Source organism: Carcharhinus amblyrhynchos, chromosome 19 (genome assembly GCF_965287045.1).
Source record: "Carcharhinus amblyrhynchos chromosome 19, sCarAmb.v2.hapA, whole genome shotgun sequence".
NCBI lineage: Eukaryota > Metazoa > Chordata > Chondrichthyes > Carcharhiniformes > Carcharhinidae > Carcharhinus > Carcharhinus amblyrhynchos.
In genome coordinates this window covers 40,158,187-41,311,619 of record NC_137342.1, presented here as the reverse complement: position 1 = coordinate 41,311,619, position 1,153,433 = coordinate 40,158,187, and the positions used below count along the sequence as shown (strand labels likewise).

At 45.1% G+C, this 1,153,433-nt stretch overlaps 1 protein-coding gene across 4 annotated transcripts; it reads right to left on the bottom strand.

The window, feature by feature from the left end:
* Positions 1-511,575: 511,575 nt before the first annotated feature.
* On the bottom strand, positions 511,576-1,152,739 carry plxna4 (plexin A4). Of its 4 annotated transcripts, none has more exons than XM_080207652.1 (32): positions 1,152,649-1,152,739; positions 1,138,395-1,139,690; positions 1,126,341-1,126,523; positions 829,840-829,971; positions 772,207-772,307; positions 720,084-720,207; positions 712,877-713,030; positions 681,607-681,706; positions 673,444-673,558; positions 649,530-649,730; positions 645,026-645,122; positions 644,516-644,706; positions 635,035-635,186; positions 632,201-632,318; positions 628,994-629,130; positions 626,960-627,124; positions 623,870-623,963; positions 610,509-610,748; positions 609,455-609,601; positions 606,211-606,445; positions 600,625-600,767; positions 585,530-585,798; positions 569,313-569,379; positions 566,993-567,139; positions 553,934-554,093; positions 550,196-550,299; positions 541,079-541,178; positions 539,276-539,466; positions 526,128-526,297; positions 520,308-520,520; positions 515,132-515,282; positions 511,576-513,031 (listed from the first exon to the last, which is right to left on the bottom strand). In XM_080207652.1, exons 2-32 carry the CDS (start codon positions 1,139,565-1,139,567, stop codon positions 512,936-512,938), a joined length of 5,670 nt encoding a protein of 1,889 aa, XP_080063778.1. In that variant the 5' UTR covers positions 1,139,568-1,139,690; positions 1,152,649-1,152,739; the 3' UTR covers positions 511,576-512,935. The 4 variants fall into 4 exon arrangements, with proteins under 4 accessions (XP_080063778.1, XP_080063781.1, XP_080063779.1 ...); XM_080207655.1 differs by lacking the exon at positions 1,152,649-1,152,739 and adding an exon at positions 1,152,245-1,152,313; XM_080207653.1 differs by lacking the exon at positions 1,152,649-1,152,739 and adding an exon at positions 1,150,500-1,150,666.
* Between the last annotated feature and the right edge of the window lie 694 nt (positions 1,152,740-1,153,433).

Below are 1,153,433 nucleotides of genomic sequence, written 5' to 3'. Positions count from 1 at the left end.
CCACCTGATGTCAGAGTGAGACCTCTGCCCCTCATTGAGCTTGCCCTCTGCAGCTGCTGGCCAATTGGATTGGCTGATATCTTCATAAGTCCTAGTGGTGCCAGGAAGGTGCCAGCGCCACCTATTGGCACTGCTGCTGAAGAGAAGAGCCCAAGGCCTAGGATGCCGGAGCAGGTAGTCCAATGGTTCTGGGCTGTGGGGGGTTTGGGTGTATTGGAGGGAGCGGCCATGGGAAAGTGGTATGGCGGGGGGAGGGCATAGGTTTAAGGGTAGGAGCTGGTAGGAAGCAATGGGATGGGTTCAGTCACCCCGCTATTGGCAAAGGGCAGCCCTTGGAGGACAGCACCCCATCTTCCTTCCTGATCTTTAACCATTTCAACTTATAAATCGAGGTTCCAGCTTCCACCCTTTTGTCCCATACGTATTATGGAATTAGCAGCACATTATCAAGTTCAATAAACTTGATAATGTGCTTAATTGACACTTAATTGATCATTTAAATATGGCGGGCTGTCGGTTTTGTGGCTCATCTGCCCTCTGCATTTTGGGGGTGAGCTTGGGAGTGGGCCAGGAGGTGAAGGGATATATACCCACCCCATTTTACATGTCCCCTACTCTCCTCCGCTCCCTCTTCCCCGCTCCCCCTGCCATGGGGAACATGCCAGCGAGGGGCATGTAAAATTCAGCCCTTTATCTCCGAGTCTGAAGGTTGTGGATTCAAACCTCACTGCAGAGACATGAGCACAGAATCTAGGCTGAGATTGCCGCTGCAGTGGTAAGTGTGCAGCCTTTCAAATGAGCTTTTAGAATTATCTGCTCTCTCAGGTTGACATAATCTATCCCACGACACCAATTGAAGAGCAGCGGAGTTCTCCCCTGTGTCCTGTCCGATATTTATTCCTCAACGAACATCACTAAAATAGTCTATTTGATCATTTATTATGTTCACCTTTCTGAGACCTTGCTGTAGACAAATTGCCCGCTGTATTTCTCTACATTGTAACAGCATCTACAAAAGCAGAAGCCTGTGCGGCACATTATGATGTCCTGTGCTATAAAAATGCAAGACTTCTTTTCCATTCTGAGCATCTTTTAAACAAAACGCAAAAATACGGTGAAGAGAAACACTTTTGCTGTTTCTGCTAAGTCTTTGCTGTCTTCTCTCCATCACACTGTCCTGTTTCAGATCACATTGTTCTCTATGAGTTCACGTATACTCTTGCGATCTGCGGTGTGAGTGCCAATTTTAACTCCCACCTCTTACCAAAATGGCAATGTCCTGAAACTCTGCGACAGACCTACTGATGGAGTCTAGAGAATAGAGCATTGAAGTGCAATGTTCTTTTTTACCCAGGAGTAAAGTGGGCAGCACGGTGACACAGTGGTTAGCATAGCTGCCTCGCAGCATCAGGGACCTGGGTTCGATTCCAGTCTTGGATGGATGTCTATGCGGAGTCTGCACGTTCTCCCCATGTCTGTGTGGGTTTCATAAGAACGTAAGAACATAAGAAATAGGAGCAGGAGTAGGCCAACTAGCCCTTCGAGCCTGCCCTGCCATTCAATAAGATCATGGCTGATATGTCTTGGCTCAGTTCCACCTTCCCGCCCTCTCCCCATAACCCTTAATCCCCTCTCTTATCAAAAACCCATCAACCCGCGTCTTAAAAATATTTAGCGAGGCAGCCTCCACCGCTTCAACAGGCAGAGAATTCCAGAGATTCACCACCCTTTGAGTGAAGAAGTTCCTCCTCAACTCCGTTCTAAACCGTGCCCCCTTTATCTTGAGGCTGTGCCCCCTAGTCCTACTATCCTTTCTGAGCGGGAAGAGTCTCTCCACCTCTATCCTATCCATCCCATTCAACATCTTATACGTCTCAATGAGATCTCCCCTCATTCTTCTAAACTCTAACGAGTACAAGCCTAGTTTATTCAGCCTCTCCTCATAGCTCAACCCCCTCAACCCCCTCAACTCCGGCATCATCCGGTTTCCTCTGGGTGCTCCAGTTCCCTCCCACAATCGGAAAAATATGCTGGTTAGGGGCATTGGCCATGCTAAATTCTCCCTCAGTCTACGCAAATAGGCGCCGGAGTGTGGCAATTGGGGGATTTCGACTGTAACTTCAGTGCAGTGTTAACGTAAGCCTACTTGTGACACTAATAAATAAACTAAACTTCTGATAAAATGCTTTCATTAAAAATGGTCAATGGTTTTTTTGGGTTATATAAATAGGAGCGTAGCTGGCAAGAGTGGAGAATCATAGAATCATAGAATCCCTATAGTGCAGAGGGAGGCCATTCGGTCCATTGAGCCTGCACTGACAGCAATCCCACCCAGGCCTTATCCCTGTAACCATGCAGATTTACCTCGCCTATCCCTCTGACGCCAAGAGGCAATTTACCTTGGCCAATCCACCTAACCTGCACATCTTTGGAGTGTGTGAGGAAACCGGAGCACCCGGAGGAAACCCACACAGACAAGGGGAGAACGTGCAAACCCCACACAGACAGTGGCCCAAGGCTAGAACTGAACCTGGGTCTCTGTGAAGCAGTGGTACTAATCATTATGCCAGTGTAAAGATAAACTTATATAAAACAATAGTTAGACCAAAGTTTCTATTAAGGTGCTTCACCATCATACACAAGCCAGAGAACTGGTACAGTGTCAAGCTCAAATAAAGAATTCTAGAAAAGCATCTTGGGTGGCAATGCAAACTGGGCAAAAGTGACTTATAGGCATTGCCCAATGTTCTGTTTTGTTCAGATCCAGAGATGGATGAACAATGGCTTTGAAGCTGAATGATACTTTGAATCAAGGAGTTGTTAAAGGACGGAAGGAGCCATTGTCCAATCTTGTCCTTACAGAGCTCCGCAGAGTATTTGAGTCAATCCCATTCTCCCACTCAACTATAAGCTGGCAAGTCTATTTACCCTGAAGTTCCTATTCAATTTCCTTTTGAAACCACTGATGTCAAGGTCTTAGAGAGGGTGCAGAGGAGGTTTGCCAGAATGCTACCAAGGATACAGGATTCCCCTTGCGCAGAGAGACAGGAGAAGTTGCTCTCCTTAGATCAATGAGTGCTATGGTGAAACTGATGTAGGTGGTCAAAATCGTGAAGGGTTTTAGTCAAGAATTTCTTTTTCCACTGGGTGAAGGTGTGGCAATCAGAGAAGTTGTAATTAGCAAAAGAAGCAAAACAATTTCTTTACTTGGCTTGTTGTTCTGAGCTGGATGAAACTGCCTGAAAGGATATTCAAAGCATATCGAATGACAACTTTCCAAAGGGAATTGGATAAAAATTTGAATTGGAAAAGTTTGGAGGTAGAACAGGAGTGTAGAACTAATTGGGATAACTCTTCCAAGGCGCTGACCCAGACACTGAGAACAAAGTGGCCTCTCTCTATGCTGTATCATTCTATGATTGTATCAGCTGTTTTTTACAGGGAGATGGACTACTTGCCTTGCCCTGGAAGTTCAGTCACTGGAACGTGATTTACTACCAGGCACCCACATGCTACCAGCGGGCTAAGTTGGTGGAGAATGGGATTTCTGCTCCTTTCTCATGAGGGTGGCACGGTGGCATACTGGCTAGTACCCAGGTTCAATTCCCAGCTTCAGTCATTGTCTGTGTGGAATCTGCACATTATTCCCATGTCTGCATAGGTTTCCTCTGGGTACTCCAGTTTCCTCCCACACTCCAAAGATGTGTGAGTTAGGTGGATTGGCCATTCTAAATTGCCCCTTAGTATCGGGGGGATTAGCAGAGTAAATACATGGAGTTACGGGGATAGGACCTGGGGATTGTGGCAGTGCAGACTCAATGGGCCAAATGGCCTCTTTCTGCACTGTAGGGATTCTATGATTCTAGGACATTCCACCCTCAAGGGCGGCCTGCCTATCTGTTTGGTATGGAGCTCCATCACTCCCCGGCAGCACCAGAGTAGTGGGCACTGCCAGGACTGCAGGAGGAAGGGTTAAGGAAGATCCTAGTTGTCCCAAGGAACTACGTCCTGTGACTTTAGGGTAGGGGAAGATTCCAAAGGGATTGGAGGAGAGGGGTAGGTGGAGGATGGTGATGAGTGCTGAGGGGGTCCAGGAGATGGAGCAAATGGAAGGGGACGAGTAACATTTTGGACCTAGTGATCTCCACGCGTGCACGGCACCCCCAAGAATGCTATGTCCCCCTTCCTTCCCACCATCCATTCAAGGAGGCCTTTAAAAATGACCTGCTCACTCTTGCCTGACTGCCCTTGGTAGCTGTGTCATTTTTAAAGTTTGAGTTTATTTATTAGTGTCACAAATAGGCTTATATTAACACTGCAATGAAGTTACTGTGAAAATCTCCTAATCACCACATTCCAGCTCTTGTTCGGGTACACTGAGTGAGAATTTAGCATGGCCAATCTGCCCAACCAGCACATCTTTCAGACAGTGGGAGAAAACTGCGGCACCCGGAAGAAACCCACGCAGACACGGGGAGAATGTACAGACTCTACACAGACAGTGACCCAAGCCAGGAATCAAACTCAGGTCCCTGGTGCTGTGAGGCAGCAGTGCTAACCACTGCACCACTGTGAATGACAGTTGTTTTCAAGTTTGGATAAGAGTGGTGAGTCAGAGACTTTTTCCTCAGGTCAAAGGGTCAATTATTCGGGGGCATAGGTTGAGAATGAGAGGAGGGAAGTTTAAAAGAGATGTAAGCAGCAAGTTTTTCACACAGGGGGTGGTTAATGCCTGGATAATGCTGCTAGAGGAGGTGGTGGAAGCGGATTCTACAACAACGTTCATGAGACACCTGGATAGATAAATGAATGGGCAGGGAATAGAGGGATATGGACCATGTAGATGTAAGAAAATATTATATTAGAGAAGGATCTGTGTCGGAACAGACTTGGTGGGCCGAAGGGTCTGTTCCTGTGCTGTACTGTTCTTTGTACTTTGTTGGACTATGGAATGCTTTCTCCCGGGAAATAATTGATTCAGAGACAGCTGCAAATTGGAAGAGAATATCTAAAGCAGAGGCGCATGCAGGATTATGAGGAGAGAACAGGGAATTGGGATTAGCCTGGCAAACAGCCGGTCCCCGCTATGAGGGACACCATGGTGTTCTGTGCTGTAAGTTTCTATGATTCTAATTCAATTTGACATGATGTTAAGGTTCCAGTTTGTGGAGTTGCTGGTATAATGCAATGGTGTAGCTTCTCAACTGAAATGATATTGTTCCAATTATTATCATCTCTGCCTGAGGCAGGCTTCGGTCAGAGATTTCGCCCTGCATATTGCAGTGAAGATAACAGTCACCTTTAAGTCAATGAAGATCCAGTTCAAATTCTACAAGGAACCCAAGAGCAGAGGAAAAGGAGGAGGCCATTCAGCCCCTCAGAACCTCTCTTCTATTCATTTATTTTGATTTGATTTGATTTATTATTGTCACATGTATTGGTATACATTGAGAAATGTTGTTTCTTGCTCACTATGCAGACAAAGCATACTGTTCATAGAGAAGGAAAGGAGAGAGTGCAGAATGTAGTATTACAGTCATAGCTTTGGTACAGAGAAAGATCAACTTAATGCAAGGGAGGTCCATTCAAAAGTCTGACAGTAGCAGGGAAGAAGCTATTCTTGACCTCAGACTTCTGTATCTTTTTCCCAAAGGAAGAAGGTGAAGAGAGATATCCGGGGTGTGTGGGGTCCTTAATTGTGCTGGCTGCTTTTCCGAGGCAGTGGGAAGTGCAGACAGAGTCAATGGGTGGGAGGCTGGTTTGCGTGATGGATTGTGTTACATTCACGATTTTTGTGGTTTCTTAGGGTCTTGGTCAGAGCAGGAGCCATACCAAGTTGTGATACAACCAGAAAGAATGCTTTGTATGGTACAACTATTAAAGTTGGTGAGAGTCGTAGTGGACGTGCCAAATTTCCTTAGTCTTCTGAGAAAGCAGAGGCATTGATGAGCTTTCTTAACTGCAGTGTCGGCATGGAGGGACCAGGACAGGTTGTTGGTGATCTGGATATGTAAACCCTGAACTCTCAACCATGGTTGGACAATGGTTGACCAACATTTCAACTCTGTTTACAAGCTCAAGAGGTGCATTTCTTGGTTGTGTGCGGACATTCAGCCAGGGAAGAGTTACGTGCTGCCCAAACAGTGAGGCTATTCCTGAACAGCGATGCCATTCCTCTACAACCTGCCATCTCCCCCACCATCACTTCTTAGTTACGCTTTTGAAGGCTGAATTTGTAAGCAGCAGCTTGGAAAGGTCTCCTGCGAGAGATGGAACACTGGACGCCAGAGAAACCTTCTACTGTTCCACTTCCCTCAGCGCAGGCCTCCTCTGGAAGGACTCCTTGCTGCTCCAGTCACAGTGTGCTGTGGATTTCTTCATTGAAGCGAATTATGGAGACTTGTCCGCCAGGTTCTGCAGTTTGCTGGCCAGGATTGACTAAGGCCACATGACTTCCAGTCTTCATGCTTAACAATAGGGGCAAACAGCATCCGTCAGACAGCTGCCATGCATTATCTGGATATGTGGGATGCGGGATAATTTTCAACTCCAGGGGAAGCAGGGAAAAAGGTTCTTTTCAAGAACAGAAAATAAGATGTAATCAGCGCCTGGCCCATTACTGGTAGGGTTGCCAACTCTGGTTGGATATATTCCTGGAGCCTTCATCACATGACCTCCTGCCTCTGACCTCCCTGCCCCCACACTCCCACCATGTTCATCTTCCCACAGCCAATGGGAAGGCGAGCAGACTCAAGTGGTTAACTCCTGACTATCATTCACACTCTTTCATCTCCAATATTTATTTTTACAACTGATAATCAAAGGGAAGCTTCTGAAAATCATGTTTTCCAACGTCCCAGTGAGTCTTTTCCGCTCCTGAACTACTCGCGACAGTGTCCCAGATATCAATCTTTAGTTCCGGGAGAATTCCAATCCATTCCAGGACAGAAAAAGAGGGCAGCAGAGTGGCATTGCCGCCTGACAGCGCCAGGGACCCGGGTTCGATTCCTGGGTGACAGACTGTGTGGAGTTTGCACATTCTCCCTGTGTCAGCGTAGGTTTTCTCCGGGTGCACCAGTTTCCTCCCACACTCCAAAGATGTGCGAGTTAGATGGATTGACCATGCTGAATTAACCCTAGTTTCGGGGCGATCAGCGGGGTAAATGTGGGGATAGGGTGGGATTGTTGTTGTTGCAGGCTCGATGGGCTGAATGGCCTCCTTCCGAACTAAAGGGATCCTAAGAGTTGGCAACACCTAACTGCCAACAAGTCTTCACTCCCTGCCTAATTGGATTATTATCTACATTACCTTTTCTTTCACGCAGTAACTGAAATGCTGCTAGATGAGAATGTATCGTGGATTTAGATTGGGTGAAGATGTTAACATAATCCGAATAAAAGCACAGCAGGATCTTCCGCAAAAAGGAAACTCCAGGCTGTCTTTGTGTGTTGTCACATCTCAAACTAAAAGCCTCTTTATCCACCTAAATTATCTTGGAGTCTTCAGTATTTAGATGACAGTAAATGGGCAGCGTTCCTTCTGCTTAACATCATGAATGTTCATCCACTGACCTCTGCTATTATACTTTGGTGATAAAATATTTATATCCCTCCCAGCCAGTTTGACTTGTTCTGCAATTGTGTGTTTAACATCCATATCTACAGCCTCTGGACTATATTAGTGATGGTTCTAGACTGTCGGTTAGTGCTTTGCCTATATTGACATGCATGGTCTAAGCTAGGGAGCCACAGAGTCATAAATGTAAGTTACCAATCTCTTTTCTAGTTGTAGCCACACTCACTATGGAAGCCATCACATCAACTCACATGCGACAAGAAGGGCACATGCTTAAAATTGAGACCACGTGGTTCTTGCCTCATCATCCTGCTCCAGATACTTCAGCCCCTAAACCTAACCCTACACTGCGGTGTGGCGCTAGCCATGGGAAAGGTGCTGCCCTTCGAGGAGACATTGCCCGGAATTCTACACCCCGCTGGTGTCGCCAATGGGAACAGGAGAATTTGGCACTCAGCCAAATCCCCGTTCACTGCACCGGGACCAGAGAATCTCAGCCGCAGGCAAGGTTGGAGAATCCAGCCCGTTAATATGACATGTTGGCCGGAATTCTCCAGCCACTCATACCGGCAGGATGCTCTGATTTTGCCAGCAGCGCACCACAGGTTTCGCGCGGGCGTGGGGTGACAGTAATGGGAAATCCTATTGAGAGCGGCAGGACCAGAGAATCCTGCTGTGAACAAACAGTGCGCTGTCTTCCACTGCCAGGAAACATGCGGCAGAGTGGCCAGAGCCCCTTATCTTCCAACTGGGTGTGAAAGATCCCATGACACTCTTTCAAGGAAGAGCAGAGGAATTCTCCCCAGCGTCCAACATTCGTTCCTTCACAAATAATTGATTATACATTATCTCATTGTTGCTTGTGGGAGCTTGCTGTGCACAAATTTTTTTTTATTCGTTTGTGGGACATGGGCACGGCTGGCTGCCCAGCATTTATTGCCCATCCCTAGTTGCCCCTGAACTGAGTGTCTCACTCGGCCATTTCAGAGGACAGTTGAGAGTCAACCGCATTGCCGTAGCTCTGGAGTCACATGTAGGCCAGACCAGATAAAGATGGAGGATTTCCTTCCCTAAAAGACACTAGTGAACCAGATGGATTTTCCTGACAATCAACAATAGTTTCATGATCATCAGTAGGTTCTTAACTCCAGATTTTTTAAAATTGAATTCAAATTCCATCATCTGTCGTGGGCAGGATTTGAACCCAGGTCCCTAGAACATTAGCTGAATTTCTGGATTAATAGTCCAGCAATAATACCGCTAGGATATCGCCTCCCGATTAAAATTTGTTGCTGCATTTCCTACATTGCAATGGTGACTACTCTTCCAAAGAAAGAGTTTTCTCTAAAGTGTTTTTGGATGCCCTGAGGTGACATAAGGTGCTATATAAATGCATTTTCCTTCTTCATTGGGTCTTCCTGGCCTTGGCATCAAGTTTGCTGCCCCCAGTGCAGTTGCTAGCTGTACAAAAACTGAATCCACACAATAGGGTCGCTTTGAGGACTTTCAAGGCCTAGTGGTCCTAGATTGTCAAGAATGGTAACTCCCTAGAAACCGTACAGTGCAGAAGCAGGCCATTTGGTCCATGGATTCTGCACCAGCAACAACCCACCCAGGCTCTATTCCCGTAACACCACATATTTACTCCATTGATCCGCACATCCTGGGACACTAAGGGGAAATTTAGCATGGCCAATACACCTAAACCACACATCTTTGGACATTTGTGGGAGGAAACCGGAGTAACCAGAGAAAACCCACGCTGACAGAGGGAGTATGTGCAGACTCCACACAGACAGTAACCCAAGCGGGGAATCGAACCAGGTCACCAAAGCTGTGAGGCAACAGTGCTAACCACTGTGCCACTGTGCCGCCCCGGGTTCACTGCGAGGGTAACACCCTCCATGTTCATGAAGGGCCATCTCAGGTTATTTACTTGATCATTATCTATTAGAGTGATCACAGATGGAATTATTAAACGTATCCGCAGGCTTAACATTTAATTCAGAATGTATCAAAAGGAAGAAAAAAGGAGAGGAAAGACAGAGAAAAAAAACAATTAATAAGCAGTTATATTGAATTAACTGCACGGAAGGTGCTGTCATTTAAGCAGCTTTACATTATCTGGACTCAGTTTTTGTAATGCAAAATAACAGGAAGACTGCAGTTCTATCAATCCCATATTTAATCTAAATTAAAACTCTACTAATCTCATTAACAAGCTAACCCAAGTGCCAGAGGGGCTTAAGACGCCTTAACATCATTATGTACTTATCTGTGGAAACAAAAAGAGAATTACTGCATGTGGGGAATAAGGGAATTAATAATCATATATCTGCATTGTAATTGTCTAAATAATTATTCCGTTCTGCCAGATGACCCACTCTGCAGAATCATTACAGGAAGCCATCTGCATTTTCTTAAACAGGTATAAAAAATCTTTTTAATTACAAAAATGAGCCATTTACTCCATTATAGTTCGAAGCATGTAAATATAATCTGACTTTCTGATCCAAATGTGCTTCTTGGCAGCTGTCACTGTTTCCTTTATGTTACATTCACAATCATTTCCAATAGGTTGTTTTATTTGATCTGTAGGCCTGTGTTTGCCAGGGTAAGGGATCACGGCACATTGGGACTGAATCATCTTTCCTCTTTGCACGTGGTAAACTGGAAATCTGGAGCGGCACGGTGGCACAGTGGTTAGCACTGTTGTCTCACAGTGCCAGGGACCCGGGTTCGATTCCCGCCTTGGATCACTGTCTGTACGTTCTCCCAAGTCTGTTGGGTTTCCTCCGGGTGCTCCGGTTTCCTCCCACAGTCTGAAAGATGGGCTAGGTGAATTGGCCACACTAAATTCTCCCTGAATAGGTGCCAGAGTATGGCGACGGGGGGATTTTCACAGCAACTTTCTTGCAGTGTTAATGTAAGCCTACTTGTGACACTGATCCTTTACTGAAAATCGGTTTGCTCGGGCTTGTTGATCTAGTTGCAGGTCTGAGTCCCACCCGATGGTGGGCTTTAGAATCTCTGGTGGGGTCAGGAATCCACTGGCAACTCCATTAACAAAGAATTTCAAACAAAGAGGGCTTCAAATCTGGGCCAATATCTCACTGCCTTCGGGTATGGCGTGAGGGAGATGAAGTCCAGATGGAATTGAGTTAGTTTGCACTGAGAAGGGTAAGCAGGGTGAAAGGGCAAGTGATAGTACAGGGAGCCATCTGCTCCTAGAATCACAGAACTTCACAGCAAACCTGCACCTCCAGATTCTCGGTTTCGCTGGATATTGAGACCCCATCACTAATCCCTCGGATGGCGAACACAGGCTCAAGATCCCGCCCTGTGTCCAGGATTAGTCAAAGGAGAGGCGGTCGGACTCATGTTGTCTGCGGAATCCAAGGGATGAAAGACTGAAGGTGTTACCTTCTTCCATTGTGTAATAAGTTCTTATGGTGGGTCTTAACTTACAAGTAAACACAATAGATCTGAAATTCGCATTTGGGGATAAGTGTTGAAATTGGTGGGAAGCCGTTGCATTTCACCAGAGTCTCAAATGTTACAAAGAACATTCGCACCTTGCAGGAGATTCATGAGTACCCAGGGGCAGACGTCTTTTCAATCTTATTAACCTAAAACAGAGGTAAAGTTGGAACAAGGAAAGCTTTGACATTTGGGACCCTGAGGTTTCAGAGGGATATTTGAATGCAATAGAGAACTGAGGTGAAAGGGGTGAGAAAGTATTTATGCAGGGGATGTGGGATGGGGGTGGGAGTTGCGGAACCAATTTTCATACGTTTGAACTGTTCTGATAAGCTGTGAATGCCTTTTAATTGGGAAAATCAAATTTGTTTTGGGACAGGAGAATAATTAGCCTGCGAATTTTGTAGAAACAACAGATTAGCGTGGATCTGTTCTGGAAAGTCATGGATTGTAACTGTGATTAAAACAAAAGCAGCTTCTGGGTTTGGGCAATATGTCCTAGATTTTATGGTGAAGCATCTATAAGCACTGTGGCCAGGAAAGATAATTGTACTGCGTGCCTTTGATAAAGAATTTGGGGGTTATTTTGTGAGGCTTTTCTAATTGTGTATCTTTTATCTTGTGTGTTTAACATTTATCTTTCCTCTCTTTTAATAAATATTCTGATTCTTCAAATTTGAAAATTACTACTAGAGTCCTGTGACATTGGGTGGGATTGGGTGTGGAATTCTTTTCCGCAGGAGGCTGTGGAGGCCAGGTCACTGAGTGTCATTAAGACAGAGGTAGATAGGTTCTTGATTAATAAGGGGATCAGGGGTTATGGGGAAAAGGCAGGAGAATGGGGATGATAAAAATATTAGCTATGATTGAATGGCAGATCAGACATGATGGGCCGAGTGGCCTAATTCTGTTCCTATGTCTTATGGTCTTATTTTCCAGCCGCGCTCACCCCAAGACCAGAAAATCCTGCCTGAGGTCAATGGTCATTTGCAAAGTCTGTGTCCTACCCATTACGATTCCTGTGGCGGACAGAACAGTAAAATTTCACCCCTTGTGTTCAGTTACATTCCCTCCTCACTGCTTTTGGTTTGATTTATTATTGTCACATGTATTAACCCACAGTGAAAAGTATTGTTTCTTGCTGGCTATGCATACAAAGCATACCATTCATAGAGAAGGAAATGAGAGAGTACAGAATGTAGTGTTACAGTCATAGCTAAAATATAGGGAAAGGTAGGTCCATTCAAAAGCCTGACAGCAGCAGGGAAGAAGATGTTCTTGAGTCAGTTGGTACTTGATCTCAGACTTCTATAACTTTTTTATCAAAGAAGGAGGTGGAAGAGAGAATGTCTGGGGTGCGTGGGGTCCTTAATTATGCTGGCTCTGCCGAGACAGCGGGAAGTGTAGACAGAGTCAATGAACGTGAGGTTGGTTTGCGTGATGGATTGGGCTACATTCACGACCTTTTGTAGTTCCTTGCGGACTTGGGCAGAGCAGGAGCCATACCAAGCTGTGATACAACCAGAAAAAATGCTTTCTATGGTGCATCTGTATAAGTTGGTGAGAGTCATGGCTGACATGCCAAATTTCCTTAGTCTTCTGAGAAAATAGAGGCATTGGTGGGCTTTCTTAACTATAGTGTCGGCAGGGGGAGTCCCAGGACATGTTGTTGGTGATCTGGACACCTTGAAGCTCTCGACCCTTTCTACTTCATCCTCATTGATGTAGACAGGGGCATGTTCTCCTTTACTCTTCCTGAAGCCGATGACAATCTCCTTTGTTTTGTTGACTTTGAGGGAGAGGTTATTGTTGCCGCACCAGTTCACCAGATTCTCTATCTCATTCCTGTACTCTATCTCGTCATTGTTTGAGATTCGATTCACTGCGTGGTGCCATTAGCAAACTTGAAAATTGAATTGGAGGGGAAATTTGGCCACACAGTCATAGGTGTATAAGGAGTATAGTAGGGGGCTGAGAACACAGCCTTGTGGGGCACTGGTGTTGAGGATGATTGTGGAGGAGGTGTTGTTGCCTATCATTACCCATTGTGGTCTGTGAGTTAGGAAGTTCAGGATCCAGTTTCAGAGGGAGGTGTCGAGGCCCAGGGCACGGAGTTTGGAGATGAGTTTTATGGGCGTAAGTGTTGAAGGCTGAGCTGTAGTCAATAAATAGGAGTCTGTCACAGGTGTCCTTGTTACCTAGGTATTCCAGGGTTGAGTGCAGGGCCAGGGAGATGGCGTCTGCTGTGGACCTGTTGAGGCAGTAGGCAAACTGTAGTGGATCCAGGTAGTCCAGGAGGCTGGAATTGATTCGTGCCATAACTAATCTTTTGAAGCACTCCACAATGATGGATGTCCAAGCCACCGGCTGATAGTCATTAAGGCACGCTGCTTGGTTTTTCTTAGGTACCAAAATGATGGTCATCTTCTTGAAGCAGATAGGGATCTCAAATTGTTGTAAAGAGAGGTTGAAGATGTCTGAATACCTCCGCCAGCTGATCCGCGCAGGATCTGAGTGTACGTCCGGGCACCCTATCCGGGCCAGTTGCTTCCCATGGATTGGCCTTCAAGAAAGCTGCTCTGACATCTGCAATGGTAACCTCAGATACAGGTTCATCCAGGGCTTCCAGGGTGGAGGGCATGCTCTCGCTAACCTCTTACTTAAAACAGGTATAGAATGCATTGAGCTTATAGAGAGGGGTGCATTGGAACCGGCAATTTTACCTTTATCTTGTAGCCTGTCATATCTTGTAGACTTTGCCATAGTTGGCAGGAGTTGGTGTGGCTAGCCTGGGACACTAGCCTGATATTGTCTTTTGGCATCTTTGATGGATCCCCTTAGGTCATATCTGGCTTTCTTGAATAGTAAGACGTCTCACCACACCAAGCTAAAGTCTTGCAGAGGTTAGTGTTGCCTGACTTGAACACCTCAGATATGGACTTCAGCAAGCAGTGGATATCTCTGTTCATCCATGGTTTCCGATGGGGAACACACAGATTTGCTTCTTTGGCATACCGTCTTCTACACATTTACTAATGAAGTCCGTTACTGTTATAACTACAGTACTTTGTAAAAGATTACAATCAGACCTGATGGATTTCAATCTGAGATTTGGCTTGTTCAGCATTAACATCAGCTGTATTGTAACACTGTAAATATCATAGCTCAACATCACACAGGCCCTGTGTCTTGGTCATGTGTTTCTTACAACACTGTGTGTGTGATACTCTATTCATGGAATAGAATCCTACAGTGCAGGAAGAGGCCATTTAGCCCATTGCTTCTGCACTGACCACAATCCCAACCAGACCCTATCCCTGTAATCCTATGCATTTACTTTAGCTCGTCCCCCTGACACTAAGGGCAATTTAACATGGCCATTCCACCTAACCCACATATCTTTGGACTGTGGGGAGAAACCAGAGCACCCGGAGGAAACCCATGTAGACATGGGGTGAATGTGCAAACTCCACACAGACAATAACCCGAGCTGGGAATTGAACTCAGTCCCCTGGCGCTGTGAGGCAGCAGTGCTAATCACTGTGCCATAGTGCCGCCAGCCCACATTAATCCTATCTGTACCAGATCCTTTACTACAGAAACAAGACAATGAACCAATGTTATAATGACCAGTTGTACTGCTTTTGGTTGAAGGTTAAATTTTGGCTGATGACAGGAGGAGAATTGGCATTCTGAGAATCAGTCAGGAGGACTGAGAATCAACCTCCTGAAAGAAAGAAATGCTTAGATGTGTTTTTCTTCTTTTACGATTTGGGATGCCCCAAAGTGCTTTACGGTCAATGAAGTACAGTGGAAGCATGTTGCAATGTAGGAAATTTGGTAGCCAATGTGGACACAGCAAGATCCCACAAGTAGCGATGTGATAATGAGCAGAAAATCTGTTTTGTCTGTTCTCTGTTCAATCCACCATCTTTTGAGTGAATGACCTCATCAAGGACACCAGTTGTCAGTCAACTCGTCTTAGTCAAGATGTGGAGATGCCGGCATTGGACTGGGGTGGGCACAGCAAGAAGTCTCAATACACCAGGTTAAAGTCCAACAGGTTTATTTGGAATCACAAGCTTTCAGAATGCTGCTCTTGAAGGAACCGTGCTCCAAAAGCTTGTGATTCCAGATAAACCTGTTGAATCTTAACCTGGTGTTGTGAGATTTCTTACTGTATCTTTGTCAAAGGATGCCTTGTTTACCCAGGCTGACAGCGTGGCGATCCTGTCGACTGCACCATCCTTTCGGTTGAAGAAAGGGATGTGAGGATAGTTCAGTAACGTGAAAGGAACAACCCTCATTGTTGGTGGGGTGGGTCTGTGGGCGCAAGCATGTCAAAATCCAGCCTTATTACAGCTGCAATTGACATAGCGATTTGGACTTTCTGGAAAGGGAATGTCAAAGGTATGTGAAAAATGATTTTAAAGAATCATTAGTTATTCCAGCTGCTCAGACTGTGGTTATGGAAATGACAGCAGCAATTAATATTCTGCCTATACTGATTTTCAATCAGGCAGAGATGAGTTTCCTGCCACTGAATATAGTGCCATATTTACTTGTATACAAAGTGTGGCTGATACATTAATCCAGAAGCCTGGTGTATTCATGTATTTTAGCCACAGTGAATACACTCAGTAAGGACCTTATTGACTATATCAGCTTTTGTACAAATATGAGACCATGGAAAGGCATGATGTAATGGTGTTTTACTTCCCCTTTCCTTTCCATCAGTATCCTGCAGTGACTAACCAATAGGGAATGGCAGTGTGGGATCACAAATATAGCATTGTAGGTTTTATCGTTGAGACAATGATAAACGCAGACTTATATTTATATGGCGACACATAATGCATACCTCAAAGTACCCTTGCGGCCAGTGAAATACAGTCACTGGGAAGGATTTTCCAGCCATTCTTGCCACCAGGGTCATCTGGACCTGCCGACTGCGAGCCCCCTCGTCGCATTTTACCTTAGGTTAGAATCCCTACGGTGCAGAAGGAGGCCATTCAGCCCATTGATTCTGCTCCTACTCTTTGACAGAGCATTCTACCCAGACCCTATCCCTGTAACTCAATGTATTTAACCCACATATTCTGGGACACTAAAGGGCAATTTGGCATGGCTAACACACCAAAGCCACATATCTTTGGACTGTGGAAGGAAACCGGAGCACCCGGAGGAAACCCATGGGAAAAATGTACAAACTCCACCCGGACAGTCACCCAAGGCTGAAATCGAATCGGGGTCCCTGGCGCTGTGAGGCAGCAGTGCTAACCAATGTGCCACTGTGCCTCCCTTACGGTGGAGAGTGTGAACAATGGGAGACCCCACTGACAGAGGCAGGACCAGAGGATCCCACTGCTGGCCAGTGGTGGGCCACCTCTGCAAAAGATGTTGTGTCATGGTGGTTGGGTGGCGGGGGATGGAGGTGAAGTGTAGAAAATCCTGCCCATTGTTGCACTGTAGGGAATGTGGCAACCAATGTACATACAGAGCAGACTCTCATATTTGGGATCTATGGACCAAATCAGTTGCTTTTGTGATTATTTTTCTACATTTACACACATGTTTTGTTCCCTTTGGGAAGTGTAAGGAGGATTAGCAGGCTAATTATCAACCAATTGAGCCACACGATGAGCATATCTTTCATGACTAACCAGGGATTTGAACCTCGAGCTTCCAGCTTTGGAGGCAAGGGCACAACCCACTGAGCCACAAGGCCTTCTATTTGTGCATTGTTGATTGAGGGGGGAATGTTGGCCAGGACACCGAGGATAACTCTGTGTCTCTTCTTTGAAGAGTGCCAGGGATCTTTCACGTCTAATCAGGTGGATGGGGACTTGGTTTGATGTTTCATCCTCAAGACAGCACCTGTGGCAGTGCAGCATAGCCTCGGTACTGCACTAGAATGCCAGCTTTTGATTTATTTGTACTCAAGGCCAAGATCGCGACTTGAACTCGGATTTTATCTTGGAAATATTTATGGAAAGAGACAAGGGCAAGCATTCCAATTATTGATTTATAACATGACATGGTGTGACCAGTAGATGTAAACTTCAGTCCAGATATGGTCACTCAGGACATCAGTAAGATAGGACAAAATTTACTTCAAATTTTTCATCATTGCTGAGTGACAGCGAAGTTCAAACGCAGCCCATCCAACGGTTAAAAGCAGTCTTCCTCATGGTTCAAAATCAAACAGGAACAGGAGAGACTTTTCCTTGTGAGATCCATCATTGAAATATAAAGTACTTTTTTAAAAATCAACAATTAAAGAGAGTACAGAAAAGATTTACCAGGATGTTGCATTAGCTATAAGGAGAGGCTGGAGAAACTCGGTTTGTTCTCACTGGAACACTGGAGGTTGAGAAGTGACCTGATAGGAGTCTACAACATTATGAGAGGCATGGACAGAGTGGATAGTCAGGAGCTTTTTCCCAGGGTGGAAGAGTCAATTACTAGGGAGCACAGGTTTGAAGAGTGAGGGGCAAGGTTTAAAGGAGATGTATGAGGCAGATCTTTTACACAGAGGGTAGTGGATGCCTGGAACTCGTTGCCAGGGTGGGTAGTGGAAGTGGATACAGTCATAACTTTTAAGGAGCTTCTTGACAAATACATGAATAGGGTGGGAATAGAGGGGTAAGTTCCCCGGAAGGAGGGTAGGGAGTTTTAGTTCACTTGGGCAGCATGGTTGGCGCAGGCTTGGAGGGCCAAAGGGCCTGTTCCTGTGTTGTAATTTTCTTTGTTCTTTTGTTCTAATGGGATGAAGTCTCCTGAACCAAAAGAGAAATTGCTGTAAAATCTCAGCAGGTCTGGCAGCATCTGGAAGGAGAGAAAAGAGCTGATGTTTCAAGTCCGGAATTCCCTTTATCAAAACCAAAAGACATAGAAATATTTATACTGCAGGGTGAGGGAACAAAGGATGAGTCATAGACACAGAAACTAGGGTAAAAGGCTGCTAATGGCAGTCCATAGAGAGAAGAAAAGGTGTGAATGGCCCAACAGCAGAGAAGCTAGAATCAGAGGGTAAGCTGTGACAGATGAAGATGTGGGGGGAGGAGGGGGAAATAGATGGGAGAGAGATAAAATTTAGAAAAGCGCGAGAAGTCTCCTGACCTGTTGTTAAGCAGCCTGGGGTTCCAGGACAGAATTTTCCAATCCCGATGGGAATCGTAGCAGGTGGGACAGAAATTCAGCAAACTATGAAAAGGTCTGTTTTGGGCCTTGGGGCGAGTGTGACCAGAAACTCTCACCCCAGAGTCCACCTACAATTGGGATAAATGTTTCAATGTGCCACCTCAGGCACAGTAAGTCAAATGGACTCCTTGCATGTGGCTGATGATGGCATTTGTCATCCCATGAATGCTTGTAGGTCAAAGACTATCTAACCATCCAACTGGAAGTTTGCTGCACAGGCAACAAGGTAATCATAAATTGAGCCATCTTCAGTTTTAAGGGTACTTCAGGAACGGATTATTTGGTCATCATCATATTGCCATACATGGGATCTTGCTGTGTGCACATTGGCTGCCCATCTTCCTGCATTATAACAGAAACTACGATTGGGATTCTCCAATCTTGTTCACCTCACCACTGCTTCCAACGTGAATGAAGAAACTGGTGCTCAGCCAAATCATTCACTGCAGCGGGACTGGAGAATCCCAGCTGCGGGTGAGGTCGGAGAATTCTGGCGTACATTTCAGTTTAAAGTTTATTTATTAGTGTCACAAATAGGCTTACAATTAACACTGAAATGAAGTCACTGTAAAAATCCCCTAGCCGCCTCACTCCGGCACCTGTTTGTGCACACTGAGGGAAAATTTAGCATGGTCAATGCACCTAACCAACACATCTTTCAGACTGTGGGAGGAAACCAGAGCACCCAGAGGAGGGAGAGGAATGCAAACTCTGCTGAGATAATGCCCCAAGTCAGGAATGGAACCGGGTCCCTGGTGTTGAGAAGCAGCAGTGCTAACCACTGTGCCACCATATTCAGAAGTACTTCATTGGCTGCTCCGAGCACATGGAAAGCACTATCAAGTCATTCTTCATAGTTCTCACTGAGCGGACACTTTAACGTACAATTATTTCACTCGGTGGAAATTAATGAGAATTATCTCCAAGACTTGGGATGACAAATGTCAATAAATATTTCCTCTCAATTGGGTATGGGAAGAAAGTTTATTGTCTTCAAGATTGAAATGTCTCAAAGAAGCTGCCACCATGGACTAATTGATGGGATTTGTTGCTTTATGTCCATGATTGGTTGGAAAGATGGTGACAAGCATCATGATGGATTTAGCTACCCATTGTGCCGAATGTGAGTAGATCCTCCACTGCCCAGTAAAGGTTCAAACTGTGTTTGACAAACTTGTGAAGGCTGTTCTTGGGGGAGGAAAGCAGGGTCCCTATGGTCTTCTTCAAGACGTCACTCCAGTGATGGTAAATCAGAAATGAGTCAAGCCTCTGTGGGAATTTTGGCAACCCAATAACACAACTCTAAACCTAGATTCAGAGTTTTGAATGGACCAACCTCATATGAATTTGACCTTTTTCTACACCCTATCTATGACTGTATGACTACATTCAGCATCCTCTCCTTTCCTTCTCTATGAACAGTATGCTTTGTCTGTATGGTGCACCAGAAACAATCCTTCTCACTGTATACCAATACACGTGACAATAATAAATCAAATCAAATCAAAATAAATGAATAGGAGACAGGGTCTGAGGGGCTGAATGGCCTTCTCAAGAACAGCTTCTTCCCTGCTGCCATCAGGCTTTTGAATGGACCTACCTCGCATTAAGTTGATCTTTCTCTACACCATAGCTATGACTATAACACTACATTCTTCACGCGCTCCGTTTCTTCTCTATGTGTGGCATGCTTTGTTTCCCTCCTTCTTCACCAAACCTACTGAGGACTTATTTATGTAGAATTCTCAATAACCGGAGAGTCATAAGTGTGTGATGTCTATTTGAGCCAAACACCCAGCTGATCAAGAGGGAGTATGGATGTTTATAACCTGAGTAAGATGAACACACAGGTTGCCACGAAGAAGTTTGGCATTTTATGATCCTTAGCAGCAGTTGGAGAAAGTAGGCAGTAAAAGACAAAAGGTAAAAGTCCAAAGATGTGCAGGTTATGCGGATTGACCACCCTAAAATTGCCCCTTGGTGCCCAAAGATGTGTAGGTTGGATAACAAATGGCAAATGTAGAGGGTCACGGGATAGGGCAAGGGGTTGGGCCTGGGTAAGATGCTGTTTCGAAGAGTCAGGGTGCAGACTCAATGGGCTGAATGGCCTCCTTTTGCACTGTCAGGATTCTGTGGACAATGTTTCTGAATGATTTCCCCATGTTGCATTCAACATACTATGAACAATTTGAACATTCCTTATGTCTTTATAATAGTACAGCTTATAAAGGGAGACCTTGGTTAAAATTCTCCCATCTTACCCACTGTGGGAATTGTAGTGGGTGAGACAGAAAACTTGGCACATCATCCAAAGTTCAGGTGGGGATTTCCAGTCTTGGGACAAGTGTGGCCGGGGAAATCCTGCCTCTAGATAATGTTATGAACATACAATTTAATCCTAGAGGACAGGATTAAACAATCTCAATTATCTGTGTAAATAGAATCATAGAATCATAGAATGCAGATGAGGCCCTTTGGCCATCGAGTCTGCACTGACACATTAGAAACACCTGAACTCCCACCTAATCCCATCTGCCGGCACTCGGTCCATAGCCCTGGGCACTGGTCTTGAGGACAGCGGATACTATTTTATTCCTTACAGGATATGCCACCCACAAGAGTACAACTATAACTGGGATAGCACTAAGAGGGGAAACTACATTGCAATTCTGTTGTTTCAAGCAGGCTTGACAAGTTGCTTTGTCATAGATACCACATAGACACCAATTAATCGAGTTTAATAGAATTGATGACAGTGTTAGGAAACTGCGATAAAATGAAAAAAAGCACAAGGAATTCAGCAATTTGTGAATCCGGTCTGCTGGTTATATGTTTAAAGGAAAACAAGCTATTTTAAAATGGAAATTGTAATAAAGGCATGTTGGTTGTGCTGGTGGAACCATGGTTTCAATATGCTGATTAGCCGAGCAACACTGTGAATACGTTTGCCTAAGGCAAGTTAGTAGCAATGGGAGATAGATTGTCAAAAGTTAAAATAAAATCAAAGAAGTCCAAAAGAGATGACAGGGCAAATTTTATATTAACATTCTAAAAAGGAACTCATGTGATAAAGATAGTTAAGAGTGAAAACTGAGAAGGTTAGTTTAGATAAGGGAAGATCAATAGGAAACCTGAAGAGGCAAGTTCACCCAATGAAAGAGAGCTATTTTGAGACCACAGCCCACGGCAGCAACTGTATCCACTCCCAATAAGCTGTGCCTGGAAAAGTTTTTTGCAAAGCCAGTTGTCTCCGCCCTTAGGTCGGAAACAATCCCCAAAGATATAGTTGCCTGGTGTGGTAACTATTGCTGGATTTCACTTATTGCCTTTTAAAACCTATGGGATACTGTTTGTAAAGGTTTAACTCTGAGGCTGGGAAAATAGTGGGATTTGAAATTGGGTAAATGGAAAGATACTGATTGCAATTTTCCAGCCATGTCATGCCGGGTGCAGATCATGTTGGGGTTGTGTGGGGGTCGGAGAATCATGAGTGAGGAGTCTAACGCTTTCAGCACCAGTGCTAAACCCCATTGCAATCCTCCTAGCCACCGTACCCGGACGTAACCTGGCTCTGTCCAGGGAGGACAGGAACCAGGTTAGCTTATTTAAATATGTTTGAGTCCATATTTGATTTGATTTATTATTGTCAAATGTATTGGATTAGAAGTATTGTTTCTTGCATGCTATGCAGACAAAGCACACCGTTCATAGAGGGAGAAGGAAAGGAGGGAGTGCAGAATATAGTATGACATAGTATTCTGCCTGCTCCCAGGATTCTCTGACCCTTGGGTGCAATGAGTAGCTACAGAGAATCCCTACTGGTCTCCACAAACAGAGTTCCCATTCTGGGATTTGGAATACCCTAGCATTGAACATCAGCTGTGTTCCCAACAGATATACCAGAATTATAGGGAGTGGGATAGCTTGATCTTGGGTTTGGACATAGCTCAGCACAACATTGAGGGCTGAAGTGCCTGTTCTGTGCTGTACTCTGCTATGTTCTATACAAACACTCACCCTCTTGGTCTTGCTGCTCAAAGAACTTTCTGGGTAGTCACTTGCGAGTCAGCTACACATTAGCTAAAAAAAACCACGACCAAAATCTGTTTAGACAAAGAATGCAGAAAAGCAGAAAGTCTGATACAGCAAATCTGCATTAACAATGTTAATATTCATACTCTTCCAAAGACAGGTGTAAATTACAATTGATTTAGTTTCATGCTTCTGCAATATTCCAGCTCTGTGTTAATTGAGTTACTTATCATCATCTGGTGAGCGATAAGTGGTTGCAGGTGAAACTGATTGTCAACATATTAGAGCTGTTGTCACTGACGCTCAGCCTTGTTCATCAATTCTGAATCGGTGAACTCACCCAATAAGAACTATAAAAATGAAAGATGCTGATACGAGTGGTACCATCACCAATAGAAACATGACTTCTAAGTGACTGATTGTACAGTCAGGGACAAGTAATGCAATAAATACACAACAAATGCAAGTGTCAGAGCTGGAGTGATGAAAAGCTTGCAAGAGCACTCTACATCCTGAGAAATGGATTTCCATATTTTCCAACTGCTGAAGTTATATGGAGGAAGCTGGAGTGATTCTTCTTGGCTGAGAAGCTTCAGGGGAAGCGTCCCAGTGGTAATAGAAAATACAGAGGTTATAGAAAGGGAGGAACTTAGAACTATCACCATCAGTAGGGAAAAAGTACTGAGCAAACTATTGGGGTTGATGGCAGGCAAGTACCCAAGACCTGATGACTTACCTCCTCGGGTCTTAAGTGAAGTCGCGTTGGAGATAGTGGATCCATTGGTTACAAAATTCCAGAATTCCCTGGATGTGGGAAAGGTTCTGTTGCATTGGAAAATTGCTAATATAATGCCCATATTCAAAAAAGGAAGAGGCAAAATGCAGGAAATTATTAATTTGACATCTGTCATTGGGAAATTATTATAATCCATTATAAAGGAAATAGTTACAGATCCAAATGCAATCCATCAGAGTCAGCACGAAGGGGAAATCATGTTTGACTAATTTGCTTGAGTTCTTTAAAGAGACAACAAACAAGGTGGATAATGGTGATCCTGTAGATGTCATATGTCGGGACTTCCAAAAGATGTTTGATAAGCTGTCACACAAAACATTAATACACAAGGTTATTTCCCATGGGATGGGCGCTAATTTATTAGCTTGAATAGAGGATTGGCTATCCAACAGAAAGTAGGGAGTTGGGTTAAATGAGTCTTTTTCTGGTTGGCAAGCTGTAACTAGTGGAGTGCCACATTGTTCAGTCCTCAGTCCCCAACTATTTACAATCGATATAAATGGATTGGATGCAGTCATAAAAGGTACCATAGCCAAGTTTGCAGATGACACTAAAATAGGTGGGTTGATAAGTTGCAATAATGAAACAGGAAATTTACAAGTGAATATGGATAGGTTACATGAATAGATAAGATTTAGCAGGTGGAGTTTAATTTGGATAATTGTGAGGTTCTCCTTTTTGGTAGGAAAAATGCAAAGGCAAATTATTATCCAAATAGAGAGAAACCGCGGGGTGCTTTGGTGCAGAGGGATCTGGGTGTCCTCATGCATGATTTGCAGAAAACTAGTCTGCAGTTACAGCAAGGAATAAGGAAGACAGATGGAACCTTGGCATTTATTGCTAAAGGAATAGAATATAAAAGTAATGAAGTGTTACTGCGACTGTACCATGCATTAGGGAGACCGTACTAAGAATATTGTGTACAGTTTTGGTCATCTTATTTGAGGAGGGATGTAGTTGTATTGGAGGTGGTTCAGAGGAGGTTCACTAGGTTGATTCCAGAGGTGAGGTGTTTGTCTTAAAAGGAGAGATTGGGCAATTTGGGCCCATACTCCCTGGAGTTTAGAAGAATAAGAGGTCTAATTGAGATGTACAACATGATAAGGGGGATTGACAAAGTAGACATGGAGAGGATGTTTCCTCTTGTGGGGCAATCTAGAACAAGAGGTAATAGTTTTAGGATAAGGGGCAGATTTAGAACACAGACAAGGAGAAATTACTTCTCTCAAAAGGTCGTGAGTCTGTGGAATTCGCTATCTCAGGGGATGCTGGGACATTGAGTAAATTTAAGGAAGAGATGGACAGATTTTTAATTAATAAGAGTTTGAAGGAATATGGTGAATGGACAGGGCGGTGGAGTTGAGACCAAGATGAGATCAGTTATGGTTGTGTTAATTGGCAGAGCAAGCTCGAGGGGCTGAATTAGCTACTCCTGTTCTTAGTTCTTACGATTCTTATGAATAGAAGTGATCAAAATCATGAAGGGTTTTGGCAGCGTAATTAGGGGACGACTTATTGCACTGGCACATGGGTTGGTAACCAGGGGTTACAGGTAATTGGCAAACGAGCAGGAGGTGAGATGAGGAGAATTTTTCTTTTAACACAGTGATCTCTTGTTAGCCAGAAAGCCTCCTGAAAGGATGGGGAAAGCAGGTTCAATAGCGTCAAAAGGGAACTGGATGCATTCTTGAAGAGGTGGGGAATGGTGGGGGATGTGGGGGTGCCTGCTTGTCTGATCGCCCGACTGGCTGAGTCTTCCTGAGAAACAGGCTCTGGGGAAGAGAGCAACAGAGTGAAACTAATTAGAGAGTTTTTCACAGGAATGATAAACTGAATGACTTCTGTCCATTCTGTACGATTCTATGAAAAATTCTATTTGGCTTTGCACGTTATCTGTGCAGACATGAAACTGATTTCAATGATATATATATATATTCAAAAATGCTTTTCTAATGATATGTAACACACATCATAAATGTTTCATGTGAATTCATTTTATTGTCTCTACCAGCTTCAGTGCAGTCACATTGCCGGAGAACAAGAAAAGCTGGAAGTATTTTCTTGCTGCTGCACCCCTCTGCAAGAGAAATGACACTTTGCAAAGATCAAAGAATAAAAAAAATTACAGCACAGGAACAGGCCCTTCAGCCCTCCAAGCCTGCACCGACCATGCTGCCCGACTGAACTAAAACCCCCTACCCTTCCAGGGACCATATCCCTCTACTCCCATCCTATTCATGTACTTGTCAAGACGTCCCTTAAAAGTCACTATTGTATCTGCTTCCACTACATCTCCCGGCAACAAGTTCCCGGCATCCACTACTGTCTGTGTAAAAAATCTGCCTCGTACATCTTCTTTAAACCTTGCCCCTTGCACCTTAAACCTGTGCTCCCTGGTAATTGACTCTTCCACATTTTACAAAGAGAAAAAAGCCTTGCGTGCAGTGGCTACTCCACATTGCATGCTGCACAACTGGATGTTTCTGGGGAAATAGTGAGGAGACATTGGCCAACAGTAAATGAATTTATATTCATTCATGGGACATGAGTGTTGCTGACTGACCAGCATTTATTGCCTATCCTTAGTTGCCTGAGGGCAGTTGAGAATCAACCACATTGCTATGACTCTGGAATCATGTATAGGCCAGGCCTGGTAGGGATGGCAGATTTCCTTCCCTAAAGGACATGAATGACCGTGGTGTTGTGAGACTTCTTGCTGTGCCCACCCCAGTCCAATGTTGGCAATCAACAATGGTTTCATTGCCATCAGTAGATTCTTAGTTCCAGATTTCTTCCAATTGAGTTCAAATTGTAACATTTGCTGTGGCAGGGTTTGAACCTGGGTCATCAGAACATTAGCAGACTTTCTGGATTAATAGTCTAGCGATAATACCACTAGGCCATTGCCTCACCTTGGATTTGCAACGAGAAATACTGGGCTCGATTTTCCCATTGCGATCCGCAATGTTCCTGGCGATTCCGGTTGGGAGAACCGCATCGCCGGCCTTTTTCTGGTACTTGCACATGCGCCAGGAATGCACGTGCATCTCCCAGAGTCAGAGATCTGTCGGAGTCCATGCTGGAAACCAACAGAAAGACAGGTAAGTAATTTGAATCTTTTTTTTAATATGTTTTTCATGCGATTCTCAGGAACTTGCCGGTCCCGATTGAATCTCCCACCCCGCCAGGAGTATTTAATTCCGGTGGGGTTTAGAGTAGCACCCCTTGTTTGGGGAGCTAGCAGGAGAGCCTGCCGTAATGAAGGGGGGCAATTGGGGCCCCGCCCCGGGGGTCAGGCAGTGGGGGGATGGTGTCCCATGGGCATGGGCACCCTGGCAGTGACAGCCTGTGCGTCCCTGGCACTGCCCAAGGAGCAAAGTGCCCATGCTCAGGAAGCATCTTGGCACTCTCCATCAGGCATTGGGCATTGCCAAGGGTGCAGGGCTTATTGTGGGCGGGGCAATCGATGGGTGAGGGCAGTCCCACTCTGCATGGGGATTGGTCTGGGATGGAGAGAGGCCAGTGATCGGGGAGGGCTGGGAGTGGTGTGTTGGTCTGCCGGGGGATCTGCCTCCCATCGGGGGGGGTCAGTGGGGGAAAGGTGACTGCTGGGGTGAAGGGGGGTGGGGGATTCGTCTCTGCTGGTGGTGGTGGGCTGTGCATCGAGGTGCTCTGGGATGGAGAAGGGTTGGGGCTGGCCTGGGAATTGTCATGGGGGTCGCGATTGGACCATGCGGGGGTGCCAGAGAGTAGCACTGCAGATGTCCTGGGCTAGCCTGCAATCGAGCTGGCCAGCTAGTGGGGAGACTGAGAGATCAGGACCCCTGTGCATGCACAGAGTTCCAAAACTGTCAAACTCTGGCATGAATAGGCCCCGCCTCATTGGGTTTTTAGTGAGATTCATGAATGGAACCTCTGCATTGCACAGAGTGTGGAGATTCAGATCTGAATCTGCACTAAGGAAACAGTAGTGATCTAGAACAGTTTCCCCACCAATTCAGCACTTTTGGGAGAATCACCCCCACTCTGCGGATGAAGATCAGTGTTGTGTCATCATACATCCCTACTGTGCAGGAGGAGGCTATTCAGCCCATTGAGTCAGCATCCAGTCTGGCAGAGTATCTTACCCAAGCCCTCACCCCTGCCCCATCCCCATAACCTCACACCTTTACCATGGCTAATCCCCCTAACTACACATCTTGGGATGCTAAGGGGCAATCTTAGCATGGCCAATCCATCTAGCCTTCACATCTTTGGAGTGTGGGAGGGAATCCATGCAGTCACAGGGGCCCATGCAGACACGGGGGGAACATGCAAACTCCACACAGACAGTCAGCCAAGGCCAGAATCAAACCTGGGTCCCTGGCAGTGCTAACCGCTGTGCTTGGTAAGTGGGAGGCCTTCAAACGAGAAATTTTGAGAGTGCAGAGTTTGTATGTTCCTGTCAGGATTAAAGGCAAAGTGAATAAGAATAAGGAATCTTAGTTCTCGAGGGATATTGCAACTCTGATAAAGAAGTAGAGAGATGTATGACATGTATAGGCAACAGAGAACAAATAAGATGCTTGAGGAGTATAAAAAGTGCAAGAAACTACTTAAGAAGGAAATCAGGAGGGCTAGAAGAAGACATGAGGTTGCTTTGGCAGTCAAGGTGAAGGATAGTCCTAAGAACTTCTACAGGTATATTAAGTGCAAAAGGATAGTAAAGGATAATATTGGTCCTTTTGAAGGTTAGAGTGGTCAGCTTTGTGTGGAAACAAAAGAAATGGGGGAAATATTAAATGGGTTTTTTGCATCCGTCTTTACTAAGGAAACTGGCATGGAGTCTACGGAAATAAGGCAAACAAGTCGGGAGGTCATGGAACCTATACAGATTAAAGGGGAGGAGGTGCTTGCTGTCTTGAGGCAAATCAGAGTAGATAAATCCCCAGACAGGGTATTCCCTCGGACCTTGAAGGAGACTAGTGTTGAAATTGCAGGGGCCCAGGCAGATATATTTAAAATGTCGGTATCCATGGGTAAGGTGTCAGATGATTGGAGGATAACTCATGTTGTACCATTGTTTAAAAAAAGTTCAAAAAAGCTAATTATAAATTAAATTAAATTATAGGCCAGTAAGTTTGACGTCGGTAGTAGGTAAATTATTGGAAGGAGTACTAAGAGATAGGATCTACAAATACTTGGATGGACAGGGACTTATTAGGGAGAGTCAACATGGCTTTGTGCATGGTAGGTCATGTTTAACCAATCTATTAGAGTTTTTCGAGGGGGTTACCAGGAAAGTGAATGAAGGGAAGGCAGTGAATGTTGTCTACATGGACTTCAGTAAGGCCTTTTACAAGGTCCCGCATGGGAGGTTTGTTAGGGAGGTTCAGTCACTAGGTATACATAGAGAGGTAGTAAATTGGATTCGACATTGGTTCAATGGAAGAAGCCAGCGAGTGGTGGTGGAGGATTGCTTCTCTGAGTGGAGGCCTGTGACTAGTGGTGTGCCACAGGGATCAGTGCTGGGTCCATTGTTGTTTGTCTTCTATATCAATGATCTGGATAATAATATGGTAAATTGGATCAGCAAATTTGCTGATGATACAAAGATTGGAGGTGTAGTGGACAATGAGGAAGCTTTTCAAAGCTTGCAGAGGGATTTGAACCAGCTAGAAAAATGGGCTGAAAAATGGCAGATGGAGTTTAATGCAGACAAGTGCGAGGCATTGCACTTTGGAAGGACAAACCAAGGTAGAACATACAAAGTACATGGTAGGACACTGAAAAGTTTAACAGAACAGAAGGAACTGGGAATACAGATACATAATTCCCTAAAAGTGGTGTCACAGGTAGATAGGGTCATAAAGAGTGCTTTTGGAACATTGGCCTTTACAAATTAAAGTATTGAGTATAAGAGTTGGAATGTTATGGTGAGGTTGTACAGATATTGGTGAGGCCGAATTTAGAGTATTGTGGGCAGTTTTGATCACCTAATTACAGGAAGGATATTAATAAGGTTGAAAGAGTGCAGAGAAGGTTTACAAGGATATTGCCGGGAGTTGAGAAACTGAGTTACAGAGAAAAATTGAATAGGTTAGGACTTTATAGCCTGGAGTGTAGAAGAATGGGGGGAGATTTGATAAAATTATGCTGGGTATAGATAGAGTGAATGCAAACAGGCTTTTTCCACTGAGGCTAGGGGAGAAAAAAACTAGAGGACATGGGTTAAGGATGAAGGGGGAAAAGTTTAAAGGGAATATTAGTGGGGGGGGGCCTTCTTCACACAGAGAGTAGTGGGAGTGTGGAATGAGCTGCCAGATGAAGTGGTAAATGCAGGCTCACTTTTAACATTTAAGAAAAGCTTGGACAGATACATGGATGAGAGAGGTGTGGAGGGATATGGTCCAGGTGCAGGTCAGTGGGATTAGGCAGAAAAATGGTTCGGCACAGACAAGAAGGGCCAAAAGGCCTGTTTCTGTGCTGTAGTGTTCTATGGTTCTATGTTGCCCTCAGTGTAAAGGAATAGAACCTCTTACCCCCCCTCCACCTCCTCAAGACCATACTGAAAGTCCAAACTGAATTGGTAGGGCTTGAATGCAGGAGTGGCAAGAGGTGGAAGCCAGCAGAGAGGAAAGATAATTGTACCATATTGTGGCATCTACGGATAGGCTTTAATGATTATGACTGATTGACTGTTGGAAAAACTACTATTATTTCCAATGTGTGAGATAAAGGAGCAGAAAGACAACGATCATAAATTACTTGCCTATCTGTGCTTCCTTGACACTCAATACTACTCGCTCCTTGATTTACAGCTTGGCATGCACTAGGAATAATTGAATGTGAAAAATTAAATGCACTAGGAATAGAACATCTGGGTTCCAAAGAATTCATCAATCTCGGAAACCCTTAATCCTCTCTATGGATTGAAAACCTGTGTTAAAGACTTCCTGCACATGTAGTCAGGTCGCTGTCAACAAGGCTGCAGAATACTAGGGGCAGTCACATGACGGTTCACCCAAAAGGAAACCAACGTTCCCACGCTTTGGGTCTCTTTTCGCAATCTGCGATAGAAAGAAAGAGTAGTGTAGTAAAACTGGAATGCAGAAAGGAAACTGAGAGCAAGTGAAAGGGTGAAGGGGAAAGGCGACAAGATGGAGTCAAGAGTGTGTACGATATCCCAGCATTCCTTCAATTGCTACCAACGCCAATTTACTGCATTAACAGCACCACGGCTGTTGTGAATTCAATCAAAGTTATTACTGCATGAAGACACAAGCTATTCATAAATGATTCTTTGTTTATTTTACTCTTTATTAGTGTCACAATTAGGCTAACATTAACACTGCAATGAAGTTACTGTGAAAATCCCCTAGTCGCCACACTCTGGCGCCTGTTCAGTTACACCGAAGGAGAATCTAGCATGGCCAATACACCTAACCAGCACGTCTTTCGGACTGTGGGGGGAATCCAGAGCACCCGGAGGAAACCCACGCAGAACACGAGGAGAATGTGCAGGCAGTGACCCAAGCCGGGAATCGAACCCCGGTCCCAGGTGCTTTGAGGCAGCAGTGCTAACCACTGTGCCACTGTGCGAAACCTTTTGGTGACTGTGGTTATAGGTTTGGCTATCAACAAGGATGGCGTTTAAGAGTTGGCATTTTCTCCAGCCAATATGAGCAATCACAAGAATCTCTCACAGAGAGGTTACCGTTGGTTATTCAGTGCATGAGGGCACATTGGATATACATTTACTGCGTACACTTACTTGTCGAGGCGTCAGTGTTTCATTTTCCAATTCACTGAATCTCACCTTCCAGTCAGCACATCTCGTAAGGACTGTACACATTAAAAAAAAACTCTAATGATCAATAAGGAATCAGATCATTACTCAGCAATGTTTGGAGCCTTCTGCATAATAGGCTTGCCAGTAATAGTGCACAATATCTTGTACATCACATCCAGAATATTCTATGCTTGGTGCAAATAAATTAATCACAGTGACGTTCAGGGCAGTTTTATTATCTGAGGACAGAATTGCTGCATAGTTTAATGCAGCGACTGCAGCAGGATTTGTTATTAAGGTGCATTTGGTCTTAACATTCTCAGAATAGTCTTGGAAAACCTCAATCAAAGCATCTGCATTCATTATTGTGATGACCCTCAGCCTCCTCCAAGGTCCTGATTCTGACCCCTAAAACATTTAATCATTTTTATTTTCAAATCCTATAATAGTGAAGGAAGCAGCAAACTCCCTGTCTGTCACAAGGGGATTAAAGAAAAAAAAAATGATTTGCCTAATATAGCAGGTGAGATACTACTGGGAGAAACTGGGAACCAAGAAGTGAGTGTCATAGTAATGGGATAAATGTATAATGTGCGTGTACAAGAGTCCTGTGTCTACAATTTTAATTGAACTGCTAATCTCCTTATTTTAGATGGATTAACATGTTGGCTCAATAGAGTTGTAGCAGTTTTGACTTTTCCACAGTAATGCGAGGTGATTGTTTTTTAAACTTACAGGATGGGATTTTATGGCCTCGCTCATCCCAAAAGTCCCACCCGAGGTCAACAGACCTTTCCATGGTCCATCCCTCGCCTGCTCTGATTCCCGTGGGGGTGACCGCAATCTTTGCAAAATGTTAGATGTAATTTAAAGGGGGTTAACTCCTCAAGGTGCGATGGGCTTTTGTTTATCGGCGTTTATACCAACAGCCTGTAACTTTTTTCTCCAGTAACGCACCTTAGCTGGATCAGATTGGTGACAGCAATGATTTGAGTTGATTTATTATTGTCATATGTATAAGGATACATTGAAAAGTATTATTTCTTGTGTGCTGTACAGACGAAACATTCTGTTCATTGAGGGGGAAATAGAAAAATGTGGGAAAATCTCAACAGATTTGGCAGCATCTGTGGAGAGAGATTAGAGCCAACATTCTGAGTCTGGACAACCCTTTGTCAGGTTTCAGATTCCAGCATCCTCATTGTTTTGTGTTTATCGTTCCTAAAGTACATAGTGAAGGAAAGGAGAGTGCAGAATAGCTAGGGTGTAGAGAGAGTTCAACTTAATGTGAGATAGGTCCATTTAAAAATCTGATGGCAGCAGAGAAGGAGCTATTCTTGAGTCACTTGGTGCATGTTCTCAGACTTTTGTATCCTTTTCCCAATGGAAGAAGGTGGAGGAGAGTATATCTGGACTGTGTGGGGTCATTGATTATTCTGGCTGTTTTTCTGAGGGAGCAGGAAGTGTAGACAGAATCAATGGATGGGAGGCTGGTTTGCATGATGGACTGGGCTATGTTTGATCTCTGTGGGTTTGGGAGCTGCCTCCGTTCTCAAGCCAAGATGGGCCAGACCTGCTTTTGTTTACCTACTCTAATATAATTGAGCCACATCTTAACTCAATCTTAACTTAATCTAACCCAGGTGAATAAGATGACAAGGGGAATTGAGAAAGTAGATGTGGAGAGGATGTTTCCTATGGTGGAGCAATCTAGAACAAGAGGTCATAGTTTTAGGATAAGGGGTGGCAGATTTAAAACTGAGATGGGGAGAAATTACATGTCATAAACGGTCATGAATCTGTAGAATTCACTACTCCAGAGTTTGGCGAATGTCAGATCATTGGGTAAATTTAAGGAGGGGATAGTCAGATTTTTAATTAGGAATAGATTGAAGGGTCATGAACAATGGGCAGGAACATGGAGTTGAGGCCAAAGTAGGATTAGCCATGATGATATTGAATGGCAGTGCAGGCTTGAGGAGTTGAGTTGCCTACTCCTGCTCAAAGTTCTTACGTTCTGTTCTTGGGGACAGCATTGGTGCCTCACAGTGCCAAGGACCTGTGTTTGATTCCCGACCACATGTGTCACTGTCTGTGCGAGTCTGCATGTTCTCCCTGTGTCTGTGTGGGTTTCCTCTGGGTGCTCTGGTTTCCTTCCACAGTCCAAAAGACATGTTGGTTACATACATTGGCCATGCTGAATTCCCCCTCAGTGTACCCAAACAGCTGCTGGAGTGAGGCCACCTGGAATATTCAGAGTAACTTCACTGCAATGTTAATGTAAGCCTACTTGTGACACTAATAAATAAACTTTAACTTTAAAAACTTTGATTCATGCATGTTTGAAACCTTTGTTATGTTGCCTGTTGCTCCATCTTTGGCATTAGTGCTTATAGTTTCTCTCATTCTTTTCACCCTCTGGACCCATCTTTCAGCTGGAAGCTGGTTGCCTTTGCGCCAATGCGAACTCTGCTTATAAGTGTACTTAGAATGCTGCAGTAAAGCTGAGCCACAGTGGCAGTCCGGGAGAATTAATGTAACACTGCTTTTTACTGCATCACATTGCATAAGGGCAGATTAAACACTCGTTTGTAATTGGAAATTCAGTCAGGTGTATTAAAACAAACATGAAGCAAATTTGTATTAAATCTACTGGTAATGAAACTCAGTACTTATTTTGACTAATAGATGCAAGTGTTGTAGTTAAAACATGAGCCGTGGTTCAGCGTTGGAACGTTTATCTCTGAGTGGGGAGATCTCTCCAGAAACATAAGCACACAGGGAGGCCAATGAGGAAAGGACAGGCACAGTGGCAAATGTCCATTATGTTAGGGACCAGATCAGAAATGCTGAAGTGTTTTATGAAGTTGCCCATGACTCCAATCCTTCCTTTTGATTTTGGCATTAGGGTGAGTGTAAGATGTTTCACTTCACGAATGATTCAGTTCACACACTGGAAAGCTTTCATTGAATTAAAATTATGTACGAATATAACAAAAAGAATTGGCATGACTTTTATAATTTAAATGCTTTAACATGACAAAGTATAATTGTTAACAGCTAGCTATCTCTATTGTTCCAATTTGCAAGTAATCTGCATAGAGACAAATCCCTTCTTCAGAATCAGTTAGCACCAAATGCAGGTGTGCTTATATGAATGCTAGATTTCCAGACTTTTAACACTTCTGGACAGAGATCCAGACAGACACATATCTTCTGACTCTCATGCAGCAGACTGTCAGAAAAAGATATATCCTCAAGCACCAGAACTTCAGAGAAATAAACTTGGCAGATCCCAGTCTCCAGACTTCAGAGAAAAAAAAGAGGTACCGTTCCCTAACAGTTCCAAGCAGCACCTGAGCTTGAATTCTCTGTGTAAGCCTAGCTCCACCCAATCACATGCTATTACTGTTACTCAAAACAATCAAGACCTACTCTGTAAAACCCCAGGGGAAACAAATCACTAAAAACTGCAGAACAGCTGTTCAGATTGAAACAAACATTCTGGCAACTTGGAACAATTACGCTGCTCCAGTATCAATGCAGGGATACTGGTTATGGACTCAGCGGCACTGATAAAATGGAAGGGACTGCTATAAACATCATGCACAGAAATATGACTGAAATACATTTCTTAAAGACAAAGTATTGTTACAATTAGATCTGGACAGAACCTTAGTGAGAAGTTAAACTGCTCTTCTCTCTCTCACTCAGCAGGATGGCGCTGTGGCACAGTGGTTAGTATTGCTGCCTCACAGTGCCAGGGACCTAGGTTCAATTCCAGCCTTGGGTAACTGTCTGTGTGGGGTTTGCGCAATTTCCCCCCTGTCTGTGTGGGATTCCTCCGATACTCTGGTTCCTTCCAACAGTTCATAGGTGGATTAGTCGTGTTAAATTGTTCCTTCATATGCCAAATGGTTGTGAATACTCTCTAGACAAGGAAAAAACCTCTGCATTTACAAAGTTTCAAACCGTTAGTCTGTTATCTCGATGAAGGCTTGTTTTTCCTGTTTATATGTCCTCATTTTCCTTCATGAGCTGAAGTGGGTCCAAATGATGCCACCTTCTTCATCCTCCATACTCACACCATCGGAAAATCAGCCAGCATAATCAAGGATGCCACACACCCCGGACATTCTTTCTTCCATCTTCTTCCGTCGAGAAAAGGTACAAAAATCTGAAATCACCTACCCACTACCTCAAGAACAGCTTCTTCCCTGCTGCTGTCAGACCATCGAATGGTCTTTCCATATTAAGCTGATCTTTCTCTACACCCTATCTATGGCTGTAGCACTATATTCTGCACCCTCTCATCCCCTCTCCAATATGTGCTCTATGAGCAGTATGTTTTGTCTGTACAGCATGCAAAATTTGGCATGTCCACGACGATTTTCATCAACTTTTACAGGTAAACCCATAGAAAGCATTTTTTCCGGTTGTATCAGATCTTGGTATGGCTCCTGCTCTGCCCAAGACAGTAAGCGGATGCAAAGAGTCGTGAACAAAGCCCAGTCCATCACTCAAACCATTGACACTGTCTACACTTCCCGCTGCCTAAGAAAAGCATAATTAAGGACCACATGCACCCCAGAAATTCTATCTTCCACCTTCTTCCATCAGGAAAAAGATACAGAAGTCTGAGGTCATGTATCAACTGACTCAAGAACATCAGACTTTTGAATGGACCTCACATTATCTTGATCTTTCTCTACACCCTAGCTATGACTCTAGCACTACATTCTGCACTTTCTCCTTTCCTTCTCTATGAACAGTATGCTTTGTCTGTATGATGCGTAAGAAACAATACTTTTCACTGTATACTAATACATGCGATAATAATAAATTAAATCAAATCTAACTGAAAACCCATCCCTGTTCCTGCTGTGGGGCCTCTTTCTTTTTCAAAATGACACATGGCTGGAAATGTGTATGTGGAAATATGTGTGCACTTTCTGTCCATCATTTGGAAGTTAATAGGCGAGTTAGCACTCAAAAACAGGCACTGCACGGCTAATTTCTATTCCATTCCTTTGCTTAGTGGCATCATGTAGAGCAGCCTATTGTAATACTGAGGTAAGGCTCTGTTTTTGCACAACATGGGCCCTTTAAGGTGACAAAAACTGTGAAATATTTTTTGACATCTTTTAAACGTTGCACCTGAAGTGTGAGTGATGGGTGTTGGCCACAATACTTGTGCAGATTGACAGGCAGGGGGCTGGGAGGGGGAGAGTGATGGAAAAAGGAGAACGAAAGGGAAAGAGATTCAAAGGCAACTCTGGCTTTTCTCTACAATACAGAAGCAGCAGTCTCTACGTAGCTATTATTAAATTCCACAACCTTTCCAACTGAAATGTCAACATTGTCTGCCGATTGTTTTTCCTTCTGTTGCAAATATTGTGTGGTAGATTATACAGAAATTAAACCTCTGGGGAGCTTTATAATCTGATTCCATCTTGAAGGTCTGTCGATGGATTTTCTTTTGCTTTCTCTGGTTCCCTCTCACTCCTCTCCTCCTCTGCTTTGCGCAGATTTTCTGCCTGTTTTTCATAAGCCTCCCTGGACTTGTCTTCATCGCTGCCTCTGTTTCCTGGGCTCGTCAAATTTAATTTTATTGCACAATCCATCTGTAAATCCTTAAATCTTGAAGCTGAATTTGTTCTCACTGGTGCCAGATTAGTTTATGCCAGGCAATAGAATCCATGTTGAAAAATTACACTGTATTAAAGATTGCTTACAGTGTGTGCGTGTTGTCAAATGCATTGGGAGGCAGCATTTTAATTTGCTGGAAGGCATCATATTGTGGTGAAAGTGAAAAAGAGATCTTGTTTATTAAGCTTTTGGATGCACTGATTAAAAATATGGCCAGACGTTTGCTCAGAACTATTCCCCCTCTGCTATTTTAGCATAGATGGGAATGTGGTAAAAATCCCATTTACCTGTGAGTACCGAGACATCTAGATAGCAACGTCATCAAGGGATATGGAGATAATGTAGATCAGCCATGACCTAATTGAATGACCAGGCTCGAGGGGCTGAATGGCCTACTCCTGCTCCTATGTTCTTATGTTCTGGGCAACATCTATTGTCATAAAAGCAGAACATGCTGGAAAATCTGAGCAGCTCTGACAGCATCCATGGAGGGGGAACAGAAGTAACGGGTGGAATTTTACAGTCCCGCCCGCCACGGGAACCATAATGAGCAATATACAGATCATGCAAAGGTCCGTGGACCTCAGGTGGGATTTCCAGCCTTGGTGTGAGCATGGCTGGAAAATCCTGCCCAATGTTTGAGTCAGGATGGGGGCTCTATTTTCTGTCCATAGATGCTGTCAGACCTGCTGAGATTTTCCAGCATTTTCTGTTTTTGTTTCAGATTCCCACACCCACAGTATTTTGTGTTTGTCCATTGTTATGGTTCTGTTCTGGGCCTTTAATGTTAAAAGAGGAAATGTGAATTCCTATTAATTTACTGGCAGAACTACGCTGCAGGATTTCAACATAAATGAACATTATCATATATATGAAAATAAATTAAACAAAGTAAGAACTATTAGCACAGTGACTATAAAGTTTTCCCTTAGGAGCTCCCATATATCATAAAATCTTGAAAGTTCATTCACTTTTTCTGGGACCAATGCAATAGATATGCCACAGCCCTCCAGAATTAAATTTAATTCTCTTAGTATTCCAGCTATTCCTCTGAAGTAAGATTCTATGGCAGTCCTCCATTAGCTTTTTGGCTATGCAACCTTCCACTGTTTTCTTTACTGCCCCTATGGCTGTGGGCTCCTCAGCTTTTGTTCAGGTTGCTGGCCTATCCAAATGCTTTTCCACAGCTTTCCAAGCTAACTCTGCTAAGTGCTTTCTGATACAAGGCTCTATGAGGACCACTGTAGATCTTTTCCATTAATTGCAAGCTAAAGCATGGACTGCCAATCCAGGTGTGGTTGATAGTGAGGAAGGGTGTCTTAGTCTACAGGGAGACTTGGACAAGTTGCAGAGCTGGGCCGAGAGGTGGAGGATGGAGTTTAATGCAGAAAAGTGTGAGGTGATTCACTTTGGCAGGAATAATGGATGTGTAGAGTATAGGGCTAAAGGTAGGTCTCTGAATAGTGTGGATGAACAGAGGGATCTAGGTGTATGTGTACATAGATCCCTGAAAGTTGGGAATCAAGTAGATAGGGTTGTTAGGAAGGCATACGGTGTCTTGGCGCTTATTGGTAGGGGGATTGAATTTAGGAGCCGCGGTGTCATGTTGCAACCGTACAAAACTCTGGTGCGGCCGCACCTGGAGTATTGTGTGCAGTTCTGGTCCCCACATCATAGGAAGGATGTGGAGGCTTTGGAGAGGGTGCAGAGGAGGTTTACCAGGATGTTGCCTGGTATGGAGGGGAGGTCCTATGAGGAGAGACTGAGGGATTTGAAGTTGTTTTCATTAGAAAGAAGGCGGCTGTGAGGGGACCTTATTGAAACATATAAGATGATTAGAGGTTTGGATAGGGTGGACAGTGATAGCCTTTTTCCTCGGATGGAGAAAGCTGGCACGAGGGGGCATAGCTTTAAATTAAGGGGTGATAGTTATAGGATGGATGTCAGGGGTAGGTTCTTTACCCAGAGAGTGGTGAGGGATTGGAATGCCCTGCCTGCTGCAGTTGTAAATGCGCCTAGTTTGGGGGCGTTTAAGAGATCCGTGGATAGGTTTATGGATGGAAAGGGTTTGGTTTAGGTTAGAGGGTCATTGTTTTTTTAACTGGTCAGCGCAACATCGTGGGCCGAAGGGCCTGTTCTGCGCTGTATTGTTCTATGTTCTATGTTCTATGTTCTATCCAGATGCCTTTCCCTCACAAATTCCGAGCTGAACTGCCTGCCTCTGACAGTGAATGCACAGATAAATTAAACAAAAGAACCTTCTAGCCAAGACTTCATACTGAATCATTCTTACCATGACATGTTACGCTTGGAATGATTCAATCAGGAATACAAATAAATTATTTTACCTTCAACAGAACTCTTTGATTCTGTAACCCATATGGATAATTTACATTGTGATTCACAATTCTTTTCCCCAGAGTTACTAGCTTTCAGTTTATTTTATTGAAATTACAACCAGGTTCTATTCAGAGATCCAGAAATGAGTCATCCATTGTTTTATACATGGGGAAGTGATGGCCTAGTGGTGTTATTGCTAGACTATTAATCCAGAAACTCAGCTAATGTTCCAGGGACCCCGGTTCGAATCCTGCCACAGCAGGTGGCAGAATTTGAATTGAATAAAAAAATCAGGAATTAAGAATCTACTAATGACCATACAAATATTGTCGATTGTTGGAAAAATCCATCTGGTTCCTTTCTTTAGGGAAGGAAATTTGCCATCCTTATTGGTCTGGCTCCAGAGCCACAGCAATGTGCTTGACTCCCACCTGCCCTCTGAATTGGCTTAGCAAGTCACTCAGTTCAAGGGCAATTAGAGATGGGCAATAAATATTGACCAGCCAATGACGCCCACATCCCACGAATGAATTTAAAAAAATCACTATTAACTCTGACCTTATAAAATAAACACAAGTTAATTAAACTTAGTCTTGTCTGAATTGTGTTCATTTAAGATGCCTAGTAATTTCTTAACCACATATCCCCATTTTTTCTATAATGAATCTTTAATTCCAACAATGAAATGTATTATTCTAAGACATATGAATTAGAAACTAGATATTTGCAACATTATGAGTTCCCAGGACTAGCAGTGGATTGTGAGGTGGCAGTGAGCCATTTAGACCAGGAAGGTTCCAGCTGGGATCCATGGGTAGGAAAACCTGTGGGATAAGGCCGAAACTAGAAGTGAAGAAGATTGATGAGGCCGTGTAATAAGCCTTCGGAGGCAGAAGTCCCTTCACCAAATTTCTTTATTTACAGTTTCAACAGCAGTAAGCAGAGTGCTATCAGTCAGTAATCTACCTTCAGGAGTGCCAGAGGAACTGACACTCCCGGTTAAATAGAATCATAGAGGTTTACAGCATGGGAACAGGCCCTGCAGACCAACTTGTCCATGCCACCCTTTTTTAACCCCTAAGCTGGTCCCAATTCCCTATGGCCCATATCCCTTTATACCCATCTGACCCATGTAACTGTCTAAACGCTTTTTAAAAGACAAAATTATACATGCCTCTACTACTACCTCTGGCAGCTTGTTCCAGGCACTCATCATCCTCTTTATGAAAAAAGTTACCCCTGTGGACCCTTCGTATCTTTCCCCTCTCACCTTAAACCTGTGCCGTCTAGTTTTTGACTCCCCTATCTTTGGGAAAAGATGTTGACTATCTATCTGTGCCCTTCATTATTTTATAGACCTCTATAAGGTCACCCTTAGGTCTTCTACACTTCAAGGACTGCAGAAGTACAAGAAAATTTCTTGAAATGGTGATGTTTACCATCACTTTCTGAAGGCCACCTGGGATAGACAATAAATGATGGCCTAGCCTGTGATACCTGAATCCTGTATATAAATAAAAAATGTGGGAGACTTGGAAGCTGGATGGGATTGGAATGTGAATGAATAAGTCCATGAGATAGTGGGCAGCCATTGAAACCATTGCATAACTGTCTGGGGAAAACTGCACGATAATCTATAATCTTCCAAATCCATCAGCTCAAATATTTGACAAAAGCGAAATAGTGTGGAAGCTGAGAATCAGAAATAGAAACAGAAAATGCTGGAAAGATCTCATATCATAGAATCTCTACTGTGCAGAAAAAGGCCATCTGATCCATTGAGTCTGCACCGATCACTATCCCACCCCGAGCCTATCTCCGTAACCCCACTTCTTTACCTTGCTCGTCCCCCTGACACTAAGGGGCAATTTAGCATAGCCAATCAACCTAACCCATGCATTTTTGGACTGTGGGAGGAAACTGGAGTGCCCGAAGGAAACCCACGCAGACACGGGGAGAACGTGCAAACTCTGCATAGACAGGGAATCGAGGCTGGGATTGAACTGGGGTCCCTGGTGGTGTGAGGCAGCAGTGCTAACCACTGTGCTGCCATAGTTCAGAAGTGGAAAGAGTTAACGTTTCAGATTCTTTCATCAATACTGGAAGATGTTAGACTTACATATCCATGTATTTGAATGCATATCATTACAATCTCTAGATGATGCTAAGAGGTGTAACACACCCCCACATATCAGCAGGCACTTTCAAATGTATCTCTCTTCCTTCTCTTTCATCTCTTTCCCATCCCTCTTGTTCTCACTTCCTCCCTCTCTCTTTCCTTTATTCCCTATCTCTCTCTTTTGTTCTCCCACTCTGCAGTCAATCTCATTAAAACATCTAGCAAAATGCAGCAACCAACCGGTGTAGTTTTCTGATGATGTTATCTCATTATTGGTTTCTCCGGAATTTTCTGCTGAAGAGTCATCGGTTCTGAATGACACCAATTTGTCCCTTCCATTCCTTCAACTTTTCAGTGAAAAATGCATGGAGATCAGCAACTGAGAAGTGACCGATTCTTGGCAATAGAATTGAGAGAGCTAAACTCTATAATCATTTATCCGTTCGAATATTGAATTTAGGCACTGCTGCATTGTGAGCATCCGTCAATGATACTGTAAAATTATATCATCAGGTTATGTTGAGCAACGTGAGTCAAGAGTACAGAAGCAAGGCACTTCCTTTGGTACATTCTCCACACTTGTGTTCCATGGAAACCTCCCACAACACTTTTCATCTCATAAAGTCATAGAGGTTTACAGCATGGAAACAGGCCCTTTGGGCCAAATTGCCCACGCTGCCCTTTTTTTTAAACTCCTAAATTAATCCCAATTGCCCGCTTTTGGCCCATGTCCCTCTATACCCATCGTACCCATGTAACTATCTAAATGCTTTTTAAAAGAAAAACTTGTACCAGCCCCTACTACTACCTCTGGCAGCTTGTTCTAGACACTCACTGCTCTCTGTGTGAAAAAATTGCCCCCCTGGACACTTTTGTGTCTCTCCCTTCTCACCTTAAACCTATGCCATCTAGTTTTAGACTCTCCTACCTTTGGGAAAAGATATTGACTATGTTCCTTGTCTATGCCCCTCATTATTTTATAGACCTCTCTAAGATCACCCCTCAGCCTCCTACACTCCAGAGAAAAAAGTTCCAGTCTATCCAGCCTCTCCTTATAACTCAATCCATCAGGTCCTGGCAGCATCCTAATAAATCTTTTCTGCACTCTTTCTAGTTTAATAATATCCTTTCTATAATAGGATGACCAGAAGTGCACGCAATATTCCAAGTGTGGCCTTACCAAGGTCTTGTACATCATAAAAAGATGTCCCAACTCTTGTATTCAATGTTCTGATCGATGAAACCAAGAATGCCGAATGCTTTCTTCACTGATCTGTCCACCTGTGACTCCACTTTCAAGGAGCTACGAACATGTACCCCTAGATCTTTTTGTTCTGTAACTCTCCCCCACACCCTACCATTAACTGAGTAAGTCCTGCCCTATTTCAATCTACCAAAATGCATCACCTCACATTTGTCTAAATTAAATTCCATCTGCCATTCGTCAGCCCACTGGCCCAATTGATCAAGATCCCGATGCAATTGGAGATAACTTTCTTCACTGTCCACTATGCCATCAATCTTGGTATCATCTGCAACCCCATCATTATATCCTTTCATTCCTTTCTTTCTCTTGAGTTCTTCCAGCATTTCCTGCTTTTATTTCAGATTTCCCAACACCAGGGCAGTATTTTTGCTTTTATAGTATTATGGCCTATTTTTTGCATTGTGCGGTCTGTGTAATCCCTGCCTTGGAGAGGAATTTCCAAAGATTGGACCAAACTATGGTTGAATTTCAGGGCCAAAGTTCTTGCAGCCGCTTTGTTCAGGAGATTAATGCCTCGAGGTTAGGCCCTCACACCTACTGGTTGCAAAAGCAAATTATGCCTGCATATTTCCAATGACATGTAAGGGATTTGCATTTGATACCAACAGGATTCATTGAGCACTATTAGAAGCTCATTAAAATGGCAGAAAACTTTACAGTTCCATTGCTATTCCAATGCAGGGGAGGGAAGGAAGATTCTTTAATTAATTCCAGTAAATCTTGGATGCTAAAAAAAAGTAATGTGTTCATTTTGGTGAAGTATCGACATATTGTAGCTCAACGCTAGTTAGCACATAGCTGAAGGTCCAAGCTCTCTTTTTCTCTTTTGTATAATTTTCAATTTGCAAGGCAAATTATGGGCCATGTACGTGTGATAACAAATATAAAAGGTGTGAATTGCCAGCACAGTTTTGGAGCAAGAGTTCCTTCCAGCTCTGGATGAGCAGAATCTTCCTTTTGATTTATCCAGTGACTGCTATTATTCAAAAGGTCCACCTTTCCATCATTGCTGTGGTGGAAACTTGCATCAACAAGACAACTTCCATCAGCACGGGGTCTGCTGGCAAGGCGAGAAGATGAGCTCCAACCTGTCTCTTCATTTAGAGAGAGGAAAACTCACCCAAAATCTATGCTTCCTGAGAATTACATGGAACATTGAAGCCCATGGCATTGGCTTATTCATTTGTGGGACATGGATAGCATTGGCTGGCTAGCATTTATTGCCCACCCCTAGTTGCCCTTGAACTGACTGGTTTGCTATTTTAGACAGCAGTTGAGAGTCAACCATATTGCTGTGGCTCTGGAGTCACATGTAGGCCAGACCAAGTAAGGATGGCAGATTTCTTTCCCTAAAGGACATTAGTGAACCAGATGGGTTTTTCCCTCAATCGGCAATAATTTCATGGTCATCAGTAGATTCTTAATTCCAGATATTTTTTATTAAATTCAAATTACACCAGCTACCCTGGTGGGATTTGGTCCCCAGAACATTAGCTGAGTTTCTGGATTAATAGTCTAGCTATAACACCACTAGGCCATTGCCTCGCCCTGGTGTGCATTAGTATTTATGCCTCCGCCTTCTCAATTTGTTTCATCTAAGCCTATCAACAGATCATTTCTTCCTTATTATCTTAATAAAGCTCTGGTTGGGCCACACCTAGCGTACAGCATTCAATTCTGACCACCACACTTTAGGAAGCATATGAGAGGCTGCAGGGCAGATTCACTGTGATGGTTCCAAGGATGGCGATGGGAGTAGTAGGTTTAGTTACAAGGTTCGGTTGGGGAGGCTGCGTTTGCTCTCCTTGGAGCAATGGAGATTGAGGGGGGGATTTGACTGAGGTGTATAAGATTGTGACAGATATAGATTAGGTGGACAATGGAAAGCTGTCCCCATGTTGGCAGAAGAACAAGGGGACACACAGTTTTAAGTTTTGGACAAGACGTGAGGTGGTGAGGGCGGGTATGGGGGGATGGGGGGGGGTGGTATGGTGGTGTTCTGAAGAACAACATTTTTACGGAATGAATGGCATTGACCACACACTGCCCCGAGTGTGGCGGAAACAGAAACGCAATGATTTCTAAAGGAAATTGCATCGGCCTTTAAAGGAAACTTGCAGGCAAAAGCTGGGCAATAGGACTGACCTGATTGCACTGCAGAGAGCCAGCATCAACTTGATGGTTGAATAGTCTCCTTCAGTGCCGTGGCTCTGGAGTCACATGTGGGCCAGACTGGGTAAGGATGGCAGATTTCTTTCCCTAAAAGACATTAGTAAACCAGATGGGTTTGCTGACAATTGGCAATAGTTTGAACGTTTGACTCTATGGGTGGAATTTTATGAAAACAATTTGAAGTGTTGAACAAGTGAGAAAATGGGAAAGGTTTCAGACTTGGTTTTTGGACAAATTTACAAAAGCAATCCTATGGTACTTAGTGGATAAAAAGTTCCTTTTTATTCAAAATATTCCTTTTTTCTATAATCTCCTTAATGCTCTTTGCCTCAAATACTTCTTGTGGTTTTATTTCTATTCTTTCATGGTCGGGGGCATTACGCTTCAATCACTATTTATTGCCCATCCTTAATTGCCCTTGAGTGTGGCTCACTCGGCCATTTCAGAGGGCAGTTGAGAGTCAACTACATTGCTGTGGCTCTGGAGTCACACATAGGCCAGGCCAGATAAGGACGGCAGATTTCCCTAAAGGACATTAGTGAACCAGATGGATTTTTATAACAATTGACAATGATTTCATGGCCATTGTAATAACTCGACTCCGCCAGTTATGAATGAACTATAAATGTATATTATTAACAACAACTATTTGCAGAGTGACGCAGATTCAATACTTCTGAAGGGCCGAAGGGCCTCTTCTGCACTGTAGCACTCTGTGATTGATGCATCTGGGATCTGACTAAACAAAAGTTCATACTTTGCTCAGGGTATCCCGTGTGCTAGTTACCAATTGGATATGTGGAAATTAAGTTATGACAACCAACCCTGTTAAGTAATGGAAAAAGATTATTAGGCAACAAGGCCTTCAGTGAGGCGAGCACTTACATACTCAGGATAAGAGACTAATCTAACCTTGTGTCAGTTTTATAAACACTGCATTCCAGGCTAGGACACAGGATAAAACAAGGACAAGTTACCATGACAATTACCAAATAATAAGATGTGATGCTAATGAAGGAGACAGTTTTCTATTTCTATTGGATAAGAAAAGGCAAAAAGCTATGCAAAGGTTGGTGGGCTTTCTATGCAAATGAAGGATTGGAAAACTGCTTGTTTCTCATTTGTTGTAATTAACCATAATTTCTTAGCATCTGCATGAATTAACAGTACACCAAAGTGAAATTTACTGTCTACAGTTCTCCTTGATAACAGGTTAATAAAAAACTTGAAAGATTTGAGTCCTCATCATGCATTATTAGGGTTAATCTTCAACAGATGAGTGGGTCACAAGACCCTCCAGAAGATTGCCCCTTAAAGTGGCAGCCACTCCATTCATCATTAGACTTTTAATCAAATTGTGGTAGCATGTTCCACACTCAAACCACTCTTCAGGTGAATAATATTCTCCTGAATTTCCTGGTTGATCTCATAGAATCATAAAATCCCTACAGTGCAGAAGGAGGCCAATCAGCCCATCAAACCCATACCTGCAACAATCCCACCCAGGCCTTATCTCCGTAACCCCATGTATCTACCTGACACGAAGGGGCAATTTAGCATGGCCAATCAACCTAACCCGCACAGAATGTGGGAGGAAACCAGAGCACCCAGAGGAAACTAATGAAGACACAGGAAGAACATACAAACTCTACATAGACAGTTACCCGAGGCTGGAATCGAACACGGGTCCCTGCAGTTGTGAGGCAGTAGAGTTAACCACTGTGCCACCATGCATTATTAATGGCGTTCTGATATTAATGGATTCTAGCTTTGGTCTCACCCACAAGTGAAAGCATCTTATCTGTAACTATCCTGTCAAACCATTTCATAACCTTCATGACCTCTGTCAGCCATCTCTGTGTCACAGAATATATCCCAGCCTGTTCACTCAGTATATATTACTGCTCACATCCCGCACTACAATGTCAGGGCCTGTGCCTTCTCACAAAAATGCAGATTGATACAAATTTTCAATTCAGTCTTGGGCTATGGGCATCGCTGATAAGATCAGCATTAATCGCTGGTCCTTGGTTGTCCTTGATAAGGTGGTGGTTGATCTTGAACTCTTTCAGTTCAACTAGTAAAGTGCCTTTACTTCCATAATATTGTTGGGTAGCGAGTTACCTGGTTAAGAAGCAAACCAGCATTGATTTTTCCATGGAACTATTATTATGAGGACAGTATGGTGGCACAGTGGTTATCACTGCTGTCTCACAATGCCAAGGACCCGTGTTTGATCCCTGGTTAGGGTCACTGTCTGTGTGTAGTTTGCACGTTCTTCCCATGTCTGCATGTGTTTTCTCCGGGTGCTCCAGTTTCCTCCCACAGTCTAAAAGATGTGCAGGTTAGGTGGATTTGCCATGCTAAATTCTTCCTCAGCGTACCCGAACAGGCCCCAACGTGTGGCAACTGGAGACTTTTCAAAGTAACTTCATTGCAATCAATCACATTGCTGTGACCCTGGAGTCACATGTAGGCCAGACTAGGTAAGGACATCAAATTTCCTTCTTTGAAGGACATTAGTGAACCAGATGGGTTATTCTGACAATTGTCAATGGTTTCATGGTCACCATTTGACTTGAATTCGAGATTTCATTGAACTCAAATGTCACAATCTGCCATGGTGGGATTCGACCCTGGGTCTTTGAATTACTGGTCCAGTGAAAATACCACTATGCCACTGCCTCCCTGCACGTCTTTGAAGTATGGGAGGAAACCGGAGCACCCAGACGAAACCCATGCAGACACGGGGAGAACGTGCAAACCCCACACAGACTGTTGCCCAAGGCTAGAATTGAACCTAGGTCCCGGGCAGTGTGAGGCAGCAGCACTAACCGCTGAGTCGTCGTGCTGTCCTTTGGTCCCAGTCAGTACACAAAGTTTATGAAGGGTGAAAGACCAAATGAGAGTTGAATTACAGAGTATAGGAGTAACAAACACCGGGTTGAGGGCTTCAGCAACAGATGAGATGAGACAGGGTTGGGGTTGGAGGATGAGCTGGAAATAGATGGTCTTCAATGAAGGAAAGGTAAAGGCTTGAAGTCAGTCATGAATGGAATATGTGATAGGAACTGAAGACAGTGGCTTTAGAGTTCCTATATTTAGTTGGACAAAACTTCAGTACTGGGTGTGGACGTGATATGGAGATGCCGGTGTTGGACTGGGGTGGGCACAGTAAGAAATCTCACAAGACCAGGTTAAAGTCCAACAGGTTTATTTGAAATCATGAACTTTCGGAGTACTGCTCCTGCATCAGGTGAGTGATGAAGGAGCAGTGCTCCGATAGCTTGTGATTCCAAAATAAACCTGTTGGATGTGGACAAGCAGTGTGACAAGTGGAGGGGTTGAGAGAAGCTGTGGTGTGGTAGAACTGGGTGTCAGCATAAACTTAAGACATGCTGTGTTTTTGGATAATATTACTGAGGGGCAGCATGTTGGTGAGAAATAAGAAGGGGGTCAAAGAATTAACTGCAGGTTAAGTGAGAAACACTCGGGATGTCCTTCAGTGAGAACAACCCATACTGCAGAACATAATATTTATTACAATGCTTTTCAGTGGCTCCAGAGATGTTCTTTGCTGACCTTTAAGGAACTGATGAAGGTGATGAGGCAAATCCAGCACATCCCTTTCAGATGAGAAGAGCCGTAATAAAAGTTACATCGCTGGCATTTATCCTGTTCACTCATTTTGAGGCGTGCCGATGACGTTTCTTTCTTTTTTTTAAAAAAAAACACTTGAAAAGGTTACGGCATGCAGACGGAATGGATTTTATCCGTTCATTTCCACTTTTGAACTCTCCGCTTAATGGAGTTTGTGCTTTCGATATTGGAGAGAAGTGAACGGAATAAGAGGTGCCCGCCAAGCAGAGCTATTAACAATGCAGGGGAGCGGAGCCTGCGGCTGCTAAATGTTCATATGCGCATGTTGCAATGAATTTCCTTCCCAGGCTATCTGAGTTTCAAATGCAACACAGGAGATTTCATCTTTTTGCTATTCTGGTCATGAACCGGAGGCTTGTTGCACAGAAGTATGTCGGATTGAATTGTGAGTGTAACCATGTCCGCTGAATATAGCCACAAATGTCTTTCAAGATCCTATCTTCCAGCGAAAGCAAGCGCGTATGAGAACTTTGCAACTTTGAATGGTTGTATTTGTAATGTTTCAGAACGTGTCCATGACTTTGGGGTTGATTTTACCAATTTATTCAGTGTTTACCCAGCGCTGTCTAGCGATCAGGGTGGCACGGTGGCACAGTGGTTAGCACTGCTGCCTCATAGCGCCAGGGACTCGGGTTCGATTCCCAGCTTGGGTGACCGTCTGTGTGCAGTCTGCACATTCTCCCCATGTCTGCATGGGTTTCGTCTGCGTGTTCGGGTTTCCTCCCACAGTCTGAAAGACGTGCTGGTTAGGTGGATTGGCCATGCTAAATTCTCCCTCAGTGTACCCAAGCATGTGTGTGGTGCCAAGAGGATTTTCACAGTAATTTCATTGCAATGTTAATGTGAGCCTACTTGTGACACTAATGAATAAACTTTAAAATGTTTTAAACTGATTAGTCACTCTGGTCAGTGTTCACTGGGGTTGGTGACGTTCTCGCCCACAAGCGAGAGCCCTGCATTGCCTGCCTTTGGCCGTGTCCCCACTGGGACTGCAGCTAGCCTTTCCCGGGATCGAGGGCCCCCGTGGGCAGAAATCTCGTCCGCCAAGAGCTGCTGGCTAATCAGAGGCTGGTGGCACTTCACTGGGATTGGTATCAAGGCTGGGGAAGCAGTGGGTGCTGTGATAATGTACCCACTTGATGCCCAGCATTGCTGAAGGAGCCAGGTCACAGGTCAGTGATGGCATGATGGGATTTGTGGGGTGGGGGTTGCGAGGGGGGAGGGATATTACAATATAACCAATTACAACATTAGAATCCTTTGTAATGTAACCAATAGTAATGTGCTGTGATGTTCAGTGACCAACTGACCCGGTAGACAATGTAACCAAAAACGATATGGTGATCAGCTGACCAATATAAATAGGAAGCAGATGGGGATTGTGGGGAGCGTTTGTGGGCCAGGGCACAGCCTGCGTGTTGGTGTAATGAAGTTTCTTTATTCAACCATTTCCTTTGATTTTCTTTGTGACGATAGTTCTTTTTTGGCTCACAAATGAAGATCCTCACTGCTGGATGAACAAGAGATGTCAGCAGCGAGGGAAAGGGCTGGCTCTCAGTGCCCCTACTCCACCCCCTTCCTGAAGCAGATGCCTTCAGTCTGGCACCTCTCCTGAGAGGGTTTTTCTTTCTGCCTTCCCGTACAGTGAGGCCCTGCTTGCCTCTGGGTGAATATCAGTATTAACTCATTAATAAAGTCAAGGGGGGAGGTTTTTCTCATTAATACCCAGTGTGGGGTTTTGCACATCGGAAATGAATACCAGGGATCCTGGTGCAGGGATCCAGATGCAGGGATCCAGATGCAGGGGTCCAGATGCAGGGGTCCAGATGCAGGGGTCCAGATGCAGTCTCTTATCCCCATTATTCCACCCATCGATTTTAACAGCTGGCAAAATAGGAGGGGTGAATTCCCAACATGCATGAACCTCTGAGCTGGGAGAGCTGCAAATAATAATGTTCCTAGTGGTAAATGTTGGTAAATGTTACTGAGACGCACCTGGAATTTCTGAGCCAGAATTGTGGGTTTTTGGCATCCACGTGGGATGGGTATAGGGGTGAATGAGGCCTGAAAATACTGGCACTGGCCAGTGCATTGACTCCCCAAAGCTGTTCATGGCACTGCCTGTTTTAGTGAGGACAGGATTGTAGTTGGCAAAGCTTCTGATCCTAAATGGCAGGTAGCCAATTAGGCTCTGCCGGGGAAGGGCGAGTTGTCGTAGAGATGGTAAAATTCGGGGCGGAATGTTTGAGCTTCTCAGTTGCTGTTCAGTAAAGGAGACACAAGTTCTGCTTCTTCATGAGATATCTGAAGTTCTTTGATTCAACTCCACATACAATTCTCCCCAACCCCCAGTGCCACTTGTGTGACTTCTATTGGGTAGTGACTTCAAATTAGTGTTTAATTGGAAGGTCTGTTAATACATTCCAACAACACCGATGGGATTTTCTGGTCCTACCGATGGTGGTGGGTTTCCCTGTGGCATGGGGTGCATTTCACGGGAAATCTCATTGACAGCGGTGGGACCAGAAGATCACACTGCCATCCAAAGACATGCCACCTCCTGCTGAGAGAAACACATGGCAGGGAGGCAACCCCCTCAACATTGGCAAGATGTGCAGTGATGGACTTGGTTCCAGTGATACATTGTTGAAAAGAAAAACTGAATGGGATCTCATAGAATCGTACAGCGCAGAAGAGGGCCCTTCGGCCCATCAAGTCTGCAACAACTCATTAGAAACACCTAAACTCCCACCTAATCCCATCTAGTGAGGTGGAGATACTGGCGTTGGACTGGGGTGGGCACATCGTAACATTCAGGGCTTATGGCCAACTGTTGGCCATTGTTGGGATTAGTAAGAAGTGTCACAACACCAGGTTACAGTCCAACAGGTTTATTTGGAACCACAAGCTTTCGGAACGCTACCCCTTCATCAGGTGAAGGATCCCTCACCAGCCTGAATCACTGACCTGATGAAGGAGCAGCGCTCTGAAAACTCCAAATAAGCCTGTTGGACTTTAACCTGGTGATGTGAGACTTCTTACCAATCCCATCTGCCAACACTTGGCCCATAGCACTGAATGTTATGACGTGCTAAGTGCTTACCCAGATACTTTTTAAAGGATGTGAGGCATCCCGCCTCTACCACCCTCCCAGGTAGCACACTCCAGACCATCGCCACCCTCTGGGTAAAAATGTTTTTCCTCACATCCCTCCTTCTGCCCCTCACCTTATGTCCCCTCAAGACTGACCCTTCAACTAAGGGGAACAGCTGCTCCTTATCCACTCTGTCCCATGCCCCTCATAATCTTGTATACCTCGAAAAGGTCACCCCTCAGTCTTCTCTGCTCCAACGGAAATAACCCAAGCCTATCCAACCTCTGTTCATAACTTAAGCATTCCATCCCCGGCAGCATCCTGGTGAATCTCCTCTGCACCCCCTCCAAGGCAATCATATCCTTCCCATAATGTGATGGCCAGAGCTGCACTCAGTAATCCAGCTGTGGCCTCTATGGATCTCGAGCCGGACTCTCCAGTCTCATCTGTGGCGGGATGCATCGCGAGCGGGAATGGAAAACCTGGGCCGGAATGTTACAGCTGCCCAGGCCACCAGGATTTTCCCATCCTGCTGCAGGGAGCGGAGATTTGGCTGGGCACCAAATTCTCGGTGCAGCAGGAGCGTGGCATGAATGGCCAGTAAGATTGTGCCCTTGATGTTTCAGCCATTCACTCTCAGTGGAACCGGAAAATCCCAGCTGCGAACAAACGTGGAGGATTTTGGTCTATAAATGGTGGCAGATTCCTGACCCTTCCTGTTTTGCTGAGGCTGAATTTTTCCCATCCTAAATTTTAACTTCAACACCACAAAAATCAATACAGAATGAATTTTGTAATAATGATAGAGGCAGATATATTCAGCGACATAATGCCAATAATGTGGCAGTATTGATAAAACAGAAAGGTTCTGATGAGTGAGGGAGTTTCTGCTAAAGACAACAGAAGTAAATATTAGAATCATACAATCCACAGCGGAGAAGGAAGCCATTCGGCCCATCGAGACTGCACTAACAACAATCCCACCCAGGTCCTATCCCCATAACCCCACACATTTACCCTCCTAATCCCCCTGACACAAAGGGGCAATTTAGCATGGCCAATTAACCTAACCCGCACATCTTTGGAGCGTGGGACGAAGCTGGAGCACCCGGAGGAAAACTACGCAGACACAGTGTCCTGTGCAAGAATCACATGGAGTTGGGAGAGGGCGGGAAAGTGGAACTGATCAGCCATGATCTTATTGAATGGCGGGGCAGGCTCGAAGGGCTAGATGGCCTACTCCTGCTCCTATTTCTTATGTTATGTTATGTTATTATGTTATGGTTTGCAGATGCAGCAGATAATTAAAAAGGCAAATGGAATTTTCTCCTTCATTGCTAGAGGGATGGAGTTTAAGAACAGCGAGGTTATGTTGCAGCTGTATAAGGTGCTGATGAGGCCACACCTGGAGTACTGTGTACAGATTTGATCTCCTTATTTGAGAAAGGATATACTGATACTGGACGGGGTGCAGAGGAGATTCACTAGGTTGATTGCAGAGTGCAGAGGGTTGTCTTATGAGGAGAGACTGAGTAGACTGGGGCTATACTCATTGGAATTTAGAAGGGTGAGGGGAAATCTTATAGAAAGATATAAGATTATGAAGGGAGCAGATACGATGGAAGCAAGGAAGTTGTTTTCACTGGCAGGTAAAACTACAACTAGGAGGCATAGCCTCAAAATAAGGAGGAGCAGATTTAGGACTGAGTTGAGGAGGAACTTCTTCACACAAAGGGTTGTGAATCTGTGGAATTCTCTATCCAGTGAAGCAGTTGAGACTACCTCATTGAATGTTTTTAAGGCAAAGATAGATACATTTTTGAACAGTAGAGGAATTAAGGGTTATGGTGAGTGGGTGGGTAAGTGGAGCTGAGTCCATGAAAAGATCATGGCCTTATTAAATGGCAGAGCAGGCTTGAGGGGCCAAATGGCTTACTCCTGCTCCTAGTTCTTATGTTCTTATGAATGTGCAAACTCCACATAGATAGAAAGAAGACTCACAATACCAGGTTAAAGTCCAACATGTTTATTTGATATCACGAGCTTTAGGAGTGCTACTCCTTCATCAGGTGAGAAGAAGCAGCTCTCCAAAAGCTCGTGATACCAAGTAAACCTGTTGGGCTTTAACCTGGTGCTGTGAGACTTGTTACTGCCCCCACCCCAGTCTAAAGCAGGCATCTCCACATCATGTCCCCCCAAGACTGGAATTGAACCCTGGTCCCTGACACTGCGAGGCAGCAGTGTGCTAACCACTGTGCCACTGTGCTGGTGTGAATATAATAGGTGACCTTGGATACTGCCTGTTTTATTCCTGGATATGCCCAATTTCTTCTCATCCAGCCTTTCCTGTCACTGGGGTAGGGATCAGCATATTGTACAGAACTTCAACCTTTGTAGGCAGAAGTTCTAAGAGTTAATTGTCATTCTGGAATCAACGTTGCCAGAAGATAGGCTGAGATAGACTAACACCTCAAAGAATGCATTGACTAGAAGTCGACCGAGTGATTCCATGTTCTCATCACAGTCAAGCATGTAGAGGTGTCCAGCCTCATTATAGTCACCTCCAGTTTTGTTCTATTGATGCCACACTTGGAATACTGTATACAGTTCTGGTCACCCTATTAGAGAAAGGATATTATTAAACTAGAAAGAGTGCAGAAAATGTTTACGAGGATGCTACAGGGACTTAATGGTTTGAGTTATAAGGACAGGCTGGATAGACTGGGACTTTTTTCCCTGGAGTGTAGGAGACTTAAGGGTGAACTTATAGAGGTCTATAAAATAATGACAGGCAAAGATCAGGAGATAGTCAACATCTTTTCCCAAAGGTAGGGGAGTCTAAAGTGAGAGAGCATAGGTTTATGATGAGAGAAGAGAGATACAAAAGGGTCCAGAGGAGCATTTTTTTCACTCAGAGGGTGATGAGTGTCTACAATGAGTTGCCAAAGGTAGTAGTAGAGGCGGGTTCAATTTTGTCTTTTAAAAAGCATTTTGACAGTTACATGGGTAAGATGGGTATAGAGGGATATGGACCAAATGCGGGCAATTGGGACTAGGTCAGCGGTTTAATAAAAAAGATCGGCACAGACAAGTTGGGCCAAAAGGCCTGTTTCCATGCTGTAAAACTCTATGACTCTATGGGTAAGGTGGGTATAGAGGGATATGGGCCAAACATGGACAATTGGGACTAGGTTGATGGTTTAATAAAAAAGGGCAGCATGGACAAGTTGGGCCAATGGGCCTGTTCCCATGCTGCAAACATTTATGACCCTAAGAGCATAAATAATTCTACATGATGCCCTGGCTTGTATATATCCTACAACTCAAAGGAGGACAGGGGACAACCTTAAGTCAAAACATGGCCTTGTGATTCTTTTTCAGAAATCGTGCTGGTAGAGATCTTGTCGGAATGTTTCAGGAATTTGGAAAGCTTTCAGCGGGCAAAAAATGGGATGAAATCTCATTACATGTCCTCCAAAATTTCTCGAGGCACAGCCTAGCAAATTGGCTGAGGGGTAATAAAATTCAACAGACGTAGTGTTTGTGTATGGAGGTTCCAGTTCATGACCACAGCAGCGTAAAGTCAATGACTTATTCACTTTGCTACAAGACCAGTGTCTTTAGCAAATCAGATGAATTATTGATCCCCCGAAGACCTCCTCCCGCCAAAACCAATAATGTTTCACAAATTTACATCACTTCTGGCAGAAAGTCAGTTTTTACCTTTCTATATTAATGTGTTTTTGTTTTCATTTTGCAAAATATATTATAAAATTTACAATATATTACATTCGTATGGGAGACCCTCCTGGTTTCATTATCTTCAGCTATGCTATCTCCCTGGAGGATTTGCTTGCATTAAAGACCTATTGCAGTTATCATACATATCATTTGTGATCTTTGATCCTGTTCACTCGGTTGTGTGGAATAGGCAGTCAGAATAGATTGTGAGGCTGTGTATACAAGAAAAATAAACACCCATCAAAACATTTTACTATGGTGAAAATTTACAGAGAGATCATTATAACCTTGCCCGGCTTTTCCTACTGGAACTTTCTGTCAGTTTCCTGCTCGGTGTGGGGTGCAGGAGGATTAGACGAGGTTAAAATGATCTCAGATTATTATTTTTTCTCAATTTATTCTTACTCTGGCATCGTTCCACCTGCTCTGTGGGTTCTCCTCCAATCCAGTGGGTGGGATCTGGAGACAGTTCAGTTGCCAGCTCGGGTTGGCCATCTTCCTGGAGGTTTTGTCACATGACCTCCTGCCAGCCAAGACCCTGCTCTCACGCTATCACCATTGGTCTCCCAGCCAATCCTAGTTGCTGTGCCCTAACTTCCCAACATTCATTGGAAAGCTAATCTTCTTTGCCACCTGGTTGGATGGTGTGTGTGTGTGTGTGTGTGTGTGTGCATGTGCATGCGTGTGTGCGTGAGTGTGTGTGCGTATGTGCATGTGCACATATGTGTATGCGCATGTGCGTGTATGTGTGTGTGCGTGTGCACACACATGTGTGAGTGTGTGTGTGTGTGTACACGTGTGCACACATGTGTCAGTGCATATGTGTGCATGTGTCCATGTGTGTGTGCATGTGAATGCATGCATGTGTAGGTGTGTGTGTATGTGGGTGTTTGTGCATGCATGCATGTATGTGTGTGCGCTAGTATATGTGTGTAAGGAATAGCAATCCTATAGCTGTTTCTGCAAACCTCCCTTTGTCTCTCCCTGTTGAGAAGCAGTTTCTCTTTCAAAGTGTCTTCTTATGGTGTTCAAGATGGTTCTGTCTTTAGACAGGTTCCAGCCTTTTCTTACAGTATGAAACCCAAGAATGGCTCTTTCCAAATGTTCTGAGGTGGCTCTTTGATCGTGGACACTAGGCATGGCACTTGATGAATGAACAGGCTGTAGACTTACTCTGGTATCTGCTTAATACTTGTTTATTAGCACTGCCTCTAGAAAGTACACAGCGTGGACCTGTTGCTCCGAGCCAGGATACTAATCTCTCTCTCAAGAGCCTGATGACTTACAATAAAACATCACCATCTACATCATACATATGTCATCTGTTAACCCTTCATACTACACAGGAATGATCAATCATGCTTCTATATTAGGTAGTGACCATTCAAACAGCCTTTCTCCCGCCTGTTTGTTTTAAGCTTTTCATTAATGTTCTTTGGGGTGGCACGGTGGCATATGGTTAGCGTTGCTGCCTCACACTGCCAGGGACCAAGTTCAATCCCCGGCTTGGGTCACTATCTGTGTGAATTTTATTACCCCTCAGCCAGTTTGCTAGGCTGTGCCTCGAGAAATTTTGGAGGAGATGTAATGAGATTTCATCCCGTTTTTTGCCTACTGAAAGCTTTCCAAATTCCTGAAACATTCCGACACTTTCTCCCAGCATCTCCATGGGTTTCCTCTCACAGTCCAAAGGTGTCCAGGTTAGGTTGATTGGCCATGTTAAATTGACCCTAGTGTCAGGGTGATTAGCAGGGTAAAATATGTGGGATTACGAGAATAGGACCTAGGTGGGATTGTGGTCTTGATGGGCCAAATGGTCTCCTTCTGTACTGTAGCATTCTATGATTCTTATGAGCTAATTGTCTTTGTTTAGTGAAAGGAATCCAGCAAGAGGATGGATCCAATTTATACTTTTGGAAAAGAATGAGATATTTTGAGATCCATCTTGAGCAGAACAGTTTGATAAGGTATTGGAAGCAAACCTAGAAAGGTGCCAACCTTTCTGTCCATGCATCCCTTTTGTGAACAATGGTTTTACTGGAAACTGTTGCTCCTCCTTTCAAGCTGGAAGGCCTCTGATTAGTCCACTAGCATCAAGAACCCGACTTCCATACTTAATTGGACACGGAGACTGTCTACATGCCAAGTAGGAGGGGTGGGGTGCCCCCAAATCTCCTCCCCACTCCACACCGCCAAGGGAAAACTCAATCCCTGTGCCAGGACTTTAATCATTTGACTAAAAGGCAAGAGTGTTGGCCAGAGAGGTCAGCAAGCAATTGGATCGGGGCTTGGACTTAAAGCCACACATATAGCCATTATAGATGTGTGTATGTTCAGGATAAGCTCACAGGCATCAACAGAAGGTGTTTTTATTTGTAATTTTGAACTGACGCACCAAATGTCATCAAATCTCCTGCATCTTATAAAATTTTAAAGATCATCACAGTTAGCAATCGGAAGGATAATTTATTGTTGGGAGTCCTGTCCTCACGGGGGCTGAATTGACACTGGGTAAAAGTAATCTTCTTAGCAGCTGTAAGAGATTATTATGGGCTGGCATCAATCACACTTCACAGAAGGTGGAAAGGCAAAGTTGTAATGCTGAGATCTCAGGTACAATAGGGAAGAACAGAGGGAACTGGGCCAAATGGGAAAGTGGATAAACCATTCAAGTCCATAGAAAGATCGAAACATAGAGAAGTAGAAAAGCTTTTTTTTAAAGTAGGATTACAACCACGCTGTAATGAAGTTACTGTGAAAATCCCCTAGTCACCAAACTAAAAGCTAGAAGCAGTAGGCCATTTGGCCCTTTGAGTCTGCTCTGCCATTCATTTTGATCATGGCTGATCTCCAAACTCAAAAATTAAAGTTTTATTTATTAGTCACAAGTAGGCTTACATTAACACTGCAATGAAGTTACTATGAAATTCTCCTTAGTCGCCACAGTCCGGCACCTATTCGGGTACGTTGAATAAGAATTTAGCACAGCCAATGCACCTAACCAGTATGTCTTTTGGACTGTGAGAGGAAACAAAAGCACCCGGAGGAAGCCCACGCAGACACGGGTAGACTCCGCGCAGTCAGCAACCCAAGCCAGGAATCGAACCAGGGTCCCTGGTGCTGTGCCACCATGCTGCCCATTTCCAAACTCAATATCCTGATTCCATCTGCCTGACACCACGCCACCCCACCCCCCCACCCCCCCACACCATACCCTTTGATATCTTTAGCCGCAAAGTGATACCTAATTTCTTACTGAGGTCGGTGATGGGAGAGAGCAAATAAATCCAATCTTTTACCTGTAGGACATACAAACCCCTCAATTTTTTGCAACACTGAAAGCAAGAATTCCATTGCTCCCAGACTAATTTATTTCTCTAGAAGGAGGAGTCAGAAGGCAATATTTTACCTTCTGCCAGCCTCAAATGTGGGCCAGACTCCTGCACCATGTGGGAAGCAGTCACTCAGATCTGAGTTTCCTGAGAGTGGGGCTAATTACTGGTCACAGGTTGAGCTTGCTGTCAAAACTGAGATGGGTTCGTGATGTTGGAATGTCAATCAGGGGCCTTCCAGCCTGAGAAGCAGGAGCCTGCAATGGTAGGTAAGTAAGGGAGAAGGTGCTTCAAAATGGAGATGCTCTCTCACCCATCTTGCCAGCTCACCACAGTAAAGGGAGGAACTTGGCCTTCAACAGCATGACCTGCACCCATACATAAGACCATTAGCTACAGAAACAAAATTAGGCCATTTGGCCCATTGAGCCTGCTGTGCCATTCAATCTTGGCTGATAAGTTCTCAACCCCATTCTCCTGCCTTATTCCTATATCCTTTGACCCCCATGCCAATCAAGAACATATCTACCTCTGTCTTAAATACACTCAATGACCTGGCCTCCATAGCCTTCTGTAGCAATGAAATCCACAGATTCACCATCCTCTGGCTGAAGAAATTCCTCCTCATCTCGGTTCCAAAGGATCATCCAAAGAACAGAGAAAAGTACAGCACAGGAACAGGCCCTTCAGCGTTCCAAGTCCATCCCGATCATGATGCACCAATTAAAAATACCTTTCTACCCCTATTTAGTTCTCATCCTATTCCTTCTGTAGTCATACACCCATCCAAATGCCTCTTAAATGTTGCTAATGTGCCTGCTTCCACCACCTCCTCTTGCAGCGTGTTCCAGGCACCCACCACCTAAAGGTTCTGCCACAGTATAATTCATACCTAAATTTGATGCTCCAAAATGCATCAGCTCGCATTTGCCTGGATTAAACTCCATCTGCCATTTCTGTGCCCAAGTCTCCAATCTATCTCTATCCTGTTGTATCCTCTGACAATCCCCGGCACTATCAGCAACTCCACCAATCATCGCGTCATCCGCAAACTTACCAATCAGACCATTACTCCAGATCATTTATATATATTGCAAACAACAGAGGTTGCAGCACTGACCCAGCAGAACATCACTAACCATAGATCTCCATTCTGAAAAACACCCTTCCACCGCTACTCTCTGTCTTCTATAACCAAGTAAGAAGTCTCACAACACCAGGTTAAAGTCTAACAGGTTTATTTGTAGCAAACACCATTAGCTTTCGGAACTGGCTGTTTCTTTGTCAGGTGGATGGGAGTGTACGGGGCTTGGCTATCAACTGGGATCTTGGGTTCATGTCACACTATCTGTAATCCTCACAACTTGCCTGGACTTGCAAAATCTCACTAACTTTCCTGTCTGGAAACAATACATGTCTCTTTAACCTGTGCTTAAAACTCTCTCCACTCACATTGTCTGTACCTTTAAGACTTGATTAGCTGTAAAGACTCACATTCCAATCATTATTCATGTAAATTGAGTTTGTGCCTTTATATCCTGTTTGTGATCAGAACTCCCACCTACCTGACAAAGGAACACCAGTTCTGAAAGCTAGTGGTGTTTGCTGCAAATAAGCCTGTTAGACTTTAACCTGGTGTTGTGAGACTTCTTACTGTGTTTACCCCAGTCTAACACTGGCATCTCCACTTCTATAATGATGCCAGTTCTGTATCCATCTAGTCAGCCCACCCTGAATCCCATGTGATTTTTGATTTTGTACCAGTCTGCCATGTGGGACCTTGTCTTTACTCTGAGGCTGTGACCATGGATCCTAGTCTCTCCTACTAATGGAGAGCCTCAGGGTTTGCTTGGAACACTGGGCCCACTCCACTCTGTATTTGCCCTGCCTCAGGTAACCATTGCCACCTAACTAAATTGTCCCCTGTGGGAAGCTGAAGGGTGACTAGAAAATCCCAACTGGGCTACTTTAACTAGCCTTAAATGGCCATTAAAATTTCTTAATTGGCCACTTAGTGCATGCAGCTGGGTATCTCTGCCCCACCAGTACTCCCCCCAATCCTGGAACCCGAACTCTGGCTGGTGCTGCTACATTTAGCTTCTGCCCATCACCAGGGTGGCACCAGGATAGCATTGCTCTCTCACAGTGCCAGGGACCCGGGTTCGATTCCAGCCTTGGGTGACTGTCTGCGTAGAGTTTCTCCCCATGTCTGTGTGGGTTTCTGCTGATTTCCTCCCACACAGTCCAAAGATGTGTAGGTTAGATGGATTGGCCATGGTAAATGTCACTGGGATAGGGCAGGGGAGAGGGTCTGGATAAAATACTCTGGGCAGAAGTTTCTCATCCAGCCCGCTGCAGGAATTGCAGTGGGTGGGACTTGCACCATGCAAAGGGTCTGTTGATCTTGGGCAGATTTTCTTTTCTCGAGGCAAGTGTAGCTGGAAAATCCCAGCCTCTGTCAGAGAGTCAGTATAGACTCGATGGTCCGAATGGCCTTCTTCTGTACTGTCAAGATTCTTTGATTCTACAGCAATCCTGCGAATGTCTTGGTCTATTTCTCCAATGTTGTTGGGGGGGTGGGGGGAGCTGTATAAATGCAGGCTGCTGTGATGCAGTTGGAAGTGCCTAAAACTGATTAATCAATTTTAATTGAGTGTCAGTAGAGCTGTGTGTTTAGTAGACCCAGTTACAGACATAATTTTACACACACATCCTCTGAGAGATAGACAAGGTCATTACAGCAATTAGTCTTTACTGCCCTCACTAACAGAGAAGTGACTTCTGCATTGGCTGATGAGGTATTAGTGTGTGAACATTTTTGAAGATCTCCAGGTGGAATCTCCACCGATATTTCCTCCATGGCTTTTAATCCTCGACCAGTAACTGATGCTGCCGCAGTGTTGTACCTTTATGGGTGCGCTAATGAGATATCATATTTAGCACATAATCAGATACAACACATGTTTTAATTTGCACTAAAGCACTCCTGGAAGGCATTTACATCAAACTTAGTTTCTATTTTGTACTGATATGTAGTGAGAGGAGTCAATATATTCTGAAAACATAGACAAGGAAAGTAATTACAATAGATTACAATATTTAATCCATTCAAAAAGCACAGAGTGCCCTTTGATGCTCTCAACATCCATCCATTTTCATCTAAATGGTAACTGCAGAATTTTCTGAATATGTAATGGAAAACAGGACAGTGAATTGAAGAGAATGCCCTGAGTCAAAAGATAAAGATGGCAATTTTGTACTGCTGTTATTATGTGAAAATCTTTTATTTCTCAACATTTTAATCCAAAATGATTAATGTAAAATGAGTCTACAGATTCAAGTGCTGAGTGGTGTTTGCAGTTGGGGAATGGTTGGCAGCTTTATTAGCGGGCAATATTTCCAATATGATGCTAAAAAGGGAAATTGAAATTGGGGAGGCGATGGCCTAGTGGTATTATCAGTAGTCTATCAATCCAAGAAGCTCAGTTAATGTTCTGGGGACTTGGGTTCGAATCCGGCACATGGCCAATTGTGAATTTGAATTCAATAAAAAAAAGTCTGGAATTAAGATTTGACTGATAAACTGACAATGGTTTCATGGTTATGTCTGGAACGAGGTGATGGGAGCAGGTACAATCGTGGCATTTAAATAGCAACTAGGCATGAATAGAATGGGAATCGAAGGATACAGACTACATAAGTGCATACAGTTTTAGTTTAGACATGCATCTTAGAGGGCCGAAGGGCCTGTTTCTGTGCTGTACTTTTTCTTTGTTCTTTATTCTTCTTTGATTGTCGGAACAGCCCATCTGGTTCACAAATGTCCTTTAGGCAAGGCAATTTGCCGTCCTTACCTGGCCTGGCTACCTGCGACCCAAAGCCACAGCAATGTGGTTGACTCTCAGCTGCCCTCTGGAATGGCCTAGCAAGGCACTCAGTTCAAGGGCAACGAGGAATGGGCAATAAATACTGGCCAACCAGCAATGTCTATGTCCCATGAATGAATAAAAAAAATCATATTGGCATTCTTGAAGACCTGTCAGGTGTTTTGGTTAGCCATACGCTGAATAAATGTTACAACAGGCCCTCTGTTATTATATGGGTAAGTGTGTCAGATGATTAGTATGTTGAATAGTCTCAGATACAGCAAGTTAGTGATTCCTGGTTGCTGTCAAATGAGGGGAAGACAAATGACCAATACATTTTACATATTTTTTATTCATTTATCGGATGTGAGTATCGCTGGCTAGACCCAGCATTTGTCCATCCCTAGTCACCCAATGGAAGGTGGGGGTGAGCTGCCTTCTTGAGCTGAGGTACATCTATGGTGCTGTTAGGGAAAGAATTCTAGGATTTTGACCCAGCAACAGTGAAGGAACAACAATATATTTTCATGTCAGGATGATGAGTGGCTTTGAGTGGAACCTCCAGGTGGTGGGGTTCCCAGATATCCGTCACCCTTGTCCTAATCTAGGTGGTAGCGGTCATGGGTTTGGAAGATGCTGCCTAAGGATCTTTGGTGAGGTCCTGCTGTGCATCTTGTATATGGCACACACGGCTGCCACAGTTTGTCGGTGGTGGAGGGTGCAAATGTTTGTGGAGGGATGCCAGTTAAGTGGGTTGCTTTGTCCTGGATGGTGTCAAGCTTCTTGAGTGTTATTGAAGCTGGACTCAGCGGCAAGTGGAGACTATTCCGTCACAATCCTGACTTGTGCCTTGCAAATGGTGGACAGGCTTTGTGAATCAGGAGGTGAGTTACTCACCACAGGATTCCTAGCCTCTGACTTGCTGTAGCCACAGTATTTATATGGTTAAGTCCAGCTCAGTTTCTGGTCAATGGAAATCCCCAGGATGTTGATAATGAGGGCTTTCAGTAATGGTAATGCCAATGAATGTCAATTTTGCTCTCATGTTTTTGCCACTACGCTCAGCACATGATTGAACACAACAACACTAGAAATAGGAACAGGAGTAGGCCATTCAGCCCTTTAATCCTGCTGTGATCATGGCTGAACTTCTACCTCAACTCTACCATCTTGTAGTACCTCCCTTTCTGAATAGTCACTTTGATGGACAGAGCTTGGATATTGACAAAAAAAAGAGACATGCTGTCAATGGTTTCCACCTTATATTCATCCGGTCAATTGCAAGAATAACACATTTCAAACAATCTCAATCATTTACAGTACAGGAACAAAAACAGGTGCTGACTGGTTGACAATTCACTTCTAGTAGAGACGTTGCCATGGAGAAAACAATAGAGGGTCTCCACACTTCCACGTCTGGCATGTGGGAGGCTTTCAAGTGTAAGTTGATAAGGATTCAGGACTGGCACATTCCTGTAAGGATGAAGGATAAGTATAGCAAGTTTTGGGAACCTTGGATAACATTGAGTCTAGTCAAAGAGAAAAAGGAAGCATTTGTCAAAACTAGGATGCTGGGAATACATGAAGGAAGTGTGGAATACAAGAAAAGTAGAAAGAAACTTAAGCAAGGAGTAAGAAGGTTCATGAAAAATCATTGGCCCGCAGGATTAAGGAACATCCCAAGGTTTTTTATACATATATAAAGAGCAAGAGGATAGCCAGGAAGAGGGTTGGCCCAGTCAAGGACAGGGGAAGAAATCTATGCATGGAGCCAGAGGAAAAGGGCAAGGTATTAAATGAGTACTTTGTGTCAGTATTCACCACAGAGAAGGACTTGGTGGATGATGAGTTTGGGAAAGGGTGTGTAGATAGTTTGAGTCATGTTGAGATCAAGAAGGAGGAGATATTGGGATTCTTGAAAAACACTAAGGTAGACAAGTCCCCAGGGCCTGATGGGATATACCCCAGGATACTGAGAGAGGCAAGGGAGGAAATTGCTGGGGCCTTGAAAGAAATCTTTGTATCTTCACTGGCTACAGGGGAGGTTTCCAAGGATTGGAGAATAGCCAATGTTGTTGCTTTGTTTAGATGGGTAGCAAGAATAATCCAGGTAATTACAGGCTGGTGAACCTTACGTCAGTAGCAGGGAAATTATTGAAGGGGATTCTTCGAGACAGCATTTACTCCCACTTGGAAATATGTGGACACATTAGTGACAGGCAAATGGTTTTGTGAAGGGGAGGTCATGTCCCACTAACTTGATCAAGTTTTTCGAGGAAGTGACAAAGATGATCGAGGGCTGAAGGGCCTGTACTGTGCTGTAATGATTGATGAGGGTAGGGCAGTGGATATTGCCCACATGGACTTCAGTAAAGCCTTTGACAAGGTCCGCGTGGCAGACTGGTGCAGAAGGTGAAGTCGTATGCGATCAGAGGTGAACTGGCAAAGTAGATACAAAACTGGCTCAGTCATAGAAGACAGAGGGTAGCAATGGAAGAGTGCATTTCTGAATGGAGGGCAGTGAAAAGAAGAATTCCTTGGGGATCAGTACTGGGACCTTTGATATTTATAATACATATAAATGATTTGGAAGAAAATGTAACTGGTTTGATTAGTAAGTTTGCAGGTGACACAAAGGTTGATGGATGTGCAGATAGTGATGAGGACCATCAGAGGATGTAGCAGGATATAGATCAATTGGAGGCTTGGGTGGAGAGATGGCAGATGGAGTTTAATCTGGAAAAATGTGAGTAATGCACTTTGGAAGGTCTAATGCAGATAGGAAATATACAGTAAATGGCAGAACCCTTAGAAGTATTGATAGGCAGAGGGATTTGGTTGTATAGGTACACAGGTCACAATGGGTGGCTGAGGGAAATCTCCAGCTTAACTGGCAGTAAATGTCACCTGTCATTTTCTAGGACACCTGCTAATTATATCACATCCCATGAGAGAGACAAATTAAGCATGTATCATTTAATTAAGTAACCTCACAAAACCTCTTTTCTTAAATAAAGGTATATATATTTCTTTTATTAGCAATCACCTTGAAACAGGAAGCAAGCTTTTAATTCTTTTGTTGCTGGCATTGCAAGGTTTTGGAATCCATCGAGTAATTTGATACCTGGATCTCACAGGACTTCAGAGGACTTTAGCTCCAAACAAATCCTTGTCATCTTGGCAGGTTGCCCTGTACCTTCTATGGGACCCTGGATGTAAACCTGCTGTCACAAATGTTAGCTTTTTGGCAATTATGTGCTTGTTATTGTGCGTGTTTGTCATCTTCTCTTACAGTCTTGCTCTCTAGTTTTTATCGGCCGGGGCATTGAGTTTAAAAATTGGTTAGTCATGTTGAAGCTTTATAGAACCTTAGTTAGGCCGCACTTGGAATATAGTGTTCAATGCTGGTCGCCACACTACCAGAAGGATTTGGAGGCTTTGGAGAGGGTACAGAAAAGATTTACCTGGTATGGAGGGCATTAGCTATGAGGAGAGGTTGGAGAGACTTGGTTTGTTCTCACTGGAACAACGGAGGTTGAGAGGGGACCTGATAGAAGTCTATAAGATTATGAGGGACATGGACAGAGTGGATAGCCAGAAGTTTTTTCCCAGGGTGGAAGAGTCAATTACTAGGGGGCACAGGTTTAAGGTACGGGGGGCAAGGTTTAAAGTAGATGTACAAGTTAAATTTTTTACACAAAGGGTGGTGGGTGCCTAGAACTTGCTGCCGGGGGTGGTAGTGGACGCAGATACAATAGTGACATTGAGGGGCGTCTTGACAAATACATGAATAGGATGGGAATAGAGGGATATGGTTTCTGGAAGGGCAAGGGGTTTTAGTTCAGCTAGGCAGCATGGTTGGTGCAGGCTTGGAGGGCCAAAGGGCTTGTTCCTGTGCTGTAATTTCTTTTGTTTCTTTTCTTTGTTCTTTGTAATTCAAAAAAAAATGCCAGGTTGAATGCACCCATTTTCTTTGCAAAATACGGGTGGCTACAAATGAATGTAAGTCACTTCTGGGCAGTAGATGAGCCAGGTAACACTTAGCCAGCCAAGAAGCACCTTATGCAGGAGAAAACACTTTGCTTGGAATTTTCCAGCCCCCTCTCCTGCCCCTAACCCCGCACCACAAGTTCTCTTGTGGCGGGGCTGGCAAGCCATTTTCCCGTTGGCGGAACTGGAAAATTCTGGCAATTGAATTGACATTTCATCAGATCTGAGCTGAAATGTTGACCCGATGATTTTTTTTTTTCTCTCCCTTGTAAAAACCCCTAATCTCCCTGACACTAAGGCTCAATTTAGCAAGGCTGATCAACCTAACCCGCACATCTTTGGACTGTGGGAGGAAACCGGAGCATCTGGAAGGAAACATGCGGAGAATGTGCAAACTCGACAGACTGTGGCCGGAATTGAACCCGGGTCCATGGCGCTGTGAGGCAACAGTGCTTACCACTGCTGCGGAAAGACTCGAGAAACCAGGATCACTTACCTTAGAGTTGAGAGATTTAAATGGAGATTTATTTGAGATGTTTCAAATAAGTCCTTGTCCTGTTGATACATCTCTAAGAGGGCATTGGTGACTATTGATTTCCATTGGATTGTCCCATGATTGTCCTGAGCAGTTTGTTGCGGTGTGACTGACCCACTCTTACCGTCTGCAGTCAAGTGTATTGGAAGGATTTACAAGTTGTTAATTCCCCTGTTTGGCCACATTATTCACACATCTTCTATAACAATCAAGTCCTGAGGCGGATCTTGAACTGAGAACCTCTGGCCCACAGATAGGACCACAGACATCCCCTTAAAACAACGAGGGGTTTCAGTCAGGTCGATAGGGAGACGCTGGGGGCAGAATTCTCCCATTTTGAGATGAAGTGCAGTGGCGGGTAGCTCTGGCAGCATCTTTCCCATGGTCAAAATGGCAGGATCCCGCGCCAGGTTCAGCGCTTGAAACCTCATTAATTATGCACGGGTAAGTTCCCCTCTGAACTACCTAGTGGGCTGGCAACTGATTCGTTCGCCGGCCATAGGGTGGGGGTTCAAAGGTCTCGCTGCCACATTTAGACACCAGACCAGCCCACTCCTATCACTCTGTCCAGCCCATCTGTCTCCAGCAGACCCTCCAACATGTCAGAAACCCAGAAGCAAAAGGCGAGTAGTTTCAGGAAGAATCCTGAGTTTCAGTATAAGTGACCTCGAGGCCCTTACTGAGGGAGTGTGGGCCCACCCTTCTATACTCCATTCCAGCAATGGTTCACAGAAGCACAGCTCCCTCATCTCTCCAGCCTGGGAGGCAATGCCCAACAGGTCAGTGTAGCTGCCACACACCCTCACAGTGCCATCCTGTGCAGGTCGCTCCCTCCACTATCAAACTCAGCATGGCATCATGTATTCAAACAGCTAGACCAGAATTGTCATGCCTTTCAAGCCCCGCCATCATTGCTAGTGAGAATGGAGAATTTGATGCTCAGCGGGCAAGGAGAATCCAGCCTCTACTTCCTTCACAGATCATAGAATAGATCATAGAATCCTACAGTGCAGAAGGAGGCCATTTGGCCCATTGTGTCTGCACCATCACAGGCCCTATCCCCCCAACTCCATGCTACTCCCCCTGACACTAAGGGACAATTTACCATAGCCAATCCACCTAACCCGCGCATCTTTGGATTGTGAGAGGAAACTGGAGCACCCGGAGGAAACCCACGCAGACACAGGGAGAATGTGCAAACTCCACACACCGACAACGACCCAAGCCAGGAATCGAACTCAGACCTGTGGCACTGTGAGGCAGCAGTGCTAACCACTGTGTCACCATACTGCCCAGATCTCACCCATTCAGTTGCAGGGGACCATAGAATCCCTATAATGCAGAAAGAGGCCATTCGGCCTATTGGGTCTGCACTGCCTCTTTGAAAAAGCATCCCAAACAGGCCTTCCCCTCTGTCCTAACCCCATAATCCTGCGCATATGCTGTAGCTAATCCACTTAACCTGTATATCTTGGGACACTAAAGGGCAATTTAGCATAGCCAATCAACCTAATGTACACATCTTTCAGATTGTGGGAGGAAACCAGAGCACCCAGAGGAAACCCACCCAGACACGGGGAGAATGTGCAAACTCCCAAGGCCGGAATTGAACCCAGCCCCTACCGCTGTGAGGCAGCAGTGCTAACCACTGAGCCCCTATACTGCCCATATCAACAGTTACTCTCACAACAAGTCCTACACAACACCACCATCCCATCTGTCTTATTTCTCCAATTCCAATCTCTATCGTTTCTGAGTAGAGCCCAACAAACACAAGGGACATACATTTCAGCCAATCTCTGCTCCTTTATCGCCATTCAAACAACAAATGTGAGTGAACCCAGACCGGGGGAAGGATGGCAAATATCATCACCCTCAGCGACTTTGTGGAGGGTTGCTGCAGAGGTTGCCAGTGAGGACAGAGATCACTCCTGTGGTGAGGCAGAGCTTGGCCTCGCACAGACCTCAGTCCCAACACTTCACCCAATCCTACACTCAATCCGACTGCAACGTACCCGCAACCAATTAAAAAGCAAAACACTGCCAATACTGGAAATCTGAGCTAAAAACAGATGAACTCAGCATCTGCGGAGAGAGAAGCAGAGTTCTTACTTTTCACATCTAAATGATCCTTCTACAGAACAGGAGAAAGGTAGAATTGCAGTAGGATTGTAGATTTGGAAAGGGGGCGGAGGAGTAGCAGCTGAATAGAAATCCAGAGATAGATCGGGAGGAAGGAGATACGGACAAATATATCCTGGGCACGGAGACAAAGGGGAATGTTAATGGCCTCATTAAGAGATGAAGACTGCTCACTCTGCCCACACCTATCCCCATCCTCACCCCATTTCTGCCACCACCAACCCCTCCTCCCCCACCACACCCCCCTCCCCCCCACCCACCCCACCCCCCCATGGATCTGTCATCAGTTCATCAGCCTAAGAGTTGAGGCTGGGTCAGAAATGACTCTTAAGTGGCCTTAACTGGGGCAAGATTGAACTTCCCCTGCAATTAGCCCCCCTCCCCCGAGGATCTGCCCATACCACCATAAATTGGCTTCCAGGTCCCTGGCAGGATCCTGGAAGTCGATGGGACAGGGCAGAAGGATGGCAGAGGGTGGGGGTTGGGTACAGCGTAAAATTCCAGCCCTAAGGCAACTGGCAAAAACAATCTGAAGGCAGGAACCTGGTATGCATATCCTGAAAGGATGCTGGAAGCAAACAATAATTTCCGATAGGGAATTGGATATTTATTTGGAAAGGAAGGACAAAAAAAAATCAGGGTTAAGAGGAAAGAGCAGTAGAATGGGGGAGGGGAGTTGTTAATTGGATCACTCTTTCAAAGAACCAGTATAAGCACAATGGGTCAAATAGCCTCGAGCTATGCTGTAAATTTGGATGATCCTATAGTGATTTACCAGTACGAATTGTCACAAATGCAACACCTTTTATATAAAAATATATGAATAGTTTGCATGCCTTCTTCAAATATACAAACCTTCAATATGGGCCAAACCAACCCCTTTGGATCAAAGGATGTTGATAATTAACAGCTAATTTGATCTTTTGATCAAAGTTACCATTTAAGCTTCATGCAATTTACACAAGCTTTTCAACGTCTGTTAAATGTTGAATAGAGAAATTGAATGAAAGGAATGTTTGTCTTTCCATTTGACTGATCCTGTTAAAAGATTTCTCCTTCAATTATTTGTAATTAATTATTGCCTGTCATTAATCGCTTGTTACATGTTTACAATCCCTTGGCATTTTTCAATGAGCACTTAAACAAGCAGCCTCGCTTCCCCATAATTCCCTAATTTGACTACACGGACATAATTTGAAATTGAGAGTCTCTTTGTTTTATGGATGTGAAAGAAAAATTTGTATAGCACCTCACGCTGCCACAAGGCATCCCAAAAAGTGCTTTGCAACCGAGGAAGCATCTCTGAAGTATCGTCACTGTGGGAGGTGCAGAGGCCATAGAAACTAGAAGCAGGAGTAGGCCATTCAGCCCTTTGAGCCTGCGTCATCATTCTGATTGTCAAATTCAACATCCTTATCCCCACTTCCTCCCCATATCCCTTGATCCCTTTAGTTTCAAGAGCAAAATCTAATTTCTTCTTAAAATCAGACAATGGCTTGGCCTCAGTTACATTCTGAGGAAGTGAATTCCACACATTCACCACCCTCTGGGTGAAGATATTTCTCCTCACCTCAGTTTTAAAAGATTTACCCCTTATCTTCAAACTGTGATCCCTAGTTCTGGACTCCCCCACCATCGAGAACATTCTTTCTGAATCTATCTTGTCTAACCCTGTTAGAATTTTATAAATTTCTATGAGGTCCCCTCTCGCTCTCCGAAACTCCACTGAATATAATCCTAACTGACTTAGTCTGTCCTCATATGACAGACCTGCCATCCCAGGAATCAGCCTGGTAAACCTTTGCTATACTCCCTCTGTAGCGAGGACATCCTTCCTCAGATAAAGACACCAAAACTGCCCACAATACTCGAGGTGTGACCTCACCAACGCCCTACCCAATTGTAGCAAAATGTTCCTATCCCTCTCACAATGAAGGCCAACATACCATTTGCCTTCTTTAGTGCCTGCTGAACCTGCGCACTTACTTTCAGCAACTGATGCACGAAGACTCCAAGTTCTCATTGAGTATCCACCTCTCCCAGTTTACTCCTATTCAAGTTATAATCTGTCTTCCTATTACTGCTATCAAAGTGGATAACCTTTATTTATCCGATTTGTGCACAGCAAGCTCTCACAAACAGCACTGTGATAATGAACAGATAAGCTGTTTTTGTGATGTTAATTAAGGGATGGTTATCAGTGAGGGCACTGGGGAGAACTCCCTTTCTCTTCTTCAAAATATTCCATCTTATCTCCAGCTTAGAGAGAAGACGGAGCATTGTGATTAATATCTGTTAGAGAAATTCTACCCACTCTCGGATTTGGGTATCAATAAAGAACAAAAGCTTATAACTACCTAGAATCTCTCATGACCAGAGGATAACAGCACTGTGGGTGTACCTACACCACATAGACTGCAGCAGCTCAAGAAGGCAGCTCACCACCAATATCGCGAGGGCAATTAGGGATGGGCAATAAATGCTGGTCTTGCCAGCGGAGCCTACGTCCCATGAATGAATAAAAAAAAGTTCAAGGGCATTTTACAGTTAATGAAGCCTAGCCATTGTTTGAAGTGTAGTCACTGTTGTAATGTGGGAAATGCAGTAAGCCCTCTGCACATAGCAAGGCTCCACAAACAGCAGAAGTAATTGGATCATTCTTTCAAAGAAGCAGTATAAGCACAATGGGCTTAATAGCCTTGAGCTATGCTGTATATTTGGATGACAGCGGGCGTTGGGAAGAGAGTAAAATTCCAGCCCTAAGGCAACCAGCAAAAATGTTCGCGCCAAGCCAGTGTGGGGTAGTATTAGCATAGATGGCCAAAACTGGGTCAAAGAGATAGATTCTAGGCCTGTCTTGAATAAGGGATGAGGGGTTTAAAGTTTATTTATTATCAGTGTCACAAGTAGGCTTACATTAACGCTGCAATGAAGTTACTGTGAAAATTGCCTAGTCGCCACGCTCTGGCGCCTGTTCAGGTACACAGAGGGAGAATTTAGCCAATGTGCTTAACCAGCACATCTTTAGGAATGTGGGAGGAAACTGGAGCATCCAGAGGAAACCCATGCAGAGATGGGGAGAACGTGCAAACTCCACATAGATAGTGGCCCAAGCCGGGAATTGAACCTGGGTCCCTGGTGCTGTGAGGCAGCAGTGTTAACCACTGTGCCTGTGGAAAGATTTAGACAGGAAATTCCACAAGTTAGGCTGAAGGGATGGCTATCAATGTTGATTAAAATTGGATGTGTTCCAGAAACTGGAAACAAATGCTGGCTCAATAATGTGCAATAGTACTGGGTTACTTTGTCTAAACATATTCAAATCAACAATGTTATTGTGTTTGGAGGCTGAAAAAAGAAATTGATAATGGCGACACTTGTGCAAAATTTTGCCAAGGTTAAAACTTTTAGCTCAAAATCAAAACCAAAAGCTTGAAAACTGTAGAACTTTCTCTTTCTTTCTGGAAGGTTTGGAATCCACATCATTTGTTAGGTTCTGGTCTAGATGAATGACGTGTTGGGCATAATTTACTCACCCTGCTACGCTACTCCATCAGCCTGGCAGGGTGGGAAATTTAAGTGGGAAGCCAAAAACGGGAATTGTGACCAGCATCCGGCCAGTCGCAATCTATTCACGCCATTTTGTCTGATGTAATCAGCCAGCGACGTCCGGGGGGATGGAGGGTGGGGCTGGGGGTTGGAGTGGAAGGGGTGGGGTCAGGGCCATCAATTGGGAGGCTGGCGATTGGTGGGAGATTGGGGGCATGCTAACCAATCTCCCAATATATTAGGAGATCGGCACGTTCCCATAGGCCCAGTGAGCAATCTGGTGTTGGCTTCTCGAGCGGGATTAGGCCCCCTCCCCATTGGTGTAGGCCTCTGTGTTACACAGAGTGCTGTAAATACATTTATCTAAGCTCACCCCCCAAAAAAGAAGGGAAAACCATCCGTTTTCCCGTCCGTTGGTCAATTAGAGTTCTTTTTGGGGAAAATTGCAGCGGTTATACCTGTGAATCTGTAAAACAGTGACAGCCGCACGCGTAATCATGAGGATCCTCGAGTCAGATGTGTATCTGCACTGAGGTAAAAGACAGAATATTGGTGGAAGTCTACCACAAGCGAGTCAGAGATTAGATGAGTTAACACTTGTGGTGCAGACCCTTTATTAGAACTGACAGTGACCAGAATCCAGAGAGGGAGACAGATTTGGACAGGCCTGAGCAGAGCACAGAGATATTCAATTAAAAATAAGACCAGTTTTGGGTGACCAGATGTCCTGGTTTTGTTGGGATAGTCTAGGCTTTTCACTCAACATCCCAGTGTCCCAACAGTTTTCTCCAAATTACTCTATTGATGTGGCTCAGTGGCACAGTGGTTAGCAGTGCTGTCTCACAGCGCCAGGGACCCGGGTTTGATTCTCTGCTTGGGTCACAATGTAGAGTTTTCATGTTATCCCCCGTGTCTGCGTGAATTTCCTCCGGGTGCTCCGGTTTCCTCCCACAGTCAGAAAGATGTGCTTGTTAGGTGGATTGACCCGAACTAGTGCCGGAGTGTGGCGACTAGGGGAATTTCACTGTAACTTCATTGCAGTGTTAATGTAAGCCTTACTTGTGACTAATAAATAAAATTCAAAATATCCCAGTTTTCAGCTCCTGAGCCTCCCTTCTCTGTAACTCATTCCTCATATTCCGCTTTCTGTTGGCAAACCCAAAAGAACTTTTGATCCCGGGCTTCATCCTGGGAACTGGAATGTTTCCTATTCACTGAGCATTAAGGCACCGTGCCCAGTCATTCCTGGATGGACGGAAATCCTTCTCACCAACGTCTGGAGCAGGAAGAGAATCAGTCAAATTGTTTTGACTATTGAAAATTTCCTCTTTGATTTGCTTTGATTTATTATTGTCACATGTATGAGTATCCAGTGAAAAGTATTGCTTCTTGCGTGCTATACAGACAAAGCATACTGTTCATAGAGAAAGAAAAGAGACAGTGCAGAATGTGGTGTTGCAGTCATAGCTAGGGTGTAGAGAAAGATCAACTTAATACGAAGTAAGTCCATTCAAAAGTCTGATGGCAGCAGGGAAGAAGCTGCTCTTGAGTCAGTTGGTACGTGATCTCAGGCTTTTGTATCATTTTCCCGACCCAAGAAGGTCGAAGAGAGAATATCTGGGATGTGTGAGGTTCTTGTTTATGCTGGTTGCTTTTCCGAGGCAGCGGGACATGTAGACAGTATCAACGGGTGGGAGGCTGGTTTGATTGAAGGACTGGGCTTTGTTCATGACCTTTTGTAATTTCTTGCCATCCTGGGCAGAACAGGAGCCACACCAAGCTGCGATATAATCCCGAAAAAGAATACTTCCTGTAAAAGCTGGTGAAAGTCGTAGCGGACATACCAAATTTCCTAGTGGGCCCAGTGTAAATTTCTCTGACAGAGATTTGGTGCAGATCCAATGGGCCCAATGGCCTCTTCTGCATTGTAGGGATTCTATGAACTGGGTACAAAACTCCAAGTGTGGCCCAGGATGCTCACAAGTGGACTTCACCGAAGAGAAGGTCTAACTTGGGTGCAGCCAGTCCAATCTTCAGCTCACACTTTGTGATCCTGCTGTTCAGCAGCTGTTGCCTGGGGTGATACATCCAGTGTACCAAAACTTGTGTCACCAAATGAGAAAAGCTATATAACTGGCACTGATCAGATCAGGGAACTAAGGAGAGTCCCACTGCAATAGCACTAATCCTGTTCAGAATTCATACCAAGAGCAAAAGTGGTTCTCCCCTTATTGCTCTGTTTCATTTTCGAATTCCAAACCTTTATTGAAAGCTTTCTTATTTTATAAGATTGCTGGGTAGCGGACGGGAGATTGCATTGCCTGGGATGGTAGCAAGTGTTTGTGACTACTTGCAGGAGATCGTCAAATGTTATTACTCTCAGAGTTCTGAAGAGATATCCTAATAACTGTTATTATATAAAATGCCAGCCAGAACTTTCCTTGAAGCCAAGATAGAAGGAATATATAATTATTCATAGCTAGTTCAAATAAATAGCCAACGGGAAGGAACAATTTAAACTAGCCTCGTCATATCAATATTAGAGTCTTAGGTTTAGTGCAATGTGACACCCAGGTCAGGACCTGCGTTTGGTTATTATAAAGCTATTTATTTCATGCATGAGGAATTCAGTGGCGGGTCTCGAGGTTATCAGAGCAGTTCCTCAATCTCCAGGTCTCTAATGTTATCACCCATTACACCCAAGCCCATCACATTTATTTGATCTTACCTCAGATTGCATTTCACTCGCCTAATAAACTTTTATTTTCTGTGATAATGAAAATGTAGATCGCAATGTACCTGGTGACATTTATTATTTTAAAGTTTTAAATGACCCAAGTGAGTAGCTCCATGCTGCACAAACCCAAGGAAATGCCTCTGATACTTGGAAAAGGTGACCCCAAACCGCACATTGTGCACAAGATCTGGTTGTGGTCATCTTAACATTGAACCTTTCAAAGTGCTGACCAGTAAATCTCTGGTCTCTGAAGTGATTGTTCCAGAAAGGATTTTGTTATAGAGTACTTCATAGAGTAGAGAAAATGGTCAAATAATACTTTCACATACAAGACTCGAGCTTCAGAGGATATAAGAAGACCATAAGATATAGGAGCAGAATTAGGCCACTCGGCCCATCAATCTGCTCTGCCATTCAATCATGGCTGATATTTTTATCATTTCCATTCTCCAGCCTTCTCCCTGTAACCCTTGAGCCCCTTGTTGATCAAAAACATACCAATCTCTGTCTTAAAGACGCTCAATGACCTGACCACCATAGCTCTCTGTGGCAATGAGCTCCATGGATTCATCACCGTCTGGCTAAAGAAATTCCTCCTCATCTATTTTAAAGGAGCACCCCTTCACTCTGAGGTTGTGCCCTCGAGTTCTAGTCTCTCCCACTCGTGGAAACATTCTCTCCACGTCCACTCTATCTAGACCTCTCAGTATTCTGTGAGTTTCAATCAGATTTCCCCTCATCCTTCTAAACTCCATCGAGGACAGACCCAGAATTCTCTACTGCTCCTCATATGACAAACCCTTCATTCCTGGGATCACTTTTGTGAACATCCTCTGAATCAAGATCAGCACATTCTCTCTTAGGTATGGGACCCAAACCTGCATACAATATTCCAAATGGAGTCTGACCAAAACCTTGTACAGCCTTAGCAGTACATTCCTGCTCTTAATATTAAAAGGTTGTGAGAAGTACCTGCTCTGGTCCCTCCACGCCAAAGCCATAGTTAAGAAAGCCCACCAGCGCACCTACTTTCTCAGGAGGCTAAGGAAATTCAGCATGTCTCTATGACTTTCACCAATTTTAACAGATGCACAATAGAAAGCATCCTTTCCAGATATATCACAGCCTGGTATGGCTCCTGCTCTGACCAAGACTGCAAGAAACTACAAAATGTAATGAACAGAGCCCAGTCCATCTCGCAAATCAGCCTCCTCGCAAACCGATGCCTCAGAAAGGCAGCCAGCATAATCAAGGACCCCACAAACCCTGGACATGCTCTCTTCCACCTCTTCCATTGAGAAAAAGGTACAAAAGTCTGAGATAATGCACCAACCGACTCAAGAACAGCTCTTTCCCCACTACCATCAAACTTTTGAGTAGACCTACCTCATATTAAGTTGATCCTTCTCTACACCCTAGCTATGACTGTAACACTGCATTCTTCACTCTCTCCTTTCCTTCTCTATGAACGGTATGCCCTTGTCTGTATAGCAGCAACAAACAATACCTTTCACTGTATACCGATATAAGTGACAATAATAAATCAAATCAAAGTAAAGTTGAGGATCAGATTTTGTTCTGCGGATAATGGTTGACAATAGTAACAGAAGGCAGAAAGAGTAGTTACAGAATTTGGATTTATTTAAGGAATATTTATTGGAAAGAGGTTGGATGATATGCTAGAAGTTATCAAAGTTATTGGCAAAATAACTAGAGATGGCATGAGGAAAACACGTAAACAAAAGTTCTTATGGTCTGGAACGTAGAACATAAGAACTAGGAGCAGGAGTAGGTCACCTGGCCCCTCAAGTCTGCTCTGCCATTCAATAAGATCATGGCTGATCTTTTCGTGGACTCAGTTCCACTTACCCGCCTGCTCACCATAACCCTTAATTCCTTTACTTTTCAAAAATCTATCTATCTTTGCCTTAAAAACATAGAACGAGGTAGTCTCAACTGCTTCACTGAGCAGGAAATCACAGATTCACAACCCTTTTGGGTGAAATAGTTTCTCCTGAACTCCGTCCCAAATCTGCTCCCCCTTATTTTGAGGCATTTCCCCTTAGTGCTGGTTTCACTTGCCAGTGGAGACAACTTCCCTGCTTCTATCTTTATCTATTCCCTTCATAATTTTATATGTTTCTATAAGATCCCTCCTTATTCTTCAGAATTCAAAATTCTAAATGCATTGACTGAAAGGTTGGTAGATCAACAGGGAATTGGATAAACGCTTTAAAGGGAAAAAGTGTGCATGGTTATGACAAGAGAGCAAGGGAGTGGAATGAACTGAATATCTCATTTAAAGAGCCAGTGCCTCATGATGGACTGAATGATCTTATTCCATGTTCTACTTGAAGAATCAATAGCTAAATGGCCTCCACCATTTGAAGCACCTGTACAATTTTGGGGGGGAAAGGGTAAGGGAGCTAAAGACAATTGTCAAAATCTTGCTGCAGTTCATGCCAGCTGGATCTTACGATCCGTCAACAGGATATCCCTGTTATAGATTTCCCAGCGACAAAGGGGTACATTCAATGGGAAGCCCTGTTGACAATAACAGGTTCATTATATTGTGCTGCTAGCAATTTTTTGTTTAGATTCATTTGTGGGAGACGCACGCTGCTGGCTGGCCAGCATTTATTGCCCATCCCTAGTTGCCCTTGGAGGGCAGTTGAGAGTCAACCACATTACTGTGGTTCTGGAGTCACATGTGGGCCAGACCACATAAGGACGGCAGATCTCCTTCCCTAAAGGAACCAGATGGATTTTTCCGACAATCGACAATGGTTTCAGGGTCATCGGTAGATTCTTAATTCCAGACATTTTTACTGAATTCAAATTCCACCAGTGGTGGTGGGATTCGAATCCGGGTCCTCAGAACATTAGCTGATTAATAGTCTAGCGATAATACCACGAGGCCATCACCTCCCCATACTGCCTCCCATCACTGTGAAATACTTCGCAGAAGGAGAGGAATGTTTTGCCCAATATGGTGGGAAGAATCACCTCTATTTTTTACGTAATGTGGCGTTGACTCATGGATAACGAATATTTTTCAAAATTTTCTTAAGAGTTGGTGACACTCAAATTTTGAATGGTGAGAAAGGTCAGCCTGATGATCACACATATTGATCCAGTATATAACTGTGACACACAGACCCGGATTCTCCGGACTTTCCCTGTGGCTCTTTTATGGGCTGCAGACGCGGATCACCATTGGCTGGTGGGTTCCCCAATGGCACATTCAGTCAGCCGTGGAAAACACTTTTGCCTTTGGCGGTACAGGAAGATAACGAGATGCTGCCAGGGGCCAAAATCAAATTGCCTACTGGAAACCCTATGAAGGAATTCCTCAGTTGTGGTATCATTCAAGGAAGAAAGGGAGACTTGCATTTGTATAGCACCTATTACAAATGCAGAATGTTCCAGAGTTCTTACAACTAATTAAGCACTTCTAGAAGTGTGATCATTGTTGTAATGCAGGAAACACGGTTACCAATTTGTGCACAGCAAGATCCCACAAAAAAAACCAGATTGCCTGCTTTTGTGATGTTGCTTGAGGGATAAATGTTGCCCAGGACACCGGAGAAAACTCCTCTTTGCAATTGAGAAGTGAGATATTGTACCTTTGCCTGAGAAGGAAGATGGGCCCTTATTTTTAGGCCTCATCCTAAAGTTGGCACCTGTGATAATAAGAACATAAGAACATAAGAAATAGGAGCAGGAGTAGGCCATCCAGCCCTTCGAGCCTGCCCCGCCATTCAATAAGATCATGGCTGATCTGTCGCTGCTCAGTTCCACTTTCCCGCCCTCTCCCCATAACCCTTAATCCCCTCTCTTATCAAGAACCCATCAATAATGCAGCTCTTTCAGTACAGTGCTGGAGTTCAGACATGATCTGTGTGCTCACATGCTATACTTTCTGACAATGAATTCAGCGTGCACTGACTGAGAGACACTGCCATGTTAGATAGATAGATAGATAGATAGACAGAGAGACAGGTAGACAGATAGATAGACAGAGAGACAGATAGATAGAAAGACAGAGAGACAGATAGATAGGCAGAGAGATAGATAGATAGATAGATAGATAGATAGACAGAGAGACAGATAGATAGAAAGACAGAGAGACAGATAGATAGGCAGAGAGATAGATAGATAGATAGACAGAGAGACAGATAGATAGATAGACAGAGAGACAGATAGATAGAAAGACAGAGAGACAGATAAATAGGCAGAGAGATAGATAGATAGATAGATAGATAGATAGACAGAGAGACAGGTAGATAGATAGATAGGCAGAGAGATAGATAGATAGATAGATAGACCAACAAACAGATAGGTAGATAGATAGATCAGTAGATCAGTGGATCAGTAGATAGATAGATAAATAGATAGATGGATGGATGGACAGAGAGATGGACGGTTGGGTGGATGGATGGAGGGTCAGGCCAATAGATAAACAGGTAGATGGGTAGATGGATATGTGGATGCATAAGTGGATGGATGTTATTGTCTGTGCAGAGGGAGAACAACTTAACTTTAAAGCTAGGTTTTTCAGGATGCAGACAGGAAGTATTCTTTCGCACAGAAATCTGGAATGCTCCCCCCACACTTCCCTCCAAAGCTATTGCAGTAAGAACAGCTGGATTTTTATTAGATAAGGATATTAAAGGTTATAGAATCAAGGCGGGAGAGATGGAATTAAGGTGCAGATGATCCATAATGTATTAAACAGTGGAATAGGCTCGAGGGGCTGAATACGCAACCTTCTCCTCCCCTCCCTCCCCGCCCCACCTCCTGTTCCCATATTCCTGTGACAGTTGGCAGCGTGTAGCAACTTGCGCTGGTGGAACCATGCTCCAAAAGGGCAGAATATCTTTCAGAGAGGAGGAGAGAAAATTGGCTGAGGGAATTGTTAAGGAATTATATCATTCCTGATTTTAAAAGGGCGGCAGGGATACGCACACGTCCACAGAAATGTAATCACATCAAGAACACTTCGCTCTTCGTAGCTATGTTTATATATTATGAAAGAGAACCATCCATTCCACTCAGAGTAACATAAAACAATCAACAACAACAGCAGCAAATTGATATCCTGCCTTTAAGGCAGCGATGGGCAGCCTAGGCTAATGAGTGGGCAGCACGAGTGGCCTTCCCTCATTTCAGTGGGCGGCAAGATTGAAATTGAGTTTGTTCACTAACCGTGACCCCATGAATAAGATTGAATACATTAAATACACGTCAAATATTTCATAACTGGTTATAGAAAATGCTGAAACATTTATATATTAATAGAACTGTCCTCAACTTCAAATGGTAAAAACAAAAGAAGTATTTACATGTTTGGACACAGAGGAAGAGCACGGCTCGATAGTCAATGTTGTGAGTAAACAGCGCGCACCTCACTTCACCCGGCCTTACTCTATCATATCAGTCATTCCAGTCGGATGGAAACCACCCAGATGGAAATCTGTGGAACGCGGCAATGCTACGTGTGGGCAGTGGTCAACAAAATGTCTCCTTGGCCGCACCCAGAACCCGGATGGGCCATCGGATGCCCACCGCTGCTTTAAGACAATTAACCCATCCCAAGGCTCTTCATCAAAATGTTTCCCAAAACAATTTGAGTTTAAGGCGTTAAATGATCGATGACCAAAAGCTGTGACTAAGAGACTGGGCGACATCTTACCAAAAAATGGCAAGGTGTTGGTTCCGCTGAGGAAAATGGGAAACAGATGGGTTTTCCTCTCCAGATCTTACCACACTTGGCCACAAAAATACAGCTCGATGTGTTTCACACCATCATGTGAGGGGAAGTTGAGGGGCGGGGGGAATGAGGCCTAAAGATGCCAGCCCCCAAGCCCCGCTGCACTGAGATCAGGATGTCATGTTTTAAAAACTAGTTTGAAGGAGAGAGTGTTTGAGAGGCGACAAGGTTTACAGTGAAATTCCAGAGTTTAGGGCCCGGGTGGTTGAAGAAACAATCGCTAATGATGGAATGATTCATACAGCTGATGGGCAAGTGGTAGGGTTGCCAACTGTAATTAAATGTATCCAGGGAGGTTTCATCACATGACCTGCCCCCATGGTCCACTCATTCGTCAGGGAACACATCCATTCCTGTGACACACTGCCTCCCTACACCAACCGCAAAGCAAACTGGGCAGCACAGTGGTTAGCACTGCTGCCTCACTGCACCAGGGACCCGGGTTTGATTCCATACTCGGGTAACCATGTGCAGCTTGCATGTTCTCCCCATGTCTGCAGGGGTTTCCTCTGGGTGCTCCAGTTTCCTCCCACAGTCCAAAGATGTGCAGATTAGGTTGATTGGCCATGATAGGTTGCCCCTTAGTGTCCGGGGAATTAGCAGGTGAATACGTGGGGTTACGAGGTTAGTGCCTGGATGGGACCAAAAGAGAAAATGTTGGAACCTCAGCAGCTGTGGCAGCATCTGTAAGGAGAGAAAAGAGCTGATGTTCTAAATCCAGACGACCCTTTCCAGCATTTTTTCCTCTTTTGGTTTCAGATTTCAGCATTCGTAGTAATTTGCTTTTATATAGGGCCTGGGTTGGATTGTTGTTGGTGCAGACCTGATGGGCTGAATGGTCTCCTTCTGCGCTGAAGGGATTCTATGAAAAAGACTCATTCCCCAATTGGATGATGGCCAAATGTCAGCCAAATAACATTTTGCCATAATTTGCAATATTTCTGTCTCTGGTACATAAAAATGTTCAAAGAAAATAAAACAATCTTTTTAAATGTCCTGACGATTTGTCTCCAGGGTGACTCACAGCGGAGTGCTGGAAATTGATCTTAAATTCCTGGAGACTCCAGGCCAATCCTGGAGGGTTGGCAACCTTCAAAATGATGTCGGCGTTGGACTGGGGGAAACACAGTAGGAAATCTCACAACACCAGGTTAAAGTCCAACAGGTTTATTTGGTAGCAAAAACCACTAGCTTTCGGAGCGCTGCCCCTTCATCAGGTGAATGGGAGTTCTGTTCACAAACAGGGCACATAAGGACACAAACTCAATTTACAAAATAATGTTTGGAATGCGAGTCTTTACAGGTAGTTAAGTCTTAAAGTTACAGACAATGTGAGTGGAGAGGCCATGCAGACACTACGACAATGGATAAATGAACACCACTTGACAATCACCAGGCAAGACTGCACTCTTCCTGTTGGGGAACGGGCATTAGGCCTCTGATCTTCGGGTAAGCGTTCTCTAAGGCGGCCTTCATGACACACAACGCAGAGTCGCTGAGCAGAAACTGATAGCCAAGTTCTGCACACATGAGGACGGCCTCAACTGGGATCTTGAGTTCATGTCACACTATCTGTAACCCCCACGAATTGCCTGGACTGGCAAAATCTCACTAGCTGTCCTGACTGGAAACAATACACATCTCTTTAACCTGCGGTTAATGCTCTCTCCATTCATTGTCTGTACCTTTAAGACTTGATTACCTGTAAAGGTTCGCATTCCAATCATTATTTTGTAAATTGAGTTTGTGTCTTTATATGCCCTGTTTGTGAACAGAACTCCCACTTACCTGACAAAGGGGCAGTAAGTGCTCCAAAAGCTAGTGGCTTTTGCTACCAAATAAACCTGTTGGACTTTAACCTGGTGTTGTGAGACTTTTTACAACCTTCAAAGTGGCCAGGATTGGAGAGATGGGAAGGTGGTAGAGTTGGAGAGGATGAAAGAGATAGGGGAGGTTAGAGGCTACGGAGCAATTTGAACACAAGACACATTGGATAAAATACCTTTCAGTGTACACTCACTTTTGTTGTATGTGGCAAACTCAGCAAATGCTCGAGTGATCGGTCAACTGGTCTGTGGAGGGACAAGGTACTTAAGAATACCCTTGATCTCCAATATTATCTTGAACTGAATCACAGCAACTTCAAGTTCTTACAGCATCTTTGTCTCCTTAATTTGTTGTTGTTCCTCAGCTTGTACGAGTTAATTTAATCATCAGCCTGTTCTCTGATCCGTTAGCCTGAAGAAGTAGCAATAAACCCTCATTGTCTTGCGAGTTTATTTGAAAGTTACAGTCTTCAGTGCATTTTTTCATCAATAAAGGTGTCTGTGATGAACACTCCAATGTTGTGCAGAGAATGCCTGCAGGTAAAACCAACAGAGAGGGTTGTGATGCTGATCAAAGAGAGACCGTCTTTCCCCTTTTTATCTCTTTCCCATTCCTCAGTAACAGCTGCCAACAGTATTTGGAATTGTATTTCTAATTGTCTCAGACAACATGAAACCAGATCAGAGATTATGGCTTGTTTGTTCTGTGCCCACTTTTAGCAGAAATAACATTGCATTGAAATTCTGCTATTCGGAGTATCAGATTAAACTGGGAAATGAGAACAGGGCTGTCCTGTAATGTAAAGGTCATGTATTTTGGGGAGTGGGGGAGACATGTGCTGTTACACGGAGTGGGGATTCCCTGGGATCAGCTCATAGAATCGTAGAATCTCTACAGTGCAGAAGGAGGCCATTTGGCCCATCGGATCTGCCCTAGCCACAATCCCATCCTACCCCCACTACACTGTATATTTACCCTGCTAGTCCCCCAACACTAAGTGGCAATTTAACACAGACAATCAACCTAACCTGCTCAGCTTTGGAGTGTGGGAGGAAACTGGAGCACCCGGAGGAAATCCATGCAGACACGGGGAGAATGTGCAAACTACACGCCGACAGTAACCCAAGTCGGGAATCAAACCTGGATCCCTGGCACTGTGAGGCAGCAGTGCTAACCATTGTGCCACCGTGCCAGCTATAACCTGTAATGAATGGCAAAGTAGGCTTGAAGGGCCAAATAGCCTCCTCCTGCTTTTCTATTCCCCATATTTCTATGTGAATTACAGCATTGCAGACAAGACAGAGTCCTCTGTGGCCAGAATGTTATGTCCCCTTCCCCTGTTGGGATATTACAATCCTGCCAAACTGAATGGAGATTTAAATGGCTCACTGCCTGGGTGAGTTCTAGTCTATAAATCAGGATTAGATTATGGAGGAATACAGAAAAGCTGTGCTTAAAATAACAAATGGGTGGAGCAGAGTTTCCAGTATCATAGAATCATAGAATCCTTACCATTCAGAAAGAGGCCATTTGGTGCATTGAGTCTGCACTGACTCTCAGGCACAGTGGCAGTGGAAGCCCCCCCCGATCTCAAGCAGAGAGCCATCGGACTCTCGGCACTTACCTCCTCACTAACTGGAGCGTCCGAATCGGACTCATATGGAGCATATCTGTTTCATACCAATTCTGGTTGGGCGAACATGGTGATAAAGGGGAAAGTGCCAGTAAAGTTGGGCGTGCAGTCCATTAAGCCAACTTAAATGCATGCAAATGTATTTAAATAGCCATTGTGCCCAATCACAGTCATTTTCAGGCCTTGGTGAAGTGGGGGGCTGGTGTGGAGGCGGACACGAATCGCACTACTCGCCTCATGCCCAACTTTACCAAGTTTTCACGCCTGAAAACGGGCACAAGGCGATGGTAAAATCAGGTCCACTGGGGCAATTTAGCATGGCCAATCCACCAAACTGGCACATCTTTGAATTGTGGGAGGAAACCCTTGCAGACACAGGGAGAGCGCGCAAACTCCACATAGACTGTCACCCAAGGCCAGAATTGAACCCGGGTCCCTGGAAATGTGAGGCAGCAGTGCTAACCACTGGGCCACCCTAGCTGAAGGATCAAGGATGAGGGAGCAATGGATTAGGTGCAAGAGACTTAGCACAAAAAGCAGGGGAGACATCTTCACACAGAGCATCCTGAGGCCGAGGAATTTACTCCCAGAGTCAACATGGATTAATATGAAAAGTATGAAAGGGTGGGTAACCATGATTAGAGCTGTTTGCTCAGGGAATACTGACACAGTTTGGATGGGCTGAGTGGCCTGTTTTCATGTTGTAATTTCCATGTATTTCTGTGTAAAACACTTAGTGCAATCTTGATTAACATCTGTAATGGGAAAAAAATCTCGAGTTGAACATCTGGTTGGAACAGAAGTGCGCGTTAAGAGGATAATTGCAGAAGAGATGATTAAATACTCTGCAATCATTCTTCAGTTGGTGGTACTCTGCTGAACAGTCACAGATCATGCGGAGAGTGGCTCAGTGTCTGTGTGAAGATAACACAGAATGTCAGAGTGCACCGAACAGTTACAAGTCAACTTTACTGATCAAAAGTTACATGAGGTGTATTTTGGGGGGAGGAGGGGGTTGTATTGCTTCTCTCCCCCTCTCTCCTTCAACACTACCCTCTCCGTTAGAAATGTTAGTCACTGACTGACCGACTTTAGAAAAACCTGCCTACAGCACGAATGCGTGATGTCTTAACAAGCTCAGCACGGGACTTCATCCCCTCACTGGAGTGAAGGCCCAGCCTCCAGTGCTGTTGGCCTAACTGATTGAACCGCGCTCCAACTCAGTGGTGGCTGACGCTGGGACTGCGAGCAACTCCATGGATTTTGGTTTCAAGTATGTCTGAGACTTTTGGGCAGGGAAGGATTAGCATCGTACAGAGGGAAGTCGAGATTTGAGAGTTGAAGGCTGGGTGGGAGGCACAAAATGGGAGTGGGAAGTGGGGCATACCATTTTGGAAGGGTGGGGAGTTTCCCCTGTGCTCCTTTACTTCCCAATTTTTCACGCAGACACACAAACCCACGCATGCATGCCTGCATGCACAGATGTGTGCACACACATATACACATATACACTCACTGCCATATACATAGGCCAGAAATTTATCATCATACCCGCCACAGAATTGGCACAGCCAAAGGTCCAACAGCAGAAATCCCCATTGACTTTGGGCGGGAATTTCCAGTCCCGCCTGAGTGAGGCCATAAAATCCCACCCATGGACTCTCACTGTCACCCACACAAACACACGCACATGCATACACACACACACATGTACACCCCTTTCAGGAATAAGAGGAGTTTGAGTCCAATAAAGAAAGGTAAGCAAATGTTTACATAGAAACCCGACAGTGCAGAAAGAGGCCATTTGGCCTGTCGAGCCTACACTGACCACAATCCCACCCAGGCCCTACTCCCATATCCCTACACATTTACCCACTAATCCCTCTAACCTATGCATCTCAGGACACTAAGGGGCAATTTTAGCATGGCCCAGCAACCTAACCCGCACATCTTTGGACTGTGGGAGGAAACTGGAGCACCCGGAGGAAACCCACGCAGACCCAAGGAGAATGTGCAAACTCCACAAGGACAGTGACCCAAACTGGGAATTGAACCCAGGTCCCTGGGGCTGTGAAGCAGCAGTGCTAATCACTGTGGTTAAGTGTTCTTTGGCTGTCCTTGAGGCATTGCTTATAAACACTGAGGCTGACCTGGGTTAGCTGGTTTCTTGGATGAGGTCAGATCTAGAACACATTGCAACTATTAATACGCGATCTCAGTTCATTGGTAGGTCTTTGGTCAAGTTGACTTCTCAAACTGGGCTACACACTTATTCCAAAAGAGAGAGAGAGTGAGAGGGAACAGCCTTCAACTTGTTTCTTCTGCTGAAGACTTTCTGAGCACTGCCTGTGTCACTTCAAATATCTCTGTTGTGACTGGGCAGTTTTTCCTTGAAATTCTTCACCCACTGTGTATTTCCAAGAGGTTTTGGGTGTGCTTTCTGTGGCAGCCCTCATTTCAACATTCAGTAGTTTTGTATATCTGTTGCATCTCCCTCAGTTACAAGTTTCAATGGGTATCTGAATTATTGGAAATGTCTCTCTCTTCACAGTCCTTTGGTGATGATTTGTTTGTTCCTTACCTTCATCTTAGAAGGTGGCCTTGTGTTCTTGAGAAAGTTGCTCAGTATCAGTTTAAATTGCAAAATTTCCAGTCAGTCAAAAGTTGAAAAATTGTATTTTTGGAAATAAAGAGGCATTGTCTTACAGCAGCCTCCTTCCATTCTCTTCATCTAACCCTGTCAGCATAAACTCATGTTCCTTTCTTCCCATGTATCTATCTAACACCCCTTAATGTGTCAACACAAGTGTGCTCAACCATTCCATATGTTGGAAGTTGCACATTCTAACCACCCTCTGGTTAAAGACTATTCAACTGGAATTATCAGTAACTATTATATATTAATAGCTCTAAGTTTTGGTCTATCCCACAATTGGAAACATCTAGACATAACCTATCAAACCCCTGCCCCAGTCTACATCAGCAGGGATGAAGTGGAAATGGTCGAGAGCTTCAAGTTTCTAAGTGCTCAGATCATTAACAACCAATCCTGGTCCCTCCATGCTGACATTATAGTTAAGAAAGCCCACCAACACCTCCACTTTCTTAGGAGGTTAAGGAAATTCAGCATGTCCGCTACGAATCTCAACAATTTTCACAGATGCACCATAGAAAGCATCCTTTCTGGGTGTATCACAACATGGTGTGGCTCCTTCCCTGTCCAAGACCATAAGAAACTACAAAGGGTTGTGAACGTAGCCCAGTCCATCATGCAAACTAGCCTCTCACCCACTGACTCCATCTACACTTCCTGCTGCCTTGGAAAAGCAGCCAGCACAATCAAGGACCCTACATATCCCAGACATTCTCTCTTACACTTTTCTCTGTCTGGAAAAAGATACAAAAGTCTGAGGTTTTCAATGCATGTGACAAGAATAAATCATGTCAAATCAAATCAAACCCTTTCATTAGGTTTCTATGAGGCTTCTTCTCCTTTCTGTAGAAAATAAGAACATAAGAACTAGGAGCAGGAGTTCTGGCCTGTCGAGACTGCTCCGCCATTCTATAATATCATGGCTGACCTTTTTGTGGACTCAGCTCCACTTACCTGCCCACTCACCATAACCCTTAATTCCTTTACTGTTCAAAGATTTATCTAACCAACCACCATACATTTCCTGATAAATGTAATCTTTAAGTGTTAAGTGTAAGGACAGTCACTATTGCCAGCCTTGTGTGCAGAAGTCAATTGTACTTTGATATAAAAATACCTGAAGTGAAATCCTTTTGTCTGCCATCGGAACGAATGAGTTCAGACGTTTGTTCAAAGCTTTGCGAGCAACATCGCCAAACGTGTCATCTTCCTTTTAAAGCAGCTGAGTGACTTTGTCAAAAGAGTAGACAGGGAAATTGTTTTTGATGCATCCCATCATAATGTCACACAACATGGCTTTCAATTTTTCAGCCCCTCATCAGAGCATCAAACCCTGAATGGCTTTCAAACCATTGAAATGCAACAGAAGTCTGTTATGCAGAGATGAATGAGAAACTAAAGGCCTTTCAGAGAGATGTTTGTGTACTGGTCATCAAAATTAGGATAAAAATGCATCAGATATGGAAATGCTCTGAGAATGAAAGCCAGGGGAAACTGGTCAATGAATGCCTAGATAATTGAAGTTGAGTTAATTGGTGAAAATTGAGAAACTAGCTGGCTGCAATGAAAAGAATACAAAGTGGATCAGGGCATTACCTTCACTCAGCACCACCATTATCCATTATCAACTATCCAGAAACTAGAAAATAACAGTCCTCAACAACATGGCCCCACTGTTTAGATCCACGAGGAAGCTTTCGTCAAACAAATGTTATTGGAGAACACAGTAGAAATATAACACAAATGAAATTAGCATAACTTTGACCAATTACAAAATTTAAACATAACACAGTATAAATTTGAATTTGAATATTGAATCTGAATTCAATAAAAAATATCTGGAATTAAGAATCTACCGCTGACCATGAAACCATTGTCAATTAATGGTTAAAAATCCATTTGGTTCACTTATGTCCTTTAGTGAAGGAAATCTGTTGTCCTTACCTGGTCTGACCCATATATTACCTGGTCTGACCCTATTACTTACGTGGCGAAAAACTGCAGCATGTGACGGTGCAGAGGGACCTCGGGGTCCTTGTGCATGAGTCGCAAAAACCCAGCTTGCAGGTGCAGCAGGTGGTCAGGAAGGCGAATGGGATGCTGGCCTTCATAGCGAGGGGGATTGAATATAAAAGTAGGGAGGTCTTGCTGCAGCTGTATAGGGCATTGGTGAGGCCGCAGCTGGAGTACTGTGTGCAGTTTTGGGCGCCGCACCTGCGCAAGGATATTTTGGCCCTGGAGGGAGTGCAGAGGAGGTTTACTAGGCTGATACCGGAGTTGAGGGGATTGAGCTATGAGGAGAGGCTGAATAAACTAGGCTTGTACTCGTTAGAGTTTAGAAGAATGAGGGGAGATCTCATTGAGACGTATAAGATGATGAATGGGATGGATAGGATAGAGGTGGAGAGACTCTTCCCGCTCAAAAAAGACAGTAGGACTAGGGGGCACAGCCTCAAGATAAAGGGGAGGCGGTTTAGAACGGAGTTGAGGAGGAACTTCTTCATTGAAAGGGTGGTGAATCTCTGGAATTCTCTGCCCGTTGAAGTGGTGGAGGCTGCCTCGCTAAATATTTTTAAGAAGCGGGTTGATGGGTTCTTGATAAGAGAGGGGATTAAGGGTTATGGGGAGAGGGCGGGAAAGTGGAACTGAGCCACAACAGATCAGCCATGATCTTATTGAATGGCGGGGCAGGCTCGAAGGGCTAGATGGCCTACTCCTGCTCCTATTTCTTATGTTCTTATGTTCTTATGACTCCAGTGCCACAGCCAAGTAGTTGACTCTCAACTGCCCTCTGGGCAACAAGGGATGGACACTAAATGCTGGCCAGCCAGCAACACCCACGAATAAATAAAAAAAAACAGCTAGCTATCTATGTTGTTCCAAGTCTTTTGCCATCCCACAGACATATGCCCTTCTCTAGACTTGCCACAGGAACAAGTATGCTCACATGATGCTGCCTTTTCAGCTTTTTTGTACATCTGCTGTGAATTGGTCCTTGGACTCTTAAGGGCTTCTAGACAGATACATGAATAGGATGGGGATAGAGGGGTATGATCTTCAGACGGGTAGTGGGTTTTAGTTTAGTTGGGCAGCATGGTCGGTGTAAGCTTGGAGGGGCCGAAGGGCCTATTTCTGTGCTGTAATTTTCTTTCTTTTTTGTTCTTTGAAGGTTGGATCAATTCTCTGAGGCTTTCCAGTCCTGGAACTTTCAGCATGCCACTGGGGAGAGAGGGAGACAGAGACATTGCCTTCGTCCACCAGCTTCTAACAACAACCAAATCAAAACTAAAAACTTGGACTTTTCTGTCCCCAGGCATCACCTGACCTGTCAAGCATCCCTAATCAAGCTCTGCTCAGCAACTGTCAAAAGGCCATCAAACCCCAGAACACTGCATTAGTTCAGATTAAAATCAGCATGGTGTCCATTAGATTGGACAAAAGTAACAATTAGAGGATGCCAGTAACAGACATTTTGGTGCTGCCAACTGCTAGAAATATTCTGCAAATGAACATGACTAAAATGAATTTTTAAAGGCACAGTATCATCACATCAACAACATAAAAAGGATCCTCACTGAGGCGTGACCATAATTTTAACATTGGCATCAGCCAAACAGGGAGATACTTGTAGGGGTGGCCAAACATTTTCACTAATGTGTCTATTTTAAAGGGGCCTTCAAAGACAAGAGAGAAGATTAGCTCAAGGTCTCAAAGAAAATCAAGAGTCCCGTTAGTTTGGTTCAAGGTGCAATCATGATTGGAGGGAGAATCAATGGGAAAGATATGGAATTTTATAGCAGAGGCCAAAAGTTTTCCTGGTGCTTAGCTAGAGAAACTCAAATTTATCCAGAACTGGGCATCAGGACCTGAAGTGTTTCTTGCACGCCCCTCTACCCCTGCCAGCGAGAACGGAGAATTTGGCGCCCAGCCAGATCTCCATTCACAGCCGTGGGACTGAAGGTTTCCAGCTGTGGGCGAGATTGGAGAATTCTGGCCCAGATAAACAACCTGACAACACAAAGGCAGGGGAGGGGGGCTAGAGTTGGGATTGCCTGTGTGTATATGTGAGCTAACCTAGGATTATCAACTGCACTTAAATGTTTTCCTGGAGGTTTTAGCATACAACTTGCTCTCACTTTCCAGCCATTAGTGGGCCAACAACTATTCCTGTGATAAACTGCCTACCTAAACCAATTGGAAAGCAAAAAGACTCATTGTACAATTGGATGATGTTTGACTGTGAACCAACAACCTTCCCCTCCCCCCCCCAGAAACCCCATTTTCAATATTTCTATCTGTGGTCATGAAAAATATTCAAAGAAAATTTTTAAAATGTATATTTTTTAACATCCCGATGATTTTTTTCCATGGTTGTACACAGCAGTTTCCCGGCATTATTTGTTTTTATTGAGGTGAGTGTTGCTGGGCTTGAAGGGACAATCAAGAACTATGGCGGTGGAGTCACATGTAAGCCAGACTGGGTAAGGACCTTCCATTAAAGGACATTAGTGAGCCAGATAGGTTCTTACAACAATTGATGGTTATCATTTGGTTTTTAATTCCAGATTTTTATTGAATTTAAACTTCACCATCCACCATGGTGGGATTTGAATCCAGCTCCCTGGGCTCTGGATTACTTGTAGGGTGACAACACCACTACACTACTACCTCCCTTGCTACATTTGGAGTATCTTAAAGTGTCTCTAAGGTCTCCTATGCTTTGTATAGTTCTTGATAGATGCCATGGCACACCCAGGCATTCTCTCTTGCACCTTCTTCCGTTGGCAAAAAGATACAAAACTCTGTGGTTGTGTACCAACTGACTCAAGAACAGCTTCTTCCCTGCTGCCATCAGGCTTTTGAATGGGCCTACCTTGCTTTCTCTACACTCTATGGCTGTAACACTACATTCTGCATTCTTTTCTTTCTCTCTGAAAAGTATGCTTTCTCTGTATAGCTCACAAGAAACAATACTTTTCAGTGTATACTAATACATGTGACAATAATAAATCACATCAAATCAAAACTGAGTCATTATGATGGTTGACATGGAGACAGGTTTCTCACTGATACCCTCTTGCCCTAAGCTCTGGATTTCCCTCCTTAACCTGTTCTCCTCCTCAATTTATTTCACCTCCTTTAAGACGCTCCTTTAAACCTACCTCACTGACTAATTTTTTTACTCATTGTCCTGATATCTCTTTACGTAGCCTGAGATTAAATTTTGTTTGGACTTTAGACTTTAATGGTAGTTATTGTTGGTGCAGACACAATGCACCAAAGACCCTTTTCTGTTCTGTATGACTCAATGGATTTCATGGCTTCACTCCAGCAAGACCGGAAATTCCCACCCAAGTTCGATGGATATTTCCATTGTCCACCTGCTACAATACTGCGCCTGGTGAGACAGTAGAATTCTGGCACATATGTCTCTATGACTCCAAGATGCTCCTGCAAAGCATTTCTGTTTCTTCATTTGTGGGTGTCACTGGCTGGCCAGCATTTATTGCCTGTCTGTATTTGCCCTTGGAGGGCAGTTGAGAGTCAACTACTTTGCTGTGGCTCTGGAGTCACATGTAGGCCAGACAAGGTAAGGACGGCAGATTTCCCTCCATAAACAGCATTAGTGAACCAGATGGGTTTTTCTGACAATCGACAATGGCTTCCTGGTCATCAGTAGATTCTTAATTCCAGATATTTTTTATTGAATTCAAATTCCATCATCTGCTGTGGCGGGATTTGAACCTGGGACTCCAGAACAATAGCTGAATTTCTGGGTTAGTAATCTAGCAATATCACTGGTTGGCCATCATTTCCTTATTTTGCTAATGTTAATGGTGCAAATGAATGCCAGTAGTTGTTGTTCTCCTTAAGGGTCTTCCTGACTTGCAGAACTCTTGGGAAGTTCAAATCAAGCTTAGTCTGAACCAATGGTTTGTTGATTTACTAATACTATTACCGAACCCTTTGTCTATGTTGCCCTCTAACCTATCCCTCACCTTCTCTTTTGTTCCACCTGATAGTGTTAGAATTTTATCTCATTTTTCTATGAGATTGAATCAGCAAATCCCGACAGGAGTCTGGTCAGCCCATCGAGTCTGCGCTGACTCTCTGACAGAGTATCTTACCCAGGCTCACCCCTGCCTTAACCCCGTAACCCCATATATTTACCCCACTAATGCTCCTAATCTACACATTTCTGGATAATTTAACATGGTCAACCCACCTAACCTGCACATCTTTGGAGTGTGGGAGAAAACCAGAAGAAATCCACACAGACACAGGAAGAATGTGCAAACTCCACGCAGATAGTGACTCGAGGTAGGAATTGAACCTGGATCCCTGGTACTGTGAGACAGCAGTGCTAACCACTGTGCCATCATGCCAACTCACTCCTTTTTCAACAATGTAAAATCCATCATCTTACTGCCTCTCTTCAGTTCTGAATAAGAGTCACAAAGGACTCGAAACACCAAATCTGTTTCTCTTTCCACAGCTGCTGCCAGTCCTGGTGAGGCTTTTTTAAAGTTTATTTATACTGTCACAAGTAGGTTTACATTAACACTGCAATGAAGTTACTAGGAATATCCCCTGGTCGCCACACTGTTTGGGTATACTATGGGAGAATTTAGCACGACCAATGCACATAACCAGCACGTCCTTCAGACTATGGGAGGAAACTGGAGCACCCCGAGGAAACCCAAGTAGACACGGGGAGAACATGCAAACTCCACACAGACAGTGACACAAGCTGAGAATCGAACTCGGGTCCCTGCAGCTGTGAGGCAGCAGTGCTAACCACTGTACCGCTCTGGTTTTCCCGGCACGATCTGTTGTTTATTTTATAACTAACTCACAGGGTTGTGGAGAGAAAGCTGGGGAGTGGGTCTAATTTGGACAGCTACTTCAAAGGGCTGGCAGAGGCACAACAGGTTGAACGGCTCTATTTTGTGCTGCAGGATCCTATGTTTCCAACTAATAATTGAAAAAGAAAAATGAAATGCATACATCTAATGGTTGCAAAATAAAATATTCCATTTACGCAGGAAACATTATTCATAAAATAAAAAAATACACTAAATATTAAATGAGAAAGAGAAATACATTAAGATATTCAACATTCCTTGAATGCAACTGGGAAAACACACACAATGTTGCATTGCAATCATACAAGACATTAAATCAAGCTGGGCATTAAAGGGGCAATGGTAGATTCTCTGTGGGTAGGCAGCCTGGCTCCCCAGGAGCACATAAGGCATCCTCAGTGCATAGACTTGTTCAAGGACTCTGAAAGTTTCAATGATAGCATTGGAATTTTAGCTGAATTGGATCAAATAGGTTGAAACATTTCTTTCATCTAGTCATAGTCATTGCCAGCGCTGCCCATGTCCCACAAATGAATAACAAAAAATTATCTGCTATGTTGATATTGGTAAGAAAGATGGTTTGACCACTAAAGTGGATAATTGGAAGATTGAAATCCTGAGCTGTCGCCAACTAAAAAGCTGAAATCTCACCAAGATGGTGGAGGATCTGAGGACTGTTTACTGCTGCAGGAATGTGTGGCCATTTCTGAGAATACTGTTTTCCATGCAGCAGGTGGTCAGGAAGGCGAATGGGATGCTGGCCTTCATAGCGAGAGGGATTGAATATAAAAGTAGGGAGGTCTTGCTGCGGCTGTATAGGGCATTGGTGAGGCCGCAGCTGGAGTACTGTGTGCAGTTTTGGGCGCCGTACTTACGCAAGGATATTTTGGCCTTGGAGGGAGTGCAGAGGAGGTTTACTAGGCTGATGCCGGAGTTGAGGGGGTTGAGCTATGAGGAGAGGCTGAATAAACTAGGCTTGTACTCGTTAGAGTTTAGAAGAATGAGGGGAGATCTCACTGAGACGTATAAGATGATGAATGGGATGGATAGGATAGAGGTGGAGAGACTCTTCCCGCTCAGAAAGGATAGTAGGACTAGGGGGCCCAGCCTCAAGATAAAGGGGGGGCGGTTTAGAACGGAGTTGAGGAGGAACTTCTTCACTCAAAGGGTGGTGAATCTCTGGAATTCTCTGCCTGTTGAAGTGGTGGAGGCTACCTCGCTAAATATTTTTAAGACGCGGGTTGATGGGTTTTTGATAAGAGAGGGGATTAAGGGTTATGGGGAGAGGGCGGGAATGTGGAACTGAGCCATGATCTTATTGAATGGCGGGGCAGGCTCGAAGGGCTAGATGGCCTGCTCCTGCTCCTATTTCTTATGTTCTTATGTGACTAAGGTGGGGTGGTTCCAAAAAGATTTGGGACCTCTCACCTGAGATGGAAGGGAATGCTACTATTGCAGAGATGAGGAACGGGCCCCAACGCTATGTAGAAATGGAGTTCTGAAACATTATAAATGATAGAGGCCTGCCAAGGGGAATTCGATCACAGGATTAGCTGGGGCAGCATTGAGATTTAACACATGTTTAATTATATCTTGACATAAATTGTTTTATTCAGAGCGTGAGTGAGTGACCATCGGGAACCTATTTCAAATCAAACTGGGCGGCACAGTGGTTAGCACAGCTGCCTTACAGCTCCAGGGACCTGGGTTCAATTCTGGCTTGGGTTACACATTCTCCCTGTGTCTGTGTGGGTTTCCTCCAGGTGCCCCAATTTCCTCCCACACTTCAAAGTTGTGTGGGTTAAGTGGATAGGCCACGCTAAATTTCTCCTTAGTGTTCTTGGGATGTGAAGGTTAGAGGGATTAGCGGGGTAAATATATAGGGTTATGGGAATAAGGCCTCAATGGGACTGTTGTCGGTGAAGACTCGATGGGCTGAATGGCCTCCTTCTCACTGTAGGGATTCTATTCAGATAAATATTAATTCATTTCCTAATTCTATCATTTTGATTCCAAGCAATTCTTATCTTTTAAGAAGACAAAGCTGTTGAGGTTAACGGAGAACTGAATTGGAGCGGTGACTGATCCTGGCTGCGTGAAGGTGCTGAATCAACACAAGTAGCTGAGACTTGTGATCAATGAATCATCCAAGGTTAATTATTGTGTGTCTACTGACGTCAAGTCAGCTGAATCAAACTCTTGGCTCTGTAACTATTTGGAAGGTTATTGGCTCAATCACATCATTAATTCATCTTGTTTAAGAGGAAAGTACATGTTACAAAAATGTTAAAGATCACCATTCAGGCACAGTGGGCATGCTACAATTTTCAAACTGTTATATCAGATGCTTATCATAGTGCTAACTGCAGCAATTTGGCCAGATTGTTATTGCACTGTCAATGTAGAGGTATTAGTGCTGTCTCATGTGTTCTTTCCATATACTTGGTGCATACAGTACTGTTCATATACCGATGTACACACTATGGTACGTATGCACACAAAGCACATATGTTATGGACAAGAGAGAGGTGATGGCCTAGTGCTAGACTATTAATCCAGAAATTCAGCTAATGTTCTGAGGATCTGGGTTTGAATCCTGCTACAGCAAATTTTGAATTCAATAAAAGCTATCTGGAATTAAGAATCTACTGATGACCATGAAACCATTGTCAATCATTGTAAAAACCCAACTGATTCACTAATGTCCTTCAGGGAAGGAAATCTACCGTGCTTACCTGGTCTGGCCTACATGTGACTCCAGAGCCACAGCAATGTAGCTGACTCCCAATTGCCCTCCAAGGGCAACTAGGGAAGGGTAATAAGTTCTGGACAGCCAGTGACGCCCATGATCCACGAATGGATAAAAAAAAGGCCATGTGCTATGACCACGTACTGTAGCATAAATAACAACTTTAATAATAAAACAAAATTTTTAATTCATTCACAGGATCAAGGCCTTTAGCAAGGTGAACATTTACTTCCAATCCGTCAAGGAGCTTGCTAAGCCATTTCAGAGGACAGTTAGGCATCAATGGTATTGCTGTCGATCTGGAATCATGATGTAGAGATGCCAGCATTGGACTGGGGTAAACACAGTAAGAAGTCTCACAAGACCAGGTTTAAATCCAACCAGTTTATTTGATAGTAATCCCACAGGCTTTCGGAAACGGTGTTCCTTCGTCAGGTGTGTGGAAGGTTGAGAACTGTGGCCTTTATACCCCCGATAACATATCAAAAAATATCCACAATAGGATTGGTTTACAGGTTATCAAATCCGATAGGATGCTGCTATTCAAAAGCCTATTTCAAATTGATTGGACAAACTTCAAATACAACCTGTTGTCATGGAAACACTACTGCCGAACCTCTCAATATAATGTTTCACTTTGGGCCTCTCTGTGTTATTGCATTTTCTCTTGCATTTTTTTGTTTAAACTCTAAGTATAACAAAAAATATCTTTATTTTTAAACAAACAATGCAACTTTACAACTCTTTGCATTTTTTTACATCTATTTTAGTATTTTATAAACACTAACTTCATAGCAATGGACATTGACAAGATGAAAGATCCCATCGGTAGCCAATGACATATCACTTCAACCATTGGAAAAAATGCCAAAGGGTGGGGCTTGTGATATTTGGCAGCTATTCCAGGATTTACATTTACACCTGTACGGACCACTGGACAACACAGCGGCACAGTAGTGAGCCTGGTTCGATTCCCAGTTTGGGTCACTGTCTGTGTGGAGTTTGCACATTCTCCCCGTGTCTGCGTGGGTTTCCTCCGGGTGCTCCGGTTTCCTTTCACACTCTGAAAGACATGCTGGTCAAGTGCATTGACCCAAACAGGCTGTAGCAACTAGGGGAATTTCACAGTGACTTCATTGCAGTGTTAATGTAAACCTTACGTGTGACTATTAAATAAACTTAAAAAACATTTTAGAATATGTTTGAAGGAATATAAAGGAGAAGAGAATGAGGGGAAATGGGGGAACAGGATGAATAGGAAATGTGTACGTGATCTAACTGGAGGACAGGTCATTGATGCGAATCATTGGGTTGAATTTACTGGGCACAGGGATGCCCCAGTCCGGCAGCTGGAAAACCACTGGCAATCCCACCATGACCCTCTCCCTGAGAGGATTAAATCAAAATGAGGAAGTACCGGCTTTCTGGCAGGGAAATATCCCACCTCGGAAAGCCAATGGCAGATCAGAGAGACAGCAGCTCATCACACCCAGAGGTGTGAGCAGGCGTCACGGCGATTGCCAAGGCTGCACTAGGTCTGGTACCAGGGGTAGCAGGAGAGGCATGTGGAGGCGGGAGGGGGAGGACGTTAGTGGTGGGTGTGGGGTTTTGCCGGGGCCAGTCACTGGCACAGGTGGTGAAGGGCGGGGTGGGCCTTCAGCTGGTAGAGCCTATGGGGCCCCTCTGTCAGCACTTGCTACCTGATCATGAAGAAACCCCCCTCTCCCCCTGAGCTATGAGAGTTTACCCAGGACTCACCCATATGGCACTCCTTGACCTTCTATTGGTAAAATACAGTAGCAGCAAGATGAGTTCTTTGGGTGGCCATTAACTGACCATTTAAGAGCCTCATTTGACCCAGGGACAGGAAAGCTGACTATCCCTGCCTCTAACTTTAGGATGGGAACAGAGGGATATGGTCAGTCGGACAGTATTGTTGATTCAGGCTTAGAGGATCAAAGGGCCTCTTCCTGTGCTGTGATTTTCTTTGTTCTTTATCAGAGAGAGATGGGAAAATAATAAGGTTTCCATCTTATGCCTGATTAAAAGTCCCTGACCTCACCCTGGAACACTAACTCTCCCATCACCCTCTCCCACCCTGCTCCCATTCTTCCCATTAACTCTGTTCCTCTGTCCACAAGTGCTGACCCATCTGTTGAGCATTTCCAGCATTTTATTTCAGATTTCTGGTACCTGCAGTATTTTGCTGTTGATACGTGACATAAAATCATTCCTTTTAAATTGCAGGTGACATTTCTGATGTTCACCTTTCTTATGTTGGCTTCATTTCATTGGATGGGAGCTTAAAACATATCATGCAATGTGTTGCCCGTTTCTCTACACCTAACAGCGGTTTAACGGTTAACGGTGCTCCACACGGTTCACTTGAAAACACTCGAGTGAGCCCTAATCTCCCTACCTGCTGTTAGATAATTTTGCTTCGTGTCTGGGTTTTTCTTTGTTTGATTCTGCATTCTGTAATCCTGTTCTGGTTAGCAAACTCGCAATCCTGATCCTATTATTGACTTTAATTTCTCCAGGCGCTATAGACCAGCAGTCAGACAGCTCGCTCTGTTACAGTAGAGGCGAGCTTTGATCTCCTGCTTGCATTAATCTTGCACGGAGCATTGTTTTATTTTGGTGTTTTCATTACTGTCTAATCTGTCAGATCTTGGATATGAATCATGCCAACCAGCGATTCACAATTTATTTTTCTTGTCTATCTGAAGTGTATGTTTGAGTTGGAGCCAAAAACCTCTTCTGTGGTTGGAGGTCCTATTTGTCCAATGTTCTCTCTCTGTCTGCCATAGGCATAGTATCTCTACAGGGCAGGAGGAGGCCATTCAGCCCATTGAATCTCACCCAGGCCCTATTCTTGCAACCCCACATATTTAACCTGTTAATCCCCTGACACTAGGGTCAATTTAGCAAGGCCGATCCACCTAACCTCTTTGGACTGTGGGAGGAAACCGGAGCTCCTGGAGGAAACCCATGCAGACATGGGGAGAATGTGCAAGCTCCACACAGTCAGTGACCTGAGGCCGGAATTGAACCCGCTGTGAGGCAACAGTGCTAACCACTGTACCACCGGGCCACTCCAAGAGTATCAGTGGTTGATCATGAAGGGACAATACTATCTTAGATTGAAACAATTCAACAAACTAAAGGACAAATCAAGAAGCAGCTCTTTATAGGGACACTGGCTGGAATTTTACCAGTACATCCGCTGGTACGGTGGGGTGGGGTGGGGGTGGGGGGGTGGGGGGGGGGGGATGGTGGGGCAGTAGGCAAGGCTCGGAGAACATCCGACCTCAGGGGAAATTGTATGAACCTTAGGCAGACATGCTGGTAGAATTCCGCCCACTGCATCTAACAAAAACAAATCGCGAAAGAAACTTAAAACTTCAAGGCTGGACTTTCTCCGGTCATTCTCCGACCCTGCTGGAAGCACATTCCCACCGTGTCTTCCCGCTGGTGTGGGGTGATGTCCATGAGAATTCCCATTGCCAATGGCGAGACCAAACAGTCCCGTTGCTTGCAACCAACATGCCACTTCCCGCCAGGAAACATGCGGCTGGGAGGCCGGAGAATCTCGCCCCAAACCAAAACGGGATCAATAAAACACCTCAGTTCCTGCGGTGCTAACTGAGTATTGAAGAATAAAGGGAAAATGTCACAATAACTGGCCATGGTAGGAACCTGAATTTGCTCAACCGTACCATTAACTAATAACTTAATTATCCAATGACTTCATAATGATCTCTTGCTTTTTACATTTGGATTATGTGCTCAGGACCACCTGTAGACCCCCAGGCATCGAACACCCTCATGTCCACTATGGCAGACAGCGATGCAATGTAGAGCTCCCTCAACTCTGTCCAGCTACGGTCTTCAGACTGCCCCTCAGAAGAGCAGCCAGTTTGACACTCCCCAATTCCCACAATGGTCATCCCCAGGGCTTTCTGAGTGGAATTGCAAGAAGCAGCTTTGTGCTGTCAGTTCACTTCCAATTGGGACTGTGTTAAAACTGCTCAGGTTTAGCATTCCTACAGCCAGCAGGGCCCGGGTTCGACTTGAAGGGGGAGGTGAAAAGTCTGGTCTTAACCAACTTGAACCAGCTAGTTTACCCTAGAGTCTTGTTAAAATTATAATCGAACTCAGATTTTAGCAAATTGCTCCAGTGCACATGTAGGCAGCTTCTGAAACTTTAATAACGAAATTTGTAAGTATACAATATCATTCAAGTTTCCAGAGCATCTCAAAGTGCCTCACAACCAGTGAATTATTCTTAGGACATAATCAATCTGCTTCATAGGCTGATATGGCAGTCAATTTGCATACAGCAAAGTCCCATGAATGACAATGAGATAAATTAGTCTACTTTAGTGACACTCCTTGTGCGATAAGTATTGACCAAGACACTAGGGAGAACAAGCCTGCTCTTTAGATCATGCCATCTGAGACATTCCTGTCAGCCTGCACTCCTGGAGAGCTCCTCGAATTGGCTTGCATTCTGTTTGGGTGACCATGGCCCTTACAGCAGGCTCCAAAGCCAGGGATCACCCCGCCCCAGCTGCTTCTTGGGGTCCCAGTCTGATGCTGTGGCTCTTGGGACAATTAACCGCCTGGCTTTGGGTTTCCAATCTCTAAGGGAGGGGAGTCTGCCCCCTGGCCTGCCCCTGAGAGCTATTGGCCTAATGGATGGCTGGCAGTGCTTTGTTCCTGTAGCGCCACCGGGAGTGGTGGCCACTGCTGGGACTGCACCAGGTTTGGAGTAGTGTCATGGGCACTATGCCATGAGGTAAGTGGACTGCTGCCATTAGCTCCCTCTGGTTCCTCCATTATTTTCAGTGACCTTACGGAGCAGCCTTTAAATTACGTGCCAGGCCACCATTGGATCCAGTGCCCAATGTGTACCCAGCCCCATCGACACCACTGATGCAAAGTAGACACGGTTCACACTGGCTGCCACTTTAATGTCACAATCTTTGAATGACCTCAGGTGGGACCAGAAGACAAGATCTCTTCAGGTCACACCCACTATGAGCACACGCCACGTGTGAAATTCAGGCCTCTATTAATTTTTAAAGTAAAGCGAAGTTTATTTATTAGTTACAAGTGAGCCTCACATTAACACAGCAATGAAATAACTGTGATATTCCCCTAATTCTGCTTGAAAGTTGAATCCATTTGTTGCCTGAGTGAGTTTTAGTGTGAAGTTATATATAATAATCCTATAAGAAATCTAAAAACGTGATAATAATCTACAAACCTATATAATGAAACCAGAGTGAGGAGTTTCATATCTTTTAATGCATATGCAGAATGATGAACTGCTTGTGAAATACTTTTCGCAATGTCATTTTATCTCGAGAATGAAAGAGTACAGAGGCAGGAACAGCGTCCAGGTAACCTCCATCATCTTGATGTATCCTATTTCAATTCTTGGTCCAAGGTTCGATGTGATCTTCCTGAGAGATGTACAAAGGCTCGATCTGCATGAAAAATGCCTGCTCTATCTGCTTTTGCATTGCGAGGCTGGTTATTTTTCCAATGAAATAGTGAATCTCATTATCCTGTGGAGACTCACTCAGCCTCCACACACTTTGTGAAAAAGGCTGCGCACGGCATTGCCTTGTCCCTACCTTGCAAGAGTCACCAATGCCTTAATACAAAGAAGAACAGTACAGCACAGGAAACAGGCCCTTCGGCCCTCCAAGCCTGGTCCAACTAGACCGTTCGTTTGTATCCCTCCACTCCCAGTCTGCTCATGTGACTATCCAGGTAAGTCTTAAACCCCGCTGATTTTTCTATTTCAGAGTAGTGACTTACGTGGTAACATTTTTGGTCGAGTCATAAACTAGTCTCACCCAACTCCATTCAGGACATGGGAATTGCTCATTCACCTTCTACCATTCCAGTGGTTGCACCCTAGTGCGGCAGTGGACTTCTCGACTCCGCATAATATTTCATCTCTGGTATTTAATCTACCGTGGACGTAGACAAGTGGCAAAGAATCATGGAATAGGATCCCTACAGTGCAGAAGGAGGCCATTCGGCCCATTGAGTCTGCACCAACTCTTCAACAGAGCACCTTACTCAGGCTCACTGCTTACCTTCCACCTCACTATCCCTGTAATCCCACTAATCCATTTACCCCACTAATTCCCCTCAGTTACATATCTCGGGGCAATTTAGAATGGCCAACCACCTAACCAACTCAATAAAGAAAAAACCTGGAATTAAGAATCTAAAGATGACCATGAGTTCATTGATAATTGTCGGAAAAACCCATCTGGTTCACTAATGTCCTTTAGGGAAGGAAATCTGCTGTCCTTATCTGGTCTGGCCTACATGCGACTCCAGAGCCATAGCAATGCGTTTGACTTTTAACTACTCTCTGAAATGGCCTAGCAAACCACTCAGTTGTCAAGAAAACTGTTCACCACCACCTTCTCAAGGGCAACGAGGGATGGCAATAAATGTTGGCCAGCCAATGATGTCCATGACCCATGAATGAATTAAAAAATACTCCATGACCGCTTAAGGGCCTTTTCCCACCAGGCCTCAATTTTTAGGCTAGTGGGTGCCCAATGACTGAGGCTGGGTAAGTACAAAAGTTCTCACTCTCTATCTCGGCATTTACACTGATGATATCCAGTTCGATCTTCACCAGCTATCTCAAACTTTACACCTGCCGCTGATTTGTCATGCTACTTCTCTCATATGCTGCCCTGGATGAAGCCATTGCCACCATTTCCATCCGGCTTTTTGGTCTCTATCTGGCCATTCTCAACCTTGGTCCTGAGATGAACTTCTGCTTACTTTTGATATTCAGCCTATCACCAAAACTGCTTAAATCTACTAATATAATACTGCCCATATCTACCTCAACTCCTCTGCTACTGAAACTCTCATCCATATCTCTAGATTTGATTATTTTGATGTTCTTCCACTTGGTCTCTCATCTCCCACCGCCCCCCCCACCCCCCATTTAAACTTGAGCTCATCTAAAACTCTGCTGCCTAACTCACCTGTCACCCCCTTCACTCTTTGACCCACTTGGGCTCCCACCTCAGCCACCCCTTAATATAAAATTCTCACCCTTGTTTTAAAATGCCTCCAATTTGGCCTCCACCCTTCCTATCTCAGGAGCTTCCTCCAGCTCTGCAGCCCTCTGGAGATCTCAGTGTTCCTCCAATCCTGGCCTCCTACACGCGCCCCTGAATTTAGTCACTTCGCTATTGGTGATTGTGTCCTTGGTTGTCTGCCTCCTGGTGTCTGGAGGCCCACCGCCCCACCACCCCTGCCCCTCCCTAAGTCTTTCCACCTCTCTTTGAATTGCTCCTTAACACCCATCTCTGTGGCTGTCACTTGCCCTAATATCACCTGGCTAAAAATAATCTTGGTCTGAAACATTGGGCGGGATTTTCCACCCAAAGGTCAATGGACCTCCGCATGCTCTCCTGCCCGCTACGATTCCTGTGGCAGGCGGGATGGGATTATTCTGCCCATTAACTCTCCCAAGATGCTGCCTGCCCTGCTTAGACCCAGCGACATTTTTGTTTCTTATTTCCAATATTTTAGTCTCAAAGTTTCACTCCCAAAGTTGAGCTAAGAAGCACCTTTTCCCAAGTTAACAGCAGCGTAACAACTCAGGAAGCCAACTGGAAAGGAATGCTGTTTTATTTCATAAAGGAAAAATTAAACCACAAGCCTGTGGTACATGTACACAAATCCCATTTCAGGATGATAGAATACCTGACCCGCTCAAGGGCCTGCTTTATAAAGGAATCAGGATATGAGTTCTACCATATCCTGACTGACCTCAGCTTCCTTGGTTTTCGCGATTGTCCCTTTATAAGATTAATTTCACATTGAACTTCTGGTTCTATTTACTTAGTTTATAAAGGGCAGAAACCTCTTGCCTTTCGTCATCCAACTATTGTGTTCTTATCTATTATCATGGAATCTCAAATCCTATGAGTCCTACAGGGATTGTATTAGTCCTGGGGGTTATCACAGGCACTATATAGGTGAGGGGACCAGCCTCGGAAGAGGAACCGTGCTGATATGTTTAATGGAGAGGAGAGGGGAGATGGTGGGGGCAGGAGGCTTGTGTCGACACCAGCATGGATCTGTTGGGCCGAATGGCCTGCTTCTGCACAGTCAATGCTGTCTAATGGATGGCCAGAGCTGCTTTCAAGTGAAGCATAGCACGATATAAACAAAGTTTGTTCCCCCAAAACTTTCATTTCTATCCACTGAAATCTTCCTGCCTTTTGCTTTGTAAAACTGTGTCCTGACAAACATTCTGGCAGACACAGTGCTCTATGTGCCTTTGGCAAGTCTCACTTGCTTTTCCACAGCCTGTTTCCATATTTGGTTGGCTCTTTAACCTGAGAAGCACCTCTTTCAGATTTGGATTCAAATCTACACAGAAGTACTGTCGCTGACAGTTCCTGATCCCCCGGCTTCTCTCTCAGTTTGGTTTTGTTTGTTCTAATATTTACTCACCATATTAACATCGGCCTTCATGCTGAGATCCACAGGGAACCAGGGTTAGAGTCTAAGTTGGGAAGAATGCTTGTCTGATTTCCCTCCATCTGATTCACAAGATGTCTCAGAAATCCTGAATTTAATGTCATAGATTTCCTACAGTGCAAAAGGAGGCCACTCAGCCCATTGAGTCTATACTGACCAGCAATCCCTATCCTCGTAACCTCATGTGTATTTCATGTTGTCCCCTGAAGCAATTTAGCACGGCTAATCAATCTAGCCCATGCATCTTTGGACTGTGAGAGGAAACCGGAGCACCCAGAGGAAACACACAGACTCAGGAGAATGTGCAAACTCCACACAGATAGTCACCTGAGGCTGGGAATTGAACCCAGGTCTCTGCTGCTGAGAGGCAGCAGTGTAACTAATCACTATGCCACTGTGCTGCCCTAATTTTGCCCGCTGTCTTTCCTGATTTACTAGCGTGCTACTTCTGCAACTCAAAAACTACTCCTCAGTAAAGCATTACTTCAAATTGCCCAATTTTAAGTTGTTTCAATTTAATGTTGTGTTTTTAATGGAGCCACATTTGTGTTTACCATTGTGGATTCACATCAATGCTGTTTTGTGACAGGTATGACGTAGGGTCACATGACTCGACGCCATTTTGGAGCGGCCTCTCCCACCTGCTACCTCTGCAGCTTGCCGCTAACCACTGTGACGTGAGGATGCTCTCATTCCATATGTTGCCTCCTGCCTCTCCACACTCACCTCCTGAACTCTCGCTCACAGCAAGGGTTGGGGAGCAGAAGGTCCAGCTAATTTGGGGGGGTCAGGAAGTAGAATGAGTGGAGAGCAGAGGGTCGAGTATCCTGATCCACAGTGAGCGGAAGAGAGGAGGCCTGAAGGAGATGAGGGTCAGGACAGATAGTGAAGAGAAAGCATAATTCTTTCATATCTTTAAACTTATTTGATTTCATGCACACATTAGCAATATAAAGCATTTAAACTTACTTGTTAAAAAACAGAAAATAGGTACAGGAGTAGGCCATTCTGCCCTTCAAGCCTGCACCACCATTCAATATGATCATGGCTGATCATGCACTTTCAGTATCCCACTCCCACTCTCTCTCTCCATACTCCTTGATCCCTTTAGCCACAAGGGCTACATCCAGCACCTGCTTGAATATATCTAACAAACTGTCCCCAGCAGCTTTCTGTGATCGAGAATTCCACAGGTTCACAACTCTCTGAGTGAAGACGTTCTTTCTCATCTCAGCCCTGAATGCCTTACCCCTTATTATTAGACTGTGACCCCTAGTTCTGGATCATCCCCAACATCGGGAACACTCTTCCTGCATCTAGCCTGTCCAGTCCCATCAGGATTTTATATGTTTCTATGAGATCCCCTCTCATTCTTCCCAATTCCAGTGAGTACAAGCCCAATCGCTCCAGTCTTCTCTTCATACGTCAGTCCTGCCATTCCAGGAATCAGTCTGGTGAACTGGATAAAACGCTTTTGATGTTTTTTTTCCTGCTGGGAAAGGTCCCACCAAACATCACTAAAATTCTTCTCGTGATTGCAAATCTGATGTGTTTAATGCCATTTCATTTAAAGTTGCAGTTTTCAGAAACGCAACTAAAACGATAAGCAAAGAATTACTCTCAATATTTCCTGCAAGTGAACATTGCTCCTGTCTCACAGGTGTTGCTGCTTTTCAAATGCTGAGTTTGAGAGTCTCTTTGACTTTTTAAGGATTGCAGGAGGTGTTTGGGAGCGCGTCAGTGCTACAAGGACGTCTGCATGAGGGAGCCAAGGTTTCAGGAGGTCACTGGATGTGTCGATCTCTCTTAAGGAGTCTATTTGAGTATGTCAGTGTCAGCAGGGGGTCTCCTTGAATATGTTAAGCTAGCAGGGGGTCTTTAGGAGTGCGTTAATGTTCAGAAGAGGTGCCCTGGAGTGTGCTAGTGCTTGCAGGAAAACCCAGCACTGGGGCATTGCTTATTTGAGAGTTGTAAGAATTTGTCAAATTTCACAGGCGACCCCCAGAAGTGTTTGCAGGTTTTTTGCTCATTACCACATTGCTGATTGTGAGATATTCCTGTGTAGAAAATTTGGCTTCCATATTTCATAGATTGCATAGAGATAACAGCTTGAAGAATGTACTAAATTGGCAGTAAAGGGCTTTTGGATGTCTTCAGGTCAACATAAATGCAAGCTATTTCTTTGTCAGTATTGGAAGATGCAGAATCCACTAACTACAATTTCAACTGTAATTCTCAGGAGGCAAGTAGGAGGGGTGCAAATAGCAATATTTTTTATTCAGTCATGGCATGTGGCCATCGCTGGCTAGGCCAGCATTTATGGCTCATTCCTAATTGCACTTGAGAAGGTGGTGGTGAGCTGCCTTTCTGAACAGCTGCAGTCCACATAGTGTAGGTACTATAATAATGTTTTTCTTCCTTTTCATTCACAGGTTTTAAGTCGGTCCGCCTTGTGTCCAATGAGGGGCGTACACGCAATGGGTCGTACTTGGGCTGCTCTTGGTTGTTCGAGATTGGCCTAGTGCTTCATGTCGTTAGTGTGTGCCTAAACTGGACCAGACACTGGGCAAGACGACAGCTCAGTGACTATCACTGGTTGCTGTGCAGACACATGGATTTGGGCCGGTGTCTGTGGGAGTTTGCACATTCTCCCCGTGCTTGCGTGGGTTTTCTCCGGGTGCTCCCGTTTCCTCCCACACCCCAAAGATGTGCTGTTAGGCTGATTGGCAGTAATAAATTGTCCCTAAATCAGTTTCCCTCAATCTGGATGGCCATAAAACATTAGACAAGGGTCGTGGGTGGAGAGGGGGACTGGTGGTGTTGAGATGGCGGTGCGGGCTCGTTGGGCCGAAGGGACTGTTTCCCGGGCTGTTTTTGTTCTTTGTTCTTTGTACACCCACCGTGCTGGGAGGGAGTCCCAGCTTATTGACTCAGTGACAGAAAAGGAATGGCGACACATTTCCAGGCCAGGATGGTGAGTGTCTTGAAGGGGAACTTGAAGGTGGTGGTGTTCCCAGGTGTCTGTTGCCTTTGTCTTTCAGGATGGTAGAGGTCATGATTTGGAAGATGCTGCCTAAGGAGCCTAGTTGAGTTCCTGCCATGCATTTTGTGGACAGTACACACTGCTAACACTGTGCATTAGTGGGGGAGGGAGGTGAATATTTGTGGATAGGGAGCTAATCAAGCGGGCTGCTTTGTCCTGGATGGTGTCGAGCTTCTTGAGTGTTACTGGAGCTGCACTCATCCAGGCAAGTGGAGAATATTCCATCTCACTCCTGACTTGTGCCTTGTAGATGGTGGACTGGTTTTGGGGAGTCAGGTGATGAGTTACTTGCTGCAAGATTCCTAGCCTCTGACCTGCTCTTATAGCAGCAGCATTTGTATGGTTAGTTCAATTCAGTTTCTGGTCAACGGTTACCCCAGGATGTTGATAATGGGGAATTCATTGATGTTAATGCCTTTGAATATCAAGGGGCAATGGTTAGATTCCCTTTTGTTGGAGAAATCATTACCCGGGTGTGGTATGAATGTTACTTGGCAGTTGTCAGCCTGGGCCTGGATATTGTTCAGGTCATGTCCCACTTGAGACGGTTTGCTTCATAGAACATAGAACACTACAGCACAAACAAGCCCTTCGGCCCACAAGTTGCACTGATCACATCTATACCTATCAAGCCATAGAACTATCTGTAACTCCCAATCCCATTAGATCCCATATACTCATCCAGAAGTCTTTTAAAAGACCCCAGCGAGTTCGCCTCTACTACCACCGAAGGCAGCCGATTCCACTCACTCACCACCCTCTGACTGAAAAACTTATGCCTAACATCTCCTCTGTACTTGCTTCCCAGCACCTTAAACCTGTGTCCTCGCGTAGCGACCATTTCAGCCCTGGGAAATAGCCTCTGAGAATCCACCCTATCCATTCCTCTCAACATTTTATAAACCTCTATCAGGTCGCCTCTCAACCTTTGTCTCTCCAGGGAGAAGAGGCCTAGCTCCCTCAACCAATCTTCATAAGGCATGCCTCCCGATCCAGGCAACATCCTTGTAAATCTCCTCTTCCCCCTCTCAATAACTTCTACATCCTTCCTGTAGTGAGGCGACCAGAATTGCGCACAGTACTCCAAGTGGGGTCTGACTTCTGCCTGAGAAGCCGTGAATGATGCTGAACATTGTGCAATCATCAGTGAACATCCCTACTTCTGACTTTATGATAGCAGGGACATTATTTTTTGTTTATTTGTTCATGAAGTGTGGGCACCGGTGACTGGGCCAACATGTATTGCCCCATTCACTCACAGGGTGGTGAGTGAGTGGAATCGGCTGTCGTCAGTGGTGGTGGAGGCGAACTCGTTGGGGTCTTTTAAGAGACTTCTGGATGAGTATATGGGATTTAATGAGATTGAGGGTTATAGATAGGCCTAGTAGGTAGGGATATGATCAGCGCAACTTGTAGGCTGAAGAGCCTGCTTGTGCTGTAGTGTTCTATGTTCTATGTTTCATCCCTGAGGACATTTAAGAGTCAACTATATTGCTGTGGGTCTGGAGTCACACATAGGCCAGGCTGGGTAAGGATGGCAGATTTCCTTCCCTAAAGTGACATTAATGAACCAGAAGGATTTTTCTGACAATGCTTTCATGATCATCAGTAGATTCTCAATGCCAGATATTTTTTATTGAATTCATAAGAACATAAGAACATAAGAAATAGGAGCAGGAGTAGGCCATCTAGCCCTTCGAGCCTGCCCCGCCATTCAATAAGATCATGGCTGATCTGTCGTGTCTCAGTTCCACATTCCCGCCCTCTCCCCATAACCCTTAATCCCCTTGCCTATCAAAAACCTATCAACCCGCGTCTTAAAAATATTGAGCGAGGCGGCCTCCACCACTTCAACGGGCAGAGAATCCCAGAGATTCACCACCCTTTGAGTGAAGTAGTTCCTCCTCAACTCCGTTCTAAATCGCCCCCCCTTTATCTTGAGGCTGTGCCCTCTAGTCCTACTGTCCTTTCTGAGCGGGAAGAGCCTCTCCACCTCTATCCTATAAATTCAAATTCCACCATGTTCCACTCCCAGTACCTTGTAAAGCAAAGCATTGAAAAGGCAAGGACAAGTCAAACAGCCACATTATTGACCAGATACAATAATTTTGATCCATCTTTTAAGAAAAATTGGTGCACAATGCCATCCAACGTTCCATTCCTGCTAAAGCTTTGAAACTACACAATCCAATTGCAAACAGCAGAGCTATGTTCAATCCTATTTATTTGTAAGGATGTCTCTGTAGATTGGCAACTGGTAGTAAATCCCCAGATTCTCACAAAGGTCAGAAAAACCCATGTATTTCCTGTTCTGATGTTTCTCGATGTAGGTTTGTATTTTGGCAAAGTGTGTAATGCAAAGTGTCACAAACGTACTGAGTGAATCCACCGTTTGGGGTGTTGTTAGTTGGGCCAAATATTAAAACTAGATCCCAACGAATCCTCTCGGATGAATATAAAAATCCCATGGCACTAGTTCAAAGAAGTGCAGGGGAATTCTCTCTGAATCCTGGGCAATGTTCATCCCTCAATTAACCTCATTCGAGGAGATCTCGTGGTGGAGTGAGTGACATCTCTGACTGGAATTTTCCGGCCGTTCTAGCCAGTGGGATTTTCTGGCCCCACCGATGGTGACCCCCCACCGCTGGGCAATGGCAGGGTCTCTGCTGCTGTGAAATACACACAAGGGCATGGAAAATCTCACCCCCTTACCTCTGAGCAAGAAGAATCATTTCCAAGTCCTATCACAGGACCTGATGACCAAGGAAGGTGCATTCATAACGCAGCCTAACAGGCAGGACTATCAACTTGCAAAAGCCTTCCAATACATAATGGATGGTGGTAAATGTAGGAGAGACTCCTAGTCAGCCATTCTTGATGCTGATGGGCACCCCTCAAGCCATAAGCCTCTGGTAATGGACTAGCAACCTGTTCCAGGTAAACCTCGCTGTGAAATGTCTGCCTTGGGGCAAGAAGAGAAACAACCACAACAAATCAATATCAAAAACAGCAAACCAGTTTCTCTGGTCATGTTTAAGGGAGTTTGCTGTGTGTAAATTGGCTGTTGTGTTTCCTACATTACAGTGCTGATTACACTTCAGTAAGTACTTCGTTGGCTGTAAAGCACTTTGGAACATTTAGGTTGAGAAAGGTTCTGTATAAATCCAAGTTCTTTTTTTTCAAAACTGAATCAACTCACCTTGTTCCTCCAACAAACTAAAGTTTGTTTTCATTACAGATTGACCACTTGAGGGGAGTTAAAGTACTTGAATGAGTTTCCTGTAATGAATGTACATGAATGATTGTAAAAGGTTTATTTGATTTAATTTCTAATTGGCTTCCGAGGTTTTCTCATTGCGGACACTGGACAAGTGGTTGTGGAGGTGGTGTGGAGGTATGAGATGGCACAGGGTATGAGGTGGCATGGAATGGGGAAGGAGGATGAAGTGGAGTGAAGGGTGAGGTCTAGAGGGCGGAACTGGGTTGTAGATTAGGGTACTAAGTTCTTCTAAGCAGCTTTCTTAGCACACACCCCTTCCATGGCCATCTTTGAACTGGCTAGGGGCCCAACTCATGCCATAGTGTCACAGTGATTAGCACTGCTGCCTCACAGCGTCAGGAACCTGGGTTCGATTCCCAGCTTGGGTCACTGTCTGTGCAAAGTCAGCACATTCTGCCCGTATCTGCGTGGGTTTGCTCTGGGTGCTCCGGTTTCCTCCCACAGTCCGAAAGATGTGCTGGTTGGGTGCATTGGCCATGCTGAATACTCCCTCAGTGTACCTGAACATGTACCAGAGTGTGGCGACTGGGGTATTTTCAAAGTAACTTCGTCACAGTTTTTATGTAAGCTTATTTGTGACACTAACAAATAAACTTTAAAAGAAAACCCTCTTCTGAACATTGGGAGCCATTTCCTTGGAGATAGTAAAGGAGATATCCTGACTTGAACTTCCTGCCTCCATCACAACATTTGGCCCTTAATCTCTTCGCCCTTGAATTTCTGGGTAGGAGGGTCTTCTCAAAAATGAATTGCCTTCTTTGCAATCGAACAGTGTTCAATGCTAGCACAAAGTTGACAGGCATCATTCAGAATAAGAAGGTGTGAAGGTCTCATTTCCGATTCATTCCATTCCCTTCCGTTGTCTTGTAGCTCTACAGATGTTCAGCTGGAATGTAGACCACAGTTCCTGAGCAGACCCAGTGAATGTATAACTCACATATGTTCCATGGTCTATTAACCATGATACAAGTGGCTATGTCAGCTCATAGCTCACAACGGGGCACTTTAATTACTGGCATTGATTCTGTTTCACAGCTTGAGGGGTAAATGTGACATTAATACGTCACTTCTGTTTTACTCGGTCGAGCAGCTGCTGAAATATACTTTCTGCTACGGCTAGACTTGAAGATTTGAGACTTGTACCCTGAAGCTCGGAGTACAACACAGCATTTGTGTCTGGGAAGGACTCAGGCTATGTGTATCAATGTCCCCTTGTAATTCCTTTATGCAGAGAATGGAGAACTTGTGATTGCAAGAAGTGGTTGCGGTGGCTAGCATTGGTGCATTTAACAATAAAAAAAACTCATCTGCATTGACGTAGCACCTTTAATATCATACCATGGCCAGAATTCTACCACGGGGTGCTCGAGGGTCGCAGAACAGAATTCTCCATTGCCCTCGGGCAGGATTTTATGAGCCTTTCCCAAACGAGGTCGTAAAATTCTGCACCATGTCTCAAGCTGCGTTGTAGGAGAATTATCAAATGAAATAGGATATATTAGGCCACATGACCAAAGATTTGACCAAAGAGGCTTGATTTAAGGAGTATTTTGAAGGAAGAGAGGAAGTTGGAGAGCTCTGGGAGAGAATTCCAGAGCTAAGGGCCTATCCAGCTGAAAGTATGAACACTACTGGTGAAGTGGTTAAAATAAAGGGTGAGCAAAAGGCCACGCTCAGAGCAACACATCTCATTAGAACACATGAATTAGGAGCAAGAGCAGACCATTGTTCCCTCAAGCCCTTTCCATCATTCAGTAAGATCCACTTTCCTGCCTGTTCCCCATTACCCTTGACTCCTCTGTAATTCAGGTACCTGCCGATCTATAGTATAAAGTGGTGAATAGAATGGAGATGCTCATCTAAGATGTAGCTGATGATGAAGCATCAAGCAATCAATTTCTCGGCACTCTGAGTAACAGATAAGCAGCTGGGAGAACAATGTGCCTTCTCTGCAACTTCTTCTGGCCAAACTGTAAATAGTGTAAATCAACTAGTTTTTAAATAAATTCCCGGTATGCCTACAATTCCTCTTCAACAGAGGTCTGAGCTAATCAGTTCTACAAAAGTTTTAAGTTCCAATTTCCTGTTTGCTTTCTGAATTTCCACTATTATTGAGGTGATTTTTGTGCCTTCTCCAATGAAGAGAACATTCCTTCAAAATCTCTGTCATTTTCCTGGTTCCCATTAAGTCTTGGCATAGTGGCACAGTGGTTAGCACTGTTGCCTCATAGCGGCAGGGATCCAGGTTTGATTCTTAGCTTGGGTAACTGTCTACGCAGAGTCTGCACATTCTCCCTGTTTCTGCATGGGTTTTCTCCAGGTGCTCTGGTTTCCTCCCATAGTATGAAAGATGTGCTGGTTAGGTGTATTGGCCGTGCTAAATTGCCCCTCAGAACAGGTGCTGGAATGTGGCGACTAGGGGATTTTCACAGTAACTTCATTGCAGCATTAATGTAAGCCTACTTCTGACACGAATAAATAAACTTTAAGTCTCATTCTCAAAAGGACCAATATTTACTCCAACCAAAAGAGAAAATGCTGGAAAATCTCAGCAGGTCTGGCAGCATCTGTAAGGAGAGAAAAGAGCTAATGTTTTGAGTCCAGATGACCCTTTGTCAAAGCTTTGATCCCATATTTACTTCAGCTGCTCACTCTCTTTCTAAGTACTTGTCGGAATTTTTGCTGTTTGTTTGTATAATTCCTATTTGTTTATATTCATAATCTATTTTCTCTTTTTTTTTGTAACAGTTTGTAATAGTTGTGGCGTAGATAATAGGAGCAGGGAGATTACGCTGTACAAAACTTTGGTGAGGCCACAGCTGCAGCATTGTATGCAGTTCTGGTCGCCACATTATAGGAAGGATGTGATTGCAGTGGAGGGGGTGCAGAGGAGATTCACCAGGATGCTGCCTGTGACGGAGCATTTGAGCTGTAAGAAGAGACTGGATAGGCTTGGATTGCTTTCTTCCGAGCAGAGAAGGAAGAGGCAGCACATGATTGAGACGTATAAGATTATGATGGGTTTGTCAATCTGTATATCCATTTATTGATTAATATTTCTCTGTCTGTCTATCCTACTGGTTCTCTGTGTATCTATCCATTTATCTATCTCACTGTATAATAGGCCAAATCTTCCACGGAAAGACAATCACTATTGGATTGCCACTCTGCCCCTTTATTTCCATGGGGCAAGAGCACCACATTGCATAGAATTCCAAATTAAGTCTCATAGAGTCACAGAAAGAGGCCCGTTGAACCACTGTGTCTGTAGTGGCCATCATACCATGGCCTCAAATTCTCTGTTTACTGAGTGCCAGAGGTCTGGAACGAAAACCCGCTGTGCGAGTAATCTCTCCGTATCAGATATAAGCCAGTTTTCAATCTGAACTTGATGCTTTGGAAAAATTCTGCCCATAGAGTTTTACAGCACAGAAGGAAGCCCTTTAGTCTACCATATCTGTATTGGCCATCAAGCAGCTATCTACTATTCTCATCCTATTTTCCAGCCTGTGATCCATAGCCTTGCATGTTGTGGTGTTTTAAGCGCTCATCTAAATACTTGTTAAATGTTTTGAAGATTCCTGCATCGACCACCCTTTCAGGCAGTGAGTTCCAGATTCCCACCGTCCTCTGGGTGGAAAAGTTTTTCCTCAAATCCATTGTCCCTTACCTTAAATCTATGCCCCCTGGTTATTGACCTCTCTACTAAGGAAAAGTTTCTTCCCATCTACACTATCTACGCCCCTCATGATTTTGTACACCTCAATCAGGTCCCCCCTCAGCTTTCTCTGCTCTAAGAAAATCAACCCCAGTCTAACCAGCCTCTCTTCATTGCTGAAACGCTCCAGTCCAGGCAACATCCTGGTAAATCTCCTCTAAGCGCAGTCATATCCTTGGAATAGTGTGGTGACCAGAACTTCACACAGCTATCTAGCTGTGGCCTCACAAGCATTTATACAGCTCCATCATAGCCTCCCTGCTCTTACATTCAATACCTTGGCTAATATTGGCAAGTATCCCATATGATTTCTTCAGAAATGCAGCGCGTACCTCTTCCTGGATTCCTACATAGTGCAGAATCTTCAGGGGAAGCCAAGCCTTGCCCCTGTTTTGCAGCATTAGCCATCAAATTGTGGTAAGTCTTCATTCACTATTGCATTGAAATGCTTTGGGACATGTAGGTAGATTTTCAGTGTGCTGGTGAATGAGAGTGAGATGTAAGTGGTAGGGTGGTAATGTGGGTAAAGTGACAGGATTGTGGTGTGTCAGCTGAGTAGGGTGGCAGGGTGATGGGTGGCAGGGTTGGTGGGGTGACAAGTGATAGGGCGAAGAGGCTGGCAGGGGATAGGTGGCGGGGGGATAGGTTGGTGATGTCGGGGTCAGGCTGGGTTGGGAGTCGGGTGAGAGTCAGAAGGTTAGGGCAAGTCAGAGGGTTGAGGGGAAGATTGGGTGTCAGGGGGCCAGTGGGATGGCGATAGTTTTGGGTTGGGGGGGGTTAGCCAGAGGATCAGGGGTGGACTCAATGGATGGGATCTTAAGTCCACACTCTCCTTCTGCAAGATCACAGATGGGGGCTCAAGATCTAGAAAACCCAGAAATTGTGAATCTCGATGGCAAATATCTGACTTTCATTAATCTGATCTGACCTAAGGGGCAAAGAGCTGATTTCAAAATGTAAAATTTAAATATAATTAAGCATTCCTCCTCACCAGTCCCTCAGGAAGTGGTGCTGGGAGCTTGACTTGGATATAAACCTTTAATAGTGGGATGTACTTGAAAGCAGAGATGGACACAGCAGGTCAGTGTTTTGCATGGAATGGGACTGTGGTATATGCATCAGTGTGGCTGTGGGCATTACATAACTGAATATGCTTAACTTCAAGGTAATATGGAGTCCACTACAATTGGTTTCCAAGAAGAAATTGGGTCCTTAGTGTCTGCGCAGTGATTCCTGCTGGAAGTGCACAGGTTCAGCATTAGACGAGGTTCCACATTGTCATATACCCCACCAGCTATACTGGGCATTTGTTTGACGTAGCTGGAGGCCACTGGTGCTTGATGACCCTTTTCCCAGCATGAATCACGGCTTCCAGAACCACATTTAAAAATCCTCACTCACCATGCATTTAAATGGGATACACCAGAATTGATTTACATTAATACCACAAAGGCAGGTTTTTCACATTAACTATGCTTTATGTGTCTAGTCTTGCTCAAGACCATAATTAAGTTCATGCTACAATTACATTTATAATTACTTTTAAAATAATTAAAACAATTTGCATCTCATCTGGGAGTAAACAAACATTCTCTATCTCCTGCTCTGAAGATTCTATATCCAAGTGTCCAATTAAAGGAAGCAAAAAGATAAGCGAGTCTGCAAAATAATGAATTAGTAGATCACCAAGTGACAGAGTCGATATCTTTCTTGTTCATCACAATGACGTATCGTGTCTTTATATAAATCTGTCTGATGCACTTGGATGGCCAGTAGTGGCCTCACCAGTCCCTTGAGAGGGGAGGCCCATTGTTGTCTCGTGGCAACAAGAAAAGGAAACCATTTGCATTTGTATAGCACCATTAACAGTCTCAAGGCCCAGAGCACATCACAGCCCACAAAGTATTTTGTTGGAATCATTATTGTAATGGCAAGATGTGCGGCGGCCATTTTGTGCTTTGCAAACCCCCCCCCCCCCCCCAAACTGCAATGTGATGGTGGCCAGAGCTTCTCATAGAATCCCTACACCGGAGCCTGCACCAACAACATTCCCACTCAGGCCCTATCCCCATAACCCAAGTTATTTATCCTGCTGACACTGATCCCCCTGACATTAAGGAGCAATTTAACACAGCCAATCAACCTCACCACACATCTTGGACTGTGGGAGAGGGAAACCGGAGCACCTGGAGGAAGCCCAGGGAGACACAGGGAGAACATGCAAACTCCACACAGACAGTTACCCAAGGCCAGAATTGAACCCGAGTCCCTGGCGCTATGAGGCAGCAGTGTTAAGCACTTCAGTTTAAGTGGGATTTTTTATACATTCATAGGGCATGGGTGTCGCTGCCTGGTCAGCATTTATTGCCCATTGGCAGCACGGTGGCACAGTGGTTAGTACTGCTGCCTCACAGCACCAAGGACCTGGGTTTGATTCCCGATTGTGCCATTGTCTGTGTGGGGTTTGCATGTTCTCCCTGTGTCTTTGCGAGTTTCCTTCGGGTCCTCCAGTTTCTCCCATAATTCAAAAGACATGCTGGTTTGGCGTATTGGCCATGCTACATTCTCCTTCAGTGTACCTGAACAGGTGTCAGAGAGTGGTGACTAGAGGATTTTCACAGTAACTTCATTGCAGTGTTAATGTAAGCCTACTTGTGACACTAAGAAATAAACTAAATAAATTAAACAAAATCTCTAGTTGCCCTTGAGAAGGTGGAGGTGAGCTGCCTTCTTGAAACACGACAGCCCATGTATCGTGGTTTGACCCACAATACCGTTAGGGAGGGAATTGGTGGCAGGGTAAAGGCTAACCAAGAGAATGTCTTTTGAAAAGTACTAGGGATTCATTTACATTGACTTGAGATGCCAGTTGAGGCTTTGGTTTAATGTCTCTGCCAAAAGATGGAGTTTCCAGGGATGCAGCGCTCCCTCAGTACTGTACTGAATTTTGCCTTCAAACCCCTGTGGCCACACTTCAACCCACATCCTTGGAGTTCAGGAACGAAGTGTTGGACCAACTGACACTGAATAGCCTGGCTTAATCAATTAGCTTGGCACAGACTGGAGAACTGAATGGGTAATCAAACTTTTTGTTTTCCACCCCAGTCTATATAAATGTGCTCATTCTGCCCCTCTCTGCAATGTCTTCCCACTCAGAGAACCAACTGTTCCCGGTGAGGAGCCAATCACAGGGAGCACACATCAACAAACCACCAGCTCCCCCTAGTGCCTGGTCCTCCATCCAACTCATCCTAATGGGTGGAAAGTTAGGCCCATGGCCCCAGCTCTCTCAGTTATACCCTCACGGACTGATGGGGACTTATCCCAAAATATTTAAGAAAGATCAAAGAGCTTTAGTGGAAATTTCTGCTCTGTTCACTTCAGGGAGGTTTGGTGACGGGAGTAGAAAATATCGCAAGGAGGCCAAAGTCACCTTTCACATTAAGGTGAAAGTAGGAAGTGACTGCACCCTCCCCCCCCCCCCAACCAACACCCCCCACCCCCACCAACACCCCCCCACCCCCCCAACCCCCCCATCCACTGGCCGAGGGCTGCTTTTCCCGTACACCGTTGGTGTATTGACTTCAAACAGGCCACCGATGTTGGCCTATTGAGGTATGAACTCCCTGATCAAGGATCCAATTAATGGGTCAATCAGGGAGTCTTTGTCTTGTACCTAACAGGGAGTGTCAGTTCCTCTGACACCCCCGGGGGTAGACTGCTGATTGCTCACACTCTGTGTACTGCTGTTAGAGTTTGTAAATAAAGGGCTTCTGCTGAAGGGACTTCTGCCTCCGAAGACCTTTTACAGTCAGGAGCCTCTTTATAACAAATTGGCATCTCATTATCTGGCCCTTTTGCCGGAATCATACCCCCACGTCAAATAATGCATCCACAGCAGTGTGACATCAGAACAGCGTGAGGAACAATTATTTTCTGGTGGGCAATAATCCCAGCTTTCAGGAGGCAGATTAGGAAGCGACAGAGAGGGAGGAATGCTGCCCTCCCCCCCCATCCCCGACACACTCCCACCGCTGGGAACTTTCCCAGCACCAGGAAGGGATGCAAAGCGACTAATCGCCAAATGGGCGGCCATTTTAAATAATTAAGAGCCCTGAGGGTGATTTTCCCTGGCCACCAGTGCTTGGCTCACGGTGGAAAGGGTCCCCTGCTCCGTGAGGAAGTCCCTAGCTTTACAGAGGCGGCCTCCCTGCCAACACTCAGGGGGCTATTGGAACTGGAGGGCCCTGAGACCTTTCCCCATCCCAACCCCACCCTGCTGGGCTGATGAGGCCATCAGGAAGGGCCCTGGCTAGTCTGTCCAGGAGGCCTCGCAAGGGAGCCCAAAAGGGAAGAAGACCGTAAAACAGAGAAATAAGAATACTGGTCTGAATTGGTCTTGTGATGTACTTCGAAACAGAACACCTGCAAAATAGGGAAATAGGAATAAAAGCAAAATACTGCAGATGCAGGAATCTGAAACAAAAATAGAAAATGCTGGAATATCTCAGCAGGTCTGACAGCATCTGTGGAGAGAGAGAATAGAGCCAACGTTTTGAACCTGGATGACCCTTCGTAAGTGGGAAATAGCAATATTGCTCTGAACTGCTCATGCATATTTTAAAATGGAACAGAAGTAAAACAGGGAAATAGGAATACTGCTCTGAAGTGTATTTTCCTTCTGGAAGGCACTCTCCTGTTCCCTGGGCTGCCTTAGCTGCAACCTCCTCTCCTGGAGGGGGCGCCAAACCTTAGAGCCACTGGCTGTCTGATTGGACCCACATCATCTACATCCCACCAAACATCATTACCTTCAAGTTTAAAGTTTCTTTTATTTATTCATCTCACAAGTAGGCTTATGTTAACACTGCAAAAAAGTTACTGTGAAAATCCCCAAGTCGCCACATTCCCGTACCTGTTCAGGTACACTGAGGGAGAGTTTATCATGGCCAATGCACTTAACCAGTACGTCTTTCAGAATGTGGAAGGAAACCGGAGCACCCGGAGGAAACCCACGCAGACACGGGGAGAACGTGCAGACTCCACACAGACAGTGACCCAAGCCGGGAATTGAAGGCGGGTCCCTGGCACTGTGAGGTAGTAGTGCTAACCAATGTGCCACTGAGTAGGCTTACATTAACAGTGCAATGGAGTTACTGTGAAAATCCCTTAGTCGCCACATTCCGGGGCCAATTCAGGTACACTGAGGGAGAATTTAGTATGGTCACTGCACCTAACCAGCGCGTCTTTAGGACTGTGGGAAGGAAGAGCAGCACCCAGAGAAAACCCACGCAGACATGGGGAGAACGTGCAGACTCCGGACAGACAGTAACCCAAGCTGACAATCGAACCCAGGCCCCTGGTGCTGTGAAGCAGCAATGCTAACCATGCACTCTGGACGATACAATGGGTAATGGCTAGTTGGGAGTTACACTTTGTGAAAGTTATGGAGCCCATGTTGCTGCTGGGAAATCTGTGTTGAGGAGCCTGACACTGAGACCTATGGAATTGTCTGGACACTGGTCCTTGGTGATTGTGTGTGGCCTGAAATGGGCCTGCTTAACTTCACAATTCCCTTTCCTGCACTCAACTGCAGTTTAATTTCGCTGCTCATTAACAATTTGTTGACGCTGAAAATAGCAGCAATTGAAAGGCAAGATTGAGTCCCCAGTCAGCCGCAGCTTAATGACACCTCTCAGCAAACTTTGTTCAAACTACAAAACTTAACATAACAGCACTGGAACCTGAGAGCCCTTGTTGTTTTTGTTCGGAAGAATGAATTTAATATTAATTTGGTTCAATAAGTATCTCTCACAGCCTCAGGGCAAACTGAGGCACTTCAACCACCAATGAATTATTCCTGGGAAAACACTGGAAGAGTTCAGTGGGTCAGACAGCATTGATGTGGAGAGAGACACAAAGTTTGAGGCCTTATCATCAGAAAATGAGACCACACCTGGAGTATTGTGCACAGTTTAGGTCCCCTTATTTGAGGAAAGATGTCGTGGCATTGGAGGCAGTTCAGAGGAGGTTCACTAGCTTGATTCCAGAGATGAGGGGTTTGTCATATGAAGAGAGGTTGAACAGATAAGGCCCAAATTCTCTGGAATTTAGAAGAATGAGAGGAAATCAAATTGAGGTATACAAGATGATAAAAGGTATGGATAAAGTAGACATGGAACGGATACTTCCTCTTGTGGGACATTCTAGGATGAGGTATCATAGTCTTAGAATAAGGGATAGCAAGTTTAAAACAGAGTTGAGGAGAAACTACTTCTCCCAAAGGGTTGTGAGTCTGTGGAATTTGCTACCCCAAAGTGTGGTGGATACTGGGACAGCGAGTGAGTTTAAGGAAGAGTTAGACAGATTTTTAGTTGGCAATGGGTTGAAAGGTAATGGGGAGAAGGCAGGAAAATGGGGATGAGGAGCATATCAGCCATGATCGAATGGCAGAGTGGACCTTCTGGGCTGATTGGCCTAATCGTGTTCCCATATGAATTGATAAGAACTGGAAAAAAGATTCATCTTTCTCTGCAAGCGGAAATTGGGTGGGGAAAACAAGTGGGAGAAGGAAAGAATAAAAGAGAGACAATGCTCGGGTGAAAGACAAGAGAGAGGGTGGCATGGTGGCACAAAGGCTAGCATTACTGTCTCACAATGCCAGGGACCCGGGCTCAATGCCAGCCTCATTGTCTGTGTGGAGTTTGCATGTTCTCCCCGTGTCTGCATGGGTTTCCTCCAGGTGCTCTGGTTTCCTCCCACACTCCAAAGATGTGCAGGTAGGTGAATTGTCTATGCTAAATTAGCCCTTCCTGTCCCAAGATGTGTAGCTCAGATGGATTAACCATGTGAAATGTGTGGGGTTATGGGGATAGGACAGGGGAGTGGGGCCTGGTTAAGATAATCAGTCAGACAGTCGGTGCAGACTCGATGGGCCGAATGTCTTCTTCTGCACAATAGGAATTCTATGAGAAATTGAATCACTGAAGGAGTGTTGAAGAAGATCAGTAATGGGACAAATAATGAAGCAATGTGTAGATTAGTGGGGATCTGAAATAAATATTTGACGATGATAACATAATAATCCATTCACGATCTCTGAATTCCAAGGGTTAAATTATGAAGAGCAATGACACAAACTGGGGAAATTTAAAAGGTTATGAGGTGATCCAATTCAAGTTTCCAAGGGATGAAGAGGTAAAGATAGGGTTAGAGAGGTTGAGAACCCTGTTAACCATGGGTGGAGTGCCATGTTGGATTTTAGCTTCCTTGATTTAATTTCCTCGTACCGGCCTCCTAGCACAGTGGTAATGTCCCTACCTCTGGACCAGAAGCTCTGCGTTCGAGTCCAACACAAGAACTTGTTGGCCACAGAAGGAGTCTTTATATCCCAATCCAGCAGAGTAATAATCAGCTTGGGAATCTTTCCATCCCTACCCCACTATTCCCTAGAGGGGAAATCCAGTGTTTCCATGTGTGTGTATGATCTGCGCAAGTCAGTGTGTGTGCGTGGGTGTATGTGCACGTGAAGGTACATTAGAAAAACCTTCCTCCTACTCTCCTTCCCATAAGGACTCTATTCCATCCTTCCAGTTTTTTCATTTCCCATGGATGCCATCATTCCCACCAACTCTTTCTTGCAAATGAATTGTAAGAGAACCCAATGTTTGGAAAAATTTATTCCTCAGTCAACATCACTAAATATGCTCCATCCTTTCTTATATCATTGCTGTTTGTTGGAGCTTGAAATTTATTTATTAGTGTCACAAATAGGCTTACCTTAACAATACAATGAAGTTAATGTGAAAATCTCCTTATTGCCATACTCCAGCACCTGTTCGAGTACACTGAGGGAGAATTTAGCATGGCCAATGCACCCAACCAGCACATCTTTCAGACTGTGGGAAGAAACCAGAGTACCCTGAGGAAACCCACGCTGACATGGGGAGAGTGTGCAAACTTCATACAGGCAGTGGTCCAAACTAGGAATCAAACCTGGGTCCCTGGTGCTGTGAGGCAGCAGTACTAATCATTGTGGCACCATGCTGCCCATGGCTGTCACGCTTCCTAGGATAATATAAAAGTAATTTCTTCATTTTGTTTCCCTTATGTGAACCACCTGCAATAATCCCATCCTTTTAATCACTTCTCGCTGGCTTTACTATTTCTTCCAAGCATCTATTAAATTCCCTTGTAAAATAATGTAATACTTTGCAAAGGAATGGATGAATGGTTGTGAGAAATGGATGTTTCTATTGTGTACAAGTTCATGTCCTTCACACTGAAAATGTTTGCATGGGTAAAAAAAAATCCTTTCATGTTGTGAGAGAAAGCATTTTCACAACGGGTTTACAAATAAATGTAGAAATCCTGGCTGGGATTTCCTGGTCATTCACAGCGGCAGGATTCTCTGGTCCCATTGCAGCGTCGATGGTAGTTTTGATGTGGAGATGCTGGCATTGGTCAGGGGTAAACACAGTAAGAAGTCTCACAACATCAGGTTAAAGTCCAACAGGTTTATTTGGTAACAAAAGCCACTAGCTTTCAGAGCGCTGGCTGCCCCTTCATCTGGTGAGTGGGAGTTATAATCACAAACAGGGCATATGGATTCAGTAAATTTCATAGGATCATAGAATCCTGCAGAAGGAGGCCATTTGGCTCATCGACTCTGCACCGACCACAGTCCCACCCAGGCCATGTCCCATAACCCCATACATTTATCCTAGCTAGTCCTCCTGACAATGAGGGACAATGTTAGCTTGGCCAATCCACCTAACCCACACGTCTTTGGATTGTGGGAGGAAACCGGTGCGCCCAGAGGAAACCCACACAGACATGGGGAGAACGTGCAAGCTCCACCCAAGCCAGGAATCGAGCCGGGGTCCCCGGTGCTGTGAGGGCAGCAGTGTTTTATTGACAAGGAGGAGTTTTCAGGCCCCCAGAAGCTCAGCACATCACTCACACAACATACAGCAGACCCTTCCAGGAAATAATCCCTCTCGTCATTCCAGGAATGACCGGGGGACCGATGGGACATTGAGGAGAATTCATGGAGCGAAGTTTGAATGGCATCTTTAAGGTGATCACGGCAAATTCCAGGGGTCTCCCTGCAGGAGAGTTCCACCTGTCACTCAACTCCATTCGGAGATTAAGTAAACTGTGGCGAATCCACAAGAGTGCCGACTGCACACACAGTATTTGGCTGGCAAAGCAGCTTCATCTCCATCTGTGCTCCAGACTCTGGTTTTAAGACAATTAAGCTACCAGTCTGAAAGGTGAGTGGGTTGCATGATTCTCAACATCACTGGGTTTAATGCCTGCTGTACTATCTCCTCAGCACACCTGCTAACGTATTCACATAAATTTCTATTTCTGCCAGTTTAATGCAAATGATAATTTTATTAATAAACAGTGCACAGGAACAATTCAATATTTCAAGTCACCACTCTTTGTTTTGTGTAGCGAAACACAAGATTTAGTTTGTGTGATCCCAGAGTACAGGGTCGTCTTCTTCAATTCTTTATTCAAAGACACATCACTACCATGGATAGGGCAAAGGGCAGAGCCCACGTCCACTGGTCAAAACCCCCTGCCGTTAGTGCCAACCTTATCCACACCAACCCTCCAGCTAACTGACCCCTCCAAGGACTCCAGGTTACTGTAGCAACATACACCTTTACATGCATGTTGCAACCTGGAGCTGCGGATTGTGTTTGTCAAAGGTTCCCATTCTCTTTCCATCAAATGGCTAAGCAGGAATGTCTCCCACTCTTACCGCCTGCCAGTGTTGGAAGGGTTTACAAGTTGTTACCCAGCTTGTTAGGCCATACCATGAGCCCCAACAGGAAGGAAGGAAGCCATTCGGCCTATCATGTCTGACAGAGGGAGAACGTGCAACCTCCAGTGAGACAGTGACCCAAGGCCGGAATTGAACCCGGATCCCTGTAGTTGTGAGGCAGCAGTTCTAACCACTGTGCCACCCTGTGCCATCTTGGCCAACAGGTCCTGGAGCAGGACTTGAACTCAGGGCTGTTGGCTCAGAGGCATGGATACTGCACCACAAAACTATAGAATGACTAATGTTAGCCAATCTCCCTTGGCAATCACAAAAGGACTTGAACCTTGGAGAGGCGACTTGGTAGAAATTTACAAAATTGTCAGAGGCACGGATAGAATGGAGGGTTTGTCATTTCCCCAGGGTAAAAAAGTCAACTACTCGGCAACATAGGTTTAAGGTAGATAGAAGTCTACAAGATTATGAGGGGCATGGACAGAGTAGATAGCTTTTTCCCAGAGATGGAAGAGTCAATTACTAGCAGGCACAAGTTTAAAGGAGATGTATGAGGCAGGTTTTTTACACAGAGGGTGGTGGGTGCCTGGAACTCGCTGCCGGGAAGCGAATATGATAGTGAGTTTTAAGGAGCGTCTTGTCAAATACATGAATTGGATGGGAATAGAGGGATATGGTCCCCAGAAGGGTAGGTGATTTTAGTTAAGTCGGGTAGCATGATCGGTGCAGGCTTGGAAGGCAAAAGGGCCTGTTCCTGTGCTGTAATTTCCTTTGTTCTTTGTAAAAGGAGGAATGTTTAAAGTAGATGTGAGAGACAAGTTTTCTACACAGAGGGTGGTAAGTGCCTGGACTGTGCTGCTAGAGGAGGTGGCAGGAGTCGGTACTCTAGCAACATTTAAGAGGTAACTTGGCAGGTAAGAATAGGCAGGTACTAAAGGGATACGGATCGCTTGGCGGCAAAAGGTCTTTAGTTTAGAAAGGCGTTGGCTGTTGATGCAGGGTTAGTGGGCCGAAGAGTCTGTCCCTGTGCTGTACTGTTCTTTGTTCTTTGACTCAGCCTGATACATGGTTTTCCCCTTGGTAAATGTTAGTGGGCTGTTAATTATTGTGCTTCAATCCTAGCTTTAATGCTGGGATTACATCTACCAGTGCCTCATTGCATCAAGGATCTGCATTCGATTCCCGGCTTGGGTCACTGTCTGTGCAGAGTCTCCCTATGTCTGCGTGAGTTTCCTCCGGGTGCTCCGGTTTCCTTCCACAGTTCGAAAGATATGCTGGTTAGGTGCATCGGCCATGCTAGATTTTTCCTCAGTGTACCCGAACATGTGTGGCGGCTAGGGGATTTTCACAGTAACTTCATTGCAGTGTTAACGTAAGCCTACTTGTGACACTGATAAATAAACTTTAAAACATTGCTGAAGGAGGTATTTGGAACACACCCCACATTTCCCGCCAGGCACCGCAGAGAATTAATTGCAGCTTTTATTATCAGCGCAATGAGACCAAGGAGATTATTGTTACCATTTTGGGTGTAAACTAATTCTCTGAACTTGAGAAAGTCTTGAAGTTTAGATGAGGAATAAAGTCAATTGAAAACTGGATTGGAATTCAGGGCAATGATGTCAATTCACAGTCCGAGTGGAAGCGAAACTGCACTGTCGGGATTCTGTGATTTTACGATTACAACCCTGTTTCTAAAAATGAGTAATAGAGTAATGATCCCTTGCGAGACACTCTCTTTCACCATTTCAGTAACTTACCTTAATGTCCACGCTTGCAGAGAAACCAAGCGTTATTGTAATTTATGTGGTAATTAACATATTTAAATTATCTCATTCATGTTTATGATGAGGTTTAAAATGTAATTTTTGTCTCTGAATAATCAAACATTGTTAGGAAAGGATTGTCACTTTTTTTCACTAGTTGCCAGCAAAAGAGGGGAGAGGAAATATTTGTTAAGGACATTAAGGATAATGCAGTGTTCAGGGAAGGGAGTGAGATGTTGCTTGTAAAATATTAAGAAAATGTGTTCCGATCCGCAATTGTCCTTCATGGAATTTTCTCGATGCTGTGAACAGATTAAGTAAGTGACTATCACAGTTATCTAGTTGTAATGTGTTTGCAATTAGCAGTGATATGTTCACTTGATGTGCATATTAACCCCTGTTGTGTACTCCGGCAGATGGTGAACGCTCCATGCCCAATGCTTTTTCCCAGAAGGCTGCCTTTGGAAGTGTGATGCCTAAGCAGATGAGACGAATGTATAGCAATTGAGCAGGGGGCCAAATCTCAGCAACAGAGGAAACATGAACAAAAAGACAAGAGATCCCCTCAAAAAAAGACCGCAGACGCCTCGCTCATCCAAACTGGTGAATCTGATTCATTGACAAATTCTCCACCTTCCCAGAGATCCCACTCACCAAAATTCCCTATCCCCTCCAATGGAGCAGAGTTGGGAAAACTAGTGTGACCATCACAGTGGTTATCTCCATAAACAAAAAATGGAAGTCAGGTACTAGGGGAAGATGGAGTATGCGGGCTTAATATGCTGATGAGACGCAATATGCATCATCACAGGAAGTGATGCAATGTCTCACCTGCTCTATCTTTTGTAGCCCTCATGAAAAGATGTAGCCACTCTAAAATGTGTTCCACTGATGTTAAGGTTCCCCCCCCACCCTTTACCTCAGCAGACTCCATAAACATTCCGCATTAGCACAATGAGACCAAGGAGATTATCGTTACTATTTTGGGTGTAAGTTAATTCTCTGAACTTGAGAAAGTCTTGGGGTTTGGGGAAGGAATGAGGTTAACTGAAAACTCTCAGTCAGTGCCCTCTACTGAAGGTCCCAATTGAAGCAAAACAGATCTGCTTCTAAAAGTGAATAATTGAATGATGACCTCCTTACTGTGGATTGGTTTACCTGGTAATTTGTAAACAGGGAAGCATAGAAAATAGGAGCAGGAGGAGGCCATTTGGCCCTTTGAACCTGCCCTGCCATTCATCATGATCATGGCTGATTGTCCAACTCAGTAGCCTAATCCCAGCTTCCTCCCCACATCCTTTGAAGCCTTCACCTCAAGTACCATATCTAAGTGCTTCTTGAAAGCATACAATGTTTTCATAGAATCCCTACAGTGCAGAAAGAGGCCATTTGACCCATCGAGTCTGCACTGACCACAATCCCACCCAGGCCCTACGCCCATATCCCTACACATTTACCCGCTAATCACTTTAACCTACGCATCCCAGGATACTAAGGGGCAATTTTAACATGGCCAGTCAACCTAACCCGTGCATCTTTGGACTGTGGGAGGAAACTGGAGTACCCAGAGGAAAGCCACATAGACATGAGGAGAATGTGCAAACTCCACACAGACAGAGACCCAAGCTGGGAATCGAAGCCGGGTCCCTGGCGCTGTGATGCAGCAGTGTGTAAGGATTATTTGCGTAAGAATATATTGGCCTTGGAGGGAGTACAGAGAAAGTTCACCAGGCTGATACTGGAGATGAGGGGGTTAGTTTATGAGAAGAGATTAAATAGACTAGGTCTGTACTCATTGGAGTTTAGAAGGCTAAGGGGGGATCTCATAGAGACTTACAAGATAATGAAGGGGCGAGATAAGAACATAAGAACATAAGAAATAGGAGCAGGAGTAGGCCAACTAGCCCTTCGAGCCTGCCCCGCCATTCAATAAGATCATGGCTGATCTGTTGTGGCTCAGTTCCACATTCCGCTGGGGTAGAGGTAGAGAGATTCTTTCCGCTTAGAAAGGGAACCAGAACTAGAGGTCACAGCCTCAAAATAAGTGGGGGGGGGGGGGGTTGCAGTTTAGAACAGAGTTGAGGAGGAACTTCTTCACTCAAAGGGTGGTGAATCTCTGGAATTCTCTGCCGATTGAAGTGGTGGAGGCTACCTCATCGAATATATTTAAGTCACGGGTAGATAGATTTCTGACAGATAAGGGAATTAAGGGTTATGGGGAGAAAGTGGGAAAGTGGAACTGATCCACTTCAGATCAGCCATGATCTTATTGAATGGCGGGGCAGGCTCGAAGGGCTAGATGGCCTACTCCTGCTCCTATTTCTTATGTTTTTACGTTCTAACCAGTGTGCCACTGTGCTACCATGCAGATTCAGGAGGGATGCAATTGCATCGTCAATTTGATGTCCAGCGGCTGCCAAAGCACTGAAGCAGGCCTTTTCAACAGCCCACCTGGACACCCAGCAGCCCTCGGGTCTCCCCACACATCGTTCCCGGGGGTGACGTGGCCAACCTCTGTTAGCACCCTTCAGGCCTCCACCTCACCCAGAACAGAAATCTAAGTAACTGGGGCACTTTTACCCAATTTGGGTTTGTGAGTCAGGACTTTTCTCAACATGGGAGCAAAACATTGGCCCTTCATCGCCAAGTCCCACCGAGAAGTGTTAAGAATGTCATGTTTTGTAAACTTTAAACTATTTCATTTCAAATGGAGTTGGGAGTATGGAGCATAACTAATTAACCTTTCTCTTGGAAACAAAGCCTATGTGATTTATATTACAATGGCAATGGATTTAAGAGGGAATTGCCCAAAGGGAGCCTTTGCAGGATAAAGTTGCAGATTTTGCTAAGATATCCCCAATCCTCATGGACCAGGCGGGAGCTTCCTTGCAGAATGAAGAAAGCAAATTAGTGCGGATGTAAATAAGGCTGGATGTTCACCTAGCTTTGGCTAGAGACTGGAATATCCAAGGTAATTAGCACCATGAAAGTAAATTCAGGGATTAGAAGGAATACAGCTGGAAAAGGGAAAAAAAAACAAGTCATCCTGATTCCTGGAGAATGAGTATCCATTTAATAGACAGAATAAAATATAACCATGGAAAGATGTTGGTCATGTTCAAAGTTTAATTAATATTTACTGACAGAGGCCCATAAATTCTGATCTCCAGAACAACACAATGGAGGGGAGGTGGGGGGTGGGGACAGAGGGAGGAATGTTGGGGCACAGAATACCCCAAAGATGCGTTGGGGAACCCGTTGCCCACCCCACTCCACATGTTTCAAGGGAAGGCAAATAGGCCTGCAATCAGAACCATTCAAAAATATAGATCACAAATTTCAGATGGTTCTGACTGTCTGACCAGAATAGTAGCCTTAGAAAATTAAAAGAATTAACAGCATTTCCAACTCCTGAGTAACTACCACACCCCTACTGACCACAACCCCACTGACCACACCCCTCCCCCTGACCACACCCTCCCACTCACCACAACCCCACTAGCCACACCCCTCCCATTGACCACACCCCTCCCACTGATCACACAACCCACTGACCACAACCCCACTGACCTCACCCCTCCCACTGACCACACCCCTCCCACTGACCACAGTTCCCAGTGGCTCTGTCAAAATAGACTCTGATTGTGATAAGACCCACCATGTCCTAATCCCATTGGTTGACAAAGACTGCATCTTATTAGCTGTCATAGAGGTGTTGGTACTTATTTTGTAAAATTTAAGCTGTTCCTTTGCATTTTTTTAAATTCATTCATGGTCAGCATTTATTGCCCATCCCCAGTTGCCCTTGAGAAGGTGGTGGTGAGCTGCCTTCTTGAATCGCTGGGGTCCACATGCTGTGGGTTGACCCACAGTGCCATTATGGAGGGATTTTCAGAATTTTAACACAACAGCTGCGAAGGAATGGTGATATATTTCCCAGTCAGGATGGTGAGTGGCGTGGAAGAACATGCAGATGGTGGTGTTCCCAGGTATCTGCTGCCCCGTCCTTCTGGATGGAAGTGGTCTTGGGTTTGGAAGGTGCTGTCTAATGATTTTTGGTGAATTCCTGCAGTGCATCTTGTAGATAGTACACAGAGCTGCTACTGAGCATTGTTGGTGGAGGGTGTGGATGTTTGTGGATGCGGTACCAATCAAGGGGGGGCTGCTTTGTCCTGAATGGTGTTAAGCTTCTTGAGTGTGTTGTTGGAGCTATGCCCATTCAGGCAAGTGGGGAGTGTTCCATCACACTTGTGAGTTATGCCTTGTAGATGGTGGACAGGCTTTGGGGAGACAGGTGGTCAAATGGGGCCTTTAGTTGGGGGAAATAGTGAGAGCTATTTGGCTGATATAGGCACTTGTCTAGGTTAAGATGGGACAATGAATTTGGTGATGACTGTACATCACTTGATTGTCCATTTTCCACAGTGTGTTACTCCCTGATCAGTACCAATAAGTCTCACATTCAATGTTTATACAAAGATGAACATGGCAGCCTGAACCTATCTCACTCTGAAAGATAATCAACACTCCAGACCCCAGAATGCCTTTGCAATCTTCCTGACTTGATTTTTAAAAAAACATAACAAGCCTATGCTTGATGTTTCATCCCAATTTCTACAAGGTGTTAAATTTGTGATTGCCACGTTCAAGAAATACAGAGATTGAAAGGAAATGGTAGAAATGGGAAAATGGGTGGGTGAAAACTAATTGGAATAACAAGCGCAAGGAATTGGGAGAAAAACTTCAAACAAAGTCATGACAAAAGCTGAAGAATTTTCAACGAGGTGGAAAGAGATTACGCCTCGATGAATCCTCTGTTATGTATATAGTGAAAAGCAGCAGTGGCTTGCAAAATGTAAAGTGTGTAATAAAGTGAAAGCAAAGCTCCAACCCCATTCAGGTTTGTTGAAGGGATTGTAGGAGTTCAGTAATGTGGAGAGAGTAGAAAAGTTTTAAAGTTTATTTATTTGTTAGTTTCACAAGTAGGCTTATGTTAACACTGCAATGAAGTTACTGTGAAAATCCCCTAGTTGCCACGCTCCGGTGTCTGTTTGGGTGTACTGAGGGAGAATTTAGCACGACCAATGTACGTAACCAGCATGTCTTTTGGACTGTGGGAGGAAACTTGCACAGACATGGGGAGAACGGGCAGAGTCCACACAGACGATGACCTGAGCAGGGAATCAAACCCAGGTCCCTGGCACTGAGGCAGCAGTGCTAACCACTGTGCTAACCACTGTGCCACTGTGTCACCATAGACAGAGTCAATGGATGGGAGGCTGGTTTGAGTGAGGGATTGGGCGATGTTCACAACCATTTGTAGTTTCTTGCAGTCTTGGGCAGAGCAGGAGCCATTTCAAGCTGTGATACAACCAGAAAGAGTGCGTTCTGTGGTGCACCTGTAAAAGTTGCTGAGAGTTGTAGCAGATGTGCTGAATTTCGTGAGCCTCCTGAGAAAGTAGAAGTTGTTGAAGATTTGCCAAAGTGCCCACCTTGATTCTGAACAAACCTGGTTATTTTCTTTTCCTATTTTAACTTGCAGTGCACATTGCTGTCAGCCTGTGATCAGAGCCACAAAGATAACTGCACACTGATAGTGTTCACAGCATCTGGGATTCTCTTATCTTTCTCCTGGTGGCAAGTTCCCATGCAGTTCAGGGGTGTAAAAATCATCGCCTCTGCAGTTGCTCATCGGGTAACCGGATTTCAAATTGGTGAATAGCTCATTAGTAAATGATGCAGCAATTTAAAGTCTGCACTTCCACTGAAATAAAGCAGCTCATACAAAGATGTGACAGGGGAGGGATACAATTAGCATGGGGGCTGTAACTGAGTATGACCAAAACAACTCCACAGAACAATACAATGGCAAATTTATTTTAACCCTTTTGGCACAAAATAACTAACGTTTTATTCAAATGGGCACAAACGACACTGACAGGGTCCATGGAAACACGCAGAGGGAGGCAGTTCGGCCCACGCTGCCTGTGCTAGCTCTTCGGAAGAGCTATTCAGTGAGTCCCACATTGCTGCTCTTTCTACACACTCCCTCAATTACTATTTTAGATAAATTAAATAACCTGTCAAACTAAATCAAATAAACTGAGGGACAACTTAAAGGGGAGTCCCTTAAGGGATACTGCCTGAAACTTTTTGGAGTGCAGCACCTGATTAAACCCACACAGACACGGAGAGAACGTACAAACTTCACACAGTCACCCAGGCCAGAATTGAAACCGGGTCCCTGCTGCTGTAAAGTGCTAGCTTCTGTGCCACTGTGCTGCCCTTGGTTGCCTCTTGCCTGGACCTGTTTATGGCTCATTCAACCAAGCACAGGAGAAGTTTATAGTTCCTCAACTATTTTCTCTTCAATTAACTATCCAATTCTCTTTCACATCCACTTCCACCAATTTTTCAGGCAATGTGTTCCAAATCAGTGTGGATTTTTCCTCATTCGGCCTGTGATTCCGTTGCCAACCCTACTGGGTAACTCATCCTGCAGCCAATGGAAACAGTTTCCCTCAATAGTCCCTCAAACCATTAAAGATTTTGAATATCTCTATCAAATCTCCTTCTGACCCTTTAACAATCCAAGCTTCTCCCTACGTAACTCAAATGCCTCCTGGTACCATCCTAGTAAATCTCTTCTGCATCCAAAGATGCAGGTTAGGTGGGTTGGCCATGCTAAATTGCTTCTTAGTGTCAGGGGACTAGCTACAGTAAATGCATGGGGTTATGGGGATAGAGGTCCCACCCAGGGGCGCAATTGTGGTCCTTGCAGATTCAATGGGCCGAATGGCCTCCTTCTGCACTGTAGGCTTCTATGATTCTAAGATCCTCTCCAGACGAACATACGAAAAAGGAGCAAAGAGAAGCCATTTGGTCCCTCGAGCCTGCTCCGCCATTCAATAAGATCATGGCTGATCTGATTATGCTTCAAGCGTTGTATTCCCATCTACAAAACCACTGCACCGCCCTTGCCTAACAAGAATCTATCCTTCTCCACCTTAAAAATATTCAGAGGCCTCACCATCTTCTGAGGCAAAGGCTTAAATCTTTCAGTCCCACTCACCATAGGAATCAGCATGACTGGGACAGAAAATTTGACAGAGACAGCTAAAGATACATTGACTTCAGGTGGGACGAAAGACAATTCCAAAACCATATCGACCTCAGAGAGGAAAATGTTCTCCTCATTTCTGCCTTAAGAGGGCGATCCCTAATATTAAAGCAGTGACCTCCAGATCAGGACAAGAGGCAATATCTTTTCCATGTGTAATGTCCTAACTATGTTAGTTAGGGGTTGTAGGTTATATAAAAAAGTAAAGAACATGGTTTGCACACATGGATTCAAACTACCCATACAACAGCTGTAATGAAGAGCTGCTCTTTGCACTGTAGAATAAAAGATGGAATGTAAAAGTGCAACCTAAGCACACACTCTAGTTACATTTGCAAGATCAGTGCTTTAATTTCTGAGACCACCTATCACCAAAAGCTGAAACATCATCAAATCACGTGATCAGTTTGTCAAGGAACTCGGACTCTATTTAAAAACTAGATATAGCAATATCCACCCTGTCAAGACCATTCAGGACTTTCATAGAATCCCTAAAATGCAGAAAGAGGGCATTCGGCCCATTGCATCTTCACCGACCACAATCCCACCTAGGCTTTATCCCCGTAGCCCCACATATTACCTTGCTAGTTCTCCTGACACTAAGTGGCAATTTAGCATGGCCAATGCACCTAACCAGCATGTCTTTCGGACTGTGGGAGGAAACCAGAGCACCCGAGGGAAACCCATGCAGACACAGAAAGAACGTAAAAAGTCCACACAGATGGTGACCCAAGGCTGGAATTGAACCTGGGTTTCTGGTGCTGTGAGGCAGCAGTGCTAACCACTGTGTCACCCAATGAAGCAAGTCAATCAAGGCTCTGATGTCCAACCCAGAATTGAATGCAATACTCAAGCTGAGTGCAGATCAGTGTTTTATAAAGATTTAGCATAACTTCCTTGTTATTTGTATGTTTTCCCCACATCAATTCTAATGGGGTTGGTTAGCTCAGTTGGCTTGGTAGCTAGTGTGTGGATAAGATTAATGCCAACAGCATGGGGGTTGATTCCTTTTTCTGGAAAAGCTGGACTGGTGGGTTGCCTCCCTGTCCTTTACTTAGTCCTAATTAGGCAAACAATCATTAAAGAAGCTGCCTTTGGGCAGAGAGCTCAGGAAGATTGCTGCCAAGGCTGTCCTGATAGTAGGGGAGATGGTTCAAAATTCTGAAGCTTTTTTACAGCATAAAAAAGTCAAAACTGCTCTCAGTAGCCGGAAGGTCAGCAAGTTTACCAATCTGATTCCTGGGATGGCAGGACTGACATAGGAGGAGATATTGAGTTGGCTAGGATTATATTCACTGGAGTTCAGAAGAATGAGGGGTGATCTCATAGAAACTTATAAAATTTTACATGACTACACAGGCTAAATGCAAGAAGGATGTTCTCAATGGTGGGGGAGTCACAGTTTAAGGATACAGGGTAGATGATTGAGGACATAGATGAGGGGAAATTTCTTCACCCAGAGAGTGGTCAGCCTATGGAATTCATTACTACAGAAAGCAGTTGAAGCCAAAACATTGATACTTTCAAGAAGCAGTTAGATATAACATTTGGGGCGAAGGGGATCAAAGAATATAGAGGGAAGGTGGGATCAGGTTATTGAGTTGGATGATCAGCCATGATCATAATAAATGGCAGAGCTGGCTTGAAGGGCTGAATAGGCCATTCGTGTTGCTATTTTCTATGTTTAAAATTTTTTTCAAGGTTCATTTAATAGTGTCACAACCAGGCTTACATTAACACTGCAGTGAAGTTACTGGGAAAATCCCATAGCCGCCACACTCCAGTGCCTGTTCACGTACACTGAGGGAGAATTTAGCATGGCCAATCCGCCCAACCAGCACATCTTCTGGACTGTGGGAGGAAACCAAAGCACCCGGAGGAAACCCACGCAGACATGGGGAGAATGTGCAAACTCCACACAGACAGTGACCCAAGCTGGGAATTGAACTCGGGGCCCTGGCGGTGTGAGGCAGCGGTGCTAACCATTGTGCCACCGTACCACCCGAAAGACTCAGATTTACCCAAAGGATGCAGATTTAAGAAAATTCATGAAAAGCTCAGAGAAGGCATGTGGGAATTAATATTTACTTAGCAAGTTCTTATGATCAGGAATACAGTGCTCCCAAGGTTCAGAGTAGATTCATCAGTGAATTCCAAAGAAGAATTGGATAAATGCTTGAAGAGGTAAGAATTGACAGGATTGTGGGGTAAGAGTAAGGGAATGAGATTAACTGGATAGCTCCTTTAAAAAATCAGCACAAACCCAATGGACAAATAACCCCTTTCTGGGCTGCATTATTTTATAATTCAATGATCTTTTAATTTTTTTTCACATCGAGCACACTTCTTCCAGGAGTGAAGCATCTGTGCTTCCCGGTGAGTTGATAAAGATTTTTTTTATTAAAGAGTTGCTGTGGCACGGCGCTGTGGGTTTATTGACTCTCGTTTCAATCCCCCGGGGGCTGTGGATGCATGTGAGAATGGAGTGATAATTGAAGCTGCTTTATGATAGTCAAATCCCACCACCTTCACTGCCCAACACTTTCCCACCCCCCAACAGTTATCCCCAAGATTTAAGATTGTACTGAACACAATTCATAAAGCTGTAGTCTGCTAATAACATTTTCAATGAGCCTTTAACCAATCAACAGTGTCTTAATGTGACAGACTGGGGAATGAAGCATTTTCCAGCATTGAGTGCTTACATCGTAATATTTCATTACCGGAATTCCCAAACGGTTGGAAGGCTAGATACGGGACATTCTTATTAAAGCCAAAATGCCCTCTATTATCTTCTATATTACTATGATATCTATCCTAGTATGCCCTGAGTTCGCCCCCACACTCCCCCCTCACCGTACACCATGCAGATGAGAGGTTTACAAAGTCAATATAGTAAGTCTTTCCCTCTGACCTTGTTTCCCTGGCTGTATAGGTATGCATCCCAACCTTGCAAATTGAGTTTGTATCTATGTGTGCCCTGTTTGTGAACAGAACTCCCACTCACCTGACGAAAGGACAGTGCTCCGAAAGCTTGTGGCTTGTGCTACCAAATAAACCTGTTGGACTTTAACCTGGTGTTGTGAGACTTCATACTGTGTGTCGGTATGGCCATATGTTGCTGAATCCCTAACAAGCTAGTGTAAAAAGAACAAAGGACAGGGAGAAGGAAATAAAGATATTCTCAGTAAATGGAGAACATGGCAACTATTGGTGATTGTGTAGACACCCGTCTGGTCTACACGTGACTTCAGACCCACAGCAGTGTGGTTGACTCTTAACTGTCTTCTGAGTCAGCAAGCCATTCAGTTCAAGGGCAATTAAGGATGGGCAACAAATGCTGGCCTTGCCAGCGATGGCCACATTCCATGAAAGAAGTAAAGAGATGTAATGAATGTTCAGGTGAAATTAAACTAAGTCCCTCCATTTTTTTCCAATCAAACTAACCTGCACATCTTTGGACTGTGGGAGGAAACTGGAGAAACCCACACAGACATAAGAAGAAAGTGCAAACTCCACACAGACAGTGACCCAAGGTCAGAATTGAACCCACATCCCTGATGCTATGAGGCAGCAATGCTAACCACTGTACCACCAACCACTGGTGGGATTTGAACCTGTACCCCCCGAGAATTAGCCTGGGGCCTCTGGATTACTAGTCCAGTGACACTATCACTGTGCCACTATCTCCCCATGATTACTGCCAGCAGAAATTTCAGAAGAATGGACCAAAGTGAACACCATTGTGGAAAATCTTTGTCCTTGTTCGTGGCTGGGAATCTCTGGCACCGCTGAATGTGAATGGAATTATGGCTGGAACATCAAATTCTCCATTCTCACTTGCAGCTGAGCAGGCACGGACGAGATTGGAGAATCCCACCCTGTATCAATGGCACTCAGGTATATATCATTATACCTTAACTCACTCTTTCCATGGCTATAGCTCTGAGTGAAAATTATCCCCCTGAATATTGTATCTTGACTGCAATGATCCTTCCCAATAAGATATTACATAAATATATTCGTTTTTAAGCATAGATATTGCACCTAACTTCATTTCTGCTGCCTGTCATTTTTATTTATCTCCCACTAAGTTTTAGTTTACTTATTAGCGTCACAAGTAGGCTTACATTAACACTGCAATGAAGTCATTGTGAAAATCCCCTAGTTTCCACAGTCCAGCATCTATTCCGGCACACTGAGGGAAAATTTAGCCTGGCCAATGTATCTAACCAGCACAGCTTTTGGACTGTGGGAGGAAACTGGAGCACCCAGAGGAAACCCACACAGACACAGGGAGAACATGCAGACTCCACACAGACAGTGACCCAAGCTGAGAGTCAAACCCTGGCTCCTGGCGCTGTGAGGCAGCAGTGCTAACCACTGTGCCACCATATCTGAACACTTCCAAAAATTGAACAATGCCACTCCAGCAAGAAGATACCATCAACTCGTCATCTACATAAAGCACAGTTATTCAGATATGCTCCAATCCCATTGATTTATTAGCTCTAGAAACAGCAATGATGTTTGTAACAAATACATAAATATTTTTAATCCATGCAAGGACTTGCAGAGAATAGCAACAATTAGATGCTTAAGTGACCAATAGTTATGCGATGGAATGTACAAACTTTTATTTTTTTTAAGTGTCTGATTTGTATTTTTAGGTTTATAATTGAAGTCCAGAAGTCTTTTTTTATGTTAATCTGTAAATTTGCCATATCTGTAAGTAGGAAAGTTGATTCCGTTGTTAGCTTAAAGGCCAAACCGCACAAGGTGCAGTATAAACACATGGATTGATTTGCAGTTTGATGCTGCCCAATTGAAAATATTCATTAAAACATGGAGAATAGGAGAATGTTTAAGCATCATTAATATTCATGAGGGGCTCATTTGCATTTTCAAACCACAGGCACAGGGGCTAGCTCAGGTTGCAGTGCTTAAAAATGATCTAAAAACATCGACTTTCTGTAAATTAATCAGAACCATCTAAACCCTATTAATATTAAACTGTTATTATGGCAACATTATTAATGCATAAATATACTTATATAGCTGACCATTAATCCATCCAGACCCAAAGGAATCATTTTCCAACTATCACAGGCCGTAACTGAGAAAGCCTCTCCTCAGTCTGAGCCACTGCCTCAGCGTTCAAGCAACCTCTGTATTCTCTTTTATTGAACTGGTGTTGTAGCCCATTGCTTCATATGCCCCTTATTGCTGGAAGCCCCTGTTCCCCTATTTTACCTTAACGTTTATTTATTCAGATCCTTGCTCACTGCCCAGTTGAGAATGGTGGGCTGATTCTCAAGAATGGAAGGTTAATAGGAGGCCTCACCACTAGAGGTGAGATCTGCCAGTGTGGGAAAGTGAAAGAGCCTCAAGCTGGAAGCAACATCCTAGAAGACTTATTAAGAGTTCTAAGGGTCTAGTGCCAGGCTATCATCACAGAGACAGTGAGAGGGCAAGAGAGAGAAAGAAATAGACCCTCTGTAGAGTGGTTTGTGGTTGCAATTCAGGTGATCTCACAATTGCAGCCATGGGGTGCAGGATACAAAATGGCAGACAGCACACTGGTCTCTAGGTTGCCTCCACTCATGGGTCAGGTTTCAGCCTTAGTGGGAGCTAGTGGGGGGGGGGGGGCGTTTCCCAGATGGTGTGTGCATGTTGGTTTTAATAGGCCAATTAGCTGATTACCCAGCTCATTGCCACTTACAGATGGGTAGCCATTCCCCCTCCCCCTTTGAAAATACTGCCACAGCCTCCGAAAAACTATGATTAAAATCTTGGCCCGTGTTCTCAGAATTGCTTTGCCCAGCAAGAAAACTCATCAAAAGTCTAAATAACCTAAATAATAAACAACTCATGAGGTCCAGCAATAAATGAAAAGATTTACATTTTTATTGAAAAAACTTGTGGATTTGCCTGTTAGATATTGATGGACATTTAGCCAAAACCCTAACCCTACAAGCAGCCCTTCATAATGAAAGGCAAATTTACTTTTCCCTCACTGCTGGCCTCATATTGTAACCATTAAGGTTTGCATGGAATTATTCTGGGAGACAATGATGCAATGGGGAGGTGGGGGGAAAGGGAATGGGGGCAGTGGTGGTGAGGTTCAAATTTAATTCATCCCACCTACTATATGCTGAGTGAAAGAGCAGTCAGGAACTAAATGGACAGGTCCTGACCAATTTCTGACTGCTTGCAATGTTAACATTGGAATTTTGCAGGCAAATGATGTGGCCACTCAAAGCAGATGGGAACCTCCCAGATTTGTACAAACTGGGGTCCAATAAGAGTGGCAAGTCTCCAGTTTGCTATTCTAATCAGGGTCTGAGTGTTATGAAGGGGGAGATTGATCTCCTCTCTGAGAACTAACACCCAACCACTCAAAAAGAAGTACCTCACTTCAAAATCTGTTAAAGTGCGTGTGAGGAGTAATATCTGCGCTTCAGCAACTTTTAGTAGTTTAATCAAAATAACTACACAAGAGTCTCTCTGTAGAGCAAACAAGTGACACTTTATTTATCTAACTAACAGTTAGTTAACAATGAACTAAATCTCCAGTTTGCCTCTACTCATGGGTCAGGTTTCAGCCTTAGTGGGGGCTGGGGGAGGCAGTTTCCCAGATGGTGTGTGCATGTTGGTTTTAATAGGCCAATTAGCTGATTACCTAGCTCATTGCCACTTACAGATGGGTAGCCATTTCCCCTCCCCTTTTGAAAATTTTTGAAAATTAACCCTTTTGAAAGGTTAACTAAATTATTAATAAACTGAGTCAAACACTATTCTAATGGAATGCTGTTTAGATACTTACAATTCCTACTTATTAACAAAAAAAAAGAAGTTTTAGTCACACTCAAAATGCAACCAGGTGTTAACTTCTGGAATCTTCCGTCTTCACTATCTTCTGTTGGTACCTTTGCGATTGAGATGAGGCTTTCTTTTAATACATAAATGTGGCTGTTACACTAACACCCGATAGTTGTCTCTCTGAAGCTGAGAGAGCTGTGAGTGGTGCCAGTTGCTGTCTGGCTCTCTGGAGCTGGAAGTTGGTTCTTATACCCCTGATCCCTGGAATGAATAGCTTGTTGTATAAGGAACAGTTGAGGATTCTGTGTCTGCGCTCGTTGGAGTTTAAAAGGATGAGGGGAGGGGGTCTTATCAAAACTTACAGAATACAGTGAGGCCTGGATAGAGTGGACATGGAGAGGATGTTTCCTCTAGTAAGAAAACATAGAACCAGAGGGCACAAACTCAGGCTAAAGGGACAATCCTTTAAAACAGAGATGAGGAGGAATGTCTTCATCCAGAGAGTGGGGAATCTGTGGAACTCTTTGCTGCAGGAGGCTGTGAAGGCTAGGTCATTTGGGCAAAGAACAAAGAAAATTACAGCACAGGAACAGGCCCTTCGGTCCTCCAAGCCTGCAGTGCCTTTAAAGACAGAGCTAGATAGGTTCTTGATTAATAAGTGGATCAGGGGTTATGGGGAAAATGCAGAAGAATGGAGGTAAGAAAAATATCAACCATGATTGACTGGCAGAGCAGTCTCGATGGGCCAAGTGGCCTAATTCTGCTCCTATGTCTTATGGTCTTATGATGAGATGGCAACATCCCCACAATAGGATTGGTTTACAGGTTAGCAAAACAGCAAATTCAAATCTGATAGACTGCTGCTATTCAAATGCTTAGTTTAAATTGATAGGGCAAACTTCAAAAACAATATGTTTATTTGGTAGCACCATTGCTTAGGTTTGAGATATAATGTTTCAATCTGTGTACAGCACACATCTGAATCTCTTTCAACTCTCTAAATACAGCAAAAAAACTATCTTTTTTTAACCAAACCATGCAATTTTACAACTGTTAGCATTTTAGAAGTTTTTTGAAATAATTTTATAGACACTAACTTCACAACACTGAGCAATGAAGGTGGAATGGCCTTTCCCATTAAACAGGCGTGGGTTTTGTGGCTGGAGGTAAAGGTTTAGAGAGCCCAGGCCCCACCTCCAACCCTGACTCTCAATGAGATCGTCATGGGACTCACCCTTAATTGTCATGGAAAGGTGATCCCTGTCCAAATGGGAATTCTGAGTGTACTTCCAAAGCTGGAGAGCCAGGATGAGACCTCCCACTTTGAGGGGAACAGCAGACTGCAGTAGAGGGGAAGTAACACAGAGGCCACTTCAACATGAAGGCATCCACCCATTATCTTTATGAAAAGCCCTTTGAGTAAAAAAAAGTTCTAAGAGCTAGGTCATCACTGTTGGGAAGGGATAGACCCTCAGCTTGTGGCTACTCTCACATCCAGGCAAATAGGGAGGGCCACTAAGATAAAGGAACAATACTTCGGATGTAGAAATTTGAAACAAAAACAGAAAATGTTGGGAAAACTCAGCAGGTACAGTGGCACAGTGGTTAGCACTGTTGCCCTGCAGCACCAGTGACCCGGGTTCGATTCCCGACTTGGATCACTGACTGTGCAGAGTTTGCACATTCTCCCTGTGTCTGTGTGAGTTTCCTCCGGGTGCTCCAGTTTCCTCTCACACTCCAAAGATGTGCAGATTAGGTGGATCGGCTGTACTAAATTGCCCCTTAGTGTCAAGGGGACTAGCAAGGGTAAATGCATGAGGTTATGGGGATAAGGCCTGGGTGGGATTGTGGTCAGGGCAGACTCCAAGGGCCAAATGGCCTCCTTCTGCACTGTAGGGTTCTATGAGGTTTAACACAGTCTGTGGAAAGAGAATAGAGCAAATGTTTCGAGTCAGGATAGCCCTTCGTCAAAGCTGAAGGCAAAGAAAATCAGACAAGATTTATGGTAATAGGGGGGCTGTAATTGATACAAATGTAAATAGTGATGAAAAATGTTTATTAATTAATCAGAAGTTGTGAATGGCAGAGCAGACAGGGAGGGTGTCCGGGTCTGTTTGTCTGGCGACTGGGTGCCCACCTCCAGGCATCTAAATCTGCTCCCACGAGTCTGGGAAACCTCAATGGTCTTAACAAATCTAGTCGTCTGCTCACTGCGTGGGGCGTGTTTAGGCCTTGCCTGCCCTGTACTGTATCCCTTAATTTGGCTGGTGCCAGGAACAGTGTTAGGAAATTGGCATGCCGGCTCCTGCAGAGATTTTCAGGCCTTGTGCAACTCTGTCTTTGAGAATCCTGATGCGGAGATGCTGGCGTTGGACTGGGGTAAACACTGTAAGAAGTCTCACAACATCAGGTTAAAGTCCAACAGGCTTATTTGGTAACAAACACCACTAGCTTTCGGAGCGTTGCTCCTTCGTCAGGTGAGTGGGGAGTTCTGATCCCCTGTCACCTGATGAAAGACCTGGTGTTGTGAGACTTCTTGCTGAGAATCCTGTCCAGTGATTCAGATACTGTTTTGATAGGGCAAACTGGCAAAAAATGATCGCTTCTCCTCCACAAGTCAGAGATGAGAGGTCGTCAGTTTGCACTAGTCAGTAAAGTATGGGGGAGGCAAGTCAGGAGAAATTTCCTAATGCAGAAGATTATTGGAACGTGGAACGATTTGCAAAGGAGACTGGCTTACAGCACCACCCATTGTAATTTTTAATGGAAAATTGAGTTGGAGCAAAATTGGGAACAGAGATTAATTTTGGATTAGTCTGGCAAAGATCTCTCAGATTGATGATGGGCCAAAGTATCTTCTATGCTAGAAACCATTTTAGGTTCTATATAGACCCTAGAGCTAAGCGTGTGTTTCATTCCAATTAAAGGATGTCGGTCAAATCATGGCTTTGTAAATGAAAACAAATACCCTTCCGTTGGCCTGTAAATACTGGCTTTGATTCCCATTTCAGAAAAACGGGATCGTTTCATCCATTACTTCAGTTACACTTCAGAACCTGAGTGAGTTAAACATAGATTGCATATGAAAATATTAATGATATCATCAGTGAGTTTGAATCCTCTCTGAGACAGATGGGATTAAGGCTGTCTCTCAGACAGCTGATAAGAATCCAAAGAGAAATGAGTTTGAACAGCTTCAATTCACACTTCATGATGGCTCGGTAAAACCTCTGATTGACTAGGTAGCACGTTGTAATTTCTGGCAAAGGCATTTTAACAACTGAGTCGAAATTATCTCACTGTCAACGTGAGGGAGAGGGTCAAGAGTCTAACAATCCAAGGAACAAACTCAGAAAATCACTGGGCCTAAAAACACAGGTGAAAGTAGTTAATCTGACCCATATCTCTTAGCTCTCTGTGCAGTAAAACTGTGAGCATTTCAAATTGTCATGGAATGCATAACAGAGTGACATTAAGTTTCCTCTAACACTTAAATAAATGCAATGTTGCAATGGGCAGGACTTCCAGCTGATTTACATCAGGCAATTTCCACTTTGCCTTGCGTACAGATCAGTTCCTGTTTTTGCTGAGCTGCCTTCCTCCATTATTTTACCCGAGTGCAATGCAGATCAACCACTGAGGGCTGAAAATGCTCCTTTTCCACTGCTTCTACAGACACAGGATCCTACAGTGCAGGAGGAGGCCATTCAGCCCATTGTGTTTGCACTGGCTACAATCCCATGCAGTTCCTATCCCCATAACCCAAAGCATGTACCTTAGCTAGTCACCCAATGCTAAGGGGCAATTTAGCACAGCCAATCCATCTAACTCACACATCTTTGGACTGTGGGAGGAAACCAAAGCACGAATGGTAACCCCAGGCCAGGAATCGAACCTGGTCCCTGGCTCTGTGAGGCACAGTGCTAACCACTGTACCACTGTGCCGTGTTAGGTTCTCTGTAACCTAACACTCACTGATGTAGAGTATTGGCTCAGCGCAATTTCCCCAATTTCCTCCCTTGCCGTTGAGACCGGTTAAAACACAAATGTAGCTTTGAACTTTAAACCCTACAGTGGAATTTTCTCAACCTGGCCACCATGGAAATCATAACGAGCAGAGACGGACCATGTAGAGGTCCGTTGGCCTTGGGTGGGAGTTTCCAACCTTGGGGTGACTGTGGCCAGAAAATCCCACCCCTTGTCTGATTATTCCTTGGCAAAGTGCACTGGAATGCCAAGGTTCACCTCTCTGGCAGTTGTCCCTAGATACCTAACGCTATTGCAATGGGCCTGATAGTGTTTGGAGACATGCCATAGGCTTGCCATAGTCATGTGACCGGTGATGCCATCTAGTTTTGTCGAAAGGCTTAAAAGCCATTCGGAACACGAGCTGGAATTCTCTGGCTGTTCACCGAGGCGGGATCTTCTATTCCCACTGCCGGATCACCTCTGCCATGGGGTTTCCTGGTGGCATGGGGTGGAATCAATGAGAAATCCACCGACGGTGGCAGAATCAGGAGATTCCACCGCCAGCGAATGGCACGCCCTACCCCATCCCCCCCACCATGAGAAACACCGTGGGGAGACTAAAGAACCTCGCCCATGATGTCAGGAGTTTGTAGTTGGAATTGAGTGGATTTTGGTCAATGGGAGAGAGCCTGCCACTTTAAGAAGCTGCAGGGAATAATAAAACTCTCATCCTCAACACTGTACAGGACATTGACTGCTGGGTAAGTCAGAATGGTTCTGACTATTCCAGTACTGGCTTCACTGGAAATTAATGGAGATTTGAAAGTAATTTGGAAATTCTTCCAATGTCAATGGCAGAATTACAAAATTGCCAGAGTTAAACAAAAAAGAGTAGCAATTATGGAGGGCAATGGTAGACCATTAATCCAGAAACTCAGCTAATATTCTGGGGACCCGGGTTCGAATCCCACCAAGGCAGATGATGGAATTTGAATTCAATAAAAAAAATCTGCAATTAAGAATCTACTGATGGCCACAAAACCACTTTTGATTATCAGGATAAACCACCTAGTTCACTAATGTCTTTTAGGGAAGAAGATATGCTGTCCTTCCCCAGTCTGTCCCTCACGTGACTCCAGAGCCACAGAAATGGAGTGACACAGTGACATAACGGTTAGTACTGCTACTTCACAGTTCTAGGGGCCCGGATTCAATTCCTGGCTTGGGTCACTGCCTGTGTGAAGTTTGCACATTCTCCCCGTGTCTGCGTGGGTTTGCTCCGGTTTCTTCCTACAGTCCAAAGATGTGCGGGTTAGGTTGATTGGCCATGCTAAATTGCCCCATCGTGTCAGGAAGATTAGCAGGGTAAATACGTGAGATTACGGGAATAAGAGCCTGGGTGGGATTGTGGTTGGTGCAGACTCGATGGGCGGAAGGGCATCCTTCTGCACTGGAGGGATTCTATGATTCAATGTGGTTGACTCTCAACTGATCTCGGGCAGCTAGGGATGGGCAATCAATGCTGGTCAGCCAGCAATGGACATGTCCCACGAATGAATGAAAAAACAGCAACTCTCTTCAGAGTACTAGGGAAAAAATGTATTGAACCCTGAAGCGCACTCAGGAGCTGAAAAGTCAGTCTTGTGCCATTTTGTTGGGGGGTGGATTTAAGGATCCATTTGATCCCTCTGCAAATAGAGATTTACAGCATGGAAACAGGCCCTTCAGCCTAACTTGTCCATGCTGTCCTTTTTTACCACTAAGCTAGTCCCAGTTGCCTGCATTTGGCCCATATTCCTCGATACCCATCATACACATGTAAATTCTTTTTAAAAGATAAAATTGTACCCGCCTCTACTACTATCTCTGGCAGCTTGTTCCAAACACTCATCACCCTCTGTGTGAAAAAATTGTCACTCTGTTCCTTTCATACCGTTCCCCTCTCATGTTAAACATGTGCTCTCTAGTTTTAGTCTCCTTTATCTTTGGGAAAAGATGTTTATCTATGCTGATCTGTGCCCCTCATTATTTTATAGACCTCTATAAGATAACCCCTAAGTCTCCTTCTCTCCAGGGAAAAAAGTCCCCCTCTGCCCAGCCTTACTTGTGAAGACTATTTTTTTCAACTCCAGAACTGAAGAGAGGGTAATTTTAATCAGTATGTGACTAACTGAGTTTGAGCAACTGGAGGATAATCTGATCAGGGATAAGATTATTTTCAAAATAAGAGATCCTGCCGTGAGATCAGGAAGAGAAACTTTCTCTCTCCAGAAAGTTATTGATGTGTGCGGAAACTCTGAAGTGTTCAATTATCAGCTGGACAGTATTGATGGGGGAACTGAGGAAGCTTTTCCCTTTGCTGAGAGGCAGTTCAGTTCTCAAAAACCCAAGACAACGGAGAAAAGGGAGAACTATTTATAGATGGGCTGGCAGAAAAGTCAAGGTCAGAGCACTGGATGGAAGTATTGTGGAGGACAGCACACAATAGAGAAGGAGGCATGACCAGCATGGGGAAAGCGACATTCTAACTGCAAAAAGGTGAAACTCTTGGCACCTAAGTGTTTTTGCAGGAAAGAAGAAAAACAAGCTGATAAAGATGGTTGCCGGGGAGATGTCGAACGACGATCCTGATGAATCATTCTACACCCTGGAATAGATTGTCATTGTCAAGCCTCAAGGCAGAATTGGTTTGTAACAATTGGAATGATGACTGCAGAATGAGAGCATTCCGTTAATATGAAGTATCAGCTGAACACTCGAGCTACATGCATTATCATGAGATTCACAGACCTGTGCTTAACATGGTGACCTGAAAATGAAATCGCAATGATGAAGTTGAGGTTCTATACTGGAACAACGCTCACCCCAAGACAGCAAACTAAATCGAGAATCCAATAGGAACACGGGAACATCGGAATTCGGAGCGGTGGCGCAGTGGTTAGCACTGCTGCCTCATGGCAGCAGGGACCTGGATTCAATTCCAGCCTTGGGTCTTTGTCTGTGTAGAGTTTGTGCATTCTCCCAGTGCCTGCGTGCGTTTCCTCCAGATGTTCTGGTTTCCTCCCACAGTCCAAAGATGTGTGGGTTAGGCTGATTGGCCATGTCAAATTGATCCTAGCAACTGGGGATTAACAGGGTAAATATGTGGGGTTACAGGATTAGGGCCTGGGTGGGATTGTGGATGGTGCAGACTTGATGGACTGAATGGCCTCCTGCTGCATTGTAGGGATTCTATGATTCTAATTCAGCTCTTTGAGCCCACTCTGCCATTTAATGTGATCATGGCTGATCTTATCCTGGTCTCAACTCCACTTTCCTGCCTGCTCCTCCGTAGCCCTTTATCTAAAACATATCCATCTCTTCCTTGAATCTGTTGATTAATTCTGCCTCCACTGTGCTCTGGGGCAGCGAGTTCCCTAGACTCACAACCCTCTGAGAGAAGTCATTTCTCCTTTTCTCAGTTTTGAACCCACCTCCTCTCAGCCTATGGGTAGGATTTTCCAGCTGCGCTCTCCCCAAAACTGGAAAATCCTGCCTGAGGTCAGTGGACTTTTGCATGGTCCACCTCCCTCACCTGCTACAATTCCCGTGGCAGGCGGGACTGGAAAATTCTCCCCTATACCTATAACCTCTTGTTCTAGACTGTCCCACATGGGGGACATATATGTTCAACGTCCACCTCATCAATCACCTTCAGCATTTTATATACCTTGATCGGGTTTCCCCCTCATCCTTCTGAGCTTTAGCGAGTGCTCCAATGCAATGGGAAAAAAGAAGATCGACAGTTCCAGGTAATGGATGGGAAGTAAAATCCACTCATGTCAGCTGAAACAGGTTAAAAGTTTGTCTGGGCAATGTCCATGTTCCAGATAGGGTTTCCCAGTGTTTCACAAGGCACCAAGCCATTGACTGCTGAACAAGAATGACAAAGGTGCTTTCACGGGTCTCGAGTGTCTTTCGAATGAACGTCATCTTGAAGTAGAGGAGAGTGTGCAGCAAACTCAGCATCTTCAGAGCAGAGGGGCTGAGGGTTGAGGGGTAGTGTAAGGGGATAGCCTAGTGATATAATCGCTAGGCTATTAATCCAGGAAGTCAGCTAATGTTCTGGGGACCCGGGTTCGAATCCCACCACAGCAGATGGTGGAATTTGAATTCAATAAAAAACATATCTGGAGTTAACTGATGACCACGAAACCATTGTCAGAAAAACACTTCTGGTTCACTAACATCCTTTAGGGAAGGAAATCTGCCATCCTTACCCGGTCTGGCCTACATGTGACTCCAGAGCCACAGCAATGTGGTTGACTCTCAACTGCCCTCTGAAATGGCCTCGTTAGACATTCAGTTCAAGGGCAACTTAAGTTAAGGTTTATTTGTTAGTCGCAAGTAAGCCTTACATTAACACTGCAATGAAGTTACTGTGAAATTCCCCAAGTCGTCACAGTCCAGCACCTGTTTGGGTCAATGCACCTGACCAGCACGTCTTTCAGAATATGGGAGGAAACTGGAGCACCCGGAGGAAACCCACACAGACACAGGGAGAATGTACAAACTCCACACAGACAGTGACCCAAGACTGGGAATTGAACCCGGGTCCCTGGCACTGCAAGGCGGAGTGCTAACCACTGTGCCACTGTGCCGCCCATGAACCAGAAGCTGAATAAGAAGGAACTGCAACTGAAGATGACAGATGTCAAGTAAATAGATTGTGTACTGAGAGCAAAAGGAGGAATTTGCCCTGATCCAATTAAGGTGAGTGTGATAGAGTCTCCAAAGTGAAAGCATTGCAATGACTTGTTGGATTTTTGAACGACTTAAAGTTCTTGCCCAATTTGTCATCAGAGTGTGAACCTCTATTCAGCTCACTGCAAAGGATGTCTAGTGGTATTTGGGGCACTGATTACAGCAACTTTCCCTCACATCAAACCACTGGTAATGACAATGTCAGTGTGGTCCTACAATGTTAATGATGCAGTGTGATGCCAGTGAGACGGGACTTGGAGCAATCCTTATGCAGCAAGGGCAACCAGTTGCATTTTATCCAGGACATTATTGCAAACTGAATGACGCTAAACATTGATTGAGAAAGAGTGCCTGGCTGTTGTCTTAGCTTGTGAGCATTCCTAAAACTCGTGTTACGGGACGTAGGCATCACTGGCAAGACCAACATTTATTGTCCATCCCCTGTTGCCCTACAGAAGGTGGTGGTGAGCTGCCTTCTTGAATTGCAGCAGTACTTATGTTTTAGATACACCACAGTGCTGTCAGGGAGGGAATTCCAGGATTTTGACCCAGTGACAGTAAAGGAACGGAGATATATTTCTCAGTCGGGATGGTGAGTGACTTGGAGGGGAATCTCCAGGTGCTGTTGTCTCCAGGTGTCCATCGCTCTTGTTCTTCTAGATGGTGGTGGTCACAGGTTTGGAAGTGTTGCCTAAGGATCCTTGCTGAGTTCTTGCAGTGCTTCTCATAGATGGCACACACAGCTACCAGTGTTTGTGAGTGGTGGAGGGAGTGAATGTTTGTGGAAGGGGTAGCAATCAAGCAGCTGCTTTGCCCTGGATGGTGTCAAGCTTCTTGAGTGTTGTTGGAGCTGCACCCATCCAGGCAAGTGGGGAATATCCCATCACACTCCTGACTTGTGCCTTGCAGACAGTGAACAGGATATGGGAGATCAGGAGGTGAGTTACTCTCCTCAGTATTCCTAGCTTCTGACCTGCTCTGCCAGCTACAGTATTTATATGGTTAGTCCTGTTCAGTTTCGGGTCAATGGTAAACCCCAGGAATTTGATAGTGGGCGATTCAGTGACAGTGAGTCTCAAGGGGCGATGGTTGGACTCTCTCTTATTGCGGTACCATATTTGGGAGCGACAAAATCTGACCACAAGCCACTGCAAAGCATCTTTCAAACTACTTCTAACCCCTTCAAAGTGTCGGCAGAGGACTTTACATTGCTTGCAGAGATATCATTTGGAAGTGAAGTTCAAGTAGGGGAAGTGGATCTACACAGTGTCGAGAGCCTCTGAACTCTGATTGGACTTGACTGGCTCTTGTCATTAGGAATAAAGTACAAAAGTACAATAATTGATTATGCTGGCTCCTTTCCCGAGGCAGCAGGAAGTGTAGACAGAGTCAAGGGATGAGAGACTGGTTTGTGTGAAGGACTTCCTTGCAGTCATTTTGATTTGATTTGATTTATTTATTATTGTCACATGTATTAACATACAGTGAAAAGTATTGTTTCTTGTGCACGAAACAGACAAAGCATACCACTCATAGAGAAGGAAAGGAGAGAGTGCAGAATGTAGTGTTACATCATAGCTAGGGTGTAGAGAAAGATCAACATAGTGCGAGGTAGGTCCATTCAAAAGCCTGACAGCAGCAGGGAAGAAGCTGTTCTTGAGTCGGTTGGTACGTGACCTCAGACTTTTGTAACCTTTTCCTGACGGATGAAGGTGGGAGAGAGAATGTCCAGGCTGTGTGGGCCCTTGATTATGCTGGCTGCTTATCCGAACAGCGGGAAGTGTAGACAGAATCAATGGATGGGAGGTTGGTTTGCGTAAGATTTGCCCTTTGACATTAGGGTGAGTGCCATTTATGTAGCCTTCGAACTGGACCTCACATGATGACTAGCTGAAGTGCCTGTGGGAGCTTGGTGGTATCAGACCCATAGCTGTACAACAGGGAAGGACCAACAGAAGCAATCAGCAAAGGACAGACCATTAGTGAAACAATCGGCATGGAGGAGAGAGCAAACCAGTAGAGAGGCACAGCCTTGCATAGCCAGGTCCACGCACAGAGCATACATTTCTTGACTGGATCTAACAACAGTGGGCTGGAATATGGGTTGAGTGGGTCACTCTGTAGCCCGAAGTGAATGTCGGCAGCAACCCCGCCTCTGGTTGCCTTGCTCGCTCCTCTTTAATCTTTTTCTGACCAAAGGACCTTTAATTATTCTGAGGCAAGACCTCTTCCATCAGGAAGAGGTCCAAACTCTTTGGGGTGGCATGGTGGCACACTGGTTAGCATAGACCGTAGAATCCTTACATTGTGGAAGGAGGCTATTCAGCCCATCGAGTCTGTACTGTGAACAATTTTACCCAGGCCCTATCTCCATAACCCTATGTATTTACCCTGGTAATCTCCCTGACACTAAAGGTCAATTAGGCATGCACATATTTAACCTAATAGTCCCGCTGACACTAAGGGGCAATTTAGCATGGTCAAATCCACCTAACCAGCACATTTTTGGATATGCGTGTTAGATTGATTGGCCATGCTAAATTACTGTTCTCCGTGCTGATTGCTTCACCCAATGCCTCACAGCGCCCGGGACCTGAGTTCAATTCCTGGCTTGGGTCACTGTCTGTGAGGAGTTTGCACGTTCTCTCTGTGTCTGTGTGGAGTTTACATGTTCTCTCTGTGTCTGTGTGGGTTTCTTCCATATAATAAGTCTGTGAAAGCAGGAGTCCCTTTACCAACATCCCTTAATTTACAAACTCTAACAGTAGTACACAGAGTGTTAGCAATCAGCAGTCTACCCCCAGGGGTGCCAGAGGAACTGACTCTCCCGGTTAAATAAAGGCAAAGATTCCCTGATTGGCCCATCAATTAGATCCTTAATCAGGGAGTTCATACTCCAATAGGCCAACCTCAATGGCCCGATTGAATTCATTACACTCCAGGTGTTCCAGATTCCTCCTACACTCCAAAGGTGTGCAGGTTAGATGAATTGACCACGCTAAGTTGCTCCTCGCTGTCAGGGGGATTAGCAGGGTAAATATATGGGGTTATGGGAATAGGGCTTGGGTGGGATTGTTGTTGGCGCAGGAGGATTCATCATCTGTGAGAATTTCTGTTGTCCCGCAGTGCAGCTGGGGAGAAAGGATATTGAGCATACCAGTGAGGTTTAAAGGCAGCTTCTGTTGGACAAACTAATGCTGCACCTAATCTCTTGCTATTTAAATATCCAATGACTGTCGTAAGCCTCTTCTGGAGCACCTTACATCTTCGAACAAATGTTTAAATATTATAGAAACTTATCCATTGGCAAAAGGTTCACGAGCCAGAGAACACAGATTTCAGGTGATTGGCTGAGGGACCAGAGAGAGAAAATGTTTCATAGAATCCCTACAGTGCAGAAGGAGGCCATTCAGCCCATTTGGATCTGCATCGACTCTCCGGCAGGGCACCTTATCAAGACCTACAACTACCCTATCCCCGTAACTCCACATATTTACCCCCTTAAGCTACACATTTTGGGATATCAAGGGGCAAATTAGCATGGCCAATCGATCTAACCTACACAACTCTGGAGTATGGGAAGAAACCGGAGCACCCGGAGGAAACCTACGCAGATATGGGGAGAATGTGTGAATTCCACACAGTCACGCATGGCTGGAATTGAACTCGGGTCCCTGGCGGCGTGAGGTAGCAATGCTAACCACAGTGCCACTGGTTTGTTCTTAAGCAGTGAGTTGTCATAATCTGCAATGCGCCGCCTGGAAGGGTGACAGAAGAAGATTCAACAATAACATTCCAAAGAGAATTGGAGAAATAATGACAAGGGAGAAGATTGCAGGGCTCAGAGGAACTTATTTCAAAGAGCCAGCACTGCCATGATGGGCTGAACAGGCACTTTCTGCACTGCAGGATTCTATGAATCTGTGAAATTGGACTGGTTCAAAGTCTTCTGGATGATTCCGTGTTTAATCATTCCTCAGAGGCAATTTCTTGCAGCAGAAGGAAGAAATCTCCCAATGCAAGGGAGTGAACAGACTTTCCGTTTACACTTAATAAATCTTTCAGTTTTAATTAGTGAGGTGATGACTATCCTTGCTTGCAATTATTTACTTATAATCCCTGCATGAAAATGCTGACAATGTGTGATTTCCGGGCCATTTAAGATCCTGTGACAAGAAAATCAGCGATCCCTCCCACCAACCCCCACCTTGCACCCCCCACCCACCAATCCCACAGTAATTTATTTCCCTGTAGAGTAATAGAATCCCTACAATGCCTAAGGAGGCCATTCAGTCTACTAAGTTTGCACTGACCCTGGTCTTATTCCCGCAACCCCATGCATTTACCCTAGCAAATCCCTCCGAAACTAAGGGGCAATTTAGCATGGGCAATCCACCTAACCCGCACATCTTTGGACTGTGGGAGGAAACGGGAGCACTCAGAGGAAACTCACGCAGACATGGGGAGAATGTACAATCTCCATACAGTCACCCAACCCTTTCAAATTTCAACTTTCAATTGACCTCTTTAGGTAAAGAAAGTATTGTTTAAATCAAGGTGAGGCAGTGTCGTATTAGTACTGTCACTGGAGTCGTTGTCCAGAGACCAGGGTAACGCTCTGGGATTTTATGTTCGAATCCCACCACGGCAGATGGTGAAATTTGAATTCATTAAAAATCTGGGATTAAGAATCGACTGATATTCATAAAAATCCACCTGGTTCACTAATGGCTTTTAGGGAAGGAAATCTGCCTTTGTTACCTGGACTGATGACATTTGACTCCAGACCTACAGAAAGGTAGTTAACACTTAATTGTGCTCTGAAATGGCCGAGCAACTACTTGGCGATTAGAAATGGGCAATAAATTCTGGCCCAACCAGCGACACCCACACTCAGGAAAGAATTTTAAAAATCACACATTTCTCGACATATAACATGCCAAGAAAAATGACTCACTTCTCATCTAGATAGAAACAGAAAGACAAAGGCTGAGAATTCATCTTTCATGGTGGAAACTGCGTGTGTGTGTGGATGAATAAACTACATGGGCTGAAAAATATCCCTCGTTTCCTCTTCAACCCAAACCCACTGCAAAAATGGATTCTTCCATCTCCTAATCACATCAACAGAAATTTAAATGTTTCTTGAGACATTCATCCACTTACACACTCATACAGACACCCCAAAAACACTGACACACACACAGCCCCCCCAAAATACTGACACACTCACACCAACCCCCCAAAATACTGACACACTCACACAGACCCCGCCAAAATACTGACACACTCACACCAACCCCCCCAAACACTGACACACTCACACAGACACCCCCAAAACACTGACACACTCACACAGACCCCCCCGAAACACTGACACACTCACACAGACCCCCCCAAAATACTGACACACTCACACAGACCCCCCCAAAATACTGACACACTCACACAGACTCCCTCCAAACACTGACACACTCCACGAGACACTCTCACAAACGCTGACACATTCCGAGAGACACTCTCACAAACACTGACACTCTGCGAGAGCCCCAAACAAACACCGACACACACACTCCCAGGGACGTACGCTAACATCTGGGCGCTGGTGTCAGTTTTCCAAAGGAAGGCCGTGAAATTGTGACGCCAAAGATATTTTATTGTCAAACCGCAGCTGAAAGGGTGTGCTGGGAAAGCGACAAATACAGCAGCAATCAACATGAATAAGTGCATGGGTAAGAATGGAGGGACAACCTGCTGGTAGGGTTAATATGGGATTAAATAACGAGAGGCGGAAGGTAGTTTGTGTAGTGCATGAACGGTCTGAATGGTCTGTCTGAGTGGGTCTGAATGGTCTGTCCATGTGCTGTAAATTCGGTATAATTCCATGTAAAGAATTATTATAAAGAAAATAGGACATTTCTGAAGGATCGTGTTTGTGGATTTCAGAGTGCCTGCTGCAGTTGGACGAGAACCAGGTAACCTGACAGCTTTCAAATCTGTTCTGTGAAGCACTTGTCCAATAAATAACAGGATGTCTCGTCTGACACCTATTTGCAATATTTTTCAGATGGGATAGCTGTGGGCTGCTGTCCATCAATCCCCTAAATCGTACTGATTGCAGCAACAATCAGCCTCTTCCATGCATTTGCTGTTTAAATGAATAAAATGAATGTTGCTGCAAAAGGGGTCATCTGTCTGCCTTGAATGGGTTTTGTGGGGGGAAAAAAAAAACAATTAGATCACTATTGCCTAATGGCGCTATCAGTAAAGCAGGAAATAGCAGAATTGATGACTGATCCAATGTTGCTAATTAGATTAAGAGTCAAAATTATAACGTGGGTTCAGTTTCTCTTTCAAAATGCCCAACAGCACTGTTCATTAACACAACAGAATCACATTAAAGTTTTGGCACAATTGTGCGGCAGCTTAGCCAGGTTTAAATGGTGAAAGTTCTGGTAATCCGTTGCAGCCAGTGAGGGGTTGACATCTTTTCCTGATTGTCCCAGTACATTCCGAACTTCAAACTCATTTTTATATTTCAAACTGACTGCAAAAAGATGGCCGCTCGAGGATCACTTGACTTCGCCACAACCATAGTTAGGCCTCATTTGGAATATTGCGTACAATTCTCGTCGCCACACTACCAGAAGGATTTGGAGGCTTTGGAGAGGGTGCATAAGAGGTTTGCCAGGGATGTTGCCTGGTCCAGAGGGTATTAGCTACGAGGAGAGGTTGGATAAACCCGGTTTGTTCTCATTGGAAGGATGGGTGTTGATCAAGGTTATGAGTGGCATGGGCAGAGTGGCCGGTCAGATGCTCTTTCCTAGGGTATAAAAGTCAAGTACTAAAGAACATAGGCTTAAGGTGTGTGGGGAAAAGTTTAGAGGAGATGTGTGAGGCAAGTTTTTTGACACAGGGAGTGGTGAATGTCTGGAACCCGCTGCCTCGGGAGGTAGTGGGAGCAGATGCGATAGTGACATTTAAGGGGCATTGGGACAAATACATGAATAGGGTGGGAATGGAAGGATATGGACTCTGTAAGTGCGCACAGTTTTAGTTTAGGCAGGCATCATGATTGGCGCAGGCTTAGGGGAGTCTGTTCCTGTGCTGTCCTGTTCTTTGTTCTCCTGTGATTAAAGCTGCTATATTATCTCAACAGGGGACCAAAGGCACCTTCCAGACTGATGTTGATTTCTGCTGAAGTGAATTCAGAAGGGGATTTTCAAATTAAATGGGTCATTCAGATACAAAAGGTCAGTGGCCATCTCAAACTCTCACAGTGTGAAATCCACAAGCCAGGGTGTGTAATCGAATTAATCCATCATCTTATTTGGAAAAAAAACACTTTGGACTTGAGAAAGGTCACACGATGGGCAGGCATACGTTCCGTTTGCTTTTAAAAATAACAGAAGCTGTTCCACAGACAGAGTTCCACCCAAAGCCATTGAACCAGGTGCAAGGGGAGGTGATGGTCGAGTGGTGTTATCGCTAGACTATTAATCCAGAAACCCAGCTAAAGTTCTGGGGACCTGGATTCAAATCCCGCCCATGGCAGGTGGCGGAATTTGACGCCTATAAAAATGCACGTGGAATTAATAATCTACTGATGAACATGAAACCATTGTCGATTGTCATTAATGTCCTTTAGGGAAGGAAATCTGCCATCCTTACCTGGTCTGGCTCCAGAGCCACAGCAATGTGGCTGACTCTCAATTGCCCTCAGGCAACTAGGGATGGACAATAAATGCTGGCCCAGCCAGCAATGCCCATGTGCCACGAATGAATAAATAAAAGTCATCCAGCTGCCAAGTTAATAAATACAAATAACTTGAAATTAGAGAAAGGGCTATGCCCATGGCTTCCAACTTCGAGTTCACCTTCAGAACCAACCTCCTGGGAATTAGACCACAAGAAGCCTCACAGCTTACCGAGAATCCTCTGCTTTATAACACCTTCACTTCAGCGAAAGCATCAATTTCATCTGAGAAACTACATGCCTGCTATGAATAAGATCGAGACAATCATAAATTGTAATTGTGTTGCTTTACCTTCACCTGTATCTTTGTGTGTATTTTAGTGTGCGTGAGATGGGTGCAAAAGGCATCAGATTTAAAATATCTGGGACAAATGTGTGATAATAAATGATCTTCATTATTTTCAAACTCACAAAAAAGCTTGCTGCTGGAAATTATTTCATTGTAATAATTAGTCTGAAGATTAGACAAAGCCAAGAGGAAGTAGATTGCTCGACCAGTGCAGTCCCTCCTGTTGGATTCAGTGTGCACCCACTTTACCATTTACAATAGAAAGGATGCATTACAATACCTCACCAAGCTTACTACAGCAGCAAAAACCCTCTTTTCATAGAATCAATGAATCTTTACAGTGCAGAAAGAGGTCATTCAGCCCATCAAGCCTGTGCTGACAACAGATCCACCAGGCCCTATTCCCAAAACCCCATGTGTTTATCCTGCCAATCCCCCTGACACTAAGGGACAATTTAGTATGGCCAATCAGCCTAACCCACATATCACTGGAGTGTGGGAGGAAGCTAAGACACTCAGAGGAAGCTCACTTAGACATAAGGTGAACGTGCAACTCCATGCAGTCACCTAAGGCCGGAGTTGAACTCAGCTTCCTGACGCTGTGAGGCAGCAATGCTAACCCACTATGCCACTATTTGATTTGATTTTATTTGATTTATTATTGTCACATGTATTAGCATGCAGTGAAAAGGATTGTTTCTTGTGCACTATACAGACAAAGCATACCGTTCATAGCGAAGGAAACTAGAGAATGCAGAATGTAGTGTTACAATCATAGCTGGGGTGTAGAGAAAGATCAATGTAATGCAAGGCAGGTCCATTCAAAAGTCTGATGGCAGCAAGGAAGAAGCTGTTCTGCACTAGTACATGACCTCAAACTTTTGTATCTTTTTCCTAACGAAAGAAGGTGGAAGAGAGAATGTCCAGGATGTGTGGGGTCCTTAATTATGCTGGCTGCTTTGCCGAGGCAGTGGTAACTGTAGACAGAGTCAATGGATGAGAAGCTGATTTGCACGATGGATTGGGCTACATTCACAACTTTTGTAGTTCTTTGCGGTCTTGGGCAGAGCAAGAGCTGCGATACAACCAGAAAGAACACTTTCTATGTTGCATTTGTAAAAGTTGGTGAGAGTCGTAGCTGACATACCAAATTTCCTTAGTCTTTTGAGAAAGTAGAGGCGTTGGTGAGCTTTCTTAACTATAGTGTCAGCATGAGGGGGACCAGGACAGGTTATTGGTGATATGAACATCTAATAACTTGAAGCTCCGATGCTGCTGCTATCATAGAGAAAGGCAAGAGCAGCAATGTTGTGGGAACACCATCACTGCCCAAACTTCCTCCAGGATTCACACATCCTGTTTTGGATATTTTCACTGCTCCCTCATTGTTGTTGGGCCCCTATCTTGGGATTTTCTAGTTCATATCATTGTGGGAGTGGTTCCCCCACAACAATTCAGGCAGAATGCTCATCACGCCCTTCTGAGAATAACTAGCGGTGGGCAATAAATGCCACATTTGCCAATTTTGCCATAATCTGAGAGCAGTGTTTTTTTTAGAAACATTATTTTGAGACATTGAGACATGACTCTTGTTCCAGCGCAATGTGAAGAGCTGTGAGCAATAGAAATGTACAAAGAATATCAAAATGGAACTCAGCCTCAGGCTTTTATCTGACAAACATATTTCACTCCTTCAGTGCGTTTTAATGTTATATTAATTCTGCTGTATAATGTGACCATACTTCATACTTGGTATAGATGTCGATTCATAGTTCATAGAATTATACAGAGCGAAAGGATGCCATTCAGTCTATCACATCTGTGTTAGCTTGATGTTTGAACACATAAATGTGTTTTATGGTCTCACTATCTTGCTCTTTATTCTTTCCAGTTTCATTTACCTTCTTTATGGTAAGGAGGACTTGCCATTCCATCTGTTTTTGGAACAAAATAAATGTTGCCAGAGCTGTTTCAAAGATTAGTGTAATAACTACTGTGCTACTGACTCTAATAGAGTAGGTTAGAATCATTACAGTGCAAAAAGAGGCCATTCAGCCTGCACCAACTTCTATCCCACCCAGGGCCCATCCCCATATATATTTACCTTGCTAACCCACCTGATACTAAGTGACAATTTAGCAGAATTAATCCACCTAACCCACACGTCTTTGGACTGTGGGAAGAAACCAGATTACCTGGAGGAAACCCATGCAGACACAGGGAGAATGTACAAACTCCACACATACAGCCACCCAAGGCCAGAATCGAACTTAGGTCCCTGGCACTGTGAGGCAGCGGTGCAAACCATTGTGCCACTGTCCCAGTCATGTTAGGGAGGGAGAGAGTGAGGACAAAGGGTTTGTTCCTCAGTACCACAATGGGCAAGTGCACTGTGTTAAAGAAGAAAGGAAAAGCTTGCATTTATAAAGCACCTTCCACAACCTCCAGATTTCCCAAAGAAAGTTGCAGCGTTTAGTTTTGAAACAACATGAGGTTAGAGTCCAACGGGTTTATTTGATAGCACGAGCTTTCGGAGCACTGCTCCTTCATCAGGTGAGTGCCTGATGAAGGAGCAATGCTCCGAAAACTCGTGCTACCAAATAAACCTGTTGGACTTTAACCTGGTGTTGTGAGATTACTTACTGTGCCCACCATAGTCCAACGCTGGCAACTCCACATCACAGTTTTAAAACATGCAGTCCATGTTGTAATGGAGGAAATGTGGCAGCTCAGGTACAACAAGAACCAGCCAAAAGCAATGAGGTGACAATCAGGTTTTGGTGAATGTTGCTTCAGGGAATAATAGGAATAAGCTCATTTCTTTGAAATTCCTTCGCTGATTCATGGAGGCCCAAGTTTATTTTCAACTGTTTGTTCCAGCCACTAAAATAACGCGATAGCCTCACAGTGAGGTGATCGTTGCAACTTGTACAGTGCAATCTTCAACTCACCGTTTGGCTGCTAATCTGCAGATTCACATTCCACTCGCTTCTCGGCCTTTCGGCTAAGACCAAGCGTGGGTTTCCCCGGCTGCTCCAGCTTTCTCTCACAGTCCAAAGATGTGCAGCTTAGGTGAATTGGCCATTATAAATTTCCCCTCAGTGTCCCAAGATGTGTAGGCTAGGTGGATATTTCATGGGAAAGTGGGAAATGTGGGGGCTTATGGGGATAATACGGGAAGAGGACCTGGTTTAGATACTCTGTCAGAGAGTTGGTACAGACTCGATGGGCCGAATGGCCTTTTCTGCACCGTAGGGATTCTGCAAGCGTCAGATCAAGCTCAGGACATGTTGCAATGCCTTATCTTGTCAACTTGCTTTTCTACCTTGTGGGGACAATTTATTGGATTCAATTTGAATTTGGTATTTGGAGCAAGCAAGGAGATGGCTTTGAGTCTGTGCAGTTCACTCTGTACATTGGCTTTGTAATTGTATTGGGAGTAAAAATTTTGAAAATACTTCAGCACCATAACCAGGCTGACTGAGAGTGTGCTGCCTTGTTGGAGATATTGGACTTTCACATAAGTTGGCAAACAGGCCGCCTATACTCTCCAGCGGATATGAAAGACCCCATGAAGAAGGGTAGGGGAGATCTCCCTGGCCAATGGCCATCTCGCACCCTGCACCACTAAAACAACTGACCTGGTGATGATCACATTGACTCTGTAATCATCATCTTCTTCATCTTCAACAACTGGATAAGAACATAAGAAATAGGAGCAGGACTAGGCCATCTAGCCCCTTGAGCCTCTCCACCATCCAATAAGATCATGGCCGATCTGATAGTGGGTTCAGTTCTACTTACCCACCCGCTCCCCATAACCCTTAATTGCCTTATTGGATAGCTACTGGTGCTCGCTTCTCTTCAGCTCCTGGAAGCAGACAGTTCGCTTCATCCACAGTTAATTTAAGTTGTTGAATGAAATCCCCATCATAGACAATTCTTTCCTGGTGGATATTCAGGACTGGTTCCGTTTGCTTCTTACAACTCTGCTCAAACTGTGTTTCCTATGTTACAACAGCGGCTAGGCACCACTGACTGAAAGGTGCGTGTTCAGATGATAGTGCTGCACGGGAAGCAGCTTCACACACAAATACTGGCCGGAATTTTCCAGCCGTTCATCCCCGCCATTCCACACCACCCCCCCCACCCCACTGCTCCCACCCACCACTGCAAGCAAGAATCTCAGCTGAATCTCCGCTCACTGCAGTGGGATCAGAAAATCCTGCCGGGACAATAAGTATTTGATGGACATTTGTGTTGAATAAATGGAAACAGTGGAGTAAGCCATCCACTGTGATGCGTATTTGTAAATACACTGTATAAAAAAGGTGGACTGCATTGGGATAGCTTTGAACTTGTGTGATGTTTGAAATGATACTTGAAACTTGTACAAACAGCCGGGTAATTCCATCTGTTATGTGTACAGCATGATTCCGAATAGGCTCCTGGTGGGATTGTCCCAGCTCTGATCTGCGGTGCTCTGAGTCTCAGTCATCGCCTCTTACTGTGGCTGCCAATACATTCTGAGCGAGGGACACAACGTAGTGAGAAATTGGGAATTTCTGAAAAAAATACAGCAATGAATGAGCTCCGTTCCTCATGAAGTGCTGACAGCAGGAGCACCCTGGGGAGTGTATGGTGGATTGAGTCTGAACGACAGAAGGGTTGAGTTCTGAGTCTTATCTGGGAGACAATGAGAGGTGTCAGCGATGACATGAGATTCAATAGCTGGGCCCACAAGGGCAGGACGTTCAATAGCTTTCGATGCATTTGCGGCAGATGAAAAGGTTAGGCAAGCATCAGCAGTGATGAGGAAATGCAGCCGTGTCACTTAACTCTGGCCTGAGCAATTCTGCATGATTAAGCGCAATTGAGGTTAATTAAGGGATAATCTTCCTTTTGTCAGTAAATGTACTGTATGAGTTGCTACTTGGTTCCTGTGCCAGAGGTCCAGGCACTTAATCTGAATGTTAAGGAGCAGCATGGTGCTGAAGATTACAGAGCAGTCACATGATAAGATTGTTCCGTCACGCAGGCATTACAATAGCATCGCACGGTCTGTGGCCAAGGCCCTTTCAGCTCATTGTGAAACAGTCATCTTTTTTGTAGAATCATACAACACAGAAGACGGCTATTCAGGCCACCAGGCCTGTGCCAATTAATTGAAGGAATGATTCAATTAATCCCATTCCCTTCCTCTTTCCTGATGTCCCTAACATTTTTTTCCCCTTTTTCTTGAAGTAGAGATTGAATTGCCCTTTGAAAGTAACTCCTCACAGAATCATTGAATCCCTACGATCCAGAAGGAGGCCATTCAGCCCATCAAGTCTGCACCGACTCTCCAACACAGGGTTTTACCCAGGCCCTACCTCCATAACCCCAGGTATTTACCCCCGCTAATCCCCTAATTCACTAATCTGTTAATGGATGGCACGGTGCCACTATGGTTAGCACTGCTGCTTCACAGCGCCAGGGAACTGGGCTCGATTCCTGGCTTGGATCACTGCCTGTGTGGAGTCTGCATGTTCTTCCCGTGTCTGTGTGGGTTTCCTCCGGGTGCTCTGGTTTCCTCCAAAAGACGTGCTGGTTAGGTGCATTGACCATGATAAATTCTCCCTCAGTGTACCCAAACAGGCGCCGGAGTGTGACGGCTAGGCGATTTTCACAGTAACTTCACTGCGTTGTTAATGTAAGCCTGCTTGTGACACTTATAAACAAAATAATATTGTGCTGTTGTGATATTATGAAGGGATTTTCTGTAGAAGCTTGCTTCACAATATTTCGAACAGCGAGTGCTTTTCCTCTTGTGTAACAGATCAGTGTACAAAGCGGAGCGGCTGTATTTTAAAGGGTGGCTCTGCACGCATTGATGAGAACAATTCCTTCCCCATCACGACCTCAGTCTGACCTTTGGGATAGACACCTCCCCCATGGATCAGTCCGATGGGTTTCCATGTCTCACACCAGCTGCCATCACGCAGTGACAGCGAGACACCTAATTTGGTGCCAATTTGTACTCCATTATGGATGGTTCTGTGCTGTGAACTGGTGCCATCAAAAACAAGGGTGAAGCTGCCAGCACTTGATGCACATTGAACTCTCTGAGCTGGCAGAGTGAGGGAGGCTTTCAATTCTCTCATTCTGGGCTCGATTCAAGACACAGGTCTCAGACTTGAAGGGTAATGTCCTAACCCACGCGGTCGCATCTGTTGAACGTGATTGTGTGTGTGTGTGTGTGTGTGTGTGTGTGTCATAGAAGTTTACAACATGGAAACAAGCCTTTCGGCCCCACCTGTCCATGCCACCCTTTTTTTAAACCCCTAAGCTAGTCCCAGTTGCCCACATTTGGTCCATATCCCTCTATACCTATCTTAACCATCTAACTATCTAAATACTTTTTAAAAGACAAAATTGTACCTGCCTCTCCTACTATCTCTGGCCGTTCGTTCCAAACACTCAACACCCTCTGTGTGAAAAAACTACCCCTTTGGACCCTTTTGTATCTCTCCCCTCTCGCCTTAAACCTATGCCCTCGAGTTTTAGACTCCCCTATATTTGGGAAAAGATATTGACGATCGATGCTGATCTATGTGTGTGTGCCACTGAGGTTTTCAGCATGGAAGCAGGCCCTTCGGCCCAACTTGTCCATGCTGTCCTTTTTTTTTAAATCTCTAAGCTAGACCCAATTGCCCACCTTTGGCCCATGTCCCTCTAAACGTATCGTACCCATGTAACTACCTAAATGTTTTTTAAAAGACAAAATTGTACCCACCTCTACCACTATCTCTGGCAGCTTGTTTCAGACACTTACCACCCTCTGTGTGAAAAAACTGCCCCTCTGGACCCTTTTGTATCTCCCCCCTCTCATCTTAAACCCAATGTTTTAGACTGCGCTACCTTTGGGAGAAGAAGGTGACTGTGTGTGTGTATGAGAGCGAGGGCGAAATAGTTATTAACATTTACTTCGAGCTTTGCTGCTGGCGACAAACACACGGACCTATTATCAGTTCAAATATATCAGGAGGAAATAAAACACTCAAATACAAAACTAAAACAGAGGCAAAGAATGTGCAAGATGTGTGCAAGGCTTCTCAACCACACAGCAGTTCAATCTGTCAACTGAGTAGAAAGGACAGGAAGAATAATGTTTGACAAACAACCCTCCTTCAGAAGTCGGTTGCCTTTCAATAGCTCTGCAACCTGACCTTTGACTGTCATTGATGTAAAATGAAAAATCCCAGCATTTGTCAGGGAAACCTAAAATGAAAGCAAAATACTGCAGATGCAGGAATCTGAAACAGAAATAAAAATTACTAGAAAATCTCAGCAGGTTTGACAGCAAGTGTGGAGAGAGAATAGAGCTAATGTTTCAAATCTGGATGTCCAGATTCGGAACATAGAATCATAGAATCCCACAGGACAGAAGGAGGCCGCTCGGCCCATTGAGTCTGTACTGACCACAATACCACACAGGCCCTAACCCCCATAACCCCATGCCTTTACCCACCCTAGCTAGTCCCCCTGATGCTAAGGGGCGATCTAACATGGCCAATCCTCCTAACCCGCATATCTTTGGAAAATGTTGGCTCTATTCTCTCTCTGCAGATTCTGTTGGACCTGCTGAGATTTTGCAGCATTTTCTGATTTTGTCAGGAGGGTGAAGTCAAGCCGCGCATATTAGCGAAGGGGAGTTCAGTAGAAGCCAGAGAGCCAGGGTGTGAGCTAACCTGTGACAGAGAACTGAAAGGCTGGGGTTGAGAACAGCAGCTGACGAGCTGAACTTTGGGATAAGTCTAAAAGTCTAAAATTTTAAATATAAAGTTCTTAAAGAGTTTATTTATTCGTGTTACAAGTAGGCTTACATTAACTTTGCAATGAAGTTACTGTGAAAATCCCCTCGTCGCCACACTCAGGCACCTGTTTGGGCACACTGAGGGAGAATTTAGCATGGCCAGTACATCTTTCGGACTGTAGGAGGAAACCAGAGCACCCAGAGGAAACCCATACAGACACGGGGAGAACATGCAGATGCCATACAGACAGTCACCCAAGCTGGGAATCGAACTAGTGCCCCGGCGCTGTGAGGCAGCAGTGCTGACCACTGTGCTGCCCCATGTGGTAGGTGGGACAAAGTAAATAATTTGTTCAAAGAGTTAGCATAGGCATAATGGGTCTCCTTCTACTGAATGATTCAAAGGGCCTGGTACTGACCATAGCAGGTATGAGTGCGTCAGGGAGAGAGCCTGAAAATAGGCTGAGAGCCAATGGTCCAGTGAAAAGACAGGTTAAGGTAGGACCCACAGCTGAGTCCAAATAATCGACAGGACAACATTTTCAGTGAATGAACTGAAGCTGCTTGAAGAAACTGTCCAAATCAAAACCCATTGCAGAGTCACACACAGACAGTCGCACAGCTCTCAGTCAGTGCTGACTGTTGCTACATTTAGCTACAAGCACAACCCAAATAGGTCCTCTTAGTGTGATGTCTTAATCTAACGCAATGTGTCCTTGTTACTGACACACAGTGAGCCTCTCAGCTATAAATCTGGCCTGTTCTGACTCTTGGACACTTAAAAATATAATGGTCACATACAAGGGGGAGATTAGGGGAGTCTGGTAAGTATAAACTCATCTCAGATAACATTATTTGCAGTATCTGTGTGGATATCTAAATACAAGTGGAATCAGCCATTCCAAGATGATCACCCAGTCATTCAGACTATTCACCCCAACCACTCCTCTCTCCACTGAAACAGAGGAATGACATTCAGTTCAGAGAGAAACCTTCAGACTGACTCTTCACCTCAGAGCACAAAGGCATGAGAAAAAGAATAGGGACACTGTGGCTTCTTAGTCCTGAAACAGACTGCTAAGAGGAAAGAGAGACTTGCACTCACTTAATGCGCTTTGGGTTCTAAGAATATTCCCAATCACCTTACAACCAAAACAGCTCACCAGAAATGTGCTCACTGTTGTAACATGGGAAGTTTGGTAGCCAATTTGAGCACCATGCCAAGCGAAGTGATGCTGACAAGATAACCCATCTCAGTGATGGTGTCTGAGGAATATGGAAACCCACCGGACTGATTCATGGAAGAGGCATCTATCCCAAAGGCTGGGACATGCTGGAAAATTCCCTTGCTCTTCTTTGAACCATGCCACAGAATTTTCATACCCACCTGACAGAGTAGACGGGTCTCAGTTCAACGCCTCAAGTGAAAGGGTGGCACCCCCTACTGCATAGCACCGCTGAGTGTCAGGTACATTTGTGCCCAAACCTCTGTAATGTCACAGGCTGGAGTGCTATACCTGAAGGCACAGCTGAGACACTAATGCCCCACTTTAGAGTGTGTGATGCCTGGAGCAAATCGAATAGATGAAAACAACATTCAGAAACATGGGTCTACAGAGCCTCGATTTCCTCCGGGTGCTCCAGTTTCCTTCCACAGTCTGAAAGACGTGCTGATTAGGTGCTAAATTCTCCCTCCATGTACCCGAACAGGTGCCAGAGTGTGGCGACTGGGGGATTTTCACAGCAACTTCATTGCAGTATTAATGTACGCCTACTTGCAGCACTAATAAGTAAGCTTTAAAACTTTAATACAGAAGTTAGAAAGGCGGGGAAGAAGGGGTGGCACAGTGACAAGCATTGCTCCTTTCTAGTGCCGGGGACCTGGGTTTGATTCTGGCCTTCGGTGACTGACTGTGTGGAGTTTGCACATTCTCCCTGTGTCTGCGTGAGTTTCCTCCGGCTGCTCCTGTTTTCTCTCACAGTCCAAAGATGTGCAGATTAGGTAGATTGGCCACGCTGCATCTCAGGAACTAATAAAGATAAATGAAACCCAGGTTGGGGATTTGTGAGCTTGCAGTTTGTCGGATATCAGGAATCCTGTCTCATGAAATGTCACTTTTAGAGGAGTTTTATTTCAGGTCAATAGTTCGAGAAAGGATTGAGTTCAAACAAAGAATTTTATTTAACAAGTCAGCTGCCCCGGTACAAGTGAGCCGTGCACTGTCTCATTATTACAGTGATGCGTGTAATCTAGTAATGTTTAATTACCCTGTCTATCAAACAAAAAAAAAGTCTTCAACAATAGCTTGGGTTTGTCACAAAAGGAAACACTTCAAATTTATTCAACCAGAGGGTTTAGAGAATTCACTTTCACATTAAGTGAGTAATTTGAGCTGCTTTTTCCTCAGGTTGAAGTGAACCGTGGCTTATCGAATTCCCAGGCACAGACTGAGGATAGTACTTTACATTATTACCGCAGTTGTTACCTCAGCGGGAGGCCAGTCAAACAGGGGTGGAGAATCCTGCCCACTTGTAGGGATTTTCTCCTCCTTTGTCTCAGCAGTTACCGAAGATGGCCACTGGGATCCTGGGACTATGCCTCAGCATCACCTCCATCCCCCGACATGCCACAAGTCTCCTGAATAAGATAGAGTCAAAGGTTTATAGCATGGAAGCTGGCCCTTTGCCCAACTTGCCCATGCCACATCTTTTTCTAACCCTTAAGCTAGTACCAATTGCCCACGTTTGGCCCATATCCCTCTATACCCATCGTACCCGTGTAACTATCTAAATGCTTTTTAAAAGACAAAATTGTATCCGCCTCTACTATTACCTCTTGTTCCAGACACGCATCACCCTCTGTGTGAAAAAATTGTCCTGTGAACCCTTTTGTATCACTCCCCTCTCACCTTAAACCTTTGCCCTCTATTTTTAGACTCCCCTAATTTTGGGAAAAGATAATGACTATCAAGCTGATCTGTGCCCCTCATTATTTTGTAAACCTCTATAAGGTCACCTCTAAGCCTCCTATACTCCAGGGAAGAAAGTCCCAGTCTATCCAGCCTCTCCTTATAACTCAAACCATCAAGTCCCGGTAGCATCCTAGTAAATCTTTTCTGCACTCTTTCTAGTTTAATAATATCTTTTCTGTAATAGGGTGCCCAGAATTGTACACAGGTGTTAAACTGAGGTTCGCTCTTTGGTCTCAGGGGGACGAATCGATCCCAGGACAGTAGTTTACAGAAGAGAAGGGGAGGTAGAGAGATATCCCCGCTGTCATGTCCACACCTCAACCAGCAACACTGAAACAGATGATCTGGTCGTTTATCACATTGCTGTCTACGGGATCTTGCTGTGTGCAAATTGTCTGCCATATTCCCTCTATCACAACAGCGACTACAACGCATAAATGCTTATAAAAGCAAATTACTGTGGATGCTGGAATCTGAAACCAGAAGAGAAAATGCTGGAAAATCTCAGCAGGTCTGGTAGCTTTGATAAAAGGTCACCTGGACTCGAAACTTCAGCTCTTTTGTCTCCTCACAGATGCTGCCAGACCTGCTGAGATTTTATCTTGTTTTCTCTTTTGGATGCAAAAGTACTTTGTTGGCTATGAAGCAGTTTAAGAAATTCTGTGGTTATAAAGGATGCCACATAAATGCATGTCCTCTCTTTCAGTCACAGAGCAAGAACAGCATTGGGAATCAGGGTTTAGTGCACTGAGGATCACATCTTCAGTGCAGGAGGCTGTGGAGAGTCAGTGAGGCAAGGAGATGGAGTCAAAAATGAGAACCAAGCACAGAGGCGACCTCCAGAAGAGCCAGTGGCAACATGCAAAAATTTATTTAACGCAGCGAGTTGTTGTGATCTGCAATGCACAGCCATCAAGCACTGAGATAAATATTAAAAGGGGAAAAATCTTCAGCACTGAGGGGACAGGGCCAGAGAGTGGGACTAATTGGATAGCTCCTTCAGAAGAGCTGGTACAGATAAATGGGCTGAATGGACTACCTCTGCGCTGTATATGATTCTGTAAATAGTAAAAGGTTGAAGGGCTATGGTGAGCGGGCAGGAAAGTGGAGTTGAGGCCAAGATGAGATCAGCCATGATGGGATTGAATGGTGGAGCGGGCCCGAGAGGTTGAATTGCCTCCTCCTGCTCCTAGTTTTTATCGTTCTTAGAATTGATGCAAAAGTGTCCTTTAGGGAAGGAAATTTGCCATCCTTACCCAATCTGGCCCACATGTAACTGCAGAGCCACAGCAATGAGGCTGACTCTCAAATGCCCTCTGAGATGGAGAGAAGCCGGGGATCTGTGATAGATGTTGCCAGCAACACTGACATCCCGTGGGCAAATTTTAAAAAATGCAAATGGTGAGTGAGATTCAAGTGAGGGAAAATGGGCTGAAAATCTGGGACAGGAAGAAAGAAAAATGAAGTCAAACCGAGTTGCACCTTTTTCAGTGTCTCGAGCAGAAGGATAAACGCAGTTACTCCGAATTTCATGGAATCATAGAACCCCTCGAGTGTACCAACAACAATCCCACCCTGGCCCTATTCCCGTAACCTCAAGCAGTCACTCAGCTAATCCCCCTGACACTAAGGGACAATTTATCATGGCCAATCCACCTGACGCAGACATCTTTGGACTGTGGGAGGAAACTGGAGCGCCTGGAAGAAACCCACGCAGACACGGGGAGAATGTGCAAACTCCACACAGACAATCACCCGAGGCTGGAATTGAACCCGGGACCCTGGCACTGTCAAGCAGCAGTGCTAACCACTGTGACACCCACGAAGACCCCTCTGTGTTCTAATAATGGCAGAATTTGCAGAATGGGCTATTTACCCCAGTTTCCTTCAACCTTCTGCTGAAATTGTGATGAGGTTTTGGGAATCTATTATGGAATCATAGAACCATACAGTGCAGAAGGAGACCATTTGGCCTTGAGTCTACACTGATCACAATCCCACCCAGACCCTATCCTGTAACCCCATGTATTTACCCTAGCTAGTCCCCCTGACACTAAGGGGCAATTTAGTATGGTCAATCCATCTAACCCGCACATCTTTGTTAAAGTTTTACCAGACTAGATGTAACCATAGATTAGATGTAACATGGAGATTTGGACAAGTTCCAAGAACAGAATAAGGCAGGGCTCCCAAAATTGGGACTGTTGGATCCCACCTCCTGGTAAGAGGGGTCACTTATGTTCTTATGTTCTTAAATGCATGTCTATTTTTCTCTCTCAGGTGCTGTTTGATTTATTACTGAGAATTGAAAGGCAGCAGAGTCAGTCCAGCACCTCCCTAACAGGACAATCAATCTCCTTGCTGAGGTTAACTATACTGAGTAGAAAAATCCAACCTTGGAAATAGATGACTCAGAAGTGTCTGCATTAACACATAAAAATGCCCTTTGCAGGATTACACATACCCAGAATAATTACTGTGCCAGAATAATTTTCAGATAAGGCAAGGAAGTAGAACAACTGGGTACAAGTTCAACTTGGGCAGAACAATTCTGACAACTTGGGCAGAACAATATTAGTACAGTGGTTAGCACTGCTGCTTCATAGTGCAAGGAACTCGGGTTAATTCCTGGTTTGGGTCATCATCTGTGTGGAGTCTGCATGTTCTGCCTATGTCTGCATGACATGTTTCCTCCCACATTCTGAAAGATGTGGTGGTTAGGTGCATTGACTCGAACAGGCGCCGGACTGTGGCGAGTAGGGGAATTTCACAGTAACTTCATTGCAGTGTTAATGCAAGCCTTACTTGTGGCTGACAAATCAACTATAACTTAAGTCAAGACAGATAACAAGGTTAATGGGTGGCACAATGGCGTGGTGGTTAGCACTGCTGCCTCACAGCACCAGGGTTCAATTCCTGCTTGGGTCACTGATTGTGTGGAGTTTGCACATTCTCCCTGTATCTGCGAGGGTTTTCTCTGTGTGCTACGGTTTCTTCCCACACTCCAAAGATGTGTGAGTTAGGTGGATTGGCCATGCTAAATTGCCCCATAGTGTCAGGGGGTGAGCTAGGGTAAATAAATGGAGTTATGGAGATAGGGCCTGGGTGCAATTGTGGTTGACGCAGATTCGATGGGCTGAATGGCCTTCTTCTGCACTGGAGGGATTCTATGATTTCTATGAGGAATAGTAAGAAGTCTCACAACAACTAATTAGGAGCTTTCAGAGTGCTGCGAAAGCTCGTGATTCCAAATAAACCTGTTGGACTTTAACCTGGTGTTATGAGACTTCTTACTATGCTTACCCCAGTCCAACACCAGCATCTCCATAACATTTCAATTGTTTACACAGAGGTTGATGAAGAGCTTTTCCGAGGTGAGGACTTTCAACTCATGAGTGGCACGGTGGCACAGTGGTTAGCACTGCTGCCTCACAACACCAGGGACCCGGGCTCGATTCCCGGCTTGGGTCACTGATGGTGTGGAGTGTGCACCTTCGACCCATGTCTGTGTAGGTTTCCTTCGGGTGCTCTGGTTTCCTACCATGAGTCCAAAGATGTGCAGGTTAGATGGAATTGTCTTGCTAAATTGCCCCTTAGTGTCAGGGGGACTAGCTAGGGTAAATGCATGGGGTTAGGGAGATAGGATTTGGGTGGGATTGTGGATGATGCGTACTTGATGGGCTGAATGGCCTCCTTCTGCACTATAGGATTCTATGATTCATTTAAAGGAAGGTTGGTATTCCCAGGGGAGAAGAGGAAATGGGCTGGAGCGAATTCTCCACCTGAACCCACCTTGCGCTCCTGAGCTCTGAGGAGATAGTTGATTCTTTTTCTTCAGACTATTTATCTTTGCCGGATTCTTGCAAAGCCAGGCTTTGAATCTTTTAGTGGGTGGCAGTCAATTGCCTCATCCCCAGACACAAGATGTATTCCTCTACTAAAAGTGAGGTGTTGCATTTCTCTTTCTGCGCGGTTAGGGTGATGATTGATGAATGAATTGTAAGTGCTGATCCTTTGCTGATGTGTGGGCTGGCACAATTGCAGTGCAGGGTCTATCAGCTTTTATATTTATTCCCACCATCATTTCTGCTGATATTGTTTTGCTGATGGGAGCTTTAGGCTGTCAATCCAGCTAAGCGCAGGTGGGATTACTTTGTGTCGTTCATTTATCCCAGTGTATCTATATTCTGACACTCGTACAGCCAGATGGGATACTACATCGAGTGAGACATCTGGGATTTTCAAACTTCAGGCTGACTAACTTTTGGCTATTCATGAGCCGGATGCTGAAGCTGTTCCAGTTAAAACGTCCATTCAGCTGCTTATCCCAATGGCTTAGGGACCGGCCATGGTTCTGAGGGTTGTGACCCTCGATCGGACGGTTCAGAGTTCCATTCCAAAGACGGAGGCACAATAAGTAGGCTGACACTGCAGTACAGCACTGGGGGAATGCTGCATTGTTAGAGGTGCTGTCTTTTGGGTGAGACAGGAAGCGGAGGCTCCAACTCTCAGGTGACAAGAAAGGATCCCATACCACCACTAGATGAAGAGCAGGGCAGTTCTTCCTGGCGTCGGTTCAGACCCAGCTGTGGTATTGTGTTCATTTGTGGGTACAACAGTGCAGGCAGAAGGGTATGCAGATGGCACACAGACAGGAATTCCCATTACGTGAACAGACTGGGGAAGCTGAAATGGTTCTCCTCTGAGTACACATTGAAACACAGAAACTGGAAGTAGGAGGAGGCCATTCAGCCCTTTAAGCCCACTCTGTCATTCATTTTGATCATGGCTGATCATCAAATTTAATATTCCGATCTGGCCTTCCCCTCCTTATCCCTTGAGCCATTTAACGTGAAGAACTATATCTAAAATCTTCTTGAGATCACACAATGTTTTAGCTTCCAATACTTTCTGTGGTCATGAATTCCACAAATCAAAATGGCGCCGGAGTGAGGTGACTTCTTGCAAGCTGTCCCCAGCATATCCTCCAATTCTGTCTTTTACTCTCGTTGTATGCTTTTAAAACTTAACTCTAACCCTCTTATACTGTCCAATACTGTTCTATTTCAATCTGTTCTTTGACTCTAACACTATGTTCTGCACCCTCTCCTTTCCTACTCCCCTATGCGTTCTGTGTACGGTTCGCTTTGTCTACATAGCATGCAATAAACAACACTTTTCACTATTATGTGACAATAATAATTCAAATCAAATCGGATCAAAAATTCACCATTCTCCGAGAATGCTAAGTAGAGAAAGCACACTGACACACACCAATCAACTACCCAACAAGAGGCCATGAGTTCAAAGGATGAGATCTTATTGAGGAGAAATTGTAAGAACGCAGACTTGCCACACTATTCCAAAGATCTGTGTCTGTTACCATAGTAACAATGCAGACAATGCTCATTAACTGTGTGTGATAAGTGGCTGCCATCTTTCCACTTGGTGCATACGGGCCTAGTTTTACTTAAGTTAGAACCAACCCTCAGCCGCATCGTGCCCTCGCTGAATTCAAGATGGCATTGAGACTAATTAAGAGGAGGATTGGACACTGAGAGATTGGTTTTTAAAATTCTCCTATGCCTTTTACAATAAAAAGGAAGACTTGCATTTACATAGCACCTTTCATGATGACCTGACATTCAAAAGCAATTTAAAGCCAATGAAGTATTTTTGAGGTTGTAATGTAGGAAACACAGCAGTGTACGGCAAACTCCAACAAACAGCAACCTGTTTTTGCAGTGTTTGTTCAAAGATAAATATTGGCTAGAATATTGGAGATGTCCTTTTGAGCCCACACACGAGGGCAGATAGAGTCTCACAGAGTCGTAGACTTATAGACACACACAGCACAGAAAAGGCCTTTAATCCCATCGAGTTGCACCAACAACAACCACTAAAGGTCGCACTAATCCCATGTTCCTGCACTTGTCCCATATCCTTGAATGTTAAGATATTTCTAGTGTTCATCTAAATATTTGTTAAAGTCTGTAATTTTCCAGCCTCCACTACCTTCCCAGTCGATGCATTCCAGATTCTCACAACCTTGAATGAAAAATATTTTTCTTAAGTACCCACTGAATCTCCTACCTCTCACCCTCAAACCAAGTCCCCTCGTGATTGATCCCTTTAAAGTTTATTTATTAGTCACAAATAGGCTTATATTAACACTGCAATGAAGTTGCTGTGAAAATCCCCTAGTCGTCACCTAGTCCGGCGCCTGTTCGGGCACACGGAGGGAGAATTTAGCACACCCTAACCAGCATGTCTTTCAGCCTGTGGGAGGAAATCGGAGCACTCGGAGGAAACCCATGCAGACACGAGGAGAACATGCAGACTCCATGCAGACAGTGACCCAAGGCCAGAATTGAACCCAGATCCCTGACACTGTGAGGCAGCAGTGCAAAGCACAGTGTCACCATGCCGCCACAACCAAAGGGTACAGCTACTCCCTTCTCACCCTGACCATACCCCTCATAATCTGATGTACCTCAATCATGTCCCCCCTCAGCCTTCTCTGCTCTAATGAAAACTATCCAAGCCTATCCAGTCTCCCCTTTTAGCTCAAATGCTGCATCCCAGGCAACATCCTGGTGAACCTCCTCTGTGCCCTCTCTAATGCTGTCACATCCTTCCTATAGTGTGGTGATCGGAACTGCACACAGTACTCCAGCTGTGGCTTAACCAATGCTCTGTACAATTCCAACATTACCTTGGTTTAACATCTCATTCCAAAGCATTCCCTATGCATGGAATATCAGCCTAGAGAGTTGTGGTCAACTCCTGGTGTGAGACTTGAACCCATAACCTTCTAAGAGCATTGTCAACTGAGCCACAACTGACACTATGGAGCCATTGTTCTCCTCTATTGGCTACAAGGTTGCCAACTATGATTGAATTGATCCCTGGAGATTTAACCAATGAGTTAATTGTCTCCCCATTGACTCCTCATGGCAGCCATTAGTTAGCTTACACATCCATTCTGTGGCTCACTGCCTTCTTATGCCAACTGGAAAGCAATAAGATGCAGTATCCATTTGGATGACTGCCAGCCAAACAGTCTGTTTCCAATGACCAATATTTTTAGATCTGGCATATGGAAATGTTCAAACAAAAAAGCCCAGGTTAGCAGTGCTACCTTACCTCACAGCATCAGGGAACTGGGTTCACTTCCAGCCTGGGGTCACTGTCTGTGTGGGGTTTGCACATTCTCCTTGTTTCTGTGTGGGTTTCCGTCGGGTGCTCCAATTTCGTCCCACACTCCAGAGATGTGCAAGTTAGGTGGATCGGCCATGCTAAATGTGTGGGGTTACGGGGAGAGGGTGGGGAGAGGGCCTGGGTATGATACTCTGTCAGAGAGTTGATGCAGACTCAATGGGCCAAATGGCCTCCTTCTGCACTGTAGGGATTCTATAGGTGGAATATTCCCATCCTGTAGTGTGTGGGATGGACCATGCAAAGGTCCATTGATCTCAGGTGGGAATTTGTGGCCTCGGGGTGAGCTTGGCTCAAAAATCCCACCCTATGGTTCTATGAATTCTAGAGAGATTTAAAGATCTTCATTGACTATCAGCGTAACATCTGAGCGTCTGTCTGTTAGATATCCAAGACTCTCCTATTTTTCCCATGACCTCCTGCTGATCTGTGTAATATAGGATGGATGTCAGTCAGTCAACCCCAAACCCCCAAAAAGGGTCTTTCGATTGGATGCCTGAAAGCTAAAGGATGTGGGGACAGTGCCAATCAACTCTTTCACCCGGTTCTTCTCATCCTTTAACATGTAAAACCCCAGGCTCAGTCCCTGTATCAAACCATCGTCTCCTTCAGGAAGGGATAACCTTTCTGACGTGGGCCAGTTGGCTTCTGGTCACACCAAATACTCCCGAGACACAGCAAGTCACTGGAATGGTGCAAATTCATTCTATTAAGCTTGATATCAATTTGAGTGCGGGGAATGATTTCACTACGTTCAGCTTTACAATCTCACTGTGAGTCGTGAGCAGGGTAAAAGATTCCCTTGTGAATTTTATTATTAGATTCTTACATTCTCCGGCTCACACAGGTTCAGGGTAAGGCAAACGCTTTCTCATGACATTGCAATCTTATGAATTTCAGATCTCAGCACAGGTAATGTGGTTTTCCAGGATAAATGCCAAGGTCCTTTAAAGTGGCAATCTGTCACTCAGTTTCCTCTCCCCGAGGCTCAATCCCTACACTATCGCTGCCTCATATTCATGCGCCTATCTTTGAGGGGGCATTTATTTTTATGGAAAGTAGTTGGGCCTTGAATGTTGAGATCCAGGAGTCACCTTGGGCCCAGATCAGTACGTCTTTGGAGAGTAACATTAAAAGCAGAGGAAGATACCAAGCTTTGTGGTGAAAATGGGCAGAGGAATGACTTCTGCATTTCTCGAACACCAAACACGATGGACCGAATGGCCTCCTCCGTTATAGACCTCATAGAGTCATAGAGGTTTACAGCATGGAAACAGGCCCTTCAGCCCAACTTGTCCATGCTGCCCTTTTATCTAAGTCCTAAGCTAATCCCAATTGCCCGCATTTGGTCCATATCTTTTTATACCTCTATAACTTTGCACCAGTTCCTACCCAAATGGGCAGCGGCAAAGTGATTAGCACCGCTGCCTCACAGTGCCAGGGTTCAATTCCTGGCTTGGGTTACCGTCTAAGCAGAGTCTGCACTGGGTTCTAGGTGGCTAAGTTGCCATTTGGTGTCAGCAGGATTAGCTGGGTATAAACGTGGGGTTACAGGGAAAGGGCTTAAGTGGGATTGTGGTCAGTGCAGGCACGATGGGCCACATGGCCTCCTTCTGCACTGATCCTATGAAAATGGTGTTGGGGCCTCTTGTTTCTCTCTAACAGTTTGATACAACTGAGTGGTTCTCCACCTACTTCGGAAGGGAAGGAACTATTCACCACATTGTTGTGGGACCAGATGAGCAGATAGTCCATTCTGAGTAAGGAGGACAGACTTCCTTCCCCGAGGAACATCCATGAACCAGTTGGGCATTTACAATGATCGAGTAGCTTCCTTGTCACTTTTTGCTGCCACCAGTGTTTTTTTATATTCATTTGTGGGACGTGGTCATCGCTAGCTAGCCAGCATTTATTGCCCATCCTATTTGTCCTTGGCTAAGCCATTTCAGAGGGCAGTTGAGAATCAACCACATTGCTGTGGCTCTGGAGTTACATGTAAAGCAGACCAGGTAAGGACAGCAGATTTCCTTCCCTAAAGGACATTAGTAAACTCAGTGGGCTTTCAAAAATCGACAATGGTTTCATGGTCATCAGTAGATTCTTGATTCCAGATTTTTTTTATTGAATTCAAATTCCACCCTCTGTCGTGGCGGAATTCGAACCCTGGACCCCAGAACATCAGCTGAGTTTCTGGCTTAACAGTCTAGTGATAATACCACTCGACCATCGCCTCCTCAATTCTTTGCAGATTGATTAAAAGCTGAATTCAAATCCTCAGATTACCACGGTAGGATTTAAAGTCACGCTCTGAGGATTATTCTCCATGCATCTACATTGCTAACGCAGTAGCACAATGGCTACACCCCCATGCCCAGTAATGTGGAATTGAACAGGCCCTGAGAAAGATCAATGTAGGGTTAACAGCAACAACAGAAAAATGCCCTACAGTGACTTTATTATGTTGCTGTCAGTTCAGGTCCACAGAGAGGTTCCAGTATCAAGACTTCCACCATCTCAATCTGTTTCTCTTCAACCTTTCTATCTCCCCAAGGCTTTATACGAGCTGGAGTCGGAAAACACTGCATTGTGTAAACTTTCATGAATAAAACGCAGCCTCTGGTGCAATCAATTACGTCCAGGATGCCTCAAAAAATTTTATCTGGATAAACAGAACAGAATGGAAGGCAGGAATTGTAAATATTTAACCATCAAACGTATATACAATAATGCAAAAACCCTGAAACCCAAAACTCTGAAATGAAAACAGAAGATTCTGAAAATACACAGCATGACCGTGTCTCTCTCTAGAGAAAGGAGACTTTAATTCCCAGCTGAGAAAATGCTGGGGTAATAATGACATTATTGGTGTGAAAAACAATTTTTTAAATTGTGCCGGCAAGGTGTTACACTCTTGTCACATCTGCTGATCTGCGTGTCTCCACTGTTGATCTTACAGTGGCACAGTAGTTAGCATTGCTGACTCACAGCACCAGGGACCCAGGTTCGATTCCTGACTTTGGGTCACTGTCTGTGTGGAGTCTGCACCTTCTCTGTATGTCTGCGTGGGTTTCCTCTGGGTGCTCTGGTTTTCTCCCACAGTCTAAAAGACATGCTGGTTAGTGCATTGGCCATGATAAATTCTCCCTCAGTGTACCCAAACAGGGACCAGAGTGTGGCAATTGGGAGATTTTCACAGTAACTTCATTGCAGTGTTAATATAAGCACATTTGTGACAGTAATAATAAAAAACAGTAATGGGTCTTCACCTTGTCCATCCCTGTAAGTGTTAGGATATTCCTACCTTTATATTGTAAATACAAATTTAACATGATGCAGAAGGTTAGGCTGGTATTTCTCAGCCTTCTGGCTAAGATCAAGTATCGGATCAAGCCCAAGCTGGGACGCAATGCCTTACCTTGTCAGCTTGGATCTTGCTTATCTCCCTGGTGGGGACCTTGAATTGGATTCAATTGGATTCTGAATTTGGTGTTTGGAGCAAGCAAGGAACGAGTGTGGGTTTGCCGGGTCCATTCTACGCATTGGTTTTGTAACTTTGAGAATGAAGTGGAAGAGAAAGGTTAGGCTGGTATTTCACAGTGTAAGGATGAGATTTATAGTCCTGGCCAACCATTCAAACCTGAAGACACAGGTATTGAACCCGTGGCATCTGATTCTTGCAGATAGTAAATTCTTCTGAGAGTTTTGTTTTTAATATTACATTTTAAAGTTTTTCCTGCATTTTCTTTGTCTCTTTCTCTCTCTTAGTTCAATCATTTTCTTCTATATTTCTTTTTGTATCTAATTTGACTCTGAGCGTGACTTTACAAAATGAGCAGCTGGGGCTTTGGTGCGTGAGGAAGTTTCCTTCTAGTTTTGTTTGCATTTAGAATTTAACAAAAAATTACTGTTTAATTTCAGTTCAAATTTCTAGATCCAATCTTAAGTAGGGATAAACAAACCCCCCCTACTAAACAGCAGCTGTATCTAGTTAATTAGGTAGTTAGCTAACTCTGGTTTTGAGCAGGGATGGCTCATTGAAGTTCCAGCTAATTTAGATACAGGCTACCTCTGTGCAAACTGAATGGAGTTCAACTTTACAGAGTGAGAAGGTGAGTGAGGAAATTTGGTGAAGAGGGAATGGAGGTGTGTTTCTCTTTTTCTGCCTTGTTCAGGCTTCAGTATTAGGTTACTTGGTATAAAGGAAGAAGCCAATTGTTGATTAACTGGTAACTTATTCTCCTCCCTGTGATGAATAGTTTGTAAAAGTTAAGGTATGACAGGGCAACTTATGCAAGTGGAATGTGCGTTCTGTGGAATGTGGGAAGTATTGGGTGCACCATGTATCCAACACAAACGTGAGCTTCGGGTATCGGAACTTGGGGTGTGGTTGGAATCACTGATGCATCCGCACAACAGAGAACTATATGGATAGCATGTTTAGAGAGGTGGTGACACCCTGGACTAAAATCATGCAGGCAGAGAGGGGATAGAATCATAGTATCCCCACAGCGCAGAAAGAGGCCATTTGGCCCATCAAGTCTGCACCAAATATAGTCCCAACCAGGCCTTACTCCTGCAACCTCACATATTTACCCTGCTAATGCCCCTGACACTAAGGTCGATTTAGCACAGCCAATCAATCTAACCCATACATCTTTGGACTATGGGAGGAAACTGGAGCACCCGGAGGAAACCTATGCAGACATGGAGAGAAGATGCAATCTCCACCCAGACAGTGACCTGACGCCAGGATTGAACCAGGATCCCTAGCACTGTGAAGCAGCAGTGCTAACCACTGCGCCACTATGCCACCCAGATGGGTGCACACCAGGCAGTCAAGGAGAAGCGGGCAAGTAATGCAGGAGTCCCCTGAGTCAATCTCACTCACTAATCAGTTTTCCATATTGGAGACTGGAGAGGGTGATGGTTCCTCAGAGGAGTGTGGCGAAAGCTAAGTCTGTGGTATGACAGGTGACTCCGCTACACAGGAGGGGGGCCAGAAGGATGGAACAGCAATAGTGATAGAGGGTTCATGAGTTAGGGGAATAGACAGGCATTTTTGCGGCCATAGACATGACTCCAGGATGATGTGGTAACTTTCCTGCTGCCGGAGTCAAGGATGTCACAGAGCAATTGTAGGTAATTCTTCAGGGGCAAGGGGTGAATGGCCAGACATCATGCTGCACGTTGGAACCAACAACATAAATAGGAAGAGGAATGATGTACTGAAAGCAGGTTTTAGAGAGTTAGGAAATAAATTAAAAAGCAGGATGTCAAAAGCTCAGGATTTTGCTGACTCAGTCTCAGGATTACCCCCAGGGCCACACACTGATGAACATAGGAACAGGAGGACTGAGCCATTGAACACCTGGCTGAAGAATTGGTGTCGGAGGAAGGACATCAGATTTCTACAGCAATGGGACCAGTTCTGGGGCAGATGGAATGTGCACAAGATGGGTGGTTTGCACCTTAGGATTGGCACTAGCATTCTTGCAGGGAAGTTTGCTTGTGATATTGGGGAGAGATTAAACTAGATTGGTAGGCAGGACCAGTTGAGAACCAGACAAGCAAAACTGGTGACAGGAAGTAGAAATGTCGCAGGAAAATTTAGAAGGCATTTGAATCAAAGATAGGCATCAAATAGGATCAGGATATGCAATGATGTTAAAGACAAATTTACATGCACTCTAGCTGACTGCTCGCACATTCACAATAAGGTCGATGATTTGAAAATACAAATATAGGTTAAAAATTCAGAAAGGGCCTGTTTTCACAGAGACTAGACAACAATTTCCATGCAGTCGTATAGGTTCCTGTCTTATTTATTATGTTTATTTATTGGTGTCACAAGTCAGCTTACATTAACACTGCAGTGAAGTTGCTGTGAAAATCCTCTAGTCGCCACACTCCGGCACCTGTTCAGGTACACTGAGGGAGAATTTCACATGGCCATGGTATCTAATCAGCAGGTCTTTCGGACTGCGGGAGGAAACTGGAGCACTGGATGCAGACATGGGGAGAATGCGCAAACTCCACGCAGACAGTGACCCGAGCCAGGAATCGAACCCAGATCCTTCGTACTCTGAGACAGCAGTGCCAACCACTGTGCCACCGTGCCTTCCTTTAAAGGCCTAGCTGAGGTATTTTTCTTTCAGTCACAGAGATAGCTTGGATCGGTGCCTGCAGTGCGCACTGATAGACATTTAATTATCATTGTAGGGACGTGGTTACAGCACACCCAGAGCAAAATATTCAAGGATATTTGTCATTTAGGAAGGAAAGGCATAAAGGAAAAGGAAGTGATGAAACTCTGTTAATAAGGGATGTGATCAGTACATCAGTGACAGAGGATCTTGGCTCAAAGGATCAAGATATCAGCTAGAATTTTCCAACTGTTCATGCCGGCAGGATTCTCTAGTCTCGCTGGCAATGCACCCTGACCCATGGGTTTCTCACTGGCAAGGGATGATGCCAGTGGGAATTCCCAGTGACAGCAGGGGGCCCAGAGAATCCCACCGTCAGCAAACAACTCACCACCTTCCGCTAACAGGAAACACATGACTGGGAAGCTGAAGAATCTCAGTTTAGGTGGAGTTAAGGAACACCACGTGGTAGCAAACATTTGTTTCTTACAGACTGTCGTGGTAATGTTGACACAGGAAATTAGAGCTGCCTTTTTTAATTCATTAACAGCATGTGGGGGGTGCTGGCTAGACCAGCATTTGTTGCCCATTTGAATTGTCCTTGAACTAAGTGGGCAGTTAAGAGTCAACCACATTACTGCGGGCTATGTAATGCAGCAGATTTCTCTCCCTGCAGGGCAGTGGTGAAGCAGATGGGTTTTTACAACAATTGACAATGATTTATTGGACACTATTAGACTCTAAATTCCAGATCTTGAATTATTGAGTTCAGATTCCATGTGGTGGGATTCCTGAGTCCACTGTATTATTCTGAGTCTCTGGATTCCCAGTCCAGTGGCAATACCATGATGCTACCACCTCCCCCGTCTAATAAATATAGTGGTGATAGGTGACTTCAGTATACATACAGACTGGGTAAACCTCATGAGTTCTAATGATGTGGAATATTAATTGCTGGAGTGGGCATGAGATGAGTTTCTGAAGCAATACTTCGAAAACCAACTAGGGATCAGGCTATTTTAGATTTAGTAAGAGGAAAGGATAATTAATAACCTTGCTGTGAAGGAACGTTTAGGAAATTGTCACTATAATATGACAGAATTTTATATTTAAGTTTGGAAGTGATATCATTTATTCTGAGACAAGGATATTAAATTTGAACAAAGGTAGTTATATGGGGCAATTGGGTTGTGTTGGATTCGGAAAGCACACTCAACAGTTTCATGGTGGACAGGCAATGGCTAGTATTTGAAGAAGTTTTGTATGATCTATGTCAAATATACATCATCTCAGACAGGAAAGATCAACTGTGGCAAACTGAAGATGTGAAAGATTGCATTAGATCAAAGGGAAATATACAAGCGTCTGAGTTCACGACTCAAGAACAGCTTCTTCCCTGTTGCCATCATATGGACCCACCATATATTAAGCTGATCTTTCTCCAGTAGTGACTGTAACACTATATTGTGCACTCACTCCTTTCCTTATCTACGTATGGTATGCTTTGTCTGTGTAGTGTGCAAGAAACAATATTTTTCACTGTATCCCAATACATGTGACAATAATAAATCAAATCAAAAGGAAGTAGCTTATAAGGTTATCAAAGAAAGTGGTAAGTTTGGGAACAATTTAGAATCCAGTAAAGGAGGACCAATACTGTAAATGGCAGAACCCTTAGGAACATTAATATACAGAGTGATCTGAGTGTGCAGGTCTACAGTTCCTTAAAAATGACAACACAGGTGGCCAAGGTGATTAAGAAGGCATTTGGCATGCTTGCCTTCATCAGCTACAGCATTGAGCACAAGAGTTGGGCAACCATGGGTCAAATTCTCCCCAAAAAAATCTGAGTGTTGAATTGGCGAGAAAACTAGTATAATTTACGATTGTTTTTTCAGTGGGAGTTCAGAGTCGAATCTCCCACACTCTGTGCAATGCAAAGGTCACAATCGGGCGTATCATTAAAAGCTTGGGGGCAAGGCCTACCCTGCCAAAGTCTGACAGTTCTGGGCCACTGCACAGTTTGCTGGCCAGTCCAGGACATCCACAATGCTGCCACATGCCCCTTCCCCCCGCCCCCCCAATCCCCATGGCCTGGTCGTGGCTCCATCACGGCCTGGGCTAGCCTGAACCCCCCTCTCCCCATCCCCCCATTCCACAGGACCGCAATCACCAGCTCCCCCCACCTCAGCAGTGACGACCACACCTTCCCCACACACCCTCCACCAGCTCGCCCTGATCACTAGCTTCCCTCTAGCCCCGCTGATCCTATGTGCAGAGTGACAGCAAGACTCCCCCCACTCCCACCAATTACCTCTTGGCCCTGCCCACAATTTACCCCACCCACAATAGGCCCCACTCTCTTGGCACTGTTCTACCTGATGTCCAGTGGGCAGTGCCAAGGTGCCCCCTGGGCAAGGGCACTTTGCCTCTTTGGCAGTGCCAGGGGGCACAGGGCAGCCCCCCCTCGCTGCCCCAATACCCAGGAAGCCCTAATTGTCACTTGTCACTCCAGCAGGGTCTCCCACTAATTCCCTGCAAATGGGGAGCTACTTTAAACCCCATGGAGTGAAATACTCCTGCTGGGGTGGGAGATTTTATCAGACCAGGAGAATTCTGCGCGGGCCCGATAAATTTAAAATACATTAAAAACAGATTTAAATCACTTACCTCTCTTCCCATGGTTTTCCAGCGCAGTTCCGACTGTGCCTGATTTCCGGGTGTGGGACAAGCACACGCATTCCCACAAAATGGCTGACATGCCAGTCTCCCAACTCCCCAAACACCGAAAAAACGTGTGTGTCGGGATGGGAGAATCTGGCTCCATGTTGCAGCTATATAAAACCTTGGTTAGGCCGCATTTGGAGTATTGCCTGCAGTTCTGGTCACCACATTCCCAGAAGGATGTTGAAGCTTTGGAGGGAGTACAAAGCAGATTCACCAGGGTGTTGCCTGGTCTCGAGGGTGTTGGTTATGTGGAGAGGTCAAATAAACTCGGATTGTTTTCACTGGAAAGATGGAGGCTGAGAGGATACCTGATAGAAATCTATAGAATTATGAGAGGCAAGAAGAGGGTGGATACTCAGAAGCTTTTTCCAACAGTGGAAGTGTGAATTACAAGGGGGCAGAGATTCAAGGTGAGAGGGGGAAAGTTTAAGGGAGATGTGCGGGGCAAGTTTTTCACCCAGGATTTCCCTTACATTTAAAGAAAGATTTGCATTCACATAGTGCCTTTCATGATCTGGGGATATTTCAACACACTTTACGACCAATGAATTTGAAGTTTGAAATCACTGCTACGTTGCGAGAAACGTGTTAGATAATCTGTACAGCAATCAGGAAAATAATCTGTTTTGTCCAAGTGATGTTGACTGAGGGATGAATGTTGACAAGAAAACCAGGCGGAAAAAGCCTGTTTATCTCTAAAATTGGGACGTGGGGTCTTTTATAGTCACCTCAAAGGACTGACGAGACTTTGGTTTAACATCTGGGAAGACAGCACCTCCGGCAGAGTGGTACTCCATCACTAGTGAAGGTAACAAGTCAAAGTCACCATCGTCCCAATGACCTGAGGCTGCTCTACCTTTTTAGGGGAGGAAGTTGACCGTTGGAGATTTAACCTGAGGATCGCCATAAGGTTATCAAAGAAAGTGGTAAGTTTGGGAACAATTTAGAATCCAGTAAAGGAGGACCAATACTGTAAATGGCAGAACCCTTAGGAACATTAATATACAGAGGGATCTGAGTGTGCAGGTCTACACAGGTGGCCAAGGTGATTAAGAAGGCATTCAGGCACGGCGGGGTAGGGATGAGAATGCAGGGCCTTCACAAATAACCTCAGCCGGTACAGGAATTGAAGCCACATTGTTGGCATCGCTGTACATCAAAAACCAGCTGCCCAGCTAATCGACTCCATCAGTCTTACATTTGGAATGTCAGACTGGGGCCCAGGTCTTCCCAACTCTAAATGGTCCCCTGAGTTAAGAACATAAGAACATAAGAAATAGGAGCAGAAGTAGGCTCAGTTCCACTTTCCCGCCCTTTCCCCATAACCCTTAATCCCCTCTCTTATCAAAAACCCATCAACCCGCATCTTAAATATATTTAGCGAGGTAGCCTCCACCACTTCAACGGGCAGAGAATTCCAGAGATTCACCACCCTTTGAGTGAAGAAGTTCCTCCTCAACTCCGTTCTAAACTGCACCCCCCTGCCCCCCCCATCTTGAGGCTGTGCCTCTAGTCCTACTGTCCTTTCTGAGCGGGAAGAGCCTCTCCACCTCTATCCTATCCCTCCCATTCATCATCTTATACGTCTCAATGAGATCTCCCCTCATTCTTCTAAACTCTAACGAGTACAAGCCTAGTTTATTCAGCCCCTTCTCATAGTTCAAACCCCTCAACTCCGGTATCAGCCTAGTAAACCTCCTCTGCACTCCCTCCAAGGCCAAAATATCCTTGCGTAAGTGCGGCGACCAAAACTGCACACCGTACTCCAGCTGTGGCCTCACCAATGCCCTGTACTGGCGAGTTAGCAGGAATTAATTGGGAAGTTTTGACTTCTGTTGGGCAATGTTTGGAATCCACTGGAACTCTGGTTTGAAGTTGGTGATTTTGGATGGTTCTGACTCCCTTCGGAGAATAGTTACGCAGGAAAATTTAGAATTAAACCATTATAATTCCATACTAATGACCACCTAACTACTACCTGACCACTTGACTACCCCCCCACCTGACAATCACTCTCTGACCACCCAACTAAATCCCTAACTATTTCCTCAATACCCCGACTACATTCTCGTACCCCAGTTACGCTTCATGGCGCCCCCCCCATGGTCATCCTCGGGAACCACGACTGCCCACTGACTGCCCACTGACTACTTTTGCCACCTCCCCCTGCCCCCGACATAGCCTATTAGCCTGCTACCCTCTCCCCTCACACACTTACCTTCCCTCTCTGTTGTTTGTTGAAGTGGCTTCAGGACATTTAAACTTACCAGAATACAATGAATCAAAAAAAAAGGAGGAATGGCTTGGTTCTCCACATCCCCTCTGCCTGCCAAATCCCCCGATGCTTCTATACTACGAAGGAAGAACTCCAGGAGTAGGTAGGATTCACACTACTCAGGACACCCGGGTCAGAAATCCGAGTGAGAAATGTGGAACTCCAGTGCAAGATGAGTAAACAGGAGTGGAATGACAATCCGAGCATCCCCATTTAGAATACTGTGTCCAATTCTGGTCACCCTATTATAGAAAGGATATTATTAAACTAGAAAGAGTGCAGAAAAAATTTACTGGGATGCTACTGGGACTTGATGGTTTGCGTTATAAGGAGAGACTGGATAGACTGGGACTCTTTTCCCTGGAGCGTAGGAGGCTTCGGTGTGGTCTTATGGTGGTCTATAAAATAATGAGGGGCACAGATCAGCTGGATAGTCAATACCTTTTCCCAAAGGTAGGGGAGTCTAAAACTAAAGGGCATAGGTTTAAGGTGAGGAGAGAGACATAGAAAAGGGTCTAGACGGGCAATTCTTTCACATAGAGGGTGGTGAGTGTCTGGAACAAGCTGCCAGAGGTAGTAGTAGAGGCAGATACAGTTTTGTCTTTTAAAAAGCATTTTTACAGTTAAATGGGTAAGATTCATACAGAGGGATATGGGCCAAATGTGGGCAGTTTGGATTCACTTAGGGGTTTAAAAAAAAAGGGCGGCATGGATAAGTTGGGCCGAAGGGCCTGTTTCCAAGCTGTAAACTCTATGGCTCTACGAACCTGGTGTTGTGAGACTTCTTTCTATGACTCTACACAGAGGGCGGTGAGGGTCTGGAATGAGCCGCCAGAGGCACTGGTAGAGGCGGGTACAATTTTGTTTTTTAAAAAGCATTTAGACAGTTACATTGGTAAAATGGGTATAGAAACATAGAAACATAGAGAGACTACAGCACAAACAAGCTCTTTGGCTCACCAGTTGCGCCGAACATGTCCCTACCTACTAGGCATACCTATAACTTTCTACCTTACTAAGTTCCATGTACTTATCCAAAAGTCTCTTAAAAGACCCAATTAAATCCGCCTCCACCACCACTGCCGGCAGCCGATTCCACGCACCCACCACCCTCTGAGTCAAAAACTTACCCCTGACATCTCTTCTGTACCTACTCACCAGCACCTTAAACCTGTGTCCATATAGAGGGATATGGACCAAACATGGACTAGCTTAGCGGTTAAAAAAAAGGGCAGCATGGACAATTTGGGCCGAAGGGCCTGTTTCATGCTGTAAATGCCTATGACTCGAGGGTGATCGTCCCTCCTCAAAAGCTTTGGCCTCTGATCTTTGAACTCACGCCGGAACTTACAGCTGCCTGGCTGAGCGATAGGGTGAGTGAGTGCGAGTCGCTGCTGAGACAGGTTGTACTGTGACACCCTGTACCCAGGAATGGAAACAGGCTGAAAAAGGATAGAAAGGTACATTACAGATAAAGGAAATTATGTTGTTTTCACATCTGTTGCAAAAGGACCTTAACCTGAAGAAACGAGAATGAGGAGCGTTGAGATAGGAGATAACAGGAGTGGTGATACTGAAGGATTTACTGTTTTTTTTGGGGGGGTTATTTATCAGAACTGCCATCGATATTTATATATTGAAAAACCACCACAACTTACAGTCCATTACAATATAAATGGAATATCATTATCTGAGAGTACAAATATATACAAGTGGGTTTTTATACTCATCTGAAATGTATGTAAAATGGATTTTATATACAGCTCATTGAAATAAATGGAATTTAGAAACCAAAATTGACCTAAACCTTTCCTTAGGTGACCTTAATCTTCAGGTTCTGCCACAACAGAGACACAGACAGATGGGACTATTTCCTTATCACTGGATACTCTTGAGAAGATTTGATAGGGAGAGGCATTGCGTTGGATCTGGCAGCCGGTGTTTCAGAGAGGTTTTTTAATACTGTTATTCAAATAAGTCTGCAGAATCTATTTCCGCATAAAGAACTGGATTCAACGCTGCATCATGGCTGGTACCCTTAGCAAGTCATTCAGCTGTGTCTGGCTACAGCATAAAATCCTGACAGCGCTGTGAGGCCACCAAGCAGATTGTGACTGAAGAAGGAGGCACACAACGACCTTCTTAAGGGCCTGTTAGGGACACATAATAAATGCCAGCAATACTATACATACATAAGAGCAGGCTCGAGGGGCCAAATGGCTTACTCCTGGTTTCTAAATTCCATTTATTTCAATGAGCAGGAGTAAGCCATCTGGCCCCTCGAGCCTGCTCCTCCATTCAATAAGATCATGGCTGATCTTTTTGTGGACTCAGCTTCACTTACCCACCCACTCACCTTAATTCCTGTTCAAAAATCTATCTATCTTTGCCTTAAAAACATTCAATGAGGCAGCCTCAACTGCTTCACTGGATAGGGAATTCCACAGGTTCACAACCCTTTGTGTGAAGAAGTTCCTCCTCAATTCAGTCTTTAAACTGCTCCCCCTTATTTTGAGGCCATGCCCCCTAGTTCTAGTTTCACTTGCCAGTGGAAACATCCTCCCTGCTTCTATCTTATCTATTCCCTTCATAATTTTATTTGTTTCCCTAAGATCCTGCCTCATTCATCTGAATTCCATTGAATATAGTCCCAATCAACCTTCCCAACTCCAGAATCAACCCAGTGAATCTCCTCTGCACCCCCTCCAGTGCCAGTATATCCTTTCTCAAGCAAAGCTGTACACAGTACTCCAGGTGTGGCCTCACCAGCACCCTGTACAGCTGCACCATAACCTTCCTGTTTTTAAACTCCAGCCCTCTAGCAAGGAAGGACAATGCAGAGGGAAAAAGGCTATCGAGCCAACACTGACAACAACCCCACCCAGGCCCTATCTCCCATAACCACACGTATTTATCCTACTAATCCTCTTGACACTAAAGGACAATTTAGAGTCGCTAATTAATCTAGCCCACACATCCTTGGAATGTGGGAGGAAACCCACACAGAGACTGGGAGAATGTGCAGTCCAATGTCCAGATATTTCAATCTTTTTTAAATAAACAAAAACAATATCTTCCTGGTGCATTTACCATGGCAATGTCCTGACCAATCAGATCCAACTTGCCAATCAATCAGCGCCACTTTTCTCATGCAGTATGAATTGTTGTCCCCTGTGAAATTTGGCATTCTTGTATCTGTTCTGATGAGTGCAAGGGGAAAAGCTTTGACCGTATGTGTCCCTTTTCAGTGTTCAAGTTCTGCAATCCCAAATGCAGAATTTCTTGTGCCATGATGCAAACACAGATTGTTACCTGAGGTTGGAATTGAACCCGGGTCCCTGGTGCTGTAAGGAAGCAGTGCTAACCACTGTGACACCGTGCTGCCCTGGATGCCTACATCTGAAGAATTGATTTGACAGAATTCTGAGATTCTGATAAAACAATTACTTAAACCCATGTCTGTCTTTCCACCACCATCCACACTTGGCATCATGGCAAATCCATGGATGCACCATGGCACTCCATCAAGTACATGGGTAGAGATTGACTTCTTGCGAGAGGCAAAAACAAGAGCAGATGTCTCACAGAAGCAGTGCTGAATGGGCGGAGAAGATACGGCGATAAATTAGTCTTCTAATCCATAGCTTGCTCATAGAGATACAGATTTGTTTGAAGTAACGGCAAGATAAATTTCCATTTCTCTGAGTCAATTTCATTTTCTTCCTAAATTAACACATATTGGATCCCTGAGCATGAATAAATCTGAAATGTGACCTTCCAAAGTGAAAAGGTTGGACAAGCCAGCTCATGACTTTTTCCCTATTTACAACTATGTGCAGGGATAGATAAACACGAGGCTACTTCAAGAAGCATTTCTCTCTGAGATGTGCTCTGATATCCCCCTGATCATAGAATTCCTACAGTGCAGAAGGAGGCCTTTTGGCCCATCGAGTCTGCACTGACTCTCTCTGTTGACTGTCTTGCCCAGGCCTTTTCCTGTGCCCGATCTCTATAACACCACGTATTTATCCCACTAATCCATCTGACCTACACATCTTGGGACACTAAGGGGCAATTTACCATCATCAATCCACTTAGCCTGCAAATCTTTGGAATGTGGGGAGGAAATGGAATCATAGAGTCCCCACAGTGTAGAGGAGGCCATTCAGCCCATCAAGTCTGCATCAACAACAATCCCACCTGGACCTTATCCCTGTAACCTCATATATTTGCCCTGCTAATTCTCCCTGACAGTAAGGCACAGTTTATAATGGCCAATGTGCCTAACCAGCATGTTTTTTGGACTGTGGGAGGAAACCGGAGCACCCAGAAGAAACCCACGCAGACACTACAAGAACGTGCAAACTCCACACAGACAGTGACCCAATGCCAGAATCGAACCCGGGCTCTGGCGCGATGAGGCAGCAGTGTTAACCACTGTGCCACTGTGCTGCCTACTGTAATTCTGCTAAAGCTGGCACCTGGGGTGGGATCTTGCAGATGTTCCCACATGATTTTTCTTCCAAAGAAACATATGATAGGGAATCCCGATTTCCTGTTGTGTATTCTTGGCCAGGATCGAGGAAAAAAAACTCTTTCTTGCCAAGGAGTCTTTGGGCAATTTTTTGATCTACAGATTTCAGAGGTCCCTTGATTTGAACCATCCCCATTTCATTATTTGACTTCAGATCTTTAACAGGAAATGTCTGTGATAGAAATATACAGTAAGAAATCTCACAACACCAGGTTAAAGTCCAACAGGTTAATTTTGTAGCAAAAGCTACCAAATAAATCTGTTGTCTTTAACCTGGTGTTGAGAGACTTCCTACTGTGTTTACCCCAGTCCAACACTGGCATCTCCACATCATACAAATATACACCACAGAAGGAGGCCAATTGCCCCACATTACCTGTTCTAGCTCTTTGAAAGATAAGTTGTGCTTGATGTACATCCTTTTTTTTGTCTGTGACTCTGTCAATCTCAACGTTGAGGACTTGTCCAACTCCCTTCTAAAATTATTATGGAATCAACTTCAACCATGTTTTGACATAGAACATTCCAGATCGTGACAAGTCTGAGATCTAGATCCTGACAATCACAGAATCATAGAATTCCTCCCGTGTAGAAAGAGGCCATTTGGTCCATCGAGTCAGCACTGACCATAATCCCAAGCAGGCCCTATTCCTGTAACCCCAGATATTTACCCTACTAATCCTCCTGACACTTGGGTCAATTTACCATGGCCAATCAACCTGACCTGCGCATCTTTGAAGTATGGGAGGAAATTGGAGCCTCCAAGGAAACCAACACAGCAAACTTCACACAGACAGTCACCGAAGGCTGGATCCGGGTCCCTGGCACTGTGAGGCAGCAGTGCCAACCACTGTGGCACCATGTCACCCCAACTCATCATCTCTCCTCAAGATCTTTCTCCAGTGATCCTAAACTGATGGGATTGAATTCTCACCATTGCCAGCAACAGCAGACCCTCGGATTCCACTTACCGACCAACATGTTGGCATCTTGTCAGGACACACACACACACATACACACACACACACACACACACAGGCAATTTTCATAGAGGCAGAATCGGGAAAGATGGTGACAACTACATGCCCACAAGTGGCAGGTCACCAAATAAGTCAGCTGAAGGACTGATGAAAGTCACTCTGAATGAGCATAATGGAATTTCCCAGTCAGCAAGCAGGTTCTTCACGGAGGCTGAAACACGATTGGAGAATGGAGGTGATCTTCCAGTAGCAGACAATGATGTAGCTAGTGGGGTGGGGTGGCATCAGCGCTTCATCCAGTTAGGAAACCCCCACCCGCCCCCAACGCCACCACACCACCCCCCCCATGCCCCCTCCACCTCCCACCCCTCCCCCATATCTGGAAAAGCCTCAGGGCTACAGCTGCAGCCATTGGTCATCCAGTGGGGAGGTTAGGTTGGCAGCTGTGCCCAGCTTGATGTTTAAAATGTGTAAAAACTTGTAAGACGGTGCCTCTGTCATGAGGTGGCCTGTGTTGCTCCTACTGCATTGGAAACCCCCACCACTGATGGCCTTTGGACCCTCTGGCCTTGGGGAGTTGTTATGTCTTCCACCCTCTTCCTCCACCACCTCCGTTAACAATCCAACGCGTAACCTCTGGAGATTGGCCTACTCAGCACGGGAGATGGTTTTTCTCGATCTGTTCCATCGAAACCTCTCATCATCTTGTAGACTTCAATTATATTTAAATGCAGTCGATTTAAGGACACAATCCTATCACAGTGTGTCACCCTTTCCCTGGGGAGAATAAATCATCTCTAAACAGCGCACGTGATTCACGGGAAAAAAGCCGATATCGCCCGTTGTCTCCCTCCATCTATTCGGTTCTGAGCTGGCTAATTTACCCGGTGCTGCTTAAATTAAAATAAAAAGTGTTTTTCGATTTAATTATGGAGCAGGGATTTTGTTGGCTTTAACATATAATCACAGCTGACACCACCGATCAGTGTTCTCCCATCAGCCCACAACTGACATCGAGTAAGTGGTTCCCTGGTGAGCTGAAGACCCTGAAATTGCATATTAAAAACTTACAGCGAGCCCAGGGAACGTTCTGAATGATTGCAAGATTAGCAACGTGTAAAAACCCCCTCCAGAAATGTTTGTGAGAAATCGCCACATTGACGACTGTCCCCTTTTTAATATCCCCTTTAATTGATTCCTTGCTTCTCCCAAATCTCACTTCAGCAGATGATCTCATTATTGAGTCTCGGCCTGGGCCCACAGCTGAGGCTTTTGACATTAATGCCTCTCGCAGAATTCATGAGAATGCATTTCATGATCTCCTCTTTAATAATTGGTTGCTGGGACCCGCAAACGGTATTTGACCGTGCCATGTGGTAACTTAAGATGAATTTCCCTCCCTTTACCCAAAAAGGGTAAAAGGAAGGAAATTCGTCTTAAATTACCATGCGGCACAATGACACAGTGGTGAGCACTGCTGCCTCACAGCACCATGGACCTGGGTTCAATTCCAGCCTTAGGGCACTGTCCATGTGGAGTTTGCACATCCCCCCTGTGTCTGCATGGGTTTCCTCTTGGTCACAGTCTCCCGAAGGGATTACACTTTCTTTAAAGTTGCCCTCTCACCGGCTTATACTAATGCAAGAACTGAAGATTCGAACCAACCTCAAAAATATTCTTTCAGCATTTTCCGTTACAAATTTTAGGTATTAAGGAACACAGGAATGTACATTCCTCATACTGACCTTTGATCTTTAACCTGAGCTCTGGCCGTGTGATTGGCAAGAACTAAAGGTATAGAACAAAAGTCAGCAATGTGTGTACCGAAACAACACACTACTGAAATTATCATCCATTAAATATTTATCTTAGCCTTTTCTGGAATATAAATGTCCTGACCCACCATACTGCTATCTAACAGAATTATAGTAATTACATCCATTGGATGTTATAATAACATATCTTGTAGTAATCTTAATTAGACTCTTCCCAGACTGAAAATTAATTTTGCAAAATCACATTTAAGCTTCTCATTTCAGATGCAAGATGTAAACGACGACCAAGTAAAATTAAATCATAAGGTTATTTTCTACTCTGATCTTATCCAATTTTAGATTAGTTTTCCTCCCTCCTTTGAGGCGGTTCAGCTGGTGGCACACGGCTATCCGGGTCAGGATTTTATGGGTTCATGTCTCCACCTCAGGAACTGAGCACAACAAACTGTATGTGACACTCCAGTGCAGGATTTGAGGGAAGCCTGTATTATCCGAAGTGATGTGTTTCACTGGGGATGTCAAACTGAGATTCTGACCACCCTCAAGGCCAATGTCAAAGATTCTGGAGGCCATTTTCCCAAAAGGAAACTGAGCACCCAATGGGTGGGAATATGGGATATTTTCCCACCCCACTTTTTGGGTGTATGTAGTCAGGTGAATTTCGGCGCTCTGTGTTTCACAGAGTCCTCCAGGGGATCCACGCTGGTAAGGGGCGGAGGGATCTAATTCTGCCTGAGAGGCCAGAATCAACGCACTGAGTGGGCCACTGCGCCTGCACTGATCTATCAGTGGGGAGAATGGTGCATGCGCACTGGCCCCCTCAATACACACTTCTCGGACAATAACATCCCAGGCTTGCTAATAAAATTGAAATGCTGATTTTAAAAATGGTAATCAGCCTTGCACTGTTTCTGTTGAGACGCTGATTACGCCATCAAAAATGGCCCGGGAAACTTGCCATTGGCTGGACGCCAGCCATGATTCCTGCTACAACCCCCCACCCACCCACCCTGCTGATATTTCCTACTCGAGCAGCACAGTGAGCTGGAAAACTCACATCAGTTATGTCACTATCTCGAAGCAGAGCAAGGGAGTCCTCCCTGGTGCCCCAACCAGTAATTATCCCTCAAACAACATCACACAAACAGATGGTCTGGTCATTATCACTTTTCTGTCCATGGGAGCTTGCTGTGCACAAATTGGCAGCCCTGTACCCAACATTATGACAGTGACTGCGGATGTGATTATCCACCCCACTGCGCTGCCTGCCACGGGAATTGTAGCGAGCGTGGAGTAGATCATGCAAAAGTTTTGGGGTGAGCGTGGCTGGAAAGTCCCACTTTATGTTTCAAAATGTACTTCATAGCTATTTCAGCACATGTCTTTGCAATAACTCCATGGAGGCGAAAGTCCCGTCACCAAGTGACTTTTACACCATACATCTGTACACAGCCAAATCTCCAGTTGCTCCCTGCTGAATGCAGGCTGGGAGACAGACACCCTGCTTTAAATAGGGAGCATGACACTCCTTGAATTAACAATCAGTTAGGACTCATCAGGTACATCTCTTCATAAAAGTGACATTTCGTGAGACAAGATTTCTGATATCTGCAGGCTTACAAACCCCCAACTTGGATTTCATTTTTTTTAAAATTAATTCTTGAGATGTGAGTGCAGCATGGCCGATCTACCTAACTTGCATATTTTTGGCCTGTGGGAGGAAACTCACGCAGACACTGGGGAGAACATGCAAACTCCATACAGACAGCAACCCAAGGCTGGATTTGAACCCAGGTTCCTAGTGCTGTAAGGCAGCAATGCTAACCACTGTGCCACCTTGCTATCCCTAGGATTCATTAGATAGTTCATACTCTAGCAAGCCAACCTCATAAGCCTGGCTGAAGTCATCACAATCTTGTCCACTGCCATTCTTATTCATTCTTGGTGATTCTTTGGGACTGGTTGCGATTTAACAATAGGCTTTAATTTACTTTTCCTAAATGCCATTACAAACTCTCTCTGTGTACCGGAATCAAATTCTTCTGTTTCCATTGCATACTTGTTGCCAACTACTTGCAGAATTGCTGCATCCACTTCTTCACCACTTTCTGCAGACCCAGGTTATTTATCTCTGATCAATAATCTGCCTCGTCAGCAATTCTTAAAGTAAATTCAGGAAAGTCCTTTGCTATCTCCAAAATTTTCTTCCACCAATACTGCGTAGCCGCACAATAATCAAAACGGAACTCTATGCCATACCACCACGAAGGGGCACTTGCTGTAATCTTTTGTATCATTGCTTTGCAAAGTAAAGTGCTTTGGGACATACTGGAATCATGAAAGGTACTATATAAATGCAAGACTTTTTTTTCCCCTTTTATCTCCCTTTACAATTCAACTGTGTCAATGTTGACCTGATTTCCAGCTTTTCCTTCTGCTGCGTAGAATATAGAATTCAGGAGGTTTAGCGGGACAGATCTGTCATGTGAGGAGAAACTATATCAGTTTGGATTATATTCACTGGAGTTTAGAAGAGTGAGAGGGGATCTCATAGAAACTTATAAAATTCCACTTTCACCTTTGCCCGCAGGTTTAGGGATGTGAGTGAGGCCTTGATTAAGCTGATCCCAAACCTAACATGAATTATGATTTTTGATTGGAAATAGTTGGTTACTGGAATAAATCAGATTGTAAATAAGGCCCTCTGACTCACTTGTGATGGTCTTAATCATAAATTACGAGGCTCAATATCATTTATTGAAGCTTTTGCCAGTAAATTACTGTTACATATATATCTCTATCACACACACACACACACACACACACACACACACACACACACACACACACACACACACACACACACACACTCATACATAGATACACACATAAAGAAGAAGGAACAGTACAGCACGGCACAGAAACAGGCCCTTCAGCCCACCAAGCCTGTGCTGATCACATTGTCCTATCTAGACCAACTGCCTCTATCCCTCTACTCCCTGTCTCTTCATGTGTCTATCAAGATAAGTCTTAAATTTTGCTACCGTGTCTGCCTCAACCCCCTCACGTGACAGTGCATTCCAGGCCCCACCACCCTCAGTGTAAAAAACTTCCCCCTCACATCCCCACTGAACCTTTCCTCACTTACCTTGAACTTGTGCCCCCTTGTAATTGTCATTTCTGCCCTTGGAAAAAGCTTCTAACTGTTCATTCTATCTATATCTCTCATAATTTTATAAACTTCTATCAGGTCTCCCCTCAGTCTCCGTCTTTCCAAGGAGAACAATCACGGGAGTTGAATGCAGCCATGAGGCTGCGAGCCTCTGTATAGTGTTAACCTGTAAATAAACGAGTTGTGTTTTCCACAAACTGGAGAGCAAGCATCTTTACATTTGGCGACGAAAATGAAAAAAAATCATCAGACTGTGAGCATCGAGTTTACATTGAAGTTGACCAAAGTTGAGTACTTACCAAGATGCTACTTTTTGGGTGGATATATCCATTTGAATCCTCTGTGGAAGACTGGACACAATAGGTAGAGCGCCTTGGCTATTTCTTCCAAATGAATGAAATAGGGGAGAAGGTGAAGTGCAAAGCAATTCTCCTGTTTGCATGTGGAATCCAAATTTATAGCCTAATTCAAGGTCTCATTCAGTGAGCTTGTGGAATTGGTGAAATCACATTTCTAGTCTAAACCATCAGTCATTCTCCAGATATCCAAGTTTAATGCAAGGGGCATCGTTCCAAGGGAAATAATTGTGACTTATATCTCTAAATTGAAACAGATATCAGTGTAATGTGATTTTGGAGCCACCTTGAATGATATGTTATGGGATAATTAGTCTGTGGGATCAATAGTATTATAGAATCCCTATAGTGCAGAAAGAGGCCATTCGGCCCATCAGAACTGCACCAACCACAATCACACCCAGGCCCTATTCGTGTAACCTCCTTATATTTACCCTACTAATCCCCTTGACACAAGGGTCAATTTAGCATGGCCAATCAACCTAACTTAACCTGCACATTGCAGGAAACCAAAGCATCCAGAGGAAACCCACACACACACAGGGAGAATGTGCAAACTCTACGCAGACAGTGAACCAAGCCGGGAATCAAACCTGGCTCCCTGGTTCTGTGAGGCAGCAGTGCTAACCACTGCGTCACCATGACATCCTGATTGTCAATAGCGAGGTGATTCAATGGATATTATTTACAGAGATCGGTGTAAATTTCAAACAAGCAATGGTGATATTTCAAACAACAGATTATATCCAAAAAGGTGCACAAGCGTTACAGAGCATACAGAATTGTGCCGTTCATGAGTTAGGGCATGAACTTGCAGTCAGCAGTGGTGCCAAAACTGAAGAGGTAGCTGTAAGCTATTTACCATTTATATAGATGATCTGGAGGAGGGAACCGAGTGCAGGGTGTCGAAATTTGCTGATGACACCAAGATTGGGGGAAAGGCAAATTGTGCGGAGGGTGTGGAGAGTCTGCAGAAGGATCTAGATAGGCTGGGCGAATGGGCCAGGAAATGGCAAATGGAATTTAATGTTGGCAAGTGTGAGGTGGTCCACTTTGGTAGGAAGAATGGTAGGAAGGACTATTACTTACGTGGCGAAAAACTGCAGCAGGCGACGGTGCAGAGGGACCTCGGGGTCCTTGTGCATGAGTCGCAAAAACCCAGCTTGCAGGTGCAGCAGGTGGTCAGGAAGGCGAATGGGATGCTGGCCTTCATAGCGAGGGGGATTGAATATAAAAGTAGGGAGGTCTTGCTGCAGCTGTATAGGGCATTGGTGAGGCCGCAGCTGGAGTACTGTGTGCAGTTTTGGGCGCCGCACCTGCGCAAGGATATTTTGGCCCTGGAGGGAGTGCAGAGGAGGTTTACTAGGCTGATACCGGAGTTGAGGGGATTGAGCTATGAGGAGAGGCTGAATAAACTAGGCTTGTACTCGTTAGAGTTTAGAAGAATGAGGGGAGATCTCATTGAGACGTATAAGATGATGAATGGGATGGATAGGATAGAGGTGGAGAGACTCTTCCCGCTCAAAAAAGACAGTAGGACTAGGGGGCACAGCCTCAAGATAAAGGGGAGGCGGTTTAGAACGGAGTTGAGGAGGAACTTCTTCACTCAAAGGGTGGTGAATCTCTGGAATTCTCTGCCCGTTGAAGTGGTGGAGGCTGCCTCGCTAAATATTTTTAAGAAGCGGGTTGATGGGTTCTTGATAAGAGAGGGGATTAAGGGTTATGGGGAGAGGGCGGGAAAGTGGAACTGAGCCACAACAGATCAGCCATGATCTTATTGAATGGCGGGGCAGGCTCGAAGGGCTAGATGGCCTACTCCTGCTCCTATTTCTTATGTTCTTATGTTCTTATGTTCTTAAGATGGGAAATGAGTTCAGCGCAGGTAAGATCTGAAGATTTTGAAAAGGAAATCAATCAGCAAAGTTTAAAGTGGAATGTTACCATTGTTAAGGTAACATCACCCCTGAATCCTGCAGGTGTAAGGAGGCTGAGTGTTTTTTATCATAGAAGAGGCCACTTAAGGCATAGATGCAGAGCCACGTCTACCAATGGTCAATTAAATATTGTGTCATCGACATACAATGTGGAAGAGTCTAGCACCAATGATTTAAATACTCATTCACTCTTTAAGTGGGCAAGATAATCCCATTGCTGCAATGTTCTGGGTAAACGGGTAACTTATTAAGATGGAAATTGATACAGGGGCATCAGCTATTGTGATAGGTGAGCATGCATATCAGTACTTCAGAGAAAGGGTTCAACTATTGAATCTGAAGAGTATTTCAGCCAAGCTAACAACTTATGTTAGAGAAGAGATAAAAGTGGTGCAATGGTACCTGTAAACTCTGGGGAACAGTCTGCCCAGCTCTCAGTGACCATAATAACAGGTAAGGACCAAACTTTCTCAGTTGCTTTTGGCTTAAGTTAAATTGTCCTGAGATTTTCCAATGTGGGAGGCGGACTGCTTGAACTGATGAAGAAATGCATGAGAACGGTGGGTGCTTGGAACTCATTGCTGGGGGTGGGAGTGGAAGCAGATACGGTAGTGATTTTTAAGGGGCATCTTGACAAATACATGAATAGGATGGGAATAGAGAGATACGGTCCCTGGAAGGATAAGGGGTTTTAGTTCAGTTGGGCAACATGGTCAGTGCATGCTTGGAGGGCCAAAGGACCTGTTCCTTTAATGTAATTTTCTTTGTTCTTTGTTCTAGAACTGCTATCAGGAACATTCTAGTCCCTGATTCATAGAAACACAGAAACTAGAAGCAGGAGTGGGCCAGTTTATTCAATCTCTCCTCATAGCTAATTCCCTCTATACCAAGCAACATCCTGGTGAACCTTGTCTCTGTCCTCCCTCCAAATCCTTCACATCCTTCTGGTAGTGTGGTGACCAGAATTGGACACTGTATTCCAAATGTGGCCCAACCAATGTTTTATACAGCTGTAATATAATTTGCCAACTTTTATACATGATGCCCCAGTTGATGAAGGCAAGCATGCCGCATCATAAAATCATAGAATCCATACAATACAGAAGGAGGCCAGTTGGTCCATCGAGCCTGCACCAACAACAATCCCACCCTATCTCCGTAACCCCACATATTAACCTTGCTAATCCCCCCAAAACTAGGGTTAATTTAGTATGGCCAATCAATCTTTGGACTGTGGGAGGAAACCGGAGCAGCCAGAGGAAACCCATGCAGACACGGGGACAATGTGCAAACTCCACACAGAGAGTGACCCAAGCCGAGAATCGAACCCGGGTCACTGGCTCTGTGAGGCATGCGTGGGTGTGTGTTTGTGTGTATATGAGATTGAATGTGTGTGTGTGTGCACGTGTATGTGAGATTGAATGTGTGTGTGTCAGTGTCTGTATGTGTGCATGCGCATGTGTTATATGTGTGTGTATGTGTACGCACGTGTTTGTGTATGTGTGTGCTTGAGTGTGTGTGTATGTGTGTGTGTGCACATTTGCAAGTGAATGTGTGTATGTGTGTGCGTATGCATGTGTGTATATGTGTGTGTGTATGTATGTGTGAGTGTGTATGTTTGAGTACATGTCTGTCTATCTGTGTGTATGTGTATATGTGAGTGTCTGTGTGTATCTGTGTGAGTGTGTATTTGTGTGTGTCAGTGTGTGTGTGTGTGTGTGTGTGTGTGCGTGAGCTTAGTTAGGGAACAAGCAAACCTTCAAATCCTATTTCCCATTTTGAACAGCGAGCATTACAAATGCAATTTGCTGCACATATTATCAGCTTAGCAACGAACTATAGCATGTTGCAGGATTAAACAGGACACGAAAGAGAGGAGGAAAGAAAATGGAATGATATGTAGTTATTAACATAGCCCAGTAAGAGTTTGAAGTATTTGATTAGACTGTGTCTCTCAGGTCTGTTGTTCATATTTCCACTGATTAGTTCTTCTCCACCGCCACCAACAACCCCACCATCGGACCCCACCTCCTCCCTCAGTCTCTCCCTTGCTGTTTTACTCATGTCTTGTCAAACCAGCCAAAGGATTTGCTAGGATTACACATTTTCTTCCCAGGACAAGTCTTTTTTTTTGCTTAGGGGCAACTTTAATTATAACACACGGTCAATGCCCATTTTACGAAAACAGCCCAGGGCCCTGAATATTTGTGGAGTTGTTTCTTTTCCAGCTAATAAATATTTATATCTTTATATGGGAATGGAAAAAAACATTTATTAATTTGGGATCTCATTTATTTTCCGTGTCGGGACTTGAGAGGCTAGGCTTCTTTTCCCCTTCACCTCTGTGCTTAATTTTCTTCTGGAAGCTTTCGTCCGTTCCAATCTAGTCATACAAGATATTTGATCAGGCTGTTTAGTCCTTAAGAGCGGAAAATAAATTTGTTTAATTTAGGTTGAAGGATCCTGTAGCCATCATTAGAAGCCAAATTTCAAACCTCAGCAATTGGGCAATTTATTAAATAGTAGTTAATGGGTTCCTATTAATGAGAGTTTCTTATCTATTATCAGGCACCACTAATTTAGTTGGGTTGAAGAAAAACTCCCCTTTATAAAGCGCCTTTCACAATCTCCAAAACACCTTCCAGCCAAAAAGGTATTTTTGGAGTTGTAATGCAAGCAACACTAATTTTCACCCAGAAAGCGCCTTTCTGTTCTAGTCATGTTTTGTCAAACCAGCCAAAGGATGGCAAGCACAATTTAAAGTTTATTTATTGGTCACAAGTAAGGCTTACATTAACACTGCAATGAAGTTACTGCCAAATTATCCCAGTCGCTACAAACTGGCGCTTGTTAGGGTCAATGCACCTAACCAGCACGTCTTTCAGAATGTGGGAGGAAACTGGAGCACCACGCAGACATGGGGAGAACATGCAAACTCCACACAGAGGGTGACCCAAGTCGGGACTTGAACTCAGGTCCCTGGCGCTGTGAAGCAGCAGTGCTAACCACCGTGCTACCATGCCGCCCCTTGAATTTGACAACGGCAGAATCTTACCGCCATTCATACCAAAGGGATTTTCTCATCAGACCATAGTGAACGGGGATTTGACTGGCCGCCAAATTCTCCAAACTCGCTGCAGCAGGACTGTGGCATGAATGTCAAGTAAGAGCCCGCCCCATGTATTTCTGTAAGGCTGGTTGAAGGATAAATGTTTGGGTACCAGGGAGAATCCGCCTGCCCTATTTGAAAATAGTGCACTAGGGTCTTTTACATTCACCTGAGAGAGAACCAACAGGTTTAAGGTCTCACCCAAGAGACGACACCTCCAGTTGTGCAGCAGTCTCTGAGTCCTGCATTAATGTGTCAGCATAGATCTTTTGTGCTCAAGTTCCTGGAATTGGTATGTTATATATTTAAGACGTTGCAAGATTGCTTTGAGAGGTGGTCACATGATTTGATGATGATATCATTGGGGTTTTACAGGCTCCTGTTAGTTTCATTTTCTGTTCTACACAGTCTCCTACGATAAACCTATTTTTCTTATTTTTGAATCTATGCATTCAAATCATATCTTTTTTTTGTTTAAAGCTCACAGCCCCTAATGTAGTTTGGACAATACTAGATACTTGCAACCCTCTGATCTAAGATGCGAGAGTGATGCCACAAGATAAAAGTAAAATATTAATGGAAATTGGAAATAGCAATGGTCACAGACCTGAAATGTTAAGTCTATTTTCCTCTTTCCACAGATGCTGCTCCTCCTGCTGAGTCTTTCCAGCATTGGGTGGCACGGTGGCACAGTGGTTAGCCTGCTGCTTCACAGCGCCAGGGACCTGCATTTGATTCTTGGCTTGGGTCACTGTCTGTGTGGAGTCTGCATGTTCTCCCTGTGTCTGTGTGGGTTTTCTCCGGTTTCCTACCACCGTCCAAAGATGTCTGGATTAGGTTGATTGGCCGTGATAAATTGACCCTAGTGTTAGGGGATTAGGGGTTATAGGGATAGGGCCGAGATGGGACTGTTTTTGGTGCAGTCTTCATGGGCTGAATGGCCTCTTTCTGCACTGTTGGGATTCTACGATTTTCTATTTTTTATTATAAATGATAAAAGAATGCTGCCAGTTGAATGATGTTTGACAGGCTATTGAGACAAAGACAACACTTTGCACACAACATGAATAAAATACTCCTTTTGATTTGATTTTTCATTCTCGCATGTCTTAACCCACAGTGAAAAGTAAAAGTAAAAAGTAAAAGTAAAAGTAAAAGGAACCTACAGTGAAAAGAAAAGTGACAAAGCATACTGTTCATCGAGAAAGAAAGGAGAGAGTGCAGAATGTAGTGTTATAAGCTAGGGTGTAGAGAAAGATCAATTTAACGCAAGGTAGGTCCATTCAAAAGTCTGATGGCAGCAGGGAAAAAGCTATTCTTCAGTCAGTTGGTACATGGCCTCAGATTTTTGTATTTTTTTCCTGGTAGAAGGAGGTGGAAGAGAGAATGTCCGGGGTGCGCGGGGTCCATAATTATGCTGGCTGCTTTGCATTTAAGGAGGTTGCCGGGTGATGGTTAAAGGGGTTGCTGCTCCTATACTGGGTGAGGGTGATTTGTGAGAGGACATCCTGTGGGAGTTGCCTGCAGCTGACTCATTGCTTGCTGTGCACCTGAGCATTTATCAAAGGTGCTTCTAGTTTATTTTCTTTCTTTCCATCCTTCCGGAGAAGTGTACGGTCCCACAGAGACTGCGACCCCCTCAGGCCCTTTGTTCGCATGACTATTCTTGTCACATACTCTGGGCTGGCAACTTGTGAAACAGAGCAAGAGCCCATCAGTGACCTGTCACTCCATTGATGAACTAGTCACAAATTGCTTTACACGTGTAGTCCAGAGTTAGTGTACCACAAACTTTATTCCTTCTTGAGTGTCGCTGGTGGGGCCAGCATTTGTTACTCATCTCTAATTCCCTTGAACTGAGTGGCTTTCTTGACCATTTCCGAGGGTAAGTAAGAGTCACATGTAGACCAGACTGGGTAAGGATGGCAGATTTCCTTCCCTAAAGGACATTAGTGAACCAGATGGGTTTTTACGACAATTGATGATAATTTCATGGGCACTAGATTGGAGATTAGAAGTGGGATTTTACAGCCTCACTCGACCCAAGACCAGAAAACCCCACCTGAGGTCAGTGGATCTTCCAATTGGCTGCCCCTCAAACGCTCTGATTCCCATGGCGGACTCGGGGGGGGAATTCCAGAGTGGATTTATAATTCCAGATTGTATTAATTAAATTTAAATTCCACCAATTGCCATGGTGGGATTTGAACTCACCTTCTCAAGACATTATCCTCTGGATTACCAGTGCAGTGCCATTGCTACTATGCGACAACCTCCCCCATCTTTCTAACCCACAGGGAGCAACTATTCAAATTCAAAGGTAAATTTGTCATCAGTGTTATTGTTCACTATTCCAGGTGTTTCAAAGTGAATACACTGCACAGCACCATGACAGAGACACTCATCAATCACTAAGAACCTTCATGGTACATGGCATCCCAGACCTTGTTCTGTCAGACAACTGACCTCGCTTTGTTAACGAGCTGTTCCACAACTTAGCGCAGGGATATGCTTCCATGCATGTGGTAGTCAGTCCAGAAATCCTCAGCTGAAAAGCTTAAACAGGATGTATATAGATTCCCTACAGTGCAGAAGGAGGCCATTTGGCCCATCGAGTCTGCGCTGACCACAATCCCACCCAGCCCCTATCCCTATAACCTCATACATTTATCTGACACTCGGGTCAATTTAGCATGGCCATCAATTTTGGACTGTGGGAGGGAACCATAGCCCCGGGAGGAAACCCACGCAGACACGGGGACAATGTGCAAACTCCGCACAGTGACCCAAGCTGGGAATTGAACCCAGGTCCCTGGCACTGTGAGGCAGCAGTGCTAATCACTGTGCCATTGTGCTGCCCACAGAAGGAAATCATATAATTTGGATAGATACTTAGTGTAGTTGGGTTGGAGGGGGGGTGCGGGGTGCGGTGAGTTGTTAAGTAAAAGGTCATCATCAGGAACTATGATGCAAGGACATGTAACCAAGAGACTGCAATCTGGTGGGAAGTGTTATATATGTAGTTTGGAGGTACGTACTGCCCCTTGAAGCGAGCAGGTTAGATGACCAAGGGTGAAGCTTGGGGATGTCAGACTGTACAACTGTTAAGACATTAAATAAACCTTTCTTTGTTTCAGTTACACTGAGCTACCTTTTTGGTCTGGTCAGGCTGTTGGTTTTTAGTTATATCTCGATGGCAGGTTTGATGACTTTGCCCAGCACTTTACTGAGGGTTGGGGGGAGGCGGCTGACTGTGTGGGAAGTATCATGTTAGATTTAACATATGGCTTGCATGACTCCTATGGTATTCAAGGCCTGGGAGATGCCCAGAGGTGGCATCTTGAACAGCCAGAGGCCTCCTTCCGGCTGCTGCATAGACATTTACATGGGTAAGGTGGATATAGAGGGATGTGGGCCAAATGCGAGCAATTGCGACTGGCTTTGTGGTAAAAACTGGGCGGCATGGACAAGTTGGGCTGAAGGGCCTGTTTCTGTGCTGTAAACCTCTATGACGCTGGGCGGAATTTTACCGGAATGTCCGCCCGAGATTCATACGATCCCGCCTGAGGCCAACGGGGAATGCCGTTCTCCGAACCTCGCCCCACCCCCCCCAGAATCTGTAAAATTCTGACCTATGAATCATATACATGGCTGCAGCTCTGGCCCGAGGCTGCTCATTGGAGGAAAAAGGCAGCTGGGTCCATTTCTTTTTAAATCATTTGTAAAATAAAGCTGCTTTCTTCTCCCATATCTTCACTGGCAGGCCTTCAATGGTGGAGTGTCTCTAACAGGCCCTCAAGTAGCAGAGCAATCCTGCCATCCCTAATCGAGGTTGGAGGGGGGAATGGAGCGTGTCCCCTGGTCACCAATTGGCCAATCCTCATGGTGTCAGGTGACCATTTCTGATGCAAACCAATAGCAACCTGAAATAATAGCAAATTACTGCTGGAATCTAAAATAAAAATATAGAATGCTGGAAAATCTCAGCAAGCCCCATTTTCATTGCTTTATATTCTTACTATATATTTTTATTTTTAATTTCTACCATTGTTTCGTTCGTTCACTTCTGAATCGTGCTTTCCATCTTGTTCCCCCCATTCCCCTCACCCCACTAGGGCCCTCCACCACATGCCTCAGGTTGTCCATTGCTCTGCCATTTATACTTTCTGATCTTCCAACGCTATTAGCACCATTCTCAGCCTTTATCACCAACATTTCTATTCCCTTTGTCTCTTGTCTCTGATAACTTGATCAATTACACCATCTCCCCCCTCCCCCTATTAGTATAAATCTTGCCCTATTTTCTTTGTTTTCAACTCTGGCCAAGGGTCATCCAGGCTCGTAGGCTCTATCCTCTCCCCACAGATACTGTCAGACCTGCTGAGGTTTTCCAGCATTTTCTGCTTTTGTTGCAATAGGAGCCTGGATTTGATCCCAACGTTTTGGGCTCCTGCCCCCAAACAAAAATTTAGCCCGGTGTTTCTCTGTGAGTAGGTTTTGTGGTCTGACCTGCAGTGAACTGCAAATCTTGGTCACAGTGGTCACCAGCCTGTAGAATGTGGTGAAGGATTTCTCTGGGTGCTTTATGAGACCAGATGAAGAGCAGATTTGCTGTACAAGACAAACAAACATCTTCTCCACTCCCCTGATCTGTCTTTCATCAACAGCCAAAATTTGAAATCTGGTGATGGGGGAAATTGGAAAATGATTGTTCTTATGTTTAAAAGCCTAATTTATTTGTGGTTGCGTTGATGTTTTACAGTACAGCAGGCAGATTCAACATTTAAAAGCTATTACTGTTGTGCACTGAACTCCCTTCAGTTTCAATTTGACAAATGTAAAAGGAAATTGAAAATCAAATAAAATTGTCAAGACCACAAGACAGGAGTTCAAATCTCATCAGTCCCTGATGCAGCAGAAGCATCTTCCCAGCTAATTACTATTTTGTTTCTTATTGCACCTTGTATACATTGTACAAATGCAGGGAGATGTCTTCTTGTTTGTTGTCTTCCCAGTTTCCCCCAGGTGCTCATTTTACAGAGCAAGATTACATAATGAATATTGCTGTTGAAATATTCCACATACTAACAAATCGACGAGTGTGCAGCTCTATTCGGACAATCTTAGTAAATCTGTTCACATCATTCCATTATCATTTCCCAATATCGGAAGTCAGGATTGCCCACTGCCCCACCTCACCAGTGTCCTGCAGTGAAGGTGAGGAGCTCCACCCTCACCAAGTGTTCCCTCTGCTGGCCAGTTCTGACTTCTCGACATCTTGCTCATTGCTAATATCAACCGAGTCACTCACTGACTCCTTTCCTAAGCAGCTGGTGGGGTGGGGGGGAACAGCAGCAGCAGCACTCTTTGCCAGCCCTGCGTCCAGTGATCCTTTGTGCTAGTTTCCTTCCTGTGGACCCTGAGTAAACACACACACATTACCTCTCTCTCAGACACACACAGACATAGACACACTGAAGACACATCACCAATAACCACACACACAATTACATATATATATATGTACACACAACACACAGGCTCACATGCACAAGCAGATTCACAGACTGAAGCCTAATCTTCACACCCACAGACACTACTGCCGAGTAGCTCACATCCAGAGACGCACACAGACATTTATATCTGTATTCACTCTCACACACACTGACACATGCATACATTTACACCTGTATTCCACTCACAGACACTGACACACACATTTATACCTGTATTCCCACTCACAGACACTGATACACACATTTATACCTGTATTCATACTCATAGGCACTGACACACACATACATGTATATCTGTATTCACCCTCACAGGCATTGACACACATACACACATTTATACCTGTATTCACACTCACAGGCACTGACATACACACATTTATACCTGTATTCACACTCACAGGCACTGACATACACACATTTATACCTGTATTCACCCTCACAGACATTTATAACTATATTCACACTGACGGGCACTGACATACACACATTTATATCTGTATCCACACTCCCAGGCACTGACATACAAACATTTATACCTGCATTCACACTCACAGGCACTGGCACACACCCACACTTATACCTGTATTCACACTCACAAGCACTGACGTACAAACGTTTATACCTGTATTCACACTCACAGGCACTGACACACACACACTTATATCTGTATTCACACTCACAAGCACTGACACACACACACACATTCACACCTGTATTCACACACACACACATACATTTATACCTGTATTCACACTCTAAGACATTGACACGCAAAGTCATTTATACCTGTATTCACCCTCACAGGCACTGACAAACACACCCACACACATTTATACCTGTATTCACATTCACACACACTGCCACAGACACAAGCACACACAGACACACAGATGCACAAAGGACTCTAAGAGTCGCACTTGCCGTAAGGTCGGATATTCCGCCTGAGGTTCAGGGACCTTTGCATGGACCACATCTGCCCGCTACAATTCCCATAGAATGGGAAAATTCCGCCTGAAAAGTTTCAATATGCAGATGAATACAAGGCTGGGAGAGTGGAGGTACGAGACAGTTTCAAATGGCTTATCTTGTCCTTGACTTGTCTTATTTTATGAGGCAATGCTTGGCCTGGCTCCCTAACTGCTTGACATTTTAACTTGTACAAATATTAATGGATATTGTTGCATTTTCAATTTCACCTGACAGCTTTAAAATTCTGTCAGGAGCATGTGTGATCACAGGTCTACATGTCACACAGCTGTCTTGGGTAATAAGTCCTTTTTAAGCAGTTATTTTCTTCAATGTTTTTATTTATCTTGACAAGACGTAAGAGAGCAGATGTAAAAGGACTTGAGTAGAACATGACCCACACAGCAGCAGCACGGTGTGAAGTCACGATGAATAGGCATCATATATAATTGCAGTATTCCCGTATACTTCAGCCATCCCAATTATTTTCCTGTCCCTGGTTGCATTTGACCATTGTTGTGGGGACTGGTCTGTTCTTTTTATATTTAATAGGTCTTGTCACCTCCTGTAACTGTTTCGCTCACAGGCACGCGGATCAACACTGCCTTCCAATCTGCTTTCTGCAGTGATTGACAGGAGGCACAAACTGCTTCCGATCTCCCTGTTCCCAGTATTATCCCTTTCCAAACACACATAACACACAACACTCACACACAGACACAATTACACGCTTGGACTCTCGCACACTCCCAAACTCACACACACACACAAACCACGCTCTCATACACCACAAAACGAGCATACGCACATACTCACACAACCATATTCATTTATACACTGCAAAACAAACAATACACAACCATGCTCTCTCACTCACACACTCTCACTTGCTCACACAAACACAACCATACTCCCATACACACACATGCACACACATACATGCACACACACACACTCACACTCACACACACAAACACACACACTTACACACACACACAAACACACACATGCACTTACTCACACAGACACACTCACACACACACACACACTCACTTACTCACACATACACACGCTCACACACACACAAACACACACACTAACACACACACACTTACACACACACACTTACTCACACAGACACACTCAAGAACACATACACACACTCACACACACACACACGCTCACACACACTAACACACACACACACTTACACACACAGACACACTCAGGCACACATACACACACACACACTCACTTACTCACACACACACACGCTCACACACACACTAACACACACACACACTTACACACGCACATATACTTACTCACACAGACACACTCAGGCACACATACACACACACACACTCACTTACTCACACACACACACGCTCACACACACACTAACACACACACACACTTACACACGCACATACACTTACTCACACAGACACACTCAGGCACACACACACACATTCTTACTTACTCACACACGCACACATACATGCACACATACACACACACACACACTCACTCATGCATGCACCCATTCTCACTTACTCACACACACTCATTTACACACACACACTCACTTACTTGTGCACACACACACAACACACACTCACTCAGTCACTCACTCACTCACATAGACAAACCCATATTCTCTCACATGTACACCTAAGACCATAAGAAATAGGAACAAGAGTAGGCTTTTTGGCCCCTCTGCACAACATTCAGTAGAATTATGGCTGATCCGACCGACAATCCTTCTATCCACTTTCCTGCCCATTCCCCGTAACCCTAGATTCCTTTACTGATCAAAAGTCTATCTGAGCCTTAAATACGCACAATGACTTTGGCCACACAGCTCTCTGTAGCAAGGAGTTCCAAAGACAACCCTCTGAGAGAAGAAATTCCTCCTTATCTCAGCCTTAAATTGATGCCCCTTCACTCTGAGACTCCACCCTCTGGTCCTAGACTCTCTCTCAGGGGAAACATCCTCTCAGTATTTACCCTGTCAAGCTCCTTCAGAATCCAATATGTTTCAAATTCCAATGAGTAGAATCCCAACCTGCTTAACCTTTCCTCATGGCGTAATCCCTCCAACCGGCGACCATCCTTGTGATCATCTCTGAACTGCCTCCAATGAAATAGTATCTTTCCTTAAATAAGGAGACTCTAACTGCTGGCAGTATTTCTGATGTGGTCTCACCAGTACCTTGCAGCAAGACTTCACTACAATCACTCACTCCCATACATATGCACATTCGCTCGCTCTCTCTCTCTCACACACACACTCGCACACAGACAGACAGACAGACAGACACACACACAAATGCATACACACACAATACATAAAATCACATACAGTCACACACACATTACATACAATCACATACACTCATACACACACACACTCACATACTGACACACACATGCTCACTCATACTCGCAGATATACACACGTGCACTAACAGACGCACACACATATAAAACCATATTTACATATACACATACACACCCACTCACCCAAGCCCATACATTCTCACACACACAAAACACACACTTCCATAACTTGCACACAGAGACACTCACTCATACTCACAGATACAGAGATACGTGCATCACCGCACACACGTAAACCTTATTCTCTCTCACTTCAGGAAGAAATTAGATATAGCTCTTGGGGCTAAAGGGGTCAAGGAATGTGGGGAGAAAGCGGGATCAGGATATTGAATTTGATGATAGGCCATGATCAAAATGAATGGTGGAGGAGGCTCAAAAGGGCTGAATGGCCTACTCCTGCTTCCAGTTTCTATGTTTCTGTGAATAATGCAGGTGTGGATTGATTTTGGTTTTGAGTTCTGAATGTTGGAACGCAGTGTTCAATATCTATCCCACGAGTAGCACCATCAATAAGGGAAGATTTCCGTATCCTACATTATCCAACAGTGACTACACTTTAAACTCGGGTTCAATTCACTGTAAGTGCTTTGGGATGTCTTAAGGTCAGGCAGAATTTTGTTTAAGTACAAGTCTTCCCTTCTTTTACTTTTGAGTCTTAACACGAAGAACCTTAACGTTGAGGTATGTGCAGCCAAATGTTTTACACTCCAAAAATATAGAGTAAAGTTTAAGCTGTTAGTTTAGTGCCTCAACCACTAGTCTGCTCTGTTGCTTTATATTAGCAAAATGCTATGTGTGGTGGCGTGGCCCCTTTAAGGATGATCCTTGCCAGACCACGTGACCTGATCAGAACCAATGGAGTGCGAGCATAGGAATGCAAGCCAATCAACAACAAGGGTGAGCAGTCCTGGGGCTGGAGGGCTCCAGGTTAGTGAGGTGGACTGGGCTTCATTCATGACCCTTTTGTAGTTGTTTTGCGGTCTTGGACAGAGCAGGAGCCATACCAAGCTGTGAAGACGGGATCTTCATGAATAACCTCAGCATGTCATGGAATTGAACCCATGCTGTTGGCATCACTCTGCATCACCAACAAGCCGTGCAACCAACCGAGCTAAACAGACCCCCACCAACAATACACAGTTGCAATGGTTAAGAGGACAAAGAGGGTGATTCAGAAAGTCTCAAGATTCTACCTAATGCTTCAGGTTAATAACTTAGTGTCAGAAGTAGAAATTGTTAGAAGAGAATGGAATCCTTACAATGCAGAAAGAGGCCATCCGGCCCATTAAGCCTGTACTGGCAACAATCCCACCCAGGCCCTATCCCCATAACCCCACACATTTATCCCACTAATCCCTCTAACCTACGCATTCCAGGACACTAAGGGGCAATTTAGCATGGCCAATCAACCTAACCCGCGCATCTTTGGATTGTGGGAGGAAGTTGGAGCACCTGGAGGAAATCCACGCAGACACGGGGAGAACATGCAAACTCCACACAGACAGTGACCCAAGCTGGGAATCAAACCCAAGTACCTGGAGCTGTGAGGCAGCAGTGCTAGCCGCTATGCCACTGTGCCGCCCTCAGAGAGGTCAGAGATAGAGGTTAGAGAGATCAAAGATTTCATATGAATGAGAGGCAGGAAAAGAAGGTGGGAATGGGGAGAGGAGCAAAACGGAAAGTTTCCTATTCCTTGGTCCTGTTGAGCACTTCCAGCATTTTCTGTTTTTACACGTGCATTGTGTTCAAAAATAGCACTGAGGATTGTGTTTGATGTAATCTTCCCAATGTTGTGTTTATACTTCATATGCCACAGATCGGGCTGGGGCAGAGAGGTTGGCCCTGAGCTGCATTCTGATGGCGCCAAAGTGCAGAAAGCCCCGTGATGGACGAGCAAAGCCTGTCTCGGCAGTGAATAATTCATCAGGAAGACGACAGCTTTGGCAGAGAGCTGTAAGGTTAATCGGACTGCTGGCAGCAGTCCCTCGCTAGGTTTTGCCGTTCTATTGCCAGCCTGGGGATCTACGGCGGGCATCTGTTGGCAATGCTGCAGCTGCCAGTCTCTTGAAAGTGCAGCTGTGCCACATGCCAAAGGACCAGGCCCGGATCTGTCGGGTTGTCCACCACAACTGCAGCTTGTTGGTATTTTATGGAATAATCTTCCATTACGGGATTTGGGGTGTGCCGTTACCATGACAACGACTAGATAACGACTGCGCAGCCAAAATTCATTCATTTTTCGAATGTATTATTCATGATAATAGAATGCATCTCACTTAGGCAGTGCTTTTATTTTTGTCCAATCATCCTGTGTGCGATTATCACTGTCAATGGCCCCTCATGATTTGCACGGTTTTCATAGAAACACATAGCACAGAAAGGAGGCCATTCGGGCCATCATGCCAGTGTTGGCTCTATGAATGAGCTGTCCAATTAGTCCCAAGTATGCAAAGCCTTGCTCTTTGCTCCAGGCCCTGCTCTCTCAGGAGCTGAGAGAGTCTCTTTAAACTGCTCATCAGAATAAAGGAAACAAGTCTTCTGCCTATTTTGAGGGGGTCCAGGGGATCCCATTGGAAAAATGAATGAATTTTGGGCTCAGCAGTCGTTAGCTAGTTGTTGTCACGGTAACGGCACACCACAAACCCCATATGGGAGATTATCCCAAAAAGCCTCTATCTTCCATGGGATCGTCCAGTCAGTATCCTCCGGGTTACCTTTGGTCTTAGGGTCAGAGGTAAGAGTGACACAGGGCAAGGAGGTATCACGGTGGAATATCGTGCCATTGAGTTATGAAAGTGTGTTTTGGGGCATTTTTAATCCCTAACCTTGTCTGCCTGTCAGGATCTCCCCAGAAGTGGCCAATCCAGAGGCCCTGAGTCTGTGATGAGGAGGCCTGAGGCCGGAGGCCTTGGTTTGATGGCAACACCACTGTCAACATCTTTACGTTAGCTTTGAATTAATACAAAAACTCTGCTCACAGCTGCAAGGCCACTCCTGTGGAGGTACTGACCATTTCAGTATGCTGCTAAGAATGTAAGGTGCGTTTGTATGCATTAGTAGAAGGGAAATATATCCCTATTGTGTGTTCCAGTTTTAGTTTCACTTTCCCTTCAGGCAGCAGAGCAGACAACACTGCTCCTTGTGATCCAAATTTCGTAGAATCTTAGGATCCCTACATGCAGAAGGAAGCCATTTGGCCCATCGAGTCTGCAATGGCTCAGCATCTTACCCAAGCCTGTGGATCACCATCACCCATACAACCCCGGCCCCCCTCAACCTGCCTGATGGCCTAAATCCCTAATTCCCCTAACCTACACAGCTTGGGACACCAAGGGGCAATTTAACATGACCAATCCATCTAACTTGTACATCTTTGGAGCATGGGAGGAAACCCAGTGAAAACAGATGCAGACACGCGGGGGAGAATGTGCAAACTCTGCACATCCACACAGACAGTCACCCAAGGCTGGAATCAAGCCCAGGTCGCTGGTGCTGTGAGGCAGCAGTGCTAACCACTGCGCCCCCGTGCTGCCCGTAACAATGTAAATCTGTTCTCATCTGCATAGTCCAAATAAGTGGACCACAAAGTTTGAAAGCACATGAATACTGAATACTGAAAGGAGAGATTGAAATCCTGGAAGGGGATCCTTGATGAGGCATCTGTGAGAAAGTGTTATTTGGGAGAAGATTTTAAGGTGTTTCTTTTGAGGGTGGAGTTTAGAAGCATTTGGAGGGAAATCAGACTCCTGTGAGACTAATTGGCCCACAGAGTGATAAGCATCTGAGCGATTTGATGAGGAATCCACAAGAGTTGTACTGAGTGGTGTCTGGCACTGGATTTCAGGGTGGTGTCTTTCTGACTGCTGTTTGCCCTTTTGTTTACAGGGACTGTGTAGTTACTGAGATCATTACAAGATAAGGTACATTTTATAACTTGTGTTATCCTTAGGAATTTGTGTACATCTGTGAAGGTATAGGAGGGTGAAGGAAGAGTGTAGAATGGCAACCTTGTTAAATAAATGCTTTACTCTTTTGTTGAAAATTATTTGGCAGTCCTGTGATTCTGCTCGTCTGTGTCTTGAAACAAAAAATAAAAGTTCTGACCTATTGAGCCGGGGTTCCATTCTGGGACTTGACTGATGCCCAGTAACATCAGCTGGGATTGTAACACAGCACTGTGGGTGACCCAAACACTGGCACAGTGCAGTCTAATAGCAATTCAAGAAAACATCTGTTGACCAGCTTCACAAGAGCAATTCAGGAAGGGAATATGAAAATTGGTTTCATTGGTAATGCCCACATCCCATAAATGAATATTGCACATCGTTGGAGCATGGGAGGAAACTGAAGCACCCAGTGAAAACCCACACAGACACGGGGAGAATGTGTAAACCCGATACAGTCACCCAAGGCTGGAATCGAAACCAGGTCCCTGGTGCTAAAAAAGCCTAAGGTCTTAAGATCCATTCCTTCTCCTTTTCCACCTTATTTGGTTACTGCCACTGCCTCCCTGAGGGTGGCATGGTGAAGTGGTTGACACTGCTGCCTCACAGTGCCAGGGAGCTGAGTTATCGCCAGCCTTGAAATGAACTCCAGCCTGTGTGGAGTTTGCACGTTCTCTCCGTGTCTGCATGGGTTTCCTCCAGGTGGCCCGGTTTCCTCCCACAGTCCAAACTTGTGCAGGTTAGGTGGATTAGCCATGCTAAATTGCCCCTTGGTGTCAGGGGGACTGGTGGGGCAAATGCATGAGGTTACGAGGATAGGCCTTTTGAGGAAACCTAAAGAGAAAATGCTGGAAAATCTCAACAGCTCTGGAAGCATCTGTAAGGAGACAAAACAGCTAAAGTTTCAGGTCCAGATGACCCTTTGACAGGTGTGCCAGACCTGCTGAGATCTTCCAGCATTTTCTCTTTTGGTTTCAGATTCCAGTATCTGCAGTAATTTGCTTTTATTTACATAGATCCTGGGTGGGATTATTGTTGGTTCAGGTTCGATGGGCAAAATGGCCTCCTTCTGCACTGTCAGGATTCTACGATTCTCACAAAGCCCCTCAACTCCCCTTAAAACATCGCCAAAGCTAGGGTAATGGTAAAAGCAGTGCTGGATCTTTCAGACCGTTCTCTGCTCTTTCCATCTATAAATCTTGTACACGAGGCACATTCGTCACATTTTAACTGTTGTGTTTCAAACTGTCAAAACACGAAACGAAGGGTGGGGGTTGGCAGTAAAAGCCAATCATTTCCTGCTGACTTTTCTGACCTTGAAATCCTGGCTTCTTCTCAGAGGCAGGAGCTATAGATTTACAAGCATCTGCCAATCAAGAAGAAAATGCCCTCGCCCATTAGCCTCCAAATGACCGCAGGCTGCGCCTAATTAGACCACTCCTCCACTGGGAGAACCTGAGTGCAGGGCTGTTAAAGGGACAGGCCTCGTTTAGCTGTTCAGTGTCACAGCTCAGCTCCAGGTGCCAGACAGCCCACGCTAGAAGTTCGGCTCGGAGTTTTAAACAGACGCCGGACACTCACAGACATTGCACGTTGGAATGGCTCCAATGGGAAAGATCAATTAATTTAACACTGGCAAATCTGTGAAGACATTTCCTTTCATTTGACCAACAAGGCAGTTAGCAAGTTAGGTAAAAGCAACGATAGACCCAGAGGGTAAAGTTATGCTTTAGTTGAACAATGCTCTGTTTGGACCCCATCTGGTATATTGCATCCACTGTGACACGCTGGACATCAGGATATATTGGCAAATCTTCACAGCTTATGTCGAAAATCTTCCTTCCAATTAATAAAAGATCAACAGGATGGAAACTGAGCTAGCTTAACGATTTTCTTTTGAAAGGGTAGTGCCATCTATGTTTGCAGTTATACGTCCCCTTATCTGGGGCTGCGTCAGACCCTTACCAGCGCAGCTAACAGCCACTAACTGTCCCCTGTTAAACCTAATGTGATGCAGCATTGCAGATTTTTACTCCATCGCACTGAATAAAGATTTGATTTATGGAGACTTGGAGGTGAAAGAAGAGTCATAAGGACTCGAAACGTTAATTGTTTTTCTCTGTCCACAGATGCTGCCGGTATCATTGAGCTGTTCCAGCATTTTTTCTTTTGAACTCAGATGCCCAGAGTCTCTCCACAAAAGCTGCAGTCTTTGGCTTTCACTTCAGCAGCGGGGTTCCCGAATTATAGTCAAACACAGGCCAGGGCCAGAAGTCAAGCTTTTCTTTAATCGTAGCGGCCAATTCAGGATTCATTTTATGACCCTCTCTGAGTCACCACCTTGATGTGAGGGAGCGGGTTATCTGCCCTTCAGCAATGCCATCGGGTGGTTCTCCTGATGAGGGAACCACTTCCGGCATCAAGATCAGGGGTGAGTGTCAGAGAAAGTGCGGTGAAAAATGTCCTCAAAGGATGGAACAGGCAAAGGAGGACTGTGTGCCCGACTGGCTTCAAAGACAGGAGAAAGACAGCCACAGCGGCAAGATGGTCCTCACCTTCGCGGTTCAACATGTCACGGAAATCTGGTCACCAATCCGTTAAGATCACGTGGGCAATGATGGCAACCCATGTTAAACAAAGGCATGGGGCCCGATTTTACCATTTTGATTCTAAGTGCTGAAACTGGGAATGATCCAGATCCGACCTGTAAACCTGTTCTCCGGCACCCTCCATACGCACTCTGCCTGAAAAAATAGCAGCGATTCTGATTGGGCTGCAGAAGCCTGGGGGTGGGGGCGTATCGCACCCGAAACACTGCAGCTCCGATCGGAGTCTTCAGCTGCACATGAGTAGCAAAACAAATAGATAAACATTACCCTGGCACATTGCTCCTGGGCCAGACAAGCACGGCCCCCACAGACATTGCCCCACCCCTACAGCATAATTGCCTCCTTATCTCCCCCAAACGCATGCAAATGAATTTAAATTGACATCGTACCCCTTTCAGACGAGGAATCGATCTCGGCCATTTTAGCCACTTGACAAAGAGGGAACGGACGTGAAAGTGGGTGTGGATCACGCTGCTCGCCTTACGCCCGACTTTACCAAGTTTTCTTGCCTGAAAACGGGCGCAACCTGTTAGTAAACTCGGGCCCATAGACTAATTGAGATATACAGCACAGAAACAGGCCCTTCAGCCCAACTTAGCCATGCCGACCAGGTTTCCTAACTGAACAAGTCCCATTTGCCTGCGTTTGGCCCATATCTTATATCATATCATTAGAGTTTAGAAGAATGAGGGGAGATCTCATTGAGACGTATAAGATGATGAATGGGATGGATAGGATAGAGGTGGAAAGACTCTTCCTGCTCAAAAAAGACAGTAGGACTGGGGGCACAGCCTCAAGATAAAAGGGGGGCGGTTTAGAACGGAGTTGAGGAGGAACTTCTTCACTCAAAGGGTGGTGAATCTCTGGAATTCTCTGCCCATTGAAGTGGTGGAGGCTGCCTCGCTAAATATTTTTAAGACGCGGGTTGATGGGTTTTTGAAAGGAGAGGGGATTAAGGGTTATAGGGAGAGGGCGGGAAAGTGGAACTGAGCAGCGACAGATCAGCCATGATCTTATTGAATGGCGGGGCAGGCTCGAAGGGCTGGGTGGCCTACTCCTGCTCCTATTTCTTATGTTCTTATGTTCTTTCCCATCCATGCGCCTGTCCGAACGTCCAGCAGCTCATTCCATATACACACCACCTTCTGTGTGAGAAAGTTGTCCTCAGGTCCCTTTTAAATCTTTCCCCTCTCACCTTAAACCTATGCTCTCTAGCTTTGGGCTCCCCTATCCTGGGGGAAAAGACCTTGACTATTCACCTTATCGATGCCCCTCATGATTTTATAAACCTCTATAGGCTTCTGCCGGAGAGCATTTCACTGAAGACCGATGGCAGAAACTTGTGATTGTGAATGAGGTTGTCCCTCACTCTTGAATAGAGAAATGGCTGATGGTGTCAAGCATCTACTGCAGTGAACCAAACTGGCTGGATATTTTTCACTCCAGATTGATTCACATCAATACCTCATATATAAACAAAGTGAGCATACTATATTTAATTCCTGAATGTGCATTAAAACTCTGACACAGGTACAGTTGTAATTAAGCCCTCATTGTGCCCCAGGTTTCATGGCCCAGCACAGCCACCTGGACAAGATGATTTTGCCTTCAACATATTAAAAGCCTCCTTCTTCAGTTTATGTAGGCCATGTTCATAGCAAAGGACTTGTACTGCTAAGTGGGTGCTATCTTATTCCATGGTTCAGAGAATCCCCCCCCCCCTATATATCTGCTGAACTGGATGCAGAATAAACTTGCTGAAGATAAAAGGCAGGTTAATGCTTTGTTCCTCCACCATATACTGACATTTAATATTAAAAGCAGCAGCACTGTGGCTCAAAGACAGTACTGTATTTATGTAGCAACTTGCATCACTCCATGGCAGTTCGTAGCCATTGAAGTTGTTTTGAAAAGTCATAATTGTTGTAGGGATTTCAGCAATCAGTTTGAGCACAGCAAGATCTCATAAAGAACCATGAGGTAATGACTATTTCAGTGATGTTGTAAGCGTGTATGGACACAGTGTGGCAGTGCTGAAGGCCTCTGCCAAGCCCTTACGCGGGTCCCTGATATATTCCAGCAGACCACACATCCTTCTCTCACCTTGAAATGTTATTCTCTGGTGTGAAATCCTGGGCCCACAGTTGGGAAAACAGTCCATCAATCCCACCGGTTAAAGTGGAAGGTTGTTTCTGAAGTAAAGCTTAGCGAAACGGGATTGAATATCATAGTTCATTAATGATAGAATGATATGATTTCAGTTCGATTGCTAGGCTTTCATTGCAAAGTTGAAGTGACAGAGAGGGAGAGGAGAAAGAGAATGGGGTGTCACTGGGTTAAGAGAGCACGTCATTAATTTCACAATTCACCAACTTACCCTGAATTGGAGACAGCATTTGGGCATAATAATTGCTGTTCTGTCTCATTTGCTAAAAGGGTCCAGCTCCTTCACTAACTATTAAATGCTCTTGCCCTTGACCCCACTTCCAACTTTGCCCCCAGTGTAATAAAGTCAATCTCTCTGCTCCACTGAACATAAGGGCACTTTACCAATACTGTGTCCAGTTCTTGTCTTCCCCTTGTCCTCCCTGTGCACATGCAGACACATACATACACATACGCACACATTCACTCACACACATAGATATGCACACACATACATGCACACACATACATACACATATACATATATTTGCTCTCTTTCACGCACACATATTACTCACACACACACACACACATTCACTTTCTCTCACACACATGCATACATTCACTCTTTCTCTTTATCTCACACACATACATTCACTCTTTCACACACACTTAGACACATATACACACACTATATACACATATATACACATATATTCACAGACACATTCACTCTCTCTCACACACACACATTCACTGTCACACACTTGCACACACACTTGCATACATATATTCACTCACACATACATATTCACACACACTTATACACATACATATATTCACACACACATTCACTCACATATTCACATATACACATACAGACACAGTCTCATTCATTCACTTACACCTACACACTCATTCATTCACACACATACACTCATACACACACATTCACACATTTACACACACACTGACAGACACACACTCATACACACACACATTCACACACACACACAAACACACACACATACACATTCACAGACACACACACACACCCACACATACACACACACATTCACACACTCACACATTCACACACATTTACAAACACATACACACACACATTCACACTCACACATACACAGACACACACACACACACATTCACACACACGCGTTCACACACACACACACGTTCACTCATTCACACATCTCCACACACACACGTTCACTCATTTACACATTCACACACACACATTCACACACACATTCACGTTCACACACACACACACATACATTCACACACACACACACACACACACACGTTCACTCATTTACACATTCACACACACACATGCGCACACACACACACATGCACACACACTTTCCATTAAGCAGTACAATCGAAGGATGAGCTCAGCAATGGGACTTTTGCCAGTGTTTACTTCAAGGCTGCTCCCCGAAGGTAGCAGCAGATCGATAGCACATGTCTGTGCTGTGGAATCAAAAGAGAGTAAAAAGCCCAGAACACATCACAGTCTCTAAATAATACTAAGTGCAGCTGAGAAATGCAGTTTGTTTATTGGCACTGATGATAGCTGACATTCATTGCCCCCTTTACTTAGCTACAAGCTGGAATGACTTTTCATCAAAGGGAAAAGAGATTCTCGTCAGGATGTCTGTAATAGGATTGCAAATGAGACCCTGCCCTTAAGTGCAAGAGATTTCACCATGATGTATCCTCAAAGTGGACAGGATAATTCAGTCATCAGCCTGTCAGTCAAACCCATTTTGGAAAAAATCCTGGGATCTTTGAAGTCAAAAAAAGGTTGTGAGCAGCTCGTAGGTAAATGTCGAATTGATCATTTGTGGATAGAACAATGCAGAGATGTATGCTCCCTGCCTTCAGTCAAGGGGGAATATTCACCTAGAGGGAGCATCCAGGACTTTTACAAAGCCACACAGGCAAAGCTGATCAATCTAAAGTACTTTTCATCCAGATTTTAGTACTAAGATTATCCTTCTTGAAGGCAACAAGACTTAGGAATCAGAAAAGAGTCTGGTTAATCTTCAATATTCAAAGGTACCATTCCAAAGTATATCATCATCCTTTCCATCATCTCTTTGCATTTTCTGCTGGGTTTGATGGTAGAGCTCTGGCTTCTCGGGTCCAAAGGTTGTGGTGTTCATAATGCCATCATGGACTTGAACATATAATCCAGGCCAGAAGCCGGCAGTGCTGAGCAAGTGCTGCACTTTCGAAGGAGTTAGAGTCATGCATTTGAATTTTACCACCCTGCCTCCACGGGAATCTGAGCTGGTGTGGGGCAGACAATAGGAAGGTCCGTTGACCTCGCACGGGGTGTTACAGTTCCGGGATGAGCGTGGCTGTAAAATCCCGCCCATAGAATCATAGAGACATACAGCACGGAAACAGGACCTTTGGCCCAACTCATCCATGCCAGTCAGGTTTCCTCAACTGAACTAGTCCCATTTGCATTAGGCCCACATCCCTCTATACCTTTCCTACCCATGTACCTGTCCAAATGTCTTTTAAATGTTGTAATTGTATCCAACCCCACCACCCCCTCTGGCAGCTCATTCCATATACACACCACCATCTGTGTGAAAAAGGTACCCCTCGAGTTCCTTTTAAACCTTTCCTCTCTCACCTCAAACCTATGCCCTCTAGTTTTGGGCCCCCCCACCTACCTTGGGGAAAAGATCTTGGCTCATCACCTTATCTAAGCCCCTCATAATTTTATAAACCTCCATAAGGTCACCCCCTCATCCTCCTATGCTCCAGGGAAAGAAGCCCCAATGTCCTTAATGTTTCCCCTAATATGCTGTCTTACACACGCACATGTACACATCCGAGAATGTATTTGGCCACAGGAAGGACCCCCTCACCAGCGATATTTAAAGGATTCATAGCCACTTTCAGTTTAGTGCATTAATTTCCTCCACCTCCAGCACAGAGTGGCAGCAATATGAACCGTCCACAAGATGTTAATCCCAACCTTGGCCTTTAAGTGGGAGTTTTCCTTCTGTCCTGGCCAACATTTTCCTTCAAAAACAGTCTAACCTTGTTGTGGGTTACCCAAGGTGATCGGTATTGCCCAAAGTTTAGATAATGCAAGACTCACGAGGCAGGTATCTCTGTATAAAGACGTAACTTTATTTAAACCAGTGGCTAGGAGTTTATCAAAGGGTGAAGGATGAACAGAGAACAAAGAAAATTACAGCACAGGAACAGGCCCTTCGGCCCTCCAAGCCTGCAGTGGCCATGCTGCTCGACTGAACTGAAGCCTCCTACACTTTCAGGGACCGTATCCCTCTATTCCCACCCTATTCATGTATTTGTCAAGATACCCCTAAAAGTCACTATCGTATTTGTTTCCACTACCTCCTCCAGCAGTGAGTTCCAGGCACCCACCACCCTCTGTGTAAAAAACTTGCCTCGCACATCTCCTTTAATCTTTGCCCCTCTCACCTTAAAACTGTGCCCCCAGTAATTAACTCTTCCACCTTGGGAAAAAGGTTCTGACTGTCCAAAGTAGCTGTGACATAGAGCAGCAGAACATCTCCAATTAATCTAACAAATACAATCAAAAACAGATCAATTATATATTTTTTCTCATCAATCGTTCCCACCTTTCAATAGCTTTAAATCAATCATCTTCAGGATACATAAATCAACAATAATACATGTCAAATACTTTAGCCAATCAAATTCCACTCCTCAGCATAATGGTATGTTATTAGTCCATGAAATCCGGAAGCTGACCCCTCTCTTGGCTGATCCCAAACTCTGGTTGCCCAGTAGCCTAAGATGCTCAGTCCAGAGTTCAAATGACCATTCTCATGAGTTCCCTTAACGGTCACTGTCTAACCAGACTAACTAGTAACACTGCGTCTGGGCACAAGTCCATCTTATCTAGACAGTGAATAAACCCTATTCATGAAATATGATAAAGTGTTGTAAATATTCTCCCAAATGTAACTTTACTGATAAAACTTGCATATTTCCAAGGTCCAAATATTCTGTCAAAGTATGTCTTCGCCCTAATGACTTTTACCATGATGCCTTGCGGTAAAATACATTTGACTGCAGTGAACATTGTTCCTTAAAATCAATATTTCAAAATATCAGCGTATATGTTTTATAATCATAATCACTTGTTTGAATCAAGTACTGCTTCTCATATGTATAAATTGCTTCTTGTTAGCTCATAAACTTATTTAGAAGTTATATAACTGAATGCTGCTAGTTTTGTCGGAGCCTTGATGTCTGCTAGTTTAAAAATCTTACCACCCCATTAGGGACTCCACTTAAAAATCTCAACCTTCAACTCATTGGATAGTGGGTTGCTGTACTTCTAAGAACATAAGAACATAAGAAATAGGAGCAGGAGTAGGCCACCTAGCCCTTCGAGCCTGCCCCGCCATTCAATAAGATCATGGCTGATCTGTCGTGGCTCAGTTCCACTTTCCCGCCCTCTCCCCATAACCCTTAATCCCCTCTCTTATCAAGAACCCATCAACCCACTTCTTAAAAATATTTAGCGAGGCAGCCTCCACCACTTCAATGGGCAGAGAATTCCAGAGATTCACCACCCTTTGAGTGAAGAAGTTCCTCCTCAACTCCGTTCTAAACCGCCTCCCCCTTATCTTGAGGCTGTGCCCCCTAATCCTACTGTCTTTTTTGAGCGGGAAGTGTCTTTCCACCTCTATCCTATCCATCCCATTCATCATCTTATACGTCTCAATGAGATCTCCCCTCATTCTTCTAAACTCTAACGAGTACAAGCCTAGTTTATTCAGCCTCTCCTCATAGCTCAATCCCCTCAACTCCGGTATCAGCCTAGTAAACCTCCTCTGCACTCCCTCCAGGGCCAAAATATCCTTGCGCAGGTGCGGCGCCCAAAACTGCACACAGTACTCCAGCTGCGGCCTCACCAATGCCCTATACAGCTGCAGCAAGACCTCCCTACTTTTATATTCAATCCCCCTCGCTATGAAGGCCAGCATCCCATTCGCCTTCCTGACCACCTGCTGCACCTGCAAGCTGGGTTTTTGCGACTCATGCACAAGGACCCCGAGGTCCCTCTGCACCGTCACCTGCTGCAGTTTTTCGCCACGTAAGTAATAGTCCTTCCTACCATTCTTCCTACCAAAGTGGACCACCTCACACTTGCCAACATTAAATTCCATTTGCCATTTCCTGGCCCATTCGCCCAGCCTATCTAGATCCTTCTGCAGACTCTCCACACCCTCCGCACAATTTGCCTTTCCCCCAATCTTGGTGTCATCAGCAAATTTCGACACCCTGCACTCGGTTCCCTCCTCCAGATCATCTATATAAATGGTAAATAGCTGAGGCCCCAGCACCGACCCCTGGGGCACCCCACTAGTCACCAACCGCCAATCCGAATAGCACCCATTGACCCCCACTCTCTGCCTCCTATTTGACAACCAATCCTCTATCCACGCTAACACCCTACCCCCAACTCCATGTCCCCTGACCTTCTGCAATAACCTCTTGTGAGGTACCTTGTCAAATGCCTTCTGAAAATCCAGATACAGTTTCATGTGGTGCACTCTGAGAATGACATGAGGTGCTATATAAATGTAAATCCTTTGTTTTGCAAATAATTTATTCAGCACCTTTTTTGCTTTGTCTCCCACACACTTTTACTCTCTCATCTGGGTGTGAAGCAGTTGAAAATGAATGTAATCAGGCCATTGAAGTTGGCCTATTGGAGTATGAACTCCCTGATTAAGGATCCAATTGATGGGCCAATCAGGAAGTCTTTGCCTTGTATTTAACCAGCAAGGTCAGCCCCTCTGAGACCCCTGGGGTTAACAGCTAGTACTCTGTGTACTGCTGTGAGAGCTGGTAAATAAAGGGATTCTGCTGCAGGGACTTCTGCCACCTTCTCAAGGGCAATTGGTGATGGGCAGCAAATAGTGCTGGTCTTGGTAGCAACCCTTATGTTCCATAAATCTATGGAAGAAATACAGAGAATCTATTTTCTCTTGTGGGCAGTCAGAACAAGAGATTACAGTGTCAATCCTAGCTCCAGTCAAATCAATTATTAGCCAAGGCATTGACTTGAAGAGTAGGGAGGTTATAACAGCTGTATAAAACACTGGTTAGGCCACAGCTAGAGTACTGTGTGTGGTTTTGTTTGCCATACTATAGGAAGGATGTGATTGCATTAGAGAAAGAGTGCAGAGGAGATTCACCAGGATGTTGCTTGGGCTGGAGTGTTCCAGCTGTGAAGAGAGGTTGCTTTTATGCTGGAGTTGCTTTCCTTAGAGTGGAGAAAGCTGAGGGGGGAGCCTGATTGAGATGTATAAAATAACAAAGGACACAGATAGGAAGAAACATGTCCCCTTTGTAAAGAGGTCAATAACCACGGGAGACACCTTGAAGGTAAGGGACAGGAGAATTAGAGAGGATTTGAGGAGTAACAATGAAGTGTTTGGCTGCATAGCACAGTGCTTGTATTTTGAGTGCAAAACAGTGTTGGTGTTGTGCACACACACATCAGGTGCAGACCATGCCAGATGCCACTTTGGTAGTGGGGGGGACAGTGAAAGCATCAGGAGCTTGTGGGAAACGTGCTGAGGATACAGGTTCTGGTATGATCAGGAGTGAGTAACTCTGCTTTGACACATGGGTGCCATTCTAACCTTAATGCTCAACATATGTTGTCTTGCACAAACATAGTTGAGTAATGCATTCAGCTGCTGGTAGAGCCCCAGGAGCACGATATAAAGGAATTGCAACCACTTTCAGTTTAGTGCATTCACTATCTCTCCTGCCAGCACAGAGTAGACTGTCTACAAGATGCAGTGCAGCAACTCACCAAGGCTGCTTCAATGGGATGTACTTCTGAGGCTGTACAAGGCTCTGGTCAAACCCCATTTAGAGTACTGTGAGCAGTTTTGGACCTCATATTGAAGGAAAAATGTGCTGGTCTCGGAAAGGGTCCAGAGGAGGTTCACATGAATGATGGAATGAAGAGCTTGTTTGAGGAACAGTTGAGAACTCTGGATCTGTAGTCATTGGAGTTTAGGATGAGGGAGGATCTTATTGAAACTTGCAGGATACTATAAGGCCTGGATAGAGTGGACATGGAAAGGATGTTTCCACTAGTAGGAAAACACTAGAACCAGAAGGAACCTCAGGCTAAAGGGATGATCCTTTAAAACAGATGAGGCATTTTTTTCAGGTAAACCTGTGGAAATCTGCTGCAGAATACTGTGGAGGCCAGGTTACTGAGTGTCTTTAAGATAGAGATAGATAGGTTCTTGATTAATAAGGGAATCAGGGATTATGGGAAAAAAGCAGGAGAAAAATATCAGCTATGATTGAATGATGGAGCAGACTTGATGGCCTGAGTGGCCTAATTCTGCTGCTATGCCTTGTGGTCTGATGGATGGCATTTTCCAATCTGCAACTGCTGTCACTGAGAAGGAAAAAGAAAAGGACATGTAGAAACATCCCATACCTGTGGGTTACTCTTCATGGAAAGCAACTGGTCTAGAAAGTGACCTTCTCAAGGGCAATTGGGGATGGGCAACAAATAATGCTGGCTTTGACAGCACCCCTCAGATTCTATAAATCAATGGAAGAAATACAGAGAATCTATTTTCTCTGGTGGACAATCAGGCTGCAGTGTTAAACCTAGCTCTAGTCAATTCACAATTATTAGCCAAGGCATAGAAACAAGGACAGAAAGGTTATGATGGAGCTGTACAAAACACTGGTTAGGTCACAGCTAGAGCACTCTATACAGTTCTACTCCTCCCACTATGGGAAGGATGTGACTGTGCTAGAGAGACTGCAGAGGAGATCCACCAGGATATTGCCTGGGTTGGAGCGTTCCAGCGATGAAGAGAAGCTGGTTAGGCTGGGGTTGTTTTCGTGGAGCAGTAAAAGCTGAGGGGGAGCCTGATTGAGGTGTACAAACTTATCAACAACATAGGTAGGATTAATGGGAAGAAAGTTTTTTTCCCTTTAGTAGAGAGGTCATTAACCAGGGGGCACAAATTTGGGGTAAGGGGCAGGAGATTTAGAGGGGATTTGTGGAAAAGTCTTCTCACCAGTGTGTGGTGAGAATCTGGAACTCACTGCTTGAAAAGGTGGTAGAGGCAGGAACGCTCACAATATCAACATTAGATGAGCATTTGAAAGTCATGGTGTACAAGGCTATAGGCCAAGTGCTAGAAAATGGGATTAGAATAGATTGGTGCTTGATGGCCAGCACAGACATGATGGACCGAAGGGCTTCTTTCTGAGCTGTAAAACTCCATGGGTGGAATTTTCCCAAAATTTGTCAGAGGCTGGAATTCTCCAGCCATTCACGACAACAGAATTCTCCGGGTTTCAGTGTGGGGACACCAATGGGGAATGCTATTGACAGCGGTGAGACCAGAGAATCCCACCACTGGTGAACGGCACACTGCCTTCCAATGCTGGGAAATACCTAGCTGGGAGGCTGGAGAATCTCATCCAGGTTCAGACTGCAAACTGGTGCATATCTCCGGATGCACAGCCAGGTTTCCATTCCTCTGTGCCGAGAATTTGGGGTTGTAGTTTGGGCCATTGCTCTGGTGAGGCGAGACCTGATTGGGGGAGCCCTTTTAAAGCTGGCAACCCTATCGCTGCTGAAAATAAACTCCTCACCCTCTACAGATGGGGAGGTCCCTCCCTGCTTCTGACAAGTAATGGGGCAACTCCACCCCCCCCCCCCCCCCCCCAAAACCAACCCCTAACCCCTCCTGTACCATGTGAGTATCAGGAGTGACCAACCTCCCTCTGTTCCCTCCCACAACACCACCTCCCCCGCCAACAATGGGAGACAATTTCACGTTGGAGAATGTTAGCCACTCAGTGGGTGGCATGGTGTCACAGTGGTTAGCACTGCTGCCTCACAGTGCAAGGGATCCAGATTCGATTCCCAGCTTGGGTCACTGTCTGTACAGAGTTTGCACATTCTCCCCATGTCTGTGTAGCTTTCCTCCAGGTGCTCCAATTTCCTCCCACAGTCTGAAGATGTGTGGGTTAAGTGGATTGGCTGTGCTAAATTGCCCCTTAGTATCAGGGGAACTAGCTAGGGTAAATGCATGGGGTGGCTTTGTGGTTAGTGCAGACTCGATGGGCCAAATGGGGGCCTCCTGCACTGTAGGATTCTATGAAGAGTCTATAAGTGCACATGAAATTCAGGGAGCTGAGGTGTGGATCAGGCATGATCTTATTGAATGGTGGAGCAGCAGAGGGATTGACTGAAAGGTCCTGCACCAGGTGCCTTGTTCTCTGTACAGGCAGCTGTGGCCACCAATTCCTCAGCGAGTGACTGGAGCAGGGTTCAGGAAACAGAGCGGTGATGACAGCTCTCAGCCAGAGCTGCAAACTCAGTGATGATAAGCGCTGAAAGCTTTACGAGGCCGTAAACAGCTTTTGGGTGAGGAAGAAAAGCTGCAAAGTTGAGTCTTTTACAAGCGCACGGGAATGACAGTCGTCAAGTAAACTTAATATTATTCTGGTTTTTTATGACTTTCCAGAGGATTTTGAATGAATCATGTACCTGAAGGAGCTTGGCTGCTGTTTGCTACTGTTCTCAATGCAGCCGTTTATATGCTTGGGAACAGCAGTCAAGGTAACCAAGATTTACAGGTTTCTTTACTGTTTCCAGTTTCCTTGTTCTCCTGTGTAGCTGAGGGTTACATCTGAATACTTAGCGAATAAGATTCCAGGTTCCCCGTCAAACCTGTGCTGAATTCATGGTGTAACCATTAATCTGTGTCTTGAGTTAAATGAGGAAGAATCAGTCCAACTTTCCTTTTTTTAAACTAAAATCTCTCCTCCCACAGGATTACATGACACTTGTTCTTTGAATTCATGGAATCGTAGACGTAGACGTAGACACACTACAGTGCAGAAGGAGGCCATTTGGCCCATTGAGACTGCACTGACAACAATCCCAACCAAGCCTTGTCCCTGTAACCCCATGTATTTACTCTGGTGATTCCCCCAGACATGGGCAATTTAGCATGGCCAATCAACCTAACCTGCAGATCTATGGGAGGAGAGCAGAGCATCCAATGGAAGCCCACACAGACCCAGGGAGAAAATGCAAACTTTACACAGTCACCCAAGGGCAGAGTTGAACCTGGGCCGTTGGTGCTGTAAGGCAGTAGTGTGCCACCGTGCTGCCCCAAAATTTTAAGTTTTGCTTTTAGAGCACTGACTCTTGTTTTGCTATTAAAACATTCTGCTATATATTTTTTCGTTTATTCATTCATGGGACCTTGGCGTCACTGGCTGGATAGTATTTATTGCCCATCCCTTGTTGTCTGAGGGCAGACTCCATGTGGCTGGAGTCACGTGTAGGCCAGACCAGATATGGGCGGCAAATTTCCTTCCCTAAAGGACGTTAGTGAACCAGATGCATCTTTCTGACAATTGACAATGGTTTCATGGTCATCAGTAGATTCTTAATTCCAAACTTTTTAAATTGAATTCAAATTCCACCAGCTGCCATGGTGGGATTCGAGCCCAGGTCCCCAGAACATTAGCTGACTTTCTGGATTATTAGTCTAGCAATAGTGCCACTAGGCCATCACCTCCCCATATGTACTGCCATCAGCACAACTTTAGTCTTTAACACTGGACAAAGGGTCATCTGGACTCGATGTCAGCTCTTTTCTCTTGCAGATGCTGCCAGACTTGCTGAGATTTTCCAGCAGTTTCTCTTTTGGTTAGTCTTTACCACTATCGTTAACATTCCCTTTATCTTGCGACAATGACATCTTTGTCAAATCTCTCAGGAACTCCTGTCTATCCCTGACTTTGTTTTTCTCCTCCTGCTCCACCCTCTCTTTAACTCTGAAGAAGAGTGATATGGCTCATAATGTCAACTCTGATTCTCTCTCCACAGGCATTACTGTGACATTCCAGCATTTTCTGTTTGTTTTTTGGATTTCCAGCATCTGTAGTATTTTGCTTCTTTTGTAGGTTTTCTATATCAATTATTACCCATTGGTTCCGAACTGCTCGCATTGTGATGGTTTGGGAAGGAGGTAATTGGCCTTGATTGTAATGCCTCCTTTGCTGAACAGTCTGGTGCTGTCAATCCTGTGTGGGGGGTTTTATAATTGATGTTGGTGAGGTACTGCTATGGGCAGCAGTCGTCATTGGGACTCTACGCCAGACAGGAGTCAACATCCTCAAGAGAAAGCCAGGAAAATTGGCCAGTAAGAAAGGAGATATTTTAAAGAAACTTTGACCAAAATTTTCCATTCTTGTTCATGGTTGGGTTTTCCAGTGCTGCTGAAGGTCAATGGAGTTTTGGCTGAAATGCCAAATTTTCCAGTCTCGCCTGCAACAGGTCTCATCACAAACAGGACTGGAGATTCCTGTCCGTGTTATACACTTGTGCTTAATTAAACCAAGGCACCCATGATCAAATCCATGATGAAGTTAACAGCACTAAGCTTTAAGCCACCTTTTTAGAACAAAGAACAACCCAGCATGGGAAACAGGCCCTTCGGCCCAACGAGCCCACGCCGCCGCATCACCCTACACCTATTCTACCCTGCGTGTCTACGAATGGAACCCCTAACTTAGCCAGATTCAGGGGAGAATAGTGTCAATTTGGTAAAACCAATCAGCCTAAGAGCACATCTTTGGGGTGTGGGAGGAAACCGGAGTGCCCGGAGGAAACCCACGCAACCACAGGGAGAATGCGCAAACTCCCACAGACACAGGCCCAAATCCATGTATCTGCACAGCTAGCAGTGCTAGTCACCGAGCTGTTGCGGCGCCCGTCTACCGGTCCAGGATCAAGCACACACACCGACACGAAGTACTAGGCCACTCCCGGAACTTCCAAGAGCAGCCCACGCATGACCCACCGTGTGCATGCCCCTCGTTTGACACGAGGTGGACCTCCACCTGCGGAATAAAAAGACAAAAACGTTAATCTTACAAGCCTGCTTTTCCGGTATCTCCCGAGGTTCTAACCTTATTTAATAGCCCCTACCATAACCCTCCACCCTCGTTTCACTCATGTGTCTATCTAACTGAACCTTAAACGAGTCCAACATTCCTGCCTCCACCACCCTACTCGGTAGCGCGTTCCATACCCCCACAACTCTCTGCGTAAAGAACCTTCCTCTCACTTCCAAATTATACCTCTCCCCCCTCACCCTTAAATGATGACCTCTCGTGTTCGTATCCAGTCTAGGGAGCAGTCTCTCACTATTAACTCTATCTATTCCCTTCAGTATCTTATATACCTCTATCATGTCCCCCCTCAATCTCCGTCTTTCCAAGGAGAATAGTCCCAGTTTCTCCAACCTTTCCTCATACCCCAGCCCCTCCATGCCAGGCAACATCCTGGTAAACCTCCTCTGCACCCTTTCCAGAGACTCCACGTCCTTCCGGTAGTAAGGTGACCAGAACTGGACGCAATACTCCAAATGCGGACTAACCAATGTTCTATACAACTGAAGCATTAGACGGCAGCTTTTATACTCTATACCCCTTCCTATAAAGGCTAACATTCCATAAGCCTTCCTAACAACCTTCTCCACTTGTGACGCAACCTTCATGGATTTGTGGACCTGCACTCCCAGGTCCCTCTGTATGTCTATACTCCTAATCTGTCTACCTTTTATCACATAGCTCCTCTCTGCATTATTCCTTCCAAAATGCATCACCTCGCATTTGTCAGGATTAAATTCCATCTGCCACCTATCTGCCCAATGCACCAACCTATCTATATCCTGTTGTATCACCTGACAATCCAGTTCAGTACCTGCCAACCCTGCCATCTTGGTGTCATCAGCAAACTTGTTGATCACACCACCTACGCTTTTGTACTATTGTGAGGTAAGATATTAGAATCCTACAATGCAGAAGGAGGCCATTCAGCCCATCAAGTCTGTACCGGCTACAATCCCACCCAGGTCCTATCCCCATCCCATAACACCAAGCATTTACCCTAGTTTACCTCCCTGATATTGAGCAGCAATTTGGCATAGCCAGTCCACCTAAACCCGTACATCTTTGGAGTGAGGAAGGAAACTGGAACACCCGCATGAAACCCACATAGACATGGGGAGAATGTGCAAACTCCACCTAGACAGTCAGCCGAGGCCGGAATTAAACCCGGGTCCCTGGTTCTGTGGGGCAGCAGTGCTAACCAGTGTGCCAAAGCCGCAGATTATAAATGGACTCCAAGGTATAAGAATGAGTGGAAAATTCTGCCAACTTGTCAGACCTCTTGCAGCAGCTAAACACTGAGACTGAGAAGAATGCTTGTAGGTTGAAAACAGGAATGTAAAAGCCTGTGGATAACGTCACCCTGATGTCACAGCCTTGAGATGGAGGGGGCTATGAAATTTAGTAAACTTGTTCTGACTTCAGCTCATTTGAAGTAATCTCAGAATTGAACTCTGTTACCAGTCAGTTCCCATAACAATAACATCTCTCAATTCTGTCCTGGATTGTATTGAGCTTCTTTAGTGTTCCTGGAGCTACACTCAGCCACGTACGCAGATTGCATTCCATCACACTCCTGACTTGTGCCTTGTAAGTTCAAGTTTTAACTTTATTTATTAGTGTCACAATTAGGCTTACATTCACACTGCAATGACGTTACTGCGAAAACCCCCTAGCCGCCACACTCTGCCAGCTGGTCGGGTACACTGAAGGTTCATGACCAATTCACCTAACCTGCGTTTCTTTCAGACCCTGTGGATGAAACTGGAGCACCTGGAAGAAACCCACAGTGACCCAAGCCAGGAATCGAACCTGGGTCCCTGGCACAGCGAGGCAGCAGTGCTAAGCACTGTGCCACCATGTTGCCCCATTGTAGATGGTGGGTTGGCTTTGGGGAGTCAGGGGGGAGCTAATGCTCATGGAGTTCCCAACCTCTGACCTGCTGTTGTAGTCACAGTGTTTATATGGCTGGTCCAGTTAACTTTCTGGTCAAAGGTAACACCAGCCCCTCCCACTTCCTGGTGGGGGAAATTGAACATTGCTAATGCAGAGATGGGCAATAAATGCTGACCAACCAATAATGCCCATGTCCCACAAATGAATTAAAAAAAAGTTGAATGTCCAGGAGAGGTGGTTAACTTTTCATTAGAGATTACCATTGCCTGGAACTTGTATGGTACCAATTTAATTCACCACTTATCAGCCCAGGAATGAATGTTGTTCAGGTGTTAGAACATAAGAACTAAGAGCAGGAGTAAGCCATCTGGCCCCTTGAGCCTACTCTGCCATTCAATAAGATCATGGCTGATCTTTTCGTGGACTCAGCTCCACTTACCATAATCCTTAATCCCTTTACTGTTCAAAATTTTATCTATTCTTGTCTTAAAAACATTCCATGAGGTAGCCTCAACTGCTTTACTGGGCAGGGAATTCCACAGATTCACAACACTTTGTGTGAAGAAGTTCCTTCTCAGCTCAATCCTAAATCTGCTTACCCTTATTTTGAGGCCATGCCCCCTAGTTCTAGTTTCATCTGCCAGTGGAAACAACTTTGCTGCTTCTATCTTATCTATTTCCTTCATAATCTTATATGTTTCTATAAGATCTTCCCTCATTCTTCTGAAATCCAATGAGCAGAGTCCCATAGCATAGAGGCTAATCAGTCTCTCCTCATTAGCCAACCATCTCAACTCTGGAATCAAATTAGTGAATCTCCTCTGCACTCCCTCCACTGCCAGTATATTCTTTCTCAAGTAAAGAGACCAAAACTGTACACAGTACTCCAGGTGTGGTCTCATCAGCATCTTATACAGCTGTAACATAATCTCTCAGTTTTTAAACGCCATCCCTCTAGCAATGAAGGACAAAATTCCATTTGCTTTCTTAATTACCTGCTGCATCTGCAAACCAACTCCTTGTGATTCTTGAACAAGGACACCCAGATCCCTCTGCACAACAGCATGCAGCAATTTTTTACCATTTAAATAATAGTCCATTTTGCTGTTATTTCTACAAAAATGGATGACCTCACATTTACCAACATTGTACTCCATCTGCCAGACTCCCACCCACTCACTTAGACTATCTATATTCCTTTGCAGGCTTTCGGCATCCTCTGCACACTTTGCTCTGCCATTCATCTTAGTGTCATCTGTGAATTTTGATACACTGCACTTGTCCCCAATTCCAAATCATCTATGTAAATCGTAAACAATTGTGATCCCAACACTGATCCCTGAGGCACATTACTAGTCACTCATCACCAACCAGAAAAACACCCATTTACCCCTACTCTTTGCTTTCTGTTACTTAACCAATCCTCTATCCATGCTAATATATTACCTGTAACACTGCACTTTTATCTTATGTAGCAGTCTTTGGTGCAGCACCTTGTCAAATGCCTTCTGGAAATCCAGATACATCACATCCACAGGTTCCCCATTGGCCACTGCACATGTAATGTTCTCAAAGAATTCCACCAAATTAGTCAAACATGACCTTCCCTTCATGAACCCATGCTACATCTTACTAATGGGTCAATTTATATTCAGATGTCACTATTTCTTCCTGGATGATACATTCAAACATTTTCCCTACTTTAGAAGTTAAGCTAACTAGCCTGTAGTTACCTGCCTTTTGTCTACCTCTTTTTTTAAACAGTGGCGTCACATATGCTGTTTTCCACTTTGTGGGAGCTACCCTGGTGTCCAGCAAATTTTGGTAAATTACCAGTAATGCATTTGTTATTTCTTCCACCATCCCTTTTAGTACCCTGGGATACATTCCATCAGGACCAGGAAACTTGCCCCATTAACTTGCCCAACACCACCTCTTTCATGATAATAATAGTTTCTAGGTCCTCACCTGTCATAGCCTTCCTGTTATCACTTTTTGGCATGTTATTTATGTCTTCCACTGTGAAGACTAACACAAAATACCTGTTCAGTGCCTCAACCATTTTCTCATTTCCAATAATTACAGCCCACTTCTCACCCTCAAAAGGACCAATGTTTACTTTAGCCACTCTTTCGTTTTATATATTTGTAGAAACTTTTGCTATCTATTTTTATATTCTGAGCTAGTTTACTCTCATAATCCATTTTAACTTTCTTTATTGCTTTCTTCATGGCTTTCAGTTGACCTTTTAAAGATTTCTTAATCCTCTAGGTTCCCACTAATCTTTGCCACTTTGTATGCCTTTTCTTTCAGCTTGATACCTTCCTTAATTTCCTTAGATACCCATGGCTAATTATCTCTTTTTCTACAGTCCTTCCTTATCTCTAGTATATACTTTTGCTGAACACTGTGAAAGATCGCTTTGAAAGTCCTTCACTGTTCTGCAATTGTCCCACCGTAAAGTATTTGCTCCCAGCCTACCTTATCCAACGCCTCCCTCATCTCTTTGTAGTCTCCTTTGTTTAAGCACAAGACACTGATTTTACCTTCTCATGCTCCATCTGTATTTTAAATTCAACCATACTGTAATCGCTTCTTCCGAGAGGTTCCCTAACTGCAAGATCATTAATTATTTCTGCCTCATTGCATAGGACCAGATCTAGGACCCTGGGATGCATGAAAAGCTCCAAAGATGCGCAGGATAACTCGATTAGCCATACTAAATTGTCCCTTAGTATCCTGGGATGCATAGGTTCGAGGGGTTAGCAATGTTACATATGTGGAGTGATGGCGATAGGGCATAGATGGGATTGTTGTCGATGCAGATTCAATGGGGTAAATGGTCTCCTTGTGCACTGTAGGGATTTGGTAGATTCCATGGATTCTATTATCTGGGCAGTTACAAATGGAACTGGTCACTGTGCAGTCACCAGCTAACATCCCCACTTCTGACCTTACGATGCAAGGAAGTTAATTGATGAAGATGGTTGGGCCTAAGACACTACCCTGAGTAATTATTGCAGGAATGTGCTGGGGGTAATGTGGCCTCCACCAACCAGAATCTTTGTGTTAGGTATGACTTATACCAGTGGAGAAATGGGCCGCAATTTTACCCGAGTTCCTCGATACCACATTCGATTATAGGCTGCCTTGATGTCAGTCACTCTCATCTCACCACTGGAATTCAGCTCTTGGAGTTCATGTTTGGAGCAAGGTTGTAACAAGTTTAGAGAGGAATAGAGAGAGGGAAAGTTTGAACTTGTGGCTGAGGGGATGGTGCAGGAGGGAGGGGTTCAAGTACTTGAGCAATTGGGGCTCATTCTGGGGAAGGTGGGACCTCTATAAGAGTGATGGTTTACACCTGAACCAGAGGGGAACAAATATCCTGGGGGGTAAATTTGTGAAGGCTATGCGGAGTGGTTTAAACTGATTCAGAGGGGGGGTGGGATCCTGAGTAGAGGGGGTGAAAGTGAGGGGGGCATAGATGGGGACTGCAATGCACGGCATTGTGGGGGTGGGGCGGAGCAGGGTTTGAAATGCGTATACTTTAATGCGAGGAGTATTCGCAATAAAGTGGATGAACTTGCAGCGTGGATCAGTACCTGGGACTTCGATGTTGTGGCCATTTCAGAGACATGGATAGAGCAGGGGCAGGAATGGTTGTTGCAGGTCCCGGGGTACAAATGCTTTAGTTGGAGTAGAGAAGGAGGTAGAAGGGGGGGTGGGGTAGCATTATTGGTCAAGGACTGTATCACAGTGTCAGAGAGGAAGTTTGATGAGGACTTGTCTGTTGAGGTAGTATGGGCGGAGATTAGAAATAGGAGAGGAGAGGTCACCCTGCTGGGAGTCTTTTATAGACCTCCAAAAAGTTCTAGAGAGGTTGAGGAAAGGATTGCGGAGACGATCCTGGTTAGGAGTGAAAGTAATAGGGTAATTGTTATGGGGGACTTTAACTTTACTAATATTGATTGGAATTGCTATAGCTCGAGCTCGTTAGAGGGTCAGTTTTTGTTCAAAGTGTGCAGGAAGGTTTTTTGACTCAGTATGTAGATAGGCCAACTAGAGGTGAGGCTATATTGGATTTGGTGCTGGGTAATGAGCCAGACCAGGTGGTAGACTTGGAAGTTGGTGTGCATTTCGGTGATAGTGACCACAATTCAGTTACGTTCACCTTAGTGATGGAAAGGGATAGGCATGAACCTCGGGTCAGTAGTTTTAGCTGGGGGAAGGGTAATTATGAGGCTATTAGGAGAGAATTAGGAAGCATAGGTTGGACTAGGAGATTACAGGGACTGGGAACGTCTGAAATGTGGAATTTTTTCAAGGAGCAGCTACTGCGGGTCTGTGATAGGTATGTCCCTGTCAGGCAAGGAGGATTTGGTAGGGCTAGGGAACCGTGGTGTACTAAAAAAGTTGATTCGTTGGTTAGGAAGAAAAAGGAGGCTTATGTTCGGATGAGGCTTGAGGGCTCAGGTAGTGCATTAGAAAGCTTTAGATTGGCTAGGAGGGAGTTGAAGAGGGAGTTAAGAAGGGCTAAAAGAGGACATGAGATGACTTTGGCTGATAGGATTCTCCTTAATCCTAAGGCGTTCTATAGGTATGTCAAGAACAGAAGGTTGGTTAGGGCAAGATTAGGGCCAGTTATAGACAGTAGAGGGAAGTTGTGTGTGGAACCGGAAGAGATTGGAGAGGCATTGAACCAATATTTCTCTTCGGTGTTCACGCAGGGGGACATGAATGTAGCTGAGGAGGACACTGGGGTGCAGGGGTGTAAAATAGAAAGTATTGCAGTTGATACCGGGGATGTGCTGGATATTCTAGAGGGCTTGAAAATAGATAAGTCCCCTGGTCCGGACGGGATTTACCCTAGGATTCTCTGGGAGGCTAGAGAGGTGATTGCAGAGCCTCTGGCTCTGATCTTCAGGTCATCGTTGGTCTCTGGTATAGTACCGGAAGATTGGAGGACAGCGAATGTTGTCCCATTGTTTAAGAAGGGGAACAGAGACTTCCCTGGGAATTATAGACCGGTGAGTCTTACTTCTGTTGTGGGCAAGGTTTTAGAAAGAATTATTAGGGATAGGATTTATAGTTATTTGGAGAGTAATGAATTGATTAGAGACAGTCAGCATGGTTTTGTAGCAGGTAGGTCGTGCCTTACTAACCTTATTGAGTTCTTTGAGAAAGTGACCAAAGAGGTGGATAGGGGTAAGGCAGTTGACGTGGTATATATGGATTTTAGTAAGGCGTTTGATAAGGTTCACCATGGTAGGCTTCTGCAGAAAATGCAGATGTATGGGATTGGGGGTAATCTAGGTACTTGGATCAGGAATTGGCTAGCAGATAGGAGACAGAGGGTGGTGGTTGATGGTGAATATTCGTCATGGAGTTCAGTTACGAGTGGTGTGCCTCAGGGATCTGTTTTGGGGCCACTGCTGTTTGTAATTTTTATTAATGATCTGGATGAGGGTATAGTTGGGTAGATTAGTAAGTTTGCTGATGACACCAAAGTCGGAGGTGTGGTAGATTGTGAGGAAGGGTGTCATAGTTTGCAGGGTGACTTAGACAGGTTGCAGAGCTGGGCCGCGAGGTGGCGGATGGAGTTTAATGCGGAGAAGTGTGAGGTAATTCATTTTGGCAGGAGTAACAGATGTGTTGAGTATAGGGCTAACGGGAGGACTTTGAATAGTGTGGAGGAGCAGAGGGATCTAGGTGTATGTGTACATAGATCCCTGAAAGTTGGGAATCAAGTAGATAAGGTTGTTAAAAAGGCATACGGTGTCTTGGCGTTTATTGGTAGGGGGATTGAATTTAGGAGTCGCAGCGTCATGTTGCAACTGTACACAACTCTGGTGCGGCCGCACTTGGAGTACTGTGTGCAGTTCTGGTCCCCACATTACAGGAAGGACGTGGAGGCTTTGGAGAGGGTGCAGAGGAGGTTTACCAGGATGTTGCCTGGTATGGAGGGGAGGTCCTATGAGGAGAGACTGAGGGATCTGGGGTTGTTTTCGCTGGAAAGAAGGAGGCTAAGAGGGGATCTTATTGAAACATATAAGATGATTAGAGGTTTAGATAGGGTGGATAGTGATAGCCTTTTTCCTCGGATGGAGAAAGCTAGCACGAGGGGGCATGGCTTTAAATTAAGGGGGGGTAGTTATAGGACGGATGTCAGGGGTAGGTTCTTTACCCAGAGGGTGGTGAGGGATCGGAATGCCCTGCCTGCTGCGGTTGTAAATGTGCCTAGTTTGGGGGCGTTTAAGAGATCTGTGGATAGGTTTATGGACGAAAAGGGATTGGTTTAGATTAGTGGGTCAGTGTTTTTTTTAAAAAAAACTGGTCGGCGCAACATCGTGGGCCGAAGGGCCTGTTCTGCGCTGTAATGTTCTATGTTCTATGTTCTATGTAAGATCTGGACCTGAAGTGGTTCGGGTGGAATCTAAACTGAGAATACTACTTTAGATTGGGAAATTTACAGAAACTAAGGGACAAATCAAGAGAGCAGCCCCTCAAAGGGGCATTGCATCAAACAAAACACAAATCGCAAAGGAAACTTAAAAACATCCAAACCAAATCGTGACTAATGGGGTCAATAAAACATCTCAGTCCCAACCATGTCCACTGGGGAGGGAAGGCCCAAAGTGAGAATAGGAGAACAGGTGAGCAGTCTGAAAGATGTGCTGGTTTAGGTGCATTGATCTGAACAGGTGGCACAATGTGGCAACTAGGGGAATTTCATAGTAACTTCATTGCAGTGTTAATGTAAGCCTTACTTGTGACTAATCATTAAACTTTACTTTTAGGTTGTTAATGAGTAAGTGCCACTTGAAAGCAGTGTGAATGATGCTTTCCATCACTTGGCTGATAATTAAGAGGAGACGGATAAGATTCCATTTGGTTGGATTGGGGATTTGTCCAGCTTTTTGTGACCAGGACGTACCTGGACAATTTTTCATTTTGTCAGAGTTGTAACTTGAATGGACCAGAGTCTATGTTGTATCCAAAATGCTCCACTCAATTCTTGATATCACACAGAGTGAATCTAATCGGCTAAAAACTGGCATCTATGATCATGGAGGCTTTAAGAGGAGGCCAAGAGGCCTGTTTAGAGTCTTAGTGTCATACAGGTTTCCAGTATGGAAACAGGCCCTTCGACCCAACTTGTCCATGCTGCCCTTTTTTTTAACCATTCAGTTAGTCCCAATTATCTGCGTTTGGCCCATATCCCTCCATATCCAACTTACCTATCTAACTGTCTAAATGCATTTTTAAAAGACAAAATTGTATCTGCCTCTACTACTACCTCTGTCAGCTTGTTCCAGACGCTCACCACCCTCTGTGTGAAAAAATTGCCCTTCTGGACACTTTTGCATCTTTCCCCTCTCTTCTTAAACCTATCCGCTCTAGTTTCAGGCTCCATTCCCTTTGGGAAAAGCTTTTGACTATCTAGCTGATCTGTGTCACACATTATTTTAAAGACATCTATAAGATCACCCTAAGCCCCAATCTATCCTGCCTCTTGTAATAACTCAAACTATCAAGTCCCGGTAGCATCCGAGTAAATATTTTCTACACTCTTTCTAGTTCAATAATATCCTTTCTATAACAAGGTGACCAGAACTATATACGCAGTGTGTGGGGTTGCTTAGTTCTGTCTATAGCACATTTAATGTCTGTGCAATTTTGTATTGTAGCTTCACCATTGCCGCTCCTGCCAAGATCTCCTACTCTCTTCATTGAACTGCCATGGAAGCCCTGGCATGATGGTAATGGTAGTGTGAGGGATAGGCTAGGACCTGAGGTTACAGATTGCAGTTAAAGACAGTTCTGCTGCAGATGGACACACCGCCTCATGAATGCTACGCTCTGAGCTGCTAGATTTATTCTATACTAGGAAGTCTTGTGACATAGTCAGTATTGTCCATACTAGAAGCTCTGACATTGAGTCCCACTCCAGGACTTGATGGTCTTGGAAAGTGTGGTCATAATATGGCCAAAAAGCTTGATTATCAGCCTGTAAATCCTTCTAACATGTTTATGTCAGGCAGTAAGAGTGGGAGGATCTCCTGGTCATCAAGAACTGTTTGGTAGCTACATTGCAACAGCGAAGGGAGGTGATGCGAAGCATTTTTGTCATTGGACTAGCAGTCTAGTGACCCAGGAAAATGTTCTGGAGAACAGGGTTCAAATCCCACTGTGGCAGATGGTGAAATTTTAATCCAATATAAAAAAATCTGGAACTAAGAAAGACTTTGAAACTATTCTCGATTGTTGGAAAAACCCATTGGTTCACTAATATACTTTAGGGAAGGAAATCTGCTGTCCTTACCTGGTCTGGCCTACATGTGACTCCAGGCCCACAACAACATGGGTGACTCCGAAATGAACTAGTAACCATTCAGTTCAAGGGCAACTAGCAATGGGCAATAAATGCTGGCCCAGCACTCCCCGTCCCTCCTCAAGGACAATTAGAGGAAAAGAAAGATCTATTCTGATTCTGTCCATTTAGCAATAAATAATGACACAGGATTTTACAAGAGCAAAACTCAATGTCAAAGTAAAGTTTTGCAAGCCAGAAATGTGCGCTGATGCAGGATCTTTATTTAATGCTCTGAATACTATTTTCTCAAATTAAACTGGCATTAATCCAGTCTTTCCAATTTTATATTAACATACACACTCCAAAGTTAGTGATATTAATAGACACATCTCCCCTTTCCCAGTTCATATTAGCATAGTCTCACCTCGGCACCAAAGTTATCACCCTCAATCTCCAAACTCTCTGTGGCATTATCACATATAAATTACATTTGTTAGAGGTTTACTAAACACCATTTTAATTCGCAATCGAAAGGAAGCAGTGCACTATGACTTGTTGAATTAACCTCAATACCGGTTTGTAAGTTAATTTATTTAGTGCTTCAATAAATCCTCAGTCACTAAATTAATCATATGAAAACTGCCTAAATGCAGCAAGTGAAACAAAATGATACATGCCAGCAACTGAGAAGCTGAGCATGCAATACAACAATAATTCAAACCAAATAAATATTTCATTTAAACACTAAGATTTGCTGTTAAATATTTTATGTTTTAATTATAAAAAGTGTTTCATTTGGAAGGTTAAATGGAAGGTAAGTTTAAATCATTGATTGATCTGAAATTATACGTATGCACACAGGCACACATTAACTATTTCTCACACACACACGCACACATACATTCAGGTACATCCTCTCTCTCAAACACAGGTGCACACACACAGACTCTCTCTCTCTCACTCTCTCACACACACACACACACACACACACACACACACACACACACACACACACACACACACACACACACACACACACACACACACACACACCCTCTCTTTCTCACACACCCCATATAGACAGGCACACATACACAGACACTCACTCACTCACTCACTCACCTTCACACAAATATACATAAGCGCACACACACATATACACACATTTCAAGGTGCTATGACCATGTACCCCTAGATCTCTTAAATTCAATATTCTGATTCTGCCTTCTCCCCATATTCCTTGATCCCTTTAGCCCCAAGAGCTGGATCTAATTTCTTCTTGAAATCATGCAATGTTTTGGCCTCAACTACTTTCTGTGGTAGTGAATTTGACAGTCCCCACCTTCTGGGTGAAGAAATTTCTCCCCATCTCAATCCTAAATGAGTGGCACAGTGGTTAGCACTGCTGCCTCACAGTACCAGAGACCTGGGTTTCATTCCCTATTTAGGTCATTGTCTGAGCGTAGTTTGCATGTTCTCCTTGTGTCTGCATGGGTCTCCTCTGGGTGCTCCAGCTTCCTCCCACAGCCTGAAAGATGGGCTGGTTAGATACACTGCCATGCTAAATTCTTCCTCAGTGTCTAAACAAGCGCCGGAGTGTGGCGACTAGGGGATTTTCACAGTAACTTCATTGCAGTGTTAAAATAAGCTTCCTTGTGACACTAATAAATAGAAACATAGGAAATAGGTGCAGGAGTAGGCCATTCGGCCCTTCAAGCCTGCACCACCATTCAATCTGATCATGCCACTTCAGTATCCCACTCCCACTTTATCTCCATGCTCCTTGATCCCTTCACGTCCAGCTCCCTCTTGAACATATCTAACCAACTGGCCCTAACAGCTTTCTGTGGTAGAGAATTCCACAGGTTCGCAACTCTGAGTGAAGGAGTTCTTCCTCATCTCAATCCTGAGTGGCTTACCCCTTATTCTTAGACTTCCCCAACATCAGGAACATTTTCTTCCCGCATCTAGCCTTTCCAGTCCCATCAGGATTTTATGTTTCTAAGAGGTCCCTTCTCATTCTTCTAAATTCCAGTAAGTATAAGCCCAGTCGATCCAGTCTCTCTTCATATGTCAGTCTTGCCATTCCAGGAATCAATCTGGTGAACCTTTGCTGGACTTCCTCAATAACAAGGATGTCCTTCCTCAAACTAGGAGACCAAAACTGCACACAATGTTCAAGACATGGCCTCATCAAGACCCTGCATAACATCCTTACTCCTATACTCAAGTCCTTTTGTTAGGAAGGCCAGCATGCCATTAGCTTTCCTCACCATCTGCTGTACCTGCATGCCAACCTTCAGCGACTGTTCCACCATGTCACCCAGATCATGTTGCACTTTTTCTCAACTGCCACCATTCAGATAGTAATCTTCCTTCCTGTTTTGTCACCAAAGTGGATAACCTCACATTTATCCATATTATGTTGCATTTGCCAAGTATTTGCCCACTCAGCCAGCCTGTCCAGGCCACCCTGCAACCTCTTAGCATCCTCCTCAGCACACATTGCCACTCAGCTTAGTGTCATCTGCAAACTTGGAGATATTGCATTCCATTCCTTCATCCAAATCATTAATATATATTGTGAATAGCTGGGGCCCCAGCACTGAACCCTGCGGTAACCCACTAGTCACTGCCCGCCACTCTGAAAAAGACCCATTTATTCCCACTCTCTGCTTCCTGTCTGCCAACCAGTTTTCTATCCACGTCCATATATTACCCCCAATACCATGAGCTTTAATTTTGCTCACGAATCTCTTGTGTAAGATCTTGTCAAAAGTCTTTTGAAAGTGCAGATATACAGCATCCATTGGTCCGCCCTTGTCCAATCTACTGTTCACATCCTCAAAAAATTCCAGATTTGTCAAGCGTGATTTCCCTATAGTGAATCCATGCTGATTTGGACTGATCCTGTCACCACTTTCCAAACGCTCAGTTTTGCATCCTTAATAATTGACTCTGGCATTTTCCCAACACTGATGTCAGTCTAATCAGTCGATAATTCCTGATTTTCTCTCCCCCTCCTTTTTTAAAAAATTGGGTTAATTAGCTACCCTCCAAACCACTGGAATTCTTCCAGAGTCGACAGAATGCTGGAAAATAGATGCCAATGCGTCCATTATTTCTAAGGCCACTTCCTTGAGTACTCTGGGATGCAGAGCATCAGACCTTGGGGACTTATCAGATTTTAGTCCCAGCAATTTCCCCAATACATTTTCTCAACTAATAAGGATTTCTTTTTGTTTCTCCTTCATGCTGGACCCTCTGCCCCCTCTGGAAGGTTATTTGTGTCCTCCTTAGTGAAGACAAATCCAAAGTATTTGTTCAGCTGGGTCTGCCATCTCTTTGCCCATTATGAATTCACCTGGTTCTAACTGTAAGGGACCTACATTTGTCTTCACCAGTCTTTTTCTCTTCACATCAAGGGTAGGAGTCTTAGCTGGCTTGAAGAGCAGAAGGATCTTGGGGTCCAGGTCTATAGGACTCTTAAATCAGCCTCGCAGGTGGAGGATGTGGTCAAGAAGGCGTATGGTGTATTGACCTTCATTAATCGAGGGATTGAGTTTAGGAGTCGGGAGGTAATGCTGCAACTTTATAGGACCCTTGTCAGACCCCACTTGGAGTACTGTGCGCAGTTCTGGTCGCCTCACTACAGGAAGGATGTGGAAGCTATCGAGAGGGTGCAGAGGAGATTTACAAGGATGTTGCCTGGATTGGGAGGCATGCCTTTTGAAGATAGGTTGAGGAAGCTAGGTCTCCTCCCTGGAGAGACGAAGGTTGAGAGGCGACCTGATAGAGATTTATAAAATGTTGACAGGTACAGATAGGGTGGATTCTCGGAGGCTATTTCCCAGGGCTAAAATGGTCGCTACGAGAGGACATAGGTATAAGGTGCTGGGAAGCAAGTACAGAGGAGATGTTAGGGGAAAGTTTTTCACTCAGAGGGTGGTGAGTGAGTGGAATCGGCTGCCGTCGGTGGTGGTAAAGGCGAACTCGCTGGGGTCTTTTAAAAGACTCCTGGATGAGTATATGGGATCTAATGGTATTGGGAGTTACAGATAGTTCTATGGCTTGGTAGGTATGGATGTGATCGGTGCAACTTGTGGGCCGAAGGGCCTGTTTGTGCTGTAGTGTTCTATGTTCTATATCTATAGAAGCTTTTGCAGTCAGTTTTTATGTTTTCTGCAAACCTACACTTGCATTCCATTTTGTCCTGCTGAATGAAACACTTTGTCCTCCCCTGCTGAATTTTAAATTTTTTCCAGTCCTCAGGTTTGCTGTTTTTTCCTGGGCAATTTACAGGCCTTCTCTTTGGCTTTAACACCAAGCCTGATTCCCCTTGTTAGCCATGGATGAGCCGCCTTCCCCATTTTGTTCTTATGCCAGACAGGGGCGTACAGTTGTTGAAATTCAGCCATGTGTTTTTTTTTAAATGTCTTTCATTGTCTATCCACTGTCCACCCTGCAAGTATCCTTTGCCAGCTTATCCTAGGCAATACACATTTCATATCATCAAAGTTAACTTTCCTCAAGCTCAGGACTCTAGTCTCAGACTTAACTGTGTCACTCTCCATCTTAATGAAGAATTCTACCATACTATGGTTACTCTTCCCCAAAGAGTCTCACACCACAAGGTTGCTAACTAATCTTCTCCCATTGCACAATACCCAGTCTAGGATGACCTGCTCTCCAGTTGATTCCTCACATATTGGTTGAGAAAAACCATTCCTTATGCATTTGAAGAAATCCTCCTCGATCGCATTGCTACCAGTTGGTGAACCCAATCAATGTGCAAATTAAAGTCACCCATAATAACTGCTGTACCCTTACTGCACGAATCTCTAATTCCTCTAATAAACTTTAAAAGATTTATCCTCAAACTATGTACTTTACATAGAAACATAGAAGATAGGAGCAGGAGGAGGCCATTTGATCCTTTGAGCCTGTTCCGCCATTCATTACAATCATAGCTGATCATCCAACTCAACAGTCTAATCCTGTTTTCTCCCCATAACCTTTGATCCCATTCACCCCAAGCACTATATCAAGCTGCCTCTTGAATACATTTAATGTTTTGGCATCAAAACTACTTCCTGTGGTAATGAATTCCACAGGCTCACCATTCTTTGGGTGAAGAAATGTATCTTCACCTCCTGTCCTAAATGGCCTACCCGGAATCCTCAGACTGTGACCCCTGGTTCTGGACTCCCCCGCCATCTGGGGCCATCCTCTCTGCATCTACCCTGTCTAGTCATGTTAGAATTTTAGAAGTCTGGTTTAGTCCTGGATTCCCCCACCATCTGGAACATTCTATCACCTTCTTGTGTATGTGAAGGAGAATGTCTTATAATTCTTCGTTTCAACTTGCCCCATCTTCCCCAGGTGACCTAGTTTCAAGGCTGAAACTCGCTAATTCCTTTCATCTCTTGGGCACCCAAGACTTGAGATTGAGAAGTCAAGTGAACTCTTACTGAATCTGTCGTGTCTCTGCCAGAATGCCAGGGAGTGGGTACTGCTATACAACACTGGCATGGAACAATCACCACGTTTGCTGGGGGGAGTTGGAAGGTGAAATGGAAAACTTCTCACCCAGACAGTCTGAACTGTTTGTTCAGCACATTCCAATCTGAGTTGCTGGGATGTTAACATTATTGAATCATTTCACAGTTCATTATAATAACACTGTATTTCTTCACAGTGAATCATAGATTTCCACTGACAGTCCTAACCTGGCTATCTCTGAATACCTGAGGAAGCAGCGAGCCAGTTTTGTCACACTTTTAACACTTAACAACACAGACACATTTATAAATGTCACAATCCTTTATATTACAACACAAAAGAGCAATGCCTTTTGAATTAATATGTCCCTCAGTGTATTTGATTAATTGTGACTAATATGCAAATATCTGTCGACATTTAGACAATTGGTGATTTATTTTTGTCTTTTTTTTTCTCGGTATCTTTCGCCAGTTTCGCCCTGTAATTGACATGCCAGTATAATGTTCTGACAGCCTGGTAGAACATCAGGGGGCGTTAAGAACATAAGAACATAAGAAATAGGAGCAGGAGTAGGCCATCTAGCCCTTCGAGCCTGCCCCGCCATTCAATAAGATCATGGCTGATCTGTCGTGGCTCAGTTCCACATTCCCGCCCTCTCCCCATAACCCTTAATCCCCTCGCTTATAAAAAACCCATCAACCCGCGTCTTAAAAATATTTAGCGAGGCAGCCTCCACCACCTCAACGGGCAGAGAATTCCAGAGATTCACCACCCTTTGAGTGAAGAAGTTCCTCCTCGACTCCGTTCTAAACCGCTCCCCCCTTTATCTTGAGGCTGTGCCCCCGAGTCCTACTGTCCTTTCTGAGCGGGAAGAGTTTCTCCACCTCTATCCTATCCATCCCACTCATCATCTTATAAGTCTTATATGTTAAGGGTCTTTGGTAAGCTCACGGTCTCTCCCAGTGAGAAATGTGTGCTTATTTAACCTTCAGCCTTCACAAAATGAATAAAGGTGATGAAAAGCATCAGAAAATTAGACAACACTCATCACTTCGTTGGAATTTCACAAAGCATTTGTTTTCAAATGCAAGAAATCTTGGTGCTCTAGGCAAATCATAGAATAGAATCATAGAATCCCTACAGTGCAGAAGGAGGCCATTTGGCCCATTGAGCCTGCGCCAACAACAATCACACCCAGGCCCTATCCCTGTAACCCCTTGTGTTTGCGCTGCTAGTCCCCCTGACACTAAGGGGCAAGTTAGCTTGGCCAATCAACCTAAATCACATATCCTCGGGGTGTTGGAAAACATAAAAACATAAGAACTAGGAGCAGGAGTGGGCCATCTGGCCCCTCAAGCCTGCTCTGCCATTCAATAAAATCATGGATGATCTTTTCATGGGCTCAGCTCCACTTACCCACCCACTCACCATAACTCTTTATTCCTTTACTGTTCAAAAAATTTATCCATCTTTGCCCCAAAAGCATTCAATGAGGTAATCCCAACTGCTTCACTGGGCAGGAATTCCACAGATTCACAACCCTTTGGATGAAAAAATTCCTCCTCAACTCAGTCCTAAATCTGCTTCCCCTTATTTTGAGGCTATGCCCCAAAATAGTTCTGGTTTCATCTGCCAGTGGAAACAACTTCACTGTTTCTGTCTTAGCTATTTTAATTTTACATATTTCTATAAGATCCCTTTCATTATTCTGAATTCCAATGAGTATAGCCCCCATCTACTCAGTCTCTCCTCATAAGCCAACCCTCTCAACTCCGGAATCAACTGAGTGAATCTCCTCCGCACCCCCTCCAGTGCCAGTATATCCTTTCTCAAGTAAGGAGACCGAAACTCTACACAGTATTCCAGGTGTGGACTCATCAGCACCTTATACAGCTGCAACATAATCTCGCTGCTTTTAAACTCCATCCCTCTAGCAATGAAGGACAATGCTTGAGTGCTTCAAGTTTCTGAGTGCCCACATCACCAACAACCTTCCTGGTCCCTCCACACTGACATATAGTTAAGAAAGTCAACCAACACCTCTACTTTCTCAGGAGGTTAAGGAAATTTGGCATGTCCACTAAGACTTTCATCAATTTTTACAGATGCACTATAGAAAGTAGGATCAGGAGTAGGCCTTAGGCCTTCTAGTCTAGTCTGCCAGCCATTACGATCATGGCTGATGTACTTCCTCTCTTCCACTTTGTTGCTCTATATTGCCCCTTGATTCCCTTACTGTTCAGCACTCTATCTATGAATGTACTCGATGACTCTACAGTCACAGCTCGCTGGAGTGGAAACTTTCAAAGAATCTCAAATATCTGAATGAAGAAATTCCACCTCGGCTCGATCTGAGTGGTTGATCCTTAGCCTGAAGTCATGACTGTCCTGGGTGATGGACTTCCTGAAGAAGAGGGAAAAGAAATCAGGCAGGTTTCTCTCTCCTGAATCCCAGCCAATGAGCAAGTGGGAATGTAGGATGGCATATGAGTATGGCACAGGTTCTGGGGTGATATCACCTATGATTGCATAGCCTAACCCAGAAAATTAAACTCTGCAGAAAATACTTTAAGTGGCATTGCAGGACATACATTTCCTGATCATGGAATTCCTCGAGTGCAGAAGGAGGCTAATTGGCCCATCGAGTCTACACTGACTCTCGAACAGAGCATCCCATCCAGATCCTAACCCTGTATCCACATGTACTTACTCCACTAATCCACCTAACCTACACATCTTGGGACTAAGGGGCAATTTAACATGGCCAATCCATCTGACCTGCATGTTTTTGGAGTGTGGGAGGAAACCTGAGCACCTGGAGGAAACCCACGCAGACACGGAGAGAACTTATAGACTCCCCACAGATAGTGACTCAAGGCCGGAATTGAACCCAGATCCCTGGCACTGAGAGGCAGCAGTGTTAACCACTGTGCCACCGTGTCCCCCACTAGTGCTTCACATGTTTCCCTTACAACGTCCATTCTGTGATTTTAAGATTACTTCCACCAAGATAAAATACAGAGGAGTTTGAGACAGACGCTGAGTGTTCATTAGGTAAGAGCCTGCTTTATAATTTCAAGGCTATAAATTATAGGTCTTGTTGGCTTTGTTTTTGTATCTCTTCAGTTGAGAAATTCCAGAGGACTGATTTGGCTTCGTTATGTATGTATGACATGTGCAAAAAAAAATGTCAAGTTATCACTGCTGGGAGATGGCTTTTGCAAAACGAGAGCATTTATTTGAACTCAGGTCAGATATATTTGGAAGGAAAATCTTTTACTGCTGACCAGTGCCACTAATAAGTGCAGTATGACAATCTGATATACAGGAGAGTAAGGCAAGCCAAGAACACAATATCTCCAAGATACATATTGCCTGTTAGTGTCCTTCCAAAGAATGTGTCAGTCTGCTTGTTGTCTTTCCTCTCTGCCCTCCTTGGTTCCAGGCCCTGTGAAGAACAACCTGCCAAAACTCATTGAACCAGCGCCAGATTTTGATCGCAGGACTCATCACCATAGTACAGCTCTTAAATGGCATGAAAACAACTCATTCATGAGAGAGAGTCATAGAATCCTTACAGTGAAGAAGGAGGCCATTTGGCCCATCAACACTGGACAGGCTCTTGGACATGCACTGGAATTCTACTGCCTCGCCCACCATGGAATCAGAGTGGGTGAGAGGCAGACAATGGAAATTTCCGTTGACCTCCAGTGGGACTTTCTCCGTTATTTCAACCATAACAAACTTCAAACCTGCAGAGTCTAACTACCCAGTGTTACAAATGTGGCCCATTAACAGTTTATTCAGAGCAACGAAGTTACTGAGTGATCGAGTAGATTGGAAGACTCCATTGCTAACGACACTGAGAGCAGGAAGGAGCACACCTGCTAATAACGATGCTACACCCGGACCTAATCATTGACCAAATCCTCCCATGAGCATCAGTCACTGAAAGCAAACACGCAGGTACAGCAGGCAATAAAGAAGGCAAATGGTAGGTTGGTCTTCATAGTGAAAGGATTTGAGTCTCCGGACAGGGGTGTTTTGCTGCAATTGTACAGAGTGTTGGTGAGGCCACATCTGGAGTAATGTGCGCAGTTTTGGTGTCCTTTTCTGAGGAAGGATGTCCTTGCTATAGACAGAGTACAACGAAGGTTTACCGGGCTAATTCCTGGGATGGCAGGTCTGTCATATGAGGAGAGACTAAGTCAGTTAAGGTTATATTCACTGGAGTTTAGAAGAGTGAGCGGGGAGCTCATAGAAACTTATAAAAATTCTAACAGGATTAGACAGGGTAGATTCAGAAAGAATGTTCCCAATGGTGGGGGAATCCAGAGGTAGATGTCATAGCTTGAGGATAAAGGGTAAATCTTTTAGAACCGAAGTGAGGAGAAATTTCTTTACCCAGAGGGTGGCGGATGTGTGGGATTCACTATGATGAGTTGGAGGTGGGTTCAGACCCACAGTCAAAGGTCCATTTTACAGCAAACAGAATATACAGGGTGGAATTTTCCTGTCCTGCCCACCACAGGAATCCTTCACAGCGAGACATGGACAGTGCAAATGTCCATTAACCTTGGGGTGGGATTTTTCCAGACTTGGGGAGAGCACAGCCGGAAAATCCCACTCATGGAGTCTCTGCAAATTACAGCTAACAACACGTAACCGAAACTACAGCAACTTCTCCCAGTAAAGGCATGGTGACTTTTCCAGCAAAATACAGTCAGGGGAAGGTACTTACAGCTAATTTAATGCTGACTGTAACAAGTCTTCAGAGGCAGAAGTTCCTTCATCGGAATCCCTTTATTTACAATTCCAGCAGCGGTATACAGAATGCTATCAGCCAACAGAACTGACACTCCTGGTTAAATACAAGGAAAAGACTCCCTGATGGCTTCAGAAGTTGACCCCTTAATCAGGGATATTATATTCCAATAGGCCAACCTCAGTGTTGGCTGTAGTGTTGGTTACAGACCTGGTTAGTAGGGAAATTTCTCAAAAGATCTCCATTCTCCATCATTGGGAATAACAGTGTTGCTATTAGCAACCTATCGCTGGGTGTTTCATTACATGACCTCCTACCTCCAACCATCCCACCCCTACACTCCCACCATTGGTCTACCAACATGCCTGTCCTCTTGGGGCACCACCTCCCCAATCAGAAAGCCAATCAAATCTTCACAATCTGATTGTCAGTCAAATAGCGTTTTTATCCAGGATGCTTAATAATTAGTGCACAAAATAAACTTATCAAAAAGAACACTTTTTAAAACCCATTCTCTTTTTCCAGCTTTGCTTCTCTTTCTGTTTGTACAAGTCAACAGATCAGGGGTGACAATGTGAGCACAGTAAGAAGTCTCACAACAGCAGGTTAAAGTCCAGCAGGTTTATTTGGAATCACGAGCTTTTGGATTGCTATCCCTTCATCAGGTGAGTCACCCGATTAAAGGAGCAGTGTTCTGAAAGCTCGTGATTCCAGATAAACTTGTTGGACTTTATCATGGTATTGTGAGACTTCTCAGTGCCCACCCCCGTCTAACGCTGGCACCTCCACATCATTGTACAACGTGCGAAGCCTAAAACCTCCCTAATCTAAAAGGGGTGCCCACACACTCCTAAACCTCTCTCCTTGACCAGGCATTGAGTAAAATGGGAATTAACCTTAAATACACCAACATGTGGGGCAAAAGATAAACCACACAAACATTTTTCCTCGGCAAAGCACAGACGTCGATCTCTCAAATGTCAAAAACACTTGGCTATGCTTTGAAGATGGGTGAATATGAAGTGTAGCCCTTTCTGAAAAAGTATTGATGCTGACTGACGTTCAAATAGTCTCAGGCTGTATCGACCGCCTTTCGTGATAAATACCATGACTGAACTAAACAGATTACCATGGATACCTGCTCTCATATCCCAACCTCCATTCTTTCTATTTGGAATGATTGAGGTTCTCTCGTTTGATGACATTGCTTTTATTTGCTCTCCATTATCCGTCCATTATTTTCACAATGTGAGGGAAACAACAAAAGAGGATTGGCATAAGCTGCCGTCTACCCTCTGGCTCTGTACTTTGGATTCTGCTCTCCCTGCTCCCCACTCCTCACTGGTGCCATCCAAGGCTGAAGTCAGTAGTAAGAAAATTTAATCGCTGCAAAAACAATTTCACCCCCATCACCTTTTCATTTTACGTCTCGCATGAAGACAGAAACACCCCGACAGCAGAAGACGAGAGATTATGCAATGAGAGAGAGCATTGGGTCGTGCATCACTTCCCCTCACAGCTGAAGGGAAGCTACAAAGGGGGTCATGTGGCAGAGAATTGGAACCCATATTGGTATAGCTCCAACTCCATCTACAATGACTTCAGTCAGGCCGTTGAGGTTGGTCTCTTGGAATCTGAGCTCCCTGATTAAGGATCCAATTGATGGGCCAACTGGGGAGTCTTTGCCTTGTACTTAACAGAGAGTGTCAGTTCCTTTGGCACCCCCAGGGGGTAGTCTGTTAACCGCTAGCACTCTGTGTACTGCTGTTAGAGTTTGTGAATAAAGGGATTTTGGTGAAGGGACTTCTGCCTCCGCAGACTTATTACAAACTTCCACTCCTCCTGGGAGCATGTGTAACCAAGCCCACCAAGCACTTTCCTTCACAGACCATATGCAGTGTACTCTATCATGGGCTCACCCCTCTTAAGAGAGTATCCACCAGTCCCCAAACTGGAACTGCAGCTCATGCATCCAATCTCTTTTATCAAACCATGAGAATCATGGAATCATACAGTGTGGAAGAGGCCATTCAGCCCATCGAGTCTGCACCGACACATGAGAAACACAAACAAATGATCTGAAAGGCACCACTGAGGTTTGAACTCAAGATCTTCCAGTTATCAGACAGGCACTTTAATCATCTTAATTATCCACCGTACTGCCTGCTGTTTGGAGCCTGGGAGGGGGTGGGTGGGGTGGGGCGGGGTGGGGGGGGGCGGTGTCAGAAATAGTTATTTGGGTAGTTTTGTTCTGCTTAACTCCTGATCCATGAGGGTAACTTTGACAGAATTTTGGTACGAACCCTATTTACGTGCAATGACAAATTTTCCACCACAGATAGGGCTGCAGAGTGGGAGAAACCCCAGAAATTCTCTACTATTATATCCGGCAGAATGACGACCGCAGGGCTCTGGGGACAGAGTGGAGGGAGTGGAACTAGTTCGATAACTTTCTCAAAGAGCCAGTCTGGGCACAGTGGGCTGAATGGCCTCCTTCTGTGTTGTAGCATATCCTGAGTTCAATCTGTGCCTATGCTGATAATCACTAATCTTGCAACCAATCAGAAATCATCCAGCTCCTTTTAAAAACAGCCAATCTTAGTTTCAACTTCTCTTGATCAGAAGTATCTCCGCATACAAAATCCTTGAAGGCCCTGTTGCCATGGCAATGAATGGCATTACTGCGAATCCAAGCTAGTTCCAGAAAATGATAAAGGTCAAATTTGCAAACTTTGCAAGTCATTCTCTTCATTCTATTTTCCCATTTAAACAGTAGCAGGCATCAAAATAATACAACATTGTCCCAGTAACAATGCTTCTCTTATTTCAATCCGCTGTGAGAAGGAGCTGAGAGTCTGCTGGTGGTACTCTCCACACATCTAAGGCTCGATGGGAGATAAAAGAAAAATCCTTCTAATCTCAGATTTTGCTTGAGGCGGGTGCTCAATGATTAGATCACAAATGCAGAAGTGGTTAAATGGGCGGATTGAGAAATAATATACAGTGGGAAAGTTGGTGAGAAAGCTGGGCTTGGTTGAATTCTGAGCAGCTGTCAGTGAAGATCTTTGCAAAGCTGATTTACTTTGCAGTCTATAATCAGGCAATTTGCTAACTGAATTGTGATGAGTGGAACAGGAAAAGTGGAGTCCGTGTGGGATCTTTGAAAGCGCTATCCAATTAGTCCCACTTCCCCCGCTCTTTCCCAATCTTTCCTTTTCCAATATTCATCAAATTCCATTTCAAAAGTTATTGCAATGTGGAATCTGCTCCCACCACTCAGTCAGGCATTCCAGACCTCTGGGTTGAAGAGAAAATCCTCATTTCACATCTTTTTTTTGATAGATTCCTCCAAACTTGATTTGATTTGATTTATTATTGTCACATGTATTAGAATACAATGAAAAGTATTGTTTCTTGCATGCGCTGCAGACAAAGCATACTGTTTATAGAGCACATAGGGGAGAAAGAAAGGAGAAGGTGCGGAATATAGAGTCACAGTCATAGCTAAGGTGCAGAAAAAGATCATCTTGATATAAGTAGGTCCATTCAAAAGCCTAATGGCAGCAGGGACGAAGCTGTTCTTGGGTCAGTTGGTATGTGACCTCAGAATCTTGTATCTTTTTCCTGACAGAAGAAGGCGGAAGAGAGAATGTCCAGGATGTGTGGGGTCCTTAATTATGATGGCTGTTTTGCTGAGACAATGGGAAGTGTAGACAGAGTCAATGGATGGGAGGCTGGTTTGCTTGACGGACTGGGCTACATTCATAACCCTTTGTAGTTTTTTACAGTCTTGCACAGAGACAAAGCTGTTATACATCCAGAAAGGATAGTTTCTATGGTGCGTCTGTAAAATTGATGAGAGTCTTAGTGGACATGCCAAATTTCCTGAGAAAGTAGAGGTGCTGGTTGACTTTCTTAACTATAGTGTTGGCGTGGAGGGATCAGGACAAGTTGGTGATATGAGCACTCAGAGACTTGAAGCACTCAAGTATTGTCTTTCATTGCTCGCCGGATGGAGTTAAAAAACAGTGAGGTTATGTTGCAACTGTAAGAAAGTGCTGGTGAGGCCACACCTGGAGTACGGTGTACATACAGATTTGGTGTCCTTACTTGAGAAAGGATATACTGGCACTGGAGTGGGTGCAGAGGAGATGCACTAGGTTGATTCTGGAGTTGAGGGTTTTGGCAAATGAGGAGAGACTGAGTAGACTGGGGCTCTCCTCATTGGAATTCAGAAAAATGAGGGGGAATCTTATAGAAACATATGAAGGGAATAGATAAGTTAGAAGCAGAGAGGTTGTTTCAACTAACAGATGAAACTAGAACCTCAAAATTAGGAGGAACAGACTTAGGACTGAACCGAGGAGGAATTTCTTCTCCCAAAGGGTTGTGAATCTGTGGAATTCCCTGCCCAGTGAAGCAGTTGGGGCTGCCTCATTGAATGTTTTTAAGGCAAAGAGGGATAGATTTTTGAACAGTGAAAGAATTAAGGGTTATGGTGAGCGGGCAGGTAAGTGGAGCTAAGTCCACAAAAGGATCAGCCATGGTCTTATTAAACGGTGGAGCAGGTTCGAGGGGCCAAATGGCCTACTCTTGCTCCTAGTTCTTGTGTTCTTTTATTTATTCCCACTCCATCCCTGTTGATGTAGGCAAATGTTTGTCAGCTTTTGCATATGAAAGGTTTTCTAAGATCTTCAAATGCAGTCTTTACGATATTAAATATAATTCCACTTGTTCCACTGGTCTGATTTATCATACAGTAATGTACTTTAATTAGTGAGACTTCCACCCTCTGCAACTAACCTTTCATTGCTAAAGGGTGAGCTGTGTATAGATTGTCCACTTAACCATGAAGGCATTTGCAAAGTAATCTGTTGATTGTGTTGGATATGATGAGCTGTTGGATAAATTTAACCTTGATCTTTCTTTCTAGACTGCACAGCTCCTCCAGAAAAATAACCTGGGAAATGTAGGAATACACTCAGGGTCTAGAACCTGCCCTCTGCATCTCAATGTGCCTGCTCATGACCACGTTAACTCATAGATTCTTAATGTCCTCTCAAGCTGAGCAGGACAATTCAGGATGCCTTTCTTTTATTCATTTGTGGGACATTGGCGCCGCTGGCTGGCCAGCATTTATTGCCTATCCCTAGTTGTCTGAGGGCAGTTGAGAGTCAAATGCATTGCCATGGCTCTGGAGTCACACATAGGCCACACCAGGTAAGGACAGCAGATTTCCTTCCTTAAATGACATTAGCGAACTATGAGTTTTTCTGACAATCAGCAATGTTTTCATGGTCATCAGTAGATTCTTAATTCCAGATATTATTTATTGAATTCAAATTCCACCAACTGCAGTGGTGGGATTCGAACCTGGGTTCCTAAATATTAGCTGAGTTTCTGGATTAATAGTCGAGTGATAATACCACTAGGCCATCGCTTCCCCATGTGGCGTGGCCAATGATGCCTAAACCCTGATTAGACTTCTGGCTTCAAACCTTGAAGATACTTGTTAACTTTTGGCCTTTTGGCAATCATTGATAGAACATGCTGTGAACTTCCAAAGCTTCTGCAATTTTAGGTGGTGCAACAAATGAGGGATTAGGTTTGTTGCCCCCGGTGATATTCCAGACTGTGCCAGACATTGAATATCAAGCACAGACAGTTGGCAGAATGCCATCTGCCCATTAACTAGAAGGCAGAACACACCCAAGTTGTGAAGGGCACTAAAGGTCAACCTAATTGGAACAGTTGTTTTTAAGTCAAGGTGTTTGACATCTTGCCAAACATAAATTCTTCTGGATTTAAAATTCCTTCAATGTGACTACAGCAAAATGCGGTCATGACTTCACAAGCTGAAAGTTAATAAAAACAATTTGCTCTTTTATCCTTAATCCTCAGGCTGTTTGCATCAGTTTTACCAACTATCTCCAGCCAGGTGTACTGGAGGTCTGATCACAGAGACTTTCTTTGTGTTTTGCTAGCGACTCAGTTCAATGAGTCAGCGGGGGACCTGGAGTTGTCATAATAACTTTTTCACCCAGTGTTAACGGCTCCTTTGATGCTGATCCGATCCCTCAGGGAGTTTTCCTCAAACATGATTCAACTAGGCGGAAGGAGAGACCTGAGAAAAGTCACATTTTCTTGCTTCAGAGACAGTGTGCGTGCGTGAGAAAGTGTGTGTGTGTGTGTGTATGAGTGTGTGTGTGTCTGAGAGAAAGAGAGAGCAAGATGTTCATCCAGCAGTAGGGTTACTTCAGTTCCAAACAATAAAAGAGGTAACTTCAGGCAGTAAATCAAAGAAAAAGATTGAATGAAGAAACTTCATTACTCCAAGACTTGGGGTAGGACTTAGGAGCAGGAGTAGGCCATTTGACCCTTGAAGCCTCCTCGATAAGATCATGGCTGATCAGATCCTAGTTTCAAATCCACATTCTGCCCCCCTGGGCCACCAAAAATCTCTCTCACTCAGCCCTGAATAAACTCAATGACCCAGCCTCCACTGTTCCTGGGGAAAGAAGAAACTTCCACAGACTAATGACCCTCTAGGAGAAAAAGTTTCTCCTCATCTCCTTCTCAAAAGGGAGACCTCTTCGTTCTAAACTGTGTTCGCTAGTTTTGGTCTCCCCCACAAGAGAAAATAATCCTCCCAATGTCCTTTGTATCAAGACCCGTCACAATCACAGAGGTTTCAATAAGAACACTTCTTATTCATCTCCACTGGGTATAGGCCCAACCTGTTCAACCTGCCTTCATAAGATATCCCCTTAAGGAATCAGTCAAGTGAACCTCCTCTGAACTCCTTCAAATGCAATTATATCCTTTTTCAAATAAGGAGAAAAAAATCTGTACACAGGACTCCAGTGTCATCTCAGCAAGGCCCTATACAGCTGTAATAAAATTTATTACTTTTATATTACATTCCCTTTGAAATGTTATTTTAAATTCATCTATGGAACATGGGCACCATTGGTTAGAACAGCATTTTTATTGTTCATCCCTAATTGTCCTTGAGAAAGTGGTGGTGATACATTTCCAAGTTAAGATGGTGAGTGACTTGGAGGGGAACTTTCAGGTGGTGGTATTCCCATGTATCTGCTGCCTTTGTCCTTCCAGATGGCATCAGTCATGGGTTTAGAAGGTGCTGCCTAATGCGCTTTGGCAACTTGCTGCAGTGAGCTTTGTAGATGGTACACACTGCCAACATTTAAGCCAATATTACATTTGCCATTTACCCCTATGTTTACAATGCATCAAGCAGTGATTCCCCCTGAGCATCTGATCCGCATACAAAGCAGGAATGGGATCAAAGAGAGTGAGTTGTACTGGACTGCAGCCAAAGATGTGCAGGTTAGGTGGATCGGCTATGCTAAATTGCCCCTTAGTGTCAGGAGGATTAGCAGCGTAAATATGTGGGGTTGCGGGGTTTAGGTCTGGGTGGGATTGTGGTTGGTGCAGACTCAATGGACTGCATGTAGGGGTTCTACAATTCTATAACTGGAGAAAAGCTTACAGAATCAACAGACAATCGGATAAGGAAAAGCTTTTTATTGCCTGTGGTTTAAGCAGTAAATACAGCGCTGGGTGAGAGAGTGAGACCAGATTTCTGGATGTGATGAGATGGATAACTTTGTGCCATTGATAAATTCTACACAGTGATGTTTACCTATTCCTCAGTTACCTCATTTTTCTGCTTTTAAAGCATAATTCAATGAAATTAGTTTAAGAGTTTTGTGATGGATACTTTTTTCAGTGTCATTATTTATTGTACTTGAATCAATTAACAATTTGAGTCAATGGAAAAATTAAATATGTCACTCCCCTTGGAGTTGTGCGCCAATCAAAGCATAGCAGCTCTTCGTTGCTCAGCAGCGCCAGGAGGGTGATAGTGGTTTCTGGAGGGACTGCAACCACTGGAGGCCCAGGACTGTTAACGAAACTAGGCACAGATGAGAGATGGCGAGAGGGGGATTGTGGGATGACGACAATTGGGGCAGTGGGCAAAGGGATTGGCAGCAAGGGTGAGAGGCTGGATCTCAGTCGGGAATCCCCCCCGCTCCCTTCCCCATGCTGAGTTGTTCGATCATGGAACTGATTGGTCACCGCACTAACTGAAGGATGTGGAGGCTTTGGAGAGGGTACAGAAGAGGCTTACCAGGATGTTGCCTGGTATGGGGGGCATTAGCTATGAGGAGAGGTTGGATAGACTTAGTTTGCTTTCACTGGAATGACGGAGGTTGAGGGGTGACCTGACAGAGCTCTACAAAATTATGAATGGCATGGACAGAGTGGATAGTCAGATGCTCTTTCCTCGCGTTGAAAAGTCAAGTACAAGGGGACATAGGTTTAGGGTGCATGGGGAAAAGTTTAAAAGAGATGTGCGAGGCAAGTTTTTTACACAGAGAGTGGCGAATATCTGGAACGCACTGCTTGGGGAGGTGGTGGGAGTAGGTACAATAATGACATTTAAGGGGCATTTAGACCAATACATGAATAGGATGGGAATGGAAGGATATGGACTCCGTAAGTGCATATGGTTTTAGTTTAAGCAGACATTATGATCAGTGCAGGCTTGGGGGGCTGAAGGGCCTGTTCCTCTGGGAACATGCAAGCAAGCCCAGCAGGGTTTGCTGTTCAGGGTCCTCACATGGCTGGTCCCCAACCCAGTGCTGGATGAATACAAGCAGTAGAGGGATGAGGCGCTAAATGAGCATAAAGGCCATTCACCGACCTTACCATCTAGGCTTAAGTGTGGCAGAAGTGGGAATGTGGCGGAATCTGCACTCACCACCCTACTGCTTAATTAACTCTGCCTTTCCACCAAACTCACCATTGGAAAGGCCATTAAATTTGGCCCAATGTATAGGAGACGGAAAGTAAATATTGAAGAGAAATGACATGATGAAGGCGAAAAGGTTGTATCTGAGAGACTGAATAAGGAAATATTGTTGTTCGTCCATCGTCATCGATGAGGACCTCGACACCATTAGTCATTTTGAGGCTGGATGTAGTGTGCCTGAAGGTGACTGATCAGGCCAAATCGGCCACGGAATGTCCTGGCACATATTGGACAGGCTTGTGTAGACACTGTAGTTGTTGCACTGCTGGCTCTGGACTTGCGCAGCTCGTGGTTACGTTGTGCTTCAGCAATACACCTTGCTCCGTAAGCTTGACAGCCTTTGTGGATGAGGCAGCGCCAGGTAGGGTGGTTTTGAGCCAGCATTTCCAAGGTGGTCATGTCGATCTCAAGCGACTTCAGGGAGTCCTTAAGTGTGTCTTTGTAATGTTTCTTCTGCCCTCCATGCGAGCGTCTACCTGCAGAGAGTTTCCCAAAAAAGGAGCTGCCCTGTGCTGCCATCAGCAGTTTGTGAAGTGATGTAGACTTCTGTAGAGAGAACTTCAGTGTCTGGTACTTTGTCTTGCCATCTGATGCGTAAGTAAGGAAATATATGTAATAGAGAAAGAGTGCCTAAAGAAATTCTGTGTGTAAGAAGAGTGTGAAATCAAGGGTGAAGTTTTCATTCACTCAAAACACATTTGCTTGAACAGAGATAAATTTGAACCCAAGGTGTTTTCGAAGGGTAGGGGAAGGATGCGATGAGAGAGACAGATTGGCTGGAATTTTCCTGCATGTGTTCAGGCATTGGGATCATATAGGGTCATAGAATATTGGAATCATAGAATCATACAGTGCAGAAGGAAACCTTTCGGCCCATCGACCACAATCCCACCCAGGTCCTACGCCCATAACTCCATGCATTTACTCTAACTAGTCCCCCTGACACTAAGGGGCGATTTAACATGGCCAATCCACCTAACCTGCACATCTTTGGACTGTGGGAGGAAACCGGAGCACATGGAGGAAACCCACGCAGACATGGGGAGAATGTGCAAACTCCACACAAACAGACAGGGACCCAAGCCAGGAATCGAAGCTGGGTCCCTGGTACAGTGAGGCAGCAGTGCAAACCACTGTGCCACCATGCCACCCCAAAGACTAAAGCCGTCAGGAGGGCAATGGGAAATGGGAGGCCCAATGGGAAAGCCAGCAGCAATGCTCGGATGACTGTCCCACTCGGAGAGCTGAACACTTCTGGAGAAGAGGGGGTACCAAAAAAATGGAGGCACTTACAAAGGCCCTGTTCTCTAGCTGAAAAATAAAGGAGGGCACAAAACTGTGAGGGGCCTGAAGGGATAAAATCCTATGGAAGAGTACCTCCAAATTGCAGCCCCCTCCCTATATAACCAGCATGCCACAGCCCATTGAACATCTGGCAAGAGGCTGCCTCCAACAAACTGGTGTCCTCCACATTCAGCGAGGGGAGGGGGGGAGGGAGCTGCTGGGAAAGACAACGGAAAACTGCTGCCACGCTTAGAAAATAACCACTAAGTCGCCTTTGATTGGCTGCCCGTCTCCATGGAGAGGGCTGATTGTTGACTTTGATCCCAGCCCAACCCTGGGAAACTCCCTCCCCAGAGGTAGGAAAACATCAGAGAGTCATGCCAACATGTCTTCACCTTGTTTTCCCACATTCCAAACTTGGATTGGGAAGATTGCCTCTCATTGATGCTCAAATCTCGATCAAGAAATCCTGTTTAGAAGCATTTTTGCAGAGCTGTACAAAAGTCACCCAATTGTTCCACAGTTTCTTTCCCTGAACTCATGTGTGGAAAGAAAATAATGCCTACCAAGTGTCTGCTCATGTGGGATGAAGGGCCTTGGTATGTCTCTCTTTGAAATGAGAACTATACTATGGATGGTGCCATGGCCTTTCAGTCATTTAAGGCCAAGGGTTCTGACCAATACAGGAGCTTTTTGTTTGATGAATCTTTTAGTTTAATATGGGACTGCCCTCCTAAGTTTCAAAACAAAAGCAAAAAAAAGACCCATCTTTGAAAGGGGAAGCATCTTTTGCTCGGAGATCAATTCAGATAATAAATATGTTGATGGCTGAAGATTGCAAATGAAAAGTGTAGTTTCAAATTGTGGTCAAATGTCAGTATAAACCATCCGTTCTGGATCTGAAGCCTGGTTTGTTATGAGCAATTATATTTCTCCCAAAGTGTTGAAACTGTTAACGTTTTGAATGTCAAACTACTACAAAGAAATAATTTGAATTCCAATTCAGTGTGATCTTTGGTACTCTGTTCAGTGGCCTCCACAGATGAGACGGATAATTAGTACTGGCCATGTGCATATATCCTCTCATTGACTGCACATTTCAGAAAGGATTCTGAGAGGGTGTTATAATGATGGCTGCTTGTCTTTTAAGTAGTCCATCATATTTTCATAGAAGTTTAGTCATTATTCTAAATAGTTGCTTCTGCATATAATTCTATCTGTAAATAAATTAGGATGGTAATTTTAACCTGTATGTAAAGGTCAATAGCACTGGTTTTTTTCTGTCTGTGGGGTGCCTGGAGAATGCACTGGGCATCCCGCAAATCCACCAGTAAACCTCTTACCATATTAGCAAGGTTCTTCCTGGCCCTGGGTGACACTGCCCCATAGATACCAGTGTTCAGAACAAAGAACAAAGAAAATTACAGCACAGGAAAAGGCCCTTCGGCCCTCCAAGCCTGCACCGACCATGCTGCCCAACTGAACTAAAACCCTCTACCCTTCCGGGGACCATATCCTTCTATTCCCATCCTACTCATGAATTTGTCCAGATGTCCCTTAAAACTCATGATTGTACCGTATTTAGTTCACAAGTGACTTGGCCTGCTTATAGAAAATATCATCCAACCACAAACAGAGCCGAATTTTCCTGTCCCACCCACCACAGGAGTCAGAGTGGGCAGGGGATGGACCACGCAAAGGTTCACTGACCTCAGGCGGGATTTTCCGGTTTTGGGGTGAGCGTGGCTGGAAAATCCTGCTCGAGGTGTTCTTTCAGGCTTGAACAAAAACTTCACCTTAACATTTCATTCAAGGATTGGTGCTCCCTCTGCAAGATATAAAAGAGAAATGAACAGTAGGGTATACTGATAGGGTTCAAAAAAGAGGGTCGGGAGAAGGCTCAAATGGAGAGCCACAGATTTGGGCTGAATTGCTTGTTCTTGCCCTGTGAAAATTTTGTAATATTTTGTTGCACCAAGAGGTGTGTATGCTGCTTTCAGTGGATGTTCAACGATGATTCAAATGAATATACAAAATAGGAACAGAAGTAGACCACTAGGGCAGCACGATGGCACAATGGTTAGCACTGATGCCTCACAGCTCCAGGGACCCGAATTCGATTCCCAGCCTCGAGTCACTGTCTCTGTGGAGTTTGCACGTTCTCCCCATGTCTGTGTGGGTTTCCTCCGGATGTTCCTCCTACAGTCCAAAGATGTGCCAGTTAGGAGGATTGGCCATGCTAAATTGCCCCTTAGTGTCCTGGGATACCTAAATTAGAGGGATTGGCAGGGATAAATATATGGGGTTACAGGGATAGGGCCTGGATGGGATTATTGTTGGCGCAGACTCGATGGGTTGAATGGCCTCCTTCTGCACTGTAGATTTTATCTCTATCTACCTCTGCCTTAAAAATATGCAGTGACCCCACTTCCACTGCCTTCTAAGGCTCAGGTTTCAAAATCACACAACACTCTGAAAGAAAATAATTCTCCACATCTCTGTCCTAAAAGAGCGACTCCGAATTTCTTTTTATTCGTTCAGGGGTTGAGAGTCTATCTAGATGGGCCAGTATTTATTGCCCATCCCTGAGGGCATTTAAGAGTCAACCACATTGCAGTGGCTCTGGAGTCACATGGGCCAGACCAGGTAAGGATGGCAGATTTCTTTCCCTAAAGAGCACTAGTCAACCAGAGGGGTTTTTACAACAATTGACAATGGTTTCATGGGCAGCAGTAGATTCTTAACTCCAGCTCTTTTATTGAATTCAATTTTTGCCATCTGTTGTGGTGGGATTTGAACCCAGGTCTCTAGATTACTAATCCAGTGATAATCACTCTGCACCACTGTCTTCCCTTTAAAACAATGTACTCTAGGTCTGGACTCACCCATGTCCACCTTGTCAAGATTGTTAAGGATCTTACATTGCAATCAAATCAGCCCTCACTGTTCGAAACTGCAGTCCGTCAAACCTTTACTCTTGAGACAACTTGCTCATTCCACTTATCAATCTTGTAAACTTCCTCTGACTACATCCAGCACATTTATATCCTTCCTTAAATAAGAATTCAACTAGATCAGCCCCACAAAAACTCTGGTGAAAAGACCAGATCAGAGGCTGTATATTCTGCAAAGACTATCTCATTTCCTGACTTACCCTTCTCACCATCTATGTAATTCAGTAAGATGGAATCCTCTGCACTTGTTTGAATAAGTGCCATTCCGGCAATACCCAAGAAGCTTGAAACCATCCATTGAGCGACACCTTATCCACCATCTTAAACATTCGCACCCTTCACCACCGACGCACAGTGGTAGTAGTGTGTGCCATCTACAAGATACACAGCAGCAATTCAGAAAGGCCCCTTCAACGATATCTGCCAAACCCGTGATTCCGCCACCTGAAAGGACAAGGGCAGAGGCTAATGGGAACACCACCAATTGCATGTTCCCCTCTAAGCCACACACCTTGGAGCTATGTCGCCATTCCTTCATTGTCACTGGGACCTATTAATGGAAATTCTTCCCAAAGAGCACTGGGGGAGGGTTACTTGCGCCGCACAACTGCAGCAATTCAAGAAGGTAATTCTTGATCAGCATCTTCTAAAGGAAATAAGGGATGATAAAGAAATGATGGCCTTTATAGCATCATCCACATTGTTTGATTTGAATTGATTTGATTTATTATTGTCACATGCAGTATATACAGTGAAAAGTATTGTTTCTTGTGCGCTATACAGACAAACATGTCGTTCATTGAGAAGGAAAGAAGGTGCAGAATGTCATGTTACAGTTATAGTTAGGGTGTAGAGAAAGATCAACTTAATGCAAGATAAGTCCATTCAAAAGTCTGATGTCAGCAGGGAAGAAGCTGTTCCTGAGTCAGTTGGTGCGTGACGTCAGACTTTTGTATCTTTTTCCCATGGAAGAAGGTGGAAGAGAGAATGTTTGGGGTGCGTGGGGTCTTTAATTATGTTGGCTGCTTTTATGAGGCAGCAGGAAGTGTAAACAGAGTCAATAGATGGGAGGTGGGTTTGCGCAATGGATTGGGCTACATTCATGATCCCTGTTCGGAGTGGAGGTTGATCCCTTCTCTGAGAACTGACACCTAACCACTCAAAGGGGAGTATCTCGCCTCATCATCTGTTAAAAGGTTATAAATATAATCTGCTCTTCAGCAACTTTTAGTGGTTAAATCAAAATAACTACCTGATACTTTGTAGTAATGCTTCATTTATCGAACTAACAATGAACAGGTTAACTAAACTATTAACAAACTGAATAAAACATGATTTGAGTGGAATGCTATTGAGATAAATACAATTCCCACTTATCAACAAAACAATAACATTTTCAGTCACTCTCTACAACCAGGTTTGGCACCTTGTGGAATATCCTGTCTTCTTTCTTTGTTACCTTCACTATCGAGATGAGGCTTTCTTTTGAGACATAAATGCAGCTATCAGAGCCAGCAAGCCTCTTTCTCTAGAGCTGTGAGCGGTGTCAGGTGGCAGGTGCTCTCCCCGTTTGTCTCATTGCTCCCCCTCATCTCTTATACCCCTGATGACATATCAATATTTCTCACAATATGATCGGTTCTCAGGTTACCAAAACACCAATTTCAAATCTAATAGGTGCTTGGTATCTAGGTGCCTAATTTAAAGTAATTGGCTAAAATTCAAAAACAGCCGGTTGCCTTGACAACACTACTGTTTGGTCTTTGATACAATGGCCAGGATTTTATTGACATGCCCTGCCCCGATTCCGGGGGCGGGTGAGGCTTGGAGAATAATGTTCTCTATTGGCCTCAGGCGGGATCGTACGAACCTCAGGCAGACATGTTGGTAAAATCCCGTCTATAGTTTCAGTCTGTGTACTGGCCATATGCACCAGCATTTCTTTTAAACTTGGTTTTAAACTCTAGAGAAACACTACCTTTTAAAGAGACCATTTTTCTTTTGCAAACACCAACTTCAGAACAACATCCCGTACATGAATAAAAAATCTAGAAAGGCCCTTCCTTCAGGTTTAAATACAAAAGGATGATCCGATCGATGAGTTAACTAACAGCGCTATGGTTGTAATAAACTGGTAACCAGTTGCTGCCTCCATCACCTTCAACTGCCTGTTGATCAGCAGCCTTGCTGTTCTGCATGCCTGACTGTCCGAGACTCTGCCCTTCCCTCTCCTACTCCTGCTATGCAGTGAGAGAAAGTACAAGAGAACTTCAGAAAGCAGAACTATTCCAGAGAGAAAATTACAGGGTTGTTAGCTTACCAGGAATGGGCAATGGAATTACCTCACACTCCAACTCTCCCCCACCTTCCTCCCTCCCCACCCACCAGCCAACCACCCCCTCCAACACCACCATCTGCAAGTTGCCCTCCAAACCACTCACCGTCCTGACTTGGAAATATATCACCATTTCTTTGCAGTTGCTGGGTCAAATTCCCAGAATTCCCTCCCTAACGGCATTTGTGGGTCATCCCCCAGAACATGGACTACAGCGATTCAAGAAGGCGGCTCACCACCATCTTCTCAAGGGCAACTAGGGATGGGCAATAAATGTTGGCCCAGCCAGCAATGCCCATATCCCACAATTGAATAAAAAAGGGTGCCTGACCTCTATTGCTGGTGAAACTCATTGGAATGAACGGCCGACACTCAGTAGATCATCAGTCCCAGGTTGGTGCCATGTGATGCGGTGTGTCGAATGACAGACAGGCAAGGCAGCTCTTGAAATTCTGAACAATGACAGAAAAAAAAGCCACTGACTTTATTCAGAAATGAAAGCATCGACATTTGCTGTTTGCCAACTGTAATGATGTGATAATGTTACTCGTGAACAAGGGAGCAGGTGGTACAGTGCGCTAAAGGTACTGCTTGTTTATCTCTGGAGCCCAATGAGCCTCAAACCAGCTCCAGCTAATGGATGAAAATCTCCTCTTTCCCTTGGCTACAAAGGACTGAAGTAGATGATGTTACTGCAGTGCCAATTCAACTCCTTGTGGGCATGAGTCCACAGCACAGTGCTGCCCATACCTGGCACCACCACTCATTACGTTGGCAATCTCACTCAGGCAGTTAATCTACCTAAGGCTAAATACTTCCTCAAAGAAAGGGACAGAGTTGGAAGGAATACCCCTGAGTCATTTTCAGAAGCATTCTCCCTCCTCTTAAGATGTCATTGGTAATAGACTGAGAACTCACCCCTGTCCAACTGTGGAGCAGACACACACTCCATATGATGGAGACGGAGTAAAATTCTTAAGGAAACGAAAAGAAAATTCTCCGACCTCGCCTGCGGCTGGGATTCTCCAGTCCTGCTGCAGTGAATGGAGCTTTGGCTGAGTACCAAATTCTAAGTTCTCGCTGGCAGCGGTGACTGGGTGGACAGGATCGGAGATTCCCATCCCCAGTCCTCCGATGCGGAATGGGAAGGCTTTTTAACAGAGCTTTTATTGTCAAGGCAGTTTCCCAGCATTTATCAAAGCTGAAACTGGACAAGGGAAGGAGTGGAGTTAGGCAGCAGGGGTCATAGCTTGGGCTTCAAACAGGTCCCACCAAACTGCCCAGTGTAAAGCTCACCATACAGCGGAGGTAGAACACCAGGTAGTTGGACATTGCAATGGGCTTCTTACAATCCCGGCTCTTTGATAAGATCATAAAATTCCTACCGCATAGATGAGGCCATTCAGCCCCTTGAGTCTGTACTGATTCTCTAGCAGAGTATCTTAACCAGGCCTTTTCCCCCGCTCTGTCTGACAGAGTATCTTAACCAAGCCCTATCCCCCACACATTTCCCATGGTTAATCTATCTTGGACAGTAGCATGACGGCACAGTGGTTAGCACTGCTGTCTCACAGGCCAGGAATCCTGGTTCAATTCTGGCCTCTGGTCACCGTCTCTGTGGAGTTTGTATATTCTCCCCATGTCTGTGTGGGTTTCCTCTGGGTGTTCCAATTTCCTCTCAGGGTCCAAAGATAAAAGGGTTAGATGGATTGGCCATGCAAAATTGCCCTTTAGTGAGGTAAATGGGATCAAACATTATGGGGGGAAAGCAAGATTAGGGTATTGAATTGGACAATCAGCCATGATCATGATGAATGGTGCAGCAGGCTCAAAGGGCCAATAGCTTCCTCCTGCTCCTATCTTCTATGTAATCTGAACATCTTGGGACACTAAGGGACAATTTAGCATGGGCATGCCACCTAACCTACACATCTTTGGACTGTGGAAGGAAACCAGAGCATCCGGAGGAAACACACGGAGAGAATGTGCAGACTCTACAAAGACAGTCTTCCAAGGATGGAATTGAACCTGGATCCCTGATGCTGTGAGGCAACAGTGCGAACCATTGTGCCACCGGCCCAAACATGAGCAAGGAAATTAAAGACCATATTGGCCAGTGTGATGCATGAAATGTGCTCCAAGTTAAACAAGTGAGAGAGCTGTTGATGATGCGTGACATCCCAGACAGGCCATGGATGAAGCTGGGAGTTGACCTTCTCACTTTGGCAGGAACAGTTTGGGCGGAATGTTCCTATAGGCTCTGAGTGAAAACCGGCGTGTACCTCACCGGATGTGCTGCTGCGTTCTCAGACCAGACCTTGAGTCACTGTGTCAAAATGAATCAGGGATTGGGGTTAACGCCTTTGCTCTGCCGAGGCTTCCCATGCAGGCCTTGCAAAGGGAGCGGAGAAACGTCAAGTAGAACAGCCATTTCTGGCCACTAGAGTAGCAACCTAACCTCCAGCAGCATGAGGGCAGCAAGCTGAATTTCCATAGTTCCTCGTGTAATATCAACGGAATCATTAACAAAGCATAAAAACTGGGCAACAGGCAGAAATCCAGAGGGAATTAGGGAAGCATCAGAGGAGAGATGTTCAAGAGCCTTTTGTTGATAGCTGAAGGTTTGGTTAGAGAAATCTAGAAAGGACCTTAGCTGTCACATTGATACCATGATGCGGTTTGCAAGTGCGCAGGTAAGTGGCCAATCAGCCCAGCCACCTGAGGACAATACAGCAGTTGTCATGGTTACGTTATCTGGTGCCAGCCCAGCAATTACTTGAATTTACTGAATCTAATCTTGGCACGATGAGATTTTAAACTCTTTGCCTGTGGACAGTGAGATCAGTCCAGTATTATAAGCTTTAGGTTACCATGGAAATGTGTTATTGAAATGATGCAAACTATACATCAAATTCTTGGGTAATTTAAATAATCAGGTTAATTTTCCACATGTCCAGTTCTCTTTCCTGAGGGTACACTTTCCTGTTTTTGCCTTAGGTATGAGTATAAAGCGAGAAAACGCACTCTACCTGCTGAGTCCCAGGAGATCAATATAACCCCTGTGGGTGCATTTTCAGAGATTCTATTCCATCACAAAATCACAATTATAGAATCATAGAATGATAGAATCCTACAGTACAGAAGGAGGCCATTTAGCCCTTCAAATCTGCACCGACCACAATCCCACCCAGCCCCTATCCCCATGCATTTACCCTAGCTAATCCCCTGGCATTAAGGGGCTAATCCACCTAAACCGTACATCTTTGGACTGTGGGAGGAAACCGGAGCACCCGGAGGAAACCCATGCAGGCACAGGGAGAACATACAAACTCCACACAGACATACGCTCAAGCTGCAAATCGAATACAGGTCCCTGGCACTGTGAGGCTCAGTGCTAACCACTGTGCCACTGTGCCATCCAGTTGATACGTTAATGGACAAGCTATGGGGACAGTGTATCCAATTTATGTCTCCCCAACCCCCCACGATGACAAGCCCGTCCCCAATTTTCTGGTTGTTAAGACCACATGAATGGAAAGTTGAGAATAGGGCTACTGACACACATTCAATGCACCAATCCACACTCCTGTTGATTGAACTCCTTGCCAGGAGCAGAATCAGTGAACATTTACTCTTTAACATTGCGACGGATGGCTGAGGGAAATCTTCAGCTTAACTGACAGTAAATGTCACCTGTCATTTTCTAGGACACCTGCTAATTATATCACATCCCATGAGAGAGACAAATTAAACATGTATCATTTAATTAAGTAACCTCACAAAACCTCTTTTCTTAAATAAAGGTGTATGTATATATATATATATTTCTTTTATTAGCAATCACCTTGAAACAGGAAGCAAGCTTTTAATTCTTTTGTTGCTGGCATTGCAAGGTTTTGGAATCCATCGAGTAATTTGATACCTGGATCTCATAGGACTTCAGAGGACCTTGGTTCCAAATAAATCCTTCTCATCTTGGCAGGTTGCCCTGTACCTTCTATGGGACCCTGGATGCGAACCTGCTGTCACAAATGTTAGCTTTTTGGCAATTATGCGCTTGCTATAGTGCGTGTTTGTCATCTTCCTTTGCAGTTTTTCCCTCTAGTTTTTGAGAGAGTAAAAGCCTTGGCCTTCATCAGCCGGGGCATTGAGTTTAAAAATTGGTTAGTCATGTTGCAGCTTTATAGAACCTTAGTTAGGCCACATTTGGAATATAGTGTTCAATTCTGGTCGTCACACTACCAGAAAGATGTGGAGGCTTTGGAGAGGGTACAGAAATTATTTACCAGGATGTTGCTTGGGATGGAGGGCATTAGCTATGAGGAGAGGTTGGAGAAACTTGGTTTGTTCACATTGGAATGATGGAGATTGAGAGGTGACCTGATAGAAGTCTACAAGATTATAAGAGGCATAGACAGGGCGGATAGGCAGAAGCTTTTTCCCAGGGTGGAAGAGTCACTTACTAGGGGGCATTGGTTTAAGGTGCGAAGTGCAAAGTTTAAAGGAGATGTACGAGGCAGATTTTTTATACACAGAGTAGTGGGTGCCTGGAACTCGCTGCCAGGGGAGGTAGTGGAAGCGGATACAATGTTGAGTTTTAAGGGGTGTCTGGACAAATACGTGAATCGGATGGGAATAGAGGAATATGGTCCCCAGAAGGTTAGGGGGTTTTAGTTCAGTCGGGCAGCATGGTCAGTGGAGACTTGGAGGGCCAAAGGGCCTGTTCCTGTGCTGTAATTTTCTGCGTTCTTTATTCTTTGTTCTTAAAATGGGTTGATAATTTGGTATGCACTGGTCTGTCAAACATGAGCTCTTCTAATTGTAGAATTAGGCATATGACCTTGTGAATCATTCACTCAGCTAGGCCGTTAGCTTGAGGGTGACGAAGAGAAGTTGTAGTGCAATCATTATTCACTTCTTACACATATTTTGAAATAGCTTACCAATAAATTGCAAACTCGTAACCGTAATGAGCCATCCAGACACTCCAGATAAACTGAAAATAACACTTAGACTTGTGCTTGACGTATTGTGCAATTGTCAAATAATGACAATGAGCAATGGGGCAGCAGGGTGGCACTGTGGTTAGCACTGCTGCCTCACAGCACCACGGACATGGGTTCGATCCCAGCTTGGGCTACTGTCTATGTGGAGTCTGCGCGTCCTCCCTGTGTCTGCATGGCTTTCCTCTGGTTGCTCCAGTTTTCCCCCACACTCCAATTATGTGTGGATTAGGTGGATTGGCCGTGCTAAATTGCCCCTTGGTGTCAGGGAGATTAGCAGGGTAAATATATGGGGTAATGGCGATAAGTCCTGGTTGGGATTGTGTTCGGTTCAGACTCGATGAGCTGAATGGCCTCCTTCTGCACTGTAGGGATTCTATTCTATTTTATGACCTACTCAGTCAAATAGTTGACAATGATGATAAAGTCAATGTCATGGATATGATGGAGTTCAGATGCTATTTTGGAGCAAGGAAGACGTAGGAACCTTATGTGGAACCAATGGTTCCTTACGTTGATTTGGCATTCACTCCTAACATGTCTTGCAGTTCTTGATGATCACTGTAATGTCAATATTCATACCCGGTCAATAAACTATGTCTCTCGTGAGTCTTCTCGTCTGGCTCATACCCACGTGTGAGTGATAAAGTTGTTGAACAATATCAGGTCACGCGCATTCTCATATGATGAGCTGTCTACCTTGAAAGTGGCTCCTCTGGAGACTAGTTCATCCAAGCAAGCACAAAATGTTCTCACATGTTTATGGATTGAATCAAGCCATCTTTCAATGATGGTTTTCCACACTTTGTGTAGTGTGGAATCTTTTGCCTTTTTTTCTTGTAGCTGCTGGCATTTGTGTTGGACAAAATCTACCAGATTAGTTGCCATACCTGTATTTTCCTGGAAGTGTAATGTTGCAGCTCCCTTGAAATGCTTATTTTGTCAAAACATTTTGGATGTTTCAGTGTTAGGTCATGAACTGAGGCGATAGGGGTAGTTTCTGAGGTCTACCTGCTGGGTGATGCCTGACTAGTTCCATAAATTATCACTAGTTTAAGGGAATGGCTTGCCAATAAATATACAACAGGTTGATTCCTGCTCTATAACTCTCCCTCTCTTACCGTAACTGTACAGGGTGTTGGTGATACCACATCTGGAGTGAAGGTTCACCAGACTGACTCCAGCTCTATAACTCCCCCTGTCTGACTGTAACTGTACAGAGCCTCAGTGAGACCACACCTGGAGTGAAGGTGCACCAGACTGATTTCTGCTCTATAACTCCCCCTCTCTTTCTGGACCTTTAGTTTCCATGGCATAGAACATCCGTAGCACTTAGGAAGATTATGGATCTATGGATTCTGCACTTGAAATAAGTGAGCCATTGAAAGTTACAAAGAAACATGGCCTTCCTTAGAAGACTTATAGAATCTTAGTTAGGCTGCATTTAGAATTTGGTTTTCAATTCTGGTCGCCACACTAGCAGAAGGATGTGGAGACTTTGCAGAAGGTACAGAAAAGATTTACCAGAATGTTGCCTGGTATGGAGGACATTAGCTATGAGGAGAGGTTGGAGAAACTTGGTTTGTTCTCACTGGAGTGACGGAGGTTGAGGGGAGATCTAATAGAAATCTACAAGATTATGAGAGGCATGGACAGAGTGGATAGTCAGAAGCTTTTGCCCAGGGTGGAAGAGTCAATTACTAGGGGGCATAGGTTTAAGGTGAAGGGGCAAGGTTTAAAAGAGATGTACGAGGCAGATTTTTTACAGAGAGAGTGGTGGGTACCTGGAACTTGTTGCCAGGGGAGGTAGTGGAAGTGGATACGGTAGTGACCTTTAAGGGGTGTCTTGACAAGTGCATGAATGAGATGGGAATAGAGGGATATGGTCCCCGGAAGGGTAGGGGGTTTTATTTAAGTCAGGCAGCATGGTTGGTGCAGGCTTAAAGGGCCGAAGGGCCTATTCCTGTGCTGTAATTTTCTTTGTTCTTTGTTCCATGTTTGTGAACACGTTTGTTTTAGAATCCTCAGAGAAAGCATATCGGCACTTGTCCCCGTGCAAATCTTGGTGACAACTGAGTAGTTGCCAACTTTCTCAGGACAAATCACTCAACTCTTGACAAAACCTCGGATAATGTGACAGCATCTAAGTGTCCTCGAGACTGATGGTGTGAAACGTATGTTCTCCACTCTTCACCTCATTGTTCACATCATTGTCATAGTTTGGTTTGTTACCCATCTCATATAGGTCTATCTGAGGACATTGGATTGTCAATCTTCTTGTTTTAAGGTAGAGTCTGTCTGGATCAGTGTTCAGGTCCTTGTAAGTGCATCAGTCTTTGTTCTAGTGCATTGCCTCTGTCAAGGACCCTTTCTGCCACGTGCCTTGAGAAATTGATGGGAAGTTGGGCATTTCCTTGGTGTGCAGAATGCCAAACCTTCCACATATCTTGCTAAGTTCGAGCCTGCTGGTGAATGCGTCAAGTTGGGGTCTTACTTAGGACCTATAAGCTTCATCGCACTGTGAAAATCACTTCATATTATGGTCTATCCTTCAGCAGTTCTTTGCTAGTATATGAGCGACACGGTGGCACAGTGATTAGCACTGCTGCTTCAAAGTGCTAGGGGCCTGGGTTCGATTCCTGCTTGGTGACTGTCTGTGTGGAGTTTGCATGTTCTCCTCATGTCTGCATGGCTTTCCTCCGGGTGCTACGATTTTTCTCCCTCAGTACAAAGATGTGTGGGTTGGGTGGATTGGCTGTGCTAAATTGCCCTAAGAGTGCCAGAGGGACTCGCTAGGGTAACTGCACGGGGTTATGGGGATAGGGCCTGGGCTGGATTGTGGTCAGTGCAGATTCAATGGGCCAAATGGCATCTTTCTGCTCTGTTGGATTCTATGATAATCTTTGGGCTTGTCTTGCTGGAATGCTTAAGGAAGTGGATGTGATCACCAACTCAATCATTCTGTCTGTTAGCTCTGCATTTGATAAATCACAATATGTATGCTTTTCTCTGACAAAGTGGAACCTATAGGCTGTCATTGAAATGACATGAAATCTTTTCCATGAATACAGAAGTTTAACTTGATTCTGAAATGACCTTCCAATCTTGCCTGTATTGTTTGGTGATCCTCTAGCTCCTCTGCTGTTAATCGTGATGTGTTCAGCCTGTGCAGAGTTTCATTCCCAATCGCGAGGCAAATTTTTACGGCTTGCTTGTCTGATTCATATATAAACCTGAATCAAGAAACTAAGGGTGGAATTCTCTGGCTGTTCCTGTCAGCGCAATTCTCTGGTCCCGCTGCAGTGAACGGAGATTTGGCTGATTGCTGAATTCTCCATTCTGTCTGGCAGCGACAGTGGGGTGTGAACGGCTGGAGAATTCCAGCCCGTAGCTCTGCACACTATTTTGAACTTGGATAATCGATTAGCTGCACCCCAGTTCAAAGCGGGAGTTGTGTGGACATTCTGACGATATCCCTTTGACCTTCCTTCATCAGTTCATAAGATATAGAAGCAGAATTAGGCCATTCGGCCCATCGAGTCCAGTCCACCATTCGATCATGGTTGATATGCTCCTTATACCCATTTTCCTACTTTCTCCCCATGACCTCTCAACCCCATCCCCTTCCAGTACCTGGGCTGAGTGGCACTGAGGTTACCATTGTGAACTTTTCTGAAGCTCCACCTATTGTAATCACAATCTTCTCTGTTTTTATTACTTTCTTTTGGTTTGACGCTCTCTCGCTCGCTATCGATCCAGCCCACACCCGGGTCACTCACCTTTCTGAACTGAACTAACCTGATGCTGCTCCTCTCCCCGTGCTGACCCACTCACTGAGCTGATGGGTTCGATGCTGCAATCTCACCACGAGGGATCCATCTGCCTTCCTTCTTTCTCTGAGCACTATTCCAATACTATTTCAAAGTCTTTCTGTGCGTTCAGTACACTGCAGTTTCAACACCTATATTTGAGAGTGATTTGACTGGTGTAAAAGTTTAAATCTCACAGGATTAGGGGTGAACTAGATGGATTCAGAACTGGCTTGGCCATAGAAGACGGAGTGTAGTGGTGGAAGGATGTTTTCCTGAATGGAGGTCTGTAACTTGTGGTGTTCATGAGAACTCCCCACTCACCTGCTGAAGGAGCTAGTGGTGTTTGCTAGCAAATAAACCTGTTGAACTTTAACCTGGTGCGTGAGGCTTCTTAGCAGTGGTGTTCTGCAGGGATCAGTGCTGAGATCTCCGCTGTTTGTAATATATATAAATGACAGTGCGAACCAATGTGCCACCGTTGTATTAGGAGTCTCAAATATTGTAAGGTAGTTAGACACATCCATGGCTAACATAGCTTGGGAAAAAGCACTCCACATCAAGCATGGGCAAAGTGAGAAGCCAGTTCTTCTCAAACTACCGCAGCCAGTAGGGGCAATGTAATGTGTGCTGCTGGCAATATCCGACAGCACATTCTAACCATGCAGGTTTACCAACTCCCCAAACCCATACCGCTCCCTACAACAACCACCCCCCCCACCCCCTCCCCATCACCTCCCTCAGTCAGATATGCAGGCCATGCAAAAGAGTGCCGAGATTTTGCCAATTAGGATCTGGTGATGTTACTCAGCCCCGGATACTCTTTACGGCCTTGCTATTGTCCTCCAAGGGCCTTAGTCCACCATTTGGGACCTTGCATTTTGAAAGAAAGGCTTCAAGCATGGATATCCTGATACTTCATATTTTTCACATCTCTCATCCCATGCAGTGAAACACATCAATATATCAGTGGGGACTGGATAAGCTTCAGAATCAGGGGGGAGCTGTGAAAACATTGTTGTTTATTGCATTTCTAATAAAACACATGCAGACTTTCCATCTCATAAATCTGTTGACACTGATGTTATTTGAAAAGAATGAATGTGGGCATGATCTGCTGCACAGCATCACCTCCCTGGCATTAAGGCAAGCCGTAGGCACAAACTTGATGCCACATTATATATTGCCAGTAAGCTCTGTATATTTCTGAGGCTGCGGAAGTCAAGCTTTAGTTATTAACCCACATTTTGGGGCTTTTTGTTGACAAAGTTGAAAGGGTGGCACAGTGGTTAGCACTGCTGCCTCTCAGCGCCAGGGCACCCGGGTTCGATTCCCGGCATTGTCCGTGCGGATTTTGCACGTTCTCCCTGTGTCTGCATGCGTTTCCTCCGGGGTGCTCCAGTTTCCTCCCACAGCCCAAAGGTGTGCAGTTAGGTTGATTGGCCGTGCCAAATTGTTCCTTAGTGTTTGGGTGACTAGCAGAGTAAATGAGTGGGGCGATGTGGATTGGGCTTGTGTGGGATTGTGGTCGGTGTAGATTCGCTGGGCTGAATGGTCTCCTTCTGCACTGTGGGGATTCTATTATCCTGAGTGACCAGTGGGCTGAGGGTATGTTGTCAGCGCAAAACAACTTCTTGGGTACCCCCACATCGACCCTGACCTTCTGGAGAGCGTGCTGGGTGTGGCACACCTAACCAAAGCTGAGGCAGTGTGAGAGTATTGCATCTCCACTGTCCACACACTCACACACTCACCGGCCCGCTGTCTCCCCCCAAAGGAGGTGATTTGTTCTGGTGTCAGATTAATCGCCGTGCCCACAGCTCCTTCGCAGATTTGCCTCTCCCGGTGCAGTAAGATCCAGACAGGAAACAAGTGATGAGGAACTGCCTCTTATGGCACTTGTTTTGCTGAAAAGGCTGCAATTGGCCAAGGTGGGACAGGAAATGTGGGATTGGAACCACAGTATTATGAAAATTGTTGTATTTATCCTGTCCCTGATCCAGATATCCATCCAGATCCCTCTGCAAATGCAACGCATATTAGACACCATTTACAAGTTAAAACATGTAGAGTGATAAAAGACGTGGACGGGATAGTGACAGCGCAGGAAATTTTTTTTTATATCTGGAATGAACAAAACCATTCATCTTAATTTTATTCATTCTCGAGCTGTAGACATCACTGGCAAAGTCGACACTCAGTACTCATCCCAGAGATGGGTCTGCAGAATGGAAAGAGGAATAAATAAAACTGTAACTGATGCGTTCAGAGACTGATCAAAGTGGCAGCAGCAAATGCCACATTTCTCTTATTTAATTGAAAGCCAACTACCTACATTTATGTGGCACCTTTAATATAATAGACAGAGTCAATGGATGGGAGGTTGGTTTGCGTGATGGATTGGGCTACACCTAAAGTTTAAAATTTATTTATTTAGTCGCAAATAAGGTTTACATTAACACTGCAATGAAGTTACTGTGAAATTCCCCTAGTCGCCACCTTCCGGCACCTGTTCAGGTTAATGCACCTCACCAACACGTCTTTTAGTCTGTGGGAGGAAACCAGAGAACCCAGTAGGAGGAGGGTAGCAGGAGGGTAATCAAACAAAATTCAGTTTAAAGTTTGTTTTTTAATGTTACAAATAGGCTTATATTAACCCTGCAATGAAGTTACTGTGAAAATCCCCTAGTCGCCACATTCCAGCGCTTGTTTGGGTTACACTGAGGGAGAATTTAGCATGGCCAATGCACCTAACCAGCATGTCTTTCTGACTGTAGGAGGAAGCCAGAGCACCCAGAGGAAACCCATGCAGACATGGGGAGAACATGCAGACTCTGCACACCAAAGCTGGGAATCAAACCCGTGTTCCTGGCATTGTGAGGCAGCAGTTCTATCCACAATGCCACCGTGCTGCCAACAGACAATCACATAAAGGGATAACATGAAGCACAAGTGACCAAAATGAGTCATTTTAAAAGGAGTGGTTTAAAGGAGGACAGCGATGAAGAGGTTTGGACAGGAAATTCCAAACCTTTGGACCAGGCAGCCAAAGACATGGCCAGCAATAGCAGAATGATTGAATTTGGGGATGGACAAAAGGTCAGAACTGGCGGAGCGCAGATATCCCAGCGGGTCACAGGTATAAGTTGAGAGGCAGTAGATTTGAAACTGAGATGAAGAGGAACTACTTCTTGCAGAGGTTGGTGAATTTGTGGAACTCACTGCCCTATAGCGTGGTGGAGTCTGAATCTTTGAATGGTTTCAAGAAGGAGATAGATATATTTCTGATAAAAACTGGGCTAAAAGGATATGAGGAACAGGTGGGAAGTGGATTTGAGACCAGGGAGAGATCAGCTATGATTTGATTGAATGGCGGAGCAGGTTCGATGGGCTGAATTTGCCTACTTCTAATTCCTTTCTTCCTCTCTTGTGATGTTAGATATGTCATAAGGAATGATGGCTATTATACACCAGCCACAGGGGGATGTACAGAGAGAATAGATGTTCATATTTAACTTTGCCACTCATGTAATAACCATTCTGAAGAGGATTTTCCACTCATTCAATGGAACGTGGATCAGAAGCCACTGGTGATCCTTTCCAATGAATCAGATTAAAAATTGTTTGTAAACACTGTCATTCCAACAATATATTTTGTTCACTGGTAACATGGGAGAAGAGGGTTATTTAATCCAGTAAACAAAAGACCAGAATACATATTTGGGTTTGCTAAAGAGACAAATATCCAATTTAAATCATAGAATCCCAACAGTGCAGAAGGAGGCCATTCAACCCATCAAGTCTGCATCGAGTCTCTGACAGAAAGAGTATCTTACCAGGCCCTCTCTTCTGCCCAATCTCTGTCACACTACACATTCGCCATGGCTAACCCTTCTAACTTACATATCTTGGGACACTATGAGGCAATTTCCAATGGCCAATCCATCTAACCCGCACATCTTTGGACTGTGGCAGGAAACCAGAGCGCCCGGAGAAAACTCACACAGACAGGGGGAGAACGTCTACGTAATCACTCGAGGCCAGAATTGAACCCAGGTCCCTGGTGCTGTGAGGCAGCAGTGCTAACCACTCTGCCATTCTGCCATCCCCATTTGAATTGAGTGTATTGGGGGCTCCTATTATTCCATCACCTAAGGTTTATGCTACCTGACATATCGTTAAATTTTGGGCAGCACAGGGCACTTTGCAAAATGTAAGTTGCTCAGACCACCCATGGCAAGGATTTGCAGTTATGTACCTGGTAGATATTTTAATCAGGATGTGAAACTGGCACAGTAACCATGGTGATTCACATTTTTTGTAGATTCTTCTATATTTTGCATTTTGCCTATATACGTATATCAGTAAAAACTCCATTCGCTAATGATGCAGAAACACCCATGAACATTTCTGACCAGCCCTTCATTCTTACACTTCCCACCGTTCAACAGGGCCAAAGGGAAGAGAGAAAAATAACTGCTGGACCATGAGGAGACTTTTATAAATGATAGCAGGCAGGATCTGAGGCAGGGAATAAGTGAGGCTCAGAGAGATACACGTCACTGTGGAGTAGAGCATCTTCAGTTATTAAACAGACAGAGAGAGAGAATCAAAAAGGTTCACTCTAATTTAAAGTTTATTTATTGTTGTCACAAGTAGGCTTACATTAACACTGCAATGAAGTTACTATGAAAACCCCCTAGTTGCCATACTCAGGCGCCTGTTGGGGTACACTGAGGAAAAATTTAACACGGCCAACCCAACTAACAAGCACATCTTTCGGACTGTAGGAGGAAATCTACGCAGATGAGGGAAGAACATGCAGATTCCATACAAACAGTGGCCCTAGCCAGGAATTGAACCCAGGTCCCTGGTGTTATGAAGCAGCAGTGCTAACCACTGTGCCACCACTGAAGGTAAGCAGCTCAGCGCAGGCCGGGGTCATCACAACTGACTCTAGAGAGAGAGTCATGAGACAGAGAACAAGAGAGAGACATGTAGAAAGAGACATTAGTATGGCCTTAAGCTCTGCAGTTTGTTATTGAGAAAGGTAGCGACAGGAAGACAACGAGAATTAATGAGGCACACAGGCAGACCACATAAGCCTAAGGCTCTTTCAGTTTGGTAGATGGATCGAGAAAGAAAGAGACAGAGAGAGAGAGAGCAAGAGAGCGAGAGATTAAATGGAACTATCAAACAGACTTCACAGTCCCATGGTGATCTCCAAGGCAGAGAAAGAGACTGGGAGTAACCATTTACAGATCTCATTCCAAACTGGCTGTAGGCCTGTCTCAGGTCACAATGAAAAGCATAGATGGGAGTCTGCAGGCCTCAGCATGCTCTGAAATTAGTTCATAACACTCAAACTCTCCACGCCAAATGTTAAACACAAACTGTGTGGGAAAAGGCTGGGATGACTGTTCAATGAATTAATCCACTTCCCTTGCACTTTTCATGTCACCCAGTATCAATGAGGGATGATTTTATAACAATCACTTCTCTTCTCATTATAAAACTTTCAATAATTCTCTATTAAATTCCAGCATTCCTCTACATAGGAATAAATACTGTGGGGCTATCTGCCATTTTCTAAAATTATATTTGGGGAATACTGTATTATTTTGTAAAGAAGATCCAACAATGTACAGGTTAGGTGGATTGGCCACTCTAAGCTGCCTCTTGGTGTCCAAAGAAATGTTCAAGTTAGGTGGAATTAGCCATGGTAAACGTGTGGGGTTATGGGGATAGGGTAGAAGGGAGAGTCTGGGTGGGATGCTCTTTCAGAGAGTTGGTGCAGAACAGATGGGCCGAATGGCCTCTTTCTACACTGAGGGATTCTAAGGCTGTGTGTGTGTGTGTGTGTGTGTGTGTGTGTGTGTGTGATTTAATTATATTGGGAAAAGGTTAATAGCGACAATTTGCCTGGAAGAGTTGAAAGACAAAGGTGGTAAAGAAAATAAATGCATGCTTCTAAAATAAGAGACCACAGCGAAGAGGATTTATAAGTAAATAGGTTGGGTTTAGAAATTTGCATTAGGAGATGGATAGGGACTTGGCTTTTCAGCTGTTAAATTTCAAAGGGAATTAAGAGACACTTACAACTTGCAAAAACCAGAAGGCAGTAGGAAAACATGAAAGATTTTTATAGTGTTTTAAAAATGGAATTCAAAGAGGTGCTAAGGGCAATGGAATTGGAGATGGATGGAAAAGGGATATTTAAGGAAAGATGTTGATCTGAGTATCGGCTATACGGGAGGGAGTATTGGCTTTATGCTGAGAGAAGGTGCGAAATCTGAAGCAGCCATTCAGAAACCAGAAAAGTCTTTGTTTCGGAAAGCGGTCTTATTTCTGAACTTGATAGCAGTTTTACTTGAGTAATATTACTGAATTTTTAGAGTTAAAATCTGTAAGTGAGCTTTTACAAAAAGCTGTTTCTTTGTGTGTTCTAACAATCTGGGTTTTTTTTTGTGGGGGGCACTGTGGTCATGGTGTTTTTTGCATTGTTTTAACCTTACCCGCTTACATTTTATTTTCTTCTTGTTAATGAATTTACTTTTTAAAATCCCCAAAGTGTTACTGGAATTCTATGCTCCTGAGATTAGTAAGCTTCTCCTCGTTTTCAAAAATACCAAAAAGAAAGGTTATGATCATTAAGTCAAGTTTTTCTCTGGGATTTGATTTGCCCAGAAAATTATATCTGGTGTGGTCAAAACAGTACAACCTAGATGCTTGAATGTGTTAGAATGAACTGGGGGGGGGCACTTAGAGTGGGGCACTCACACCTCATGGAGGGATCTTGTAGATGAGTTGAGGAATGGACAGAAATGCCCCTCACTAATTTGGAACTGGAATCCTCCAGACTCCCTGATAATGACACCGTCCTTTCCCTCTGGTCCGACAGCAGCACACGTGTCCAGGTGGCTCATCCTGTGATGTCCCAACTCGATACTCAACTCCAAGACGTGTGTGGTGCCAGCATCTGAACTGGAGGCTCCCAGCATCTGCAAGTAATCATCACCTTCGCCAGTGCTGTGCTGTCACACTGTATCTTCCCTCTCAGACTCCTGCGGCAGACCAGGTTGTGTTCTTGGGTGCCTGCAAGCAGCAACCTAGATGGGAAGAGTGGTGTGAGGGAAGGGGTGGTGTCATTATCAAGGAGAAAGAGGTCAAAGGTCACACCATCTGCATCTTGCAAATCCAACCAGACAGCAGAATGAAAAGGATGAACCAGCATCAGAGTGTGATTCACAGGCTGTAATCACAACAGGCCCGATCATTTCCTTCCTAAAGCTGAGGAGATGCAGGCTCCCTTGGCCCTGCCAGCCGTGCACAATGTTACCCTACCGTGAGAGAGGGTAGGACGTTAGGATTGTATAAGACCGTATACCAATGTCTTGCCTGCTATAGCTGAGTAATCAGAGGTATTTGGAGGCATTGAGAAGCGACTCTAAAGCTTGCAGCACTAGTGAGGGTATGAGTTGAGTATCTAGGTGTTAAGTGTCAGTCCCTGCTGCCAAGGGTGTGCCAAGTGATGGTGCATTGAGCAGGGTGAGGTTAGTGGTGCCATGGGTATGAGATGTCATGGAAATGCTTTCACTGACCTTAACCACCTACATGAGATGATTAAACTCCTTGTATGGTACAACAGGATTAGACATCCGGTGTTGGCCTCCTGGGCCACCTGCTCCCAATCCCTTCTGGGGGTGTTACTTGAAAGTCTCCAGGCCACCAGCCTCCAGCAGCACTGTGGCATCTCTCCTCATCCTCAGCTGTACCACTAATGCCTCCAACGCCACATCAGCCACCCAAAGACCCTCTTTCTGACTTGCCAGCCCACTTTCCATGTCTTAGATGCCAGCAGGATTATTCGGTGCAGTTTCCTTTCATGAGGGACAGACTGCCTTTAAGAAAAGCAGGCTGGTTGCATCACATGCTCTCAGTGCAATGCTATGTGGCCCCTTGCTAATCCAGAGACGACCAGGAAAGCGAAGAGGAAGGCAGCTGCAAGGAAAATGTGCAATCATAGCACTGATGGGAGGACCAAGTTAGCACCTCCAACACTACCCGCAGTGGACAATTGCAACTCCATGCCTCATGGGCAGACAGCATTTTGGTCTCTAACTTCTACACAGTAAGGTAGAAGGAACAAATGAGGAAAGTTCAGAGAAGCAATGATAGAAAGATATCAATAACCTAAGGAAAAGTCAAGAAATATTGTGATGGACAGGGAAACGTTGAAGGCACAGAATGAAAGGATTATTTATCAGTTGACAAGCTTTATCTGGGATCTAATGCGATGCAGACTTCTGTACTGCAATACTTCCTTTTATGCTCACTTCTCAAGTGTAGAAAAAAGCAACCCATTTTAATGAAAACTGTCAGTGATGGCACATTTGTTTCTAATTCGTTCGTGGAAGATGGGTGCCTCTGGCAAGCCAACATTTATTGCCCATCCCGAGTTGCCGTTGTTCAGAGGGCAGTTGAGAGCCAACTGCGTTGCTGTGCATCTGGAGTCACATGTAGGCCAGACCAGGTAAGGATGGCAGATTCCCTTCCCTAAAGGACATTTTTTAAAGTACAGTTTATTTTAATTAATGTCACATGTAGGCTCACATTAACAATGCAATGAAGTTACTGTGAAAATCCCTAGTTACCACACTCCTGTTTGGCTACACTGCGGGAGAATTAGTGAACCAGATGGGTTTTTCCTGACAATCAACAAGTGTTTCATGGTCATCAGTAGATCTTTAATTCCAGAAATTTTTTATTGAATTCAAATTCCACCAACTACTATGGCAGGATTCGGACCCAGGTCTCCATTAGCTGAGTTTCTGGGTTAATAGTCTAGCGATAATACCACTAGGACATCACCTCCCTGGTTTCTGCCACGTGATGCCATCACTTGCTGCATTCCCAAACTTTCTTTCCCTCCTAATGTCGATCGAGAGTTCTGTCATCATCTATTTAATGTTTAAGATGCCATAGGGTGAGATATTCCAGCCATGCTCGCCACAAGACTGGAAAATCCTGTTTGAGGCCAAAGGACATTTATATGGTCCTGTCCTGCCCACTTCCCATGCGGGGTGGGATGTGAAAATTCCACCCTATTTCTCAGTAAGAGTTGATGCCTCCAAAGACACTGCCACTAATTTGGATCAGCTAACGCATTACGGAGATTGCCTAGCTTAAGGGTTATGTGGCACTGACTGGAATGGCTTGGGTCTGTACCCTTCAGAAGGAGTTGCAGATCTCAGCCACTGGGTGGGTGCATGGGCAAGGTAAGCTGTGATGACATCTTAAAAGGAAAATAAGAGAAGTAAAATGATGAATCAATCTTGTACATTCTTACATAACCCCTAGCATCCAACTTGTCATTGACAAGTGATTGTGTCCAGGGAATGATTCATGACACTCGAGTTACTGAATCATAAAAGTTAAGAGATCTATGATTCAGACTTGCTCGTGGCCATTTTTTCAGATTTGATTGAACTTACCTGAGCATGATTGAGGGCACTTTCTTGATACTATTAGTTGCTGCAATTTACCCCACTTGTGGTAAATTTATTGGCATTTTTACAATGTGAAAACGGCCTATTCATTCACCCAGCTGCCTGTCTTCACTAGTTTGGAGGGATGAGTGAACAGTTTCATGCTTGAGGATCTGAGGAGAGGCAACTTAGACAAAGGCCTAGTATTTTGTCAACTAGCAGGATTACACCAAATTTTTTTAGGGAAAAGGCCATCGGAATCAATCTCTGATCTTAATCCCATTTACCACTTTCCCTCAAAGGGACTGTAGGGTGGCAATGATGATTAGCTATGCTGCCTCACATCATCAGGGACCCAGATTCGATTCCCGGCTTGAGTTACTGAGTGCGCAGAGTCTCCATGTTTTCTCTGTGCCTGCATGGGTTTCCTCCAGGTGCTCCGGTTTCTTCCCACACTCCAAAGACATTCTGGTTAGGCTCATTGGGCGTGCTAAATTCTCCCTCAGTGTACCCAAACAGGCTCCGGAGTGTGGCAACTGGGGGATTTTCACAGTAACTTCAATGCAGCATTCGTGTAAGCCTACTTGTGACACCATAGATTAAGAAAATAAAGTATTTGAGGGTAGTCAGCATAACTGAAGGCCTATCGTTTTGTAAACTGGTCAGTAATCATTTAAGGAGAAGACCATCAGAACCAATCTCTGATTTTCACCCCGCTGTCACCTTCCCTCAAACATTTTACTCCTCAGAGTTACGTACACTTATCTTGTAACAACTCCGTGATGTGGAAGTTGCAGTTGGCCCTCTTTCAGGCCTAAAATGGACATAACACACCAATAGAGGCCCGATTCAAAAATAACGACAGAACTGGGAATTATATCTGACAGGAAAGGTTAAACAGATTATGGAGGCCTTCCCACTAGAAAAGGGAACTTGGAGAGATGACGCGAGAGAGGCCTTTAAAGATTATGATAGGAGTTAATGCAGTAGAGGCAGAGAAGATGCTTCCACCTGTGAGGTAGACTAGAACTAGCACTAACCTTGCAAGATAATCATTAAGAATCCAATAAAGAATTATAGGTAAGCAAAGAATGGTTAGAATATAGAATTCCCAACTACAGGGAGTAGAGAAGGTCTCGTAGAAACAATAAGTAGCATCCCTGCCTCTGAGCCAGAAGCTCCATGTTTGAATCCCATCACAGGACTTGTTGGCCAAGGAAGATGCGATCATAACACGGCCAAACAAGTTGAATATTAACTGCAACATCCTTCCAACGCACACCAATGGCAGGTGGTAAGGGTAGGAGAGACTCCTGGTCAACTATGCTTGATGTAGACACAATAAGAATTCTCACAACACCAGATTAAGGTTCAATAGGTTTATTTTGAACCACGAGCTTTCAGAGCGCTGCTCCTTCATCAGGTGAGTGGAGAGGTAGTTTTCACAAACACAGCACGTACAGACACAGGCACAATTGCAAGATAATGGTTGGAATGTGAGCCTTTACAGGTAATCAAGTCTTTACAGGCAATCAAGTGTCTACAGGTGCAGACAGTGCGAGTGGAGAGAGGGATAATCACAGATTAAAGAGGTGGGAATTGTCTCATGCTTGATGTAGAATGGCACTCCTCAAGCTATAAGCTTCTGGCGACAGATTAGTGACATGCTCCTGGAAAAACCTCATGATGGAAATAAATGAAAGTCTGCCGTGTGCACCATTGAAACAACAACAATAATTACAGGGAGTAGTTGGAGTGAATAACCTATGCATTTAAGGGGAAGCTAAATGAAAGAGTAAGAATTAGGAGTTCTGCAGAAATGTTGAGATGAATTTGGATAGAAAGCAGCCTGTGTGGACCAGAAACAGCCACATGGACCTGTTGAGCCAAACATCCCATTTCTGCACTATACCTCCCACTTAATAATTTCACCTTGTCTGGCAGCCTGCTATAAATGGTCTGTATTCTGTCACGGGAACCGTCACGGGAACCATCACGTCCACAGAGCGTTCGATGCTCTCTCCAACTCACAATTGAATTTCCAAGCAGATAATTACCCCAATTCTTCTTTTGTAGGAGTTCAGCGACACAGCACCAATTCATTTCACAGTCTTTTATAACCCTGTGTGTATGTGATACCAAATAAACTAACAGTGACCTCTGGAAGTGGAAAGTGGCCAATTGAGGTATAACGTTGCTGGTTGTATCGAGTGGAACAGGCACACCCTGAAAGCATTATGACATTAGTATTATGTTATTGTAACCAATACCTCAGAGAGTGAGCTCTTTCACCATCGTTGCCTGGCAATCTGCTCAACAACTCCGCCATGTCCTGTAATGTCAATATCTCAATTTCAGCGACCAGTGAATGGACATTTCTGCACAATTAAGCAAGTTTGGCAAACACAAGTGTTTTACTGATTTATATTGCACAGCCTGAAGCCCCAGACAGTTAACAATTGCTTCGTATGAACGATTGTGAGAAGGTGCAATGCACTGCCCCAGAGCATTCAACGTGGAATCAATTAAGCTACTTAAAAGGAGATAGATATTTACTGGGGGAGTAAGAGTGTTAAGGAGAAAAGCATGGAATTGAATTTAAAGGGAGATTATCGATGGAATTCTACTGCCTCGTCCGCCACAGAATCGCAGCGGGTGATGGGCGGACGACGGACATTTCCATTGGCCTTGGGCAGGAATTTCTAGTCTAGGCAAGGCCGTAAAATCTCACCCACTGTGGTGGAACAGATTCAAAGGGCTGAATGGCCCACTCCCGTTCACATTTTCTGTACAAGTCATCTCTTTGCAGGACATGGCTTTGGGATGACTGATGTTGGATTTAGAATAGAATTTGATGGTATCAGGGCCTACTGTGCCTTCATCCAAAGGCTGCCATGGAGGTAGTTAATAACTGGAATTTCACAGGAGCATTATCAAACAGAATTAGGCACAATGAGGTGAAACCAGGGGAACAAGTGCTGGGCAAAGGCAGCATGTTTTAAGGTTTGTCTAAGGGTAGCATGGTGGCACAATGGTTAGCACTGCTGCCTCACAGCACCAAGGACCTGAGTTCAATTCATGGCTTGGGTCACTGTCTGTTTGGAGTTTGCACATTCTCCCCATGTCTGCGTGGGTTTCCTGCGGGTGCTCCAGTTTTCTCCCACAGTCCAAAGTCAGGCAGGTTAGGTGGATTGGCCTTGCTATATTGCCCCTTAGTGTCAGGGGGGACTAGCTAGGGTAAATTCATGGGGTTATGGGGATAGGGCCTGGGTAGGATTGTGGTCGCTGCAGACCTGATGGGCCAAATGGCCTCCTTCTGTACTATAGGATTCTCGGGGTGGAACTTTATCGGCACACCTGCTGAGGTTCATATGACCGCGCCTGAGGGAATGCTGTTTTCCGGAATCAGGGCAGGCATGCTGGTAAAATTCCAGCTGATGATTCTGTAAAAAAAGGATAAGAGGTGGAGAGGCAAGGGAAGCTTAAAGTTTATTTATTAGTGTCATAAGTAGGCTTACATTGATACTGCAGTGAAGTTACTGGGAAAATCCCCTTGTCGCCATACTCCGGCGCCTGTTCGGGTACACAGAGGGAGAATTTACCACCCCCACTTTACCTAATCAGCGCGTCTTTCAGACTGTGGGAGGAAACCGGAGCACCCAGAGGAAACCCATGCAGACACGGGGAGAACATGCAGGCTCCGCACAGATGGAATTTCCGAGCCGCCACCAGTGGCAGAGTGAAGCATATAGAGGATGGATAAAAGGGGAAATGTTACAGAGGCAAACCTAAATGACCTTAGTCATTAATTAACTCAACACTGACCGAGGATCAATGTGGGATCTTTGTCTCACATTTCTGAAACTGCTTCTCAATCTGAACTAGGACTTGTGATATCTATTGGATCTCATTAGAAATTCAATGTTTACTTTTGGTAAATTTGGAATAATCAGCGACGGCCACAAACCATGAATGAATAAAAAATAAGCTGTGATTGGAATTGTGAGAAGTAACTTTTCACTACTTGGAAGGAGAAAAAAAATCACATTTTGTGCTGATTTCGTTTGGCTATATTGCCACTGATGCACCCAAAGACTTACGTAATAGTCAGTACCTTTTTGATAATCAAAATTAGTAACCAGAAAACTTGGGCAAGTAACACGAATGCCACAAAAGCACCAGCTAGTGACCATTTTACAGCAACAGAGTGTTTAACTACCTCCCCTTGGAATTCAACAGCAGTACCATTTAAATATTCACAAAAATCAACATCCTAAAAGTCACCAATGACCAAAACCTCATCTGAACCAGCGCTATAAATGCCCTAGGTACTAAATCAGGTCAGAGGCTGGGAATAATGCAGCGAGTGTTACAATCTCAAACTCACCAAAGCCTTTACACCATTTAGAATGCAGGAGTTAGGAGTGTAATGCAATACTTGCCATCAGGGCGGTGATGGTCTAGTGGTATTATCACTAGGCTATTAATTCAGAACCTCAGCTAGTGTTCTGGGGATCTGGGTTTGAATTCTGCCATGGCAGATGGTGGAATTTGAATTCAATAAAACAATCTGGAATGAAGAACCTACTGCTGACCATGAAACCATTGTCGGACAGACCCATCTGGTTCATTATATCCTTTTGGAAAAGAAATTTGTCATCCTTACATAGTCTGGCCTATATATGATTTCAGAGCTACAGCAATGTGGTTGACTCAACTGCTGTCTGGCAACTAGGGATGGGCAATAAATGCTGGCCAGCCAACTACAGCCATGTCCCACGAATGGATGAAAAAAACCTTGTCTAGAGGGCAATAACATTGAAGAAGTTGACACCATCCAGGGTAGAGCTGCCCACTTGATTTGCCATTGCATCCATTCCTACTGCCCCTACAGCGCACCATGGCTACAGTCTGTATCATCTATAGGGTGCACTGCAACAAGTCATCACTGTTATTTCGACAACAGCTTCCAAACCTGTGACCTCTACCACTTAGGAGGACAAGAGTAACCAATGCTTGGGAATATCACCACCTCCAATTTCCTTTCCAAATCACACAGCACCCTGACTTGGACATTTATCAACAGCCCCTTTATTATTGTTGGGTCAATGAATGAGAAGTCCTTACCTAACAACACTGTAAAAGCCCCTTCACCGGATGGCCTGTAGCAGTTCAAGAACGTGCCTCACCACCATTTCCTTAACTCTGGATGGGCACCAAATTCCAGTGACACCAAAAATGGAAGATGAAACAATATTTGGAGGTGCATTGAGGGACGTGAAGGGTAAGAATGAAAGGAAATTGCACTGGAATTACACAGAGTGCAGACACCATTCAACAGAACATCCTGGTGAAAGATTGATGGGCTGGGCATAATAGACAGAGGCAGAAAGACAGAGAGAGAAAGAGTCAGAGAGAAAAATATTGATCACTTTAAAGAATTTAAGGTGCAAAATGGAATCGGGGAAAAGGGAGAGTCAGTGGCACCCTCTCAGTTTTATGATGTGAGTGAGGAAGTATTAATGGTTTCACAAATAAACAGGTGAAGAAGTGTCTGCAAGAGATAGAGAGACAGAGGGAGATAAGACAGCAACCCTCGCCAGCATTGACTGACATTTTTCCACCTTCCCTAATTCCAATAAGTCTAATAGGGAATTCAGGGAAGGCTTTGACCCAAAGACCGGAAAGACTATGAAACCCACTAAGGTTATGAAAAGACTGGCCTGGGTAAATGTAGGGAAGATGTTCCTACTTGTGCTGATGATCAAATGTTGAGGTCATAAATATAAAATAATGGCTAATAAATCCTGGAGGGAATTGATGAGGAACTTGTATCTGCTGTATATACACATTTACCCCACCCTATATATACAAATATCAGTAATTTAAGTTCAGTTTATTTATTGGTGTCTCAAGTGCATTGACATTAATGCTGCAATGAAGTTACATTGAAAATGGACTGGATTGGGCTGACAATAAACATACTCAATGTTTACAAACCATTTTGAGGAGTTGTAGGGAATTTTCTAAAGGAATCTGGAATTGGTACTGAGATGCTGCTGACCTTCACAGGAGTTAAGTGAAAGTCGCTATTGTCTCCTCTTCTGTCTATTTTCATTTCACATTTTCAATAATCTTTTTGAGAAACATTTTTCTTTCTCCGAGACATCCATTACGAGACCAGTGAATGATGGTCCTGGTGTCAGAAAGGCCTGATGTTTTATTTCCACATGCATCCACTATCTTTCCGACACACACTGACTTCCATTTTAAAGCTTTCAGGATCTTACAGATCGTGAAAGGATACAACGCAAGCCTTCCCTCGGCTCGCCATCATTCCTGTCACTTTAGTTATTTATGGTTGCATGTGTCATTTAGTAACCACTCTCCCCCAGTGCCCTCCCCCAGCACGCTCCCAACCATTACCCTGTGGACAAATATTCATTTTTCTATCCAAGGAGTAATCTGAATGTTGAACATTAGAGATCCAGACAGTTTAACTCTTGCGGATGGTTATTTTTATTCAGCACTTTGTTTAATTTCACCATGAATGTTTGCTTTCCCTGCTCTCCAAGACTGGCCATTGACCTGTTCTCTGACTTAATAGTCAAGAGGGATGAATGGACTCTTTGTAAAATGGTCAAGGCACATTGTGAAGTTGTGGGGAGAAATCAGATAATGATTCTTTAGCATGGAGGGTGTCAAACTGCTGAAACAGTCATCAAGAGTGGTGGTCGAGGTTAGGACAGAGAAGCTATTGAAGAAATGGCCAGATGCTATAGTGGGAAGGTATTGGTGAGAGGTGGGGGCAGGTGGGGGGTGGGGGGGGGGGGGGGGGGGGCGTGGTAGAAGAATGAGGTCAAATAGAATGAAGACCTTCTTGATCTGAAACTGTGTTGTAATCCTCTTAGGTAAGGTCGCAAAGGAGATGCGTCACAACTCTCTGGATGGTAAGGTGTGCAGGCACACACTTGTCTTTGTGGTACCCGAGTGTGGAGGGGGTTTGTGCTTCTGATTACAGAGGCATGGGTCAATATTAACAAAGACAATGCGAAACAAGTTCTCAACTCCTGCATCCATCAATAACAGCTTTCCTGTAAGACTAACAAGTGTTCTGCGACCTCAACCGTTCTGTTGATTGATCCATTGTTGTTCCTGCAATCTGCTTTCAACTTATTCAATATAAATCTTGTTCTAAGCGCAAAAGTCACCCACGGACCATCCCTAATGAAAAACGAAAGGTTGGAAAATCTCAGCAGGTCTGGCAAAATCTGTGGAGGGTATGTTTTAGGCCTAATATAACTTCTTCAGAACTATGCTGTGTCCTCACTGTCCTATTCATACCTGACATGGAGGTACCTAACACTCTGGAACAATGTTCCAGGATGGCACGATGGCCCAGTGGTCAGCACTGCTGCCTCTAAGCGCCAGGAACCTGAGTTCAGTACTGGCCTTGGGTCACTGTCTGTGTGGAGTTTGCACATTCTGCCCATGTCTGTGAAGGTTTCCTTTGGGTGCTTCAGTTTCCCCCCAGAGTCCAAAGTTTTGCAGGTTAGGTGGATTGGCCATGCTAAATTGCCCCTTAGTGTCCAAAGATGTGCGCCAGTGGCACAATGGATAATCCGTCTAACTACAGACCAGGAGATTCCATGTTTAAGCCCTGTTCAACACCAATGGATGGGGGGCTGTTTTGCATGATGGACCGGGCGCGAAACTCAGCCCATCTTGCAAAGCAACCCCCATCCATTGACTCTGTCTATACTTCCTTTTGCCTCAGAAAAGCAGCCAGCATAATTAAGGACGCACCACGGACATTTTCTCTTCCATCTTCTCCCATCGAGAAAAAGATACAAAACTCTGAGTTCATGTGACTCAAGAACAGCTTCTTCCCTGCTGCCATCAGACTTTTGAATGGAGCTAACTTATATGAAATTGATCTTTCTCTACACCCTAGTTATGACTGTGACAATACATTCTGCACTCCCTTCTTCTCTGTGCATGAGACGCTCTGTCTGTATAGCGCGCAAGAAACACTACTTTTCACTGTATACTAATACATGTGACAATAATAAATCAAACAAAGTTAAATCAAAGATTTGTCGGTTAGGGGGAATAGGGACTGGGTAATAAGGTGCCCTGTCGGAGAGTTGGCGCAGGCCCGATGGGCTGAATGACCTCCTTCTGTACTGTAGGGATTCTATGGTACTATGCTGTGGGAGTAGCAATGGACATATACAGTAAAATTTCTCATGGAGAATATGGAATTGTTGATTAGTTTAGAGTAAACAGTTAAAACTATTGGCTGAATTATTTCAATCAGACACCCATAAGTAACTGTTCCACACCATAATCAAGACCTTTGTTTATCATGTTTCTACTTTACTCACCGTTCTACCAGCCCCAACCCACACATGTAACTTCATTATTGTGAGGAGATGAAATCCAGTCTTCATGGAGTTAACAAGCTGAGCTATCAGATAGAAAAATGATGCTGTGCTAGCAAGTTCTGCATTGCTGCTAATGATGTCATTAGCTAAACCCATTACCTTCCATTACATGAGTTTACAAGACCATTACAAAGCAAAGTCTCTCCGTGTCAAAGGATTCTCCGGTCCAATGCAGAGCTGCTCCCACTGGAAGCAGGCATTCATTCTCAGAGAGACGGACTAGAATTGAAACAAAGATGTTTTTCACAAATGTCACTTAATTTGCCTTTACTCTGCAGGGTTCTGTTATGTGAGCTCTCCTTTGGGCTATGTCACCCTATGGCAAAACAAAAAATATCAACTTCCACACTCTTCCCTGCCCTGCTCCACCCAGGAATACTCATCTGCGGATTGGTTGAAGGAAGCAACATCTGGAATGGAGACGGCACTATTTGCTTACCCTCCAGGTTGGATAGTATTTTGTCTCTTTTGCAAACTTGTCAGTCTCCCTCCTCTTTGCAGCCTCACTGCATTTCAGTCAAGAACTCAACGATTGATTCCTGCTCTAACCACTTCACAGAGCTCAAAGCCAGGAAATTTCCATCAGGCTTTCAAACCCAAGCTTGTACCATCACCAAGTTGCGACCTTCTATATTTCCTCTTTATTGGTTTTAGCCAGTGGCGCAGTGGTTAGCGCTGCTGCCTCATAGCACTAGGGACCTGGGTTCAGTTCCGGCTTGGGTCACTGTCTGTGTGCAGTTTGCATGTTCTTCCCATGCCTGCGTGGGTTTCCTCCAGGTGCTCTGGTTTCCTCCCACAGTCTGAAAGACATGCTGGTTAGATGCATTGGTCATGCTAAATTCTCCCTCAGTGTACCTGAACAGGCACCGGAGTATGACAATTAGGGGATTTTCACAGTAACTTTATTGCAGTGTTAATGTAAGCCTATTTGTGACACTAAAAAATAAATTTTAATGGTGTTCTACACTAAGGACTAAGGAGTAGATTTAGGACTGACAACCCAAAGAGTTGTGAATCTGTGGAGTTCTCTGCCCAGTAAAGCAGTTGAGGCCACCTCGTTGAATGTTTTGAAGGCAAGGATAGATAGATTTTTGAACAGTAAAGGAATTAAGAGTTATGGTGAGCGGGTGGGTAAATGGAGCTGAGTCCACAAAAAGATCAGCCATGATCTTATTGAATGGCAGAGAAGGCTCCAGGGGCCAGATGGCCTACTCCTGCTCCTGGTTCTTATGTTCTTATGACTTTCACCTTTGACTTAAATTGGCCAATTGAAAGAAATCTGTCCTTCCTGAAGTTTTACAGACACCACCACCCTTCCAACATAAATACCTCACACCCGCAAATGCTGCACAATGTATTTTGAAGACTGCATTAAAGGAAAATATTTATAAATTTAGAATTCAATTGCTTTTGAATAATGACATGTTCAGATTCAGATTGTTAGTCAACTATCCATTATCCAAGTTTCTTTCAACTGTTTGACTTGTTAGAGAGTTTTGGAATCGTGTGCCCCGCAACTTGTTACAATTTTTGACAATGTCTTTAATAGGCTGATTTCACGAAAATCTGATGAGATACAATGAAAGCTGTGGTTCTGACATCAATCTGCTACCCTGTTTGAGCTGTGAGTTTATTCCTTAAAGTGGCATGTTGTAACTCCACTGGCAGTATTATCCCAGCCCTAGGGTAGTGGGCAGGGAGGAGTGGGGGGTTCAGGAACATAGCACTATTTTGCTATCGGGCAATTCAGGTTCAGTTCCAGCCTTACGGGACTGTCTGTGTGGACTTTGCACATTCCCCCAGTGGGTTTCCTCCGAGTGCTCCGATTTCCTCCCACACTCCAAAAATGTGCAGGTTCGGTGGATTGGCCATGCTTATTGCCCCATCGTGTCTCCAGATGTGTAGGTTAGGAGAATTAGTGGGGTAAATATGTGGGGCTATGGAGATAGGGCCTGGACAAGGTTTTTAAAAAAGGTGGGTCAGTGCAGACTTGATGGTCTGAATGGCCTCCTTCTGCACTGTAAGTGTTCTATGACTCTAACTTCAACCTCCTAGAACCTGACTTTCCTCCAACTCTGGCCTCTTGTATGTCACCCCACTTGTACTAATACTGGTGGACATGCTTCTATCCATATAGGCTTACCACTCTGCAATACCCACCCTGAAATGCACCATTATTTGTCTGATATACTTCTGTGAAGCAATGTGGGGCATTCCTCATATTACTGGCACCACATAAATGCAAGCTGCTGTTGTTAGGCTGGCAAATGTGCTTCATAGAGTCATACAGTGCAGCAAAGGCCCTTTGGCCCATCGAGTCTGCACAGAAAATAACTACCATTAAAGTCACACTCAACCCATTTTCCTGCACTTGTCCCATATCCTTGAAGGCTATGATATTTCAAGTGCTCATGCGACATGTGTGATCTCCCAACTCACCCCTTTTACCAGCACTTGGCCCATAGCCTTGAATGTTATGATGTGCCAAGAACTTGTCCCATTTTTTCTAAAGGCTGTAAGATTTCCAGCCTCCACTACCTTCCCAAGCAATGCATTCCAAAATCCCAACACACTCTGAGTGAAAAAGTTTTTTTTGTCCTTTCTAGAAAGGTAGGGAGTTTTAGTTCAGTCGGGCAGTATGGTTGGTGCAGGCTTGGAGGGCCGAAGGGTCTGTTCCTGTGCTGTTACTTTCTTTGTTCTTTTTCTCAAATCCCCTCTGAATCCCCTGCCCCCTTGTGATTGACCCCTCAACCAAGGGGTGATCCCTGCTCACCCCGTCCATACCCCTCATAATCTCATTTGCCTCAATCATGTCCACCCCCACCTCGCCCCTTGACCTTCCTGCACAAACGTAGGTTATAGAACATATTTCTTTGTTTTCCTCTCACGTTGGGCAAACATTTGACCCATTTGTGTCTGACAGTCTGTGCATGACTGAGGGACAAAAACAATACATTACAGCCTGCACTCTGCTCCTCGCCCTGAAAGGCCACAGGGGTCTGTGTCAGAATCTGAAACTACTGAACTTATAAATGACTGATGGGAATGCAGTCTTGTCACCTTACAATGTCATCATCTAATTTCAGGAAGCCTGTGAAATAGGTAAACGATGAAATGGAAAGACGATGTCTCCATCAACATTGCAAGTATTTTCATTAATAAATACAAAAAAATGCAGAGCGTATCTTTTGGCACGCTAGAGGGCATAATTATAAAGCTGCTAAGGTTAACAATGATGCACGTTAATTTGACCTCCAGGCACAAGCAGATTGGGATAATCTTATAGCACAGGCAAAATCCCTTATAATGAGCACCAGGATAATCAGATATTAATCTTAAATGTGGCTTCAGGGTTCGGGTGGGTTGTCATTCAGATTTTCTCCTCAACTCCTTTTCTTGGATCCAATAAAAATAGTGGACCAAATAAAAGATTTACACAGCATCTTACCATGTGTCTCCACAATATCTCAGAACGCAATGTATGACTTGGAAACAAGTAAGTGTTGATACATGGACAATTGCAGGAGCTATTCTGAGAGATTGCACAAGATAGCCCTGAAATGGAATGGATTTTTTCAGTAGTGATATTGGCCACAGGAGAAATGTTTGCCAGGTTGGTCGAGCAGCTCCCTGTTCCTCATGGAAATAATATGTTCAGCCTTATGGCTAGAATTTCAGCTAGCTAAAATAGTTTCGTATCCATTTACTATGGGACATGTCCACCGATCACTGAAAGTGGCAACACAAGTGGATAAGATAGTCAAGAAAGCATACGGCATGCTTGCCTTTATCAGCTGGGGCATTGAGTATAAAAATTGGCAAGTCATGCTGTACAGAACCTTAGTTAAGCCTGATTTAGAATATTGTGTACAATTCTGGTCGCCACACTATCAGAAGGATATGGGTGCTTTGGAAAGGGTACAGAAGAGGTTTACCAGGGTGTTGCCTGGTCTGGAAGGTATTAGCTATGAGGAGAGGTTGGGTAAACTCAGTTTGTTCTCACTGGAATGACGGAGGTTGAAGGGTGCCCTGATAGAGGTTTACAGGATTATGAGTGGCATGGATAGAGTGGATGGTCAGGTGCTCTTTCCCAGGATAGAAAAGTCAAGTATGAGGGGACATAAGCTTAAGGGATGTGGGAAAAAGTTTAGATGAGATGTACGAGGCACATTTTTTACATAGAGGATGGTGAATGTCTGAAACGTGCTGCCTGGGGAGGTGGTGGGAGCAGATATGTTAGCGACATTTAAGGGGCAGCTAGACAAATACATGGATAGGAAGGGAATGGAAGGATACAGACTCCGTAAGTGCACACAGTTTTTGTTTATGCATCTATATCGGTGTAGGCTTGGAGGGCCGAAGGGCCTGTTCCTGTGCTGTACTGTCCTTTATTCTTTGTTCTTTGACACAAAGCACCTCGTGATCCAGTTATAGAATCATAGATCCATGTAGTGCAGAAGAGGCCCTTTGGCCCGTCATGCCTATACCAACATGTGTGAAACACTTGACCTCCCACCTAATCCCATTTACCAGCACATGGCCTTGAATGTTATGACGGGTCAAATGCTCATCCAAATATTATTTAAAGGCTGTAAGATTTCCAGCCTCCACTACTTTCCCAGGCAGATTCCCACCCCCCTCTGAGTAAAAATGTTTTCCTCATTTCCCCCAAAACCACCTGCCTTTCACACTGAACGTTCATCCCCTGGTGATGGGCCCTTCAAATAAAGAGAACAGCTGCTCCTTATCCACTCTGTTCACATCCCTCATAATTTTGCACACTTGATCAGTTCATCCCTCAGCCTTCTGTGCTCATACAGTACAGAAAAGGCCCTTCAGCCCATTGAGTCTGCACCGACAGTAACTACCACTAAAGTTATGCTAATCCATTTTCCTGCACTTGTCCCATATCCTGAATGTTACGATATTTCAAGTGCTCATCCAAATATTTTTTAAAGGTTGTGAGGTTTCCGGCCTCCACAACCTTCCCAGACAGTGAGTTCCAGATTCCCACCACCCTCTGAGTGAAAAGGTCTTTCTCAAATCCCCTCTGAATCTCCTGCCCCTTACCATCAAACTGTGCCCCCTCGTGATTGACCCCTCAACAAAGGGGAACAGCTGCTTCTTACTCGCCCTGTCTATACCCCTCATAACCTTACACACCTCAATCATGACCCCCCCACCCCCCTCAGCCTTCTCTACTCTAAAGAAAACAATCCAAGTCTATCTAGTCTGCACCTTGGACTATAAGGTACAAAATGAGATTGGAGAGGGTGAATGAAGTGTGTGGAAATGCTATTTAGTCGTGCAGAAGGTATGGTATTTAATTTACAGATAGATAGAAAACCTGCCTGCAGAAGGAGGCCATTCGGGCAATCGAGCCTGCACTGACAACAGGTCCTGTCCCCATAGTCCCACGTATTTACTGTAGTAATCCCACTGACACTAAGGGGTCACTTATCATGGCCAATCCACTTAACCTGCACATCTTTGGACTTTGGAAGGATTCTGGAACACCTGGAGGAAACCAACGCAGAAATGGGGAGAACGTGCAAACTACACACAGGATAGTGACCTGAGGTCAGTGTTGAGCCCGGGTCCCTGGCGCTGTGAGGCAGCAGTGCTAACCCACTGTGCCATTCAGCCTCTGATCTGTGTGTGTCCCTTGACTGTCCTGTTGTGCTGTTAGTCAAGTCTGAGTGTGGTGACTGTAAACCTCAAACTAAACTGAAACCCAGAAGTCGTAAGCAGGAGAGCAAACATTTCAGAAGCACATTGTATAAAATTCCTGCACAAGTACAACCAGTGTGTCATCTGTAACGTCTGAGGCACAATACACAACAAAAGGTCAATGCCAACACAGGCTGGTTGGGTCAAATATCTGTTTCCCCGTTGTAACTGATATCGCTTACACACTGAAGGATGAATGATTATAGGTTTTATTCAGATAGTTGATACTACCATTCTTTTGCCAATTAACTCATTGGCTCAGTTTCAACACATGAATAATGGCCTGCTGGCCATAATTTTTCTACAGTTATACAGGATATCTTGAGTGTTTGTTCTCCTGGTATTAAAAGCAGTTCAGAGAAGATTCATTTGACTGATTCCTGGGATGAAGGAGTTACCGAATGGGGAAAGGTTGAGCTTGTATCCATTGGAGCTCAGAAGAACGAGAGGCAACCTTAGTGAAACAGAGCTTGCTGAGGGGACTTGGCAAGGAGGACGATGAGAAAATGTTTCATCTTGTGGGAGAGACTAAATGTAGGAGACCCAAAAAACAAATAGGGCAAAATTTTCTCCTCCTGTCCGCCATGGGAATCGTAATGAGCTGTACACGGATCATGCAAAGGTCTGTAGACCTTGGGTGGGATTTTTCAGCCTTGGGCGAGCGTGGCTGGAAAATCTTGCCTGATATCTCCCATTTAAGACACAGATGAGTTGTGAGAAATCAGCAGAGGCAGGATCATTGAATATTGTTCCAATTGAGTTGCATTGAGTCTTGATTAACAAGCAAGTCAAGAGGCATAGCGGGCAGACATGAACGTGTAGTCAGGTCATCAAGGACCTTATTAAATGGTGGAGCAGGCTCAATGGGCCAAATGGCCTACACCTGCTCCTAATTTGTTTATTCATATTTATACGACACAGTGACTACCGTCCTTTGACCCACAGCTCAACAAAGGAGAAATAACTCCTGGAGAGAAAGGGAAGTATAAAAAATGCAAAAACAATAGTTGAAGGTAGAGTACAAGAAGAATACAATGCAACATGAAAGGTTATTTAATTAAAATGTGCACAATTAGTATCAATTGGCAAATGAGGTGGTGGCATAATGGTATTGTCACTGGACTAGAGACCCAAGGTCAATCTTCTAGGGACCCAGGTTCAAATCCCACCATGGCAGATGGTGAAATTTGAATTCAATAAAAACCCAATAAAACCATTGTTGATTGTCATTAAAAAAAACACCTGATTCACAAACATCCTTTAGGGAAGGAAATCTGCCATCCTTTCCTGGTCTGGCCTACATGTGACTCCAGACCTACAGCAATTTGGTTGACTCTTAAATGCCCTAGGGGTGGGTAATAAATGCTGGCCCAGCCAGCAATGCCCACATCCCATGAAAAAATATATAAATGTCATGAAAATACCACTGTTTATTTGCTTGCACGCTACTCTGCTAAGATCCACTGGGGCTGATTTTAAGCTCTGCAGGTGGATTGAGTGGGACACTGTTGGACACTAAAAACTGGGTGTGGGGTAAAAATCAGCATTCCACCTGAATACCCTAGCTTCTCAATGGGCAGATGAGGGTCATATTGCCCCTTATTGTGGCAGCAGCTCACAACGCACCCCAATACAAAATTACGAGGGAGAGGTAGAGTGGACAGGATAAAATTGTTTCCCTTGGCAGGGAATTCTAGAACATTGAGACATAGATTCAAGATAAGTAGCAGGAGGTGTAGGGGGAGCATGATGAAGAGCCGTATTATGCAGAGGGTGTCGGGAATTCATTGCCTGAGTTGGCAATGGAGGCAGAGACTCTAAACCCTTTTAAAAAGCACCTGAATCTGCACCTTAAGTGCTGTGAGCTGCAGGGCTATGAGCCAGGTGCAGGCTGGTGGGATGAGAAAGGCACCTGCCTGTCCTTGGGGTGGCATGGACTAATTGTTTACGATTTATGATTTGAAGTTGGGGACCAAGTGCAGTGTGTCAAAATTCACAGATGACACCAAGATGGGTGGCAGAACAAAGTGTGCCGAGGACACTGAAAGTCTGCAAAGGGATATAGATAGTCGAAGTGAGTGGGTGAGAGTCTGGCAGATGGAGTACAATGTTGGTACATGTGAGGTTATCCATTTTGGTAGGAATAACAGCAAAACGGACTATTATTTAAATGGTAAAAAATTGCAGCGTGCTGCTGTGCAGAGGAATCTGGGTGTCCTTGTGCAAGAATCACAAGGAGTTGGTTTGCAGATACAGCAGGTAATTAAGAAAGCAAATGGAATTCTGTCCTTCATTGCTGGAGGGATGGTGTTTAAAAACAGCGAGGTTATGTTGCAGCTGTATAAGGTGCTGGTGAGGCCACACCTGGAGCACTGTGTACAGTTTTGGTCTCCTTATTTGAGAAAGTATATACTGGCAATGGAAGGGGGTGCAGAGGAGATTCATTAGTTGATCCCAGAGTTGAGAGGGTTGTCTTATGAGGAGAGACTGAGTAGACTGGGCTATACCCACTGGAATTCAGAAGAATGAAGGGAAATCTTATAGAAACATATAAGATTATAAAGAAAATGGATAAGATAGAAGCAGGGAAGTTGTTTTCACTGGCAGGTGAAAGTAGAACTAGGGGGGTACAGCCTCAAAATAAAGGGAAGCAGATTTAGGACTGAGCTGAGGAGGAATTTCTTCACACAAAGGATTGTGAATCTGTGGAGTTCCCTGCCCGTGAAGCAGTTGAGGCTTGAATGTTTTTAAGGCAAGGATAGATAAATTTTTGAACAGTAAAGGGATTAAGGGTTATGGTGAGGGGGCAGGTAAATGGAGCTGAGCCCACGAAAAGATCAGCCATGATCTTATTGAATGGCGGAGCAGACTCATGGGACCAGATGGCCTGCTCTTGCTCCTGGTTCTTATGTTCTTATGGGCCAAATGGTGTCCTTTGGTGTTGCAACTTTTCTATGGCTCTAATGCATCCCAAGGGCAAACTTTCCCCTGGACGACAGCCAGTGTCTGGGGTAATGGAAATTCTGTTGGCTAGGTTTCCCTCAGATTGAATAAGGCCTAGATGTGCAGGAGTTTGGAGCCTGCATGGCGTTGTCAACCGTCCAGGACTTGATGATAAATCAAGTGTGCAATCCTGAGAAAAATCAACGGGACACATTGTGTTTTTGTCATTTTCTTTGAACACTTCTCCTTTCTAGATATGAAAAAATATAGAAAATGGAAAGGTGGAGGGCTGTTTTGCAGACAGTGAGGCATGATCCCGTTGGCTTAGTTGTCTTTTTGCTCTCCATAGACGGGGTAGATAGTCAACATCTTTTCTGAAATGTGGAGGAGTCTAAAACTAGAGGGCAAAGGTTTACAGTGAAAGGGGAGAGATACAAAAGGGTGCAGAGGGACAATTTTTTTACACAGATGGTGGTAAGTGTCTGGAACAAGCTGCCAGAGGTAGTAGTAGAGGCAGGTGCAGTTTTGTCTTTTAAGAAACATTTAGACAGTTACACGGGTGTAATAAGTCCTCAGAGGCAGAAGTCCCTTCACCCAAATCCCTTTATTTACAAGTCTGACAACAGCTTACAGACTGCTTTCCGTGAACAGCCTACACTAGGAGTGCCAGGGGAACTGACACTTCCGGTTAAGTAGAGAGCAAGGCGTTCCCTGAGTGGCCCATCAATTTGGCTCTGAATCAAGGAGTTATTATGCTAACGGGCCCACCTCAATTGCCTGATTAAAGTCATTACAATGGGTGAGATGGGTAATGAGAGATATGGGCCAAATGCAGGCAATTGGGACTAGCTTAGTGGTTAAAAACTAGGCGGCAAAGGCAAGTTGGGCTGAAGGGACTGTTTCCATGCTGTAAACCTCTATGACTCTATTTGGCACAAGAAGGTGGTGCATCACAAGGATGAATGTGTTGGCCAACAAATGGTTTGAGTGCGGAGACAAGTGATGAAACCTCTGGGAAAACATTACAGTTTACACCTCTGAGCCTACGCCAGCAAGACAGGACTTGGCAGAACCTTAAAAGCAACTGATTATCCTTAAGCGATATGGTGGCACAGTGGTTAGCACTGCTGCCTCACGGCACTAGGGACCAGAGTTCGATTCCTGACACGGGTCACTGTCTGTGTGGAATTTGCACGTTCTCCCCGTGTCTGCGCAGGTTTCCTCTGGGCGCTCTGGTTTCCTCCCACATTCTGAAAGACGTGCTGGTTAGGTGCACTGACCCAAACAGGTTCCGGAGTGTGGCAACGAAGGGAATTTCACAGTAACTTCATTGCAGTCTTCGTGTAAGCCTTACTTGTGACTAATAAATAAGCATAACTTAACTTTGTGCCATGGTACCCACGGCTCGGAAACGCAGGGAGATCAACTTTGGAAGATTCTCTGCCATCCATCTATAGATTGATAGCACTTGTGAAATCCCAGCATGTGTTTTGAGGCTCTGAATCGCCCCTGAGGCAACTTAGAAACTTCATCATTCATAGACTCTGAACTTAGGCCCATAGTTTACATACATCTTCATTCATCGCTTCAGAATAATTTTACTAATGGCAGAATGAGGGGGAAAAAAATCTAATTAATGGTTGCCGCAGTAACACAACTAATTATCATTGGCTGACTGATCATTGAAAAAGTATCCAATAAGTTTAATGGGAGAAGTGTCATTTTCTTTTAAGTCTAGTAATTAAATTTAGCATGTGGCAGCCCTGGAAACATACATAACAATTAGGCTCATTTGCATGTGTTAATTCTTTAGCAACATGATTTATGCTTAATTTTCTTACAATGTCATGTTAAAAATAAAGTGGCCAAAGATCTTGAAAGACGCAGAACAGCTTTGTTTTACCTCTGAAGTGACTTGAAAATGTACCAATGGAAAGTTAGGGCATAATTTACATATTCAAATTTGCCTGAGATAATTATCAGACCAAAACTAACGGTAAATTTTCCTTTCCCCTTTATAAAAGGGAAAGTTTTAAAGTTTATTTATTAGTGTCATAAGTAGGCTTACATTCACACTACAGCGATGTTACTGTGAAAATCCCCTAGTCATCACGCTCCAGTGCCTGTTTGGGTACACCGAGGGAGAATTTACCATTGGCCAATACATCTAACCAGCATGCCTTTTGGACAGTGGGAGGAAACCGGAACACCCAAAGGAAACCCACATTAACATGGAGTGAACGTGCAGACTCTACACAGACAGTGACCCAACTGGGAATCGAATCCAGGTCCCTGGCGCTGTGGGGTAAACGCTCCAATTTTGTTCTGATCATGATGCCCTAACTAAACTAAAAAAAAACCTTCTGCCCTTACTTGGTACATATCCCTCTATTCCCTCGCTATTCAGATACCTGTCCAGGTGCCTCTTAAATGTTACTAATGTGTCTGCTTCCATCACCTCCTCTGGCAGAGTGTTCCAGGCACCCACCACTCTCTGCATGAAAAACCTCCCCTGCACGTCTCCCTTTAACTTCCCCCCTCTCATCCTGAACCCGTGTCTTCTTGTAATTGACACTTCAATCCTGGGAAAAAGCCTCTGACAATCCACCCTGCTCACGCCTCTCATAATTTTGTAGACCTTGATCAGGTTTCTCCTCAACCTCTGTCTTTCCTGTGAATATACCTCATTGAAATTCACCCCAAAGAGCATGCATGGAAATAATACCTTTTGAGACCACAGAATGGTCCAAAGCTAATGAAAAATGATTGAAGTGTAGTTATTATAATTTAGGAAGTGCAGTCAGTACATACACAGCAAGCATGGACATGAAATTAAATAATCACCTGATATTCTGCTGGTTGAATGATAAATATTGGCCAGGACAGTGGGAAGATCCCCTCTGCTTTTCATCAAAATAACACTGCAGAATCTTGTTACATCCAGCGAGGGCAGAAGATCAGATCTCAGTTTAACATCTTATTCAAAATTTAGGACCATTCTCCCTTGGTACCGCACTGTAGAGTTAACCTGGAGCGGATCCTGAATCAATAACTTCTACCTCCCAGACCCGTGTCTTGGGAGAATACTGGAACTGTTTCAACGTCCAACTAAGTTCTCATTCTCTCTTTCAGTAGTAAAACTAAATTTCAACTCAGTGCAACTCTCACTAAACTCTTTTCAGCTGCCTGTATGTCTCAATTTATGTTGTTTAGCCAGCGATTTTCCCTGTGAAACAGTTCTGCATTCTACTCAATGCTTCCTTTCGTTGTTGTTCCTTTGTGACAGACAATGGATTTGGGGAAACAAGATTCTAGCCTGTAGTCAGAACATTATGCTTCATTAACCTCCTGCAAGGAGGAGATGTTGAAAGTTATTGTGATCGATCTGATGCTTATTTTGTCATTAGACGTGTTTTGAGCTCTCTCTCACCTAGCCTGAGAGAAGTTTTATGGATTAAATTGATTCTTCATCGAGTTTAGAGACATTCCACGCAATTCTGTTTCGAACCATCCTCTTTAATTGCAAAGATCTTTGTTGAATAATTCATTCGGTTTGGATCATCAGTGTAACAGTAAAGGTTGGCGTGCAATCTGAGTGTGAGGGGTCGTGTTGCATGAACTGGACTTTGAGCTTGTCCTTGTACACTTGTGTGCACTCTTGCGTATACTCACACCGGCACACGCACACTGCTCAGAAATAAAGATAGCTTTAAGTAATTTATATTTTTATTTATGAGTGTTAGAAATAAAGATATTGGCTTTAATTAAGTTTGATTTTGTGATTCTATGGGTGGAATTTTACCATCCAGCCGCCACGGGAATTGGAGTGGGCCGTGGAAAGGTCTATTGACCTCAGGCAGTTTTGGGATGAGCGCGGCTGCAAAATCCCACCCTATATTTGTGCATTAGGGGATAAAACTTCAGTTTTAGTTTCATTTTTACTAATGTATCTGCTTCCATCACCTCCTCTGGAAGCGTGTTCCAGGCACCCACCACTCTCTGCATGAAAAACCTCCCCTGCACATCTCCCTTTAACTTCCCCCCCTCTCATCCTGAACCCGTGTCTTTGAGTCTGCAAGTTGGTTTAGGTGCCTGCATTGTAATGAGGGTTTTACAATGTTACAGCGAACTCAGAGTTTAAGAAACATTTGACTATTGCTCAGTAACCAGGGGTCCGCACTGAGACAGCATAACAACACATTAATATGCATATGCACACACATCCATGCGTACCTACAGGAGCACACTAACTAAATGCATCAGCACATTTACATACACTCAGGTGTGCGGGACACTGTACAGTCACTGAGAGGGAAGACACTGACTCCATTTCTTTGAACATAAGAAGATAAGGAACAGAAGTAGGAGTGGACCTGCTCTGTTATTTAATAAGATTATGACTGATCCTCATCCACAACTCCCTTTCCCTCCTGATCCCCATATCCTTTGATTGCCCGAGAGTCCAGAAGTTTATTGATCTCAGTCTTCAATATACTCAAAAGCTGGACATTCATAGTCCTCTGGGATAGGGAATTTCAAGGGATTCACACCCTCTGAGTGAAGAGATTTCCCCACATCCCAGTCTGAAAACAACCATTCCCTGATTGAAATAATGGGGCCATTATCCCTTCAGCAGATTCCCTTTATTTACAAACTCAATTCCTCAGAGTGCTTGAGGCACAAACTTAGAATCTGGAGTATCAATAGCTCTGATACCCCTCAATATATACACAGGTGAAGCTCCCTGATTGGGCAGGCAATCATTATCTCAATCAAGGAGCTCATACTCCTCGTGGCCAACCTCATGGGCCTCAATGAGGTCATTACACTGATCCTCAGACTATGCAACATTGTTCTAAACCCACCAGCCAGTGGCAAACAACCTCTCAGCATCTTCCCTCTCAAGACACCTTAAAACCTCTCGTGTTTCAATGAAATTGCCTCCAAGATGAGTATGAGCCCATTCTAATCAACCCCTTCTTCTTCAGTCAGTGTTGTAATTTACTTTCTGACTGGGTACAAATGGAGATATTGGATACCAGGCCCTCCAGTTTCTGATCTGGTCGTTAGACCTGTGTGGCTCTAGAATCTTCTCCTGACTGAAGACAGTGCTGACAATGCACAGCAACTAATAAACCTGGCCTGTTTATGGTCAATCTTAGACGGTCCCAGAAATCAGATGCTTAAGGTTTAACTGTTCAACTTAACACCAGAACATTGAAATGGAAATGAAAATCAGAGAAAAACTGTTTTACACCCCAGTGGCAATTAGAGAATCCATCCAGGCAGCACGGTGGCACAGTGATTAGCACTGCTGCCTCACAGCACCAGGGGCCCAGGTTCAATTCCGGCTTTGTGCAAACTCCACACAGACAATCTCCCCGTGTCTGTGTGGGTTTCCTCCGGGTGCTCCGGTTTCTTCCCACAGTCTGAAAGATGTTCAGGTTAGTTGAGTTGACCATGGTGAATGTGTGGTGTTACAGGGATAAGGATAGAGTGGGGGGAGATGGCCTGGGTAAGATGCTCTGTCAGAGAGTTGGTGCAGATTCAATGAGCCAAATGGCCTCCTCCTGTACAGTAGGGATTGTATTTTACATTATCTTTACTTCCTTGGTTTGATGGTGGTGACACATGTTGGACAGCAGAGCTACAATCCCAGTGGTGTCCAGCACTCTTCACTTCCATTTGCTCTTTTTAATTATTGACCTGATACTATGTCCATAATAATATCAAGTCCATTTCTAGTCAGACACTACAAATATGCACCAGGCAGGAAGGGAACTTCCAGCTGTGCACTATTGGAGAAAAATGACTTAATTCAAAATCAATGTCTTCCCAATACATTGACAGAGCGTGCCATGACTAAAGCGAGACACACTCTTGAGGATACTGCAATGCTCCCCCAGATTGGTCTAGGCATTGAAAACACATTTTCAGCAGCCTGATAGTCCTGTCCTTGGGGAAGCTTGACTCCTGTTGTATCTCTCCTCTGCCTCTTGAGTGACAGAGTGGGATCATGGGCCACCTTTTCAAGGGATTATCCTTGTCATCCATCCAACTGTGCAAGAGCCATGAACTGCCTTGGATACCCCTGAGCTGCAAGATTAATGGACACAAACTTGGAGAATCTGTCCTGGGGTTACAATGGACACCAGATATCTTGAACAATTTCTACGTGTTAACAATCAAACCATAGGCTGTCCTTCTAATTTCCAGGAGAAGTGCCAGGAAATATCAAGGATGGTAGAAATAATACATTAGGGGCTAGCAGATAGGCCAAGAGCCTGGCTCGATGGGACGGGACCTTTCAATGATGAAGTGATTAATGACTCCTGATGGTCACCTTTGGGAAGTCGTTGGAATACAGAAGTAATGGCCAACACTAGTGAAGGACGGATATAATATTAAATCGTGGAAAGACACAGTAATGGAAACCCTGTGAGCCACAGAGCAGTTAGCCTGACATCTACAGCAGGTGAAGCGTTAGAGGGCATCTTGAAGGAGAGTGTAATAAGGCTGACCCTGAAACATAACTAATGAGGGAGTCAGTGTCAACTTGTCAGACAGAGTTCATGTCTACCTTTGAAGAGACAATGGATAAGGAGAACTCAGTATATATTTAGATCTGATCATTTCATTACCGCAATGATACTATTGTGCTAAGGACACTGCAGAGGCAAGCGTCACTTCCAGGTTGGTGAGAGAATGTTACACTAACTAAAATGAAGTTCTAAACTGGCTGGAAATTAAAAGAGCTGGGTTCTTGATGGCAGGTGCAGACATGCTGGACCTAAGGACATCTCTCTGTGCTGTAAAACTCTACGGGGGGGGATTTTCCCATTCCGCCCGGCACAGGAATTGTAGCAGCTGGGGGTGGGGGTTGGGGAAGGGGAGGAAGAGGTGCAGACCACGCAAAGGTCTGTTGACCTTGGGTGGAATTTTCCAGTTTTGGGGCGAGCAAAAAACCTTGCACTTTGTTCAAATCCTTATCTCTAATAATTCCAACCCTGTAACCTTCTGAAAAGACTGCATTCCCCTGACTCTGCCATCTCGGCAATCATGATGCTCATTCCAACCATTATCCTGTAATTGAATTTGTGTCTATATATGCCCTGTTTGTGAACCCAACTTTTCACTCACTTGATGAAGGAACAACGCTCCCAAAGTGCGTGCTACCAAATAAACGCGTTGGACTTTAACCTGGTGTTGTGAGACTTCTATCGTGGTAATCCTCCATTACCATTGTCCCATCATTGGCAGCCATATTTTCGCTCATAGAGTCACAGGGCAGGATTTTCTGCTTACCCCAGTCCGAGACCAGGCCTATCCAGTCCAGACCAGTCCGAGGCCAAAGGACCTTTACATGGTGCGCACCAACCCCCACCCAACACCACCCCCCCGCAACCCCTGTGCTACAATTTCCATGGTGGGAGGGACAGGAAAACTACCCCCAGAGAGCTTTATAGCAGAGAAAGAGGCCCTTCAGCCCTACATGTCTGTACCTGTCATCAAGTACCGATCAATTCTCATCCCATTTTCCAGCACTTGGTCTCATATGCGATATTGTTTCGACTACTCATCTAAAATGCGTCTTAAATATAGTGACGGTTCCCCATTTCTACCACCCTTTCAGGCAGTGAGTTCCAGATTTCCATCAACCTCTGAGTGAATATGTTTTTCCTCAAATTCCTAAGCCCTGGAATTTGCTTAGTAAATTTCTATGCTGCTGACCCCTCTCCTCTTACCCCTTGTGTTCCTCAAGAAAGTATCCTTGGCTCTCTTCTCCTTCTCATGAAGTTCCTTGGTTGCATCATCTAAAAATACAGCATCAGTTTGTACCCCTAATGTGGTGACATTGTGTTCTACTCCGAAACCCCCTCTTGACTCTTGCGCTGTATCTAAAATGTCGGACTGCTTATCCAACATCCAGCACAGAGCAGCCACTTCCTCCAATAAAATATTGGGAAAAGTAATGCTATCAATGTCAGATCCCCAGCCATGAACTCTATCCCTCCCCTGGCAACTTCAGTCCAAGATTGAATCAGACTCTTCGCAATTTTGGGTCATATCTAAATTCATACCGAATATTCCTGTCATCACCAAGACTGACTATTTCCATCTCCATTTTATGACTGGAATCCACCCTGCCTTGGCTCATCATGCTTCTCACTCATATCATTCTTACTTCCACTCCAAGTTAGCTTTCCACATTCTACCCTCCATTTTCGAGGTTATCCAAAATACCTGCCCCTAATGGCTGAGATTTTCACATCCCACCAGTGGCCAGACCAAAACTCCTGCCCAAAGTTAATGGACCTTTGGTTGCTCTCCAAATCTTCCTGTCCCTCCTACCCCAACTCCTGTTATGGACGGCACTGAAAATCCTGACCAGTATCTCCTGTAAGCAGTATGGTGTCAGATTTCTCTTTATGATACGTCGATGGATCACCTTGAGGTTTTTTTTATGATGTTAAAGATGTTTTATCAATACAAATTGTCGATACTGTTCTTAAGATGCTGCTGAAAATCAAGCTCTTTGACCAAGTCCAAAGATGTGCAGGTTAGGTTGATTGGCCATGCTGAATTGCCCCTTTAGTGTCAGGGGGACTAGCTCAGGTAATTATGTGGTGTTATGGGGATAGGAACTGGGTGGGATTGTGGTCAGTGCAGACTCGATGGGCCAAATGGCCTCCTTTTGCACTGTAGGATTCTATGGGGTTCTCTGGTCATCGATCCTAAAGTCTGAGTTTTTGCCTTAGTCCCAATTGCTTTTTCATTTTACAGGCCATTCACACACTGCAAGCGGGGACAGAGAATTTGGCGCTCAGCCAAACCTCCGTTCACTGCAGCGGGACTGGAGAATCCCACTGGCATTAACGGCTGGAAGATTCCACACAAAGTCTCTGCGCAACAGCTTAGAATGTTTTGCTACGTTAAAAGTGCTATACGAAATTGAATTTGTTCTTGGTGCCATTCTTTGGATAGCAATCTGAGCTTGAAGTATTGTTTTACATTTTAGGTTTTAATTGCTTCAGAGGAGCTATAAGCAGATTATATGATTTCTGGAGCAGCAAGTAAAACAAAAGGCATTACAATTGCTCATTCTGAGCTTTAATTAGCTTATTTTAAGAAAGAATGATGGGTGTTACTGGTCAGTTGTGTAACACAGCACTTAAAATACTGAAGTGGCTGTCTGGAGATCGTACAGTCAGTCCCATAGTAAATCCCAATGTGCGTGTCAGTAGATGCTCTCTGATCACTTACTGTCTGTGTGAATGATGCTGGGAGAATCCAAAAGAAGACAAAATAAGATAAAGAGGTGGGGGGGGGTGGTGGAGTGATTTTTCTTGAAGAACGCATTTGTTTGCATTAGATTCCTTTGTGTACTATTTGAATGCGGACGATAACGAGTTAATAGGTTACATTACAGCCTTGGAATCGAGCACAAGGGATTCTAAGCAAACAAGCGAGCGTTTTTAAATCCTGTCATGATGCTCTCCACTTATGGTCGGTATAAATCAGTCTCCATGTGAAAGCACACACCATCCACCATCAGAAACCTGACCTTACAAGAATAGTAAAACATCTTGGCACCCTGAGGGTGATTAATGAACCCTGTGACCTGTTAGTATGTACATTGTAAACCGTACGGGTTACCCCAGCAACTCCTTGCCTTTCCAACATTGGCACAAACCAGCAAGACCATATGGCTCAGGCTAGAAGCTACTAAATAGAAAGGAATAAGCGACAGACCTAACACGTAAACAAAATAGAACCATCCTTAGAATGAATGTGCCGCTGGAATACTCGATTTCTCACCAGTAACTTAAACCATTCCAAATCAGTAGAAATCCTGCACTCTAACCCCAGCTAAGAACATAGGAAGGCCATTCAACCCCTCGAATCTAGCCTGCCATTTAATTAGTTCATGGCTACTCTGCATTTTAACTCCGTCTATCCGTCTTGGATCCAGAACGTTGGAAGAATCTAATACTCGCATCAGGTTTGAACTAGGAAATGCCAATTCTGACGTAAAAGGATTTGGGAAAACAAAGTTTGTTGTAAAACACTCATCAAAACGGCGCTGCTTTGTATCTCAGAGACAACGCTTGCCCACACTGATATAATCACAAACCAGAGGTCGCAGCGCTGATCCCTATGCAACACCACTTGTCACATCTTGTCAACCAGAAAGAAAACCATTTGTGCCTATTGTCTGCCTCCTGTTTGCCAGGTCAATCTTTTACCCTGCCATTGAACACAACATCAGACTGCACCATTGAGTGGAAAAGTCTGCATTCCAGAGATCAGGCTAGATGGTTTTAAATTTGAAGTTTATTTATTAGTGTCACAAGTAGGTTTACCTTAACACTGCAATGAAGTTACTGCGAAAATCCCCCAGTCGCCACACTTCGGCGCCTGTTTGGGTACAGTGAGGGAGAATTTAGCACGGCCTATGCACCTAACCAACACGTCTTCCAGACTGAGCTGCATCTGGTGCCACGTGTCTGCGGAGAAGTGATGCAGCTGCTTGTGGTTTTGTAAGGTGTCTTTGCTGTATCAACTACTTAAGGTGAAATTTATCTTTTTATTTGAAGTATTATTTTCCTGTTTACTGAGGTTTAATTTACATTGATTCTGATTGGGGTACAAAATGCCAGTTGCAAAAAGCGGAATCTTTGTAAATTCCCCCAGTAAATTTGGTAAATTTGGTTTGTTGTTCCTCAGCAGTGATTGTACAAACGGTGTTTACTGCTCATTTCAGGCTGAAAGCTATCAGGTGATGGTCTCTACACATCAGGGGAGATTGGGCCTGAGTAATTGTGGCCTGGGAATTAGTGGCCATTCTCAAGCTGATCTTCTGCACTAAAACCGGCCAACAGGGACCTCAGCTCTCTCAAAAATTACGGTAGGTTAACACCATTAAGCCGAGCACCTATCAAAGGGAAACGGAAAGATGAAAAGACAGATAAGGAAAGAACAGCCTTGATTAGACACCAGAGTGTCACTAACAAGGCTCACTAATAAGCTTCTGTTTGTGATTTTAAATGATCTATTTGACAATCCAGCCAGCAAGACTCTGCATAAGTGCTGCAGAGGAACAGTCAGGGTAATTCTGACTTTCTGCGAACGTGTAAAATGGGTGAGAGTGATTCGACAACTCGGCTTTACGGCTCTCTCTCTCTCTCATTTCCCATTGAAGGAAGTAGAAATAAGAAGGCGAGATCTCAAACGGAACTGCCGTGGTGCAGTCATCCACTGTACATCATAGATGGATTTTTACGACAATCAGGGCCATCACTGGATTTTTAATTCCAGGTTTTTATTGAATTCAAATTTCACCATTTGCCATGGTGGGATTTGAACCCAGGTCTCCAGAGGATTAACTCAGCAGGTCAACGTTTTGAATCTAGATGACCCTTCACCAGATCTCTGATGAAGGGTCATCCAGACTTGAAACGTTGGCTCTATTCTCTCTCTTCACAGATGCTGTCAGATCTGCCGAGATTTACTCAGCATTTTCCGTTTTTGCCCGAGAGGGTTAACCACCACACAAAATGCCACCACACCACTGCTTCCTATCTTTGTACTTTTTTCAAACTTTGATACATTACTCTTTGTATTTCTGCTGGAGTAGCCCACTCAGGCCCTATCCCCGTAACCTCACGTACTTAGCCCACTAATCACCCCTAGCCTACATCCTCGGACACTAAGGGGCAATTTAACATGGCCAATCCACCCAACCTGCACATCTTTAGAGTGTGGGAGGAAACCGGAGCATCCAGAGAAAACTCATGGAGCATGGGGATAAAGTACAAACTCCACACACACAGTCACCCGAGGCCAGAATTGAAACCGGGTCCATGGTGCTGTGAGGCAGCAGTGCTAACCTAATGCTAGGGAGGCACTGTGGCACTGTGGTTAACACTCCTGCCTTACAGTGCCAGGGACTCGGGTTCGATTCCTGGCGTGGGTCAATGTCTGTGCGGTGTCTGCATGTTCTCCTTGTGTCTGCGTGGGTTTCCTCCAGGTTCACTGGTTTCCTCCCACAGTCCAAAAGATCTGCTGGTTAGGTGCATTGGCCATGTTAAACTTCAAACTTTACAAAGCTACAGGGCCATTCCATTGTGTTAAAAATCTATCTCTAGTGACACTGATTTAGGATCAATGTAAAATATAAATACTTTGGCTTTAACCTGGAAACGTAGGCAGCTAAAGAGTTAAGAAATTAGAAAAGGGAGAGAATCTGGCCAGAGATACAGCCTTGTCCTCCCAGTGAATACTGACGTCTCAGTTTTCAGGCATGGGGACAGTGGGTGTCAATCTGAATGAAACAGATTAATAAAGCTCAAGGCAGGTTTGGAGTATAAATTAACTGACTTCCAATTTCTTGCAGTTTGTATTATTTGAACATCTCTTCCATCAACTTGTATCTTAAAGAGTGACATAACATCAAATTATTATTCTACACATCTTCTGCAGAGAGAATAAAATGGAGAATTTTAATGGTCAGCAACTTGTTGTGATTCCTCTGACTGGCAGCAGGATTAAACATTAAACTTATGCAAAGTAACAACAAAAAGACACCACAGGGTGTCCCAAAGCACTTTGCAGTCAATAAAGTTTAAAGTTTATTTATTATTTATCACAAGTAGGCTTACGTTAAAATTGCAATGAAGTCATTGTGAAAATCCACTAGTTGCCACACTCTGGTGCCTGTTTGGGTGCACTGCGGGAGAATTTAGCATGGTCAATGCACCAACCCAGCACGTCTTTCAGAGTGTGGGGGGAACCCGGAGGAAACCCACGCAGACATGGGGAGAATGTGCAATGTCTGCACAGATAGTGACCCAAGCTGGGAATCGAACCAGGATCCCTGGCTCTGTGAGCTGCACCGGGCTACCCTGCCACCCCTTGTCACCTGTTGTAATTTAGTAAGTGCAGCAATCAATTTTCCTTCAGCAAGTTTCCACTGCAACAATGTGATAACAATTAGATCATCCATGTCCTATACTATACTCCGCCTGCCATTTTGTTGCAGACTGACTTCACTTGTCTATATCTCTTCACAGCTTCTCTATGTCCCACGCACAACTTAGCTTCCCTCATTTTTTTTTAATTCTTGATGCAGGCACCGCTGGCTAGGCCAGCATTTATTGCCCTTTGACTAGTGGCTTGCAAGGCCCATTTAAGATTCAACTACATTGTTGCAGGTCTGGTGTCACACGTAGGCCAGACCCAGTGAGCTAGACAGATTTCCATTCCTAAAGGGCATTGGTGGAGTCGATGGGTTTTCATGACAATCACGGCCATCGGTGGACTTTTAATTCCAGATTTTCAATTAATTTAAATTCCACTATCAGCCATGGTGGGATTTGAACCCGGGTCCCCTGAGCGTTATGCTGCTTCTCTGGACTGCTAGTCCAGTGACAGTACCACTATGCTACTGCCGCCTATCTGTGTATCATCTTCAAACTTTGATACAAACTTTGATCTTCCCCCCAGCCACCACTCCACCTGAATGTATCCCCTCCTCCCAGGGGGCTCCCACTGAGGTCAGCACCTTAGCACAGGTTGGCAGTGTCAAGTTGTCTATGCAGACTAAGCAGTGCCAACCTGTGCCAAGGGACAGTGCCAGGGGGCATTGCCAGGCTATGGCCTGGCTATATTCCTCCCCACCCCCCCCGCCAGGAGACCTCCATGACAGGTTCACATCTTGTAAACTACGCCAGTGTTGACGTCACGTTGGTGCGGTATCAATATCTGGCAGGCAGGGTGGGGGCTTCAATATCTAGTGGGCAGGCATTAATAGCATTTAAATGTCTGCATCAATGAATGACTGTAAAAAAGGTTCACATCCGTAATGGGCATATACTTGATGACGTCACTGGTGAGTGGCATGGAAGATCTGAGTTGCGTTCTCACTGCTGAGAACTGTGACTTCTGGATCTTGAGGCCTCCACGGACTTTCACACGGGTGGCAAACAAGGGCTCAAGATTGCCCCCACCATATTAATAGTAGAAAATTGACAAACAATATTTCATCAAAATCAAGATAATTGGATTGTCCTTTCACACTGTCTTTTCTTCCATAGCACATGGTTCCAATTTCAGCCCTTGCTAATGGAAGGGGCAGTAAAGGTGGCACAGTGGTTAGCGCTGCTGCCTCACACCACCAGAGATTCGGGTTCGATTCCCAGCTTGTGTCACTGTCTATGTGGAGTTTGCACATTTCTCTCTGTGTCTGGGGGGGTTTCCTCTGAGTGCTCCGGTTTCCTCCTACAGTTCAAAGATGTGTGTGTTATGTGCATTGGCCATGCTAAATCTCCCCTTAATGTTCAAAGCAGTGCAGGTTAAGTGGATTGACCATGTTAAATTATCCACAATGTGTAGGTTAGGTGGATTGACCATGCTAAATGTGTGAGGTTACGGGGATAGGGTGGGGGAAAGGGCCTGGGTAAGATGCTCTGTCAGAGAGAGTTGGTGCAGACTCAATGGGCCAAATGGCCTCCTTCTGCACTGCAGAGATTCTGTGTTGCCATGAATGTTTCCTCTATCTGTTAGTTGTATATAACCCAGATTGGAGTGCAAAATTTGCTTTAATTTCCCTTGCTACATTGTGTGCCTTAACAAGAGCTTAAATGCACCCAAGGAACTCCCCTTAGCGACAATTATTAAACAGATAGTTACGGATTGCAGTGCAAATATGGAATTAATATTCTGGCTGTGTCAACCTATTCCTCTCACACAGGCAGTTTGGATCCTTTGTTAAAACTAAAACTGAGCTATCAAAGTGATAGTCTATGGCATGGGATCCATTTCCCAGTCAGAGAATAGTTTATTCCACAAACTGTCAACTTGTGTATGCTAACATTTCAAGTTAGCCGTTCCAGCCACCAAGCTATCTGACTTAATTGGTTTTTCAACAAAGGCTTTGAAATAAACAAAGAAAACTAATCTAGGACATGTTTCTCATTATAGCATTGACTCGGTCTGATTGCCCCAGCCAGTTATGTGTCTTGTTTGTTGCTGTCACTGAACAATAGCATGTTCTCAGAGATGTTACAGGTTAAGACCATTTCTGAAATGGATTTACCCTATTTGACCTCACATACAGCAGACATTGAATTCTGTCAATTTGTTAAAAGTCCAACATGACCATTTTAATTCAATTGAGGTTCACTTACATGCTTTTAACATTAACCTTCAGTTCCTTCTCTCTGCAAAAAGAGTTGGCTCTTTAAGCCATTTGTAATATCTGCAGTAGTGGCCTTCCCTGATAGCTTAGCCTGCAGGCTGGTATCTCTGAAGCACAAAAAAGGGCTTGGCTCACAAACCATTCCCTGCCTTCAACCTTCACCTTGAATGTTTATTAATTAGTGTCACAAATAGGCCTACATTAACACTGCAATGAAGTTACTGTGAAAATCCCTCTGGCGCTTGTTCGGGTACACTGAGGGAGAATTTAGCACAGCTAATGTACCTAACCACAGTCTTTCGGACTGTGGGAGGAAACCAGAACACCCGGAGGAAGCTCACATAGACACGGGGAGAATATGCAAACTTCACACTGTCATCCATGACCAGAACTGAACCTGGCGCTGTGAGGCAGCAGTGCTAACCGCTGTGCCACCATGCTGCCCATTTCCAGATTTTATTTCGTTGAAGAATCATGACCACTCACCATCCTGAAAGAAAATGTATTGCCCGACATTCCTTCCCTGCCTCTGGGTCAAAAATCCTTCAACTCCCTCCTAGCCATGCTGTGGGTGTACCTCCAGCCACATGGACTGAGCCGTTCAACTACCTCACAAGCGCAATTAGGGATGGTCAGTAAATGCTAGCGTGCCACTGTGCGTGCGCTGATCTGTCAGTGCCGAAGCTGGATGCATGCACACTGGCCCCGCGCTGCCAACCCCCCAATCGCTGGACAGCCCACGACACAACATTGCTGCCACTCTGATGCCCCCCAATCCCTGATCGTTGGCGTCCCGATGTCCCTGCCACCACCAACTCCCCAACCCGCATGGCCAGCCCCTACCACATCCCGCTGAAACCAGATAGCCAGCCCTGAGGGACCCTCATCAATCCCTCTACCTGCGATCCCTGTGCAGGTTAATTGTGGGGGTCCCACCCCCACCAATTAGCCTCTATAGGCCCCGCCCCTCAATAGGCTCCATCCTTGGCCTCACCCCATTGGCATTGCCATTGAGCAGTTCCAGGAGGCTAGGCTGGCTTTGCTAGGCTGTAACTGCCAGGGGGGCACCCCTTCCTCTTCCCTCCAACCTTGTAGGGGAGGGGGGGCCTCATGGCCTCTATTCCTTCCAGTGGGGTCAGTTGTCTGTCCCCTGTTAGTGAGGAGCAGTGGTAAACCCTGCTGGAATGATGGGGAGTGGTGGTGGGGTGGGGAGACATTAGCTGGCCTGGAGACTTCTGTTCCATGCCCATTAATGAAATGTAAATACTGCTTTCAAATTTAAATCAGCTCCACGCCAATTTCCAGTGCGGAGCTTGTGACACCAGAAGTCTTGGAAGCAGAGACACGTGGAGAGGTTCAGGCACCCTACAGGGAGCTGCTAAATGGCCTCCACTGATGTCTCTCAGCCTGTTGTCCTGCTAGAGCAGTGCAGCGGGCTGGAAGAACTGCCCCCCACCACCCCCCTCTCCTCGCCACATCTGGAATTAAGAATGTACAGTTGACCATGAAAACACTGTTGATGGTAAAACCCATCTGGTTCACTTTCCTGTCCTTTGGGGAAGGAAATCTGTTGTCCTTACCTGGTCTGGTCGAAATCTGTCTCCAGAGCCACAGCAATGCAGTTAACTCTCAACTGCCCTCTCAAAAGCAATTAGGGATGGGCAACAAATGTTGGCGAGCCAGTGACGCCCATGTCCCATGAATGAATAAACAAAAGGCAAGCACGTTTGACTAATTGAGAATGCTTTTTCATGTGGCTTATTACATATGGTGCACAGAATTTTGAAAGGAGGAAAAGAAAATGAAATAAATCTTGATAGTCTCTTGTGATGTGTAGACTATTTTTGACATATTACCTGAACGGTTAAATTTTACACTGGGGGACAAGAACTACTCCAATGTTATCAATTTGGTATTTTTGTCTTCTCCCATGTTACAATAAAGCCTTCTTTTAAAATCTCTTCATCTGGGGCTTCCCACCAAGAGGTTTTTTTTTCTCTCTCCCTGTCTAATGCTGTTTCAATATTCAGTTTATAGTTTTGTAACTCTTACTGCTGTTTCCTTTCAAGTGGCTCACTCTCTATCCTGGCCCATTTAAGGATGATTGAAGCTCCCTTTGTTTGCATTTGCATGCCTGTCGTCCTGACCCACAGACAGGGTAAATGATTGATCTATCTACACCTCCTTGTCCAATTGCAGCAATGTGTTCTCCAGCTGCGCCCCGGGTGAGTGAAACTTCCTTCAAAGTTTCGGTGAAACTTCCCCACTAGAATTAACCTTTAACCGTGAGGAAGTCTAAGTGAAATGAGTCAAGGTATTCTCAGCCTCAGTGTGAGGCCAAAGCACTAAGTTCCCTGTTATTCAGCCACTGATTGGCAACTTTTAATGGTGTTACAATGGGACTGTCAAATTGGTGCAGCGTGGACTGTTCTTTTGAGGCTGGGTTTAATGGCATCAATAAATGGAGCTTTACGCAGCATGTAACTGGTACTATATCTGGCTTGGGAGTCCTTCATGATAACACAGAGTAACAAAAGATAGTAAAAAAGCTCCTTACAATCAGAGGCTTTTACAGCACCAGAGGAGGCATTCCATTCTCTGAATGAGCTACCTAAGTTCCATTCCCCTGCCCTCTCCATCGCCCCTTTTTCATTAGAGAAAAGCTGCATCAGTGTCCTTTTAAACTTAAACTTTTCTGAAACTTGCAGTTCCATTAAAATCCATCTATTTGACCAATCTTTCTGGTTCTGGCTGTATCACATATTGGTATGGCTCCTGCTCTAGCTACGACCGCAAGAAACTGCAAAGAGTCAGAAACAAAGCCCAGTCCATCACGCAAATCAACCTCCCATCCATTGACATTCTCTACACTTCCCGCTTCCTCGGTAAAACAGCCATCATAATTAAGAACCCCATGCACCCCGAATATTCTCTCTTCCATCATCTTCCGTCAGCAAATGATACAGATGTCTGAGGATATGTGCTAGTTGACTCAAGAACAGCCTCTTCCCTGCTTCCATCAGGCATTTGAATGGACTCACCTTGGGATAAGCTGATCTTTCTCCACTCCCTAACTATGACTGTAACACTACGTTCTGCACTCTCTCCTGTCCTTCTCTATGAACGGTATGTTTGTTTGGTGCGCAAGAAACAATATTTTTCACTGTACACTGATACATGTGACGATAATAAATCAAATCAAATCTTCCCAGTCACTCTTCAGAACATCTTATAACTTGGCTGGGCATTTTGTTTGCTGATTACGTCCCATTGAAGCCCATTGGGAAGTTTTTTTTACACTTTAGAAGCAACTTAGGCTCGTGAGTGGGCAGCATGAGTGGCCCTTCCTGATCTCAATTTGTCACAAGATTGAAATCGGGCTTGGTCACTAACCTCATGAATCAGATTAAATACATTTAATACATGCTGAATACTTCATACTGAATTATAGAAAATGGTAAAAGCAAAACAATTATTTACTTTAGATTAAATGCTTTGAGTGCCTGCTGTCATAGTCAATATTGTGTGCATTCAATATGCCCCTGTCTTCATGTATCCTTGCTTAATGTGTGCATCATTTCAGCTAAAACATATCAGCTGGAAAAAAGCTACACAGATGGAAATACCCCGAAGGCTCTGATTTTACTATTTTTGTTCTGAGTGCTGAATCTGGGCGCAGTTCAGGTCCAACTTGGAAATCTGTTTTCAGGCACCCCCAAACACACTCAGCCTGCAAAAAAAATCGCAAATCTGAATCGCGCTGTGAGCGGAGATTATGAAAATGATGGGAGCTGTGAACTGCGCATGCGCAGATAGAAAAACATTTGAAAAAGTGCGTCCATGTCACATCGGTCTCGGGCCACAGAAAGTGGAGAAAGCAGCCCAGGGGCAAAAGTTGGGAGTGATGGCCTCCACATACATTGCTGTCCCTCTTATCCACCCACACCCTCCCCCCCCGACTACCCAGACTGAATGTGACCCCCTACCACCTTTCCCCCCACCAATCGCCTGCACAGTGGCAGTGGATCCCCTCTGCTTCCCCCCGCACCAGAAATACATCTTACCCACCTCCTTCCTCTCCCCCACCCCGAGAGAACTATCCCCCACCCTAGATCCATGTCCTCACCACTCAACAGCAAGACATTGCTTCCAGAATTGTCACTGACCTTAACTCAACTGGCAATCTCCCTCCACAGCCTCTAAACTCGTAGGCCCCCAGGCCCCGCATAGCCCACCTCTACCACCTTCTCTAAATCCACAAAAGGACTATCTTGATAGATCCATCACTTCAGCCCATTCCTCCCCTACTGAATCTTAGAAGAATCATAGAATTCCTACAGTGCAGAGGGAGATTATTTGGCCCATTAAGTCTGCACCGACCACAAGCCCCCTCAGGCCCTATCCCCTTAACCCTACATATTTACCTTGCTATTCCTCCTGACATTATGGGGTAATTTACCATGGCCAATTCACCTCACCTACACATGTTCGGACTGCGGGAGGAAACCAGAGCACCCAGAGGAAACCCACGCAGACATGAGGAGCACGTGCAGACTCTGCACAGACAGTGACTCAAGCCAAGAATCAAACCCGAGTCCCTGATGCTAAGATGCAGCAGTGCTAACCTCTGTGCTACTGTGCCGCCTGGTCAGATTGCCTTCTATAAAAAACATTAATGAATCAGATGGGTTTTTTCAACAATGGACAATGGTTCCATAATCATTAGCAGATTTTTAATTCGAGGTTTTTTGAAATTGAATTCAAATTCTATCATCTGCCATGATGGGATTTGAACACAGGCTCCCAGAACATGAGCTGAGTTTCTGGATTAATAGCCCAACGATAACACCACTCAGCCATCGTCTCGCCGTAACTCATTTCCAAACTCATTTCTTCCCATCTTGATTCTATTTTCTCTCCCCCTTTCCCACCTATATCCATGATTCTTCTGATATTCAGGGCAAAACTTTCTTGTCCCGTCCTCCCTGGGAATCGTAACAGGTGGGACACGGACCATGCAAAGGTCTGTTGACTTCGGGCGGGATTTTCTGGTCTCGGGACAAGCGTGGCTGGAAAATCCTCTATATTATTTGAACAATTGTCAGTTCCTTGATCCTGGTCTCCATCTCCTCACAATGGCTGCTCAATCCCTCTACACCTCCATCCCTCACCAGGACAGCCTGAGGACACTCCACTTCTTCCTATAAAGAAGGCCTGAACAATTCCCATCCACCACACCTTCTTTGGCATCCCTCAAGGTTGAAGATGATTTGCTTTTCACTCTGGGGAGATGGGTTCTATGGTGACTGAACAGCCCAATCCTGGAGCTGCAGACTCTGGGGCAGGGCTGTTTGATGAGATGGGCTGGTGGAACATTCTAGATTCTGTTTACGCTTGGCCTTGGTGTGCTCCACCCAGTGACGCTCGAGGTGATTGGCGCCTTCGTGGATGCTTCTTCTCCAATTTGCGCATTCTCAGGCAAGCGATTGCCCCGTGTCAATGGTGATGTTGCATTTATTTAGAGAGGCTTCCAGAATGTCCTTATAGCATTTCCTTTGCCCTCCTAGTGATCGCTTGCTATTGGGAAGCTTAGAGTAGGGCTCCTGTTTCGAGAGTCTTGTGTTGGGCATGTAGACAATGTGGCCCACCCATCACCAGCTGGTCGAGTGTGACCAGTGCCTCAATATTGGGGATATTGGCCTGGGAGAGGACATTCACATTGGTATGCCTTTCCTTCCAGTGGATCTACAGGATTTTGCGGAAGCAGTGTTGATAATATCTCTCCAGGGATTTGAGGTGTCTGCTGTATATTGTCCATGTTTCTGATGCATACAGCAGGGCAGGGACCATGGCTGCTCTGCAGACTATGAGCTTGATGCTAGATTTGAGATCTCGGTCTCCAAACACTCTATTCCTTGGGCGTCTGAAAACTGCACTGGCGCATTGAGATCAATGCTGGATTTCATCGCCAATATCTGCCCCTGCCAAGAGGAGGCTCCCAAGGTACAGGGAATGATCCATATGGGCCAAGGGTTCACTGTGGATCTTGGTGGCTGGGGGTGCAGTTTTGTGTTTCAGAAGTGGGCTATTAGAGAACCTTTGTTTTCCAGATATTTAGCCTGAGGCCCATTCTCTCAGATGCCTCAGTAAATGCGTCGATGATGGTCTGTAGCTCATCTCCTGAGCGTGAGAGTGCTCAGTACGCATCGTCGGCATACTGCAGTCCAATGACAGAAGTTGGGGTGGTCTTGGTTCTGGCCTGGAGGCACAAGAGGTTGAACAGTTTCCTTCTTGTCCAGTAGGTTATCTCCACTCCAACGGGGATCTTCAAAGTGATGGGATAGAGTCTTGCTGCAAGGAAGTTGGAGAAGAGTGATACAACACGGGGCAAGGCAGTAAATGTAAATCCAAAGAGTATTTTCTAGTTTCGAAGGCTTCCACTATTTTTTTCATGAACACAGCCACCAAAATCAGTTTCCGGAACAATGCAACATTTTTCTTCAGAGTCCCGGGTGACTCCTTTGTTTGGTTCAGGAGGCAAATTTTTCAGCTAGATTGAAAGCACTTTAACTATTCCACATTCTTATTTCTCTAACCCTGTATTTTCTTTACTGCAATTGCCATGTCGGCTGAGGGGCAGTAATTCTGTCTGATAGGGCCGCTGGATGCATGTAAACTGGAGTCATTTCTGCATAAGTCTGAAATATATAAAATATCCAATAATGCCCATCATTTCAATAAGGAACCTTGAAATACGTTCATCTTTTAGCTTCTACTGGTTTATGCAATAGCTTTTTACCATTCACCTGGATTGAAGTATCGGTAAAAATTGAAGACAAACTGAAGATTAAGGTTTATTTATTAGCGTCACAAGTAGGCTTACATTAACATGGCAATTAGGTTATTGTGAAAGTCCCCTAGTCACCACACTCTGGTGCCTGTTCGGGTACACAGAGAGATAATTTAGCGTGGTCAGTGCACCTAACCAGCATGTCTTTCATGCAGTGGGAGGAAACCCGGAGCACCCAGAGGAAACCCACGGGGATACAGGGAAAACTCCACATGGACAGTGGCCCAAGCCGGGAATCATAGAATCTTAGAATCTCTACAGTTCAGAAGGAGGCCATTCAGCCCATTGAGTCTGCACCGACCACAATCCCACCCAGGCCCGATTCCTGTAACCCCATTTACCCTGCTAATCCTCTGATACTGGGGTCAATTTAGCATGGTCAATCAACCTACCCCGCATACCTTTGGACTGTGGGAGGAAACCGGAGCCCCTGGTGAAAACCCATGCAGACACGGGGAGAATATGCAAACACCACACAGACAGTGACCCAAGGCTAAGCCGCTGGCACTGTGAGGCAGCGGCGTGAATCACTGTGACACATTGTATGACTGTTTCAGCTTTGGGTGCTTTTCAAAGAAGGGAGTTTGAGAGCAAAAGAATTCCACACGACTTATCAAAAATTGCATGGAAGATTTATTTTCAGTGGTGGAAGCGCGCAGATTTGAGGTTGAATCCCAGCCAATTCGACAATTGTTCACCCACCCAAAATTCAAGCATGGAACTTGCAGCCAACTTAATGAAGTGTGAGTAAGATTTTCCTCGCTTCTTTATTTCAGAGACTATCAATCATTTCTCTCCTCGCATGTTCAAAAATTTATCATCAGCAGGAACTGGGAAAACATGTTGAAGTTCTTCCAAGGGTAGATTGACTTGCAGGGTGACCTGAAGGTTTCTTACATCTGTAGCAAATGTTCTGTTCCTATGTAGATGATATCGCAACATTGTATATTTCCTTTGTTTAATCAAATTGTACAGATTAAGTGCAATGTTCCTTTAACCAGTCATATTTTAGATTGGACTTTCCTAATTGATAGAATGGAATTATAAAATCCCTACAGTGCAGAAGGAGGCCATTCAGCCCATTGCGTCTGCACCATCAACAATCCCACCCAGGTCCTATCCCCGTAACCCCACGTATTTACCGTACTAACCCCACTAACACACGGACAATTTAGCATGGCCAACTCACCTAACCTGCACGGCTTTCAGACTGTGGGAGGAAACCGGGGCACCCAGGGGAAACCCACGTGGACATGGGGAGCGCATGCAAACTCCACACAGACACTGGCCTGAAGCTGGAATTGAACCTGGGCTCCTGGCACAGTGAGGCAGAGGCGGTGACCACTGTGCCACAGTGCTGCCCAAAATTGCCTATCACCAATCAAAGGAAGTACAGTAGTGGGCTATTTTGTCCCTGAAACTTATTCAACAAAGAATATAAGGAATCTCTGAATAAATGTAGGTTATTTAAACATCATTGGTGGTTAATATTTTGGAAACTGTGATGATAGTAAAATGTAACTTTTTTTTAGGAATATAGATGAAGAATCACAGGACTGCTGATTAACCTTTAACTTAAGAATAAAACACTTATTAAACAAGAAAAAAAAACTATAATACACTACTCCTTCACCCCAGTTATACCTACACTCTAAAAATTCCAATAAGTACACAGTCCATGTAAACCAGTAGATGAGGTTTGGTACACTCTGAAAGCAAGTGACAGATTCCACTGAATATAACTTCTGTGGATTTCTTATCAAATTCTCCCAGATGCTTGTTCCACTGTTATCCAACTGGTGTCACTGGAAGTCCAATTTCCACACAAGGGGGTTTCTAAACTCCATTCTTGAAGATCATGTTTGGAATCTTCCCCACAAGCAGTGCTTTCTCTCAGATGCCTTCACCAAGGATCCACTTTCAGGTTTTTGACCCTCCTTTTGGTATTCCTCTGTTTTGGATTACTACGTTCATTCAAGCTACCACACAATCTCTCAGCTACCCAGCGATTCCAACAGAACACCTCTACTTCACAGTTTGTATTAAGGTGTCATTAACCTTCGGATCACCACAGAGTCTGACTTCTTGCTAAATGACTTCTCTGGGTCTGCACCTTCTAACTCTGTTTTTAACTGGGAGTCTCTCTCTGCTCCTTTCTTTAACTTTAGTGAGAAGTGCCTTTGTTCAGATTCTGTTTCTCTGTTCCTTTTGACTTCAGCCTCCCTGGGACTGTTCTTTTCATTCCCCAGTTTCTGGAACTTTCTGCTCTTTATCTTCTCGAGCTTGCTTTCTGTTCCCTTGTATCATTTTACTATATTAGCAGTTTCTGTGAGAGCTGCTTTCTCCCAGGTTATCTGATTCAAATATCTGCTTTTCAGTATGGGCCTCTGGTTGTTAAGCAACCACTTAGTCTTTTTAAGCCTCTAATTTCTTTTACATCATAAACCTAATTACATGCAGGCCAAGTTTAAAGAGAAACTAAAGCCTGTTGATATGCAAGAATCTTTGTTTAACATGATGCTAACAAAAGTTTTAGCCCTTTATTAGCACACAAATATGGAAACACAAACTGAGCTTAAACTTATTTCTATTACCCACAAACAAAATTGATTTACATAAGATCATAAGAAATAGGAGCAGGAGTAGGCCATCTAGCCCCTCGAGTCTGCTCCGCTATTCAATAAGATCATGGCTGATCTGATAGTAGGTTCGGTTCCACTTACCTGCCCACTCCCCATAACCCTTAATTCCCTTAATTGTTAAAAATCTATCTATCTGTGACTTAAACACATTTAACGAGATAGCCTCTATTGCTTCATTGGGCAGAGAATTCCAAAGACTCACTACCCTCTGGGAGAAGAAGTTCCTCCTCAACTCTGTTCACCTGTATTTTGAGGCTGTGCCCCCTAGTTCTTGTTTCCATTATAAGTGGAAATAACCTCGCTGCTTCTACCCTGTCTAGCCACTTCATTATCTAATCTGTCTCTATAAGATCTCCCCTCAACCTTCTAAACTCCAGTGAGTACAGACCCAATCTAGTCAATCTCTCCTCATAAGCTAACCCCCTCATCTCCAGAATCAACCTGGTGAACCTTCTCTGTACCCCCTCCAAAGCTAATATATCCTTTCTTAAATAAGCGGACCAAAATTGTATACAGTACTCTAGGTGCGGCCTCACCAGTACCTTGTACAGTTGCAGCAAGACGTCCCTGCTTTTATAGTCCATCCCTCTCGCGATAAAGGCCAATATTCCATTTGTCTTCTTGATTACCTGCTGCACCTGCAAACTGAGTTTTTGTGATTCGTGCACAAGGACCCCCAGGTCCCTCTTCACAGTAGCATGTTGTAATTTTTCACCATTTAAACAATAGTCCATTTTACTATTATTCCTTCCAAAGTGGATAACCTCGCACTTACCAACGTTATATTCCATCTGCCAGATCCTTGCCCACTCACCTAGCCTATCCAAATCTCTCTGCAGCCTCTGTGTCCTCCACGCAATTTGCTTTCCCACTCACCTTTGTGTCAACCACAAACTTTGTTACCCTACACTCTCTGTCCCCTCCTCCAGATCGTCTATGTATATGGTAAATAGTTGAGGCCCCAGCACCAATCCCTGTGGCACACCACTAGTCACTGATTGCCAACTGGAAAAGCACCCATTTATTCTGACTATCTGCTTTCTGTTAGATAGCCAATCCTCAATCCATGCTAACACTTTACTCCCAACTCCATGTACCTTTATCTTATGCAGCAACCTTTTGTGAGGCACCTTATCTAATGCCTTCTGAAAATTTAAATACACCACCCTATCAGTTCCCCTCTGTCAACCACACTTGTTGTATCCTCATAGAATTCCAGTAAATTAGTCAAACATGAATTTCCTTTCATGAATCCATGCTGTGTCTGCTTGATTGATTGAGTTAATTAAGAAGAGCCAAAAGTGGCAGATCAAGTCTGGTTCATCTAATTGAATATTTTGATGAGGTAACAGAGAAGGTTGATGAAGGAAATGCAATGGATGTAGTCTATGTGGATATTAAGAATGCATTTGACAAAGTACCACATAAAAGGCTTTTAATGAAACTGAAGTTCATGGAATAGAAGGGTTAGTGTTAGCTTGGATAAAAAATTGATGTAAAGGACAAGAAACAGTGAATCATATGGATGAAGAAAATTCAAAGCTTCTATCACCCGTTACGTGAAGAATTTTTCACTGATTTCAATCCTGATCACACCGGTTCTAATTTTTAGGCTATGTCCCCTATTGCCCCAGATTTCCCAACAAAAGGCACTGGTGAGCTACCTTCTTGTACCCTCTGCAGTCCATGTGGTGTAGGTACACCCACTGCACTGTTAGGCAGGGAGTCCTTGAATGTTGGCCCAGTGACAGTGGAGTGAAACATGCAGGTGATGTATTCCAATACACTTGCTCCCTGCAACCTTCCAGGCAGTAGGAATCATAGCTTTGGAAGATGCTATAGAAGGGGGCTTGCCGCAGTGCATCTTATAGATTGCCCGCTGCCTTTACTGTGCGTTGGTAGTGGAATCTCTCCTTGTATCCTCCCAGAAACAGGTAACTGGAGACCAATTATTTCCCCAAATTATCCCTGTGATGCTATTTGCGATTGGTGAATGAAAAACAGCCAACTCAGTTCTCGAAAAAAAACTTTCCGCACCATGCAGTTACCATGGCAACAAGCCCCCATCGGACATTCACTGCAGACGAAATGATGTAAAAATTCAAGGAGCTCTTTGCTTCTGCAGCTGAATTCCTTGACTTATTTAATTATTTTTCAAGTGAGAGGTTGAGGAAAATAAATGGAAATCAAAGTAGGATAGTAATCAAGGCGGAATAAAATCAAGTGCAGAGCAAAGTGGTAACACCAGAGAGAATGTATTCATGGAAAGGAAATAGTTTGAAGGCAGAGGGAACTGGTTAGGAGAAGGTCAGGATCTCGCTTCACAGTATGATCATCATTAGCATTGTGCCAACCAGCTCACAAATCCCATTCAAGGCAGCAAAAACTCAATTCAGACTAGAAAATGTCAGACTGCGTTTATATAGTGCCTGTCACAATTTTTTTTATTCCATCATATGCTGCTTTTTATTGCTCATCCTTAATTGCGGCACAGTGGCCCAGTGGTTAGCGCTGCTGCCTCACAATGCCAGGGACCCGGGTTTGATTCCCGGCTTTAGTCACTGTCTGTGCGCAGTCTGCACATTCTCCCCGTGTCTATGTGGGTTTCCTCCGGATGCTCTGGTTTCCTCCCACAGTCTGAAAGACATGCTGGTTAGGTGCATTGGCCACGCTAAATTCTCTCTTAGTGTACCCAAACCGATGCCGGAGTGTGGCGATGAGGAGATTTTCACAGTAACTTCATTGCAGTGTTAATGTAAGCCTACTTATGGCACCAATAAATAAATTTAAACTTCATTGGCCTTGAGAAGGTGGTGGTGAGCTGCTTTCTTGAGCCACTGCATCCCATATGGTGTAGGTACACCCATGCTGCTGTTAGGGAGAGAATTCCAGGATTTTGACCCAGCAACACTGAAGGGATGCCAGCATAGTTCCCAGTCAGAATGGTGAGTAGTCTGGCATTCCATGCATCTGCCCTTATCCTTCTAGGTGGTAGAGGCTATGGGTTTGGAAGGTGCCATTGAAGGAACCTTGGCGAGTTGCTTCAGTGCATTTTGTAGATGGTACTCACTGCTGCCATTGTGCATCAGAGATGGAGGGAATGGATGTTGAAGGTGGTGCCAGTCAAGCTGGCTGCCTTGTCCTGGGTGGTGTCAATGAGTTGATGGGACTGCACTCATCCAGGCAAGTGGTGAATATTCCATCACACCCCTGACCTGTGCCTTGTAGATGGTGGACAGACTTTGGGTAGTCTGGAGTTGCATTACTCTCCACAGGAGTTTTGAACCTTTGACCTGCTCTTGTATCTACAGTATTTGTATGACAATCTAATTCAGTTTCTGATCAGTGGTAAAACCCAGGGTGTTGATAATGTGGGGAAAGGTGATTTTAATACCACTGAATGTCAAGGGGAGGTGGTAAGATTCTCATTGGAGATGGTCATTGCCTGGCCCTTGTGTGGCACGAATAGCACACAAACGGCGGCACAGTGCCACAGTGGTTAGCATCGCTGCCTCACAGCGCCAGGGACCCAGGTTCGATTCCCGGCTTGGGCCACTGTTGGTGTGGAGTTTGCACATTCTCCCCAGGTCTGCGTGGGTTTCCTCCGGGTGCTCTGGTTTCCTCCCACAGTCCAAAGATGTGTGGCTTAGGTTGATGGGCCATGATAAGTTGCTACTCAGTGTCAGGGGGACTAGTAGGTGTGGGGTGATGGGGGTAGGGGCTGGGTGGGATTGTGGTCGGTGCAGACTCAATGGGCTGAATGGCCTCCTTCTGCACTGTGGGGATTCTATGATTCTATTCTATGAACGTTACTTGTCACTTGTCAGCCCAAGCCTGGATATTGTCCAGGACCTGCTGCATATGGGCAAAATCTTAACATGTCACAACATCTTTTACAGCCAATTAAGTACTTTTTGAACAATAGTCACTGTTGTAACATAGGAAATATGGCAGACAATTTGACCATTGCAAGTCTCTACAAACAACAAGAAAATAATAACAAGATAACCTGCTCCTTGAAGGGGTGTAATGACTTAGTGATGAATATTATTCAGAACACTGGGGAGATTTCTCTTTCTTTTCTTCAAATGGGAACCTTAACATCATCCTGAAAGGGTGGCACAGTGGGTTAGCACTGCTGCACTCACAGTGACAGAGACCTGGGTTCAATTCCCAGCTTGGGTCACTGCCTGTGCAGCATCTGCACATTCTCCCCGTGTCTGCGTGAGTTTCTTTTGGGTGCTCCAGTTTCCTCCCACAATCTGAAAGATGTGCTGCTTAGGTGCATTGGCCGTGCTAAATTCTCCCTCAGTGTACCTGAACAGGTGCCAAAGTGTGGCAACGAGGGGATTTTCACAGTAACTTCATTGCAGTGTTAATGTAAACGTACTTCTGACACTAATAAATCAAGTTAAACTTAACGGAGAGTTGGATTCATGTCTCAAATGCAAGACTGGAATGCAGAATTCAAGTGCAGCACTGTGGGACGAATGCATCATGGGAAGTTCTGTCACCATGAGGCAACTGACTTTCCACATGAGGTAAAGAATAAGTGACTTCCAATTCTTGAAATAAAAAGTTAGAGTTTAGAAGAATGAGGGGAGATCTCATTGAGACATATAAGATGATGAATGGGATGGATAGGATAGAGGTGGAGAGACTCTTCCCGCTCAAAAAAGACAGTAGGACTAGGGGGCACAGCCTCAAGATAAAGGGGGGGCGGTTTAGAACGGAGTTGAGGAGGAACTTCTTCACTCAAAGGGTGGTGAATATCTGGAATTCTCTGCCCGTTGAAGTGGTGGAGGCTACCTCGCTAAATATTTTTAAGAAGCGGGTTGATGGGTTTTTGATAAGAGAGGGGATTAAGGGTTATGGGGAGAGGGCGGGAAAGTGGAACTGAGCCACGACAGATCAGCCATGATCTTATTGAATGGCGGGGCAGGCTCGAAGGGCCAGATGGCCTACTCCTGCTCCTATTTCTTATGTTCTTATGTTCTTATGTTCTTAAAGTCTGATTTTGGACCCAAGAATCTGACATAAAGGCAAAATACTGCAGATGGTGGAATCTGAAACAAAACCCAAAAATGCTGGAAAATCTCAGCAGGTCTGACAGCATCTGTAGAGAACAGGTCCAACTTTTCAAGTCTGGAAGACCCTTCGTCTGACCAGAACCCAATACAGTGTTGACCCAATGGAATTTCACATGTTCATTTTGTGATACAATTTTAATATTGCAATGCAACCGCTTTGGGGCAATTAGCAAAGCAATCCTTCAGCAAAAGATGTGTTCACGCCATGCAGGACAAGGTAAGTCCCATGGAAATCCCGCTGCTGATAGCTCATGGAAGATTTCTGACGTTTGCCTATAGGAATTTCATTCATTCGAGTGATAACCTCTGTGCTGTAGCGGAAGGCAGGATGTTGGCCAAGAGCAATGTTGCTGTGTTCCACAGGGAGAGGGATTGACCATTCTGGATGGGTTATGACCTTCCAACGCAAACCATCCCACACTCCTGCCATTGATCCATCTTCTGGGTATGCTGCCTTCTCAAGATCTGTTTGGAAGGGAAGAGAATCTGATCTGATTTCATTTATTATCACATGTATTAACACACAGCGAAAAGTATTATTTCTTGCGCGCTATACAGACAATGCATACCATTCATAGAGAAGGAAAGGAGAGAGTGCAAAATGTAGTGTTACATTCATAGCTAGGGTGTAGAAAAAGATCAACTTAATGTAAGGTAGGTCCATTCCAAAGTCTGGTGGCAGCAGGGAAGAAGTTGGTCTTGAGTTGGTTAGTACATGACCTCAGACTTTTGTATCTTTTTCCTAACGGAAGAAGGTGAAAGGATTTGTGAGACCCTTGATTATCCAATTGACTTGATCTTGACTGTGAGTGAAGCGGCCATTCCACTGTGTTCCCCCCCATACCTCACCCTTCCCAGTCTGCAATACCTTGGTAACAAATAAAAGCATTGAGAGTAAAAAAGAAGAAAACAGTTTGTTCAAAGCTCTTATGATTTTTGTCCTGAGCGATGGTTGCAGCATTGACATAAAGTGTTTTAAAGTTTATTATTTATTAGTCACAGGTAAGGCTTACACGAAAACTACAATGAAGTTATTGTGATATTCCCCTAGTCACCACAATCCGCTGCCTGTTCAGGTCAATGCACCTAACCAGGACGTCTTTCAGAATGTAGGAGGAAACCAGAGCACCCAGAGGAAACCCACATAGACACAGGGAGAATGTGCAAACTCCACAAAGACAGTGACCCAAACCAGGAATCGAACCTGGGTCCCTAGCTCTGTGAGGCAGCAGTGTTAACCACTGTGCCACCATGCTGCTCTGCCAATTAATATCCAATTCCTGAAGACTCCCAGAATTATTCTAGAGAGTTAACAACCTCTGGCAGGGACAAGTTGACGCTGTGAGGCCAGTGTTTCAGCAGGGGACAACACTGACACTTTGTTAAAATGTGTCTGGAGAACAGTGAGGTCTTCATAAAGAAACTGTGCAGCAAAGTGAAGAGCCAATTAGCATTTTATTTTGATCAGTGGGGAATTTATTTATAGAGCTATTTTTACTGGCTATCTCAATTAGACTCAAACTTGTTAACAATAAGCTCATGCCCAAGGGTAGGGAAGCTGCCACTGCGCAGGTGACAAGACAGCTGGGACGGGCTGTCAGGAGGAGGAATAGTTACAACCAAGTTAGCAGACCCTCCAGTTCAGCACTGCTGTCATCTCAGAATAATAGTTCAGCCTCTGCCTTCATCTGTTCCCCAGCCTCCTGGCAGAGCTGATTCCAGCAAGAGGACACTTCCAGAGGGCATCTTACACTCTGGTACCTCACTGAAGTAGGTGGAGCGGGGGTGGGCGGTGGGGGTGGGGGCGGAGGGAGGGGCTGGAGACTGGTGGTCATTCCTCATTGTGGATGATGATAGAATATTTCGTGGCAGGAGGAGAGATGATGAATTCTCCCACCAAGTGACAACCTGACCCCCTTCCTGACACTCCCACCTGTACATTGCCTGGGACTTGTACTATTGACATTTCAAGGTTCTGTCCCCTCGCTCTTCATTGTTGGAATGATATCAAGTAGAAAAACTATGACCTGATCAAATCAGGAATGTAGGACTTAGGAGTGTGAATAGTCCATTTGGCCCTTTGAGCACGCTGTCACTCAGTAAGATTGCACATGATCTCGTTGTATCTTCCATTCCACTTTTCCGTCTTCCCTCCCAAAATTCCCGACCGTCAATCGAAAATTGATCTAACACAATCTTGAATAAATCCAATGAGTCGGCCTCCAGTGCTCTCTGGGAGGGGAGGGAATCCTACAATTAACAATCCCCCCAAGAGAAAACATTTCTACTCATCTCCATCTAAATGACAGATCTCCTATTCTAGTTGAGTGTCCCCACAAGAGGGAAAAGTCCTCCAGGCTCCCCCCTGTTAAATTCCTTCAGAATCTGATATGATTCAACAAACTCACATCTCATTCTTCCGAACTCCAAACAGTGGAGACCAGTCTGTTCAGTCTTTTTTCATAAGATAAGCCTTCCAACCCAGGAATGGGCCATGTGAACCTTCTCTGAATATCTTCTAACCCTAATATATCCATCTCCTCAAATAAGGAGAGCACAACTGTACGGGTACTTCAGATGTAATCTCAGCAAGGTCCTGTATCGGTGCAATAAACTGTCACGGAGTGGTACGGTGCCACAGTGGTTAGCACTGCTGCCTCACAGCCCCAGGGACCTGGGTTCAATTCCGAACTTGGGTGGCTGTGAAATTTACACGTTCTCCCCATGTTGACATGGGTTCAGTCTAAAGATGCAGGTTGGCCATTAAAATGTGTGGGTTCATAAGAACATGGTTCATAGAGAGGGCCTGGGTAAGATACTCTGCCAGAGAGTTGGTGCAAACTCAATGGGCTGCTGGTTTCTTCTGCATTATAGGGATTCTATGTTGTGTGCCCAAATTCCTCTCCAATTCGATTTTCAAATTTGCTGACAGCAATCCCATAGTGGGTCAGATCTCAAACAAAGACAAGGCAAAGTTAGGGATTAGAAAGAGAATCTGGTGTACTGGTGCAGCAAAAATAATCTCTCCCTTAATGCCAACAAAACAAAAGAGATTGTCATCGACTTCAGGAAGCGTAAGGGAGAACATGCCCTAACTACATCAACAGGGACGAAGTAAAAAGGGTCGAGAGCTTCAAGTTTTTAGGTGTCCAGATTACCAACAACTTGTCCTGGTCTCTTCATGCTAACACTATAGTTATGAAGGCCCACCAACACCTCTACTTTCTCAGAACACTGAGGAAATTAGGCATGTCAGCTACGACTCTCACCAATTTTTGCAGATGCACCATAGGAAGCATTCGTTCTGATTGTATCAAAGCTTGATATGGCTCCTGCTCTGCCCAAGACTGCAAGGAACTACAAAACGTCATGAATGTAGCCCAATCCATCACGCAAACCAATCTCCCATCCATTGACTCTGTCTACACTTCCCGCTGCCTTGGCAAGGCAGCCAGCATAATTAAGGGCCCCATGCAGGCGGAACATTCTCTCTTCCACCTTCTTCTGTCAGGAAAAAGATACTGAGGTCACGCATCCACTGACTCAAGAGCAGTTTCTTCCCTGCTGCTGTCAGACTTTTGAATGGACTTACCTTGCATTAAGTTGATCTTTCTCTACACCCTAGCTGTAAGTGTAACATCGCATTCTGTACACTCTCATTTCTTTCTCTACAGTATGGTTTATCTGTATAGTGCGCAAGAAACAATACTTTTCGCTGCCTGTTAATACATGTGACAATAACAAATCAATTCAAATATATATTCCATTTCTCTTGCAATAAACACCAACATTCCATTTGCCTTCCTAACTGCTTGCTGTGGCTGCATTACTGATCTTTTGTCATTGATGCACAAGGACAGATCTTGTGCCATCAAGTTCTTCTCTCTAGTTAATTAGTATACCGTGTTTTTATTCTTCTTGCCAAAGTGGTAACACCTAACAGGGCAGACAGTTGAATACCTGATCTGAAAAACAGTACCTCCAACAATGCAGCATTTCACTGCATTGACTTCAGTCTTGATTTTTGTGCTCAAGTCCAAGAATAGAACTTGAATGCAGAATCCCGTGAGTCTGCATTGAGAGTGCCACCCACTGAGCCACACCTAACACCAAATCGTTCTAAGCAACGCACTCAGATCACCTTTCAAGAAAGTGCAAGCCAGATTTATAGAGAGGTAACATGGTGGCACAGTGGTTAGCAGGGACCAGGGACCCAGGTTCGATTCCTAGTTGGGTCACTATCTGGAGTCTAAATACTCCCCCTGTGTCTCCATGGGTTTCCTCCGGGTGCTCCGGTTTCTCCCCAAAGTCTGAAAGGCGTCCTGGTTAGTTGCATTGGCCATGCTAAATTCTCTCTCAGTGTACACGAACAGACGCTGGAGTGTGGCGACTAAGAGATTTTCACAGTGGATGGGATTTTACAGACTCGCTTGAGTGAGAGTGGAAATGCCTGCCTGAGGTCAACGGACATTTCCTTTGGTAGGCAGTAGAGTTCCGGCAAGTAATTTTGTTGCAGTGTTAATGTAAGCCTATTGTGATGCTAATGAAGAAACTTTAAAACATCTTGTTTTAACTGTCTAAATCCTCACAAATGTTTTTACTATCCCCAGATTTAACAATTCCAAAATCCTCCTGGTCAGTGTCCAATTTCCCACTCTCTCTGAACTTGAATTGAGTGTACCTTTTAAGAGGTTTTTAAAATCATGGTCACAGCCTTGTATGTTGTCATTTTTGGGAACAGAAACAAACTGTGTACAGCTCAGGTGACAGGGATTTCATTTTCAGCTGGGTTGTGGCTGCGGTTGTTTGAGGCAGTCTTAGAAGTAAGCTGGAAAAGAAGTCTCTTTCTCTCTCTGTTTCACTTTGAAAATTTTACCTGTTAGCTGAAAGAAAGGCTTGTTACCATGCAGCAGCAAAGAATTGGTGCTTTGGTGTTTTGGTGAGCTGATCTGACTACAAGCTGCTCTGAGTTTTCAAGATCATTTGAAATCAGCATTCAGCCCAGGGCATTGGATTCCAGTGTCATGTGAGCTTTAGCCTGCGCAGTGATGAAACTGTTTAAAGGGTTTTGTTCAGCGGATTTTGGTTTCGATTGAAACAGCTTATATATATTCGTTAAGGTTCATACATTATAGTTGTTGTTCAGTTTCTTGTTTGTAATTGACAAAAGTTCTTGCTAATTTTCTCACAATACATGTTAACTAAATTCTTGATTAAACTGTGTTTGATAAAAGCTCCCCAGTGGGTCTTTTGAATCATACCTGAAGTGAAACATGTCATGCTTATCCTAGCCAAATTCAAAACGCAAAACATATGGTTCAGACAGGTTTTATAAAACACTTCGGAGTTTCTAACCAGAACCATAACAGTGCTTATTTCCTAACTTGCACATAATCCCAATTACCAGCTATTTGTGTGCCCCCTGATCTATGGTTGTTCCTGCAAATGTCTTGATTTTGAAATTTTCAATTCCCTCCATGGCTTTGTCTCACCTGACATTCTTCAACCCTACCATGTTCCAAGATCTCGGCACTCCTCCAATTTTGGCCTCTTGCACATTCCTGAATTTAATTGCTATGTCACTGGGGCCTATCCCAAACTGTGGAATCCTCTCCTAAGCCTCTTCACCTCTCTGCCTCTCTTCCCTCTTTTAAGGAGCTGCTTAAAATCTTGACCAAGGTTCTGGTTCCCTGTCCAAATATCTCACTCTCTGGCTCTGTGTCAAATTCTGTTCACATTTTTGTGAGGCATTTTGCTGCTGTGTCACTATACGCTTTCATTCTCAGCTTCTACCCTCCCTGTGTGTGTTGGTGTGGTGATTGATTCTTCCCGGGCCAATCTGCAGAGTAAGGGTCACATGATGGAAATCATAGAATCCCCACAGTGCAGAAGGAGGCCATTTGACCCATTGAGCCTGCACTGACAACAATCCCACCCCGTAACCGCACATATTTACCCTGCCAGACCCTCTGATACAAATGGGCAATTTAGCATGGCCAGTCCACTTAACTTGCACATCTTTAGAGTGTGGGAGGAAACCGGAGCACCCAGCAGAAGCCCATGCAGACATGGGGAGAATGTGCAAACTTCACACAGTCACCCAAGGCCAGAATCGAACCCAGGTCCCTGATGCTGTGAGGAAGCAGTGCGAACTGTTGTGCCACTGTGACTCAGGGAACCAATCAAGGAGCAGGGTGGGGGATCACCCTAGTAGGGAGGGGCCCTGTACGCAGAGCCATCTGGGAAGCTGAATGCAGCCAGAAGGCAACAAATCTCAGTATGTTTTAACCTGTAAATAAACCAATTGCGTTTCCCCTGAACTGGGGAACGAGCATCTTTACAGTTGGTTCCTCCTTCTCTGCCTCGACACATGCATCCTGTCATTCATGCCATTCGCAAAAAATCTTTGCATAAGCTGCCTCCCTCTTAAATGCCAAACATTCACAGCTCAGTTTACAGTAAGATGCTTTCAAAGTAGGAATTGGTGGCAGGGTTTCAGAGACTGAATTAGCTCAGAACCATAGGGAGGTCAGCTTGATTTCAGGTTGATTGTATCTGAGTGACACTCTTCTTTCTTTATTTGTTCAAGATCCAGAGCATGTGTTTCTGGTTAGTGGGAAGTTTAATGGGACAACACTCTTAGCAGTTTTTGTGATACTCAAGCCAAAACTCTTACCGTTTCCCAAGGGATGTAATTACCATCCCTGTGTAAGCTTTATCCAATCCAGCCCATTCAGCGATCATCCACTCCTTTGCCCTCATCCACCACCTGAGGCCAGACACCCCCGTTAACTCGCGGCTAATGTGTAGGACCAAAGCCTCGGGTTCAATATTCATTCTCTGCTGCAATTCTCAAGGCTGGGAAAAAATGAAGATAGGGTACAGGAAGTGAGGCTTAAACTCAGCATAGTATGTTGCACTCCTGCCTCTACATCAGAAGGTTGTGGGTTCAAGTCCCACATGTGCATGTAAATTACTGTTGGTACCCTAGTGCTGTATTGAGGGAGAGCTGCATTGTGCGAGTGTCATATTGAGGTAGTGCAGCATTGAGCAAGTGCAACATTGAGGAAGGGAAGCATTAAGGGAGGGCAGCATTAATGGACTGTTGTGTTTAGGGAGGGCAGCATCGAGGGAGTGCAGCAATGTGGGAGATGTTCTTTCAGATGAGGTGTTTAAATGTGACACTATCTATCTTCTCTTGCAGAGAACAAGGAGAGCTAACTTCGTGTCTTGGCCAATATTTATTCCTCGATCAACATCACAAAGACAGGTTATCTGGTTATTACATTGCTCTTTACCCGTAGGAGTTGGTTCTGAGTGAACTCGCTTCCCTCCACTTCAATACCCGCACCACTGTATCATCTCAGTAAACCAATTGACCTTAATCTGAATCACTGGGCTGTGAGCAGCATCTTGAGCAATTTGAGCTCAGAAGAGTGGCTAGTGACTCATGATCTGTTTTGATTTTGTAATTCAACCCCATGGGAGAGCCTGACACTTTTTCACATACCCACATTGCTGCCTATTGCAGCACTTCATTGTTCAATTTCTGTTAGAGGCCAAGAGAGCTCTTTGACTGGCTTATGCTTGCTGTCTCTCTGTGCCTGAATCAACACTGCCCACGGAGCTGTGAGATGCATCTTCTGTTACTATGGTCAGTAAATCTGGCTCGTAATGTGCCAAGATTTCAGAAGAGATTAAAAGGAGTTTAATCCTTTCGAAAATGTTTTTGGGTCCGTATTCCTACACCACTGCTGACCCTGTCTCAGCGGCTGATTAACCACTGTTAAATTTGGGACGAACTTGTCCGCTTGGTTGAACATCCCCAAGGAATCTCAGAAGCTTAGTTATGGTCCTGGGTGGTGGGAATTCTCGGATTGCTTTTGTGTTTTGTGAATCAACAGAAATTCCAGTGGATTGTGCTGTGACAAACTCATGTTTCACATCCAATGTTAGGCCTGAGGTATACTGTAAAACTTCTGGGACTGCTCCAACTCTGTGACCATGTTCTTCTCCCGTGGAACCATGTGTAAGTATAGAAACATAGAAACAGAGAAGAACATTTGGCCCTTCGAGCCTGCTCTGCCATTCATCACGATCATGGCTGGTTGTCCAACTCAGTAGCTCAATCTTGCTTTCTCCTCATAACCTTTGATCCCATTTGCCCCAAGTGCAAAATCCTGCTGTCTCTTCAATACATTCAATGTTTTGGCATCAACTATTTCCTGTGGTAATGTATTCTACAGGCTCACCACTCTTTGGGTGAAGAAATATCTCCTCATCTCCATCCTAAATGGTCTACCCCAAATCCTCAGACTGTGACCCCGGGTTCTGGACTCCACCCACCATGGGAACATCCTCCCTGGATCTACCCTGCCTAGTCCTGTTAGAATTTTTTAAGTCTCTGTGAGATCCCCCCTCATTCGTCTGAACTCGTACTAATTCGCATGTTGTCCGTGTGACATATTACTCCTTCCATGTCTTGTAATTTGTGAGACATTGTTCTCTGGGAAAGATTTGATTGGATCCTTTGTCCAGAACAACTGGTAAAATCCACTGTTTGCATCTGATTTTGCAAATCAAGTAGCCTTGGCTAGTTGGACAAGTTCTCATTCATTGAGGCCTTTGGGCAGTTCTTATAATCCACTCCTTTGTTTAGTTGAGTTAAATCCGTGCAGATTCTTATAAAACCATTTGGCTTAACCATAACCATTCCTGAACTCTATTTGTTGGCTTGGTGGCCAATGAGATAGCCTCTTGCTGCTGCATCTTTTTAATTTTACTCTTGGCTTTGTCCAAGAGTGAGTGAGGGACTAGCCTCAATATAAATAAGAGACAAATTGGGTTTAGCATCAGTTTATAGGGTAATATCATTTTGGGTTGTTAACCTCCCTGTAAAACACACTGCTGTAATTCTCATCAGTAACTTCATCCACTTTATTGATTAATTTCAGTGTTAGGCATGCCTTTCTGATTCGTAGATTGATTTGATTTTAGATAACTTGGCATTTTAGTCTAACCCTTAATAACCAGCGAATGAACTGCAACAGCTTCTCTTCCTGCTCCTGCACTGTTATCTCTGGAGTCTCCATGGAGCTATCCTTGTCCCTCCCCCCACCTTGTCCATTTTCTACCTACATGCTGCCCCTTGACAATGCCAGTTTCCACATGTGCACCAATGATACCCAGTTCTACCTCACCAGCAGCCCCTTCACCATCCTGCGTTTGTCACACTATTTCAGCCCCCAGTAATTGATGAGGAGAAATTTTCTCCAACTAGATATTGGAAAGATTGAAACCATACAGTCTTCTGTGCCAACATGAACTCAGTTCCTTTAACATAAACTCCATCCCTCCCCATGGTAACTGCTTTAGGGGCCAGATCAGAAACCTTATGGTGTATTATGAAATTAGACTAAAGCCTGACAGTTTTTCTATTTTGGCATTATTGTGAGGATCAGGTGTTTCCAGGTGTGATTCTATTGACATTAGGAAGTTTTTATCAAAACAAACTTTATTTTAACAATATAGTTTAACTATAATGAATGAATTAGCTTAACTTTGCCAATTGAAATACTTAAACATGACAAAGTACAATTATTAACTGCTAATTATCTCTGTTGGCTCCAATTAAAGCAATATTCCTCTTGTAGACTTGAACACTCTTCAAAATCAGTTAGCAAACAACATGGCCTTTTTTTTATTTGTTAACAGTCCCAGAGCCTTTGAATACTTAGGATGAGAGAGAAAGAGACAGAAAGACACTTGTCTTTTGACACTCAAATAGCAGAGAGAGAGAGAGAGAAAGAGAGAGATTCCTCTGGCTTTATTCAGGACAATACAGAAACTGTTTGCTTTTCCCTGTTAGCTTAGCTACCTCCATTGGCACATGCCTCTGTCTCTTGTCAATCAACTTAATCAAACCCTACTCTGAAGGCGCAGAGGAAAAACCAAAAATAAACAAAAATGAATTAGATCAGATTAAAACAAGCAAACATTGATATCTAGGATCCATTATTAGTCTGCATTCTCAGCAAGTGAGCTGCCTGGTGCAGACAAATTAGCACTCTGTAAACAGAGTTGAATTCTAAACATGCCTCTTACATGTGACATGATAAAAATACATTTCTTAGAGGCACAACAGTCTAAGCCTGAACTACACCACTTAGAATTTCCTTGACTGAGAGATCAGCTTCCAACCTTATAGTTGCACCATGCACTCATGTGCTCACTGTTCCACCTCCTCCAGCCCTACAGCTCTCTGAGATTTCTGTGTTCCCAATCTTAATTCAAGAGGAGGCAATGGCCTAGTGGTATTATCCCAGTGTACTATCAATCCCGAAACACAGCTAATGTTCATAAGCTCATAAGTTCATCAGATATAGCAGCAGAATTAGGCCATTCAGCCCATCGAGTCTGGTTTGCCGTTCAAACAGGGCTGATATGCTCCTCATCCCCATTTTCCTGCCTTCACCCCATAACTTTTCAACCCATTACCAATTAAAAATCTATCTAACTCCTCCTTAAATTTACTCACTGACTCAGCATCTATTACGCTTTAGGGCAAGCGCAGGGGAGGCTCTTGGGGACCTGGGTTTGAAGTCCGTCATGACAGCTGATGGAATTTAAATTTTGAATTTTAAAATAACTGGAATTATGAATCCACTGATGGCCATGAAACTGTTGTCAGAAAAACCCATCTGATTCACTAATGTCCTTGAGGGAAGGAAATCTGCCGTCCTTACCTGGTCTGGCCTACATGTGACTCCAGACCACAGCAATGGGGTTGAATCTCAACTGCCCTCCAAGGGCAACTAGGGATGGGCAATAAATGCTGGCCAGCCAGCGACACCCACAAATGAAGAAAAAACTACTCCATCTTTGATGGCTGTGCCTTCAGCTGCCCAGGCCGTATGCTCTGGAGTTCCCTCCTTATACCACCCCCTGTTCTCTCTTAACCCTCAAAATCTAGCCCTTTGACCAATCTTACAGCCGTCTGCTCCAATACCTCACTGTGTGTTCAGCATTGCATTCTACCTGATAAAAACTCCTGTGGAACTTTTGGGACGTTTTATTATGTCAAAGGTGCTACATAAATGCGAGCTGTTTTCTCAGTGCCGTTCCCTCGAGGAGTTATGACCACAGCCAGAAATATCAATAGAGAATGCTCATTGCGGATGGTAACCTTAGCAACAATTAGTTTACTCCGAGTCTAGATGACAGAAAGACAGCCCCCACTGCCTAGTCTGTGAGTCGGTCTTGACGTGATTAATCCACTGTAAGCAGTGGATAGTGAAGCCACTCGAAGCTGCTGCAATCCCTGTGGGCTTTGCCAGTCACTAAGTTTCCAATTAGTATAGGATACATTTCCACCCCGTGCTTGTCCTGATCTCGGGAAAACAAGAATCTCCCAGTGAAGACAATCACGGGAGCCGCACAAATGCAGCAGTGACACTTCCAGGAATCCTTGGAGGGGATAAGTTTTGACCTTTGCCCATCAGTTAATATAGTACCAGGGTTAACAAGGTATGGAGAACTGTTTTCAATAATTGCTGTGTTTAATTTGTTATAAGTGGCACCTTTGCACTGGGCCCTTGTGATAATGACAAATGGTTAACATTATTTGTCTAATATAGGTGGTTGCCTGTGATAGGTCTGGACGGGGTAAATGATGAGGACTGTGGTCCAATTAGCATTCCGTCGTGCTGTTTCCTCAACTAATAAATGGGGATGAGCGCCACTGAAATTGAGGATTGACAGAATCGTTCCTTGCAAGTACAATTTTGCCAGGGCTAGGAAAGTGTGAGGAAAGGTCAGATGGTTTGGGGTTATTTCCCTTGGAACACAGCAGGTTGAGGGGTGGTTTGATAGACGTGTACAAAAATTATGAGAAGAAGGGATAAAATGGGCAGGACAAAATTGTTTCCCCTGGTGGAGAATTCTAGAACCAGACAACATAGATTCAAGACAAGTGGTTTGATTTGATTTGATTTATTATTGCCGCACGTATCTTATACTCTATACAAACAAAATATATCTTCATAGAGAAGGAAGCGAGAAAATGTAGTGTTACAATTATAGCTAGGGTGTAGAGAAAGATCAACTTAATGCAAGTAAGTCCATTCAAAAGTCTGACAGCAGCAAGGAAGAAGCTGTTCTTGAGTCTGTTTGTACGTGATCTCAGGCTTTTGTATTTTTTTCCTGAAGGAAGAAGGTGGAAGAGAGAATGTCCAGGGTGCATGAGCTTCTTAATTATGCTGGCTGCTTTCTCAGACAGTGGGAAGTGTAGACAGAGTCAATGGATGGGAGGCTGGTTTGCATGATGGATTGGGCTACATACACGACCTTTTGTAGTTCCTTGAGGTCTTGGGCAGGGCAGGAGCCATACCAAACTGAGATGCAACCAAAAAGAATGCTTTCAATGGTGCATCTGTAAAAGTTGATGAGAGTCGTAGCTGACATGCCAAATTTCCTTTGTCTTCTGAGAAAATAGAGGCACTGGTGGGTCTTCTTTAACCATAGTGTCAGCATGGGGGGGACCAGGACAGGTTGTTCGTGATCTGGACACCTAAAAACTTGAAACTCTCAACCCTTTGTACTTCATCCCCATTGATGTAGACGAGGCATGTTCTCCTTTATGCTTCCTGAAGGTGATGACAAGCTCCTTTGTTTTGTTGAGGGAAGATCATTGTTGCCACACCAATTCACCAGTTCCTCTATCTCATTCCTGTACTCCGTCTCATCATTGTTTGAGATCCGACCTGCTATGGTGGAGTCGTCAGCAAACTTGAAAATCAAATTGGAGGGGAATTTGGCCACACAATCGTAGGTGTATAAGAAGTATAGTAGGGGGCTGAGAACATAGCCTTGTGAGGCACTGGTGTTGAGGATGATTGTGAAGGAGGTGGTGTTGCCTATCCTTACTGATCGTGGTCTGTGAGTTAGGAAGTTCAGGATCCAGTCACAGGCCACGGAGTTTGGAGATGAATTTCGTGGGAATAACAATGTTGAAGACTGAGCTGTAGTCAATAAGTAGGAGTCTGACATAGGTGTCCTTGTTATCTAGATGTTCCAAGGTTGAATGAAGGGCCAGGGAAATAGTGTCTGCTATGGACCTGTTGCAGCAGTAGACAAAGTAATGGATTCAGATAGTCTGGAAGGCTGGAATTGATTCATGCCATGACTAACCTTTTGAAGAACTTCACAGTGATTGGTGTCAGAACCACCGGCCGATAGTCATTAAGGCACACTGCTTGGTTTTTCTTAGGTACCGGGATGACGGTTGTCTTCTTGGAGCAGATAGGGACCTCAGATTGTTGTAAAGAGAGGTTAAAGATGACTGTGAATACTTCCACTAGCTGATCCGCGCAGGATCTGCGTCTCATCCGGGTACCCCATCCGGGCCAGTTGCTTTCCATGGATTGACCTTCAAGAAAGCTGCTCTGACCCCAGATACAGGTTCATCCAGGGCTTCCAGGGTGGAGGGCATGCTCTCGCTGACCTCTTGCTCAAAATGGGTGTAGAATGCATTGAGGTCATCATGACGAGGCATGTTGGAGCCAACGATTTTACATGCCTTTATGTGGCAGTAGGTGTTGAGGGAACATGGGGAAGAAGCTTTTTGTGTAGAGTGTGGATGGTGTCTGGAATTCACTGCCTAAGGGCCTCTGTCCACACCACCAACCTGGGCGGCAAATTCTTAGAGCTCATCACTTATTACATCCAGACCTATCACAGGCAACCACACAAATTAGACAAATAATAATCAGTTACCAGGGGGCACAGGCGCAAGGTAAGAAGGGGAAAGTTTAAGGGAGATGGGCAGGGAAAGGTTTTCATGCAGAGAGTGGTGGGTGCCTGGAACGCGCTGCCAGAGGAGGTGGCAGAAGCAGGTACATTTAAGAGGCCTGGATGAGTACATGAATAGGGAGGGAATTGAAGAGATATGGACTGAGTGAGGGCAGAAGGGTTTTTTATTTATTTAGGGTATCACGTTTGACGCGAGCTTGGAGGACTATATTCCTTGTTCTTTTGTTGTTTGTATGAATGGCGGAACAGACTCGATGGGCCAAATGGCCTAATTCTGCTCCTAAAACTTATGGCCATATGGTAAGCTGCTGTTGAAAAATATAATTCTAGGCTATCTGCTTTGACTATGGAGTATTTACCCCAAAAGTGCAGTACTTACCTCTCTCCTCTGAATTCACTCTAGGATTTGAATTGTACGTGAAATACAATTGTACAATCTTTAATTAACTACATCTTTCTTAACGTTTGTCAGTGAAGCCCAAGTGAAGGATCATAAATATCTCTCTCTCTGCCCACAAGCGTCATTAAAATATGATTTCACTCCCTCTCTGAAGACGTTGAAATGTGACAGGAGACGGTGATGATTGCTTGCTGAGTAAATTTTGAAGATTGTCCAAGAAATGGAAGCTGCTCAAATATCTGTCAGTTGGTAGAGCTCGTGACACAGGGGTGAGGTGATTGATCCTTAGCCCAGGAGTCGAACGTGCAATCTTGATAGGATGGTGTACAGTGTAGCAGTTATGTTACTGAACTAATAATCCAGAGAGCATGAGTTCAATTCCCACAATAGTTGTTCTGATACACTGGAAAAAGAATCTGGAAATAAAAAGCCAGGACCACTAAAAAATGACCATGAATTATTGCTTTTAAAAAAAAAACTGGTTCATTGAAGTCCTTTTGGGAGTGAAGTCTGGCCCCTTTGTTGGCCTATATTCGAGTTCAATCACGCCTTAATCTGGATGACTCTTAATGGATCTCCTGCCTTCTACCCTGCCACAGCCTACTGCCTCTGCTTTTCCTCCACTTCACCCTTTACCTGCCTCTGCACTCATTTAAAATCTGTTGCCTTCTCGAACTTTCTTCCAGTCCCAAAGAAAGGCCATCACCCTGAAATGTTGACTCTGTTTCTCTCTCAATGGATGCTGCCTGATGTGCTGGGTAGAGTTTTATACACCCCCCACAAGCAATACTGCCCCCAACCAGCTAGATTAAAGTTAGGAAGGCCTCTTAACCTTGCTCCAACCTGTCCTAAAGTAAAGTAAAGTTTATTTATTAGTCACAAGTAAGGCTTACATTAACTTGGCAATGACGTTACTGCAAAATTCCCCTAGTCGCCACAATCTGGTGCTTGTTCGGGTCAGTGCACCTAACCAGCACATCTTTCAGAATGTGAGGGGAATCTGGAGCACCTGGAGGAAACCCACGCAGACACGGGGGGAACATGCAAACTCCACACAGATAGTGACCCAAGATGGGAATTGAACCCAGGTCTCTGGTGCCGTGAGGCGGCAATGCTAACCACTGTGCCACCATGCCGCCCCTTATGGGGGAAGGGCAGGGGGGATTGTGGGTAGCCCACCCTTAAACCTGTCAGATGCCCCCCCCCCCCCTCATCCCTGGCACTATTTTATCCATGAACGGTGGGGGGTTATGTGGCAACTTTTACCCAACAAGCTGCTGTCAGCCAAAGCAGAGAGCTAAATAGTACGCTGGCCTTCAGGGCGAGGAGCTTGGAGGACAGGAAGAGTCAAGACTTGCTTCAGTTGTGCAGGGTTTTGATGAGATTTCACTTGGAGCACTGTGTGTAGTTTTGATCTCCAAATTTAAGAAAGGATAGCTTACATTAGAGTCATTACAGCAAAGGGCCATGAGTTTTTTTTTGTTCATTCATGGGATATGCGTGTCACTGGCTGGGTCAGCACTTATTGCCCATTCCAAATTTCTCTTGAAATGAGTGGCTTATGCATCCATTTCAGATGACAGTTAAGAGTCAATCACATGACTGTGGATCTGGAGTCACTTGGAGGCAAGGTCAAGTGAAGATGGCAGATTTCCTATTTTAAATTCATCTCTAGGATGTGGGAGTTGCAGGCAAGGCCAGCATTTATTGCCCATCCCTTACTGCCCTTGAACTGAGTGGCTTGGTAGATTAAATCTGGGGCCAATTAAGAGTCAACCACATGACTGTACATCTGGTCACATGTAGGCCAAACCATGCAAGGAAGATAGGTTTCCTTCCCTGAAGGACATGAATGAAGCAGATTTGTTTTTATGACAATCGGCAATGGTTTCATGGTCAAAGAACAAAGAACAAAAAAAATTACGGCATGGTAACAGGCACTTCGGTCCTCCAAGCCTGCACCGACCATGCTGCCCGTCTGAACTACAATCCCCTACCCTACCGGGGACCATATCCCTCCATTCCCATCCTATTCATGGATTTGTCAAGACGCCTCTTAAAAGTCACTGTCGTATCTGCTTCCACCAGCTCCCTCAGCAGCGAGTTCCAGGCACCTACTGCATCTCGTGTAAAGAAACCTGCCTCATACATCTCCTTTAAACCTCGCCCCTCACACCTTAAACCTATGCCCCCGAGAAATTGACTCTTTCACCCTGGGGAAAAAGCTTCTGACTATCCACTCTGTTCATGGCCCTCATAATGTTGTAGACTTTTATCAGGTCGTCCCTCAACCTCCGTTGTTCCAGTCAGAACAAACAAAGTTTCGCTATCCTCTCCTCATAGCTAATTCCCTCCATACCAGGCAACATCCTGGTAAATCTTTTCTGTACCCTCTCCAAAACCTCCATATCCTTCTGGTAGTATCGTGACCAGAGTTGAACACTATATTCCAAGTGCGGCCTAACTAAGGTGCTATAAAAGTGCAACCTGACTTGCCAATTTTTAAACTCAATGGTCATCATTAGATTTTTAATTCCATATTTTTATTGAATTCAAATTTTACCACCTGCGTTGGTGGGATTTGAACCCAAGTCCCTGGGTTGCCCTGGGTCTCGTGATTATGAGTCCAGTTTGGTCACTGAGATGAGATATTGTCCGATGATGAGAGGGTGAAGAAGTTCCTCCTCAGATCAGTCCTACATCTGCTCCCTCTTATTTTGAGGCCATGCTCCCTAATTCTAGTTTCACCCGTCAGTGGAAACAGCTTCTCTGCTTCTATCTTGTCTTTTCCTTTTGTAATCTTATGTTTCTATAAGATCTCCCCTCATTCTTCTGAATTCCAATGTAGTCCCAATCTACTCAGCCTCTCAACGTAAGCCAACCCTCTCAACTCTGGAATCAGCCTAGTGAATCTCCTCTGCACCCACTCCAGTGCCAGTCTATTCTTTCTCAAGTAAGGAGACCAAAGCTGTACATAGTATTCCAGGTGTGGTCTCACCAGCACCCTATACAAGCACAGAATGAGGGTGTGGGAAAAAATGTAGGGCCAAAATCATTGCAGATTCTACTACTGAGGATGGAGAAGATGGAGAGGAAAAAACAGATGGTCGGGATTGGGAGAGTAGAAGGTGCAAACATTACATAAAGAGTGATAGGGACCAGATCAGAAACTCCAAGGTATATTGTGAAGCTAGCCTATTTTGGCATTAGGATGAGCAAAACTTTTTTCGCTCCAGGAATGATACACCCACAAGGAGGTTTATATTAAAACAAACTTTATTTAACAACACAGTTAAAATATAACTAAAAGAATTAGTATAACTTTTACCAATTGAAAATACTTAAACATGGCAAGGTATAATTCTTAACAGCTAACTATCTCTATAATTGCAATGTAAGCAGTAACTCCACAGACATAAATCCCTCGTCAGACTATATTAGCACAAAACAAATGTCTTGGCTCATGTGGATGCTAGATTTCCAGCCTTTTTATCCCTCTGGACAAATACAGACAGACACCAGTCTGCTGACTCCCAGCCTCCAGAGAAAGGGACTTATTCCCCAGTAGATTCCAGTCTCCAAATCCAGAGAAAGAGCAGCACCTTTCCCTAACAATTCCAAGCAGAAACTGACTTGATTTCTCTGTATAAACCTAATCCCACCATTCATATTTCATAGAATAGAAGATTAATTTTATAAAGTCCCTACATTACAGAAGGAGGCCATTTGGCCCATCAAGTCTGTACCAAACAGAATCCCATCCAGGCCTTATTTCCATAACCCCTCATATTTACCCTACTAATCCCTCTGACACTAGGGGCAATTTAGCATGGCTAATCAACCTAACCTGCACATCTTTGGACTGTGGGAGGAAACTGGAGCACTCGGAGAAAACCCACACAGACAAGAGAAGAATGTGCAAACTCCACACAGACAGTGACCCGAGGTGGGAATTGAACCCGGATCCCCACTGCTGTGAGGCAATAATGCTAACCACTGTGCCACCGTGTCACTCCATAAAGTTTATGTATTAGTCAAAAATAAGGCTTACATTAACACTGTAATGAAGTTATTGTGAAATTCCCCCAGTCGCCACACTCTGGCACCTGTTCGGGTCAATGCACTAATCAGCATGTCTTTCAGACTGTGGGAGGAAATTGGAGCACCTGGAGAAAACACATGCTGACACAGGGAGAACATTCAAACTCCACAGTGACTGAAACCAGGAATCGAACCTTGGGTTCCTGGCGCTGGGAAGCAGCAATGCTAACCACTGTGCTACCATGCTGCATATGATTTTTCCTGTCAATCAACCTAATCGAGCCTTACTCTGAAAAATCCTCATGGGAAAACACTAAAATAACAGAATAGCATTAGCCCAGATTAAAACAAACCCTCTAGCAATTAAGATCAATTATGTTGTGCAGTTACAGCAGATGCTGCCCGTTACAGACAAAGTGGCACCGGTTGATAGCACTGACTGCTATCAAATCCTACACAAGAAACATGACATAAACACATCTCTTAAAGGCACAGTACTGTCACAGGAGTGAGGATGGGGTTCTTGCAAAGGGTGTCTCGGACTGGTCGAAGTGACAAGGGATGTATAAAGGGCTTTAGCAAGAATGGGACTTGATAAGGATGTAAGTAGATGATAAGATAGAAATTGCGTTGATCATGGGTGTAAGCTAATAAACTTGGCAGTAATATAAACTTCCCAAAGATAACAAATAAAATAATTTGCCTGTGTAAAGTAGGAATCTATAACAGTATTGTACTTTTATTCACTGTCAAAGCATCTTTCTGAAAATTACAATGCTTTCCAACAATCTATTGAAAACTAAGTGGTGACACCTTCAGATGATGCCAAAGAAGATATTGTCGGCTTGCTATTTTCTTCAATATAATCTTAAGAAAGCACATTTATAATTGGCTCGGAAATTCCAAGCAGAGGAATTGTTCCCAAGCACACTTACAGTACGATTGCATGCAAACCAGGCAGATCAATTCAAAGTACCCGCTGCCCTGCAAGAGGTTATTCTATATTACAAATGAAGATGAGTGCATTGCTTGCCAATACACACTAAGCAAAGGGAACAGTGTAATTTTAAAATGCTTGTGCATTGAGAGAGCATTAATTATTGTTGCGGGTGTCCCGCCATGTATTAATTAAGATCTACATCTATGCAATCGGTTGTCTCTTCAACAGAACTAGAGACTTCTCTATTAAAAAGATATCAGAGGAAAATGTTCACAATTTTTATGGGGGCTCTGGTCTCTCAGGGAGTATAAAGCTCTCACTTCTTATTAAAATCTGAAATTAGAAATAAAAGATGGTCCAATCACCAATCATAATTGAATATGAAAAACAACATCCTCAGACATCTTTATACTGCTTCTGAATCATTACATTTGTGTCAGAGGAGCTACAGATTTGAAGGATCAGATTAATAGGCTAATAATACCATTAGATGGCATTTTGCATTGATTCATTTATATGTAAAGTCGACATATTATATATTTAGGGTGGGATTCTTCGATCCTGTCTGTGGCCGCCCCACTGCAAGTCAGAACGGAGAACTTGGCATTCCAGTCAAAAACTCCGTTCACTTTCAGCAGCATAGAGTCATAGATGTTTACAGCACGGAAACAGGCCCTTCGGCCCAACTTGCCCATACCACCCTTTTTTTTAAACACCTAAGCTAGTCCCAGTTGCCTGCATTTCTGCCCGTTGAAGTGGTGGAGGCTACCTCGCTGAATATATTTAAGTCACAGGTAGATAGGTTTCTGATAGACAGGGGAATTAAGGGTTATGGGGAGAAAGCGGGAAAGTGGAATTGATCCACTTCAGATCAGCCATGATCTTATTGAATGGCGGGGCAGGCTTGAAGGGCTAGATGGCCTACTCCTGCTCCTGTTTCTTATGTTCTTATGTTCTTACCCATGTAACTGTCTAAACGTTACTTAAAAGACAAAATTGTACCCACCTCTACTACTACCTGTGGTAGCTTGTTCCAGACACTCACCAATCTCTGTGTGCCCCTTTGGACTCTTTTGTATCTCTCCCCTCTCACCTTAAACCTATGCAGTCTAATTTTAGACTCCCCTGATAATCCCAGCGGAGAGTCCCAGCTGCGAATGAGGATGGAGGTCTTTAGCCTTAATGAGGGAATATATCATTGAACACCCCTCAATCCTTCATTCCTCCATATCTAACCATCCCTCCATTCCTGCATCTTTCCATCCTTCTCTCTAGCAATCCACCCCTTCTGCTCTCCATCCTTCATCCGTCCATCCACTTCCCTCTTCACCTTGAGAGTATTAAGTGAGGGGAAGGACACTGCCATAGATCATTGTTGTGTTGACCCATTAATGTGGAATGGTGCTGCAGCTGTATGGCCTTTGACCTCCAGAAAAGGTCTTCCTGAAGGGAATGTTGTTTCACTCGGAGTGTCCCACTGCTTGGTTGACTTTCCGTAAGTTCTGATAAAAGAAGCCCCCTGCTGTAAAGAGCAGAACAATATGTATTAAATGAATTTCCCACTAACCTTTCCACTTTTGGTCGCTTAAAATCTGTCACTTTGACCTTTTTGTGGCTTGGTTCAGAATTTGCCTGATAATACTCCTGTAAAGTGTTGTGCTATATACTCAGGAGGTTATATCACTGCAGGTGTCCACTGAATGGCAACCTGCAACGTTTAGTTTAATCACGGCACATGTAGAGTTTCAATGAATGGAAAACACCTCGGCTTCAGGGGCAGCACGGTGGCACAGTGATTAGCACTGCTGCCTCATAGCACCAGGGGCCCGGGGTTCGATTCCCGGCTTGGGTCACTGCCTGTGTGAAGTTTGCGCATTCTCCCCGTGTCTGCATGGGTTTCCTCCGGGTGCTCCGGTTTCTCCCACAGTCCAAAGATGTACGGGTTAGGTGGATTGACCATGCTAAATTTACCCCTTAGTATCACGGGGACTAGTTAGACTAAATGCATGGGGGTATGGGCCCTGGGTGGGATCGTGGGTGGCACAGACTTGATGGGTTGAATGGCATCCTTTTGCACTTTAGGGATTCTATGATTGTTTCAATGGTTTGCATCCTGAGTCCCAGATGTGAATGATAATAGTCTTCAATCTATCTCACCTAATTCTTGGTGACTTGCACTGCCCATTCTCAAAAACCATCCCACCTCCCTTTCTCGCGTGTTTGTGCTACAATGAAATCTTGGGGCAAAGCATCAAGTTAAAATCCTCACTTTCATTAATTTGCATATTCTAGTACCTAAAGATTTTGGTGACTAGACTAAGAATTTAGCCACCAATGAGATGACAGGATTAAGAACAGCTTTTTGCAAAGCTCCAGAACTGCAACATTTTTAAGGACCTCTAGAGGGACACTGAGGCTTGGGTTGTTGAGAGCGACAAATAAGAAATAAATTAGGAGAGATAGCCGAAGGTATATTCTGAGGATGATTCAAGAGAAGATAGAGATGGGAGAGAATTCCAGAGTGCAGAGTATGCTAGCTGAATTGTTGAGTGGAAAGTTAAACGCGTTTAAAGGATAGAGTTGGATGACCGAAATGTTACAACATTTCAGAAGTAATTATTGGCCGTGATGCTGGGATGTTCTAAGGCAGTGAAAGGCATTAGAATGTCTCAAAGCTGGCTGTCTAAGAACCACAGTTCTGCTATGTATCAATTTTAATTGAGTGGAACGCCTGGACAACTTGGCAAGGCATTGCATTGGTACAGTGCAGTACTGGACTAGTTCCCCTCTTTGTCACTTGCACGCTAATCTATTTTCACACTCTGAACAATGCTTGACTTCACCTGATCTGCCTTGACTTGAGCAACCCAGGACCCTAACCGCCTGACCTGAAACCTTGCAAGATCTAAAATCTGACAGGATCTGAAATCTGGCAAACCTGGAATCCGGCAAGATCTGAAATCCAGCAAGATCTGAATTCTGGTACGGCATTGATCCAGAGTTTGTTGATTGTACGACAGTGAACTGGTATTTAAATGCAAGTTCAATGATTCCTCTTCTTTCAGGACTGGCAAAGTTCAGAGAAGTATAAAAACATCACGGCTTCAGCTGGGACTTTAAATTGATTTAAGAAAGGATAGAAACTTGGTTTTGGAACCCAAATTACTGAACGTGTTTCAGGAAGGAATAGATAGCTGTCTAGGCTGTACAGGTGCGGCACGGCATAGGGAGAGAGCAGGAGTATGGCGTTGAGATGGAGGATCAGCTGTGAGCATAATGAACGGAGGTGCAGGCTCAAAGGGCTAAATGACCTCCTGCTCCTTTTTTCAATGTTTCTACATAACTCAGTGTAGATCAGTGAGGACAGAACAATGAAGCACTGAATTCTAACCACATTGTAATTCCACGTGGCATTGAAGGTTTTTTTTCCATTTAAAGTATGCCAGCTAGTTAAAAATGTCTGCATTCAGAAAGAGGACCCCTGATTGAAATTAAAAGCCCCCTCGTCCCCCTCTGGCTCCTCATCCACCTTCCATATTATCATGACTGAATCTTCAATCATTGTCCCTCTCCAGGCCATTTGGACAGTGAATTTATCCATTGGAGTTAACATGAGTAATTCCCCACTCAATGAAGACCAATGCACCCTCCTGGCACTTTGCTCTCAAGACTTCAATTAAGTGCAGCCAAAATACCATGGACTCATAAATTACAGCAAGAATAAAGCTGCTTTGCTTAAACCAACCACTGCCACGCGTAGCTGTGGGGTTGTTCCTGGCTCTCCGGATAAACTGTACTGTGACCGGCATTTTCCTATCAATCCCAAATCCTAAAAATGAAAACCTTGTGAAAAGATTGGTTGGAAAATAGTTTAGTTCTTGTTAAGAGCCAATCCTGAACGCTTACATTGCAGGGGTGGTGGTGGCCCAGTGGTCTTATCACTAAACTATTAATCCAGAAGCTCAGCTAATGTTCCGATCCCCCTGGTAATTTAGCATGGCTAGTCAACCGAATCCTCACATCTTTGGAGTGTGGGAGGAAACAGGAACACCCGGAGGAAACCCACGCAGACGTGGGGAGAATGTGTCAACTCCACACACACAGTGACCTGAGGCCGGAATTGAACTGGGTCCCTGGCGCTATGAGGCAGCAATGCTAACATGCCACCATAAGAACATAAGAACATAAGAACATAAGAAATAGGAGCAGGAGTAGGCCATCTAGCCCTTCGAGCCTGCCCCGCCATTCAATAAGATCATGGCTGATCTGTTGTGGCTCAGTTCCACTTTCCCGCCCTCTCCCCATAACCCTTAATCCCCTCTCTTATCAAAAACCCATCAACCCGCTTCTTAAAAATATTTAGCGAGGCAGCCTCCACCACTTCAACGGGCAGAGAATTCCAGAGATTCACCACCCTTTGAGTGAAGAAGTTCCTCCTCAACTCCGTTCTAAACCGCCTCCCCTTTATCTTGAGGCTGTGCCCCCTAGTCCTACTGTCTTTTTTGAGTGGGAAGAGTCTCTCCACCTCTATCCTATCCATCCCATTCATCATCTTATACGTCTCAATGAGATCTCCCCTCATTCTTCTAAACTCTAGCGAGTACAAGCCTAGTTTATTCAGCCTCTCCTCATAGCTCAACCCCCTCAACTCCGGTATCAGCCTAGTAAACCTCCTCTGCACTCCCTCCAGGGCCAAAATATCCTTGCGCAGGTGCGGCGCCCAAAACTGCACACAGTACTCCAGCTGCGGCCTCACCAATGCCCTATACAGCTGCAGCAAGACCTCCCTACTTTTATATTCAATCCCCCTCGCTATGAAGGCCAGCATCCCATTCGCCTTCCTGACCACCTGCTGCACCTGCAAGCTGGGTTTTTGCGACTCATGCACAAGGACCCCGAGGTCCCTCTGCACCGTCGCCTGCTGCAGTTTTTCCATGGCATCACTTCATTGACAATGAAGTATACTGGGGCATCTTCAGGTTGTGAATGGCGCCATATAAATGCAAGACTCTTGAAAATTCATCAGCTGGAGGAGAGACCGCCCCATGTGAGGTTCATCCGAGCTGTGAGTGGCTGGAAAATTAGCCAAACTGGACCCTCCATCACCTCTTCAAGTGCTATAGAATCTTTGTTGATCTGCCTGAGCAGGCAGCCCAGGCTTCCATTCCACATCTCATCCTCGGTTACACTCTCATCTGAAAGATGACAATACAGTCACCCCCCCCACCCCCCCTCGGGACGGCAGTGAAGTGTCGGGTTAGATTATGTACTCAGATCTAGGCTGAGGTTTGAAACCAGGGGCTACAGAGCCCAGCTAACAGCTAAATTAACAGGCTAATCCAACCCTGCAACACATACTGCGCAGAATCGAGCGAGAGAGAGAGAAGCTCTCCAGAGAGCAGCATTTTCAAAGTGGAATTCTTTGTGCACAGCCTGCGCTGATTTACTTGTTAAGCAATCTCCTCGGATTCTACCTTATTTTCTAAAACCTGGAGCTCCTGAACTGTGCATAGGAATGCCAGGTTTCACACAACATGCAAAATGTGTCAACATTTTCCTTTGATCTCACAAACGACAACAAAATTGTTATCACGGGTTCCCTCATTTGCATAATGCATTCAATATTTCACTTTATTGCCTTATTACATGAAACACGTGTATCAACAGATGCCTCAGCGGGGAATCGTGAAATGCAGAATTGATATCTCGCCTGAGGAAAATTTTTATAACCCATTTATGATGAGTCATCAGCTCTTTATCTCATGTGCCACTGAACCATCAGTGAAGATGGAGGCCATTCAGCCTTTAGAGTCTGCACCAACACTCCAAAGAGTATCTTACCCGGGCCCACCCCCATCCCCATCTCTATCCTCATAATCCTGTGCACTTACCATGACCAATCCACCTAACCCGCACACCTTTAGATACGAAGGGTGGGATTTTGCAGCCTCACTCATCCTAAAACTGTAAAGGTCAATGGACCTTTCAATAGTCCACCCCTTGCACACTCCGATTTCTGTGGCTGGCGGGCTGGTAAAATTCCGGCCTGAGTGCGGAATTGTCTCATCCTGCCTGCCACTGGAATCACAACGAGGGGGCAGATCATACAATGGCCCATTAGACGAGATTTTCTGGTTTTTGGGGCAAGCGTGGCTGGAAAATCCCGCCCGATGGGGCAATCTACCACAGCCAATTCATCTAACCTGCACATCTTTGTACTGCTAATTCGGGGGCCAGTTAAGAGTCAAATACATTGCTGTGCATCTGGAGTCACATGTAGGCCAGACTGGGTAAGGACGGCAGAAAGAACGTTAGTGAACCAGATGGGAATTTACAACAATCAACAATGGTTTCACGATTGCCATTAATGAGACTGGTTTTATATTTCAGACTTGTCAATTAGACTCCACCAACTGCCAAGGTGGGATTTGAACTCTTGTTCCCAGAGCTTCAGCCTGGGCCTCAGGATTACCAGATTAATGATATTACCACTACAGCGCCATCTCCCCATTACCACTACACCAATGTCACCGACCCTGTTACCACATTAAGGACTTTATACAAATGTGAGTTGTTAAACACCTAGTACAGAAAGATTAGAATAAGTGAGATAGATTATAGTATATTAGGTGAAGAGATTAGTTAACACAGAAGATTTTATAGGTTAATATTACAGTCAAATAAATCATTCTGAATCATTATTACTGTAAAGATTTCAGAAAAAAGAGATATGCTGTCAAATCTTTTCATCTTGCACCCAGATGGATCTCTGGTGGGGTGGGGAGGGGGTAGGTGGGTCAGGTGGCTCTCTGGTGGGGGGAGTCTGCTGTCCCTATGTGTGTACTTGGTAGGGGTGAAGGGGGACCCGCTGTCACTCTGCATGTGATCAGGGGGGAAAAAGGAGGGCAGGGGGCTGCGATCGGTCTGGGTAATGGGGGGATGAGGGGATGAAAGGCTCAGTAATGTTGGGGGGGGGTGGCTGAGGCAATGTTTGTGGGGGTCGGGGTGGGGAAGCGTTATCCGACCTGGGAGCAAAGTGGCAGGGGAGCATTTTTCTACTTTGTTTACTGTGCATGCGCAGTTGAAGACTGCGATCAGAGCTGCAGTGTTTCGGGTGTGTTAAGCCCCATCCACAGGCTTCTGCAGTGTGATTCAGAATTGCTGATTTTTTTTCAGGCAGAGTGTGTACGGGGACGCCGGAGAATGGGCCTAAAAGTCAGATTTGAAACACTCCCAGTTTCAAGTCCACCCAGTACTTAGAATTAAAATGGTAAAATAGGGCCCAATAAATCATGGGGAACAGTAGATCTGTGGTGCATCTTCAGCTATGGCAACATCTCAACCAATCGAAGCTGACTTGCCAATTAAGTTTTCTCATGCAGTATAAATTGTTGTTCAGTTTGAAACTTGATATTCTTGCATTTGTCCTGCTAAGTGCAAGGTGAAAAGCTTCTACAGTATGCATTTTTTCTTAAGTGACACTTAAAGTTAGGTACTACCAAGTAACTATTTATAAAAGATTTTTCCGCAGATACAAAGATTAGTGGAAAACACAGATGGAATATAATTGGTACAAAAGCCAGAGAGGCAATGAGAATTTTCTTTGTTGTTGTGAAGTGGATGCATTATCTGAAAGAATGGTAGAAGCAGAGGCAATGGTAACGTTCTTAAGTTAAGTGGAAATATACTTGAAAAGGCAATATTTGCAGGGCTGTGTTGAAAGAACAGAGGAACTAAGCTAATTGGATTACTCTTTTAAAGAACTGGCATAGCTACAGTGGATGGCCTTTGTCTGTACTGGATGAGTCTATGATATATGTATAAGGAGAGAGGGCGCTGTGGGCTGGTTAAATGACTAGCATGTGATTCAGAATAATACTGATAAGCACAGGTTCAATTCTAGCTCTGGCTGAGGTTGGCTTGGGACGTGCCACCTTGCCCCTAACCCAGAAGGCAATGGCAAACCAGCACTATTGAAATCTGCCAAGAAAGAAAACAGCTCAGGGTGAAGCAACAATAGCCAAAAGACCTGGCACTGGGCAAAACACAAATGCAATGTGATCATATAAAGCCTGTATTTTCTAGGCACTAAATGTTGGAGATGGGTGTTTGAGATCAAGGATCAGCTATGATTATATCGAAGGGTGGAGCAAACTCAAAGGGATGAGTGGCCTACTCCTGCTCCTATTTTCTATCATTCCTTAATCTTAATTCTCCTTTCAATGTAGAAACTTGCAAAGCCTTTCGGCCAGAGAGATTGGAATTTTTGGGAGTATGTCCTGGGGCACAGTGGTTAGCACTACTGCCTCACTGCTCCAGGAAACCGGATTTGATTTCTGGCTTGAGTCACTGTCTGTGTGAAGTTTGCACATTCTCCCTGTGTCTGTGTGGGTTTCATCCGGGGCTCTGGTTTCTTCCCACAGTCCAAAGATGTGCAGGTTAGGTTGATTGGTCATGGTAAATTGCCTCTTAATGTCCTCAGATGTGGAAGTTAGAGGGGATAGGGCCTGGGTTAGATTGTTGTCAGTGCAGACTCGATGGGCTTTTGCACGTGGGGATTCTATGATTCTGTTATTCTATGATTAAGAATTAAGTTACAGTAAACGTTCTCTCTCATAAAATTGCCTCATACTAAGAAAAACATTGTTCAAGTTAATGTGGGATTGGTTGACTGTTGACAAGGGAACTCCCAAATTCATCAACCATCGCCAGCTGTTGATGTAGATCTTGCCACTTTCAATAAACCATTTCATCCAATTCATCACCCACATTGGCGTTATTCAGCAATGTCAACTTCTGGGTTGGCAGGGAAGCTTTTTGTGTAGCACCGGAGTTGCTACAAGTGTTCAAATCCATGGGTCAGGTCAGGGCACTGCATTGAAAATTCCCTGCTGATAAAATTTGAAGAGCTATTTATCCCATTTGGAGAAAGATGAAGAGGAGCTGAGAACCAGGTCATCTCCACCTTGTTGTGCAGTAAAATTGACGCTTCCGTGTTTTATCACTGTCGATTTGTGTCCTCTTCCAGTTTCCTGAAAGCCCAGTCGAATTTTCAGTACATTATCCATTTGCTATTTGTATGTGATTACTATTGGGCAATGTATTCCTGGAGGTTTCATCACATGATCCCTCACCTCCAATTGCCTCATCTCTTACCATTGGTCAACCAACATGACCATCTATGTAAGTCACCACCTTCCCAAATGGAAAGTACATCGACTCTATAGATTCCAGAACAACATTTTCTACTACAGAAGAAAAGGCAAGTTGACTGGCAAGGTGTTACCATCAAGGAAGCAACGTGGAAATGTAGGCTGCCAAGTTCCCCAATAATTCAGGGTGGCACGGTAGGACAGTTAGCACTGCTGCCTCACAGCACCAGGGACCTGGGTTCAATTCCCAGCTTGGGTCACTGTCTGGGTGAAGTCTGCACTTTCTCCCGGTGTCTGTGTGCATTTCCTCCGGGTTCTCTGATTTCCTCCCGTAGTCCGAAAGACATGCTGGTCAGGTGCATTGACCATGCTAACTTTTCCCTCAGCCTACCCAAATGTGGCCATTAGGGGATTTTCACAGTAACTTCATTGCAATGTTTATGTAAACCTGTTTGTGACACTAATAAATAAACTTCACTTTTAATTCAAAGAAGGCACAAAGAATGAACATATTTTTGTTTTCAGATTGTATAATTCTAGACTGTTACCTAGGGGCGGCACTGTGACACAATAATTCACACTGCTACCTCATAGCATCAGGGATCCGGGTTCAATTCTGGACTTGGGTAACTGTCTGCGTGGAGTTTGCGCATTCTCCCGGTGTCTGCGTGGGTTTCCTTTGGATACTCCAATTTTCTCCCACAGTTCAAAAACGTGTAGGTTAGGTTGGTTGGCCATGCTAATAACGCAGCGGAGTGTAATAACGCAGCGGAGTGTAATAACGCAGCAGAGTGTAATAACGCAGCAGAGTGTAATAAATACCACATAACCCTCTCGATTAACTAATACGTCCCGCCGCAGGAGTGGAACCTGAGCACTTTCCTATTCTTTAAGCACCAGTTAACAGGCTGCCTTCTACATTTACAAACTGAGCCACATGGGGAGTGTGGCAGGGATTTCCTTTACAGGCTTCTGTGATCCTGTAATGTGCAGAGTGCTTGAAGACCAAAAACAAAATGCTGGTGTGCAGCAAGGTCGAGTAAACAGTCCGCGTCCTATCAGTCGTTGCGGCAAATCAAAGAACCCTCTGAAGGTTGTAAATGGGAATCAGGACTTCTGAAGGTATACGATGCTGTTGACATGATAAAATGAAGTTGCCATTACATTGCAGTTTCACCTTTGATGAAAATCATTGCCAAGTTCAGCTTTCTGAGCGACTAAATACAATTCTAAATTGACAAGTTTAAAAAAAGACCCCTTCTTTCTCCCGCAGAGTCATTTGTGTCATCTTGTCAGACAAAATCCGTTTTGAAGTTGTTAAAGAGGCTTCTGGCTTTTTCTCTCCGTGCACGTGTGTATGTGTGTGTGCTTTTGTAATGTGAAGCTCATTAGACTAATGTATTCTGGTTTGTTAAGAACTGTCAGTCTTCCTTTTTATCACCTGTTTCGGAATTGTAATGGACTCTTGCCAAAAGAGCAGAGAGAAATTGTGCTAAGTGTTAATTATAAGAACTAATTCTGATTTCAGATCACAGGCATTGTAGTGTGAAAGTGTAGAGTACATCCTTGCCAACCCCAGCACCAAATGGGCCTGGAGACGATTGAAAAGGTCAGATATTGGTCATGGAGATCCAATCAGGACTGTCAACAGAATCTCATCTAAGTGTTACTGAAGTTAGGCTGTATACCCGGGGATACATTAATACTGCTAATGTTTAACTTCTTCAGCATCAAGCTTTTATCTCCTTCAGAGCTGAAAGTCTATTTTTACAGTCTGTCAACTATTCCCACAAATAGAAAAATGTGTATTTATATTGGGTCTTTAATGTGGTAAAGCTGTTTCAATAGAAGATTATCAAACATACTTTACCAGCCAGCCACCTCGCAGATAACTAAAAAGCTTGCTCTAACTGACGCTGGAGAGTATTCTAAAGGAGGAAAAAGAGGTAGGGCAGGATTTTCCAGCCTTGCTCACCCTGAAACCGGGTAATTCTGCCCGAGGCCTACAGACCTTTCCATGGTCCACCCCTCGTCCGCTCCGATTCCCATGGAGGATGGGGCGGTAAGATAGAGTAGCCAAAAGGTTTAAGGAGAAAATTCCAGAGGTTCAGGTGCAGGCAGCTGAAGGAATGGCCACTAATTAGAGCAATAAAAATCGCAAATGTACAAAAAGGCTGAATTGGAGGCAGGTGGAGATCTCTTGAGGGTTGTTGGACTGAAAAACTTTTCAAAGATAGGGATTTTACACATGAGGGTGGGGTCTTGCAGGACTGGGTGCCAGTGTATGTCAGCGAGTACAAGGATGGGGGATGCGTGAGCAGGACCTGATGCATATTGGGACAAGGGACAAGAGGCAGGGTTTCGGAAGAGCCCTTGTTTACAAAGCATGGTTCCAAACAGACATTGCTTTTTTCAAAATGCAGCAAGGACACTGTCGGATTTGACTGGCCCACACTCCACAGATTACTCTCCCCATTTTTAAAAGTAAAGTTTTCAAAGTTTATTTATTGGTCACAAGGAAGGCTTACATTAACACTGCGACATTACTGTGAAATTCCCCCAGTCACCACCAGAGGCCTTTCTTATTCCACATTTTGTTTTAATCTACTTGTTGTAGTTCAGGACAAATTCAGTGATCACTGAGCTTCACCGATCAGAAACCCTGACCTGTAAATTCAAAGCAAAACATGTGCAAAGATCTGACACACATTCAAAATGTAAAATCAACAAACTCCCCTTAACTTCATACAATTTATGGTCTACCACATCAATAGTTTATTTATTTATTTACTGATGTCACAAGTAAGCTTACATTAATACTGTAATGAAGTTACAGTGAAAATCCCCCAGTCGCCACACTCTGGCGCGTGTTGAGATACACTGAGGAAGAATTTAACATGGCCAATGTACCTAACCAGCATGTCTATCAGACTGTGGGAGGAAACCCATGCAGGTGAGGGAAAGACTTGCAGACTTTGCACAGACAGTGACCCAAGACAGGAACCAAACTTGGGTCCCTGGTGCTGTGAGGCAGTAGTGCTAACCACTGTGCCAAGAACAGGCCAAATGACCTGCAGTTATGTTCTCCTGGTTATGCACACAATGTTAACCACTTGAACCAAGCAGATCACCGAGATTGCAAACTCTGTTGTGTTGCTATGATGATATAGAAGCACCAATCACTCATAAGGGGTTGTCAGAAGATGTTGTGGGCTCATTTATTTAAACTGGCCACATGAGATCCAATATACGTGGATAGAAGACTTGAAGACATCAGCAGCAGAGCTGTGTGCGTGTGTGTTCTGCTCACAGGCCACAATGAAACTGAGACTGGATCACATGGTACACTTTCAGTCAACTGATAGAAAGCTGCTATCCCTTAAGGGCAGATAACAACATCCTCCTTTCCTTTGAGAAAATGTCCTCCTTCCAAAGAAGTTCCAGTACACATCCAAGTTTAGTCACCATCATGTAGTGTATAGAACCAATGAATCTATAAGTCTCTAAAGCATTGAGGTAATTCACTCGTATACATAGAGATTGAAATGGTAACCTCGTCTGGAGGATTCTTTAATTCTTCATAGTGATTTGTGGAATCTTCATTCTTGAATATTGTTCCTGGTTGCATCTGGAATCCTGTACTGGATGCTGTAGGATTGCACAGCGATCGAGAAACTGGTTTGTCCTTGGTTACAGTTCATCATTGAGCCCCTGTATGTTACAACTTTGTAGGACATTGCTTCAAGTAAATCCTGTCACCTCAGCTGGTTCCCATATACCTTCTGCAGGATCACCAATGTGAATTGTTGTCCCAGCTCCAAAGCTGGCAATTCTGAACCCACATTTTTATCATGCACACTGGCATTTTCTCTTGTTGTTTTAAAAAGTTGCTGTCTAATTTTTGAAAGAGTCGAATGGGTAAGGGTAGATAAATTGCTGCACATTATGGTCTGGCAAACATGAGCTGTACCAGATAAAAGCAAATTACTGCGGATACTGGAATCTGAAACCAAAAGAGAAAATGCTGGAAAATCTCGGCAGATTTGGCAGAGTCTGTGAGGAGAGAAAAAAGCTAACGTTTCGAGTCCAACTTTAACAAAGGGTCATTTGAACTGGAAACGTCAGCTCTTTTCTCTCCTTACAGATGCTGCCAAACCCGCCAAGATTTTCCAGCACTTTCTCTTTTTGTTTATGAGTTCGACTAGTGATGGAAAAGTTGCAATTAAAGGGATCACTCTCAGCTCTGGACTTCATCTGACAGAGAAGCAGTGCTCTGAGAGCTTGTGATTTCAAATAAATCTGTTGGACTATCACCTAGTATCTTGTGACCTCCCATCTCACCCATCCCAGCTAACCATTGAATCACCATGCCACCCTATTATACTGTGTCTCCATAGTGAATGGGTAAAAATGTCATGAACTTATTTATTTAGGCTTTGGTCCCCTCCCACAGTCTGAAACACATGCTGGTTAGATGCACTGGCCATGCTAAATTCTCCCTCAGTATACCCGAACAGGCATCAGAATGTGGTGACTAGGAGATCTTCACAAGAGAACTGATGTATTGTGAATGGTGGAAATGGGAAATAAGAACAGAAAATACTGGATAAATTCAGCAGGTCTGGAAGCATCTATGCAGAGAGTCATCTGTAGAAGACATTTAGATCTGAAACTTGGGGTTGGATTTTACGGCATCGCTCATCTCGAAACTGTAAAATCCCACCCAAGACCAACGGAACTTTCCATGTTCCACGCCTCGCCCGCTCCGATTCCTGCAGGATGGTAACATTCTGGCCGTTAACTCTGTTTCTCTCTACAGAGGCTGCCAGACCTGCTGAGCTTATCCAACATTTTCTGTTTTTACTGTAGAGATAGTTCTCTCCAGCATTATTCAGGTCTCACAATAAGTGAACAATGGATGAAAGGGAATAAAAGAAAGGGCCTGATAAAGGTTAAGTGAACAATGGATGAAAGGGAATAAAAGAAAGGGCCTGATAAAGGTTAAAAAAAACTTAAACTTCTACAGAATGTTTCATGACCTTAGGATATCCTCAAAAAAAAGTTCCAATCAATGGTACATTTTTTAGGAGGATTTGTTGTAGTAATGTAAGACATGGATCTGCTAATTTATGCACAGTAAAAAACAACAAAGAGGCACTGGCCAGATTATCTGTTTTTACATGTTCATTGAGGAGCAAACATTGGCTTAGACACCAGGGAAGTCTCAGTGCAACTTCTCAAATACCGTTGTGTAAACTTGAATAACCACATCTACAGAAGGTGATGGCCCAGTGGAATTATCGCTAGAGCATTGTCAGCTAATGTTCTGGGGAATCAGGTTCCAATCCCACCACCGCAGATGGTGGAATTTGATTTGAATAAAAAATATCTGGAATTAAGAGTTTACTGATGACCAGAAATGACTATTGAAAAACCCACTGGGCTCACTAATATTCTTTAGGGAAGGAAATCTGCCGTCCTTACCTGGTCTGGCCTACATGTGACTCCAGAGCTACAGCAACGTGGTTGACTCTCAACTGTCCTCAGACAACTGGTAGAGAGAGAGTCGAGCCAACGTTTCAAGTCTTGATGACCCTTAGTTAGAGTTCTAGACTCGAAACATTGGCTCCATTCTCTCTGTCTGTTGGACCTGCTGAGATTTTCCAGCATTTTTCTGTTTTTGTTTCAGATTCCAGCATCCACAGTATTTTGATATAATCATGCAATTAGTAATGGGCAATAAATGCTGGCTAGCCAGCGACGTCCATGTCTCATGAATGAAAATAAATAATCTTATCTGAAAGATGGCATCCTGGCAGTGCAGCACTCCCTGGCAGTGCAGCACTCCCTCGATACTGCACTGGATTGTCAGGCTGGATTTTACGTTCAAGTCCTGGGATTGGGTTTGGAACCCTCAACCTCCCAGTTGTGCAAATGTTGGTGAACAACTGTTCAATGGCATGTACATTTAGACCCTACTTTAATGCAGTTCCAACTCATTTACAATGAGCAGGTTGATGCCTCCATTCAACTAGAGCCTCAAATAATTGATACAAATGCATTCTGGGGTGGCACAGTCATGACGTAGAGTTGCCAGCTTTGAACTGGAATAAACACAGTAAACATCATGACAACAATCGACACCACAAACTGCTGGCTCCAAGTGGAGAGGATCTCCAAGAAGATCACTCATAATGACACAGACGTCAAGTTTTTCCTTTATGTAGCCTGTTTCTGATCAGAATTTTCCACTCACCTGACGAAGGAACAGCATTCCAAAAGCTTGTGGCGTTTACTATCAAATAAACCTGTTGGACTTTAACCTGGTGTTGTGAGATTTTTACTGCAGCATAGTGGCACAGTGGTTAGCACTGCTGTCTCACAGCACCAGGGGCCCAGGTTTGATTCCTGGCTTGGGTCGCTGTCTGTGTGGAGTCTGCACATTCTCCCCGTGTCTACGTGGGGGTTTCCTCCGGGTGCTCTGGTTTCCTCCCACAGTCCAAAGATGTGCAGATTAGGTGAATTGGCCATGCTAAATTCTCCCTCAGTGTATCCAAACAGGCGCCGGAGTGTGGCGACTGGGGGATTTTCAGAGCAACTTCATTGCAGTGTGACTAATAAATAAACTTTAACTTTTCCTGTATTTGCATGCTAATATTTGCACAGTGTAGCATCATGGTTATGAATTTCTTGTGCTCTTGTTGTTTTCAGTGAGTCTGCAGTAATAGCCTTGATGGGATTCATTCATTGGGATGTACGGCTAGGTTCATTTAAATGTCAGACATGCTTCAGAATCTCTGAAATGGATATCTGCATATTTACTAGCATTACAATGGCATAAGTCTCCTGAATCACTGGAGAACACGGTGCCATAGATTGATGGACCTCCAGGGAGAAAGGGTACCATGGATGGCTAACTATCTCTGGACCACAAGAGAAGCAAAACCAAAGGCTCCCAGGGGATCCCCAACAGATGTCACTGCTTCCCCATTGCAAATTAAATGACAGACAAGGCACGCGAAGTAAAAAGAAAAGTTGTGTTTTTCTCTCAGAATATTCATCGACTTGCCAGTGACTCCTTTCTGAGAGTCACCTGATGAAGATGACAATATTGTTACAAAGCAGAGGGAGGCCATTTGGCCCGTTATGTATGGACTAGTGTTCCAAATGAGAATTCACTTAGCGCCAATCTCAGCCACCTTCTCATCCTCACCCTGCAATGTTCCTTTTCAAATAACAGTTTTGTCCCTCATTTGAACCTGTCTCCACCCCACATTCAGGTCGTGCATTCCAAACCTTAACCATGCACTGCAGGAACATGTTTCTTTCTCTCACATGGCTTTTGCTTCTTTTAGAAAACTTTGAACTGAGTGTGGTGGGCTTGAAATGAGTTACTTTCAGGAAGGGAGGGGGTTCTCCAGAGTAGGCCCAAGCACTTGTGCGATTACAGTGAAGGTTAGTTAAATTCCAAGGTCTGCTTCCGACACATCAGTTGCTATCTAATATAGAACATAGAACATAGAACACTACAGCACAAACAGGCCCTTCGGCCCACAAGTTGCGCCGACCACATCACCTACCAACCTACAGACCTATCTATAACCCTCAATCTCATTAAACCCCATATACTCATCCAGAAGTCTTTTAAAAGACCCCAGCGAGTTTGCCTCCACCACCACTGACGGCAGCCGATTCCATTCACTCACCACCCTCTGAGTGAAAAACTTACCCCTAACATCACATCAAATCAATATGATTTGATTCTGAAATTATTATTGTCACATGTATTAGTACACAATGAAAAGTATTGTTTCTTGTGCGCTATACATATGAAGTATATCGTTCATAGAGAAGGAAAGGAGAGGGTGCAGAATGTAGCATTACAGTCATAGCTAAGGTGTAGAGAAAGATTAACTTAATGTGAGGTAAGTCCTTTCAAAAGTCTGATGGCATCAGGGAAAAGCTGTAGAGTTTTGCGTCTTTTTCCTGATGGAAGAAAGTAGAAGGGAGGATGTTTGGGGTGCGTGGCATCCTTAATTATGCTGGCTGCTTTTCTGAGGCAGCGGAAAGTGTAGACAGAATCAATGGGTGGAAGGCTGGTTTGCATGATGGACTGGGCTTCGTTCACAACTCTTTGTAGTTTCTTGAGTTCTTGGTCGAAGCGGGAGCCATACCAGGCTGTGACACAACCAGAAAGAATGCTTTCTATGGTGGATATGCTGTTACTGTGTGTGGGACTGAGTTTGATAAATGCTGAGGAGAGATTTCCCCTGTACAAGATCAGTGCATTCTTTGTTCAGCAACCATGTCCTTTCTTGTTATAGCTCCACTTTCTAGTCAAGACCTTGACAAATGTATTACCTCCAGACATGGCTCCCTCCGCTGGATACAGGTATGTAATTATGTTACATGGTTTAAAATAGAATAGATGCAAAGAAGAGCCATCCAGTCTTTGTGAATAGCAGCCTCAGTGGGTTCAGAGTCCAATTTATTTAATTTTAATAGCCACGTCTTGATCTTCAAAGTACTCAGCCTTTGAAGAAAAACAGAGCAACAAGGGAACCTGATTCCTCTGTCACTTCCTCCCTCAGGCAAAGAGTTGCCCATTTATCTTCACTTTGGCACATTTCATTCGCAAGTCAAGCCTCAACTGAACTGTCTAATTTTCCATTAACTCCTTGAGCCTGAGTCTTCTTTAAAAAGGTCAGGTGCAAAATTTTACCTATTCTGGACTGATAATCCAAGCATATTGCAGTCACTGCTGAAAGCTCTCCTTTTGACTTAGTTTACCTCCTCCATAAGTGTCGGAAAACCCTTGAGGGACCACTGACAGAGCTAAGCTCAGTGTTAATTCACTCAAATACCCAGTATTTGCACAAGTGTTTGTGCAGGTTATACAGGGAACAGGAACCTGTAGAAAGCTCTGTTTAAATCTCCTGGACAAACATTTAATAAACTTCCATAAATTGCGGAGAATTTCCTGCCACAGGATATTGTGCACCGAGCTCAGTGAGCACACGGGGCCTCAGTTTCGTATCTCATTTGAAAGCAGACCCCAACAATGCTGCACTCCCTTCGGCACTCTGTATGGAAAGCCAAGCTAGACTTTGTGCTCAAATTTCTGAAGCAGGACTTCAACCTTTAACCTTTGGACTCAGTGGTGAGAGCTGGCACTTGGCCAGAGTTGATACAATGTCCTCTTCCCCTCCTGTTCATTTTTATGCAATGACTTGTCTTCAAGTGAGTGAGATTTCTTTTTCAAATTAACTTTATAGAGTGTGGGCATTGCTGACTAGACCAGTATTTTTCTTGCCCGTCCCTTATTGCCCTTGAGAAGGTACTGGTGAGCTCCAATTTTGAAACTCTGCAGTCCTTGTACACCCACAGCTCTGTTAGGGAAGGAGTTCCAGAATTTTAACCCAGCAACAGCAAAAGAACAACCAATATACTTCCAAGTCAGGATGGTAAGTGATTTGAAGTCGAACTTCCAGCTGGTGGTGTTCCCATGTACCTGCTGCTGTAGTTCTTGTAGATGGAAGAAGTTGTGAGTTTGGAGGTGTTGCCTAAGGAGCCTTGGCGAGTTTCTGAAGTGCATTTTATGGATAGTACACATGGCTGCTCCTGTGAGTTGGTGCTGGAAGGATTGAATGCTTGTGGAAGGGATGGCAATCAAATGGGTTGCTTTGTCTTGGATGGCGTTGAGCTTCTTGAGTGTAGACTCCCAGCAGAAGCCTAGTGACTAACTGCATTAAGTATCAAGTTTGTACCCTTCTCACAGACAGCAAGGGAGTATTTGCTCTCTGTAATGACTCAAGAAAGCCAAATGGAAAGGAATAGTTTATTACAGAATACAAAGTGAAACCACTGTCATGGACATACTTGTCCCTGCCTAGGATTACGGTTCAGCAGGCCTAGTCCTGGGTCTGCCTTACAAAAAGGCTCAGGTAATGAGCTCCAGCTGGGCAGACAACAGCCTGTTACCAGGGGAACTCGCACTCAACCAGCCCCGCATGAAGATTGATCAGTGATTCCCCATGGACCTCGTGGGGGGTTATCACATTCTCCCAGCTGCAATGTCGATCCATCAGTGAGCTGAATGGAGAGGATTAGGGGTAGGGAGGAATCCGCGTGAAGTGGCTTCTTCTCTGCCGACACAAGGCGAAGACATTCCGCTTGAGGATGGCCTTCAGATCAATGATGGGCAAGTGTTGATAAGTGACAACTTTATATATTTTCTTTGAGCTATTTTTAAGTCCAGCTCCATAACAGCAGTGCTATTGAGTGCTATTGACAGTAGGGATAAATCACACCAGCCACAAGAATTGTTAGATAGATGCGAGTTAATCCCTGAAGGTTCTGGGAAAATCAGGGTTAATCATAATTCCAGGCAGGTGGAAATTATATTAATGAGTTCCTTGCTGTACAAACACAGAAAGCAATGACAGTGGAATGGATACGTCTCGGTGTAATATGTTGAAGCATATTTACCACGGAACAGGCTGACGCAGTGGTGCGTACAGAAGGTATTAGTGAGATGATGTGCTCAGCATGTGGTGACTTGATGACTGGTGACAAGATCCTGCCTCATGATCCTCGGGGAGATCGTGCTTTTCCTTGTGGCTTAACGAGACGTTCAATTTGAGTCAGTCTGGGGTCAGAATTCCATCCGGACCTGACCTGGAGAGGTGCAGAGGTCGGTACTAGGATACAGCGATAGCTGTTCTGCCAAATACAACAGGAATTCCTGTCTTTATAATTCACTAACAGCCTGTCTCAGATGGGTTGTACAGTGACCTTATCTTATCATAGTCCTCTCCGATATTCTTCAGACTCTTAAAACATATCAAGAAAAAGGACTTAAGTTTGTATTGTTGCCATTCGTGGCATCGTAAAACACTTTACAGCAAAACAAAAACTTTTTGAAATGTCTTTATTTTCGTAATTTGATTTGATTTGATTATTGTCCCATGGTATACAGTGATAAGTATTGTTTCTTGCACGCTATACAGACAAAACACACCATTCATAGAGTACATAGGAGAGAAGGAAAGGAGAAGATGCAGAATGTATTGTCACAGTCATAGCTAGGGGTGGCACAATGGCACAATGATTAGCACTGCTGCCTCACAGCGTCAGGGACCTGGGTTCAATTTTTGGCTTGGGTCACTGTCTGTGTGGAGTTTGTATGTTCTCTCCTTGTCTGTGTGGGCTTCCTCCGGGTGCTCTGGTTTCCTCCCACAGTCCAAAGATGTGCAGGTTAGGTGTATTGTTAAATTCTCCCTCAGTACCTGAATAGGCGCTGGAACGTAGCACCTGGGGGATTTTCATGGTACCTTCATTACAGTGTGAATGTAAGCCTACTTGTGACTAATAAATAAGTTTTAACTTTTTTTTAGATGTTATAATCCAGGTCAGAAACTCCAAAGTATATTATAAAGTCAGCCTGGACCATAAATTTTGCACTTTGTTTCACCTCAGGTATGAATCAAATGATCTACTAGGGAGCTTTTATCAAAGTTTATTTAAGAATACAGTTAACAGTAACAGAATACAGTTAAGAATAACAGTTAACTGTAAAGAAAGAACATTAACAATAACTTTTACCAATTACAAATAAGAAGAAAACAATGATATTGTATGAATCTTAACAGCTAAATACTGTTCCAACCAAACAAATGCCACCTACTACAGGTTTAGCACAGAAAATAAGAATGCTCACATGATGTTGGAGCTTGGTTGGATTCTGCAGCTTTCTTCACACACACACACACACACACACACACACACACAGACACACACACACACACACACACACACACACACACACAGACAAGCTTGAAGTCAGAACAGCTTCCCAAAACACAAGAGAGAGAGAGAAGCAGAACGCTGCATCCAGCCCAAAGTAAAACACCTTTCAATCAAAACTGAAAGTGAATCCTTGATTCCTATGTCGAAGAATCACTTGACTTTGACCTGTCAATCAATCTCAGTATTTCAATAAACAAAATGCTATTTAAATTATTTAAGCAGCAATAAAAGGACATCTAAACAGGCAGCAGCTGCCACAACACAAACATAAGACTGGCTTACAAACTGCAGAGAACATGATCTAAAAAAAAGTTCTTAAAGGTTCAGTAGCATCACACTAAGGCGTAGAGAAAGAACAGCCTAATATAAGGTAGGCCCATTACACTATTAGAGAATTTAAAATAATTAGAGTTCAGTTTAAGAGCCTAGAGTGAGAGTAAAACATGGAATTAAAAGGTATGGTGGGGACAGCTCACAAGAAGTCTCCATGCCTGATGCCATCTTGTAATGCAAGAAACACAGCAGCCAAGTGTGCACTGCATGTTCCCACAAACAGCAAAGGGAAATTAGCAGATCATCTGATTTAGCATTGTTGGTTGAGGGATAAATATTGACCCAGGTACCTGGGGAGAACTGGACACCTCATCATAGAATAGAATCATAGAATCCCTACAGTGCAGGAGGAGGCCATTTGGCCCATCGAGTCTACGCTGACCACAATCCCACTCAGACCCTATTCCCGTAACCCCACATATTTACTCAGTAGGGTTACTTTACCATGGCCAATCAACCTAACCTGCACATCCTTGGAGAGTGGGATGAAACCTGAGCACTCAGAGGAAACCCATGGAGGCACGGGAGCAATGTACAAACTTCACACAAACAGTGACCAGAGGCTGGATTCGAACCTGGGTCCCTGACGCTGTGAAATATCAGCACTAACCACTATCCCACTGTGTTCTTCTTTGAATAAATATCGTGCTGTCTATTACATCCAACTGGGACGACACACAGGGCCTTTGGTTTGATGTCTCATCCAAACAACTGTAAATTTGCACTGGGAGCGTCGGCCTGGAATTTCTGCTCAATTCCCTGAGATTTAAAAGTACCAACTCCCGTTTCAGGGACAAGAGCATTGAGGCACAACTGAAACAATTGGGAGGGCTAATGCAAGGAAGGCATAAAAGAGCCGGAAAGTTTCAACTGCACAGCAGGAGTTAATCTCTGTGCCAGTGGTAAGCCAAGTGGGCTCCTGGGGGCAATGCATTCGGAAAATCCATACTTGAGGGTTTCATGAGAAGTAATCATAATTGTAATGTGGTAATTTAACCTATGTGGCTTTGCCAACAGGTTATCACTTCTATCGGACATTGGATTAACGAGGTAACTTGTCCGGTAACTTTCAATCTCCACTTTAATGTGTAAAATGCAGCAAATATTAACCTGCCCCCTTTTTTTTAGATGTTTAGTTTTTTTTAATATTTATTGGTGGGACATGGGCATGGCTGGCTGGCCAGCATTTATGCCCATCCCTAGTTTCCCGAGGGCAGTTGAGGGTCAACTGTATTTCTGTGTCTCTGATGTCATATGTAGGCCAGACCAGGTAAGGGTGGCAGTTTTCCTTCCTTTAAAGTCATTCGTGAAGCAGATGTTTTTCCCACAATGGACAATGGTTTCATGGTCATCAGCAGGTTCTGAATTCCAGATTTTTTTATATCGAATCTAAATTGCACCATTTGCCATAGTGGCACTTGAACCTAGGTAGAATTACTGCAAAAACAATCGCCTTGTTTGTTTTACTGCAGGAACAACCTCTCACTCTCTGATCTCACGCTTCCCCTCTATCTCTATCACTGTCTCTCTCCCTGCTGTTCTTTGCCTCTTTTTCTCTCTGTCTCTTCTCTCTATCACTCTCATTCTCTCACTCATTCTGTTCGCTATCCATCTCTCTTTGTCTGTCTCTTTCTGTTCATCTCTCTCCCTCTCTCTCTTTGAGTCATCTTCCTTTGTTTCAGTAATCTGAATGACTGAGGTTATTCTACTTGGAGATTGTTGTCATATCCAGAATGGGAGTTTGGCTGCTAGCGTACAAGACAGAGGGAAGCACAGTATTTTGGTATTCTTTTCTGTAAAGAGCCCAAAAGGCGGAAGAGAATATACGCAGATAGAAGGAATGCACAATGGAAATAATGCCAATGTTTCAGTGAGGGAAATAGGCAGAGATTTCTCTGCCTCTCAGCATCCGTTCTCCTCATGTATACAATTCTGCAATAAAATAATGTAAACACCATTTACACTTCCAATGCTATGAATGGAAATTGGTGTGCATTTTCCCTGTTTTTCTCGGGGAAACCGGCACTATTTTCTGTGGGTTTTGTCATGTCAAGCTCCGCCAATATGGCTGCTGCCATGTTGGTCCATGGCATCCCTGGCAGGTGCCTGAAACCTACCCTGGACCAACTCACACATGCTGAAAAGTGTCCTTAGGATATAAACGGTAAAATAAAATTGTGTGCAGTGAGTGAGTGACACTGAGATAAAGACACGGGTTCGGAAAGCTAAAAATAGTCAGAGACAGCCACAGTGTGACAGAGAGAGAAGAAAAAATATGATGGGCAGTAAGGAAGATCTGAGATGAAGGTTTCAGACTGATAGAGATAACAAAAGCGCAATCAGAGCACACTCCTGATGTCTGCTGTAGGCCATCAAAGTACTTTAATTATATTTTTATTAACACAGTTAATCACAAGTCCTTCAGGGTGCTCCCTATGGATGACATGATAAGGGGGTTGAGAGGGAGGGATTCCAGCAGCTATTTCAATGATGGAGCTCTAAATGTTTGAGTAACCTGCCGACAATTGGTCTCTGAAGTTGTGCGCACAGCATGGTGGCACAGTGGTTAGCACTGCTGCCCCTCAGCGCCAGCGATCCAGGTTCGATTCCAGCCTTGGGTCAGTGTGTGGAGTTTGTATGTTCTCCCCATGTCTGTGTGGGTTTCCTCCGGGTGCTCCGGTTTCCGAAGCTGTGCGGATTGAGGGATTGGCCATGGTGAACTTACCCCCAAAGATGTCTAGGTTAGGTGGATTAGTCATGGTAGATGCACAAGAGTGGTAGATGCACCACTCTTAGGGTGGGCGAATTGGCCTAAGAAAGTCAGCAAAGGGTTGATGGGCTGAATGGCCTCCTCTGCACTGCACGGATTCTATGTTCACACAAACTTTAGGTGTATTAAGTACTGAAAGGAGGCAGCTGTGGGAATGCCAATATCCTACCTCACACCAAGTCTAATTCATCCATCCACACTGAGTGCGTTAGCCGCTTGCCTCCTGGTCTAGCAACACCTTGATGTTAACGCTCTCATCCTTGTTTTCAAATCCCTCACCCCTTCCCAGTTGCCTCTTGTCCCACAACTCATTGAGACATCTGCACGTCTCCGATTCTGGCCATGGGGATCTCTCTGATTTTAATCACTCCACCAAGCTGGACTGAAAAAGGGGTACTTCTGTCCCGAATCCTCGCTGTCTCTCTCTTTCTGTCATCTTGTTTAAAATGCTCCTTACAAGCAGTCTCTTTGACCAAGCTTTTCACCAGCTGGGCCTTATGTGAGACTTAGGCTGAGATTTTCCAACCCCATCAGCAGCGAACATCGGTTAAGTTACTACTTCAAACGGGGTGACTCATAATGACCACTAGTTATAAAGCGTTTATTACCAATATATTTATATATGTACAAACAAGGGTCCAACAGAATTGCAATACACATCTACTTTCTTCTCCTCCCTAGCGCCAACTGAGGTTCTTTGACCCAGGACACGTCCCCTCACACCCGATTGGCTCGGCTTCCCACGCTGCCTCTCCATTGGGTCCAGTTTGATCACACAGCTCTCAGGGACTGCCCTCTTTAAGGACCCACGCAACTGCAATGGGAAGATTTGAAGAGTCATAAAAAAATCAACGGCCCTCCAAGTTTTCCTGTCCCACCAGCAACGATGCCTGTAGGTCTTGGGGCTGGAAAATCCCATCCTTAGTGTCGTATACTGGCCCTGTGAAGTACCATGGGCTGTTGTACTACAACAAAAGGCACCATATAAATACAAGTTGTTGTTGTTGAAGGAGAAAGTGATGCAGACAAAACTGGTTTACAACTGAGCATATTATAAAGGAGAAGGTATTGGGCAACCTTTTGCTGCCTCTTTAAACTTGCATTTAGATAGTGCCTTTCATGGCCTCAGGATGTTCCAAATGCTTTTTAGCCAATTGAGTACTTTTGAAGCATAGACATTGTTGGAATGCAGGAAATGTGTCAACAGATGTGCGCATAGCAATGTCCCTCAGCAATGTGATCATGGTCACATAAGGATTGGCCAAAGATTTGCCAAGACATTGCAGACACTGCTCTTTGTTCAAATAGCACAAAGGGACCCTTTACATCCAACATGTGAAGGCCGTAAGGACCTTAATTTAGCATCTCATCTGAAAGGCAGTAAAAGGTAAGGTCGCCATAGCCCCAGATGACTATAGGAGGCTTTCCCCCTCAAAGGGAAGAGGTGGTGGTGATTTAACCTGAGGATCACCACACCTCAGGCAAGGGATAAGGTTGAGAAGGCAGAGCCATCATGGACAACTTCAATCCATCCAGAAATTCAAACCCTGCACTGTTGACATCGCTCTACATCACAAACCAGCCATCCAGCCAACTGAGCTAACCTGACCCCATATCTGTAACACTGTTGCACTCCCTCAGGACTGCACTGAGGTGTCAGCCTAGACTTTGTGCTCAAGTGCCTGGATTGGGACTTGCAGCCAACTGACTCAAGAGATGGAAGAACCGAGCTATGACTCTCTCCTGCTTTCCATCTGGTGCTCTCTCCACTCACATTGTCTGTACCTTTAAGTTTTGATTACCTGTAAAGACTCGCATTCCAACCATTATTTTGTAAATTGAGTTTGTGTCTTTATATGCCCTGTTTGTGAACTGAACTCCTACTTACCTGACGAAGAGGCAGCGCTCTGAAAGCTAGTGGCTTTTGCTATCAAATAAACCTGTTGGACTTTAACCTGGGCAACATGACTGCAACAAAATTGAAAACCCGCTATCCTAACTTCTCAAGCAAGTAACACCTCCTGAAAATTGTTTCACAAAGAGAGTGTCCCTTTAAGATAACACATGACTGCACTTTCTTTCACCAATGGAGAGTTGCAAAGGGTAAGGGTGCATGGAGGACAATCGATATAGCCAGGAGGCAAAGTGGAGCATTCTTCTTCGATGATCATTTAATTGCTTTTTTTTAAAATAATCGGTCAGTGGTTAGAGATTTTCTAGGTGTTGTAGAGCAAATTGGGGATGGTGTCTTTCATATTTTAATTCTTTTTTTTATTTTTATTCCAATTCAATCAAATCAAGTCCAATTCAGAGTCTCAACAAGTTGAGACATTCCCAATCCAAGCTGACAAGCCAGGGCTCTCACCTCCTGTTCTGGGCTTGATCTACATGATCCAAGCTGATTGGAGTAGGCATAGCTCCTCCTCCAAGGCTTGATCTCATTTGTACCTTAGCCAAAAGGCCAAGATGCTGCTTTTAAAAATTGCTTCAAATGAAGCTAAAATGTAACCTAATGACTTCAGCTAAGCACAGCATGCTGACACCACACTTGATCCTGGCCAAAAGGCCGATGTTCATATTTTATTTATTTTCAGTATAATACATGCAGGGCTACATAGAGCAAGCCCAGAGAGCCAGACCTCACCAGAGGGAAGGAAAGGGTTAATTCAGGTAGCTAGAGGCCTGCCCTGCCAGCAGGTAATGATTAACACATGCTATCAACTTCTGATGTGCAGGAGATTGCTGGAATTATCATGACGTTGGGAGAACCATCATTAGTCTCCATATAGTCTAAGGAGGGTATAGCCTTCCATAAAACACAGCCACCTAGAAGAGGGGAATAATGATTAACACATTAGTGCAAATCGGCTGGGCAAATACAATGCTCTGACATTATAATGGGATAAACGGAACTGCCCAAGAAACTGATTAACGAAGTTGTACTGAACAATGCAGTCTGCATAATGAGATTAAAAAAGCCATTTTGTATCCAACTCAAGGAATTAATATGCTAATGCAAACCCCTGTGACTTGAAACAGTATATTAACCTGTACCAAATCTACCAGGGGCAGAGAGGGCTCACAGGCAACCTGAGATTTCAGGCCCTCATACATGTGGAATAAAAGCTTTCTTGAAGTTTGACATAGTCTCCAAGGCTCAAGTCATTTTATTTCCCTCCTACAGTAGGTAAATCTGTTCCTGCACACTGTGTTTCCTTTATCAAGTATCAGATTGCCGTGTATAGCTAAGAGTCTGTAATCCTCACACAGGAGCAGTTTGTTACCAGAAGCTGAAGTTACAGTGAGGCAGAATAGTATGTACAAAGAAAGTGGCAGATAAAGCAACTTCCTGCAGGGAGCATGTGCTTTTTAGAGATAGAGGTCTGAACAAGCACTCCAACTCTGAACATTAACATACTGGACAAGCAGATAATCGGGGGAGAAATCACTGACTCTCGGAGGCCAGAAGGGATACAATTAATCCCTTCCTCCTTGGAAAATGGTTCAACCACATGAACAGTGGAAACAGATCAAACAAAGCGCTTTAAATAGGAACATAGGAACATCGGAGCAAAAGGAGGCAATCAGCCCTACTAACCTGCTCCGTCATTCAATCAGATCATGGCTGACGGTTAAGAAAGTCCACCAACGCCTCTACTTTCTCAGGAGGCTAAGATCACTCCTCATTCTCCTACATTCCAAGGAATCAAAATGTGACCAGAGAGGTGGACCCCTCTGTCAGCTGAACTCAAGTCTACACTGTACTAAAGTAAATAGGCTCCAGGAAGTTAGTCTTTCCAAGTAGCCCAAGTCTTTTCAAGATAGGAACAAATCTCATAGCTCTCTCCTGGATCCTTTCCAAAGCTACTCAATCACCCACCATGTCTTCTGATCAGTGAGATGTACTGTGACAGAGTAGTGGGCCTTGATTTATGCAGAATGGTTCTATTATAAATCCTAACCCTCTGTTACCTTCAGCCAAAACACTACAGAAATAAGCAATCCCACCCAAGCAATTCGTGTTGCTGTTTCTTACGCATCCACACAGTTAGCTTTCATCTAAAGGACTAGATTCTACCACCGCAAGTCAATGGTGGGGACATCCATACCCAAAGTTCAAAGTTTATTTACTAGTGTCACAAGTAGGCTTACATTAACACTGCAATGAAATTACTGTGAAAATCCTCTAGTCTCCACTCTCTGGCGCCTGTTCGGGTACACTGAGGGAGAATTTAGCATGGCCAATTCACCTAACCAGCACGTCTTTCAGAATATGGGAGGAAACCCACACAGACAGGGGAGAACGTGCAAACTCCACACAGACATAGACCCAAGCCAGGAATCGAACCTGAGTCCCTGGCGCTGTGAGGCAGCAGTGCTACCACTGTGCTACCATGTATCCCTGTGACAGGGGGCAGGAGCGAGTAGACCAATCACTTCCCACCCTGTGATAACCCTCAGGACTTACACGGGGAATCCCTAATTGATCGCACTGTGGGACTCATGGGATATGAGTTGCCGTGGTAATAGGCGATGGCCTACCCAGGTGGAACCCATCACCCAAGCCCTTGATAAAATAGGCCCCTTAGCAGACACAGTGATCTATCTTCCCGGATGAGACTCAAGTATATGCAACACGGGGTTAACTTTTGATTTAAGGATAAAACATTGTTTCTTCCCAGTCAGCTTCTTTAGTTATGACAAGTTTCACCACCCTCAACTCTGCAGCCCCTGCCCTGAAAAATGTAAAATCCAGCCCCAACCGTCCGTACTTTACTGTAGCCCTGGATTCCGTTTACCTTTCACCGCCTATCTGACCTCTTCCTAAACGTTACTGTGGCCTCTGCTATAATCACCATTATAGCCCCACAGACCTCTGTGTTAACAAGGTTTCCATTGTTCAATGTACTAACTCTCGTTTTTTAATCTTATTCCTATGTCCCCCTCATTCTAGAGCACGAACAGCTGCAAACAGAATGGCACCGTGGTTAGCACTGCTGCCTCACAGCGCCAGGGTCCCGGGTGCGATTCCCGGCTCAGGTGACTGTCTTTGTGCAGTTTGCATGTTCTCCCCGTGTCTGCATGGGTTTTCCTCCGGGTGTTCCAGTTTCCTCCCACAGCCCAAAGATGTGCGGGTTAGGTTGATTGGCCATGCCCCTAAATTGCCTTTAGTGTCAGGTGGATAAGCAGGGTAAATATAGGGCTGCAGGAATAGGGCCTGGGTGGGATTGTCATCAGTGCAGCACCGTTGGGCTGAATAGCCTCCTTCTGAAATGTTGGGATTCATCTCTGATACTACGCCCTGTCCTAACATCACCTCTACCAAATAATCTTTTATTTAAGCTGACCTATTTACTCTATAAAACCTCAGTACAAAACGTATTACAGCCACGTTAAATATCTGAACAAAAGTGTCCAACATTGGCTGTAGGCTGGTCCAATTAGAGAAAGATTTTATGTGACATGGATTCCAATTCCAAAATGGAAGCCAGAAGATTGAGGGCAGCTGTAAATGGAGAAACATTGCTAATTATAGAAGTAATTAGGAAAGTAATTAAAAATAAATGATGAGAGAATACACCACAAGTCACAAAACATTAACGCAAAAAAATTATTTTCCCAGCCCAAGGCTGCCAGCACTTCCAGGTAAAATTAATTATTCTGAGAGAAATTTGCAGTAAAGGTGTTACAGGAAAACTCACTTAAATTTGAGATAAATATCAAAACAAATGACTAGCGCAACATTTATTTGACATAGAGAATTTGCTGCTTTGTTGTGGATAAGACGTAATAAAAATATATGAGGTAGAAGTAATAATTTTTAGAACTGATGTGTCTCTGAATCTACTTTTTATTAACATTAGTGTATCCTTGTTGCCACTGCTTGTAGACTGACTCATTGTGAATAGCCGTTGACTTGGCCATTCTCCAGAAGACCCCAGTTAATCAACTTACATCAAGTCTAATGGCACAGAAAGAAAACCTTTTAACCCATCTGGTCCATGCTGGTAGATGAACCCTGCACAAACATCCTCCCACTTCTCCTCTTCAATCTGTGTAGTCTTCTATTGATGTCACTCTCCTATCTATTGGAGCGAATGTCAGTTACATTGTCAATTCTTTGCAAGTTTCAGGCTGTAGATCAAAGAGCGGGTTCCTTTCCTTTTCCCTTGGGTTGTTTTGTACCTTTACAATGTTTGGAGTGTATTGCCAGATGCAAGTCTTCCATTCCATATTGCTAACAACTTTGCTGCTCCTGATTAGTTGAGGAATGGGCTTGGTTTGATTTGGCTTGATTTGATTTATTATTGTGACATGTACTGGGATGCAATGAAAAGTATTGTTTCTTACACGCTATACATGCAAAGCAAACTGTTCATAAAGATCATAGGGGAGAAGGAAACAATAGGGTGAGGAATATAGTGTTGCAGTTACAGAGAGGGTAAAGAGAAACATCAGTTTAATATATGATAGGACCATTCAAAAGTCTAATAGCAGCAGGGAAGAAGCTGCTCTTGAGTTGGTTGGTACGTGTTCACAGGCATTTGTATATTTTTCCCGACGGAAGAAGGTGGAAGAGAGAATGTCCGTGGTGCGTGGGTTCCTTAATTATGCTGGCTGCTTTCCTAAGGCAGCAGGAAGTGTAAACAGAGTCAATGGATGGAGATTGGTTTGTGTGATGGACTGGCTACGTTCACAACCCTCTGTAGCTTCTTGAGGTCTTGGGCAGGGCAGGAGCCACACCAAGCTGTGATACAGCCAGAAAGAATGCTTTCTATGGCTCATCTGTAAAAATTGGTGAAAGTCATTGTTGGCATGCTGAATTTCCTTCGCCTCTTGAGAAAGTAGAGATGTAGGCAGGCTTTCTTAACTATAGTATCGGCATGGAGGGACCAGGACAGGTTTTGGGTGATCTGAATACCTAGAAACTTAAAGCCGCCCCACACCACCAACTCCCGCACCCCCCCCGCACCCCCCATCCCCACCACACGGTAGCACAGTGGTTAGCACTGCTGCTTCACAGCTACAGGGACCTGGGTTCAATACCAGGCTCGGGTCACTGTCTGTGTGGAGTTTGCACATTCTCCTTGTGTCTGCGTGGGTTTCTTCCGGGTGCTCCAGTTTCCTCCCACAATCCAAAGATGTGCGGGTTAGGTTGATTGGCCATGCTAAAATTGCCCCTTAGTATCCTGGGATGTGTAGGTTAGAGGGATTAGCGGGTAAATGTGTAGGGATGGGTGGGATTGTGGTCGGTGCAGACTTGATGGGCCGAAGGGCCTGTTTATGCACTGTAGGGTTCCATGTTCTATGTTCTAATCTTCCACTACACTTCCTGAAGTCGATGACTTGGGATGGGGGGGAAATCTCCATCTTCACCACATGGGTGGTCAGTATAGGGGTGACATCCAGGCAAGGTTTCAGCTCTGTCAGGCCATCCAACTGTGCGATAAAGATTGAAATTTAGCCCCCCCAACTCAAAACCAGTTGGAGTGTCATCAGCAAAGTATGACACGGAAAACGTTACTGAAATTGCGATGGAGGCCGTTTCCACTAAGTGCAAACATTTTAGCAATGTATTTTTAATTAATTATGTTTTTCTGGAGCGGTTTACTTGTCTGTCCCCAGATTGAAAAAAACAAACTGCTTTTCAGACCAGCAGTTCATTCCTAATTCTGAGACTTGATCAAACAGCTTTAGTTCAAGGTTACACAATTCAGTTCCAGTCAATAATAAAGCCAGAGTTTTGACTATTTATAAATCCTTCTTGACAAGGGCTTAATCCATTACCGGTGTACGTGACATTTGCAGTCATTTCTTGTATTCAATAATTGTTCATCTTGAATACTTTTGTGTCCATCCTCAAACTCATCCCTTCCAATTCTGGAGTCAGTGTACATTGCCTGTTGAATCGTGATGGTGTAAATAGCAACCGAGAGCCTAACCTGTGGAATTCACTCCCTAAAGCCCTCTGCCTCTCCCTTTAAGACACTCCTTGCAGCTTAGACACTTCTCATGTCCCCTTGATGTGGTTTGGTGTGAAATTCTGTCGGACAAGCCTGCTGTGAAGTACATTAGGATGTCTTACGATGTTCATGCGACTAATTGTTGCTGTTATCGTTCATCCCAGTTCTCTGGGGTTTCCGTCAAAGATCCAATGGGAAATTGGAAGAACCACCAACACTCGCTCCCCATGGAAGTTCCACATTTCCATTTCAAAGCACCCAAATCCCTGGAAGAGGTGCAGAATTGGACATTGAGATACATTCCTGGTATCAAGGATTTAGAGCACAAGCTAGGAACACTCTGTCTCTAACTTTGAGAGTAAGCAATAAGAGGAAAGTGTGTAGGGCTATATGAGTTAAGGCAACAGCAGAGATTAATTCAGGGCACCATAACTTTGTAAATCACAACAAATTAATGAAAGATACAAGACAAATTCTGGGAAAAACGTAGCAGATCTGGCAGCATCTGTGGGGAGAGAGGGTGGGATTTTCCTGCTGCGCTCATCCCCAGGTGCAGAAAATCTCATCTGAGGCCAATGGATCCTTTGCATGGTCCATGTCCTGTTGCAATTCCCGTGGTGGACAAGATGGGGCAATTCCACGCAGATTTTTTTAGTTTCGAGTCCATATGACCTTTCTATAGAACTGTTCTGAAGCATGGTGAGTAGCACGCTGGTTAGCAATGCTGCCTCACAGCGTCAGGGACCTGGGTTCAACTCCGGCTTTGGGTCACTGTCCATGTGGAGTTTGCACATTCTCCCCATCTCTGCGCAGGTTTCCTCTGGGTGCTCTGGTTTCCTCCCACAGTCCAAAGACGTTCAGGTTTAGGTTGATTGGCCATGCTAAATTGACCTTGGTGTCGGGGGTGGGTGGGTGGGGGGGGTGGTTAGCAGGGTAAATATTGGCATTATGGGGATGGGGCCTGGGTGGGATTGTGATTGGTGCAGACCCGATGGGACAAATGGCCTCCTCCTGTTCTGTGGGGATTCTATGATTCGATGAAATAGTGCTCTGGGCTTGGAATATCGGAGGGAATTCTCTAGCCACCCAGCCGCATGTTTCCCAGCGGTGGAAGGTGACGTGCCGTTCATTGGTGACAGGATTCCCTGGTCCTGTCAATAGAATTTCCCATTCACATCACCCCAGCCACCACCATACCTGCAGGAGGGGGTGCACTGTAGGCGAGACCAGAGAGCCCCATTGGCGTCAATGGCGGGAGGTTTCCCACAGGAACTCTATTGCTTTCTCCACTGATGCTGCCAGACTTACTGAATGTTTCCTGCATTCTCAGCTTTTGTTTCAGATTTCCAGCATTCACAGTATTTTGCTTTTAAGACACTAGATAAAAAAACTGGCAAAACTCAAGTTTTGCTAGTTTGCCATTATGCAAACCAGCCTCCCAACCATTGGCTCTGTCTACACTTCCCTCTGCCATAACAAAGCAGCCAGCATAACTAAGGAACACACGCACCCCAGATAATCTCCCTTCCACCTTCTTCCGTCTGAAGTCACGTACCAACCGACTTAAGAACAGCTTTTTCCCAGTTGCCATCAGACTTTTGAATGGATCTACCTTATATTAAGTTGATCTTTCTCTACACCCTAGCTATGACTGTAACACTACATTCTGCACTCTCTCATTTCCTTCTCCATGAACAGTATGCTTTATCTGTATAGCGAGCAAGCAAGAATACTTTTCACTGTAACCCATTACATGAGACTATAATAAATCAAACCAAATCAAGTTCAGGACTGACGCAAGGGAACATCTCATTCTGAGTAACAGTGGTTAATACGGAGCATGATGCCAAGTTAGCGATTACTGGTAAATCTGTCAAATGATTGGACTAATGCAATCTTTCAAGAAGGAATGTGTTAAATAGACTGTTATCATCTGACAGTCTCCAGCTGCAGTTTTAAACTTTGAAGATCTTTTTGCAGCTGTCGGTTTATGAGGTATTTGGCTTTCTGACTACACGGCTTTTAAAGAACTGTCTAAGTTAAACATTACTCCACGTTAGCAGTGAAATACCACATTAAGTCTTACAGGCTTTAACACTTCTGCTGTTATAAAACAGGCACAGGAACAAAGAAGCAAGAAGGGGATTGCTTGTCCCGAAACCATAAAATCCCACCCAAGGTCAATGAACCTTTCCATAAGAACATCAGAATAAAAGATGAAGTAGAAAGGGTCGAGAGCTTCAAGTTTTGAGGTGTCCAGATCATCAACAACTCGTGCTGGTCTCCCCATGCTGACACTATAGTTAAGAAAGCCCACTAATGCCTCTAGTTTCTCAGAAGACTAAGGAAATTTGGCATGTCAGCGACGATCCTCATCAACTTTTACAGATGCATCATTGAAAGCATTCTTTCTGGTTGCATCACAGTTTGGTATGGCTCCTGCTCTGCCAAAGACCACAAGGAACTACAAAAGGTCGTGAATGTAGCCCAATCCATCATGCAAACCAGCCTCCCATACATTGACACTGTCTACACTTCCCTCTGCCTTAACAAAGCAGACAGCATAATTAAGGACCCCATGCATCCTGGACATTCTCTCTTCCACCTTCTTCCTTGAAGAAAAAGATATAAAAGTCTGAGGTCACGTACCAACTGACTCAAGAGCAGCTTCTTCCCTGCTGCTGTCAGACTTTTGAATGGACTTACCTTGCATTACACCCTAGCTATGGCTGTAACACTACACTCTGCACTCTCTCATTTCCTTCTCTATGAACGGTATATTTTGTTTGCATAGCGCGCAAGAAACAATTCTTTTCACTGTGTACTAGTACAAATGACAATAATAAATCAAATCGAATCAAATCAAGAACTAGGAGCAGGAATAGGCTATCTGGCACTCGAACCTGCTCCGTCATTCAATAAGATCATGGCTGATCTTTTCTCAGGACTTGGACTTAGCACTTCTGATCATCCTGAGGTCATGAAAGGTGTTGTGGGGTCATGTGTGGAAATCTCACTGCTATTCGCACAGGATCTTTCAGTCCTGCCGACAGCACACTCCCATCACGGGTTCCCTGGTATTGAGGGGTGGGTTCAGTGGGAAACCCCATAACATCCCACCACCAGCAAACAGCCTCTCTCATCGCTGCCAAACAAGCTGTGGAGAGGGAGAAAAGTTCTGCCCGTGGAGTTTACAGCACAGAAAGAGGTCCTTCGGCCCACCGTGCCTGCACCAGCCACAGAACACCCATTTTTTTTCTACCCTCACCTTCCAGCACCTAGTTTGTTGCCCTCCCCCGCCCCCCCCGATTATTAATCCCTCTATAATCATAGAAACATAGAATTCATGTAGTGCAGAAGAAGGCTATTTGACTCATTGAGTCTGCACCGACCAGGCCCTATTCTCATAATCTAATATATTTACCCTGTTAATCCCCTGACACTAGGGTCAATTTAGCATCATCAGTCAACCTAGCCTGCACATCTTTGAACTGTGGGAGGAAACCCACACAGGCATGGGGAGAATGTGCAAACTCCACACAGACAGTGACCCAAGCCGGGAATCGGACCTGGGTCCCTGGCGCTGTGAGGCAGCGGTGCCAACCACCATGCCACCTGTAGCGTCACCAAGAGGAAAAGCTTCCGCCTACCTATCCTATTGAGATTAGCCATGTTAAATTGCCCCTCAGTGTCGGGGGAATTAGCAGGGTAAATACGTGGTGTTACAATAATCGGGCCTGGGTGGGATTGTTGTCGGTGCAGGCTCAATGGGCCAAATGGCCTTCTCTGCACTGTAGGGATTCTCTGATTCTATGATGTCCCTCACAATGTTGTACACTTCAATCAGGTCTCCCCTCGGCCTTCTCTGCTCTGAGGAAAACAACCACACTCTAACCAGCTGGAGAAATGAATGTGTTTTTTTTTCCCAGTAATGAAGTGTATTTTCCCTATGAGCATGTTTTATATACTGCACGCGAGGCCCATCCATGCCGCTTCTGAAATACTTCCCTCTCTACCTGGGCAATAAATGCCCTGTGCTCTGTCTTTGCCCCTGACCCAGTTAGAATGGACACTGACACTCATCCTGTCTGGCAATGAACAATTGTATTTCCTGCAAACCATTCCTATTTCACATTGTGGAGTCGTGCTGCCCTGCCTGTGGATATTGCAGTGTTCACCAGCTCTGCAGGTTTATTAATTATTCATCAAATAATTAAGTTGGATCCAGTTGAGTGGAATGCTTTCGATACAGATATGAATCTCATCAATGTTCTGCATTTGGTTAGTGGTGTTGCTTTACTCTGATCTTTTTGCGCTGTATGTAAATCCATAGCGTTTTACAGAGCGAGGGCAACGCAGCCTGATTGTTGATCTCGGGACATTGTTTTATCATTCAGGCACCTGGGAGTTTATTAGCTTGGTGGTGAAAGCTGTGGTGAATATTCTGAACAGCCAATAACAAGGGGATGGATAGAATTGTTTCACTGTGTTTGCTGTCCATGAATCTGTTCACTATTTCAGGCCTGGTTTGGGATTTTAAAAAGCTGCAGATTGTAGAGGGAAGATTGGGCTGACACTTCCACACTGTCATAGAATCCCTACAGTGCAGAAAGAGGCCATTCAGCCCATCAAGACTGCACCTACTCTCTGACAGAGTACGTTACCAAGGCCCATCACCCCACCCACCACCCCCCCCTCCCCCCCCCCCAATCCCATGGCTAATCCACCTAACCTATACGTCTTGGGGCACTAAAGGTCAATTTAGCGTGGCCAATGCTCCTACTTGCACATTTTTGGAGTATGGGAGGAAAGCAGACCGCAGGAACTCCACGCAGACACAGAGAGGATGTGCAAACTCCACACAGACAGTGACCGGAGACCAGAATTGAACCCAGGTCCCTGGCGCTGTGAGGCGGCAGTGCTAACCACGGTGCCACTGTGCTGCAATGGCAATCTCTTTTTAATTCTTTTGTAAGTATCTGCTGAATGGTGAGGGCGTAGATTGGTTAATCACTATCACCAAGTCAGTACCTGACACTAGAAATGAAGCCACTGGGTTTGCAGTCTTGGCTCTTAATGTGAGGAACACTCTTGCCCTCTAACCATCGACTAGGCTTCAGCGTATTATAGGATCCTACAATTCTCAATTTTCAATTTCTCACCAGTTATTATTATGTAAAACTGCCTGTACTGCAGAGCCTTTGTGAGATTCCTTTCTCTGCTTAGCACTGCCCTGACAGAAGGCCACTCCTGTTAATCGAATCCACGCATAAATTGTAGGGCAGTTTGTACTTATGGGACAGCCACAGAGGCTCAGTGTCATTGGTGAACCTTGTGGGAACTGTGAAGGACCAGCGGATAATGGCACGTGTTTCATGCCAGCTGCCACGACAGTGCCATGAAGATCAGGGTGAAAACTTCAATGCCGAATTCACATCACAACAGCAGTAATGCCACCCCTTGTCAGCCTCCTCCGTTGAAGTTTGCTCCAGCGATTGCCCATGTTGTATAACCTTCTGTTGACTAACAACAGCCCCTAGTCAATGCCCATTAAAAGCAGCCGCCAGCTTGTTAACTTAACAGGTTCACCTCAAGAGAAAGAACAAACTTGCAAATAAATAGTGTCATTCAAGACCTCAGGGTATGCCAAAGCACTCCACAGCTAATGAAGTATCTTTTGAAGTGCCATCACTGTGATAACGGACTCAGAAATTAGTGCACAGCAAGGCCCCACAAACAACAATGAGGTAATTGAACCGGTGCAGGCTGGGAGGGCCAAAGGGCCTGTTGCTGTGCTCTTAGGAATCGGTTGAAGGATAAATATTTGCCTGAACACGGGGGAGAACTCACCGTTTTTTTTTCAAAATAGAGCCATGGGTATCTTTTGATTCTACCTAAGAGGGCAAGTGAGGCCTCACTTTAACATTGCATGAGACAGATGGCACCTCTGACAGTGCATCTCTCCCTCAGTACACCATCAGAGTGTCAATCAGGTGGAGTGTGAGTGTTCAGCATTCTGGCTCAAGTGCTGTCGGTAGTGATGCATCTGGTTCAGCAATAAAGCCTAAAGAGAGACAGGAGAGTCCAGCTGTTCCCCAAATGCTAAGAGTCCCAATCTCTAATTTGTTTCACATTGCTTCAGTCCACTTTCCCTTCCCAAATATTCACCCTGTTTCCTCTTAAAATTTAATGTCTGTATGAATACAGTATCCCTGCCTCTCTGGGTAGTCAGCTCCAACAGTCATCACCCTCTAGTGTAAGGTAAATTAATCCAAACTGTTCATGTTTTCTTGTTATCTGTCACTTGCTCTTGTTTTGCTTTCACTGAGGCTGATCCTTGTTCTGCTATTAACACATTCCGCAAGCTTCCCTGTACTATCAGCGCCTGCTTTAGTCTTTAACACTACCATTAACACTCCTTCACGTTTTTAGGTGTCCAGATCGCCAACAACCTGTCCTGGTTCCCGCCCCCCCCAAATGCCGACACTACAGTTAAGAAAGCCTACCAATGCCTCTACTTTCTCAGAAGACTAAGGAAATTTGGCATATCAGCTATGACTCTCGTCATCTTTTACAGATGCACCATAGAAAGCATTCTTTCTGGTTGTATCACAGCTTGGTATGGCTCCTGTCTACCCAAGATCGCAAGGAACGACAAAAGGTCGTGAATGTAGCCCAATCCATCACACAAACCAGCTTCCCATCCATTGACTCTATCTACACTTCCCGCTGCCTCAGAAAAGCAGCCAGCTTAATTAAGGACCCCACGCACCCCTGATATTCTCTCTTTCACCTTCTCCCTTCAGGAAAAAGGTACAAAAGTCTGAGGTCACGTACCGACTGACTCAAGAACGGCTTCTTCCCTGCTGTTAGACTTTTGAATGAACCTACCTTGCATTAAGTTGATCTTTCTCTACACCCTAGCTATGACTGTAACACTACATTCTGCACTCTCTCTTTTTCTTCTCTATGAACAGTATGTTTTGCCTGTATAGCTAACAAGAAGCAATACTTTTCACTGTATGTTAATACATGTGACAATAATAAATCAAATCAGATCAAATCAATCTTTGCTTTGTGCCCATGAAACCTTTATCAAAGAGCGGTTGGTTGGGTGGTGGGGACTAGAAGATTAAAGGAGTTTGGCAGGACCTGGAAGTCAAACTCATCGATGAGTTCTGAGATAATGGGACTGGAAGTGATTAGTTTGAATACCAAACGTTCTCCATGCAGACAGTGAGCCAAGCCGGGAATCGAAACTGGGCCTGTGGCGCTGTGAGGAAGCAGTGCTAACTGTTGTGTGACCATGCTGCCCAGTAATGCTCTGGAGGCCTGGTTTTGAATCCCGCCACAGCAGATAGTACAGTTTGAATTCTGTAATATTCTGGAATTAAGTGTCTACTGCTGACCATGAAACCATTGTCGATTGTTGTAAAAACCCATCTGGGTTCACTCATGTCCTTTTGGGAAGGAAACCTGTCGTCCTTATACTTGACCTACATGTAACTCCATTCCCTCAGGCCTATGGCTGACTAAGCCAACTTGGGATGGGCAGCAATGCCCACATCCCAGGAATGAATAAATAATGTCATTCTCACATTGCACCATCATCCTACACCAATGGGAAACTGAGGAAGACAAGTAAGAACTTTGCCATGTAGTGGATGAATTTTAACTTCAGGCACTGCCCCCCCTCCCACCCTCCCTTACATGAACACCTGGTAACCACAGGGAGCAAGACTCTTCCCCCAGCCCCTCTGTCAGGTAGACAGATTTTCAATTAGGAACGTTATGGAAAACAGGCAGAAGAGTGAAGTTGAGCCCGAGAGGAGGTCGGCCATTTTATTACCCCCTTGGGTCGCTAAGGACAATCCAGGGGGGTTGGCGACGCGAGGTGAAGTGCAGATCGCAGAGGTCACTATCAAGAGCCAAGTGAATGGTTTCAATGATGCAAAGCTGGGTGGCAGGGGTGGGAATGGGGGCGCAGGGGGTGGGGGAGGGATAGGCGCATGGTTTATTGAACAAATTGCCAAAATGATCCCAACAGGGTAAGCAGGAGTTTAACAGATTGTTACATTTATAGCAAGGTTAGACTGGGGAAACAGCCAACTAGTTAAATAGGGACAGATTACGTTAACAATTTTGGGCTGTATCGTTTGTGTCATTCTGTTTGTGAAGTTCAATAGCTCCGAAAAAAATACAGCTTTTTTTTAAATTGCCACTCAATGAGCGTTTACTAGACAACTTTTTCCTGCTCATTCAAAGTCTTCCTCATCCTCACTGATGTCGGAAAGCTAAAGATTTTCTTCAAGACTTCATGATTCAACCCCCAGAGCCTCAGGGTTCCAAGAAGAGGTAGATCTTGGGGGTCGCAGGGTAGGGAGGGTGGACAGTGGAGGATTGGGGTTGTGATAGAAAGGCCAGAGAGAGGAGGGTTAGTCTTATGGTTAACAGGCATGAGGGTGGGTGTTCCAGATGTTAAAAGGCAACTGCTGCTGGATGTATACCCCCCACATACTGCTTCCCCACCCACCTCCCTACCCACATCCACCTCCCCTGGCCCACACACTCACACTCAGCAACATCCATTGGAGGCCTGAACCCAATTATTTTGGGCTTTTCCCATCCGAATGAGAACTAGGAGCAGCAGCAGGTAATTCATCGCCAGGAACCTGCTCTGTCATTCAATACCATTATGGTTGATTTCACCTCAGCATCAACTCCACTTGCCTGCCTGTTCTCCAGAACCCTTCACACTCTTACTGATTAAAAATCTGTCTAACTCCTCCTTAAATTTATTCACTGTCCCAACATCCACCACACTTTTGCGTAGTGAATTCCATAGATCATCGACCCTTTGGAAGAAATAATTTCTCCTCATTTCTGTTTTAAATCTCACCCTAAGCCTTATCTTAATCTTTAAATCTTATTCTAATAGCCTTTATACTAAAACTATGACCTATCAGTCTGCAGTGCTGTCACAGGAGGAAACATGCCTCCATGTTTCTACCCTGGAATTCCTCCCGCCAGCCTAAACATTGAGAGAAACAGCCCTAACATGGTGAATAATTGACCACTCCAAGAGTCTCAATTGCGTCAGGGGCAGGCAGGCTATCCGAGGCCTTGCCAGCATCAAACTGCAGAGAGGTTGGGAAGGGTGAGAAGCCAGTGGGGATTCACCCAAGGAATTTTCTATTCATCGCCCGCTCCCCCTCACACCCTGCCACCACCTACACAGCCGCCAGTTAGCAATGTAACAATCTGCCCATTATCCCCGATAGTCACCCAAATGCAGCATATTCAGGCTGCACGGTGACACAGTGGTTAGCACTGCTGCCTCATAGCGCCAGAGAGACCCAGGTTTGATTCCCGGCCTTGGGTCACTGCCTGCGTACAGACTGCATGTTCTCCCCATGCCTGCATGGGTTTCCTCCAGGTGCTCTGGCTTCCTCCCACAGTCCAAAGATATGCAAGTCAGGTTGATTGGCCATGCTTTATTGACCTTAGTTTCGTGGGGATTAGAGGGTTAAATATGGAAGGTTACGGGGATCGGGTGGGATTGTTGTTAGTGCAGGCTCGATGGACTGAATGGTCTCCTTCTGTACTGTAGGGATTCTTTGGTTCGATGAATTCCTGCTCACGTACAGTTCTCAAAACCATTCAGGAAAGAGCAGCCTGTTTGATTGGTTCCTCTGCCACTGGATTCCACCTCACCCCCATATGCATTGTGGCTACAGTGTGTGTATCATCTCCCAGATGTATTGTAACCAAATTACTTTGACAGCATGGTCCAGCCCTGTGACCTCTACCAATAAGAAGAACAAGAGCCACGGGAATAGCATGACTTCTAAGTGCCCCTCTAAGCCATAAAACATCCTGATTAGAACACATGCAGCCGGCAGTGGATTGATTCTGGGTTCAAATCCTGGAAGTCCCTATCTGTCAGAAGAATCACATCACATCATATCATCTGTAGCAATTCAAAGAGAAGGCTTCACCAGCTTCTCAGGAAACTCTGGATGGCAATATGCTTTTGCCAGGATTGAACATAGAGAAAAGCAAAGGTTCACATCATAGAGTCATAGAGGTTTACAGCATGGAAGAAGGCCCTTCGGCCCAACTTGTCCATGCTGCCCTTCTTTTTAAATCCCTAAGCTAATCCCAATTGCCCGCATTTGGTCCATATCCCTCTATATTCATCTTGTCTAGATAACTATCTAACTGCTTTTTAAAAGACAGCATTGTACCCGCCTTTACTACTGCCTCTGGCAGCTTGTTCCAGACACTCACCACCCTCTGTGTGACAAAATTGGCTCTCTGGACATTTTTGTATCTCTCCCCTCTCACCTAAACCTATGCCCTCTCATTTTAGACTCCCACTACTTTTGGGAAAAGATATTGACTATCTAGCTGATCTGTGTCCCTCATTATTTTATAGACCTCTATAAGATCATCCCTCAACCTCCTAAGCTCCAGACAAAAAACTCCCAGTCTATCCAGCTTCTCCTTATAACCCAAACCATCAAGTCCCAGTGGCATCCTAATAAATCTTTTCTGCATTTTTTCTAGTTTAACAATATCCTTTCTATAATTGGGTGACCAGAACTGCATGAAGTATTACTAATGTGGCCTTACCAATGTCTTGTACAACTTCAACAAGACGTCCCAACTCCTGCATTCAATGTTCTAATCAATACAACCAAACAATCTGAATGCGTTCTTCACCACTCTGTCCACCTGTGACTCCACTTTCAAGGAGCTATGAAAATGTACCCCTAGATCTCTTTGTTCTGTAACTCTGCCCAATGCCCTACCATTAACTGAGTAAGTCCTGCCCTGGTTCAATCTGCCAAAATGCATCACCTCGCATTTGTCTAAATTAAACTCCATCTGCCATTCATCAGCCCATTGGCCCAATTGATCAAGATCCCGCTGCAATCTTTTCTCACTGTCCACTATGCCACCAATCTTGGTCTCATCTGCAAACTTACTAACTGTGCTTCCTATATTCTCATCCAAATCATTAATATAAATGACCAATAACAGTGGACCCAGAACTGTTCCTTGAGGCAGATAACTGGTCACAGGCCTCCCGTTTGAAAAACTACCCTCTACAACCATCATCTGGCTTCTGTTAAGAAGCTAATTTTGTATCTATTTAGATACCTCACCCTGGATCCCGTGAGATTTAACATTATGCACCAACCTACCATGCGGTACCTTGTCAAAGGCCTTGCTAAAGTCCATGTAGAAAACATCAACTGCACTGCCATCATCTACCTTCTTGGTTACCCCTTCAAAAAACTCAATCAAATTTGTGAGATATGATTTTCCACTCACCAGCCATGCTGTCTGTCCCTAATCAGTCCTTGCATTTCGAAATGACTGTCGATTCTGTCTCTCAAAATACCTTCCAACAATTTACCCACCACAGATGTGAGGCTCACTGGCCTGTAGTTTCCAGGCTTTTCCCTGTAGCCTTTTTTAAACAAAGGCACAGCATTTGTCACTCTCCAATCTTCAGGCATTTCACCCATGATGACCAATGATTCAGATATCTCGCTAGGGTACCCGCAATTTCCCTTCTAGCCTCCCACAATGTCCTGGGATACACTTCATCAGGCCCTGGGGATTTATCTACCGTGATGCACTTGAAGATTTCCAGCACCTTCTTCTCTGTAATAAATACACTCTTCAAGATATCACTATTTATTTCCCCAATTTCCCTAACATCCATGCTTTTCTCAACAGTAAATACTGATGAGAAATATTCATTTAGGATCTCATGCATCTCTTTTGGATCCGCATAAATGACCTTGTTGATCCTTATTCTCTCCCTTGTTACTCTTTTGTCCTTTATGAATTTGTAGAAGATCATTGGATTCTCCTTTGCCTTATCCGTCAAAACAATTTTGTGTCCCCTTTTTGCCCTCCTGGTTTCTCTCTGAACTCTACTCCTGAAACCCCTTTATTCTTCAAAGGATTTACTTGATCCCAAATGCCTATGCATGTCATGTGCCTCTTTCTTCTTCTTGACCTGAGCCTCAATATCCCGAGTCATCCAGGGTTCCCTGCTTCTGCCAGCCTTGCCCTTCACTCTAAGTTTTAATCATGTTTTAATTCTTTAACTTTCTTTATGCTGCAAAAACCCATTGTCTCTCTGCTGCAGAGTTATGTTCACTTGGGGAATTGATTGCCTAGTGGTATTGTTGCTAGACTATTAATCCAGAAAATCAGCTAATGTTCTGGGGACCCGGGTTCGAATCCCACCATGGCAGATGATGGAATTTGATTTCAATAAAAAATATCTAGAATTAAGAATCTATTGATGACCATGAAACAATTGCCGATTGTTGGAAAAACCTATTTGGTTCACTAATGTCCTTCAGGCAAGGAAATCTACCGTCCTTCCTGGAATGGTCTAGATCTGACTCCAAAGTCACAGCAATGTGATTGGTAAGAACATAAGAACATAAGAAATAGGAGCAGGAGTAGGCCATCTAGCCCCTCGAGCCTGCCCCGCCATTCAATAAGATCATGGCTGATCTGTCGTGTCTCAGTTCCACATTCCCGCCCTCTCCCCATAACCCTTAATCCCCTTGCCTATCAAAAACCTATCAACCCGCGTCTTAAATCTTAAATTCTCAGCTGCCCTTCGAACAAGGGCAATTAATGATGGGCAATAAATGCTGGCCAGCCAGCGAAGACTGTGTCCCACGAATGAGTAAAAATAAATCTCATTCTCCCAAATAATTCTCGGCCCTCCCACTCAAATCTCCTTGAGGAATGGGCTTTGTTCAACTACCACTGGCTGTCCAACTCCTCACCCCTCAATGAAACATGGAAAAGAAAAGTGATCAGCTAGACTGTCCCCTTCCCTGTTTCCATTCCCCTTCATTCTGACAGGGTTGTCTTTCAGGAAGAATGCGGTGTGAAAATGAAAGTTGACCTCTTCAGAATTTAATGCTTGAGAGGCAAATTTGGTTTCTACTCTACTTACATTCTCTTATGGAGCCAGGGCATTTATTCTAATATGAACATATAAAAATGGCGAGTGGACAATACAAGTTGGTCCATCCAAGCCAGTCATACATTCACGGTACATGGAATAAATTGACATTTCTTGACAACTGTCCACTACAACACCCCCTCTCCAAACGCCCACCCTTCTTCCCCCACCATAATTTCAAGTTAAAATCTAACAGGTTTATTTGGAATCATGAGCTTTGGAAGCGCTGCTCCTTCATCACCCTGAAAGTTCATGATTCTAAATAAACTTGTTGGACTTTAACCTGGTGTTGTGAGACTTTTTACTGTGCTTACCCCAGTCTAACATCCGCATCTCCACATCACCACAATTTCCTAAGAGAGGCAAAGGGAAACAATAACCAATAACAAGAAAATAAATCTTCAAGTTCTTGTCTTCAGGAACCAAGAGAATACATTGTCGAAGGAATTGTCCGGGAAATCGCATTGAAAACAATTAGCTTTTAGCACCTTCCAGCAAGAACACAAAGAGTAAATTATGAGCTGAACCTTCAAGGTTTAATTTGGGTCATCTTTGTTTATGTAGTGTTAACGTCCATCGCAGGCCTCGGGCACTGAACTTCATTTTGAGGTGACAATTATTCAGGAAGCCGTTAACCAACTTCGGCAGAAGTGCAGTTGTCTAAATGTATATGGCACCTTGGGAATGTGGCGCAATCCAGCCTGTGTCTTGCCCACCACCGCTATAATACTCCATGTCGCCCGACTGTGCTCAGCCTGAAGTAGGCCCAAGGGCACAGGAACATTGGTTCACTGGAAAAGTGAAAAACATTCAGTGCGCCATTGTTCTTTGCAGCAGATGTCCGCTATGAGATAAGGATGGAAAAAGAATGGAGGAGAATTACATTGAACCCACTCTGCAGTATAATGAAAAAAGGGCAAAAGCTCAATGCATTTTTTCTGCTGGAATTTTCACATCAACCAGAATGAAAGAGCAATCAACTCTGGCTGTGATTTCTTTCTTTTATTCTGTGTAGGATTATCAAGGTAGCTTCCTCTAGGTCACACCTTTAATAAAAGTGCTCGCCAGAGATCTTTCTTAATTTCCAATTACAATGGTCTCAAACACCAACACTGACCTCCAGGAGAAAACATTTTCTTCGCTGCTCCTCATTAGCACAGATAATCCACATAAAAACACTCTCTATAACCTACTCCCCATACACTCTGATACAATGCGGCCTGGAATCAAATGCACTTTCAGCACGCTCTCCCCTTTAGAATAGAAATTATGGTGATAATCTCTCTCCCAAGGAGTCGTTTTCTGAAATTCAATTATTTTCAACCAGAAGCTTCACCTTATTCTTCAATATTGGGAGTTGCACAGGTATGGTCATGATGTAGAGGGCAGGATCGAGCTTTGCTGTGATTTTCTAAGGGATTTTCAGAGTAACTTCATTGCAGACTAATAAATAGGCTTTACTTATATAAAAATTATTTTTCATAGGATGCAGGCATCATGAACGAAGCCCAGTCCGTCATGCAAACCAGCCTCCCGTCCATTGACTCCGTCTGCACTTCCCGCTGCCTCGGAAAAGCATAATCAAGGACCCCGCGATTCCCGGACATTCTCTCTTCCACTTTCCTCCGTCTGGCAAAAGGTACACAAGTCTGAGATCGTACCAACTGACTCAAGAACAGCTTCTTCCCTGTTGCCATCAGAATTTTGAATCATAAAATCATAGAATCTCTACAGTGCAATTGGCCCATCGAGTCTGTGCCAAACCCACCCAGGCCCCATCCCTGCCTAATGGGCCTACCTTGCATTAAGTTGATCCTTATCTACATCGTAGCTATGACTGTAACACTACATTCTGCACTGTCTCCTTTCCTTCCCTACATACTGTATGTTTTGTCTGTATAGCATGCAAGAGACAATACTTTTCATTGTATCCCAATACATGTGACAATAATAAATCAAATCAAATCACAGTATCTCTAATTGCCATCGAACTGCTTTGGATCTGGAGTCACCCGTAGGCCAGGTTGGACCAGGAAAGGATGGTATATTTCCTTTCCTGAAGGACATTGTTGAACCAAACGGGAACAATTGATAATATTTCATGCTTTTTTTACTGAATTCAAATTTCACCATCTGCCCTGGTGGGATTCGAACCTGGGTGCCCAGGACTTCACTTGGGGTCTCTACATTACTGTCCCAATGACAATACCTCAATGACACTGCCTCCTCATGTTGCATGCTCTCTGTTTCCTTATTTGGATTCACCCCTGAATATAGGACACTTTGGTTAAGATCAGCTTCTTCAGAAGACTAAGAAAGAACAGTGAAGGTGTGCATAAGATATCATTGTACCTTCCTGTCTTGATAGATTCTGTGATCTACATACCTGTGCATACAGCCCCCTTTTTTCCCGATACTGGTATATATTTCTCCAGTTCCCAGCTGTATGAAAATCTTAATTTATATAAACACAAATACTGTGGATGCTGGAATCTGAAACAAAAATGCTGGAAAATCTCAGCAGGTCTGACAGCATTTGTGGAGAGAGAATAGAGCCAACGTTTTGAGATTGAATGACCCTTCATCAGTTCTGACACTAATACACGTTTTGACTGTTACAAAACACCCGAAGGGGCCCAACACCCCACATTGTTGTTTGGCATCACCCAGACGTACATTTGTTCACACTGTTTGTAGGGTCCCACTCTCCGGGTTAAACAGATAAGCATGGAATCAGAAGTTTCAACATTGCCTTAATGATGTTAATCGTGTCAGTGTGTGAATAATCAGAGGTATTTACACCGTTGACATCTTTCCAGACTTCATCATTACTGTACAGGCTTTCATTCTTTTCATTCCCTTTATCCTGCCTTAGGAATGCAGCGCACATCTGACATAAGACATTTCATACTGAATTCTGTTTCAGTGCTTGTTGCACAGGTGTATTGATTATTGTTATTTTCCACTCACTTAACCCGTGTGTTCCAGCGAAGGTTGTGCCAATTTGATTTAACGTATCATGCCATATGTGTACTCATGCAACAGGCGTAACTATAGTCATAATATGCAGCTGAAAATTAACCAGATACTTTTTTCTCTGGAGCGTAGAAAGGTGAGGGGTGATCTTATAGAGGTCTATAAAATAATGAGGGACACTGATCAGCTAGATAGGCTTTTCCCAGCTAGAGGGCAAAGGTTTAAGGTGAGAGTGGAGAGATACAAAGTGTCCAGAGGGGCAATTGTTTCACACAGAGAGTGTCTGGAACAAGCTGCCAGAGGTAGTAGTAGAGGTGGATACAATTTTGTCTTTTAAAAAGCATTTAGGTAATTACATGAGTACAGTAGGTATAGAGGGATATTGGCCAAATGCAGGCAATTGGGATTAGTTTAGGGGATTTAAAAAAAGGGCAGCATGGACAATTTGGGCCGAAGGGCCTGTTTTCATGCTGTAAGCCTCTATAACTCTATGACATTGTTATTTCAGGGTTTTTGGTCTATGTTACAGTTTGGAGGTGAGAATCCCTACAGTGCAGAAGGAGGCCATTTGGCCCATCGAGTCTGCATCGACAACAATCCCACCCAGGTCCTATCCCCATAACCCCACATATTTACCCCGCTAACCTACACATCGCAGGACACTAAGGGGAAATTTAGCACGGCCAGTGCACCTAACCTGCACATCTTTGGACTGCGGGAGGAAGCTGGACCATCCGGAGAAAACCCACATTGACATGGGGAGAAGCTACGAACTCTGTACAGACATTGACTTCAGGAATTGAACCCAGATACCTGGAGCTGTGAAGCACCACTGTGCCACCATGCCGCCCCTAATCATGCCAATTAGGAGCAGCATGGTGGTGAGAAGATTGTTTTAACCGTACATCATGCAAAGTGCATCTAAGGCCTCTTGCCTTCCTTGATTTTGTGGTGCCAGAAGCTTCCAGCTTCCAAACGGCAACTCCGTCTCACCCGTCTTCCCCTCTGTACTCTGAAGCAAAATGGTTTGGACTTTATTAGTGTGGAGATTTTCAGCAGCTACTTCTGAAGCTTAAGTGCTGCTTAAAGTGGCATCTGAGAGAGGGTATCAATGTGTGTTCTCCCTACTGGTGAGTATGGTGAGCAGGGGCTGGGGGCTGTGCAGGAATATTGGGGTTGGGGGGGTGGGGTGAGGGGTTGGTGGCAGGGGGGTGGAGGGAGGAGTTGGGGGGGTGGGGGGCAACTGAAAGATACAAAATTGGAGAGGCAAGTTACAAACCAAATATCTGAAAACAGCTCCTTACCCGGATTTCGTCCGCTAGCGATTGTGACTTTCACTGGGACACAATAGGCCATCATCCCGGTGTCACACCAGTCTGTTCAGAGTGTGTCAGCAACCAATTAGATCAGGGAGGATATCAAAATGAAGCTGGTTCGAAACTCTGGCCATCCACACCAGGAGAGTGGGGGAGTGATATCAGCGGATATCAGAATCAGGATCCTGTGATTCGGTTACCTGTTAAGCAGTCCTTATAAACAGTTTTTAGCCGTAAGCCGAGGTAACCATTTGTTTCATGTTTGTTGCTATGCTATTAGTCACAGCAGAGCGGGGCAGAGGGAACAAGATGTTTATTCTGGAAAAAGGCGCAGATGCCAGATATGAAAAGAGATGATGGAGACTTGTTTAAAGCGTTTGGTATGCAAAACAAAGTTTTGTACACGAGGCTTCCTGTGAGTCATCATCTGTGGGCTTTTCACTCAGAATCTTCAGCACAGATTCAGATGAACTAAGCACAAACATTTTCCATTGCTGATGCCAGATAAACCATTAAATATTAGAATAGTGTTCTGAAGGGCAAATCCCCATCACTATGTCATCTTGGCTCAGCCGTCCCATCCAAACCAGATTACTCAGTACTAACAGCATTGAAAGCACAAAAGCACCCAATGTGTTTAAAGCTTTTAAAGTTTATTTATTAGTGTCACAATTAGGCTTACATTAACACTGCAATGAAGTTACTGTGAAAATCTCCTAGTCGCCACATTCCGGCACCTGTTCAGGTACACTGAGGGAGAATTTAGCATGGCCAATGCACCTAACTTTTGGACTGTGGGAGGAAACCTACACAGACACGGGCAGAATGTGCAGACTCCACACAGACAGTGACCCAAGCTGGGAATCGAACACAGGCCCCTGGTCCTGTGAGGCAACACTGCTAACCACTGTGCCATCCAATGTGGTCCAAGAGTTGATGTTTATGTGCCACACAAGTCTGCCTCCTCCCAACTCTCTTCATCCAACCCCATCAACATAACCCCAATTCCTTTTCCCCTCCTGCTTATCCAGCTTCCCCTTCATGAGCATTTATACCATCTGCCCCAGGAATCATTCATGGCAGTGAGTTCTTCAATCTCACTGCTGTCTGGCTGAAGATTTGTTTTTCTTTATTCATCTGTGGGACATGGCCATCGCTGGCTAGCCCGCATTTATTGCCCATCATAAATTTGTTTGACTTTGTTACGATCGATTAGTTTGGCCATTTCAGAGAGCAGTTGAGAGTCAACCACATTGCTGAGGCTCTGGAATCACATATAGGCCAGACCAGGTAAGGATGGCAGATTTCCTCCCCTAAAGGGCATTGTGTGGAGATGCTGACATTGGACTGGGGTGGGCACAGTAAGAAGTCTCACAACACCAGGTTAAAGTCCAACAGGGTATCACGGACTTTCAGAGCGCTAGTCCTTCATCAGGTGAGTGAACCAGAAGGGTTTTCTGACAATCGACAATGGTTTCATGGTCATCAGTAGGTTCTTAATTCCAGATAATTTTTATTGAATTCAAATTCCATCATCTGCTATGGCGGAATTCGATCCCGAATCTCCAGAACATTAACTGAGTTTCTGGATTAATAGTCTAGCAATAATACCATTGCCTCCCCCTTAAATCCTTCTTAATTCTCTGTTGGATTTATAGATGGCCCCTAGTCCTGGTCTTCACTTCATGGCTACCATATCAAACTCTTTTATAATCTTGAAGACCTGGAAAAGTCACTCCCAGCTCCCTTTTTTCTAAATAAGGTCAGTAAAGTGTTTAATATTTCTGTCTATTTATAACTTTCTGTTCTGGTATCCATTGAATTTATTTCACACTTTAGGGAAAGCAATGGTGTAGTGATATTATCGCTAGACTATTAATCCAGAGACTCAGCTAATGTTCTGAGGACCCGGGTTCGAATCCCACCACGGCAGATGGTAGAATTTGAATTCAATGAAAAATATCTGAAATTAAGTATTTACTGACGACCAAGAAACAATTGTCAGAAAAACCCATCTGGTTCACAGATGTCTTTTAGGGAAGGAAATCTGCCATCTTTACCTGGTGTGGCTTTACATGTGACTCCAGAGCCACAGCAATGTGGTTGATTCTCAACTGCCTCTGGGCAATCAGGGATGGAAGGTAAATGATATCCCAGCCAACAGTACTCATGTCTCATGAATGAATAAAAAAAACTTTCTCTAATGTCTCTTTACCCTTTTTATAATATGAAGACCAGTATTATTGACAGTACTCCAACAGTGGCATAACGATTCTGGATTTCAGACTTGACATTCCAAGGATTCCATCGTGTTTCGGAATGCAAACACGCACGCTACAGTGTAAAAAGCTCAAAAGCTGCACAGCAAGATCCCACAAACAGTATGAAATGCAAAGCGTGTCCCTTCATTTCCCCTGGCTCAGAGAGACCCCTCTGCTCTAGACTTGCATTGCGCCTTGACAGCCTCAGTACGGAACTGATCTCAAGAATCACAACTCTTTAGGCGGCACAGTGGTTAGCAGTGCTACCTCACAGCGCCAGGGACGTAGGTTCGATTCCCGGCTTGGGTCACTGTCTGTGTGGAGTCTGCACATTCTCCCCGTGTCTGCGTGAGTTTCTTCCGGGTGCTCAGCTTTCCTCCCACAGTCCAGAAGACGTGCTGGTTAGGTGCATTGGCTAAATTCTCTCTCAGTGTACCCAAACAGGCACCAGAGAGTGGCGATTAGGGGATTTTCACCGTAACTTCATTGCAGTGTTAATGTAAGCTCACTTATGACTAATAAACAAATAAATTTGAAACTTCAGTAAAGCATCAAAGTGTCAAACATAGATCGATCTATTTGTAAAATCGTAAAATCTTACAGTGCAGAAGAGGCCATGCGGCCCATCGAGTCTGCAGCAACACGCAAGAAACACCTGACCTCGCAGCTCATCCCATTTACCAGCACTTGCCCATATCTAAGCCCTGGAGGCAGGTTTAAACCTACAGGGCTGAATGGCAAATGTGCAACTAACTGAGACAGCTCTTTAAGTAAAAGCAAACATACCGCGGATGCTGGAATCTGAAACAAAAACAGAATAAAGCTGGAAAATCTCAGCAGGTCTGACAGCATGGGAGGAGAAACAGAGAGAATAGAGCCTGACTCTTCATCAGGGCTAGCTCTGTCATTGCAGTGTCACCCTGACTTGAAACGTTGGCCCTGTTCTCTCTCCACAGACGCTGTCAGACCTGCTGAGATTTTCCAGCATTTTCTGTTTTCGAGCCAATTCCTTTGCCAGGCAATATGCAGCAGTCACTGAGTTAACTTGCTGAGAGAGGAAATGGGGTAAGATCATTTGATCGAAAATGATATTCATGCAGCTTGCCTGAAATATTCGCAGGAGAGTCTGGCTGAGTCTGAGCTGGGTTCGGAACGCTTTGTGATCAATCAGCAATCTGCTAATATCTGCCATTCCCCTTTGTATTTTTTAGCTTTCTTCCGTCTCTGAGCTTCATTAGGGAGGAAGGCTGACAGAATTGGACAGCAAAGTGTTTGCCTGCATCTTTCCCAGAGACTCCTGGCTGGAGATGAGGTGTGACATTAACAGCTTTCCTTAGTGCTGCAGCTTTGGAAGCAATTATGTCTCTCTGTCACGAGTTCACATTCTGAGGCCAGCTATAGTGTACCCTCCCCAAAACCCTCCCAAACCAAGAACTACACACACACACACACACACACACACACACACACACACACACACACACACACACACACACACACACACACACACACAGTCCCCATTTCCCCAAAAGATCTCAATCCATTTCTCCTTCTCTTCTCTCAGGTATGTTGGCACCCTGACTGTTCCACAGTTACGGAGTCTCTGGTACATTAGCCAGCTGGGTCTGGCTTTCTCCCCATCAGTCAAACCGGTCTCCCATCCACTGACTCTGTCTACACTTGCTGCTGCCTCGGCAAAGCAGTCAGCATAATTGAGGACCCCACACACCCAGGACATTCTCTCTTCCACCTTCTTCTGTCGGGGAAAAAAGATACAGAAGTCTGAGGTCACTTACAACTGACTCAAAAACAGTTTCTTCATCGCCGCCATTAGGTGTTTGAATGGACTACCTCATATTAAGTTGATTTTTCTCTACACTCTAGTGGAGGGCTATGGAGACCAGGCCGTTGAGTGTCTTTAAGGCAGAGATATATAGGTTCTTGATCAGTAAGGGGATCAAGGGGAGAAGGCAAGTGAATGGGAATGAGAATTGTAGCAGCCACGATTAAATGGCAGACTCAATGGGCCGAATGGAATAATTCTGCTTCTATATTTATTTCGTGTCTTATAACTGTAACACTACATTCTACCCTCTCTCTTTTCCTTCTCTATGAACGTTATGTTTTGTCAGTATGACGCGCAAGAAACAGTACTTTTCACTGTATGTTAATACATGTGACAATAATAAGATCAAATCAAAAAGAGAGAGGGTCAGCCGGCTATTCCACCATAAGGCATCACTGCCGCATCCAATCCTGTTCCCACATTCGTCCATCAGAATTCACAGCCCAGTAAGAGTGACCAATAGCCATTTGGATGAGGACCCCAATGTTTCATCGCCCTTGCATAGCCCCTTTTAACCCTGCATCCTCTTCCCCTCCCCAGGCTGTGTACGACACCAGGAAGAGCACTTGCCCCAGAACATGGATTTTGATTTGATTTGATTCAATTTATTATTGTCACATGTATTGGTATGCAGTGAAAAGTATCGTTTCTTGTGCGCTATACAGACAAAGCATACAATTCATAGGGGAGAAGAAAAGGAGAGGGCACAACATATAGTGTTACATCATAGCTAGGGTGCAGGGAATGATCAGCTTAATGTAAGTCCATTCAAAAGTCTGATAGCAGCGGGGAAGAAGCTGTTCTTGAGTTGGTTGGCACGTGACCTTGGACTTTTGTATCTTTTTCCCAACAGAAGAAGAAAATGGAAGAGAGAATGTCCAGGGTGGGTGGTGTCCTTAACTATGCTGACTGCTCTTCCGAGGCGTCAGGAAGTGTAGACAGAGTCAATGGATGGGAGGCTGGTTTGCGTGATGGACTGGGTTACGTTCACAACCTTTTGTAGTTCCTTGCGGTCTTGATCAGGGTAGGAGACATACCAAGCTATGATACAACCAGAAGTGATAGTTTGGCTCTTTCCCTGTGGGGCAGACCTGGCACTGCCATAATGATGAGCATGTCAGTTAACGAGTCAACTCATATTATGTGTGTGTGTGTGTGTGTAATAAAATATATCCATGTAATACCTCAAGATTGAACTGTATCACATCCAATAAATTCATTCTCAAATGGGTACTATGTAGGAGAATATGTTATTTGACATTGTTCAGTTCATTAGGGTGTGGATCGGTAAGATCAGTTTTGGAGGAAGTTTTACAGTACATACAACAGGAACAGGGTGGCTTTGAGTAATACATTTGCTTTATATCCCACCCCATTTCATTCTCCATCGACCTCAGTGTAACACCAATGTTTGGCTTGACCCAACACTGTTCAACCAGGCAGAGTTAGGAAGGAAATTGAGGTTTCTCGCTTTATCTCTTTGGAACGCTCAGTGGGTCGAATGGCCTCTTCTGCGCTGTAGGGATTCTATGATTCTGTGATAAGCTGTTTCTTTCTATCTCCTGTTTCCCTTTCTTGCTTTTTCCCTCTGTTTTCTGTTCCTCACTCTGCTTTCTGTTCCTGTATATCTTTCTCTGTCTCTCTCTCTTGCTTTCTGTTCCAGTCCTGCTCTTCCCCCTATATATTTGATTTGATTTATTATTGTCATATGTATTAGTATACAGTGAAAAGTATTGCTTCTTGCGCACTATACAGACAAAACATACCATTCATAGAGAAGGAAACGAGAGAGCGCAGAATGTATCGCTATAGTCGTAGCTAAGATATAGAGGAAGATCAACTTAATGCAAAGTAAGTGTATTCAAACATCTGACAGCAGCAGTAAGAAGCTGTTCTTGAGTCAGTTGGTACATGACCTCAGACTTCAGAGCTTCAACGGATAGGAAGGCCTTCCCAGTCCGGACTTAATCAGGGCGGAGGTGAGAAGGTGGCAGGGATCCCGTGTACCCCCAATTAAATGTTCCCCCTCCTCCAAATGCACCTCAGCGGAGGCCATTAAATTCCACCCTCTGTCATTCTCTCCCTTTCTCTATACCCCCATCTCTTTGTTTCCCCTCCATTCGCTCTCACTAATTCTCTCTCTCCCTCTCCCTCCCTGTTGAAGCATAATTTATCACTGGCAAAGGGAGGTCTCACCAGTAAGTAGGGAACTTCAGATACATGCAAAGCATTTCTGAATACCAAACAGGAGGGCAGGCAAGTCCACCAGGAATACCCAGAAAATTGCCTTGTCCACTCTGGAGACCACTGCCCACTGCCCTCTTGGCTTGCATAAAGGGACTCGTGCCAGCATTTGATCCCACACAATCTTACGAAATAGCATCATACAGGAAGGCAATGGTGTTATCGCTAGACTATTAATCCAGAAACTCAGCTAATGTTCTGGGGATCCGGGTTCGAATCTTGCCATGGCAAATGATGGAATTTGAATTCAATAAAAAAAAATTGGAATTAAGAATCCACTGATGGCCATGAAATCATTGCGGATTGTTGGAAAACCCATTTGGTTCACTAATGTCCTTTAGGGAAGGAAATCTTCCACTCTTACATGGTCTGGTTTACATGTTTACAGGTAGCACGGTGGCACAGTGGTTAACACTACTGCCTCACAGCAGCAGGGACCCAGGTTCAATTTCCGGCTTGAGTTACTGTGTGGAGTCTGTACGTTCTCCCCGTGTCTGCATGGGTTTCCTCCGAGTGCTCCAGTTTCCTCCCATCATCCAAAAGACGTGCTGGTTAGGTGTATTGGTCAAGCCAAATTCTCCCTCAGTGTATCTGAACAGGCACCAGAGTGTGGCGATTGGGAGGTTTGCACAGGAACTTCATGGCAGTGTTAATGTAAGACTACTTGTGACAATAATAAATACGCATCAAACATGTGACTCCAGAACCACAACAAACGTAGTTGACTCTCAACTGCCCCCCAAGGGATGGGCAATAGATGCTGTCCAGCCGGTAACACCCATGTCCCACAAATTAATTTTTAAAAAATCCTCTTGTTGTGGTATCTGGCCTGGCGTTGATTGCCATCAACTGTTCCAGACAGTAAGAAGCCTAACAGCCTTTCTAGTCATTCTTGAGTGTCCTTCTTTTCATCATAATCAGCTCATCAGTCTTCTATTTTTCTCCCTCTGGCTTAAGAACCCTCTGATTACTGTTCTGTTCTCCCAATCATTACAACACACACACCAGTGTCACCACAACTCAAACGCCTCCAATTACCCTGAATGAAAGCAGTTGGTTTTAATCCAGGGGAAAATATCTCTGAGCAAACACACCACAGGTTTGGTGTTTCTCTTCTCACGTAGGAGCAAAATGTTCAAACAAATCTGCGAGACCTTAAATAGTGGTGGCGTGTGCTAGTTGCAAAGAATTGTTGAAAATGTCTCACGGTATTAATATTTGCACAGTTGACCTCACAGCCTGCGAATTGTTTGGACAATGTTGTCATGGAGAAATGTTTGACAGGCTTTAGCTGAGACATGATGCCACCTCCCTTTTGGGGGATAATCCCAGTCTCACCCTCAGGAAGCCAATACAACAAAACGTCAAGGCAACTTAAATCGGCCTCGCAGGTGGAGGATGTGATCAAGAAGGCGTATGGTGTGCTAGCCTTCACTAATCGAGGGATTGAGTTTAGGAGTCGGGAGGTAATGCTACAACTTTTTAAGACCCTTGTCAGACCCCACTTGGAGTACTGTGCGCAGTTCTGGTCGCCTCACTACAGGAAGGATGTGGAAACTATTGAGAGGGTGCAGAGGAGATTTACAAGGATGTTGCCTGGATTGGGAGGCATGCTTTATGAAGATAGGTTGAGGGAGCTAGGTCTCTTCTCCCTGAAGAGATGAAGGCTGAGAGGTGACCTGATAGAGGTTTATAAAATGTTGAGAGGCATAGATCAGGTGGATTCTCAGAGGCTATTTCCCAGGGCTGAAATGGTCGCTACGAGAGGACACAGGTTTAAGGTGCTGGGGAGCAGGTACAGAGGAAATGTCAGGGGTACATTTTTCACTCAGAGGGTGGTGGTTGAGTGGAATCGGCTACCATCGGTGGTGGTAGAGGCGAACTTGCTGGGGTCTTTTAAAAGACTTTTGGATGAGTACATGGGATTTAATGGGATTGAGAGTTATAGATAGTTCTATGGCCTGGTAGGTATGTATATGATTGGCACAACTTGTGGGCCAAAGGGCCTGTTTGTGCTGTGGTGTTCTACGTTCTATGTTCTACAATGAGAATCAAAGAGCACAACAAGCAGGTCAGAGGCTAGGAATACTGCGGCGAGTAACTCACCTCCTGCCTCCCCAAAGCCCGTCCACCATCTGCAAGGCACATGTCAGGAGTGAGATGGAATACTCCCTACTTGCCTGGATGGGTCCAGCTCCAACAACACTCGAGAAGCTCGACACCATTCAGGACAAGGCAGCCCACTTGATTGGCACCACATCTCCAAACATCCACTCCCTCCACCACCGACGCTTAGTTACGCAGTGTGTACTATCCACAAGATGCGCTGCAAAGATCCTTAGACAGCACCTTCCCAGCCCACAACCACTTCCATCTAGAAGGACAAGGGCAGCAGATACATGGGAACACCACCACCTGCAAGTTCCCCTCCAAGCCACTCTCCAACCTGACTTGGAAGTATTTTGCCCTTCCTTCGCAGTCGCTGAGCCAAAATCCTGGAATTCCCTTCCTCATGGCATTGTGGGTCAACCCACAGGACATGGACTACAGCGATTCAAGAAGGCAGCTCACCATCACTTTCTCAAGGGTAACTAGGAATTGGCAATAAATTCTGGCCAGCCAGCGAAGCCCATGTCCCATGAATGGATAAAAAATCAAAGATGTAAACCGCAGCAGCAAAACCAGGACCAGCAAAAAAATCTAAACTGAGACATGCGAGCAAACAAAGTGAATCATAGAATCCCTACAGTGCAGAAGGACGCCATTCAGCCCATTGAACCTGCACTGACAACAACCTCACACAGGCCCTATTCCTGTAATCTCACATATTTACCCTGCTAGACATTAAGGGGTAATTTAGCATGGGTGATCCATCTAACCTGTACATCTTTGGACTGTGGGAGGAAACTGGAGCATCCAGAGGAAACCCATGCAGACATGGGGAGAAGCTGCAAATTCTGAACAGACAGTGACCCGAGGCCAGAATTGAACCCAGATCCCTAGTGCTGTGAGGCAGCAGTGCTAACCACCGTGACAGCGTGAACCTAACAGAAGTCAGGGGAGAAGGTGAGGGAAATTTTCAATGGCAACCGTTGCATGTGGCAAAAATCAACTGTTGATGTTCTGGGCCAACCACACTTCAGGAAGGATATCAGGGCACCTGCAGAGGGTGAAGGAGAGAATTACGAGGCTGTTATCAGGTATAAGCAGCTTCAGTTCTACAGAGGGACACAGAGAAGCAGGGGTTGTTCCACCGAGACTGGAGGAGATGAAAGGAGAGATTAAAGGGAAGAAGTCGTGGGTTAGCGGAATTGGCTGCCTTTGGTGGTGATGGACGCAAATTTGATAGGGTCTTTTAAGAGACTTCTGGATGAGTACATGGGACTTAAAGGATTGAGGGTTATAGGTAAGCCTAGTACGTAGGGATATGATCAGCACAACTTGTGGGCCAAAGGGCCTGATTGTGCTGTAGTTTTTCTGTGTTCTATGTTCTAAGCGTAGGAATCATTGAGTACATTCAGTAAGGTGAGCTGGAGAATTTGTAGGAGACTCGATAACTGATGGACACAGAGTTGAGGGAAACGGCAGAAGAACAAGAAGAGAAATGAGAATCCTTTTTATGCAGTGAGTTATTGTTCTCTCGTGCATAGTCTGAAAGGGCAGTGGCAGCACATTCTTTTAGAGGGAATTGGATAAATATTTGAACGGGGAAAGTTTGCAAAACAGGAGAGAAGTGGGAGTAATTCAAAGAGCTAGCACGGGCACGATGGGCCAAAAGGACTCATTCTATATTATACAATTCTCTGATTCCACGTCTGGAATAGAATGAATCTTTAAAATATTTTCCTTTGCCTCTAAAATCCATATTAAACAGTAAAGAATGCAGAAACAAAAAACAACAAACTCTGGAAAATCTCAGCAGGTCTCACAGCATCTGTGGAGAGAGAATAGAGTCAATGTTTTGACTGAGGATGACTATCTAACGACACCCCCCGCACCCCCCCCATGAGAATTATTTATAAGAATGAACTGGTTCAAAGTGTCCTTTTGGGGACACTCGGGAGTTGCAACAGAACCAGTACTAAATACAGAAAGTTCAAGAGGACTAACAGCACTTGTGGAACCAGACTAAGAGAGACGGGAGGAGGGGATGAGGGTGAGGCGGGCGGTAAGGGGGTTGGTGTGGTGATTGTCCCTTTAAGGATCAATCTGCAGAGACCCGGGAGCCAATCGGGGAGTAGGGTGAGGGATTCCCCTTGGTTAAGAGGGATTTCTGTACTCATAGCCATCTCAGGGGCTAAATGCAGCCACGAGGCTTCTAGCCTCTGTGTACTTTTAATCTGTAAATAACTGCATTACGTTTTCCCTAAACTGGCGAACAAGCACCTTTACAGTTAGATAGTGAGATTATGTGTTGAGATTAATGCTCCATCCCCATATGACTCATGTCATAAAGGGATGAAATACCAAATAACTTTTAATTGGACACAGTGATTAAATGATTTATCTTGAGGCTCTGCTGCAGTCCACCCACTGTGCCTGTGGAGAGGCCACTCTGCCTCCTTCACCTTTCCACACTGAGTGCTCACCATGATATCCAGAAGGGGGGGGTGGGGTGAGGGGAGGGGGCGGTGGTGGGGAGAGGGAGTAGTGACTTGGGGGTGGGGGGGGATGGTGGGGAAGGGAGAGGAAGGGAAGGGATCCAGACACAGAGGGTACCGGTAAGTGCTGCAGAGAACATGCCTCTCTGAGCCCTTCTCCTTGTCCGTGTGGGCTCTCAAGTGAACTGGCCAGAACCCATTTGGATCACATGCAGTGCTCTAACAAAACGCCACAAAATCCAGTGGGTTATCCCTAAGACTGAGAGTATAGGAAGAAATGTGAACTTGCTATGTATAAATGGATGCTAAACACAATTCTCAACCCCATCTCCTTTGTAAAGTAAAATGTATTTATTAGTGACAAGAAGGCTTACATTATTTTCACAGTAACTTGATTGCAATGGTAATGTAAGCCTACTTGTGACTAATAAATAAGCTTTAAATTAACACTGCAATGAAGTTATTGTGAAAATCCCCCAGTTACCACACTCCGGCGCCAGTTCGGGTACACTGAGGGAGAATTTTGTATGGCCAATACACCTAACCAGCATGTTTTTCAGGCTATGGGAGGTAACTGGAGCATCCAGAGGAAACTCACGTAGACACGGGGAGAATGTGCAGACTCCGCACAGACAGTGACCCAAGCCAGGAATCAAACCCGGGTACCTGGCGCTGTGAGGTAGCAGTGCGAACCATGGTGCCACCGTTCCACCCCTCTCTGTTCTCTCTGGGCAGGAGAATTGAGCTATATCTAGCGAGAGATGGAGGAGGTGGGAGGGGGACAGTCACACCTGAAAGAACTGATTGAGTTCAAGGAGAAGACTGTCAGGCTGGAGGGAGTGGATGAGGTCAGGGCCATGGGAGGTGGGGAGACTGGATTTAGGCCTCCAACTCCAACCAGTAAGGATCCATGGATGCCATAGAAACCTCAGGGTCAACAGTGCCTCCACGTTGGAGCCAACTGGCCTGTTAACGAACTCAGTTGACGCCTAATTATTTATTTAAATATGGCAGGCAAGCTGTCGATTTCAGTGTCCGCCCACCTATCGGGTTATAGGGGTGAGCTTGGGAGTGGGTCAGAATGCGGTGAGCTGGGCACCTGCCCTATCTTATGTGCCAAACCATGCCCGGCAACAGGGGGAGGGGGTGCGGGAAACATAAAGTCCAGCCTCAGAACACAGAGATCTTGGAGGCTTGAAGGGCTAAAGGATCGAATGGAGATAGTAATGAGCACCAAGCAGAGCTGCTAAGACTGATAGCAATAGATTTTTGTAGGGTCATGAGGTTTGACGACATACGGAACAAAGGCAGGGAACTGACATGCGGATCAGTGCCGTTTTAATTGATTGATTGTCACAATGCGCTCCCCAAGCTGTAAGACTTAGTCCTCTTCTTAATCCCCCTTCCGTCTCTTATCCCTGTTGGTTAAAAAAAATCAAACTTTCTGAACTTCCACAGAGCAGCAAAAACAATCTTCCAAAGACAATATCTCCTTCTGGTGGGAGTTAATGATGTGAGCAGGAGACAAACCTAACAGCAAATTATATCTCAGGGAACAAATATAACACGCTGGCCTTGAAATCACCCAGTTGGCTTATTAGCGCATATGCAAATGATCGCGTGTGGGTGTTGAGTTCCTTTATTATTGTAATGGGGGTCTTAACCCATTCTGAATTCTGGGTTAATATCTGGGCTGATGTAACAGGCAGAGAGGAATCCCCTACAAATGCATTAAGCTCATTTTCACAGAGAATAATTGCAAAGCTTCTCAATGCCAGTAATACAACAGAGAGGCGCAGGGTAAGCAGTGCCCACGCTGATACTAATTCCACACTAATCTAATTATTGCTCCACATTGCAGCCTCTCGCAGCTTACTGTCATTTCAATCTGACTATATTGGTTTTACTGCAGAATTAACTCAATTTACATAACTATTGAGGGATTTGGTTGAAAGGGAGGGACATATACATTATATATATACAAAATGATTATGAACCTTTTCTGGAAAGGGATTCCACTGCGTGCCGCATTGTATTCTAATCAAAGCACAGCTGTGCGTTGCAAAATGGCTGCTGAGGTGTCTAAATATTTTGCCTGAGAAAATATGATCTACTGCACAGCAATAAATCAAATACGTGTCTGGCTACAGATGCCTCTGATCACGGTGAGCTAAGTTCTGCTTCTCCTTCCTCCAAGGCAATTGACTTCCTATTTACAGATAACCCTTTGGCATTTCGATGTAGCCTTCAGCCAATGGGAAAACACATGCTCCAGGCGATGATTTGTGGACAGACACAGCTAATGCACGTTCAGGCTCACTTAGTCACATACCTGATAGCGTCTTCTTTGTCATCCTTAACACTGTTTATCTCCCATTCAACTTGCGAAAATGCACAGAGTAGAAAGCCTATCGATTTAAAGAGGTGTAACACGCACTTGGACAATAAAGAACCGCCGGTTAGTCTCCTGTACAATCAGAAACATGAACTGACAGCAGAAGGGACAGAGTAGATGCCAGACAGATGCTCAAAATTATGCACTTACTGACGTTTGTCAAGTAACATAAAAATGCACAGTATAGAGACAGGCAATGTCCAACTCATCTCGACTCAAGAATAGCTTCTTCCCTGCTGCCAATCTCACTTTTGAATGGACCTACCTCGTATTAAGCCGATCATTCCCTACACCCTCGCTATGACTGTAACACTACATTCTACACCCTCTCTTTTCTTTTCCATGAACGGTATGCTTTATCTGTACAGTGTGCAAAAAACAATAATTTTCACTGTATTTAAATATATGTGCCAATAACAAATCAAATCGGAATTGTCCAGGTGTCCTCACGCATGAGTCACAGAAATGCAGGTATGCAGGTACATCAGGTAATAAGGAAATAAAATTTTGGCATCTTTAGCTAAAGGAATAGAATATAAAAGAAAGTATTGCTGCAATTATGCAACTCTGAAATCATGCTTGACGAGTCTATTGTAATTCTTCAAGGATGTAACCAGTAAAGTTGATGGGGGGAACGAGTGGATGTGGTTTATTTGGATTTTCAGAAAGATTTTGACAAAGTATCACAAAAGAATTGGGATAGTAAGGTAGAGTTAAAGCACATGAGATTGGAGGTGGTGTATTGCGATGGATAGAAAATTGATTGACAGACAGGAAGCAAAAAATAGGAATAAATGGGTCTTTTTCCAAATGGTAGGCAGTGATGCATTGTAGCCCAGTGAGATATTTGCAGCAATCTTTGCCAGGACCCCAGCTATTCACAATGTACATTAATGATTTAAATCAGGGAACTAAATGTAATCTCTCCAAATTTGTAGGTGGCACAAAGCTGGGTGAGAGGCTGAGCTGTGAGGATGCAGGAATCCTTCAGTGTGATTTGGACAAGTTGAGTGAGTGGGCAAATGAATGGCAAATGCAGTATAATGTGGATAAATATGAGGTTATTCACTTTGATAGCAAAAGCGGGAAAACAGATCATTATTTGAATGGGCATAAGTTAGGAGTGGGGAATGTGCAATGAGACCTCTATGTCCTCCCTCACCAGCCTCTGAAGGTAAGCATACAGGCAGTGAAAAAAGGCAAATGGTATGTTGGCCTTCATAGCAAGATGATTTGAGTGCAGGAATAGCGATGTCTTGCTGCAATTATGCATAGTCTTGGTGAGGCCACTCCTGGAATATTGTGTGCCGTTTTGACTCGCTTATTCAAGAAAAGAAATTCTTTCTGTTGAGGGAGTGCAGCGAAGGTTTACCAAACTGGTAATGGGATGGCGGGACTGACATACGCACGGTAGCATGGTGGTTAGCACTGCTGGGTCACAGCATCAGGGACCAAGTTTCGATTCCTGGCTTGTGTCACTGTCTGTGTCGATTTGCATGTTCTCCCCGTGTCTGCGTGGGTTTCCTCCGGGTGCTCCAGTTTCCCCCCACATTCTGAAAGACATGCTGGTTAGATTCATTGACCCAAACAGGCGCTGGACCGTGCACAGACTTTGCACAGGCAGTGACCCAAGACAGGAATTGAACCCGGGTCCCTCGTTTTGTGAGGCAGTAGTGCGAACCACTGTGCCAACATACTGCCCACAGGCCTGTTCGTGGGGGAGTTCCAGGACTTTTATCCAGCAGTAGTGAAGGAAAAGTGATATATTTCCAAATCAGGGTGGTGTGTGGCTTCGAGGGGAATTTGCAGATGCTGGTGTAACAATATGCCTGCTGCCCTTGTCCTTGCTAGGTGGTAGAGGTCATGGGTTTAAAAAACACTGTCAAAAGAGGATGGGTGAGTTCCGAGGGGAGGGAATTTTGCCGCTTTCTCCTGCACGGAGTGAACAGGGACATTTCACCTCCATTTCTCCTCGAGGCTGGTTAGCGGACAGCGTCTGCCATTATCTCCTTCATGCAAAGGGATAGGTAAGCACAAAGAACAAAGAATAAAAGAAAGTACAGCACAGGAACAGACCCTTCAGCCTCCAAGCCCATGCCAATCATGATGCCCTAACTAAATTAAAAAAAAACCTTCTTCCCTTATTTATTCCATATCCCTCTATTCCCTCCCTATTCGTTAACCCATCCGGATACCTACTAAATTTAGGTAGGCAAAAGAGGAACCAACCCTCCCTACTGCACTTCTCCACCTTTACCAGACATTGGGAAGGTGAGGAATGGCCAGTGATGACCTCAGTGGGTAGGCAGTGAGGAAAGTCCTGACCAGGGAAGTGTGGGGGCAGTATAGTGAGGAAAGGTTCATTCTCTTTCTTCATTCTTCACACAGATTTCACCTCTTGATATCAGAATGGGACTGTTCTCAGGGACCAGAGCCTTCCTCCGCAGTAAAGATCCTGTACATCTCAGTACCTATACAGACTGTACACTTCTCCTTCATTCCCTCATGTACATTCCTTGATCAGTTAAGGGCGTGGGGCACTTTTGGAGTTTTGTTTATTTTGTAGTAAAAGCCACTAGTTTTCGGAGCGCTGCCCCTTCTTTAGATGAGTCTAACTTGCCCCTTAGTGTCCCAGAATGTGTAGGTTAGAGGGAGTAGCAGGGTAAATATGTGGTGTTACAGGGATAGGGCCTGGGTGGGATTTGATTTGATTTGATTTATTATTGTCACATGCATTAACATACAGTGAAAAGCATTGTTTCTTGCACGCTATACAGACAAAACATACCATTCATAGAGAAGGAAACAAGAGAGTGCAGAATGTAGTATTACAGTCATAGCTAGGGTGTAGAGAAAGATCAACTTAATGCAAGGCAGGTCCATTCAAAATTCTGACAGCAGCAGGGAAGACTTGAGTCCATTGGCATGTGACATCAGGCTTTTGTATCTTTTTCCCCAAAGGAAGAAGATGGAAGAGAGAATGTCTGGGCTGCAAGGGGCTGCTTTACCGAGGCAGCGGGAAGTGTAGACAGAGTCAATGGATGGGAGGATGGATTGTCGTTGGTGCAGACTCGATGGGTCGAATGGCCTCCTTCTGCACTGTAGGAATTCTATCAAATTTCTCACCAATACAAGATTGAAAAAGCTACATCAATGCAGCTTTATAGACCACAGCAAGACAAGCATCACTGGCACATTCCCTACAGTTTTCACAAACATCAATCTTGCAATTATCAAACCTCCTGGCTGCATGCGGGTCACAATCCTTTCCAGCACTGCCTTCCTGCCAGCTTACTGTCAGCATTTTCTCTTGAGCACCACTTCATTCCCAGCACTTCTCCTCTCATGGGTCCATTTTCGAAGAGATCCTTGCGTACACAGGGGGTAAAATGACGACAAGGCAGCTGTGAGGTGTCAAGCAAGCCTACACTCAGATCCTCAATGGCCAGCTTGGAGAATTACAACGTTGATAAGTTGGCATCTTCTGTCAAGGACAGCATGTTGCAACTTGTATTTTGCAAACTGCAGTTCAAAGCTCCGTCGAAATAGAGGATTTGCTACCTCCCTTCCTTCAGGGAACCTGCAATTGCTCATGTCCAGTGGCGCCTCCTTCTCTGTGGTGGTGTCTGTTCATTTCCTCTCCCACAATGGAGAGAGCCAGCAGCCCTCGCTCAGCACTGCCGGACAGATTGGTGAGTCATACGGCTGTTGCAGGGAGGCCATTACTGGTGCAAAGCGTCTGTTGGGTTTGTCCGCATAAGCCATGATTGTACCTCAGAAAAAGAAGCCACACTTGGTGTGGCACTCACCAAGAGGTTTTGACTTTGAAGGGGGCAACACAGCAGCACAGGTTAACACTACTGCCTCACAGCGCCAGGGACTTCATTCCCAGTTTGAGACAGTATCTGTGTGGAGTTTGTACGTTCTCGTGTCTGCATGGGATTCCTCCGGGTGTTCCAAATTCCTCCCACAGTCCGAAGATGTGCGTGTTAGGTGGATTGGCCATGCTAAATTGCCCCTTAGTATCAGAGGGACTGGCTAGGGTAAATGCATGAGGTTGTGGGGACGGGGCCTGGGTGGGATTGTGGTCAGTGCAGACTCCATAGGCCGAATGACCTCCTTCTACACTGTAGGATTCTATGATTCTAAGTGCTGGACAAATGCAAGTGACCACACAATCATTAAGCAGAGCCCAGAGTAGTGTTCCTGCTCTTGGACCCATATGAAGGAATCATAGAACCTCGACGTAGAATGATCTGAGGCCTTTTTTCAGACCAGCTTCTGCCATGTAGGAAAATCATGGCAGATTCCCCACACTGGCCTCACTTAAAACTGAATCATGGCATCCAGGGGGAGGAGGAGCCTAACTGGCATAAATTTATGAGGTTGCCATCTCAGTATTCAGGTGGACAATCTCATCTGCCTGGAGGACCCTACGGGTTAATATTAGAAATGATCAGGATTTGAGCAGGTGTGAAACCAGATCACTTCTGATTTTGGTTCATTGGGTCGCACTTTGAGTCAGATTGTTTCCAGTCCTATTCCAAAACCTTGAACACATGGACCAGAATTTTACTGGCACGCTCACCTGAGGCCAATGGAGAATGGCGCTCTGCGAGCCTTGCCTGACCCAGTTTTGGGATGGGCGTGCTGGTGAAACCAGGGCCATGGTCTGGTCTGACATGCCCCGTGCAGTACTGTTGGTGTGCTGCAGTGCTGGAGGTGCAATGCTTCAAATGCAGTTCTTGGGCTGAGGCCCCATCTCCGATCCCATGGGACTATTTCAAAGGTTTGGGGAATTTTCCTCAGGGTCCCGGTCAATATTTAATCCTTGAAAATAATATGGAAACTAGAAATTGTCTTATATGGGTATTTAACACGATGAGTACTAATCCAGGGGCCTCGATTGATGATCTGGAGACACTAATGCCATTACAGGGGTCTACTGCTCAAATAAATTGGAAATGAAAGCTTGTGTCGGTGATGATGAGCATTAAGTTATTGGTTGTTTTCAAAAGAAAACCTATCTTGTTCATTAATATTGTTTTGTGAAGGAAATGTGTCCTTACCCAGTCAAGCCTATAAGTGACTCCAGACCCAGTGTTGCTGACCTCTTGCAAATGCATATAAAGAATCAGATTGCAGTTTGTGTGATTTTGCTGTGCACAAATTGACTGCCATGTTTCCTACTTTACAGAAATGGCTATACTTCAAAGGTACTTTATTGGCTGTGCTTTGATTCCTCCCCTGGTCATTGTGGGCACTCTGTACAAGCCTGCTGATTGGTTTGTGTTGAATGCCTAAGGTTACATTTCACAACCAGTGTTTGGATTTTACAATCATTTAGCTTGGAGACTGGTGGGGCTGGAATGTGTATGTGTGTGTGTGAATGTGTGTGTGCATGAGAGAATGTGCGTGTGTGAGAGCATGTGTGAGTGAGGGTGTTGTGGGCGTGATTGAATGTGTGAGTGTGTGTGATTGAGTGAATGTGTGTGTGTGTGTCAGGGGCCACTCTGGGAAGTGATGCTTTGCATAACGAATGGTGGGAGAAATAAGACATATTTAAACAATGGGGGAAAAGCTAACAGACGTGTATCTGGAGGAGTTGTATCATTGTGTACTGTAGCTTGCTAGGAACCTGGAAGCTGTGTTACAGTTAGTTATTTATGAACTCTGTTCTTTAAACTTTCTCTATGTTGCAGATTCCTGGGTTTGATGAATAGATTGGTAATGCATTATTAATTTCCAATATGAGACCCATGGTGTTGTCAATTAGGGAGAATGTCGGTGTTTTGATGGGGACTAAATTAGGAGTCTCCCGGTTGCACAGTTACTTTAACAATCATTCATCAAAGAGAGGAGGAATGTGACAAGCAGCAGTCATTCTCCAGCCCACAGTCTGCTGTTCCTTTTGCTTTCCTGTACAGCCGTTTGCCTATCACACGTGTTGCACTGTAATGACAAGCAGTGTTAGTGATACGGTGCCGCAGCACTCGAGGGAACTCCATTGTCTCTGCTGTGACCTCCCTCAGGGGAAAAGAGTCGCTGAATCTGGCTGCTCATTCCGAGGAGAAGAACCATCTCTAATAGCTTTCTGCTGTCCTGCATTTTCACAGAAAATAAAATATTCTTGGCCATCCAAACATCTGGTGTGGAGTAAATAAATTTATTTTATAAAAAAAAGTGTGCCCCGAGCCTTCCTTTCTTGCAATGATACACGGCTTCTGTGACTGAATGCGACAGTCGGCCTCACCTCTTTACAATGCCTGTCCATTCGCATGCAACAGCCAACGCACTTCCTCAGCAAGTACCCGATGCATAAATTACATCCACTCTTACAAGATGAAATGAAGGCAGCAAATGTCAGCATCAAGAAACCGTTTTCAAAAATCAAAACAGTTACTGGAGAACCTTGTTACATTTATCTCACTCGGATTTCTCTGCTGGCTATTTTTTTCTCACTGATTTAGTTTAAATCTTTTCAATCTTTTTACTTTAACCCTTGGATTGCCTGCCTGGTTTGGAGGAAATTCACTTGGTTTTCCACTTGTTGTTCGCTGAGGGACAAGCTGCGACGGTGAAGGAAGGCTGATAATGACGGTGATACAGTTTGATTTGATGTATTATTGTCACATGTATCGGTATACAGTGAAATGTATTGTTTCTTGCGCGCTGTACAGACAAAGGATACTGTACATAGAGAAGAAAAAGAGTGCAGAATGTAGTGTTACAGTCATAGCTAAGGTGTAGACAAAGATCAACTTAATGAGAGGTAGGTCCATTCCAAAGTCTGCCAGCAGCAGGCAAGAAGCTGTTCTTGAGTTGGTTGGTAGGTGTCCTCAGACTTTTGTATCTTTTTCTTGACGGAAGAAGGTGGAAGAAAGTATGTCCAGGGTGCATGGGATCCTTAATTATGCTGGCTGCTTTGCTGAGGCAGTGGGAAATGTAGACAGAGTCAATGGTTGGGACTGGTTTGAGTGATGGACTGGGCTACATTCACAACCTTTTGTAGTTTCTTGTGGTCTTGGGCAGAGCAGGAGCCATACCGAGCTGTGATACATCCAGAAAGAATATTTTCTCGAATCTGTACTGACCACAATCCCACCCAGGGCCCTATCCCCATAACCTCATGCATTTACCCTAGATGTCCCCCCATAGAAAAGTTGGTGAGAGCCGTAGCTGACATGCCAAATTTCTGAGAAAGTCGAGGCATTGGTGGGCTTTCTTAACTGTAGTTTTAGCATGGGGGGCCAGGACAGGTTGTTGGTGATCTGCACACCTAAAAACTTGAAGGTCTCGATCCTTTCTACTTTGCCCCAGTTGATGTGGACAGGGGCATGTTCTCCTCTATGCTTTCTGAAGTCGATAACCATCTCTTTCATTTGTTTGACATTGAGGGAAAGATTATTGTTGCCGCACCAGTTCACCAGGTTCTTTATCTCATTCCTGTATTCTGCCTTGTCATTGATTGAGATCTGACCCACTTTGGTGGTGTCATCAGCAAACTCTTGAAAATCGAGTTGGAGGGGAATTTGGCCACATTGTCATAGGTGTATAAGGAGTATAATAGGACACAGCCTTTGTGGGGCATCAATGTTGAGGATGATCATGGAGAAGGTGTTGTTGCCTAGACTTACTAAAGTTACTGAAATATCAGCAATGCCTCTTATTATTGGCGGCTGAGACAGGATGAGGTTGTTGGAGACTTTGCGGGTGTGATATATCTCTATATTGTATGTTGCGATTTGGGGTGTGGACTGCCCCTTAAAGGGTCCGGGTCAGGTGACCCCTTGGGCAATGACCCAATGGGGCAGTCTGAAACCTGACGCTGAAACAGCGCACACCTATAAAGAACTCCCAGTGTTTGAGTTACCAAGCTTACTTCATGATTCTTTAGCACCATTGGGGCATACATAAACACAGATAGCGTGCTTGCCTTTGAATTAGGAATGCGGTGGCTTCATGTCCCAAACTGAAGTCTTGATCACACAATCTCGGGGGTAATTTAACGTTGGGGGTACACACAGATGTGTAGCAGAGACTACCATGGCCGAGTGGGGCTCCCAAATCATCCCAGCCAATGTTTATCATAACGTTGGCCACCAATGAATGAGTCATCATTCCACAAGATCATACAGTGCAGAAGGAGGCCATTCAGCCCATCACGTCTGCACCATCCCAATTCGCTCCTATATGTTATGAATTTATGAACAAGAGTCTTAAAGTTACTGGAAAAGGTGCAACAGTGATTTCAGAACTGAAAAATCAAAAAGCATTGTATTGGACAGGGTGGAACGCCTTTCGGGAGAAAATTGGTGGCTCATACAGATTTTTAAAGCTATGAAGAGTTTCATGGAGATAATGTGAAGAAGTTTTCACTTTGTCAGAGGGGTTGGGGGTGTGCGGTGTATGGTGGTGGTGAGGTCTGCCCGCACTTGCAGATCCCAAAAGTGGTTGCCGTAAATACAACTCAGTGATGAGTAAATCCAATGAGGAATTCTTACCCATAGAGTGATTTGAATGTGGAAATCACCACCACATGGAGTGGTTGAGATAAATAGCATGGACGGGCTAAAGGGGAAGTTACGTTAGTGCATGAAGGAGAAAGGAATAGGAAGTTTGCCGATAGCATTGGATAAAGAAGGGTGGGAGGGGGTTTGTGTGCAACACAAACACAGGAATGAACAAGAACGGTCAAATAGCCTGGGTCTGTGCTGGTAAATTGTACATGGTTTGAATCTCTCTGTATTTCAATGCAACAGCACCAGGTCAGGATACAAACAAAAACCTGTTGCAAATAAATGATTCACATTCCCCTCTAATCTGCAGTTTCTCACTCACTCCAGATTCCAATCTATCTTCTCCCCCTGTCCTTTATTTAATTAATGCCACTACAGTCCTTTTAAAATTAAAGTTAAAGTTTTATTTATTAGTCACAGACTTACTTCAACATTGCAATGAAGTTACTGTGAAATTCCCCTAGCTGCCGCACTCTGGCACCTGTTCGGGTCAATACACCTAACCAGCATATCTTTCAGACTGTGCTTTGAATTTCCTTTGTGCTATCTAAGCTGTTCCCTCCTCGCTGTGTTGAAACCATTGTCCATGTCCTGCTCTGGCTCACTCCCTCCAGGGTTCAGTCTTCTTTTTGACTCATGCTGTGGATCACGACCTTTCACCTCGGCCACTCACGGAAATAAAATTACAAGAACCAGTTCAGTGAAATCAATTCTGCATCTGTCTTCTAATTGGGGCTCCAGCGTGATACAGGAGCCTGTAGAGAGAGGGATGGGCCTTAAAAGGGACATCTCTGTAAAAGGCAACAGATTCCCTTCAACCGATCAATCATTGCCAGGAAGCAAAGAGCTCTAAAGTGTGCACACTGATCCTGATTGGCAATAATGAGTCTGGTAAGTGCCCAAGTACTAAAGCCATTAACCTATGTTCATCCCAGGTTCACAGTCTGCGCTGAGATTACTGCTATTAGGCTGAGCAAAGGTCTCATTGCCCTTAGGGGCAGGGAGGAGAACAATGAACCGCACAGACCATGGGAGAAACAGTCACCTCTATCTCTCTACGTCCAGCAATATATGATGACTACAAGGCTACTCACGGCTAGCTCAGCTGCTCTTGACTTTAGTTTCAGATGTAAACATGCAGGGATCTTGCTTTCGCAAGCTGTTCCCCCCTCCCCCCTGCTCCCACCCACCCCCACCACCCCTCCCACACCCCCCACAACCCCTGGCTCTGCCGTCCAATTGTAACTAAGTTACCCAAGCTTGCTGTCAGGCAGAATTCATAACAGATCATATGCCACCAAGATTGTGGTCACCTGCCCTATCTCTTTATATGTCCAGGTGTTATATTTCATGTCAGAATGCTCCTGTGAAGCATTCTGGGGTGTTTATTTTTGTTAAATGGGCTATATCAATATACATTGTAGTTGTTGGTTAACTTCCTCTTTTGCGGTTGTTCTTGTGAGTGCCTCTGACCAATGATTAGTTAATCAGTAGGAGCAGTTATTCTCTTGAAAGAAGAACTGGCCATGCATTTCAACAGCGACACCTTTCTCAGCGTCACAACACCCCAAAGCTCGTCAATGAGGAATGGGTGGCACAGTGGGTTAGCACTGTTGCCTCACAGCACCAGGGACCCGGGTTCAATTCCGACCTCGGGGTACTGTCTATGTGGAGTTTGCACATCCTCCCCATGTCTGTGTGGGTTTCCCTGTCCCAAAACCCTTGGGCTTACTTATCTCGGGCAGTCGTCATCCTCTTGGGGGCCTCTGTCTGCAACCCTGGCAGTGCCCACCACTGAACACTGGCAGTACCAGCCAATTAGATTGACCAGAATCCTCAGGGTCTTCTGCCCACTGAGGAGCTGAATGGGGAGGTGAAACTGAGTGGTATTATCGCTTGACTATTAATCCAGAATCTCAGCTAATGATCTGGGGACACAGGTTCAAATCCCATCATGGCAGATGGTAGAATTTGAATTCATTTAAAAAATACCTGGAATTAAGAATCTACTAATGACCGTAAAATCATTGTCGCTTGTCAGAAAAATCCATCTCATTCACTAGTGTCCTTTTTTGGAAGGAAACCTGCTATTCTTATCCACTCTGGCCTACATGTGACTAAAAAGCCACAGCAATGTAGTTGACTTTCAACTATCCCCCAAGGGCAACTAGGGATGGGCAATAAATGCTGGTCCAGCCAGCAATGCCCATGTCCTGCGAATGAATAAAATAAAAAGTGCCCCTGTCAAACAGTGTAGCCTGCCAGCAGTGTGTTATAGCAGTGGGAAAAGCTTCCTCCCTGCACATCCCATCCACCACCTCCCCCCTCAGGAAGATGCAGCCCAATGAGGCAGTATGATTCCCAGAATGAATCAGCAGTTTCAGGAAAATAAGGAATTGAAGTTGGAAAACAACACGTGTTGTGCTGATTCTCGTGAGCAATGATGAGTTTAGACAGTGCCTTGAAGTTTAACCTGTGCACCAGATGGCAGAGGGGGTTTGTGAAACTCCCTCTCCCTGGTAGCAGTGGGAGATTATTCAAAACCAAATTAAACAGCAGCATCGTCATTAGGATAAACTTGGATTAGGCAGATACATGATGGCTCCTGGACCAAGCAGATCTCATCAACCAAGGGTCAATTCCATTAAACCTAACAGTTGAGTAAAACCTCCACTCCATCTGCAACAATACACTTACTGCTCATTAGCGGCTGCGAGCTATCACAGTTAAACTATGGACATGGTAATAACTGGCTGGGGCTTTCTTTGGCCCTGTTAGTGGGCAAACTGAATCTTGTTAGGAGTTCGGGAGAAAATTGCACATAATTACACTGAACCTTACAACACAGATACAGGTCTTTCCGGTTCGAGATTAAACTGGAGCAAGGCGACTTCTTATGAGTTGTGCCCAGCGCACCTTCGAATTCTCACCAAGAGAAAATGCTAGAATATCTCAGCAGATCTGGCAGCATCTGTAAGGAGAGAAAAGAGCTGGTGTTTCGAGTCCAGATGATCCTTTGTCAAAGCTTGGAAAGCCCCAGCCAGGGGTACACCACCAGAGAATCTCATCAGCATGAATGCCCAGAGACTGCCTCCCCGCCCCCCCCACACAATTCCCGTCGATGGGTTCTGAGGTGGGATGAGTGTAAAACTGCATGGAGGGAACACCCTGGCCTGGACAGGGTCTCTATGGTCCCATTTCTATACAAGCAAAGTCAATGTGGGACTCTCATCACATAAACCCCCATCTCCCATCAGGTAAATGTATCCCTGTGCTTTTGTCACTCAAGGCTTGTCTATTCTCATAAATAGACAAAGGGCTGTAAATACTCTGGCAGCATCTGTAGAGAGAGAAGTCTGTACCTATCTGATGAAGTGTCAACACCATTTCCCTCTCCACAGATGCTGCCAAAGCTGCAGAAGATTCCCAGCAGCTTCTGATTTTATTTCCAGTGACCATCGCTTTTTGACTTTTCTGATGTTGTCCTTGCTGGGTTATTCCTCTCCACAAATCAGGCTCATCCGAAACTCTGTAGCCCATATTGTAACTCAAACCAAATTCCCTTCACTCCTATGTTTGTCGACCAACATTGACTGTGTGTGTATATTTGCAAATGTGCACGTATGTGACATATGTGTTTCTGGGCCTCTGTACGTACATGTGTATATGAATGTGAATATGCACTGAGGGTGCGCACATTTGTGGTTGTGTTTGTGTATGCACGTGCCCATATGTGTACAAGTAACATGCCCGTGAGTGTGAGTTGTGGAGTGAAGCTCCTTGACAAATTATGTGCCTTTCAGCCATTGAGACTGTGTTTGGGATTCTCTGGCCCTGGTGGACAGAGTGAACTGGCCAACATGGCTTCAACATGACTGCCCTACCCTTCTCCAATCCAGTCAGTCTCTGCAATCAGCTTGGTCAATCTCTTACAGTCATTTCCCACAAAGTCCCTGGGCGGCACGATGGCACAGTGGTTGGCACTGCTGCCTCACGGCGCCAGGGGCCCGGGTTCGATTCTGGTCTCTGGTCACCGTCAGTGCACATTCCACTCGTGTCTGCATGGGTTTCCTCCAGATTCTCCAGTTTCCTCCCACAGTCCAATGTTGTACGGGTTAGGTGGATTGGCCGTGTTAAATTGTCCCTTCATGTTCTGGGGATTTACAGGGTAAGCATATGGGGTTACGGGGAAAGGACCCGAATAGGATTGCTGCGAGCTATCACAGTTAAACTATGGACATGGTAATAACTGGCTGGCTTGATGGGCTGAATGGCCTCCTACTGCACTGTAGGGATTCTATGATACCCAGCTGTATAATTCAGTGAAATTGGGCTGCTTTCTTTTACAGCACTTGCATAAATAATGTAGATGTGTTGTCGGAATTTCTAGGCTCACAGTGGGCTAAGGAACCCAAAGTGTAAAGTTGCCATGTGTCACATTATTAAAATATCAAGTTATCAAGAACATTTCTTCCTCCTTCCTCTCATTTTTCACTTTAATTCCCACCGAGGGAACATCCGATATATAGAAAATGACACCAGTGAGAAATAAAAGCTATTTCTTCTAAAACTGAGAAGAATATGAAAGTGATAATTATACAGTCTCGGAATTTAACTCCCTGTGAATTCTGTACTTATCAAGCTGACAGATATCTGTGTGTCCGCATCGAGCGACTGGTCCCCCTGTGCCAGTCTTGGTTCAACACTGAATCAGAAGGATACGGATTTTAAATCCACCCTCCAGTGCAGTAGTGAGGAAGTACAAGTGGAGGTAGTGGAGGAACTGTCATTTTGCATGGGGAGTTAAATCTATCCATTTGCGACACCAGTGGCACGGTGGTTAGCAGTGCTGCCTCACAGCGCCAAGGTACCGAGTTCGATTCTGGTTCTGGGTGACTGTGTGGAGTTAGCACATTCACTCTGTGTCTGTGTGCGTTTCCTCTGGGTGCTCCGGTTTTCTCCCACAGTCCAGAGATGTGCCAGTTAGCTGGATTGTCCATGGTAAATGCACAGGGTAACGGGGATAGGGTGGAGGAGTCCCCCCCCCCCCCACTTAAAGATGGCACCTCAATCTCGCTGCAGCTGGGTTTTGTCAGCGGGTTGAGGTCCCGCATTGTCTGCCGGGGAGGCCTGAAAGACTCTGGAGAGAAACACACCGGTTTTCTCATCAGAAACAACACTCTGCCATTTTGTGATCGATTTCGCCATTGGACTTGGAAGCTAACAATCACACAAACTGAGAACCATGGAAACTGGAATGGTGAGGCGCGACGGAGCATCATTCCAGGACCAATTTCCCAAGCCGATCAACCTCAATTGTCAGCAACAAAAACAGGAAATGTTGGAAAATCTCAGTGGGTCTGACAGCATCTGTGGAAAGAGAATAAAAGGCAACTGGCCCTATTTTACCATTTTGATTCAAAGTGCTGGGTGGACTTCAAACTGGGGCCCCGATTTTACCATCATGTTGTGCCTGTTTTCAGATGCGAAAACTTGGTAAAGTCGGGCACGATGCGAGTAGCACTATTCTTGCCTGCCTCCTCGCCGAAACGGGCACGACGGCCATTTCAATGCATTTACGTGTATTTAAATTGACTTAATGGACTGCATGCCCCCTTTTACCGGCTCTTCCTCCTTTACCACTGCGTTCGCTCGTTCAGAATCAACGTGAAAGAAACGTGCTCCACAGAAGTCCGATTCGGGCACTCCAGTCAGTGAGGACGTAGGTGCCCACTGTCCGATGGCTCCTTGCTTGAGATCGATGAGGGGGCTGGGGGGAAGAGGGGTTCACTACCACTCTGCCTGAGACCAGTGGTGGGGAAGGGAGGCCCACTGCTGCTCTGCCTGAGATCGGTAGGGGGGAAGGGGGAGGGGCCCACAATCGGTCTGGGTGGTGGGGAGGGGGGGTGTTGGGAGGATAAGGGGGTCAGCAATTCTGGGGGGGTGCGGGACAATGTTTGTGCGGGCCCCGGGGAGGCATTATCCAGCCCGGGAGAGGACTTGGCAGGGGAGCGGCATTCTATCATTGTTTGTTTACGCACGTGCAATTGGAGGCACTGATTGGAGCTGCAGGGTTTTGGGCGCATTAGGCCCCGCCCACAGAGTTGTGCAACGCAATTCAGAATTGTGCAGGCAGAGTGTATATGGGTGGGGGGGGGGTGCGGGGTGCTGAGAACAGTTGTGCTCTGTCAAAGGATCATCCAGACTTGAAATGCTGGCTCTATTCTCTCCCCGCAGGCGCTGTCAGACCTGCTGAGATTTTCCAGCATTTCCTGATTTTTTTTTCAGATTCCAGCATCCTGCAGTATTTTGCTTCTAATGTCTGGTAAAGGTGGAGAAGTGAGGTAGGGAGGGTTGGTTTCTCTTTTGCCTACCTAAATTTAGGAGGTATCCAGATGGGTTAACGAATAGGGAGGGAATAGAGGGATATGGAATAAATAAGGGAAGAAGGTTTTTTTTTAATTTAGTTAGGGCATCATGATTGGCATGGGCTTGGAGGCTGAAGGGTCTGTTCCTGTGCTGTACTTTCTTTTATTCTTTGTTCTTTGTGCTTACCTATCCCTTCGCATGAAGGAAATAATGGCAGACGCTGTCCGCTAACCAGCCTCGAGGAGAAATGGAGGCGAAATGTCCATGTTCACTCCGTGAAGGAGAAAACGGCAAAATTCCCTCCCCTCGGAACTCACCCATCCTCTTTTGACAGTGTTTTTTAAACCCATGACCTCTACCACCTAGCAAGGACAAGGGCAGCAGGCATATTGTTACACCAGCATCTGCAAATTCCCCTCGAAGCCACACACCACCCTGATTTGGAAATATATCACTTTTCCTTCACTACTGCTGGATAAAAGTCCTGGAACTGCCCCACGAACAGGCCTGTGGGCAGTATGTTGGCACAGTGGTTCACACTACTGCCTCACAAAACGAGGGACCCGGGTTCAATTCCCGTCTTGGGTCACTGCCTGTGCAAAGTCTGTGCACGGTCCAGCGCCTGTTTGGGTCAATGAATCTAACCAGCATGTCTTTCAGAATGTGGGGGGAAACTGGAGCATCCGGAGGAAACCCACGCAGACACGGGGAGAACATGCAAATCGACACAGACAGTGACACGAGCCAGGAATCGAAATTTGGTCCCTGATGCTGTGACCCAGCAGTCTGATCAACCCCATGACTGCCGTGTTTCTGCTACACTGCCAGAATGGACGGGGGTGCGGTTTGGAGAATGGAAAGCATTTCCTAGCAGAACATCAATACCTTCAAATATTGGGGTGGGGCAGGGAGGGGGGTGATACCAGAACAGCAAAATTAAATGTGGGGCAGGGAACTAAATTCGCTTCACGATACCATCTGATAAAACCATCCGTCAGGACCAGTGGACTGGGAATCAGAACAGTTCGGAGATGATTGATTGGAGTTACCGCCTCTCTACTTCAATCCAGGGATCTGACAATAAAAAAGAATAAATTGGTTTATCCACTTCACATGCAGAACCCTGACTGCTTTGTGCAATATAGTGATGACCACAGTTCAGGATCCTCTTGTAATTTGTAATGCTGAAATGTCTCCCCTCTATATCTTTTAATTAATTACTTCTAAAAGTTATGAGCGTTTATTTAATTAATATTAATATTGCGAGGGTGCTGCGGTTAAATGTGATGGCTGACTCACTAAAGCGAATACATTAAAAGGTAATTGTGCTGTACTTTTCTCTTAATCCTCAGCGCTCTCTCCTGCTTTCCAAAAGGGTAATAGAAAGGTCAACAACACAGGATCTTGGACACGAGATCACTGCCCGCTGGATCACTGCACTGCTTGGTAGCAGATTTAGCTGATCCCACGTCATTTCAAAAGGTCAGTTCATTTGAAATTTGATTTGATTTATTATTGTCACATGTATTAGCATACAGTGAAATATAGTTTCTTGCACACTAAATAGACAAAGCATACTGTTCCTGGAGAAGAAAGGAGAGGGTGCAGAATGTAGTGTTACAGTCATAGCTAGGGTATCGAGAAAGATCAACTTAATACGAGGTAGGTCCATTCAAAAGTCTGATGGCAGCAGGGAAGAAGCTGTTCTTGGGTCGGTTGGTAAGTGACCTCAGACTTTTATATCTTTTACCAGATGGAAGAAGGTGGAAGAGAGAATGTCCAGGGTGTGCGGGGTCCTTAATTATGGTGGCTGCGGCATGGTAGCACAGTGGTTAGCACTGCTGCTTCACAGCTCCAGGGACCTGGGTTCGATTCCTGACTTGGGTCACTGTCTGTGTGGAGTTTGCACATTCTCCTTGTGTCTGCGTGGGTTTTCTCCAGGTGCTCCGGTTTCCTCCCACAGTCCAAAAATGTGCGGGCTAAGTTGATTAGCCATGCTAAAAAATTGCCCTCAGTGTCCTGAGATGCGTAGGTTAGCGGGATTAGTGGGTAAATATGTAGGGATGTGGGGGTAGAGCCTGGGTGGTATTGTGGTCAGTGCAGACTTGATGGGCCGAATGGCCTCTTTCTGTACTGTAAAGTTTCTAACATTTCCAAGGCAGTGGGAGGTATAGACAGAGTCAATGGATGGGAGGCTGGTTTGCGTGATGGATTGGGCTATGGTCATGGCTTTTTGTAGTTTCTTGCAGTCTTGGGCAGAGCAGAAGCCATACCAAGCTGTGATACATCCAGAAATAATGCTTTTTACAGTGTATCTGTAAACATTGGTGAGAGTCGTAGCTCTCACCAAAAGTCGTAGAAAGGTTACTGACATACAGAGAACTGACAGGGTGGGCTCTGGTGGAGCCAGTGTCAATGGGCAGGACACTCAGCTGGTAAGAACAGTTGTTTGAGAGTTCATTTTCCCACACTGTCAAATGTGGAAGAGACTTGTCAAGGAAAATATGTTTGAAAGCCCACCAAAGCTTCTAATTTCTCAGAAAGCTAAGGAAATTCAGCATGTCCTCTATGACTCTCACCGGTTTCTACAGATGCATCATAGAAAGCATTCTTTCTGGTTGTATCACAGGTTGGTATGGCTCCTGCTCTGGCAAAGACCACAAGAGACTACAAAGGGTTGTGACAAAAGCCCAGTCCATCACTCAAACCAGCCTCGCAACCATTGACTCCATCTCCACTTCCCGCTGCACCGTAGATATACTCTCTTCCATCTTCTTCCATCAGGAAAATGATATAGAAGTCTGAGATCATGACCCGACCGACTGAAGAACAGCTTCTTCCCTGCTGCCATCAGACTTTTGAATGGTCCTGTCACACATTAAGCTGATCTTTCTCTTCACCCTATCAGTAACTACTCTCTGTACCCTCTCCTTTCCTTCTCCCCTATGTACTCTTTGAACTGTATGTTCAGTTTCCCAATACATGTGACAATAATACATCAAATCAATAATAAATCAACTCAACTAAGGGCAGCAAGAAACAGATAGGTTCCGTGAGTGGGCAAAGATCTGGGAAATGGCGTACAATGTGGAAAGATGTGAACTTGTCCATTTTGGAAGGAAGAATAAGAAAAAAGCCTATGATCTAAATGCTGAGAGATTACACAGTTTTGAAGTGCAGAGGGATCTGGGTGCCCCAGTGCATGAGTCACTAAAGACTAGTTTTCAGGTGCAACAAGGAAATCTAATAGAATGTTATCATTTATTGTGATTGGAATTGAATACAAAAGTAGGGAGGTTATTCCTCAGTTATACAGGGCAAGAGTGAGGCCATATTTGGAGTTTTGTACAATATTGGTCACCTTATTTAAGGAAAGGACTAAATATGTTGCAAGCAGTTCAAAGAAAGCTTACAAGACTAATCTGTGGGATGGATGAGTTGTCTTAGGAGGAAAGGTTGGATAGGCTACTAATACTAGAATTTAGAAAAGTAAGAGGCAACTTAATTGAAACATATAAGACCCTGAGGGATCTTGACAGGGTGGACATAGAGAGGACATTTCTTCTTATGGGAGATTCCAGAACTTAGGGCCACTGTTTGAAAAATAGTATTGTCCACTTAAAATGTAGATGAGGTGCATTATTTTGTCTCAAGGAGTCCTGAGTTTCTGGAACCATGTTCCTGGAAAGATGGTGGAAGCAGAGGCTTTGAATATTTTTCAGGCAGAGGTGGATAGATTCGTGATGAATAAGGGGATGAAAGGTTATAGACAGATGGGACTGAAGGTGGACAAGTCCCCAGGACCGGATGGAATGCATCCCAGGGTTCTAAAGGAAATGGCAGAGGTGATAGTGGATGCTTTAGTGATTATTTACCAAAGTTCACTGGATTCCGGGGAAGTGCCGGAAGATTGGAAAACGGCTAATGTTACGTCGCTGTTTAAATAAGGTAGCAGACAAAAGGCAGGGAATTATAGGCCGGCTAGTTTAACGTCTGTAGTTGGAAAAATGCTTGAATCCGTCATCGAAGAAGAAATAGCGAGGCACCTAGAAAGGAATGGTTTGATAGAGCAGATGCAGCACGGATTCGTTAAGGAGAAGTCGTGTTTGACAAATTTATTGGATTCCTATGAGGATGTGACTAGTGCAGTAGACAGAGGGGAACCGGTGGATGTGGTGTTTCTAGATTTTCAGAAGGTGTTTGATAAGGTGCCTCATAAAAGGTTGCTACAGAAGGTTAGGGTGCACAGAGTTGGGGGTAAGGTGTTGGCGTGGATAGAGGATTGGTTGTCTAATAGGAAGCAGAGAGTTGGTATCAATGGGTGCTACTCTGATTGGCAGTTGGTGACTGGTGGAGTGCCGCAGGGATCGGTGCTGGGGCCTCAGCTATTTACCATTTATATAGATGATCTGGAGGAGGGGGCTGAGTGTAGGGTGACGAAATTTGCTGATGACACAAAGATGAGTGGAAAAGCAAATTGCATGGAGGGTGTGGAGAGTCTGCAGAGGGATCTGGATAGGCTGAGCGAGTGGGCGAGGACCTGGCAGATGGAGTATAATGTTAGCAAGTGTGAGGTTATCCACTTTGGCAGAAATAATAGTAGGAGGAATTACTATTTAAAGGGCGAAAAGCTGCAGCATGCTACGGTGCAGAGGGACCTGGGGTCCTTGTGCATGAGTCACAAAAACCCAGTCTGCAGGTGCAGCAGGTGATCAAGAAGGCATATGGGATGCTGGCCTTTATAGCGAGGAGGATAGAATATAAAAGTAGAGAGGTCTTGCTGCAACTGTACAGGGTACTGGTGAGGCCGCAGCTGGAGAACTGTGTGCAGTTTTGGTCGCCACACTTGCGGAAGGATATCTTGGCCTTGGAGGGAGTGCAGAGGAGGTTCACTAGGCTGATACTGGAGATGAGGGGGTTGGACTATGAAGAGAGACTGAATAGACTAGGTCTGTACTTGTTGGAGTTCAGAAGGCTGAGGGGGGATCTTATAGCGACGTATAAGATCATGAAAGGGATGGATAGGGTAGAGGTAGAGAGATTCTTCCCACTTAGAAAGAATAGCAGGACTAGAGGGCACAGCCTCAAGATAAGGGGGGGGCAGTTTAGATCGGAGTTGAGGACGAGCTTCTTCACTCAAAGGGTGGTGAATCTCTGGAATTCTCTGCCCATTGAAGGAGGCTACCTCGCTAAATATATTTAAGTCACTGGTAGATAGGTTTCTGATAGACAAGGGAATTAAGGGTTATGGGGAGAAAGTGGGAAAGTGGAACTGATCCACTTCAGATCAGCCATGATCTTATTGAATGGAGGGGCAGGCTCGAAGGGCTAGGTGGCCTACTCCTGCTCCTGTTTCTTATGTTCTTATGTTATTGGGGATAGGCTAGATGCAGATTTGAGGTCACCAGCAGATCAGCCATTATCTTATTAAATGGCAAAGAAGGCTTGAGGGGGGCTGAATGGCCTACTCCTGCATTCTGTTCGTATGTTTGTGCCATTGGACCTTACACATCACCCACGAAGGCAGTAGTAGTAGCCTTGATTTCATGTCTAATCTGAAAGATGGCACCTCAGGCAGTGCAGAACTCTCTCAGTACTGCACTGGGAACATCAGCCATGATTTGTTCAAATCTCTGACCTGGGACTTGGCTCGAAGTAAGAATGCCGTCAATGAATCAGAGCTGACAGCAAATTGTGGAGTAGAATCATAGAATAGAATCATAGAATCCTTCTTCTGCACTGAATCCACAGGTGCTTTGGTCTGCCTTGTTGCCCAACAAAGGGCATACACGCGATGGGTTGGTCGAGGGCTGCTCTTGGTTGTTTTGAGAATAGCCTTGTACTTCATGTCGTTAGTGTGCGCTTAAACTGGACCAGATGCTGGGCAACATGACAGCTCAGTGACTATCACTGCTAGCTGTGCTGATACATGGATTTGGGCCAGTGTCTGTGGGAGTTTGCTCATTCTCCCCGTGTTTGCGTGGGTTTTCTCCGGGTGCTCCGGTTTCCTCCCACACCCCAAAGATGTGCTATTAGGCTGATTGGTGTAACAAATTGTCCCTAAATTAGTCTTCCCTCAATGCGGAATGCCAAAAGCATAGACAAGGGTCATGGGTGGAGGGGGGACTCATAATGTTAAAATGGCGGCGTGGGCTCGTTGAGCCAAAGGGCCTGGTTCCCGGGCTGTTTTGTTCTAAGGAGGCCATTCGGCCCATCGAGTCTACACCGACCACAATCCCACCCAGGCCTTATTCCTACAATCCCACATATTTATCCTGCTTATTCCCCTGACATTAGTGGCAATTGAGGATGGCCAACCAACCTAACCCGCACATCTTTGGACTGTGGGAGGAAGCTGGAATACCTGAAAGAAACCCACACAGACGCGAGGATGAACATGCAAACTCCACACAGGCAGTGACCCGAGGCCGCAATCGAACCCGGGTCCCTGGTGCTGTGAGGCAGCTGTGCTAACCACTGTGCCACTGTGCCCCCCCATGTCATGGAGGCAGCTCTGCATCCCTGTTGGAAAAATGCTACCCGACCCTCACCTATCAAAAACATTGACCTCAATTGTGAAGCTCCAATAGCCCCTGGCATTCCCAATCCTTACAGGAGAGGATTCCAGAATTTAGCAGCCAATTGTGCACAGAAATGCTTCTATAATTCCCTCTTGAATGGGTCTAATTTTAAGATGACCCCTAATTTTCGAGTCCGCACGAAAAGAAATAGTTTTGTTTCACCCATCCTTTCAAATTTGATTAACATTTTAAACATCTCAAGCACTCATCCACTAATCCCCTAAATTCAATGGAATCCAAACCAAGGGATATAAACAAAGGATCTGTGAAACAGAAGTTTAATATTGTCTGAAGTAAATATGAAAAAAAAATGTCAAGGAAAGGGCTTCAGTTTGAGTCTGATCAATGACGTCCTTTATCAGGAGGAATTGGTCATTCACAGAACATAATCCTTGAATTATGGTCCAAAGCAATTTATATGAATCGGCTCCAAAAGAGATTTTCCCTCCTGGAGTACTTAATCTTCTGACTCTGTGCAAGTCTAATTTTAAATTGGACCAGTGTTAGAATTACTAATTAGATGGCCGGAAGTGAAACATTGCCAAGTTTCAGCTCAGTGACGGGGAGCAGGGGAGAGGCTGAAGAAATCAGGCCACCAGCTCTCTGCATAATTACCCAGGATGAGTAATCGGGGAGAGGAGCAGAGTATTTGCAGGTACGTGACCTCATTCACGCTGGCTCCAGCCTCCCTTTCAAAGCTGAAGTTGGGGAGCTCTTAGAATCATAGAGTCCCTACGGTGCAGGAGGAGGCCACTCGGCCTGTCGAGTCTGTACCGACCCACAATCCCACACAGGTCCTATTCCCGCAATTTCACGCATTTACCCTCCCAATCCCCCTGACAGTAAGAGTCCATTTAGCATGGCCAATCAACCTAACCCACATACCTTTGCAGTTTTAAGAACAAATAACAGCGCTTGCAAAAATAACCCAGGGGCCTAGAAATTGACAGAGCTCGAGCAGTCCGATCTGAGCCCGGGCGTGAAGACATCGGGTACGTGTCCCGACATCACGGTTCCCGAGCACTGGGAGAGTTGGAAACATGCCCGCTAACAGCTGAAAGGCCGATTGGGCCCATTAAGAATGCAATTGGCTCTGATTTTACATTTAGGGTGGCCTGTTTGCTGTTGTGCTTGATGCACTGGCCTATCCACCAGGTGGTGTTCACAGTTTTCACCACTCCCACCCCAGGCTGGGATAAATCACCTGGGATGCAATAGAATAAAAGAAAATGATTGAGGATGGTAGTGTTATGTGTCATGCTGCCAATTTCTTGATTCTGCGTGACAGGGAGATCTTGCAGCTTTTTGATTTGGTGCAAATGTCACTGGGAGAATATAGCAGCAATGCCAATGTGTTGGATAGCACTGCCAGGGGACAGTGCCAGGAGGCAGTACCAGAACAGAAATGCCAGGGGACAGTGCCAGGGCAGTGCCAGAGCAGAACTGGAAGGGGACAGTGCCAGGGGCAGTGCCAGAGCAGAAATGCCAGGGGACAGTGCCAGGGGCAGTGCCAGAGCAGAAATGCCAGGGGACAGTGCCAGATTGGCACTATTGGATCAGCACTGTCAGGAAACAGTGCCAGTGGATAGTGCGAGAGGGCAGTGCCAGGGCAGAACTGCCAAGGTACAGTGCCAGGGTGACACTGCTGCATCAGCACTGCCAGGGGACAGTGCCAGAGCAGAACTGCAAGGGGACAGTGCCAGGGTGACACTGCTGCATCAGCACAGCCAGGGGACAGTGCCAGTGGACAGTGTGAGGGGGTGGTGCCAGCGCACTGTTTAAGCAGGTGCCTGTTCCCCCCAGGTCTATACATATCTGTGGGCCACAGCAGGTTTCCATCGATTGCATTGCATTTTGCAGAAAGAGTTGTGGCTCTGCCGATGTGATGTCATGTCAGGGGAGAGGGGGGAAGGGATTCTTAATGTGAGGGAATTTCTTTAAGTAGATGTAAATTTATTCAAATATATTTACATGAGGTTCCTGCTCTTTCCTGCCAAGATGCTCATTTAATATTCCCGCGCATTGCCATTTTTACCTGTGGTGAATGCCAGCACAAACTCCACCTTCTGCTGCTCCCCATGATATCAGGAGACAAAGTTCCTTTGCACTGAAATCCTCTGCCTCTGTGATGTATCCCAAAATGTAACAAAGATAGGGCCTCGAATTTGAGACAGCGGGGAGAGAGATGGTCCATTTGCAGACTTCACTGTCTGTTACAGTAACGAGCATAGTTTTTACAAGGGGGTTTTAGTCATATGACAGCTGGTCTTGGTACACAAGAGAGTGTGGTCGATATTAATAGAATTAGCTCTTCACTTCTATTGTCACAGCTACCACAATGCCATCAGAACTTATATGGATCTAAGTGCCCTCCTTGCATAGCAGCTTTGTTTGCTGTCCATTGTTCCTGGTAGCTCCTATAGTCAGAAAATCTCATCATTGTCATTATGTTTTGTAGAGAGTTTAGACAAGGGCAGGGTGTGAAGACCAACTGCCTATGGCTATGTCTCCTGGCAAATCCACATGCAAACGTTTTCACAATTGGCCAGTTTGCAGGTCAGGTGACTTCTGCAGCCCTTTTAAGGTCAATTTCTTTAACTGGGCAAAAGTTCTTTCAAAGAAGTTCAATAAAGTGAATAGCCAATGTTTTTTCCCCGGGGTAGGGGAGACCAAAACGAGAGGGCTCAGGTTTAAGGTGACAGGGCGAAGGTTTAAAAGGGATCTGAGCGGCATCTTTTTCACCCAGAGGGTGGTGTGTAGATGGTAGGGGCTGCCAGAGGAGGTGGTAAAGGCAGGTACAATTACAACATTTAAAAGACATTTGGACAGGTACATGAATAGGAACGGTTTAGAGGGATATGGACCAAACACAAATTGGGACTAATTCACTTTAGGAAACCCGGTTAGCATGGATGAGTTGGGCCGAAGGGCCTGCTTTCGTACTATGTACTAAATCTTAATATTCCACATGCATACCTTACACCATCATGGGACAATGCAGTCGCTCATATGATTGTATCTTCATTAGCTCTGCAAGATATCTTCTGCTTAAATTACAGAATCTTTAGCGCACAGAAGTGCCATTCAGCCCATTAGGTCTGCACCGACTCTCCAGTAGGGCATCTTTTCCCACTCCCCATAACCCCACACATTTACCCTCCTAAGACCATGACCCATACATCTTGGGACACAAAGGGGCAATTTAGTATGGCCAATCCACCTAACTGCACATCTTTGGTGTGTGGCAGGAAACTGGAGCACCCGGAGGAAACCCACGCAGACACAGGAAGAAGGTGCAAACTCCACACGGACAGTCACCCGAGGCTGGGATCGAATCGGAGTCCCTGGCACTGTGAGGCAGGCATGCTAACCCATTGTGCCACCGTACCGCTCTCGTCCTGAATCCTACTGCGATGTGGCATTCTTGAACGTCGAGTTAATGGCAGAAAATCAGCCAAACTGTGTTTACCTCAGTTTAGTTAATCATCCTGCAGCAATTGAATATGGGGAAGCGAAACCCAGAGCACAAGCAGATTTTACAGTGAAGTGATTAGACATTGAAAATCTCCTGCTGCCTCGAGGTAAATTGCTGACAGCAGACTGATTGTATTTAGTGGGAAGAGCATTAAAATGGCTAAGTAGGGAGTATTTTATGCTTGGATTTTTGTATATATTGTAAGCATTTTGAAACCATCAGCAACATTGGCAGTGAAAGGGATATATTTTATCACATTAGAATTCGCCGCTTTAACCAGAATTATGCTGAGATTAGATGTGAACTCAACTGTGGTACATTTCATTCAAGTTAATCACGTCATGTGAATGGACCATTCTCATGCACCATGTGATCTTTGATGATCTGGAAAGGGCAATGAAAGTGAGTTAGTCTGAGCTACTTTTCTAAACAATCTCCCTTCTTTACTTATAAACACAGATGACAAAACAAGAGCTTTGATTTTCTCCAAAGGCTTCTCAAGTTCCTCCCGAGGGAAGCTGGAGCTTTCAGAGAGTCGCATTAAGGGGATAGGTTTCATAAAATTGGCTTGAATCCCATTGACTACAGCAGATTGAAAGGTGACCAGATTGAGGTGTTTAAAATGTTCAGTAGACTTGATAGCATTAACGTGCATTGCCTCTGTCGAGGGTAATTGACAGTCGAGGGGCGACAAGGTGACACAGTGGTTAGCACTGCTGTCTCACAGCGCCAGGGACCCGGGTTCGATTCCCGACTTGGATCACTGTCTGTGTGGAGTTTGCACATTCTCCCCATATCTGCATGGGTTTCCTCCAGTTGCTCCAGCTTCCTCCCACAGCCCAATGATATGTGGATTATGATGATTGGCCATGATAAATTGCCACTTAGTGTTGGGGGGGTAAATAAATGGGATTACAGGGATAGGATCTGGGTGGGATTGTGGTCGGTGTAGGCTCAATGGCCCAAATGGCCTCCTTCTGCACTGTAGGTTCTATGATTGACTGTGTGGCATCTGTACATTCTCCCTGTGTCTGCGTGGGGTTCCTCTGGGTGCTCCAGTTTCCTCCAACAGTCCAAAGATATGCGGGTTAGGTGAATTGATCATGCTAAAATTCTCTCTAAGTGTACCTGAACATGTGTCGGAGTGTGGCGACTAGGGGATTCTCATAGTAACTTCATTGGTGTGTTAATGTGAGCCTACTTGTGACTAATGAATAAACTTTAAAACTTTAATTTTTGTAGGAACCAGAGAATGTTACGTTAAAATCAGGGGCTAGATCATTCCAGCTTGAAATCAGGAAGCACTTTCTCACACCATGGCTCTTGGAAATCTAGAATTTTGAGAAATACATTTACAGGATGTTGGCACCCAAGATTAGGCTAACATTTATTGTCCATCCCTAGTTGTCCTTGAGAAGGTGGTGGTGAGCTGCCTTCCTGAACCTCTGCAATGCGTATGATGTAGGCACACCCACAGTGCTGTTAAGGAAGTTCTCAGTGAGTTCTAGGATTTTGACCCAGCAATATATTTCCAAGTCGGGATGGTGAGTGGCTGAGACAGGAACTTCCAGGTGGTGATGTTGTCTTGTGTCTGCTCCCCTTGTCCTTCTAGATGGTGGCGGTCATGGGTTTGGAAGGTGTTGTTGTCTTTGGAGTCCTTGTGAGTCCCTGCAGTGCATCTTTTAGATGGACACACTGCTGCCACTGATCATCAGTAGTGGAGGGAATGAGTATTTTTGAATGGGGTGTTTGACCTTTTTGAGTACTGTTGAGGCTGCACTCATCCAGACAAGTGGACAGCATTCCATCACACTCCTGACTTGTGCCCTGTAGATGGCGAACAAGCTTTTGGGGAGTCAGATGGCGAGATACTCACCACAGGATTCCTAGCCTCTATCTTGCTCTTGTAGCCACAGTATTTCTATGGCTGGGTTCCATTCAGTTTCTGATCAATGGTAACCCTCAGGATGTTGTTAGTGGGGAGTTCAGTGATGGTAATGCCATTAAAAATTAAGTGGCGATGGTTAGATTCTCTCTAGTTGGAGATGGTTGCTACTTAGCATTTGTTTGGCATGGATGTTGCTTGCTTCTTAGTCACCCCAGTCTGATTATTGTCTTCCCTAAACGCTGTTGATGATGCAGGCTAATTGGAGCTTTCAAGACTGAGTGATAGATTTTTATTAGATAGGTGCATCATGGGACAATAGAGCAAGTGTAGGAATATTGAGTTGAGGACTGGTCATGATCTAATTAACTGGTGGAACAGACACGAGCAGATCAATGACTTTTCTTGTCCTTATGTTCCTCCTCCATGTTCCTGAACAGGGCCCAAGATAAAGCTGATTGATTAGGCAACACTTTACACTTTACAGGGGGTATTGTGAGGACAGCTCAGCCTTCCTAAGGTGTTTCATTCCATCATTGAATCTCGCATTAAGTTGATCTTTCTCTACACTCTAGCTATGAGTTTAACACTACATTCTGCATTATCCCCTTTCCTTCCTTATGTACATTATGTTTTGTCTGTATAGCATGCAAGAAACAATTCTTTTCACTGTATACTAATACATGTGACAATAATAAAACAAATCAAATCGAGAAATGACTGAAAAGAAATGTGGGCTGGGGCGGTATGACTATTGTCTATTTGATGCGTCGCCAGAGATGTTTGATTAGCACTGGCCTCAGTGTACTCTTGACCCTGAGCTGGAAGGCTGAAGGTTGAATCCACATTCCATGAACTTTGATGCGTAAACCAAGCTGACACTCCAGTGCCACACTGAGGGAGTGCTGCTCTGTGGAGGTATCTACGAATGAGTTGATAAACTGAGATTCTTTGGACGTAAAAGACCCTGTGACATTATTTGAGGAAAAGCCAGGCAATTCTTACTGGCATACCCGGGAGAGGCAACACCGTAGTGGTGTTGTTGCTGGATTAGTAATCCAGAACCCAGGGGAATACTCTGAGGAAATCAAAAAATGCTGGAAAATCTCAACAAGTCTGATAGCATCGGTGGAGAGAGAATAGCGCTGCGACTAAGGGCCATCCTGACTTAAATCCTTGGCTCTATTATCTCACCACAGATGCTGTCAGACCTGCTGAGATTTTCCAGCATTTTCTGTTTTTGTTTCAGATTCCAGCATCCGCAGCATTTCGCCCTTGTAATACTCTGAGGACCCTGACTTGAATTCAATAGAAATCTGGAATTATACCATTATCGATTGTTGTAAAAATTCATCTTATTCACAAATGCCGTCCCTACCTGGTCCTGGCCTACATGGGATTCCAGATCCACAGCAATGTGGCTTAAAGTACCCTCAGGGGTGGGTAATGAATGCTGGCCCAGCAAGTGACATCCACATTCCCATGAAAGAATAAGTTAAAGAAATAAAATATTCATTCCTCAGTGGGATTGTCCTTTGTGGAAGCTTCATTCAACATTTTTTTCAATGCATATGGTGACCTAACATCATGAAAGTGCTATAGGAATTGTGAGCCCTTTGTCCTCCTTTTGTTGGGAACTGTGAGTGTGTGTGTGTTGGGGGGAGGGGTGTGGAGTTAGGGGGTGATATTAATACCCCTTACAGCTGCACAGTTATTGAATGACATCTCAACCTAACTCCTAAGTTTTAAAGTTTATTTATTAGCGTCACCAGTAGGCTTATATTAAGACTGCTGTGAAGTTACTGTGAAAATGCCACATTCTGGCACCTGTTCGGGTACACTGAGGGAGAACTTAGCATGGCCAATGTGCCTAACCAGTCTTTTTGACTGTGAGAGGAAACCCACGCAGACACGGGGAGAACGTGCAGATTCCACACAGACGGTGACCCAAGCCAGAGATCAAACCCGGGTCCCTGGCACTGTGAGGCAGCGGTGCTTTTCACTGTGCCACCGTGCCACCCAAGCAAGCACAAGACTGCAACACAGAACTGAAATTCGCCCGCAGATTCTCCAGTCCCGCTGCTGTGAATGGAGATTTGGCTGAGTGCCAACTTCTCCATCCTCACTGGCAGCAGTGTCTGCAAGACTGGAGAATTCCAGTCAGTATTTTAACAAAAAGGATGCTGAGATGATGCAGGAATGAAATAGTGCGCGTGGTGCCATGAAAGGTGACCTGCTGCAATTGGCAGGTTGGAGCAGAGTAGACAGGGAAATATTTGATATCTAACCCATACTGCAACTGAACTAACATTGTTTGGTGATGGCAGTAATGTTGGGAAGCTGAAGGATTTAATTTCCTCCGCCTCTAACACACTGGTTTCCGCTGCTCTATTCTAACATGGGCAATATACTGTTGAAAATAAACATGTTAATAAGAACTTTAGAATAGTGAAGGCAGCACATTAGGATAAATATGTTAATCAGTTGCTAAAATTAGCAACCTGAGGAAATGATAGATCAAGAGAGCTGTGTTTCACCGTTGCTATTTAACTTGTGAATGGTCAAACCTGCCAGCATTGTCCCGTGGTATCATAGAATTCCTACAGTGCAGAAAGAGGCCATTCGGCCCATTGAGCCTGCACCGACAACACTCCACCCAGGCCCTATCCCCATAATCCCACATATTTATCCCAGTAATTCCTCTAGCCTACGCATTCTGGGACACTAAGGTGCATGGCCAATCCCCCTAACCTGCACATCTTTGGACAGTGGGAGGAAACTCATGCAGACACGGGGAGAACATGCAAACTCCAGACAAGCAGTGACCCAAATTGGGAATCGAACCCCAGGTCCCTGGCTCTGTGAGGCAGCAGCACTAACCACTGTGCCACCATGCCACCCTGCAGCGTTGTGATCCTTTTGGAGCTGCGCAGAATTCCTGCTCCCCGTCTCAACAAACGGACCACACACCTTTCCCTCTGCAAAACACAATGGGATATTAACAGCTTCATCTGCATGCTGAAGTGGATAAGGATGGCAGAGCAGTTTCAGGCCATTACCCCCCAGCTACACGGCCATTAAATGATCCTCACAGCAGTCCCATAAATGATTGATTGCTGTCAAACCCCAAGCACGTCCAAGCCCCATTTCCAGCTAATATTTACAATCAAGGATGAAATGTATAAATTATTCAAGCGCATTGGATGACGTTCATGTGATTTATACACCTTGTGCCATGGAAACTTAATTATTTGGCCTAATACACCTCATTAAACATGTTGTTTTTGAACTGTGTTATTTATCTGCTGAAATGCTACAGAACTTGGCTGCATCTCAAGAGGAGAACATTATCGGGCAACATTTAAATCCACGCAGTATTTCAATTCAATAAGATAGCCAGGTTAAATTATTTCCCTTCCGATGCATTCATGGTCCAATTTTAGATAGAGGGAAGAGTTCAGAAGAAAGTTAAAAAGGACAGGCATGTCATTGGCTTTGAATTAACAGATTGCTACATCAGGGAGTGTTGTTGTGATTGAAATGTGGGTTTGTCTGTGCTGGTACCCAGGTTCAGACACAGTTTAGAGTGAAAGTGCATGAGGATTGCCATTAAGCCATCCCTGAGAAGTCAAATAAATGTGGGCACTCACTAGTACAAAGAACACATGTATTTTTGACAATGTGAGTGTAAGCTGGCAAGGCTGGCATTAGGGCCCCATCACAGTAACTTCATTGTACTGTTAATGTAAGCCAAAAGAACAAAGAAAAGCACAGCACAGGGACAGGCCCTTCGGCCTTCCAAGCCTACGCTGATCATGATGCCTTAACTGAAAAAATACCTTCTGCTTTTACTCGGTCCATATCACTCTATTCCCTCCCTATTCAGGAACCCATCTGGATGCCCCTTAAATGTTGCTAATGTATCTGCTTCCACCACCTCCTATGACAACATGTTCCAGGCACTCACCACTCTCTGCATGAAAGACTTCCCCGCACATCTCCCTTAAACTTTCCCCCCTCACCTTGAACCTGTGCCCCCTTGTAATTGATACTTCCACCCTTGGAAAAAGCCTCTGACTATCCACCCTGTCCATGCTCTCATAATTTTGTAGACCCCTACCAGGTCTCCCCTCAGCCTCCATCTTTCTAGTGAAAACAATCCTAGTTTATTCCACCTCTCCTCATGGCCAAAACCCTCAGGACCAGGCAACATCCTGGTGAACATTCTTTGCACTCTCTGCAAAGCTTCCATGTCATTCTGGTAGTGTGGTGATCAGAACTGCACATAATATTCCAAACGTGGCCTAAGCATGGTATTATATAGCTGCAACATGAATTCTCAATTCCTGTACTCAGTGCCCCAGCTGATGAAGGCAAGCATGCCATATGCCTTCCTAATCCCCTTGGCCACCTTGTTGCCACTTTTATGGCACTATGGACCTGGACACCCAGATCCCTCTGTATGTTAATGTTCCTAAGGGTTCTGTCATTTACAGTACAATTCACACTTAAATTTGATCCTCCAAAATGCATCACCTTGCATTTGTCCAAATTGAACTCCATCTGACATTTCTGTGCCCAAGTGTCCAATCTACCTATATCCTGTTGTATCCTTTGGCAATCCTTGACACTATCAGCAACTCCACCAATCTACATCTTATCCACAAACTTACTAATCAGACCCCACACTTTCCTGCAGATCAATTATATATAGTTCAAACAACAGAGGTTCCAGCACAGATCCCTATGGAACAGCACCAGCTACAGATGTCCATTCTGAAAAGCACCCTTCCACCGTTAGTCTCTGCCTTCCATAACCAAGTATGAAGTCTCACAACACCAGGTTAAAGTCTAACAGGCATATTTGGTAGCAAACACCACCAAATAAACCTGTTGGACTTTAACGTGATGGTGTGGGACTTCTTACTGTGTTTACCCCAGTCCAACGCTGGCATCATTCTATAACCAAACCATTTCTGTATTCATCTAGCCAGCCCCCCTGGATCCCACGTGATTTCAGTTTTTGTACCAGTCTGTCATGTGGGACCTTGTCAAACATCTTACTAAAGTCCATATAAACTACATCCACAGCCCATCAATTTTCTTTGTCACCTCTTCAAAACATGATCAGGTTGGTGAGACATGCCCTTCCCTGTACAAAATCATGCTGCCTGTCACTAACTAGCCCATTTTCTTCTAAATGTGCATATACCCTGTCCCTCAGTATCTTTTCCAAAAGTTTTTCAGCCACTGATGTCAGGCTCATCGGCCTATGATTTGCTGAATTATGCCTGCTTCCTACCTGTATAAAATAAACTTAAATGCTGTAAAGGTAAAAGATTGTGGAGATATAGGGAAAGAGGAGAGGAGAACTAACTGAGTTGCCCTAGGAAAGAGCTGGTGTGGTCTTGATGGGCTGAATGGCCACTTGTGCCATTTCCCAGGGCTTTTGAAAATGTGTTGGGTCTGGATATTAATGTTTACGAGAGGTCTTATAGTTCAGTGAGTAGTGGGAGCCAGAAGCTCTGGGTTTGAATCCCACATAGGACTTGACAGCCAAAGAAGGGGTGTATATAATGCAGCCAACCAGGTTGCGTGTGCCAACCTACATCTTCTTCAATGGCAGTTGGGAAGAGCAGGAGAGACCCCTGGTCAGCCATGCTCAATGCGGAGTGGCACCCCTCAAGCCACAAGCCTCTGGCAACAGACCAGCAACCTGTTTCAGGAATAGCTAGCTGTGGAAACAGATGAAAGTCTGCCTTAATGCACAATGAGGTGCGAGAAGAGAACAAGAATTTGAATTAATAGTTACACAACCAAGATGAGTAAATGGAGATAAAGTAGAGATCAGCCATGAAATAATGGAATGGTGGGTCTTAATCAAGGGGATGAATAGTCTTTGGGATGTTCATAGGGTCGGGCTGCTGCAGGTAACTCTGAAAATGAGTTGAACTCCTTCAGAGCTTTGAGCGCCGTTGAGAATATCATGGGATGTGCGCATCCCTGGCTGGGTCAGCATTTATTGCCTATCTTTGAGGGCAGTTGAGAGTCAACCACATTGCTGTGGCTCTGGAGTCACATGTAGGCCAGACCAGGTAAGGACAGCAGATTTCCTTCCCTAAAGGACATTAGCGAACCAGATGGATTTTTCCAACAATCGACAATCATTTCATGGTTGTCATTAGGCTTTTTTTTTCAATTCCTGATTTCAAGTTTCACCAACAGCCATGGCAGGATTTGAACCTGGGTCTCTGGATTACTAGTCCAGCGGTAATACCGCTATGCCACTGCCTCCCCTATTAATGAGAGCATAGGCAAATGGATAACTCATCAAGCCCATTCTCACTGAGCGTGTGCAGGGATATTCCATCACGGTCATCGTTCACCTCCACCTCCATTGTCAATTCATCTTGTCCTTTCAATACTTTGATCGAGCTCACCCTGGGAAAGGAATTAAGCAGCCCATAGAGCGGGATTTTACGGCCTTGCTCTTCCCAAAACTGTGAAATCCCACCCGAGGGCTAAGTACTTTACCATGGTCCACCCCTCGCCCACTCCGATTCTATTTTCTCAGAAGACTAGGGAAATTTGATATGTCCTCTATGATTCTCACCATCTTTTACAGATGCACCATAGAAAGCATTCTTTCTGGTTGTATCACAGCTTGGTATGGCTCCTGCTCTGCCCAAGACCGCAAGAAACTACAAAGGATCGTGAATGTAGCCCAATTCATCACGCAAACCAGCCTCCCATCCATCGACTCTGTCTACATTTCCCACTGGCTCAGAAAAGCAGCCAGTACAATTAAGGACCCCTGCACCCCAGACATACTCTCTTCCACCTTCTTCTGTCGGGTAAAAGATATAAAGGTCAAGTACCAACTGATTCAAGAACAGTTTCTTCCATGCTGCCATTGGGTTTTTGAATGGACCTACCTTACATTAAGTTGATCTTTCCCTACACCTCAGGTATGACTGTAACATCACATTCTGTACCTCTCCTTTCCTTCTCTATGAAGGTATGCTTTGCCTGTATCGTACACAAAAAACAATACTTTTCACTGTATACTAATACATGTGACAATAATAATAAATCAAATAAATAAGATCAAATCTGTGGTGGACTGGGTGGTAAAATTACAACCATAATTTCCCACCTTGACAGATTTGAACCCACCTTCCTGTTGCAGAGTTCAAATTTGTAAAGGTGCTTTGTCATCAGTTTGATTTGTCCATGATGTGTGGCTGAGACCGGCTAGTATTTACTGCCCATTCCTATTTGCCCCTGGAGAAGTTAGGGGTGAGCCACAGAGCTCCGCATAGCCTTTCTTGATGGACTATTGAACATTCATCCTCCTTTGAGTTAATGTTTTTCATTCATTTCCTCCTGAGCTTGTTTCTCTCTTCCAGTGAGTGTAATGGCAGCTCACTGATGCCTTCCCCTCACTGTTCCTCATGCAATTAGTCACCTCCCAGCGCCTTTAAGCCTGTCAGAAAGAGTCTGAAAACTCATGTGCTCCAAGCAAGCCATGTCCCTTCAAATCTATCTGTCCTCATTATGGGCGCTCACCATCATCCTTCATCTCCCCTGTGCCGAACTTTATCATGTAAATTGCCTGCAGCCTCCTTCTCCATTGCCGCACTGACGCATTCTCTAATTTAATATATTCGTCAATTGCCAAATCCAGTCATGTATCTGAGATTTCCTGACACATTAACAATGGTTGTCTTTGTGGAAAAGACAGATCTGATGAATCTGATTCACTGTTGGATTTTAAAGAGCATCAGCCAGAATAAGAATAAAATCCACACTTGAGGCCTGACTTTTAGGCCTTGCTGGTTTTTTTCATTCGTTCGTGGGACATGGACATCACTGGCCAGCCAGCATTTATTGCCCATTCCTTGTTGCCCTTGGAGGGCAGTTGAGAGTCAACCACATTTCTGTGGCTCTGGACTCACCTGTAGGCCCAAACCAGGTAAGGACGGCAGATTTCCTTCCCTAAAGGACATAGTAAACCAGATGGGTTTTTCTGACAATCAACAATGGGTTTCTGCAGCAGCAGATATAGGCTGCCCCACAGAGGGGGGCAGCCTCTTCCAACCACCGCCCCACTCCCTACCCTGAGCAGTATTGGCCTGGAGGGAAAAGCCATTTTTTTTATTTGAAATGTTATAAAGTGTTCCATTTTGGGATATCCTTTCCCCCACTTCCCTTCCACAGGATTCTGCTTCTCCTTTCCGACTCGATAGCCTCTGAATGGTCCACCCAGCTCCAGGAGCCCGCCCTCAGACCTTAATTGGATGGCGAGGCCACTCTCTGGCCATTGGTTGCTGGTGGGAAAAATCACATTGAGACTGAGAATGTAGGCTTCTGACCCCATCTGACCCCGATGGAAACCTCCTTGAACCACTGGGATCATTGGTGAAATTACCAGTTCCTTTGGCTTTGCTAAAAATACAGCAATTCCTACCTCAGAACTCAGAGCTAATGTGAAAATAAGAACAGTAAGTTTCAGGCACATGGGGTTCTATTGCAATCCAACAAGTTTATTTATTAGTATTAGAAGTGGTTTACATTAACACTGCAATGACATTACTGTGAAAATCCCCTGATCACCACACTCCGGCGCCTGTTTGGGTACACTGAGAGAAAATTTAGCATGACCAATGCACCTAACCATACATCTTCTGGACTGGAGGGGGAAGCTGGAGCACCCAAAGGAAACCCACACAAACATGGGGAGAACATGCAAACTCCACACAGACACTGACCCAAGCTGGAAATTGAACCCAGGTCCCTAGTGCTGTGAGGCAGCTGTGCTAACCATTGCGCCACCATAGCCTCATGACCTTGAGATAAACCAACACAGTGGCAATTGATCATTTAGATGAATTAGGTACTGGTAGCAACAGGGTACTAAGTATAAGGTCAGGCATTACCCCGGTTCTTTGGCAGATGACATGGTCATATCAAGTTATATCATGTCTACAGCAGAGAAAGTAGGAACTGTGCCCAACTGATCTTTGCTGACATTTATCGCTCTGTGTTCTTGTGATCATAATCACACTTTCCATTTGTAAAGATTGATCTTTTACTGGGATTTTCCACTGCCGTTTGTGTTGTCAGGTTTGACGGTGGGAGTGAAAGATATCACAAGAAGTTCCTCAGACCCCTTTCCAAGCGGTGTTAAGTGCAGGATGTGATTGTCCTGTCCCCACCCCCATCAGTGACAGGCCACATTTCCCACCATTCAACTTCAGGCACGTTATTATAATATATTAGCATATTGTTATCAGGGCATTCGCTGGAATCATACCCCACTCAAATATGGAGTGGGATTTTCTGACCTCTTTCAAGACTAGAAATTCCCGCCCAAAGTCAACGGACATTCCCATTATCTGGCCCTCGCTGCTCTGATTCCGTGGTGGGCGTGGTGGTAGAATTCTGGTAAATGTGTCCACACCGGCGTGATGTCAAATCAACACAATGGCTGACTAGTTTTGAAACGCGTGTACCCAGAGAGCGGATCTCCGAGGGGCAGTCAGAGGAGAGGGACTCAAGCTGGTACAGCACTCACGGAGTGGCTCCATGTCTTCAGGGTGGACTGGGCATCATAGACAAGCTTGAATAGCAGCATATTCGAGACTGCCTTCTGGTGTGAAGCCATGGGCCTCTTTGAAGGGCAGCACAGGGGCGAGGAAAACCTGGACGTGGCTTCCAGTGTGGATTTGAGAGGAGGGAGTCAGAACTCATTGTACGTTCCACGCAGTCACAGACAGGGAGGGAGGGGCTTATGGAGGTGGGACGCAGATAGGGATAATGCTAATGGGAAAACATGTCAATGATCAGTACCCCACCTCAACTGAGATCACTCAGATTGAGTTCAATTGACACTGAATTGACACGATGAAACAGTGGTTAACACTGCTGCCTCATAGCGCCAGGGACCTGAGTTCAGTTCCGGCTTCAGGTTACAGACTGGAGTTCTCTCCGTGTCTGTGTGGATTTCCTCGGGTGCTCCAGTTTCCTCCCACAATCCAAAGATGTGCAGGTTAGGTTGATTGGCCGTGCTAAATTGACCCGAGTGTCAGGGGATTAGTAGGGTAAATACTTGGGGTTACAGGAATCAGGCCTGGATGGGATTGTGGTTGGTGCAAACTCAATGGATCGAAAGGCCTCCTCTGCACTGTAGGGATTCTATGACATACTGGTGAGACTAGACACACACTTAGGCAGCAACTTCTGTGTGAGAGTGCCAATGAATGCTGCTCAGCACTTATCCCTTAGCACATGGACTTTCAGATACAGGAGATAGGGAAGACACATCCAATGAGAAGGATATCAAAAGGGAAGCTGATGATGTTGGGCACAAAGCCATGGCAATGAGGCAGATGAGTTCAGGACATGCTCATTGCTGCCATTTCACAGAGGGTGAAGAGGACATCCAGTGAGGACACCCCTTTATCTTCACAAGCTCTTTGTGAGCATTGCTCTCCCATCTCTCTGACTGATGGCAACTCCCACACTCTGTGGTCAGGCTTTTGTCATGAGGACAGAGTGGATTCCCATAGTCCCTAAAACCCAGGAAGATGATGATGGCTTAGAATGGGGAAAGTCCATCGATCCTCATTGAGCTTCTATCAATGTCTGATTGGCTCCCAATGACCAGGGTCACATCATGGTCATGCATTGAGGAAAACTTCACCTTGCCTGATCCTCTGACATCCTTTGTGAGCTGAACTCTTGAGATTCAATGTCACTGGAGGCAGTGCAGCTCCCTCTCAAAGGTGTAGAGAGCGCACATGGACAATGAGTAGAATCTGTAACGTCGGACCTGTATATTTGGAAGATAGTGACACAGGCATGACTGGTGCGTTCAGTCATGTGATGGTTTTGAATCTGTATTCTGGGAAGAGTGAATGAAGCCCAGGGAGGAAGGCCTGAACTGAGAACACTGTGTTTACCTTGCACAGGAGTCTACCTTATTGATTTGATTTGATTTATTATTGTTACATGCAATGAACTGTATACTGTACTGTACTAAGTGTACTGTATCATACACTTTCTGGTGTATTGAATTGTAAAAGTGTTGTGTCAGATACTGTATTATACCATTCATAGAGTACATAGGGGAGAAGGAAAGGAGAGAGTGCAGAATATAGGGTGGGATTCTCTGGCCCCGCTCGCCTCAAAACTGAAGAATCCCGCCCCAGATGAATGAACCATTGCATGGTCCCCACCCCTCCATCCCTCCCGACCCACTCCTCCCCCCCCACCACCCCTCCTCGCTACAATTCCCATGGCCAGCGTGAAGGGAAAATTCCAGCCATACTGTTACGATCATTGATATTTTTATTTACAAGTGGGCTTACGTTAACACTGCAATGAAGTTACTGTGAAAATCCCCTTGTCGCCACACTCTGGTGCCTGATCGGATACACTGAGGGAGAACTTAGCATGGCCAATGCTCCTAACAAGCATGTATTCCAGATAAGCTAGGGTGCAGAGAAAGATCAGCTTAAAATATGGTAGGTTCAGTCAAGAGACTGATGGCAGCAGGGAAGAAGCTGTTCTTGAGTCGGTTGGCATCTGATCTCAGAATTTTGTGCCTTTATCCCGACTGAACAAGGTGGAAGAGATTATGTCCGGGGTGAGTGGGGTCTTTGATTATGCTGGCTGCTTTCCCGAAGCTTTTCACGTTTCACTTCAGACGGACAGGAACACAGCTCATCATAACCAGGAGTCATAAAAGGGGTAAAATTACAGGGAGTTTATTTACAGCAATGAACATTATGTACAAGTGATTAACACCTATGCCCACGCTATGCATCTACAACTCCTTAACCTCCCTTATACTACTGCCACGTCTTGGTACATCCCCAACATCCACAGCAGAGGTGGAAGCAGCTTGCTTAATGCTCTGTTCTGTTGTCTGTGATGACTGTGGTGGGTGTCTCCTTGGAGGACTGAGGTCTGGGAGCACTGAACTGCTTTTGACATCCTGCTGTGTGGCAGTGTCACCCTCCCCGGCCTGTGGATTTGGAGCTGATATGATCACAGGTAGAGGGGTTTTGGATGGGGGGACGCTCCCGCCTGGGTGATTGTCCTGGGATGTGCACCAGCTGATTCACCCCCCTGTTGGTCCCTGAAGGACCCTTGCTGCCTCCATAAGAGGAAGGGGCAGCTGAAGCGAGCTCAGCTCCTTACCCTGTGGCATTGATACTGGTGGGTGTCAGTAAGTGCCCCTGCCATGGAGTGCAGCTCCTGCAGCAGTGTGGGACGGAGGTTTTGGGCCAAGGGCTCTACAATGGTTGCCACACTACCAGTGTTGACCTCAATGCATCAACCTGTTGGTCCAGTCACCTCAGTCTGAAGGGGAACAGACTCCTCCATGGAGCCTTGCACTCAGAGAAATACAGCAGAAATCCCTTCTTGACTGAGACAGAACCGAGTCCAGAGAAATGTTGATACGCAGAGTAAACTACCATATGGTTCAGGCAACGTATGTGGGAAGAAATAAGGAGAGAGTTGGATTGATATCTGAGGAACTGGGCAGTTGAGATATTTTAAATTTTGGGAAAAGTCAGACAAAGTAATGAGTCTTCCCTGTCCCTGAACCCACCCATGTGCTGCATGGTTACTGCTGTGCTAATAAGCATTTGTTGATTGAGAGCTGCTCCTTACTTATCCATTTAAACATTGGAATTGAAGTACTGGTAAGTATTGCTCACCCTCCAATACCTCATACTAGTGAGTGTGCATAGCTTCCGGATTCTCCGGTTTTCTCCCACAGTCCAAAGATATGCAGGTTAGGTGGATTGGCCATACAAAATTGTCCTGTAGCGTTCAAAGATGTGTAGGTTAGCTGGTTTAGCTATTTGATTTGACTTAGAATCATTATATGTATTGGGACACAGTGAAAAGTATTGTTTCTGGCATGCTATATAGGCAAAGCAGACCATTTACAGAGTACATAGGGGAGAAGGAAAGGAGAAAGTGCAGAATGTGGTGTTACAGTCATAGTTAGGGAGTAGAGAAAGATCAACTTAACATAGGTGGTGTTACATGAATAGGGTGGGATTTGGGCTGTCAGATGCTCTTATAGAGAGTCAGTATAGACTCGATGGGTTGAATGGCCTCCTTCTGCAATGTCATGACTTTTAATGAATTCACATTTCACCATCTGCGATGATGGGATTTGAACCCAGGTCCCCAGCTCTCTGGGTTATTAGCCCAATGATATTATCACAACTCCGCCACCACCAACAGTCTACCTTTTCAATAACGGGGCCTTCAGGGTTACTGGAGTTGGTTTCTCTGACGAGGAGCTCAGCTCAGCGGGAGGCAACATTTTTCTAAAGGATCTTCTCCCTCTAACAACCGACTGCAATTACGCATTGGAGGCAATTTTCTCAACAGGAGTTGTTTGACATTAAGATGCCTCCGACAGCTCCCCCACTGCACCACTCCACCTCCATCAATTTTCTGTTTGGATTTACTTAATGTTCACTTCCTTCCTCGGCCCCACAGTGTTACTGTCAGTGTTACAGGATGAGTGCGCCAGGCAGATAATGCTCGCTCGAGTTTAGAATCGCATTGCGCCAACAGAGGAGGATTGTTTCGGAGAATTAATTGGCACACACTCGCCTTAAGTTGATGAGATTTCATGATTTGTGCTCGTATTATTCAGCAGATAGATTTTCTGCCAATCAGCTTATTGTGGTGGCCCTGCTGCTTTGAAGATAATTCCAGACATGGTGAGCAGTGAAGTTTCTACTGTCTTTTTTTAAAAGTCATCTTCTTTTAACTTTTAGAACTGTTTTGCTACAGTGAGCATATTATACAGGAAGCAGACCATTGAGCCCAACCAGTTCATGCTGGTATTAACACAAACTTCCCCCAACCCAACATTATCCGACCTGATAAGCGCACATTACTATTCCGTTCTCCTCCATAATTTGCCTTACATTTCATCTTTGCCTCAGCTACTCTCTGTGAGAACAAGTTCCACATTCTGACCACTCTCTGAGTATTGGCGTTTCTCCTGAAGTCCTGATTGGATTCATTGGTGACTATTTTATATTTCTGGCCACAATTGTGGTCTCCCCCATAAATGAAAACAGCTGCTCAATGTCTACCGTATCAAACGGCACGGTAGCAAAGTGTTAGCACTTCTGCCTGTCAGCGCCAAGGACCTGGGTTCGATTCCCGGCTCGGGTGACTGTCTGTGTGGAGTTTGCACATTCTCCCTGTGTCTGCATGGGTTTCCGCTGGGTGCTCCGATTTCCTCCCACAGTCAAAGATGTGTAGGTTGGCTTGATTGGTCATGCTAAATTGACCCATAGCGTTACAGGAACTAGCAGGGTAAATAGAAGGGGTTAAGGGGATAGGGCCTGTGTGCGATAGTGGATAGCATACTTGATGGGCTAAATGGCCTCCTTCTGCATTGTAGGGATTCTATAGCTTCTCTGAAATCCTCTTGTCATCTTAAAGATTTCAGCCACAATTTGGCAGCTGTGTTGCTGCAAGCATAAATTCCGTAATGAAAGGTAAAAAACTGGATTTGCACTGTCCAGAATTCCAAATGGAGTTTCCCCAGTCTCCCACCAATGAGGAGATCAGGTCCATGCCAAGAAAGGGCATGATCCTAATTGGCATATTTTAAAATAAATTTGAATGTCATTATTGGGTTTGATGCCACTAACTCTGCACTCAGTGTAACGTCCCACCCAACCGGCACGATGTCACACCAACACAAATCACTACTGGTGTTCAAAAATGAAGAATGGTCATGATGACCATGCTGGGGGCACCTTGGCACTGACCCATGGCAATGCCAACCTGGTTGGATGGTTGATTTTCTACCCACATTTTGTGAATCGTGGTCAAGTCTGAGCCTGAGATTTTCCAGTCGCTCCTATGACAAGAATCATCGGGATGAAAAAAATTAACAAAGCAGCCAGAGGCCCGTTGACTTTGGGAAGGATTTTCCCATCCCATAGTAGGTAGGGCCTGAAAATCCCAGCCCAAGGCATCGGACTAATTTGCGAAATGCCTTGTGGAGATGTAATGGGTGTCACCATAAAATTGGCAATCTGCACGGAGGTGGAAAGCTTTCTTCATTCAAACCTGACCTATTGGGCGGCATGGTGGCACAGTGGTTAGGAATGCTGCCTCACAGCGCCAGGGACTTGGGTTCGTTTCCCAGCTTTGGTCACTGTCTGTGCGGAGTCTGCACGTTCTCCCCGTGTTTGCATAGGTTACCTCCAGGTGCTCCTGTTTCCTCCCACAGTCCGAAAGACATGCTGGTTAGGTGCATTGGCCATGCTAAATTTTCTATCAGTGTACCCAAACAGCTGCCAGTGTGTGGCGACTGGGGGATTTTCACAGTAACTTCATTGCAGTGTTAATGCAAGTTTACTTGTGACATGAAAAAATAAACTTCACTGCTTTAAAAATCTCTTGTGCCAAGGCAATACGCTCCCAATCGGTGGGCTGATGTTAATGCTTCTTTGTCATTTTGTGCGTTTGTGCGATTGATAAGACAGAAGATGGCATCAACAGTGTTGATACGAAGCGCTCAAATCACCGAGTATAAAGTTGTAATGCAAAGTCTTCTCTGTATTAATAATGTACCCACAAGAGAGCATGCCCTGTGTGAACTATTCCATTTCCCTTACCAATTATCCCTAAGACGTTTCCAATTGAGAATCCCAATTAGTGGCAGGTCGTTTGCAGTTTGCTCAGTGACACAGCACTTAAGATAAGCCTGTCCAAATTCATTTGGTAGAAAATATGAAGTGAGAGTCCATTGAGCCCATCAGCAGCCAGTGCTCACCATTCACCTGGAACAATCTACTCCAATCCCAACCAATTCTCTCCCCTTTCAGTCAACAGAGGGAGTGAGCCTTGATTCTCATGAATCTTGAATACAGGTTGAGGGGAATTGAAATCTAGCCACTCCAGCCCTGCTAAAAATAAAAAATATGCACCGATTTAATTAGAGAAAAACAGTTACTACTCGTCATAACAGACAATTATCATGTAAAATGTAATATTTATAAGATACACTAATTATAGGACATTTTTGCCCTAATTTGCATTGCTGCGAAAAGTAGATGTTGCGAAGCATTAATATTTAATAGATTATTAGTGCAATAACTAATTTACAGCTAAATTTAGCTTTATTGATCCGAGCCTTTTAGACAGCACTATCCAGATATGACCAATAGAGGACAAGAATCAATTTTTTTTTAATATCGACATGGGAGTTGGACAAGAAAAAGAGCCCACTTTTTAAGAATTGCCTGTAAGGTTCTTGGGATTAGTCCATCTTGTGCAGGGATACGTGTTTCCAGTTGAGAAGATCAGGGCTGTGCTGTGGTTTTCTGAAAGCTCCGCTGATCAATTTGTTTACAATGTCAATGTCCACTTCTGCGCTGTGTGATCCGTAGCAGCGACACTGTTGTTGAGTTAGGGAGAGGGGGAAAATAACTCAACTGAATTTGTGGGTAAAATCTGTGAATTTGGACAAATGATTCCTCAAAGTTCAGATTTAATACATTACATAATACTTTTTTTATTCATTCATGGGATACAGGTGTCGCTGGCTGGCCAGCATTTATTGTTCATCCCTAGTTGCCCTTGGAGGGCTGTTGATAGTCAACCACATTGCTGTGAGTCTGGAGTCACATGTAGGCCAGGCCAGGTAAGGACGGCAGATTTCCTTCCCTAAAGGACATTTGTGAATCAGATAGGTTTTTTTCCCGACAAGCACTAATGGTTTCATGGTCATCGGTAGATTCTTAATTCCAGGTAGCATTTATTTTTATTGAATTCAAATTCCACCATCTGCCATAGTGGGATTTGAACCTGGGTCCCCAGAACATTAGTTGAGTTTCTGGATTAATAGTCTAGCGATAATACCATCAAGACGTCTGTCTCCCCACAGGGATAGACCATGCGGCCTATTCGGTCCACGCTTATTGTGTTTGTCCTTTGTGTGAGCCTTCTGCAGCCCTCTTTATCTAACCCCATTGACATATCCTTCTCTTCCTTTCTTCCTCAAGAAACATCTAGTTTTCCTTCAATCTATGAACCTCAAGTAATAACTGCGTTAGTGAGTTCCACATTTTCACCACATATTTTCTTTTCATTCATGAGATGTGGGTGTCACTGGCTAGGCCACAATTTATTGCCCATCCCTAATTGTCCTTGAGAAGGTGGTGGTGAGTTGCCTTCTTGAACTGCTGCAGTCCATGTGGTGTAAGAAAAAACACAACGCCCTTAGGGAGGGAGTTCCAGGATTTTGACCAGTGACAGTGAAGGAACAGTAATATATTTCTAATTTAGGATGTTGAATAGTTTGGAGAGGAATCCGTAGTTGGTGGTCGTCTCATACATCTGCTATTCTTGTACTTCTAGGTGGTAGCGGTCATGGGTTTGGAAGGTGCTAGCGAAGGAGCCTTGGTGAATTCCCGCAGTGCATCCTGTAGATGGTACATACTGCGGCCACTTTGTGTCAGTGGTGCAGGGAGTGAAGGTTTGTGGATGGGATGCCAATCAAGCTGTTTTGTCCTGGATGATGTCAAGCTGCTTGAGTGTTGTTGAAGTTGTACCCATCCAGGCCAATGCCAGAGAGTCATACAGTCATAGAGGTTTATAGTATGGAAACAGGCTTTTGGCCCAACTTGTCCATGTCGCCCTTTTGTTTTAAAACCCCCAAGCTAATCCCAATTGCCTGCATTTGCCCATATCCCTCTATACCCATCGTACCCACGTAACTATCTAAATGCTTTTTAAAAGACAACATTGTACCCACCTCTACTACTATCTCTGGTAGCTTGTTCCAGACACTCACCACCCTCTGTGTGAAAAAATTGACCCTCTGGACACTTTTGTACCTCTCCCCTGTCACCTTAAATCTATGCCCTTTAGTTTTAAACTCCCCTACCTTTGGGAAAAGATTTGGCTATCTACCTTGTCTCGTTATTATTATTTTATAGACCTCTCATTATTTTATAGACCTCAATAAGGTCACCCCTCAGCCTCCTATGCTCCAGAGAAAAAAATCCCAGTCTATTCAGCCTCTCCTTATAACTCAATCCATCAAGTCCCGGTAGCATCCTAGTAAATCTTTTCTGCACTCTTTGTAGTTTAATAATATCCTTTCTATAATAGGGTGACCAGATTTGCACACAGTATTCCAAGTGTGGCCTTACCAACGTCTTGTACGGCTTTTAACAAGACGTCCCAACTCCTGTATTCAATGTTCTGATCAATGAAACCAAGCATGCCGAATACCTTCTTCACCACATGTCCACCTGTGACTCCACTTTCAAGGAGCTATGAACATGTACCCTTAGATCTCTTTGTTCTGTAACTCTCCCAATTCCCTACCATTAACTAAATAAGTCCTGCCCTGGTTCAATCTACCAAAATGCATCCCTCGCATTTGTCTAAATTATCTCCATCTGCCATTCGTCAGCCAAATGGCCCAGTTGATCATGATCCCATTGCAATTGGAGATAACTTTCTTCACTATCCACTATGCCACCAATCTTGGTGTCATCTGCAAACTTGCTAACCATGCTCCCAATATTCTCATCCAAATCATTCATATAAATGACAAATAACAGTAAGCCCAGCACTGATCCCTGAGGCACATCGCTGGTCACAGGCCTCCAGTTTGAAAAACAACTCTCTGTTTTTCAAACCCTCTGGCTTCTGTCAAGAAGCCAATTTTGTATCCATTTAGATACCTCACCCTGGATCCCGTGAGATTTAACTTTATGCAACAACCTACCAAGTGGTACCTTGTCAAAGGTCCATGTAGACAACATCAACTGCACTGTCTTCATCTACCTTCTTGGTTACCCCTTCAAACAACTCAATTTAATTTGTGAGACATGACTTTCCATTCACAAAGCCATGCTGACTGTCCCTAATCAGTCCTTGCGTCTCTAAATGCCTGTAGATCCTGTCTCTCAAAATACCTTCCAACAATTTACCCACTACAGATGTGAGGCTCACTGGCCTGTAGTTCCCAGGCTTTTCCCTGCAGCCCTTTTTAAACAAAGGCACAACATTTGCCGCTCTCCAATCTTCAGGCAATCTTCAGTGGAGAGTACTCCACCGTGCACCTAAATTATACCTTGTAAATGGCGGACGGGCTTTGGGACATCAGAACGTGAGTTACTCATCACAGGATTCCTAGCCTCTGACCTGCTCTTGTAGCCACAGTATTTATATAGCTAGTCCATTTCAGTTTCTGGTCAATGATTTGATTTGATTTATTATTGTCACATGTATTAAAATACAGTGAAAAGTGTTGTTCTTTGTACGATATACAGACAAAACATAGCGTTCATAGAGAAGGAAAGAGACAGTGCAGAATGTAGTGTTACAGTCATAGCTAGAGTGTAGAGAAAGATCAACTTAATGCAAGGTAAGTCCATTCAAAAGTCTGACAGTAGCAGGGAAGAAGCTGTTCTTGAGTCGGTTGGTATGTGACTTCAGACTGTTATATCTTTTTCCCGATGGAAGAAGGTGGAAGGGAGAATGTCCTGGGTGCGTGGGGGTCCTTAATTATGCTGGCTGCTTTACCAAGGCAGCGGGAAGTGTAGGCAGAGTCAGTGGATGACAGATTGGTTTGAGTGATGGATTGGGCTTCATTCACAACCCTTTGTAGTTTCTTACGGTCTTGGGCAGAGCAGGAACCATCCCAGTCTGTGACACAACCAGAAAGATTGCTTTCTATGGTGCATCCGGTGACTGTCCAAGAAGTTACATCCTTGCTTGTGGAAGATGATCATTGCCTGGTGCAAAAGTTGCTCCCCACTTGTCAGCTGAAATGCTATGGCCACGTATGGATGTAGACTGTTTTAGTATCTGAGGCGACCTCTTGGGCAGAATTCTCGGTACAACCCAGTGCATGTTTCACCGTTGCAGAAGTGGACTTTCTATTGGGCTGGCATTGGGAGCTTCTCGTCCTGCCATTGTCAATGAGGTTTCCTGTTGAATGTACCCCTCGTCACCGGGAAACCCATGGGGTTTGCCGTCAGTGGGACTGGAAAATCCTGCGGCGTGAATGGCAGGAAATTCCAGCCCACATTTTAAAACTGTTGTCTCATTCTGGTTTTATTTCTTAGTTCTCAGAATGGTTAAAGCAACAGTAGACTGCGCCACATGCGGGTTCCAGTAAGTACACATTATAAACCATCAATACTCATGCATTAATGATGAATTATGGATCTTCCTCGGAAACCACCATTGAAATATAATCATTAACTATCTGGAAAACGCATTCTAAGGTTTATGAAGTTAGTTATGAAAATACACTGGCTGGTGTTCTCCGACATCGCCCGCAACTGGGATTCACCAGTCCCGCTTCAGTGATCGAAGGAGATTCTCTGTTCTTGCTGGCAGGAACATGCAAGACCAGAGAATTCCGGTCACTGTGTTAGGAAAACAAAAGTAGTTTTAAGGGATTTATATTAGTATTGGTAAACATTAGAAATAGTTTTAAAAGTGTTCGATTTTATGTTTCAATGCCTAGAAGGGTAAAGCCTATAGTTCAATATATGTTGGACAAAGGTGTTTGTATTTGTGGGGATTAGTTAAGTTTCAACTGTGTTTCTATTGTGCTTAGAGAGGGCTACCCCGCGAAGAATAAATGAAATGAATGAACATGTGGAGGCCTTTTTAAGAGATAAAAGCTTTTTAGATTTCAGTTTTAACTGGTTGCAGTTGGACACAGGACACGGGGGGGTGAACCTCTCTCAACTCTGCCAGGAGAAGCTGGACAGGAGAAGGGAGTTGCAAAGATGCAAGCTTCCTAACAAATAAGATACAATCCAGGTAACCAGGGCACTAGAACAGAAATAACATCTAAGACACTAAAGTTAGGAGAGCAATAAGAAGTTTCACAACACCAGGTTAAAGTCCAACAGGTTTATTTGGAGTCATGAGCTTTCAGAGCGCTACTCCTCCATCAGGTGATCCTGAAATTAGGAGAACAAGATATTGTTCAGAAGAATTCAAGGAAGAGTAAACAAAGAGTTCTGAGTTGAAGAGACAATTGTAGTAATCAGATTTAAAATGGGACAGCAGGCTCCAGACGTGTGACATGAGTGTACCTTTAAGAATTTTTTTAAAAATCATGTTCCCTGCAGTTGTAAGCAAGACTTGATTTCACTGTTGCTGAGCTATTGTTCCTTCAATGGCTTAAATAGGGTTTTGTTTATTTTTGCTCTGGGTTTCAGGTACTTTCTGGGGTTTTCATGACTCTGCATTGTCAGGGCAAGATTGATTGGCAGGTCAAAGTCAGGTGATTCCTCCCCAGAAAAATCTAAGGATTCATTTTCAGTTTTGGTTTAGAGTCTCTCTCTCTCTCTCCTTGGTGTTTTGGGAAGCTGTTACTACTTTAAGCTGGTCTGTTTGTGTATCAAGAGGATTGCTAGAAAGCTAGGAAGTCAGAACCCTCCAACCAAAGGACTGAGTTCCAGCATAACGTGAGCATTTGTATTTCCTGCGCTAAACCTGAGGCAAGGGTTTTGTTTATGGGTTTTGCTTGATTGGAACAGTTTTTAGTTGTTAAGGTTTATACAATATCATGTTTATTTCTTCTTATTATTTGTAATGGGCAAAAATTACTGCTAATTTTCTTTTTATACATATTAACTGTATTCTTAATAAACTTTGTTTGAGAAAAACTGCCTGGTGGGTCATTTGAATCATACCTGAAGTGAAACACCTTATGCTTACCCCAGTCAAATTTCAATTGCGAAAGTTATGACCCAGACGGATTTCATAAAACACTTTGGAATTTCTGAATTAGAACAAGAGGTAAATTAAGTATCTGATGCTATTTTAATAAGAGTCCGGAAATCAAGAGTTAGATAATTGTGAACAACTTGTACAGCAGGAAAGACAAAGAAATCCGAGAGGGTTGGAGTAAAATATCAGACATGACTCACTGTTAAAAGTGGAGCAAGAGTCATTTGTAAAACCTGGTCTAGAATTTGGAACACAAACTGCTGATGGGGAGCATTATTATGAATAAAGATTTTAAAGCATTTTTTTGGGGAGTGGAGTTTGAAAACTCTTATGTGACAATCTTCTGCAGTTGGGGGAGAGGTGGTGGGGGGGGTTGGTGGAATCTGAGAGGAATTCCACAGACATTCACTTGAGGTTCAGAGTGAAGAGTGTATTTGACCACAGCCATCCTGTGCATTTTTAAAGGGGCATTGGGTGGAATTTTACAGCCTTACTTGTCCTGAAACAGTAAAATCCCACCCGAGGTTAATGGACCTTTCCATGGTCCTCCCCTTGCCTTCTTCGATTGCTGTGACGGACAGGGTGGTGAATTCCGGTCACTGTGTTATTGAGACTGTTGTAGCTTAAAGTATATTTTACAACCCATGTTAACCTTAAAACCTGTGAGTATTTGTTAAACTAAAGGAGGAGCAAAGCAGTATTGCATAATAATTCAACATTTCATATTTAATAAAAAATTTTTATGTTATTAAAACTAATTAGTGGCCCTGTGACTCTGCTCCTGCACGTTATATAAAAGAAAACATAAAAGTTAGGGTCCATTGAGCCAGGGTTCCAGCCTGGAATCTTTCTGTCCAGTTGTATCATCTACAGGATCGTAACAACTAAAAATGTGCATTTCAAAGGACTGAATGATTCATCACTTGATCCAGTCAAGTGGCACGGTGGCACAGTGATTAGCACTGCTGCCTCACAGCACCAGGGACCCAGGTTCAATTCTGGCTTTGGGTGACTGCCTGTGTGGAGTTTGCACATTCCCCCTGTGTCTGCGTGGGTTTCATCTGGGATGTGCAGATTACATAGAACATAGAACATTACAGCGCGGTACATTACATTACAGGCCCTTCAGCCCTCAATGTTGCGCCGACCAGTGGAACCAATCTAATGACCCTCTAACCTAAACTATTCCAATGTTATCCATATGCCTATCCACTGACCATTTGAATGCCCTTAAAGTTGACGAACTTTAGTTGATGCGATTAGGTTGATTGACCATGATAAATTGCCCCTTAGTGTCCCAAGACGTGTAGGTTAGGGGGAATAGAGGGGTAAATATGTAGGGGCACAGGGATAGGGTGTGGGGTGGGCATGGGTAAGATGGTCTGTTGGAGAGCTAGTGCAGACTCAATGGGCCAAGTAGCCTCCTTCTGCACTGTTGGGATTCCATGAGCTATTTACATTAAAAGAACCTTGCAGGTCTGAAATGAATACATTTCCCCTAAGTTTAGGAAATGTTCTGTAAGGCCCTGTGCTGCCAATAAGGCCTTGCAGATGGTCAGTGCATAGTAAAAAGTTATATGCCCATGCACCATCAGGTGGCACAGCCATTGTCGCAATTTATCCTTATAAGCACACTGAAGCATCCTTAAATTAGATAAATCTATTACGCTCAAGATATAAGCTTGAAATATATTTATTTACCATTAAAATCATATCTTAGTGTCATAAATAGGCTTACATTAACATTGCAATGAAGTTACTGTGAAAATCCCCCAGTTGGGCACCTGTTCAGGTAACGCTGAGGGAGAATTTAGCAGGGCCAATGTACCTAACCAGCACATCTTTCAGACTATGGGAGGAAACTGGAGCACCCGGAGGAAACCCAAACAGCACAGGGAGAAAGTGCAAACTCCAAACAAACAGTGACCCAAGCCGGGAATCGAACCCGGGTCCCTGGCAGTGCGAGGCAACAGTGCTAACCACTGTGCCACCGTGCTGCCCAAATTCTTCCATTATAGCTCGGTGAGAAGCTCCTGCAGTGGATACCAGGAATGTTCCAGATCCAATTCCAGGGTGATGATATGGATAAAGGAGACAATCTGACCTCTGGATAATCAATCAGGGCTTACGCTCTTCATCAACAAGTTCCCTCCCTAGCTGGGAGGTGTGAGCATGGACAGGAACAGATTCAGACAAGGTAGTGCCGACCCAGCCCCGGTCCCAGCCCCCGAAGTCATTGGAATAGCGCCCCGACGCTCACTGTCTGGCCACGTGCGAGAGGACAACTTCAGTGAGCGAGAGCGAAGTAGTCTGAATTTTTCCACCAGAGTCAGAACCTGCAGAAGAGGAGGAATAAAAGCAGGAGATAAAGGTTTAAGATGGCAAGTGGAATCCAAATCAATGTTATCGATCTGGACGAGCAAAGAGGAGATATCAGGTGTGAGGTAAGAAAAATACCTTCAATTGTGAGACTGATTGGATCAAGTGATGAAATTGCGATTGAGCTATAGCCCTGTACATATAAGGGGACATTTATCCTGTCAGACAAACAGCTGAGACTCAGGCAATTGATAAGCTTTTGTAAGAGAGATTCAACAAAGAAAAGAATCATTCCAGTGATTTATTTTAACAGATTATTATTGATATCAAGTGGTGAAAGGTGAAATTGAATCTTAAATATTGTACTCCACTTACTTTAAGTCAACTTTATCCCCCACAACCACACCACGCAACTCTACCCACCTTCTCCAGGTTAACCCTAACCCTAACCCCAAAGACCCAGTTCCACCCATCTCCACACCACCCCCCCATCGCCAGGTTAACTCTAACCCTAACCCACCACCCCCCTCAAGATTAACCCTAACCCTAATGCTAACCACCCAGCTCAACCACCCGCCCACCGCCAGGTTAACTGTAACCCTAACCCAACCACCCCACCCCCAGATAAACCCTAAAACTAATTCTAACCACCCACCCCCCCAGCAAGTTAACTCTAACCCTATCCCAATTCTCTCCCCACCAAATGAACCATAAACCTAACCCTAACCACTCCAGGTTATCTCTAATCCTAAACGTAACAGCCCTCTCCCTTAGGTTAACCCCAACTTTAACCGAAAACCCCTCCCCAAGGTTAACCCTAACTATTCACAATATATATTAATGATTTGGATGAGGAAACAAAATGTAACATCTCAAAGTTTGCAGATGACATGAAGCTGGGTGGGAGGGTGAACTGTGACAAGGATGCAGAGGTCCTTCAGCATGATCCGGGCAGGTTGGGAGTGCCGGTAAATCAATGGCAGATGCAGTATAATTTGGATAAATGTGAGGTTATTCACTTTGGAGGCAAAAACGAGAAGGCAGATTACTAGCTGAAATGACTGTAAATTGGGGAAGGGGAGTTTGCAGCGGGACCTGGGTATCCTTGTGCACCAGTTACTGAAGGTAAGCATTCAGATGCAGCAGGCAGTAAAGGAGGCAAATGGCATGTTGGTCTTCATTGCGAGAGGTTCTGAGTACAGGAGCAGGGATGTGTTGTTACAAATATACAGAGCCTTGGTGAGGCTATGCCTAGAGTATTCTGGAGTAAAAAGTCTGACAACACCAGGTTTTAGTCCAACCGAACTATCAAATAAATCGGTTGGACTAAAACCTGGTGTTGTCAGACTTTTTACTGTCTTTACCCCAGTCCAACGCCGGCACATCCACATCATAGAGTATTCTGTGCAGTTTTGGACTCCTTTTCTGAGGAAGGATGTTCTTGCTCTCGAGGGAGTGCAGCAAAGGTTTACCAGGCTGATTCCAGGGGTGGCAGGACTGATGTATGAGGAGAGATTGACTAGGTTAGGATTGTTTTCTCTGGAATTCAGATAAATGAGGGGGGATCGCATAGAGACATAAAATTCTAACATGACTGGACAGGGTAGTTGCAGGGAGGATATTCCTGATGGTGGGGGAAGTCCAGAACCAGGGGTCACAGTCTGAGGATTCAGGGTAGACCATTTAGGACAGAGGTGAGAAGGCATTTCTTCACCCAAAGAGGGGTGAGCCTGTGGAATTCATTACCACAGGAAGTAGTTGATGCCAAAACATTGGATGCATTCAAGAGGTGGATAGATATAGCACTTGGGGCAAATGGAATCAAAGATTATGGGGAAAAAACAGGATTAGCTATTGAGTTGGATAATCAGCCATGATTGTAATGAAAGGCGGAGCAGGCTTGAAGGGCCACATGACTTCCTCTTGCTCCTATCATCTATGTTTCTAACCATAACACTAACTCCCCCCAGGTTAACCCTAATCCTAACCCCTCCCCCAGGTTAACCCTAACCCTAACACTCTCAGGGTTAACCCTAACCCTAACCACCACAATCACCACCACCACCCTCCACACCCACCACCCGCTCCACCCCCCCCGACACACACACACACACACACACACACACACACACACACACACACACACACACACACACACACACACACACACACACACACACACGTGGAAGAGAGTGAGAATGGAGATAACAGAGGCTCTGACCACAATTTTTCAATCCTCCTTGGATATGGGAGCAATGTAAGAGGACTGGAGAGGTTGCGATTGTTACACCCCTTTCCAAAACAGAGGAGAGAGATAAACCTAACAAAAAACAGTCAGCGGTGGGAAAACACTGTGGACAGTACGGTGGCACAGTGGCACAATGGTTGGCACTGTTGCCTCACAGCTCCAGGGGCCTGGGTTCGATTCCTGGCTTGGGTCACTGTCTGTGCGGAGTCTGCACATTCTCCCCATGTCTGTGTGGGTTTCCTCCAGATGCTCCGGTTTCCTCCCACAGTCCGAAAGACGTGCTGGTTAGGTGCATTAGCCTTGGTAAATTCTCCTTCAGTGTACCCAAACAGGCACTGGAGTGTGGCAACAACGGGATTTTCACAGTAACATTGCAGTGTTAATGTAAGCCTACTTGTGACACTAATAAATAATACCCTCCCCCCCCCCCCCCCCCCCACCCCCACTTTGTCCTGGTGCTCATTGAGAGAATCCTTAAGTTTGACTCATACATTTGCATATTTAAGAGGGAATTCTAATCTTAAAACTTAATGGCTAATGTTACAATTCCAGTAAGTGTTGCTGAGGGTGGGGAGGTGGTTACTAGTTTTAAATGAGGGAGGCAGTGGCCCAATGATACAGAGACCCAGAGTTATGCTCTCTGGAGGCCCATGTTCAAATCCCACCAAAGCAGATGGTGAAATCTGAATTCAATAAAAATCTGGAATTAAAAGTCTAATGAAACTGTTGTCAATTGTCATAATTGGTTCACTAACGTCCCTCAGGAAATGAAATCTGCCATCCTTACCCGATCTGACCTACATGTTTTCATGAAATCCCTACAGTACAGAAGGATGCCATTCAGCCCATCAAGTATGCACTGACCACTATCCCACCCAGACCCAATACCTGTAATGTGGTGGGAAAACACTGTGGACAGTATGGTGGCACAATGGTTAGCACTGTGGCCTCACAGCTCCAGGGGCCTGGGTTCGATTCCTGGCTTGGGTCACTGTCTGTGCGGAGTCTGCACATTCTCCCCATGTCTCTGTGGGTTTCCTCCAGATGCTCCGGTTTCCTCCCACGGTCCGAAAGATTTGGAAATCTGCCTTAAGGTGGCCCCCATACACACTCAGTCTGGAAAAAAAAAATCGTGGGCCTGAATCATGGGCGGGGTTTAGCGCGTCCGAAATGATCGGAACTCTGGACTGCGCGTGCACATTTAGAAAAAAAAATTGAAAAAGCGCACCCATGTCACATCGCTCCCGGGCTGCAGGAAGTGAAGAAAGCAGCCCGGGAGTGAGAGGCGGGAGCTATGGCCCTCACAGACATCCCTGTCCCCCTTATCCACCCACTCCCCTACCCAGACCGATTGTAACGCCCTGCCCCTTCCCCCCCTCTCCAAACTGATCACCCGCAGTGTGGCAGCAGACCCCCCTGTCCCCCAAACCTCCCCCTCCACCAGAGATCCATCTGCTCCCCCCTACCAGTGAGCCATTGCCCCTTCACCCCCCCCTCCCACCCACCAGCGATACATCTTACCCACTTCTCACCTCCTCCCCCCCCACAAGGACAATCTGGCCTCACTCTCCACCTCCCCCATATACCGCCCCCCCAGGAGAATGATCGGGCCTCACTTCCCCCCCCAACCCCTCCCAGAGGAATATCTGACCTGCCTCCTCCTCCCTCCCCGCCCCCCCCGCCAGAGAATGATCTGGCCGCTTCCCTCTCCGATCTGAGTCAGAGAGCTGTTGGAAGCTCTGTATTCGCCTCTTCAGCAGCTGGAGCGCCCGATTCAGACTTTTACTCAGCAGGTCCGTTTCACTGCGATTCCAGATTGACGAACGCGATGGTAAAGAGGGAAATGCTGATAAAGTTGGGGGGGCACTTTATTAATTCAATTTAAATGCATGCATGGATTGCGTTAATGGCCTCACACCCGATTTTATCACATTTTTGGGCCCATTGCAATGGTAAAATAGGACCCTAAGGGCTATTTTAGCATGGCCAATCAACCTAACCCGCACATCTTTGGGCTGTGGGAGGAAACGAGAGCACCCGAAGGAAACCCATGCTTACACGGGGAGAATGTGCAAGCTCCACGCAGACAGTGACCCGAGGTGGGAATTGAACAGTGGTTAGCACTGCTCCCTGGCGCTGTGAGGCAGTAGTGCTAACCACTGTGACTCCAGCTCCACAGCAATGTGACTGACTCTCAACTACCCTGTCAAGGGGCAGCCAGTGCTGGCCCAACTGGTGATGCCCACGTCCCATAAAAGAATCTTTAAAAACTACTGGATGGAAAGGTCCCAGAACGGTACCGTGGTTCAAAAATGTAGCTTTTACTTTGTTTTAGAAAATGTCTTGGAACTGAGTCGCAGGACTGCAAATTAGCTTTTAGCACTGAGGTTGTGCTCACCACCTATCCCGAATTTCTGTACACCACCCTGCCCTTTCTGCCTCCACCCTTTCGGGAAACGTAGATAAGAATTGCCCCATCTCTTCCCTGTGACTGCGCTTTGAAAAGGAATCATATATTTCCCATCAGAGGCTCAAGCACTTAAATCATGTTAAGTCTCTCTGAGTGGTTATCAAAACGTTTGTAACTCAGCCGCCCAAAATATCAGGCAGGAAGAATTCGAATCATAGAATCCTACAGTGCCGAAGGAGGCCATTCTGCCCTTTGAGCCTGCACCGATAATAATCCCAGCAGGCCCTATCCCCATAACCCTGTATATTTACTCTTCTAACCCCCCTAACACGAAGGGGCAATTTTCCATGGCCGATCTACCTAACCTGCACATCTCTGGAGTGTGCGAGGAAACTGGAGCACCTGGAAGAAACCCATTCAGACACTGGGAATGTCTGGCCGTAAAGTCTCACCCTTGGTGGCAGATTTTGTTTGCTACTATTCCTGTGAATGATCTTGGAAAGTTTGATGACTCTAACAGCGATATGTAAATGTAAGTTTTTGCGGTTGCCGCCATAGAATCCATAGAGTGCAGCAATCGGCCATTCGGCCCAATGAGTCTACGCCAACTCTCTGAAAAGGCATCCCACACAATCCCTCCCCTTTGACTTATGCCCGTAACTTCACACATTTACCATGGCTAATCCACTTAATCCACACATTTTGGGATACTGAGGGGCAATTTAGCGTGGCCAGTCAACCTAACCTGAGCATCTTCGGGCTGTGGCAGGAAAGTGGAGCACCCGGAGGAAACGCACACAGACCCAGGGAGAACGTGTAAACTCCACACAGACAGTCACCCAAGTCCGAAATGGAATCCAGACCCCTGGCACTCTGGAGCAGGGGCTAACCACTGGATCGCCATGCTGCTCCTAAGGGATATTCTCTAATCTGGCCTTGGCCAGACACAAATTTGGGGAAATTTTGGATGAGGGTCCAGGATTTCCTGGCCTGCAACAGCCCAGGAGGATTAGCATCTCTACAATAAAAAATCATCTCACTGTGCGATGAATCTTGCTTGGACATTAGCAATTAGGCACGTGTATATCAGCCAATGTGTCATGAGCAGCGCTACATTATGATTTTTGACAGGTAGAATGGAGTTTATATTGCTCTAAGTAGATTATATCAAAAAGCAAATATTAGTGCTAAGTTTGGCCAATACGTGACGTACAACCTCAATATTATCTTGCATTCCCTCGCTGTAATTTTGCATTATATGGCAAGCATCAAACTCCTGACAGCACAGACAGGGGTAAATGAAGATCCGTGCTTCCAGAGTACTCTCTTCAAAGCACAACTTTTACACAAACATGTAACATTAATTTGGGAGGTTTTATTTTCATGGTCGGACCTTGGTCGCATTTTCATTGCCGCTGCACGCTTGCAGCCAAGAGTGATTGTAGCTAATGGATGACCCTGTTGACACGGGTCCCGTGACAATTAGTTACACGGCTGAACAAGGACAGGACGTCAGAGGCAGCATTTAGCTAACTGCACCAAAACATGCGCCTTCAGGGGAGTTCAGGGGTCACAGGCTTGATCGTGTCAAATGGCTGAGTGTCCTTAAGTTCAGGCAGCGTTTAAGATGCTGTCATATGTGTCCTGTGTGATATTCTCATATTCTCTCAGACGTTCGCGCCCAGGGTCCTGCTCCTCATCACTGCAAAACCGCGATGATTTACACCACTTGTGACATTCAACTCAAAAGTCAATTGCGCGGCAATTTTTGCCTGGAGCATTTCTGACTTATTAGACTCAACATCACTCAGTTTATTTATTTATAATGCAGGCCGTTAGTCAGCTGCAGTAACATTCCCGTTGAGGTACAAGTCTGGTTACCAATCCTGCTCTGTCTATTTCTTTCTTCACACAAGCGCAAGATGAGATTAAGGTATGCGTGGGGACGTTTCCACACCACTAGGCCGCAAGGTGTCTCCCATTTTTTATTGGGGTCAGGAAGGACTTGGAATCGTAGACAAACGGCTGCCTCTGCTCACTGCTCCATCCATGGGTTTTTCACAGATTTGCTTCCAACGTTCTGATGGATCTGTGGGAAAATTCCCAGGGATATTCCCAATCACCACCTTCCCTGACAGTTTCATGGGCAAACTTTCCCTTGGCCTTCCCGAAGTGGGTCTTTCTTTTCCTCAAAAATGAAGAAGAGAAAGACAAAATAAGGAAATTTTGCCAATATTCTGAACTGGTTGAATTTCCCAGGTTTTTTTTTATTAATTAGTGTCACAAGTAGGTTTACATTAACAGTTTACTTGAAAATCCCTTAGTCACCACACTCCAGCGCCTGTTCGGGTACACTGAAGAAGAATTCAGCATGGCTAATATACCTAACTTGCAGTTCTTTTGGACTGTGGAAGGAAACCGGAGCACCCAGAGAAAACCCATGTAGACACCATGAAAACTCTGCATGGGTTTCCTGTTGACCGAGGAGATGATCCATTCACTAACCTGTGAAATTCATGTCATCCTTTTACTTGAACCCTTACAAACCTCAAACAGTATTCATGGACCATTGGTTCTAGTTTACAGGACTACATGATTAAGGGTGGGTTCCTCACTGTGAAGCACTGAACCAGGAACTTGAACTGCTTTGGAGTGACACACGTCCTAGTTTCAGACTAAAGGAATCTGCCTATCATATTGTCAAATCCCTGTGTGGCCTCACTCCTCCCGATCTCTGTGAATTCCTTCAGACTTGCAACCCTGTTCACTGCATTCTCCAATCCTGGCCTCTGGTGCAATCTTTATTTTCATTGTCCCACCATTCCTGGCCATGGCCTCCAACTACCTCACCCCTGAGCTCTGGGATTTCCTCCCTAAATATTTCTGCCCTCTAATTCTTTCTCCTTCTTTAAAATGCTACTTGGATTAACATTTGGTTATTTGTGCTAATATTTCTCTGTGTGGCTTGCGCCAAAGTTCTACTGCCCTGCCCACCACAAGATCAGAGCGGGTGAGGAGCGGACAATGGAAATGTTTGTGATCCTCAGGTGGGAATTTCCAGTTTCGCTTGAGCGGGTCTGTAAAATCTCATGCTTAGTGTCAGATTTTATTTGTTACTATTCCTGGAAAGGATCTTAGAAGGTTTGACAATGTTAGCAGCGATGTATAAATGTAAGTTGCTGCAGTTAGAACCATAGAATCCCTACACTGCAGAAAGAGGCCATTCGGCCCATCAACTCTGCACCAACTCCCCGAAAGAACATCCCACCCAGCCCCTCGCCTCTGACCTATCCCCATAACCTCACACATTTACCATGGCCAATCCACTTAACCCACGCATCCTGGGATACTGAGGGGCAATTTAGCATGGCCAATCCATCTAACCTGCACATCTTTGCTCTGTGGGAGGAAAACAGAACACCTGGAAGTAACCCACACAGACACAGGGAGAATGTGCAAATACCACACAGACAGTGACCTGAGGCCAGAATTGAACCAGGATCCCTGGCGCTGTGAGGCAGCAGCGCTAACCACTGTGCTACTGTGCCACCCACATTTATTTATTTTCTGCAAACCTTTAGGAATGGCACGATACAAAGGTATAAGTTTTCATTTTTAAAACAGACAATGAATTAATTTTTGAATTGGAGTCAGTCATAGCATGTCTGCTCTGACTCGCACCAACTCTTCCAGGTGCACCGTAGAAAGCATCCTTTCTGGTTGTACCACAGCTTGGTATGGCTCCTGCTCTGCCCAAGACCGCAAGAAACTACAAAGGGTTGTGATTGTATCCCAGTCTATCACACAGACCAGCCTCCCCTCCAGTGACACACATGTCTGTGCTTGTGCAACATCAAACTTGGGTTGCATTGACCCCCACGATTGCCCAGACCCATCAATGTGCGTGGGTCAAAGTTCACAGGTGAAAAAGGGGTGGCAGGGGTCAGGTACCATGAGCTTGCGCGCATGGAACAAGAGCTCAGAATGAACAAGAAAAGCAAAAGGAAGAGGAAGCGAGAAAATAAACTCTAAAAGTCTTGATTATCCTGAATGGAAGTTGTTCTAAATGGATGGGGTGAAGGAGCAGGTTTTTTTTGTGCAAAAACCATTAAATCACATCTAAGTGGGTCACCATCTGTCTCATTCAGCCTTTTAATGTCCTCTTTTCTCTTTTATCACTTATTCCCCAAGTAGCTCAGGATTTCAAACTCCCACATCTAATATCAGGTGGCGAGTGATAGAACTGCACTCCTGTTGTCAGAAAAACCTCTCAGTCATTACAAGACCAAATTCAGGTAATAAATTTCCTATTAGACAGATAACTGTCATATGCATCAATTATCAACAGTTTTTAAAATAACATAGCTCTTGACTGAGGATTACAGCCGTCTTCCCCCTTCAGCTGCACATGGGCCACAGAGGTGGACAAAATTAATGAGAATACAAGCAGAGATGGTGCGCAAACTATTGAACAGCAGGCATTCTTGTGATCAAATCTATTATCAAACCATCGCAAACTTAGGAACGTGTGGATTAGTGCAGAGATAGGCCGCTCGGCCCCTCAATCTTGCTCCCCCATTCAACAAGATCTGATTGCAACCTCAACCCCACATTCTTGCCTTGCCCTGATAATCTTACACCTTCTTGTTAACCAAGTATCGATCCAGCTCTGCCTGAAAACTCTTCTTCTACTGCCTTTTGAGGGAGAGAGTTCCAGACACTCTCAACCCTCAGAAAGAAAAAGGTTTCTCAATCTACTAATATGCAGCAATTTTGGACTAATGATACAAATGTGCATTTATAGAATCAAAGTACAAAGAACAAAGAACAATACAGCACAGGAAACAGGCCCTTCGGCCCTCCAAGCCTGCGCCGCTCATTGGTCCAACTAGACCATTCTTTTGTATCCCTCCATTCCCAGTCTGCTTATGTGATTATCCAGATAAGTCTTAAATGATCCCAACATGTCTGCCTCCACCACCCTGCTTGGCAGTGCATTCCAGGCCCCCACCACCCTCTGTGTAAAATACATCCCTCTGATATCTGAGTTAAACCTCTCCCCCCTCACCTTGAACCTGTGACCCCTTGTGTTTGTCACCTCCAACCTGGGAAAAAGCTTCCCACTGTTCACCAAATTATAGAATCAAAGAATCATAGAATCATAACATTCCTACAGTGCAGAAAAAGGCCATTTGGCTCAGTGAGCCTGCACAGGCCCTATCTCAGTAACCCACGTATTTAGCCTAGTAATCCCCTTGACACTAGGGGGCAGAGCAATTTAACATAGCCAATCCACTTAACCCACACATCTTTGGACATTGACCAGTCATTAATTACTGAGGGATTACTGTGGGCAGCATGGTGGCAAAGTGGTTAGCAGTACTGCATCACAGCGCCAGGGTTCGATTCCCTGTTTGGGTCACTGTCTGTGTGGAGTCTCCACATTCTCCTCATATCTGGATGCTCTGGTTTCCTTCCACAGTCCAAAAGAAGTGCTGGTTAGGTGCATTGAGCCGAACAGGTGCCGGAGTGTGAGACTAGGGGAATTTCATAGTAACTTCATTGCAGTGTTAATGTAAGCATTATTTATGACTAATAAATAAATAAACTAAAAGTAAAGACATTTCCCTGATTGATATCCCATTGGGCATGGTCTGCATACTTTACATTACTTTCAAACCAAGGGTTGGGTTTTCATGAAGAGGGGCAAACTTGGCATGAGGGGGCTATAGTGGATGGGTGAATGTATTTGCATGGGGAGGGTCTGGGAGTTGAGGGGCTGTGAGGGGTGAGGTGTATGGGGCCTTATCTTTTTCATTATGTCTGAATCTGCCTTGGAACCCAAAAGACACTGTGGGTGCCTCTAAGTCCCATCTCAAGTTGACTGGCCTGATTGCAACCTCAGCAGACACACAACCCCCACCCGGGCATCCACCAACCCAACCCCCCAAGCCCAGTAGTGAAAATCTGGTCTTCCCTGCCACTTTCCCCTGAGACAGGGAGACCGAGCTGAGAATTCTCTAAAAACCCACTACCAGCCTCAAGGTTGACAGTCCAGCCCACTATCTCAAATGTCCACTATTTCAACAGGTTTTTATTTTGTATGTAAAGTGTCAGAGTTGTCCCACAAGGCTGTGAGTCCATTGTCTTTCTATCTTTGGGGACTATCATCCCTGCAATGTCAGCTGTGGGTCAATCGGTAGTAACTCTTGCCTTTGACTCATGAACATTGTGGGTTTAAACTCCACCCTAGCAACACAGAGTCTCATGTGGGTGAATTACTGAGGGATTGCTGGACTGTCAGAAGTCATCTTTTGAACGAGACATTAATGTGAGGTTGCATCTGCCCTCTCGAGTGGATGTCAAAGTTTCCGGGGCACCGTCACCACAGAGGAGTTGGGGAGTTCTCCCGGTCCGTGTCCGTATTTATCCTTCGACCAACGCCACTTAAACAGGCTGCCTGGGCACTTTGCAGTTTGTGGGATCTTGCTATGTGCAAATTGACTAGTGCATTTCCGATATTCCGACAGTGACAAAACTTCAAAAGTGTTTCATGGGGATTTGGAGGAAGATAGTTACAAGCTACAAATTACAAATGGTGATTTATTACGAGATTGTTGCATTATTCACCACAAGCTTTGTGAAGTCACGTAGGGACATAGGAATGAACGTAGGAACAGGAGGAGGCCATTCAGCCCGATGAGCCTGCTCCACCATTTAATATGATCATGGCTGATTGGGCATTTCAACATCTGTTATCCTCATAACCCTGTACGTTATTGGTAATCAGACATCTATCAATCTCTACCTCAAATATATTCGATAACTGAGCTTCTGCAGCCTTCCAGAGTAGTGAATTCCAATTATTCACCATCCTGTCTATAAAATTTCACACTCAGGAGATCATCACAAATTTCAGCCAATGAAAAACAGTTGAGATATTTGGACACTTTTTTCTTCCCAGAACTGTCTTCAAAGTGACCTTACTTAAGCCCATCTAATGTGGCACATTATTTTAATAGAATCATAAAAACCTTACAGTGCAGAAGGAGACCATTTGGCCCATTGAGTCTGCACCAACAACAATCCCAACCAGGTTCTATTCCCATAATCCCACATATTTACCTCATTAATCCCACTAACCTAAGCATCCCAGGACATGAAGGAGCAATTTAGCATAGAATCATAGAAGCCCTACACAGTGCAGAAAGAGGCCATTTGGCTCATCGAGTCTGCATCGACCCCAACCTCACCCAGGCCCTATCCTCATATCTCTACATATTTGCCCACTAATCCCTGTAACCCATGCATCTCAAGACACTAAGGTGCAACTTAGCATGGCCAATGCATCTATCCGCCACATCTTTGCACTGTGGGAGAGCACCCGGAGGAAACCCACACAGACAAGGAGAGAACGTGCAGACTCTGCACAGACGGTGACCTGAGCTGGGAATCAAACCCAAGTCCCTGGTGCTGTGAGGCAGCAGTACTAATCACTGTGCCACTGTGCCACCCTGCCTTCAGGTGATACTTGAGAAAACTTAACATGAGCAAAATGGGAAGTCATCTGAACTGTTTTTACGCAAAGGATATTGGGGCTGTGGAATCAGTTATCAATATTAAATGAGTCAGAGCATACAAGTGGAGAGAGAAAGGATCAAGAAATGTAATGTCATGCTGAATACAGGGGAGATTTCTTCACTTCTCCACCTGAGGGCAGGACCAGCCCACACTGCAACAACCTCAACCAACTGTAGATCAAGGGGGCAGATCCTGAATCTATCCCAGCCAGAACAGGGATCAAATCCCATACTGTTGGCACCAATCTGATCCATGTTGGCCATCCAGCCAACTGGCCCCCAAAGGAGTCCTGAGTGGCAATGTGTGCTTGGAGGAGCTGTCATTTGGATGGGAAGTTAAATCTACCCAACTGTGGTATGGTGGCACAGCGGTTAGCATTGCTGCCTCGCAGCATAGGGACCTGGGTTCGATTCTGACAGTGCCTGTGGAGAGAATAGAGCTGATATGTCTCGATGGCCCTTCATCAAAGCCGCCAAGAGACATGTTGAACCTGATAGACCATTCCTGAGCCTAAAGTTTTCTCTTTAAAATACCAAAACTATTGGATTCTTAAGAGTTGTCTGGCATGGGAAGATATTATTACTGTCTTTGTCTTTGTAACAGGGTAAGTCGTACTTGTTCCACACTCTTTAGTAAACTGCTCACACACTTTAGCATCCGGGTCACTGTCTGTGTGAAGTTTGCATGTTCTCCCCATGTCTGCATGGGTTTCCTCCGGGTGCTTTGGTTTCCTCCCACAGCCCAAAGATGTGCAGGTTAGGTGGATTGTCCATGCTAAATTGCCCATTGGTGTCTCAAGATGTGGAGGCTAAGAGAATTAGTGAGGTAAATATGTGAACATGGCCTGGATGGGGAGTCAGTGCAGACTCGATGGGACAAATGGCATCCTTCTGTGCTGTAGGGATTCTATGATTCGCTGCTGAACAAGCAATAGACATGTGGATAAAGGCAAAATATTGCAGATGCTGGAATCTGAAACAAAAACAGAAAATGCTAGAAAATCTCAGCAGGTCTGACAGCGTCTGTAGAGAGAGAGAATAGAGCCAATAGATCTCGATGGCCCTTCATCAGAGCTGCCATAGACATGTTGAACCCGATAGAACGTTCCTGAGCCTAAAGTTTTCTCTTTAAAATACCAAAACTGTTGGATTCTTAAGAGTTTCTGATGTCTGGCATGGGAAGTTATTATTACTGTCCTTGTCTTTGTTACAAGGAAAGTCGTACTTGTCCCACACTCTTTAGTAAACTGCTCACACTCTTTAGCATCCCGTTTACACAGGCACAATGAAGGTCAAGGCACAAGTTTATCAGATACAGTTGTCTTGTGCCTCCGAAAAGGCAGCAAAGCATCTGCATCCCCCGTCATGAGTACAGCAGGAGACTGTCAGCAGCACACAATAGGTCTTTGACAGGGAGAATGCCCTTCAAGGATCAAAGGTTGAGAGACAATTATGGTGTAATGAATCACTAGATATCACTTGATTTTACTGCAACACTCTAATCGCCCTTTGACTGTTGATCCTTAGAGGCCCATTATCCTGATAGGATCTCAAGGCAGGAGTATCCCATTCTGCTCATATGGGTAGGTAGAGGACTTGAATCTGACAGGCTTTAATACGATTATTTTTTGTTTCATCCTAATGATTTCTTTTGCTTGTCCCTAACTCCAGCCTCTGAATATTGGAGTGGAGATGAGGCTGAGACTCCAATCTACCTATTACATGAAGAATGAGATGGGTTTCGATTCCATCCGTGTGGAGAGAAATTAATTCAGGGGCCCAACCACTTAACACCCGATTGGAAACATCTCTCAATTTTCTTTGTGCTGCTTACTGGGGATTCAGATAGTGGGGATAAATGGATGGGAATCCTGTACTCAGACCTCTGCTATAACCACAAACTCTGTAACCAAGTGGCCCAGTCACACAGAGGATGGAGGTTAGACCAAGACAACAAAGAACAGTACAGCACAGAAACAGGCCCTTCAGCCCACCAAGTCTGTGTGGACACAGATACCTCTCTAATCTAATATTTTCTTGCCGCTCCATGGTCCATATCCCTCTATTCCCTGCTTATTCATGTATCTATCCAGATGCCTCTTGAACATTGTCATAGAATCTGTTTCCACCACCTCCTCCAGCAGCGTAACATATGGAATATAGAGCCTAGGAGCTCACTGGAGAAGAACCATATCAACCAACATCGAAACAGAGCTGGACTGCTCTTTGATGAAAGAAGTTTTGATTTGATTTATTATTGTCACATGGACTAGCGTACAGTGATAATTATTGTTGCTTGAGCGCTATACAAAGCATACTGTACATGGAAAAGGAAAGGAGAGAGTGCAGAATGTAGTGTCACAGTCATAGGCAGGATGTAGAGAAAGATCAATTTAGTGTGAGGCAGGTCCATTCAAAATTCTGATGGCAGCAGGGAAGAAGCTGTTCTTGAGTCAGCTGCTATGTGACCTCAGAATTTTGATTTTTTTTCCCAACCGGAGAAGGTGGAAGAGAATATGTCCAGGTTGAATGGGGTCCTTAATTGTGCTGGTGCTTTTCCGAGGCAACAGGAAGTTGGACAGAGTCAATGGATGGGAGGCTGGTTTGCGTGATGGACTGGGCTACATTCACAACCCTTTGTAGTTTCTTGCAGTCTTGATCAGAGCAAGAGCCATACCAAGCTGTGATATAACCAGAAAGGATGCTTTCAATGGTACATCTATAAAAGTTGGTGAGAGCCATAGCTGACATGCCAAATTTCCTTAGACTTCTGAGAAAGTAGAGGTGTTGGTGGGCTTTCCTAACTATAGTGTCAGCATGGAAGAACCGGGACAGGTTGTTGGTGATCTGAACACGTAGAAACTGGAAACTCTCAACCATTTATGGTTGTTATAGAAGTTATGAGGGGTGCAAGAACATCAGTAACCTGTAGCAGGTCCTGTCTCAGACAAGCATTACAGGATGTTGAATGGACATCAAATAGGTGAAATCAAGAGCAATACGGTAACACAATGGTATTTTTAGAACATTCTTTTCTGTCTCTGTACGCTTTGTATCCAAAGCCAAACAGTGTTCTTTGGGAAAACGTTACAATGTACTACACTGGGGATGTTCCTTCAAATGTTCCTGATTTACTGGCAGGAGTGAACATGGATTTGAGGAGAGATTCAACCATTGAGCTCATCACTCCCAAATAACCTGAATTCCCTAGAAGTTTTTGCTCTATTCGTCACCCTATGTGAAGATCAAAGTTACAGTGATTTTTCTCTTTGATTTAATTCATGCCTAATTTGTCTTACAGGGATAGAACATAGAATCCAGATTGACAGGCAGCTGGATAAACAGATGTAAAACTGTGGACGAGTGGACAGAACTGAGATCAAAGAGACAATTAAGAGACTGATACAGATACTGGGATACTCAGATAGATAGGCAACAAATTGGCAATAAAAAACTGACAGTGGGATAGATGACAATTAGATAGGTAAACACATGTTTCTTGGAGATAGAAACATAGAAAATAGGAGCAGGGGAAGGTCTTTTAGCCTTTTGAGCCTGCTGCACCATTCACTATGATCATGGCTGATCATCCCATTCCATAGCCTTCCCCCCATATCCTTGGATCCTTTTTGCCTCAAGTGCTATATTTGACTCGTTCTTGAAAACAAACAATGTTTTGGCCTCAACTGCTTTCTGTAGCAATAAAGTCCACAAACTGACCACTCTCTAGGTGAAGAAATTTCTCCTCATCTCTGTCTTAAACAGCCTAACCTATCTCCTCAGATTGTGACCCCTGGTTCTGGACTCTCCCACTATTGGGAACATCCTTCTTGCACCTACCTTGTCTAGTCCTGTTAGAATTTTATAGGTTTCTATGAGATCCTGCCTCATTTTACTGAATTCCAGTGAATATCATGCTAATGATTTCAATCTCTCCTCTTTTGCCAGTCCCACCATCCCAGGAATCAGCCTGGTAAACCTTCAGTCCACTCCCTCCAGAGCAAGAACATCCTTCATCAGATAAGGAGACTAATACTGCACACAATATTCCAGGAGTGGCCTCCCCAGGGCCCTGTATAACTGTGGCAAGACATCCCTGCTCCTGTACTCGAATCCTTTCGCTCTGAAGGCCAACATACCATTTGCCTTTTTTAATGTCTGCTGCACCTGCATGTGTATCTTCAGCGGCTGGTGTGTGAGGACACCCAGGTCTCTTTCCACATTGCCCTCTCCTAATTTATGCCCATTCAGATAGTGATCTGCATTCCCATTTTTGCTACCAAAGTGAATAACCTCACATTTAACCACATTATACTGTATAGGATCCCTACAGTGCAGATGGAGGCCATTCGGCCCAATTATCTGCACCAACCACACTCCCACCCAGGCCCTATCACCGCAACCCCACATACTTACCCTGCTGATTCCCTGACACTAGGGTCAATTCATCATGGCCAATCAATCTAATTTTCACATCTTTGGACTGTGGGAGGAAACCGGAGCACCCGGAGGAAACCCACAAAGACATGGGGAGAATGTGCAAATTCCACACAGACTATCATCCGAGGCCGGAATTGAACCCGGGTCCCTGGTGCTGTGAGGCAGCAGTGCTAAACACAGTGCCACCATGCCCTCCCCCTGTAAATTTATGTAAACAGACAATTGAATAGATGGACAGACCATGTTAAGTGGGCACCAAGGTCAATAAGAGATAGGCAGATGATGAGTAAGATAACCGGATTGATAGTAAGATAGATGCCAAGGCAGTCAGATATGATGAGACAGACAGACAGATTTTGAGACCGTGAGATAGACAGTGAACCAAACAGAGAAATAAAAGCAAAAAATGGCGGAATTACTCAGCGGGTTAGGCAATATCTGGGAAGGAAAAAGTTAACGCAAGGATATTTTGGCCTTGGAGGGAGTGCAGAGGAGGTTTACTAGGCTGATTCCGGAGTTGAGGGGGTTGAACTATGAGGAGAGGCTGAATAAACTAGGCTTGTACTCATTAGAGTTTAGAAGAATGAGGGGAGATCTCATTGAGACGTAGAAGATGTTGAATGGGATGGATAGGATAGAGGTGGAGAGACTCTTCCCACTCAGAAAGGACAGCAGGACTAGAGGGCACAGCCTCAAGATAAAGGGGGGGCGGTTTAGAACGGAGTTGAGGAGGAACTTCTTCACTCAAAGGGTGGTGAATCTCTGGAATTCTCTGCCCGTTGAAGTGGTGGAGGCTGCCTCGCTAAATATTTTTAAGACACGGGTTGATGGGTTTTTGATAAGAGAGGGGATTAAGGGTTATGGGGAGAGGGCGGGAATGTGGAACTGAGCCACGACAGATCAGCCATGATCTTATTGAATGGCGGGGCAGGCTCGAGGTGCTAGATGGCCTACTCCTGCTCCTATTTCTTATGTTCTTATGTTCTTAACGGGCGGGAACTTTTTGCCGCGCTCGCCCCAAAGCTGGAAATTCTCACCTGAGGCCAATGGAACTTTGCATTGTCCGCCTCACCCTGCTGCAATTCCCGTGGCGGGCGGGACAGGAAAATCCTGACGACTGGTCAGGGCAAGCTGACCAATCATCAGAATTGGCAAATAGCTTGACAGGCGCTTGGGAATTTCATGGTAACTTCATTACAGCGTTACTGTAAGCCTAACTTGTGACTAATAAATAAACTTCAAATAAGATCATTTCCCCAAACAGTCAGTGGCAAAAGCCTATCTGTCATATTAGGCAGGGCAATAGTCCCAGTAAAGACTAATAATTGTTCACCAAGAGTTTGAATTGTTCTGGTGCTGGCAATTGGCTGGCATGGTGGCACAGTGTTTAGCACTGCTGTCTCACAGCGCCAGGGACCCGGGTTCAATTCCCGGCCTTGGGTCACAGTCAGTGCGGAGTCTGCACACTGTCCTTGTGTCTGCGTGGGTTTCCTCCGGGTGCTCTGGTTCCCTAACAGGAGGAAGCAATTCCAAAAATCAAAGTGCTTGTAGTGAATGAGGAGGAGGAGGCCCTGGAATCAGGGGTCAGGCACTCAGACATGTATGTTCTATGTCATCGCACACGCAAAGGCAAAAATAATTTGAGAAGCTGTCGAGCAAGTGGGGTTTAAATGGAAATTTAAATCAGAACTATTCACGACCTTTTTGAGATGCACAGAGGATACTCGACAGAGATCATTGTGGGTTTGTCCCAGGAGTAGAGAACGGTGACAGGTGAATTAGAAAGTCGCAACAAGGTATGAAAAGACTCCCTCAGGAGTTAAATGAACTGCAAATTTCAATGTAATAAAGGCAAAATTGCGAAGAATCCATCAGCATTTGTAAAGAGCGAGACAGGTTAATGGTTCTGGTGTAGATCCTGTAAAGAATGAAATACTTGCATTTCCACAGTCCTCTCTATAACATCTAGAACCACTTTACAGGCAATAAGTATTTTTCTGAAGTGCAGTCAGTATTTAGGATTTATAGAGTAATACTGCAGCCAATCTATGCATAGCAAGGTCCCACAAATGGCAATGTGATATTGTCTTAGATCATCTATTAGGACAGCACGGTGGCACAGTGGTTCGCGCTGCTGCCTCCCAGCACTAGGGATTCAGTCTTAGTTCCGGCCTTGTGTGACTGCGTGGAGTTTGCACATTCTTCTCGTGTCTGCATGGGTTTCCCTCGGGTGTTCCAGTTTCCTTCCACAGTCCAAAGATTAGGTGGATTGGCCATTGTAAATTTCCCCTTTGTGTTGGAGGATTGGAATGGTAATTACAAGTCGTTATGGGGACAGGCCCTGGATAGGATTGTTGACAGTGCAGGCTCAACGGACTGAAAGGCCTCCTTCTGCACTGTAGGGATTCTATGATTCTACTGTATTCAAGTTGCTTGAAGGATAAATATTGGCCTGGACCCTGGGGATAACTTCCCATTTCTTCTTTGATAATAGTGTCATGGATTTTTTTTACATCCACCAAGAGAATGCACCCTTAACTTTATGCCCCAGCTAAAAGTCAGTATCTCTGAGAGTGCAGAACTTCCCCAGAATGGCACTGTATTACAATAATGAGGTTTATAATGTTGGTATGGTTTTGAAAACATGTCGTTAACTTACGGTCCTGTCATCTGCTCTGAAATCTACACGGCAACTGGCCTAGGGTGGTTAATCAAAGGGAGGCTCAGATTGTGTTACTGGGGCAATGGTGTGAGGTGTTCATGGTTAGCGATAACGCAGCATTTCACAATGTGTAGACTCTGAGTCTCACGAAGTCCCAGAAAGGTGTTGAAATTGTTGGCTTGTAAACAGCTGTGCTGCAAACTATCTATTTACTTCTCAAATGAAAGAGAATTGAGGTCAAGAATAGCTAATCAGCAACCTGAATTTGAGGCTAATGTGTTTTACATTGACGTGGGGGAGACCGCAGAAGATGTCAATTTTGAGATCAGGTTACAGGCTTCCTTGAATATCACAGAAAGGCAGCAATTTTGTGTGATCAACTGGGGAAAAAGGCAACTTGGCATTATGATCTATATCAGGCAAATGAGAAGGGAAATCACAACAATTTATGGATTCCAGGAGATTCTATTTAGCATGGTCAGACAGGATGAATAATGGGAAGAGCTTAAAGTTTATTTAGTTTATTTTGAAGTTTATTTCTTTATTAGTCACAAGTAAGGCTTACATTAACACTGCACTGAAATTACTGTGAAATTTCCCTCGTCACCACCTGTTCGGGTCAATGCATCTATCTAACTGCTGGCACAGGATTTAGGAATCTCTCTGAAAACTAAGGCAAGTGTCTGGAGGCAGACACACAAGATTACTATTCAACTGCATGGGAAAATAAAAACCTCTTAGAAACTGGGAGCAACTATGTATTGTTTGCTATACGGACTACAACTCCATGGAGAGCGAAATGTGTGGTAAGTATAAAAGGGGAACTTTCCTCTTGATTGTCTAAATAATAATTTGGTGTTTAGTCAATAGTACTTTCAGTCATTTGTTACAGAAAATGTTTTAAAACATGAAATCTAAATGTGTCATTCTTTCCGCTATCAAATGCAAACTTGAATCCCTTTTTAAAAAGATTGAAAATAGTAACAACTGGAGTGTCGACCTATTTAGCTGAATGAAGAGTCTACGTTGAGACATTAACTCATTTTCCCTTATCTGGTGCTGCTTATCCCGGGCCTTCAGTCTTGCAAAATATACGGTTTTGTTTTTTATGACTAGGTTTTTCACTTTGATACATTCGCTTCATAAAGTCAGGGCATACAAATAATAATTTGTATTCTGTCTGACTTTGCTGTAACCAGGAATATTACGAGCCTCGGGGAGATGAGACTGTTTATTAAATTTTCCCAACTACATTGCTTCAGTTGCCTCTGACTTCACTCTAAGTCATTCTGGTCAACAATTGTGGGAAGCCCCTAAGCGGGGGATTAATTTTTATTTGGGAATGTCATTTAGCACTCGACATTCTAATGCTGCACAATGCACTGCCTGAGTCCCGCAATTCTTCATAGGTGTCCTGGAGGCAGCTGATGTCTGAACACATCTGACTGCTAACAAATCACTGGTCTTAGTGTTGTCTTGAAAAACAAGTTCTTTTTTTTTCTCCAGCTCCCTCCTATTGTCAGCGATTTTCATTCAGGTACACGTTGATGGATGGACATTGGCACACGTCCAAAACATCACTGTTTGTTCGTGAGGGAGATCGGCCCATGATAAAAGGTTAAGTGAAAAGTCTGACCCTGTCCTCATGCACAGTCCAAGATTATGCACTCCAGAGTCACTGAATAGGCAGCAGACGCTGAATCGCGGGCTGATTTTGTTCCTCTGTGTCCGTGGGATATTGATGTCAATTGTGACCCTACCAACATCTTATCTAAGAACACTTTGTTCAACTGCGGTAAGGAAATAGACCAAAAGATCATATATCATTTATGTATTTATCTATAACTCCCTGCATGGTGTAAGTGGATAAGTATAAAGGGATGCGGTATGTAAAACTGGGTGGAACTGGGATTCTCCAAGTGCCCAAGATCCAAATGGCCTTGAGCCTACCATCTTTAGCACCCAGCCCGAGGCAAGTGGGTACGTGGGCAGAGACCAGAGCAAGCAGATTAAAAGGACCAAAAAGTCCTTGACTAAGTGCTTTTCAGTCACTTACCTATATACAATTGAACATTCTGACTACTTTAACCCCCTCACCCAACCCTCTCGTTCTCCTCACACTCATTCCCCTTCAACCCTCAATCTCACCCCATTACCCTTATGCCTTACCTCTTCACCTATCATTCACTTTGTGAACAAAACTCACCAGTCCTAATAGTTGGAAGCCATTGAATAGCGCAAAAAACTCTGTGAGTGAGCACAGAGACCCTTCATTCAAATCTACTATATAAACAATGCAACACACTTGTAAATTTATTAGGCAGTTGGATAGCAGCCAAAACTAATAATGCTCACCGAACAAACAAAAAAACTTCAGAGCTGCTATCTCAGTAGATGTTTAGACTGAAGACATAAAAGCAATGAGAAAATATGAAATTTTTACATGTGGTTATCATAAGCCATCCTTGCAGTAATGTGAAATGTATTCTGACACCTAATCAAATGTCTTTTGACACTAAGGGGCAACTTAGCATCTCCAATCCACCTAACACCACACATCTTTGGTGTGTGGGAGGAAACTGGAACACCTGGAGGAAACTAACGCAGACGTGGAGAAGATGCAAACTCCACACAGACAGTGACCCAAGCCAGGAATCAAACCTGGGCCCTTGGCTCTGTGAGGCAGCAGTGCTAACCACTGTGCCAGCACATAGGGACATATGGGAATGGCCAAGTCTAGAGGTAGCAAAGGCATTGGATGAGAGTTTCGGTAGTGAATGAGCAGAGTCAGGGTCAGATCTGGGCAGAAGGAGGCAGTCTTAATGATGACATGGGTATATGGCCACAAACTCATCTCAGGGACTAACATGATGCTGAGGATGTGAACTGATTGGTCCAACCTCAAGGCTGGAGGGTGGATGGAGAAGATGGCTAGGGAACAGAGTTTGATTGGTTTGGAAGGGAACTTGGCAGTGTAGCTCCCATAAGCCAATGGTCTTAAACTAAATTCATGCCATGGGGAGTGTGGCAGGGAAACACGGCAACCACTTGAAGCAAAGGTATTATAGAACTAGAATCCCCGGTCATATAAGGGCTCATCCAGATAAATAATATCAAGAAATGGAATAAGTTTTCACTTTGGCACAAGGTCCTCAGCTGGATTTTCCGAGCAGCATTGTCTTAATACTGGCAGTGACCAAATCGAAACAACATTAATTGAAAATATTAGCACTGGACTGTTTTCTGTCTCTGACCCTGACCTCCGCAAGGAATCCCCTCCCCCACAGCACTCTAGTCCTGTCCTAATTGCTGAAAGTGGTTGCCCATATGGAATCTCTTAGAAAGATTGCAGAATTAATGCCACTTAGCATCAAATTTAAGGGCGCCTCGCTTCCGTGGATTCATATCCACTGGGATATAAATGGTGAATGCTGGAGCTCATTTTAATGAGGATGCTTTAACAGCCCTTGTGCTAAACCACACTGTCCAGTCGGGCCAGAAATCCAAGGCTCAGAGTAAGTGGGCTGTGTCAAAATGTATCATGGTGTCCAATCCCCCCCCAGTCTGTACAAAATATTAACATCCAACTGGGTTATAACATACGTGCTGGATACACCATGAGTGATGTTTTCTTTGCAAAGTGTCTGAAGCATTGAGAACCACATCAGTTACAATAAATGACATTGTAAGTGAGATTAAGATTTGGGGCAGTTGGTCTCTGATGTGTATCCTGAAATGATCATAGAGTCTACAGTGCAGAAGGAGGACGTTCGGCCCATCGAGCTTGTACTGACAACAATCCCACCCAGTTCCTATCCCCATAACCCTTCATATTTATCCTTCTAGTCCTCTGCCACTAACAGACATTTTATCGTGGTCAATCAGCCTAACCCGCCCATCTTTGGACTGTGGGAGGAAACCAAAGCATCCAGAGGGAACCCACACAGACACAGAGAGAGCACAGAACTTCCACACAGACACTGACCCGAGGCCAGGGTCGAACCTGGGTCGCTGGTGCTGTGAGGCAGCGGTGCTAAGCACTGTGCTATCGTGCCACCCACAATCATTGTCACTTTTAGAGTCCGACGATGCACAAATATATTTTTCAAAAGGGAAAACCTAGACGAGGGGACATGGGCCAACAAAGTTAAAATGAGAATATTGGTGGATCGGTGAAATCATGCAGATAAATTGTAAGGACCATAAAGTATGTTCAGATGCCCACTGTTAAAAGGTCAGAGAGGTGTGGGTTATGTCAACAGATGATGGATCCAGATTTCAGAGAATGATGAAGAAAATGTGTAGAGTCAGAGCTCTGCAGAGCAAGGGAGAGATTCAGAGCATTATCAAACTGCAGAGAAAAAGACATGAGGTGAGTTGTGATGATGAGAGGCGATTGCCCCGATGAGAAAGTAGGACCGCGTATGACAGAACTGTGATGGGTCAATGGTTAATCAGGTTGGAAGTGCGAGAACTCCAGAAAGGCAGTATCCATGGTTCATTGCAATGTGGCAAGAGACTGGTGTGAGCCGAAACCTTTGACAGGATTTGATTTGATTTATTATTGTCAGATATATTGATATACAATGAAAAGTATTGTTTCTTTCATGCTACACAAACAAAACATACAATTCATAGAGTACATAAGGGGGAAGGAAAGGATAGGGTGCAGGATATAGGCCAGAATTTTACTATCTGGCCACAATGGGAATCAGAGTGGGCGAGGGATGGACCACGGAGAAGTTCATTAACCTCAGGGGGGATTTTATGGTTTCAGGATGGGCGAAGCTGGAAAATCTTACCTATAGTGTTAAAGTCATGGATAGGATGTAGAGAAAGATCAGCTTAATATATGATAGGACAATTCAAAGGCCTGATGACAGCAGGGAACAAGCTGTTCTTGAGTCTGTTGTATGTGTTTTCAGGCTTTTGTACCTTATGTATGACCGGGGTGCTTAATTATGCTGGCTGCTTTTCCAGGACAGCAGAAAGTGTAGACAAAGTCAATGGATGGGAGGTTGGTTTGAGTGATGGACTCGGCTACATTCACAACTTTTTGTAGTTTCTTGCAGTCATGGACAGAGCAGGAGTCATGCCAAGCTGTGATGAATACGGAAAGGACGCTTTCTATGCACCTGTAAAAATTGGTGAGAGTCATAGCAGACATGCATAATTTCTTTAGCCTTCTGAGAAAGTAGAGGCATTTGTGTGCATTCTTAATGATAACATTGGCATGGACGGACGAGTTGACAGGATTTGATTTTGATTTAATTTATTATTGTCACATGTATTAACATCCAGTGAAAAGTATTGTTTCCTGTGTGCTATACAGACAAAACATACTGTCCATAGAAAAGGAGAGAGTGCAGAATATAGTGCTACAGTCATAGCTAGGGTGTAGAGAAAGATCAACTTAATGCAAGGTAAGTCTATTTATTATACAGAACTAATAACCCAGGGGAAGCAAATTCAAATCCCACCATGACAGTTCGAGAACGCAGAAACTGTTGAAAGCAATAATCTGGCAGTGGAAGCCTGATTGTGGTCTAAACTGAAGCCATCACTGAAACTGGGTCAAAATCCTGGAACTCCCTCCTTAACAGCACTGTGGGTGTACCTAAGAGGCACAGTGGTTAGAATTGCTGCCTCACAACTCCAGGGACCTGGATTTGAGTCCCAGCTTGGGTCTGTCCAGAGTCTGCATATTGTCCCTCTGTCCATGTAGGTTTCCTCCGGGTGCTCCTTTTCCCCCAACAGTCTGAAAAACGTGCTGGTTAGGTGCATTGGCCATGTTAAATTCTCCCTCAGTGTACCCAAACAGGCACCTGAGTGTGGCGACTAGGGTATTTTCACAGTAACTTCATTGCAGTGTTAATGTAAGCCTACTTGTGACACAAATAAATAAACTTTAAACTACACCACAGGGATCGCTGCAGTTCAAGGTGGCAGCTCACCACCACCTTCTCAAGGGCAAATAGGGATGGGCAATAAATGCTGGCAAGCCAGTGATGCCCACCTCCCATGAATGAATTATAAAAAGCAGTTGTGAAGCAGTCCAATTCATGCAAAAATCCAACCAGCTGATTATAAAAGCAAATTGTTGCGGATGCTGGAATCTGAAATAAAAACAGAAAAACCTGGAAAGTCTCAGCAGATCTAACAGCATCTGTGAGGAGAGAATAGAGCCAATGTTTTGAGTGCAGGGTCATCCAGACTCAAAACGTTGGCTCTAGTCTCTCTCCACAGATGCTGTCAGACCTGCTGAGATTTTCCAGCTTTTTCTGTTTTTGCGACCAGTTTGTTGATTTCCTTTCTAATTGGAAACTTGCCATTCTTACCTTGGCCTGTAATGTATTCTTGTTTGCCACGCTGTTAATCAGGCCTGAGTCTTTGCAATAAATCTCTATTACTCAACATGTTTTCTATTTCTGCTGACCTTTAGGACTGAAATCTCTAACCAAAGACATCTTCTTCATAAAATCATAGAGTCCCTACAATGCAGAAGAAGGCCATTCAGCCCATCAATTCTGTCCTGACCACAATCGCACCCAAGCCCTATCCCCATAACCCCATGATTTACCCCAGTCAGTCCCCTGACACTAAGGGAAATGAGGAGGAGATGCCAGTGTTGGACTGGGGTGGACAAGATGAGAGGTCACACAATTTGTCTGCAAACTGTCTGTGCTGTTATATGCTCTGTCTGAGGCCAGAACTCTCCATTCACCTGACAAAGGGGCAAACCCCGAAAGCTTGTGAGTTTACTATCAAATAAATTGGTTGGACTTTAACCTGGTGTTGCGAGACTTCTTACTGTGTTTACCCCAGTCCAACGCCGGCATCTCCACATTGTGTTTAAGGTGATGCAAGAGGATTGAAAGGGAAACACTCAGAGAAGTAAAGACCTTCACTAAAATAAAGAAAATGATGTCCCTGGAGGAAGAAATTGCAGACTAAAGTGGTCACCAGTGGAATGAGTCTTATTTCTCTGAGAAAGCTTGTTATTTAATTACTTTTTGTCTCTTGGACAGAGGAACAAGAATGACACAGGGTCCATTAAAGGATAGAGAGTGAAGTACATTTAAAATAATAGCAGGGCGAAGAAGGAAGGACGAAAAATAAGGAACGAGGACTGAGAGAGCATAACATTTTGATTGATGTTATCTTTGAGGGAGCATCGGGTCAAATTGTTGTGTTTGTTTTGAAGCTTCAAGTGCTGGAATGAAGCGTGATTGATCCTGTTAGTATTCAGAGTTCTGCTGGAGCACTGACCTTCCAGCTGTCGAATCATCACCTTTGCAGATCTAAAGTATCTGCACCGTGCGATGGTGTGGCCAAGTGGTCACTCTGCTCAAGCAGCACACGGCACAACGATGCTTCACCAGACTGTGCCTTTGCAAAGCAGAGAGGGATTTTGTCCGAGTGAATGAGTGTCTTGGGAGGGAAGCTGTAATTGACGGCCGGGAACACAGCAGGATATCTGGTTTCAAGCAGAAGATGCCTTCTCCCTTCATGTCAGTGGCCCACCACTGATTTTAATGACTGATTTGTATGCAAATTAAAGGACAATGACACAAATAATTCACGGGGAAATTTGAAGTCAGCATCCATCTTCACCTCCTGCCCCTCCCGCAGCACCAGTGACGCTGACATTTATCATGTAAGCCTGACTGAGATAATAAGTTATTGATGTTAAGTTCATTGCTGAAAGCACTGGACCTTTAACGACTCACAAAGAACAAAGAAATTGAGGAAGATTAACCCTAATCTCTAAAGTCTGGTAATTACAGTTTGCTGAGATTAGAGGGTGGATGTCCAATGTCTCAACGTAACATTCCTCTATCTATTATGTTTAATTAGGGTAAGGACACAAGGAATGTCAGCAGAGGGTGAATTTGCACTGAAACACATCATGCCCAGGCATGGGTCCCCGACCAATAGGGGTGGCCGGTGCCAGCCGGTGCACTGGGCATCCAATCAGAGCCTGATAACTCTGCATTTGCTGATTGGCTCAAGCAGACAATGCAGAGTGAAGTCACATTCTGATTGGTGAGTCTGAAAGAGTGGGAGAACACTGGTCCAAACCAGTTGCTGCAATGAAGGAGGCCTTTCGGCCCATCTTGTCCATGCCAACCCAAAGGCACCCAGGTGCCACCTCTAATCCCACGATGCTGCAGACAGTCTATGGCCCTGTAGCTTATAGCACTTAAGGTGCAGATCCAGGTAATTTTTTTTAAAAGAGTTTAGTGTCTGTGCCTTCACCAACAATGTAAAAAGTCTGACAACACCAGGTTTTAGTCCAAACGATTTATTTGATAATAGACTCACAAGCTTTCGAGGTTTCCCTCTTTGTCAGGTGAATGGAGACCTTCACCAACAACCCAGGCAGCAAATTCGAGCTACCCACCACCCTCTTGCTCATTTTCCCTCTACACCTATTGCCTCGTATCATGAATCTATATCCCCTGGATCTAGAATTCTCCACCAAGGGAAACAATTTTATCCTGTCCATTCTATCTCTTCTCGTCATATTTTGTACACTTCTTTCAACTCACCCCTCAGCCTTCTTTGTTCCAAGGGAAATAACTCCAATCTATCCAATCTCTCCATGTACTTACCCTTTTCTAACCCCAGCGACACACAATCAAACGGTTTACATGAGGCATGCACGAGGAGCAAGGAGAGGTAACTCGGCGAGGAGGGAGAGGCAGAGGCTGCTGATGTTTCACCGTTTTTACAAAAGTCCAGCAGGTTTGTGACTCGACCCAGGGCAGCGGGCAGGCTGCCAACAGCCCGGTGTGAGGCACCGAAAACAGCCACAAGATGAGGCCAGCCACCCAGCGTTTTTTCAGTGAGAGTTCAGAGAAGAATCTCCCACACTGTGTGCAGTGCAGAGGCCACCAACATAAATATTATTAAAAACTAGGAGGCAAGGCCTATTCCCACTAGAGAGGCTGAAATCAGCGCACTGAGCAGGCCACTGCGTGTGCGCCAATCTGTCAGTGCTGAGATCGGCGCATACGCATTAGCCCCTGCCTGCCAGCCTCCTGAGTGCTGGCCAACTCTGCGACCCCCACATTGCCGGTCCTCTGCACCCCACCTCCCCACGGTGCAATTGCTGGCCCCCCCCCCCCCAACCATTCCCAGCCTGCCCCGACCTCCAGCACCTCCCCATGATTCCCATCAAAATCCCAACTCCTAATAAATTAGCACAGCAAGATGGGAGAATTCCACCCCCTGCCCCTTGTCAATTATCTGGAACAATTGATTCTGTTATCAGATCAATTTGAGATGAAGTATTCTTTTGGAGGGAAGTGCTGTTGCCACAGTCAAACTGCTGTCTACTTTGGGACTTCCTTTAGAAAGACGTGATAAATCATCGGGGTCAAGACGAAGGGGTAATTTATTAGCCTGGCTCGAATATCTCAGTGAATTTGACAAACTTCTCAAAGAACATTTACAATCCCTACCAATATTGTGGCTCAGGGAAGACCTAGTTTTTAATGCATAGAACTTATGATGACTTTATCACCATAATAGCAGAGCAGCTCAGAAATTTCACTGATGAAATTAAAGGTGCCAAGTACTATTCCCTAATGGTTGATTCAACACCAGATGGGAGTCATTTGCACTAATTAATATTCATTTTAAGCTGTGTGACCAGCGATGGTGAAGTTTCAGAGTGATTTCTTTGTTTTGTCCGGGTACAATTCCATACCTCTGAGTGTCTGGGGATAACTGCTTTGGAAATCATTGGAAACTATGGTTTGCCCATCAAACGTTCTCACGGGCAGAACTTCAATTTTGCTGCAAATATGGCAAGGAAATATTCCAGTCTACAAGCTGAACAATGCGAGCCCCCAGTGTATTATTCATCCCATGTTCCAGTTACTCCTTGAATTTAATCTACAGTGCTGCAGCTGATTCTTGCGATAACAAGTTAAAAAGCACTAAAGCAGTGATCAAGTTCTGTATTCTTGTGGCTTCCGCCTTTGCACTCAGTGGGGCAAGGGTGGGCGGGACTGGGAGGGGTATGAGGTTGGGGATTGGTGGGGCGGGGGTGGAAATGAAGGTGAATGTGGGGCCCCACAAACTGTGAATCCACCTCTGAGTGTCAGACCGACATTCAATCCTTTGCCAATTATGACAGCTAGGCCTATGGGTCAACACCATTATGAAGGTAAAGAGCTCCTTTCGACTTAAGAGCCTTTGAGGCTCTTTAGTACCTGAAGTGCCTGGAGAAAATTGCCCCTAAGTGTTTTCAAACTTGATATTCCCCTGTAGGGTTTGTTATGGTTTGTGATAGCTCCCATCTGTCAATGTTTACTCCTCTGTCTTCCCTCCTTCCGAGGCACATTTCCATTTTTAACTTATTTACAGGATGTGGGCATCTCTGGCCAGACCAGCATTTTTATTGCCCTTGGGAAGGCAGTGGTAAGCTGCCTTCTTAAACTGTGGCAGCCCCTGAGGTGCAGGTACACCCATAGGCAGGGAATTCCAGGATTTTGACCCAGCAACAGTGAAGGAATGGCAATATATTTCCAAGTCAGGATGGTGAGTGGCTTAGAGGGAAACCTGCAGGGGTGGTGTTCCCATGTGTCTACTGTCTTTGTCCTTCTAGATGGAAGTGTTCATGGATTTGGAAGATGCTGCCCAACAAGTGAGTATTGACAGGGCATATGCAGGTGTGGAAGGGAGCCTTGGTGGATTGCTGCAGTGCATCTTACAGATGTACACACTGCTGCTACTGTTTGTTGATAGTGGAGGGACTGAATGTTTAAGGAAGGGGTAGCTATCAAGCGGGCTGCTTTGTCCTGGATGGTGTTGAGCTTCTTGAGTGTTGGAGCTGCACCCATTCAGGCAAGTGGAGAGTATTTTATCACGCTCCCGACTTGAGCCTTGTATATGGTGGACAGGCTTTGAGGAGTCAGGAGGTGAGTTACTCGCTGCAGGATTCCGATCCTTTGATCTTGTCTATTATCCACAATATTTTTATGGCTGGGTCCAATTCCGTTTCTGATCAAGGCTAACCCCTGGGATGTCGGTAGTGGTGGTTTCAGTGATATTAATGCCATTGAATATCAAGAGGTGATGGCTACATCCTCTCTTGTTGGAGATGGTCATTGCCTCACACTTGTGAGACACAACACTTACTTGCCACTTGTCAGCCCAAGCCTGACTATTGTCCAGGTCTTGCTGCATTTGGACATGAACTGCTTCAGTGTCTGAGGAATTGCGAATGGTGTTGAACATTACGCAGTCATCAACGATCATCCCCACTTCTGATTTTATGTTGGAAGGAAAGTCATTGATGAAGCAGCTGAAGGTGACCTGGAACACTAGGAATCCCTGCAGTGATGTACTGGAGTTGAGATGATTGATCTCCAACCACCACCATCTTCCTTTGTGCTAGGTATGATTCCAAACAGTGAAAGGTTTTCCCCCGATTCCCGTTGACTCCAGTTTTGCTAGGGTTCTTTGATGCCATACCAAATGTTGCCTTAACGTCAAGGACAGTCATTCTTACCATATTTCTGCAGTTCAGCTCTTTTGTCCATGTTTGAACCAAGGCTGCAATGAGGTCTGGAGGTGAGTGACCCAGTGTCTAGTACAACTTCAACAAGACACCCCAACTCCTGTATCCCAATAAAACCAAACATGCCAAACGCCTTCTTTACCATTCTGTCCACCTGTGACTCCATTTTCAAGGAGCTAAGAGCCTGTAACCCTAGATCTCTTTGTTCTATAACTCTCCCCAACGTCCTATCATTAACTGAGTAAACCCTGGTTCGATCTACCAAAATGCATCACCTTGCATTTATCTAAATTAAACTCCAACTGCCATTCATCAGCTCACTGGTCCAATTGATCAAGATCCCATTACAATCCGAGATAACCTTCTTCACTGTCCACTATGCCACCAATCTTGGTGTCATGTGCAAACTACTAACCATGCCTCCTGAATTCTCATCCAAACCATTAATATAAATGACAAATGTGTGAATGGCAGTCCTCACACATTCCAATCGCTAACGGATGCTTTTAGCACATTTCTCAGCCTTCTTCGTCATCATTTATCTTTCCTGTGGCAGGACTGCCGTTCACACAGACGCTGTCAGACCTGCTGAGATTTTCCAGCATTTCCTGTTTCTGTTTCGGATTCCAGCATCCACAGTATTTTGCTCTGATGTCAGTTGAATCACTGATTCAGCCTATGTTTCACACAGGATACCCATGTTGGTGATGCAGTAGAAGTTTGTATCAGGAACAACCACCCAAAGGATCATTAAGCACCTAATTGTCTCTTAAATTTCCTCCTTCTGCTCTTTAAGGAGGCTGCATGGCACTTTGCTGGCTCGCACTTAAACTAACGACCTCTTTTAATAGCAACCAGATGCTTGCATGTAAACTAGTCATCGGAGAGGATTTTGAGTACTAGTTAAAGCTTTATCACCTTTGACTATTCACTTGCGACTGAGAGCTTCAAGAGGACTTTTGAAACACATGGGCAGATGTTGTAGGACATTTCGTTGAGCCTTCAGCAACACTCGGTCAACATTTATTCCGGAAACTCTCTGAGGGCATCAATTAGCACGATAAATATGGTGCTACTCCGTGTTATTGGAAATTTTATGGGAGTCACCAGGAGAAAGGGTCATCAGCAACTTGTTAGGATCTCCCTCTGTGATTGCAGGAGGAAAGAGAGGGGGTATGAGGCCAAGCAAAGCCAAACTGACTGTTGGAAGAGAAGGGATCATAAGGGTGCAGTGAATTACTTCCCACCCTCTCACTCCCGTCCACCCTGATGATAATCCCTCCTCATTTGGACCTTCTCCACCATGTCCTATGGCACCGTGTCCTATAGCTAGCTCCATCTCTCTAGGCCCTTGGTGAAATATCTTCTCAGATCCCAGCATCCTTTCACCAGATTCCCCTTTATTTACAAACTTATCTCTATTCCTAAGAGTGTTTCAGATACAAAGTCAGAATCCGGAGGGTCAGTAGACCTGATGTTCTTCATTATATACACAGGTGAGGCTCAGTGATTGGGCGGGCAATCATTACCTCAATCAGGGAGCTCATACTCCAAGAGGCCAACCTCATGGACCTCATTGTGGTCACCCTTGCATATTGGTCTCTCTCCCAGCCAGTACACTCCAAGTCTTCAGTGGCATCTCCAGGGAAATTGCATGAAATCAGTGCCCGAATGCCAACCTTGCAGTTGTCAGTTTCGGCTCCTTCACGCATGTTTATATCATGATAATCATTAGTTGGCCTCGAAATTGCATATGTTCAATCAGTGAATTGTGTTTATCCACAATCCGTAACTTCCATAATCTGGAATATCCCGCACTCTACCATTACCACCAAGCCAGAGGATCAATCCTGGTTTGAGGAGAGCATGATGTGGAGATGCCAGCGTTGGACTGGGGTAAACACAGTAAGAAGTCTGACAACACCAGGTTAAAGTCCAACCGATTTATTTGATAGTAAACTCGCAAGCTTTTGGGGTTTGCCCCTTCGTCAGGTGAATGGAGTGTTCTGGCCTCAGACAGAGCCAGAGGATTCTATGATTCTATGAAGTAACAGTGTACTGACAAATCCAGGACACACACACAAAAAAAATCACCTAAACTTTCAAAGGAACTCAGAGACTCTTGAGAACAAAATGGCAAGTAGGGAAGCGGGCTGAAATTGGTTTTTAAATTAATGAGGAGGTCGATTAATTTTTCTGTACCTTGATGTAAAGGAGATTCCCAGCTTCGTTGATTTTTCAAAGGGAACTCAGTCTAATGAGAGGAAAGTTGATGCCAAGTTTAATGAGATTCATGTAAAAAGTGGTCTGAAGTTGTGGAGTAGGAGGCCAAAGTTTAAGGAGATATGCACAGATTGAGTTTTAACTGAACGTGCTGTCTTTCAAAAGGCTTGGACTCCTTGCTTTCATTCACTCGCAACGTGCCTTCTATATTTTTTCCACTTGGTTTTAGAAATCTTTATGTGCTGGGCAGTTCTGGCTATCTAACAGCAAGGAAATGAGGCTCAAAGAGGTTGCCTTTTTCGGAGAGCAATCGTTGTTCTCTGTACAATTCCATTCCACCTCTCCGAAATCTTTCAGACAGAGTCGGTGTTTGAAGCTTAAACATCTAGATTCACTAGCAAAGCAGCAGGACAGAAGGGTCCAGAATGTCCTTAAAGTTATATTACCAGGATTTTGGGTTCAAATCATGTTTTGGGGTGTTTATTCCATTTCAAAATGTACGGCAAAGATAGAATATTCCTCACGTTTTCACGGTTGGTCTGAGTATGGTGCCTTTAGTGCCCCAAGGGCGGCTCAGTGGTTAGCACTGCTGCCTCACAGTGTCAGGGACCTGGCTTTGATTCCCAACTTGGGTCACTGTCTCCACACGCACACACACACACACACACACACACACAGAGCACCACCCCCCCCACCACCATCCCCCCCCTGCCCCCCACCAAGTGTCTGCATGGGTTTCGTCCAGATACTCTGGTTTCCTCCCACAGTCCAACAGTCCAAAGATGTGTGAGTTAGGTGGATTGGCCAGGCTAAATTGCCCCTTAGTATCAGTAGGACTAGTTAGGCTAAATGCATGGGGTTATGGGAATAGGACCTGGGTGGGATTGTGGTTGGTGCAGATTCGATGGACCAAATGGCCTCCTTCTGCATTGAAGAATTCTATGATTCTATGTGTGGATTAGGAGGACACAGTAAGAAGTCTCACAACACCAGCTTAAAGTCCAACAAGTTTATTTGTAGCAATAAACCTGTTGGACTTTAACCTGATGTTGTCAGACTTCTTATTGTGTTTATCCCAGTCCAATGCCGGCACCTCCACATCTAGGTTAGGAGGAATCATAGATCATAGAATCCCTACAGTGCAGAATGAGGCCCTTCAGCCCATTGAGTCTGCACTGGAAACAATTCCACCCAGCCCCTATCCCTGTAACTCTATATAATTACTCTACTAATCCTTCTCACCCACATACCCTGGGACACTAAAGGCCTCCGTGACTCAGACCAGCCATGACTATGTAAGGAATATTCTATCTTTGCAGCATGTTTTGAAATTGAGAGAAAATAGCCAAAACATAGCACAACTTCAGGTTGGAGATTATTGCCCAAGAGATGACCAGGCGTGGGCTTAAAATATCAGTGTAACATTCAGATAAAGGCAAAATACTGCAGATGCTGGAATCTGAAACAAAAAAACAGAAAATGCTGGAAAGTCTCAGCAGGTCTGACAGCATCTGTGGAGAGAGAATAGAGCCAACGTTTCGAGTCTGGATGGTCCATTCCTCGGAGCTCTCAGACTCGGAACATTGGCTCTATTCTCTCTCCGCAGGTGCTGTCAAACCTGCTGAGTTTCTCCAGCATTTCCTGTTTGCGTTTCGGCATGACTTTCCCCTGTTTGCTATTTTAACGGTGGCATTATTCCATTTAAAATATACAGATTGATGTTTGCATTAAAATAATGGCAAGCCCCCCCCCCCCCCACCTCCCCCCCCCATCTCTATCAACCACACTTGGAGATGGCTTGGGATTGATTAAATGCACATTCTATTATGTTACCATCCTCTCCACTCGCTGCATGGTGCAGGAGAAATGATCCTGATGTACTTGTGGGGCTCTGCCACACAGATTTTGCCAGTGATTTCCTCCTCCAGGCATTATGCCCGAAGAGGGCATTGGCAGCCATGGACTCCCATTGGATTGGTCCAAGGTTGTGCTTGGCAAAGTAATGCGGTGGTTTGCCATTGCTGCCTGCAGTGTAGCTGACCAGGAAACTCTCCCACTCTTCACCACCTGCCAGAGGGCAGATTGGAAGGATTTACTGGCTGATATTCAATCTGTGTGACCACATTACACACATACCTTCTGTGGTCTTGAAGTAAGAACCAGAGCTCCCAACCCAGAGGCAGGGCCATGGCCAACTGCACCACAAAAACTCCCATTCATAGGCCACTAAGCCCTGACCATCTCATTGGCTATCACAATGATGTCAACATCCACTCTGTAAGCATAATGGAACACTATTTGGTGTTTATCAACTGATGTCAACAACTTATATTTATACAGTACCCTTAATGTCACAAAACATCTCATTTTAACATCAAGCCACAGAAAGTGCGATTGGGGCGGGTGACCGAGAGGTAGGATATAAGGAGCGCGGTGAAGGAAGAAAAGAGAGAGATGCAGAGAGGATCAAGGAGGGAAGTTGGAGTTTAGGACTTTGGCAACTGTAGTATTGGCTGTCAATGGTGGGACAGTTAAAATTGGGGGATGCTCAAGGGGGTCACAGGACGTGGGAGCAGGGGTAGGCCACCCAACCTTTGAGCCTGCTCTGCCATTCAATACCATCATGGCTAATCTAATTATGGTCACACCTCCACTTTGCCACCTGCATCCTCAAAACCCTCAACTTCCTCATCTACGAAAAATCTCTGTAACTCAGCCCTGAATAACTTCAATGACTTTAACATGGTGTTATGAGACTACTCACTGTGCCTACCCCAGTCCAACACCGGCAACTCCACATCATAAATTCATTGACCCAGCATCCACTGCTTCACTGGAGAAGAGAATTATACAGACAAATAACCCTTTGAGAGAACAATATTCTCCTCATCTCCAGTAAGCTTATTGGTCTTTAACCATCTCTCCCACAAGAGGAAACATTCTTCTAGTCTCACCCAACCAAGTCCCCTCAGGATCTTCTATGTTTCAGTAAGATCACCTCTCAATCATCTAAAAGTCCAATGGATATTGGCCAGAATTTAGGAGCGCAGATATCTTGAAGGAAATGGTTGGAGACGAGTACCAGAGGTAGGGGAGGGTTGATGCCATGCCAGGATTTGAAAACAAGGATGAGAATTTTAATATCTTTCCTTCAAGGCTTCCAATGACTATAAAAACTTTTAAAAGTGAATATTTGTAGGAGAGACCACACACTGGAGATAAATTTGATATTGTGCAATAGTGTTCCGTTCTCGACAATTAATATTGATTTCATCACTGGTCTCAGAACTGAGGACAGTCACACCTTTAAAATCATAGAATCCCGACAGTGCAGAAGGAGGCCATTTGGCCCATCGAGTCGCACCGACCACAATCCTGACCTATCCCTTAATCCCATCTGTTTACCCTGCTAGTCCCCCTAATAATTTAGCATGGTCAATCAGCCTTTCCGGCACATCTTTGAACTGTGGAAGGAAACTGGAGCACCCGAAGGAAACCCACACAGACACGGGGAGGATGTGCAAACTCCACTCAGACAGTGACCCGAGGCTGGAATTGAACCTGGGTCCCTGGTGCTGTGAGGCAGCAGTGCTAACCACTGTGCTTAACTTTGTTAACATAAAACTCTCACATTGCAGTCCCACTCTCCTCCATTTCCCCCATTGTATTTTCCGAGTGGTTGTTTCTCTTGTCACTTGCGTCCTGAATTCCACACGCACAAACTTCAAAGGACAGGTTTGGTAAGAATGTTTGGGACAAGGTATCAGGCTTTTGCTCCATTAAGCTTGTCCCTTTACATGCAAACTTCCCACAGACAATGACCCAAGCCGGGAATCGAACCCGGGTTCCTGGTGTTGCGTGGCAGCACTGTGCCATCGTGCCACCCTTTGTATCGTGTCAAAATATTAATTGTGCACAGCCAGTCAGCTCCTGAGTATCAGACATAGATGGGTTCATGCCCCATTCTCCTCATTTGTCAGAGAAATGGAAATACTGAGGTAAAAATTAATTAAAGTCTCCCACAAAACTAGCAACACGATGGGAACACGTGCCCCAACTGTGACTTTCGCCCCAAACTGGTCCGTTGCAATTGATTTTTGTTCCTCTCCGTCGTGTGTCGGTGATAAAAAGAACTAAAGTGTAAGAAATGGGTGAGGAATAGTCAGATTCGGCTGTCTGCCAAGAGCTGCCAAGGCACTTTGATTCAACCAAGACGTCAAAAATTGCTCCTTGGACAAGGCATGGGAGGGTCGTCAGAACCCCCACCCCCCCAGGGCCTTTATCACAGCATAAAATAGCACGTTCAGTGAGAATGGGCTGAAAATTGATAGGGAGACAGGAAATATTCAATCAAGTGTCACTTCAGAATGACTTAGGGCTCGCCTGTCACTGCATGGGAAAGATAGACCAATTTTAAAGCAATGAAAGTCTGTCCTACCCTATAATAACCGATGCGGCTACAATGAGAGGTGTCATGGGAAGGCACGCCCCAATCTGAAGCATCCTGGTAGTTTCAAAATGCTGCAATGTTGGCAGCAACAACGTGAAGTTGAATGATGCTAAGAGGAAGCTGGTGTTGGCAAAAGGAAAACACAAGGTGCTTGGGAGCGCACAGTAAGATCCAACAACGTCCAAAGGAGAAGGTTAGGTTAACATTCCTCTAGACAGTCCCAGCCCTGGGCATGGACCCGTCTGTGTATGACACTCAGGTGAAAAGCAAACTACTGCGGATGCTGGAATCTGAAACCAAAAGAGGAGACGCTGAAAAATCTCAGCAGGTCTGGCAGCATCTGTAAGGAGAGAAAAGAGCTGATGTTTCGAGTCCCGATGACCCTTTGTCAAAGCTGTCCAGACGCTGCCAAACCTGCTGAGATTTTCCAGCATTTTCTCTGAAACTCAGGTGTTGACTGGCTGTGCGTAATTAGCATTTTGACAAGGTACAAGGAGCGACACAGCGGCACAGTGGTTAGCACCGTTGCCTCATAGCACCAGGGACCCAGCTTCGATTCCAGGCTTGGGACACTACCTGTGTGGAGACTGCACATTCTCCCCATATCTGCTTGGATTTCCTCCGGGTGCTCCAGTTTCCTCCCATAGTCTGAAAGATGTGCTGGTTAAGTGCGTTGGCCATGTTAAATTCTCCCTCTATGTATCCAAACAAGCGCCAGAGTGTGGCGACTAAGGGATTTTCACAGTAACTTCATTGCAGTGTTAATGTAAGCCTACATGTGACAATAATAAATAAACTTAAGATGAGGAATTCTTACACAAAAATTAGATAAACAGTTGAAGGAGATCATTCTAGCAGAGCTGCGGGGGTGAGAGAATGGGAATTGGGATTAACGGAATAGATTTTTGAAAGAATTGATGCAGGCATGATGATCCAAACAGTCTTTATCTGTGTTGTATTGTTCAATAAAGGCAATTGAATTACTCTATCCAGTGCCCACGTATGGTTATTACCATCACGGAATTTCATCAACTCTGCACCAACCTGCCAACACTTAATTTCCTATTTGAAAGATCGCTGAGGCCTGGAATCAAGTCATAGGAATTTTCAAAACAGGAGCAGGCCATTCAGCCTCTCTAGCCTGCTCTGTCATTCCTTATCGATTCCCGGCATGGCTCACTCTCTGCGTAAGTTTGCACATTTTCCCCGTATCTGTGTGGGTTTCCTCTGGATGCTCCAATTTCCTTCCACACTCCAAAGATGTGTGGGTTAGGTGGATTGACCATGCTAAATTGCTCCTTAGTGTCTAGGGGATTAGCAAGATAAATATATTGAGTTGCAAGGATAGGACCTGGGTGGGATTATTGTTGGTGCAGGACCGATGGGCTGAATGGCCCCCTTCACTAATGTAGAGATTCTTCTGGGGTACACATTCAAATCTGATTTAGGCTGATGTGAGGTTAGGTTGATTGGCCCTTGGCTAAATTGCCACTTAGTGCCGTGGGGTGATGGGGATAGGGCCTGGGTGGGATTGTGATCGATGCAAACTCGATGGGCTCAATGGCCTTCTTCTGTACTGTAGGGGTTCTATGATTATGATCATGGCTGGTCCTCTAACTTAACATCATACTCTCGCTCTCTTCCCACACCCCTTCACATAATTTGTTTGATTGGCACCCATCCACCATGTTAAACATTGGCTCCCCACACTGTCAGCACAGTGGCAACAGTACTCTTTACAAATTCCTCGCCAAGTCATTCACCATCCTGACATGGAAATATATCACTGCTCCTTCAGTCACTGCAACCCTGGAACTCCCTCTCTGACAGCACTGTGGCTGTACCTACACCAGGTGGACAACAGCTGTTTGAGAAGGCAGTTCACCACCTTCTCAAGCACAATTAGGGAGGGACAATTAGGAAGGAGCAACAAATGCTGGCCATCCCCATCCCATAAAATAAAAATAATCCACAAGATGCACTGCTGCAACTCATCAAAGCTTCTTTGACAGCACCTTCCAAACCTGTGACCCCCTACTGCCCAATAGACAAGAACAACATTCTTACACGAACATTACCATCTGCGAATTTCTCTACCGATTACTCATGGTCCATGGAACTATATCACTGTTACTTCATTGTCGCTTGTAAAAATTCTGGAACTCCCTTCCTGACAGCACTATGGATATACCTACACCACATGGACTGCAGAAATTCAAGAAAGTGGCTCATCACGCCTTCTCATGGGCACTTGACATCCATTGACTCTGTCTACGCTTCCCGCTACCTCAGAAAAAACAGCCAGCATAATCGAGAACACCACGCACCCCGGACATTCTCTCTTCCACCTTCTTTCATCGGGAAAAAGATACAAAAGTCTGAGGTCACGTATCAACTGACTCAAGAATAGCTTCTTCCCTGCTGCCATCAGACTTTTGAATGGACTTGCCTCGCATTAATTTGGTCTTGCTCTGCACCCTAGCTATGCTGAAACATTACATTCTGTACTCTCTCCTTTCCTTCACTATGAACTGTATGCTTTGCCTGTATAGTGCACAAGGAACAATACTTTTCACTGTATTCCAATACATGTGACAATAATAAATCAAATCAAATCAGTTAGAAGTGAGCAATAAATGCAAGCCTAGCCGGTAATGCACATAATCCCAAGAATGAAGAAAGAGAAAGCTTTATTGAACTCCTGCCTATGTGCCTGCTGTGGTATTGGTTTTGTGTGCTTTAGACTTGAGGAGTTGAAGAGAATCATAGAATCCTGAAGTACAGAAGGAGACCATTTGGCCCATTGAGTCTGCACTGACTACAATCCTATCCAGGTCCTATCCTATAACCCTAGGTATTTACCCTAGACTCCCTGAAACTAAGGGGCAATTTAGCATGGCCAATCCACCCAACTCTAATCTTTGGAGTGTTGGAGGAAACAAAGGATCTGGAGGAAACCCACGCAGACCATGGGGAGAATGTGCAAACTCCACACAGTGATCCAAGGCCCAAAATCAAATCGGAGCGTGTCTGGGGTGCCTGGGGTCCTTGATTAGGCTGGCTGCTTTTTCCAAGGCAACAGGAAGTGTAGGCAGTGCTAACCACTGTGCCACCCCTAGTCGGGGAAACCAGGGTCACAGACTGAATGAGAGAGAAAGACAGAGTAAGCGAGTGAGTGACCGCGATTAGAGGAGAGAGAGAGAGAGACTGGAGTCAGAGACAAGGGGACAAAGAGAAGTGAGCTACTGGGACCAGCGAGAGTGTGACTGGGTCAGAAGGAGAGGGTGAGAGAAAAAGCGATTGGGTTAGTGGAGGAAAATTGGAGGCAAAAAATAAAACTGTATCTTTTTGCAATGTTAGTTCAATTTTTTTTAAGAAAGCACCAATTGAATTTAGAAATTGCCCAATTTTGTGGCTAATATGAATAGGTTGGTTTCTTAGTTAGTGGTGAAGCAAAGATAATGGTTACTGACCTCGAAGAAAATGACCCACAAAAATCTAACAGTCTCTGTGGTACGGATTTCCCCTTTTCCGAATTCAGATTGAGTGTGGTGCCAAGACAAGAGGGGCTCCGAGTATCCAGGACAATGATGGCATCAAGCAGGGGAAGCAGGCAATCACATTGAAGCATTCTCACAGACAGCAATCCAGGAAGTAAAAAGCATTGAGAATCCCTAAATAATTGTGACATATACATGGGAGTAAGGACTCAAACATCACAGACAAATTTAAAAAAGGCATTAAATACAAGTGTAATTTATCATAATGGAGAAATTTGACATTAACCAAATATAAAATTACTCCTTCGGGGCCAGTGAGAGTGTTCAACAGTAATTATAAATGTATTGTACTGTTAACAAAACCACTTAAAACTAATTCACAACAAAGTACAACTTTTTAAAGTTTTTTTTGTGCCTGAAGCTATTTGCACAATGTGTAGGCAGCACAGTGGCACAGTGGTTAGCACTGCTGCTTCACAATGCTAGGGACCCAGGTTCAATTCTCGTCTCGGGTCACTGTCCGTGCAAAGTTTGCATGTTCTCCTACTGTCTGTGTGGGTTTCCTCCGATATTCTGAAAGACATTCTGGTTAGGTGCATTGGCCATTAAAATTCTCCCTCAGTGTACCCAAACAGGTGCTGCTGGAGTGTGGTGGCTGAGGGATTTTCATATTAACCTCATTGCAGTGTTAATGCAAGCCTACTTGTGACCAATAAGTACATTTACTTAAAGCTCAGTGATTTTCAATTGACTGCGGTCTGGGTGGACCTTAACAGTGCACCAGCCTCTGAAAAAAGGATAGAATTACTGACAGCAATTCCTGGACTTTGCGTTTAGTTGCACACATTTGGTCTCCAAAAACAGAGGAATACTGAGCCGATGTACTGTCACTACAACGACAAAATCCAGTTTGAAGGTAGAGTAAAATTTCTATCTGCTATGGGACAGAGAGAAATCAAGAAAATCAAGAGAGAACTGGAGATGGGCTTTTCCCCCTCTCATTGCAAATTTACCGCCTGCCCCCACCCCCAGCGTCAGGGACAAGCCCACCCACCACCTTAACAACTACCCTGCAACAATTTAATGCCTAGAACAGCATTAGTAGAAACACAGTGAATAGAAGCAAGAGGAGGCCATTCAGCCCTTCGAGCCTGCTCTGCTATCATTTTGATCATGGCTGATTATTTGTACCCTGATCCCACCTTCCTCCCATATCCCCTGATCCCTTTAATCCCAAGGGCTTTATTTAATTTCTTCTTGAAATCATACGTTTTGGCCTCAACTGCATTCTGTGGTATTGAATTCCACACATTCACCACCCTCTGGATGAAGAAAGGTCTCCTCACCGCAATCCTAAAAGATTTGCCCCTTATCCTCAGACTGTGACTCCTAGATTTTGTGAAGGGAAGACTCGTGTCCCTTTCTTGCCTCAGAGAGCTGCCGGCCATTTGGAGGGCTGTAGTCTCAGCAGCGCCAACTGGGAGCAATGGCCACTGCTGGGACTGCATGCCCACCACGGCGAAGAGCCCAGGTAAAATTCTGGTCAGGGGTCTCGGTGAACGGGTAAGCTGAATCCGAGACGCTGGGGAGATGGTAATATCAGTGCATTCACAAAGACAAGTGGGGAATTTGTCATTTTTTTTTGTCTGATGGTGCTGTAATTTTTCTTTTCCACTCTTTGTGATTTTTTAGTGAATGAGCAGTGAACTTGCAATCAACCTCCAAATGGGAATAACATTTAAGTTGAATTGAAACTGAGAGGGATGACCTTTTCTGATGGGCCCATGAGGGCACCAAAATTTACAGTGGCCAATCTATCTAACCTAAACATCTTTGGACACTAAGGAGGAATTTAGCATGGCCAATCCACCTAATCTGCAAGTCTTTGGACACTAAGGGGCAATTTAGCATGGCCAATCCACTTAACCTTTACCAGAATGATAGGGAGTGGAATAGCTTGATCTTGGGTTCGGACATAGCTCGGCACAACATTGAGGGCCAAAGGGCCTATACTGTGCTGTACTCTTCTATGTTCTATGTTCCAACCTGCACATCTTTGCACACTAAGGGGCAATTTAGCATGGCCAATCCACCTAACCTGCACATCTTTGGACTATGGGAGGAAACCAGAGCACCCGGAGGAAACCTACGCAGAAACGGACAGAATATGCAGACTTCACAAAGACAGTCACCCAAGGTTGGAATTGAACCTGGTTCCCTGGTGCTGTGATGCAGCAGTGCTAACCAGTGTGCCACTGTGCCATGATAAATGTGTTGCGGGCAGAAGAGGTAAGGTTGGCATTTACAGTGAGGGCATGTGATGGGAAAGGGAAACAGGGCATTGGAAGTTGAAAAGTTAGGGATACAGTAGAATGAAAAGGGCAGACAAAGCACGAGTGTTTTGTGGAGAGATGGAAAGTCAGCCTTAAAATTTACCTTTATCCTATCAACCTAACCTTAAAAGCAGCCTTTAACCTTGGGCAGCGTCTCGCACATCACCCCTTCCTCACCAAAGGGAAATGAGGAAAAGACTGAGGGAGGGGAGAAAATGAGGAATTTAATAGAGGGAAGCAGAAAAGGAAGAGGGGACAGGGAAAGCACTGGGAAGACAGAAGATACACCCACGTTGGTAAAATTAATCAGTTTTGCGCCCACTTCCCTGTGAATACCACACAAACTTCAACACACGGGCGTGAGTTTTCCCATTCCATAAGACATAGGAGTGGAATTAGGCCATTCGGCCCATTGTGTCTGCTCCGCCATTATATCATGGCTGATTTTTTTCTCATTCCCATTCTCCTGCCTTTTCCCCATAACTCTGATCCCCTTATTAATCAAGAACCCATCTACCTCTCTCTTAAAGACACTCAATGAGCTGGCCTCCACATCCTTCTGCGGCAAAGAGTTCCACAGATTCACCACTCTTGGCTGAAGAAATTCCTCCTCATTTCTATTTTAAATGATCGTCCCTATAGCCCGAGGTTCTAGTTTTTACAAGAAAAACCAGAATTGAATTCATGTCCACTCTATTCAGGTCTCGCAGGATCCTGCAATTTTCAATAAGATCACCCCCTCATCCTTCTAAACTCCAACGAGGACAGATCCAGAGTCTTCATTCAACAAGCTCTTCACTCCAGGGAGCATTCTTGTGAACCTCCTCTTGACCCTTTCCAAGGCGAGCACATCCTTCCTTAGATATGGGAACCAAAACCGCTCACAATACTCCAAATGGGATCTGACCAGAGCCTTAAGCAGCCTCAGAAGTACATCCTTGCTGTTGTATACTAGCCCTCTCGACATGAATGCTAACACTGCATTTGTCTTCCTAACTGCCGACTGAACCTGCACGTTAACCTGAAGAGAATCTTGAATAATGACTCCCAAGTTCTTTTGTGTTTCTCATTTCCAAAGCAATTTCCCATTTAGAAAATAGTCTATGCCTCCATTCCTCCTTCCAAATTGCATAACCTTACACTTCTCCACATTGTATTCCATCTGCCACTGATTTGCCCATGGAATTGTCGCAGGTGAGGGGCGGACCACGGAAAGATCCGTTGACCTCGGGCGGGATTTTCCAGCTGCACTCGTCCTGAAACCGGAAGATCCTGCCCACTCTTGCCAATTTGGCGGGACAGAATTGGAGTGACTGAATCACTGTTAATCAGTGCCCCCTGACAATGGGCAGTGCAATGTGTGAGCCTCATTACAGAGTGTGACACAGCCTCAATGTGGGAGACATCACGGACCCTCCGCAAAACATTACCACAGCGGTAAATGATTTTTTTTAATAAACTTTATTCTATATTACAAATAGTAAATTTTTGTTCTGAACTGCAAAATAGGAGTGCATCATATTTACATACACAGGTATACAATTGATATAACAAAGTACTGAAGCTTGCCTTTATCAAGTCATTTGATTTCTTTTTTGAGTAGTATATTTAATTACAGTCATTAATTAGGGTAAAAACCTATGTTGCTTTGTCTTGATGCCTTCTAACACTGGTTTCTAAGGGTAGGATGTTACAAATCTTTGATTCTTTTTGTCATTGATTTTACTGGGGAGATGTTCACATAACAATCCATTCAGGCTGGGTGTGCTATTCTTGAGCAAAAGAAAACGTAAAATAAAAATTTAAAAAATCTCAAAACGGACACATCCACAATCATTGCTGATCTTTTGTCGCCACTAAATCATATGACATGCGCTTCTTGTTTTAAATAAAGAACAAAAAATAAATCTCAAAGAAGAAAACTAGTAGCCAGGTAACCCAGGTTATTGCCAGGACCTGACCAAGTCACATTCACATCACAAGTCTGGCACAGTTCAAGGCAAAAATAAAATAAGCTTTTTTTTTCTTGTTTTATTCCCTTTAAGTCTTTTTTTTAAAACTTTCGGAGCTAAATGAGTAAGAGGGCAGCTTCAGATTTCACAATAATATGATATTCACGTCCGTCCGATACACATCCTTTTTTGGGGGGGGCTTGGGGGGTGGAGGGGGAAACAGGCCCAGTTTTCTCAAAAAAGTGTTTCAGTCACGACGGCGAGATGGTGCAAGACTTGCCATTCCCGGCCCCTTCCCCCCCCCCCCCCCACTCCTCCCCCCTCCCACCTCAACCCACCCACCCTCCCTCCCTCCCTCCCCGCCCACCCCCCCACCACCATTCCACCCCAAGTTTCTGGCTCCTCCTACATCTAACACGTGCAAATCAGGTTTTGTTGCTTTCACCGTTTAATTCTTTACTTTTTTCGTCTCGTTCTCCTATAAATAAAATTCACAGTTTGTCAATCTGCGTGTCTTCCTGTGCAAATAAAGAGGAATGCTTGTTTGAAGCCAGCTTGTCGTATGGTGTTTTTTTTTTCTGTCGTGTTTTTCTCGTGGAACCTCACACATTAGGTAGACATCTGTAAATAAATTGTTTTTATTTTAAACCACAGTGGCACTTATTTTCGAATAGCACTGAAATCCTTTGGTCTTCGCTGGCTGGGATAATCCATCATTTCCAAACCAAATGTCCTTTTGTATTTTATTCTCCAGTACCCCAGAGTTCCAAAATGTCCCCAATCTCTGGCGAAAAGTTGAATCTGTCCATTTGTTTGAAATTGATTCACCGACACACATTTCCTTACTTCCAAGTACAAGTTTAGGATTTAGAGTACCTTTCTTTGCTTGTGTATGTGTCTGATTGTTCCTCTCTTGGCACTATGGCCCACATTCATAGCTCTGGAATAAAGTTAACCCAACCCCCGCCTCCCTTGTCCCTTCCCCAACCCCCAAGTCCAATTGTTGAGATCAGCCCTCCATCATTTTGCGAGATTCTCTTTTCCCCTTTTCCACAGCCCTTCCTTCACCAGATACATTGAAAAACTCATGCACATGTTTTTGATTCTCATCGCTCTCTGGCCGTGAAGTCAGCCGAGTGAGAAACCATTTTACCGTCTCATCGATCTCATGTTCATCAAAGATCTTCCTGTGACAAGGTCTCTGATTTCACCCGCTCCCGCTGCAACCCTCCACCCCCCCCACCACAAAAAGAAACATCCCAAGGCAAATGCTTGGCTGAAGCCATATCAGATATCAATCTGTCCCAAAGGAAATCGCTGGCAATCTCCCACAGAAGGTGAAGATCTTCTGTCTTTCCTGGTTCCTGTCACTTCCACAGCGAGAATGAAGACTGTGAAGTTCCTCTGGAGGTGATGGCTGAGAAAACCACTGTAAGCCTTAGTCCCTTACCGATTTTTGTGTTTTTTTCTACATGATTGATTTCTGTTTCATTTTTTTTTAAAACCATGAGGTGATTGGTGTAGTTTTAACCATTCACTGACCTTTTGACATATCCAATAATGTTATGGGCGAGAGAGAGAACGAGAGAGAATAAAAGATGAAGAGACAGAGATAATGAAGAGAGATAAGATGATCAAGGTGACTTTGCTTGTAACCAATCATAACTAGCACTTGAGAGGTGACCATCTTTAGTCAGGCACAGCTTGGCTTCTTTTACCCAGCGTTCCTTGGGAGTGCCACTCAGCTCTCTATGGACATAAGGGCAACCACCTGTTCAAGTTTGTAAGCTAATCTCTGCCTCCTTGACTGATCTTCACATTCTAGAGTACTGACTACCTGTGGATGAGAGCACAAAAGGGAGATGTTAACATTGAGTTTAACTCTGTCATATAGTAACATATAATTCCTACATGTTTTGTGCGGACAGGTTCATTGTACACTGTGTCAGCTGATCATCACAAAACGGACAGTGAGAATACCATGTTAGGGAGGAGGAGAAGTAATTCATAGTTTCCTGCTCCTATTTGCTATCAAGGTGTGTCTGCTATAAAGTTCACAGAATTGCACTGGGTCTCAGCATGATGCTCCCATTAGTCTACTTGGATGTCACTTGATGTCTGAGAAGTGGGGAGGGGCCTTGAATACATTCAATGTGTTCAGTGTAGTCTCCACTGCTCTCTGCGGAAGAGAATTCCACCGACGTATTACCCTTCGAAAGCAAGAATTTCTCCTCATCCCCGTCTTAATAGAAAGACCTCTTATTTTCTAATTGTGTCCCCTGGTTCTAGTCTCTCCCATGAAGTGGAAACATCTCCCTGGCATTTACCCCATCAAATCCCCTTGGGATGTTATACGTATCAATAAATTCACCCCTCATTCCTCAGAATGAGAATCTTTGGAATTCCCTAGCCCAGAGGGTGGTCGATGCTCCATCATTGAAGACTTGGATAGATAGATTTTTGGTATCTCGGGGAATTGAGGGATTATGGGGAATGGGGAAATAGTGTTCAATCCTATAACTGGTCATGATCGTATTGGGTGTCAGAGCAGGCTCGATGTGAACTACTCCTGCTCCTATTTATTTCTGTTCTTGTGGCTCTTGGTTGTCCCAATGTCTTCAAATAGATATGGAGCGAAACCTTAAAACAAACAAAAATTATACAAAAATAATATTACACCTATTGTCCACATTCTGTCCTCCACCTCTGCAGTGTCCATGAGTCATGGAAGCTCTGGTGTGGCAATGGACAAAGTATGTTCCTTATTCAGGATCACCCTGGCATAAGGATCCCTTATCCCTTCCAGAATCTTATTTTAAAGGAAAGTGTGTAGTAGAAGGATTTACAATTTGATTATGTAGACAAATTATTTTGTGCTATGGGTTTGGGTTAACTTTCACGGGTTACTTTAAAGTTTACCTTTATTTATTAGTGTCACAAGTAGTCTTACATTAACATTGCAATGAAGTTCCTGTGAAAATCCCCTAGTCATCACATTCCGGTGCCTGTTCGGGTACATAGAGGGAGAATTGAGAATGGCCAATGCACTTAACCAGCACGTGTTTCAGACTGTGGGAGAAAGTCAGAGTACATGGGGGAAATCCATGCAGACACAGGGAGAAGGTGCAGACTCCGCACCTTCGGTGACCCATGTTGGGAATCGAACCCAGATCCATGGCATTGTGAGGCAGCAGTGCTAACCACTGTGCCACCATGCTGTCATGCTATAGGGGTCAGGCAGGAACATGGAGTTGAGGCATCAAACCTCAATCGCCATCTTATGGAATGGCTCGACAGGCCAAATGAGCAACTTCTGCTCCTGTTCCACAAGTTCAGTTGGCCTTCTCCATTTTGGAAATAAAAGACTCTGCTTGACAATTCCATGCATATCCTCTGTACTTCAATCTTACAGCACCTCCACAATGCCTTGGCATAAAGGAGCTAAAATATGACAGTGCTTCGGGGATTAGATTCTGACAACAGGTTGTAGCTCCATCCCCTCACATGCAGGAGATTGCGGGGTTAATCTGGTCAAGATATTGCAAATGTTAAAGAAGATTCGGTTGGGTAAATATGGAGGAAGCATGTTCCCTGATGAGGCAATCACGCATCCAGGCCCAAAAAGTAAAGCCAACCATTCACGAGTGAAATCGTGAGGTAGTGGAAATTTGGAACGCTCTCCCGCAAAAGATTGCTGGGGGCCAACTGGGGGACACCTTGCAAGGCTGGGATAGGTTTCTGTCAGTTAGGGATAAGAAAGGGATATGATGCGAAGGAAGCAAAGCGGAGTGGAGGCACAAACCAACCACGGTCTCAGTTGAATGACCAGGAGGCCAAAGTCCAATTTCTGTTCCTGCTATTCCAACAGACCGAAGAGGACCATGCTAATATACGGTATCAACAGATCGGTAGTTCTCTCAGTCAACAGGACATTTACCTCCTCGCTGTACTTGCTAACGTAAGAATAGATTTCACTGAGGGCGCTCATTGCATTGAATTCAGTCGTGTGCATCCGGGATTGCTCAGCTAGATAGGCATTCATATCTTGGTCACTGATGGCTGGCATTTTTCCAATGTCTGCATAGTACCTGTGCACAGGAAAGACAAATAGGCAAGATCAGTCAAGTAGTGTTTCTTTGCAAAGCCTATCAAGAAGAAGGCGGGGTGGTTATGAGGGGGAGGGCAACATTTCATTGAATAATTGAATCCCTACAGTGCAGAAAAGGCCATTCGGCCCATCGAGTCTGCACCTACTCTCTGACAGAGTATCTTACCCAGGCCCTTTTGCGCCTCCTTATTCCGGTAACTCCACACATTGGCATGGCTAATCCATCCAAGCTACATATCTTTGGCGACTAAGCTGCAATTTAGCATGGCCGAACCACCTGACCTGCACATCTTTGGAGTGTGAGAGGAAACCGAAGCACCCGGAGGAGGAAACCCACGCAGGCTTGGGGAGAATGTGCAAACTCCACCCAGGCAGTCACCCGAGGCTGGTATCGAACCAGGTTCCCTAGCACTGTGAGGCAGCAGTGCTACCCACTGTGCTGCCCATCTCATCAAAGCAGAAGACAGAAATTGAGAATGCCAAGATGCTGCTCTTTGTATTTTGTGTGCGTGTGGGGGCGGGGCGTGTAACAGAGACATAACTACATCACACAACTCTCCAGCAAATCCCAAATCACAGAAGCAAGGCGTTTGTGATATTTTTATAAGTCTCAATTCTCTGGAAAGATTTGTCCTGCAATGTCAGTTCACTGATAGCATCACTCCAGCCACAACTCCCACAGGAAAGAAAAGCAATCCAGTCTTCTCATACATGAACAAGCCAACGTCCACAGTTAATCAGGTCCTATGTTCCTATAATTCCTGGAAATGTGTCAATATTTGCAAATAGTCCATAGGAGTGTGTCAATATATGCAGGCAAACCCTCAGAGTAACTGCCAGTATTAGGGGACATTATAGAGTCATAGAGGTGGAATGGAAACAGGCCCTTCAGCCCACTGTGTCCATGCCACCCTTTTTTTAAACTACTAAGCCACTTCCAAGTGCCCACATTTGGCCCATATCCTTCTATACCCATCTTACTCATGTAACTGGCTCAATGCTTTTTAAAAGGCAAAATTGTATCCACCTCTACTACTACCTCTGGCAGCTTGTTCCAGATGCTCACCACCCTTTGTGTGAAAAAATTGCCCCTCTGGACACTTCTGTATCTCTCCCTTTCACCTTAAAAACTTGTGCCCTCTAGTTTTAGACTCCCCTACCTTTGGGAAGAGATGTCGACTGTCTAACTGATCTACGCCCCTCATTAATTTATAGACCTCTATAAGATCACTCCTCATTCTGAGGGTAGCGCCAATATAGTTGGAAAGTTGGGAGCATGTCAACATGATGGAAAGTCCTCAGACGTGTGACCATATTTACAGCTGATGCGCACACACAAACACACACACACACATTCAAAAGTAATTGAAATCAGCTCATGAACCTCTCACTAAGCATGTTTGCCAGCGGTAAGTTAAGGGTTACGATCAGCACAATACAATTTATTTTTTGTTTCCTTGTTGGATTCACATTGTGGGAAATTCTCCAATTTGTTCTTCATGCTTGGCACCATTTCCACCCTTTCAAACTCTGCGTTGGAATTAATCAAAGGACATGAAGTGCAACAGGAACATCAATCATTGTCAGTGGGATTCACTCTACTGGCACAGGCCTTTAACACATTACTTTACAAGAGACTGAGGATTTTTATCTCCTGGGACAAGCCCGTGTCCACGGCTCAGTTTGTGCTACATCTAAGGGTTTTTTTTTTATTTGCTTGGGTTGTTCAAGGAGACCGTGTCAGCAGAGGATAAGTCAGTAGCACGCCTGCCTCTGAGGCAAAATGTTCCGGGTTCTCGTCCTGCTCCATGACTTGAGTACACAAGAGAAGGCTGACATTCCTGTGCAGGATTGAGGGAATGCTGCACTATTTGAGCAGCTGTCTTTCATTTTAGACATTTAACGGAGGCCTCAGCCATCCTCTCAGAGGAACTTAAAAGTCCCAATGGAATGGTTTTGAAGAACAGCAGGATGATGCCCAGTGTGTTGGCGCCATTGGGCAGCAGCAGCGTCTTCTGGTCCTGCCGCTTTCAATGGGATTTCCCATTGGCTCCGTTCCCTCGCCACCGAGGGAAATGCGTGGCTGGTGCGCACCGTCAGTGGGATCATAAGATCCTGCCAGCATCAGCAGCCAAAAAGTTCCAGCGAGGGTTGTGGGGTCTTTTTACACCCACCTGAAAGGGGAGACAGGCCATTAGGGGTAGCACGGTGGCGGTCACACCAGGGATACTTCAATTCCCAGCTTGGTTACTGTCTGTGTGGAGTCTGCACATTCTCCCCGTGTCTGTGTGGGTTTCCTCTGGGTGCTCCAATTTCCTCCCACAGTCTGAAAGACGTGCTGCTTAGATGCATTGGCCATGTTAAATTCTCCCTCGGTGTAACCCAAACAGGCTCCAGAGTGTGGCGACTAGGGGATTTTCACAGCAACTTCATTGCAGTGTTAAAGTAAGCCTGCCTGTGACACTAATAAATACAATTTACTTCAGGCATTTGTGGACATTTGACAGAGAAAACCAAAAACAAACACCCTAAAATGACTGTTTCTTTCTAAGTCGCTAATCATCCCGACCCAGAAATATATCGGCTGTTCCTTCAGTGTCACTGGATCAAAGTCGTGGGACTGTCTCCCTAACAGAACAGTGGGTGTACCTTTATCACAGGGACTGCAGCAGTTCAAGAAGGCAGCTCACCACTACTTTCTCAAGGGCCATTAGGGATGGGCAGTAAATGCTAGCCTAGATAACAAAGCCCACATTCTGTGAAAGAATGAAAAAAACTTCAGATTGGGTGTGGCGGGAGTTGGGTTAAAGCTCAGTGAAAACTGGGAAATCTTCACAAATCTCCATAATCAGCAACAAGCCAATTAGCAAAGGTGTGATGGCCCGAATGGCCTCCTTCTGTTCCACAATCAAATGTGAATCAGAATTGCAACCTCTAGGATTCATACCTTTCCAGGATTTCATTGACAGTTCATTAAATTAGGAAGAAAAACAAGAAATTTGCCTTTTTCATGGCTTAAAAAGAGAGTTTTCACCCCTTACAAGACTTGAGTACATTATTTTCTGATATCTTATAACTTGACTGACAGATATGACCTGTACTGAAGACAGGCTCCCCCTCCAATGTCCTCCTTTATTTTACAGAGTATAAAAAAGTCAGAACAGCTTGCTGTTCCTTGAACTGTAAAACCCTGCAAAAGATTCAGGAGTGAACCAGTGGAATGCTAATGAGGCAAACACAGGAGAAGATGCTTCCACTTGTGGGAGATCAACTAGGGGCCATGAGTATGAGACAGTCGCTGGCAAATGCAGTAGGGAATTCAGGAGACACTTCCCAGCTAATAGGGACCCACTGTCACAAAGTGTATTGGAGGTGAACAGAAAAGATGCAATTAAAAGGAAGGTAGGTAAACAGGTGAGAGAGAAAGGACTGAAAGCATATGGAGTTCAGGCTGGTGTGGAAGGAGGTTTGGGTGCCTCTGTGCGTTAATTCAGTCGAATAGCCAGTTTCTGTGTTGTAAATACTGCGTAATATTGAATATTCCCTTCTACAAAAGTGCCACTTTGAATAATTCCACAATTTACTTTAATTTAGTTGAAATATACAGAAATGGTAATTGTCCGTGACAATTTACTGCTTACAGGGCTTCTGAAGTGCTATTGTGAAATGTGAAACAATAAAGGAAATATTCCCTCCAGGGATTGTTAATGGTCTCTCTTCTTCCTTAGCTCCTGGTATTTTTTTAAATCAACATCTCAGTACCAATATTGACAGTGGGACAGTCGTGAGTGTTGAATCAGACAAAAGCCATCTGTTCACCTCTATCAGCCTTCAAGTCTTTGAGGCTGGTCTGACAGGCAGGCGGACAACTGTGCCACCGGTGGCCCTCATCAGACATTGAGCATCAGTGACTGCAGCATTATGACAGTTTGACCTAATTGAAACTCACTCTGTACCCTGTTGGCAGGGACTGAGAATTCGCTATCTTCTATCAGTCTTCTTGCTCCCTCCCCTCCCCTCCCCACTGCCCACCCGTTCATCAGCGAACCAATGATGATTGCTTCATCTCTCAGCACCTTAAGGCCTTTAGGATTTTTTTTCTTATTCATTTCTGGGACATGGTTGTCGCTAGCTGCCCATCCCTAGTTACCTGAGGGCAGTTAAGAGTCAACCACATTGCTCTGGAGTCACATGTAGGCCAGACCAGGTAAGGACGGCAGATTTCCTTCCCTAAAAGACATTCGTGAACGAGACGGATTTTTCCAACAATCAACAATGGTTTCATGGTCATCAGTAGATTCTTAACTCCAGAAGTTTATCGAATCTGCTGTGGTGGGATTTGAACCTGGGTCACCAGAATTAAAGCTTATATTGCAAGATGCTGTTGCAGACAAACAACCAGGATAAAAATTTTTGAGGCATTAAATAAAAGGCGTATTTTTAAAAATTTCTTTCCATGCTTTGGTCCACTCATTCCAAAAATGGTGAACGTGAGGACATGTTTGACTGACAGTGAAGAGCCATCTAATTGGATATTGAAGGGCCTGTCCACTTGTCCATTGGGCAAAAGAATCATAGAATCCCTACAGTGAATTGCCATTCGGCCCATTGAGCCTGCAGCAACAACAACCACAAGGCTATCCCCGTAACACCACATATTTACCCTGCTAGTCCCCCTGACACTAAGGGGCAATTTAGCATGGTCAATCAACTTAACTCGCCTATCTTTGAACGAGGGGAGGAAACCAAAGCACCCGGAGGAAACATACGCAGACATGGAGAGAAAGTGCAAACTCCATACAGAGTGACACCTGAGGCCAGAATTGAACCTGGGTCCCTGGCGTTGTGAGGCAGCAGTGCTAACCACTGTGCCATCCTTCTGATGGACATGTCAGGCGACCAATGGCGTGAATGTGGAGGCGGGTCAATTGAAGGCAGCAGTGTGTTGGAACATCAAGGAATGCGGTCAGAGATGCTGACCCTTACCCCAGTGCCCAGCACTAACCTTTCCACCCAACTTTTGTAGTTGGGAATGTCCTTGGCGTAAAGCAGCTTGTTGGATGGCGAGTCTTTCCCCAGCCTGTGCTCCGATGTTGAACAGGAGTCCATGAAGGTCTGCGCCACCACCGACAGGCAGGCGTCTGTGATGCTACTCTTGTGAATGTCAAAGACGAACTGAGGATTCTTGATCACGTTCACCCAGAACCTCAGGGGTAAGCTGTAAGGGGGTAAGAAAGACAAGGTTAATGGCATCAGGTAAGCTTATGGTCACTAACTAGTCTGGGGTCTCCAGGCATCAAAAACTACTCTGCAAGACTCTGCTGTGAGCATCCAAGAGAAAAATCAACAGAGGAATAAAAACTTTTTCCAACATTTCAGGCTATTGCAGAGAAAGGGCAGTTTGACCAACAGTTAAAAATAATCCCATTATGTAATGAAGGTCTGTTTGCTTTGCAACTGGGTGGCATGGTGGTACAGTGTTTAGCACTGCTGCCTCACAGTGCCAGGGGCCTGGGTTTGATTCCTCATTTAGGTCACTGTCTGTGCAGTCTGTGCGTTCTCCCCATGTCTGGTGTGTTTCCTCCGGGTGCTCCGGTTTCTTCCCACAGTTTGAAAGACACGCTGGTTAGGCACATTGGCCATGCTAAATTTTCCCTCAGTGGACCTGAACAGATGCTGGAGTATGGCAACTAGGGGATTTTCACAGTACCTTCATTGCAGTGTTAATGTAAGTCTACCTGTAACACTGATAAATAAACTTTAAACAATTGATGAAGGAAGGTGGTGCACTTTTGAGATTGGACATATTGGGTGACCAATGGCAGGAATGTGGGTGTGGAGAAGTGGGAGGTAGAAGGTTGTGTTTTGAATCCTCCGAGAGTATGCCTGACCAGAACAGAAAATGCTGGAAGCTCTCAGCAGGTCTGGTAGCATCAGTGTCGAGAGAAAATAGTGTTAACATTTTGAGTTCATATGATTCGTCCTCACAGCTAAAGAGGGGGAGAAATGTGTTGGATTATACACTGTATAAGAGAGAGTGGAGCAGCCGGAACCAAGTGATCAATGGGAGCTTGGAGCCATTGCAAAAAAATACATAGGTCATGAGAGAGAGAAAGTGTTTACAGCAGGAGAAGGTGCTAGTAGTTGCATAAAGGCAAGATATCAAAATGTGCGAGAACAAAGCTCAGCGTTCAGTGAAAGCAAAACTTCAGAACAAGTGACAGGCGGCCCAGTGGGGGAGGGAGCTTTTGCTTGGGGACAAAAAAGGTTTTGGATATTTATAAAAATATCACAATGGAGGTGAAAGATCACAGTCGAAAGTTGTTGAACTCGATGTTGAATCCTGAGGGCTGTAACATGCCTAATCGGAAGATGGAAGTGCTGTTCCTTCAGTTTATGTTGGGCTTCACTGGAGCATTGCAAGGGACCAAGGATGGACATGTGGGCATGACAGCAAGATGCTGAGTTAAAATGGGGTCATTCTTGCAGCCTGAGTGAACATGTTCATAGAATCCCTATAGTGCAGAAGGAGGCCATTAGGCCCATCAAGGCTATACCGAGCACAATCCCACCCAGGCCCCTATTCCCGTAACCCCACTCTTTTACCCCCGCGACACTAAGAGGCTATTTAACATGGCCAATCAACGTAACAAGCACATCTTTGGAGTGTGGGAGGAAACTGGGACACCCGGAGGAGGACACAGGGAGAACGTGCAAACTCCACACAGACAGTGACCCGAGGCTGGAATTGAACCTGGGTTCCTGGCCCTGTGAGGCAGCAGTGCTAACCATGCTGCAAAGCAGCCACCCAGTCTGCATTTGGTCTCCTCAATGCAGAGGAGACCGCTTTGGGAGCAGAGGATCAAATTGAAAGAGGCGCGACATTTATCCAGATTTGACAGCAATAGCACAGCTTCAGCATGGTGGGTTCGAATGAAGAAGCTCCAGCAGCCATTTCAATTCATCCTTCCAGGATATCAGGCCCACTCTCCTCCCACTCCAGTGTCTACCTTTTCCAAAAGCAAGGCCAAAGCTTGGACCTTAATTGACCTCCCGAGCGACCAGCTGCAGTTGAAGAAGCTCATTACGTTTTGCAGTTCTCAAGTTGAGTGTTTTCTTCAGGCAATGTCCTTTGATTTTTAGATATCACATGACAAGGGAGCATCTCCAGATGCAGGGCTTGCTGAGACTCAAGCTAATGGGGCATTAGTGTGGTTTTAACACTAACTGTATTGAGAATCAGGACCTGATTACACTATAGCTCTGTAATAAACAGCAGGTACACTTGAACACATGAAGTGATTGCTGTATGGTCAGGTCAAATTAGCTCACAGATGAATCTCAGCTCTTCTCAATTATTTGTGAATTTTAGCCCGCGCTGGGAACTGTAATTAAACATGCCCTCAATCAGTTGCTTTCACGTACTTTCAGCATCTTAAAAATGCTCGCTGTACCCTTCTCCTTTTTCTCCTTCTCAACCTTTCACTTTCTTTACTCAATTTTGTTTTATTTATCCATGGAATGTGGGCATTGCAGGCTAGGTCAGCATTTATTGCCCATTCCTAATTGTCCTTGAGAAAGTAGTGGTGAACTGCCTTCTTAAGTTTAAATTTATTTATCAATGCCATAAGTCGGCTTACATTAACACTGCAGCAAAGTTACTGTGAAATTCCCCTAGTCGCCACACTCTGGCGCCTGTTTGGATACACTGAGGGAGAAGTTAGCACGGCCAATGCACCTAACCAACACATCTTTCAGACTGGGAGGAAATCAGAGGACCCATAGTAAACCCAGACACAGGGAATATGTGCAGAGTTCGCACAGACAGTGACCCAAGCTGGGAATCGATCTCAGGTCCCTGATGCTGTGAGGCAGCAGTGCTAACCACTGTGTCGCCATGCCACCCTGAACCGCTGCAGTCCATGTGTTGCGGTTGGGGAGGGGGTTCCAGGATCTTGACCCAGTGACGGCTCCAGCTTATATCACAATCAGGCTTCCACTGCCAGATTATTGATTTGAACTGTATCTGAGTTCTCAAACTGCCCACAGAGTGGTTAGGGGGGACGTTCCAGGACTTTGAAGCAGCGACAGTGACGGAACGGCGATATATTTCCAAGTCAGGTTGGTACCACTCTTGTACATTTTGGCCGTCCTTTCTCGAAAACCTTCCAAGGGGTGTGGGATGGCCATACAGGCCCATTGTGCTCTATACCCAAGCCCAGGTCATAAATACATATCAAAAAGGGCAGTGGCCCCAACATCAGGCCCTGCACGCTTTCCCCCAACACTCATCTGCAAAACTGTCAATGAGCACTGCTCTCCATTTTCTGTTTCTTAGTTGGGTGGAACGGTGGCACAGTGGTTAGCACTGCTGCCTCACAGGGGCAGGGTCCCTGGGTTCGATTCCCGGCTGTGCAGGGTCTGCACGTTCTCCCTGTTTGTGCGCGTTTCCTCCAATTTCCTCCCACAGTCTGAAAGACATGCTGATTAGGTTCATTGGTCATGCTAAATTCTCCCTTACTGTACCCAACACCCTCCTTAAACCCCACCACTTCTAACCTCCCCCACCTGGCACCTGCCCCTCTTTTCCAATATCACCTTGGATGTAGCTATGATTTACCTCAGAGTCAAATGACAAACCCCACCCCCCCCCCCCCACCAAACCCCACCCCGCCACCCTGCTACACTCCCGACAATTACTTGGTTCATTGGCGCAAAAGATGACCACCTGATGGTACCATGGAAACTGTCTGCAAGAAAGAAACAAAGCCCTCAGTAGAAGTGGGAGAAAATCAAAATGGGATAGGGGCAAGGGAATGGCTAATTTTAAAAAAAACACTCTCCTGCTGTCACAGAAACAACAGATTGCAGTTGTATATATTTTGCCCGCTCTCATGTGTGATGAATGAAGCAACTCGCACACAATTAGGACATTATGGCTTGTAGAAAGTAAGCATCTGCTTTATTCTTTATTACTTTTAAATGAGTACTTAATCTTCCAGCTGTTTAACCAGTGAGGGGTGTGAAGTGATAAGGAAGGTGCTGTGGCTTGGCCTGACCTATCTCCACTGTTTCTGAATGAGCTACACTGAGGGACTTGAACTATCAAAGTGAACAGAGTTCCTTATCTTTCTGACCAAGGGACAGCGAAACAGTCCGACCTGTGGAAACTTCATTCATATCCTGACTTGGTTTGAAGTTTATTCATTAGCGTCACACATGGTTTACATTAACACTGCAATGAAATTACTGTGAAAATCCCCCAGTCGCCACACTCTAGAGCCTCTTCGGGGGCACTGAGGGAGAACTTAGCACGGCCAATTCACCTAACCAGCACGTCTTTCGGACTGGAAGGGAACTGGAGCACCTGAAGGAATTCCACACAATCACGGGGAGAACACACGGACTCCGAACAGACAGTGAACCAAGCCAGGAATCTAACCTGCGTCCCTGGCGCTGTGAGGCAGCAGTGCTAACCACTGTGTCTGGATGGGTTTCCTCCCACAGTCTAAAGATGTGTGGGATAAGTTGATTGGCCATGTCAAATTGCCCCTTAGTGTCAGAGGGACAAGCAGGATAAATGGGGTTTTGGGGATAGGGGCTGTGTGGGATTATTGTCGGTGTAGGCTCAGTGGGTCAAATGACCTCCTTCTGCACTATGAGGATTCTATGATTGAAGCTGCTATATAAATGCAAGTTGTTGTTGCTGCTAGCCAATGAAACCGATGTGATACTTGAAGCAGTCAACTTAATTAAATCCTTACTCTCCAGGTTAATGTTCCGAAACACTCAGCAAACCACAAGAAATCCATTTACTTCCCAACTATTGTGACTATAAGGATTTTTTTGGAATTCCAGACATGGGAACACATGTAGTTTATAGAAAAGCCATACAATCCCATTTCTTATGATACTGTCTTCAAGCTTAGCATGGATTCTCTCTCAGTTTAAGAAATGAAGGTTCTGGGACCCCTGATGGGCATTCTATCATTCTGTCAGTATACACTAATTTCTAAGCCAACAATGTCAGTGCTGGCTTAGTCATCTTCATCAGATAACTGATCACCGTAAACTCAAAGACTTCCTGCACAGTGAACTAGCCACTGAGTCATGCCCTCTTGGATATCCTGGCCGGAATTCTCCCATCCCAACCGCCACTGGAATTTTAGCGGGGGGGGAGGGGGTTTGCGGACAGTGTGAAACCACACTGACAGTCCGGCAGGAATTTCCGGCTTTTAGACCAGCACGGCCGGGGGATTCCACCTCCTTTCTTCTGCTACAGAGACACCTGGAAGCAAGATATGAAGATGGCAGGTATCGACACAGACAACTACCTGGAACATGGTCACTGACAGCTGTGACCTTTGGAGACTGAGTGTTTGGAACTGTATTGGTAAAGGCAAACAGGATTGCAAAGCTCCACTGCTCAGGAAGAGGGCATATAGAAAACAAAGGACCGGGAATTGTGCACTGTCTATGCCTACTGTCTTCCCCTGCTGTTAACGTGGCAAATACTGCCATGTCCGAGTGGGGCACTTGAACCAAACTAGACGATGTCTAACACCAAGTTGATTATCACTGCGTACAAACATCGTTCTACAAAGCAATTGGTTCCCATTACTGTATAGATCCTGACTTCTTCAACTAAATACTTCAACATAGTAAAACTTGCTTAATATTACCAAGCTTATCAATGGCATCTGTTTACACACACTGGTATGGGCCAACGTTAACTCTCTCAGCCATCATTCCCTAGCCCACCCTCAATGCCCCTTGCCCCTGAACCCCCCCCTCCCTTGGCCCTCTGCACACTCTCAGCACTCACCAGTTGCTCTTCCATGTGTGTCTGACGTGAGGATCGTGGATCTGGTGTTTGTCCGCCTGCTCATCCAGAAAGTCAAACATGTATTTGATGGCGAGGGGCAGCGCACTCCCTCGGTGCGCCGTGCTGAAAATGGTCTCAAAGAGGTCGTCCACAAACTTCTGCAAGGTTCCCTGCAGGAAAATATAGAGAAAGAAAGCTAAGTGGAAGTAACTAACAAGATTGGGGAGATACTGTCCGCTGCCTTCACCATGGATGGTGGTGGAAACTGCCAGAACAGTGTGGGGCTTGGGGTGGCACAATGGTTAGCATTGCTGCTTCACAGCGTTAGGGACCTGGGTTCAATTCCAGCCTTACACACACACACACACACACACACACACACCCCCCCCCCCCCCACACACACACACACCCCCACACACAGACACAGACGCACAGACACACACACACAGACACACACACACACAAACTCCCACATCCACCCACACCTTCCATGGCCAAAAAATCTTGGCATAGGACTTGAACAACTAGCTGCTGGCCTCACAGTAGAGACGCACAAGGCTCCTGTCCATCATCACTAAAAGCAGACGATCTGGTGATTGCCACACTGCTGTTTGTGGGAGCTTTCTGCGTGCACTGGCTGCCACATTTCCTGTGTTACAAAAATGACTACATTTCAAAGACTTCACGCTGGTTGTGAAGCACTTTGGGACATTGTGTGAGGGGCGCTATGGAAATGGAGGACCGAATTTTAAATGGGGAGGGTGTGGAAGGGTTTCCTGACAAGAAGTCAGGAAGTGCACCTGTCCTTGGCCAGCTCATCCTGCAGCCCTTTTATGACAATCAAGCCTTCAATGGTGGGGTGTGCGCTCACCGTCCTATCAGAGAGGAAGTCCCACTTCCAGCAGCTTGTTGGACAACCAAACAGCTGCTGGCACTGTATGCAGTCCTGAAGAGGAGACTCCAACTTTTCAAAGCAGTTCAAGATCTCACCTTAGCTGGCAGGCCCCTGCAAAGTAGGTTTGGAGAATGATAGGATGGGAGAGAGGGCAATTCAGGGCTGGAAGAACCATGGTGGGGTCTCTGATGCCCAGAAGGTAAAAACAACACTGATCCCAACTGGTCTTGTATCCCTTCAAATGGAACACCGGGAAAAACTGGGAATTAAGAACTGTGGTCTGAACTGTTTCTTCCCCTTGGGCGGACACAAGGTGTTAGTCAGCCACTTTCTCTTATCCTGCCCAGACACAACATTGGTCGCCTTCACTTGGAGGCATCAATACATGGCACTCACCAATTGGCCCACAAGTGAAGGTGAGTAGGGGAGAGCGGGGAGGGGAGGCCATTCAATGTTTCTGACACTGCAGGCAAAATACCCATAGGGATAGACAAGCAAACATGTCGTCACTGCAACTGGACAGCAGCACCCCCGCCCCCCCCAAATAACCTGACATCTTGCCCTGGGGGACAGTGGGGGAAGGGGCTGTAAATTCAGCCCAAAGCTCCTTTTCTCTCCCGAGAAGAAGCTTGCCATTGCAGCTCGCCTGTGCCAAAACTGATAAGAGGAATGTTTGATCTCTGTCCAATATGTAAGAGTGTGCTAACCGTCCCTTGATGAGCACACGATGATGCCCTCAAATTAGTTCAATTAAATATTAATTCTTTAGAGGGAAAAAAGGCGGCCTTTCCAAGTAGGCCTCAAGGGTCCTCACGGAGTGAAATTACCGGTTAACGACATGTAGGTTCACTACGGGGTTAATGCATGAAGTGAGCACCTGGTGCACTTGATAACGATGAATAGTGCGACTCCTCAGAGGCAGCAAATTCTCATTCCGCTCAGGCACCGTGGAAGAATCGTGTTAGCTGACAATCATAATATCTCTACCGTGTCTGGGGCTGGTGACAGCTTATCTTGGCGTACAACAGGAAAAGGGTGGGGGTGGAGGGGGTGCTGGAGACGCACAAAAAAAATGCATTCTCCAAACCTAGCAGCTGCTCATGGTGGAAACAATATTAATGAAACTCTGACAGGCTTCATCTGTTCGATAGGCCTCAAGCATCGCATTACCTCAGGTTTATTTTGGAAGAAAAATGTTATGCCAGTTACGAAAATGAGGTGACGCTTGCTTACAAATTTCAGGACATTAAACATGTCAGGATGAATCAATTTTGTGTAAAAAATTGCTACTTATAATGGGCACTGATGGGTCCAATGTATAAGTTACCCACATGAACTACAAGTCGTTCTTAGTTACTGCAGCCAAAGACCAAACGATGGCCAATTACAATAAAGGCAAAAGACTGCAGACGATGGAAATCTGAAATGAAAACAGAAAGTGCTAGAAAAACTCAGAAGGTCTGGCAGCATCTTTAAACAAAAGAACACAACTAACATTTGAAATGGAATATAACTCATCTTCTGATTTCAAAGGTTTCGTGGAAGGTGAATAATATACTTGCTAGGCAAAGGCCCTCAGGCAAATCAACCTCCCATCCATTGACGCTGTCTACACTTCTCACTGCCTCGGAAAAGCAGCCAGCATAATCAAGGACCCGCGCACCCTGGACGTTCTCTCTTCCACCTTCTTCCATCGGGAAAAAGATACAAAAGTCTGAGATCGCATACCAACTGACTCAAGAACAGCTTCTTCTCTGTTGCCGTCAGACTTTTGAATGGACCTACTGATTTTTCTCTCCATCCTATCTGTAACTGTAACACTATATTCTGCACCTTCTCCCTTGTTTCTGCCCTACTCGCTCTATAAATGATATGCTTTGTCTGTATGGTGTGCAAGAAACAATGTTTTACACTGTACCCCAATATATGTGATAATAATACATCAAATCAAATTAAAAAATCTTTTCTAACATAAGAATTTCTGTGCTTAAGGAAGAAAGTACACCAAGTATGGTGTATACTTGAGTATTCTTCCAATATGCCTACATAATGATTTATAGAACATAGATATATACTAGCCTCTGGTTCAAAGGAAACTTTGAAAGTTGCCGGCAGAGATCTGCCTTTCTTTACAATTTCCTCACAGATGCCTGAGCGCCTTCAGTGAATACTATCTTCCAGAAGCACTGTAGTAACTCCACAAAGTTCCTTCGCATCTTCTATGTCCCCAAGATTACCTAGAAGGCCAAGATCAGCAGGCAGATACAACAGCACCTCCTTTAAATTCCCCTCCCCGATACACCCCATCCTGACTTGGAAACAAACAGTCATTCCTTCACATCCTGCAACTCCCTCCCTTGGTTCATTTGTGAGCACTATACAGACTGCAGCAGTTCAAGAAAACCACCATCACCTTCTCAAGGACTACTGCCGTGAATAGTCAATGCTGGCCTTACCAGTGGCACCCATGTCCCAGGAACGGATAAAAATAACTGGTCTCTATAAAAACTGGCCTAATAGTCTATCCTGAACAGGCATCCAGGGAAAATAAATTATGGTCTACTTGTAAGGGGTAGAACACAGAGGAAGTTTTCTATGCGATGAAGGTGTTACATTTTTTGGAATAATACAATCAACAGTCCAAATTGGCTAGCACAGTAGTTAGCACTGTTTCCTCACAGCGCCAGGGGCTGGGTTCAATTATGACCTTGGGTGACTGTCTGTGTGGAGTTTGCACACTCCCCCGTGTCTGCGTGGGTTTCCTCCAGGTGCTCCGGTTTCCTCCCACACTCCAAAGATGTGCGGGTCAGGTTGACAGGCCATGCTAAAATTGCCCCTTAGTGTCAGAAGGATTAGCAGGGTAAATATCTGGAGTTACAGGGCTAGGACCTAGGTGGGATTGCTGCCAGTGCAGGCTCGATGGGCCAAATGGCCTTCTTTTGCACTGTAGGGATTCTATGATTCTAGGGAAGGGACAATTGAACTGTTTAACTGATAATACAACATGCAAAACGTATTCACAGTTTTTTAAGGACACAGGACAGTAAAGATCGATGATAAACCCGTTAGCCAATCCAGTTGATTGCATCTAGAATCCATGTTTAATTAATCTGTCTCCCTGACCCTTGATCTATTCCTCACCATTTACTTTCAGGGACAGCAACTTCCCTTTACAGCTACTTCTGAAAAGCAAACCAAGCAGTGGTATCGATAGCTCTGTTATTTCCTCACACCCCATCTTCTCAACAGATGTTGATGTAGCTCCTCGGCAAAGACACCGGGACTGAGTAAAATCCATCGACGGTCCACTCGATTTCATTTGGAGTGACTGTATTTTTTAAAATACCTGTTTCCTGGATGTGGGGGACGTTGGCGCGTTGACACTTAGAACACATCTAAAGCAGTTGTTGGCACAAGCGAAAGGCCTACTCTCCCCATTTCAGAGGCCATCATGCAGTGTGGAATGGAGTTCACTTGTGAGCCGGAATGGATAAGAATGGTGGCCTCCTTCCCCTGAAGGATACTGGAGTAGAGTTTCTGCTTTGGAGCCCAAAATGTTATTCCGTTTCAGAAAATTTGAGTTTTATCTCAGAGTTTCTGCTCAAATTTACTTGCATGTTGCTGAATGCAAATGATGTCAGGCCAAGCTCTGGAACATGCTTTATTTAAAAAACAAAACTCGGCTAAAAATATTCCTTCGTATTTTGACTTGGTAAAATTTGATCAATAAAATCGAAAATAGGTTTCACACAAGTAAGTACTTTTGATCACGCTGCCAATGTATCACCTGTAAATAACCCATGTTCCCACTAAGATGTGCAAATGTATAGCCGTGGAACAATCTAGAATGTAACACGCAGGAAGGAAACAGGCCACGCACCAGCAATGATTGCTTGAACACACACGTACTCTAGCTTTACAGCAATCTTAAAGGGACCATGCGATGCAACAAGCCACTCATGCAAAGCAAACAGAAATTAGAGGGAACATTGCCCGCAAACTTCCGAGAACTCAGTGTTCCACCAAATTCTGGCCACTTGTGCAGCCCCATTCCCTTCAGTCCACCACAATAGCCATGCTTTTAACCTGCTCTAAGCTCTGGAATTCTCCCCTTCCCCCATAGCCAAACCTTTCCACTTGGTTCTCTTCTCCTTTAAGTTACTCCTCAAAACCTGTCTGCACAAGATATAGATTTGGACCTGAACAGGTCCAAATTTAGGAAGGACAGGAGATCAGGAAACATTAGAAGGGTGGCTCTGTTAATTAATGATGGCGGCACCATGTGAAAGAGAGAAGACGTAAGTTCAGGAAACCAGGACGTAGAAATGGTTTGGGTAGAGGTGGGATATGATAAAGGTGAGAAGTTGCTTTTAGGAGTGGTGTACAGGCCACTGTTAGTTATATAGGGCATTGATGAGACCACATTTGGAGTATCACGTACAATGTTGATCTCCTTATTTCAGGAAGGATGTTCAGGGAAGCTTTTAACTAATGCTGGATTGGGAGGATTGCCTCATGAGGAAAGGTTGCACAGGCTAGGCCTGTATCCGCTGGAGTTTATAAGAGTAAGAGATGACACATTTTAAACACGTAAGATCCTGAGGGGTCTTGACTGGGTCAATGTGAAGAAGATGTTTCCACGTGTGGGAGAATCTAGTATTTGGGTTCATTGTTTAAAAATAAAGAGTCATCCATTTAAGACAGAGATGAGGAGAATTCTTTTCTCTGAGGGTTGTATGTCTATGGAACTCTGTCTTAGAAACATAGAATTCCTACAGTGCAGAAGGAGGCCACTTGACCCATCAACTCGGCACTGACTCTCTGATGGAGCATTCCACCCTGGCCTATCCCATAAACCCATGTATTTACCCTGCTAATTCCTCTAATTTACACATCTCGGGACACTAATGGGGCAATTCAAATCGCCAATCCACCGAGCCTGCAAATCTTTGGACTGTGGAAGGAAACTGGAGCACCTGGAGAAAACCCATGCACGTGGGCAGAACGGGCAAACTCCGCATAGAGAGTCACCTAAGGCTGGAATTGAACCTGGGTCCCTGGTGCTGTGAGACAGCAGTGCTAACCACATGCTCAAAAGGCAGTGGAGGAAGATCCTTTGGATATTTTTAAGGCAGTGGTAGACAGATTCTTGATAAGCAAGGAGGTGAAAGGTAATTGAAGGGAGGCAGGATGTGGGTTAAGATTATAGTCAGATAAGTCATGATCTTATTGAATGGGGGAGCAGGTTCTAGGGGCCGAGTGGCCCATCCTGCTCCTAATTCAGATGTTTGATTTGATTTGATTTATATATATTGGTTTATATATATATATTGATTTATATATATTCACATAGATTGGTGTGCAGTGAAAAGTATTGTTTCTTGCGCGCTATAGAGAAGGAGAGAGTACAGAATGTAGTGTTACAGTCATAGCTAGGGTGCAGAGAAAGATCAATTGAATGCAAGGCAGGTCCATTTAAAAGTCTGACAGCAACAGGGAAGAAGCTGCTCTTGAATTAGTTGGTACGTGACCTCAGACTTTTGTATTGTCTTCCCGACGGCAAAAGGTGGAAGAGAGAATGTCTGGGGTGTGGGGAGTCCTTAATTTTGCTGGCTGCTTTTCTGAGGCAATGAGAAGTGTAGATAGAGTCAATGGATGGGAGGCTCTGAGAATGGACAGAAGACATCATAGAATCATAGAATTCCTACAGTGCAGAAGGAGGCCACTCAGCCCATCGAGTCTGCACCAATAACAATACCATCCCGGGCCTTATCCCCACAACCCCACATGTTTACTCCACTAAGCCTTCTCACCTACACATCCTGGGACACTAAGGGGCAATTTAGCAATCAACCTAACCCGCACAGCTTTGGACTGTGGGAAGAAATCCAAGCAGGCATGGCACAATGAATGTCTCTTTGACCAAATGTTTGGTCGCCTGTCCTAATATTATCTCCTTTGACTCGGTGTTCATTTTCAGTCCGATTGCACTCCAGTGAAGTGCCTTGGGACAACCTATGACAATATAGGCACCATACAAATGCAAGCTGTTGTTCGTGTCTTGTTACTGAACCAGAATTGGTAATCATGTGACAGGAGTGCTGTAAACTGAACCAAGCTGACATCAAATGTCACAACAAAACAACTGACTGAACTGGCACCTAATCTCACACTCCTGTTCTACTATAATAGAATCCTGAATAGTGACATGGCGTTTTCAAGCCGACTGCTTCTGTGATCGTGCAATGTACCGGGAGCTGGAAAAGGCACTGTGGGCACAAACACAGGTCAAGAGGATTTACATTGGCAGGTCAAAGATAATGGCTTTATATGGGCAATTAAACTAACGTCCCAATCGTGGATATAATTGCTGCAATCAGGGAGGATACTTCAACTCTATTAATCGGATGATACGATTGGATGCCTGTTCATTGACCTCAAAGCAGAGTGTGGAAACACTGAGCCGTGTCTGTGCTCGGGACTGGCCGGCGGTTTTTAATCTGGTCGCACTGAAGGGCCTGTGTGTGAATTTACCAATTCTGACAGCGAACAAAGTCGTTGTTTGCAGAATTCCGCAGCAAAGGAGAAACACAGTCCGTCTGTAAATCTCTCCATCACAGTCCAATTCATTGGAGATCTTTAGCAGCTCAAGTAAAAAAAAACAGAAACAATGGCATGAAGTGACCAGATGTCCTGTCTGTCTCACTCATTGCTCCCCCCCAACCCCACCTGCCCACCTGCACCCCCCCTCCCCTGCCCCCCCCGGAACAGCCGTGATACCCACTCAGGTATCACAGCCACACTGCGAATGGCTGAAAGTGCTACCAAGACAGGTGAGGATTTCACCAATACAAGCAAGCCCACGCCTGCTGGCACCAGAGACTCAACCCAACTGCTTCCCTGATCACTGATACAAGCAGCATTTTCTTGCTATTCATTACCTGCTTCTTTCTATAACTTTTTATTTATTGGACTATCTGTTTTGTCCTTTCTTTCCGTCTCTCTCAACATCTCCATCGCCTTTCTTTCTTTTGTATCTATCACTACCTCCATCACCATACCTCTGCACATCTCTCTCTCTCTCCGATGGGCCATGGGGGCACCAAAATTTACAATGGCCAATCTATCTAACCTACACATCTTTGTACACTAAGGGGCAATTTAGCGTGGCCAATCCATCTAACCTGCACATCTTTGGATACTAAGGGGCAATTTAGTATGGCCAATTTATCTAACCCGCACTTCTTTGGACCGTAGGAGGAAACCAGGGCACCTGGAGGAATTCCATGCAGACACGGGGAGAACATACACACTCCACATAGTCACCCAAGGCTGGAATTGAAGCTGGGTTCCTGGCACTGTGATGCAGCAGTGCTGACCACTGTGCCATGATAAGTGTGTTGTGGGCAGAAGAGGTAAGGATGGCATTGAGAGTGATGGGAAAGGGAAACAGGGCATTGGAATTTGAAAAGTTAGGGATACAGTGGAACGAAAAGGGCAGACAAAGCACCAGTGTTTTGTGGAGAGATGGAAAGTCAGTCTTAAAGTTGACCTTTAACCTATCAACCTAACCCTAAAAGCAGCCTTTAACCTTGGGCAGTGTCTCGCACATCATCCCTTCCTCACCAAAGGGAAATGAGGAAAAGACTGAAGGAGGGGAGAAAATGAGGAATTTATTAGAGGAAAGCAGAAAAGGAAGAGGGGACAGGGAAAGCACTGGGAAGACAGAAGATACAGACACGCCGGTAAAATTAATCAGTTTTGCTGTGAATATCACACAGCCTTCAACTCATGGGGGTGAGTTTTCCCAATTCATAAGACCATAGGACCATAAGACATAGGAGTGGAATTAGGCCACTTGGCCCATTGCGTTTGCTCTACCATTCAATCATGGCTGATTTTTTTTCTCAACCCCCTTCTTCTGCCTTTTCCCCATAACCCCTATCCCCTTATTAATCAAGAACCTATCTATCTCTGTCTTAAAGACACTCAATGGGGAATGAGCGTGGGGATTTCGGTGTGGAGTGTATGCTTTTTGCAGTCAGAGTAGACCCTGGAGCTGGAAGTGTTAACATTGTGAAAGTACGCTGTACGTTTCTCTGCTTGTAAATAAACCATTGTACTAACTGGTGGTCGCCAATCCTTCTAATTCCTACCAGTGGGTCTCATGTCTCCCCTGGCGATGAGTTCTGTTTCCAGCACACCGCAGTGGTGCTACACTGGTGCCACAATCTCTACCTTCCTGTAGAGATTCCCACTGGAAGGGGGAGATTTCCTCTGTGCGCCATTTGGTTCATGCTCTTTTGGAATTTTGTCACAAATGGTGAACAGAAGGAACCTTCACTTCTTCATTAACTTGTAAGTAGAATAGATTGAGCGTCACAAAAACCAACTGGGCAGGTCTCCCGCTCCACAGTTCAAATTGCAACGCTTCATTTAACAGAGGGTACTTAACGCACCTGTCTCTCTCCTTGAGAAGATGAATGTGCATTCCAACACCACCCACTCACCCAATAATAAAAGCCATTCACATGCGGATTGGAATCGTTTATCAGATGCCTTGCATCTGTTTAAAGAGCAGCTTTTAAACGTGACAACTGAAAGAAATTCGGATTTGTTTTGCAAGATGCCCATTTTGTGGTAGTATTTCCCCGTTTCCTTTTTACTGGATAAAGGTTTACAGGAAAATAATTCATTTTAGGATTTGCTGCTAGTTTTCAGTGCCATTTCATAGAATCATTGAATCCCTACAGTGCAGAATGAGGCCATTTGGCCCATTGAGTCTGCACTGACAGCGATCCCACCTCGCCCCCATTCCCATAACTCCTCATATTTAACCTGCTAATTTCCCTGACACTAGAATTAATTTACCATGGCCAATCAACACAACCAGCACATCTTTGGAGTGTGGGACGAAATCGGAGAAAACTGCACACAGACAGTGACCTGAGGCTGGAATTGAACCTGGGTCCCTGGCACTGTGAGGTAGCAGACCTAACCACTCTGCCACCGTGCCACCCCATTTGTCACAGACAAAGAGGAAAGAATGTTTGTTTCTGCACCTGGAACTGCAGAAGTTTGGAGTACATTCAGTCCATCATGTCTGTGCTAGCCTCTTTGCTGGAACTATCCAAATCAAATCTCACTGCCTCATTCTCCCTCCCTAACCTTGTGTTTCCCCCTTGTTGATTTCAATTTAAAGGGGAAGACTTGTCTTTCCGTGACGGATTAAAGGGACAACTCCTCACTGAATCCCCAAACAGACGAGTGGGACAAGATTTTACAGCCTCGCTCACCCCGAAACAATAAAATCCGACCCTAGATCAACAGACCTTCCCGTAGTCCACCCCTCGCTGCCCCGCTTCCTGTGGTGGGCGGGACGGTAAAATTCCAGTGATGTCCTCCATCAATACGGTCATCAATTTAAAAACTAGATTTAATTGCAACCATTTATTTCCCCTTGTAATTATTTTTCTTGAACTGTCATTCCTTTTGTTTCCCACGCGTTCCGCTTCTTTCTCCTCGCTCTCTCTCTCTCGGTGACAAACAGGATTGGTCGAAGGCTGGAAGTGAGATGGATGGGTGACCTTACAAAGGGAGGATGGTTGGATGCTCAGCATTCGGGAAGAGGGCTGGATTGTGTCAGGGACGTGTGGGAGGAGAGAAGAAGCAAGGTCGAGGTCTAGATGAAAGGTAGATCTGAGAGGGGATGGGGAAGGAGACCACCACAGGTGGCACAGTTGGAATGTCGCTGGGCTCATAATCCAGAGGCGAATGTTCTGGGGACATGGTTTCAAACCTCACCACAGCAGCTAGTGGAATTTGAATTCAGTTAATAGATCTGGAATTGAAAAGCTAGTTTCAGTGATTTTGGCCATGAAACTATCATTGACTGTCACAAAAACTCATCTGGTTCACTAATGTCCTTCAAGGAACGAAATCTTACCTGGTCCAGCCTACATGTGGCCCTCAACCTATAACAGTGATGATTTCAAGTACCACTTTAAATGGTGTAGTATACCATTTAGATCAAGGGCAATTTATGATAGGCACGATATATTGACTTTGTGGATGACGTCTATATCCCATGAAATATTAACGATTCATCTTCCCAGCGGTGACAAGGGTCAAAGCAGGCTCAGAATCTTAGGCTCTCAAGTGGAAGTGGGAGAACTGTGGGTGTCCAGGACCAGGACACTGTTGGTTGTGAAGGTGCAGTCAAATCTCAAAGTGGGGCTGGCTTTGAACTGAGAAGAGCCATGGTTGGGACGGAGGGAACCAGAGCCAGAGTTAGAAATGATATGGGGGGAAGCCCATTGGCTGGAAACACAAGCTGGATACTGGATGGTGGAGAGGGCGAGACGGATGGTGGGGTGGACCTAGAGGGAGGCCGGTTTTTGGCAGAGGCTGAGCTGACATGGTTGGAATTGAACACCAGTCAGGCAGTAAGACACCACATTGAATGGCTACTAAATCCTGCATTTGATTGGTTGTTGCTGAGCACAGACCAGTGAAGAAGAGAAGGAAAGCAGGAGAAGATTGAATCTTTCGTATTAAATCGATGGATTCTGTTCTTTCAATTTATGCAGTGATTATTTCACTAAGGGCTGTGCTATATAAATCAACAGATACAGGACAGTTATCTCATGAGTCATGGGCTTTACAAGCACCATCCCATGATGCTACCTACAAAGCCCATGCACAGCATTTTATGGCCTCGTTCAGGGGAGACCAGAAATTCTTGCCTGAAGTCAACGGGGATTTCTGTTGTTGGACCCTCGCCCACTCCGATTCCATGGTGGATGAGGTGGCAGAGCTCCAGCCCATGTCTAATAGAGCTTATTATTAATAAGTTGTAGGTAATACAATGGGTTGGCACACTGCCCTGTCACCCATGCTACCTAGATATCAGTGCAATGCCTACTGAGGGTTGAAAACTAGGTGTGAAATGAGTTTGTTTGATGTTAAATTGGATCCTCTTGAGCCTACAACACATGACTGCACTCAAAATATAGGGATATTTCTTGAAAAGGCCACATGTAGAACGACACTTCACAATGGCGTTTGTCTGCAAAACAGTGACCGCACTTCAAAGCATCATGAGGAGCACCAAGACACTTTTGAGAGAAATGTTGCAGACTTGTAGATCTTCCTTTCATTCAATATTTCACACAAATACTGATCTCTGCAGAGGATGCTCAGTTGTCCCCGCCACCCTCATGTTGCCAGCTGGTCTCCATGCTCTCTGTGGGATTGTGATCTCCTATGAAAAACTCAAACATCCCTCTAACAGGATGACACAACGGTTAGCACTGCGGTTAACTAACGGTTAGTACCGGGGACCCGGGTTCAATTCCAGCCTTGGATGACTGTGTGGAGTCTGTAAGTTCTTCCTATGTCTGCGTGGGTTTCTTCCGGGTGCTCCGGTTTCCTCCCACAGTCTGAAGATGCGCAGATTACGTGGATTTGCCATTGTAAATGCATGGGATTACAGGGATAGGATGAAGGTGGGGGGGGGGGGAGATTGGGTAAGAAGCTGTCTCAGAGAGCCAGTGCAGACTCAATGGGCCAAATGGCCTCTTTCAAAAATCTATGGTTCTGATTCAATAAACAACAATTTTGACGAATTTTCCAGCTCCTTTGTGGAAAATCAATTCAGAGGGAAATTGCTTTTTCTGGGAATCCTTATCCAAGAGGGAGATAGTTTATAAAGAGGAAGTTCAGATTGATTTTTGAAACTTTGCTTCTAGTGGGAATATTTCAGTCAACGGCAATTCAGGAACTTGCAGTTGGTTTTTAATGGAAGATATTTGTGGTTCCTCAATACTAGGCTTCTAAAACCAACAAAAACTTTTATTTATGCAGAGTCTTTGCCAGTTCATGGCAGCATAGTTGGACAAAACCTGGCACTGAACTACGTGAGGAGATATTAGAATGGGTGACCAAAAGGCGATAGGATATGTGGAGCATGTAAAGGAGGAGTGAGGGGTAAAGAGGCGGAGAGGTTTAGGGAGGGAATCCCACACAGCCTAGTTACGAGGCACCCAACCCTCCCACCTCCCCCTCCCAAAATGGTGGAATAATTAAAATCATGCATTTCCAAATGGACTTTTTGTCTTTCTACCCGTCATCTGAGGCGAGGCATGAGCTTCCGAACTAGAACAGGGGTCCCCAGTTCAGTGGGGCAGGAATGAGGAATCAGGTTGACACGTGCCATTCACATCATTGCCAACTATTGAGTCATTAACATTACCTTTGTAGCGAGTAGCCGGGTCAGGTAGATCTCTGACACCATCTTGCTGCCCCGGTCACCCTCCTTTTGGTCTCCGTGTTCATGGTTCTTGACCAGGTGCCAGACCTTGACTCCAGTCTCCAAGTCAGGAGTGATCATCGGAGTACGGGAGCGCAGGCTGTCAGGACTGCCCGTATACCGGATCATGGTTTCTGTGGGAATGAGAAACAGACAGACCTGCATTTACGTAGTGCCCTTCATGATCAGTAGAGGTTTTAGGTCTGGAAATGTCCCACACTTTACCCAAGGGAAGATAAGTGAGAAAAGAAGAACAAAGGATGACTATTTTCCTGAGGGCTGACATGCAGTGAATATTCCAAACCACGAGCACCATGAACTTCCCAAGTTTAATCCAGCTCTGGGCTGAATAGGTTGACACTAGTGATATTAGGGGTGGGGGCAGCACTGATGAGCTCCTTAACACTCTCGTATGAAAGATGAGGTTAATCCATTCACTCCCCATCACTATCCAAAACTCCTGATCTTGATCACTGTCCAGGAATCCTGCTCCTGATACCCAACCAGTCTGCTGCTCCTGATCCCCATCGGGGCTCCCGTTTCTGAATCCTATTCAAATTCCTGTTCCTGATCCCTATCCAAGACTCCTGTTCTGGGTCACATCCAGAAACCCTGCTGCTGCCCACGATTCAGGAACCCTTGCTCATAATCCCTATCCAGGAATCGTTGTCTGGGAAATCTGCTCCTGATCTTACCTAGATTGTTGCTCCTGATCTCTGTCAGGGAATCCTGCTCCCGGTCACTGTCAGGGAATCCTGCTCCCGATCACTGTCAGGGAATCCTGCTCCCGATCACTGTCAGGGAATCCTGCTCCCGGTTACTGTCAGGGAATCCTGCTCCCGGTCACTGTCAGGGAATCCTGCTCCTGGTCACTGTCAGGGAACCCTGCTCCCGATCACTGTCAGGGAATCCTGCTCCCGATCACCGTCAGGGAATCCTGCTCCCGATCACCGTCAGGGAATCCTGCTCCTGGTCACTGTCAGGGAATACTGCTCCTGATCACTGTTCAGGAGTTCTACTCCTGATCACTGACAGGGAATCCTGCTCCCGGTCACTCTGTCAGGGAATCCTGTTCCCAGTCACTGTCAGGGAATACTGCTCCCAGTCACTGTCGGGGTAATCCTGCTCCCAATCACTGTTCAGGAGTTCTACTCCTGATCACTTGTCCAGAATCTCCACATCCTAACTGCCATCTAGTTATACCTGCTGCAGATGCCACACTGAACCCGAGCTGGACTGGGCACAGTGATTAACCTCTCTGCGTCAAATCGTCCGCTGATGTTTGAGCAAGATATTGGGAGGTTACCTGTGCCTCGAGAACCATTATGTCAGCAACAGTCTCCAGGAAAAGAGGATGGATGTCAGAGAGCAAAATAAAAACAATATTTAAGGGGCAGCTTGAAAAGTAAATGAGGGAGAAAGGAATTGACTCTGAAAGGGAGCCATGAAGTAGAGTGGGAGGAAGTTTATGTGGTACATAAGCAGTGACATGGGCCAGTTGGAATGAATGGCCTGTTTCTGTGCTGTAAATGCTGTGTAATTATATGTGCTAATCAGCATTCTGCTGCCTACGTCTGTTCTCACTGCTCTCAAGTTACCAGAACATCAAATTCTCTGATTAAAAATTTCCTTAGCTGTGCTACACCAAGGTTGAAATGAAGGTGCAGAGGAAGATGAGAGTACAAGGGACTTTTCAGAGTGTCCTGTGGATAAGAAAGAGGGGCAGAGGGTGGGGAGAGAACTCACCGTATTTGCTGGCTGAGGTTCGCGAAACAGTCGAATTGTTGGCAGCATTGTACGCTGTTGTTTGTTTGGGCACTAGGGCAACCACAGAGCCATCTGTCACCTGCAGAGAATTGGGTTTTTTTTTGGAGAGGCAAACAAAAAAAGCATGGAAAACTCATCAAGCAACTCGAAGACTTCTTTTTAATTATGCTGAAAATAATGCATTTCAGGGAGTGATTACCAGTCAGTAGCCTAATCAAGGGATTCAGACAGTTTGTACAGACAGCACTGGATATCTAAAGGCGGATTACTTTCAAGGATTCTGGAGGCTTTGAGCAGTTTGTTCTGTCTTAACATTAGTTGGCGTACCAACAGGAGGCAACCAGAGATATCAAGGACATGTGCCTCATACCATTGGCCAAAACTTTGCTTCCAGGAAAGACTATTTTCTGCATGCATGTGCAAATGCACACATGCACATGCACTCACATGCATGCACACACACGCACTCACATGCATGCACACACACACACGCGCGCACACACTTGCCATAATTGAACTATGCTTTTGTGGATTTGGCAATGCAATGTTAAGGACCAGAACAAAAACTCCAAGCTGTTTTACGAAGTTAGCCAAGACCCTAACTTTTACATTTGCTTTTGACATTAGGGACTTGACATAAATTGTTGCACTCCAGGTATGATTCAAGTGACCCACTAGGAAGCTTTTATTAAACAAAGTTTATGTATGAACAGTTAGAATACAACAAAAAAATTAGCATAACTTTTAACAATTAAAATACTTAAGCTTGACAAAATATAATTCTTAACAACTAGTTATCTCTACTGTTCCAATTTAGCAATATCCACCATAGACATAAATTTCTCTGTTAAACCAGTTAGCACAGAAAAACAAAGATGCTTACACAGGTCTGAGATTTCTAGCCTTTTGACACTTCTGGAGAGTGATCTGAACAGACAGTTGTCTTCTAATTCCCATGCAGCAATCTCCAGAGAAAGCCCCTGCTCAGACTGTAGAATCTCAGAGAGAAACCCTATTTCTTGGCAGATTCCAGTCTCCAGTTCAGACAGAGCAAGAAATACAGAGAAAGCAATCACTCTCTAAAAATCCCAAAAGCAGACTGCCTTGAGCTCTCTGTGAAAGCCTAACTGTACTGAGTCATATGACCTTACCTGTCCATCAACCTAATCAAGCCCCCAATCTGCAATATCCCGGGGAAAACACAAAACAACAGAACTGTGCATTAATTCAGATCAAAACAAACACTGCATCAATTCAGATCAATTATGTGGCTGCAGAAACAATACACTGCTGCTGGATCAGACAGAAGGGCACTGATAAAATGGAAGGGGCTAGTAAACACATTCACCACAGAAAAATGACCAATACATTTCTTAAAGGCACAGTATCATCACAACTCAGATGTAAAAGTAATGAACACATATTTCTCTTGGAAACATTACTGCCTATGAATTAGTCCTCCAGCCACTAGTGGTGCTGTGGCATGGTTTGCACATTCCTCCTGCCTTTGGTTTGGCTTGTTACATTAAACACTGCTAAAAGGATAACCATGACTAAAAGGCCATGGAAGGTTTGCTGGGGTTATATGGAATATCTAGAAATATATTGTATACTACCATGGCTATTTCCTACAATACTTCTCCTATCACAGCGCAGAGACAGGCTATTTGATCTCCAACTGATCTGTGCCGATGTCTCCTTCCACCCTTCTTCATCTAACCCTACTTTCATTTCCTTCCATTCCTATCCTCCGGGCGCATTCTATCTTCTCTTTCCACTGTTCCTCTTAACTCTTCAGGGTAGCTGAAAAGCTCTACATTCTGACCACAATCTGCCAAGGAGGTTAACTGAGTTCAAAATGTCCGAATCTCAGTAAAAATCAGTAATATTTGACCACTAATACTGGACTTTCATTTTAAAACACACAAGGCCAGCCCAGACTAGCTTTCATGCTACCCTTCCCTGTTTTTTGCTTTTGGGTATTTAAAAGGGTTTCTCCTGAATTCTTTCCTGGATTTATGAGTGAATATTTTAAGACCGTTATTGTCATAAGGCAGCAAATTTCCCAAATCAATTCGGGGCAGTGGTAGAAGAAATCTGTTGGTGTAACGTGTATCAATCCAACTGTTTCTCAGTAAGAAAAGATTGTCGCCTGGTAAAGTCACAGTGGTTGTGTCACGGAGATGAATTTTCCCCATCCCGCCCACAACAGGAATCGGAGCGGGCGAGGGGCAGACCATGGAAAGGTCCATTGACCTAGGGCGGGAATATCAGCCTTGGGCTGAGGACGGCTGGAAATTCTGCCCAGAGTGTGGCATCACCCCATGGTGAGAGAGGTGAGTGGTCTCTGGGAGCTGGCTACAGCCACGAGGCTTCCGGTTTCAGGGTGAACGCAACCGGAAAATCCTATCCACAATCTTTCCCTTTCATGTGTGATCATCCTTAGATAACTGCATGGTGAATGATCCCGACAAAGACGTAATGGTCAGCCTTCAATAACAGCATAGAAACACATTCCCAAAATAAGAACTTCATAACCTTACAAAGCAATCGTAACAGAATAACAGTTCCGATCACTGACGTGAAAATGGTCTACCGCCTCACAATCAATCTTCCGACTCCTAAGACTGGAACATGGGAAACTGTCAGAATTCCCGGCGTCTGGCTTGAACTGACTTGGCCTCAGGTCTCATTCACAGGGACACCAATAAACACTCAAGAGCAGGATGAAGATAATCGGACCCTCAAAACTCTTGTGTGTCCAGCGCAGTGGCACAGTGGTCAGCACTGCTGCCTTGCAACACCAGGGATCCAAGTTCAATTCCAGCCTCAGGTGTCTCTGTGGGGTTTGCACATTCTCCCCATGTCTGCATGGGTTTCCTCTGGGTACTCCGGTTTCCCCCCACAGTCCGAAAGATGGACAGGTTAGTTGGATTGGCAGTGCTAAATTGACCCTTATTTTGCAGAGATGTGTAAGTTAGGTGGATTAGTCATGGTAAATACATAGAATTACAGGGATGGGGCTGGGGAACATGTTCTTTTGGTGATTTGGTGCAGACTCAATGGGCTGAATGGCCTCCTTCTGCACTATAGGGGTTCTATTGGTATCCCAACTCCCAGCCTCCTACCATCTAGAATCCCACGCCCTTTCTTTCTAGGATCTGCCTTGAAGATTGTTCTAAATACTTATCACTGAGTTAAGGAGCTCTTCCAAGTAACTGCTTTAAATTTTCTCTCATTTAAATCTCCACCCTTTAGCATGACATGGGAATAACCTTCTGGGTTTTCTTCATCACTAATACTGAGTATTTTATGTCACGTCATTGACACCCTCCACTTCTTGCTCCCCAGACATATAATCTAAATTGGAATTGTGCTTTGGATCTATTTTTAATTCCAGTTGACTCCTGCGAAAGGAAGCTGTGGTGATTGTCACTTTAAGGGCAACACAGCAGAGTAAGAGCCACATGGTCTGTGTGACCAATTGGGACTCAGAGGGTGGGATTTTCCCATCCTGCCCGCCACAGGGATTATAGTGGTTGGGGGTGGACCACGCAAATGTTCGTTGACTTCTGGTGGGAATTTCTGGCCTTGGAATGAGCACAGTTAGAAAATCCCACCCAGAGTGTGGAATCACTCCATGGTGAGGGAGGTGGCTGGTCAGAGACATTGTGGGAGCCAGCTGCAGCCACGAGGTTGCTGTACAATTCTTATTAGTAGATACCTTTTGTATTCATCAATGAAATGTGTGAAAGTGCATCTTTACAGAAGAATTTAACACATTTCCCACAAGTTATTTAACAGTTGAAATTAATCATTGTAACATAGCACTATCTCTGGCAATGGATGGTGACTGACTGTAGGGTGACTATTTACCAGTAAAAATGGTTTTCTGTCCGAGAGTTCACAGGGCAACGTGGACCATAGAACCACAGAAAAGCTACAGCACATTCAGCCCACCTTATCCATGCCAGCCTGAGGACACCCTATGGACCATACAGAAGCATATGAACCAGATGCCGAGTGGATAGAGGCAACTTTACACCCTTTTAATTTGTTCTCAAAATAAGTCCGTTTTATAAGAACTAGGAGCAGGAGTAGGCCATCTGGCTCCTCGAGCCTGCTCTACCATTCAATAAGATCATGGCTGATCTTCTCGTAGACTCACTATAACTCTTAATTCCTTTACTGTTCAAAAATGTATCTATCCTTGCCTTAAAGACATTCAATGAGATAGTGTCAACTGCTTCACTGGGCAGGGAATTCCACAGATTCACAACCATTTGTGTGAAGAAGTTGCTCCTCAACTTAGTCCTAAATCTGCCCCAGTTTATTCTGAGGTCATGCCCCCTAGTTCTAGTTTCACCCACCAGGGGAAACAACCTCCACTTTGGTAGGAATAATGGTAGGAAGGACTATTACTTATGTGGCGAAAAACTGCAGCAGGTGGTGGTGCAGAGGGACCTCGGGGTCCTTGTGCATGAGTCGCAAAAACCCAGCTTGCAGGTGCAGCAGGTGGTCAGGAAGGCGAATGGGATGCTGGCCTTCATCGCGAGGGGGATTGAATATAAAAGTAGGGAGGTCTTGCTGCAGCTGTATAGGGCATTGGTGAGGCCGCAGCTGGAGTACATAAGAACATAAGAACATAAGAAATAGGAGCAGGAGTAGGCCATCCAGCCCTTCGAGCCTGCCCCGCCATTCAATAAGATCATGGCTGATCTGTCGTGGCTCGTTCCACATTCCCGCCCTCTCCCCATAACCCTTAATCCCCTCTCTTATCAAAAACCCATCAACCCGCGTCTTAAAAATATTTAGCGAGGCAGCCTCCACCACTTCAACGGGCAGAGAATTCCAGAGGTTCACCACCCTTTGAGTGAAGAAGTTCCTCCTCAACTCCATTCTAAACCGCCCCCCCCTTTATCTTGAGGCTGTGCCCTCTAGTCCTACTGTCTTTTTTGAGCGGGAAGAGTCTCTCCACCTCTATCCTATCCATCCCATTCATCATCTTATACGTCTCAATGAGATCTCCCCTCATTCTTCTAAACTCTAACGAGTACAAGCCTAGTTTATTCAGCCTCTCCTCATAGCTCAATCCCCTCAACTCCGGTATCAGCCTAGTAAACCTCCTCTGCACTCCCTCCAAGGCCAAAATATCTTTGCACAGGTGCGGCGCCCAAAACTGCATACAGTACTCCAGCTGCGGCCTCACCAATGCCCTATATAGCTGCAGCAAGACCTCCATACTTTTACATTCAATCCCCCTCGCTATGAAGGCCAGCATCCCATTCGCCTTCCTGACCACCTGCTGCACCTGCAAGCTGGGTTTTTGCGACTCATGCACAAGGACCCCGAGGTCCCTCTGCACCGTCGCCTGCTGCAGTTTTTCGCCACGTAAGTAATAGTCCTTCCTACCATTATTCCTACCAAAGTGGACCACCTTGCACTTGCCAACATTAAATTCCATTTGCCATTTCCTGGCCCATTCGCCCAGCCTATCTAGATCCTTCTGCAGACTCTCCACACCCTCCGCACAATTTGCCATTCCCCCAATTTTGGTGTCATCAGCAAATTTCGACACCATACACTCGGTTCCCTCCTCCAGATCATCTATATAAATGGTAAAAAGCTGAGGCCCCAGCACCGACACCTGGGGCACTCCACTAGTCACCATCCGCCAATCCGAATAGCACCCGTTGACCCCCACTCTCTGCCTCCTATTTGACAACCAGTCCTCTATCCACGCTAACACCCTACCCCCAACTCCATGTCCCTCGACCTTCTGCAATAACCTCTTGTGAGATACTTTGTCAAACGCCTTCTGAAAATCTAGAAAGACGACATCCACCGGCTCTCCTCTATCCACTGCCCTAGACACATCCTCATAGAACTCCAGTAAATTTGTCAGACACGACTTCCCTTTAATGAAACCGTGCTGCGTCTGCTCTATCAAGCAATTCCCTTCAAGATGCCTCGCAATTTCCTCCTTAATGACAGATTCTAACATTTTACCTACCACAGACGTTAAACTAACCGGCCTATAATTCCCCGCCTTTTGCCTGGCACCCTTCTTAAACAACGGCGTAACATTAGCCGTTTTCCAATCATCCGGCACTTCCCCGGAATCCAGCGACGCCTGGAAAATAACCACCAAGGCATCCACTATCACCTCCGCCATTTCTTTCAGAACCCTCGGATGCATTCCATCCGGTCCTGGGGACTTGTCCACAATCAGCCCCTCCAGTCTGTCGAGCACCGCCTCTCTAGTAACAGTAATGTCATTAAGACCCTTCAGTCCTACCACCTTTCCATCACTAACACCCGGCAAATTATTCACGTCCTCCTCCGTGAAGACAGAAACAAAAAAGTTATTCAATACCTTAGCCATATCCCCATCCCCTACCACTAGGTCCCCTTTCTCATCCTCTAAAGGACCAACGTTCACCCTAGCCAGCCTCTTCCTTTTTATATATTTATAAAAACTCTTGCTATCCTTTTTTATATTAAGCGCTAGCCCAGCTTCATAGTTTCTCCTACCCTTCTTTGTCAATCTTTGTTGACATTTAAACCTCTCCCAATCCTCTTCTCGCCCACTACTCTTAGCGACTCTAAATTCCTCCGCTTTTAATTTTACACTGTCCTTCACCTCCTTCGTTATCCACGGCTTATTACCTCTCCTCCTATGGTCCTTTTTGACCATCGGAATAAATTTCCGCTGAGCACCAAGAAAGATCTCCTTAAAGATCCTCCACTGCTCCTCAGCAGACCCTCCCTCCAACGCGCTCCCCCAGTCCACATTCGCCAATTCTTCTCTCATCCGACCGTACTCCCCTCTATTCAAACAAAGTACGCGTGTCCGGGAACCCACTTTCTCCTCCTCCATCTGCACCAGAACTGTGTGCAGTTTTGGTCGCCGCACTTACGCAAGGATATTTTAGCCTTGGAGGGAGTGCAGAGGAGGTTTACTAGGCTGATTCCGGAGTTGAGGGGGTTGGACTATGAGGTGAGGCTGAATAAACTAGGCTTGTACTCGTTAGAGTTTAGAAGAATGAGGGGAGATCTCATTGAGACGTATAAGATTTTGAATGGGATGGATAGGATAGAGGTGGAGAGGCTCTTCCCGCTCAGAAAGGACAGTAGGACTAGAGGGCACAGCCTCAGGATAAAGGGGGGGCGGTTTAGAACAGAGTTGAGGAGGAACTTCTTCACTCAAAGGGTGGTGAATCTCTGGAATTCTCTGCCCATTGAAGTGGTGGAGGCTGCCTCGCTCAATATTTTTAAGACGCGGGTTGATGGGTTTTTGATAAGCGAGGGGATTAAGGGTTATGGGGAGAGGGCGGGAATGTGGAACTGAGCCACGACAGATCAGCCATGATCTTATTGAATGGCGGGGCAGGCTTGAAGGGCTAGATGGCCTACTCCTGCTCCTATTTCTTATGTTCTTATGTTCTAACCTCCCTGCTTCTACCTTATCTATTCCTTTCATTATCTCATTTCCTATTCCTGGTTATCCTAAGAAGTTGGTGGTGCTTTTCCTGAAACATTACAGTGCTGGTGCTGACAGTGTGTGAGGTAGGGATTTCCAATGATGATGAAGTAAGATATCATTGTTGGGATGGCGTGAGATTTGAAGGGAAGTTTGGAGGTGTTGATGTTTCCATGATCTTGCTTTCAGCTCACTGGTTGAGTCACACACTTTCAGCTCATCACTTAACGCTCATTAGGATGAGGGCATCATTTTGAGAGAATGATACAGTTCAACTTTCGACATCCAGTATTTTCTCCCGCTAAGCATTCCACAGCCTAGATGCAAAGTGAAGCTCTAGATCCTCTGTTTCAACATCCGCTGCCTTAATTCAGATGATAGTTTATCTGTGGCAAATCACAGGAGGTTTTAGCACTAGGTTGACACTGCCCAAGTGCACTGGAGTGGAAGATATGCCTCCCATTTGTCAAGTCTGCATTTAAAGCAAGATATTGAGGATGGAGAGGCCGCACAGTAATCCCACTGCACTGCATGTCCCGACACAAAGTACGTGTGCGGCATAATGGCACTGTTGCCTCGCAGCACCAGGGATATGGGTTCGATTCCCAGATTGGATCACTGTCTGCAGAGTCTACACATTCTCCCCAGGTCTGTGTGGGTTTCCTCCGAGCGCCTCCAGCTTCCTCCCACCGTCCGAAAGACATGCTGGTTAGGTGCTAAATTCTCCCTCAGTGTACCCAAACAGGCGCTGGAGTGTGGGGACTAGGGGGTTTTCACAGTAACTTCACTGCAGTGTTAATGTAAGCCGACTTGCGACACTAATAAATAAAGTTAAACTGAAATACAATGGTTAGGTTTCAGGAGAGTGTAAATGTGACATGGAGTTCAGCCTGTTTCTAGTCCTATTGCTCAATCAATACACTCGCTCCTAACAGAAATAAGTCAACATTATTTGTATCAACTCTTTACAGCTGAGTTCAAGTGACTTCTCTTTATTTAAATTGATTATATCCTGACAGAAAATCACGTTAATAAGACCATCAAGTTAATCTTCATTCTTTATTTGCAGGCGCTTGACTGTTGTGACACAAATAATTTTTATACATTTATATATATAAACATATATAGATAGAAAAACGGAGAGAGAGGGGAGCATTAAAATCACTGATAGGGAACTAAAATCTATCATTTTCAATATAAAGAATCCCCTATATGCCAGAGTGCTAACAGCCTTGGAGATTTTGACAGGATTTGTCAAGGATAACTTGCCCTCTCCAATGAAAGAATTAACTCCTGTCTTCATTATCTCATCTCCGATCCAATCAATTTCTAATCTGTTTTCTCTTCCCACCTCCACATTGACAGTCAACACTGTGACATTTAATTTAACACCAATGTGGTCCAAAGTCAAATCCCTAATTTAGCAGTTGATGGCTTATCTCCCAAATTATTTGCACATTAATGAAGAAAGGACACTTCTATCAGAGGAAGGGATCTGCAATTCGCACCAGACAGGCAACCAGCCTGACGGATGCAATTCTGCTTTCCCTTTCTCTCTCTCTCAAAAGGGGTGATTGACAGCTGATCTGGAAGAGCCATGTCCTCCACCTCACCTGATAATGCGCCAACGTGTTCAGCCTCTTCCAGTCATTCTCTATCTTTGTGGTGACGTCCTCATCCTGTAGAATCACTCTAGCCATCCTTCCCTGTCGCCACTCTATTGGATGAAATTGCCGGTGGTTTCAGGGCGGTGGGGGTTGGGGTTGGGGGTGGCGGGGCGGGGGGGTGGGGGAGGTGGGTAAAGATTTAAAAACAAGAGAGAGAAAAAAGAGTCAATGAAATCACACGTCTGTTCTGCCTCACATCACAGATCAATGGGGCTTCATTATCTAAAGAAAACAAGCACTCCATTCAACGGAGGAAGAAGTCATAATTACACAAAGATAAGGAGGAAATCTTTTTTGGCTCAAAAGCTGCCTACAAATGCTTTCATTGACTCTGAACTGAAGGTTAACCTCATTGTGTTTTCACTGAAAGGTCACCCAAGACGCATCATTTCTTTCCACCAATGTGCAGGTTGGACAAAGCCAGTGGTTGGTACAGATTGAAGTGTGACTTTTTTTTGTGGAATGTGGTTTAACTTATGCCATCTTCACTGCCTGCCCCCTCGTCAGCACTGGGCCAGCGGTAACTCATGCTGTGCCATGGCCCCTCAGTATCTCGCCCTAATGACCACACTACATGATTCAGTCCACACTTTGACAATCGGCAAATTATCTGACTGCATCGTCAACCTTGCTTCACATCCCACCACAGCCTGATGACCCCCTCCCCCCAGCTCACCACACCCCCCCCAACCCCCCCAAACAAAGAGCATGTTCCAGCCTTGCAATCTATCCACGCTCCTCCAGTTCTGGCCTCTTGCTATCTCCAGTGAGGATCTCCACTGTGGGTGATTGGGCCTTTATTAATAATAAGTCTCACAATACCAACTTAAAGTCCAACAGATTTATTTGCTAGCAAAACCCACTAGCTTTCAAAGCGCTGCTAGTGGCTTTTGTTACCAAACAAACCTGTTGGACTTTAATCTGGTGTTGTGAGGCTTCTTACTGTGTTTATCCCAGTCCAACACCGGCATCTCCACATCATGACCTTCATTAATTATGCCATAAGCTCTGGAACTGCCCCCCTCCCTCCCTGCAAATCCTCTCCTCTCTCTAACACATTTTAAGATGCTCATTTAAAACCTACCCTAATGACTAAGCTTTTGCTGGTCTATCCTGATATCACTTTCTGTGAGTCCGTGTCAATATTTATTTGATATTGTTCCTGTGTAGCGCCTTGAGATTATGTTAAGAAGGCTATGTAAAGGCAAGCTATCTACTTAGGATTACATAGGATGACCAGCACAGCAACAGGTCATTCGACCCTACTAGTCCATGCTGGTGTATGTGCTCACTCGAGTCCCCTCCCACCTTTTCTAATCGAAATCTACTACCTATTTGTTTCTGTTTATTTCCTTCTCCCCTTTGTGCTTGTCTACCTTCCCCTTAATCTTTATTATTCCCTTCAACCACTCGCTGTTGTTTGGAATTTCCACCCAACATCAACACACAAAAGGAAGTCTGGCTGAATTTGTCTCCTTCCTAGTTCAGGGGTATTAAAGCTTGCTGTCCTGTGCACTGAGACTAGCCAGGTCCATACAGAGTAAGGATCAAAGCTGGGATCTAGCTGGGAGATCCAGTACTCCTCCACAATAGGCTCATCACAGTGGTTAGCACTGCTGGCTCACAGCTCCAGGGACCTGGTACAATTCCCGGCTTGGGTTACTGGCTGTATGTTTTCCCTGTATCTGCGTGGCTTTCATCCGGGTGCTCCGGTTTCCTCCCATAGTCCAAAGATGTGCAGGTTACATGGTTTGGCCATGCTAGATTCCCCCTTAGTGTCCCAAGATAAAGTTTAAATTTTATTTATTAGTCACAAGTTGGCTTCCATTACCGGTGCAATGAGGTTACTGTGAAAATCCCCCAGTCGCCACACTCCGGTGTCTGGGTACACTGAGAGGGAATTTAGTATGGCCAATGCACCTAACCAGCACGTCTTTCAGGGTGTGGGAGGAAACCAGAGTGCCCGGAGGAAAAGCACGCAGACATAGGGAGAACGTGCAAACTCTGCACGGACAGTAACCCTAGCTGGAAATCAAACTCAGATCCCTGGCACTGTGAGGCAGCAGTGCTAACCACTGTGCCGTCCCAATGTGTAAGCTAGGGGGATTAGTGGGATAAATAATGCGGAGTTACAGGAGTCGGGCCTAGGTAAGATACTGTGTTGGAGGATTGGTGCAGACTCGATAGGCCGAATAGTCTCCTGCTGCACTGTAGGGATACTATGATCACCTTTTGGCAGCTCCCAAATTAAGATTCTGCTAATTAGAAAAGCAGGTTTCGAGCAACTAACAAAGTTTGTGAACTTTCCAGTCGGAACCTTTGCCGGTTTCTTCAATTTCCCACTGGAAATCTGCTGGATGTTTTTATTAACCAGGCTGTTGTTTCACATTTTGTTTTAATCTTTTCCAATCCTTTCTCTGATAACTTGGTTTCCATCTGGAAAACTGTGCCAGCTGGAGCTCACTGGGTTGCTCCCTTTACCACTGAGACACAAGCTACAAGTGCCACTCTAGAGACTGGAGTACAGAATCACAGCTGGTACTTCACTGCTGCACTTTCTTGCTCAAATAGACATAGATGCATAGATGCAGTGCAAAAGGAGGCCATTCGGGCCACTGAGTCTGCACTGGCCACAATCCCACCTATCCCCATAATCCCATGCATTTACCCTAGCTAGTTCCCCCGGCACTAAGGGGCAATCTTGCACGGCCAATCCACCTAACCCACACATCTTTGGAGTGTGGGAGGAAATCGGAGCACCATGCAGGCACGGGGAGAATGTGCAAGCTTCACACAGTGACCCAAAGCTGGAATCGAACCCGGGTCCCTGGTGCGGTGAGGCAGCAGTGCTAACCCACCGTGCCATGATGCTGCCCCATCCATATGGACTTGAAACAATTGGATTTTTTCCTGTTATTGTTAAAATTAACTGAGTTTTTTTAAAATATAGAAATCCAGCACTTGGGAAAGCCAGTTATCGATGGAATGTGCTGTGTAGAGTGTCCATGCCTAATTGTCCCAACAGAGAAAACCAATATAGAAGGGCCAGGCAATAAGAGAGCTGTGGCAAATTTAACATGACTTTGGCTGCCCACAGCTCCATGACTTGTCTCGTTTTAAAGGGCTTGATGGAGTGATACTAACGATAGTGAGTCAAGCGTGAAACATGTCATGGCGGCGTGGTGGCACAGTGGTTAGCATTGCTGCCTCACAGCACCAGGAACCCTGGGTTCAATTCCCAGCCTGGGTCACTGTTGGTGTGGAGCTTGCACATTCTCCCCGTGTCTGTGTGGGTTTCCTCCAGGTGCTCCAGTTTCCTCCCACAATCCAAAGATGTGCAGGTAAAGTTAATTGGCCACGTTAAATCAGGGTGACTAGCTAAGTAAATGGGGATAGGGCCTGGGTGAGATATCGGTCGATATGGGGTTATGGGGATAGGGCCTGGGTGGGATATCAGTCAATGCAGACTCAATGGGCCGAATGGCCTCCTTCTGCACTGTAGGAATTCTATAATTCAATAACCTGGATTCAGCTCCCGGTGAGTCTTGTCCTGAAGCTGCAACTAATACATTAACCTCACTCAAAGCTGGTCACCCAATCACCACCTCCCCCCTCCCACTCACCCCCTCATCCCCGGAGGGGGCCGAATAGGGTTGAAAGCTGTTGTCCTCATCAGAAACTTACCCAAGTCCATGTCGGCAGCTTTCGGTCTATGGGAGCAGGGTAAGTTCTTGAAGATAGCATCTAAAATCTTCTCCTTGACCTGGGTGATGGTGTCACAGTTCAGAGTCTTGGTGGAGATTTCAGGACTGTTCTCGTTATCTGGATTCACACAATATAGAACCTATAGAGACACAAAACAAATTAAGTATTAAAAGGAGGAAACACAAGAGACGGAGAAAACACAGTCAGGGTGTTTCATTATAAACTCATTCTTGGGTCACGGGTGTCACTTGTTAGCCATTTCTGATGGTCCTTGAGAAGGTGGTGGAGGACTTCTTGAACCATTGCAATCGATGTGGTGGAGTCCTCACTCCCAGAGTGCCGATCGGACGGAATTCCCAGACCTTTGTCCCTGTGATGAGGACTAAATGGTTGAAATAGGCACAGGTTGGGATGGTGTGCAGCTTAAGGCTGCTCTCGTCTTTCTTAGGTGCTAGGGATCGCATATTTGAGAGGTCCCTTGGTGAGATGGTGACAGTACACCCTGCAAGTAGCACGCATTACATCAGCAGTGGTCGATGCAGTGAATGCTGAAGGTGGTGGATGGGTGCTGATGAAGTGGGTTACTTTGCCCTGGATAGTGTTGGATCAACACAGGCAAGTGGAGAGTATTCCATCACACTCCTTTGTGCCTTGCAGATGGGGGATGGGCTTTGGGGAATCAGGAAAATTATTTGCGCAATATTCCCAGTATTAGTCTCTGGTCAATGGTAAACACCCCCTCCATCCCAGGAAATTGATAGTAGGGGATTCAGTGATGGCAATGCCACTGAATGTCAAAGGGAGATGGTTAGATTCTCTCTTGTTGGGGATAATGATTGCTTGTCACTTGTGTGGGCACAAATATTACTTGCCATTAATCAGCTCAAGCCTGGATATTTTTCATGTCTTGCTGTATTTGGACAGAGAATCATAGAATCATGGACTGTTTCAATATCTGAGGAGTTGCGAGTGGTGCTGAACATTGTGCAATCATCAGCGAACATCCCACTTCTGACCTTATGATGGACGGAAGGTCATTGATGAAGCAGCTGAAGATAGTTGGGCCTAGCAATCTGCGCCAACTCCAGCCACCATGTCCTGGGTCTGAGGTGGTTGAGCTTCAATAATCACAACCATCTTCCTATGTGTTAGATATAATGCCATCCAATGGATGGTTCCCCCTGATTCCTATTGGCTTAAATTTTTCCAGGGCTCATCTATGCCCCACTTTGATTTGATTTGATTTGATTTGATTTATTATTGTCACATGTATTGGGTTACAATGAAAAGTATTGTTTCTTGCACACTATACAGACATAGAGTATAGGAAAGAAGGAAAGGAGTTGATGCAGAATGTTACAGTCACAGCTAGAGTGTAGAGAAAGATCAGTTTAATATCAGGTATGCCCATTTAAAAGTCTATTGACAGCAGGGAAGAAGCTGTTCTTGAGTCAAACAAGTCACTTGGTCAAGTGTTACCTTGACAGAGTCACTTGCACTTTCCTGCAGAACTCAGCTCTTTTCTTCAACACAAAAGCAGAAAATACTGGAAAATCTCAGCGGGTCTGGCAGCATCTGTGGAGAAAGAACAGAGCCAATGTTTCGGGTCTGGATGACCCTTTGTCAGTGCTAATCCAGAGTCAAAATGTTGGTTCTGTTCTCCCTCTTCAGATGTTGTCAGACCTGCTGAGTTTTTCCAGCATCTTCTGTTTTTGTTTCAGATGGTTTGAGTTATAAGGAGAGGCTGGAGAGACTGGGACGTTATTCCCGAGACTGCATGAGACTCAGGGGCAATCTTATAGAGGGCTATAAAATAATAAGGGGCATAGATCAGTTAGTTAGTCAATATCTTTTCCCAAAAGTAGGGGAGTCTAAAACTAGAGGGAATTGGTTTAAGGAGAGATACGAAAGGATCCAGAGGGATAATTTTTTCACACAGAGGGTGGTGAGTGTCTGGAACAAGCTGCCAGAGGTAGTAGTAGAGGCGGGTACAATTTTGTTTTTTAAAATGTATTTAGATAATTACAGGGGTAAAATGCGTAGAGAGGGATATGGGCCAAACACAGTCAATTGGGACTGGCTTAGTGGTTAAAAAAACAAGACAAGTTGGCCTGAAGGGCCTGTTTCCATGCTGTAAACCTCTGACCCTATCTGCAGTATTTTGCGTTCAGCCCTTTTTATTGTTCTGTGTGAATTATAGAATCGCTACAGTGCAGAAGGAGGCCATTCAGCCCATTGAGTCTGCACTGGAAACAATCCTATCCAGGTCCTATCTCTATAACCACATACATTTAGCTCCCTGATACTGAGGGGCAATTTAGCATGGCCACCTAACTCGCACATTTTTGGACTGTGGGAGGAACCCGGAGTACCCAGAGAAAACTCACTAAATGTGATCGAGAGCTGAGTGGCCCTGGTGGATGTTTGGCCCACATACTTGTGCTTATAGAAGTAATTAAGCCTGTACTGTGCAAGTGCGAATGAAGGTCGGCCGTGCACATTCACAGTTGCTACTAGATAAAATCTCCCTTCCACTTAGCATGTCGCAGTCACTTCCACCAGCAGCAAATTCCTGCACAGATTTCAACTCTGCACCTCCCTCTCTCTCCTCCGACAAACACATTGTACGGGTCGGCGGGAGGTGTGACACAGACAGCAGAATAACAACGCTGCCAAGCTCTCTGTCTGGCTCACCACTTCATCCTGCCAATTTTAAACAAAGTGCTTCTCAGTGCCCCAACCTGTGCCCAAGGCCATACCAGCGTGAAGTGTCAGTGTGTGCCAATGCATCCTGTCTCACCTCGTGCGCTCAGAGACATGCGGGACATCACTTACCCATTCAAGGAACACATGCTCCTCGCTTAGTCAGCACTGGTCCCAGTTTCGAGCCAGTTGCTCTATCAGGGACAGGGCTCGTGGGTGAGGAAGGACAGTTACGGGTATTAGTGATGTAAACTGCAAGCAGAGAGGCCTCAATTTCCAGGGTGCGTGTTACTCCCTGCGAGGAGGGATTGAGATGGCAAAGGATTTAAGAAAAAAGTGGACCTTGACTGTCCAAAGTGGGCAGCAAGGTGGCACAGTGGTCAGCACTGCTGCCTCATAGCACCAGGGACCCAGGTTCGATTCCGGCCTCGGGTCACTGTCTGTGTGGAGACTGTATATTCTGCCCGTGTCCCCATGGGTTTCCTCCAGGTACTCTGGTTTCCTGTGATGCTCAGTGATGTGCTGGTTAGGTAAATTAGCCATGATAATATCAGGCTTAGTATCAGGAGGATTAGCAGGGTAAATACATGGGATAACGGGGATAGGACCTGAGTGGAATTGTCAGTGCAGGCTTGATGGGCTGAATGGCCTCCATCTGCACTGTAGAGATTCTATGTACATTCTAAAACCAAAAACCACCACACAGACAAATTGACAAAAGGCCAGAAGTCAAACTCTTGTCTTTTCAAAGCTGAAAGCACAGGGGCGAGCCATTCGGCCCATTACTTCTGTTTCAGCTCCTTTTAATAAATATCCAATTTGTCCCACTTGTCCGTGCTTTCTTCCCTTCAAGTATCTGTCCAATTTCCTTTTGAAAGTTAGAATTTAATCTGCTTCAATCTCCCTTTCTGACAATGCATTCCAGGCCATAGCAACACTGCAGACAGGTACGAGAAAACTCATCTCACCTCTGACTCTTGTCAATGAACTTAAATCTTTGACCTCTGGTTACTGACCCTTCTGCCAGTGGAAACAGTCTCTCCCTCATTACTCTTATCAAAACTCATCATGATCCTGAATGCCAAATCTCTTCTATGTTCTCTGTTCCAGAGAGAACAGTCCCAGTTTTTCTCATCTCTCCTCAAGTAAGTGAAGTCCCTCATTCCTTGCCCCATCCTGGGAGTCTCTGAAGCTTTGATACCTGCCTAACATGGTCTATCTCCTCTTCACCCCTGGTACTTTCTGTCCTGACTCAAACTGTGGGTGGCACAGGTTAGCACTGCTGTCTCACAGCGCCAGGAATGCAAATTCAATTCCCGGTTTGGGTCACTGTCTGTGTGGCGTCTGCACATTCACCCCATGTCTGCGTGTGTTTCCTCTGGGTGCTCCAGTTTCCCCCCCACAGTGCAAAAACCATGTTGGTTAGGTGCATTGGCTGTGCTAAATTCTCCCTCAGTGTACCCGAACAGGCGCTGGAGTGTGGTGGCCAGGGGGATTTCACAGTAACTTCATCGCAGTGTTAATGCAAGCCTATTCCTAACACTGATAAACTTTAATCGCACAGGTTCGTGCAAAAACCACTTTAAAATTAGCTCAAAGTGTATAAATCGAACAATTTCAATGCGCCGTTCAGACATCATTGCCAATCCTCAGCCATAACAATAGCCATTAAGTTCCTAGCCTCTCGCAAGGATAAAATATGAACCAACATTACAGTCATTAGAATACATTTCCCAGTCAGGTGTTAATTAAATTGTCACTGCTCAGAACCAATCTTCAGCATCTGAGAGATCACAGATCCAGGACCACTCCCACCACCCCCCCCACAACCCCCTTCCCGCCGCTCTCCCACCAACCACCACCCCCCCCACCCCTCCGTCCCCCGCCAAGCCAGAGCGAATCTGCATCACAAAGCGTTTAAGGAAATAGAAAATGCAACTCTCAGCAGGTCAGCGCCGGCTCCTCATCAGAAATCAAAGTGCAAATGCTCCAGTTCCTTTGTAAATGATCTGATGGTTGCAAATTGAGGCGCAGATGCACTTTGTAAACCTGCTGCTTTTACATGTGCGCTAGCTGCTTTCATCTGACAAATTTATAGAGATTTTCTTCTTGAAAAAAAGAAACAAAGGAAACAGGCAGATAATAAGGACAAACAAAACCAGGCAGAGCGAGGCTGGGAGAATTAAACAGGCTTTAGTTGCAGCTCAGAAATCATGGAGGCAACACAAAGAGTCCCGACAGTTGATTTAGTGCGCCAACTCTATATTTTATACCTTTCTAATTATCCTTCAGTCCTGAAGGTGTTATTTGCTCACTTGGTCACAGGGCATTTGTACCCTTCCATCTTGTTACAATGCTCAGCCTGGTTCCCTTGTCCTGTTGTCAGCTGCAGCTCAATGACAAAGCATTCGTGTCACTTAGCCAGAAGGTCAGGGGTTCAAGGCCCCTTTGAGCACAAAACTCCATCCTGACACCCCCAAACAAGCCACCTCATAAAAGATCCCAGGCTTATTTTAAAGGAGAATGGGGCAGTTCTCCCCCAGTGCCCTGGCCAATAGTTAACCCATAACCAAAATCATGGGAATAGAACATTATCACATTGCTGCTTTTTGGAGTTTGTTGTGCATACAAATTGGCTGCTAATTTGTTAACTTGATCCAGCACATGCATTGGGATACAGTAAAAAGTATGCAGACAAGTATCCATTCATACAGTACATGGGGAGAAGGAAAGAAGAGGGTGCAGAATGTAGTGTTACAGTCATAGCTCGAGTGTAGAGAAAGATCAATTTAATATAAGGTAGGCACATTCAAAAGTCTGATGGCAGCAGGGAAGAAGTTGTTCTTGAGTCGGTTGGCCCGTGACTTCAGACTTTTGTATCTTTTTCCAGATGGGAGAAGGTGGAAGAGAGTATGCCTGGGGTGCATGGCGTCCGCGATTATGCTGGCTGCTTTCCCGAGGCAGCGGGAAGTGTAGACAGAGTCAATAGATGGGCTTGCATGATGGATTGGGCTACATTCACGACCTTTTGTAGTTTCTTGCGGTCTTGAGTAGAACAGGAGCCATACCAAGCTGTGATACAACCAGAAAGGATGCTTTCTATAGTGCATCTGGTGCATAATCTGGTCACAATCACACTGCTGATTGTTTGACTTTATTGTGAACAGAATGGCTGCTAATTTGTTAACTGACTCTACTTCAAAAGCACTTAATTGATTGTCAAGTGCTTGGTCATGTCCTGAGGTTGCAAAGGACCCAACATGAATCAAGTTCTTCTCTTCTTATCGGCAGAATCACAGAGTTACTTCCTCTGAAGGTTTCGACATCTCTCTTTTGAATTCCATCACCTTCCATTTTGTGGCAATCTCCTACCTTACAACAATTCACTCCTCCAACTGTGTCCCCCTACCTGCCTCACAACCAGCTTTCAATCTCTGGAAAAACTCTCCTTTTCTCCTGTGCCTCGAGTTCCCTCATGTTCACTTCCTTCTCGCCGGAGTGTGTTCCAAGCTCTTGTCCCACGAGCAAGGAGTATCATATAAAAATGGGCAGGAATTCCCTCAGTAGCAGCAGTCTCAACTCTCAATGTGAAAGCTCATACTCCACTCCAAAAGAGGTCTTCAGTGCACTGAGGACAATGCTGCACAGTCGGACATTGGTGTCTTTTGGTTTGAACGATGTGCCTCTTTGGCTTTATTGGAGAAAAAAATTCATGTTCAAAAAAGGGCCAAGAATGTTCCCTGCTGCGTTGGCCAATATTTATTGCTCAAGCAAAATAAATCAGCTTTTCTGGTCATTTATCTTATTGCTGTTTACAGGAACTCGCTTCATGATAATTAGTTGCCAAGTTTGCTACAACAGTGTTTATACTTCAAAAGTACTTTATTGATTCTTGTTACAGAATCATAGAATCCCTGCAGTGCAGAAGGAGGCCATTCAGCCATCAAGTCTGCACCGATAACAATCCCACCTAGGCCCTATCCCCATAACTCCATATATTTACTCCGCTAATCCCTCTAACCTACGCATCCTGGGATACTAAGGGGCTATTTGCCTAACCCGCTTAATGGCCAATCCACCTAACCAGCACATCTTTTGGACTGTGGGACGAAACCGGAGCACCCACAGGAAACCCATGCAGACATGGGGAGAATGTGCAAACTCCACACAGACAGTGACCCAAGCTGGGAATCGAACCCAGATCCCTGGAGCTGTAAGGCAGCAGTGCTAACCACTGTGCCACCATGCCAACCCTTATGATGGCCACACTCTGGCACCTGTTCAAGGACACCGAAGGAGAATTTAACACAGCCGATGCATCTAACCAGCATATCTTTTGGACTGTGGGAGGAAACTGGAGCACCGGGAGGAAACCCATACAGACACGGGGAGAACGTGCAGATTCTGCACAGTGACCCAAACCAGGAATCGAACCCAGGTCTCTGGTGCTGTGAGGCAGCTGTGCTAAACACTGTACCACCATGCTGCCCCAATTATGATATAGGCAATAGAACTGTTGAATGAGGAATCATTCAAGGATTTGCAAAGAGAAATAGTGCAGACTGGCAGCAACTGAGATGCTTCAGCAGGTTAATATTTCACTGGGACAGGTATAGGTCCAATTAATCTGCATCTGAAATCTCCACCTGTCTTTTTTCTTTCAGATGTTACCTCACCTGCCTTGCGCTCCTACCACTTTTTAAATGTTACTTCTGTAAGCCAGAGCAGGTTTGAGTTGGTTATTCTGCATTGCTTCAGTCATCACATCTCATCTGGATTGAAAGCAGCGAGAAGTGAGACTATTAGAGTTGAACAAATTGTGGGAGACACCTTTATTTTTCTCCTATTTTTAGCCTTGCAGTAGGAAGTTACACTGAGCAGTTTGCTCATCCTTAGCCGCACTGGGTAGCAGACCAGTAAATTCTGATATCAAGTCATCACAATCTTCCATCTGTAATTCCAGATAATTTTTGTGACTATCTTACTTACAAACATTCAGCATCTTAAAGGCAAAGTTGGCCCTCACAATTTGGGAGAAACGTAGAAACTAGAAGCAGGAGTAGGCCATTCGAGCCTGTTCTGCCATTCATTTTGATCAAGGCTGATCATCAAATTCAATATCCTGATTCCCCCCCCCCTTCCCCCTATATCCTTGGATTCCTTCAGCCCCAAGAGCTACACCTAATTTCTTCTTGAAATCAGACAACATTTTGGTCTCAACTACTTTCTGTGGTAGTGAATTCCACACATTCACCACCCTCTGGGTGAAGAAATTTCTCCTCACCTGAATTCTAAAAGGTTTATCCCTTATCCTTAAATTATGACCCCTAGTGCTGGATTCCCCCACCATCGGGAACTAATTCTGATTTAAGGGATTCATCTTCTCCCCACATCCCCTCAGGCTCATCAAGCCTCCCAGATTGTTCTGCTCACACCACTGAAGATCGATCTGCTATGAGTGAAGGTGGATGAAGAACCTCTACCCACTTTGTGGTGTTACTGAACAGCTAGTTTTAAAAATATTAGAGATAGGGATAAAAAATCTGTTTGCTTGGTTGAAGCAATTTAGCATGGCCAATCCACGTAACCTGCACATCTTTGAACACTAAGGGGCAATTTAGCGTGGTCAATCCACCTAACCTGCACATCTTTCAACACTAAGGTGTAATTTAGCATGGCCAATCCACCTAACCTGCAGTTCTTTGGACACTAAGGGACAATTTAGTGTGGCCAATCCACCTAACCTCCAGTTCTTTGGACACTAAGGGACAATTTAGTGTGGCCAATCCACTGAACCTGTACAACTTTGGATTGTGGGAGGAAACTAGAGTATCAGAGGAAACCCACGCAGACATGGAGAGAATGTGCAAATTCTGCACAGACAGTGACCCGAGGCCAGAATTAAACCCAGGTTCCTAGCGCTGTAAGGCAGCAGTGTTAGCCACTGTGCCATCCAATCAAATTGGTTACTCCATATTGAACTGGTAAGGAAGAGAAGTCCAGTGATGACTCTTGGTGGCGTTGGACTTGGTCAGATCTTGACTTAATTCACTAACACTCCAGTTTGCTGTTGGATTTGAAATGTAATCAGCCCAAAAGGTGATCATTCAGGGATTACTGTTTTAATTAAACTGTTATGATTCTTTATCTTTAATTATTTAAACAGGTTACAAACAAATTACTGGATTATTTACATTACTCCTTTCTGTTGATGGTTTAATATCATTATTAAAGATACAACACACAACATTATGGTGCCACTAGTGGCTCAACTGATAACTGAAATTTTAAAGTTAATTTATTAGTGTCACAAGTAGGCTTACTTTAACATTGCAATGAAGTTACTGTGAAAATTCCCTGGTTGCCACACTCCGGTGCCTGTTCGGGTACACTGAGGGAGAATTTAGCATGGCCGATCACCTAACCAGCCCGTCTTTTGGACTGGGGGAAGAAATTGGAGCACCCGGAGGAAACCCACGCAGACATGTGGAGAACGTGTAGACTCCACATACCGGGTGACCCAACCCAGGAATCGAACCCGGTTCCTTAGCATTGTGAAGAAGCAGTGCCAACCATTGTGTCACCATGCCACCCAAAAATATGTCAGCAAGTCTTTCTTGGCATACAGCATCTTCATGACCTTAACAAAATCCCAAAATGCTTAATAGTTAATTAACTACTTTGGAAGTGAAGTCATTGTCGGGCTGTGGAGAATACATCAGCCTACGTGTGCACAGCCAAAACAAACACACGCACACACGAACACATGCATGCACACACACCATGAAGATAATGTCCATATTCTCTGTTTCTAATGATGTTGGTTGAGAGATAGATTTTGACCAGGACACGTGGAAATGACTCCCTTTCTCTTCTTGGGAACAGTGGCCAGATCATCTTTGACCCCCCCCCACCTGAGAGGGGCGGTGAGGCCTTGGCTAATCTAAGGACTCAGCTTTAATCCCTGAGGTTTATGCAAAGCTATCTGACCTCAGCCCATTTAACAATTTGTTTTAAGTGTGCTGGAGTGAAGAATAACAGACAGAAAGTATCCCTAAACCCCTGGGAAGATGAGAGTGCTGGCAATTTTCCCATTCTAGTATGCAGATGAGCGTTTTAGAGATTGGATCTGAATTATGAGAATTGTCTTGCTTGGTGACTGAATGATAATTGATCAATTACAGCAATATCATTTCCAAAAAGCCTGAAATGGTTCCTGAACAGCTATATTCAATTTACCAATTATAATTTATATTCTATTACATAGCGATTACAGCAAGTATCTCACAATTACACATCCATAACAGTGAAGGTCGCACTCCGGCCAATGTTACACAACCATTACAGTGAGATGGTACTTTAACCAATATTACACTCTTGTCACTGTGAGATTCGCACTCTGACCAATATTACACATCCATTACAGTCAGGATCACTCTGACCAATATTACACACTTATGACAATGAGGGTCCCAATCTAACCAATATTGCACAGCCATTACACAGTGAGGGTCGTACACTGACCAATATTACATACCCATTATAGTGAAGGTTGCACTCTGATTAATATTACATTCCCATTACAGTGAAAGTCACACTCTGATCAGTATTACACATGATGTGGAGATGCTGGCGTTGGACTGGGGTAAACACAGTAAGAAGTCTGACAACACCAGGTTTAAGTCCAACTGAATTATTTGATAGTAAACTCGCAAGCTTTTGGAGTTTGCCCCTTTGTCAGGCGAATGGAGAGTTCTGGCCTCAGACAGAGCATATAACAGCACAGACAGTTTACAGGTTACTGATTAGAATGCAAGTCTTTACACCTAACTTGCTATTCAAGTCTTAAAGTGGCCAACAATGTGAGTGGAAGGAGCATTAAGCCCAGGTTAAAGAGTGCCCAAGGTGCCCATCTCTTTAACCTGGGCTTAATGCTCCTTCCACTCACACTGTCGGCCACTTTAAGACTTGAATAGCAGGTTAGGTGTAAAGATTCACGTTCTAATCAGTAATCTGTAAACTGTGCTGTTATATGCTCTGTCTGAGGCCAGAACTCTCCATTCGCCTGACGAAGGGGCAAATCCCGAAAGCTTGCGAGTTTACTATCAAATAATTCAGTTGGACTTAAACCTGGTGTTGTCAGACTTCTTACAGTATTACACACCCATTATAGTGAGGGTTGCACTCTGACCAATATTACATTCCCGTTACAGTGAGGGTTACATTCTGATCAATATTACACGCCCATTACAGTGACTCTTCTTCTTCCTAATCTCTCCTTTGCACAGACACAGAGCAATTTCAGAAGAACCTGATTTTGTTTCCCTCGTCTGCCTGACTCATCCACTTCAATCTATGGCCAGTTGCAAAACCAGCTCATTACGTGGTGCTCGGGCCATCTTCAGAGAACAAGGCTCTAATCAAAAGTGACTCGACTCTCCCTCTGAGTAAGTGGATTGTGGCAGGGAAGCAGGCATCTGGAGTTTGGAAGAAGCAACAGAAATTGTTGGTGAAGACAGGTTTGTATTCCTGATGCAGGTCCTTAATCAGGCTCTGATGAAGGGAAGGGCCTCCTAAATCAAACATCGAGCTTTACTGGAGGTTGATGTTTCCAGCATTTGTTTGTATTCCATTCCAGTCTTTGCAGGTTTTTCCTAAGTTTCATCCATGTAGCCTCTCGGAAGGTGGCGATGATTTGATTTACCTCAAGAATGTATCCGACCGTCAACAACAAAAGCAGTTGAGGTCACCCCAGCCTTCCTCAAGTGACTCAGCAAGTTAACTCAATGAGCCAAATATACCAGAAGGTTAGAGTGTTGACCCCTGGATTGACTCGGATTGGTTCATCTCAGCCCGAGCAACAATTGGCCTTGCTGGTCTTCAGTTAGAAGAGGAAAAGCTTAGGTCTCAAGATAGTATCATTGTATGATACAGCACAGAAGGAGCCCATTCAGTCCATCATTGGATGTGCTGGCTCTCTGAAGGAATGGTCAAATTCATCCCTTTCCTCTGCTTTCTCCCGATAGCCCTGCAAATCTTCCTTTTCAAGCACTTAACCAATTATCTTTTGAAAGTTATCATTGAATCTTCTCCCACAATGCCTTTGGGCAGTGCAAACCAGAGCACAACCATTCAGTGTGTAAAAGCTGACTTTCCCATCTCACCTCCCATTCTTTTGCCACTTACCTTCAACTAGTTGCTCTGGCTGGTGACCCTCTCAGCCACTGGGAACAGTTTCACATTAGTTACTCGATCAAAAAACTTTTGGATTTTGATAAATTGCCCCTCAGTCCTCGCAGCTCAAAGGAGACCAATCCCACCTTCTCAGTTTCTCTCTCTTGCGCCTCCTGCAGGACGTTGTTCATCGGGGGTGGATATTAGGGGCTGAGCCCAGCATCCTTCTCAGCTGGAATATCCAACACTACCCATATCGACAATCTCAGCCCATTGTTTGGTCAACTATTTGTTTGGTATCACTCCTGCTCTGCCCAAGACCGCAAGAAACTACAAAGGGTCGTGAACGAACCCCAGTCCATCACGCAAACCAGCCTTCCCTCCATTGACTCTGTCTACACTTCCCACTGCCTCAGAAAAGCAGCCAGCATAATCAAGGACCCCATGCACTCTGGACATTCTCTTTTCCACTTCTCCCTTCGAGAAAAGGATACAAAAGTCTGAGAGCATGTACCAACCGACTTAAGATCAGCTTCTTCCCTGCTGCCATCAGATTTTTGAATGGATTTACCTCATATTAAGTTGATCTTTCTCTACACCCTAGCTATGACTGTAACACTACATTCTCTCTCCTTTTCTTCTCTATGTATGGTATGCTTTGTCTGTGTAGCGTGCAAGAAACAATACATTTTACTGTAGGTTAATACATATAACAATAATAAATCAAATCATATCAAATCAAAGCTACAATAGGGCATTGTTGACCAACCAATGCTCTGTGCCCTCATCACACTCCACCCAACTCAGCAAGGAACTGACCAGAGGAGGGACGGGATGCAAATTAAAATGAAATCACCACATCCTGTTTCCACTGATTGGCAGCAAAGATTCTCAGGCCAATCACACATGTTTCTTTGGCACAAGAACAGCTTCCAAAGTGAGTGCTCCCATCAGTATGGCTGGAGGCAATTCATCTGGGGATGTATCAGCACCCAACCCATCTTAACAGGAATATTCACTCCTGTGAGCTACACAAACTGCCCCAATCATCACCAAAACTGCTCACACGATCCTCTTCCCATCACCATCACCCCCTCCACCCCCCCCACAAGTCCCACCCTCTCACATCCCGACTCGCTCCCCGTTAGGTTCGGGACTTACCAGTGTCTTGTAGTCTATCTGCTGTCTGATAAGCTTGTCCTCGCTGAGTGAGTAGCGAGCCTCTCCGGTGATCGAGTCGATGGGTCCCTTCTCCATCTGCTGCTTAATGGCGCAGAACAGCATGAACAGAGGTTCCCCCGCACATTCCTGGTCAAGACGGGAAAATGAAAGCAGCCAGCATTAGTACAGCCGCAAAAACAGGACAACTACTCACTTGAGGCTTCAGAAAAATGGTACAGAGAATGGTGATTTCCCACCACCACCCCCTCCCCCAACCCTCAGAACCCACATTACCCAGAACCACTCACCTGATGAAGGAGCAGTGCTCCGAAAGCCCGTGATTCCAAATAAACCTGTTGGGCTTTAACCTGGTGTTGAGAGACTTCTTACTGTGCCTACAGATGAACACCAAAGCAAAACTGTTGTGATCATTTACTGGGCTGAGTTCAGCCAACTCTCCACGACTCCGGCCTAGAGCTTTCCTGGGCTGTGTACTCATTCCATACAGGGCACAGTTTAATTGACTGTGGCATCCACAGACCAAGAAAGTATAATGAATTTGGCTCCTCCGATATCATAAAACCTTGTGTAATCGGTCACCTTCCTTTCCCTGGAACACTATGTCACCCAAGGTTGTATATATAAAAAAAATCAATTCATTCTGGGGACATGAGCATCACTGACAAGCCTTCTCCTGAACAACTGCTGTCGATGTGGTACTAAATCACAGAATTGCGATGGCGCAGAAGGAGGCCATTCAGCCCACCGTGTCCGGACTGGCTCTCCAAATGAGTATGATGACTTAGTGCCATTGTCCTGCCTTTTCTCCGCAGCCCTGCACATTGTTTCTAATACCCACTTGAACACCTCGATTGAACCCACCTCCACCATACTTCCAGATTGTGTTGCAAAGTTGGTTAGGTTCGGAGGCATGATATTTGAATTTGCTGTTTGTAAAATTGTAAAATCCTACGGGGGAGGAATGCATTGTCTGGTCCCGGTAAAAGGTGGTGCTTCTTCTCTGCCGAGAGATTGAAAATGCAAGTACACAGAGAGCCCAAACTGAAACATTTATATCGAACGGCCAAGCAGCAGTTTTTATCAAGACAACAGGTTTTTGAATTTGGCCAATCAATTTGAATCAGATACTTAGGTTCCATGAACCTATTAAATCTGATGGTTTTGACAACCTGGGACCAATCCTATTGTGGGAAATATTGATGTGTCATCACAGGTATAAAAGAAGGGAGTAGTGGGACAAAGACAGGAGAGCAACTGCCACCTGCCAGAGCTAACAGCTCCCAGATCTCTCTCTCCCTACAGAGAGAGAGGATCGCTGGCTCTCATGGCGTCATCTATGTCTTAGAGAAAGCACCATCTAGGTAACAAAGGTAGCAAAGAAGAAAGTAGTTCCAGACAGAAGAATCAACAGAGAAGGCCCAGAATATTCTGGAAGACACAAAATCTGGTTATACTTTAGACAGTGACTAAATTCTGCTTTGCTCATGAATGGGAATTATATTGATTTGAACAGTGGACCATTAGAATCTTGTTTTATTCAAGAATAGTTAATAGTTAGAAGGGATTTATTCGGTTTGTTAGTATTTGTTTATTTGTTCACTGTTAGATAAATTGTAACATGTTGATTTAAGAGTGAGCGTCAGGGATTTATTTTGTATTTAACCACTAGAAGAGCAGGTCACATCACTTCACACACACTTTTTACGGATTATAAGGCGAGGTACTCCTCTTTGGCTGTTACAGTGTTGGTTCTCAGAGGGGAGGGATCAACTCCCACTTTTTAACAGTAAACCCACAGTGCTGTTAGGGAAGGAGTTCCAGCATTGGGCCCAATGGTGATGAAGTAACAATGACATATATACAGGTCTGGATGATGTGTAATTTGGATAAGGTGTCAGTGTTCCCATGTACCCTTTGTCATTCTAAGTTGTAGAGTTTGGAAGGTGCTATTGTAGGAGCCTCGGTAAGATGCTGCGATGCAGGTTGTAGGTGGTACATGCCACTGTCACTGCGGTGGATGTTTGAGGTTTAAATTCTTAGAATTTAAAATCCCAAGCAAAGAAATCAGTAATGTGAAGAAATGTAGGCTTAGTTTTATAAAAACTGTGCCAGCTGTCGCTCAGTTAATTAGTTGATCCCAAAGCAGCACATTGCACAATATTGTAAAAACTAATGTCTTTCCATTCATTCTCTCCCTCTCTCGGAGAAATATTCTGGCTGCAACCCACAGAACGAGCCTGAGAATAAACAAAGCCAATAAGTGAGAACAGACCCAGAAGAAACCATTTTATAACCTTACCTTAAGGAACTTATAGAGGAGGAACGTGAACCAGTTGGTAAGCATCTTCTCCGCCACAGATTCAGTCCTGAAATGAAGAGAAACAAAGTTAAGAGAAAGGAGATTAAAAATGCATTGTGGACAACTTTATATTTAACAATATGAAGCCCGTCATATTGATGATGCATCAGGAGCCCAAGTGTGGTTGAACAAGGAGGTTAATGATTAGTGATGAATGCCAATTTGCATTTATGTAGCACCTCAAATGTAGTAAAATATCCCAAGGCAATTCATAGCAGCGTTATCAGACAAACTCGGACTGGCATCAAAGTACTTAGTCACCCATCCTAATATCTCCCGATGGCTTAAGCCTCAAGTTATGTCTGGTGGCCTCTTTGTATGTGAATCATATCATCATAGAATCTCTACAATGCAGAAGGAGGTTGTTCAGCCCATCAGGTCTGCACCACCTCAATAACTACCCTGGTCCAACACCCTCCCCAACCTCCACCTTATCCTCATAACTCTCTGTATTTACCCCACTAATCCCCTTAACCTACACATCTTGGGACACTAAGGGGCAATTTAGCATGGCCAATCCATCTAACCTGCACTTCTTTGGACAGTAAATGGAAATTTAGCATGGCTAATCCACTAATCTGCACATCTTTGGACAGTAAATGGAAATTTAGCATGGCTAATCCACTAACCTGCACATCTTTGGACAGTAAATGGAAATTTAGCATGGCTAATCCACTAAGCTGCACATCTTTGGACTGGAAAAGCACGAGGAAGTTTAAAGTTTTTAAAGTTTGAAGTTTATTTATTTATTAGTGTCACAAATAGGCTTATATTAACACTGCAATGAAGTCACTGTGAAAATCCCCTAGAAACACAAGATATTCTTGAAGTGGTTATTGAACCTCACCAAGCAGAGGCAGTGTAATCAGTCCCGTGCCAATGCGAGAGAGGAATACCAGATGCCTGGCTTGTAGGGCCTCTACCCAACAAGAGAAACGAAGGCAAGACCTCCCCCCTCTCCCCACAAACGGCCCTCCAAACAACAGAAGTGTTAATAATATCAGCAAGAGATATTTCTCCTTTGTTAATCAGCTTTAAGGAGATCAGGAGGGCATGTTTCATGGAAGATTTTACCGTTATCCTTTAATTGTCCAGGTAAGAGAGATTTGAAAATGTGGATAAGAAATTTAAAATCGAGGTGTTTCCAGACCTGGGGACAACATACGTCAGGGCTGATGGCTAAAAAGGACTTGATGCAAGTTAGAATGTGCGAATTAGAGTTTGGGATGAGCTCCACTTTAAGGAACTTGCAAAACTACCCTCATATTTTGGTGCATTTTCTCTGCTTCTTTCTATGGCAGTTCCTTTTACTTGGGTCTGGGGTACCAGCCTTTTGTGTCACATCTATAACTGTATCAGACGCCTGGGGAGAGCAACGTCCAAGAGAACAAACACGTCCATCGACACCGATCTGTTCACTCGGCCCTCAGCACCTCAGGGTTAAAGAGGCTGAAAAATCAGCCACTGTCCCTGCTCCTCCAATTTTGCCCTTGAGTCAGAAGGTTGGAGTCCCAATCCAGAGCCTGAAATCTAGGCCGACACGCCAGTGCAGCGCCGAGGGAGTGCTGCATTGTTGGAGGTGTTGTCTTTCGGATGTGATATGAATGTTTGTCCTCTCAAGTGGACATAAAATGTTACATGGCAATAATTCAAGGAAGCGAAGGGGAGGTTCTTCCCATTGTTCTGGCCATATTATTTATCCCTATGGTCACAAAAGCAGACTGTTACATGTCGTAGCGATTTACAGCATGGAAACAGGCCCTTCGACCCAACTTGTCCATGCTGTCCAGGTCATCACCATGTTGTAGCATAAGGAAATTGCCGTGTGCAACTTGGGCTGAGGATTTTCCTACATTGCAACAATGATCGCTTTTCAAAATGCTTCACTGGCTGCAAAGTGCTTTGGGATTTCCTGCACGGGATGTGAAAGGCACTATATAAATGCAGCGCCCACCTTTCTTTCCACAACACCTCTTTGGAATGTGCACGTGTGAACTGAACAAAGGCCAAGCATCCCAGAGGCAAGCAATGTGCACTCCAAACTTCCAACTGTGGAATGGGCGCTGGAGACAGGCCACACTTTCCTGAGAAAACCCCCAGGCAGGGGATGAGAGGGGTAGCCAGAGAGGACAAAAGGGAATAAAACAGGAGAGAGTAAAAAGGGAAATGTCCTTGTATTTGATTTCAATTTCTCTTTGAATTAAAATTTCTAGCTTAATGCCTTGTGTTTATTTAAACAAAGGTCTTTTTCATTCTCAAGCTTGCCTCTGATCTGTCAAGAGCAGGGAGATAATGAACAGTTAACAGCATTCAAATAAGCAAGATTTAATTAATACTGTAAGGCAGGCGTTTTTTGCGTGACTACATTAAAAAGCAATTCTCTCCATATTTTAATTGGAAGTCACACTTGCAATGGAATGACTTGCACCTACTGCTAAGGATTGTGACAGGATGTAATTGCACAGGTCAATCTTCAAACAGCTTCAAATTATGTTGTTAGTACCAGGAAGAGCTAGCAACGTTCAGGTGATGCAGCCCCAGTTATACGCTGCAGAGACGCTTTCACTTTGGAGTGGACTTTGTGGCTGTTGTTCGATTTTGTTTCAGATGGCTCGCAGATGATTTGGTCAAACCCTCTGTATGAGAGCTCCCCATCCACTCAGCATCAGAGACAATGGGACAGTCGGTGGTAGGGGAGGGTTTGGGCTGGGGGTCGGGATATTAGAGGTGCAGGGGTTTGGGGCTGGGGTGGGGGGTGGGGGTAGATACAGACCCGAATTGCAGCCCTCATGGTGTTCTGATTGTTCTAGTTATTAGTATCACAAGTAGGCTTACATTAACACCGCAATGAAGTTGCTGTGAAAATCCACATTCCGGCGCCTGTTTGGGTACACCGAACGAGAATTTAGCATGGCTGATGCACCTAACCAGCACGTCTTTTGGACTGTGGAAGGAAACCCGAGCACCCGGAGGAAACCCACGCAGACACGGAGAGAACACGCAGACTCTGCACAGACAGTCACCCAAACCGGGAATCGAACCAGGGTCACTGGTACTGTGAGGCAGCGGTGCTAATCACTGTGCCGCCCAATGGGGTTGGGGTGTTAGAGGTCCAGGGGGTTTTGGGGTTGGGGGAGGGGGTGCTGGAAACCCAATTTGCAACCTTTGTGATGTTCAGATTATACATGTTCATGACAGAACAGATGGGGAAGGTCATTCACAAAACATGTGGGACCCTGTCAAAGCCAGCTTTTATTGCCCATCCCTAGTTGCCCTCGGGAGGGTGATGTTGGGTTGCCTTATTGGATGGGCTATTCCAGAGGACACACTGTGGTGGGCCTGGAGGTCATATTTGGGCCAGACAGGGTGAAGACAGTCTTCCCCGAAGGACACTGGTGAAGCAGATGGAGTTTTATGATAACGGGTAGTTTCTTGAACACAATTACTCATACTAATATTTTAATTCCAGATAATTAACTGAATTTAATCACTGTGATGGGATTTCTACTTATGCCTCCAGGTTCCAGCAACATAACCACAATACCACTGTGTCCCTGAGAGGAGGCACGACCAGATAGATCCACATAGACTGGCAGAACATATATATCTACCTTTCTATCTTAGTATCCCTATCATTATTTCCCTCTCCCTCCCAGCTATCCATCTATCTACCTTTTTTTTATATTCATTCATGGGACATGGGCATCACTGGCTGGCCAGCATTTATTATCCATCCCTAGTTGCCCTTGTGGGGGGCAGTTGAGAGTCAACCACATTGCTGTGGCTCTGGAGTCACATGTAGGCCAGACCAGGTAGGCACGGCAGATTTCCTTCCCGAAAGGAATTAGTGAACCAGATGGGTTTTTCTGATAATCGCCAATGGTTTGATGTTCATCAGTAGATTCTTAATTCCAGATATTTTTTATTGAATTCAAATTTTACCACCTGCTGTTGTGGGATTTGAATCAGGATTCCCAGAACATTAGCTGATTTTCTGGATTAATAATGTAGTGATAACACCACTAGACCATCACCTCCCCTATCTGCTTGCTTGCTCTCCCTCATTCCCTCCCTCTCTTTGCTCTGTCTCTCTCTCTCTATCTCTCAGTTTCACACTTGCTTTCTCTCCAGCATTTCATCCCTTTCTCTTTCTCTGTCACTCTCTCTCTCTCTCCATCTCTCTATCTTTCCAGCCCTCTCTAGATCTCTCTATCTATCTATCTAACTCTCTCGGTCTTTCAATATCTGAGATTGAAATCAGCATTAGATGTCAGACTTCAAAGTGCTATAAATGTTTTAAAAGTAAGAGTGGAATTTGGACATTTGCGGTCGGGGTTTAATTATTTTTGCAGAGGGAAATCTGCATATTGACCTGGAGTGGAAATTGACAAACAGTCGAGAATCTGAAAACTTCCCTCACCCAGAGTAATTAACCTGTAATTAACACGAGGACGCTTATAGCGAAGGCAATCCATCAGCTTAAGGAGACATGGCAAGTTAAGCACAGCTCAGCTGGAGCAGCAGAAATGTGCATTGTGCTTTGCAGTGTATTACACACCCATCATTGTTAAACAATCTGTTGCCTGAGTTAGGGTACAGAGAAAAAAATTACCAGGATGTTGCCTAGTATGGAGGGCATTAGCTATGAGGAGAGGTCAGAGAAACTTGGTTTGGTCTCGCTGGAATGACAGAGGTTGAGGGGCGACCTGATAAAAGTCTACAAAATTATGAGGGACATGGACAGAGTGGATGGTCAGAAGGTTTCTCCCAGGGTGGAAGAGTCAGTTACTAGGGGGCACAGGTTTAAGGTACGAGGGGTAAGATTTAAAGGGGATGTGCGAGGCAAGTTTTTTTTACAGATGGTGGGTGGGTGCCTGGAACTCGCTGCTGGGGGAGGTAGTGGAAGCAGATACGATAGTGAGTTTTAAGGGGCATCTGGACAAATACATGAATAGGGTGGGAATAGAGGGTAACAGTCCCCGGAAGAGTAGGGGGTTTTAGTTCAGACTGGCAGCATGGTCGGTGCAGGCTTGGAGGGTCGAGGGGGTCTGTTCCCGTGCTGTAATTCTTTGTTCTTTGCCCTGGGACGCGCTACTGAAGATCCAGTGAAACCGAGCCCCTTTCTGTACAGAGTGACTTTGTCCAAAGTCACAGGAGCCTTCAGGGAGACTGGATATTTCAAGACTCCTCCAGTGAACCTGTTGACAAACACGCTGCCCAGAGTGGAGTTAAGCCTTGTGGGTTACAAAGCCCCTGAGCTGCATTTTACACGGCTCCACCGGGTGTGTTTTCAGCAGTGGGGGAAGGAGGGGCATTGTAAAATAGGTCAGGTGCCCTTTCTACCATCTTCCTGCCCAACTCCGAGCTCACTCCATGATAAGGGAGGGGGGGGTTACACCAGAATCACCAGCCTGTCTGCCGTATTTAAAGAGATAACCGTGGGTCTATTAGGTTTGTTGCTGACTCCATTGACACTGTTACTGCACAGCCCTCGTCATTAAATGGGAATGGGCAGCTTGATTTTTATAAAGTCTTCAAGGGAAGGAAGGGGTTCTTTTTTCAGAGGCTGTTCTTTGCAGATCGGTGGGGGGAGGCTAAGACTGAATCTCAATGCCAGCTACCACACCCATCCCCCCACTTTCCATCCTATCCGCTTGCTGCCTTCAACCCAGCCAGCAGCTGCCAAGGGTGAGATCATCTCACCCAGTGAGGGGGCAGAATCCCACTCTGCCCCCCACCTTAGCCAGCCCGCAGAATGTTATCGCCTGAGGTGGGTGGGCACACGTGGAGTGACTTTGCTTTTGTCCGGCAACACTCCACCATCACTTTATATCCCAAGCAATAGGTGTAAGTTGAGAGAGGTGGATACTCAACAAGACCTTGGAGTCCGCGTGCATCGGTCGCTGTAGGTAAGTGTGCAGGCACTGCAGACAGTAAAGAAGGCAAATGGTATGTTTATAGCAAGAGAATGTGAGTATAGGGATAGGAATGTTTTGCTGCAACTGTACAGGGCGTTAGTGAGGCCACATCTGCAGTATTGTGTGCAATTTTGGTGTCCTTCTCTGAGGAAGGATGTCCTTGGTGTAGAGGAAGTAAGTGAAGGTATACCAGGCTGATTCCTGAGAAAATAGGCCTGTCATACAAGGAGACACTAAGTCGACGAGCAAAATACTCACTGAAGTTTAGAAGAGTGAGAGGGAATCTCATAGAAACTTAGGAAATTCTAACCAGGTTTGACAGGATAGATTCAGAAAGAATGGTCCCAATGGTGGGGGAGTCCAGAACTAGGGGGTCATAGTTTGAGGATAAAGGGTAGAACTGAGGTGAGGAGAAATTTCTTCACCCAGAGAGTGGTGTACATGTGGAATTCAGTACCACAGAAAGAAGTTGAGATCAAAACGTCTGATTTTAAAAAGAAATTGGATATAGTCTTGGCGCTAAAGGGATCAAGGGATATGGGAGGAATGGGGCATCAGGATATTAAATTTGATGATCAGCCATGATCAAAATGAATGGTGGAGCAGGCTTGATGGGCCGAATGGCCTACTCCTGCTTCTAGTTTCTGTGTTTGTATGTCTAACCAAATTTCTACACAAATAGCCACTTCAGCAGGATTTCAGGAGTTGGCCAGCATTTACAAAACGCCACCTGAGGCCTGAGGCAGGAGGGAGGGGGAGAAAACCAAACGGGCAATAAAAAGCTCTCCTTTCCTTCGAAGCAGCAGCTCAGAGTCACTCAGGAGGTAAATGAGCCAAATCAGTAAACAGCCTTGAAAGAACCTGCTTCCGAAAGGGAATGTCACCTGCACCCTTTCCTTCAATCCTGGCAACAGAAGCTGAGCGATACAGCTGCCATGCAATCTGCACCATGTAGTAGACAACACTGATACCTTGGTGGTGGTGGGGGGGGCGGTGGGAGGTGGGGTTGGTGGTGTTACAAAGAATGTATACTGCAGAAAGTGATCATTCCACACAAATAGAATCATGCAGCCATACAGCATAGAAACAGGCCCTTCTGCCCAACTGGTCCATGCTGTCCATGGTAGACTCCCAGCTGGTCCCAATTTCCTGTGTTTGGCCCAACTCCCTTTAATCCTTTCCCATCCATTTACCTATCCAAGTGCTATTTAAATGTTGCTATTGTGCCTGCCTCAACCACTTTCTCTGGCAGCTCATTCTATATATGCACCCACCCTCTGCATGAAGAAGTTGCCCCTTAGGCTCCTTTTAAATTTTATCCCTCTCAATTTAAAACTGCGCCCGCTCGTTTTCAATTCTCCTTCCCTGGGAAAAAGACTACGTGCGTTCATCCTATTTACGCCCCTCACAGTTTTATACACTTCAATAAGGTCCCCCCCTCGTTTTCCTACATTCCAAGGAATATCATTATTCCTGACCACATCCTCGTTAATCTTCATCACAGTCTTTCCTGTTTATCAATGTCTTTCCTATAACAGAGTAACCAAAACTGTACACAATATTCCAAGTCCTACCGAAGGCTGCGTTAATGCTCCGCACAAACTTCTCTTTTCATCTAACCTTCTCAACACAACCTTCTATCATCTTCTCCTTCACCCATCCTTATCCTGTTTCCCCTTAAATCCTTGTGGCAGGAAGCTCCAGACTGTAACCTCGCTCCGAATAAAAACATTCCTCTGGAATTGTCTTTTGGATTTATTAGCAGCGACTTTATATTGTAGGTTTGGTCTCCCCTATAAATGGAAATACCTACTTGTGGAGTAGCCGGTTTCCCCCCAAAGTCAGAAAGACCATGATAAGGTCCATTGACCTCTGGTAGGATTTTCCAGTTCTGGGGTGAGTGCAGCTGGAAAATCCTGCCTATAATCTCACACAGCAGCACAGTGACACAATGGTTAGCACTGCTGCCTCACAGGGACCTGGGTTTGATTCTGGCCTCAGGTGACTGTCTGTGTGGAGTTTGCACGTTCTCCCCGTGTCTGTGTGGGTTTCCTCCAGGTGCTCCAGTTCCCTCCCATGGTCTGAAGGATGTGCTGGTTAGGTGCATTGGCCATGCTAAAGTCTCCCTCGGTGTATCTGAACAGGCGCTGGAGAATAGCGACTCGAGTGTTTTCACAATAGCTTCATTGTAGTATTAATGTAAGCCTAATTGTGACACTAATAAATAAACTTTAAACACTCATCCACTCACAACACAAGTGCATATTTCCATTTACGGACTAACATACAAACACTCACACAAGTACATAGTCTGAAAGACATGCTGGTTAGGTGCACTGGCCATGCTAAATTCTCCCTCAGGCGCCAGAGTGTGGCAACAAGGGGGTTTTCACAGCAACTTCATTGCAGTGTTAATGTAAGCCTACTTGTGACACTAACAAGTAAACTCCAAACTGGCTCAGGCTGGGCCAAACCAGAGGAAACCCTCACAGACACAGGATGATAGTGCAGACTTCGCAGAGACAGTGCTCCAAGCCGGGTCCCTGGTGCTGTGAGGCAGCAGCACTGGCATTGCCCATGTTATAGACGGGCAAACAATGCAAGTTAGAACTGGAATCTGGTCCAAGCTTTTGTTTACGGGGACACACATTACACATTGTGCATTTTCAATCCAATAACCACATGTTCTCTCTACATTGGAGCACAGGTGAATCTCTAGTTAATAACTATCACCTCCAGACAATCAAATACCCAATTAATACATAATTAACAGCCCACATCTATTGTTGAGATGTCCAACATTGTAAAGAAGCTAAGTGGCACTGGCACAAGAGGATAATGTAAATGTGAGATTATTTTCCTCAGAGATACAGTGTATTGGTGACAGGTATGACTGGGGGAGAGAGATCAGGAGTGGCAGGGTGTCCACACAGACTCAATGGTGACAGAATTTAACTCAAGCGGGATAGAAGGTGATGGTCACACAAAACTTATCAGGTCATCACTCACAAACTGTGTGATACTGGAACTGAAGATGCGTGTGCTGCTGAAATGATTAATGCATTGAAGGTGTTGCTTTTAATTAATACTGATCGCTCTATCACCAGGGGAACCTGCCTATCCTTCTCATATACACCAGCTCCTATTTGCTTGGCTCCGTACTATCTCCCCTGCCACTGTGTCAGAGGTGCAAGGTTTAATCTTCACACCTGGATTTTCACACACGTAGGCTAGGCTTGTACTCGAGTGCAGAGAGAGCTCTGCATTGTCTGAGATGCTACCTTTCAGATGAGATTAAAACCTTTACCCATTTAAATTTGGTTAAAACTTCAATGCAATCATTTTGAGGAAAAGTCGGTCGTCCAAATTTATCACAGGATTGTTACAATGCAGAAGGAGGCCATTCAGCCTATCATGTCTGCACTGGCTCTCTGAATAAGCTTGATCAAGGCTGCCAAATCAAAGAGGCTATTTATTTCAGTGCTGTTTACAGGAATAACTGGTTACCCCACTTACCTACATAACAAACATTACCCCACACACCTAAATAACAAACACTGCCACACACAACCACATAAGAAGCATTGTCTCACACAGCCATATAACAAACACGGCCATACACGTACATGACAAATATTGTCCCACACACCTACATAACAAACATTATCCCACACACCTACATAACATTACCCCACACACATGTAACAAACACTGCCACGCACACCGACATAACATTACCTCACACACACCTACATAACGTTACCCCACACACCTACATAACGTTACCCCAAACACCTAAATAACAAACACTGCCACACACGGCCACATAAGAAGCATTGTCTCACACAGCTATATAACAAACACGGCCATACACCTACATGACAAATATTGTCCCACACACCTACATAACAAATATTATCCCACACACCTACATAACATTACCCCACACACATGTAACAAACACTGCCACGCACACCTATATAACATTACCCCACACCTCTACATAGCAAACACTGCCACACATTACAAACATTACCCCACACACCTATATAACAAACACTGCCACACACACCTACATAACATTACCCCACACACACCTACATAACATTACCCCACAAATCTAAATAACAAATGTTTCCCCACTGGAAGAAAAAATTCATTGAAATGCTTTGGGCTGTATCTCAGCAGTAAAGTAGGCACTGGTGTATCAACATAAATTTGTTCTTTCTTTGTAGGTGTGTTTAGCCAGTTTAGAGGGATGATAATTCTTAGCGGTGTATTAATATTATTACATGGGAATCAGCTGTTACGAGGGCTTACTGGAGATGCAGGTAAGCGGCTGGCTGAAGGCCAATCAAAGCAGCCAGGGTGAAATTCCTCTCTCTAGCCCAGAGGACAAGTGCGGAGCTCACATCAATCTCCGGCACAGAGTGGAAACTGAGCCTTACTTTAACAAGACACCTTCCTTAACAAATGGTGAGGGAGGTGATTGTGAAGCTAATTCAGTTTGGGAGACAGCAGGCTCCCCAGCTTGTACCAGATGGTTCAGTATGCAGTGATAGTGCGGCTCTGACTCCCGTTGAAGTGGCATTCAGTGAGATTCAGCCTTACTGTACAGACTGCTGTGAGACAGAGGGAGGGGGAGTCGGTAAAATTCATCCTGTCGACAATTTTAGCGCAACAACAATCAACATGGCTAGAACATGCAGAAATCTGTGCTGATATTTTCCTAAAATTAACAGGAGCAATTGCACCCTCTTCCTATAGTCCCTCCGTTTAGCCCAATTGATTGTGTGTTAATGTGGCTGATTCTCGAGAGAGTTGAATTTGAGCTTAGAACATAGGACATAGAAAAACTACAGCATAAACAGGCCCTTCGGCCCATAAGTTGTGCCAACCATATCCCTACCTACTAGGCTTACCTATAACCCTCAATCCTATTAAGTCCCATGTACTCATCCAGAAGTCTCTTAAAAGACCCTATCGAATTTGCCTCCACCACCACCGACGGCAGCCGATTCCACTCACCCACTACCCTCTGAGTGAAAAACTTACCCCTGACATCTCCTCTGTACCTACTCCCCAGCACCCTAAACCTGTGTCCTCTCGTAGCAACCACTTCAGCCCTGGGAAAAAGCCTCTGAGAATCCACTTGATCTATACCTCTCAACATCTTATACACCTCTATCAGGTCACCTCTCATTCTTCGTCTCTCCAAGGAGAAAAGACCGAGCTCCCTTAACATTTCCTCATAAGGCATGCCATCCAATCCAGGCAACATCCTTATAAATCTCCTCTGCATCCTTTCAATAGCTTCCACAGCTTGATTGGTCAAGTTATGGCTACTTAGACAAGAAGGCCGGCTCCTTGATATTTTGGAAGGTGCTATAATTTTTTAAAATACTTTATTAGTGTCACCAGTATGTTTGCATTAACACTGCAATGAAGTTACTATGAAAAAATCCCCTGATCGTCACACTCCGGCATCTGTTTGGGTACACTGAGGGGAATTTGGCACGCCCAATGCATTTAACCAGCACATCTTTCAGACTGTGGGCGGAAGCCAGAGCACCTGGAGGAAACCCAAACAGACACGGGGAGAATGTGCAGACTCCGCACAGAGTGTGACCCAAGCCAGGAATTGAACCCGGGACCCTGGCTCTGTGAGGCAGCAGTGCTAACCACTGTGCCACCTTATAAGGCTGTAAGAACAGTTTCAATGGTCAGTCAGAATATTCATCAGGCTGTTCTCCTTCACTGCTGCCCTGCAGGGAATTTGGGGAAGGGGGGAGGTGGGAGTTGTGAGGGGGACATTGGGCTGTACACTTCAATGGAAGATGGAAATCGACAATTGATGTCCCAACCACCCACCCCCACTTCCAACCTCAACCCCTGCTTTCCACATCAATTGAAGCAAAATTTAAATTTCCAAAAGAGCAATGAAAGTTGGGCATGAATTAAAAAACCCTCCGCATTGTGGAGCAGACTGAGCTACCTCCATCTGAAACTCCAGGGTGAAATACTTGTATTTGATGAATTCCCTCTCTGTCTGTTATCTGGGAAACAGATCCCCAGATCCTCTGTTGATCTGAGCAAGCTTTTACAAGGAGGTTCAATTCACTGTTTCATTGCATTGCTCTGGACAAAGCCCTGATGGTATATTACTGACACTGTCCTGAAGGTGATCTGCCCAGTGACGAGCCTCCACTCTCTGGGAGCGCACGTTGTATTGGAGAAACGTGTGTTCACCGATTCGTTCACTGGTTACATGTCCGGTTCCCGTTGACCGTGAATCTGACAAGGGCTTGTTCTCCAGGCACAAGCAAGCAGCCCGAATCACTGCTCTGCATTTCCCCCAGATTTACTGCTTCTGGCTGGCTGCACTAGCCCAAGGAGAAGGGAGAGTACACCGCCACGCTGATGAAGCGGCCTCGCTACTTGATCTGACACTCACAGCTAGCAGCACAGATACTGGCACTGCACGTTACCTGGGCCGCCATGCAGTGTTGGGATCAGTACGTGGCGAACCGCCAGACATCAGTGGGCCAAAGCCAGGCCTGAAAGGGAAAGGATAGTTCGTTCGCCAGAGGACCAGGTGGTAGAGAACACAGATAAGGACCTCAGTGGAACAGTATAGAGGAGAGCAGAGACACACACTGAGATGCTGCACTGCCAACTTCCTGTTTCTGTCATGGAGCATAGACGAATCCAACTCCAAGTTGACGGAAGACACTATGCAGAGGTTGCCCATTTAACCATTCTGTCTATACCTTCCTGTAGCTCAAGACACATAATCTTAATCATCCAACCAATCTTTGTGTCATCCGCAAACTTACAAACCCCCATAATGTCATCTATGTTGTTTGTATAAATAATGAGTAATAGGGGACACTGCATAGATCCCTGTGGTCTGCCACTGGACACTGGCTTCCAGTCATTACAGCAGCCTTCTGTCATCAGCCTCTGTCTCCAGCAACTAAGCCAATTTTGAATTCATCTTATTAAATTCCCCTGTGCCTTTGCCTTCATCATAAGTCCCCACTTGTCAAACGCTTTGCTGAAATCCATGTTGGCTATATCAAGTGCACTACCCTCATCCACATACCTGGCTGCCTCTTCAAAAAAATTCAATAAAATTTGTTAGACATGACCTCTCTCTGACAATGCGGATTTTCCTGATCAACTCTTGCCTCTCCAAGTGGAGATAAATTTTCCCCTTCAGAATTTTCTCCAATACTTTTCTTATCACTGAAGTGAGACTCACAGATCTGTGGCTCCCTGGTTTTTCTCTGCAACCTTTCTTAAATAGTGGAAGCACATCAGCTGTTCTCCAGTCGTCTGGCCATCTCCCCCGTGGCCAGAGAGGAATTAAAAATTTGGGTTAGAGCCCCCTGCAATCTCCTCCCTTGCCTCCCACAAGCAGCCTGGGATACAATTCACCCAGACCTGGAATTCATCCACATTTACGCCTGACAACACCTTCCTATGTCACTCTCTATGTCAATTTGTTCAAGAGCCTCACACTCTGTCTCCCTGAATTCCATATCTTCATCCTCATTCTCTCACTGAAGACAGATGTGAAGTTTTCGATCAACACCCTACTGATGTCCTCTGGCTCCACCCACAGATTGCACCCCTGGTTATCCCCTTCCCATTGATATACTTATAGAATATCTTGGGATTTTCCCTACTTATACCAGCCAGAACTTTCTCATATCGTGTCTTTGCTCTCCTATTGCTTTCTTAAGCTTCATCCTGCATTTTCTGTACTCCGCTAATGCCTCTGCTGATTTGCTCCCTTTGTACCTGCTAAAAGCCTTTCTTTTCCTTCTTATTCTACCCTCAATATCTCTCATCATCCATGGTTCTCTGGGCTTGTTACTCCTTCCTATCACTCGACAGGGAACATGCTGGGCTTATATCCTCCCCATTTCATTTCTGAATGCCCTGCACCCCTACTGCTCTTCTGTAGATTTCACCACTAGTTGCTGTCCCCAGAGTACCTTGGCCAGATTTTGCCTTATTTTACTCTCTGCCTCAATCCAAACCTTTTATTTTGTAACCTATTTCTTTATCCACAATAAACTTCAACTGTACCATGTTGTGATTGCTATTACTAAAATGCTCCCATACCACCACCTCAACCACCTGCCTGATTTTGTTCCCCAGAATTAGGTCCAGCATAGCTCCTCCTGCACTGTAGGAATTCTATGATTCTTCCCTCGTTGGGCCCTCTACATATTGACCTTGTACATATTTCAAGAAATCCATTCCATCCAAGCCCTTAATACTCGGGGGTGGGGGGGGAGATTTCCTGTCCCACCCACCAAGGGAACCCACCCTTAACCCATGGTGGGGAGCGAATCATGCAAAGGTCCATTGACCTAGGGTGGGATTTTCCGGTTTTGGGACGAACGTGGCCAGAAAATCCCACCCTGTTGGGAAGGTTGAAATCACCTAATATAATTACACTCGTTATTGTTTTTACACACTTCCATGAGTTGTGCACATATTTGCTCCTCAATATCCCCCTGACTATCTGGGGTGGATCTATAAGAAACATCTAACAATGTTAAAGAAATCTGCTGCCCCTTTTTTATTCCCAAGCTCTGCCCACAAAGTGTCATTCAATGCCCTTCCAAGTTAGCACCTCTCCTTTATGCAGTAACTGACTCCTTAACGAACACAGCAATGCCCCTCCTATTTTGCCCCCTCCTCTGTCTCACCTGAAGGATCTATATCTCAGAATGTTGAGCTGCCAATCCTGCCCCTCCCGCAACCACATCTCTGTGATGGCCACTACATCACTGGTACAGGTGGTCTACTCAAGAATTGGCGCCACATTGCCGTCACACAGATTGGCAGCAGAGCGCGCTGACTAAAATGGTGCGAGGGCTCCTTGGCACAGATGAATTTCATGTGTTTGTTGCTGTTGCGGCACGGCGGTTAGCACTGCTGCCTCACACGCCAGGGACACAGGTTCAATTCTGGCCTCGGGTCACTGTCTGTGTGGAGTTTGCACATTTTCCTCGCGTCTGCATGGGTCTCCTCCCACAGTCCAAAGATGTGCAGGTTAGGTGGATTGGCCATGCTAAATTGACCCTTGGTGTCAGGGGACTAGCTAGGATAAATGCATGAGGTTAAGGGGGGTGGGGACTGGATGGGATTGTGGTTGGTACAGAATCAATGAGCTGAATGGTCTCCTCCTGCACTGTAGGGGTTCTATCTTTAGTGCAACTCCGCCTCACAGAGCAGGAAGAAGAGACACTTTCTGATGGAGGTGACAGTTATCACTAACAGGAAAGCGAGGCATCTGCTCAAACATAATACTGTGCATGAAAGTGCAATCACGAGCTGAAGGTTTGTGCTTGAAGAAGTCCAAGAATATCCTTTTTCAACTCCATTTGCCTTGCCTTGTCAGCATTGCTATCTCTAATTGTCTCTTGAAGCAACATAACCAGTCTGTTGTGTGAAAACATTCTGCTCGCATCCCCTTTTAACTCTTTACTCCTAACCCTGCGCCCCTTAGTTTTTGAAAACTTCACCTTTGTCAACAACAAGTTAACCTGGCCATTTCGAATGAGAGATTCTGAGCTGCACTTGTGAATATTCCAACCATAATTCTGGGACCTGTCTCAAAACAGAGCTGGCAATCCAATCTGCAATGGGAGGTGATGGCCCAGTGGTATTATGGATAGACTATTAACCCAGAACCTCAGCTAATGTTCTGGGGACCCAGGTTCAAATCCCACCATGACAGATGGTGGAATTTGAATTCAATAAAAAATATCTGGAATTAAATATCTACTGATGACCATGAAACCACTGGATAAAAGCAAATTACTGCAGATGCTGGAATCTGAAACCAAAAAAAAGTGCTGGAAAATCTCAGCTGATGTTTCATTCAAACTTTGATAAAAGGTCATCTGGACTCAAAACGTTGGCTCTTCTCTTTCCTTACAGATGCTGCCAGACCTGCTGAGATTTTCCAGCATTTTCTCTCTTTGGGTAACACGAAATCATTGGTGATTGTCAGAAAAACTCATCAGGTTCACTAATGTCCTTTAGAGAAGGGAATCTGTCCTCCTTACCTGGTCTGGCCTGCTTGTGACTCCAGAACCACAGCAATGTGGTTGACTCTCAACTGCTCTCCCGGGGCAACTAGGGATGGGCAATAAATAAATGCTGCCCAGTCAGTGATGCCCATGTCCCACAAATGAATAAAGGAAAATGTCTTACCTCCTCAACAGAAGTTTGGGATGGTTCTTGCTCTCCAGGTTCTTGTCAATCAGATCTGAGAGTAGCTGTTTTAAGACATCGGTGGCGTACTCCAGCTTAGTCTGGAGCACAGTCATGATCAGTGAAGCCACGTTTCCTCGGTCCCTCATGGAGAAACTCCGCTGGGACTCCAGTGTCCGGATGAAGGTCAATAAGAAGACTTTGTTGTTGATGAGCTGCCCGAACAGCGTCAAGCCTCTCTCCACCCGCTCCTGCCTGTAGCCGGGAACCTTGCGGGAAGACAAAGATCAAATCAACAATCTCCCAAAGCAGTGGTCACCAAACCCTTCTCGTCTTGTTAACCCTCTCCTCTCTCCCATCATTACCAACCCGATGTCTTGATGTTGGTACATGGACCATGGTTTTAAACTGCAGCTGCACTGTTATATTTGGCTTGTTCAACCCATGGTTCCTGGGCTGGATTATGGCGCCCAAACCCATTCAATGAGGCCCATGGATCCATTGTTCAAAAGCCCAGTAAGACAGGGAAGTGAAGTTAAAAGATTACCTCCAATCACAGGCTGTTAAAACATTCTCAATTCTCTTACACTAATCTTGGTCATATTATATGTTTTTTTTCCTTTCGGTTTAATAACTTTTTTGGTTAACAATGGTCCATTTTTCCCCTTTCTAGGATCCTTCTTCCTCGCATATCCTTGATGTGAGTCATGGATTATTTTCACGAATATCTGCCATTGCTGATCTTTCCTACTAAACTCTTTTCCCAGTCCATTCCAGGCAACTCTGCCCCCATTCTTTCACAGTGATCCTTCTTTTCTTCATACTTCTTTTTAAAACTTTCACGTAGCTTTCTGAAATCTGCTCACCGGTCTCCTTGGTAAGGCAAAAATAGAAATGTGCCCCCACCCCCGGAGAAAAAGCATTTACAAAGTTGAAAGTCTCCGTCTTGTTAAGAATCCCTACAGTACAGAAGGAAGCCATTCAGCCCATTGAACCTGCACTAACCACAATTCCACCCAGACCCTATTCCCATAACCCAACATATTTACCCTGTTAATCTACTGACACTAAGGGGCAATTTAGCATGGCTAATCAACCTAACCCACACATCTTTGGACTGTGGGAGGAAACCAGAGCGCCCAGAGGAAACCCACGCAGATACAGGGAGAATGTTCACGCTCTACACAGTGACCCGAGGCTGAGATTGAGAAAGTTATCTCTCTGTTTCATAATGAGGTGGTGTATTGACTAAAACAAGAAGCTGCAGGGACAGGAATGGATGACTAAGGTCTAACAATTTTCTTTTCACCACATCTGCTCATTCTCTGCCATCTCTGAGAAATATGTGACAGTTTCAAACACGTGTTCACCAATTCCTGCTGCCCAAGTCTGGCCAATGGGTTCAGAGAGCGCCTCTTTCCAGATATCCATTGTGTAGTCAATGGGATTGTCAACTGTCCAAAGGCTGCGGGTCAGAATAACTCACCTCCTGACTCCCCATAGCCTGTCCACCATCTACAAGGCACAAGTTAGGAGTGTGACAGAATAGTCCCCACTTGTCTGGATGAGTGCAGCTCCAACAACACTCAAGAAACTCAAAACCATCCAGGAGAAAGAAGCCCCACTTGATCAGCACCTCAATCACTACCTTAAACACTTATTCCCTCCACCATCACAACCTCTAATATCAAGAAGGACAAAGTCAGCATGCACATGGGAACACCACCACCTATAACTTCCCCACCAAGTCCAGAATGGTCCTAAAGTCCGGGCTTACCAGAATGGCTGGAGAGATGAGAAATTTTAGTTATGAAGTTAACCTGGAGATGCTGGGATCATTCTCCTTTCAGCAAAGGAGGTTGAGGGGAGATTTTATAGAGGTACACAAGGTCATAACAAGTTTGGTATGACAGACAAAGAAAAACTGCTCCCATTCAGAGACAGCACAAAGACTGGGGGGCACAGACCTATGGGTATGGGCAAGAGATATAGTGGTGGATATGAGGAAGAACTGTTTTTGCACAGCAAATAGTAATTAAGTTAAGCGTGCCCCTGGTGGAAGCAGGGGCAATAAGTTATTTCGAAAGGAAATTGGATGGGCACTTGAGGAAAAGTAAAGTTACTTGGGGTTATAGGACCCAGAGATCCAGGGATCTGTGTGTACAGGTACACAGGTCACTGAAAGGAGCAATGCAGGTGGAAAAGATAGTCAAGAAGGCCTACGACATGCTTGCCTTCATCGGCTGGGGTATTGAGTTTAAAAATTGAGAAGTCATGTTGCAGCTTTATAGGATGTTAGTTGGAATATAGTGTTCAATTCTGGTCGCCACACTACCAGAAGGATGTGGAGGCTTTGGAGAAGGTACAAGAAAGATTTACCAGGATGTTGCCTGGTATGGAGGGCATTAGCTATGAGGAGAGGTTAGAGAAACTTAGTTTGTTCTCGCTGGAGTGACGGAGGTTGAGGGACGACCTGATAGAAGTCTACAAGATTATAAGGGGCATGGACAGAGTGGATAGTCAGAAGCTTTTTCCCAGGGTGGAAGATGCAATTATTAGGGGGCATAGGATTAAGGTGCAAGGGATAAAGTTTAGAGGAGATGTACGAAGCAGATTTTTTACACAGAGAGTAGTGGGTGCCTGGAACCCGTTGCTGGGGGAGGTAGTGGAAGCGGATACGGTAGTGTCTTTTAAGGGACATCTTGACAAGTACATGAATAGGATTGGGGTAGAGGGATATGGTCCCCGGAAGGGTAGGGGGTTTTAGTTAAGTCGGGCAGCACGATCGGCGCAGGCTTGGAGGGCCGAAGGGCCCGGTCCTGAGCTGCAATTTTCTTTGTTCTTTGTTGTTTAAGAGTGGGAAATGGGATTGACTGGGTTGCTCTACAGAGGGCTGGCATAGACTCCATTAGCAGAATGGCCCCCGTCCATGTCATAGTCACTCTATGGTTTTAAGTTACAGACCTTTCTGACTTGGAAACGTATCACTCTTCACTGTCACTGGGTCAAAATCCTGGAGTTCTCGCTCAACAGCATCATGTGAGAATGGCCACTGCACAGACCTAAGCAGTTCAGGAAGGCAGCTCACTGCCAACTTCTCAAAGGCAACTGGAGGTGGCCAATAATTGCTGCCTGGCCAGCAATACCCACGTCCCAATGAATGAATAAGGAAAAAGAGATTGCTCCTGGAGTTCCCTCAATTCAATGATTGACTTCCTTTTATTTATTATTGTCACAAATAGGCTTACATTAACATTGCAATGAAGTTACTGTGAAAATCCCCTAGTTACCACAATTTAGAGTCTGTTCGGGTACACTGAGGGACAATTTAGCATGGCCAATGAACCTAACCAGCACGTTTTTCAGACTCCTGGAGGAAACCAGAGCACCCAGAAGAACCCAGACAGAAATGGGGAGGATGTGCAGATCCCACACAAGCCAGGAATCAAACCTGGGTCCTTGGCACTGTGAGGCAGCAGTGCTAACCACTGTGCCACCGTGCCGCACCCATCCTGGCTGCTGTTGTGATTAAATCCAGGAGAAAAATCATTGGGATCTTAAAAAGAATTGTCTTTACTTTCTTTAAAAGCTGAAGGTTTACTAGTTGTGAAAATATTAGAGCTGACAAAAAGCCATGTGGTGAAATCTCTGTGCTGGAGTTTAGTTTGAAAGATGCTTATGGTTTATATGCTGCTTCAATGGCCTTCCCTGTTAATGTACTTCATAACTCAATTAGCACAGAGCCACAAGAGGAGGCTATTCAGCCAATTGTATGTATGCTAGCTCTTTGAAAGAGCTATGCAGTAAGTTTCATTCCTCTAGTCTTTCCCCATCGCCCAACAATTGTTTTGACTGCAGCTCTTTAATTCCTTATTGAACGTCATTACTGAATCTGCTTCCTTCTTTCCTTCAGACAGTACATTACAAATCAGAACAACTCACGGCGGAAATAAAATTCTCATCTCACCTCTGGCACCTCCACAGTGAGAATCGTTGAACCATAAAATTCCTACAGTGCAGGAGGAGCCATATGGCCCAATGAGCCTGCACTGACACCCAGACCCTATCCTTGTAACCCCACGTAATCCCCCTGACACCAAGGGCCAATCCCTCCCAGACCTGTTCCTGGTAACCCCAAGTATTTACCTCGTTAATCCTCTTAACCTACACATTTTAGGTCACTAAGGGGCAATCTAGCATGGCCAATCCACCTAACCCGCACATCTTTGGACTATAGGAGGAAACCAGAGCACCCGGAGGCAACCCACACAGACAAGGGGAGAACGTGCAAACTCCACACAGACAGAAGTCGAGTTGTAGAATCATAGAATCCTTACGGTGCAGAAAGAGGCCATTTGGCCCTCGAGTCTGCACTGACAACAATCCTAACCTATCCCTGTAACCCCATGTATTTAGCCTGACATTAAGGGACGATTGAGCATGGCCAATCAATTTAACCTGCACATCTTTGGATGTAAGTAAAATATGATCATGCCCGATTGTATGTCAAAATTTATTGTTCTTTCTATGGATTATCTCAGAGTTTCTCACAATGTTCCGCTCATGATACGGAATTTCTGAGACTGCGTTCTCATCTGACAGTCCTTGTGTGGACAGACCTTAGACTGAAAACTGAGCTATACTGGCTCCTCAATAACAATCCCAATTCAAACAAAGTTCACAATCACTTCAAAGTAGCTTCTTTCAAAGCATCTGATCCAAATTTCCAAAACGCTAACATACACATTTCACTTTAGAATTTGACAAAGACGATATGGCCCTTTTAACAATTTGCATGCGTATTTTTGTCTTTGTCTGTGTTAACATTGCATCAAACACTCAAACTAGCTGCGATAAGAGTTTCACGCAGAGTACATCTCTGCAATCTGCTCCAAAGACGTACTTGCACCCAGCCCACTGCACTGCAAAGTTGTTCAACCTTTCTCAATGCTGACTCTGCCTACATCTGTTAGAAATGCACAGAGTCCGCTTAAACTCCTTTCACAAGTTCAAAAAGGCATTCAATGTTTGCTAGCTCAGCCATCAGAGGCACCCTGCTCTCATCACAGCCATTTCCCAAATGAGCAAATGAACAAAGAACAGTACAACAGAGGAACAGGCCTTTCAGCCCTCCAAGCCTGCACCAATCACATTGCCCTATCTAGAGCAACTGCCTGTATCCCTCTGTTCCCATTCTGTTCATGTATCTCTCCAGGTAAGACTTAAATGTTGCTAACATATCTGCCTCAACCATCTCATTGGCAGTGCATTCCAGGCCACCACCACCCTCTGTGTAAAAAACTTCCCCCCGCACATCTCCCTGAACCATTTCCCGCTTACCTTGAACTTGTGCCCGCTTGTACTTGTATTTGTTTAGCCCTGTATTTGTTCTTCCCTCAACTGTCCTGTCCACATTTCAGATATCCATCATTATTTATGAAAAGGCCCTTAACTTGCCTCAGTCACTTCCATTCCTGATTGAAAAAACTAACTTTCTCCTGCGGAGTCAATCCTCTGCGATGCGCTAAGTGGTTCTTCCCTGAACCACCTCAATTTGACATTGAGGCTCCACAGTCAACAGATTGAAATACACTTTCCTCACGTCAGCCTGGTTCAGATTTGAATGTGAACCCCAGAAGAATCACAGAATCTCTACAGGACAGAAGGAGGCTGTTCAGCCCATCGAGCCTGCATCGACAACATTCCCACACAGGCCCTATCCCTCATAAGCCCATATATTTATCCTGCTAAACACCCTGACACTAAGGGACCATTGCCAATCCACCTAGCCCGAACATCATTGGACTATGGGAGAAAACCGGAGCTCCCAGAGGAAACCCATGCAGATATGGGGAGAATGTGCAAACTCCACACAGTCACCCAAGCTGGGAATTGAACCCGGGTCTGTGGTGCTGTGAGGCAGCAGCGCTCACCAGTGTACCACCGTGCCGCCCTTAAGGCTAAGGCCAGAGTCCAGTCCCTTTGTTTCTGTAAATAACATTAAAGGTTTTCAGAGTGTTGAATTACAGCAGTTACTTAGTACCAGTTTTATGAACTTGTTCAAATGGGGAATTCAGTGAGGGGCAAGTTGAGAAAGACTAACATTAGCTACATAATAGCTTATTAACAGCTTCCTACAAATGCCTGGGGCAGCAGTGCAAGTTAGAGCCACAGAATTTAAATCAAGCTTGATTCCCTTTTGAAATGTTTGGCATGACAACTATTTCCACCCCCTTATAGACTCATTAATAAGCTGACGGCTCGTGATGTTTGAAACCATTTTCTGTGGTAAATAAGACAAAGTATTATCTTTATAGGAGCGAATTAGTTGATAAATAATTACGAGCCATACTTTGGTGGAAGATAGCCTACGGCAAAATATATCACAGAAACTTTTATTGCCAATCTGGTCTGACTGCAGTCAATTAGGAAAGCAATTCTGAAATGGCCAGCGTCTGGGCCCTCATTTGATCCCGCCGCTGTACAGGTGTCTTGTGATTTGGTTCAGAGGCTGGAAGTAGTGAAGCGCTGGAACTGATTTCCAGCAGCAGCCACCTCCATGCATCAGATGGCCACTCAGAACCATGATGTGCCGGCGTTGGACTGGGGTAAACACGGTAAGAAGTCTCACAACACCAGGTTAAAGCCCAACCAATTTATTTGATAGCAGGCCCACAAGCTTTCAGGGTTTGCCCCTTCATCAGGTGAGTGGAGATCTGAGACCAGAACTCTCCACTCACCTGAGGAAGGGGCAAACCCCGAAAGCTTGTGGGTTTACTATCAAATAAACTGGTTGGACTTTAACCTGGTGTTGTGAGACTTCTTACGCAGAACCACCCCAGCTGACAGTGTTCCCCAGTGGGCTGCGGCCTGCCGACTTCAGAGACAAACGAGATCGAAATGCCGGAAAATCCTGGAGCGGGTTCAGGCAGCTTCTTGCCTCAGATGTGGACACTCCATTCGGACGCCTATTCCCACCAGGCCTCATCAATGAGCGAGGTTGATTGGCCTCAGTTGGAATACAGTGTCCAGTATTGCTCTCCTCACATTGTGACCGAGTTTACACAGAATTGCTGAGAATCTAAAGCACAGAAACAGGCTGACCAGCTCAATTACTCCATGCCTGTGTTTATACTTCGTGCGAAGGGAAGCGATGGCTTAGTGCCATTATCGCGAGACTATTAATCCAGAAACTCAGCTAATGTTCTAGGGACCCGGGTTCGAATCCCGCCAGATGGTGGAATTTGAATTCAATAAAAAATATCTGGAATTAAGAATTTACTGGTGTCCATGAAACCAGTGTCAATTGTTGGAAAAACCCGTCTGGTTTAATAATGCCCTTTAAGGAAGGAAATCTGCCGTCTTTATCTGGTCTGGTCCACTTGTGATTCCAGGGTCACAGCAATGTGGCTGATTCTCAACTGTCCTTGGGCAACTAGGGATGGGCAATAAATGCTGACCAGCCAGCAATGCCCGTGTCCCATAAATGAATTAAAAAAGTCTTCTTCAACCCTGCTTAATTTAACCCCATCAGCATATCTTTCTGGTCCTTTCTCGCTTATGTCTTTATCCAGCTTCCACTTTACTGAACCCATGCTGTTCATCTCAAGTAGGCTGTGTGACAACAAGCTCCACATTCTAATTATTCAGGCCCAGAAATGTCTCCTAAATTCCCTTATTGTATTTATTAGTGACTACTTAATATTTGTAATCCACAAATGTTGCCTCCCCAATAAATATAAAAGAACTTGCATTGACATAGTGCTTTTCATAACCACCAGGCACCCTAAAGTTCCTTACAGGCAATGAGTTACTTTGTCAAGTGTTGGTTATAATGTAGGAGGTGTGGCTGTTGATTAATGCACAGCAAGCTCCCACAAACAGCAATGTGATAATGCCAGGGTAATCTGTTTCTGGACTCGGCACTGTCGATAAACTTCCCTGCTCTTTTAAGATGCCATATGATTTTTAACATTCACCTGAGACGGGAGGCAGGGCCTCGGTTTAATGTCTGAAGTGTCAGTTAGCACCTCCTGAGGCTGGAATTGAACACAGATCCCTGGTTTGACAAAGTACCTCACAAGAGATTATTGCAGAAGGTCGAGGGACATGGAGTTGGGGGTAGGGTGTTAGCGTGGATAGAGGATTGGTTGTCAAATAGGAGGCAGAGAGTGGGGGTCAACGGGTGCTATTTGGATTGGCGGATGGTGACTAGTGGAGTGCCCTAGGGGTCGGTGCTGGGGCCTCAGCTTTTTACCATTTATATAGATGATCTGGAGGAGGGAACCGAGTGTAGGGTGTCGAAATTTGCTGATGACACCAAGGTTGGGGGAACGGCAAATTGTGCGGAGGGTGTGGAGAGTCTGCAGAAGGATCTAGATAGGCTGGGCGAATGGGCCAGGAAATGGCAAATGGAATTTCATGTTGGCAAGTGTGAGGTGGTCCACTTTGGTAGGAATAATGGTAGGAAGGACTATTACTTACGTGGCGAAAAACTGCAGCAGGCGACGGTGCAGAGGGACCTCGGGGTCCTTGTGCATGAGTCGCAAAAACCCAGCTTGCAGGTGCAGCAGGTGGTCAGGAAGGCGAATGGGATGCTGGCCTTCATAGCGAGGGGGATTGAATATAAAAGTAGGGAGGTCTTGCTGCGGCTGTATAGGGCATTGGTGAAGCCGCAGCTGGAGTACTGTGTGCAGTTTTGGGCGCCGCACCTGCGCAAAGATAATTTGGCCTTGGAGGGAGTGCAGAGGAGGTTTACTAGGCTGATACCGGAGTTGAGGGGGTTGAGCTATGAGGAGAAGCTGAATAAACTAGGCTTGTACTCGTTAGAGTTTAGAAGAATGAGGGGAGATCTCATTGAGACGTATAAGATGATGAATGGGATGGATAGGATAGAGGTGGAGAGACTCTTCCCGCTCAAAAAAGACAGTAGGACTAGGGGGCACAGCCTCAAGATAAAGGGGGGGGGCGGTTCAGAATGGAGTTGAGGAGGAACTTCTTCACTCAAAGGGTGGTGAATCTCTGGAATTCTCTGCCCGTTGAAGTGGTGGAGGCTGCCTCGCTAAATATTTTTAAGACGAGGGTTGATGGGTTTTTGATAAGAGAGGGGATTAAGGGTTATGGGGAGAGGGCGGGAAAGTGGAACTGAGCCACGACAGATCGGCCATGATCTTATTGAATGGCGGGGCAGGCTCGAAGGGCTAGATGGCCTACTCCTGCTCCTATTTCTTGTGTTCTTGTGTGCTGTGAGGCAGCAGTACTAACCACTGTGCCAAAGTACCACTCACTATGCTGGTGCTATAGTTAAGAAAGCCATTCAACGCATCTACTTCCTCAGAAGACTAAGAAAATTTGGCATGTCAGTCACAACTCTCACCAACTTTTACAGACGCCCCATAGAAAGCACTCTTTCTGGTTGTATCATGGCTTGATATGGCTCCTGCTCTGCCCAAGACGGCAAGAGACTACAAAAGGTCGTGAATGTAGCCCAATCCATCATGCAAACCAGCCTCCCATCCATTGACTCTGCCTACACTTCCCTCTACCTCAGGAAAGTAGCCAGCATAATTTAGGATCCCACGCACCCCAGACATTCTTTCTCCCACCTTCTTCCATTGGGAAAAAGTTATAAAAGTCTGAGGTCATGTATCAGCTGACTCAAAAACAGCTTCTTCCCAGCTGCCATAAGACTTTTGAATGGACCTCCAATATTTATTAGACTACTTGCATTTAAACAATGCTGGAAACAGAGAGGGGATGATGACTGGAAATGGAACGAGGGTGATGTGAAGGCAATCTGCAAAGCTATGAATAATGGTCAAGTTAAGTGGGTCTGCCACTTTCTGGGCAATGAGCTCAGATGCCAGGAGACGCGATTGTGGACTGCTTTGAAGAATTCAAATGACAGAAAATAAATAGACAGCAAAGGAGGAAATTGGTTGTCGGCCAGTGTACAGTTTACAGCCTCTTCATCAAACCCACTGAAACATAGATGATTATATTTCACACCACGCTTTATTTTCTCTCACATCTCCCTTTGGAAGCCATAAGGAAAGCTGGCAATCCTACCCCACAGTCTCTGTCCCGACAGCCTGGACAATCTACTGCAGTACCAGAGGAAACCAATTTATCGATTTTCTTTTCCATCACTCCTTTACCATCTCTTCCTCTATCACCCCTCCCAGCTGGTACTCAGTTGGAAGCACTCAAACCTTGGGGTCAGAAGGTTGCAAGTTCAAGTGCCATCTCAGAGGCTCTGACCCATTCCTGATTCATTCCCTATAATGTCAGCAAAGATCATGGACAAAGTGCCTGATTTCCATTGGACGGGATAGTGGAACAAGGGGAGGTAGTGGTGTAGTGGTTTGGCCATTAGACTAGTAATCCAGAGATCCAGGATAATTCTCTGGAGACCTGGGTTCAAATCCCACTACGGCAGATGGTGAAATAAAAAATTGGAATTAAAAGGGTAATGATGACCAAGAAACGATTGTCGATTGTTGTAAAACCCGTTCTGATTCACCAATGTCCTTTAAGGAAGAAAATCTGCCGTCCTTACTTAGTCTGTTCTACATGTGACTCCAGACGCACAGCATTGTGGTTGACTCTTAAATGCCTTCAGCGATGGGCAATAAATGCTGGCCCAGCCAGCGATGCCTTCAACCCATGCACAAATTAAAAATCACATCTCCAAAATTCTGCTGAAAATCTTTCTAATATGACGGGAATTTGATCTGTTGGTTGCCAGGGGTTACTGGACGCTAATTCCAAACAAATGTAAACACAGAATGTGATGGACAAAACAACAGTAAGATACCAGGTAACATGTCATCTAGTCAATGGGCAGAATGGCCCTGATCACAAACCAAAGCTTCAGGAAAACATGTTAAAAACCCATGTGCGACTAAGCTTCAAAATGAGAGACTCCTGGTCTCACTTATGCAACACTTGACAAATTGAATCCCATTTCACAAACTTGGCAGTGACCATGACCCTGTTGTGCCAATTACATAGCGGGTGACCTTAAAGATATTTTACAAGACTGCGTCAAAAATGCTTTTCATATGATGTTGGATTTTTGTTTCTGTTGCAGATTATTGGAGTAAATGGAGATGTAATCTTCATCTGAATCCATCCTGGAGATTCACTGCTTTCCTGCCACTAACGAGTATAGCCAATATTTCTTTACACTGGGAGTTCTCTAGTACCTCAGTCAATGCTTGAGACAATACATCAAGTCTCAAGGGGGTATCTGACCCAGGGGTTCATCATAATTGATTTCAACAATTTTAATCCCATGTACAATCCCTGAGTAGGGATTTTGGCTGCTTTTCCTCTACCTAGCTCTCTCTGCTCCTTGACAGTTCCTCAGTTATGCAGCTTTGAGAAAGCCCTTTTCTCTCCCCAGAAGGAAAAGAACAATTTGGACCATATTCGCATTTCCCCGTTTTACTGTTTTATTTCCTTCAAGTCTATTCCTTACGTTCAAACTGAATGCATTCATATTTCCCAATTTTGCCATCAAATCAATGTCCCCATGCAGCTTCCTGCTCCCACCTGCTGTGCCAACTGCCCTAGTGTGTCCTCAAATGTGGAAATACTTTCATCCAAAGCACTCCAAAGGATTGTGAATCCTTTCATAAAGGAAACGACAAAGTATTGTGAACGTAGCTTAGCCCATCACGCAAACCAGCTTCCCATCCATTGACTCCGTCTACACTTCACACTGCCTTGGCAAAGCAGCCAGCATAATCAAGGACCCCATGCACTCTAGACATTCTCTCTTCCACCTTCTTCCGTTAGGAAAAAGATACAAAAGTCTGAGATCACACACCAACCAACTCAAGAACAACTCCTTCCCTGCTGCCATCAGACTTTCAAATCTTTCTCTACACCCTAGCTATGACTATAACACTATATTCTTCACACTCTCCTTTCCTACTTCTCTATGTACAAAGAGCAAAGGAAAGTACAGCACAGGAACAGGCCCTTTGGCCCTCCAAGCCTGCGCTGATCATGATGCCGGCTGGAACTAAAACCATATGCACTTATGGAGTCCATATCCTTCCATTCCCATCCTATTTACGTATTCATCTAGTTGCCCCCTAAATACTGCTATCATACCTACTCCCAAAACCTCCCTGGGCAGCACGTACCAGACATTCATCACCTTATGTGTAAAAAACTTGCCTTACACATCTCCTCTAAACTTTTCCCCACGTACCTTAAACCTATGTCCCCTAATACTTGACTTCTCTACCCTAGGAAAGAGCGTGTGACTATCCACTCTGTCCATGCCACTCAATCTTGTAAACATCTATCTCCCACAAGCCAGATGTTGATTTACCCTCAAAGACCCTCCCCCAATCTACACTCTCCAGATCCTACCTAATGTTATTGTAGTTAGTCTTCCCCCAGTTTAACACCTTTGCCTGAGGACTGTTCTTGTCCTTATCTACAAGAACCTTACAACTTACGGAATTATGATCACTATTCTCAAAGTGCTCACCAACTGAAACTTCGATCGCCTGGCCAGGCTCATTCCCCAATGCTAGGTCTAATATGGTCTTTCCTGAGTTTGGCTATCTACATAGTGTTTCAAGAAACCCTCCTGGACACTCCTTATAAATTCTGCCTTATCCAAGCCCCTAGCAGTAAGTGAGTCCCAGTCAATTTAGGGAAAGTTAAAATCACCCACCACAACAACCCTGTTGTTTTTGCACCTTTCCAAACTCTGTCTGCATTTCTGCTCCTCTATCTTTCGCTGACTGTTGGGAGGCTGGTAATAAGCCTCTAACGTTATGACTGCACCCTCCTTATTCCTGAGCTCTATCCACTTTGCCTCGCTGCCTGAATCCTCTGAGGTGTCATCCCTCAGTACAGCTGTGATATTCTCCTTTATCCAGTAATGCAATTCCCCCACCCCTTTTACATCCCCCTCTATCCTACATGAAGCATTTCAATCTTTGAAAGGTATGCTTTGTCCGTATAGCACGCAAGAAACAATATAGAACATAGAACAGTACAGCACAGTATAGGCCCTTCGGCCCTCAATGTTGTACCGAGTTATGTCCAAACCCAAGATCAAGCTATCCCACTCCCTATCATTCTGGTACTTTTCACTGTATCTCAAAACATGCGACAATAAGAGATCAAATAAATCCAGAGAGAATCTGAACTGCCTGATCTGTTTTTCAGTATATTTAACCAACTGAGCCCTCTGGGGAAGATGTACCATCCGATGGCGTAGGGAGAGCATCAGAGAGCAATATGTCCGTGTTCTCTGACAACGCTAAAGATTGCCCTCCCCGATCCCACAGCCACAGGCCAGAGGAGGCGAGACACTTCTGTCGCCTATGTCACTGTGCAAGCGTTTCATGTGCTTTTGTCACAGCCCCTGCCAGGGGTGTCAGCTTGTTTTAAATGTGACTAATTTAATGTGTACTAGACACCAAGCCCAAGGCTGTCATCTACATTACAGATTAAAAATGTTCTTCAAACCCCTTGAGCTCTGGCTTTGCTGTCAAGATACAACATGACACTTACATAACGCTCTCAATTAGACCAAGAATTCAATTCCAAGTATCCAATATCTGCAGAATATATCCCTTTTCTCTCCTTCTCCTGCCTTGTGGCTGTCCTATTGCTCTCTCCTCAGCTAACACAACAGCCACTCATGACAAAGCTCTGACGAAGGCTCATCCTGATTCGAAACGTTGGCTCTATTCTCTCTCCACAGATGCTGTCAGACTTGCTGAGAATTTCTAGCATTTGCTGTTTGTGTTTCAGATTCCAGCACCTGCACGGTCAGGCATGGTTAAACAGGCTGCCACCTGATATTATGTGGAGGAAAATACCTTCTTCAAAGGCTTGGATGCATGAGAGAGAAAACAGTGAGAATGCAAGGCCCCTGCTTCACGCCACTCCAGATGGGGAAGGGGTCTGATTGAGTCACTGTTGTTCAGAGCAGTATTCTCTGTGTTGCCTTGGAACACAGTGATAATGCTGAGTAACACTGGCGGACATCTGATCTTTGCTCATAGACTGACGAGGTGTCTACTGATGAGGTCGAAGACTTTTGTACTACTTTGGTAGCACTCTTGTTACTGAGTAGGAAGGTGGTGGGGACACATTCCGCCCCCACCTCCTCAGCACTACATCCAGGTTGGCAATCCAGTGCAGTACTGAAGGACTGCTGCACTGTCAGAAGTGCCGTCTTTCGGGTGGGGTGTTGAACCAAGGCCTCCTTCGTCTGCCCTCACAGGGGGATCGAATTCGAAGAAGAGTAGAAGCCTTCTTCCCTACATCCTGGCAAAATGTATCCCTCAACAAGCAACTCAAGTCCTGATTATTGGGTCATCCTCACTTTGTTCTCTATGGAAAGCTTGCGATGCTCAAACTGATTACCACATTTCCTGTATCAGTGACTACACTTCACAAGTACATCGCTGAGTGTAAAGCAGTTGGGGACATCCTGAAACCATGATAGGCAGCAGATAAATGGCAATCTTTCTTTTAGATCTAATTTTCCCTTTTACTTTTCTCTCCCTCCCATTTTTCTTTGTCTATAGCGCCTCACCTCTCTTCTCTCTCCTGCTCACTGCATTTCTCCCAGAACGAAAAAGACAGTTCAGACCAGTATTCTTATTTCCCCCTGTTGCTGATTATTCCTTCTCTGCCCCCAACTCCCTTCTCCCCCTCGCCACCCCCCCTGCCCCAAACCCCAAATCGTGAAGGATAGCATTAGAGTCAAAGAGGATTAGAGCATGGAAACAGGCCCTTCGGCCCAAATTGTCCATGCCCCCCTATATTAACGACTAAGCTAGTCCCAATTGCATGCATTTGGCCCATATCCCTTGATAGCCATCTTACCCACAGAAGAGGAGAAGGCAGATGGGGAGAATCTGAACTGTCTTTTTCCTCCTGGGGGAAATGCAGTGAGCAGGAGACAGAGACAGAGACAGAGAGAGCGAGAGGAGGCCACTCCCAATTTGCTGTGCCTCCCACTGAAGAGCGCCTAAGCCACATTCCAGGTTTTTAGGGAAGTCCGTCAGACTTGGAATATCTATCATTCCCCAAGGACAGCACTCTCTTACCTCCAGCTCTCGGAGAACGGGGTGGTCTTCGATTCCTGGGAAGAGAACTCGCATGGTATAGGCCCGGTAATCTAGGAAGGGAATTCCTGTGCCATCCAAATCACTGGTCAGCTCATTGATATCAGTCTGAAGCTCTGCAAAGGCTGCCAGCGAGAAAACATTGCAGAGTTAAAAAGGCTCAGCAAGAGATACAGGCAACCTGATTAATTACACAGCCATTAGCAAAATGAACACCACAATGAAACACACTGATAGGATAATGATGGCTTGTCTACTATAAGTAAATAGAAATTATTATTTTATTTTAGAGTCACCCGTCAGGCTCCTACAGTACAAGGTCGGTGCCAAGGATCATGAATATCGGGAGTCGCAGCCTCTTGTTTTTCCTTTATTTCTTACAGTTTTCATCAGAGTGCAAGAATAAATAGACCTGGAACCGAAAGAGAAGGCGCTGGAAAATCTCAGCAAGTCTAGCAGCATCTGTAAGGAGAGAAAAGAGCTGATGTTTTGAGTCCAGCCGACCCTTTGTCAAAGCTGGGTCATTTGGACTCGAAACATCAGCTCTTTTCTCTCCTTACAGACGTTGCCAGACCTGCTGAGATTTTCCAGCATTTTCTCTTTTGGTTTCAGATTCCAGCATCTGCACTAATTTGCTTTTATTTAAATAGACCTGGAGCTTAACGCACTTTGGTGGTGTCAGGGTATCTTGCTGAATAAGCATTATGGATTTCCTTGGCTTCACTGACAGAGGAATAGATTACAAAATAAGAAGGTTATGGCTATGCCTTAATCTGAAAAACGCACCTCTGACAGTGCAGCACTCCCTCAGTACCGCCCTGCAGAGTGAGTGGAATATTAAAAGGCCTGGATAGAGTGGACATGGGAAAGATGTTTCCATTAGGAGGCAAGACTAGGATGCGAGGTCACAACCTCAGAATAAGGGACGATCCTTTAAAACTGAGATGAGGAGTAATTTCTTCAGCCAGGGGGTGGTGAATCTGTGGAATTCATTGCCACACAATGCTGTGGAGGTCAGCTCATTGAGTATATTTAAGGCAGTGATAGATAGCTTTTTGCTTGGTAAGGGGATCAAAGGTTACGGGGAAAAGACAGGAGAATGGGGTTGAGAAATGTATCAGTCATGATTGAATGGCAGAGCAGAGTAGATGGGCCAAATGGCCTAATTCTGCTCCTATATCTTATTGTCTTATGGTATTACATGCTTAGGTCAAATTGGAGTAGGCCTTGAACCAAAAACCTTCTGAGTTAAATGTGAGGGTAATCTATGGATATCTTTCATAAGATCATAAAATGAATCAGCACTGGTAGAGGCCATTCAGCCCAATGTGCCTGTGCCAGCTCTGTGGCAGAACTATCCACTTGATTCTACCCCACCCCCCGTCCACTCATCCTGATGGTAATCCCTTCAAGTGTATATTCAACTTCTTTTTGTAAGTTATTATTGAATCTACTTCCACCGCCACTTCAGGTCGTGTATTCCAAATACTTGCTGTGCCATAACAATATTTCTGATATGGCCTTCTGCTTGTTGCCTTGAATAAAATCTTTGATTCAGTCTTGGGATGTGGCAGTCATTGGTGAGGCCAGCATTTGTTACCCATCCCTAATTGCCACTGTGATGGTGGTGGTTAGCTGACTTCTTGAACCGTTGCAGTCCATGTGGTGTAGGTACACCTTCAATGCTGTTAGGCAGGGAGTTCCAGGATTTTGATCCAGCGACAGTGAAGGAACAGTGATGCATTTCCAAGTCAGGGTGGTGAGTGGCTTGGAGTGGAACCTGTAGGTGGTCATATTCCCATGCATCTGCTTCCCTTGTCTTTTGAGATGGTAATGAGTTTGGAAGGTGCTGTCGAAGCAGCCTTGGTAAGTTGCTGCAACACATATTGTAGATAGGACATACTGCTGCTACTCTGCGTCGGTGGTGGACGGAGTGAATGTTGAAGGCCATGGATGGGGTCCTGATCAAACAAACTGCTGTCCTGGATGGATATTAATGATCTGGATGAGGGTATAGTTGGGTGGATTAGTAAGTTTGCTGATGACACCAAAGTCGGAGGTGCGGTAGATTGTGAGGAAGGGTGTCGAAGTTTGCAGGGTGACTTGGACAGGTTGCAGAGCTGGGCCGCGAGGTGGCGGATGGAGTTTAATGCGGAGAAGTGTGAGGTAATCCATTTCGGTAGGAATAACAGATGTGTTGAGTATAGGGCTAACGGGAGGACTTTGAATAGAGTGGAGGAGCAGAGGGATCTAGGTGTATGTGTACATAGATCCCTGAAAGTTGGGAATCAAGTAGATAAGGTTGTTAAGAAGGCGTACGGTGTCTTGGCGTTTATTGGTAGGGGGATTGAATTTAGGAGTCGCAGCGTCATGTTGCAACTGTACACAACTCTGGTGCGGCCGCACTTGGAGTACTGTGTGCAGTTCTGGTCCCCACATTACAGGAAGGATGTGGAGGCTTTGGAGAGGGTGCAGAGGAGGTTTACCAGGATGTTGCCTGGTATGCAGGGGAGGTCCTATGAGGAGAGACTGAGGGATTTGGGGTTGTTTTCACTGGAAAGAAGGCGGCTAAGAGGGGATCTTATAGAAACATATAAGATGATTAGAGGTTTAGATAGGGTGGATGGTGACAGCCTGTTTCCTCAGATGGAGAAAGCTAGCACGAGGGGGCATGGCTTTAAATTAAGGGGGGGTAGTTATAGGACGGATGTCAGGGGCAGGTTCTTTACCCAGAGGGTGGTGAGGGACTGGAATGCCCTGCCTGCTGCAGTTGTAAATGCGCCTAGTTTGGGGGCGTTTAAGAGATTGGTGGATAGGTTTATGGACGAAAAGGGATTGGTTTAGATTAGTGGGTCAATGTTTTTTTTTAAAAATAAGACTGGTCGGCGCAACATTGTGGGCCGAAGGGCCTGTTCCACGCTGTAAGGTTCTATGTTCTATGTTCTATGAAATGAACTTGTTGAGTGTTGTTTGAGCTCACCTATCCAGGCAATTGAAGAGTAATCCATCATACTCCTGACCTGTTCTTTATAGATGGTAACAGGCTATAGGGAGTCAGGGAGCGAGTGACTTGCCTCAGAATTCCCAATCAATGACCTGCTCAGTAACCACAGTATTTCTAAGGCTGGCCCAGTTTCTGATCAATGGCAATGCTCAGCATGTTGATAATGGGGGATTCAGTGATGATAATGCCATTGAATGTCAAGGTTGGATTCTCCGTTGTTAGAAATGGCCATTGTCTGGCACTTGTGTGGCACAAGATGATACTTGCCACTTATCAGTCCAAGTCTGAATGTTGTCCAGGTTTTGCTGCATATGGATGCACACTGCTTCATTATGTAAGGATTTGTGAATGGCGTTGAACATTGTGCAATCATCAGCAAACATCCCCATTCCTAACCTGATGATCAAGAGAATATCATTGGTGAACCAGTTGAAGAAGTTTAAGCCTAGGACACTATCCTGAGGAACACCTGTAGCAATGTCCTGAGCTCGAGATGATAGACCTCCAACAACCACAACCATCTTCCTCTGTGCTAGTGGAGAGTTTTGTTCCTAGTTCCCATCAATTTCAAATTTGCTGGGGCTCCATGATGCTACTCACAGTCAAATGTGGCTGCAATGTCAACTGCAGTCACTCTCTCCTCCCCTCTTGAGTTCAACTCTTTTGCCCATGTTTGGACCAAGACTGCAATGAGGTCACTTCTCAACCTTTTGGCTAAGACCAAGTATCAGATCAAGCCCGAGTTGGGGTGTAATGCCTTATCTTGTCAGCTTGGATCATGTTTGTCTCCCTTGGGGTGGCAGGGGGGTGAACAGACACTGAACTGGATTCAATTGGCTTTTGAATTTGGATTTTGGAGCAAGCAAGGAATGGATTCAGGTTTGCCCTGTCCACTCTGAGCATTGGCTTTGAGAGTGGAGTAGAAGTTTTTTTTTATAAATGAGGCCAGGAGCTGAACAGCCCGGCAGAATCCAAACTGAGCACCAGTGAGCAGGTTATTGCTGAATTAAAGCTGCCTGATAGCACAGTCAACAACATCTTCCAGGAACTTACTGACGATTAAGGGCAGAATAATGGAGCGGTATTTTGTCGGGTTGGATTTGTCCCGCTTTTTGGTTTCAGGACACACCTGGGCAATTTTCCACATTGCTGGATAGATGCCAGTGTTGTAGCTGTACTGGAACAAGTTGGCTAGGGATGCGGCAAGTTCTTGAAGCACAAGTCTTCAGTAATATTGCCAGGATGCTGTCAGGGCCCAGCGTCTTTACAGAGTCTACTGCCTTCAACCAATTCTGATATCAGGTGGAGAGAATCAAATTGGCAAAAGACTGGCATCTGTGATGCTGGGGACTTCTTGGGGACGTCCCAGATGTATCCTTTGTCCTTTCATCACTGACCGGTCAGCTTACGGAAACAGTTTATCCTTATCTCCTTTGTCAACATCGTTCAAAATCCTGAACACTTCTATCAAATTTTCAAAGAATTCCATTCTCTCCACCGAACTAAAGGCCCTCGTTGCTGGTGCCATTCTATTCAATTTCTTCAGCATCCTCTCTAATGCCCCAATGTCACCTCTGAGGTCCGAGCGCCCAGAATTGAACATAATAATCTAGCTGAGTCACAACAAGTGGTTGACAAAGGTTTAGCATGACATCCTTGCACTTGTATTCTATGCTTCTTTTAGTAAAGCCAAGAATCCCATATGCTTTTTAACATCTTTCACAACTTGCCCTGACAACCTGTTTGAGAAAAACAGTTTTCACTCAGAGGGTGATGGGAATCTGGAATGCACTGCCTGGGAAGGTAGTGGAGTAAAAAGTCTGACAACACCAGGTTTTAGTCCAACCTATTTATTTGATAATATACTCACAAGCTTATCAAATAAATAGGTTGGACTAAAACCTGGTGTTGTCAGACTTTTTACTGTGTTTACGCCAGTCCAACGCTGGCAATATCCACATCAAGGTAGTGGAGGCCAGAAACCTTACACCTTTACCTAGTATTTGCATGAGCACTTGAAATCTCATAACAGTCAAGGATATGGGACAAGTGCTGGAAAATGGGATTAGAGTGATCTTTAGTTATTGTCGGTGCAGACTCGATGGGCCGAAGATCCTTTTCCCATGCTCTACAACTCTATGACTAAAGCATATCACTTTATCCTTTTTTGTGTTAACTTTAATCGGCTTAAATTCTGCCCACTCCATCAGTCTGTGCCCTCGAGGTCTTTTACTCTTTACTTCACTGTTTATTACATTCCTGAGCCTTGTATCATCTGCAGACTTTGAAATTCTGCCCTTTGAATTCGAGTTCAGACCATTAATATATAGCAAAATGAGCACTGGTCCTAATCCCAAGCCCCCGGGAAGCACAGCTGGATATTTCCTTGTCCAAAGTGATCCTTTTCCTCATTCTGAGTTTTAAATTAAATTTAAAGGAATTGGATTTATATTAGTTTATAAGTAGCTATGTAATGGCAGTGTGTGCCTTCTACCAAGAGGGCTGGAAGGCCGTATCTTAAGGATACAGTGAGAGTCTAAGGTTAAGGCAACAGCACAATTTACCTTCTTTACATTCCAGGGCGACCCGTGACTCCAGGTTGTCCATCTGCATCTGGAGCCTCTTCAGTGTCAAGTCGCTCTCCCGAGATTTCCTCTTGTAGGCGATCAGGACCACAATGATGAAGATGATGAGAAGACCCCCTGCAGCTCCAATGCTGATGATGGCCGGGAAGCTCAGCGGGCTATCCGGGAAAATATGCACTGTGCCGGGGGAGTACTCCAGACCTCCCACCCTTGCCTGAAAGGCAAGAAGTCAGCTCGTTAGTCTTGACAACGGCCGAGGATGGACAGACACATCTCGAGGAGAATCACTGCGTTGGCTTGGAGCAAAGCAACTCTGTGCTCAACAATGATCAATGATTCTGTATCCAATAAATGGATAGACAAGAGTTGGAAAGACAGAGGGAAAGGTAGCTGAATAATATAGCAAATATATCAAGCAAAAATAAACTGCATGCACAGACAAACAACAGGAAGTTGACGTGCTTTTCAATATTAAATCTTTTGGGGGACATAGCGCACATTAAACCAAATTTCTGTCTCTTACAGCCCCACTCAATCACTGTGTGAAACTGTAATAAAACCCTGCTGCGGCTAATAATGTTCTTTGAATTATTCCATTTTATAAATAATTAGCATTGAATGTATTTATCATATTATATTACTGTAAAAACGCTGCCTTTAATGTCCTGTAATTGATGGCATTTAACCTCGGGGTCTGTCAGTAAAAATAAATCTAACCACTTTATCGCTGGCAGTTTATCTGACCATCAATCACTTTATCCAACCCTATACCAGTGGAGAAGTGCCTAGATCTTTCAGTCTGTCAGCATGTTAGTTGTCTGGGTCTGTCTGACTATTTTGCTATCTCTGTGTTCTTTTCCACCACAGAAGCAGGCCATTCTGCCCAAACCATCCATGATTTTATGCTCCACACAAACCTCCTCCCACCCTATCTCACCTCACCCTATCACTATCTCCTATTCCTTTTTCCTTTGCGTGCTTAGAACTTTCCCATAAACACATGAATGCTATTCAACTCAACTACCCCCGACAGGACAGCAGTGGTCGTGGCTTTCACATTCTAACCACACCCTTGAGAAAATAAATTTCTCTTGAATTTCATTGAATCCCAACAGTGCAGAAGGAGGCTATTTGGCCTTCCGAACTCACACTGACAGCAAACCCATCCAGGCCATATCTCTGTAACCCTACATATTTACCCTGCTAATCCCCCTGACTGTAAGGGGCAATTTAGCACGGCCAATTAACCTAATCTGCACATCTTTGGAGCGTGGGAGAAAACCAGAGCACCTGGAGGAAACCCAAGCAGACACGGGGAGAACATGCAAACTCCACACAGTCAGCGACTGGAGACTGGAATTGAACCCAAATCCCTGGCGCTGTGAGGCAGCAGTGCTAATCTTTGTGCCACCGTGCTGCCCCTAATTTGCAACTGGATTTATTGGTGACTGTATTATATATTTTTTTTTCCCCTCTAGTTTAGTCTGGCACACGAGGAGAAACACCTTCTCAACATTTATCCTATCAAAGTAGAGAACATTCTGCACAATCCCACCCCTGCATTGGTGTCGCCTCATCAAACACCACAAAGCTCAGCATTTCCCCTTTAGTTGGAGAAGGACGCTTTGATGACTAAATCAAAGACTTGACCTGCATTGCAGACACCACATGCTTAGCACATGTAGCATCAACAGTCAGCAGGGCCACGCCTGATGGACAACCTAGAGTCTGTGGCATACAGTTTGCAGAGCGGAAGATTTATGGACTCAAGCAGCCTCTTCACTTGGTCCCATCCTCACTCCCCATCTCACTCAATAGGCAATAAAAGTACGTGGGTTAAAATCACACAAGGTCTTTTTTTTTAAACAAATGTTGCTGGCAAGTTTCTCATCACCTTTATCGAACGTGTTATCTGGGACCAGCCTTAGCTATGGTCTGACATCCAGGCATCCATGGTGGCAGTGGGTGGTGCAGTGGCACAGTGGTTAGCACTGCTGTCTCACAGCACCAGGGTTTAATTCCAGCCTTGGGTCACTGTCTGTGTGGAGTTTGCACATTCTCCACGTATCTGCATGGGTTTCCTCTGGATGCTCCAGTTTTCTATCTCAATCCAAGGATGTGCAGAATAGGTGGATTGGGCATGGTAAATTGCCCCTTAGTGTCCAGAGATGTGCAGGTTAGGTGGATTGGCCATTATAAATTGCCCCTTAGTGTCTAAAGGTGTGCAGGCTAGGTGGATTGACCATGCTGAATTGCCCCTTAGTGTCCCAAAATGTGCAGGTTAGGTGCACTGGCCATGCTAAACTACCCCTTATTGTCCCACGATGTGTAGGTTGGGGGATGAGCCATGTAACTATGTGGGGTTATGGGGATAAGAACATAAGAACATAAGAAATAGGAGCAGGAGTAGGCCATCTAGCCCTTCGAGCCTGCCCCGCCATTCAATAAGATCATGGCTGATCTGTCGTGGCTCAGTTCCACTTTCCCGCCCTCTCCCCATAACCCTTAATCCCCTCTCTTATCAAAAACCCATCAACCCGCGTCTTAAAAATATTTAGCGAGGCAGCCTCCACCACTTCAACGGGCAGAGAATTCCAGAGATTCACCACCCTTTGAGTGAAGAAGTTCCTCCTCAACTCCGTTCTAAACCGTCTCCCCTTTATCTTAGGGTAGGATAGGGCAGGGGAGAGGGTATGGATAATATGCTCTGTCACAGAATCGGTGCAGACACGATGGACTGAATGGCCTCCTTCTGGACTATCGCAATTCTATTCTATTCTACCACCCTCCATGTGAAAACCTATGCAGCCTGGGAACTTCACAGTCATGTCGAATTCAGTATTCAGATGCACCGATTCCCAAAAATATCTCTGGACATCAATCAGGAGCCAGGAATTCTGACTAACAATTCCCTGCCATATCCCAACACCATCCATTGCCTCACCCTGCCCTGGAACAATGAGTCCATGTGGGCTGCTCCTTGGCTGCTCTGACTGTTGCAGAAGCAGATGATGGGTCTGTTTGCTCAGTATGATTCAATTACTCAATCTGGTAGCTCTCGTAACAGCACGGAGATCAAAAGGGATCGATAAACTGAAATGGCGCCATTGACTGGAAAATGCCAGAGCAGAAAGTGTTGATGCCTCTGCATCGCCAGGCATGGCACATAAATAACCATTTAAACCATTAGATTTAGTCTATGCTGGTACAAACCCCTACTCACCAGCACTCTGTGCCTTCCAGTAAGATTGGGAGATTCGCAAAGGAGCTGAGTGTCCGACACCGTAACGGTACACGGCTTCTCTCCAATCAGGACCGTGTAATTCAGTTTCATGTTACCAGCAGCAACAGAAGGGATGAGGTTTCGACCCTGCGATTGGAAAAGAAGATGAAACAGAGACAATGAGTTTGGCAGGAATAAAATGGAGGCCAAGGCTCGATCTCACTGGGGTGTACATTCTTGTGATCTCCTTGCGCTGAAATGAAGACTGGGTGATATGTCAACTGCCGCCAGGACTGATCCTTCATGGACAATATGGAGGCTGTGTCACACAGTTTCCTTTCCCAGGTACATCCCTCAGCAGCTCATCCTTTCTTCCCCCAATCCGTCAGTTGTTAACACTCAGCCCGGACAGCAATGTAAGAGAGGGTGCAATGCGTCTGGGTTGCAGCAGAGTCAGGATATGGAACAGAATGCTCATCTTCTGGCTGGAATTATACCGCCCCACCCACCACGGAATTGGAGAGGGCACAGGGCGGACAACGGAAATGTCCACTGACCTCGGGCAGGATTTTCCAGTTCTGCTTTATTGAGGCCATAAAATCCTGCTCTCTGTCCCACTCTCCTGGTGTTCTGAACCAAGCTTTTTACGCTATGGCGGTTATGTCACTGAACCTGTGATCCAGAGGCCAGGCCTAATGCCTGGTTACGAGTTCAAATCCCACCATGGCAGTTGGGGGCAAGTAAATTAAATTAATTAATTAATTTCACAATAAACTGCCATTCTCATTAAAAATGATAGGAAACTACCGGAGTTTCATAAAAACTCATTTGGTTCAACAATGTCCTACGGAGAATGGGGACATGGACTTTATCTGGATTGGGTTGACTCTAGGCTCATGGTTCCTCTGGGTTGAGCAAGCCACCCTGAGGTATCCAATCGCAACACAAAAAAAAGGCATCGTGGGCATACCTACACCAGATGGCCTGTAGCAGTTCCCACGTGGCTCCCCACGTCCCATGATGGAATGATTATTTTAAACGAGACCTTTCTTACCTTGAGGATAATGGGAGATCCGGGTTTCAGTTCCAGAACTCCTGAGGTACTCAGAGGCTCAAACACGGGGTTGGGATAATAGATGAAGTTTGTGTTGTTGTAAATCAGCAACATCTGCACGTTGTCCAGGATGAACCCAAACTCGTCGGGACGTTCTGTGTTATCCGTCTGCTGGCTCGGACCGATAGCCAGGGATGGGGCCTGACAGGTCATAGTGGTGGAATTGTGCACCTTGCATGTCTGGTTAAAAAGGAAACATAAGGACATTTTATTTTTTACATCTTAACTTTTGCCCTCCTCGCATTGTGTCAAAGTTCAGAATTCCCTGGATAATATACAGGAATGCCTCAGTGACCGTGTCGTACTATGGAGTTTTTCTTTGGATCAAATGACAGGCAATAGGCTGGATTTTCCACAGGAGTGCACACTCTGCTGGAAACAAGATCTGCTGACAGTCCCTGACTCCATCGATGACGCCCACCCACCAACTCCCCACCACAGTCATGCACTAACCACACAAGCTACCACAATTTGCAGTATAATCTGTGTATCTTGAGCAGTCTTCAAGAACAGGAAGGCAGTATTTTACATTTGGAACTCACTGATGGTTAGCACTGTTGCTCCACAGCGCCAGAGACCTGGGCTCGATTCCCGGCTTGGGTCACTGTCTGTGTGGAGTTTGCACATTCTCCCCATGCTTGCGTGGGTTTCCTCCGGGTACTCCGGTTTCTTCCCACCATCTGAAAGTCGTACTGGTTAGGTGCACTGACCATGCTAAATTCTCCCTCGGTGTACCCGAACAGGCGCCAGAGTGTGGCGACTAGGGGATTTTCACAGTAACTTCATTGCAGTGTTAAGGTAAATCTACTTGTGACAATAAATAATAAAAACAAATCTGGTCTGTGGGGTGTATGGTGTAGCTGCAGAATATAAGGGCTTGCAGCAGCAAACTGTACATGGAATAAAACATCTCAAACAAACGACTAACACCTCCGATTATAATCAGGTGTGAGAGTACCAAGAACTGGGCATCCCACTGTCTGATCTTCTCATATAATACACTCAAGTTCATTATACGTCCTAACCACTCTCATTATTACTAAGACATCCATTTTAAAAACTACACAGGAAGCTGGTCCCACAGGGCTCAGAGAGCTGTCAACAAGGACTCTTCACTCAGTGAGAATCCCTGTCGGCTGTGGTGACAGCGTACGGCTGATTGTTTTGCTGTGGACCTTGATCTTTGCCATGTCTCTCACTGTGTGAATAAGGAGAACCGCTTCAAAGACATTATGCCTTTCACAATTATCAATTCTGACAGATTACAATGTACAACAATGATTAATCCATATACAACGTGGAATTGACCAAGGTCCTGCAATAAGATACGTCAAGAAATCCTAGGCAGCCTACAGCATTAATCCATAAATATTAGAAGCTGTGGCAACTAGGCCCCAAAGAGTTCATTATATTTGATTTGTTATTTATCAGCGTGTTTGTTATTCTCCTGTGAGGCTCATTAAGGTAGTGGTGTCATGTGCTTTAGATGCCGCTGTGCAAGTGGAAGGATTCTCTCCCAGCCTCCTCCAGTTTGCTGCCCTGTCAGAGGTACCATGTTTATGGATGAGATGTTAAACCAAGGCCTCCATCTGCACCCATCAAAGTGCACCTAAAGGTCCCAATGGTCTCTATTCCCAAGAAGAGGGGAGGTCTCCCTAGTATCCTCGCCAATATTTATCTCTCAATTGACGTGACTGAAAAAACGCACAGATAACCTGATCACAAAACTGCGCACAGTTTTGGTGTCCTTATCTGAGGAAGGATGTCCTTGCTATAGAGGGAGTAGAGCGACTGCTTGCCAGGCTGATTTCTGGGGATGGCAGCTTTGTCATATGAGGAGAGATTAAGTCAATTAGGATTTTATTCACTGGAGTTTAGAAGAGTGAAAGGCGATCTCATAGAAACTTATAAAATTCTAACCAGATTAGACAGGGTAGATTCAGAAAGAATGTTCCCAATGGTGGGGGAGTCCAGAACTAGGGGTCATAGTTTGAGGATAAGGGGTAAACCTTTTAGGGCTGAGGTGAGGAGAAATTTCTTCACCCAGAAGTTGGTGAATGTGCAGAATTCATCTCCGCAAAATGTAGTTGAGGCCAAAATATTGTCTGATTTCAAGAAGAAATTAGATATAGCTCTAGGGGCTGAAGGGATCAAGGGATGTGGGGGAAAGGGGGATCAGGACATTGAATTTGATGATCAGCTATGATAATAACAAATGGCAGAGCAGGCTGGAAGAGCCGAATGGCCTTCTCCTGCTGTTGTTTTCTATATTTCTGTTCCCACATTTCTGTTTGTGGGAGCTTGCTGTGCACAAATTGGCTGCTGCGTTTCCTACTTCACATCAGTGGCTAAACACCAAACATACGTCAATGCCTAGAAAGAATTTTAGGTCATCCAGAGATTGTGATAGGGGCTATATAAATGCAAGTCTTTCTTGCTCTCCACAGCATTGAAAGTCGATTGGGATTGGGTTGGGATGTGACTTGGTGGAAATGCATCAAAAAAACATCAGACAGACCCACATCTCACAACGCACGGAGTGAAAGTATCATCAATCATTCATGAATAACATGGAAGAGAAAAGCTAAGGTTGCTGATTCCGAGTGTGTGGACAATAAGGAAGGGCAGAGATGGACTTGGATGTAAAAGTTGTTTAAAAATGAGTAGTCTGCTGAAAGTCAGGGGGAGGGAGTCAGGGCTTTGAAGAGGGGGTGCATAGGGTGACAATACTGGGGCACGGGAGCTAGAGGTCTGCTTTGTCCAGACTGAGTATCCGAGGCTTCGGAATTGCAAGCCCGGCTTTAAACCAAAAGTCCAAACCTGTTGACTCAGTCCTGCTGAGAGTAACTGCTCTCGCTCCGGAGCTTTGAGAAAGTTTACACTTCCAGTCTGCTTTCAAAATCTCATCAAAAAACCACAAAGCTGCCCCAAGGTCAGTCATAGCCTTAAATTATAAATGCTCAGAGCAGGTTAGGCACAGTGGCACAGTGGTTAGCACTGCTGCCTCACAGCGCCCTACCCAGGTTTGATTCCCAGCTTGGGTCCCTGTCTGTGTAGAGTCTGCGCATTCTCCCCATATCTGTGTGGGTTTCCTCCGGGTGCTCCAGTTTCCCCCCACAGTTCAAAAAGTTAAAGATTATTTATTAGTCACAAGGAAGGCTGACATTAACACTGCAATGAAATTACTGTGAAATTCCCCCAGTCGCCACACTCCGGCGCCTGTTCGGGTTAATGCACCTAACCAGCACGTCTTTCAGGCTGTGGGAGGAAACCAGAGTGCCCGGAGGAAACCCACGTGGACACGGGGTGAATGTGCAAACTCCACACAGACTGTGACCCAAGCCAGGAATCGAACCTAAGCCCCCGGCGCTGTGAGGCAGCAATGCTAACCACTGTGTTACTGTGCCGTAAAGATTTGCCGATTAGGTGCACTGGCCATGTTAAATTCTCCCTCAGTGTACCGTAACAGCGCCAGAGTCTGGCGACTCGGGGATTTTCACAGTAACTTCATTGCAGTGTTAATCTGAGCCTGCTTATTATTCTAATAAATAAACTGGACTGACCCTGGATGTCAGGAGGGTCGATTACAGGGGTAAATAACTTCATGGGAGAGAAATTTGTTGGGGGGGGAATGTAAAATAAAGACCAACACCCTGGTGATTTAGGATCAAATCAGATCCTCCGTTCTGCTTTGCATGAAACTTAGATCTTACTTCAACTTAAACACAAACTAAAGCTACAGCGGAAATGGATCCCATTAATACAAAAACAGCCTGAATCTTTTTAATATAAACTGAATGAAACATCACCCAAATAAAGTGAACTCCAGATTTTCTTCAAATAGTTTGGAAAAATAAGCGAAAAGATATGAAGGAAGTGAGTAGAAGCATCTGGTGAGCCCAGTAAGTGCGAGTGAACCATACTAGACAATTAGAAACATACTGAAGGCTATCAAATCCACTTTCAGCTCCAGGCAAAAAAAAACCACATTCAGGCCAGGGTCTTGGCTGAGACCAAGGCTTTCAGGTGAAGAGTAATGGAAAGAATAATAATAATTGGCATTTATGTGGAGCTTAAACAAGTCCTCGTGAGATACCAAAATGCTTTCTAACCTGTGGATTACTTTTGAAGTAGTCCCTGTTGTTGGGTCAGTGGGACATGACAGACAATCATTCAGGCATAAATAGTGAATGAAGGATTGATCTGCAGGCTTGCTTTTGCTCGTGCAGCTTGGGGAAGAGATATTGTGCAGAACACTGGCAACTGTATAGTTCAATCTTTTATGTGTGGGGAGGATTTCCACCCTGTTTTCAGTGGGCAGGAATGGAGAAGGGAGGGGTGGAGAATCCAGCAGGAGTCCCAAACCTGCTTTTATGCTGGCGGGGTTTCACTTTGAAATTGTCACTGTCCCCACCAATGACGCAATGGGGTTCCCGCCAAGCAAGGCCATTGGCTCCCACTTTCATCTCCCCACTATATCACTTGCCCGCACACATGGTATTCCACACTCCCATCACCGACTTAACATCATAGGGTGGGGTTTACAACAGTTTGCATAAAACGGGTTACTGGCCAGAGGCCGGATCACCTCTAAGGCGCATACAAAGTAACATTGTGGTATATCACTGTACCCCTTATTTTGCTGGATATATATATATATCTATAGGATAATATTTGTAAACAGATACCAACAATGGGCTTCATATTTTACCAGAGCCTTTCTGCGACTATGTGGTGAATCCTAAAAGGGGGTAAGATAACATGCATGAGTGAGGGGCAGGGTGAAAGGGGGCAGTGGGGAACAAGGGGCTGAGTAACAGAACAAGCACTTGCTCTGTTGCCTTCAGGGATTTGTGAATAAGTGCGCCAAGATCCATCTGGTCCTCTGAGCTTCTTCGTGTCCTGCCAATCATTAAAGAAGAAGTAACCACTGTCTTGTTACTTCTTCCAAAGTGCATCACCCTCCCAATTTATCAGGGTTAAATACCAACTACACTGCTCTGCCCATCTGACCAACCCATCTATATCTTGCCGTAGCACACAACCACCTTCTTCACTGTTAACAACTAGCCCATGATTCCTCTCCCTGACCCTGAGTGGGTGGAGGGGGAGTTTAGAGTTTAAGGATGGCCAATAAGCCCATGGTGCCATATTCCATCAGGGTCCCATACTCCATAGTGGATTACTTTTGAAGTGGTCCCTGTTGTTGGTGAGACATGACAATCATTCATTGTATAAGTACTGGATGAAGGATTGATCTGCAGGTTTGCTTTTGCTAATGCAGGTTGGGGGAGAGATATTGTGCAGAACACCGGCAACTCAGGTTCGATAGTTTGAGCAGCAATGCTTCTAACTGTCCAGCATGGTTCACTCGCACTTAGTGAGCTCACCAGAAGCTTCTGTCCAGTTTCTTCAGATCTTTGTTTTTCCAAATTACATGAAGAAAATCTGCAGCTCACTTAATTTGGGTAATATTTGTCACCCAAATATCGCCATCAGTTAGTGACTTCATAGAATCCCTACAGTGCAGAAGGGGGCCATTCAGCCCATTGAGCCTGCACCGACAATAATCCCACCCAACCCCCACGTATTTACCCCACGTATCCCTCTAATCTATGCACCTTGGGGCACTAATGGTCAAGTTAGTCTGGCCAATGTACCTAACCTGCACATCTTTGGAGCGTAGGGGGAAACCGGAGCCCTCAGAGGAAACCCACGCACACACAGGGAGAATGCACAGACTGTGACCTGAGGCTGGAATTGAACCTGGTGCTGCGAGGCAGCGGTGCTCACCACTGTGCCACAGTGCCGCCCAATCAGGGTGACAGCGAGTGCAACACATTGGGAGAGACAGGCTTTCATCTGAAAGTAATCATTGGAACACCGAGGGTGGGTGGAGAGTCAGTCGATGCACAGCAAGATTTGGGAAATGATCAGTGATTTGCTCACCTAGTTTCTATTGAAGCATGAGGTGCACTGTATGGCTCCCTAATGGACTAAACAACGGGAAATTAGTGTCGCATCTTCACCGTAGAAAGATAGTAATCTCACAGTAACAGAAGCATCATTTCCTTCACCTCCACTGTGAGTGAATTAGGACATTGGCAGCTCTCCTGCTTCTAGATGGGAGTTCAGATTATAAATAGATTCCAGCGTATATTGATAATGATGGAACAGAAGTGAGTTATAATGTGGGACAAATGAGCCAGGGATTGGTTTCGATGCAAAGGCTGCCAGGGGGTACCTGTGCCATTTGCTTCCTGCTATGTAGCAGTTTCAGGAGCCTCAGTGCAATTACACTTGAAATAAAGGCTGCTTCTCTCAGCTGAGGTTGCAGTGGGATGTACAGAACAGGTTAACAAGTACAGCAGAGGATGTAAAGCTTGGAACACATGGAAGCACAATCACACCCAGGCTCTGCATCGTCCATGAACTCGGGCCAATCCATAAATGTCTGGGACACACTCTTCCGCAGATACTAGATGCCAGACCTTATATCAACCTGCATCCATCAGCACAAACACAGAACTAATGAAATCTACTTAATACAACAAGCAAGCCGGACAGTGGCAGCATGCTTATTTGAGAATGGATCGATTTCAACAGAACATAAACACACTCGGCCTCAGAGAATCACTGGGATCTGGAACGCTTACCAAAAAACAAGGAGGTAGTTGTCTCTGTAAATGATTTGAAAAGGAAGTTGGGCAGGCTCTTGAGGATGAGGAGCCTAGAGTCGCGGGAAAAAAGCACCATCGCTTTTCAAAGGTACAACACAGAAGCGATGGATCAAATGGCCTCCTCCGTACTGTATCTTTTCTGTGTTTTTATGCCTTCAACCAAAACAAATTCTGCCTCCAGTGGTTCAGCGCAGAATTGAGTTAACCACAGAACCATAGAATTTCTACAGTGCAGAAGGAGACCATTCAGCCCATTGAGAGTCTGCATCAATTATTCATAAATAGGATCCCACAGTGCAGAAGGAGGTCACTCGGCTCATCAAATCTGCACCGACTACAATCCCACATAGGCCCCATCCCCATGCATCCACACCAGCTAGTCCCCCGACACTGAGGGGCAAATTTAGCATGACCAATCCACCTAACTAGCATGTGTTTGGACTGTGGGAGGACCTGGAGGGAATCCAGGCAGATATGGGAAGAATATCCACACAGACAGTGACCCAAGCCAGGAATCAAACCCAGGGTCCCTGACGCTGTGAGGCAGCAGTGCTAACCACTGTGCCACCCTGAAAGAACATCTTAACCAGGACAGCACCCCACCCTATCCCATGGTCCCCACTCAGCTACCATGGCCAACCCACCTAACTGTCGCATCATTAGACACTAACAGACAATTTAGCACCCAGAGGAAACCCACACAGACGTGGGGAGAATGTGCAAACTCCACACAGAGAGCTGGGGATTCACACTGGAGCCAGTCTCTCGCTACCTGACCTAAAGGCTGCTTGATTCTGACAGCTGGATAATGAGGAAACATTCTCATTTCCAGCACCAATATCTCACATCTGGACAATCACAAAAGAAAATTGCCACAAAAAATCCCTGATGATAAAAAGGCAGCATAAAGGGCCTTAGCCAATTTGGAGGGTTTTTTTAAAAATTAGAATTTTGTGGAGAATGATTTACACAAACAGTTTCAGTAAAAAAAGGCAGTCATTGATTTTACTTTCCCCCTTTTAGCGCGTCTTTTCATTTTCTCAGATAAAATGTTCTATACTTAATAGTAATCAATTTGTTCGTGGTTTTGATTCAGGGCCAATCACAGGACTCATCCTTGCTGCTGCAGGGAGTCCCGCGGGAGAAAACCAATAGGGGAGGGGCTGTGTCTCTCAATTGTGTCAAGTACAATACTGCTCTGTAATTTCACAGGCCATTTACAGCCAATTTGGAAAATTGTGTGAATGGTCACCTTCAGCCACTCGAGGCCTCTACAGCATTGTTTATAGCGATACATCTCTCTGCGTGCAGGGGGCTCTTGCTAATCCCCCCAGCAGGCTCCTTACGCAACAGCCCACCATGGAAGGAGGCCGTTCGGCCCAAACCGTCTGTGTTGTATTGTTGGAAGAGCTGTGGAGATGCCGGCGCTGGGCTGGGGTGAGTACAATAAGAAATCTCACAACACCAGGTTAAAGTCCAACAGGTTTATTTGGAATCACGAGCTTTCAGAGCGCTGCTCCTTCATCAAGTGAGTGGAGGTCTCTCTGTTCGTGTTAGTGTTGTGAGACTTCTTACTTTGGAAGATTTGACCAGTTGGTCCCTCACATAGCCCGCTCACCTCAACCCAGCTCTTTTCTTGGCAATAATTGGTTATTGCTGTCTGTGGACTCTTGCGATCAAATTCCTTACATTCAGACAGTGATAACATTTCAAAAAGTATCTCATTGTCTGCAAAGCACCTTGGGATGTCCCGTGGTTGTGTAAGGCACTGTATAAATGCAGGGATTTCTTCTTCTCTCCTGGTTGTTGCTGATCATGGGAGGATTCTGGGACCCGGCCTAAGAGCTACTCTTTACATGTGCAGAGGGACCTCGGGGTCCTTGTGCATGAGTCTCAAAAACCCAGCTTGCAGGTGCAGCAGGTGGTCAGGAAGGCGAATGGGATGCTGGCCTTCATAGTGAGGGGGATTGAATATAAAAGTAGGGAGGTCTTGCTGCAGCTGTATAGGGCATTGGTGAGGCCGCAGCTGGAGTACTGTGTGCAGTTTTGGGCGCCGCACTTACGCAAGGATATTTTGGCCTTGGAGGGAGTGCAGAGGAGGTTTACTAGGCTGATGCCGGAGTTGAGGGGGTTGAGCTATGAGGAGAGGCTGAATAAACTAGGCTTGTACTCGTTAGAGTTTAGAAGAATGAGGGGAGATCTCATTGAGACGTATAAGATGATGAATGGGATGGATAGGATAGAGGTGGAGAGACTCTTCCCGCTCAGAAAGGATAATAGGACTAGGGGGCACAGCCTCAAGATAAAGGGGGGGCGGTTTAGAACGGAGTTGAGGAGGAACTTCTTCACTCAAAGGGTGGTGAATCTCTGGAATTCTCTGCCCGTTGAAGTGGTGGAGGCTACCTCGCTAAATATTTTTAAGATGCGGGTTGATGGGTTTTTGATAAGAGAGGGGATTAAGGGTTATGGGGAGAGGGCGGGAATGTGGAACTGAGCCACGACAGATCAGCCATGATCTTATTGAATGGCGGGGCAGGCTCGAAGGGCTAGATGGCCTACACCTGCTCCTATTTCTTATGTTCTTATGTTCTTATTAATGACAGCAGGGATGGGCTATTTGGCCAATGACAGCATCACAGTTCAGCATATCTCACGTTGCTGGCAAGTGTCTTCTTTCCAGCACGGGCTCATCCAATGACACTTGGGAGTGGGAACTCTGATCGTTCCTTTCCTCTCCTCACTCAGTGTGGCCGAGGGGACACTGAGGAGGAGTGGTCATTGGCTCCATTATAATTGCCCACCCAGCATGGTTTCCATCAAGCAAGCCCCTGATTTTTTGTACTTTATTCTGACTGGCCAACAGTTCTAATAAACTGTCCAACCGAAAATTCTCCTCACCTTGTATTTTGTGTAACTTCAAACATATCATTGAATCACAGAATCTATACAATGCAGAAGCAGGCCATTTGGTCCATCAAGTCTGCACTAACTTTCCGAAAGAGCGTCTAGCCCAGGCCCTATCCCCATAACCTCACGTATTTACCCTGCTAATCTCCCTAACCTAATATCTTGGGACACTCAGGGGTAATTTTACCATGGTCAATCCACCTAACCTGCACATTTTTGGAGGTGAGAGGAAACTGGAACTGATCATAGAATGTTCATAAACTCATACATGTTTACCCTGCTAGTCCCCCTGAAACTAAGGGACAACTTAGCATGGCCAATCCAACGAAGCCCCACATCTTTGGACTGTGGGAGCAAACCAGAGCACCTGGAGGAAACCCACGCCGACATGAGGAGAATGTGCAATCTCTACACAAAAAGTCACCCAAGGTTGGAACTGAACTTGGGTCCCTGGTGCCGTGAGGCAGCAGTGCTAACTACTGTGCCACCACGATGCCCACATCGGCCAGAACTTTCTGTTCACACTGGCAGGATCTTCAGGTCCTGCTGATGGCGCATCCCTACCACGGATTTCATGGTGGTGAGGGACGGCATTTAATGGGAAACCCTATTGAAACGGTTGGGACATAGGGTTCCACCACCAACCATTGGCGAGTTTTCTCCTGCCACTGTGAAATACACAATGAGTTTTTCAGTAAGTTCCACCCATCATTTCAATGTCAGCACAACTCCAATAAAAATGGCCCATTGTAAGGCTTCTTGAATTGATGGTAGGAGCCCAAATGAGCCACCTCCAGAGACTCAATATTCCCTGCTAGATGAGATTAAAACCGACACATCTTGTAGATCTAGTCAGAATAACAAATTGCATCAATATAGAGCCTTTAATATGGTAAACAAAACTCATAAAGCACACAGGCATGCAAGCTCAACAACAAACTACATAATAAAGTATATAGAAGATATTTAGGGTGGCACGGTGACTCAATGGTTAGCACTGCTGCCTCACAGCGCCAGGGACCCAGATTCAATTCCGGTCTCGAGTCACTGTCTGTGTGAAGTTTGCACGTTCTCCCCACATCTGCGTGGGTTTCCCCCGATTGCTCCTGTTTCCTCCCACAGTCCAAAGATGTGTGGAATAGGTTGGCTGGCCATGCAAAATTGTCCCTTGCTGTCAGGGGGATTAGCCAGGTAAATACACGGGGTTACGGGGATAGGGCACAGGTCGGATTATTGTAGGTGCAGGCTTGATGGGCTGAATAGCCTCCTTCTGCACTGTAGGGATTCTATGATTCTGTATTGCAGAAAGCAAAAGTCATGGTGTAGATGATAACGTATTGACATAGATAGAAGATTGGCATAAATGGGTCTTTATCTGGTTGGCAGGATGTAATGAGTGGTGTGCCAAAGGGATCAGTGCTGAAGCCTCAATTTTTTACCATTTGTACAAATAACTTGAATAAAAGGATTGAAGGTAGGATTGCCAGTTTTGCTGATGAAACAAAGGCAGGTAGAAAGGTAAGATGTGAAAAGGACGTAAGGAGGCTACAAAGATTATGAAAACAAAATACTGCGGATGCTGGAAACCTGAAATAAAAATACCAAGTGCTGGATAAACTCAGCATCTGTGGAGAGAGAAACAGAGTTAATGTTTCCAGTCCATGTGGCCCTTGTACATCGAATCTCTCTCCGCAGATGCTGCCAGACCTGCTGAGTTTATCCAGCACTTTCTGTTTTTAATTACGAGAAGATATAGATAGGCCAAGTGAGTGGGCAAAGATCTGGCAAATGGAGTATAATGTGGGAAGATGTGAAATCGTCCATTTTGGCAGGAAGAATAAAAAAGAAGTTTACTAGCTAAATAGTGAGAAATTGCAGAACTCTGAGTTGCAGAGGGATCTGGTTATCCTAGTATATGAATCACAAAAGATTAGTATACAGGTATAGCAAAAAATTAGAAAAACTAATTGAATTTTATCATTTATTGTGAGGGGAACTGATCACAGAAATAGGGAGGTTATGCTTCAGTTATACAGGGAATTGGTAAGAGTACATCTGGAGTATTGAGCCCAGTATTGGTCACTTTATTTAAGGAAAGATGTAAATGTGTTAAAAGCAATTAACTAGACTAATAGCAGCCAGGGGTGGGTTGTCTTAAGAGGGAAGATTGGAGAGATTCAGTTTGTATCCAGCGGAGTTTAGAAGAATCAGAGGCAACTTGATTGAAACACCAAAGATCCTGAGGGGATCTTGACAGACAGGATGTGGAGAGGATGTTTCCACTTGTGGGAGAACCCAGAATTAAAGGTCAGTGTTTAAAAATAAGGGGTTGCCCATTTAAAATGGGGATGAGATGAAGTTTTTTCTCCCAGAGGGTCATGAGTCTTTGGAACTTTCTTCCGGAGAAGGTGGTGGAAGCAGAGTCTTTGAATATTTTTCAGCTGGTTATAGATAATTGGTAAACGGGGGGGCGGGTGGCGAAAGGGGCTAGGCGGGATGCAGATTTGAGGTTACCATCAGATCAGCCATAATCTTATTAAATGGTGAAGTAGGCTCGAGGGGCTGAATGGCCTACTCCTGTGCCTTGTTTATATGTTTGTATGCAATCCTCCCACTAAGAGAGATGGCGAGTGAATAAAGGATCTGCATCTGCCTCAGACAGAACCTGGAAGATTTGGCCAGTATATTATTTCTGGGATGAAGCAGATTTGTCGCTGAGTGGACTGTTGTGTGACTGTGTCTCTCACAAAGCATCGTTGGAGTAAAATGACAACAATTCTCAGAGAGGAGATTAGGCAGCTGCTTGAGAACGGGGAATGTGGAAAGAAGGAACTGGAGGGGTGGAATTAGATCAGATGGGTCATAGATCGAAATACTGGCCAGAGATGCTGGATTTGATGGTCTGAATCATTGAGCGAACACATGATGTTTCTATGAATAATTCACTGCTCGCTCCATAAAAAGCTGAACAATCCTCCATCTGTTACATTATTTCATTGGTACTCAGTCACAATTTGTCCCCTTTGGAACGCTTACCCATGAATTCTTTGTTCTTTACTAAACACAGCCTGAGGACTGGTAATAGAACTGGTTATCAAACTGTGTAGAAAACTAAATTCAGCGACTAAAAAGGTTTGCATTTATACTGCACCTTTTACAACATTAGGATGTTCAAAGTGTTTTACAGCCAGTGAAGCATGGCCACTGTCATGAAGCAGAGGAAAAACATCAGCCAATTTGCACACACCAAGATCCCACGGAGAGCAATGTGAGAATGACCAGGTAGTCTGGTTTATTTTTAAACCGTGATGGTGGGTTGACAGATAAGCATAAGCCAGGACACTAATGAGAACTTCCCTGCTCATCTTCATAGCAGTACCACAGGATCTTACATATTTACCCGGATTAACATTTCATCCAAAAGACAATGGCTGGTATTTTATGACCTCGCTCAGGCAGGGCTCATAAAATCCCGCCTGAGGCCAATGGAGAATTCCGTGCTCTAAGCCAACAGGCAAGGTGGGAAAATTCCAACCAATGTCATTGACAGTGCGGCACTCTCTCCGTCGATTCTGTGCTGATATTCACTGGAATAGGATGAGAACTCACAATGTTCTGACTCAGAGGTGAGAATGTAATGCACTAAGCCAAGGTTGACTCTTGGATTTGAGGACTGGATGCTAGGTAACTATTTGAGACAAGGTGGATACGTACATTGACTGTTTCCATTCCGTTGTGCTTAGCCCGGATTTTAGGATTCTGGATGATGTCCAGGTTTGTTCCCCATACCATAACGGGCGTATTCCCACTGAAAAAGGGAAAGGAAAGAAAAACTGCTTTAAATCTACCGTTAACACACAAACAGGCCAATTCTGTGTTCGTTCTCAGGACAGGTCCATCACTAGGAAATCCAGTATTTATTGCCCATGCCGAGATAGAATTCAGAAGTTGGTTTGGAGCAGCCTTCTGACATTGCTACAGTCCTTGTGACAGGGTGACCAACTCTTTCAGGACACATTGGCTGCGGCAACACGGATGGGCTGGGAGTTACTGGTGACCATGGGAACAGCATGGGGACAGGGCAGGGGGAAACTCACAAAATCAATAAAGAGTCAAAGGCAAGAGGAGATTTGGGGGCTCAATTGCTATCACAGGCTGTCCTGGAAACAATGGACAGAAGGCACCCTATCAAACAGTCAAAATGAGGATCAACCACTTAAAATGCAGGACAGTTAGTCACACCACTGAAATAGACTCCTACAGTGCAGAAGGAGGCCATTTGGCTATTTGTGTCTGCACTGACCACAATCCCACCCAGGCCCTATCCTCGCAATCCTACATATTTACCCTAGCTAGTCTCCCTGACGCTGAGGGACAATTTAGCACGGCCAATACACCTAACCCACACATCTTTGGACTGATGGGAGGAAACCGGAGCACCCGGAGCAAACCCACACAGACACGGGGAGAATGTGCAAACTCCACTCAGACACTGACCCAAGCCAGGAATTAAACCCGGGTCCCTGGTGCTGAGAGGTAGCAGTGCTGGCCACTGTGCCACCGTGCCATCCCTTCACTATGTGGCAAGGGTGCTTTGATCATATTGTTATGGAACGAGATCCATGACTTTGACCCAGTGCCAACAAATGAACATCTAAGTCAGAACACTGGATGGGAAATTGGAGGTGATGATGTTCCCACGTACCTTCTGCCCCTGTTCTTTCTGGTGGTGAAGGGTGCAGGCTTGGCAAGGTGCTGCCAAAGAAAGGATGGCATACATAGCCTGTGATTACTGCCATGTTGGGTTGGCATTCTGAATGAACTCTGCCACTCACAGCAACCGATTCAAAGGAACAGGGTCACAAAGTCAAAAGAGTCCAGACAGGCAATTTTTTCACTCACAGTGCAGTGAGTGTCTGGAACAAGCTGCCAGAAGCAATAGCAGAGGCAAGTACAATTTTGCCTTTGAAAAAGCATTTTGACAGTCACATGGATAAGATGGGTATTGAGGGGCATGGGCCAAATGGGGGCAATTGGGACTAGCTTAGCAGTAAAAACTGGGCGGCATGGACAAGTTGGACAACTCTATGATAGTTGGACTCTATCATAGAGGTTTACAGCATGCTTAGGTTGAAATCATAAATGTATATTGTGAACAACCGTAGTCTCAGCACCGAGCTTTGTGGAACATCTATCTTCCTCCAAGATGAAAAGTTGTAACATTTCTGACAGTGACCCAGTGTCCCCCCCACCCCACACTATAAGTAAAACATTAGCAAAGTGCACCTGGATAGACCCAAAATTACAAAAGTAGAAATGCTTTGGGAAAGTTCACATAACAATTGCTCAGTTGCTCCTATACCGTTGTGTTAAGACAGGTTTTAATCCATTTGTTTATGAACTTTGATGGTCAAAATTCATGCCCTCACGCAACTATTTTGCTCTCATATTGTGCTGTCAATATAGAAACACATCCAAAGAGCTGCCACAGGCAAAAGAAAGAAATACATAACCAAGCCAAAGAGGAGATGAGGAGGAGTAAATTAGAAACTCAGATGAAGTGGCAGATCAAGATGATGCTTTTCTATCGTAACATCAAATCTCGTAGACATGGAGGTAGACCCAGCGACAGTGGTGAACTTTTTCTCGACAGTTGCTACTTTAAGTCTCAAGCCACCATTCAGTGCCATCTGTTCACTGGGACAGTGATCATCCTGCATCCAATAGTACAAGCAAAGGCTTTCACATTAGGTGACAGCTCGTCATCTCCAGAGAGAGAACAACTTAAACAGAGAAACCTGAAGTAACAGTTGTCAAAATTTGGGAGAAATACCACAGGCATTTGAGTTTAATTAGGATGGGACTTCAGTTCGAGAAGGTAAAGGGCAAATACCACATGATTAGTTTAAGGGACGTGTGCAAAAGTGTCGGCAGTCTTGTGGCGCAGTGGGCAGCGCCCCTGCCTCAGCAGCCCTGGGTTCGAGCCCCATCCCCGAATTTGATGGCCAAGGGAGGTGCATTCATAACTCGATCACACAGGTGGGAGCATCAGCAAAACCCTTCCAATACACAATGGCAGGCGGTAAAGTAGGAGAGGCTCCTGGTCAGCCATGCTTGGCATGGAGTAGCACCCCTGAAGCAATAAGTGATAGACTAGTGACCTGTTCCAGGTAAAATTGGCTATGGAAACAGCTGAAAGTCTGCTTTGCGCGCCACTAGGTGTGGGAAGAGAAACAACAACAATGCAAATGTGTCAGGAGGTAAAAATCTGACATATTTCAACCGTGAGATGGGAGAAGAAGAAAGAGACAACAGCAGAAAAATGAGTAATAAGAAAATGGGGAGAGGCGGGGGGGGCAACAGTAAAATGAAGTAGGCTCTGGGAGAGGTGGGGAGAGAGATGTAACAAGGGAAAAATAAGAACAAAAGACAGATTGTGGAGGAGAATGGAGAGAATGGAAGCCTGGGAGTGAGTTAGCCTCAAGTAGAGAGCGGGGGGAAAGGGAGAAAGAGAGTGGGAGGAGGAATTAAGAGAATGTTGGGGGGGGGGGGAGAGGGATAAAGTGAGGGGGAACAAAGGGCCATCAAGATAAAGGTAGCGAGGCAAAAAGGGAGAGAAACAAAAGAAGCTCAGAATTATTTCTTGGTATATTTGCTTATCTTTCAATTAATTATTCTGACAAAGAAACAAAATATTAAACCATCAATTCTCTTCACAGCTGCTGACAGCTTCTGTTTCCATTTGCAGGTATTTTCTGGATAGGCTCACACTATAGGCTCACTGCACCGGTGGGCTTTATTTACCTGACTATGCTCCATTCTGGCTCAAGCTTGACGATGGTGGGATCATCCACATACACAAACCACAGTTCCTTCTCAATCCTCGCCTTGTCTACACCCACCATCACACTGATGTTACCCTTTTCTTGTGCTGAAGTGGAATTACAAATAATTCCCCCAGCAAACCTCCTGGCGGGCAGAGAAACAGGAAAATAATTAAACAACAATAATGACTTGCAATTATGTAGCACCTTTAACACAGTACAGTAACCCAAGGAGCATTTTTATCAAACAAAATTGAGCAAAATCGAACCACATAATTGGAGATTTTAGGAGAGGTAACCAAAAGCTTTGCCAAAGGTGTAGAGTTCAGGGAGCAACATAAAGGAGGACAGAGAGAGAGGGGCGGGCTGAGATGTTTAAGATGGGCATTCCAGTACTTCAGCCCTTGGCAGTTGAAGGTACGGACAGCCACCAGTGCTGGAGCAGTTGAAACCAGAAAGGGACACAAGGCCAGAACTGGAGGAACGTTGCGATCTGGGAGGATTGTAGCACTGGCAGAGGTTACAGAGATAGGGAGGGGTGTAGGAACTGGAGGAGGTTATAGAGATAGGGAGGGATGTAGGGGCTGGAGGAGGTTACAGAGATAGGGAGAGGTGTAGGGGCTGGAGGAGATTGTAGAGATAGGGAGGGATGTAGGGGCTGGAGGAGATTGTAGAGATAGGGAGGGATGTAGGGGCTGGAGGAGATTGTAGAGATAGGGAGGGATGTAGGGGCTGGAGGAGATTGTAGAGATAGGGAGGGATGTAGGGGCTGGAGGAGATTGTAGAGATAGGGAGGGATGTAGGGGCTGGAGGAGGTTATAGAGATAGGGAGGGATGTAGGGGCTGGAGGAGATTGTAGAGATAGGGAGGGATGTAGGGGCTGGAGGAGGTTATAGAGATAGGGAGGGATGTAGGGGCTGGAGGAGGTTATAGAGATAGGGAGGGGTGTAGGGGCTGGAGGAGGTTACAGAGATAGGGAGGGGTGTAGGGGCTGGAGGAGGTTATAGAGATAGGGAGGGGTGTAGGGGCTGGAGGAGGTTATAGAGATAGGGAGGGGTGTAGGGGCTGAAGGAGATTGTAGAGATAGGGAGGGATGTAGGGGCTGGAGGAGATTGTAGAGATAGGGAGGGATGTAGGGAGTGGAGGAGGTTACAGAGATAGGGAGGGGTGTAGGAACTGGAGGAGGTTATAAAGATAGGGAGGAGTGTAGGGGCTGGAGGAGGTTACAGAGATAGGGAGAGGTGTAGGGGCTGAAGGAGGTTATAGAGATAGGGAGGGATGTAGGGGCTGGAGGAGATTGTAGAGATAGGGAGGGACGTAGGGAGTGGAGGAGGTTACAGAGATAGGGAGAGGTGTAGGGGCTGGAGGAGGTTATAGAGATAGGGAGGGATGTAGGGGCTGGAGGAGATTGCAGAGATAGGGAGGGATGTAGGGGCTGGAGGAGGTTATAGAGATAGGGAGGGATGTAGGGGCTGGAGGAGATTGTAGAGATAGGGAGGGATGTAGGGGCTGGAGGAGATTGTAGAGATAGGGAGGGATGTAGGGGCTGGAGGAGGTTATAGAGATAGGGAGGGATGTAGGGGCTGGAGGAGATTGTAGAGATAGGGAGGGATGTAGGGGCTGGAGGAGATTGTAGAGATAGGGAGGAATGAGGCCATGGAGGGATTTGAAAACAAGGATGAGAAAATTCAATTTGAGATTAAAATTAGGTTGAAAGCCCTAATCACTACCCTTAACAACACAGTTAACCATCCTCTCACCACCTGAGGAACAGGTGTATTTTCCCATAATTCTCCACCGCAACATAAATTAGTTCAGAATGAGTCACTTAAAGATCAAAAACGTACATCACCAAAAGAGCCATTTCTAAGGATAATACACACACACACACACACACACACACACACACACACACACACACACACACACACACACACACACACACACACACACTTCAACTTAACAGCAATTCTTTCGGACTGACTAATTCTTGTGTTTCACAGCCAGCCCCTACCTGTCAAACACACAAGGCTGTTCTCCAAACATAACGGAGACATTGCTTCCAGCATCGAGGTTTCTGCCCCGAATGGTGACCATTGTTCCCCCTGAGACCGGGCCTTTGTTCGGTGTCAGGTCTGTGAGAGTTGGGAGCTGAAATGAATTAAAATCAGAATTAACTACAATCCACAATCTGATGCAAAAACACACGCATGAGCTGAGATACCGGAAGATAAATGTTGCTTCAAACACAAAATGTAATGGGCTGGGTGAGTGAGAGAGAAAGGAAGAGTTGAAAAGGACCTGGGTAGCCCCTTGTTCATTCCTATTCTCATCATTTTAGTTTTAATTTTATTTTAGTCAAGGGCAGCACAGTGGCCCAGTGGTTAGCATTGCTGCCTCACAGCACCAGGTTCAATTCCAGCCTCGGGTCACTGTCTGTGTGGGGTTTGCACATTCTCCCCATGTCTGCACGGGTTTCCTCCGGATGCTCTGATTTCCTCCCACACTCCAGTGATGTGCGGGTTAGGTGGATTGGCCATGCTAAATTGTCCCTTAGTGTCAGGAGGACTAGCAGGGTAAATACATGGGGTTACAGGGATAGGGTCTGGGTGGGACAATTGTCGGGGCCAGCTCGATGGGCTGAATGGCCTTTTTCTGCACTGTAGGGATTCTATGATAATAGATTTTGCCAAATTTCAAAAGAGGGACAGCCTTTCATATTCACCAGCAAAGCTCCATTAAACCATACTGATAAAATCTGGGGCTGGACTGACTGCAGCCCCATCAGGACAGGAAACATGGTGGTAGGCCCACCTCATCCGGGAGATGCCTTGCTTCAGTCTCACAGCAACGGGAAAATCTGCTGCCATTAAGCTGGAGGTTTGAATGAGCCCATGGGGTAAACTCCCACCGGTGACGGGTTGTCAATTAGGCTCACTATTGAGTGAATCTTAGAACCCTACAGTGCAGAAGGAGGCCATTTGGCCCATTGAGTCTGCACCGATCACAATTCCATCCAGGCCCTATCCCCATGCATTTAACCTAGATCGTTCCCTTGACACTAAGGGGCAATTTAGCACGGCCGATCCATCTAATCTGTACATCTTTGGAGTGTGGGAGGAAACTGGAGCACCTGGAGGAAACCCACGCAGACACGGGGAGAACGTGCAAACTCCACATAGAAAGTGACCCAAGCCAAGAATCGAACCCGGGTCCTTGGTGCTGTGAGGCAGCAGCGCTAACCACTGTGTCACTGTACCCACGGCACCAATTATACCCCTGAGCCCACTGGAATTTAGTGGAGGCTCCGAGGTCACATGCGAGTGACATGCCTTTCCAACTGGTGGGCTAAACCTTGAAAATTACATGAACTTTCTGCCTTGGTTTCCAAGGCAGCACTTCATGCATCCTTCTGGTGGGTACCACTTAATCATCACTGTGATAGAATTATCATAGCTGCAACTTGTTCCATTAGAACCTGACAAACTAAAGGGTAGATTTTTCAGGTTTATCAATCCCCTTGTTAATGACTGAGTTATGAATGTATACAATTACAGAGGATCAGTTCAATCAGTTCAATTGTGGAATTTCCATCCAGCACTTTCTTCAAGGCACATCTGAAAGGTTCCTTTACACTTGATTTTAGTTCATTGTTAACCCATGCAGGGTAAAACATGTTTGGCCCTGGTTCCCATAACAGCTCATCTCTGGGGAGCTAAATGGATTACACTCAAGTCTCCCAAAGGGTAAGAGGGCCAATATTCCCCCTTGTTTCGCCAACAGCCGGGTCAAGGACCTGGAAGTAGAATCCACTTGTTCCCAAGGCCACCGGATATACTGCACTCGGCGAGACCAACCAGAGGCCAACAGAGCCAAAACTAGAAAGTAATAAAGCTCATTAAAAAAAAATCTCTGGCTGTATCTCGGGAATACCGAGCTCTTGTGCAATGCCTGCAGGAAGAGATAAAGAAAAGGTTGGCATTGATTGAGCCTCTTCCACAACCTCAGAACATCCCAAAGCAATTTACAATCCTTGAAGTCCTTCTGAAGTGTGGTCACCACTGAAGGAAACATGGCAGTCACATTATATACAGGTCCCATAAACAGCAATGCCACAATGACCAGATAATAGACCAGCTTCTTTGACCTCCACTCAGCGTGTATCTTGGTGGTGAGAAGTTACGCACCGTTCGCTGTTGGCAAGTCCTTTGGTCCCACTGTTATCAACGGGAATTCCCACTGAAGTTACCCCATACCACCGGGAAACCCACGACAGAGAATCAGGATCAGAGAATGCAGCCTGAGTGATCAGCTGGAGAATTCCCCTAAATGTTTTTAATGATGTTAATTGAGGCATAAATCTTGGGGCAGACATTCAGAGAAAACTCTTCTGTTCTGCAAAATCATGTCATGGAATCTTACACAACAATCTGGAGGTCAGGCAGAGCCTCAGTTTAAAGTCTCATTTGAATGATGTACCCCCGACAGTGCAACACTCCCTCAGCAATGCACAGGAGTGGTTGACCTTGATTTTGTACGTGAAGACTTTTGGGTGGAACTTGAACCCAAAACTTTCTGACTCAAGAGGTGAGAGTGCTGCCTGTTGAGCCACAGCTGACACCCAGCTGATTTCCTAGAATCATAGAATCCCTACAGTGCAGAACGAGGCCATTCAGCCCATTGAGTCTGTACCGACAACAATCCACTCGGGCACTATCCCCATAACCTCACATATTCACCCCACTAATCCCTCTAACCTACGCATCCCGGGACACGAAGGGGCAATTTAGCCCCTTAGGTTAATGCACGTAACCCGCACATCTTTGGACTGTGAGAGAAAACTGGAGCATCCGGAGGAAACCCATACTGACACGGGGAGAATGTGCAAACCCCGTACAGGCAGTGACCCAAGCCAGGAATCAAACCCGGGTCCCTGGCGCTATGAGGCAGCAGTGTTAACCACTGTGCCACAATGCCACCCAAAAGAGATATGGTGTAAAGCACCCAGTGTAAAAAGACATCTTGATTCATCAATTTGCCCCTGTCCTAGGAACTGAAATGAAGTTAGACAATGAGAAGATCATGAACCCGACACGGGGTCCCCATGGGATTTAGGTTTCATGGCCAAGTGCTTGCATCTGCAACCAGTTAGACCATGTAACACGTTCAGTGCAGAAGCATAGCTGGAGGACATGCCACATTGATTTGCAAACTCACTCACCACAAAGCTGTAGAGTTGTGTTGACTTTGCCATGAACTCCTGCTTACATTCTTCCACACAGACCTCCACAAAGCCGGCGAACTGACTGCGAGGGGCCACCCCCATCTCACACGTGATCCTTTGAGGAAATAAAGGCTGAGTTAATGTTGCCCATTCCATCACTGGCATCACCAGTGCATCAATGTGCTGACCAGTACTCAAAGGCCACACTGGTAATAATTGGAGGAACAGAAATGATCATGAGTTTGGCAAATAAAGACTGGGGATTATTATTTCGTGAAAGATCATCAACCTGAAATATTATCTCTCCTTCTCTCTCCAACAGGGGCTGCCTGACCTGCCAGGCATTTCTGGAATATTCTGAAACAAAAAAACAGGAAATGCTGGAAAATCTCAGCAGGTTTGACAGCATGTGTGGGGAGAGAATAGAGGGAATGTTTCGAATCTGGATGAGCCTTCGTCAGCGCTAAGGGCAATCTAAGGGCTCTTAGCTCTGACAAAGGCTCAGCCAGACTCGTAACACTGACTCTATTCTCTCCCCACAGACCTGCTGAGATTTTCCAGCATTTTCTGTTTTTTGCTTCAGATTCCAGTGTCTGCTGTATTTCTGCTTTTATCTAACATGTTCTGTTTGTATTTCAGGCTTCTGGGATAATTCATTGACATTTCTGTTTAACATACTGGCAAATACATTGGCCTTAAAGCTTTTCTCTCAAGGACTTATCCCAAAGTGGTACCAAGGGTGCCTTACAGTGGAGGTTAATTGCAATAGCTCCTTAGGTGACATGGTAGGAAAATGCTTCTGTTTATCTTGGGTCCTTAGTCTTTTAAATCATTAAGACAGATCAGGTTCAACACCCATCAGCTTTCATTCACTGCCTCATTATTTTTATATGTTGGCCCCAGCACTGGCTGGTGCTGTATTTATATCAACATTAACATATTGTTAATTATTCAACCTGTTCACTAGATGGCAAAATTCTCGGAGTTAGCCCTCCAATTTGGATGGTCTTGCCTAGTGGCCAATGGTCTTGAGTGGAGGCACACTTCCGTCATAAGGTCAAAAGAGAAGTGTTGACCGGGGAAGGGGTGGAGGGATGTCCACACAATCTCCCCAGGGGGCAGCCCAAGGACCCTAACGGAGGCCGTGTCAGAAAAATCTACCCTATACTTTCAAACACAGAAACTGGAAGCTAGGGAGGAGCAGGGAACAGGGAATCGAGAAGGTGCAATCCTTTCAATTAAATCCTATTTATAAGTAAGTTCTCCTAAAAAGCTTTAGCATAAAAAGAAAAGGAAGTCTTTTATATGGCGCTCCGCTATCTCCCCAAAGCATTTTATAGCAAATGAATTACTCTCTGAGCTATCGGAAACAGAAGAGCCAATTTACACAATTTTAGTGACATCGGTTGAGGGATAACTATTGACTGCGACAACTCCCCCTATTCTCCGAAATAGTCCCGCGGAATCTTTTACATCTGCCAATTTAGTTTCTCACCTAAAAGATGGCAGATCTGACAGTGCAGCACTTCCTCAGTCCGGAGTAATTATATCAGTCTGGTTAAGAGGCTCAAGCCTCTTAACTGATTCCACGATCTCCTAACTCAGAGCACTGAATAACTGCTATCACCAGATGTTGCATCACAACAGCTGGAAATTTGAACTATTCTTTAGCTGGCTTTCAAAATTATGAAATTCAGCCCATCAAGTTTGCAACAAATTTCTGACAGAGCATCTTGCCCAATCCCCATAACCCCGCACATTTAAAATTTATTTATTAGTCACAAGTAGGCTTACATTAACACTGCAATGAATTTATTGTGAAAATTTCCTAGTCACCACTCTGGCGCCTGTTCGGATAAACTGAGGGAGAATTTAGCATGGCTAATCCACCTATCCAGCATGTCTTTGGACCTTGAGAGGAAACCGGAGAACCCAGAGGAAACCCACACAAACATGGGGAGAATGTGCAGACAGTCACCCAGGTGTAATCCCCCAAATCTACACATCGTGGAACACTGAGCAGCAATTTAGCACGGCCAATCCACCTAACCTGCACATCTTTGGACTGTGGGAGGAAATGAGAACACCTGGAGGAAACCCATACAAACTCCATGCAGACAGTGACCCGAGGCTGGAATTGAACTCAGATCCCTAACGCTGTGAAACAGCAGTGCAAACCACTGTGCCACCATGAGAAAAAGGTGTTTTCATTGAAAACCAAAATCCAGGGCCACAAACACAAGATAGTCACTCATTATGGAGTTCAGGAAAAAAGTCTTAGTTCAGAGAATGGTTCAAATGTGAAACTTGGTTCCACAAGGAGTGCTTGAGGTAACTTTTATTCGTTCATGGGATGGGGATTGGGTGGGGGGGTTGGGTGCTGGCGGGCAATTGGTGACACTGGCTCACCATCATTTAGTGCCCATCCCTGAGGGCAGTTGAGACTCAACCACATTGCTGTGGCTCTGGAGTCACGTGTCAGCCGGACCAGGTAAGGATGGAGGATTTCCTTCCCTAAAGGACATTAGCGAACCAGATGGGTTTTTCCGACAATTGACAATATGCTAACATCTATGTATTTACAGAGAAGCTATGCAAACACACGAGGGAGAAAGAAATAGGAGGACATGTCGATAGGGTTAGACAAAGTAAATAGAATGGGAGGAAGTTCACTGGAGCTTCAACAGCAGCAAAAGGCTGGCAGGGGCAGGGGGGGGTCAGAAATATCTGGACGTCACATGGCTCTCGAGCTTGGATGCTACTGCCTAGCTACCCTGCCAAACATCCAACCTGCCAGTCCCACAGAGAAATAACGTTCAAACAGATCTTACTGTTCTGCAGGAATGTATCCGTCTGGCAGTGGGATGCAATCGACTCCAGCCACACGCACAAAGTTTTCAATCTCCCAGAAATTCAGTCCCAGGTTCTCCCCGTAGATCGTCACTTTTGTTCCACCTTCCCTGGGTCCTCGTATTGGGGTTATCTGTGGACGTATAAAGAGCTGTTGTCTCAATAGAACTCTGATAACCTCATAAAAGTAACATGTATTTATTGGTCACAAGGCTTACATTAACACTACAATGAAGTTACTGTGAAATTCCCCCAGTTGCCACACTCAAGCACCTGTTCGGGTCAATGCATCTAACCAGCATGTCTTTCAGACTGTGGGAGGAAACCAGAGGACCTGGAGGAAACCCACGCAGACACGGAGAGAACATGCAAATTCTACACAGACAGTGACCCAAGCCGAGAATTGAACCTGGGTCACTGGCGCTGTGAAACAGCAGTGCTAACCACTGTGCCACCGTGCCACCCTTTCATTCTATAAATTTCACTCAAAATACATCCTTCATAAACAGGGAATTATACTTCATGAGTGTGAATTGTTAATCAGAACATTCACCAGGATGTCTTGTCTAAAATTGCATATATGTGTGTGTGTATGTGTATTAACATGTAATGGGTATATTGCCATCTGTAGGCGTATATATTTATTTGTTTTTCTTAATCTTCCCTCTCTTTCTCTCTAGCTTCTCTTTCCTTAACACCAAACTCTTTGACTAAGTTTGTCAATCCCACAATGTCCTCATCTGTGACTCAGTGTCAAATTTCATTGTGAAGTGTTTAGACAAGGGTGTGTGTTATTTTATTCATTCATGGGACATAGACGTTGCTGGCTGGCCAAAATTTTTTGCCTATCCCTAGTTGCCCTTTGGAGGACATTTGAGAGTCAACCACATTGCCATGGCTCTGGAGTCACATGTAGGCCAGACCAGGTAAGGACGGTAGATTTCCTTCCATAAAGGACATTAGTGACTCAGACAGGTTTTTCTGACAATCGACAATGGTTTCATGGTCATCAGTAGACATTTAATTCCAATTTTTTATTTGAACTCAAATTCCACCATCTGCCATGATGGGATTCGAACCCTGGTCCCCACAACATGAGCTGAGTTTTTGGATTAATAGTTTAGCAATAATACCACTAAGCTAACACCTCCCCATAGATGCATGTGCAAGTATGCATATACAGGTAGAGTTCATGCTGGAATTAACTCTTTCTTCTCAAGTCCCGCAATGGAACAAGTTACTGAAGGAAATGTTAACAGCCCCATCACCCGAAACCTTTACGTCATTTGCATTTAAACAATTTGATTGTCAGGACTACCAGCTCAGCAAGTCGTGTCTGGTTTAGCTGGTGCTCCCCATTTAATAGCCTGTGATGGCAATACAACTAAAGTAGAAAGGAAAGAGAGAGGGGAAAGGGGAGAGTGGGGGAAGGGGAGGGAGGGGTAGGAGAGAGAGGGGGAAGGGGAGAGAGGGAGAAGGAGAGAGAGTGGGAAAAGGACAGAGGGAGAAGGGGAGAAGGGAGGAAGGGGAGAAGGGAGGAAGGGGAGAAGGGAGGAAGGGGAGAAGGGAGGAAGGGGAGAAGGGAGGAAGGGGAAAGGGGGAAAGGGAGAGAAGGGGAGGGAAGAGAGGGGGAAGGGGAGAGGAGGAAGGGGAGAGAGGGGGAAGGGGAGCGGGGGAAGGGGAGAGGGAGGAAGGGAGAGAGTGAGGGAAAAGGGGGAGAGGAAAAGAGGAGAGAAAAGGGAGAGATGGGAAAGGGGGGTAGAGGGAGAAAGAGAGGAGGGGAGACAGAAGTCGAGTGAGGGGGAAAGTAGAAGGTGAGAGAGAAAAAGCGAGAGAGCAAGAGAAAAGGCAAGGTGGGATCTTAAATGGAAACAAAAGATTATCAGAATGGAAAGAAGGTTCAGAGAATTCTTGTTTAAAATTAAAGGGAGAGAATAACCAAATGAATGATGTAACAAAAAGATCCAGAAATGTCAAGAAAATGTGTAAAGCATAGCAAGGAACAACAATGACAAAATATTTTCCCTCTCGTACAGTCTGTGCTTCCAATCTTGAACTGTACTCTGCCTGTATGTTAATGCACCATCTATCTCGTAGGTGTGTCTCACTATAAAAGCTCCCTGTTATTCACTAATCCTCATGCTTTTCTTCTCCCTCTTAGCTCATGCGAAAGGAACTGGTCAAATCCATGACTGAAATTTAAAACAGGGATTAAACTGACCGAGTACAAAGCACATCTCAACTGTCAAGTTTACAAACCTTCTCCTTCACTGCAAAGCACATGCCAGTAAGTCCCTCTCTCCCCCCTCGGGGATTATCAAACCACACAGGTGCTGCTTGAGACACTGTCGACAGCGTCCCCTCTGCGTGGAGCATGACTGCAAACAGTCACCCTGCTGAGCCTGGTACGGGAAGGGGAGTTCCTGACAATTCGGGAATGAGTGAGGGTCAGCACAGGGTGAAGCTGGGTCAATGAACAGCTGTACCCTCCATCCAGTTCCTCCTCACCCTCAGCAACCACTGCCAGCTTCCTTCCCTCCCTCCCTTGCCTCTTTCCCATCTCCATTGAGAACTCCTCGGGAATTTCGCACAGGAACACTTCCAGCATCACTGAGGGAGGGAGCTTTAATAATTGCTAAGAGAGAACTGGCCAGTGATGGGGGAAACTCCTCGCCATCTCACAGTCACCAGCATCTTTTCCTATTCAAACAAAAATAAAATCAGGCCTGGGGGAGAATCTCTGCCAGTCAGTGAGAGGATCTATTTGCGTCGTAAAGTGGAACAGTTTATCTTTGCGAACGCACCATTACCGAGGTCGAAACCTCATTGGGGGCAGCACAATGGTTAGCACTGCTGCCTCACAGCGCCAGGGACCCGGGTTCGATTCCCGGCTTGCATCACTGGCTGTGTGGAGACTGCACGTTCTCCCCGTGTCTGTGTGGGTTTCCCCCAAGTGTTTGGTTTCCTCCCACAGTCTAAAGATGTGGAGTTAGGTGGATTGGCCATGCTAAATTGCCCTTTAGTGTCAGGGGGATTAGCAGGGTAAATACATGAGGTTAGGGACATAGGGCCTTGGTGGGTTTGAGGTTGGTGCAGGCTTGCTGGGCCGAATGGCCTCCTTCTGCACTGTAGGGATTCTATGATTATTTTTTTAGATTTAATGACATCAAGGGCTCTGCATTGAGATAAACAGACATGATCAGCTTGAGTGGCGGAGCAGGCTCGAAGGGCGGACTGGCCATTCCTGCTCCTAGTTTCTATGTCCAAGCAAACTCCACTCTCCAAGGTATAGTACAAATCAGAAGCAAATAAGATCTCAAACTCAAGACAGAATCACACAGAGGGCTTTTCCACCTTTCACTGTAATCTAGCATTGGTTGTAGGAAGGAAAGAGAGGCAGGGGATGGGTGGCATGGCGAGAGAAAGACAGTCAGGTCCATCAAGCCCAAGCCTGGCACACAACACTGACCCAAACCCCTACCTCACAAATGTCCCGCAGACAAAAAAACCTTTACAAATCCTGAAGAGAATTAAGTAAAGCTCCAGGGGATGATCATCCCTCTGAATCCTCAGGACACAATGGCCAACAATTTAGAGAAACCCGGAGGAAACCCATGCAAACATGGGGAGAATGTGCACACTCCACACAGATAGTCACCCAAAGCCGGAATTAAACCTGGGTGCCTGGCGTTGTGTCACCATGCTGCTCACAGGATCTTATATGTTTCAATAATATTATCTCTCATTTTTCTAAACTCCAAGGGATACGAGCCCAATTTGCCCCAATGTTTCCTCATCAGATTGCCCCTTCAGCCCAAGAACCTGTGCAAGGAATATCTGATGTTTCCTTCTCAGGTTTTTCTGTCGCAAAGGCACAGGAAAGGATTTGAGAACCTTACAAAGGGGAATCCCCATCATTTGACTAAAGAATCTAAGTTATGAGGAGATGGCCATGCATTAGGGCTTGTACAATCTGAAAATAATGAGATGCTGGATGGGCTTGATGGGCCGAACAGCCTCCTTCTGTGCCATAATTACTCTTGTGATCTGATCAAAGTTGGCAAGGTTAAAGACAAGTGACAAAGTGGTGAATTGATAGTGAGTGAGATTATCAAAGAAGTTAAGGGATAACGGGTGAAGCTGGTTTTGTGGAATCTTGTCACAGATTGGCCCCAATCTCACTGGATGACAGAATGGGCTTGAGTGGCCAAAGATGTGTGGGTTAGGTTGATTGGCCATGATAAATTGGCTCTTAATGTCAGGGGGATTAGGAGGGTAAATACATGGGGTTACGGTAATCGGACAGGACCTAGGTGGGCTTATTGTCGGTGCGGGCTCAATGGGCCAAATGGCCTCCTTCTGCACTAGTGAGAGAGACTAGAACTCGAGGGCACAACCTCAGAATGAAGGGACGCTCCTTTAAAACTGAGATGAGGAGCAATTTCTTCAGACAGAGGGTAGTGAATCTGTGGAACACATTGTGCGTGTGTGGAGATGCCGGCGTTGGACTGGGGTAAACACAGTAAGAAGTCTGACAACACCAGATTTAAGTTCAATTGATTTATTTGATAGTAAACTCACAAGCTTTCGAGGTTTCCCTCTTCGTTTTCACCTGATGAAGAGGGAAACCTTGAAAGCTTGTGAGTTTATTATCAAATAAATCGGTTGGACTTAAACCTGGTGTTGTCAAACTTCTTATGTGTGAACTCATTGCCACAGAGGTCTGGGGAGGCCGGATCATTGAGTGTCTTTAAAACAGAAATAGATAAGTTTTTGATCAATAAAGGGATCGAGGGTTATGGGGGGAAGGTAGGAGAATGGGAATGAGAATCATATTGCTACAATTGAGTGGCAGAGTCAGCCTAGATTAAACCATAAGATATAGGAGCAGGCCTAATTCTGCTCCTACATCTTATGGTTTAGTCTAGGCTGACTTTTCCAGTGGAATGTTGAGGATGCTGTCCTCCGGAGGTGCAAATAAAACATTGAACCAAGGATCCAGCTGTCCCTCTCAGATAGGTCTAAAAGATCCCATGGCACTATTTGGAAGTAGAGGGGAGTTCTCCCCAAAGTTCTGGGCAATGTCTATCTATCAATCAACATGCCCATGAGCTGGTCATTACCATATTGTAGAACCACGCTGTGAGCAAATTGGTTATCACGTTTCCTGCCTTACAAACGGTGTCTATATGTCAAAGAAGTACTTAATTGGCAGTAAAGATTTGGGCCTGTGTCTGTGGGAGTTTGCACATTCTCCCTGTGGTTGCGTGGGTTTCCTCCGGGCGCTCCGGTTTCCTCCCACACCCCAAAGATGTGCTCTTAGGCTGATTGGTTTTACCAAATTGATACTATTCTCCCCTGAATCTGGCTAAGTTAGGGGTTCCATTCGTAGACATGCAGGGTAGAATAGGTGTAGGGTGATGCGGCGGCGCGGGCTCGTTGGGCCGAAGGGCCTGTTTCCCGTGCTGGGTTGTTCTTTGTTCTTTGTAAAGTGCATTTGGACTTCCAAAGATCACAAAAGGTGCTTGATAATTGCAAATCTCTCTTTCTTCTATCTATTAGTGCGATTCCAACATCACAACTTGTCCATTTTTTAATCCCAGTGGAACTGACTTCCCTTCCAGTGCCCAGAAAACTGCTACCTTGCCGGAACGGACAACAGTCAATAGTATCAGGTTGTTCTGAGTGCATCAGTTGTCTGATGGTTCCTTTGGAATGCTGCCAGCCAGGGATTTTGATGTTGCATTATACATAAACCACGGAGGGATTCCTCAGTGTTAATGGTCGTGAAAAAAAGCTTTTCAGGAAACTATCAATGTATAATACATGAGAGTATTTCACAGAACAAAACTGCACAAATTTGTAACAAATTTTGAACTTTCAGCTGGTTTAAGGAGATGCGTTCTCAGCATAAACAAATGCTTTAGTTATGCTGTGCCCAGGCACTACACTGATACAGATCCCAGTTTAGAAAACAGCTTCCCTGGCTTCAGCCCAGCTTAACTGTGCATAGAGTCAGCAACAAGGCCAGCAGAAGTACTGGAAATTGTTGGGTTGAGTATTTCCATCTCGTTAGGTTAGAAACAGGGGAAGAAAAAAATTCTCCACTTTTCAATTGGATGAGTTAAAACCAAGAAAGACTTGCATTTATATAGCACTTTTCACAGATGCCATGATTTTTTAAAAATTCATTTATGGGACATGGACATCGCTGGCTGGCCAGCATTTATTGCCCATCCCTAGTTGCCCTTTGAGGGCAGTTAAGAGTCAACCGCATTGCTCTGGAGTCACATGGACGGCAGACCAGGTAAGGGCAGCAGATGTCCTTCCCCAAAGGGCATTTGTGAACTAGATGGGTTTTTCCAACAATCGGCAATGGTTTTATGGCCATCAGTAGATTCTTAATACCAGATTTTGTTTTATTGCATTCAAATTCCATCATCTGCCGTGGCGGGATTCGAATCCGGATCCTCAGAACATCAGCTGAGTTTCTGGATTGATAGTCTAGTGGATAACACCACTAGGTCATCGCCTCCCTCATGACGAGAAATATGCACCGGAATTCTACTGCCTTGCCCACTATGGAATCGGAGCAGGCGAGGGGCGGAGAACGGAAATGTCCATTCACCTTGGGTGGGAATTTCCAGTCTCACTTAAGTGAAGCTGTAAAATCCCGCCCATGGGTTCTAAGTCACCCACAGCAACATCCCTCAGAGATGAGAAGAATGAACAGATAACCTGCCTTTGTGGTGATGAGCGATCTTCACTGGGGCACCACTTTTCTTCAAATAGTGCTCGTGTGAACTTTTACCTTAAAAAAAAGTCTTTAAATTCCAGATTTATGAAGTGATTTTAAATTTCACCAGATGCTGTGGAGGGATTTGACACAGTAAAAAGTCTGACAACACCAGGTTTTAGTCCAACCGATTTATTTGATAGTAAACGCACAAGCTTTCGAGGTTTCCCTCTTCGTCAGGTGAATGGAGAGTTCTGACCTTCTGGATTTGAAGCCATGCCCACCACAGCAATAGTCTGGTCCTCTGGATCACCAGCACATTGACATTGCCATTCCAGCACCGTGTCCCCACTACCGACATAACTGAGGCTGACATTCAAGGTAAAAGGACAAGCATCAAGGTTGAAAAGAGAACAGAAGGAAAGGCAGGATAGAGTGACGAGGTGACACCCAGCCTCAAATTTAATGATTTCGATCGAAGGGGAAGGTGAGAGATTCTGAGTCACTGGGTTCAGAAATCTTCATCCTGAACTGGATGGCATGGTAGCACAGTGGTTAGCACTGCTGTTTCACAGCTCTAGGGACTGGGTTCACTTCCCGGCTTGGGTCACTGTCTGTGTGGAGTTTGCACATTCTCCTTGTGTCTGCGTGGGTTTCCTCCAGGTGCTCCGGTTTCCTCCCAGAATCCAAAGATGTGCAGGTTAGATTGATTGGCCATGCTAAAATTGCCCCTTAGTGTTCTGAGATGCGTAGATTAGAGGGATTAGCGGGTAAATGTGTTGGGATATGGGGATAGGACCTGGGTGGGATTGTAGCGGTGCAGACTCGATGGGCCAGATGGCCTCTTTCTGTACTGTAGGGATTCTATGAAGATAGATTCATTGGACAGTTTCTCTATGTTTCTTTTATTCATTCAAGGGATGTGGACATCGTTGGTTAGGTCAACATTCATTGCCCATCCCTAATTGCCCTTGAAAAAGTGGTGGTGAGCTGCCTTCTCGATCTGCTGCGATCTGTGTTTTTTTTGATCATTTTACGGGATGTAGGCATCACTGGGTGGGTCAGCATTTATTGCTCGAACTGCCCTCCATTTCAGAGGGCCTTTGAAAGTCTACACTGATGTGGATCTGGAGTTACATGTAGACCAGACCAGGTAAGGATGGCAGATTTCCTTCTCTAAAGGACATTAGTGAACCAGATGGGTTTTTAACAACAATCAACAATAATTTCATGGTCATCATCAGACTATTAACTCCAGATTATTTTTATATTGAACTCAAATATCACCATCTGCCATGATGGGATTTGAACCGAGGTCCCCAGAGCATTACCCTGGGTCTCTGGATTATCAGTCCAGCGGCAATACCACTACGCCACCGCCTCCCCTTAGGTACACCCACAGTGCTGTTCGGAAGTTCTAAATTATGAAACAGTGACAGTAAAGGAATGGTGATATATTTCCAAGGCAGGATGGTGAGTGACTTGGAGGGGAGCTTCAGGTGATGGTGTTCCCAGGTATGTGTTGTCCTTGTCCTTCTAGATGGTAGCGGTTGCGGAAGGTGCTGCCTAAGGAACCTTGGTGAGCTGTTTTGCATTGTATCATCTTAAAGCCGATTTTCCACCCAAAAAAGGGATGAACTCAGCCTAATTAACAACTTGTATTTGTATAGCACCATTGATCATTAAAATGCCCCAAGACAGCTCACAGGAGATTGAGTGAGCAAAACCTGACACCAAATCACATAAGGAGATATTATAGAACAAGAGACCAAAAGTATGACCAAAGAGGTAAATTTTAAGGACTGTCATAAAGGAGTTGCGGGGGAGGGGTAGAGGAAAGGGGATAGAGGAGGGGGGATACAGAGGGAGGCAGAGACATTTAAAGAGGCAATCACAGAGTCTGGGGCTGAGGCAATCGGTCTAATAATCTTGTTAGACAATTAAAGTCTTAAAGGTACACATTGTCTGTACCTTTAAGACTTGATTACCTGTAAAGACTTGCATTCCAATGCTGTAAATTGAGCTTGTGTCTTTATATGCCCTGTTTGTGAACAGAACTCCCACCCACCTGACGAAGGAGCAGCGCTCCGAAAGCTGGTGGCTTTTGCTACCAAATAAACCTGTTGGATTTTAATCTGGTGTTGTGAGACTTCTTACTGGATTCATTGGAACACGCAGGCAGGGCTTCAGTTTATCATTTTAACTGAAAGGAGTGGACAGTGATGTTAATAAGTCATGACAACATGTGTCAATCCTCCGGACCAGTAGGCATTCCTTTGGGAATTCACGCCTGCCCAAAATTCCTCGGATGCTTATTAACTCACTCATTAAACAGAGAATAGAAAATAGTGAGTGAAATTTTCCCGTCCTGCCTGCCACAGGAATTGTAGTGGGCAGAGGTGGACCATACCAAAAAAGGTCTGTTGTCCTCAGGCAGGAATTTCCGGTCATGGGGCCAGGACAGCCAAAAAATCCTGCCTGTTGGCTGGAATTTTACCACCTCGCCCGCCCCAGAAACAGGGCATGTGAGGCTTGCAGAACGGCATCCTCCTTTGGCCTTGGGTGGGATCTTACGAACCTTGGGTGAGCAAGGCGGTAAAATTCCAGCAATTGTGTTTGACCATCGCATTCCACCACCTCCCCCCCCCCCCCACCCCCACCCCCTCAAGGCCCATCATCACAGCCTTCCTGGCCAACCCCCTCCTCCCCACCACACGTGCAGTTACCTCAGTGATTCGAGGGTTGGTACATTTCCTATTGGTTCCTGATGGCTGCAGCCACTGCTCGCCCGAGACGGGACAGTCCTGCCTGAGTGTGCAACGCCCATCACCCCTGCACCAGCCACATTCGAAGTCAGGATCAGCCTTCAGGCACAGGCCACAGCTCTCCCTCATCACGCCGCACTTGTACAGGTGAACTGCCAGAGAAGAAAGACAAAAGAGAGATTGAACTCAGGAGGAAAAGCAAGGCCAGATCGAATCGTGTCACACTTCAAGTAGAATTCAGACCAATTTTAGTCTTTGCTCCCAAAGATGTCGGTGATAAACTGAGACTGATGACTGGACGCAGAGCTGGACTGTCCTATCCTTTCCCCTGAATCTGAATTCTAACAGTAAGAAATCTCACAACACCAGGTTAAAGTCCAACAGGTTTATTTGGTAGCAAACGCCACTAGTGGTACACAATGCTCCAGATTTGATCTACCTACTTCCTTGTATAATTTTAGCAAGCCTCACCTTGGTTGTGTGCTGGGTTGTCGATGCTGAAGTCCCCATTCCAGACCACAGCAAGGTCCACTGGAAGATTGTTAATTGTTGTCCCCTCGTAGGAATACTGAAATGAGAAAGTTACAGGCAACATAGCAAGCTGTCAAAACCATCCGCCATCAAAGCAGCTTACAAAAAAAATCTTTGTTCCTCATCATTACCTTAATTCCAAACGTTGGAACAGGAAGGAGGAAAGAGTGCAGAGGCAATTTACTGGGAGTGTACAGGGATGAGGGACTTAAATTGTTAGAGGGAACGTCTTGAGATGGTGGGACTGTTATAGAGTCATGGAATCATAGAGGTTTACAGCACAGGTCCTTTGGCCCAATTTGTCCATGCCGCCCTTTTTTTTAAACCCCCAACTAATCCCAATTGCCCGCATTTTGCCCATATCCCTCTATACCCAACTTAATCATATAACTGTCTAAATGCTTTCGAAAAGACAAAATTGTACCCGCCTCTGCTACTGCCTCTGGCAGCTTGTTCCAGCCACTCACCACCTTCTGTGTGAAAAAATTGCCTCTCTTGGACACTTCTATATCTCTCCCCTCTCACCTTAAACCTATGCCCTTTGGTTTTAGACTCCCCTACCTTTGGAAAAGATATTGACTATCTTGTTGTTCAACGCCCCTCATTATTTTACAGACATCTATAAGATCACCCCTCAGCCTTCTACACCCCAGAGAAAAAAGTCCCATCCTCTCCTTATAATTCAAACCATCAAGCCCTGGTAGCATCCTAATCAATCTTTTTTGCATTCTTTCTAGTTTAACAATACCTTTTCTAATAATAGGGTGACCAGAACTACATAAAGTATTCCAAATGTGGTCTTACCAATGTCTTGTACAACTTCAACAAGACATCCCAGCTCCCACATTCAATGTTCTGACCAATGAAACCAAGCATGCTGAATGCTTTCTTCACCATTCTGTCCACCTGTGACTCCACTTCCAAGAAGCTATGAACATGTACCTCTATAGAGAGAGACTAGGGAAACCGGGCCTGTATTCCTGGTGTTTCAGAGAATGAAAGGTGATATCATTGAAAATACTGAAAGGAATGGACACGGAGGATGCAGGTAAGATGTTTCGCATGGTTGGGAAATCTACGACCGGGGGTCTCGAGTTCAAAATAAAGAAGAAGAACCGAGATGTGGAGAATTGTTTTACTCAAAGGGTTTTAAATCTTTGGAATTCCCTACCCCACAGGGGTATGGAAGCTCAATCAAAAGTATGTTTAAAGTAAGGATTTCTAAATGCCAATCAAACAAAGGGGCATGGAGAGTGTGGGGAAGAAGTGGATGATCAGCCATGATCATATTGAATAACGGAGCATGCTTGACCGACTGAATGGCCTACTCCTATTCCAATATCCCAACACTGTGATAACCCCCAGGACTTACATGGAGAAATCACTGACTGACCTCTCTGTAGGACCCATTGAATATGAGCTCCCTGGGGATTGGTAATTAACTGATCAGGTGGAGTTTGTATACCAAGCCCTGTATAAAGCAGGCCCAGGAGCAGATCCATTATTGCATTGTCCTGGTTGGGACCTGTTTGTGTTCACCACAGGCTTGTGGTTTTTGCTTTACTTTGTTTTGTGCAAAGAAGCATTATTTCTTTACAGCTGACTTATGGAGCTATTACAGACACTACTGAGCCATGGTTTCCGACTGGCACACAGGCCGTTATGACAGTCTCCGTCCAGTTCTGAGATTCTGGCCCATTTCCACCCAGTCACCTCCATACCACCGACACTCCTCTTTCACTGTTCAGCTGACAGCAACGGAAAGGTTCAGCGAAAAACAGCAGAACGCCTCATCAATGAAAAGAAAGGCTTTAACTTCCTATTGTGACCTTTGCTAAGGGTTTGAAAGGTGATGGACAGATTCCTGACACAACTTTTGACTGTGAACAGTTCCTCTTCAAATCAATGGAGATCAATCCACTGCGCGCATTACAACTGACACACATGTAGTACTGAAGAACTGCTTCAGGCAAGCACAGCAAACCTTCTCCAGCCTCACACAGTGGCAGCTTAAAGGAGATTAAGGATTCTGTGAATGACTAGAATTGCTAATGTTGCACCAACAAAACTGACAATACAAGGAGGCTATAATTGAATGCTCAGAATTATTATTATTAGGAAGGCACGGTGGCACAGTGGTTAGCACGGCTGCCTCACAGTGCCAGGGTCTCTGGTTTAATTCCGGCCTTGGGTTACTGCCTGTGTGGAGTTTGCATGTTCTCTCCGTGTCTGTGAGTGTTTCCTCCAGGTGCTCCGGTTTCCTCCCATAGTCCAAAGGTGTGGGGATTAGGTGGATTGGCCCTTAGAGTCCAGGTTGGCATATTGGGAGCGCTTAAGTCTTTGAGGAGGCTGTGGGTTCCAATGCAGAGCATGCAGTCTAAGCCAAAACCATACGGAGCACTGGATTGTTAGAGAATCCATCCTCAGGCTGACTTGTTAAACCGCAGTCTTTTTCGCCTACTCAGCTGGACAGAAAATGTCCCACACAACATTATTCAGTGAAGTGCAGCTGTCCTGGTTAATGTAGTTAAGGGATCTTTCATTTATTTGTTGTTTTAAGGGATGCTTAACTGTTGTCAAATGTTGCCTGCACATCATCAATCACTGTGTTTCAAGGAAATAACTAACTGCGGGAAGAATCTGAGACAAAATGTGGTGCAAGTGTTTCTATTTCACAGAATCATAGAATCCCAACAGTGCAGAAGGAGGCCATTTGGCCCATTGGGTCTGCACTGACCACAATCCCACCCAGGATCTATTCCCGTAACCCCACATATTTACCCTGCTAATCCCCTAACTCCAGGGTCAATTTAGCATGGCCAATCAACCTAACCCACACATCTTTCTTCCTTTCTGACAAAACTGGCTCCTCTCTTTCAGAGACCTTTAGGGGTTACCTGAGGAAATATTTCTTTGTAAAGTGATACAGAGCTGTGGTACAATGCTGCATCTGTGTCACGCCTGAATGACTCCATTACACATTTGAATCAGCTTGTACTGGGTGTGCTATATATCAGGAGCAGCTGGAATTGCAGTAATTAGCAGACTATTCAGAAATTAAAAACAAAAATGTGCTTTGTTTCATCTGATATTTGAACCTTCTGAATACCCCGAAGTGGGCTCTGAAACAATCCTTTCGCTTTCTCAATCATTCTGCCCTTGTTTTCAAAGGGGAAGGGAAACAAAAAAGGAATCAAGTCTAATTGTTTCTGGCTTAGATGATTTGTGCACAATCTTTTCACATTAGACTTCACTGCACTTCAAAACTCTTTCTTAAATGAACAGGAAGAGCACCGTTAGCATTGCTCATGGTGCGTAGGAGGTTACACTGCTTTACAACCACAGAAGCCATTGCACCATGTAATGCATAATGAGTCTGTAATGACTTTAATCAGTAAGTAGTCTCACAACACCAGGTTAAAGCCAACATGTCTATTTGGTAGCACAAGCTTTCAGAGTGCTGCTCCTTCATCAGGTGAGTGAAGGCACTCAACTGATGAAGGAGCAGTGCTCCGAAAGCTCGTGCGACCAAATAAACCTGTTGGACTTTAACCTGGTGTTGTGAGACTACTTACTGTGCCTATTCCAGTCCAACACTGACAACTCCACATCATGACTTTAATCAGGCAATTGAGGTTGGCCTGTTGGAATGTGAACTTCCCAAATTGATGGACTAATCAGGGAGCCCCATGCTCTATACTTAAACAAGAGTGCCAGTTCCTCTGGCACGCTGGGTGTAAACGGCAAACTGAGAGCATTCTGTATCGCATTGTTGGATCTTATAAAGAAAGGAATTTTAGTGAAGGGGCATCCACCTCTGTGGAATTATCAGAGTCAGCACATTGCAATGTTCAACTTGGCCCTCCAAGAAAACCAAGACTAAAACCAGAATTCTACTGTCCTGCCCACCATGGAATCAGAGTGGGCGAGGGGCGGACAAAGCGTAGGTCTGTTGACCTCGGACGGGATTTTCCAGTCTCAGGTTGAGCGAGGCCATAAAATCCCGCCCTAATTGTCAATTGCTATGACATTCAGTCCTAAAGGCGGCATTCCCTTAGTACAGTTAAAGACGGGCTCAGATCTTGTGCTGAAGACTCTGGAGTCAGGATCAGACCACACAGCCACAATTGGCACCTAACAACTGTCTGTGTGGAGTCTGCATGTTCTCCCCATGTCTGCGTGGGTTTCCTTTGGGTGTTCCGGTTTCTTCCCACACTCCAAAGATGTGAAGGTTAGGTTGATTGGCCATGTTAAATTGCTCCTTAGTGTCCAAAGATGGAACAATTTGGGGAATTTGCAGGGTGGAGGTGAGGGGTTACGGGGATGGGGCCTGGGTGGGATGCTGCTCTGCCGGAGAGTCAGTGCAGATTCGATGGGCCAAGCGCACTCCTTCTGCAATGTAGGGATTCTACAATTAATGGAAACCACCAGAAGCACTACTTACTGATGTGTTCTGACATTGGACACTGGAGCTGTTGAATCGCAAGGCCGGGACCCTCTGCTCCACTCCATGGATTCTCAGGATGCACTCGTACCCTCGCTGACCTGACTGAGGCTGTGGAAGATTTTTCGATTTCAGGGTGATGGGCTTCACTACACCAACGGGAACCAGAACCTTCTCAGCGGCCAGCAGCTGTGGACAGTCCTGGGGAAGAAAAGACAAGCAGAACTTCAGACTAACATCATTCACATGATCAATGTCTTCCTACCTAGTTAGGCCAAAGCCCAGTGTACAGGACACCACTGGGTGACAGAATAGATGAGGTAAGGAAGGGAGTAAGTTAATCCTCATTTCTAATGGCTGCCCACTGCCAATTTCCTTTGGTAATAGTGGTGAGGACTGAGTTTCGGGAAAAAAGCAAACGATGGCAGAGGACATGTGTGGGAATTTTGAGGAAGGGGAAGTCACCAGGATGGAGGGGGTACGCAGGAAGCTGGAGTGATTGGAAGTGAATGGAACTTGAAGAAAGTGCTAGTAAAGAGAAAGTGATTGAAGAACCTGCACAGATAGGGCACATTAAGTGTCCTCGGCAAAGTGGCAGCCATGGGGTAGCAGGGTGACACAGTGGTTAGCATTGCTGCCTCACAGTACCAGGGACCTGGGTTTGATTCCCAGCTCAGTTCACTGTCCATGCGGAGTCCGCACATTCTCCCCGTGTTTACATGGGTTTCCTCCCAGTGCTCCAGTTTCCTCCCACAGTTCAAAAGACGTGCTGGTTAGGTGCATTGGCCGTGCTAAATTCTCCCTCAGTGTGCCCAAACAGGCACCGGCATGTGGCAACTAGGGGATTTTCACAGTAACTTCATTGCCGTGTTAATGTAAGCCTACTTGTGACACTCGTAAATAAACTTTAGCTTTAACAAAGTAACACGTGTGGGATTGTCAGGTTGAGTGAAAGGGATAGAGAGAAGATTAGAGGAGAAAGGCGCTGATATGGGACAGAAAGGATTGTGGGGACAGGGAAGGGCGAGGAGAAGAGGAACAACAAGGGGAAGAAGTGGGTCCTGGTCAAGCAACATCTTGATTTCAAAATTCTCACCCTTGTTCTCCAATCGCTCCTTGGCCCTCCCTCTCTCTGTGATCTCCACCAGCCCTACAACCCTCTAAGTTATCCGGTCTCCAGAGTAACATTCCACCATTGTTGGCTGCCCCTTCAAGTTGCCAAAGCTCTGAATTGCCCTCCTAACTACCTTCTCTCTACCTTGCCCTCCTCCTTTGGAGATGCCCTTGAAGGCCTGCCTGTTTGACCAAGCTTTTGGTCACCTGTCTCTTGACGTGGCTCAGTGTCTGCTTCCTCGGAAGCCCTTTGGGATGTTTGGGGACATTGAAGGGGCTACATGAAGACCAGCTGTTGTTGTTTATCATGCAAACTGTCCATCTGGGCTTGTCGGGCGGTAGTTATACTTTTCTGCCAGTGGGGGCACTGGAATGACAGATTTTGGCATGAACCATTCTGATGTTCACCTTTTATAATGGGGATCGCTTCTGCTGAATGTTGGCACTGTAATTAAACCCTCCCACCAGCAGTGGCACTGATACATCTATAATGGGACCTGTGCTCAACAGCGCTACTGGTGGTGGGAGGAATGCCCCCCAACTGGAGTGGGACAAGTGACAAACGGGAGGTATAAACTAGAGGAAAGAGAAAATGTAAAGGAATAATTCTTTTTGCTTATCACTTTGAAAGCAATGCCTCATTAAAACCAACGGTTGTTGTTGCCACGGTGAAAAAAGTCCTCTGGAGTTCACTCATGGCTGTAGGGTCCAGTCATTAAATAACGTAGGTATTCCAGCCTTCCCATTATCTCCCCCCCTTTAAGGAATGAGTGGAAGGTTTGGGGACAATCTTACAGTGAAACTCAATTGAAGAGCTAACTCCTTTCCATTTGACTTGTCCCTGTGTGGGGGGAATGATCAATCTCAGTCTGCTTACCCCCACATTGTATCTGACAGGGACAGACGGCAACTTATAACTAAAAAGGAGCAGCTGCCTTATAAAAGAACGCTTCTCAAAAAATAAAATGCTCGACTGCATTTTGGCTCATGACTACTTCTGTTGAAGCACGTTTGGTGGGGAGGGGGGGCGCGGAGGTGGGGGGAAATGTCACGATAAGACATGACTTGAAGTTCATTAGCTCGACTAAATTCTCCACTTTCCTAAAGACGTGGCCCGCTTTGCATATGAAAAGGCCAAGAACACAGAGAGAGAGAAAAAAAGACCATTACAGATAGGTCTGAAGAGCTCGAATGAGGAACTGACAACGTAGAGTTTTATCAGCTTCACATGGCTGTCATTTTAAGTAATTGAAATTTAATGAGACTTTATTTCTTCCATTGGATCCACACACAGATCTGGTAAGAAGGATGAAAAAGGAAATCTGCAAAGACTGTTTTTATCTCTATATATATTTTATATATAGATCAAGGTTCTTGGAAAGGTCAGGCTATTTAACACACATTGCAACTACTGAATGTATCTGTAAATCCATCTGATTCCTCTCATCTGCTCTTTAATTCCCTTTCATTAAAATTTGTTTCATTTTCTTCTCTCCTGATTGTCTGAGCACAAAGGCAGCTAGGGAAATGTTGTGGCAATAAAACACTTTACAAGAGAGCGAGATAAAGCGCATTATTTTATTATTATTCTGCAGGCGCCGCCACGGTTTTCACAGTTCCCCGAGGGAGATATTTCGCACAAATGAAGCTAGTATTTACAGGGGACAGGGTGCTGAAGCGCTTAGCACACTCGCCTTTCACTCCACAACCTGGATATTAATCCACCCGGAGGAGTCCTCGCTGTTGGCCTGTGTAAGAAATCTCTCTGAAATGGGTGTTGGGAAGTTTGAAGTTCGGATGCTGACAGAAGCTTTACATCTGAAACATTTCACTGCCTCTTCTGCTTACATCAGATGCTGCAGAGTTCCAGCATTTTTATGTCAGATTTCCAGCATTTAATATATCAGACTCTCTGGTGACACTCACTCCCCTGAATCAGGTGTAAGGAACCCCTGAATCAGGGGTGTAAGGAACGCCCCCTGCCCCACTGTCGGCCCCCCACACCCAGAGGTCAGAGACCTCTTTTTAGATCTTACTTAAAACCTATCTCTTTGATCAGATGTTTAGTCAAAGAGTCATAGAGGTTTACAGCATGCAAACAGGCCCTTTGACCCAACTTGTCCATGCCAACCAGTTTTTACCACTAAGCTGGTCCCAATTTCCCGCATATCCCTCTATACCCATCGTGCCCATGTAACTAACTAAATGCTTTCTAAAAGACAAAATTGTACCCGCCTCTACTACTATCTCTGGCAGCTCATTCCTGACACTCACCACCCTCTGTGTGAAAAAATTGCCCCTCTGGACCCTTTTGTATCTCTTCCCTCTAACCTAAACCTATGCCTTCGAGTTTTAGACTCCCCTATCTTTGTGAAAAGATATTGACTATCTAGCTGATCTACGCCCCTCATTATTTTATAGATGTCTATAAGGTCACCCCTAAGCCTCCTTCGCTCCAGCGAAATAAGTGCCAGTCTATCCAGCCTCTCCTTATAACTCAAACCATCAAGTCCCAGTAGCATCCTAATAAATCTTTTCTGCACTCTTTCTGGTTTAATACTATCCTTTCTATAATAGGGTGGCCAGAACTGTATACAGTATTCCAAGTGTGGTCTTACTAACGTCTGGTACAACTTCAACAAGACATCCTAACTCCTGTATTCAGTGTTCTGACCAATGGAACCAAGCGTACCAAATGCCTTCTTCACCACCCTGTCAACCCATGACTCCACTTTCAAAGAACTATGAACCTGTACCTCCCCGAAACGGACATCAACAGTGATCAACGCTCCATATCTCAGAAAGAATTTATTTGCATCAGTTTATATCTTCCGCCTGTCTAAAAGGTAGGGCTGGTTAACACAGGTGGTTACAGCATGGTTTTTTTCAAATACAGGGGAATGGGGATGAGAATTGTATCAGCCATGATTGAATGGCAGACCTGACTTGATAGGTCAACTGGCCTAATTCTGCTCCTATACGTTATGGTCTTACCAATGGTAAGGCTTTAATCCCCTTCCTGGCCTAGATCGTTCTTGGAGTCTACACTATCCCTTTGTGATACCATGGCTATATCAAACCATGATCACTGCCTCTGACAATGAGGATGCTGTGAGATAAGAGAGAGAGACTTCACATCAAATAACCTTGTCAATTGTACTCAGCTTTTTCCAGACCTGGATCACATCCTCTTCAATCTTCCTTTTCGCAGGGAAAGCAAATTTCTATCTTTCTGTCTCGCTTCACAACTTTGAGCTTTTATCCCCCACACCCCCACCCCCCCTAACCGTGTAAGGCACCCAGGTCCCCTTGAAGGGTAGCCCACCCCAAAGCTTCTCTGGGAGTGAGAAACACTGGCAAGGTTACATTTACTGCCATAATACAAAAGCGAAATACTGCAGTTGGTGGAATCTGAAACAAAAACAGGAAACGCTGGAAAATCCCAGCAGGGCAGTGCGGTGGCACAGTAGTGAGCACTGCTGCCTCACAGCTCCAGGGAACTGAGTTTGATTCCCGGCTTGGGTCACTGTCTGTGCGAACTCTGCATGTTCTCCTCGTATCTGCGTGGGTTTCCTCCGGGAGACCTACGTCAGACTCCTATTTATTGACCACAGCTCAACCTTCGACACCATTATTCCCACAAAACTCAAAGAACAAAGAAAATTACAGCACAGGAACAGGCCCTTCAGCCCTTCAAGCCTGTACAGGCCATGCCGCCCAACTGAACTAAAACCCCCTACCTTTCTGGGGACCATATCCCTCTATTCCCATCCTAATCATGTATTTGTCAAGACATCCCTTAGAAGTCACTACCGTATTCACTTCCACTCCCTCCCCCGACAACGAGTTCCAGGCACCCGTCGCCCTCTGTGTAAAAACTCTGCCTCGTACATTTCCTTTAAACCTTGTCCCTCGCACCTTAAACCTAAACTCATCTCTAAAGTCCGTGGCCTGGACCTCGGCTCCTCCCCCTGCGACTGGATCCTGAACTCCCTAACCCACAGACCACAATCAGTAAGGATAGGTAACAACTCCTCCTCCACAATCATCCTCAGCACCAGTGCCTCACAAGGCTGTGTTCTCAGCCCCCTACTATAGTCCTTATTCACCTATGACTGTGTGGCCAAATGCCCCTCCAAATTGATTTTCAAGTTTGCCCACGCCACCACCGTAGGGGTCGAATCTCAAACAATGACGAGACAGAGTACAGAAATGAGATAGAGAATCTGGTGAACTGGTGCGGTGACAGTAATCTGTCACTCAATGTTTCCAAAACAAAGGAGATCGTCATCGACTTTAGGAAGCGTAGTGGAGGACATGCCCCTGTCTACATCAATGGTGACAAAGTAGAAAGGGTCGACAGCTTCAAGTTTTTAGGTGTCCAGATCACCAATGACCTGTCTTGGTCCCTCAGTGCAGATGCCCTAGTTAAGAAAGACCACCAACGCCTCTAGTTTCTCAGGAGACGAAGGAAATTTGTCATGTCAGTTACAACTCTCACCAATATCTACAGATGCACCATAGAAAACATTCTTTCTGCTTGTATCACAGCTTGGTGTGGCTCCTGCTCTGCCCAATATTGCAAGGAACTATAAAAGTTTGTGAATGTAGCCCAATCTATCATGCGAATCAGCCTCCCATCCATTGACTCTGTCTACACTTCCCGCTGCCTTGGCAAAGTAGCCAGAATAATTAAGGACCTCATACACTCCAGGTATACCCTTTTCCACCTTCTTCAGTCGGGAAAATGATAAAAAGTCTGAGGCCATGTACCAACTGACTCAAGAACAGCTATCAGACTTTCGAATGGATCTACCTTGCATTAAGCTGATCTTTTTTCTACACCCTAGCTATGATTGTAACACTACATTCTGCACTGTCCCATTTCCTTCTCTATGAACGGTATGCTTTATTTGTATAGCGCGCAAAAAACAGTACATTTCACTGTATGCTAATACATGTGACAATAATAAATCAAATCAAATCAAATTCCTCCCTCAGTCCAAAAGGCGTGCTCGTTAGGTGCACTGGCCATGCTAAATTGTTCCTTAATGTACCCGAACAGGTGCTGCAGTGTGACGTCTAGGGGAATTTCATGGTAACTTCATTGCAGTGTTAATGTAAGCCTACTTGTGACACTATTAAATAAATTTGAAACTTAAAGCTTAGGTCAATACTAATATTTTGAGTCAGGACGACTCTTCGTCAGAGTGAAAGACAAAGAAAATAAGATTTGTACTGTTTGAGTGGGCGGGGGGGTAATTACCAAATTATAGGCGAAAGATAAAGGCAACGTAAATGGTGGTGATCATGGCTAAGAAGGGTGCTAATAGCAGCTCATTAAGAAATCAGAACATGTAAATGGCAGAACCAAGGTAAACAGAGTGAAATATTTATTGCCCATCCCTAGTTATCCTGAGATTGCAGCGATGATGCTGGAATCTCAGCGGTTACTTTGATAATGGTGCTTTTACCATTATGGGGGTGAGGTTGGGAATTCTAAGATACAAGTGTTAAACATAGGAATGTAGGAATTAGGAGCAGAAGTAGGTAAGTTCAGTACTTTGAACACTCCATTATTCAATCAGATCATGGCTGGTCTCTCCCTGGTCTCAAATCCACCTCCCTACCTGTTCTTCCTGTTTTGCCTTTTCATATTAGAAATATGTCTATCTCCCTCGTGAAACCATTCGACAAGTTAGACTCCACTGCGCCATGGGGCAGTGAGTTCCACAAATTCACCACCCTCCACAAGAAGTAGTTCCTCCTCATCCCAGTTTTAAATCTACTGCCTCGCAACCTATACCTGTGACCTCTTGTTCCAGATTGCCCCATAAGAGGAAATATTGGTCCACATTTACTTTATTAATCCCTTTTAAAATTTTATATACCTTGATTAGATCCCCTCCCATCCTTCTGACGCCAGTGAGTACAAATCCAAAGTATTTAATCGCTCCTCATATGTCAATCCCTTCACTTCTGGGATTAAAGACAGTGCACAACTTGGAGGTGCATGTACAAACATAAGAAATAGGAGCAGTAATAGGCCATTCAGCCTTTCAAGCCTGCTCCATCCTTCAATAAAATCATGGATGATCTTCTAACTTCAATATCATTTGCTTGGACTATCCTCGTAATCCCTTGATGTTTTTAATATATAATTGTACTGAACAGTGACTGAACCAGTGCAGCCCTCTGGGCTAGAGAATTACAAAGAGTCACTACCCTCTAAGTGGAGAATTCTTCCTCACTTCAGTACTGAGTGGTACCCCCGGTTCTAGATTCCCCAGCCAGGAGATTCATTCTTCCTGCATTTACCCTCTAAGCATTTTGTATATTTGAATAAGATCACCTCTCATTCTTCTGAACTCCAGAGAATAAAGACCCATTCTATTTAATTGTTCCTCGTAGGGCAACCCTCTATCCCGGGAATTAATTTAGTGAACATTCATTGCACTCCCTCAGTGACACCAATGGTCAAAAACCTACGACCTTGCCCAAGCAAGGCTGCAAAATCCCGCCCTATATCTTTCTTTAGGAGATAAAAATTGCACACAATACTTCAGCTGTGTTCTCACCAAGACTCCATATAACTGCAGTGAAACATCTTTACTCCCATATCAAATCCTTTTGTAATAAAGGCCAACATACCATTTGATTTCTTCTGATATTCTTTCACCAGTAATCCATATAGGCCAGGATATCTTCCTTCCCCAGGCAGTCAGATGCCCTTGTATTTATTTAGCTCTGCTGATGACAATTTAGCGTCGACTGGCACTCTAAGTGAGTGATCAATAATCATACCCCAATGTTCTTCCTTCTCTTCCGCTGCTAATGGGTGCCCTTTCATCATCTACTCACATCTGCTGCTCTCTGTTCCAGCATGAATCAGTGTACATTCATCTACATTAAAGAAACATCTGTTCAGGCCACAGCAGTGGTAACGCTGCCCAAGGGGCTTAAAGGGATAACACCCTAGTAGATAGGTATTTTTTTGCCAAATTTTTAGTTTCAACTGCACCAAAATGGCATCAGCAACATCTCTGTAACCCCGAAGTATCACAGCTTGGTATGGCTCCTGCTCCGATCAAGACCACAAGCAACTACAAATGGATGTGAACATAGAACATAGAACATTACAGCGCAGAACAGGCCCTTCGGCCCACGATGTTGTGCCGACCAGTTACAAAAACAATGACCCACTAGCCTATACCAATCCCTTTTCGTCCATAAACCTATCCAGAGATCTCTTAAACGCCCCCAAACTAGACGCATTTACAACTGCAGCAGGCAGGGCATTCCAATCCCTCACCACCCGCTGGGTAAAGAACCTACCCCTGACATCCGTCCTGTAGCTACCCCCCCTTAATTTAAAGCCATGCCCCCTCGTGCTAGCTTTCTCCATCAGAGGAAAAAGGCTATCACTATCCACCCTATCTAAACCTCTAATCATCTTATATGTTTCAATAAGATCCCCTCTTAGCCGCCTTCTTTCCAATGAAAACAACCCTAAATCCCTCAGTCTCTCCTCATAGGACCTCCCCACCATACCAGGCAACATCCTAGTAAACCTCCTCTGCACCCTCTCCAATGCCTCCACATCCTTCTTGTAATGCGGGGACCAGAACTGCACACAGTACTCCAAGTGCGGCCGCACTAGAGTAGTGTACAGTTGCAACATGACGCTGCGACTCCTAAATTCAATCCCCCTACCAATAAACGCCAAGACACCGTACGCCTTCTTAACAACCTTATCTACTTGATTCCCAACTTTCAGGGATCTATGTACACATACACCTAGATCCCTTTGTTCATCCACACTATTCAAAGTCCTCCCGTTAGCCCTATACTCGACACATCTGTTGCTCCTACCAAAGTGAATTACCTCACACTTCTCCGCATTAAATTCCATCCGCCACCTCTCGGCCCAGCTCTGCAACCTATCTAAGTCTCCCTGCAGACTATGACACCCTTCCTCACAATCTACCACACCTCCAACTTTGGTGTCATCAGCAAATTTACTAATCCACCCAACTATACCCTCATCCAGATCATTAATAAAAATTACAAACAACAGTGGCCCCAAAACAGATCCCTGAGGCACACCACTCGTAACTGAACTCCATGATGAATATTTACCATCAACCACCACCCTCTGTCTCCTATCTGATAGCCAATTCCTGATCCAACTTCCTAGATTACCCACAATCCCATACATCTGCATTTTCTGCAGAAGCCTACCATGGTGAACCTTATCGAACGCCTTACTAAAATCCATATATACCACGTCAACTGCCTTGCCCCCATCCACCTCTTTGGTCACCTTCTCAAAAAACTCAATAAGGTTAGTAAGGCACGACCTACCCGCTACAAAACCATGCTGACTATTTCTAATCAATTCATTACACTCCAAATAACTATAAATCCTATCCCTAATAATTTTTTCTAAAACATAGCCCAGTCCATCATGCAAACCCAACCTCCCATCCAATAGCTCTGTCTACACTTCCCGCTGCCTTGGAAAAGCAGCCAGCATGATCAAGGACCTCATGCACCTCGGACATACTCTCTTCTACTTTCTTCTGTCGGGAGAAAGATACAAACGTCAGAGGTCACGTATCAACTGACTCAAGAACTGCTTCTTCCCTGCTGCCATCAGAGTTTTGCATGGACCTACTTTATATTAAGTTGATCTTTGTCTACACCCTAGCTATGACTGTAACACTACATTCTGCCACCTCTCCTTTTCTTCTCCTCTATGCACGCTATGAACAGTATGTTTTGTCCATATAGCGCACAAGAAACAATACTTTGCACTGTATCCCAATACATGTGACAATAATAAATCAAATCAAAAACTTCATTCAGCCTTACAACTCTCCATGATCTCTGCACTCCACCAATTCCAGCCTCTTGCACACCCCCAATTTTAACGATTCCATCACAGGTGGTTTTACCTTCAGCTGCAGGCCCCAATTCTTTCTTATAGGATCATAGAATCTACAGTGCGGGAGGTGGCCACTTGGCCCATCGAGCCTGCACTGACAACAATCCCACACCTTGACACCTTTCTGTCTGCCTCTCTCTCTCTCTCCACTTAAAATACTCCTCAAAACCAACCAGTTGGACCAAGTGTTTGGAGGTCTCGCCCTGTTGCCCGTGGAAGCTCTGTGTTAAATATTGTTTGAAAATGTCTCTGCGATGCACTTTGGGACAACTTCACTGCATGAACGGTGATATATCAATGCTGAGGAATCGCTGAAAGTGGGGAAAATAATTGATTTTGCGTTGTCATCAGCAAACGCAATCATGATTTGGCAGCTTTGTTATTAAGGTATTTTTGGGTGCTTAGTCTTCCTCTGGGTAAGTTCCTTTCCGATTCCACACGGCAATCAAACAAGGTCAAGGAAACAAAACAAAAAAAAAAGTGTTGGATAAAGAGGTTTGGCAGCATCTACGCTCGGCAGAAATCCAAGAAAAATAAACCTGTAACATTGCCTGCAAACCCCATTCCTCCCCTCACCACCATTTTGGAACTTGCAACGCTTGCTGCTTTTTAAAAGTTTCTTTATATATTAGTGCCACAAGTAGGCTTATATTAACAGTGTGATAAAGTTACTGTGAATACCCCCCAGTCGCCACACACACTGTTTGGGTACACTGAGGGAGAATTTAGCACTTAACCACTGTGTCTTTCGGACTGTGGGAGGAAACTGGAGGAAACCCACGCAGACACAGCGAGAATGTGCAGACTCCACACAAACAGTGAAACCGGGAATCGAACCCGGGTCCCTAGCACTGTGGAGGCAGCAGCACTAACCACCGTGCCACTGTTCTTTTATTTCAGATCGCCAGTGTTTTATTAAGAGAGACGAAAGCATGGCTCCCCAGGCATCCCGACGGGCAATATAAGTCAATGAGGAAAATTGCTGCACATTTGGGATTCAGGATGTAGTGGGAGAGAGATGGACAGGTCGGAAGCTGAATAAGCCTCAGCGTAAATTATTCATCACCAATAAACCACTTCAGCACTGGACTCTGGTGGCAGCATCAGCTTTGTTTACCCATTCTCTGGCTTCAGTTTCCTTATTTGGATCATTAATTTAAAAGGCATATCAATATTATGGCTAAACACTGATTGCTGTCCCTTTAGTGCCCAAGCTTACTGCAATAGTCATTCCTTTTTATGGGCAGTGGGTCACTTACATGTTGATGGATTCCAGAGGGATTTAGACTTACAGATCCTGAGAGGAGGCTAAACTGCGGAATAATTGAGCACTGGCTTAATTTATTACAGAGTCGACCGAGGCTGGTTTCCAGGGAGTTGTTTTGTTAGATTTAGTGATTAGCAAGGTATGTAGATGTCCTTCATTTACCTGCAATCCTTACATGCCACAGGAAGCTCCTCCGGTCCATATTACCTGCAGGGAGCCGGGGTTTCTGACTATGGAGGTGTCTGTATTTCTCATTAGAACAGGGCACGGACCAGGGAGTCACACTGCCGCTGTGCGTATCTGCACCCTCTTCACCCTCAGAGAATGGTGTGCGGTGTTAGAAGGTTTGTGCAGACTGATTAACAATGAGGTTTGATCTGAGTGAAAGTGGCTTGAGTGGCCGACAAGATCTGGAGTGGGACTTGAACCTGCTGCTTTCTGGCACAGAGCCACCTGGGCTCCAGAAATCAGCCTGATAACCGGTGCGCATTTCCAGTAGGGACGCACACCAGGCTGCAGTTCAAGGCTATTTTTTATCTATTCATGGGACATGGGGGTCGCTGGCTGGCCAGCATTTATTGCCTATCCCTAGTTGCCCTTGCAAAGGTGATGGTGAGCTGCCTGAATTGCTGCAGTCCACATGTTATGAGCTGAGCGATTTTTCCATAGAATCCCTATAGTGCAGAAGGAGGCCATTTGGCCCATCGAGTCTGTACATACAACAATCCAACCTAGGCCCTATTCCCGTAACCTCACACATTTACCCTGCTAATCCCTCTAACCTACGCATCCTGGGACACTAAGGGGCAATTTAGCATGGCCAACGCACCTAACCTGCACATCTTCGGACTGTGGGAGGAAACTGGAGGAAGCCCACGTGCACACGAAAGAATGTGCAAACTCCATAATGATAGTTACCCAAGCCGGAAATCGAACCCGGGTCCCTGGAGCTGTGAGGCAGCAATGCTAACCACTGTGCTACTGTGCCTGCCCAACTGACTGTGCAAATGATACAAGTGAGTGGCTTGCTCGGCTACTTCAGGGGGCAGTTGACAGTTGACAACATCGCTGTGGCTCTGGAGTCACATGTAGACCAGGCCAGGTAAAGACAGCAGATTTCTTTTCCTAAAGGATATCAGTGAACCAGATGGGTTTTTAATATCAATCGACAACAGTAGATTTTTAATTCTGCCATGGTAGGATTCGAACCTGGGTCCCCAGAACATTAATCAAGCAATAAGACCAGTAGGCCATTGCTTCCCCATACTGGGCCATCAACTAGTCTGCAGCTACCTAGTTGGTGTGTTGTGGAGGAGGGGATTCCAATCCTTGAGAGTGGGGTGTCTGATGGTAGTCACATAGCAGGGAAGAAGATGTGATGACCCTCATGATCTTTATGGGAAATCACTGATTGTCCTCCCAGTTGGGATCATTGAATACGAGCTCCCTGGAGATTGGTAATTAAACAACCAGGTGGAGCTCGTATACTGATCCCTGTATAAAGCAAGACCCTGAGAGGGCCCATTATCTTTTAGTCCCAGCAGGAGCTGTTTGTGTTCATCACAGGCTTGTGCAATAGAAGCATAGGTGCTTCACAGCTGATTCCTGGAATTATCATATAAGGTAACTTGGCCATTCCGGGGGGGAGAAGTAGTCTTGCATTTTCATCTCCACAGGTAGTGAAGCCATTTTCTTCATCAAATAGTTCTCATTTACCTTAGACTGCCTGGATTTCTCAAGGCCCCAGAGAAACTCAGCTGGTGTTAAACCTGTACAGGAATCTAAATGCTAGGCCCCAAGCCTCAGAATAGGTTGACCCCCCCCCCCACCCCTTGTCAAATCTAGGTTGTCACTTGCCAGATGCCAAGAACACTGGGCACCAGACTGAGCAGACAAAGGAGTTAAGGGTTATAGGGGACAGGCAGAAAAATGGAGTTAAGGTCACCTCAGGTCAGTTATGATTTGATTGACTGCTGAAGCAGGCTGCAGGGCTCTAAAGGCCTACACCTGCTCCTATTTCTTATGTCCTTATATTCTTAAAAGAGCAGCAATGTAGTTCAAGGGACACAGTATCACTGCACACAGAAACAACATTACCAGACACCAGAAGAGAAAATGCTGGAAAATCTCAGCAGGTCTGGCAGCATCTGTGAGGAGAGGAAGGAGCTGACATTTCAAATCCAGATGACCCAGGCTAGTGCTTCCTGGTCCACTGCTTGAGTAGCGCAGTGTGCCAGGAAATACCAGCAGGAGATTGTAACGAGACTTTCTCAAGCATTTTCTATGGCGCTCGCAGAGAAACAGCGCAAGGCTGATTACCGTATCAAAATCAACCTTTGAGTGTCATTACCGAGCCTGGGATGGTATCGACCGGGCTTGAAAATGTTTCTGCCCACACTGGGGGAGGTCCCCACCAGCAAGGATTAAAGCTGCTACCCAACAACAGTCTTGCTGGTGGGGACAGAGGCCATTGAGACCCCCTGGGGCAGGGGGGAGGCCATTGAGACCCCCTGGGGCAGGGGGGAGGCCATTGAGACCCCCTGGGGCAGGGGGGAGGCCATTGAGACCCCCTGGGGCAGGGGGGTGCCCCTTGAGTGCTGCCAGCCTGGCACCCTGGCACTGCTAACCTGGTACATAGAAACATACAAACTAGAGGCAGGAATAGGACATTCAGCCCTTTGAACCTGCTCTGCTATTCAGTCTGATTATGGCTGATCATCAAATTCAATAGGTTGATCCGGCCTTCTTCGTTATATCTCTTGATCTCTTTAGCCCCAAGCGCCATATCTAATTTCTTCTTGAAATCACACAACATTTTGGTCTCAACTACATTCTGTGGTAGTGAATTCCACACATTCATCACCCTCTGGGTGAAGAAATTTCTCCTCACCTCTGTTCTAAAAGGTTTACCCCTTACCTTCAAACTATGACCCCTAGTTGGGAACCATGGCAAGGTCTGAGGGGGGCAGGGCCTGCTGTGGGGCATAGCTGATCAGTAGTGGTGGGGAGGGAGGGCGGAACCGCGGCACATTCTGCTCAGCGATTGGTGGGGGGAGTGAGGGGAACGATCGGGACTGGCCACGGGCGGGGGGACTCGGGTTAGTCATCGGGGAAGGTGGTTGGGTCGGCCATCGGGGGAGGGGGTGGTCAAGGCTGGCAATTAGGTTGGGGGGGGGTGCGCAGTGAGTCAGGATAAGGAATCGGGGGGGCGGGGAGTGGGGTCAGAGCCATCGATTGGGTGGGGGGAGTGTTTGGCGAAGCCATCTGGAGATTCACATTCAGGAGGTGGGCCTACTGGGGCGGGCCTAGTCCTTGCCTACCCCATTCCCAGCAAACATCCCCCAGCAGACTCTGTGCAGCACAGAACGCTGGAGATTGAACTGACTAAGTTTGCCCAAAAAAATGGAAAAAATCCCACTTTTCTGCCCTTTGGACAATTAATTTATTTGGGGGGGGGGCGGGGGAGTAGAAAATCGCCCCCACTGTTGTAATGAAGGAAATGTGGAGCCAATTTGCGCTTAGCAAGCTCCCTCAGATAGCAAGGAAATAAATGACCAGGTCACCTGATTTAACAGTTTGTCGAAAGATAAATATTGGCAATAACATCAGAAGCACTGCCTCCATCCTTCAAACGATGTCACGGTATCTCTAACATCCACCTGACAACACGAGCAAGGTCTTATTTAGCATGTAACACACAAAAATGGCTCCTCCGACAATGCAGAGCTTCCTCCGCACTGCAACAAATTCTGGGCTCAAATCTCAGGTGTACAGTTAGTGTCTGTAATCTCTCTGCCCTAAGTTACTGGTGAAATTAGATAATAATACTGGAAAGACTCCGGAACTGGCGACACTCGGACCAATGAACCACACTCATATTTGTTACAAAGTTTACAGTTTAAATAAAAGAGGAAGCTCAAGGAGGCCAGTGACCTCGCGGTTCTCTCTGTTTTGATATGGGGCAATGGTTGCTATCGGGCAGACATTCGGACCAAAGACCAGCCAGAAAGCACAAGAAAGACAAATCTCGGCGAGGCAGACCAGTCCTCCCGTCACGTAGGAGCTGCAGAATAAAACTGTGACAAGGAAACACAGCCCGTTCCAAGGCTTTTCATTATCTGTCCCATTCACTCCTCAAACTCAAGGTTTTCCGAACATTATCAATGTGAGATAAGACAGAGAACACCACATAGAGCACTCATTATTGGACAAATGCACCTGCTGCTGAAAGAGCAGATGTCCCAGATGTGACTATCTGCAGTTAGGGGATGGCCTGGCCTTGGCTACCACAAAAATCAAAACAAAACCCTACAAACAAGACGCTTACATTACATTTCCTAAGATACGGATGACGCTAGCAAAGTTACATTTATGTCTTGTCCTTAGCTGTCCTGACAAGATAACACAGCATCTCCACCACACCCTTCTCTTTACAACCAACAAGCCAGCTGTGCTATCCCAGGGGTCACGAGTCAGAGGGAGGTTTCCTGAAAGACATTTCTGAAGCAGTTGGGCTGTACAACAATCTGGGAGCAGCCTGGGTAACAAGTTAGCCCACAAAGTACAAACGGCTTGAGATCCCAAGGGGGGACTCGGATACCTTTTAACCTGTTTTGGCACAACACAGGGGTTACAGTCCCAACGCAAAGCTGTGTTAGATTTCTCCCTGCTTTCCACCAGCCTTTTTCTACACATTGTAAATGTGGCACTCCCACCCGCACGTCCCACCCTTCCCTGCAGGGATTTTGACATGGTTTGTTTCGCAAGTTGTGACAAGTGCAGACATCAAATCGATTTGCCAGTCTTTGCAATGTCATGATACTAAAGTTAGACACACACAGATTGTGTGCCAATGCCCCCAGTGATGAACCAACAAGGGCAAACAAGTGGAAATAAAATATTGCAACTTTTCAGGGGAACTACAAGAGCAAAAGAAAGACCTTGTTGTACCATTCTGGTTACTGGCCACAGCTGTAAAATGTGACAACAATGCTGACATCTTTCCAGAGTAAAACCCCAACTCTCACCAGATAATCTCAAATGTACAATTTATCATAATAAGACCGAACTATTTCTAACATTCTTGCTATGTTTACTGTTGGGAGGTTATGGGCTATAGAAGGGTGTCTCTTAAAGGGGTCTTCTTACTCTTCACTAGGTTTTGTTTTTATTTAAGCAGATTTGGTTAAGTTTCGCTTAGAGTTGGTGCATTTGGTCAGTGCCTGCATCCCCTCCGACATGGCGGACTTGGCCAGTTCCCCAAGCAGTAGCAGGCGCACAGTCTGGATCTCCCAGGAGTTGATGGTCTGCCACTTGTAAGAATGGGCCAGACGGGAAGCCTCGCCTGCATTGCACTCAAAAATGTAATTGATGAATGAGTTCCAGATGCTCAGGGCCTTGAGGGTGTTGCCAGTGCCAGGGCGAACCTACTTCATTACCTTGTAGATGTAGATGGAGTAACTCTTCTTGTTTCTGTTCAGTTTCTTGCCGCCCTTAGGTGCCAACTTCTTGATGACTTTCTTGGCATCCTTCTTGCCAGCTCCTTGCTCCTTTCTTATCTTCTGCCTGGTTCACAAGTCTTTGTTAACAAGTCAGACTTGTTACACATGCAGTAAAGGTTGCGGGTTAGGGGCCATCTCCATGCTTAGGGCCAGAATTCTCCAACCTTGACTATAGCTGGGATTCTCCAGTCCTGCTGCTATGAACAGAGATTTGGCTGAGTCGCAAGTTCTCTGTTTTCACTGGCAGGAGGGCATGTGAGACTGGAAAACTCCAGCCCAGATCTCAACCTGCCTCTGCTCAGCAGCGCACTTACTCCAGACCTGTGTCCAGTACCACTGTGTGGGCAGCTCCACATTAATCCCGTATGTGCTGCACCCTTATACCACAGTTACAACAGAACACTGGCTTTCACACTGGTCCTGGGCTAAACTAAGGAGAAACATTTGCACACACGACACTCCCTGCTGTAAGCCTGCAATTGAATTTTACTTGGTTTCATATTGCAATCTCTGTTTGAGTATGGGCAGATTTCCAAAAGAGCAGAAAGAAGATCTGAAGCTATTGAGTAGTCAAGACTGCAGTAACATCTCTGAATTAACAATAACCTTATTACTGTCTCCAGTTCAGATACAAAACCCATGTGTGTTAATTAGGCATGTCAATCATCACAACTCACTGATGGAAGGCGCCTGCGAAACAGTCATTGTAAGACCAAGTGATTTTGGATTTTCTTTCCTCTCTAGGTGAAAGACGCTGCCCTGATCTTAAGTGTCAACTGTCTGGAGTTCTTCTTGCTCCCTGTCAGTGTCTTCTCACCTTAAAGACATGAGCGAGCTTCGCCCAACTAAATTTCAGCAGGACTACGTTCTCAGCAAGGAACCTCGTTCAGCCAAAATGTGGACCAGAGCCTCTGAGCTATAGTGTTGTAGCCTTGTCACCAACTCACAAGCCCTGTCAGGAGCATAAACTTGCTACATTTGCCATCACATGAGTGGGCTATTTGAGCTTGGTGTCCTTCTACAGCAGCTTTGGTCATTTCTTCAGCCAGATGGAGGTGAATCTGTGGAACTCATTGCCACAGAAAGCTGTGGAGGCCAGGTCACTGAGTGTCTTTAAGACAGAGATAAGTAAGTTCTTGATCAATAAGGGGGTCAAGGGTTACGGGAAGAAGGCAAGTGAATGGGAATGAGAATCGTATCAGCCATGATTGAATGGCGGAGCAGACTCAATGGGCTGAACGGCCTAGTTCTGCTCTTACATCTTATGGTCTTTTACATCAACAAATGTACCCATGTGCACTGTCCATTAGGAACCAGTGATCTTTTTCTTATTTGTTCAAGGGATGTGGCCATTTATTGCCCAGCCTGAGGGAATTTAAGAGTCCTCCTTGCTGTGGCTCTGGAGTCACATGTAGGCAGACCAGGTAAGAACCACAGATTTCCTTTCCTCAAGGACATTAGTCAAGCAGATGGGTTTTTGCAACAATCGACAATAGTTCCACGGTCATCTTTTAATTCCAGATTTTTTAAAAATTGAATTCAAATTTCACCATCTGCCATGGTGGGATTTGAACCCAGGTCCCCAGAAAATTACTCTGGGTTTCTGGAGTACTAGTGCAGTGACAATACACCTACGCAACCCCACCTCCCCTACTGTTAATCAGGTGTAGGAATCCAGTCTGATTTCCATTTCCCTCTCCCAACGCTGCTGAAATGCTTCCCCATCTTGCCCTGTGATGCTAACACCAACTTAATGATTCGAATGTTTCCTCCCACTTCCACCAATCCCGTGACTTTGAGTAGCTCAGGGCACAGTAGCAGCAGGAAAGTGCGAACACCACTATCTCCATATTCTTCTCGATGCCACACATCATCCTGACCCGGAAACAAATCATCACAACTCTGGAACTTTCCTGCTAGCAGCACTGTGGGACCACCTTCACTAGTGACTCAAGAAGGAAGCAATGGCTCAAAAAGGAGGCTCATTAATATCTCCTCAATGGTAATAAATGCCAGCCTTGCCAATGATACACATTTCCGGAGAATGAATCAATATAAAGCCTGCCTGAGATCCGATCAGAGCCAGGATCAGACCTGGGCTCTTCCTGACTTTTTGGCTTAGTTCCCTACCCTCGGCTTGATGGCCAAGGAAGCGTGGGAGTTGCTGGGTTTTCACTGACATTTTACTCAGCCGGCTTTCCAAATTCTGTCTGGCAACACTCTTCCAGCACCCTCAACTAACAACTAGTGGATAAACTTCTCGAAGACTAGTTCAAAACATCATTCATCAGTAAATAGGCAGACTTGCCCCCGTGACTCTGTACAAGCCAAGCTCTTTTATCACACCCCTGTTAGTGCCAAGAGAAAAAAAACATAATTACAGACTTTCTTTCAACAAAAATGCACGATTTCCAAACATAGCTTCTTGTTTGCTTTGAAGTTAGGCCCTTAAAGTCTATCTCAGTCCAGCCGTTGCCCTGTCGCAGGAAGTCCAGTTTTCCTGTGAATGGCTGTTTATTTATGTTGATGGTTGGAAGGCTAAGATTCCCAGACACACGCCCAGAATAGTGACCTCATTAACCTCCCAGCTGCTTGTTTTTCTTTCCAGCTCATTAATAAGGATGAGAACAACAACTTACATTTATTTAGCACCTTTTAATGAAATACAATGTCCCTAGGCACTCCACAGAGCATTCTAAATCCAAGTCTGACACCGAGCCACAGAACGGGGGTATGAGGGTTGATGGCCAAAAGCATGATCAAGGAGTGAGGTTTTGAGGAGTGTCTTAAAGGGGGAAAGCGAGGTGAAAGGGCAAGGAGGTACTCCCAACCTGAGGGCTTTGGCAACTAGAAGCAGGCACCCCCCACTGCCCACCTCCCACCCCCCACCCCAGCATCAAAAATCCAGGCTGGTCAAGAGACCGGAATTAAAGGAGCACAGACATACTGGAGGAGATGACGGAGATTAGGAGGGCTGAGGCACCGGAGGAATTTGAAAACAAAGATGACAATTTTAAAATTAGAACATGGCTTGATTGGGAGGTTCGATAAGGGAGGGAGTTGGCATGAATGAAGACATGAGCGGCAGAGATTTGGATAATCTCAATAAGGGATAGAATGTGTGAAAACAGCTAAGAGTGTGTTGAAACAGCCAAGTCTCAAGTAGAAGAGAGTGAGCATAGTTGGGCATTGACCTGAGATTACGGGCAGGAGAATCAGTAACCAAACCAGATCCAGTTAAGGAGACTGGCGATCAGAGAGGAGATGCAGTTTTATTATACTCAGAGTTATGTATGGAATGTGGACTTCCAACAGGGAGGAAGAGAAATAGAATCATAGAATCCTTACAGCGCAGAAAGAGGCTATTAGGCCCCTCAAGCCTGCACCGACAACAATCCCACCCAGGCCCATCAACATAACCCTACATATTTACCCTGCTACTCAAGGGCAGTTTAGCAAATCAACCCAACCCGCACATCTTTGGAGTGTGGGAGGAAACAGGGGCACCCGGAGGAAACCCAGGCAGACATACAAACTCGGCACAGACAATAACCCAAGGCTAGAATCGAAGCTGTGAGGCAGCAGTGCTAACCACTGTGCCACCGTGCTACCAATACATGAAGGGGAAAAATTAGCAAGGATATGGGGAGTTGGATTGATGAGAACTCAGTGAATGTGTCCTCCCACATGTATGAGAAACTGAATCCCACCAGCTACATGAGACTAGATTCCATTTCTTCATAATCATAGAGTCATAGGGTTTTACAGCACAGAAGGAGGCTCTTTGGATCATTCTGTCTGTGCTGATCATCAAACACTTATCTATTCAAGTCCCATTTTCCAGCTTGGTCCAAAGCTTTGAATGCTATGGCATTTCAGGTGCTCACCTAAATGCTTCAAGCTATTCAAAGCCAATTGCAAGTGTGGCCTCACCACGATCTGCCTGTTAAATTAATACCTAGCTCATGAACTCTAGTTTCTTCCCTTCACACAATCTCCAGCATCCAACTGACCAACTCTCTCACTCCGGCAGTTGATTGTCCAACGTGTCAACATTTGCCCAACATCTGGAGGAGATGGTGATATAGCGGTAATCTCACTGGACCAGCAATTATCAATCGCATGAATAGTCCTAAATTATTGCTATCCTGGTTTATGTTTTGAATTTTTTTTTTGTTTTTTGTTCTCATTGCCCCTCTCAGCTGTTCAGAATGCCCTTCCACTTTTGTATAATCCAAGTCTTTAACAAGTAAGACTTTTCTACACTGCCACCAGGAAATCCAAACCACCTCCACCAGTCTTCCCCTTACATTTAAAACCTGAGTTTGATGTCTTATCTTTGTCTTAGTTCACTTGTGGATGGCACAGTGGTTAGCACCGCTGTCTCACAGCGTCAGGAATCCGGGGTTCGATTCCCAGCTTAGGTCACTGTGTGGAGTTTGCGTATTCTGCCCATGTCTGCGTGGGTTTCCTCCCACAGGCTGAAAGACATGCTGGTTGGGTGGATTGGCCGTGCTAAATTCTCCTTCAGTGTACCCAAACAGGCACTGGAATGTGGCAACTAGAGGATTTTCACAGTAATTTCATTGCAGATTAATGTAAACCTACTTGTGACACTAATAAAAAACAAAAAAAGGTAAATCCAGAGACTCATGTTTATGCTCTGAGGATATGTGTTCAAATCCCACCACAGCAGCTGATCTAATTTATTTTTGTTGATTGACTTTAAAGTCTGGAATGTAAAGTTAGTCGTAGCAATGGCAACTATGAAACTATGAATTGACTGTCGCAGAAACCTATCTGGTTCCCGTATGTACTTTACGGAAGGCATTCTGCTGTCCTTATCTGGTCTGGCTTACACATGACTCAGGACCCACAATAATGTGGTTGATTCTCAAATGCCCTCTGAAACGGCCCAGAAAGCTATTTAGTTCCAGGACTATTAGGGTTGGCCTTGCCACCAATGCCCACATCCCACAAATGAATAAATAATATAAAAATTACCAATCCTGGCAGTGTAACATTTACCCAGGTCAATCAAACAGCAACCAAAAGAGAAGATTCTGGAGTCTCTCAGCAGATCTGGCAGCATCTGTAAGGAGAGAAAAGAGCTGACCTTTCGACTCCAGATGACCCTTTGTCAAAGCTCAAAGGCATGGAAAGTGGGAGATATTCTCTTTATGGACTGCCATTAGCAGCATTTCCCCTTGTTTTTGTGGCTATGACTCATCTTTCATTCCTACAAAACAAACATCTCCCACTTTCTACGTCTTTTAGCTTTGACAAAGGATCATCTGGACTCAAAAAGTCAGCTCTTTTCTCTCTTCACAGATGCTGCCAGACCAGCTGAGATTTTCCTGCATTTTCTCTTTTGGTTTCAGATTCCAGCATCTGCAGCAATTTGCTTCCAATTAAAAAGCAAGGAGGTGCTTAACTTTGGAATATTTGTCTGTCAATTAAATATCCTTTTTCAATCATCTGCAATATTTCATAGTTAAGAACTGAAAGCAACAAATTAAATAATCACGCTCTTTTTTAACTTGATTAATTCTTAATTGCCAGAGACTCCACGATATTCCCAGGGGATTAGCAACTCAGATTAATACCTGCCTTGGTACCTGGCTGGGTTCACACTCCACATGGTACCAACCTGGAGCAGTAAGTCCACCAGGGAATTTGCTTCCCTTCCCTTGAGATTTCAATTTGACACAGAGTCTGGGATTTAAGCTTATGTTTATTTATTATTATCACAGATAGGTTTACGCTAACATTGCAATGAAGTTACTGTGAAAATCCCCGAGCCGCCACACTCCAGCACCTGTTCGGGTACACTGACGGAGAACTTAGTACGGCCGACGTATCCACCCAGCACATCTTTCGGACTGTGGGAGGAAACCGGAGCACCCAGAAGAAACTCACGCAGACATGGGGAGAGCGTGCAGACTCCGCACAGACGGTGACCCAAGATGGGAATGGAACCTGGGTCCCTGGCGCTGTGAGACAGCAGTGCTCATCACTGTGCCACCGTGCTGCCCACCGTTACAGAACTCGACCTGAAACCAAAACTACCTCAGCGAAACAGCTGTATTTTAAACACATTCAAGGTCAGATTATGTTACAAACCTCCTCCTTTACCAGATCCTCAAAGCAAAAATGTGTTCAATATTTTCTTGCAAGAGCAAGGACTTTTCAACAGTCAAACAACTCAATCTGCCTCGGAAAAAGTAATCAACGGCCACCACTCGATGATGCAGAAATTTTACAAGGGCATGAATTATTTTAAACGTGAACAGCTGGCAAAAGGATTCAAAAAGGCTAAAGTAATAAAACCTCTATGATGCCAAAGAGGCCATTCGGCCCATCAAGTCTGCACCAGCAACAATCCCACCCAGGCCCTATCCCCATAACTCCACATATTTACCCTATTAATTCCCCTGACACTAAGGAGCAATTTAACATGGCCAATCCACTTAACCAGCACATCTTTGGACTGTGGGAAGAAACCAGACCAGTGGCACAATAATTAGCACTAGGTTCGATTCCCGACTTGGGTCACTGTTTGTGTGGAGTCTGTATGTTCTCCCTGTGTCTACGCGAGTTTCCTCTGGTTTCCTCCCACAGTCCAAAGATGTTAGATGGATTGGCCATGGTAAATTGCTCCTTAGTGTCCCAAGATGTGTAAATTAGATGAATTAGTAATGGGAAATGTGAGGTTCTGGAGATGGGGCAGGAGAAAGCGTCAGGGTAAGATATTAGGTCAGAGTGTTCACTGTGGACACAATGAGCCAAATGGCCTCTTCTGCACTGTAGGGATTTAATGAATTGCCCCCATCTCAATCTCACATTCTTCCAAAAATGCGCAGGTTAGGTGAATTGGCCATGCTAAATTCTCCGTCAATGTACCTGAACAGGCGCCGGTGTGTGGCGACTAGGGGAATTTCATAGTAACTTCATTGCAGTGTTAATCTAAGCTGACTTGTGACTAATAAATAAACTTTTTAAAGTTTGTAAGTTTTCAGCTGACATAACTTTAACTGGTCCAGACAGGGAGGAGAGGGTAACAAAAAAAAAGGAAAATGTCCTTACCTCTGAAATTTTAACCCGTCCCTCTTGGAAGGAGCATGTCCGTGGGTCATGTGTGCACATGTGTCGATATTTACACCAGTGGCACTGATAGGGACTGTTCACACACGATAGGCACCTGGTTAGACAAAACAGACAAGCTCATGAATATCCTCAGGACACAGCTCAAACTACAAGTGTTTAAGTTCAGGCCACTTTCAGCTAATTCGAACCCAGCCTCACTAAGGTGAAATGTTGAGCTATCAGACTTTAAAGAGATAAAAAACATGCCAGTTGTTCTCTCTGACCTAGAAAGAGGAATTTACCAGTACCATCCAATCTTTCGGCAAATAGTAATTGAACTCTGATTAATCCTTCATTGCTTCCTCAAACATTGAAACGTTTCTGATAGAGTGGGCCAAGGAAAAACTAATTCCCTCTGGCAAGTGGGTCAGTCATGAATTTAAAACCACCAGCACGAGATCTAAAAGTGAAACGAGGAGAGCGTCTTCTACTTGGAGAGTTTTCGGTATCTCGGACTGCTCTGCCTGAAAGGCTGGTGGAAGCTGATTTCATAAATAATTTTAAAGGGGTGCTGGACGAGAGGACGAGAAACTTAGAAGGATACAAACACAAAACGGAGATTTGAGGACAAACAAAAATGTCCTTTCAAAGAACCAGCTGGGCCGAATGGCTTCTTTTGGTTCTGCAATTTTCTATGATTGGTGCAGTGCATTTTGTCCACTTGAGGCTCCTATTCACACATGTACCAGCAGAGGGAGTCTGCTAGGAAAAGATAATAAAGGATCCATGCTTAACAGCTCATGCAGTTCCAATTCTAAATGTCTTGGGCTGAATACATAACTTAGTCGGTCCCAAGAGTTTCACAATTCTAATCGCAGTTAGTGATCTTTAAGGACCAGTCCATGGTATGTAAGAGTTCCACACTGGAGAAGCTTGGGGTGTTCTTTGTACAGCAGAGAAAGTTCAGAGGAGATTTGATAAAGGTGTTTGAACTCATGAAGGTTTAGACAAAGAAATTGTTTCAAATGAATGAAGCATAGTTATGCTTCCCGATGACCAAGACAATGATATTCAAGACATACTTTAAAAAGTTGCAGATGACACCAAGTTTGGAAACACTATCAACAATGATGAGGATAATCTTATACTTGAGAAAGACAAAGACATGTTGGTAGATTGAAGAGACAAGTGGCAGATAAAGTTCAATGCAGAGAAGAGTGAGGAGATTTATTTTGGCAGGAAGAATATGGAGGGATATATAGAATAAAGGAACTCTAATAGAAATGCATGAATAGGGAAATCTCAGTCTACATACAACTACAGCAGACTATGTTAAGAGAGCAGTTAATAAAGCATATAGCATTTTAGACTTTATTAATGGGAGCACTGAGCACAAGAGGTCATATTGAATTTGTATTAGATGTGAGTTAGACCTCCTCTGGTGACTATGTCCAGTTCTGGGTGCTATACTTAGAATCATAGAATCCCTACAATGCAGAAGGAGGCCATTTGGCCCATCGAGTCTGTACCAATCACAATCCCACCCAGGCCCTATCCCCATAATCCCACATATTTTCCCTAGCTCGTCCCCTGACACTATGAGGCAATTAAAGTGGCTAATCCACATAACCCATTGGACTGTGGGAGGAAACTGGAGTACCCGGAGGCAATCCATGCAGACACGGGGAGAACGTGCAGACTCCACACAGACAGTGACCCAAGCCAGGAATTGAACCCAGGGTCCCTGGCGCTGTGAGGCAGCAGTGCTAATCACTGTGCCACCGTGCCGCCCTGTACTTGATGTAGGATGTGAAAGCATTGAAGAGTACAGAGGATATTCACAAGAATAATTCATGATAAACAACTATGGCTATGAGAGTGAATTGAAGAGGTTGGGACTGTTTTTCATGGAGAAAAGACTGAGAGGAGAGTTGATAGATATATTCAAGATCCTGAGGCATATGGACAAGGTAATAGTGAGAAACTGTTCCACTCAAGAGAGTATCAAAAACGAGAGGGTACGGATTCAAAATAATTGGCAGTGATGCAGAGAAAATATTTTTCACCGGAGGGTGGTTGGAGCCTGGAACAAACGTCCTGAGACTGCGGTGGAAACAGGTTCAATTGAGGTATTCAAAAGGGAACTTGATTTGTAAAGAAAGAAGGTGCAAGAATATTTTGGTCTGATCCAAAAGGGATGGCACAGTAGTTAGCATGGCTGCCTCACAGGGCCAGGGACGGTGACACAGTCTTGGGTCACTGTCTGTGTGGAGACTGTACATTCTCCCCGTGTCTGTGTGGGCTTCCTTCGGGTTCTCCAGTTTCCTCTCACACTTCAAAGATGTGCAGGTTAGGTGGGTTGCCCTTAGTGTGGAATGAGATAGAATGCTCTTTCAGACAGCAAGTGCAGACTTGATGGGCTGAATGGTCTCTTGTGATAAAGATTCAGTGATTTTGTAATAAGGGGGCACAGATTTAAGGTGATTGGCATAAGAACCAGCTGGAACATGAGGAAAAAGTTTGTTTCTACAGAAAATAGATGGGTAAGATCCGGAATGCCCTGCCTCTCAGAGTGGTGGAAGCAGATTCAATAGTAACATTCTAAAGGAAATGGATAAATATTTTAAGAAAAAAAGAAAACTGGAGGAATGTGGGACTGATTGAATTACTCTTTAAATAAGCTGGCACATGCATGATAGGTTGAATGGCCTCCTATGCTGTACTATTTTGATGATATTGTGATTCCCACAACCATTAATTTGATTTTGACTTGAGTTATTATTGTCACATGTATTATTATACAGTGAAAAGTAGCGTTTCTTGCATGCTATCCGGGTCTCCTGGAATTCTGACTCTTCTAACAGCACTGTACCAACACCACATGGACTGCAGTGGTTCAAAACCACCACCAACTTCTGCAGGACAATTAGGGATGGGCAAGGCCCACACCCCAAAAACAAATTAAAGTATTCCTCCAAACAGTACCCTGAGTGAAAGCACTTGATTCGGTTAAAGGCACTTTTATTTATTTCTGTGTGAAGGGTGCGAAGGAAATTTGGCATGTCAGCTACGACTCTCAACAACTTTTACAGATGCATCATAGAAAACACTCTTTCTGGTTGTATCACAGCTTAGTATGACTCCTGCTCTGCCCAAGACCACAAGGAACTACAAAAGGTTGTGAATCCGTCATGCAAATCAGCTCCCATCCATTGACACTGTCTACACTTTCCTCTGCCCCAGTAAAGCAGCCAGCATAATTAAGGATACCATGCACCCAGGGCATACCGTTCATAGAGAAGGAAAGAAGAAATTGCAGAATGTCGTGTTACAATCATAGCTCGGATGTGGAGAAAAATCAACTTAATACGAGGTAGGCCCATTCAAATATCTGATGACAATAGGAAAGGAGTTGTTGTTGAACGGTTGGTACATTGGTAGGTGATCTCAGACTTTTATATCTTTTTCCCAACAGAAGGAGAAGGAAAAGAGAAAAAGAGGCTTTTGGAAGTGCCTTAAAAGGAGGACAGAGAGGTAGAAAGGTGAAAAGATTTAGGGAGGGTAATGCAGTGTTTAGGATGTAGAGGACTGAAGGCAAGGTCACCAGTGATGGAGCAATTAATATTATGAATAGATAAGAGTCCAGAATTAGAGGATTGCCGAGATCTCAAATGATGTAGGGTAAGAAATGGAAACTTTATTCAATCATTCACTATGCTCTATGGCTGCCATTTTAAATAAAAGTCATCAACTCATGACCTCTAACTCAGTTAGCATCTCTGTCAAAATGGCCACCAGGGTAATGCGCCATTGACATGTTTAGAGTCCATCCATTCATGGTCATATTCCAGGTCCAAAGCAGCAGCAGAAAGACCTGGAGTACATGTGCACAAATCATTGATAATTAATATTTAAATGGATTCTCTTCCTGGCCAGAGCAGTTAGACAAAGTTAGACAAATGGCAAATGGCTTCCATGGCCAGAACAGAGCAGCAGAATATCGAAGTAAGCAAGTTATGGTGAACATTTAAAAAACACTGATTTGGGACGGCATGGTGGCACATTGGTTATCACTGCTGCCTCACAGCCCAGGGACCCAAGTTCGATTCCAGCCTCGGGTCACTGTCTGTGTAGAGTTTGCACATTCTCCCTGTGTCTGCATGAGTTTCCTCCAGGTGCTCCGGTTTCTTCCCACATTCCATGGATGTGCAGGTTAGATTGATTGGCTATGTTAAATTGTCCCTTAGTGTCAAGGGGACTAGCTGGGTAAATACATGGGGTTGCAGCGTAAGGGCCTGGCTGGGATTGTCGTCGGTGCAGACTTGATGGGCCAAATGGCCCATGGGGATTCTATGATCACAACTGTAGTATCACGTCCAATGCTAAGAGTAGCACAGGAGGAAGGGTGTGAGGGGGCAAAAAAGATCTGAAAATGGTCCCAGGAGCCAGAGCTAGTTTGGAGAAGCTGGGGTGATCCTAAAGAACAAAGAAAAGTATAGCACAGGAACAGGCCCTTTAGTCCTCCAAACTGTGCCTATCATGATGCACTAGCCAGAAAAAAACCTTCTGCTCTTACTCATCCCATATCCCTCTATTCCTTCCCTATTCATGTACCCATCCAGATGCCCCTTCACCTTCTCACTTTACGGAAGAGGGGATTGAGAGAGGATTTGATGGAGATTGGCAAAATCTTTAGGGTTCTGGATCGAGCAGAGAGGGAGAGACTGAGTCCACTAGCAGAAGAATCAAAGGACATCAATTTGAAATAATTGAACAAAGAGGCAACGGTGTCACAAGGAAAATTTGTTTCACACAGAGGGTTGCTGGGACCTAGAATGTGCTGCCTGACAGCAAGGTGGAGGGAAATTCAAACATGGCTTTTCGAAGGAAACTGGATCACTGAACGGAAATAAAATCAGCACGGCCATGTGGAAAGGGTGGGGGAGAGGGACTGTGTGAGCTGTGAGAGGCAGCAGGAGCACGATGGGTCAAATGGCCATCTTGTGTGTTATAACCATTCTGTGGTCAGTCCACTCAAACCACGCATCCGTAGTAAAGCTGGGAAATTCCACAAGAAATCCACCAATCAACCTACAAAAAAGCAGGATTAGGCTTTTGAGTTGGATGATCAGCCATGATCTTAATGAATGCTGCAGCAGGCTGGAAGGGCCAAATGGCCTCCTCCTGCTCCAATCTTCCATGTTTCTATGTAACATCGGGATGGGGTGGTGGTGGTGGTGGGGGGGTGGGGGGGGGTTGGGGCATTGACAGAATTTCAGGCTCTGTCACTTTTGCTAAATTGACCTCACTAATTGCAGTCTATTTGGTCAATCTTTTATTCAATGTTTCATAGACCAAGTCGAACATGTAAAAGACTACTGCAGAGCAGATGCACAGTAACAAAATGATTCATCATTGACAGCCATTTTCATCTTAACCAGCAATTGAGAGCAAAATTAATTTTCATGCAATAAATATTTTATTAAAATATTTTCTGTTTTTTTCTTCTTGCAAGTCTGACCTCTTCAATTAAAGGGAAGGAAAACTGAGTTGAATTTGACAGCTGGTTTTCTTGCTGAAAAATCAATCTCGAAAACATACTGGCCGACTGTTTTACGGAACACCTTTGCTCAGTCGGCAAGCATGACTCCCAACCTTCCTGTCGCTTGCCATTTTACCCTCAGCACCTTGCTCGCATGACCACATGTCCATCCTTGGCCTGCTACAATGCTCCAGTGAAGCCCAGCGAAGCCCAGTCTCATCACCTGGTTGGGCATGTTGCAACCCTTGGGACTCAATATTGAGTTCGACAACTTTGGATTTTGACATTTCTACTCAATCTTAAGCCACCCCCTTCTCTTTTTTCAAATATTCCATACATGTATAGCCTCGATGCAAAACACATCCCTCCCTCTCTCATACCCTCTACTTGCTTAAGAAAATTTGGCATGTCAGTTACGACTCTCATCAAGATTTACAGATGCACCATAGAAAGTATTGTTTCTGGATGCATCATGACTTGGTATGGCTCCTGCTCCGCCCAAGATCACCAGGAACTACAAAAGGTCATGAATGTAGCCCAATCTATCACGCAAACCAGCCTCCCATCCATTGACTCTGTCTATACTTCCTGCTGCCTCGGAAGAGCAGCCAGTATAATTACGGACCCCCATGCACCCAGGACATTCTCTCTTCCACCTTCTTCCTTCGGGAAAAAGATACAAAAGTCTGAGGTCACGTGCCAACCGACTCAAGAACAGCTTCTTCTCTGCTGCCCTCAGACGTTTGAATGGACATACCGTGCACTAAATTGATCTTTCTCCATACCCTAGCTATGACTGTAACATCACATTTTGCACTCTCTCATTTCCTTCTCTATGAACAGTATGCTTTGTACAGCATGCAAGAATTGATACTTTTCATTGTATACAAATACACGTGACAATAATTAATCAAATCAAATCAAAATCTTACCCAGCCATTTGTCAATTATTCTTAGAGTTGCTACTTCATGTTGCAGCTTCCACATTCTCCCTCCTTTCATTCTAACAAAGGATCCACACTCAAAACATTAACTCTCTTTCTCTCCTGAGAGATGCTGCCAGACTTGCCGGGCTTTTCCAGCATCCTCTGTTCTTGTTTCAAAGTCTATATAATGATTTATCAAGTTGAGTTATGACCTTAGATGTGACCTTTCTTGGAACCACTAGCCTTTGAGCTTCCATCAGTATACAAAGTGCCTCAAAGTGTCTGCTTTGAGTTGAGCCTAAGCACAGATTGTAGTTCTGTCCACATTTGGTGAGGTACATTTATCCTTCTTTTCATATTCACCCAGAGGGTGTGGGCATCGCTGGCTAGGCCAACTTCATTGTCCAACTCTAAGTACCCTTGAAGGTGGTGGTGAGCCACCTTCCCGGACCGCTGCAGTTCACGTAATGTAGGTACATCCACAATGCTGTTAGGGAGGGGGTTCTAGGGTTTTAACCCAACGAAGGAAAACAATATATTTCCAAGTCAGGATGGTGTGTGTCACTGATGGCAATTTGCAGGTGGTGATGTTCGCAAGCACCTATTGCCCCGTCCTTGTGGCTGGTAGAGGTCAGGGATTTGGAAGGTACTGTTGAAGAGAATTTGCTGTGTTTCTGCAGTGCATCTTGTGGCTCATAGAATCATAGAATCCCTACAGTGCAGAAGGAGGCCATTCAGCCCATCAAGATTGCACCAACCACAATCTCACCCAGGCCCTATTCCTGTAATCACACATATTTGCCCTGCTAATCTCTCTGATGCTAAAGTCAATTTAACATGGCCAATCCACCTAACCCACACATCTTAAGACTGTGGAAGGAAACCAAGCAGGCATGGGAAGAATGTGCAAACTCCACACAGACAGTGACCCCAGACTGGATTTGAACCTGGGTCCCCGGCGCTGTGAGGCAGTGGTGCTAATGATGTGCCACCGAGTGGTACACACCGCTGTCATTGTGCACTGGTGGTGGGTTGGGTGAATGATTAAACCGGTGAATGGGATGCCAATCAAGTGGGTTGCCTTGTCCTGGGTGATGTGGGAGCTGCACTCATCCAAACAATTGGAGAACGTTCCATCGCATTCCTGACCGCCTCTGTACTCTTTCTTGGAGTAAGAAGACTCACAATGCCAGGTTAAAGTCCAACAGGTTTATTTGACAGTAAACACCACAAGCTTTCGGAACACGGTTCCTTCGTCAGGTGAGTGGAGAGGTCTGATCACCAGACGAAGGAACAGCATTCTGAAAGCTTGTGGTGTTTGCTATCAAATAAACCTGTTGTACTTTAACCTGGTGTTGTGAGACTTTTTACTGTGTTTACCCCAGTCCAACACTGGCATCTCTTCCTTGGAGAGCAGTGTGAAGTAGAGGACAGATTTGCAGACTCATTAATCACAAACTCTTCTGCCAAGGCCATAATCCTGCTTATTCCAGCTGATCTGGCATTTACTCATCACAGCATGGGAGCTTCAGAGAATATATAAATGCAAGTTGTTCTGTTATTCTCATTGGGTCAGTCAGTATAAACCCTCATGGAAATAAAAGATGGCCTTCGGCACAGTGCACCAATGACCCATTGCAAGAAGGAGTGTTGATGAAGGGGGAACAACTAGAAGAAAGATCCAAGCTAACTTACGAATGGTGAACACTGCAATTGTAGAAGACAAAGCTGGTGCTGGCAAAGGCCATGCCCGTCTCCTTGGATTTCAGGTGAAGCTGCACCACTTGATGGTCGCCTGTCAGAAAGAAAGCACAATCGTTAGCAAGTCAGGCCAACCAATACTCCTCAGAGACAGTCGTTTCAGCGACCCCCCCCTCCCAAATGTTCCCCCATCGTTAACGAGAGCACTCCCCATTTTCAATCACTGATTACACACTGAAGGGAGTGAAACTCCCCTTCTGAGGAATGATAGGACAATGTCTAGTTTACTCCCTAACTCACAACCCAGTAGCAAAACCACATTCTTAAGAATTAAATATTTCGAAGGATTGCATTCCCACAAGTTCACCAACACGTCACACCAGCAACAACTGCGACAATCTGCTTTTCTAGAAGCTTCTTTAATGGAATAAAAGGTCCTAAATTTGCTTTGTGGGGCTGTTGTTAGCGATAATATTCTTGGTTTATGTTTTGCAAACACAGAATATTTACAGAGTACGCTGAGGTAAGAGCCTTGGTGGGACCACATCTGGAACACTGTGTACATTTTTATTCTCCTTATTTGAAGAATGATATAATTGTGTTCGAAGCAGCTCTGAAAAGATTCACTTGATTCATTCTGGGATGAAGGGCTTACCTAATGAAGAAAGGTTAGGCATTTGGATCTATTGGGAATAATCAGGAAATCAGATTTGGAGGAACGCAGAGCTCTTGGAGGGTTGTAGAGCCAGAGGAGAGGAAAAGGAGGAGTGGGCCACGGAGGAATTTGACACTTTTAAAATATTCAGTGTAAAACTGAGAGGAAACATCACCACACACCTCTCAGGAAACCCTCCTTGATTTTTGGCGACATGCTCCCGAGGATATGGCATCAATTCCCACGCCTTGGAAAGCAGCCCAGCTGGTGTCAACGCGCGCCCGTGCCAAGGTCTACTTCCAAACGCCACGTCACGATGGCGACCACCAGTCTCGGCGCCCAATCGAGGACGGGCGCGCCAGGGAGCTGTGCGAAAAGCAGCCTGCACATGTTGCAGAGGGCTGCAGCAGCACCGTGGCTGGGATCCAGGAAGAACAGGCTGTTCCCGGCTCCTGGGATGAAGCAGCGACTGTTGGGGACTCGGCAATCAGGCACGATCCCACTCATCGAGAACAGACTGCTGCTTCTCGGAACCCAGCCACAACTCTCCAGCTCTCTGACTGCCTCATTTATCAACATGTCAGTTGGGGGCAACTGTTGAAGAACTGCCAACTTTGTGCTGCCAAATGTTAGTCTGGAGCTTCCATTTATTATCCCCACCATCCTCCCCCCCAACACCTCTCATCTCACTTTAAATAAACTCTCCCTTTTTGTTGGGCATCCTTCTTTCTCTTCGCAAATCAATTGCAGTTAATTTTTACATAAGCACACACTAGTCACTCAGAGTTTTAGCTCTCCCCTCTCTTAAATTGCCTTTAGTTTTGGAGTCCTGATCAGCTTGATCACCAATGTCCTTCAGGGAAGGAAATCTGCCTTCCTTTACCTGATCTACTTGCAACTCCAGAGCCAAGGCATTATGCTTGACTCTCAACTGTCCTCTAAAAGGACCTAGCCAGACACTCAGTTCAAGGGTGACTAGGGACGGGCAATAAACACTGGCCTAGCCAGCGATGCCAATGTCCCACGAATAGTTTAAAAGAAACCTCAATGGGTCCTGTTTCGAAAACATGCTTGTATGAATGTCAGGAAAGGATACAATTGGACTTGGTCCTGCTGTGGTTCAAACCCCGATTGGTTTCACTACTTGCTCAAATCTCATTGGAAATAGAAGCATAGAAACTAGGAGCAGGAGTAGGCCATTCAGCCCTTCACCATGATCTGCCATTCAATCTGATCACAGCACATCCTCTATCTCAATGCCAAATGCCCACTTTCTCACTATACCCCCTGAATGTCACTAAAATCTAAGATGTGCCACCAGTGGTGCCTTCACAAGATCTGGATCTGGTGGTCCCAACAGCAACATCCTCTCCAAAACCAACCTGGCCGGCATCGAGGCACTAACCATTCAAAACCAGTTCCCTTGGGCAGGACATTGCCATTTGAATGTCTGACACCAGTCTCTTCAAGCAACTGCTCTGTTCGGAACGCAGTCACGACAGGAGACTCTGAGGAGGACAGTGGAAACGTTTTGTGGTTGCCCCTGAAGAGGTCAAAAAACCCCCCACCAATTCATGGGAATTCCTCGCTTGTGACCGACCAAAACAGAGAACATTCATTCAGGAGGGCACTGAACACATTGAGAAACTTCTTCAGGAATGTGGGTTTCCTCTGGGTGCTCCAGTTTCTTTCAGGTTAGATGGATTGGCTGTGCTAAATTGCCCTTAACGTCACAGGAATATAGATTAAATGGATTAGCCAAGCTAAATGTGTGAGATTACAAGAATAGGACAGGGAAGAGGACCTGAGTTAGCTACTCGGAGAGTCGGTGCAGGTTCAATGGATCGAATGACCTCTTCTGCACTGTAGGGATTCTATGAATGTGCTGAGGTGAATTTGAGGCATTGGAGGAAGTGTATAAACCCCGAAACAACCCATCTAGTCAACTCCTCAAACACCACTTTCCCTAAATGTGGGAGAGTCTGCAAAGCGACCATCGGCATCATCAACTATCTCAGAACCTATTGAAGTGGTTTGGCTGCGAGTCACCCTCGATCCTGAGGGACCACCAAAGGGGAGAGAGTTTGTTTCCACACGTGAAGAGTGGCCACTTGGCTGAGGCACAGTAGGGGGGCTGGCACATTCAGAACTGGGCCCTTGAATAAGACAATGGCTTCATGGAAGGAGAGAGGAAACTGAGGAGAGATGGCAAGCGGATGTTAGCGGCGTAGTGGCATTGTCACTGGACAAGTCATCCAGAGACCAGGGGGCTGTGTTCGAAACCCATGACAGGATCTGGAATTAAAAGTCTGAGGATAATTATGAAACTGTTGTGGATCATTGTAAAAGACCCATGTTCTTCACTATCATGTCCTTTAGGCAAATAAATACAGGAGTTGGGATGTCTTGTTGAAGTTGTACAAGATGTTAGTAAGGCCACACTTGGAATACTGTGTGCTGTTCTGGTCACTCTATTATAGGAAGGATATTATTAAACTAGAAAGAGTGCAGAAAAGATTTACTGGGATGCTACTGGGATTTGATGGTTTGAGTTATAAGGAGGGGCTGAATAGACTGGGACTTTTCTCTCTGGAGCGTAGAAGGGATGATCTTGTAGTGGTCTATAAAATAATAATGGGCATAGACCAGTTAGATAGTCAATATCCTTTCCCAAGGTAGCGGAGTCTAAAACTAGACGGTATAGGTTTAAGGCGAGAGAGGAGAGATACAGAAGTGTCCAGAGGGACAATTTTTTCACACGGAGGGTGGTGAGTGGCTGGGATAAACTGCCAGAGGTAGTAGTAGAGGCGGTTACAATTTTATCTTTTAAAAAGCATTTAGACAGTTACATTGGTAAGATGGATATAGAGGGATATGGGCCAAATGCAGACAATTGGGACTGACTTAGTGGTTATAAAAAGGGCGGCATGGACAAGTTGGGCCGAAGGGCCTGTTTCCATGCTGTAAACCTCTATGAGTCTATGACTCTAGAAATGTGTCATCCTTACCTGGTCTGGCCTACATATGACTCTGGACTCAAGAGTGGTTGACTGTTAAAATATCCTCTGAAATGGCCTAGCAAGCTATGATGTTCAAGGACACTTCGGGATGGGCAATAAATACTGGCATGGCCAGCAAAGCTCATACCATGTGAATGAATAAAAGTAACTAGTTATAGTTGTTTTGGAATGTTTTGATCTGTTCCGATTTCTATCAAAATTAACAACCTATGCCTTTAACTGGTGAATTGTCCCACGCCGTGTTATCAAAAATTAACCATTTTAAGAAATAGTAAATCAAATCAACAATCCTACAAGGAATTTCTTTAAAAAGGAGAAAGAGGTGGAGAGACAGAGAGATTTGGGAGAGGAATTCTAGAGCTTACTGGGCCAGGCTAGGCTGTCAATGGTACAGTGAGCAGAACAAATTGACTTTTTTAAACATTTTATCAGTCAAAAATATGGAATAAGTTATAAGGGGATGAAGAATTCATTAAATCCATAGATTGCGTTAGATTTTAAAAGCAACAGTGTGTTCCTGACTGAGCGATGTCATACATTTAGAATCATACAACCCCTACAGTACAGAAGGAGACCATTCGGCCCACCGAATCTGTACCAAGCACAATCCCACCCTATTCCCATAGCCCCACATATTTACCCTGCTAATCCCCCTGACATTAAGAGGCAATTTAGCATGGCCAATCAACCTAACCCGCACATCATTATCACAGGAAGCAGTTGGTGCCAAAAACATTGAATGTTTTCAAGAGGCGGCTGGATATAGCACTTGGGGCAAATGGGATCAAAGGTTCTGAGGAAAAAGCAGGGTTAGGCTATTGAGTTGGATGATCAGCTGCGATCGGCACAGTAGCACAGTGGTTAGCATTGCTGCAGCACCAGGGACCCAGGTTCAGTTCCTAGCTTGGGTCACTGTCTGTGTGGAGTTTGCACATTCTCCCCGCGTCTGCATGGGTTTCCTCTGTGTGCTTTAGTTTCCTCCCACAGTCCAAAGATGTGCTAGTTAAGTGCATTGACTGAAACAGGCGCCTGACTGTGGTGACTCGGGAAATCGCACAGTAACTTCATTGCAGTGTGAATGTAAGCCTTACTTGTGACGAAGAAATATCTTTGGACTGTGGGAGGAAACCCACACAGATACGAGGAGAATGTGCAGACTCCGCACAGACAGTCACCCAGGGCTGGAATTGAACCCAGGTCCCTGGCACTGTGAGGCAGCAGTGCTAACCACTGTGCCACCATGCTGCCCAGACATTTATTGGCCAGCGTAGGCTTTGGAGATGTCTGTCATACATCACTGATGCCAGGAATTAGCTATAGCTTGATCTTCCAACTGTGCCCTTCCACATATCATTCTGGCAACAGCAACCAGGAAAAACTGCACAGCGGCCATTACTGATTACTCTCAGTTGCTTCACTCCCCATCGCGGCTTGAGTAACGGACCCCTCTGTGGAATATTCATTGTTCTGAGGAATAATGTCTTGCAAACTTCACTGAGGATAAATTGGTAACGTGAGGAATTGTTTTCGTGTAGTCAACTTATTATGATCTGGAACACACGGTCTGAATGAGTGCTGGAAGCAGATTCAATGGTAGCTTAAGAGAATTGGGTGAATATTTGAGTTTGTAAAACAAAAATGCTGGAGTATAGGGGAGGAGTAGGGTGAAACTAATCAGAGAGTTCTTCCAAATAGCTAGCACAGAGTATGACAGGCTGAATGGCCTCCTTCTCAATTGTATCATCCTGCAATTCGATATACAAGGCAGCAAGATTTCCCAACTTACTATCCAGCGTCAACAATGACGTCCTGTGGATTATTTTCTCTGCTTCAGCTTTGAAGCTGCCAGGTTAGTAACAGTAAGAGATAATGGTGAAATGGTGCGATGACACTAATCTCTCCCTCAATGTCAGTTAAACAAAGGAGATAGTCATCGACTTCAGGAAGCCTACATCAATGGGGATGAAGTGCAAGTGGTCCAGATCACCAACAACCTGTCCTGATCCCCCGATGCTACATTAAGAAAGCTCACCAACACCTCTACTTTCTCAGGAGGCTAAGGAAATCTGGAATGTCCGCTACAACTCTCACCAACTTTTATAGATGTACCATAGAAAGCATCCTTTCTGGAGACACCACAGCTAGGTACGGTTCCTGCTCCGACCGAGATTGCTAGAAACTACAAAGAGTTGTGAATGTAGCACAGTCCATCACACAAACCAGCCTCCCATCTTTTGACTCTGTTTACATTTCCCACTGCCTTGGAAGAGCAGCCAGCATAATCAAGAACCTTATACACCCTGGACATACTCTCTTCCGCCTTCTTCCATCGGGAAAACAAAACAAAGATCTGAGATCACATACCAGCCGACTCAAGAACAGCTTCTGCCCTGCAGCCATCAGACTTATGAATGGATATATCATTCATTAAGCTGATTGATCTCTCTCTACACCCAGTAACTACAGCACTATGTTCCACACCCTATCCTCTTCCTTTTCTCCTATGTACTTTACGAATGGTATGCTTTATCTGTATAGCACTCAAGAAAATACACTTCTGACTGTATTCCAATACAGGTGACAATAATGAATCAAATTAGATCCAATCAGTTCTCTAACATACACAATAAGTCATTACTCTTACTTCAAGCGATATTGAAAAACCTCCACTTAAAAGAAAGCCCTCTCATCTGGAATGATATCAACGTTCGTGGTCTAGGTTCACACTGAGGTAGATTTGACTGATGGTAGTGGGCATCTGCCAGGTGTGGGTTTGCACCCGAGCCTCTTCAGGAAAGGTGGGCAGAGTGGTCATTGGGGAGGAGGTAGGTAAGGGGGTGGGCCAAGTGGGAAATCATTGAGGATGGAAATATACCGGAGAAGGATGGCAGGGGGAGGACAGCATGCTGGGGCAGAGAAAGTACGAGGAGGGGAAATAATTTGTCAGGAGGGGAGAATGTCACAGGCGAAGAAAACCAAATCCAACACTTTTCTGTCGAAGTCAACTCGGTCTGCGCATCAGCACCAAGGATAGGAAATAGCCAGCAAATTGCTGACTGGCACAGATAAAAAGCTTCGAGGGAAGCCTACTTAATATGAGAGATTCACGGAGAAATTTAAAGGTATGGCAGAAGGTAGCTGTAGTAGCGTGGCCCCTTTAAGGGGACATTCCCTGAAGGCCATGTGATCAGGTTGGACCCTATGGAGCATCAAGGTGGGGAACAGAGCAGATCGGGTGCTAGGGTAAGTACCCCAGTTCAGGGAGGATCTTCATTTGAAGCCAGGGATGAGTGTTGTATAGTCGCACAGTTAATTCTGTCTGACATTTTGTTGTAAATAACTATTGAGTGTCAGCAATAAATCCTTCATGACTTTCAGCCACATTGAGTCTGCCTGGGTTTAACACAGGAACAAAGCAAAGTGATCCCGGGGCTGACCAGAGCTCAGAGAGCACTTCTCAGCCTGAAGTTTTGCATGCCCATTGGTCGTTTTTTTTTGTCAGTCTTGGGACATGGGGGTCGTGGCTGGCCAGCATTTATTGCCCATCCCTAGTTGCCTTTGGAGGGCAGTTGAGAGTCAATCACATTGCTGTGACTCTGGAGTCACATATAGACCGGGCAGATTTCATAGAATCCACAGAATCCTACAGTGCAGATAGAGGCCATTCGCCCCATTGAGTCTACACCAACTGCAATCCCACCCAGGCCCTGTACCTATACCCACATATTTACCCTAGTTAATCCCCCTGACACTAATGGGCAATTTAGCACGGCCAACCCATCTAGCCTGCACATCTTTGGACTGTGGGAGGAAACTGGGGCACCAGGAAGAAACCCACACAGACATGGGGAGAATGTGCAAATACCACACAGACAGTGATCCAAGTTGGGAATCAAACAGTGAGGCAGCAGTGCTAACCACTGTGCCACCATGCCGCTCTAAAGGTCATTAGTGAATCAGATGGGTTTCTCCGAAAATAGGCAATGGTTTCATGGTCATCAGTAGATTCTTAATTGCAGATATTTTTTATTGAATTCATCTTCCACCATCTGCCGTGGCGGGATTCGAATCCAGGTCCCCATGAAATGGAGAAATGATGGGACAGTGCATATGGAAGTGCAGGCTTAACAGAGAGGACTGCTTGCTAAATGGCAAGGCCCAACGTGGTTCTAGAGTTGGGTGAGGGGCATGGGGGGAGATTCAGGATCCAATCTGGATGGTGAGTTGTGGCGTGTCTGTGCAGACTAAGGCAAAGGACTTTGCAAACCAGTTCTACTTCCTTTGTTGCAGTATCAATTGTGGAGGTATGAGGTTGCAATTATTGAGGTTGCAATTATTGAAAATAAACCAACTTCCAATGCCAACTCTTGGCTCTGAGATTCCATTCACAAGGTCGGCCAGTTGCTCGTGTGATTGGTATCCCTCCATGGTATCCCTGCCTCCTCCTTCACTCGGCCATTTTCCTACCTCTCACCACTTCTCAAAGTACCCGACTTGCCGTGGAGAGCTCTGGGACGTCCTGAGGTTGCCAACAGTGCCACGTAAAGTCTTTCTTTCCCCAATTCGGTAATTGAGAGCCAAGTGACTTAAAAGGCAGCGACAAAGGAAACCATTCAACTGGTAATGAGAAAGCGATTGCCAGCAATTATCCAGCAATCTGAAAATGGGCCTCAATTCTGGACATCTCTCCCACCTATATTGAAAGGACAGGCAGTCACACAGCCCAATGCTAACACAATAGCTAATGATCTTCACAATACCTCAGCAGCTGATCTAAGTGTCTTTGCAAAAGACTATGATTGACAGTCCCATTAACATGACACTTAATATTAAAGTGATGAAAGCCCTTAAGTGCACTTAGCTGTAAAGGATGTGACAATTACTCTTACTTTATCACATATTTGATTCCAGATTATTAACTCAGGATTAAGCTTTTTTTTAACTCCCCTCCACCCCCACACTATTTGTTCATTATTTAATGTGTTTCATATAAAATATTCTTCACTGATGGGTCTTAACAATGAAACAGCACCTCATGAATGAACTGAATCTAAGGACACAGGGAAGCATATGATGCGGAAGAACCACTCGGAATCACCAAGCCTCCCTTTGGCACTGAACCTATCATGGGTACCACCCACTCAACAGCACCCAGAGTAAATTTAACCTAATGATCCTGAACAGTGGCTCAGCTAGACGCCGTAAAATTCACACTGACAACTGTGCTATCCAAATCCAAATGTTGAGTGTGGCGACTAGGGGATTTTCACAGTAACTTTCTTGCAGCGTTAGTGTAAGCCTGCTTGTGACACTAATGAGTAAACTTTAAAAAACCTTAAAACTTGGAAAATAAAAGCAAAATACTGTGGATGCCAGAATCTGAAACCAGAATAGATAAAACGCTGGAAAATTTCAGCAGGTCTGGCAGCATCTGAAAGGAGAGAAAAGAGTTGACGTTTCGAGTCCAGATGAACCTTTGTCAAAACTCTGACAAAGGGTCATCTGGACTTGAAACGTCAACTCGTTTCACTCCTTACAGATGTTGCCAGACCTGCTGAGATTTTCCAGCAATTTTTCGCTATAGAAAAGAGGACTCGTGTTTACACAGCCCTTTTCATAACCATTTGGATGTCTCAAGGCAATTTACAGCAAATGTTCAGAATTTTACACTCCCCCCACTGGCGGGTTTCCAGCCGGGGAGAGGAGAGGAAGGGGGTGGGGTGGGGGGTGGGGGGCACCAGATTGAAGAGGCGGGATTCCCTCCAAATTTCCCACCCTGCTCCGACGACACAGCGATTTTACGCTGGGATTTTGCATCGGGAGTTCAAAGGAAATGCAGCACCTGTGGTAAATTTGTGATGGAGCTGGCGAGTCCATGAGTGACAAGGTTGTGGACTGTGGAAGGAGCACGGTTCATAGAAATCATAGAAACCCTACAGTGCAGAAGGAGGCTATTCGGCCCATCGAGTCCACACTGACCTTAAACCCACCCTAGCCGTACCCCCATATCCCGACATATTTACCCGCTAATCCCTCTAACCTACGCATCTCACGATGCTAAGGGGCAATTTTTTAGCATGGCCAATCAACCTAACCCGCACATCTTTGGACTGTGGGAGGAAACCGGAGCACCCGGAGGAAACCCACGTAGACATGAGGAGAATGTGCAAATTCCACACAGACAGTGACCCAAGCTGGGAATCGAACCCAGGTCCCTGGAGCTGTGAAGCAGCAGTGCTAACCGCTGTGCTACTGTGCCACCATAAAGTGTGTCAAAAGGCACATTTCCATAATAAAGTATAACTGGAAGTAATTGGAGCAAATTGGGATTCCAAAGAGATAGCAATGCTTATGGAGCTCAGCGGTAGATTTGAATAGCACAGTTATCACCGTCTGTTCAGGTACACTGAGGGAGAATTTATCATGGCCAGTGCACCTAACCAGCAGGTCTTCCAGACTGTTGGAGGAAACCTGCGCAGACACGGGGAGAATGTGCAGACTCCGCACAGACAGTGACCCACGCTACAGGCTATTCCGGGTGGAAAGAGGTTTGGGTCTATGCCATTCACTGTTCAGTTGTAATACGCTAAATTCACCATGAGGGATTTCTCAGTCAAGCAAGTTTTTAATTCAGGTTAACGGAAAGCACCCGGAAGGTGCAATGGTGAGTTCGCAAGGTCGGGCAATGATTATGCTGCAATAGAAATAACACGTGGGCTCTTTGTTACATTAACCCAGGGCTCATCTCATCAAGAAACAAGCTGTTCACACTTTGAAAGACGCAAAATCAACTGGACAAATTTTATGTAAAATGGAAAATAACCTCCTGTTCGGAAAGTTCCAAGGGTACTTGAGCAATCAAGCAGCAAACTAATCATTTTTTTAAAGACAAAGAATTTATCAATGTACAAAACAAATTGCTGCACTGACAGGTCAATTTCACTCATGGGAGCTAACTCAGAATCGTAATTGTTTGCAAGTGATTGATTGTAAATAAATATATTTATAATTATCTAATCCAGCCCGATTAAACTTCAGAATCACTTTGAATTGTTGAAAGGGACAGAGCTGGAATTACTTGCTTCTGGTATTGAAGCCAATACTCTATGACCCCTTGCTCCTCTTGTCAGCTGGGGTTGGGAGGCACCAAGCTTGCAATAGTTCACTCGATTCACACAACGCAATCTCACCCTCAACAAAGACAGATGCAGCATCTTAGATTAATGTTTTAGTGACAGCAGCTGGAGCAGTCAGTCGGCACAGTGGTTAGCACTGCTGCCTCACAGTGTCAGGAACCTGGGTTCGATTCCTGGCTCGGGTCACTGTCTGTGTGTAGTCTGTACATTCTCCCCATATGTGTGTGGGTTTCCTCCAGGTGCTCTGGTTTTCTCCCACAGTCCGAAAGATGTGCTGGTTAGGTGCATTGCTATGCTAAATTGCTAAACGTCACAAGTAGGCTTACATTAACACGGCAATGAAGTTACTGTGAAAGTCCCCTGGTCTTCACACTCCGGTGCCTATTCGGTTACACTGAAGAGACTTCAGCATGGCCAACGCAGCGAACCAGCACGTCTTTTGGATTGTGGGAGGAAACTGGAGCATTCGGAGGAAACCCAAACAGGCACAGGGAGAATGTGCAGACTTCACACAGACAGTGATCCAAGCCAGGAATTGAACCTGCGTTCCTGGCACTGTGAGGCAGCAGTCCTAACCATTGTGCCACCGTGCCGCCCAGCTGCAGTATTGTGTGCAGCTTTGGTCTCTTTATCTAAGAAAGGATTTACTTGCCACAGTGGGAGTGCAGTCTTTGTCAGACTGATTCCTGGAATGGCAGGATTGTCGAATGAGGAGAGATTGGGTCGACTGGGCCTGTGGTAGAGAATGTATTTAAGAAGGAAATAGATAGATTTCTAGACTCCAAAGGCATTAACGAGCATGGGGAAAGAGCAACAGTTCTGGCGATGAGACAGAAGCAAGACAGGTTCAAAGGCCAAGTGGCCTACTCCTGCTCCTCTTTTCTCTGCTTGTTGTTGAAAAAGCTCAATTTGTATTCCATCAAATATAGAAGATTCTGAGGTGAAAAATCTAACACTTTAACTGTTGCAGACAGTTAAAGCATCTTCAAAGGGTTGCTAAAGAGAAATGATTTTCTCTGTTTGGAGACTGTTTGAAACAAGGGGGCATGGTTTTAAAATTGGGAGCAAGGCCCTGCCCTATACGAACTAATAAGAATTCTCACAACACCAGGTTAAAGTCCAACAGGCTTATTTGGTAGCACGAGCTTTTGGAGCACTGCTCCTTCATCAGGTGAGTGCAGGATTTGGTTCACAAATGATGAAGGGCATATTTAGACACAAACTCAATTACAAGATAATGCTCGGAATGCGAATCTTAACAGGTAATCAAGTCTTTATAGGTACAGGCTATGTGAGTGGAGAGAGGGTTAAGCACAGGTTAAAGAGGTGTGAATTGTCTCAAGCCAGGACAATTAGTGAGATTTTGCAAGTTTAAGAAAGACATGGGGTTACAGATAGTGTGACATGAATTCGAGATCCCGGTTGAGACTGTCCTCGTGTGTGGATATCATGTACTAACTAAGATGCTAGGATGTGGAAATCTGGGCTTCCCTTCTCCACAGAAACCTGCTGAGATTGGAAATCAATTTCAAAACCGATGCAGTGCAATTTACTTTTCCTTTGGTAAATATAGGATCATAGTACCCCGACAGTACAGAAGGTGGTCATTCGGCCCACCGAGCCTGCACAGACAACAATCCCACCCAGACCTCATCCCTGTAATCCCACATAGTTACCTTGCTCATTGTCTTGATACTATGAGACTATGTGCCTAACCCTCACATTGTTTGGAGTGTGGGAGGAAACCGGAGCACCCAGAGAAAACCCACGCAGACATGGGGAGAACATGCAAACCCCACCCAGTGACCCAAGGATGGAATGGAACCCAGGACACTGATGCTTTGAGGCAGCGTGTTAACTACTGTGCCACCCCGTTTATTAACGGATACGGAGCAAAGGCAGGTAGAGAGTCAAGGGACAGATCTAATTGAAAGGCATCCTCCTAATCCATCATTTAGTGGGTGAGATTTCTGCCTGCGCATTTACTGAGCAAGATTAATCCAAATCAGAAAGAAAATGTATTGTGTCCTTGAGATGCGCCAAGTTTTGGCCATTACAATTTTAATATGTATCATCAGTCAATTTTCATCAGCTAGAGCAGCGATGTTGGAATATTTGCGAGAGACACACTGCACCACATTAAAGTAAGAAAGAAATCATAGCAAGACATGTAACTTTGATTGATTGGCATTTACTGGCCAGCGTTGCACTCACATTGCGATGGCTGCTTCTGTGGGTGATTTGTCTTATTTTCCATGTGTCTTCAGGATGAAAGGCGAAAGAGGAAGAGAGAAGGAAAATGCAATCTTGATAAAACAGCAGTGTTTACATGGGGGAAGGTGCCGGAGTGGCCTCTTTGACCCAGCCCGGGGAGATCGTTACTTATTGACGTCACACACTAATTATTCACAAAACAGCTCCTGCCAGCGCAGCTGAGAAGCTCGGAGAGTGTTGATGTGAACAGGCTATTTTACTGCGAGAACGTTTGATTTAGGCTGCGAGGCCTGAACTGGAGTACCAGCATTGAAATTTAACAAGACTCTAGAGAGTATGGAAATTGGACAAAAACTTGTTTCCCCGCAACATAGCGGAGAAAAATAAAAACAGTCATGACAGCAGTTCAGTTCATCCTTTCAGAAAGGGATCTGTTAAATAATTCCCAATCTCATTGCCAAACAACTAACAAGGACGGGTGGTCTACTGTGCCCATGGCGCATCATGACGAGAATGTAGTTGGGGTGGGGATGTCTGGGTGAGGATACCACCCAACAACGTTGGATAAATCCTCTGAACATCCGCACAGTAACATTGGGTGATCTGGAAACACTTGCGTGTCGGAGGATCAAATATATTGGAATTCAGTTTACGTTAGGATAGGGTTCGGTTGGGGGGGAGGGGACAGGTTGGGTGCTGAACAGGGAATATGATCAATAAGTGAATGACTGGAATTCTGTAGCTCAGTGGCCAAATTGGCAAACTGTACAAAATGAAGAACCTGTTTGCTCATCTGCACAGGAAGCCACATTGACAGAAATGAGCATTGGCAGTTCTCCATAAACGGTATGAGAATCACTAACAGCAAGATCTAGCAGGACTTCTGTAGACTTTCATTTAGTCTTCCATGTGATGTGGGCATTGCTGGCAAGGTTAGCATTCATTGCCTATCCTGAATTGCCCTCGAACTGAGTGGCTTGCCAGGCCATTTCAGGATCAACCTCATGCAGACCAGGTCAGGGGAGGACAGCAGATTTTTTTTCCCTAAACGATATTAGTAAACAAGATTTTTTTTTTGGTAAACAATGATGACTTCATGGTCAACATCCCTGAGGCTAGCTGCTCAATTCCAGGCTGCCATGGTGGGATTTGAACACATGACTCCAGAGCCTTGGCCTCTGGATTACAAGTCCGGTGACGTTACCGCTACGCCACTGTCTCCCCTTACCTTGAGCCTCACATGTGCGTTCCCTGTGGAGCAGATCAGCAAAGAGGTGCTGAACAAAGTGAATGAAATGTGGGAAGTCAAGCTTAAAGTGTAGGCAGGTGGGGCCAGGCCACACACTCTGCACTCTGTGTCCCATTCGGATACCTGATGCTGGAGACGGGGCTGCCTCACTGCGTCAGGTTCGATTCCCGGCTTGGGTTACTGTCTGTGTGGATCTTGCACATTCTCCCCATGTCTGTGTGGGTTTCCTCCAGGTGCTTCGGCTTCCTCCCACAGTCCGAAAGATGTGCAGGTTAGGTGGATTAGCCATGCTAAATTGCCCCTTAGCATCGGGGGACAAGCTATGGTAAATGGATGTTTTTCTGGTTGGCAATCAGTGATGAGTGGTGTGCCTCAGGGGTCAGAGTCGGGACCGCAATTGTTTTACGAACTATACAGACGATTTGGAGCTGGGGACCAAGTGTAGTGTGTCAAAACTCACAGATGACACTAAGCTGAGTGGCAGGGCAAATTGTGCAGAGGATGCTGAAAGTTTGCAAAGGGGCATAGATAGTCTAAGTGAGTGGGCGAGGGTCTGGCAGATGGAGTACAATATTGGTAAGTGTGAAGTCATCCATTCTGGTAGGAATAACAGCAAAATGGACTATTATTTAAATGGTAAAAAACTGCAGCATCTGCTGTGCAGAGGGACCTGGGTGTCCTTGTGCAGGAATCTCAAGGAGTTGGTTTGTAGGTGCAGCAGGTAATTAAGAAAGTAATTGGGATTTTGCCCTTCATTGCTAGAGGGATGGAGTTTAAAAACAGTGAGGTTATGTTGCAGCTGTATAAGGTGCTGGTGAGGCCACACCTGGAGTACTGTGTACAGTTTTGGTCTCCTTACTTGAGAAAGGATATACTGATACTGGAGGGGGTGCAGAGGAGATTCACTAGGTTGATTCTGGAGTTGAGAGGGTTGGCTTATGAGGACAGATTGAGTAGACTGGGGCTATACTCATTGGAATTCAGAAGAATGAGGGGAGAGCTTATAGAAACATATAAAAATTATGAATGGAATAGATAAGATGGAAGCAGGAAAGTTGTTTCCACTGGCTGGTGAAATTAGAACTAGGGGGCATAGCCTCAAAATAAGGAGGAACAGATTGAGGACTGAGTTGAGGAGGAACTTCTTTACACAAAGGAGTTGTGAATCTGTGGAATTCCCTGCCCAGTGAAGCAGTTGACACTACCCCATTGAATGTTTTGAAGGCAAAGCTAGATAAATTTTTGAACAGTAAAGGAATTAAGGATTATAGTGAGTGGGCGGGTAAGTGGAGCTGAGTCCATGAAAAGATTAGCCATGATCTTACTGAATGGCGAAGCAGGTTTGTGGGGCCAGATGGCCTACTCCTGCTCCTAGTTCTTATGTTCCTAAATACATGGGGTTATGGGGATAGGGGTCTGGGTGGGTTTGTGGTCAGTGTAGAACCGATAGGCAAAATGGCCTCCTTCTACACCATAGGATTCTATGATTCTTTGAAATGTAGAAACTTTTGAGTTGTTCTATCATGATGACAGAAGGCTTCACAAAAGGTGAACAAAATGATTAACGGCATCGAAATTGTAATGCTAAACAAAACCTTTGGCAAAAGGACAAGGGATTGGCAGGGTTCCAAGCAAGGAAAAGCAAGTTTCAGATCTATGGTAGTTCCTCATGGATTAATTAGCAGTTGGAACAAATTCATAATTAGGGTATTGAAGGCAAAAGAACTTGGAATCATTTAAGAATCCATTTGGAGCTGTGAGGGGAGGGATGACCGGTCCTTCCCGGATGGAGATGGGCCCAATGACCATTCTCATCCAGCTGTTGTGTGAACAACCCTTTCTATAATGTGATTTCCCATGTTCTGAAATACAGGAGAAGCTCAGAAGGGATGGTAGAGGACTTCTCAGGAAAACCTAGTGGATGGGAATGGTGGACCTCATCAAAGTGAATGTTTAATTTTAAACTAGAAAGAGAGAAACCGCAGAGGAGAGAGAGGGCGCGCGAGAGAGAGGGCGCGCGAGAGAGAGAGGGCGCGAGAGAGAGAGGGCGCGAGAGAGAGAGGGCGCGAGAGAGAGAGGGCGCGAGAGAGAGAGGGCGCGAGAGAGAGAGGGCGCGAGAGAGAGAGGGCGTGAGAGAGGGCGCGCAAGGGAGAGGGCGCGCAAGGGAGAGGGCGCGCAAGGGAGAGGGCGCGCAAGGGAGAGGGCGCGCAAGGGAGAGGGCGCGCAAGGGAGAGGGCGCGCAAGGGAGAGGGCGCGCAAGGGAGAGGGCGCGCAAGGGAGAGGGCGCGCAAGGGAGAGAGCGCGCAAGGGAGAGAGCGCGCAAGGGAGAGAGCGCGAAAGGGAGAGAGCGCGAAAGGGAGAGAGCGCGAAAGGGAGAGAGCGCGAAAGGGAGAGAGCGCGAAAGGGAGAGGGCACGCAAGGGAGAGAGCGCGCAAGGGAGAGGGCGCGCAAGGGAGAGAGCGCGCAAGGGAGAGAGCGCGAAAGGGAGAGAGCGCGAAAGGGAGAGAGCGCGAAAGGGAGAGGGCACGCAAGGGAGAGAGCGCGCAAGGGAGAGGGCGCGCAAGAGAGAGGGAGCACGCAAGAGAGAGAGAGGGCGCAAGAGAGAGAGAGCACGCAAGAGAGAGAGAGAGCGCGCAACAGAGAGAGCGCGCAAGAGAGAGGGAGGGCACAAGGGAGAGGACGCGCAAGGGAGAGGGCGCACGCAAGAGAGAGAGAGGGCGCAAGAAAGAGAGAGCACGCAAGAGAGAGAGCTAGCAAGAGAGAGAGAGCACACAAGAGAGAGAGAGAGAGAGAGCAAGACAGAGAGAGCACGCAACAGAGAGAGAGAGGGAGCAAGAGAGAGAGAGCACGCGAGAGAGAGAGAGCGCGCAAGAGAGAGAGCGCGCACGCGAGAGAGAGGGAGCGCGCACGCGAGAGAGAGGGATCACGCAAGAGAGAGGGAGCGCGCTAGAGAGAGAGAGGGCGCAAGGGAGAGGGCGCGCAAGGGAGAGGGCGCAAGAGAGAGGGAGCACGCAAGAGAGAGAGAGCGTACGAGAGAGAGAGCACGCAAGAGAGAGAGAGAGCGCGCAAGAGAGAGAGGGAGCAAGAGAGAGAGAGCATGCAAGAGAGAGAGAGAGCGCACACGCGAGAGAGAGGGATCACGCAAGAGAGAGGGAGCGCGCTAGAGAGAGAGAGGGCGCAAGGGAGAGGGCGCGCAAGGGAGAGGGCGCAAGAGAGAGGGAGCACGCAAGAGAGAGAGAGTGCATGAGAGAGAGAGCACGCGAGAGAGAGAGCGCGCAAGAGAGAGAGGGAGCAAGAGAGAGAGAGCACGCAAGAGAGAGAGAGAGAGCGCGCAAGAGAGAGAGCGCACACGCGAGAGAGAGGGATCACGCAAGAGAGAGGGAGCGCGCTAGAGAGAGAGAGGGCGCAAGGGAGAGGGCGCGCAAGGGAGAGGGCACAAGAGAGAGGGAGCACGCAAGAGCGAGAGAGGGCGCAAGAGAGAGAGAGCACGCAAGAGAGAGAGAGCGCACGAGAGAGAGAGAGCATGCAAGAGAGAGAGGGAGCAAGAGACAGAGAGCACGCAAGAGAGAGAGAGAGCGCGCAAGAGAGAGAGCGCGCAAGAGAAAGGGATCATGCAAGAGAGAGGGAGCACACAAAAAAGAGGGGGCATGCAAGAGAGAGAGTGCACAAGAGAGCAAGCAACATTCCTCTAAGTAACTTTTTCAACATTTAAATTTAAAAATAGCCACAGCTATTCAAAGATTGAGGAGACTGGGTCTGAATTCTCTAGTGATTAGAAAAATGAGAAATGACCTCATTTAAATGTACAAAATTCTTACGGAGCTCAGCAAGGTAGATGCCAGAAGGATGTTTTCCTTATTTGGTGGGCAGTCTGGAACCAGGGGACACAGTCCCAGAATAAGAGGATCAAGATGAGGAGGAATTTCTTCACTCAAGAGGGTGGTGAATCTTTGGAATTCTCCACTCCAGAGGACTGTGAAGACTCCCTCATTGAGCAAACAAAATCAATAGATTTTTGGATGCCAATAGGATAAGGGGATGATGCAGGAAGATGTTGGTGAGGTAAGAGATCGGCCATGATCTCATTGAATGGAGGAGCAGGGTTGAGGGGCTGAATGGCCTACTCCTCCAATGTTATCACAATTCTGTTTGTTGGAGCCCAAACTGGCTGTCACGTTCCTGACATTACAACAGTCACTTCACTGCACAAGTACTGTGTGGGCTGTTGTGTGCTCTTTGGGACATCCTCAGGTAGTGGAAGCTGCAATATCGATGCAAATCTTTATTTGTCTTTTCATTCCTCCATAAACTTTAGCTCGTCCAGAACTCATGTCAGCTTCCCAGTTCCCTTGTGGTCACTGACCAACACTGACCTCTGGTCCAATAGCTCTGACCTTCTTCACGGCCACTGACCCAGGTTGAACATTCTAAGTCTGATCTCCTAATTGACCCCAAGGTTCCAAATCCATTTCCACTCCCGTCAGCAATAACCACCTATTACCCCCTTCACAACCTTGCCCGTCTCCCCATCCCTGCCTTAACTCATTTGTTCCTGTTACTATTGCTAGCCAGGACTATTCCACTGCATTCCCAGTTGGCCTTTTATCTTGCCTCTGCATTCTTGAAGAAAAGCAAAATTCTGCGGATGCATTGCATTGGAGGCGATTCAGAGGGGATTCCCGAGATTGATTCCAGGGATGAGGGTTTTCTCTTGTGAAGAGAGATTGGGCAATTTGGGTCTATACTGCCTGGAGTTGAGAAGAAAGGGAGGGGACCTAATGGAGGTGTACAGCATGATAAGAGGGATTGACAGCAGACATGGAGAGGGTGTTTCAATTATATTTCAATATCCCAATCGGACTTTTGTCTTTGGAATATAGGAGACTCAGGGGTGATCTTATAGAGGTATATAACATCAGGTGAGGCATGGATAGAGTGAAGGCACTCATTCTTTTTCCCAGGGTTGGGGAATCGAGAACTAGAGGGCACAGGTTTAAGAGGGGAAAGAATTAATGGGAACCTGAGGAGCAATTTTTTTACAGAGAGCCTGATACTCCAGGGACCACAGTCTGAGGATTCAGAGTAGACCACTTAAGACAGAGATGAGGAGACATTTCTTCACCCAAAGAGTGGTGAGCCTGTGGAATTCATTACCACAGGAAGTAATTGATGCCAAAACATTGAATGCATTCAAGAGGCGGCTGGATATAGCACTTGGGAGAAAGGGATCAAAAGGTTATGGGAAGAAAGCAGGATGGGGCTATTGAGTTGGAAGATCAGCCATGATGGTGATGAATGGTGGAGCAGGCTCAAAGGGCCAAATGGCCTCCTCCTCCTCCCATCTTATTCTATGTTTCTTCTTATAGGGCAATCTTGTACAAGAGGTCATAGTTTTTAACTAGTAAGGGCTTGAAGGGTTATGTTGAACAGGCAGGTAAATAGAGTTGAGGCCAAGATGAGATCAGCTCTGATGGTACTAAATGGCAGAGTAAGCTCGAGGTGCTGAATTCCCTGCTCCTGTTCCTGACTCTTATGCTGGAAATCTGGAACCTCCCTCCTCGCTCGTGGCTGGGATTCTCCAGCACAGCTGAAAGTGAATGGAGTTTTGGCTGGAATTCCAAATTCTCCATTCCCGCTTGCAGCAGGATGGGCAGGGGCACGATCGGAGAATCCCAGCCAACAGGCCTGGCAGCGTCTGCGGAGGAAGAAAAGTCACCCGGACTGGAAACGTTCACTCTGTTTTTCTCTCTCCACAGACGCTGCCAGACCTGCTGGGCTTTTCCAGTATTTTCCGTCTGTAATCTTGAAGGGATCTAAAGCTGTATTGTTGTGCACTAACTTGTATCGAGCTCCGTTCTTTCCTCACACCTGTGCTCACTCACTGAGCTGCTCAACTTAAATTTGCACCATTGCTGAAAAGTCCTTGTGGCCTCACCCCTCCCTATCTCTGTAACCCCACCGAGCCCCACAACATATCTGCACTCCTCCAATTACCTCCATTGAACCAAGGCTCTTCGTTAAGTCTCTCATCCAGAGATTCTGACAGTGCAGCACACCTGCTGTAGTGTTTGAGTGTCAGACTCAAACTTTGGGCGGAATCTTCCCTTATCCCCCGCGTTAGGAATCTGCGGGGGGGTGGGGGGCAGGGTCCATTGCTCCAGAATCATAGAAACCCAACAGTACAGAATGAGGCCATTCAGCCCATCAAGCCCCCACCGACAACAATCCCACCTTAGCCTTATCCCTGCAAACACATGTTTACCCTGCTAGTCCCCTAAGGGGCAATTTAGCATGGCCAATCCACCTAACCAGCACATCTTTGGGCTGTGGGAGGAAACTGGAGCACCCGGAGGGAACCCACACAGACACGAGGAGAATGTGCAGACTCCGTGCAGACAGTGATCTGACTCGCTCTGCACCCTGGCGCTGTGAGGCAGCAGTGCTAACCTGTGCTGGCAGGAATTTTCCAGTCTTGGGGGCGAGGGCAGCTGGAAAATCCTACTGGGGCTTGAACCCAGGAACCTTCCATCTGAGAGCGGTACCCACCGAGCGACGGCAGGCAGTGAGTGGCTGGACTGAGTGGTACAATTATTACTTAAGATCACTGCTGTTCAGTCCAGAGCAATGCTTACACCTAAGCTTTCGATTATCATTTCCTAATTGATGACTTAAGTCATTTACTGTCTTTGTCCTACCTTGGTATTGTGTTTTTCCTCCTGTTTTATTGATTATGTAATTACTGTCTCTTACCTCATCGACTATGTAATTATCATCCTTCGCCGCATTGATTGTGCCATTTGCTAGCTTTATACAGGAGATATGAACCGTGGAATTAGATTTCCACACTGAACTGCATTGACTGGATCGGTGGGGAAAGGGTTCACTGTGGCAGCTCTTCCTGTAGCTGGAGGTTGTAGATTTCACACTGCATTTACAGGGAGCTCTGACGGCACAACTGTTAGCAGGGGTGGTAAATAGCCCTGCCCCAGGTAGTGATTGCCCACACTGGCTGCTCTCTGCAGCCAACAACGCCAAGATATAAGGAGAGGTTGAAGAAACTAGGATTGCTCTCACTGGAAAGACGGAGGCTGAGGGGAGACCTGATAGAAATCTACAAAATGATTAGAAGCACAGAGAGGGTGGATAGGCAGAAGCTTTTTCCCAGGGTGGAAGTGTCAGTTACAAGGGGGCACAAGTTCAAGGTGAGAGGTGGAAAGTTTATGGGAGATGCGCAGGGGAAGTTTTTCATGCAGAGAGTGGTGGGGGCCTGGAACGCGCTGCCAGAGGAGGTGGTGGAAACAGGCACATTAGCAACGTATGAGAGGTAATAGGATGGGTAGTGGATAAGGAGGGAATAGAGGAATACGGTGCGAGTAAGGGCAGAAGTTTTTTTTAATTTAGGGCATCGTGATCGGCACAGGCATGGAGGGCTGAAGGGCCTGTTCCTGTGCTGTACTTTTCGTTGTTCCCTTTAATGAGAAAACTTACAGCCATCATCACTATTGTTGGCTAGCAGACTTCTTCCTGCAGAGTTCATAGAATTTGATTTGTTATTGTTAAATGTACTGGGATACAGTAAAAAGTATTATTTCTTGTGAACTATACAAATAAAACATTCTGTTCATAGAGTACATAGAGGGGAAGGAAAGGAGAGAGTTTTGGATGTAATGTTACAGTCATTGTTAGGGTGTAGAGAAAGATCAGCTTAATATAAGGTAGTTCCATTCAAAAGTCTGATGGCAGCAGGGAAGAAGCTGTTCTTGAGTCGGTCGATACATGACCTCAGACTTCTGTATCATTTTCCCGATGGAAGAAAGTGGGAGAGAGAATGTCCAGGATGCGTGACGATCCTTGATTATACTGGCTGCTTTTCCGAGACAGCGGGAAGTGTCAATGCAGTCAGTGGATGGGAGGTTGGTTTGCTTGATGGACTGGGCTACATCCACAACCGTTGTAGTTTCTTGTGGCCTTGGTCAGAACAGGAGACACACCAAGCTGCGTGATACATCCCGAAAAGATGCTTTCTATGGGGCATCAGTTAAAGTGGGAAATTTATAGACAAATTTGGAATCACAGCCCCCCCATTCCATTCTCTTCTTCATGTGACCAGGAAAGGACCACAATTACAAGGTCACTTCTGGCCAGAATGGCCTCTCAGAACGTGGCCAAGGTGTTAATGTGTCTGACTACACGGGTTGCTCCACCGGGGCAAATGCCGCAGGGTAGGGAACCCAAGTCTATGGTGAGGGCACTGGGGCTGGAGGGAAGCTTGGACAGAGGTGGGCAGTGCTGTGCTCGCACAGTTCATGGCCTTGGCCCATTTCCCTCCTCCGTGGCCTAGCCAAGGCGCTCTCTCACTGGGCGAGACAACCAGAGTGCTGGCACGTAATTCATCTCTCATCATTCCCGCTCAGCAGCGCAGGTCCCCGGCAGCAGAAAGAGAGATAAATCAATCCACACAAATCATGACTGACAATTAATCTATCTAAATTTTACATAATATATTTCCTGTTACCACTGCTCATTGTTAACCATCTGCTCCTGATTGTTTTGACAGGCTTGTTAAATACTTCATTTTAATGGTCGACTGAGCAACACCCAGTACTAGGCCTTTCGATGCCAGCACGGCGAGGGAGATTATTCCTTCAGATAGACCGTGCCGAGCTTCGGGCCCCGTGCAGAGCGCCAGGTTTGGGACTCGGGAAGAGTCGGAGGATTTGGAAACGTGTTTCCAGACTGCAGCTGTAAAGCCCACAGTTGGGGCAGCTGTGGGGAACTGCTGTCTTTCAGCTGCATCGGAAAATTATCTCCATCCCCGAGCACGTGAGTGAGTCTGTCTGGCACGTCTCAGAGTCCAAAAGATTCTCGTTCCTGAAGTGGAACTGTGCAGACATCGTCAAAGAGGCTTTGTCGCTCATTTAGGGAAAGGAGAATGGCCACTCTTCTGTACCGCACACAAAGCCATCACATCCCATTTGCTGCCACTTTATGGAATAGAATCATAGAAAAGAATCATAGAATCCCTACAATGCAGAGAGAGGTCATTCTGCCCATCAATCCTGCACTGGCACCAATCCCACCCAGGCCCTATCCCCATAACCCCATGTATTTACCCTGCCAAACCCCCTGACAATAACAGGCAATTTAGCATGGCCAATCAACCCAACCCACACACCTTTAGACTGTGGGAGGAAACCAAAGCAGCCAGAGGAAACCCACACAGACACAGGGAGAACGTACAAACTCCACACAGACAGTGACCCAAGCCTGGAATCGAACCCGGGTTCCTGGCACTATGAGGCAGCAGTGCGAACCACTGTGCCACCACACCATCCAAAAGAAAATCTGAAAGAGATTTTAGCCAGGCATGGGAGCTCATTTACGTTTTAAAGTTTATTTGCTAGTGTCACAAGTAGGCTTACATTAACACCGCAATGAAGCTACTGTGAAAATCCCCCATCACCATACTCCGGTGCCTGTTTCGGTACACTGAGGGGGAATTTAGTACAGCCATTGCACCTAACCGGCATGTCTTTTGGACTGTGGGAGGAAGCTGGAGCACCCAGAGGAAATCCACGGGGACACGGAGAGAGCATACAGATTCCACACAGACAGTGACCCAAGCTGGAAATTGAACCTAGGTCCCGGGTGCTATGAGGCAGCAGTGCTAATCACTATGTCACCGAGGGGCCCCATGTCTGATGTAATTATCCTTACATCAGTTCTTCCCCTTATCTCTTCCCACCCCCTTGCTCCCCATCCCAGGCCATGTCAAACAATAATAATACATGTCTGCAGTGCTCTGCTGGAGAATTATAGTCTGCGCTATTTTAACTGGAAACTTCCAATAGATCCAGGATATCTCTTTTTCTTTAAGCTGGGGTGTTTCCAGCCAGCGTGCAGTGTTACAGAGATAAACAATAATATTGCAGTCACGTAACTGCTCGAATGGCGAGACAAACTGTAAAAATAAATTCTCTGAAGTTTGAACTGACTTTGTCAGATTTGTGTTAGACAAGAGTACGAAAGGGTCAAGAGTAAGGCTGGGCAATGGAGTTAAGATGCAGGTCAGACTCAATGTACCTGAATGACAGAACGGGCTCAAGGAGCTGAATGGCCTGCTCCTGCTCCTCTGTTCTTCAGAGTGAACATCACAGCCAAACCTAATCCTCATCCAACTCCCACATACCCAACGCTGAGGATCGATTGTCTTCCCTCCAGCAGCTAAGGGGCTCGGTCACAACTCTGCGCATGCCTGGAAAAGGCCATTCCACATGTCAATACTGGATATGATATATTCAGCACTGGATTGCACAGTGCACTGCGTGACTTCCATTCATTCTCTCCCAAGATAGTGAAATGATAAATTCATCAGAGTCTTCCCTCTTCTTCCAACTTACAAACTCTTCCAACCCAAGCTCAGTGTTGATCTATTGTGTCCAGCATTCACTCCCCATTCTTTCTTATTCTTCAAAGCCTTTTGGCCCTCCCTTATGCCTCTCATGTGGCAAGTTAACTGGTTAAGCCACCATAATCACTCTCATCTCTCCATTAGCAGATTGCACGTCGAAGCCCCGTGCCAGAGATTTGACTCCAGGCTGGCACCACAGGACAATATAGAGGGAAGGCAGCACCAGCAAAGGTGCCATCCTCAAAAATGAAACACCCCAACTTGTATCTTGAAAGTTACACGGCGCAGAGACGGAAAAGTGCCTTGGCCAAAATTCATCCTTCACCAACATTCGTCCCTCACTATAAGCCAGAATTAAATTATAAAACCAGGACTTGTAGATTGTGGCATCTTGCTGTGTGAAAAATGCTCTCTGTATTGTCATAGCATTGTGTTCCACTCTTATTGTGAGAGTGGTTTGAATGTTATAAGAATCTCTACAATTAAATCATTTTTTGGCTTCCAATGCAAAGGAACTGTTTGGGGTATCAAAATACCTGTATAACAAAGAATAATTACATTTTAAATCTCCAAAAGCTCCTCAAAGCACTCTCACACTGCCCTGAAGTGCAGGCACTGCTGCAATGTGGGAAATCATAGAACCATACACTGCAGAAGAGGCCCTTCGGCCCATCGAGTCTGTGCTAGCAATGCAGCAGGCAAATTGCACATGGCCAGGTTCCACAACAGAGATGCGAGAATGACCAGATAATCTGTTTTAGTAAACATTATTAAATCAATAACCAGTGGGGAGAATTCCCCGGCTCCTCAAATAATGCCGGGGAGGGCATATCACTTGGAAGTTTGTGGCTGGAATTTTCCCATCCTGCCCACAACTGGAATTCTAGCAGACGGGTAAAAAATTTGTTCATGGAATGTGGGCATCACTGGCTAGACCTGCATTTAGTGCCCATCCCTAATTGCCCTCAAGAAGATGGTGGTTGAGCTGCCTTCTTTAAGCACTGCAGACCCTGTGGTGTAGGTACACCCACAGTCATAGAATTATACAGCGCAGAAAAGGTCCTTAAACCCATCGAATCCACACCGACACATTAGAAACACCTGAACTCCCACCTTATCCCATTTGCCAACACTTGGCCCATAGCCTTGAATGTTATGATGTGCCAAGTGCTCATCCAGATTTTTTTTTTAAGGAATGTGAGGCATCCCGCTTCCCAGGCAGTGCATCCCAGACCGTCACCACCCTCTGGGTTTCCTCTCATCCCCCCTAAACCTCCCACCCCTCACATGGAACCTATGTCCCTTGACTGACCCTTCAATTAAGGAGAACAGTTGCTCCTTATCCACTCTGTCCATGTCTCTCATAATCTTGTACAGTGTCCATCGGGGTGATTCTCTCATCCCACTGTGCTAATTTATCAGTGCAGCAGCCAAGAGATTTCAGCAGATCCGGATTAGCACGATCTGTGCTGGGCGTCTGGCCCTGAGTGCTTCTGCCAGCATGAGATTTCTGGTGCCATCGCTCCACGCCAGCAATAGGCGTGCAGCTGCTTTAGGTATGTAGGAGGGGTGGGGAAGGATTGTAATACAATTTATATATGATTAGCGGGGTCCACTAACCTCTCCCATCCCACGAGGAGTCATTCACCCCAATGGAATTTAGAGTAGCTCCCCACCTTCGGGGAGCTGGCAGCCCGAACCCGCTGGAGTGAAAGAGGGAAATCGGGGTCCCCTAGAGGGTTGGGTGGGCGGGTGCCCCTGGCGCATTGGCAACAAGGCAGCGCCAGCCTCTGCCCCCTGGCACTGCCCAAGGGGCAAAGTGCCAATGCTCGTGACTGGAGTCGGACATGGGTGCCGGCCAGCGATCGGGCCTTGGAGGGGTGGGGGAGTTCGCAAGGTTGGCGAAGCAGGGATTGTGGGGCTAGCCTACGATTAGGAATCCAGCAGCGTGCATGCACAGATCTCGGCGTTGACATTTCAGCACATGTGCAGTGGCACACTCAATGCTATGTTGCCAGCCTCTCCAGCGGGCATAGGCCCCATGCATTGAATTTTAGCGAGATTCATGCTGAGGTGCTCTGCAGTTCACAGAACGTGGGAGATTCACTTTGAAAATCCCGCTGAAAAAAATATCAACGGGATTTACTCCAGTTTTCACATAAATTTGACAATTAGAATTTTTTGGGAGAATCCTCCCTGCTCCCTCCCCCTTCCCCCTCAACGTCTCTCATAAGTTAGGGAGTGAGTTCAAGGATTTTGACCCAGCGATAGTGAAGGAACAGTGATATATTTCAAAATCAGGATAGTGAGTGATTTGCAGGGGAACTTCCAGGTGGTGGTGTTCCCAATACATCTCTGCCCTTCTCCTTTGAGATGGGAAAGATCACAGACTTGGCAGGGAACAGTGGGAATGAGCAGAAATGATCCAGGGAAATTCTCAGCTTGGCCTGAACATTGATTGTCCAGTGAGGATCGAGGCAGCATTTTGTTTTAAATCTAAAGTATAAGTTTCTATAAGTACAGATATATATAAGTATAAGTACAGATCAGCCATGATCTTATTGAATGGCGGGGCAGGCTCGAAGGGCTAGATGGCCTACTCCTGCTCCTATTTCTTATGTTCTTATGTTTCTAAATTTATTGAAAATGCGCTGTTCAAGAACACCAAGATATTTCCCTGTTTAAGTGTGTCTATCCGACAATCATTTTTTCTATTTAATTAGTTTGAGTATTTATTTGTGCCTCTCTGTGTTTTTCAATGTAATTTTGACCTGCATTCAGCCTGCATCAGCTAGTCTGATAGCCACTTAATTTAAAATGTAATTAAAATATTGGCAGTCAGGGAGGCCTAGAAAATTAATATTATTTTTCCCATTAACAGTGATGAGGCAGTAAACAGCGAAGAGGAACCACATCAATTCGAATTACTTTGATTTCAGTAAATCAAAGTGTAACAAGGGAGGAGGGGGGCGCAGAGGATGCGTTTTGTGGTTTATTTCGGCGCAATTTGCCCAAAGTCAGTGTAACTGCAGAAAGCCTCGGTGAATTCTGAGCACAAATTGTGTCCAATGTCAATGGAACTTCTGCGGCCGATTGCACTAATCTCTTTAAACCTCCCCTCTGTTCCCACGCCAGGTTTAATTTATCACCATGGGCATAGTTACAGGTCTAAATATTAAGCTGGCTCCTCTGGACAAAACGGACGCTAATAGACACAATATAAACACTTTTGAATGCAATTCTCCTCTGATTTACTAAGAAATGAACCACTGTGTAGCCAGCAGCTCCAAAAAGGCTTTTTCAGATTCATTTTCAGTCATGGATTTCTCACAGGTGGCTGCGGTTAAAAACTTGTTTTTTGTGATCACCCCTTTTCAGTTGCACTAATCAAACTGCACCAGTTATCGCACTAAAATACATCAGAGAATGGCTTCCTTGATGTACTTAGAACATATTTAGAATGTTTCCCCATTTCATACTCAAATTGATTAGAGCAAGAACTTGGGGTCAGCACGGTGGTTAGCATTGCTGCCTCACAGCGCCAGGGACCCGGGTTCGATTCCCGGCTCGGGTCACTGTCTATGTGGAGTCTGCACACTCTCCCCGTGTCTGCATGGGTTTCCTCCGGGCGCTCCGGTTTCCTCCCACAGTCCGAAAGACATGCTGGTTAGGTGCTAAATTCTCCCTCAGTGTACCCGAACAGGCGCCGGAGTGTGGTGACTGGGGGGTTTTCACAATAACTTCATTGCAGTGTTAATGTAAGCCTACTTGTGACACTAATAAATAAACTTTAATCAAACTGCACCAGTTACCGCACGTCATTGAAGTAAAATCTGAAGAAAACATAGAACCGTACAGCCTAGTACAGGCCCTTTGGCCCTCGATGTTGTGCCCAGCTATGTCCAAACTCAAGCTCAAACTATCTCACTCCCTGTCATTCTGGTGTGCTCCATGTGCCTATCCAATAACCGCTTGAAAGTTCCTAAAGTGTCCAACTCTACTATCACAATAGGCAGTGCATTCCACACCCCAACCACTCTCTGAGTAAAGAAATATTTAGAATGCGGCCTGATTTCACACTCAGTATAAGTTTAAGCAGGAACCTGAGGGGAAAACCCTCAAAACAGATGCAATTTTCACCCAAATCCCAATTGTGCCCATTATGCAGTGTCCATAGCAATAGGTTCGTCTCAGTGCTTTCTCAAGGTAGTCTCCATGTTTAGGAACTAACCGGTTCTCTCCCAGAAGTCCATCTTTTAACAGGCAAGTGGTACCTGGTTATTAAAACTGACAATTTCAATCAGTGAGGCTGTTTAATGGTTTGTACATTCCAACTGCAGTGAAGTAACAGTCCCTGCCCCTTTGTCTCCACAAACCAGTGTTTCCAACAGGATCATTGGAGGGTTATTATCGAGAAATTGTTTTCTCTGGTGGGAGAATTCAGAACAAAGAGGGTCTCACCTTAAAACAATAGCCAAGCCCTTCCAGAATAAAATCAGAAACACATTATCCTCCAGAAAGGCTGGTGGAAATGTAGAACTCACTCCCAAAAGGGCAGAAGTCTATTAGAGCTTTCAAGCCAATGATTGATAACAATTTCAATGGTACCAAGATACGTGGAGCAAAGGCAAAGGGAGGCACGGCGGAGGGATTCAGGAAGTGAAGAGGCATTAAGAGGGATTCAGGGAGTGAGGAGGCACGGCGGAGGGATTCAGGGAGTGAGAAGGCAATGTGGAGTGTATCAGGGAGTGAGGAGGCATGGCGGAGGGATTCAGGGAGTAAAGAGGCATGGCGGAAGGATTCAGGGTGTAAGGAGGCATTAAGAGGGATTCAGGGTGTAAGGAGGCATTAAGAGGGATTCAGGGAGTGAGGAGGCATGGCGGAGGGATTCAGGGAGTGAAGAGGCATGGCGGAGGGATCCAGGGAACGAGGAGGCAATGTGGAGTGTATCGGGGAGTGAAGAGGCATGGCGGAGGGATTCAGGGTGTGAGGAGGCATGGCGGAGGGATTCAGGGAGTGAGGAGGCATGGCGGAGGGATTTGGAGTGTGAGGAGGCAATGTGGAGTGTATCAGGGAGTGAGGAGGCATGGCGGAGGGATTTGGAGTGTGAGGAGGCAATGTGGAGTGTATCAGGGAGTGAGGAGGCACGGCGGAGGGATTTGGAGTGTGAGGAGGCATGGTGGAGGGATTCAGGGAATGAATATCAGAGGACAGATACATAGCAACAGAAAGAATAGGCAACCAGAGATTGTCCCGAATCCGTGAAGATGAAGCAAATATAGGACTGAGAAAACAACTACCTTCAATCAACTTACAAATTCCCCTGGACTGAGCAGCAGCTTCAGAACCCAGGCCTGAGGCCCAGTCAGACATGGGAAGGACGGGTCAATATTCAGGCCACCATGTGCCAGGGTCAAGAAATTAGTCTGAACAACTCAGACACCCCCCCACCCCTCTGCCCCCACCTTCAATTCGGACCTCACAAAGGGAGCAGAGATATGGCTAACTAAAATCATCTTAACTATTGTAAAGTTAGTGTTTATTGATCAGTGCAGTACTCAGTCACATCAGTGCACACTTGAACTGTCAAACATAGTTTCAGCAGAGATTGATTTTTCGATTGGATCTAATGCAGGTTACTCCTCTGAACATCTTTTCTGATGGATCAGCCGACATCTCCAGGTACCAGTTTTCTCCCCATTTATTTTAATGGGCACAATTTGTTTTAAGTGCAATTTGCTTGTAAAGATTTCGGTAGGCAGCTGTATTTTCAATAACTCCTTCATCTCGTAATGACTCCTCAGTGAAAATCAAGAGGCTTGGAGCTGCGATACCTGTCTGTGACGACTGGAGCCCAGTCACAGAGCCCTGTGTAATACAGAACAGCCAGAAACTCGGGAGAAAGGCTCCCGTTTTGTACCCAAGTCTCCTGTACAGAGGCAAGTGACTGAAAAAAATTTGTAATCTTCCCGCAGCTTGCAAAATTCAAGCTAATATATTTATCTGTTTCGTTTTAGGTGGCCCGTGGCTTCAGCACAGTTATGTCAGGAAATTCCTCACGGTACCAAATGATGTATTTTAAAGTTTATTTATTTATTCATGTCAAAAGGAGGATTACACTAACACTGCAATGAAGTTACTGTGAAAATCCCTTCATCGTCAGACTTCTGGAGTACGTGCAGACTCCACACAGACAGTGACCCAAGCCGGGAATCAAACCCAGGTCCCTGGCGCTGTGAGGAATCGTAGGATCCCTACAATGCAGAAGAGGCCATTCAGCCCATCGAGTCTGCACCTTAATCAGGGAGTTCATACTCCAATACGCCAACCTCAATGGCCTGATTGAAGTCATTCCAGAAGATTTTTACAAGAAGCCACATCCAATTTCAGGAGTTGAGAAGCGAACATCGGTCAGATTAAATCTGAAACTTCCCAGTTGCTGCTCTGTGTGGCAGCTTTGTGTCTACAAACAACCCTGACTTGCAGTGACCCACTCATCACCAGAGGACCCAACTCCTAGGTCTCTCCCCCTCTGATGTCCGAACGGACACACTGCACCCTTCAGCTTCTACCTCTTACCTTTGTCCGTCAGGATTCGAGGCACCTCCTTCTCTGCTGGTGAAATGCACTGGATCACATTCCCTTTCACCAGGCCATCCATCTCGGCAAAGTCTTCAAAGGTGCAGTTGACACCCGCAGAGAGCTCAGGTACATTGTGAGCTTCCAGCACCAGCTGGGGGAAGGAAGTGAGAATCATAAAAGGGTCAAAAACTGCAGCAACTTTCAGTCAGAATATATTCCAACATGTAACACAACCAAACCTCTCATAGTTCCCAAATGTATCACATTTGCATTTCCCTTCAATCATGGAATCCATAGAATCTCTACACTGCAGAAAGAGGCCATTCGGCCCATTGACTCTGCACTGACTCTCTGGCAGAGTATCTTATCCAGGCCGGCCCACCCGCCTGCCCTATCCCCCCACAGCCCCACACATTTATCATGGCTAATCTACCTTAACCTACACATCTTGGACCACTAAGGGGCAATTTAGCATGGCCAATCCACCTAACCAGAGCAAGTTTGGACTGTGGGAGAAAACCGGAGCACACAGAGGAAACCCACGCAGACACGGAGAATGTGCAGATTCTGCACAGACAATGACCCAAGCCGGTAATCAAACCCAGGTCCCTGGCGCTGTGAGGCAACAGTGCTAACCAGTGTGCCATCATCTTCCCACCTTGACATGCCACAGGGTCCAGCCTGATCACATGGCCCACAGCATTCGCCCTCTTAAAGGGGCCACACCCTACCACAGATCTTTTACACCCACCCGAGAGGTCCGAAAGGGCCTCAGCTTAACATCTCATCCAGGAGTTGTCACCTCAGATAGTGCAGCATTCCCTCAGTGCTGCATCAGAGCATCAGGTGAGATTATGTGTTCTGGAGTGGGACTGACCAAGATGTGAGAATGTGGCTCACTGAGCCAGGGTCTGCAGAGTGTGGTTAGAGAACAAAAATACACAAACAGGAATTAAAGTTTAATTATCAGTGTCACAAGTAGACTTATATTAATACTGCAATGAAGTTACTGTGAAAATCCCCTAATCGCCACACTCCGGCGCCTGTTTGGGTACACCGAGGGAGAATATAGTATGGCCGATGCACCTAACCAGCACGTCTTTTGGACTGTGGGAGGAAACCGAAGCACTCGGAGGAAACCCACGTAGACACAGGGAGAATGTGCAAACTCCGCATAGACGGTGACCTGAGGGTGGAATCGAACCTGGGTCCCTGGTGTCGCGAGGCAGCAGTGCTATCCACTGAGCCGTCCTCATTAAACATGTCAAAACTGCAGTGCGGAAGTGGGAACTGCGAGAATTTCAGTGTCGATTTGGAAACAGAAGCGAACGCTTCATCGTTCCAGTTCTGGGCAGCAGCAGGATACTGGGTAACCATAGAAACGCCTCAGCTCAGAGGTTTAAAGTGGAGGCCTTGCCTCATGGAGCAAGCTCCGACACACAAACAGTTTCTGATTGTGGGGGGGGGGGGCAGTGACAATCCTGATCACCATGGACACCATCTTCCTCCCCGTGACATGGATGATTGACATCTCACTTCTAACACCTTTCATCTTTTCGTTAAAGCTCATCCGACGAGGATTGCTGGAACTGAGGAAGACAACAATTCCCATCTCATCACCTTCCTGGACCAGGGACAGTGCAGCCCGATCTCCCTCTGCTTTGCTCAGTAATAAACCTCAGAAGAACAGCCCGTTACCCTGATAAAATACTGCAGACGCTAGAATCGGAAACAAAAACAGAGAATGCTGGAAAGTCTCAGCAGGCCTGACATTATAGAATCATAGAAACCCTACAGTGCAGAAAAAGGCCATTCAGCCCATCGAGTCTCCACTGACCACAATCCCACCCAGGACCTACCCTCTTATCCCTACATATTTACCTGCTAATCCCTCTAACCTACACATCTCAGGACACTAAGTGGCAATTTTAGCATGGCCAATCAACCTAACCCGCACATCTTTGGAGTGTGGGAGGAAACCGGAGCACCCAGAGGAAACCCACGCAGACACAAGGAGAATGTGCAAACTCCACACAGACAGTGACCCGAGCCGGGAATCGGACCCAGGTCCGTGGAGCTGTGGAGCAGCACTGCTAACCACTGTGCCACCGTGCCGCCCTGTGCGTCTGTGGGGGGAGAATAGAGCCAACGTCTGGATGACCCTGCGTTAGAGCTGAAGCCAAAGAAAATCAGGTAAGATTTACACTGTGAGGGGGAGGGGGGTTGTGTAACTGACCAAGATGTCATGGAGAAAAAGACAAAGAGAATGTAAATGGTGGCGATAAAGATGAGGAGAATGCTAAAAGCATCCATTCAGAGATCAGAATGTGTAAATGGCTGAACAAAACTCTGCCGAACTTTAGCTCTGACGAAGGGTCATCCTAACTCCGAACATTGGCTCGATTCTCTCTCCACAGATGCTGTCAGACTAGCTGAGATTTTCCACCATTTTCTATTCTTGGTCCATGCTCTGTGATAGGTCCCTTTGCCTTTTAAATTCCCCACGCCAGCTTCTGAATAAGAAAACCAATCACTGGCAAATCTGGTATTTGTGCTCAAGGAACAACAACAACAACCTGCATTTGTACAGCGCCTTCAACATTGTAAGGTGCCTCAAAGGAGTTTTACCAAACATGATTGGACGATAAGGAGTGCAAGGTGATAGTAAGGCTGGTTACAAAGAGCTGGCTGAAAGAGCATCCTAAAAGGAGGAGACAGAGGCTTAAGGAGGTAGTTCCAGAGCGTAGAGTGAAAGCAGCCAAAAGCCACCGAAGACACTAGATCGAGGCAGCCCACCTATGGGGAGGTGTGACATTGCGGTATCGTTACTGGACTAGTAATCCAGAGACCCAGAACAAAATCTGTGGCCACGGCAGATGGTGAAATTTGAATTCAATTAAAAAAACCTGGAACTTAGAATCTGATGACCATGAAACCATTGCCAATTGTTGTCAGAAAAACCCATCTGATTCACTAATGTCCTTTGGAGAAAGAAATCTGCCGTCCTTTCCTGGTCTGGCCATATGACTCCAGAGCCACAGCAATGTGGTTGACTCTCAAATATCCTCTGAAATGGAGGGCAGTTTCGGAGGGGCAACTAACGTTGGCCCAGATAGCGATGCCCATTGACAGAGATTTACATCTTATCTGTCTGGGCTGGTAACCCAGGTCCTAGACTTCAAAGACCAGTGTCCCTGACCCTCAGAGACACCTAATTGCTCACCTTCTTCACAAAAAAATGGTAAACCTCTCAAAGCAGAAATGCTCAGTTGGGTACAAGTCAGGATGTTACGGCCTTGATCAAGTCAACTCACATCTCAGCTCTGAGTCCCAACCTCTTGCCAAACGGCAGTTGTCATTTAATGCCAGGGATGGTGTACATAACTAAAACTAAAGACGGCAATTTTAAAGTATATTCCTCAGAGCACAGTGGTTAGCACTGTTGCCTCACAGGGACCTGGGTCCAATTCTCGGCTTGGACGACTGCCTGTGCAGAGGATGCACATCCTCCCAGTGTCTGCATGGGTTTCCTCCGGGTGCTTCGGTTCCCTCCCACAGTCCGAAAGATGTGCTGGTTAGGTACTCTAAATTCTCACTCACTGTACCCAAACAGGCAACGGAGTGTAGCGAGTAGGGGATTTTCATTTCATTGCGGTGTTAATGTAAGCTTACTTTTGACACTCATAAGTAAATTTTGAACTCCAGAAGCTTTCAAGACGTTATTCCAGAACATTCTCGGTGTCACAACACATTCTCAGAGAGCGTCTTCCCTCGGAGGACCTCGCAAGGGGGCAACGCAAACGAAATCCCTTCCTATTTTGGATATTACACCTTTGTGGGGGGAGTGGGGGAAGAAAGCCCTCGCCTATGGGCACACACAAAATTTCAGGCTGATTTTCTGAAGAGACACACTCAGGTGCAAAGACCTTTCCTTCTCCCGTTCTGACATCCCTAAACACCCTTGTGTGTCCTGACAGTCTTTTTAAAAAAAAAATCAGAAAGTGTGGCTTGAATTCTTGGCCACAAAATAATAACCTGTCGCTTACAATTTCCACTCCAAATTGGAGCTTTTTTTTTTCCTAGGCCCCAAATTACATTTCAGAGCAAGTGATGTTGGCAGGCTGAGCTGGAAAATAATTTGCTGTTGGAATACAAAACCTGTCATTTTTTATCAGCAAATGGAAGTTGGCAAGGTGTAATTTCATAACCTATGTTTTAAAATAATACACTTTCGTTTTTTCCATTTCCTACTGAAATTACATATAGCTCGATATCAGGTCCGGTGAATTACACGGTCAGCCAATGGGCGCTCTCTCACTTTCGATCTGCTCTCCGATATCCCCGTCCCAAACTCCCCGTCCTGCCCATTCACCCGCCAGCAACTCCCCTCCTCTCGGGTACTTCAAACACCGGGGCGTCCCAGTGGCACAGTGACTACCACTGCTGCCTCGCAGCGCCAGGGACCCGGGTTCGGTTCCTAATTTGGGTCACTGTCTGTGCAGAGTCTGCATATTCTCCCCTGTGTCTGTGTGGGGTTTCCTCCGGGTGCTCCAGTTTCCTCCCACTATCCGAATGACGTGCTGGTTAGGTGCTTAGCCATGCTAAATTCTCCCTCAGTCTACCCAGACAGGCACTGGAGCGTGGCGACTAGGGATTTTCACAGTAGCTTCATTGCAGTGTGAATGCAAGCCTACTTGTGACACTAATAAATAAACTTTAAACTTTAAACAGAGGGGGTACACAGGCACGCGACCATCTGTAATAAATATCCTGTCTAATCGAGTCTGAAAGGCAGCTTTGGTAATAATGGGAGTACAGAATTCCTCTCAAATGGAATAATAGCAAAGGAATGAAGCCTCCATAGACTGAGTGTCGAATGCTACCTCACAGCAATTTAAAGATATGCAGTGTTACAACTCAAACACGGGAATAATTGGTTTGCTCTCAACTAGGGTAATTTGACAGAGTGCAAGCAGACGGGTTTAACACGGGCCAGGGTTTTGCTGAGTTCAGCAATGGACTGACAGAGGCGATAGGACTACTCCCCACTGGACTGAGGGGCACGGAGAGGGGAGTTAGTGAGCAGCTCTACACACACCAGCGATTCCTCAGCAGACAGTGGAGCTGGAGGAGGAATCATAGAAACCCTACAGTGCAGAAAGAGGCCATTTCACCCATCGAGTCTGCACCGACCACAATCCCACCCAGGCCCTACCCCCATATCCCTACACATTTACCCACTAATCCCTCTAACCTATGCATCTCAGGACATTAAGGGGCAATTTTAGCATGGCCATTCAACCTAACCCCCACATCTTTGGACTGTGAGAGGAAACTGGAGCACCCGGAGGAAACCCACGCCAACACAGGGAGAACATGCAAACTCCACACAGACAGTGACCCAAGCCGGGAATTGAACCCAGGTTCCTGGAGCCGTGAAGCAGCAGTGCTAGCCACTGTGCCACCGTAACGCCCATGAGAAGAGGAGGAGGAGAAGAGATGGAGGAGGGGAGAAAGGAGGGGGTTGGGAGGGGGGTGGGAGGAAGGAAGACGGGAGGGGGGAGGGAGAGGGAAGGAGGGGGATGGAAGTGGAAGGGGGGAGGGAGAGAGAGGGAATGGGAGGGGAGGGAGAGGGGGGAAAGGAGGAGGGAGGGGGAGAGAGGGGGACGGAGTGGGAGGGGGAGAGGAGGGAGCAGGGAGGAGAAGGAGGGGGATGGTAGGAGGAGGGGGGAGGGTATGGGAGGGAGGAGATAGGAGAGAGGGGGAATTGGAGGGAGGGGAGGGGGGAAGGGGTGGGAGGGAAGGGAGAGGATGGTAAGGAGGGAGAGGGCAAGGAGGGAGTGAGAGGGAGGAGAGGAGAAAGGGGAAGGGAAGGGGAGGGGAATGGATAAGAGGGAGTGGGAATGGGAGGGAGTGGAAGTGGAAAGGGCAGGGGAGGGAGGGAGGGGGCAGGGGAGGGAGGGGAGGGAGCGAGAGGGAGGAGGAGGGGGGAGGGAGAGGGATGTGGAGGGGAGGGGGAGGGAAGGAAGTTGGAGGGAGAGGAGGGAGGGAGTGGAAGGACAAGGGAGGGAGGAGTGGGGAGGGGGAGGGAGGGGAGATGGGAGGGAGAGGGACAGGAGGGGGGAGGGAAGGGAGTTGGAGAGAGAGGGGAAGGAGAGGAGGGAGGGAGTGGAAGGGCAAGGGAGGGAGGGGAGAGGGGAGGGGAGAGGGAGGGAGGCGGAGGGGAGGGGAGAGGGAGGGAGGGGGAGGGGAGGGGAGAGGGAGGGAGGGGGAGGGGATGGAAGACTGAGGGAAGAGGGAATGGGGTGGAGAGAGGGAGAGGGAGAGGGAATGGAGGGAGTCAGAGGGGAAGGGGTGGGAGGAGAGGGAGGGAGGGGAGGGGGAGAAAGAGGGGAGAGAAAGAGAGTGAGTGAGGGAGGGGACAGAGAGGGAGTGAGAAAGGGGACAGAGAGGGAGTGAGAAAGGGGAGAGAGAGGGAGTTGGAAAGGGGAGAGAGAGGGAGTTGGAAAGGGGAGAGACATGGAGGGGAGAGAGAGGGAGGGAGGGAGACAATGAGAGGGAGGGAGGGGAGAGAGAGAGGGAGGGAGGGAAGACAGAGAGAGGGAGGGATGAGAGAGAGAGGGAGGGATGAGAGAGAGAGGAAGGGAGAGGGAGGGAGAGAGGGAGGGAGAAGGGAGGGGAGAAATAATTCAGTGAAAAGGGGAAGAAGTTCCAGCTACTGCTGGGCAACATGAAGGATCCCATGGTATCACTTAAGAAGAACACAGGAATTATCCAGCATGTCCTGAGGCCAACATTTATCCTTTAACTAACACCTCGACAGAGTATGTCGTGACAATCACATTGCTGACTGTGGGAATTTGCTGTTCTGCCATATTCCCTGTATTACAGCAGTGAGTTACTCTTCAAGGAAGATAATCAAGCACCTTGGGGTAAATGTTCTGACTGCCACTGACAGGCTTCCATTCTGTTTGCAATTTCTGACGCCAGGCACCATCCGAGTGAATCCACATTGGAAACGTTCCCTCACCTCAACATCACTCCTGCTCCTAAAACAACAAAGTCCACCTGCCCAACCCCCATCACCTAAAACCCGCCACACATTTCAGAAACATTTTTCCAAGGAATACAGCAAAGGCGGAGCACTAAAGAAAGGAGCTCTTTCCGATTCCCTCAGGAATGGCAGAGGGAGTGAGGAACTCACCGGAACGCGGTACTGTGACACGGAGATGTTGCTCGGGCTGACGGTGAGACTGACGCACTGCTTGATGTCGGACGCAAACCTCCGGAGCTCAGTGTGACGCTTGCATTTATCTTTCCGTGTGCACCTGAAACAAAGAGAGGCCCAGGTGAGAGAAGTGGGATTGAGTTAGGGAAGATAGCAGATCACAAGCCTGAGCCCACATCCATCCCAAGTTCAGGAATCCACAGTCAGCCTCGAACCCTGTGTTAAACAGTGAGGAAAGCAATGAGGTTGAATTCGTGGAACCATCACAATAAAGTAATACCCATTGGCCAAGACAAACCCCTTCTCTCGAGAGTCAACCTCAGTTCATCAAACTTGTTTCAGTAAAGAAAGCAAGACTTGCTCTTACATTGCACATTGATCAAATCTCTCAACAACAGTAACGTAAATTTATATAGCCCCTTTCATAAGGTCAAATGCCCCATCGTTACACAGAACTGCTAGCGAACAAAACTTGACACCAGGACACTCAGGGGATGTTAAAGCAAAGATTAGTCAGAGATGGGTTTCAAGAAGAAGCATAAAGGAAAAACATGGGTGGCACAGTGATTAGCACTGCTGCTGCACAGCGTCAGGGGCCCGGGTTCAATTCCCGCCTGGGGTTATTGTCTGTGTGGAGTCTGCACATTCTCCCCGTGTCTGCGTGGGTTTCCTCTGGGTGCTCGGGGTTTTCTCTGGGTGCTCCGGTTTCCTCTCACACTCCAAAGATGTGCAGGTTAGTTTGATTGGCCACGCTAAATTGCCCGTTAGTGTCGGGGGAATTAGCAGGGTAAATATGTGGGGTTACAGGGATGGGGTATGGGTGGGATTGTGGTCGGTGCAGGCTCGATGGGCCAAATGGCCTCCTTCTGCACTGTAGGGATTGTATGATGAGGTAGAGAGATGGAGAGTGTTAGACTGGGAATTCCTGGAATGAGGAAGGGGCAAAGAGACCAGCATTCCCATTCCCAGATGAAGGGTAATAGGAGTTTGGGAATCTCTTCCACAAACGGTACTCGGCACAAGATCAATTGTTCCTTTGAAATTTGTGATGGATAGGCTTTTGTTAACCCAAAGTATTAGGGGATTTAGGGCAAAGACAGGTCGTGGAATTAGGCTGCAGATCAGCCATTTTTTTCAGTGAATGGCGGTAGAACATGTCAGCAGTGTTAACCAGGCGGCACAGTGGTTAGCACTGCTGCCTCAGCGCCAGGGACCTGGGTTCGATTCCCAGCTTGGGTGACTGTCTGTGCAAACCCTGTGTCTACGTGGGTTTACTCCGGGTGCTCCAGTTTTATTCCCCACAGTCCAAACATGTGCAGGTTAGGTGGATTAGCCATGCTAAATTGCCCCTTAGTGTCAGGGGGACGAGCTAGGATAAATGCATGGGGTTATGAGGATAGGGCCTGGGTGGGATTGTGGTCAGTGCAGACTCAGTGGGCCGAATGGCCTTCTTTTGCACTGTAGGGATTCAATGATTCTAAATAGTCCACGATTAGTTTGATTAGTCACAAACACTATGATCACTGCGCAATCTACCTGCACAATTTTTTCCTCGGATGGAGAAAGCTAGCACGAGGGGGCATGGCTTTAAATTAAGGGGGGGTAGTTATAGGACGGACGTCAGGGGTAGGTTCTTTACCCAGAGGGTGGTGAGGGATTGGAATGCCCTGCCTGCTGCAGTTGTAAATGCGCCTAGTTTGGGGGCGTTTAAGAGATCCGTGGATAGGTTTATGGACGAAAAGGGATTGGTTTAGATTAGTGGGTCATTGTTTTTTAACTGGTCGGCGCAACATCGTGGGCCGAAGGGCCTGTTCTGCGCTGTAATGTTCTATGTTCTAGTTGCAGTAGGAGTCTGTGCTCTTGAAGTCTACTGGAGGATGGAGCACTCTGAAGGAGAGAGGGAAAATCTGACTGGGGAACAAGGAGGAGAAACAAAATGTTGCTTTAGTTTCAGAGACGCAAGTGTTTGAAAACCAGAGGGACCCATCACACAAGTGTCAGCATCTGAAGAAAAGGATTCCGAGGTAGAGAATTCTCCTGGGTGCAGTAAAAAGTACATTTGTACCACCATTAGCCTATCTCCACAATACAATCAGGGAGACAAAATTCCTTTTTAAGTGAAACTACTTTCCCATTATCACTGCATGAGGGAATCTAATCTTGATTGAACGCAGTGCTCGCGTAGTGTGTATGAGCCTTTTACTCCCACACTGCCGATCAGATCCGCCTCATTGGTTTCGGTTGCATCTTGCAAGGTGTTGGATCCAGGCTGAGGGGACACTATCACCCTGTTTGACGGGTAGGGGAAGGGATGAATTCTTTCTAATTCTTACACAGACACGGTGGCACAGTGGTCAGCACTGCTGCCTCACAGCGCCAGAGGCCTGGGTTCGATTCCTGGCTTGGGCCACTGTCAGTGTGGTGTTTGCATGTTCTCCCCATGTCTGCGTGGCTTTCCTCCGGGTTCTCCAATTTTCTCCCACATTCTGAAAGCTTGATCCGAAGCTTGATCTTAGCCAAAAGGCCAAGAAGCGATTGAGGCAAGGAATAATAGATATCTTTAACAGGAAGATCAATAAACAAATGAGGGAGAAAGGAGGGATAAGGTGCGATGATATAGGATGGGAGGAGGGTTGGATCTCAAATCTGTTGGCTGAGCTGGTAAAACACTGGGTTTTTAATCTGAAGGTGCAGGGCCCCTGTTCGGATGCTGCTTTAAAATCAACACTTTAAATGTCCCCTTTCACACAATCCCCATTGAATACAAGCAAGTTTTTAGGTGTCCAGGTCATCAACAGCCTGTCCTGGTCCCTCCATGCCAACGTTATAATTAAGAAAGCCCACCAACGCCTCTACTTTCTCAAGAGACTAAGGAAATTAGGCATGTCAACTACAACTCTTACCAACTTCTCTGCACCACAGAAAACATTCTTTCTGGTTGTATTACAGCTTGGTACAGCTCCTGCTCTGACCAAGACTGCAAGAAACTACAAAGAGTTGCGAATGTCGCCCAATCCATCACTCAAACGAACTTCCCATCCATTGACTCTGTCTACACTTCCTGTTGCCTCGGCAAAGCAGCCAGCATAATTAAGGAACCCACACACCCCGGACATTCTTCCACCCTCTTCTGTCAGGAAAATGTTACAAAAGTCTGAGATCATGTACCAACTGACTCAAAAACACCTTCTTCTCTGAAGCCACCAGACTTTTGAATAGACCTACCACTCATTGAGAGCACATGAAGGCTGGGAAGCATTTATAAACTAATCAATGCTGCGAATCGCCAAGCAGAAACTGATAGCCAAGTTCCGCACACTTGAGGACGGCCTCAGCTGGGATCTTGGGTTCATGTCACACTATCTGTAATCCTCACGACTTGCCTGGGCTTGCAAAATCTCACTAACTGTCCTGGCTTGAGACAATTCACACCTCTTTAACCTGTGCTTAATTCTTTCTCCACTCACATTGTCTGTACCTGTAAAGACTTGATTACCTGTTAAGACTTGTATTCTAACTATTATCTTGCAACTGAGTCTGTGTCTATACATGCCCTGTTTGTGAACCAAATCCTGCACTCACCTGATGAAAGAGCAGTGCTCTGAACGCTCGTGCTACCAAAGAAACTTGTTGGACTTTGACCTGGTGTTATGAGATATCTTACTGTACCCAGCCCAGTCCAACGCCAGCATTTCTACATCATATTTTTCTAGCATTGGCTTGATGGGCTGAATGGCTTTCACCGTGCGGAAAATTACTCTGATTAGATAGTTCCTTCAAAGAGCTGTCACACACGCAATGGACCGAATGACCTCCCTCCGTGCTTTACCTGCTGTGATATAATGCCCAGTGCAGGCGAGGTCCCACTTATCCTCTCCACCACCCCAATCACACTCACTCTCACTTCGTCAAGCAGATTCAGGAGACTGGGGCAGGGAAGTTGATGTCATAACGGACCCTTAACCCAGCCCTGACAAAGCACAGTTACAGAGCTCTGTGCGCCCTGCCAAATGATCCCATCCATCAGTCAACCATTCGAGCAAGTTTTCACCACGTCTCACCCAGCAGCTCATCACCTGCCTTCTGTGTAGATACCCTTAACCATTTGGTAACATCCAGTAACCTCCTGTCTGCCTCCTGAGGCTCCCTTCCATGCATGGAGTGTGGCAAATCAACAGGGTCTGGGGAATATTGGGGTTTTTACACTGTAGAACATAGAACACTACAGCACAAACAGGCCCTTCAGCCCACAAGTTGCGCCAATCACATCCATACCTACCAAGCCATAGAACTATCTGTAACTCCCAATCCCATTAAATCCCATGTACTCATCCAGAAGTTTTTTAAAAGACCCCAGCGAGTTCGCCTCTACCACCACCGATGGCAGCCGATTCCACTCATTCACCACCCTCTGAGTGAAAAATGTACCCCTAACATCTCCTCTGTACTTGCTTCCCAGCACCTTAAACCTGTGTCCTCTCGTAGCGACCATTTCAGCCCTGGGAAATAGCCTCCGAGAATCCACCCTATCTATTCCTCTCAACATTTTATAAACCTCTATCAGGTCGCCTCTCAACCTTCGTCTCTCCAGGGAGAAGAGACCTAGCTCCCTCAACCTATCTTCATAAGGCATGCCTCCCAATCCAGGCAACATCCTTGTAAATCTCCTCGGCACCCTCTCAATAACTTCCACATCCTTCCTGTAGGGAGGCGACCAGAAATAACACAATAAACAGTGGGGATTTGGGGGTGGGGCGGCGAGGTGGGGTGTGGGATTTGTGCATCTTCAGTAGCAGAAGCTGCGATAGCAATCGTGCTGGCTGACTTGGTATAAAATGCATCTTTCACTTTACAGCCAATGAAATGTCTTTTGAAGTCAGGTCACTATTGTAGTGCAAAACATGAATCCAAATCAGTGGGAGTGTAATAAGTTCCCACCAGGAACTCGGTGCTTCTGAAGAAAAAGAATATTGATAAAATTTAGCAAATAATGGCAAGTCACAATGTCTCAGTGGGACGTGTCCATTAATTGGTATATAGACAGTGATGGAAGTGAATGAGAGCCGTTATTTATTGACAGGTTAGATTAGTGAGGAATCAATATTCCTATAAAAGGCTTCCTGTCACAGCCAAATCAAACCTGAGGTGCACCCGCTTCCTCAGATTAGAAGCACTGTGGTTTTCTGTCGCGGTTTAAGGAGGCTTCTGTATTGACCGTATCAATGCTGGCTCCCTCCCCCTGCATTATTCCACCTCCCTTACTGCCAGTCTCTGTAATCCCAGCTGACTGGGAATGTGAAGACCCATGTGCTGTGCATGAGTAAGGTCCAACAATGCACGGGCCTGGGCTTTTATGGGAAAACTTGCAGAGAGCAGCTACCAGGATGGCCTGATGAGACTGGCCTAATGTGTGCCAAGGAGAATTGGTGATTCTGATGGTATCCCAAAAAAAACATGGTAAAAGTGGGTTTGCAATGCTGCCAAAACCAAAACAAATCTGAAATCTGGTGGTTATATATTGCTGGCTGTTAGCCAATAGGGAGGAACTCAAAAATTATCAACAGGCTGTCATTCAGCACCATATAGCACCAGACGTACATAAGAACATAAGAACATAAGAAATAGGAGCAGGAGTAGGCCATCTGGCCCTTCGAGCCTGCCCCGCCATTCAATAAGATCATGGCTGATCTGTCGTGGCTCAGTTCCACTTTCCCGCCCTCTCCCCATAACCCTTAATCCCCTCTCTTATCAAAAACCCATCAACCCGCTTCTTAAAAATATTTAGCGAGGCAGCCTCCACCACTTCAACGGGCAGAGAATTCCAGAGATTCACCACCCTTTGAGTGAAGAAGTTCCTCCTCAACTCCGTTCTGAACTGCCCCCCCTTTATCTTGAGGCTGTGCCCCCTAGTCCTACTGTCTTTTTTGAGCGGGAAGAGTCTTTCCACCTCTATCCTATCCATCCCATTCATCATCTTATACGTCTCAATGAGATCTCCCCTCATTCTTCTAAACTCTAACGAGTACAAGCCTAGTTTATTCAGCCTCTCCTCATAGCTCAACCCCCTCAACTCCGGTATCAGCCTAGTAAACCTCCTCTGCACTCCCTCCAAGGCCAAAATATCCTTGCGCAGGTGCGGCGCCCAAAACTGCACACAGTACTCCAGCTGCGGCCTCACCAATGCCCTATACAGCTGCAGCAAGACCTCCCTACTTTTATATTCAATCCCCCTCGCTATGAAGGCCAGCATCCCATTCGCCTTCCTGACCACCTGCTGCACCTGCAGGCTGGGTTTTTGCGACTCATGCACAAGGACCCCGAGGTCCCTCTGCACCGTCGCCTGCTGCAGTTTTTCGCCACGTAAGTAATAGTCCTTCCTACCATTCTACAACACCGTCATATCAGCACAGTCATCAGCACCGTCATATCAGCTCCGTTATATTAGCCCCGTTATATCAACACTGTACGACTCCATCATATCAGCACCATACAGCACTATCATATCAGCACTGAACAACTTTGTCATATCAGCACAGTACACCTCCATCAAATCAGCACTGTCATATCAGCTCCGTAATGTAAGCACTATTCAGCTCTGTCATACCAGCATTGTACAGTACCATCATATCAACATCATCATATCAGTACCATACAGCTCCATCATATCAGTTCCGTATAGCACCATCATATCAACTCATGCACCAAAGTGCTGAGGATGGCTATTAGGCTGGGCTATTGTTCCATGATCTTGCTACTACCTTCAGTAACTGTTGTGCTTCCTTTCTTTCACTCGCATACCCATATTGCCACTATTTATTGTGATTTGAAAAATGGCAAACTACAGTATATGAAGGTGTATATCCAACAATCTCTCTCTCTCTTCCTCTCCTATGCTCCCTTTCTCTTCTTCCCAGAGTGTCTCTCTCTCTCTCGTGTGATCTTTCTTTCTCTACTCTATGGTGTCTCTCTCTTTCTCACCACCAATCCCTCCTTCCCTCCTCCAATCTCTCTCTCTTACTCTATGCCACCTCTCCCACATTGTCTTTCGCTGTCCCTCTCCTCAGTTTCTCACCCTCTGAGGCACAGGTTAGTGACAGCCTGGGCCTTTCTGAAGTATATACCCTGTTAGAACAGGGAGCAGCACTGTCACCTAATGAGTCATTAGTTTCCATAGTTTCAGTGCACCCTAGTTACCAATTATAGGATACCAGACATAAAAATACTTCCTCTAATCTATTTCTTAAAAAAAATAACGATTTCCTAATCCCTTCATGAAGACAAATGTTTGCTAAATCAGATTTTATTAGATTCAATTGGGCAAATCCTTTCTTTATTTACTGACCTATTTACAAATCCGGAGTATTAAATCTTTAAATCTCACAGTTCAATCATTCTTCACATAATCTCACTTTGTTAGATCAAATCTCTCCCACTGAGCACCTGTTCTCTTTTAGGTCTGAATAGATTGCATTTGCAATTGATGCTGAATGTATTAGATCTTCAGAAAGAAAAGCCCTCAAATTAAAGGTTCTAGTTTGGGGAAGTTCTGTCGTTAATGTCGACTTTTCAAACCTGGATTCAACTTTACAGCTCTCTGCCCACACATATCCAATCCTCACTCTAATAATTTTACACCTATGGGGAAGATATCAGCCTGGATCTACATGCATCAAGATGGAAACAACAGTCAGGCAGGGACTGATAAGTAGCCAATAACATTTGCCTCACACAAGTGCCAGGCAATGACCATCAATAGAGTGGGTGGCACAGTGGTTAGCATTGCTGCCTCACAGCACCAGGAACCTGGGTTCAATCCTGGCATTGGGTGACTGTCTATGTGGAGTTTGCACATTCTCCCCCTGTCTGTGTGGGTTACCTCCAGGTGCTCAGGTTTCCTCCCATACTCCAAAGATGTGCAGATTGGCCATGCTAAATCGCCTCTTAGTGTCAGAGGGATAGGCAGGGTAAATGTGTGAGGTTACTGGGATAGGGCCTGGGTGGGATTGATGTTGGTGCAGGCTTGATGGGCCGTCTGCACTGTAGGGATTCCATGATTCTAATTCTGCAACTAAGTAACTCATCTCCTGGCTCTCCTCAAAACCTGTCCACCATCCACAAGGTACAAGTCAGGGGTGTGAGGGAATATTTTCCATTTTCCTGTTTAAACGCAGCTCCAGCAACACTCAAGAAGCTCGACACCATCCAAGGCAAAGCAGCCCACTTGATAGATACCCCATCCACAATCTTCAACACCTACTCCCTCCACCACTGCCGCACAGTGACAGCGTGCCCGCAACAAAATGCACTGCAGTGATTCACCAAGCCTTCTTTGACAGCACCTTCCGAACTCATGATGTCTGCCAATCTATAGGAGACTGTTCATGAAGCACTGAGCAATGGATAGAAATTTCCACGGAATTGTTCCTCTTCTAACTTTGGCAGAGGTGCATTTACTGACTTTGAGACAAAACTACAACAGCAGAACATCAGCTACCCTGAAGAAATTCCCCATCAATATCTATAAGAAGCCTGGAAAAGTGGAGAGAGAGAGGAGTTGACATTGCAGAATCGCTATAGTGCAGAAGGAGGCCATTTGGCCCTGTGTCTGTACTGGCTCTCCAAATGACCTCATGATTTTAGTTCCATTCTCAAGTTTTTTTCCCCATACCCCTGCACATTGTTTCTATTCAAATAATCATCTCATACTCTCCTCAAACATAACTTATTGTGGCTAAGATTACTGAATGTTTAACATGTTCACACGGCATTGCTCAGGCCATTATTTTAAGGCAGATGTTATCCAGTTTGTTGTGATGCTGTGTTTATTTATGCTGTAACACTAGTGGGAGCACTTCCTAACCATGCACAGATGTAGCGTCAGTGTCTGAGAGCCTGTGGCAGTTTAAAGTGAAAGGTGCTTTTAACTGCAGCTCTACTCCCCGTCACTGAATTATACATATTTCTTTGCAAGCTGATGTCTTCTAATTGTCTCCTTTGCAACAAATCCAGTTAATGGTAAAAGAAAACTATGCAGAAAGCAAACCATTTTAATATATGTTCAAATAAGCATTCAAGTAGGGAATATCAGGTGCCTGGGACTGACAGGTAGATATGTCGGTTCCCCAGTAGCTAATTAGTGCTCAGAGTTTCACTTTTGGTGAAACAAAATCAATAAAACAGATATTTAAGAGAAAAAAAAATTACCCAACATGGGGCTTGAAACCATGATTCTGGGATTAACATTCCCCTTATCACAGAATCACAGAAATTATTAGGGCAGAGAATGAAGCCATTTGGCCCATTGGGGTCTGCACTGGCACTGAGAGTCAGCAACTCAACTCATGCCATTCCCCCACATTCTCCCTGTAACCCTGCACAATCTTCAACTGAGCTAGCCAGGTTGTGAAAGGATCCTGCCCTATGTAACGTCCTTCCAACTTGGTCACTTGTTTAAATATAGCCTATTTATTTATTTATCATCTAGTGGAGAAAGTTGCAGTTAGCCTCTTTGCAGAGAGAAACTGGCCTGGCGGCACTCACTATCCCAGTGGAAGAATCTATTCATTGCCTGGTGGCTACAATTTATTGGCTACAGCTCAGCCTTCAAAACTGTTATTCCCACGAAACTCATCTCCAAGTTCCATGGCGCAGGCCTCGGCACCTCCCTCTGCGACTGGATCCTGAACTTCCCAACTCACAGACTACAATCAGTAAGAGTAGGCAACAACACCTCCTCCATGATCACCCTCAACACCAGTGCCCCACAAGGCTGTGTTTCCAGCCGCCCACTATACTCCTTATAAACCTATGACTGTGCAGCCAAATTCCCCTCCAATTTGATTTTCAAGTTGGCTGACAACACCACTGTAGTGGGTGGGATCTCAAACAATGACAAGACAGAGTACAGGAATGAGATAGAGAATCTGGTGAATTGGTGCGGCAACAATAATCTCTCCCTCAATGTCAACAAAACGAAGGCGATTATCATCGACTTCAGGAAGTGTAGAGAACCCCTGTCTACATCAAAGGAGACTAAGTAGAAAGGATTAAGAGTTTAAAGTTTCCAGATCACCAACAACCTCTCCTGATTCTCTCATGCCGACACTTTAGTTAAGAAAGCCCACCAACACCTCTACTTTCTCAGAAGACTAAGGAAATTTGGCATATAAGCTACGACTCTCACCAACTTCTACAGATGCACCATAGAAAAAATTCTTTTTAGTTGTATCACAGCTTGGTTTAGTTCCTGCTCTGCCCAAGACCACAAGGAACTACAAAAGGTTGTGAATGTAACCCAATCCATCACGCAAACCAGCCTCCTATCCATTGACTCTGTTTACACTTCCCGCTGCCTTGGCAAAGCAGGCAGCATAATTAAGGACCCCACGCACCCCGACATTCTCTCTTCCACCTTCTTCCTTCAGAAAAAAATACAAAAGTCCGAGATCATTACCAACATACTCAAGAACAGCTTCTTCCCTGCTGCTGTCAGATTTTTGAATTGACTTACGATGCATTAAGTTGATCTTTCTCTACACCCTAGCTATGATTATAACACTACATTCTGCACTCTCTCCTTTCCTTCTCTATGAACGATATGCTTGGTCTGTATAGCACACAAGAAACAATATTTTTCACTGTATACTATTACATGTGACAATAATAAATCAAATCAAATCAAATTAAAAAACAATGCAGACCGAGTGCGCAAACTCAAATCTTCCTGACATCCCTTCCTGTCCGCGGGGCAGAGTTCACAATGTTCTTGCTAATATCTGCAGCAAACGGGGAAATGCTAATGAACACAGGCCGGGATTCTCTGATCTCGTTTGCTGCCGCCACTTCCAGCAAGAACGGAAAATTTGGCACTCAGCCAAATCTCCATTCGCTGCAGCGGGACTGGAGAACCCCAGCCGGGGTGAGGTCTGAGAATTCCGACCAAAATGTCCAGGTTTAATGGACAGAGACTGCAAGTGGGACAGAGAGGGAGAAAGAAAGAGAGGGAGAGATACCACACAGGAGTGAACAAGACAGACAGAGGCTGAGAAAGATGCAAATATTAAAACAGAGATTTCAGAGAGTGAGAGGGACCACGAGAAAGCTCAAGATTGGGAAAGGGACTCAGAAAGAAAATGACACTGCAAGGAAATATTGACTTCAACTTTAACGTTTACACACAGACCAGGAATGAAATAGAAAAAATACATAAAAGGGAGAAAGAGAGCGGTACAGACATATAAAGAGAGAGAACAAAAGAGCAAGGAAAGAGGGAGTGTGGGAGATCGAATCGGGGACAAAGAAGGAAGGAGCAACACAGAGACAAACAGAGGTTCGGTGGGAATGAAATGCCAGTATCTAAGCAATTTCCATCTGTTACAAAGATCTGATTAACACTCAAGGACATCCTTAACTAAACTTCAAAATTAAAATCCACATTTCATAAAAATGCGAATAAATTCGTGATTTATTCATCTGGAATCCTAACAAAGACAAGATATAAATCAGGATTTACTAAACATGAAAAACAGTCAGAGCTCAGGGAAAGTGAATATTACAAATAATTTAGGCAAAATTTTAATAAAACTTACCAGATGAATATTAATGAGGGAATTACTTGGTGTTCTCATATATATGTACAAACGTGTATATTTCTAATCTTAAACAGATGCTGCTTTTCTCTTTTCATGCTTTTCACTTGGAGAGCACGTGAAGGTTGGGAAGGATTTGCAAACTGATTAATACTGTGAACTTTGAGTGCTTCTACCGTGGCTCCAACCATCTGTATCCCAATAGATAGGGTGGGATGGTCCTGTACAGGTTTGGGTGGTGCAGTCATGCCCACAATCAGGAGTAGCCTGCTGAATGTCAATCCAGGGCCAGAACTCCAAGCTCCACAAGTTGGGATTCAGTTTCTCACCCAGAGGTGGGACTGCTATTTAATTTGATTTGATTTATTATGGTTACATGAATTGGGATACATTGAAAAGCGTTCTTTCTTATTCAATATACAGAAAAAGCATACCATTTATAGAGTACATAGACTTTTGAATGGCCCTACCTCGCACAAAGTTGATCTTTTTCTACACCCCAGTTATGTCTGTAGCATTACATTCTGCACTTTTTCCTTCCCTTCTCTATGAATGGTATGCTTTTTTCTGTATAGCGCAAGAAAAAAATACTTTTCACTGTATACTAATACATGTGACAATAATAAATCAAATCAAATCAAAATCAAATCAAAAACGTAGGGGAGAAGGAAAGGGTGCAGAATGTAGTGTTACAGTCATAGCTAGGGTGCAGGGAAAGATCAACTTAATATAAGGTAGGTCCACTCAAAAGTCTGATGGCAGCAGGGAAGAAGCTGTTCTTAAGTCAGTTTATACATGATCTCAGACCTCTGTATCATTTTCCTGACGGAAGAAGGTGGAAGACAGAATGTCCTGGGTGCGTGCGGTCCTTAATTATGCTGGCTACTTTTCCGAGGCAGCAGGAAGTGTAGACATAGTCAATGGATAGGAGGCTGGTTTGCGTGATGAACTGGGCTACATTCACAACCCTTTGTAGTTTCTTGCGGTCTTGGTCAGAATAGTTGTACCAAGTGGTGATATATCCGGAACCCAAGGTTCACTCCAAATTTAAATAGTTAAAATCGCAATTCATTGTCCTCGCATCTCTCAGAACCACCTCACACAACGTCTTACACCTAATTTACATTCATTTGCATGATTACTTTGAAGTGCTTCCATTGTTGGGATGGAGGCAAACGGGAATGACATGACTGGCCGCTCAAAACGGTTTTTTGGGATGCTGATAGAGGAAGCAAGGAACGCTGCTCAGGATAAGGGGGAAATTCTGTGTTTTCCAAGGGGTGCCCCGAGTCGTTCCATCCACCAGAACCGTCAATCGACTCCTTCAGTTAATGTTGACAACGAGGAGAGAATGAAACACAACTGGAGATTTACGTAATGCAGCTGATGAGATGGAGGTTTTGAACTTAGAAAGGATCTGATTTAATAAGAGACTTTGTGAATAATGATTAAATGCACCAGGGTTTAAATCTCCGAGATTTAAAATGGTAATGATTTGCAAATAGAGGAGCAAAATGATTTGCAAATTCATCTCCAACCCAAATCTGATTTACAAAGAGTCTTATATTGGGATTTGTTAAAGATCGTGCAGCAGTATCTGTTGTAAAGCTGATGATTTGTGCTGAATAATCCCTTCATTTGTGGTAGCCATGTTGAAGGGATTGATTTAAAGAGATATTGACAGTGCACAGTAGGGCAATCAGGCTGCTCTCGCCTTCTTTCCTTGTCTGAAGGTCTTGCCTCATGTTGAAACTATGGTTACATGGTCGATAGCAAAGTTCTGCTGTTTCACCTGCTCCCTTGTGCAATGATGGGAATGGGTCCAGACTGTGGAATTCAGGAGTGGTGGAGGTCATCGCAGATCCTGCACCCAACCTAAAACCAACACATTCATGTATTCAGGCTAGAGTTCAAGCAACGAGGCACCGGGGCATTGTCTTCTTTTGAAAAAGATTTCCCTTACCCTGTAACGAAAGAGGCCAACTTTCAACATTCTGCCCACTACCCAGGCTGAGATCAGCAATCATCAGGTTGGTTCAGCAGGGTAGCCCTCATGCCTTGGTATCAGAGGTCATGGGTTCAAGTCAAGACAGGGCTTGAATGCATAATCTAGGCTGACTCTTCGGAGTGGAAGTGAGGGAGTTCTGCACCGTTGGAGGTGCTGTATTGAGGGCAAGGCCACATCTGCCCATTCAGGTGGATGTAAAAGATCTCATGGTGTTAGAGACTGATAGCCACAAATAAAAAATTTGAACTTCCAGTTGATAGTTGGAAGGACAGTCCAAAGATGTGCAGGTTAGATGGATTGGCCATGCTAAATTGTTCGTTAATGTCCCAAAATGTGTAGGTTAGAGGGATTAGCAGGCTATATATGTGATGTTACGGGGATAGAGCCTGACGGGATGTTGTCTCACAGAGTTGATGCAGACTCGATGAGCCAAAGAACCTCCTTCTGTGCTGTGATTCTATGAGAACACAATAAGATTTCACATTTTATGAAATTTACTATGACCCAAGACTAAAAGCACTTTTGACTAATCAGTATTTTTGTAGGCAATTTGTATGTGAAACCATAGAACAGAACTGCTCACTTTCCACTTCCAGCATAATTGAAAAATTAGATTTCACTGTTATAAATGACACTGTCCTGTAGGTAGACATCCAATTCTCCCAGAATCAGCACCAAACTGAACAGTCTGAGAAGCCTCATAATGTTAACAGCGGCATGATTTTGAGGAAGAGCAATGGCACTTTCCCAGTTTCTGCCCAATATTTGTCCCTCAACCAACCAACATTTATTGAAACAAGTGATCTGGTTAAAGAAACATTGAAACATAGAAGAAGGAGCAGGCCATTCAGCCCTTTGAGTCTGCACCGCCATTCATTACCATCAGGGCTGATCATTAAATTCAATATCCTATATATAAAGAAACATTGAAACATAGAAGAAGGAGCAGGCCATTCAGCCCTTTGAGTCTGCACCGCCATTCATTACCATCAGGGCTGATCATTAAATTCAATATCCTATTGCCCCCTCCCCCCATACCCCTTGATCCCTTGATCCTTTTAGCCACAATATCTAATTTCTTCTTGAAATCACACAACGTTTTGGCCTCAACTACTTTCTGTGAATTCCACACATTCACCACCTTCTAGCTGAAGAAATTTCTCCTCACCTCAGTTCTAAAAGGTTTACCTGTTATTCTCAAACAATGACCCCTAGTTCTGGCCTCCCCCACCATTGGGAACATTCTCTCTAAATCTACCCTGTCTAACCCTGTTAGAATTTTGTAAGTCTCTATGAGATCCCCTCTCACTCTTCTAAATTCCAGTGAAAATAATCCTAACTGACTTAGTCTCTCCTCATATGACAGAGCTGCCATCCCAGGAATCAGCCTGGTAAACCTTCACTCTAGTCCCATTTATCTCACGGTCTGTGTCAACTTACTGGGTACAAATTGGCTGCATCATAACAGTGACCACATTTCAAAAGTACTTCGTTGACAGGAAAGTATTTTCAGTTGTACTGATGTTGTGAAAATCACTGCAGTAAAGATCTATAAAGATTTTGTATTGATTTAACCATTGAAATAGGCATCATCTTTACAGCTTGGGCACAAAATTTGCCTAGGAACCATGTACCACTTTCAGCACAATGATGATGCAACATGTATGTTGCAATGAAGGTTCATTTAATGTGAAGACTATTATTTTATAACCTACCTAGGGATGTAGGAGCAGGAGTAGGCCATTGTTGGGTTTGCTCCACCATTCAACTAGATCATGGCTGATCACCTAGCTCAACACCACTTTCCCATACTATCTCTATATCCCTTACTTTGATTAATCTCCAAAAATCTTTCGATCCCAGTTTTGAGCATGTTCAATGAGTGAGTTTCCACAGCTTTCCTGGTCGGAGCATCCAAAGATTCACCATCCTCTCAGTGAAGAAATTCCTCCTCATTTCAGTCTTAAATGGCCAACCCCATATCCTGAGGTTATGATCTCTGGTTTTAGACTCATCAGCCAGGGGAAACAGCTACATCTATCTGATCAAGAACTGTACAAACATTTTGATGAGGTCATCTCTCAAAACTCCAGTTTCCTCTGAGCACTGGCAGGTCTGCCATTTTGAAACCAGGTCTCCAAAGAGCCAAACTATCCCCACCATCCACCACCATCGTAACCTAATGTTTTATTTCCAAAGGAATTTTCGATAGATGAAGTTGCTCGATTGGAGAGTGTGGCTGCTGGAACATTTCGAACAAGTTCTTCAGCAGATCAAAGATGTGTGGATCAGGTTGTTTCTTTTTTATTCACTCATGGGATATGGTGGTCGCTGGCTGGGCCGGCATTTATTGTAGATCCCCAGTTACCCTCGAGGGCAGTTGAGAGTCAACCACATTGCTGTGGCTCTGGAGTCACATGTAGGCCAGGCCAGGTAAGGATGGCAAATTTCCTTCCCTAAAGTAAACAAATGGGTTTTTCCAACAATCGGCAATGGTTTTATGTCATCAGTGGATTCTTATTCCAGATAATTCTTATTGAATTCAAATTCTGTATGGAATTCGAATCCAGGTCTCCAGAACATCAGTTGAGTTTCTGGATTAATAGTCTAGTGATAATATCACCAGGCCATCGCCTCTTCTAAATGCCATGATAAATTGCCCCCTAGTATCGGGGGGTTATCAGGGTAAATATGGGGACAGGACCTGGGTGGGATTGTTGGCAATGCAGGCTCGATGGGCCAAATGGCCTCCTTCTGCACTTTAGGGTTCCACGGGCTCCTTTTATTCGTAAATAAAATCTTGGTTCAGTCCAAACAACCCCTGTAAAAGGTTTGGTCCTTAATGCCTCAATTTGGGGCTTTCTTCTAATAAAACAAACGTTTTATCCTGGCAGGAATTGACAACAAAAATCAATCCAAGAGAAGGCTCGGCCTATATCAGATGACACAACCTTCCCCCCCCCCTACTCCTGCCCCCACCATCCGCACCCCCCCTCCCCGATTGAAGAACTCTCTTCTTTCCACCTCAGAGATGGGTAGTTACAGCAACAGCTCTGAGCTGTCTTCAGTCTCTCTGTCTCTCTCTCTCTCTCTCTCCTGATGCTCACAGAATGTCTGTCAGGCCACTGGGAGACGTTCCAGGCTGTCAGCTTTTAATAACCAGTGATAACAGTCAGGTCTTTTGTTGTTGTTGTAATTATTGAGAAATCCAGGCGAGGGGCCAAGACCTATTGTGCAGGACACCAGCAAGGTTGAGAAAGAGAAGAGACAAGCTAAAATGGCCCGCTGCCTAAAGCATTTCAAAGGAATTCTCAGGGTAGAGGCTTTATTACATTACATCTGCAGTTAATCACTGCCTATGTGCCAAGAAAAATGCGCTTTAAAAACTGGCATTAATTTACGTTAGACGGTTCCTGTGTAATCTATATACAGAAGGCCTATGTTGTTTCCAATCGGAGTAGGCTCGCCACACAGTCATAGAGTAAAGCTCGCCCAGCTCCACGTATAAAGTTCTTCCGCCTTGCCAGTCACACTGCTGAGCATAAGAATTGCCAAAACTACAAAAAAAAAGAGCTAGCTGTCTGCTTCTGGTTTCTCCTGGTATGCTGCCAGCAGATTTACGAGTGTTTGCCAATTTGTGTGCTTCCCTCACCCAAGAGTAATTAAACTCTGAATGACTTCATGATATGCCCATGTACAGTAATTAGACATGGTCCCCTTAAAGGGACCAGCCATCTAAAACACGTCTCCACCTTAGCAGCAGGGCACCGCATCCCACCCAGCTGATACCTTGGCCATTGAAAGCAGAGAAAAACCTGCACTTTCCACAATGCCACACACTCCAAGTGCTTCCCAGACAATAAGGTACAGTTAAAAGTATAATCACCACGGTTATGTGGGCAAACCTGACAGATAATTTGCTTACAGCAAGGTTAGTGAGATACATAAATGCTCAGGGGAGTGCTCATGGGATACACAAACACCTGTATACACCAGTTGGGCTGAATGGCCAGTTTCAGTGATAATAATTCTACTTAAAGCACCCCCACAACCCCACAGTCCCCACCTCCCCCACACTGGAAGTGCTAACGCATACTGCGGTCGCACAGATGTTAACAGTAATGATCCAGCTGATAGATACAACCTGCAAATCCCCACCCAATTCACAGACCTTCCTGACTTGGAAATATATCGGGGTTGATTCCCCGCAAAAAATTCTAGGTGTCAAATTAAAAGCTTGAGTAAATCACATTTTTTTTCAGCGGGCGTTTCAAAAAGAATCTTCCACACTCTGTGCACGAGCGCGAATCACTCTGAAATTCAGTGGGTGGGGCTATTCCAGCTGGAGAGGCCGGCAGCAGAGCACTGAGGGGGCCACCGCACATGCACCGATCCGCCAACACCGATATTAGCACGTGCACAGTGGCCCACACTGCCAGCCTCCCGATCGCTGGCCCACTTGATTGCTGGCCAGCCCGCGACCCCTGCATCGCCGGCTGTGTAACCCCCTCCAAGACATGATCACTAGTTCCCCGAATATGCCCGGGTGAGTCTCGAACTCCAACACCCCCCCCCCCACTCCCTCACAATCCCGATCTCTTGTTTCCCCCCTCCTGCTCCCCCCTCCCCACCAGCAGCCCCAACATCCCCCTCCGCTGTACCGCAGTCCCGACACCCCCACCCCCCACCCCGATGCCCAACCCCAATTCACTGGCCTCCCTCACTCCGTCACTCAGCCCAAGTGCAGAGTGGCAGTGGGACACACCACCCCCCCCCTCCGGCCCACCGATTGCCTCCCTTCAGACGCCCCATCCCACCATTAGGCCCTGCCGCCCCAGTCAGACCCTGCCCCCTTGGCACTGCCCAATGCCTGGTGGGTCATGTCAAGGTGCCCCCTAGGCAGGGTCACCGTCACTGAGCCAGCTGCGTCTTTCCAGATTTCGTACCCTGCTGTTCTGGGATTTGAACTCACGTCCCCTGGGTGATAAACCCTGCCCTCCTGATTGTGAGGCTATTAATTTGACAGCAAACTACCATCCCAGATTTCAAGCAGCAAGGGAACTGGGTCCCTTTCCTGCAACTGGCCTCCCTCCTGTGCTGCAAACAAATGACTATCACTCCTGCTCTCCCAACTGTATTCCTCGTACAATAAGTACATGGTGCATTATAATTACAGGGGCAGTCAAGCTACTGAACCCCATCAGAAAAAGAGAATGAATTTCCATTACACAGTGCTCCAGGCAAACTGTATGCTCAGCTCCCGCAGTCAATCGGAACAATTCTATAATAGGGTGGATATTGTACAATCTTCACATTGGTGATCTCCGCACTGAGACTGGAAAATATATCAAACATGGTCCAGACCCAACCACATTGAAGCCCACCCATGGAAACCGATGCTGAGTGAGTCACAGGGGGTGAGTGTACGCCTCAAGCAAACAGTGGGCAGAGGTGGGCAGTCCAAAGACTGATTTAGGTGGATAGGCAATGCTAAATTGCCTCTTAATCAGGGGACGAGCATGGCGTCCTCAACCAAAAGAGAAAATGCTGGATAATCTCAGCTGGTCTGGTGGTATCTGTAAGGAGAGACAAGAACTGACGTTTCGAGTCCAGATGACCCTTTGTCAAAGCATTTTGAGAGTGCGTACGGTTATGGGGATAGGGCCTGGGTAGGATTGTGATTGGTGCAGACTCGATAGACCGAATGGCCTCATTCTGCACTGTAGGATTCTATGATTCCATGATTCTATAAAACAAGGGCCAAATAAATGGATGGAAGGGTCTGCTGGCCCTCCATTCCTTGGGCTGCCTCGGAATAATGATTCACTTTGCCTCCTTTCACCCTCATAGCCTTGGGAGGTTGCAAGGAGACCAATCCGGTCCCTGGCATTGGGCTGCTTTGCGCCAGCACCAGGAAGATGTGGGCATGGTTTTTGGAAAAGCTCCTGTATCATTAACTCTTGTGTTCCCTCAGGTTCTATCCTTGGCAAACTACTAATTCTCGTCTCACGCTGTCGCTTGATGACAATGCCCCAAAATGCTGTTATTTTTCATTTTTACTCACATGGCACCCAACTCTACCTCACCACCAGCACGATCTCAAAACGATCAGTCTGTTTCTCTTACACCCAGTACGGAATGAGATGAAATTTTCTCCAATTGACTGTTGGGTTGACTGAAGCCATTCAGGGCGGGGGGGAGTTCTCTGGCTTCAGTTCGCTGGTGGTGGAATTCTCTGGCCCCATCACTGATAACGGGATTTCCCACTGATGCAGCCCCACACTGCCATGAAACCCAGAGGCGGGGGTGCACTGCTGGCGGGACTGGAGAATCTCGCCGCTGTGAAATCTGGAGAAATGCCCCCATTGTCTTCGATCCATGTGACAGAATCCTCTCCCTCACCATTTCACCCCTTTCCAGGGTGAAGTTGCTCAGATTTGACTCCGAGCTGAACTCCTACCTGTGCCATAATTATAGCCGCCTATGTCCACCTCTGTATCTTTACTGGACTCCATCCTGACCTCACCTCATCTACTACTGAAACAGTGATGGTGCCCATTTGGCAATGCCATGCTTTTGTTACTTCTAGGCTTGACTATTCCAGTACACTCATGCGCGGCGTCCCACACTCCACCCTTTGTAAAATTGAGATCATTATTCTGCTCACGCCTTAACTTGCGCAGAATCTTGTTTATCCATTACCCACGTACTCACTAGCATACATTGACTTTAAAATTCCCATCCTTGTGTTCAAGCCCTATCATGGCCTCACCCCTCCCTAACTCTGTTATCTCCTCCAAGCAAGCAATCCTCCCAAAAATCTGTGGTCCTCTTATCCTGGTCCCTTGATTATCCCCTGATTTTAATCACCCCCATCGTTATTGATATTTTTCATGTACCAAAGCCCTAAGCTCTGGAATTCTCTCCCTAAATCTCCACACTTCCCTTTCCCCACTTTAAGACGCTCAATGAAACCTATCTCTCTGAACAAGCTTTGGTCATTTGCCCTGGATGTCCTCATGCAGCTTTGTTTTACTCCATCATATTCTGGTGAAATGTCATGGGATATTTTATGATACCTCTGTATCTTTACTGGACTCTATGTCTATCTCATCTCATCTGCCACTGAAACTGTATAAAACATGATGTAAACACAGATTGTGGCCATTATAGACTCTTCCTCTAAGGTTTGCTTAAAAACCTCTCTTTGATCAAAGGTAGGGGAATCCAAAACTAGAGGGCATAGGTTTAAGGTGAGAAGGGAGAGATACAATAGGGTCCAGAGGGGTAACTTTTTCACTCAGAGGGTGGCGAGTGTCTGGAACAAGCTACCAGAGGCAATAGTAGAGGCGGGTACAATTTTGTCTTTTACAAAGTATTTAGACAGTTACACGGGTAAGATGGGTATAGAGGGATATGGGCTAAGTGTGGGTAACTGGGATTAGCTTAGTGGTAAAAACTGAGCAGCATGGACAAGTTGGGCTGAAGGGCCTGTTTCCATGCTATGAACCTCTACCACTAACCCCTATGACTAAGTGTTTGGTCATCTGTCCTAACATCTCCCTTGCTGCTCACTGTCAAAACTTTGTTTAATAATGTGAAACATCGTGGGACATTTTATGATACTAGAGGTACGGGATAAATCCAAGATCCGCCCCCCTCCCTCCCTGCCATCCATAACGACCAACATCAGGTGATTTCATTGTCAGAAATCGAACCCGCGACCAAACAGATCGATATCAAAACACAATGTTTTCCTGCAGCCTCACCACTACCTTGTGGTAATGTGATCTTTTCTAGTCTAAGAGGTACAATGGTGGTCTCATCAGCATGAAATCTGCTTCAATGCCTTCAGAAATCTGAAGTTTTTAAACTGCCCAAATCCTACACAGTATTCTTTTATTCAATTGTGGGACATGGGCATCGCTGGCTGGCAGCATTTATTACCCATCTCTACGATACAATAAAGGGTGAGAATTCTCAACAATCCGTTCCTTCCCAATAGCAGTGGATTCTTCACGTCAAATGCACCTCTGTGCACATCAGATCCAAGGCAGCAATTCAGATTCCTCTGCTTGACACTGGACTTTCATCTCTGGGACCTCATAGAATCCTCAATGCAGAAGGGGCCCCTTCGAGTGTGCACCGACTACAGTCCCTCCCAGGCCCTATCCCCATAACACCATGCATTCACCCTAGCTAGTCCCCCTGACACTAGAGGGAAATATAGCATGGCCAATCCATCTAACCTGCACATCTTTGGACCACGGGAGGAAACTGGAACACCCGGAGGAAACCCACGTGGACATGAGGGAGCACAGACAGTGACCCAAGCTGGGAATCGAACCCGAGTCCCTGTGAGGCAGCAATGCTAACCACTGTGCCACCGTGCTGCCCCTGTCTGTACATCCAACTCCAGGCTTAAAAGAAATGAAGACTTTATTTGTACAACTGCAGGACTAACTTCAGAGCCAATGATACTGCTTCTGAAATATAGCGACGACTGTAGTGTAGGAAACTCAGCAGCTAATTAGTGCACAGCAAGCTCCCACCAATAGCAATGTGCTGATTGTGTGGATTGTGGTGATATTGGTTGAATAATTGTCCAGGACATTAGATGACTCTTCCCTGTTCTTTTTCAAAACAGTATCATGGGACCTTTCATATCTGTCTGAGAAGCCAGACAGGGCTTTGATTTCACATCTCGCCAGAAAGGGGCGCACCTCAGAGCGCAGTTGTCCTTCACTCAGTGAAAATGAGTCTCACCCAAGTGCTGAGGGACATGTGACTGACACATACAGCTGCCCCGAGTGGGGAATAATTCTGCATTAACAGCCCAGAAATACTGTCAGCACTGTGGCATAGCACTTAGCATTGCTGCCTCACAGCGCCAGTGACCCAGGTTTAATTCCAGCCTCAGGCAACTGTCTGTGTGGAGTTTGCATGTTCATCCCATGTCTGCGTGAGTTTCCCCCGGGTGCTCCAGTTTCCTCCCACACTCCAAACATGTGCAGGTTAGGTGGATTAGCGATGCTAAATTGCCCCTTAGTATCAGGGGAATTAGCAGTGTAAATACATAGGGTTACGGGGATCGGGCTTAGGCGCTTGTCAGAGCAGGTTCAATGAGCCAAACAGCCTCCATTGGCACTGCAGCGATTCTATTCTATTATTCCATTTTGAATGCATGAACAATGGACAACTCAGACCTGGTGCATCTTTTCACCTGCACAGTGACCATACACACTGGGTAACAGTGAGCAAGTCAATCACATAAGTCTAGTTCTTACTGTGTACACACTGAGTATGCAATAGGTATTCACCCCCACTGAGTGCTGTTGCTCAGCCTCTATCCTATATATGAACATTATAAACAAATAGCAACAGACCGGTATGGTAGAGAGGGGAAAGTCATTATTGAGTTGCCTGGCAACTCAGTTAGACATAAATATAAAAGCATTGTACCTTTCCCATATGATTGATCATGGGATAAATCTACGTTCTACATAAGCAATGCAATGTTTCTCTACAAAACACTCCCCTTAAATGTCTCTGTATAAGTGACACGCGTGTCACAGAAACTAGAAGCACGAGTAGGCCATTTGGCCCTTCCAGCCTGCTCCACCATTCATCTTGATCATGGCTGATCATTGAATTCAATATTCTGATCCTGTCCTTCCTCCCATATCCCTTGATCCCTTTAGCCCCAGGAGCTATATCTAATTTCTTCTTGAAATCAGGCAACGTTTTGGCTTCAACTACATTCTGTGGTAGTGAATTCCACACATTCACCATCCTCTGGGTGAAGAAATTTCTCCTCACCATAGTTCTAAAAGGTTTACCACTTATCATCAAAGTTTGACTCTCCAACCTACACTGAGTAGCTCTCCTCTGCAGACACAAGGTGGTCTCCTGTGTAAATACAGTATGTCCATTCATGGGCACTCTACACTTCTCCATATAAATAGCATAGACCTCTTATATAATGATGTATCCTACCTCTGAGAGACACTTTGAGCAATGCTGGTTCTTTACAATGTATCCTCTGGTTCCACCAACCCACACAAGCACTTATATTGCCATTTGCATTGCAGAATTACTTCCATCACTGCCGGATACACAGCGTTTCTATTGCGATAAAAAGAGTGAAACCATGATCGAGAAGATGGTTTGCCCAGGACTTCTCAGTCTCGTTGCTAAGATCAAGAGTCGGATCGAGCCAGAGATGGGGTGCAATGCCTTTCCTTGTCAGCTTGGATCTTGTATGTCGCTCTTGTGGGGACCATGAATTGGATTCAATTTGAATTTGGATCAAGTGAGGGGATGGTTACGCATTTGCCCAATCTATCCTTGCACGCTGTCTTTAAGAATGGAGTGAAAATTGAAACAAAAGCCAAGATCTAAATCTTCCAGCAGCACCCATCCAAAGAGAGGAGACCAGCAGCAGAAGAAAATAGATAAAAAGCAGGAGCAATCACTGATCGCTGGCCTGTAGAAGAGCTTTGCCTAACCAGCCGCCAGTGTAGAACCCAGTCATCCAGATTGGCAGCCATGTTACTGTTGACACAGGCAACTCAGGGTGAGAGGGCTGACTGAGGTTGGATCTCTGGTGCTGCCTCCCATTCTGCCCTAAGGGCATGATAGCATAGTGGCAATGCTATGGATTAGTAATACAGAGGCTTGGCCTAATGTTTCAGAGATACGAGTTCAAATCCCACTGAGGTGGCTGGGGGAATTTAAATTCAATTAAAACATTAGTCTCATTAATCAGGAAACTGTTGAATTGTTGCAAAATAAAGCCATCCAGTTAGCTACTGTTCTTCAGGGATTGGAATTTGATGTCCCTACCTTGTCTACATGTGACTCCACTCTCACAGTAACGTGGCTCACTCTGACTTTCCGAAATGGTCAAACAAGACACTCTGGTGCATCAAGTGGCAATAGAGGAAAACAGTGCAGTCCATCAGCTCAGCAAGACAATAAGGGATGAGCAGTAAATGTTGGCCTTGCAAGAAGAAATTTAAAAGCAGAGATATCAGCGCTGAGGAGGAAACTGTCTGGGAAGATCTTTCCTATCGAATGCTGGGGATCAGAATTATGTAGTAAACTTATCCTCAGCCTTAAATTGGGCTGATTGTGAGAAGTGTGACTGTGATAAGGAGTGATGGAAGAGCGATACAGAAAGTATCACATTTATGTGGAACTAGCTACATGGGACAGGGTGGCACAGTGGCACAATACTCAGACTGCTGCCTCACAGCGCCAGGGACCCGAGCTCAGTTCTGGCCTTGGGTCACTGTCTGTGTGGAGTCTGCATGTTCTCCCCGTGTCTGCCTGGGTTTTCTCCAGGTGCTCTGGTCTCCTCCCCCAGCCCGAAAGACATGCTGGTTAAGTGCATTGGCCGTATGAAAATTGCCCCTTAGCATCAGGGTGGTTAGCAGGGTAAAGATGTGGGGTTGCGGGGATAGGGCCTGGATGTGATTGTTGTCAGTGCAGGCTAGATGGGCCGAAAGGCCTCCTTCTGTACTGTAGGGATTCTATCATTCGGGACTCAACTGTGAGGCCCTCAGTGGTGGAACAGTCAGCATCGAGCCCACTTTTGAGTAAGGTGCTGATTCCAAAGAGAAGTAAGATGGAAGGAAAAACTGAAGATAAATAAGCTGAAAGACCCGGAGAAGGAGTCGGCAGAGATTTATAACAACAGCACACACACCGGGTTTGAAGTGAATTACTGCATAGTGCTTTCAATTATTTGGACGCTATTAAGTTATTGAACAGGAGTATTTAGTGATATATTTTGTTACTTGGGTATTTTCCAAAATGTCTGCATTGTGCAGATTAGATTTTTTTTAAAACTCTCTTGTTAAATACAACCAGTTTTGAATTACAGTGGAAGCGAGCAGTGGGATCCAGTTTCTGCTAATGGGAGGCATTAAGCTTGGCTCAGAGCTCTGCTGAGCTGCTGTCGGGATCTGGTGCGGATCGTTCTAAGGCTCACAGCAGGCAGGCTGGGAAACTGGGAAGTGGTTCAATGTCTGAATACATTTCTGGTCATTGATCAAAAAAGAAATCAGTTTTGCTCAAGAGTCTCTGGACACAAAGTTCCAAAAAAGCGTCCACAGGGAGCCATGTCCGAGAGAAATGGGCTGAGAGGATGATACAATTTATTACGCTGCTGTCAATGAGGGAGGTAGATATTGAGAGAGAGGAGGCGAAATGTGGATAAAAATCAGCAGAGAGAGAGAGGGGGATTAAAGGGAAGGTGAAGGAAGCAGGAGCAAATCTGCTTTCTCAAGAGGCTAAGGAAATTAGGCATGTCCGCTACGACACTCACCAACTTTTCCATATGCACCATAGAAAGCTTTCTTTCTGCTTGTATCAGAGTTTGGTGTGGCTCCTGCTCTGCCCAAGACCACAATAATATGTGACAACTGTAAATCAAATATGATCAAATCAAATCAAACCAGGGAATGGTCACTAACTGTCGATTCGAGGTTGAGCTCCTCTCAGGGTCAAGGGTTTCCGCCAGGAGTTTTCGTGTGACTGAGCAGGTCGATTCCCCACCCGCAGATCTTTGGACACATGGAGCAGGATATCCGCGCAAGGCAGTAGGTTCCGGAGTGCAGGGTTTGTTTCCCTTTCCTTTCTATCTCTGGCACCGCACTGCCTCATCATTCAGACCTCCATGTTGGAAGTGTGATGCAGTTTGATGGACAACCTGTCACTACTCCCAGGCATTCACATCTATGCTTCACAGGGAGATTCAAAGCGTCTTTGATGTGTTTTCTTTGTGATCCACTGGAACGTTGGCCATTTGAGTTGAGAAATGGACTCAAACTCATTTGACATGGCCAATTCTCCATCACCCCAGGACTTGGCACCTTGGCAAAGGTCTGGACGTATCCTTGTTTAACATGAGTGCCTTGTGGCACCATTATTGTCCACATGTTGAAGTGTTGGCGGTTAGATTCTGGTGAAATGTCAAACCACGAAGATCAGGACCATCTTATCATTGCAGCCTCCTCTCACCTCAGCAGGTGGCGTGACACACGGAGCTCCTTCACCTTTCCGGCCACTGAGGACTTTTAGGAGCGCAATTTGACTGGCACCTCCCCCTGGCCTTGGCAGAAGGAATGGATCTACCAGGAGCAAGGAGCCCCCAGTAGCATCACTCATGGGAGGGTTGAAACATCTGCACAATGTCAATGCGGTGATTCATGGAGAAGCAAAAAGAAGAGGGTGGGTTGAAAAAGAAAAAGGGCGAACAAGTGAAAAAGCAAAAGTGATGGAGGCAGGCAGAGAGTAGGGAAATAGATTACAGATTGCAAAGCTGAATGAATAGCAGCAGGAAAGTTGCCAACAATCATTCAGAGATCATCTCTCATTCAATTTGTTGTAGCACATTGGCATCTATCCCTGAGTGGGGCTGTGTCTACTCATCTCTTACAGCTCTGCTTCCCAAACTATTTTCCAACATGACTGATTTGAACACTTGAAAGTTAACATGACCCCAGACACCGAGAAAGACAAAACAACAATAAAGCAGGATACTAACATTCAGTACACATTCAGTAAAGTTTGTGTGTTATGGATCAACACATAATGCATCATAGAGATATGAAAATTGGTGCTTCTGGAGTATTATTGATATACTCACGTTGGTTTCAGCAAAAATTTCTGTCAGCTCCACAAATAACAATCAACACATCTCCCCTCTCACTACACACCTCTTCCTGCAAGCACTGAGTCTCTGAATTACTCGTCCAGTGGCAATACCACTATGGCACTGCCTTACCCTTCACATTGGATATTGGGTATTGGGCAGTGAAGTGGTCATATTGCTGGATGTACAATCCAGAGACCTGCAGTAATGATTGGGCCGTGTGAGTCTAAATCTCACTACAGTAGTTGGAAAATTTAAATTAATTTAGTTAATTGACGAAATCTGGAATAAAATACCAGCATCAGTAATGATGACCTTGAAACTACCTGATTGCCATAAAAACTTATTGGTTTCCCTAATAGCCTTTCAGGAAAGTGATCTGCTATCCTTAACTGGTCAAGTTATGTGACTTTAGACCCACCGCAATGTGGTTGATCCTTAACTTTTATTATTTGTAAGTTTATGATAGGTGCTAAATTCTCCCTCAGTGTACCCAAACAAGCACTGGAGTGTGGCAGCTAGGGGATTTTCACAGCAACTTCATGGCAGTGTTAATGTAAGCCTGCTTGTGACAGTAATAAATAATTTAAAAATGTATTTATTTATTTTTAAAGTTTATTCATGAAGAGTGACCCAATGCACCTAACCAGCATGTCTTTCAGATTTCACACATCCTTTTGGGGCTGGGTTCACTGCAGGTTTTTTTTAAATTCAATCATGGGGCATCGACGTTACTGGCTGGCCAGCATTTATTGCCCATCCCTATTTGCCCCTGTTCAGAGGGCAGTTGAGAGTCAACCACATTACTGCAACTCTGAAGTCACATTTAGGCCAGACCAGATAAGGATGGCAGATTTCCTTTCCTTAAGCATTAGTGAAACAAATGCGTTTTTCCAATGATCGACAATGCTTTTATTTATTTATTATTCATTATAAATAATAAATAAAAGCATTGTCAATTGTCAGAAAAAAAAATTCCTTTTGAAATGACTGGGCCAATCCTATCAGTTATATTAAGATATGCAATAAATAATACTGCCAATATTCGGAGAATGAACTTTTAAAAATTCTCACACTCTACTGGTGATTCCGGCATTGTACGAGAAAGTCATTGCAGCGCTGTCCCCACTACCACCATCTGTGGCAGGGCCAGAGCGGAACGATGTCGCAAAAAAGCCCTGAAGGTTTTCTCTTGCACAATTCTCTGCTCTGCTGGCTGGGATTTTCTTTAAGAAAGCGTGGTACAATCTGACAGTTCAGAGACAGACTCAGCATTGCAGTGAGAAGGCTGAGCCATGCACAACATGGATCACAGCTGCAATCACCTGTGTCTGTGGCAAACAGAGTCATAAAATCGGGCATCGAGTCTACACCGGCTGCAATCTCCACGCAGAGAGTGACCCAAGCCTGGAATCGAACCCGGCTCCCTGGTACCGTGAGGCAGCAGTGCTAACCATTGTGCCATCATGTGCCCTGACTCGCCCACTCCCTCCAATGTACTGATCACTTTCTTCTCTTTACGATTCCAGTTCTCATGGACCAGTTTTCTCTGTCCAAGACACGCAAATAGAAATTTCTAGATCAACATCAATGTGAAGTCACAATAATGAACATAGAACAGTACAGCACAAGAACAGGCCCTTCGGCCCATGATGTTGCACAGAACATGACGCCAAATTAAACTAATCCCTTTTGCCCACCCTTGGTCCATATCTCTCTATTCCTTCCATATTCATGTCCTTATCTAAAAGTCCCTTAAATGCCCAATCCTATCTACCTACACCACCACCCCTGGCAGCACATTCCAGACACCTACCATTATCTGTGTAAAAAAACTCACCACTCACATTTCCTTTGAATTGTCCCCCCCTCAATTTAAGTGCACACCCTCAAATATTAGATACTTCAACTCTGCGGAAAAAGATTCTGACTGTCAGCCCTATCTATGCCTCAAACTTTTATAGACTTCTATCAGGTCTCCCTTCAGCCCCCACCGCTCCAGAGAAGACAACCTGAGCGTGTCCAGCCTCTCCGGACTATCGGGGCTTTGGAATTCCACAGTTCAGAAAGGCACCTCCACAAACAGCTAAAACAGGAAATCTCCCTCAGTGCTGAGCAAGAGGGGCGTAACTCCAGTGCTGGGAGTAGGAGAGACTCAAGCTCCTTTCCAGCTGCCTTGTCATTGGCTGTTGTCCCATCGATCAAGGTTTCCCAATGTCGCCTGCATTTTTACAAATTCTGCTGCCCCACTTCATGCTGAGAAAATCCAGCACTCTGCCTGGTTTTTCACCTCCAAACAGCAATGTTGGAATCATCAATCCTTTGGAAAATGAACCACCCTTAATGCCATGTAGCCCCTCTAAACCCAAGTGGTGTATACATGGGGGACTCTGACCCGTATTATTCTGAGGTAGCAGGCGATTCACAAGATGTTTTGGAATCATCGAAACCCTACAGTGGAGAAGGAGGCCATTCGACCCATTGAGTCTGCGCTGACAGCAATCCTATTTAGGCCCTATCCCCATAACCTCACATATTTGTCCTGCTAATCCCTCTAATCTACGCATCCTGGGTCACTAAGGGGCAATCTAGCATGGCCAAGCCACCTAACTCACACATCTTCGGACAACGGGAGGAAACCGGAGCATCCAGAGGAAACCCATGCAGACATGAGGAGAATGTGAAAACTCCACACAGACAGTGACCCAAGCCGGTAAATGTACCCGGGTCCCTGAAGCTGTGAGGCAGCAGTGCTAACCATTGTGCCACCGTGCCACCCTGTTGTCTGGTTACTCCACATATCTGGTGGGCAGCCTGCCAAATACTGGCAGTTCACCAGAAGCAGGAGCGTATCCCCCCCCCCACCGTGCCACCTCAGGGCAGGGGCAGTGTACAATCTCCGAGAAGCAGCAACCAGGAACCAGGAATGAGCAATTCATTAAAGGGGGATTCTACAAGAAAAAGGATAAGATTTGACCCAAATCGCTTGCCCATTTGCCCAGTTGGAGCTGACCTTGATGCAGAAGCAGGTACAAAAACCTTCTGGTCCTGTCTGCCAGTCACTGTGCTCCCCCCTGCCTCAAGGCCAAGAGCAGAAAATCCAGTGTTACCTCACCCTCCGCCTTGGCTGGAGACCCCAATCTATGGGACTGTCAATAGTGGGAGGGCCAAAGGATTGCTACTTTATACAATGCAGAATCAAATAAAAATCCAACAAGGAGGCATGGGCACAAAAGGAAAGCTGAAATTTAAAGATCATGCTTGAAGGCAACTCACAATAAGTGATTCAATAAGCACTTTAGCAGGATTCAGATGGGTATCATTAGTCAGTCTAATGTGAGTTGAAAGACACATTTTCATGTGAAATTCCTGGTAATAATCACCCACTGAAGCAGCACCATGAGTTCATTGATTAAATCTTATCACAAGTGAAAACCAAACTTCATTGTGAAATTAGCCTTTAAACATCCATCTCCACCACTGGGCTGCATCCATTATTCCATTCACTGAAAATTTTCCAACAGTGTTTTGGATTGAAATCATTTCAGGCCCAATTGAAGGGTCTCCAAAAAAGCTACATATTGCTAACAAGTATTCCAGTCACACAACGATTCCGGTGAATAGACTGTGCTCCCCAGTCACCTCTCCTTCCAGTGACACTGCGTCATTCCGATGAAGAACAATGTGGCGCTTTTTTCTACAGTAATGGTGGTGCTAAAAAATTTTTTCAAGATGGCGCCAGAGTGAGGCGTCTTCTTACAAGCTGTGCCCAGCATATCTTCTAATTCTATCTTTTACTCTCCTTTTATGCTTCCAAAACTTCATTCTAACTCTTTTAAACTCACTGACAATGCTCTAGTCAATCTGTACCTACCTGGCATTGAGTTGATCTTTCTCTATACCCTAGTTATGACTGTAACATTACACTCTGCACTCTTTCCTTTCCTTCTCTATGAACGGTATGGTTTGTATAGCGCGCAAGAAACAATACTTTTTACTGTATGCTAACACATGTGACAATAATAAATCAAATCAAATCAAAATTGCTGCAAGTTGTTGGCCCAAGCCTTGTTGCCGATATCCCACTTAACCCCTTACCCACCCATTACCTCCCTCCCACCACCATCCCCCCACTGCCACCCCCCTCAATTATCTTTGGGATCTTCTGTAACTCTTCATGCAAAGTTACACCAACATCTTTGAAGGGCAATGTGAGATGGGCAATAAATGTCTGCAAATCCCCAGAGTTAATTATTTAGAAAGACTAATATGGCACTGACTAATTAATCACAGGAAGCATTTCACTGCTCTTCGGAAAATATTCCAGGAATCAGGAATTTGACTTTTCTCAGGTTGTCCTCTTGGAAGAGGGCAGACTATCAGGTGACCTCACTGATAATGAAGGGAACTGATAAGAGGATGTTCATTATGGTGACAGATGCCAGCCATGGTTCAGTTTGGAGCAATCAAAGTCAGAAGGTTATGAATTTAAATGCCACTCCATTGATTGAGTGCAAAATCTAGACTGATGCTACACTGCAGTGCTGAGGGAAGGCTGTCCTGTTGGAGGTGCTATCTTACAGATGGGATGTTAAACCAATCGAACTCTCAGCACAAAACATCTCCTTGTGCTATTCTGATAAAGACCAAGGGAGTTCAATCATCTCAGTCTCAGGTCATCACTGCAGGAGGTCCCCACGGTTGCTGAGTCGGCACAAAAAAACCACCATCCAACATGCAGTTCCTGTCCATCCTTGCTCCCAAATATACAGCAAGACCTGGACAATATCCAGGCTTGTGCTGACAAGTGGCAAGTAATATTCAGGCCACACAAGTGCCAAACAATGACCATCTCCAGCAAGAGAAAATCTAACTACTTTCCTTTGACACTCAAAAGCATTATCATCACTGAATCCCCACTATCAACGTCCTGGGGTTACCTTTGACCAGAAACTGAACTGGATCCAGAAGGAGAAAACAGCTCGGATCAGCATTCTTATTTTCCCATTTTACTGCTTTTTCCCCCTTCTGGTTGGTCAACCAGCCATATAAATACTGTGGCTACCAAGAGCTGGGAATACCACGGCGAGTAACTCACACCCTGACTCCTCAAAGCCTGTCCACCATCTACAAGGCACAAGTCAGGAATGTGATGGAATAGTCTCCGCTTGACTGGGTGAGTCCAGTCACATTCATGAAGTTCGACACCATTCAAGACAAAGCAGCCCTCATAAATGGCACCCCTTCAACATTCACTACTTGAGGAGGAACTTCTTCACTCAAAGGGTGGTGAATCTCTGGAATTCTCTGCCCGTTGAAGTGGTGGAGGCTACCTCGCTAAATATTTTTAAGACGCGGGTTGATGGGTTTTTGATAAGAGAGGGGATTAAGGGTTATGGGGAGAGGGCGGGAATGTGGAACTGAGCAACGACAGATCAGCCATGATCTTATTGAATGGCAGGGCAGGCTCGAAGGGCTAGATGGCCTACTCCTGCTCCTATTTCTTATGTTCTTATGTTCTTCTGACCACTGACACACACTGTTAGCAGTGTGAACCATCTATAAGATGCACTGCAGCAACTCACCAAGACTCTTTAGGCAGCACCTTCCAAACCCATTCCCTCAACCAATGTGGAAGGACAAGGATATCAGATGTATAGGAACACCATCAACAGCAAAATATCCCCTCCCCAAGTCACACTATGTTACTTTTCCCTCACAGGCTGCTGGGACAAAATCATGGAGCAACCTTTCTAATAGCATTGTGGGTGTCTCTACGTGCCCCAAGAAGGGAGCTTTTCAACACCTTCTCAAGGACAACTGTGAGGTGGAGATGCCAACATTGGACTGGGGTGGGCACAGTAAGAAATCTCACAACACCAAATTAAAGTCCAACAGGTTTTTTGGTATCATGAGCTTTTGGAGCACTGCTCCTTCATCAGCTGAGTGGATGAAGGGCCAGCGTTCCGAAAGCTCGTGATGCCAAATAAACCTATTGGACTTCAACCTGATGTTGTGAGACTTCTTACAAAGATAACTAGCAATGGGTGATAAAGCAAAGCTTACATCCTGTGCACAAATAAATATATATATTTTAAAAGTTCTCTACAGTGCCCTGGCCAATATTCACCCCTCAAACAAAATATGACTAACAGAGTGATTATCCGGTCATTATTACACTGCTGTTTAGGGGGAACTTGCAGTGTGCTTTCCTCGATTGCAACAGTGACCAAACTAAATGTACTTCACTGCAGTAAAGCACTTTGAAATGTGGGCAAAGGCATTGGAAAAATACACATCTTCCTTCTGCCCCGGCCTACTCGGAGAGCCTGAAAGACAGACAGGTCGAGGATAAGCGGAACTAGCCTTTGGATAACATCGGCTACGAGAGAGTTAAGTGTATCGTATACCAGCCCAGTCTGACATCACTCACCACTGTCTGGGAAGCAAAGCTTGCTGGTCCTAGTAGGTTTTCAGAAAAAAGCTGCTGTTTACTGTAGTCTCAATAATATGACAAAAATCAATATGGTATTAACGTAACACTCAAATATTGAATAACTGTACATATATTACGTGAGTCACTGCACTGAGTCTGAATTGTTTTATAATGACTAGTCAGAGAAGCTTTGCAAGCTTTTATTTCATACTTTAATCAATAATCAACACGGGCTTAAAATGATTCAAAGGCCTTGACAAAAGAGATTGTGTTTGATCTCCTCAGAGGAAGGGTGTTTGTAGAAACCATGGTCTCCACTATCCTCTCGGCACTGAGCTCACAGTGTGGTCACACTCTCCCAGCTTTGCTGCCTCTGTTGGATTCCAATTTGCATCTCAGTGCCATCAACCACCAGAAGTCTCTACATCTAATTCCCCTCCACCCATCCTGCAACACTACTCCATCTTTTAAAACTACTACCTGAGAATGGAGTGTGTTAGCACAGGAAACGACACCTGTTGTGCACCCCACAATACCCCTTATTAGTGTGTATACCTATGAACGCTGGTGGATTGGATGGTAATGGGCATAGGTTAATCTCACACACAAATACACACACACACACACACACGTGCACACACGTGTGTGCACAATAGAACATAGAACATAGAACAGTACAGCCCAGTACAGGCCCTTCGGCCCTCGATGTTGTGCCGACCTATGTCCGAACCCAAGATCAAGCTATCCCACTCCCCATCATTCTGGTGTGCTCCATGTGCCTATCCAATGACCGCTTGAAAGTTCCTAAAGTGTCCACCTCCACTATCACAGCAGGCAGTGCACTCCACACCCCAACCACTCTCCGAGTAAAGAATCTACCTCGGACATCCCTCCTATATCTCCCACCATGAACCTTATAGTTATGCCCCCTAGTAACATGCCCTTCACCAGCTCATGGAAGCATCCCACTGCTTTTTGTGGGATCTGGCTGTGCACCCAGGCCCTCCCAAGGTGATAAATGGTGCGATATAAAAGTAAATCTTTCTTCTTATTGACATTACCATCAGCCAAGTGCATTCTCCAGTTTTTAGGTGCTCAGATGAAGGGAGAGAGGTAGGAAAATATTGGAAATAGGAGCAAGAGTAGGCCCTTCGAGCCTGTGAGACTGCTCCACTGTTCATTATGATCATGGCTGATCATCCAACTCAATAACTTGATTCTGCCTTCTCCCCATATCCTTTGATCCCCTTCACCCCAAGTGCCATATCTAACTGCTTCTTGAAAGCATACAATGTTTTGGCACCAACTGCTCTCTGTGACAGCAAATTCCACAGGTTGACCACTCTGAAGAAATTTCTCCTTATCTCTGTCCTAAATGGTCTACCCTGTACCCTTATTCTGTGACCCACCATTGGGAACATCCTTTCTGCATCTACCCTGTGTAGTCCTGTTCGAATTTTATAGGTTTCTGTGAGATTCCCCCCCCTTCATTCTTCTCAACTCCAGAGATTACAATCTTACATGACTCAATCTCTCCTTATACGCCGGCCCCACCATCACAGGAATCAGCCTGGTAAACCTTTGTTGCACTCCCTCCAGAGCAAGAACATTCTTCCTCAGATAAGGAGACCAAAACTGCACACAATATTTTAGATATGGCCTCACCAAGGCCCTGTATGATTGCTGCAAGACATCCCTGCTCCTGTACTCGAATCCTCTCGCTATGAAGGCCAACATACCATTTGCCTTTTTTAATGTCTGCTGCACCTGCATGCATATCTTCAGTGACTGGTATACAAGGACACCCAGATCTCGTTGTACATTCCCCTCTCCTACTTTTTGGAGTTTTAGGTAACAATCTGCTTTCCCGTTTTTGCTACCAACGTGGATATTCTCACATTTATCCACATTATTCTACTTCATTTTTTTCATAGAATCCCTACTGTGCAGAAGGAGGCCATTCAGCCCATCGGGTCTGCACTGACAACAATCCCACCCAGGCCATCTCCATGTAATTCCCCTAGCACTAAGGGACAATCCCACCCAGAACTGTTCCCCACAACTCCAAGTTTTTACCTCACTAATCTCCCTAACCTACACGTCTTGGGACACTAAGAGACAATTTCCCATGAACAATCCCCCTATCCTGCACACCTTTGGAGTGTGGGAGGAAACTCCAGACACAGACACGGGAAGAATGTACAAACTCTACACAGAGCTGAAGCCGGAATTGAACTCGGGACCCTGGTGCTGTGAGGCAGCAGTGCTAACCACTGTGCTACCACGCCGCCCCAATCATTTGTCCATTGACTTAACTTGTCCAAGTCACACACTGAAGGATTTCTGCACCCGCCTCACAGGGAGGAAAGGAAGAATCAATGCTTCTTTTAAACTTTCACGGAAGGCAAAAAGTAGCCCCGGAGTGTGAGAGGCACCCCTCTTTCACAAAGTCACCAACACCCTCACTGGCCGATCAACGGAGCACCTTTCAATACAAAGCACTCAGACCTGAAAGCGGGAATCCGTTCTCTCCTGTGCCTGCGTATATATACGCACCAGAGGAGGGTGGGAGGCCTCATTAAAGCTGCCTCTGTGCCCATTCATAGATCGAGCTTGGAAAGATGCAGCTAATAAGAGTCTTTCTGAGCACACTATAGACTAAAAAAAAACTAATTCATTTATGACAGCTTAAAGACAATTACACCAGCTAGGCACAGGTAATTAGAGAATAATGTACTCTTATACTAATAGGGTTAAATGAACAATGAGGAGAATTGGGGCAATTAACTGTATAACTATGTGTATTGACTGGAGAACGGTGCACTTAAGAAAGGATGGCCCTTATTATACACTGAAGTGAACAGGCTTCACTGGGATGGCAATGAGCAAATGCTGACTGAAAAAAAACACCTCCGAAACTGGTTATTTATTTGATAGACCTTGATAAACACTTCCCATTAAACACTCCCACCACCACTAAGTGAAATTCAAAATTACAATTTCAATGGACTCTTTCTACACTGCTATCACACAGCCCTGACAACATATCAAAGCCCATTTCTCAATTCCCTCATGTCTACTGAGACTGAAAGTGCCACTGATGCACTTTCACTTCACCTTAAGCTTAGGTTTATTTATTCTTGTCACAAGTAGGTTTACATTATCACTGCAATGACATGACTGTGAAAATCCTCTGGTCACCAGACTCCGGCGCCTGTTCGGGTACACTGAGGGAGAATTTAGCACCGCCAATGCACCTAACCAGCACATCTTTCGGATTGTGGGAGGAAACCAGAGCACCCGAAGGAAACTCACACAGACACGAGGAGAATGGGCAAACTCCACACAGACAGGGACCATAGCTGGGAATCGAACCTGGGTCCCCAGTGCCATGAGGCAGCCAAGCTAACCGCTGTGCCACATTGCCTCACCAGCTCTGTTTGGTCCTCAGTGAAACACGGAATGGATCTTCTATGGCACATGGATTGGCGCCCCCACATTTGGTGGCAGCATATTGGGCTAGTTATCCAAAGGTCCGACTGATGTTGCGGAGACATGAATTCAAATCCCACCACGGCAGCTGGGAAATTTAAAATCAATTCATCGGTAAAATGTGGAATTAAATGCTAGTTCCTTGAATAATGATCATGAAACTACCAGATCACTGTTATTAAAAAAAAATGGTGGTTCACAAAAACCCTTTAATGTTCTTACCTGGTCTGGTCTACATGCATGCTGCTCACTCCAAGGGCATTTAGAGATGGGCAACAAATACTGACCTCGCCAGTGATGCTCAGGTCCCAAGAAAGAATGAAGGAGACCCACCCCTGTGCCCAACAACGCTTGGAAGAGAGAAATCTACTGGTGTTTGCAGGGAAACATGTAGCAAATGGAACTAATTGAGTAGCTCTTGCAATGAGCATGATGGGATAAATGGCCTCTTTCTGTGTGGCATGATTTGATGGCCCAACTGACTAAGGCTTGAGTCAGTTTTGATGGTTTGAACTGGCCAAAGTGCAAGGATTCTATGAATCTCCTTCTGGTAGCATGTGCAGTTTTCTTTGATTAAATTCCAGTGAGACTTTCATGTTAGTTCCTTAAATTTAGGCAAATTGTTTGCGCTCCCACCGAATGGATGTATGAACTCCGTATTAAAGAATGTAAGAACTAGGAGCAGGAGTAGGCCATCTGGCCCACCGAGCCTGCTCCACCATTCAATAAGATCATGGCTGATCTTTCTGTGGACTCAGCTCATCATAACCCTTAATTCCTTTACTGTTCAAAAATTTATCTATCCTTGCCTTAAAAGCATTCAGCGAGACCTCAACCGCTTCACTGGGCAGGGAATTCCACAGATTCACAACCCTTTGGGCGAAGACGTTCCTCCTCAACTAGGTCCTAAATCTGCTCCCCCTTATTTTGAGGCCGTGCCCCCCTAGTTCTAGTTCCACCCGCCAGTGGAAGCAACTTCCCTGCTTCTGTCTTATCTGATTGTGGATACAGAAATTGCTTGAAGGTTTGATGGCAGGTTTCTGTCAGACATTGTATCAAACAAGAGGTTTGATCCTACCCCAGCAATTTCCTCAGCGTTGGCTGCATTGGTGATGTGCACAGCAAGGCCCAGGGTGTTTTGGGATGCAGAGCGGAACATCCTATGTTGACTTTCCTCATCCATTGTCAGCATTCTCACAGCACTGAGACTCGAAAAGCAGCCAGTGTCCCTAATCATCTATGTTATTCCCTATCTTCCTTCCTGCCCTGAGAGTATAACTCCATTAGCCAAGGTTTGTAGATTCGGCCCTATCCAATATGATTCGCTCCAGTGACCTGTTGTTAGCCATCACCCCTGGGTGGGTGACAACAAAGCGCAAGTGGAAAAGTTAAAAAATCAAAAGCCAACCAACCCCATATCTTCCACAGACTGCATGCATTTTTTTTAAATTACAAATTAGGGGTGGCATGGTGGCATAGTGGTTAGCATTGCCACCTCACAATATCAGGGACCCAAGCTCAATTCCGGTCTCGAGTCACTGACTGTGCGGAGTTGGCATGTTCTCCTCATGTCTGCGTGGGTTTCCTCTGGGTGCTCCAGTTTCCTCCCACAGTCCAAAGATGTGCGGGTACATTGACACCTGGTGTCAGGGGGATTTGCAGGATAAATATGAGGGGTTACAGGAATAGGGCCTGGGTGGGATTGTGGTCACTGCAGACTTGATGGGCCGAATGGTTTCCTTCTGCACTATGGGGTTTCTATGATTCTATGAAATTTGGTCTCCTGAAGAACAGCTCAAAGGACAATGTTAACTAATCAACTGATAGGATTAAGAAGTGGTCAGAAGAGAAGGGGGGGTTTAAAATGGACCATTTAATTTAATTTTGTCCAGCTTCTAACTGAAGGTGTCTTCTACATTGATGTGTCCCATTGATTAGACAGAAGATTGTGAGCTTCTGTGCCAAATAGGGAAGATGGACAGGTCCATTTCATCAGTTTTGCTGTATTCCAACAACAACTTGTATTTATCTAGCTCCTCCAGTGTAGTAAACCATCTCAATGCACTTCACATAATCTGACAGGGCCTGTTCTCACTGGAACGACAGAGGTTGAGGGGTGACCTGATCAAAGTCTACAAGATTATGAGAGGCATGGACAGAGTGGATAATCAAAAGCTTTTCCCCAGGGTGAAAGAGTTAATTATTCGGGGGCATAGGTTTAAGCTGCGAGGGGCAAGGTTTAAAGGAGATGTACAAGGCAGGTCTTTTACACAGAGGATGGTGGGTTCCTGGAGGTGGTGGAAGCAGATACGAGAGTGACTTTTTAGGCATGTCTGGACAAATACATGTATAGGATGGGAATGAAAGGATACGGTCCCAAGAAGGGCAGGGGGTTTTAGTTCAGACAGGCAGCATGGTCAGTGCAGGCTTGGAGGGCTGAAGGGCCTGTTCCTGTGCTGTGATTTTCTTTGTTCTTTTGCTTTTTGCTCAATTTTCCACATGGCTGATTAGATGCCATTGGCTGGAACAATTTGGCTTGAGGTGCAATTAGCTTTGGAACACAAGTCTTCAGCGCTATAACTGGAACCTTGTTGCTTGGCATCACACAGAGTGAATCAGGTTGGGAACTGCAATAGCAGGCTGAGACGGGCCATTCCAATGGCACTTCTGACTGAAGATGTTTGCAGGCACTTCCGGATTGTCCTCTCACCTGGCTTACTGGACTCTCCCATCATTGAGAATGGGAATATTCACGGTACCTCCCCTCCATTAATTCCTTAATTGCCCATCACCATTCATATCTGCTGAGCATTGATCAGAGCCGTTGGTTGTGGGGTTCCTACCTCTGGCGGGAGCATGTGCTTTCTGCAGTAAAGCATACATGTTGTCCTGTGTTGTGCTTTCGCCGGGTTGGCACCTCATTTTTCAGTGAGCCTGGCGCTGCTACCCTCCCCTATACCCCAGAGTACACCAGGGATAAAATCAAGAATGCGCATTTGGCATTTTGGGATGTTTTTTGTATCTCAGTTTTGACTGGATGGCACGGTGACACAATGATTAGCACTGTGCCTCACAGTGCCAGGGACCCGGATTCGATTCCCAGTTTGGGTCACTGTCTGTGCGGAGTTTGCACATTCTCCCTGCGTCTGTGCGGATTTCCTCCGGGGGCTCTGGTTTCCTCCCACACTCCTTAGATGTGCGGATTAGATGGATTGGACATGCTAAATTGCCCCTTAGTTTCAGGGGGACTCGTTAGGGTAAATGCACAGGGTAATAGGATAGGGACTGGTGGTCAGTGCAGACTGAATGGGCTGAATGACCTCCTTCTGCATTGTATGGCTTCTATAAGATTCTAACATGGGTAACTTGTTCTGAGACAGGTTTGGAAGCTGGAGTTCTGCAATTGGATTTGACAGCCAGAGGAGAAGCCAGCCAGATTGCTGCTGTTGAATGTTCCCAAGAGGGAAGGTTACTTGTGCTGATGGCAGGAGGGCAATGGTGACAAGTTGTCTGGGTTGCAAATGGATTGCTGATTGTAGGGTCGTAGAAATACACAGCACGGAAACAGGCCCTTTGGCCCATATCGTCCATGCTGACCAGATTCCCTCAACTGAACTAGTCCAATTTGGCCCATATCCCTCTCAACCTTTCCTTTCCATGAACCTGTCCAAATGTCTTTTAAATGTTGTAATTGTACCCATGGGTACAATTATAACCTCCACCTCCTCTGATAGCTCATTCGCTATACACACCATCTTCTGTGTGAAACAATTGCCCCTCAGGTTCCTTTTAAATCTTTTCCCTCTCACCTTAAACCTATGTCCTGTAGTTTTGGACTCCCCTACCCTGGGGAAAAGACCCTGGCTCATCATCTTATTGATGCCCCTCCTTCACTGTTCTTGTACATGAAACAGACTGAAAGCTCTCCAGACAGGGGAGAGTGGGGAACAGGGAACAATCAGTGAACAGATCTAGTCTGCTGTTGTAGTGAAAGGCATGCCATGGGATGCTTCTGCCACATTCGAGGCGCTTTACAAATGCAGATTGTTGTTGACACAGTTAATGGTCACAGTTTGCGGTGGGAATGTGATTGCCACATTCAGAGTTGAACGCAAGTCTTCTCACAACTCCAAGCAAATAAGTTTTAAGGCAAATCAATTAGACGGAGACTTGCTTGTATCATGTTCTGCCTGGAGACCTGACAGCTATTCCCAGACCTGGGCAGGCAGCCACGCAGCAATCTAAACTCAATTCTTCCTCTCTCTCTTACACACACACACTCTTCTCATAGAATACAACCCCTGCCATTTAATATCTCTCTTTCTCCCTGAAATTATTAAAAGTTAAAGCCACATGACAAAATCTCCTTTTGATATCATACATAAAAAGTAGTTGGTTCTTTGAAAGATGAAGGGAACAGATGGGGAAGCCAATGGCAGCAGTGGTTTTGAAAGCAACACTATCACAAAAGGGATTGATTGTAAACAGTGATTCATTTACTCAGAGATGGCCGTTGATTCATATAATGGATTGGCATCATCACGAGAAAGGGTTTGGATTGCATTCTGTGAATCATTAGATCTGGCAGGGACTTTTACAATGACCCTTGGGTCCCACTTACCAGAATCATCCCCCCACATGGGTCCAACTAATAAAACTCAAAGCTTTCTGCAGTCTCATCACACTTATGCCAACGAAGTGGCTGAGACCAAAGATGTGCGGGTTAGGCGGACTGGCCATGTCAAATTCTCCCTCAGTGTCAGGGGCGACTAGCCTAGGGTAAATGCATGGAGTGATGAGGATAGGGCCCCAATGGGATTGTTGTCGGTGCAGATTCGATGGGCCAAATGGCCTTCTTCTGCACTGGTAATTCTATGACAATCTGGGTGGCAGCTGGACAGAGACCTCGGTTTGCTTCCCAAGGCTGTACTGTAGGACCTAACCTCGGCTGACATCATCCCTGCGGCTGTGCTCAGCTACTGCACATCCGTGTTCGACCCTTGACCGCGCTTGGAGAGTCTGGTTCCAATTCCAATCCAGTCCAGGCTGGTTTCACATCCAGAATTCACAGGCCCCAACTAGAGCAAATTATACCACTTTCAAGGCAGTCTTCTCTGGAATGAAGCGCCAGACCTGGAAGGGGAAATAGGACATTACAACTTGGTCTTAACCCCCCCTCACAGAGCAAGGGGGATTTGTATCAGACTGGGCTGCATCGGCTGGATACCCAACAGGGAAATACAATGAGAGAAACATTGTGATCTTATTCTTGTCAATTCAGTGTAAGGTTGGAGAAGATTTTACATGAAGCGGAAATGCCAGCGTTGGACTGGGGTAAACACAATAGGAAGTCTCACAACACCAGGTTAAAGTCCAATAGGTTTATTTGGTGGCAAAAGCCACTAGTTTTCTGAGTGTTGGACCAGGTTAAAGCACTCCGAAAACTAGTGGCTTTTGCTATCAAATAAACCTTTTGGATTTTAACCTGGTGTTGTGAGACTTCTTCCTGTGTTTGCCCCAGTTCAACGCCGGCATCGCCACATCATGAATACCATCAACATCACAAACTGCCAGCTCCAAGTGGAGAGGATCTCCAAGAAGATCGCACATATCAGCACAGACATCAAGTTTCTACACACTGCAGGAAAGGATGTCCCGAGGCATGGTACATTGGGGAGACCATGCACACGCTACAACAACGGATAAATGAACACCACTCAACAATCACCAGGCAAGAGTGTTCTTTTCCTGTTGGGAAACACTTCAGTGGTTACAGGCATTCGGCCTCTAATCTTTGGGTAAGTGTTCTCCAAGGCAGCCTTCACAACACACAACACAGAGTTGCCGAGCAGAAGCTGATCGCCAAGTTCCACAAACGTGAGGATGGCCTCAACTGGGATCTTGGGTTCATGTCACACTATCTGTAACCCCCACAATGTGCCTGAGCTTGCAAAATCTCACTGACCGTCCTGCCTGGAGACAATACACATCTCTTTAACTTGTGCTTAACCATCTCTCCACTCACATTGTCTGTACCTTTAAGACTTGATTACCCGTAAAGACTCGCATTCCAACCATTATTTTGTAAATTGAGTTTGTGTCTTTATATGCCCTGTTTGTGAACAGAACTCCCATTTACCTGATAAAGGAGCAGCACTCCAAAAGCTAGAGGCTTGTACTACCAGATAAATCTGTTGAACTTTAACCTGGTGTTATGAGACTCCTTATGAGGTTTTTTTTCCACATCAGAGCACGTCAGTCTCGTATTATTTAGTGGAGAATATTGGCTGACCTTCCAATGTAGTACTGAGGGAGTGCTGCACTGTCAACAATGACAACTCCCAGGTGAGACATAAAACTAAGGCCTGCCTTCTTGGGGATTGATATATTTAGATTTTATTATTTTCTCAGACTTACAAAGCCAGTGTGCTGGATGGACAGGATAAGGCCTTAATTCATCTCTGTGCTCCCTCCAAAATTCAAAGTGCAATTGAATTCAATTCAAGATTCCCATAAGAGAGACAAACAAGATCCAAGCTGTCAAGATAAGGCACTGCACCCCCATCTTGGGCTTGATCCAATATTTGAGTTTAGCCAAAAGGCTGAGAAGACGGTCTCAGGGAAAAGCTTTTCTTTTTGCAAAAATATATTTTGATAGTAAGAAATCTGCAAGAACATTACAAACATTCTAAAATGGCCATCACACAAAATGCAACAGTGTTCAGGTTCTTTACGTACATCAATTAACACTCTGAGATGCATCAATGCAGTCAAAGAAACATTGCAGACTTTTTATGTTCCTTACAAATGTTGCAAAGGTGTTTAAAGATTGTCTACATAGAACAAGTTACACCCCAAAGTGCTTCAGTACAATTGAAATATATGCAATATTCATTGTATACTTTCAGTGAGTCATACAGTCCAAGGGTTCCATACAATTTCACTCTCCTCAGTCCATGAGGGCTGAAGGGTCTTGGACAGCGACCTTCCCCAATGTGTCTCAGTGGTGGCTGCCCCAAGCTTTAGTGCATCTCTGAGCACATAGCCCTGGGCTTTGGAGTGTGTCAGTCTGTGACAATCGGCTGTAGACAACTCTTTTCACTGGAAAATCAACAAGATTCAGGGCAGACGAAAGAACATCTTTCATCGAGTTGCTGATCCTCCAGCAATAGCTGATGTTTGTCTCGGAGTGCATCCCTGGGAATAGCCCAGAGAGCACAGAGTCTTGCATCATGGATGATGACCATTAAACCATTGTCGATTGTCATAAAAACCCATCTGGTTCACTAATGTCCTTTAGGGAAGGAAATTTACTATCCTTACTTGGCTTGATTTACATGTGGCTCCAGAGCCACAGCAATGTGATTAATTCTTAAATGCCCTTGGGGATGGGCAATAAATGCCCATGTCCCATGAACAAATTTAAAAAATGGTTAGTAGCAAGCATGTCCTTCCTCAGACGAGGGGAGCAAAACTGCACACAGAACTCTGTGGCTGCACCAAGGCCCTGTATAACTGCAGCAAAATATTCTCACTTCAATACTCAAATCCTCTTGCTATGAAGGTCAGCATGCCATTAGCTTTCCTCACCACCTGCTATACCCGCATGCCAACCTTCAGCGACTATTCCACCATGACACCCAGGTAAGGTTGCACTTCCCCTTTTGCTAACCAGCCACTATTCAGATAGTAACCTTCCTTCCCGTTTTGTCACCAAAGTGGACAACCTCGCATTTATTCACATTATATTGCATTTGCCAAGTATTTGTCCACTCAGCCAGCCTGTCCAGGCCACCCTGCAGCCTCTTAGCATCCTCCTCACAGCATACACTGCCACCCAGCTTAGAGTCTTCTGCAAATTTGGAGATATTGCATTTAATTCCTTTGTCCACATCATTAATGTATATTGTGAATAGTTGGGGTCCCAGCACTGAATCCTACATACCCCACTAGCCACTGTCTGCCACTCTGCAAAGAACTTGTTTATTCCCACTGTCTGCTTCCTGTCTGTTCTCTATCCACACAACACATTACCCCAATGCCATGAGCTTTAATTTTGCTCATTAATCTCTTGTGTGGGCATTGTCAAAAGCCTTTTGAAGGTCCAGATACACAACATCCATTGGTTCGCCCTTGTCCAATCTACTGATCACATCCTCACAAAATTATAGAAGATTTTTCAAGATTTGACTTGAGTGAATCCACGCTGACTTGGACCGATCCTGTCACTGCTTTCCAAATGCTCAGTTATTGCACTCTTAATACTTGACTCCAGCATTTTCCCCACCACCGATGTCAAGCTAACCGGTCTATAATTCCCTATTTCATCTCTCCCTCCTGTTTTTTTAAAGTGGGGTTCCATTAGCTACCCTTCAGTCCACTGGAACTTTTCCAGTGTCTATAGAATGCTGGAAAATGATCAACAATCTGTCCACTATTTCTTGAGCTGTTCTCCTGCTGAGTAAGAGCTGGAGTTGAACCAACACTTCCACTGGCCACCAACCCCAATTCAACTCAGAGTAACAGTGAAGTTTGAATGTATATCGTAACGCCACAGTAACCCGGCTGTACCTTTCCAATTCAAAGGGTTGGAGGGTCATATTTTAGCTCATAGATTACCGCACAAAGAGTGAAAGCATGAGATCTGAGATCCATGACTTGTGAAGGGGGATGACCGCCGGAGAGTCTCAGTTTTACTTCTCAGATCCTATTCCAGAACTGGCCACTTGGCTTTCAAACATTCAACATTTGCTCCATTTTTTTAATTTCAGCCGGATCTGTTGTACAATTCCACAACCTTGGGTTTTCATGTCATATCTCTAACATTGTCATTTTCCTTCTTGTAGCTTGCCTATGAGCAGATCATCTATGGTGTTGCTCATGGAGGGTTTATTTTCCATTGAAGATGCTACATAAATACCCATTGTGGTTCGCCTGAATAGGCACACCCTGAGGTCAACAATGTCTCCAAATGGAGGGCAATGGGAAATGGCTGGCTTTCTTTCTCTTTTGGTACTTTTGTCTGAACACTGTTTTGATTAGTTACAAAGTATGGTATTATGTTGTGACATCCACATCTGGAATGCAACAGACTCAAAATTTTCATTGTACATCAGACAGATGGGAAAAGACAGAGAGATAGAAGGGTAAACAGAGAGACGGAGATAAATACACAAAACTGACAGATCACAGAATCACTCTTGGCCATCATGTCTGCATCAACTCTCCAAACAAGCATCATGACTTAAAACCGTTCCCTCCCCCTTTCCCTGAACTCCTGCCCTTCTGAATGTCTCGGCTGAACCTGCCTCCAGCACTCTTCCAGCCTTTCTAAACCCCAACCGTTCATTGTGTGAAAAGGTTGCTTTTTCCTCAAGTCATAGAATGCCTACAGTGCAGAAGAGGCCATTCGGCCCATCAAGTCTGCACTGATTCTCTGACAGGTTATCTTATCCAGGTCCTCACCCATCAGTTTATTCGCTAGTGTCACAAGTAGGCTGACATTAACACTGCAATGAAGTGACTGTGAAAATCCCTTAGCCCTGCCCTATCTCGTAACCACCTGCACCCCCCCACCCCCCACCGCCGCATTTCCCATGGTTAATCCATCCTTGGGACACTAAGCGGCAATCTAGCATGGCCAATCCACCTAAATTGCACATCACTTTTGCTTCTTTTCCAAATCACTTTAAATCTGTGCCCTCTCATTCTCAATCCTTTTGCAAGTGGGGACAGTTTCTCCCTACCTACTCTGTCCAGCTCCCCTCATGACTTTAGACATGCGACGGAACATGAGAGTTGCTGCATATCTGAGAAAAACAAAAGTGAATGGGAAATGACTGGATATGTTGGAGAAATATTCAGCTGTCTGGCCAATGCACCCTCAACCACATTCCCTCAACCAGTGATGTATTTCATTATGACTATAATACAAGCATCATTACCTACCTCCTCCCATTTCATAGAACATAGAACATAGAACATTACAGCGCAGAACAGGCCCTTCGGCCCACGATGTTGCGCCGACCAGTTAAAAAAACAATGACCCTCTAACCTAAACCAATCCCTTTTCGTCCATAAACCTATCCACGGATCTCTTAAACGCCCCCAAACTAGGCGCATTTACAACTGCAGCAGGCAGGGCATTCCAATCCCTCACCACCCTCTGGGTAAAGAACCTACCCCTGACATCCGTCCTATAACTACCCCCCCTTAATTTAAAGCCATGCCCCCTCGTGCTAGCTTTCTCCATCCGAGGAAAAAGGCTATCACTATCCACCCTATCTAAACCTCTAATCATCTTATATGTTTCAGTAAGATCCCCTCTTAGCCGCCTTCTTTCCAGCGAAAACAACCCCAAATCCCTCAGTCTCTCCTCATAGGACCTCCCCTCCATACCAGGCAACATCCTAGTAAACCTCCTCTGCACCCTCTCCAAAGCCTCCACATCCTTCCTGTAATGTGGGGACCAGAACTGCACACAGTACTCCAAGTGCGGCCGCACCAGAGTTGTGTACAGTTGCAACATGACACTGCGACTCCTAAATTCAATCCCCCTACCAATAAACGCCAAGACACCGTATGCCTTCTTAACAACCCTATCTACTTGATTCCCAACTTTCAGGGATCTATGTACACATACACCTAGATCCCTCTGTTCATCCACACTATTCAAAGTCCTCCCGTTAGCCCTATACTCAACACATCTGTTATTCCTACCGAAGTGAATTACCTCACACTTCTCCACATTAAACTCCATCTGCCGCCTCTCGGCCCAGCTCTGCAACCTGTCCAAGTCTTCCTGCAAACTATGACACCCTTCCTCACAATCTACCACACCTCCGACTTTGGTGTCATCAGCAAATTTACTAATCCACCCAACTATACCCTCATCCAGATCATTAATAAAAATTACAAACAGCAGTGGCCCCAAAACAGATCCCTGAGGCACACCACTCGTAACCAAACTCCATGACGAATATTTATTGAAATTATATAATCAGCAAAACCCTTTTTTATTGAGCGAAGGACTGAAGGGACAAGGAACTTGCAACGATGCTCAGAATAGTTCTTACAGATTCAGTAAAATCAGGGCAGGCATGCACTGTTGTGAACACGGCAATGCTTCATGTAATTTACAAATCTTCTTTCCTCCTCATTCCAGTTCCTCACTAGCTTAAACTCCAAAGCTGGTGACCTCTAGGTTGACCTCAGAAAACATCAAGCAGCCAACTTAGATCTGGTCTCCACATTTCACTCAAAGCGGTTTCTCTGCTTTCTCACCAGGCTTCTCTGACCCCTGGAGGCCGAGAGGTAGAGAGCTACGTTTTCAGTTTACACCATCTAAAAGATTCATCAGGCCCACAGAGCCTTCCTCGCAGCACAGACAGCAGCCTGGACAGAGCGATGAGATGGCAACCCGAGCTCCTCAGCCTGCCCGAGCTCCCTGGCACGCGACCCAATCAATGCTCTCTGCAGCTCGGCTGCCGGGGTCAGGTTCCCAGCTGCAGAAACGAGGACAGGGACCTGGTGAAATCCATCCTCAGGCCTTGGCATTGTGCCCAACACACAGAGAACCTAACACCACCATCTAACCATAGCACTGGATCAAGCCTGGCTCGCTGTAACTTACTTGTTGTCTTTTGCTGACACTTGAACACCCTTCTTCTGCCAGTTTGAATTCTTCCTTGCAACACATCTCCCTCGACACAAAGGAAATCTTTCCCTGTGTTCTGGAAAATCCACCTCACACAATTTTGCAGCGTACAAACTAAATGTCAGAATTCACGCATCATTTTGGGGCTGGGTTCACAGTGTAGGTGTTTTTTTTTATTCGTTCATGGGACATGGGAGTCGCTGGCTGGCCAGCGTTTATTGATCATAGAGTTGTCTTGATCATAGAGTCCTACAGTGCAGAGGGAGGCTATTTGGCCCATTAAGTTTGCACCGACCACAATTCCACTCTGGCCCTATCCCCACAGCCCCATGCATTCACCTTGGCTAGTTCCCCTGATAATAAGGGGCAGCAATTTAGCATGGCCAATCCACCTAACCCGCACACCTTTGGATGTGGGAGGAAACCGGTGCACCCGGAGGAAGCCCACACAGACACGGGGAGAACGTGGAAACTCCACACAGATAGTGACCCAAGCTGGGAATCAAACCCGGGTCCCTAGCATTGTGAGGCAGGAGTGCTAACCACTGTGCCACCGTGCCACCCACTCCTATCTGTCCCTGTTCAGGGGGCAGCTGACAGTCAACCACACTGCTGTGGCTCTGGAGTCCCATGTAGGCCAGACCAGGTAAGGGTGGCAGATTTCCTTCCCGAAAGGACATTGGTGAACCAGGTAGGTTTTTCCAACAATTGACAATGGTTTCATGGTCATCAGTCAATTTGTAATTCCAGATTTTTTTTATGGAATACAAATTCCATCATCTGCCCATGGTGGGATTTGAACCCGGGTCCCCAGTATGTTTGTTGAGTTTCTGGATTAATAGTCGAGCGATATTACCACTAGGCCATTGCCTCCCCCTCACTGGAGTGTGTGAGGAGTGTGGGTGCAGAGACAGACCAGTTAGAAAGTTTACCAAGACGCTACCCCAGTGGTTAAACTCCCCTCCCCTAAACCTTACTACTCAGCCTGCCAGCCCGTGCCCCCTCAGATCACCCATGCAAACTCATGTCACCTATGTGCCCCCATGTATCTCCCATGATTTTTTCAAACCACTCATGCCACCACCATGTCCTCAAATGTAACCGACATGGACGTTCACCCAATATGCACTTCATACATGCCTCAGATTCTATTCAAATCAATGAAAAATATTTTAATTCCGGGGGGGAGGGGGAGGCGGCAAAATCTTCATCTCATTGATACTGTTAAAAAATTACTCTGCCAGATGAAAAAGGGTTGCAATACTTGTAATCATGTCACTTGGGACAATAAACCAGAAATCACATCAAAGGGCCAGCTTGTTATTACAAATTCTTGAATTCTCAAATGAATGGTACACCTACAGTGCTAAAATCCATTAACACCTGAAACTCAGCCAAGCATTGTCCATGGTTACAGCTGTCCAAACAATAAGCAGCTCCCTGGGAATGAAAGAATAGGAGGAACCCTTCTTAAGTGGTGAATGAGTGGAACTCTACCCCACAGAAAGTAGTTAAGACCAAAACTTTGCATGATTTCAAGAAGAAACTAGATCGAGCTCTTGGGGATAAAGGGATCAAGGGATATGGGGGGAAGGTGGGATCAGGATATGGAATTTGATGATCAGCCGTAATCATAACGAATGGCAGAGCAGGCTCGAAGGGCCGAATGGCCTACCCTTGCTTCTAGTTTCTATGTAAAACATTAATGGACTTGGCAAAACTCTTCAAAGCATGCACACCTTCAAAATCAGGGCTTTGAAAACCACAATCAGGTAAACTGATCAGCAAGAAAAATGATCTCACACCATGACCTTCTGACAGAAATAAATAAAATATTAGCTGACATAAACATTGAAAAGAGAGAGGGGGCAGCACCATGACAGGGGAGCAGTGACATGTCCTGCAGTGATTCCACAGGCCTGCGTATCATTTAAAACACAACAATACAAGGATATACAAAGAAAAAGGCCATTCAACCCATCAAACAGTACCCTTCCCCAAATCAGATCATAATCTGTAGAGGAACCAGTTTCCATTTCCTCCACATTATCTCCACAGGTTAATGAAGCAAAACGCCAGGCTTCTTACCTGAACCTACACCCCGATAATCAGAAGATCCTTACAGAGTAAAAGGAGGCCATTCAGCCCATCCCAGCCTATTCTAACTCTCCGACAAAGCATCTTACCCAGGTCCATCTCCTGCTCTAGCCCAGTAACCCCATGCGTTTACCCAGCTAATCACCCTAATCTATACATCTTGGGACACTAAGGGGCAATTTAGCATGGTCAACCCACCTAAACAACACATGTTTGGGCTGTGGAGGAAACCGGAGCATCCAGAGGAAACTCACACAGACACGGAGAGAACGTGCAAATTCCACACAGATAGAGCCAAAGCTGGGTCCCTGGCGCTATGAGACAGCAGTGCTGACCGCTATGTCATCGTGCCATCTTGAACATTTCACCCTGGACATCACCCTAGAAATTCCAGGAACATCATGCTCCACATTTGCTTATCCCTGGCTTTATTTAAGATCTCGATCCTGTCCAGACCAGACAGCCACCCAGCCCTTTATTAAAAGATGTTTATAGATGGAACATCAACTACTTCCAGACAGTCTGGCCATTAACAAGATTACAAAATCTTGACTGTTGGCCCATAGCCAACTGATGTCATACAACCGAGAAACTACCCATGTATCAGTAATTTTATGTGCTTAGAATTGCATTGACAGAACTTGGTTAATAATTTTACATACAAACCTTTATCTCTCAATGCATCTTTAGTCATCCTTAGTCATCAACTTTACATGGCTGCTGGGACATCTAAGTAAGTGGCCTGTTCCTGGTCTCCTGATGTCCGGAGAGTATTCACTGAATGGCTCATTCTCTGAACTATCCACTGCACCATCTGTAGAAAAAGAGGGATTGAACCCTTCCCAGGCCATGGGGTGGATTCCCCAGGCCCTGTAGAAATTATCTGACTGATGCCCATGAGGTGCAAACCATGTCGGATTTCAAAGAGATGGGCAAACTGATCTGCTTCTTTGCTGCACAAATTCAAAATGATTGTCTTCAAAATTTAACCTAAATGTGCTAAATATTACTCAGTGTCCTTCCTCGGATTGCTTCACCCTCGTGCATGAACATTCCTCATTCACCAAACCCGAGAATGCCCCAAATGATCCTTCCCTTCACAGGGAAATCCAAAGCAAGGAAGAAAGACAAGAAGGTTGGGGGGTTTTGAGTCTGTACTTACGTGTTATGAAGCACACACCAGCCACAGTGAGGATCTCCAGAGCCCAAACATTCTGTGCACGTCTGGTACTGTCCACACGCCTCCACAGGCACTCTGGTCAGCTGCAAGCACAGAAAGAAGATAGAATTTAGCCCAGTGCCATTGAAAGTTCTTGTAAACTGAGGTATGGTAGGCCAGAGGCCTAGCACAGGAGGTCAAGCTGAGTTGTAATGTAAACGTGATTTTTAATACATGATTAGTGATATGCGACCAGTGATACTTGGTTAGGATTGTTTATTTTTATTTATTAGTGTTGCAAGTAGGCTTACATTAACACTGCAATGAAGTTACTGTGAAAATCCCCTAGTCGCCACACTCCGGCGCCTGTTCGGGTACACTGAGGGAGAATTTACAATGGCCAATGCATCTAACCAGCATGTCTTTTGGACCGTGGGAGGAAACTGGAGTACCCAGAGGAAACCCACGCAGACATGTGGAGAACATGCAGACTTTGCACAAACAGTCACCCAAGCTGGGAATCGAACCCGGCTCCCTGGCGCTGTGAGGCAGTAGTGCTAATCACTCTGCCACCATGCCACTGTGAGGTATGGTTTGTGGTGCACACTTTCTAGCATTTGGATCTGATATGTGATACTTAAGAACATAAGAACTAGGAGACCTAGTTCTCGGGCCTGCTCCACCATTCAATAAGATCATGGCTGATCTTTTTGTGGACTCAGCTCCACTTACCCAGCCGCTCACCTTAATTCTTTTTCTGTTCAAAAATTTATCTATATTTGGTTTGTGATATGTTGGATAAACAATGTTTAATACATGAAAATTCTGGAAATCTGCACCTAAGAAAAGACAGATTAATTCTTCAGATATAATCCTTCCTAAGGACTGCAAAGTTAATCAAGGAAGATCTCTTTCAGAAACAAAAAGCTCTCTTTCCTCTTTTAGGTGCAATGTAATTCCAGCACTCACTTCACACTTCCAGCTTCAACTATTTGTCTTTCTGCTCATTATTGTTTCAAGTTTACTGCACCTCTGGCCTTTGTTGTGATCACCCGATCACTAATCACCATCTCTTGCTGGGTCTTACAGTGCCTGCAATCTATACCAGCTATCATACTTGCAACATTCATTGCTTTTTAAGTGAGGTTTTCTTTTTGTTAACAAGCTCAGGGGTGAATGAAGCACTTTCTCATTTCACCATCCAACACCGAGCACTCCCACATCACGGGTCAGACGTGGGTAAAGTTCCTCCTACACCTTGCCCCAGTGAAGTGTTCGCAACTGAGACCTCGAATATGTCTTTTTTACACATGCCATCCTCAGCACTTTTCCAAGTGACTGGGCTAACTTAAGCTAAAGTTGAGACGGTGCTTATTTGTTTGGAGTGGAATTCTGTGGAACATGAGTCAGAATGTTCAGTCTAACTTCACATCCACCACTTGCCGCCGTGACAGAATCATTTTCCATCGCTATCTGTTGGATTCAAACCACAATTTCACTTGGCATGTCTAATATTGTGTCGCAAACCATACTGCGCCAATCAAATCTCACATCAGGAATCACATGTTAAAATGTGTGCATTCAGTATGCTGCTATGATTCTTACAGCTTGCGTCATTTTTTCAGTGCCTTTTCCCCCTTTTAATTATGCAATGAGCAACTGCATATCCCATCAACCAGTATCAACGACAGCCATCTCAGTTTGGGCACAGCACAATTCAGATGTTAAAATTCTCAGCCTTGTGTTCAAATTCCTCCACATCTCTGTAACCTCCCTCGGGCCATGCAACCCTCTGAGGTTTCCAACCGCATCTAATTCTGGCCCCTCAGGCATTCCTGCTTTTAACTGCACCACCACTGGGGGCCGTGCTTTCAGCTGCCTCTACCCCAGGCTGCAGAATTCACTCTCCAAGTCACTCTGTCTCTCTTGGAGAGTGAATAGGAGGTTGGTGGACCTGGATGCGATGCTCTCTCTACTTGTCTGCAAGCTTTTGGTCATCTGAGCTAACACCTCTTGTTGGAGCCCAGTGTGAACTACTGTTTGGTAAAACTCCTGGGAACTATCATAATGACACCGTGCCTTTAAGAGGTATTCGTTTCTTGTATGGGTATGTTTAGAATTCAGATCTGGTTTGCAAGGTGCCGATTTGTCTCAGAAATCTTTTAAATTGGGAGCTGGAAGAGCAGGATAAGTACTTGGGGTTTTTGTTTTCAGCTGAGCTAATGCATTTGTATTTACTTAGCTTTCTCCTGGGGGTTCAGCATAGAAGTTTGTTTAGGTTGATTGACAGAGGCAGCATCGTGTGCTTAATGGGAAGAGCTAGGCTTGCAGGGAAGACACAGTTTCTCTTTCATTTTTAAAATACAAACAGTTTGCTGCCTGGACTGAAAGAATGAAGCAGCATTTTACTCTCTCTGGAAAGGCCTCTCTGACAGCTAAAGGATTGTTAACCTGAGACAAGCAAGTAAGCCTGTGTTTTGCTGACTAATTTCAAAGAGGGGTCTTAGGTTTATATGTGGAATATTACTTGAATTGAAACTCATAGTGATAGATTAGCAGTTAAGAATTATATTTTGCCTTGTTTAAGTAGTAAGTTAAGCTAATTCATTTGTTATAGTTAAACTGTATTGTTAAATAAAATCTGTTTTGGTACAAGCTTCCTAGTGTGTTAGTAAAATTATGTCTAGAGTGTAATATCATACCCTGTTAATCCATCAACAAGTGCCCTCTGGGCTATACACATCTGCACTAATCTTCTCTGAAGTAACTGATGTTTATTCCTAGCTATTCAGATATAACTTGGTGCCTTGTACATCATGGGGCATCTGTCATTGTAGTCTCAATGTGCGGGCAGCAGAATCCAGTTCCAGGACATGGAACATAAATCCAGACTGCCCTCCTCAGTGCAATACTGAAGAAGTGCTGCACTGCCACAGACACCGTCATCTGGATAAAGCATTAAGCCTTCAAGTTTTGAAGTTTATTTATTACCATTACAAGCAGGCTTACATTAACACTGCAATGAAGTTACTGTAAAAATCTTCTAGTCGCCCCACTCAGCGTTTGGGTCAACTGAGGGAGGATTTAATATGGTCGAAGCACTTAACCAACACATCTTTCAGACAAAAAGATAAAAGCAAATTACTGCAAATGCCAGAATCTGAAACCAAAGAGAAAATGCTGAAAAATCTCAGCATCTTTCGGAGGGTGGGAGGAAACCGAAGCACCCAGAGGAAACCCACGCAGACACGGGGAGAACGTGCAAACTCCAAACAGACAGTCACCCAAGCCGTGTCCCTGGCCCTGGGAGGCGGCAGTGCTAACCACTGTGTCACCCAGATGTAGAAATTCCCATGGCACAAATCAAAGAGGAACAAGGAAATTCGCATTCAACCCTTAACCAAGATCACAAGAAAATTGGCTAACCATGTATTCTAATTTGCTGTTTGCAAGATTCCGCTTTGTGCCATGGTTTTTGCTGTGTTACAGCTAAAATGATAGATAGCGACAGCTACAACCTGAGAAGTATTCCCCCGCCTGCAAAACATTTTGGGCAATCTCATGTTAGAAGTGGAGGGGGTTGGGTGAGGGAGGGGTGGTGGAGGAACGCTTACGATGTGAATTTAATCTGAAAATAATTTTAAAGGCAGGGAGGAGGAACATAAATCAACAAACAAAAAACAAAATCCTTTCTAATAAAAATGGGGATCAATACTCAATGCTGTGCAAGTCTATTGCTTTATTCAGCCTCTCCTGTGATTCGGCTCACAAACACCATCCATTATCCCAGATGCAGCAAAACCATTGCACAGTCAGCACTGGGTGTACAGAACTTACCACTCAGAATGTTCTAGAAAGGCTGGACGGAACCGCTCTTCCTTCTTGTCGTTTACTGTGGATGGTATCTTTTCATTTTAGAAAAGTTCAAAAGCCGAAAGGGAGAAACAAAAATCAATTTGGAGAACAGGTGCGTGGAAAATCTCAGCCTCCGGGATTTCCACAGGGGAACTTCCTCACAAGGTCCGTTACTTTACAGTGATGATTACCACAGATAAAACCAGCAAAGAGTCGCCACGAGTTCTAACAGGAGAACCAAACCCCGTCGGGAGTTCACCCAAACCAGAGAGTCGACAGCATTCGGAGACAGAGAGAAACAGAGAAAGCAAAGCTGCAGAAATGAACTCCAGAAAGGCAGACAAAAAGAATTTCAGCCTCTATTAGTTCCCTCTTTCCTTCCTCTATTGGATTTTTCCACTGCAGTTGTGATGTTAGTAGGGTACAAGCATGTTCCTTACAACTCTCACCAACTTTTACAGATGCGCAATAGAAAGCATTCTTTCTGGTTGTAACACAGCTTGGTATGGCTCCTGCTCTGCCCAAGACTGCAAGGAACTACAAAGGGGTGTGAACAAAGTTCAGTCCATCACTCAAACCAGCCTCGCAACCATTGACTCCATCTACACTTCCCACTGCCTCAGGAAAGCAACCAGCATTGGCAAGAACCCCATGTACATAAGAACATAAGAACATAAGAAATAGGAGCAGGAGTAGGCCATCTAGCCCCTCGAGCCTGCCCCGCCATTCAATAAGATCATGGCTGATCTGTCGTGGCTCAGTTCCACTTTCCCGCCCTCTCCCCATAACCCTTAATCCCCTCTCTTATCAAGAACCCATCAACCCGCTTCTTAAAAATATTTAGCAAGGCAGCCTCCACCACTTCAACGGGCAGAGAATTCCAGAGATTCACCACCCTTTGAGTGAAGAAGTTCCTCCTCAACTCCGTTCTAAACCGCCTCCCCTTTATCTTGAGGCTGTGCCCCCTAGTCCTACTGTCTTTTTTGAGCGGGAAGAGTCTCTCCACCTCTACCCTATCCATCCCATTCATCATCTTATACGTCTCAATGAGGTCTCCCCTCATTCTTCTAAACTCTAACGAGTACAAGCCTAGTTTATTCAACCTCTCCTCATAGCTCAATCCCCTCAACTCCGGTATCAGCCTAGTAAACCTCCTCTGCACTCCCTCCAGGGCCAAAATATCCTTGCGCAGGTGCGGCGCCCAAAACTGCACACAGTACTCCGGACATTCTCTCTTCCACCTTCTTCCATTGGGATAAAGATACAAAAGTCTGAGATCACGTACCAATTAAGTCAAGAACAGCTTCTTCCCTGTTGTTGTCAGACTTTTGAATGGACTTACCTTATATTAAGTTGATCTTTCTTTACACTCTAGCTATGACTGTAACGCTTTATTCTGCACCTTCTCCTTACCTTCTCCCCAATGTACTCTATGAACGGTATGTTTCATCTGTATAACATGCGAGAAATGATACTTTTCACTGTATGCTAATACATGTGACAATAATAAATCAAATCAATCAGAAGACCAGAATTCAGCAGGAGTTCCACAGGGTATCGCAATTGCATGGGACATGCCGATAGACAAAAGGATTGTTTCCTATCAGTCCTTGTTTATACTTTTCCTACCTCAGCGTTCCCCTATGGTAATTTCCTCCATCTCTTTACCTTCAAGCTCCACTTCAGCATCTTTAGAATAAAATTTGGTGCATATTAAACACAAAACTATCCTCAAATTCAGGACATCCCAGTTTTCTTTGTAGCCAATGAAGTGTGTTTTGAAGTATAGTTGCTGCTGTATTGTAGGCAGTGAACATGAGGACAAGTTCTCACAATCAGTCATGAGGTAAATTTGTTTTTATTCATTCGTGGGACATGGGCATTGCTGGCTGGGTCAGCATTTTTTACCCATCTCTAATTGTCCAAGGGCAGTTGAGAATCAACCACATTGCTGTGGCTCTGGAGTCACATGTAGGCCAGTCCAGGTAAAGGCGGCAAATTTCCTTCCCTAAAGGACATTCATGAACCAGATGGGTTTTTCCAACAATTGACAATGGTTTCATGGTCATCAGTAGATTCTTAATTCCAGATGTTTTTTATTGAATTCAAAATCCACCATCTGCCGTGGTGGGATTTGAACTTGAGTCCCCAGAACACTAGCTGAGTTTCTGGATCAGTAGTCTAGTGATAATACCACTAGGCCATTGCCTCCTTAATCTGAGGGTGGCATAGTAGTTAGCACTGCTCCCTCACAGCACCAGGGACCCGGGTTCAATTCCCAGCTTGGGTCACTGTCTGTGTAGAGTTTGCACATTCTCATAGATATGGATATCATCGACGCAACTTGTGGGCCTGTTTGTGCTGTAGTTTTTCTATGTTCTATGTTCTATTCTCCCCGTGTCTGCATGGGTTTCCTCCAGATACTCTGGTTTCCTCCCACAGTCCAAAAGACATGCTGATTAGGTGCATTGGCCATGCTAAATTCTCCCTCAGTGTACCCGAACAGGCGCTGAAGTGTGGCGACTAGGGAATTTTCATAGTAACTTCACTGCAGCATTAAGAACATAAGAACATAAGAAATAGGAGCAGGAGTAGGCCATCTAGCCCTTCGAGCCTGCCCCGCCATTCAATAAGATCATGGCTGATCTGTTGTGGCTCAGTTCCACTTTCCCGCCCTCTCCCCATAACCCTTAATCCCCTCTCTTATCAAGAACCCATCAACCCGCTTCTTGAAAATATTTAGCGAGGCAGCCTCCACCACTTCAACGGGCAGAGAATTCCAGAGATTCACCACCCTTTGAGTGAAGAAGTTCCTCCTCAACTCCGTTCTAAACCGCCCCCCTTTTATCTTGAGGCTGTGCCCCCTAGTCCTACTGTCTTTTTTGAGCGGGAAGAGTCTCTCCACCTCTATCCTATCCATCCCATTCATCATCTTATACATCTCAATGAGATCTCCCCTCATTCTTCTAAACTCTAACGAGTACAAGCCTAGTTTATTCAGCCTCTCCTCATAGCTCAATCCCCTCAACTCCGGTATCAGCCTAGTAAACCTCCTCTGCACTCCCTCCAGGGCCAAAATATCCTTGCGCAGGTGCGGCGCCCAAAACTGCACACAGTACTCCAGCTGCGGCCTCACCAATGCCCTATACAGCTGCAGCAAGACCTCCCTACTTTTATATTCAATCCCTCTCGCTGTGAAGGCCAGCATCCCATTCGCCTTCCTGACCACCTGCTGCACCTGTAAGTAAACTGTTTTTTGATGGTAGTGAAGGATAAACACTGGCTCAGACATTGGGATAAATTCTTTGCACTTCAATAATAAAATCGCAAAATTTCATACTTCTTCAGAAAGTGGACAGTGAAATATATCCAACAATGCAGCGTTCCATCAGGACAGCATTGAGGTGCCAGCCTAGATCGTGGGGTTCAAGTCTCCAGAGTAGTCTTTCAACAGAAGAGCGTCTTGAAACAGAGGAGGCGGTTAAGCCTAGGCTAACTGTTAAATTGGCAACAGGTAAGATGTACATTCAATAAAAGTCCAACATGATATACAGGGAGAGGTGGGGGAAACAGGAATAAATTAAAGTCTAATGCTGATAATTTGTAAGGATCTCCATTTTGATAGGATTACTCTTGATGGCATGAAGCCTCTACATTTAGTTGGCATATCATTAGATTAACGAGGGGGACACCAACCACCCCCCCCCCAACTCTCTACAAAAAGAACAAGTAAAATCTTCCCTCTTTAAGTGTGATGGGTGAACTGTCAATCCTGCATTAAGTACTTATTACCGACCCTGAGGTATTGTCAAGCTGCTTCGCTACGTCTGTGTGGCATGTTTCAATAATTACAGCTATCAAAAATCCATTACCACCCAACGTAACCAGCTCTCAGCTTCAAAGACAATGACAGAGGGAACACTTCTCCCGGTGAACCCAGCGATCGGACATTTGTCTGGGAATGGCAACACTGACTGGAATATTACCCAGGATGCCTTGGGTGAAACCTCCAAGCCTCATTAGTCCTGTCACTGACTGAAATCAGGACTCATGAAGCTCTGTCTCCATCTCCGAATCATTATCACAATCCGGTGATATCACCTCTTCCCTTCATCCTATTAACTGCCATCCATCAAACTCTTCATCTAAGTATTGTATTCTTATTAATCTCATCATCCTGTGAGACTGCTGCCTAGAACCATAGAATCGTAGCATCTCTACAGTGCAGAAGGACACCATTCGGTCCAAAGAGTCTGCACTGAATCTCTGAGAGAGCGTCGCATCCAGGTCCACCAACCTCCTATTGACAGGCAGGGGTCTATTCCATTTCTCCACTGGGCTGCAAGGAATAAGCTCATTCTAAAGCAGCTTTTCACTTACTTTTTAAAGTTGATTTATTGTTGTCGCAAATAAGACTTACATTAACACTGCAATGAAGTTACTGTGAAATTCCCCCAGTCACCACATTCCAGCGCCTGTTCAGGTTAATGCACCTAACCAGCAAGTCCTTCGGATTGTGGGAGGAAACTGGAGCACCCGAAGGAAACCCACACAGACACGGGGAGAACTTGCAGACTCCACGCAGACAGTGATCCAAGCTGGGAATCGAACTCGGGTCTCTGGTGCTGTGAGGCAGCAGTGCTAACCACTGCACCATTGTGCCACCCCTTGGCATAGCTCCTCATAATGTGGGCCAAATCCTACTGTACTGAGTGACTGAATGAGAAACTGCACCAACAGGCCAGTAAAGGCTATAGTTCCTTTGCCATTTTGTGCTAAATGAAATGTTCTCCGCTGAGAAATTGACGTCGTCTCTCATTGAGCCACAGGGCAGTGATGTGTGGAGGGGGTGCAAGGAAGGACATTAAAGGTAGCTCCTTTGGTGATATTTGTAGTGACATTGTAAGTCCTTTATGCTCCTGTCTTGCCTTTCGCTAACAGCAACTGATTCCTCCCACACCCTGAAGCAGTTGGATGTGTGCATGGGGAGGACCAAATTAGCCCAGAACCATGGAGTGGATTCATACAGCCCATTATTGTTACTAAGCTGATACACAGGAGGTTAGACCTGGTACGCACCATATACACAGACACTGACTCACAGACTCACTCGTATGTGCACACAAGTTCTCACACACACACACACACACACACACACACACACACACACACACACACACACACACACACACACACACACACACACACAGGTTTCAGCAGAAGTGGATTTTAGATAGAATTGGGACAAATCCACAGAATCAAACAGGCCATTCGGCCAACTAGTCTGTGCTGGTGCTTATGCTTCACACAAGCCTCCTCCTGCCCCTCTTTATCGAACTGCATCAGCCTGGCCTTTCTCCCTCACCTATTTACTCAGCACCGTCTGAACAGCATCTCTACCACTCATCAGAACTTCCCCTGTGGTAGCAGTTTCCACATTCTAATCACTGTGAGTCAATACTGACCGTCTGAACTCACCCACCTAAAAATGAGCAAATTGTACATGGTATCAGGCAGGATCAGAGCACAGAATAACTCCTCCAGATAAGAAGGGAATATTTTATTGACTTTTTTTAAATAGTCTCTGTTGACACGAACACTTGGCCATCTTCACTGAAAGGCCATATTTTGGGTTTTGCTCTGATACAGGGTAGCATGGAAGCACAATGGTTAGCACTGCTGTCTCACAGTACCAGGGACCCGGGTTCGATCCCAATCTTGGGTGACTGTGTGGAGTTTGCACATTCCCCCCGTGTCGGTGTGGGTTTCCTCCAGGTGCTCCAGTTTCCTCCCACAGTCCAAGGATGTGCAGGTTAGGTGCGGTGGCCATGCTAAATTGTCCCGTAGTGTCTCAAGATGTGTAGATTAGGGAGAATTAGTGGGGTAAATACATGGGGTTATGGGGATGGGGAGGTTGAAGAGTTGGTGCAGATTCGATGGGCTGAATGGCCTCCTTCTACACAGTAGGGATCCTCTGAGGTTAACGTATGCACGTGTATATTTTGTTATATATATAGACACTCACACATGCGTACGTGTTTTTAGGCGCAATAGAGATTTTGCATGTGCCTCTCTGAAAAGTGAGGTACAATCAGAAAGCTGGAGACAGAGAGTGAGAGGGATGTAAAGTGGGGTTCTAATTGCCAGCTAATTACACTGTGTGTACCTCAGCCTTTACAGTGTGGAGCAGTGTCAGCAACTCAGCTGCTGTGACCCTTCATCTCTGCTGGGTTACTGACAGCAGCAGCCACCTGAACGATGCTGATGTCTGACCTTCATATAGAGCTGTCAAAGAGGAAGAATCACTGCCTGTAATGACAGTAAAAGTCTGTGAAGATGTGCCTGACAGAATGGAATTGTCACTTCTCTTTGCAGTTTATATCAATACTAAAGTCTAATTCTTTGACAATATAATTGTCCCTTTTTTCCCCTTCTTATTCTTCCTACTTTATGCAGGTCTCGTCAGCTTTTGTTCAAAAAAAAAGAATTAACCCTTTAAAGACCAGTGAATGTCTTTGTAATTTCTACTTATTCTTCAGCCCGCTCTCCCCTGGTGATGCTGGTTCATCCCAGGGTTGTTGTCTCACAGCTATGAGTTACCTACCCTCTACACCTCACTCGAGTCAGTTCAGGTAGACTTAGGACCTCAGAAGATCAATTCTGCTCCTGCAGGAGTCGCAGAGTAGACAGAGCTCCCTTACCTCCCAGGGGAGGTAAATGACTGCCCTTGACATCAAGGCAGTATTTGACCTAGTGTGGCATCAAGTAGCCAAAATTGGAATCAATGGGAATTAGGGGAAAACCCTTCACTTGTTGGAGTTGTTCCTGGCACAAAGCAGGATGGTTGTGGTTGCTGGAGGACATCACTGCAGGATTTCCTCAGGGTAATGTCTACACCCAACCATCTTCAGCTGCTTCATCAATGACCTCCCTTCCACCATGAGGTCAAAAGTGGGAATGCTCACTGATAACTACACCATGTTCAGCACCTTTGGTGATTCTTCAGACACTGAAGCAGTCCATGTTCAAATGCAACAAAACCTGGACAATATCCAGGTTTGGGTAGACAAATGCCAAGTAACATTCACGACACACAAATGACAGACAATGATCATCTCCAAAGAGAAAGACTCTAGCCATCATTCCTTGACATTCATTGGCCATCACTGAATTCCCCATTGTCAACATCCTGTGGGTTATCCTCAATCAAACACTGAACAGGACTAGCCATATAAATACTGTGGGTACCAGAGCAGATCAGAGTCAAGGAACCCTGCAGTGAGTAACTCACCTCCTGACTCTCCAAACCCTGTCCACCACCTACAAGGCACAAATCAGGAGTATGGTCAAATGCTGTCCACTTGGTTGGATAAGTGCAGCTCCAATAACACTCAGGAAACTCAACATCATCCAGACAAAGCAGCCCTGCTTGAATGCTATCCCTTCCATAAATATTCACTCCCTCCATCACCAACAAACAATGGCAGCAATGTGTGCTGTCTACAAGATACACTGCAGGAACTCACCAAGGCTCCTTAGACAGCACCTTCCAAACCCACAACTGCTACCATCTAGAAGGATATTACATAGAACATTACAGCGCCGTACAGGCCCTTCGGCCCTCGATGTTGCCCCGAGCAGTGGAACCAATCTAATGACCCTCTAACCTAAACTATTCCAATGTTATCTATATGCCTATCCACTGACCATTTGAACACCCTTAAAGTTGGCGAGTCTGCAACTGCTGCAGGCAGGGCATTCCACGCCCTTACTACCCTCTGAGTAAAGATGGGCAGCAAATACCTAGGAACACCACCATCTTGAAGTTCCACTCCAAGTCACTCACCATCTTGACTTGGAAATATATCGCCATTCTTTCACTGTCACTGAGTCAAAATTAGAGACTCAGTGACAGTCTCTCTAACAGGACTGTGGGTCTATCCACACCATATGGAATTTCAGCAGCTCAAGGAGGCACCACCTTCCCAAGGGCAACTTGGGATGGGCAATGGCCCAGCTACTGATGCCCACGTCCCATAAATGAATTAAAAAAACCCTGCTTGGGTGATCTTGAGCTGGGAAGGATATGCCAGCGTTCATCAAGGTAGGAACAGGATCATGCTTGGTGATGACGCTTCCCATGGATGAATAGCTTGCAACACTCACTGTCTGGGCTCACTTATCACAATAAGTCATTTGAGTGAGCTTGCTGGGGCTCCAACCTCAACGTGAGCGCTGAGGGGGTGGGAATGGGGAAACTGGTCCGGTTTTTTCTGGGTAGAGCAGAGCAGACCTAATGTTCAATGAGATTTGATATTAAAATGTAGACTCCTGCAACTTGTAAGAATGGCTTCCCAGGTTAAATCAGCACCTTTAGGTCCTTAAATCCAGTCACTGCATAGCATTCCTGCTTCACAGAGAAAATATTGGCCTTTAAGAAGAATCCACGTACAAGGCCCCTGAGTCCCATATTTGATTTGATTTATTACTGTCACATACATAGTGAAAAGTATTGTTTCTTGTGCACTATACAGACAAAGCATATCATTCATAGAGAAGGAAAGGAGAGAGTGCCTAATGTAGTGTTACAGTCATAGCTAGGGTGTAGAGAAAGATCAACTTAATGCAAGGTAAGTCCATTCAAAAGCCTGACAGCAGCAGGAAAGAAGCTGTTCTTGAGTCAGTTGGTATGTAACCTCAGACTTTTGTATCTTTTTCCTGGAGGAAGAAGGTGGAAGAGAAAATACCCAGGGTGCGTGGGGGATCCTTAATTATGCTGGCAATATTTGCTGAGGTAATTATTAATGTAGACAGAGGCTGGTTTGTGTGATGGATATGCGATTACTCCTTATAAAGCAACCCGTGTCACTTAGTAAAACCAACTGAGAAATATGTCTGAGCTCCTTGGATAAGGACAGCATCTCCACAGTGTTACACTAAGATCACACTGTGAGTACTGTGTCTCCACGTTACTGGAAGAAGAGCAGAGCACTGGAGAAAATGCATAACAGATTTACAAGGATGGTGCCAGATCCAAGGGATCTTAACCAACAGGAACAACGGGACAGGCTTGGGATACTCTCCAGGGAGGGGAATGACGAGGTGCGTCGTGGCAGAGGTCATTAAAGGTATGAAGGAGTTTCGGAGGGTAGACAGAGAGCGCACCTTTCTTGTTTTATGGAGTCCAGGGAGCAAAAACACAAGAGAGTCACTATTAAATCCAAGAAGGAATTCAAGAGAAACTTGAAATTCAGAGAGGAGAGAACATGGAACTCACCATGATAATTAGCTGAGGTGAACTGTATAACTGCATTTATGAGGCAGCATGGTAGCAGAGTGGTTAGCACTGCTGCTTCACAGTGCCAGTGACCCAGGTTGCCTGTGCGGTGTCTGCACATTCTCCCCGTGTCTGAGTGGGCTTCCTCCAGGTGCTCTGGTTTCTTCCCACAGTCTGCAAGATGTGCTGATTAGGTGCATTGACCAATGCTAAATTCTCCCTCAGTGTACCGGAACAGAGGATGGGGGGATTTTCAGAGTAACTTCATTGCAGTGTTAATGTAACCCTGCTTGTAACACTAATAAATAAACATTGGAAAACTTTAGTAAGTGGATGAGACAGAAATAGAAGACATTGCTACCAAATTGAGATAAAGAGGGGTGTAAGTGCAGGAAAATAAATGTTGGACAAAGGGGAATGGCCCATTTCTGTCTCGGTAAACAGCCTGTATTGCCAGGTAAGATGGATGCATATCTCGCCATGGGAGCAGAGAACACAGCCTGGTTTAGCTCTGATTATCACCCAGCACAGACCTGGCAGATTTATACTGGGTCAGAGCACGTGACCTAATGCATCTTATTTACTGAAGTCCATTTCATACCATTGAGCTGTAAAATTCTTACAGTAAATCCTTCTTCAGGATTCACCTGGCTGACGGCCTCCTGCTTGACAGTAACTTGCTGTAAATTTCTCATTACTGAGGTGGGCCCTCTCAGAAGTCCTCCTTGCATGAAGGGGAGCGACGGAGAATAAGAAGCTTGTTTTAAAGTGCAATGGAGTGTGACAGAGAGCTAAAACGCAGATCAACGATTATCTAACCGTGCGCTGGGGCAGCCTTGAGGGGCTGAGTGGGCAACTCTTGTTCCTATCTTCAAGTAACTTTTAGATGTCCTCTGCCCTGCTGGGGTGATATATTTCAACCTCTGTACCCCACATAAGCACAGGGAACTCCCTCGCAGAGATAAGGCTACATGTTCTGACAATGGAAATAATCTGTTAGCTGTGAAATGTTCTCCTCTTATCTGTATCAATGGGTGTGTGTCGTGTAATACAGCAAGAACTGATGTGTCTTCCCGCATGCCGTATCCCAATGAGAGGACTTGCCTTCTACACTTTGTACTCACCGCAGATAAATCCTCTGAATTCAGGGCACAGCTTAATAAAGAAATTATATTATTTTTAAACTATTTTGCTTTTGTTGCAATGTTTATACATGCCACAGCAAGGAAGATTGGAGCTCAGGCTACAGGGGGTGAAATGGTTCTCTGAGAGAACACTGACTGAAATAGAGAAAGCATTAGATTGGATAATTACTTCATGTGGAACGTGTCAAAAATGATCTTGTATTGCAAAAGAGCGGCTGCTGTTTGTTGTGAATAATAACAAACTCAATGTGCTTACACAGACACAATTACATCCGTACACATTTACATCTACACATGTCGACACACACACACGTGTATTTTCGTGTGTGTGTCAGGATAACATGTTTAAATGGGTTGGATTTTGCTCTTCCAAAAACACACAATCATTACCATACAATCCCTACAGTGCAGAAGGAGGCCATTTGGCCCATCAATTCTGCCCCATCCACAAACCCACCCAGGCCCTATCCCCATAACCCCACAAATTTACTCTGCTAATCCCCCTGACACTAACAGTCAATTTAGCATAGCCAATCAACCAAACCTGCACATCTTTGGGCTGTGGGAGGAAACCGGAGCACCCGGAGGAAACCCACACAGACACAGGGAGAATGTGCGAACTCCACACAGACTGTCACCCGAGGCCGGAATCGAACGCAGGTCTCTGGCGCTGTGAGACAGCAGTGTTAACCACTGTGCCACCCACTGAGGTCAACATGGTGGGGACTGTTTTGCCCTTGTCATTTTACAAGATGCCTTTAAACATTGTGGGCGAAATTTTCCAGTCCTGTCACACCAACAAGATTTCCTGCCATAGTGAATGGAGATTTGGTTGAGCGCCAAATTCTCCGACCTCGCTTGCCGTGATGGCTGGCGCGTGAAGGGCCGGTGAGATTGTGGCGTCTTTAGTTTATAGGCTGGGACTTTTCCGGCCCTACCCACTGGCGGGATCTTGCAGGCCTGCCAAAGACAACCGCATCCCACCACTGCCCTGCGTCGCCCCACCCCACCCTGCCCAATTCCGCACACAACAGATTCCCCAACAGCACAGCCAGTGAGCTACATAGTCATTGACTTTGACACTGTGGGTCAACCCCACAGCACAGGGACAGCATCGGTTCAAGAAGGCAGCTCATCATCGCCTTCAAGGGTAACTAGGAATGGGTATTAAATGCTGGCCAGCCAGCCACGCCCATGTCCCACGAATGAATAAAAAGTAATAAAATTAATAAAATTTCACCTGGTGAGTCAACTCCACCTCCAAAAACACACGGTGGTGAAGGAGGAGGTGGAGACAGAGAATCCCAGCCTCAGGCCAGAATCCTCCCATCTCACCGGCCATGGGAATCGGAGCGGGCAGTACAGGAAACCCAGCAGACCATTCAAAAGTCCGATTGAGTACAGGTGGGAATTTCTGATCTTGGGGTGCACAAGGCCGGAGAATCCCACCCTTAGTTTATAGGTTTGAATGTATATTGTTTTTGTTGTCACTGTGACATCTGAAGACTCAATTGTCCCACTGGCTGGGGTGTTTTTTTTTAAATATATTCACTCAAATTGACTGCCTGCCAAACAGTGCATTAGTGAATATTTCATATTCTATTAGCCTATCCAGTGAATGAAGGCCAGCAGGAATGGGATGTCAACTCGGGATCTGTCCTGTGTGAAAGGTGGAGCATGCTGTTCCCAAGTCGGAAATGGGATCGTCCCCACGTCAAGGGTGAGATACTCCTTGTCTGCCAGAGTTGCCATTTGGCCCTAACAGCCAGGCCCACCATTCAATAAGATCATGGCTAATCTGCACCTTAACTCCATCAAACTGCCTTGGCTGAACTGATCTCAGTTTTGTGACTATGAAAGATCCTCCACATTTCCTGTGTTGCAGGCCAGCTCTCCTCTCACCTAAAATGACTGGAGGTGGTCAAAATCACAAACAATCCCACTCCAAGTGGCATCACTGCATTGGTGCTTGAAGGAAGACAGCACAAAATAGCAGGTTTCCTTTCAGCCAAATACTGCAGTTTCAATATTAAGTAAATAGTAAAGTAAAACAACACGTTCCTTCTCATATTTTCCCTCCGGTAACCACTGGGGAAATGGCTTCAATAGAATAGAACCCACTCTGCAGACTCCCTCTCCCCTTCAGTGAAGCATGCTTATCAATGGACTTTACACAGACACGTGTGGAGCTAAGGGGGAATGGCCTTGACTTGATTAATGGCTGCTATCTCACTTAATGGGGCAGAGGAAGTGGACATGCTTCGTGCAGCTGTGAAGCATCCTGTGATTGCTGTTTGTGGGATCTTGCTATGTACAAAGTGACTTCCACATCTGCCTCCGTGAAGCAGGCATTGCCCTTCCAATTAATAAAGAACAAACAAAAAAAATTATAGCACAGGAAGAGGCCCTTCGGCCCTCCAAGCCTGCACCAACCATGCTGCCAATTTAAGCTAAAACCTCCTACCCTTTCCAAGACCGTATCCCTCTATTCCCATTCTATTCATGTATTTGTCACGAAGCCCCTTAAAAGTCACTGGCACATCTGCTTCCACGACCTCCCCAGCAGTGAATTCCACGTGCTCACCGCCCTCTGTGTTAAAAAAAACTTGCCTCGTACATCTCCTTTAAACCTCACCCCTCACACCTTAAACCTCTGCCCCCCTCATAACTGGCTCTTCCACCCTGCAGACAAAGGATGCTGTTTGGGGAACTCTGATAGGGTGCTACCTAAATGCAGGATTTTTCCTATCAGTAGCTATCAGGACAGAATAAACAAATTGCATTGATTTCTGGGATTTCTAACAGTATTTCTAGGGTCACATTCCATGACTCCATCCTTTAATTCCATGAGATCCTTGGTCACAATCCTATTGTTCCTCCTTTTTATTTTGGATGACTTGTCTCCTTCATTGCTGGCAGCAGTGTCTGGGAACTCTATCGTTCATCAGTGGAGACTCAGGATTGGCAATCCACAGCCAGTGGTAAAGGTGCTACAGCAGTAATAAAGTCAAGTGCATCTACAGCCACTGCCCTCATAAGAACCTTATTCCCGGTTCATTTTAGCACACAACTGCGCCCATTTAATAACACACAGCCTTGCCTCGCCAGCATACAGCAATGGGGCATTGAAACATACAGTGCAGAAGAGGCCCTTCGGCCCATCGATTCTGCACTGACATGCAAGAAACACCTGCTTTTCACAGCATTCAAAGAAGAACCTATCCCATCATTAGCTTCATGAAGAAATTAGCTCACTAATAACCCTAACCTCCCATTCAATTCGCTAATCGCCTCAAAGATGATTTAACACATTTCTTTCTCTGTCTCTCTCGCTCTCTCACACACGTTCTACCCTCTCTGCCTCCTCCAGTGCCTTGCACAGTTGACCAAAGTCATCTGCAAGGCCAGTAGCCTATTAGGTGGAGGAGACTATAACAGCTCAGCCCCAGGGACCAGATTGAAGGCCCAGCCTGAACAGTGCACAAGAACCGATGATTGAGACAGTTCTATTCAGGGTTGACTGAAAATACGATCACTTCCTTGAGCAAAGCTGCATAGGACACCAAGTAATGTCTATAATGGATCCTCACCAGGAGGAATGGAAAAGTCTTGCGTCGTATACAGGCCAGACCACATAAGAATCATAAAATCCCTGTAATGCAGAAGCACACACTGACTCTCCCAAGTCTTACCGCCGTAGCTCCACATATATGTCCCACTAGTCCACACGTCTTTGGACTGTGGGAGGAAACTGGAGTACCCAGAAGAAACTCACGCGTACGGGGGGGATTGTGCAAAGTCCACACTGTTCATCACCCAAGTCCGGGAATCGAATCCAGGTCCCTGGCCCTGTGAGACAGCAGTGCTAGGCACCATGCACCTGCTGTAGCAGATTTCCTTTCCTTAAGAACATTGGAGGACCAGATACACCTGGCAGGTTCAAGGTCACTGTAACTGGCACGAGTTTTATACTCCAGATTCATTTATTGACCTAAACTTCAACTCCCCAGCCTTCTGAGATTTGAGTTCAGGTCCTGAAATCATTGTTTCTGGTCTGTGGATCATTAGTCCAGTAGCAGCACTACAATATACAGTACCACTGTGACTGAGGCAACAGCCTGGTCTCTGCAGAAGGTGAAGTTTATAACAAAGAACAAAGCAAATTACAGCACAGGAACTGGCCCTTTGACCCTCTAAGCCTGCACTGACCAGGCTAGAATACATAGAATCCCTACAGTGCAGAAGAAGGCCATTCAGCCCATTGAGCCTGCACCAACAACAATCCCACCCAGACCTTCACACTTTACCCACATACTTACCTACCAATTCACCTGACACTCTCCTAACACTAAGGAGCAACTTAGCATTGCCAATCCACCTAACCTGCACATCTTTGGACTGTGAGAGGAAACTAGAGCACCCAGAGGAAACCCACGCAGACACAGAGAGAACGTGCAAACTCCACACAGATAGTGACCCAAGCCAGGAATCGAACCCGGGTCCCTGGCGCTGTAAGGCAGCAGTGCAAACACTGTGCCACCTGATGCTGCCCATCTGAATTAACACTAGCTACCCTCCCTCTATTCCCATCCTGTTCATGTATTTGCCCATACGCTCCTTAAAGTCGCTATCGTATCCTGAGTTATTTAAACACTTGCTGGGGAGGGAAGGGTGAAGTCATTTAAAATTTATCCAGTTGGAAGATTGGGAGAATTTAAAAGAGGATTTCTCCATAAAATCAGTTAGTTCACTGCACATTAAGCCACCTCAAAGCAGTTCTGTGTCGGCAATCACGCTAAGGATTGTTGGAGCCTGTTGAAGGATAAGGATCTAATTGTCTTAAAATTCATCACCAAATTGGATTAAATGACACTGATATATATTAAAATGGAATTAAGTTGTTTGGATTATTGAGAGCTCATCCAAAGTGCTTACTTGATGAAGGGAGGTTATAATCATGTACTTTTCTGATTCTTATTTTAATCTACTTAGAAAGCAGCTCCACTTTTCATTACTTTTTTTTATATAAAATTAATTTCCAGTTCCGTCTCTCCCCTTCGTATTTTATTGTTATTCATTGGGAACTGGTATGAAAATAGACAAAGAAGAGGACCAAACAATAGAATTCGTACAAGATATTAAATGTCGGAATTCAATATATGGCCTCATTGTTCTTGGGAAACGCTTTGTGAATGCTCCCTTCCTACTTCTCGGCTCTACACTGATTGGTACTTGGTTCTTCATCCATATTTCTCAAGTAAAATAAGAGTCTGCAAACTGCCAACCACCCAGAACGGCGCGCCGTTCAGAGCTGGTTATGATTTGCTGGGTAGGAAACTCAGCTAAGTTGTGTTCCCCTGGGCTTTGATTCATGAGCAGAGATATAAGCAACAACAGCTTACATTTATATAGCACCTTTAATGTAATAAAATGTCCCAAGGTGCTTTGTAGCCGCGTTGTCAAATGACACTGAGCCACATATGGAGATATCGGATCAGGTGACCAAAGGCTTGGTCAAAAAGGTAGATTTTTTAAGGGTGAAAGGGTGGTAGACAGAGGCAGGGAAGGAATTCCAGAGCTTAGGAATGACCGAAGGCATTTGGTTCAATGACTTGCACCATCTGATTTTACCCATGAGTCATAGCGTGTCACTTCATCAAAGGTGGTAGTTAATCATTGTTAGAGACTGCCATTTTGATTACAGAGTGTTCTCATAAGCTTTTCTCCTAAAGTAATTGTTTCGCTGGCATCTGTTGAGGGTTCTGAGCATGCGGGCTTTTCAGTTTGCAAGAAAATGACCTAGAAGCAAGATCTGTTTTACCAGTGCTCCTGTTCTGCTGAATTGCTGTTCTTGGTAAACATTAACAAGGGGCGTCACAGTGGCAGCAGTGGCTGGCACTGTTGCCTCAGAGCGCCAGGGACATGGACTGTGGGTCCCGACTTGGTTCACTGTTTGTGTGGAGTTTGCATGTTCTCTGGGTTTCCTCCGGGTGCTCCGGTTTCCTCCCACAGTCCAAAAGATGTGCAGGTTAGGTGCATTGGCCATGCTAAATTCTCCCTCAGTGTACCCAAACAGGCGCCAGAGAGGGGTGACTAGGGGATTTTCACAGCAACTTCATTGCAGTGTTAATGTAAGGCTACTTGTGACACTAATAAATAAACTTAAAACTTAAACTTTGCTATTTGTTTAGCTAAAGACGTTCCTTATTTTAAACAATGCATTCACGTTGGTCAAAAGCACATTTAATTGTTTGATCCTATTTTAAACAATTAACTAGACAAATACTTCACCAAGACACTGAAACTGCCATCTTTGCATTTCTCCCAGTTACAGTGAGCCCTGAAACAAATACAACTTTGCAGAATCTTTTCTCCCCGGCAGCCTCCCAGGGGAAGAAGAGCTTGGGAAAAGATCCTGTACATTTTTTGTTACAATCTTCACCACGGTGGTGTGTGGGGGAAGAGAGATCAAATGGTCAAATGGGGGTGGTGAGGAGGGTGTAACAGCTTCAGTCGGGCAATCAATGCTGGCCTATTGGAATATGAGCTCCCTGATTAAGGAGTCAATTGATGGATCTTGTATTTAACTAGGACTGTCAGTTCCTCTGGCACTCCTGAAGGTAGCCTACCGACTGATAGCACTCTGTGTACCGCTGCTGGAACTGTAAATAAAGGGATTCTGGTAAAGGGATTCCTGCCTCCGAGGACTTATCATAGGGGGTCAAAAAAATGACCTCAATCTCAATTCCAAATGCCAGTCGAAGCAGGCATGAGCTGGAAAGGGAGTTTGAGGTGCAAGAGAGATGTCAGACGATGCTGTCACATCTCATTATTCTCCACCTCACAGATTGCCATTTTTTAAAGTTCATGTAAGGGACCATATCTGATACAACTCAGTGACTTAATCAAAATCCTTATACTGCATAGAAACACATAGAACTTACAGCACAGAAACAGGCCATTCAGCCCAACATGGGTCTACGCTAGTATTCATGCCCCAGTCTGACTTCACCTTACCCGGCCAACATTCTCTATTCTGTTCTCCCTCACGTACCTCTCCAAGTTCCTCTGAAATCCAACCATGTCATTCATCCAGCTACTGTGTGTTGTTAGTGAGTTCCACATTTTCACCGCACTCTGACTCTTTCTCCTGAATTCCTTGCTGGATGTATTGGCGACTATCTTATATCTGGGGTCCTGGGTTTTGAACTCACCAACTATGGGTGAAATCTTACCAAAAAAATGGCAGAATTCTGGTTCCAGCTCAAAAAATGGACTATTTGCCTCTGATGGCGCTGGCGTGTTTTTGGGTCGAATCTTACGCCTCATTAGCAATAATTTTTATGCCCACCATTTCACGATGCTCCGAAAGATGTCTTTCCCTCTGATTTGCTCCCCCACCTCCCCCCCCACCCCTTGCAATGACTTAACTGCTGCGAATACTGCGGAGCTCCATATAAACGGCTCCCCAACTCTTGTTCCACAACCATCACAGGGGATAATAGGCAAGAAGGGAGGGAGGGAGCCCACACTAGGATGCTGGATGGAGTGGAGCAGAGGCAGGACACCCTCTACCCTCACTCCAGGAGGCGGCCTTCCAGCAGAGTTACCACCCCCCCTGCCTGGGATGCAGCCCTGGTCAGTGCAAGCGTACTCCAGAATAGGGTGGGGCAGTAGTGTCACAAGAAGATATATGATCTTCTTTGCTCACCCAGAGTAAGTGAATCACCTAATCTGCCACCGGATGCCCACGCACACCCTCTTGTACCCCCAACCCTTTCTCACACTTAGCCACCTTGGTTTTTGCCAACACCAGCTCGCACCCCCCCTTCCCTCCCACAATCACCATGCTCCCCCCTGCTCGCTGCCATGCTCCTCGCACTCCAGCCACCACCCAAGCCCCACGACTGCCACACCCCATCACCCTCGTAAATGTCCACACTCCCACCGACACTCTTCCTCTCTGTCCCATTCGTGACCTGTTTCTGTTGGGATCAAAGGCTATGGGGAGAAAGCAGGATGATTTGGATGATCAGCCATGATCATAGTGAACGGTGGAGCAGGCTCGAAGGGCTGAATGGCCTCCTCCTGCTCCTATCTTTGGTGTTTCTATGTCATTGCAGGACAAACACAACCACAACAGGCGTCGGTGGGCACAGGCAGATGGAGTCATGCCCGAACTGAGGACACTGGCACATTTTGAGGAGTGAGCCCTCGCGCTGGTCAAAGAGGGAAGGAGGTGGGGGGGTGGGGGGAGGGGGGGGGGGGCGAGTGTGCCTGCACTGCTCGTGAAGTGGGGGCAGCAGAGAAACATGAGAATCCTCAACACAAAGACTGTCATTTCTCAAGTCTCAAGTGAGCAATCAATTTTCCCTCTGTAATGCATTGATGGCATGTCCCTTCTCTTATACACCAATCAGTGGAACAGGCCCGATCGTCCTCGTGCCTCCTGGGCCCACCGGATTCCAGCACCTCAGTGAAGGGCTGTTCCAAACCCACCATTGAAGAGCTGTCATCCGCACCCTGCACCAGCGCAGATGTTCACGCCTCAGTGGATCAAATAAGGGCAGCATGGTGGCACCATGGTTAGCACAGCTCCCTCACAGCGCCAGGGGCCCGGGTTCAATTCCCGGCTTGGGTCACTGCTAATTCTCAACTGATATAGAACTTATAGCACAAAAACTGATCATTCAGCTGGTCTTTATTCTCCACAATACTTTCCTCCCACCCTACCTCATCTAACCCCATCAACGTTCATTCCTATCTCCCTCATGTACTTTTCTAGTATTGGGGGCAGCACAATGGTTAGCACTGCTGCCTTACAGCACAGGAGGTTCGATTCCTGGCTTGGGTCACTGTCTCTGTGGAGACTGCACATTCTCCCCATGTCTGCGTGGGTTTCCTATGGGTGCTCCAGTATCCTCCCACAGTCCGGAAGACGTGCTGGTTAGATTGGCCATGCTAAATTCACCCTCAGTGTACCCAAACAGGCGCCGGAGTGTGGCAACGTGGGGATTTTCACAGTAACTTCATTGCAGTGTTAGTGTAAGCCTACATGTGACACGAATAAATAAACTTAAAATTAATTGCGGATGCAGCTTGCTGAGATAGTTGTGAAAGGCATTATAGAAATAGAAGCTTTTTCTTTCGGTTTCCCAACAAAACGCAGATATACATACGCACAGATCAGATAACACAAGGGCTATTAACACCTGTGGAAGACACTGTCTCTCTGACTCAACATCAGGAGGAGAAGAATTTAGAAAAGGAGATGAAAAGACGAACCCAAAATATCCAATTCAAACAAGACGACCTATTATTACTGATGACAGCACTCTCCAAGGAGCCGGATGTATTTTTGCCTTTGTTATTGCATCTCGCGTCTAATCTATTGATCTGTGATCCACAGTTTGTGTAGAATCTGCTTCTCTCAGTTTTAAAACAAGCGAGGAAACTCAACTGCTGAAGGCATCATACCGCATCCATCACAAAGGGGAGATCAAGTTGGCACAGCCGATGTGTCACGTGACCAGCTCCACTATGACCCACGACAATAAATACAGATGTTGTTTGTTTTGGCCTCCAGTTATTTCATCGCAGTTCCCTCTTCGAGCCGTGAGAGATATTTGGAACAAAAGCAGCAAACTCTTGAAGCAGCAGATACAGCAGATTGTCACTTACTCCAGGGACTTCACATGTACTTGTTCTTTTAGGCAGCCTTGTGGGACAGATAAAAATACACAAGCCCGTCTCCAACCATTCCAGAATTTTCAAACTCTGATAAAGTTACTGCCATGGGTAGGTCCACAGAGAATGTTCAATCCCAAATCAGTATGAAGCCTAGTCCAGCAACTTCTACGTTTTAAAAGTTTCATAAGTTTATTTATTAGTATCACAAGAATGGCTTACATTAACATGGCAATGAAGTTACTGTGAAAATCCCCAGGCACCACATTCTGGCACCAATCACCCCTACGTCATTCTTGCTTTCAAATGTCTCCACAACCTCGCAGCATCCTCCCCTCCTTCTTTGGCCCTGCAATTCTCTGAGATGTCTGCACCCCTCCAATTCTGGCCTCTCAAAGAACAAAGAACAACACAGCACGGGAAACAGGCCCTTCGGCCCAACGAGGCCGCGCCGCCGTCCTACTATCTCAGTGTCCTATTCATGATTTTAGTCTACGCCTAACGTGCGAGGATCAGGGAGGTCCAATTTAGGGACAATTTTAGTACCCAATCAATCAGCCTAAAAGCACATCTTTGGGGGATGTGGGAGGAAACCGGAGCACCCGGAGGAAACCCACGCAACCACGGGGAGAACGTGCAAACTCCCACAGACACAGGCCCAAATCCATGTGTCCGCACAGCAACAGAGATAGTCTCTGAGCTGTCATGTTGCCCTCGAGATGGTCCAGTTTAAGCACACTAACGACATGAAGCAATAGGCAACTCCCGAAGCAACATCCAAGAGCAGCCCACTACAACCTGCCGCCTGCATGCCCCATGCTGGACTTAAATGCCTGTGGAGACAAAAAAATTCATTATTAAACAGGCAAAGACTAACATTCCTGAGGCAAAACGTATTCCCAAGCCTACAATGTTCAGTAAGGCCTACTATATCCCCTATATGTAGCCCGCTCATATGGCTGTCTAAGTGACTCTTAAACAACCCTAGCGTGCCTGCTTCCACCACCTTACTCGGCAGTGCATTCCACACCCCCACTACCCTTTGCGTGAAAAACTGCCCTCTAATATTTGTCTTATACCTAGCCCCCCTCACCCTAAGCCCGTGACCCCTCGTTCTATCCATTTCTTGTAGCGGAAAAAGCTTACCACCATTTACTCTATCTATCCCCTTCATAATCTTATAAACCTCTATTAGATCCCCCCTCAGCCGACGTCTCTCAAGGGAAAACAGCCCAAGTTCATCCAATCTTTCCTCGTAAGACAGCCCTTCCATACCAGGCAACATCCTGGTAAATCTCCTCTGCACTCTCTCCAGGATCTCTACATCCTTCCGGTAGTACGGCGACCAGAACTGGACGCAGTACTCCAAGTGAGGCCTAACCAACGTTCTATACAACTGCAACATCAGACTCCTACTCTTATATTCTATACCTCTTCCTATGAAGGCTAACATACCATACGCTTTCCTCATCACATTCTGCACCTGTACCGACACCTTCAGGGACTTATGCACTTGCACCCCCAGGTCTCTCTGCGTATCTATACTCCGGATAGTTCTACCTTTTATCGTATAACTCCCCTCCACATTATTCCGGCCAAAGTGCATCACCTCGCATTTCTCCGGATTAAATTCCATTTGCCATCTATCTGCCCAATCTACCAGCCTGTCTATGTCCTGTTGCATTGCCAGGCACTGCTCCTCAGTACCCGCCAATCCAACCATCTTGGTGTCATCAGCAAATTTGCTGATCACACCACCTACCCCCTCTTCCAAGTCATTAATATATACCACAAATAGAAGAGGTCCAAGTACCGAGCCCTGCGGCACACCACTGGTGACAGGCCTCCAATTGGAAAAGGAGCCTTCCACTACTACTCGCTGTCTCCTCCTCCCAAGCCAGTTCTCCACCCATCTACATACCTGGCCTTGTATCCCATGAGCCTTCACCTTTTCTATCAGCCTACCATGAGGGACCTTGTCAAACGCCTTACTGAAATCCATATAGACGACATCAACGGCTTGTCCTTCGTCAACCGTTTTTGTCACCTCTTCAAAAAATTCCACTAGATTCGTAAGGCATGACCTCCCTGTAACGAAGCCATGCTGCGTATCCCTGATCAGATTGCAGCGCTCCAGATGTTCATACATCCTATCCTTGAGGATCCTCTCCATTAGCTTGCCTATAACTGAAGTCAAGCTCACCGGCCTATAATTCCCTGGGTTATCCCTCTGACCCTTCTTAAACAACGGTACTACATTTGCAATGCGCCAATCCTCTGGGACCTCACCTGTGTCCAAAGAAGAGACAAAGATTTGCGTCAGAGGCCCAGCAATTTCATCCCTCACCTCCCTTAACAGCCTGGGATAGATGCCATCAGGCCCTGGAGATTTATCCGTCTTTATACTGTCTAAAAGTCCCAACACCTCTTCCCTCGTGATGACTATATCCCTCAACGGATCCTCAAACTCCTCAAGCACAGCACCAGACATCAGGCCCCTCTCCTGCGTGAATACCGACGCAAAGTATTCATTCAGGATCTCCCCCATTCCCCCAGGCTCCAAGCATAGTTCCCCTCCTCTGTCCCTGAGAGGACCAATCTTCCCTCTAACCATCCTTTTATTTCTAACATAGGAGTAAAATGCCTTAGGATTTTCTTTAATCCTACCCGCCAAAGCCATTTCATGGCCCCTTTTTGCCTTTCTGATGCCCCTTTTAAGTTCTCTCCTACATTCTCTGTATTCTTCTAACGCTATCTCTGTCCTCAAATGCCTAGATCTAATGTACGCCTCCCTCTTCCTCCTGACCAGGTCCTCAATATCCCTAGTTACCCACGGCTCTCTAATCCTACCCTTCCCATCCTTCCTCTTGACCGGCACGTGCCTTTCCTGCAAAGATTTTAGTTTTCCCTTGAGAGACTCCCACATACCCAGCGTCGACCTGCCATCAAGCAGCTTACCCCAGTCCGTATCTTTAAGATCCTGCCTAATCCGGTTGTATCTAGCCCTCCCCCAGTTTAACACCCTCCCCTTAGGACAGGCTTCATCTTTATCCATTAATATCTTAAACCAGACAGAGTTGTGGTCACTGTTAGCCACCTGCTCTCCTACTTCAACGTCAACCACCTGCCCAGGCTCATTCCCCAGAACCAAGTCCAGTATAGCCCCCTCCCTGGTCGGGCTATCCACATACTGCTCCAGGGATCCTTCCATTACACACTGTACAAATTCCTCCCCGTCAGCACCCTCTGATCTTGGCACCTTCCAGTCTACCCCGGGGAGATTAAAATCTCCCACTACCACCACCCTATTCTTCCTGCACTTATCTAGAATGTCCCTGCTTATCCCTTCTTCCACAGCCCTCGGGCTGTTGGGCGGTCTGTAGTACACACCCAACATAGTAACATCTCCCTTCCTATTCCTCAACTCCACCCATAGCGACTCGATTCCTATATCCTCTATTCCTCCCTCCCTCTGCACTGCTATGATGCAATCCTTAACTAACAACGCCACTCCCCCACCTCTCTGCGACCCTCCCCTATCACGCCTGAAGCACTTATACCCGGGAACATTCAACTGCCAGTCCTGCCCTTCCTTTAACCAAGTCTCTGTCACCGCCACCACTTCCAACTTCCTTTCGAACATTATTGCCTTCAGTTCATCTGTTTTGCCAGTCACACTCCTAGCATTGAAACACATGCACCGAAGACACTCAGAAACAATCCGATCCTTCTTCCTACCCTCCGGGCTTACCCTATCCCCAATCCCAGTTCCGTCCACATCCCCACCCCCCCTCCATATTAGTTTAAACACTGCCGAAACACTCCAGCTAACCTTCCAGCTCGTGTGGCGCCAATTTGATTCACTCCATAATAAACTTCAGGATGTGTCGTGGAGGACATGCCCCATCTACGTCAACGGGGATGAAGTGGAAATGGTCGAGAGCTTCACGTTTCTAGGTGTCCAGATTTCCAACAACCTGTCTGGGTCTCTCCATGTCGATGCTATAGGTAAGAAAGCCCACTAACGCCTCTACTTTCTCAGGATGCTAAGGAAATTTGGCATGCCAACAATCACCAACAATCACAGATGCACCATAGAAAACATACCTTTTGGTTGTATCACAGGTTAGTACGGTTCCTGCTCTGCCCAAGACGGCAAAAAACTACAAAGGTCATGAGCAAAGCCGAGTCCATCACTCAAACCAGCCTCCCATCCATTGACTCTGTCTACACTTCCAATTGTATGGGAAAAGCAGCCAGCATAATTAAGGACCCCATGCACCCCAGACATTCTCTCTTCCACCCTCTTCCAATGGGAAAAAGATACAAAAGTCTGAGTTCGCGCACCAGCCAACTCAAGAACAGCTTCTTGAGATGCTGCCATCAGATTTTTGAATGGACATACCCCATATTAAGTTGATCTTTCTCGACACTCTAGCTATGACTGTAATACTACATTCTGCACCCTCCCTTTTCCTTCTCTGTGCACATTATGCTTTGTCTATATAGTGCACAAGAAATAATACTTTTCACTGTATACTAATGCATGTGACAATGATAAATCAAATCAAATCAAATATAGACAGTCATGCCCTCAGTTGCGTCAGCCCTAGGTTCCAGACTCAGCTTCCTATAAAGCTCTCTATCTCTCCCTCTTCTCCATAAGATGCTCCTTATAACATAAGTCTTTGACAGATCTTTCCATCATCTGTCCCAATATTTCCTTGTGTGGCTAGGTGTTCAATTTTATTTGATAACATTCCTGTGAATCCACCTTGTAATGGCACAACACTTAGCACTGCTGCCTCACAGCGCCAGGAACCCACATTCGATTCCAGCCTCTGGTCACTGTTTGTGTGGAGTTTGCATATTCTTCCTGTGTCTGCATGGGTTTCCTCCGGGTGCTGCAGTTTCCTCCCACAAGATGTGCAGGTTAGGTTGATTGGCCAGGCTAAATTGCCCTTTTGTGTCCCAAGATGTGTAGGATTGGAAGATTAGCCATGGGAAATGCACGGACGGGGTTAGGGGGTAGGATGGAGTGGTGGGTCTGAGTATGACATTCTCTCAGAGAGTCAGTATAGACTCAATGGCTTCCTCCTGCACTGTAGGGATTCTATAAGTAATGATGTAGAATGATCCACAGCCTGTATACAATCTTCTCAATACAGTCACCCAATGCAGACAGAACACAGCTCCAGGGTAAGCAAAGTTGTGTCAATTCCATTCCTCTAAGAGTGGCTGAAATTTTCCATCTTGGCCATGACTAGGATGGTTTTCAGTAGAGTTCAGACAAATGAGGGGGGAGTCTCCTAGAGATCTACAAAATTCTAACAGTACTAGACAGAATGGATGCAGGGAGGATGTTTCCGATGCTGGGAGTGTCTGGACAGTAAAAAGTTACACAACACCAGGTTAAAGTCCAAAAGGTTTATTTGACAGCAAAAGCCACTAGTTTTTGGAGCGCTTGCTGCTCCTTCATCAAGACCTCCAAAAGCTAGTGGCTTTTGCTGCCAAATAAACCTGTTGGACTTTATCCTGGTGTTGTGATACTTCTTATTGTGTTTACCCCTGTCCAACGCTGGCATCTCCACATCGGGAGTGTCCAGAACCACGGGTCTCAGTCTGAGGATCGGGGTAGATCATTTAGCATGGAGATGAAGAGACATTTCATCACTCAAAGAGGGTGAGCCTGTGGAATTCATTACCACAGGAAATAGTTGATGCCAAAACGTTGAACGCATTCAAGAGGTAGCTAGATATAGCACTTGGGGTGAACGGGATCAAAGGTTATGGGGAGAAAGCAGGATTAGGCTATTGAGTTGGATGATTGTGATGAATGGCGAATCAGTCTCAAAGGGCCAAATGCCTCCTCCTGCTCCTATCTTCAATGATTTTTGTTTCTATAACTTCGAAAACATTAAATTCAGAGCTTAAACTGCAATTTCCTTCAGCGCAAACATGAGACTCTTCACATTTTTCTGCTGCAAGTTACAATGGTCTCACATTCAGCCTCTGTGAAAACCCATTTCCTGTTGTACTCCAGGATCTCTTTACTTTGCCTTGAAGAAACTTGAATGCTCCTTTACATAAGTAACTGCAAAACATTAAACTGAAACCGCATCCACTTGCGGACCTGCGATGCTTGCCGAGACCTCCTGCCTTGTCTGACATTTGTCACAGAAATGAGAAGACGAAAGGTCACCGAGCATCTTGAGGTGCTTATTTTTCTCATTACAACTCGAGAGGGATCATTTGATCCTCACAAGGAGCTGCAAGGCCCAGATAAATCATCTGTTCACCTGCACAGAGATCGACAGCTTGACAAGTGCAATAGAAGACTCCAGCAGCCGCTGAGAAATAAAAAGCTTGGTTTTCTTATCAGGGTTCCATAAGCTGTGCTCGCAGTCCAGTCACCCCATTACAAAGTCAACATCTGATCAGAGATCAGTGCTGTGAGTTTAGATTAGAATCAGATGCCTTACCATTAACAAATGAAGTACTGCACTTCTCCAGGAAACTCTCACCGAGGCTGTTCGCTTGTTGAAATAGAACACCCCTTCACTCACTCTCCTCCACTTTGATAGTCTCCAAGACTGCAGTGGCATGATGGCACAGTGGTTAGCGTTGCTGCCTCACAGCAGCAGGGATCTGGGTTCAATTCCCGGCTTGGTTCCTTGCCTGTGTGGAGTTTGCCCATTCTTACCGTGTCCGCGTAGGTTTCCTCTGGGTGCCCTGGTTTCCTCCCACACTCCAAAGATATGCGGATTAGGTGGATTGCCCATGGCAAATTGCCCCTTGGGATCCCAAGTAGGTGGATTACCCAGAGCAAATGCACGTGGATTACAGGGATGGGGTGGGTGGAGGAGTGTGCCTGGGTAAGACACTCTGCCAGAGGGTTGGCGCAAACTCAATGGGTTGAATGGCCTCCTTCTGCACTGAAGGGATTTTATGGATTCTATAGAGTGGCACAGTGGTTAGTACTGCTACCTTACAGCGCCAGGGACCCAGGTTCAATTCCCGCCTTGGGTGAATATCTGTGTGGAGTTTGCTCATTTTCTCTGTGTCTGTATGGATTCCTACCGAATACTCTGATTTCCTCCTACACTCCAAAGATGTGCAGGTTAGGTGGATGCCCAGGATAAATTGACTCTTATTGCCAGGGGGATTATCGGGGTAAATGCATGGAATTACGGGGATAGGGCCTGGATGGGATTGTGGTCAGTGCAGAGTTAATGGGCTAAATGGCCTCCTTCTGTACTGTAGAGATTCTATGATCATCTATGATCAATGAAAGCAAAGCCCACATTCACTGTTGCTCTATGATGAATGGGATGGATAGAATAGAGGTGGAGAGACTCTTCCCGCTCAGAAAGGACAGTAGGACTAGGGGGCACAGCCTCAAGATAAAGGGGAGGCGGTTTAGAACGGAGTTGAGGAGGAACTTCTTCACTCAAAAGGTGGTGAATCTCTGGAATTCTCTGCCCGTTGAAGTGGTGGAGGCTACCTCGCTAAATATTTTTAAGACGCGGGTTGATGGGTTTTTGATAAGAGAGGGGATTAAGGGTTATGGGGAGAGGACGGGAATGTGGAACTGAGCCACGACAGATCAGCCATGATCTTATTGAATGGCGGGGCAGGCTCGAGGGGCTGGATGGCCTACTCCTGCTCCTATTTCTTATGTTCTTATGTTCTATGGAAACTGGAAGCACCCCAAACTCTTGTTTCTAACCTAAAAACAGCTTCATTGTCTGAGATTTTTGTTTGATTGGCAAAATTCAAGGACAAGAGAAGCTTCACTCATCACTGCCTGAAGGAAATGATATCAACTTCGTCTTGAGCATCTCCATAGGAGGCCAAATCTCCAGAGAATTCCTAACTGGAATCCAAGTGCGTCTTTTGTTTTTCCAAAGGAGTTGTGAGGGGGTTCAGCTTTGTGTTTTAGACAAAGGGAAGTTTGAGGACAGAGTAGAGAATGGAACAGAAGCCAAAAGAAATTCCTCCTAAAACAACAAAATGCAGCCAAGGGGGAAAATAGTATGCAGTTGCAACACATCAGAAGAGATCTGGTTTGGTAACAAAATCAAAGCTAAACTCAGAAACGGAGACAGAAACTAACTAATTTGGAGTGAAGGCTGGTGAGGAATTTGTCCTTTAGGTTCATCAAAGCTGTGACGTCATTTGCAACCCAATTATTTCCTGTTTGTACTGGCGTCCATTTTAAGAGTGGCACGGTCGCACAGCAGTTAGCATGGCTGCTTCACAGTGCCAGGGAGCCAGGGGTTCAATTCCTGGCATGTGTCACTATCTGTTTGGAGTTTGCACACTCCCCCCATGTCTGCATGGGTTTCCTCCGGGCATTCTGGTTTCCTCCCACGCTCCAAAGATGTGCAGGTTAGGTTGGATTGGCTATGTTAAATTGACCCTAATGTCAAGGAAATCAGCAGGGTAAATATATGGTGTTATGGGGATAGAGCTTGGGTGGGACTGTTGTTGATGCAAATTTGATGGGTTTAACAGCCTCCTTCTGCACTGTAGGGATTCTATTCTATTCTATTCTAGGCTATACAAGGCTAGTTCAGGCCTATATTCTTAGTTTCCCGTTTTTTACCTTCTGGGAAGTTACTGAATCGCATGAAATCTTTCAGCCTCAAATAATGTTAATTATCACGTTTCTGAGGAACTATGGTCTTCCAAGCAGACACCAGCTAATTAAGACTTGAAACGAGAGGTAGATCCATCAATCAAACTAGCTGTCTCAAGTTGCACAACCATGATTATCTTCTGTCATACCACAGTATGGGGTGGAGCTTTTGGGTCAAGTAAGATGTCATGCTTGCACACAATCCACTTCAGCCTGAGCAAGAGGCCAGTGATGAACATGCAACCCACAACAAGGGAAAGGAGGTTTGGACGCGTTTGACCTTCCTAAGCTCCAAACTGAGACGATTCTTGCTTATTCTCAACTTTTATCAAATTACAGCGCAAAAACTAACCATTCAGCTGGTCTTTATGCTCCACAATACTTCCCTGCCATCCTACCTCATCTAACCCCATCAACATAACCTTTCATTCCCGTCTCCCTCATCAACTTGTCTAGTATTGGGGTGGCACGTGGGCACAGTGGTTAGCATTGCTGTCTCACAGCGTCAGGGACCCGGGTTCAATTCCGGCCTCAGGTCACTGTCTGCATGTTCTCCCTGTGTCTGCGTGGGTTTCTTCCGGGTGCTCCGGTTTCCTCCCACACTCCAAAGATGTGAGGGTTAGGTTGATTGGCCATGCTAAATTGCCCCTTAGTGTCAGGGGGATAAATATGTAGGATTACAGGGATAGGACCTGGGTATGATTGTTGTGGGTGCAAGCTCGATGGGCTGAATGGCCTCCTTCTGCATTGTAGGGATTCTATGATTCCGTGATAGTTTCCCCTCGGACGTATCTGTGCAATTTACCTCAATTACTCAAGTGGTTGAGAGTTCCACATTCTCGGCAAGATTTAAGTTTCTCCCCATTGAATTTATTAGTAATTATCTCATATTATAATCCCTAGCTTTGGACTTCCCAACAGGTTCTTCACATCTGCAATATCAAACTCTTCCCAGAACTTGAAGACATCTGCCAGCTCACCCTTCAGGCCTCTCTTTCATAGGGAAAAGTGTTTGAGCCTCTTCAGTCTTTCCTCCCATCATCAGAACTGTAGGACAACAGACGGATTGAGGGAAATTGTAGAATCTCTACAGTGCAGAAGGAGGCCATTTGCACCAACCACGACCCCACCCAAATCCTATCCCAATAACCCCATGCATTTACCTACTGAGGAGTAATTTAGCATGGCCGGTTCACCCATTTCTGGACTGTGGGAGGAAACCGGAGCGCCTGGAGGAAACCCACACAGACACAGGAGGAATGTGCAAACTCCATACCGACGGTGACCCAAGCCAGGAATCGAACCTCAGGTCTCTGATGCTGTGAGGCAGCAGTGCTGACCACTGTGCCATTGTGCCACCCCAAATATTAGAGTGATTGACCTAGATTCCATTCGTAGATGGGTAAATTATTCCCTTCCCAGCAGCAAAGCCAATCTCACAAGTCAAGCCATATTTTCACCCACTACGTTGGTCCTGTCCCAGTTATGGTAAGAAAAAAAAGAAAGGTGGTAACTTTAAACAGCTGAGAATGGTTCCGTGGCATTATCTGGTCTGGCTCAACTCATCCAAGAATATTTTTCTAAGCATTTCCTGGGTTGGTTTTGTTATGTAGTAACATGTTTTCCAGTTGTAGTCAGGCTGCTCAATCTACTAGGGCTACTTTTGTTAACCAATAACCAACTGGGCATAAATGTCAGCAAGATGGTTGCATCTCTGGCCTTCCCAAAGTGAATCCAAAATAGATCATTATGCTCTGACTGTAAAGGCTGTACATCATCAGGTTTAAAACAAAGGTCTCCAAATCAAATCTATGAGAAATGCATCCAGATACTGCTGTCTATCTGCCTGATATCAAATATGTGTGTGGTCTCTTTGGAACAGAACGGGGCAAAGTGCAGATGGAACAGGAACCACTTAACAAGAGCCTAGAACCAGTATTCCCTCATGCCTGAAGGAGTGTTGTCAGCAATTAACTAATGAAGATCATTTATGGGATGTGGGTGGCGCTGGCTGGCCAACATTTATTGCCCATCCCTAGTTGCCCTGGGAAGGTGATGGTGAACTGCTTTAACCACTGCAGTCCATATGGTGTAGGTATACCCACAGCGCTGTTAGAAAGGGAGTTCCGGGATTTTGATCCAGCGATAGTGAAGGAATGGCCGATATATTTCCAAGTCAGGATACTAAATCACTTAGAGGGAAACTTCCAGCTGGTGTCTGCTACCCTTTTCCTTCTAGATGGTAGTGGATATGTGTTTGGAAGATAGCATCTTTCGTGAGTTCCTGCAATGCATCTTGTAGATGGTACCCACAGCTACCACTGTTCTCTGGTGATGGAGGGAGTGAATATTTGTGGATAAGGTGCCAATCAAGCAGATTGCTTTGTCCTGGATGATACTGAGCTTGTTGAGTGTTGTTGGAGCTGCAGTCATCCAGACATGTGGAGAGTATGCCATCACACTTCTGACTTATGCCTTGGAGATGGTGGGCAGGCTTTGGGGAGTCAGGAATTATTCACCACAGGACTTAAGATCATATGACATAAGAGCAGAATTAGGCCATTTGGCCCATCAGGTCTGCTCTGCCGTTCAATCATGGCTGATTTTTTTTCTCATCCCCATTCTCCTGCCTTTTCCCCATAACCTCTGATCCCCTTATTAATCAAGAAATTAACACTTTCCAGCCTCTGACCTGCTCTTGTAGCCGCAATATTTATATGACTAATCCACTTCAGTTTCTGGTCATGGTAACCCAAGGATGTTGATAGTGGGGAGTTCAGTAATGGTAATGCCATTGAATGTCAAGAGGAGATGGTTAGATTCTCTCTTGTTGGAGATGGTCATTGCCTGGCACTTATGTGGTATGAATGTTACTTGCCACTTGTCAGACCAAGATATTATCCAGGCTTTGCTGCATTTGGACAGGGATTGTTTTAGTACCTGAGGAGTCATGAATGGTGCTGAAGATTGTGCAATCATCAGCAAGCAACCCCACTTGTGAACTTTTGAAAGTCATTGATGAGGCAGCTGAATTAATCTTCCTGTTGTTAGCCTGGCTAGGGTTATTGCTCCCTGTTGTGGTGAGTTCCGACAGACCTTTATCAAGCAAAAATAACCTGCAGTCAACAAATCAGGCTAGTCGATCAACAGCCAAAACTGCCCGGGAACGTTACAGATCTGCCTGGTTTAAGTAGCGGGTTGTAGAATCCGCCGCAAAGCATTGGCTGGTTTCCAATCACGGGCATGTTACAACCAAGTCAACACTGAAAAACACAAACATATAAGGGACGAAGCTTAAGGATATATAAGGTTGTGGCAGCACAGTGGCGCAGTGGTTAGCACTGCTGACTCATTGCGCCAGGGACCTGCGTACATTTCCGACCTCAGGTCACTGTGTGAAGTTTGCACATCCTCCCCCTGTGTCTGCATGGGTTTCCTCTAGGTGCTCAGTTTCCTCCTACAGTCCAAAGATGTGCAGGTGAGATGTACTGGCCATGCTAAATTGTCCCTGGTGTCAGGGAGACTAGCTAGGGTAAAAATGTGGGGTTACAGGGATAGGGTCTGGGTGGGATTGTGTTCGGTGCAGACTCGACAGGCCAAATGGTCTCCTTCTGCATCGTAGGATTCTACGATTCTAGGAATCTATGAAGGTTGATCTACAAAGAATGTAAATACAGTAATGCCAGGGGTACAGCAATAAAACATTACTCCCTTTGTGGAGAGTCTCTTTGAATATTGCAGAGATCTCCACTCGGAATAATTGCTCACAACTTTCCAAACACTGACAATTACTGCCTCCTCAAGTTGCTTGTACAACCTCCAGCTGGATTCAAAGGTGTTCAACCAAATTAGTGGAGAATCCAGCGCAACTTTTATCTCTACATGTGTGCTTCAGTGAGGAATTACACTGCATGCAAGGCCCCTTTCCCACTCTGCAGTGAGCAGGACTGTTGAGTGCTTGCGCTCAGTGCCAGTACAAGCTGGGCGCAAGGCGCCTTCATGTTGCCTTGATGATGTGCTTCACAGAAACATCCCCGCTGCTCTGCTTAACCTTTCCCTCTCTCGCACGCTCTACTTCTGGGAGCTCTCGCAGTACGAATACCAATTAGTACCAATCACTTCTTTGAAACTTGCAGGATCTTGAATTTATTATTCTGCTATTAGAGAAAAGTCTTCTGTCAAACAGTAAAAGAAACGAGGTTCGACTTGACTTTCAAGGTGGAAGAAGAGAAAACAATGAACGAGTCAGCACGGAAACAGGCCCCTCAGCCCAACTCGCCATGCCGGCCAGGTTTCCTGAACTGAACTGATCCCACTGGCCTGCGTTTGGCTCATATCCCCCTAATCTGGCAACATGGCACAATGTTTAGCCCTGCTGCCTCACAGCACTAGGGGCCCAGTTTCGATTCCAGGCTTGGGTCACTGTCTGTGTGCAGTTTGCACATTCTCCCTGTGTCTGTGTGGGTTTCCGCTGGGTGCTCTGATCTCCTTTCACAGTCCAAAGATGTGTGGGTTAGGGGTAATTGGCTGTGCTAAATTGCCCCTTAGTGTCAGGGGAACTAGTTAGGGTAAATGTATGGGGTTTTGGGGATAGGGCCAGGTGAGGTTGTGGTCGGTGCAGACTCAATGGGCCAAATGGCCTCTTCCTGCACTGTAGGGATTCTATGATTCTAAGAAACCTTTCCTATCCGTGTACCTGTCCAACTAAATGTCTTTTAAAACGTTGTAATTGTACCTGCCTCTATCACCTCCTCTGGCAGCTCATTCCATCTACACACCACCCTCTGTGTGAAATAGTTGCCCCTCAGGTCCCTTTTAAATCTTTCCCCTCTCACATTAAACCTATGCTATCTAGTTTCAGACTCCCCTACCCTGGGGAAAAGACCTTGGCTATTCACCTTATCTATGTCCCTCATGATTTTACAAACCTCTGTAAGGTCGCCCCCTCATCCTCCTACGCTCCGGGGAAAAAGGTCCCAGGCTATGGACCTCTCCTTATAATTTAAATCTTCCAGGCCTGGCTTCAAGTTAAATGGAGGGGTATTGAAACAAACAGCCAAAAGGTACAGTTATGCACCAGGATGTGTGAAGCTTCTGCTCACAGGCCGAAGGACCCAAGTTATACTGCTGGCTCCGTGACATTATCCATTCAGGAAAATGGTAATAGAAGAACTCAAAATCTAAGAAGAACTTAAAAAAACGTATGCGGGATCCTGGGCTTTATGAAAAGAGGCGCAGAGTTAATAAACAAGGAAACTATGTCAAACCTTTAAGAAGCACTGGTTAGACATCAGCTAGAGTATTGTGGAACTGTATAGCGCGGTAGGGGGCCATTCAGTCCATCCAATCCTGCCGGCCTTGCGCAAGAGCTATCCAATTACTCCCACTCCTCTGCCATTTCCACATAGCTCTTTCCTCGTGCAAGTATTTATCTAATTCCTTTAGAATTTAACTGAAGCTGTTCCCCCCCCACCCCCATTCCCCCACTTCCGTCCCCCAAAGGCCCTTGCATCTCAAATCACAAACACTCGGTGAGTAGAAAAATGTCTTATCTCCACTCTGATTCTGTTACGATTAATCTTAGATCCATATCCATTGGCTATCAATGCCTTTGCCAGTGGAAACAAGTCTCGGCCTAGAAAATAGTGATGGGAAACCTATTTGACTGAGTTAAGTATCATCCAATTAAGTCATTTTGCTTTCTACTTGATGTAGGAAGGCAATGTGTCACAAGGATGGATGTGTTGGCCGACTCATAGCTGGAGTGTGGGGGTAAATCATGTGGTAAAACTTCCAGGAATACATTTAATCATAGTTGGCAACCTTGCTGCTCAAAGGAGAATAATCTCAATTTCTCTGATCTCACCAGATAACTAAAGCCCCTGACCCCAATATGACTCGAGTAAATCTTCTCTGCACTCTCTCCAACATCTTGAAATTTATCCCAAAGTACGGTGGCCATAATTGGTCACAATGCTCTAGTTGAGGCCTAAAAAGGGAGGTGATGGCCTTGTGGTATTATCGCTAGACTATTAATCCAGAAACTCAACTAATGTTCTGGGGACCTGGGTTCGAATCCCATCATGGCAGATGGTGAAATTTGAATTCAATAAAAAAATCTGGAATTAAAAATCTACTGACGACCATGAAACCATGGTTGGGAAAACCCACCTGGTTCACTATAATGTCCCTCGGGAAGGAAATCTGCCATCCTTACCAAGTCTGGCCCACATATGATTCCAGAGCCACAGCAAAGTGGTTGATTCTCCAACATCCTCTGAAATGGCAAGCAAATCACTCAGTTCAAGGATAACGAGGGATGGGTAATAAATGCTGACTAGCCAGCGATGCCCATGTCCCACGAATGAATAAAAAGTGTTTCATTTAGATTTACTAAACTCTCTAACAAACCCAAGACAAAAATTCTTTCCAAACATTGTTGTGATGCCTGCATCACATTCAGGGACACCAACTCCAGTTGCATTCCTGGGTGGGTTTCCTGGTTCCCACCAGACCCTGAACATTCCCTCAACATCAAATGTCCAACATGTCCACGGCCCAGCTGCTTCTCATAGCAAAGGGAAAGGAAAGATTCTTCAATCTCAAACTTGGTCCTCCATTTCCCAATATTATTATCTCCAATAAAGTGTTCAAAGTAGAAATACACAGCCTGGAGATTCCTTGAGGTTCCAGCAGAATCCTGGAGCTTATTCACATTGTGAATGGGCAGATTCCTGAATAATCGGAAGCTACTTTCCCATTTGGATTGCAAGAGGAAAAAACATAGTTGAATGATGCATGCTCCGACTTTGGTAAACATGCCTTTTCGTGTACCAGGAACAGAGGGTACTGGATAACTCAGGGGAAGTCTGTCAGCATCTATTAGGAGAAAAACGGAGTACCTTTCTCTGTGTCCATCTCTGGCTTGGGACATTGCTCAACAATGACGTACGTGCACGCCACACCTTCAAGTGCAGTAAAAATGTCCCAAGGTGAGCACAGAAGCATTATCCCACCATAGGTTTGACATGGAACCAAATAAAGAGATGCTAGGAGGCATGGATACGAGAGGTGGGTTTTAATGGAGCACATTGAAGAGAGGAGGGTTCAGGGAGAGAATTGTAGAACTTAGGGTTCAGGGTGGTGTAGACAGGCATAGAATCATAGAATCCCTACAGTGTAGAAAAGTCCATTCAGCCCATTGAGTCTGCACTGATTCACTGAAAGAGCATCTTACCCAGACCTCCATCTAACTCCCTAACTCTGCGCATTTACCATGGCTAATCCACCCAATTTACCCACCTCTGGATACTAAAGGGCGATGAATAATTTGCCGGGTGTTAGCGATGGAAAGGTGGTAGGACTGGAGGGTCTTAATGACATTACTGTTACTAGAGAGGTGGTGCGCGACAGACTGGAGGGGCTGATTGTGGACAAGTCCCCAGGACCGGATGGAATGCATCCGAGGGTTCTGAAAGAAATGGCGGAGGTGATAGTGGATGCCTTGGTGGTTATTTTCCAGACGTCGCTGGATTCCGGGGAAGTGCCGGAGGATTGGAAAACGGCTAATGTTACGCCGTTGTTTAAGAAGGGTGCCAGGCAAAAGGCGGGGAATTACAGGCCGGTTAGTTTAACGTCTGTGGTAGGTAAAATGTTAGAATCCGTCATTAAGGAGGAAATTGCGAGGCATCTTGAAGGGAATTGCTTGATAGGGCAGACGCAACACGGTTTCATTAAAGGGAAGTCGTGTCTGACAAATTTACTGGAGTTCTATGAGGATGTGTCTAGGGCGGTGGATAGAGGAGAGCCGGTGGATGTGGTCTTTCTGGATTTTCAGAAGGCGTTTGATAAGGTACCTCACAAGAGGTTACTGCAGAAGGTCAGAGGACATGGAGTTGGGGGTAGGGTGTTAGCGTGGATAGAGGATTGGTTGTCAAATAGGAGGCAGAGAGTGGGGGTCAATGGGTGCTATTCGGATTGGCGGTTGGTGACTAGTGGGGTGCCCCAGGGGTCGGTGCTGGGGCCTCAGCTATTTACCATTTATATAGATGATCTGGAGGAGGGAACCGAGTGTAGGGTGTCGAAATTTGCTGATGACACCAAGATTGGGGGAAAGGCAAATTGTGCGGAGGGTGTGGAGAGTCTGCAGAAGGATCTAGATAGGCTGGGCGAATGGGCCAGGAAATGGCAAATGGAATTTAATGTTGGCAAGTGTGAGGTGGTCCACTTTGGTAGGAAGAATGGTAGGAAGGACTATTACTTACGTGGCGAAAAACTGCAGCAGGCGACGGTGCAGAGGGACCTCGGGGTCCTTGTGCATGAGTCGCAAAAACCCAGCCTGCAAGTGCAGCAGGTGGTCAGGAAGGCGAATGGGATGCTGGCCTTCATAGCGAGGGGGATTGAATATAAAAGTAGGGAGGTCTTGCTGCAGCTGTATAGGGCATTGGTGAGGCCGCAGCTGGAGTACTGTGTGCAGTTTTGGGCGCCGCACCTGCGCAAGGATATTTTGGCCCTGGAGGGAGTGCAGAGGAGGTTTACTAGGCTGATACCGGAGTTGAGGGGGTTGAGCTATGAGGAGAGGCTGAATAAACTAGGCTTGTACTCGTTAGAGTTTAGAAGAATGAGGGGAGATCTCATTGAGACGTATAAGATGATGAATGGGATGGATAGGATAGAGGTGGAAAGACTCTTCCCGCTCAAAAAAGACAGTAGGACTAGGGGGCACAGCCTCAAGATAAAGGGGGGGCGGTTCAGAACGGAGTTGAGGAGGAACTTCTTCACTCAAAGGGTGGTGAATCTCTGGAATTCTCTGCCTGTTGAAGTGGTGGAGGCTGCCTCGCTAAATATTTTTAAGAAGCGGGTTGATGGGTTTTTGATAAGAGAGGGGATTAAGGGTTATGGGGAGAGGGCGGGAAAGTGGAACTGAGCCACGACAGATCAGCCATGGTCTTATTGAATGGCGGGGCAGGCTCGAAGGGCCAGATGGCCTACTCCTGCTCCTATTTCTTATGTTCTTATGTTCTTATTTAGCATGACCAATCCACCTAACCTGTACATCTTTTGGACCGTGGGAGGAAACCGGAGCAGCTGGAGGAAACCCATGCAGACACAGGGAAAACATGCAGACTCAGCACAGGTAGCCTCCCAAGGCCAGGAGTCGAACCCAGCTGTGCTAACAGCTGTGCCACGTGCCGCATTGTGGGCAATGAAAATCAAGGAGGCGCAAGAGGAGGTGATGTTAAAGACAGGATATAAATGTTACTTCTTATTGAACATGAGGCTTATGAAAACCAAGCCAACGGGGATACAATGTCTGTTGCTACAGGAGACCGACTACATTCAAGCACAGGCCAGAGGCGCCTAAAGAAAGAAGCACTCACATGAAATATGACTAACTTTGTTCCCTTCGACCATAAAATGGATAACAGATTCCGCAAGGGAAACTCTACACAATTTATGCTCCTGTTTCAGGCCTGGACAGATACTTTAACTGAATTCTACACCAATTCAACAAGATACATGGCAGAGACTGCAGTCTACTTAGGGCCCGAGGCTATCAAGCAAATGCAATTACATCCATCGCGTGAACTCATCCCCTCTTTTAACTGGATTTGCTTCTATTCTGCTGTTATGTTGGAAGGCACACAAACAGATCAAAACTAATTCAAGAACATGTTTTATCAAGCCTCCCGGCCTTTCAAAATACAACTGCTTCTTTGCAGAGGCAGGAAACCCATTTTTCTGCTGCAATATTATTGATGCAATGTAGATTGAAATTCTAATGGAAGAGAAATTGGAACTCACTGTTAACCCTTTAAAGCCTACAGGCAGCTGAGCAGTGCTCATTGTTAGCTTATTCCAGATCCCGTCCCTAGCACATTCAGCAGAGAAATTCATGTGCAAGAGACACTGTGAACAGTGACTGCAGATACAGCAGAGACCTCGGGAAATGGTGCAAGTCAAGGGAGACCGAGAGATCTTGGGAAGGATGGGTAACTCTGGGAAGTGAGAGAGTGAAGAGGGCAGAGAGCACTGATGAGACTAGGAAAGAATGGGAAATAATACAGAAAGTGGGGCACAGTGGTTATCATTGCTGGCTCACGGTACCAGGGACCCGGGTTCGATTCCTGGCTTGGGTGACTGTCTGTGCAGAGTCTGCATGTTCTTCCCATGTCTGCGTGGGTTTCCTCAGGGTACTCCAGCTTCCTCCCACAGTCTATGAGAGTTAGGTTTGGTGCATTGTCCATGCTTAAATTCTCCTTCAGTGTACCCGAACAGGCATGGAGTACGGCAACTGGGGGATTTTCACAGTAACTTCACTGCAGTGTTAATGTAAGCCTACTTGTGACACTAATAAATAAAGTTAAAGGAGGAGGAGGATGAGATGCAGGCGGTAGGAAGGGAAAGATGGTAAAGCCGGAATTGGGTGAAAAGAAGTGGATGATGGTCGGGAGGTTGGTAGAGGGAGAGAGAATGTGGGAGTGGATGAAGTGCCTTACCACCAGAGAAAGAGTGAGCAACAAGATTTGGAATATTCCAAAATGTCCCAGATGATAATTTCTATGTAAGTAGCCTCACAACACCAGGGTTACAGACCAACTTGTTTATTTGGAGTCATGAGTTTTTGGCGTGAACTCAATTGAGGAAGGAGCAGCACTCCGAAAGCTCATGATTCCAATTAAACCTGTCAGACTGTAACCTGGTATTGTGAGACTTTTTACTGTGCCCACCCCAGTCCAATGCCGCATCTCCACATCATCATTTCTATGGTCAGCGCAGTCTGCCCAAACTATCAGTAAGCATTCGATAACTCTGGACGGTAGTACATGGACCTCCTATAAACTGGAACAGTAGCAAACACTACACAGCAAGTGAAGGTGAAAGGATGCTAGACACCAAGAACAAACATCTACCCACAAGGTGACCAAATTCATCTGCTTCTCATTCATAAAATATCAATGATTGATAACTGCAGTGCTCCCTGACTGAGTGCTTTGTTTGACAGCACCCTGTCACTTTGAGCTTCTGATTCTCCAATTGCACTGTTCTCATCAAGCAACACCATAAAGACCATGAGATAGGAGCAGAGTTAAGCCACTCAAACCATCAAGTCTGCTCCGCCATTCAATCATGGCTGATTTTTTTTCTCATCCCCATTCTCCTGCCTTTTCCCCATAACCCCTGATCCCCTTATCAATCAAGAACCTCTCTATCTCTGCCTTAAAGACATTCAATGACCTGGTCTCCACAGCCTTCTGTGGTGCACACAGAGACAAAAGCATCCATTTCTGGATCTGCTCTGTTGATTTTAATCTTGGTGTTTTATTTGTACTGGCAAATCTAAATGAGACTACAAGGCTCATTCTGCCCCAAGATTAAATATGAGACAAAGAGAGGACATGGGGTTAAAACTGGGGTTTTAAATGTGAAGAGGAGACTGGTGGAGATAGCTGCCATTTCCTGGAGGCGGCATAGGAAAGGACTCAGATTATAAAAAGTGGAAGGGGAATTTTGGAATGCTGAGAGGGTCAATGAGGATAGTCAAATTATCCAAACAAAAAATTCAATAAAGGTTCAAAACATAAACCAGGAAAACAATAATTCTGGACTATTCATGCAATTGATAATTAAGGGTAAATGTTACTGTGTGAAGAAATAAAGACTTGTATTTCCATCCTGCCACTCATGACATCCCAGACTGCCTTCCAATTAATGGAGTAATTTTGAAAAGACACATGCACACACAAAGACACACTCACACACACACACACATACTCACTCACACACACATACTCACATAAAGACACACACACACCCACACAAAGACGCATGCACAAAGGCACTCATACACACACAAAGGCACACACAGAAAAACACACACATAGACAAATGCACACACAGAGGCACACATACACATACACACACACACACACAAATACACATGTGCACATTCACACAAAGAGACACACATACACAAACACACACAAAGGCACATACACACACACACACTCAGGCAAAGACACACATACACATAAAGACATATGCACACATATACCCACATACGGACATACACATACACACACACACACACACACATACACACAAATACGCACACCTAATGAGATTACAGATGAAAGTATATGGTTCCTCCACTGAAGCTTCATGTAATTATATTCTGCACTCCAGTTATTCAATGAACTGACTAATCAACTGTAATAATCAATAGGCCGGATGGTACAATTTTCAATCATAAGCTTTTAAGAGCTGACCATTTCCAAACGGGTCTCCATATGTCATTTTCAATTAAAGCAATCAGACACAACTGTTCCTGGTGCATCATCGATCACACTATTTCCGACACTATCCCACCCCCCCCCCCCCCCCCAAGCTTGCCCCCGTCGCACACCCTCCACACAGCCAATCCGAGCTGGCCCAGCGCCACCTTTCCTCAAAGTTCCTTGCTGCTAACGCCATGTTTGAACAACAACAGTGCCAGGTTCTCCCGGTGTACTGAACGAAAAGGTTAAGCTGCACGGTTAGATTGTGCAGGAACCTCCAGCTTGTCTGGATTTCACTTTTCTCTTTCCAGAAATGAAAAAAACAGATTTAAGATTAAAACTAAGACTCGCTAAAACACATAAACCCAGCAGATAAGGGCAGCGATAGTACATAGAAGGCAGAGCGGAGAAATCTTATTAATTTAGCCATGATGTAGTCCCTCGCTGACCTGCTGCCTAACCTAACTGTGCCTAATATTTGCTTGAGCAAGATCCAATGTTGTAATGCTTGCTCTGAGCTTGGAGTCTGTGTGCGGGTGTTATAAAATAGAGCATCTGCCTCTTAACCACTTTAACCGTCAGGTGATCGGGAAGACTTCATATGACAGGCATGGTTGTTGAGTCAGACTCGCTGTACAGGAGGCCATTCAGGCCACAGTTCATCCACCCGTTCTTTGAAGGAGCTGTCCAGTTATCTACTCATACCCCATACCCCTGGAATCTGTGTTTAGGACAAAGAACAAAGAGAAGTACAGCATAGGAACAGGCCCTTCGGCCCTCCAAACCTGTGCCGATCATGATGCCCTAACTAAATTAAAATAGAAACCTTCTGCTCTTACTCAGACCATATCCCTCTGTTCCCTCCCTACTCATGTACCCATCCAGATGCCTCTTAAATGTTGTTAATGTGCCTGCTTCCATCACCTCCTCTGGCAGTGTGTTCTAAGCTCCCACCACTCTCTGCATGAAACACTTCCCCCGCACATTTCCCTTATCTTATCAAGAATGCTCCTCATGTCCTTTTGAAAGCAGCTACCAAATGTCTTCCCACTGCCCTTTTGGGTGAATGAAAGTGGGCCATTAAGTCCACCAGACCCACCAATACAGAAAGAACCAACAGCTCCCCCTACCACCCATCTCAGTATCCAACAGCTTCAGAGCTCATTCAACAATTTCCATTTTCCTAAGCTACCTGGAAGGTTGCTCCAATGCACTGGTGGTGACTCCGCTTCCCAAACCAACAACTGAGAGGCCACAAGTTCAAATCTAGGCACGGCAGGTTTGAGAAAGTGAATTAAATAAATCCAGTTGGTTCCTACAACTGATCATTGAAGTTGCTCAACTGTGTTTGAAAATCCAACCATAGAAACATAGAAAATAGAAGCAGGAGTAGGCTATTCGACCCTTCAAGCCTGCTCTGCCATTCATTATGATCATAGAGTCATAGAGGTTTACAGCATGGAAACAGGACCTTCAGCCCAACTGGTCCATACCACCCTTTTTCTTTAACCACAAAGACTGCATTTGGCCCATATCCTTCTCTACCTATCTTACCAATGTAATTGTCTAAAAGTCTTTTAAAATACAAAATTGGACCTGCCTCTACTACTACCTCTGGCAGCTTGTTCCAGACACTCATCACCCTCTGTGTGAAACATTTGCCACTCTGAACCTTTTTGTATCTCTCCCCTGATCTCTCATGGCTGATCATCAGATTCAATATTCTGATCCCACCTTCACCTCGCCATATCCCTTGATCCCTTTAGCCCCAAAACCTAGATCTAATTTCTTCTTGAAATCACAGAACGTTTTGGCCTCAACTACATTCTGTGGTAGTGAATTCCACACATTCACCACCCTGTGGGTGAAGAAATTTCTCCTCACCTCTGTCCTAGAAAGGTTTACCCCTTTTCCTCAAACTATGACCTCTAGCTCTGGACTCCTCCACCAACACCCTGAAGGGATCGTGTTTGGTTGACAAGAGATGAGATTCTTATTGACATTATCTAGTTGATTCTGAAAGCTTTGTGAAGTGGACCATGCAGTGCTCAGTTCACTGTGACAATGTCTAAGGAGACAACCTGCCACCATTTTGAGGAGGCAACAGGGGGCTGGCTATCAATGAGGCAGTTTAAACATCACCCACGAAAGAAAACATCCTTACGTCAAACCTGACACGAAGCCAATTGGGTTTTCTCGTCTTTATTGATCTTGTGGCTGATTTGGTTTTAAAATTGAAGTTCAAGGGTAGTTTTTTATTTTGACAGACTGGCTTGTGATCTAACTGAACAGAAGATCTCCACCCATTATTGAACTGGTCTGGCTTAATATTCAACTCATTCCAACACAAGAAGTAATGGGGAGGAGGGGGATATTTCTCAATATGTAGAACAAGCAGCTATGCCTGTACACTGGCCATAGGGGATAAAAATCTGATCTCGACAAACTCACAGGGTTTTGTGATAAAAATCTAGCACCACCCCCCCGACCCAAAGGGAAAAAATCAGATTGCCACTATTCTTATTTCCCAGTTGTTACTGGTGTTCTATTTTCAGGTATACGAGACCAGTTTGGATCAGTATTCTTATTTTCCCATTTGTACTGTTTTTTTTCCCACCTGGGGCACTGACACGAGGAGAGGGACGACGAGGCCTCTGCTGCTACATGCAGCAGACGTGAGAGGCAATCAAGGCTCAATAGGCAGTCAATTAAAAAAGGCTCAAATACTCCAAGACTGCCTGCACACATGCATACACGTGCCCACAGTAAACAACTGCTCTCTTTATCAGCTTCTTATTTACTTCAGCTCATAGACCAAAGATGTGCGGGTTAGGTTGATTGGCCATGCTAAATTGACACTAGTGTCAGGTGGATTAGCAGGGTAAGTATGTGCGGCTACATGAATAGGGTCTGGGTAGGATTGTGGTCGTTGCTGACTCGATGGGCCAAATGGCCTCCCCCTGCACTGTAGGGATTCTATGACTCTATAACTTAAGCAATAATTGCAAAGGAATGGGATGCTAATCCAGGCCACCATCGGGCTAGTACACGTCCCAGAATGCAGTTTTATTAGCTTGTCATTTGTCAAGGCGACTCCTTCTGTTGGGAAAGGATGAAGGATCAGAGAGCTCTGACAAAGCGCCATCCAGACTCGAAACGTTGGCTCTATTCTCTCTCCACAGATGCTGTCAGACCTGCTGAGACTTTCCAGCATTTTCTGTTTTTGAGATCAGAGATTGAGAGTGTTATTTATAGTCGACTTTCTATCATTTTTATGACTCTCGCCAATTTTTACAGATGCACCATAGAAAGCATCCTTTCCGGATGTATCACAGCTTGGTACGGCTCCTGCGCCAACTAAAACCACAAAAAAACTACAAAGGGGTGTGAACGTAGCCCAGTCCATCACGCAAACCAGCCTCCCATCCATTGACTCCATCTGCACTTCCTGTTGCCTTGGAAAAGCAGCCAGTACAATCAAGGACCCCACGCACCCTAGACATTTTCTCTTCCACCTTCTTGTGTCAGGAAAAAGATAAAAAAGTCTGAGGTCACGTACCAACTGACTCAAGAACAGTTTCTTCCCTGCTGCCATCAGACTTCTGAATGGTCCTAACTTATATTAAGTAGACCTTTCTCTACACCCTCGATATGACTGTAACACTACATTCTGCACCCTCTCCTTTCCTTCTTCCCGATGTGTTCTATGAATGGTATGCTTTGGCTGCATAGCACACAAGAAACAATACCTTTCATTGTATCCCAATACATGTGACAGTAATAAATCAAATCAAATCAAATTTTCCAGTGAGGCTTTGACAGAGCATCTTCATTTAGGGTTTAGAGGACAGGAGGGTCCAGCACAAAGCCCTTCATTTTCAGCTACTCAGAACAGGGCTTTTCTTTCTTTACATCCCTCCGGGCTATAAGGCAAGCTCCAGCACAATGGGGTTTCTGAACATACTAGCAACTAACTAACCACGCACAACTGAAATACCTGCACCTTCTCAGCATGGTTCCCAAGGAGATCAAGCTGGCCTCCATTTGCTACGCTGCCAAGTGTGGGCCTGTGAACAGAAATAACTGACCGGGCTGTAAAAAGATTACTTCCTCGCTCACAAGAAAAATCCCGCCTGTAAACCTGTCCCAAACACAACAATTCTGTTTAATGAGAACATAAAGTTGGATTGTTCCACAATGGCTCAGTAAATAGGCCAGATGGTATGGCATTTAGCCATATATACTGATATGTACAGATAACAGGAACAGGTACAGCTAATCCCTGGACTGTACTAAGGTAGCTGGCCTCAGTCAGGGTAACAACAGAAACATTGGAATGGGGATTAGGGAAGTAAACTAAAACTAATGAGGATTTGTGTAGGATCCCAATTTACACTTCTTGCCTTTCTAGTATTGCTCCTCCTACAGGTTCTCACTGTCCTATTCAGTGTTTATTATTCAGAGTTTCCTATTTAGTGGCCAATTTCTGATCCAATTCTAAGCTTCGATTCCTCTGGCTTTTAACTGAATTAGAAGTCTTTCATGTGTGACTTGTGAAAAAGGCTTCTGAGCATTTTAATAATCTGTAATTGAAGCTATTTTATTTATATCATTGCTGGAAGAAACAAAGGAAAAGATCAGACTCTTCCCTTCAGTACTCCCATTTTGAGTTAGATTGTTGCCATGTCCTTCAGCAGCTTGGGCTCCATGGTTCCCGATTCAGATCCCGTTGGCCATTTTAAACCACTTTTGCTGCTTCTAGTCCCATGATGCATCCCCAGTGGCCATTGTTTCCTTTGTAATCATCACCTGGCCTCATTACCATACTTGAGCAAAGGGACATGCTTGTCCCTAGTCTTTCTGACTTGTCAAATACCTTCCTTCAGCAGATGGTGTCTTCCTCAGTGTTTGATGTATATTTTTATCCACTTACAGGATGTGGGCATCACTGGCTGGGCCAGTATTCGTTATCCATCCCTAACTGCCCTCCATTTCAGAGGGTATTTAAGAGTCAACCACGTTGCCTTGGGTCTGGAATCACATATAAGCTAGGTTGAGTAATGATGACAGGTTTCATTTCCTAAAGGACATTAGTGAACCAGATGAGTTTTTAACCACAATCAACAATGTTTCAATGTCATCATTAGACTTTTAATTGCAGATTTTTTTTAAATTGAATTCAAACTTCATCATTTTCTGTGGTGGGATTTGAACCTGGGTCCCCAGATCTTGCCACAACTCTCTGGATTGCTAGGCAAGTGATAAGACCACTACACCACTGCCACTACACGATATATGCTTAACACTTTAGTCATTTCTGTGCTGCTGCACTGATCTCCACTGTTCTAATGTACTGTGTGACTTATTTTACAACCTCATCACCTGGATTCTTCCTGAACCTTTAATATCTTTCAACTGGCTTCTACATTCTCTCAAAGGTAATTGACTTCAGTCACCATGGTTACTTGGAACCTTAAAGTGAAAGGTCGTAAATACAAGCATGTCTAAAATGGCCATCAATGAACCCGTGACTACTGCGTCTCGGTGGTTACATGGAGTCACAAGCTGTAATGTTCCTTTCAGCCTTTCTGCAGCATTCGGAGACCCCTCTTAACCTTCCCCAAGCCTCAAAACAATAAGGCGATCTTAAATATTCCTCTTGGAATCACATACTGAAGGGCAAAAGAAAATGAGTTTATCATTGAGCTGCGACCTCACATTTCTGATTCAGGAAAGGGCAATGGTGGCCAATTCCCATCTACTTTTTCACCACAGTCTGAAGCTCAATGTTCGCAAGACCTAATTTTTCCAATTTTTCACTGCTTTTCTGCAGAGACATTGACTTTCACTGGAGCATAATTCTCAAGGGAATTAGAGAACTCCGAACTAGAATTTCCAATATTCTCCTCCCAACCCCCACTGATCCACCCACAATCTTGAATGGTTGGCCATTGTCTTGAATTTTGACCCTCAAGAGTGACCATTAGCAGATTGTGTGGTCCTCATTCTGACCCACAAACATGCACTTTCCAGTTGGGGCGATCAGTTTAGGAGTAAAAATCCTGGCAGCGTTTTTTCTCTTTTCCACTTCTTATCACCGCTACTGTTAAGATGGTAAAAGCTGTTCCAGCCCTCCCATTGAGCTGGTTTAACATTACATCAAAGATAGATACTCTGCGGCAAATAACTCACCTCCTGACCATCCGAAGCCCGTCCACCATCTACAAGGCACAAGTCAGGAGTCTGATGGAATAATCCCCATTTGCCTGGATGAGTGCAGCTCAAACAACATTCAAGAAACTCAACACCATCCAGGACAAAGAAGTCCATTCAAACAGCACAGCATTCACTATCTTAAACATTCAACCATTCCACCACCAACACCCAGTGGCAGCAGAGTAAATAGACTACAAGAAGGTAAACTGCAGCAACTCACCAAGCTTCCTATGAAAAGCTTCAACATCTAGGGGTTACCATTGACCAGAAACTGAATTGGACCAGCCATATAAATCTGTGGCTACAAGAGTCCTGACTCCCCAAAGCCTGTCCACATTATATAAGCACAAGTCAGGAGTATTATGGAATACTCCCCACTTGCCTGGATGGGTGCAGCTCCAACAACACCTAAAAACCTGTCACCATGCAGGACAAAGTTGCCCACTTGATTGGCACCACATCTACAAACTTCCACTCCCTCCACCACCTACACACAGTGGCCAGCAGCAGTGCACAGAACATAGAACCCTACAGTGCAGAAAGAGGCCCTTCGGCCCATCATTTCTGCGACCACAATCCCACCCAGGCCCTAGCCCCACGTCCCTACACATTTACCCACTAATCCCTCTAACCTACACATCTCAGGACACTAAGGGGTAATTTTAGCATGGCCAATCAACCTAACCCACACATCTTTGGACTGTGGGAGGAAACTGGAGCACCCAGAGGAAACCCATGCAGACACGAGGAGAATGTGCAAATTCCACATAGACAGTGACCCGAGCCGGGAATCGAACCCAGGTCCCTGGAGCTGTGAAGCAGCAGTGCTAACCACAGTGCTACTTTGCTGCCCTTGTACATACCATCTACAAGACGCACTGAGGCTCCTTAGACAGCATCTTCCAAATCCGTAACCTCTACCACCTAGAAGGACAAGAGGAGCAGATACATGGGAACACCCACCACCTGCATGCTTCCCTCCAAGTCACTCACTGCCCTGGCTTGGAACTATGTTGCCATTCCTTCATTGTCACTAAGTTAAAACCCTGGAACTCCCTCCCTGACAGCACTGTGGGTGTACCTACACCACAGGGACGGCAGCAGTTTAAGAAGGCAGCTCACCACCACCTTCTCAAGGGCAATTTGGGATGGACAATAAATGCTGGTTTCACCAATGGTGCTCACACTGCTTGACTGAATAAATAAAAAGGGAACAGCAATCACTGTGGAATGGTAAAGATTTCACAGCTTCATTGTTCCAGGCAGAGGTTGCCTCACCAGAACTTCTAAATCATTATTGGACAATGTCCAAATATTGTATCAAGAGCATTAAAAAAAACCCTTTAAGTGATTCTCCGAAAGAAGTAATTTTGCAAGTTTCTGTGGGAACTCATTTCTGATATCTGCTAAGAGTGAACAAGGTCGTATGTTACCCGATGTAGATATTCCAGGAACTAATCTATGGGACAAGGTTGTGGTCAAAACCAGGTGTCAAACTATAGGGTCTTTGAAAACAAAGTGCTGTGTTTTCCCTCTTTCCAATTTTCTATGAACAGGTTTTATTCGTCGCTATAAAGGAGGAGGGAAAAGGGTTTTTTCAATTGGGTGGGGCCATTGGAGCTGGGAGGTCACATGATAAACCTTCCAGGGCTATGTCCTGACTTGGCAACCCTTTTTGAAAATGGCCGCCCCCTTCCCAAACCTGCCATGGTAGAATCAATGCCCTCTGCAAATTTAAAACAGAATTGGGAAGAAACTACTTCTCCCAAAGGGTGGAATTCGCTATCCTAAAGTGCGGTGGATGTTGGGACAGTGAGTAAATTTAAGGAGGAGTTGGACAGATTTTTAATTGGTAATGGTTGAAGAGCTACAGGAGAAGGGAGGAAAATGCAGATGAGGAATATATCAGCCATGATCGAATGGCAGAGTGGGCTCGATGGGCTGAATGGCGTAATTCAGCCCCTATACCTTATGAATTTATGAACTCTGTACATTACAAAACAGAAAATGCTGGAAAATCTCAGCAGATCTAACAGCATCTGTGGAGAGAGAATAGAGCCAACGTCTCAAGTCATGATGACTGCTCCGACGAAGGGTCATTCAGACACAAAACATTGGCTCTGTTCTCTCTCCACAGATGCTGTCAGACCTGCTGAGATTTTCCAGCATTTTCTGTTTTTGTTTCAGATTCCAGTGACCGCAGTGTTTTGCCTTTATTCCTTTGGATGCTATATGTGTAGATCCTAATGTTTCCTCAGTGCCTGCCACATTGAAACATGTTTTCACACTTTGCACAGCAAATTGCTCTTGAAATATTTAAAGTGATTTGCAAAAGAGGCAAATGTGCTGTGAGAAAAAACATTTTCTCACAATGAGTGGTTCAGGTCTGGAATGCACTTCCTGGAAGTGGTACAGGGAGGTCCAGTCAAGGCAGTGAATGATTATCTGAATCAAAATAATGTGCAATGTGGAATAGAGGAAAAGGCAGGGGATGGCACTAAGTCATGATGCTCATTTGGAAAGCCGATGTGAACACAATGGGCCGAATGGCCTCCTGTGAAGCACAGAGATCGCTGTGGTGGTGAGAAGTGTGGCAGCCATTTTGCAACCGGACGTCTTTGCAAAAGGAGCAATGGGATGAACGGTTAGTCCATCTGTTGCTTGGTAACATTGACTAAAGGGAGAATGTTGGCCAGGTCACAGCGTGAGAGTAAATTTGCCACTACTCTTGTGCATGTCCCATCTCAATTACGATAAGAAACAGTCTCACAACACCAGGTTAAAGTCCAACAGGTTCATTTGGTAGCACGTACTTTCGGACCACTGCTCCTTCATCAGGTTGGACTTTAACCCGGTATTGTGAGACCTCTTACTGTGCCCACCCCAGCCCAATGCCAGCGTGTCCACCATCTCAATTAGGCAACCAATCTGATTTAGCCTCGCGAGGTGAGTCTGTCTACAAGACTGAATTTGTATGTCAGCAGTCAGCAATGCAATGTTTGCTTTGCTTACAGCTGTTTCCAACCATGTTAAAATGCAATTGTCTTTTCCCTAATGACCCAGGCAGGATTGATTTTGCTGAGAGACATTACGATAATTCAACAACAAAAAGCAACGCATCTTAATCTTAAAGAGTGCACCGAAAAGTAATGAGCTCCTGGATGGACGACATTCAGGACAGTTTGTGAAGATACAGTAAAACCCAAATCATAAAATGTCACGGCATTTTATCTGGGGGTTTGATTGATTGTAGCTGTCCTGCTCATACACGAGAAAAGTCAAACCGCATGAAGCATCTGGTCTTGTGAGCTAACTGAGGATTCAGTTAGAATGCAGTTAAAATTCAGGATTTTAGCAGAAATGCTCAGGTTTTCTGAGGCTTTGTTAAACTTTACGGGATGAGGCTCAAAAGGACATGTGTCTATATGTTCACTCAAGAGCATCTGAAACAAGACATGATGCTAGATTGTCCTTCGCATCTTTTTCACAGATGGAACATAAAAAAATACAGGATTATGTTCAAATAAGGTTGCTTTGTAAACATGTTCTGCTTTTTTGTTAAATCCCTAAAATTTTATCATATACACATGTCCCTACATCATTATTTGTTCCTGGATTTCTTTATTTATTTATTCACGGAATATGGGCATGATTGATAAGGCTCCCATTCATTGCCCATCCCCAACTGCTCTCGAGAAGGTGGTGGTGAGTCACTTTCTTGGGCTACTGCAGTTCCTTTGGTGTAGGTACACCCACAGCGCTGTTAAAGAGTTCCAGGACTTTGATACAGAGAGTGTGAAGCAAAAGTGATATAGTTCCAAGTCAGGAGAGAGCGCAATTTCTTCCCTTTATTCATTCGTGGGACTTGGACGTCACCAGCTGGCCAGCATTTATTGCCCATCCCCAGTTATCCGTGGTGGTTAGCTGTCTTCTTGAACAACTGAGTGGCTTGCTAGGCCATTTCAGAGGGCAGTGGAGAGTCAGTCACATTGCTGTGGCTCTGGTAAGGATGGAAAATTTCCTTCCATAAAAGACATTAGTGAACTAGAGGGGTTTTTCCGACAATTGACAATGGTTTCATGGTCATCAGTAGATTCTTAATTCCAGAATTTTAAAAGGATTCTACCATCTGCCATGATGCAATTTGAACGTGTATCCCGGTCTTCCCTGCTGCCATCAGACTTTTGAATGGACCTACCTCACATTAAGTTGATCTTTCTCTACACCCTAGCTGTGGCTGTAACACTACATTCTGCACTCCTTTCCTTTCCTATGAATGGTATTTTCACTGCATCCCAATACATGTTACAATAATATATCAAATCAAATCAATAGCTGAGTTTCTGGATTAATAGTGTAGCAATAATATCACTAGGCCATAGCCTCCCACAATTGGAAGGGTCTCGGCGGTTAATGGTGTTTCCACATGCGCTGCTCTCACCCTTTCAAGTGATGGAGGTCACAGGTCAGGGGGGAGGTTCTTGTTAAAGAAGTCTTGGTCCACTGCTGTGATATTTCTTCCTAGAATTACCTTGCTTGTTTTTTCCCTCCTCCCTATTGTATCATAGACTCATAGAATCCCTACAGTGCAGAAGGAGGTCATTCAGCCCATCAAGTCTGCACCAACCACAATCCCACCCAGGCCCTATTCCCATAACTGCATATATTTACCCTGCTAGTCCCCATGACACTAGGGTCAATTTAGCATGGCCAACCCACCTAACCCGCACAAGTTTGGACGTTGTAATGATGCTGTTTCTTCCCCCTTTGATGCAATGCATTTGAATGGCTCAGTCTTGCCATTTAAATGGGTCTGTGATAACCTAGAGCCAGTGTCTACCTCCCCTCAGCAGATTTACCTTCAGTTACACCACATATAATTATGTTTTAATTGAGGGATTGGGTCACTGAGTTACCGCTGATCCATTGAGATCTTATGAGCTTCATTAAAAGCTTGTACGTTCCCAGAACCGTGACACACAGTGAGCACAAAGCTCCACTGACTCATTCTATTTTATGCCCTGATACTTACAACTGCCAGAGGCTGACAAGACCACTCCGACATTACACACTGTGTTATCAAAGCCAAGCACTTTACCAGAGGTGACTTGGTTAAAAGTGCTGTTTAAGATGTGACCCGGAAATCCAGGCCTATTCAGACAGGATTGGTGACTGCCCTTGTCACCAGCCCTGAAAGGAGCCAGCTAGTAATTCTTTTCAGCGTGACAAGAGTGCAAGATGTCAGTGGTGATCTGTCAGAGAAAAGGCCACACAACCCTTGATGACTCAGCAGTGTTCAAAGCCTGACAGCTCCAACTGTGTCTAGCCGCTTTACCCGAGGATTAAGGTGGCTGCAATCTCAAGACCCTGAATGAAAAAGCTAACGTTCCAACTACACAGTTTCAAGTTTATTTCTTAGTGTCACAAATAGGATTACACTAACACTGCAGTGAAGTTACTGTGAGAATCCCCTAGTCGCCACACGTAAGCGCCTGTTTGGGTACACTGAGAGAGAACTGAGTATGTTCAATGCACCTAACCAGCACATCTTTCCAACTGTGGGAGGAAGCCAGAGCACCTGGAGGAAACCCACGCAGACATGGGGAGAACATGCAGACTCCACACAAACAGTGACCCAAATAAGGAATCGAACCCAGGTCCCTGGCGCTGTGAGGCAGCAGTGCTAACCACTGTGCCACCATGAATCCACTTTGAAACTGCTCATGTATGGCAAGGTATATGGGGCGGAAAAGTAACACAGCGGTTAGCACTGCTGCCTCACAGTGCCAGGGACCAGGGTTCAATTCCCAGCTTGGGTCACTGTCTGTGCGGAGTCTGCATGTTCTCCTCGTGTCTGCGTGGGTTTCCTCCGGGTGCTCCAGTTTCCTCTAACAGCTGAAAGGCATGCTGGTTAGGTGTATTGGCCATGTTAAATTCTCCCTCAGTGTACCCAAACAAGTGCTGGAATGTCATAACTAGGGGATTTTTACAGTAACTTCATTGAAGTGTTAACGTAAGCCTGCTTGTGACGCTAATAAATAAACTTTACTTTTACTTCGGTAAAAATGTGCTGTTATGAGGACAATCTTTTTCATGGTAAATGAACAGAAATTGTTTTTCAAATCATTTGACATACCAACAAGGCATTTTGAAAATACACCCCAGTTTCTAATCGCTGTCGACTCACTGTTGAGTTCAGACTTGTCACTCACGTTCCATCCCACACTCAGCTGTGCTCACCTACCACCGGAGTACCATTTCCGTTCTCCCTCATTTGTCCACTCCTTAAACTGACTTAGAACTCCTCACCCGCTATGCCTGCCACTCTCTCAATCACCCCTTCACCCCCCTCCCATCCATCCCACCACGGCAGCAGCTCATTCACAAATCCAGTGCCACCAATTCTAAACATCCAGTGGAATTGGCTCCAAATCCAATTGCTGAAACTGAAGTCTTGGTAACTTCCAATTCCATCTTTATAACAACACGGGTGTGCCAGGTATCTGGCCTGTAATCATTGCAAGGCCCTCGTCTTACCTGCTTCTCTGACATGACATAGAGGTATTGATGATCCACGGACAAAGACATGTCTCGCAGTATGGCGCCGCTCTCCACAACCTGAATGGTCTCATACTGCTGGGTCCCATGGGAAGGCCCATCCACACGGATCTGTGAACAACAGAGAAAGAGAGAGAGATCACTGACTGAACATGGTTCAATTTTTAAAATCTTGTATATTATTCATCATCTACATTTCCTTCAGCTGATACTTATGTATGTGGTCACAAGAACAATGTCTCCAGGGCTTAGCAGTGTCTCCTAACTTTTTTAGTGTCTCCTAACTTTTTCCTTTCCCTGATGCAAAGGAAAGCGACCTTGATTGGAAATAGTTCCAACTTGTTGAGAAGAATGCCACCCACATTCTAACCCACACACACAACAGTGTTCACCCATCATCAGCACACACACAGGATGTCCCTCACTCTCTGGCTCCCTCACCTAACTGGTCAAAATCCAAGTGTAAATGGTGATGGTTAAGTGTTGGGCAAGGTTTTCCGCGATGGTATCCACCTCCAGTCAATGTCAATGACGAACAGTGGCAAAGCTGGGGCCAGATTGACCCCTGACTGACGCCAGTTAACTCAACATTAATTAGAGAGCCAACCCAGAGTTTTCTTGACCCATTACATGCAGGTGCACACAGGTCAAAATCCTGGAATTCCCTCCCTAACAGCTTTGTGGGTCAAACCACAGAACATGGACTGCAACGTTTCAAGAAGGCGGCTCACCACCACCTTCTCAAGGGCAACTAGGGATGGGCAATACATGCTGGCAGACCAGTGACACCCATGGCCCATGAACAAATAAAAAAAGACATGCAGCAGCGTCACTTAACCACTATACCAGTGAAGGAATTCATAGCCTCCTTGTTGAAAAGCATCTACAATACAGAAAGCCTACAACCCAATTGTGAGTGTTGCAAACTGTTCAGAATTGTCAATCCCCCCCAAACAAAGATGCAAACAGTGTCGCATCTTAGTAAGTGCTACTGATCACAGCATATTCACTAGTAAGAACATTGAGCAGAAACAAAATGCAGCTTTCAAACTAACTAATCCATCCGATCACCATACCTAAAGTATCCCGTGACATTATGATGTCAGATTACAGTCCATTTCCTGGACCAATCATACATTACGGTCCATCTCCTACATTCCGCCATTATAGTACATCTCTTATACTGAATGGAGGCCCAATATTACGGTCCCCCTTTTATGATTCATATCCAACCATCATTTTCCAAGGTAGATTCAAAATCAAATAACATTTTCCACTTCCATCATAGGGCCATGGCCTGTATCAGTTGTCTCTCCAACATGAAAGGGCAATAACTACATAGTTGGTGAATCTAACAGCACAGAATATCACCAACTATTCATAAACAGTCCACAACCATAACCAATCTCCTCTATCCATGGTTACTCCATATCCATTCGATTTATACCGGCTTTTCTTTCATTGATCACAATAGTAGCTCCATTTGTAAATACCAGAGGATGCTAATGATAACAGAACTGTATCCTAATAAATCAATCATAGAATTCCTACAATGCAGAAAGAGGCCATTCAGCCCATCGTAACGGTACTGACAACAATTTCACCCGAGCCCTATCCCCACAACGCCACGTATTTGCCCTGGTCATCCACCTGACACTAAGGGGCAATTTAGCATCGCCAATCCGCCTAACGTGCATATCCTTTGGACAATGGGAGGAAACCTACGCAGACATGAGAAGAACGTGCAAACTCCACACAAATGGTCGCCCAAGGTCGGAATTGAACCTGGGTCCCTGGCGCTGTGAGGCAGCAGTGCTAACCAGTGTGCCACCATGCCACCCTACCACTGTGCCAACATGCCGCTTATAGAAAATAAGACTTCTGAAGTGTTTGACTTGGTGAGAAAAAGGAGTGAAAGAAGTGTACGCAAAATACCCCGTGAAGATGGATCCAACACGTAGGGTTTAGGGAGTATGGGCAATTTTCCAGCTTCATATCAAGTGCGCTGCAATTGGCAACATCCTCACCTCTGACTCAGAGAGTTGAAGTTTCAGGCACCTCTGCACGGGCTTGAACACAAAATCGAGGCTGTTGGAGGTCCTAATGTTGCAATGACACAATAAACCTGTCCCCACAGGTAAACATATCAGATTCCCCAGCACTAACTCAAAACTGAGAGCAGAGAGTTGCCTCCCTGGTGGTCCGGCCAATATTTATCCCTCAACCTTTTCCCAAAGGTAGGGGAGTCTAAAACTAGGGGACATAGGTATGAGGTGAGAGGGGAGAGATGCAAAATTGTCCAGAGGAGCAATTTTTTCACACAGAAGGTGGTGAGTGTCTGGAACAAGCTGCCAGAGGTAGTAGTAGAGGCAGGTACAATTTTATCTTTTAAAAAGCATTTAGATAGTTACATGGATATGATGGGTATAGAGGGATATGGGCAAAACGTAGGCAATTGGGATTAGCTTAGGGGTTAACAAAAAAGGCGGCATGGACAAGTTGGGCCGAAGAGCCTGTTTCCATGCTATGACTCTAACCAACATCACTATAGACGGACTATCTGGTCATGGTCACTTTGTTCTTTGTGGGCTCATTGTGCTGTGTGCATATTAGCTGTGCTGCTCCCAACATTTATTTTTCATTCATTCGTGGGGCATGGGTGTTGCTGGTTAGCCAGCATTTATTGCCCATCCCTAGTTATCCTTGGAGGGCAGTTAAGAGTCAACCACACTGCAGTGACTCTGTAGGCCAGGCCAGGTAGGGACGGCAGATTTCCTTCCCTAGGAGACATTAGTGAAGCTGATGGGTTTTTCTGACAATGGTCATCGGTAGATTTGTAATTCCAGATTTTTTTATTGAATTCAGATTCCACCGTCTGCCGTAACGGGATTTGAACCCTGGTCCCCAGAACATTCGCTGACTCTCTGGATTAATAGTCTGACAGTAATGTAATTAGGCCATCACCTCCCCCTTAACAAGACAGCAACTGCATTTCAAAAGCTACTTGTTTGGTTGTAAAGGATCCAGGATGTCGTGAAGCAGTGAACAGCAGATTTCTTTTCTCGGTTCATGGCTCTCATTAGAAAGTGGGATCGTGCATACATGATTCTCTAACCAGTGGCAGCACAGGGTCAGGAAATGTTACCCCCCACCCCCCATTCCCCAACCAGCCTTCCATCCATTAACTCTGTCCACAGTTCCCGCTGCCTTCGCAAAGCAGCCAGCATAATTAAAGACCACCCCCCCTACATTCTCTCTTCCACCTTCTTCCATCGGGAAAAAGATACAAAAGTCTGAGATCACATACCAACCGACACAAGAACAGTTTCTTCCCTGCTGCTGTCAGACTTTTGAATGGACCTATCTTGCATTAAGTTGATCTTTCTCTACATCCCAGCTATGACTGCAATGCTACAATCTGCACTCTCTTTTTTCCTTCCCTATGAATAATTTGTTTTTATCTGTATAGCTTGCAAAAAACAATAGTTTTCCACTGTATGTGACAATAATAAATCAAATCAAATCAAACTAAATATTAGAAAAGCCTTTCTCCAAGTTCAGAGAACCTCCAGCTTTCACTCACCCTTGGTACTGTTCCCATTCCTCTCATGCAAGATACAAGCTATTTATTTGAGTTATGTAAACTATGATGATCATCTTTATGGGGATATGGCTGGCTGCTATGTATCAACAGGAATCGGTTTGTGTACTTAAGATGAAAATGAAACGTTTCACAATTCAATGTGTTTAGCTGAACACCAGGTAATTAGCAAGGCAGGAAATTACTGTATTCACTGTCTCTCTTCCCCAGGTCTGTGACTGTTTCCCACTGAGAGGTGAGAATTAAAGGAATCAGTTACCAATAGCACTTGGCACGTTTCTCATTTGCTGGTGTACACCCCACTGTGACCACAATCTTCCTAATGCCACTTGCTCCAGACTGTGGAGCCAGGAGTTACCGCTGATTGACAGTTCACAGTGGTTGGTAAGCACACTTGTGCGGACAAAATATCCACTTCTCTCAACAATAGAGGTCGAATTTATTTTTCAGAGGGTTTGGGTCAACCTTTGCCCCTCAGCCCAAACCATCAAAAATAGATTAGCAGTCTATCTTTCTCAGTGCAGTGTGTGGGATCCTGCTATGCACACATTAGCTGCTGCGCTTTCCTCCAGACCATTTTACAAGTAATTCATTTGTTGTGAAGCATAGCTTTGGTCTCCTTTTCTGAGGAAGGATGTTCTTGCTCTCAAGGGAGTGCAGCAAAGGTTTACCAAGCTGATTCTGGGGATGGCGGGACTGATGCAGGAGGGAAGATTGACCAGCTGGAATTTCTGCTGGAATTCAGACAAATGAGGGGGAGATCTCATAGAGACTTACAAAATTCTAACAGAATTAGGCAAAGTAGATGCAGGGAGGATATTCCCGATGATGGCCCAGAACCAGGAGTCACAGTCTGAGGATTCGGAGTAGACCATTTAGGACGGAAGTGAGGGAAACATTTCTTCACCCAAAGAGTAGTGAGCCAGTGGAATTCATTGCCACAGGAAGTAGTTGATGCCGAAACATTGAATGTATTCAAGAGGCAGCTGGGAATAGCACTTGGGCTGAAAGGGATCAAAGGTTATGGGAAGAGAGCAGGATTAGGCTATTGAGTTGGGCGATCAGCCATGATTGTAATGAATGGCGGAGCAGGCTCGAAGGGCCAAATGGCCTCCTCCTACTCTTATTTCCTATGTTTCTATGTTTGGGTCATCACATTGAGGTTAAAAACAATACAACAATTGCATGATGTCTTTACTTTCCTGCGCTGGGTTATTTTGGTATTCCCATTGTCTGGACACACATCAATGTTTACAAGCACATCATTGAATGCAACGCATCAAAGCCCCACAGTGATCAAATAGACCAATGTCATTCCCCCTGTACAGAGTACCAATAAATTTTATTTTCATTTCTATTGCATAGAATCTTCAAATGCTCTTTCATTCAAGATCAGGAATCTCAATGAGCCAAACTCTTTCCCATTCTCTCCCATCAGAATTAATGAATTAAACCTGTTCCCATTCAAAGCTTTTTAACAAAGTCCCAGTGCAGCAAAGCCTTTCTTCTCATTCCCTCTGTGTAAAACCCCACTGAACCAATGCAGTGACAATGAAATGCTCCCTCAGTGTTTTGGCAGCTTAATATTTTAGGTTTTAACCAAGTATGATGGTTAGCCATAACTCATTGGGTAGTACCCTCACCTCTGAATCAGAAACCACAACTATGCAAAGCCAACACTCCAGTGCAGTACTGAAAGAGCACTGCACTTTTGGAGAAGCCATCTTTGGAATGAAACATTCAACCTCCTCCCACTTCAATGGGGAGAATGTAGAAAATGTGGGCCAATATTCCTAGCTTGCAAGTCTCCACTCAAAGAGCGCAGACAGAGATGACAAAAATAATCATCACCACAAACATTCCAGCCTAGCCTTCAGCTGACTGAGAGAAGGAGTATTTGAGCTCCAGGATCTCCAATCTGACTACTAAGGTCATGGTTTACCAGGAAGCAGTGACCCTCACAGTGCTTCAAAGACTTGGACAATAGCCTTAAGAACCAAGAGCAGGAGTGGGCCGTTCAGCCCCTCAACCATACTCTGCCATTCAATACCATCATGGCTGATCTTCTTTCACCTCAACTCCACCTTCCTGCCTGTTTTTCATAACCCTTCAATCCATTCCTAGTTAAAAATGTATCTAACTCCTCCTTAAATTTACTCAATGTCCCACCATCCACCACACTCTAGTGTAGTGAATCCCACAGATTCCCAACATTTAAGAGAAGCAATTTCTCCTGATGTCTGTTTTAATTCTGCTATCGCTTATCTTAAAACTATGACCTCTTGAACCCTCTAGATTGCCCCAAAGAGGAAGCATCCACTCCATGTCTACTTTGTCAACATCTCAATTAGATCTTCTTTCATTCTTCTAAACTCTAGAGAGTAAAGGCCTAAACAGCTCAATCTCTCTTCAGAAGACAAATCCCTCAACTCTGGAATCAATCTAGTGAACCTCCTCTGCCTCAAATGCCACCTCACCCTTTCTCAAATAAGGGGACCAAAATTGGACACACTACTCCAGATGCAGTCTCACCATTTCTTTGCATGGTGGGAGTCTCCAGCTTATGACCAACCAAAATAGAGAAGTTTCATTCAGAAAGGCGGAGGCAAACCTGAGGCATCAGGGGATGAACCTAGCCAACCCTCCAAACACTACCTGCCCTGTCTTTAGTGGATTTAGCTTAGAACTGGAGTGGAGGTAAATCTTCCTTGATCCCCAGGAACTGCCTAATGAGGGAAGAAACCAGCATCCTGCCAGCCCCCTCAGAGTTATGAACAAGATCCAATGGTAGAACCTGTTCTCCATACTGTCCTGGCCAATATTTAACCTTATCTAATATCACAAAAACAGATTCATCAACAGAACCACTCATCTATAATAATATCCCCTTCCTCACCTACTTATCTTTTCATAGAATTGCTACAGTGCAGAAGGAAGCCATTCGGCCTATCGAGACTGCACCGACTCTCCGACAGAGCATCATACCCAGGCCCTATCCTGACACTGAGGGGCAATTTAGCATGGCTAATCCACCGAAGTTGCACATTTTTGGCTTGTGGGGAGAAACCGGAGCACCCAAAGGAAACAGATGCACACATGGGGAAAATGTATAAACTTCACACACACACAGTCGCCCAAGGCCGAAATCGAACCTGGATCCCTGGCGCTATGAGGCAGCAGTGCTAACCACTGTGCCTCCTACAGAATACCATGTCTTTGATGATTACCCAGTGGAGCAACCGTTCCTCTCTCAATCCTTAACTCAAATCAAACAAGTTCAGCCTTCCATTCATTATTAGTCTCACGTTCTGGTGGTGTAACGAAATCCATGAGGAATCTCACAATTATTGTTTTCCACCTAATGTTTCCTGAATATTTTCTAAGCCAGTGCGTACAGGTGCCAGCTTTCCCTAGCCGAAGTCAAATCTCCTTCAATGTTATTGCTTCATCCAACCCCCCAGAGTCAGTGGTGTCTGAAATGTATTCAGAATACTTTGTGCATCTGGTTGACTTAGCCTTCAGCAGCACAAAGGAAAGGCAGACTGCAAACAATGAAAGAAGAACAGAACGTAGGAAAGAGTACAAGGGAAGTGAGCATTCTGGAAGATGGATAATGACAAACAAATATAAAAGGGCCCAGGAAGGTCAAAAGCGACACGAGAGAATTCCGAAGAAGAAAGAAGATCAAATGGGGACATGAGGGTACAAAGGAGAGCTGTAGAGAGCTTAGAGATGTGATGTTACCCTTCCCCTATGTGGCCCAGGGGAACGTTCTGCAGCAGAGTTGCTGTTGGCCAGGGAGGGAGTTGGCAGGGGAGATGGAGAAAGGCAGGGCAGAAACAAGCAGTGAAGGTGCAGAAAAGTCCAGACTGCCTCAAACACCCCTTAGGCATCCAGAGACCTTTGGCACAACAAACAAGCCTCATCTTTCTAACAAGGTGAACAATAGAACTTACTAACCAGAATCCAAACACTGAATGTTGGCTGCAAAAGCTGGAATGGATATAGAAGCAGAGAATCGTTACTGCCGTACAATAAATAACTGTCACTGAGGCGGTGGGGGGATGGAGGGGATGCACAAGTGGGGTGGTTGTGCAGAGTCAGGGAGAAACTCTCACCTCTCACTTGATCTAGGCTCAGAGTGGCAGCAAAGCACTCAATTTGGACAACTGAACAATTTAGAGAGCGGGTCAGATGAGGGAGGCAATGGCCTAGTGGTATTATCACTAGACCTATTAATCTAAAAACCCAGCTAATGTTCTGAGGACCTGGGTTCAAATCCCACCATGGTGGAATTAAATTCAATAAAAAAATTAAGAATCTACTGATAACCATTGCCGTAAAAACCCACTTGGTTTACTAACATCTGTTAGGGGAAGGAAATCTACTGTCCTTATGCAGTCTGGCCCACAGGTGACTCCAGATCCACAGCAATGTGGTTGATTCTCAACTGCCCTCTGAACAAGGGCAGCTAGGGATGGGCAATAAATGTTGGCCAGCCTGCGATGCCCCTGTCCCACAAATGAATTTAAAACAAAATATTTTCCCCGCTTTTCTCCTTTTCTTCTTGAACAGACAAAACGCTTGGACACGCAGGGTCGCTGGCTGGCCCAGTGGGTTTTGCAGTAACTTTTGAAGTGTTGACAGGAGATGCAGCCATCTGAGCACAGCAATGAGATGGTGACCAGATGGCAATAAATGCTGGCCTAGCCAATGACGCCTACATCCCGTTAAAAAAAACAGAATAGATTTTAATTTGATTTAAATGTTGGCTAATGATAAATATTATCCAGGGCACTGAGGACACATCCCTTTCTCTCCTTCCTAATTTGTACCATCGAATCTTTCACATTCACCGGAAAGAGCAGGTTTAATGTTTTGTCTGAAAAATGGCACCTACAACAGTGCAACGCTCCTGCAGTAGTGCACTAGAACAGCAGTTCCCAACCTCTCCCTCTCTGTGGACCAGAGATCATCACCAAAGGCTTTTATAGATCACAACATAGCCAAGCAGCACGGTGGCAAAGTGGTTAGCACTGCTGCCTCACAGCGCCAAGGACCCAGGTTCGATTCCTGGCTTGAGTCACCATCTGTGTGGAGTTTGCATGTTCTCACCATGTCTGTGTGGGTTCCTGCCCACAGTCCAAAAGATGTGCTGGTTAGATGCATTGGTCATGCTAAATTCTCCCTCAGCGTACTCGAACAGGCGCCAGAGTGTGGCAACTAGGGGATTTTCACACTAACTTCATTGTTGTGTTAATGTAAGTCTACTTGTGACACTAATAAATAAACTTAAAACAAGTCTCTTAAACATTATGACTGATGGCATCAAAGTTGTATATCAATGGGTACAAAAATGCAGCGATTTCTTGTTGTTTATGAAGCATACTCACAACGATGTTTATGAAGCATATTACATTGTGAGTAATAATGTAACATCGATTAGGATACATGAGATGTACACACAACTGTATTTTTTTCCCATGTGGGCTACCTGCAGTACTGTCTCAGACCACCAGTGGTCCACAGACCAAAGGTTGGGAACCACTGCACTCCAGTGTCAGCCTATATTTTATGCTCAGGTCTCTGGAGTGGGAATTGCGCTCAACCACCTGCCTCAGAGGTGCAAGTGTATTGAAATCATAGAATCCCTACAGTGCAGAAGGAGCCGTTCAGCCCAGCGAGTCAGTGCCAACTCTCTGACAGAGAATTTTAACCAGGGCCACCCCCCTGCCCCATTCCCAAAACCCCACATATTTACCCCACTAATCTTCCTAACCTACACATCTTGGGACATTAAGGGACAATTTAGCATGGCCAATCTACCTAACCTGCACATCTTTGGACTGTGGGAGGAAACCAGAGCACCCAGAGGAAACCCGCACAGATATGGGGAGAATGTGCAAACTCCACACAGACAATGACCCAAGCCAGGAATCGAACCCAGGTTCCTCGTGTGGTGAGGCAGCAGTGCTAACCACAGTGCTAGCCAACATGCAGGCCTTTTGCTGCCTGCATGAGCCATATCTGAAGCCATGAATGTGTTGACTTTTTGCTGGGGTATGGTTCCAGCTACCCAACACTCTCACCTCATCCTCCCCACCATCCCACAAGAGACCATTCACAAAATGGGAAACTCCGTCACAGCTGATCCAACCCCAGCCAAAGTTTGCACAATGTGGCCAATGTTACTGGCTAGTGAACTGAATTAGGAATTCCATCTATCCTTTGCACAACTCTGGAGTACCAACAACAATCCTGTACCTCTTTCTGCATCCAGGTCAGAGGTCAGCAAACTCAACACCAACCTGAAATCAAACTCAAGGCGTTCCTGGCCATGATGTCTCAGGTACTCAATATCTTAACTAGCAGAACCTGTTGGGGACAATCTTATTGCACTGTCCTGCAAATCATCTGACAAGATACAGTCAACTTGCACAGAGCAAATAGCGATGACCAAGTGACTTGCATTTTTCATTATCATCCAAAATCATTGGATCCGGTCACAAGGTGAATGAGAGGTTTGGCAAGTTGTTGAGGATTGTACCATTACTGGCCCTCTCTGTCAGATCGCTTCCCGTTGGGCAACACAACAGCTCAGTGACTATCACTGTTTGCTGTGCAGATACATGGACTTGGGCCAGTGTCTGCGGGAGTTTGCGCATTCTCCCCATGCTTGCGTGGGTTTTCTCCGGGTGCTCCGGTTTCCTCCCACACCCCAGAGATGTGCTGTTAAGCTGATTGGTGTAACAAATTGTCCCTAAATTAGTCTTCTCTCAATGTGGAATGCCATAAGCATAGACAAGGATCATGGGCGGAGAGGGGACTGGTAATGTTAGAATGGGCCAAAGGGCCTGTTTCCCGTGCTGTGTTGTTCTTTGTTCTTTTGTTCTCTGTTCTTTGTTCCAGATAACTGCTGCCAATTATTTTCTCTCATTCCTTTCCTTCGGTAACCTTTGTTTGAACTGCCCAACACAACAAAGAAAGGAGTAGGGTGAGGTGACACCATACAGGCGAGGAGAAATTTCTTCTTCCAGAATCTGACAAATTCACTGCCACAGGAAGTAGTTGAGGCCAAAACGTTGTGTGATTTCAAGGAGAAATTAGATATAGCTCTTGGGGCTAAAGGGATCAAAGGATATGGGGGAAGGCAAAATCGGGATATTAAATTTGATGATCTGCCATGATCAAAATGAATGGCAGAGCAGGCTCGAAGGGCCAAATGGCCTACTCCTGCTTCTAGTTTCTATTACAACAGCGACAACACTTCAAAATTATTTCATTGGCTGCATAGGAAATAAAAGGTGCTATATAAATGCAATTTTCTCTTCTTTCCAGGCTGGCCTATTATACCTGCTGCACATTCATGGTGGTTACAGCGTCATGACCAGCCTCTCTCCCAGTCCTGACCCGGGTACGCTCCTGTGAGGCAGGCAAAAATTCAGATATGACCTTGAAAATGAGTAAAATTTAGATTACAGAAACCCAACGGTGGCCTCCAGAGAGCAGAAGATGCACTTAAATAATTCACCTGAATATACAACTCAGTGCAAGAAAGAAAAAGCACCGCTTTCCCTTACAACTGGAGAAGTGTGTTTACATGCTTTATTGATCAGCGAGACAAAGCCATGAGTGAATTAGACAACGATACAACTCAGAGCGCTTTATTCATTAGCTGAGTCAGTAATGAGAGCTACGGACAGGCTCACACAAGCAGCTCTCACTCCAGCACAAGTAACAATACAATATGCAGCTGTTGTGCTCTCCTTAGAAAAAATTCTCAAGTTGCTTTTAAAAGGAACAGCCTCCGGGAAGCCAGCCTAATGGCCCATTTACTGTGCTATTGTGCAGTGATATTGAGTACCACCAACTCTGCACTCTGTATTTCATTAAGTCCGTTCTCTTCACCAGCAACACACACACACAAGGGCCGACCTCCCTCCGATCTCTTTCACTCCTGTGCCCAACTGGGGCCTATCCTGAAGTGACACTAGCACAGCTATTAGGAGCTCTAAGGAAAAGCAGCAATGGCAGTCTAAGAAGTGGGGAAGCTTGGGGATGGAAATCCAGAGCTTTAGGGTCTTTAAGCAGCTTCTCTTCGAGCTCCCTGGGTCCCTCAGCACTGGCCTTCTCTACTTCCCCAATTAGCATGACTCCATCATTGGCAGCCAATCTTTCAGCTGCCTCTCTATCCCCCTTTCCTCCCACCACAGTAGACGGTGGAATTTGAATTCAATACAAAAAATCTGGAATTAAGAATCTACTGATGATCATGAAACTATTGTTGATTGTTGGAAAAACCCATCTGGTTCACTAATGTCCTTTAGGGAATGAAATCTGCCGTCCTTACCCGGTCTGGCCTACATGTGACTCCAGAGCCACGACAATGTGGTTGACTCTCAACTGCCCTCCAAGGACAACTAAGGATGGGCAATAAATGCTGGGCAGCCAGCAACGCCCATGTCCCATGAAACAAACATTGAACATTGCTAACTTTCACCAAACAGAAACGCGAGGTTGCAATTGAGTGCACTATTCGAAAAACATCCCTCCTGTGAAAATTGCTCTAAAACGAGAACACATTATTAGGAGACATTCTAATCAGGAGTTACCTGTACGAATGCAACTTGGTGCAAGCCATTCATCCAAATGAATCCCGATAGAGGTCTCTAACCTGTTCATTCTGTCAGAATGTTGACAGGTTCTAGCAATGCCTTTTCCTATCTTGTACAAATTAAACTGTCACCCATTCAAAAACACTGAACTTTAGCAACACAAGGGGAGAGGAAGCAGAACAAAAAGGAACAATTCAGTGCATTTTCTTTCTGAATATGCTACATTAGTAAAACTGCAATAGTAGTCATTTGATTGGTGGCGTGACATTAGAATGGACAAGGATGAGGCCACAGGGGAGGTGGAGGTATGGATGAGAATACACAATAAGACACTCGTGCGTTTTCACACTGGAATGATATGACATTGAGCCCATTTCCCACCAGGCTGAGATGTGATAAGCGAGATAAGAGAGAGAGAGAGCTTTAGAACAGGTACAGGCATTCAGCCCCAGGCTGTTCTATCAATCCATGGCTGATCTGTGTATACCCATCTTGGCTCTGTAATCTTCGATACAAAAATCTATCAATCTTTGAAATTGGTCCTCAGTGTCAACAGCTTTGGGGGTGGGGGGAGGGGCATGGGGGAGTGTTCCTAATTTTTGTTATATTTGATGCTCCCTGCCATCATCTTTGAATGAATGGCCACATGATGGTACAGTGGTTAGCACTGCTGCCTCACAGCGCCAGGGACCTGGATTCAATTCCAGCCTTGGGTGACTGTGCGGAGTCTGCACGTTCTCCCCATGAGTTTCCTCCAGATGCTCCGGTTTCCTCTCACATTGCACAACATGCAGGTTAGATGGATTGGCTAAGCTAAATTGCCCCTTCATGTCCCAAGATGTATAGGTTAGATAGATTAACCATGGTAAATGTGTAGGGTTACGGAAAGAGGGCAGGGGAGAGGGCCTGGGTGAGATACTCTGCCAGGGAATCGGTGCAAACTCGATAGGCCGAATAGCCTCTTCTGCATTGTAGGGATTCGATAATTAATGCCTCCTTTTTCCCACCAGAGGAAATAGTCTCTCTCCAGTTTCCCTATCAAACTTCTTAACCCATTATTGGACACTTCAATCAGACCATTATTCATCTTCCATACTCAAGGGCACACCTTGTTCTGCTTATTCTTGTTAATCAGCTGAGTAGTTGCTGAGATTTTCCACGACTGCAAATCATTCTTATTCAGTGGCCACTGCGCAGCCAGATTCAATTAAATGGAGGGGATGGACTCCATATATTTTACCAACACAATCAGCAAATCCTGTCTAAAAGCCATCTCATTATCTGTTTAGGCTTCAGAAGAGGAAACGTGACTGTTTAAAATAAATTCCCTCAAAAGAAAACTCTGTTTTAATTCATAGTGAAGGAAAGGGCAAACTTGCATTTTCAACAGGACATCTCCAAACTATTTACAGCCAATTGAGTTATAGAACCATAGAAACCCTACAGTGCAGAAGGAGGCCATTCAGTCCATCAAGTTTGCACCAACAACACTCCCACCGAGGCCCTACCCCCTTAACCGCTTATCCCACGAATCCCTCTAACCTACTCATCCTGGCACATTAAGGGGGAATTTAGCATGGCTAATCCACCTATCTTTGGACTTGGGAGGAAACCAGAGCACCCGGAGGAAACCCACGCAGACACAGGGAGAATGTGCAAACTTCGCACAGACAGTGAGCCAAGCCAGGAATTGAACCCAGGTCCCTGGCATTGTGAGACAGCAGTGCTAACCACTGTGCAGCCCAACATCCTTTTGAAGTGCAGGCATGGTTGTTTTGTAGGAAATTAGGCAGCCAATGTGCACACAGTGAGATCTCACAAACCGCAGTGTAATTATGACCCGATAATCTGGGCTCAGTGGCACCTACCCCTATTCCTATTTCCCGTGTCGACCAAGGGGTAAATGTTGGCCAGAACACCAGGGATAATAATCCTGCTCTTCTTCTGCCGTGGCATCTTTAACATCCACCAAGAAGCAAGGTTGTTGTTCCCAATAATCAGCCTCAAGGCAGGAGACCATTTCAGTGGAATTGACACTTAACCCCCAACTGATCACAGGTGAGAGTAATCAGCAGCTGGCTATTTGACTGCGAAGGGCATTGCAGAAGATCCTACTCACTGGTCATTGGTCAACTCATTCTCCAGTGAGATCAATCTCATCTCAGAAACAATCGTCCTGGCTAATTCCTTCCTTCCTCTCTTTCCTCTCTAATTCAGATACTCCAAGATTGTATATCCAGGGATTGAACTTTATATCGAATTATCCACTAAGCCTTTTGGGGAGGGGTTAGTTTTTCATCGTAAAACTCCAAGCCTTTCCACCCACCTCCCCCCCACAACATCTTCATTGCAAACCTTCCTATCTTTACTGTGACTGAAATGGACCCTTCTCCTCTAGAGTGATGATAGATTACTCCACACACTCCTCAGGATAACCACATCTTCCTGCCATCACTGAATGGCTTAGGCCTGGGTAGTGTGGTGGCACAGTGGTTAGTACTGCTGCCTCACAGCGCCAGGGGCGCGAGTTTGATTCCCAGCTTGGGTCACTGTGTGCAGCCTGCACATTCTCCCCATGTCTGCGTGGGTTTCTTCCAGGTGCGCAGGTTTCCTCCTATAATCCAAAGATGTGCGGGTCAGATGGATTGGCCATACTAAATTGTCCCTTAGCGTCAGGGGGACTAGCTAGGTAAATGCATGAGCTTATGGGGATAGGGCCCTGGATAGGATTGCGGTCGATGCATACTCGATGGGCTGAGTGGCCTCCTTCTGCACTGCAGGGATTCTATGATTCTTTGATCTTTATTTTCTATTGAAACCCAATTGATTACATTGGATCCCTCTCATTTTCACATTGTGTGGAGCCTCAGCCTTCCACCTCTCCACTTCCAAGTTACAGGTTTCTGAAATCTAAACCCATGGCTTGGTCTGGTTTCAGCATCTTGGCCCATTGGCCACGATTGCTTTAAGTTTGTTTTGTAATTGGCTGGTGGCCTTTGTGGCAAGTCTCCATCACCCTGGAAACTTCCTTTGAATCCTTTAAAAAAAACTCTGCAGACTGAGTCGAGGGGGTCAGTGCAAAATGTTTGCTTGTCTCTGTACCAATATCACTGGACAAACGAGGAGCTTGAAGCATCAAAAAGAAAGGTGGTGCATACGGGAGACACAAAGAAGGAGACCGGGCAGCAATTCAGGACATCATGGATCAAAATACCACCGACTTCCCCAAGAGATCCCCATGGGTCTATTCTGTAGCATAGGAGACCCTCCTTGTTTGTGAATCAGTATTCATGACTGCCTCTGTGTTCATTAGCAAACCAAGCACATCATAGCATATGTAAATGAGACACCCTCAACTCTTTCATTGCTGTCCCTCCTTCCCCTGATCCTTGGTCGTGCTGTTTATTCACAGAACAAAGTTTAGGTCCTTGTAAGACAGATTGGATTTTTGATACTGAGATCAAAGTGTAAATCAAATGTCTCACAAACCATTCCCATTTTAACCTGCACCATCCTTATTTATTTTCTGATGCTCACGGGCCTCTGTTGAAATCTGTAAGAAATCGTTGAACATGATGCCCGGAGACGCTGATTTCATTCGATCTAAAGGGTTCAATCTGCACGTTCCCTTTGACTCGCCCATCTCCCTATCTCCAAAACAGCTAACCCTTTGGGAATAGCTCCCCAGCCACCCGCACGTGGTCAGATATTAACTTCCCTGTCTAAAAGAAAGAACTCTGCATCTAATATCAGGATGTCCCAAAGCACACTCCATCTAATTAAAGTACTCTTGAAGTTTATTAACTGGTGCAATGCAGAGAACAGCAGCCCGTTTGTGCACAACAAGGGCTCTCAAATATTAATGACCACATCATCTGTTTTTAGTGTTGTTGATTGAAGGATCGTTTTTATTATTTTAAATTCATTTACAGGATGCCGGCACCACTGGCGAGGCCAGCACTTTGTTGCCCATCCCTAATTGCCCTTCAGAAGGTGGCGGTGAGCCGCCATCTTGAACCACTGCAGTCCCTGAGGTGTGGGTACACTCACAGTGCTGCTAGGGAGGGAGCTCCAGAATTTTGACACAGTGACAGCGAAGGAACGGCTAATACATTTCCAAGTCAGGGCGGTGAGTGACTTGGAGGAGATCTTTCAGGTGGTGCTGTTCGTAGGGATCCGCTGCCTTTGTCCTTCTAGATGACGGCAGTCATGGATTTGGAAGGTGTTACCGAACAGACCTCGGTGGGTTTCCTGCAGCGCCTCTTATAGATACACACTGCCGTCACTATGGTGGAGGGAGTAAACGTTTGTGTAAATATTCGGTCGGTACTGCCAGATTTTGTGCTCCAGACTCTGGAGTGTGACTTGAACCCACAACCGTCTGAGACTCAGAGACAAGAGCGACATCCAATGAGTCAAGGCCGATTTGCACATTCCGCCATCAGTTGGGCCAATTAAGCTGGTCAACGTGGATTCCATTCCTTGATTAAGCTCACCTGCAGGACGTGCTTAACTAGTTAAGTGATTGCACTCCCTTCAAAAAACATGGCGGTTAAGCAAACTCATCACCCTGCTGTCAGGAAGAGATAGAATCATAGAATCCTTACAGTGCAGAAGGAGGCCATTCAGCCCATCAAGTCGACACCAACAACAATCACATCCAGCCCCTATCCCCACATTAGTTATCCTGCTAATCCCCCTAATTTATCACATCCCAGGACACTAAGGGTTAATTCAGCATGGCCAATCAACCTAACCAGCACATCTTTGATCTGTGGGAGGGAACTGGAGCATCTAAAGGAAATTCACTCAGACAAGGGGAGAACACGCAAACTCCACACAGACAGTGACCCAAGTTGGGAATTGAATCCGGGTCCCTGGAACTGTGAGACACTGTACCACCATGCCACCCCACAGTTGGTCACAGTTGATAGCCACATCCCCTACGCGTGCATTGAGTTCCATGATAAAGGACAAATTAGCTGCCACTGTGGATCCTAGGTGGGAGAATTTGCTAACCATCCCAGCAGGATGTTATTTGGTGTGATCAGGGGCTGACATGACCACCTCCTTTGAGCAAGGGGAAGCACTGGCCTAGTGGTATTATCACTAGAGTATTAATCCAGATATTCAACTAATGTTCTGGGGACTTGGGTTCGAATCCTGCTGAGGCAGGTGGTGGAATCTGAGTTCAGTAAAAAATATCTGGAATTAAGAATCTATTGATGACAATGAAATCATTGTCGATTGTTGGAAAACCCCATCTGGTTCACTAATGTCCTTTAGGGAAGGGAATCTGCTATTCTTACCTGGTCTGGCCTACATGTGACTCCAGACAGCCACAGCAATGTGCTTGACTCTCAACTGCCATCAGGCAACAAGGGATAGGCAATAAATGCTGGCCAGCCAGCGACGCCATGAATGAGTTAAAGAAGTGAAATTTCTTAAATAAGAACAGAAAATGCTGGATAAATACAGCAGGGCTGGCAGCATCTGTGGAGAGGGAAACCGAGTTAACGCTTCAAGTCCAAATGAGTCTCTCTCCGAGAAGTCTCACCCGAGAGCTGGGATTTGAAATCGGGTTCTCTCGACTGAGATACAAAAGCTGCAGGATTGGTGTCAATGACCCCATGGTGATAACCACCCTTTGGCCATGTGTATACGGTAATCTGTGCCCTCAAGTACTCAGGAGGCGCAGATTACCACGTACACACAGCCAAATCATCACAGGGGATCAGAAAAATCTTAGACAATCACACGCAGAGGATGGAAAAAAACAGAATATTTCAGTTTTAATTAAAAAATCCAAAAATACAGGTTGAAAATTATTAGCTTCAGAACAAGAGAAATGATTCACTGTCTGAGGACATGTTTCCTGCCACTGCTCAGACACAGTTAAGAGATGGAGAATCAAACCTTCTTTCTGTACTTCTCCTGCACTCAGGAAGGTTAGAATCAGAGAATCCCCACAGTACAGATGAAGGCCATTCAGCCCATTGTGCCTGCCCCGACAATAGTCCCATCCTATCCCCGTAACCCCACATATTTACCCTGCTAATCCCCTCAAAACTAGGGTCAATTTAGCATGGCCTAACCTGCACACCTTTGGACTGAGAGAGGGAACCGGAGCACCTGGAGGAAACCCACCCAGACACTGGGGAGAATGCGCAAACTCCACACAGACAGTGACCAGGAATGGAACCCAGGTCCCTAGCACTGTGAGGCAGCTGTGCTAACCACTGTGACACCATGCGGCACAGAATTTATATTCAGCACAGATTCTATATTCAGATTTTGAATTTACTCTTTGCTCCTGCTGGATTCCTATTCGAGAGCGTTTTGCTTATTTCTCCCCTTGCTGCCATTCTCCACACCCTCGCTCGCTGCTACACGACTTTGCTTACTCCATCTCTTCATCGTTCCACTTTCACGGTTTTCTATCGATCATCGCTTACTTTCTCCTCGTACTATTTTATTTTTACTCCCTCCCATTATTAACTTTTTACAGGCGCGTGGGATTGGGGTAGTATATTGAGATGGATAGAAAACAGGTTGGCACACAGGAAACAAAGAATAAGAGTGAATGAGTCTTTTTTCCCGAATGGTAGGCAGTGACTAGTGGAGTACCACAGGGATCTGCCCCTGAACCCCAGCTTTCACAATGTATATTAATAATTTAGACGAGTGAACTAAGTGTATTATTTCCAAATTTGCAGATGACACAAAGCTAGGTGGGAGGGTGAGGAGAATGCCCACAGTGTGATTTGAACAGGCTGAGTGATGGGCAAATGCATGGTAGATGCAGTATAATATGGATAAATGTGAGGTTGCGAAACCAGGAAGACAGATTATTAACTGGTTGGCTACAGATTGGGAGAGGGGAGTGTGCAATGAGATCTGGGTGTCCTCGTACAGCAGTCGCTGAAGGTCAGCATGCAGATGCAGTAAAAAAAGGCAAATGGTATGCCAGCCTTCATAGCAAGATGATTCAGGTACAGGAGCAGGGATGTCCTGTTGCAATTATACAGGCCTTGGTGAGGCCATATCAGGAACGTGTGCAGTTTTTGGTCTCCTCATTTGAAGAAGGATGTTCTTGCTGTAGAGAGAGTACAACAAAATTTTACTGGACTGATTCCTGGGACAGCGGGACTAAGGAGGGATTGAGTCAAAAAGGATTACATTTGCTGGAGTTTAGAAGAATAAGAGGGGAATCTCATTGAAAAATATAAAATTCTAACAGGAATAAACAGGGTCGACACAGCAATGGTGTTCCCAATGGCAGGGAGTCCAGGACCAGGGGTCACAGTCTAAGGTCATGGGTTTAGAACAGAGATGAGGAGAAATTTCTTTACCCAGAAAGTGGTCAATCTGTGTTATTCATTGCCACAGAAAGCAGCTGGTGCCAAAAACATTGCATGTTTTCAAGAAGGAGTTAGATATCGATCTTAGGGCTAAAGAGATCAAAGAATATAAGGGGAAAGCAAGAACAGATTACTGAGTTGGAAGATTAGCCACAACCATTACGAACAGCAGAACAGGTTTGCAGGGCTGAATGGCCTATTCCTGCTCCTATTTTCTATGTCTCCACATTATTTCTCTCTTTTGTTGTTTCCTTCATATCTCTGCCTTTTTTCTCTTGCTTAGTTTCTTAGTTTTCACTCAACTTGCTCCACTCCTGTGCACAATGTGTGAGAGAGAGAAAGAGAAACTTGCATTTGTGTGTGGGGTGTGTGTATGTGTATGACACAAATGTGTATGTGTATATGAGCTAGAGGAGTGTGCGTGAGTGAGAAATGTGTATGTATGTGAGTGAGAGGAGTACAGGAGTGTGTGTGTGAATATGTGAGAGAGAAAGAAGTGCGTGCATGAGTGAGAGGGAGTGAGTGAGAGGAGTGTGTGTTTGTGTGAGGTGTATGGGAGAGAGAGGAGAGTATGTGTGTGTGTACGCGTGCGTGTGAGAAAGTGCGTGTGAGAGAGAGAGAGAGGAGTGTGTGAATGTGAGAGAGAGAGTATATGGGAGAGAGAGGAGTGTGTGTGTGTGTGTGTGTGTGTGTGAGAGAGGGGAGTAGGTATCTATACACTGTGTGTTTTGAAGAGCATGTGTATGTCCATCCTCTGTGTGTGATTGTCTAAGATTTTTCTGATCCTCTCTGATGATTTGGCCGTGTGTACATGGTAATCTGTGCCTCCAGTGTACTTGAGGGCACAGATTACCGTGTACACATGGTGTGTGTGTGCCTGGCTCTGTATCAGTGTGCCTGGCTGTGTATCTGTGTGCCTGGGTCTTTGGCTGCCTCTGAGTCTGTGTGTGGCTGTCTCTGAATATGTGCCTGTCTCTCTGACTGTGTAGATGTTTCTGGCTGTGTGGATGAGTGCTTCTCGCTCTTTCTATCCCTGTTTTATTTGTTTTCTTCACTTTCATTTCCCTCAGATGGTGAGCAGCATCTGCTGTGGCAGGCTGAGCTGGGAGATAGTCCCAAATTCTCACAAGCCTCATACTGCTTTATTTTTTAAAATCTGAACATTTTGCCTGGTTTAAATAAGTCACAGAAGTATACTTGTCCAGTGACAAAGGCTGCTTGGCTCATTCCAAGGATCATGGCGACAAAGTAATGTTTCATTAAATCATACTAGCAAAATATCAGCTGAGGGGATTATAACCAATATTTCCCTCCAGCATAAGCCAATAGTCTTTTTTGATTAAGAGAGTTTTGTATTGAAACATCAGTGCAATGACTCACAAAAGGTTGGTTATCGGGGGATATCTCGGCCAGCTGTTGATACACACATTATCACAGTTCTGCCTCTTTATCTGTATTCATTTCAATCTAACACAACAAACAACCCTCCCAGCAATAAACAGATGCTCTTGCTAAGTGTCTTGGCCAGCCTAAACCCTGCAATCTCTACCTAAATGAGTAATTAGTATGTTCATCTGTAACCCTTTTGAGAGCATTAACCCTGGAATGCTTCCTCACACCGTTATGTGGGAACAGGAGGAGACCATTCAGCCCCTCAAGCCTGACCTACCATTCAAAGAACAAAAAAAATCACAGCGCAGGAACAGGCCCTTCGGCCCTCCAAGCCTGCACCAACCATGCTGTCCAAGTTGCCAATCTGCCCTCTAACTTCATCCGCCGTCTTGACTCCATCTCCCTTATTATCCTTGGCCAAGAAAACATCTATTGATATTAGATTTATAATTATTAATTGAGCAGGTGTGCATTGCTTTTTAATTACAAACTCCTAAAAGTTAAAACTTAAAGTTTATTTATTAGTGTCACAAGTAGGCTTACGTTATAACACTGCAATAAAGTTACTGTGAAAATCCCCTAGCCACCACACTCTGGTGCCTGTTTGGGTACACTGAGGGGCAATTTAGCATGGTCAATGCACCTAACCAGCACGTCTTTAGGACTGTGGGAGGAAACCAGAGCACCCAAAGGAAACCCATGGAGACACAGGGAGAACATGCAAACACCACACAGACAATGACTCAAGCTGGGAATCGAACCTGGGTCCCTGGCGCTGTGAAGCAGCAGTGCTAACCACATGCTACTGTGCTGCCCTCTACCACCCTTAAAGAGTTTGCCATCATAATGCAATCTGTAATAGGACAGGAATTAATATTTTTGTCTTCAGCACAACAGCTCCAGATTTTCCAATTGGCTTAATCAGATCAAGTTAACATCAACAAAGGATGGTGTAAGCAATTGCACAGTGCACCTACTGTCTCCCTTCCAGATTCCCCAGATCCTCGTGCCCTCTGTAAAGCTCTCTGGCACACCTTCCACTGTTAATGTTGCTCAGTAGAAGCAAGTTGTTGTTAAGTCAGCACGGTGGCACAGTGGTTAACACTGCTGCCTCACAGCGCCAGGGACCTGGGTTCAATTCCAGTCTTGGGTGTGTCTGTGTGGAGTTTGCACATTCTCCCCACGTCTGCATGGGTTTCCTCCGGGTGCTCCAGTTTCCTCCCACAGTCAAAAGATGTGCAGGTTAGGTCAATTGGCCAGGCTAAATTGCCCTTAATGTCCAAAGGTGTGCAGGTTAGGTGGATTGACCATGCCAAATTGCCCCTTACTGCCCAAAGATGTGCAAGTTAGGTGGATTGGCCATGCTAAATTGCTCCTTAGTGTCCCAAGATGTGCAGGTTAGATGGATTGGCTGTGCTAAATTGCCCCTTAGTGTTCCAAGATGTGTGGCTAGGAGGATTTGTGTAATAAATCCATGAGATTATGGAAACAGGGCTGGGGTGAGATGTTCTGTTGGAGAGTTGGTGAAGACTCAATGGGTCAAATGGCCTCTTTCTGCAATGTAGGGATTCTATGATTCTAAGTCCTCTTTCATGAAAACCACATGAGGAAAAATACCAAAGCTTGATCAAAGGAGGTGGGTGTGTTAAAGGGGGGGAGAGAGAGAGAGGGACAGAGAGGCAGAGAAACAGAGAGATAGAGAGAGCTAGAGAGGCATTGAGGTTCACAGAGGGAGCTCCTGGCCAATGAAGGCATAGCCAATAGTGGGGTCATTCGAATCAGGGATGTGCAAGAAGCCAGGACAAAGATCAGAGAGGTTTGTGGATCTGGAGGTAAATCAGGTTCTTTCATGCACAAAGTGCTGTGGTAATCTCCAATTCTCTGCCCAAAAAGACAGCTGGTACAGGGATACAATTGAAATGTCCTTGATAGAAATCAGTAGATTCTTATTAGATGAGGGTATCAAGGAACGTGGAGCTAAATTGGATAAATGGAATTACGGCATAGTACAGCCACAATCTAAATGAATTGTGGAGCAGGTTCAAGGGGCTGAATGGCCTAATACCATTCCTATCTTCATATATGTAGACGTGATTACTCAGCCAGAACCTTACCCCTATCTCAGCTCATCAGCTGCTGGAACCCTTATTTTAAGTGAGTGGGCCAGGTTCTGGGTTACAATGTTGGTAAATGCAAGGTCATCCATTTGATAGGAATAACAGCAAAATGGACCATTACTTAAATGGAAAAAATTGCAGCATGTTGCTATGCAGAGGGACCTGGGCGTCCTTGTGCATGAATCACAAAAATTTGGTTTGCAGGTGCAGCAAATGGAATTTTGTCCTTCATTTTTTGAGGGGTGGAGTTTAAAAACAGCACGGTTATGTTGCAGCTGCATAAGGTGCTGGTGAGGCCACACCTGGAGTACTGTGTACAGTTTTGATCTCCTTTTTTGAGAAAGGATATACTGGCACTGGGGGGGATGCAGAGGAGATTCACTAGGTTGATTCTGGAGTTGAGGGGTTGGCTAATGAATAGGGACTGAGTAAACTGGGACTATACTCATTGGAATTTAAAAGAATGAAGGGGGGATTTTATAGAAACATAAAATTATGAAGAGAATAGATAAAATAGAAGCAGAAAGGTTGTTTCCACGGGCAGGTGAAACTAGAACTAAGGGGTATAGCCTAAAAATAAGGGGGAGCAGATTTAGGACTGAGTTGAGGAGGAACTTCTTCACACAAAGGGTTGTGAATTTATGGAATTCCCTGCCCACTCAAGCAGTTGAGGTTACCTCATTGAATATTTTTAAGGCAAGAATAGATAAATGTTTAAACTGTAAAGGAATTAGAAGTTTTGGTGAGCAGGTGGAAAAGTGGAACTGAGTCCACAAAAAGAACACGATCCCATCTAAAGTTCTGCAGTTAGTTGCCCTTCACCTCTGTGCTCACTAACCTACATTTATCGTCAGACTGGCCCACACTTCAATGTTAAATTTCATCCTTGTTTTTTCAAAATTAATTTACGGATGTGGGCATCGCTGGCTGGCCAGCATTTATTGCCTATCTCTAGTTGCCTGTGACAAAGTGGTGATGAGCTGCCTTCTTGAACCACTGCAATCCATGGAGTGTAGGTACCACAATGCTGTTGGGGAGGGAGTTCCTGCATTTGGACCCAGTGACAGTGAAGAAACAACAATATATTTCCAAGATAGGATGGTTAGTGACTTGGAGGCAAACTTCTAAAGGGCAGCTGCCCTTGTCCTTCTAGGTGGTAGCGATCATGGGTTTGCAAGATGCTACCTAAGGAACGTTGGTGAGTTCCTGCAGTGCATCCTGTCGGTGGTATAATTGGCTGCCACTGAGCGTCTCTCCATAGCCATCCTCCTCTTTTCCTCTGTTTCCTCTTCTTGTCTTACAAATATTTAAGGCTTCTGCTGCTCTCTAATTGTGACCTCTTCACATCCCCACTTTTAATCACTTCACTATTAATGGCTGCGCCTTCACTTACCCAGAGCCAATACCTCTGGAATTTCCTCCCTAAACTCTCCAGCTCCCTTTTTTCTATTAAATTGCTCCTGACGGCTTATCTCTTCTCTGTCCTGGCATCTGGCTTAGTGTCAAATCTTATTCGATTGAGAACCTGCGAAGTGCCTTGAAACATTTTACTCTGGTAATAGGCACTACATGAATGTAAGTTGTTGTAGATGGCTCAGTCTCCATGCTGGCTGTTAGAGTCTGTCAATTTGCTCCGCTATATCTTGTCCCTTCATCCCATGAAAGCAACAAAGAGGCTTAATGCATGTGCCACACTTCATACATCCTTCCCTTTTAGCACAGTACATTTTCTGCAGCTTAGCGAAATGCCATGAAAAGCGATGTGTTGAAATATTGTAAGGAGATAGTAAACCCTGACCGCAGGAACCATGACTTATTGGCAAAGCGCAGGATCCATTCATACAATCGGAGGGAATCTCAGTCACAGGAAACCCCTTAAGCAAGCAAGAAAAGATTCCACGGTGTGTGAAAAATCTGCAGCAAGGGTGGCATTAATACATGATCTCCTTCAGTCTATTTATTCTCCATGGGATTGTACTGAGCACGTGACTAGTTGGTGCCTCTTCAATGCAGCAGCCAGAGAGCTGGGCTGTTACTGCAAAACCATGGATTGATTTTAATTAATACATTTGGCGTCTGGAAAGGTTTTTTCCTTCAAGCACTGTCAAAGTATTCAGAATTTTTATTTAAGTTCTCATCCTGGTTTTCAAATCCCACTGACACCCCCTTTTTGTCTCTGTAACCTCCTCCAGCCTTTCAACACTCACATCACTGCAATCCTTTAACTCTGGATTCCTGACCATTTGGTGGCCGTGCCTTCAGTTCGCTGTACCTTCAGCCCCTCGATATCCCACTATTCCTTTCTACTCTTTAAATTCCAACGCTTTGTCTAACCTTTTGGTCACTTGTTCACAAGCAGAAGATTACAGGCCAGTTAACAATTCAAAGAGATACAGGCAAGTTCATAGAATCATAGAATCCCTACAGTGCAGAAGGAGGCCATTCGGCCCATCAAGTCTGCACCAACCACAATCCCACCCAGGTCCTATCCCCATAACCCCATTTACCCTAGCTAGATTCCCTGACACTAAGGGGCAATTTAGCATGGCCAATCCATCTAACCCGCATGTCTTTGGACTGTGGGAGGAAACTGGAGCACCCGGAGGAAACCCACACAGGCACAGGGAGAATGTGTAAACTCCACACAAACAGTGACCCAAGGCTAGAATTGAACCCGGGTCCCTGGTGCTGTGAGGCAACAGTGCTAACCATTATGCCACCGTGTCGCTTGACATCAATCTTAGAGAAAGTGGTAGAAGCTATTATAAAGAACAGGATACTGGAAAAATTCAAGGTAATCAGCACCAGCATGGTTTTGTGAAGGGGAAATCATTCTTTGAAGGAGTCACATGTGCTGTGGATAAAGGGGAACCAGTGGATGTGGTGCATTTAGATTTCCAGGAGGCATTTGATAAGATGCTACATTAAAGGTTATTGCGGAAAATGAAAGCTCATGTGTAGGGGGGTAACATATTTACATAAATTGAAGATTGGTTACCTAACAGGAACTATAGGGTTGACTCAAATGAGTCTTTCTCTGATTGGCAGAATATACCAAGTGTATGCCACAGCAATCAGAGCCTCAACCTTTTACAATTTACATAAATGACTTGAATGAAGGAACCAAAGCTATCGCTGTTAAAGATAGGTAGGAAAATAAGTTGCAAAGATGGTATAAGAAGTCTACGAAGGGATTTAGTTAGGTTAAATGAATGAGCAAAGATCTGGCAAATGAAGTTTAGTGTGGGCAAATGTGATACTATCCATTTTGCCAGGAAGAATTAAAAAAAGCACATTATCTAAATAGTGAGAAGTTGCAGTGCTCTGAAGTGTAGAGGGATCTGGGTGTCCAAGTGCATGAATCACAAAAAGTTAGTTTATTGGTAGCGTAAGTAATTAGGAAAGTTAATAGAATGTTAATGTTTATTGAGGGGGAATTGGTCACAAAAGTTGGGAAGTCATGCTTCGGTTATACAGGGCATTGGTGAGACCACATCAGGAATACTGTGTACAGTAATGTTCTCTTTAATGAAGGAAGGATGTAAGTGCAGTGGAAACAGTTCAGAGAAGGTTTACTAGACGAATGCCTGGAATGGGTGAGCTGTCTCATGAGGATTAGGCTTGTATCAACTGGAATTTAGAAGGAAGAGGTGACTTGATTGAAACTTGTAAGATCATGTGGGATCTTGACAGGGTCAATGGGGAGAGGATGTTTCCTCTTGTTGGAGAATCGGGAATTAGGGGTCACTCTTTAGAGAAAGGGGGTCGCCCATTTAAAACGCAGTCAAGGAGAATTCCTTTTTCTCGGAGGGTCATGAGTCTCTGGAACTCTCTTCCTAGAGTCTGAATGTATTTGAGTCAGAGGAAGATAGCTTCTGGAGAAACGAGGAGGTGAAAGGTTATTAGGGGTTATGGGAAGGTGGTGTGGTAGTTTCGGCAGATCAGCCATGGTCTAGTTGAATGCTGGAGCAGGCTCGGAGTGCCGAAGGGCCTATTCCTCCTCTTAATTCATATGTATGTGACTCGGTGTCAAATTCTGTTTGACTATCGCTCTGTGATGTACCTTGGGATGCTTTACTACATTAAAGGTGCTTTGTATCCCTTGTTGTTGGGGGAAGCAGTAACTGTTGTCACACAGACTGATAAAGCAGCTGATTTGCACTCATCAAGATCGTGCAAAGAAAAGGAAACAATCACACAACCAATCAATGGTGATCAATGAGGGAGGAATGCGGACTAAATCATCGGAGACCTGAAACCATATTGCCATTGATTTGTTAACTGCTCTATGGGTGTACTTACACCACATGGACTGTAGTGGTTCAAGTAGGCAGCTCACCACAATTAGGGATGGGCAATAAATGCTGGCCAAGCCAGCTACACTCACATCCCATGAATGAATTAAAAAATAAGAATCACATGCTCCTCTTTGAATTGTGCCACATAATCTTTAACATTTATCAGAACCACTGGGACAGGCTGCTATCCAGCTAACATTTTGTACATTAAGTAGTATTTACAGTATTCCTATCAATACTGCCAGTACTGGAATGGGACTTGCCATAAAAGCCTCCCTGCTCTGGAATAACTAGATCAAACTAATCAATAGTGTATATTTATGAATTTTAATTCATGTCATTTTAAGTATTGATGGTAAGTGATGGAATGCCTATCATATTTCCGTGAATGTTAATGATTTGCAATCTATCCACGTAATATCCTTACCGATATCAATCCGAATCAATTGGTCCATTTCTCTATGTGATCATTTTGGACATTGCATATCTTTGGGACATATACAATTCCAGGGGTGGTTACAAACACTTTTATTTTTACTTTTTCTATTCTCTCTCATTATCACAGGGGACCAGGTTTCTTTCAAGCATCTTACACTCCTTCACACCAATTTAGGGACTAATCCCACTCTGGCATGTAAATGGGCTTTCTGTTGATGTCACCAAGGGGAACAGGAGAAACTCCAAAGGAAATTCGCTCTTGAGGTCTCCCCGACAGCTCCATTACATCATTTGGCCAACAAGCCAGGACTATTGCTATTGAGTGTGGTAGCCAAGTAGTTGTCATGTTACAGTAGCAATACAGAGGTCATGAGTTCAAACCCTACCATGGCAACTGAGACTCCACCAAATCTAGCCATTTGTGAGTCGGCACCTGAGAAAAAAATGATTTTTTTTACAAGCTCACAATAAAGCAGTAGTGTAGTGGTATTGTCACTGGACTAGTAATCTGGACACCTGAGATAATGCTCTGGGGACCTAGGTTCAAATTCCACCATGACAGATGGTGAAATCTGAGTTCAATAAAAATCTGGAATTAAAAGGCTAATGGTGACCATGACACCATTGTCGATTGTTGTAAAAACCCATCTAGTTCATAATGTCCCTTTAAGGAAGGAAATCTGCCATCCTTACCTGGTCTGGCCTACATGTGACTCCAGCCCCACAGCAATGTCATTGACTCTTAAATGCCCTCAGGGATGGGCAATAAGTGCTGGCACAACCAGCGACACCCACATCCCATGAATGAATAAAAAAGGCCAATAATATCCAAGAAAGGACCACATGGTTGGCTGATAATGGAATTTATTGCCAGCCACTAAGCTGTCAGGACAACTGGGGTTCAGCACTAATGAAGAACACTCTCATTTCTGAGTATTTTATAGCTAATGAAATAGTATGTAGTCACTTCACACTGTCGTCACAATAATTGGCACCCTAGCCCACCGTCAATCATGACCTGAGCCCAAATAGAAGGATGTTGCTTGGGTTGATTATCCAGTGACAGGCAAGAGAGAGCTGCTGTGTCTAATGTCCAATTCTGCCACCCTCGATGAAGGAGTGCCAGGCCACTTTTTGCTGCCCCACCCACAGAGCACAAGTGAGATCACAAATGGACAACAGCGCTGGCAATGTCACATGCGTCAGTCCACCTGAAATATTATCATGCCGAGTGGCAAAATATTTGTCCTGCTCTCCTTTCCTGTGCTATTCCACTCTTCCCAACACCTTGAGGTGTGCATGTTCCACTGTGTAACAAAAGCTGTTAACAATAAGACCCAGGATCACTAGTTACAACTGGCATCCATTGAAGCAGAAAGTGGCCAATGCATGATGTCAGGAAGTTCCAATGATTTGGTTCTATGAGCAGAGGCCTTTTAGTCACATTATGTAGCTTGATTGATTTTTAGTGCAATGCACTGTTTGTTTCTCTGTCTGCTAAGATAATAGCTTGCTCTCATTGTTAAATGCAGAGGACGATGATCTATTGCAATAAATATTCAGCGCTTCTTTCCCCTAAACACAATTAAGATACTCAAAAGTCCAATATATCTCGTCCCAAGGTAATAGTTGTCAGCAAGGATTCAGTTGCTGTAGATTTAATTGTTTCAGGATATCAGCAGACTAACTGGCGAGGCATCAGGTTGGAAAGCAACGTTTTTATCTGAGATTTAAAAGGTAGAGAGACAGACTTGCATTTATTGGGCATTTTTCATGGTGTTCAGATGTCCCAAAAGATTTTACAAGCGTAGCAGTAATTCAGAAGTGCGAGTGTTGTAATGTAGGTAACGTTTTGTTAATAACAAGCTTCCATAAATGTCAATGAAATAAATTACCGATCACCAATTTTAGATGTCAGCTGAGGGACAAATGATGACAGGACACTGAAAAAATTCCCCTATTCCTCTTCAAATATGGAACCAGTGGATCTTATGTGTTCGAACAAGTGGGCGGATGAAAACTTGAGTCAATGCCTCATCCAAAAAATTGTGCCTCTGCCAGTAACTCCCCCATTGTTGCATTCGAGTATGAGCCTAGACTGTGGACTCAAGTCTCAGTGTTAGGGGTTGATCCCCAATCTTTTGACACAGGGGCAAGAGTGTTCCCAGTTACATTGAAATCCACTGCCAACTGATGGGATGAAACTTTCATCTCCCTACGATGCGCCTGGTACAAATTGCAGAGTCAATCTTATCCCCGTTGGTGTGACTGCACAACAGGACACTCCTTATGTACTGGCACCAAACGTGTTGGCACAGCGAAGACTTCACCAGCTTTAGCTTGCCCCTGCAGGGCATTTAAGTGTCCCTCGTAAAGTATGTACAATACTATCTGGGTGACACAGTGGCACAGTGACCTCGCAGTGCCAGGGACCAGGGTTCAATTCAAGCATTGGGTCACGTTTGCAAATTCTCCCCGTGTCTGCGTCCACATGCTCCTGTTTCCTCCCACACCCTAAAATTGTGCAGGTTAGATGGATCGGCCATGATAAATTGCCCCTTAGTGTTGAGGAGATTAGCAGGGTAAATACATGGTGTACGGGGATGGGGCCTGGGTAGGATTGTGGTCGGTACAGGCTGAATGGGCTAAATTGCCTCTTTCTGCAATGTAGGGATTCTACAATTCTATGATTCAAAGAAACAGCCTGTCAACCAGCTTCCTGTCTTCAACCAGACAGATAATTGATATTTTGTTTGATTTGATTTGATTTATTGTTGTTACACGTATTAGCATACAATGAAAAATATTGTTTCATGCGTGCTATGCAGCCATAGAGAAGGAAAGGAGAAGGTGCAGAATGTAGTGATACAGTCATAGCTAGGGTGTAGAGAAAGATTAACCTAATACGAGGTACGTCCATTCAAAAGTCTGACAGCAGCAGGGAAGAAGCTGTTCTTAGGTTGGTATGTGACCTCAGACTTTTGTATCTTTTTCCTGACAGAAGAAGGTGGAAGAGAGAATGTGTGGGGTGCGAGGGGTCCTTAATTACACTGCTGCTATTGGTTACTTCATGAAAGATGTGGCCATGAACTAGCCTATGAACCCAAGCATGAACACAGTTCCAGCTGCAGGAATCGCTCAGTTACAGAGTTGTGTAGTCATGACCAACACAAGACAAGGCCATTCAGTCGACTGAGTCTGTGATGGACAGGGTTATGGGGAGAAACTGAGATTGTTCTCCTGCGAGCAGTAATGGTTAAGCGGGCATTCGACACAGATCTTCAGAATCACAAATGGTTTCAATAAGGAGACACTGGGCGGGGTTCTCAGACTGATCACATCAGCGGGGTTCTCCAGTCCCGCTGCAGTGAATGGAGATTTGGCTGAATGCCAAATTATCCGTCCTCACTTTTAGTGGTGGCAAGGCTTGAACAGCCAGAGAATTCCAGCCACTGTTTCCACTCGTGGGAGGGTCAACAAAAAGAGCCCACAGATTTCAGATAATTGACAAAAGAACCCAATGAGGGAAGAAAACATTACACAGTGATTTGCTGGGATCTGCAGTCTGGAAAGGATGAGAAAACAGATTCAATAACTTCCTTCAAAAATAAACTGGATAAATGCTTGAAATTAATCATTTTCAGGGCTATGGGGAAAGCCATGATGTTAAGATGCTGGCGTTGGATTGGGATGGCACAGTATTAAGTCTCACAATACCAAGTTAAAGGTTCCAAATAAACCTGGTGGACTTTAACCTGGTGTTGTGACGCTCTTTACGATGGGGAAAGAGCAGGGGAGTGGGATGAATTGGATAGTTCATTCAATCAGGTGGCAAAATGGGCTGAATGGTCCCCTTGTGCACTGTATCGTTCTACATCACAACAGTCACAACACATCAAAAGTGTTCCGCTGCCTTTAATAGGATCTATCAAGGCCACAGCTGGTGTACTATGTGCCGTTCTAGTCACCTCACAATAGGAAGGATGTGATTGCGCTCGAGGGGATACAGAGGAGATTCACCAGGATGTTGCCTGGAATGGAGCATTTGACTTCAAGGAGAGACTGGATTGGCTTGGATTGTTTTCTCTACTAACAAGTCTCACAACATCAGGTTAAAGTCCGACAGATTTGTTTGGAATCACAAGCTTTCAGGGTGCTGCTCTTTTTTCAGGTTCACTCATCTGATGAAGGAGCAGCGCTCCGAAAGTTTGTGATTCCAAATAAATCTGTTGGACTTTAACCTGAGATTGTGAGACGTCTTATTGTGCCCACCAGAGTCCAGCACCAGCATCCTCACATCATATTTTCTCTAGAGCAGAGAGGGCTGAGGGGGACATGATTGAGGTGTATAAGATTCTGAGGGGTATGAACAGGATGAGTAGGAAGCAGCTGTTCCCCTTGGTTGAGGAGGTCAACCATGAGAGGGCATAGTGTGAGGGCAAAGGGGCAAGAGATTCAGAGGGGACTTGAGAAAGAAACCTTTTCACTCAGAGGGAGGCACGAATCTGGATGGACTGCCTGGGAAGGTCGTGGAGGCTGGAAACCTCGCAACCTTTGAAAAATATTTGAATGAGCACTTGAAGTACATAACATTCAAGGATATGGAGCAAATGTAGGAAAATGGGATGAGCACGTTATATTCAGTGCAGACTTGATGGGCCGAATGGCCTTTTCTGCACTGTATGACCATAAACTGCATAAAAGCACAGCAAGAAGTCTCACATCACCAGGTTAAAGTCCAACAGGTTTATTTGGTAGCACGAGCTTCTCCTTCATCAGGTGAGTGCCTGAAGGGGCAACGCTCCGAAAGTTGGGCTACCAAATAAATCTGTTGAACTTTAACCTGGTGTTGTGAGACTTCTTACTGTGTCTACCCCAGTCCAACGCCAGCATCTCCACATCATGCATAAAAGCAAATCTTTCTTTTGAGGTGTATATTTATTAACATGAGATAAATCACTGACTTTAATGTTAACACTATTACAAGAGACATGTGACACTTAAACCCTTACAGACTATTGTAGGGAATTTGAAGAAATAAGTCCTATCTATACATGGGCACATATGTACAAGTCGCAGTTATCAAGCAGGGCTGTGCCTCAATGAATTTATAGTGTTGTCACTATCATTAGCCATTCAGTGTAAACATCAACGTGCATCAGGAATGCAGAAGGCGTTTATAATTGGTATCAAAGCTGGATAAAACCAAGCATGAACGAGGATGTTATGAAGTAAACATTTCTCTTGGATAGATTTCAAGATTGGAAAGTCTTCTCTCAGTTTATGGTGTTGTCAGGACCCTAACACAGATTGCAGCCTTGTAATCGTTCTATAATGCACCGTGCAGCATTCTGAGTGAGATAGGATCACAGAACAGAATCATAGAATTCCTACAGTGTAGAAAGAGGCTATTCAGCCCTTCGAGCCCGCACCAACAATGATCCCACCCTGGCCCTATCTCAGTAACTCCATTCACCTGCTCTGACGCCAAGGGGCAATTTAACATCTTTGGAGTGTGGGAGGAAACTGGAGCACCCGGAGGAAACCCACGCAGACGCGGGGAGAATGTGCTAACTCCACACAGACAGTCACTCAAGGTTGGAATTGAACCCGGGTCCCTGGCATTGAGAGGCAATAGGGCTAACCAGTGTGCACTATGCCGCCCTATGCAAGATGCGGGGACAGTGCAAATTATAAGGCAACTAGTTGGACAATATTCACTTGCATCAGCCAATTTCTGGCTTGCAGCCCTTTGCAACTCTTCAAGTTAGGCATTAACAATGTCGCAGCTTGCAAACTCAGCTCACTCCACAGCCAGTGACCTTTTCAAATGATTGAAATAAGGCTCTGCGCGGCAGTTCAGAAAGCAACGACTAGCAGACATACACGGCACAATGCATAAACTGAGCTTGACATTTGCCTGACTAGATATCTGTAAGTATTGTGTACTTCTTTCAAATTACAAACACAGTACTAAGGGGAAAAGAAATAGATAAAAGTGTGCCCTCAGCTTTCAAGTCGCAATTAAGCTTGTCTCTGTAATTAAATATTAATTATTGACAGAGTTGCATTCAACAACATGCGGTGAGCACCCCACTGGTCGGTAAGGGTAAGAGACAGGTTTTGACATGGTCTCAGCAGCAGACATTGAATGTCAGCTGTTTCTGATGTTCCTCACCTAAACCTAGGAGTTCCACTGCAGGGGGAAAAAAATATCAAATAGCCTTCGTTGTTCGGAAGGCCGTGGCATAGTGGCATTGTCACTGGACTAGTGATCAAGAGACGCAGGGAAAGATCTGGGGACCTGGGTTCATATCCCACCACAGTAGATTGTAGAATTTGAATTCAATTAAAATACGGAATGAGAAGTCTAATAATAACCATTATCAATTGTTGTAAAAACTCATCTTGCTCTTTCGCGAAGGAAATCTGCCGTCCTTACCCGATACACAGAATCCCTACAGTGCAGAAGGAGGCCATTCAGCCCATCAATTTTACACTGACTCGCTGATAGAGTGCCTTATCCCCATTACCCATGCATTTACCCCACTGATCTCCCAACCTACAAATCTTTGGACACTAAGGGACAATTTTGCATGGCCAGTCCTCCTAACCTGCACTTTTTTGCACTGGAGTACTCGGAGGAAATCCATGCAGATTCACAGCAATGTAGTTGACTCTCAAATGCTCTTGAAATGGAGGGCAGTCAAGGATAGGCAATAAACACTGGCCCAGCCAGTAATGCCCACATCCTATAAATGATTTACAAAAATTCCAACGAGTTTCATTGTGACTCAGTACAAGGAGGGGGTTTGTGTAAATAGGTTAATGTGTTAATATATGCCAATAGAATATTACACAGCCCAAACACTTCACTGAAATATCATCAAACATTTGATGAGTCTGGGGATGACAGAACATAAGAAAGGATTTTCCTAAGGCAGAAAAGCAAATGTCAAAGCACGGGTAACAATACAAGATTGTGCTGAAAAATGGATGAGTTACTCAGTCCGTACGGGGGAGTCACCCTTCTGATCATCCACCTTCCCCCCGATAGAAAGATTTGCATTTGTGAAATGCTTCCCCTTAACCTCAGGGCATCCCATAATACATTATGGCCAATCAGGTACAATATGGAGAATAATCACTGTTATAGTGTTGCAAATCTAGCAACCAATTTGCTCACAGCCAACTCCCATAAAGAGCAACGCAACGAAAACCAAATTTTTTTTTATAAAAGTGACCATAGCTGAGGGATGACTATTGGTCAACATGCCTTGCTCTTGTCCAAAACAGTGCCTCGTGAATATTTACATTCACCTTGTGAGGCATACAGGACTTAACATCACATCCATAGGATGGCACCTCTGACAGTGCAGCACTCCCTCAGTCCGGCACTGGAGTGGCAGCCTAGATTTTCCCATTCTGGTCTCTGGAGTGAGTCTTGAAGCTGAAATCATTTGACCCTTACTAAGACAAGAGTGCTACTAACCGTGTCAGTGTTAACCCACCAGTCTGGCACCACAGCCTCAGATCTCAGGGAAGCCATTAAAAGTTCCAAGATTGCTAGAACTACATCAGCATTAACCTGAGGGCCCATCAAAGTTATAGTGCAGGTTCACACCTGAAATGTTATCAAGGGGAACTTCAGTGAAGTTTCATTTTCAAAAGTCATCCATCATGACAAATTGGGTTGTGATGAACAACAAGTTGTACTTAGGAAGCATCCTGGATTTAACAGAAAGTCCCAAGGTGCTTGCAAGCGAGAGGTTTTAAGGAGTTAAGAAAGACAGAGAGGCAGAAAGGTTTAGGTTTAGTAAACTGAAGGCATATATCTCAAAGGTACAGCAGTGCAAATCACAAAGATGGGTAACAGGCCAGAACTGAAGGAGAACAGAGACCTCACAAGATTGTGAGCCAGGAGGAGGTTGTAGAGACAGGGAACTTGCACTTACCCGACAACCACACAACACACTGACATGAACCTCAAAATTCCCCTCACATGTAGGAAGAGAGGAACATGATTTGGTCATTCAGCCCATCGAGCCTGCTCCACCATTCAATACAATCATGGCTGATTGGATATTCAATGCTTTTTACACCCACTGTCCTCATAATTCTTCACATTATTATTAATTAGAAATCCATCAATCTCTACGGTAAACTTACACAATGACTGAGTCCTCTGGGATAAAGGATTTCAAAGACTTGCAACCCTCTATGTAAAGAAATTTCTCCTCACCTCAGTCCTAAGTGACATCACACTTATTTTGAAATTGCGCAAAAATGTGGACAAAATGCCACTGCCACAAATTCTTCCTGATGTCTCTCTCCCCTCTCCAAATTTATCCAGAAAACAAATTAACTTACAAATATTTGTTGCATATATTTTACACAATGCCCCTGCCTTGCTCATTTAGCATGGCAGACACGGGAACAGATCCACAGGGAAAATGCAAGCATATGGGGCAAATATGACAAAGTTTCCGCTCTTTATCATCAACACAAGCAGGTAGGCAGGAAGTTGTTACCTCTGGGGCCTAGCTTTGCAATGAGCTTAGACTAACTAATAGGTTGACGAGTTTGCTATCCTTGTTAACTATAAGGTCCCTTACGTTGAGTCCTGTATTGTTCCCAATAGGCACATATCTCGAAGCTAAGACCTGTAGATTTGTTATGAATGGGTATAAAAAGCCCAACTTAAAAGATGAATAGTGTGAGAATTGCAAATAGTCTTTAATGAGTTCAGTGCAAAGGTACAATTCTGGAAGTAAAGGGAGTTTGGTCTTACAGCTAACCTCTATTCTGCTGATTTGTACATGCTGAATATTGTACAAGACGTACAGGACAGTGGAACACCATCCCATGGGATTGCCACATCCAGCCAGTATTATTTAACATGGACATCAGGGGCAGGACATAAGAACATAAGAACATAAGAAATAGGAGCAGGAGTAGGCCATCCAGCCCTTCGAGCCTGCCCCGCCATTCAATAAGATCATGGCTGATCTGTCGCTGCTCAGTTCCACTTTCCCGCCCTCTCCCCATAACCCTTAATCCCCTCTCCTATCAAAAACCCATCAACCCGCGTCTTAAAAATATTTAGCGAGGCAGCCTCCACCACTTCAACGGGCAGAGAATTCCAGAGATTCACCACCCTTTGAGTGAAGAAGTTCTGGCCACGCTCGCCCTGAAACTGGAAAATCCCACCCGAGGTCAAGAGGCCTTTCCATGGTTCCTCCCCAACCCCCTGATCCTGTCCGCTCCGATTCCCACGGCAGACGGAATGGGAAAATTCATTCCCGGGTGTATTCGAGTATTAAAAGTACCTGAATGCTCTTAAGCCCACGTGATAATATAGTGACAAAGTGTTAGCCGTGTTGTTTCTCTTCTGTGAAGCACCGACTTGGAAGGTCTTTCACGTTAAGCACAAAGGCATTAGTGACACATCATTAGACAAATCCCCACTGGGTCTGCTCTGCGGGACTGCAGAGCTGGAGGTTACTGGTTGTTCCAAGAGCACTTGGCAAGGCTTAGGATCTCTACGCAACAAGAATACCAGACAACTTACAGAATATCAATAGCTCCCGCATCCACAGCAGACGGGCTCAACATGCTGTATTGTTGAAGCAAAAGAGGAGTGAAATGTTGGGACAGCTGGCGAGTCAGCAACAACAACAACTGGCATTTATATAGCACCTTCAATGTAGCAAAACACCCCTAGAGCTTCATCAGTCAAAAGTTGACACCAGGCCACAGAAGGAGATGTCAGGACAGGTGATCAGAAGCTGGATCAAAGCAGTAGATCCTAAGAAGCATTTTTGTGGATGAACAGATAGAGAGATTTAGGGACAGACTTCCAGATCCGACACCCCATCTTCCTTGTGCTGTCAACTTCAACTCATCCCAAACTCTGCTGCCCAATGGTTTCATTCGTTGCCCTGTCCTTGGCTCCCAAACTCCCAACACCACAAATTTAAAGCTCCAATCGAATCCCTACAGTGCAGAAGTAAACCATTCAGCCCATCAAGCCTGCACTGACAACAATCCCACCCAGGCCCCATCCCCTTAACACGACACATTTACCCTCCTAATCCCCTGAGGCTAAGGGACAATTTCAGCATGGTTAATCAACCTATCCAGCACATCTCTCAGACTTCTGGGATGAAAACGGAGCACCCAGAGGAAACAGGCAAAGTCGGGGGAGAATTGCAAACTCTGCGTGGACAATCACCCAAGCCGGGAATGGAATCCGTACGCCTGGTGCTGTGAGGCAGCACTGCTAACCACTGTGTCACCGTGCCACTGGTGACCAGAGCCGTCTTGATTGAGAGCTTGGGCAGGATTTTATGCCTTCGCTCGGGTGAGATCTTAAAATCCTGCCCGAGGCTAACGGAGATTCCCGTCCTCGGGGTGGGTGAGGTGATAGAGTTTCAGCCACAGGGTCTGAGATCGTTTTACAATTCTTTATTTTAATCCACCTTAAATACAATTTTCCTTATGCTGAGGCCCCATCTGCCCTTTCTCTCTCAGGGAGACAAATGAGGCAATTCCCACCAAACAGTGACTATCTTTCAAAGGTAATTATAAGAACAAAGAAAATTACAGCACAGGGACAGGTTCTTCAGCCCCTTCAAGCCTGTTCCGACCATTCTGTCCATCTGAACTAAAACCCCCTATCCTTCTGGGGACCATATCCCTCTATTCCCATCCTATTCACGTATTCATCAAGACGCCCCTGAAAGCTCACTATCGTATCATATGTAATGGGATTGAGAGTTATAGATAGGCCTGGTAGGTATGGATATGATCGGTGCAACTTGTGGGCCGAAGGGCCTGTTTGTGCTGTAGTGTTCTATGTATCAGCTTCCACTACCTTCCCCAGCAGTGAGTTTCAGGCACCCGCCACCCTCTGTGTAAAAAATTTGCTTCGTACATCTCCTTTAAACCTTGCCCCTCGCACCTTAAACCTGTGTCCCCCAGTAATTGACTCTTCCACCCTAGGAAAAAGTTTCCGACTATCCACTCTGTCTATGCCTCTCATAATCTTGTAGACTTCTATCAGGTCGCCCCTCAACCTCCGTTGTTCCAGTGAGAACAAACCAAATTTCTCCAACCTTTCCTCATAGCTAATGTCCTCCATACCAGGTAACATCCTGTTAGATCTTTTCTGTACCCTCTCCAAAGCCCCCACAGTCTTACATATTCCAAGTTCAGTCTAACTAAGGTTCTATAAAGCTGCAACATGACTTGCCAATTTTTAAACTCAATGCCATGGCCGATGAAGGCAAACATGCCGTTTGCCTTCTTGACTACCTTCTCCACCTGCGTTGCCGCTTTCAGTGACCTGCATACCTGTACCCCCAGAATGTGACTGTATAGCACTTTCGATCACCCTGGGATCTGGACCATCCCAACATTGTGAAAGGTGTTACGGTAAGACAGGATCTTTCTTTCGATCATACATTAGGGGGCTTTGGCTTAATTCACAAATGTGTCAGCTGTACAATTCGCAAAAGGCCAGGTTGAACTCTGTGGAGATGGGAATTCTCTCAAAGTGCCTGCCCTCTGCAGAGTGGAAAGTAGGTGCCAATTGTACTTGTTAAATCAGTATTGTTGTCCCCAGAACCTGTTGCACTTTGGCCTCTAATTAATTTGTATATACAAAAAAAGAGATAATTGAGGTTAATGGAGAGAGCAAATAAATAAATGTGCAGTGGTTTGCAAAGTGCTAATGAATTCCATGCAAACCACTATAAAAGAAGAACGACAAATGTTTTAAAAAATGTAGTTTTTCCAAATGATACTGCGGGTAATCTTGCTCATTCTCCAAAAGTTTGGAACTCTGTCGTTCTCGGTCTCTTTGGAGCACAGACAGACTCTGAGAACCATTTGCTCTGTATTGACCGTAGACTCACTGTCTTACTTGAAGGATGTCTGGGTGAGAACACAGTAAAGCAACATCAGAAGCAGAGATTTTAGAGCAATGCTTCCCCAACTGCTTATAAAAAGTGGCCTGCAAACATCGAGGCCTGGATTTTAGTCCATGGGTCGGACCGCAGCAGGTGGGGCAGTCATAATCCCCAGCTCCGCAAACCCCACCTTGAGGAATGGCTGTCCAGATCACAGATTTTCAGTCGACGGGAAGGATTGAGGTTTTCAGGTTGGATAGGAAGTTGGGGTGAGTGATCAGGGAAGAATTGAGGAGGCAAGTACGAAGGCAGGCTGGGCAGACGGCCTGACTTGGGGATCTGCCACTTTTGTTCAAGACATCAAAGCAAAAACTAAACAGGAACTATCCGTCCAGCCCTCACCCCTCACCCCTCACCCCACACACACACACACACACACACACACACACACACACACACACACACACACACACACACACTCCACAGACCCATCCGTGCTAACCCGGGCCACATACATATTCAGAGCAGGAGTTGGCCACTTGGCCCTTCAAGCCTGCACCACCCACCATTCAATAAGATCATGGCTGATATGACTATAACCTGAATCCCACCCTCCTGCTTATCGCCGATAACCTTGCACCCCCTTGTTAAAGGGAATCTGGTGAATGGACACCAGTCTCTGAGGAGTTATTTCACACCTCACATTATGGGCAGCACGGTGCCACAGTGGTTAACACTGCTGCCTCACAGCGCCAGGGAACCGGGTTCGATTCCCAGCTTGGGACACTGTCTATGTGGAGTTTGCACATTCTCCCCATGTCAGCGTGGGTTTCCTCTGGGTGCTCCGGTTTCCTCCTACAGTCCAAAGATGTGCGGGTTAGGGGGATTGGCCATGCTAAATTGCCCCTCAGTGTCAGGAAATCTAGCTAGGTTAAGTGTGTAGGGTTACGGGGATAGGTGGGATTGGGTCGGTGCAGACTCAATGGGCCGAATGGCCTCATTCTGCATTGTAGGATTCTATGATTGGCTTCAGGACATTGTCCAGGATGTTACAGCTAATGGAGTAAGTGAGGACAATGAGGAGCGCTACAGGCCAACAGTTGCCATCCCAACCATCAAGTCTCACCATCAATACAGTGAAATATTGAAGAGGTGGAAAATCCTGTCTGCTCCATTGCTGTCAGGACAAGGCACATGTGTCCATCTCTCAAAAAATAACCTTGTCTACTGTATTTAACTCTGCTGAAGGCCAAGGGAAGTGCCCTATTGACTTGGTGTCACCCTTAATTGCACGGGAAACCAATAATGATCTGATGGTCAAATGGGGAAAAAAAATTATTATCTGGGGAACTGTGAACCATTCAACTCAATAAACCAAAGCATTTGTTGCCGTGACACCCAATCTGCTCCATAGCAAACAGCTGTTTCTTTTGGCAGCCACCTTCCAAGAGAACATCAATATTGCAGAGAGATAATTCAGTATCGTATTACTATGCTTGTTGTATTAACAACATACATTCAATTTTGGAATGGAAAGCATAGATAGTGAGGTGGCACTCTTTGCCAGCCAGGGTTACCCAGACAAACACCTGGGCCAGGATTTTACCAGCCTGCCTGCCACAGGAATCGGAGTGGGCGAGGGACAGAGCATGTAAAGATCCATTGACCTTGGGCAGGATTGTACGGTTTTGGGATGAGTGAGGCTGTAAAATCCCACCCATAGAGTCTGTACTCCAGACCAAACGCAAAATAAGTCATCTTGAACCATCTTAGAGAAAAGAGAGAAGGTTTTCAGTGCTAAGACATGATGGGAACAAGCAAGGGTGAAAAATAAATGTTAGTATCAGTCACAGCAAACACGCAACTACTGGTGTGGTTCATACAAAATCTTTTAAAAATCAGCCAACAAATCCAGAGACACCATCATCTGTCTGAGGCGTTCCCATATTATTTCTCAATAGATTTGTAAAACTCTGTAAAATTATAATTATACAAGATGAAGTTCACCAGAACAGGGTGGTCTTGTGTCTGTCACTCTGGGTGTCTGTCCCATGTCCATGTGTGTGCCCACCGCTGTGCCCATGTGTGTTCCAGCTGCCTGTCTCTGGTTACGATGCATGCATATGTACGTGCACCTGTGTTTCTGTGTGTGTGTGTGTGTGTGTGTCTGTCTGTGTGTATGTGTGTGTACATATATGTGTGCGCATGTGTTTGTGTAGTGTGTATATGCACGTGTTTTTGTGTGTGTGTTTGCGTACGCGCAAGCGCACGTTTGTGTGTGTAGGTGTGTGTGTGTGCGTACATGTTAGTGTGTGTGTGTGTGCACGTGTTTTTGAGTGCGTCCACACGTTTGTGTGTGCATGTGTGTGCTTGTGCGCATGTGTTTTTGTGTGTGTGTGTCCATGTGCGCATGTTTTTGTGTGTGTGTGCGCATACATGTTTGTGTGTGTGTGTGCATGTGCATACGTGTTGTGTGTGTGCATATGCGAATGTGTTTTTGTGTATGTGTGCATGTGCATGCGTGCACGTGTTTGTGTGTGTGTGTGCGCAAACATGTTTTTGTGTGTGTGCATGTGCGCACGTTTTTGTGTGTGTGTATGTGTATGTGTGTGTGTGCACGTGTTTTTGTTTGTGTGTGGGCGCACTGGGAAATAGTAATAAACTGGCGAGTAGTCAAGTCGAAATGCCCTTAAAGAAATGAGTCACTGCAAATCTTCTCAGCCTCCCCTGCTGAAGCATGAATCACACGCTTCCCTCAATATGCCATTGTTAACTCTTGCACACATTCCGTTAGGACCCAATTCTCTTTGATCAGTAAAATACTGCCTATGATCAGCAGATGTGTTATTTTTTTTAACAAAACTCAACTCAAAAGCAGAGCTCTCACTGTGTTAAATGCAATTGGACAACACTTACCATTTGCCTGTCTCTGGATTGTGCAGTTCTACTGAGCTAATTTGTGGGGGGAGGGGGAGGGTGGGTGGTGGGAGTGGGGGGGGTGCTTTACAGCCTCACTTGCAAAATCCCACCCAGGGTCAAAGGACTTTTCCAATGGGCTACCCCTCTGCGATTCCGGGAGCGTAAAATTCCAGCCTATATTTAATGACCCTTCCCATAGCCACAAACTCTTTCTGCTCGCTTGTTCTATTTAAAATTCAACAAACATGTCTCCCAGAATTTCTGGTCTCCAATTCCCAGCAGGTTGACAATCCTCATGTCCCTCTTTGATCACATCACTGCTACAATGCAGTGTTCCTCTGTATATACCCCTCGGCTCCCTTTAATTACCAAACAGCCCGACCAAAATGCTGCTGCACCATCCTCTGCACCGCCAAATGTGTTAAAATGGAGATACATTGTTCCATCTGCCATTCAAATTCAAACCCCCCCAGGATGTTGGAGAAATGGAGCTCATCCATCTTCTCTTCAGCTTACAGAATTTAAGTTCTAAGCTAGGCACTCCTATTTTATCTCCCTTTCCCTCTCTTCAGACCTCACTGTAGCTCCAATAAATGGTACAATGAGTCTCAATGTTTACCCACCACCCTCCTATACTCAACAACCTACATCAGCTCACGGCCCAGCAATGGTGTAGATGTATACTTACGAGTATACTTATGAGTGAATCCATCTGTGGCCTTGCCCCCTTCTTGAAAGCTTTGTATTGCACCGACTGCGGGCATCCCCAAATTCTCCCATCCTTCCTTTGTTCCCCCCCCGCCCCTCCCCATCTTCAACTGTTTAGGATCTAAACTCTGGAATTCCCTCTCTAAGTCTCTCTCACCTCTCTCTTGCTCCTTATTTTAGTCCTTCCTTAAAACCTACACCTTTGACGAAGCTTTGCTCACCTGACCCATGATCACCTCAGTGTCAAGCTGATCTAGTAACACGCCTGTCAAATGCCACATTTATGTCTAAAGGTACTGCACAAATGCAAGCAGCAATTATTAAACATGTTTGGGATGCAAGGAGGGCCCGTAAGATAAGATGTTTGGAGCTTTGAATGAAGAACGGGGAAATATTCAAGAAGGGGGGGGTGTTGGTGTAGAGCAAGTGTTGACGGGAACATCCATTAGTTTGTCATTCAGCTCAAAGGCAAAATATGTGGTTTTTTTTTAAATCTGTATTTGTCTTCCTGTGTAGAAATCCACAGGTTTCAGGATTACTGCTCATTGTGTAGCCTTGGGCTCATAATACATTTATTACTGGCACCAGACCATTTGCCTGGGCTACTGCATTGTTTGTGTATGCATAACCTGTAATGCAGCAGACAATTCAAATTCCCCACAGCTTGCTTGGGTCTCCGATGTTTATGCTCCTTTCAGGATCCATAGCTATAACTACTTATCTTCAGCACGAAGAGCAAGAGACACAGCCATATGTTGCTCGACATAACTCATAATCAGTATTTATTAGTGGTCCAACACACTTTATCTTCAAACAAGGCAAGGGGAAATATTTTCTTTAAATATGAATATCGTGCCTTCCCAGGCTTTGACATTAATTTATGGACCAAAGCCATAATTTCCTCGACATTAATCTGTTCAAGATGTTGACAGCGCCAGAGGTTAAACAATTCACGCCCCCAGTGACAGGTCGAAGCACTGTCAGGTCAATCTCTTGACTTGATTGGTGAGTCGGTCTGATTTGGAGGACTGCTCTTGAAAAAACAGCTCTTAGTTCTTAAAAATGATCTGGACTTCATTAAGTTTGATATATTACCTCATCACCATAAGGAATTTGATAAACATGCTATGGTTTTATTTATTAAGACTAGCACATGAGAATTGATATGTATAGATACAAAGCTCAAAGCTGTCTGAGTTGTGCGTGTGCTCTGCTCAAAGCAAAAGTGAAACTGAGACTGGATCACATTACATTTCCTTTGAGCTTTGCACCTCTGCACTTTCCTGCACTTGCCCCATATCCTTGAATGTTATATTTGAAGTGCTCATCCAAATACATTTTAAAGGTTTTGAGCTTCCACTACCTTCATTGGCAGTGCATTCTAGTGTCTTGGGAAGTTTTATAGTGTTAAAGGTGCTATATGAAGGCAAGTAAGCCAATCCATTTCCTTATGGATTCAACACTCTCAGAAATTCTGGAATAGTTGGCTGCAAATTGCCAGTTGCCCTCAGAGAGGTTACACTGGCATTATCATGGATGCTTGTACTGGATTGGGTCCGTTGGACAATCCATCACCCACATGACCCTGAGGCGTGCCATAGTCACACTGGGTTTAATGTGGACATTCACACCAGGCAACAGAAGTTAAAAAATATTGGGTGCACAAAGTAGAAAAATATTTCTATTCTCGGCTTTTTGGCTAAGATCAAGTGTCCATAGGGCAGGCAATGGTCTCGTGGTATTATCACTAGACTATTAATTCAGAAACTCAGCTAATGTTCTGGGGATCCGGGTTCGAATCCTGCCATGGCAGATGGTGGAATTTGAATTCAATAAAACTATCTGGAATTAAGAATCTACTGATGACCATGAAACCATTCTTGATTGTCGGAAATACCCATCCTGTTCACTAATGTGCTTTAGGGAAGGAAACCTACTGTCTTTACTTGGTCTGGCCTACAGCAATGTGGTTGACTCTCAACTCTGAAAAGGCCGAGCAAGCCATTCAGTTCAAGGGCAACTAGGGACAGGCAATAAATGCTGGCCAGCCAGCGACACCAATGCCCCACAAATGAATTTTTACAAAATCAAGCCCAAGATGGGGTGCATTGCCTCATCTTCTCAGCTTGGATCTTGTTTTTCTCCTTTGTGGTGATAAGGAATTGGATTCAATTGAATTTTGGTTCTTGGAACAAGCAAGAAATGGATTTGGATTTGCCCAATCCATTAGAATCATAGAATATCTACAGTGTAGAGGGAGGCCATTTGGACCATGGAGCCTGCACCAACAACAATCCCACTCTGTCCCTATCGTCATAACCCCACATATTTGCCCTTCTAATCCCCCTGACATCCCCCTAACACTAAGGAGCAATTCAGCATAGCCAATCAACCTAACCCACACATTTTTGGCGTGTGGGAGGAAACGAGAGCACCCAGAGGAAACCCACACAGACATGGGGAAAATGTGCAAACTCCAGGCAGACAATGACCTAAGCCGGGAATCGTAACCCCAGATCCCAGACGCTGTGAGGTAGCAGTGCTAACCACTGGCTAACCACTAAGGATGGGACGAATTTTTATTTAAATTCAATTCTCCTGACTGTTATATCTCATCCTGAAACAACGCACACAGTGAAAAAGCAGTTCCATGGGGAATAAATGCAACAATTGCCATCCGCCTGTCACTCAGTCTTGTTTATAAAACAGTCCTGCTGGTGAGCGTGAACCTGTGACATGCCTGGTCTGTGTCTCTCTAAATTGACAGCATAACAAAGCTTAAGTGACAGCCAGGCCAGGGTTGTCCGTTACTGCCTGGGCTTTACACAGGATTAGTTTTTCCCCGATGCAGATCAATGAGATAGCAAAATCATTAAGATGATTTCTTTCCTGTTCAGGAAGTAGGTGGGAAATCAAGGGAAATTGATTTGCGTTGTTTACAAGGTTGAGTTTTGAGCTTAATCATCTCCAAAGAGTAGGGGGAGTAGGCGGGTCTCCCCTGACACCTGCTAATTTACTGGCACAGACTTGACCATCAGGTGCGGGTTGCAGTTTAATCTTCAACGCGAGCACATGGACTGTACACTGCAAATATTTCGCAAAATGAGTTGGTGTCTCAGTTCCCAGCAACCGCCCCTCTCCCCTCCACAGCAGCCACACAGAGGAATGAGGCCACACTTGCATATGGTCAGGCTGAATGTTTGGAGATAGTCGACAGTATTCTGACACACAAGGCGAGTGACCCTCAGCAGTGACCTTGCCAGAACTCACTCTGCCTCTCCCTTCTCCACACATCCATTTCCCCCTGCTATCTTCCGATATATACCTCAACCTTTCAAATGGAGACCAATAGCACTGCCTGATATTGTTCGCCTGTGTGACAAGTGCGATAAGAAGCTGAGGGGCCATTTGTGTTTGGACTGACCCACATTGTGATTGTGTGACCATTTCTGGATTTAATCGGGTTTGCCCAGACTATTTGACCCTTCTGTAAAGAACAACAGCCATCCCTCAATGTGCCGTTAACTCTGGCATGAGGTAGAGTGAAGGCTTATCAATGCCAAGACCAAGGGGCCAACAATGTTAATGGTGGCTCACTGACTTAAAATGGCTCGCAGTCAGGCAACGTCTCACTTTTAAACATTCCCATCCTTATTTTCACTGCCATGGCCTCGGAGGGTTGCTGCAGCACAGAAAGAGGCCACAATGCTTATTCTCAAAAGGAAAAGTTCACCAAGGCCATTCCCCATAGCTCTGCACACTCGTCCTGTTCAGTAACTTCAGCAAAAGAGGGAATGTCAGAATTTGACAAGGCTTGGGTGGCCATTTAAGCTTTGAGTCCAAACTTGCAATTCAAGGTCACGGTGAATTCCCAAGCTGACATTGTGTATACATCTAATCATTATTACTATCCATTATCTTTGCACGCTTAAATCTTATGAAACCAATAAGTATTTTTGAATCCTATTGCCGAGTTCGCCAGGGCAGTGAAAGGTAGCAAAATATATTGTTAATTGTACCAAATGAGACTAAGTACACACAAGCGAAGGATATTGATTAGATGGTTCCTGGAGCACATGTAAAGAGGCATTTACTGATCCAGAGGTAAAGTGCTGTCAGGAGGTACATACCTGCAATGTATAAATAAATCTACCTCAAGTAAAGACTGACTCTGCTTCCTTCCATCACAAACTGACAATTCAGAGTGTAATACATTGGCTTCAATTCAAAAGGAGAGGGGAGAATACCATTCACATTCTTGACTGTTCCTGTGTGTTACAAACAACAGAATCTGATTTGACTGTGATGTTCCCTCCACAGTTGGATTACTTGCTGACCCCTAAGGCTGGACTTTTGCCACCGAGGCAGGGAACTTAAGTCAGGAAGATTCCCAACTCGCTGAACCTACCTCTATAAAAAGTATCCCAACAATGCAATGTTCACTATGGGGCTGCAGGCCAGGCCCTGGAAGCAGGTTGTATGTGGGCTGGTTGGAGGCCAGTCTTGGTCCTCAGGGACTTCGTCTCAGTTGTTTCAGAGGCTGTGAGGTCTTCTAGCCTTTATCCCTCACAACCCCCCCACCCCCAACTCACACATACCACGGTCACTCATACCCTCCTGGCCAAATCATGATCCTCATCCATCCCAATGGGCCCTCCATGGACACTCTACACTCCATGCCACCTCCCATTGCCACACACCCAGAATCTAACATGGGCAGACCTCAGGAGTCATGTGGAAGTGTGTGAGAAAATAAGCTTCGAACAATCTAATCAGCTGCCACGCATATAACACTTGATAGTGAAAACAATACATGTTCATAGAACCCACTCAAAGCTTTTAAATCTCAAGAGGTTAATTTCTTATCAAAACAAACAAATTTCTATTCAGACTCCATATCTGGGACAGCTAATCCTTTAATTGCCTCTTTAAACTGTCAAACTGTAAACTCAGAATCCACTAATGAGATAATTGTAGCCTTTCAAACTCAGGCAAGCATTCATGGTGAGATAATAATGCCCTTTGTGAAAACATCAACAAAACACTCTAAACTCACACACTAAAACACTCATAATTAGATGCCACCCAATTTTTTTCTAATCTGCAGCAGATGACCAGTCAATCAAAGCAGTCCAGCAGAGATTTTTTTTTTAATTCTCAATGACAGCTCAAAGTTTAAGGAGCAGGAGATTTAAAAACTTCAGATCACGAGAGTTGCACAGAACTTATTGATCCTTTCAAGAGCATTTCTGTCAATTCCATCAATTCTGACTTGCATTCTGCAGGTTAAGGATCTTACAATAGACAAAATGAGGGCCTGTTTGAACTCAGTACCAAGTTCAAATGGCTCTGCTGAACTTTAGTTTCCGTCCTGTATGAATTACATTTTTCCTCCTTTCTACTACAGGCAGAGGTCAGGGGTTTGTCCTGTGACGAGAGATTGAACAGATTAGGCCTATACTTTCTGGAATTTAGAAGAATGAGGGGAGATAAATTGAGGTATACAAGATGATAAAAGGTGTGGATAAAGTAGACATGGAGAGGTTACTTCCACTGGCGGGGCATTCTAGGACAACAGGTCTTAGGATGGGGGTTATCAAATTTAAAACAGAGTTGAGGAGAAACTCCCAAAGAATTGTGAATCTGTGGAATTTGCCACCCCAAAGTGCAGTGGATGTTGGGGCAGTGAGTAAATTGAAGGAGGAGTTAGACAGATTTTTAATTGGTAATGGGTTGAAGGGTTATGGGGAGAGGCAGGAAAACGGCAATGAGGAACTTATCAGCCATGATCAAATGGCGGAGCAGACTCAATGGGTCAAATGGCCTAATTCTGCTCCTATGTTTTATGAAAAGCCCGACCTGTCAGAAATGGAGATGGGACAGCTGCAGTCAGGCCCTTCCTGCTGTTTTTAAAAGGCCAAAGAGTCTTCCCGACTCTGCAAAGTTTGGCCCTTGCCATCCAGCCTTGTGTGTGTGGAAAACTTACGTGGATGAGGTCCATTGAGAAACTGGGCAGACTTGAGACAGCATCCTGGCAAGGAGCCATTACCTACAGCAAAGGAGAGTGCGGGCACTACGCAACAGAGAGGGGATGGAGGGTTCGTCAATATTGTCAGAATGCGTGTGAAAGAGAGGCCTGGTGTTTTTATTGTGGTGGCTGCACTGTGTGCGTGTATGAATCACTCAGCATGAGGCAACTTGACAAAATGCCTGCTTAATTAAAAACAATTAACTAATTTATCCAAAAATGAATTTATTCAGTGAGACACTAAAATTGCCAAAAGTGTCCTGTCGACTACAAGTGGAAATGTGATGACAGCATGACTTGTAATGAAAACTTTTAGGAGACTATGCCATTTTAATAGCTTTAAAACCTATTTATATCTCAAAGTTGATGTGGTAAACTCAACTCTGTTGACGCATGATCAGTGCAATTAGCACCACCAGCACGTCACAGGGAAATGAAAACACAGGCTCACAATACAAGTTCGCCCACAAAAATGGGTTAAAGTGTTTCTTCTCCCCTCCTCTCTTCTCACAGAAACTGGCGGCTCATAACGTGATGCAATGGATATCAACGCCAGGGACTTGTCTAATTAGCTCAGCTTCCTCGGATCCTCCTGGGGTAATTTCGGTGTGAAGGGCAGACTAGCAGACATGTATCACAGGACCCAGAGGATAAGGAACATTGTGTAGGGTTGCTGCTTTCAAAGGTTAACGTGATTCAAATACCACAAATCCTGCCACTGGGACCCCTCACAGAGCCATTCTGTAGAGGTGACCTCTCAGGACTTGAATATCAGATAAACTTCGTGGCAGTGTTTCTGTGCAGCAAGTCTAATCTCGATTTCTCCTGCAGCAAAGAAAAAAAAAGTGACTACCTGCCCACTGTTGCACAAGAGCGACGGCTAGGAGAAGCATTACCTGTATAAAATTGCCTTATTCCTCGTCCCTAGGTCAAAAACACTAATACCAAATGGAAAATTTCGATAGTGAGTGGTGTAGATAGATGCGATAAATGCATTATCTCAGCCCAGTCTACATAGCAAATGTCAAAAGCCATTATCTCAATCTAATGCACATATTGTACATGGGAAATATTGCTGTGTCCAGGATACGGTGACAATGTAATTTTTCAGGGAGAAGAAGCAGCTGGAAACACGTACAGTAAGTGGTACTAATCAACAAATAGCAATCAATAAGTACAGAACAAAACATGTTTTCTTCCAATCATTTCTTTCCCTTTGTTTCAACCACATCTTCCAGCCGTTTTAACCTTTCTCGGGTTTTGCAGGGCAGTTTTGTTAAAAATAAATAAACAGCCACTTCTCTTTTTGAAAATCGGTTCATGTTTCCAGAGGGACACGTGACGGAAACATGACAATCCCTTCCTTTCCAACAGAGGCCGCTGAGAATCATGAATTACCCAAATGGGGAGGGAAGGGAGCACAGTCATTATAAGAGAAGGGGGCTGGCCAAGTAAGTGAGCTTTGATTGGGTGAGTGTCGGGGAATGGGGGGAAGAGGGGTATAAGAACATAAGAACATAAGAAATAGGAGCAGGAGTAGGCCATCTGGCCCTTCGAGCCTGCCCCGCCATTCAATAAGATCATGGCTGATCTGTCGTGGCTCAGTTCCACTTTCCCGCCCTCTCCCCATAACCCTTAATCCCCTCTCTTATCAAAAACCCATCAACCCGCTTCTTAAAAATATTTAGCGAGGCAGCCTCCACCACTTCAACGGGCAGAGAATTCCAGAGATTCACCACCCTTTGAGTGAAGAAGTTCCTCCTCAACTCCGTTCTGAACCGCCCCCCCTTTATCTTGAGGCTGTGCCCCCTAGTCCTACGGGGATGGGCTAAGGAAAAGTCCCTTATCACCGCCATGTACAAATCAATGATGAGATGCCGCGATGGGAGGAGGTAATTTTGCTGCTGGTTTTCACAGTTAAATGACAAATCCAACGTATCCTAGGGGCGGCATGGTGGCACAGTGGTAAGCACCGCTGCCTCACAGCACCAGAGACCTGGGTTCCATTCCCAGCTTAGGTCTCTGTCTCTGCAGAGTCTGCATGTTCTCCCCGTGTCTGCATGGGTTTCCTCCAGTTTCTTCCCACAGTCTGTAAGACGAGTTGGTCAAGTGCATTGGCAGTGCTAACTTCTCCCTCAGTGTACCCGAACAGGCGCCAGAGTGTGGCGACTAAGGGATTTTCACAGTAGCTTCATTGCAATGTTAATATAAGCATAAGAAAAACTAACTGAAGCATTCAGAATCTATTTTATACAATTTATCCCACCATTTTGAGATTGGGTACTATAGATGTGGTTTATTGAATCTATATAGTATTTGAAGCTAAGATACAGGCCATTCAGCCCTTCAGGTCAATGCTGGTATTTTCTGCTCCATGTGAGATTCTGACTTCTTTTCGCCCTGTAACGTAACTTTTCATTCTTCTTCACTCATCCACTTATCCAGCTTCCCGTTAAATGCATCTAGCTTATTCACCTCAATTATTCCAGGTGGTAGCAGGGGTGGCATGGTGGCACAGTGGTTAGCACTGCTTTCAGGTCGCTGTTTGCATGAAGTTTGCACATTCTCCCCATGTCTGCATGGGTTTCCCCCCCCGGGTGCTCCGGTTTCCTCCCACAGTCCAAACGTATCCAGGTTAGGTGGATTAGCCATGTTAAATTGACCCTAGTGTCAGGAGATTGGCAGGGTAATTGTGAGAGGTTAGGGGGATAGGACCTGGGTGGGATTGTGGTTGGTACAGGCTCAATGCTCTGAATGGCCTCCCTCTGTACAGAAGGGATTCTATGAAGTCCCACGTTCTAACCGCTCTCTGGAATTCCCTATCAGATTATTGATGACTATGATATTTATGGCCCTTAATTTTGGATTCCCCCCACAGGTGGTGGCATTTTCTCTGCATCTACCTTTTCAAGCCCCTTCATCATTTATTAGGTTACCCCCGCAGCCTTCTCTTCTGCAGAGAAAGGAGTCCCAGCCTATCCAAAAAGCAACAGGTTTTCGAATTAATTGCAGATAATAATGCGCCAGTGCTTGTGTGAAATGTTCCTGTCTATAATATTAGTGACAGCATTAAATTGCTTTGGGTACGGACAGCGCGGAGGCACAGTGGTCAGCACTGCTGCCTCAAACTACCAGCAACCCAGGTTCAATTCCGGCATTGGGTGATTGTGTGGAGTTTGCATCATCTACCCGTGTCTGTGAGGGTTTCCTCCAGGTGCTTTGGTTTCCAATCCAAAGATGTGCAGGTTAGGTTGATTGTGCATGGTAAGTTGCCCCTTAGTGTCTCAAGATGTGTAGGCGAGACGGAATAGCCATGGGAAATATATGGGGTTACAAGGAGAGGATCTGTGTAAGATACTCTGTCAGAGAGTTGGTGCAGACAAGATGGGCCAAATGGCCTCTTCCGCACTGTAGGGATTCTATGATTCTAAGCTGATTCAAGTTAACATGATGGATAGGGGAATCTCAGGCCAACGTGTTAAGTGTCACTCTTCCCCCCGATTCAGAGATGAATTTCCTCAGGTTTAATACAGCTCGACCACCGTAACCAGCGCCAACAAAGTTTCTGCCAAAATTAGGATGCCCAAGTGGGGAGAAATCCATCCCCATAATAAAAACTCCATCGTTTGTTTGTTTAATCCCTTCCTTCGGATTTCCCAAAATTCTGCAGGGAAAAAGTCTGCAGGGCAATGGGGCCAGAACGGTACGGTGGGATTGGTTGGTTAGTCCTGTCAAAGAGCTGGCACAAGCAAGATGAACCGAATGGCCTCCTTTTGTGTCATCAGATTCTACAACAATTACATAGAAATGACAAGCAGGAGTAGGCCATTTGGCCCTTCGAGCTTGCTCCACCATTCATTTTGATCATGGCTGATCATTGAATTCAATATCTTGATCCTGCCTCCCCCCACATCCCTTGAACTCTTTAGCCCCAAGAGCTATATCTAATTTTTCTTGAAATTAGACAACATTTTGGCCTCAACTACATTCTGTGGTAGTGAATGCCACAAATTCAGCGCCGTCTAGATGAAGAGATTTCTCCTCACTTCAGTTCTAAAAGATTTACCCCTTATCCTCAAACTATGACCACTAGTTCTACTTAATTACATGGAAATTACAAGATAAAAACAGGCCATTCAGCCCTTCTTGTCCATGCTGGGGTTTATGTCCCATCTGCCCTACCTAACGTGACCCTATCAACATAGCATTAGTCTAACATTACAAAATGCATATTTTTCATGGCGCAAACTGATTGTATAATTAGACCTTTTTTATTTAGAAAGAAACAACTTAGATTTGATGAAGATAGCTTTTGTAAAATGGTTCAGGGCTTCATCGCAAAGGCTGTTTCAATTCTCCCTGTTCATCTGAGGGTTAAGCAATAAAAGAATGAGAATTGGATTAATGTTGTTGTTTTTTTTTGGGAGCACGGGCATATTACAGACAGATCTGATTACCACACTACAGACTGAGTCCCAGGACTCCAGCCTAGCACTACAATCAGTCAATCGAACTGGTTTTATGTTCCTCTCTACTGTACTCCACGAGGAAATATCATACTGAGAGGACACTATGTCAAAGGCAGCAGTTCATGCAGAATATTGGGAATGACACCAAATATTCATGGAAAAGCAGGGAATCTAATCCGCCCCATACAACCTGTCCGAGGAGGGGAGAGGGTGGGGTGAAGCTGGAAATAAAAATATTCCGTTTGTTCGGAGCAGAAGAATGGCTAAGCCTGGAACCTGGAAAGTTAAGCAGTCGGTGCAGCTCAGCCAATTCGAGAATGTTGAAAGCTTCGCATTGTTCCAGCTTTCGTTCACCAGGTGTAATGTCATCCCCTTCATCTTATTGATCTCTGCAACAACAGCGCAGGCCTTTCAGTGTAACTCAGCCTTCTCTCCTCCTCTCCGCCAACTGCTTTCAACTACCAGCCAGCCAGCTCAGGGGAAACATTATACCCCTGAGTGTTTCGCAGGAGAGACAGTGGGCAGACACGGGGTCAAAAGTTCAGTGGCATGCCAGCCGTGTGATGTAGGTAGACCTCGTTGCCATTCTGACTTCAGCTAATAAAATGGACCTTCCATAATATTCTACAGGCCTAGTAGAACCACTTAGCATCCATACAGTTACCCACTTGCTGCCTTTGTTTGCAAGAAATCCACTATCTACATTTACAGACACATAGGCGCAGACACACAGGTGCACATATTCAAACACACTCACATGCACACTCACGCACACACTCAAACACACTCACGCACACGTTCAAACACACATTCAAACACACTCACGCATACACTCAAACACACACGCACGCACTCAAACACTCTCACACACATACTCAAACACACACACGCTCAAACACCCTCACGCACATACTCAAATACACACACTCAAACACACTCACGCACACACTCAAGCATACACACACACTCACGCACACATTCAAGCACACACACACACTCAAACACACTCACGCACACATGCACACACTCAAACACACTCACACACACACTTAAACACACACAAACACACTCACATACACATACAAACATGGAGTGTCACGGTAGCACACTGGTCAACACTGCTGAGTCAGAGCACTGGGACCCAAGTTCGATTCCCAGCTTGGGTCAGTGTCTGTGCTGAGTCTGCACGCTCTCCCCATGTCTGTGTGGGTTTTCTCCAGGTGTCCCAGTTTCCCCCCACAGTCCAAAAGACATGCTGGTTAGCATGGGCCATGCTAAATATTCCCTCAATGTATCCAAACAGACACCAGAGTGTGGCAACTAGGGGATTTTCACGGTAACTTCATTGCAGTGTCAATGTCAGCCGATTTGTGACAGTAATAAATAAACTAAAACTAAATTAAACATGCACACACACAATATGCACAGGACACTCTGTTTTGGTGGTGCGAATCGATTCCCATGGGGGAGAATGTCACCTACTCACAAGTGATTTCAGAAACACATTTCAGCGGAATGAGAAAATCGCCATTTCCTCACCGGAAATGACTTTCACTCTGCAACCTGCAGCAAAATTGAAATAATTTCTTCATCACTGAACCAGCCAGTCCTAGAAATGTCAATCACATACCCAGTCTGTGTACAGTGTGTACTCTTCAGTGCGTACACCCTCGGCGCTTACAAAACCCAGAGGTCGTAGTTCTAAGGTTAAGCAGTGATGAGATCAGTGTGCTATTTCCATTTTCCATTCAGCCATCCCACCAAAAGTGAGTGCCAATTCAGAGGGTGTATGTGTCCAACTGGAGATAGTTTGGTGCTTATAGACTCAAGGTTAAAATGAGTTTAAAAATGGACTTTGGCTGTGGTTCAATGGTTCATGTGCTTTCCCCCAAGTCAGAAGATTGCAGGTTCAAGCCCCAGCCAGATGACTCGAGCAGAAAATCTAGACTGAAGTGCCAGTGCAGTACAGGGGGAAAGTTGCCCAATGGAGATGCCACCTTCTGGATGTTAAACTGAGGTCTCCGAAGGTAGATGGGAGCATGGTGACACAGTGGTTAGCACTGCTGCCTCACGGAGCCAGGAACCCAGGTTCGATTCCCAGCTTGGGTCACTGATGTGGAGTTTGCACATTCTCCCCGTGTCTGTGTGGGTTTCCTCCAGATGCTCCGATTTCCTCCCACAGTCTGAAAGACGTGCTGGTTAGGTGCATTGACCATGCTAAATTCTCCCTCAGTGTGCCCAAACAGATGCTGGAGTGTGGCAACTAGAGGATTACATTATAGTGTTAATATAAGCCTATTTGTAACTAATAAATACACTTTAACTTTTATGTGATAGATCACATGGCACTATTCAATAAAGTTCTCCTCAATGTCCTGACCAATATTCCTCCCCAGCACTGTTGGAAAACAGATGATAAAGCAGAATTTAATCTGTCTCCTCACCTTGCCCCATGTTTACAGACTGGTGTCTCTCATGCTATTAACCAATTTATCTCTCCCTAATGGTTAGCAGGTATATTGATCATGCCAAATTCTCCCTCAGTGTACCCAAACAGGCGCCAGAGTGGGGAATTTTCACAGTAACTTCATTGCAGTGTTAATGTAAGCCTACTTGTGATACTAGTAAATAAACTTTTCTTTTCTAAGAGAGATGCCGACGACAGATTCTGGCTGCTGTTCCATAGTGATTAAACACATTGCTGTTTGCGGGAGCTTGCCGGGCACAGATTAGCTGCCATGGCCCCACGCTATCAACAACACTCCGAAAGCATTTCATTGACTGTCAGACGTTTGGGGCTGCTGAGTTTGTGAATAGCCCGACAGAAATGGGAGTTCTTTCTTTATAAAAAGGACTTTTACATCCAGTCTGCTTTGGATTTGAACTGGGGCCAAATATGGAAGGCAACTGTACCAATTACATTCTCAAACTGTCTTTATTTGATTTACTCAGTGTTACATATGAAGTTGGCTAGAAGTATTGGCATACAGTGTGTTTATCAACCTTCTGTTATAGAGCAGTCAAAATGGATATTCAACATAGTTGGGATGGATCACTCAACTTAATGGGCCTTGTGACAGCACTCCCAACGTATCCTGGCTTCTGTCCTGGCATGATTTTAATATGAGTTGTCTACCCTGATACCACCCTGATTTATTTATAGATTCTACGCATTCCGCTCAGTAGTATTGCTGTGGGGTACTGGCCAGTACTGCTGGGGAGACAAGTTATGTTAAACTGGATGGCCAAGCAGTGGATTTATATCATTTGGCAACCTTTGCTGCATTCCTACATAGAACTCATCCAAATGAGAGTAACTGGAAAGGATACTCCAATCCTCCCCATGGCTTGAAAGATGGATTTGAATTTAGTTTAAAGGTTAACGCAGATGAAAGGAAGCAGCTGAAACAAAGGGCTGAAAACGCAAAGCAAGAGAACGCGTGGCTTCTGTGCATCATTCCATCCAATTGCCGCAGGAATGAAGTGGCAGACTCCCATGTCTGATTTGAAAGGGAGCAGTTGGGTCAAATGGCAGCTCCATTGATCTGTGATAACCACAGTGATATCAGCGAAAGTGATGTCAGGGTGTATATTTAGAAGGATAAAGTTGGAGCTGGTTAGAGGCGTTTCAGGTTTCCGAACCTGCAAGTAGTAACAGCTGTTTTGTTAATATTGTTTGATATAATGCACACCACTATGGATATCATTTGTCTTGTCCATGGTTCTCCTCACTGATTTCAAAATACAAGCCCAATTATAGAAACATAGGAGATAGAAGCAGGAGGTGGCCATTTGACCCTTCGAGCCTGCCCTGCCATTCATTACGGTCATCCAACTCATCAGCCTAATCCTGCTTTTTCCCCATAACCTTTGATCCCTTTTGCCCCCAAGTGCTATATCCAGCCACCTCTTGAAAACATTCAATGTTTTGGCATCAACTACTTCCTGCGGTACTGAATTCCACAAACTCACCCCTCTTTGGGTGAAGAAAGGTCTCCTCACCTCCGTCCTAAATGGTCTACCCTGAATCCTCAGACTGTGACCCCTGATTCTGGACTTCCCCCACTATCGGGAATATTCTCCCTGTCTAGTCTGGTTAGAATTTTGTAAGTCTCTATGAGAGCCCCCCAACTCCAGCAAAAACTCTCCTCAAACTTCAGTCCTGCCATTCCCAGAATCATCCTTCACAAAGAATGCTAGTGAACCAAAGAATCTCCTTCATTCTCCCCCACCCTTTGGAGTTTGTTGGCTGTGGTGATATTCTTTTTATACTCAAGAATCAGGGTGGCGATACCCCATTTAGTCCCTCACCATTCACTTTGAACTGCTTGGCTGGTGACTAGGAGTGTGGGTTCCTACTCAAAATGCAATAGCTCTCTTCCAACTCACACCCACCTCACTGTGACCATTGCCACAGATCAATGGTCAGTGCAAGCAACAACAGGCCACGTTCTGCTTATGTAATGAAAGAGCTTCACTGTCCACTCCCTGAAGTCCAATGATAGTCTCAGCCCTGTTGGAACTTGTATCCATAAGCACAATATTGTATATTTAATGAGTGACAAACAATCTCACAACTAAGCTTCAAAGAGGTCAAAAACTTGAACACCACCTTGTCACCTTTGAATCAAGAGTGTGAGCGTTCCCAATTCAGTATTTTGACAGGAAGAGAGGTATAAGCTGAATAATAAAACAATCAGACAACTTTAAGTTGGCGTTCAAATGTGACTAGTAAGTTCCCTTTAAAAACTTGAACTTTTAGAATGATCCAAGCTCACAATACAGGCATCAGTCATTCAGTTCATGGAGTCTGTGTCAACTTTTGAAACAATTAGTCCTACACAATGTCCATGCTTTTCCTCACATTCTCTTCCCATATCCCTACAAGTACTTTCCTTATGAAAGTTATGATTGAATCTACTTCCATCACCTGTTCCAACAATGCATCCCAGATCACAAGTCTTTTCATATCGAACCTCCAGCGTGGAAACAGCCCCATTAATGCTCCATACAAACCATCAAGTAGCCCCTCTTCAGCCCACCCCATCAGCAAATCAAAGAACAAAGAAAATTACAGCACAGGAACAGGTCCTTTTGCCTGCCAAACCTACACCAACCCCGCTGCCTGACTGAACTAAAACCCCCTACCCTACTGGGGACCATATCCCTCTATTCCCATCCAATTCATGCACTCATCAAGACACATCTTAAAAGTCACTATCATATCTACTTCAGCCGGCAGCGAGTTCCATGCACTCGCTACCCTCTGTGTAAAAAATTTTTCTCATACATCTCCTCTAAACCTTGCCCCTCACATCTTAAACGTATGCCCCTTAGTAATTGACTCTTCCACTCTGGGAAAAAGCTTCCTTCCATCCTTTTATCCGCCATGGGTTTATCTAGCTGCTCCGTAAATACATCAGTGTTACTGACTTCAGCTACTTCTCTTCTGTCGTCAGCCCTCCTCCTCTAGACCAGACTCCATCCTGGGCTGGATGGGGCTGGCTGAGGTTCACCAGAGATGACTGTGTAACACAGCCAGAAATGCAGATCAGATCCCGGCCAATTTCCTCACTTCCTTTAAAAGCACCATTCCACCTCCCTCCCACGGCCAAGGTTGACAACAGCCGTGCTTCCAGATGTGGCTTTGCTCCCTTTGCTCAAACGCTCATCAAGCAACTGGCCATCATTATGAGACAACTCCAAGCACTCACACCCAACGCCAGCTGGATGACTGTTCATGATTTCACTGCATCCCCTTATCCCACGCACCACCGCCACCCCCCCCCACCCCCATCCCATTTTCCATCTTGATTCTAATCACCTCTTGGCTCAACAAACTACACAACTTCTGCTTCCAGTTTGGACAGGCTCACCCCAGACCGAGGCCAGCACAGAATCTCACTGCAACATCAGGCAACCTGTTTTCATTATCATTGCAATCTTTGAATGACATTTTAAGACATGAATTGCCAAGCTCGAGGTACTTTGGAGAGATTCAGTTCACATTACACTGCCTTCTATCATTCATCTTACTGAAATTAATTTTTCAGACAGTCCCACAAATGTTTCCAATTTATTGTGCTTTCTTGGAACAATTCTTATTGGGGAGGGGGGGGAGATGCTGATTGTTGCTGGTTAAGCATTTCAGTGCATTTTCTGTACACTCCAGTACATACAGGAACCAACAGAGCAATCCAGTTTAACTCTGGAGGATCACCGGGGCAGCGTGGTGGCACAGTGGTTAGCACTGCTGCCTCATAGCGCCAGGGACCCAGGTTCAATTCCCGACTTAGGTGACTGTCTGTGTGGAGTTTGCACGTTCTCCTCGTGTTTGTGTGGGTTTCCTTCGGATGCCCCAGTTTCCTCACACAGGCTGAAAGATGTGCTGGTTAAGTGCATTGGCCGTGCTAAACGTGCCCCCCCAGTGTACCAGAACAGGCACCGGAGTGTGGCGACTAGGGTATTTTCACAGTAACTTCATTGCGGTGTTAACATAAGCCTGCTTCTAACATGATACATAAACTCTAAACTATGACACAGTCAAATCCTTTCAAATAATCAGGTTATCTAACAGATTTCCAGCTAGCGACAGTTTTCAATTTAACTGCATAATGGAGATCAGTCAACAGTGAGATCCTCAGCCTATATTTTCTCCAAGTCTGGGTCAGCAGTGAGAGATTTCACCCAGTAAGAGATCCTATCAATTGTCCAGAGAGGGGGTATCTCACCCAGTGGTTGGGCAGTGAAAGACATCATCCAGTGCCTCTAGAGCGAGAGACCCCACCTAATGCCGGTGTGCAGAGAGAGAGAGAGATATCTCACACAGTGCCCACAGAATCAAATCCCTCACTCAGTGCCCACGGAGAGAGACATCTCATCCGTTGAAAAGCGGCAGATTTAAAACCAAGATGAGGAGGAACTACTTCTTGCAGAGGGTGGTGGATTTGTGGAATAAATGTCTCGGGCGCAATCTTACCTGCCCTTCACATCACATTCCCCCCACAGCGAGGTCGGAGAATTTGGTGGCCAGCCAAACCTCCATTCACTGCGGTGGGATGCAAAAATCCTGCTGGCATGAATACTGGTAATGTCCCATTCAATATCTATCTCCCCCAACCAAATGGTATATTGCAAGAATAAGACGCCTGCTTCCCCATTGAGGTAGGTTTTTTCAGATAGCTGGCATCAATGTATGACCCTAAAATTGGAGGAGGCAGAATGCCAAAAATCCAGCTAATATGGCCGAATGCAACACTGAGATAACCCAGTCTAGATCTGATTTCCATGCACAGTCATTGGCTTTTAAGTAACTCAGAGTTCCACTCAGTCTTTCCTCATCTCGTTCCCATTTTTTGTTTCTCTTCGTCCACTTTTATCTTTTTCATCTTTTATCTTTAATCTTGCTCCTTTCTTAGATCTCTGCTCTTCTTACCTTCCCGCTGTGACAAGCTCAGCACATTTCTCTCTCTCTCTCGCCTCCACATTTCCCTTTCCGACCCTCAGATTCTTCCCCCCACCTTCCTCATCACATCAAGCTCTTAATCTGCCTGCCTTCTCTCTTCCCCATCAATCTTCCTTCTTCCCACCACCACCCCCACAAAAATTCCTCTTCCTGTTCTCCCTCCTGCCTCCCCAACCAATCAATGATTACTCCAATTAGGTCACAAGGAACCTAAAGTGAGTGCTATTTCAGATTAGAATGAGTTGCAGAGAAATACACAGATTACAGATGGATTTCACAGTCTGACAAGCACTTCCCAAAACTAATAATAGAAAACAGAAGGCAGACAAAGTATGAGCTCAGATCTGACGGCAGGGTTTTATATATATATTCATTGGATCTGGTTCCACACTGTGTCCCTCTCCCTTCCTCTGTCTTAAAGTCTATTCATGGTTTCTGGCACAACATATGGGCACAGAATGAAAACCAGGCACATCATCATATTGCATCAAACAGTAAGATAGGGACGAGATAAATGAAGACACAAACCAACAAGGTCACAAAGGGGCTCTGAGGATGCTACCAGCCACACATTGCACAGGCAGTAAACACAGACTCCAAACCCCTCCGAATCCTTTCACACCCAAAACAACAAGATAAGACTCACCACAAAACACAGTCTCAGGGCGGGATTTCCCCAAGGGCGGAAATTCCCATCCAATGTCAACAGAACTTTGCATGGTCTGCTGAGTTTTCTGACCCGCCTGTTATGGGCGGGACAGGAAAATTCAGCCCTCAGGGCTTTTTTTTAATTTATTCATTTGTGGGACATCGAGACCAAAATGTTTTCTGATTTCAAGAAGAAATTAGGTATAGCTCTTGGGGCTAAAGGGGTCAAGGGATATGGGGGGAAGGGGGTATCAGGGTATTGAATTTGATGATCAGCCATGATGAAAATGAATGGTGGGGTAGGCTTGAAGGGCTGAATGGCCTATTCCTGCTTCTAGTTTCTATGTTTTGAAAGACATGCCGGTTAAGTGCATTGGCCATGCATAATGCTCCCTCAGTGTACCCGAACAGGTGCCAGAGTTTGGTGACTAGGGGATTTTCACAGTAACTTCATCGCAGTGTTAATGTAAACCTACTTGTGACAATAATAAATAAACTTAAACTTTAAATTTAACCTATGACGTGGGTGTCGCTAGCTGGCCAGCATTTATTGCACATTCCGACTTATCCTTGTACTGAGTGGCTCGCTAGGCCATTTCAGAGGGCAGTTGAGAGTCAACCACTTTGGGCGTGTTCAGGGAAAAGGCTCCAATCTCTCAAGTAGAAGACAAATCAGTTCCTGAACTCACTTGTGCCTTTTCCAAAGCAACTTATAACAGTGGTTTGATGAATGGAAGAGGAAAATGCGCAGAGGACGAGATTCACCAAATGCATTGGAATAGTTTTGAATGCATATTTAATAAAAACTAGATCTTGGTGATAGAATTGTTCTTATTCATTTTTATGTATATATTATTTGAATGAATGACTATTGTACCTGAAACAAATTTCCTTTTGGATAGTGATCAAGTAAATTGAATGGAGTCAGTCAGTCAGTCACACAAAGTCCTCAAGCACCACCAGATGATCAGCCTCATTCCCCCTCCAACTCTCTAAATTGCTAGGAAGTTAGCATGGGTTTCCTCTGGTTTCCGCCCACACTCCAAAGATGTGCTGTTTAGGTTGATGGGCCATGATAAAATGCCCCCGGGAGGGTAAATATGTGGACTAGGAAGGTAAATATGTAGTGCTGCAGGGATAGGATCTGGGTGGAATTGTTGTCGATGCAGGCTCGATGGGCCAAATGGTCTTCTTCTGCACTGTAGATTCTACAAGCCCTATGGGCAGAATTTTACCTGCACGTCCACCCGAGGTCCATACAATCCTGTCCGAGGCCAATGGGGAATGCCGTTCTCCAAGCCTTGGCAGCTCCCGGAATTGGGGTAGGCGTGCTAGTAAAATTCCGGCCTATGAGTCTAGCGTCATATATTGGGGAGGCAGTGGCTTTGTGATATTGGCATTGGACTAGTAATTCCGAGACCCAGGGTAATGCTCTAGGTTCTGGGTTCAAATCCCACCACAGCAGATGATGAAATTTGAATTCAATAAAGATCTCGAATTAAAAGTCTAATAACGATCCCAAAACCACTGTCACTGTGTCATGGTGGCACAGTGGTGAGCACTGCTGCCTCACAGTGTCAGGGACCTGGGTTCAATTCCCAGCTTGGGTAAGTGTCTGCATGGAGTTTGCATGTTTACCCCGTGTCTGTGTGGTTTTCCTCCAGGTGCTCCAGTTTCCTCCCACATTCTGAAAGACGTGCCGGTTAGGTGCATTGACTCGAACAGGTGCTGGACTGTGGCGACTAGGGGAATTTCACAGTAACTTCATTGCTGTGTTAACGTAAGTCTGACTTGTGACTAAATTATAAAAACATACTTGGTTCACTAGTGTCCTTTAGGGAAGGAAATCCACCATCTGGTCTGGCCTGCACATGACTTCAGATCCTCAGCAATGTGGTTGACTCTGAAATTTTCCAGTAAAGATATTCAATTCAAAGGGAAATTAGGGATGGGCCACATCTCCAAGAATAAACTTTTGAAAACAGAAATGAATGTGTAAACTGGCAGATCTGCCCTTTCTGTGTTGGCATTTCCTGCCTGTGAATCAAGTGTTTTGGTGCTGCAGATTCACCGTCCAGCTGGCAACAAACTCAGACACGTTAGGGGTCATTTTCAAATCTGTCACTCAGGCAGTGAACTGAACGGGCAGATCACTGTCCTTGTGCAGAATCCTTTAGTCCAATGATGGCAAGGAATGAAAACGAGACAAATTCCATTCGGAGCTGGTAATCTCATCTGTTTGGGATTGTTGCCCAACTGATCAAGTTACGGTAGCCATTACTGTGCCCAATGCAGATTCAATCTACTTTCCATGCAAGTGGGGGCGAGTCCAGCCACCTGATAACCGACCCTCCCCCCTCCCCGTGTCTGCAGCAAGTGCATCTCCCAGTGGCTTAGCCAATTTCCTATCATCCCCAAAATAAGGGCAAAATGATTATAAGTCAATGGCACCAACCAGGCACCTGGCCAGCTGCTCACTTAGCATCCAGCAGCGATGCTATTGTGTGTGAGGAGGTAACGCAATAGCCAGCGTCTTCTGGTTTCCTGCTCCCCTTTCTGGAGATGCTGAATTGTATTTCTGCCTGCCGTCAGTCACCCTAGTTTGCTAATTGGACTTGAGCCCAGACACTGAGCATCTGCTGGCTTTTCAACTGTGGAAGACCTCATCACCAAGTCTGATCTTATCTGTGTTTAAGAAGAAATGATCGAACGAGGGTCACGGAACCACTGTCAAGATCAAAGTTCCTGGCCTATTCTATCCTCTCCCCAGCTTTCACGGCTGAAGCCAGTTGCAGTGCCCCAATCAGAGCCGCCAAAAATTAAATGTGGAGTTTTGCTGGTCTGTATGGCTCAGTGCACATACGCAGCATGACAAGTCAACTTTCAACAATTATGATGCATGCCAATAAATAGGATAAATTGTACAGTCAATATCCTGCTGAAGATGACTTTGTTTTTCTGTTAATTCATTCAAGGGATGTGGACACTGATGGCTCAGCATATAATGCTTATCCCTAATTGTCCTTGGGAAAGTGGCGATGAGCTGTCTTTGTGCAGACAACTGAGTGGTTTGCTAGACCACTTAAGTCATCAGTTAAAGACACATCATGTTGCTGTGGGTCTGCAGTCATATGTAGGTCAAAGCAAGACACCATTTCCTTCCCTAAAGGGCATTTATAACAATTCAGCAACTTTCAAAGTCACCATTAGAGATTAGTTTTGGCTCCAGGTTTATTTCATTCATTGAATTTAAATTCCCCAGCTACATTGGTGGGATTTGAACCCTTGTCTCCAAGTCATTATGATGGGGACTCGAGTGGACACAGTAAGATGTCTCACAGCACAAAGCTAAAGTCCAACAGGTTTATTTGGAATTGCGAAGAGGCCATTTGCCCCATCTTTGGAAGCGCCATCTAATTAGTTCCACTCCGCCCAGGCCTTTTCCCACAGCCCAGCATTATTTTTTAAAGTTCTCAATCTGTATCCAACCTCCTTTTGAATGTTACCACTGAGATTTCTTTCACAATCCCTTTCCCAGGAGCACATTCCAGCTCATAACAACTCTACCAATTGTCCTGACCCTGTGTCCTCTGCTCACTGAACCTTCGATAAAATGTGAACACAGTGGGCATAATTGAAAAGCAATGTGCAAACAGACCAGAAACCTGCAGCAAGGATGGAATTCCCTGTGGATTGCAAATAGCTACAGGTTGCTGGTCCATTAGACCGCTCTGCTGTGAGCTTCCCAAAAACAGCACCCCGCCTTCAATCTACCCACAATTATCATTATGTTTCTGCATTTGCATATTAATTGCATATTAAGATAGCCACAGGAAGTGAAGTCTAGTAATGAACAATATAACTACTCTTCTACTACTTTTGGACTTCTGTACCCTGGGGAAAGGACTGTGGCTATTCACCTGATCTGTGCCCCTCATGATTTTATAAACCTCTATAAGGTCACCACCTCATCCTCCTACGCTCCAATGAAAATAATTCAACATAACTCCATATAATTCAAACCTTCCAGTCCCGGTAAAATCCTTGTAAATCTTTTTAGCCCCCTTTCCAGTTTAATAACATCCGTCCAATAGCAGGGCGACCGGAATTGTACACGGTGCTTACCAATGTCTTGTACATTTGTAACATAACATGGGTGGCAAGTGAGTGAAGGCGTGGAGTCTCTGTTAATGTTGCGCTATTTGTACTATTAAAGTTAATGATAAACAGACATTTAAGAATCTTGAACACATATAAAGAGGGACTTCCCCAGCTAAAAATCTGAGGGGGAGGGGGAAGGGAGAGGGAGAAGGGAGGGAAAGACAGGGAGAGGGGGATGGGGAGGAGGGAAGGGAAAGATGAGGGGGAGGGGGAAGGGAACAGGGAGGCAGGAAGGAGGGGGAGGGGGAGGGGGGGAGGGTGGAGGGTGGAGGTGGAGGGGAGGAGGGAGAGGAGGGGGAGGGAGCAGGGAGAGGGAGCAGGGAGAGGGGGAGGGGATGGGGGAAGGAAGAGGGAGGGGAGAAGGGGAGGGGCAGGGGAGAGGGGGAGGGGAGAGGGGAGGGGAGGAGGGGCAAGAGGGAGATGGAGGGGAGAGGGTGAAAGGGAAAGGGGAAAAGGGGAGGGGGAAAAGGGAGGGAGAAGGGGACAGGGAAGAGATGGGGAGGGGGAAGGAGAGGGGGAGAGGTGAAGGGGAGGGGGGAAGAGGGAGATGGAGGGGAGAGGGTGAAAGGGAAAGAGGAAGGGGGACAGGAGGGGGAGGGGAGGGATAGGGGAGGGAGAGGGGAAGGGAAGGGAGAAGGGAATGGGGAGGGGAGGGAGAGGGGAGGGGCAAGGGAGAGGAGGAGAGGGGTGGGGAAGGGAAGAAGGGAGGGGGGAGAGGAGGGGAAGGGGGAGAAGATGTTACTGTAGCTATGGCTGTAACACTATATCCTGTACCCTCTCCTTTCCTTCTCCCCCATGTACTTTATGAAAGGTATGCTTTGTCTGTATAGCATGCAAGAAACAATATTTTTCACTGTATCCCAATACATATGGCAATAATAAATCAAATTAAAAAAGTTAATGTTTCTGTTAATGTTTTGTTTTAGTTATAATGCCCCGCCAGGGGCTGTAACATTCCACCCTCCTTCCTCAGATTTTTATATCATGCATTAATTTTTGTTACGGACTATCAGGGCTGTTAACCCTCTTATTTGCTTATTTTATTGATTTACTGCTTTGTTTTAAAAGAGTATTTAAGAAGGGACTGGATCAACTCCATGCTGTGATGGTGAGCTCTCTGAACTATAAATCTAGCAATCCGAGTTCAAATCTTTGTGAACGAAGGTTCTCAGTGACACAGGTGATGTTAAAATCTACGGAAGACCAGCAGGTGGGTTGCCAAGTACAACACTATTTACTGTCTGCCATCCAGGCAAAAGTCCTCAGCTTCAACTTTCACCTGAGCAAAAATCAAAGCTGACATTCGAGTGCAGTATGACGCAGTGTTGCATTGTCTTTTGGGTGAGAGTTTAAACAGTGACTCCATCTGTTTGCCCAGTCAGATGTACAAGATTCCATGGTCCTATTTACGACACCCATTAAGGGGCTGTTGATTTGTTGATTAGTTTATTTGTTTTATTCAACTGGTCAAGAGTGTAAAAAGGGCACTGAGGGATGGAATGGTAAGAGGCAGAGATATATAATGCTAAAATCTTTAGATAAACCAATGGTCAAGAAAATGACTTATCTCGAGATTTGGAATCCAAGAATTCCTACAGTGCAGAAGAGGCCATTCGGCCCATCAGATCTGCACTGACTCTCTGACAGAGTATCTTACCCAGGCCTTCTTCTCCACCCTATCCCTGTAATCCCACACATTCCCCATGGCCAACCCACCTAACCTGCACATCTTTGGACATTTGGCCATGCCAAATTCTCCGTCAATGCACCCGAACAGGTGCCGGAGTGTGACGACTAGGGGATTTTCACAGTAACTTCATTGTATTGTTAATGTAAGCCTACGTGTGACACTAATAAATAAACCGATACTTCACTATCTGGCTTGGGATCCATTTAACAGTCTCCAGACTTCACATAGTTTCTCTTCCTGATTCGATATTGAGCACTTTGATTCTCAGTCCTTAAATCTCATTGGTTTGGAATTAGATTGTTGGTGTCTTTGTTCCCAAGCGCCCTGGTACCTGTTGCCCTCACCCTGCTAATATCAGCTCACACTTCCAGCAACACTGTGAGAAAACATTTTTTAAAAGCTAAACTCGCAACCAACAAGTTTAACTAATGGACCGCATGGTGCCTCATTCCAGCAAAAAAATCCTAGACAAAACATTGTACATCTCCCGCACAAGACAAACCAAGAACTCCTGTAGCCAAGTTATTTGATAAAGAGCATTGTGATATTTCTGGACTATTTAATTCTCCAAAATGTCAACACTGCTTCTCCCCGTAAATCATATCCGCCAACCAGTGCCTGGTGGATGTCGAGAAACTCCAGGGCCCGGACCTATGCAGGGACTAAAGGTGAAGCGGTTTAAGGAGGAGATTGTTGGCACAGATTTCATAAAGCTTGGTTGTGCCCAGAGAAATACAGTGCTCTTTGATATATACCACTTGTCTGAATAAAACATAAATCTCTCTTTACAGAGCGCATACGTCTGCACAGACGGGATAAATGTCAAGTGAAAAGTAAAGGCCACAGAAATATCGTAGGTCTTTGAGCTGTTTAATGCAGCAATATTGTATGTACATTTTACTTATTATAGCAACAGTGCTAAGCAGTCGCTTGCCAACATATCTCTCCCCTATCGCCTCTTAGGATCCAATCAACAGGTTAGATTTCTATCTTCTTCACCATCTCCTTGAAGTTTCATCAAGGTTGTTTCCAACTCTCTCTCTCTCTCTTTCTCTCTTTCCTGCCCTTCCTCCTGCCACGAGCAAGTCTCGTTTGGAATAAAACAAGCTCAGAAAGACTCAACCATTTTTTCAACTCCTTGGTCCTATCTCTACTGTCCTCTAAGTTTTGTGCTTTCCCCAGTGAAGGAGCTTGAATACCAACCACCACCAACACCACTCCGCCCCCATCCTTGACATACAAGAGAGCACTTTCGCGTTAGAAGAAAAGGGAGAACAACTGGAGAAATTTTACAACAGGAAAATGTTGAGCTCACCACACCAAGTACCACGAGTGCTAATCTCTGAGAATGGACAAGACATACTGGCAGAATCATTGATAGTCAATAGCCATTCTACCCCCTAGTTCAGCTATCTTTTCACCCCATTCCACCCGCCAAATGAGTAAATGGTAGCCTGCAGGAGATTCTAGATGTATGCTCTGTAAAGGTGGTCCAGGTCAGCTGTGGAAGTGGGTGCAATGCACCATCTGCATTATGCAATTTGTGACTTGCAAGCACCAAATACATTGCCCTCACACACAGGGGCGAATTTTCCCATCCCGTTTGCTGCAGCAATCGGAGTGGGTAGGGGGACCGACCAAGGAAAAGTGTGTTGGCCTCGGGTAGGACTTCCCAGTTTTGGGGTGAGTGTGGCTGGAAAGCCCCGCCCACAGCTTTTGGAATCACCATTAAAAATACATAGATCGCACCTGACAAGGTAAGAATTCAATTCTGATGCTTGGAACTAATTCAAATTTAACTCAACAGAGTTTGTTTACATCCAGTCCCACTTTAATTTGGGAAAGGTCACAAATGATTTTGATCAGTTCAAACATTCTCTTAACCTGCTGGTCGTACAGCACTTGAACATCGCTGAAAAAAGACATTTTGTCAAAGCTTTTCATCTTGCACTCACCAGGACAATCGTGAGAATATGAACATCTTGGGAAAAAAACAACTTTATGCTGAATGAAAAGAGGTGCTGAATGATTGGCAGTGGAATCTGATTGGTAGAGACTTTCCAGGGAGAATGTACCAGCTAATAATGACTACCAGTTAACCGCCAAGCCTGGTTTTAAAATTTAAACCAGGCAGCTTAACTCTGATTGGTCAAGGCATTGCCCTGAGACATGAACCAGCGAATGGCTACCACTTATTTTGTTGAGCTGAAATAGACGCAATGTGTTTACCTGTTTCTTCCATCTGCAAAGAACAGGGCCCTGTGTATTAATATATTTAGCTTCCATATAAGCAAAAATTCTTTGCTTTACATTTGGTTTTCTTGTTGGGGTTTGCACATTCACTCCATGTGTGCATGGGTTTCCTTCGGGTGCTCCAGTTTCCTCCCACACTCCAAAGATGTGTGGGTTAGATTGATTGGACATGCTAAATTGACCCTAATGTCAGGGAATCAGCAGGATAAATATGTGAGGTTATGGGGAGAGGGCCTGGATGAGATTGTGGTAGTTGCAGGCTCGATGGGCCGAATGGCCTCCTTCTGCACTGTAGGGATTCGATGATTCTATAATGGTCTTGATGAGTGCAAGATGAAAAACTTTGATAACACGTGCCTTTATTAAGCAGCAAACATCCCTTTGTTCATATATCAACATCGCATTGGTAAAGCTAATTAAATTAAGTGCAGAAATTTCCAGTGGCATTTCCAGCAATCAATTGAACCACAAGTCCCACCGCATTAGAAAGTATTCTGCAAGCCTCATATTTACTTCAATGTTCAAGTGTCAGAATGCTGGAACTCCCTTCCCAACCTCCCTGTGGCAACCCCTTCACCTCACTGACTGCAGAGTTTTAAGCCGACAGCTTGCCATCATCTTCGAGAGAGCGACATGGGATAGACAAAAAATTGTTAAATTGTGGTTGCCTAGACTAAGCTGGTGTTCCTCTGGATATAGATTACTAAGGCATAATCTCATCGAAGAGTGTTATGGTTCAGTTCAGGAGCTCCAGGGTGTTTTATGAAGCCCGCCTGGGTCATAAGTTTTGCACCATGAGTTTGGCTAGGATGAGCGAGACCCAGTTCACCTCAGGTATGATCAAATGATCCACAAGGAAGCTTTATCAAACAAGGTTTATTTAAGACGATAGTATTAAATGCTTGAAAAAGAAATACAGGCTGGGATATGGGGTAGGAGCAATAGGGGGAGTGCAGATTAATTGGGTCACTCTTCCAAAGAGTCAACACTGGAGTGAAAGGCTGAGTGGCCTCCTTCTGTGCTACATGTTTCAGTTGGTGTTTCCTCTTCTCGGGAATCTAGAGATGACTGTTTAAAAAATAAGGTGTTGCCCATTTCAGACAAAGATGAAGATAAACTTTTTCTTAGAGGGTTATGAGTCTCTGAAACTCTCTTCCTCAAAGGATGTTCTTGCTCTTGAGGGAACACAGTGAAGGCTGATTCCAGGGATGGTAGGATTGATGTTAGAGGATAGATTGTTCATGCTACCAAATAAACCTGTTGGACTTTAACCGGTGTTGTGAGACTACTTACAGAGGAGAGATTGAGTAGGTTCGGATTGTTTCCACTGGAGTTCAGACGAACGAGGGGGGAACGCATAGAGACTTATAACATTCTAACAGGTCTAGACAGGATGGATGCAGGGAGGATGTTCCCGATGGTGGGGGAGTCTAGAACCAGGGGCCACAGTCTGAGGATTCAGGGTAGACCATTTAGGATGGAGGTGAGGAGACATTTCCACGCCCAAAGAGTGGTGAGCCTGTGGAATTCATTATCACAGGAAGTAAATGCGCCTAGTTTGGGGGCGTTTAAGAGATCCGTGGTTAGGTTTATGGACGAAAAGGGATTGGTTTAGATTAGTGGGTCATTGTTTTTTTTAACTGGTCGGCGCAACATCGTGGGCCGAAGGGCCTGTTCTGCGCTGTAATGTTCTATGTTCTATGTAGTTGAGTCGTGATGCCAAAACATTGAACGTATTCAAGAGATGGCTGGATTTGGCACTTGGGGCAAATGGAATCATTGGCACTCGGCACAAATGGGATCAAACAATATGGGGAAAAAGCAGGATTAGGCTATTGAGTTGGATGATCAGCCATGATCTTAATAATGATGGAGCAGGCTCGAAGGGCCATGTGGCCTCTTCCTGCTCCTATCTTCTATGTTTCTAAGTAAAAGGCAATGGAAGCAGAGCCTTTGAAGAGTTTTAAGGCAGAGCTGGATAGATGCTTGATTAACAAGGGGAACGAAAGGTTCTGGATGGTAGGCAGGAATGAGGGGTTGAGGTTACAATCAGATGAGCCGTGATCATAATGAGTGGCAGAGCAGACCCAAGGGGTTTACTTCTGCACCGAATTCATATGTTTGTATGTAATCCAAATTCCTCATCGTGGGTCTACAGATTCATACGTGGGCTGGATGAAGGGTTTTGGTTGCAGGGTGAGTCAGGGAGCTGCAGATTGATTCAGCATCACCTATGAACAATGATTTCACACTCTCCCACCACTGATCTTTAAAATCCTGAGCAGTCAATGTTGCCCTCGGTGACAACAGCATTCCAACCCCAGTCAAAAACATTTTTTTAATGAAGAGAAAAATCAAAAAGAATAAAAACCAGACTTGGACAGAAGTGGTTTCAAAAATGTTGCCCAGATTTTGTTTTTTCCAGGAGCCGACCTGAGCTCTTTAAGATGATGCAGTAAATTTATACACTGTCAGACACTCACTCCATGCTCCCCACGCCCACAGTGCCAGCTGAAACATTGGCATCATTGTGCTGTGAGAATCTTCCCTTGGCAGCTAGCTTTAAAAACAAAATCACACACTGTACAGCAGAGAGGGAATCAAACAACGAACCCTGTTGTTCCCCTGCGCAGGAACCACCACTGACACTCACTACCCCACCAGTCTAATACTGGTAAAGAGAGACTTGCATTTCATATAGTGCCTTTCATGGGACATCCCAATGCGCTTCACAGCCAATGAAGTACTTTGTCTGAAGTGTAGTCACTGTTGTATTGCCGGAAATGCAGTCACCAACTTATGCACAGCGCAAGCAGCAGTGTGAGATTGGCCAAATAACCAGGGTGTCTGTAAATTACGTGATGTTGGATGAGGATTAAATATTAACTAAGAGAACTCCTCCACTGTTGTTCAAGATAGCGTTGTGAGATCGTTAACGTCTCATTCGAAAGACACTCAGTGTCATACTGTTTCTCATGGACAGTAACACAATCCAATACACTGCTCGCTTTCTGCTCTTTTGTCCTCTTGGTTCTCTGCATCTACAGCTTGGCTCCTGTCCACTGAACTCCTGCTGAAGCATGAGTGACCTGACAACATCTCTGTAATAGTAAATCTCTTTGTTGCAGGTAACCGATCTGCACTGCCCTCACCATCACCCCATTCTCAATTTTATATCCCTCTCTTCTGAGGGCATGGACTACATTCGCATTTCCATACCAGCCACTGCCACTTATTTCTGCTGCACCAATTTGCCTGAATTATACAATTACAGACAATGAGCAGTGACTGGTTATTCAACCATGGCAGCATCACAAAACGCAACTGATTTGCACTTGCCCTCAGTAATTGCTGGGGAGCAACCTAGAGCACTGAACTACACTCTACAGCAGGCCATCGTACCAGTGTCACCTTTCAGAAAGAGGTAAGGGGAGGCGATGGCCCAGTGGTATTATAATTAGAATATTAATCCAGAAACCCAGCTCGTGTTCTGGGATCCCACCGTGGCAGATGGTGAAATTTGAAGTCACAAAAATATCCGGAATTAAGAATTTACTGATGACCATGAATCGATTGTCACTTGTTGGAAAAACCCATCTGGTTAACTGATGTCCTTTAGGGAAGGAAATCTGCCATCCTTACCTGGTCTGGCCTACATGTGACTCCAGAGCCACAGCAATGTGGTTGACTCTCAACAGCACTCAGGCAAATAGAAATGGGCAATAAATGCTGGCCAGCCAGCGATGCCCATGTCCCATAAGTGAATAAAAAAAGTTCCAATTTGCCTCACCCAGCCCCACACACCCTGCTCTTCCTCCAAACACCTGCAAATGTTTCCTTTACAAGTATATATCCAGTCCTGACAGTGCCCCCACCTCACCCTACAGGGGCACTGAGTGATGTTACCCATGATGACCCAGTCATAATGTCATTGGCACTAAGCGGTTTCACTATTGTTAGCACAAGTCTGCTTCAGATCCAACTCACAGCAACAACTGAAGAAGGAGATCGCCAACATCCAGAACATTCAATGAGATGCCCGTCCCATTATACAAGCATAAGTAACAGCTCATTCTGGGAAAAAGCACTGTCAGACAACATTAGTAACCTGTCTTGTTGGGGTGAAGATACATTTCTGTTTTTCTGCGAACACGTGCCAACTGACTCAAGAACAGTTTCTTCCCTACTGCCATCAGACTTTTGAATAGTCCTCTCATATATTAAGTTGATCCTTTTCTACACCCTGGCTGTAACTGTAATACTATATTCTGCACTATCTTGTTTCCTTCGCTATGAAAGGTATGCTTTGTCTGTATAGCTGCAAGAAACAGTACTTTTCACTGTATACTAAAACATGTGACAATAATAAATCAAATCAAATGTTACATTAACTTGTCCTTTCTCTACACCCTAACTATGACCATACCACTATATTCTACACCGTCTCCTTTCCTTCTCCCCTACGTGCTCTATGAACAATATGTTTTGTTTGTGTAGGGTGCAAGAAACAATACTTTTCACTGTAAGTTAATACATGTGACAATAATAAATCAAATCAAATATTCTCCTCCCTTCCCTTTACTTAGTGCTCACCAAGTTGGATGACAACTGTAACACCTTTAGCACTGTAATAGGTCCTTGGCCTCATCACAGGAGCATTTGCTGAGTTTGATACTCAACCACATAAAGAGATAGGAGTACAGCACAGCAATGTAGATGTAGATAAACTGGCAGAATAGACAGGCAAACAGCAAATGGAATTTAATACAGAGGAATGTGGGCTGATGCATTTAGGCAGAAGAGCTGGAGAAAGCCAAACACAAACTTAATGACGCAATTCTAAAGACTGAGTAGAGGCAGAAGGACCTGGAGTGCATCTGCATTGATCTTTGGAAGTAGAACAACATTGAGAGAGTGTGGACTTGTGCTTCATAAATACAGGCACTGAGTAGAAAAGTAGAGAAGTTACACCAAACTTTTGTGAAGCCCTGGGAGTAACAACCTGTGTCTCTGGATTACTAGTCCAGTCATGATGTGGAGATGCCAGAATTGGATTGGGGTAAACACAGTAAGAAGTTTCACAACACCAGGTTAAAGTCCAACCAGTTTATTTGATAGTAAACCCACAAGCTTTCGGAAACGCTGTTCCTTCGTTAGGTGTGTGGAAAGTTCTAGCATGGACTCAACAGCCCGAATAGCCCCCTTTTTGTTTATCCATTCATGACACATGGGCATCGCTGGCTGGCCAGCGTTTAAGTTTAAAGTTTATTTATATATCAGTTTCACAAGTAGGTTTACATTGAAGTTACTGTGAAAATTCCCACACTCAGGCACCTGTTCGGGTACACTGAGGGAGAATTTAGCACAGCCTAACCAGCGCATCTTTGGACTGTGGGAGGAAATCCACACGGACATGAGGAGAATGTGAAAACTCTGCGCAGAAAGTCACCCGAGGCCGGAATCAAACCAGAGACCCTGACACTGTGAGGCAGCAGTGCCAACCACCATGGCGCCCTTCCTAATTTATTGCCCATCCCTTTGAGCTGAGTGGCTTGCTCGGCCGTTTAGAGGGCAGCGGAAAGTCCCCTCCTTCTGTGCTGTTAAGAAATTGCATCTACAAAATAGGCTTTAAGGAGCAACTATCAGGAAAGAGAGGTAGAGAGATAGAAAGGTTGTAGGCATCACAACAAATAGACAACCCTGTTCACAGCTATTGCTCATCTTTAACCAAGGGAACAGAAGGAACTCTGCTTCCAATTCACTTCAGAGGTGAAAGGCAGCAACTCAATGAGGTCCGTCAGACAATCAGCTAAAAACAACTGCTTTGCTCCGTGTGGAACCACGATATTGTTCTACTCGGGGTCCCACAATGTTTGCAGCCGTCTACTCGAAGAACAGCTTTGTTCTCAGGATTTCTAAGCAATAGAAACCTTATTAATTAATTGAACTAAACGGTCAGCGTTTCATTTAATGATAATTCGTATTTGAAAAAAAAACTTCAACAAATACCAGCTGTCTTCTTTTATTGAATTTGATGTATTTGTTACCCATTCATTGTGTAGTGTTTGAGAGGCCCTTACATCCATACAGATGGAACATCAGGGTTCCAGGGAAATGAAGCTCAGTTCTGCTGACTCACTGGCATTTTCCTGGCATCAATTTATTCTTCTTTTAAATTGAGGAGAGCGAAGATGGTAAAGCTGCTGTCTCAGGTCTTAGGGGAGGATGGCAAGAGCCAGGGGGTGCAGGGCTGGTTGCTTCCCAGCCAGAGAAGCGTGGCCTATCTCTGAGTAACAGGCCTACCTGTAGGCTATAGGTTCACAGAGCACAAGCTTGATGGATGGGGCCAATAACAAAGCTGCCGTTAGGACTTGCTGGTGTGTTAAAAGAGCATGACGGCTGCTGAGAGTCTTGTGCAAGATCGCATAGGGCTGGGTGTGGGAAATCGCGGAGATTCACCCCAGCTGCTACATCGAGCCATAGAGAAGCTACAGTGCAGAGGGAGGCCATTCAGCCCATCCCATCCATGCCATGGACAATGAACATGGCAAGCAGAATTTCACTGACTGCTGTTCCCAGAAAAAGTCATTCAAAAGTACGAGTTACAGTACAAAAGTACGAAGTGAAGATCTTCCCCCACCACCCCACCCCACCCCAATTCCCTGTCAGGTTAATAGTGACCCTATAGCACCTCCCTCTGCTAACTCTCAGTACTGCAGTCTCTGCTCTCCAGTGCTCTCTCCTTCCCTTCCCCATTGGTGACCATGTCTTCAGTTGCCTGTGACCCACGTGCAAACTGCCCCTCTTAACTGATCTGGCTTTGCATCCGCCTCTCCTCCTTAAAACCCACAACTTTGACCAAAGATTTGGCCACTCATCATTTAAAGGTTTTGGGCGATCGGGAGAGCATTTTGGGATCTGCTGTGATCACAAAAGAAACCAGATTGATACCGGGGGGCGTTCCTCTTTAATAGCATCTCGTTTGGTTCCGTACTCATTTTCTCAAATACCCTTCCGTGAAACCTTTGGGAATCTTTTCATTAAAGTGCCTGGATACATGTAAGCTGTTGTTAACACAACATTAACTCCAGCCTGGGAATGGAAACAAGTCTGATATAAATAATAAGTTCCCTTGGGTTGTGATTACATTAGACAGCAATCTGCTATTAGCTGGTGGGGCAATGACCTAATATCTCATGAAGGTTCTGATGGACAATTAAATAGATCTAACAGGCTTTGGAGACCATAAGCGCAATTTTCCAGCCACGTGCGCTCCAAGACCGAAAGTTCCCGCCCGAGATCAATGGAGATTTAAATGGTCTGCTAAATTTTCTGTCCCGTCCGCTACTGGGCTGGACCAGAAAATTTACCCCCTGTATATTGAGTAGACTGGGGCTATACTCATTGGAATTCAGAAGAATGAGGGGATATATTATAGAAGCATGTGAGATTATGAAGGGAAAAGATATGATAGAAGCAGGGAAGTTGTTTCCACTGGCAGGTGAAACTAGAACTAGGGGGGCATAGCCTCAAAACAAGGGGGAGAAAATTTAGGGCTGAGTTGAGGAGGAACTTCTTCACCCAAAGGGTTGTGAATCTGTGGAATTCCCTGCCCAGTGAGGCAGTTGAGGCTACCTCATTGAATGTTTTTAAGGTGAAGATAGATAAATTTTTGAACAGTAAAGAAATTAAGGGTTATGGTAAGTTGGTGGCTAGTGGAGTCCACAAAAAGACCAGCCATGATTTCATTGAATGGCGGAGAAGGCTCGAGGGGCCAGACAGCCTACACCTGCTCCATGTTCTTATGTTCTTATATTCTCTCTACTTAAAATTCATTTAAGACATGTGGGCTTTGCTTTCTGGCTAAGCCAGTATTTATTGCCCATCCCTAATTGCCCTTGAGAAGATGGTGGTACCCCCATAGTGCTGTTCGGAAGGCAGTTCCAGGATTTTGATGCGGTGACAGTGAACAAACAGCAATATATTTCCAAGTCAGGATGGTAGATGGCTTGGGGAACAGAGCCTCCATGTGGTGGTGTTGCCATGTGTCTGCTGCCCTAGACCTTGTGGTCAGTGGTTTGGAAGATGTTGTCTAAGGGGCATTGGTTAGTTCCTGCAATGCATCTTGCAGATGGTACGCACTGCTACCACTGTGCATCAGTGAAGGAGGGAGTGAATGCTTGTGGATGGGGAGTCAAGCAGGCTGCTTTGAGTGTTGTTGGAGCTGTGCTCATCCAGGCAAGTGGACAGTTTTCCATCACACGCCTAAGTTGTGTCTTGTAGACAGGCTTTGGGGAGTCAGGAGGTGAGTTACTCATGACAGGATTCTTGGCCTCTGTCCTGTTCATGTAGCTATAGTATTTATATGGCTAGTCCAGTTCAGTGTCTGGTCAATGTTAAGCCCCCAGGATGTTGATAGCGGGGAATTCAGTGATGGTTAATACCGTTGCATGTCAATGGGCAATTTTTAGGTTCTCTCTTGTTGGAGATAATCATTGCCTGTCACTTGTCAGCCCAAACTTGGATATTATCCGGGTCTTGCTGCATGTTATGAACCAGTTAAAGATGGCTGAGCCTACAACACCACCCTGAGGAGCTCCTGCAGAGATGTCCTGGAGCTGAGATGATTGACCTCCAACAATCACAACCGTCTTTCTACGTGCCAGGCATGACTCCAACCAGCGGAGGGTTTTCCCTCTGATTCCCATTGATTTTAGTTTTGCTTGGGCTCCTTGATGCCATACTCGAACAAAAGTGGCCTTGATATCCCAGGGAGTCACTCTCACCTCATCCTGGGAGTTTAGCTCTTCTCTCACATTTGAACCGAGGCTGTAATGAGGTCAGGAGTTGAGTCAGCCAATAGTTTGAGATTTGAGAGAACAGTTGTTCTGGGCTCTTGTAGAATGTGGAATTTTATTGTTCTACCATTGGTGGCCATGGTTTCAGCTGCCTAGACTCCAAGCTCTGGAACTCCCCCCCCTCTCTCCTCCTGAAAGGCTTTTCATAAAACTTACCTGTTTGACCACCTTTAGCGGTAGTTATTGCTGGTGCAGACTCGATGGGCCAAAGGGCCTTTTGCTGCACTGTGTGACTCTATGACCATCCCTTTTGGTAGCATAGTTTTGAATAGCTGTTCCATGATACTACCACAAAACACCTTGGGATGTTGAAGGTGCTACAGAAATGCAAGTTGTTTTTTTTCGCTACAAATATTACGTTGAGTAAAGATAGATAGGTTCTTGATCAATAAGGGGACTAGGGGTTACAGGGAAAAGGCAGGAGAATGGGGATGAGAAAAATATCAGCCATGATTGAATGGCGGAGCAGACTCAATGGGCCGAGTGGCCTAATTCTGGTCCTATGTCTTATGGTCTTATGGAATAATCAGAGGACATTTCCTTCCGATTCCTGGTAAATAACTAAGGTTACACTAATCAAAAACCAGACAAATTACTGTCCACATACCAAAATTAGGTTAGGCGCATTGACCCGAACAGGTGCTAGAGTGCGTTGAGTAGGGGAATTTCACAATAACTTCATTGCAGTGTTAATGTAAGCCTCACTTGTGACTAATAAATAAACCTTAACTTTAAAGAAAGGAACGTTGAGGGAACTATAGAAAACAGGAAACTGGGAACTAAAACACTCCAAGCCTTCGAAACTCAACGTAATGCTGACGATGTTCTCTGGTAGCCGGGTGTGATTTTACCCACAAAAGGGCAAAGGAACAGAAAAAACTACAGCTCAGATACTCCCTTATATTCTGAAAATGAATTAAAACTCGAATATTCATTAAGGCAAGCAGCAACATGCCTAGTGGGCAGACAGGGAACCAGGAGCTTAACATTTTAATAAGTGTGCTCCCATTCGTAGGTTACAGATTGTCTAAAAAAGGAAACACAGAACCATGTCTGCTGTAATAGGTCCAAAAGAATCATGTTTATTCAAGAGCTTTCTAACCTTAGGAGAGAATGAGGGAATTGGGAAAAAAGATGCGCTCACACATTGCCGGCTAATCCCATTTATGCAATTATGATTGCTCAGTCTTTTAATTGTTAAAAATTCTTCAGGGGCACTGGTCCCAATTTACCCCTAGCCGACATCCGTCTCCAGCTCAGGATGACGACTTGAGTCTGTCACCATAAGCTTGGCAGAGGTGCCAAGTTCGTAACTGATCTGATTGCCAATGAGAGGAAGCGATTGATGCCTGCTCGCAAAGGATGCTCCCCTCTACAAATAGCACGGACTCTCTTTAAATCACACGCTGGAGTTACGAGGCGAGACAGTAAACCATTCTCCTGGTAACAGTGAACACACAAACCCTTTATGCACTAACGCAAAAGACTGAAAAGCCAAATATCGGCTCTTCACCATCTCTGGCATGTTCGCTGTTTTGTCATTCAGGCATCCGTTGTGGAAACTCTCTTGTCTCTGAGTTAGAAGGTTGTGAGTTCAAGTATAAATCTGGGGCCCTGAATACACAATCCAGGCAGACACTCCCTGCGCTACCTCATCAGAAGTGCACTATTTTGGATCGGGTGTCAAACAGAAGACTCAGCTTCCCCCCCCCGCAACAGGTGGCACTATTTAGAAGGGGAGCATGCCAGTTATCTCTGGTGCCCAAGGAAATATGTCCTCTTCCTGTACCCGGCATCACTAAGATATTGATTATTCGATCGTTATCATATTGTTGTGTGAGAGCTTGCTGTGTCCAAACTGGCTGCCATGTTTCCTACATTATAATCGTGACTACACTTCAGCCATACCTCATTAGGGTGGCATGGTAGCCCAGTGGTTAGCAATGCTGCCTCACAGCACCAGGGTTCAATTCCAGTCTCGGGTCACCGTCTGTGCAGAGTTTGCACATTCTCCCTGTGTCTGTGTGGGTTTCCTCTGGGTGCTCCAGTTTCCTCCCACAGTCCAAAGGTGTACAGGTTAGGTTGATTGTCCATGCTAAATTGCCCCTTAGTGTCAGGGGGATTTGCAGGGTGAATGTGTGGGGTTACGAGGATAGGGCCTGGGTGGGATTTTTGTTGGTGTAGGCTCAATGGGCCAAATGGCTTCCTTCTGCACTGGAGGGATTCCATGATTGGTGCTTTGAGATGTCCTAAAGTCATGCAACAGGCAATATAACTCCTGTCTATGTGGAGTTTGCACATTCTCCCTTTGTCTGCGTGGGTTTCCTCCATGTCCTCCAGTTTCCTCCCATAGTCTGAAAGACATCAGGTTAGGTGCATTGACCATGCTAAATTCTCCCTCAGTGTACCTGAACAGCCGCTGGAATATGGCAGTTAGGGAATTTTCACAGTAACTTCATTGCAGTGTTTATATAAGCCTACTTGTGACACGAATAAACTTTAGTTTCTTGCTCCACTGGATCATTTTACTACTTTAAAGGTGCTATATAAATGCAAGTTGTAACGATTAATATTCTTCAATTTTCTTATAAGCTGTATTGTGGGTTGCAGATTCCAGACTTTGGTTTGATTTGATTTGATTTATTATTGTCACATGTGTTAACATACAGTGAAAAGTATTGTTTCTTGCGCACTATACAAGCAAAACATACCATTCATAGAGAAGGAAAGGCGAAAGTGCAGAATATAGTGTTATAGTCATTGCTAGGGTTAGAGAAAAATCAAATTAATGCAAGGTAGGTCCATTCAAAAGTCTGACAGCAGCAGGAAAGAAGCTGTTCTTGAGTCGGTTAGTACATGACTTCTTTTCCCCGAACGAAGAAGGTGGAAGAGAGAATGGCCAGGGTGCGTGGGGTCCTTGATTATGCTGGCTGCTTTGCCGAGGCAGTGGGAAGTGTAGACAGAGTCAATGGATGGGAGCCTGGTTAACAGATAACTGACAAAGACTCTTTACCAGATTGTCAAATCAAGCCAACAAAATGGATCTGTATAAACCCATGCGCATGACAATCCCATGCAGGACAGGATTCATAAAGCTATCTTGCGGTGAAACAGACTCCAAGTATTTATTCTCCTGGCTAGGGCCTGCTAAATGACAATTTACGTTAGGTATAAGCAGCAGCCATTGCCCACTGTGAGTTAGTGCATTGAGGGGCGAAGCGAAGATACAGATCTATGGAATCATAGGCACCACTTCTTCCACCGTTACTCTTGTTCTCTCCTTACCCACAACACCACCACCCCCCCCCCCCCCGACCCCCCCAATCCCTGGCCCCGGTTGCCACTGCCTTGTTCGACAGGCCTGGCAATCGTCAATCTGTTATACCTTTAAGTCCATATTTATACATACTCTCTCAGTGGGCAGCAAAAGAAACCAGCCTGTGCTGACAAAGACCAGAGCTTCACACAGTATCAGAGAGGATGGATTCCAGCCAGATCTGATTGAGATGCGATGAATAACACAAGCTAACTGGGTTGGGCCCCATGTTAAAAGCTGCACACACAAGCCACCAAGAGCCTACTGCACTGAGCAATCATCCCATACGTTCAGCTGGAGGCAACATCTAAAGCTACAGTTTGGACATGTTCTGAACTACGGTCTTACAATTCTTCTTGACACGAAAGCAGAGGTTTGAAAAAAACACCAGTTAAAGATTTAAAGGGGCACAGGAATGGATTTTCAGCTTTAGAATCCCTACAGTGCAGGAGGCCATTCAGCCCATTGAATCTGCACCGACCACAATCCCACACAGGCCCTATCCCCTTAACCCCAAGCACTTACCCTAGCTAGTCCCCCTGACACTAAGGGTCAATTTAGCATGGCCAATCCAACCAACCCGCACATCTTTGGACTGTGGGAGCAAACTGGAGCACCCGGAGGAAACGCATGCTGACAATGGGAAGAATGTGCAAACTCCACACAGACAGAGACCCAAGCCAGGAATCAAATCCAGGAACCTGGTATGGTGAGACAGCAGTGCTAACTACTGTGCAGAGATTCTATGGAATCATCTGAAAATGACTGAAGCCACCTGTGATTCAATATTAAACATATAATATTTTGAATATTATAGTAGCATCGTGGCTACATTAATCGACTAATTGAGGAATTTCTTCAGCCAGAGAGTGATGAATCTGTGGAACTCTTTGCTGCAGAAGGCTGTGGAGCCCATGACATTGAGTGTCGTTAAGACAGAGATATTTAGGTTCTTGATTAATAAGGGGATTAGGGGTTTTGGGGAAAAAGCAGGAGAATGGAGAAGAGAAAAAAAATCAGCCATGACTGAATGGCAGAGCAGACTCAATGGGCCGAGTGGCCTAATTCTGCTCCTATGTCTTGTGGTCTTATGGCCTTAGGGTCTTATGGACTAATAACCCAAGACCCTAGACTCATGCTCCAGAAGCTTTGAGGTTCCACCATTACAAATGGGATGTTAAATCCAGTTAATCAATAAATGTGGAATGAAAGCCAGGAATGGTGATCATGAAATTGCCAGGTTGTTGCAAAAACCCACGTGGTTCACTAAGATCTCTGAAGGAAGTAACTCTGCTGTCCTTACCCAGTCTGGCCTTTGTGTGACTCCAGACCCACAGCAATATGGTTCACTCTTAACTGCCCTCTGAACTGGCCTAGCAAGCTACTCAGTTGTGTCCAAGGTGGCAGCTTATCACTAGTTTCTCCAGGGCAATATCATGCATGTAATTTTCAAAATTCATGTTGTCTGGAGTATTTCAGTAACCACCGCACCACGTGCAAGCAGAACAGAGGAACAAACTCTGCTGTACTGTTAAAGCAATGCCAGGAACATGGACACCACCAGATCCCATCTCAGATGAAGGGTCATCCAGACTCAAAACATTGGCACTATTCTTTCCCCACAGATGCTGTCAGACCAGTCGAGATTTTCCAGCACTTTGTTTTTCTGTTTTTGTTCCAAATCCCCTCTACCCCAGCCAAAGCAAACACCTTTTGGGTGGGGGGGTGGGGGGGCGGTGGGCGCATTGCCAACCCTCCAGAATTGTCCTGAATTCCCCAGGGCTAATCTTCAGAGCACTGCTGCAAGTAAGAGTAAAAATCACAAGAGCATTACAAAGTGGGTCTTTAATAGAAAGGATCTAAATGGAGGAGACAGCCTGACTGACAAGAAAGTTAAAATTTTAAGTTGCTATTTATTAGTCACAAATAGGAGTACATTCACACTGCATTGAAGTTACTGTGAAAATCCCCCAGTCGCCACACTCCGGTGCCTGTTCAGGTAGACAGAAGGAGAATTTAGCATGGCCAATGCACTTAACCAACATGCCTTTCGGACAGTGGGAGGAAACCCATGCAGAAATGGGGAGAATATACAGACTCTACCACACAGTGACCCAAGCCAGGAATTGAACCCAGGTCCCTGGCGCAGTGAGGTAGCAGTGCTAACCACTGTGCTAACGTGCCACAATCAAGAGTCGTTCAGTTTTGTGATGTTGACTCTCATAGATTTTTGATTGAAGGTTGGGCACCATGAGGTCGGGTGTGTTGAACGACCAATGACAGGAGGGTGGGTAGGTGGGGGCACGAGGGATTGGGGTCGGGCAGTCATGTGGCAAAACCTCCAGGAATATATCCAACCAGACTTGGCAACTAAGAGAACAGAAGCAATTTAAAATAAAACTCCTGACACAGACAAAGCAAAATGGATCTCAACAATACAATTCCCTTCAACCGTACTTCCAAATGATTGTGTCCTTTCATTCAAACAAAGCTGTAAATATTGAATGGGAAAACCTTCTGCACATTCTTACAAATCCAACAAAATCCCTTCTGTTTATTTGTTGGGAGTTTTTTTGTGAAATGACTTTTAATTCCAATTAGACACAGAGCCAATGAGTCACAAGAAGTCATTCACTGTATGGATCAGTTGAACGCTAATTAAATTCAAGTGGTGATTATTAACTGGGGACGCACTGGCCCTGGTTTTACCCACACAAAATTGTGGGAGGGCAAGGCTCGCAGGACGGCATTGGCCTTGTGTGCCACCTTACAAGCCTTGGGCAGACAGTGCTGGTAAAATTCCAGCCACTGTGTTCATATGTATAATATATATATGGATATATATATATATAAAACAAGCTTGCTGAAAGTGGGGTTGTTAGTTGGAGGATGGGTGTTTCTACAAATAAAAGTTTAGAAGTAATTAAAGCCTAGGCTCTGGTGTCCCATTTTTCACTGCCCAGCTTTTTAAATTCTAATCAAAGTGAACGACAAGATTGATTACTGTGGGGCAGCACAGTGGTTAGCGCTGCTGCCTCACAACGCCAGGGGCCCGTGTTTGATTTCGGCCTTGGGTGGGCTGTCTGTGTGGAGTCTGCATGTTCTCCTCGTGTCTACAAGGGTTTTCCCCAGGTGCTCTGGTTTCCTCCCATATTCCATAGATGTGCAGGTTAGGTGATTTGAATGGAATAGAATCCCTGCAGTACAGGAGGAGGCCATTTGACCCATTAAGCCTGCACTGATGACTATCCCACCCAGGCCTTATCCCTGTAATCATTGAATCCTTACAGTGCAGATGGAGGCCATTCAACCCATCGAGTGTGCACCGACAACAGTCCCACCCAGGCCCTGGAATCGAACCAGGGTGCTGGTGCTGTGAAGCAGCAGAGCTAACCACTGCTACTGTGCCGCCTATGCTTAAGCCGAACCTTTCTTGAGCTTTGAGGTTAATTTAGAGAGCAGAGATTAATATTAACAGGTTGTGCGAGGAGGTGGCTTACACAAGTACATGTATTTACCCAGCTAGTCCCCCTGACACTAAGGGGCAAGTTAGCATGGCCAATCAACCTAACCTGCGCAAGTTTGGAGTGTGGGAGGAAACCGGAGCACCCGGAGGAAACCCAGGCAGATACGGGGAGGATGTGCAGACTCTGCACAGAGAGTGACCCAAGACCGGAATTAAATCTGGGTATCTGACACTGTGGGGCCACAATGCTAACCAGTGTGCCACTGTGCTGACCATTATGGCCATGCTTAATTGCCCCTTAGTGTCAGGGGTGGGAGGGGTGCTAACATGGTAAGTAAGCAGGGTTAGGGGGACAGAGCCTGGGTGGGACTGTTGTTGGTGCAGACTTGATGGGCCGAATGGCCTCCATCTGCACTGTAAGGATTCTATGACTGAAGTTCCCAAATGGAACAGGAGACAGGGATTTAAATCCATCCGGTTTTGCCCCAACATGCTGTGCATTTTTAATTCAGAATCACCCTTTGACACAAGGGAGGCAAACACTTGTAGTAAAAAAGAGAAACCTCATCAATCTCCATGTAGTTCATTTGTACGACAAATAAACAATCACAAGGGCCAAAACGTGGCTGAAAACATGAGAAGACATGAATGTGCTGTAGGCAAATACTGATGGCATCATTGCAGACAACTCGCGCCAGGAGCAGCAGTAAATAGGGTGGCTACCTTCTCCTATTTCAGTTCCCCATGCAAATTTCTTTAGTGGATCTGAGTGGCTGGCAGCAACAAGCAGCTCTGGGATGGGCAGCAGAGATCACGAAATGGAAAGATTCACGCATCATTTCCTTCCATTTACACGTGTTGACCTGCCCAATTTCACATCTCCACCTCCAGTGAAGCATCCTTGGAAGACAGGTCTCAGTTACACCCTGCACCCACTCACCAACACCACCCACCTCTCCTCCACCGACATCATCCACCCACCACCCCTGAGCCCCTCAAAACCCACAACTTCCACCAGCAGCTGCCTGGGAATGCCAAATTTGGAAAAAGAGGGAATCTAAAATGAATAATTACAAACGTATCCGCCTTCACGTGCATACTTTGTGAAACCTCCAGTATCCTCCAATCTATCTTCCTGCTGATCCATCAAAACTTGTGTAAGCCACCTCCTCGCACAACCCGTTAATATTAATCTCTGCTCTCTAAATTAACCTCAAAGCTCAAGAAAGGTTCGGCTTAAGCATAGGCGGCACAGTAGCAGTGGTTAGCTCTGCTGCTTCACAGCACCAGCACCCTGGTTCGATTCCTGGCTTGGGTCATTGTTTGTGTGGAGTTTGCACACTCTCTCTGTGCCTGCGCAGGCTTCCTCCAAATTCCCTTCCACATGCATACGTCCTGCCAACCTGGGAGAAACATTCCCCATTTTTGTCAATTGTTAGGCCAAAATCCTGGAACTCCCGACTGACCGGCACTGTCAGAACACCTTTAAAACACCGATTGCAGCAGTTCAAGAACATCATGTACTTTCCAACACATTCTCAAGGTGTCTAGTGACGGAAAATAAATGATTCCATGATTTCATTCTTGAGCATCTGATACGGCAGACTCTTAAGGCATGGATATGAGGTCAAGCGAGATATGAATAACATGAAGAAGGCTTAAAGTTTTTTTTATTAGTCACAAGTAAGGCTTACATTAACACTGCAATGAAGCTACTGTGGAAATTTCTCTAGTCGCCACACTCCGGCGCCTGTTCGGGTCAATGCACCTAACCAGCACGTCTTTCAGAATGTGGGAGGAAACCAGAGCACCCAGAGGAAACCCATGCAGACATGGGGAGAATGTGCAAACTCCCAAACAGTGACCCAAGCCAGGAATTGAACCAGGGTGCTGGCTACTGTGCCACCCATGCTTAAGCTTAACCTTTCTTGAGCTTTGAGGTTAATTTAGAGAGCAGAGATTAGTATTAACGGGTTGTGCGAGGAGGTGGCTTACACAAGTTTTGATGGATCATCAGGAAGGTAGGTTGGAGGATACTGGAAGTTTCACAAAGTATGCACGTGCAGGTAGATACATTTGTAATTATTATTTTAGATTCCCTCTTCTTCAGTCTTTTCAATTCACTGATTGGTGATGCAACAAAGTGCCGTAGCCTTTGGTATTGTACTCACTCCCATGGTTTCAAAGTGGAGAAAAATATGCAATAATGCTCTCGAGAAATTATTGTTAGAACAATTGCTCTCCTTGATATCTGCTAATGTACTGGACCTGGCCATGCAGGGCAATACTTGCAGATAATATGAAAGTAACGAGGCCCACTGGAAAAAAGTAACAGTGTGCCAAGTGAGATAGGAGCAAACTTCAGGTGGACATATAGGCTGGTGAAGTAGGTAGACAAGTGATAGAAACAACTTAATGCCAAAAAGAGTGAAGTTAAGCACTCTGGGATGAAAACAGCAGAGAGACAATATTAACTGAAGGGTACAGTTTAATTTCACGAAACGCCAGTAGGAATCGAATGGTTTTAGAGAAGAGAAGGTTGAAGGGAGATTTAATAAATAGAGATGTTCAAAATTTTGAAGTGCTCTCATGCCAAAAATAAGAAGAATCAGTTTCAAGTGGCAGAAGGGTCAATCACCAGAGGTTATAGCTTTCAGGTAAAAGAACCAGAGGCAAGATGCAATTTTTTTTAATGTGGTGAGTTATTGTGATCTGGAATGCACTGCCCGAAAGATGGATTCAAAAATAGCATTCAAAGGAGAATTGGATAAATACTTGAAATGGAAAATCTGTGGAGTACTGGGGAAAGAGCAGAAAAGAATTTGGAAAACTCTTTTAAAAAGCCAATAGAGGTTACGATGGACAGAATGGACTCAAAGAATCAAAGATTCCCTACAATGCAGAATCAGGCCATTCAGCCCATTGAACCTGCACCAGTAACAATCCTACCCAGATCCTATCCCCATATTTACCTCGCTAGTTCCCCTGACATTAAGGGGCAATTTAGCATGGCCAAAAAACTTGACCCACACATCTTTGGACTGTGGGAAACCCCAGTGCATCTGGAGGAAACCCACACAGTCACAGGGAGAATGTGCAAACTCCACACAGACAGTCACCCAAAGCTGGAATTGAACCTGGGTCCCTGACACTGCGAGGCAGCAGTGCTAACCACTGTTCCAACATGCCACCTGGGATGTGTCATTTCATGAGTCTAAGAAAATGCTGTCTTGCTGTTTCTGAGTCCCTCATCACAAAGGAATGATGCATAATCAGTTTTCAAAAGGCAGAATTAATTGGAACCGGACACCAAACAGTCTGAACATCAAAGTCTGCTCTTTACACTAAGCTGAACAGTGTATCCAGGGCCACAGAGACAAATGTCCACATTTATACCACTGGGATCGCCAACTCCAGCCCATCAGATACTCTTATTTTGGAAGCAGTGCAGCTTTCCAATCTCGCTGGCCGCTGACTCCCACATTTTCGATAAAAGGACAGTAGGGAGAAGGATAAGGACAGGTCTTTTTTCACAGAACGCTTCTGTCATTGTGTGTTTTTTAAAATTATATCAACGGCAGGCATGTATGATATGCAAACCCCTAAACCTGATGTGGAAAGAATGGAGTAAGAATAGGTTCTTTTTGAAGTGATCTCCCATCCAAATGCTAGAAATATGTACAAAGGGCGATTGAATCTGAGGATCTAGATTTAACTGTTGGTGATTCCTGCCACAAACTCAGAATGGGCTGATGCAATAAATGGTAACATGGTGGTCGTGACTGGGGTAATGCTCTGGGTACAGGTTTGAATCCCACCATGGCAGATTGGGAAATTTGAATTACAACTCTCATGATGACCTTGGAACAATTGTTGTAAAAACCCATCTGGTTCACCAATACCCTTGAGGGAAGAAAATCTGCATCCTTACCTGTTCTGGCCTACATGTGACTCCAGACCTACAGCAATGTTAGTTGACTATTAGGGATGGGCAATAAATGCCCAGCCAATGATGCCCATAATGACTTTTTAAATGCGCTGAGGGAGTGCTGCACTGTCAGAAGTGCCATGCTTCATTAAACCCAGGTACTATTTGAAGCAGTGTATGGAAGTTTTGTTAACTCCGTTTCTCTCTCCACAGATGTTGCCAGGCCTGCTGGGTTTTTCCAACATTTCCTGCTTTCTTATTAACAGGTTGGTCCTCATCATCTCGATGTGTGCAAATCGGCTACGGTGCTTCCTACTTTACACTGCAATTGCACTTTAGAAGCACTTCATTGGTTGTAAAGCAGTGTGAGACAGCCTGAGTTTCTACTCTACAAATAAATGCAAGTCCTTTCTTTTAATTAGAACTTTGAGCACCCAGTAAAGTAGTGGACAGGGAGAGGTGAAATATTTTTCATTTGATTTGATTTGATTTATTATTGTCACATGTACTGGTACACAGTCAGAAGTATTGTTTCTTGTGTGCTATACAAAGCATACCATTCACAGAGAAGGAAAGGACAGAGTGCAGAATGTAGTGTTACAGTCATAGCTAAGGTGCAGATGTTTGTCCGCTGATTCATTAAACCTCTGGTCAATATTTTGGTGGCTTTCCCTCGCTGCCAACTTGTCCTACCCTCTAAACATGCAAAAACAATTAACATAATAAAGGACAAAGCATCTGGAAAGCTTTACCACACAGTGCTCCAAGCTTTAATGCAATAGATGATCAGATGCGGTCTCCAAGTTGTAAGCCCCCACCTACTGCTAGAGAAATCTTTCATATCAGAGATTCTTTTTTAAAAGAAAAAGAAAATTGGGATGGCCTGGTAAAAATCACCACTGCGGCCACTTAAAAAACATCCAAAGCCAACGTTTAAGAAAGCATAACAATCAATTTGATAAGGAACAGCTTCCCATGAACAAGAGTAAACATTCGAGAGATCAAATAGTGTACTTTCCAATCTGTAAACAAGCTCGCTTTAACACGTTAACGACTGGGTGGATTTTCATGGGCAATCGCACTGTAAAAAGCCACAATCATAGAATCCCACAGAGGCCATTTGGCCCACTGAGTCTGTACCAACTGTCCGACAGAGCCCTCTCCCCCCCAGCAACCCCACACAGTTACTATGGCCAGTCCAGCTAAGCTGCACATCCTTGGACTGTGGGAGGAAACCAGAGCACCTGGAGAAACTTCACGTAGACACAGGGAGAACATGCAAACTCCACACAGACAGTCACCCAAGGCCAGAATTGAATCTGGATCCCCGGCACTGTGAGGCAGCAGTGCTAATCACTGTGAGGCAGCAGTGCTAATCACTGTGCCACCCCTGATCAGACCGAATAGATCATAGAATAGAACCCTACAGTGCAGAAAGAGACCCTTCGGCCCATCGAGTCTGCACCAAACACAATCTCACCCAGGCCCTTCCTCCATATCCCTACATATTATACCCACTAATCCCTCGAACCTACACATCCCAGGACACTAAGGGGCAATTTCTTAGCATGGCCAAGCAACCTAACCCACAAATCTTTGGACTGTGGGAGGAAACCCACGCAGACACGAGGAGAACGTGCAAACTCCACACAGACAGTGGCCCGAGCTGGGAATCGAACCCAGAACCCTGGAGCTGTGAAGCAGCGGTGCTAACCACTGTGCTACAGTGTCGCTGTAATAGGCCTGAAGTAAAACGACTGCAAGTAACAGCAGGTTCCTTTGGTTCCAGTTACTGCTGAGAGGAATCAGATATAGCCAAATTCATCATTGCACAATCTAATCTGGGCCCGCTTAGTTTATTCAGAAGAGTTGGCTCACAATTCCCCGAGTTTATCAGCGAACAACAAGAACATACAGGCCAAGAATAGTCCAGGCTGATCACCTCTAATCCGTGCAGAATTCATTGGCCTATCGGGGTTTCCAACCCTCCAGAGTTGGCCTGGAGATTCCAGAAATTAAATATTAATCTCCAAGCCACCCGCCATGTGCTACTCAAGAGAAAAATATTGCTGAGGCAATAAAAAAACACTTTCAATTAACTATTCCTTTGATTACAATTGTTTTTGTTATAAATGTATCAGACATGGGGATTACCTGTCTCGAATCACCCAACTGAGTCCTCAACAGTCTGTTTACTTCTGATTGGCATAATGAGGAGGGGGCATCATTGGGATGGACATATTGGGTGACGGACTGAGACAGGGCAATTCTGGGCAGGAGGTCTTGCGTTGAAACGTCCCAGAATATGGCCAACCAGAGTTTGCAACCCTAAATCACAGAGATGCTTGAACCAACCTCAGTGCCTGAGGGGTTGGAGCTGAGGAGCAGATCAGTCAAATCTCCAGTTCCGATTAGGGAATGATAGGATGGGGTCCACTGTTGAGCTGCCCCTTATAACTCAGGTCACTTGGGGCAAGAACCTGACTAATTCCACCCCAACCTCCCCATCCCATCCCCACCTCCCCAGAAGTGGCCAGCACCGTCAGGGTTGGAAGGGGGAATAGGGGCAATAGGTGTAGAGGAACTGAATCTGACTTGGTAGTGGCTAAGTATTGAGGCAACACAATTTCCTGGTTCAAGTTGCGATTGTCCCACAGCACAGTTAGACAGGGAACATCCATTTGCTTTTGGGACTGAACTGAGTTGAGAACTCCCAGGAAATCAACCAAACTACCAAACCTTTGTCTTAAAAAGAGATCAGTTTTATCACTGCTCATCTGAATGTATTTTAGTCATCAGCAAAGCTGAGAATTCCAGCAGAGATTCCATCTTATTGTGCCGCTGCTGCTGCCCCCGTCCCCCCATCTCATTGTGGCCTTGATTGTAATTGGCATCCTTACTCCTCATGCCACCCAGTATTGGCTGGCATGCACTTGTGGGACAGTTCCTTTTCCTAAAACTATACAAAGAAACTGCACCCACACACTGACCTTTTGTCCTTAAATTATCCAACTGAACTCTTGAACTTACTCATTGCCTTTGTCCGAGGCTGACAGTAGCAAAAGGCAAGAAGATATGAACCTAAAGAATAGGCTTCAGTGTCAAAAGGGATGTTCGGCCCATCGAGCCCACTGGGTGATGGATTACTATCAATTCCCCCACTATCCATTGATGTGGAGTGCCAGTCCCAAAACAAGCAGCAATGTTATTTTGTCCCAAAATCTTCAATCACTCTTCCCAACTGTGATCACTAACTCAATCCTTTTGTTGTTGCTGGATAGTCCCTCCGTGGACCTACAGTACGTAAAGACAAATTGCAGGTAAACCACCCCGCACTCAACAAACCCACTCTGAACACGGTCAACCATTGGATTCCCTGAATAATAACCAAAAATGGCTCAAAGCTTTTCACAAATTTACTGCTTAGATGCATGCGGAAAGTGAAAACCCAAAGGTATGCCACATACTAGAAGAGTCATATTCGGCTTATAATGGTATCTCTGCTTCTCTCCCCGCAGGTACTGCCAGACCTGCCAAATATTTCCACCACTTTCGGTTTTTAACATACTGCAGTCTTGTTGTTTAGAGAGGTTGCCAATTCTGATTCCTTGGAGGTTTCATCACGTGACCTCTTGCTTCCAACCGTCCCATCCCCGTGCCGGTTATCTGACATGTCTATCCCCTCAGAGAGATCCTGGCCTTCCAACACCGATTGGAAAACCAATGCCTCATTCCTGACCTGGCTCCATTATCAGTCAAATCGCCTTTTTAATTCTCATCACCAATACCTAATAGTTAATAAATGTCCAAAGAAAACATGAATCAGATATTTTGGTGCCCCAGTGATTTTTCTTCAGGGTTGTTTGTTACCATGGAGATCAGTCAACTCCAGGGCTATCACGGTGGGCTGGCAACCTTCATTGCTCAGCAAGGATAATTAATTATTTCAGTTATTTTGGTAAACAAACAAGTTTAGTTTATGGGCAGCACGGTGGCACAGAGGTTAGCACTGCTGCCTCACAGTGCCAGGGACCTGGGTTCAATTCTGACCTTGGGTCACTGTCTGTGCAGAGTGTCTGTGTGGGTTTCCCCAGCTGCTCCAGTTTCCTCCCACAGTCCAAAGAAGTGCGGGTTTTAGGTTGACTGGCCATGCTAAATTGACCTTTAGTATCAGGAGATTGGCACGGTTATGGGAATAGGGCCAGGGTGGGATTATGATCAGTGTAGACATGATGGGCCAAATGGCCTCCCTCTGCACTGTAGGTATTCTATGATTCTAGTGCCACACTGGGCAGAGTGTGTGGCAAAATGAGCCAAGAATGTCCATTGAAAAGTGGCACAAACACTTCTCATTCTTGACAAGTCATAGGGTGACCCTAACCCTGCTGACTCAGGGTTGAAGAGAGACAGATTTCACTGGCAAATATAGAAAGGCACGGGACAGGCTACCTGGGGGAAAGGAAAAGTAGATAGTGTTGCAAGATTCAATGGGGTGCCGGATTGGCATGTTGCAAAGAAAATGGCTCCTGCTGAACTGATGAGACAGAGTAAACGTGGCTCCGCCTACAAACACAATAGCATCCGTCTCCAACATGAAGAGAGAAATTGAAAGCAAATTCCCCCTCCCACTCTTTCCCTCTATTTTATCCCCCCTTTCCCCTCTTTTCTCAATTTTACCACTCTCCCACCAATCTCCCTCTTCCCCTCCACCTCTTAATCTGTCACAGTTTACCCTCTGATTTCAGTTTCTCTGCCATTTGGCCATTCACACCCTTTATTCTCTCTATGGACTGCCATTAGCAGCCTTTCTCCTCTGTGGCTACGACTCATCTTTCATTCCCTCACCCTGCAGTATAAATAACTCTCACTTTCTATGCCTTTTAGCTTTGACAAAGGGTCATCTGGACTGGAATCAGATGCTGTGATAACTGCTGAGGTTTTCCAGCATTTTCTTTTTTGGTTTCAGCATCCATCTCCTCTGGTTGTATCACCGTGACACGCAATTCGTGTTAAGAGTTTTTATATGGGAATCAGTTCAAAACTTTTGCGATGTGTGACGCAGAAGCAGAGACCATTCAGCCCTGTGAATCTGGTTTGTCATTGGCTGGTTCGTACCTGGGTCTGTATCTCACTTCCGTTTAGCTAATAATCCTTGATATGGTGATAAAAACCTCTTGATCACAGTCTTGGAAATTCCTTCAGCATTCCCAGCCTTTCTGGCTGATAGAATTCCAGATTCCTACAACTCATTGAGGGAAAGGATGCTTCCTGACTTTCCTACTGAATGATCAAATGCAAATTTTACCATGAGGCATTGTTGTTCAGGATTCCCCCTTGTAAGATAAGAGGATTCAGTAAGATAAACACCTCAATTAGATCATTTTTTAGGATTTCTTTTTCTTTCGTGGAATATGGGCTTCGCTAGCAAGGTCAGCATTTGTTGTCCATCCCTGGAGGAGGTGGTGGTTGTTGTCATTATAGCGTCATGCACCTTTTTATGTGTCTTAAATGACATGTACCTCAAACAACTGTCAGTCATTGCTACCCCAAGAGGATGTGAGCTATTAGCCAATCTGAAAGCAGAAGAGGTCAAGGTCAGGTGTGTTCCTCCCGGTGAACATTATCTGTACATAGTCTTATCTTCAAATAAAGAGCCCCACATCCTTGTTTCACCAATCCTTGGGCCTGATTGGTATGTTTATGTCAAATGGAAGAACATTACAGTGATGAGCCACTTTCTTGACCCCCTGCAGTCCATTTGGTGTGGGTACAGCCATAGTACTATTGCGAAGGGAGATCCAGAGACAGTGAAGGAATGGTGATACAGTTCCAAGTCAGGATGCTGTGTGGCTTAGTTGGGAAGTCAGAGGTGGTAGCGTTCCTATACGCCTGCTGCCCTTGTCCTTCAAGATGGCAGAGACCATGGGTTTGAAAAGAGCTATTGAAGGAGGCTTGACAAGTTGTTGCAGTGCTTCTTAAATGGTACAGCTCGCTGCTGGAAGGAGTGAATGATCAAGGTGGTGGCTGGTGTGCCAATCACGGAGGCAGCCTTGACCTGGACGGTATCAAGCGTTGATGGAGTTGCATTTATTCAGGCAGGCAAAGAGTATTCCATCACACTCTTGACTTGTGCCTAGCAGATGGTGGTCAGATTTTGGGGAGTCAGGAGCTGAGTTATTCACTGCAGAGCTCCGAGTCTCTGATCTGCTGTTGTAGCCACAGCATTTATAAGGCTAGTCCAGTTCAGTTTCTAGTCAATGGTAACTCCCAGGACATTGACAAGGGGAATGAAGTGAAGAGAATGCCATTGAATATCAAGGGGAATTGGTTAAATTTGCTTTATCCCTTTCGTTGATGATGACCTTGTGCTTGTGTGTATATTTCAAGTGGATGAAGACCCCGTGAAGCTGCTTGCAAATTGTCAAGTTGCACTTAGCCCAGCCTCACTTCTTTTTGCCATACTCTGGCGACTGTTTGGGTACACTGAGGGAGAATTTAGTATGGCTAATGTACTTGACCCTCACGTCTTTGAGACTGCGGGAAGAAACCAGACCGCCCGGAGGAAACCCACACAGACACAGGGAGAATGTGCAGACTCCGCGCAGACAGTGACCAAAGCCGGGAATCAAACCCCAGTCCCTGGCGCTGCAAGGCAGCAGTGCTAATTTTAGCTGCCAGTTCGATACTAGGGACACATTATCGAAACAGCGCCGTGGGATCTTTTATGTCTACCTGACAGAGGAGACGGGGATTTTGGTTTAACAGGCATCTCATTCGATAATGCTACACTGGAGCTTTTGTGCCCAGAATCTTTGACTCAGATGCACATGTACGACCAACCGAGTCCCGGCTTAATACATTCGAGCAGCAAGGGGAGAAATCAAATCGCTCACCAGTGGCGCAATTCAAGACTTATTAACGTATATTAAATTTGACAAATCGTAGCAGACACAATGCAGGCCTTTAATTTGGTTGAAAGGAAAATGGCCACATCACATCCCAATTAAAATACCCACCACTGCTAATTTTTTTTTGTTAATTTAGCTGAATCCTCTTGAATAAAGAGAATAACCAGCTAGACTTCTGCCCAGATTCTCTTTAGTGACATACTTGGAACAATAATGTAACAAACCTCTCATCATGTCTGTGTGTATATGTAGTATTTAATAAGTGTAAAGAAGTTGTGCACCTGTTCAGCGGGGAATTACTTGTACGGATTTAATGATTTTTCAAAAAAAATTAAACAGCGCATTGCTGGTTAGAACGACACACAAGCACAAGAACCTTGGGAGCTTGACCTTATCATTCTGCACTGCTGTGTATAATTAAACGTATTATCTAAATATAATAACAATTTCACAAATGGGATTGGGCAAGATTCTGCAATGACTTGAAGTCATGTGGCACTTAAGGTTAATTATGCTGTGGAATGATTTTAATCCCCCCAGAATCAAGGGCAACACACTGTTAACCCTTCCCCTCCTATCGTGGTTTAAAGCTTAACGACTCTGGGTAATGTCACCAAATCAGGCGTCAGCCACAACCCGTGAATTGTGAGAAAAATCCAGCATATTTGTTTAAAAAAAATAGCACTTGCCACAATGCCCTTCACACATTAGCGCTGTGTAAAGGACCTTGCAAATTGAATATTCATTGCTTCAGCATTGGTATACTGCTACAGTAATTGCAGCATTAAGCATGTCTCTCTGGTGTGTTCCACTTCACTGACAGGGTGCGAACCCGATAAGTTAGAGCGACCCTGCGTGGTGGAATTATCCCAGGCAGAAAATGCTGTAAGGGTTGGACATCTTCCTCTCTACGTTCCACCACCCACCCCTGCCTCCACCAACCCTGCCCACTGCCAGCTTCTCAGACTTGGGTTGGGGAAGAGTTGGATTGTACAGACAGCCTGGTCTTCTCTACAACTGAAGTTGTACTGAGCTAAGTGTGGCTGTGTTCCCAGGCCGAGGAAACCAGCTGATAGCGAGGTGGTGACAGTCAAACTTCCTCCATCTCTACAATGCCATTTTTGTGACTTTATCCCCAGGGGCGAGTGGTCTGGTGGTACCAGTTTTTCTTAAGGCAGTTACCAAAAGTAACACAAATCAACACCACCCAATCGAGAGCTGGCAACCCTTGCCCTCATGGCCCAGTGGTATGACTATTAATTAACCTGGGGCACTTGTATCAAGCTGGTCACCTGGCACAATACTGCTGCAGCTCAGTGGGTGGCACTCTCATCTCTGCCTCCAGGCAGTGAGTTCAAGTCTCACCCCAGAGATTCAAGCACAAAAGTATAGAACCCCAACAGTGCAGAAGCAGGGCATTCAGCCCATCGATTTTGCACAGAGCATCCCAAACCCTAAACCTGTAACCCCGTGTTTTTTTTATATAGAATTCCTGCTATGCAGAAGGGGGCCATTGAGTCTGCACCGATCACCATCCCATCCAGGCCCTATTCCCGCAATCCCATCCACATTTACCCTGACACTAGGATCAACTTAGCAAGGCCAATCAACCTAACCTGCACATTTTTGGACTGAGGGAGGAAACCGGAGCACCCGAAAGAAACCCATGCAGATACAGAGAGAAGGTGCAAACTCCACAGTGACCCAAGACTGGAATTGAACTTGGGTCCCCAGAGCTGTGAGGCTTCAGTGCTAACCACTGTGCCCAATGGATGAAGGCTGAACATTAGCTGAGTCTCTGGATTAATAGTCTAATGATAATACCATTAGGTCATCGCTTCCCCTTTACTATGTTATGGGTGCCATCTAAATGCAAGTTGCCCTTACCAAACTTGAGTTCTGCTCTCGCAAAACATTGTGGCATTGATGGCAAGCAGCAGAAGCCCAAAATGTTGCAGACATGACAAAGTTTCAGTAAAGCCTCTCGATCAAGCAAGCAATCCCCTCTGTACACCCCTGCTCCAATCTGCTCATTTCCTGCTGTGCTCCGAGTGCTGTATAATCTCAACATTCCAGCAGCAACTCACAATTTAATACAAGTCGCAGCGGCACTACAATGAGTAAGGTAATGTATACTGTTAAGTGCTTGACAAACAGACCAGTGGGTAACACAAGGTGAAACCGATCCTTCTTTATCATACACAAAGTGTCATGAGCAGGAATCCTTCACACACAATAATAAAACATGTGCCCTTTATTTGGCAGAGAGTGGGGAGCGTTAACGGGATACATTTTGGAGGGATTGTTAGTTCTTGTGCCTGACTGCTGGTGCAGTGTTGACACTTCAATAAAATTAACTCCCAAATGTTTCTACGTTCCATCAGGAAGTTCTACCCCATAATCAGGAGTTTGAATTATTTGACCAGGCGTGGAATCAACATACAAATTTAGAATAAACCACAAAATGGATAACACCGAGGAAGACCATTCTGGTCAACTCCAGTTATCCACTTCAAAAGACTTGACCATCCTCATCACAGTGTCCCAGTGTCCTTTCAGTGATCCCTGCTCCATTATTTTCCATTGTTGCCCTCTCTTTGCATGACATAAGCACTAAATTTGCATTTTTCAAGCTTGTGCCTCTAAAATAGAATATCCAGCGCTGGAAACTGGCCCTGTGATCCATTTCACCGAATTGTCAAAGTATAGGTGGAGGCCATTCAGCTCGTCGTGTCTCCAAATGATCCATTCTCCTGCCTTCTCCCCATAACCCTACACATTCTTCCATTTTAGGTAACTCCCTTGCAAAAGCTTCAATTGAATCTGCATCCACCACAGCACATTCCAGATCTTAACCACTCACTGCATAAAAGTTATTTATCTCACATTTTTTCCATTTCTTTTGCAAATTAATTTTATCTGTGCCCTCTCCTTTCACAAGTGAAACAGTTTCTCTGTATCTACTCTCTGCAGACCCCTCGCGATTTTGAATACCTCGATCGAATCAGGTATCAGATTCATTTAAAGAACAAAGAAAATTACAGCACAGAAATAGGCCCTTCGGCCCTCCTTGCCTGCACCAGCCTAGCTGCCTGTCTGAATTAAAGCCCCCTATCGTTCTGGGGACCATATCCCTCTATTCCCATCCTATTCAAGTAATTGTCAAGATGCCCCTTAAAAGTCACTGTCGTAGCTGCTTCCATCACTTCCCTCACTTCCCTCATCTCCGAGAAAAACAATCCTGACTTCCCTAGTTTGTTTTTACACCTGAAGACTCTCATCCCTGGAATTTTTTTGCACTCCCTTCAATGCCTTCACATCCTTCCTACAGTACAGTGCTCAGAACTGGATGCCATATCCAGCTGAGGTTGAACCAGTGGGGCACACAAGTTCAATACAACCTTCTTGCTCTTGTACCCTATGCATCTATTTAAAGTCACAGGGTGGGATTTTCCAGCCACGCTTACCCCAAGACTGAAAAATTCCCACCTGAGGACAATGGACCTTTCCATGGACCTGTCCCTTCCCATGGAGGGTGGGACAGGAAAACTACCCTCCCAACCCCTCCAACCAGTCTGTGAAGAATTGGGCAGAATGGTAGCACAGTAGTTAGCACTGCTGCTTCACAGCTCCAGGGACCTGGGTTTGATTCCCGGCTGGGGTCACTGTCTGTGTGGAGTTTGCACATTCTCCTCATGTCTGCATGGGTTTCCTCCGGGTGTTCTGGTTTCCTCCCACAATCCAGAGATGTGTGGGTTAGGTTGATTGGCCATGCTAAAAATTGCCCTCAGTGTCCCGAGATGCGTAGGTTAGAGGGATTAGTGGGTAGATATGTAGGGATATGGGGATAGGGCCTGGGCGGGATTGTGGTCAGTGCAGACTCGATGGACCAAATGGCCTCTTTCTGTACAGTAGGGTTTCTATGATTCTAATATTTTCTTCAAATCCCACTGGATTTATTCGTGACTACCCATGACTACCCAACATGTGTCCCCACATTTTGGACTTGGGTAGCACAGTGCCAGGGACCTGGGATCAATTCTGGCCTTGGGTGACTGTCTGTGTGGAGTTTGCAATTTCTCCCCGTGTCTGTGTGGGTTTCCTCTGGGTGCCCCAGTTTCTTTCCACAGTCCAAAGATGTGCTGGTTAGATGGATTGGCCATCTTAAATTGCCCCTTAATGTCTCAAGATCTTCAGATTAGTGGGGTAAATATGTGGGGTTAAGAGGATAGGGCCTGGGTAAGATGCTCTGTTGGAAAGTCAGTGCAGACTTGATGGGCCAAATGGCCTCCTTCATCACTGTAGGGCTTCTTTGATTCTCACTGCCTCTCATCTTCACCACATTTATCCCATCAAACACTTCATGATTGCCTAAACTTTGGTCCTTAGCGATCGAGGTTTTAATACGAAACAATCTTCCGCATCTGCCTTTTCGACTCCATTTAATATCTTATAGGCCCCTGCAAGGTCATCTCTCAGTCACTATGTTTGAAGAGAATTGATTTTATTAACCTTGGTTCTGTTCAACATGCAACAATCATAATAGAAGCTGGGTGGTTAGGATGAAAAATTTCCACTGGTTATTAGATGCATCAACTTGGTAAATATATAGACAATATAGTTATAATGTCGCTGCAAGACAACTATATTTATTTTGAGTAAAGTGTGGTGCCTTTCCATGCCGGAACACTTATCAACCAGTGTTCTTCAAATTCTAGACATTTCTCTGCAGCCTTTAACAGTCCTTTGGGGCGGCACGGTGACACAGTGGTTAGCACCGCTGCCTCACAGTTCCAGGGACCTGGGTTCAATTCCCAGCTTGGAACTCCACACAGTCTGTGTGGAATTTGTACATTCTGCCCGTGTCCGTGTGGGTTTCCTCCAGATGCTCCAATTTCCTCCCACGATCCAAAGATGTGCAGTTTATGTGCATTGGCCATGCTAAATTACCCCTTAGTGTCCCAGGGTGTGTAGGTTAAAGGGATTAGCGGGGTAAATACATAGGATTATGGGGATAGGGCCTAGGTGGGATTGTTGTTAGTGCAGACTCGATGGGCCAAATAGCCTCCTTCTGTACTATAGGGATTCTATAAACAGTCCCTGAAATAAACTAGACCATGATATAATGCTTTTATTTTATTTGTTAGTGTCATAAGTAAGCTTACTTTAACAGTGCAATGAAGTTACTGTGAAAATCCCCTAGGCGCCACACTCCGACACCTGTTCAGGTTCTCTGAGGGAGAATTTAGCATGGCCACTGCCCCTAACCAGCACGCCTTTCAGATTGTAAGAGAAAACCATAGCACCTGGAGGAAACCCATGCAGACATGAGGAGAATGTGCAGACTCCACACAGACAGTGACCTGAGCTGGGAATCGAACCCGTGTCCTGGCGCTGTGAAGCAGCAGCTCTAACCCTGTGCCACCTTGCTGTTGCAGATATAAAAACCCATCAGCCCTATGTGCACGATCTGGATTGGCTCCTACTTTACCAAATCTCAGTGGTAAAAATTCTCCTCCTTTGTGTTTCCTTCCAAGGAACGATGAGAAAACGTTCTGCTGGCTGAGGAGTCTAGGACCAACGGGGACATTGAGTGAAACTGAAAAACATTTCTACACAGTTCGGAACTCTCTCCCGCAATGAACACTTGATGTTGGATTAACTGGTAATTTAAAAGCTGATTTCTATTCATAGATTTTAGATTTGTATAGATTCCCATTGACCAAAGATGTTAAGGGATATGAAGCAATGGAAGGCATATAGAATTTGATCATAGAGCTGCCTTCTATTTTATTCATTCACAGTGTGTGGGTGCTGCTGGCAATGCCAGAATTTACAGCCCATCCTCATTGCCCTGGAGAAAGTGGCGGTGAGCTGTCTTCATGCATACAACTTAATGACAAGGCTATTTCAGAGCATAGTTAAGAGTGAGCCTCAAACAGGACAGAAAGGGCAAGGCTGGCAGATTTATCTCTGTCATAGAAACATATAGTGCAGAAGAGGCCCTTCAGCCCACCAATTCCACAACGACACATTAGAATGCCCACCTAATTCCATCTGCCAGCACTTGGCCCATAGCTCTGAATATTATGATGTACCAAGTGTTCGTCCAGATATTTCTTAAAGGATGTGACTGGGGCAACCCACCTCTACCACTCTCCCAGGCAGCGCATTCCAGACTGTCACCACTGTCTGTTTTCACTCACATCCCTCCTGCCCCTCACCTTGAACCTATGTCCCCTCGTGACTGACCCTTCAGCTAAGGGAATAGTTGCTCCTTAGCCACTCTGTCCATATCTTCTGTCATCTTATACACCTCGATCAAATCACCCTTCAGTCTTCCCTTTCCCAAGCCTATCCAACCTGTCTTCATAACTTAAATGTTCCATCCCAGGCAGCATCCTGGTAAATCTCCAGGACATCAGTAATCTAAGGGATGGATAGTCCAACATCATTGACAGCTGGGATTCTCCCATCCTGCTGCAGCGTTCTCTATCCTTGCTGGCAAAGATGGCAGGGCTGGAACGGCCAGAGAATTCCGGCCAAGGTTTTTTTTGCAATCAACTAGTTACACAGTCACTGTTACCGATGCCAATTTTTAATTGCAAGTTTTATTTAATTAATTGAATTTAAGTTCCTTAGCTGCCATGATGGGATTTGAAATAACATCTCTGAATCATTTGTCAAGGTCTCTGCACTACGAGTTCAGTAATACACCCATAATAGAATCCCTACAGTGCAGATGGAGGCCATTCGGCCCATCGAGGTTGCACCAACCACAATCCCACCCAACTCCTATTTACCCTGCTAGTCTCCCTGACACTAAGAGGCAATTCAGCGTGGCCAATGCACCTAACCCGCACATCTTTGAACTGTGGGAGGAAACTGAAGCATCCGGAGGAAACCCACTCTGACATGGGGAGAATGTGCAAACTCCACACAGTGATCCAAGCTGGGAGTCGAACTCAAGTCCCTGGCGCTGTGAGGCAGCAGCCCTCACCACTGTGCCTTATCCTCATGTACTCTGACCATCCTACTGAATGGTGGTGGAACTGGCTCAAGGGGTTCAATTGCCCTGATTGGAATTATATTTCTGGAAGTTGCGCGAATGAAAGATTCCTGTCATTCTGGCATGTTGGGAGATGGGCCCTAATTTCTCATCTTTAAACACGGGCATTTGCAGAAAACCCTCCCAACTCCCTGTGAACTTTAACCTGTGGTTCTTTAAATATGGACCATGTGATGAGATCTTTGTACTAACAGCTTCACAGCTTCACCACTCCTCATTCAGACGATGCACAAAATCTTACCCACAATTTTACAACACTGGCCAGGTCAGATACTGAAGAAGCCCCAAGGTTGAAGTTATCGTTCATTAGATTAGTTTGCATTTCTGTTTTTGATTTGATTTATTATTGTCACGTTTCGGATACAGTGAAAAGTATTGTTTCTTGCGCAATTTACAGGCAAAACATTCCATTCCTAGAGCACATAGGGGAGAAGGAAAGGAGAGGGTGCAGAATAACGCCATGCCACGGTAAAACATCTTGAGGCATCTTTGCAACTGCACAAGCAAGAAGTAAGTTTGACACCAAGCTACAGAAGGAGATGCCAAGGTGTGTCTTTAAGGATGAGAGCGAGGTGAAGAGGCGGAGACATTCGTGGGGGGAGGGAAGGAGGAATTTCAATGTTCAGGGTGTGAATCACTGAAGTTGCAGCTACCAGTGGTGAAGTGTAGAGAACTGGGGATCGGTAAGGAAGGGAGCAGTACTGGGGAAACACAGAGATTCCAGATGGTTGTAGGACTGGAAGATGTTGCAGCTTGTGGGAGGGGTGAGCACATGGAAGTAAATGAAAACAAGGAGGATTTTTAAACTCAAGATTTTGGATAAACCAGGATCCAAGGCAGTTCAATGCATTGAGGGATGCTGGACTTGTATAACTGTACAGACCGTTCTGAATTATGTTTCGGCCTAGTTTATTTCAGTCAGCAGAGCCTGTTGAAGTCTGGAGAGAGATAATGGGCATAAAAAAAAGGTTGATGAATGTCCCGCCAAGAACAGGTACAACATCACATTCAACAGCTAATAGATCTCTTTTTGATCTCGTGGGGTTGCCCACCCTTCAGAAATTGAAGGTTAACCTCCAGGACATTCACTCAAGCAACAGCCTGGAACCAAATCAGAGAAGCATTAACATGGGGAGATGGTGCACATAATGCAAAGAAGGCTCACTAGGATGTTGTCTGGTCTTGAGGGTGTTGGGTGTTGCATAAACTACGATTGTTTTCATTGGAAAGACGGAGGCTGAGGGGAGACCTGATAGAAATCGATAAAATGATGAGAGGCGTAGACAGTATGGATAGTCAGAGGCCTTTTCCCCAGGGTGGAAGTGTCAATTACAAGGGGGCGCAGGTTCAAGGTGAGAGGGGAAAGTTTAAGGGAGATGTGCGAGGCAAGTTTCTCCACGCAAAAAGTGGGGGTGCCTGGAATGCGCTGCCAGAGGAGGTGGTGGAAGCAGGCACATTAGCAACATGTAAAAGGCATCTGGATGGGTACATGAATAGGGAGGGAGTAGAGGGATACGGTCCAAGTAAGGGCAGAGGTTAAACATTATAGTTTAGTTGGGGCATCATGATCAGCACAAGCTTGGAGGGCCGAAGGGCCTGTTCCTGTGCTGTACTTACCTTTGTCTTTGTGGTGGTTATGTCACTGGGCTAGTGATCCAAAGGCCCGGGCTAATGTTCTGGAAACATGGGTTCAAATCCCACAATGTCAGTGGTGGAATTAAATTCAATAAATACATTTAGAATCTAAATCCATTGTCCAAAATTGTGACCGTGTCTGCACAATTGGAGAATGGACCAGTAGGGGGAATGGATCAAGGTGAGAGATCATGTCATTTAACCTCTTAGAATACACCCAGTCACAGTTAGAATCCTGCTCTCTCTCCCCCAAATGAATCTACACACACACACACACACACACACACACACACACACACACACACACTCAGGAATATCAGTTCCACTGATAAAAAAGAATAACTGAAAGGATTTTTTTTTTGTGGAGTCTTTGGACCTTTATAAAAACATAAGCTTCCGAAGCTTTGAAGAGCATATTCCAAGAACCATGGAAATCAACCGTTGCACTTCCCCAAACAAAAGTGACATTTCAAAATATGAATAAAATCAATACCAACTCATTCTGAATCATATTTTTCCAACTTGTAATATATTCTCAGCAGTTTCAATCCGCAGCTTATCCACCGTCACCTATCACTCTTCAAGGTGCTGGTGACAAAAACTTCACATTCAGCAATACAACCTGGTTTTGTCATTATAGCTTCTATTCCCTCTTCTAGTCAAGGCAATATTTACAGTTCAGGTGAGAACGTGACGTTTCAGCAGTTTCTGAAACCTCACTTCTTCCACGCCTTGGGAGATAGACAAACAGATTGCAGAGTTAGAACAGAACAGAAGCTCTACAGTGCAGAAGCAGGCCACTCGGCCCATCCACTCTCCACCAACTCCCTCCGATACAACATCTTACCTAGACCTTATCCCCACAACCCCACGTGTTTACCCCCTAACCTGCACATCTTGGGGGGCAATTTAGCACAGCTAATCCACCTAATCCACACATCTTTGGAGTGTGGGAGGAAACTGGAGCACCCGGAGGAAACCCATGCAGACATGGGGAGAAGGTGTAAACTTTGCACAGAGAGTCACCCAAGGCCGTGATTGAACGTGGATCTCTGGCTGTGTGAGGCACCACTGCATACAGCACAAGAGCAAGGAGGTTTTGATGAACCTTTAATAAGAGCTTGGTTCGGCTTTAGCTGAGGTATTGTGACCAATTTTGGGCACCACAATGTAGGACGGATGTGAAGACTTTAGAGAGGGTGCAGCAAAGATTTACGAGAATGTTTCCAAGGATGGGGCCTCACTTAAGTGAAGAGATTGGAGAAGTTGGGGTTATTCACCTCAGAAAACGTATTTAAACTCATGAGGAATCTAGACAGAGTGGATAGAAAGAAATTATTCCCATTGGCACAAGTGCCAAGAGCCAGAGGACACAAATTTAAAGTGATTGGCCAAAGAACCAAAGATGACATGAGGAAAAACCTTTTCTTTTGCACAGTGAGTGGCTGGATCTGGAATGCACTGCCAGAGAGTGTGGTGCTGGTGGTAAGTTGATTTGCTGCTTTGGAAGCGAGAATTGGACAATTATCTGAAGAGGAAAAAATTTGCAAGGGGTGATGGGAAAAGGGTTGGGGGGTGAACTGAGTTCAATTGCTCTTGTAGAGAGCCAGTATAGATACAATGGGCTGAATGTCTTCCTTCCATGTCGTAACCACTCAATGATTTTCATAACTACCTGTAGTGTCCCTGGTTGCTTCGTGGATAAATTGTCCTTGATGCCTTTTGAAACAGAAGGCCCCAGAGCAAGTTCCTGACCTGTGCTGAGTTACTGGATGTTGAGTAGGGATGCTGCAAGGAGCCACAGTGGATCCATACCTGTTGGGGTGGGGTATTATTTTCCAGACGTCGTTGGATTCCGGGGAAGTGCTGGATGATTGGAAAATGGCTAATGTTACGCCGTTGTTTAAGAAGGGTGCCAGGCCAAAGGTGGGGAATTATAGGCCGGTTAGTTTAACGTCTGTGGTAGGTAAAATGTTAGAATCTGTCATTAAGGAGGAAATTGCAAGGCATCTTGAAGGGAATTGCTTGATAGAGCAGACGCAGCACGGTTTCATTAAAGGGAAGTCGTGTCTGACAAATTTACAGGAGTTCTATGAGGATGTGTCTAGGGCAGTGGATAGAGGAGAGCCGGTGGATGTGGTCTTTCTAGATTTTCAGAAGGCGTTTGACAAAGTACCTCTCAAGAGGTTATTGCAGAAGGTCGAGGGACATGGAGTTGGGGGTAGGGTGTTAGGGAGAGAGGATTGGTTGTCAAATAGGAGGCAGAGAGTGGGGGTCAACGGGTGCTATTCGGATTGGCGGTTGGTGACTAGTGGAGTGCCCCAGGGGTCGGTGCTGGGGCCTCAGCTTTTAACCATTTATATAGATGATCTGGAGGAGGGAACCGAGTGTAGGGTGTCGAAATTTGCTGATGACACCAAGATTGGGGGAACAGCAAATTGTGCAGAGGGTGTGGAGAGTCTGCAGAAGGATCTAGATAGGCTGGGCGAATGGGCCAGGAAATGGCAAATGGAATTTAATGTTGGCAAGTGTGAGGTGGTCCACTTTGGTAGGAATAATAGTAGGAAGGACTATTACTTACAGGGCGAAAAACTGCAGCAGGCGGCGGTGCAGAGGGACCTCGGGGTCCTTGTGCATGAGTCGCAAAAACCCAGCTTGCAGGTGCAGCAGGTGGTCAGGAAGGCGAATGGGATGCTGGCCTTCATAGTGAGGGGGATTGAATATAAAAGTAGGGAGGTCTTGCTGCAGCTGTATAGGGCATTGGTGAGGCCGCAGCTGGAGTACTGTGTGCAGTTTTGGGCGCCGCACCTGCGCAAAGATATTTTGGCCTTGGAGGGAGTGCAGAGGAGGTTTACTAGGCTGATACCGGAGTTGAGGGGGTTGAGCTATGAGGAGAGGCTGAATAAACTAGGCTTGTACTCGTTAGAGTTTAGAAGAATGAGGGGAGGTCTCATTGAGACGTATAAGATGATGAATGGGATGGATAGGATAGAGGTGGAGAGACTCTTCCCGCTCAAAAAAGACAGTAGGACTAGGGGGCACAGCCTCAAGATAAAGGGGGGGGCGGTTTAGAACGGAGTTGAGGAGGAACTTCTTCACTCAAAGGGTGGTGAATCTCTGGAATTCTCTGCCCGTTGAAGTGGTGGAGGCTGCCTCGCTAAATATTTTTAAGACGCGGGTTGATGGGTTTTTGATAAGCGAGGGGATTAAGGGTTATGGGGAGAGGGCGGGAAGGTGGAACTGAGCCGCGACAGATCAGCCATGATCTTATTGAATGGCGGGGCAGGCTCGAAGGGCTAGATGGCCTACTCCTGCTCCTATTTCTTATGTTCTTATGTAAAATATTCACTAAGTCTCATGTTCATAATTACTGTCACAATGAAATGTCAATTGAGCGGGCCACTCCACCCATCTCACTTCATTCATGCAGAAGATCCTTGAAGCATGGCATCTGATTCTATGTTTAATACTTCCAGGAGTGTCAGTCCTCCTATAGTCTACACGTTTTCAAAACCCTAGATAAAAGCAAACCAAGACGGATGCTGGAATCAGAAACCAAAAGAGAAAATCTCAGCAGATGTGACAGTATCTGTAAGGGACAACACGGTGGCACAGTGGTCAGTTCTGCTGCCTCACAGTGTCAGGGACTCACGTTCGATTCCCAGCTTGGGTCACTATCTGTGCGGAGTCTGCACATTCTCCCCGTATTTGGGTTTCCTCCGGATGCTCTGGCTTCCTGCCACAGTCCAAAGTTGTGTGGGTTAGGTGGATTGGCCATGCTAAATTGCCCCTTAGTGTCAGGGAACTAGCTAGGGTGAATGCATGGGGTTACGGGGATTGCGCCTGGGTAGGATGTGATCAGTGCAGACTCAATGGGCGTAGTGGCCTCCTGCACTGCGGGATTCTATGAGAGAAAAGAGCTGATATTTCGGGTCTAGATGACCCTTTGTCAAAGCTGAGATTTTCCAGCATTTGGTTTTTAAAACTCTACCTTGCTGGCAAAGTCTTGGACCATCAGCTCCATTTCACAACTGCGTGTTTTCAAATAACTTTCCATTCAAATTAGCTCGAGACGAGATACTTCTTTTGTCAAATACTGACACATTCGAGGTTTAGCACAGTGCACAAGAAGGTAGAGATACCAATATTAATTAAGAAAGCTCCTTCTAAGTATTCATTAATGGATCCATTTAATGTGAAACTCCTGTCTCTCTAGAAACAACGAAACAATAAAATCCTTTTCGCTCCCAGCGGGGGCAGGGTAGGGGGAGGGGGTGTGTGGGAGGAAAGGAAAACACAACAGAGAGAGTTGGCCCTCTCAGTAGTGGTTCACCGCTGTGGAGAGCGATGTTGGCAACCCAGGCAGCTTTAGGTAACTCAGAAAGAGTTCCACCATGGATAGGAAAGATACCTCGTGGCCAATAACTGATGTCTTGTGTACAGTGGGTGCACCACACACGCAACTCAAAAAATGGGAATGACACACAGCAATGATGGGAAAAGTCCAGAGAGGCTCAGAGTGTCACTCAGGGTACCCCCCCAGTGACTAATGCTCAACTAATCAGCTGGTAAGATCAGCACATTCAACCCACTTTGAGTTGGCCAAGAGGAAACGCACTAAAGTTGGCTCTTCCCTCACAAGAGGCAACACCATTGATGGTTTCATTTGGGTTGTCAACTCTTGAGGATCACCCCTTGGAGGCACCAGGAATAGAAAACTAATCTATTGGGGCACCCAAACAACAGGGAGATAGAGAAATGAAGGTAGGCCGGAGCACAGAGAATGTTTAGGGGAGGTCATGTGATGAATCCCAAGTTGCCCTCATAGAATCCTTACAGTGCAGAGGAAGGCCATTCGGCCCATCGAGCCTGCACTGACAACAATCCCACCCAAGCCCTATCCCCACATATTTACCCTGCTAATCCACCTGACAATAAGGGGTAATTTTAGCATGGCCAATCAACCTAACCTGCACATCTTTGGATTGTGGGAGGAAACTGGAGCACCCAGAGGAAACCCACGCAGACACAGGAAGAATGTGCAAATTCCACACAGACAGTGACCTGAGGCTGGAATCAAATCCGGTCCCTGGCGCTGTGAGGCCGCAGTGCTAATCACCGTGCCACTGCGCCCCCAAGTATTGGTGAAATCCAACCAACACCCCATCAGAGTAGGAAGGTGCTCTCAAGTCAACTCTGACAGCACACAAGCTTACTAAAGCCCCCTGTTCCCCCGACCCACTGCTTTCCCACAGCCCTGGTAAACCTCATTGTGGCAAGTGTACACACTGAATGAACCTGAACCAGATCACTGAACAGTCAGGGGAACAGGGTCTCATTCAGAAACAGCAAAAAAAAATTCCTAACAGCAAGAACATTACACAAGTTCAAGACTTTTAAATAAATGCCAGGAATGAAAAAAATTCTCACTTTAAGCTCCTGCCTTTATCTGTGTTTAGTGCTTTTAATCTCACCCTCACAGCTGTTTCATTCGAAGGAATAGTTTTTCTACTCCAGTGCTCAAACCTGCTGATTTTTGCCGGAGACACGGAAAATCAACATCCGTTCTTCCTCCCTCACGGGCCTTTGCAAATTTCTCAATTAAAAGAAAATATTTAATTTAGATAAAGACGCTAATCTGTTCCATTTCTAATGGTCGGATCACCTCCTGCAAACAGGGACAAGGAGAAAGATTCCTACATGTAATCCAATTTACTTTTGACCACTTGTATCCAGTGCAACTGCTCACCCCACCCCCAAAATCATCCCCCTTCTGACCCAGGCATTAAACTCTGACCTTGTCTCCCTCAATTGGAAGTAAAAAGATCCCCATTTGACATTTCGCAAGGGATGGGGGAGTTTCCCCAGTGCCCTGACTGATATTTATTCCTCGCCCAACATCACTAAAAATGAACTATCTGGTCATCAATCAGTATTGCTGCCTGTGGGATCTTGCTGTGTACTGGGACGTCTGGAGGCCATGAGAGTTGCCATGGAATCACGTGACCCTCCCTTTCATTCCTCGCCGCTTCCACACGGGTTTTTCTGAGAGATCACCATGGCATAGCCGCCCAAACTGACCAGCGTTGTTATCGAAACAAGGAAACAGGCGGCACGGTGGCACAGTGGTTAGCACTGATGCCTCATAGCACGAGGGACCTGGGTTCAATTCCCGGCTTGGGTCACCGTGTGGAGTCTGCATGTTCTCCTCATGTCTGCATGGGTTTCCTCCAGGTGCTCCGGTTTCCTCCCACAGTCTGAAAGATGTGCTGTTTAGATGCATTGGCCGTGCTAAATTCTCCCTCAGTGTACCTGAACGGGTGCCAGGGTGTGGCGACGAGAGGATTTTTCACAGTAACTTCATTGCAGTGTTAATTGTGACACTGATAAATAAACTTTAGAGTGTCCAGTTTGCAGAGAGCTTTGCCAGTCTTGGGTACAAAGTCATCTTTCCATCCCAAGCATGTGATACCAAATCACCCATAAATGTATCTGCTCTTTCAACACCAACTTAAGCTTTTGTGACAAAACAGCTGCTGATGGAACAAGGGCACTGAAAAGCTTGGAAGATTTGACATCCAGACGAACGCAGAATCCAACTCCACATCACACTCGCAGGGTTAGGAAGCAAAAACCCCTAGCTGCTGAGAGATTCCGGAGGCAGAATTCCCACCCCTTGGCTGCGGGATAATTGCCACCTTCAGCAGCTTGGACTCCAAACTCTCCTTGTGGCAGTCTTGTCAGATGACGAGATTAGAACATCACAGGGTCTGGGAAGGGAAGTTCAGGTGCAGGAAGATAGATTGCACATGGAAGGGTCATTGTAAATCACCTCTCTAAAACCTGCTGCTAGTGACTGATTGATCGCTGTGCACACAGTGTGAATGCACCCTCAGAAACTCTCAGTACATTTCCCAAGATTGCTATTATCACTTTGCAGTAACTGCTGCATGCATTTCACTGACACGGCTTCAGTCGTCTTACATTTCAGCTTGATTGAATCTCCCGTCCTGTCCATATGTTCCAAAGTGAATCAACGTTCTTGCGACAGCCACCCACAGTCTTCCCATTTTTATAGCTTGAAACTTGATTCAGGTCAGGTTCAGGATTGTAACTTCATAATTACACTTCTGGATAGTTTAAAACTCAGATTCAAGCTCCACTTATCATTCTCCTCCCCTACTCCCCCAATCACCCTTCCCCTCCCCCTCTACTCACTGTATTGATTCTCCCCGTGGGTTTCCTCTGGGTGCTCTGGTTTCCTCCCACAGTCCAAAGATGTGCGGATTTGGTTGATTGGCCATGATAACTATCCCTTTAGTGTCGGGCGGATTAACGTGCTAAATACATGGAGTTATATGGATTGGGACTGAGTGGGATTGTTGTTGGTGCAGGCTCGATGGGCCACATGGCCTCCTTCTGCACCGTACGGATTCTATGATTCCTCTTGTCAGGTTACACCGCTTGGAAGGGTTCTATTGTGGGAGTAATTTGCTTCTGTCTGCCTCTTAAAAATGTAAACTATTGTGCTGTATCAAATGACACAGAGAGAAGAAAAAGCAGGGATGGAACACTCAACCTTCCTAATCTACACCTCAATCATGGTGATCGTCACCACTTTCCCGTCTTTTCATCATATTTCTCCATTCCCTCAGAAAGGGAAAAAATCTATTAACCTCAGTCTTGAAAAGATTTGATGCATCGACATTTGCAGAGCTTTGAATTAAATAACTCCAAAGATTCACAAAGCCACAGTGAAGAAATTCGTCCTCATCTCAGTCCAAAATGGCTGACCCCTTATCCTGAGACTGACTACATTCCCAAGGTTCTCCAGCCAGGGGAAAATAACCTTCCAGGCAACTGTCCCACTGAGCTCTCCTGAGAATTTATTTTATACTTTATGAAATCACCTCTCATTCTCCTAAACATGAGTGGATGTTGGACCATTCCACTGAAACCTTCTTGATGCTCGGTTCAGTTGAAAGTCAATGGGGAGAAAAATCAAACAGAGTTACTTGATTTTTTTTATTTGTTGGACATGGGTGTCGCTTCTTGGCCACCATTTATTGCCCATCCCTAGTTGCTCTTGGGGGCATTTGAGAGTCAACCATATTGCTGTGGCTCTGGAGTCTCATGTAGGCCAGACCAGGTAAGGATGGCAGATTTCCTTCCCTAAAGGACATTAGTGAATCAGACGGGTTTTTCCGACAATGGTTTCATTGTCATGAGTGGATTCTTAATTCCAGTTGTTTTTTACTGAATTCAAATTCCACCAACTGCCATGGCAGGATTCGAACTCAGGTCACCAGAACATTAGCTGAGTTTCTGAATTAATAGTCTAGCGATAATACCACTAGGTCATCGCCTGTTGGTGTTAACAGATTCAGCAAACCATTTCCTAAGACCAAGCCAGAGATGAACAATTGAACTATTGCAATGAATATGCAAAGGAACATGTTGCAATTAGACTCACCTAGTTCCATCATTATTATAGACTGAGTGAAAAATATAGACCTAGCGATCACGTGAGAACGTGATGATGCAGCTACACAGGAGGTCATGTGGCAGGCGCTATCCCCAGAATCATAGGCACAGCACATGCGTTGTATATAGTTATTGAGTTCAGAAATAACCAACCTTTGTCGGACATCCTTGCTGTCAGTGGTTTAAGGAGCCCACAACATTCTACAACTACAACTTGTTCTCCTCCAATCATAAAAATGATACAATTCCTCACTTACTTGACTTAAGCAGAGTAAACTCACAACTAACCCCTTAGATTCCCCTTCCAAGTCTGTTCACACAACTTCCTGCTATAGACAAAATGGAGCATGTCCCTGCTTAGAATAATAGAATCCCTACAATACAGAAGGAAGCCATTCAGCTCATCAAATCTGCACCAACTCTCTGTCAGATCACCTTACCCTCCCTCCCTGTCCCCACTAATCCCCCTAACCTACATGTTTTGGGTAACTAAGAGGCAATTTAGCATGGCCAATCAAACAAACATGCACATTTTTGGAGTGTGAGAAGAAACCGGAGCACCTGGAGGAAACCCACGTAGAAAATGTGCAAACTCCACACTGACAGTCACCCAAGACCTTATCATCATTGTCTCTTCACAGGCTGAGAGAGGTTTAGAGATTTGAAGTGTTTATCAAATGCTGAAATGGGCTAAGGAATTGCTTATTATCTCACAGTCCATCAAGAAAGATTAAAACTTGACTTATGAATAATTTAGCCACTGTCACTGTGCCTTTACTGAACTTGTGCATTCAGTTTAGAAGCCCCAATATTTAAAACTAATTTTTCTCACCAGCGTCTGAGTAAAAACAGTCAAAGGGACTTGCAGTACAACAGTGGCTTTAACAAATCCACAGATGCAGTACTTGGAAACCTTGTTATCAACTCACTAAAGCTACCATACATTGAAATGTATCAGATGTTGTGGGTTAGTGTGCCTGAGGCATTATGTAATTGCATTTGTATCCAGCAGAGGGGACCAGGAGCTGGGGGTTAATATTTCATTTGCTAATTGTCCTGGCTGAGATACAGAGACCAACAAATTGAGAACATATCTTACTGAGAATGGTTTCTCCTCACTTCCACTGAAACTCAGTCCAACATGATTGCTGCCCCAGTGCTGCAATGTTCCTCACTCCCCTGAAAGCTATATCAAATGGTCCGATGAAGCAATAGGAAGAATATTGAAGCTGTCAGGACACTCTGTTAGGCAGTAAATTGCAGTACAATATCTGGCACCCGCAGATGTCATGTGCAGTTAAATGTGGACATCAGGAATTTGTTGTCCGATTTGTCCTGTCATCCAGCTTTGTGACACTAATATCTCACTGAGAGATTTAGCATTAAAGCACATGTAATACACAAATTTGCAGCAGTTACCTACCAAACATTCCTGAAAAAGTTAGAGCTGGTGTATTGAAGTAGAAGTGAATGCTTCACAGAGCGAAAAGTCTTAACCCCAGCCAAAACAACCTCTCAGGCCCTCAAACTATATTTTTACAAGTGTAAGCACTCATTCCTTCAAAAGTTAGAAAACCTCAGGAGGTCAGGCTGCACATCTGGAGAGAAACAGAATAGACCTTTCATCAAAACTGCTAAAATGTCAAATGACTTGAAATGTTAACATCTTTTTCTCTCCACAGGTGCTGCCTGACCTGCTGAATTTTTCCAGCATATCCTGTTCTGATTTCAGATTTCCAGCGTCTGGAGTATTTTACCTTTCTATTCAAAGCACGATGAGCAGCAAGCATTTGTGACTGATTACGGGCGGCACAGTGGCACAGTGGTTAGCACTGCCACCTCACAGCGCCAGAGACTCGGGTTCGATTCCTGGCTTGGGTCACTGTCTGTGTGGAGTCTACACGTTGTCCCTGTGTCTGCATGGATTTCCTCCAGGTGCTCCAGTTTCCTTCCATAGTCCAAAGATGTGCAGGTTAGTGGATTAGCCATGTTAAATTGTCAGGGGGGTACGAGCTAGGGTGAATGCAATCATCTGATTCCTCAGACCAACATTGCACGACTTTCTTTGATGGGTTCTCCCGCTACAGTTTTTGCTTGTAATTCGGGAGCAGGAGCACAGCCCTGGGGTCTGATTTGCCCAAGCGTTTGTGGGTGATAGAGCGGTAGGCATGTCTGATAATTGCCGAGCAGTGGTCTAGGATGTTTGGGCCTTTGGTGGAACAGAAGACATTTTGGCGGTTTATGACGATAGAGCCTGGGTGGGATTGCAGTCGGTGCAGACTCGATGGGCCAAATGGCCTCCTTCTGCACTGTAGAGATTCTGTGATCACAGGATGTCATCAGCTAGCATCCAGCCTGATAGAAAAGCAGAACCAAAAACGCAGAGCGATTTGGAGAGGAAGAAGGCCAGCAACAGAAAAAAACAGCAGCTCATGGGAGCAGAATGAAACCAGTCTGTTAAAAGCTTCAAACAATTTTAAACCATTGTTGGTCCGAGGCTTGGGGCTGTCAGCTTTTTGACTGCCACATTCAGCAGAGCTGTATGGCTAATGGCAATGCGCAGAGCAGTAATCAGTCATTGCGCCTCAGAAAAGGTTCAATCTGGGCAACAGTGAGAATTATTTGGCAGCGGGACTGAAATCCCCAGACGACCTTTCAGAATCCTTTCCACAGGGCTAAACAGGGGAGGAAAAGAATCCATTAAAACTAATACACACACACACAAAATCCCCATCCTTAGCAGCGAACTCACATTCTTGAATAAGCAAACAATGGTTTTGTTTTATTCACGAGGATGGCGCAAAATACATGAGCTTATTTATTTTTTAATGGGAGGCTAATTAAAAGAGACTTTGATGTTCAACTACCCCCAGACTTTGTCATTCCCTTTAACGTGTGACTCTCCAAGGTTCACAACACGGTGTACCGTTGGACTTTGAGGAAGGGGTGAAGACGAGGAATATCAGGAAATGGTGTTCCAGCGGGTGACAGTCTAGGATTTTGTGGCGTGTAGTCAGGTGAGTGGGAAGGGAGATATCCACAGATCCGAGCTTGGAAAGTTAAGTGTTGGGAGAGAGTGAAATAGGCCGAGATATCAGCATTCAATCTAATGAGGGTGGGTAAAACATAAAATCACTATAGTGGTTAGCACTGCTGCCTCACAGCTCCAGGGACCTGGGTTCGATTCCCATGTTGGGTCACTGTCTGTGTAGAGTTTGCACATTCTCCCCATGTCTGCGTGGGTTTCCTCCCACAGTCCAAAGTTATGCAGGTTAGGTTGATTGGTCATTTTAAATTGTCCCTTAGTGTCCTGGGATGTGTAGGTTAGAAGGATTAGTGAGATAAATGTGTGGCGTTCTGGGGATAGGGCCTGGGGTGGCATTGTTGTCAGTGCATGTTGATGGGCCGAACAGTCTCATTCTGCACTGTAGAGATTCTATGATTCAATGCAGAGGGAGGCCGTTTGGCACATAGAGTCTGAACTCAATCTCTGACAGAGAGTCTTATCCAGGCCTTTTCCCTGCAACCCCACATATTTACCCCACTGATCGGCACGTCTTGGGACACGCAAGAGGTGCAATTCAGCATGGCCAATCAACCTAACCCACACATCTTTGGCCTGTGGGAGGAAATCGGAGCACCTGGAGGACATCCACACAGACATGGGGAGAACATGCAAACTCCGCACAGTCACCCAAGACTGGGATCGAACCCAGGTCCTTGCACTGTGAGATAGCAGTGCCACCATGCTGTCCACATGTGACATACATGGGAGTTTAGGAGAAAGGGTTATAGTTCAGAAGATCGAGGGTTATGTCCATCATGTTAATAACATCGACCAGGTCCAGAGCAGTTGTGAGTAAGAGGGAATTTCGGGCTCAAAGCAATTACAGGATTTCGCATTGGGCAAGAAATGGTTGGTCACCTTATAAGCCAGTCATGATGTGACCAGTGATCCAATAGTGTTCACAATACTTCAATTTCTGATGTATAGAAAGGGAAAGGAACACTGGAGGGAAAACAATCCCACACAAACCAAGCTATCGAGTGTCGACAAGCCCCCTGGGGATCGGATTGATGAGTATATATACCTATATATATATAAATAAATGTATTACATAGATGTGCATAGGCCACAGAAAATTCCCCCTTAGTGTCCCAGGATGTGTAGGTTAGAGGGATTAACGGGGCAAATATGTGGGATAGGGTCTGGGTGGGATTGTTGCCGGTGCAGACTCAATGGGCCAAATGGCCTCTTTCTGCACTTCAGAACTAGATAATGATGGTTAAGCAACAGCGTCATGAAGCACACTGGCTCCTGTGATACTGTGACCCATGGAATGCAATTGGTCAGCAATGCACAGAAGGGTTGGCATGTTAGTCTGACACTCTACCTTGTTAAGGCAATGTGGCTCGCTCATTAGCAGTGGCAAAAGGTCGTCAGCCTGAAATATTAACGCTGGCTTCTCTCTCCACAGGCACAGTCTGACAGCTGAGTATTTCTAACATTTTCTACTGTCATCACCAATCCCAGGGACAGAGCAGTGAGGGGGTGGGGTTGGGGTGGGAAGGGTGAGGAACAGGATAGCTCATTCAAAGAGGTGCGCTGCATCTGTAATCATTCGATCTCCACCACTAACTCAAAGATAATTCATTTAATTCCTCTCACTGTAGATTATAATCCGACTATTACTTTGCTTTACTCTTTTAATTACAAAAAACCCAATTGTTTTTCAATGACCACCTCTCCCCACCGACTTCCCCTCAGTTGTCCTGTATGGGTTGAATCCAGAGAAGCTTGCACTAAGGTAAAATTCCCTGTGTCGTTGCTGCAATGCTTTTAACGTTGAATTGCTCCCAATGTACTTTCAGACATACTCTGCCAGATTCCATCCATTTGGGTGACATATTGCTAACTATTATCAACCTCTGCTCCGGAGAGATGGATGAGGAGGCTATATTACTGAGTCTTTTTCACAACTCACTAAATATCATGCGAGTGAAATAACGGGAGAGGATTTGAGAAGCTGGCAATGTATTTCTTAAACCTTAACCCTGTCAGCACTTTGTAAAGTTGAAGGTTTCTGTATCGCTGAGTTTCAGAGCAGCAGTCCTTGCACTGATATTCCACTATTCCAATCTCAGAATGTCCCTAAACACCTCACAGCCAATGAGATAGTAGTGAAGTATAATGGAGGAAATGTGACAGATAATTTGTGCAGCTTCAGGCCTGAACAAACAACAATGTGATAAAGACCAGATTTTTTTTAAGTGACGTTGGTTGAGAGATACACATATATACCTCAACCCTGGGGCGGCACAGTGGTCAGCACTGCTGCTTCATAGCACCAGGGACGATTCCCAGTTCAGGTGACTGGCTGTGTGGAGTTTGCATGTTCTCCCTGTGTCTGAGTGGGTTTCCTCTGGGTGGGTGCTCCTGTTTCCTTCCACACTCCAAGGATGTGCAGGTTAGGTAGATTGGTTATGCTAAATTGCCCCTTAGTGTCAGAAGAACTGGCTAGGGTAAATGCACGGGGTTGTGAGGTTAGGGCCTGGGTGGGATTGTGGTTGGTGCAGACTCGATAGGGTGAATGGCCTGCTTCTGCATTATGATTCTATGATTACGTTAGGATGCCTGAGTGAGCTTCCCTGCTCTGCATATAATACTGGCTATAGGATATTTGCAGCAGGCAAAGCCTTGGCCTAATAATTCATGCCCAATGCAACAAGAAGCCCAATCCATCGTGCAAACAGCATCCTGTCCATTGACTCTGTCTACACTTCCCACTGCCTCAGCAAAGCAACCAGCATAATTAAGGACCTCACACACCCCAAACATTCTCACTTCCACCTTCTTCCTTCAGAAAAAAGATACAAAAGTCTGAGGTCACATACCAATCAACTCAAGAACAGCTTCTTCCCTGCTGCTGTCAAAGTTTTGAATGGACTTACCTTGCATTATGTTGATCTTTCTACACACTCTAGCTATGACTGTAACACTACATTCTGCACCGTCTCCTTACCTTCCCTATGTATGGTATGCTTTGTATAGTGCGCAAGAAACAGTACTTTTTGCTGTATACTGATACATGTGACAATAATGAATTAAATCAAATCAAAACTTAGTGCTGCCCTAAACAGTTGGGAGTGAGACTTCAACCCATAACCTTTTAACTCAGTGGCAACTGTAGTATTGTCAATCCATGGCTGACAACACTCTTTACCCCCACCAAATCCTATCATTGCTCATTGCAAATATGAGAAAGCAGAACTGCTGGCACTATAGTGGAGGAACACAGACATTTCCGAGTGTGGCAGTTTGGCACGCTCGCTTCTGGCTTAGGGGTTTGTTGGTACAAAGCCCGTTTGAGAGACATGAGCATTTCATCAGTGCCGGTACTGAGAGAGTGGTTTGGGCAAATACTAAAGGATGCCACAGTACTGTTCAAAGAGTAGGCGGCAAGGAGGGCAGGGGTGGGAGGGGAGATGGAGGGAGGTGGATTGTCCCAGTATCCTGGTCAACATCACAATTTACACAAGTCTTAATATGAAGAATTATTTGATGCATTGACTAATAATTAATGTGGTTATGTTTTTATAGAAATGCACTGGACAAATATCGGGGGCATAAAAACCTTTAACAAAATTATAATGGTGGCACAATGGTTAGCTCTGCTGCCTTACAGCATCAGGGACCCAGATTCAATTCCTGGCTTGGAACACTGTCTGTGTGGAGTCTGCACATTCTCCCCACGTCCGCATGGGTTTCCTGTAGGTGTTCCGGTTTGTTCCCATCGTCCAAAGACAAGCGGGTTGAGTGGATTGGCCATGCTAAATTGCTCCTTAGTGTCAAGGGGGATTAGAAAGAATAAATACATGGGGTCATGGAGATAGAACATGGGGTGGAATTGTGATTGGTGCAGATTTGATGGGCCAAATGGCCTCCTTGAGCACTGTAGAGATTCTATGATTCTATTGGATGTCAATCGTCAATCACAACCAGTCATGGAAACTTTGTAAATGAATTGCATCAGAGGAGAAGGAAATCAATTCAGGAAAAGAAGGTTGTTCATTGCTGTTCTCTAATGAGTGCACTTCTTGTTTACCAGCCAGAGATTTCAAAGGAAAAATATAATTCTCATGACAAATGCATTGCCTGCGAAGACTGCATTCTTGATGCAGAAATGACAAACTACCCAATAAACATTCCTCTTGGACGGGAAAACAAAGCTACCTGGTTGATGGTTGTTTTAATTTTCCATAAATAAAGAACAAAATACAGCAGATGTCGAAGATCTGAAACAATAACAAAGTGCTGGAAACACTCAGCGACATCTGTGGAGAGAGAAACAGAGTTACTGTTTGGAGTCCAATATGACTCTCCTCTGGAACTGAGAGGCAGAAGTGTGACGGGTTTAGTTCTGTTGCAAAAAGGGGGAGGGTCAGAGGGAGCAAAAAGAATGGGGGAGATTAAATGTCATGGAACAAAAGGCAAAGTGAATGAGAATGGTGGTAGTAAAGGAACAAAGTATTGGTCCAGAGTGGGTGTTAACAGTAGAATAAAGGTCAGCACTGGCTGAAAGCAAAATAGCAGAATGTGTCAATAGCAGCTGAAAGCCAAGACTGAGAACAACTGATGAAGGATGGGTCATCCAGACTCGAAACGCTGGTTTGATTCTTTCTCCACAAATGCTATCAAATGCTGAGTTTTTCCAGCAATTTCTGTTTTTGTTTCAGATTCCTGTATCCGCAATATTTTGCTTTTATGTTAGAACAAGATACAGACTCAGTAAGAAGTCTCACAACACCAGGTTAAAGTCCAACTGCACAACTAAACCTGTTGGACTGTAACCTGGTGTTGTGACATCTCTTACGGTGCCCACCCCAGTCCAACTCCAGCCTCCCCACATCAAAGATACAGGTTGGCAGAGGATTAAATGTGAGAAACGGCATCTCCTCTTCCGATTAGGCAGTTTCCAGCCATCTAGGCTCAACATCAAGTTCAATAACTTCAGACCATGAATTCCGGCCCCCAATTTTATTGCTCCCCCCCACCCCCGCCAATGAGTGCCAATCCTGAGATGGAAAGGGGCTACATCAATGCAAGTTCTTTCTTTCACTAACAATGTTCCACCATAGGTTATCTCTCCGAGATAGAGACACCCACGTGAAACTAACCACCAAAGGCTCAATTTCAGTCACAAACTCTGTTCCTCCACGGCTTAGCTTGGCGGGAGGATTCCTTTTGGATTTCCATTGAGATTTGGCAGGCCTTTAGGCACCTGAGCTGTGAAATTATTTGTCAAGCGGGAGTTTTAACACTAGCTTGTCGATACTCCCGACTCGAGCTTTCGCAGAGCCGTTCCTTCATCAGGTGAGCAGCGCTCTGACAGCTCGTGATTCCAAATAAACCTGTTGGACTGCAACCTGGTGTTGTGAAATTTCTTAATGTGCCCACCCCAGCCCAATGTCGGCATCTCCACATCATGCTTACTTGAGTTTTGGGATGCAAGGCCAGCAAGGACATTCCTCTGCTCACCAAATACCCACAGCTGCCTTTACTGACAGCAAGCGACCGGCTCACAGAAGCAGATCACTGAAGAAATACTACAGAAAGAAATTAAGATTGGATTGCAGTGCTTCATCAATAGCAATGTCATTAATTCCGCAGGCAGGTCAACGTCGACATTGCACAAGGATTTGGACATTTATTAAATACATTCAATTGAATACCTCCAGTCACAAGGTGGAAAGCCATTTGACTGATTGCGAACCAACTATCCAGAAAAGCCCGCTTCTAGTATTCAGTAACTTGCGTTTTATATCGAGCTTCTAATGTAAGAGTTTGACTGAAGGATAATCAGGCAAAAAAAAACTGTGAGGCAAAGAAGGAGATTATATTTGGTTTTAATGAGCATCTTAAAGAAGGAGAGAGACTTAGGGAGTCCTTCAGGTTGTTAGCACATTTTTGTAAAACATTTCTTGTACACACTCCCTTGGGGGGGGAAAGATATGAGGTTCCATGGCGTTCAAGTGATCCTTCCAGCAACACACAAGAAAACTAACAGTGATTGTTGCAATCGCTTATGTATACTTCAAAATACAAAGTCTGGCAACAAGAACTAAGATCATCTGAGTAGCTGAGATTTCACAGTATGGTTTTGCAAGCTACAATAGCATTTTTAATGCACGCTTCAGTAAAGCAGTGTCGACACAGTGACGGCCATCACCTTGGCCGGGGAGTGGAACCTTTGATTTAGCTATCAACTCACCAACCAGGGAACAGGCAGCACAGTGGTCAGCACGATAGCCTCACAGGGTCACGGATTCTAGCCTTGAGTGACTGTGTGGAGATTGCACATTCTCCCCGTATCTGTGTGGGTTTCCTCCCAATGCTCCGGTTTCTTCCCACGCTCCAAAGATGTGCAGGTTAGGTGGATTGGCCATGATAATTGCCCCTTAGTATCCCAGGGTGTGGGAGTTAGGGGGATTAGCAAGGTAAATATATGGAGTTAAGGGGATAGGGCGTGGATAGGATGCTCTGTTGAAGAGTTGATGTTGACTTGATGGGCCAAATGGTCTCCTTCTGCTCTGTGGGGTATTCTATGATTTCTATTCCCTACTCTCTTCAGCAAAACCTCCATTATCTCTGCTAAAGGTTCCAGAAAGTTAAGGGGAGAAAAAATATGATCTAGCTGAGGGACATTCATTCTGTCCGTATAAGATTAGAATGCAGCCCCAATGAGCTTTGACAATCTAGCTCTTGAAACAACTCATATGTGTATCTGTACTCATAATTGCTTTTTTGTTGTTTGATTATTGGAGGATCGGAGGTGCAGAAAAGCCTTCTTGTCTCACTGCTGCTTCATTGTTAACAAATTATATAAATGAAGAGAATGTAGGATTTAAGCATTATACCCTCTTGTTACAGGTAAGTGGCTGGAAAGGCAGAAAGCTTGGATACCTCTCTCGGAAACAGATCTAGCTGACATTCTGAACTAATCAAAATACCTTTTTGTAAAACGAGGAGAGAGGAGGGAAAATTCTGATGATATTCAATCCTTTATCGTCACAATTCTTAAAGAAGCTTCAGAGTATGAAAGGCAGAGCCAAGCGTCAATTATTCATCTTCAAAACGATATCATCTTTCTGATTGGAAATGCAGTGAAATGAATAGTTTCCACCCAGCCACATTATTATTTTCCTTTCCTCACGCCATACTTTTAATAAGCAGTATTTGTTAAACTGACAAACTCCCTATCTGCAGCTTCTTGCTACACTGATAACAGGCTTTATTCGTCTCAGTGATTGTGTCTTTGCCAAGTAGATTTGTCTTCCGCTGCAATGATTAAGCCTTCGAAGACAGAAGGGATCCAAAAAGTTCCAACAAAGGGTTATCAGCCGGAAGCGTTAACTCTTTTTCTCTCTCCACAGAGGCTGCCTCCGCTGCTGAGTGTTTTCCAGCATTTTCCAAATTCCAGCACCTGAGGTACTCTTGCATTGGATTGGCAAAATTTGCTTCTTCCTAAAATGTACTTCAGTCATTAAGAGGGCATGTGTGTGTGTGTGTGTGTGTGTGTGTGTGCACGCACTTGTGCGTATGTATGTGTAGTTGTGTACCTGTGTGTGTGTGTGTGTGTGTGTGTGTGTGTGTGTGTGTGTGTGTGTGTGTGTGAGACTTGTGTATGTGTGCGCGTATACTTGTGTGTATGTATCAGTATATATGAGTATGTGCGTGATTGTAGCCCAATCCATCACGCAAACCAACCTCCCATCCATTGACTCTGTCTACACTTCCTGCTGACTTAGCAAAGCAGCCAGAATAATCAAGGACCCCACATAGCCCAGATGTTCTCTCTTCCACCTTCTTCCATCAGGAAAAAGATAAAAAGTCTGAGGTTACATACCAACTGACACAAGAACAGCTTCTCTGTTGCTGCCAGTCTTTTGAATGGACCTACCTTGCATTACGTTGATCTTTTTCTACACCCGAGCTATGACTGTAACACTACATTCTGCACCCTCTTCTTCTCTGTGCACGTTATGCTTTGTCTGTATAGCACGCAAGAAACAATACTTTTCACCGTATATTAATACATGTGACAATAATAAATCAAATGAAATGGAATCAAAGGTGCGTGATTTCTCATTTCCCTGCCTCTCGCCACTCCCCCACTCAATTTGATTGTGGAATAAACTAGCCTTCTGAGTTAACCATAAAGAGAGTGTGCTGCGAGTTACTTGTAGAATTGGACCACACAGACCGAGAGTTCGAGGGAAACCCACCACAGCTTAGTCAGCAAGCAATTGGAAAAAAACCTCTGCTTACGGATAGACAATGATACAATAGAGTTTAGTTTGCCTCCCTTTCCTGCCCTTAATATGGTGAAGAAATAACTGCACTTGCCACTAATGTGATACCTTCAGGACACGTTGCCCTGACACACATCTGTAATTTCAGAAAACATCTGAAACAGGAGAGAGCAACAGTTCCTTTGCTGGAACGCGTTTCCCCAATTCAAGCTGCCACAAACATGGCTGAAATAGTATCAAATACCCAAAGCAAAGAATGGCCTGTTCATTTAGTAGCTTTTCATTTAAATATATTCAGTCATTTAAATTCAGCAACCAATAATTAATTATTAGTGTTACACAGAGACTTTACACGTTTCCCCAATTGGAAACGGAGATCCCACTCAAGTGCTGATAATTGGAGAGAAATATTTATCACCCACCCACACGTGAATATCTCTTCAAATTCCTTTAATCATCATTTCTGACGACAGGAGGGACTTTTTTTCCCCCTGCCCCAGAATTCCAACATTTGCTAAGGTAAAGTGCAGGCCAATTGGTTGGAGGGTGAATGTTGGCCAAAACTCCAAGAGGATTCTCCAACTCGTCTCACACAGTCAAGGAGGATTCTGGCAGGCATCTTGAAAATCTCATCAGGATATACCGCGCTCAAACATCAACTTAGACTTCACACAATCCCTACCGTGCAGAATGAGGCCTTTCAGCCCATCGAGTCTGCACCAACCACAATCCCACTCAGGCCCTTTCCCCATAACCCCATGCATTTACCCTAGCTAGTTCCCCCTGATATTAAGGGACAATTTAGCATGGCTTATCCACCTAACCTGCACATCTTTGGACTATGGGAGGAAACCCACGCAGACACGAGGAGATGTGCAGACTCCACACAGAGAGTCAAGCAAGCAGGAATCAAACTTGGGTCCCTGGCACTGCGAGGCAGCAGTGCTAACCACTGTGCCACCGTAAGCAAGTCTACTGATTGAGTAACACAGTGACGTTGCTTCAAAACTCAGACAACCACATTTAGGAAAGTGAAATCTGTCAAGGCTTCCTCCACCCTGTTGAAGTCACAACAACAACATTGCGCTTATTCATCTGGAAGTTTACTGTTCTGTGAGCTTCTTACGCGCAGTTTGGCTGCTGTGTTTCCTATACTACTACAGTAGTTGATTAGCTGCAAAGCACTTTGGAACATCCCGACGTCAAAGAAGGCGCCACATAAATGCACGTCCTCGCTCTTCTCTTCCAAACAGTTACGGGGCGAGATTCTCCAGCCTCCTGGCTATTTGTTTCCCACCAGGGGGAGGTGCTGCATTGTTCGCTAGTGGTGGGATTCTCTGGTCCTGCCACTGTCAATGGGAGGTCCCATTGGCATCATCCCACGCTTCCATCGGGGAACCCGCTACATGACCTCCGCTTATGTCCGGCAACAGAGTGCTGAGGGGCCACTGCGCAGGCAACACGGCAGCACAATGGTTAGCACTGCTGCCGCACAGTGCCAGGGACCTGGGGGTTCGATTCCTGGCTTGGGCTGTGCAGAGTTTGCACATTCTCCCCGTGTCTGTGTGGGTTTCCTCCGGGTGCTCCGGTTTGTTCCCACAGTCCAAAGATGTGCGGGTTAGGTGAATTGGCCACGCTAAATTACCCTTAGTGTCGGGGGTGGGGGACAACCAGGTTAAATGCATGGGGTTGTGGGGATGGGACCTGGGTGGAATTGTGGTCAGTGCAGATTCAATGGGCCGAATGGCCTCCTTCTGCACTGTATGATTCAATGTCTCCTGGCCCGTTGCACTGTGATTCTCCTGGCAGCGCAGTGGGCTGGGCGAATCATCCACAGCATCTTTGAACGTAAAACAAAAAGCTTCAAAGTAAGTTTAATGACGGCTGCCTATCCAGTCTTCAGCAAAGAATGTTTCCACAAAGTAACAACAGCAAATGAGTAGATACTTAGCAGTTCAAACTTGTGCCAATAATCTGCCATTATCATTAAGCCAATCTTTGAAGAACCCTCGGTGACACAAGCAATATATCCAGTTGTTTCTCAGCATCGTTTAGGGAGATGGTAACAGAGTGGTACTATTACTACACTAGCTTGAACTAATACTCTGGAGACAGGAGTTCAAACCCCACCATGGCAGCTGGTGGAATTTAAATTCAATTAATTCATAAATCTGGAATAAATTGCTTGTCCCATTAATAATGATCATGAAACTGGATTGTGATAAAAACACACCGAATGATCTTCAGGGGTGGGTATCTGCTGTCCTTACCCAGTCTGGCCTGTATCTGACTCCAGATCCACAGCTAAGACTCACAGACCGACCATACGTTAAGTTGCTCTTCTCCACAGCCTAGCTATGACTGTAACATTATATTCTGCACCCTCTCCTTTCCTTCTCCTCTATGTACTCTATGAGTTTTTGCCACTTACACACGCAAGAAACAATACTTTTCACTGTATCCCGATACATGTGACAATAATAAATCAGATCAGAGCGATTGACTCTCTGCTGCCCTCTGAAATGGCCCAGCTAGCCACTCGGCTGGAGATAGTTTGCCGTCAGCTGCTCAAGGACAAGGAGGGAAGGGTAATAAATTTTTGCCTGGACAGCGACGCTCACACCCGGAGAATGGATATTTTTTTAGAAATTGAATCTGATAACTCTGGGCACAATGCTTCATCCATAGCAGAAAGCAGCAAAATCCAGAATGTTTCTTGTGGCTCCCCACGTCTGATCTTAATGGTTTTGAAAATAGTATCTTTAGTCTCAGATGCAGTGTTCTGGATCAGCATAGTGAATGGGCCTGTGCTGCTGAATGCCTCCTTTCTCCTTTCAAATCAATGGCAGTTCATTCATTGCCGAGCTCCGTGCAAGCGTCTTCCTTGCCTGCTCATTAAACTGGTGTCAACATCTACACACACGGAAAGGAAGCAGACAAAAGGAGGTGCAAAATACAGGACTTCGAGAGGAAGCTTTACGGGCTTGACAATAACTCACAGGCTGCCTTCTCAATAGTCCAGCTGGGAAGAAAGGGCAAGTCAAGTGACATGGGCATCAATGGACCAAAGCCTGGCCAAAAAAAGTTCTTAGAACACAATATCTGTCCTGTGGGGGGTTTCACTGGCACACAATGACTAGCAGAGACAAACGCAAGCACATTTAATTCAGTGGGGAGAATGTAACATTGATGGGAATAAAGTTGGCAGCCCTTGTGCTTGTATCGAATCCCACACCTGATAGAAAAAGAAACAACTTCAGGGAGGTAACAAGTGAAAGTGAGATGGGATTTCGTTTGATGAACTTGGCTGGACATTTTTCACCAACTCCAAGCTCTTAGTTAGGCTGTTAGGTTCAATAAATGGCTTAATGCCTCTGCTCCTACCATGACCCCACCGTAGAGTTGAGGGTTTAATGAAGGCTGGCACTCAAGCGCAGAACTGAGGGAGGGCGCCACAGTATCCCAGCAAGTACTTATCCTACATTAAACAGCACAAATTGGTTATCACATCCCCGAACATTACAAAGGTGATGGCATCGGCTCTAAAGTACTTTGAGACATTCAGACGTCATGGATGTTACATAAATGAAAATATTTCTTTCTTTACTTTATTAGATAATGGAGCAGAATTAGACCATTCAGCCCATCGGGTCTGCTCTGCCTTTGAATCATGGCTGATTTGTTTCTCAACTCCATTCTCCTGCCTTTTCCCTGTAACCTTTGATCCCCTTAGCAATCTAGAACCTATCTGCCTCTGCCTTAAATACATTCAATGAGCTGGCCTCCACAGCCTTCTGTGGCAACGAATTCCACAGATTCACCATCCTCTGGCTGAAGAAATTCCTCCTCATTTCAATTCTAGAGGGTCGTCCCATCACTCTGAAGTTGCGCCCTCAGATCCTAGCCTGTCCTACTAATGGAAACATCTTTCCCCATGTCCACTCTACCCAGGCCACACTGATCATGGCGTGCTGAGTTGGGGTGCCATTGCTACACGCTTCACCTGTAGGTATCCTGCCACCTAGCACGGAATACCATATGATACAGTTCACTGCCCTTTCACCACCCTCCCCACCACCCCCATCTCCTGCTGCCTGCCTCTGCAACATGAGCCAGTCTCATTCATTTAATCGGAGCCTTTCTGATCCCAACATCACAAGCCAGCAGGTTCTCCTCCTACCTTCCAGCCCAGCTCTATCTCTCTATCTGCAGTCCCCTACACCCCAGGAGAATTCCCTTTTCTCAATATCCCACAATGACAAGGATACCTTAAACCGGCAAGGAATGTAATCTCTGAACATTTAAACAGTGGATGCACTCACTGATTGAGTGCACATTTGCAACTGCAGTGACAGAAATGTTAATTGCTCTTTGCTTAATGAACAGGAGGAAGAGCTGATTCTTGCTTATTAAGCTTTTTCCCTGTAATAATACAGAGGGGGGGGGGATGGAGATTTTGTTAAATAGAAGCATTCTTCTGCAGTGCTGCGTTCAGCACATACCAAGGTAGTAAAATCAGCACACACACACACTATCTTCCTCGGCTCCTTGCCTCATTAATATACAAGACTTTTTGCCGGGAACATTTCTCTGCGAGCAGTCATGTCCCCCAGGTCTTGGCAGCAGTGAGCTGCTGGCATTGCAAATGCAAAAAAGTTGATGGCAGCAGACCAGGATAGGACCAGGTTCATTTCTGCTGCATCTGAAGATAAATTCCAGTCCAGCTCTCCACTGTGACCCCTGGAACCGCTCTCGGAGATGCTTCTCAGTCCAACATGCGTCTAATCTGCGTCGTAGCCAGAATCAAAACCACAGCACTCAGTTCTGCAGCTATTCCCATTTCTGGAGATTGAAACCATTGAAAGAAACAGTTCCACATTTGGTAGGCACCTGGAAAATATATTACATATCCACAGAGGGATACAAAGAAAATGACTGCAGATGCTGGAATCTGAAACCAAAAGAGAAAATGCTGGAAAATCTCAGCAGTTCTGGCAGCATCTGTAAGGGGAGAAAAGAGCTGGCGTTTCAAGTCCCGATGATCGAAAGCTTTGACAAAGGTCACGTTCGTTGATGGATAAATATTGGCCAGTACACTGGGGAGAACCTCCATGCACTTTTTCAAAATTGCACTGTGGGATCTTTCTGCAGGGGCAGACAGGATCTGGGTTCAATGACTCATCCAGCACCTCTGACAGTGCAGTACTCCCCCAGTACTGCACTGGAGTGTTAACTAGATTGTTAGCCCTGAACCCACAACCTTCTGACTCAGAGGCAAGAGTGTTACCAAATAAGCTACAGCTGACACAAGTGGTTTGGTATGTTCGAAAAGTACTTTGTAAGTTCAAGTCTATTTCATTCGTTCGGCCTCTCCATCAAACATAGATCAAGTTGTCAGTCGTCTTACAGCTGTGTACGGGATATTACTGATGTAGAAATGCTGCCAGCGTGACGACAGTCAATTTACTTGAATAAACTTATTGCAGCGTGCCAGTAGCCCTGTCTATTAGCTTCACTGGATCCGTGCATCATGAGTGAGGTACAGCCAATGCTTTTTCAAACACTAGAGGGGGCATAGAAGATGTTCACCTGGATGTTGCCTGGGATGGGGTATCTTAGCTATAAGAGGAGACTGGATAGTCTTGGATTTTTTTTTAGGACAGAGAAGGTTGAGGGGGGACATAACTGAGGTGTATGAGATTATGAGGGGTACAACTGGGTAGCTTGCTTGGCTACCGCAGAGGAATTAGTATCAGGAAGGCAATGGCCTAGTGGTATTATTAGAGGCAGCACAGTGGCACACTGATTAGCACTGCCGCCACACCGTGCCAGGGACCCAAGTTCAATTCCCGGCTCGGGTCACTGTCTCTGTGTGGAGTTTGCACATTCTCCACGTGGCTGCATGGGTTTTCTCCAGGTAGTCCGGTTTCCTCCCACAGTCCGAAAGCTGTGCAGGTTAGGTGGATTTGCCATGCTAAATCGGCCATTAGCGTCAAGGGTTGTGGGAATAGGCTCTGGGTGGGATCATTGTTGGTGCAGTTTCAATGGGCCGAATGGCCTCCTTCTGCACTGTAGAGATTCTGTGATCTATCAACCATATAACGAAGGGCTGGAGTTATACGTAGGGCCGATATCCTGAGTTGGAGGGCTCCTAGCCTGAAGAACAAAAGCAAACCCTTCTTTTAATCATCTGGAAGCCAGAATGTTTATTTCATGGGGTTAGAGAGAAAAAAAACGGATTTATTCAATCCAATATCACAATGTGAGTTAACAGCACTTGGGTTGTAAGTCCAGTAGCATAGCCACTAGACATCTACACCAATGTAGCCCAGACAGGAAAATAAGCATCGCCGATCACCGTCCACTGACTCCCCACAAGACCACATTCCTACGTCCATTATGTAACCCTCTGTTAAGCGACAGCCACTGCTCACACTTAGACACTGAGCGAGTATTGAATTGGGTGCCTAACAAATGGCGATGACGGTACAGAAAATAACGTCAGCACCATGTTCCAACAAAGGCTGGGATGGAGATCATGAGGAGCATTGGGAGCAGCACAACCAGATGGGCCAAACGGCCTGTTCCCTCTGCTGTACTTTCCACGCCAGCAATGAGTTCAACCCTACGACTGAGGTACTACAGGGATGTGTGTGTGTGTGTGTGTGTGTGTGTGTGTGTGTGTGTGTGTGTGTGTGTGTGTGTGTACTGTAACTCATGTTCTTCCTTGCTGTATATCTGGTCGGACCTTACAGGACACATAAAGAAAGCAATACATCAACATCTTGTACCAAATAAAAGGGGAGGCAATACATCAGCCCCCAGCTGAACCTGGATCCATGCACCGAGGTTAAATACATCACACAAGGTGCCGCCTGGCCTGAATAAATTGCTGAATACTTGCTTACCTCAGCAGTAAAAGACAGATAAGGTAATATTACAAAACAACACGAGGGTCTTAACCTCCGCTGTCGTGTATTTATGTATTTTTAAAATTCCAACTGATAAGTTAAATCGCAATGAATGCAACCCCCCTCCCCTCCTCCCCTCAGCATGTCATTATTCACACCACGGTTCTATAAACAGGCTCAGCCGCACCACCAGTAACCCTGGCAACGGAAAGCATGATCATTCCTTAATTCCTGAATATCAGCAGCGTTTAACCGCACCAGCTCCCCCCCCCCACCCCACCCCCAAAGTAAAGGTTTAATTCTGCCTGCAAGGGGCTGCTCAACGGTTAGTAGCAGCCAATCAACAGTGAGGAGGAGGGGGGGGGGGGGAGGCAGCACATGGGGCCTCCGAACATCTTCAGCCTGAAGCCTGGGGCCTGTTTGCCTGCGCTCATCGGGGCCCTGACGTCACATCCTGCTCACCCCAAGGGGTCCCTAACAGCTGGCCGGCAGACTGGCAGTGCCCGGCTCAGGGAGCTGGAGGCTGCTAATGAGCGCCGGGCCACAGTAATCAAACCATGAGTCAGCATTTGAGGAGCACGAGGAACATCAATAAAGTCAGCCCCTGGCAACATTTAAATCAGCGCCCTATTCCCTGTCTTGCTGTTGGCACACAAGTGCGTTCTGCCCACATTAAAGCTCATCTTCAAACATCTGGAAAAATCTCCGGGCGACCAGCTCCACTCAGTACCTTGCCGAGGGCTTTCTCCAAGTTGTTCTGATGTTCCATCGGATGGATATTTCCCGTCAGTTCCCTGTTAAATACATCCCCTGTGCGAGGCCAGCCAAGCCCATCCATGAAATCACTGGTCCACGTTCCTGAGCCGATTACACCAGAAAGAGGTCTCAGTGTGCCCGGGCAAGGGGTGGGCTGAGAGGGCAGTAGGTGAGGGGTCGGTGGGTGAGAGCTTGGGAGAGAGGGGGCATGGCCTCAAAATAAGGGGGAGCAGATTTAGGGCTGAGTTGAGGAGGAACTTCTTCACGCAAAGGGTTGTGAATCTGTGGAATTCCCTGCCCAGTGAAGCAGCTGAGGAAACCTCATTGAATGTTTGTAAGGCAAGGATAGATAAATTTTGGAACAGTAAAAGAATTAAAGGTTATGATGAGCGGGCAGGTAAGTGGAGCTGCATCCACGAAAAGATTGAATGGCGGAGCTGGCTCGAGGGGGCCAGACGGCCTACTCCTGCTCCTAGTTCTAATGTTATTATGGTCTTATGAGAGGGCAGTGAGGTAGTAAAGGGATCCTGCCGTGACTGTTGATGGGATGTTTGTTTTTAGACAGTGACTGAGAACAGGATTGGGTTAATGGAATTGCAAACACATGGAAGATGGTGTTAGTAACCTCGGCCCTCTCATAACTCAGCTGTGTATGAGTGTGTGTGTGTGTATGTGTGGGTCTGTGTGAGAGCGTGTATATATACACGTGAGTGTGTTATATGTGTGCATGTAAATGTGTTGTATGTATGTCTATATTGTTTGTGTGTGTGTGTATGCGCACGTGTGTGCGCATGTGTTTGTGTCATGTGTGTGTGTGTGTGTGTGTGTGTTTGAGAATTTCTCATGGATTCATTCAAAGGTCGGGCTTTCAGTAACTTGTTGGCTAGAGGAAGTTTTGCCTGATGGATATAACTAATTCTAAACTAGGCCCCGTGCGTTACATCAGCAGCCTGGGAATGATGAACACAGAAAGCATTCCAAGTCACACATCATGCCCCCACTGTGTTTTCTGATTTTTCTGACAGGCAGAATCACAGACATTACTGATTAAACAGCCACCCAACAACCCCAGACTCTACATATCTGAGACTTTAACTTTCCATCTTGTGTCTGAGATCATCAAACACAAACAGGAGCAGAGCCAAAGAATTATATTTTCGATGCAAGAGAACTAGTGTGGAGCTGCAGCAAAGTTAACAGCAGCCAGCAACGAAATTAATTTAAGTATAAACAAAAAGAGATAGATTGTTGGGTTTAATCTCTACAAGAAAATAATATCAGCTGCCAAGAGAAGCGAGCTTCATCCCGTTCTCACTGAAACATATCGCAGCCTGAGGTCGGAGTTCACACTGTGTCAGCATCAGGTGCTTCCTGTGGACAATATTTGTGCTTCCCTCAAATCCTTCAAATCCAAAACACCCGCAAGCCTTATCATGGTGGCTGTGTCCGGTACTGTATATTCTGTACATGTATATTGTGTGTGCACATGTATGTGTGTGCGCACATGTGTCTATATGCATACGTGTGTGTGTCTATGTGTGCATGTGTTTGTGTCTATGTGCGCATGTGTGTCTATATGCATGCAAATGTATGTGCACGTGTGTGCACATGTGGTGTCTAAGTGCGTATGCATGTGTGTGTGTGCCTATGTGCATGCGTGTGTCTGTGTGCATATATACATGTGTGTGTATGTCTCTATGTGTGTGTGTGTCTGTGCATGCATGTATCTGTGTGTGTGTGGGGGGGGGGGAGGTGGGGGGGTCAGTGTTTAAAAATAAGGAGTTGCTCATTTACGAAGGAAATGAGAAGAAGTCTTTTCTCTCAGAGGATGGTGAGTCACTGGAACTCTCTTCCTCAAAAGGCAGTTGGAAGCAGAATCTTTGAATATTTCAAGACAGAGCTGGAAAGATTCCTTATTAACAGATTAACAAGGGGGTGAAATGTTTTCGGGGATAGGTAGGAGTGTGAAGATGAGGCTACAATTAGATCAGCCATGACCTTATTGAATGGCGGAGCAGGTTCAAGGGGTCAAGTGGCCTACTCCTGAATCATATGTTTGTATGCATGTGTCCATGTGCGTACATATGTCTATATGGATCCATGCATCTGTTACCTTGTCTTGTGACATGAGTTCTGCACACAAATCCTTACCGATCATGCAAAACGCAGGCACTTCCCTATTCCTGAAGTAACTGCTATTCATTAGATTGACAAGAACAGTGAGGAGATATTTTATCTCGAATCGCGGAATATGGGCTTCCCTAACAAAGCTGGCATTTATTGCCCGTCCCTTATTACCCTCAGGAAGCGGGTGGTGAGCTGCCTTCTTGAACAGTTCAGTCTGAGGATGATGACCTGACGATAGTGAGGGAGCAGCAAGACAGGGTGCCCTGTGATTGGGAGGGGGATTTGTTTCCCCACACAGCGGTCATCATGGATTTGAGGCATATTGCTGAAGGCTCCTCTTACTCAAGGTAGAAGAGGACTTCACTTGCCAGTGTGGAGTTGGGTGATGGTGGACAACTGCAAAGTTCACTCCACGGTGAACTGGGAGAACAGAGGAAGGGAAAGGAGGCAGGGGGAAGAAAACACAAACAGCTTAAGTATCTCCTCCGGCCAGCCAAGCATCCTGCAAACACTGAAGCCTGCAAATAAATGTCTCGTTGAAGGTTGCAGCTGACCCAGATTTGTCGATGTTATTTTGTGCAGACTCGCTCACCTCCACCCCCTCCTCCCCAGCTGCACTGGCCGGCATCACTGACAGCTCCTGATTGATGTTTTACAGAATTCCCGCACTGCACTCGAGGAATCCGAGTCTGCTTATTACAGATGTGCAGTTTTACCTGAAGTGCAGCAGCAACAGACTGACTGCAGCCGCACAGGGCTCACATGAGGTCTGAGGGAAGGTCGCAGTGTGGCAGACGTCTGCCTTGCTAGGTCTGTCAGCAGAGATGGTGATTCGGTGCAATCCATCACACACAGCAGGAAACCTGCATTTAAAATGTTCAATGCACCAAATCTCCCTCATTAATTTTTCACATCATACATCACAATTAAAATCACAAGCACATTTTTAAAAATGTCTCCACTCCTGGTCCTCCTTGTTGGCAGCTGAAGCAGATCTTCATTCCGATGTGAGACAGCGAGGCACACTTTCATCTCAAGTCAGATTCAAACCCCATAGAAACATACAGTGGGCCCATTCGGCCCGTCAAGTCTGCACTGACCACAATCCCAACCAAGCCCTACGCCCTAATCCCATGCATTTACCCTAGCTAGTCCCCCTGACACTGAGGGGCAATTTTAGCACGGCCAATCAACCTAACCTGCGCATCTTTGGACTGTGGGAGGAAACCGGAGCACCGGGAGGAAACCCACAGAGACACAAGGAGAATGTGCAGACTCCACACTGACAGTGATCCAAGTCAAAGATAAACTCTGAGCTGATACTCCTGTGCTGTACTGAGGGAGCCCTGCACTTCCAGAAGTGCCACTTTTCAGGTGTATTGTGAACCCGAGGTCCCACCTGCCCACTCACGTACAAAAATCCAATGGCAATGTCTCAAAGAACAGGTGTGGAGGGCTCCCCTGGCATCCCAGCCAACATTCATCCCTCTGCCAATATCTCCAAAACTAACCCAAACAGAAAGTGTTGGAAAAACTCAGCGGGTGGGATTCTCTGGCCTCACCCAACCTGAAACCGGAAAATCCCACGCAAGGTCAACGGATCTTTCCATTGTCCGCCCCTTGCCCACTCTGATTCCCATGGCAGACAGGACAGTAAAGTTCATCCCTGCAGGTCTAACAGGTCTCTGTGGAGGGAGAAAACAGCCAGCGGAAGAAATGCTGTCAGACCCGCTGAGATTTTTTTCCAGCATTTTCCATCTTCGCGTCAGATTCCAGCGTCCGCAGTGTTTTGCCTTCACCCAAAGTTGACCAGCTGCCCACTAACACATGACTGTGTGTGGGATCTTGCTGTGCACCAATTGGCTACCACATTTCCTCCATTGCAATGTCAGAAGTATTGCCAAGTGGTGGCGAAGTGCTTTGGGACATCCTGAGGTCCCTGTATCATTGTGAATTCCTTCCCCTATTTCCCCTCCTCAGAAGAGCTGAGTGAGGGTCAACAGCCCACTCCCACTCTCGAATATCATGGAACCCCTACAGCACAAAAGGAGGCCTTTCAGCCCATCGAGTCTGTATCGACCACAATCCCACCTAGCCCCTATTCCTGTAACCCCACATATTTACCCTGCTAATCCCCCGACACGAGGGTCAACTTAGCAATTTAGCATGTGCGGATTAGATGGATTTGCCATGCTAAATGACCCCTTAGTGTCACTAGCTAGGGTAAATGCATGGGGTTGTGAGGATAGGGCCTGGGTGGGGTTGTGGTCGGTGCAGACTCGATGAGCTGAATGGCCTCTTTCTCTCCTGTAGGGATTTTGTGATTCTGTGATCTATCTAACCCGCACATCATGGACTGTGGGGGGAAACCAGAGCACCCGGCGGAAACCCACACAGACACAGGGAGAACGTGCAAACTCCACACAGACAGTGACCCAAGCCGGGAATCGAACCCAGGTCCCTGGTGCTGTGAGGCAGCAGTGCTAACCACTGTGCCACCATGCCATCCCAATTATCCTTTGATAGTTTTAATGGAAAGGTCAGTATATGTATCTCCAGTCTGTATTAATGCTATATCCTTTCCTCCAATGGTTGTCTGTGTGAGAGGAATTCAATGCCATGCTCTGGGGATCTACACTGCCTGCTGCAGCAGTCACTGTACCGCGATTAGGAGCGGGAACGCAGGCTGATATGTTCATCTCCTGCTCCCTCACTTGTGTAGCTGTGATCAGCAAACTCCATACAGACTCAAGATTGAGCCTAAGATACCTCTGAGTGCTGTGGCTCAAGGCCACACCAGGAGGTGCATTCAGCACAGTAAGTCGTCAAAATAAAATCAAAGTTTATTTATTAGTCACAAGTAGACTTATACTAACACTACAATGAAGTTATAGTGAAAATCCCCTAGTCGCCACATTCCGGCACCTGTTCGGGGACACAGAGGGAGAATTTAGCACCTAACCAGCATGTCTTTGGACTGTGGGAGGAAACTGGAGTACTCAGAGGAAACCCACGCAGATACAGGGAGAATGTGCAGACTCCACACTGAAGCGACCTAAGCCAGGAATCAAATGTGAGTCCCTGGCAGCAGTACTAACTATTGTATCACCGTGACACCCCCAGGCCACTGATTCACTGATTTGCGGGAGTCTGAGTATAACTGTTAAATATTCCACCAGGTTCACATCTCACTGAGGCAGTTTGGGAATTCCAGTTCAAGTTCCCAATAAAAACCTGAAAATTAAAGGCTGAGGACAGTTAAAGTGACCATGAAGCTGTCAGATTGGTCAGTAAGGAGCCAAGTGGATCACTCATGTCCTGTCGGGATGGAAATCTGCCTCCCTTACCCAGTCTGGCCGAGACGTGTTAAGTAGGTTGGGGCATGTCCCTTTACGGGAATGTGTCGGGTGACCCAGGACTCCACCCTGGGTGGAGCTTTCCTCGCCAGCCTTGTGACTGTGTTAGCGAATAGACGTGCTAATAAATAGTTCCAGTTAGTTTAATACCACTGACCTCATGCACTTTTATTAGTCTCTTTACCAGACCACATACAGAACAATATGTGGCTCCAGTCTCACTCCAATGTGGTTGATCCTCAAGCTGCCTTCCTCAGCAGCCATTCAGCTGGTTTACGGACAAATCAGGGGGAGGTGCAACTGCAACAAATGCCAGTGATGTGAACAATGCCCACACTGGCATAGTAATGTAATGACAATCAGCAGTAGTTTAAGATCACTCCATTGTCAGCTTCACCCTCTGGGAAGTCATAGAGTCATAGAGGTTTGCAGCATGGAAACAGGCCCTTTGGCCCAACTTGTGCATGCTGCCCTTTTTTTTAACCACTAAGCTAATCCCAATTGTCTGCATTTGTCCCATATCCCTCTATATCCATCTTACCCATGTGACTATCTAAATATGTTTTAAGAAACAAAATTGTACCCACCTCTATTACTACCTCCGGCAGCTCGTTCCAGACGCTCACCACCCTCTGTGTGAAAAAATTGTCCCTCTGGATCCTTTTGTATCTCTCCTCTCTCACCTTAAACTTATGCCCTTCAGTTTTAGATTCCGCTTTGGGAAAAGATATTGATTATTTAGTTGATCTGTGCCCCTCATTATTTTAAAGACCTCTATAAGATCACTCCTCAACCTCTTACACTCCAGAGAAAAAAGTCCCAGTCTGTCCAGCCTCTCCTTATAACTCAAACCATCAAGTCCCGGTTGCATCCCAGTAAATCTCTTCTGGGTGGGTGAGGGGGTTGTCAGTTTCACCCTCTGGGAGGTAGGGAGAGTGCTGCACTATCGCAACGTATTAGCCCGGCTCCACATGTCAGGAATGTCATCAGCGCTCAAATTGAAAAGCTGAAATTCTGATGGAATATCTTAGGATAACGATCTGAGAGGCTTACAGCACTGTGCAGACCAGAGTCAATTTAAAACCAAAACAAGCAGTATTTTTGGGGCCAGGTTGTGGCACTGATCTCTGCCTTTTGGCCCACGCTCTGGTTGTGAACAAAGGAATATATAAATACACTGTAAAGCCACAGAAGGGCAAAGGTCTTTTCAGTGAGTACACACTGTACACCAACAGAATTGATCATTTGCCCCTCTAGATTAGAGGTCAACCTTGTAAGTTTACAGAAGGACTAAAGGCCACAGCTGTGAGCGTACAGAAGTAGCCAACGCAACCATTGATCTTTGCTGCTAATATGTCAATATGTCCATAAGGAATTGTGCAAAATAAAATGTTATTTCTGCCTTTAATTGAGCAAGCTGCTTTACTCTCACTCAAAGCAGCAGAAGGGGGGACCTGTGCACTGACAGTGGGGGTGTATGGGTGAGGGAACTGGGTCAAAGTTAAGCATCAAGATCTGTTCACTGGGACCATTGTTCTGCTTAACAGTGTGGGGCAGCCAAGAGGAAACTTCCTCAGAGAACTTGGGTGGATCAGTTCCCAGACCACAGCCGCTTAAGGCCACACTGTTAGTCAGTATTGCCAAACCTCCTGGATTTGATCTAACTTCCTGGACACTGTCCTTAAGTAAGTAATGGGAGGAAAATTCATTGAGACATTAGCTTAACTCTAAGCATTGAACTGAGAGAGGAATATGAAATCAGGACAGGCAGAAACTGATCCCAGTGGTGAAAGGATCAAGAACAAGAAGGCACAGATTTAAAGTAATTGGCAAAAGAGGGAATGGAGACAGGAGGAAGAACTCTCTCATCCAGTGAGTGTTTAGGACCTGGAACGCTCTGTCTAAGCATGTGCTGGAAGCAGATTTGATTAAAGAGCTTAAGAGGTAATTGCAGAGTTATGGGGAAATGACTGGGGAGGGCAGTAGGTGAATGGCACCTCAGAACATCTCAAAGCATTTTACAGCCAATGAAGTCCCATTTAAAGTGCAGTGCTGTATTGCAGGATGAATGACAGCCAATTTATGCACAGAAGCCTCCCACTAACAGCAATGAGATCGTGGCCAGATCATCTGTTTTGTGATGTTGGTTTAGGGATAAATATTGTTGCGATCTCAGGAGAGAATGATGACTTTCTATTAAAAGCAAATAAAATTTTAAATCTCAATTATCTGCTAAGGGAATAAAGCCACAAGATTCCACAGTTCAGCACAGATGAAGTTTTATGATACAAGAGTCAATGAAGCAGGCAGCACGGTGACACAGTGGTTAGCACTGCTGCCTCACAGCGCCAAGGACCTGGGTTCAACTCCCAGCTTAGATCACTGTCTGTATGGAGTTTGCACATTCTCACTGTGTTTGTGTGGGTTTCCTCCGGGTGCTCCAGTTTCTTCCCACAGTCCAAATATATGTGGGTTAGGTTGGTTGGCCACAGTAAATTGCCCCTTAGTGTCAGGGGGTTAGCAGGATAAATAAGGGCGGTTGTGGGGATAGGGCCTGGGTGGAATTGTGGTGCAGACTCGATGGGCCAAAGGTCTCTGTCTGCACTGTAAGGATTCAATGGAAGAAATACTAAATACAATCTATCAAATACTCTGACTTTGAGAACAGGCAAATTGTGATCAAATATAAACTGCACAGTAAATGGACAATAGGGAGGTTCTGTGGACAAGGGTTCCACTCCTGCCTCTCAGCCAGAAGGTCTTGTTAAAGCTCAACTCCCTTCATAGCCAAATAGGTTGAGTATGAACATTGTAAGTCCTTCCAGCACATACCAATGGAAGGGTAAGAGTGGGAGAGACTCCTGGTCAGCCATGTGATGGAAAGAAAAGAGTCTCCACCTTCACATAGCTCCAGGCTACAACATGCATGTGAATATCATGTTGTCACAGCAACTCGGACTCCTTGTGGGGGCCGGTTGGCTGAATAGCAGGTGTGGATCAGGTTCAAGATGGCACAGTGGTTAGCACTGATGCCTGACAGCACCAGGGAGCTAGGTTCGATTCCCAGCTTGGGTCACTGCTTGTGTGGAGTTTGCATATTCTTCCCATATCTGATGGGGTTTGCTCCGAGTTCTCCGCTTTCCTCTGAAGACATGCTGATTAGTGGATTGACCATGTTAAACTACCCCTCAGTGTACCCGAACAGGCACCAGAGTGTGGCGACTAGAGGATTTTCACAGTAACTTCATTGCAGTGTTAATGTAAGCCTGCTTGTGACTAATAAATAACTTTAAAAAACTGGGTGACAACAGCAAGGGTTTGATCCCTATTCCAGCTGGCCTGGATTTAGTACCTGCCCCTTCCACGGTGGAGATCGGAACACCGTGGATTAGACCTGCCTTCGGACAGAGAACTCAACAAGAAGAAATTGCAGATACAACAGAGACAGATTTTATGAGCTGGTTCAGCAGTCCCTTCAGATTGTAGAAATCGTACTGAATCACAAAGTCCTTCAAACACCATCTTTCCCATGAAAAATTTTGCTGCTCCGTCCAGTCTGATCTCCAGCCACCAGCACCCAACCCGAGTTTCACAGGCACAGGCTTCACCACAGTGACTCACATCTACAAAATCTCTGAACTCATCCTGTATGGCATCAAACCACCAGTGTCATCTTCGAGTAACAGGAAAAACTGCAGTAACTTATTTTTTGTTTGTTTATTCTCATAATCTGGATCTAACTTCTTATAGAATCATAGAGTCTCTACAGTGTAGAAGGCGGCCATTGGGCCCATTGAGTCTGCACTGACTCGCTGACAGAATATCTTACCCTAGCTCTCTCCCCACCCTATCCCTATAACCCCACACATTTTCCATGGCCAATCCATCTAACCTGCACATCTTTGGACTGTGGGAGGAAGCCGGACTACCTGGAGGAAACCAACGCAGACACAAGGAGAATGTGCAAACTCCATGCAGACAGTGACCCGAGGCTGGAATTGAACCTGGGTCCCTATCGCTGTGAGTCAGCAATGCTAATTCACTGTTCCACCTTTCTCAAGTCTTCTTCAGCTTGACTATTCTATTCCAGTGAACTCAGTGACTGCTAAAGGTCAGCTTGAACTGATCTTGCAACAAGGTTCAGTGTCCCAACCTCAAGTTTTGTTTTTGGGTCTCTTAGGAACCAGGCAATTGAGTTTCATTTCTGGAGTTCCCTTTTCTATTTCTCATTCTGTTTCATTTTCAGTTTACTTTCATGTTTCTATTGGGGGGGGAGGTTTGCCTCAAAATCAGACAAACAAAATTCCCTCACAACATCAGACCGCCCCCAAATTTCTGAAATAAGTTTTGGCTTCACAGTCACCAGAGAGGCAAGATGGGTCCTTAGTGTAAAGTCAACCTGAAAGATGGCGCCTCAGACAGTGCAGCTTTCCCTCAGTACTGCAGTGGAAGTGTCAGCCAAAATTTTGACCTCTGGAGTGGGATCTGAACAAATGATCTTCTAACTTAACATACGAGATTGCTACCCACTCAACCACCGTGACATCTCACTGCCATGGCTGACATGAGGAAGACTTTGAAATGAAATAGTGGAGGAAAGGAAAAGAATTCCACAAGGATACCACAGAGAAAAATCCCAATCTGAGAAGGAGGCCTTGGAACGGTGTTGTAGAAAGAGAGTCAGTCAAGATGTGTTCAGATGCGGGAGTGGAATTTAAACCTACACCCTCCTGAACCACACATACTTGGAACATCACCAGACCAAGGCCACAGGAGAATGACACTGGATCTCTCGGCACCAAAGCTGGCTTCATGACTTGGGGTTTAAACATCATCATTAAAACTTCCTTGCAATTGGGAAAGGAGTGTAGTCCAATAGGATCCAGCAATCAGGATGGGCACACAACAGCCCATTGTCCGAGGGAACAGTGTCATTAGAAGTCAATCCAGTGCCACAATTAGGGCTGGGGCTTCTACTTAGGGACACCTCAGCGCTATTTCCACTCCGGTCCAACTGTTTTGAACTTAACGGGACTCTGAGGAAGCTGGATTGCCAGCAGCAGGCAGATGCAGACTAATTAATGAGCGAGTTCTGTATCAGTGGGGTGAGCAGGTGTCAATATCAAGTCAAGCACATCCATCACCCTGTCATAGCCAACGGTGGCAGGCTCCAACTGGCACTCAACTTTCAGCAGTTTTGTAAAGTGTTCTCACTCTTGTTTTGCTGCACACTCCCACATCATATTGTGCCATTGTGTTGGTAGAGGTCAGCTAACAGTTCTGCAGAGGAGACAGACTCGACTCAAAACGTTAACTCTGTTTCTCTCTCCACAGACACTTGCCAGACCTGCTGAGTATTTGAGCATTTTGCTGTTTATTTGACACAGCACCGTGCAGAGTAATCTTATACGTTGTTGGATGGCACAGTCTTTTACTGTGAATCACTGTCGCAATTCACTGCTTCCAGCTACTGTGTGCCATGAGATTCAAGATTCTGTCTTATGGTACACACTTACACACATCCCTTCACTACCTTCTCTCCCACTCTCACACACAATATCCTATACTGTCCCCTTTCTCTCTCTCTCACACGCTGTCCTATGCTGCATGCACACACCCCACTCTGCTACACATGTACACACACACATACACATACACACACACACACATCCCTGTGCTGTTCCCTCTCACAATCTACACTGTTCACCTTCTCTCTCTCGCACACACACGTGCACATGCAAACACACGTGCACACATACACTCACATCACTCGCCGCTGTCCTCTAAAATCCTCACTGTTCCTTGTTGTCCATTCCTGTGGCCACAGCAGGTGTGGGGCCTGTTGACTGTCTCTACCACAGGGGACACACATTCACACTCTGCACAACAGGAAGGCTTTTCCTGTTTCAATTATCAACCCACGGATCTGAGAGATTCTGCTCTCAAACACAACTGACTGCAGGATGATATAAGATTTCAATACAAATTCCTGTGAAGTCGACATCCGCTGATAAGTGCAGATAATTTCATGGTAAATTGGTCACAAGTGCCCTGGGTAAGCAGCTTGTCACATCCCAACTTGGGGCCTCAGACACTGCGTTCAGATATTCTGAAGCTAGCCTGCAGATGACAGCCTGATTTGAAGCTCGCTCATAGCTCTGGCTCTTAAGAAATGCTGATGAGCTTTCCTGTGACTGATGCAGCTTCCATGAAGGCTGGGTTGAAATTTTAGCCATCCTGAAAGAATACTCAGTCTTACCAGCACAATTACTCTCTCTGTTGTACTGCGTCGCCTTTGTGTCCAATGCCAACACTGGCATCGTTTTTGATACAGTTACAGTTATGCCGAAAGGGTAAATATCCCAGGAGATAAGATCTACAATCTAATTCTTTTTGTTCACAATATTATAATGCACATTATCCCTGCTCTGTGCTCACTGCAGGTTTCTTATCCCTGAAGGTACTGCTCTTGCTGGAACGCTATTCTATAGATGCCAGCTACTGTCGCATTCAAATGTGAACATACTGAGATCACATACCAACTGACTCAAGAACAGCTTCTTCCCTGCTGCCATCAGACTTTGGAATGGACCTACCTTTTATTAAGCTGATCTTTCTCTACACACTAGCTATGACTGTAACACTATATTCTGCACCCTCTCCTTGGAGCAAGCTGCCAGAGGTAGAGTAGAAGCGGGGGGGACCTTTTTGCCTTTTAAAAAGCATTTAGACAGTTACATGGGTAAGTTAGGCATAGAGGGAAATTGGCCATATGCGGGCAATTGGGAATAGCTTAGAAGTAAAAACTGGGCGGCATGGACAATTTGGTCCGAAAGGCCTGTTTCCATGCTGTAAACCTCTATGACTCTATGAGCAGATTTAGGACTGAGTTGAGGAGGAACTTCTTCACACAAAAGGTTGTGAATCTGTGGAATTCCATGCCCAGTGAAACTGTTGAGGCTACCTCATTGAATGTTTTTAAGGCAAGGATTGATACATTTTTGAACAGTAAAGGAATTAAGGGTTATGATGAGTGGGTGGGTAAGTGGAGCTGAGTCCATGAAAAAATCAGCCATGGTCTTATTGAATGACAGGGCAGGCTTGAGGGGCCTACTCCTGTTCCTAGTTCTTATGACTGTACAACTCTTTCCTTTTCCCCTACGTACTCAATGAATGGTGTGCTTTGTTTGTTTAGAGCACAAGAAACAATACTTTTTGCTACATCCCAATACATGTGACAATAATAAATCAAATCAAATACAAGTTAGAAACAGGAGTAGGCCACTCAGCCCCTCTAGCCTGTTTTCTCGTTCAGTATAATCATGGCCAATCCATTTGCAACCCTCAATCCACATTCCTGCCTATCCTGATAATCTTTCACCCCCTTCTTTATGAAGAATTTATCAAGTTCTGCCTTACAAACATAGAGCGCGACCTTACCGATCATTCACACTGCAGCGAAGTTAGAGAATTTGACACCCTACCAAATCTTCATTCACTGCAGCGGGATGGGAAAATCCCACTAGCGTCAACAGCCAATACATTCCGGCCAGAGATCCTGCGTCCACTGCCTTTTGAGGAAGAGAGATCCAAAGACTGACGACACTTAGAAAAAATTCTCAGCTCTGTCTTAAATGAGGGATCCTTTATTTCTATAACAGTCACACTAGTTCTAGGTTCTCGCACAAGGGAAATTATCCTCTCCATACCCACCCTGTCAAGTACCCTCAGAAACCAAAAGAGAAAAGGCTAGAAAATCTCAGCCAGTCTGGTAGCATCTGTAAGGAGAGAAAAGAGCTGACATTCCAAGTCCAGGTGACCCTTTGTCAAAGCTAAAAGGCAGAGAAAGTAGGAGATATTTATACTGTCGGGAATGAAAGATGAGTCAAATAAAATTTGCTTTTATCCAGTGCCCTCAGAATCTTATGTGTTTCAACCAAATTTGGGATTTTCACAGCAACATCATTGTAGTGTTAATGTAAGCCTACTTGTGACACTAATAAATAAACTATTCTCCTAAACTCCACTGGATACAAGCCGAGCTTGCACAACCTTTCCCTATTAGACAACCCGCCCATTCCTGGTATTGGTCTAGTAAACCTCCTAAACTTTTTACATCTTTCCTTAAATAAAGAGACCAATTCTGTGCACAGTACACCAGATGTGTTCTCACCAATGCCTGTACAACTGAAACATAATCTCCCTCCAGTTTAATAAATTCCTCTCACCATCAAGAACAATATTATATCATCTTTCCTAATTACTTGCTGTGCCAGCGTATCTGGGTGTATTTGTTCATGAATCTGTGATTCATGAACAAAGACACCCAGATCCCTCTGCACCTCTGAGCTCCTCAATCTCTCACCAATTAGATCATAACCTTCTTTTTTATTCTTCTTGCTAAAATGGACAATTTCACATTTGTCTACATTATACAGATTTGTGCCCAGTCACTTAACCTATCCATGTCCCTCTTGTAGCTTCCTTACATCCTCTTTACTTTCCAACTTATCTTTGTTTTCAGCAAATTTAGCAACCATACCTTTAGTCCCTTCAACCAAGTCATTTATATAAATTGTCAAAAGCTAAGGCTCCAGCACTGACCCCTATGACATACCATTTATCACATCCTGCCCACCAGAGAAAGGCTCATTTATGCCTACTCTCAGTTTCCCGTTCGGTAACCAATCTTCAACCCATGACAATACATTACCTCCTACGTCATGAGCTTTCATTTTCCACAATAACCTTTGATGTAGCACCTTATCAACTGCCTTCTGGAAATCTACATACAGTACACCCACCAGGTCTCCTTCATCCACAACACATATGACTCCTTCAAAGAACTCCAATAAATTGATTAAATTTCCCTTTCGCAAAACTATGTTGACTCTGTCTGAAAGCCTTCTTTTCCAAATGCCCCGCTGTAATATCTTTAATAATAGCTGCTAACATTTTCCCACCCAAGGAAAGAGCAGTGTTCCAAAAGCTCGTGATTCCAAATAAACCTGTTGGACTTTAACCTGATGTTGTGAGCCTTCTTACTATGCCCACCCCAGTCCAACGTCAGTATCTCCACATCACATTTTCCCTGTGACAGATATTAAGCTAATTGGCTTGATATTTACTGCTTTCTGTCTGCCTCCCTTTTTAAATAAAGGAGTTACATTTGCTACTTCCCAATCAAATAGAACCTCCCCTGAATCTGTGGAGTTTTGGAAAACTAAAACTAATGCATTAACTATCTCACTAGATAATTCTTTCAAGACTGTGGGATGAAGTCCATCAGGATCTGAGGATTTGTCAGCCCACGGCTCCAACAATTCGCTAATTACCACTTCCCGTATTATTGTAATTTTCCTACATTCCTCCCTCCCTTCCATTTCCTGATTTTCAGCTCTGTCTGGGATGTTAGTTGTATCCTCTATAGTGAACACTGATACAAAATACCTGTTCAATTCCCTTTGACTCACTTTCTATAGGACCTTTTAACCTCTTTTCTTATTTAAATATCTACAGAAATTCTTACTATCTGTCTTTATCTTACGAGCTATTTTCCTCTCATATTCTTATCTTTTTCCCCTTATCAATCTCTTTGTCATTCTTTGCTGTTCTTTATATTCTGTCCAAGCTTCTGACTTGCTACCCATTTTTGTAACATTCTTCATTTTTGATTATGCACACATCTGAGCCTGAAGGTGTGTGTTCAAGTCCCACTCCAGAGACAGAAATGCTACAGTTGGATTGGTATTAAGGAGAAGCAATGGCCTGGTGGTATAATCGCTAGACTATTAGTCTAGAAACTCAGCTAATGTTCTGGGGACCCAGATTCGAATCCCGCCACGGCAGATGATGGAAATTCAAATTCAATAAAAAATATCTGGTATTAAGAATCCTCTGATGACCATGAAACCACTTTCAACTGTCAGAAAAACCCATCTAGTTCACTAATGCCCTTTAGGGAAAGAAGTCTGCCGTCCTTACCTGGTCTGGCCCACATGTGACTCTAGAGCCACAGCAGTGTTGTTGACTCTCACCTGCCCTCTAAGTGGCCGAGCCAGTCCTCAGTTGTATCAACATTTCAAGAAGGCAGCTCACCATCACCTTCTCAAGGGCAATAAATGCTGGCCAGCCAGTGATGCCCATGTTCCACAAATGTGTAAGAAAAAACATTACTGAGGAAATGCTGCAATGTTAGAGGTGCTGTCTTAACGCAATGTCCTGGCAGTCCTTTCAACAGGACATTAAAAAATCCAATGGATCAAAATATTCTTCCCTCATCCAACATGACAACAATAGATCACCTGGTCACTTATCTCATTGCTGTTGCTGGGATCTTACTGTGCACAAATTGGCTGTCCTGATTCCCCCATTACAACAGCAGTTATACTTCAGAACCATTGCTTTAGCTACAAAATTTTTTAGGACATCCTGAGATACTCCACAACAGTAAGCATTTCCTTTCATTCTTTCTGAAAAGTCTGTCGGACTTCGTGTTCATGCCCAGAGAGTAAACAGCAGCTGCCACAAGAGAGTGTGACAAGTCAGGCAACCAGATTGGATGCGTGCCCAATTTCCAACCATTGTCAGTAGTTAGTAATCAGTTTGATAAAACACAGACCCTTTCCTGCTCCATGGTCCGTGGACCTCGAGGCTAACTGTGGTAACCCTGCTGCCATTCTAGACAATACCAGCTACCTTTAAGTGGTCAAGGATCCAATCCAGGAGCTGCCAGTCTGACAGTTAATGTTTGTGAAGGGAATTCTGAAGCAACAACAGCAACATGTATCTTGTGCAGTGACTTTATGACTGTATGACACTATAGACAGTTACATGGATAAGATTGGTATAGAGGGACATGGGTTAAATGTGGGCAACTGTGACTAGCTCAATCGTAAAAACTGGGCGGCATTAACAACGGCATTAACAAGTTGAGCCAAACAGCCTTTTCCCATGCTCCAAACCTCTACGACTCTATGAAATGATCCCAGCATTTAATTCCAACCCACTGGGCCCAACCTATTCACAGACCTGAGACAGGCAATAAACTGGGAGCTACCAAAATTGGACCTCGGACCTCACAGGTTGCAGGAGGTTGATGGTGGATGTCTTATCTCCCTAGCAACAACAGTCAGATCCTTGGATTGGGGAGGAGGGGGAGGAAACGGTGTCACAATTACGGATGGCTGAGATGCTCAGGAATGATCTGGGAATGGGAAGAACATTCCCATTCCCCATCCTGACTCCACCCCCCCTCCCCAAACCTCAGCTCCAAACAAGCCCATCACCCGGCCTGCTCGGGGCTCATCAATCTCACAATACCCGCGGTAGTTTGCTGTTAATTTCACTGAAAGATCTTGCAACAGATACTAGATCCCAATTAACATACTTAAGGAGTCTAATGAGTGTGGCTGCCCAGGACCCCTGAACATAATCCACAGTCAATGTTCTGAGTATTTCAGGCATCTTCAGTAACAGGTTACAGCTGTGTAAAATCAGACATGTTTCTTCCCATCTATCTCTGGAAAATAAGGATCAAGCTCTTACACTTCTGCTCACAATTGCTTTTAAAGAAAATGAATAAATCATAAAAGCATGATTCTAAATCTCTATTATCTATTTACTATGATAGTTGGACTAGTTCATATCCACGTGGGACTGAAATCTCTTTACTAAAACCATGAGGCCCTTTATATTTTTAACAGAGGGTCTTTATTGTCACTGAGACACTGAAATAACGCCCAACTTATTGACAATCTCTTACTTTCTCTCACTCACAATTAGCAGAACCCAAGACCAATGCCTAGATAGTGGCCTCAATGTGTGTGTGAGGTCTGGATTCTGCAGCGAGCGTGTAAATCGGTGGATTCCACAGAATGCCGCTTATCTAAGAACCTCAGCCATATATCATCATATATGTAACACTTTGTATGAACTCTTGGTAACCCTCCCCACTTACCCCATATAAAATCATTCTTGCACTTTTCTCATCTTGCAACACTGCTCATGCTTATGGGGCGGCACAATGGCACAACGGTTAGCACTGCTGCATCACAGCTCCAGGGGTTCGATTCCCGGCTTGGGTCACTGTCTGTGTGGAGTCTGCATCTTCTCCCCGTGTCTGCATGGGTTTCCTCCGGGTACTCCGGTTTCCTCCCACAGTCCAAAAGATGTGTGGGTTAGGTTGACTGGCCATGTTAAATTATCCCTTTGTGTCCTAGGATGTGTAGATTAGAGGGATTAGCAGGGTAAATATGTTGGGTTACAAAGATAGAGCCGGGGGTTGGATTGTTGTCAGTGCTGACGAAATGGGCCAAATAGCCTCCTTCTGCACTATAGGATTCTATGATTCTGAGTGTTGAGGCAGGAAGCTGAGCCAATTAAGTGCAAGGGCACATATCCCTGGTTGGGAAGGGTCAGCAGTTTAAGTTGTGAATTTATTCATTAGTGTCACAAATAGGCTTACATTAACACTGCAATGAAGTTACTGTGAAAATCCCTAGTCATCGCACTCCGGACCCTGTTTGGGTACACTGAGGAAGAAATTAGCATGGCCAATGCACCTAACCAGCACTTCTTTCAGACTGTGGGAGGAACTGGAACAACCGGAGGAAACCTATGCAGGCACGGGGAGAACATGCATACTCCACACAGTGACCCAAGCCGGGAATCGAACCCGGGTCCCTGATGCTGTGAAACAGCAGTGCTAAGCACTGTGCCACTGCAATTGGAGTCAGGGAGTAGTATTGTACAGTTGCATAGTTATTGTGTCAGACTCTATGTCCAGAGTTAACCATTGCATTGGCAATAAAGCCTTTTTGTTCTGAAGCCTCATCCGGTCACCCTCAGATTATTTCACTCTCATTCACTGATAGTCCAAATCCCCCTGAATTAAGAATGTTTTTCTCTGCCAAGAAAAGGTGATGCTGTCTGAAATCATCCCGGGAAAGGGCTTTTTGAACAAGTACGGAAACTCGTGTAATAGAAGATTTATTCATAGTTATTGAGATGGAAGATCAGGGGGCTGGTGCGAGAGCTGTCCTGTTTCTGCTGAGTGATGAATCACCAGCAGGTGTGGAGGAGAATGTCCTGAGAAGATGGTTATAAATAACTGGAAGCCAGGGGATCCTGAGGCTTTATTCACCAAAGATTACAATCCCAGAAACAATTTTTATTGGAACTCAAGAAGTAGGAGCAGTTTAGGCCATTTGGCCCCTCGAGTCTGCTCCACCAGTCAGTAAGATCATGGTTGATCTGAATGGGCCTTAACTCCACTCTCCTGTCTGCTCCCTAATTTTTACAGATGCACCATAGAAAGCATTCTTTCTAGTTGTATCACAACTTGGTATGGCTCCTGCTTTGCCCAAGACCGCATTGAACTACAAAATATAACCCAATCCATTGCGCAAACCAGACTCCCATCCATTGACTCTGTCTACACTTGCCGCTGCCTCAGCAAATCAAGGACCCCACATACCCTGCACATTCTCTCTTCCACCTTTTTCCGTTAAGATACAAAAGTCTGAGGTCACGTACCAACCGACTCAAGAACAGCTTCTTCCCTGCTGCCATCAGACTTTTGAATGGACCTACCTTGCATTAAGTTGATCTTTCTTTACACCCAGCCATGACTGTAACACTGTCCCTCCTCTTCCCTTCTCTATGAACAGTATGCTTTGTCTATATAGCGTGCAAGAAACAATACTTTTCACTGTATACTAATAAAACAATAATAAATCAAATCAAAATAATAATCATTTATTGATCAAAAATTCATCCAACTGAACCTTGAATATATTCAATGATCCAGTTGCCAGTGCTCACTGGGGGAGTAAGTTCCAAAGATTAACAACATTCCCAGGGATAAAATTCCTCCTCGTATCTCTCGTTAATGGAGGACTTCTCATTTTGAAATATTGTTGACTTGTTTAGATTCCCCCATGAGGGGAAACGTCCTTTCAGCATCCACCCTATCAAACCCCCTCCAGAATCTTACCTTTCAATAAAATGTCCTCAGTCTTCTAAACTCCACTGCATATAGTCCCAAACAGCTCTATCTTTCTTCATGAGGTAACCCCTCCATCCCAGGAATCAGCTCAGGGAACCTTCTCTGAACTGCCTTCGATGCAAGCACTTCCTTAAGTCGGGAGACCAAACCTGTACATAATTCCCCAAGTGAGGTCTCACCGACTTGCTAAAGAGTTGTTAACAAGACTTCCCTACTCTTACACTCTATCCCCCCTGGAATAAAGGCCAATATTCCTTTGGCTTTCCTAATTACTTGCTGTATCTGCACACTAGGTCCTTGTAACTCATGTGCAAGGACATCAAGATCCCTCGATACCAAAGCATTCTGCAGTCTCTCCCTATTTAAATAATATTCTGCTTATTATGGATTCCCTCTTCATAACCAATCCTTTCCATTCTCCAGTATCAATCCCTGCACGGTCAATATAAAATAAGGATGGATGATGCAAGTAGCTTTTCCCTATCGTATCAACGAGAAACTGACTTTGAAAGCAACATATCAGTTGTCCTTTCTTCTGAGGGTAGCACAGTGGTTAGCACTGCTACCTCACAGTGCCAGGGACCCGGGTTTGATTCCCAGCTTGGGTCACTTTGGTGCGGAGACTGCATGTTCTCCCCATGTCTGCATGGGTTTCCTCCGGGTGCTCTGGCTTCCTCCCACAGTCCAAAAGACATGCTGGTTAGGTGGATTGGTCATGCTAAATCCTCCCTCAGTGTATACAGACAGGTGCTGGAGTGTGGCTACTAAGGGATTTTCACAGGAACTTCATTGCAGTGTTAACGTAAGCCTATTTGTGACAATAATAAATAAACTTAAAACTTTAAAAAGATTCCATAATAATTCCTAAATTCTGGCAATGCAGAATTAGAGTGGATGCAGGATTACTGGGTCAAGACAGAGGGTTCTGAAGAAGAGTTACAGAGACTTGAAAAGTTAACTCAGTTTCTCTCTCTCCACAGGTATTTGCCAGACCTGTTGAGCATTTCCCGTGTTCTATGTTTTATTTCAGATTTCCAGCATTCGCAGTATTTTCTTTTAAGTTAAAATGCTCGCTAGGACTGAGCCACAAGCTTTGCTTGGGTTTTATCCATAGCGTAAGGTTACTAAGCTTCCAGGATTTTCCTGGAGTTTCTGAGAATTAAAGATTTATCTCACAGACAAGCAACCCATTAGAAATGTTACTGGGTTTCACAAAGAATAGTGTTGGTCTTCCATCATCTTTGAACACTGGTGTTTCTGGTAATAAAAATATCAAAGGTGGGGTATAAAAGACTGTTTGATTGGAGGGGTGTAATAAGTCCTCAGAGGCAGAGGTCCCTTCACCAAAATCCCTTTATTTACAAGTCTGACAACAGCGTACAGAGTGCCTTCAATTAACAATCTACACGAGGAGCCCCAGAGGAACTGACACTTCTGGTTAAGGACAGAGCAAGAAGTCTCCTGAATGGCCTATCAATTTGGCCCCTAATCAGGGAGTTCACATTCTAACGGGCCCACCACCTCAATTGCCTGATTAAGGTCATTACAGTTGGAAATTGAACATGGAAGATCATCCTCCAGGAATTACCACAGAATCATAGAATCCTACAGTGCAGAAGAGGCCCTTCGGCCCATCAAATCTGCACTGATGCATGAAATGCCCTGACCTAATCCCACTTGCCAGCACTTGACCCAAAGCCTTGAATGTTACGGTGTGCCAAGTACTCATCCAGGTACCTTGTAAAGTACCGCCTCCTCCACCCAGCACATTCCAGATTGTCACCACCCTCTGAGTAAAAGAGTTTTTCCTCAAATCCCCCCTAAATCTCCCACCCCTCACTTTTAACTCGTGTCCCTTCATCACTGACCCTTTAACTAAGGGGAACAGCTGCTCCCTATCCATCCTGTCCATGCCTGTCATAATCTTGAACACCTCAATCAGGTCGCCCCTCAGTCTTCTTTTGCTCCAATGAAAACAACCCATGTCCAGCCAGAGTTAGCCATCTTAGTCATGTGATTGAGGTACCCATTTTGGCAGTGCAATTGGGATGTTTTGAAATGAAAAAATGCCCCAAAGGGCTTGAAATAGTCCCTGGCCACGGCTGGATCTTTTCTGGTTAACTGATACAAAACATCTGAAATAACATAGTTCCAGAGCATTCACAAGATACCAGAAACAACAGAAGGATGAAATTCCCTTCTGGAATAAATGAGAGATTGCCCGCGTGTGTCACCAAAACAGCCACCATCAGGATCATTTTTCAGAGGCCACCCTCATTAAAGCATCTTGTTCCCACAATTCTGCAAATAATGCACTGATCGAAAAGAAAAATTAGCTTTAAAATTAATGTTGCACTGCAAACAAATCCATTTCCCTCATCACAATCAATAAAGCCTCCTAATTTGAAAGCACAGCCGCAGGAATACTCCCAAATGCCCACAATCCAAACCAAAGATAAAAAGTAGCCCTTGTCTAATATTTCTTTGGAATTAACATGAAAGCAGGTGACCCCAGCGTGCCACCATGTCAGCTCCCATATACAACATGCTTCAAATGGGCAACCTCCCATCACAGATGTTCAAAGGATTGGCTCTTTGCTTTCATCATAGCGCAGGTTCACAGACGTAACCTCTAGACTACATCTAAAAGCAACATGTTTGATGCTGGCAGAGGCATAGCTGTCACATCTCGAGGTGCTCGCAGCATGGCTTTTTGCAATCTGAGAGAAGGAGGATGAAAGAAATTGCAAAGCAAAAGGAAGTTGCGCCATCGGATATACATCGCTAGACAGTCCATGTCCCACACCCCTTTGCCCACTTCATAGAACACAGAAAAGTGCAGCACAGGAACAGGCCCTTCAGCCCACAGTGTTGCACCAAACACAATGCTAAATTAATCTAATCCCTTCTGCCTGCTCTTGGTCCATATCCCTCTATTCCTTGCATATTCATGTACTTATCTAAAAGCCCCTTAAACACTCTTATTGTATCTGTCTCCACCAACACCCCTGGCAGCGCGTTCCGGACACTTATCACTTTCAGCGTAAAAAACTTGCCCCTTATATCTCCTTTGAACTTTCCTCTCTCTCACCTTAAGTGCATGCCCTCTAGTATTGGACATTTCAACTCTGGAAAAAAGATTCTGACTGTCAACCCTCTCATAATTTTATAGATTTCATTCCATCTCCAGCTATTGCTGCTGCCTTGAGAGTCAGTGCTCACTTATAGCACAAAGAATCATTTCAGGTAAGTCCAAATCCCCTCAATCTTCAATTAGTTTCCTGAGGCACAAAGGTTGGCTGTAGCCAACTCCAGATAACTATGTATCAAATTATATTCAATGGATCAAATCCCATGCATTCCCATCATATAGAACCACAATGAACAAAACATTTTCCCCTTCAACCCATTGCACGGAATTACAAAGCATCGAATGCATTCCCATCTCCTCGCATCATATACAATTGAATATCAGTTCCCATGCACTCCCACTGTACGGAGTCACAATGGATCAAAACACATGCTATTTGCTTCTGTTAAACAGACCCCAACGCACCAATTTTCTTATTCTTCACTTCTACTGTGTGCAATCAGCAGACTAAACCCCCTTCTCCTCTTCAAGTCCCATTATATTCACTGTCTAAATCCAAAACGGAAAATATTTCCCAATTATGTGCCTTTTGAATGCTCAGCACACTGTCTGCAATCTATCCCACGCCATTCAGAGAGCGGCACATTTTCAAAGTCTAATCAGTGCTTTGCAAAATATGCTTTTGTGTTTTATGGTGTTTGTGCTCAGACTGAAAGCATTGAAAACGGATGATTAAATGGGCTGCACTGTAAGGTTTGCCAATTGATCATTTTTATCTGCAGTTTATAAAAATCTTGAAAATGTCTTGTCAAACTCAATTACAAGGTTATCAGGATTCAACAGCAGCAAGGGAAAACAAAAGGAAACCGATTACTAAACCTGTCCCAGTGAGAGGACAAAGAATCTTCGTGTACCACCTTACTCCCAAAGACATTAAGTCTTATTCAGGTACAATTCCATAGGCACCAGGAGTCGCCCAAGTGACCACTTGTTAATTATAAACCAGGCACCACATGTCAAATATTAATTGTATATCAATCATGGTTAATTATCTATAGGTGAAGGGCATTGATTGGGATGATATTTGAGAACCTGGTAGAGAAACACTTCGTGACTCTGTGGTAACGTTGAGTTAGCAGATACATACTCAAGAGGAGGTACATACGCAACAGTAGGTACGTACTCAGAGGAAGTACATACTCAGAGGAGGTACGTACTCAAGAGGGGGTACATATTCAAGAGTTGGTACATACTCAGAGGGGATTCATAGTCAAATGCAGAACATCAAGTTCAGGGACAGAGACACTACTTACCAACAAAACCTCACCAAGAGGGAATGCACTACAAAATTGCTCAATTGACTGTAACATACTTTGGCTGTCTGTTGGGCACCGACCATGCCGCCTGACTGAACTAAAACCCCCTACCCTTCTGGGGACCATATCCCTTTATTCCCATCCTATTTGTCAAGACATCCCTTAAAAGTCACTGTCGTATCTACTTCCACGACCTCTCCCGGCAGTGTGAAAGGTTGTGAAAGGTACTGTTACATATGTTGGGGCACAGCCCCTTTAAGGGAGCAGGTCATATGACTTTGGGTATTGGGTGAGCTGTTGGGATCTGCCCAGAATGGGCAGTCAATGTTTGGAGTCTGGAGCAGGTAGAATGAATAAAGTAGACTTACTTCCTGACGCCTGCTTATGGAATAGTTATTGAGGAGAAACCTCAGTACAACAGGATCTAACTGGTAATACATAAACGCAAAGATAGAAGGAAAATATTGCGGATCTAAAACAAAAACAGAAAATGCTGAAAAATCTCAGCTGGTCTGACAGCATCTGTGGGGAGAGAATAGAGCCAACATTTCGAGTCTGGATGGCCACGTGTAACTGCAGACTTTCTATCTTTACGTTGGCTTTGAAAACAACATTACTTTCGCAATTTGCCAATGTTAAAAATGTTAATTCGGTAAGTCTCAGGTTCGGATCGTGGTCTGTGCCCAGAATGCTGTGATGGACTAGCTGCCCTATCAAATGAAGCATTTTGTTCTGCTTACTTTGATGGATTTTGAGGATTGCATGGGTACTGTTGAAGGAACGTTTGGGACTTCCAGCTCCCTCTCCACCTCCAGCCGCAAACTGGGTATTTCATTTTGTGAACAAAGAAATCCAGCCTCAAGTTTACGCGACTGCTTTCACAATCTCAGGATACAAAGAACAAAGAAAATTACAGCACAGGAACAGGCCCTTCAGCCCTCCAAGCCTGCACTGACCTTGCTGCCCGACTGAACTAAAACCCCCTACCCTTCCGGGGACTATACCCCTCTATTCCCATCCTATTTGTCAAGACATCCCTTAAAAGTCACTGCCGTATCTACTTCCACTACTTCTCCCGGCAGTAAGTTCCAGGCACTCTGTGTAAAAAAACACGCTGAAGACTTTTCAATCAAAGAAGCACATCTAAAATTTAGCCACTATTGTATTGCAGGGAATAGGGGAACAGCAATCAGTCACAAAGCAGCAATTTGGAATGACCAGATAATCTGTTTTAATGATTTTTGGGAGATAAGTATCAGCCAAGATAGCAGAGAGAACTCTCCTGCTTTCCTCCAAATAAAAACAAAGATTGCACAACAAGGCACAAGTTATGAGAGAGAAAATCAGCTGGATTCTCATGTTAACCAGTAGATCTAGCTGTAAAATAGGGGACATGGGATAAGTAGAGAATGGGATTCGATTATGACACATTGCAAATGGACCCCTTCACCCAGCTATGGTGAAATTGTCTTCGATGTTATACTCCTGATAACCAATTGGTGAAGAATTAAGCTAAAGTCTGCATTTATATATTACCTTTCACAACTACAGGACATCCCAAAGTGTGTCACAGTCAATTGAGCAGTTCTGAATTGTGTTCCCCGCTATGTGGTCCTGTGATGCAGTAAGTAGCATCTCTGTCTCTGAGCCTGAAGCTCTGAGTTTGAGTCAGATTCCAGGACATCAAAAGTGCATTCATAATGTTGCCAAACAGTTTACTCATCAACCTGCACGTCCCTCCAATACACCTGATGGTAGGTGGCAGAGAGTGGGAAGGTTTCCCAGTTGGCCGTACAGTAGTCTTCACTGTGGGGTGGCACAGTGGACCCGGGTTTAATTCCAACCTCGGATGATTGCCTGTGCGGAGTCTGCATGCCTTCCCCGTATCTGTGTGGGTTTCCTCCGGTTTCCTTCCACATTCCAAAGATGTGTAGGTTAATTGACCATGCTAAATTACTATGTAATGTCCTAAGATGTGTAGGTTAGGGGGATCAGTGGTAAATGCATGGTGTTATAGGGATAGAGCGCAGGATGGGCCTGGTTAAGATGTCGGTGCAGACTCGATGGCTGAATGGCCGCCTTCTGCACTGTCGGGATGCTATGATTCAAACCACTGCAGAACCTGACCAAGCATAATCATGGACCAACATAACCCAATGACGGAGGTCTGTTGGTGGCCAATGATAATTACTATAATGATGACAAAATTTCAAACAGTTGGATTAAGGCTGCATACCAACTGAAATCACACCGCTGTGATGTGAGATTATGAAGCAGCCAACTCACATACAGCAAGATCCCACAAACTGCAAACATGATAGGGACCAGATCATCTGATTTAGATGTTACTTCAAGTACAAATATTGGCCAGAATCTGAAGGATATTCCTCTGCTCTTCTCCCTTTCCCATTCTCTGCCTTAAATCGATGTACTCTGGTTACCAATTCTCCTATCAATGGCAACAATTTCTCCTCAGCTACTTTGTCTGGACACCCTCTTTCTGAGCATCACCATTACATTCCCCCTTAACTGCTGCACCGAGGAGAACAATCCCAACATTTCCAGTCTCTCCTGGTCAAAAAAGGAAATCACCTAAACACATTAACAGGTTGTTGGAATTCACGCAGGCCTCTTATACCACATAAGTTTCTGATCATTTGCTACAGAAACTGGAATCTAATTTAGCCACAAACAGGAGACAGAGGAACTAAGAAGATGTAAGGCAGGATAAGATCAGAACTGGGTTTATACCTAGCAGGAACAACTGAACAAACTGGGGCTCTTTCTTCTGGAAGAGAAAATTCTGAAATTGAGTCTCTATCCATATATGCTGTGTTTGTGAACTCAACTCTTTACTCATGTGGTGAAGGAGCAGTGCTCCGAAAGCTCATGATACCAAATAAACCTGTTGGACTTTAACCTGGTGTTGTGAGACTCCTTACCATAAGAGAAAAGCCTGAGAGATGACCTGATTTAATTTGATTTGACTTATTATTGTCACATGTATTGCTATACAGTGAAAAGTATTGGACCTTGCATGCTATACAGTCATACACTATATATAGAAAAGGAAAGGACGGAGTGCAGAATTTAGTGTTACAGTCATAGCTAGGGTGTAGAGAAAGATCAACTTAGTACAAGATACGTCCATTCAAAAGTCTGATGGCAGTAGGGAAGAAGCTGTTCTTGAGTCACTTGGCACATGACCTCAGACTTTTGTTTCTTGCACCTGATGGATGCCTTTAAAATGAAGGAAGTGGTGACAAGAGTAGGTCAAGAGAAAATACTTCCACTTGAGGGAGGAGTCCAAAACCCAGACCAGAACAATAAAAAAGTTAATAAATTCAATAAGGATCTCAGGAGAACCCAGAGACTAGACACAATGTGGATCTCAATGCCACGTTGAGTGGTTGAGATAAATAGCCTCACCTATGGGGAAGTTACATAAACGTATAAGGGAGACATAAAGGGGAAGTGATGGTGAGGGGGCTAGATGAAGAAGGATGGCAGGAAACTGCTGTGAAGCATAAACACACAGCATGAACCAGCTGGGCTGAATGGCCTGGCTCTGTACCCATCATCATTCTGTGTAATTCCATGTAAATTGCCTGAAGTGTTACAGGGCCATGAGTCAGTCTCTCATTTCTTTGGTTTCACATGGACAGCAGCACAAATGTGGCTGGTATCAAGTTCCCCGGCATTCCATTAAATCTTCATTTTGGATCTTCAGTGTTAACAAGACAGTCAAGCTTTTTGTTACCATTAAAATTTAACCAGTATTCAGATACCGTTGGCAGGAGCTCTGGGTATGCTCAGTGGCACAGATGAGCACAGCTCCATTTTCCATGGTCATGCTGTAATGCCAAGCCTACAGTATAATTTCAGTCTGCCCTGCCATCCCGAGAGAGTACATCGATCTCCAAGCAGTAAATGGGTTACTCAATAGCGCAATCCCTTCCTCACAGCCCTTGTACGTTTACTCAAGATCTTTCTACATTAGAGTGGAAGAAGAAAGATTTTATATTCACTGATTTAACAGGGGAAAGAAAGTCATTATGAGTTGGAGAAAGTTCCAGAACAAGAACAAAGAAAAGTATAGCACAGGAACAGACCCTTCGGCCCTCCAAACCCGTGCCAATCATGATACCCTAATTAACTAAAGAAAAAAAGACCTTCTGCTCTTATTCAGTCCATATCCCTCTATTCTCTTCCTATTCATGTACCCATCCAGATGCCTCCTAAATATTGCTAATGTGCCTGCTTCCACCACTTCCTCGGGCAGCGTGTTCCAGGCACCCACCACTCTCTGCGTGAAAACTTCCCCTGCACATCTCCCTTAAACTTCCCCCTATTTCATCTTGTACCTGTGCCCCCTTGTAATTGACACCTCCACCTTGGGGAAAGGCCTCTGTCTACCCTCCCTCTCTATGCCTCTCATCATTTTGCAGACTACAATCAGATCTCCCCTCAGCTAGCAGAGAGAAGCTAGCACGAGGGGGCATGGCTTTAAATTAAGGGGGGGTAGTTATAGGACGGATGTCAGGGGTAAGTTCTTTACCCAGAGGGTGGTGAGGGATTGGAATGCCCTGCCTGCTGCAGTTGTAAATGCGCCTAGTTTGGGGGCGTTTAAGAGATCCGTGGATAGGTTTATGGATGAAAAGGGATTGGTTTAGGTTAGAGGGTCATTGTTTTTTTTTTAACTGGTCGGCGCAACATCGTGGGCCGAAGGGCCTGTTCTGCGCTGTAATGTTCTATGTTCTACTATGTTCTATGTTCAGCCTCTGTCTTTCCAGTGAAAACAATTCTAGTTTATTTAACTGCTCCTCATAGTCAACACCAGCAAGACCAGGCAACATTCTGTACCAATAGCCAGCAGGAACTGGACTATACTTAATACTCAGATAGCAAAATGACAAATAGAGCCTTGACTTCTATCAGTATGGGCAGGATTGGAACTTTGGTCTCCATGGCAAAAGGCCAATATGTAACCTGGTGTTCCAATGGTTACTGAAGGATTTGTACATTGCTATGTCCAGTGTTTACAGTTGTGACACTGCCAACTCATTCACCACCTCCCTCACAGCTGCCCGCAGTACGTGGTCATGTAGACAAGCAATCATTCACTACCTCGATTAGGCTCCCCAACTCCAAAAAAATTCAGGAAATGAGGCCCACAATGCAGAACACAGGGGGTTTTGATAGATAAATAATGAGGATCAATAATTAGGGATCTAAGGCAACTTGCAAAAGGGCCAGAGGGGAGATGATGAGTATTTTTTTAATATCACAAACTGTTGCCTAAGAAGATGGTGGAAGCAGGTTCAACAGCAAGTCAAGAAGAAATTAAGTAAAGCTCTTAGGGCTAAAGGAATCAAGGGATATGGCAGAAAGGGGGAAATCAGAGTATTGAATTTGATGACCAGCCACAATCAGAACGAATGGCGGAGCAGGCTCGAAGGGCCGAATGGCCTACTCCTGCTTCTAGTTTCTATATAGCAACAACTTACAACATAGAAACTGGCTGAATATTTGAAGGGAAACATTGGGCTAAAAGGAAGGAGCAGTGAAGTGGACTGAAGTAGATAGCTCTTTCAAAGAAATGACAAAGGCATGGTGGGCAGAATGGCCACCTTCTTCGCTGGATTAATCCATAGCATTAAAGATAGAGGCAGCATTTTTTTTACTGCCCCGCCCATAATGGGAATCGGAGCGGATGAGCGGCGGCAGATGGGAAGGTCTGTTGACCTCAAGTGTTTCAGGATGAGCAAAACCATAAAATCCCACCCAAAGAAAGATGAACCATAATTTCTGTGCTCCAAGCTTGGGTTATAAAACGCTGCAGATTGTTAGGTGAAACCTGACCTTGACATATAAAAGCACCATCATGCCAAAAGCAATGAAAATAAATAAAGCTTACAGATCTGAAATATGCCCTTTCCTGTGCTTAATGAGGAAGTGGATTACAACGACACAGTTTGATTTGTCTAGATGTGACTCCTGGGTAGTAACCTTGTCACGGAATCAGAAGATCAGAGGTTCAAGCCCCACTGCAGGGATTGAAGTGCATATCCCAGGCTGACAGAACATTGTGCTATAGAGTGGGGCCACCTTTCACAAGGTGTTAAGCCGATGGGTAGCTGTTAAAGATCTCACAAGCGGTGCAGGGAAATTCACCCCAATGTATATCCCTCAACCAACACCACTAAAACAGATTACCAGATCACCATGATATTGCTGTTCACCATACCATGCTGGGCACAAATTGGCTACTGATTTTTTTCTTTCATAAAATATAGTGCAAAAGGAGGCCATTTGGCCCATCAAGTTTTCACCAACCACAATCCCACCCAGGCCCTATTCCCATAACCCCATGCATTTACCCTAGCTAGCCCCCTGACACTAAGGGGCAATTTAGCATGGCCAATCAACCTAACCCGCATATCTTTGGAGTGTGGGAGAAAACCGGAGCACTTGGAGGAAACCCACACAGGCACAGGGAGAACGTGCAAACTCCACACAGATTGTGACCCGAGGCTGGAATTGAACCCAGGACCCTGGCGCTATGAGGCCGCAGTGTTAACCACTGTGCCACCCATTACAACAGATTTGGCTGTAAAGTGCTTGCCCTGCGGTTATGAAAATGCCCCTTTCTTTCTTTCCCAGATAATATGGAAACAGCGTGTACAACGAGCAGTAGCTGCATTCTACGCGTCAGGATTTCAGCAGCCTCCCGTAGTCCCCACTGCATCTTAAGGAAGTCTGCTTTTGGTATCCTTCTCTGTCACAGGCCGCATTAATGAGAGCGCTCGGACCTAATATCCATACAAATACAGCCCACGGATCAGCTAAGAGTAGTAGTGATGTATTTGTTTGCAACAACAAAATTAACTGCCAGAATGACTTCACCAGAACAGCCCATCAATCCCTTTTCTATTATTAGACAAAAGTTGAACGTTTATTGATTCAGTTCCTCTGTAATTCCTTCTGCGTTCACAACAGTTTCAGGCAGTTTATTAAATAAATAAATCCATGGATTCAGAAGAGAATTACATTTTTCTGACGCTGTGCGGTCATTGCTCATGTTGTTCTCTTCCCCCAGACGCTGTCAACTCCTCCCCACACCACTCCCCCGCACCCAACCAACCATCACCCCTCCTGTCTCTATAGCTTCCTCCCAAGGTATGTGGTTCACAGGCTTGCTCCTTATTTTGTTCCAATCTATTTCAGGTGACTCACTAAAAATTCAAGAAAATGTGCGTTTTGGTTTGATTTATTAGTGTCGCACGTATTGGGATGCAGTGAAAAGTACTGTTCCTGGCGCACTATACAGACAAAGCATACCGTTTACGGAAAGTGAAAGGGAGTTCGCTGCCTTGCTAAGAACTCACCCAGAATTCTGGGGTCTGCCCCAAATGGAATCCTAAATGCCCATTACCCCGGGCTGTTGACCTCTAACCCCTGCCCTCCAGTGTGACTGTCTCGAAAACCCTCCACCTTCACCTGCGAAACATGCCATGCAACCTTGCTCAGTCTGACTGGCAGTCACCAGCCTTGGGCCCTTGGCATCAGCTCCCGCCTCTCTTCCAAATCATTAATTAAGTTCTGCTGCTTCACAAACTGCATCACGCAAACCAGTCTCCCATCCGTTGACTCTGTCTACACTTCCCGCTGCTTCAGAGAAGCAGTCAGTATAATTAAGGGCCCCACGTGCTACAGATATTCTCTTTTCCACCTTCTTCCTTCGAGAAAAAGATACAAAAGTCTGAGGTCACGTACCAACCGACGCAAGAACAGTTCTTCCCTACTGCTGCCATCAGACTTTCGAATGGATCTACCTTGTATTAAGTTGATCTTTCTCTACACCCTAGCTATGACTGTAACACTACATTCTGCACTCTCTCCTTTCCTTCTCTATGAATGGTATGCTTTGTCTGTATAGCGCGCACAAAACAATGCTTTTCACTGTATGTTAATACATGTGACAATAATAAATCAAATGAAATCAAATCTGAGACTGTGGGAGAAAGCGTCTGGGCCTTAGATGAGTAACTGAACACCTTAGGAAGCAATCCAGTCTAATATTGCACGCGCACATCATAGAATAGAAAAAAAATATACATTCTTGAAGCAAATTTCTCAATGAATAATGTATCCTGCTGGATAGGAAACTGCCATTGTAACTGAAATGATCCTTTTGAATATTAGTCATGAAGAACTAGTCAAAATCCCAATGAAATGACACAAATGAGGATATATGCATGCTTGTGGTGGGATTTTTGTCAAATCTGTACTTTTTCAAAAAAAGTTTATAGAATACGGTGTTAATGGATTGTGAAACGGTTGGACACAGGCTCATAAAAATATACTGCTCCATTAATCATAACAAGCACTGAATTTATCAGACACTTTCTGCCTCAGAGCTACTTGGCACTTTCAGCAATTTCCACACATTTATTTAGGGAAAGGTTCATGCACGGCTCCAACTCTTAATGGCTCATCCAGCCAAATAATCATCTACGGATCCCAGTCTTTCAAGCTCAGCTTGTCCCACAGGAGCGGTAGCAGCGGGACGGTGGTGGGGTGGAGGGGCGATGGGGGCAATGCAGAGGCACTGGAACAGTGGGGTCAGTGGGTGGTGGTGGTGGGTGTATGAGGGGTTGGGGTGATGGGGGCAGGGGGTTGGAAAGGGGCTGGAGTGGTGGGGGTAGCAGGGACGGGTGTCAAGAGATGGGGGGTGAGCTTGGGGGTTTGGGGGCACAGTGAGGGTGGGGTGTCAGTGGGGCTGGGGCGGAGGTGGAGGTGGGGTTAACAAGCATCGTGGGAAGGAGGAAGAGATTTCATTTTGATCAAACTGGTCTGTTGCCATTTTTACATTTCACAGCCAGTGAAACATCTTCTACAAACCTAGGGACTAGGGGTAGGCGTAGGCCACTTGGCCCCTCGAGCCTGCTCCGCCATTCAGTAAGATCACGGCTGATCCGATTGTAACCTCAACCCCACATTCCTGCCGACCCCCAATAATCAGTCACTCCCTTGTTAATCAAGAACTTATCTGGCTTTATACCTCTACTATTCCTCCCTCCCATTGTCTCTTTATTCACCTTTAAACACCTTGATATGATTTGCCCCAACACATTCTAACTGTACTCTGGATAAAGGGATTTCTCCACAATTCTTTATTGGATTTATTATTGACTATCTTAAATGTATAATCCCCTGCTTTTGTTGGATAGTTAAAGGAACGCCTGTTTATTGCAATCAGCTCCTCACACAGTCATGCCTAACAGTCTAAGTGTAAATGTCAAGCTGTTCTTGTGAGTGAGATCGGGTTCATTTTGGTTTTGTCTTTTGCCAGCTGAGGCTTCAGACATCCAGAGCGCTCCCCTGTCAACAGATCAGGAACTACAACCTCACAGCATATCACCAGCGCCCCCACACCACATCCCTCCACCTTCAATCACTGTCACAGACTCAGCTTGCAGCAAAGGCTGGATGCTGATGGAGACAGTATGAGAAAGAGCACAAACCCATCTCCAATTCCACATCCAGCTTCTCCAGCTGCATTCCAGATCAGAAGCTAGCAAGGGGCAGCAATCAGTTCTTACAGAAACGGTTCGGTATGCTGAGCAAGCTGGGGTGTTTCCCAGACAGCCGTTAGCCCTCCAATCAACAAGACTGCAGCTGATTGGTCATTTACCTCATTGTTGCTTGCGGGAGCTGGCTGTATCCAGATTGACGGCCATCTTTCCCCGACAGTTTAACAGTAAAAATACTTTAGAAGCAATTCAGAGAAGGTTTACTCGACTAATACCAGGAATGGGCAAGTTATCTAATGAGGAATGGTTGGAGAGGTTTGGCTTCCACCCACTCCAGTTTAAATCCAAAGCATTTGCAAGCGTCATGTTGGCTTTGTCCAGTAGTATGTCAGTCAGTACATGTATATCTGCTGTACGTGTGCATGTGTGAATGCACGTGTGTGTGTGTGTGTGTGTGTGTGTATGAGTGCGTGCACATGAATGTATGTATGTGCACATATATGTTTAAACTTAAGGGGTCACTTACTTAAGACAAAGATTAGGAGAATTCTTTACCCTCAGAAGGTTGAGAGTTTCTGGAACCTTCCTGAAAAGGGCAGTGGAAACCAAGTCTTTGAATATTTTTAAGGCAGAGCCAGATAAATTCTTGATTAACAAGAGGGTGACAGATTATTGGGGGTAGGTAGGAATGTGGGGTTGAGATTACTCGGAGGCTAGGAATTGGGAGCAGGCTTGAGGGGTTGAGTGTCCTACACCTGCTCCTCGTCCATATGCTTGCAGAAGATGTTTCACTGGCTGTGAAGTGTTTTGAAACAAGCTGGAGGTTCTGGACGGGGCTATGTAAATGCTAGTTTTGTTTGTTCATCAGGAAGTCAGGCAAGGCCACTGGACTAAGGGTTAGGTAGAAAAATAGGATCTAAATGGAGATTGGGAACCTTAAACGTCGTTAAGGATGTCAAATCAAAACCAAATAGAAAGAAAACAGTAAATGTTGCCCATCTGTAAAATTACAGCGTAGATTCACAACCCTGCGGCACAAAAAGACAAGCGCTAACATGATAACATGCGTAGATCTAAAGAGCATTTATGATGTGATAAACAGTGTTAGATTGTCCACCAGTCAAGGGAGATGAGAGTTAAGTCAGAGAAATAATAGAAGTTAAGGTGCACATAAAATGTGTTCATATAGAAATTGGTTAGACTGTGTGGGATCCCCTGCCAGACACATCCTGAAGCATAGGGCATAAATTATTCTGAAAGGGAATTAGATAACTATTTTGAAAACTCAAACATTAAAAGAGTATGGGGAAAGAATAGGAGAATCGACAAAAACATCAGCACAGACCCAATGGGTCACAGGATGCTGTTTCTGAGAGTCAGTGTGTACTCAATGGGCCGAATGGCCTCCTTTTGCACTGTAGGTGATCCTGTAATTCTAAATGAGGCAACTTTCATTGGTTCTAAGATTTAAAACATACTCACTACGTGACCAATCGTCACATGCAATGACAGAACATAATGGCACATGGCAGTGTCTGGCAGTGGTGCTAATCGAAACGAGTCCTTTCTATTCCCATCCAAGGAAAACTCTGGATAAAAGCAAATTACTGTGGATGCTGGAACCCAAAAGAGAAAGTGCTGGAAAATCTCGAAATGTCAGCTCTTTTCTCCCCTTACTGATGCTGCCAGGCCTGCTGAGATTATCCAGCATTTTCTCTCTTTGGGTCCAAGGAAAACTCTCTTTAAAGCCAAGGGACACTGGCTGACACCCAGGAGGGGGGAATTCTAGCCTCCAGTTCTCCATCCCAAGGCCAATGTAACCAATAAGATAGTGCCTACAATGGATATGCCAGCTAACGTCAAAACAGACTGGGGATCAAAACTGCTGCCAACTTTGGCTAACCACCTTGAAGAAGTCAAATTCAAAGTGTCCTCTTTTGCCCAACTGAAAGCACAAGGTAAACTGCAAAACATTCACTGGAATACAAAGGCCAGGATTGGCAGTTTGGCTTCCTAGAAAGCCTGATTGGGACTAAACGCTGGGGTTGAGTTTACACTGTGTACTACTCTGGTTTTTGTACAAGTTTTTCCTCAGCATTTCTCAAGTGGGACTCCACATCTCTGTATTAAGCATCAAATGTTATTTGTAACTTCGTAATTGCATTAACCTTCTCCCCATCCTCCAAACAAATATACTTCTGTGCTCGCAGATACAATTGTAATCCTGGAACATGTCCATCCCTGACGTAGAGCTTTGTTGATGGTTTTTTTTTGTTTCGATTATAGTAAGACTTTCGAGGGACATGAATCAAAGCTGAGGAAATGGAGCCAAAGTTCAGACGATCCATAACGTGATTGAACAAGCATGCTCAAGGGGCTGAATGGCCTCAGCCTGTTTCTATGCCCCTGCAATGCAGAACCTAATTGACAGCATGAATGGAGCTGAGGGAAGAGTTCTCATAGCTGCAACATGATTGACATTTGACCTTGCCAACAGTTTAAAGAAAGTCACTTCTGGTTCATCCCAGGCAAAGTCCCAAATAACTCCACTATCCCAGCATGCAATCAGGCAGCCAGCAACTTTTCAACGTATAAAAAAAAACATTATTTTATGGAGCTGTACCAAAATAAATCCATCTAGTGAGAAAAATGATCATTATTCAATTGCCTTTAATTAATGGATTTCCATTTTGGTTCTTGAAACCAAAACAGAAAATGCTGGAAAATCTCAGCAGGTCTGGCAGCATCTGTAAGGAGAGAAAAGAGCTGACGTTTCGAGTCCAGATGATCCTTTGTCAAAGATTCCAGCATCGCTTTTATCCATTGTCATTCCTGTTGACGGGGCTACATCAATGTTACAACATCAATAATTTGGTCAAAATTTACACTTATCCTCATCAAAGATGGGGAGGTGGTGACGTCACTGGATAAGTTATCCTCTGGAAATGTGAGTTCAAATCCCACCAACACAGCTGATGGAATTTGAATTCAATTAAAAACTGGAGTATAAAGCTGGCCTTGATAATGTGAGACAGTAAAACACCATGATTTAGAGAAAGGCCTCATTGATTGAAAAACCCATCTGGTTCACTAATGTCCTTTCGGGAAGGAAATCTGCCGTTCTTACCTGGTCTGGCCGACATGTGGCTCCAGAGCCATGGCAATGTGGTTGACTCTTAACTGTCCTCCAAGGACAACAAGGGATGGGCAATAAATGCTGGCCTCACCCATGAAAGAACCCATAAAAAATGATTCTAACCCAAGGAACCCAAGTCTGAGGTATGTGAAAGGGGTCAGGAGTCACGATACCTTTCACATTCTGCCTGGCCCCATCAAGCAGCACCTGGGTGTCACCTAGCAACCTAGACAGCCACATAAATTTCCAATTTAATTAAGTTTATTTCCCTCGATCGTCCCACTCTCCACACAAATGTTCACAATCAGTCTTTCAATTTCTCCTGCTCGTTCCCTTGTCACTACATCCATCTCTCTCACTGCTTCATCCAGTTTAAAACATTTCTCTTACTGTGACGGGTACCTATCTCTTTCATACTCTCTCTCTTTATCAAAACCTTTATCTCTTCCATTCATTTGACATCTTTCTTCTTCCTTTGCTCTCTTGTCTGTATCTGACACTCTATCTTGGTCTTATTTTGAATGCTCATAACAGAACATTATGAAACAAAGGTGATGCTCTCAATATTAAACAGCTATGTGGCTGCAGTAACAACCCTACCATAGCAGTGAAGCAAGTGTGCATTACTGGCATTATCAGAGATGTCCATTATTAGAACATAGAACATTACAGCATGGTACAGGCCCTTTGGCCCTCGATGTTGCGCCGACCTGTGAAAACCAATCTAAAGCCCATCTAACCTACACTATTCCAATATCATCCATATGTTTATCCAATGACCATTTAAATGTCGTTAATGTTGACAAGTCCACTACTGTTGCAGGCACGGCATTCCACGCCATTACTACTGTCTGACTAAAGAACCTATCTCTGACATCTGTCCTAAATCTATCACCCCTCAATTTAAAGCTATGTCCCCTTGTGCTAGCCATCACCATCCGAGGAAAAAGGCTCTCACTGCCCACCCTATCTAATCCTCTGATCATCTTGTAAACCTCTATTAAGTCACCTTTTAACATTCTTCTCTCTAACGAAAACAGCCTCAAGTCCCTCAGCCTTTCCTTATAAGACCTTCCCACCATACCAGGCAACATCCTGGTAAAACTCCTCTGCACCCTTTCCAATGCTTCCACATCCTTCCTATAATGTGGTGACCAGAACTGTACGCAATTGTACCTATTCTGACAATCTAACACAAACCAGAGCAATCAAACATGGACTGAGAGTTCTCCCACTACACAGGTCAACCAATCATTCACAGAATTACATGCAGAAACAGGCCATTCAACCCAACAGGTCTGTGCTAGTATTTCCCCTCCACGTGAGCATCTTCACTGCATTTAATCCTATCTGATCATCTTTCTAGTCCATTCCCCACATCTACTCATCCAGGTACCTTTACATGCGTTTATATTAGTCGCCTGAACTACTCCTTGTCATAAAAGCAAATTACTGCGGATGCCAAAAGAGAAAATGCTGGAAAATCTCAGCAGGTCTGGCAGCATCTGTAAAGAGAGAAAAGAGCTGATATTTCGAGTCCAAACGACCCTTTGTCAAAGCTAAAAGTGGGAGCTTTCGAAAGTGGGAGCCTCCCATTTTCTATGCCTTTTAGCTTTGACAAAGGGTCATTTGGACTCAAAACATCAGCTCTTTTCTCTTCTTACAGGCATTGCCAGACCTGCTGAGATTGCCCAGCATTTTCTCTTTTGGTTTCTACTCCCTGTAGTAACAAGCTCCACATTCCAATCATCTGAAGAACAAGAACTTTTACTTAAATCCCTTATTGGATTTATTACCGACTAGCCTACAGTGACAGCTCTTAGATATGGACTCCCCAAGTGGAGACGCTTTCTTTCTGTCAAAACCCCTTCGCCATTTTAAAGACCTCTCATTTCTCAACCTTTTCTTTCCCAGGGCAAAGAATTCTGTAGGTCTGAATGTCGGCCTGATCAGCACAAGCCTCTCCGTTCTGGTATCACTCCTGCAATGACAGGCTGAAGGATCAACAGATCACTGCAGGGGTCACCGCCTAACCAGCGGAGCAGTAAGACAACCTGCGGAAACTTGACCCCTGGCCCCGGGCCTGGTCGCGTTATTTACTGTTTAATTATGCCAGCGACCCCTGGGTTGAAACAGTGCTTTTCAATTAAACAAAGTGTCACATATTTTACCACAACTGTCTGCGTCCAGTCAGGCAGGAGCCAGATGAAGACAAAGGAAGGAGGAAAGCTAGCACGAGAGAAGGAGAGAGAGAGAGAAAAAACAGGAACAATGATTTAACATGTCTGAATGATTAATGGAAGCTTACAGCTTCAGTGATAAATATGTATACTGCACTGTGTTTTAATTGGATCACTGCTAAAAATATGCCAGATATTAGCAACCACCCTAAGTGCTAGAATGCGTCATGTTCCTTGCAGCTGCAGTGAGAGTATGGATATCCCAATCCTTTCACACTCACACATCCTGAGGCATACGTTGGATGAAACATGTGGTTCGCCCTTATCCTTTTTTACAAGCTTATTTTAAGTTGCGGCGGAACATTTTTATATAAAATTGCAGTCGATGCCTGGTGGTGAACAACCCTTTTTTTTCCCCACAACTCATTCAAAGCTTCTGCCTTGGTTTGTTCAGTTGGTTGAATACCCTTGAGTTAGAGGTTCGAGTCCCACACCAGGAATTTCAGAATTGAGATCTAGGCTGGCACCTCCGTGCAATAAGTCAGCGAGCGCCGTCGGACTCAACGGGCAGGATTTTCCATCCGTGCTCGGCGAGGCCATCAGATCCCGCCCGAGCCAAGGAGATTTCCATTGTGGAATCTCCGCCCGTGCCGATTTTAGGGTGGGTGGGGTGGTGGAGTTTGGTCCAATGGGCAGATTTTGCAGCCGTGCTCACACCAAAACTGGAAAATCCCGTCCAAAGTCAACAGACCTCTATATGGTCCACATCCCCCCACCCAGTAGGATTCCCATGGAGGACAGGACGGGAAAATTCTCCCCAATGTCCCCTTTACAGATTTATTTCCCGCTCCCTCCCGCCCCAGATACACAGTTGTATTTTGTATCACAGCACCTCATTTAGTAGCCTCCAGGTTGCTGCAACTGAGTAGGAATGTGGGTCGGGCGTGAAACTTTTAAGATATTAAACTGAGGCTCCATTTCCCCCCTCAGATGGATGTAAATAAAGATCATTATTTGGAAAGAGCTGGAAAATGAAAGAGTTGTCCCCAGGTGATGGCCAATATGCATCCCTCAACTAACATCCCCCAATATCAATAAACTCATCAGGCATCTCATCTTGCTGTGCACAAATTGGCTGCCATGTTTGCCTGTATAACACAAGCGACTGCACTCCAAAAGTCATCAGTTGCATGACATCAGTGTATCTTTCAGAGTTTTTTTTAAATTATGTTCTCTGTAGCTCACATCCTTAGCAGATATCATTGTTGCTGAGCTGTCTCCATGGTGTCCTTTTATTGCTCCTTCAGTAGTTTAAATGGGTGTTGTTTATTTTTGCTTTGGGAACTAGTTTTATGACCCTGCATTGTCAGGAGGAAGAACGGTTGCAGGCAGGTGACAGAAGCTTCCTCATTTTCAGTTCTGAGCTGCAGGTTTTAGTTTTTAGAAGGGGCATCAAGCTGAAAAGAAATGTTTTTCTTTCCCTCTGCTTTTGTGAAGTTCTCCAGTTTAGCTCAGAGCCTTTCTGGAGTAAAAAATATGCCGTTGGTGGCTTGACCAGGGTCTCTCTCTGGTGTTCTGGGAAGCTGTTCTGACTTCAAACTCTTCTGAGTGTATCAGGAGAACTGCAGTATTCATGCAAAGGACTCAGTTCCAGTATCAGGTGAGCATTAGTTTTTGCTGTATTAAACCTGTGGAAGAGTTTTGTCTAAAGAAAGTTTTTGTTTGATTGGAACATCTTAGGTATATTTGTTAAGGGCTACATACGATCGTGGTTGTTTTGTTTTTGTTTGTAATTCATAAAAGTTATTGCTATTTTTCTTTCCATTCATGTTAACTATATTGTGAAATAAACTTTGTTTGGGTAAAAGATCCATAGTGGATCATTTGAATCATACCTGAAATGAAGCATCTCAGGCTTACTCTAGCCAAATTCGAGATGCAAAACTTATGATCCAGGCAGGTTCCATAAAACACTTTGGAGTTTCTGACCTGAACATAACAATTGACAGTGAAAGGCAGTCCTGCATGTATAAGGCACTGGGTAATTACTGGTAGAAAGTATAAAACAGACTGAGAGGTAGAATTACAATTGAGCTCAATGGATTGAATATGAAACACTTTCATTTATATAGTGCCTTTCACAGCCAGAGGCTTGTCTCAAAATGCTTTACGGCCAATAAGGTGATTCTGAAGTCTAGTTATTGTTGTAAGGTAGGAAATGCAGCAGCTAATTTGCACGCAGCAAACTCCCATAAACAGCTATTTGACAATGACCATACAATATGTTACTGGGATGTTGTTTGAGGGATGTTACATATATTTTCCCCAGGACACCAGAGAAAACCCCTTTGCTTGTCTTTAAAATAACCTGACTTACATCCACTCAAACAGACAAATGGGTAGACACCTTATCCAAAAAGCAGCAGCACCATCAGTGCCGCACTCCCTCAGTGCTGCACTGGAGTGTCAACCTTCATTTTTGTGCTCAGGCCATAGAATTGGAACCCAGAACTTTGACTGACGAAGCAAGAGTGCTACCCAGCTGGACACCAGATCAAGAAGCCAAGGCTAATTGCAGGAGGAAGAGAAGCCTGAAGGAGCTCGGAAGTTCCCTAGGCTTGTAGTTACGTGAATGAGCGAATTTGAGTAGGAGATGGTGCAGAGCGTCTTAAGGGAACGGAGAAGCAGGGAAATGGAAGGCAGTTCATGAAAGCAAATCCAAGTTGCAGGGGGTACAAGACAGTCAAGCAGATGCAAAAGACAAACTGAATATCATTTCTTTATGGAGGAAGCTTCACTGAATATTATTTGCAGGTTTTCTTAATTATAATTCAATGTATGCTTCGCTATTTCAGCAGATCAATGGGCTGTAGTGTGTTGTGCCTGAATATGCGCTGATTAAACTATCTGGGTGAACATAATTAGCTTCACTCATTGAATATCAAAAGGCCCAGAGACCACCTGCATTGACTGAACACAACAAGATCAATAATGACGGTACCTGAATGGATTTTCTTTGAGGCAAGAGGGGTGGGGGGGGATTAAAAATTATTTGAAGAATGGAAACACATAATGCCATACTTTGTTTGCAAAATATAGCTGTGTTTGCTGCCGCTAAGATTGCTGACCCCAGAAACAATCGCTTTGCTTCTTTTCCTTTCAGCGGGAATTTTTTTCCAATCTTCATTTTATTTTTCGGGATATGTGCAAACTCATTTTCCCCCCGTGTTTGCATGGGTTTCCTCTGGGTGCTCCGGTTTCCTCCAAAGTTGTCAGGTTAGGTTGATTGGTCATGTTAAATTGCCTCTTCATGTGAGGGAGGTTAGCAGGGTAAATATGTGGGGTTACGGGATAGAGCCTGGGTGGAATTGTTGTCAGTGCAGGCTTGATGGGCCAATGGCCTCTTTCTGCACTGTAGGGATTCTATGGTTCTATGATTCATTTGATTTTTAGTTTTTGGGATACGAGCATCGTTGGCGTGGTCGGCATTTATTGCTGATCCCAACTTGCCTTTGGAAAGGTGAGCAAAGAGCAAAGAAAATTACAGCACAGAACAGGCCCTTCGGCCCTCCAAACCTGCACCAACCACGCTGCCCTTGTCTGAACTAAAACCGCCTATCCTTCTGGGGACTATATCCCTCTATTCCCACCCTATTCATGTATTTGTCCAGATGCCCCTTAAAAGTAATTATCATATCTGCTTCCACTACCTCCCCCGGCAGCGAGTTCCAGGCATCCACCACCCTTTGTGTAAAAAACCTGCCTCATATATCTCCTTTAAACCTTGCCCCACGGACCTTAAACCTATGCCCCTAGTAATTGACTCTTGAAGGTGCTTGAAGGTCAGTGTGGTGAAGATGCCTTTATTAGGAGGAGACGTCAAGAAACTTTGATCCAGCGACGATGAAGGAAAGGACAATGTACGTCCATTTCAGGATGGAACGTGAGGTGGATGGTGGTCTCATGTTCCTGCTGCTCCTGTCCTTCCAGGTGGTGCTGGAATCTGACAGTTCAGGAGATGCACTTGAAGAAGCCATGGTGAGTTCATATAATGCATCCTGCAGTAACACATTTTGGTGCATTGCCATTTCAGGTGGTGATCAGACTGCCAATCACGCAAACCACTTGGTGCAGGGATATTGGTGAACAGCTGCACGCATATGGGCAAATGCAGAGCACCCTATCATCATCCTTATTTGGGCTTTGTAGACTATCCTGACAGTAAACACTAGGAGATCATTCTGCAACTGGCTTCACAAAGCTGTTTGAGAGAGCTAAATAATATAAAATAATGACAGCCATTACGACACTTGTCAAACTTACAGGGATAATGGGACCAAGGTCATTCCTCCCTTAGTGGCTGGAGTTCCAATCCCAGCAGTGTTACTGTGCAAGCAATAGTCAGTTCCAGAGAGCACACAATATAACCTGGCTCTTGAGTCCAGTACTGAGAGAGTACAGCCTTTCAGATGAGATGTCAAACCAAAGCCTCATTCACCCTCGCAAGTTGAAGATAAACCACAGCCATTACACGGCAATATTCAAAAAAGAGTTGGTGAGGGGGTGGGGGTGGCATTTTGGTTATGGTTCAGGTCAGTAACTCCAAAGTGTTTCATGGAGCCCGTCTGGATCAAAACCTTTGCATCTTGAATTTGGCTAGAATAGCGTGATATGTTTCACTGCACATATGAATCGAATAACCCACTAGGGAGCTTTTATCAAACAAAATTTAAGAATTAGATAACCTGGTCACCAATCACTGTTTGTGGGGGTTTGCTGTGCACAAACAGTGATTGGTGACTAAGGGGGGGTGGCTACAGGACGGATGTCAGGGGTAGGTTCTTTACCCAGCGGGTGGTGAGGGATTGGAATGCCCTGCCTGCTGCAGTTGTAAATGCGCCTAGTTTGGGGGCGTTTAAAAGATCTATGGATAGGTTTATGGACGAAAAGGGATTGGTATAGGCTAGTGGGTCATTGTTTTTGTAACTGGTCGGCGCAACATCGTGGGCCGAAGGGCCTGTTCTGCGCTGTAATGTTCTATGTTCTATGTTCAAACTGGCTGCTGGACTCAAAAGACAAAGTGCCAAAAAAATCTCAGCGGGTCTGGCAGCATCTGTAAGGAGAGAAAAGAGCTAATGTTTCGAGTCTGGATGACCCTTTGTCAAAGCTGCTGCACTTCCTACATTACAAGGTGACAACGCTTCACACATTGAAGTTACTGTCACAAGTAGACTTGCATTAACACTGCAATGAAATTACTGAGAAAATCCCCTATTCGCCACACTCCAGGACCTGTTCGGGTACACTGAGGGGCAATTTAGCATTGTCAATGCACCTAACCAGTACGTCTTTTGGACTGTGGGAGGAAACCAGAGCATCCGGAGGAAACCCATGCAGACAACTGGGGGGAACATGCAGACAATGACCCAAGCCAGGAATTAAACCCAGGTCCTTGGCACTGTGAGGCAGCAGTACTAATCACTGTGCCACCTCAATGCTCATTTCAGAGATATTATGAGGCTGTGGAAGCTGCTACATGAATGTGAGACTCTCTCTAAACGTCAAGAAACATGAAGGGACGTAATCTGAGCCGGGCCTGGATATTCGGTCATGAAGCTCAAGTGGACATATGTTTGCCAGCAGGAGTCAATGAATGGGAAGCAGAGATGGAGCCTGCAGTTATCCACCATGTGACTCAAATCCATTCAAAATCTCAGTATACAGAGAGCACTATTCCAGTTCGCTAGGCTTCTGAGTCTTCTGGTTTTCTCTCTCTCTCTCTGTTTCACACACATTCTGGGTGAAATCAATGGGGCTTTGATCCATGTCACGCTGTGAGATAGAGCAGGGCGTGAAATCAACATAATTCAATAATCACAACAAAAAGTTCATGTTGTTTATGATGATTTATATGCACCATGTATTCATGCACACTTCCCAATAATGTTCAGGCAGCTCTGAAGTTGACAGCAATGAAGCGGATGATCACACAAATCTCAAACTTAACATGCGTAGAACTAAATTTTAATTCCTCCACCCTTCCCTGCGCAACTGATTAACCTCAAGCGGCGTCTGTCACACTGCTCCTCTCTGCTCATCTTAAATACCCCATGGCCCATTCTCCCCAAAAAATACTCAGTGTCGAATTCGGGTGAAAACTGGAGTAAATCCCGCTGGTTTCTTTCAGTGGGAATTTCAAAATGAACCCCCTAGTCTCTGTACGCTGCTGAGGCCATTAGCATGAATTGTGTGAATAACCAGGGAGCGGGGCTGGAGAGGCCAGCAGCATAGCGCTGAGCGGGTCATTGCGCATGTGCCGATTTGTCAGTGCCGAGATCGGTGCATGGGTAGTGACCGCTGTCTGCAGCCTCCCGATTGCTGGCCAGCCCTACAACTCTGAGGAAAAATCAGGCGGGGGGATTGATTAGTGGGAAATGGAGTTTTGCTCAGTTTTTCACTCATTTAAATGAATGGATATAAAACTGGGCAGGCTTCCTCATCTCATCCTATTTCGAGAGATTCCCCTCTGTGTCATTCCCAGAAGATCTTTTTAGCCCAGGTGCAGCAAAAAGGAAATCTGCCCTGAAGACATCCTTTCCCCCGTCATGGTGCACGCACAAATTTAACAGTGATTGTTCATTAATTAATTAACCTTGTACTAATCCTGCTTATACATTCATTGAAGCATTTGGGAACATTAAATAGAGAAGTAGATGCAAATAAATATATGCCCCTTACAGAGTATAGCTCCCTTTCCTTCATGAGTTGAAATGGAACCAAATGATGCCACCTTCATAATCCTCCACACTCATCCCCATCCCAAAAGCAGACAGCATAATCAAGGATCCCAGACACTGGATATTCTTTCTTCCACCTTCTTCCATCGAGGAAAAGGTACAAAATTCTGAAATCACATACCAAGTGGCTCAAGAACAGTTTCTTTCCTGCTGCTATCAGACCTTCAAATGGTCCTATCCTATATTAAGCTGATCTTTCTCTACACCCTATCCATAGCTGTAACACTATATTCTGCAACAGCTCCTACCCTTCTCCCCTATATACTCTATGAACGGTATGTTTCGTCTGTACAGCCCGCAATATTTGGCGCATCCCCTACAACTCTCACCGACTTGTACAGGTGCACAATAGAAAGCATTTTTTCTGCTTGTATCACAGCTTGGTATGGCTCCTGCTCTGACCAAGACTGCAAGAAACCGCAAAGGGCTGTGAATGAAGCCCAGTCCATCACTCAAACTAGCCTCCCATCCATTGACAATTTTTACACTTCCTGCTGCCATGGCAAAGCAACCAGCATGACCAAGGACTCCACACACCCTGGACATTCTCTCTTCCACCTTCTTCCATCGGGAAAAAGATACAAAAATCTGAGGTCACGTACCAGCCGGCTCAAGAACAGCTTCTTCCCTGCTGCCATCAGACTTTTGAATGGACCTACCTCACATTAAGCAGATCTTTCTCTACACCCTAGCTGTGACTGTAACACTACATTCTGCACTATCTCGCTTTCTTCTCTATGCCTTGTCTGTATAGCGCACAAGAAACAAGACTTTTCACTGTATACTAATATATGTGACAATAATAAATCAAGTCAAATCAAATCAAAATCTAACCAGCAATCACTCTCTCAGCTCAAACAAAGAGGACAGCTGCCAACACCTCCGGAAAATGTAATGCCCATAGAAATGGGGAGATTGCAAAGCCAAGGCATGGGTTAAAGGGCAGGGTGATTAAGCAATTGTGCCACATTGTGCCGATAGTGAGCAGACGCTTGAGTCTGCCTGCTGAATTTACAAGCTTAATTTCCCCGCACATGCACAACGTGGCATATATTCAAGGATGACACAAAAGTCGGATTAGCAAGTCAAAGTAATTACTATAAATCAGTGTGTATAAAATAAGCCTGAAATTCTTGAATTATGCTCACCCTTCTAAGGCTTTTAGTTGGCAGAACTGTTAATAATAATCACAGTATCATTAGTGCTGTCTGCCTCAAAAGTACGGCACAGTTGTCTGTGAGTAATATTCGTGAAGGGGGGCAGGAATTACATATTGAATCAATTGGACAGACTTCAATTGCAGGGAATAAGATGGTTCAGGTCCAAACTGCAGCAAATGGCATTAAGAAAGGTGTCACCTCCCTGCATTAGGGAAAGGAGGAACTAATGTAGTTTAATGGGTGCACGTGTCCATTACTGCAAATCAGAAATGAGGGCAATTGACCAAGTTTATCAACTTAATTAAGTCGGCACCCACTTAAATAATTAACCTCCTGCTTCCTCTACTGCGTGAGCTATGTGCTGTTTAAACTTGGCGCAATAAAATATCTTACAGATTTATCACAGATCTATTAACTCCAAAGATCTAGTTTTCTACTTTCCTGGGATATGTGGCCTTAATCTTTTCTGACTTGCAAGCTGTACCAATTGTTCCCCACTGTGCTTTGTCCCTCTCTACCCATACATTCCTCACTCCCGCTGGCTGTTACATTGCGTGGTTCCCAGAAGATTGAAACATTCACTCTTTTAGATACAAACACAAGGGGTGAAATTTCATGACCTCACTTATCCCGAAACCATAAAATCCCCGCCCGAGGTCTATGGTCCACCCCTCGCTCGCTCCGATTCCCGTGGTGGGTGGGGCAGTAAAATTCCATCCATGAAGCTCTCACTGAGCCCATGTTCCCAGGTCTCACCGCCTGCTGCAGAACATTACATTGTGGTTTCGGTATGCTGACTGCAAGTGTAGCAGTGGGAGACCTGTATACATGCACGTGGCAATATAGTTCCAAAATCATACTGGAAGAAATCCGTCCATTTCCTCAGTCCTGATGAGGGGTTTTATTCCTAAAACATTAACTTGCCCACTCAGCGCTCAGATGCCAATTAACCGACTGCACGCACCAGCAGTTTTTCAGTTTCAGATTGCAGCTTTTGTACATCTCTCAGGGTTTTGATGTGCTGAATTTACTTGTGATCCTGTTGAGTGAATTTTGGCTAAAAACTTGAAAGTTCAGAAATTTGCCAGTTCTTTGGATCAGCCTTGGACCAATTTGATAGAGGTATAGAAAACTCTTAAAGATCTCGACTGTACTCCCAACGACGGAAGACTAGCAATGCAGTGTACATGACTACAGAATCCCTACAGTGCAGAAAGAGGCCACTTGGCCCATCAAGTCTACACCAATCACAATCCCACCCGGTCCCTATTCCCATAACCCCACATATTTACCCTGCTAATCCCCCGGCACTAAGGTCAATTTGGCATGGCCAATCAACCTAATCTGCACATCTTTGTTATACATGTCACGCAAGATGAGATTAGAAACTAAACTGGGCTGTACTAGACATTAAGCAGCAAACTGCACCTTGGACTCCCTGAGTGAACTGTATCACATCATCACCACAATGTGAGTGTAGAAACAAGAGAGAGCTGGGGGTGTATGAATGCAAGTCTGAAGGTAGCAGGACAAGTTGAGAAGGATGCTAAAAGGGCATTCCAAATCCTGGCCTTTATAAATAGGAGATTAATGTACAGAAGCAAGAAAGCTATTCTAAACCTTTAACCGGGTGCCATGCTTTTCAAAGGATGCCGAAACCCTAGAGGGGGTTGGGAAGAGATTTGCTAGGATGGTACTGGGGATAAAGATTTCACTTCTGTAGAAGGGTTAGAGGAATTGTATCAGTTCTCCTCAGAGCAGAGATGATTCAGGGGATATTTGGAATACAGAAAGAGGAGTGGACTGTTTTCACCCCTCGAGGTAGTCCTGTCATTCTTTGAGAGCATGGCTAATCTGTGACCTAACACTATTTCTGCAGACTTCAACAGAATTCACACTGCACCAATTCCTGACTGGAGTGGAGACCACATTTCAGAAAAGGTCAGTGAAAAACCAATATAAGCTTCGTCAACATGGCCCCCTGGACTTGCTCGGATCACCTCAGGATATCAGAGCAGAATTTTCCAGATATTTTATCCCTAATTGGCTTTCTGCCTCTACTAGATCACAATGTTGTTAGTGTGTCGAGCGGTATCCAGTCACAATGCTTCAGGCATCACAGTCATGTGGGTAGGCTCCAATGCTCTTTTCCAAGCCAACAATTTCATCAACCAACTTTCTTCTCCCCCTCCAATAACGATGGCCCAAGCTGGGCTCCAGCCCCACTGCTGAAAGTTTCAAATTTATTTATTAGTGTCACAAGTAGACTTAAATTAACACTTCAATGAAGTTACTGTGAAAACCCCCGAGTCGCCATACTCCAGCACCTGATCGGGTGCACTGATGGAGAATTTAGCATGGCCAATGAGCCTAACCAGCGTCTTTCAGACTGTGGGAGGAAAACGGGGCACCTGGAGGAAACCCATGCAGACACAGGGAGAACATGCAGACTCTGCACAGACAGTAATCCAAGGCTGGGAATCGAACCTAGCTCCCTGGTGCTATGAGGCAGCGGTGCTAACCACCGTGCCAGCCAAGGGAGGGTAGATTCAAATGACTGTTCCAGCCAGTGAGTGGCTCCCCAGGGATAAGGCGGAAACAGTATTGATGTATTCAAATAGAAATGAGGTGCGTCTTTTTCAGAAAATAGTACTGATATAGGCCATGGAGATCAGACCGGGCAAGGGTCGGCCCATGGAAAGATCCTTTGACCTTTCCGGGCGATCGAGGCTGGAAAATCCCGCCCACAGTATTTGAGTAATTTAAGACATGACCTGTAGAAGAAGCAAGGTGATTGGAAGGAGCAGGAGACTTTAGGTGAATGGTTCTCAAAGCTTTCCACCACATGAGGTTTTCCATTAGCTCAGCAGTGAGGGCAGCCACCAGCTTGGCTTGGTGGTAACAGCTCAGGGGAGTATGTACTGGAGCCCCAGTTTAAACACAAAACCGGGGCTGCAGAGTTCTCGACATTGCCCTTATAATCCACCAATCATCTCCCAAATCAAAACTGAACCTGTGATCAGAGGTCTGAGAAAAGGCTCATGCCAATCTTGGCATGTATCCACCATCATTTGTTTGACTAAGGATGTTTTCATTAAATAGAATAGAATCATAGAATCCCTACAGCACAGAATGAGGCCATTTGGCATATCAAATCTGCACTGACTCTCCAACAGAGCATCTTACACAGGCCCATCCCCCACCCAATGGCCCCAAACTCCATGCATTTACCCAATTAATCCCCTAACCTGCACATCTTTGGGCTGTGGGTGGAAACCGGAGCACCCAGAGGAAACCCATGGAGACATGGGGAGAACGTGCAAACACCACACAGAAAGTCACCCAATGCTGGAATTGAACCCAGATCCCAGGCACCATGGGCCAGCAGTGTGAAGCACTGTTTTGCCCAGCTGTGTCAAAGGTGCCTTCCAAACAAGGTCCAAGTAGACAAATTTACTCGCCAGTTCTGACAAAAAGTCAACCGCCTAAAACGTTAACTCTGCTTCTGTCTCCACAGACGCTGCCTGATCTTTCAGTGCGATTGCATTCTATTATAGACTACCTGACTGCAGGACTAACATGCCCTGCAGCAGAGGGTGGCAAGAGGGAAAATTGGATGGTGGGTGATCATTGCCCTCTCTTAAAGTGCACCACAGCAATCAGTCATCAAGCTGTGTCGACTTTTAGTCGTCCCATTAAAACATGAGACAAAATAAGATTTCATTCCAAGCCTTTTATTATATCCTTAAGGCATCTCAAAACACTTCACAGTGGATTACTAGCCATTGACATGTTTAAGCATAGCCAAAGGTGTTTCTTCAGAAGGAACTCTTCAAATGCAGACAATGAAAATATAAGAAAACTTATAAATCAAAGAAAGGGTTTAATAAAGAAACATCATTACTCTAAACTTGGGGCCTCACCCTAGACCACTCTAAACTCCCCCACAATTACCAAGAGGTTCTTATTTATACTGGGTCAGCTGGTCAGCTGACCATCACATCATTCTGTAATTGGTTCCATGGTTTATTGGGTCAGCCGACCCTTACAGCTTATTGGTCACATTCCATCCAATGCAAAGTTGTCACCGGTTATATTCCAACAGAAGGCACCACATTATAACAGTCAGGTCCAAAAACCCAACGTTGTGGTAAAATAATAAATAAACTAAAGACCCTTCAAACAATATTACAGAAATTCAGGGATTAGAAATGGCCATTCAGCCCATCTCGCTCACCAAGTCATTTAGCTATTGTTTCAGGGTCTGGAATGTGATTTTTTTTTAAATACTCGTAATACTTTAATTACCTCTAACTGTCAATCAATGTTTTAACACATACACCGGAGAGTACAACATAATATAAATGTTGGGAGTTGTGCCAAGTTGGCAACTGGACAAAAAATAGGAATGATTAAAGTCCAATATAATCAGTCTAGTTTTTTTTACAATTGGTGATTACGTTAACACTGGAAGTAATTTTAAAATCAGTAATTATTTACACTTCAGCAAGATGTGGGCAATTATAGAAAAACTACAGAACTCATCTCTTCCTCTCCTTATCCTGTCACTTATCCTGCCCATACAGCAACTCAGTCCAGAGCTAGCATCCAAAATGGCCCAGTGGATTGAGGTAGCTCATATTGTCTAAATTCAGGTGCAAATCTGGACTGATCTCAGTCCCCACACTAGGGATGGAAAATATTTAATGTCCACTTGGGCGGCACATTGGGCCTCATTGCAAGGAGATAGATGAATAGCACATAAGGGGGCCATGCAGCTACACTGCTCCATGCTGGAGTTTGTTATTCACACTGGCCTCCTCACACCTCTCACCCCACCCTGGAGTGGCACAGTGGTTAGCACTGCTGCCTCACAGCATCAAAGACATGGGTTCAGTCCCCAGCTTGTGTCACTGTCTGTGCAGTCTGCACGTTCACCCCGTGTCTGTGTGGGTTTCCTCCGGGTGCTCCAGTTGCATCCCACAGTCCTAATGACGTGCTGGTTAGGTCATAGGTAGAGAGTCATAGAGGTTTACAGCATGGAAACAGGGCATTTGGCCCAACTTGTCCATGTTGCCCTTTTCTTTTTAACCCCTTAGCTAATCACAATTGCCCACATTTGGCCCATATCCCTCTATGCCATCTTACCCATGTAACAATCATTGGCCATGCTAAATTCTCCCTCAGTGTACCTGAACAGGCGCCGGAGTGCGGTGACTAGGGGATTTTCATTGCGTTATTAATGTAAGCCTCCTTGTGACACTAATAAATAAACAAATAGCCTCCCAATAGTTTCTCACGCTCGTTTATCCTTTAATTTCTCAGAATACTCCCAGGGCAATTACAGACAAATATGATTAGCGATATATGGGCACATAACCAGGAGATGATAGACCAATAAATTCATTTTTGGGGCACTGATTAAGGGAGAAATGGTAGCCAGGGCATTAGGAAAACTCTGCTTTCTGAGGTGCTAAGGACAAAAAGACACAAGGTGGTTGGACCATCCAGAGAAAGTAGTACCACTTCATCTACAAAGCACAGCAGCATAAACTCTCAACCAGATCTATGCATGGAGCTAGAGAAGGCCATTCAGCCCCTTGAAACTGTTCTGCCATTTAATTAGATGACGGCTGTTCCGTATTTTTAACCCCACTGACTCACCTTTGGTTCCAGATCCCTCAATATCCTGACCTAACAAAAATCCAAAATCATTTTAGAAAGGGGGGGGTGGGTAGCAGCACAGTGGTTAGCACTGCTGCCTCACAGTGCCAGGGACCTGGGTTTAATTCTTGAGTGACTGAGTGGAGTTTGCACGTTCTCCCCCTGTCTGAGTGGATTTCTTCCAGGTGCTCCAGTTTCTTCCCACAGTCCAAAGATGTACAGATTAGGTTGATTGGGTAGATACATGGGGTTGTGGGGATAAGGCCTGGGTAAGGTGCTCTGTCGAAGAGGTGGTGCAGACTTGATGGGCCAAATGGCCTCCTTCTGCACTGCAGCGATTCTTTGATAACCTCTAAAGCTTTCAATTCACCCCAAGCCTCAAAAACTTTCTGGGGAAGAACATTCCAGATGTCTAATATGTGACAAAGGTACTTTCTGACACCTCCCCTAAACACCCTGGCTTAAAGTTGAAGGTTATCATAGAATCCTTACAGTGCTGAAGGAGGCCCCCATCAAGTCTGCACTGCCACAATCCCACACAGGCCTTATTCCCTTAATCCCTCAGATTTACCCCGCCAATCCCCCTGACACTAGGGTTAATTTAACACGGCCAGTCAACCTACCCGCACATTTTTGGACTGTAGGAGGAAACCGGAGCACCTGGAGAAAATCCATACAGACAGGGGGGAGAATGATACCCCTGGTTTTGGACTCACCCAACAGAGGAAATAGTTTCTACTCCATCAACTATTTTAATCATCTTCCCACAAGGCTAAGGATTAACGATCTGTATGGGACACTTAACCCTGCAGAAGAATATCAGCTCCAGGAGGCTACGCTGTCTGTAGTCCATCAACAACTGAAAACAAAATGTTGACATATGTATGAAATGGGTAAGGCCTCAGGCCTGTTTTATCATAAAACAGTCAATGAAGGAAGGAGGAGGATGTAATTAGCAGGGACCAATTCTAATTAACACTTTACATAAAGTTGCTGTGTTTGGTTTCCGCCTCACTGATCGAAATCTAATTTGCTACTGTATGGAAAGTGAAATTATTCCTAATAATTCAAATCAACTGCACACTTTTGTTTATTGCTGCTCCGGAATTCCTCTGGGTGCAATCCCTCGCTTTCAGTTACAGAGAAACACAAGATTATTGGGAAATATAACCTCCAGCGCCAATGAAAACTGAGAGTTTCCCTAAACAAAGAAGTATATTTAGAACACTAGACTTTATAAAGTGCTGTGGAAAGGCCGTAAGGCCTACAAATCGCTCTCTTGTTTTGGAGTGTGTCGTTTGCCCCACTAGTGGCATCCTTGCATCTCAAGTCAACAGGACACTGGTTCAAGGACAAGTCAGGCATTAAATATATAACCCAGGCTTCCCTCTTTAACATTCACCCTTCTTTCTGCCCTCACCCTATTCCCTCTTTCACTCAAACTCTTATTCATGCTTTGGCTGCCTCTCTTCTCCATTATTCCAAAGCTCTCTTTCTCAGGCTCTCACCTACCCTTTTCCAAAGCTCTGCTGCCAACACCACCAACCCTTCATGGACTGCTTTCATAGGTGTGCCAATGCGAGAGAGAGCCTGTGAGAATGATCCTGTGAGAGAGAGGCAGTGAGAGAGAGGCAGTGAGAGAGAGGGAGAGCCTGTGAGAGAGACAGAGAGAGGGAGAGCCTGTGTGAGAGAGAGAAGGAGAGCCCGTGAGAGAGAGAGGGAGAGCCTGTGAGAGAGAGAGGGAGAGCCTGCGAGAGAGAGAGGGAGAGCCTGCGAGAGTGATCCTGTGAGTGAGAGGCTACGAGACAGAGGGAGAGCCTATGAGAGAAAGTGAGAGAGAGGGAGAGCCTGTGTGTGAGACAAAGAGACAGAGAGAGAGAGGGAGAGATGGAGAGCCTGTGTGTGTGTGAGTGAGAGAGAGAGAGAGAGCCTGTGAGAGAGAAAGAATGAGAGAGAGTGCACCAGAGTGAGAGAGTGAGCCAGAGTGAGAGACAGTGCACCAGACTAAGAGATGGAGCGTGCAAGAGTGAGAGAGAGTGTGCGAGAGTGAGAGAGAGTGTGAGAGTGAGAGAGAGCGTGCGAAAGTGAAGGAAAGGGTGCAAGAGTGACAGAGAGCATGTGAGAGTGAAAAAGAGTGAGCGAGAGTGAAAGAGAGCATGTGAGAGTGAGGGGGAACCCCACACAAACAGACTCTCCCACGCACACATAGGATACCCCTACCCACCCACACACTCACACATACCCTCACACACACTAACTATGGGGAAAACACTAAGTGCCGGTGACACAGGAATCTAAAGCCTTCTCCCCTGCACCATCTTTCCAGCCATGCATTCATCTGCTTTATCCTCCCATTTCTGTACTCAGTTGTGCATGAAGTAATTGATTCAAAGTAATTGATTCTCAGCGAAGCACTTTCAGAGATGTGATATGATATATCATGAAAGTAAGTCATTCCCTTAACACCCACCTACTTACTCAGCATATCATGGGAGCCCTTTTCTCTCACAGCTCATCATTATGGAGTGGGTGCCAGCTCTGTAAATCTGATTAGAGACGCTTCAGATGACATATGAAGGACAACCTTTGCAATAAGCATCCGGAGGTATTGCCCCTCTCCAACAGTGTGACTTAAATTAAAGATTGCAGTACTGGCAAGTATTCTCAGCAGGAGAGGTTAAACAGGCTGGGGCTCTGTTCACTAGGGGAACGAAGGCTGGGGAGAAATCCAGCGGAGTTCTTTTAAATTGTGAAAGGGTTTAATGGAATGGGTGTTTGGAAGATGTTGCCACTTGTGGAGAGACCGACTAAAGGTCATCATTGACCAGAAACTAAACTAGACGAACCACATACACAGAGTGGCTACAAGAGCAGGTCAGAGGTTACAAATCCTGTCATGAGTAACTCACCTCCTGACTCCCCAAAGCCTGCCCACCATCTACAAGGTACAAGTTAGGAGCGTAATGGGAATACTCTCCACTTGCTTGGATGAACGGAGCTCCAACAACACTCAGAAGACTCAACATCATTCAGGACAAAGCAACCCATTTAATTGGCACCTCATCCACAAACTTTCACACCTTCCGACTGATGCACAGTGGCAGAGGTGTATCATCAGGTGAACTGTAGAAACTCACCAAGGCTCCTTAGGCAGTACCTTCCAAATCCACAACTACTACCATCTAAAAAGACAAGAGCAGCAAGCACGTGGGTACACCCACCAACTGGAAGTTCCTCTCCAAGTCACTCACCACCCTGACTTGGAAGTATATCGGCTGTTCCTTCATTGTTGCTGGGTCAAAATCCTGGAACTCCTTCCCTAACAGCACTGTAGGTGCTCCTACACCTCAAGGACCACAGCGGCTCAAGACGGCAGCTCACCATCATGTTCCCAAGGACGGTTAGGGATGGGCAATAAATGCTGGCCTAGCCAGCAATAGCCACATCCATGAATGAATAAAAAAGTTGAAGCACTGCAAAGGGAATTAGACAGTAAGTTGAAATGAAAATATAGACAGGGTTACAGGGAGAATGGAATTGGATGGGTTGTTCATTCAGTGAACCAGTACAGACATGGCTCACTCAGGGTGGCACCGTGGTTAGCACTGCTGCCCCATAGCACCAGAACTTGGGTTTAATTCCAGCCCTGGGTGACTGTGTGGAGTTTACACATTCTCCCCAAATCTGTGTGAGTTTCCTCTGGGTGCTCCAGTTTCCTCCCATCCCTGGAAATCAATTGATTCCTACGGACCGTCCAACATATTGTATGGCTCACTTGTCTTACTTCTGAGCTTCTGGGGATTCCGTAAATGTCTGTCAAAGTTTTGCATGTTTATTGATGTCTTTTCTTTTACTTCACAGGTGATTCAGTCCGCCTTGTTGTCCAACAAGAGGCATACACACAGTGGGTCATGCGAGGGCTGCTCTTGGATGTTGCTTCGAGAGTTGCCTAGTACTTCACATCATTAGTGTATGCTTAAACTGGACCATCTGACGGGCAACACGACAGCTCAGTGACTATCACTGTTTGCTGTGCAGCTACATGGATTTGGGCCGGTGTCTGCAGGAGTTTGCATATTCTCCCCGTGATTGCATGGGTTTTCTCCCACACCCCAAAAGCGTGCTCTTAGGCTGATTGGTGTAACAAATTATCCCTAAATTAGTCTTCCCTCAATCTTCCCCAATAGGCGTAGACAAAGGTCATAGGTAGAGGAGCGCACTCATAATGTTAAAATGGCGGCGTGGGCTCGTTGGGCCGAAAGGCCTGTTTTCCGTGCTGTGTTGTTCTTTGTTCTTTATATGCGAGTTCGATGGATTGGCCATGCTAAATTGCCCGTTAGTGTCGGGGGATGAGCAGGGTAAATACATAGGGCTACAGAGATAGAGACTGGGTGGGATTGTTGCTGGTGCAGACTTGATGGGCTGAATGGCCTCTTTCTGCACTATAGGGATTCTATGATTCTATGATGGGCCAAATGGCCTCCTCCTGGGCAATAACAGTAAAACGTCTCACAACACCAGGTTAAACTCAACGAGTAAAGCTTACTCATCTGAGGAAGGAGCAGTGCTCCGAAAGCTTGCGCTACCAAATAGATCTGTTGGACTGTAACCTGGTGTTGTGAGACTTCTTACTGTACCCACCCCAGTCCAACGTCAGCATCTGCACATCCTGGGCAGTAACAATTCAGTGATTTTGAATTTGGACTCTAAGTTCTTATTCACTAACCAGAGTGTGTGGAAGGGCTTTGCAGGAGCAAAATGCCGCAAGAATGTTTTCTTTTTAAATTTAATTTCCTTTTGCACAGTAGCCGTGAGAAGGTTTTTTGACATTTCCTCGTACGGTGTATGTTCTTGGAGACCCACATGGAGCAGAATCCTGGGGCTTGTCATTATGGATCGAGCGCTGGCTAATTTCATCACGTCCACATTATCACTGATAAAATCACCTTGGTGAAGAAGCTGGAGACTGTTAGCTGTCTGATGGGCTTTTGACTGGAATCAGCGACTGAAAGTGAAGGGTAAAGGCCACAAAAAGGCAATTCGAATATGTATATATGAGATGGGGGTCGGAGGAGACTGGTTAGTCCTTTGAGCCTTTACCATCATCTAATTAGATCAGGACTGATCTGTATCTTAACTCCACCAGGCCCAGACTGGTTCGGTAACCCTCAATCACCTTAAAAACCCATCAATCTCCGGTTTGAAATTTTCAATCAGCCCTCATCATCCACAATCTTTTGTCACCGTGTTTATTCAGACTATTGTGTATGAAGAAATACTTCCTGACATCAAATCTGACTGACTTATCTCAAGTTTTAAGGTTAAACTCATCCCACTCCCCCCCCAACAATATCTCCGTGTGGAGGGAGGCACAGTAACACAGTGGGTTAGCACTGCTGCTTCACAGCTCCAGGGACCTGGATTCGATTCCCGGCTCGGGTCACTGTCTGTGCGGAGTCTGCACATTCTCCTCGTGTCTGCGTGGGTTTCCTCTGGGTGCCTCCCACTGTCGAAAGATGTGCGGGTTAGGTTGATTGGCCACATTAAAATTGCCCCTTAGTGTCCCGGGATGTGCAGGTTAGAGGGATTAGTAGGTAATGTGTGGGGATATGGGGATAGGGCCTGGGTGGGATTGTGGTCGGTGCAGACTCGATGTGCCGAAGGGCCTGTTTCTGCACTGTAGGGTTCTATGTTCTATGTGTGGATTAGTGCATCATTCTTTAAGACCAGAATTTAAAATTTCAGGTATTGGTCCGTGCACACCCTGGTGATCTCAGTCCAGATACTTGGGCAGCATCAGATTGGGAACTCTGATTTTCATTTCTTTACCCTGTCCTAGGGACCAGTGTGCGAGCAAACAGGAGAGAGAGGGAGGGAGCGAGAGGGAGAGAGAGAGAGAGAGAGAGAGAGGGGTGGGGAACGAGAAAGGGTGCGAGAGAGAGAGAGGGGGGAGCAAGGGGGGAGCGAGAGAGAGGGAGTGAGAGAGAGAGAGAGAGAGGGGGAGGGAGCAAGAAAGAGAGAGAGGGAGAGAGAGGTGGGGAGCAAGAAAGGGTGCAAGAGAGAGAGGGGGGAGTAAGAGAGAGGGAGTGAGAGAGAGAGGGAGCAAGAGAGAGAGGGAGAGAGAGGTGGGGAGCAAGAAAGGGTGCAAGAGAGAGAGGGGGGAGCGAGAGTAAGAGAGAGGGAGTGAGAGAGAGAGAGGGAGAAAGAAAGAGAGAGAGGGAGTGAGAGAGAGCGAGGAAGCAAGAGAGGGAGAAGCAAGAGAGAGAGGGAGTGAGAGAGAAAGAGGGAGCGAAGGGGGAGTGAGAGAGAGAGGGAATGAGACAGAGCAAGGGAGCGTGAGGGAGAGAGGGAGTGAGAGAGAGAGAGGGAGCGAGAGAGAGAGAGGGAGAGCAAGCAAGAGAGAGGGGGGAATGAGAGAGAGGGGGGAGTGACTGAACAGGCAAGAGAGCATGAGCACATGTGGGAACATCAGGCATGGGCAGCATCAGGCTGACGCTTGCTGTGGTTGAATAGCCCATCAATCCTGTCATGCGTGACTCACAGGGATCACCAGGTGAATGAGAAAGTGAAGAGTTTCTGGCAGCCCACGAAACATAAGAGGGGAACACTGGAATCAAATGAGTTTCAGAAAAAGAGAAGGTTTCTAAATATTTAAAAGCAGAATTAACATCAGCCTTTAGAAAGCACCATTAGGAATGTGGACAAGATAGTCAGAGCCTCACACACAGACAGCACACCCGCCTTTAAAAAATGCCAATTGCCTTGACACCAAAAGGTTAAAGGCCACCCAAAGAAGGTGAAGATGTGCAGCCAGACACCTGAGCACAGAGCAAAGGATGAATGAATCTCAGCCGACAGAAATCCAACCTTGGAACCGGACGCCAAGGGAACCTGAACTAACAAGCCTCATTAACAAGGTTTCATTGGTCCAAAATCTACACTGACTTCCAGGCAGCGTGACGAGCTTGGAAATGATGCCCCGGGAGTGATTACCTCTCCTCTTACCAGCGATCAACCAAACAGGACCAGAACCATCCGGATCCAGCACACTGCTTCCACTTTTTGTAATCAAATGCCAGAAAGCATTTGCAGATGTTCCCGAGAAACAGAGAACCAGATGTTTAATATTTGTAACACTTTAGATGCTTAGAGTCAGAAGAACATCTGCACAGCTGCAAATAAATCTTTATCTTCACCTCCCGCAAGAATTCTCCTCCTTTCTGGTTGGCTCTGACCTTTGACGGGGCCTCGTTAAACCTTTCCCAGTTGGGCACAATGCCCAATCATGTGAAAAGGTGCCAGCTACAGCTCAACGGGCAGCATATCTCCTCTTTCAGAAGGTTCCAAGTTCCAAAACCCGCTCCAGAGGCTGGAGCACAGAATCAAGGCCAATATTCAAGTGGAGTGCTGCGCTGTCAAAGACACCACCTTTCCGAAACAAAGTTAATCCAGGGCCCTGTTTGCTCTCCTGGGTAAAAGATTTCATGGCACTCTTTGTAAGGAGTGTGGGAGTTCTCTCTGCTATTCTGAACAATATTTATTCCTCATCCAACTTCATGGCCTATTAATATTATCAGCAGACCATTAATCCAGAAACCAAAAGATCATAAGACACAGGAGCAGAATTAGGCCTCTCAGCCCATCGAGTCTGCTCTGCATTCAATCATGGCTGATATTTTTCTCATCCCCATTCTCCTGCCTTTTCTCTGTAAACCCCTGATCCCCTTATTACTCAAGAACCTATGTATCCCTGTCTTAAAGACACTCAGCTAATGTTCTGGAAACCAGGTTCAAATCCCACCCTGGTAGATGGTGGAATTTGAATTCATTTTTAAAAATCTGGAAATAAAAATCTACTGATTGACATTTTCAGAAAAAACCCATCTGGTTCACTCCAGAGCCACAGCAACGTGGTTGACTCTCAACAGCCCTCCAAGGGCAACTTGGGATGGGCGATAAATGCTGGCCAGCCAGCGACACCCATGTTCCACGAATGAATTAAAAAAACAGAATTCCTGAGGTTATAATGAGTTTTATGGAACATTTATGGGGCATAACTATAAGGTTCATGGTAGGAGATATAGGAGGGATGTTTGAGGTAGATTCTTTACTCAGAGAGTGGTTGGGGTGTGGAACACACCACCTGCTGTGATAATGGAGTTGGACACTTCAGGAACTTTCAAGTGGTTATTGGTTAGGCACATGGAGCACACCAGAACGATAAGGAGTGGGATAGCTTGTTCTTGGGATCGGACATAGCTCGGCACAACATCGAGGGCCGAAGGGCCTGTACAGTGCTGTACTGTTCTATGTTCTATTGCTATGCACAATTTCTCTGCTACATTTCCTACACTGGTACTTGCAAAAGTACTTCAGTGGCTGTCAAAGTGCTTTACAAAGTATGAGGCTGGAGTGGGCACTGTGTATGTTCTTCCAAACCACCGGAGAGTGAGGTCAGTCATCTAACCAATAAGGAGGCAGCAACTTCAGTCTGAGGTCTCACACACCGGAAAGGCTAAGCCACCAATGCTGCCAGATCTGCTGAGTGAGTACTTCAGCATTTTTTAGTTTTATGACCAAAATATCTGACTCATCGCACCCTTCCCAGGATCTATTTTTCTCTCAGCTGTTCCCACCCAGCTGGGAAATTTTCCCAAACCCTGGCATCAGCAGGTCAGCTTCGAACAGGACCTCATCAGGACCTGTGCAAACTCTCCTCCTTATGATATGTTTATCTGCACTGGTTAGCACTGCTGCCTTGCAGCGCCAGGGACCCGGGTTCAATTCCGGGCTCAGGTCATTGCCTGTGAGGAGTTTGCATGTTCTCCCCGTGTCTGCGTGGGTTTCCTCCGGGTGCTCCAGTTTCTTCCCACACTCGTACAATGTGCAGGTTAGGTTGATTGGCCACGCTAAATTGACCGTACTGTCAGGGGGATTCGCAGGGTGGGATTACGAGAATTGGGCCTGGGTGGAATGCCGTTGGTACAAACTCGATGGGCCGAATGGCTTCTTCCTGTACTTTAGAGATTCTATAATTCTACACACATCATGCATTGACTTACATAACACTATATCTGCACTCTCTCCTTTCCTTTTCCCCATGTACTCTATGAAAGGTACTTTAATTTGTATAGTGCGCGAGAAACAATACTTTTTCACTGTATCCCAGTAAATATGACAATGATAAATCCAATCAAATCAAAGTGTCTGGGTCACAGCAAGGTTAGATTTCATTCACCAACCAGGGTCATTTCCTTTAACTCAAATTTGTCTGCCCCCAACCCCCCCACCACCCCAACCACCACCATGGAGAAATAGAGGTGGGAGTAAAAGGGAGATTGCCATGTTCATAAATTTACACCAGGGTTACAAATATCCATCAATTCACTCTAACATCACTCACCTTTCTAACTGAATCTTAACAGCCGACATTCCCAGCCAGTCTTACAAAGTCTACGGGGAAAAAAAAAGTGCCGTTCCATTTCATTTTCCTAAATCTCCAAGATTTCGTTATGTATCCCCCCGATTCTACACCCCTCATTCGCCGGGAAAACTGTTTGTTTTGTGTCCCACCCATTTGTGAATTTTAAAGGACAAGAAAAATTGCATTTATCTGGCGTCTTTACTGCAGTAAAACATCCCAATACTCAACACAGGCAGCCTAAAATAGGACACTGAAACGCGTAAGTTGATATTTAGACAGGTGACAAGTACATAGAAACATTGAAACTAGAAGCAAGAGTAGGCCAGTCGACCCTTTGAACCTGCTCCACCATTCAATTTGATCATGGCTGATCATCCAATACAATATCCTGATCCCCGCTTCCCCCCATATCCCTTGATCCCTTTAGCCCCAAGAGCTATGTCTAATTTCTTCCTGAAATCAAACATTTTGGCCTCAGCTACTTTCTGTGGTATTGAATTCCACACATTCACCACTCTCTGGGTGAAGAAATTATCCTCAAAGTATAATCCCTAGTTCTGGATTCTCCCACCATCAGAAACATTCTTTTCTGGAGGTCTGTCACTAGTGGTGTGCCGCAGGACTCAGTACTGGGACCTCTTCTCTTTGTAGTATATATAAATGACTTAGAAGAGGGAGTAAGTGGTGTGATCAGCAAATTTGCAGATGACACTAAGATGGCTGGATTGGCGGGCAGTGAGGAGCAGTGTCTGGCAATACAACGGGATATTGATAGGCTGGTATTTTGGGCAGATATATGGCAAATGGGGTTTAATCCGGATAAATGTGAGGTGATGCATTTTGGCCGGAATAATGTAGGGGGGAGTTACATGATAAAGGGTAAGCCTATAAAGAGTATAGAAACGCAGCGAGACCTGGGAGTGCAAGTGCACAAGTCTTTGAAGGTGGCAGTGCAAATGGAGAAGGTTGTGAAGAAAGCCTATGGTATGTTAGCCTTTATAGGAAGGGGTATAGAATATAAGAGCTGGAGTCTAATGTTGCAGTTGTATAGAACGTTGGTTAGGCCGCATTTAGAGTACTGCGTCCAGTTCTGGTCACCTTACTACCGGAAGGACATGGAGACTCTGGACAGAGTGCAGAGGAGGTTTACCAGGATGTTGCCTGGTATGGAAGGACTGGGTTATGAGGAAAGATTGAGCAAATTGGGGCTGTTCTCTCTTGAAAGACGGCAATTGAGGGGGGATCTAATAGAGGTATATAAGATTATGAAGGGTATAGATAGAGTAAACAGAGGTAAGCTATTTCCTATGTTAGAGACACACAGTACGAGGGGCCACGGGCTTAAGGTGAGGGGGGAGAGGTATAACACAGATATTAGAGGGAGGTTTTTCACACAGAGGGTAGTGGGGGTATGGAATGCTCTGTCAAGTAAGGTGGTGAAGGCAGGCACGCTGGAGTTGTTTAAGAGTAACTTAGACAGGCACATGAGTGGGTTGGAGATGGGAGGATATAGGAGATTGTTTTAAATAAGGTTCATTAGCATTGGGACGTCCCTGGAAATGTAAAAGGATGGGGTATGATAATAATGTTTTTCTCTTTTAATTCACAGGTTTTAAGTCGGTCCGCCTTCTTGTCCAACGAGGGGCATACACGCGATGGGTCGTACTTGGGCTGCTCTTGAATGTTCGAGAGTAGCCTAGTGTTTCATGTTGTTAGTGTGTGCTTAAACTGGACCAGATGCTGGGCAACACGACAGCTCAGTGACTATCACAGTTTGCTGTGCAGACACATGGATTTGGGTCAGTGTCCGTGGGAGTTTGCGCATTCTCCCCGTGCTTGCGTGGGTTTTCTCCGGGTGCTCCAGTTTCCTCCCGCACCCCAAAGATGTGCTATTAGGCTGATTGGAGGTAATAAATTGTCTCTAAATTAGTTTCCCTCAATGTGGAATGCCATAAACAATAGATAAGTGTCATGGGTGGAGAGGGGGACTGGTAATGTTAAAATGGCGGCGTGGGCTCGTTGGGCCGAAGGGCCTGTTTCCCGGGCTGTTTTTGTTCTTTGTTCTTTTGAATCTACCCTGAATATCCTGTTAGAATTTTATAAGCTTCTATGAAATCTCATCCTTCATTTTTTTTATTCATTCATGGGACATGGGCGTCACTGGCTGGCCAGCATTTATTACCCTTCCCTAGTTGCCCTTGGAGGGCAGTTGAGAGTCAACCACATTGCTGTGGCTCTGGAGTCACATGTAGGCCAGACCGGGTAAGAAAAGCAGATTTCTTTCCCTAAAGCACATTAGTGAGCAAAATGTTTTTTTCCGACAATGATAGTCATCAGTAGATTCTTAATTCCAGATTTTTTTTTAATGAATTTAAGTTCCATCATCTGCCGTGGCGTGATTTGAACCTGGGTCCCCAGAACATTAGTTGAATTTTCTGGTTTCATTGTCTGACAGTAATGTAGTTAGGCCATCGCATCCCCATCTAAACTTCACTGAATATAATCCTAAACAACTTAGAGTCTCCTCATATGACAGACCTGCCATCCCAGCAATCAGTCTGGTAAACCTTCGCTGCACTCCCTCTAAAGCAAGGACATGTTTCCTCAGATAAGATTTAAGGAGTGCCTTCAAGGAGAACTTTAGGGAGGGAACTCCAGACATTTGGCTCCAGCGAAGAGGCACACAGTTGCCAATGGTGGTGCAAAGGAAATTGGGCAATGCGTTAAAGGCCCAGAATTGGATGTAGGCAAACGTTAATCTCTTCGGTGACTAGCAAGTATTTGCGCTTTCATCGTATTTTACTCTCCTTTGCAGATTTCCTATGTTCACGGATCTTTATTCCTGCATTATTTAAGTATTCTGTTTGAAAAGGATGTGCTGTAACTGCTGCGGTTTTTATGGACTCGCCTGCTACCTTGATTTATGGCGAACCAAAAACTACCCCCCCCCCAACAACCCTCTGGAACATATTCCTCAGGATCCTCATGTCCAGCCCTCTTCACTCCTTAGTATGACTGAAGTAATCAGTCTCCTGCCCTCCTGATCCCGCACTCAATTCCCCAGGCTGCATTAGAACTGTGTGAATGCAATCAATAACGGCACCTCACAAGTGGAAGGAATCAGAAGCTGCCAAAACACTGACAAACAATCTATATTTATACTGGCCCCGCTTAACCAAAACAGTCCCATGAATTACCCTCCAAGCAACAAAGTAAACTGGCAGCGTCTGAGCTTCCTACCACTGAAGTGATGAGGCCGCATTCTTTTAAAAAAAGCTCGGCCAAAGGTCCAAGAAACACAAATGTGGTTTCAAAGAGACACTCACCACATTCTGCTTCGCTCACAATAGACGCAAATTCAATTTTTTTCAAACCTGATCAAAGCCAGACAGCTGATTTAAAAGAAGCTTTTTCTTCATGAAACTGGGCTTAAAACCTGGCCCCTGGCAGCACAGTGGCACACTGGTTGGCACTGCTGCCTCACAGCGCCAGGGACGCGGGTTCAATTCCCAGCCTCCAGTCACTGTCTGTGTGGAGTTTGCACATTCTCCCCATATCTGCGTGCGTTTCCTCTGGATGCTTTTGTTTCCTCCCACACTCAAAAGATATGCGGGCTAGGTGGAATAGCCAGGCTAAAATTGCCCCTATTTAGGGGGATTAGCAGGGTAAATACTTGGGGTTGCGGGGTAGGGCCTTTTTTCATTCATCCATGGGGCATGGGCATCGCTGGCTGGTCAGCATTTATTGCCCATCTCTAGCTGGCCTTGGAGGGTTGTGGGGAGTCAACCACATCACTGTGGCTCTGGAGTCACATGTAGGCCAGACCAGGTAAAGATGGCAGATTTCCTTCCCTGAAGGACATTCGCGAACCAGATGGGTTTTTCCGACAACAGATTCATGGTCATCAGTAAATTCTTAATTCCAGATTTTTTAAAATTGAATTCAAATTCCATCATCTGTCGTGGTTGGATTCCAACCCGGGTCCCCAGAACATTAGCTGAGTTTCAGGATTAAAATCCAGCGATAATGCCACTAGGTCATCGGCTGGGTGGGATAGTTCTTGGTGCGGGCTCAATGGTCTCCTTCTGCGGTATAGGAATTCTATCAGGGGTGCCTGAACAGTCTGAGGCTCTTCAATTTAGAAAACAAGATTGAGGAGATGCAACCTGATTGCAAGTCTTTCGGGTCATGCAAGCGTTCGAGAAAACAGTGAGGATACTTCCATTCCTTCATGGTGGTGATGGGATGGAGAAGGATCCAAATGACTATAAACTTAAGATGATCACACATAAATCAAAGATAGAATTCTTTATCCAACCCTCCTTATGGTTAGAATGTGGCAGCCAGTGCTACAATTAAAGGAGTATTTGAAAAGAATGGCAATAGATATGTCAAAGGAGGAGCTAGGTAAATTCATGAGGGAGAAGGAATCAGAGGTTACACCAATAAGGATAGATAAGTGGGTGAGGTGTACCAATTGAACATAGATCAGTTGTCCCTGTGCTGTCAGGCTTAGGGAAGCTCATGAACAGTGCGAGAATAATGTACAAAGGCACAATGTGGCTCCTAGGTTCCTCAGGAAGGTCCATTTTGATCAACACCAACCAACTGTCTGCCCATCTCATCATCATACCTCGATAGGTCCCTCTCTTCAACCGCTGTATATTTCTGTGCCATTAACTTTGGGATGAAACTTACAGATAGAAATAATTGGGCTTCTTTTATGCACTAAATATTAGAGTTCCTTTTTTTAATAAAGGTTATTTATCAGGAAGGATGGGCCTTTCATGGTCTCTGTCCCTCTCAGCAACGTGCTAAATTACAGGCAATTTTGGGTTAATGGGCACTCAAACTTGCATTGAAACACCTCCACCTTGTTTCAATGAAGGGCCAAAATCATATCAAGCTGGACCAGATTTGATCATTTAATCTGCTGCAGTTTGGAGATGGAATATGACTGAAGCACCTTTACTAATCTACTGACCAGTGTATCTGCCCTAGCCTTCATTACCAGAGGATGCGTCTCTGCATCAAACACTCTAGTAGCCTTGCAGCTAAAGGGATAAAGAGGTCACAAGGTCAAATCCCATGGGGCAAATTGCAAAACGGAAGATAACCAAGCTGGCATTGTGTGCACCGGATCCAGAAATTTCCTTCCGGGAAAGGAATCCAATACATCATCCGGCCTACACATGACTCCAGTCCCACATGACGCGGTTCAATCTTAAGTGCCATCAGCACAACCAGGGATGGGCAATATACCTGTTGCTCACAGATGCAAGATTTTCTTTTAAATCAGACAGTGTAAAGAAAAGTTTGCTTTGGCAAAACAACTTTGTAATTGTAAAGCAAAAATCTCAGCACATCCTTTTGACTTTTCTGTCAAATGAAATATAGCGCTGTCAATCCTCCAGGAGCAGCTTGGAGTCGCCAGGAATCAAAGATCAATCTTCAGGACACTGCTGTATGTGACCCTGGACTGTTGTTGATTGTCGGAAAAACCCGTCTGGTTCACTCATGTCCTTTAAGGAAGGAAATCCTTACTTGGTTTGGCCTACATGTGACTCCAAAGCCACAGCAATGTGGTTGACTCTCAACCGCTGTCTAAGAGCAACTAGGGATGGGCAATAAATGCTGACCAACCAGCAACACCCATGTCCCACAAATGAATAAAGAAAAATTCTGGAGAAAAATCATTGGGACATGAGAAAAAAAGATTTTCTCTCTCATTTTCTTTGAATCTTTCTCATGACCAAGTTACTGAACATGAGAAGAAATAAAAAGGCTGTTTGGCCAACAGACAAGCATCATCCAACTGTGTAATGACTCTCCATGCTTTTCAATTGGTCTGGAAAGGTACAACATTGGCCAACTAATGATGGAGCGTGGGGGTTAATCATGTGATGTAACCTCCTGGAATACATTTAAGTGCAGTTGGCAACCTTTCTCAATGTTGCAATGCAGGAAAAGTGGCAGCCAATTTGTGCATTGCAAGCTCGCACAGAGAACAATGTGGTAAATGTTAGCCGGGACATCAGGAATAGATGCGTCTGCCAAAGCATGCCACAGGATCTTTTACATTTACAAGACGGGACAGGTAGAACTTCAATTCCATGTTTCATGGAATTGTTCCACATTCCGTGGGCGGCATGGTGGCACAGTGGTTCGCACTGCTACCTCACAGGGCCAGAGACATGGGTTCAATTCCCAGTTTGGATCATTGTCATAGAACTCAGAATCCCTACAGTAGAGAAGGAGGCCATTTAGCCCATTGAGTCTGCACCTTCAATAATCCCACCCAACCCCATTCCCGTAACCCCACATATTTATCCTGCTAATCCCCCTGACACCAAGGGGAAATTCAGCATGGCCAATCACCCTAATCCACACATCTTTGGAGTGTGGGAGGAAACCGGAGCACCAGGAGGAAACCCACGCAGACACGGGGAGAACATGCAAACCCCCACACAGACAGTGACCTGAGGCTGGAATTGAACCCAGGTCCCTGATGCCGTGAGGCAGCAGTGTTAATCACTGTATCACCATGTTGGTATGGAGTCTGCACGTTCTCCCTTTGTCTACATGGTTTCCTCTGGGTGCTCCAGTTTTCTCCCACAGTCCGAAAAACGTGTTGGTTAGGTGCGTTGACCATGCTAAATTCTCCCTCAATGTACCCGAACAGGCACCGGACTGTGGCAACTAGGGGATTTTCACAGTAACTTCATTGCAGTGTGAATCTTGTAACCATAAGGTCATAAGATATAGGAGCAGAATGAGGCCATTTGACCCACTGAGTCTGCCCCATCGTCATGGCACGAATAAATAAAATTTCAACGTTAAATGTTTCATCAGAAAGGCAGCGTTTCCCATCAGTATTTCTCCAGAGTGTCGGTCTTGATTTTGTTCTGATGTGCCAGAGTGGGGACTTGAACCCACAACCTTCTGGCTTAGAGGCAAGAGCAACAGCTGACACCTCTCATTCACTCCTGCCGGGGGGGAAGAAACTGCAATTAAAGTACAATTTTGTACACGTTTCGAGTAGGTGCGCTCTTCTATTTCTGTGTCTGTGTATTTTCATCAGAAAATGCTGCTTTCCTAATTAGCAGAGGCAAACACAAATTATAATTCCAAGGATATTGAAAAAAACATACAATTAAGCTGGTCACATTTCCACTTGCTAGCTTATCTCTGATAGCTGGTTGGTGCCCCATCTGCTAATTGAGAAGGCACAGAGCCTGTGATGTTTCTGTATTAAATTATCATTCTTGTCAGGATGATTGAAATCAGCGACAATGAAGTAAGTGCGGAAATTATTGGAGGCCTGCAAGAGGCATCTGAAGGGGAAGACGTGGGGCTGCCAGCGTTGGACTGGGGTGGACAAGATGAGAGGTCACGGTGGCACAGTGGCTGGCACTGCTGCCTCCACAGCACCAGGGACCCGGGTTCACTTCCATCCTCAGGTCACTGTCTGTGTGGAGTTTGCACATTCATAAGAACATAAGAAATAGGAGCAGGAGTAGGCCATCTAGCCCCTTGAGCCTGCCCCGCCATTCAATAAGATCATGACTGATCTGTCGTGTCTCAGTTCCACATTCCCGCCCTCTCCTCATAACCCTTAATCCCCTCTCTTATCAAAAACCCATCAACCCGCGTCTTAAATATATTTAGCGAGGCAGCCTCCACCACTTCAACGGGCAGAGAATTCCAGAGATTCACCACCCTTTGAGTGAAGAAGTTCCTCCTCAACTCCATTCTAAACCGCCCCCCCTTTATCTTGAGGCTGTGCCCCCTAGTCCTACTGTCCTTTCTGAGCGGGAAGAGTCTCTCCACCTCTATCCTATCCATCCCATTCATCATCTTATACGTCTCAATGAGATCTCCCCTCATTCTTCTAAACTCTAACGAGTACAAGCCTAGTTTATTCAGCCTCTCCTCATAGTTCAACCCCCTCAACTCCGGTATCAGCCTAGTAAACCTCCTCTGCACTCCCTCCAAGGCCAAAATATCCTTGCGTAAGTGCAGCGACCGAAACTGCACACAGTACTCCAGCTACGGCCTCACCAGTGCCCTGTACAGTTGCAGCAAGACCTCCCTACCTTTATATTCAATCCCCCTCGCTATGAAGGCCAGCATCCCATTCGCCTTCCTGACCACCTGCTGCACCTGCAGGCTGGGTTTTTGCGACTCATGCACAAGGACCCCGAGGTCCCTCTGCACCGTCGCATGCTGCAGTTTTTCGCCATGTAAGTAATAGTCCTCCCTACCATTATTCCTACCAAAGTGGACAACTTCACACTTGCCAACATTAAATTCCATTTGCCAGTTCCTGGCCCATTAACCCAGCCTATCTAGATCCTTCTGCAGACTCTCCACACCCTCCGCACAATTTGCTGTTCCACCAATCTTGGTGTCATCAGCAAATTTTGACACCATACACTCGGTTCCCTCCTCCAGATCATCTATATAAATGGTAAATAGCTGAGGCCCCAGCACCGACCCCTGGGGCACTCCACTAGTCACCAACCGCCAATCCGAATAGCACCCATTGACCCCCACTCTCTGCCTCTTATTTGACAGCCAATCCCCTATCCACGCTAACACACGGGTTGATGGGATTTTGATAAGCGAGGGGATTAAGAGTTATGGGGAGAGGGCGGGAATGTGGAACTGAGCCACGACAGATCAGCCATGATCTTATTGAATGGCGGGGCAGGCTCGAAGGGCTAGATGGCCTACTCCTGCTCCTATTTCTTATGTTCTTAAAACCCTACCCCCAACTCCATGCCCCCTGACCTTCAGTAATAACCTCTTGTGAGGCACCTTATCAAACGCCTTCTGAAAATCAAGAAACACCACATCCACCGGCTCTCCTCTATATACCGCCCTAGACACATCCTCATAGAACTCCAATAAATTCATCAGACACGACTTCCCCTTAACGAAACCGTGCTGCGTCTGCTCTATCAAACAATTCTCCTCAAGATGCCTCGCTATTTTCTCCTTGATCACGGATTCTAACATTTTACCTACAACAGACGTTAAACTAATCGGCCTATAATTCCCTGCCTTTTGCCTGCCACCCTTCTTAAACAAGGGCGTAACATTAGCTGTTTTCCAATCTTCCGGCACTTCCCCAGAATCCAGCGACGTTTGGAAAATGATCACCGAGGCATCCACTATCACCGCCGCCATTTCTTTCAGAACCCTTGGATGCATTCCATCCGGTCCTGGGGACTTGTCCACAATCAGTCCCTCCAGTCTGTCGAGCACTGCCTCTCTAGTAACAATAATGTCATTCAGACCCTCCACTCCTACCATCTTTCCATCTCTAACACCCGGCAAATTATTCACGTCCTCCTCCGTGAAGACCGAAACAAAAAAGTTATTCAAGGCCTCAGCCATTTCCCCATCCCCTACCACTAAGTCCCCCCTCTCATCCTCTAAGGGTCCAACGTTCACCCTAGCCAGCCTCTTCCTTTTTATATATTTATAAAAACTCTTACTATCCTTTTTTATATTAAGCGCTAGCCCAGCTTCATAGTTTATCCTACCCTTCTATATCAACTTCTTTGTCATTCTTTGTTGACATTTAAACCTCTCCCAATCCTCTTCTCGCCCACTACTCTTAGCTACTCTAAACGCATCCGCTTTTAATTTAATACTCTCCTTTACCTCCTTCGTTATCCACGGCTGATTATCTTTCCTCCTACGATCCTTTTTAACCATCAGAATAAATTTCTGCTGAGCACCAAGAAAGATCTCCTTAAAGATCCTCCACTGTTCCTCAGTAGACCTACCTTCCAACGTGCTCCCCCAATCAACATTCGCCAATTCGTCTCTCATCCTACCGTACTCCCCTCTGTTCAAACAAAGGACACATGTCCGGGAACCCACTTTCTCCTCCTCCATCTGCATCAGAAACTCCACCATACAATGATCACTCTTCCCAAGAGGATTCTTCACCACAAGGTCCCCAATTCTACCCGCCTCATTACATAACACCAGATCCAAGATAGCTCGCTCCCTCGTCGGCTCCAACACATACTGTTCAAGGAAACTATCCCGGCAGCATTCCAAGAACTCTTCCTCAAGCCCACCGCGTCCAACATGGGTCGACCAATCAATATGTAGATTGAAATCCCCCATAATTATTGCCGTTCCATTCCTGCACGCCGCATTTATTTGCGCGTTAACAGCCCGCCCCACCTCCAGATCATTATTTGGGGGCCTATAAACGACACCCACCAGCATCTTCCTCCCTTTGCTATTCCTAATCTCCACCCACAGCGATTCCACTTTCTGCTCTTTGGCTCCAATATCATCCCTTACTACCACCTTGATGCTATCCTTAATCAGCAGAGCTACGCCCCCCACTTTTTCCTCCTGCCTATCCTTCCTAAACACTTAATACCCCAGTACATTCAGCTCCCAGTCCCTGTCACCTTGCAGCCACGTCTCTGTAATGGCCACCAGATCATTTCCATTTGTGCTGATCTGCGCCACCAGCTCATTCACTTAATTCCGATTCGCCCCATGTCTGTGTGGCGTTTCGTCCTCCGGGTGCTCCGGTTTCCTCCCACAGCCTAAAGATGTGCAGATTAGGTTGATTGGCCATGCTAAATTGACCCTAGCATCAGGGGATTAGCAGGGTAAATATGTGAAGTTACGGGAATAGGGCCTGGGTGGGGATTATGGTCGGTGCAGACTCAATGGGCCGAATGGCTTCCTTCTGCACTGCAGGGGTTCTATGATAATGACACAGAGCAGCGCTTTGAAAGTTTGTGATTTCAAATAAACCTGTTGGATCAAAACCTGGTGCCACGTGACCTTTCATCTTGAGGAAAAAGAGTTTTGCAATTTTCCTGCACTTTCTTTTCCCTCTTCACTCAAACGTGTGCACCATCTCGATTTCCTTTCCCTCTCAGAGCTCCTGGCTCTTGTCAGAGCAGATGGAGAGGGGTGGGGGGGCGGGGGGGGGGGGTGGTGGATGATATACATGAACACTCATCACTCTGTGCTGTCACATCAATGGCCAAGCATTAGAGTGTAAACTGGGAGGGTGGCTCGGTGACACAGTGGTTAGCACTGCTGCCTCACAGCACCAGGAAGCCAGGTTCGATTCCCGGCTTGGCTCACTGTCGGTGTGGAGTTTGCATGTTCTCCCCGTGTCTGCCTGGATTTCCTCCAGATGCTCTGGTTTCCATCCACAGTCTGAAAGACGTGCTGGTTAAGTGCATTGGTCATGCTAAATTCTCCCAGCGTACCCGAATAGCCACCACAGTGTGGCATCGCGGGGATTTTCACAGTAACTTCATCGCAGTGTTAATGTAAGCCTACTTGTGACACAAATAAATAAACTTTAACTTTAAAGAATGATCTGTCATACTTGATCCTGTCCTTGCACAATATCTGCACTTTTATCGGGTAGAGTCTGCGTAACCTGTTGAGGGGCAGTTTCAATTTCCACCACTGTTCTGACTGAGATCATCCATTTATAGAGGCATCACAGCACAAAGGGACCATTCAGTCCATCAAATCAATGCTGACTCCCTGCATGCTGGTCTGTATAGACTGTCACTAAGCCTGGGGTCTGCCTGATGTATCAAGTTTGGTTGTTCTGCTTTCTTTTGACGTCTTGCTTAACTGGTCTCCACCCACCTGTCACCATCTCACCATCCCTCTGGTTCATTTGACAATCATCGTAAATCAGTGATCTCCGGTTATCAAACTCCGGCCAACGGAAATAGTTTAACCACATCACCTCACCTTGATCCGGGAGGGTTGCGGGGCTGGGCAGTGTGACAAAGGGTGAGTGACAGTAGGAACGGGTATCAACGCAAGAATGAAGATGTCAAAAACAATAACTAAGTTAAGGGCTGGGGACCAATATTACATGGGGATGGGAGGGAACATACACAAGTGGTCCCAGACCTGGCCAAGGTAGGATACGATCAGTCGAGTTTGAATAGATTGAGAATGGAGGGGTGCAGGTGATCGAGTGACAATTCAGTGTGGAACTGCAGAGGTCTTCAGGGTTGAAAATTAAATCAAAACTGAAATAAAAGTGGTTACAAGAGATTCTCCAATGATTTGAGTTGATGTTGGGAGGGTTCAGGTCAGCTATGGTGCTCACGAAGGACCCAGGGGATCAGCAATAGATTTCCCCATGGGCTTCATGGAGAATGAGGTCCCTTATTGAACAAACGGGGGTTTAATACCCGCTGTCTCAACCCAGAGCAGTATTCTGTAGGTCCCAGGGCTCAGGCTTGTATACTGTAAGCAGTGGCTGGGGCTCTTCTGACAAGGCAGTATACTCTGGAAGGTCAGACACTGGGAAGTTCTGAAGGACAAAGGGACCTTGGCGTGTTTGCCCATAGATTTCTGAAGGCAGAAAGGCAGGTTAATAGGGTGGTGAAAAAGGCAGATGGCACACTCGCCTTTATCAATCAGGGTGTAGATTACAAAAGCAGAGAGGTCACGATGGAGTTGTATAGAACTTTGGTGAGGCCACAGTTGGAGTACTGAGTGCAATACTGGTCACCACATTATAGGAAGGATGTGATCACACTGTTTGGGGGTGCAGAGGAGATTCACCAGGATGCTGTTATTAAGGATTAAGTTATAAAGAGAGGTTGGATAGGCTTGGATTGTTTTCTCTGGAGCAGAAAAGACTAAGGGGTGACCTGATTGAGGTGTTCAAGATTATGAGAAACATGGATAGGGAACAGCTGTTCCCCTTAGTTGAAGGGTCAGTTATGAAGGAACACAAGTTCAAAGTGAGGGGTGGGAGGTTTCAGGGGGATTTGAGGAAAAACCTTTTATTCAGAGCGTGGTGATGGTCTGGAATGCACTGCCTGGGAGGGTGGTGGAGGCGGAATGACTCACATCCTCTAAAAAAGTACCTGAATGAGTACTTGGCATGTCATAATATTCAAGGCTATGAGCCAAGTGCTGGCAAGTGGGATTAGGTGAGCAAATCAGGGCATTTCATGCATCTGTGCAGATTCAATGGGCCGAAGAGCCTCTTCTGCACTGTAGGATTCTGTGATCCTCTGCTTTGTGAATAAAGAGTTATGGTGATGGAAGACTGACCTTGGCAAGATTATAACAAAGTTCTCCTGCATATCAATGTTCAGTTAAATGACAGTAAGCAGATCAAACAGAAGGGAACATATTTTGGACAGGATTAGAAGAAACAAGAAATGGAAGCGCCAAGGAAAAAAAGATAAACTAAAAAAAAGTCTGATGGAAAAGAGAAAGGGAGAGAGGAATTTATCACTGCACTCAAGAGGAGAATGATTCAACAATGAGAAGAATTTTATCCTGTGCTGTGACAGGAGGGTAAGAACAGCATTACAAAATCTTCTAAAGTTTAAAAAAAAGTTTAAAGTATATTTATTTATTAGTCACAAGTAAAGTAACATTAACACTGCAATGAAGTTACTGTGAAAATCCCCTAGTCGCCACATTTTGTTGCCTGTTCAGGTACACTAAGGGAGAATTTAACGTAGCCAATCCACCTAAGCAGCACGTCTTTTGGACTGTGGGAGAAAACCAGAGCACCCAGAGGAAACCCATGCAGATATGGGGAGAACGTGCAGACTCCACACAGACAGTGACACAAGGTGGGAATCGAACCTGGGTCCCTGGTGCTGTGAGGTAGCAGTGCTAACCACTGTGCCACCCATGAGAGTGGGTTTCAAGTCTTGAATGGACTTTGGCTGATTTGGGATTCATTTGATTTTACATGAAATTGGCTTCAAGACAAGAGTGAATTATATAGCTTTAAATTCACATGTGGTAAAGTGATGCATTTAACAATGATCTTCACAATCTTTATTAGTGCAACGAGTTGACTAAATAGTTGGCGAATTGATGAAATTGAACCAAGAGCGACAAGTAGACAGCAAGGTAAGGGATATTTCTGCTTTAATTCATGCTCGATCATTGCTGGAGGAGCAAAAACAGCTGAAGGAGTCAATATTCTGTGAATCGGATATCAAGGGTCAGTGTTCACACTCTTAATTGATCGTCATTGAAACGATTGTCGTCATTTACATGTGAGGTTTCAGCTTCCAATACTGTCCCAACACCAAGCTCGTCAATAATATCCAGGCAGATTAATAAGAAGTAAATTATTAATAACCAATACTGCTCCCTTAAATACACAAAGTGCCAGTCTTTCAACAGTGAGAGAGGGAATGCTCTCTAAAAGGAAATCTCATGTTAGATGTAAGCATTTACCAGGCATAATGCCAATCCTACCTTCATGGCCTAGCTACAAGAAACACCCTGGCAGTTTCAAAAACATTGTACCTTGTACTTGGCAACTCCACCAAAGCAGCACTCCCTCAGTGCTGCATTAAAGTAGCACATTAGATTTTAGGCATTTTATACCCAACAACAGTTCAAAGACTAGAGCCTATGGAAAGCAGAAGACAGCTGCTTACATTCTGGGCTGTGCCTGACACTCCATATGCCTGAAAACACTGGGCATCTGTAAACTGCTCAGTCACAGAACCACAGTAGTGTTACAGTGCAGAAGGAGGCCATTTGGCCCATTGTGTCTGCACCAGCTCTCCAAATAAATACCATTCCCCTGCCTTTTCCCTGTACCTCTGCACATTGTTTCTATTGAAATATTCATCTAATGCCCTCTTGAATGCCTCAATTGAACCTGCTCCACCAGACAGTGCATTCCAGACGCCAGCACTGAAACCATTTTTTCTTTTGCAAATCACTTTAAATCTGCGCCCTTTCGGTCTTGATTCTTTTACAAGTGGGAACACTTTCTCTACTCTGTCCAGCCCACTCCTGATTTTGAACATCTCTATCAAATCTCCTCTTAGCCTTCTTCTCTCCAGGGAGAACAGTCCCAACCTCTCCAATCTATCCTCATTCATGAAGTTTCTCATCCCTGGAGCCTTTCTTGTGAACTTCTTCCACACTCTCTCCATTACATTCCCATCCTTCCTATAGTGTGGCACCCAGAACTGTACACAATATTCCAGCTGAGGTCCAACTGGTTTCTTATGTAAATTCAGCATAACCTCCTTGTTCTTGTATTCTATGCCCCTGTTTATAAAGTCCAGAATACTATATGCTTTATCACCTGTTCTCTCCACCTGTCCTGCCACCTTCAAAGACTTGTCCACATATACACCCAAGTCTCTTAGCTCATGCACCCGTCTATGAATTTTACCCCTTATTTTATATTGTCTCTCCACATTCTTCCTGCCATCCCCTCATACTACTCCGCATTAAACTTCATCTGCCATCTACCTGCCCACTCCACCAACTTGTCTGCCTCCTTTTAAAGTTCTACACTGTCCTCTTCACAGTTTACAATACTTGCAAGTTCTATGTCATCTGAAATTGTCCCCTGCACGCCAAGGTCCAGATCATTAATATACATCAGGGAAACAAGGGTCTCAATATCAACCTCTGAGTAACCCCACTACAAACTTTCCTCCAGCCCAAAAAATATACATTGACCATCACTCTCTGCTTCCTATTATTCGGCCAATTTTGTATCCAGATTGCTATTGTCCCTTTTATTCCATGAACTACAACTTTTCTCATGAGTCTACTGTACGGCACTGTATCGAATGCCAGCTGAAAGTCCATGTGCACCACATCCACAGCACTATCCTCATCAATACTTTTGGTTACCTCCTCAAAAAGTCTGCGAGTTAGCCGTGTTTTAATAGTGCAGGCAGCGTCACCTGTTTTCTCAAAGTTCTTTTTAACCTTAAAAGGAGGCAGCAGAGAGATAAACAGACAAATGCAGTAGACAGGAAGGAGTAAATGTGGAACTTTATTTCAAACTAGATTGTAAGAGCAGGACAAGGGCTCAAACAAATAAAAAGACAAATTTAAGATGGATCTGAGGAAGCTTTTCAGACACCTTCAATGGATGAACAAGAATTACGATTGAAGATATGGCAGGAAATGTTTGGGAACACCATCTCCTCCAAGTCCACACTTAAAAGCATGTCACCACTCCTTCAGTGCCGCTGGGTCGAAAACCTGGAGCTCCCTTCCTAACAGCACTGTGGCTGTACCTACACTGCACAGACTTCAGCAGTTCAAGAAGGCAGCTCACCCTCACTTTCTCACGTACACATTCGATCAGGAATGGACAATTAATACCCTCCTTCACGCCAAATAAAAATAAATATTTGGTCAATTGAAATCTTTCTGGATGAATGCTCTAAGGTGGATCAAGTGGTCTTTCTCACTTTTTCCCCTTCCTTGCACGCCATTCTACTTTCCTCCATTCACGAGTCGCACTATGGAAAATGGCTACATTATAAGTATCTATTTTCCTGTTCAACATATTAGCCCTTCACCATCCGCATTGAGTTCAGTGTATGTCTTGTTTGAGAAACCCCCTGACGTCAGGGCATCATCAAGGTCAAAAAGAGTGGGAGAGCAGGCAAGGTAAACCACTGTAGTTAACGAAGCGCTGGCAGCAATGTCCCCTTGGAGACACAAGAGAAAGGCAATTAAACAGAAGCTCAATCGGAGACGGTGAGAAGTAGCATCTTGCATGACTGCACACACACACACACGTCAGTGACACACCAACACAAGAGGAGAAACATCCTATATTAGTACCAAAGGAGTTATCACCAGGAGATGCCCTACTCTTTGAAACAGGCTCTCTTACCTGGGGCGGTTTGTGATCCCATGAGATGGGACTTACGACGTTCCACTTACTAAGGTAAAACTCAGAGGTGGCAGATTACCGTACAGTGGCTTAAACATTAAAATACACAATGCCTTTATTTTGGATTTTTATAAAAAGGGGATAAATACAAGGGGAAGAAGGAAGAACCACAATTTGTATTAACGTAACACCTAAATGGCATCCCAAGGTGCTTCACAGAGACATTACAAAACAAAACATTACTCTAAGCCACAAAAGGAGACATTAGAACAGGTGTCCAAAATCTTGAACAAAGAGGTAGGTTTCAAGAGCATCTTAAGAGAGAGAGGAGGAAGAAGAGAATCCTGGAAGTTAAAGCCGAGGCAATGAAGACACAGAAAAGAAAGGGAGAAAATAGCAAAAGACTTTCTGTGAATAGCAAACCAACGTTCAATTGTTACTTGTGAAAAATAAAACTATTCTGTACAGTTTTAAAGTGTAGCACCGGGTAAAACCGCAACACACATTTACAACAAGAGCATAGAGTTTACGTTTTGCCTGTCTCTGCGTGGGTTTCCTCCGGGTTCTCCAGTTTCCTCCCACAATCTGAAAAACATGCTGGTTAGCTACGTTGGCCGTGCTAAATTCTCTCTCAGTGCACCCAAACTGGCAGTGGAGTGTAGCAATTAGGGGATTTTCACAGTAACTTTATTGCAGTGTTACGGGATGGTGGCACTGTGGTTAACACTGCTGTCTCACAGTGCCAGGGACCTGGGTTCAGCCTCGGATCACTGTCTATGTGGAAGGTGCACGTTCTCCCTGTGCCTGTGTGTGCTCCAGTTTCCTCCCACAGTCCAAAGATGGGCAGGTTTGGTTGACTGACTATGCTAAATTGACCCTGGTGTCAGGGAGATTAGCAGGGTAAATATATGGGATTACAGGGAATAGGGCTGAGTGGGATTGTGGTCAGTGTAGGCTTGATGGGCCAAATGGCCTCTTTCTGCATTGTAGGGATTCTATGATAATTAATAAATAACACTAATGTGACATTAATAAATAAACTTTAAATTTAAACACCAAGGAAGAAAGACACAAATCTTTTTTTAAAAGATCACCTTGGCTATCTGTACATCGATATAACAAGAATAAATTGCATCCTTCAATTGCCAGTCCAGCTGGGGAGGGTTTTCTCCCTACAGTATGTGTGTGAACGCTCCTCATGCCCACACATGTTGTGAAAGGTGGATATGGAAATTGAGATCGCTCCCTTGATGTCTGCCCAATACTCAGAAGACCCGACTAACTGGTAAACAAACAAGAAGGGGAGCAAGAGAGCAGAAAAGCATTGGAGTCTGTCACTCTCTTCCTCTGCATGCAATCTCTTAGGTAGAGGTGATGACCTTACCAGGCTAACTAGGTGTCACTCTCACATCATCATCATCGTCGTCATTGCATACAGGAAGGGCTCGGTACACGTCCAACCACACACTAAATGCTTCAGCTCCCTCCCTCTGGGTTCTTAGTGATCTCATGTTAAAACTATCTCTGCTTCCTTAACAGGAAAATTGTACGAGAGAGAAAGTCAGACAGGTTAATCCCACAGAGACTGAGAAAGGAAAGAATGTAAGAGAGTGAAAGTGGGAATAAAAAAGGAGTATGAGACGGAAAAGGCAGGGGAGGCGGAATGATAGGATGGAATGAGGAAGAAGCAGCAAGCAAGCCAAGGAGCAGGTGGAGAATAGGAAGCAAGCATGAGGGTGGAACAGGAGAGCAAGTGAAGGGAAGGAAGTGCTGGAACATACCCTTAAGGGATAGCGGTTTGACATCCCTCAAATGGAAATGTGCCATGTCATCCAGTCATGGTTTCACTTTTGTTTTTGGGCAGAGCACACACACACATGGCTCTGCCACTGATGGCTTCAAGCTTTATATCCATCACTACCTGTTCTCATTTGCCGAGTTTAATTAAATGAATCTATAACGTGTTTACCCAATCCCTTATGAGTGAATGGTGCCCTTATATGATTATAAAAACACAACATGGCACTCGGCAGTGGTCAGACTGCCTGGCAAGGTTAAATACAAGTTCGACATGGTGAACAGCCTTAGCTCATTCATGCTCTAGTTAGGATGATTGGCCACGCTAAATTGACCCAAGTGTCAGGGGATTAGTCGAGGGTTGCAGGAATAGGACATGGGTGGGATTGTGGTCAGTACAGACTTGATGGGCCGAATGGCCTCTTTCTGCACTGTAGGGATTTCTATGAAACTATGAACTGCTGTCTGAGGATTTGAACCCACCTTCTCAGAGCTTTCACTGCGGTCTTAGGATTACTGTTCCAGTGACACAATTGTCTCCCATTGAAGTTCATGAGAGTAAAGGATGCTTCAACTACAAAGAGCCGTGCACTGATCCAAACAGATCATGCACAATGGGATCTTCAGGCAAGAAGAATAACCATCCGGTATCTCATCAGAAATATATGAGGTACGAGACAAAACAGAGCACAACAGTGATGTGTATGGTGAGGTGGAGAGCAGTCAAATCACAAAAGGCTAGTGTGCAGGTTCAGCAAGTAATTCAGAAACCTAATAGAATGTTAATGTTTATTGTGAGAGGAATTGATTACAGAATTAGGAAGGTTATGTTCCAGTGGTACAGTGCATTGGTGAGACCACTCTGGAGTACTGCGCACAGTACTGATCTGCTTATTTAAGGAAAGATGTAAATGCATTAGAAACAGTTCAGAGAAGGTTCCAGAAATGGACAGGTTGTCTTATGAGGAAAGTGTACAGAGGTTACGTTTGTACTTACTCAACTTTAGCAGAGTAAGAAGCAACTTGATCGAAGCCTTTAAGATCCTGACAGATATTGACAAGGTGGATGTGGAGAAGATGTTTCCTCTTGGCAGTGAACCTAGAACCAGGAGTCACTGTTTAAAAATAAAATGTTGCTCGTTTAAAATAGAGATGAGGAGAACTTTTTCTCTCAGAGGGTTGAGAGTATCTGGAACTCTCTTCCTCAAATGTCAGTGGAAGCAGTGGAATCTTTGAATACCTTTAAGGCAGATCTAGATAGATTCCTGATTAGTAAGGGGGCGAAAGATTATCGCGATAGGCAAGAACATGGATTGAAGTAACAATCAGATGGTTCGAAGGGCTGAGTGGCCACTCCTGCTCCTAACTCAAATGTGGTTAACTCTCAACTGCCCTCCAAGGGCAACTGGGGATGGACAATAAATACTGGCCAGCCAGCAATGACCATGTCCTATGAATGAATAAAAAAAAAGTTCACACTGTTAACCTCATGGAAAACAGAAGGTACCATCACACCATCTGATGTGTTGGCCAAGATTCAAATTATCTACACTAAATTGGCAATGTTTCATCATTGACCAATTCTGACACAGGGCAGATGCCAACATGCTACCTCTGCAGATTCTAAAAGACATTGAAGGCCATGGCGAACATTACTATTGCACAATCTTCCACATATAATGTTCACTAATTTCACGTGCAGGATTTATAATCCTGGATTGAAAGTATCATCAACCTGCCTAGATGTTACAGCTGAACTACATCGTGGTGACTAAAGGCCCAACCATTGCAGGTCTATCAGCAATAATATAAGCTCACATTAGGAACAATCTATGGAATCAGTCAGGCCTCATATGGCAGATCAACCTCAGAAACTATTGGAGAATGTTGGATACTGTTCAGTAGGTATTATGAAGCTTTTGTGGTCTTAAGTACATATTTATTAACTGCAAGAACTATGTATAAACATGAAGGTTGGAATTTTACTATCCCACCCACCACGGAAATTGGAACAGGTGCGGGAAGGGCCATGAAAGGTCTGTTGACCTCGGGAAGGATTTTCCAGTTTTGGGGCGAGCAAGGCCAGAAATCCTGCCCGAAGTCTTCAAGCTAGGAGCCATCTCCTTACTTGCCAGCATACACTGCTCTGTCCAACATTGGATTAACCCCTTGATGCAGACTCTTACATTAGTGAGGGTGGTACTCTGCTCAGTGCCATGTTAACCCTACATGTGCTGGGTCTTATACTAAAGAAACTACTCTATCATCTCAGTTTGTGACCTAACATCGAAATATCCAGAATAATTTGACCAAATTGAGAGTTCCGAGCTATAACCTTACACTTCCCAGAGAATGCAGGTCCATCGGTTGATCTGGTAATTTTGCACAATACAAATGACAGCAGCTAAACAAAGAAACATCAAAGGAACTCTGCACCATAGGCTCTACAAACAACCATCATTGAAGGATGGTTTGATTCAATTTAACGAGTGCACAAACACACAAGACCATGTTGGCCTTACCAGGACAAACTAAGCATCTTTCAGGGAGTCATTTTTCAAAGCAGTCAGGTCACCATACCAGAATCTTTGCAACCTGATACTCTACAGAAACTTCATCACTCACTCGTGGGCACGGGTCAGACAATAAGACTCACAAGAAAGACAGTTTATTGGTCCAGTATTAACAGTGACAGTGAAGTCGCCATGCACCAAGTCAGCACAAAGACCATTGATTCACATGAACTTTACACCCATCCTTGGTTCAAAGTTGCATCTGACCTTCCTGTTCATGGCATTGACTTCAAAGTCATGTTAGCCACTTTACTAAACACACAATACTTGGCAATTTCACAATATGTCAAATACAACTGTGATGCACACACTATTATTTTCAGTTTATCTGGTATGCCTAGAGAGATCACAGCAGATTTGTTAGTAAGCCATTTCAATATGTGTGAGAAGTGGAATATCTTCTCACTATCCTAGATCTGATGACCTAGCTGAGTGAATGATACACATGGTGAGACCCATAATTCTCGAATGTAGCGAGCCCAAGCAAGGTCAACATGCTGCAATGTTACAACAGAATCCACAACATATTAATCCAGTCCCTTACGAGTGATTAGTGCCTTTATACCATCATGATAGAGAGAATGAGGGAGTAGGAGGGAGGGAGTTTACACCTCAACCTTTCATTAACATAAGTTAATGTTAGGCTATTCTGGAATGTTGCATGGAAGAATTCTTCACATAAAGGGGAGTGGAAATCTGGAACATTCTCCACCCGAGAAGAGTGAGGAGTCAATTTCAAAACAGATCATTTAGATTTTAATTAGGGAATGAAGTGAAAAGTTACAAAACCACAGAGATTGGATGGAGATGAGGTGTGGATCAGCCATATTCTAACTGGGAGGGAGACTCAAGTGGCAGGGCCACCTCGTTCTTCTGTGGTCCAAAATGTTGAAGCACCAATTGTTTTTTCCCAAAACAAACAAATTATTATTTTTTTGAAAGCTGAAACGTTCGAGGGCCTGGAACAAGCCCTCAAAAGCCTAATTCCCATAGCTACACCTCTAATTTGTTTATTTTGGCTGGCCAATTATTCCTAACATTTCCTGTCTCTGGTCTCAGCTTTGGGTGATATTGTTTGAAAGAGAAATATTGACCTAGACTGAGGAAAGCTCACTCCTTTTTGTGGGTTCCACGGTGTGAGCGTCCATCTGCAGCAGAATAACAGCCAGTTCACGTGGCCACCAATACCGTTGGTACATCCAAATGAGAACAAGTTCTTGTATGGGCAGCATGGTGGTACAGTGGTTAGCACTTCTGCCTCACAGCGCCAGGGACATGGGTTCAATTCCCGGCTTGGGTCACTGCCTGTGCAGAGTCTGCACATTCTTCCCGTGTCTGAGTGGGTTTCTTCCAAGTGCTCCGGTTTCCTCCCACATTCCAAAAGACATGCTGTTTAGATGCATCGGCCGTGCTAAATTCACCCTCAGCGTACCCAAACAGGTGCCGGAGTGTGGTGACTAGGGGATTTTCACAGTAACTTCATTGCAGTGTTAATGTATGCCTACTTGTGACACCAATTTAAAAAAAGTTAAAAATAAATAAAGATCATTTTCTACAACTGAACAATGTGCAACTATCCACGACAACATTACGCTGCTGAAGCCACGAACATTCTTTCCTAGTCTTTTGTTCTCTTATTGCATCAGTATGGTTGGGGGGGGTGTGGGGGGGGGCTTTGCACAGTCCCACACGTTAACCTTAACAAATCCGAATTCAGGTTTAACTTCCTATCGGAAGGATGACACCTTTGACAGTGCAGCATTCCTTAAAGCATTGCTCAACAAGCACACTGCTCACATTTGACCAATGATCAAATTCAGAAACAGTATAAATAACAAGGTTTTATTTTATTTCCTTGAGTTTTCTTTAATGTGTAACTGCCACATTCAGCTTCATTCTCGTCCCTCCTCTCGACCGGTTTAGTCTCCCTGTGTTATGCACTCAAACTAGTGCAGGAGAGTAGGACTTGTAGACCATTCAGCCCTCGAGCCTATTCTGTCCTTCAATGGGATCATGATTAGGATGTTGAGTGATTGAACTGTTTCAGAACCCTGACAGCACACTCATCCAGATAGATCGCCTGAACTCAGGGCCCCAAGGGGCAAAATGAAAATCAAAACAAATAAATCTCCCTCACTTCACTCTCCAGCATGCTAGACTGAAGAAAGAATGGCAAGGACTGCACGCTGACACATACTCTCTCTAGCAGTATGGTAGCAGATCTCCAGAGAACCACAGGATCCAAGTCCATGCACCAGAAACAGTAAAACATTCCACAAAGGCCTCAACTAAGGAGTGTAGCGACTAGGGGATTTTCACAGTAAGTTCATTGCAGCGTTAATATAACCCTTACTTGTGACTAATAAATAAATTGACTTACTTACATAACTCAATTACACCTCTGCTGGAGGTTGTGAAGAGAAAGAGAGCACAAATGAGGATGCAAAAGAGGTAAACAGAGAGAGAGAGGAGAGAAGGAAAGCACACACAAGAGAGGGCACATGTGAGCGAGTGCAATAGAGAGGGTGGAGGAATGCAAGTCAGAAAGGAACGTGCAGGAGTGAATAAATAGGCAGAATCTGGATCAAGCTCGTGTTCCCAGTTGACAATTCACTGACTAGACCGTGACTGAAAATTGGCCACTTGAGCAGGTGTCAAAAGGCTCTCAAAATGCAAGGCTGCAGCTTAAATCAGAAGAGGATTGTTAAGAAAAAGAAGCGAAGTGTGGGGAGGGTGATGGTAGAACACACACACCATGTACACAGAAACCAGTCATACAAAATTATCCAGAAATGTTCCATGATGAGAGAAAACCGAAAAAAGAGAGAGAATTCCCTCTAGAGAGTCAAACATCAGGAAATTCATTACTTGAAGGTTTAAAGGTCTGCTAAAGAAAGCGGGAAGTGGATGTTGTAGAACTGATCAGAGCCACATTTAATAAAGTGATGAGCTGAAGTGGCAGTCAGGATTGTATATCCACACGGTGATGGCAAAAAATATAAATCCCAGAAGCTCGCGTAAATCCTTTGAGGGCACCTCACCTCTAAGAAGGTCTCTCTGGGTCACGGATGTACTTGTCAATGTGAAATACAAACACTTCTGATATTTGAGACTCCTGCAAAATCATCTCATAATGACCAGTCAGGGGACCTTGTGGGCAAACACTACAATGCAGCATTTTTAATGCCATGATTTCACATCGGGGCTGTTAGGGCTTGTTTAGGTCAAATGCTGCAAAGATCTCACACTTCAGTGCCTTGTGTTAGCTTTCCACTCAATTAGTGGCTTATATAAAGAAAAACCACCTCTACTTATCGACAGCTCTGAGAGCTGAAGGGGGTGCATGGAAGGGATGGATGTAATTCTAATCGACCTATCACACAGGAAGGCTTGAAGTGAACGTACGAATTTATAATCAAAACCATAACTTAATTCAATACCATTATCTGCCCAACTCCCATCCCAGGAGCATGCTGGACTCCCAGATAAATGCAAATTTCATCCTGAAAAGGTGTCTGCACCCAAAGCATTCGTTTATATGTGTTCTTTAAGTGGGCTGATGGCTCAACTGCAATGATAAATGCAGTTTCCCCCTGGTGAAAAATAAAACATCATTCAGTAAGGTTGCCAACTTTAGTGAGACATATTCCTGGAGGTATCACATGAATATCCATCTCCAGTTGCCCCACTCTAAGATTCCTGCCATTGCCCAAACATCCCTATTGGAGCTTCTGGTCGCCCTATTATAGAAAGGATATTATTAAACCAGAAAGAGTCCAGAAAAGATTTACTAGGATGCTACCGGAACTTGATGGCTTAAGTTATAAGGAGGCTGGATAGACTGGGACTTTTTTCACTGGAGCGTAGGAGATTTGGGGTGATCTTATAGAGGTCTATAAAATAATAAGGGGCACAGATCAGCTAGATAGTCAATATCTTTACCCAAAGGTATGGGTAAGTCTAAAACTAGAGGGCATAGGTTAGAGGTGAGAGGGGAGAAATACAAAAGCATCCAGAGGGGCAATTTCTTTGCACAGAGGGTGGTGAGTGTCTGGAACAAGCTGCCAGAGGTAGTAGTAGAGGCAGGCACAATTTTGTCTTTGAAAAAGCATTTAGACAGTTACATGGGTAAGATGGGTATAGAGGGATATGGGCCAAACTTAAGCAATTGGGATCAGCTTAAGCGTTTAAATAAAGGGCGGCATGGAGAAGTTGGGCTGAAGGACTTGCTTCCATGCTTTCAACATCTATGACTCCATGACTGTTCCTGCACCAATCAGAAAGGCCCATGCCCCAGAATGATGGTTTTTTTAACTGTCAGTCAAACGGCCTTTTGTCTGCCACGTCACAAACACGTCCTAATAATAAGAATTATTTTAAAATGCATTTTTCACCATTACTGCATCTCTTTTCTCCAGGGTTGCATGTGGCAGTGCCCTGGAAATTAATGTTAGGGGTGATTCTCCCAGCCCCGTGCTCTAGCTGTACATCTGGCCAGGAGACTGAGCTCTCCACCAGCCGCCACAGCCTCCACGTGTCTCTAGGCCCCTGGTTTCCAGCGGCGTCAGCTCCACGCTGGAAGCTGGTTAAAATATTTAAATCTTCATTTCAAGGCCTGAAGTCTCTAGCCCGCTAGCTTCTTCCTCCTCCCCACAACCTGTCAGAAGTGTTTCACTCCAGTGGGGTTTATAATAGTTCCCCACTCGCAGGAAACTGGCGGCCTGACCCGACTGGAGTGAAGGGAGGCAATGGAGGTCCCCCAGGAGGTCAGGGATAAGGGGGCCTTGCCAGTTCAAGGGGCAAAGTGGCAAAGCCCAGGGGGCACCTTGGCTCTGCCCATCAAGCATCGGGCATTGCTAAGGGGGCCGGGTCTGTGGGATGGGGGTGGGGGGAGTAGTTGGTGTCTCCTGCTGCCCCTCTGCACTTGGGATCAGTGATAGAGGGAGGGGGGGCAGAAATCGGGGCTGGGCATTGGGGTTGGGGGAATCGGGACCACCGGGGTGGGGGGGAAGAGATCGAAGCGGGCTGGAGGGGGTGGTCAAAGCTGGCCAGGGCATGTTCAGAGCTGGCCAGCAATTGGGAGGCCTGCAGACAGGAGCATGCATGCATTGATCTCGGCACTGATAGATCAGCACGTGCACAGTGGCCCACTCAGCGGTAGGCTGCCAGCCTCTCCAGCGGGAATAGGCCCTGGTCTCAGATTTTTATAATGATTTACACAAGGGCTCTCTGTGATTCTCAGAGTGTTTGAGATTCATTTTGAAAATCCCACTGAAAAAACCTGGAGGAGTTACTCCAGCTCTTACTCAAATTCAGCATTTAGAATGTTTCTGGGAGAAACCCGGCCCTTGAATTCCTGAAGTTCCCCCAAACTCAGAAGAGTTGGAAACTTTGGGTGGGATGTTATCACCTTGCTCATCCCAAAACCGGAAAATCCCATCTGAGGTCAACGGACCTTTCCATTGTCTGCTCCAATTCCCATGGCAGGTGGAACTGTTAAAATTCCGGCCTCTATCCCTCAGCACATATCAATAACCTACTCATTAACACTCTGCAAGGACCACTCAGCTCCTGACTTGAATACAGCCTTGTTCCAAACATGGACAAAAGAGTTGAACTCAAGAGAAGTGCGAATGACTATCCTGGATATCAAGGAAGTATCTGACCTACTGTGGCATTAAGGAGTTTGAGCAAAACTGGAGTCACTGGGGATCAGGGAAAAATATTCTCCAGTGGTTGGTGTCATACCTAACACAGAAGGAAGATGGTTGTGGTTGTCAGACATCAATCATCTCAGCTCCAGAATGTCACTGCAAGAGTTTGTCAAGGTAGTGTCTATGACCATACCCCTATCACAAGGTCAGAAGTGGGGATGTTTGCTGAAAACCACACAGTGTTCAGTATCATTCAACATTCAGATGTTTAAGGACTCGATGTGCAAATGCAACAAGAACTAGACACTATTTAGGCTTGGGGTGACAAGTAGCATATAACAATTGTGCCACACAAGTGCCAGGCAATGACCATCTGCAACAAGAATGAATCTATCCAGCGCCCTGACTTTCAACTGCATTACCGTCACTGAATCCCACAATATCAACCACAGAATCATAGAATCCTACAATGCAAGAGAAGGCCATTCGGCCCAACAAGTCAGCATCGACCACAATCCCACCAGACCCTATCCCCATAACGCCACATGTCTACCCTGCTAGTCCCCCTGACACTGGGGTCAATTTAGCATGGCCAATCAACATATCCTGCACATCTTTGGGACTGTGGGAGGAAACTGGAGCACCTGGAGGAAACCCACGCAGACATGGGGAGAACGTGCAAACTTCACACAAGCAGTGACCCGAGGCCGGAATTGAATCTGGGTCCCTGGCGCTGTGGGGCAGCAATGCTAACCACAATGCTACCATGCCACGCTGGTATCCTGGAGGGTAGAAACTAAATTGGACTATACATATAAATACTGTGTCAAAAAGAACATATGAGACCAGGAGATCTGAGGCATTGGTGGGCTTTCTGTAATGTTGTGATGTCAGCTAAAAAGTTTCTGCTGAAGTTCTGGAGTAATTCACCTCCTGACTCCCCAAAGCCTGTCCACTATGTACAAGGGGCAAGTCTAGAGCAAGTCAAATTTCTACCCCGTCCACAAGCTTGTCCAATGAGCAGCTAAGCTATATCAAGTCAGAAGGTTCAAAGTTCAACCCTAGTCTGTGTAGTCATGGCGATGCGGACAGGGAGTCTCAGCTTCAGCAGCCCCACGTAATGCAAGTGGGGGGGCAGGGGAGAGAGGATCAACCAAGATTACTACTGCTGTCAGCTAAGCACAGAAATCTCTCAATGCATCACCACACACACGCTCCCATCTTCCCAAATTTCTTTGTGAGCAGATGCAGAATCGAGGTTAGTGGGGCTACAGACCATCACCTTCCCACTCAGGGACTGCTATCAATTCTTTTCAGTTAAAAAACGTGATTTTTTTTTCCACTTCATCTGGAGATTGAACGCAACCCTTCATTGACTCAGGGAAAAATTCAAAAGATTCACACTTCAAAGCCACTGCCAGGCAGACAGACAACATGGCAGATCAAAGTGTCTGAAGATGAAAACTCCACAGGTCCCACTTTGTGTGGTATCCATGGTGACCATCTGAGACCCATGTCATATTCACAGGATTCAGATTTTTCAACATCCGCCTTTACTTTTCTCACCTAATTTATTGGGAAGGGTAACTGTCCTTTTTTTTTAAAAGAGGGAAACATTTCTTCTGTTTGTGTCTACAAGGTCTCGGTTGCTATCGTGGATCCCTCACGGAGTCGGAAGGTTCTGAGTCCAATCCACACTCCAGAACTCCGGCAGAAACTTGTTAGCTGACATCACAACATTACAGAAAGCCCACCAATGCCTCTACTTTCTCAGAAGACTGAGGAAATTTGACATATCCGCTACAACTCTCCCCATCTTCTACAGGTGCACTATAGAAAGCATTCTTTCTGGTTGTATCCCAGCTTGGTATGGCTCCTGCTCTATCCAAGACCGCAAGAAACTACAAAGGGTCGCAAACAAAGCCTAGTCTGTCATTCAAACCAGCCTCCCACCCGTTGACTCGGTCCACACTTCCTACTGCCTCGGAAAAGCAGCCAGCATAATTAAGCACCCCGGATATATACTCTTTTCCACCTTCTCCCAACGGGAAAAAGATGCATAAGTCTGAGGTCAGGCACGAACCGACTCAAGAACAGTTTCTTCCCTGCTGCCATCAGATGTTTGAAGGGCCTACCTTGTATTAAGTTGATCAGGAGGTGTTGAACTGGATTCTTCACTCCCTGTTGCAGTCAATATTGAGATATTATATTTCCCATTCTCAAGATAAGAGAGTTTTCCTAATGTGCAAGGCAACTGCCTATGAAAAATTCAGTTTACTAGTCACTGACCTTACTGAATGCATTCGGGATCTTGCTGTGTACAAAATGGCTGCCGAATTTTCTGACATTAACAACAGTGATTCCAATTCTTGTCTGTGAAGCGATTTGGGGCTCAAACTTTCTCGTTCTGCTCCCAGTGTCAAATTAAGTCACCCTGACCCATGCACCATTGTTAACGGATCACAGTCAAGAGCTTACTTCACTGAAAGATGAATTTGTCTGGCTACAGATTGCACTGTAATCATCCCCAGGGCTTGCAGGAGATTGGTCTGTGTATGAATCTTAATTCTCACCCAACCCACCTGCTCCTGGGCCAACAGACCCACACTGCTTAAAGCTGAATTGTAAATGAGCAAATTAGTCACTGACCATAGAACACAGCCTGCATTTTGATACATGCATATATTGCACAGAGAAGGGACATAGGGGAGCATGCGTGCACACAGACACGGGCACGCTTGCGTAGACATGGGCTCTTACATGTACACACACGGGCAAGTGCACACACAGACATATGTGCATACACACACAAACATGGGCACATGCACACACAGGCATGTGTGCTCATACACGCACATACACTAGCACACACACAGACACGGGCACATGCACACACAGATACGGGCACATGCACACACACAGACACGGGCATTAGCATACACAGATACACACACGTGCACACACACACAGACATGGGCATGAGTGCACACAGACACTGACATGAATGCACACAGACACGGGCACTTGCACACAGATGGGCACACGTGCACACAAATGGGCACATGCGCACACACACAGACATGGATACTAGCACACACAGATATGGGCACCACCTAATACACAGACATGGGCATTAGCGCATACAGACATGGGCACTATCGCTCACACTCCCCACATGATCGTTCAGCCCATAAACCTGATGGCCCTGTTCCAAGAGGTTATATCCAACACATTGTCCAGAAACACATTTTTATCCATTTTCCCTCAATGAAAGCAAATGGCAGAAAATTTAATGACAACCACAATGTTAAAACAAAGAGAGATGTGCCTCAGGATCACTGATATATTGAATATCGTTGGTCAATTTTTATTTAAATTGAGATTTAACCCTGCTGAAATAATCCATCTCTTGCACTCTGACAGCAACTAATATATCCCCCTCCTCTCTGCAGCAGGGGCACAGTAGGAACTAGCAGGTTTAAACGGTATTTGGCTCCAACCGTGGCAGCTATTAAACATTCATTCCCCATACTTTGCTCTGCTTCCAGCCCCAACGCCGCCTCAAATTGGCTTTCACACAATCGAACAGCTTGAAGCTGAGAATCTCTGCTTTCCCCTCGCTCCCTCCAGCTCTTGCTGAGGGGACAGTTCATTGTAATGGCAGACACGCACCCCCCCCACCTCGCTCTCTGTCTTGCCTCGCCACTGCATCACGCACAGTCAGACAACAAGTGTCCATCACATCCAGGTTGCATCAAACGCCCCTATTTCTCTGCGCTATTAAATCAGTTGCGAGATGACTTTGGCCCAAAGATGTCACACTTCCTTGTAAACAGTCCAGAGGGGGGGAAGTGACAGAGGTGCAGAGGAGCACTGCCATCCCTTGTTTACAGCAAACACTCATTAGGATGACGGCTCAATTAGCACTTGACACTCAGATCCTGCTTGTACTGGCAGGTCGCCAGCTCTCCGCCCCAGCCACTTTCAATCCCCTTTCCATTTGTGGCACACAGCCTTAAGGCACCAGGCCATTAGCCATGCCTCACTGGGTAGTTGGCACCATCCACCTCCAAGTCAGAAGGCTGTGGGTTCAAATCTCACCCTGGAGACATGAGCACAGAATCTAGGCCCATGCTCTCAGAATCAGTACCGAGGGAGTGCCGCATTGCTGGAGGTGCTTCCTTGATATAAAGCAGAGATTAAACCGGGGCTGAGTGTCCTAAGGTCTCAAAGTGTCCAACTCGAAGAGCTCTCCTTAACTTCTGTGTGATATCTTTTCAGCAATCAACATATTCAAAAACTAATTGCTCTCATTGCTGTTTGTGGGAGCTTGCTGTGTATGACGGCGGCACAGTGGTTAGCACCACTACCTCACAGTGCCAGGGACACGTGTTCAATTCCCGGCTTGGGTCACTGTCTGGGTGGAGTTTGCACATTCTCCCTGAGTCTGCGTGGGTTTCCTCCGGATGCTCCGGTTTCCTTCCGCAATCCAAAAATATGCGGATTGGGTGGACTGGTTGTGCTAAATTGCCCCTTAGCGTCCCAAGATGTGTCAGTCAGGGGAGGGAGATTAACAGGGTAAATAAGCGAGGTTAGGTTGGGATGCTCCATTGGAGAGTTGGTGCAGAGTTGATGGGCTGAATAGCCTGCTTCTGCACTGTAGGATTCGAAACTGGCTGCAGCGTTTCCAAAATTACAACAGAGGCAACACTTCAAAAAGAACAAAAAAATCATTCGGAATTCCCAATGATGAGCAATTTACTCCTCGCTGGCCTTTAGGTTCCAACCAACATCTAGATACCGTGACCAGTTCCTCCAGCAGCAGATAGCACTCATGATCCAAATGTTACCCTTCATCAATTATTTGTCAAATAAAAATTATGCACTGTTCACATCCTTTAATAACAAGTGGGTAATAAACTGCTTTTTTTTTTGCATGTATATGCAGAACTTATTAAAGTGAGTTGTTGCTGCTTCCTTGCGGCAGACCAGGTCTAATGATGTGAGCCTTTCCTCCCCTCTGAGGAAGCCGCCTAATCAATCACAGTTCATTGGTCTGTCGCGGATCACCATTAACTGGCTGCAAATTACACATTTCATATTACACTCATATTAAGTAACTACTCAGCAAGTCTTTGCTGTCAAGCTCACAAACAACTCGGTGCACACTGACAGAATATTAATGCCCAGAACCATTTGATTCTGCAGTCTGGAGAATTGAAATCAGCGCTTTCTTTACCCTGGCTGCCAAACCAGAGAGGGCATTGCCAATGCTGTCATCACCCAACTTCCGCAAACTTCCCAGTTCCTGCTAGGGAGGAGGAAAAGGGAATGGGATAATTTTTGGAGGGGGGCACACAATAATCCCAGACCGAATCTCACCATCGCACTAGAGGAGGTATTGTAGAATCATTGAATCCCTACAGTGCAGAGAGAGGCCATTCAGCCCATCGAGTCTGCACTGACCACAATCCCATCCAGGCCCCATTCCTGTAACCCTTCATATCTACCCTACTAATCCCTCTGACAATTAGGGACAGAGTTACGTAGCTGTCAAGATGGGTGATGGGAAAGAATATAGAAATTTGTCTTGTAAAAGAACCAGCAACAGCCCAATGGGCAGAATGGCCTCTTTCTACAAGCCAATGTTGTACTGGTCTTGTAATAACTTCAGCCTGCTCCACCATTCATTATGATCATGGCTGATCATCAAATTCAATATCCTGATTCCCCCCACCCGCCCCACCGGGTATCCCTAGATCCCGAAGTACAGAAAAGATAGAGAATATGGTGAGCTGGTACGATGACAGTTATCTCTCCCTCAGTGTCAACAAAATGAAGGAGATAGTCATTGACTTCAGGAAGCATAGTGAAAGACATGTCCCTGTCTACATCAATGGGGACGAAGAGGAAGTTAGTGAGAGCTTCAAGTTTCTAGGTGTCCAGATCACCCACAACCTGTCCAGATCTTTCCATGCCAACACTATAGTTAAAAAAGCCCACCAATGCCTCTACTTTCTCAGAAGACTAAGGAAATTTGGCATGCCCGCTATGACTCTCACCAAATTTACAGATGCACCATAGAAAGCATTCTTTCTGGTTGTATCACAGCTTGATATGGCTCCTACTTTGTCCAAGACTGCAAGGAAGGGTCATGAACAAAGTCCAGTCCATGATGCAAACCAGCCTCCCACCCACTGACACAGTCTATACTTCCCACTGTCTCAGAAAAGCAGCCATCAAGGACCCACGCATCCTGGACATTCTGTCTTCCACCTTCTTCTATCAGGAACAAGATACAAAACATAAGAACATAAGAACATAAGAAATACGAGCAGGGGTAGGCCATCTGGCCCTTCGAGCCTGCCCCGCCATTCAATAAGATCATGGCTGATCTGTCGTGGCTCAGTTCCACATTCCCGCCCTCTCCCCATAACCCTTAATCCCCTCTCTTATCAAAAACCCATCAACCCTCTTCTTAAAAATATTTAGCGAGGTAGCCTCCACCACTTCAACAGGCAGAGAATTCCAGAGATTCACCACCCTTTGAGTGAAGAAGTTCTTCCTCAACTCCGTTCTAAACCGCCCCCCCTTTATCTTGAGGCTGTGCCCCCTAGTCCTACTGTCCTTTCTGAGCAGGAAGAGTCTCTCCACCTCTATCCTATCCATCCCATTCATCATCTTATACATCTCAATGAGATCTCCCCTCATTCTTCTAAACTCTAACGAGTACAAGCCTAGTTTATTCAGCCTCTCCTCATAGCTCAACCCCCTCAACTCCGGCATCAGCCTAGTAAGCCTCCTCTGCACTCCCTCCAAGGCCAAAATATCCTTGCGTAAGTACGGCGCCCAAAACTGCACACAGTACTCCAGCTGCGGCCTCACCAATGCCCTATACAGCTGCAGCAAGACCTCCCTACTTTTATATTCAATCCCCCTCGCTATGAAGGCCAGCATCCCATTCGCCTTCCACACCACCTGCTGCACCTGCAAGCTGGGTTTTTGCGACTCATGCACAAGGACCCCGAGGTCCCTCTGCACCGCCGCCTGCTGCAGTTTTTCTCCACGTAAGTAATAGTCCAAAAGTCTGAGGACACATACAAACCGACTCAAGAACAGCTTCTTCCCTGCTGCTGTAAGACTTTTGAATGGACATATCTCATATTAAGTTGATCTTCTCTGTACCCTAGCTATGACTCTAACAGTAAATCCTGCATCGTCTCCTTTCCTTTTCTTAAGTACAATATGCTTTGTATAGCATGCAATAAACAAAACTTTTCACTGTATACTAATACATGTAACAATAATAAATCAAAAATCCCTTGAACCCCAACAGCTATATCTAACTTCTTCTTGAGATCACACAACATTTTGGCCTTAACTACATTCAGTGGTAATGAATTCCACACATTCACCATCCTCTGGGTGAAGAAATTTCTCCTCACCTCAGTTCTGAAAGGTTTGTCCCTTATCCTCGAACTATGACCCCCTAGTTCTGGACTCCCCCATCATTTGGAACGTTCTTTCTAAATCTACTCTGTTAAACCCTGTTAGAGTTTTATATAAGTTTCTATGAGATCCCCTCTCACTCTTCTAAACTCCAGTGAATATAATCCTAACTGACTTAATCTCTCCACATATGACAGACCTGCCATCCCAGGAATCAGCCAAGTAAACCTTTGCTGTACTCCCTCTACAGCAAGGATAGCCTTCCTCAGATAAGGACACCAAAACTGCACACAATACTCCACGTGTGGTCTTACCAATGCCCTATACAATTACAGCAAAACATCCCTATCCCTATACTCAAATGTTCTCGCTATGAACAACATCCAGTTTTCCTGCTCTGGCACCAGAACCATGATGTGGAGATGCTGGCATTGGACTGGGGTAAACACAGTAAGAAGTCTCACAACACCAGGCTAAAGTCCAACAGGTTTATTTGGTAGCAAAAGCCACTAGCTTTCAGAGCGCTGCCCCTTCATCAGGTGAGTGGGAAGTTCTGATCAAAAACAGGGCATATAAAGGCACACATTCAGTTTACAGAATACTGATTAGAATGTGAGTCTTTACAGCTAATCAAGTCTTGAAGGTGCAGACAATGTGAGTGGAAATACCATTAAGCATAGGTTAAAGGGATGTGTATTGTCTCCAGACAGGACAGTAAGTGAGATGTTGCAAGCCCAGACAAGTCGTGGGGATTACAAATAGTGTGACATGAACCCAAGATCCCGGTTGAGGCCGTCCTCATGTGTGCAGAACTTGGCTATCAGATTCTGCTTAGTGACTGCGCTGTCGTGTGTCGTGAAGGCTGCCTTGGAAAATGCTTACCAGAAGATCAGAGGCCGAATGCCCGTGACCGCTGAAGTGTTCGCCAACAGGAAGAGAACAGTTTTGCCTGGTGATTGTCGAGCGGTGTTCATTCATTCGTTGTCATAGCGTGTGCATGGTCTCCCCAATGTACCATGCCTCGGGACATCCTTTGCTGCAGCATATCAGGTAGACAATCACCAGGCAAAACGATTCTCTTCCTGTTGGTGAACACTTCAGCGATCACAGTCATTCAGCCTCTGATCTTCAGGTAAGTGTCCTCCAAGGCGAACTTCACAACACACGACAGCGCAGAGTCGCTGAGCAGAAACTGATAGCCAAGTTCATATTATTCACACTATTTGTAATCCCCATGACTTGCCTGGGCTTGCAAAATCTCACTTACTGTCCTGTCTGGAGACAATACATATCTCTTTAACCTATGTTTAATGCAATCTCCACTCATATTGTCTGCACCTTTAAGACTTGATTAGCTGTAAAGACTCACGTTCTAATCAGTATTCTGTAAACTGAGTGAATGTCTTTATATGCCCTGTTTGTAATCAGAACTCCCCACTCACTTGATGAAGGGGCAGAGCCCTGAAAACTAGTGGCATTTGCTGCCAAATAAACCTGTTGCACTTTAACCTGGTGTTGTGAGACTTCTTACTGTGTTTACCAGAACCATAATCAGCCACACTCATAGCATTAATTACTATGTTGAAATCAAGCACAACTTCCTTGAGAATTTGTGAGGTCAGAGAACCCTACAGTGCAGAAAGAGGCCTTCGGCCCACCAAGTCTGCACCGAACACAATCCCACACAGGCCCTACCCCCATATCCCTACATGTTATACCCACTAATTCCTCAAACCTACACTTCCCTGGACACTAAGGGGCAATTTCTTAGCATGGCCAATCAACCTAACCCACATATCTTTGGACTGTGGGAGGAAACTCACGCAGACACGAGGAGAATGTGCAAACTCCTCACAGACAGTGACCCAAGCCAGGAATCGAACCCAGGACCCTGGAGCTGTGAAGCAGCAATGCTGACCACTGTGCTACCATGCCGCCTGTTAAATGTTGGTGTGGATGGAGCCCCAATACCTTCCCTGAGGAATGTGCTCTCAAGATATAGACGGTTAGCGCCTTATTTACTGACGGGACTTCATCTACAATAACTTCATTTATCTCAGTAAGTAGTCTCACAATACCAGGTTAAAGTCCAACAGGTTTATTTGGTAGCATGAGCTTTCAGAGCATTGCCCCTTCATCAGATGAGTGAAGAGTTCAGTTCACAAACAGGGCATATATCCCTGTTATATATATATTCATATAATATACCTTGTTTATATACGCTGTTTGTGAACTGAACTCTTCACTCACCTGATGAAGGGGCAACGCTCCAAAAAGACTTTCACCTGGTGTTGTGAGACTACTTACTATGCCAACACCAGTCCAATGCCGGCAACTCCACATCATGACTTCATTTATCTCAGCTTCTTAATAGAGTAAAACACTCCAAGATGCTTCACAGAGCATTTTTGAACTAAATTGAACACACTGCTATAAAAGGTGAGAAGACAGGTGATCAAAGCCTTGATTAAAAGGAGAGATTTTAAGGAACATCTTAAAAGGGAGACAAAAGTCACGAGTTGAAGAGATTTAGGGATGAACACGGCAGCTGAATGTACTGCCTTTGTGGAGGGGCAATTAAATCAGAGGCTAGAGTTTGAAAAGCAGAAAGATCTGAGAGTGTTGTAAGGCTGGAGGAGGTTGCAGAGATAGTGTGGAGCAAGTATATGAAGCTGCACAATGGGTTAGCACCGCTGCCTCACAGTGCTGGGGACCCGGGTTCGATTCCATTCTCGGGTGACTGTGTGGAGTTTGATTCCATTCTCCCCATGTCTGTGTGAGTTTCCTCCGGGTGCTCCGGTTTCCTCCCAGAGTCCAAAGATGTGCGAATTAGATTGATCGACCATGCTAAATTGCCCCTTAGTGTCAGGGGGATTAGCATGCTGTACTGGAGAGTCAGTGCAGACTCGATGAGCCAAATGGCCTCTTTCTGCACTGTAAGGTTTCTATGTGTAATGACTTTAACCAGGCCATTTAAGTTGACCTATTGGAATACAAACTCCTTGATTAAGGGGTCACTAAAAGAATTCCCTGATTAAGGGGCCAATCAGGGAGACTTTGTATATAACCAGGATTGTCAGTTCCTCTGGGACTCCCAAAGGGACTGCTGACTGATAGCACTCTGTGTACCACTGCTGGAATTGTAAATAAAGGGATTCTGGTGAAAGGATTTCTGTCTCCGTGAAATTATTACACCATAATATAAAGTAAATGAGGGATATAATATCCTCAAGTTTTGTAGCCTTTTGTTATAATAAATGTCTTAGGTTCAATCAAATGTTTATTCCCCATCCAGGAGACAATGGTGGAAGAGGACAATGCAGTGTGACTCTGGCCTGGCCTCCAGGCAAAGACAGAAAGCTGTGACCGTTCGTCACTGTTGCCCAGAGAGCAGCACAACAGAGACCCAGGATCCACCAGGCTCCAGGTTCAGCATGTGCTGCTTACTCCACACCCGGTATATTGGTCAGTTATACACTGTGTCCAACGTGACACCCATGAGGAGACCTCTACCTCCATCTGAGCTCCTCACTTCCTGCTCAATAGCTCACCCCTTCATCGGTCACTTTACTTATTGGCCAAGTTTCAGATTGGTTTCATCAATGAAATGTCTTTTTCAGCTCATTTGCCACAAGGCTATTTTATAGAGGTGAATGAGATCATGAGAGGCACAGATAAGGTGAATGCCCTCAGTCTTTTCCCCAGGGTTGGGGAATCGAGAACTAGAGGGCATAGGTTTAAGTTAAGAGGGGAAAAAATTAATGGGAACCTGAGGAGCAACTTTTTTGCACAGAGAATGGAACGTATGTGCAATGAGCTGCCGGAGGAAATGGTCAAGGCAGGGACATTGACAACATTTAAAAAGCGCATGGACAGCTACATGGATAGGAACGGTTTAGAGGGATATGGGCCAATGCAGGCAAATGGGGTCAGCTTAGATGGGCATTTTAGTCAGCATGGACCAATTAGAGTCAAAGGGCCCATCTCTGTGCCATAGATTCTATGATATAATGACTCAGATACTTCGAGGTACATAGAGCCCAGTTCGGGGTGGGGGGGGGTAGCGGGTGGAGGTGGGGGTGGGGGTGGACGGTCAGGGGAGGCAAAAAAAGGGTGGAAAAAAGGAAATATCCAGTCAATTTCAGGTAAATCTCAGGAAATTATTCCCAAATTTCTAAAGCAATCAAGTAAACCCCAAGACACCATGGAACTGGGGACTGCGACATTGGGTAGAGGAAGGGACAGAGGTGCAGCACACATTCACCAGAATGATGATGGGGCTCAAAGGTTTGATTATAAAGGTTAGGTTAGGCTTCTGTTCCCTTGAGTACAGGGGCCAAGGGGATAATCTAGTGCAAATGTTTATGACAATCAAAGGATTTGATAAGACAAGTACAGCAGCTATTTTCACCAGTATCAAGAAGGCAGCATGGTGGCACAATGATTAGTACTGCTGCCTCATAACTCCAGGGACCCGTGTTCAATTCCAGCCTTGGGTGAATGTCTGTGTGGAGTTTGCATGTTCTCCCCATGTCTGCATGGATTTCCTCCGGGTGTTCCAGTCTCCTTCCACAGTCCAAAGATGTGCGGGTTAGGTGGAAATTGTCACGCTAAATTTGCCCTTAGTGTCCCAAAATGTATAGGTTAAATGAATTAGCCATGGGAAATGTGTGGGGATGGGGCAGGGGAGAGAATCTGGGTAAGGTACTCTGTCAGAGAATCAGTGCAGACTCAATGGGCTCTTCAGCACAGTAGGGATTCTATGAGAGTCCAGTACAAGGAGTTTCATGTTAAAGTTAAAGCAAGGCCATTCAGAGACAACGTTGGGAAACACTTTTTCACACAGAGGGAATCGCAAATCTGGTACACTCCCTACAATAGCTGTGGAGACTGGGGTCAAAACTCTTCTACCTCACCCACACAGAACAGTGCGGGCAAGGGTCTGACGACGGAAATCTCCGGGTGGGAATTTCTGGTCTCGCTTGAGCGAGGCCATTACATCCCGCACTGAGTATTTTGAAGGCACGGTAGGAAGTCTCACAACACCAGCTTAAAGTCCAACAGGTTTATTTGGTAGCAAAAACCACTAGCTTTCGGAGCGCTGGCTGCCCCTTCATCAGCTGAGTAACTGACAAAGTCAGGCTGACAAATTCAGGACGCTCACCTGACGAAGGAGCAGCGCTCTGAAAGCTAGTGGCTTTTGCTACCAAATCAACCTGTTGGACTTTAACCTGGTGTTGTGAGACTTCTTACTGCGTTTGCCCCAGTCCAATGTCGGCATCTCCACATCACTTGAAGACAGTAACAGACTTTTGTGAGGCGCCATATTGAAAGATACAGAATTGCAGTGACTCGGGAAGTTCAGATCGGTCTTGGTTTAACAGAACGATGGAACAGGCTCAAGGAGCTCAGATGTCCTACTCTTGTTTCAATCCCTTTTCACAGTGATACCAGTCCCTCAGTATCCTCAAACATCAGGTTATCCCTTTTAGAAACTTGTTTGTGTTCTACACCCTTCCACTCCCAATCTCCAATCTGATATTTTCAGAGAGGCTTTGCTGAAGGATATTAAATCAACTCAATTCCCCGTAACCGGCCTAAATCTTCAAAGAGCCCTGGCAGACTGGTCAAGCAATATCTCCCACTCTAAACCCACACTGACTGGCTTTTCAATCACTTCAAGTCTGCCCCAAAGCTCCCTCCACTCTTTCTGTATTGTCACTACTGCCTCCACTCTTACTCTGCCATTTCAATCTAACCGCTTCTTAAGAAGGAAAAGACATAAGATAAAGGTGTTGGTGACATGCCTGATGATGCCGCAGCAGAGAACGACACAATACAAGGGTGCTTCCACAACAGGAACCCCGAGGAGCATTCGGAGCAGGAGATTCAGTTCCTGGAACCAGCTCAGGTCGTTCAATTAGAACACGTCAAAGCTGCACTCTTCCTCCATTTGCTTCCCGCCAAATCACCAATCTACAATCTCGGTCTTGATGATTCCAATCGGCCCAGCAGTCACAGCTGTGGAAGGGATAAAAGAGAGGCCGGAATTTTATCGCCTTGCCCGCCCCAGAATCGGGGTGGGCGAGGCTCACACAAAAGCATTCTCCATTGGCCTTGGATGGGATCTTCCGTGCCTCGGGAGGGCGAGGCGGTAAAATTCCGGCAAGAGAGTTCCAGATTTCTGGCAAAATACTGCGGATGTTGGAATCTGAAACAAAAACTGAAAATGCTGGAGAAATTCAGCAGGTTTGACTGCGTCTGTGGAGAGAGGATAAAGCCAACATTTTGAATCTCTACGGAGGTTATCTAGACTTAAAGCGTTGGCTCTATTGTCTCTCCACAGACGCTGTCAGACCTGCTGAGCTTCTCCAGCATTTTCTGTTTTTGTTCCAGATTTCTGCTTTACCAAAAAACAGAATGTTCTGGAAATGCAGAGTAGATCTGGCAGCACCTGTGAAGAGGAACTGAGTTAATGTTTCAGGTCAGGGTTCTGCTGCTTAGATCCTGAAACATTAATTCCTTTTCTCGCTCCACAGCTGCTGCCTTTTTTCCAACATTATATATTATTTCAGATTTACAGCATCCACAATATTTTGCTTTTGTTTAGATTTCTACGACACTTTATGTTAAGAAATGAATTGACTCCTGATCGAATTCCAAAGCAGCTCCAATTAGCCCATAAAACATAGAAGCAGAATTAGGCCACTCCGCCCATCAAGTCTGCTCTGCCATTCAAGCATGGCTGACATTTTTCTCATTCTCATGCCTTTTCCTCATAACCCCCGATCTCCTTATTAACCAAGAACCAATCTATCTCTGTCTTAAAGACACTCAATGGCCTGGCCTCCACAGCCTTCTGCGGCAAAGAGTTCCACTGATTCACCACTCTCCGGCTGAAGAAATTCCTCCTCATCTCTGTTTTAAAGGATCGTCCTTTTAGCCTGAGGTTGTGCCCTCTGGTTCTAGTTTTTCCTACTAGTGGAAACACCCTCTCCACATCCATTTTATCCAGGCCTTGCAGTGTCCTGTAAGTTTCAATAATATCTCCCCCTCATCCTTCTAAACTCCAACAAGTACAGACCCAGAGTCCTCAACTGTTCCTCATAAGACAAGCTCTTCATTCCAAGGATCATTCTTGTGAACCTCCCCTGGACCCTTTCCAAGGCCAGCACATCCTTCCTTAGATATGGGGCCCAAAACTGCTCACAATACTCCAAATGAGATCTAACCAGAGCCTTATACAGGGGATAACATCCCCTCAAGTCTTGACTCCACCAACAGAGAAAATATTTTCCTCGCATCTACCCTATTAAGCCCTTTAACCACATTAAATGACTTGATCAGATCACTCCTCAATCTCCAACATTCAAAGGAATCTCCAAGTCAAGTTTAACCCACCAACCCTCATAATCCACGCTTCAACCAAGCAAAGAAATTTGACCACTGGTTGACCCAGAGCTGGGAGTTGAAACCCATCAGTGGATCCGAGAGCCACCTGTAGAAGGTGGTGGGGCAGCATTTGATATATGGTGTCCACCCCTGGAGGAGTGGGAAGGACAACGGGGGGGTGGGGGGGGGTAGGGGAGTGGGTAGGGTTGGACATGTTCATCTATTCACTCACGATCAACAGTTTCCTGACCCTCGGCAGCGCACCACCTCCCCATGCCCAGTTGGAATCAAACTCTTCCGTTAGCCAATCGGATGAGTCTTGACCATTAGGCAAAGAGCCTCTTCCTCAATCTCTGACATTCTTAACAACGTGTTTTTAAAGACAACTAAAGAAAAAGAAAGACTTGCATTTGTATAGCACTTATCACGGCCGCTAATTGTCTCAAAGTGCTTCAGAGTCAATGTGGTGCTTTCTGAAGTAGAGCCGCTGTTGTAATGCAGAAAACATGGCAACTAATATGCACCAGCGAACAGCAATGTGATAACGGCCAGAGAATCGGTTCTTTTGAGAGGCAGCTTGAAATACAAGAACAGGCCAGGAAGCAAGAAGAACTCCCCCACTCTCCTTCAAAATAGTCCACGGGAATTCTTCTGCCCACTCAAACAGACCGATGGAGCCTCAGGTTTGACATCCCCAAATGACAGCACCTCCAACAGTGCAGCATCCCCTCAGTAGTGCACTGGAATGTTTGCTTGGATCGTTGTCCACAAGCCCTGGCCTGGGACACGAACCTGGAACACTTGCGGCCCAAGAGGCGGGCGTGCTACCGACCGAGCCACAGCCGAGACTCACAACAAGGAAAAAGCAAAGCACAAGTCCCCCCCGTGGCTTTGTTTGCAGCAGGATCCTGCAGATTAATCTTTAATTCCGTGGGACTCTGGGACAGTCTGGAAGCAGGGGCTGGCGACTCTGGGGATGGTGGAAGAGAGAAAATTGGCTCAGGGCTTAGAGGCCGACTCACACCTGACCAGCCAATTGTGGCTGAATATCAATTTTTAAAAAAAAAATCTGTGTAACACCGGAGAGTCCACAGAGCCTAATAATAGCTGCCATCCACAACTTTAAAAACAGAAGCACAGAACCCCTGGGCTTGTTACACTGAACAGTGGATTGACTGAGAGAATAGCTGATGAGTACATTTCAGCTGAGTGAATATAACCAGCGCCTTTTTTTTCTGTCTGCACGCACACTTATTAATATGAGGGATGCGAGTCCTGGGAAAAATAACCCTCTTTCTTCCCACTTCTTATTCTACTCTTGCCAACTGCTTCCAACTCCCCGAGGCGAGGTGAGTCCCTGTATCCGCCTGCAGAGAAACTTCTGCCTTTGTTTTCTCTTTGCTTTTAAATATTCAATCACAAGGCTGCGAGGCAAGGCTGAGACTTATCGCCCAGCCCAGATTGCCCACGGGGTGACGGTGAGCCGCCTTCCTGAACCACTCCAGCCCTCAATAGGCAGGAACACCCACTGCGCGATTGGTGAGGAAGGGTCAGCCCAGTGACGGTGAAAGATTGGAGATCTTTTCCCACATCAGGATGCTAAGCCACTGGGAGGGGACCTTGCAGGAAGTGGCGTTCCGATGCACCTGATGCGATCCTGGTGAAAAATTGGTGGGATGGATGTCACATCCCGATATCTGGTTAACACAGTAAGAAGTCTCACACACCGATAAACCAACAGGTTTATTTGGTAGCAAACACCACTAGCTTTCGGAGCACTACTCCTTCGTCAGGTGAGTGGGGAGTTCTGATCACAGATAGGTTCTATAGATGATTTCTATAGATCGGCCCTATCTCTGTCTTAAAGTTCTGTGATCAGAACTCCCCACTCACTTGACGAAGGAGCAGTGCGCCGAAAGCTAGTGGCGTTTGCTACCAAATAATGTTGGACTTTAACCTGGTGTTGTAAGACTTCTTACTGTGTTTACTCCAGTCCAACGCCGGCATCCCCACATCATGACTGATATCTGGCTCCCAGGATGTTCAGAATTCCAGGCAGGACAACAATTTAAACCAATCGATTGGGCTCGACTGCTATGACCTCAACTAAAGGTTTAATGCAACCATTAAATTCAAGAGCTCTCCTACAACATGGAAGAATATTTTTCATTTCATAGAATCCCTGCAGTGAAGAATGAGGCCTTTCGGCCCATCAAGCCTGGACTGACAACAATCCTACCCAGGCCCTATCTGTAACCTTTATTATTTATTCTGCTAATCCCCCTGACCCAAAGGGGCAATTTAGCATGGCCAATACATCTAACCTGCATATCTTTGGAATGTGGGAAGAAACAGGAGCACCCAGGGAAACCCACGCAGGCACGGGCAGAACATGAAAACTCCGCATAATCGTGGCTGATATGATTCTCATCCCCATTCTCCTGCCTTCTCCCTGTAACCCTTGATTCCCTTATTGATCAAGAACCTATCTATCTCTGTCTTAAAGGCACTCAATGGCTTGGCCACCACAACCTTTGTGGCAATGAGTTCCACAGATCTACCACTCTCTGGCTGAAGAAATTCCTCCTCATCACAGTTTCAAAGGAGCATCCTTTCACTCTGAGGTTGTGCCCTAGAGTATTAATTTCTCTCACCAGTGGGAATGCAACCTAGATCTCTCAGTATTCTGTAAGTTTTAATTCGATCCCTCCCTTCATCCTTCTAAATTCCATCTAATACAGACCCAGGCTCCTCAACCACTCCTCCTATGACAAACACTTCATTAGACCATAAGACATAGGAGCAGAATTAGGCCACTTGATCCATCGAGTCTGCTCCACCATTCAATCAAAGGCTGAGGGGTGTATGCAAAATGATGAAAGATTTTGATAGAGTGGATATAGGGGGAATGTTGCCCCTTGTGAGGAACTAAAGACCATTATCAATGTAAGATGGTCACCAAGAAATCCAGTAGGAAATTCAGAAGATACAACCTTACCCAAAGAGTGGTGAGATCGTGGAGCTCATGAGCACAGAGAGACAATGAAGTGAATAGCACTGATGCATTTAAAGGGAAGCTGGGCATGTTTTTGAGGAAGAAGGAGACGGTTATGATGGTAGATCTAGGTGAGGAATGATGGAAGGAGGCTGGAGTGGAGCAGAAACACCAGCATGGACTGGGTAGGCTGAATGGCCTGCTTCCGTGCTGTGTCTTATAGGTAATCCTTTACAATCCATTGAGAGAGGGCCCAGAAAGCTGGAAACCTGTGACCTTGGATTTTCTGGATAGAAAGATGAGTCAAGACCACAATTGATTTGGGAAACTGGGGATGTCTGATCTCCTGGAGGCCACAAAGTTGGAATAACTCAGGAGAGGACAAGGTAAGAAGTTTTGGACTCACCCAGGGGGTGTCTTTTTGCTCTCTCACCGGACTCGCACCAAGAAAGAGAGAAGTGCCAATCCAGACACATCTCAAGCCCATGACGCTAAATAATGATAATTGCCACGTTCAAGCAGCAGCTCATTTAGTTAGTGTGCAAGTCAATGTGAAGTGACAGGCTATTAAAATACCAGCTGTGTGCATCAACTCTGCAGGTTACATTATGTGATTATTGAGAGAGACACCTGCAGGGTCAGGGAGATGATACTAGTAGGTGTCAGAGCTCTTCAAATTCTGGAAACATTCCTGACTGAAAGTTCAATGAATCCACTATTTAAAAATCAGTATAAAAACACTGAAAAACAGATTGCACACTGGGCCTACAGCACAGAAACAGGCCAATCAGTCAAACCAGCCCAACTGATGCTAGTGCTTCATTGGAGCCTCACTTCATTCTCCTCATCTAACAAGATAACCCACATTCTCTTCCCACTCATATACCTATCCAACCTCTCCTTAAATACATCTGCACCATCCATTTTGACCACTCCCTCCAGTGGTGGCGAACTCCAAATTCTCGGTTGAAGAAACTTTTTCTGAATTCTCTCTGTTGGATTTCATGCTGACTGTCTTCTATTGATGGCCTCATGTTGTGTCCGTTCTATCAAAAACTTCCATTATTTTAAGGATTTCCTCTAAGTCACACCTAAAGTACAAACACATAGGTAAGCAATAAGGTCAACAGGTGAGTTATAGAGTCAGAGAGGTTTACAGCATGGAAACAGGTCCTTTGGTCCAACTTATCCACGCTGCCCTTTTTTTAAAAACCTCTAAGTTTCTCCCAATTGCCCGCATTTGGCCTATATTTCTCTATACCCATCTTACCCATGTAACTGTCTAAATGCTCTTTAAAAGACAAAATTGTACCCACCTCTATTACTACCTCTGGCAGCTTGTTCCAGACACACACCACGCTCTGCGTGAAAGAATTGCTCCTCTCGACACTTTTGCGTCTCTTCCTCTCACCTTAAAACTACGTCCTCTAGTTTTAGACTCCCCTACCTTTGGGAAAAGATATTGACTATCTAATTGATCCATCCCCCCTCATTATTTTACAGACCTCTATAAGATCATTCCTCTGTCTTTTACGCTCCAGAGAATAAAGTCCCAATCTATCCAGCCTCTCCATATAACTCAAACCTTCAAGTCCTGGTAGCATCCTAGTAAATCTCTTCTGCAATCTTTTTCATTTAATAATATCCTTTCTACAACAGGGTGACCAGAACTGCACACAGTATTCCAAGTGTGGCCTTACCAATGTCTTGTACAATTTCAACAAGATGTCCCAACTCCTGTATTCAATGTTCTGACCAAGGTGGCTTGCAAATGCAGACTAATTGAACATGAGATAAAAGCAAATTACTGCGGATGCTGGAATCTGAAACCAAAAGAGAAAATGTTGGAAAATCTCAACAGGTCTGGCAGCTTCTGTAAGGCGAGAAAAGAGCTGACGTTTCGAGTCCAGGTGACCCTTTGTCAAGGCTAAAAGCGAAGAAAGTGGGAGATATTTATTCTGCAGGGCGAGGGAATGAAAGATGAGTCTTAGCCACAAAAACAAGGGAAAGACTGCTAATGGCAGTCCATAGAGAGAAGAAAGGGTATGAATGGCCAAATGGCCAAGAAGCTGAAATCAGAGGGTAAACTGTGACAGATGAACTGTTACTGTGGCTTTGATTTACCTTTCATTCCCTTACCCTACAGTATAAATATCTCCCACTTCCTTTGCCTTTTAGCTTTGACAAAGGGTCATCTGGACTCAAAACGTCAGCTCTTTTCTCTCCTCACAGATGCTGCCAGACCGGCTGAGATTTTCCAGTGCTTTTTCTTCTGGTAATTGAACATAAGGCCTTATCCAACCCAAGACCAACCTGATCGATTGAAGATAATTTTCAGACAAGTTCTCCTCTGAAGTGGCTCATCTGATGTCAATCTCTCTTCCACAACCAATGATTATGTTATTGCCCCTGTAATGGTGGTGTTGCACTGTTGGTTCTGGGCTGGAAGTTCTCCGTATTGAGCTACACTCAGCCAGATTATAGTGCGCCAGTAGCTGCACAATATTGACCTGCAGAGCTGGTCGCCAACTCCTGGACTGGTCCTCACACCACTTTCCTCACAGCGAACTCTCCAATGATGTGGCACTTGGTGCTTTGCTCAATACAAAGCCAGGCTGCTTTGTGCCAATTGCTTGCCTACTTAGGGCTGGTGTTGCCCAGCAGATGGCATCTAACCTGCGGAAATTCCATGGTCGATTGGCCTGGGATTATATTCACACACCAAGGGTGGGAGGGAGAGCATGTAACTTCAAAACCCCCTGCTCAAATTGGTCTGAGGACTTGGCTTGTGACTTACCACATTACTTAGTCATCTCTTCCTTTGCCACTCTGTGAACCCTATCCCTCTTTCCTTCCCATCATTATAATAGTCTGTGCAATAGACCATGATGTGGAGATGCCGGCATTGGACTGGGGTAAAGACAGTAAGAAGTCTCATAACACCAGGTTAAAGTCCAACAGGTTTATTTGGTAGCAAACGCCACTCGCTTTCGGGGCTTTACCCCTTCGTCAGGTGAATGGGGAGTTCTGATCACAAACAGAGCATATAAACAGGGCATAGACTGTCAGACACGGGAGCAGAATTAGGCCACTCGACCCATCGAGTCTGCTCTGCCAATATTAAAATATTAACTGATTAACCGGCTTTAAGCCGATACCAACATTAGCGCCCAAAATAAGGAAAAACCAGCAGCAAACAGTGACAGGGGATGATGGGGTGAATCCTGTGATCCAGGTTACAGATGATGATGAGAGCAGGCCAGAGGCTGGATCATCTCTTCCCAGCTTCCCATTCTTCACAACTGGTGTGTGTTACTTCACCTGATAGTCATCACAGACTCTTCAGCATTCCCACACTCCCCCCCCTTCCCCTGCCTGCTCAATTCTGTTTATCCACCCCAGTCATAACACTGCTCCTTAGAATCCCTACGGTGCAGAAGGAGGCTATTTGGCCCATCGAGTCTGCACCAACCACAATCTCACCGTAACCCCACATATTCACCCCTCTAGCCTATGCATCCCGGGACACTAAGAAGCAATTTAGCATGGCCAATACACCTAACCCACACATCTTTGGATTGTGGGAGGAAACCGGAGCAACCGGAGGAAACCCACGTAGACACAGAGAGAGCATGCAAACTTCACATAGACAGTGACCCAAGCTGGGAGTCAAACCTCCAGGTCCCTGGAGCTGTGAGGCAGCAGTGCTAACTGCTGTGCCACCATCCTGTCCCAGATCAAACCACAGCATCTCCCCCTTTCTTCCTATTCATCACGCGTCATCCAGACACGTAAGGGTGGGAGCATGTGTGAGAGAGAGAGAGAGAGCATATGAGGGGTGGCCAAGGCCCTTGGCGCTGGAAGAGTTAAGAGTCAGATGATTGGAGTGTGATGAGAAAGCAGAAGGAAGTAAGAGATGGTTGCTATAGATACAGAGCAGTAGTGAGGAGTCCTCTGAGTAATGAATGCCCTTCACACTTCTGAAAAGATAAGAGCTTTCATCACAACATCTGCAAAAGGTGCTAATCTATAAATCTTTGTGCGACACCTTGCAAAACAGGACTGGAGGTGGAATTATTCTGAAATGCGTGAGCTCTTGGAATTAACACTCTGAAATTATCATTTTATTTTTAGATCGAATAAAAACCATCCTGGATCACGGGTGAAATACTCGATAGAAATCAACAGGACCCTGTGTTCTAACAATCTTCCATCAGCGGGGAATTGACAATGGAACCCAAATCACCAAAGTCATGTCCCATAAGGACCCACGTTGCAGTGGAAGCTGGTGTGTGATGCACTGGGCACCAGGTTTGGGTTTGGGAATTGGTAGCTGGTGAGAGTGGCACCAGAGGGAAGATCAGCTCAACTTGAGGTGAGAGTCACCTCAGCTCTCCTGTCTGCCTGCACCCACCTCCACCAAGTTAAAGTGATATGGATTTTGATTAGTTAAAGAATGTTTGTTCTGGAGATATGGGCAACACGAGCAAGCCAGGATTAGTTGCCCATCCCACATTACCAAGGGAATTAAATATCAACACAGAGAGAGACTGGAATAGAGACCAGATTAGCTCGAAGCATTGGACTGAATATAAAGCATTGAACATTGAGTTCAACAACTTCAGAGCATGAACTCTTCCTACCATCCTCACCATTTATTTTGTTTCATTTCTTCTTTTCATCTCATTCATCCATTTTTATCATCCCTCAGTCTCACTTCCGTTTTTCCACTTATCCATTCGCGCTCTCCATCTTGCCCTCAACCCCACCTTCCCCTCAGGGCAACTGCCACATTCCCCAGACAGTTCCTTAACCCTCTGCTCTGCTGTTCACATATTCTGATCGCTTAATGGACACTTTTAGCACCTTTCTCAGCCTCCTTCATCCTCACTAATATTCCCTTTTGTCCAATTACAGACCCTGCCCCACCGCCACCCTCACAGTATAAATCTCTTCAGATTTTCTTTGCTCTTAGCTCTGACAAAGGGTCATCCAGGCTCAAAACATTGGCTCTATTCTCTCTCCACAGATGCTGTCAGATCTGCTGAGATTTTCCAGCATTTTCTGTTCTTGTTTTAGCTTGGAGCAGGAGGCCCCATTCCACAAGAGGCATAAGTGAACCAACTGGGTTATGAAAATCCATTTCACCTTCTGACAGCACCAAGTTTATTGAAATTAATCTCGTAACTGGTCATGGTGGGATCAGTCAGCCTTGATTCAGTGGTGGCACAGTGGTTAGCACTGCTACCTCATGGCGCCAGGGACCCAGGCTCGATTCCCGGCTTGGGTCACTATCTGTGCGAAGTCTGCGTGAGTTCCATCTGGGTGATCCAGTTTCCCCCCCACAGTCCAAAAGACTGATTAGGTGCATTGGCCATGCTAAATTCTCCCTCAGTGTACCTGAACAGGCACTGGAGTGGCGACTAGGGGATTTTCACAGTAATTTCATTGCAGTATTAATGTAAGCCCACTTGTGACACTGATAAATAAACTTAAAACTTTAAACCTCAAGAGGGTTGTGGGTTCTCATCCCACCCAGAAAGTGCAAAATCTGAGCTGACATACCAGTGCAGTACTGAGGCAGGGCTACATTGTCAAAAGTGCCATTTTTCAGATAGAATGATCAACTGAAGTTCCATCTGTCCTCCCCAACAACATTAGCGATCCGATGGGACCAGTTTTTGAACAGCAGTGCCCTATCCAACATTCACCCCTCAAACCAACACAAAAAGCCATCTGCTCACTTGTAGCATTGCTGGGGGATTATTGTCCACATCTCGCTGTCACATTTCTTTCATAACATCAGTAACTGTACTTCATTGATTGCAAAGTGCTTCTTAAGATCATAAAAGGGGGCCTGGTTTGAACTCTTGACCTTGTAGCTGTTACTCCAACTGTTTGTGAGGGAGGTTTGGGCATGCGCATTGTTGGGGAGGAGGTGTAGACATTGCTTCAGGATTGAATCAGTCAATATTTACCGGCTGTGGTAAGAGTGGATCAAGCCCTCTCTTGGGGATGGTGTTCGCCTATCTCTTAGGACCAACTGATCCACGTTCAACAGCTGCTCACATAGAGCCCTTCTCCAATTCAGCCTTCAAAGTTCTCGTTTGAATATTTGCTACTACCACCAAGACTGCGAGCAACAACCCCTCCCTTCTCTTGCTACACAAGTCAAAACATCCAACAACCTCTCAAATGAATAGCCTCCTCCTGAATAACCCAGGTCCGGTTACAATACTCAGGGAGGGAGCGAGCGTGTTGCCAAACTGGCCTAACTGTCGATAGGTACAAAACTGAGCCGACAATTCCAAAAGGAAAGAGCCCCTTTCAATCTGCCCTTAAGACGTTCGACCAACTCTGGCCGTCACTTCACAGAGTTATTCCATTCCAAAGGAAGGGAAATTTGGAATGCGCAGGGAGGATTTTTGTACCTGATGCGCTCCTAATCAGGGACAACAGGCGCATCATTTCCGCAACAGTGAACCGGTCTAAACAAAGACAGCTGGCGAGGCAAGGCAGCTAAAGAAAATGGCATCAGTTCATGCCTGCCCATCAATGTTTGTGATCTCACTCATAAATAAATTAGAGACAGCGTTTAGAATGACTGCTTTTCTTTAAATAAAAAAAATCACTGAGGTAAAATTATCAATTAAATGCTGCACTCTGACAGCATTTCGGGGAGCACACAATAAACAACATCAATTACTTGCCCCAGTCTAACAGAGTCCATTAAATTAATTAAATGAGTGAGGTAGTAGTGAACTGCCACGAGGAGTAAGCCAAGTGGGCCCGTTGCCACCAGCTCCTCCCATCTGGAGAGAGGTGACACAGCTTCATTAATCAGGCATGGCACAGTGGGTAACACTCCTATCCCCGAGCCAGCAAAGGTCATCAGTTCAAGTCCCACTCCAGCGACTTGAGCACAAGGAACCCAGGCCGATCATTCAGTGCAGTACTGAGAGGTTGCTGCAGTGTCTGCCATGCTGTCTTTCAATGGAGATAATCAAACCGGAGCCTTCAGGCAGGCAACAAAGATCCCAGTGCACTATATAGAGAATAGAAGCAGGAGTAGGCCATTCGGCCCTTTCAGCCTACTCTGCCATTCATTTTGTTCATGGTTGATCATCAAATTCGATTTTCTGATCCCTCCACTTCCCCTTTATATCCTTTGATCTCTTTAGCCCCAAGAACTATATCTAATTTCCTCTTAAAGATGAGCAGAACAGTTCTCTTGACCAATATCCATCCCTCAATCAACAGTCAAAAAATATAGCATTGTGGGAGCTTGCTGTGCACAAATTAAATCGCATTTCCGAACACTAATAGCAGAGACTTCTCTTCAAAACTACTTCATTGGCAGTGAAGCACTTTGGGACATCCAGTGGTCATGAAAGGTGCTATATAAATGTAAATTCTTTCTTTCTATCTACTGACAGCACATATTTGAAAGTTCAATGCAATCTAATAAACTTTACTTTATATCAAGCATACAATGGTCACAAAAAGAGTCCAGTTCAGGAGTCACGGGAAATTTGGTACAAGAACTGCTGCTAACACTTAGGGAGGTACAGTAATAGTGGTGTGAGATGCTGCAAAACCAGAATTCCTCTAATGGTTTAAATAGTAACCACACTTATAGAGCAGGGAAATAACTGGTCTTTGCAGTCAGTGCCCAGTGTGCCAGTCAGTCACAAGGGAGGTCACATTCACCAGCTCAGTTGGTTACTGACATGAACCTCAGTCCCTATGGACCAGGGAGATGGAGCAAAGCTGTCCCTCCCACCAGCCCATGTCTACAGCCAGTTAAATATGGCAGGAGCTGCAGTTCTGCTGTGATAACTCATGTGGTCAAATACCTTGCTGACAAATTGTATTTGCTCACAAGTGAAGGAGAAGTCAGTTGGTGGCCATAGATTAGTACCCCAAGAAGAGCAACATGATGGCACAGTGGATGGCACTGCTGCCTCACAGCGCCTGGGACCTGTGTTCAATTCTGGCCTTGGGTGACTGTCTGTATGGAGTTTGCACGTTCTCCCCGTGTCTACGTGAGTTTCCTCCGGGTGTTCCAGTTTCCTCCCACATTCCAAAGATGTGCTGGTTCTGTTGATTGGCCATAATCGCTCCTCAGTGTCGGGGGGGCTAGGAGGATAAATATGTGGGTCTATAGTGATAGAGTGGGATTGTTGTCGGTGCAGTCTTGATGGGTCAAATGGCCTCCTTCTGTACTGAAGGGATTCTATTCTATCATGTTATGAATATAAACCATTCTGTGGCTCTTACCTTGAAAACAATGAGAAAAAGACTAAAACTGGCGCAAGACCACAGTCTCAAACTAATAAAGTTAACGAATGAGAAATCCATAACTGGATTTGATTTTGCTATTGTAACATGTGTAATTTTTTATCTCAATTACACAGGAAGCTTGATTTCTGACTATTTGAAATTTCAGTCAGCAGGGAAGGATTGTAGTTTTGTTTTGTCCAACTGATCTATTGTATTCCAGCTCCTTTCCCACTGTTGATATACTTACTTCATGGCTCAGTTAGCTGATCTTTTAATAATATGAAATCCAAACAATCAAAATGCGTGACACAGGAACAGCGTTGTGAAAGATTTCATGGTGTATTTAACTAAATTGTCCGGTAATATTTTTCTTTCGCGAATGCCGTTTCGCAGGGGAAGGAAAATACTACTACGTTATGCAAAGAATTATCATTCAGCTATTCAAGTGGCGTCGTGGGCGCCTTTAAGGCTATACAGCTTAATTGCTCTGCATTCTTGAGAAACGTTACGGAATATAATAAAGTTGCAGGAGAGAATACATTTCTGCCTCAGTGCGTCTCAAGGCCACAAATGTGAATTGCTAAGCAAAGAGAGTTTAAACTGACTAAGCTCAAAGAATACAGCATTGTTGTTTGTAGGATCTTGCTGTGCACAAATTAACAGTCATATTTCCTAACACTAGAAGCAGAAACTTCATTTCAAAACTACTTCATTGGCAGTGAAGCACTTTGGACATTCAGTGGTCATGAAAGGTGCTGTATAAATGTAAATTTACAATAAATGAATGATAATATATTTTCTTAGTTAAGTCAGGCAGCGTGGCCAGTGCAGGCTTGGAGGGCCGAAGAGCCTGTTCCTGTGCTGTAATTTTCTTTCTTCTTTGATCTTAACCAGCGTTCACCTGTTGTTTACGCAGACTTTTATAAAATATTGATTTCAAGTGGTGCAGCGGTTAAAACGATAGTTTTTCTCCTCATTTTAGATCTGCCCTGCATATTTAAGTTCATAGGAAAAAAGGCCGGAAAACGGAACACAACAACAGGAATAGGGCCTGGGAGGGATTGTGGTAGGTACAGACCCGATGGGCTGAATGGCCTCCTTCTACTCTGTAGGGATTCTATGATTCTAAGTTATATAGGAAGCAGACAGCAAAATGAAGTTAAATTCCAAGGTCAGCCATGGATATGTTGAATGGCAGAGAAGGCTCGATGGGCCATACGGCCTACTCATGACTCCAGTTTTAATTCTGCCTGGAAAGGATGAGAAAGCAGATTCAATCATAACTTCTAAAAATTCAATAAAATTATAGAATCCCTACGGTGCAGAAAGAGCCCATTCAGTCTATTGACTCTCTGCACTGACTCTCCAAAACAGCATCCCACCCAGGCCCTCCCCCCCACCATATCCTTCACCACACACATTTACCATAGCTAATCTACTTAACCTGGACACTAAGGGGCAATTTTACCATGGTCAATCCACCTAACCTGCACATCTTTGGACTGTGGGAGGAAACTGGAGCACCCAGAGGAAACCCACGCAGACACGGGGAGAACTCCGCAGTCATCTGAGGCTGGAATTGAACTCAGGTCCTTGATGCAGTGAGGCAGCAGTGCTAACCACTGTGCCACCCATTGTGCTGAGGGGGACTAATTGAATAGCGCTTTCAAAGAGCTAGCACCAGCACAATGGGCCGAATTTTCTCCTTCTGCATTGTATCTTATGATTCAATGATATGGAATATCATGTGATTTTTTTTGTAGCAAAATATTTATGTGCAATTCCTATTTTCACTGGAGCTAAGGCCTCCGTGTACAGGTTGCAACACATTAAAAGTTCAGTTCATCAATAAAGATTTGAACATAAATAACACAGCTGACACACAGTAACATCAAGAGTAGGAAGTGGTTCAGGGCAGTTAAATCTCACAAAGACTAAAAAAGATGGCAAACCTTTCATTCTCCTCAATGCAGATCTGGGAGAGTTGTAAATAAAAACAGGTTTTTTTCCCTGTGGCACAATACTTTGAAAAGAGTAGCAAAGTCATCTATACTCCTCACTTCTTGAAATCATTCAATGATGTTATAACCTGGAGGAAAGTCAGGTGTTGTTTCAAACTATTTAATCACAATTGGCCCATTCTACAGGAAGACATATTTCCAGACATGCATTTGTTTCTCTACATCGCTTCCATCAAAAGTGTTATGGTGGACTTCCCTGGTGCACCACATTGCAGCCTTTCCAGCCAGCAACAACAGGTTGTGAAAGGACCTTTCAGAAGAATGGCCAACAAGCTAATGGTTGCAAAATTGAGTGTTGAGACTCCCCCGGTGGCTCAGTGGAGTAAATACACCAGTGGAGTTACAAGCAAAATAAAAAGTCTCACAACACCATGTTAAAGTCCAACAGGTTTATTTGGTAGCACAAGCCACAAGCTTTCAGACCACTGCCCATTTCATAAACCTGTACTGTGAGATTTCTTACTGTGCTTACCCCAGTCTAACGCCAGCACCTCTACATCATGGTTACAAGCAAAAGCAGCAGCAGCAAGATTGCAGCTCTGTGCCATGTTCAAGTGGATGTCAGAGGCAGGATTGGATGAAATGGATAGAGGGAGAGAGACAGAGAGAAAGAGACAGAGAGAGAAAGAGACAGAGACAGAGAGACAGACAGACAGAGAGACAAACAGAGAGAAACGGACAGACAGACAGAGAGAGACAGACGGGGAGAGAGAGAGAGAGAGACAGAATGAGAGAAAGAGACAGACAGGCAGATAGATAGAGGGAAAGGGAGAGAGAGAAAGGGAGAGAGAGAGAGAGAGAGAGGGAGACAGAGAGACACACATACAGAGACAGAGACACAGAGAGAGAGACAGCAAGAGAGAGAGTAAGAGACACTGCCAGAGAGCAGCTGCAAACAAGAGAAAAGAATGAAAAGTGAAAAGAGAGAATGAAATACCGGAAAAATGCAAGGAAGTGTGAGAAAGAAGAATGAAGAGAAAATTGAAAAATAGAAAAATATAGTGAGTACAGTCAAATGCAAGCAAGAGACAGAATGATAAATGCATGTGCATAGGCCAACATTCCCACAAAACTGTGTGGGTGGGAAGCCGCCTGGAAGGTACCACACAGGGTTTGTTCCACAAATCATGATCGTATGCTGTCATACAAAAAAATTAAAGGGATTGCACATTGAAAAACCATGCACAAATACTAAATTTCAAATTTAGCATTGTACATAATCCATATGTACATCAGGCAGGAAAAGAATTGGACATTTGTACATTGCCTTCCATTCCAAATACTGCATTCAAATGTTCCCAGTCCCCCATCCAGTCCCCATTCTTCACCCATCCAGTCCCTATTCTTCACCCATCCAGTCCCTATTCTTCACCCATCCAGTCCCTCATTCTTCACCCATCCAGTCCCCCATTCTTCACCCATCCAGTCCCCCATTCTATCCTAGATCTTCAGTGATCCACTCCACAAGTGAAACTCTCCACCGTAGTCTGTGACAATTTGTTCGATGTGACTATATGATCCAACTACATGAGTACCTCATTTTTCATCATTCTTTCATGAGATATGGACACCACTGGCAAGGGTGGTACTTATTGCCCATCCCCGATTATCCTTGAATGGAGTGGCTTAAAATTGCTCAGCCATTTCAGAGGGCATTTAGGAGTCAACCACATTGCTGTGTGTCTGGAGTCACATGTTGGCCAGACCAGGTAAGGATGGCAGATTTCCTTCCCTAAAGGACATTAGTGAACTAGATGGGTTTTTCTGATAATTAATGACAGCTGTCATGGTCACCATTACTGAGATTGGTTTTATATTCTAGATTCCACCAGCTGCCATGGTGAAATTTGAACTCGTGCCCCAAAACAGTAGCCTGGCCCTTTGGATTACCAGCCCAATGACATTATCACATGCCACCATCAACCCAAAGATTGAGCGTTTTTTCCCGTGCTCTGATGAAGGTCACAAACCTGAAAACCTATCTCTGTTTCTCATCACAGATGCTGCCTGACCAGTTTCTGTTTGCATTTCAGGCTTCCAGCATCCTCAGTACTTTTTTTTTGTTGACTCACTCCAGTTTGGAGTACAAGTGAAGCGTGATCATGAACTATAAAGGTATGTCCAAGTCATGTAAGGCACCATTAGAACACAATAACTAGGAGCAGGAGTAGGCAATTCTAGCCTGCTCCACCATTCAATGTCATGGCTGATCTCATTTCAGCCTCATCTCCACCTGCCTATCTGCTCCCTATAATCCTTCATCCTGGGACTAATTATAAATCTACCCACTTCCTCCTGAAATTAATTCAGCATTCCAGTGTCCACTGCAATCTGGGATAGAGAATTCCACAAATTCACAATCCTTTAAGCAAAGTAGTTCCTCCTCATTTCTGTGTTAAATCCCTCAGCCTCTTAGTCTAAAACAATGGTCTTTTGTTCCACAATGTCCAATAATGGAAACATCCGCTCTACATCTACCCTGTCAAACTCTTTAAGCATTTCATATACCTCAACTGATCATAGAATCCTTTCAGTGCAGAAGGAGGCCATTTGGCCCATCCAATCTGCATCAATTTTTACCAGGTTTGTCTTGTAGCCCCATGTATTTACTCTGCTAATCCCCTTAACCTATATATCTTGGGACACTTAGGTGCAATTTTACATGGCCAATCATCTTAACATGCGCATCTTTGGACTGTGGGAGCAAACCAGAGCACCCACGTCTCCTCTCATTCTTCTAAACTAACGGTCTCCAAACTCCAATCCGGATGAGGCCCACTGTGGGCTGGATGTGGCCCACAGGCCATAGTTTGGAGGCTCTTGTTCTAAACTCAAGTATCTGTCTAACCTGCTCAATCTCTCTTCAGAAGACAAGTCCTTCATCCTTGGAATCAATCCAGTGAACCTTCTCTGAACTGCCTCGAATGCATTTATGTCCGTACTCAAATAAGGGTACCAAAACTGTGTGCAGAACTCCCAGTGTGGTCTCATCAATGTCCTACGCAATTGCAACAGCACCTCCCTATTTTTATATTCTATTCCATGAGAATTAAATTCAAAATCCCATTTGCCTTCCTTATTACCTGCTGCACCAGCATACTAACTTTCTGCAATTCATGCAGGAGGACATCCAGATCCTTCTGCACTGGAGCCTTTTGAAGTTTCTCTCCATTTCGATAATAAGTTGCTTTTTTATTTCCTCAATGAAAATGGATAACCTCATACTTATCCGTGTTAAATTCTATCTATCAAATTTTGGCCTACTCACCTAACCTATCTATATCCATCTGTAAATTTCTTATTTCCTCTTGCAATTTGCTTGCCCACTATTTTAGTGTCATCTGCAAATTTGGCTACAGTACTTTCTATGCCTACATCTAAATCATTAATATGGATTGTAAATCGTTGGGGCTCAAGGATCGAACCCTGTGACACACCATTAATTACAGCTTGCTGACCAGCAAATGACCAATTTATCCCACTCTCTGCTTTCTGTTTAACAGCCAATCCTTTATCCAAGCTAATATCTTACCTCCATCCCCATATAATCTTACTTTGTGTATTAACCTTTTGTGTGGCACTTTATCAAATGCCTTCTGGAAGCCCAGATACATGACACCTACTGGACATCCATTCTCCACTTTGCTTGTTACATCTTTGAAGAACTCTAGCAAACCGTGCTGCCTCTGTTGAATTGACGTTCTAATCGTCCTGTCACCATTTCCTTAATAATGGATTCTAACAGTTTCCCAACAACTTTAGACATTAAGCAAACTGGTTTATAATTTCCCACTTCCTGTCTTTCTCCTTTTTTGAAGGAGGCCTTTTTTTGATCCACTGGAACCTTTCCAGAATCCAGGAAATTTTTGAACATTATAACCAATAAACCATTATCACAGCTGGCACCACCTTTAAGACTTGTCTGCCACAAATCCCAATAGTTTGCTCAATGTCTTTTTTTCCCCGAGTGATGACGATTGTTTTGAGTTCCTCCTTTTCAATGACCTCTGCATTACCTGTTGCTACTGGTGTGGTTCTAGTGTCATCCACCGTGAAAACCAAGGCAAAATATTGATTTAGCGCCTCTGCCATTTCTGTGTTTCCCACTATTAACTCCCCAGTCTTTCTTTTTAAGCAATCCCGTAGGTTTAACAAAAAGCAGTAACCCTCACCATAGAAAACATTGCAAGCTGCTTTAATCTGTAGAGCCTGCTCATAATTTCTGAGAGGAAGCAAAAAGCTTTTCTAATTGTGGTTCTTGTTATCTCATTTTTTTTACTAAAAAGCACAAGAGGAAAGACAAGACAATGCTTTAAAAAAAAGCTTAATAGCACTCCTGTTGCATTAAATGTTGACTAATTGCCACATCAAAGCCATCGTCATCGTTAACTGAAAATTAACATTTCTAATAAGCAGTTAGTTTAACATGGGCAACTGATTGACATAGTCCAATTACACATGAAGCAATGACCTGTCTCAGTATTAATGGCAATTATCCATCAGGCAAACTCAGCTTAGCAACAAAAACAGTCACTGTCTGCAGCAAACCGAAATACAGCAAAACATTTAATCATCGTTTCATTGTCAGAGACCTGTTCCATCCCTGAGAAGCTTGGTGCTGCACTGTTCCCTAGGGGTAAGATGTCACCAGTGTCCCTCAGAGTCAGCTGGGAGGCAGCGAGCCAGGCAAGATGTCGCCTGCTTCAGATCCCAGGATCGTGAGTGATGGAGTCTGGAATTAAAGCAGGAATGGGAAGGAGGAATTCCAGAGGTACATCCCAACCCTCATATCAGATGCAGAAGGAAGGGGCCTGCATCAGATACCCCTTGCTCTGTAACTTCAGCCAAATAGGCCACAATATGGCAATGCTTTTTTTTAAATGCGTGGTATGGATTTGGACTCTTTTTCGCCAAAAGCGAGATGTCAGATATCGTGCCTGACATTGCAATAGTGAGTGAGCTCGTTTATTCCTTAGAACTCTGCAACTGCCTCCAGTCCTTCCAGATCTCTGTAAAGTCCTCAGTTCAAACTCCTGTGCATCGCCTGTTTCCTTCAGTAAACCATTTGCACTTTGCCTTCAGCTGTCTGGACCCAAAGCTCTGGAATTCCCTCCCAGCCTTCCCGCCTCTCTCTGACCAAGCTCCTAGGTGGCACGGTGCCAGATTGGTTTTCACTCCTGTAAAGTGCATATGGACACCTCATTACATTTATGGTGCTGGATAAATACAAGTTAAATGAGGGGAGGTGGTGGCGTAATGGTACTGTCACTGAACTCCAGGGACTTGGGGTTCAAGTCCTACCAAGGCAGACAGTGGAATTTGAATTCAATTAAAAAAAAATTGAAATTTAGAAGTCTAATTATGACCATGAAATCATTGCCAATTGTCATTAAAAACCCATTTGATTCACTAATGTCCTCTCAGGAAGAGCGGCACGGTGGCACAGTGGTTATCACTGCTGCCTCACAGCACCAGGGACCCGGGTTTCATTCCCGGCATGGGTCACTGTCCATCTGGAGTTTATACATTCTCCCGGTGACTGCATGGGTTTCCTCCGGGTGCTCTGGTTTCCTGTCACAGTCCAAGGATGTGCGGATTAGATGGATTGGCCATGCTAAATTGCCCCTACGTGTCAGGGAACTAGCTAGGGTAAATGCATGGGGATATGGCCTGGGTGGAGTTGTGGTCAGTGCAGACTTGATGGGCCAAATGGCCTCCTTCTGCACTGTAGGATTCTATGATTCAGTAATCTGCCATCCTTACCTGATCTGGCCTACATGTGACTCCGGAGCCACAGCAACATGGTTGATTCTTAACCGCCCTCTGAAATGATCTAGTTCAATGTCAGCCTTGCCAGTAACGCTCTCATCCCATAAAATGAACTTTAGAAGAGAGCGTTGGATTTCAACCTTTACTTCAAGAAGTCCTGAGTAATGGCTCTGAATTCTGGATTGGCATCTAGTGGGATACCTGACATCTGGTACTCTCAATCCTGCCCGTATTGGACCAAGCTCCTACTGGTTGGTGTACAGGAGGTTTTCAGGCCATGAAAATAGTTAAATCCTTCACCAACAGGAAGGAGTCTGGAAATACGAATAATAAAAACAGCTCCTCTTAATTCAACATTTTAAACATTTTACTACCCCATGGATTTTGAGAAAACTGGGTGGGTGGGCACTCGGAAAGAAGGCTAATTTCCCACACCTTTCCTGCCAGTCCTCCTATTTTAACTGGCAGGCAGACACCTAACGAAGGGGCAGAGCCCCGAAAGCTAGTGGCGTTTGCTACCCAATAAACCTGTTGGACTTTAACCTGGTGTGAGACTTCTTACTGGGCAGACACAGGAAGGAGCTCTGTATATCAGGGTCTTATCACGACTGAAGGACCCTAAAGAACAAACAGTACACCACAGGTTCTCTGGCCCGGTAAGTCTCCGCTGACACATGATGACACCTTCCTAAACTAAAACCTTTTGCCTCTAAGTGCTCCGTATCCTTCTATTCCCTGCCTATTCATGTAACTGTTAAATTGCCTTTTAAATGCGAGGACTGGGAGACTGCAGCCAGTCTGCACCTGGGAAGGATTTGGGAGACATCAATTTCAGAGACCTCCCCAACCCTGACTACACAGCAGAAGCAGGAGGTCAGCCCTGGCTGATATGGCTCATGGATCTCTAACAGGTCCATGAGATCCTTCCCCTTTTTAAACAAGAACATTAAACCATAACTTCCTTCTCAACTATCCAACAAATATAAAGTTGAATACAAATTAATGCAGTTTCTTCATTTACATAAGCCTAGCATCCCCTCCGCAGGGAGCTATATGTACTTTCCATTCCTCTTTCCTTGACTCCCCTGCAGAAGCTGACACGTTCCTGACATATGGACCCCACCAGCCACTCATCCACGAGGCCCACTATGCACAGAGAGTGCCAAACCATGAGAGTGGCAGATGTTGGCTGGTGGCATGCGGGTAGTAAAGAAGGCAAACGGTATGTCAGCCTTCATAGAGACAGGATTCGAGTACAGGAGCAGGGATGTCTGTCTGCAATTATAATGACCTCGGTGAGGCCACACCTGGAATATTGTGTGCCGTTTTGGTCTCCTTATCTGAGGATGTTCTTGCTCTAGAGGGAGCACAGAGATGGCAGGACTGACGTATGAGGAGAGATTGAGTCTGTTAGGATTGTATTCTCTGGAGCTGAGAATAATGAGGGGGAAATCTCATTGAAACCAATAAAATTCTAACAGGGCGAGGCAGGGTAGATGCAGAAAGGATGTTCTGGATGGAGGAGTCCAGAACCAGGGATCATATTCTAAGGATACAGGGTAAATCTTTCAGGACAGAGAGGAGGAGAAATTTCTTCACCCAGAGAGTGGTGAATCTGCACAATTTGCTACCACAGAAAGCAGTTGAGGGCAAAACATTGCATGTTTTCAAGAAGGAGTTAGCACTTGGGGTGAAAAGGATCAAAGGATACGGGAGGAAGACAGGATCAGAGTATTGAGTTGGATGATCAGCCATGATCATAAAGAATGGTGGAGCAGGCTCAAAGGGCCGAATGGCCTACTCCTGCTTTTACATCCTGGCCAACATATACCTTTGTCCAACATCACAATGTAAGTTACCTGTTCATTCGTTACAGTGTGACTTTTTGAGTACTGGCAGTGTGCAGAAAACAAAACAATCATCACTGCATGTTCTTCCATTCCAACAGTGACTGCACTTCCAAAACAATCCATTGCTGGTGAAGTGCTTTGGGACACCCAGGTTTTGAAAAGCACTGTCTACCTGCAGGCTCAGAATAACTCACTGAAGAAAACAATCTTCATTTCTCCACAGGGAGAACCTGAAAGATGAGAAGGGATCATTGAAGATCTCCAGTCAATCCTTCACTGGCCTGAAGCACTAACACACAAGGTCAGTTACTGTGTCATAGAGTCTTACATTGCAGAAGGAAGCCATTCGGCCCATCCAGTCTGCACCATCCATAATCTCACTCAAGCCCTATTCCCATAACCGCATGCATTTACCCTAGCTAGTCCCCCGACACTGAGGGCAATTTAGCATGGTCAATCCATCTAACCCACACATCTTTGGACAGTGGGAGGAAGCCGGAGCACCCAGAAGAAACCCACACAAACCCAGGGAGAATGTGCAAACGCCACACAGACAGTCACCCAAGCCGGGAATTGAACCTGAATCCCTGGCGCAGTGACACAGCAGTGCTAACCACCGTGCCACCAGGGTCACCAATTGTGACACTAGCTCACCAGATACAGGGCACAGACCCTACGGACATTCCAAGTCTTGATGTCTCAGCTACCCAACCAGGATAGCCTTCCCAAGCTACATTTAAATATCTATCTATGTCCATTGACCAGAAACAGAACTGAATCAGCCATAAGAATACTGTGGCTACAAGAGCAGATCAAAGGCTTGGAATCCTGCGGTGAGAAACTCATCTTCTAATTCCCCAAAGCCTGTCCATCATCGACAAGGCACAAGTCAGGAGTGAAATGGAATACTCCCCACTTGCCTAGATGAGTTCAGCTCCAACAATGCTTAAGAAGCTTGACACTATCCAAGACAAAGCAGCTCATTTGTTTATGGATGGGATGCCAGTCACGCTCTCCATCACTGATGCACAGTGGCAGCAGTGTGTAACACCTATAAAATATACAGTGGGAGTTCCTGAGACAACACCTTCCAAACTCACAACTGCTACCATCTAGAAGGACAAAGGCAGCAGGTACCTGGAAACACCACCACCTGAAAGTTCCTCTCCAAGTCACTCAGTACTCTGACTTGGAAGTATATCGCCGTTCTTTCACTGTGGCTGGGTCAAAATCCTGGGAGACCCTCCCTAACAGCACTGTGGTTGTGCCCACACCACATGGACTGCAGCAGTTCAAGAAGGCAGCTCACCACCACCTTCTTGAGGCTGATGAGGGACGGGCAATAAATCCTGGTCTAGCCAGCGACACCCACATCCCAGTAAGTGAATGAAAGAATATCACTGACTGCAGCCATCCTGTGAGCTGTTGTTAGATTCATCGGCTCAAACCTACAATCTACAGCAATTACACCCAACCTTCCCTGAAAAGAAGGTTGGCTTGTTGATTTGAAAATAGCAACTAGCAGACAATGTCCTGGACAGCACTCCCAAAGGGTGTTTTTGATAAACGTAATGTAATACTGCAGAACAATTTCAAGGTTCCAATTTGATTTCTTTTTTGTGCCCAAAACAGCAGTGGAACAAATCAATTTATATTTACTTGATTACGTTCAGAATTGATTATTTCTGTTGCAGTTCTGGCTGATGGAGAGAATCTACTTAGATTAATGACCACTGGCCTCCTCACAGTCACATTGTGCAAGTTTCTCCATTACAATCTCAAAATGTGTAGCACAGGGAAATCTCCATCAGTCAAACCCGGATGAGACAAAATTCCGCTTGTGTCAAAATAAGTGACCATTCCCAGGATAAGGAGAAGTCATGTTCATGATCAGACACAACTCCACAGTAGTCTGTCGGGGGTTTAGCTGAACTCCAGTTTGGCACTGGCAAGAAAATTAATGCCAGAAGAGATGCTTCTGCGGCGCAGCCAATCCAATCTGTTCTGACAAGGGTCAGTGACCATGCCGGCCACAGAGGAATGGTTAGATCTGAACGATCTCAAATATGAGGTCACCATCATTTTACTTCTTTGAAGGAATGAGCAAAGTGTACAGGTTTGGAAAATCCTGTTAAATGCCCCCCAACTCACTCATCTGTTTCCCAGGACAACACCACAAAAGCCTTGGTGGTACTCTGAGACTTCGGACTGCAACGTAGAATTCCTGCAGTGCAGAGGGAGATCATTTGGCCCATTGAGTCTGCACTGATTCTCCAACACAGCATCTTACCTAGGTGCTATCCTCATAACCCAACAGATTTAGCCCACTAATCCCCCTAATCTACACACTAAGGCACAATTTAGAATGGCCAGTCCACCTAGCCTGCACATCTTTGGAGTGCGGGACAAAATTGGAGCACCCGGAGGAAACCCACACAGACAAGGGAAGAACACGCAGACTCCACACAGGCAGTCACCCAAGGCCAGCATCGAGCCCAGGTCCCTGGAGTTGTGAGGCAACGGTGCTAATCTTTGGAGTGCGAGAGGAAACTAGAGCACCCAGAGTAAACCCATGCAGATATGGGGAGAACCTGCAACTCCACACAGAGAGTGATCCCAGCTGGAATCGAAACCATATCCCTGGTGCTGTGAAGTAGCAGAGCTAACTGCTGGGCCACCTTGCCGCCACTGAAAAAATATTTGATTGCATTGACAATATGGCGGACTGTATCACACACATTCGAAACAGCATGCTGAGCAGAAATTGACCACGAGACTTATTCCAGTGCTAAACACTAGCCTCTTTCAAGACCAACACATTTATACCATGTGAAATTCACAGCTTTCATAAATGTTCTATTTAAACTGAATTTCAAGTTGGTTCCCTCTGGGATTTGACTCCAGTGTTTACTCCAGTTATATGAAAAATAAAGAGCAGTTTGCATTAATCCAGCTGCAATGTCTAATGAGAGTGCTGCTTTTTATCTGTGTATTCTGAATGACAAAGAGCTCCACTCGCCTGTAGAACCAACAGAAGCCAGGCTTCTCACCAGTGGGGTGAAGTTAAGAGTACATGAGGATTGCTATCAGCAGTGACCATAGGAATTAGGAGCAGGTGTAGGCCATTCGGCCCCTCAAGCCTGCTCCATCATTCAGTAAGATCATGTGTTCCCAGGTTGTAAAGTCAATCCCATATTCCTGCCGACCCCCAATAACCTTTCACCCTCTTGTCAATCAAAAATCTATCCAGCTCTGCCTGAAAAATATTTAAAGTTTCTACTCCCACTGCCTTTTGAGGAAGAGAGTCCTAGAGACTCACGATTCTCAGAGAAAAGACTTCTTCTCATTTCAGTCTTAAATTACCCCTCAATTTTAAACAGTGTTCCCAAGTTCAAGATTCTCCGACAAGAGGAAACATCCTCTCCACAGGCACCCTGTCAATACTCCTCCGGACCTTTAAGCGTTTTGATCAATTCGCTTCTTACTCTTCCAAACTCTAGTGGATGGACTCCTAACCTCTCCAACCTTTCCTCAAAAGACAACTCACCCATTCCTGGTATTAGTCCAGTAAACCGTCTCTGAAGTGCTTCTAACAAAGAATCATTGGCAGAGAGACAAAGTTTTCCCATCCCGCCCGCCACGGGAATTGTAGCGGGTGGGATAGAAATTTTAGTGGACCGTGCAAAGGTCCATTGACTTCGGAAGGGAATTTCCGGTCTTGCGGTGAACCCTGCTGGCAAATCCTGCAGAAGGTGTCAGCTGTGACTTGGCTGTTTGCATCCAGGCCTATCAGAAGGTTGAGAGATAAAGTCCAACTTGAGATCTGCGAAGTACATTATCCAGTCTGACACTCCAAGGCAGTAGCAAGGGAACGCTGTGTTCAAGGAGCTGCTTTCTTTCAGATTAGACACTAAACCTAGACCCTCTTGGGTGGATGTAAAAGATCCCATGACACCATTTCGAAGACGAGCAAAGGAGTTATCCCAAGATGTCCTCCCCAATAATTATCCCTCAACCAACATTGCCAGAATCAGATTGACTAACTGTTAATCATATTGCTGTTTGTGGCAATTTGTGGGACCTGTTTCTGGGTCTTAGCCAGGAGATGGTAGCTATCACACTTTTTTTAAGTTTATTTATTTATTAGTTTGACAAGTAGGCTTGCATTAACACTGCAATGAAGTTACTGTGAAAATCCCCTAGTCGCCACACTCCAGTGGCACCTGTTCGGATACACTGAGGGAGATTTAGCATGGCCAATGCATCTAACTGGCACGTCTTTTCAGACTGTGGGAGAAAACTGGAGCATGTGGAGGAAACCCATGCAGACGTGGGGAGAATGCGCAGATTCCACACAGACAGTGACCCAAGCTGGGAATCAAACCCACGTCCCTGGCGCAGTGAAGCAGCAATGCTAACTACTATGCCATGTTGCCATTCTTAACTTTATCCTTTGGGGGAGAAACCCCACATCTTCTTGGCATTCCATTTGCATAGTGCCTTTCGCAGCCTCAGGACATCCCAAAAAGCTTTACGGCCGATGAACTGCTTTTGATATTCAGCCACTGGTGTAAAGTAGGAAATGCCTCAGCCAATTTGTACACAGCAAGCTCTCTATTAACCACGGATTTCACATTGTACAATGTGCTGAACTTAATAACTCCTGGATTTTGCACTGAAAAGGAACATGGGAGTTCTCCCTGGTGTAACAGCCAATATTTATCTTTCATTTAAGATCACACGAGCAACATCCAGTCGTTATTACATTGCTGCTCATAGTAGTTTGCTGGGTATTGATTGACCACCGTGTTTCCTATGTTAAAATGACTACACTCTGGAAGTGCCTCATTGGTTGAAAAGTGCTCTGAAGAAGTCCTGTGGTCATGAAAAGAGTTTTATAAACAAAATTATTTTATTTTCTTTGCCCCAGCTCCAAAAGCTTGAAATGAACCTCCTAAATCGCATCTAATCCTTCCCCTGCAAATCCTCCCCCAATTCCAACTGAGTGCTCTCCTCAACTCTTTCCCAATTCCAGCTGGATTCGCTGCCCAATTCTTCCCAACAAATCCTAGTTTGGCCCTCTTCCCCCTGTTGCTACTTTGTCATTTCTCTTTGCAACTGTGCTGCACATCAATGCTAAGCTTTACATTGTGCAGAGAATGGCACCTCCTAGACTCAGCAATCAATGTTCGGCTGCCTGACAAAGCTTCCAAACAACAATCGGGGACAATCTCCACAAGGAAACATTAATTCTCAGCCTAAATAGAACTGGATTTTTATCTGCAAGTTTGTTGGTGCCTTGCCAGTCTGCACATAATCCCTTTGACATGGTCATTGATAATTTTAGCTCTCCTTCTCTGAATGACAGTATTTGCTGAGGCTGCTCTGATCATCAGATCTAACGTACTTCACGCTGCACAGTTCCCAAGGCTACACAGTACCGTGTGATTTCATCGTGATCTCGCATGTGTCCAAACTCATGGCTCCATAAAGAAAGCTTCAAATATTAACAATTTACAACTTCCTTAAAGGAGCATTGTCTGTTTTTCTTTGGAATGTGTTAGAATCTCCATTGATGTTCTCGGAACCAGCCTATTTCATAAATTAGTAACTTTGAGGTTGTAATGGTCAGAATCAATGTAATATGTGAAGTCTTTTTTGCTAAAAATAAACATCAACCTCAGCACGGTGGTTAGCATTAAACCATTAATCAGAAGTGAAACTGACAGTACCTTAATCGGAGTGAATTTAGATTCTTCCGAACAGCAAGAAATCAAGACGGTCTCGTCCGTTTCGAGAAGGTGGCACGTTCAGTAGCTTTGTTGCAGACGGTGGTTAGCGTTGCTGCCGCACAGTGCCAGGGACCCAGGGTCAATTCTAGCCTCGTGTCACTGTCTGTGTGGAGTTTACACATTCTACCCACGTCTGCACGCATTTCCTCTGGGTGCTCTGGCTTCTTCCCACAGTCTGAAAGACATGCTCATTAGGTGCATTGGCCGTGCTAAGTTCTCCCTCGATGTACCCGAACAGGTACTGGAGTGTGGCATCTAGGGGATTTTCACAATAACTTCATTGCCGTTTTAATGCAAGCCTACTTGTGATACTATAAGCTTTACAAACATGCAAGACCACACTGGATGGCACGGTGGCACAGTGGTTAGCACTGCTGCCTCATAGTGCCAGAAACCCGGGGTCAATTCCAGCTTCGAGTCACTGACTGTGTGGAGTTTGCACATTCTCGGCATGTCCGCGTTGGGTTTCCTCCGGGTGCTCTGGTTTCCTCTCACAATCCAAAGATTTGTGGGTTAGATTGATTGGCCATGCTAAATTGACCCTTAGAACTAGCAGGGTAAATATGTGGATGGCAGGGATAGGGCCTGGGTGCTCAATGAGCAAAATGGTCAATACATAACAAGAGTTCAACAGCCTGCGTACAGAGAAACAGGGGAGAGAATGGGATGCCTGAAGGAGTTGATTGAGTTGTTGAGGAGGGAGAAACGATGAAGGGGACAACAAAAAGGCCACAAAACAACATAGCGAGAATGAGGAGAATGCAGGAGACTCATCCATTTCAGATTGCTCGTGCGACGGCTGAGCTATTTCCCCATCCGTGCAATGTCAAAACACGGTTCCAGCACAACTTGTACAGAACAAGTGTAAGCGATCTGGTAATGTCACTGGGGATGGATCAGGGCATTGGATATTGGAATCAAGAGCCACAGCTCCAGGTAAATCAGTCATGTAAACAGCTCGGGTTTCGCTTCCTAATTTCTAATAACTTATTTAAAAGAAACACTCGCACCACTCCAAACCCTCCTGGGAAAAGGAGGAGAAACTACCCATCAATAAAAATCACAACACTGTGACAAATTGATTTTACTCTGTAGTCTGTTCAAACAGTTCAGCCTCCCTAAGTGTGTCTCGGGTAAATTCCTCCAACGTTCTTTAATTAAATTCCCTCCCATCCGTCGGCTGATACTTTCTCTGTAATAACATTTTTACTGGGACTCATACAGCTTAATTTGTGGATAGCTTTGGCTTCTGACATGTGCAAGAAATGGTGACAACTGTTGGAACAACTAATCTTTGTCTCATTTAATAGAGTTATGCAAAAGACCGAGCTGATATATTCCTTTGATGTGCTTATGTTGAAGTTGTACGCGGCATGTAATTATCTTGCTCTCGTAACAATGGAAGTGGCTGGAGGTAGGGGGGATCAGGTCACGATGAATACCACCCAGCGATGGCTCAATGGGTGAGTGGACCAGCGAGTCTGGCACACATTTTAACCAGAATGTAATCATGTCTGGTGCTCAATCTCGGTTTACATCGGCTGGCCCCACATCTGGAGGCATCCTGCAATGTCAAGACCAGCATCTACAGGGTGAAAATACTAAGTAGAGTTTCCACAACTAAGAATTTGCATGCAAATGTGAAGCATCTCAAACTCCAACACAAAAGAATGGGGTCTAATGCCGAATGGGGTCCTCAGTCTAAATTTGTTTCACATCTAAGCTTATCCACAAAGCAACATGACCTCAAAGCTCCACTGCCCTGGGTTCAATTCCTGGCTTAGGCCACTGTCTGTGTGGAGTTTGCACATTCTCCCCATGTCTGCATGGGTTTCCTTTGGGTGCTCCGGTTTCCTCCCACAGTCCAAAGATGTGCAGGTTAGGTGTATTGGCTGTGCTAAATTGTCCCTAAGTCCCGGGATGCATAAATTAGAGGATTAGCAGGGCAAATATGTGGGGTTACTGGGATAGAGCCTGGGTGTAATTGTCATTGGTGCAGACTCAATGGGCCGAATGGCCTCCTTCTGCACTGTAGGGTTTCAATGATTCTGGGCTCGGAACAAGATCTCAATGGGAGGACAGGAAACTCTCCCACAGCAGGCCTCAAACACTCGATGGCATAGGTGGGGGAGTTTCTGGTAGAGTTAGCAAGCCTGTGTTACAAACAGGCGACCAAACCAGCTGCTAACCTTTCTCTCCAAGTTGCAGATGTGCAAGTTCAATTCCACAGTCCCTCATGCCCATTAGAAATCTGTTATCCTTACCTGGTCTAGCCTGTATAGAATCCCTACAGTGCATTCAGTAGGGTGGCATGGTGGCACAGTGGTTAGCATTGCTGTCTCACAGCCAGGGACCCCAGGTTCAATTCCTGCCTTAGGTGATTGTCTGTGTGGAGATTGCACATTCTCCTCATGTCTGCTTGGGTTTCCTCTGGATGCTCAGGTTTCCTCCCACAGTCAGGCTAATTGGCCATGGTAAATTGCTCCTTAATGTCAGGGAGATTAGCAGGATAAATACGTGGGGTTACAGAGATAGGGTCTGGGTGGGATTATTGTCAGGGCAGGCTCAATGGGCCAAATGGCCTCCTTCTGGATTCTACAACTCTGTGAACTGAGCCACAAAACAGGCGGCACGGTGGCGTAATGGTTGGCGCTGCTGCCTCACAGCGCAAGGGACCCAGGTTCAATTCCCGACTTGGGCCACTATCTGTGTGGAGTTTGCACGTTCTCCCCTTGTCTGTGTGGGTTTCCTCCGGGTGCTCCAGTTTCCTGCCACACTCCAAAGATGTGCGGGTTAGGTGGATTGGCCATGTTAAATTGCTCCTTAGTTTAGGGGCTCTAGCCCCTATTCCCATAACCCCATGCATTTACTCTAGATAGCCTCTAGGGGGACTAGCTAGAGTAAATGCATGGGGTTATGGGGAAAGGGCCTTGGTGGGATTGTGGAGGGTGTAGACTCGATGGGCTGAATGGCCTCCTTCTGCACTGTAGGGATTCTATGATTCTATGAATCTGCAACTTATGTGATGTCAACATCACAGCTGCTCCAGCTTCCATTAAAAGATTCCAGGAAGTCACAGAGAGCGAGTGCTGACACACAGGATGATAACCCACTTATAGAAGTTGACAAAACGATCGCTGACTCCAGTATCTAAACAAATTACTGATTACCAAAACAGATTTGGAGCTGCAAACGCCAGAGTCTAAAAATCGAAATCCTAATTGGATTGAGTGAATTTTTTTTTTTAAACAGTTATTCCGCTTTCGGAAACTGTTCTATAAACTCATGCTGTCCTGAAGTTCAAATGCAGTCCCCGTGATTACAGTATCTGTCAGAGCCAAATGCCCATCCGATGTTTGGAGAGGGCAAGACAGCAAGGAGCAGACACATCAAACCCTGCTGCACTCACCACTGTGAAGGCACCATCAGCACCAAAATCACAACGCTTCAGAAAAGGCCAACCAACATTTTCTCAGGTTAAGTGCAGCCCTTAATAGCCAGCGTTTCACATAACCCAACTTTTAAAATTCATCTCCTCTTCTGTTTCTACCCTTGGTTTCCCGCAGTCTGAATCTTGACCTTTCACCTCAGGGACTCCTCAACCGCTAAATTAGATGAGAGGGCGTCCATCATTTTGAAAGCACTTCACAGTGATCGAGGCCCCAGCCATGCTTGAACAGCACTCAGCTTGGCGTTAAGTGAAATAATATTGTCTCCCTTGGGAAGAGGAAATGGGGCAGAGTGGGTGCGAAAGGTTGACAAACGTCCATTCTGAAGTGTCACAGAAGAACACCGCCACCGCCTGTTAAAGGGGAAACAACTTCCATTGGGTAGTTTGCAGCAGTGCCTTATGGATCAGTCTTCAATTACTGGATAGTCGGCAACCCCACTGCACAAACTGAGAGCAAAAGGACACAGCAACAAAGTGGAGATATCCCTACCATCTTAGCACAGCAAGAGCCCACAGATTCCAACTCCACTGCCTTGCCTTTCGAGTTACAGTACTGCCATGTGTCCTGACTATAGATGCAGCCATGGGAAAGATGGCAGGCAGATCAAATCAACTTATAACTTCGTCTTTATCAAAGCAGCATTTTTGGCGGGTTTGAAATGCTGGAATCACCATCATGACATGTTTAAGATGAGCAGGTTAGGTTGATTGGACATACTAAATTAACCCTTAGTGTCCCAGGCTGTGATAGGTTAGAGAGATTAGCTGGGTGACTAAGCGGGGATAGGGCCTGGGTGGGATTGTTGTCGGTGCAGACTCTATGGACCAAATGGCCTCCTTCTGCACTGTGTGGGTTCCATGAAACATGGTGAACTCACGCTCATCACCATTCAGTCTCCATCCACCAGGGAGAAGGAGGGAAATAAAACACAGGCAGCACTATGTGAGCCCAATACAAAAACTAGCACAGCACCAATGTTCCCCTGATGGCCAACTGAGAGCATTCTTGGAGGAGGCTGATTCAAGCCTCTCTCAAAGCACAAGACAAAACAACATAACTCCTTTGGTGCAACTATCACCTTCAGCTCCGAAACCTCTATTCTCCAGTCACTCATTGTCACTCAGTTAAGCGTCTCGCGACTAGCTCCTGGCTAAGTCCCCTCCAATACCCTGTCATCGTCCTCCTGCATTGAAATCGGAACATCCTGATAGATCATACTTTCATCAAATCCGCTAACTTAGTGACACAGAAGGAAAAGAGTCAGTTGCATAGCTCGGTGCAACATTCAGGATTGTGAATCTGTGGAATTCCCTGCCCAGTGAAGCAGCTGGGGCTATCTCATTGAAAGTTTTTAAGGCAAAGATAGATTTTTGATCAGTAAAGAGATTTAAGGTTATGGTGAGTGGGCGGGTACGTGGAGCTGGGTCCACAAAAAGATCAGCCATGATCTTATTGAATGACAGAGCAGACTCAAATAGCCTATTCCTGCTCCTAGTTCTTATGTTCTTAATACACTGGACAGGCCTGTGTGAAATAAATTATTTATGAATGTGTAAATATTTTTGGAACAAAAAGATTAAGGGTGGCCTGATAGAGGTCTTCAAAATTATGAAAGGATTCAAGAGGGTGGATGCAGAGGAAACCAAAACAAGGAGCCATTAATACACAAAAATAAGATGGTCACATGTAAACACAAAAAAAATGACAAACATGCCACATCTACAGTCATCCGATTTTAGCATGCAAAAGACAAAGGGGCAATTCAGCTTAAAGCTGTCTTTCCTTCATACAGAACAGATCATTTTAGATACATCGGGGGCACAAGGTTAAAATGCAGACGTTATGATCTTTTATTACCTCATTCTGTTTAGCCATTACTGTTCGGGCTCTCACAGATGTGCAGGAGCACAAGTCTAGACTGAAATTCAATAGCGCGCCTCCAGATTTAATTTACGTTCTACCATCTCAACACTAGTGTGTTGTTGCTCGAAGTCAATAAATGGAGCAGTACACTTTGATTTTCCTCTCGAGCTGCTCAGTTTTTGAATTAAATAGCTGATTTGATGTTTGGTGCATGGGATGTTTGAGCAGTGATGCACACTATGTAATTTTGGAGTTTGGCGGGGGGGTTTAAAACCAGGGTTACTCTTCCGCTGGGCCAAGTTAGCTTCGCCCTGTAGAAGCTAAAGTCACACCTTTGTCCCTTTGAGGAGATATGTGGCGGTCTCAATTCAGAGCAGCTAGGGGGCATTGGAATATGGGCAATTGGAAGCAGCCATTTTACCTCTTCTGCGATTCAAGGAGACCCACGCTGCTCTTAAACTAAACCCCACACCCCATAATAGATTTTTCTGAACAATAAAAGGCAAAAATCCCTGGAATGATTTATACGAACAGCTGGCAGACAAGGATGGATGTGCATTAATTGCTCTAAAAAAGGTTTTCTTTATTTGCATTAGCCACTAATCAACATCTGACAACTTGCATTGGGGTGGCACAGCAGCACAGGGCTTAGCACTGCTGCCTCACAGCACCAGGGACCCAGATTCAATTGCCTGATTGGGTAACTGTCTGTGTGGAGTTTGCACATCCTCCCCATGTCTGCATGGGTTTCCTCCAGGTGCTCTGGTTTCCTTCCACAGTCCAAACATGTGCTGGTTAAGGTGCATCGGCCATGCTAAATTCTCCCTCAGTGCACCCGGACAGGCGCCAGAGTGTGGCAACTAGAGGATTTTCACAGTAACGTCATTGCAGTGTTAATGTAAGCCTACTTGTGACACTAATAAATAATAAACTTTAAACTTTATTTGGAACTTTAAACAAAGCAAGACTTCTCAAGGCACTTCACAGACAGGTAAACTGGATAAAAATTGACACTGACTTGGAGACAGGCGTACAGTTGACCAAATGTTTGGATAACCTAAAAGGCAGATTTTAAGGAACAGGAGGAAAGGAGTGGTTCCGGGAGGGGATGTCAGAGTTTTTGTCCTGCCCAACTGAATGCCCGGCTACCAATGATGGAATGAAAGAAATCATGTCACTGAGAGACCAAATGAAATTTAGGAAAAGGAATGATCTAGTGCGCCCAGTGATCTAGCGATCCATGATCTAGTGTGCCCAGTGCTAGCCAGAGGAATCTGAGCAAACCATCAGAATCACAGGCCCACAGTTTTGCAAGCAGCACTGTCTGGCAATATTACTGTGCCATGGGGGTAGCTAAGTCACAGAGTCACCCCTACAGCCCCTTCATGGCTGGGGTCAGCTAGCAACTGCAGGAGACTTGATCCCAAACAAAGACACACACAGTCTGTCAAACCAACCTCCCCCTCCTCCCCCACCGCCACACAGCCTCCCTCCCCACACCCCCACTACACAGCTTCCCTCCCCACACCCCCGCTACACAGCCTCCCTCCCCACCACCCGCAACCCCCCCCAACACCCCTCTCCCCCCCCACCCTCTGCCACACAGCCTCCCTGTTCTCCTCTGCACATCTTGAATCCTCCTTGCCTCCAGGATCATGCAGAAAGCAAAGCGTGTGAGAGCATCAGCCTGCACCCTACCCTCACTATCAACAAGTTCCATAGTATAGGTCAATATGACCTTCAAAATTACTTAGAGCCGGGACACACTCAAATAACAAGGAGTCCAACACAACTACTGCTGCTCTATGCACCAACTCTCCAGCTTCCATCCATAATAAGAAAGGAGCGATCTGCCCAAGAAACTTGCTCCACCATTCAAGGTCAGATTTACTTTCCTTCCAGATCCCAATGTCACTCGAATCCTCTGGTGTCCGAAAAGGCCATCAACCTCTGTCTAGAATATATTCAACGCTGGAGCATCCACAGCTCGCTGCCTTAGAGAGTTCCAAAGATTCACAACTCTTTAATGGGAAAAAAAGTTTCTCTCCTCATCTCCGTCCTCAATAGCCAATTCCTTTTCCCCCGAGATTGTGCCCTGTAGCTCTAACTTCACCAGCCCAAGTTCTTGAGCCAATTTCTGCTGTTTATTCGCCTAGATTCATGGGGGCAATTTTTCACCTCCCCGTACCAGTTAGGAGTCTGATAGGATTGGGCAATGCTATTTTTACATCCCAGCTGATTTCATTGTCCATTGAGACACAGAGTCATAGGATTTTGCAGCACAGAAAGAGGCCCTTTGACCCATCAAGGCGGCACCAGCCATCATGCACCGATCTATTCCAATCTCATTTCCCAGCACTTTTGATTTGATTTGATTTATTATTGTCACATGTATTAGCATACAATGAAAAGTATTGTTTCTTGCGTGCTACACAGACAAAGCAGACTATTCATAGACAAGGAAATGAGAAAGTGCAGAATATAGTGTTACAGTCATAGCTAGGGTGTAGAGAAAGGTCATCTTAATGCAAGGCAAGGCCATTCAAAAGTCTGACAGCAGCAGGGAGAAAGCTGTTCTTGAGTTGGTTGGTACGTGACCACAGACTTTTGTATCTTTTTCCTGACGGAAGAAGGTGGAAGAGAGAATGTCCGAGGTGCGTCGCATCCTTAATTATGCTGGCTGCTTTGCTGAGGCAGCGGGGAGTGTAGACAGCGTCAATGGATGGGAGGCTGGTTTACATGATGGATTGGGCTGCATTCATGATCTTTTGTAGTTCCTTGCAGTCTTCAACAGAGCACTTGGTCTGTAGCCTTGTACGCTATGGCGTTTCAAGTTTTTGATCTAAATGCTCTTTTAAATGTTAGGAAGGTTCTACACCCTTTCAGGCAGTGAGTTCCAGATTCCCACCACCCTCCCTCTGGGAGGAAAAAATGTTTCCTCAAATCGTCTCTGAGTGGAGTGTAAAATTAGAGGTTGGCAGGGCGGAAATCCAGTGTTACACTAACTTGCTGGGTCAGAGTGTGAGATGATACCCCTGTTTTGATATAAAAAAATTATCTCACTGTAATTCAATGCAAGCAATAACCCATTCCCATTGCAGCATGATGAGTTTACTCGTAAAGCTAATCTTATACCAATAAGTACACCAAACTTGGCAAATATACATCTTCATGAATCATTACCAATTGTTAGCACAGCTCTGACTCAAGCTCCCCTCTTCCATTCAAGCCGACAGAATCCACCCCGGCACTGAATGGGTCCCATTAAAGCATAGCCTGTGACTAATTTCTAATTAGATCAGTAAGGTGCACGCGAAACAGTCACAGGATGAGTGCGGTGGCCTCCAGAAACTGCCAGCTGCCCGGAGGGTTGCGATAAATCCAACTCCTGATAGAAACTCTGACAGCGCAGTAATCATCACCGAGATGCTGACCTTCTTCTGAGCCAACTACACCAATGAGGGAGTCAAGAAGAAATATCAAAATAAATTAAAGCTCGAGACTTGAAGCTCCCTGTCAATAATAAAATGCCAGCAAGGCTGAGAGGGGATTTTATTTGTACAAAGCAGAGGTCTCTGTAGATCAGTGAGCACGGGGCAAACGGGATTTGTTGCAAATTTGGATGAGGCGGCAGAATTTTGAATTATTCCAGTTTACGCAAGGTGGGGGTGAGGCTGGGAACGTCAAGTCCAGAAGAAATAGGGATGAGGATTTCAGCAGCTGAGGGACAGAGGCAGGATGGAATGAGGTAACACTTGGCTCTCTCGCAGAACCCATCATGGTGCCACACCTTTCCTGTCACTCAATCACCTCATCTCACAGGCTTTTAAAGTGCTCAGGTCATCATTTAATTTGATTAAATTGATCTCGTTCTACTCGATTCAACCACCTTCTGCAAATGAAATACATAGTCGTATTTTATTCTTTCCTGAATTTGCCCTTTAGTGTCCAAAGACGTGCAGGTTAGGTGGATTAGCCATGGTAAATCTGCAGGGTTAGGGAGATAGGGGGAAGGGGCTGGGTGGGATATTCTTCTGGAGAGCCAGTGCAGACTCAATGGGCTGAATGGCCTCTTACTGCACTGTAGGGTTTCTATGGTCCAAAGGAGATGTGGGCATCGCTGGCAAGGGCAGCATTTGTTGCCCATCTCTAATTGTCCTTGAACTGAGTGGCTTGCTCAGTCATTTCAGAGGTCAGTTGAGAATGAACCACATTGCCATGGCTCTGGAGTCACATGTAGGCCAGACCGGGTAAGGACAGCAGATTTCCTTCCCTAAAGGGCAGATAGGTTTTTTTTTTATAGACATGGATGATAGTTTCACCCATTCCTGGGATTTTATTCATTGAATTTAAATTCCACTGTGGTGGGATTTGAACCTGTGCCCACAGGCGTCTGGATCACTAGCCCAATGACATTACACTGGGCCACTGTCTCCCCAGAGTTTTCCAATCTGTCATTAGTTACTGAGCACTTCACACAACAGAACAAAATACAAGTGCTCCAAAATATATATTTTTAAAAGTACCCATCAAACTTTAATGTATACTATTGATGTTAGCATTTTCATTCTAAAGTCCAGGCCTCTCTCATCAGTTACAGCTATTCTGAAGTTTACTGAAGCTCCCTGACACTCGACTGAAATCAATTGTTCCGAATTGATGCTCCAAAAAAAAAGCACCCATCAAACCTGATTGCAGTGTCATATTCAATTAGTAAAAGGGCTGGGCTTTTATTCAGATTCACAGGGGCTGATCCTGCTTCACACAGGCAAAAACAAGCCCAAGGGATAAATAATCCTTCTCTTCAGAAAGTTAAAGAAATAAAACCAGTTCATTCTGAGTGCAGTCCTGATCTCAAGGCAACTTAAGGGGTGCCCAAACAAGTAGCAACTTGCATGGGTGTATAGCAACTTTAGCATCGTAAAATCTGCTGCACAAAAGCTTATCAAACAAATTTTGGCAGCAGCCCATTTAAGGAGATATTTAGAAAGTGGCTGAAATCCCAAAGAATCCCAACAGTACAGAATGAGGCCATTCAGCCCATCAAGTCTGCAGCAACAACAATCCCACCCAGGCCCTATATATCCCTATAACTCCACATATTTACCCTGCTGGTCCCCCCCGACACTAAGGGGTAATTTTAGCATAGCCAATCAACCTAACCCACACATCTCTGGACTACGGGAGGAAACTGGAGCACAAGGAGGAAACCCACGCAGACACGGGGAGAAGGTGCAGACTCCGCATAGACAGTGACCCAAGGCCAATATCGAACCCAGGTGCCTGGCGCAGAGCTAACCACTGTGCCACTATGCTGCCCAAAGAGGAAGCATCTTAAAGGAGGGAGAGAGAAGTTTGAGAAACACAGGTTTGGGGAGGGAATTGCAATGTTTAGGTCTTTGGTAACTGAAAGCACCAATGGCAGAGCAATAAGAATTAAAACAAGGACACAAAAGAGAGCCGGACTGGAGTGCTAAGAGCTCAGGGTGTTGTAAAGCTGACAGAGTTAAGGAGGGGCGAAGTCTTTGAGGGATTTGAACATGAGGCTCAGAACTTCAATTGCTCAACAAGGAGCCAAAGCAGAATCGATGATCTTCGCCCATGTCCTTCTGGTGACTCCAAAAAATGGAAAGCATTAATGGGGCCATACCACAATCCTCCTGTGCGAATCAGCTGATCACAGGATACTTTCTAGAGTAAATACTGACCGTAGGTTGTTAAACAAAAGAAATTAGCAGCGGATGATATAACTACACTGGCCACATTTGACAGTAAGTAGCTATTAAGCTGCCAATCTATTTGTGTAATGCCTTGCTTGATGGGGTGTTGATGCGCGGCGTCTCAGTGTAACTCTGGCAAATGTTTCGTTTCACCACCTAAGTGCCACCTGCAGTCTTTCTTAACACTTGCTACTCTTTGACACCTGTCCCCATCCCCCCCCCCACCCCCTTGCCATAAAGCAGGTGAATATTAAACCTCATTTACTGTCACAGGCAAAAATTACAAAAAGGAATAAGTTGTGGGGGGGGGGGGGGGGGGGGGGGGGCAATGAACCAACCTTCTCAATTTGGACAATTGCCAAAACAGTGTGTGGCAGGTGCCCTGCTGACTCATGTTTTTAACACAAAACAAATTTGCTGTGTGGGTGGGGTGGGGCTGGTTTCTTTCTGCTGCGGAGAATTGTAACATGTTTCTTATTTCCTGTGATAATCTATTCCCACAGGTTGCTTCTGCCGGTAATGAAAATTCCAGAACACCAATTGCACAAAATGCATCATAGATTCTACTAGACCAGTGGGGTGATGGAGAGGGTGGGGGTGTAAGCCTGTATCTTAAATTTCTGTTACATGGCCTGTAACCTCATGGTTTGACACATCTCCTATATATCCTTTATACTACCATCATGGGCAGCACAGTGGTTAGCACTGCTGCCCCACAGCGCCAGCCTCGGGTGACTTGCACATTCTCCCCATGTCTGCGTAGGTTTCCTCCGGCTGCTCCCGTTTCCTCTCACATTCATCCCACAAGATGTGCAAGTTAGGTGGATCAGCCATGCTAAATTACCCCTTCATGTCCAAAGATGTGCGGGTTGGGGGGATTGGCAGGATAACATGTGTGGGGCTGGGGCTGAGGGTCAGAGATGGACCTGGATAAGGCGTTCTGCCACAGAGTCACTGCAGACTCGATGGGATGAGTGGTCTCTTTCTGTGCTGTAGGGACTCTATGATAAATCAGAAGACAATCCCAGTATAACAGAGAATGCGGGGGTGGGAGGGATGGGGGTGGTATATGGCAGGAGCAGCACCAGGCATATTTAAAAATGAGGCACCAACCTGATGAAGATATGCGTTACCACTTGCAGACAACAAGTGCAGCAACATGTGTAAATGGAGGTAAACTGTCCCACAATTAATGGATCAGATTGAAGCTTTGCAATCCTGTTACATCAAGTTGTGAATGGTGGTGGACAACTGAACAATTCACTGAAAGTGGAGATTTCACAGGTATCCCCATTCGCGATGATGGGGGAGCCCAACCTGTCAATACAAGGGACAAGACATTTGCAACCATCTCCAGCCAGAACTATGGAGTGAATGATCCATCTCAGTTTCCTCCACAGGTGCCCCAGTATCACAGATGCCAGTCTTCAACCAATTTGATTCACTCCACTAAATATCAAGAAATGGCTGAACATACTGGAAATTGCCAAGGTTATGAAGTCTGGAAGCATTCCAGCAATAGTACTCTCAGTTTGTGCTCCAGAACTTGCTGTGCCCTGCATCAAGCTGTTCCAGTACGGTTACTACACTGGCATCTACCCAGCACTGTGGAAAATTGCCCAAGTATGTCCTGTACTCAAAAAGCAGGACAAATCAAGACCGCTCCATCAGACTACTCTCAGCAAGTAACCATGATTAACACCACTCTCGTACAGCACTTACGCAGCCATAACCTGCTCACTGACACTCTCCTGCCAGGATCACCGAGCTCCTGAGCTCACTACATCCTTAGTCCAAACACGGGAGAAAGAGCTAAACTCAAAACGTGAGGTGAGAGTGCTGTCCTTGACAGTAAGACAGTATTTGACTGCGTGTGATATTAAGGAGTCCTTGAGAATAAAGGGGTGTGATGGAATATTCTCCAAGTGAGGCGGCACGCTGGCACAGTGGTCAGCACTGCTGCCTCACAGCGCCAGGGACCTGAGTTCGATTCTCAGCTTGGGTCAAAGTCACATTCTCCCCATTGTCTGCGTGTGGTTCCTCCAGCAGGGGTTGGGGCTTGGGTAAGATATGTTGTCAGAGAGTTGGTGCATGGGCCAAATGACCTCCTTCTGCACTATAGGGATTCTATGAAATCCCAAAGTCATACAGACTCTTGCAGGCTTCACAAGTTGATGAGAAATAATTAAAAGCAAGAGGTGGATCTTCAACCCCATGCCCTCAACCCTTCCACAACTCAACTTGTTACTACAAATGTCAGTCTAGGCAGGGAGCAGAGAAGCTAACGTTTCCATATTAAGACAGACACTTTCTGTGCCATACTTCATAAAACAAGAAACGAGGCCAGAGGGAGGAAGGAGGTCAGTAAAAGATCAAGCTCTTGAGTGTATGGATAATCACTAACTCCACAATGGACCCCTTGAACAGCGTTTGATCCTTTTAACCAGTGTGTGGGCCCCACCAGCTGTCCGTGGTTTCAAATGTGCCAACAGCCAGGATGACATCACGCTGATCCTGTCCCGAAATGCCCCTCGACCTTTGGCCCGTGTCAGGCCCAATCCCTCCGCTGACCCCAAACCCCCTCCCCGGTGTTGCTCAGTATTTCGGCCTCCGGGGAGCATCGGCTCTCGATTTCACAATAAAGATTTTTGTTACAGTTACAATTTTTTTAACTACATCACTGAAGCCATGTGTTTCAACAAAGTGGTCCATTCAGTGCCACAGGCTCCATGGCATCCTGAGTAGGGCCTCTCATTTTAGTCACGCCACAAAACTCTGCACACATCACAAGGGTACCCACAGACAACCCACAGAAAGAGAACACAATCACGTCACAGTGATCTGCAAGCAATGTAATTCCAGCAATAGCAACTACCTTTACACGGAAGATAACAGGGCTGAGAGGTTACATTTATCAGGAAAAGCTGATACACAAATCACTAAAGATAGCAACGCAGGTTAATAAGACCATAAAAAAAAAAGCACACCCAGCACTCAGGTTCATGGCTGGAGGAATAGAAAGATATAGGGACATTTTTTTTGAAACGGAGAAGTCAGGTTAACCTTGTATCAAACCTTGGTGAGACCACATTTATTGTAAAAAAAAAGGAGAGAGGCAGTGTAGAAGGCGCAAGAAATAATGATAGCAAAATTGAAAGAACATTACGATCCCTGCAAAAAAGATTGCTAAAGGGATCACCTAATGACAGCTTTTAAAATGATGAAGGGGCTCAATAGGATGAATGTAGATCTTGTAAAGTCTTCAATGGCATTTTCTCGCCCTCTTACTCTGGGAGAATTGCATTCCTCTACTGCCTCTCAGAAGCCCAATGCACGCCCCACCCGCCCCCGAGAGCTTTACAGCAACTGATGTACTTTTGAAGTATAGACACTGTGGTCCCATTCTGTCTTTTTGATGGAGTTAGGAGCGGGAACTGGAGTCACAGTTTTCACATCAAGCTCTCTAACCAGCCCAATGCCCTCCTGGAGAGCAAGGGTAAGTCTGGGACCTCACCCTCAAACTTGAGTGGGGGAGAAGTTATTTTGTGCACCATGGGTTTTGTTAGGATTTCCGCAGGCAAGATTCTAAGGTGCCACTTGAAGGTCAGGTGACCACATTGGCTATGTACAGTCTGTATTCTGTCGAAGGTTGCCCACGTGTTTCCAGGGGAGATTGACGCCTGGTTGTTGAAATGTGTGTCAAGAACATAAGAACTTAAGAAATAGGAGCAGGAGTAGGCCATCTAGCCCCTCGAGCCTGCCCCACCATTCAATAAGATCATGGCTGATCTGAAATGGCTCAGTTCCACTTTCCTGCTTTCTCCCCATAACACTTAATCCCCTTGCCTACCAAAAACCTATCTACCCATGTCTTAAATATATTTAGCGAGGTAGCCTCCACCACTTCAACGGGCAGAGAATTCCAGAGATTCACCACCCTTTGAGTGAAGAAGTTCCTCCTCAACTCTGTTCTAAACTGCCCCCCACTTATCTTGAGGCTGTGCCTTCTAGTCCTGCTATCCTTTCTGAGCAGGAAGAACCTCTCCACCTCTACCCTATCCATCCCTTTCATCATCTTATACATCTCAATAAGATTCCCCCCTCATCCTTCTAAACTCCAACGAGTACAAGCCCAGTCTATTCAGCCTCTCTTCATAGTTCAACCCCCTCAACTCTGGTATCAGCCTAGTGAACCTCCTCTGCACTCCCTCCAAGGCCAAAATATCCTTGCGCAAGCGCGGTGACCAAAACTGCGCACAGTACTCCAGCTGCGGCCTCACCAGTACCCTGTACAGTTGCAGCAAGACCTCCCTACTTTTATATTCAATCCCCCTCGCTATGAAGGCCAGCATCCCATTTGCCTTCCTGATCACCTGCTGCACCTGGAGGCTGGGTTTTTGCGACTCATGCACAAGGACCCCCAGGTCCCTCTGCACTGTAGCATGCTGCAGCTTTTCGCCCTTTAAATAGTAGTCCCTCCTACTATTATTGCTGCCAAAGTGGATAACCTCACACTTGCCAACATTGTATTCCATCTGCCAGGTCCTCGCCCACTCGCTCTGCCTATCTAGAGCCCTCTGCAGACTTTCTGCACCCTCCGCACAATTTGCTTTTCCACTTATCTTTGTGTCATCAGCAAATTTCGACACCCTACACTCAGCTCCCTCCTCCAGATCATCTATATAAATGGTAAACAGCACCGATCCCTGGGGCACTCCACTAGTCACCAACCGCCAATCCAAATAGCACCCATTAACACCTACTCTCTGCCTCCTATTTGACAGCCAATCCTCTATCCATGCTAACACCTTACCCCCAACTCCATGCCCCCTAACCTTCTGTAACAACCTTTTGTGTGGCACCTTATCAAACGCCTTCTGAAAATCGAGAAACACTACATCCACCGCACTAGACACATCCTCATAGAATTCCAATAAATTCGTCAGACACGACTTGCCCTTAACGAATCCGTGCTGCGTCTGCTCTATCAAACAATTCTTCTCAAGATGCCTCGCTATTTCTTCTTTGATGACGGATTCAAGCATTTTTCCTACAACAGACGTTAAACTAACCGGCCTATACTTCCCTGCCTTTTGCCTGCTACCCTTTTTAAACAGCGGCATAACATTAGCCGTTTTCCAATCTTCCAGCACTTCCCCGGAATCCAGCGAGGTTTGGAAAATAATCACTAAGGCATCCACTGTCACCTCTGCCATTTCCTTCAGAACCCTGGGATGCATTCCATCCGGTCCTGGGGACTTGTCTACCATCAGTCCCACTAGTCTGTCGAGCACTACCTCTCTAGTGACAGTGATCGCATTCAGGCCCTCAACTCCTACCATCCTTCTATCTTTAATACCTGGCAAACTATTCGCGTCCTCCTCCGTGAAGACCGAAGCAAAAAACTTATTTAAGGCCTCAGCCGTTTCCTCATCCCCCACCACTAAATCCCTCCTCTCATCCTCGAAGGGTCCAACATTCACCCTAGCCAGCCTCCTCCTCTTTATATATTTATAAAAACTCTTACTATCCTTCGTGATTTATGCCTAAGTTTTCCTCCAGGTTTCTGTGTTATAGAGTTAGAACAAAGAATAAAGAAAATTACAGCGCAGGAACAGGCTCTTTGGCCCTCCAACTGAATTAAAACCCCCAAACCTTCCAGGAATATATCCCTCTATTCCCATCCTATTCACACATTTGTCAAGACGCCCCTTAAAGATCACTATCATATCCGTTTCCACCGCCTCCCCTGGCAGCGAGTTCTAGGCACCCACACCCTCTGTGTAAAAAACTTGCGTTGTACATCTCCTCTATACCTTGCTCCCCACACAAGTGGAGATATTTGATTTGTATCAGGAGGGAGTTTCATAGAGTCACGTGGTGAATTAGAGAGGGTCTTGAAGTTCTTTTGGGGAAGTCCATCTTGCTGCTGATTCGAGTTATTTCTCTGTGTGGTGTTGTGTTCTGTCGAATGGAAGGGGTGGGGTGATACTTGAGAGGACTGGTAACTGCTGAACTGGAGTTGATCTCAGGAGTTCCACAGGTTATCCTCATCACCAAGGTGAAGCTGTGTATCAATGAGTTTGGTGTGACAACTTGGAGGCCCATATGGTGATCTTTAACTATCGAGAAGCCCAGAGCTATGGGCCACCCTGTCAAGCAGATTCTTAAACTCTTGAATTCATAACTAATGTCACTGAAACACTAACAGAACATCTCTGACATGTCGCTAACTAATGGAGTAACATTAAAATTGACACTGCAGCAATTTTGAACAATGCAGCAACCAGTTTGTACACTGCAAGGTATCACAAACAGCAATGAGATAATGGGCAGAATTTTACCAGCACCGTCCATTCAAGGGTCATACAGTCCCGCCTGAGGCCAACAAAGAATGCTGTACTCTGAGCCTCACTCACCCCCGGAATCTGTTCAGGCGTGCCAGTAAAATTCCGGCCAATGAGGGGGGCTTGTTTGAATTATGTTGGTTATAAATATATGCCAGGGCCCTTGGAATAACAGAGGCGACAGCCAGAGCACTAGACTGACATCTCATCCAAAGGACGGCACTTCCAACTGAGCAGCATTCCATCAGTAGCGCACTGGGGTAGCAGCCTGGATTACATGCTCAAATGGCTGGAATGGGACTTGAACTCAGAACCTTCTGACTCTTGGAAGTGCTTCCCACTGAGCCACAGCCGATACCCAAAGCAGCAACAAGGCCAGCTGAACTTCTGCTCATATTACAGGGCAAACCTGAAGTTTTGGAGGGTTACAGAGAGATCAAGCTGTGGCGTGACACTCTCTCTGTGAAGTGATCCCCTATTTCCTGCCCAAGTCTGACTGGTTAATTTCACATTCCTCAAGTCTGTCAAAGATGAAAATGACTCATCACAAGATACAAAATGAGTGATGTTACCATTTCCGCCCCATGCCTTCTCTCCACCACCACCCCCCCTGCCACCCCCCAGCCTCAATATTCCCTATTGCCCATCACACATGGCAGGAAGTCAGAATTGCCTTCAGGAGGTGTCTAGGGATTCAATCAAACACTTGAGGCACGATAAAGTTTTAAAGTTTATTTATTAGTCACAAGTAGTCTTACATTAACACTGCAATGAAGTTACAACAAAAATTTTCTAGTTGCTACACTCTGGTGCCTGTTTGAGTACACTGAGGGAAAATTTAGCATGGCCAATGCACCTAACCAGCATGTCTTTCGGACTGTGGGAGGAAACCAGAGCACCCGGAGGAAACCCAGGCAGGCATGGGGAGAACGTGCCGACTCCGCACAGACAGCGAGGCCCAAGCCAGGAATTGAACCTGGGTCGTTGGCACTTTGAGGCAGCCGTGCTAACCGTGTTATTTATCCATTTAGGTAATTTCTTATGGCCTTGGATATTGAGGCAAAGTGGCCCGTTCACTGGGAGGCAGATAAGTGGAGGAAATCCATTCTCTGGGACAGAAAGAGTTAACTCCCAGAGCTGTGGATTCAAATGAAAACCAAGACTTCCGTACAAAAAAAATGGAAAACATGTGATGGAACAGAAGCTAGTCTGTCAGCACGGGTTTCTAAACAGTCTACACTTTGAAGTTGATTAATAAAGAAAAATTGTGTTTTAAAAGAGTAATGTCATCATGCATTCAGTTTCATAAGCTTGATGCTCCTGCCTTGAACAGTAAATACTGGGGAACATTGCAGGGCTACCCCTAGGCACAACACTACACTGGGATATCCTATAATAATCTTCCAATCCAGTTAGAATGATAGCATTTCATATGTTTTGCTTTGGAGACAGCTGGATGAATCTCATGGTTGTTAAGGTAAGGAATGTCCATGTGAGAGAGCACAACTTCAGTCCCACCTCATCAACATTAAGAGACCCTGTTGGTGCAGCCAATGTAACAAAACTTTCCCTCATTTTGCCTAAAGAACACAAGAATTAAAGATGGAACTGGCTATTCGGCCTCTCGAGCCGGCGCCACTGTTTGACAAGATCAGTGCTGAGCCAATTGTGGCCTCATCTCCATTTTCCTACTCGCCCTCCCTTCAACCCCTTGTCTGTCAAAACATTAAGTTGGCCTCGAATAATTTCAATAGCTAGGCCTCCACTATTCTTTGGGTAGGTAATTCCACATATCAGTAACCCTTAGGAGAAAAAGATCTCCTCATTTCAGTCTCAAGTAGGAGACCCCTAATTTTGAGACTGTTCCCCCTAGTTCTCGATGCCCTTCCACCCCCCTCACAAGAAGAAACATCCTCAACATCCATCTTTTCAAGTCCCTCTGGAATCTTGGGTGTTTCAATCTGATCACCTTTCATTCTTCTAAACTCCAATGGATACAGGCCCAACCTTTCCTCGTAAGATAATGCCTTTGTCCCCGGAATCAGTCGAGTGAATCCTCTCTGAGCTCATTAAGTAAGGAGGGCAAAGCTGTGCACAGGACTCTGGATGCAGTCTAACTAAGGTACAACTGCAGCAAAAAACAAAAATTTGTAGACTCGCTCCTCACAACCCCACTACGAGCATTGTAAGCACTGGAAGCATAACATTATGAAGAGTTTTTAATAAATTTAAGCAAATGTACAAAACTGTGGCAATTGGATGTCAACGCAGAAAGAGATAAGCTCCATTTTGGACCTTAAAAGAATTGATCAAAATACTAAACGGTGAAAAGACCCGGGTGCATAAATCATTAAAATAGCATGAACAGGTCCAAAAATAATTAGAAAGGCTAATGGAGTGCTGACCTTTACATCTAGAATGCAAGGAGGTAGAAATTTTGCTACAGTTGTATAAAGCTCTGGTTAAATCACAACTGAAGTAATGTGAGCAGTTCTGGGTACACTTGAATAGGACACGTGAGTGTAGGACTCCAGGGATTTAATTATGAAGAGAGATTGGACGCACTATGGTGGCATTCCCTGAAATTTAGGATGATTTGATCACAGTTTTCAGAATAGTGAAGGGAACGTGTAAGGTGTTTAGAAAGATACATTGTCCTCTCGTGGGGAAGGGTCTAGGACAAGGGGCATATCACCAAAATTAAATACAGCTAGTCCTTTCCAGGGTGTCAGGAAACATTTCTACATGCAAAAGGTAGGAGTCCAAAACTCCATTCCATAAATAACACCAAATCAATTATCAATGGTAAATCTGAGATAGATGGATTTTGTTAACCTCAAGCAATGATGGGCAACTTAGGCTGGTGAGTTTGTTAACCTAGGGCAACGACGGACAACTTAGACTGGTGAGTGGGCTGCATGAATGGTCCTCTTTCATCTCAGTGAGACGCAAGATTGAAATCGGTCTTGTTCATTAACCATGACCCCATGAATAAGATTGAATATTTTTAATACATGCCGAATATTTCATAAGTTACAGAAAATATTTAATCATTCATATATTAATAGAACTATCAACTTCAAATGGTAAGTTCAGAAGAAATATTTACACTTCAATTGGACGCAGAGGGAGCAGACGGCTCTCAATGTTGTGTGCAATCAGCATGCACCTCACTTTATGCCCTTCCTTTTACATGTGTATCACTTCAGTCAAACCGGTAGGAGAAAATCTATGCTGACAGAAACAAATGGGATGTGGCCTGCATGCGGGCAACAGTCAACACAATGTCTCGTGGGCTGCACTCAGGACCCAGCTGGACCGTATGTGACCCCTGAGCCACAGGTTACCCACCACTGCCTCGGATATTAATGGGTATGAGGCAAATGTGGAGTATATATGCAGTTAGATTGCAAGTCAATCACAATTTAATAAAATGGTGGAACAAATTTGAGGGACTAAATGGACAACATCTTGAGGGCCCTGGAAACACCAGTGATGAGATTGAGCCCTTCCAACCAAAGGACAAAGAGTTATACCCCATCAGCGGGGATTGGATTGAAGTGCTAGATTGAAAGGTCAGTGCACTAATCCATCATCAGTCTCCAGTCTTTGCCATTTAAAATATTTCCCATTAGAGAAATAGAAAACAAACTTGATTATCCATTTTAAAAGTCTTCATAAAATCTTACAGCAAAGGAGGCCATTCAGCTCATTGTGCCAGTGCTGGTTCTCTTTGTAAGAGCTATGAAGTTAGTCCCACTTCTTCACTCTTTTCCTGTAGCCATGCAAAATTTCATTTCAAGTCTACCCTCAATTCCCCTTTGACAGTTCCTGAATTTGCTTCCACTACCCTTTTTTGATCATAACTTGGTGTTTTTTTTAAAGAAAATTAAATTCACTTCTCTACTCCTTTTGCCAATTATCTTAAATCGGTGTCCTCTGGTTACCAACCAGACACAAAATCCTCCTTTGTTTAACTCCACAGTGCACTAGTCACCGTCTGATGGGATACCCTTGGTTTATTATCTCTTCTGATGGCTAAAAGTCAAGAGGAATCTTGAGAAAGTAAATAGAAGGCAGCTTCTCTTGGTTGACAAAAGGGGATTGGATTGAGATCAGTTGCCAAATGAAAGAGGAATGGGGGAGAAAATTGGAAGCAAGTCTCACGCACACACAGGGCTAGCTGTCAGAATATGAAGTGTCAGCAGAACTGACTATTGAGGCAGAGAATAAAAATCATTTGAAAGAGAATTGGAAACGGATTTAAGAGCAAACAATCTACAAAAAAATGTGGGAAATAGAATACAGAAATAAGATTTGAGTGGGGAGCTGGAGTGGAAGAGCCAATGCCAAGATAGCCACAACTGATGGTGTGCACTATCTACAAGATGTACTGCAGCAATGCACCAAAGATTCTCAGACAGCACCTCCCAAACTCATGACTATTTCTATCTAGAAGGACAAGGGCAGCAGATACATGGGAACACCACCATCTGCATGTTTCCCTCCAAGCCACCCACCATCCTGGCTTACAAATATAAAAGTTCATAAGATACAGGAACAAAATTAGGCCATTCAGCCCACCAAGTCTGCTTTGCCATTTGCTGATATGCTCCTCATCCCCGTAACCCTTCTCCCCACAAACGTTCAACCCATTACCAATTAAAAATTGGTCTAACTCCTCCTGGTCTCACCCACACGTCCTCTATGTCTATCCTATCAAACAGTGGTGGTGGTGGCAGTATGGAATGCTTGGGAGGATGGTGGAGGCGGGATGCCTCACATCCTTTAAAAAGTACCTGGATGAGTACTTGGCATGTCATAACATTCAGAGCTTTGGGCTAAGCGCTGGCAAATGGGATCAGGTGGGAGTTCAGGTGTTTCAAATGTGTCAGCGCAGACTCAAGGACCTCTTCTGCACTGTATGATCCATTTCTTTATTCATTCGTGGGGCATGTGTGTCGCTGGCTGGCCAGCATTTATTGCCCATCCCTCGTTGCCTGAAGTTAGTTAAGAGTCAATCACATTGCTGTGGCTCTGTAATCACATGTAGTCCAGACAAGGTGAGGACGGCAGATTTCCTTCGCTAAAGGACATTAGCGAACCAGACAGGGTTTTCCCGACAATCGGCAATGGTTCCTTGGTCATCAGTAGATTCTCAATTCCAGATTTTTTTTAATTGAATTCAAATTTTATCATCTGCAGCAGCAGGATTCGAACCCAGGGCCCCAGAACATTAGATGAGTTTCTAAATTAATATTTTGATTTGATTTGATTTATTATCGTCACATGTACTAGCATTCAGTAATTACTATTCCAGCGATAATATCGCAAGGCCATCCAATGAAACACTTCAATTATCCCGAAACAGAATATGTCACAGTCCTCTCTCTTCCGGGAAAAGCCGGGATCTATTCAGACTTTCCTAGTGAGGATATCCTCTTTGCTCGGTATCAATCTCGTGAAAGGCTCAAGGTGAAGCCGCCATCCTCCATATCTGAGTGATACCAATGAGCAGTGTGCCATGCATCAATCAACTATTGAATGCTTTTGTTCAGAAGTCAAAGTTCAATTTGGAAAGCGCTCTCAGGATTTATCTGTCCTTATCCTCTTAGCACAAAATCACCTCTCAAGTGCAGAAGAATCAACCCCTTTCTACAGCCTGCCCTCGAACCTAATCGTTGCTGTGAATGCAGAGACTTACTGAGACGGGATAATGACTACCTGTCTCGCTAGATCAGTACTCCTGCACTTCCCTCTCAGCAGGGAACCCTCAGTATCACAGCTCTCCCCACCCTGTCTCTCAATGAATTTAGCTTTAGGAAATCCACCAGCTCTCCAAGTTTGGGCAGTCAGGTCAGCCCCGTAACTGAAAAAGACTCTTTTTTCTTGCTTATCTTTGCTGCAAAGTCTAGGGGAAAAGAAAAGAGACATGTTCCCTTGGATACTTTAATTGCTGTGATTTAATAATTCATTAGGCTTCTTGTCAGAATGCTGTTTTCCTACTTTCTGCCCTGGGTTATAATTGGTGATCCGGCTGTTTAAATTGGAACTATTCTGGCTAAAGATTGTTCTTTACAATTCACATCGAAACTACAAGCCAAGTCTCAAATTCCAGTCTGTAATGCGATGTCATAACCGTACTGTCTGCTCTCCATCACCCCTTCAGGTAGGCCAGTGTCCTGTATTTCTGGGAGAATGAGAACCATTCACTCTGGGTCCATCAACAGCCCAGGCCACGTGACACCAATAACCAAGACCCTAACAGGAATAGGCCATTTGGCCCCTCAAGTCTGTCCGCCATTCAATTAGATTCACCTTCATTTACCCGCCTTTGCTCCCTTGATGCCCAGGCCTAACAAAACAATCAAACCACCTTAATCTTGAAATTTCAATTCACCCAGAGCATTCACAGCTTATTAGAGGTGCAAATAGGTTTCCTCACTTGAACCCACTCCGCACTCCTCCCAACTTTTCTAATGTAGTAGAATGCAGGGTGGCTTCCATCTGGTACCTCAGCCAACTGGCCAATCCTCCTGTGTGAACCTTGACAATTGATTTCCTAGGCTCCAGCCTCTGGAATTCCCTTCCTGTGGACTTTCACCTATCAGGGCCCTTTAAAAATGGTGGACAGGTACTAATTCCAGGATTGCTGACGCCCATAGGCAGCACAGTGGTTAGCACTGCTGCTTCACCGTGCCAAGGACCGAGGTTTGATTCCGGGCTTGGGCCACTATCTGCGCGGAATCTTCCCATTCTCCCCGTGTCTGCACATTCTCCTCCGGGCGCTCCAGCTTCCTCCCACATTCTGAAAGACTTGCTGGTTAGGTGCATTGACCTGAACAGGTGCCGAACTGTGGCGACTAGGGGAATTTCACAGTAACTTCATTGCAGTGTTAATGTCAGCCTTACTTGTGATTAATAAATAAACTTTACACGCCAAGGTTTCTGAATTATTCAGAGTGCCTTTTAAAGTTGCAAGCTGGTTTAGGGCATGAACCTACATCCTGCTCTCACAACCTGGCTGGCTTCATTGTGTGGATTGGCACATCCCGGTCCTCCACAATGTTAACTCTGTAAGAAAGATCTGTTTTATTAGTGCTCCTGTTTTCATAGTTATTGCTGTCTTCCTGTTCTGTTGAGTCACTGTTATTGTTAAACTTCATTATTACTCAAAGATGATCCTTACTGGGAAAATTTTTAATCACCTCTACAAGCTGAAAAGCCCCCAAACCCCACACAAGCCCAGGACCCTCAATGGACGCCAGTAAAACAATTACATAGGAGAAAGCCTTATAAGACACTCAAATGACTCTCAAACACTGCCTCTCTGCATCTCTCTCCATTTTAAAGATTCATCTCAAAACTGACCTCTTTGGCCAAATTTATTTTGTCACCTGTCCTAATGTTCTCTGTCAAATATGGTTTGATAATTGCTACTCTCAAGAGCATTAGGATGTTTTACCAGGTTAGATCAAAGGTGCTCGAGAACATCAATTGATGGCATTCTGGGCATCTTCTATCGTTTCCCATGGTGAGTTCCAGCAGGATAACACCAGTCCAGGCGGAGAAGGTTTACAAGCAGGTCTAGGACATATCCTAGCCCAAACCCATGACCTCTACCATTATTCATTGTTGCTGGGTCAAATTCTTGGAACTCCTTCCCTAACAGCATGGTGGGTTTACCTACACCAAAGGGATTGCAGTGGTTCAAGGAAGCAGCTCACCACTGCCTTCTCAAGGGTAACTAGGGGTGGGCAATAAATGCTGGCTAGCAAATGATGCCCACATCCCATAAATTAGTATAAAAACAATGCAAGCAGTCATTGTACCTTGCACCTATAGGTGCCAATTGTCAGTACACGTTCCCATCATGGAGCCACACATTTCTAAATTGAGCATCAGGGAATGTGGATGTCCTCGCAGGACCCTCAGTATCCGAAACACCTTCGCCTTGCCTCATTGTTAGTTCCCAAATTACCACCCTGCTGTTCTGGCTAGTCCCCGAGATTCATCAACAATAAAACAAAATTCAGAGAAGAGTATATGGAGGAAGTCTTCTTTAAACGAGTACAATATTCTGATCAGACAACTTGTGCAGGTTTGCTCAACAAATCAAAAGCAAATATTAATACCCTGGAGGAGGAGATATGAATACGATTCTGAATGTCCAAGGCATGTAAGAGACTGAGGGTGGGGGAAGAAATATTGGTCCTTCTGATCTTGAAAGGGTTCAGGAGACACACAAGTTACCAAATGGCATGGCGAACACTAAACCTGGAACACGAATGATTCGACTGATAGTGAGTCAGTGGGAACTTGGCAAGGTGACCATTCTGTTGGTATTTTGGAACTGACACCTTCAATCATTGAAAGAAAGGACAAGTTCAACTTATCAGCCCCAAGTTTGCCCTAAGTCATCAGGAACTGCTTGTTTACAATCAACAATGGGACAGATCTTAAGATGGGTCACAGAGGCAAAATGCCTTTAAGATGCTTAATTGACACACCAATGCTGAGTCAATGGCTGGAATTCTCCAGTGCCATTGCAGTGAATTGGGATTTGGCTCAGTGCCAAATTCTCCATTCTCACTGGCAGCAGTGCTGGGGCACACGAGACCAGACAATGCCAGTCCATATGTTTGTTCTAGGTGCAGGAGGTTGGACTGATGAGACAATCTTTGTTAAATTCAATCACAAGCCAGTTGAAATTTAGGGGCTGCATGATGACACAGTGGTTATCAAGGCTGCTTCACAGCGCCAGGGACCCGGGTTCAATTCCAGCCTCGTGTCACTGACTGTGTGGAGTTTGCACATTCTCCCTGTGTCAGTGTGGGTTTCCCCCAGGTGCTCCAATTTCCTTCCATAGTCCAAAAATGTGCAGGTTAGGTTGGTTGCCCATGCTAAATTGACCCTAGTATTGGGTGATTAGCAGGGTAAATATGTGGGGTTACAGGAATAGGGCCTGGCTCAGACTGTGGTCGGTGCAGACTTGATGGGCCGAATGGCACCCCTCTGCACAGTAGGGATTCTATGAACTATAATAATTTTTTTTGAAAATAGGTTTATTTACAGCATACAGCATAACATATGCCTGCTTCTTTTCCATTGACCGCCGACCCCCCCCCACCACCCCCCTCTGCCAAGTGTCCCAGAAGTCTCTCTTTATATTCTTGATAGAACAAAAAACAAAGAAAGAGTGAGACACTCTGGTGAGACAACTGGAACAAAAACATATTGGGAAAGGTAACTTAACTGTCTAAACCAAAATATCATTACTGCAGGTGATGATGCACCCCAGCTCCCAAGATGCCTATCGGTCAAAGACATGTGCCAGTGGCCACCGCATGCTCCCTCTCCAAGGACACCCAGCCATAATGTAACTGTGGTACAAGAGTAGACAGTGGGGTCAGATGACCCCTCTCGACTGCCCGCTGTCTCAACCTGTTAATGGACAATTTAGCCTCCCAGAAGTAGGTTTACAAGGAGGTTCCCCTCTCTCCCCACCCTTTCCACATCGCATGCCTGTAGATTAGGAGCATAGGGCTGAAATGTAACCAGAGATCGAAGAGCAAACCCTTCAAGTCACTTAAAAGTGGCTGCAACCTCCAAATGGCACGTGACCTCAGAATCTGTAAACCATCTTAATAAATGGTTGCATGGCACTGCTGTGCGAGTCTGTCTTTATAAATGCTCCAAGCACTTAAATATTACCCTTCGCATGGGTATTTTAGCAATATCATTAACATATGGGTAATAGTCTTCCTCTATCCTTGTCAGCATACGGGTCTGCATAGGTGGCCTTGTCAGGAATCAGGAAAGTGCAATCAGTCCCAGACTATTTTTGCTTTTGTTTTATACCAAAGGAATTTAATAGCAAACATAAACACACTCCTACTGCCATTGTCCTTTAATCAAATTGCAATCATGTTGTTGAACAACTGCTCAATACCAGGCATTTAAAAAAATGAATACACTATCATTGTGACATTCACAGCTTGTTAACAGTACATGTAATTTTTTTTTATAATGCAGATAGCTGCAAGATGTAACAACAAAATCCTCTTCAGTTTTTTTGAGTATATTCACTGGCAAGGTCAGCATTTGTTACGCATTTCCAATTGCCCTTGAGAAGGTGGTTGGTGGTGAACCTTTTGCTAGCTCATTCCAACACCCACTGGTCCTCACATCAAGGTTTAATGCGAACAGTGCTCCCCTTTCTATCAGGTTTATTATCACGTGTGCCTTTACGGTCACCTCTTTTCCAGATTAGGAATCCCTAATATCTCCAGTTTTGCCTTGTGCCCAAGTAAACATGGACAGTTAATCTACTCCTCCTCTTCCTAGCTGCAAGGGCCCCATCACCTCCTCCAACAGTTTGAGTGAAGGGCAAATCGTGATTCTGAATTAACGAAATAAAATGTCCGTTTCCCAAAAACAAGCTGGCATCAGCAGCACTTCTCATTCCCAATTTCCCAAAGTTAATTGGTCATTTTAATCAATTTCTCAGCCAAATGCAACAGATCCGCCAACTGAGGGTGGCACAGTGGCCCAGTGGTTGGCACTGCTGCTTTACAGCTCCAGGGACCTGGGTTCAATTCCCAGCTTGGGTCACTGCCTGTGTGGAGTTTGCACATTCTCCTCGTGTCTGCGTGGGTTTCCTCCCACAGTCCAAAGATGTGTGGGTTAGGTTGATTGGCCATGCTAAAATTGCCCTTAGTTCCTGAGATGCATAGGTTAGAGGATTAGTAGGTAAATATGTAAGGATATGGGAGTAGGGCCTGGGTGGGATTGTGGTCAGTGCAGACTCGATGGATTGAATGGCTTCTTTCTTTACTGCAGGGATTCTATGAACCATTGGATTCTATTTATTAAAGTCTTCACTGGATAAATTAAGTCTTTAGGGTGAGCCAAGAGTGGAGTGCCAACAGGTTATTTGAACCCCATCCTCACCCAACATATGTAATGCAGCCTTTCCAACAAGGGTCCCTACACAACAAGTAAAGCAAGATTCTAAAGAGAATAATAGAATCCCTATAGTGGAGAAGTAGGCCAATTGGCCCATCGAGCCTGTACAAACACCAATCCCACCAGGCTCTATCCCACATATTTACCCTGCTAATCCCCCTGACATTAAGAGGCAATTTAGCATGGCCAATCAACCTAACCTGCACATCTTTGGACTGTGGGAGGAAACCGGAGCACCCAGAAGAAACCCAGGCAGCCACGGGGAGGAATTGCAAACTCCACAGTGTCACCCAAGGCTGGAATTGAACTAGGGTCCCTGGAGCTGTGAAGCAGTAGTGCCAACCACTGTGCCGCCCAATCATATCTGTCATATGGATTCGAATTTGTTTCCCTCTCCACAGCTGCTGCCATATCGGTGGAGATTTTCCAGCACTTTCTTTTTATTTCAGATTTCCAGCATCCACAGTATCTTGTGCCTGTTAAAGCAAGATTTAGTTTGGGGCTGTTCTCACAAAGGTCCCGGAATTATTTGACAGCAGTGAGGACAGAACCCCGAAGTTAACAACTACTGCTGGAAAGGGATGTGGGCCAACAGAATCAGGTTCAACGGCAGGCTAGACTCATCTCACAAACTAAACAGAGGCATCGCTGGCAAATAGGCTTCCAGAGGACCAACATCCAGCTGGAATTTATAAGTCACAGTTCAATGTCTTCAACTGCTTTTAAGCCAACAACAAAGCCGCAAGTACTGGCAACGGAGGGGCAATGTGGAAGAGAAGCAATCAAGGCAGGGGAAAGAGACATGTTCCCCTCATACCCAGAATGAATCCCTCAACATCATTTTCCTTTTCCTTGTTAGTGTCACAAGTAGGCTTACATTAACACTGCAGTGAAGTTACTGTGAAAATCCCCAAGTCGCCACACCCCAGCACCTGTTCGGGCACACTGAGGGAGAATTTAGCACGGCCAATGCTCCTAACCAGCGCGCCTTTTGGACTGAGAGGGGAAACCGGAGCACTCGGAGGAAACCCTCACAGGGAGAATGTGCAGACTCCACTCAGACAGTGACCCAAGCCCGGAATTGAACCCAGATCCCTGGCACTGTGAGGCAGCAGTGCTAACCGCAGTGCGGCTCGCTGAAAAGAGAAATGGGTGAGTGAAGGCAAAGAAATATGGGCCATTTGAAATTAGCTGTAAAACTGAGAGTTGGCTGTTCAGATAAATATTTAGAAAAGGGTGTTCGAATTATCATTTGTTCCGTTCATCTTATCTGTAGATAGAAACAGGGCAAGTTACAAGTCTCAAAAGCAGAGTCAAACCTATCAAGTCAAGCACCTGTACAAATACTCTAATTAGTTTTGAAATGAACCAGCATACACTGTCAGGCGTGTGATATGCACCATGTAAACAGTTACAACGGGTGACTTATTTACTGAAACACCATGTGCAAAACCGTGCTGTGTTCCCATTGCATTATTTTCAGGGAGATTTTATTACCCCCACAAAAAACATTCTTTTAAATTTATAAACCATGCTAATCACTAACTCCAATTAGCAGCGGCTGAAAGGGTTTGTGAGTTGTCGAGGGAGATATAGGAAGCACTTCTAAAAACTTCACTGTGTTACATACAGTGAGTGCACCAGACAAGCAAGGTTGTAGAGGAGTGACGTGTGTTTCCAGGAATGGGACTAAAGGGTAGGCCAGAGGAGTTCTTGTGTGAGCTTTTTGTAGAATCATGCAAAACAGAACAAGACCATTCAACCCATTGTGTCCATGTCAGCTCTTTTAAAGAGTTAACCAAATTTCCCCCTTCCGCTCTGCTTTCCCCTGCAATTTTGCATAAGTGCAAACATGCACCCATTTACATCTGTGTGGTCCGCATGTTCACTCGCATGGAGCAAGAGCAATACTTAAGAAGATGATCCTCGGAGTTACAAGGCAGAGCAGGGTGGCACAATGACACAGTGGTTGGCACAGCTGCCTCACAGTGCCAGGGACCGGTGTTCAATTCCTGCTTGGGTCACTGTGCAGACTCTGCACATTCTCCCCATGTCTGCATGGGTTTCCTCCAGGTGTTCTGGTTTCCTACCACAGTCTGAAAAGATCTGGTTAGCGGCATTGGCCATGCTAAATTTTCCCTCAGTGTACCTAAATAGGTGCCAGAGTGTGGCGACTAGGACAGTAACTTCATTGCAGTGTTAAAGTAAAGCCTGCTCGTGACACTAATAAATAAACTTAACCAAACTCAGATTCTGTGCACCCAGTCCTCAAATCATCTGACAACAAATGTGCCCCTCTCCCCTCCTCTATTACACATCACAACGTCCCTTTCTCCCCAGTGCTCCCCAACAATCTGCTCCTCAGCTTCAGATCAGGCTAACACCATAGGCTGCAGTATATCCAAGCTCTCCTAGGGAGAGATTGTCAAGAGGGGTTGAAGAGAAGATGAACTCAGGATGGCTAAGATAATACAAAAAAAAGACGTGTTGGTTAGGTACATTGAGGGAGAAGGTAGCATGGCTAATGTACCTGAGCAGGGACGGGAGTATAGCACCTAGGGGATTTTCACATTAACTTAATTGCAGTGTTAATGTAAGCCTACTTGTGACATGAATAAATAAGGCGGAGTTAATTTGCACAGCAGAGATTGTTTTCTCCCACGTATATTTTGTGAAGTTAAATCTCCCCATACCATCAATGTTGCGGTACACTACAGAACGATTTCTCTAACCAAAGTTCTCAATAGAAGCAGAGAACTCCTCCCAACCGCTGCCAGAAAAGCCAATCTCAGAGGCGAGGATCACGCATCCTCTTCTCACAGTCCTGTTTTATGAGCCTCTATTTAATATGTAAATCAAATAATAGAAATCTCCAGACATTAATCACCACACTAAAAAGAGATGCTGTCACTGAAATCTCAAAACACAATTAATCCCTGCCACCCGAGAGCCATTAAAATTAGCTCAAAATTAAATATTTGTTACTTGACTTTAGAAACAGAATCGAGATATCACTCAGTAATCAAAGAGGGAATAACACAGAGGGATTAATTTACCATTGTGTCCCAATTATTGAGCATATAAATCTTTTGGAATAACATCCCTTCTTTGCAATCAAGTCAACTATGGTTCTGGCCTCCCGAAGATTAATCCAATTCTCCACATTAAAACCGCATATTAAGCTTGCTTTCTGGGAGTCTCAGCGCCGGCACTGAGCAGACTTCTGCATTAACGGTGGCACGAAGGGCAGGGTGGGCTCTCGAATCAGGAGAGGGAGGGTGTGGTGGCTCAACTCTCAGAAAAATCAGAGGCAGCATCGACCTCCTGAATCATCAGTTGTTAACTCCCAATCACACATGCTGCTCTGAGAATCTACATTATCAAATTAAACCACTTTTGGTGACTATTAATTTCAGCACTTTCAATCAATCAATCTTGATTAAAATTGTTCTGAAAAAAAACACTACTCTCGTTAAACAAACATCCCCACCCCCCTCCATACTGGATCCAAACTGAGTGATTTCTGTGTTCTGCTGATCTCTCAGAAAAAGGGCAGTGTGATTTACTTTGTGACTGGCTACTGCTGAATGGTCGCATCCAAACGAAGTGGTACAAATTTAACTTCTATCGATATGGTGCCTTTAGTGTGATGAAATATCCCGAGGAGGAATTATTAGCTCTCTAGTGACTGTCGCAGATCAGCACGGGATATCTTCATTGTGAGGCAGTTCTGCAGAGTGGCACAGGGTGCCAGTTGACAAGGTGAATGCAGGCATCATCACCCACATGTGGGACAAAGGAGCAATCCCACTTCTGCCAATGTCAAGCCTCACTGCGGCAGGGCGAGGGGGCGGTATGGGACTTGTCTAATCCTTAGTCGTCAACGACAGATAAGCTGTTTGAGTGAGGCAAGGAGCAAAAGTCCTCTTTTTCCAAACCATATGAAAGATTGTGTGAGAAAAATACAATACAAAAAATACACTAACTGTGATCTGTTCACAGTTGTATCTGGTTACAGGTCATGCTAACAGCTACAGGTTGTCTTAGTACGGCACTGCTTTGGGGTCTCAGTTTTCCGCACTCAATTGTGAGAAATGTCATTTTCCATTCTCAATCCCAAAGTCTCACCTCAACGGTTTTTTTACACGTACAGCTATCTGCAAATATAACAGGGTCATGCATTAACTGAACTGCAGAACGAAAGCAAGGAACGTCACAAAAATATGGTGGAGATGTTGTTTCTTCTTCAAGATCTGCACAGGACCATCAGTCTTAAGTGCCTCTTCCACATTCTGTACCAATAGATATTCAGCTTGGGGGCGGGAAGGGAAACTAATTTGTTGTCTTTGGAGTACTGGTAACCTGCTCACAAATCTATATCGATAAAGATATCACTGTACATAGCATATGCATACTGCATACTAAATATTTCTGTAGAGTGGAGTCAGGATAGGGAACCAGGGCTTGGAGAGGCAGCAGTAAGACTCCTGGGGATTCGGTAGTTCGATGTTCCTGACTCAATACCTGTCTAACAGCCTGCCTTTTGGCTTAGGTCAAGCATAGTTTTGGCATCCTGCACTTGATTGAAGTCATGAGTTTCCACTGAAGCAATTTTTTAAAGCGACATCTAGGCCTTTCGGCTAAGATGCAAATAAGATCGAGCCTTGGAGAAGGTGCAATGCCTGCTCCAATCAGCTTGGACCTTGTAGATCAAGCCCAAGACAGGAAGTGGGAAGCCTGTCTTGTCAGCTTGGATCTGGAATGTCTCACTTGCTGAATTGGATATAAAAAACACCTGTCCAACAGCAAGCTCCAGTGACAACAACGAAAGGTGAACACGCCAACCAAACTTGCTGTTCGCTTCAGCTACTCTCACCCAAGTAAGCAAGCTGTAGTGCCAACGTGGACCAAAGGCAAGCTGGCACACTCAAGCAAACCCATTAAGGAAGTGTCCATCCAGTTGGACTGCTCTCATTTCGTTAGTTCCAAAGACACATTCCCAAGAATTTGATTCATGGGTACTTAATTTTAAACAAATCCGCCAATGATAAGTTGACACTTGAACCCCCTCAGTCATTAACCACCCCCAAAGAAAGTAACGACAAAAGTGCACAAACCCAACAGTCTGAATGTTGTCTCAATAATGCCCCTTTCCTTTACAGCAGTGAGTGAAATCCCTTTGCCCTCCACCAAGGTTAAAGTAAATTCTACACAATTGTTGGTCCCATTGTGGTTAGACAAGGTAAAATAACCTGGTGGTACATCCACACAAACACTCAGTACTCAATGCACTTTTAACAAGACTTCCCACAGCAAAGGGCCGTCCAATAAGCCCACCCTCCCCAGCCAGCAAAACCAGCTCCTCCTACCTTCTTAAGTTTGCCGCTCTTAGTCCCCACAAACACCAGGGAATGGTCGTTGTAGACGTATGAAATCACTGAACTCATTCGGTCTCGGTCCTCGGAGAACAGGGGGATGCCTTGCATGAGAGTGGAGCCACCTAACGGAGCGTTAATGTCCAGCCCGCAGAAACTGTCATCAATTGGAACAGGCTGCAAGGGAGAGAGACAGGCAATGGTTAATTCAGCCACAATCATTGGCGTTCATGGGCACTTAGCGCTAGCCGCGAAAAAAGGGACTGGGCGGTGATTTGACCCCGATTCATGCAGACCAGTGCCCCGAGTAAACTCAGCGTCCAACCAAACCGGATTCAATCAAAAAAATAATAATTCTAGCTGAAGCATGATTTTTGGTTTTTTGTCCCGTTGGGTAATGAGCATTCAGGGTGGGATTCTATCCCTTGAGTCTACTACCATTTGATATGGAGAAGGCAGAATGGTTTTTGGCTGCACCAAAACTGAATTAGGGCGCCATGGTGGCACAGTGGTTAGCATTGCTACCTCACAGCGCCAGTGGACCAGTGTTCAATTCCCAGCGCGGGTCACTGCCTGTGCCGAGTCTGCGCATTCTCCCCATGTTTGCACGGGTTTCCTCTGGGTGCTCCAGTTTCCTCCCACAGTCCTAAAGGTGTGCTGGTTAGGTGCATTGGCCATGCTAAATTCTCCCTCAGTATGTCCTAGCGTGGTGACTGGGGGATTCTCACTGTAACTTCATTGCAGTATTAATAAGCGTACTTGTGACAATAAAAGTTAAATTAAGACTTGGACATTTTCCCCCCAAACATACTTAAACACCTGTCCCCACCCCCCAAAAATTCAGATTTAATGCACTCCATGGTGCAGCATCTAGAGCCTAAATCTGTTTCACATCACAGCTTGATCAGAACATCTGTTGCAATTACCCTAGATTTTTATTTTAAGATGTAATGCTTGAGAGATAGGTACAGGAAGAACTCCCCTGATCTTCTCCAGCTTAGTGTCATGGGATCAATAGGTTCACAATGGGGGCTCATAGAACCATAGAATTATGGAATCCCTACAATGCAGAAGGAGGCCATCTGTCCATTGAGCCTGTACTGACAGTAATCCCACCCAAGCACTATCCCTGTAACCCCATGCATTTACCCTGCTAATCCCCCCGAAACCAAGGGGCAATTTAGCCTGGCCAATCAATTCTACATTCATTTGGAGTGTGAAAAGAAACCAGAGCACCCAGAGGGAACCCACGCAGACAGGGGGAGAACGTGTAAACTCCAGACAATCATCCAAGGCTAGAATTGAAACTGGGTTCCTGGTGCTGTGAGGCAGCAGTGCTAACCACTTTACCACCATGCTGCCCATAAATGCATTACTGTGGATTTTTATAATAGGACAGTACATCAGGAAGAACTCCCCAGATCTTCTCCAGCATAGTGTAATGGGATCAGTAGCTTCACCAGAGTGCATATGGGGGCTCAATGTAATATTTTATCTGGAAGACTGCACCTCAAACAGTGCAACACTCCCCCAGTACCATACTGAGTGTCAACTTTCCAAACATACTTTTCAAAGAGTGGCCAAATTGTATTGCTTCCAAAGCTAAAGCACTGAAGGTTATAAATAGAGTTATTGGCTCATAGTGTTATTTGAAGCTGTGTGCATTTGGGAGAAGGGCCTTCTATTTCAGCTTACAATACTAATCAATAATTCTAAATAGGCTTATTGGTTTCAGTGAGCTCGAGGTGTGACATCGCCAATATGGAACAAGAGGATCTCTCAAAAAATGTATCCATTTCAAGTATTGAATGACGAGAGTGGAGGGGGAGGAAAGAATACTTGGCATCAGTTTAGAGATTAACCCTCCACTAGCAGTGGTTCAGTGGTGGAATCAAGTTGCACTCCAGGGATAGAAGCATAAAAGAAATCTCAGTCAACAAACTGGCACGGTGAGGATGGAACACTGTCGGAGGTTCTGTTTACCCGATGCCTATGTGCCCCCCAATCCCCTCACACGAGCTTAAATTGTCATGAAGAAGATCAGGCACGTTCTAGCCAATATCTTTTATCCCTCAACCAACATCAAAAAAATAATGGGGCAAATTTTCCCATTCCGACCACCACGGGAATCACAATGGGCGAAAGGCAGACCATGATTTTGAGCAGAAATTTTCAGTTTCAGGGCACACGTGGCTGGAAAATCCTGCCCAATTTGTTCATTATCACAGTGCTTTGTGTAGAATCTTGCCATTGGAAAATTGGCTGCCACCTTTCCTTCAATGCAACAGTGAATGCATTTCAAAAGTACTGCAGAGGCTGGAAATCTGAAATAAAGACAGAAAATGCTGGACAGACCAATCAAGTCTGCCAGCATCTGTTGAGAGAGGAATAAAGTTTAAATTTATTTATTAATGTCACAAGTAGGCTTACATTAATAATGAAGTTATCGTGAAAATCCCCTGGTCGCCACACTCCGGCGTCTGTTCAGGGCACACTGAGGGAGAATTTAGCATGGCCAATGCACCTAACCAGCACGTCTTTCAAACTGTGGGAGGGAACCGGAGCACCTGGAGGAAACCCATGCAGACACGGGGAGAATGAGCAAACTCCCCACAGACAGTGGCCCGAAGCCAGGAATCGAACCTGGGTCCCTGGTGCTGAGAGTCAACAGTGCTGACCACTGTACTGATGTTTCATACTGACATCCAATATACAGAAAGGTCAGAGGTATTCAAAGCATTGACTGCACTTCTCTCTCCGCAGAAGCTGCCAGACCTGCTGAGTTTGTCCAGCATGTTTTGTTTTTATTTCAAAGGTACCTTCTTTTATTTGTTCATGGGATGTGGGCATCACTGGCTGGGCCAGACTTTATTGCCCATTGCTAACTGCCCTTAAAGGGGCTGTTAAGAGTCAACCACATTGTTGTGGGTTTGGAGTCACATATAGACCAGACCAGGTAAGGACAGCAGATTTCCCTCTCTAAAGGACAATAATGAACCAGATGGGATTTGCAACAATTGACAATGGTTTCATAGTCATCATTACACTTATAAATCCAAATTTTTTAAATTGAATTCACATTCCATTTTGTGCCATGGTGGGATTTGAATACGGGTCCCCAGAGCATTACCCTGGGTCTCTGGATTACTAGTCCGACGACAATACCACCACATCACCACCTCCCCTATCATTGATTCAAGAAGTGCTTTGCAATATCTAGAACATAGAACATAGAACATAGAACATTACAGCGCAGAACAGGCCATTCGGCCCACGATGTTGCGCCGACCAGTTAAAAAAAACAACAACAATGACCCACTAACCTAAACCAATCCCTTTTCGTCCATAAACCTATCTACAGACCTCTTAAACGCCCCCAGACTAGGCGCATTTACAACTGCAGCAGGCAGGGCATTCCAATCCCTCACCACCCTCTGGGTAAAGAACCTACCCCTGACATCTGTCCTATAACTACCCCCCTTAGTTTAAAGCCATGCCCCCTCGTGCTAGATTTTTCCATCAGAGGAAAAAGGCTATCACTATCCACCCTATCTAAACCTCTAATCATCTTATATGTTTCAATCAGATCCCCTCTTAGCCGCCTTCTTTCCAGCGAAAACAACCCCAAATCCCTCAGCCTCTCCTCATAGGATCTCCCCTCCATACCAGGCAACATCCTGGTAAACCTCCTCTGCACCCTCTCCAAAGCCTCCACATCCTTCCTGTAATGTGGGGACCAGAACTGCACACAATACTCCAAGTGCGGCCGCACCAGATTTGTGTACAGTTGCAACATAACGCTACGACTCCTAAATTCAATCCCCCTACCAATAAGCGCCAAGACACTGTATGCCTTCTTAACAACCTTATCTACTTGATTCCCAACTTTCAGGGATCTATGTACACATACACCTAGATCCCTCTGCTCCTCCACACTATTCAAAGTCTTCCCGTTAGCCCTATACTCAACACATCTGTTATTCCTACCAAAGTGAATTACCTCACATTTCTCTGCATTAAACTCCATCCGCCACCTCTCGGCCCAGCTCTGCAGCCTGTCTAAGTCTTCCTGCAAACTATGACACCCTTCCTCACTATCTACCACACCTCCGACTTTGGTGTCATCAGCAAATTTACTGATCCACCCAACTATACCCTCATCCAGATCATTAATAAAAATCACAAACAGCAGTGGCCCCAACACAGATCCCTGAGGCACACCACTTGTAACCGAACTCCATGATGAATATTTACCGTCAACCACTACCCTCTGTCTCCTATCCGCTAGCCAATTCCTAATCCAGTTCCCTAGATCACCCCCAATCCCATACATCTGCATTTTGTGCAGAAGCCTACCATGGTGAACCTTATCAAACGCCTTACTAAAATCCATATACACCACGTCCACTGCCTTACCCCCATCCACCTCTTTGGTCACTTTCTCAAAAAACTCAATAAGGTTAGTAAGGCACGACCTACCCGCCACAAAACCATGCTGACTATCTCCAATCAACTCATTACTCTCCAAATAACTATAAATCCTATCCCTAATAATTTTTTACAAAACCTTGCCCACAACAGAAGTGAGACTCACCGGTCTATAATTCCCGGGGAAGTCTCTGTTCCCCTTCTTAAACAATGGGACAACATTCGCTAACCTCCAATCATCTGGTACTATACCAGAGGCCAACGACGACCTGAAGATCAGAGCCAGAGGCTCTGCAATCACTTCTCTTGCCTCCCAGAGAATCCTGGGGTAAATCCCATCCGGGCCAGGGGACTTATCTATTTTCAGACCCTCCAGAATATCCAGCACATCCTCCTTATCAACTGTAACACTGTCAATTCTACTCCCCTGCAACCCAATGTCCTCCTCAGCTATATCCATGTCCCCCTGCGTGAACACCGAAGAGAAATATTGGTTCAATGCTTCACCAATCTCCTCCGGTTCCACACATAACTTCCCTCTGCCGTCTATAACTGGCCCTAACCTTGCCCTAACCAACCTTCTGTTCTTGACATACCTATAGAATGCCTTAGGATTCTCCTTAACCCTATCAGCCAAAGTCTTCTCATGTCCTCTTTTAGCCCTTCTTAGCTCGCTCTTCAACTCCCTCCTAGCCAATCTAAAGCTCTCTAGTGCACTATCCGAGTGCTCACGTCTCATCCGAACATAAGCCTCCTTTTTCTTTTTAACCAACGAATCAACTTTTTTGGTGCACCACGGTTCCCTAGCCTTACCAATTCCACCTTGCCTGACAGGGACATACCTATCACAGACTCGCAGTAGCTGCTCCTTGAAAAAACTCCACATTTCGGACGTTCCCAATCCCTGTAATCTCCTAGTCCAACCTATGTTTCCTAATTCTCTCCTAATAGCCTCATAATTACCCTTCCCCCAGCTAAAACCACTGGCCCGAGGTTCATGCCTATCCCTTTCCATCACTAAGGTGAACGTAACCGAATTGTGGTCACTATCACCAAAATGCACACCAACTTCCAAATCCAACACCTGATCTGGCTCATTTCCCAGCACCAAATCCAATATAGCCTCACCTCTAGTTGGCCTATCTACATACTGAGTCAAAAAACCTTCCTGCACACTTTGCACAAAAACTGACCCCTCTAACGAGCTAGAGCTATAACAATTCCAATCAATATTAGTAAAGTTAAAATCCCCCATAACAATTACCCTATTACTTTCACTCCTAACCAGGATCGTCTCCGCAATCCTTTCCTCAACCTCTCTAGAACTTTTAGGAGGTCTATAACAGGGTGACCTCTCCTCTCCTATTTGGCAGCGAAAAATGCAAGTTTTCCTTTGTAAAATGATGGCCAACACTGAACTGACTGGCTTCTCCTAATGTGGGTATGCCGGCGTTGGACTGGCGTAAACACAGTAAAAAGTCTGACAACACCAGGTTTTAGTCCAACCGATTTATTTGATAATAGATTCACAAGCTTTCGGGGTTAGCCCCTTCGTCAGGTGAATGGAGAGTTCTGGCCTCAGACAGAGCATATAAAGCACAGACAGTTTAGAGAGAAGTTTAGAGACAGTTTAGATCTCTAAACTGTCTGTGCTTTATATGCTCTGTCTGAGGCCAGACCTCTCCATTCACCTGATGAAGGGGCTAACCCCAAAAGCTTGTGAGTCTATTATCAAATAAATCGGTTGGACTAAAACCTGGTGTTGTCAGACTTTTTACTGGCTTCTCCTAGACAGCTCAATGAAAAGAAAAGGAAAGAAAACTGTGTCTTTGGCCTTTCCATTGTCATGGTCATTGTTATCTGCTCTGAGTGAGAAATGGTCGAGTTTCCCTTCCGAGATGCAGCCCTTGGCAGCTACAAAATGTGGAGCAGCTCCACTGAAGAGCACCATGATGCCACAGGAATGAAACTGGGATTGTTCTCACAGCGTGGGAAGAATTATTTCAATCCCAAAGCGTTAAGAGGCACGCAGCATGATTCTAAATCTTAATCGAACTATGTGCTGCTCATTGACCAATTGAAAGGCACTGCCCAACACCTGCTGCCCACAGTGATTGATTTTTCACTTCCATTTATGTCTGTGCTGCCTTCATTTAGACTGCAATGAATGCACACAGCGATGGCGCTAATACCAGTGAAGGGCACAACAAGGTTAGCAACTATTGTTCTCCCTCACACATTGCGTAAACAGAACAACCTTGCATTTACAGTACATCTTAAAATGTCCAAAATATCCTCGAAAAGGGAGAAGACAAAATAGATTAGAAAAAAGGAAAATCAAATGATAGTTGCCAAAGTTTTCTTCTCCCTTCAAGGTCAGAATGACGACTGCGAACAGAACAAACTTGGCTTTTCAGGATTCGCACTGAGGAAAGAAGGAGTGATGGATCTCACTGACAATAGGACTGGCTGGCACAGCACGTTAACACGCCCATCACCTCAGATAACCAAAGCTTCAACCCAGCTGGGATGAAATGTTGTCCAAGTTGACATGGGCAAGCTTACCCTCTGCCATGTGCACACAAACCCATTGGACAGCTGAGGCTATCAGTTTGAGGTACCACGGTGGCGCAGTGGTTAGCACTGCTGCCTCAGGGACCCGGGTTCAATTCCCAGCCTCGGGTCACTGCCTGTGTGGAGTTTGCACGTTCTCCCCGAGTCTTTGTGGGTCTCCTCCGGGTGCTCCGTTTTCCTAACACGGTCCAAAGATCTGTGGGTTAGGTGGATTGGCCATGCTAAATTGCCCCTTGGTGTCAGGGGGACTAGCTAGGGTAAATACATGGGGTTATGGGGATAGGGCCTGGGTGGGATTGTAGTTGGTACAGGCTCGATGGGCCAAATGGCCTCCTTTTGAACTGTAAGATTCTATGATTCTATGGTCAATGTGAGAACCAGAAACATGTATGCTCTCTCTTACAGGATTGAGGTGTTGGTAGAGTGGAAGCTTAATCTGCATCTCTGACCAATGCTATTTCTGAAATAAGGAAGTTTCACCCTGATGCTATTAGCTTTAGCCAAGGTTTGCTGGTGCACTGTGTAATTTGACTTCTGCTCAGAACAATTTTCTACCCCTTTGTCCCTAAGGTTCATCGGAGGTTGTAGTGTCATTGAACATTCGACACACGTACATGCATGTACCCACACACATAAGACGCAACACACAGACGGACAGACACACACAGAGACACACACACAGTGGCACACACACACATAGAGGCACATACACACAGGCACACATGCAAGGCACTCACGCAGAGGCACACACATACACAGACACACACACAAGCACACAAAGACACACACACACAAGCACACAAAGACACACACACAAAGAGACACACATAGCAGTATTAGTTCATGGTCAACCTACCCCAGATACTGAACTAATTCAATGCTCCAACCATAACAACTTAAATTTATGGATCATTCCTACCTAAAAGAAAGTCTGAGTACTTCATAGGGGAAATAGGTCTGCAGCTAAGCAGGAAAAGTGATAGCAAAAGCGTAAAGAAAGATCTTTACGACAGTAATACCCCTATGAAATACAACAAGTAATTACGCATATAGAGTTATGCGAGACAGTGCAGGACTTGAAAATCCGGACATGGGCATCAACTGAAGTGATGGATACTGTCAGGAATATTAGATATGGAGTGTAGTCAGGCTGCAAAGGCATGAGTTTAGTAAAGTTTGTGAAGGGTGGAAGTAGGAGGCTTCGCAAGGAGATTGGAGGCTTCCAAGTGGATAGCCTGGATTTTAAAAATAAAATGCCCTTGTATGTAATATCACAAATTAAAATGTGGAGTGAAAGGATGTCAAAGTTTGTGACTGTCCTTGTCCTCCAGTTGACTTAGGTGTTGCCATAGAAATACAAGATGGATCCCGGGTTGTGGTAGTCCACCTACACATTACATAAAGGTCCGGTATCTGGATTAGCACAAAGATGGCTTTGGTGAGGCAATATCTCAAATCACCATTCAAGACAAGGCAGAGAGAATGAAAAATGTTCAGATGGCAAATTGGGTGAGCTGAATTTGTGCCAGGAAAGGAACACAGAGTTAACAGCATTGTCTGCAGTGAACATGACAGGTAGCAGACAGGGTGACACAAAGGAGGGGATGGTCTTTATGTTTAACACCAAAGGTGATGGCAGGACAGATCTCAATTAGTGGAGTAATGCCACGCAATATGGAATATTAGCAAGGATGTGGCACTGTTGGAGGGAGGGCTAGGTGCAGGTAAGCCAAACAAGACTGAGACAACAAGAAAAGCACAGGTGCACTGTGCCAACCAAGACACAGTTTTGCAAAGACAATGAAATACAATAGTTATAACATTAAATAACCAAACTGAAATGGAATTAATCAGAAGAGCATCACGGTGGCACAGTGATTAGCACTGCTGCCTCACAACAGCAGGGACCCAGGTTCAATTCCTGGCTTGAGTCACTGTCTGTGTGGAGTTTGTACGTTCTCCCTGTGTCTGCGTGGGTTTTGTTTGGTTGCTCCAGTTTCCACCCACAGTCCAAACCTGCGCAGGTTAGGTGGATTAGCCATGCTAAATTCTCCCTTAGTGTCAGGGGAACTAGCTAGGGTAAATGCATATGGGGATCAGGTGGGATTGTGGTCGGTGCAGACTCAATGGGCTGAATGGCCTCCTTCTACACTATAAGATTTTAAGTAATCAAATAAAACTGGGTGGGTGTGTTAACTTGGCTCAAGAGATGAGAACTGCAGTCGTTCTTTTCCTGAGCTATTGAATTTACTTGACACCACTGGACTCATTTGCCACCACCACCCTCTCAGGGCACTCAGCATCCCATTTTAATTCCCATGTCTGACACCAAGAGTGTAATTCAAAAACCCTAAAGTTACAAATGAGTCACCGCCAGCCTCACAAGTAGCGATTTTTTTAAAAAGAATACTCAATTCGCAAGCTCCCTATTTATCCCACTCAAGTTTCAAATTTGATAAAATTAATAAGGTTTCTGATTTCCTGACTGGAACGAGAAAAATGAATCAGTAAATGCCAAGTGGCTATTAAAAGATAGCCGTACTGTTCTATCGCTGCACAAATTAGGTCACATATCAATGCAAATGAGCTCTTGGCCATCAAATGAAGAATTCACTATACAGTCAGCTGGCTACAGAATCAGAAGGTTGTGGGTTCAAGCCTCAACTGGAGAGTATAACTTTAATCAAACACATTTGTGAAGGTCTAATTCACTGCTCCCCAAAGATATATTCAAGGAGAAACTCAATAAGTACATGCAGATAAAAAAAATAGAAGGATAATTTGCTAGGGTGAAAGGAAATAGAGTTGTAAGATGCTCATGGAGCACAAACATTGGAATAGACCAAATTGGGTCAAAAGCCCTGCCATAAATGATTTGTAATTCTTTGCAAAAGTACTGGAGGGCCCACCCTTTGAATGAAGAGTTAAATTATTGCCCCATCTATCAACCGAAAAGGACTAACAAGCAGTGAGTCTTTTTTTTATTCATTCATGGGATGTGGGTGTCACTGGCTGGGAAGGCATTTAACCGTCAACCACATTGTTGTGGATCTGGAGTCAGATGTAGGCCAGGTCAAGGACGGACATTAATGAACCAGATGGGTTTTTACAACAAGCGACGATGGTTTCATGGTCATCACTAGGCTTTTAATTCCAGATTTTTATTGAATTCAGATCTCATCATCTGTCGTGGTGGGATTTGAACCCAGGTCCCCAGAGCATTACTCTGGGTTTCTAGATAACTAGTCCAATGACAGTATCAACAAAGGTAATTCTCTGTACAAGAATGTCCTGAGTAATGATGCTAATTAGCTGGATATTCTGCTTGGGAAGGACTCACATTTTTGTTTTAAGAGCCTTCAATTTCTCTCCAAGGTTTGAAGGTGGGGGTTCTAATGATCCAATGCCGTATCCAAGTGACTGTCCTTCAATCACATTCCCAGAAAGCCAATGTTGGCATATTCTGTAATCAGCTGACTCTGTCCTCAGTCTCATCAAGATTTTCAATACAGAAGAGGGAAGTCTAGCAGGAAATATTCAAATAGCCAGACCTCAGACAAGGAAGGGGCCAACTCAGCCCCAATACTGAGTGCCAGACTACATAAGAACATAAGAAATAGGAGCAGGAGTAGGCCATCTAGCCCTTCGAGCCTGCCCCGCCATTCAATAAGATCATGGCTGATCTGTCATGGCTCAGTTCCACATTCCCGCCCTCTCCCCATAACCCTTAATCCCCTCGCTTCACCCTGAGGTGCCTGGTTGTGGAACGAGATAGACAGGAGTGAGACTGAAAGATGAACAGTTAGACTTTATATTTCACTCTCATCCCACAGCACCTTTGGACTTTAATGATTTCAGCACTTGCACATAGTGACAGCACACTTCCACATTTGTACACACATCCCCTTATGAATATCCACATCTGTATACACAGTCTCATACTGAATATCCACATTTGTACACACACCCGCCATTCTGAATATCCACATTTGTGCACACACCCCCATACTGAATATCCACATCTGTACACACATCCCCATATGAATATCCACATCTGTACACACACACCCCCATATGAATATCCACGTCTGTACACACACACCCCCATACTGAATATCCACATCTGTACACACATCCCCATATGAATATCCACATTTGTACACACACACACACCCTACTGAATATCCATATCTGTACACACACGCACCCATACTGATTATCCACATCTGCACACATCCCCATACTGAATATCCACATCTGTACATACAGCCCCATACTGAATATCTATGCATGTCTAACGCGTTGTATATGGATACAGTGACATTTCCCTGCCTGGAATAGATCATGTTTTAAAGTTTATTTATTAGTCATAAGTAGGCTTACATTAACACTGCAACGAAGTTACTGTGAAAATCTGCCAGTCACCACACTCTGGCACCTGTTTGGGGAATGGTGCCATGGCACTATGCTGGAGAAGACCAGGGGAGTTCTTCCTGTACCTGTCCTTCAAGCATTACTTTTTAAAATAAAAATCCAGGGTAATTGCAGCAGGAATTCTGACTGAGCTGTGATGGGAAGCAGGTTTGGGCTCCAGATGCTATATTGTGGGCTGCATTGAATCTGAATGTTCAGAGGGGAGCAGGCGTTTAAGTGTGTTTGAGGGGAAAAATGTCCAATTCTTAAGTTAAGTTTTTAACTTCTTATTTGTGTCACAAGTCAGCTTACATTAACACTGCAATGAAGTTACTGTGAAAATCCTCTAGTTGCCACGCTCCAGCACCTGTTTGGGTACACTGAGGGAGAATTTAGCATGGACAACGCACCTAACTAGCACATCTTTGGGACTGTGGGAGGAAACTGGAGGAACCCATGCAGACACAGGGAGAATGTGCAGACTCCAGACAGACAGTGACCCAAGGCCGGAATTGAACCTGGGTCCCTGGCGCTGCGAGGCAGCAGTGCGAACCATTGTGTCACCATGCCACCTGACATGTATGGAGCTGGAGGTATTTTGTTGCTCTCCTCTCTCTGGCACAGGGAGCTTACCGCAGGCACACAGGGGATGTCCTTCACTTTGAGCCAGGCCAGGTCCAGGAAGCCCTCGCCCCGGTAGCAGGACTGCAGCCTGTCCTTGATGCGCTCGTTGATGGAGCTGAGCACAAACATACAGAGGACCGACTCGTCGGGGGCTTGGCTGCGCCGCTTCTGCCCCTTGGAGAAGAGGGCGAAGAGCACGTCGTCCCGCTGGGGGTGGATGCCCAGGGAGCTGGCCAGCACTGGGCCGGCTTTGGCCAGGTGAGCCGCCTGCAGCAGGCGGTACTCCACCCCGTCCTTGACGCAGCCGATGGGCATCTCCACGTAGGAGTTGAAGGTGGTGTCAGCCTGGCACAGGCGGACCAGCTTGGAGGTGTAGACCTGCTGGCGGCTGGAGCCGGGTCCCGGGTTCAGGAGCTCGGGCTGCAGGGTGAGGAAGTAGACAAAGGCCGAGCTGCTGAAACCATAGATGTAGTAGATGTCAAAATCCGGGATGACCGTGAAGGTATCCGAGGGGATCTTGATGAGGGAGGCCAGGAACTCGTCCTGGAAGACGAAGGAGAACATCTCGTCGGCCTCGGGGTTGCTGGCCAGCAGGCGGCTGGAGATGGTGGGGAAGTACTCGGGTTTGCCGTCCACCGCCGTGGCCACAAAGAGCTTGGCGTCCGCGCCCTGGCCGGACACGATCACCCCAAAGACGGAGCCGCTGTCGTTGACCCGGGACAGGTAGTGCTCCTTCTTGTGGAAGGGTTCGCCCAGCTTGAAGAGGTCGTCCAGCCGCAGCAGCTTGCAGATGCCCTGGTACAGGCTGCCGCAGGCGATCAGGCGCCGCTCCCCCTGGTCGATCAGCAGCAGCTTGTTGACGTTGTCGGTCAGCCGCAGGGGCTCGTTGCACGGCTGCACCATGCGGGGGGGGTAGCAGTCCGGGTTGTCCTCGTCCGGCCCCGTCTGGTGGGTGACCAGCGGCTGCAGCTCACTGGACAGCTTGTAGATCCTGTTCACCGCCCCTAGGTACACACTGCCCGTCCTCTGGTCCACCGCCAAGTGGTTAAAGACCCAGTCCGGGTGGTCACTTTTGAAGGTGTTATACTCCTGGCTCACAGCCACTCTCCCGAAGCAGGGGAAAATGGAAATGAGGAGCAAGTGGAAGATCAAGCAACTCCGCTTCCATCTCACTGCTGCCATTGTTTGGCCTGTTGAGGGTTGGCTGCTCTGCTCGGAGGGGGGTTTTTTTTCTTAATTTAAATCCCAAATGAATGCGGTTAAAATATTCCCATGTCCACACGTCCCAGCCTCAGCATCGCCAACCTGCAAAGAAAGAAAGAGTGAAAGAAATGGGTAAGACCCAACTTGTATTCAGACAAAAGCAAATTACTACAGATGCTGAAATCTGAAACAAAAACAGAAAATGCTGGGAAATCTCAGCAGGTCTGACAGCATCTGTGGGGAGAGAATAGAGCCAACATTTTCAAAGGATCAAAATGTTGGAGATTTTCCAACATTTTCTGTTTTTGTTGATCTTCAGAATCCTCACAGAGCAAGACTCAAAAATCAGACTCAAACTCAAACTCAAGACCCAGACTCAAAATCTCTCTCGCTCTTTCTAACTCGCTACTCTTCTCTTTTTCTCTCTCTGCACTTTCTAGCTCTCTCTCTCTCTCTCTCTGTCTCAGCTCTCTCTCTCTCGCTTTCTCACTGTATGAATCTCCTTCCAATCTATTTACCCTCACCACCCTGCCTCATTCATTCCTCGGTCACTCCTTTCACCACACTATGTTTTGACAGGCTTTGTAACTGCTTGCAGCGTTTTTCACTCCGCAGTTGAGAGTGAGAAGCTGGCAGTTTAACTTCTCCAGGCGGCTATCCAAGAGCAGAAAGTCCCTGTGTCTGCTCCCGCAGCCAGCGAAGAATGTGAAAAGTCAGCAATTCATGACATGGCACTAATACAGAATGAAATAGAAAATACTGTTTAGGGACTTTCTCATATTTTCAAACCTATCTTTAAACAATGCCTGATTGCACTCGGGCCTGAGTGAATTGTACAACGCTACATAAGGGATAGGACAATGCGTTAAAAACTCAGGTGCTTATTTGCATGTAAACCCATTCTGCTTGAAATCCCCATCTTTTTTGGGGGGAGAAATGAGCAGAGCCGTCTGCTTGCATTAGTGCCAACCTGGAGGAATCCAGTGTCCTATGACCCAAACCCGTCAGGGTGGGTGGCACAGTGCTTAGCACTGCTGCCTCACAGCACCAGAGACCCGAGTTCAATTCCTGGCTCGGGCCACTGTCTGTGCTGAGTCTGCACATTCTCCCCATATCTGCATGGGTTTCCTCTGGGTACTCCAGTTTCAGCCCACAGTCCAAAAGACGTGCTGGTCAGGTGCATTAGCCATGCAAAATTCTCCCTTGGTGTAACCCGAATTGGCGCCAGAGTGTGGCGACTGGGGGATTTTCACAGTAACTTCATTGCAGTGTTAATGTAAGCTTACTTATGATACTAACAAATAAACTTTAAACTTAAAGAAGACGCCCTGCTCCACAAACCCCTGTTATCAACGTCACTCTTCCAGGCGAAGTGTTGCACTAAGAACTGGGACTTCGGTCATTTGCTGATCGCTCCAAAGATGTGGGGGTTAGGTGGATTGGCCATGCAAAAACTTGCCACTTAGTGTCAGGGGGACTAGCTAGGGTAAAATGCATGGCGTTATGGTGATGGGGCTTGTGGTCGGTGCAGACTCGATGGGCCGAGTGGCCTCCTTCTGCACTGTAGGGATTCTGATTCCTGGGGGGGGGGGCTATTCTCAGCGTCCATTGGTCACTGGTCTTGCTAATCAGAATATCGGCCCCTCCCCAATTGAGACGAAGTGGGTAAGGAGGAGGATTGCTATTTCACCAAAATCCAACTGACACAGCAATGTGTAAATATTTTGCAGCAATCACAACTTAAATAACCCCAAAGTGACATGTTCAATTTACAAGAGTGAATAATTTGCGTCTTTATATAAAAACAGGAAACTTCTCATTAGCAAATTGTGATCTGAAAACACATCAATTTCTAATACACTGAAAGGATGCTAAGGCTATAATCTCACGGCAGTAAACTCCTGCTGCTGTGAATCAGAATTGTCTCATCATTATGAAATCTTTAAGTTTATTTGTTCTCAGGAAAGTATTCCCAATTTTACTCGCACAAACCCTGGGAAGCACCCCCCACCCCCTCCTTTCTAATCCCATTCCAAAATTGGGAAAGACCTATTCACGGGGCAGTGGGGACAAAACACTGCTGTGAAGCCACACCGACTGGAAGCAGGCGGATAAACAAGTGGCTCGGCTTTACCCTGGCCCAAAGTCAGGGTCTCTCGCCCCCACCCCCTTCCTGCACAGTAGTCCTGATAAGCCAAGCACTCTCCTGAAAGGGAGGAGAAAGCGCACGGCACAACCATCACACAATCCCATTTTTGTGAATGAATCGAACCCATTAATTCACAGAGGAACCTTGGCATCCCGTTGGAGATTTAAACTGGCATTAATCCCCTATTCATGATGTTTACTGTAGAGTGATTTCATTCGAGTCGCAGAGTAACTGACATTTTACTTAGTTGGAAAACTGTTAAAAAAAACTAAATTCAAATTGGAAGATCACTCGATTTTTCAATCTGTTTCTTTAAAAAAAAGAATCAAGTGGGGGTATCTAAAGGTCGCTTGACCTTCTCTGACTGTCTGGGCTGCTCTGACAGATTGTTGGGAGCCACTCTGATTCTTTTGGCTGGAAGAATGAAGTTGGACCCGGTATTTTTAGCGCCGCATTTGAGATTCGAACGAGGTCTGGCCAAATCCGCCTGCCGCCCAGGGAGACCAGCCAGTCAGAGAGGAACCCCCGTCTCCAAAAACACAGCAGAAATATCTTGCCCATAATGTGCACTGCCCCCTCCCTCCCTCTGAGAGCACACATTATACCCACTCCCACCGCCCTCCCGTGTGCTCGGGAAATCTTTCAGTGGCTGTTTCGTTGATACAAGCGCCACTACAAGGACATCGAAGACATTTGTGGCTCTTTCTCACTGGAAAGGAACACACGGGCTTCGAGGCACTTTTGACCCTTTCCACACCCCGCTTGCAGTAGGGAAGATATTGCCCAAGCAATAGCAGACACTAGAAACACACAGCAGGTCAGACAGCATCTCTTCACCATTTCATTCACCTTCACCAGGCTGCTGCTACCTTACCTGCTGAATATTGATGTGGCGTTGGACTGAGGTAAACACAATAAGATGTCTCAAACACCAGGTTAAAGTCCAACAGGTTTATTTGGTAGCAAAAGCCACTGCATTTGCTACCAAATAAACCTGTTGGACTTTAACCTGGCATTGTGAGACTTCTTACTGCTGAATATTGCCAGCTTCCCCCTTCCCTTTTCACACGCTGGCAGGGTGGTATGGTGGCACAGTGGTTGGCACTGCTGCCTCACCGCGCCAGGAACCCTGCTTTGATTCTAGCCTTGGGTGACTGTCTGAGTGGGTGGACCTGGGTAAGATGCTCTTTCGGACAGTTGGTGCAGACTGGATGGGCTGAATGGCTTTCTTCTGCACTGTAGGGATTCTATGGTTCAATTCCATAGACAAGTTGGTGGAGTGGGCAGTTAGGTGGTGGATGAAGTTCAATGCGGAGAATACACTGTGTGGAGTTTGCACATTCTCCCCATGTCTGTGCGGGTTCCCTCCAGGTGCTCCAGTTTCCTCCCACACCCCATAGATGTGCAGGTCAGGTTGATTGACCATGCTAAATTGACCATAGTGTTAGCGGGATTAGCGGGGTAAATGTGTGGGGTTTATGGGAATAGGACCTGGATGGCATTGTGATTGGCACAGACTCAATGGGCCAAATGGCCTCCTTCTATACTGTAGGGATTCTATGATTCTATGAACTGAGAGGTGATGCATTTTGGTAGGAACAACACTATAAAATAAGGTTAAAATTCTAAGGGGGGGGGTTCAGGAGCAGGGGGACATGGGTGTATATGTAAATAAGTCATTAAAGGTAGCAGGACATATGGAGAGAGCAGTTAATAAAGCTTATAGAATTTGGTGTTTTACTAATAGAGGTGTAGACTACAAGTGCAAGGAAAATTTGCTGAACTTGTGCCAGGCTGTTGGAAGGATGTGAACATACTGCAGAGAGTGCAGAAGAGGTTTACAAGAATGGTTCCAGGGATGAGAAACTTCAGTTATCAGGAGAGATTGGAGAGGTTGGGGCTATTTTCCTTGGAGAGAAGCCAGCTAAGAGAATGTTTGATAGAGATGTTCAAAATCTTGAGGGGGCTGGACAGAGCAGAGAGGGAGAAACGGCTCCCGCTCATAAGAGGACACAGATTTAACGTGATTTGCTAAAAGGGCAAATGTAATATAAGAAAAAAAACATTTTCAGTGTTGGGGTCTGGAATGCACCATTTGTAGTGGAGGCGGGTTCAATCCAAGTATTGAAGAGGGCATTAGATGATTATTTAAACAGAAACAATGTGCAGAGGGTACCGGCAAAAGGCAGAGGAATGGCACTAAGTCATGATGCTGCTTTGAAGAGACAGTGCAGACTCTATGGGCCGAATGGCCTCCTTCTCTGCCGTAACAATGCTGAGATATATATCAAAAATCTCTCTCTCTCTCTCAGCCCAGTACCTGAGCAGATCAGGAATAAATTATAAAGGTGTTGGGATGTTGGCCTACATTGTGTTGCTCAGTTAGGACTTGTCTCTTAACTGAACGGGTTTGGATATTTTACACAGTTTTGAACTCGCTGATTCTCAATGTTAACCAACACAAGAAATATCTGTCTTCAGGAAGAACTGTCACTAAACCGCCCGGCAAACTGCTCCGAATGCGGGGTTGGGGGAATCAGCGCTTCCTTTAAACCGGGGTGGTGATTAGTGATAGTGAAAACAAGCCGGGAGTAAGGCATTTCAGAAACTCCCAGAATTGCGGAGATTTCCGATGGGAGACTCCCATTAAAGTTTTAAAAATCGACGTCTTGACTGGGCGAACATTGACATCGACTCTCAATCCCTCCACAGTCACCGGAGATTCAGGTAACTTTCTTCAGAGGTTTCTTGCTCGGCTCCCTGTTGCACCCGGGGTCTAGCGGAGATCCAGACTTTAAATCTGGATAGACAAAGGATGAGGAAGCCCATTTGATTTATTTCCCCACCAACTGTCCCCACGACCAGCCCAGCGACAAACCAATATGTTGTGGTAATGAAAAACTAGAGAGAAAAAAGAGATCGCACCATCGGTATAATCTCTCCCTCAATGTCCCCCTCCCACACAAAACCCAGTGTCTAATCTGTCCCAAACACCCCACCCTGCTTCAACCAAGTCAATTGCTGACATCTCCACTGCCCAATATAATCCAGAATGCGTAGGGCTGTGAATGGACGGACAAAGAGACTGATGTCCCTTTGTTGAGGAGGAATTTCTTCAGCCACAGGATTTAAAATGTATTTATTACTGTCACAAGTAGGCTTACATTAACACGACAATGAAGTTACTGTGAAAATCCCCTAGTCACCATACTCCGGCAGCTGGCGTGGGCAGCAGGGTGGCACATTGGTTAGGTGGATTGCCTCACAGCGCCAGGATCCCAGGTTTGATTCTAATCTTGGATCACTGTTTGTGTGGAGTTTGCATGTTCTCCCCGTGTCTGCATGGGTTTCCTCTGGGCACTCTGGTTTCCTCCCACAGTCCAAAGATGTGCGGGTTATGTTGATTGACCATGCTAAATTGCCCCTTCGTGTCAGGGGATTAGCAGGGTAGATATGTGGGGTTACTGGAATAGGGCCTGGGTGGGATTGTGGTCAGTGCATACTTGATGGGCTGAATGGTCTCCTTCTGCACTGTAGGGATTCTATGATCCTATGTGCTGGTACACTGAGGAGAAATTTGGCATGGCCAATCCACCTAACCAGTGTGCCTTTCAGACCGGGCAAGGAGACCCACTCAGACACAGGGAAAATGTGCAGACTCCACAAGACAGTGACCCAAGCTGGGAATTGAACCCAGTTCCCTGGCACTGAGAGGCAGCAGTGCTAACCACTGTGTCTCTGTGACAGGGTGCTGAATCTGTGGAATTCATTGCCACAGAAGGCTGTAGATGCCAAATGATTGAGTGTACTTAAGACAGAGAAAGATAGGTTTTTGATTGGTGAAGGGATCAACGGTGAGGGGGAAACGATGGGCGAATGGGTTTGAGAAACTTATCAGCCATGATTGAGTGGCAGAGACTCGTTGGGCTGAATGGCCTAATTCTGCTTCTATATCTTATGGTCTAATGGGCTTATATGAGAGACATAGAGAGATAACCAATTATGTCTAATGGACAGGGATTGTGGCTAATTACTTACTCTGTAAATATTACCATGTACCTTCGATCAAACCACACTAAGCAGACACATCAGTTTTATAAAAGCAGTAATAATGAACTCCCCAAGTCGCCCCAGATTGGGCAGCACTGACTGACTGTGTCTATTTTATCGGTGCTGTCGGCTGTTCTATAGATCTCACGAGGAAACAGTTGCTTAGATTGGGAATTTCAACTAATTGAGTTGGAGGTACTTCAATTGCCGATTAGGTAATTAAACAAATTGGGTGTTAGCTATCCATCCTCCCATTCTAAATCAATCCAAATAGTTTCTCCCGCTTTCCAGGCGAGTGGAATCAATTCAAATCTCCAGGAGAGGGGGGATCCGCCAACAGCGTTTATTTCTCAATCTGAGGCCAGTGTCCAGATGGAAATTCAGGAGCTTTTAAGAACGCAGGATTTAGACATCACACATTTCGAAGGAGTACTTTCAAAAAGCCACGCCAACCATCATCTATATCATACATTTATCTCCGTCTTGTTTTTTTTAATTCATTTGTGGAGCATCAAGGTCGCTAGCTGGCCAGCATTTATTGCCCATCCCCAGTTGCCCTTATTCGGAGGACAGTTGAGAGTCAACCACATTGCTGTGGATCTGGAGTCACATATAGGCCAGGCCAAGTAAGGACATCAGTGAACCAGATGGGTTTTTCCAACAATCAACAATGGTTTCGTGGTCATCAGTATGTCAAGGTATTTTTTTGCTGAATTCAAATTTCTCCAAGATCTTTCTCTACACCCTAGTTATGACTGTAACAATACATTCTACTTTCTATGAATGGTATGCGTTGTCTGGATAACACACAAGACACAATACTTTTCACTGCTAACGTGTAAGAAGTCTGACAACACCAGGCTTCTTACTGACTTCTTACTGTGTTTACCCCAGTCCAACGCCAGCATCTCCACATCGTTACTAATACGTGTGACAGTAACGCATCCAATCAAAATTTCACCATCTGCCATGGCAGGATTCAAACCCAGGTCCCCAGAACATTAGCTGAGTTTCTGGATTAATAGTCTAGTGATAGTGCCACTAGACCATTGCCTTCCTGTAAGATTCTTCACTCTGTTCATAAGTCAACACAAATAAATGAAAACAAAACAATTTGATCTATGCACTAAGGGGATGATAGGACATGCCTTTTTTGTTCTTTTTGTCAGCCGTGAACACCAAGAGCATTTGAATGGAGGAGGAGAGGCTGGAAACTGGCTAATTTCTTTCCTTGTCTCCCACTGTCCAGCAGAGATTAAATCTATATCAACAGCATACTGCTTAGACTGAAATTGTGATATTAAAAATTATAACTTGCACAGTACAATTAAGATTCTGTGCAACAGAATGTCTCCTTGAGTTTGTATTCAAAAACGCATTTCAAATGTCAATTTATACAGTGCCTTTCAGGGGGCGAGGCACTTTACCCTGATCAAATATGACAATGAGACATGGAATATATTATTTCAGATGGTCGCCACACTATCAGACGCATTGGAAAGGGTGCAGAAGAGATTTATTAGGATGTTGCCTGGTTTGGAGGATATGAACTATGAAGAAAGGTTGAACAAACTTTGGTTGTTTTCATTGGAGCCTCCGAGGATGAAGGGGGACCTGATAGAAGTTTACAAGATTATGATAGGCTTGGATAGAATGGATGGTCAGAATCTTTTTCCCGGGGTCAAAGGGTCAATTACTCGGGGGCACAGGTTGAAAGTGAGGGGGGGAAAGTTTAAAAGAGATGTGAGAGGCAAGTTTTCACACAGAGGGTGGTGAATGCCTGGAACGTGCTGCCAGAGGAGGTGGTGGAAGTAGATTCTAGAACAACGTTCAAGAGGCATCTGGATAGATACATAAATAGGCAGGGAATAGAGGGATATGGACTGCGCACAAGCAAGAAAATATTAGATTAGAGGGCCATCGGTCTTGGCACATACTTGGTGGGCCGAAGGGCCTGTTCCTCTACAGTTTTTGTTCAATGGCTTGCTCAAAGAGACAGGTGGAAAAGGTGTAGAATTGTAGAATCCCTACAGTACAGGAGGAGGCCATTCGGCCCATAGAGCCTGCGCTGACAACAATCCCATCCTGGCCCTATCCCCGTAATCCAATCCTGCTAATCCTCCTGACATTAAGGGGCAATTTAGCACGGCCAATCCACCTAACCCGCACATCTTTGGACTGGTGCAGGGGGAGAATTCCAGGTGTCAGGACATTTCCTACACAATGACAGGCCGCGACTAACGTCCTTGGACAAGTTCGAGTCCTGAACCCACCCCCGGCTGTCAGCAACTTGTCCATCTTTAGGCAACTGCCAGTCAGAACAATTAGTTATAATAACTGTTCCCAACCAGTAAAACTTTCAATCAAATCCCACCAACAACTGGCGAAGGATTGCAAACTGTTACACAATTGGACCGTAGCAATTTCAATGAAAATGCTCAAACTTTGACTTAAAAAAACCTTAAGTTTTAAATTTCGTCACCTGTCGTTGAATTGCCAAGAAAAGAAATCAACATCCATCCCTGTGCGCTGGTGTCGGTAAGAAGTCTCACAATACCAGGTTAACAGTCCAACAGGTTGTGTGAGACTTCTTACTGTGCTTATCCCAGTCCAACGCCGGCATCTCTACATGCTGGTGTCGGGACACTAAGACCCAGCAGAAGGCAACGCTCGGGCGTACGGGAAAGATCAAGGAGAATTAGGACTCACCAAATCTGATCAGAGCTAAGTGATCCGCCTTACTGTACTCACACCCAGGCAATCCCAGGCTCACTCAGCCCCGCCACTCACTGCTCCCCTGGCATCTTCCTGCGGCCACGTCCAGTGTAACAGGTTGAGTTTTCACGGAGAGAGACAGAGAGACTCTGGCAGAGTACTGGGTGCTGCAGCAGCTCTGAGCAGAGAACACTACTGGGTCCTAACGCCCAGTAAACACAGGAATCCTTCCAATTACGGAATGATTCTTTTTGAACTGGCGACACGTACAACGTAATGAGATAACACTCATTCCTTCAATATCCAAATCTTAAAAGGCGTAATCGTACGATTGTTGTGATTCGGTGTAATTATAAAACTAACCATGTCCTTCACGACCCGTCACTGTAAACCTCCCAACCACAGAAGGTTAAGACACTGAGGGGATCTATCCATGTCTCAGTTCCATACAGACAGATGTCGTTTCGGTCAACACTAAAGGGTTAACTCCGCTTCCTCGCACTGTATGTAGTCACCCAGATCTCCAGCTAGGCTGCAAGTGTGTAGGGGATCCCTTGTCACAGATGCCATAACCCTCCCTCCCACTCTTTCTCTCTCACACACACAGCCCAGCCCAAGCCTGATTGCACCCATTAGCAGTCCCCCTGGGAACTGGCTGCTGTTTCCCTCAATCAACTCTTAAGGAGACACTGGGTTTGCCCGACTGTCAACAGTGGAAACACTTTATCAAAAAGTACTTCCTTTCTCGATCATAATAAAACACAAAATAAATTAAGTGGGTAAAGTTGCCATCCAGCCCTGATGTAGCCAGCAGCGAAGTAGCAAATTCAACCCGAGTATGGAACTAGTCCACATTTCTAGTATCACAGAACTGGCTCAGGCAACCTGAGCGCTTACCAAGGTCCTTAAACTGAAATCCGCCCCCCGATCCAAAAAGTTTATTAAAAGGCAGTTAAAGTCACAAAGTTAATGGTCTGTTAAACTAAGACAGGACTGGAGTATATATTCCCCTCATTATCATTAATCGACTTAATTACGTTAATATGGAAAATTGTTCTTTAATTTCACGGCTAGGACTCGTTTATCGGCACATTTTCGTCTCGCTCCGCCGCGTGTGGCCAAATACAGAAATGGGTTTCTTTTCAGAGACTGCATGAACAGAGAGAGTGCTGTCCGGAATGTCTTCTCCCAGAAAGCAGCCAGAGTTTCTGTTACTTCTGTAACAACTACTGCAATTCCAAAGTAATCCACTGAATGTAAAACTGGTACAGGTTTCCTGGAGACGCGATGAAACATTAACCTTTATCGCCAGGAGATTGAAGAGGGTAAAATTACTACATGTGGACATGCTTCAGTGAGGAGTGGAGAAGGTCTGTTAATGCTCACTCCTTCTCAATGACTTCAGATAGTGGCGTGACTGGGAAAATCACAGAGCGGCCTGATCAGCTCTCACACAGACACACAAACACACAGACAAACCACACGCATGCAAACACACACACATACACACACGCATACAGACACACACGTACGTATACTCTGACATATATACATATACACAGACTCCCACACAGGTACACATCCACACACAGGCACACACACACACATATATATAGACACAGACGCACACAGGCACACACAGACTGACACATATACACTCAGACACACAGACAGACACATGTATAGACACATATACAGACGCATACACATAGACACACAGACACATTTACACATGGGCACGCAGACACACACACAGACAGACACGTATACACACACAGAGACACAGACATAGATATCAATGGCCATCATTAAATTAAATATACCCATGGATATATTGCGCAAATGAATGGCAGGGCAACGCTCCTCTTCCCTTCACCCTTCAATGAATCCACTATTTTTCACGTTATTGATAGCGACGGCTCCTTCTGTAATGATTAAGACTTTCACAAGCTCTTCCTCACTCTCCTTTCCCCCCTTTAACAACACGATCCACCTACCTGCCTTGCTGGGGAGGTGGAATTTAGTGCAGCTTCTCTTTTCGCACCGTTTCACCCACTCTGCATCTTGTTTACAGCCAGCATGTCCCGACCCTGATAAATATCAGTGTGGAGAGAGTGGCCGGGGGCGGGGGAGGGGGGTGCTGCCTAACGCGCACCGCAGTCAGAGTGCTGGACAGAGGAGCGCCCGTCCGAATGGGAATCCTGGCTGTGCTAGAAAGTCACTCGCTGCCTGGGCTGTACCATTAAGTCCGATCAGTCACTAACTGGAGAGGGGCAGCGGTAGCCAGCCGACAGGAGTGTGGCTACCTGCGGGCAGCGTGCCCCGCCAGCTGAATGTACAGGTCGGATGAGAGAGAGTGAGAAAGGACAACTCCCCCCTTTCCACCTGGGTTAGTCAATTCACACTGTAAACCGATTCAATCAATCAGATAAGCAATGAGGAAGGCACCGTGAACGTCCCCTCCTGTTCGCATGAAGATGCCTGCCTCTATCAGTCACCACTCTCCAGACTTGCTCACCGCATTTTGGTTTACGGGGGAAAGGTGGCTTTAGTTCCCTCATTTTATCCCTTAAATTGTGCCACCCTACGAATTAATTAGACGGGCTTTAGGACGCTGCGGAAGCCTCTCTCCCCCTCTATTTGGTAGGAGGGACTGGGCGTACCTGTAACCAAAACACAATTCCCACATCGAGCAAATAACGAGGAATACAGAGAGATAACACAGGTACACGGAGATATGCAGATACATCTACTGTATTCATGTCCACACAGTGACAACGCTCGCATACTGTGCACCCTGGAATACTAGTGTTGTCGTGCACAGCCGTACACACAATATACACACATATATAAACACACTGACACACACACTGATACACAGGTACACACACACTGATACAGACTGATACACACACTAATACACACACATACATACACACAGATACACTGACACATATATACAGACACACGCACACTGATGCACATACATACACACACATAAACACACGCACACTGATACACACACAGATACACACAGACACACACTGATACAGACATACATACACAGCCACATTGACACACACAGACATACGCACACTGATACACACATACAGATACACACAGATACACACATACATACACAGATACATTGACACGTACACACACAGAGATACACAGACATACACACACATTGGTATGCACACATTGACACACATACTGACACACACACAAATTCATAGACACACACATTGACAGACACATTAAGACATTGACAGACACACTGACATACACACACTTACACACACAGACTGATATACACTGGCATACCCACACTGAGATATATACACTGACACATACACACGCCGACATACACGCATACACACAGACTGACACACATTTATATAAACACCACAGACGCTGAAAGACACATATCACACTGACACATCTCCTCATGGCTCTTTTCGGATTTTTTCCTTTAAAAAATCCCCTGCGGGACAGAATATTTCGGGAAGTCCTGTCTGTTAAGAGACAGAAAGCAGTCTCCGGGAGTGGGAAGCTGAGAGTGGGGTTTGGGGAGAGAGAGAGCGGGATATCAAACACACCGAGTCCACATTGCCACCTGCAGCAAGGTAATCGCAACAAACGCCTGACACCACGGAAAGCCTGTCCTCAGAGCGACTCTCTCTGCCACAGCAAGGTTGGGGTGTGGGGGGGGGGGGGGGGGTTGTGAAATACACCTTACCAGTCATCGGGAATCCTTAAAACAAGTGCAGGCGCCAGGACTGTTAGGCTCTGGGTGAATCCGACAGCGTTACATTTCCAGGCTCTATTCTAAAAGGAGGGGAGGGGGCAGAGGGCGGGGGGGGGGGGGGGGGGGTGGTAATATTAGAATTTCATTAGTTACAAATGCGTTTCAGAGTGACGCTATTGGTGCAGCCAGACTTAGCAATGCTGGGCTGCAACGGTTCACTCACCTCGGCTACCGCCTGGTCTGTTTCCGTGCTATCGCCGCATTGACACACACTCAACACACACACTCACACTGCAAAGACAGAGAGATATCGCAACTGAATCCTGCACGGACAACACTTCAGAAATATATATCGCCCCCCCACACACACAAAAAGAGAAATCAGATAGAGAAACCTTTTTCTGATCTTCATCTACTTAGAGCAGACCCAGGTGAGGACAAGTAGGGAAGATAGAATATCATCAGCTGCTCACTGCTCCCGCTATCAGTCGGTGCTTCCCTCGGCAATGCCATTAAAACACTTGTACAATTCAGTGCATTTTTGAGGGGAGGGGGCGGGAGGGGAGGGCTGGGTAAGTGTAGTCAAGGCTTCCCGAGCGTCTCTTTGCCAGGTAGAGGGTTTTTTTTCTCTCTCTCTTTCTCCCTCCCCTCCTTCTCCTCCTTCCAGTCCCGTTTCCCTCTCCTTTTTTGACACACTCTCGAATTCTCCTCTCTCTGGTAACCAGCTTTTAAACATCAGCGGCGGCCGCTTAACATTCACACAGACAGAGACACAGTCTTCCTCTGGGCTGCTGTCGCAGGATCACACCCGTGCACCGAGGGTGGTGGGAGGAGGGGGGGGGGTAGAAATGCAGAACACCCCCAAGTTAGGCTCGAATATGTGAAGGCGAGTGTGGATGGAACCTATTCACATCTTAAGCATCGCCAGTGCGTACCAAGGAAGCGAGAGTCGACTTTGACACTGTCTATGCTTCTGTTACACCACAGTGACGTACAGTTACCACCAATTATCCTGCAAATTGTGCTATTTCCAGCCCACTTCCTCAGCAGAGAGGGGAAAAAATACAACAGTGATTATCGGGAACATTATCCGCAGTTATTAATTAAGCCGTGGCCGGCATTTGCCAAAGCAAATCCCTTTGCACCGCTTTGCTGTCGCTGATCTGTGAATGGACGCGAG

Coding starts and splice junctions, on each gene's coding strand:
- plxna4 (XM_080207652.1), bottom strand. CDS start 1,139,567: ATGGCAGCAGTGAGATGGAAGCGGAGTTGCTTGATCTTCCACTTGCTC. Junction 610,749..623,869: donor ACGGAATGGAAACAGTCAAT/GTACGTATCCAC, acceptor CTTTTTAACCAG/ACATGCAAGGTGCACAATTC. Junction 569,380..585,529: donor CCCAAACTTCTGTTGAGGAG/GTAAGACATTTT, acceptor TCTTCATTTCAG/GACTGAATCTGTGGCGGAGA.